At 45.8% G+C, this 946,704-nt stretch overlaps 6 protein-coding genes, 5 long non-coding RNA genes and 1 pseudogene across 21 annotated transcripts; 6 read left to right on the top strand and 6 right to left on the bottom strand.

The window, feature by feature from the left end:
* The first annotated feature begins 48,491 nt into the window (after window positions 1–48,491).
* On the top strand, window positions 48,492–79,222 carry TVP23A (trans-golgi network vesicle protein 23 homolog A). Its single transcript, XM_077906619.1, has 8 exons — window positions 48,492–48,650; window positions 48,892–48,971; window positions 75,475–75,619; window positions 76,098–76,187; window positions 76,416–76,544; window positions 77,598–77,726; window positions 78,436–78,495; window positions 79,019–79,222. Exons 1-7 carry the CDS (start codon window positions 48,642–48,644, stop codon window positions 78,493–78,495), a joined length of 642 nt encoding a protein of 213 aa, XP_077762745.1. The 5' UTR covers window positions 48,492–48,641; the 3' UTR covers window positions 79,019–79,222.
* NUBP1 (NUBP iron-sulfur cluster assembly factor 1, cytosolic) lies at window positions 78,197–99,697 on the bottom strand. Its single transcript, XM_077906618.1, has 11 exons — window positions 99,552–99,697; window positions 99,368–99,472; window positions 97,127–97,260; window positions 90,101–90,169; window positions 87,555–87,587; window positions 86,864–86,954; window positions 86,082–86,236; window positions 83,338–83,448; window positions 82,967–83,069; window positions 79,909–79,992; window positions 78,197–79,379 (listed from the first exon to the last, which is right to left on the bottom strand). The coding sequence occupies exons 1-11, from the start codon at window positions 99,568–99,570 to the stop codon at window positions 79,321–79,323; spliced, it is 963 nt and encodes a 320-aa protein (XP_077762744.1). The 5' UTR covers window positions 99,571–99,697; the 3' UTR covers window positions 78,197–79,320.
* Window positions 99,349–107,667, top strand: LOC144318986 (uncharacterized). Of its 2 annotated transcripts, XR_013384919.1 has the most exons (4): window positions 99,349–99,661; window positions 100,480–100,640; window positions 103,525–103,695; window positions 104,386–107,667. It is a non-coding gene; the product is annotated as an uncharacterized LOC144318986 (long non-coding RNA). The 2 variants fall into 2 exon arrangements; XR_013384918.1 differs by lacking the exon at window positions 104,386–107,667 and having other exon boundaries at window positions 103,525–103,809.
* A 6,503-nt stretch (window positions 107,668–114,170) lies between these two features.
* On the top strand, window positions 114,171–153,493 carry TEKT5 (tektin 5). Of its 2 annotated transcripts, XM_077906616.1 has the most exons (8): window positions 114,171–114,840; window positions 117,495–117,578; window positions 118,396–118,466; window positions 123,327–123,470; window positions 127,612–127,834; window positions 148,976–149,179; window positions 149,261–149,415; window positions 153,091–153,493. In XM_077906616.1, exons 1-8 carry the CDS (start codon window positions 114,265–114,267, stop codon window positions 153,305–153,307), a joined length of 1,674 nt encoding a protein of 557 aa, XP_077762742.1. In that variant the 5' UTR covers window positions 114,171–114,264; the 3' UTR covers window positions 153,308–153,493. The 2 variants fall into 2 exon arrangements, with proteins under 2 accessions (XP_077762742.1, XP_077762743.1); XM_077906617.1 differs by lacking the exon at window positions 148,976–149,179 and having other exon boundaries at window positions 114,173–114,840.
* LOC144318987 (uncharacterized) lies at window positions 117,201–121,668 on the bottom strand. The gene is made up of 3 exons (XR_013384920.1): window positions 121,606–121,668; window positions 120,989–121,107; window positions 117,201–117,391 (listed from the first exon to the last, which is right to left on the bottom strand). It is a non-coding gene; the product is annotated as an uncharacterized LOC144318987 (long non-coding RNA).
* Window positions 153,494–204,040: 50,547 nt separating the features above from the next.
* On the top strand, window positions 204,041–238,513 carry EMP2 (epithelial membrane protein 2). Of its 2 annotated transcripts, none has more exons than XM_077906614.1 (5): window positions 204,041–204,153; window positions 228,784–228,916; window positions 231,214–231,304; window positions 233,557–233,703; window positions 234,976–238,513. In XM_077906614.1, exons 2-5 carry the CDS (start codon window positions 228,839–228,841, stop codon window positions 235,161–235,163), a joined length of 504 nt encoding a protein of 167 aa, XP_077762740.1. In that variant the 5' UTR covers window positions 204,041–204,153; window positions 228,784–228,838; the 3' UTR covers window positions 235,164–238,513. The 2 variants fall into 2 exon arrangements, with proteins under 2 accessions (XP_077762740.1, XP_077762741.1); XM_077906615.1 differs by lacking the exon at window positions 204,041–204,153 and adding an exon at window positions 220,173–220,193.
* A 17,661-nt stretch (window positions 238,514–256,174) lies between these two features.
* On the bottom strand, window positions 256,175–311,747 carry ATF7IP2 (activating transcription factor 7 interacting protein 2). Of its 4 annotated transcripts, none has more exons than XM_077906611.1 (11): window positions 311,621–311,747; window positions 295,490–296,334; window positions 294,331–294,455; window positions 290,074–290,208; window positions 289,397–289,495; window positions 284,562–284,719; window positions 268,282–268,355; window positions 266,923–266,984; window positions 266,416–266,485; window positions 258,490–258,575; window positions 256,175–257,706 (listed from the first exon to the last, which is right to left on the bottom strand). In XM_077906611.1, the coding sequence occupies exons 2-11, from the start codon at window positions 296,322–296,324 to the stop codon at window positions 257,293–257,295; spliced, it is 2,058 nt and encodes a 685-aa protein (XP_077762737.1). In that variant the 5' UTR covers window positions 296,325–296,334; window positions 311,621–311,747; the 3' UTR covers window positions 256,175–257,292. The 4 variants fall into 4 exon arrangements, with proteins under 4 accessions (XP_077762737.1, XP_077762738.1, XP_077762736.1 ...); XM_077906612.1 differs by lacking the exon at window positions 311,621–311,747 and adding an exon at window positions 311,384–311,504; XM_077906610.1 differs by lacking the exon at window positions 311,621–311,747 and adding an exon at window positions 311,258–311,377.
* On the top strand, window positions 309,492–858,557 carry GRIN2A (glutamate ionotropic receptor NMDA type subunit 2A). Of its 4 annotated transcripts, XR_013384909.1 has the most exons (16): window positions 477,466–478,110; window positions 478,743–478,933; window positions 480,380–480,811; window positions 702,811–703,403; window positions 741,731–741,845; window positions 778,266–778,471; window positions 784,070–784,238; window positions 784,347–784,500; window positions 790,594–790,719; window positions 794,177–794,406; window positions 802,163–802,323; window positions 819,816–820,003; window positions 843,023–843,261; window positions 847,277–848,990; window positions 849,104–849,188; window positions 849,716–858,557. XR_013384909.1 is itself a non-coding variant. In XM_077906607.1 (15 exons), the coding sequence occupies exons 3-15, from the start codon at window positions 480,398–480,400 to the stop codon at window positions 849,115–849,117; spliced, it is 4,323 nt and encodes a 1,440-aa protein (XP_077762733.1). In that variant the 5' UTR covers window positions 477,466–478,110; window positions 478,743–478,933; window positions 480,380–480,397; the 3' UTR covers window positions 849,118–858,557. The 4 variants fall into 4 exon arrangements, 3 of the variants coding, with proteins under 3 accessions (XP_077762732.1, XP_077762733.1, XP_077762731.1); XM_077906607.1 differs by having other exon boundaries at window positions 849,104–858,557; XM_077906606.1 differs by lacking the exon at window positions 477,466–478,110 and adding an exon at window positions 309,492–309,926 and having other exon boundaries at window positions 847,277–858,557.
* LOC144318980 (uncharacterized) lies at window positions 683,928–688,525 on the bottom strand. The gene is made up of 4 exons (XR_013384914.1): window positions 688,337–688,525; window positions 687,839–688,046; window positions 685,390–687,431; window positions 683,928–684,917 (listed from the first exon to the last, which is right to left on the bottom strand). It is a non-coding gene; the product is annotated as an uncharacterized LOC144318980 (long non-coding RNA).
* LOC144318979 (uncharacterized) lies at window positions 762,701–764,545 on the bottom strand. 2 transcript variants are annotated; one of them, XR_013384913.1, is made up of 3 exons: window positions 764,385–764,545; window positions 764,079–764,303; window positions 762,701–763,575 (listed from the first exon to the last, which is right to left on the bottom strand). It is a non-coding gene; the product is annotated as an uncharacterized LOC144318979 (long non-coding RNA). The 2 variants fall into 2 exon arrangements; XR_013384911.1 differs by having other exon boundaries at window positions 764,166–764,303.
* On the bottom strand, window positions 764,307–764,375 carry LOC144319853 (U4 spliceosomal RNA; annotated as a pseudogene).
* LOC144318981 (uncharacterized) lies at window positions 764,741–770,804 on the top strand. Its single transcript, XR_013384915.1, has 3 exons — window positions 764,741–766,982; window positions 769,470–769,591; window positions 770,663–770,804. It is a non-coding gene; the product is annotated as an uncharacterized LOC144318981 (long non-coding RNA).
* Window positions 858,558–946,704: the final 88,147 nt, after the last annotated feature.

Genomic DNA, 946,704 nt, shown 5'->3' with positions numbered 1-946,704 from the left:
TTCTTGGTTTCCGCTCAAGTCATGAACCCAGGGTGGTGAGATCCGGTCCTGCACTGGGCTCCGGGGCTCTGCGCTCGTCATGGAGTCTGCCTGAGATTCTCTCTTTCTCTCCCCCACCCACTCATGCCCTCTCTGTCTCTCAAATAAATAAATAAATCTTAAAAAAAAAATTCCCAACCTATTTTTTTTTCTCATAGTTGATGGCTCTCCCTTATCATTTTGAAACAGACCTCGTTTCCTAGCCTGGCCTCAGCTTTACCATCTCTCAGATGGGACCATTTGCATTGTTCACTTAAGTGAGACAAATAAAGATTTCGACTTCCAGGATGGCTGAGTAGCTCCTACCTGACTGACTCTACCACAGATAAAAACTAACAACTCTGGGGGAGGAAAAAAAAATAGACAAAAACAACTAGCTAAGGGCACTGAAGAATGACTGGAACTGGCTGATATTAGAAGGAAGTCAACACATGAAAGATAAAAATACCTTTGGTGAGTGAGTTCTCAGCTCATGGGATTAGCCTGGAGGCAAGTCTCCATCACCACTGTGCAGGACAATTAAAACTCTTAAAAAAGGCAAAGTTTTACTGCCCTGAATAACCAGAGGACAGAATTTCAGGGTAACAATAGCTGCTGGAAAGTGGGAGTAAAAACCCCAATAAGGAGGCGCTTGGGTGGGTCACTGGGTTAAGCATCTGAGCCTTCAGCTCAGGTCACAGTCTCTGGGTCCTGGGATCAAGCCCAGAATTGTCCAGCTCCCTGCTCAGTGGGGAATCTGTTTCTCCCTCTCCTTCTGTCCCCCGCCCCCCCGCTCATGCTCTCTCTCTCTGTCTCAAATAAATAAATAAAACCTTTTAAAAATTTTTTTCAGAAAGGGGAGCTGCTCCAAATTCTGTGTATAAACTGCCCAAATATCTAGTTGACTTCTGAACCATGTATACATTCACAGTTAGACTCCAAACAGCCCAGCTGAGGTTAAAGGAACTGAACTGAGATATGAATTGCAACCTACTATAAAGGTCAGAGGGGGAGTAGGAGACTGCATTTGATTCCAGACAAGTTAGGAGCCCACTAAATCAACAACAACAAATTAGCACTGTTCAGGTTATAATAATCCAGAGTCTTGGGGCTCCTGGGTGGCTCAGTCAGTTGAATATCTGCCTTCAGCTCAGGTCGTGATCCCAGGGTCCTGGGATCAAGTCCCACATTGGGCTCCTTGCTTAGTGGGGAGCCTGCTTCTCCTTCTCACCCTCCCTGCTGCTCATGAGACTCTCCCACTCACTCTCAAATAAATCAAGTCTTAAAAAAAAAAAAACAGGGTGTTTCCAACAAATGATGTGCAACATACACCCAACATTACTTGCCTGTAAAGAAACAGGAAAAAGGGACTCATTCTCAAGAGAAAAAGACAATCAAGGAAACTGACTTCTAGGTGACCTGGAAATTGAAATTGGCGGACAAGGATTCTTAAAGCAGTGACTATAACCCTGAATGAAAAAGACATTAAAGGGGGAACCTGGCTGGCTCAGTTGGTGGAACATGTGACTCTTGATCTTGGGGCTGTGAGTTCAAGACCCATACTGGCTGTAGAGATTACTTAAAAAAATAAAATCTTCTTTAAAAAAAAAAAACATTTGAAAGAAAGAAATAAAAAAAGAAAGAAGATGTAGGAGAAAGTATACTCATAAAAGTGAAAAGATGGGAAATATCAGCAGAAAATTAGAAACTATTCAAAAGTTATCCAATGAGGGGCACCTGGGTGGCTCAGCAGTTGAGCGTCTGCCTTCGACTCAGGTCATGGTCCCAGGGCCCTGGAATGGAGTCCTGCATCGGGCTCCTTGCAAGGAGCCTGCTTCTCCCTCTGCCCGTGTCTCTGCCTCTCTCTGTGTGTCTCTCATGAATAAATAAATAAAACCTTTTTAAAACAAGCTATCCAGTAGAAATTATCAAAATGGAAAGTACAATATATGAAATTTTAAGTCACTGGATGGGATTAACAGCGAAATGGGGAATGACAGAAGAAAAAAACTTGCAGATGGAACGATAGAAAGTATTCGTTCTGATAAACAGAAAAGTTTGGGGGATAAAATGAGCTTCGAGGATCTGTGGGAAACTATGAAAAGCTCCACATATTTCATATGAAAAGCTTCTACGTATTTGAGATCACAGAAGGGGAAGAAGGAGTATGGGGCAGGAAAAAGATTTAAAGAACTAAAGCCTTAAACTTCTCAAAATTGGCAAAAAGAAAACAAATCTGTGAAGCTCAGTAAACTTCCAGAACGGTAAATACGATGAAACCACACCTAGCTTTATCACGGCCAAAGTGCTGAAAGCCAAAGGTAGGGAAAAACTCATGAAAGCAGCCAGACCAGAACATGTTACACACCAGAGAGTGTTCAAATAGTCACTGACTTCTCATTAGAAACCATGGAGGCCAGAGAGCTGAAATTGTCAACACAGATGATTTATTATTATTATTATTATTATTATTATTTATTGTTTTTCAGAGAGAGAACAAGTAAGGGGAGGGGCAGAGGGAGAGGGAGAGAATCTTAAGCAGCCTCCATGCCCAAAGTGGATGGAACGCAATGTGAGGCTTGATCTCTCAACCCCGGGATCATAACGTGAGCTGAAACCAAGAGTTAGCTGCGTTACCAACAGACACCAAGGCACCCCATTCACACAGACATCTAAACCCAGTGAAAAGACCTCTCAAGAATTCAGGAAATATGGATATTTTCAGTTAAAGGAAAAACTAAAAGAACGAGTTGCAACAGACCTGTATGCCAAGAAACGTGGAAGTGTGTTCTTTGGGAGTTGAATGAGGCCAGCTAGCAATTCAGATCTACAGGGAGGATTAAAGAACATTAAAAATAGGATCTCTGGCCAATATAAAAGATTGATTTTTTTCCTCTTCATTTATTTAAATATAACTGGTTAAAGCAAAAATTATAATATTGTCTATGACTTTTAAATATAGATAGAAGTAACACATATGATGTTTATAGCATAAAGGATGTTATAATAAGAGGGTGGTTATTAAATCTTTATGTAGTTGCAAGGTTTCTAGATATCAAAGTGATTGATTCTAGATATCAAATATTACCTCTATGGGACACCTGGATGACTCAGCTCTGCTTTTGTCTCAGGGCGTGACCCTGGAGTTCAAGGATCGTGTCCCACATTGGGCTCCTTACAGGGAGCCTGCTTCTCCCTCTGCCTGTGTCTCTGCCTCTCTCTCTGTGTCTCTAATGAATAAATAAATAAAATCTTAAAAGAAAAAGGAATATTACCTCTAATATTACCTCTATTACCTCTATATTACCAGGTTGGGAGAAATAGAAGATGTATATTATATTTCCTTGGCGACCACCAAAATACAATGCAAAAAGGTATAGCTAAAGAGCAACTTGAAATTAATATAGAATTTTGAATGAGGGTGTTATTCTGTATGTTGGTAAATTGAACACCAATAAAAATTATTTTATTTAAAAAAAAAGAATTTTGAATGAGATGGACTCTCAACTCTTGGTTTGAGTAAGCAGTCCAAGAAGATCCTGACATTATAAACGTCATATGTAACGGCAGAGATGTCAATGTAAATATTATTCCCAGGGCAACATATTACCAATCAAGATAACAAAAATTGCATACTTTTAGGCACTAAAAATCGCTTCTCGGAGTTTGACTGAGATCAAGTGTAGTATCTATTCTTATCACTTTTAGGCACTAATGGTCATGGTTCACAGGGCAGATCAATAATTTCTGCAGGTTGAGTATCTTAAAAGGCTCCTTTGTACAAACAGCACTTTCGAGAATAGTTTTATAATCACAAAACAAACTTCACGTGTTCGCACGTCCCCTCTCATGACAGGAGATGGAGATGGATACTGAAGCAAAGGTTCTCAGCTTACCAGAGCTAACTTTGGGATGTGTAATAGTGATCGCTACAACCAAAGGCAAAGGAGGAAACTTGCTCCATTTTTTTTTTCCTGAGATTTTCTTGTCAGCAGTTAGGAGACCATGTGATTTCTTGGACAAGGAAGTAATACCCATTGATTAGATCTGAGAGAAAAAGAGGTTTGAAGAGCTTAAAACATAGAGGAGGGCAGCCTGGGTGGTTCAGTGGTTTGGTGCTGCCTTCAACCCAGGGCATGATCCTGGAGACCTGGGATTGAGTCCTGCATCGGGCTCCCTGCATGGAGCCTGCTTCTCCCTCTGCCTGTGTCTCTGCCTCTCTCTCTCTGTCTCTCATGAATAAATAAAATGTTAAAAAAAAAAAAACCATAGAGGAGTTAGGAAAGAAGGAGCCTTAAGGGAGTTTTAACAGATGGCATGTAATCTTCAGCCAAGGCTGTGGAGAAGATGGCAGGGGGTTGGTCACTGGGAGGGATAAGGAAACCATGTTTTTAAGTACCTCAACTCTTAGGTACCTGAGAGAGAGGACCAAGTCTTGAGGATCCATCCCCAAGCATCCGCAAGGTAGGGATGAGGACCAGCCATGGGGATTACCCCCAAGCACCCAAGGTGGGGATGAGGACCAGCATGGGGATCTATCCCCAAGCATCTTCAAGGTAGAGATGAGGACCAGTCATAGGGATTCATCCCCAAGCATCCTCAAGGTGGGGTTGAGGACCAGCCATGGGGATCCCTCCCCAAGCATCCAAGGTGGGGATGATGGATAATGAAGCAGCAAATACTAGGGTCAGAGAACCAAGGATAAGGGCAGGTAGGTTCCCCTAGCTGCCTATAAAGCTGCCTTCCTCCTTCCTGTCAATCCAACCACTACTCAGTCATGAGCTTTGTTGGGAAAACATGAATGCCAGCCTCCACTTGACCACAGATTCACTGTGCCACCACAGGCAAGGCATTTCCTCTCTCTGGGCCACAATTTCATCACCTATGAAATAAGTGGTTCAGATTACATGATCCCTTGAATGTCTTTCAGTTTTGAAATATTGAAAGTATTACATAGTTGCAGAACCCACTGGTCCCAGAGCTCCACAATATTCCCCTGTGATTAGTCATGTGTGTTGCATTTTCTGTCTTTAGTCATTCAGGACCCCCTGCTTCTGACATTTCCCCCCTCATTATCACATGCAGTGTGACTATTATTTATCTGATGTTTTGCTTTCATTTGGCTTGTTTATTTACCATAGGAAGAAATTTCATGCCCTTATCACAGTTGGAAAGTCACATCCCATGCCCAAGAGTAGTGAGCAGCTGACAAACATGTGGCAAGTAAAATGATATCAAAGCTTAGATTCTCCTGCTTATTGAAGCTTCTGATTCTGAGGTCCAGTCTCGCTTTGTGACAAAGCATGGTTAGCAGGTGTTAGAGAGATGAGAGAGAGAGACTAGCACCCAGCTGGGGGTGCCTACCTCCTCACACTGGTAAAAAGTATAGAACCTCTCCGTAAGGATGTAGAAAAATGAGAACTGTCCTACTCTCCTGGAGAGCATATGGGATCGTGCAATCACCTAGGGTAACAATTAGGCAGTACTTATTTATTTTTATTTTTATTTTTAAGAGAGAGAGACAGAGAGAATGGGGAGGGGGGAGAGGTGGGGCAGAGGGAGGGGGAGAAAATCTCTCTGAAAACTGGAGGCAGGGCTCTATCTCAGAACCCTGAGACCGTGGCCTAAGCCAAAATCAAAAGTGGAAACTTTAACCAACTGAGCCCCCCTGGCCCCCCTGAGATGGGCATTCTTAAGCTTTACACACAATATACGGAGATTTGCTATTAGCTTAAAAAATCATCCAACTTTGCAATGATAATCAAATAATTTTATGAAACATAGAACGCAGCCAAAATTGGGAGTGGAATTCAAACTCTCCCAACACTTCGCCAGGCTCCAAATAGCTGCCACCCATGAGACAGGTTTAGTTCGATCATTTTCCCATTGTGGGATTGTCAAACAGAAATCATTTAAAGACGCTGTCCTTTGATACACATAAAGATAAATAGCACTTTTCTCTAAAATTATCTTTTCCTTGGAAGTGTAGCCAGATGGCCCTAAGGACACACAATGTATAATGATTCTGGAAGAAATTACAGACCAATGCCACAAAAGGTATGGAGAAATTGTATGAGCAGCTGAGCTCAGGAGAAGATTCTGGAATGCCTGTATCCAAATTCATAGACCTTAGTAACCTATTAAGGGTCTCTTAGAAAAACTACATTCTCATGGATGTCACAGCTATTGGTTTTAACACGTAAGACCACGTTAGTATGAAAGAGAGAAAATTGCAAAGACTCAACCATTAAACCTTTAGAACATGCCCCATATCCCAGTGTATAACTGATTGGACTAACTTTATGTTAACAACCACTAAATTCCTCACACGATTGGGTCCATTGCATTCAATTTATTGAAGCCACACTTACTTCAGAATATTTATAAAAGGCATTTGTGTATCTATTTTTTGTTGATTTTTATTTCTTTATTTTGGTTATTGCGAACACTGCTGCCTCGTGTGTTATATGCACCTGTGTAAGAATTTCTCTGGGGTATATACTGAGGAATGGACACTGTGGGTCTGCACTTCTCCCATTTAATAGGCATTGCCTAGGGGAACTCTAAAAAAAAAAAAAAGCCCACCTCAAAGAGGAAGCCATTATAATGACAAATAGCACTGTGCATTTCTAAAATTCCATTTTTTTTAATTTATTTTTTTAGGGACACCTGGGTGGCTCAGTGGTTGAGCATCTGTCTTTGGCTCAGGTCTTGATCCCAAGGTCTTAGGATCAAGTCACGCATCGGGCTCCCTGCATGGAGTCTGCTGCTCTCTCTGCCTGTGTCTTTGCCTCTCTCCCTGTGTCTCTCATGACTTAAAAAAAAAATCTTAAAAAAATTATTTTTATGATTTCATTTTTCAGTGTTTGCCTCTTGATGAACTCCCTCCTCCTGTGTGATATTGCCACACATAGAGTCAGCTAAGCCCTTGTGATGTTTTGTGCGGCTGCAGGCTTTGACAATGTGAAAACAGCATAAGCCAAGGCTCTATGACTATAGCATCAATGTTAATGGACTTTTATTATTGAAAGATGAACCTTAACAGGTATCAGCAAAAACCATAATCATTTCATTGACTATAAAGAAAAAAAATCATGCCAAGAACCAAGACACAGCTTCACGATCCTCCAAAAGCGGAGTGGGTAAATGAGCTGTATATGTTACTGGATTGGAATCCTATACATGGTTAAAATATGTGAAGTAGGGCTACCTATTTTATAACCTGCAAAGCTAAAAAATTTAATGAGTAGAAAACCAGTTTGCAGTCCACAGAGTATTATCTAGGGATGAGGTACACATGGAGGATTGGATGTGCATGAAAATGATCAATTGTCAATTCAGGAGACTGGTTCTTTCTAGAGCAAAGAAGATGAGGCAGTGACAGGGAATGGCATCAGAGCGGGGGCTTGGAGAAACCTCTAATGCTTTATTTCATTAGCAGAGCGGCAATTAGATGGCTATTCATTATTCTGATTCTTTTTTTTTCTTTTTTGGGTTTTTTTTTTTTGAAGATTTTAGAATTTATTTGAGAGAGAGAGAGCGAGAGAGAGGATGAGTGGAAGGGGTAAAAGGGAGAGGGAGAGAGAATCTGCAGCAAACTCTGCGCTGAGCACAGAGGCTGACACGGAGCTCGATCTCACAATCCTAAGATCTTGACTTGAGCCGAAACCAAGAGTTGGATGCTCAACTGACTAAGCCACCCAGGAGCCCTCATACTCTCGTTCTTTATGACTACTTCTATGTCTAAAATATCCTATTAAGTTGAGTTATATGAAATTGATGATAGTTGTTTTAATCTACGGAAACAGCCATTCATATGATGTAATTTTTTAAAAAATCTTTTAAAATTTATTTATTTCAGAGAGACAGAGAGTGCACACAAGCGGGTGGACGGGCTGAGCAAGGAGCCTGATGTGGGGCTCTATCCCAGGACCCTGGGATCATGACCTGAGCCAAAGGCAGATGCCTAACCAACTGAGCTACCTAGGCACTCCATGGTGTAATTTAATAAAGTGATAATAATGGGCCACGTGGGTGGCTCAGTCAGTTAAGTGTATGACTCTTGATTTCAGCTCAGGCCCCAATCTCAGGGTTGTGAGTTTAAATCTCATTTTGGGCTACATGCTGGGCATGGAACCTACTTAAAAAATATAAATGTGTGTATATAATATATACATATTATATATATATATTTATAATATATAATAATAATCGAAGCCTGAGGTCTAGCCTTGGGGATGGCAAACTTATGATCTGAGACTGGAGAGGGAGGATGCCAAGGTGTCTGCAGAGATGTAGGTAGTGCTGCTGGGCAGCATGCAAAGTGCTGATGCTCTAGCGCCCCAGAGCCAGGTGAGGGTTCAGGTCCTTGTGGTCACCAGCCTGCAGAGCAAGAGGCAATCACGCTCTCTCTATCTCTGGCCCCTCCAGCTTGGGGCTCCACGATGAGAATGATGACGTACTAAAATATTCAGATGCCACTTCTTGAGTGAGAAGAGTGAGTAGCTAGATGCTCTCTGTATATGGTCTCGTCGTCACCAAAGGCATCACAAGGTAGACATTAGTCATCTCATTTCATAGATGAGGCCTAGAGATGTTAAGTCACAGACTTTGAGTGGGAACCTGGGGAGGAATTCCAGGCTGTGATTTGCAAAAGGAGAAGAGGGTGGAGCATAGTGTCTTCTGGAGGGGCTGCTTCCTCCCTGGACGCCGGGGAGATCAGCTCCCTGGGGCCATGGGGCGTCAGGACACGCCAGGGCTGAGCCTTGTGGCTGCCACGTGGCTGCCCACAGACCAGGGGGATGAGCTGCTGAATCTCAGCCTGAGTCACCTTGACCACCGCTCAGGGACTTGGCTTCCTGCCTGTGTTCCCCGGGTTTCTCCCCAAGGCTCAGGGAGTCTACTGCTGGCTTATGACTTAGAGGTGAAGCGGGGACAGTAGGTGGGGACTGTCAGCACGATGACACAGTCCGCTATGGCTTCCGTGGGCCAGAAGTGGGAGGCAGGAGACCTGGGCCCAGTGGGGTTCTGGAGTCGGCTTCCCCACTTCCCTCCAGCACCACCGCCACCACCTTCGCCCCCCTGCCCACCCACTGCTTCCATTGTCACCATCATCATCTCCCACTCCACCACCCCCATCCCTCCCACCATCACCTTCATGGTCACCACCACCTCCACTGGCTCCGCAGACTCTTCCCCATAAGCACTATTTCCCACCACCGTATTAGTCCTTCCTCTGGCACCATGCAGCATCTGCCTCAACCCAGAAATCGCTACACCAGCCTGTAAAGTGGGCATTCTTACTATCACCATGGTATACGAAGCTCAAAGAAGATTCTAAGCCAGGTCTACAGGATTCCTTCTGACACTTCACAAGGAGAGGTTGGGCTCGCTTGTTACCATGGAATTGGGCCCAAGATGGACATGCCATCTGTGTCTCCCGGTGGGTCAGTTCTGAAGACTCAGAGAGGATCAAATGGCTCGCTACAATAGGGCTAATGTGTACGCAAGGAGCTTGGAAATCACAGGAACCTGAGGATCAGAGACATTGAGTGTCCTCCTCAAGATCACATAGCCAGTAACTGACAGGATTTAAGGAGCGTGTGTCTGCTGTGAAAGCCTACAGCATCGGGATGCCTGGGTGGCTCAATGGTTGAGCATCTGCCTTTGGCTCAGGGTGTGATCCTGGGGTCTGGGGATTGAGTCCCGTATTGGGCTCCCCATGGGGAACCTGCTTCTCCCTCTGCCCAAGTCTCTATCTCTCTCTATATATCTCTCATGAATAACTTTTTTTTAAATCTTAAAAAAAAAAAAAAAGCCTACAGCATCACAGCTAGATCTGTCTTCAGCACAGAGGAGCGGTGATGCGGGCCCTTGGCAACTATCAAGGCCATGGTAGCCATGGGGATACTCACTTGGCCCTCCTCCAGAGAGAACCTGCCATGGATGGGAGGCAAGGGTGGGAGCCAGCTGACAGTGTCCAGCCACGGAGGCCCCTGGCTCTCCCTCAGCTTGTAAATCCAAGCCGGCGGCTTCCAGGCAATCCCTGGCCAATGACTGAGCATGGCGGTGACACAAGGTCTTGACGTTTCTTGGCGGTGCGGGACTCTCTCCAGGCAATCTCCAAGCCCAGGCTCCCGGAGGGACCTGGCCGAGCTTCCCAGAGCTGAACCCCAGTCTGAAGCTCTCCCTACACAATCCCCCCTTCTTCCCTTTCTCTTTTCAAAGTGTCAGATCCCTCTGCCCGTATCTGTGGCCTCTCCCCTGGATCTTTCAGTGGCATCACCTCCCCATACATCTCGTGTATCTCATGTACTCCGACTCTGCCTTGGTGTCTGCTTCTTGGAGGATCCCAAATGGTGCAGAGGTGTGAGTTTGTACCAATCACAGCAGAGGGCATTCTCTTCCCCACCCTGGCCTTAAGATCTGACTTTTTTATTTTTTCCCCAAATGTTATTATTAAGTAACCTCTACACTCAAACTCCTAAGCTTGAGACCAAGAGCCATGCGCTTCAACACTTGAGCCAGCCAGGTGGCCTAAGATCTGACCATAGACACGCACGGTCTCCAGCCCTGCGGAACGAGTGTCTACGAACATAACTGCTTCCTCTAGCATCATACAACTATCACAAATTGTTAGAGTAGCTTGATTTGGATTCCTGTTCTAGCAAGTCCAAGCGAGAGCACACTTGTTAGCTTCTCTGCGACTTTAATGCCTGGATTTCCTCCTGTGGACCATTTCAAACTTCTAGGGTTGTTATGAGGTCTAAATTTTTTAAGTTAAGGATGCAATATTTAAAAAAATATTTAAAAAAAAAGTTAAGGATGCCTGGGTGGCTAAGTGGTTGAGCATCTGCCTTCAGCTCAGGGCATGACAGAGTCCTGGAATCAAGTCCTGCATCAGGTTCCCCCCGCCCAAGGGAGCCTGCTTCTCCCTCTGCCTGTGTTTCTGCTTCTCTCTGTGTGTTCTCAAATAAATAAATAAATAAATAAATAAATAAATAAATAAATTTTAAAAATAAAAATAACTTATTTAAGTTAGCAGAAAACGTGTACACACAGTCTGGCACACAGTCGGCATCCAGCACATGTATTCCTTCATTGTGTGCCTGACCCAGGCTCGGAGCTCACGTTTAGCCCTGGGAATACAGCAGGTGAACGATAAAGAGAAAAAATTGTGCTCTCATGCAACTTGCAGTATAATTAGTTAAAGCTAAATCTGGAAAGTCTTGAAGGTACCTTAATAGCTTCAAAAGCCAATAAGATAGGCGCCTCCTTTCCTTTAGGAAACATATGAGACCAGAACTCTGAGTATCTTTTAAGAGGGATACTTAGCCACTTTCCGTTAAAGGAAAACAAGTCACTTGAAGCTTTTGAAGCCCGGTGCCGGGCAGTAAACTCTCTCCGCCCTGACGGATGGAGCATAGATTGAATGGTTGATGTAGATTAATTGGACCTAATAAACTAAGGTAAAAGGTTGTGAGCCCGAGTACGCTTGTGTCTTCTTGCGAAGCCCTGTTATCTCAAGGTCCAAAGAGATCAATGTTCTCTGGAATGTACACAAAGTCTGCTTTTACTTCTTCTGGTCATCATGTTATTATTTTGTTTCAACCTAACTAAGATAAGAGGTCAAAGAATGTAATCTATGTGATCTTTGTTAAGATTGATTCCAGCTCATGGTCACTTTTTGTAAACACTGCACTGTTTAGAAAGGATGTGTGGCTGGGGGCGCCTGGGTGGCTCAGTCAGTTAAGCACCCAGATCTTGATGTCGGCTCAGGTAGTGATCTCAGGGCCTCACCTGACTAAGCAGGAAGCCTGAGGCGGGACTTGATCCAGGACCCTGGGATCATAACCTGAGCCACAGACAGACGCTCCAACGACTGAGCCAGCCAGCCAGCACCTCTCCACCCCTCTTTTTTTTTTTTTTTTTAAACTGTGAGCTACTCAGTTCTTTAGAACTTCATTGTAGGTGATCTTTGAGTCCTGGTGTAAAATTCAGTAGCATTCATTAGTGAGTTCTTTGCAGTCCAGTCCCAGGAAAGGATCTGCTGTTAAATTCTCACCTGGGGTGTGCCCAACAGTGTGTCTTGCCCTTACTCTCCTGTGGCCTTGAAAGGGGAAGCTGACATTTTGCAGAGTTTGAAAGAGACCTCAAAAAAAAAAAAAAAAAAAAAAAAAGACTGACTTTGGTGGGTCTGCACCACCCAGCCTCTCTGACTTCATGTCTTTGGGGGCCTCTGTGGATTTATTACCTTTGTGCCAACCAGCAATGTGTTTAAGAGATGCGTTCAAGTATTGCATCCAGCATTTCAGTTGTCTCTGGGGGCAGAGTACTAGGGCCTCTCATCCCTCAGAGGACTGGAATTAGATGTCTCTTTATTACTTCTACTAAGTAAACGACTTTGCTTACCCTTCACCTACTCCAGGAATGTACAGGGAGGAGCCGGTGCTGAGCTCAGAAGCAGGGAGTTTGGTTTTGAGCAGAAGTAGAAGCACGCGATTGCCTTATCATAGTTAGATAGCTTCATCTCTATGTCAGCTTTCACTTATTGCAACCTTGTCATATATCGTTTCAGAAGGAACTATAGAAACTGGGGTGCAGCTATGCCAAACTTTTATCTATTTTTTTAAAAATTTTTATTTATTTATGATAGTCACACAGAGAGAGAGAGAGAGGCAGAGACACAGGCAGAGGGAGAAGCAGGCTCCATGCACCGGGAGCCCGACGTGGGATTCGATCCCGGGTCTCCAGGATCGCGCCCTGGGCCAAAGGCAGGCGCCAAACCGCTGCACCACCCAGGGATCTCTATGCCAAACTTTTATAGCCTGGATCAATGTTCAAGGAGGGAAAGGACTAAGAGAAGAAATGCTAGTAAACATCACACACCTTGCAGTCATTTATCTCTACCCAGGCTAACTTAAAATCTTTAATTTCAATCCTTCACATCATCTCTCATCTAGCTGCTTTTCTTTTTTAAGATTTCATTTATTTATTCATGAGAGACACAGAGAGAGAGGCTGAGACACAGGCAGAGAGAGTAGCAGGCTCCAAGCAGGGAGCCCGACGCAGGACTCGATCCCAGGCCCCGGGATCGTGACCTGAGCCAAAGGCGGACGCTCCACCACTGAGCCCTGCAGCTGCCTCTGTCATCTAGCTTCTTCTTCATCTGCTCACACATTATTTGACAGCTAATCTTCCTGAAATCCCAGGAGGTGGGTACTGTTATTCCCATTACACAGATGTAGAAGCTGAATCTTGTAAAGGTCAAGTGGGGGTGTCCCAGGGCTGGTCAGTGGTAGAGCCCGACTCCACACAGTAGTCTAACCTGGAGCCCACATGTTGGCTTCTACTCTCTAAGGTTGTTTTCTCCTGCCTTCAGCCTCACCTCCCTCACCTCACGCTCCCCTTGCAGCAGCTAGAGGGATCTTCGTGAACTGCATCAGTGATCATGCAGTGCCTCAGCCCCAAACCTTCCAGTGGCTGCCCACCGCCGTGGGACAAAGCGGCGGCTCTTCAGCAGGACTCATATCCACAGCCTCTAGAGCCTCATCTGCTATTACAGAGAATCACCCCCCACCCCGCTCTGCTGTGGCCACATCGCAGCCCACTCACAGGATCCAAAGGGAGGCCATGCTCTTCCACACTTTGGTCACTTTCAACTCACACAACTGTCTCGCTACATGTATTTTCTCCACTTGGTGAACTCCTACACATGCCTCAATACCCAGCCCAAAAGTTACTCTGTGGAACATGTTCCTGATCACCCCCAGGCACGACTAGCCATTGTGTACTTAACCTTATAACACCTTGGCAGGAAATTCTCGACCTTTGAGGATCACTAGTACCAGAAAATCCATGCGAAAGCAGATCCAGTTAGCATGGGACCAAAGTGTCATAGTAAATATTGAGCAAGAAATTTTATAAAAGGACTTGATTGATGCTTTACCTTAAAAAAAAAAAAAAGAAACTAACATTTAGCTAACAAAATTATCGTTGAAATTCTGTACTAATTCTTAAACCAGATTATGAAGTCAGGGCTAGCATATATTTTCTTCTTTTTGGTATAATTTCCTGACAAAAATTTGTTTGAAGTCATGATATGACATCCTTTTCTACCAGTTTCACACCATGATCACACAGAGTCATTTTGGGAAAAACACACACGCACACAAAAATGATAAGATGCTAGCGGTTTCCCAGAAGGCTTTCCTTAGCCTTTTCATACTGAAATTATTTTCTTGTAAGCATCTGTCCTGTCTTCTCAGCAGCATCCTCTTGTTTAGTTGTTCCTTGGTCTAAGAGTGGGATGGGCCGGATGCTCGTTTGTCAATAACTTCAGGGTGCTGCCAGCAGTTCTCCACCTGCAGGGACATCAACTTCAGGAAACTGTCACTTTGCAAGCAAGGGTGACAATTTAATGGTGCAGGTGCAGCAGACATCCAGACTGACCAACACCCAAGAAAGAGGGCGTTGATGTCGTAGGCAGAGCGAGACAATGGGTTCAGCAGGGAGGGTATAGCTAGTAGCTAATTCTTTATGACACACTGTAGTGAGATGTTGCCACCGGGGGATGCCGGGCAAGGGACACAGCGTACCGCTTGGTACTATTTTTGCAACACCTTATGAGTCGATAAGGATTTCAAAATAAAAAGCTAAACATATGACAAAAATAACTCGCAGCCAAGAGGAACCTAAGGGCACATAGAGACATCAGAAGTCCTAAACTCGCAAGTCAAACTTATAAGTGACCTGACACTTCGTAACATTTTCTTGCAATGGTCATTTTTGTTTGCCTGGCGATTTCTCCAGGTCATTTTTGTTTTCCCCCCACCAGGTGTGGAGTAGGGGTTCTCATGGAACACTTAGGTTTTCACTAAGTCCTTCCATGGAGGGGCTCCTGGGTGGCTCAGAGGTTGAGCATCTGCCTTTGGCTCAGGGTGTGATCCCAGGGTCCCGGGATCGAGTCCCGCATCGGGGTCCCTGCATGGAGCCTGCTTCTCCCTCTGCTTGTGTCTCTGCCTCTCTCTGTGTCTCTCAGGAATCAATCAATCAATCCGTCCATGGAATTGTGACTATTACATAACTTCATTCCCTTGGACTGTGGGCTCCTTCGGGCCTCGAAGTCGATCTTTCTCATCTTTTGGTTTCCAGGGCCCACCATAGGGCTTGGCATAGATTAAGCCTCTGATAAAAATGTAGTGAGTGAATGAATGAATGAATGAATGAATGCCTGCACAAAGACACTAAAAGGAGGGGTTTCTAATCTGCTCCCAGCATAGCTCAGCCCTGGGGAAGTGTCGGTGCTGGAGATGGTTCCTCTAGAGGTGGTTTGCTTTGAGTCTCAGACACAGCAGCTCCTGCAGGGGATGCGGGGCCTCCAGGAAGGATCTGCTCTGCTTTCTCTATGGACGCGGGCAGGCGGTGCTTTGCCCACATACCTGTCCAGCCCCATGACCAGGGGGAGGGTTTGGGGAATTTCAGGGAAGGAATGTTTGGGAAAGCCCAATTCGGGGTGAAGCCACCTCTAATGTCCCCCGAAAGATGCCCCACGGCCAAAACCAACTCTTCCCCGCCCTGCTCTGTAAGGGGCTCTGGGAGTTGGCCCTGTTCTCCTGGGAACTAACAACTGTCCGCCTGGTGGGGGTATCAATGCCCCCAGTGTCTTGGCCTCCTTTTTTCTCCAAAACTGATACAAAAGATAAATGCCGCTACCCACGCTTGTCCCTCTCCCTAGGGGCAATCTGGGAAGGTTTTCTGACATCATACCAAACCCGCTGTTCCACAACTCATTTTTCCTACCTTTTTTGTTGTTGTTGTTGAATGCATTTCGGACATCTTTCTATGCCCTGGTGTGCAAATCTTTGTTTTCCCTCTCAGCTCTGTAATATTGCACCGAACGGCTAAAGCTTTGCTCACCTAAGCAGTTCCCCCTAATGAGGGGCATTGATGCTGCACTGGGTTTTGTCACCGCCTGGCAACAGCCACACACCTCTACGTGCCTAGATGAGCCTGGCTGGTGTCAAGAATGCCCTCCCCACAAGTTGCACCAGGTTCCATACTCCCAACTGCGGCCTATGGGCCACGAAGCCAAGGCTTTTGAAAGAAAAAGAAATCCCACTGCCCATCGTGCTGCTGCTGCTTACCCTAACAAGAGAATGAACCTCACTTTCAAGGAACTTTCTTAGCTTTTTTTTTTTCTTTTTTTGGTTCCATTCTCAGTCACCGTGGAACTGGGGACTGGCCTTGCTGTTACAATCATTGCTGAGTTTATGCACAGTTTTGTGCCAGACTCATGCTGGATGCCGAACGGGGGGCTGGGAGCTGGTGGTGGCCAGCAGAAGGCAGTCCCCTGTGCCAGCAGCCCCCCGTGCCACTCCTTGGCTCTCTTTATTTCCAATTCTTTTCCGACTTGATGAGATATAATTGGCATATTGTGTAAACTTGATACGCCTGTATCTTACAGCCTTGTGACAGCCCTCCAACCAGCCTCAAGGATTAATTTGCTTCAAGCGTACACACTCCTTGCTTGCAGACTAATTCCCTTTGTTTGTGGCAGAACTAACCTCTTTCCTTGAGATTTGCAGGCCGCTGGCCTTGGGGACCAAAGAACTGGACTTTCCCAGAAGATAAAGCCTGCCTTCTTTCAAAAACAGCTGCCCCTGGTGTAAGTCTGTTCAGGGTCACGTCCACATACGACTAACCACCCAGGCATCTGTTTCTGCACACAGCCCATGTCCCCTTTCCAGGGCCTTCCCTTGGCGAGGCCTGGGCAGAGAAGCTGGTCTTTGAGACATTAGTCCTCCACCTTTCCAGGTCACTAGTTTCCTGGATGAAGTCACCGTTTCTTTCCCTCTATCACTTGTTTCTCAAGTATGGGTTTTTCTTCCTGCTTTTTTTTTCTTTTTTTTAAAGATATTATTTATTTATTCATGAGAGATGTGCAGAGAGAGGCAGAGACACAGCAGAGGGAGAAGCAGGCTCCCTGCAGGGAGGCCGATGCGGGACTCGATCCCAAGACCCCGGGATCACACCCTGAGCCAAAGGTAGGCTCTCAACCCCTGGGCCACCCAAATGTCCCAAAACTTACTGTCTTAGCAATATCCGGGTATACAGTCCAGTGTTTTATCCACAGGGCATTAGAGCCCCAGAACTTATCTTCTAACTGGAAGCTTGTACTGTTTGACCACCGTCTCCCCATTTCCCCCACCCCCTGCCCCTGCTCACCACCACCCTGCTCCTGCTCACCACCCCCTGCCCCTGCTCACCACCTGCTCACCACCACCCTGCCCTGCTCCCTGTTTCTATGAGTTCAGCTTTTTTTAGATTCCACACGTAAGTGAGATCACAGTGTTTGTCTTTCTCTGTCTGACTTCTCTCACTTAGCCTAATGCCCTCAAGGACCATCCATGCTGTTGCAAACGGCCACGAAAGGATTTCATTCTTTTTTGTGGCTGGATAATATTCCATCGTGTATATATACCACATCTTATTTCTCCACTCGTCTGCTGACAGAAACTGAGCTCGTTCCCGTGGCCTGGCTACTGTAAATAATGCCGCAACAAACCTGCTATCTCCTCGGTATCCTGTTTTCATTGCTTTTGGAGGTGTACCCAGAAATGCAAAGGCTGGAGCCTATGTTCATCTGATTTTTAATTTTTTGAGGAACCAACTTCCATACTGTTTTCCACAGTGGCTGCACCAACTTACCTTCCCAGGGCACCAGGGTCCCTTTATTTCCACATCCTCACCAATACTTGTCTCTTGTCTTTGTGATGACAGCCATCCTCATAGGTGTGAGGTGGCATCTTTCTCGTTCCCTTTAGAGCAACTCTTTAGAAGCAGCGATCGCATCCCACTTGGACAAGCAGCAGCATTTGGCACTGTCTACTACCCTGTCTTGAAACATTTTCTCCATCGTATCTTCTCTTTGCCATCTCTAGCTCTCAAAGTTGGGGCACCTCAGGGCCCTGTCCTCAGACCTCTTCTCTTCTCTAGCCATGCTTACTCCCTGGGGGGTCACATGCAGTCCCACGGCTTTAAATAGCAGCCGTAAGCTCTTTTTTAAAAAAATTAAATATTTTATTTATTTAGTCATGAGAGACACACAGAAAGAAGGAGAGACACAGGCAGAAGGAGAAGCAGGCTCCATGCGAGGAGCCTGATGTGGGACTCGATCCCAGGACCCCAGGATCACGCCTGAACCAAAGGGCTCAACAACCTCTGAGCCTCCCAGGTGTCACCACCTGTGTGCTCTTGACCCCAATATTCACGTCACCACCCCAGACCTCCGCCATGAACTCTGCATGCCCAACAGTCTATGCATCATCTCCATCTCGAGATCCAAAAGACCAGGGCTAGCGGTCACACTTGCACATGAGCAGATGCTTGACATCATTAGTCATCAGGGAAATGCAAGCCAAAACCACTTCACATTCACTGCTTGTGAGTGTAATAAAAAAAGTGAGTGCTAGTGGGTGTTGGCAAAGATTTGAAGAAATTGGGTCCTTTATACAGTGCTCGGGGAGGGGTGGGGGGAATGCAAAATGGGGCAGCCACTCTGGAAAATATTTTGGCAATTCCTCACAAAAGTTACACAGAAGGGGGTTCCTGGCTGGTTCCATCAGAAGAGCGTGTGACTCTTGATTTCTGGGTCGTGAGTTCGAGCCCCATGTTGGGCGTAGCGATTAAAAGAAAGAAAGAAAGAAGAAAGAAAGAAAAAGAAAGACAGAAAAGAAAGAAGAAAGAAAGAAAAAGACAGAAAAGAAAGAAAGAAGAAAGAAAGAAAGAAAGAAAGAAAGAAAGAAAGAAAGAAAGAAAGAAAGAAAGAAATACACTTTTAAGAGTCACACAGACAGTTATGGTGTGACCAAACAACTCCACTCTTAGATGTGCCTCCAAGAGAAGTGAGAACATGTGCACACAAAAATGTGTATGCAAACATTCTTAGTAGCTCATGTTATTCAGAATAGCTAAAAACGTGGCCACAACCCAAACGCCCATCCGTGTGGACAAGTGGATAAACCGAATATGACGTAGCCCGCAGTGGAGCATCACGAACACATGGTAAACCTCAACCACATGATGCTGAGTGAGACACGAGTCACAAAAGGTCCCATACCGGATGATTCCGTTCATCGGAAATGTCCAGAATACGCAGAGCCGCACAGACAGAAAGCGGATCAGTGATTTCTAGGGCCTGGGGGTCGGGGGGACGGGGGAGTGACTGTGGATGGGGATTCCTCTGGGGTGATGGAAACGTTCTCCTGTTACATAGTGACGATGGACACATACCCTTGTGAAAGCGCTAAAAACCATCGAAGGGTACCGGAAAGGTGACTCTTATGGTTATGGGAATTTATCTCAATCATTTTAAGAGTTAAGACCCCATTCAGATTTCATTTTTCTTTTCTTTTTCTTTTCTTTTCTTTTCTTTTCTTTTCTTTTTTCTTTTCTTTTCTTTTTTCTTTTCTTTTCTTCTTTTCTTTTTTCTTTTCTTTTCTTTCTTTTCTTTTCTTTTTTTAGAGAGAGAGAGAGTGTGCACACGTGAGGGGCCGGGCTGAAGGAGAGGGAGAGAGAGACTCTCCAGCAGGATCCATGCCCAGCACGGAGCCCGGTGCGGGGCTCCATCCCACGACCCTAAGATCATGACTTGAGCCAAAATCAAGAACCAGACGCTTAACCAACTAAGCTACCCCAGATTTTGTGGGTTTTTTTAGTGTAACAAACAATTTCCTCCTCCAAACCTACTCAGCCACTGTTGCCTTCATGTCTTTACTTCCTGGTTCCTCACACCCTCCATCGCAGCCGTCAACACAACCCATTAGCTTTACCTTTGAGATTTATCCTGTATCCGAGCACTTCTTACCACTCCACGGCCACCGTCTGTGTCTGAGCCACTAGCCTGTGTCACTTGCTTTTCCCCATAGTCACTGCAGGGTGTTCTCCATCCAGCAGCTGGATGCTCTTCTACAAGAGTGGGCTGCTCCTCTGCTTGCTCACGGCTCCAATGGTTCCCATCTTGCTCAGATGAAAAGCCCAACTCCTCGCTGTGCCTGTGAGACCCTGACATTCCAACCCCCCACTAGCTCCCTGACATCACCTCCTCTCAGCCTCCCCTTGCCCACTCTGTTCCAGCCCTACTGACCTCCCTATTATTCCTCAAATATGACACACCTGATCCACCACAGGGCCTTTGCACTTGCTCTTCTCGCTGCATGGAATGTTCTTCCTCTCAGTCATCATTGTGATTGTCTCTTTCTCTACCCTCTTCAGCTTTATTTCTCTCTGTCACATGTGCGTCCCACCTGAATATGAGCTCTACGGGGATGGGGATGTTTCTCTTGTCCACTGTTAAGTCCCCAGGGCCAGGCACCCAATAGTTGCTCAGTAAATACTTGTTGAATGCATGAATGAATGAACTATACCCCACAGATCATCCTAGGGAATGACCCCAAGAGGATGGGGAACAGGAAGCCTCAAGTGTCGAATATGTTTCCAGGCTTACAAGAGCTGAGTCCTGGGGCATCCAGCTGGCTCAGTTGGAAGAGCATGCAAGTGTTGATCTCAGAGTTGTGAGTTCGAGCCCACATTGGTAAAAATAAACAAATAAACTTATAAACTTAAAAAAAAAAAACCCAAACACACACACACACACACACACACACACACACACAATGGAATATTACTCGCCATCAGAAAGGATGAAATCTTGCCATTTACATCGACGTGGATGGAACTGGAGGGTATTATGCTGAGTGGAATAAGTCAATCAGAAAGATAATTAATCATGTGGTTCCACTCGTATGTGGACAATAAGAAGCAGTGCAGAGGATCATAGGGGAAGGGAGGGAAAACGAAATGGGGAGAAATCAGACAGGGAGACAAACCATGAAAGACTCTTAACTCTGGGAAACAAACTGAAGGTCGCTGGAGGGGAGATGGGTGACGGGCATGAAGGTGGGTGCGTGATGGGCTGGGTGCTGGGTGTGATATGCAAGCGATGAGTCACTGACCTCTACCTCTGAAACTAAAGATTTGTTGGCTAATTGAATTTAATTGTGAAAAAAGCAGACTTCGATACCTATTTTTTTCCTAGAATCCTCATCACGGCCCGTGAGGTAGGCAAGCACTTTGACTCGTTTCAGAGAGGAAACGGAAGTGCTGCGCTGGCTTGGCAGAGAACCCAGCCCAGAGCAAGCCTTCAGCCAACATGAACGCTGTCGTGGTTGTTTTTCTGATCCTCCCCACTTAGCAGCACAATTGCAGCTCAGTCCTCCTCAGCCCTCTCCCTGAGGCAGAGCCAGTCTGCTTCCCCACCCAGGCAGAGCTTGCTAACACCCCCTCCTTGCTTTTGCTGCCATCACCCCCACCACCACCTAGAATCTCCTCACCCTTCCTCTCTACCTGTCAGTAGCCCTAATCCACCACTGACACGCTTGTGCTTGCTTCCTCCAGGAAGCCTTCTCGGATTAACCCGCCCACTGCACTGCTCACCACTTCCATATTCCTCTCCCCTCCGCTCCTGGTCCACTTGCAACTGCGGGCCGCACTGTAGCTTTACTTGGCTCTTGACCTCTGGCGATGTTCTTGCAGATCCAACAGCACACTCTGAGGAGCCTGATAAACCTCTCCCGAGCTGTGTGACCCTGGGCACGCTGATGGGCTCCTCTGAGCTTCCTCTGTGATGCGGAAGCCCGGCTGTCTTGGGGTTGACATGAGGCGTGGTAAATGAGACACCTGTGCCCAGCACATCCTGGAGGTCCAGCACAGATTAATTTTTATTATTATTATTATTATCTCAAAATGACACCCCCCCCCCACTCCCCGCCGAAAGGTAGCTAGAGGAGGACAAGGACGGAGTGATCTGTGCACTCATGGCGATGAGCTGGCACTCAAGCCCCATGTCCTGCCCTCCTGTTGGGCTCCACCACACTTTTCAGGGGTTCATTTCCGATACCTCACCCTACGCCCACTGCTGTTGGTGTCATGTGTGACCTTTGAATCATTCTTGATTATCTGGTTTCACCCACCAGCGATGACAATGCCCCTTGCATCCCAGGCCACACTCATCTTGGTTTTTCTTTTTTCTTTTCTTTTCTTTTTTTTTTAAAGATTTCATTTAGTTATTCATGAGAGATACAGAGAGAGGCAGAGACACAGGAGAGAAGCAGGCTCCATGCAGGGAGCCTGATGTGGAACTCGATCCCAGGACCCCGGGATCACGCCCTGAGCTGAAGGCAGATGCTCAACCACTGGTCTTGGTCTTTCACACCCCAAGTCGCCCGGCCACCTACAAGGCAGGTCAGGTGCCTCCTCATTCTGCACTCGGACACCCGAGGCCCCCAGAGGCCAAACCACTTGCTCACGATCTCACGGCCACGAGAGGAGGATCCAGCTCCCAGCCTTCCCTAGCTCACGTGCCTTTGCTTTTCCGCTCTCCCGGCCACTGACCGCCTCTGCCCTGGGCAGCCACTCCCTCTGCAGTGGGTGACGATGCCATCTGCAGACACAGAGGGGGACAGAAGAAGGGACCCGTGGGGGTGAGCTGGGGCCTTGGACCCCCCTCAGCCCTGCAAATTCTCCCGTTCTCAAGACAGTCTCAGCCACACTCCTCCAGGAGCCCGGGATCTCGGTCGGTGGAGAGGGGTGCCGGCGGCGGGGGTTATTCTAAGCATCCAACGTGCCTTGGGAGAAAGTCTTTCAGAAACAAGTTTTGTTTGTTTATTTTTTGTAAACTTCCTCAAAAGATGGAGAAACCACAGGAGTGAGTTCTCCTTTCCAAGTAAATGCTTCAACACACTTCTCCAAACTGCAACTGTGGAAAGGACAGAGATTCTCTCCAGTTCCAGCAAACGCTGGTTCATCTCATCTGGGAAGCTGTCTCCTTTACTGCTCACTGTCCTTCCGTGAACAAACACGCTGCCCTGGCAGGGGGTGAACGTGCATGGGGGGTCAAACAGATTTTCATGCACACGAAAGGGAAGAAATGAAGAAACACTCATGAAGAGCATGGTGGGCTGGATTAGAACCCCTTCCCCAGCATCATACACTGAAGTCCTAGCCCCCAGTGTCTTGCGATGGGGCTGTATATAGAGACGGAGTCTTTAAAGAATTAATTAAGTTAGGGAGCCTGGGGGGCTCAGTTGGTTAAGCTTTGCCTTCCACTCAGGTCATGATCCCAGGGTCCTGGGATCGAGACCTGAATCAGGGTCCCTGCTCAGCGGGGAGTCTGCTGCTCCCTCTCCCTCTGCCTCTCCCCCCACTTGCTCATGCTCTGTCTCTCTCTTTCTCTTTCAAATAAATAAATAAAATATTTCAGAAAAAAAAGAAGTAACTAAGTTAAAATGAGGTCACTGGGGTGGACCCTAATCCAAGGTGGCTGGTGTCCTTATAAAAAGGAGAGATTGGGGGCACCTGGATGGATCAGTGGTTGAGCATCTGTCTTTGGCTCAGGGTGTGAATAAATAAATAAAATCTTAAAAATTTAAAAAACAAATCTAAAGTCTAAAAAAAAAAAAAAAGAAAAAAAGAATTGCACAGAGGGCAGACCAGAACTGTACAGAGTGAAGATACGGGGTTGGGTGGGGGTGGGGTGGGGGACGATGGCCATCTACAAGTCAAGAGAGAGGGCTCGGAAGAAGCCAACCCTGTCGACACCTTGATCAGGATGTCTAGTACCAGAATTGTGAGAAAGGCAATTTCTGTTATATAAGCCTTGCAGGCTGTGAGACTTTGTTACGGTGGCGCTAGCAAAGGAATACAGAGGACACGTGCTCCCTAGCTGGGCACAATCTCCCCCACTCCCTATTGCCTGGCCCGTGCCTGCATTGCTCGTTTACATTGCCCCTTTTCTCCTGATGGTATTTGAGTTTATACCTACTAGAAGGCTATTTATGGAAGTAGCTACTTGTTTCCCTAAATTTTTATTGTGGTGAAATACAGGAAAATTTAAATTTATCATACTAGCTCTTAAAAAAAAAGATTTTATTTTATTTATTTATGAGACACACAGAGAGAGGCAGAGACACAAGCAGAGGGAGAAGCAGCTCCATGCAGGGAGCCCGATGCAAGACTCGATCCTGGGATCCCGGGATCATGGCCTGAGCCAAAGGCTGATGCTCCACCACTGAGTCACCCAGGCGTGGGTGGCAATGGGCTAGCCACCCATCCTAGCCCTTTTTACCTGTGCCACTCAATGGTATTAAATACACCCAGACCTCCAGCATCCATCTCCAGAACTCTTGCACCTTGTAAAACTGTTCCTCTATCCCCATTAAACAGTAACTCCCCACTTCGCCCGGGCTCCTGACAACCACAACCACCATTTTACTTTCATTTCTATGGATGTGGTGACTCCAAAGATCTTGTGTAAGTGGAATCATAACGGTCCTTCTCTTTTGGTGACGGGTTTATTTCACTTAACCTCAAGGTTCCTCCATCTTTGTAGCAGGTGTCAGAACTTCCTTCTTTTTGAAGGCCAGATAATATTCCACTGTGTGTGTACACCACATTTTGCTTACTCATTGGTCGATGAATGCAAGTTGCTTCCATATCTTAGCTGCTATGAACACAGACACACAAATATCCCCTGGAGACCGTTCTCTCTGGTGTATATACCCAGAAGTGGAATTGTGGGACCACACGATAATTCTACTTTTAATTTCCTGTTGGAACGACCAGACTGCTTTCCACAGAAGCTGCACCATCTGACACTCCCGCCAACAAATACACAAGAGTTCCAATTTCTCCACATCCTTAGCAGCATGTATTTTCTGTGGTTGCTGCTCCTGCTGCTATAGCAGCCATCCCAATGGGTATGAAGTAATACCTCATCGTGGTCTTGATTTGCATTTCCTTGATGGTTAGTAATGCTAAGCACCTTCTCAGATGTTTATTGTTCATTCCTATTCCTTCTTTGGAGAAATGGCTATTTAAATCCTTTGTTGGGATCCCTGGATGGCTCAGCAGTTTGGCGCCTGCCTTCGGCCCAGGGCATGATCCTGAAGACCTGGGATCGAATCCCACATAGAGCTCCCTGCATGGAGCCTGCTTCTTCTTCTGACTGTGTCTCTGCCTCTCTCTCTCTCTCTCTCTCTCTCTCTCTCATGAATAAATAAATAAAATCTTTTAAAAAAATCCTTTGTCCAGGGGTGCCTGGGTTGCTCAGCCAGTTAAGCATCTTCCTTATGATCTCAGGGTCCTGGAATGGAGCTCTGTTGGGGGGGGGTGCTGCACAGTGGGGAGCCTGCTTCTCCCTCTGCCTCTGCCATTCCACCTGCTTGTGCTGTCTGGCTCTTTCTATCTCTCTGTCAAATAAATAAAATCTTTAAAAAAATACTTTGCCCATTTTGGGTCAGGATTTTTTTTTTATTGTTGAATTGTAGGAGTTTTCTATATGATCCAGATATTCATCCCTTACCAGAGATACGATTTACAAATATTTTCACCCATTCTATGGGTTGCCCTTTTACTCTATTGATAGCATCTTTTGATGCATGATTTTGTGTGCATGTAAAGTCCAATTGTCTATTTTCTCTTCTGTTGTCTGTGCCTTTGGTGTCACATGCAAGAAATCATTGCCAAATCCAATGTTGTGAAGCTTTTATCCTGTCTTCTTCCAAGAGTTTTTTTTTTAATAGATTTATTTATTTATTTTATGAGAGACAGAGAGAGAGAGACAGAGGAGGTGAGAATGTGGTGGGAGGGGCAGAGCAAGAGGGAGGAAGAGAATCACAAGCAGACTCCATGCTGAGCATGGAGCCCAGGACAGGGCTTGATCTCACGACCCTGAGATCATGACCTGGGCCGAAATCAAGAGTCAGGTGGTGCTTAACTGACAGAGCCACCTAGGCTCCCCTTCTTCTAAGAGTTTTATGGTTTTAAGTCTTACATTTAGGTCTTTGATAACATTTTGAGTTAATTTTTGTATATGGTGTGAGGTAAGGGTCCAACTTCATTCTTTTGTGTGTGAATGTACAGTTGTCCCAGAATTATCTGTTGAAAGACTGCCCTTTGGGACGCCTGGGTGGCTCAGTGGTTGAGCATCTGCTTTTGGCTCAGGTCATGATCCCAAGTTCCTGAGATCAAGTCTCATGTGGGGCTCCCTGCATGGAGCCTGCTTCTCCCTCTGCCTGTGTCTCTGCCTCTCTCTCTGTGTCTCTCATAAATAAATAAATAAATAAAATCCTTAAAAAAAAAAAAAGAAGAAGAAAGAAAAGACTGCCCTTTCCCCATTGAATAGTCTCAGCATTCTTGTCAAAAATCATTTGACCTGGGGCACCTGGGTGGCTCAGTTGGTTAAGGATCTGCCCCAGGTCATGGTCTTGTGGTCCTGAGATCGGGCCACACATCTGGCTCCCTAATTGGTGGGGAGTCTGTTTCTCCCTCTCTCCACTGCTCATGCTCTTTCTCTTTCTCAAATAAATAAATAAATAAATAAATAAATAAATAAATAAATAAAATCAATCTTGAAAAAAAATCATTTGACCATATACGTGAGGGTTTATTGCTAAGCACCCTCTTTTATTCTATTGTTCTATATGCCTGCCATTATGCCAGTATCACATTTTGTTTACTGCAGCTTTGTAGCAAATTTTGAAATCAGGAAGTATGAGTCCTTCAGCTTTGTTCTTTCTTCAAGCTTGTTTTGATGAAGATGCCTGGGTGGCTCAGGTCGTGATCCCAGATCCAGGGATCAAGTCCCACATCGGGGTCCCTGCATGGAACCTGCTTCTCCTTCTGCCTGTGTCTCTGCCTCTCTTTCTGTGTCTTTCATGAATAAATAAACAAAGCCTTTAAAAAAAGAAAAGAAAAGAAAAAGATTGTTTTGACTAGTTAATTAATTGTTTGACTTTGAGATTCTATATGAATTTTAGGATAGATTTTTCTATTTCTGCCAAAAATAAAAAGCCACATTGGGAATTTGATAAGGGATTGCACTGAATCTGTAGATCACTTTGGATAATATTAACATCTTCACAATATGAAGTTTTCCAGTTCCTGAACATGAGCTGTATTTCCATTTATTTATGTACTCTTTAATTTCTTTTAGCAATGTCTTGGAGTTTTCATTGTACAAGTCTTTCACCTCCTTGGTTAATTCCTAAGTATTTCATTCCTTTTTTTTTTAAATTCATTTACTTATTTATGATAGACAGAGAGAGAGAGAGAGAGAGAGAGGCAGAGACACAGGCAGAGGGAGAAGTAGGCTCCATGCCGGGAGCCCGACTTGGGACTTGATCCCGGGACTCCAGGATCGTGCCCTGAGCCAAAGGCAGGCGCTAAACTGCTAAGCCACCCAGGGATCCCCCCCGCATTTTAAAAAAAAATTTCATTCCTTTTGATAACATTATAAATGGAATTATTTTCTTAATTTCCTTTTCGGATTTTCATTATTAGTGTATGGAAATGCAACTGATTTTTGTGTGTTGGCTTTGTATTATACTACTTCGCTGAATCCACTTCTTCTTCTTCTTAAGGATTTTATTTATTTATAAGAGACACACAGAGAGAGGCAGAGACAAAGGCAGAGGGAGGAGCCTGATGTGGGACTTGATCCCAGGATCCTGGGATCACACCCTGAGCTGAAGGCAGATACCCAGATGCCCCTCATTTATTAATTCTAACTGTGTGTATGTGCTTGTGTGTGTGTGTGTGTGTGTGTGTGTGTGTGTGTGTAATCTTTAGGGTTTTCTACATTAAGTTCATATCATCTCCATAAAAGAGATTATTTTATTTCTTCCTTTCCAATTTATTTTTCTTGCCTGATCTGGCTAGAACTTCCAGGACTGTGTTGAACAGAAGTTGTAGAAATGGGCATCTTTGCCTTATTCTGACCTTAGAGGAAAAGTTTTCAATCTTTCACCATTGAGTGTAAAGTTCGCTGGGGGTTTTCATGTGTAGTTTTTATTATGTTTATTGTGTATATATTCCTGTTTCATTGAGCGCTTTAATCATGAAAGGCTATTGACTTTTGCCAAGAGCTTTGGCAGTTACTTCTGGTTGTCCACCTTGTCTGACTGCCAAAGCACCATCTTTAACATGCTCCCTCATCCCCTTCATTGGAGCAAACTATTTGAAGAATCACCATTCATCTGTCATCTGCTGCTCTGTGTCTTTCAATTGCAGGACGTTTTCCTGTGTTATCGCTTTGGTAACTTCCTCTCTCGCTTTTCTCAGTTCTCTTTCTGAAATCTCTTCTCATCAAATGTCAGTCATGCTGCCTTAACCCTCATAATTGTGCCCTTTCTCTCCTATTTTCTCTGTCTGGGTCCCTTCCTGCCAGTTCCCTGCTCTGCTAGTCCATCACTATCAGCTTTCTTTTTACTTTTTTTTTTTTTTAAGATTTTATTTATTTATTTGAGAGAGAGAGAGCAGGAGGGAGAGAGAATCTGAAGCAGACTCCATGCTGAGTGCAGAGCCCAACGCAGGGCTCTATCCCACGACCTCGAGATCATGACCTGAGCTGAAACCAACCAAGAGTCAGACTTGTAACTGAGCCCCCCAGGTGCTCACCATCTATTACCTTTTACCTTCCAGCGATGTGTTGATTTCTCTCATCCATTCTTATCTCCTTTCCATGTGCTTTCTCTCTCCCCTTTTTTTGTTCTATTCCTGTATAAATTACGTTAACAAAGTAATAAAGCCTGTTCACAGAGACTTCCCCAGAAGGAGAACAGCTAGAGAGCCCCACCTGACTCATGTACCTGCTCAGGTTTTCTGCCCCCGGCCTCCCTCTTGTGCTATACACAAAGCAGAATGATGGAAACTATAGACACAGGCAGAGTGGAGGGGATTAAATTGTGCCTCTCAAAAAGATACGTCCCAATCTTCAGCCCCGGTGCCTGTGAATTTGATCTTACTTTGGAAATAGGATTTTTGTAGATGTAATGAAGGATATTGAGACGGACGCAGCCTAAAGTTGCAGCGGGCCCTAAATCCAGTGACGGTATCCTATAAGAGAAAGGACAGGAAGATGTGAAATCCCAGGGGAAGGACCACATAAAAGATGAAGGTGCAGGAGTGATGCTGCCCTAAGCCAAGAACACCCAGGATTGCCTGTGAGCACCAGACACTGGAGGAGGCAGGGAAAGATTCTCCCCCAGGGCCTTCCAAGGGAGCGTGGCCCCGCTGACACCTTGCTTTTGGAATCCTGGCCTCTAGAACTGGGAGGGAATCCATTTCTGCTGTTAGGATCCACCCAGCCCTGGAAGCCAAAAACAGAGCTAGATGCAAATTAATGTGTCCTTGAACAACTCAAGGATATCTTTGTTCCCACCCCACCCTCCCCGCCGCCACCAATGGGAATGGAGAAAAGACTATCTCTCTTGCAGGGTTGTTGGACTTTAGCATGCCCCCAAATTCCCTAGGGGTCTGTGAAAGCCGGAATGTTGGTCTTCAATCCCAGACTTTCTGGATCTGGATGGGGCCTGAGAATCTGCTGATGCTGCTGGTCTCAGGACCACCGCTGCAGAGGATCCAAGAACTGGGCCAGTCAGAGGATAGTAAATTCCAGAGAGACTGAAGCTAAGAAGCTCCAGAGAAGGGAGAGAGCAAAGAAGCAGGGAAGCCACTGAGTTGTGTGTTGGGAGGGAGTAAGCAGGGGATTTAGAAGAGTGGCTTTCAATCGGGGATGGCTTTGCAGCCAAGGGGACCCTGGTCATGTCTGGAGTCCTCTTCGGTTCATACAACTGGGTAAATGGTACTACTGGTGTCTCTCAGGTAGAGGCCAGGGATGCTGCTAAGGATCCTACAGCACACAGGACAGCCCCACAACAAAGGATTAGTAGGCCTGCATGTCAGTAGTGTCACGACGGGAGGGACAGCAACCTAGACCCATGCTTCTCACCTCTGCTGCATTATGAGAATCGCCTACTGGAGTCTTTAGACCATCTGATGCCCAGTCCACATCAAGCTTTCACGGGTGGGACCCAGATGTCTCACTGATGGAGAGAGTTGATAGCAGTGTTTATTCACACATCCAGCATGTAGGGACCTCATGAAAAATGCGGATATGAATTCACTGGGTCTGGAATGGGATGAGATTTTTGAGTTTCCAGCAGACTCCCAGGGGCTGCGGATGAGCCCATTGGAGATGGTCCCTAGGAGCTGGGGCTGGGTGTGTTTCGGGGTGGGAGTGTCACTGGGATCTCCTTGAATGCTGGAGAGCTCCTTCTAAATTCCTTTTTCCGCCCTTTGAGATGTAAATCTACCAGCCAAACTCTTTCTTCTGGGAGACATAGAGAGAGAGAGAGAGAGAGAGAGAGAGAGAGAGAGTCACATCTCTTTGAAATGCAGACATTCAGAGAGAGATGAAGGTTAAGGTTCAAACTCCTTGGTCACCTTGCATCAACCTGCAGCCCTGCCTCCTGATATAAAGGTGCAGAACTTGGCTTCTCCTCCAGCCAAGTGTGAAACCGCAGGAGGCCCAGTCATAGGGACAAGCCCCCTTCCCACCCCTTCCTCCGCCCCGCAGCAAAATTTCGGGCAACTCCAATATAGTTTGCGCGGCAGGAGCAGGGGGTCGGGGCGGGGGATGTTTTTCCTGATGGCAGTAGCAGATCTGGATAAACCTGTCCTCACCACTTTATTAAGTCGCTGATGGAGGGAACCAGAGGAGCAAGTACCTCAAGCCCAGTCTCCTCTGCTTGCTCTCCTGGGCCCCCCATTGGCCAGGAAGCAGGTTGGGGGTGTGGGGGTGGGTGCTTAGGACCTGCCTGTGGTTCTGGTGTGTCGGCAGCCTGTGTGGAGAGCAGGGCAGCAGGCACAGAGGCATCTGAAGGGCAGTGCAAGGGCATGCTCATTGCAGCCCGACAATGGTCGTGCCATTGGGTTGTTTTTTTCTTTTTTTTAAAAGATTGTATTTATTTATTCATGAGAAACACAAAGAGAGAGGCAGAGACACAGGCAGGGGGAGAAGCAGGCTCCATGCAGGGAGCCCGACACGGGACTCGATTCTGGGACCCCGGGATCAAGCCCTGAGCCGAAGGCAGACGCTCCACCATTGAGCCACCCGGGTGCCCCGGTCATGCCAATGTTTTACCTTGGCACCCTGAAAGGGCTCCACTTCTGGAGAACATGCTCCCCACCCAGGACCCGGTTCCCACTCAGCCCTGTCTTGGCCACACTGAGACATCCAGCTGTCCAGGTGACCTCTGAGGTCCAATACATGCACCTCTCGGGCCACACACTGCAGGCTTGGCCTTGAAGTTTTGCGTCTGGCCCATACCCAGATCCCAGGCAGGGAAGCAGCAGCCCAGATAGAGCCCCAGCTTTCAGTTTAGGGCCCAGTGCAGATGCTGGAGGCCAGGCTGAGGCCCAGAACACTAGAAGGTATCTCCTGGCTCTGCAACCCCAGGAAACCCCCTAAAACCTCCAGCGGGTGCTAATGGAGGCCCCATGGGCCTACTTCATTCTTGACCTGGGAGTGTGGTTTCCCTTCTGGCAGCTCCCCAGCCTGAGGCTGCCCAGCCTCCTCGGCCTCCCTGCCTCCTCCTTCTGGGCCCCGGAAACAGGAGGAATCCCTGGGAGGGGAGGAGGTCTGTCCTTTCTGGGAGCTTGCCTGGCTGTTCACACTATAATGAGGAACACACTCAAGGGCATTGCTCGAACCTGGGAAGGTTTCCCCTAAGCCTCGGGGGCGGGCAGATGGTCCCTATGCTGGAAGGGGGCATGGAATCACGGGCAGCGGGCCCCAACCCCTCACCAGGATGGAGAATATTTTAAATCCAGAGGGGAAAAGGGAACTGGGCTATCTGAAGGCGGGACGGTGGCTCCCCCGAGGGAGGGCCGTGAGGGCTGGACACATTCTATGTCCTGATCCGGGTGCTGGTTACTTGGGAATGCTCAGTTTGGGAAAATGCATTTAGTTGACACTTTGGGTTTTGCACTTTCTTGGGTGTATGCTCTGTTATGCTTCCATAAACAATTTTTTTTTTAATTTGGTAAGGCTTTGGAGAACAATCTGGTTCCTCAAAAGGTGCTAGAAAGGGATCCTGAGACAAGGATGTGGGGGGGGGGGAGGGAAATGGTTTCTATTTAGGAAGGATCCCAGAAAGGAAAGGATGCCCAACAGGCAATGAGCAACCGAGGGTCAGTCCCTCTGCAAAGCCAAGAGCGTATGTGGTCAAGGGGCCTCGGGAGCCTGCAGTGGGGCACAGGGGACACCAAGGGGTATGTGAGGGAGGGCGCCCCCCTCCGCCTTGCCTCTGAGACCCCGAGGAGCCACAGAGCCCATGTCATGGCACCGGGGAATGTCTGCAGACACTGTGGGTTGTCCCAACTTCTGGCCCCTAGTGGGTGGGGGTCAGGCGTGCTGGTAAACGTCCTAGGACAAAGCTATCCAGCCCAGTGCATCCATAGGGTCGTGGTTGAGAAACCGAGGCTAGGGGGAAGCTAGGGGGAACGTGCCAAGCCCTGAGTGCACCCAGCAAAGGCTGGTGCTGACCTCACACCGGTGCAGCTTCACTGTCCCCTCGGCCGCCGAGGGGCCCCTGGCTACCCTTCCGCCCCTGGCTACCCTTCCCAGACAGGAGAGACCGGCTTCCAGACTCCAGCACTGCTGTAGACCTTTCCTGCCCCCGTCCCCATAACACTGGGGCTCCCCCAGGGGACACCAGGGGTGCAATTAGGGCGAGAGCTAGGGTCTGGAGAGAGACCTGTGGGCTCCCGACTCCTGAGAAGCTGGACTTTGAGGTTCAGGCTTCAGGTCACACACACCTGGACTCCAGCCCCCTCTGGCCTGTGGAAACTTGGCCAACTGGCTTAACCTCCCTGGGCCACGGGGGAAGCGGCACAGCCATACGGTGGCCCGCGTGTTTTGGAGAGTCTGCCCCTGTGGCTCCTAGACCAGGACTCATATAATAACCACTGTTTTTGTGTGGTTTGCATCTTAATACTGAAGGTCTTGCTCCCCACCTGGCAGTCCCCAGAGTCTCTGGTCACGCCCTGTGGCTGCTCCCCCGGCACCTGCATGAGTGTCTGTCATCTTTACCTTGGGTCCCAGGGTGTCTTAAGTCAAACCATCCTAAACATAACCCCCACAGTGCATGAATGTCCACCTAGCCATTTAGGCACGACACGATGTGTGGGAGAAGACAAGAGCTACGGCTGCCGTAACAGCCGGGTAGACGTGTATTCCTCTCTCGTGTAACCGTAGATATACCAGCCATTCAGAATATGTGATGTGGCTCCGGGGGACAGGAACCACAGAAGCTCCCTCTCTTGTCTGGCTTTCTCATCTTTGCTCACGGTTTCCACCTCACGACCCCCTAGTGGCTGCCCCAGCTCCTGCCATCACAACTGTATTCCACCAGAGGGAAAGGCGTAACCGGGAAGCGGCAGGATTGACTTCTACCGGCTTGGTCACACGACCACCCTCGCGGCAGGGGAGGCCAAGAAGGGCAGTCGTTCATCCTTACCGCGAGCCAGCTACAAATTCTCTTCCAACGTAGGGAGATATCGGGGTTTGCTAGCAGTTTTTGCCGCAGCTAACAGAACGGAGAATAATTTTATTGCGTGGCTGGGTGAACGCACAGATTATGTGGCACGAGGAGAAGCACCCCCCACCCCAAAACCCGAGCAACCTCGGGGGAGGAAGGAGCCGTCGATATTTTCCCTCGGTCGGTCAACACACATGTGCCAAGCACCTCCCCCGTGTCCGTCTAGAGCGAGCGCTGCAGAGGAGGGGAGAAAGGCCTGAGCGCTCCCAGCTGACACGGTTATCGAAGTGTCACAGACCCGGGGTCGCTCAACCCCCGTGTGCTGAGCACTGACTCTTCGCCAGGCCCTGTAGGGGCTGCCAAGGAGAAAACAGTCCCAGCCTGACCCCAAAGGACTCCCGCGATGAGTGTGCAGCACCCACAAGCCACATGGGAAACTCCTTCTGTTAGAATCATGACGGCCTGGGGGCCCACCCTCCATCAGCCCCGGCCGCCTGGGTCCTGGCCCCCCCCGCCCCCACGCTGTCCAGCTGTGGCCCTGCCTCTCCTTTATGACCCAGGTCTGGAGCCGGCACCCAAGGGCCTCTCCTCTAGACGGTGGGGATCCCGTCCTTCAAGAGTGGCCAAGGCAGAGTGGGGTGGCTGTGCGGAGTGCCCCCCCGGGGGGCTTGGGGAAGTGCTCCCGGCTCCTCCTGCCTCGCTGGGGCGGCCTTGGGTTTAGCACCTGCAAGTCTCGCATCCTGGGCAGGCCCCTCAGTCTGGGCAAACTGGGACCGTTGGTCACTCGGCAACCCTGACCCCATCTTGGCCTCTTGCCCTCGCCCCCAAATCAGAGCTTCTCAACCCTGGGCGCCCGCATCAGCATCGTCTGGAGGAACTTCCAAAAAATGCTGCAGCCTGAGTCCTGCCTCCGACCTGTTGGATCAGAGTCTGCGGGCAGGGGCGGAGCACAGGGCTGGGGGTGGGCGGGGGGGGGGGCGCGGTTCTCTAGAAGATTCTGATGCGCAGCCAGGGTTGAGGGTTCTGGGGTCTGGGCCGAGTTCAGTGGGGGATAGATTTTTGTTATTTTTTTTTTCTTCTCAATCAGGTAGGAGGTGAGGAGGGGTGGAGAAGGACCTCTGGCCAGGGGGCTTGTGGGTCATTCATTCATTCATTCTCCTGTCGTGAATCAGATGCCGTCCTGGGGCTGAGGATAGGAGGTGGGGACAGGGGCAGCCAGGACCTACGTTCCTTCCAGCGGAGGACCGGGCCCGAAGCAAGGAAGTCACCTGGATCCTTGCAGATGAAGATGCTCAACTGAGCGACATGTCCAAGGAGTCGGGATACGTGGGGCGCACCTGTTCAGATGCTGTGTTTGCTTCCTCTGGCAGACGTGACAAATTGTCACAAACTGGAGGGAGGAGGGACTTAAAATAATGAGAATTTATTCTCTTCTGGCTTAGAGGCTAGAGTCTGAAGTCAAGGTGTCGGGCGGTAGGGCGGCTTCCCCGTGGTGGCTCCGGAGGGGCTGCTCTCCCCGTTTCCGGGGGCTGCCGTGGATCCGTGGCCCCCTCCCGCTCCGTCTCCACGTGGCCTTCCCTCCTGTGTCTCTCCGTGTCACCACTTACTCTTCCCTCTCTCTGCGTCCTCTCTTCCTATGAGGACACCAGTCGCTGGATATAGCCCACCCGTGTAATCCAGGATGCTCTCATCTTTAGATGGTTAATTTCATCCACAAAAACCCCTTTTTCCAAATCAGGTCACATTCTCAGGTCCTAGGGGTTAGGATGTGGACACATGTTTTCTGGGGCGACAGTTCAATCGCCTACAGGTATGGGGTGATGGGGTGGGGGGGAGGGAGGGAAGGCCTCCGGGGACGTGTTCTGGTGTGAATCATCCGGAAGCCAAGTCCAGGGCGAGGATGTCGGGGGGATCATGGGAAGTGCTTGCTGGGGGCTGGGAAGGGGGGGGTGAGGGACAGAATGGGCCAGTTTGAGGTGGACTCTTGTGCAGGTCACCCTGTGGGCAAGCTGGGGCTCAGTCCTGCGGGGGGGCCCCTCAGAGACCTCAGAGGTACCCGCCCACCTGGGGGGTGAGGGCGTGGGGCACTGAGATGCCAGCTCCTGAAAGTCATTGGTGGGGACCCTCCCACTCCCCCACTGGGCCTAGCAGTTTCTAAGGACAGAGGGAGCCCCCCAGGCAGAGAATGGAAGGTGCTTGCAGGCCTGGGAAACATGAAGGCTGAGAGGTCCCGGTGGGGCCCCCACTGTGGCTGCCGCAGAGGTGACACCTGAGCCACAGCCTGAAGGATATGAGGGCCATGTGACAAGTGTGCCAGAGCACGCGGAGGGCACGCCAGGCAAAGGGGACAGCAAGGTCGAGCTTCCGGAGGCGGAGACGCTGGCCCAGAAGAGCAGGGGTGTGGGGCGGCCGCAGTCCAGGGGGGAGGGCACCCCAAGCCCCATGGGGGAGTTTCCAGGGCCCGTCCTGCAGAGTCAAGAGCTGAGATTCGCTGGTGCAGACAAGGGCAAGCCTTTGGAGCGTGCGAAGCAGGAGTCCATCGGGATCTGGTTACTGTTTGACAACAGCCTGACCCAGACCGGGAGCTGGATCGCAGGGAGCCGCTGCGGCGTGAGAAACTGAGCCGAGGAGGGCGGCCTGCTTCACCCTGCTGGTCTGGGCCTCCCTCCCTCCCCAGCTGAGGCCCTTCAGAAGGGCGTTGGGTGGCTCTGGAGATCCCATGAGAAGTCCCCTGGGCGCAGCTGGGTGAGGGCCTCCCCGCTGTGCTGGGGGCCATTGGGGAGGTTAGGGGGAGCCTGGTCCCTTGGGCAGAAGTGGCCAGGCCTGGGCCGATCAAGGTCAGGGGCAGGCCTTTCTCAAGGTCTCCGCCAGTGGCTGAGTTTTCCCAAAAGTGAATTGAGCTAAAATTATGAATCAAGGGTGCCATGTCCCGGAGGCGCGAAGCCGCAGGGAGTCAGAGAGGTGAAGACTGGGCCTTCGGGGTGCCCAGCCCTGGGGGTGGCCGGCCATCCCGTTCAGGGCTCTGGGAGGCAGGAGCTACGGCCGATTGTTCTCTGCACCCGGCCTCATGGCAGTAACTCGCCACTCGCGTCGGGCGGTGAGGAAAGTCGAACTGACCCCTGAGCCCGCAGGAGCTTGGTTTCTCCGGATGGAATCCAAGGGCGGCCATGGTTCCGTGAAAGCCCCGGATCTCAATATGCCCGGGCCCCACCTGCCAGCGGGCGCCCCGAAGATTGCTCCCTCCCTCTCTGACTCGAGCTCCTAGCAGCGCCCACAGCAAGGCCGCACGTAGCACGCGGCACTTACATGCCAGGGTGGCCCCGGGTGGGGATGGTTCTTGGCACCACTGCGTGTGGCGCCTCGAGCCACTGCTCCTCCCCGACCCCAGGTCTGGTGCTGAGTCAGACTCACCGCACTAGAACCTCAGTTCCTCCCACGTGTCCTCATTTCTGACGCCCCTGCTGCATACAGATGCTTGTTTTCACCGGCTGGGTTTGGATACCCCGGGAACCCACAAGGAGAGCCTGGGGACTCCAGAACCTGTTTCTCCCAGGGCTCCCCTGTCCGTGAGGCTGATGGGGACAAGGGCTCTGCACACCCCACCTGCCCTCAGTCCTTGCGTGACAGCCACGTCGGGGTGCACATGGATGGGGTGGACGGGTGGGTACGATCCTCCTCTGTGGCTTGTGTGGGGAGAAAGGAAGGCACTCAGCAGCCAGTGACTCACTTACGGTCATTCCGAGGGTAGTCATCCGTGGGTGGCTGATGTGGGGCAAAGGTTTGCCTTCAGGACATTCCACGGACAGGGCGGGGGGGTGGGGGGGCAGCAGGATGGACATCCCTCAGATGCCTTTCCCATCTTCATGCCTGTCAGCACCCCCGCCCCCCGCCCCGTGAGCTTTCACTCTCAGCAGTATCCCCTGTGCCTCTGCTGGAGGACAACCCCCCCACTCTGCCAGAACCCCCGTGGCCCGAGTGTGCCCAGAGCCAGAAGCACGTGTTCAGGGCAGCCCGCAGGCGGTGGTTGATGGGTGGGGGCCTCGAAATCCTCCTGCTCCCTCACCAGAGCAGACTTTCTGAGCCGCAGTTCACCTGTTATGGGCTGAATTGTGTCCCCCGGTCCCCACATTCACGTTGAATGTGATTTTACTTGGACGTAAGGTCAAGGTCACGGCCAGTGTAATTAGTCATGACGAGGTCATACTGGAATAGGGCGGACCTTCGGTCCACAACCACCGGTGTCCTTATAAAACGGGGACGTGTGGACACAGACCTGCATGTGGACAATGCGGTGTGAAGGTTGGAGCCACTTTGCCAAACATCTATCAGAGGCTGGGAGAGGGGCTCGAAGCAGATTCTCGGCCCTTTGGAGTGGGGACAGCCCTGCCAACACTTTGATCTTGGACTTCGGGCCTCCGGAACTGTGAGGGCAAAAAAAAAAAACAAATTCTGTTGTCTAAACTACTGGAGTTGTGGTATTTTATTAGGGCAGCCCCAGGAAGCTAATAGACTTCCCGTGGGATCTTGCCCAACGACAGGCCTACACAGCCTCCCTCCTTGGGGACACTGCCTGAAATCTCACCTTCTCATAGGTCCTTGTCCCAGGGTTAGGTCTACTCCGGGGCAGTGGCACCTACAACAGAGGGGTTTTGGTTTTGGTTTTTTGTTTTTTTTTTTTAAGATTTTATTTATTTATTCATGAGAGATGCACAGAGAGAGGGAGAGACACAGGCGGAGGGAGAAGCAGGCTCCCTGCAGGGAGCCCGATGCGGGACTTGATCCCAGGACCCAGGGATCACACCCTGAGTGGAGGGTAAATGCTCACCCACTGAGCCGCCCGGGGAACCCCCAAACAGAGGGTTTTTAAGGAGCAACGGTGAACTTACCAGGGGCAGAGAACATAAATGAGCAAATGTGTGGCTGAGTGGAGTGAACCCCATCTCCAGGGGGATGGTCCCTGCTCAGCTCCTGCCATGGGGGACACAGGCTCCGTGTTCCCTGAGCTTCCAGTTTCTCAAGAGAAACCAGAGCGGCGGGCGGCCGGTGCAGTCTGCAGAGGGTGCAGCTCTTGATCTTGGGGTTGCGGGTTTGAGTCCCGGGTTGGGGCTGGAGGTGACTTACAAACAAATAAATCTTACCGAACAAACCCAGACACACGGATTTCAAGAGAAACAAGTTGTGACATCCCTGATTTTTTAGGTATTGGCAATCGACTTCAGTTTTGTTTGTCCTTCTAATCCACCCAGATCCAACTTAAACACGTCTGGAGATCCGATGCGACCTCCACGTGGCAACCCCAGGCTGAGCACTTGGCGGGGACTGCGCACCCCAGCCTCGTGTGGCCAGAGCTGTGAGCGGGACGCGGGCCCCCTGAGGTCCTGCCGCCAGTGTCCTGTGTGCACCTGCCTCAAAAGCCCTGGATGAGCCTCAGGCTCCATATGCGTAAAATGGGTACCACCTCACGTACCTGCTTACCTCCTGGACGGGTCACCAGGGGGAGGGACACGATCAGCAAACACTGTGTGCTGGTGACCACGTGGCCAAATAGTAAGTCTCAGACTCCACCCCACCAGCGCCCAGAAGTGGGTGCCCCATTTCATTCATATGGAGGAGAAGCGAGGCCGAGAGGCTAAGTGACACGCTGAGGATCCCCCCAGCAGATGAGCACCGACACTGGGCGTCACTCTCAGCGAGCTGACTGCCACCACCAAGTCTGTGCGCTTAGCCAACACACTCGGCTGCCTCTCAGGAGGCATTAAAATACTTTCCAAAGTGCTTTTGCCTCTTCTTTGTCTTCTTCTTCTTCTTCTTCTTCTTTTTTTTTTTTTTTTTTTTTTTTTTTGGTAAAAGGGAGGGAGGAGACGGATGGCTGCCCCTGGGCCTTTTCTTAGGGAGCCCACTCCCTCTCTCCCCACCAGCAGCCGCCTCTCCCGGGAGGAACCGAGTGTGGGCTGACCTCACCACTCAGGCTTCCTGACCGGGTTGGACTGGGGCCAGTGTGCTGGACCAAACAAGACGCCACCCTTTCTCCTCAACAGAGCATTTCCCGTAAGTAGGGCTCCCTGCCTGCTGGCTCACAGACGGGCCAGGGCCCACAGTCAGGAGGCGTCTGGGCTCCTCCCCTCTGGGCCAGTGGGGCCAGTGCTTCCCAACAACTGGGGCCTGGGCCGCTTGGTCCACACAGCCTGCACCAACCCAGTCTGTGTCTATGCTCTGTGTGTGTATGTGTGTGTGTGTGTCAAAAACCTAGATCCAGACCCACCCCTCCAGGTGGGAATCCAGGCTACCGTTCACCTTGATTTCAAAGTCCTCATCCATACAGTGGGCGGAGATTTCCAGGCTCGGAAAATTCCCAGAGTTGCACACTCTTCACTCACTTCTGTTGTACCGGAAACTTCTCATATATCCACAGTGTCCCCCTGGTGAGGTGGACAGAAGGGGCACCTGCTTTTATAGAAAGAATACCAGTAGAGGGTGGGGAGGAGAAAGATTGCTTAGCTAATAAAACAGTTTAGAATCATGGAAAGTGATAGAAAGAGGATGAGACATGTCTAGGCCCCAGGCCCTAGACGGGCTGAGCGATTAGGTGAGACATGAGCCATGAGTTAGGGAAGGCCTCTTGGAGACAGACCTCATATTTTCAATCCTGAAAAATCCTGGCAGGGAAAACGGCAGCTGTGAAGGTCCTGAGGTAGGAAGAGGATTGAGAGTTTCTGGAAATCTTAGAGTCTGGCCAGGGTTATCAGAACATGAGGAGGGACAGGTGAGGCGGGAAAAGGTCTGCAGGTCCCCTCCCAACAGGGCCCAGTGGGGGCATGGTGGTGGAAACTGTCTTCTCTAGTGGAGGGCAACCCAACTGGACTTCCAGCTGCTGGGGGAGAGACCCAGCGTTATGATGTCCCCAGCGCTGGACCCGGGGGAGGGACTCGTCAAGCTCCCACTGCTCCAAGAGGAGGCCAGAGCATGAGATGGGTGAGAGCCGCTGCCCGCTTTCCAGCTTCTGGACCACAAGGCCAAGCCTGGCTGTGGACCTCCCATCCCCGTCCTTGGTCCTAGTCCCAGAGCGACAGCCTGAGTGCTGACTCCTCCACGGAGTGGCCAGATGGCAGGTGCCTCGGGCGGCCAGTCAGTCACATCAGAGCTTGGCTGTCCCTCTCGCCTCACAGTCTGGAACATCCCCTCTTAGGGAAAGGAGGGGAGGGGGTACCAGGCTGTCTGAAATAAAGACCTCCCCTTCCAGACAAGGGCAGACCAGAGTAGGAAGCAAGCTCCTGGCATGGATGGAAGCTTCATGGGGCTTCAGAGAAGGAGGCGTCAGCAGGGAGAGTGTGCGGAGGAGGCAAGGACAGTCAGAGCCCAGATCTCCACGCAGGGCACTCGACATGGATCAACCCATTACTCCCATGGGCCGCACTCCCCGCCGGCCCTAAGACCTGCCCGCCTGGCACCTGCCAGTGGCCCTGCCATTCCTCCTCAGGCAGGGCTCAGGGTCTCACAAAATGAGCCAATAGAAGGGAGCCCGCTGACATGCACCTGGAGGGAAACAGCAAATCAGTTCTTAGGGTAAGTATATCCCAGGCAACATTTGGGATATACCTATGCTTGAGAAAGGCTCAGTCGTTTACCTCAAATTCACATTTACCTGGGGTCCTGTATTTCGCCTGGCAGCCCTGTGCCTCCAGGCCAGGGTGCACCCAGGCTCAGGAGGCCCCAAGGCTCCCACCCTGGTGCCCAGGCAGCTGTCCCCATGCCTCTCCCCTTCCTGCCTCCCCCAGATGCTCCGCTCACCGCACAGGGCTCCTCCCACCTGCCATGGCCTCTGGCTGCTAGGCTGGCAGCCTGGGCAGTGTGCCTCCCGTGGGCTGTCCCTGGGGGTCCCCCCTCCGCACCCCCGTCTGCCTTGTTGGGGACAGAGGTGCCCGGAGTGACTCCTGGATTCCTACCAGACAGAGTCAGCTGCACCTGGACCTCTGTGACATGGGGCGAGATGGGCCGCCCTGCGTACTCGCTGGTCCTTCGTGCCCTCACTCGCCCACTCTCTTACTCCCCGCGATGCACTGGTCCAGGCGTCGGGGGACAGCCCTCAGGAGACACATAGGGTGCCTGCCCCCCTGGACCAACCTTCTAGCCGTAGATAGACAAAAACAACCGATTAAAAAAGAAGTCACAAGAGCTTTGGGGTTAAGTGCTCCAAATGCCCCCAAACAAAGCTGCTTTGTCCAATGTGGGGGCCACGGATCATCACCGAGCCCCTCAGAAGGGTGAGGCCAAGTGGAGAGGATTTATCCGGGTGACCTGCACACCCGGCTTGAAAGTCCTCCAGGAAATCGGGATGTAAACTATCTTTTTCGTAATTTCTTAATTGCTTACATGTTAAGATGATCGTTTGGGATACAATGGGTTCAAGAAAAGCACAATTAAAATCAATTTCCTCTGTTTTCTTTTTACTTTTTTGGATTTAAAATGACATGTGTTGTTCACATGACATTTATTTTTTAATTTTTGAATTTTTTTAAGACTTTATTTATTCATGAAAGACAGAGAGAGAGACAGGCAGACACACAGGCAGAGGGAGAAGCAGGCTCCATGCAGGGAGCCGGATGTGGGACTCGATCCCAGGACCCCGGGATCACGCCGTGACGGTAGACACTCAACCACTGAGCCATCCATGCATCTCCGTTTCTTTAAAACAAACAAACAAACAAACAAATAAAAAAAAACAAAGTTCCATGCCCATGGTGGAGCACAGCATGGGGCTTGAACTCACATTTCTGAGATTAAGACCTGAGCTGAAATCACAGTTAACTGAGACATTTAACTGACTGAGCCACCCGGGCACCCCTTACATGACATTTCTATTGCTCGGGGTAAGTAGGGGGGAAATTGAAATAAGAACAAAAGGTTGCTGTAAACCAAGCCTCAATATCCAAAAACAATTTTATGCAGGAATTTAAACAGCTATAAAGTAAACAGCATAATAAGCCCCAACCTGGGGGCACCTGGGTGGCTCAGGGGTTGAGTGTCTGCCTTCAGCTTAGGGCCTGGTCCAGGAGTCTCAGGATCGAGTCCCACATCAGGCTGCTTCTCCTCTGCCTTTGTCTCCGCCTCTCTCTCTGTGCCTCTCATGAATGAATGAATGAATGAATAAATAAGTAAAAAGTTAAACAACAACAAAAAAATAAACCCCAACTTGTTCTGATCCAAAATTCTCAACTCGTACAGCCTGTCTTTGGGCATTGATACACACCCTACTTCCCCCCTTCTGTATGATTTTTAAAGATTTTATTTATTTGTTTGTTTATTGAGCACAAATGAGGGGAGGGGCAAAGGGAGAGGGAGAGAATCTCAAGAAGACTCTGTGCTAAGCCTGGAGCCCTACTTGGGGCCTGATCCCGTGACCCTGAGACTATGACCTCAGCCAAAATCAAGAGTTGGAGACTCAACCGACAGAGCCACCCAGGCGCCCCACCGCAAACCCCTATGGCAATCTTTTTTTTTTTTTTTCCCCTATGGCAATCTTGAAGCGAGCCCCAACATCTTATCTTTTCAGGTCAAGGGACTCTTTTTGGAAAACAAAGCTGCAAGCGACTCCACTTCTAGGCATGTGCCGGAGAGAACTGAACCCGTGTTCGCCCAAAGGGGAACAGGAGTGTCAGAGTGGCACTATTCCCACTCACGTCCACCAGCCGACGAAGGGCTAAACCAAGGGCCCTAGCTCCCTCCAAGCAGGTGTACGGCCATACAGAGGAACGAAGCCCTGATACCTGCTACGAGACGGAGGAACCTCGCAAACACGAGGCTCAGAGAAGGAGCCAAAGCAGAAGACCACATGGTGGAAGATTCCACTTCTACGGGATGTCCAGAACAGGCAAATCCACGGAGGCCGAAAGCAGACGAGTGGTCCCCAGGGGCTGGGGTGGGGGATGAGGGGTGACTGATATTTATATAATCATTCCTTTTTGGGGTCATGAGAATGTTCTGGAGCTGGATACAGGTGATGGTCGCACCCCTTTGTGAATCTGCTAAAACCACCATAGTGTCACCATAGTGTCATAGTTTGAAAGAGTGAATTTTATGGCGTGTGAATTTTATCTCAGCCTTTAAAAGCCGCAACATCATCATTATGCCTTAAAACAATGGCTCATTATCCTTAGCGTTAGGCGGATTGCCCCGAACCCCTTCAGGGCCCATCCCTTAATTGTCCCAGAAATACTTTTACTGCCCGTGGCTGTTTGAATCCCGTCCTAGTAAGGGATCAAGGCATGGGGGGACTGCCCTCAGGAGGGCTGTGTGTGATCAACCCCTGGATAAATCTCTTTAAACCAGAAGGTTCTTCTTCCCAGCTGTTTTCTTGAAACATGTTTGTGGAGGGACCCAGGCCCTCTGCCCTCTGCAGGTTCCCACGGTCTGTGTTCTGTTGCAACCCTGGGGTGGAGGACCCTGCATCCTCAGCCTGCCTGGCACCCAGGCGGGCCACCCCATTCCTGCCCCAGGGGCAGCTGGTGAGACCGCAGACATCTCACTGCAGAGCTGGGGTGGGGGCAGAGCGGGTGCTGGGTGAACGGGAAGGGCTAGGCCTTATCTGTAAACCGTTTGCTGAGTGAATGGGGGCGGCTGCCTGAGACCAGGAGGTCCCCAACAAACAAGACCCTTGCCAGGCCCTCTTACCTTTCCACTGAGCGGGGATTGGCCAGAGCGCCACCACCACTGCCCCCCGCCCCCCGCACTGTCCCTGGGGGCTGTGCTTGGCCTTGTGCAGAGGTAGGGACTGGAGAGCTGGGCCTCTGTCCTCATCCAGGGGTCTTCCACCTTCACCCTCCCCTCAGGTGGCCCCTGAACGCCCATCCTGGTCCCCTCCGCCACATTCTACCCAGGGCTTGCCCTGCTCAGGGCCTTTGCACCTGCTGTTTGCTCGGCGTCCATGCTCCCCCAGCACCCACACCCATGTGCATGAGCTGAAAATGTAAATGACCCCGCAAAACCCCTACTATCTCTATGCCTTTGTTCTCTCTCTCTCTTTCTTTTTGTTTTTAAGATTTTATTTATTTATTCATGAGAGACACAGAGCGAGAGGCAGAGACACAGGCAGAGGGAGAAGCAGGCTCCCCGCAAGGAGTCCAACGTGGGACTCGATCCCGGGACTCTGGGATCACGACCTGAGCCAAAGGCAGGTGCTCAACCACTGAGCCCCCCAGGGATCCCTCCTTTGTTCTCTTCTTGACAGACCTTTAACATCTTCTGTAATTCTTTTCTTTTTTTCTTTTTTTGCCAGTTTGGTAATTAATTTTTTTTAAAGATTTTATTTTTTTGAGAGAGAGAGCGCATGCATGTGAGAGGGGAGAGGTGGGAGGGGTGTGGAAAGGTAGAAGCAGACTCAGCTCTGAGCTCACCCCCATGGGGCTCTTGATTCTACGACCCTGAGATCAGGCTCCAAGGCGAAATCCAGAGTCAGCCGCCCAACTCACTGAGCCACCCAGGTGCCCTCAGCTTTGGTAATTCTTATTTCTCTCTTAAGTGGAATCTCGGCTTGCTGAGGGCAGGGCCTGGTGTCTGGATTCAGCAGAGTCTGTGGCTGAGTCCCCGCGAGTGTGCAGGGCCGCCCATCTCGCCCCATGTCACAGAGGTCCAGGCGCAGCTGACTCTGTCTGGTAGGAATCCAGGAGTCACTCCGGGCACCTCTGCCCCCAACAAGGCAGACGGGGGTGCGGAGGGGGGACCCCCAGGGACAGCCCACGGGAGGCACACTGCCCAGGCTGCCAGCCTGGCAGCCAGAGGCTATGGCAGGTGGGAGGAGCCCTGTGCGGTGAGCGGAGCATCTGGGGGAGGCAGGAAGGGGAGAGGCATGGGGACAGCTGCCTGGGCACCAGGGTGGGAGCCTTGGGGCCTCCTGAGCCTGGGTGCACCCTGGCCTGGAGGCACAGGGCTGCCAGACGAAATACAGGACCCCAGGTAAATGTGAATTTGAGGTAAACGACTGAGCCTTTCTCAAGCATAGGTATATCCCAAATGTTGCCTGGGATATACTTACCCTAAGAACTGATTTGCTGTTTCCCTCCAGGTGCATGTCAGCGGGCTCCCTTCTATTGGCTCATTTTGTGAGACCCTGAGCCCTGCCTGAGGAGGAATGGCCGGCCCACGGCAATGCAGGCCTGAGGATGACAGGCCTGGAAGCTGCAGCTTTTGCCCTGATGTGGGGGGACAGTGCAGCTCAGGAGCTCTTTCCAGCCTCGGATATGCCCCCCTGCGCCTGCTGTCCTTCTCCTATAGGATAAGGATCGGAGCAGTCCAGCCAGGCTGACCCCGTCCTCCCCTTGCTCCTGGTTCCAGTGTTCAGCCACGGCAGTTCACACCCAAGCCCCTACTTTCTGGGACTCCTCGGGTCCCAAGCTCGTCCTCTGTCCCAGCTGTCACTTGTCCCGGCTAAACAGTGTTTGGGAAACGGCCACGCTGGATGTGCAGTGCCTGTTCCCCCATTAAGACAGACGCCTCTCAGTGGAACAAGTGACTGGCACGGGGTTCACACCCTGTGTGTGGCCCAGCCCCATGGAAGGGGTGTTCCTCAGATCCCAGGGCCCTCTGCTGATGATCAAAGTCAATCTCCAGAGCTGCTGTTTCCGGAGGCCCAGCTCTGAGGAGGGCCTTCCACCTGTGTTTTCTCCGGGTCTTGCATCATCCCTAATGATGAGGGTGAGGGGAGGTGTGACCCCATTTTACAGATGTGGAGATCGAGGCCGGGGACATGAAGTCCCCTGCCCAAGGCCACCCAGACAGGAAGTGGTGGAGCATGTTCCCAGTCGGGCCTGCCCAATTCCAGATGTTGGCCTCCAGGGGCCACCTGGACTCCAGTGGCTGCTGGAGCCTGGAGTCCCTTTCCTTGGGAGCCAGGGATCAGAGATGAGCCTGCTCTTTCAGACTGCTCCCCACACTCCTCCTGAGCCAGGACCAGCAGAAGGCGACTTGTGTCAGGACCCTAGTGGCCATATTTAGTGGCACCAGCGTGAAGAGGAAAGTCAGTATTTCCCCAAGGTCTCTGTGCTCAGGAATTCCCCAGAGAGAGACTGACACACACACTCTCTCTCCCTCTCTCCATATATATATATATATATATATAAAGATTTTATTTATTTATTCATGAAAGTAACAGAGGCAGAGGGAGAAGCAGGCTCCTGGGTTGATCTCAGGACCCCAAGATCACGACCTGAGCCACCCAGGTGCCCCTCCCCAGAGCCCATATTAAAAGCAGATTCCTAGGCCCTGGCCCTGGGGATTCAGAAGGCCTAGAGCGGGGCCCTGGAATCTGCCTGTTAACCAGCAGCCTCAGGTAAATCCACTGTAGCTGATTTCAAAGCCAATGATGAATTCTTTGCAGAAGCGATGGGTTCTCTGCCCACGCTCCCAGTTCTCCTGGCCGACTCTGCAGAGGGCCAGCTGGGCATATATCCAGGGGGAGCACTTTCTCCTGGGGAGGGAAAGCCTAGGCCCTGGGTCTGGCCCTGGCATCTTCATCCTTAGCCTGTCCCCTGATGTGGTCAGGAAGGGGGAGTGTGGCATGACGTTGTGTTTGTGGGGTGACTTCTACACGGCGGGGCCATGGCTGTTTCTCGAGGCATCCCCAACCTGATGGGCAAGAATGACAGTTTGTCCCTAGGTGGGGTTTCCAAGGGGGTTTTCCTACCTTCTCACCCCTTGGGGACTCTGAGCCCAGACTTAGCAGCTAGCAACAGCTGGTGACTTTCAGGGTTGTAGGAAAAGCCCCTAAATATTTTGCAACGGCTTTTCACCTCCACCTGCCCTCCCTTGAGTATCCCAGGCAGCTGGGGACTCGCGGGGTAGGGGATGCTTAGGGTCCTCTAGCCACTCAGCGTGACCCTCTCCTGTGCCTGGAGCCAACTTTGGGCTGGAAGACACAACAGGCCTTTCTAGAAACCCGAATTCAGTAATGTAAGTCCTTATGGTTCAGAGGGCGGTGCAGAGGCCCACAGTATCAGCATCACCTGGGAGCTTGTTAGAGAGACGCATTGCAGGCCAGCCCAGAGCTGCTGACCCCTCAGGATGGCATTCTGTCCCCAGGAGAAAGTATCCTCCCCCCACACACCTGCCAGGCCCTTTGTTGGGTCAGGTGAGCGGGGGAGGGAAGCGGTCCTCACCCAGGGATCAGAGCTCAGGCAGCTGTGCTTCCTACTGCTCCCCCTGGGCACACCCCAGGCCACTTGTCCTTTCAGGGGGCCAGCAGTGAAGGGGTTGTGTCAGGAGCTTGTGGACCAGTGGTCCTTTTACAGGTCACCAGGGATGGGGGAAAGGCCCGCATTGCCCGTGTCGGGTGGGTAAAGGCAGGACCAGGGGCCTCAGCATCTAGACTTTCAGCCCTCTGCTCCTGGGGGGCGGGGGGTCAGGACAGGGAGGGCCGTGACCTTGTCGGGGGCCAGGAAAGACTTTCAGGTGGCAAACCTTCTTTCCTGGGAGATACTCAGGGAGCTCTCGCCGTCCAGAACGACTATCAGAACTGCCCATGATATTTATTTTTGTGCTCAGTATGTGTTGGCGCCCGGATGAGGGAAGATCTCGCTGTGGTCAGCGGACTCACCTGTTTGTTTTTTTAATTTAATTTAATTTGTTTTTTTTTTCCGACTCACCGGTTAAAAGCAGGTGCCTCAGCCTGCACCCAGGCCTTCCCAATCTCCAGGGCTGGGCCTGGGAATCTGCTTTTAATCAGGGCCCAGAGAGGGGTGATTTCCTCCCACTCAGAGACTTTGGGGAAACACTGGCCTTCTGCAAACCCTAAATGAGGCTGCCCAACACCGACATTCATTCCCTGGTTCGCTCACCCATCCAATTATGGGACATCCAACTCATTCATGGGCCCACCCCCTCTGTTCCCCCAGGGCCACCGTCCCCATCCCCGAGTGCACCTAATCGTCCCCTCCTGGGCGCGCTCGGTCTTCGCCCCGCATCCCTCCACTCTGGGCATCCGCTGTCTCCCTCCTCCCTCCGGGGGTCCCCAGCGAGCCAAGCCCCGCCCCCGCCCGCCCCAGCCCAGCTCCCCAGCCCGCGACTGCGCTCTGGGCCCCGCGCGCCCCGCCCCCACCCGGGACCTGCTCCGCGGGGCGTCGCCTCGGACCCCGCGCCCCGCACCCTCGGGGGACCGGCCCCTCGGCTGGGGGCTCCAGGTGCGCTCCGGGGAGGATGAAGCAGGTAGGGCCGCGGGGATGCTGGGGGCTGGAGGATGGAGGAGAGGACGGGAGGAGGCTGCGGGGGCGCCCGGGGGAGGGGAGGGGAAGGGAGGAGGAGGGATGCACGAGCCCCGGCCTGGGCTGGGCCGCACCCCAAATGCGCAGGAGGCCTCGGATTGCAGCCGTGGGGGAGGGGCCCGGCCGGCAGAGCTGGTGGGGGTGGGGATGCGCAGCGCCCGCCACCTGCCTTTGGTGTCCCCCAGGCGCTGGTGGACGATACTGAGGACGTGTCCCTGGACTTTGGCAATGAAGACGAGCTGGCCTTTCGGAAAGCCAAGATCAGGTACGTAGGACCTGGCATGTGGCAAGCATCCTCCAGGGCTGCAAATTCACTCGCTCACATTCACTCACCCACTCATTCATTCCTTCCCAATGTGTTGAGCGCCTGGTGTGTGCCAGGCGTGGGGCTAGGGACACACCCTGGACAGATCAGACATGGTCCTTGCCCTCCTGGCACCTGCAGTCCGGCCTGCAGGGGACTAACCGTGAGCAGACAAAGATGGTCATGGGATCGTTACAGCGGGAGATGATTTGGGAAGGAAATAAGCGGGTGGTGACAGAAGGTGATGTGAAGGGCCCTGGCCCCGAGTGCAAGCGAGGAGGGCTTCTGGGAGGAGGCTGCATTTGCACTGAGACCTGAATGAGGAGAAGCAGCCAGCCATGGGAGACTCTGGAGGAAGAATGTTCCAAGCAGAAGAATAACAGGTGCAGAGGCCCCAGGGCTGTGTTGGAAGGTCAGAGAAAGGCCCCTGTGTCTGGATGGTAGTGGAGGAAGGGAGAGGGGTTGGCAGGGAGGCTGGGGAGCTGGACAAGAACTTCCATTCTTATTCTAATCCTCGCTTCAGCACCAGACAGATGTAACGTCCTGAGCTAAGTCCCTTGCTACCAGAGACATCCCGCACCCCTGGAGGCAGCAGGACTAGGTGTGAGGAATGACCCACAGACACCAGGGCTGACGACCCGGGCACCTCCATCTAGAAACACCTGCCTTGGGCACCCTTACCATCTCTCCTTCCCGCCCTCAGAGCCAGCAGGGTGGGGGGCCTCCCCTAAACGCCATTCCTTTCCGATGCTCTGATCCAAATCCAATAAACCCCAGGTTGGAACAGGACTGTAGGAGTGTCCTCGGGCCACTGTAACAAATGACTAGAAACGTGTTGGCCTAGAAACAGCAGATGTGTATCCTCTCGCAGCGTTGTGAGCAAAAGATTCACAGCAGCCGTTGTGTCAGTTTCGAAAAGGAATGACAACGTTATTATTAACGTTAATGACGTTAATGACATTATTATTAACGTTAATTAACGTATTGAAACCTAACAGAGCCAGGAGAGGCGGGGAATCCGTGCAGGTAACAGTGGGCGAGACCCGAGACTACGGCGGAGTTACATCAGGTCAGATGTTTACAACCTCGGCCTCACCAGCTGGGAAGCCCCTTGGAGAAGCCGGGCTGGAGGTCTGGGCAGAGCATCCTCCTCTCAGCTGACACTTCAGCTGACCCTCCCCATAAGGGCCGAATTTATAGGGCAAATGATGGGGTCTGAAGTTAGACATTTGTTCTCCTACATGCAGTTTGGAGCGAGCTGCATTTCCATGTTATCAGGCTTTTACATTTTCAAGGAGCCCGGGCTTCGTGTGCCCACCTCCCCTCCCCGATTCCGGATTCCATTGCGGGGGAGTCCAGGAGCAGAAGGGGGTGTGAGACAAGATTGGTAGCCCTTGGCATCCCAAACAACTGGGCTCCCGAGGTCATCCATGCAGCACGAGCCTCACGAACAACATTCCTTAGCCTGCCTGCCTACCCGCAGGTCCCAGCTGTGCAGAGCAAATCACAGAAACACCTGTCTATCCAGAACACACAGTTCTGGAGGCCAGAAGTCCAAAATCAGCCTCCCTGGGCCAAAAAAAGCATCAGCCTGGCCACACCCTGCTGGAGACTCGGGGGGACCATCTGTCCCTTCCAGTGGATGCCAGCTGGGGCCCCTTCCCCATCTTCACGGCCCGCGTTGTGACATTTTACAATCTCTCTGCCCCATCTTCACGCTGCCTTTTCTCTGTCAGGTGTCCCTCTGTCTTCCTCTGCTAGGGGGGCTTGTGAGGGCATTTAGGACCCATCAGGATAATCCTGGAGAATCTTCCTGTCTCAAGATCCTTTACTGAATCACCCGTGCAGAGTCTCTTTTGCCATGTATAGTGACGCTCACAGGTTCCAGGGTTAGGACCTGGATATTTGGGTGGCAGGGTGGGAGGACATTATTCAGCCTGCTGTAATGATCAATGACTGTCATTCTAAGACCATGTAAGAGAACTGGAATCCTGGGGAAACTCTTAGAGAACCCCTGTACTCATTCTATGCCCAGCCCTGGGCTGGGGCTGGGCATACGGGACACACACCGGTCCGTTATGGAGCTGTCCAGCGTAGAGCAAGCATGGTCAGCCTCAACGCTGCCGACATTCTGGGCCGGATGATTCTTTGCCGTGGGGGTTTGTCCTGTGCACTGTAGGATGTTAGCAGTGTTCCTGGCCTCTACCCTGGGTGCCAGTAGCACCTCGCTAATAATGAACCCAGGCACTGCAGGTGTCCCCCAGGAGGGGCGGGCAAACTTGCCCCTCGTTGAAAATTGTTGGTATGGCTGTAATGGGTGTAGGCATGCCCATGGCTGTTATGACTCCGTGTTTTAAATGCTGTGATTGGCAAAAGCTTGGGCACTTATCCTGGTTCGGGGAGAAGTGACAGTGGAGACCTGAAGCGTGGGTAGGAGTTAGCCAAGCAAGAAAGACAGGAAGGGTATGACATGCAATGGTTTAGAGGTGAGAGCATGAGTTTAGGTTGTTGAGAGTGGTTCACTGTGGCTCAAGACCAGGGATGCTGGGGAGTGGTCTGAGCAGAGGCTGGGGCCAGACCCTGAAGGGCTCATAAGTGAAGTTGTAGAGCTCCACTGTCCACTAGAACTTTCTGTGAAGATGGGAATGTGCTCTATCTACACCATCCAGTATGGTAATCACTGGCCACATGCGGCTCTTGAGCCATTGATATGTAATGAGTGTGAACTTTGGGCAGAACTTTGGATATTTAATTTAAATTTAAGTAGCCATGTGTGGCTAGCATATTGGATAGTGCAGCTCTAGAGTTTGGTCACCACGGTAGAGCACAGGACGGAGAATGGATGGTACACCCAGATGGAAGCAGGGGGCAGAAGCTGGAAGCATGGACAACGGTGCTGGCAGGGGTGATAGAGGGAAGTGGGGGTGTCCAGAGGCACATAGAGAATAGAATCAGCTGGCCTTGGTGATGGTCGAGATGTGGGGTGGGGACAGGGACAGGGACAAGTCAATGGTGACACCCAGGTTTCTGGCCTAGTGATCCCAGTAAAGGAGCACTTCTGGGGTCACAGATGTTGGGCTCAGGAAGTCCTTATTGGGTTGTGCTGGAATGGCTAAGAGCCAGGTTTGGTAGGCAGCTGAAGACAGAGGCTGGGAGCTCAGGGGATCTTCGGGGCAGCATTCTGAAGCCTGAGAGGCAGCAGCTTCCAGCCCCCTGTGTGCCTCAGAGCCACCAATCCCGGAATCCTCCGATGCACCTTCTGTAGATTTCTGGGCACAGCCCTGTGCCTACTTTACCAGATCCACAAGAGATGGGCCTGGGAGTATGAATTTAAAATAACATCCTGGGATGCCTGGGTGGCTCAGTGGTTGAGCATCTGCCTTCAGCTCAGGGCATGATCCTAGGGTTCCGGGATCGAGTCCCACTCCCACATCGGGCTCCCTGCAGGGAGCCTGCTTCTCCCTCTGCCTGTGTCTCTGTGTCTCTCATGAATAAATAAATAAAATCTTAAAATTTTAAAAAAATAAAATAATATCTTTCCTTGACTCTGATGCTCAAGAATATAGAGATGACTCTAAAATCCTGAGGATAAATGAGCCCCCCAGATAGCAGGGTGGAAAGGGAGTTCTTAATCAGGTCAATGAATGCGCTTCAGGGGAGTCCAGGATCCCCCTAAAAACTATCATCTAAGTCTCACATGCGTGTTGCTTTAGGAAAAGGACTCAGACCTCTATTAGATTGCCAAACGGGTCCATGATCCAAAAAAAGTTAAGAGTCACTAATATAAGGCAAGAATTATTATTTTGAAATTCCTGTTGGAATTTCCTGAAATAGGGGCCTGACTGACTGTGAAGGGCCATCTAACAGGAGTCCAGGATATCGGGGTCATCTCTTCTGTTACCACTTGCTGGTTTTGTGGTTTTAGAAAGGTCACCTTGCCTTGCTGAGCCTCCATTAGCCTGTGTGTAAAATGGGGATAATTGTACCAGCCTGACCTTACTGCATGTTGTTGTTGTTTTAAGATTTTATTTATTTATTCATGAGAAACACAGAGAGAGAGAAGCAGAGACCCAGGCAGAGGGAGAAGCAGGCTCCATGCAGGGAACCTGATGTGGGATTCGATCCTGGGACTCCAGGATCACGCCCTGGGCTGAAGGCAGGCGCCAAACCAGTGAGCCCCCCAGGGATCCCCTACCACATGTTTTTTATGAAGTTTGTTCAGCAAATATTTATCCAGCATCTGCTGGGTACCAGGTGCTGGGCCAAGCCCTAGGATAAAGACCAGAGCTGGTCCTCCCCTTCCTGTCCCCAGTTCTAGGTCAGCAAGGCGCAGTATTGTAGTAGTGGCTCTTAGGGAAGGGCACCTGGCAGGATCAGGGGAGGATGGGACCCTGCAGCACACCTGGGCAGGTGGAGGAGCTGTTAGCTATGCTGTGTGTGTGCACGCGCACGCACGTGTGTTCCCCACTGGCTACCTTTTCCTGTTTCTTTTTTTTTTTTTTTCAATTTTATTGTGGGAAAAACCCACAATCTGAAAGTTACCAATATAACCACTCTTAAGTATACAGTTCAGTAGCACTGAGTGCTATTTATGTTGTGATGAAACAGATCTCTAGAACTTTCTCAGTTTGCAAATCTGAAATTCTCGTACCCATTAAACAACTCCCCATTTCCTCCTCCCCAGCCCCTGGCAACCATCGTTCTTTTTGTCCCTATGAATGTGACAACTTTCACATTCACTTACCTCATGTAAGTGGAATCATATAGATTTGGTGTCTGGCTTATTTCAGTTCCCCTAACGTCCTTTTTAAAGGGTGAGTAGTGGTCCATCGTACGGACGTACCAACTCATCATGTCCTTCCGTTCATCTATCGGTGGATGCTGACTTGCTTCCATGTTTTAGCTCTTGTGAATAGTACCGCAAAGAACACGGATGTGCAGATCTATCTTCAAGACCCTGCTTTCAGTATATACCCAGAAGTGGAATCGCTGGGTCCCATAGTAATTCTAATTTTTTGAGGCATTTTCATGCTATTTTCCATAACCCTTGTACCATTTTACAAGTGATGTGCAGTGCTCTAGTGCCCTGCCAGTGATGTGCAGGGCTCTAATTACTCCACATCCCCACTGGCACTTGTTATTCCCTAGATTTTTCACAGGAGCCATCCTGATGGACGTGAGGCAATATCTCATTGTGGTGGCGATTGACGTTTCCCCACTGATTGTTGGTGGTGAGCATCATCTTGTGTGCTTATTGGCCATTTGTACATCTTTTGAGAAATGTCCATTCAAGTCCTTTGCCCATTTCTAAACCGGGTTACTGGATTTTTTACCATCAAGCTGTAGGACTTCTTTATGTAGTCTGCGTATTAACCCCTTATGAGAAACACAATTTGCAGATAGTCTCTCCTTTTCCATAGGTTGCCTTTCTTTATCAATTGTGTCCTCTGTTGCACAAAAGTGGTTTAGTTTGAAGTAGTTCTACTTGTCTATTTATACTTTACTTATTGTTGCTTTTGGTGCCATATTGCATTGGGCGTGTTTTAAATTGGAAATATAACTTAATATTGTAAACCACCATTTCCAAGAATGCAGCTCAGTGTGGGTTTTAGTATATTAACAGGATTGTGCAACCATGACCACTGTCTAGTTCCAGAAGTTTTCATCACCCCAGATGGAAGCGCTGTGCCTATTCAGCAGTTGTTCTTCCCACATCGCCACCCCGGCCTGCTGGCAACCACCAATCAGTGTCCCTACCAATGTGCCTGTTCTGGAAATTCTATAGAGTTGGAACCATACAGTGTGTGGCCCTTTGGCTTCTCTCACTGAGCATCATGCTTCTAGGTTTGTCCATGTTTTGACATTTCTTCATTCCTTTTTAAGGCTGAATAGTGTTTCATCGTATGGCTAGAGCACATCTAGTTTATCCATTTGTAATTGATGGATATTTGCATTATTTCTACTTGTTGGTTCTTATGAGAAGCGCTGGGCACCTGCATGGTGCAGTGGCTGAGCGTCTGCCTTCGGCCCAGGGCATGATCCCGGGGTCCTGGGATCGAGCCCTGCATCGGGCTCCCTGCAGGGAGCCTGCTTCTCCCTCTGTCTGTGTCTCTGCCTCTCTCTGTGTGTCTCTCATGAATAAATAAATAAAATCTTTAAAAAGAAAAGTGTTAAAAAAAAAAAAAGTGTTGCCATGAACATCCGTGTACAAGTTTTCCTGTGAGCTTGTGTTTCCAGTTCTCTCTGCCATTAACCTAGGAGGGAAGTGGCTGAACCATATAATAAACTCTATGTTTTAGGCATGCTGTGCTGCAGACCAACTCTGGGCTCCCAGGTACCTCACGGAGTAGAAGGAGCTTGGACTCGAGATCAGAGAGACCCAGGTTTGGGTCCTGGTTCTACCATTCTCCAGCCAACTAACTGTGGTTAAGGGTTCAATTTAGCAGACAGCCTCACAAGACACAAAGAGGCTTTTAAAAAAAAGTATTTATTTATTTGAAAGAGAGATAGAGGGAGATAGACAGAGGGAGAGGGAGGGGGAGAAGCGGGCTCCCACTGAGCAGAGAGCCTGTCATGGGGCTCGATCCCAGGACCCTGAGATCATGACCTGAGATGAAGGTAGATGCTTCACTGACTGAGTCGCGCAGGGGCCCCTCACAGGCAGGCTTTCTGACAAAACTACATGGATTCGGGATCCTATGGAAGGAGATGCAGGCCAGTGACACCGCGTCTTTGTCCTGTCGGGAGATCCACAGTTTCTTGTGCCTGCCACCTGCATGGGCCATATTGGGGTGCCGGGTGCATCAGCCAAAGTGCTGTGAGTCATCTAGAAGCTTTGGCTTCCCTTTCTCACCAGCCTTTTCTATGATTCTCTTTTCTATGTTCACTGAGGTCCAGTTCCTCTGCAGCCCAGGGGCAGTTCCATGCTAGGAGCCGGCAGGTGCAACATTGCCCTGGGAGACCCAGATCATTCCCACGCAGGCCTGATGTTAGTCACGTACTCCCAGTGACCTTGAACAGATCAGAGCACCTTCTGGATCTCCTATTGTCTCAGCTGTAACATGGGGATGATGTTGGCTCCCTCATAAGGTTGCATAAAGAGGACTAGATGAGGTGACAAATGTATATAACTGGCTGGGCGGGACCCCTGACACCTTGTGTGGGCTCCATGAACGGTACCTCCTATCTGCCTTCTGGTGACTTCTGTGTCTTGCTACTGTGGGCAGGGCCGGGGTGGAGGCAGGTTCTCAATTGGAACAGGAGGTCACAAGGGAGCTGGAGACTCTCCTCTTGTAAGTTTTGTTTATACTTCCAAGGTACTGTCTTTACAAAATTCATTTAGACCCAAAGGCCATGGGATCCAGTGGCCTCCCACTCAGAGTAGGATGGTTTCCTCCTACCGTGGGCAGAGTTCTTAGATCTGATTTTGGTCTTAATTATCAAGGCTGGTGGGTTGGTGGGTCCGTGTTCCATGGCTGGTCCTCATCCACCCCCTGCAAATCCCTGATGGGCTCATCACGCAGAGTAATGTTCTGTCTCTCAAGAAGTCTCTCTCTTCCCATGCTGGATGCAAAAGCTGTTCCTCAAAAATGAGCCATAGATGAAATCGTTGGCTTGTTTGAGGGGAAGTTATAGTGAATGGAAAGTAGTACGAGCAGTAACAAAGACTTAACCAGCACGTACTATGCTGTTTTGAGCGTCAGAGTTAGAATGATGTGTTTAATCTGTGTTGCAAACCTGTGAAGTGGATACTGTGGGTTTTTTTAGTTGTTTGAAGATTCAATAAACTGATAGAGTTGAGTGACTGGCTCAAGGCCACACCACTACGAGGCTGCAGGATGGGGATTTGAACCCTTAGAGTCTGAGTCTTGTGTTACACTCTGCTTAGGAGGCCAGATGCTCACGTAGGGAGGGATGCTCAGAGATGAGCCGTGGGAGCAGCATGTTCAGGGCTTTCATCTTACGCTTACTCTGGGGAATACTTTACATTTTCCCTGTGTCCGTGAGAGTGCAGAATTGTTCCCAATTTTTAGAGTGGCTCTTCTTTTCTTTCATTCTTTTTTTTTTAAAAAAATATTTTATTTATTCCTGAGAGACACAGAGAGAGAGGCAGAGACAGAGGGAGAAGCAAGCTCCCCTGTGGGGAGCCCAATACGGGACCCAATCTCCAGACCCTGGGATCATGCCCTGAGCCAAAGGCAGACGCTCAACCCCTGAGCCACCAAGGGTCTCTCTTTTCTTTTTTTTAAAAGTAGTCTCCATGCCCAGTGTGGACCCCAACTCAGGGCTTGAACCCACACCCCTGAGAGCAAGAGCTGAGCTAAGATCAAGAGTCGGATGTTTAACCGACTGGGCTACCCAGGCGCCCCTTAGAGCAGATTTTCTTAACTTCGTCACTTATTGATATTTTAGACTGGATAATTCTTCGTTATGGGGGCTATCCCGTGCATTGTAGGATTTTTGGCAGCATTAGCAATACATCCCCATCTCGGGGTGATAACCAGAAATGTCTCCGGATGTGGTCAAAAGTCCCGTAGGGGCAGAATCGCTCCTATTGAGAACTTTGATGAGATTATTCTCTCTCTCTCTGGGGTTTGGATTTGGGTTTGGGTAAATTAAATGTGCATTTGAGGGGACCCAGAGCATTCGGGACACCTCTGTGTTTGACACTGTCGCAAGGGAAGCTGGCGAGGTGGGAGGTAAGGAAGGCGCGCTTAGCAGGTGACCACAGACAGAGCCTTGGTGGCCACATGCAAGGCAGGTGCAGCTCTGTTGCTACACACGCATGCACGCACCCCATGCTCTAACATTCTGAGGAGAGGAATTTTGGTTTTTCTTTGCTGTATTTCCAGGAAGTCTCAATAAGTGAGACCCCTGTCCCTGGTGTCCCTGGGGAGGTCGTGCTGCCCCTCACCCCGCACTCTGAAAGCTGTATTTTAAAAATGTAGAAATAATAACACATAAGCAGGTCCCACCAAGAGCTGATTGTTTAGTTTTGAGGAAGGTCCATGATTACCAAGGAAAATAACCCGCAGAATCAGGGAACTAGGCGAATTTCAGTTCTCTTTGATTAGGGCACGGAATTACATATTTTGAAATTAACTCCTTACATCTACAGCAGCTTAACTTCCCCTTATTTATATTTCTCGTTAACTTGAAATTGCATAAGCCCTGCCAACGATAAAATCACCGAGAGGAGATTTCTGCTGAAGTGGGACCCACACAGTCAGGGAAGGCATTTGGGGACGTCACTCAGGTTCCCTGATGTTTGATATTGGACGGCAGGCTGACCTCGTGGACCGGGAGTGTCTAATTCACTAACTCATTCATTCAGGGGTTGGCACCATTGACATTTGGGGCTAGACATTCCTTGTGCGGGGGCGGTGCTGTGCACTGTTGGGTCTTGAGCAGCACTCCTGGCCATACCCACTAGATAGTAGCAGTCCCTCAGCTGGGACAACCACAGATGTCTCCAGATATCGCGGGCGGTGGGGGGGAGGTGTGTGTGTGGGGGATACAAAATCCCTTCCTCTTTGAGAACCACTGGCTTATTCTTGCATTCATTTCATGTATTCACTAAATCAGGAACTAATTTTAAAAAAAAGGGGATGCCTGGGTTGCTCAGCGCTTGAGTGTCTGCCTTCAGCTCAGGGCGTGATCCTGGGGTCCCAGGATCGAGTCCCACATCAGGCTCTTTGCATGGAGCCTGCTTCTCCCTCTGCCTGTGTCTCTGTCTCTCTCTGTATGTCTCTCAGGAATAAATAAATAAAATCTAATAAAAATTAAAAAAATCAACAAAAATTTTCAAGAACGTTTGTGTGCTGAACACCATTCTGGGGGACACAGAGAAAACCAGCCAGGCCTGGTCCTGAGCCTCACGGAGCTGACATTTTAATTAAGGAGAAGACAGTGACCATCTAAGCAAATATCCATAAACAAAGTAACTTCAGAGAGGGGTAAGCCCTAGGGAGGGGTGTGTGGGCAAATGAGGGGCTCCTTCAGATTAGGGGGGCTCAGAAGTGTCCTCTTGGAAGAGGTACATTTGAACCAAGGGACCCAAATGTGGAGGAGGAGCCAGGCATGGGAAAAGGCACAAGAAGGAGAGCCTTGGCAGGGAAACAGCAAGCGCAGAGGCCCTGGGGCAGGGTGTGTATTTTAGGGCTGGTGGAGCCAGGGTGTAGGTGGAAGATGCCGGTGGCCTGGACCAGCTGAACACCAGGGACACGTCAGGGGACTTGGTGCAAAGCTGCAGGCCCAAGACTCCCAGGTCGGAGGGAGAGGATTGGGAGCAGTGGGGCCTCGATGCAGGTCTTGGGGTCCTGACTTCATCAGCATCCCCGGGGGAACTCAAGGAAGGGCCAAGACTTGGGGTTCTCGGGCTCCATCCCCGAGGATGCTGACAACATGTTGAGATGGGTGTGAAAGTCTCCAGCAGCGTGACTGCTGTGCCCTGAGCAACGTGGCAGATTTTTCTGGATTGTCCATTTGTGAGTGAAGGAGGAATGCTTGCACTGGTTCGTGTGAGTGTGAGAGTGTGCGTGCGCGCGTGTGATCAGCTTCTTTGGCATGGGGTGGGGGGGTATTGTGTTGGTACAGAGCTTAGCCATAAATTCTGGCAAGTGATGCTCATGACATTTCCTTAGTAAGACCGACGCAATGAACTTGAGCTGGAATTCAAGGAGACAGAGCCCGGGGCAGGCCCTTCTCCAGCCCTGGGAGGAATCCTCACACAGGGGCCCGGCTCTGGGTGTCCCAGGGCTACGTAGTCACTCCTCACTCGTCACAGGAGCAAGGCGCTTTCAGGATGACTCAGACACAGCCACAGGTCAAGGCCGTGGATCCTCACATTTTCCCTGCATTTCACTACAGAGATGTCTCTCTCCCCTGGATTTTAAAATACTCTAGAAAAGGAATTACAAAGGGATAGTCAGGGATACAGATTCCGAGCCTCACACTCTCTTAGGCTGGGGAAGTATTTTAAATGAGTTTGAATTTTAATTTTAAAAAATTGGAACAGGTCACATGAGAAACCTGACTTGCTTAGCGTAGGTGAACCAAAGACAAGAGGCAGGTGGGTTGTCTCCCGGGGCTGCAGGGAGGACAGAACGAGGAGAGTGCCTGATGGGGTTTGGGGTTTTACTTTGGAATGATGGGACGGTTTTGGAACAACAGTGTGAATTTCTAAATGCCACTGAAATGTTCACTTTAAAACGGTTAATTTTATGTGATGTGAATTTCACCCCCATACATTGTTGTCGTGGTATTTTTTTTATTTTTAAAATATGTCATTTTTCCGGATGAGCACTGAATGTTATGCTATATGTTGGCAAATTGAACTCCCGATTTTAAAAAAAGAGATCATTTTTATTTTTATTTATTTATTTTTAAAGATTTTATTTATTTATTCATGAGAGACAGAGGGGGAGAGAGAGAGAGAGAGAGAGAGAGAGAGGCAGAGACACAGGCAGAGAGAGAAGCAGGCTCCCTGTGGGGAGCCCCATGAGGGATTCAATCCCAGGACCCCAGGATCATGACCTGAGCCGAAAGCAGATGCTCAACTGCTGAGCCCCCAGGTGCCCCTAAAGATGTTATTTTTAAAAGCAGTTTTAGGTTCACAGCAAAACTGAGGAGAAGGTACACAAATGTCCCCACAGCCTTCTGCCCCCACACATGCACGGCCTCCCCCAAATCACCATCCCGCCCCCCCAGATAAAACATTTCCTGCAGTTGACGAACCTGCATCATCACCCAAAGTGCACACTTTACATTAGGGTTTGGTCTCATGTTGCACATTCCCCTTAGCATATCCTACACACTGGCTTCGCTGCCCTAAAAATTCCCTGTGCTCTGTTCATCCCTCCCTCCCCCCAACCCCTGGCAGCCACGGATCTTCTTTCCTGTCTTTATAGTTTTGCTTTTTCCAGAGCGTTGGGTAGCTGGAATCATCGTATGCAGCCTTTTGAGACTGGCTTCTTTCACTTAGTAATATGATGCAATGAGATAATTTAAAACAAGTAACTGATTGCTGGCTTTATCTGGAAAGCTGTGAGAGCTGCAGGGTGGGCTGAGTTTGGGATCTGCTCCGTCTGGGTGAGCCCGGCCCTCACCCAGCTCTGGTGGACTTACTTCCCTGCCCAGCTCGGCCCTGAGCGCCTGCATTTGTGCGCGCGCGCGCGCGCGCGCGCGCGCGCGCACACACACACACACACACACACACACACACACACTCCCTGTTCCCACCCCGTGAGGACAGAGGGGAGTGAACACTGATCCTACAGCAGAATTTCCTCCACTTTCCTGGGGAGTGAGAGCCCTTGAGTTGGAATTCCTCTGTGATCGTGGGGTTTTCTCCCCAAACTTCCTGAGGCCATCAGGGGGTTGAGGGGTCAGGGCTCACGCTGTGTGTGGACATCTGACACCACTTACCCTGAGCACCCCCCCATTCCTGCTCACCCCCCACACCCTCCACTGGCCTTGGTTTACACTGAGCTCTCTGCTGACAAATTTGTCCTTTAGATCTTCAAATAGTTTTAAAAATTCTTTATGTTTTAACGGAGATATAACTCCCATATCACAAATGTCACCCCTTTAAGGTGGTTTTTAGGGATGCCTGGATGGTTCATTCCAGAACATGTTCTCATCACTGCGAAGAAGCATCCCAGGTGCTCCTCCTCTCAGGCTCCCTGCATGGAGCCTGCTTCTCCCTCTGCCTGTGTCTCTGCCTTTCTCTCTCTGTGTCTCTCTTGAATAAATAAATAAAATCTTTTGCAAAGTAAATAAGTAAGTTCAGTTTGCCAACATATAACTCCAATGCTCATCCCATCAAGCACCCTCCTCAGTGCCCATCACCCAGTCACCCCAAACCCCCACCCACCTTCCCTTCCACTACCCTTTGTTTCCCAGAGTTAGGAGTCTCTCATGGTTTGTCTTCCTCCCTAATCTTCCCTCCTTTCCCCTATAATCCCTTTCACTATTTCTTATATTCCGTGTATGAGTGAAACCATATGATAATTGTCCTTCTCTGATTGACTTACTTCACTCAGCATAATACCCACCAGGTCCATCCATGTTGATGTAAATGGTAGATATTCGTCCTTTCTGATGGCTGAGTAATGTTCCATCATATACATAGGCCGCATCTCCTCTATCCATCATCTGTCGAAGGACATTGTGGCTCTTTCCACAGTTTGGCTATTGAGGACATTGCTGCTGTGAACATTGGGGTGCAGGTGTCCTGGCATTTCACTGCATCTGTACCTTTGGGGTAAAGTTGTTGACTATTTTGATTATGACTCTGCTTATCCCATTAATGATACTTTTCACGCTGAGTTGAAATTGCCCATTTGCTTCTTTGCCTCTCCTGAGACACTGGTGATGTTTGTGGGGGGGGGAGGGGGAGACTTGGTCCATTTGCTCACTGCACTTCACCCAGATGAGCTTGGTAAATAGTAGGTGCTTAACAAATGTGGTGGCATTGCTTTCAGCTCTATTTATTTATTAAACTCACTTATTTTTAAATATATATTTTTTAAATTTTAAGTAATTTCTATTATACCCAGTGTGGGGATTGAACCCACAATCTTGAGATCAAGAATCACAAAAGCCACCCACTGAGCCAGCCAGGTGTCCCTCAATGTACTTATTTCTTAAACAATTTTGAAAATCAATGTAAACTATATGTGGGTTGCAAATATAATTCTATGCCCTTGGACGATTTAAACTACCGTTTTAATTTTAGCATTAATTGTTTGGGGTACTGAAATGATCTGCAAACAATATCATTCTAATTTTAGTATATGTCCTGCCAAAGTGAACACCGACCTGCAAATAATAAAATCACATGTGCAGCAGTGACAAAGCCTACGGCTTTCAATGCAATGGTTGATGGAATGCCTGAGGAAGAAAATCACAGCAACGAAGTATGTTGTTAGAAAATAATATTTTGAATCAACATCTTTAAAATGACTTAAACCTCTTATTTTGAAATAAATTCAAACTTACCAGAAAGCAGCAAGGATAGTACAAAGGACTTAGCTTTACCTTGGTTCACCAGTTGTTGGCACTTTGCTGTGTGTGTGTGACTGGATAGGTGTGTATGGAGGTGTGAATGCATGCCAACCCGGATTGCCCACTGCATTTAGTTATTCTGGGATATTTCTACCCTTTCTTAATCTTTCATGACATAGGTTGTTTTGAAGAACTAAGGCCAGCTTTTTGGAGAAATGTACCTAAACTTAGGTCTGTCTGATATTATCCATGGTTAAAGCCAAGTGGTGATTTTTGGCAGAAATACTGCAGAAAAAAAAAGTGTTGTCTCATAAAAAGACTTTTTTTTTCAAGCTCTGTCACTACTAAAGATGGCCTAGAAGTGGCATTTTTTTCTTTGTCCTCCACCACCTCTTAGCTCCACCCCAGGCCCCAGATTTTGGTCTTCGATTCTCTCGCCAAAGAACCCAGGGCTCCTTAGAGAGGAGCCAGTTCCAAATCTGGATGTGGAAACTACTCAGACTGGATCTGGCATAAGCTTTTGTTGCCAGAAAGCACAAATGTGTTTTGAAATGTCACAGGAGTTCTACTACTTCGCTGGGTGGTTCTGGGTCTCATGACGCCGTAGTCAAGTGATCGGCCAGGGCTGAGGTCATCTGAAAGCTCAACTGGGGCAGAAGGAGCCACTCCCAAGATGGTGCCCTCACACGTCTGTTGGTTGGAGGCCCCAGCTCCTTGCCATGTGGGCCTGTCCACAGCACTGCTCCCAGCACGACAGCTGGCTTCCCTCAGGGAGAGCATGAGAGAGCAAGTGACTGAGACGGAAAGCCAAAGTGTCTTATAACCTGGTCTCAACAGTGACGTATGGTCACGTCTAGTCTGTTCTATCAGGCAGGCAGACCAGCCTTGGTTCACTGTGGGAGGTGACTACACAAGTGTGTACACACCAGAAGGTTGGGGTCATTGGGGAGCATCTCAGAGCCTCGCCCAAAGAAGGAACAAATGCATGTGTGTCTACAGAGTGCCCACTGTGCTCCAGGCCCTGCTATGATGTAGATGTGATTATCCCCATTTTGCAGGTGAGGAAACCAGACCAGGAAAGTTAAGTCATTTGTCTAAGGTCACACAGTAAATAGCAGAACTGAAATTCGCAAGGCAGTCATCTGCTTCCCTGACTATTTAAAAAAAAAATTTATCATAGAGAGTTCAAAACATATGCCAAATCGAATAGAATAATGAACTCTGCGTACCCATCACACAGCTTCGGAAATGATCGACTCAGGACCAATCTTTCATTTATACTCTGATCGTTTTGAAGCCAGACCTCACGCCACTTCAAACGTACTCTGTCATATTGAAAAGAACTCAGTTTTATTTTTTTTAGAGAGGAGGAGGGAGAGGGTGAGGTGGGCAGGGGAGAGAGAGAGAATCCCAAGTAGGTTCCATGCCCAGTGCAGAGCCCGACCCAGGACTCAATCTCACAACACTTAGATTGTGACTCAAGCAGAAATCAAGAGTCAGACACTTAACCAACTGAGCGCCCCAGCACCCCCAAGGACTCAGTTTTATTTATTTTTATTTATTTATTCATGAGAGACATAGAGAGAGAGGCAAAGACACAGGTAGAGGGAGAAGCAGGCTCCATGCAGGGAGCCCGATGCGGGACTTGATCCCAGGACTCCGGGATCACGCCCTGGGCCAAAGGCAGGTGCTCAACCGCTGAGCCACCCAGGCGTCCCAAGAACTCAGTTTTAAAACCAACACCTCGATTAGCATCACCTTTAATAGCATCAACTCACTTGAAAATAATGAATAATCCCCCAATACTGTGAAATATCCAGCTGGGGCCTGGAGTTTGATTGTCTCGTAACTTGTATTATTTGTTGGAGCTTGCAGTGCAGTAACGTGCACAGGTTGCGATGGGCTGCTGGATTCCTTAGGTCCTTAACCCATGGGCTCCCCGGCTGCCCCCTGTCTTTTCTTCCCCTTTGCCATTACGCTGTAGAGCTTCCTGGGATCTGGATTTAAGTCGCGCCCTTCAGTGTTTTCCTTCGGCTGCTCTACTTCTTGCTAATTAGTAGTTGGAGCCGGAGGCTTGATGAGATTCGGGTGTGGCTGTTCGGAGGGCGGGGGCATGCTTCCCCCAGGGGTTCCTCGTGCCTGGTGGTCCTCTGCGGCTCCACCCCTGGGTCCTTTCGGGGTCATGGTCCAGATGCTTTCCAGTCCTGTCATTCGGTCTTCATTGGTGAGCCGAAGGGGAGGAGGGCGGGGGGTGGGAGTGAATGGGTGACGGGCACTGGGTGTTATTCTGTATGTTAGTAAATTGAACACCAATAAAAAAAAAAAAAAAAAAAAAAAAAGAAACTTCCCCTCGTCGGCATGGAGGTCATTGCCCCGTGTATGTTGTAGAGAAAAGGCACGAGGCGCGTCAGACGCGTGCCCTTCACCCTGGTGCGTTCTGGTGGGGAGTCTGTCCTCTCGCACCTCGGGGGTGGGCGCCGAGGGCCCCTTGACTCAGGTGACTCGCGGGGGAGGGTGCGTGGTCCTTGGTACTCGGATTGGCCCGCTGTCGCCGCGGGGCGCCCCTGGCAGGCGGCCTCTGAGCCTCCTGACCCGACTCTGGCGGCCTCCGACGGCTTCCCTGCTGCCCGCGGCCTCACCGCGCGTGTTTCTCCACCCGTGCCAGGAATCCGGGTGCGTGTCCTGCCTCAGCCCCCAGGCTCTGTGGCTACGATGTGCGTCAGGTGGGCCCGGACTGCCATCATTAAGTGGACATATTTTGGGGGCCGGGGTCACTGTCGTCAGCAAGTACGGGTCCCCTTTCCGTTGATCTGTGGCTCCCCGCGGGGCTGAGCTGGGGCTCAGAGCAGCTGCTAGCCCTTAGGGCTTCGTGCAAACCAGGAAGGGGGACCCTTCCTCCCCGGAGAGGGCGCCCAGCCGGAGACAGGAGGGGGGCCTGATTCCAGCTGCCATCCCCTGCGTCGATGCTGCTTTGCTCAGACCCTGGGACGGTTCGCTTCCCTGGGCTTCCACGTCCTCCTCTCACGTCCTCCTCTCTAGCTCCTTCCTACCTGGCTTATTTGGGCTCAGTTGTCCCAAGGTAGGTGTTAGGGGCTGACTTGTCTCCTCTCCAAAATAGGTGGGAGTTCTAGCCCCCCCCAAAGGTGACCTTATCTGGAAGTAGAGTCTCTGTGGACGTAGTTAAAAGGAGCCGGCGGGTGGAGGGGGGCTGCTACTGCAGCGTGGCTGGTGTCCTTGTAAAAGGCCAGCCTTGTGAAGACAGACCCGTGGAGAAGGTTGGGGGCGGAGGTTGGGGTGAGGAGCCACAGGCCGAGGAGGCCTAAGCTGCCATCAGGAGGTCGGGTGGGAGAGAGGCCTGGGGTGGAGGCTCCCCCGCAGCCCTCCAGGAGCCCGCCCTGTGCACACTGTGATTTGGGAGTTCTGGCCTCCAGGCTGCGGGAGAGAAATTTCTGTCTGAAGCCATCCCTGCTTGCGGTGCCGGGGGAAGGAAGGAATACAGGGCGATTGCTTTCCCCTCTTCCTGCGGCCCCAAGGGCAGCAGCATCACCTAGTGCTCAATGAAGTGCAGGCCCCACCCCAGGCCTTCCGAATCCACATCCTGATTTAATGGGAGACCCAGGTGAGATGTCCGTGCAGCAAAGGGGCTTCTGCTGGTGGAAGGAGTGCACCCCAGTACAAGTGCGTGATTTCTGGTCACGCCTGGCACTTCCTGAAGCCCCGCCGCCCACCGGGCCATATCCTGAGCCTCGCAGGTTCTCTGGGATCTTCCCCGCAGCTCGGCGCATGCAGTTGTGCCGCTAGTGGCTCTCACGCTGCACAACTTGAGGGAACATGCCTCATGTGAACTGTGATTGACCGGAAGCCCCTGGCAGCCCTGACTCTGAACTGGGACTCATACAGGTGAAGTCACCTGCTCGAGGTCACACAGGTCTCCAGGGGTGGTGCTGGGGTTTGCACCTGGGCAGCTGACGTGTGCGCGCGCCTGAATTTGTGCCCACTACCCCCTGCTCCCCTGCCCTGCCTTCTTCCTGCAGAACTCTTGAAAGCTGTGCCTCTCATTCCTCCATTTCTTTTCTCTTGTTTTTATTTATTTTTAAAGATTTTATTTACTTATTCATGAGACACACACAGAGAGGCAGAGACACAGGCAGAGGGAGAAGCAGGCTCCCTGTGGGGAGCTCGACCCAGGACTCGATCCCAGGACCCTGGGATCACACCCTGAGCCCAAGGCAGATGCTCAACCACTGGGCCACCCAGGCAGGCATCCCTCTCTTGCTTTTATTTTTTATTTTTTTTTTATTTTTATTTTTTTTAAAGATTTTATTTATTTATGCATGATAGTCACAGAGAGAGAGAGAGAGAGAGGCAGAGACACAGGCAGAGGGAGAAGCAGGCTCCATGCACCGGGAGCCTGACGTGGGATTCGATCCCGGGTCTCCAGGATCGCGCCCTGGGCCAAAGGCAGGCGCCAAACCGCTGCGCCACCCAGGGATCCCCCCTCTCTTGCTTTTAAATTGCGGTTAAATATACATGATGCGAAAGGGACTATTTTCACCATCTAAAGTAACAATTCAGTGACATGTGTGCAGCCGTTACTATTATCTGGTTCCAGTCCCTTTTGGTCACCCCCAAAAGGAAGCCCATCCCCATTAAACACAACCCCCCTGTGCCCCCAGCCCCAGGCAGCCTCTCAGGCGCTCACCATCCCCCTAGACTGGCCTGTTTCTAGATGTTTCCTATGAGCCGGATCCTACAGTACGTGACCTGGCTGCTTTTGCTCACGATCATATTTTCCAGACTCCTTCATGTTATAGCATTGGCCAGTACGGCTTCATTCCCTTTTTTAACTTTTGCCACATTTTTTTATTGTGGTGAAATAGGCCTAATCTAAAATTTACCATTTTCACCATTAAAAAAAAAAAGACTATTTAACAGAGAGAACACACAAGCAGGAGGGAGAGGCAGACGGAGGGAGAGGCAGGCTGCCTGCTGGGCAGGGAGCCCTACATGGGGCTCGATCCCAGGACCCTGAGATCATGATCTGAGCCAAAGGCAGGTGCTTAACGGACTGAGCCACCCAGGCACCCCCGTCTTCATCATTTTCTCGTGTACTGTGGAGCAGTGGTAAATAGGTTCCCACTGCTATGCCACCATCACCACCATCTGTCTCCAGAACGTTCCTACCAGCCCACACCAAGGCCCCGGGCCGTCCTACCCACCTGCCCGCTCCATGGCCTCTTCTCAGCACAGTCCTACACTACCTGTGCTTCTGTGACTAAGCCTCATGTTTTCCAGGTCTGTCCTCATGGGCGCGTGCGTCCCTGCCTCATTCTTGTCTACAGCAGGGTAACGTCCCACTGTGTGGACAGGTCGGTCACACTTTGTTCATCTGGTAAGGGACACGGGTTTCCACCTTTTGAGGATGGTGAGCTCACTTCCCTTTAGTGCTCTTACGAACATGCGTGTGCCAAGTTTTTGTTCGAAGACAGGTTTTTCAGCTCCTTGGCTTCTAGGTGTTTTGAAAACTCTGGGCCATGTTGAGGTGCCCCCCCCCCCCAGGAGAAGAGGGGAGGATCCCCCACAGCAGGGCCCAGCCTAGGCTGAGCAGCCCCCCGTCCCTGCTGACTCAGCCCTGGGGGGTTCACTTGGATTTGCCACTAAGCCTGTCCAGCCTCTAAAGTTGGGATGTCTCTTTAAGAAGAAATAAAGAACAGAAACAAGAGTTAAAACCCTGGTGACCAGAGGGAAGTCTGGTTTTTTAGTTGTTGTTTGATTTTTTTTTGTTGTTGTTTTTTTGTTTTTTGGGTTGTTTTGTTTTGCTTGCACATGCAGACCTCTATCATGCTGCCCTTTGAATGGAAGCAATGAGGACACAGACATCCCAGGTGTCTACAAACCTGCCTGTCCTGGGCTGAGATCCTAGGAGTGGAGGGGGATGTGCTGTCATTTGAAGCAAGAGGCCAGAGTCTGAAGGACAGGGGTGCTAACACTGCCTCTGGGGCGTTCTAGAAGAGAAAAACCAGGTTCCGCCCAGATGCTTACCCCCTGCCCTGCAGCTCGCCAGGCCCACGGGCTTCAGCAGGCCATATCGGGGTCTCTGCTCTCCGAGGTGTGGGTCCCTCCAGCCTCCCTCTGCTTTGTTCCTCAAGCTGAGTTTCCCTTGCAGATGGGATGGAGGAGGGCCCCTCACTTGTGAGTCCCCCCGCGGTCTTGTTAAAACTCAGATTTGGGCTTAGGAAGTCTGGGGGCGGGGGGAATCCCCTGATCCTGCATTTCTAACAAGGTCCCGGTAGGCAAGGGGAGAGGCTGAGGGAGGGGCAGGTGGTGCCTTAGCTGTCTCCCCCAGTGCATGGGGGTCCCCTTCCTCCCGCATCTTCCTGGCGGCCACCGCCGTGAGCGGAAGAGCCACCTGACTCTAAGTGGGCGTTGGGCTGAAGAAATAAATAGCAGCACCCTGTTCGTTTTTAACAGTGGGGGAAAACCTCTGACACGGGATGTCCAAAAAGAGCACCACTGGCCAAGGCTCCCCGCCGCCCCCCCCCCCCCCCCCCGCCCGTCACTTCTCTCAAAAATCGTGACAATGAATGAGAGACAGTAAGTGGAGTGAGCAGCCACAGCCACCCAAGGTCCCCTCTGGCCTGGTGGCCTAGGTATTTCCTCTCCGGGAACCTCAGGCACCTAGGGTTGATGTTGTCCTCCCACTTCACAGATGAGTACACCAAGGCCCTGGATGGTAGTACGTTGCCCCGGGCCGCGTACCTGCAAGGGCAAGGATGGCGTGCGAATGCGTGGCTGGCTCTGGCTCTCACGGCCCGCTCTGTCCAGGTGGGGGCCCGGTGCGCATCTATGTTCCAAGTAGGGGTGGCCTCTCCCCGTCTCCCCACTATGGTTTTTTTTGTTTTTGTTTTTGTTTTGTTTTTTTGCAGAAGAACTGGTAAGTCCAGAAGGAAGGACCTGCTTTCTGAAATTTTCCTCATGCATCCAACTGTGATGGCCAATTACTCAATTGGGGATTTTTAGGTCTGGATTTTTTATGTTGACCACAGAGAGCCCCCAGAATATCAGCCCATGCATGGGCTTGGTTTATTCTGAAAGATGTCTTGCCTCAATGCAAAGTGGAGGCTCCCTCTGATTTCTTTATTTTTCTATTTTTTAAATTCAGATTGACTTCAAAGTATGGGGAACAGTGAGCCTCCGTCAGGATCAGCACGTGGCTGACTTCCTCTTCTCCCCCATCCATTCTGGGGGCCTCGGCTTGTTGGGAAGCAGATCCTAGGCATCATCTCAGATGCTTGGGGTTTTTTTGTTTTAAGTGGCAAAAGCAAGCCAAGGAGGAAAGGTTAAGTCTTTCCTCAACCTTTGTCCTGGTGAAAAGCAGAGAGCTTTCCAGAGTGTCTGGAGAGTGAGTTTGTTTGTTTGTTTATTTATTTATTTATTTATTTATTTATTTTTTAATTTTTTTTTTTTGAGAGTGAGGTTTTTAAAGGAAGAGAGCTTAAAATAGGTTGTTTGCTGAGGAATTAAAGCCAGAGACAGTCTTTAAAAACCAGAGCACGGGTTTTCAAAGTAATTTAAACAGTGCAATGAAGGACAACGCTTTAGGATGCTGTTTGATCCTTGCTGACTTTAGGATTACACCCGCCTTTCCTCTCGGGTCAGACTTGCTTTAGTAGTTTATGGGGGGGAAAAGTTTATGTGAAAGAAGATATGTGTGCCTATGGGACACCTTTCTTTCCCTGATTTTACCCTATTTACTGTTTAGACACACCCCCACCCACTGCCTGTGTCCATTTTTTAGAGTACTTTTAGGTTTACAGGAAAACAGCAAAAAGTACAGATTTCCCATAAGTCCCCCCACCCCAAACTTCCTCCTACTAACATCTTGCATTAGTGTCTTATATTTATTACAAATGCTGAGCCAACGCAGCATTGTTACCTAAAGCCATTTATGTAAAGTTTTATCCCTGTGCATTGCCTGGGCTTTGACACATGTAATGTGTCAAATAGAGACACCATTATTGTGTCATATAGAGTAGTTTCACTGCCATGAAAGTCCCCTCTGCTTTGCTTATTCATCCCTTCCCTCCCCTACTGACCTTTGGCAGCCTTTTATTTTTATTTTTTATTTATTTATTTATTTTTTACTGTGTGCATAGTATTTCTAGTATTTTCCAGAATATCCTACTGTTGGAGTCCTATAGTATGCAGCCATCCCAGACTGGCTTCTTTCATTGTGTAATACACATTTAAGGTTCCTCATCTTTTCACGGCTTGACGCTCAACTGCTGAGCCATCCAGGCGTCCCGAGAGCTCACTTCCCTTTAGTGCTCGGTAATATGCCACTTTGTGGGATGCACCACAGTTTATCCATTCACCTGGTAAGGACATCCTGGATTGCTCCCAGTTTGGGGCAATGATGCATAACACTGCTGCGAATATCTGTGTCCTGTTGCAGGCGTGGACCCAAGTTTTCAACCCCTTTGGGTGAATTCTGAGTGGTGTGATTGCTGGACGGGATCACATTTAGAACTTTTGGGGTGATTTGCAAAGATTTCTCTTTGGGTAGTGGTTTCGATCAAAACTTTTAAAGGTGTGATGTACATAAAGTGCACTGATCTGAATAGATGGTTTGGACTTTTGTTATGTGTATATGCATGAGATCAAGATACAGGAATGTGGGGGATACCTGGGTGGCTCAGCAGTTGGGCATCCGCCTTTGGCCCAGGTTGTGATCCTGGGCTCCTGGGATCGAGTCCCACGATGGGCTCCCTGCATGGAGCCTGTTTCTCCCTCTGCCTGCGTCTCAGCCTCTGTGTATCGCTCATGAATAAATAAATAAATCTTAAAAAAAGATATGGGAGTGTGTCCAGCAGCCCTGTTTCTGTACCTTCCCAGGCACTGTCCCCTCAGCCGTCCCCATAGATAAACTACTCTGATTTCTAGTACAATCCATTGGTCCTGCCAGTCAGCCAGCTTCCACCCTGCAGCTTTTGAAAGCAGACTTCTTTTGGGGGTGGGGAGGGGCCATTAGTAGCAATTTGCTTTATTTGGGTTTGTTTTGAACAGCACCTAATTTCATCATTGTTCATGATAGCTCTGGAGCAGAGAGCTTGGCATACTTTCTGGGTAAATATTTCTGACTGCCAGTGAGTGAATGAATAAGCATGGCTGCGTTCCAATAAAACTTTACTTACAGAAACAGGAAGTGGGCCAGATTTGGCTCTTGGGCCAGAGTTTACGAATCCAGTGTAGAGCAGGGCTTTCCTTGTAAAATTTGGGTCTGGGCCGCGCTTTCCTCCAAGAGGGAAGATCTCAGTTGTGGGTCCCAGATCCATGAAAATGGATTTGAACTGAAACAGAAACCCAGCCAGACTCTCCCCACCCCCCCTTTTTAAAAAAGATTTTATTTATTTATTCATGAGAGACACAGAGAGAGGCAGAGACACAGGCAGAGGGAGAAGCAGGCTCCTTGCAGGGATCCCAATGTGGGATTCGATCCCGGGATCTCAGGATCACGCCCTGAGCCAAAGGCAGATGCTCAACCACTGAGCCATCCAGGTACCCACAGATTTTCCCCACCTTCACTACCCTTGCATTAATCTCATTTTCTGTTCCCCTGTCTGTCCTCCCCTCCTCCTGTCAGCCTCCAGGCTCCTACCTGGCCTGCAGAGGGTGAGGGCTTTGCTATCAAGTGGGAAGCACTGCCTGTTAAAGTGAAGAAACGAAGAAGGTTCTTCGGTGATGTGGAGGGAAGGGGGGGATGTGGAGCGGTCAGGAGATGTGGGGGATCCCTGCAGAGGTGAAGGTCTGCCCCTGGCTGGTGAGAGAGAAAGTTGTGGTCAGGTGGGGAATTTCACAGCGGAGCTCCTTGGAGGTGGGTCAGTTTCGAGTGGCTGAGGTAAGCTTGTCACAGTCCCTGAGCAGGATCTGGGTTTCAGGCACTTTTTATGTGCTACCTTCACTTGATCTTTTAATAGCGATGAAGTGGCCACTGTTCCACTGTTGGCATGCCCGTTTTACAGGAGTGGAGACTGAGGTGTCCAGTGGGTGTGTGGCGCTGGTCTGAGGTTGGAGCTAGGATTTGAATGCTGGCAGCCTGGTACCTCTGTACTGGTTGCCTCTCGATGGGCCACCAGGTGGGTGCCTGGGAGGGTGGGGTTGCAAGCCAGTGGCATTGGGAGGTGATGACTATTGGTGTGCGTGTGCTCTGTGCCCATGGAGGTAGCAGAGAAAACCCTGGGGGACCCAGCAGGGAAGGGTGGACAGATGTTAAGCCATGACCTTTGCAACTCTCAAAACCAGGAAACTGGTCTGAGACCATGTAGGCGTTGGCGGCAGACACAGGCTGGGCCAACCGCGGAGGGGGACCGAAGGGAGGGCTTGGAGGGTGGCCCAGAGGACAGCCTGCATCAAATGAAAGGAAAGCAGTATTTGAGAGCAAAGTCAGCATCATTTTCTACTCTGGGCTTTGTCGGAGTGAGGACAGTAGCCATGGTGTTAGTACTTTCCATTACACATTAAGGACATCATTTAAGAACCCAACCAAGAACCTTCCAACAATGGGAATTTTTCTGCATTTCAAGAAACCACAGCTGAAAGTGGGTGGGCAGGGGATTTATTCATATGCATTAACTTCCAGGTTTTACCCTGGATCATGGGCCACGTGGGTCTTTTACGTCTTTTAAGTCTATACTGTCCTACAATATACTGTTTGGCAATATAGACCTGATTACAAGACTTAACACGGTAAATATTTGCTGAGAATCTTAAATGCCAGGTGCTATTGAGGACATAAAATAATCTCGGACATGGCTTCTGACCTCAAAAAGTTTTCAGTTACTGCACGGGGGACTCTCTTATCTTCAGGGCAAAGAGGCAAGATTGTATTAAGACATTTAGTTAAAAGATCCTCAGGAAGATTTAAGGGTTAAAGGGTAGGAGAGAAGGGGCACCTGGGTGGCTTCAGTCGGTTGAACATCCAACTCTTGGTTTCAGCTCAGGTCTTGATCTCCAAGTTGTGGGATCAAGCGCCAAGTTGGGCTCCGTGCTCAATGTGGAGTCTGCTTGAGATTCTCTCCCCCTCTGACCCTCCTCCCCACTGCATGTTCTCTTTCTCAAAAAAAAAAAAAAAAAAAAAAGGCAATAAAATGTAATAACAGACAAACAAATACGAGAGACACCCAAGGTTCTAATCTTTGGGAACATTCCAGATGTGGAGGCTGTGTGGGATCACGTCTGATTCTTCAGGGCCGGGTACATGTCCCAGGCTGGCTTGCACCCAGGCCGCCAGGAGAGGCCAGCATCTGGAAGGCACAAAGGGGAAGCCTTGAGGTGGACAGCTAGGGTTTGGGCACTGCTCCTTCCTTTGGAACACCAGGAGTAAAATGCAGAAGTCACTATAAATCCTGCTTCTGAGGAAGTTCATGTTCCCTTGAGAGTCAGAAACTGCACAATTCCATATGAGCCCCCAGTTTGCTTACTTGGCATGGTCCTTCCTTGCGAGAACAAGCAGGTGCCTCCCTGATGCAACTCCGGCTCTGCTGGCTCTCTCTCTGACCACCCAGGTGGAGGCTCGTGGGCCAGCGTGAGACCCAGCCTGCTGTATTTCAACATTCTTAGCCGCCATCATTTAAAAACATTTTCCTGTCGCAACTCTCAATTTCTGGCTCCTTGTGAAACTAAAGGATCTGCCAGTACTGGGTGAGGAGGCCCTTCTGCCCCTTGCTCCCTAGCACCAGGTGGGGCTTTCACTGCCTCTCACCACCTGGCTTGCACTGTTGCCTTCTCGAGCTTTGTTTCTACCTGTGCTCCACCGAGGTGGATTCCAAAGGCGGGGGGGTGGGGGGGAACACAATGCCATGTCTTTGGCCTGGTCCGTGTCACCCACCATCCCCTGCCTGACCCCTGTGGGCATTTGTTCTCTCTGCACTGGATATGGGTGGGTGGTCTTCGTTCTTGAGCTAACTTTGAGTCTTTGGTCTTTCTAGACTTTTTTCCTTTAAAGCAATTGGTGTGGGGTGAGTCAGGATTTCCCTCTATCCAGAACACGTGTTCCTTGGTGACAGGAGACTGCACCCCGTGGGCTGCATGTGAACTGCTCAGTAACTGGTGGAACAGCCCAACCTTTACCTTTAGGGAACTGGTTGGTCCTTATCACTACCAGGTGGGAAGGAGGTGACCACTGTCCTGTTTCACTTCAAAGGTGGCTGTGTTTCGAAGAGGACAAATGATATTTGGAATCAAATTGGGGGAAAGTACTGGATTCTTCGAGAGGGGAAAGGTTCTAGTATAATAATGAGTGGCTCAAAACTTGTGATTTGCTGACGTCCTCAGGGCTGCAGCCTGACTTTGGCTTGACAAGCACTGGGGAAAACGTGACAAGTCAGAACCCACCCAGTGAGTTCGGGGATTGCCCTCTTGGCCTTTGCAGTGAGGGGGCTTCTGGGTTCTTTCCTAGGCACCCACTGGCCACCTTTTTCCATCTGTTTTTCCGAGTGAGTGCCATTGTCACGTATGTGTGCTGTGACTGGTTCAGCAGAAGCTTTGTGGGCTGCTTTGTCACCGTGCTCCTCCTCCTGTCCTTTGACTTCTGGTCTGTGAAGGTAAGGCCCCCCTGGCTCGTGACGCCATCGCTCCTGAAACACGAGGGCCATAGTTCAATGTCACTGACGTTACCAATGAATGTGGCTGGTTTGGGCCAAGAGGTGCTTTCGCTTAAACAGCAGATACATACTTAAGAGTACGAAAAAATACATTGTTTCAGAGTTGAAAAAAATGTCCAGTTCTCAACTGCCACTGTCACCAATATGTATCTCAAGAGGGTGGCAACTCCGTAGGCTTTGCATTTTTTTGTAAAACGTGTTGCAGAGCGGGGAAATTGCTTGTTAAGGTAAGCTTGGTTAAAAATTAGAAGCCTCCAGCTGGCTTTGAGAACCCACCACATCTCAGACCCCTCTGCTCCCACTCCCACTCCCCGGGCAAGTTCAACACCAACTGGAGACTTTTACTTTGTTCATCAGTGAAAAGACAATGACTCTTTTCCTATGGCATGCTTAGAGTCCTTCTGTCCGTTTCCCCCAGAACGTAACGGGAAGACTCATGGTGGGCCTTCGTTGGTGGAACCAGATCGATGAAGATGGGAAAAGCCACTGGATTTTTGAAGCCAGAAAGGTATTGTCCATTAGGAGTTGAACCAAGGCAAAGGCTGTGGGAAGTCTGCACAGGTCCCTTGTGGGCTTTGGGCAGATCGGGTTCCCAGGCAGTGCTGAAGCTACCGCTGCAGGCACGCCGCTGCCACCAGCGTGTGGCAGAAGTTCATGGACGAGAAGCCAAGAGGACCGCAAGTGACTTTGCAACCATTTTCACTCATTCTGAAAATGCAGTCTTCCTCCCAAACAGGCCTCTCCGAATCACATTGCCGCCACAGAGGCTGAAGCACGTATCTTCTGGCTCGGCCTCATCATCTGCCCGCTTATTTGGATCGTGTTCCTCTTCAGCACCTTATTCTCCCTGAAGCTCAAGTGGCTGGTAAGGTGGCACTCTGACTTGGACAGTGCTTTGCCATGTGCACAGACCAGGATTGCAGAAGTGGGTTTTATTAGCTGTTGATTTGCGACAGCTTTGCTGAGCTTTCACAGACCCTACAATCCACCCATTCAGCGCATGCAACGCAACAGGTTTCTAGTATATTCACAAGTGTGTGCGGTCAGCACCACAGCCCATCCTAGGATATTATTGGCACTCCCAAAAGAAGCCCTGTACCCTCCTTCCAGCCATTTCCACCTCCCCTGTGCCCCTCTTCCTCCATGCCTGGCACTCATCTTCCTGTCTCAACACTTACCTATTCCCAACATTTTCTGTAACTGGAGTTATATAACGCGTTTGTACCCTTCTTCCACTTAACGTAGTCTATCTAAGGGTCATCTGTGTTCTAGCATTTATCAAGACTTCTTTCCTTTTTGTGGCTGCGTAATATTCCATTGTAGGGCCATGCTGCATTTTTTTCTGTTCATCCACTGACAGACATTTGGTTGAACCTTTCAGACTCCTGTGAATAATGCTGAGAGAAGTTGTAAGCAAAACCATGTGATATCCTACTTTAGAACTCTTCCTAAAAGCAAGCCTCAGAGTTCTTAAGTTTTTATAGGCTTTTTTTTTTTTTTTAGCACGCTCCACAGCCAGCATGGATCCCAATGCTGAGATCGTGAACTAAGCTGAGACCAAGAGTCTGACGCTCAACCGCCAGCCACCCCTATTTTAATTATTCTATTTCATTGCTGTGATCTGGCTCCTTCTGTGAGAAAACATCCAGATCAAAAGTGGGGGGCACTCTGGCGTTTGGCTGTTGGCCCAGCCATGCATCAGCTCTGAGACTTTTGTTTCTGTGGGTTTCAGTTTCTTCCCTATAAAATGGGATGATAATGGCACTGTCTTTTGTTGTTGCTAGATAAGGTGTCCATGATTTGTGAGTTCTCAAAAAACGTCTGGTTGTTACTAGGTACAGACCAGAGCCACTTCTGTGGTTCGAGAGGAACATTCCCATACATGCTCTTACAAGAACTACTTTTGCTTTGTGAGCAGGCCCTTGTGATAGCTGGGATTTCTCTCCAAGCCGCTAACCTGTATGGTTATATCCTCTGTAAGATGGGAGGTGAGAGTGACCTCAGCAAAGTCACAGCCAGTTTTCTGTCCCAGACGGTATTCCAGACGGTGAGTTCCTGAAGTCTTACTCCTGGACCCCTGCACTCGATGTTTGAAGCACAGGTGGCCTAGTGGCAAATGCAGTTTTAACCGTTTTCGTGTCAAGTTGGCTGCCACAGTGTTCTGTGTATGTGTGTGTGTGCATGCACACGCATGTGCCCATGGAGGCGGGGCATAAAATTTATACAACATAAAACTTACCACTTTAAACATACAGATCAGTGGTGGTAAGTACATTCGCACTGTCATGCAGCCATCACCACCATCCATCTCCAGAACTTTCTCATCTCCCCAAACTGAGGTTCTGTCCCCATGACACAGTAAGTCCCAGCCTCCCCTCCCACCATCTATTTGGCTCTCTGAACCTGACTCCTTTGGGAACTTCACGGAAGTCAAATCCTGCAGTACTGGTCCTTTTGTGACTGCCACTATTAGCTTTAAGTGATTTTAAAACTACAGGATTAAGTACCACACACACACAATTTTAACCTAGCATATATTTCTAGAAGCATAAGATCTTTTAAATTTGACCAGCTCCTCTTAAAATGGTTTGACCCGTCTTAAAATTTGAACAGTGCTGCTTTCTGCCAAGACCTTGATTGAGCAATGAGCCCTGCAGGTTTTTGGTTATGTTGTGGGTTTGCTCTGGCTCTTGAATCAGCAGAATCAGGCCCCTCATGTGTGGGGACAAAGCCACAGTGGACTTATCTTCTTGCAGGCTGGCCCGGGTGACTTCCAGAAGCCTGGCCTGGAGGGGCTGGAGATTCACAAGCATTAGGTAAGAGGTGAGATCGAGGTGGGAGCCAGCCAGGGTAGGGGGTCATCCCAGGGCTCCATGGCCCCCTCCCTTGGCTCACGTGGAAGGGGTGCAAACTCCACCCTGTGTGCAGGCACGAGGGACGGGGCAGGAATGGGGGGAGAGAACAACGGGATTTGCCCAACTCTCCACAGCTGCCCAGAGGGAGCTGGAACTTGGGAATCACCTCTTCCCTCATTGGTGCCAGTTCCTGCACATCTCCCGGCAATGAGGAGAATTCTAGAATTTACTTCACTTTTACGTAATTAAAAAAAAAAATACCCCATAAATGGTCTTGGAGGACACTGGAAATTACTGGACATTGCACATATATTACTGCACGGGGCACAGACCCCTATTCTGTTTACATGGGTGATTTATGGGCTTTTTGGGACTATTTTCACTTTTCCTCTCAATCTGAAGCAATGGCGTTTGGACTGTTATTTAAAACCATGACTGGATTTTGCAATGAAGCCACACATCCATCCCTCTGGTTCTTTTTTAGGCTTCTCTTCTGAGCCTGCAGTGGCTGAAGCAAGAGGTTCTGTTCTTAAATAAGCTTCAGCAGAGAAGAATTCCCTGACCAATAAGCCGTTGGTTTCCTGCCGGAAGTAGGCCTCAGGGGAGAGGCCTGAGACGTTTTTATTCTTGCCTTTATGTATGCTGACAGTGTATGAACACGACAATTAAAGCGTCTCTGAAAAAGTGACTTCACGCCCTACCAGCGTCTGGTCCCTTTCTGCCCGTGTCCCCAGGCTGCTTGGGCCGGGCTGCGGGGTCGGCTCGTGTCCTGAACACTCTCATGTTTCAGGAACTGATGAGGTGCCCTTCTTCTGGCAGATGGCGACCACAGAACTCCTGGATTCCTGGAACATGAGACAACAGAGAAGCGGTGATGCGGTGCCCCTCTCTCAGGCAGCCCTGCCTGTGCTGGTGAGGGCTGAAGCCCTGCATGGCTGAATTCCCAAAACAGTCCTGTTTCTGCCAATGCTGACTCCTCAAAAGTGCTTGTCCACGGTCCTAAGTGTGTGGCTGGAGATCTTACATGGGCCCATTCCACAGATCAAGAGCCTGGGAATGCCATTCCCCGCCCTGGATGCCCTTCTCCTAGGTAAAAGGAACGCGTGACAGCTTTAATGACTGCCCCTGCCGAAGCTGCCTTAACGTCCAGGCCTCCACTGGCCACTCACCAGCACACTCAGGCTGCACATGTGCTTTCTCCTCTCAATAGCTTTCTCATGGACACCTGGCTTCCTAGGCTGAGGGGTCATCCCAGCCCTCACGAGCCCTACTGTCCCCACTCAAGGCTGAGTGGCAGTGACCCTAATGACCCATAAATGGCTCTAAATGGGATGTTCACACCCAGCAGAGCACAGGACTCAGGCACACACGTACTTTGAATGATACTTCTGTAGGCTAAAGTGGCTGGGGAATCCGGAGCGTCAATCAGAAAAGACTGTCCTTTATCGCAACTCTTACCTTGAAGAGAAATGAAAAGAAAAAAATCCATGAAGAAAACCGTGGCAAGGTGAACTGGAGGCCCTCTCGGGCCTGTGATGTTAAGACCCTGAGCCCACCTCACTTGCAGTGGAGAGTATAGCTGAGAAACACACAAGATGAATGCGAGCATAAGTACACATGTGGAACGTGTGTATTTACACTCCTCGGGGCTGCCCAGGCAGGTCCTCCTTGCCCCTCTTCCACTGCTCTGCCCACCCCCAAACCTGGGCAGACCCCGTGCGCCTGCTCGGCACGACTGCAGAAGCAAGTCAGTGGCGCTGCTCCCCCACCTCAGCTGGGCCCTGCAAGGCCAGCTGCCCCAGGAGCCAGGGAAACTGAGGGAGGAAAGGAACCAGGAGGAGGAGCTGGCAGAGCTGGAGTCCAAATGAGCCCGAGCCACCCTGGGAATGTGCTGGACCAGGTCCGGAAGTCCTAGGTCCCAGAAGAGTCACATACTAGCCACTGGGTACAATTTTCACAGTGTTCAAGTCTTCCCTGCCCCGGGGGACCCTCCCCCTCCCCATTTTAATAAAACTTCCATCCCTCTCACTGTGCTCCGTGACCAGGCATTACTGTCCAAAGAGCTGGTTTCTGCAGTTTTCTGGGTCTCCTCTCCTGTCATCTTTGCCACTCCCTGGGCAGGGGGCACGGTTACCACCCCCTCTTACAGATGAGGCCATCAGGGCTTGGAGCCTCCAGCTAGCGGTGGAAGAGCTGGGCTCTGAGGCTGGACATCGACCCCAGAGCCTCAGCCGGGTGGGTCCACAGGCTTGGCACAGTGCCAGAGATATGGCACCTCCTTCTGCCAGGGATCCCAGCACAGGCTGAAATGTGTGCCCTCACGCCGTCCTATTCCCAGGGATCTGCCTTTGCTCTCGCTGGACAAAAATAACTCTGGGGGGGAGGGAGGTGGCCTGTCACAGTGACCTCACAGTTTTGTCCTGCTTTCCAGTACAGGACAGCGCCAACCACCCTTCTCTGATGCCCACGGGCCTTGTGCTTTCAGCTAGAAGGGAGGCTAGGGCCATGTAACTTGTCACACAGGCCCACTCCCCAGAAGGCCCTTCATCCTCTGAGCTTGGGACTGAGTAGCAGCTGCCCTCAGGGCATCTGCTGTGCTATTGGCTCCTGGCAAGTAATCAGAACTTCACTGCTTTGTGAAAAGTGGCCCTAAAAAGAAAAGCTCGGCAGAAGCTGGAGCCAGGCAGGAGGGCAGATGCCTCCCTTCCCCTCGCCTTCTCGGGGGTTGGGTCCTGCATTGGGGTCTGAGGCTCTCCCAGCCTCAGCAGGCTGCCTGCCCGTTCTCTGCCAGGCATCCTCCTAATCTCCTGCCCACCACTCCTTTCCTCGGGGCCCACACTCAGGTGGTGGCACATGCTGGGGCTGACAGCAGTGAGTGAGCCAGGACGGGCAATGACCCGCCTCAAGTCACTCATACTCATCCCTACATCCACCTGCCTCGAGGGGCCTCTGAGCAGGAGACACTCTTAGACCTGGAGGGTTAAGGTGGGGAAACTTGGCACCACGTCTGGTCAGTGCAAACAGATTCATCTTCCTGGGTGTTTGCATACTCGCTAAAGCAGCAGCTGGAGTTTTCCATGTTTCATGGGGGAAAACACAGAGCAAAGTGGTGTTTCAGGGCCGGAGAATACGCGAGGAAGGTTCTCCGGATATGCACTTAGGTGCCAGGCTTCTCAGAGCAGCCATCAGTCCCCGAGCAGCCCCTCAAGGCTGTGCCCTCCCACCCCACTCTTGGCTCCTCCACTCTGTACACCCCCAGCAATCTCGCCTGAATAGGCACGTCCCACAATGTCCCTGAGCCTGCTGACCAACCGAAGGCTCCTCTAGACCCAACATGCGAGGGAACCTGCTCTCCTCAACAACACTGCCCCCCCACCAACGGTCACAGCTTCTGAGGGCTGTCCCCATCTTCTAGAGCAGGCAGACATCTGCCACCTTTCTCCCCAAGCATCAAATCGTGTCCCCTTCCCACTGCTGTGTGTCTCATCTCCAGGTCTGGGCAAGCCCTAATCTCCTCCCCACACTCCCCTACAGGGACGCCTGAAGGCCTCCCTCTCAGTCTCAGGTTCTCATTTCCTCACCCTGAAGGCCCAGCTCTCGGGCCTGGCTGCAGAGCCGTCCACATCTGGGTTCCAGCCTGCTTTCCCGCCTTCTCCCCAGGCTTCCTTTGGCCCAGGCCCCTCTGCTGACGCAACCGCCCTACCACTTCCTCACGTCACAGGCTCAGCTAACTTAAGCAAGTTTGACTCTACCTCAGGGAAACAAACATTTGGAGGCAAGTATAATTTGAAGAATGTGAGTGGCCCTCCCGATCATGGTGCTCAGCAAGCTAACACTCTAGAGTGAGTGCAGGATGGGGATGGGGTCCACCACCCCACCCACTCCGTCAGTCTTGCTGCTGCTCATGGAAGGGACCCAGAGGACTCTGGGATGAAAAGGGTGAAACATTTTTCATGCACGGGGCCCCTGTAGGCAGGCCAACGCCCTCATCTAATGCCGAGAGACGGGGCCGTCCACGCTGTGCTGGACCTCCCAGGAGGCAGGCCGGTCTTCGTAAGGGGTTTTCAAGGCTAATTCTGATTCATGCCTTTCACCTCAGAACCTAATTCCTGTCTGAGACAGGACCCCAGCACACACCCATGGCATTTCCCTGTCTTGTCCTCTCTACTTGGTGGATTCCTTTTCTGGGGCCTCCCAGCACCTCCCTGACCAGTCCTCACCCCACCCTCCACGCCTCACCCAACCACACCCTTCATATGCAGTCTGCTCACTCCCACAGTGACATGCCTGTGTCCCTAGACCGGAGCTGAGCTCCTGAGGGTGGGCTCTGCGTCTGCTGCCCCCACTGCCTAGTCATGCCTGTGTGGAGTGAGCAGGGTGTAAAGGCCCCATCTGGCAATGGAGGGTCAGGACGGCATTTAGACTCACCCACCTATGTGTGGATCCAGAGGCACTTTTCCAAGGAGCGGGATCTTCAGATTCTGGCACATGACTTCTGCACCCCCTGTCGTTGGTGGGAATATCTGAGATTCCTTCTGTGAGGTAAGTTAAAAAGGGAAGAATTAGGATTTTGTTTCAGAATCACTAGAAATGGACACTTTAAAACAACTTAAAAAAAAAATGGCTGTCTGAATGTGAAACATTAACCACTAGAAGAATTCTCATTAAATCAGCAATAGAGATTGTGACTCTACTTTCCAAAGTGACAAGGAAAAGCATAAACCATGTCAGAGACCCCTCCCCAGGCTTTCCTCCTCCTCAGAAGGGACTGCTTAGCCAAGCCATCGGCCGATGTGCCCCCACCTTGCACTTGGGGCAGATGAAGCCACTCATGTTCTCCACCACTCCGATGATGGGCAGCTTCACCTTGTGGCAGAAGTTGATTTCTTTCCGGACATCTTGGAGGGACACCTCCTATCAAGGTTCAAAACACCATTTCAAAGTCAAAGCATAAGAAAAAAGTTGGCGTGCTTGCAGGGACGGTTGGTGCAATGTAGTGGGTTGACCACCATGAAACCTTACAGAGTATTCAGTAAGTATCTCGTTAGTGTCAACCATGCACTAAGCCCTATGCTAGCTGCTATTCCCCGCCAAACCTCAAAAGGATAAATGTGAACAGCCAAATATCAACAGAAAACAAATGCACAAAAAGGACCTTTTATGATATCCTCATGTTCTATTTTTCTCATTGATATACTACACCAAGCCAAACTGCACTATTTTCTAGGTTAGGGGAACAGCAAAGTGTGGCCTGTGAGCCAGTCTCAATGTCTGGCTTTTTTTTTTTTTTTTTTTTTTTTTTTTTAAGATTTATTCAAGAGAGAAAAAGGGGGTGGGATGGGGGGAGGGAAAGAATCTCAAGCAGACTCTACACCCAGCATGGAAACGGACGTGGGGCTTGATCTCACCACCTGAACCAAAACCTAGAGTTGGACACTTAACTGAGCCGCTCAGGCACCCCTGTTTTTCTAAATAAACTGGACATAGCCACATATGTTCCTCTACATATTATCACTGGCTGCTTTCATCCTACAATGGTACAAATGAGTGGCTGTGACAGGCCATGTGGTCCACAAATATTTACTATCCAGCCCTTTATAGAAAAAGTTTGCTAACCTCTGATCTAGATTATGAGCACAAACAACTTTATAGACAAGAAGAAAATGAGGAATAGTCTAGTTAGATCAAATTCACTTCTGAACTCTAAAAGCTTCTTTTACAGTGATACATAGAGTGTGACATCCAGGCTTGGCACCCTCTCTATGCCCCCCAGGTCACGGTTATCACGGACACATTATTCCTCGCTTGCTGTTGTCAAGTGTGGCCGCACTCTACCCTCTGTGGCTCTAACGCTTCTGCGTTCCCAAAGGTTCAAGGCTTCGAGACACCTATTTCTCCCCAGGCACACATTTGGTTCTTCATCCCTGAGATTGAGGTACAGACAAAAAGGCATTTAGCTAGAAAGAAAACCAGTATAAACTGGTATTAGTCTCCGTGCTCCTTGCACCACTGTGGTTCTCTCCTTGGTGGCCCTGCTTTGTCAAAAAGGACCCCCAAAAGAGTCATCTGCTTGTGCAAGTGGCTGTGAAAGGCTCTGAGAAGGTGGGTGACCCTCGTGTTAAGTCACACTCTCCATAAACGTTCCACACAAAGGGTGGAACGTCCTCCCATGGCTTCCTGGAGAAGGGCCAGCATCTGCTCCATCTGTTTCCCTCTTCTTGAGCCCAAGGGGGGCACCACACCCTTTTTTCACAGTAAATGTGGCTTTGGACAGGCCATCTTGAGAAATGGTTTTATGTTCAAAGCAAAACTGGGCAGAAAGAGTTCCCATATGTCCCTTGCCCCTACACCCATGAAACGTCCCCACTATCAACATCGCACAGCACAGTGCTCTATTCCAAAAAGATCTTTCCTTTTGGGTAACTCGTCTGAGACTCACCCTTGACAGTTCTGCTGGTCTAGAGTGGGGCCCAAACACTGTAAAAATTCAAAAGCATTATCAAAGACAAATCCATCTGCCACTCCCTGGGCCAGGTGTTCCCTACCTCTGGCCCTACCACTTATGCGGCATCCTGCTCTTCCACGTGCCTCCAAGACACCCTCCACGGGGCACCAGACATCTCACACACGCATCCCGTCCTACCACTCCCCGACCCAGGCATCTTCACATGGCCCGTGGGGCCTGTCACACTGCTTTTGGAGCACTGCATGTGTGCAGTGTCCGGTACCCACATTCCTCAGTGAATCATACCGGCCATGAGGGAGGACAGGCCTATTTCCTCCCTGATGCCTGGCACAGAGCCACAGATAGGTGCTGCTCTGTGAAGGTTTGGTGAAGCATGAGGAGATACTGATTCACAGACTGAGGCCTCCTTTGGTGTGCTTCCTTAGGATTGGAGAAGAAGATCACGACAAAAGGTACAGCTGAGCAGAATAATCTGCTGGTTTCTTGGCAACAATAATAAAGCACATCGCAGACCAGACTGCGTCTATTCACTGCTGGATTCACTCAGGATGACACTACCGCGCACTCTCAGTTTGGGTTCAGTATGGCCTCTATGGGCCTGGAACAAGAGCTGGGTGTTGCTAAAGCAGCAGCAAGGACCACAGCAGCTTATCTAGAATACACCCCAGGGTGGCTCTACAGAAAACCAGGCGGTCTTGGGAGTTGGTGGGAAAGGTGCACAGAAGCAGCACTGCGGGTTATGAGGACTGAAGCATGAGCACAACAGAGGTGACAGGACCACGAGGGACAAGCCGAACTGAATGGCACCAGTGGTCTTGCCGGCTGAGTGAAGGAAATGTGAAGGGCAATTCTGAGCCACTACTGCTTTGATCTGTGCACATACATAACCGTGGAATGCCTACTTGTTAACAGCAAATACCTAAGATAAAACTTCTAACAAAGTTTTTGTAGATCCACCCTGAGGGCTGTTGGAGCATGTGTTCTGGGGAGCTACTTCCAGAAAAGGGTCTCAAAGCCATATGAGAAAGAAGCTCCCAACACAGCAGAGTTCAAAGCCAGCTCTACTGGGGCACTCACTCACCTGGGGAGTGGTGATGATCACCGCCCCATCGATGTGTGTCGACGACAGGTACTGGACAGCCGAGAGATGTTCATCCGACGTGCCAGGAGGAGTGTCCACGATGAGGTAGTCAACCTCTCCCCAGTCCACGTCACGAAGGAACTGCTTGATCATGCCTAAGGAGAGAGAGGGCGAGCCAGTGATGCCTTTTCTCTCTTTTCTGTACTTACAACTCTACAGAGGCACTTTATGATCTTCACGTACACTTGACCTGTCTGGTTGTCATGACTGGGGTGCGGGGAACTACTGGCATCCAGTGGGTAGAAGCCCGGGGTGCTCTAACCTTCTGCAAGTGTAGAGCACAGCCCACCCCTCCCCTAACAAAGAATTATCTGGCCCCAAATGGCAACACTGCAAAGGCTGAGAAGCCCTGCCTTACAAATGACACTTCTGCATTGTTATTTTAAGCTCTGGGCCCAATCAACCTGCTAGGATTTCACCTCACTCACATCTTGGACCTAAATAAGCTACTATAAAACTAGAGTAAAAACAATTCCAATGTCACATAGGCTTTAAAGACAGAGAAACTCATAGTAGACATTATAAATTATAAAACAAAAACAGGTATCTCTACTAGCTCTCTTCAACAAGCAAAGACAGAGGCAACCGGATGCTTAACCATGATCCTCTGCAAAGCCCAGCAGAGGACTGCTGCCATGCTGATGGGACAGGCTGCAAAGGAAACCTGAAGTAGTTCTGCTCTTGGAAGATCATGCTCACGGAGAGAAAGCAGGGTGGCAAACCATTTTTCTTTGGTCCCCTCCAGATAACGGCATCATCAGGACTGCTGAGCAAGAAACCAACCGACATCACCCCCAGATTGTCTTCCACGAACTGGAGAGGATGAAGCAAAGAACACTTAAAACCACAGCACAGGTCACTTCCTTGTCGTTTATCAGAGCTGAAGGCATTTTGAGAACAAAATGATCATGTGATCTTGGGTCTATTCATTCTTTGAATTCACAAATCATTTTGGGAGAGGAAGGGTTATCATACAGGGGGACCTGAACGAGGCCCCCTGGGGCCGTGTGCTAGAGTGCAGAAACCACAGCAGAAGTATGTCCTTAGCTACCCTCGCCTGGGCTGGCAAACCGCAGCCTCCAGGGCCAAATCTGGCCCACCTTCTGGCATTGTCCATCAAGTTTTCTTGGAATACATGGTCATTCGCTTGCACATTATGACCCTCATGCTACAATGCTGGACAGTGTATGGCCCACAGACTGAAAATATGTACTGTCTGACCCTTTACAGACACAGTGTGCCAATCCCTGACATTACCTGTGCTCCCTATGTCTAAAGGGCATGCTGATTGTTACTTTTTAACTGATAGACAGCTGGGTTGAGGAAAGTGCTGCCCGCCCAAACCATAGCCGTTCTGAAACCAGGACCCGGAATACAGTACCCGGCAAATAAGACAAAGGTGTAAAAACTCACCACTGGAGACCAGCCCGAGCCGCTCTGGTGAACCTGCATGAACATAAACATCGACGTTCACCGGTAAGAAATTCTGCACTCTGGGCATACTACAGTTCGTTGTCTTTAAAGCTCCCACTCAATTCTCATTAGAGTGAGCAGCTGGGGGAGAGGCAGCGGGTAACAGAACCCCCCCCCCCAAACACACACGTTGGAATGTTCTGAAACTCTGCTTAGAGATCTAGTCAGGAGGTAAACTTGGCTGAATTCAAACATAATTTGGGGTCTAAGGTATTTTACAAATAGGACAAGAACCAGTTGGGGGTGGCTGGGGCAACGCAGGTGGTTGTGGTGTGGGCAAGGCTGCCTCTGCCAAATCTGGGAGTGAGGGTGTTTGCTTCAGTGAGATGGGCAGCCCAGGACCTGCCCCGCCTGTGGCCTGAGCGTCAGTGCCTCAGTGCTGGTCTGCTGCACCCCTGGGAGGAGGGGGCCAACAGGAAGGGTGGGGCCACTTCAAGATTCACACTCTCCTTCAGTAGGTATTAACAGCCGGCGTTCAACTCCGCACCGCCTCTTCATCGTGAAACTAGAACTGACTCAACTTCCAACTACACATGAGTCTCAGCAGTTGGGCTTTAGGGCAACCTAGGAGCCAAGACAGAAGGCCCATTTTCTTGAAGAAGTCTTACCTCTCTAACAGCTCTAGGGAGAGCTAATTCACATACCACACCAGTCTCCTGCTCAAAGTGTACAATTCAGTGGCTTTCAGAATATTCCCAGAGTTGGGCACCAGTCAGTTATTTTCATCACTCCGAGACGATACCCTACACCCTGTGACGGTCACATCCAATCCTTCACCCCCACGTGCATGCCACCTCAATCCTAGGCGACCCCCATCTCCTCTCTGCCTCCGCAGATGTGCCTGTTCTGGACACTTCACAGAAATGCAACCCTGTAATACATTATCTTGGGTGACTGGCTTTAAGGTCTTTTTTAATTTTTGTGTCCTTTTTAAATTTCAGTACAGTTAACGTGCAACATTGTTATCAGTTTTGGGGGGTACCATATAATGATTCAACAATTCCATACATTGAGTCCCTGCTCATCACCCAAGCAATCATTCTCTGCACCTAGTTCACCCAGGTCTTAATTTTAAAAAAAGGGGCATCTGGGTGGCTCAGTTAAGTGTCTGCCTTAGGCGCAGGTCATAATCCTGGGGTCCTAAGCCCTATGTTGGTCTCTCTGCTCAGCGAGGAGCCTGCTTCTCCCTCTCTTTCCTGTTCGTGCTCTATCTCTGGCCCTCTCTAATATTTTAAAAATAAAAATAAAAAATAAAAACAACTATCACTCTTCATTCCTATTTAAAACTCATTCTCCATGGTGACAGGCTTAAAAGAGGAATAAACGAAATGACCCGCAGCATAGGAGAAAATAGTGGGACTTGTTTTATCTCACCATTCAACACCATAGTGAAAATATCAGTGTTTATCAAACACTCATGTACCGGTACAGTCAGTGCTAGATGTATATAACTCATAAGTAAACAAACACACAGCCATACTGTGGGTGAGTACTACAAAGTGTTACTGATGGGCACGTGGGCACAGACGTTGGATAGTGCAGCTCTGCCTCCACCCTGGATGGAATCACCCCTTTCCAGCACCCTCGGCAGCCTAGCCCAAGCCCTGAGCAGAGTCCACAGGCCTGGCCTGTGTGCCTCAGGCCACTGTCCAGCTACCCTCCCCTTGTCCCTCTAACACCGGTCATCCTGCTGCAGACACTCATGCCTCAGGACTCCTGCATTTGCTCCCTTGGCCCATAAGGCTCTTTGCTAGCTTTCCATAGAGGGGTGCCCTTGACCACACCCTTGCTCACCCCATCCCCTTACCCAGCTTTCATTTTCTATCTATCAGCTGCCCCTTTCCATCAGGGCTGGGGGCTTTATTTGTCTTGCTCACCACTGTATCCTAGCACCCAACCGTCACATAAAGAATGAACCCATCCGACATCCTGAAACATCCAAGCACCCCCCTACCCCCCGCCCAGCCCCATTTCAGTGCACTGCCTTTAAGAGGGACCCTTTCTGGGACTGCTCCCTACAACCCAGAGGGAGTGACCAGTACCTGCATGGACTGCGGTGGTGCCACGGCCTGTCCCCCACCCCACATCACTCTCCCACCTCATAGTCTCAGTTCCCCAGGGGTGACAACAAGGGCAAAAACATTCCCTTGTTTCCAGGGTACAGAACCAAGCACAGACTGGTCTGGCTTTCCCAGCAGTGTGAAGTCTCTGTGTCCTACTTCTGCATTTCGCTTGCTGTTTCCCTTCCCCTCTAAGAAGGCACTGAAACAAATGCTTCTCAAGTGGTGTGGGTGAACTTTATATATGGTTCCAAACCCCAAAGCTCACAGTTGTTGTTGAGGCCGGCAGGCTAGGAACACCGAGCTGCTCTTAGCATGGCCGCCTAAAAACACATGGCTCTGCTGACCCCTTGGTTTGGGATTAGCAGTTCGGTGCTCTGGTTTGTTGTGAGGATACTTTCCTGAGGTTCGTACTATAGTTATTACCTGTTCTCCTTCCAAGCCCATTATCTTGGGAATCGATGGCCCACATATATCAATGTCCAGAAGAGCAACCTGGGAAACAAGAAGAGACCAAAGCAGTGATGCAACAGAATATACCATGTTCCAGATGTGCACAACTGGGAGGGGGAGAGGGTTTGAGTTTGAAAGGAGGATGGGGAAATGGAAAGGAATCTCGGGGGAGTTCCAACTTTCATCTTCCAGGCCACAGACACACAGTCTAGAACTCGTAGAGAGAGCTTGGCAAAGCACGTCCACACATCACTGACTTCCACACCCATCCCCCAAGTCTGGCGCCTAACTCCAGGGTGATCTTCTGGGCCCAGTGTCAGGCCCAAGCACCATACACTCAGCATTTACCATGTGCCTAAGGAGTGAGTATCATTATCCCTGCTTTACAGAAGAGGACATGGAGGTCCGGAGAGGCCCAGTGACTTGCTCAGTAAAAGCAAGCAGCAGAGCTACGACTAACCTGAGGTCTGGTGATTCCCAACACCGGGGCTCTTTCTGCTACCCCAGGGGGCCTGGAGAGGAGGGCCAGAGTAGAGCCTCATGCTGAGCTCTCACCGAGCCCCACTGTCTTGTGATCCTGAAGGTGAAGGATGGCTTAACCTCAACTTCTAAAATAAAACTGAAAATAAGAAGGAAGTCTAGAAAAGCTCTTTGCTAGTGAATATGCAACCTCGGAAGACTTTCACCCCAGACACGCTGTTTTCTGGGTGTGAGAAACGAGAAGATCTGAGACAGTCTGAACAGCAGAGTTAATATTCATCTTGAAAGCTCAAATATCAAGCATCTAAAGTACAACACCACTGGGTAACTTTTTAACTTGCCCTAAATTAGTTTCTTTGCTCCCAGCAAAGCCCCACCTCCGCTTTTTCACTCTGTAATCAGGAAGACTCTTCATTCTCCTATCAGCCGCTTGCCTCCCCTGCCCTCTGCTGGACCAACTGAAGAAGCAACAGAGCGATGCTTGGGCTGACGACCTGCCTGCCTTCACCTACAGACAAAGAAGGACCGAGTGCATAAATGACTGCAGACATTCTACCTCAGAGCCTCCAGACTTAGGAAACCACAGCCTCACCGCGACCCTAACAGACGAACGGGACTCCCAGTTTCTAGCCACTCAGTCTCTGCCCTTGCTTTCAGGAACAATTTAACATTTCAAGGAACTATGCTCCCCACAACCAAGTAGGTGAATATGGAGTGGAAGGATGTGAGGATGCGGAAACAAATCACGGGCATTCACTCCTGGGGTGGTACTCAAAGAAGTTGTGACATGTCCCCGCTATGCAGACCTCCGAGGGGCCCCGTGTCCTGTCTTTTGCAGACTTCCTGCTGAACCTGTCACTACCCTAAATCTATCCAACGGATTCCCTTTCTGCTCAGGCCAGAGAACCTGAGCAGAGAGCAAAGTGCCTGGGTAAATCTTAACCAGGGCCTCTGTGGAAGGTGCTAGAAACCTGATGAGACAAATAGGTTTTGCCACAGCTCTCTTCCAGCCACAGACTGGTAGTGCAGAGTGCTGTCGGGATCCAGACCTTTCCCATACTCAGCACCCCCAAACATCCCCTTAAGAGGTCATGGAAGGTGGGCTCTAGTCCTGATTCTTGGCACTAAAATGGCTGTGTCACCTCTTACAAAATGTTTTTGTTGGAGCTTCTGATCTGTGAAACAAGTGTGCAAATCATCAGGCCCCTTCCAGCTCCAAAGTCTACAAGCCACAGGAGCCTCAAACACTCCAGCCTGGAAGCCCCAAGGTGGACCTGTTAATGCTATAGTCTTTGGTGTCCCTCAGCTCAGGTACAACCACCAAGGCTCCTCCTGCTCCCTTCACCACAACTCACACATCCCTGGCTGGCCTGTGATTAGTCGGGGGGGGGGGGGGGGGAATGGTTCCCAATTCTGCTCCCTCTTGGCTCATGGGCCTTTGCTATAAGCTACCGGACGCCTGTCTGCCTTGAACACTAACATAGAACAGTCCTGCTGAGAGGGATGAGCTTCCACCAGACAGAAAAGGGATTGGGTGTTTCCCCTCTGAATTTAGGGAAGGGAGGAATGTGCGCTGAGATTAATCAACCAGGCAGATGGAGTCTACGATCTGTCAACATCCAGCACCCTCTGGATACAGCGGCAGTCTCAGTCATGAGTAGGACTTGTGGGGAAATACACTTTCCTAAGTACAGATTTTTTTTTTTTGTAAGCTAAGCTATTGTTGCATAAAGAAAACCAGCTTACTTTGCCATATTTTCACACTGGATGGAGCATTTTCCGTCAGTTGCAAAGTCCGGGCAAACTACTTCAGAGCAGAATTATACAGAAGCACCATAATATGCAAACAATTCTCTATTTCCAAGTACGTACTTGTATCTGGCCTGGTTAAAGCCCATCTTCAGAGAGTTAAGATACAAAATAGATGAACATGGGAGAAAGGAGGGAAAAATAAGATGAAATCAGAGATGGAGACAAACCATTAGAGACTCGTAACTCTAAGAAAGAAACTGAGGGCTGCTGGAGGGGAAGCGGGTGCGGGGGATGGACTAAGTGGGTGATGGGCATGTAAGGCACTTCACGTAATGAGCACTATTAACAATGAATCAGGGGATCCCTGGGTGGCGCAGCGGTTTAGCGCCTGCCTTTGGCCCAGGGCAAGATCCTGGAGACCCGGGATCGAATCCCATGTCGGGCTCCCGGTACATGGAGCCTGCTTCTCCCTCTGCCTGTGTCTCTGCCTCTCTCTCTCTCTCTCTCTGTGTGTGACTATAAAAAAAAAAAAAAAATTGAATCACTACATTCTACCCTGAAAGTAATACTACACCATGTTAATCATCTGATTTTAAATAAAAAAAATTATTGTGCGCGTACGTACACACACATGCCTGATAGCTTCTAAAAGCAAAGAGCATTCTTTTTTTTTAATTTTTTTATTTATTTATTTTTTTATTTTATTTATGATAGGCACACAGTGAGAGAGAGAGAGAGAGAGGCAGAGACACAGGCAGAGGGAGAAGCAGGCTCCATGCACCGGGAGCCCGACGTGGGATTCGATCCCGGGTCTCCAGGATCGCGCCCTGGGCCAAAGGCAGGCGCTAAACCGCTGCGCCACCCAGGGATCCCAGCAAAGAGCATTCTGGATGATACGGATACTCTCTTAGAAATAATCAGTTTTTGGCCAACCAATTGGCCAATACAAATTTGACCCTCAGATGGCAGGAGATTGTTGATTAACAGAAGAATAAATCAACAAATGGATTCTGAACCTACTCAGCACTGTATTTGGTGGGGGTAGGCTACAAACTTGGTGCCAAAGCAGAAATCATCAGTGCCTTTCCCCCACATTCCAGGCAGTGGATAAAGTAATACTGATTGCCGTCATGGACATTTACTGTGCGTTATCTCATTCGCTCCGGACTCTCATTTTACAAGGAAAACCGAGGCAGAGAGCCTGGTAACCTGCCCAAGGTCAGAGAGGTGGCGTGGGCAAAGCGGGATGTGAACCTGGGCAGACTGCAGAGCCTGTACTCCTGGCCACCATGCCCCAAATGCTCAGAATTCTGACTTGCCCCTCTGCTCCAAAGTGCTGAGGCCCTGCTTCTTCTACCTCCCTGACTCTGCCCTCATTTGTTCCCTGATCTGGATCCTCGTGGCTGCTCACGGAGAGGAGAATACCAATTCCCATCCGGCTTCCTGTACCCTCCGATGATATCCAAATCACACACTCGGCTGACTATCCTTGCAATGCTCCTAAAGCAACACTCAAACCCTGCCTCTTTGCTTGCCAAATGTCCTAGCAGGTCATTCAAAGCCTCCCCCGGTCTGGCTCAGCCTCATCCTCAGCCCTCTTCACTGGAGGAGCCACATACACATACCCTATCGGTCCCCCTCACAGTCCAGGCACCTCCTTTCCAAGCCCAGTCATCTCTCCCTGGTCCCACATCCCTAGAGCACATCTTGGGATGGTGGAGGCCAGATTCCAGAGAAGCCCACCTCAGCGACTGGCAGGCCAGCACAAACAGCTCCACCATTAGAAAATGATCAGAACTGGGCAGCCTGGGTGGCTCAGCAGTTTAGCACCGCCTTCAGCCCAGGGCCTGATCCTGGAGACCCGGGATCGAGTCCCACGTCGGGCTCCCTGCATGGGGCCTGCTTCTTCCTCTGCCTGTGTCTTTGCCTCTGCCCGCCCCCCCCCCCGCCCCCCATCTCTCTCTCTCTCTCTGTTCTCTCTCATGAATAAATAAAATCTTAAAAAAAAAAAAAAGAAAGAAAAGAAAATGATCGGAACAGAAAGGAGGAATAAGGCAGAATGGAGAGCCTGGGTAAGTGCGAGGAGCACTGAGTTCACCAAGTCCACCCTCCTCACTCCCGAGAAGGCCAGGCTGGCCCAGACTTTCAATCTTCCTCCAAAGACGCACTCTCCCAGCAAGCACCAGTGCTCCTGGAGCCAATCGCAGCCTGCTACCTGTTTTTGTACAGCCCACAAGGTAAGAACAGTTATTACACTTTTAGAAGGCTGGGGATGGGGGTGGAATTAAAAAAACTCTATTTCATGACATAAACATTATATGAAATCCAAGTATCAGTGACAATAAAATTGTGTTAAAACACAGCCAAGTTTGTTTACAGATAGTCTATGGCTGCTTTTGTGTGTCAGGGCAGGACTGGACAGGTGCTATAGGAACCATATGGCCCACAAAATCTAAAATACTCACCATCTGACTCTTTACACAACAAGTTTGCCCACCCCTGAAGCAAACTCTAATTTCTTAATCCAGTGATTTGAAAACTGTATTCCTGGAGTCCTTGGGGACTGGGTGGTGTCTCAGCGCCTGTGTGTGTACTGTGCACATGTCAGAATGGTGGGTCCACTGTAGCTGACTTTTTTTGCAGAGAAAATAAAGTCTTATGTTAAGGTCTTACAGTACGATTTCATGCTTACATAGGATGGCTTATCTACTATGAGCACACAACACTGAAATTTAACCAGCTTTTAGAGTTTTAAAATAGAAAGGACAATGTGTGGCAGTTTTGAAATTTCAACATTAGATTAAATGTACCTCTAAACCCCTACTGGTTTTTTTTTTTTTTTTTTTTAAGTCAAAGGGGAAAAGCTATTTATCTGCTAGAAGAGAAATCTGAACTGAAAGTCAGCCCTCATATATAAAATTCATTCATTCAAAATGCATGAAGAGAAAACAAATACTGAGAAATAAGTCAATGTATGAAGAAGGCATGAAGACCATGGGAAGAATTGAAATGGGGAGACACAGCTTTCAATATGAACAAAACAACTGCTTTCCTGGAAAGGAAACATGAACAGTGTCCTGAGAAGGGAGAGGGCAGTTAATTGGCAATTCCCATCCTGAGAACAGTACGCTCTCTAACCCAGGGCACCCACAAAGCCAGCACACAAGTCCTTAGCGAGGTCTCTTGCTTCAGGGCTCACCCTGACAGAGAGCTGGGTTCTTTATTTTTTAAAGATTTTATTTATTCATGTGAGACAGAGAGAGAGGCGAGAGGCAGAGACACAGGCAGAGGGAGAAGCAGGCTCCATGCGGAAGCCTGATGTGGGACTCGATCCGGGGTCTCCAGGATCACACCCTGGGCCAAAGGCAGATGCTCAACCGCTGAGCCACCCAGGCGTCCCCGAGAGCTGGGTTCTAAGAGACATCCGTGGTGCTCTAGCAGTTCTGATGTGTAAGCATTTTTTCCACTGGAATTTTGAATAAAATTTCATTTTACAAGAACACAAAGATGGAATGTGTTCCGTGTTTAAAAAAAATTAGAAAACACAGTATTCATGGTTTTATTAGGTATCAAGTGTAAAGTAAGTGATAGGATCACTTTTCTAAGGTCAATGCAAAATTATCATGAGTCCCATGAATGATCCAATGTATTTTTAAAATCGCAGGTACTGTAAATTTCCATTCCAACTTTGTAGTGAAAATTATTTTTTTCTTCTTCTCCATACCGCATCTTTCATCAAAGCTGAAATCCAGAGAGCAGCTGGATTTTTACTGAGCAATTTGGTGATTGCATGCTCATATGTATACTTGGGTACTAGGTGAGAGGCCCAGTTCAAGGCTTGGTAAATGTTTCCTTCCTCAAGAGCTAAAGAGAAAATACACTTGACTTTTGAACAAGGCGGGAATTAGGGGCCTTATACATGAAAATTCATGTGTAACTTCTGACTCCACCAAAATTTAACTACTGATAGCCTGTTGCCGACCAGAAGCTTATAGGTAACAACTGATGAACACCTATTTGTATATTATACATTGCACTACTACAGTAAGCTAAAGAAAAAATGTTACGAAAAACATGAAGAGAAAATACATTATAGTACCACTAAAAAAATCCACATGTAAGTGGAACCATGCAGTTCAAACCCTTGTTGTTCAAGGGTCAACAGTATTTTAGGTTTTGTAGACAAAAATCAAGGATACTATAAAACAATTTAAAAGCAACGGTTTATAGGGACGCCTGGGTGGCTCATTGGTTGGGCATCTGCCTTTGGCTCAGGGCGTGATCCCAGGTTTGGGGATTGAGTCCCACATCACGCTCCCTGCAAGAAGCCTGCTTCTCCCTCTGCCTGTGTCTCTGCCTCTGTCTCTCATGAATAAATAAATAAAATCTTTTATTAAAAGTAATTTAAAAAGCATCCATTTATAGACGTAAAAACCATTCTTAGCTCACAGCCATAGAAAGGCAAGAGAGGGGCTGAATAAGCCCATAGGTTATAGTTTGCACACCCCTGGCCCAGACACAAGTAGAAAGTGGCTAAGAAAAAGAAGTCTGAACTTAACAAAATAATCAGCATGCCAAGAGACATTACACCTGCTATCCATTTTCACAGGTAGAGAATCTGATGCATTTCCCCATGCATTTCCCTCCTTCTCTCTGCAAGGATCTAGATTCCCGAGACCAATCCAACTTGGTCTAAGGGATCAGTTCTCTAGGAAGCATCACAAACTCTCACACAGGAGCCTCTTCCAGTTTTTCCCAAGGTCTCACCTGCGTGTTTTCATCCTCTGCTAGGCCGTGGGCAAGGTGGGCACTGAATGTGCTTTTTCCAACACCACCTTTCCCAGATAACACCAAGATCTTGTGTTTCACGGTCTTCATTTTTTCTTTGATTTCTTCTATGGCTACAAAGAAAGCAAATCAGGTGATGAAGTCTCTGACTAAATTTCAAACGTCACTCTTCCAATGGACTAGAAGGAGCTAAATCCCTGGGACTATTTCACAGGACTGTGTGTGAAATACCACCTAATCAGTGACAGTAGTAAGTACTACAAAGGCTATTGACATCATTGACATTTTCTTGTTTATTAGTTCACTTCTCTGTCTCCTCTTGTTAGGATACAAGTTCCATGAGAATAGAAATTACCTGAACTGTTCATTGCTACACTCCCAGCTCCAGGAGAGCTCCACACGTAGTAATGGTTCCCAACCTAGGGGCAAAATCTGCCTTGGGGACATTTCTGGTTGTCACCAGGAAGGGGTGCTACTGGCATTCAGTGGGTAGAGCCACAGACGCTGCTAACTGGCTAACAACACGGGGTGCCTGGATGGCACAGTTGTTTAAGCATCTGACTCTTGGTTTCAGCTCTGATCTCAGGGCCATGAGATCGAGCCCTGTCTCAGGCTCTGTGCTCAGAGTGGAGTCTGCTGGAGAGTCTCTCCCCCTGCTTGCATTCTGTCTCTAAATCTTTAAAAAAAAGGTCTAACAATGCTCAGGACAGCCTCCTACCCCAAATAATTATCCAAATCCAAATGTCAGTAGTGCCAAGGTTGAGAGTCCCTGACAAAGAGCAAACGTTTATGAGGACCAGTCACAGGTAACTATCACAGATCATACATTTTCTGTGCATTCAACATTTCACTTCAATTCCTTAAAATAACACCATGAGGTAATTATACTAGCTTCTTCTTATTTAAAAAGCAGGTTCTCAGGGGATGCCCAGGTGGCTCAGTCAGTTAAATGCCTGACTCTTGGTTTCTGCTCAGGTCATGATTTCAGGGTCCTGGGATCCAGTCCCAGGTCCAGCTCCACGCTCAGTGATGAGTCTGCTTGGGATTCTTTGCCTCTCCTCCTCTTCACCTGCTCATGCGTGTGCATGTGCGCTCTCTCTCTCTTTCAAATGAGTAAGTCTTTTTTCTTTTTTAAGTTGGTTCCAAGCCCTACGTGGGGCTTGAACTCATGACCCTGACATCAAGAGTTGCATGCTGGGGAGCCCTGGGATGGAATCCGACGTCGAGCTCCCTGCATGGGGCCTGCTTCTCCCTCTGCCTGTGTCTCTGCCTGCCCCCCATCATCAATAAATAAATAAAATCTTAAAAAAAAAAAAAAAAAAAAAAAAGAGTTGCATGCTCTGCGGACTGACCCAGCCAGGTGCCCCTCCTCCACTTTAGATAAGGAAACGGAGGCTCAGAGACCTGAGGACTCTCACTCAAGGTCACCCCGTTTGCAGGACCCAGGAATCCAGCCTCAGTCTCCCGCTCAACTCCTTCAGCATCCTCCCAGCCTCCTGCTTTTTTTTTTTTTTTTAATTTTTACTTATTTATGATAGTCACACACACACACAGAGAGAGCGAGGCAGAGACACAGGCAGAAGGAGAAGCAGGCTCCATGCACCGGGAGCCCGACGTGGGACTCGATCCCTGGTCTCCAGGATCGCGCCCTGGGCCAAAAGCAGGCACCAAACCGCTGCGCCACCCAGGGATCCCGCCTCCTGCTTTTTAAGATCCTTTAGGCGAGTTCCCAGAGCCTTCCCCATCCTGCGACTTGTCCTTCACCGAACTTATCATGCGACGATTTCCTCGCTCGCTCAGTTATTTACGGAGGGTCTCCCCTATTAGCTTAATATCGTTAGGGCAGTAACCCTGTCTCACAGCTGTAACCCCAGCGCAGAGCACTATGCTCAGGAGAAATCAACACGTATTTATGCTAAATGAGTGAGAAAATCGCTCCTATTCCCAAAGGAAGACAATTTTGTCTAAATAATAAGCCCGAGCAAACCCCTAGTTCAAGGTCTATAAACCCTCTTCTCCAGCCGCGGGGCCCCTGTCACTCAAACCCCTAGACCCGCCCCTCCTGAGATCCCATTGGACTCCACGCCTGTCACTGATCCTTCAGGCTCCGCCCCACCCCGCTACTTCCTTCTGTGCTTTCCCACTGCCGGTCTCCTCCCGGTCCCGCCTCTTCCTGGCTGGCGCCCTTCACTTCCGGTTCAGGCCTTGCCCCTTCCTCACCTGGGTCGGGAGCCGCGCCGGCTCCGGAAGCGCAGAGCCGCTGGTTGGGGCAGCCCTGACATGAGGCCCCTCGGCCCGCCTGGGCGCTGCCGGTCCCGGGACAGCCTGCGCGGTGACAAGGTCACAGTTAGAGTGGCTCCTGTCCCTTCAGCCCCACCACCCACGCCCCCCTCCGTGCGCTCACCCTGAGGCACCTCCTCCATTCGGCCGCCTTCGACGTCTGCGCGGTCACCGGAACCCGCCCTTACGTATTTCCGCCTCCTGGCGCCCAATCTGACTCTCCAGGCGCGCCAAGTAAGTCTCGAAAAGGGGGCTGTGCGCACGCGCGGACTTCATCAGGTGCTTGCAGGGGGGAGGGGGACTGGTCTTTAATTTCTGTCCCCGTTTAAACTGGGCAGCGGAGAGCATTCATCAATTATTCAGCACGGAGCTCCCGGGCACGGGCGTTATCCTACGCGACACGTCCATGCCCTTTCATACCCAAGAAATTTGATGCCGATGCAAAGTTATTAGCGAAAATAAACTTTATATTCAAGTTTACTCCGCTGTCCCAAATAAGGTCTGCTCCCCCCACCCCACCCCCATCCTGGAGCCAATCAAAAGTCGCACCTTCCTTTGTTCTCAGTGCCTTTTAATTCAGAACAGTCCTCTTCTCACCACCCCTTACCCTTTTTTGGGGAGTGGGGTGGGGGGTCATCTTTTAGGACATGGATACATTTGGATATGGTGTAGGCCAATTGCCTTATAGAAAACCCGCCCCAGTATCTTAATTTGTCTGATTCCCTGCCTCATGATTAGATTCAGGTTAAGACATTCTGGCAGAAGGTACTTGACCGATGTGTACAACTGTTGTGCCACGGCCAGAGGCACAGGACACCAGTGGGTCCCATCCTCGACTACTTGGTGAAGGTGGCATCCGTCCCACCTCTGCATCGGATGGTCCGCTTTTCCGTTTGTGACGAAGAAAGAATCTGAAGCGATTCGTTGAGATCATGGGAGTATCCTGTTCGTCAGCCTTGCACTCAGCCTCATTCCGGCCTGAATCCGTTCTAGCAGTGTTTCCAGAATTGTGCCTTCGGATGAAAACACAAGGTTTGAACTTCCTTCCTCAGGTCACACAGCTCCTAGCGAGGGAGCCAGAGTGATGAACCCGGGCTGTCATCCGGGATACGCAGTGCCAAGTGGCCGTGTGCGAGGTGCTGGCGCCACCAAACCGCCCCGAGTCCTGTCGTCCTGGCACCTAGCCTGGTTGGGGCAGCGGATGACGAAGCAGGTAACTACAGCTTTACAAAGGCTACGACACGAGACAACCAGGGCGATTCCTTAAAGCCGAGGGAGGGACGGGGTGGCGGTGGGGAGGACATATGGTATTTCAGACAGAATGAACCAGCATGAACAAGCCCAGGGGTCAGAGCGGTCAGAGAGGAATTCACCTGCAGGGACTTTTGTGACCTCCAGTTTGCAGGTAGGAAGACAGGGTCACCAAGAATGACTTGCCCAAGGTCTCAGAGCTGGTAAGCAGCACAGCTGGGGTGCCAGGAAACTCTGATGTAGGGCCTGGGCTCTTGACCACTATGCTGTACACTGGGAGCAGGATGCACATTATCCTCCTTTCACTGAAGAAAGTGAGGCTCAGAGAGGTTAAGCAGCTTGCTCAGGGTCTCACAGCCAGAAGGCTCCACCCAACTCTCCTGACCATAGGCTCTTTCCTCCCCACCCTCCCAGCCACACAGTAGAGACCCGAGGCCTGCCCGCTTCATGTCCTTCTGAGGTCCCCGCAGACATTTCCGGCATGTTCCCGCCAGCTGTCTTCAGCAGCAGTGCCACATTAGAGCCCCGCAGTCTCTGATTACCCAGGCGACCCTCCCACTCAGCGAGTCTGTCTCCTCAGTAGCAGGGAAGAAAGATCTTCCATTCTTCAGTCTCTCCCTCACTACGCACTCCTCCCCACAAGGCTGTAAACGATCACATTCTACACTAAGAAATAAAATCGAATAAGCCTCCCCTCAGCTTTGCTCCCATCTCTCTCCCACCGTCCCCGGCCAAACTCCTGTCTCACCTGGGATAGAATTTTCCACCTGTGGTCGTGCGAGCAGTAGGGCAGGCACGAGGCTGCAGAGCAGATTCCCAGGCCCATCCTGACCTCCTGAGTCAGAAACTCAAGGGCTGGGCCAGGGAATGCGCATCTTTACACTCTCACCAGATAGCAGTTCTGTTCACTAAAGTTTGAGAACCACTTCTGAAGAGGGGTGCGTCTTGAGACTCTGTCCGTGGCCCACTCGTAGGCACACTTTCCACATCCTTCTGGGGTGAGCAGCTTTAGGTCCATGGCGTCATCCACTATCCATCATGAAGTTCCAGCCCCGCTCTTCCTAGTTCAGCCGCCACCTGGTGGATTTTACCGCGTGGGTGCCTCTCCGGCCTAACACTCCTCTAGCCACAACTCCTTCCTCAAACCCTATTCCTCCTTCTGGAATTCTTATCTTAGAGAATGCTACTGCTCTACGAACTCGAGTCCAGAGTCTAAGCATCAGCCTTGCTTCCTTCTCACCATCTCCCCTGTAGCAAGTTAGCAACTCCCCGTAACAAGTCACCCCCATGTATATATATGTTCATAGTGGTTAAAACAACAGTGGTTTTTTATTTCTCAGGAGTCCTCTGGTTTTATCTGGGCTCACTCACGTGGCACCGTCCACGGGGGAATTGAGTAGGAGATTCTCATTTTCACGTGTGCCTTAGTTTCCCTCCATGTGGCCACTGTCTCTCCACGTGGTCTCCAATCATTCAGTGGTCTAGCCTGAGCACCTTTATGTGGCAGCTGGACAAGGTCACTTTCTCACATTGTACTGGTCAAAACAAGTCACGGGGCAGCCAAACAGAGGCCACATGTAGATGGATGAAGTGGCAGGCATGTGTAGCAGTGGCGGTAAAGGCTGGTGGCCGTGGCTGTAAACAGTCACAATAACCCCCACCCCCAAACCATGTCCAATCAGGCATCAAGTCCTGTGGTTTCACCTCTGTGATGTGATGCTGTAGTTGCCCAAGTGGCCCCAACTCCTCACCCCTCTCCTGTGTGCAGAGCCTCTGTTCTACCCCAGACGCAAGGCTCAGGCATGTGACTTACTTTGCTAAGGAGACGTTAGCCAGTGTGACCTAACAAAAAACAAGTACTTGCCTGTTTTTGCTTTCTTTGCTTTCCTCTCTGCCATCATGAGGGGAACATCTCTAGGCTAGCCCGCAGAAGGGAAGACATATGGTGTAGAGCCGGGCCACCTGGTGGTCCCAGACAAGCCCATTCCAAACCAGTGACCCTGAGACAACAGGGAGACTCCAGCCAAGTGGTGCAGAGCCACCTCTCCAGACCCACAGGCAACCACCAGGTGTGTGAGTCTAGAAGAACCATCCAGCCAACCCACAGACACATGAGCTAAATAAACACTTATTATCTTAAGTTCCCAAGTCTGGGGTGGCAACAGACAGCTGACACTGCATGACACCATCACCCTGCTGCCTTCCTCTGGACCCTCATTCCCCTGGGCCTGCAGTACTTTCCTAGCAGCCCCGCTAGGCTCTGCTGCCAGGACAAACATCCCGCAGACTGCAGAGGCTCAAGGCAGCAGAGATCATTTTTGGCTCCGGCTACTTGGACAGCTTCGTTGGCAGAGACCTGCTCGCCGTTCCTCGGGGATCCAGGAGACAACGGCCCTGCCATCTCCTGTTGCCACTGAATGCAGGCTTCAAGGGAGAGCGTGTGATTTGTACAATGCTGCTTAAATGCTTCCAGCCAGGATCGACCCCTCATCACATACCTTCCATCAGGAGAATCGGCCACATGGTCACACCCAAAAAAGGTTCCCCAGGGGGTTTGTCTGCCACATGTCTTAGGGTCCTTTCCCCTCACAGTTCAGCCTGGGTCACTCTGCTACCTGCGCACCTTCAACAGCTCCCTATGGCCAGGTTCACAACAATCTGGACATGGTTTTCGGTGCCCGCCCCCGGCCCGTTTGACCCCTCCGGCCCCATAGCTCACTGTGTGCCACTGTGCGTGCCAGGCTCTAAAACTGAACAGCGGACATTTCCCTGGCACGCCAGCCATTATCCTGGCTCACACGGGTCCTTTGTCCTGACTGTCCTCCCTGCCGACCCTCCTCTGACAGGTCACCTCTCTGCATCATCCCATGGAAGCAGGTGCTAATGGCCTGTGGAATCCGCAGCCTTCTTTCCTGAACACGGCGGCGTGTTCCAGAAGTCGGAGCCCAGTTTGCTGTATTTAGCAGCGTGGAAAAGTGTGAACGCCGCAAACTGAACCAGACCCAGCATTTGAAGAAGTCTGTTTACCTCTCCTTTACATTTATTTAGTTTGGGGAGTTTGATAGGTTTTAAATTTAAAATTGTTATTTCTGTCCCCCCGATTAAAGGTGGCAGCGACTAAAAGCTACAAAGCGAGAGCTGGAAATGTTGTCGTTGCAAATGTGGAAACCTTACTAAGTGCCAAAAGATTTAATTAGCTACATTTTTAAGTGCTTTTAAAAATAAGTTTGTGAAAGTAGAGACACAGCAGAAAGATCAGTGGTTGCCAGGGCCTGGGGGAGGCAGAGGCGGAGGGATGACTGGACAAAGCGCAGGGGATTTTCAGGGCAGGGAAACTATCCTGATGCCGTGGTGCTGAAGACTTGACGTTATGCGTGCGTCAAGGCTCACAGAGCCTACACCACCAAGAGTGAATTCTGACTTGCGCCAGGGATTTTAGTTACTGAAAACGAATCGTTATCATGGTTCATCCACTGTAACAGATGACCACACCAACGCCAGAGGTTAATAATGGGGGTAATCGGGGTGGGGGAGGTAAAGAGGGAATATTCGGGAACTCTCTGAACTTCCTGATACATTTTTCCGTATGGCTAAAACGGCTTTAAAAAGTAGTTTTTCTTTTATTTTTATTTTATTTATTTTATTTATTTATTTATTTATTTATTTATTTAATTAATTTATTTTTTAAAGAATTTATTTATTCACAGAGACCCAGAGAGAGAGAGAGAGAGGCAGAGACACAGGCAGAGGGAGAAGCAGGCTCCATGCAGGGAGCCCGTCGTGGGACTCGATCCGGGGTCTCCAGGATCACGCCCTGGGCCGCAGGCGGCGCTAAACTGCTGCACCACCGGGGCTGCCCTTTTTTGTTTGTTTGTTTTTAATTTAAAGTTTGTTTATGCTTCTCAAGTTATTAGACCTTAAATGTGGAGTTAGGGTGCTAGGTCACCTGTAGCTTGCACTTCTCGAGGCAGCTGCATGTTATGATCCCCTAGGGGACCTTATGCTAGGGACCTAGTCCCCCACAATTAGTTAAGTTAGACCCTTGGGCATGGGGCTTTGGCACGTAAAGAAGCTCTCAACCCAGTTTCCAATGTGAGGGGTGTGGTTTCTCTGAACAGACAATGCTGAGGATGCCAGCCAAGTGCCCTACAATTCAGCTGGGTCCCTTGATTCTGACGCTATTTTGCCTAGAGATAGTGATCAATTCTACAGGTTACAGGCTCAATTTTACAGGGCTGCCCCACCCCCCACCCCCGACATTATATGTCATTTGCAAATCCAGGTTGTCACCGGTGTTTTTGTCTGCCCAGCTGTAGGTTGGGGGTTCGGTGACCCCCTCCTTGGGCTGCAGATGCCTGTCAAAAGTCCAGATTGTTCTCTCTGACCGAGTGGCTACAAAATCAGTTTTCCATGATCTCCCCACCCCCTTTGGATTCAGTTAACTTGCTAGAGTGACCCACAGAACTCAGAAAAACTTTCCACTTACCAGATTACCGTTTTTGCTATAAAAGGATATAATTCAGGACCAGGCAGGTGGAAGAGATGCATAAGGCAATGTTACAGGGAGAGGGTACAGGTGCTCCCATGCCCTCACTAGGCACGACACTCTCCCTAAACTCCCATAGGTTCACCACACTGGAAGCTCTTCAAACGCTGTCCTTATGGGTTTTATGGAGGTTTCATTACACAGGCACACTTGATTAAATCATTGGCCATTTGGTGATTGGCTCAACCTCCAGGCCCTGGGAGGTCAGGGGGGTGGTGGGGGGGTTGGGGGTGCGGAGGGACTGAATATTCCATCCCTCCAATCAGGAGGTTGATTCCCTGGCAACCAGCCCCTGTCCATGCAGTCGCCTTATTAACATAACAAGATACACCTTACTCACTCTGAAATTGCCAGAGTTTTAGCTTTGTATCAATGATGGGGAGCAAGACCAAATAGATACTTATTATAAATTAGAGCATCACAGCATATTTTAAAAACCCTTCAGGGACATTTAAAATTACTTTGTATGTCAAACGTGAGACTTATTTTTTAAGCAATAAAATTGTCAAAATTTTAAAAAATGAGAAATAACCCTTCAGGGTCAGTAGCCATGGCACTACAGACTCCTGTGGTGGGGATATGTGAGATGGGTGAAGGCAGATGACACCGGGCTTTACAGCTCCTGCTCTGAAGTCAGAGGACATGTTCAAATCCTGACTCCAGTTCTTTTGAGCTGAACAACATTGGGCAAATGCCTTCCCATCAGCCTCGGTTTGCTCACCTGTAAAATGGGGGTGATAAAGGCATTTTATTTTCCCCCATGAGGTTGCCGTAGGGATAAAACACTGTGATTCATGTAAAGCACCAAACACAGAACATCCAGAGAGCAAGGATCCAATACAGGTTGTGTTTAAGTAGACTCAGGGTTGCAGGTGAGAGCTGCAGGGGTGAGATCCTGCACCTTATTTACAAATGTGGGCAACAGGGGCCCAGATGGGGAAAGTTGCCCAAAATCACACAGCAGGTTAGTGAATGAACTAAGACTAGCACCTGGATCAACCTGGTTAAACATTTCGGTACTGATTCAGCAGGATGGGAGCATTTTAAACATGCAGGTGGAGAAAACACGCTTTCGAGGTGCCTGCAGTTTCACTTTGTGCCAGTAGGTGGCATTCTCACCCCACCTATGATCAAAGTAGTCCGAAAATTTAAGTTATAGGTGTAGAGAATTTTCTCTCTCTTCCCATGGATCCGGCAAAAATATCTAACAAAGAGCTGTCTATATATACTGCAGGCACTTAACATAAAATTGAGTCAAAAAATAAGAGATTTATTACATATAGGGAACCCCACTCATGTTGGTTAAGAACATGCATTCTTCAATGCCAGGTGTCTGCACCCAAATCCCAGCTCCCCAGTTGCCAGCTTTTGAGTCTTTTCTCCGTGCTTCAGCTTCTTCCTCCATAAAACAGCAATAATAATATTAACTGCCTCAAAAGGTTAGTTGTTGGGAAGATTAAACACGTTGACGTTCCTGTAGGTGCCCAGCCATATCTTACCGGGGCTTTAATTTGCATTCCCCTAGCGTGTAATTATGTTGAACATCTTTTCATGTGCTCATTTGCCATTAGCATATCTTCCTCACCGAAATGTCTGCTCAGATCCTAAGCCCACTTAAAAACATTTTTGGTTGTTTCATATTGCATTTCAAGAATATTACATATTCTGGGGGATCCCTGGGTGGCTCAGCGGTTTAGCGCCTGCCTTTGGCCCAGGGCGCCATCCTGGAGTCCCGGGATCGAGTCCCACGTCGGGCTCCCGGCATGGAGCCCGCTTCTTTCTCCTCCTGTGTCTCTGCCTCTCTCTCTCTCTATGTCTATCATAAATAAATAAATAAATAAATCTTTAAAAAATATATTACATATTCTGGATATGAGCCTTTCATCGATTATACGTTTGGTGAGTATTTTCTCCTAGTCTATGTCTTGTCTTTTCATTCTCTTAATGCCTTTTGAGGATCCATTCTTAATTCTGATGAGGCCCAGTTTGCGAGTTTTCTCTTTTATGGATTGCGTTTTTAGTATCACGTCTGAGAAATCGCTGCCTAACATGAGGTCACAAAGATTTTCCATTTCTTTCAAGAATCTTTATAGTTTCAGACTTTATACTTCTGTCTGTGACCCATTTGGAGTTCATTTTTTTTGGAGTTCATTTTTATATGTAATTTTGGTATACAGTGCAAGGTGTGGGCTGAAATTCATTTTTAAAAATATATATATGGATACCCAATAGTTCCAGTACCATTTGTTGAGAAGACTATCCTTTCTCCACAGAATTAACTTTGTGCCTTTGTTGAAAATCAGTTGACTGTGAATATGTGGATATATTTCTGGATACTTTATTCTGCATTGATCTCTTAGAACTCTGTGCTATTCCATTGATCTTTGTCTATCTTTATGCCGATACCATACTGTAGCTTTACAATAAATCCTGAATTCAGAAAGTCTATATCCTCCTCCTTTTTGCTTTTCAACATTGTTTTTGGCTATTTTAGGTCCTTTGAATTTGCATTTAAATTTTAGAACCGGTTTATGAGTTTCTACCCAGAAAAAAAAAAAAGAAAAAAACCTGCTGGGATTTTCATTGGAGTTTGCTTTGACTTTGACCTTCAACTGGGGTAGAAGTAACATCTTAACACTTATGGAGGGTTCCTGTCCACACACATAATATAGCGCTCTATTTTGGTTCTTCTAAAGTTCTCTCAGCAACATTTTATAGTTTTTTTTTTCAGTCTTCTATTTCTTTTTGGAGACTTTCTATTGCTTTGTCTTCAACTTCACCGATTTTTTTCTTCTGCATTATCCCAATCTGCCGAGTTATGGACTGAATGTTGGTCTCCCCCCACCCCACGCCAATTCCTATATAGAAGCCCTGATTCCCCATGTGGTGGTGTTAGGAGCTGGGCCTTGGGGAGGTGATTAGGGTGGCTGTGAGTCTTGGGTCTTGTGATGTGATTAGTGCCCTTATAAGAAGAGACATCAGGGAGCTCACTTTGTCTACATGAGGAAAGGCCATATTGGGACACAGAGAGAAGGTGAAGGTGGCCATCTATCTGCCAGCGAGAGAGCCTTGCCAGAACCGACTGGGCTGGCACCCTAATCTTGGACTTAAAGGCTCCAGAACTGGGAGAAATACATTTCTGGGGGCACCTGGGTGGCTTATTCAGTTAAGCACCTGACTTCAGCTCTTGGGGTCCTGGGCTCCCTGTTCAGTGGGGAGCCTGCTTTTCCCTCTCCCTCTTACCCCCCCATCCCCGCACCATGCTGTCTTTCTCTCTCCAATAAATAAATGAAATTTAAAAAAAATCTGTTTTTGCTGTTTCTAATCCCCCCAATCTGTGATTCTTTACAGCAGCCCTATAATCCCGTCTTGTGTATTTTTCATCACAGACATTGTAGTTCTATCTCTCAATGTTCAATTCAGGTATGTGTACATATTTGTGTGTATATATCTGCCATGCCTCCACTCAACGTATCCTATCTGTTGTCTAGCTTCCTGAACACATGTAATGGAGTTATAATGTTTAAAGTGTCCTTCTCAGGGGACCTGGGTGGCTCAGTCGGTTGAGAATCTGCCTTCAGCTCAGGTCATGATCCCAGGGTCCTGGGTTTCAGCCCCACATCGGGCTCCCTGCTGAGCAGGGATCCTGCTTCTCCCTCTGCCTCTGCCCCTCCCTCCTGCTCATGTTCTCTCTCTCTTTCAAATGGATAAATTTTTAAAAAATCTTTAACATGTTCTTGCCTACCCATTCTATTATCTGTGTGATTCCTGGTTTGGTTTCAATTGGTTGATTTCCCCCCATACCGATTATCAATCATATTTTCCTGCTTCCTTGCCTGCCTGGTAATTTTTTATTAAATGCCAGACATTGTGAATTTTACCTTGTTGAGTGCTGAAAATTTTACTCCTTTTACAAGTATTCTTGATCTTTTTTTCTGGGGCATGGTTAATTGACTGGAAAGATTTTTATCTTTTGAGATCTTGCTTTTAAGCTTCCTTAGAAGTCCTGGGCTAATTTTGTCCTAACATGAAGGCAAAATCCTCCTGAGTATTTGACTTGATGCTGCCCAAGTTATGAAATTTTCTACTGTGGTTGGTGGGATAGGGAGCTATTCCGCACCCCATGGGAGCTCAGGGGATGGTTCCCTCTAATCCTTCAGGATGATTCCCCAAGAGGGCCATTCTGCATATGTCCAGAGCTCGCTGTGGGTAGCTCCCTCCACTTTAAAGCTCTGTCCTTTGGACTCTGGCGACACTGGTGCCCTGCCTTCCCAGCTCTGTCTCCTCAACTCAAGGAATTGTGCCACAGTCTGGAAGCTTTGTCCAGGCAGTGAGCCTGGCCTAATTGTACAACCGGCTTCATTTGTTTCTCATCCCTCAGGGGTGACTGTCCTTCATGGTCTGATGTCCAGTGACTTAAAAATCATATATTCTGAGTGTTTTTGAATTGTTTCAGTTGGGAGAGTACAGCCAATCTCTATTATCCAATCTTGGCCAGAAGTGGAAGTCCTATTAAGTTATAAGTATGGAAGATATATAAGATATACACCAGACTCTATATACATTAGCATACATGAAATATATACATGTATACGCTAAAATAAAATCTTGTGAACGTGTGTGTATATATATTGGTATGGAAGGCTTAACCAAAAAGTAAAAGTCTCCCACTGTGCCCCTCACCCCTCAATTCCAGTCTTGTCCCCCGCCAAGAGTAATCACCCTGATACTGGTTCCTATGTATCCTTCCAGGAGTGTTTCCATGTATACAACTACACATATATTTGCACAAGTGGCATTGTAGCATGTAAACTGTCCTGTATCTTGCTTTTCTTTACTTATATCTTAGAAATCCATTCTTATCAGCAACTACAAGTCCATCTTCTTTTTATGCTACAGCATAAAAAGATGGCTTTTATTTAGCCATCCCCTACCGGGGGACCTCAGTTAATTCTGCCTTTTTTCGCTGCTACAATCAACACAGCTGTGAATAATACATGGATATGTGAACATGCATTTAACACTCACAAAGGCATGTATCGGTAGGGAAATTTCCAGAAAGATTGCTGGATTATTAGACACCAGCCAAGGGTATCCCAAAAGATACCCTCTTAAATTCAAAAGGGAGTGGGGAACACTTTATGGTAAAATGCAGGTTTTGTTCTTGAATGATGCAATCTGACAGAGATGCTGAATTGAAAGCAGCTTCTTTCTGGATTTTCTGTTTCCTCCACGTGTGTCCCTATTTTGTCATTTTTCTAAGCACTGCTTGGAACCACCTCCAGTCCCCAATTTTGGCTGCCAAGCAGGTGCAGGTCAAGATCCCTGCCTACCCACAGGGGGCACCCAAGGAATGCTTGATTTGATTTGATCGCAGCAGAAAGTTCCATGGGACAGCGCTGCTCCAGCCATCACCTAGATTCTTTTCTTCCCCAGACTATTGGGTTTCCCATTAAATTCACAGACATGAAGCTGTCCCCTTCACAGCCCGTGGAAGTCAGCAGTGATCTCATAACAGCGGGATCCAGGCAGAGATTGTGGTAGTCAGTGCTGGGTGTGGGTGTCTGCCTTTTGGGAGGCAGAGCTGGCTGACGATGGGGAGCCCCACTGAGGGAGGGGGGTCACTCAAATGTCCATGTTCCCAGCTCCCCAGCCTCTCCCCATCCACCTCCTACAGAGATTCCAGAAAGAGAATGCGTTTTCCATCCACATGTCTTAAAAGAGACTGAGGGAGGAATCCCTGGGTGGCTCAGCAGTTGAGCATCTGCCTTCAGCCCAGGGCATGATCCTGGAGTCCGGGGATCAAGTCTCACATCGGGTTCCCTGCATGGAGCCTGCTTCTCCCTCTGCCTGTGTCTCTGTCTCTCTGTGTGTGTGTGTCTCTCATGAATAAATAAATAAAATCTTTTAAAAAAATGGGAGACTGAAAAATAAATAAATAAAACATGGTGGATGAGAGGTCTCTAATCAGTGACTACCTACCGTATTTAACAGCCCAAGTAGATAATTGTATTAACACCCCTGCCCTGTATACAACAGTATTTTGGGAAATAGTTTTGTTCCTGGTTGGTTTTGATATAGCTGACAAATACAGAGATAGCATTTCAGTTTTAAAGCACTGCATTCAGAAAAGATTTCATGTACGAACTAAAAATGTCCACTTTCCAAATAAAAATATTATACCTTGAAGGTCACTCTCTGCTTCACTGTTGTACATTCTGGGCATGAGTGGTCACACAGAATGACAGATGGAAGTAACCAAGTTCTGGTTTCTTTCCATCTTGGTTCCCCTTGTGTGTATCAAGCCTACTGTCTGCACAAGGGGTTGGAGATGAAAATTGTATCCAGAGAGAGCGCCACCGATTCCCAGCCATTAGGAACTGACTCTCAAATCAGAGTGTCGGGAGCCTGCATGTGTCGGGGCTGACTGCATAGCTAGGGGTTCTTTGTTTTGGTTGTTTTTAAGATTTTATTTATTTATTCATGAGAGACACAGAGAGAGGCAGAGACACAGGCAGAGGAAGAAGCAGGTTCCCAGCGGGAAGCCCGATTCGGGACTCGATCCCGGGACCCTGGGATCGCGACCTGAGCTGAAGGCAGACGCTCAGCCTCTGAGCCACCCAGGTGCCCTCTAGGGGTTCCCTGATTTAACTTCTACGTATACTGTTTAATAGAGAATAAGCAAGAAAAACATGCTAATTTGAAACTTTATTAGAACTCAACAATATCTTAAACAGAATTATCACAGGACCCAGCAGTTCCCTCTCCTTGATACTCCTTGATATATATTCAAGAGGATTGAAAACTTGTATAGGAATATTCATAGCAGCATTTTTCATAATGTCCAAAGGTCCATCTACGGCTGAATGGATAAACATGAGCGATCCATCATATTATTCAGCTACAAAAAGAAAGTCCTGAGATCTGCTGCAACATGGCTGAAACTTGGAAATGCCACTGCACCACTGCGGCGAGGTAAAAAGTAAAAAGTAAAAGTAAGGCCTCTACTCCAAAGGCCTTACTTTCAGTATTTTCATTTACTAAATGTTTAGAACTTGATTCCTTGAGCCTCTTGAACTGTGCTGTCAGGCTTACCATTCCTTTTTCATTTGAGCTATAGCCTATTCTTCTCATCTTTCTCATTTAACGGCTTCTGAAGTTCTGTTGCTTCATCCATCCACCCATCCACTCATCCATCCATTTTTTTTTCATTCATTCCACAAACCCAAATTGGGCACTGACTATGTTCCAGGTGTTCTACTGAGTGCCGTGGATGCGATGACAAGGACAATCCCAAACAAGGTCCTTTCCCTCGTAGAACTGATTTCAGAGTCTCACTATTATTCCAAGTGTGGTCCCTGGACCAGCCTCAGCTGGGGACTTGAAAGAAGACAGCATCTCAAGCCCTGTCCCAGCCCAACTCAGCCAGATTCTGCTTGCATGTGCTTGTATATGCATGGGTGATCTCTGGAAAAATATACAAATTCTGATTAATAGTAGTTATATCTAGGAAGACTGAAAATAACTAGAGGTAGTGGGAGGGAGAAACCCAAATTTTACTTTATACCCTTAAGTATTAGTCACATTGTTATTTTTAGACATGAACCTTTAGTGCTTAAAACATACGCCGAGTCTTTTTGGTCCCTTTCTTGACAGCTCTGGATGTGCAAGCACTTCCTGTGTGTGGTGTCTCATCTTAAAGGATCTTACAAAGTAAAGTGTTGTGGGTGTGGAGGGGGTGCAGAGCCCACCCTGCAAGATGAGTGCAGAGCCCACCCTTTTGTTCTAGGTTCACTGTGGAAATTCAATGAGTATATGTAAAGCATCAGATATGCAGAAGGGGCTTGGTCATCTCTCTCTGCCTTGGTCCTCTGTAACCCCTGGTTTCAATTGTAATTAGGGCGAAAGTTCCCCTTGACCATCACACCTCCCTAACAAGGACCACTTATTTGCAGGTTAGGTTCTGCTTTTTCCCATATCGGAAGGGGGGAAGGCCCCACCGGTCAAGCACCCCTCTGGTTCTCTGCCTTGGGATCTCGTTGCCACTCCCACCAGCCCAAGAAGGGAGTAAGTTTCTTGATGGATAAAAACATTGGTATAGAGTAGAGGATTGAATATGCTTTCTGGCACAATAAAACTCTTGATTCTAGATGCCCATTCATTGATTCATTCATTTATTCATCGGCGTGCTGGGTGCTGGGGCTTGGTGGGTGAGCTATGAGGTCTCTGCCTCACAATCTCTCCCCTTGCTGCCCTTCTTGAGTTAAAGTTATTGAAGTATGACTTATGTACAGTAAAATTCACCCTTTTCAGTGAATAGCTCTGTGGGTTTTGACAAACACAAACAGCTGTGTAACTCCCAACACAGACAAGACATGGGATAGTACTGTCATTGCCCCCACGTTTTCCCATGCTTCTTTGCTCCCTTGTGGTGAGTCTTCCTGCCCCACTACCCCCAGCCCCCAGTTGCCCCTGATCTGTCCTCTGTCCATATGAATCCACGTCTCCAGAATGCCGTCTATTAGATGGAGCCATACAGGTTGTGTGGCCTTTTGAGTCTAGCCGCTTCCACTTGGCTTAATACATTTGTGATTCCTTTTTTACTGCTGAGTAGTACTCCACACTACAGATGCTCCACTCTGGTGCCATCTTGAGGACAAAGGGGGAAGGAAGACAACTAACCACCAGATGGCCTCTGAGCTGACATTCTATTTTCTCCCATAGGCAGCGTTAGGTGTGAAAGGTGTGAAAGGCAGATTTGATTATTACCGCAGAATAGATAAATGCCATTTCTTGCACCTCCAATTCCGTGGCTTGAGAAGCCCCTATTCACTTTGTTTCTTGCATGTGTTTTGACTGGGACAATATGGCCTAGTGGGCCTGAAATGAGCAAAAGCCCCATGAGAGCCCCGCTCCCCTGGGGCTTTATGACAACAGTGCTGAGTCATAGAGGTCCTGCCCATCTCTAAGAGAAGATCCTTCCCCTTCCTCGGTGCCTTGTCCCCTCAGAGTTTTGCCCTAGTGTGGCTGATGGGGCAGGATGGAGTTTCTTGGAACCACTCAAACCGCCAATTACTGTGGCCCCAAGAAAGGCTGTGGCTTCAGTACGCTGCCCCTGGCTGTGCCGGCCCCAGAGATCCAGGAATGTTACCAGCCCTATTACCTGCCTGGGTACCGCTGCCTCAAATCCTGGAGACCCAGCCTCCTCTACAAGATCTCCAATGCCCAGACCTGCGTGGATGAGGGAGCCACGTGCCGCAGCGCCCTGCGGCCGCCCACCATCCTGCCCGCGCTGCGCTCTGCGCTCTTCTGCCGCTACAACCCCCATGACTGGGACCAGTCCAATGAGCTGCAGATGCGCGGGGCCGAGGCCTCTCGGCTATGGGCCAGCCGGCTGACGGGCGACTCCATGCGGCTCATGCAGGACAAGGACCAGCTGACGCGCCAGATGCAGGAGGGCACCAGCCGGAACCTGGGCCAGAGGCTGTCGGACATTGGCTTCTGGAAGTCTGAGCTGTGCTACGAGCTGGAGAGGCTTCTGAACGAGAGCTACAGCTTGGAGACAGTCAAGAGGCGGCTGGAGTGTGCGGCCGAGGAGCTCAACTGTCCACTGCAGGTGAGTGCGGGGGTGGGGGGCGGAGGCGGGGGCAAGGCAGCCTCTGGGATGCAGCCCTGTGCGATCAGCTCCTCTTGGGTGAAGGCCACAGGCACTTTGCAGGTCAGTTTGAGCTGCATTATCTTCTGCGATCCCTTTCTACAGTCCAGGATCATCCCAGTCAAATCAGGGTTCCTCAGGCTGAATCGGATTTCCTTTTCCCCTTGGGATTACATCGGAACTGCAGAGGTTTTATCCAGTCATCCCGTGTGTGTGCGCACGCGTACGTGTGTGTGCGTGCACTCATGCGCACAGGGTGGTCTTTAAAGGATATACTTAAAATAATTGCTGTATTTTGCCCCATACCTGTGAACACCTTCTAACATACTCTATCACTTGCGCCATATATTTATTTATTTTTTGCTCCCCGAGCTAGAATCTAAGTGCCACGAGGGCAGGGATTCTTGTCTGCCCTGTCACCGGCGTGTTCCAGACGGATCCTCAGCTGTGCTGGGCAGCACGTCTGTGCTGGTCCTCCGTGAGCAGTGTCTATGCGGACGGCAGTCATCTGGGCCGGTGTTCTGAATATCTTCCCAGCCTAGCACAGTGCGTGGCACATAGTAGGCACTCTGTGTGTGTTAAGTAAATGAATAAATACCTGGATGGGAGTGTTCCCGACACTTCTGATCTCCAATCACATCCCGGATCAGTTAGGCTTCTTTTGGCGGCATGTAACGGGTACCTGATGGCCGCTCAGCCAAGGCTCAGCCAAGTAGGAACTGATTTTTCTGTCCTAATGAGAATTCCAGGAGGAAACAGAGCAGCCTGTTGCCGCCTCCACTTGATGCCGGAGGCGACCCAGGTGCCCGTCTTTCTGCTCTGCCATCGTCAGCATGTGGCTTTTGTCCTATTGCTTGCGAAGAGATTTTGTATCTCATGTTGCAGGCTCCTGCTTGCAAGGAGCATTTTGATGTTCTCATTTGAGGCAGGAAGATAGGGCTAGGGCAAAGGGCACCTGTGCCAGCTGTGGCAGGGAATGTCAGTTTTCTGGAAGGAAACATCCTGTGTTTCCATTCCTAGCCCATCTGCCGGAAGTCTCCTGGGCTCTGTGGCTGCAGAGGAGTCTGGGTGGGTGAGTGGTCTTCACTGGGTCCTGGAGTGGACATTGGGTAAGGAACTGGCATTACCTTCCTCTCATGCTCTGGGAGCCAACCTTGGTCACACAGGATGATGTTCTGCTGCTCCCCAGAGCAGGCAGGGACTCAGAACCTCCTGCCTGGAAGCCCCCTGCTGCCATTTCTGCTCCGTGTCAGGTGTGAGGACATCTGCAGGAAAGGTCCTGGCTCCGCCTGTCCGGAAAACCTGGCTCCACTTGGTCGCAGGCAGCTCCCCGACAGCCGCAGGGTGACTTGGGGATGAGAGATTTTTCAGCTCCATTTCTCCCCATCTCCAGCACTACTGCCCTCCCCTTGGACAACGATGACTACCTCCTTCCTCTCCTCCCCACTCCTGCCCTCCTCCCACCCATCTTCCAGCCAGAGGGGTGATTTTATATATTAAATTGGATCTCCACACGCCCTCACTAAAACCCCCTTGATTCACCCTGGTTAACATCTAAATTCCTTGTCACCAGCCCTAGCCTCTGCACGGCCCAGGCTCTACTCACTGCTCCAGCCTCACCTCCTCCAGTTCCAGGGCCTTCCTGTCTGCTCCCCTTCCTACCTCAGGACCTTTGCACCTGCTGTTCCCTCTTCCTGGCACATCATTCCCATTCACCTCTGCTGCTTCTGATAATTCAGGTCTTGGTCTGTCATCTCCCTAGCAAAGTCCTTCCTGGCCAACCCCACATCGCCCTGACTATTCTCATCCAAGTCCTCCTTACTGAAATGATTGCACCTCTTTCTGTGTTTACTTGTGTGTGTTCTCTCCTGTCTCTTAGAGCTCCATTAGTGCAGGGACCCTCTGATCAGTTGGTTGTGGTATCCCTAGCACCTTGATCGGGTGTGGTCGGAAAAGGGGCTCAGTAAATTCTTGTGATGTGAACCCCTCTCCCCTTCTGAGTTCCCAGATGCATTTGCATTCCAGCACCAAGATGGGCTGTTCCCTCCCTTCCTTCTTGCTTCTGCTAGTCTTTGTGACATCACGGGCTCGTGGCCCAATCACCAGCCTTTCTCAGCCTCTCATTCTGGGAGCTCCCCTGAGCAGCCACTTTTCCCATTTTCTGTTCCATTCTGCCCATGTCCCCATGACAGCTGCAAGGTGCATGGCTGTGTCACAGGGTTGCCTGGGTCTCACATGGCCTTGGTCACTTTGCAAAGCTTTCCCCTCCTCCCCATTTACAGATCTTCAAAAAGGGGCTTTCACACATGTTCATAGGTAATAATTATTGACCATATTCTGAGTGCTTTACATTTGTCGAGCCAACTTAATCCACACAGCAAACCTGAGAGATAGGCACCAGCATGCTACCCATTGGCAGTCCTGGCACCCCGTGGTCCCCACGGAGGGAGAAGGGGAGGTGGAAGCCCGCTCATGTGCACAGCGATGAGGCTACATGAAGCATCCAGGTTTCCTGAGGATAAAACAGATTGTAGCAAAGGTGGATGTGAGTCACCTCTGGTCAGCATCTCCATATGGGTGCAGGGAAAACATGTCACTCCTGCTGCTCCCTACAGGTGGCTCTGGAGTGCCTGTACCATAGAGAGAAAAGGATTGGGATTGATTTGGTCCATGACGATGTGGAGAAGAATCTTATCCGGGTAAGATGCCCCCCACCCCCCCGCCCCAAGGGAGGAGGCTTGTCTAGTCACAGAGGTTTCTGAGCTGCCCATCAGGAGCAGAAGCCACGTGTCACCACATGAAAAGTCAGGGATCAGAAAGCATCATTGAAGGCCTACATTCCATAGAGAACAGGGAAGTGAGGTCATGGGACCCTCAGTTTTGATCTCCAAAATGAACAACTTAACAATAATACCAATAAGTAACAATAACAAAAGCTAGTGTTTATAGAGCACCTACTGGATGTCATACACTGTACCATTTCATATGCATTATTTAATATAATGATGAAACAATCTACAATTGAGCACTTGGCACATAGTAGGTGCTAAATTTTCTTTTAATCAGAAAGTGTATAAAAAAGGAAGTAAGACGAGGAATGCAGGGGATCCCTGGGTGGCTCAGCAGTTTAGTGCTTGCCTTTGGCTGAGGGGGTGATCCTGGTCCCAGGATCGAGTCCCGCATTGGGCTTCCTGCATGCAGCCTGCTTCTCCCTCTGCCCGTGTCACTGCCTCTCTCTGTCTCTCATGAATAAATAAATAAAATCTTAAAAAAAAAAAAAAGACGAGGAATGTAGAGCCTCCACAGCTGACCCTTACCTATCTGGCCCGGGGATCAGGTGGGATGAGGCAGGAAATGGACCTTGCCCTGACATTTCACCTTGGGGGGGACGGTCAAGGTGGGCGACGAGAGGCAGGGGTAGAGTCACTAGCCTGGGAAGTGAGGTGCCATGACTTCCTAAGTGACGCTGTTTTTTTTTTTTTGTTTTTTTTGTTTTTTTGATATTTTTCATTGCAGGAAGTAGATTTGCTAAAATGTTGCCAAGAACAGATGAGAAAACTAGCTCAAAGAATTGATATCCAGATGCGGTAAGAACTGCTTTCTCTCCCCCTTCTGGCATCTGTTTTGGGTCTCCTTGGTTTCTGAGGGCAAGCAGATGGCTGTCCGTCTCTAGGTGGTTCTTTCGGTCAGTGGTGTGTTGGCAAGTGTTTAACAACCAGCTCTCCAGGGAAGAAAATAAAATCCTGATTTGTAGCATCTGCAAGGCCAGCGGGGTCGGTGCTGCCACCACCGTTGCTGATTGTTCTTATTTGCACGCAGGGCCTTGGCAAAAGAAATGGGACTCACTGAGGCCTCTCTTAGCCTGGGGCTTCCCCGTGTTTGTTCTGAACTTGGGGAGATGGCTGAGAGCGGGTGGCATCAGGCATCAAGGTGAGGGGCCAGGGCATCTCCAGAGGGGAGCTGGCAGGCGCCTTGAGCCGGGAGTCTTCAAAAGCAATCATCTTTTTGTTCTTGGAAGATTACATAACCAGTATCATGACAAGCCAGGAGGCTCCCCCTCATAATTAAAGGGAGACCTGAGTTTTACAGGGCTTGGGGCCCATAGCGAAGCCCTTGGCGCTTGGCTCCCCTGGAGGTAGCCTTCCCTCTTGATGCTGGAGCTGGGCACTGCCTTCAACTCTTATGGGGTGCACTACTCTGCTGGTTTCTCCTCTTCGTATACTCAGACACAGAGGACAAGAGCAGGGCTGGTCACCTAGCCACAGCTGCCCCTTCCAGCTGCGTGGGGCATGTGGGTAACCTGGATGAGATGCTCAGGGGTCAGGCGGCTTGCAGCTAGGCTCTGGGGGCTTGCTGTGCCCCAGAAGGAGCAGTCACCTGCCCTCCCAACACACATAGAGCAGCCCCCCGCCTCCATTGAGGAGTAGGTGGAAGGGACAGGATCACCCAGGATAGAACAGCATCCAGGGCAGTGCTGAAAATCTCCCTGCAGATCTAAGGGTGTGGTCAGGGCAGATCTTAGAGGCGGAGGTGTCTGAAATCAGGTGCACACACAGCAGTGATGCAGGGACCTGTAAATGGATGAAAGCAGGGTCATTTGCGCGCCTCTGACCTGATTTCTGATACTTTCACCTCCCACCTGGACTACTGTTTGCCTCGTGTTTGTCTATACATCAATTTGCTTTAAAAAAAAAACCCTTACATATTTATATTTAAAAAGGAATCTTTTTAACAAAGAGAGCGCTTTGGGTAAGGAAATGTCTTCACTGGGTTTTTTCTTGCCCTTATTTTTATGATCACTTTGGGCAAGAAAGAGGTTCCCTATTTGTGCTTGAGGTTCCCTATTTAAGGCTATGGCAGGAACTCGGCGTATGGGGGTGACAGAGGGCTGGAGTTTGGGACGGGATAGTTTGAGCCCACAGAGTGAACAGAATCCCAGACTTGACATTGGGGAGCTGGACTCAAGGAGGGGAAATCCCAAGATGGGACGGTGAGGGGGGGACTGCTTGTGCAATCTCAGCAAGGAAGCAAGATGTGGGAGTGTACCAACAGCTAGAGAGGAGGAGAGGGGTGGACACAGAGACAGAGGAAAAGTTGGGGGGATTGAGGACAGACACTGAGAGGTGCAGGCAGCTGGGGCAGGGAGGGTGGGGGTAGAGAACGTGAGCAGGTGGAGAGGCATCCCTCCCCTTTGCCAGAACAGAGGCCGAGCCACCCTCGAGAGAGGCTCTTTGACCTTGGGCAGTGGCTCTCTCGCAGAGGAGGCCTGTCTTCTGGCAGGAAGCAGCTCATGTTGCCAGGGCTCCCTGATTAACCTGGCACTGGCCGGAGCCTCAGTGGCTGGGTAGAACTCAGTGTAGCCTTGCCCCCATGGGGAGGCTCCACTGCTGACCGGCTCAGGTGGCCTCCCTGGTGCTGGCCTGTGGCCTCATGGTTTTCTGGGGGAGGCCTCAGGCCTGCATCCAGGCGGAGCTGTGTCCCTACGTCACCAGAAGCCTTGGCAAGGCAGAAAAGGCTGAGCAGAAGCCCTATCAGGGCTTTTCCTTGCAGGCCGACAGCAGGGTGAGCCTTGGCTCTGGCTGGGCTCTACGTCACTGGCTGAAGTGGGGAGACAGGGGCTGTCCCCTCTTTCTCTAGGCTCATTAGCTGGACCAGTAGGCCAGGGATTCTGAGGCCCTGGGTCCCCTCTAAGGCTCTGGCATGTTTCTTTTCTACATTCTGGTCTTCACGTTCCAGTTCATTAGGCAGGACAGGGCCCCATTCCTCCATGGCTCTGCCAATTCAGAAGGCCTCAGGGGACTCAGGATGGTTTCTTCTGTCCCAACATGACTCTCTGAGCATTCTGATAAGTGGGAACCCACCAACACGATTTACTTTCTTTGCTTCCAGCCTGTTTGAAAGCTGTCACCAGCATCCGGTGTCCACAGCAGAAAGAGAAAGTGGCAAAAAAGATTAACAGAGACAGGGGGAGAGGGACAGAGAATGAGACACAAAATCCCCAAGACAGAGAGAAGCCAAGAAAGATGAGGGAGAAAGAGAGAAGGATCATGCACATGCACACAGACGCACAGACACACAGACACCCCAGTATGAAATGTGCACCACTCACTTTAGTTGGTGTCTGGACATTAGCTGGCTCAGTGAAGGTTACTCCTCGTCATTTCCAAGCACTTCAAGGGCAGAGTCCCAGTTGATGCTCGTGTGTCTTAACACTGACTAGTCTTGTTTCTATTAAGAGAGAGACAGAAGGGTTCAGGCTTAGAACCTTCTGGAGACAACAGATTCTAGCTAGGATTCTGTTAGTGTTTTCTTAGTATTTATGTTTGAGGTGACCCAATAATGGACGGTGCTACTGATGTTCCTTTAAAGACAGCGATGCAGATTTTTCCCTTTAAAATACACTTATTTACCCCACCAAACTGTAGTCTCCAATATATCATTCCTCAGAATTACTCTGCTGCTTGTTTAGTGTCTGGCATAAAATATATAATAAATAAATGAAGACTGAAAAAAAAATAAAATACACTTATTTATATTTTAGAAGTGATTTATGAAAAGTAGCAGGTAAATAATAGCACAGGTACTTTGAGAACATGACAAGAACCACAAAAGTGGTTCTCCAGGGTCTGGAGTTTGGCACACGGTGGCCTGTAAGTCTAAGGTTCCCAGGCAAGATACCAGCCCTGAAGGCACCAAGTACTGGCCCTACCGCTGTCCTCGGCTCACCTCTACTGTGTCCCTGACTCCGCCCAGTCTCTGATTCCCCCATCCCTGACCGGCCAATGTTTGGCTCCGCCCAGTCACTGACTCCGCCCACCCCGACTCCGTCCACTCCCTAACTCCGCCCACTCCTTGATGCTGTCCGGCCCCTGACTCCGCCCACTCCCTGACTCCACCCAATCCTTGATCCCACCTATCTCTGTCTAGGTCCTGGCTCCACCCAATCAAGACCCTGCCCAGCCCCTGACTCCGCCCACTCTCTGACTCTGCCCAGTCCCTGACTCCGCCCACTCTCTGATTCTGTCCAGGCCCTGACTCCACCCACTGCCTGACTCCGCCCACTCCCTGACTCCACCCAATCCTTGATCCCACCCATCTCTGTCTAGGTCCTGGCTCCGCCCAATCAAGACCCTGCCCAGCCCCTGACTCCGCCCACTCTCTGACTCTGCCCAGTCCCTGACTCCGCCCACTCCCTGATTCTGTCCAGCCCTGACTCCGCCCACCCCGACCCCGCCCACTGCCTGATTCAGTCCAGTCTCTGGCTCCGCCCACTCTGACTCCACCCACTCCCTGACTCCGCCCACTCATTGATCCCACCCATCTCTGACCAGGTCCTGGCTCCGCCCAATCAAGACCCTGGACTCTGTCCAGTCCCTGACTCCGCCCACCCTGACTCCGCCCCCTCCCTGACTCCACCCATCCCTGACTGTCCAATTCCTGACTGTCCCATGCTTCGCCCCACCAGTCACTAGCTCTGCAGGCTCCCTGACTCGGCCCAGTCTCTGATCCTACCCATCTGACTGTCCAGGTCCTGGCTCCCCCTAGCTCCTGACTCTGCCAGCCCCTTATTCTGTCAGCCTTAATGAGCTGCTAAGAGGTCCCTAAACACCTGGGTGTCTCGTTTCTTTGCTTTTGCACATGTGAAGTCCTCAGCTTGGACTCCTCATTCCCCCGCCCACCTATCTACTGTTTTATGGAACCTACCACAGAAACGTTCTTGACCCACCTGTCTACTGTTTTATGGAACCTACCTCAGAAACGTTCTCACCTGGAGTTAATGGCTTCCTCCTCTGCATTACTTAGTATCCTTTTCAAACCCTACCATTCTTTATTTATCTTTGCTCTATCTATACAAATCTGTAAGCAACTGGAAGGTAGTGACTGGGTCTGGTAGTAGTGACTGGGTCACTGGTAGTGAATGAGTTCATGTCTTTTCCCTCTGTGCCCAGCATAGGGTCAAACACAATGATCTGTGAAGTGATCTAAATCAATACTGGGCTCTGTCCGCAGTGAGAATTCATATCTTCTCAATCGGGTCAGCAAAGTACAGCTGGGGGCCCAAGTCTGGCCCACCACCTGCTTCTGTAAAGTTTTATTGGGACATAGTCATGCCCGTTCATGTACTGTTTTCCTGCATAGCTGAGTAGTTGCAGCAGAGACCCTATGACTTACAAAGCCCAAAATATTTAGTATTTGACCCTTTACAGTAAATGTCCACCCCTGTTCTAGATGACAACAGATCCTAGTGTATTAAGGGGATGGGAGTAGTGTGATGAGGGCATCAAAGTGGGAAGAGGCCGAGAAGCCACTGGGGATAGACAGAGCACCCTTCCGGGAGTCCAGAGGCTTGGCTTTCAGCAATGGCTCTGCACCACGCTCCTGGGTAACGTCATGTGAGGGACTCTGGGTAAGTACATAACCTAGGGACAAATCCTTGCCCCACACAGGGATAACCGAGATGCTCAGCATGCTCTGGAGAGGGACCTGGAGGACAAAACCTCAGCCCAGTTTATTGATGAGAAGTGCTTTAACCTGAGGAACACGTCAGACTGCATCAGCTTTTTCCATGGCATGGAGAAAGTCGATGGCACGTAAGTAGTGGGCTCTTGGTACCTATCTCTGGCCGAGCTTGATGGATGTGAGGGCTTCCAGGTCTGCTTCTGCCAAGGAACCATAAGGGGTTATCATGCATCAGTCAAGTAAGAGGCAAAGTGGGTGATTGAGAATTCTCTGTTGCAAGCCACGGAATCCAATGCTGGCTAACATAAGACAAGATGGAATTTACTGGAAGGCTGCTGGGGGAGCCACAGACTTCAGGAGAAGGCTGGATGGACGGGAAGGTTCTAGCAGCTTGAATGAGCCAGGCAGTGGGAGCTAATCAGCTGTATTGTCAGAGCCCTCCTCTCTTCATTCTTGCCCCACTTTGCCCAAGATTCAAATTCCAGCAAGGGGGTGTAAGAGATTGGCTTAGGGAGGGTCACACAGCCACTGCCATGAGCCAGGGCATGCCAGGCACCCTGAGTGGCAATTCCACTAAACAAATCCAAAATAGAATGGCTGTAACCAGGCGGAGGAGGAATCCAAGCTCTGCTGCAAGAGCCAACGAATGCCCGTCAGCGCTGGTGGCGGCTTAAGAGTGGATTCTGGAGCCAGGCTGCCTGGCTTCAGATTCAGCCTCTGCACTCATGCTTGGGACAAAGTACTTAATCTCTCTGGGCCCCATCTGTACTGCAGTAAAAATAGTGCCCACCTCCCAGAGCTGCTCTGAGTATAAAAAGGTGGGTGTGTGGAGCGCTGAGCACAGAGTCCAGTGTGGGGGAAAGACAGCAGCGAACATGTATTGAGTGTTTGCGGTGTGACCTCATTTTCTTGTCACAGCAGCTCCGAGGTAGGTGCCTTCTGTGTGCCTGGCTATGTCATAGGCATGTCCCTGTTGATGGAATTTCACGCAGAACTTAGGCCTGCTCTCCCAATCGGCAGTCTAAGGTCTGGGATGATGAGGGCTGGACAGAGCAGTGCTCTGGGTACAAGTAGAGATGGTGGTATCTCTCTTGGTCTCTTAAAAAAAGAGAGAGGGAGGGCATCCCGGGTGGCTCGGCAGTTTAGTGTCACCTTCGGCCCAGGGCGTGATCCTGGAGACCCGGGATCGAGTCCCACGTTGGGCTCCCTGCATGGAGCCTGCTTCTCCCTCTGCCTGTGTCTCTGCCTCTCTCTCTCTCTCTTTCTCTCTCTCATCTCTGTGTGTCTCTCATGAGTAAATAAGTAAAATCTTTTTTTAAAAAAGAGAGAGAAAGAAGACTTCTAGTACACATATTTGTGCCTGTCACACAGTAAACGCTTGTTGAGTGAGCAAATGAGTGAAAAGAGGAAGGGAGCGGGGGAAGAAAGAGAGAAGAGAGCAAAGGAATTTCTTGGCAGTCTCCTTGGTCTGAACCTGGGGCCACCAGCTGGACCTCAGTAAATATCAAAGTATTGCAATGACCCTTTGGGGTTTCCGGTAGTGGCAACTCATGGGGACCCTCCTCCTCCTCCTGTTCCCAACAAGGGGACTCCCCCCCCCTCCACTCCCCATGGCACTGGCCATGTGAGCAGGACTTCAGGCACCTCGTCCCCTCAGCGGCAGCTGGCCATCCGGAGTGGGAGTCTGGAGGATCCCCTTCCCAGACAGATGCTTCCCTGAGAGCTCAAAACCAGGGGCTGGCAGAGACTCGGGGCCTGCTGTTTAAAGTCCCCGTCCAGCGACTCCAGCTGGAGGGCAAGTGCCGTGGCTGTGACTGATTGCTCACCAGATATGCTAGCCCAGGCTCTGTATTGGAGGTTTTCTTGAGACAGGGCCATGGCAGGGCAGGCGGAAGGACGTTGGGAGACCACATTGCAAGGATCTCTGCTCACCCAAGTTCTCCTTGCCGCAGTTTAACCGATGATGATGATGGTGGTGATGGTGCTGGTAGTAGGTGCCCTTTGCTGGATGTTTGCTAAGTGCTAGACACGACACTTTGCAAACAGCGTCTTGTGACTCTAAAACACTTATCAAGCGCTTCCTGTTGCCAGGTGCCAAATAGGGGTTTCACGTTTAGTTGCTCAACAACTGCAGGGTAGGTACCATTATTCTCCCCATTTTACTATGAGGAGAATAAGGCTCAGAGAGTTGAAGCAACTGGACCAACCTCACACAGCGAGTGGCAGAGCCACAGTGTGAGCCCACGTTGGACACAGAGCCTGTTTTACCTCGGCACCTTCCGGCCTCCTGGCAAAGCTTGCCACCTCCTCCATCCTTAGAGGACACAAGCTCCAGAAAGGTCGTCCCCCTTACTAAAGCACACCACCTTCCGCAGACAAGCTGCCTCTGGCACATGCCCCCCAGGGAGAGTGTGATGGAGCCGGTTGTTTTCTCTGGAGAGCACAGCTGTCTGCTCCAGGGGAGGGCGAGGGCTTAGAGGTTGCTGCTCCTGACCTTGACAGTGCTCCGTTCAGCAGCAGGAGGCACGCTCCCGAGTCAGTCCGCAGTCTCTATCTGCTATCCCAGGTGCCTCTCCCTTCGTGGATCAATGACAAGTAGCTGTGTGACCTTGGAAAAGACACTTCACCTCTCTGAGCCTCAAGTGTTTGTTGGCTGAAAGGTCTGGATCAGACACCGTGCCCTCTCCCGCCTCCAGAAGGCTGAGAGACCCCCGTTACTGCTTGATTTTTTTAAATTCCTGCAAAAGACAGACAAGGCGACCACATATGATATATGGTTTTTAAAAATTTCTATTCACCATGCAATCTAAGTGTGCTTTAAAATGTTGAAAGGAGACTTCTATTTCAGAAAATTGAGTCTCTTTTTTCTACTGCCTGAGAAGAGAGATGTTTTATTTAAGAACTGGAGACTTCCCAGCTAGGAGAGATCTTAAAAAGTCACCCAGTCTGGTTTGCCCCCGAAATGAAGCCGGCTCCCGAGAAATACATGCCCCTCCTTCTAAGAGGCTTCCCAGAGGAGAAGACCCCCATGCAGTACATCAGCTGTGTGTTGCAGGGATTTGCAGACTCTGCCAGGAAGTACTTTCTGTTGTCTAAACTGAATACCTTATGCTGCACCACCTCTGAGAAGCTTTCCCTGCCTGCCTTTTCTGATAATAGTCTGTGTCTCCGTTCATCCCCCCGCCCCCCAGATCCACTCTCCGGCTGCTGTCCTATAGTGGGGGCTGCCCACTGCAGCAGACCGCCTTCCCATCTGGTTCCCACTTGGGTTCAGCCTGGAGGAGAGGCACCAGCGGGAGGCGGAGGGCAGGAGGAGCAGGAGGTTGGGGGTGGATTGCTCCCACTCTCTCCCCAACCAGGGCTTCCCTTCTCCTTCCCCTCCCTCTGCTCTGGCCCTCAGTGGTGACAGCCTTGTGCCTCGGCTCACCCAGGAGCCCCGCGACGCCTTCCGATCCTTTTTCTTCCCATTTATGACCCTGACAGATGCATGATGGCTGCACTCCATCAGCCTGTCTTTCCCCGGCTAAAGTTCTTCACAGTACATACACCATGCGTAAATATCTTCTTTATTTGATGTCTATCTTCCCCTCCTGGAAGCTTAGCACCGTGAGGACAGGGACGTTGATGCTCTTGTTTCTGGCTCTATCCTGGGTGCCTGGAACAGTGCTTGGCACGTGGTAGTCGCTCAGACAACGTTCGTTGAATCGTTGAATGAGTGAGGTGGGGCAGGTAGCATGGGCACGCTCTCGTCACTGAATTGAAAGGGCCTGCAGCCAGCACCGTGCCCCAGTGTCTGCTTCGTGGCCTGGCTCGTGATTTTGGTGGTGAGAAGGGAGAGCTCAGAAAAAGAGCTTTTTGAAGGAATCTCTTTTCCCTACAATTCACCAGGTGCTCTTTGGAAGATGAGCTCTGGCTAGGCTCCAGTTACCTGCCCTGCAAAATGGGGGACGAGGGGGATGGATTAGTCCAGTGGTTCTCAACGGGGGGCAGTGGTTCCCCCTCTCCCAAGGGACGTTTGGCAATGTCTAGAGACATTTTTGGTTGTCATGACTGGAGGGGCAGTACTATTGGCATCTGGCAGGCAGAGGGATGCTGCTAATCATCCGACAGTGCCCAGGGTGACCCCCCAACAGAGATGGTCCCACTCGAGATGGCAAGAGTGCCCAGCATGAGACTTGGGATTGGGGGTTCTCCAAGCCCTGCCTTCCACCCCCATCCCAATTTCTGTCTTGAGTTCAGTTCATCCCTAGTTCATCCCTGTACCTCCTGCAGGATCTCTGTGCCTGAGACCTGGGCCAAGTTCAGCAATGACAACATCAGGCACTCGCAGAACATGCGGGCCAACTCCATCCGGCTGCGCGAGGAGGCTGAGAACCTCTTCCAGACCTTGTCAGATCAGCTCTGGAAGCAGTTTACCCACACCAACCTGGCCTTCAGCGCCCGAATCTCCGAGGTGACAGACGTGAAGAATAAGCTGCAGATACAGCTGGCTAAGGTAAGTGAGACTCACGCATGTGCACGTAAGGACCACTGTCCACTCAGCTGAGTCCTCACCTGCCTCCTGAGGGCCTCAGCGGCATCTGGCCAAGCTGCCCACCCACCCCTGGTGCTGAACCGGCCTACTGGTCCGGATCTGGAGGGTGTCCCCCGGAAAGGGGAGGGGCCATGAGCGTCCCACAGGGATTCCAGCATCTGGGGTAGATCCTTCCCTGCTCCCCCCGATGATGGAGCTTGGAGCTTGGCCTGCCCATCAGCACATCACCCAAGAGGATGCTGGCGGCCCCCAGGGTCCTTCGCTCCATCTGAAGGCCCTGCAGCAGAACATAGTCAGTGAACATGGGCGCAGTTATCAGAGCCCCAGGAAATGGGCCGAGTAGCTCTTGGCCCACATCAGCATCTTTGGAAATGTAACCTTTTGACCTTCGAAGGCTTCCACAGCATCAGGGGTGAAGGATTGCCTAGTTTTGTCACTATCTCCTGCCACTGCCATACTGCCTGCCCTTTCTACTGCTCCTGTGGGAATGCAGTGTGCTGTCTCACATTTCTGGAATAAATTCCTGCATGGAATTTATCCTCCCTGCTCCACCTACACTCAGTGAACATACTGGGTGCCACATGTTTGCTGGCCACAGGGAATGAAAGCAGGGGCTGTGCAAATAACCCCTTGCTTCCTATCCTCAGGGGATTTGCATTCTGGTGTAGAGCAGTGGTGGCTATAAAATCTACACATTTGAAGGACACAGGTACGACAGTCTGATTGGGGGAGGTGGTGACAAAGGACTAGCCTTGAACCTGCATTCACAAAATAGAATTGTAGATTCAAGGATATGTTGTATGTACATATATAAAGGATTATATATATATATGTGTGTGTGTGTGTGTGTGTGTGTGTGTGGCATGCAAGGTTCAATGGAAATTAGACAGGGTCAGTGTAAGCCCCCACAAACGCCACCCTAGAGCCTCAGGTATGGAGGGAGCAGAGAAAATGGAAGTTTCTAGTATGAGGGAAGAGCAAAGAGAAGCATCAGGGCTTCACATAGGGACCTTACACTGGGTGGCATCAAGAGCAGGTCACTAAGGAGTTGGGCAGGCAAGAGATGGTGGGAAGAGTATCCTAAGAGTGGCCAGTGAGTACAAAGGACATGTGTGGTATGAGGTTGAAGCCCTGGGCAGGCTGAGGTCCTACAGGTCCTGGTAGGTCATGGTGAGGGGTCTGGACTTTACTCTGAGAACAGAAGAGAGGCTTAGAAGGTCTTTAAACGGAAGGGATTGGGATCTAATCTCATCCTTGGTAGATCTCTTTCCAGAGAAAGAGGGGAAACGGTTGCAGAGGTGGGGCGTGGACACAGCATGGTTAAGAGGCTCTTGAGGGCATCCAGTGAGGGGGGATGGCCACCTGTGCATCAGATGGGAGGGGGAGGGAGAGATGTGAACTATCTTGAGAAGACAGAGTTGGCAGATGTGCCTTCCCTCCCTCCTTTCCTGAACACTTTTCTATTAATCTTCCCAAAGCAGGGTTGAGACACTTTCTGTAAAGGGCCAGATCCTCTTTTTGGCTCTGTGGGCCGTACGGTTTCTGTCGCAACTACTCAGTCCTGCTCATCTGGACGGCCGTAGACAATATGGACACAAATGAGCACGGCTGTATTACTTTTTTTTTTTAAAGATTTTATTTATTTATTCATGTCAGACACAGAGAGAGAGGCAGAGACACAGGCAGAGGGAGAAGCAGGCTCCCTGCGGGGAGCCCGATGCGTGACTCAATCCCAGGAGCCACCCAGGCATCCCACAGCTGTGTTCCAATAAAACTTTATTTACCAAAGTCGGCGGTGGGCCGGATGTGGCCTACAGGTTGCAGCTTGCTGACTGCACATGCAGTTTTACGTAGATTATCACTGTCCTCTCCACCCCATGGCATGTGGTTAGAAGTATGGACAGAGCGTGGCTGCCCGGGTGTGAGTCCTGGCTCCCCATCTCTGCAATCCTGGACAGTTTCCTTAACCTCTCTGTGCCTCAGTCTCCTTATCCGTAGGATGGGGATAATATTGGTTCTGACTTCAGGGCTGCCAGAAGGATTATCTGAGTTAACGTAGTAGGTAAACCAGCCGAACTAGTGCCTGGTCCAGAGTAAACACTGTGTCGGTGGCTATGATTTTACTGTATTAGTTGGTTGACTTGTCTGCATCTCCCCAGAACATGACTCCCAACCCCGCTATGTAGCCCCCCTGCTTCGTGTATCACCTGGCACACCGTAGACACCCCTTAGATCTTTGTTCGATGAAGGAGAGGAATCTACAATGTTGAGTTTCCTGTTGATGTTTTTTAAAGAATGATCCATGAATCCAGTAAAAATTAATACTTTTAATTTCAAGCCTATTCTTTCTTTCTCTTCATTCCTACTTTCCTTCCTTCCTTCCTTCTGGGAAAAGTTGTCCTATTATTGTGGTACAGAAAGAGTACCATTTTCTTGGTCTGTTCAGGTTGCTGTAACAAAAATGCCGCAGGCTGGGAGGCTTATAAACAATAGACATTTATCTTACATGATTGTAAGCCTCAGGAACCAAAGCTTGGGCAGATTCGGTGTCTGCTTCTTGATCCACAGACATCGTCTTCTCGCTGTGTCCTCCCATGGCAATGGCACAGATGGGAGGAGCTCTCCGAGGTCTCTCATATCAGGGCACTAAAATCCCATTCATGAGCCTACTAGGGACCTCACTGTCTCTCTGAAACCCCGCCTCCTCTTACTGTCACAATGGGGATGAGGTTTCAACATGAATTTTGGAAGACACACACTCAGTCCGTAGCAACCACTATTAAGTGTATAGTTCACTGGTGTAAAGTAACTTCAGGCTGTTGTGCAAGCATCACCACCATCTGTCTCCAGAACGTTTTCCCATCTTCCCAAACTGAAAAGAACTCCCAGGTTTAAGGAACTCCATGTACATTAAACCACTCACCAGTCCCCTGTCCCCCTGGCAGCCACCACCCTCCTTTATGTCTCTTACAAATTGACCACTCCAGGTCACACTTCCACACGAGTGGAATCATACACTATTTGTCCTTTTGCGACGGGCTAATTTCACTGAGCATGGTGTCTCCGAGGTTCCTCCATGTAGCAGATGGACCCTGAGATCATGTCCTGGGCTACAGTCAGATGCTTACCCGACCGAGCCACCCAGATGCCCCAAAGGCAGATCAAGCATTTTCTTTTGAGGAGACATTTCATATTGTGGGTCAAATACAGCACCTTGTCATGTTTCATGGCACAAGGTCTGAGGCCTGGAGGTGACTTGAGAAGCTCCTTTGGTGGGTCTCAGCGACTGGTTTCTCCTCGGTGAAACAGGGAACAGTAGAGTTAGTTGATCAAGGCATACATTTCTGTGGTGTCCTTAGCACAGTGCTTGGCTCATGATAAACATTCAATAAAAGGTAACTAAGTATTCATACTATTATTAATGGGGAGAAAAAGGATCTCTTGGGTGATGGTGGGGAGCAAAGCCTTTTCCCTAAATTTCTCCAGGGAAGTTTGGAATTGTTACCAACAGTCTCCTCCTCCCTGATGAGAGAGTTTTTGTAACTATGAGGATTTTTATTAATATTTATAATTTAATCACCACCTGCTTTGTAAATAAGCCAGCACCCATTTGAAACACACCACACCCCAGCCCAGCACCTGTGACAACACTCCCTGAGCGAGGACTTGCCTCCTGGTTGGTGACGATCCTATATCATGTTTTTCTAAGATAATAAAAGAAGGAGTTGATGGAATGAAGGTAAATATATAGCAATCGTCACTTTTTAAAAAAAAATTCATAAGAGACACACAAAGAGAGGCAGAGACATAGGCAGGGGGAGAAGTAGGCTCCTCACAGGAAGCCTGATGCGGGACTTGATCCCTGGACCCTGGGATCATGGCCTGAGCCAAAGGCAGATGCTCAACTGCTGAGCCACCTGGGCATCCTAACCATTTCATCTTTCAGTGGTGGGTTCAGATGGAGGATTTGAAATTTTCCTTTAAAATTTTACCTGTTAATTGTTGAGCTAAACCTGATTCCCTTGACAAGGAGCATTTCTGGAAGCCCCCATCCTCACCCATGCTACAAAGTAAGTATTGTCCAGGTAGTCATAGGAATCCACTTTGAAAGGCCAGGTCTACACAGTTCCCATGCAGACTTTGAATCCAGCAGGGGTATGGAGGTGTATAGACAGCCTTAGCTGTTCACCATGATCCTAGGGTTCCCATCCCTAAGGCCACACCCTAAACTTTATAATATGTCCTGGATCTCGTCCATGCACTTTATCCTCGCACTCTGGGGCCCAGGGTGTGTCCCAGTCATGTTGACCTCTGCTAGAAGAGAGGCTGGTGACTTCTCTGGGCTGGAGCAGTTGCTGACCTGGGAGCAGGCTGCTGCCTTTGAGAATGGATGCCTCCTGAGAGCTGGGACCCCCCTAGGGGTCCTGGAGTGCCCAGGACTCCAGATCGGCATAAGTCCCCACCTGTATCCAACGACCCAGTTGAATATGCTTTGTTAAGGGGGTGGACTCTTAATGTGGGAGAAAGGTGACCCGGGGGAGGGATGAGGTCACCGCTCTAGAGCAGTGCTTATCCTGAAGTATGGAAGCCAGGCCCTGGCAGGGCAAGTGACAGTGAATGTATCGCAAGCAAGAACGTGATTCTTCCTTCAGTCCTGTTTCAGTCCCTGAAATGATCACATGCTAGACGACCTTCTCCACCTCTTCTAAACAGCGAGTGCTGGCCTTGGAGGAATTTGAGAAGTTTTGACCAATATATGTTATGAGGCCACCACCTTAAATAGCATGGTTTTACTTGCCTCTTGTTTCATGCACTTTTATGGTTATTTGCACTTACGAAAATGATGCCGACTTTCCAGATGATAGGGATACAAAGTTTTATTTTCGAATAGAGGCATTTGAGGTGTTTTTGTTTTGTTTTGTTTTGTTTTGTTTTTTGTTTTTTAACAACTGAATGGATTTGCAGCTAAGATTGTTCATTGAGAGAGGAACGGTGTGAAGGGGTTATGGTGGACATGGTAAGGGTGGTCGGTGGAGGCCTGACTCTTGGGAAACAGCCGCGTAGACCCATGTGTCAGATAGTACCAGTACCCGGATATTGCAATGAAATGCAGATGCTGGCAGAACAATCTGCTGGGCCTGAGGGTCTGTGTTTTGAACCAGCTGGGGCTGAGGGGGCAGTGAGGGTGGCGGTGCCGCCAGGAGGAAGTAGCCGGAGTGTGGGTTGTCCAGCAAAGTCAGCTTTGACAGACATCTGGGTGAGCAGCTGTCTCCCTCCGTCTCTCTTTCCTCCCCTCTTCCAGACTCAGAGTATTGGGGGAACCAAATCCTTCCGAAGGCAAACCTCGGGCATCCAGTCTAATCCGATTTTCCCTAAGTGCAATTTGTTTCCAAGCTTCCAAGCCGAGCCCAGTCGTCCCTCCCGCATGGATCTGGCCAGCTTACCCTGTCACCAGGGTCAGCCCCATTAGTGCAGAGGCAAACGCCCCTCTGGGGTTTCTGCACCTCTTGGTCATGCGAGCCCTTGAGTCAAAGTCATATTTTCCCGTCTTGGATGTGAATGTGTCTGGAGCAAATGAGAACGCCAGGAGCTGGGGGTCAGGCTGTCAAAGAGATAAGTGGGATTTCTCAACTTCCTCTCAGCAGCTTTGTCCTTGCACGTGCTGTGGGCTTTCTGGTAGCAAACGGGAGCCAGCTTTCCCATGAGGACATCTACCCTGCTGCCTGCTGCCTCATTTTTTTCTCTGCGGCTCAGGCTTCCAGGGGCTTCCAGGGGCTTCCAGGGGCTTCCAGGGCTCTGACTTGGAGTGCTCAGTCCCACACCTTGGAGCCCACTAGGATGCCTCTCTTCCTCTCCCATCCCGCGGCCGCTCCATCAGTAAATCCAGTCGGTTCTACTTTCAGAACCTCACCACGATCCTCTGGCTGCCCCCTTCTGCCTCCACCCTGGGGGACCTCTACCATCTCCTGCCTGGGTTACTGCTGTGGCCTCCCTGCCTCCCTGTTTGCTTTTGAGAGTACCCACAGAGTAGCTGGCAGCTCGTTAAAAGGGCATTTGATTTACAGAGAAATTTCATCTGCTTTCGATTTCCAAAGAGAAAACCTTGAGAGTGTGGCCAGAAAGGTGCAGGTGACAGGCTCTGTCTGGGTAGCACCTGCCAGTTGTCCATGGGTCAGCATGTTCACTGGGACCGGGCTGATCTGCACCACTGCTGTCCCGGGGACTCCTCACCTTTGTAAACCCAGCACCACCCCCTGAAATGCATGGTGCACCACACCTCAGGTAAACGCTGGTGAGCGGTTTCAATCCGAGGACAAAACCTAGTAGTCCGTGGGCTGAACTTGGCCCGCCTATCTTTGGCCTCCATGTTGTTTTTCTTTTTAACAGCTTTATTTATCCTTGTCATGTAATTAGGTGCACATGTTTGAAGTGTACAATTTGAGAAGTTTTGACCAATATATGTCATGAGGCCACCACCTCAATCAAGATCGTGAACACATAAAAGGCAGTTTCCTTGTGCCTCCTTGTCATCTTTCTCCACTCCCGACCACCATCCCACACAACCACTGATCTGCTTGAATTTGCATTTTCTAGAAATATTTTATAAAGGGAGAGGTACCCTATGCATTTTTTTTTTCATTTGGCTTCTTTCACTCAGCGTAATTGTGAGTCTGCTTGACTCTCTATTGTGGAGCAGTGTGTGTTGTGCGGATATTGTATTGTACGTAGACACCCCTGGTATGTATTGTATCCACATACCAGAATTTGCTTATCCATTCCGCTGTTTAAGGACACGAGAGCTGTTTCCAGTTTGGGCTGTCACCTTTAAAGCTGCAGTGGACATGAATGTCCATACTTTTATATGCACTCTCATACAGGTCTTTTGTGGCTTGTTTTTGTTTTTAACTTTTTGGTTAAAAAATGGAGATTTCACAGGACAGTTCAGATTTCCAGAACCTGTAGAAAAGTGGGTAGCTCTAGCAACCCTGAGCTCAGCTTTCTCCAGGGGAATAGTGAGTGGGAGCCCAGGCTCTCCAGTTCACCTTGGTCCTCACCACCCCTGTCATGGGCCACTTAGCTCATTTGCATTACTCGCCTGGGTTCCTGTAGGCTCATGCATTAGCACGTTTTGCTGCATGCGTCGGGGGAAATGTAAGAAAGCAGATGTATAAGGCAGTCAGGCATGGGAAGAGTTGAGCAGAACACAGAAGGACTATGAATTTTAACCTTGAAAGCCATTGCTTTTACTCTGAGATGTCTTTGGGGTTTTGCTTTCCAAGCGGTCATTAACACCAAAAGAACACCCTTTCCCTGCCTGGGAGGCAGTGCCAGCGCAGGAAGTCACAGTGTCTGAGGGGTAAGGGCCCAAAGCCGGCGATCTGAGGGCCCCAGCTCCTACTGCCAGCCCCCGTGTTTGTCCAAGGAGGTCTGGAACCCATTGTGGAGTGGGAAATACTTTTGTGCTTTGCAAGCAGCCGGATCCTGTCCAGCACCGGTACCCGCAGCCAAGCTACTGACGGCTCTTTCTAAAACTGGCCCAGACCAGGGGAAGTGGAGCCGGCCTGCCTGCCCCTGTGGCTGTGGGTTGTCTGGAGAGGAGGGGCGGGTGCGAGCCTTCAACACCATTGCAGCTTGGCGAGAAAGTTCCCTTTTCCAAGTGTCATCAGGCTTTCCGATAGCGCCAAGACTGGAAGTGATGCTAATTTGCCTTTAACATCTTTCTATCTGACGGCGAGGCATCGAGTCTCAAGCAGGCTTTGAAACCCTAAAGACAAAGGAACTTAGACTAACCTTCTTTTTCCCACTTTCTCTCTTGTTATGGTACCCTCTATTAATGGTGAGGGAGATCGGTTTTCCACTTGTGGCAATGAAATTAAGATCCTATTTCAAATACATTTGTCCAAGGCTGAAAAGGGGGTTGATTTGAAGAAAAATGAAATCCTTATACAGATGGTATGTGGGTAGGGCAGGGTAACTCAAGAAAAGCCTTGGGGTGGCGTGCAGTAGGTCTCTGCCTAATATTCACCCTTACACCAGGAGGAATCAGAGGCTCACCTGTGTCCCTTGGAGATAGGTCTCATTGCTGTACCTGGGCCACGTGTGCCTGAGTCACCCATCCTGAGGGGTCTGTGAGAGCCCAGGTATGGGCAGTTCTGAGAGCCGGGTGATGGGGAAATGGACTGTGTCACCATATATCTGTCAGCAGTGACACTGAACAAATGGGAGAGAAACTGCTGGAATCAGGAAGAGAGGGCTGAGGTCCAAAGCTGGGGAGGCAGCCAACAAATGCAGAACACTGGAGGGACCAGACAGAAGAGGCCTCAGAGAACGGGAGAGAACCAGTAGTTCTGAGCTCCGGGTGGCCGGTGCAAATGAGGCTGTGTCGGGCTCACTTTGTGGCCACCATCAATACTCCAAGCTCTTCCTTCCCTCTCCCCAGTGCAAGCTCCAGCTGGTGTCGGCCTTTGACTGGAAGCCAAGGGTGGGGCCATCGCTGGGATTGGTTACAGCTGACACAGGAAGCCGATAAGATGCTGCCTGGCCGAGGAAGAGCGTTGTCTCATCCTCAGCTAGGTCCTAGCGATTTGCTAATTTCTTCCAAGTTGTGGGTTGTCCACTTCTGGGTCTTTGGCTGTTTGCCTGCTCGGGACCTGCTGCCCGGCTGTTGCATTTGCTCTCCTTGTCCCGGTCCAGATACCCCTGGCATCTCCACGTGTGAGCCCCACTGGTGGGTGCAGATGGCTGCACTCAATTCTGGCCCTAGTACTTCCTGGCTAAGTGGCCAAGGCCAGCGTTTTCCCCGTCTGCAGGATGGGAGTGACAATGGTTGACCCCTATCTGTGAGAATAACAACAGCTCTGCCCATCTCCGTGCTGGTGCTCCATGAAGATCAACTGGAAGGATGGTTCCAAAAGCCGGGCTCTGATCTCCCATCTGGAGGGAGGAGCAAGCAAGGTGGCCAAAAGAACATGGAGTTTGGAGTCAAAAGACCAGGGATGAATTTTGGTAGAGCTAAGGGATCTCGGGAGAGTGACTAACTTTCTGAATCTCTGTGTCTTGATGTATAAGGCTGTGAGATGAGAGGGGAGGGTGCAGGGGAGCAGTTCTTGGGCTTGGCTGCACACTGGAATCACCCAGAAGCCCAGGTCTTGCCTCTAGGGATCCTGATCTAAATGGTTGGGGTGTGGCCTGGGTATTTATTCAACCTTTTAGACTCCCTGAGCCAAGATTGAGAACCAGAGGTTCTGAGTTCAGACCAGTGTTTCTTAGAGTGTGGTCCTTGGACCGACAGCATCAGCATCACCCAGTCCCGTATTTGAAATGCAAATCCTTGGGCTCCATTCCAGACCTTCTGAATCAGAAACTCTGGGACCTATCCATCTGAGTTTTAACAAGTCCTCCAGGTGTATCTCCCAGGTGTAGACATGCAACAAAAGTCTGTTAATTCCCTGCCTCCCGGAAGCAGATGCCCACTTACATATCTTATGTATTAGACTCTGATTTAGGTTCTGAGGATACAACATGAATGGGACAAGATCCCTGCCCTCAAGGGGGCTTATGTTCTAATAGGGGAGACTGGTTTTTTAAAAAACAAACACATTTGGGACACCTGGGTGGTTTAGTGGTTGAGCATCACGCTCAGGGCGTGATCCCGGGGTCCTGGGATGGAGTCCCACATCAGGCTCCCTGCATGGAGCCTGCTTCTCCCTCTGCCTATATCTCTGCCTCTCTCACTGTCTCTCATGAGTAAATAAATAAAATCTTTTTTTAAAAGCACACAATTAAATAGAAATTGTGATTAATATGAAGGGAACTTGAAGACCCGAGCTGGTGGATGACCATGAATTTTCACACTCACGTAAGTGTCCTCTTTAGCAGAGAGCCTCTTCCAGGGCTCGCAGGACCCCTGACCTCGGACGGCCTCTCAGCAGCTCGTGTTTGCATTGGCTTGGCATTGTCCAAAGGCAGCTGGCCACCTCTGGACAGCAATGGCTGGGAATAGGGCTTAGTCAACAGGCTCCTCCTCCTCATCTGGAGCAAATTTCCTCCCCGGTGGCATTTGCCAATATCTGGAGATGTTTTGGTTGTCGTAACTGTGAGGGCAGTGAGCTACTGACATGGCAAGTAGAACCCAGGGCTGCTGCTAAACACTCCACGAGGCACAGAGCCGCCCCCACAACAAAGAAGCATCTGCCTCTGTCAATGTGCTGAGTTTGGGACAGCACGCTCTCGAGCTTTCACGACCTGAATTTCTGGTGAGGTCACTCCGAGCGGTCCTGTCCTCTCTCTCTCCCCTTGTCCCCGGGAGTGGCTTTACTTGAAAACCTTCCACCATTTGACCAGCAAAAGGATTCCAAGCTGCCTTCTCTCTTCCTGAGCAGAGAAGGCTGCACTTGAGCCAGGCACCTCCTTGGAAATCCCTTGGCTTGGCGCGATTTGGAAAACAATGAATCTGCAAGGTTGCACAAAGCACCCAGAAGCCTAAGGCCGGCTAGAATTGCTAAATTCATTTTTTTCCCCCTCCACATCAAAAGTAATTTCCTGGCCTTAGACGCTTTCTCTGCTGTCACAAGACAAGACGCAGGCAGATAGTTTTACATGGCGAGCCACCCCGCCAGACCCATCCCCCCCTTTCAAAGCCTTTGGGTGGATTTCTGTTCCAGCCAGGAATATCAGGGCACTTTTCCGCTGAGCCATGGGGTTGGTTTGGGCAGAGGCAGACCCGGCAATTGCCGTTCACACCTCACACACAGCCAGAGCCCATTTCCAACGTGGACCTCGCCCTTTCCCCACCCAGGGGCCTGGGGTGAGGGCAGTGGGTGAGTGGTGCAGTTTGCCCTCAGCTGCTCCCCTGCGAGGGCTGAGAGTGGTTGATCACAGTCCGGGTCTGGTGAGCCATCAGGCCGCAAGCAGAAGGAGAAAGAGAAGAATCACCCTGAAGACTAAGCTTACTGTGTGCAGCCAGGGTTCTCAGTGCTTTCCTTGTGTTAAGTCCTCTTTCCCTCGGGCAGCCTAGTAAAGATGGAATCGTCGTTAGCCCCATTTTACAGATGAGGAAACTGAGGCTGAGCAAGTTGTGTAAAGCCTGCCCTCGTCCACCTAGTAAACGGCAGGGCCACGATCTGAGTCCAGGTGTCTTGCTGCAGAGTTCCTGCTGGGAGTTGTTGTGAGCATCCCCCCACTCCCACGGGGACAGCCTGAGAATAATAAGAATGGTAATGATTTTTTTTAAAGATTTATTTTTATTTATTTATGATAGACATAGAGAGAGAGAGGCAGAGACACAGGCAGAGGGAGAAGCAGGCTCCATGCAGGGAGCCTGACGTGGGACTAATCCTGGGACTCCAGGATTGCGCCCTGGGCCAAAGGCAGGTGCGAAACCACTGAGCCACCCAGGGATCCCCAAGAGTGGTAATGATTAATAATAACAGGTCACGTTTGGGAGTGCCTGGGTGGCTCAGGCAGTTTAGCGGCTGACTCTTGATTTCAGCTCAGGTCATGGTCTCGGGGTTTTGGGATTGAGCCCACGGCAAGCTCCTCACTCAGCAGAGAGTCCGCTTGCGATTCTCTCTCTCCCTCTGCCTCTTCCCCTGCTCGCACTTGCACTTTCTCTCTCTCAAACAAATAAATCTCTTAAAAAGTAACAGGTAATGGTTAGATTGGTAACCCTCCGACGGGACAGTGTTGCACCCCAAGGGGGCATCTGACGATGGGGACATTTTGGTTGCTATGATTTGGCAGGGGAGGTGGTGCTGCTGGCATCTAGCAGGTGACACCAGGGATGCTGCTAGCATCCCACAGTGCACAGGATGGCCCCTACCACAGACTATCACCTGGCCCCTGATGTTAGTAGTGCTGAGGCTGAGAAGCCCTGGGCTCCTGGTATTAAGGAGAAGAAGAAGGAGAAGGAGGAGGAGGAGGAGGAGGAGGAGGAGGAGGAGGAGGAGAAGAAGAAGAAGAAGAAGAAGAAGAAGAAGAAGAAGAAGAAGAAGAAGAAGAAGGAGAAGGAGAAGGAGAAGAAAAAGAAAGAAAGAAAGAAAGAAAGAGAAAGAAAGAAAGAAAGAAAGAAAGAAAGAAAGAAAGAAAGAAAGAAAGAAAGAAAGAAAGAAAGAAAGAAGAAAGAAAGGAAGAAAGGTGCGGCTGGGTGGCTCAGTTGGTTAAGCATCTGCCTTCAGCTCAGGGCATGATCTCAGGGTCCTGGGATCGAGCCCCGCATCAGGCTCCCTGCTCAGTGGGGCATCTGATTCTCCTTTTTCCCCCTTTTCCCTCCACTCATGCTTGCCCACTTTCTCACAAATAATTTTTTAAAAAATGAAGACGAAAGAAAAAAGATAGCAAATAGGCAGACGGATGGATACATGGATGGACAGATGAACAGGTGGAAAGTGCTCCGGTTGAGAAACCCAGATCTAGAGCGTGCTGGCTGTGTGCCAGCCACAGTGCTAAACGTGGGGTGCCTACATCAGTCGTCTCAGTCACCCCCTGAGGTGGATACTACTGTCATCTCCATTATATGGATGGGGGTATTGAGGCTCAGAGAGGTGTGGTGATTTGCTCAGGCCGCATGCTCAGGACTTAGGTGTTGGCATTCATGTGCAGGCTGGCAGCTCCCACGCCTCTCTTCTAGGAGGTTCCTCCTAATTTTAGGGCTGGGCAGGCTGAGATCTGTGAAACCTGGCCTCGCCTCACTTGGCCCCCTCCCATCTGCTACCAGTGCTCCTTGTTTTACCTTTTGAATACCCCTGTGACCTTTCTCCTTCCATGTCTCTCCATCCCACCTCGGTGTGGGTCCTCTTGCTTCTCTAGTGCCCACTGCCCTCCTGCTTCCACCCTCCACGTGGCAGCAGCCAGAGAGCTCCCTGCCAAACTACAAATTCGAGCCCATCCTCCCACTTTATAACTTTATGGTGCATGGGATCATCCTGAGGGTTTTGCTGAAACGCAGATTCCCTTGGTAGGTCTGGGGCAGGGCCTGAGACCCTGCGTTTCTAAAAAGCGCTCTGAGTCCACAGCGATGCCAGTCTACAGACTGCACTTGGAGTGACAAGGCAGTAGAAAAATGATTTTCTAAATGTAGGAAACCCCAGAGGAGCAGCAGCCTTGCACGACATGGGCTGCTTAGGGTAATCAGGATTTGTCTGTGATGGGCTACAGCAGGGTGTCTCAAAATTCTGGCCCCAAGGCCCACTCTTCCCCCTCTCAGCCTATTTTTGTACATAAAGTTTTATTGAAACACAGGATCTCCCCCCATCTCTGTACATTTACATATTATCTGGGGCTCCCTTGGCACCACAGTGCCCAAGTGGCCGTGACAGAGACCACATAAAGCCTGAAATATCTACCACACTGACCTTTACAGAAAAAGCTGTCCGCTGTTAGAGCATCTTCCAGATGCTCCGGAAGGCTGTGTACTCGGACTCCTGGACATCTGGACAGGGTTGAATGAAGGCTTAAAAACACACACACCAGAGCCATCCCTGCAGCTGACAGGTCTCAGGCTGGGTTCCAGGGAAGTGGCTCCAGGCACGCGGGGAAGACTGGCCATGGTTTAGGGTACAGAGCACATCGCCTGGTCCGGGAGACCTTGCAGCACCCTAGCCAGCGAGGGAGCACAGGCCTTGATCCCCATGTGCCCAGTAAGGAAATCACCCCAGTGGCCCAGGGCTCTGAGTGGGGGCGTGGGCTCCACAGCTGGTTTGTGTTAGGGTTTGGATGGGAACCTGGGTCTCCTGACTTTTCTGCCCAAGGCTCCTACCTCCGAGACACCCTGCACGGAGGCCCCTGTGGCTGGGTATCTGCCTGGAGGGGGGTTGGTTAACAAAAAGAAGTTTGGTTGGGAGGATGTGGGCCGCCATCTGCCCTGGGCTGGCCGCCTCTCCGAGCCACATTCCAGAGGCTGGGAAAGAGGACATTCCTCCTCCCTTGCACAGGCTGCCTTGACCCCTTACATCCAAATAAGTGGGTTAATGGAAGCTAAGCCTGAGCCCTGGACTGGAGGTCTGAGGGAGTTTATGGGTTGCCTGAGAAAACAAATTCTGTCAAATGAATCTAAGTTTCCTACTTTCGTACAGTAAAAAAAAAAAAAAAAAAAGAAAGAAAGAAAAGGAAAAAGACCAATGATCCCAAAGGAAAAAAATCTAATAGACTGAACATTGCAGGATGGGGGTCAGGGATAGAGTGGGGGTGCAGGACAGTCCCATGGTATGTGCCAGGCACTGGACTAAGCAGTTTGCACACACTATCTCATGTAATGCAGGTGAGTTATTGTTATGCTGGTTTTGCACAGGAGAACCAGTGCCCCCACCCAGTGTCTGGCTCTGTGAAAGGGGCTCCTCGGTGAAGGGGCTCGGTAGATGTTAAGAGCTTGATTGCATGAGGCACAGAGACGTGGAGTGGCCTGTTCAAGGTCACACAGTGGGGAAGAGCCGGAGCTGGCATTTGAACCTAGATCTGTGTGACTGCAGAGGGGCTTAGTGGCCCAGAGTGACCTACTGCTCCCCCAAACCATGCACTGCAGATGAGAGGCTCAGGACTCCCCCAGACCTCCTGTCTCAACCCTGCGGCTGCAGCACAGAGCACAGAGCCCTGGACTAGGGGAGCCCGGTGGGTGAGCTGAGCCCTCCACTGCCTCCACCTCCTTCCCAACTGAGTTCCAGCTTCTGAGTGAGGCTGCTGAGGCTCCTCCCATGGGGTGACCCCCTGGGCCAATCCCGCAGCGACCCGCCCAGCCTGGGTGAGCCAGGCTGCACCCTGCCTCAGGAGCCTCTTTCCCCCTGCTTCTTGGGCTTTGTGGGAGCAGAACGGTTAATACCCCTGGGGCCTACGGGAGAGGGGATGCTTCTAGGGCTCAAGGTGCCCCTCACAGCTCAGGGGCTGGGAGAGAGAGGAGGAAAGAGAGAGATAGACAGACAGACATCACTCACCCCGGTCTAGGAAAGATGGGAAAGGGGGATGATGACTTTCCTGTGGCTCTTTCCAGGGTGTGTTTGTAGGAGAAATGCGCGCACACACGCGTGCACATACTTGCTTTGGGAAGCAGGATGCTGCACCGGTGCTCATCGTGTGGCTCTAAGGATGTGTGTGTGTCTGTGTGTGTGTGTGTGTCTGTGTGTGTGTGTGTGTCTGTGTGCCGGGCAGTGGAGGGGCTCCTCCCGGGCCTGCCCCCAGTCACCTCACCTCTGCTCTGCATTTGGTGGGAGTAACTAGCATCCCCTTTTTACTAGAAAGGCTCAGAGACCCTAGGACACTTGCTAAGGTCAACCAGCTTGGGCCAGGATTTAAACAGACTCAGGCAGGCTGGTGCCAACGACCGTCCTCTTTTTAACCAAACACCCCGTGGCGTGTATTAATCCGTCCTGGGGGCAAGTGTCATTGAGCACCAACCAATTGGTCCATATATGCAAAGCCCTCTGCAAAGTGCCTGGTGCACAGTGAGCACTATTTCAAGTGTTGGCTGTTCAGTATTATTCTTATTATTCTTCTTATTATAATAAGGCTGCGTGTGCTCAGACATTCCTTATAATAAGAAGGCTGCGTGTGCTCAGACCTTCCTCCCTGCTTTCCTTCCTCCCTGGGGTCTGGATTCCCCGGGGCATGGTGGGAGGAGGGCACAGCTCTGGGCTGTGCCATCAGAATACCAGGTTTTCAACCCTGTGATGAGCCAGTTGCTCCTTCCCCAGGCTCCTTTCGGGAAACCCAAAGCACGTCTCAAAAAAAAAAAAAAAAAGTCTTTTACCTTTTTACCTTCTGGTAGGTGTTGGGGATGAACTTAATCCCTTTACCCTCCCTGGGGCTTCCTGCCGAGACAGCCACCCTGACTTACAGCACCAAGTCCCTGGCTGTGGTCCTTAACCCGTTTCCTTCCCTTGGAGACTTTCAATGTTTGCCTGTCTCTGCATCCCTCGCACCAGTGGTTCCTGACCGTGACTGCACTTTGAAATGCTCAGGGAGCTCTGCTGACCTGATACACAGACCGATGAAATCAGAACCTCTCGGGAAAGGGGCCCAGGCATCTATCTTTTTAAAAACCCTCTTGGTGATCCTAACATGCAGCCAAATCCGGTGTGCCCAGGTGGCTCAGTGAGTTGAGCATCCAACCTTTGATCTCAACTCAGGCCTTGATCTCCGGGTTATGAGTTCAAGCCCCACGTCGGGCTCCATGCTGGGTGTGGAGCCTACTCAAAAAAAAAAATAAAAATTAACATGCAGCCAAATTCAAGAAACAATACGCTTTACTGTCAGATGGTATTTTTTTTCTTTAATTGGCTTTCTCCCATTTAAAAAAAAAAAAAGCAAAAACTAAAGTTATTTTAAAAGGAAGCTTAAATTTGGTAGGGTTATGGGAATATTTTCCTTTCTGACCCCAGTGAAGAGAGAGGAATTTATCATACTCCTCACTTCTTGGCACATCCTGTTTGTAAAAAGCCCTTTGCTTATTTTTCGTTTCCTTCCTTTTATCCCCCTACTTTACGCTCACTCCCTTTCTCCCCTGGACGACTTTCCCATAGACGACTGTTTTAATTGTTGGACATGGATCCCTTAGTTGAGATGTATTCTTTCAAAATGTATAAGGCTGTTGTAGGTGCAGGGATTTTAATTTTCTCAAAAGGGATCCTGTAATATAGCTCATTCTGTTTCCTTCTTTGCTTATCCTGCATGGTTTTAAAGATCCGGCCTTGGTTCCATCCACCCCTAACCCTTGGCACCTGACAGCCACCAAAATCCTCTGCAGGGCCCATTTGCTGTCTTCTTCTCGTCCTTCTCTGTGGCCAAGGGCACCCACTGCCAGCTCACTGCCCACTCCAAGTGATACTGCACTCAACATCCTCGACATGGATGTTCCTAGTGGTCTTGCGATACGACAGTGTATACCCAGGAGTGGATGTACTCGGGTATGTGCATCGCCCTCGTAGACTTGGGGCTCTTCTCTCAGGGCACATTATGGAATCTGGGGTCCCGGAACCAGGCTGACCTGGAGCTTGGTGGGCCAGGCTGGCACTTGGAGCCTCTGTTGGCACCAAGCAGGTCCTTAGCTTCCTTGTGGGCATGAAGTCAAGGTTACTGTGTGTGCAGGCCACTTGGTCTCTGCCTCTCAGCCTTTGCAGGTGTCGTTCCTCAAACTTCTGGAGGCTGTGTCATTGCACATGGGGCTCCTGAAGCTTTAGAGGCTGGTAGGACCGGGGTGGGGGTGGGGGTGGCTGGGCAGGAGCTGCCCCCAAGACAGAATGAATGGGTGTGTGTGTGTACATGTGTGAGTGTGTGTGGCTTTTTTCTCCCTTCCAACGAAAAGGACCCTGGCGTGAGTGACAGAGCCTGGACACGAGGTTGTGGGGAACAGTCTCAGCAGAGTACATTCACCTGGGCATATTTGCTTTGGGTATGAGTCATCGGCCGGTTCTAGAGTGGCCAATTCTGGAAAACCCCTACTGTTCTGGAACATCCACAGGCAGGCCTGCTCAAGAAACGCCCATAGGAGACAGGAGGTGGTGACTTGGAGAAACAACCACCAATCAGCCCCAGCACTGCCCCCACCCCCTCAACACCACCAGATGCCAGCCTCCGGAAGATGGGAGGTGGACGACTTCACAGGGGACTCCACCCCTTCACATCCTTATTTGGGCTGTAACTGCCCGCCCCCGCTCCCCAGCCCCCCTCCACTCTCTCACCTGCTGGATCTGTGTACCTGGGGGACAGTGTGATGTGGGGTTTCCCAACTCTACTCGCTCCTGGGCCACCCTCCCAATATTACCATATCCACGTGGGCCACCCTCCCAATATTACCATATCCACGAGCCCCCGGGGCTAGTATTTGTATTTCTCTGTAACTCCAGTCCCTGACAAATGCTTAAAACCACGATCCTTCAAACTGTATTTCTATCCCTTGTTTAATTGGAGACCCAATAGCACTTGCCTTCACTGGAGGGATACAGAGAAGGATATAGAGAAGGAAAGCAGAGCAAAGCTGTTAAAAGGTAGCTACAGCCTGTTGCCGGCAGAAACCTCTGGGTTCCACCCACCGGGCTTGTGGCTGTGTCCCTGTCCCTCCACTGTGCTCACGAGGGACTTCCCCAAGAACTGAGATGAACTCGTATCAGATGCCCCTCCTGTGGCCCCGTCCCCTGCCAACGTCCTGTACACTAAACACACCCCCTAAGTCTTTTTTTTTAAATTTTATTTATTTATTCATGAGACACACAGAGAGAGAGGCAGAGACACAGGCAGAGGGAGAAGCAGGCTCCCTGCAGGGAGCCCGATGCAGGACTCGATCCCGGGACCCTGGGATCACGCCCTGAGCAGAAGGCAGACGCTCAATCACTAAGCCACCCAGGTGTTCCGTCTTTTTTTTTTAAACCGAGAGAGGGTGGCAGCAGGAACTTGAATTTCTGTGATGTTGAAGAAAGCGCTTGCAGCTGTAGGAAGCACTTGTCAGTGCTAAGAAACACGTGTTGGGTACAAAAAATGTTTGTTGCACAAAGGAGCAGATGAATGAGTGAAGTCGCCACTAGAATGTGAGCTCCCCCGGGACAGGGTTTTTTCCATCTTTTGTGTTCATTGTGGCGTCCCCTTCCTAGAAGTGCTCTGCACCCAATGTGGGCTCGGTGAACGTTTGAGAAGGCAACGTGTGAATCAATGAAACCCTAAATAGAGTGAATTGAAGAGGCGATTGAGCCTGTGAATGAGTGTCAACACCATCCCTAGACCCGAGGGACAGGCCTTATGTCAAGTTTCAGGCCACTAGGGAGGCTGGCCAAGCTCTGAGCTGGGGACCAGGGGATGGAGGGAGCAAATAGGAAAGGGCAAGACAAGCACAGCCTTGGCACACTGGCCCGGAGCATCTCAACCCTCAAGGTTTCCTTAGCAGCAGACGAGCGTGCTGGGAGCTGCCTTCACAGGCTGAGGCTGAGGCAGGCCTGGCAGGTCCCACCAGCCGCCAGACCCTCTGTGATGTCCTCCTTAACCCCACGCCGCCAACAGGCCACAGACGTGTAGATGGGAGACGGAGGGGCTGTTTTCTGCACGGGGCAGTGTGATGCTAAGAAGCTTTTTTCATCTCTAGAAGTCTTGGTTTTCTTCTGTATCAGGTTGGGGTGGTGCTTCCTGAGATCTGCATCTGTGGCAGCTCCTCCCCACCCCTCCACACACAAAAGGGCATGTATTTCTAAGGAAAAATCCCTACAGCTCCTAAGAGAGATATCCAGCCCTCCCTCCCCCACTGGAGTGTTTACATGGCAGCTCACGTGCTGAGCGCAGAACATTCTCATAGGATAATGTTTAACCAACATGTGGTCGGCGCCACTCTGGTTCTGGGTGGCTCACTGAGGACCAGGTGAGGAGCCTTCCTCCTCCCGGGGTTTGAAGGAGGCCCAGCAGCCCCCCACCCCTTCCCATAGCCCTATAGGGAGAGGGCATCCTGCTGTTACCTTGAAATAGCAAAATGCTCTCTTTCTAGACTTTTTCCCCTCCCTAAGCTAATAGGGAAGCCAGGACTTTAAATCTTTTGGGGAAAATAATTTTTTTTTTTAAAGCAATGTCTTGGTGCCCATAGAATATGGGCTCCACCCAGCTAAAATAGTCATCCCAGTACTGTTAGGATTTGTGAATGTTTCCTAGCTCACAAATGACGAAAAACAATGTGAATGTAATGTCCCGGAAGGCAGGGACTAGGTCTCATACTCGCAATCCCACCCCATTCAGGAGCCCTGGCATTTTTGTGTGTGAGCAATTTTCCCTGATAATCGAAATCAGGGATGAACCTGACCATATAAAGTCCAGGGCCACACTATTCCCAAACCTCATTTGTGGATAAGGACCATGGAGGAGCTAGCTAAACATCCAGACTCCCAGATCCCACTGTGATCCATTCATTCATTTATTCACCCATTCTATGACTTTATTGAATTCCTACCATGAATAGAGTTGATAGATTTAGAAGAAAAAAATGCAAAAAAAGAAGAAAAATGCAAAAAAAAAAAAAAAAGAAGAAAAATGCAAGATGCCCAGTTAAGCTTGAATTTCAGAGCAACAACAAATTTTTTTTTTTTTAGGTATGTCTCGTGCAGTAGCTGACATGTACACTTAAAAGGCGCTTTGTTGTCGATCCAAAATTCACACTAAACTGGGTGTGCTGTGTTTTATCTGGCAGCCCTCAATCTGCACTGAGCACCGTTCCTGGCGACGGGGATGCCACAGGGACAAAACAGAGCCCCCGACTTCTTGGAGGGCACATACTAGTGAGGGAGATGGACAGACAGCTAGCAGAAGGAGGGATGTGGGAGGTCCCGGGGCAGGGTGCCACCTGGGGGCTGGTCAGGAAGGGAGAACATGGAACCTCGCCACTGGAAGGGGGGTTGGCACAGCCCACGCACAAGGAGTCTTCTGGAAGGCGAGGGGCACCATGAGAACTAGACCCGGTCACATGGTGGTAGGGAGGGGAGTGGACGTCAGCCACAGTGGGGTGACGTGTGTGGGGTACTCTCAATTCTGGTGCGCTTGTGGTCAGCCGGGTGCGGGATCGGGGTCCCTCGGGTCACGGACTGCGCCAGGGCGCCGGTTCTTCATTAGTCCTCTTGTGCTTTTGTTTTTTATTGTGGGAGATTTCAAACATACAGAAGTAAAGAGCATCCTTGTGTAAAAGACCCCCAGGCACCCAACATGAACATCACCATTTTGCCAATCTTTTCTCATGATTGACCTTTTTCTGGCTTTAGCTTTATTTGCTCTCGAAAGTGTACAGCCTGATGAGTTCTGATAAAGATTGTCCACCCATGTTTACACCTAGGAAGCCTCCACCCAGATTAAGATATAGAATGTTCCCGGTCCCCAGCAGGCTCTCTCCTGTCCCTTCCTGGGATCGGTACTTCCATCAATTGTATGGCATTATATTGGGGGAAATACTACATGGAAATAGAAAATTTTGAGTCTCTCTCTTTCTCCTCTTCCTCCTTCCTTCCTTCCTTTCTTCTTTCCCAGTTTATTTGCTGACCTAGTTACTATAAAGGTAAATTTTGGATTATAAAAACATCTAGAACAATCTAGATTAAGTCAGATTGAAGTGGATTCAGAGATGAGCTGTCACTTTGGATTATCGTGTTACTCTTACAGGCCTTTCTCCTCCTCCTCCTGTCCCTCCCTCTGAATACTAACTGGCTGACTCCAGTGGATGTTGGAGATTGGAAACACAACCAGCCTTGGTACCTGCCCCTCTCCGGTGTTCACAGCGTCCTGGCTGACCAGAGGGGCTCCAGCTGCTTTCCTGAGGTTGCTTTAGGAAGAGTGCAACACCCCATGCCCCCCGCCACCGACCAGGTCAAGGTTGGGGAAGTCCTCACTGACGCACCCAACCCGGAGCCTGCCCCTTCTGTGACACACCCCGCATGTTCCCCACAGACGCTGCAGGAGATCTTCCAGGCGGAGAATACCATCATGCTTCTGGAAAGGTCCATCATGGCCAAGGAGTGCCCGCTGAAGGTGGCGCAGACGAGGCTGGAGTGCCGGACCCGGCGTCCCAATGTGGAGCTGTGCAAGGACATCCCACAATTCAAGTGAGTGGGGGAGCTCAGGACGGGGCGGCGTGGGTCTCCAGAGCTCCCGGGAAACCTGAAAACTGGGCCTCTCCCCTCTCCCCAATCAGGACAAGTGGCCCCACAGCTCAGCAGGACACTGGGCAGGGTTCTGGGGTTCTGGGGTCCCCTCCATGGCCTCCCCTACCTTGTGCTCCGGGACCCCCTTGGTCTCCAGCACTCTCTCTTGTAAAGTTCTCCGAGTACCCTGGAAAAGCTTAATCCCGCCCATCCCAATTTGTGAAGGAGGGGCTGCGTCTATTAGCCAAGGGTCTCCTCATCAGAGGCAGGGGAAGCTCATTGCAGGCCCAGAGCAGGGCTTTGTGAGCCTGGAGTAGGGGTCTGGAATGGGATGAGGGCCAGGCAAAGCAGGAACAGGCCATCAGATGTGGGAATTTGTGTGCCCTCCACGTTAGGGGCACTGTATCAGCCACCTGTTGCTGCATAACAAATGCCCCACGACTCAGGGGCTTGTCCTCATCCTAAGCTAGATGTGTGCAGATGGGAAGAGAGCCGGAGTAAAGAGAGGAAGAATATTGTAAGAGAAAATGCTGGATGGCTCCAGGTGATGGCGTTTGATGTTTGCACAGCCTCGTTGCTGCCAGATAATCACTCAGGAAACGGAAAAGCTGGGTGTGTGTGTGGGCAGGGAGTGGGCAGGGAATGTGACCCCAGGCTTTGAACTGGAAGGCCTGGCTACCTACTCCGCAGCCTGCTGCTGCCCGGAAGCTCTTCGCCCCTGGAAGTGGGTGCAGGGTCCAGGGTACCACCCCAGCTGGGCTGGAAGGGGGTCTAGGTCCCTGTTGAGGACTTGGGGGAAGCTCTCCCCATCCCTCCTGCACTGCCCCCACTTTTTAGATGCTTAGGTTGGGTTCCAGCACCCTGTGGGGCTGAGGGCTCTCTGATGACCCACCCGAGGGGTGATCATCACTTACACAGAACAGGGCTTTTGGGGACTAGATTTGTCCTTGAGGACCTCCTACTCTAAAACAAGCTCCCCACCTCCTCGTCCACCAGCTGTGCCTCTGAAAGGGGTAGACGAGGAGCATGGATGGGCCATGTTTGCCTAAGGAGCCCCAGGCAGTGTGGGTGCACGCACACGTGTGTCTGTGCGTGTCTGTGTGTATGCACGAGTGTATTGGGAACTGAGCAGAGAACTGGACTCAAGCCGTCTGCCTTCTCCAGCAGCTGAACTGCCCTGGCTTTGCATTACCTCCCTCACCTCCCAATCCCTCCTTTCCCACCTCTGGGCCTTCTTTCCTGTTTCTTCTACAGGTAACCCCTCCCCCTCTGACCCTCCCTCATGGGTCAGGTCCTATCCATGCCCATTCCCGAAAATGAACACCCATTTAAATTTACATTTAAATTAATTAACAGAAATAAATGTTAAAACTCAGCTCCTTATATCCACAAACCACATCTCACGTGGGTGGCGAGAGGCTGCCATGTTGGACAGCACAGAATGTTCCTGAGGCTTCGGAATGTTCTGGTGGACAGTGCTGGGCTAGAGCCCCAAGGAGCAGAGGGGTTCCAGGCTGCTCTGTGACCTCTCTCTAGCCCAGGCTTCCTTCCAGGAAGCCCACCCTGATAGCCAACTCAAGCCCTTCCAGTAGCGTGTCCCTAGGCCTGAGCACAGCCCTGCCACCAAGCTGCCATCACAGCTCATGTGGCATATCATTCATTCCCTAAGGCTGCTGTAACAAGTCAGCAGAGACCAAGTGGCTTGAACAACATTCCTTGATTCCCTCACACTTTGGGAGGCCAACTGTCTGAAATCCGGGTGTTGGCAGGGCTGGTTCCTGCCGAGGTCCTGAGGAGAGGCTGCACCGTGCCTCCTCCTGGCTTCTGGTGTTGCCAGCCATGCTTGGCGCCCTTGGCGTGGAGTGGCCTCACCACTTGGTCTCTGCAGCCTTCTTCCCATGTGTCCCTCCATGTCTCATATCTCCCCCTCCTTCCTGTTATAAGGAGCCCAGTTATTGGAGTTAGGGCCCATCCTAAATACAGGACGATCTCATCCCGAGATCCTTCACTTAAATACGCCTATGAAGACCCTATTTCCAAATAACATCACATTCACAGGCCCTGCCAGTTTGGACTTGGACACATCTTTGGGGGTCACTGTTCAATTCACTCGATCTGGATATTGTGATAACCTCCTAACCCCTCTCCTGCCTGTGCTCTAGTCCCCTTCCAATCTCATCTTTACACAGCAGCCTGGAGACTTGTCCAAAATGTGAGTCACCCCACCCCATTAAGCCCCCAGTGGCTTCTCCTTGCACTGAGAACAAAATCCAGGCCTCCCAGCTTTGGATTTGGCATCTATCCTTTTCTCTAGAACTATGCTGTCTGTCCACTTGGGTAGCCAGCTTCCAGCTGTGTATGGCTCTCCCACTTACATTTCAATGATTAAAAATTAAATACCATTAAAAATAAGTTCCTCCGTGATCTCTCTGCATCACAGGTGCTTACGCGCCCTGTGTGGCCAGTGGTATGCAGAATGGGCAGTGCAGGTATAGAACGTTTCCAACATTGTAGAGTCCTGTCCCATGGCACAGCTATAGCATACTCTCCCCTCCTGGGCTTCACGCAGCCAGCTGGTTCTCATCTTTTATTCTCACATCAAAAGTTCCCTCTCCAGGGGGGCCTTTCCTGGTGCCTTTGGGAGTTTCCTTAAGGAGAAGGTGGGTGAAGAGGTAGGACAGGGAAGCTCAGATTCAGTCCGATCCCACTGGAGAGACTGGAGCATGCTTGCACCATGGAGCTGTCTGTTCCCACCTTGAGGCAAGGGATGGCCTCCTGTCCCCCTATGTTGGTGAGCCATCAGCTTCTCTGGAGAATTGTGGACCTATGAGCAGCCAACACACGTGCCTCAGCCAGAAAGGGGGACCAAGTTATCAGAGTTGCTTTTTTTTAATGGAACAAAATACATACAACATAAAATTTAGTATTAGTGATATTTCGTACATTCACAGTGGTGTGCAGCCACCCCTACCATCTAGCTCCAGAACATCTTCATTTATTCCACCCAAAAGGAAACCCCAGAGCCACCTCCCCCCAGCCCCTGCCAACCACTCACTTTCCTGTCTCTATGGATTTACCTATTTTGGCATTTCATGTAGATTGTACAATATATAACCTTTTGTGACTGGTTTCTTTTCACTCGGCACGAGTCTTCAAGGGTCATCATACTGTTGCGGGTGGCTGTGCTTTATTTGTTTTTATTATGGCTGAACGATATCCCATCGTATGGATAGACCACCCATTGTTTATCCATTCATCTGGTTGAAGGATGTAGGGATTATTTTCACCTTTTAACTCTTGTGATTAGTGCTGCACCAGGATTTGTACAAGTATTTGTTTGAGTGTCTGTTAGCAGTTCTTGGGGGTATATACCCAGGAGCGGAATTGCTGGGTCATGTGGCTAAGTCTACATTTAACGTACTGAGGAGCTGCCAGATTGTTGCCCTAAACAGCCTGTTTCTCCCTTTGTGCTCACACCCCTCAGCGGCTCCCCCATCTCCCTGCTGTACCTCTGTCTTCCCTCGTCCATCTTGCTCACAGCTGCCTCTGGTGCTGGGCACAGTTCCTGGCACCTAGCAGGCACATCTGTGCTGAGCAGCTCGGTAAACTGTGCCTTCTTTTCTGCTCCTGCCCCAGGCTTGTGAATGAGGTGTTCACCATTGATGACACCTTACAGACCCTCAGGCTGAGACTGCGGGAGACGCAGGACACGCTGCAGCTGCTGGTAATGACCAAGTGCCGGCTGGAGCACGAGCTGGCCATCAAAGCCAACACCCTCTGCATCGACAAAGAGAAGTGCATGAGCATGCGCAAGACCTTCCCCTGCACGCCGCGCCTGGTGGGCTACACCTGAGCCACTGCCGGCCTGGCCCCGCCCCAGCATCCTGCTCTGCACCCGATCCCTGTGCAGCATAGAAATGGAAAAGGCAGAAAAACAAAATAAAGTGTCATTTTTCTCCCTCTCCTCCTATCATGGAAAAAAAAACCCAAATTATATAAATATATATATTAAGAGCCAAATAAACATGCCCAAACCAAAGATCCTGGAGCTCATTCCTTGCTGCAGAACTAGCCTCATGGCAGATCCTGGGAGGAGACCAACTTCATGGGGGATGGAGCATCGCGAGGTTCTTAGCATCTGCAGGAATGGAAGGGGGCATATTTTTTTTTTTTTGAAACCTGTTTGTCCATTTAGGAGCATAGTACAGACCACAGGATCCATAGATTAGACGCTGGAGCTGAGAGTCCAGAGCCCAGCTGTCACCTAGGAGCTGTGTGGCTTTGCACGGGTTCCCAACCTGATGAGCACCCTCATCTATAAAATGAGGTCAGTCCCAGGCAGAGGCGACTGCCTGCTGTGGGGGGCAGAAAAAGCTAGGATTCATAGCCAGAAGTCCTGGGTTTGAATCCCAGCTTTGCTATGTGGGGTGGTTTTTGTTTTGTTTTGTTTTTTAATTTATTTTGAGAGAAGAGCACAGAGAGTACAAATGATGGGGAAGGGCAGAGGGAGAGGGAGAAGCAGGCTCCCCACTGTGCAGGGAGCCCAATGGGGGGCTCAGTCCCAGAACCCTGGGATCATGACCCGAGCCAAAGGCAGACTCTTAACCGACTGAGCCACCCAGGCACCTCAATGTGGGGTGTTTTTGAAATTGCTTAGGAGGCAAAGGAGACAAAATTAGTTCTGAGGGTCAAGGAAAATCTCTATTTTGATGTGACATTGCCTGAAAACATTTTTTTTTTTGCCTGAAAACATTAAATGTAGAAATGCACCACTACCCAGCAGTTGTACTCCTAGGTATATAACCAGGAGCACTGAAAACAGATACTCAAAAAGACACTGGTACACGGACATTCATAGCAGCGCTACACACAATAGCTAAACAGTGAAAACCCAAGCGTCTATAAATGAATGAAAAAACAAAAAACAAAACTTGGGGATTAGACACAAGTGGAGACACATCGCAGATGTGCTGAATGCCATAGAATCACTCACTTTAAGGGGTGAATTTTGTGTTACGTGAAAGTCACCTCAATCAAACAAAAGGACAAAAAGTCCTCTTGGATCTGAGTCTTGAACGGCAAGGAGGTGGAGACAGAGGAGGGTGGGCTTTTTGTCCTGAGGTCAGTGTTTCCAAGACTTCATCATACACATCAGTGCTTCCCAGAGTTTAACATGCATGCGCAGATCACCTGCAGACCTCGTTCAAACACAGATTCTGAGTCATGGGGTCTGAGGCCGAGCCTGGGGTTCTTAAGTTCTGACAAGCTCCCAGGTGCTGCTGAGAGCCCAGGGACCATCCTGGGAGGAATTGTAACACCTCCACCTGGTCTGCTGTGATCCAGCACCACCTTTACTGTTATTTACTCCATCTTCTAGATTTTTGCACTTTAAAACAAAAACAACTTAGATCTGGGATCCCTGGGTGGCTCAGCAGTTTGGCACCTGCCTTCGGACTGGGGCATGATCCTGGGATCCTGGAATCGAGTCCCGCATCGGGCTCCCTATGAGGGGTCTGCTTCTCCCTCTGCCTGTGTCTCTGCGTCTCTCTCTGTGTCTCTGTCTCTCTCTCTCTCTGTGACTCTCATGAATGAATAAATAAAAATCTTAAAAAAAAAACTTAGATCTATTTTTTAAATTATGTTATTTATTTATTCATGAGGGGCACAAAGAGAAAGGGAGGCAGAGACACAGGCAGTGGGAGAAGCGGGCTCCCTATGGAGAGCCCAATGCAGGACTCAATCCCAGGACCCTGGAATCATGCCCTGAGCCAAATGCAGATGCTCAACCACTGAGCCACACAGGTGCCCCAACTTAGATCTATTTTAAAGGCAAATCTGTAGCGGGACTGCAGACAGGAACCTGTGCCCAGGGTTGCACAAAGCATATTACTAACGATGTCTGGTTAGGAAGTATTGTCTGTCCAAGGTGATGTTGGCTGAAAGCTTCTCTCCTTTGTTCTCAAGGGATATCAGCAAGTCTAAAAAAAGTATTAAAGCCTCCGTACTGTCCAGTGTCTAGCACAGAAGACGGTCCTTGAGGTAAGCTTGCTTGAAAGAGGACAGAGTCAATTTTTCTACAAATAAGCTTCAATCCTATTTCAGGCCTTTGAATGCATGAATCTGAGGCACTTGGCAGGCAGCAGAGAGTCCATGGGGTCTTCAACATGGGGATGTGAAATGACCAGGTTGGTGTTTTAGAATTAATTCCTCCATGCAGAGGAGTCAGGAGGAGAGAGAAGTTGAGGGTGGGGGTGGGGGTGGGGCGCAATTTATTAGAATTTAAGGCAGAAGGACAGACAGCTGCAGGAGGCACGTTTGTGGGGCCAAAGCCACCATCCTTAAGAGTGTGGCTTACAGGGAGTGAGTGGAGGTCAAGATGGCATAGAAGTGCCCTGCCTGGAGCAAGGGGTTGCGGGAGACAGAGGCAGGGAGAAGTCACAACTTCCCTTTTGCGCTGGGAGTCAGAATCCGCCTGAGGGATGTCCTGGTGTAAACATCTGAAAGGCAAGTGGTGTTGGAGCTCCAGAGGGAGGCTAGCCGAGGCCGTGCCTGGGGGCTGGGGGGATGCCCGAAGCCTCAGGGAGAGATGGACTGGCACAGGGAGTTCCCGAGCAAGAGAAAGAGGGGCACTGTGGAGTGCGGGCAGGGGCCACTGTGGAGTGCGGGCAGGGGCCACGGAGAGGCCACTGTGGAGAGGGCAGAGACATAGGCAGAGGGAGAAGCAGGCTCCATGCAGGGAGCCTGATGTGTCCAGGGGTAAGTAGAGTCCAGGGGGAGCAACGTCCAGGGGATTGCAGCCAGAAAGGCAAGCATGGGGATGTTCCGAAGAATAAAGCAAGCCCTGCAGAAGCAGGTGTCCTAAATATCCCGCTGGCCGAGGTACTCACAAGAGTACTGTTTTGTAAGGCAAGTTGGGAACACCCGTCAAGAGCCTTGAAAGTATCCACATCCTTCCACTTAGGAATGCTTTCTCAAGACTCACTTTAGGAAACTAGCCCCCGTGCAGACCCAGCTGTGCGCACTAGAGTTTATTTATCATAAGAGGACCTCTGAACGCCGCGTCCAGCAGCAGGGAGAGCAGCTAAGCAAAGTACGGCGATTCCTGGGATAGCGAGGAGCTACAGGACCGGTGCCCAATGCTTGAATGCCGAGGGAATGTGCTCGGAGGGCTGAGAGCCCAGAGGCCAAAATTCGCAAGGTTACCTTACCCTCGGTTGCGTCAAGAGCGCACAGGAAAGAAAGGTCGGATTGAAATACCCTGGCACGTTCACAGCGGACGGTAAGCAAGCGCCGGTTACTTGTTTATGTGATGAATTATCTGCGGTGAACATGCGTTCCTGTATTAATCGGGAGGAAGGGCTTTTATAAATAGTCTTTATTTTGCAGTCGTTCGGGATTTCTAGCAAAGTTGTAGGGAGGATACACAGGGGGTTCGCGTGCGCCCGTCACCTGCCTCGCCCTCGCCCTGGCATTGGCGTCTTCCTTAGGCGTCCTGGGGTCGCGTTTGACATCGGTGCCTTAGGGTTAACCAGCTCTGGAGTTTGTGTCTGTGGTTCATCCTCTTTTTGTCCAAGGATCCGACCCAGAGGAGCACATGGCATTCAGGTGTTAATTCCCTCTATGACAGCTTCTCCAGCGGCCTCTGTTTTTTTGTGACCTTGAGGGTTTTTTTTTTTAATATTTTATTTACTTATTCATGAGAGACACACAGAGAGAGGCAGAGACACAGGCAGAGGGAGAAGCAGGCTCCATGCAGGGAGCCCGAAGTGGGACTCGATCCCGGGTCTCCAGGATCAGACCCTGGGCTGAGGGCGGCGCTAAGCCACTGAGCCACCCAGGCTGCCCACCTTGAGGGTTTTGAAGAGTCCTTGTGTTGGTAGGCGAATTGAAGGTGTTTGCAAACCATCTCCAAATTGATTTCTTTCTTTCATTTTTTTTTTTTTAAGATTTTATTTATCTATTCATGAGAGACAGAGAGAGAGGCAGGCAGAGACATAGGCAGAGGGAGAAGCAGGCTCCATGCAGGGAGCCTGATGTGGGACTCGATCTGGGGACCATGGGATCATGCCCCGAGCCGAGGGCAGATGCTCAACCGCTGAGCCACCCAGGTGTCCCTTGATTTCTTTTTTAAGGTTTTACTTATTTATTCATGAGAGAGGCGGAGACACAGGCAGAGGGAGAAGCAGGCTCCCTGCGGGGAGCCCGATGCAGGACTCGATCCCAGGACCCCAGGATCATGCCCTGAGCCGAAGGCAGATGCTCAACCGCCAGGCCACCCAGGTGCCCCGCCGAATTGGGGTTTGTCTGAGGTTCTCCTCATGATTGGTCCTGGATTACGGGTTTGGGGGGAAGACCCCTGAGGTGAAATGCCCTTCTCGTCTGCTCGTATCAGGGTGTTTGTGACGTCCCCGTGGTGGATGGTGTCCCTGGTGATGAGGACCGATGGGTAAGGGGTAGTGTCCGCCAGGCATCTTCCACCATATGTTATTGCTTTTTCCTTTCCGAGCTCTAGAAGTAAGTCACTAGGCCCAGCCCATGCTCAAGGGCAGGGGGACTAAGACCCCCTACCTTGGGGGGAGAGTATTTACCTGTTTTATTTATAATTCTTCTCCAAGTACCTGCCTTCACCCTCATTCATTCTAACATTTATTTGTGTTCATACACTCATGGATGCTTATTTTATGCTTTGGGTTATGATCTAATACTACTATTATTTACTGTGTCACTCCAATTATTCTGGCTTTGGCCAATGGGAGCTCTCTCAGGTTGGTTCTCATGACCCTCTGACACCCCCCACCCCGCCCCACTCGTTTGTTGTTTTGAGTACTTTTTTGCTTTCCAACCCTACAAGACGCTCCAGGCTCATCTTGATTTTTTTTTTTTTTTTTTTTTTCCCTCTGCTTCATCCCTAGAATCACCTGTTTATCCAGGGAGCCCTGGTTTGGTTTTTGTTTGTTTGTTTCTTTCTTGGTTCTAGTTGTTTTGTTTTATTTATTTATTTACTTGAGAGAGAGAGAGAACACAAGCAGGGAGAGGGGAGTAGAGGGAGAGGGAGAAGCAGGCTCCCCTGCCCAGCAGGGAACCCAATGTGGGGCTCAATCCCAGGACCCTGAGATCATGACCTGAGCCGAAGGCAGATGCTTAACCGACTGAGCCACCCAAGTGCCCCAGTTGTTTTTTTTGGGTTTTGTGGGTTTTTTGAGAATAATATTTAGAAACCAAGGTCTGGTAATATGCATCAACTATACTAAAAAAAAAATAGTTTTTAAAGGAAACCAAGGTTTGGGTGTTGGGTGTGCTCATTGCTGAGATTTTTTTATTTCTCTCATTGGTGGTAAAATCCACATAACATAAAATTGACCATCACAACCATTTTTAAATGTACAGTTCGGGGGTATGGGATACACTCGTAATGCCGTGCAAACGTTACCACCATCTGTCTCCCTAACCCTTTCCATCTTAGAAAACTGAAACTCTCTACCCATTAAGCACTAACTCGCCATTCCCCCCAGCCCCCACCCACCACCATTCTACTTTCTGTTCCTATGATTCTGACTATATCATACATGGGAGATCACACGGTACTTGTCTTTTTTGACAGCTTATTTCACTTACCAGTTGTCCTCAAGGTCATCCATGTTGTAGCATCTATCAGAATTTCCTTCCTTTTTAAGGCTGAACGGTCTTCCATTGCACGTATCTACTACATTTTGCTTCTGCACCCATCCGTCGATGGCCACTCCAGTTGCTTCCATGTTTTAGCTGCTGGGATAATGCCACAATGAGTATGGGAGTACAACTATCTCTTTGAGGCCCTGCTTTCAATTCTTTGGTAGTGGTGTTATGATTTTATGTACTTGAGAGAGAGTGAAAGCAAGCAGGGGGAGAGAGAGGGACAAGCAGACTCTGAATGGAACAGGGAGCCCAATATGGAGCTCAATTCCCAGGACCCTGAGACCATGACCTGAGCTGAAATCAGAAGTCGGACATCCAACCGACTGAGCCACCCAGGTGCCCCCCTGCTTTCAGTTCTTTGGGGTATATACCCAGAAGAGGAATTGCTAGGTCATATGGTAATTCTAGTTTTAATCTTTTGAGGGACCACCATGCTATTTCCAGTGATGGTTCCCATTTCCCCACATCCTGGTTAATACTTGTTCTTTTCTGGTTTTTTGATAGTAGGCATCCTCCTGGGTAGGAGGTGGTATTTCACTGTGGTTTTGATTTGCATGTCCCTAGTGATGAGTGATGTTGGGTGTGCTTACTGTTAAGAAAATTTTTTAGTAAGGACAAAAGAAAGATTACCGGCTTTGGTGCCCAGGAGACTTTGGATGAGCTGTGAGAAGTGGTTTTGGCAGAGTGATGGGGGGGGGCAGGAGGTGATGCGGAGGGAATGGGGATGACCTGAGATTTTAGTCACTTCTGTACCCTCAGTCCCTGCACACAGTAGGCGTCCCATAAATCCTTTATTGAGCGAATGATGAATGGCCACACAAGCATATACAAACGCATATATATCCATCTTGGACCGGTGGGTCGTTTCTGAGTTTTAGGAGAAAAAGAGGAGGGTAGTTGCATTTGGATGTGGAGAAAGTAAGTAAGCCTTCCAATTTGTGTGCTGTTTACAACCCAAGAGGCCAGTAATGTGGGATCCCAGAGTGGCCCTCAGAAGCTGGCATGCTGACCCAGCCTTACAGGGTGTCTCCCCACGACAGCCCAGGCAGGAAATCCCAGAAGCAAGTGCTGGCTCCCTGCCAGGCCTGAGAACAAATTGGGATAACTTGGAGGATCTCCCAGTTGACTTGCTTTCCCAGTCTGCTTGGAAGGGACACTCCCCAGCTGGCTCCAGGGGACACACCACTCCCTAAACAGGGCTTGTGTGTGTGCGTGCACATGCACGCACGCGTGCATGCATGTGCTCACACTTCTAGCATTCTCCTGCCTCCGGCCTAACCCAGAATTTTAACATTTTTCAGAAGACCACACATGTGCTAGACATCCAGCAGACTTTGGAAATGAGGTGAGGAACCACAAGAAAGGAGATGAGATTGAAGATGTAGGGGCTGGCAAGGTTGACAGGCCCGGACCTGTCTCAACTTGTAGGAAGCCTTCAAAAAATGTATTGAATTCATTACCAACATTTTAATAACAAATTCTGTGTTACAATGTATTCTTTTGGGTTTTTGGTAAAGATTGGGTTATCTGATGACCCCACACCCACATCTCCCCATGTAGCTGATATGCTGAGCTTATGGCGTTGATTTTTGTCACAGTCCCCACCATTCCCTATTGCCACACACTAGTCCTGCTTCACCCCGTATCTTGCCTGCTGACCACTTAGGGACTAGAGAAAGACAAGGAATGTCAGGCAGCGTCACCTAACCACAGAGGAAGCCGATCTGGGATGGGGACCAAGGTGCCGGACTCCTGTCCTGCTGACTTCCTGTGATACCGTGCTTCCTACCTGCCATGTTGTACCAGACACCAAAGCGACCGTCCTTGCAGTCCACTTCCCAGTAGGGGCGCACTGGAGGAGCATGGGATCTAAGACATAAGGGCTAGAGCTGCAGGAGGCCAGGACCCTTACGAACTTGAAGGCTATTGTACGTCTTCTCTTTCCCAGTTCTGTTTCATCATTCCACAAAACTGAGTCCAGGAAAAGGATAGCGAAAGCTCAATAGTGATGCTCTAGGAATGCAAAAGTCTGGGAGAGTTTTCGTTTTCTGGTTAACAAAGGTGATCCCATAGGCCCCCTTTTCGGTTTTATGCTTCAGAATTGCAGGAGGTTTCTTTTTTTTTTTTTTTTTTTTTTAATTTTTATTTCTTTATGATAGTCACAGAGAGAGAGAGAGAGAGGGGCAGAGGGAGAAGCAGGCTCCATGCACTGGGAGCCCGACGTGGGATTCGATCCCGGGTCTCCAGGATCGCGCCCTGGGCCAAAGGCAGGCGCCAAACCGCTGCACCACTCAGGGATCCCGCAGGAGGTTTCTTGAGTGAATGGATAGAGCTAGGGAAGCCTTTGGGAGTGGATACTTTCAACCCTTTATTTTTGAGAATTGAAAGCCCCATCCAGAGAGGCATGGTGATTTGCTTATAGTCACGCAGCTGTTTAGAGGTGGAGCTCAAGACTCCTGTTCCCTCCAGAACTCCCAGGACCGTTGTGGGAAACCCTGTTGTGGGGTCTCAGTCCTCCTCCTTGGCCCAGTTAGGAGAGCTGAGGGGTCACCCTGGCTCTGTCTGTGCTGAGGGGACCCTGCAGGCCATAGGAGTTACACCGTCTGCTCTGGGAATGAAGGTGGCTGTGAGTCAGGATGCGTGGGCCAGCTGCCCTTGGAGGCTGCCTTCCTCAATAAGAGGTTGTCTCCGTTCGTTCGTTCGTTCGTTCATTCATTCACACCTTTATGTGAACTATTCCCCGAGCGCCTCACACACGCCAACACCTGTGCCAGGCCTCGCAGCCCCAGCAGGAACTACACCAGGCCAAGTCCTGCCTTCTTGGAACTCCCAACCCCCTCATTGCCTGTCAACATCCCGGGGTGGGGGAAACAAGTGTTTGGCTGTGGAGTCAAGTGAGATTTTTAAAAATGTATACTCCAATGTATACTCATCTCCTGAAAAAAGTGAATTTGTAGGGCCTTCTTTTATTCCTATTCCCTGAAGCTGAGCTTTGCTCTGCCTGGGCACCCTCTCCAAGTCCTGCTCCAACCCAGGGCACTCTCCAGGTGAGTTTGGCCATCCCACACCTTGTCTCTTCACCCCTGAATTCACCCAGAGGCCTCAGATTAAGATTTTTAATTATTTATTTGAGAGAGAGCGAGAGAAAGAGAGAAAGTAGGGGTAGGGCAGAGGGAGAGGGAGAAGCGGGCTCCTCGCTGATCGTGGAGTCCAAAGTGGGGCTCAATCCCAGGACCCTGAGATCATGACCTGAGCCGCCCAGGTACCCCAATGTGATCAGTTTTAACATATGTATTCACCCAAGAAACCTTAGCTACAGCCAAGACAGCAAATGAACCCATCACCCTGACGAGTTTCCTGTGTGTCCCCTTGGCCATCCTCCCTCAACCAGCTGATTTACTGATTTGCTTTCTATCACTAGACATTTCTAGGGTTTTTTACAAATGGAACCATATACCGTGCACCTTTCCCCCCCTCCTTTCTTGCACTCAGTGTAATTGTTTTGAGATTCATCCATGCTGCATGCACCAGTGACTGGCCCCTCTCTACTGTTGAGTAGTTCACTGTCCCTCCCTTTGTGGTTTTAGTAAAACCCAGTGCTCCCTAAGCCACCCTACCTGTCCCACTCACTAAGCACAGGAGATCCCATGCTCGCCCTCCCTCTGCCCCCAGTGTGCCCTCCTCCAGGACCCTAAGGGAGGCCTCAGCATTGCCAGGAGCGGCTCCTTGAGCCCACAGGACCATCAAGGCATGGGCAGAAAACTACATAATACATCTCAAACAGCACATAATCAACTATTTTAAATGTCGATGGATGCTGCTGTGTTCAACCAATACATTGTTAGATTGATACTGGCCTTCTGTTGTTCCAGATTTTTCTCAACAAATCCTGAAGACCAGGACTCTCTGTCATGGGTGGAAGGGGGCCTCTTAATCATTATTTTTTAAAAAGATTTTATTTATTCATGAGAAACACAGCGAGAGGCAGAGGGAGAAGCAGCTCCATGCAGGGAGCCTGACGTGGGACTCGATCCTGTGTCTCCGGGATCACACCCTGGGCTGAAGGCTGCGCTAAACCGCTGAGCCACCCGGGCTGCCCCCCTCTTAATCATTATTTAAAAGAAGCAGTGGGAATAATGTCATGATTAAAAGCCGGGCTTTCAGGTTAGATCCGGGTTCTAATGTGGACTCCACCCTCTACAGGCTGTGCTGCTCTTGGGAGAGCCGTTTCACCGTTCTGTTTTCTGTCTCTGTTTTCCCATCCATAAAATGGGCCCAGTAAGACTCTCCCATTGTTGTTACCAAAACACCCTTTTATAGGTGACTGTCGAGGTTCCCTATAATCCTACACACGAGGGTATTCAGTAGTGTGTTTTTGGCAGCTCACCTTTATTGAGTACTGCTCTGTGCCAGACAGTTTTGCAAAGTGCTGTCTCATGTAATCACTCAGCCCTGGAACATGGGTTCTGTTTACATGCCATTTTATGGAAATGGAAATAGAGGCACAGGGAGGTTAAGAAACTTGCCCACAGTCACACAGAGAATAAATGGCCGAGACAGGACTTAAGCCCTGCTGTGTGACGTCAGGGTCTGAATCACTGACCAGAGCCTCCCAGATAAAGGAGAGAGATGTCGAGGGGGCCCGAGAGTCCAGGAGATGGTCTGGCAAGGGTGCTGGCAAAGGCCAGCCCCACAGGAACAGAGGTCCCCTCCCAGCCTTACTCGCCCAGCAGCTGCCCTGGGGGAAGAGCATTTCTCCTTCTCTGCTAACATATAGCAATAATAATAATAATTGGAGGTCACCTTGTGAGTGCTCCTGAGATGCCAGGTGCTTTACCCAACTCATCCTTGAGAGTAGCTGCAGTTTCTGTCTCCATTTTACAGAAGAGGAAACTGAGGCACAGAGCGGCCACAGTGACACAGGCTGAGCTGGCACTGGCCCCCAGGTGGCTCCCCACTGGGGCTCCCCACCCATACACACACACACACACACACCAGCCAGTGTCAGGCTGCGAGGCTCTGGGAGGGGGGCGGCTGCATTGTTGGCCTTGCCCAGAAATGTCTGTGCGTCACCATCACACAAAGTCCTGGCTGTTTGCTCCTGTAGTTCCGGGGAGCTTTTGACAAGTGTCCCCTCACGAAGGCTGAGGGCGGAGGGGCAGGAATGGGAGGCAGGTTCAAAGCACACAATTAAAATTCCTAGGGAACTATGTGAAGCCCTTCTATTCCTCCCCTAAAAACACACAGAACATTCTTGGTCTCTATATCGGGCTGGGGGGCTGGACTTGAAGCCTCTTGCTGCACCTTCTCTGTGCCCATGTGACTGGCGACAGGCTCCAGGGAGGAAGGAATTCGGTGTCCCAGAAGACAGCTGGTCCTTTCCTCCTCCCCACCCAACTATGCTGCTTGGGATTCCTGGCGCTCCTCTGGGGGCAGGCACGGGTGTGGGCACCCATGGGGAGCAGAGCCCAGGATAGCCTGAGTGGGGAGCACCCAGGGGGCTGCCTGCCCAGCTCCCCCTCTCCCTGCCTACCTACCCGCCCCCACCCCCCCCACCCCACCCCCCACCCCCACCACATGCCTGGTGGGTTTGAGCCTGGCAGTGGGAGAAGGGAAGAGGGAGTGTCCTCCCCCTTCCCCGGGGTTTTGGCTGCTGGCAGTTCCAGAAGATGAGGGAGACCCATCAGGCTGGGATATGAGTCAGAGAACTGGCCTCCCCAAGGGGTGTGTGGCCTCCTGTCCTGATAAAGGGTCATCCTGATAGGGAACTGAGAAGCCTCACATCCTAGCAGGGCCGGACTGCCAGCAAGTGCTCCTCAGATTCGCCTCACTCTTACCGATCTGGGGAGAAAGGTGGGGTGGCGATGACTGCTCGAAGGGTACAGGCCCCTCTTTGGAGCTGACGAAAAGGCCTTGGAACCCGCGGAAGTGGTGGCGGTGCAACACGGTGGATGTACTAAATACCACTGAACTGTGCACTTCGGTGCATTTTACATGATGTGAGTTTGACCTTGGCTTTAAAAAAATCGAGAGAGGGAGAATCCGTTATGGCCACTCCTTCCCTCCAACCTCATTTTCCTAAGTAAATGTCTGTGTGGACTCTGGCCCATTTCCACTAGATACAAGCAAACATGTTGACGGAAAAATTGGACAATATCTTGACATTTTACATAATAAATCAATGCGTACACATAAATGTAAGGAGGCCTTGGGTTCAGGGGCTCAGGGACCTACCAGGACAGGGTCCGCAGGTGCAGGAACCCAGGGCCTCCTGATGCTTTGCTCCTGGCTTGCCTTACTTGGTCTCCACCCTGCCCCCAGTCACCTCCCCAGGTGCTCTGGGCTTCTGTCTCCTGTCCCCCAACTTTCCCTTTCCCTACAGGTGAGGGGGAGTCTTTTGCCTTCTTTGTGAGTCAGTGTAATGGTGAAAAGCCCTCCCTGCGAGAGGTCTGGAGCCCCTTTGCCTGGGTGTCAACCTAGGCTCTCTGCTCACTCTCTGGGTGACCGTGGGCAACTCTCTTCACTACCTGAGTCTTTTTTTTTTTAATTTTTATTTATTTATGATAGTCACACAGAGAGAGAAAGAGAGAGGCAGAGACACAGGCAGAGGGAGAAGCAGGCTCCATGCACCGGGAGCCCGATGTGGGATTCGATCCCGGGTCTCCAGGATCGCGCCCTGGACCAAAGGCAGGCGCTAAACTGCTGCGCCACCCAAGGATCCCACTACCTGAGTCTTATCTGTCAAATGCTGACGATGTTGTCATTGTTCCTGCTCCCAGGGGCTCAGCCAGGGTCGTTTGAGATAAGATCTATGAACTTCAGGCCGCAGAGACTGGCACACAGCAGGGGCTTGGCTAGGTGGTCCCACTTGCCCAGGATCAATTAGGGACCTCCTGCCACCACTCAGAGAGCTCCAGGGCATGTGAGGGGGCTGGAGGTGGGGGGACAGGCAGGGTTGGGGGCCTTCCCTTCAGAGGCCTTGATAGCACAGGGACTCGCTGATTTAGCAAACAATGGAGTAAGTATGGTGAAGGGGCTTCACTGCTTCCCTTGGGACAGGAGCCGGGAAGGTGTGGGGGGGAGAGTTTGGGCCCCCCAGGAAAGGATTGGAGGGGGTGATCACCCTTGGAATGGAAGAATGCATAACCCACCCCCCCATGCCCACTTGGCTTTACCCAGAAATGTTTTCCAGAATGGGGGCCATTCCTCCCCTTCCTCTCCTTCCTCCCCCTCCAACTGGTCCAGGAGCTTTACATGTAATCAGAGTAAAGGTGCTGGGGAGGCGGTGGAGGCGCGCCCCCTCCCGTTATGAGGGTGGAGGTGGGGAGATCACAGATGAAGAATTAGGACAGGGATGCCTGGGTGGCTCAGCAGTTGAGCATCTGCCTTGGGCTCAAGTCGTGATTCCGGGGTCCTGGGATCGAGTCTTGCATCAGGCTCCCTGTGAGGAGCCTGCTCCCTCTGCCTGCGTCTCTGCCTCTCTCTCTCTCTCTCTCTCTCTCTGTCTCTCATGAATAAATAAATAAAATCTTTAAAAAAAAAAAATTAAGACAGGCTTGGCCCTGCCCCTCATGCCATATGCAAATAAGGCCCAGTCTGTAGCCCCGCCCCACAAGCCATGCCAGGCCCCCCCAGTCCCTGAAGGGATGGAGAGGAGGCCTGCGGGCCCTGGCCACCCACTCCCCGAGGCACTGCCCGCCTTCCCCAAGTGCCACCTCCTCCCCACCAGCTTCTGCAGGACTGTGGAGGGGCCGCGGAGCCCCCAGCTCCGGGCTGCCAGCCACCTGGGGGGCCTGAGGTTGTGGGAGAGGGGGCTCCAGCTCGCAGGCGAGGAGGAGCATGCCCTGCAGGGCTGAGTGTCTGCTCTTCTGCATTCCCCCTGCGCTGTTAGCTTCCTGGCAGGTGACCCCCGGTGGGGGGGAGTGCAGAGGAGGTGGGTGGAGTGGAATAGGGGGCTGGCCCTGGCCTCTGAGGGGCCAGAGAGCAGGGGTGGATCTTGGCAGTGGCACTGGAAAACGAATCCTTGCCCAAGAGGTGGGGTCCAAAGGTGGGAGCAAAAACCAAGTCCAAAGCTTCCTGCCTGCCAAGGCTGGCCCCCGGGCTCCCTGGGCTCCCCGCCCTCTGCAGGGCCCCACAGGAGGAAGAAATTGCCAGAGAAGCCTGATTTTGCCAGTCTGCCTATCAGCTGGAAGAAAAATCCTTCAAACACCAAGCACATCGGGCCCATTTTGCACAAAACCTTCCCAGGGCTCCCCAGAGCTCCAGGCGTGCCTCCCCCCCCACTCCAACTTCCACCTTGCTCCTCCTCTCCAGCTCCTCCTCCCTCCTGAGTTCCAGCCACACTGGCCTCCCACTTTCCCCGCAGGGCCTTTGCACATGCTGTTCCCACTCTCGCGCACTCTCCCACTCGTGCTTCAGCGCCCACCTCTCCATCAGTGCGCCAGGACAGCCCTACCTGCCCTCAGCGTCCTTCCTTTACCAGGGCTCCGCTCTGTCTAGAATTCTTGCTCCTTGGGGGAACAGGAATGAGAATCATGCGAAGTACTTTGGAAATGCAGAGTCCTGGGTCCTTCCGCAGCCCCGGCATCGGACCAGAAAGGGTGCGGTTTATCGCACCCCTCAGGTGATCCTGTCCAACACCATGGGTGGTCATTGTCTGCACCCCAGCTCAGCTCCCGGTGCCAGGAGGCGGGCACTATCTTTTTCTTCATTCTTGCAAGCCTACCTCTGGCCCAGCGTCTGGCAGGTGATAGGCCGCCAGAGATATTTGTTAAATGACTGGATGACTACAGAATGAATGGAATTAGTTCCAGTGAGCAACTTTAATTCAATTCCAAGTGTACTTCTTACCCTGCCTCCACAAGACTATCTCCCTAGGAGAATCCCACGTGGATTGATGGACCCCTGGGAGTTCGAGCTGAGTGACAGAGTTGACTAGGACATGAATAAACCCATGCTGGGGTCTGAGTTAGAGGCAGGTTTTCAGGGAGGGGTGGTGGGGGGAGGAGCCTGCCTGGGCTGTGAGCCCCCGGTAGAGGCCAAAGTACCCTGGAGGCCACCCAAGGTAGCTAAATCCATCCCCTCCCCTGGGAAAGTATTGTCAACCCCCCACCCACCACCACCACCAAAGTAGGCGGAGGCCGGAGAACTGTTGACACCTGTGGGGAGGTGAGGAAACAAGCCAGGGTAGCAACAATTATAATAGTAACCGTCATTAAGTACGCATTTTTGGCACCCCTATAATGCTAGGCCCTGTTCTGAGATTATACAAGTTTGCTCTTGCAACCCAGTAGCTGCTGGGGCAGAGGCAGCACCTTTATTCCCTGCCCTGCACTCCCTTCCTCTCCCTTCCCTCCCCCTCACCTCTGCCAAGTGTTAAGCTCTGAATTGGAACAGCTGTTTCCCCGCCTTCCTTCTGCTCTGCGCGGTGTCCTTGGTTGTCAAACGGGTCCCCTCTGCCCAGGGTCCCTGCGCGCGTCACACAGGAGCTCTTGATTTGGGGTTCTGAAAACATCCTGGAATTCGGGCGAGGGGGAAGGGGGGAAGGATGGGGTGCAGCAGAGGGCTCCAGCCCCACCCCAGCCCTTCTCCATCCTGGCTTCCCACCCTGCAGCCGCAGCCGGCACGGCACCCACGAGGCAGCTGCTTGCATTTCAGGATTTTGAGCTTGGCAGGCAGCCTGCGAGGTTCATTTCTGAGGGGGCAGAGAATGGAAAGCGGCGCAGGAGCAAGAGGCTTTCCCAGTGCCCCACCCAGGCTGGGATGGACCCTATCTTCCAGATCAAAACCCAGCTGGCCCGCACCCAGGCCTGCAGGGAGTCCCTCCCCTCTGGTGCAGCAGGGGAGGGATGGGTATGCAAAACAGAGGCAGGTGTGGGGGAGGGCAGGCTTTGGGGGCCTGTTGCCCTCAGTCCCTGAGCCCCGAAGGGTTACTATCAGACCCCCACCCCACCTCCTAGGACTGAAGAGACTAAGTTTCTAAGCCTAAGTTCCTAAGGACTGAAGAGTGTTTCTGAGCCGGGTGGGCCGTGCTGACACTAAAGGCTTGTTTGCCTCCTGCCCACACTCGCTGGGAATTGCCTTAGGCTGGGCACCGGGGCTGCGGCTTACACAGTGCCTGTGGCCAGTAGGCACCCCCCACTCCCCACCCCCGCCCAGGCCTGCATCCCCCTGCAGCTCTGAGAGTGCCCCAGAGGGCAAGGGTCCCTGGGTGGTGACCTTTGGGACAGAGTAGGGAGGGACCAGAGTGAGCTGAGCCCCTGGACTTTGCCAGATCTGGTAAACAGGGGCCCCGAGAGGTAAAAAGCTCTGAGGTCTCTCTCTGCCAGCCCCAACCCCTGGTGTGGGGGCTGTGCGTGGCCAACTGGATGGACTGAGGGTGGGGAGTACGTGGACCAGGGGTTCCCAGCCCACCCTGGGCAAGGCTCCCAGAAACGATGTTATTAGCCCTTTCCCTTTCCAAACCTGGCACCCAGCTTTGGTGGGCCCAGAAAGGAGGCCCCCTTGGAAACTGGGGGTCTGTCCAGGATTTGAAAAGAAAGCAGGTAGCAAAGCATTGCTCTCGGAAGGGACGCTGGGATTTCTGGGCTGGCATTGCATGGGTCTGGAGGGGCGAGGTGTGCTCACAGCGTGGAGGTCACTGTATTCCTGACCCAATGGGGAGGAGCGGGCTGGGTCAGCAGAGGGGGAAGGGCAAGGTGGTTGGCATCCTCGATTCTGACTGCCTTTTTGGCTTGTGTAACCTCACTAGGCCCTGAGTTCACAAGGGCCCTGCCCTCCATTTAATGTTCTGTCTGTACACCTTCTTGAAATTCCTAATTTTGAACCAGGGGCCCCGCTTTGTCATTTTGCACTAGACCTTGAAAATTATGGCTCATCTTGGTCTTAAAACTCAAGGAAACAGTGGTGGCTCTATAGAGTTTCTGTTAAGGGGAAGCTTTTCAGTGAAAGGCTGGGTGGAAGTGAGAGCTGGACAAGTCCTGAACCTGCACTTGGATAATAATAATGATGGCGCTGAAGAGATTATAGTCTTCCAGCACTTACTCTGTGCCAGTCTTCATTCTAAATGCTTTATATGAATTAACTCAACCAATCCTCACAACACCTCTGTATGATCAGAACCCCTCCTATCCCCATTTTACAGCAGAGAAAATGGAGTCTCAGGTTGAGGAAATGGCCAGGTCAGTCCTGGGCAACTTGGTTCCATAGCTCTTTGCCTTCCACTCCCATTCATTGGTGTTTAAAGGGGTTTCTTGTAGGGGGTACCTGGGTGGCTCAGTGGTTGAGCATCTGTCTTCAGCACAGGGTGTGATCCCGGGGTCCTGGGATCGAGTCCTGCATTGGGCTCCCCGCGGGGAGCCTGCTTCTCCCTCTGCCTGTATCTCTACCTCTCTCTCTCTGTGTCTCATGAGTAAATAAATAAAATATTTTTAAAAACTAAAAATAAGGGAGTTTCTTGTAGACATCATATGATTGGGTCTTGTTTTTTATGTACTCTAATGGTCTGTGTTTCCTCACTGGTGTATTTAGGCCATTCACATTTAATATAATGGTATAGTTGGGTTAATATCTACTATGTCTGCATAGTACTCAGTGCACTTGTTCTTCCTTTAAAAAAAACTTCCCCTCCTTTTCTGCCTTCTCTATTTTTAATGGTTTCATATGATTCCATTTTTCCTCCTCTCCTTGCCTATCAATTATACTTTTTTTCAATTATACTTATTTCAGAAAAATTTTATTTTTTTAAAGTTTTTAAAAATTTATTTATGACAGACAGAGAGAGGGGCAGAGACCTAGGCAGAGGGAGAAGCAGGTTCCATGCAGGGAGCCCGACATGGGACTTGATCCTGGGTCTCCAGGATCACACCCCAGGCTGAAGGCAGCACTAAAACACTGGGCTACCGGGGCTGCCCTATTTCAGAAAAATTTTAGGGGTGCCTGGGGAGGGCTTAGTTGGTTACCTGTCTGACTCTTGATTTTTCTTTTTCTTTTTTTTTTTTTTTTGACTCTTGATTTCAACTCGGGTCATGATCTCAGGATCTTGGCTCTGCACTCAGCAAGGAGTCTGCTTGAGATTCTCTCTCTCTCTCTCAAAAAAAAAAAAAAGAGCGATTCTCTCTCTCTCCCCCGGCTCTTCTTTTTTTCTCTCTCTCTCAAATACATCTTAAAAAGAAAAAAATATATATATTTTATATATATATATATATATAAATATATATATAATATATATGTATGTTTTTAGTGGCTGACCTAAAGATCTTATAATATGCATCTATAGCTAATCTCCATGCACTTTCTATTGCTTCACAGAGTCTTCCTACGCTCTCCCTCCCCTCCCTTACAGCACAGCTGCCCCTCATGTCCCTTCCCAGGTGCTACAGTCACCCAACACATCGCAGTTATCGATCATTTATGGAAGTCATTCGATTTGCAGAGCCTCACATGACCTTAGGAAGCGGGGCTGTCCTCAGCCTCATTTTGAAGGGGAGTCAACAAAAGCTTGAAATGTTTAACGAGCTGCCTCCGGGCCGCTGCCAGCAAGTGGCAATGCTGAGCTTTGAACCCTGGTGTCCTGGTGCCCTCCCTCTGTATAGCAAGCAGCCTGCTTTTGTTTAGTTGCCAAAGTTCTGTGTCATCCAGTGGAGCAAAGTTTTCTAAAGAGACTTTTATTCTCATTTTATATGGTGTTTTCAGTTACTATTGTTCTGGTCAGTGTATTATTAATATGGCAGGAGGGGGTGCTTTGGAGAGGTCCATGGAGATGAGGAGCCAGCAGGAGAATCGGGGTCTGGCCTCCTGTGTTGAGGACTCCTCATATCTTGCCCTGCTCCCCCGTAGGCTTAGAGGGCGGGGCTTGCAGTGCCAGCATCTGTGGCGTGATGCACTGAGGGCTGGGGCGTCCTGTGTAGAAACACAGGCTCCTGTCCCCCAAGGTCAACATTCTGGCCTGTGTTGCAAAACCTCTCTGCAGAAGAGCTTGATCTCTGTATTCTATCCCTAGTGGCCCAGGGGCTGCCCTTGGAAGGAGGCCAGAAGAGGCATTCTGGGGACCCTGCCTATAGTAGCTCAACTTCCTGAGCCAGTCCTGACAGCAACATTCTTAGGGACGGGCAGGAAGGAGCTGCTTTCTGTTTGTAAACAGTGGCCCTGCCCTGCTGTCACCTTTCCTTCTTCCTGCCCTCCCCGAGCTTCACCCCCTTGGGCAGGGAGAAGGGACCTGGCCAAGGGTCCTGGGGCAGGAGTCAGCAAGGCAGTCTCCACCCCCCCGGCCCCACTGTGCTGATTTTCCAGGCTGGTGGGGATCCCTCTGCAAAGGCATCTGGAGCCAGATCTGAATTTCTGAGCAGACACGACCCTAGCTGATCCTTGAGGGCGAAGCCCAGCTAGTACAGAATGGACCTGAAGGACTCCCTCAAAATGTCTATGGAGCTTGGGCTCTGGGGCACCCAGTGACAGGCTAGGAGGGTCCACATTGTGCTAGGCATGTTTTTGATGATCAGCATTTATTCTTCTATCTCCAGCATCCCAATTTCCCTTTAAGGAACTACCACCTTCCCCCACTTTCTCAAATGTCCTTACCCCTCTGCTCCTTGTCCAGGAGACAAACAGATCAGACTTGGCCTGTTAGCATAATCTTTTCCTGGCCACCAGGTTGGGTCAAGGGTCTGCCAAGAGTCAGCCCTGGGACTTTTGCTGGCACTACCTAGAGAAGACCTCTATTTGTTGAGCTGGTCGGATGTAAATTTGGAGCGGCTGGTGCCTCATTTGCCTGCCAACAGAGGGAAAACAGAGCTCAAAGATGATTTTTTAAAATGGCATTTCATAAAGAAAAGAATGAATTATTCACTAAATGGGACAATTGGCTACACACTTAGGGGAAAATTAAGTCAGATCCCTTCCTCGCATCACAAACAGAATAGTTCCAGCTGGATGAAAGAAAAAAGGATTGAAAAGTGAATATAGTAGAAGAGAATGCAGAGTGCTTTTTTGATAGATTTGGGAGTGGGCAAAAATCTTAGATTTCTCTGAATTTCTGTGATCTGAAATCCCAAAGCCCCCGAGGAAACTATTTGCAGATGGGGTGCATAAAACCAGAAACCTATGTGGCCAAAGACACCACAGAAAAAATCGAAAGGCTGATAATGATTGGGAGAAAATATTTGCAATCTTGCAATGGACAGAAGACATAAATGCCTCTAAATACAAAAAAGTCTCACATCCAAACTGGGCAAACGACATGAACAGGCAAATCACGGAAGGATAGTCAGCCGGACCATTGATCGTTGCAAGAAGAATTGATCCAAAGGAGCACCTCGGGGAAAGGATTAGAAATGATGTTATGCCAGAACTGGTAAAGGAAAGGAAAATATTTAGCCCAGAAGGAAACAGGCTAGAGCAGCATTGTCCAATAAAATATAATGCCAGATGCATAGGAAATTTTAAACTTTCTAATAGCCACTTTAAAGAAAAACACAAAGAGAAACAGGAGTAAGCAATTTTAATGACCTAATATTTTACTTAACCAAAATAGTGTCATTTCAGCATGGTATCAACAGAAAAATGATTGGTTTTGGGTACTAGGTCTTGGAAATCGGGTGTGTATTTTACACTTACGGCGTGCCTCAGTTTGGGCCAGCCACGTTTCAAATGCTCGGGCTGTGATAGATGGTGGCAGCTACCATATTGGGCAGCCTGGTGTTACAGACGAAGTGAGTGGATCACAGACCTGGGGCCGTGTCCTGGCTTTCTCGTTTGCTAACTATGTGACCTTTTTGATGTCTTCCTTTGAAAACTGGCACTATTGGGCTGTGTGGGTTTTAAATGGAATTCACATAAGGCATCTGGCTTACTGGCTGGCACTAGAGTTAAGAGCATAACAGTTTATTTGTAGCTACTCATTGTTACCAAATAGCTGATCAGTCTGTAAGCACAGTGAACAAAAAGAAAACCAATGGGCAGCGTGTTAGATTTTAATGCAGCATAAGAAAGGAGTCCGGGAGCGAGAGCTGCACTGCCCAGTACTACAGGCGCCAGCCCCATGTGACGTTGGAGCACCAGGATTGCTAGCCTCATGGAGAAGTGCTTAAGTGTAAAAAAAAAAAAAAAAAAAAAAAAAAAAAAAAAAAAAAAAAAAAAAAAAAAAAACCAGATTTCCAAGACCCAGTGCAAAGCAGCAGAATGTAAAACCTCTCACTAAATGTTTTAAAATGTTCCTTGCTGATCGTATTTTGGATATGTAGGGTAAAAAAAATTTATTAAAAATAATTTTGCGGGATCCCTGGGTGGTGCAGCGGTTTAGCGCCTGCCTTTGGCCCAGGGCGCGATCCTGGAGACCTGGGATCGAATCCCACGTCGGGCTCCCAGTGCGTGGAGCCTGCTTCTTCCTCTGCCTGTGTCTCTGCCTCTCTCTCTCACTGTGTGTCTATCATAAAAATAAAAAAAATAAAATAAAATAAAATTAAATTAATTTTGCCTGTTTTCTTTTTACTGCTTGAGGCAACATGAATGTGCTTCCGTTATAATTCAGCTGCATGGCGTGGATTTAGGACCCCGCAACAGTGGGATAGAGCACTTTGTTGGTAGTGAGCTCCTCATCCTGAGTGTGCTGCAAGCCGAGGACATGATGGAGACGTGGTGGTGGCATAGGATGATGCGGAGCTGGAGACTTGTGGGTTTCTTTTTTAAAAAGATTTTATTTATTTGACAGCACAAGCAGGGGGAGCGGCAGAGGCAGAGGGAGAAGCAGGTTCCCCACTGAGCAGGGAACCCGATGCTCAGGACCCTGAGATCATGACCTGAGCCAAAGGCAGGTGCTCAACCTACTGAGCCACCCAGGTGCCCTGACTTGTGGGTTTCTAGAGCTTGAGGCTCCTAGCCATAGAGGGGCTCATGGGGCTCATGTCCCCCTGCAGGTGATGTAGAGAGCTGGCCTCCCTCCCACACGGCAGGACCCAAGGGCGTCCAGCATGATACAGTGTAGGCTCAGGGGGCAGCAGCTGGCCAGAGGAAGGATGGGGCCCTGCCTGCCTTCCCCGTCCTAGTGGCTTAGAGCAGCTCCAGGTAGCTCCATGAGGTCCCCTTCTCTCCTGCCCCCAGTGTTTAGAGGGTGCCCTGTCCCATTGCCCTCTGCTCAGCCCCAGATCCTGCGCAAAGCTCCCGAGTGGGGGACATTCTTGGCTCCCTGGACACATGGAGAGGCCCTCAGAGAGAGTATCTTAGCAGATGCAAAGCCAGAAACACCTTGTCCCCTGCTGGCTGTCCCCAGCAGCCAGTCAGTGTCCTCCTCCCAGACTGTGTCATCAAGGAAGGGTCAAGTTGGCCAGTTGGCCCAAGGCAAGCAGGGCAACCAAGAACCAGAGAATTTTACTGCCTATTGAAACCCGCAACTAACAGGATGGTGTGGCTGGCGCTCAGCCTGGAGGCTCTGCTCCAGCCCCGGAGGCTCTCCCATTACCAGGAGACCTTGGGCAGGTCCCTTGCCCCTACTTGGCCTCAGTCTCCTCATTTACCAGGACAGGTAGGGGACACCAAGGGGCCTTTCCAGTTCCTGGATCCAGGGATCATGTCATTCATCCACATCGGTTTCTGGGCTCTTACAGTGGTATCGTCTTATTTTCTGCTATGCCTGTGTTGGAATCTCCTGTAAGGACCCCAGTCCCTTCGATGAGGACCCACTCACATGACCTCATTTTTCCTTAATCCCCTCCTCAAAGACCCTTGTCTCCAAATACAGTCACAATCTGAGGTGCTGGGGTTTAGGACACCCACAGATGAATTTGAGAGGGGAGCACAGATCGGCTCAAAGCACCCCTGCAAGGCAGTGTTTAAAGTCAAGGTTGGGGGGACAGGGAATGGAAAGCACCCCTTTGGGATTCTTCAGCCCCACCCCAACAGTATCCCTGCCTTGATGCTGACAGCTTAGACAGGGGACATGGCCACTGGAACAGAAATTGCCTCCTCATCATAGAAGAATGTTGACCCCCGTGGGGAGGGTCCGGAAGCCTTCCTGGAGGAGGTGCTGTAAGGATGACAAGAATCCCAGCCAGGTGAGACCGGCTGGGAAAGAGCTTTCTGAGCAGAGGAAAGAAACCGCAGGTGCAAACTGGTGTGCATGACGGAGGGCGTCTAATGAAGGGGACTCCAGCGTCAGGTTCAAAGCCGGTGGACACAGATGGCAATAGAGGAGGGGAGCAGCCCAGGAAAGTCCTGAACGCTGAGGAACGGGACTTCGCCTGAGAGCTTAGGAGGTATTGAATGATGTCAAGCAAGGATGCAGACCTACGTACTGACCAGCGTGCACCTTGGGGTGGGGGTGGGCTGGCCCGGAGCCTGAGCCGTCACTCCCCAACCTCCACCATCCCAGCCACACCTCTCACTCGCTCGCAGCCCTTTCTTCCCCTTCCTCTGGGAAGCCAGGGGCCCCTCCACCCATTGTTGAGCAGGGACCACCCTGACCCTTTCAGCATCCCTACCCTTAGTCTTCAACTATAGCTTTGCAGATGCAGCGGCTTTTGGGCACAGAGTCTGGGAAGGCTGCATCCCATCCTCCCCGAAGCAGCGTGTCATCTCCCTCTTTATAGGAGCACATGTGCCTTGCTGAGCTCCCCACACACCGGGAGTGGTGGGGCAGGAGGGACACAGACTGTCCCTGCTCCAAGCCATTTAAGCCACTAATAACAATAAGAGAGCAAATATCTACTGAGGGCTTACTCTTTGAGCCCTTCACAAAATTCATTCTCTTTATCTTAATGACAGCCCTATGAGGGGATGACCTTTATTATCTCTGTGTCACAGATGAGGGAAGAGAGGTACAAAGTGGTTAGGTCACTTATGCAGGGTCACTGGTGAAACTGCTCCCATAAAGGAGGGATCCTTTTGCCAAGTATAGATGAGGGAAGCACCCTATCTGTGGCTGGGAAATGGTTATTATGCCATTAATTCTTGGCCAGATGCTTCATAAAAACGATAGGGCCCAAACCGACTTCTCCAGTTTTTAAAATTTTAGACACAAACCTTTGCATTTTAGAAATTAGATGCAATAGGTATGTTTTTTAAGATTCCTTTTTAATTCATTAGAGACACATGGAGAGAGGCAGAGACACAGGCAGAGGGAGAAGCAGGCTCCCTGTGGGGAGGAGCCCGATGCGGGACTTGATCCCAGGACCCTGGGATCACACCCTTGGCTGAAGGCAGATGCTCAACCACTGAGCCACCCAGGCATCCCAGACGCAATATTTAAATCGAGAGATTTAACAGAAAGATCTGGCTCCTGGCTCCCTCTTGGATAATTGGAAGTGTGGGTGCCTGGGGCCCACATTCCCAACATGGCAGCAGTTGTCCAGAAGGGATATGCTACAGGAAGGGTGCATTTACCCCTGCGGGTTACACTGCCTGGCCCAGGGGTGGGGGTGGGAGTAGGGGTGGAATTGACCCCCCCCCCACCAACATCGCCCTAGAAAGTAGTGTTAGAAAGTCGCTTAGAAATTGATTTCCGCACCTTTCTTTTACATGCAGGTAAACTGAGTCCCAGAAAGGCAACCACCCATAGTCACACAGCAAATTACACGACGTTTATGTGTTTTTGTATGTGAAATGTCAGTGTCTCCAGAAACCACTTGGGGAATTAATTAAAAATGCAGGTTCCTCAACCCTGTTGCCCGAGGTTCAAGATTCTATGTTCTCACAAGCGTTCCCCTGGCCCCCACACAGGTGGGAGTCCCTCATTGGTGGTCCTGGGACCATGCTCTGAGAAGCAATGCTTTAGTCCCTGGGCGCTCAGAGTAACTGGGTGGCGTGCTAGCAAACAGCTCTGGGCTGGGGGAGTCCAAAGGCTCAGTTCTTTATCCGTGGTCCTGAGTGACCGTGGACAGATCCACCTCCAGCTTACTCAGTGTAACGTCTTCCAACACCAAGACCGCACATGGGGCTCTCCTTCCCCGAATGTGTAGTCTAGACTCCCAAGTGGGAGCCTGGACACCTCAGCCCCTCCCCTTCTACACCCTCTCTACCTGCCCTACCCTCCTACATGCAGCTGAAGGTGCCAGGTCCGCGTAGAACCTGTTTCCCTGCTGGCTGTGCAAGTTTGGATGAAACAGACTGGGGGGGGGGGGGCGGGATGGGTATTAGGGGAAGGAACCGTGTGCAGCCCACTCCCACTGCTTACGACACAGAAGATTGGCATGCGATCACTTACCAAGGCCTGCAGATAAGCAGCCAGACTTACCAGCCTGCCCCACAGGCCGCTGGGGCCATCCCACAGACCAGCATGGAAAAGGAATTGTCCCATTCGCCACCAGACCAAACACCACTACATTTGCAGCTCAGAATCAGGCTGCACTGTCGGTAATGCACACCACAGCCGGAGGTGGCCCCTGAGTGCCTGATGTGTGGCTGGTGTGAATTTGAAGACTTAGGTTTTTGTTTTTTTTTAAAAAAGATTTTGTTTGACAGAAATAAAGTACAAGTAGGGAGAGCAGGAGAGGGAGAAGCAGGCTCCCTGCTGAGTAGTGGAGCCTCATGCAGGGTTTGATACCAGGACCCTGGGATCATGAGCTGAGCCAAAGGCAGATGCTGAACCAATGGGGGCACCTAGGTGCCCCTGAAAACTTAGTTTATTTTTTATTTTTTTCAGACTTAGTTTTAAAAAAGAGAGATGTAAAATATCTTATTGGGAGGCTGCATCTCAGTTGCATGCTGCAAGAATTGTGATCTCTTAGGTTAAAGAAAATGTATTATTCAGTTGAATCTTGCCATTTTTTAACATGGCTACTAGAAAATATAAAATTATATTCTATATATATACTAGAAAATATAAAATATATATTCTCTTTTTATTGGACAGCATCTCGATTACTTCCTTCTCAGAGGGAATACAAATCCAATCCAAATCCCTTTTCCAAAATTTCCTAACTGTATCCTAGGTACCTTTAAGGTACAGACCTCCTGGGACGCAGGGATGGGAGACTCCTCTTCATGCACCTACAGACCCCCGTCAGAAGAATACCACTAGCAGCTCCCTCTTCCCCAGCCTCCTATTAATAAAAAAGGGAACTGTATGAGTCTCCTGGGGCTGCTCACAAGTTCTCACAAGGAGGAGGCTGAGAAGGGCAACAGTGTTGATCTCTCTCATTCTGGGGGCCACAAGTTAGAAATAAAGATGTGGGCAGAGCCGGTTCCTCCCGGCTCTGGGGAGTGTCTGTTCCCAGCTTCTGCTGGCAGCCGGCAGTCCTTGGGGTCCCTGGGCTTGCACTACATCACCCCATCTGCTCTCGCCACCACATGGTCTTCTCCCTTGTGTGGGTCCAAAATTCCCTTTTTATTTATTTATTTTTAATATTTTATTTATTCATGAGAGAGACACAGAGGCAGTGTCATAGGCAGAGGGAGAAGCAGGCTCCCTGTGGGGAGCCCAATGTGGGACTCGATTCCAGGTCCCCAGGATCACACCCTGAGCTGAAGGCAGGTGCTCAACTGCTGAGCCACCCAGGTGCCCCCCAAATTCCCTTTTTAGTGTAACTTTTTTTTTTGAGAGAGAAAACGTGAGTTGAAGGAGTGGGGGCTGAGGGAGGAGGAGAGAGAGAATCCTAAGCAGGCTCCACGCCCGTCGCAGAGCCCAACCCTGAGATTATGACCTGAGCTGAAATCAAAAGTCAAACGCTTACCACACTGAGCCATCCAGGTGCCCCCAGCGTGAACTTTGTAATTATTAACTAATGATATCCTGTTTCTTTTGTGTATATTTCAAGTTTTTATTTAAATTCTAGTTAGTTAACATTTGGTGTAATATTGATTTCAGGAGTAGGATTTAGTGATTCATCACTTACAAATAGGACTCCGTGCTCATCACAAGTGCCCTGGTTAATCCCCATCCCTGCCCACCTCCTGCCATCAACCCTGTTTTTCCTCTACAGTTGAGAGTCTCTTACGGTTTGCTTTCCTCTGTGTGTGTGTGTGTGTTTTAAGATTTTATTTATTTATGAGAGAGAGAGAGAGAGGCAGAGACACAGGCAGAAGGAGAAGCAGGCTCCTCGCAGGAAGCCCGATGTGGGACTCGATCTCGGGACTCCAGGATCACGCCCTGGGCCGAAGGCAGGCTCTAAGCCACTGAGCCACCCAGGGATCCCCTGCTTTCCTCTGTTTCTGTCCCCCCTGTCTCCTATGTTCATCTGTTTTCTTTCTTAAATTCTACATCAGAGTGAAATGGCATCTGGTATATGGTATTTGTCTTTCTCTGACTTATTTCACTTACCATTACACCCTCTAGCTCTGTCCATGTTGCTACAAATGGCAAGAGTTCATTCCTTTTGATAGCTTAGCAATATTCCATTGTGTATATATGCCACATATTCTTTTAAAAAAAAGATTTTATTTATTTATTCATGAGAGACACAGGCAGAGGGAGAAGCAGCTCCATGCAGGGACCCCATGCAGGACTCGATCCCAGGACCCCGGGATCACACCCAGAGCCGAAGGTGGACACTCAACCACTGAGCCACCCAGGTCCCCCCCATGTCGTCTTTACTGTTTGTCTATCGATGGACATTTGGGCCATTTCCGTGCTTGGCTATTGTAGATAATGCTGCTAGAAACCTGGGGGTGTACGTATCCCTCTGAATCAGTATTTTTATAATCTTTGGGTAAATACCTAGTAGTGCAATTTCTGGGTCATGGGGTAGCTCTATTTTTAACTCTTTGAGGATCTCCCCACTGTTCTCCAAGGTGGCTGCACCAGTTTGTGTTCCCACCACCAGTGCAAGAGGGTTACCCTTTCTCTGTGTCCTCGCCAACACCTGTTATTTCCTCTGTTGTTAATTTTAGCCATTCCGACAGGTGTGAGGTGGTGTCCCATCGTGGTTTTGATTTGTATTTCTGAGACCCTATTTCCTAATAAGGTTGTGTTGTGAGGCTCTGGGTAGACATGATTTTGGGAAGGACACTGGCCATCTCAGCACCGGGATCTCCTTGAGTAGAGCAAAGGAGGTCTTCCGGGTGACCTGTTTTGGAGAATAAAAGAGGCAGGAGGGGAGAAGCAGCAGCATGGACATAGCCCGACATGGGCTTCTGTCAGTTCTTTCAGTGACCACTAGGTTGTTTCAGGATGCCTGGGAGGCCAGCCCTGCCCCAGAGTGGCCGTGTGGGGGCAGCTCCCCGTGAGCAGAAGGTTGGGCACATTAGCTCTGGGGCTGCAAGGCAGAGGTTCTAAGTCTTGCCTCCACCAAACCCCCCGTGGGTGAGCTTGCAGCCCCAGGGAAGTGACCGTGGGTATGGGAACCACATGCCAGGACTGGCTGAGTGCCTAACTAGCTAGGACCCTGGGATCCCAGTCCTACTCCAGACAGTGGTTTCTGGGGTTGGGGATGTGCCCCTGCGTCAGGAAACTCAGTGCTTCTCAGGTGTCACTGAACTCCCCTTGGGGATGGGGGCTGCTCCCAGCTGCAGGAGCTCCCGGTGTCTGTAGGAAGCACATCTTATTTCAATCCTGGGTTCAGAGCATGGGGTCCTTGGGCATGCGGTCATATGTGTACGCACCCCCCCCTCCGGGTTCTTGGCCTCCTTGAAGGGGGGAGGGCAGGGAAAACCAACCCATCTGTGAGGGAGCTGTGCTCCAGGACATAGGCGTAGCACTCTGTCCCCAAACCGTGGAGCTGGACACCCCAGACACAGGGACGGTGCTCAGAGTGCTGACCTGGCTTCCTCTTGAGTCCTCAGCAAGGCTGTGGGGTTGCTTCATCCTCACAACCGCCCTGGGAGGTAGACATTACTATTGCCCCCATGAATTCATTTAAGGTCTTGGTTGCAAGTAACAGAATCCACTGACTAATTTAAGCAGAAAAGGTTTTTCTTTCTCTTTTTCTTTTCTTTTTTCTTTCCTTTTTCAAAAAAGAGAGAGAGAGAGAGACAGACAGACTCAAGCAGACTATGCTGAGCACAGAGCCTGACCTGGGGCTCGATCCCACGACCCTGAGATCACCACCTGAGCCGAAACCAAGAGTCAGATGCTTAACTGACTGAGTCACCCAAGTGCCCCTGGGAAAGGTTTTCCTTAAAAAAAATAGGTAGCTCTGCGAACTCAGGGTGGGGGAGACAAACTGGGTTTATACAGCACACGGCTTACACGTAACACTTAGCGTGGGGGACGCTCTAACAAGCACACAACCGCCCCAACAGGCAGAGCTGCTGTGGACACATGGGTACCGCCACAGCCATTCCCAGAAATCCAGGTGCCCCTGCCACCGAGTCCACCAAAAGCAAAGACAACGCCCGAGTTATCTAATCCCCTTCCCGTGGAAGTCTCTTGTGGCTGCATCTGTTTATGATACAGCGCTTGGTCCGAGGTCCAAGGGGGCTGCAAACTTGGGTTCTACTTCCACGCCAGCGAGGGTGGGCTCCTACCACGAGCCCTTCCCCAGAGACGGAGGGTTATCCAAAGATGACAGGTGGCCACGGATGTGAGAGACGCTCCCGACTTTTCTCACGTCACAGATGAGAAAATAGAAGCACGGAGAGGTCGAGTGACTTGCCCAAGGTGGCACAGCTAGAAAGGGTGGGGGGTGGATTGAGATCCCAGCCGGCCAGCCATAAGAGCTGAGATCTCACACGGTGGGTTTGCAACGATGGAGGTGGGCGAGGTCGTGTCCTGTCGTGTCCTGTCGTGTCCTGCTGGGTGGAGAGCCCTGTGTGGTCCGGGACCGAGGAGGGGCCGTCTTTGGAGGAGGAGCCGTTATTCCTTGCGCCCCTCTGAAGAAGAAGGGAGGAGAGAAGAGGGGCTGGGGGCCCAGGCAGAGAACTGCGAGGACCCAGGGAACCCCCACCACCACCCACCTGGCTACTCTATCCCAAGGCCTGGAGAGGCCTGTGCCTGGTGTGGGGCTTCTGACCTCGCAGGCCTTGTAGGGGGCTGGGGGCTGCTCCCGTCCCCCCGGCCCATGTTCCCCCTTGGACCCCAGCAGGCCTCTCGGAGCTGGATGTTCTTGAGTCAGGTTGACACTGATGGTAAACAGAGACATTCCAAACCCGAGAGGAATTGGAACAATGCAGCCACCACAGGCCTGAGGAGGCCCGGGAGGTGACGCCGGGCGGGGGTCGGGTTCCATGCAGGCCTGGCTAAGTGCTTGAGCGCCTACTGTGTGCAGGAGGTGGGGAGCTCCCTGCCCAGAAGCTGTGGCAGCCAGCCCGTGGAGCGCGGGGGTCAGCCGGCTCTCGAAGGTAGGGGAGAGTTTCGATCTCCCCTCCCTCTGTGTCTGGGGCTCCTTGGGAACCCAGGGAGGGGCAGGGCAGGGCGATGCGGGCTGCCATCCCTGGGGCACACTGGGCAGGGACAGCATCGCCACCCCACCCTGCCTGCTGCCCGGCCCCCCGCTGAAGCCAGCTGTCCCCAGGCTGGGCCCAGGGAGCTGCGAGGCCTCCGACCCTGCTTTCCTGTCCTTAGTGTGCATTCCTCTAGGACTGGAATCTGCGCCAGGACGCACTTGACAAACAACTCCAGAGGAGTTTAAGGACTCCAGGCCAAAGTGGAGTGGCGGTGACAAGCCCGGGCCAGGGCAGGTCTGCTCCCGGCCCTGCAAAACTTCCCCTGGACATGGATTCTGGGCTGGGGACCCCCCCACACCAAGCCTGCTCCCCCCCATGAGCCCCACTTCCCGGGGTTTTTCTCCTGGTTCCCACCCTGGCTCCTTCCTGTCGGGGTCACACACTGTGACCTCCCCTCACCAGGTCCCCCATCGTGCTGCCCCCGGCCTCCGGGTGCATATCTGGGGCCTTGTAGCAGCCAGCACTTGCCCACTCACGCCACCGTCCGTGTGTCCAGACAGCACATTGTCCATACACACATCTCACGAACTGCTCCCAGCCCACCGAGTGCCGAGCACCACACGTGGAGTCCAGCTTCGGAAATCTGGGGAGCTGTTAGCCGTTAGCAACGTGCAGGCCTGTGGCGGGTTTCATTGTTTTTATTGCATGGTATGGAATGGGCTCGTGATGAATGGATCCCCCCCCAAAAAAACAAGCAAACTGGCCCTTCACCGAAAAATGGCTTGGTGAGCACCAAGCTCTGGGGATTGCAGCGCAGGAATGTCTCCCCTGGGAGCCGTCAGGGCCATTGGCCTCACCCTCCTTCACTTCACCTCTGAGCTCAGGCCCCTGGGAGCCTCAGGACCTCCTGGAGCTCTGGGTGAAAGTCTGGGGGACCCAGGTGGGTGGGCTTGGGCGTGCAAGATGCTACCCACAGGAGAAGGCGGGGATTAGACAACATAACCAGGCACAGACAGCCGTCCTAGAAGCCCTCAGGGGAAGAAAGAAGGACAGAGAGGGAGAGGCCACTCCAGGCAGGGGGCTCTGTCCTGATCAAGTTCAAGCCTGGCTTTGCTGTCTGCTTGCTTGCACCCTGGAGGGCCGCAGCTGCTCCACCTCCCAAGTGCAAGAGGAGGTGAGGTCCTGCCCTGTAGGGGGCTTAGGTTCCCCAGGGCCCCAGATCTCACCCCAGGCATGGGGAGGGGTCTGTGGGACAGTATTGACCCCTGGCCCGTGTCCCACACCTGTGCCCACGCCATCCCCTCATTCATGCCCCCTTGTCTGAGTTGAGCTGGAAGGGGGTGGGGCAGGAGGACGGGGAGGGGCATCACCCTTGGTGTGTCCCCGGCGGTGTGGGGCCCTGGCTGAGCTCCATGCCCACCTGTTGTCACCTACCCCTTGGCTGCTCCATCTGCCTGGCCTCTCTGGCAACAGCCCTCTGACTTCATCCTCACGGTCTCTCCTTTCCCGGGTGCCTTGGGGAAAGCCTGGCTTTGGAGGGGGATCTGGGGGTGGGTCAGGCTTCTCCTCCAGCTGCGGGGAGTACATTGGGTCTCCACCGCAGCATCGCAAATCCCCTGTAGGTGAGAAGGCCAGGCGTGGCAGGTTCCCTTCTCTAGGCCCCCCGGGGGTCTGGATTCAGGGGGTCGGCCTTTACATGGAGACCCCGGAGGGGAATCTGCTTCCAAGCTCACTCTGCTTGCCGACAACAGAGTGTGGTTGCTGGCGGCTGCTCTGTGGTCCCGTCTCCCTGCTGGCTGTCCCCGGGGTGGGGGACGCTCTCTGCCTTCTCCCGTGGCCCCATTTCCCAAGCTGACACTGGCAAAGCAAGTCCTCCAGTGCCCACTTGAGTCCAATGACCCTGCTCCGCCCCACCACCTGCCAGGGGAGACGTCTTGGTTCTAGGGGGCCCATGTGACTAGGCTTGGCTCACCTGGGGAGCGGCCCCCTTTAATGAGCTCAAAGTAAACTGCCCTGTGAGGCAACAGAACCCCAGGAGTGCACCCCATACTCAGGGATCCCAGCCTACATAGTCTGGGGAGAAGTCCAGATGGGGGTTTATTTAAAAAAAAAAAATCTGCCAAGGAGATTGGGCTGATCCCTCAGGGTTGAGAAGCACAGAATTTAAACTTTCTAAAGCAGACGTTCTTGACTTTGGCTGCACAGGAGGATGCTCTGGGGAGATTTTTTTTCTTTTTTCTTTTTTTTTGGTGGGGGCGGAGATTTTTTTTTTAAAGACAAGTGCCCGGGCCCCACTCCAGGGCCTAACTGAATTGGGTAGGGGTGGGGTCCCCTTTAAAATCTCTCCAGGGGTTGCCAATGTGCAGTCCTAGGATTGTAATTACATATCCGGTTCTTTTCCCCTTCACACCGGGTGGGATGCCAGGTTGAAGGAGGCAGGGGCAGGGAGGGTCAACCTGCATTCTGGGTCAGCCCCAAGGACCCCCCCTCCCACATCATCCCCTGTGATCTTTCTCCTGAACCCACTTCACGGGACTAAAGATTTTTTCTTTTTAAAGATTTTATTTATTTGAGAGAGAGCACCGCAGAGGCAGAGGGAGAAGCAGACCCCGCTGAGCAGGGAGCCGGATGTGGGGCTGGATCCTGGGACCCTGAGACCATGACCCGAGCTGAGGGCAGACGCTTCACCCACTGAGCCACCCAGGCACCCAGAACTGAGGATTAAGAGCCATCACATCCCTCCTTGCTCGGCGCGGTGCTCTGAGCCCCTTGGGGCCCCATGGAGCAGGTGCCTCACTCAGTCTCCCCCGCCACAGCCCCGGGAAGGCCTCCCGATTCCTCAACTGGAATTGCGGCCTTCAAGCTCCCAGGTCAGCCCTGGAAACAGGCCCCAGCCCTATTTTCAGCGTGGCCACTGCCTCATTCTGTACCATTTCCTTCCAAACAACCGGCTTCCCCTTCGGGGAGGTTATCAGAGCACAGTGCAGGGTGGGCAGGGCCGGATTTCTGCCCTGGGCACTCCCTGGAGGTGGGAGGTGCGAAGGAGCCGTGGATGGGGCCGATCCTGCCAGAATTCCAGGCAGGAATGCTCGGCTCCAGCTGTCTGCCGGGGGCACCCCGAGTGCAGCAAGCTCTCTTTCCCCCTGGAGTAATGCCGCCTCCTTGCAGACAAGGCCCAGGCTTCTGGCTGGTGGGCCACGCTCCCAGGTGGCTGTGTAAATGCTCTGTAGGGATCTAAGGGCAAGTCTCTATCCTCACCATCTCTCACAGCTGAGAGCCTCACCACTGATCTCACCCCTTCCAATCTTGCCCCTTCCATTTGTTTTCCTCAAGGCAGCCAGCATGTTCTTGGGAAAACTGGAGCTGGATCCATCACTCCACTGTTTAAACTGTTCATGGGCTCCCTGCTGCCCTAAAGATAAATCCCGACTCCTACTACGGCCCATGAGAGCTGCTTGATGTGGCCCCAGGCTCTCTGATTTCTCCCCTCCCCCTTGCTCATCCTGAGTACAACAGCTGGCCTTTCCTCACTGAACTCTTTCCTACCCCAGGGCCTTGGGACTTGCTATTTCTTCCCTCTACATGAAACACTCTTCCCATGGCTGGTCATTCTTCTGTTCTCCCTGTTACCCTTCAGAAAGAGACCTTCCCAGACCAGATCACTCTGTCTAAAATAGCCCCCCCCTCCATCACTGTCTCTGTCAGTCTGTTTTGTTTCTCCCCAACACTGATCACAATTAAAACTGTCTTATTTGTGAACTTTGGTTTTTAAGTTTATGATCTGTCTCTAGAAAGTAAACTCCTCAAGGGCTGGGACCTTTTCTGGCCTTTTTGCTCTGAGTTCCTGGGCCTGACAAATGCTCAGTAAGTTTTGGCTGAAGAAATGGACAAAAGAAAGTGACAGAGTTTCAAAGCACGCAGGGCGGGCAAGGTACTGTCAGGGTTGGAGACTGCACACGTCACCATCCCAACCGCAATACGTGCGTGCCAGGGGTGATCTTGGGGATTACGTATGTGAACCCACTTTCTCTTGCAACCACCCTGTGAGGGAGCTGAATGCTACTAAGTAGCAGTATTTGCATCTTACAGACGAGAAAATGAAGACACGGAGAGGTTAGTGACCTGGCCAAGGTCACACCGCTGGTCAGACCCAGGCGTAGCCAGCTCCCTATGCTGTACGTACCTACGGCCCCTGAGGAGACAGCAGGGGCATACGGCTCGGCTGGCTTGGTTGCACAGGCAGAGGAAATCCACTCCATTATACGGTGGCCGCTCCCTCTGGGGCATAACCAGGCTGCAGAGGGCAGGGGTCGGGGGACAAGGGGTTCTCTCCAGACCCTGATGGAAAGAGGAGCCATTAAGATAATGGCTTAATGAGGTTCCCCATCTAAGAATATTTGCATATTAATCAGCAACAGCTTGAGAAGCCAAGGGAACATCTCTGCAGAGCCCCCCACCCACCTCCCGTGGAGGCAGGGGTGGGGATAAGCCCAGGAGGGGCTTCCTGCTTTCTCCTACCTCTCTCCAGAGCACTAGTACCAAGCCCTGGGTGTATTGGATGGGCAGGCGCTCACACAACTGGAAGGAGGAAAGTGGGGAGACAGTGAAGCATCCCCCTGATGGGGGAAATCAGCAGCCCCAACTGCTTCCTACCACCCCAGACTCAGTTTCCCCATTTCCAAAGTACGGAGAAGATGGGCCTCCCTCTCTAGTTTGTGATTCTAGTAAGTGAGAAATGAGTGTCACCTGCAAGTGTCACATAGACTCTAGGGCGGGGGCGGGGGTGATGGCAGGAAAAGGCATGAGGGTCTGCGCCAGAACTTGGAGGTGGGGTGGAGTGCCCATGTTAGTGCTTGGGTCGCGTTGTGCCCCTCCATCTGCTGGCAGCGCCCCGTTATCTGCTGGGAACTAGCCCTTGGCCACCCCATGTAGAATCAGCGGCTCCGGGCACAATGTCCTGCCTTCCCCTGGTGGCCACGCAACCTGATCTCGGCCAATCAGCTCCCCTCTCCAAATTGGAATTTCAGCTTGGGGAAGCAGGAAGGGAAAGAGGAAGTCAATGCCCGCTTCCAGATCCCCCCCCACCCCCCCCACCACCCCACCCCCTGCCCCGCCACGGTGACACCGCAGCCACAGATGGCCCTCTGACCTCATTTCTCATCACTCTCCACGGTCAGGCTACCCTGTCGCCCTTTTATTCCTCTGACAGGGCAACTCCTTGCCCCAGGGCATTTGCACTTGCTGTTCCCTCTGCTTGGAACATTCCATTCCAGACCTTCCTTCCCATTCCTAGCTTCTTTTTTTGTCATTTCAGCCTTCACCAAAGGTGTCCTCAGAGAACCCTCCGAAGATCACCCAGCTGAGCCCATGCCCCACCCTCCTGCCCGGTACCTACTGTATCCTCCAGTTGTATTTGCTTTCTTTTTGTTTGTTTGTTTTTTGTATTTGCTTTCTGACATACAACCATGGCTCCAGTTATTTTGCCGACCTATTTGTTGGTTCATTTCTGTTTTCCTTCCCTCACATAAACCCTGGAAGAGCCCTTCTCTGGGTGTCTTACTTCCCTGAGCCTGGAAGAGGCCCTGGCACATGGCTGGTGCTCAAGAAATAATGTTTGAATGAATGAATGAATGAATGAATGAATGAATGAGTGAATGAGGCAATGGGGTGAGTCTAACCCCAGGCAGTCCTCATATGGAATACTTCAAGATTCATGAGGGACTTCTTGGTCCTATTTGCAGAGGGGAAAATTGACAGTCGGTGAGAGAAGAGGCCGTATCAGGATTCTCTGAGCCTGGACTTCCTTCCCTGTGGAAGCAGGACTGCCCCAGCTCCCTCCAAAGGGAACGCATGGGTTTGGGGGTCCAGGAGGGAGTCTTTGCTTCTCTTCTTTGTGAGAAACCTGAAGTGGACGGAGGAGCCCCAGCGCACCTGCGGGGTGGGAGGATGGGAGGCCGGGAGGACAGGCGGCGGGCAGACGAGCTGGGTCCTGCCATACAGCCGTCCATGCGGCTCTGGCTGGCATGTGGGTGGTGTGGTCTGACTGGTTGGGTGAGTGTGGGGTGTGGGCCGGTGACGGTGCCAGCCGGTGAACTGTGACACCCCCAGCCTGGAGATGGAGAGGCGCTCCGGGAAGACAGGTGGCCTCCCAGCGTCTCTCCGGCTCGTCGGCACTGAGGCCGGTGTGGGACCATCGACAGGAGACCAGAGAGGAGTCCCTGGCATCCTTCCAGGAGCCAGGGAGGTGCTGGGCTCAGATCTGGGGGACTGGGCTTCCCCAGAGCGGCTCATGGGTGGAAGGCGAGGAGGAAACATCGGGCTGAATGGAGTGGCCCCGAGCACAGAGATTGGCTCAAGATAAGCCGCTGGAGGAAGAGGCAGCGAGGAGAGAAGCCTCGGTGGGGGCCTTACCTACGGGGTGGGTGTTTCGAGCCACAAAGACCTTTGAATCCTGGCTCTGCCTCCTATTTAACCTGTGAGCCTCGGGTTCCCCATGTGTGAAAGGGGGACCACAGTCCTCACCTCTTCATGGTGGTGTGAGGATTAAATGAGCCAGGACATGTAAGGTGCTTAGCGCTCAGTACTGGCTCAATAAAATGAGCTTGGGGGGATGGCTTTGAGGACCATCTTGCTCCCTGCAACCCTTGCTTTTTCTTTTCTTCTTTTCTTTTTTCTTTTCTTTTCTTTTCTTTTCTTTTCTTTTCTTTTCTTTTCTTTTCTTTTCTTTTCTTTTCTTTTCTTCTTTTCTTTTCTTTTCTTCTCTTTTCTTCTCTTTTTTCTCTTTTTTTTCTCTTCTCTTCTCTTCTCTTCTCTTCTCTTCTCTTCTCTTCTCTTCTCTTCTCTTCTCTTCTCTTCTCTGTATATTTTTTTATTGGAGTTCGACCTGCCAACATATAGTATAACACCCCTTGCTTTTTCTCCTAACGCAGTTTTCCTTTCCTTGTGTAGGAAATGTAGGGATGGGCCCCACCCTTCTGGATCCTTCCAGTTCCGGATTCTAACCTGTCCCTCTGGGAAGCGGTTGCTAATGGCTCTAGCTAAGGTGTTAATGGCTGATTGTAGCTAATAGGATAATGGCTTAATGAGGTTCTCCTTCTAAGAATATTTACATATTAATCAGCGATGGCTTGAGAAGCCAAAGGAACATTCTCTGAAGAGCCCCTGGGGTGGGGGTGGAGGTGGGGATAAGCCCAGAAGGGGCCTTCTGTATTTTCCTACCTCTCTTGAGAGCACTAGTACCAGGCCCTGGGTGTATTGGATGGGCGGGAGCTCACACAACTGGAAAGAGGAAAGTGGGGAGACAGTGAAGCATCCTACATCATTTCCCTGGGGATCCTGTGATACATTGCCACGTGCGGGCTGCACAAGGACAGGATCAATGATGTGCCCGGGAAAGGTCTGGGGGCTGCGTGTGGGAAGAGGACCCGAGATTGACTCTCTTCCTTTTTCTTATACTTACATTTATTCTAGAACAAGTTTCCCTGAATTCCGTCCTCTGAGTATCACCTTCACTATCGCTGTCATTTCTGTACCTCTGACCCATGCTATCATTTCAGAGCTTGTTAAACTTTGTCTGGGGGCCAAATGCAGTCCCATGGCTGCTTTTAGTTTTTTTTTTTTTTAATTTTATTTATTTATTCATGAGAGAGAGACACACACACAGAGGCAGAGACACAGGCAGAGAGAGAAGCAGGCTCCATGCAGGGACCCTGATGTGGGAGTCGATCCCGGGACTCCAGGATCAGGCCCTGGGCCGAAGGCAGAGGCTCAACCACTGAGCCACCCAGGTGTCCCTGCTTTTATTTTTCTTGGTGCACAGCCACCCCTATTCATCTTGGATTGGCTTTAGAGCTCCGAGGTCTGTGCTCCCAGGGTCAAAAATATTTGCCATAAAAAGTGTGCTGACTCTTGATTTTGCTTCATTAAAAAAAAAAAATCAACTTGTGTTTTTGACTCAAATAGGCTTCCTTAAAAGTGAAACTTTTGGGGCACCTGGGTAGCTCAGTTGGTTAAGTGTCTGATTCTTGGTTTTGGCTCAGGTCAGGATCTCGGGGTCCTGGGACTGATCCTCAGGTCAGGTTTTGCCCTGAGTGCTTAAGCTTCTCTCTCTCCCTCTCCCTCTGCGGCTATCCCCCGCCCCTGCTCTCAGGCTCTCTAAAAAAAAGGGGGGGGGGGAGAGAAAATTTTATCACTGCTATGAATAGAAAACCAGACTCCCTACCTGTGAATGAAAATAAATGTAATGAAAACAAAACAACAACAACAACAAAGAAAATAAATGTAATGAAAGCAAAATAATATTTTTCATTTCTACCTACATCCTCTTGCCTAAGAAGACTACTTTTTTGTTTTTGTTTCAGGTTTTTATTGAAGTGTAATTGACAAATAATACCCTCTTAGTTTCACATGTGTATCATAGTACTTCAATATTTGTAAAATTATGAAATGATACCCATGGTAAGTCTAGTCACCACCTGTCGCCATACAAAGTTATTACAAGGTTACTGACTATATCCTGTGTTCTGTATGTTATATCCCCACAACTTATTTATTTTATAACTAGAACTTTGTACCTCTTAATCACCTTTGCCTGTTTTGCCCCCTACCTAACCAAACTTTTGAGTTGTGGCCTGAGCCCTCTTTCTAAAGAAAGATATGATTCTTTCATTTATGCAACAGGCAATTATTGAGCACCTGCTCAATATGCCATGAGTTATAATGAGTGTTGCCCTTGTGGGGCTTGCTTGGTGCCAAGTGCTATTCTAGGCATTTCGTCTGTGTCCATTTGTTAAACTCTATAGTCCTATGAGGTGGGTACCATCATCCCCTTTATCAGATAGGCAAATCGAGGCACAGAGAAGTTGAGAAGTCTGTGAAAATTAGACTACTGGGAAGGTTGTTATGGGCTGGATTGTGCCCCCCCCCCACACACACACACAGAAATTCATACAGTGTAGTCCTAACCCTCAGTACTTCAGAGTGTGACTGTTTGGAGACAGGGTCTTTAGAGAGGCAATTAAAGTTAAAAGGGAGTTGTTGGGGTGGGTCCTAATCCAATATGACTGGCTTCTCATAAGAAGAGGAGATGGAGGGATGCCTGGGTGGTTCAGTGGTTGAGCATCTGCTTGGGTTCAGGTCATGATCCCGGGGGTCCTGGGATTGAGTCCCACATTGGGGTCCCTACAGAGAGCCTACTTCTCCCTCTGCCTGTGTCTCTGCGTCCCAATCTCTCAATCTGTGTCTCTCATGAATAAACAAATAAAATCTTAAAAAAAAAAAAAAAAGAAAAAAGAAGAGGAGATGGGAACACAGACACACATACAGAGGGAAGGTCAAGGTCATGTCAAGACTCAGGAAGAAGACAAGCCAAGGAGAGAAGCCCCAGAGGAAACCAACCCTGCTGACACTTTGATATTGGACCTCCAGCCTCCAGAATGGTGAGGGAGTCAACTTGTCTTGTTTAAGTAGCTGACTTACATAGAGATGCAGAACCCAGATGTAACCACCACGCTCCATCCATAGTTGCTGAAGGCATCCTAGCACCCAACTTTCTCCTTGTGGTCATCAGAGAGCCTGAACAGGACTTGAGAAGAAAATAGCATTCTTACTCCGTAATTTAATGGTATGAATATCTGCCAGGGTATATGCTCCTTGCTTTGAGGAATATAAACCTGACCAGTTAGGACAGCCCATGGCCTCATGATGCCCAGTGGTTGGCTCTCCTAGACTTTTGCATGACCACTGAGCGTCTTGAGACTCTTCAGGCCAACACTTGGCTCTACTGATCTGCTTGGATTTTTTTTTTTTAAGATTTTATTTATTTTAGAGACAGAGTGGGAGAGAGCATGTGCAGGTGGGGGGAGGGGCAAAGGGAGAAGGACAGAGAGAGAGAGACTCTCAAGCAGTCTCTGTGTTGGGCATGACCCCGAAGAGGGGCTTGCTCCCATAACCCTGAGACCATGACCTGATTCTAACTCACTGCGTGATCCCGGACAAGCCTTGGGCATCCATTCTAGAATATTCCAACTCCTTTTCCAAGGATTAGCCACCTTCTTAGCTTAACACACACCTTTCCAGAGTGTCCTTCCCTTCTTTGGGCCCTCTGACCACTGGTATTTCTTTACTTCCTTAATAGCAGTTGCCACAACTTATAATTATATGTTTGTTTGTTTGTTCACTTGTTATCTCAGGGCTCCCTTGCCAAATTGTACCCTCCACTGGGTCAGGGACCATGTCATTTTCATTCACCTGTATGTATCATTCATCTCTCAACACCTAGCAGGGAGCCCACAGTCAACAGTTGTTAGATGAAGAAACAAGGATAGCAATGCTTCTAAGCTTTAATGTACATGTGATGCACCTAGAGAGTTTACTAAAATGCAGATTCTGATTCAGTAAGTGGGTAGGTAGGGCCTGAGAGTCTGCATTTTTCAAGGGTTCTCATGGGATGTTGCCAGCCTCTGGATCCTGCCTTAATTAGCAATATCCTAGGTAAAGTGTGTCCATCCCACCACCCTCATCCATCCCCTTTCTCTGGTCCCAATGCCTGAAGAGAGGTTTCTAGTGTTTCAGAAGCATGAAAGGGGCTATTGAAACCCAAGAAAGGATTAGTAAAGAAGTAGGAGAAATTTGAGGGAGTGCAGAGCTAATGAAGCTCCAGAAGCTTAGCTGAGAATGGCACACCAGGCTTTCAGAGGTGTCCAGTGGATACAACCCAGCATGTGTGGACCTTAGGGGCCTGAACAAAGATAGTCACACCCTAGGTCTCTCCCAGCAAGGTGGTAGGCTGTTCCAAGGCTGGGATAGTTAGCCTCTGCCTCACCAGGTTGCCTCCCTTCTCAATGCAAAGTTCACCATGCACAGCCACCAGCTTACCACACCTGGCCTGGCTGTTCCAGAAGTGGGTACTCCCCACTGCTGTAGTGACAATATCTGGTTTCCACCCCACCCACGGACTCACCCATAGCCCTCTCTGGACACAGAAAGGAACAACTGTAGGACAAGTTCAGCTAAACTGACGGTTGCTCCCCAGGGGCCCATGTCTATGGGAAGGTAAGGTGGCCCTCTGCCACCAAGATGTCAACTCACCACATGCCTAGTGTTAAGTTGGATACTCAGTGACTATGACCATGTTTGGTTAAAGGACTAATATGTTTCTCAAAATGTGGGTCACATACCACTGGTACCTGAAGTTGAGGGTAGGGAAAGAGCTTGTAAAATACGCAGACACACTCCACCCCAGACCTCCTGTTCCAACACCTTTGGAAGCCGGGCCCAGGGAGTTGCATGGTTCATAGGCTCCCCAGATGATTCATATGTGCTACCTTTCAAAGTCTCTGGGGTCATATATCTGCCTCCTCCTCAGTCTATGTACATAGTTTTTATTTCCTTTTGTGTCAGCTCTATTGTTGTGTGTCTTTGATCATAAGCCACCTCAAACTTCTTTGGAAACCAGAGAGTAGAGTAAATACACTAGGCTTTATATGCGACTAGGTGTCCTAGGGATCCACCCTGCCCCTTTGATGCTCCTCTTGCCAAAGAACCTGCCATCAAAGTGCAGCCCACATAGAAGCTACCCGGTGAATTCTTCCTTATTACACCTTGAGCCAACCAGTCCCTGAGCCCAGCCCATCTTTGCAGCCCATATCTGCACCAGCAAATACTCCAGTGATCTAAACCATGCCCCACACACTCAGATGTTCATCGGAGCCCCAGACTCTTCAGGCTTCTCTATGATGTTTTTTCCTTACACATTCACCCTTAGTTTTCCCAGACCCGGTGCCATTCTAAAGTGTGAGTGCAGTCTTGAATTCCACATTCCTATCATTACTCACCTCATCATTTCTCTGCCTGAGCCCACTCGCCCCCTACCCCTGACAACCTCCATGCAGCAGTCACGTGGACCATGTCGCTGCTTTTCCTTGTTTTAATTTCATGCAACTGTATTGAAGAAAAATAGTTCATTTACTAGCAGAGCTAGTGGTTGATCATTCCCCGCTGGGAATTTGCATCATCGATTCAGTGCTATATTAAACGGTGTACTGGAAGATAGATTAACCAATAGCACCAAACCTCCTCTAACAATTTTTTTAAAAGATTTTTATTTATTTATTCATAGACACAGAGAGAGAGAGAGGCAGAGACACAGGCAGAGGGAGAGGGAGAAGCAGGCTCCACGCAGGGAGCCCGATGTGGGACTCGATCCCGGGTCTCCAGGATCACACCCCAGGCTGCAGGCGGTGCCAAACCACTGCGCCACCGGGGCTGCCCTCCTCTAACAATTTAAGTGAAAACTTCAAACTATGTTGAGGCTCTGTTTTGGAATACAAAGGGTGTTTGACTTCCAATTTCCATTCTCTGTGGAGCGAGAACAGGTGTTCCCTTTATGGACATGCGTAAAATATTTCACTGTTCTGCGCATGCTATAAATTCAATACTAATTTTTGAGCCACATCAGATTATGACCACAAAATATATCATGTAACCTCCAATCTCCCAAGGAAGAAGGCTTAATTAAACAGGAGTGGGTACTGTGAGAATAACTCTGCTTCCTTCGATGTGATAAGCGAACAGGGAGGACGGGCCCCTCAACCCATCTGGAAAGAAGCTGGTGCAATGAAGCCCCCAATCCTACCTTGGCCCCACTGCCTTCCACAACCTCAAACTTGCTTTTCCCTTTCTAGCCACACTGGCTTCTTTCAGATGTTCCTGTTCAATCACAGTGCCTTTGAACTTGCTGCTTCTCCACCTGGGGCCCTCTCTCTTCCCTTTTGCCAAGCCAACTCCTAGGTGTCCTTCAGATCTCAGGCCTAAGCTCTGGTACTGCTTCCTCAGGGAAGTCCTCCCTGATATCTCTGCCTGGGTCAAATCCCCTTCCTGCAGGCTCTCAGAGCACTCTACCTCTTCCTTCAGAGCCTGCTTGTCACGCCACCATGTTCACATTTAGCTGAGTGATTACTTAGTTCAGTAATTCAGTACAGTTAGGGTGATTGTGCACCCCAGTTTCCCTGGAACTCCGATTTATGATTATTGTCCCACTGCAATTATTAATAGCACCCCCTTCACTCTCAAATTGCCTTACTTTGGATGACAGTTTTTTTTTAAATATTTTATTTATTTATTCATGAGAGACATACAGAGAAAGAAAGGCAGAGACACAGGCAGAGGGGGAAACAGGCTCCATGCAGGGAGCCCAATGTGGGACCCAATCCCAGGTCTCCAGGATCACACCCTGGGCTGAAGGCAGCACTAAACCGCTGAGCCACCCGCTGGATGATAGTTTATATGGTCGTCCCAGGGGTAGCCACCCCACCAGACTGTAAGCTCCACAAGGACCAGAGCTTTGCTTGTTTCTGCTCATCATTGTGCTTCCAGCACCTGGCTCCAGAGAACTAGGGAGATCCTGCATGGTTATTTGTGATGTCCCCTTGAAAGTGATATGACATCGCTTCCACCATAGTCTATTGGTTGATTGGTCGCCAATCAGTGAGCCCAAGCTCTCAATAGGGCTGAGTGTCAGAGAATTTGCAGACATGTTTTGAAACTACCACCTATCTCCAAGGATTTGAATTTTATTAATTTATTCCTCAAATATTTATTGATTCCAGTGCTCCTACCTCTTGTCGCATAGTTTGAGCATGGCACAAGGGTTCCTAGCTGAGAGGTAGGTCCTGCAAGCCACATGCCTGGCTTGGGGTTGTGTCTGCCTGGAGACGGGCACTTTGTTTTGTTTTTCCTTTGCACAAAGGTGACCTCTTTGTGCTAAGCTACCTGTATGAAAGGATGCCTTTTTCTAAATCATTGGTTTGCAAGAGGCAGCTTTTTCAAATGTTCATAAAAGAGCTGTAGGGACTAACGGAAAACCCTGATTCATCACCCATTATGTGTCAGACGGTAGGGAAAAAACCATGGGCAAGAGAGATACGGCCTCTGCTCTTACAGAGCTTGTGTTCTATTGGAGGATGAAGACAATGAGTAATAGTGTGCATAAACAAAAATTTAAGAAATATAACCACAGATTGTAAGCAGTGTTTTGGGAGAAAAGCCCTTCTGCTAAGCACCTACTGTGTGCTGGCTCCTCAGAGGCAGAGGCCAGAGTCAGGAGGTGTAGACTGCCTACCCAGGACCACCTATATTCAGGGGTTATCCTGCAGGGGAGGTGGGAACAAGAGCAAACAGAAACAGGCTGTGTCCAGAGGATCCGAATCCCACACAAGGAGGGAATTCCCAGGCTGTTCAGGTGTAAGGACTTCAAGATCGAGAATCTCAATGGCCCAGCATGGTTCACATACCTTCATGCCTGGAAGCTTGGGAATGGACAAGAATTTCTAGGCCCCTTCCTCCCAAGTTGTTGTCATTCTTTGAGTTTGGGACTAAGGCATCATGAGTGGGGTATGTGTGTATGTGTGTGTGTTCTGGAAACAGAAGACTTCCTTACTTCCCCCTACCCAAAGTTCATACGGATTTGGGAGTCTCACCTGAGTCCTGAGACTGGGGTTGCCTGGCTGGGCCAGGGGTCACTCAGCTTAGGGGATATTTCTATGAGCTTACAGCCTAAGAGTCAACTCCCCCCCTCCCCTCTCCAACAAGGATATCCAGGTATCTTAGGAAGAAATGCAAAGAAAAAAAAATCTGTATCATTTCAAGCAGGGTAATGAAGAGAGCCGATCAGTGTTGGTCAGTATGTGCCATGAGACCTAGGATCTGCTTGTCCAAGGTGATATTCCCAGGGCCTCAAGCGGTGGGACATTCACAGCAAGTATCCTTTAAGTGAATGATTGGAAAAAATATTATTTCCATGAGCAATTGTTTGGCAGGAAGGAGGGAAAAAGGGGGATTTTTTTAAAATTAAAAATATTTAGAAAAGCACAAAGGATGCTCTCAAAGCCTGAAGGAATAATATTTATGGCTGTGCTTGAGGTCCCATGAAAATGAGAGCGCACCCTGGGATACTATTAACAGCAGCAGCTTTTTTTCTTCTCCTCTGCCTTTTCAGTGTTAAACTGTACTCTGTCTCTTCAGAAGATGGGCTAGGAGAGCAGGCCTCTACCCGCCTTGCCACGCTGGGAGACACCAGAGGATTTTCTTCTGTGACTTGCCAAGAACATCCCACGGGCCCTACCTGGGCTCCAGATGTTTGGGTGGTAATGATGCTGGCGGTAGAGAGCAAGCTCCCCGGCTTCCTGTTCCTCTTTCTAACTGTATTTCAGGGAAATTCAAGCTCTGCCCCTCTGGTGCCAAACCTCCTGATAGAAATTGGGGCCTACGGTCAAGCCGCCAGATGCCCTGGGGCTCAGCGCCAGACATTCCCAGGATGGGGAAACCCAGACACAACCCGGTAGGTTTGTTCTATTCACTGTCCATTTGCATTCATTACACGTGGTATCATTAAAAGACGTGAAAGCCCATGATGACGTGGCTGTGAGCCATATCTCCTTTGACTTTGGTGAGAGATCTCTCAGTCATAAGACAAATGCACAATATTTGTACTGTGAATCCTTCTTTTACTTGCAGGATGTTTAATGATGGGGAAAAGCGATGAGATCCAGAGGTCCGAGCTATCTCTGGTCCAGAGGACACCAGGGCTTGTTGCTCTGCTGGAAACCATTGTCTCCAGCCCACCCCCACCCAGTCTGTGGATGTGGGCGACAGGGAGGAAATGGTCTCTCAAAAGAGTGTATTTCTCAGATCCCACTCCAGGAATTCAGGTTTCTTGGCTCTTCATACAGAAGGCACTAGAGGCTTTCCCAGCTGTCTCTGTTATGGCAAGATGGGCAGCCAGCTAGCTGAGCCATGCCTGGAAGTGCTGATGGCAGGGCGTTTGACTAGCAGTGGGGGTGCGGCTTCGACCCCACAGTAGTTGCCTGTAACTTTGACACTTGGAATTTCTCCCGGGTGGCTCTCCTCTGAGGGTCCTGCTTCACATCTGGAAGAGTCGCCAAGAGAAGATGTCGATTGTGAGCTCCTTGAATGCGCTTGCTGCATTCCTACTTCCAGAGGCATTTAGAGCTGTAAGCCAAGGTCAAAGATAGAGTTGGACCCTGAGAGAAGAAGTGATTGGCCAGGATAACATGGCTAGTGGGAGATTTCTTTTGCCATTTGGCTTCATGACTTGCTTTCCCCTTGAAATGTGAGCATGCAGAAGCTTTTAATAGCCGGCTTGTGCTTCGCTCCCCTATCTTCCTACCTCCCTGAGACCAACAATGGCCCACATAGAGGCTGCTCCATCAGCCTGCATCCTGCAGTAAAGATGATATTGATCAATGGTCACGATCAACCCATAATGGACGTGTAACACAGCAAGATATAGCAATACCTGGGTTGCAAGCCGCAGAGATCTTGGGATCATTTTTCATGACATAACCCAATACAGGGATACAACTAAACACCATCCTTCCAAATCCGAGGCAGTAGATATTAATTACTTCCTTTGCATGTGAGTTATTTATCCCTGCATGACAAATTACCCCAAAATGTAGGAGCCTAAAGCAACACACATGTATTAACTCACAGTTTCTGTGGGTCAGGGACCTGAGCGCAGCTTAACTGGGTTCCTTGCCCCAGAGCTTCTCGGAAGGCTTCCGTCAGGGTGTTGGCCAGATCTGGGGTCCCATCTAGAGGTTCACCTGGGGAAGGATATGCTTCCAAGCTCACATGGTTGTTGGCAGCACCCTGGTCCTCGGGGAGTGGTGAGCTTAAGGCCTCAGTTCCTGGCTGGCTGTTGGCCAGAGCTTGCCCATGGGGCCTCTCTAACACGGCCACTTACTTCATGAGAACATGCAAGCCTAGAAGGCAATAGACGGTCTGCTAGCAGATCAGAAGTCACAGTTCTTACAACCTAATCATGGAAGTGACATCCATCATGTTTGTCTTACTCTATTCATGAAAAGCCAGTTGTGTGTCCCGCCAAGTCTCCAGGGCAGGGCATTACGGAAGGGTGTGGGCTACAGGAGGTAGGACCACATGGGGCCACCCTAGCAGCCTATCCACCAGTTTGTTTTCAAAGGAACTATTTATTGGTTGAAAGTCGGGGAGCCCTCTGCCATCTGCCAAGATTACACTGGTCCATCAACCAAAAGCAGGTTTCCATGGCTAAATCACCTTCATTCATACTTGATCCATTCCCATCCCGGCTTTATGGATTTAGATATTTTCTTTAGGTCTCCATCCTTCCTTGACAAAAGCCCACATGTTCTCTGTTACTTATCCTGCTCCAACCCCTAGTCATCCCTTGTAGCGACAGAAAAGAGCCAACAAAGCAGGTTAGAAGCAACTTGTGGAACCTTGAAACATTCAAGCCAGAAAGGCCACATGAAAGAGGACGGAGTTCTCAATGACTTTGTCTCCACAACCCCGACCCTCACCCCCAGCCTTTTATCAACCAGTTATTGCTATGAAACAACTAACCATGATGCCTCAGTACACACAGTAACAGACATGCATTTCTCATTTATGTGTCTGCAGCTTGGCTGGCACAGCTCTGCAGCCCAGATGGAGGTTCTATAGGTCACCCTGAGGGTAGCTCTGCTCCCCATGTCTTTCATTTTTCTGGGAACAATGGGCTGCCGCAGGTATGTTCTGCTTATGGACGTGGCAAAAGCACAAGAGGGCAAGCCCTAATGCCCAAGCACATTCCCAGCCTTTGCGTGTGTGTCCCGTCTGCTAATATCTCACCGGCCAAAGCCTATCAACGGCGTAGCTCAAGGTCAAGGGGGGATGCATGCTCTGCTGGCCATGGGGACTAGGTGTGGATGCACCATATAGAGGGTGAAGATTCGGGACCCAGAACTCAGTAAAACACACTTATCCGTTCCCCCCACCCCAACCTCACGCTGCACCACATTGAAGTTTCAAGTTTATTATGGAAACACTTGGAGGGAAATAGAAGTGGGTAAAGGCAGGTGTCTGCCTCAAGTCTTACCGGAGAGACAGGACTGTATTTAAAGAAACCGGACAAGGTGGTGCAGGCTGCAGGTGGATGGCAGGGTAGGTGGGGCTGTGGAGTGGTTTTGGGGACAATAGAGAGGCACTGGGGATCCCCTCCTTTCTCTCAGTCCTGGAGAGGCTCTCTGGTGTCTGGCGAGGTTCTTCCCACGGTGAGGCACACCCCACGAGCCGGCACACGGGAGGCGGTTTAGGAGATACGATACAGGAGGAGGCACCGCCTAGCTTTGAATCACAGCGTGAGAGTGAGATTCCCTTTCCTGGTGATCTTGCAATGATTCTGACGCCAAGGAGAGTGTCCTTCTGTGCTAGCGAGTCCCCAACCCCTCCCTGGCTGACTGATAGACTCTGAACCCCAGGTTCCCGGACTCTTCCAGGCAACAGGATCTGGCTGGAATATACTAACACTGGGTATTTGGGGGCAGTGTTTGTATCTGTAAGTTAGTCCTCTATGTTGGGTAAATGGCACTGGTTTCCTGTTTACTGGGATGCTATAGGGCTTCCTTTGGAAATGAATAGAGTTAAATAAACAGTTGATTTAAAGAGAAAATATTAAGTGAATGCTGGTACAGGTGGCACGTGGATATGGCAGGAACGATGGCTTGGCCTTTGGTTAGCATCTGGTAAACAGTGAAGTGGTAAGAACAGAAGAGTGGGGCTTGCTGCAGTTGGTCGGGGTTCAAACCCACCCTTCATGTGTCATATGGGGGGGCCTTTGAGCAGGTTCCTTAGGTAGCTTCTCTGACCTTCAGTTTCTTCATGGTTAGAACTTCTTTCATAGGGCTGTTGTGTTATATTGAAGGTAATGTTTGCAAAGTGTTGGGACACAGTAAACACTCCGGAGATGATGGAAACCCACCGGCTCCAGCCCCTACCTGGGCTGTCCATTCTGGGAGAACTTCCTGAGTTCCTCTGTCTTCCAAGTGGCCAATGGGACTCTAATCCTCTTCTGCTTTTCTTCCCTTTTAAAGGCAGGGCCTCTGTTCAAATGAACACCTTCCTGCCCCCACCCCCTCCAGCCCTACAGAGAGTCCCCTGCATCGGGGTTGGTGGCCTGGAGCAGCCATTAAATCCCAGAATTCAAAGGGAGAGAACAGGTGGGCCACAGGAACAGCCAGGAACCTCAGGACCTCGGCAGGAGGGAGGAGGGCCTTTAGAGGGGGTCTCTAATCTCCTAAAGATCTCCAGTTTCTACCCAGGGAGGCTCTCAATCCCAGCAGGATTGAAAAAAGGCACCAGACAATTTAAACATCACGTCCTGGCCCCACCAGCCAGTGCGCAATATATTTGTATTTCCTAAAAGTGTTTCTAATTCTCTCTTCCGTAGCACAATCTCTTGCCTTATATTTTGGGGTGTATGCGAATATCACTCACCTGTTAAATTATTATTATTTTTTACCTGTTAAATTAAAAGCTTGAAATATACCGTACCCATTGGGGGCCTGTTTTGGAATTTCAACTGTTCAATTTGCTCACTGCTTCCCCCACTCCGGAGATGGGAGGCGGGTCCCTCTGACCTCCTCCCCATCCCCCCAAGAACCTCCAGAGCACTTTTGTCCTCTCAGTTTCCAGATGGGGGAACTGAGGCAGGGACCGCGAGGAGTAAGGTCAGGAAGCTGAAGAAAAGCACCAGAGAAGGTGTTCTAAAGCTGGGAGTCCGATTCTAGAACCCTCATCCTTAACCCTCACGGGAAGGGAAGGGGAGAATCCGGGAGCAGAGGGACAGGGGAGGGAGTGGAGGCAGGTCAGGGTGAGCACCCAGGAGGGAGTCCAGGCTGGAGGAGCGGAGCTTTTCTCCCTCTTTCTCCAACTGTGCCACAGACTCTGCCCCATACTTGGCTGGAGTGGTGAGGGGAGGCAGCAGGGGACTGGATGGGTGGGTTGGGGGGTTGGGGTCCGAGGGAGCTCCCCGGGAATCGGGGTCCCGGGGTGCTGGAGGATCGGATGGGGGGGCGGGGGGCCGGGGCACTGCCGGGGACCGGGGGCCGGAGGTCGAGGGGCCGGAGTGGCGTGGGGAGGTGGCCGGAGAGCGGGGGTCCTGGGGCCTGGGGGTCCGGGGGCGCCCCCGGGGGATGGGGGGCCGGGGGCACTGCCGGGGGACCGGGGGCCGGAGGTCCGGGGCCGGGGGGGGGGCGGAGTGGCGTGGGGAGGTGGCCAGAGGGCAGGGGGCCTGGGGGTCCGGGGGCGCCCCTGGGGGATGTGGGGGGCCGGGGTACCGAGGGGGGCCGGGGCACTGCCGGGGGACCGGGAGCCCGAGGTTCGGGGCCGTGGGGAGGTGGCCGGAGGGCGGGGGCCCTGGGGTCTGGGGGTCCGGGGGCGCCCCTGGGGGATGTGGGGGGCCGGGGTACCGAGGGGGGCCGGGGCACTGCCGGGGGACCGGGGGCCGGAGGTCGAGGGACCGGAGTGGCGTGGGGAGGTGGCCGGAGGGCGGGGGCCTGGGGTCCGGGGGCGCCCCGGGGGGATGGGTGTCCGGGGGCGCCCCCGGGGGATGGGGGCCGGGGTACCGAGGGGGGCGGGGGCACTGCCGGGGGACCGGGAGCCCGAGGTCCGGGGCCCGGGGGAGGTGTCCGGAGGGCGGGGGCCCTGGGGTGCGGGGTCCGGGGGCGCCCCCCGGGCTGCGGCCTTTCCCGCCAGCCGCCGGCCCTCCCACTCGGCTCTCCGGGTCCCTGACATCACGCCCCGGGAGGCGGGATCCGGGAAGGAGGGGACGCGGGGAGGGGGGGGGAGGGAGGAGGGAGGAGGGAGGGCGCGCAGTCCCAGCCAGAGCTTCAAAACAGCCCGGCGGCCTCGCCTCGCGCCCAGCCCGTCGTCGTCCAGCCGCGCCAGCGCCGGGTGAGTGGGGCTCGGCCGCCCGGGGAGGCGCGGGGCGCGGGGCCACGGGGGGGCTGCGGGCAGCGTGCGCCGGGGAGGGGCCGCGAGCCCCCGCACCCGCGGACCGAGGGAGCCCCCGCCGTGGGGAGGGGCCGAGGCCCATCCGTACCGCCGCCCCGGGCGCGGCCGTCCCCCCACTGCGCCGAGCTCGCCCGGACCCCGAATTCCACCTCCCCACCCCCGGACTGCTTCCTGCGCCTTTCGCGCCGAGGCGGGCGGGAAAAGTTTGGGGAGGAGTCAGGGCGGCGCCCCTCGCGCCCGGACTGCGCTCCCGGGGCTCCCGGAGTCAGGGCAGCCCCTGGTCGCGAAGGTCCCGGCGCCCCGGGCGCAGTCTCCCTCCTGGCCGAGCGGACGGGGCGGGCTGCGCCCAGGCGGGGTCAGCGGTCCCCTGCTCTCCCCGGCGGCGGCTCCGTGGCGCCCCCCAGCGACCAGGAGCAACTTCCTGAGGTCTGGAGGGGCCGAGGAGCCTGGAGGCGCCGCAGGGCCCACGCTGGTCCCTCCCCACTCTGGTTGGGTTGGGGGCTTTGAGGAACCCCCCTGCCGTGGGCTCCGGAGAAGGGAGAGGCAGAGCACGCGTAGACAGGAGCCATACACTCTCCAAATCCAGGGTCCTCAGCACACCCCACGGAGGCCCTAATTTGGGGCTGAATCCACGGGGAAACCTCACAAGCAGAGACCAGTGGAGGGACACCCCGCAGGGCAAAGCCCTCCCTCCAGGCCACAGAACCCGATACATTATTTGGGAACAAGGCAGACAGCCCAGTTTCGGGTTTGGGAAAAACCTGCACTGGCCTCCTCCCAAGCTCCAAAGATATGGGGTGGGGTCGGGAGTGGTCTCTTAACCTAGCTGTGTCTGCAGTGGAGAGACCAGCCTGAAAAGTGGAGGGCAGAGGAGAGGTGAGGGGCTTGAGAAGCCTGCAGCCCACCTCCTGTGTGACCCCACTGAGGCAGGGCGCCTAGGAGGGGCAGATTCATAGGGGCAGAAACAGAAAGTACAGGTCACCAGGCGCCAAAGCAGGTGGGAGTCATTGCTTTATGGGTCTGGAGTTTCTGTCCAGCAGGATGAAAACATTTGGGACATAGGTAGTGGTGATGGTTACGTGACATTTGGGGTGTATTTAACGTATGTGAATTCTGCAGTTAAAGTGGTTACATGATTGGTAGTAGGTTATGTATATTTTGCCACAATTAAAAAAAAAAAAAAGTCTCCAGTTCCCTCTATGCTTCGTCTGAATTAGTCAGGAATCCCCGAGGCTGTTGACTGTTGCAGGCCACCTGTCCCCAGGATTTGGCCTCAGTATAAGGAAGTGGAAGGAGGCCGAGGGGGGGACCAGGAGCCCGGGTTTCCCCAGCATCAGGAAGGGACCAAGGCGAGAACCAAAGCTAATGGAGCTTTTGCAGGGCGCCCACGCTCTCCACTTCTGGAACCCTGGTGTGGCTCCTGCCATCCCTGCTCCCCAGGTGGCAAGTGGGGAAGGCCAGGCCAGAGACATTAAGTCAGTTTCTCAAGATCACTGAGCCACTAAGGGCCACGACTTTGAACCCCCGTCTGCCTCTTCCCTTGTCCCCCTGGATATGCCCTGGTGGGTTTCCCGGAAAGAGAGGGAGACCCTTCTGGAGAAACCAGGGCCCATGCCCAGGGGGGCCTTGGCAGATGCCAAGCCCACAGCCGAGGGAGGGGCATGGGGGTGGCAGGAAGGTGCCGAACCTGTTCTCCCACTGAGGGATTTGGGATCTGCCGCCACCACCCCTGCCAGGAATTGGGGAGTGGGAGAGAGAGTCAGAGAGCAAGCCACGTAGCCTGGAGCCTCCTATGTCCCCAAAGTGGGGAAACTGCGATTCACGTAAAACCTGAGGACAGGTGTTGGTGGTGGAAGCCTCGGAGGGGGCCAGCGTGGTGGGGAGGCCCTGGGGCTGCGACTGCACTGCCCCACCCAGAGGAGAAGTGGCACCGTGTCTGGTGGCGTGGCCCCCATTACATGGCACAGCTCATGAGGGGCCTGCAGGACTCCCTGGCATCTAACCGTGGATTCAGGGCACGTCCACTCAGTCACCCTGCCCCACATGCAGATATTTTATGAGGCCCTTTCTTCCTGGAGTGGAAGCGGAAGGCTCACCTAGGTTTCCTTTCCCTGCCTCACATATGTATTTCAGGCAGGAGCTGAAAGCCCGTACATGTGTGTCCAGACTCTCAATTTCATGGCAACAGGTGATTTATAGGTTGACTCAACTGGCCAATTTTTCACCCCCAGGGACTCTCTTGTCCCTCTCTGCAGCCCCTCTGGTTAATGGGGTCACAGCAGAGGCCGGCTCTTTGTCATAGTAAACTCTGCCAGACATGACCAGGAAGGGAATCTGTCAAGACAAAAATACATAAATGCCTTTCCAGGCCAGAGGGGATGGCGTTGGATTGCTGGCTGGTTGGTGTGTTTGTTTGGGAGGAAGAGTCCAGCCACCATCCTTGGGTGGGGGGGAGATAATTGTGTCTGTGTGTGTTGTAACATGTGGCTGGTGCCCAACTCCGTGGACAAGTGGGGCCTCTGACCCGGGCTCTGGGGAGCTGCAGAGCTGGAGTGTTGGCAGCCATCCCCCCAAAGTAGGGTGGGGTCCCAGGCACTGGGACTGGGGAGCAGAGCCCTTCCAGAAGAGGCAGGTGAAGGTCCAGGGAGAGACTCCTGGGTGGGAGAGTGGGCTCTGGATGTCTTACACGGCTTAGGAGAGCAGGCCATTGGAGGCAGCAGCTAGAATGGGGAAAGAAGGCAGCTGGCACCAGAGACGGACTGGGAAGGACTAGGGGGTGGGCTGGGGGTGGCAGGAAGAGGAGGCTCCCCTTCTTGCCCCAGGAGTGATGGAGTCTGGCTTCCTGCAGGAGCTACCCAAAGAGTGCAAAGAGTGGAATCCTCTTCAGATGCATCTGGCTTTCGTTAGGCACAGGCCAAGGGGGGAGTCTAAATATATCAGAGGCAGAGCTGCCACCCAGCGAGAGAGAGTGCTGGGCTAGAAACCCGATACCCAGGGTGGGGGCTGGTGGTGGTGCCTCTGACGCAAAACTAGCGAAGCTCTGTTCCAGTCACTTGGGCTCTTCCAGGCAGCCAAACCTGGGGCAGAGGCCTGGAGGGGGTGAGAGCTCACGGCAGTCCGGCAGTCCGGGCAGCCATGGGCTAAGGTCGGGGAATTTCAAGGGCATGAGAACCTTAGAAAGTCCCGGTTTGACAATGAGGGGCACAGAGGTGGGGGGTGGCTCACCCAAGATCACCCAGCAGGTTGGCAGCAGAACCAGGACTAGATCTGGGTCTTGGGATTCACTGCCCAGGAGCTCAATGGCTTCGGAGTGGTCACTGGGGCTCCAGGCCAGGTCCCCAGGGCCAGGGTCCCTTGTGGCATGTGTCTTCCATCTGGGATGCTGAATTTCCACACTCACGTACTGATGGGAGAAAGGTGGGCAAGAGGCGTGCTTAGGCAGTGGGTCACTTTGCACAGGGCACAGGGGCGCTCTCGGGCACAGCTGTGGGGCTCTGGGGATGTTGGCCCATCCTGGGGCAGGATGCAAGGAGGAGGGGGCTCGAGGGGAACCGGCTAACCGAGTCCCTCCTTCCTTCCCATCTGAAGACACTGTTGGTTGTGTTCACACGGCGTCTCCACTGCCTGACGAGCAGTTGTTAACCAGAATCATTGAATTCCTCGGGTCATCACCGTCCTCAGGAAGCTCACTGTCCTTGGGAAGCAGGGTTTCTGGTGATCTGAAAGGGAACTGAGGGTGAAGAGCTTGCCCACATTCCTGCCCTCTCGGGACAGGTTGGATGACCTCAGCTTCTAAAAGCTTCCTAGCACTCTCGGGTCTCAGGCTTAAGGAAGGGTCACCAGGGTGACATTCAGCATCAAGGTGATCTTGAGAAATACAGGCATAAACTAACATAGGGAGGGACAAGTTAAGTCCTTCAGTGCAGACTGCTTCCCCATAGAGGAGGCACTTGGAGGATTTCTTGTTCTGACGCCTCTGATCGCCAGCTTACCTGGCAAGTGGCCTCTCCTTAAAAAAAAAAAAAAAAAAAAAAAAAAAAAAAAAAAAAAAAATTAAAGAATAAAATAAAAAATTTAACTTTTAAAAATTTGCAGTGAATAAATACAACCTGGAGTTGTCCCATTAATCTTGTTCTCATGAATGCTTCTCAGCATGCTGTCGCTGGTGGCAAGGCAAGATCATTTTAAAAGTTTCTGCAGCTGAATATAAAACAAGAAAGAGTAATTAGTGTCTTTTTCTCCCTTGGTATTTCAAAAAAAAAAACATAAGCTGCACCCAGACCCGTAATTTCACAGATGCTATTTGGTAGAGTGAAACTAAGGTTGATACTTTGAACTTTAAAAGTTTTTTTTATATATATACTTTTTTTTTTTTAATTTTAAAGTGAGCTCCATGCTCAGCATGGAGCCCAGTGCCAGGCTTGAACTGACGACCCTGAGATCAAGACCTGAGCTTAGATGGAGAGTCGGATGCTGGGCCAACTGAGACGCCCAGGCGCCCCAACTTTAAAACTTTTTTTTTCAATAATCAAAATATTTTGTCAATAAGCACAGGTGACCTGAGGCAAAAATTTTAGGCCTGGAGTGACTGACATTTGGGAAGTGGCACAACTGTAGCTTATGGGGTGGACACGGTTCACACTTTCCGCAGCACAGCCCATGGGGGGGCATCCAGGAGCCCCCCGCCCGAGCTCCTCTGCTGCAAAGAGGCCCCTGCGTTCAGCTTCAGGCCCAGCGGCCACTCGGCTTGCCAGGGAGTCTCTCCCACTTCAGTGAGGGTCGTCGTGGTGCCCGCATGAACTTGGAAGATATTCTAGGGATCAGAGGAGTTGGTATAGTGGTGTAGATGGAAGTGGCTTGCTTGGGGCACGGGGGGGGGGGGGCGGTGCTCAGCGATGGAGCGTCTGCCTTCAGCTCAGGGCATGATCCCGGGGTCCTGGGTTTGAGTCCCGCATCAGGCTCCCTGCGTGGAGCCTGCTTCTCCCTCTGCCTGTGTCTCTGCCTCTCTCTCTGCGTCTCTCATGAATCAGTAGATAGAATCTTTAAAAAAGCAACAACAACAACAAAAAGGAAGTGGCTTGCTTGAACCCAGGAAGGCCGAGCGAGAGGCTGGCTAGCCCGCTTTCACCTTGATGGGTCTTACTGAGCAGCACTAGGCAGAGGGGCATCTCTCTCCTCAAAGGAGGCCTGCCGGCTAGGGAGGGGATGATGGGTCCAAGGATGCGTGTGCGCCAGGACCGGGGATGGGAGATGTGGTTTCAGGGCAGCCCATGGCCGTGGCAGGCAAGGCTTTCCTTAAGCCTATAGGACCAGGGACGGGCTCAGAAGAGTCCCTAGGATTTCCCCAAGCAGCGCCGGCTCTGGGGGGTGTGCAGCCAGGAAGAGAGAAGAGAAGCAGAAGATGCTGGCAGGGACCCTGCGGGGGGAGCTGTGCAGGTGCAGAGCATGAAGGGAGGGCAGCTCTGGGGCACGGAGCCCAGAGGGCGGAGAGGCGCCGTGGGGGGACCTGGCGAGTGAGGCAGGCACGGTGACGTTCACACGGCATTGTTGGAATGGAGACAGGAGCCAGGGAAAATGTGGGAGTAACCCGAAAGCGACCTAAATATCCATCGATCACAGCAGGACCGTTCGCAGAAGTTAAGAGGAGCGAGGTTCATCTGTGTGCACCAGTGTAGAGAGATCTGTGAGACATTGTTGAATTAAAAAAAAAAAAAAAAAAAAGGAGCAAGTAGCTAAGCAATAGGTGGAAAGAAAATAGCTTTTTATGTAAAAAACAAACAAGAGCTCGCTGGGTTTCCTATGGCCTCGTATGTGTTACGTGCGTACCAGGAAGGACGCATCAGAATAGGGCAGGTGGCTGCCTCTGGAGAGAGGGGAGGGGCAGGAGAAGCAGCGGAAAGCATGGACAGACGGACTCCAGCCTCATCTACACCAGGGGGGACGTACTCACGAGCTTGCTCTGGACCCGAAGTTCAAGAATAATAGTAAAATGGTCTTCCCTGAATTCAGCAAGGCGCTCAGGTGCTGCAGGTGTGGGGGTGGGGAGCCTTGGGAGCTGGGTTGCCTGCTGGAGAGGGGCGGGTGGGGGCTGCACGGTCACCAGGGGCCAAGGTAATGGGGACTTAGCTCGGGAGGTGCCACCCGCCCCCCCCACCCCAGAGCATCCCCTTGGAACATCCCACCGTGGACACCTGGTGGGTGTAATGGGTCTCCTGTGTGGGTGTTAAGGGCAGAGGGGGCAACATGGGCACAGTGGGCCCCAGCAGGGCCATGATGAGAACCCCAGCAAGGTGGCCAGGACGCCATGGGGAATGGGAGCCTGGAGCTTTGAAGAGCATCTGGAGACACACGAGGGCCTGGGTCTGGAGCTGCGGTTGCAGGTTGGCATTTGAAGGTAGTAGAAAACGACTTAGATTTCAGCAAGAATGATGACCAGCATTGCAGTTAGTGTAGCATTTGTGGGGTGCAGGGCAGTTTCCTGGGCTGCGGCTTGATATCCTTTGCCTCGTTTAAAATGAGCAACAGCCCCTATGAGGTGGGGACTTCTGTTATGCCCATTTATAGATGGAAAGGTGGAGCCTTAAAATTCTCGCTTAAAACCACCCAGTACAAAAAAAAACAAAAACAAAAACAAACAAACAAACAAAAAACACCCAGTAGCTGTGTTTGGATTTGAATCCAAGTCTGGCGGAGCTCACGGCCCCTGCTGCGTTTGCTGTATCCCGTCCCGTCCGTCTTTGTAAAATCAGGCATCTGGGTCCTCCTGGAAATAATCCCAGTGCTTTGGTTCAGGAAAGCTCCTTTGTTACAGATGTTCTGGGGGTGTCCCAGGGCAGGGATTCTTCATCCAGAGTCAGCCGTCTCTGCCCCGAGGGTCCTGGCCATGAGCTTTCTGCCCCCCAACCTGTCTCACGAGGACAGACCCCTGCCTGAGGGAGGGAAGGCTGGTGGACGCAGGGACCCCTGTCTGTTGAGCTCCCCGGGGCTCCTCCAGCACCCACAGAGCTAGGTATGTAGTAGGTACGCAGTGAATCTCTGGCACCCGAAGAGCCGAGACGGGGAGTCACCGGGAGTCTTGGGCTCCCTGCTTTCCAGCCGGTCCCAGGGGAGGAGTCCCAGAAGGAGGCCCCAGGGGTGGGTGAGGAGCCAGCTGGAGGCTGCAGGGGGTGGGAAGGGAGGGGCGAGGTTTGGAGGGTGCGAGCGATAACTGGGGCCAGGCAGCTGCTCCCTCGCCCTCCTGCAGCTGGCTCTGTCGCCTGGAGCCATGTCAGGCCCGGGCAGCAGGGTCAGGGTCCATTTATACAGTGTGACGCGGGGTCACATTCTTCTAGGCCAGAGCCCCAAAGAGGCTTCATCACGGCCACACCCAGACTGCGGGGTGCACGCCCACAGGCATTTGGAGATGCAGTGTGCGGCGTACGGCCCGGTACAAACTGTGGTGTGCTCACGTTTATTTTCAAGTGCATTAGTAAAATGTCAGCTGCTTGGCAAGGGGAACTGAGTCTCCTTTCTACGGAGTAATACCCATTTAGGAACTAGTCGATTTAAGCTGACTGTTGTCAGGGCGATTATGGGCTGCGCGTAGGACAGGTGGTGCACAGACAGGTCCCCTTCACTCGATGGTAGGCGCCCCCCCTCCCCCGCCCTGAGATGCCACGAGTGTTGGCCGCTAATGATTCTCTGGAGAATCCTGAGAACCCCTCACCCCTCACCCCTCACCGCTCACTCCAAGTTAGGCTCCTAACCTCTGGGCTTGTGGACCACACCCCAGGGCACCCACCCAGCTGTGATCCTGGAGCCTGGCCTGAGCCCCAGCCCAACGTCCCCCGTGTGGAGCCCTGGTGCTTTCACGACAGGTTCCAGGCAGGAGCTGATGAGCCTCGGGGTGCCAATCTCCCTGCACTCAGAGGCCTGCTGGTCCTCAAAGCTAGGAGGCCGACCTCGAAATCAAGAGGCTGTCCTCGAAACCAGGAGGCCGACCTCAGAACCAGGAGGCCAACCTTGAAGCCAGGAGGCCAACCTTGAAGCCAGGAGGCCATCCTCGAAATAAAGAAGTTGTCCTCAATACCAGGAGGCGGACCCCAGAACCAGGAGGCCAACCTCGAAGCCAGGAGGCCAACCTTGAAATCAAGAGGCTGTCCTCGAAACCAGGAGGCTGACCCCAGAACCAGGAGACCAACCCTGAAGCCAGGAGGCCAACCTCGAAGCCAGGAGGCCATCCTCAAAATAAAGAAGTTGTCCTCAAAACCAGGAGGCCAGCCTTGAAGCCAGGAGGCCAACCTCGAAGCCAGGAGGCCATCCTCGAAATAAAGAGGTTGTCCTTGAAATCAGGAGGCCGACCCCAGAACCAGGAGGCCAACCTCAAAGCCAGGAGGCCATCCTCGAAATAAAAAAATTGTCCTTAAAACCAGGAAGCAAACACTGAAGCCAGGAGGCTGACCTCAAAGCCAGGAGTCTGTCCTCGAAACCAGGTGGCTGACCTCCAAAGCCAGGAGGCTAGCTGGGATTTCCAAGGTGGGAGGAGGACACTGCACACCTGGAGACCCTCTTACTGGACATCCTTCCAGTCTTCATGGTCCCTCCCACGTCAGGGGCTGCAGATGGCTCTTAGGTGCCTTTATGGTGTCAAGGGGCACAGGTGTTGGAATACCAGCCCCCGGGGAGCTCAGCCCCTAATCTGTATTCTCTCTCTACAGATCTGCCTATTGCGGACACGTCCTATAAATGGGGTCATACACTACATGGCCCTTTGTGTCTGGCGTCTTGTACTCCACATAACGTCTTCAAGGGCTGTCTGTGTTCTGGGGGGAGTTGGGGCTTCATTCCTCTTTAGGGCCCAATCTCATCCTACTGAGAGGCTAGACCGAGTTTTGTTTACCCACCTCTGAGTTGAGGGGTAGGTGGGCTGTTTCCACCTTCTGGCCGTTGTGAATAATGCTGCCGTAAACATTCGCATACATATATGGACCCTTGTTTTCTGTTCTCTTGGGTCAGCCCCAGGAGTGGGATTGTGGGTTCCTATGGCAACCATGGGTAATTGTGTGAAGCCGATGGACTGTTTTGCAAAGTGGCTGCACCTTGCCACGGTCCCCCCCTCACGGTCTGAGGGCCCCGGGTTCTCTGCTTCCCCAGGATTTAATCCTGACCCTGGGCCTGGCCTCAGTTCTGGCTCCTCTGGGAGCCTCTCTGCTGGTGAGGCTCCTATGGATCGTGAGCCGGTTCCTGGGAGCTGGGGCTAAGTGAGGACCCCCCGAAAAGTTCTGGGACCTGCTGGCCTGGCTCAGTGGGCGGGAAGGGAGTGTGTGTGTGGAAGGACAGGGGGTCCCATGCTCTGTGGTCCCCTGGGTGGGGGCTGCCCAAGGTAGAAATGGAACCCAGATGCCGTAGGGACTCTGGGTGGCCCTGGACACAGCATTCAATGGCGTTAAATCACGCTGTGAGAACGTGGTCCCCTTTTCAGCCCTCATTCAACAGTTCTGATTCCACTGCGGACACATCTTGGCCGGTGCTGGCATGTCTCATGCCTTTCCGACTTCATTTGCCTTCTTGAACCAGACAGAGTGGGTCTCGGGCTGAGCCCTTTGACAGCAGCAGCGCTGAGCCAGGACTTGCAGCTTTCGGTGGGCGGGGGGGGGGGGTGGGGTGGGGGGTGGGGGTGGGGGGGCGGGCAAGGGGTGTTTGCTTTCACAATCAATCTCTATTTGTGGCAAATGATGCCGATTTTCCGCTTCCAGGGAGCCAAAAGGCCTCTTTTAAATAGCGTGTGTTTCTGTTGGAGAGTGGGTTTATTTAAAGCCCAGTATGCAGGAGGATCCCACAGCGGTGCTCCAGAGGTGACAGGCCAACGAAGCTTGGGGCAACCTTGTCCTACGATGCAGGGCCCCGGTGATCGGAGGCAGTGTCAGGGGCGGTGAGGTCCCCAGTCCTGGGGCACATACGAATGCAAACCGGGTGCTGTAAAAATAATGCGGGCGGAGGCTGTGGACAGGCAGGGGTGGTTCTGCGGGATCGCACGGTGCCTTTCCGCTGACACTGCATGAGTTCGCGAGTCTCATTGTGTGGGGTCAGTTTCCCGATGCCACGGCTTGACGGTGTCATTGCTGCAGATGCCGGGTCATCAGAGGCATCCCAGTCAGAAGGGTGAGGGATTTGGGGGGATAGCCTTTGCTCCGCAGCCCATCCTCCCCCTCTTCCCCAGGCATCCCGGCGGGGAAATGTTACACGGTGATTCCAATACAACCAATAGGATGTGTGTGTGTGTGTGTGTGTGTGTGTGTGTGTGTGTAGAGACGTGTTTTAAGAAGTCGGCTTACCTAGTCATGGAGGCTGGGGAGTGCAACGTCTGCAGGGTGGGCTGGCGGGCTGGAGACCCAGGGAAGAGCTGATGCTGCAGTTTCAGGCCTTGGAGAAGGTTAGCCTTTGTGCTCTGGTCACACCTTCACCTGATGGGACGAGGCCCACCTGACACAAGGGAGGATAATCTAAATGCTAATCGCATCCAAAGACACCCTCAGAGAAATCTAGTGGCTCAACTGAGTTGACACATACAACTAACGATCACAGCTGTGTTTTAAGTAAGGTAGACACACAGTGTGACATAAGATAGATCCCCTTTAAAATCATTCCCTTTTGAATTCCCATCCAACCTTCCAAGGAGAAAGTCTCAGTTCTGTGCCAGTAGGTCCTTTAACACTTCCCAAACACACGTGACATCCTGCTTCAGCACGGAAAGAGACAAAGTTGGCCTTGGACGTGAGCTTTCAGCGGCCGCTACGTCTAGCTGGGCATCTAACCACGTTGTTTTCATTGCATTTTCTTTTCCCAGCCCCCTTGATTAATGGCAGGCAACGCTGACTTTGTGTTCGAGTCCTGCTCCCAGGTTTCCTTTTATGAAGGATGTGACCTTAAAAAGTGAGGGATCTACTAGGAAGCAAGGGTAGTACGTGGAAATGCCCGAGATTCTCAAGGCGGGCACAGGAGTGATGGATTTGGGGAAACGTACAGGAGCCTAGTGGGGATGGTGCCTGAAACATCTTCTAATGGTCCACGTGCCCTGAGCTGCCCGTTGCCGGGTTGCACTTCTGGACCGAGGAGACAGATGCTAGTGCTTGATTTCCACGTGGAGGCTCCCATTGGAGAGTGGTGGTGGGGACAGGAGGAGAGCATGTGGCTCCGTGGGCAGGAGTGGCCTGGGGGTGGCGGCTCTAAGGAGCTCCTTGGCCATGGTAGTGGCCACGATGGGTGGCGCATCTGGCACCAGCTGTGTGCCAGTCGCTGCTCTAAGCACTTCCTCCACTGTTGTATCTCCCAGGAGGCCTGGCAGGTAGGCATGCCACTGTCCCCCTTTTGCCAGGGAGGAGACGGGCACAGGGTACTGACATGCCAGGCTCCAGTCCATTCCGTCCGGCTCTGTCGCTGCTCCTGTCTCTGCACACCTTACTCCCTGTCCACCCTTCTCCCCTTTGTCCACCTTCCTGTGTTAACCTGTCTGGAGGCCCAAGCCTGGCTTTCCTGATCGTGGGGCTCCTCGGACCTGGCGAAGTTGTAGGAGGTGATTCCTGGTCCCTAACTCGCCAGCAGAATGCGCCTACAGAAATGACAGCTCATGTCACTTAGGAAAGATGACAAGGCTGTTAAAGTGAATGCCACTGAATTACCCAGGGATGATTTGAAAGTCACTAATATAGGGGATGGGTAACACCCTGAATTTGACACCTGCTTCACCCCTAGCCACCTCATCCAAATCCACTCCACCCCCACGCAGACATGTAGGCCTGCAGGTACTACCACCAACCTTCTTTGAGCTGGGGTGTGGGTTTGCCGGGTGACATAATTACAAGGAGCTCCTCGGATGACAGCAGCCAGCAGTGGGATCTTTAATTGCGGGGTCAGGCACAGTCATTGGCAGAGTGGTGGTTATTAGGTCTTCTGCAAAAGCTGCCCAAGGTAGGAGGCATTCAACAAGTATTTAATGAATAGCCTTGGGCCCTGGGCATGATGAAGAGGAGTAAGGCATGATCTCTGTCCTTGAGAACTGAATCTGTGAAAGCGCTGTTTGCCCTGTATCAGTGAGCTCTTGCTGCGTAACAAAGCATTCTGAAACGTAATGGCTTATAACAGAAGACAGCAATCTAGTTCCTGATTCTGCGGGTGGCCAGTGCGGGCTGGGCACAGCTGGGCGCTCTCACGTGTCTATGGTCAGCTGGCGGGTCAGCTGGGGACTGGCTGGTCCAGCGTGGTCCTTGCTGGAAAGGCTCGTCTGGGCTCCGTGCGGTCTCCTACCCTCCTACCGCAGCAGGCCAGGCCGGGCTTGTTCATGCAGTAGCTGAGCAGAGAGAGAGAGAGGAAGCGCTTGAGGCCTCTGGAGGCCCCGGCTCAGCATTGGCACCGTCTCTTTTCCACTGCCTTTTATTGATAGAAGAAACCACGAGGGCAGCCAGGGTTCAGTGGGTGGGGAAATAGATTCCACCTCTTTTTTTTTTTTTTTTTTTAAGATTCATTTATTTATTTTAGAGAAAGAGAGAAAGCATGCTTGAGCGGGAGGGGCAGAGGGAAAGAGACAACCTTGAGGAGACTCTGCGCTGAGTGTGGAGCATGATGCCAGGGCTCCATCCCACGACCTCGGGGTCACTGCCTGAGCCAAAACCAAGAGTTAGATGCTCAACTGAATGTGCCCCCCAGGCACCCCTAGATGGCACCCAGGCACTTCCCTCCAAGGGAAGATTTGATTTGCTGAAATTTTGTTAGAACCTCTGTACTCGAGAATGTGAAGGATGTTGGTCTGCATTTCTCTCTCTCTCTCTCTCTCTCTCAAAGATTTTGTGTATTTATTCATGAGAAACACACAGAGAGAGAGGCAGAGACACAGGCAGAGGGAGAAGCAGGCTCCCTGCAGGGAGCCCGATGCAGGACTTGATCCCAAGGACCCCGGGATCAGGCCCTGAGTCAAAGGCAGATGCTCAACCACTGGGCCCTGCATTTTTCTCTTCTTGTGATGTCTCACCTGCTTTTGGAATCAGGATGATGCTGGCCTCATAGAATGAGAGCATGCATGTGGGTGCAAGGAGGGGGTGCTCCCTCTTCTTTGATTTTTATGGAGGTGTGTATCATATGGAGTTGGCATTATTCTTCCTCGAATGTTTGGCAGAGTTCATCGGTGAAGCCACCCAGGCCCCGAGTTTTATCTTGGGGAAGGGTTCTCCTTGATAAACATTTCTTCCTCCTTCCATTACCAAACTTGGTAGAAAGGCCTAGCTCCGTTTCTTCTTCTTACCTCTTCAGCTCCTGGAAACCTGGCTCGTTCAGCTCTTCCTTTGGCACATGCTTACTGGGCACCATTTGGAGGCCGGGCACCGTGCTGAGTGCTGGGAGTCCCTGCACGAGGGCCCCGCTGCCATGGCAGGGGAGGGCGAGGGCACGCAGGGCAACAGCTGCAGCGTAGCATCAGGCCAGGACAGGTGCTACGGGGGAAGAATAAAGAAAGGCTTTAGGTTTTGTTGTTTTTGTTTTAAGATTTTGTCTATTCGGAGAGCGCATGCACAGGCAGGGAGGAGGGGCAGAGGGAGAGGGAGAAGTGATCCCCCACTGAGCAGGGAGCCTGATCAACCACTGAGCCACCCCTGTGTCCCCAGAAAGGCTTTAGTTCACGTCACGAAGATTGTCATCAGCAACTTTGCCCAATGCCCTCTTCTCAGATCTCTCTTGGCTTCTACCTCTACGTCCCACCATCAGCTCTTGGTTTTCTCCCCACTCTGTGCCCACCCCCCAGTCTTCTTCCCAGGTGGGATTTGATACCCACCAGGGGCTCTGTCTCCCACCCCATGACCCCAGGGGCTCTGCTGGCCGCTCCTGTTCTCTCCTGAGGGAAGGTCCTGCCCATATTTCCACCTTCCTGGGCACGTTTCCGCATTGCTACCAGACTTGGCTAAATCCAGGGCACCATCGGGGCGCCTGTGGGGCTCAGCTGTTAAGTGTCTGCTTCGGCTCAGGTCATGATCTAGGGTCATCAGGGAACCAGTGTCTGCTCTGCTCAGCTGAGCCCCCCACCCATCCCTCCAGCCCAGCACCAGGCCTGGTGACTGTTCATGGGGAGCTCCTGCTCCCTCCTCTGCTCCCCAGCCCGCTGCCCACCCTGGTCCAGACCCTCGTTTCTCCCCAGGATCTGCCCCTTAGCCTCCTTCTAACCCATCCTCTGACAGTGGAATGTGTTTCTTCCAGAGTCAGATGTCAGTATGTTCCTCCTAAAAGCCTCTGCCCCTCCCCACGGCCTCTAGGACAATGTGCAAGCTTCCAAGGCCCAGTAAGCTCCTGGCCAGGCTCCGGGCCCTGCCCAGCACACACCCTGCTCACACTAGTGCTTTGGTGCCTCGAGCACCAGGGTTCTCCTGCCAAACCGCCGGTCCTCCCGCCTTCCCCTTGGAGACCCAGCTGGGATGTCACTTCCTTCATGAAGCTGCCGAGGCTGCCCCCACGGGGCTGCTCACACCTTCCTCTGTGTTCTCACATCGGGCGTTACAGCATGTCATGTTTGTTTATTTATCCACCCAGGTTCTTCACAGACTAGCAGCTCCGGGGGGACACAGGCCTGCCTGACTCATCTGTGTATCACCAGAGCCCGGTATCCGGTGGGCTCTGGTGATATGATAACTGCTCCATTTTAAGGCAGTGAGCAGCAGGCTGGGCTTTGAGCCTGCTTCTGCCACCTGCTAAGTTGATGATATGGGCAGATCCTCTGAGTTGGACTTCTAGCCTGCAAAGGGGACCATAGCCTTTGCCTGTTCTTTTTTTTTTTTTTCAAGATTATTTATTTATGAGAGACACAGAGAGAGGCAGAGACACAGGCAGAGGGAGAAGCAGGCTCCATGCAGGGAGCCCAATGCTGGACTCGATCCCAGGACCCCGAGATCACGCCCTGGGCTGAAGGCAGGTGCTCAACCGCTGAGCCCCCCAGGTGTCCCAGCCCTTGCTCATCCTCATGACGGGGGGCTGTCTCCTCACTGACAGGCGTTTACCCTGCATGCAGTAAAGAGAGATGCTTTCAGCCTGGGGGACTCCTGGGGAACTTTGTCTCCAGGGTGTTTCACAAAATGTGTCTCACCTTGTGGGTCCTAGAGGAATGGTGTGTAGTGATGGCCAGCATCCAGGGCCACCTGTGGCCCCAGAAACTTGGAGCAATCTGATCAGACCTTAAAGTAATAGGACCCCCCCAAGGGAAGAGGAATTTAGATTTCAGGTGGGCAACATGGTAGTTTCTGTACTGCCAGATGCAGCCTTTCCTGGCTGTGTGACCTTAGGGAAGTTGCTTCACCTCTCTGAGCCTTCACCTATTAAATGAGGCTAACTACAGGACCTACCTCGTAGTGTTTTTGTGAGGAATGAGTAAGAGCTTAGAACACTGCCTAGCATCCAGTAGGCACTAAATGTTGGCTGCCAGTATCAGTGATGTTGTGGTCGCGATTATTCCAATGGACTGAAAGACTCAGGCCTGCACGGCCGGGATCCTCCCCAGCGGCTTCTGCCCCGGAGCACTGCTAACTCCCAGCGTCCCGCCTGTTGCCCTTTCTGCACCAGGCCAAGTGTTGGCGCCGTGCCCAGAAGCCCCAGCCACAGGGAGCGCAAAGCTGGGCCGCCTGGGGCCAAGGGGCTTCCGCCAGCCCCAGGGCATCTCGGACGCCTGGATGTCCCAGTATGGCCAGTGTCCAGATACCAGGCAGGAGGCTGAGCTGACCTCTGCCTTCCTGAAAACGGAGGCCCAAGCCACCGTCCCCTCCGAGTGCCGCGGGTGGCGGGAGGGGCCTGGCTCGCAGCCAGCCAGCCTGGGGTGGCAGTCCAGCTCCAGAGCGGACCTCGGAGTCCCTCGGGCGGGGCGGCCCTCCCCGGGGTTCCACCCAGGGCCTCCTTGGCTTTGCAGCCGGAGCTGTGGGTGGGGCGCTTCTGGGTAGAAGGAACTACCCCGGACCTCCAGACGCCAAACATCTCAGGTCTGTTTTGAAAAGTCCCACATCTCGGGATTGTCCTCCTGCTTACAATTCCGGGAACGGGCTCCAACTCAGGCTGAGACTGGGCCGTGGTTTAAATTGTAGGAAGAACTCCCGAGGGTGGGGATAGAAACCAGGGGGTGGGGGTGGCGGTGGCCGTGGCGAGTGGTCATCTTAGCAGGGAGGCGGGCCGGCTTGCTCCCTCTTGCTCCCCGGCACGGCACGGCACGTAGCGGAGCAGGTGCCAGAGCCGCTCCCTCTTAGCAACAGGCAGGGGCTGCAGTGTGGAGCTGCGTCTCCATGAAGGGGACCAGACGAGGGACCCTGACGCTGCCCTGGGCAGGTTCCGCAGCCTTCTTTTCACCCGCGACACGTCCTGGTCGTGTCCCACCATCGACAGCAGATCTGATGCTGCTCCTGGGGGAAGAGAGGGCCGGTGAGTCACCAGCAGGACATTCTCCACACCCAGGGGTAGACGTGCCTGCGCGCACACACACACGTGCACACACGCACACACGTGCACGCACGCACACATGCTTCAGGCAAACATCGGACCATGGCGCAGCAGGACAGAGCCTCTGCCCAGGAGCCAGTGAGCGTGTGCCAATTTGGGGCATGTCCTGTTTGTTGCCTGAGGTCTGGCTGGACATCTCTGGGAGTGCCGTCCCTCGTCCCATCCACCGTCAGAACATAAAACTCACCGAGCTGCAAATGCTCCATTCGGTGTGCGGAGTTTCCGTAGTCCTGACAACCACCCCCCATGCTTCACCCCCGCTCGCTGCTGCCCAGAGGGTGCTTGCTTCCGGAAACCCACTAGCTACTGCTCCTACTCCAGCTACCGTTTCTCTTTCTTTCCTAAAAAAAAAAAAAAAAAAAAAAAAAAAAATTCTTTTGAGTTCTTAAATTCTCATACCCCAGGTTCCCTCTTATTTTATGTGATTATTTTTGTGGGTGTTTTATAGAATGGAGAGCCTCTAGGCCTTCAATCTCAAGATACTTTCCCATGGCCTTGCACCTCGATCGAGCTTGGAGGGTCCAGGTGTTGTGCCCTGCAAGAGCCACCTGAGTTTCCAGGTGGAAAGTGGGGGAGGGGGCATTGTGATAAATGTAGCAAACAGAACCGAGTCCCTATACTTTCTATTTTATTTTAAATATTTTATTTATTTATTCATGAGAGACACACAGAGAGAGGCAGAGACCTATGTGGAGGGAGAAGCAGCTCCATGCAGGGAGCCTGATGTGGGACTCAATCCCAGGACCCTGGGAACACGCCCTGAGCCAAAGGCAAATGCTCAACCGCTGAGCCACTGGGTGCCCCAAGTCCCTGTACTTTCTGAATGAATCCTCTCAATGATCAAGGAAAAAGCTCTCCCCCCACATCCAGACCAATCTCCCAAGGAGATCAATAAAGACAACACTCGCTTCCTGTGGGGCCAGTGAGCTAATAGGATCAAAACTGCAGGAAACACTATTTTTAGTATGAATGAAGGGTCGTATGCCAGTTTAGCCAATGGGTCAGTGCAGAGGGACGCCGCCTCCCCAGGGCCCTCCAGCCTCCTGCAGAGCTTGAGGGACATCCCACCAAAGGTAGTGGGTGCAGACACCGCCTGCACCCTCTTGCCTGATGCTAATTAGGCCACCATGTGATCTTCATCAGGCCCTAAATGTGGGAGCAGGGAGGAGGGTAGCAGAAAATGTCCTGGAGCCAGACTTGGAAAACCCGGGGTTGGAATGCATCTCTGCCAACGTTGACAAATCACCTGACGCCTTCTGAGCCTCCATCTTTTCATCTGTAAAGTGGGGATAATGATACCTCGCCCTGCCAGCTTCACAGGGTTGACATGAAGGTCCGACACAAGACCTGCCGTGTAGACTGCAGCTCCAGCTTTAGTCATGAGGAGTCTTGTGGGATGAGCCCTTGGAGCACCCCCGCCCCACCCTACCCCACCCCATCCGGGACCTGCTTTACCTCCTACATGTCCTGGGGTCCCGCGGGCATTCCTGTGCCCTGGTCACGGTCAGGGGCGAGTTTGCTAGTCCTCCGTGGCGGCAGCTGCTGAGGCTGCACATGGCCAAGAGCAGAGGGGACCAGGGCTGGGAGAGAGGGCCTGGCCGGGTCACGTACCCTGCGAGGGACATCTGACCACAGGCTGGTGACTGAGACAGTGCCTTTGCTTGGCATCTGGTGTTCTGCGACCAAGGGTTCGGAACGATCCAAATGTGGGGAGAACCAAAGATGTGGGGGACAGTAGACGGAGCCACCGAGGGCTGGAAGAGGAGCTGGTTGTGCCAAGGAAAAGAAGGGAATGGGCAGGTGTCGGTGGGGGGGTGGTGATGGTGGCAGAGAAACTCTACTGTGGGCAGGAAGTCGATATTTACAGTGGAGGAATCGAGAAATAGAAATCAAGAAATGAATATTGTTTGGAAACATGGAAAATTGGGGGGGGGCGGGAACACAACTGAAAGGGTTAAAAGTGATGGCTTCCGGAGGAGGTCCGGACTGGAGGCAGGGTAGGGGCTGTGGTTTTTTTTATCACATGCCTTTGGTTCTTTTATCTTTTGTTTTTTTTTCTTTGTCATCACATGTATTATGTAGATCAAAACGTATTTTTAAAAGAGAAGCCCTGCAAGTCCTAAGACTTTGATTTCTAGGCAGGGACTTGAAAAGCTCACCCAGCGCGGCCTCCCACCTTCGGACAGGTGAACGCCCAAAGCCAGGTGGCCTGTCAGAGCCTGGGCTGGTGTGGCCCCTGAAGACACGCGCCACCCGGTGAAGGTTGTGCTGGCACGTGCAGAGGCCACCGGGAAGTGCTTGCTGACGCTGGAAGACCGTCCCCCGTCCTCTGCGGGGTCTCCCACTGAGGCCCAAGGGACAGTTAGAGCAGCGGCCAGGATACCCTCCAGTCCTGCCCTTGCTCCTGCTTTGCTGTGGGATCCGGGCAAGGCGTGGCCCACCCTGGCCTCGTTCCTGCCTCTGGACGATCAGGGCCTTGAGTTTTTCGAGAGCCTTCACAGTTAATACGTTTTTAAAACTACCAATGATAGGACATAGCTTTCTATACACTGGCACGGCAGCGAGCAGAAGAGGAGATAGATAATACACATATGAACAAAGGAGATACTCTGAGACCCTGAAAGTCCTTGGAAGAAAATAAAGCAGGGGCACAGGATAGACCCTATGGGAGGGGGTGTGGGTGCTTCAGAGCAGGTGATCCGGGCGCTTCCCTGAGGGTGGGTGTTGGAATTGAGGCCCAGGCGGTAGGAGGGAGAGCCAGCTGACGGTGGCGAGGAGGGAGTCCAGCCCCGCAGAGCCCTGAAGCCCGCAAGGACAAGGAGAAGCAGGAGGGATCTGCACTGAGTATGACGTTTGTCAGGGGGAAAACAAATCTCTGTGAACAGCAGGGGTAAATTAGGCACTATGTTGGGTTTGGTGGGCGGTTGTTCATGCAGCCCCCAATTCAGGGCACTGTCTGCTTTTCAGGATCCCCAGAGAGGGTGCACGGAGACCCGGTACAGGAGGGAAAGATGGGGAGGGCGGTGTCCCGGGAAGGGGTGCTCCGCTGGGAAGGGCCAGGAGATGGCAGAGGATTACACTTCCTGGGGAACTCGGGTGGTAACAAGTCAATGACGTGACCATAAAGGGCTGGAAGAGGCAGCTGGTTGTGCCAGGCTTCTTCACCCACCCAGGCCATGCACAGCAGTTGGTCCAGTAGGTCACCTTTGAAGGTGGAGGATGTCACAGCACCAAGTGTCCCGGGTACTAAATTGAGTTAGAAAGAAAGTAAAAGGGACAGCCTGGGTGGCTCAGTGGTTTAGCGCCGCCTTCAGCCCAGGGCGTGATCCCGGAGACCCAGTATCGAGTCCCACGTCCGGCTCTCTGCATGGAGCCTGCTTCTCCCTCTGCCTGTGTCTCTGCCCCTCTCTCTCTCTCTCTCTCTCTGTGTCTCTCATGAATAAATAAATCTTTAAAAAATAAAAATAAAATTAAATTTAAAAAGAAAGTAAGAGCAAAATCAGCTACAGGTGCAAATCCTTCGACCCAGCCCCCTCACTTCTAGGACTCTGCCCTTCAGATACACTGATGCCAACATGCAGAGAAATAAGTGTAAGTGGGGTGTCTGGCTGGCTCAGGCAGAGGAGTGAGTGACTCCTGATCTCGGGGTCCTGAGTTCAAGCCCCACATTGGGAGTAGAGATTAGTTAAGAATAAAATATTAAAAAAAAAAAAAGAAGGAGAAGAAGAAGAACAAGAGGAGGAGGAGGAGGAGGAGGAGGAAGAAGAAGAAGAAGAAGAAGAAGAAGAAGAAGAAGAAGAAGAAGAAGAAGAAGAAGAAGAAAAGAGGAGGAGGAGAAGAAAGGAAAGAAGGAGGGAAGGAAGGACAGATGGATGTAAGGACGTCCGGCAAGGACCGAAGTGGCCACCAGCAGGGAACCAGTGAGTACACTGTGGCATCAGCAACAAGGTGGACTGGCTGGAAGAGAACCATCCCGGAGGGGTCCTGGTGGGATGAGAAGCTCGGTTGGAGGATGGGCTCTCTGCTCCACACCCTGCCCCGCTGCAGCTCAGGGACCCCCCACCCCCAGCCCAGGGAACCCCGGGACTCGGGCTGAGCAGACTGTCCGGCTCCCCGGGGTTGGGAAGAGATGCAGAGAGCTCCACCAATCTGGAAGGCTGGCACTGGTGCTCCCTCAGGAGCCAAGGAGAGAGGGCGGGGCGGGGCATGAGGCCACACCTGTCGCTCTGGTGCAGTTCCACCTGGCGGATGCTTCTGGAAGGACGCCCAGCAGACCTGAAGAGCGGTTCCCTGAGGGAAGGAGGAGGGTGGCCTCAGGGAAAGTGGTTAAAGGATGCTTGGTGTAAAGATGCAGGAGCAAAGGGTCCCTCTTGAAGGTTCAAGGGATCTCTTGTACTTATGAATAATTTCCTCCCAAGCCTCTGATGAGGTCACTAGCAATGCTCTAGATCCACAAGGTCTCTTTTTACCCCCATTTTCCTTTTGTGAGAGAGCCAGACATCATCATGGGGGAGCGCCTAGTAGTTAGCATTTACTGCTCTGCGTCCTAATCTTCCGGGACGTCTAACCGTTCAAGACAATCTGTCGCCACCTCGTAGGCTCCTAGATCTTTCTCTTACACTGGACTCGAGACCACTTGTAAAAACTTACCCTCTTCTCTGCAGGGGCTCTTTCCTAGAGTCTGGAATTCCAGCTGGACTCACTCCCAGGTGGTAAAGCAGTGCCTCCCAGACGTGAGGCATTCGAGAACCACCCTCAGGATTTTTGTAAACTCTCAAGGCCACCTGTCCTTTCGTTGACATAATATTTTTCTTAAGTGACTCACTTTTAAAACTTCAAATTTGTCTATAAATAGCATTGATTCTTATAAACAGAAAGAACCTTAAAAATAAATGTAATAAAATCTAAACAACGTTGTTAAATTCTAGCCACACTATAATCTGCCTAAAGTGCAGCTTTTTCTTTTTCTTTTCTTTTTTTTTTTTTTTAAGATTTTATTTACTTATTTGACAGAGAAAGAGCACGCAAACGGGCAGAGCAGTAGGGAGAGGGAGAAGCAGACTCCCCTCTGAGCAGGGAGCACAATGTGGGGCTCAATTCCAGGACCCTGGGATTATCACCTGAGCCAAAGGCAGATCCATAACCGACTGAACCACCCAGGTGTCGCCTGCCTTCTTTTTTTCCCCTTTTTTAAAATGGCAAGTGTTGAGTCAGGCTAGCACCAAACTGGGTCTCTTTCCTTGATGGACTGAGGAGGATTAGAATGGGGACTTTCTCACTATGTGTTTCAGTGTTAATTTAATGCCCTATCAATCAATGCTCCAACCAAATCATGCCCTGGAGCATCTGAACGTCACACTTTGGAGAAAACGGAGCTTGAACTTTTCCCCCCTCTTCTGGAAAGTTTTAGTTATGTGTCTGTATGCTCTTGTGTCATCTGAACTGGATAACATATGAAGTCTGCTGTCACCCTGGTGTTGATGGCCCTGCCTGCTCTGGTTGGCATTTTGGCAGGGGTCAGAAATGTATCTGTTTGGAAGCAGCCCATGGTGGCAGTTAAGAATGATGGCGTGGCGTGGGCACCTGGGTGGCTCAGTCGGGGAAGCGTCTGCCTTCAGCTCAGGTCATGATCTCACGGTCCTGGGATGGAGCCCCGAGTTGGCTCCACACTCAGTGAAGAGTCTGCTTCTCCCTCTCTCTCTCCCTCTCCTTCTCCCTCTGCCCCTTCCCTAACTCTCTCTCTCTCTCTAATAAATAAAATCTTTTTTAAAAAGTGGCACCTGGGTGGTTCAGTTGGTTAAGCGTCTCTGCCTTTGGCTCAGGTCATGATCCCAGGGTCCTGGGATGAAGCCCCACATTGGGCACACTGCTCAGCAGGGAGTCTGCTTCTCCCTTTCCCTCTGGCCCTCCCTTCCTCGCTCATGCTCTCTTTTTTTTTTTTTAATTTTTTTTTTTTATGATAGTCACACAGAGAGAGAGAGAGAGAGAGGCAGAGACACAGGCAGAGGGAGAAGCAGGCTCCATGCACCAGGAGCCCGACGTGGGATTTGATCCCGGGTCTCCAGGATCGCGCCCTGGGCCAAAGGCAGGCGCTAAACCGCTGTGCCACCCAGGGATCCCTCATGCTCTATCTCTATCAAATAAATAAGCAAAATCTTTTTTTTTTTAATATGATGCAGGCGTAAACAAAGTAGTATTTGTCCTTTTATTTATTTTTTTTTAATTTTTATTTATTTATGATAGTCACAGAGAGAGAGAGAGATAGAGAGGCAGAGACATAGGCAGAGGGAGAAGCAGGCTCCATGCACCGGGAGCCTGATGTGGGATTCGATCCCGGGTCTCCAGGGTCGCGCCCTGGGCCAAAGGCAGGCGCCAAACTGCTGCGCCACCCAGGGATCCCGTATTTGTCCTTTTAAAAAGAATTGGAAGCATCTCGAAGCTGGTTCATTGGGTTCTTCTAAGTGATGGTGTGCAGATTCACAGCTGGGACTCCCCAGGCGGGGCTCTGCAGCCAAGGCTCCTGGCTGGTTGTTAGTGAGTCCTGGGTCTTACGGAGTCACCCTGTGCGAGCGCACCAGCGTCCGTCCCCATGACGGAATGAGTCCCATGAGTGAGAGTCAGCATGGTCAGACAGGACAAGGCCTCTTGTGCGAATGCCTTTGGCACCTTTTGAGGAGCTCTCCAGCATCACTTTGAAAAAGCAGATACAACCCCAGTTCTTTTGCAAGATTTCCAATTTAACTTTGCAGTTGCTTCCCGTTGCATATTATTCAGACCGTCCAGCCACAGTAAAAAAAAAAAAAAAAAAAGTACCCTGAAATCTCAGTGTTTTAACCTCCAGAGAGGCTTGTTTGTCCATCACAGTATCAATCCAAAGTGTGAGGCTTCCAGGGGAGGGATTTGGGAGAGCTCACACCTGCTCTTCAGCCCCCAAATGCCTTGCACCAGGGTTGCTACAGCCCATTGCCCAGAATTAGGCACAAGGCTCCAGTCTAACCACAGGGGAGCCTGGGATATGCAGCCCTTCCAGGTCCCGGGAGAAGAAAGTGAATCAGCAGCCGTGGGCCCTACACTGTGTCTTCACTTAGAGGTAGACGTCAAGAGGAGGGGGGTTTGCGTGGGGATTAATTTGACAGATGGCCGTATCATTAGGGAATAGTTTTGTGTTGGGATCGATTTTACTTTGTTATGCACCGTGGCTGTGATCTGAATACTCAGACCCAGCACCTCCTCCCGCCACCCCTTAGGCCATGACACCCCACCCCCGCCCAAGGCATTGCCACCATTGCCTGGTGGGTGGCGGGTGGGGAGCAGCCCTCTAGCCCATACAGAGCAGCTTCTTCCTGCCCTGGCGCCAGCTCTGAGGAGGTGCGATGCTTTTCTGAACTGGGGATTTTAATTGGTCCTCACCTGTCCTCCACCAGGAATATTTGGCATCTGGGTGCAACAAGGAGCAGCTCCTTAGGCCAGATTTTGTTCAGTAAAGTCTCTCCAGGGGAGGAATGATGAGAAGAGATGTTTTAGATTTTCTTTTTTTTTTTCCTTTTTAAGATTTATTCTATTTATTTATTTATTTATTTTATTTTTAAGATTTTTATTTATTTATTCATGAAAGACGCGGAGAGGGAGAGAGGCAAAGACACAGGCAAAGGGAGAAGCAGGCTCCATGCAGGGAGCCCAATGTGGGACTCCATCCTGGGTATCCAGGATCACACCCTGGGCCAAAGGCAGCACTAAACCGCTGAGCCACCCAGGCTGCCCGATTTTATTTATTTATTGAGAGAGAGAGAGAGAGAGAGAGAGCAAGTGTGGGAAGGGGCAGAGGGAGAGGGCGAGAGAATCCCAAGCAAACTCCCCACTGAGCGTGGAGCCTGACTCAGGGCTTGATCTCAGGACCCTGAGATCATGACCTCTGAGATCATGACCTGAGCCGAAATCGAGAGTCAGATGCGCAACCAACTGAGCTACTCACGTGGCCCAGTTTTTGATTTTCTAAAAATCCCCACTAAAAATTGCCTGTTTTTCATTTAATTTTGTTCTGGCATTGACAAGTGTATCTCTGTCTCATGCTCCCTCTAGCGTCTCTCTCTCCAGGCTTTAAAGCGCGACCCCCGCCCCACAGTGCCCCGTGAAAATGTTGGTGCTCCTGGCTTTCATCATCCTCTTCCACATCACCTCTGCCGCATTGCTGTTCATCGCCACCATCGACAATGTAAGTTCCCTTTCCTTCTGACCACCCCAGAGCCCCTGGGTCCTGTAGTCCTTGGAGGCAGGATTGAGAGCTTCCCCAAGGGGATGAGGATTTGGGCCAGTCCTCCCTACCCAGACACGCCCATCTCGACTCAGGCCCAAGGACTCGGCCTACGTGTGGAGGTTGGAGGTTCAGAGCGTCTCTGGTTAGGCCTGGATGTGCGGGGACCTGGCTGCTCTCATCCCTGATTCCCTCACAGAGCCTGGTGTGGTGCCTCTGGTGTCTCAAACTCTTGGAGATAAACTTCTAGATAAACTTCTCAGCCTCAGCAGTGTGCCATATGGGGCTGGATCATTCTTTGCTCTGGGGCCCTCCTGGGCCCTGTAGGGTGCTCAGCAGCATCTCTGGTCCCTGCCCACTAGATGGCAACCCCTCCCACCCCTACTTGTGACAACCAAAAATGTCTTTGGACACGGCCAGATGTCCTGAGGGGGAGCAAGACCGCTCTCACTGAGGACCACTGCTCCAGATCCCCCCAGGTGACCCATCCCAGGTGCTCTCCACCCCTCCTGCCTTCATCTTCTTACAAATCAGGAACCCAATTGATAGTCACCTTGCCCTGCCCTCCCCAGCAGAGTTCATGCCTGGAAATCTGGCTGCCCATGCCCCCCTAGAAAATTGAACGTTTCACTTTAGCATCCATTTTGCAGCCATATGGCAGGGATGCATTTGATAAATGACCTATTGGTATAGATTACTGTCTCTCCTAGCAGGAAATGAAGCTTTGTGCCAGACAGTGGCCCACACCTTGACCCAAAGGCCTGGCTTCAGTCCTGACCATTTCAAACTCAGAGGCGTCTCGAGTCAGAAACACTGCCCAGAAAGCCACCAAGCACACCCACGAGTGGCCAACAGCTCTGCCGACATCTAGGCTCCTGTTGATTAATCATCACAGAGCAACATAGACCATCTCAACCCCTGCCACTTAGAGAGTGCTCACTCCAGCCAGGTCCTGCGCTCGGCCCTTTTACCTGCATCAGCTCATTTGGTCCTCACCTCAAGCCTACGAGATGGGCCGTCTTCTGGCACCGCCTCGGGGCAGCTGGGACACCTGTGGAGTCTCTGCTGCAGTGAGTGGTGGAGCTGGGATTTGAACCACTCCTGACCCTAGATCCCGTAAGGGGGTTAAATGCAGTGATGGGTTTGGGTTCTTACAAGTTCTCAAGTTGCTGTGAGTGGCCAGGGCAGAGAGCACACTGATGCTGTGGCTTAAAGTATTTGGACTGCCATTATCCAGAGGGCCCACGCTCTGTGAAATAAATGGTAGTGAATGTTCTTTTTTTTTTTTTTTTAAGATTTTATTTATTCATGAAAGACACACGGAGAGAGAGACATAGAGGGAAAAGCAGGTTTCTTGTGGGGAGCCTGATGTAGGACTCGATCCCAGGACCCTGGGATCACACTCTGAGCTGAAGGCAGACACTCGACCGCTGAGCCACCCAGGTGCCCCGGTAGTGAATGTCCTTCTGGAGGCTCCTTTCTCTATGCCTTGCATCTACCCCTTTGGGATCCTGAAAGGGATGGACAGACATTAGGGGCAGAAAAGAAAAGCCATTGGCCCCAGCACCAGTTAATCCTTTGGGGGCACCGCTGGGTGTTTGTGTTGCTGTGGCACTTACGAGAAGACACAGATGGGCCTTTTTTTTTTTTTTTTTTTTGCCCACCAGGGACTCCTGTGGTGTTCATCTGAGTTAGGAATTGGGCTTGGCATGTGGCTGGCACATAGTAGGAGTTCGGTGAACGTCCGTTGACTGGAGGAAGGGAGGGGGAGATTCCAGTCTGGATGGATGGAAGGCAGAGAAGGCAGGCAGAGGCAGAGAGGCAGAAGGCCTCTGATAGGAGAGTTGTGTCATTCCCTCCGTAACAGGCCTTGGCCCTGGATTTCAGCCTTCCTGACTCTGCTTGACATCGTCCCCCTAGTTCTTGGGGATTTACCACTGTGCACACTCGTCATCACCAGCTAAGCCTCGCCGCTCTCCTGCGCCCCGTGAGGGCCCAGCCCGCGACTTACCTTTGAGCAGCCCCACAGCATGGGGCTCACTGGGGAGCCTGTTGCAAATGCAGAAGCCCAGGCCCCACCCCCGACCCCTCACATCAGAACCCGCGCTCTAACCCGATTCCCAGGTGACTCGTGTGCACGCGGCACATGGAGAAGCGCTGGTCCCGAATATCTATTTACCGCCGTGCCTTACACTCGAGTAGAAGGCAGCGTTTTCATGATTAACACGCAGCCCCTCCCTGTGTTTCCTACGTTACAGGCCTGGTGGGTAGGAGAAGAGTTTTTTGCAGATGTCTGGAGAGTGTGTGTCAACAACACGAATTGTACAGAAATCGGTGCCAACTTTCAGGGTGAGTGCCCCGTTGATACGGAAACCCCCAGTGAAGGAGTGCTCAATCTAAGGGCTCCTCTGTTCTCTGCTGTCACACCCTCCCCTGCACACTTGGGTGCCCAGAGGGGCCTGGCCGGGGGGCTCGGCCCGGGCTGAGTTGGGTGCACCCTTCCCCTTCCCCATTTCTGGGCAGAGCTTCTGTGTGTCACCAGGGGTCAGTGGAGCTGTGTGTGGTGAGGCCTCTCTTCCTGGCTTGTGCACAGCCACCTCCTCCCTGGGGCCTCCCAAGGCCGAGGGCAGACAGCCAAACAAGCTGCTGTGCCTTCCATTCACGAGGCCTCCGCCCTCGCGCCCCGATGACCTCCGTCCTAATGCCGTCCTGTTGGGGGTTAGGATTGCAACATAGGAACTCTAAGGAGATCCAAGCCGTCCACAGTGGTCCCTATGGGCACTGTCACCTGGGGTACTTCAAAATGCAGATTCCTGGTGCCCATCCCAGAACAACTGTACCATAATCTCAGGGGAGAGGTCTAGGAGTCTGTTCCTTTCTTCTTCTTCTTCTTCTTCTTCTTCTTCTTCTTCTTCTTCTTCTTCTTCTTCTTCTTCTTCTTCTTCTTCTTCTTTTCTTCTTCTTCTTTCTTCCTTCTTCCTTCCTTCTTCCTTCTCTTTCTTCTTCTTCCTTCTTCTTCTTTCTTCTCCTCCTCCTCCTCCTTCTCCTCCTCCTCCTTCTCCTCCTCCTCCTTCTCCTCCTCTTGTGTGTGTGTGTGTTTGTGTGCGGGTCGGGCTTCCTTCCTCAACATGAGGAATGGGGCGAGGCCGAGGGCCTGGGTGCTCTGGGGGTGATCGTGATGTGCAGCCCAGAGGAACCATGATCCGTGGCACCAAGCCTTTCATTACATGCTTACGAATTATGCTTCAGGCAAAATTGGGGAAAAAGAAGAAGGTTGGTTCTTAGATTTTCCTGGGTAACTTTGGTCACTGTCCCCTCACCTGTCTTAGCTGCCATCCTGGTGATAAGGTTCAGCCCTTACGCGGGAACCCCCCTTTTGCAGCACCCCCTAAATTCAAGTGGATGAATTTTTTCTGCCTCCCCTGCCTGATGCAGTGGAAGCTGTTACCATCCCTGTTTTTTCAGGCAAGGACACTGAGGACCACGCAGGAGGTCCGGTCTGTGCCCTTGACCCCTTCTCTCCACCTGCAGGGCGTGCCTTCCGCCGTGTCCTTCCCACATGCGGTGCCCTCCGTCCAAGACGGGCTCCTTTCTCTGCTGGGACTTCCGTCGCCGAGCCCCGCTCCCCGAGGCTAATCCGAGAAACCTCCCTTTCTCTTTTCCTAAGCAGCACTCGCAAGGCTAACTCTCATCCTTTTAGGGGGTGTTAGGTAGTCTGCAGAGCACGTTCTGAAGGTCACTCAGCCCCGTGAGCCCCAAATCCCCCCAAGAGTTCCTCTGGAGATCCCTAATCATCCCTCATCCATCCTGAGCTCCCAAACCATAATCGGCCAGATTGAAACCTGAGCGTTTGTACATTTAAAAAAAAAACACCGAGGCTCCTTCCACAGTTTGGCTATCGTGGCCATTGCAACGAAAGATGAATGGATAAATAAGATGTGGTTTATGTATACAATGGAATATTCCTCAGCTATTAGAAATGACAAATACCCACCATTTGCTTCAACGTGGATGGAACTGGAGGGTATTATGCTGAGTGAAGTAAGTCAGTCGGAGAAGGACAAACATTATATGTTCTCATTCATTTGGGGAATATAAATAATAGTGAAAGGGAATATAAGGGAAGGGAGAAGAAATGTGTGGGAAATATCAGAAAGGGAGACAGAACTTAAAGACTGCTAACTCTGGGAAACGAACTAGGGGTGGTAGAAGGGGAGGAGGGCGGGGGGTGGGAGTGAATGGGTGATGGGCACTGGGTGTTATTCTGTATGTTAGTAAATTGAACACCAATAAAAAATAAATTAAAAAAAAATTCCCCGACCACGAGCTTCGCATTTGGGGGCAATACCAGGCTGAGACGAATGACAGAGCAGGTGCTGCTTGCTCCATTTCCCGGATAAGGCCAGTGGGGTCATCTGGTCCCGCGCGCAGATGGTCGCCACAGGGAGGGGATGTTGGGGAGATCGCTTGGCTGTTCTCGAGCCCATGCTATGCAAATTTACTTCTGCTCCTCACTCTGGAGCCAGCACCGTCACTGAACCCCCCGAGGGGCCCCGGGTGTCTGCTGTCCTCCCTCATGCTCTCTCGCCCTCTCCCCACAGATTACTCCACGATGCAGGCGGTCCAGGCCACCATGATCCTGTCCACCATCCTCTGCTGCATTGCCTTCCTGATCTTTTTGCTCCAGCTCTTCCGCCTCAAGCAGGGAGAGAGGTTCGTGTTAACCTCCATCATCCAGCTCATGTCGTGTAAGTACAATGGCGGGCTTCCTGGAGGAAGCGCTTCCTTCCCCGGCCACCGAGTCGGGGGAGTCAGGAGCCGCGGGGCAGGTGTGGATTTGGAACGGGGACGTTGGCCGCCGTGCTGCGGCGGGACATCCTGTACTTCAGAGTCTGGAAGGGTCAGGTCCGAGGGTCGGGGCCAGCGTGCCCAAGACACGAAGCCTGAGCCAGCCTCTGTAGGGTAAGGAGGAGTGGTTGTGAGAACGTGCTGTCTTGGTACCGAGGGACAAGGCACAGTTTCCCCAAGGAAGATCAGGGTACTTGACCTCATCCTCCCACTAATGTCTGTTGGTGCTTCACTCAGGATGCTTTTGACTTCGAGTAAGAGAAAAAAAAGCCAGTTAACAATGACTTTGGCCACAAAGGCCTTTACTTTTTTGATACAACAAGAAGCTTGAAGGTGGGAGGTGCCATTGTAGGTTTGGCAGCTGAGCAGCATCAAGAACCTCTACTTGATCCTCGGATGCTTTCATCTTCAGGGTGTCAGTGATGACCTCCTCATGGCCCCTGAAAGGCTGCTGCAGCTCCAGACATTCATCCTGACCTGACAATATCTAAAGCAGTAAACAAGGGAAAGTACAGCAACAAAAAACGCCTTCTCCTCCCTATCTGTGTCTTTCTAGGGAGTAGTCTTTTTCACTCTAGGATTTTTCTGTGGCCAGAACTGGGACACATAGGGATCCATAAACTGTTACGAGTAAACAAGAACAGGATTGCCTGGGGTGGGGTAGGGTAGTGGGGGGATGGTCAGTTGGCAGACTATGGTCCAGGGGCCAGATCTGGCTCGCTGCCTGTTTTTGTAAATGACATTTTACCGGAACATAGCTCCGCCCTCTTATTTGCATACTGCCTCTGGCTATTTCCACACCACCACTTCCACACCAGTAGGGCTGAGCTGAGTAGTTGGGACAGAGCATGTGTGTGGCACACAAACCCGAAAGTACTCTCTGTCTGGCTGACCCATGGCTTAGACCAGTTATGGCTTAGCCTCTGGGCTGGGTGTACAGCTGCCCGGGCAAAATCGGGCTCAGCCGGAGCAAGCGGGAAGTGAAGCGGCTCCAGGGTAGGCAGCAATGTCCTGCCACAAACTACCACTTGTGATCTTTCCCATAGATTAAAAGGAATACCCGCCAATAATCAGAGCCTGACTTTGCCTTCCTGTCCGGCCGCGGTCCGCTCGGGTCCATGGTGCGCGCTGTGACGTGGTCTGTGATTTAATTATCTGCTTGCTTTCGGCAGGCCTGTGTGTCATGATTGCAGCCTCCATATACACAGACCGGCGTGAAGACCTTCACAAGAACAACCCGGGATGGTACTCCCTGACCCTGGAAGGCAGCTACGGCTACTCCTTCATCCTGGCGTGGGTGGCCTTCGCCTTCACCTTCATCAGCGGCCTCATGTACCTGATCTTGAGGAAGCGCAAATAGAACCCGGGGAGCTAGGTCGCTTTTGCTGCAGTACAGAATCCACATTCAGATAACCGTTTTGTATATAATCCATTTTTTGTGTGTGTGGTTTTTCTAGCAAACATATTGTTTCCTTTAAAAGCCAAAAAAAAAAAAAAAAAAAGAGAGAGAGAGAGAGAGAAGAGTGTTTTTGCATTCTTGAGATCAGAGAATTAGACTATGAAGGCTGGGATTCGGGACTCCTGTCCATCTGAAAGTCTCAACGGCGGCACAAAGCCCAAAATTCAGCAATACTCAAATCCATAAATGTTCAGCAGGATGTTTCTTAACCGTGGGGGTGTGATGTGATGGGACAGGAGACCAAGAACACCAGGTCTCGGGGGACATCGTTCCATAGGTTTTGAGCCATGCCGAGCCCCCCTGCCCTGTCTCAGCTCAGCCCTCCCTCCCCATTCTGTCTGTGTTAGTGTTGGAGGTGGGGTGAGGGGAGTACAGGGGAGGGGTGAAGCCTCCTCAGATGTTTAGCCAAGTTCCATGTGAGAAACAGGGGTAGTAGGCCCTGCTTTACTGTCTATCCAGACCAGAGCCCCAACCCTCCTGTAATGGGCTGGTGGCCAGAGAGTGTCACCCACCTTTGCTGACAGTGTCACTTGCTTCCTGTTTGCCTTAGGGAAGGCGATCTTCAGCCTGAGGTCAGATTTGGGCTCACCCTGAGGCCAAGAACCTCAGCATGTGATCCCCAGCAGATGCAGTAGGATGCAGACTGGCAGGGGGCCCCTCCCTAGACCTATGGAATCAGAGCCTTCAGGATGGGGCCTGGGCACCTGCATTTCTGACAAGCTCCCTGGGGATGTGCAGGTGCAGTGAAGCCGAGAATCTCAGCCCCAGGGCCAGGCAAGTGGAGCTGCCTCCTAAACGTTAAAGATCTAGTTGTGGGGAGATGGCGAGGTGCCGGCCGCCCCTGGCCTCCATCAGCTCTCGGCCTTCACGGCTGCTCACAGATGGGCCATCCCAACAGCAGCCGGGCCCTGTGTCCAGACAGACAGCCCAGGGGTGCTGAAGGCCCATCTTCTCCTGCCCTGCCTTCTAAGGCTGGCCGGCCTCTGCAAACCCCCATTCCTAGAGCCTCCACGGACCCACCTGCCATTCATTCACCAGCATACATCACGGAGGGCTTGGTGCCTGCTGGGCACAGGGGCTGCCGCGTGGGGACAATCTCTGTCCTCAGGGCCTCACCATCCCGCGGCGGAGATAGATTGAAAACGTAGGGAAGGTAATCACACGCTGCAAGGAAAGCTGCAGAGGACACACCGCAGGTTCAAACGAGAGCATTTATAAGTGAAACACTCACTTAGATGGGCTAAAATACCACTGCCACCAGCCCCTCAGAGTGCCTTCGCTGGGCCATGGTGTCTGGTTCACATCCAGAGGACACTTCCCTGGAGGGTCTGGGGGTCCCGATGGCAAACGAAGCCGTGAGAAGCTTCCAGATTGCCGTGACTCTCAAGCTGCAGCGTGGACCGTGCCACTTGGGAACGTGCTTTGCCAGGGTCTGGGTGAAGAGCGCTCCAGGTGATTCTGAGACTGTCCTGCGGAACGCAGCCGTGGGGAGTTTGTCCTTAGGTGTGAAAGCACCTGTGAATGTGTGGCAAGGCAGGTGGCCCCGGAGTACCTGTGGAAGAAGCTCTTTGCACCTCGCTGCCTATTAGCCTCTTGGGTTTTGAGCGTGCTGCTGGGGACATGTGGCTGGGGCCGCGGGTGGACCTGATGGCCACGCCTCCGCGCTGACGCTATGTGAGTGCTTCTGCTGAGTGCACCTGACCTTTTGCTAAGTGCAGTGATGCTCTGTCATCAGCCCGGTTCCCGTGGAGCTGGGAGGATGTCTGGTTTGAGTGGTTTCAGGGCCGCCGTGGACACCAGGACAAGATCAGGTTTTCTCTCCATCCACCCATCCATTCACTCATTCGTGCATGCATTTTCAACAGAGTATTAAATGCTTGTTATGTGCCAGGCACTGTGTGAAGCTCTCAACCCACGGGGCAGGCAAATTCAGACATGCTCTCTGAGACAGGGCCCCCTCCTCATGGAGAGGTCACCAGCCCAGTGGAAGGTGACACAGGGACAGGGACGGGACACATTGTCACCTCCTGTCTCCATGGAAAACTCTTTTAAGTCCTGTTGTGGGTAGGAGTTGGATCACACCCCTGGGGTTTGCAAGATGCTATCTGAGCCTCAAGGAGGAAGGTGGGCCTGAGTCCCCCAGGGCTTTCCACCCAGGTGGCTCTTCCAGATTTTTCTTGTAGCCACACTGGAAACAAAAACGCTCAGAGCCAGAAATCTGGAAAGCCTACTCTCCAGGTAGTGTGTGAACATCCTTCCCCAAAATTTGAGGGGTCCGTGAGCATCCAAAATGACCCCATGGGTTTTCCTGGCTGGTCACCACTACCATGTAGCATTCAATGTCCACACCCATCTGTGACACCAAGGTTTTGTGAAACGTGAGAGCAACTTTCCATCCCCCACGGGTGTGACATGCCTTCGGGGAAGCAAGGAAGAGGTGATGGTGGGAGGAGGAAACTGTCCAAACTTCTTACCTGTAGGCAGAACCAGCCCTCACTCAGTGCTTATTATCAGTGACTCAAGAACAACCCCAATGAAGAAAATTAGCTGAGACATCCAGGAAGCAAATATTAGGACCAAATGTGTTACCCGTAACAATTGTATTTGAAGGAACTGTAGTTTGCGCATTTTAGAACATTTTTATAAAGTACTGTACTTCTTTCGTGGAGGGGCTATGGATGGAGACAGACTAATTTGTTTTGTTATTTGCATTAAAATGACTTTGGGTCTCTGTTGAGATGAGTTTGTAGGATTGATTTGTTGCTCTGAGTGAATGTGTATATTCATACGTGAATACAGGAAAGTTGGCGACGTCCCCCCACCCCCATGCTCTCTGCTGTAGGTTGTGAGCCTGAGCGCATCGGAGTCCCCTGATGCTCTGTATTTACTGATGATGCAGAAACTCTGACCCCAAGCCCAAACATACACACACTAAACACAGTAGCTGGAAGGTTGATAGTAGCTGTGGCTTCATTTAAAATCTGCCTGAGTGGGGAATCAACTCGCTAATAGTTGAAAGGTTATTTATAGTACAGCAGACTAGACAGTTTTGTGTACTGGGGGGAGTAGTGGTTTGGGGGGAAATGTGAGGGAATGGCCTAGAGGCTAAATCTGAATCTTGGTTTGGGGACAAAATGTGACTTTGGTTAGATATATTCTATTTCACGTGCCTTTCAAATAGTTTATTTCCTATATTTTATATACTGTGAAACTGTACATGGCAAATAAAGTTTGGAACCAAATGGCCCAGAGCAACAGACTCCAGTGTTCCAACTGTGCCAGCATCCAGGGTAGACTGCCACCGTTTTGAGTGGCAGGGCACCACGTGATTTCTCATCGAGATAATCGTGCGGTTTTCATAGTGAGCAACTGATGTTTGAGAGTTCCTCACAGGACAGTTTCCAACCCTTTGCCTCTCATGGAACCAGCTTCCTGGAAGAATGACCTGCAGTTGTTCAGGACTCCCTGTTTGGTTAGCAATCTGCTGGTGCCGTCTTAAAATTCTTAGTGATATTGAACCAATGGCTTCACATTTTCTATTTGCAGGGTCCCTGAAAATCATATAGCCAACCTTCTTCTCCAGTTTGCTTAATGAAGACTTCTGCTTTAAAGGGTTGGGTGATGATGAATATCAGACTATCTTTACAGCACACTCTGCTAAACAATGAAAAATTCAGCAGAAAGAAAGAAAGAGATGATAGATACATTGGTAGGTAGGCAGATAGATAGATGATAGGATGGGTAGGTAGGATGGATAGATAGAAGATAGAATGGATAGGTAGATAGCTAGGATAGGATAGGCAGGTAGATAGGATGGATAGATTGATGATGATGATAGATAGGTAGAGATAGATAGATGATAGATAGATAGATAGATAGATAGATAGGATGGATAGGTAGGATGGATAGATAGAAGATAGAATGGATAGGTAGATTAGATAGGATGGGTAGACAGGATAGATAGATAGATAGATAGATAGATAGATAGATAGATAGATAGATAGTTGATAGATAAGATGGATAGGCGGGTAGATAGGATGGATGGATAGATAGGATGGATAGAAGATAGATAGATGATAATAGGATGGATAGGTAGATAGGATGGACAGACAGGATGGATGGATAGATAGATGATAGATGGAGACAGAGTGAGATCTTGAATTTTTAGTGAAGGAATGCCAAAAGTAGTAAAGGCAATCTATATGGAGAACCTGCGTTCACTTGTCTCTATGTAGGAGTTGCAAACTAAAAACCTCCAAGGCTTACTTACTGTCTGTATTCTTTGTGTTTCTAGGGTCTTTTCATGGTCAGTTTGGTTTGGTTTTTGGTCCATGTGGAAGATAGATGGTGGGCACCCCAGAGAACTCAATTTTATATATTTCTTCCACTTGGAAGGAAGCATGTCATTCATTCATTCACCAAGTATTGGTGGCCTAGCATGATTCATCCTGGAGAATGCTCCCTGCGTGCTTGAGAAGAATGTATATTCCGCTGCTCTCGGAGGGAACGTTCCATAGATGTTTTCTGGTCCATTTGGTCTAAAGTCTAGCTCAAACCCAATGTTTCCTTATTGATTTTCTGCCTGGATGATCTATCCATTGCTGACGGTGGGGTACTGAAGTCTGCTACTATTACTGTATCCCTCCCTTTGGATCTGTTACTTGGATCTGTTACTATTGCTTGATATCTAGGTGCTCTGATGTTGCAGTAATGATGGTGCACTAATATTTCTGCTAAAGGGGTCAATTCGTCATGAGGGTATTGTAAATATTTATTCACCAAGTATTTGTGTATGTATTATGGCATAAGTGTTGTGCTGGGTGTTTGGTACTTAGTCCCTGCCATTGTCTAGACTTATCTTAGTTCCCAATTTAAAACAAACAAACAAACAAACAAACAAACAACAAAAAACAGAAGTGAAAAGAGGAATACTTGGTGACACATGAAAATTACATGAAATTCAAATCTCAGCGTCCATCTATAAGGTTTTATTGGAGCGTGGCTGTTTTGTTTAGATATCATGCAGGCTGATTTCAGGCTACATCGGGAGGGTTACCACAGAACACGCACAGCCTGCAGCCTGTAATACTATCTGGCCTGTTACAGAAAATGTTTGCCATTCCCTGGTCTAATCAAATGAGAAGGGTACTCTCTTTTTTCGTGTGTGTCTCTTTTTAGGAACAAGAAGAGTTTTCTTAGAATCCTTTGGCAAACTCTTCCCAATGCCTGAGGATTCCGATTTTCGTGCTTAACCCAAACACTGGGAGAGGTAATTAAAATGACCACGACTGGTGTTGAACTCTAAGCTGGGCATTAGAGTCTCTCAGTGAGGGATATACTTATCAACCACACTCCTAGAGAAGAGAAGAGGCCACCAACAGGGTCTGCCACAGTCTGTCCCTGGGCTGCCCAACATCCACACACAACTTCATAAGAATTTTTAAGATTCTTATATATTCATGAAGTGAACTAACCCCTTCCCAAGAGGTACACACCCTGACGCCAAAACCAGTTAGTACTTCCAGCTCCAGAATCATTTGGTGACATGGATTATCCTGTGTCAGATCCAGATGTGGCTCCTCATGGCCCAGTGACCTATGACGAAAAGCTAAGTCCTATACGCCCAACGCAGCAACACATAATGGGGGAAAAGGAACAGAATCCCTGTAACAGATGATCCCCTTTGGAAAATGGATGAGCAGAAGGAGAATCCATGCCCAGTGGCCAAAGTTCCTTGTCAGTTGCAAGTACCACTCCCTGGTGGAGAGTGAGGTCAGTGGTTGGTCAGTCCATGGCCTTTGATTCCACTCAGGGTGACCATCTCCCGGGCACAGCGCTCCAAGGTCATACCCAAGATGGGCAGTGGAGACGAGCCCCTTCTTCCTTTCTGTGGACATGAGGCCCAGTGTCTCAGAAGTGCCTCAGGGGAGGACATTCATGGGATGTGTTTGGTCACAGATAAGGTTCCTTTGGCCATGCAAGGCCAAAGGTGCATCCATCCAATGGGCGAAGCCTGGGTCATGTGACCATGCCCTCGCTGCAAGGGAGGCTGGCAACTAGTTAGTGGGCAAGTCAGCCAGAGATCGTACCTGGATCTTTTCTTTTTTCAAACAACAAGCATTTATTATCACACAGGTTTTTTTTTTTGTTTTGTTTTAGATTTTATTCATTTATTCATGAGAGACACAGAGAGAGATGCAGAGACACAAGCAGAGGGAGCCCGATGTGGAACTCGATCCCCTGATCCCAGGATCACGACCTGAGCTGAAGGCAGGTGCTCACCCACTGAGCCACACAGGTGCTCCTGTCGCACAGGTTTTGACAGTAATCCAGGCGCAGCATAGCTGGATGGTTCTGTCTTATGGTCTCTTATGAGATGGGCCTAATCTTTGAGCTCGAGAATTGCTGTCTCCTAGTGTCATGGCTCTATGTCTTGAGGCAATAACTTCAAGCTGTCATAGTCCAAGCTATGTCCCTGGGCTTGTCCCTCTGGTGGAAAAGGCTAGGATCTGGCGCATCTTTTCTAGATGTCTCGTCCATTCCACTCCGCTTTCTGCCTCCACACCACTGATCTGTATAGTTTAGAGCACAGTTTAGCACATGACAGGCTCGCTGGCCAATAGCCTGCTTTTTAATGGCCCAGGAGATAAGAATGGTGTTTTGTTTTTATTTTTATTTTTTATTATAAAGATTTTATTTGTTCATTCATGAGAGACAGAGACAGAGACAGAGGCGGAGGGAGAAGCAGGCTCCATGCAGGGAGCCCGATGTGGGACTCGATCCTGGGACTGTGGGCTCACGACTGGAGCCAAAGGTAGATGCTCAACCTCTGAGCCACCCAGGTGTCCTGCTTTTTTGTTTTTAAAGAGTTGCAAAAAAAATGTGAAGAAGAAACAAACAAAGGCTTTATGTGGCCTGTAACATCTGAGCTCTTTACCGTCTGGCCCTTACGGGCCAAGCGCACCAATTCCTGCTTAGAATTTGAGTCGCCTGTCCCCGCAAACCTCTGAATCCCTGGACTTATCAGTTTAGATTGTTAAGGCTTCAGGCAGAAAGAATCTCAGTGATGCCCCTACTGTCTTCCACTTTTGCCACTCAATGAGCCACCTGTGGCTCAAGATTGACTTTTTCTCGAAGGAGGTGAAGACTCTAGGAAGCTGAACATGGCAGCAGCTAGATATGTTTCCACAACAGTTTAAACCAGGGTCAAACATCTGATCCATGGGCCCAATCCGGCCCACCACATGATTTTGTAAGCAAAATGATCTTGGCAACCAGCCACACACACACCAGCTGACACACCGTTTGCGGCCGCTTTCAAAGGCAGAGGTGAGTGGCTGCCAAGGAGACCATACTGACCCCTAAGCCTGACGCAGTGACTATCTGGCCCTTTACAGGAAAGCTTGCCGAGCCTTCATGTCCAACAAATGCCTTGCAAAGATCATGCAAGGGCCATCGCGTCCCAGCCTGGAATAGCAGGCCCTCATGGCCCTGCCCCCTCGACTGGCCAATTGCACACTACAGTGTCTGTTGCTTGTAGCGTCCAAATTTTGTATCATTCCTCTTCTTCATTGCAAGCAACAGTGACTGGCTGACTTCCGCAGAACAGGAATTCAGTAACAGGAAATCAGGTGGGGCAAGGCTGGGAGGTAGGCAGCCAAGTCCCTGTTGATTGCCTCACATTCTTCCACAGAACAGTTTGGTAAGGAATCCACCGCCGGCGCTGCAAGGTGGTCCTTCGTGCTGGGAACTTGATCTTGTGCAGCCCATTGCTCCGACGGAAGGCAACAGTCCATGCCATCCCTACTCCTTCGGAGGCCGAGCCTGGCAAGGTGCATCCATCCGATGGGCAAAGCCTGGGTCATGTGACCACGCCCTCGCTGCAAGGGAGGCTGGCAACTAGTTAGTGGGCATTTTCAGCGTTGGTGGTGGGAGGTAAGGTTGCAACCTGCCAAGACTCAGGAGGAAGGGATTTCCCCAACAGAGGACGGAAGTTCAAGTGCTGGGCAGTCGAACCCAATGACAACTGCCGGCTACATCCTATCAGAATCCCATTCCCTGCTAACCCACAGCTGAGCTCATGCTTCCCAGCTTTACTGACCCATCTCTCGCCTGTTACTCTGCTTACAGGCACTGATAGCCTGCACTATTATTTACTGGACATTTTTCTTTAAAAAACTATTTCTTTACAGAAATACGTTTATTCAGAGGGAAACTCTAAGGTAAGTTGAAAATCGGCATCGGGTGTCCTAAGTGACCTAGATACGATTTAAAACAAGAATGCGATTAAGAGTTTAGTACAAACTGTCGTCCAGTGGAGGTTTTGACCTGAGGACTGGTCCTTCCCCAAGAAAGGAGGCTAGGAAAAGACGGGAAGGTGTTAATATATGATCAGGACCATAGCTGCCTGATGTAATCAGAAAGCTAACAAGAGAACAGAGAAGGCAGTGGCCTCCCTCCGTGGGGGTGTCTGCAGGTGCTACCTAGATTCGTTGGGTACCACTTGGGGTATTTGCCTCATAACAGCAGTATAAAAAAAGCATAAGCCAAAGTCCTCGCTGGCTGAAGGGGATTCACACAGGCCTGCGGCTCCTCCCTACCGCACTGCCTGAGCCTGCTCTTTCTGAACCTCTTTCAAGCTGGCCTAGTAATACATCCCAATCCAATGGGAGATGAGACATAGGCATTTGGGTTTAGCCACACCTGGGTGTGTAATCAGATGCTGCCAGCCTCCACGGAAGCCCGTGTGCCCCGTACTCTCACCCCCCTTGCCCACAAGCCCCACTCGAGCTTCTGGAGCGGCAGTGACCCAGGAGGGCCTTGTGTGATTCCGCACGGCCGGCAGGAGCGGCTGCTCTGCCAGGGGTCTGGAGTGCACTAATTACAGAGCGTGTCTGGCTTTTTAAGGAGCTGAGGTTTCTGACTCATTGCCCCCGGGGAGCAGGAGCTAGGATTTGGCTTTTCTGATCACTGCATTTCTTGCTCCCACCCAAGGCCATGGCCTAGGACTTCTGCAACCAACCAAACCCTGCCTGGGAGGCCAGGCTGGGCCACGTGAAGGAACATGAAGTACATATTGATATGCGTGTCCTGGTGTTTACCTCCAAATGTAAAATTAAAACTCCTCTGACTTATGTACATCCGTCTGACCCCTTAAAAGGATGGTTTGCCAACAGTGACCATCTGAAGAACCTGGAAGTCACTTCATGGACCCCAGAAGTAGACAGGCCCAGGTTCCAGTCCAACTCAGCAGTTAGTCACGGAGAGGCCTTGCCCAGCTATTAGACTCTGCAGACCTCATGGCCTAATCTGCAAAATGGGGTAATGCTTGGTCCCTCTGGTCTCCCGTTCCGCTGATTCGTGTTGAGCACCTACTGGGCACCACACACTGGGGCAGGCATGGAGACTCAGGGATGTACCAGACATCCCATGCGCTCATGGAGCTTTCATTGCAGCGGGGAGCAGACGACAAGCAAGGTGAACAAAACTACAAATTGGAGTGCAATCTGTGGACATGGAAATGGTGTGACAGGAAGATAGCAACTCAGGGCAGGTGAGGACTTGTTGCTAACATGACGTTGATGCCAAGACCTGTGTTAGAAGAGCTGAGGGCAGATGGGATGGGGCCATAGGACCAGCTGTTTCACAGGGTTGTGGGCATTCAGGGCACATGCAAGACAATGTGGCACCATGCGGAGGATGCTAAGTACCCGCAGAGACACCCAGAAAGAACTCTGGTTTGCACAACACCTTCACATGAATTGTATCATTACATTTGATTCTCGTCCCGTCAGGTAGAGAGGCCTCAATTGATTGGTGGGCGAGTGACAAGAGGAGCAGGGAAGTACAGCAAGGAGACTAAGCCATTTCCATTGGTCTCTCTTCTTCCCAGAGCCACCTCCTTTGACGGATGGTGGACACCTGCAAGATGGGAGTGGATGTGCTAGCTACAGCTGCATAACAAGCAGCCACAATGCACGCTGGCACACATCAGCGAGTGTTCATTGTTCACAGGTCCAGGCTCAGCTGGGGGTTGGCTGGGCAGCTCTGCTGGCTCTGGCTGGACGTGCCCTCAAGTCTGGGGGTTGGCTGATGAGGACTGGCCTTGGGGTATTTGCCTCATAACAGCAGTATAAAAAAAGCATAAGCCAAAGTCCTCGCTGGCTGAAGGGGATTCACACAGGCCTGCGGCTCCTCCCACAGATGGCTGGGGCACTCAACCTTGTCCTAGAGATCCCTCGTCCTGGATCAGACTGACCCAGGCATAGACTCACAGTGATGGGGGAGATGCAGGAGAGCAAGCAGAAACATATACGTTCTCTTAGGCTTGGGACTGGGATACCACTTCCGCTGCCTTTTCTTGGCCAAGCCGGCTACAGATCTCTCCTAGGTGCAAGGGAGGGGAAACCGACACCCTCCTTCAGTGACAGGACCACACAGTCACCTCGGGGGATGGGGGTGAGAAGGTGAGGGCGGGAGGGAGCCACGTATTGAGGCCGTTAATGCAATCCGTTAGTGCAGACTTCAGGGCCATAAAATAGAGAAAGGTGTGTGTGTGTGTGTGTGTGTGTGGCAATGGAACCATCTAGAACACACACCATTTAGGGAATCCTCACGAAAATGCAGATTCCAGACCTGTTACATCTCAAAGGGACTGACCCAGGATCTGAATTTTAGGACTTTCAGGTTCTTCAGATGGTCACTGTTGGCAAACCATCCTTTTAAGGGGTCAGACCGATGTACATAAGTCAGAGGAGTTTTAATTTTACATTTGGAGGTAAACACCAGGACACGCATATCATTATGTACTCCACCCCTCCAAAAAATATGTATCCAAAAATTATCCAGCACCCCAGGCACTTGCTCCGTGGACTCCGGGAGGCCAAGTGGCCAGAAAGTGGACGAGCGGGTGACACTATCACCCCCTAGGGGTGCAGTGTGGCCACACAACATAGCAACGAAGCTCCTCCTCCCCATAGCGAAGCTAAGGTTCTTTCACATACAGTTTAGCCAAACCCAACACAGCTGACAAAGCTGACGCGAGTTGATCCCTATTACCATGCAGTTCGATCCATCCGACCGGAGCATTGCTTTGTACCGATTTTCATTAGCTTAATTAGTTAATGTTTAGCCGTGCGACCTCTGTACTCTTGTTGACAGTTGGTAGAGTATTACAGCCTCGAGACAGATTTGCAGTTTACAGCCGAGAGTCAGTACAGAAGTTACCTTTTTTTTTTTTTTAAGGGAAGGAAAGACCATCGTAGCTGCTGGTCTCTGCCTCACTACTATTGCCTTTTTTTTTCCCCCAAAGATTTTATTTATTTATTCATGAGAGATACACACATAGAGAGAGAGGGAGAGACACAGGCAGAGGGAGAAGCAGGCTCCATGCAGGGAGCCTGATGCAGGACTCGATCCCGGGACCCTGGGATCATGCCCTAGGGCAAAGGCAGATGCTCCACCGCTGAGCCATCCAGGCACCCCCAGAAGTTACCATCCTTCCATGAGACGAGAGTATCTTCAGCACAAAACTACTTTGAAGCCGTTTTAAATACTTACATTATGGGGGAGCCCTGGTGGCTCAGCGGTTTAGCGCCGCCTTCAGCTGGGGTGTGATCCTGGAGACCTGGGATCAAGTCCCACGTCGGGCTCCTGCATGGGGCCTGCTTCTCCCTCTGCCTGTGTCTCTGCCTCTCTCTCCTTCTGTGTCTCTCATGAATAAATAAATAAAATCTTAAAAATAAATAAATAAGTAAATAAATACTTACATTATGAAAAGCACCTGTCAATGTGTCCTTTCAAAATTCATCCTTGTAAGAGCTCCCGAGTCCATACTGAAGCTTCTCAGCGTTGGCGCAATGGACTTTGGGGACCAGATCATGCTCTGTTGTGGGGACTGCCTTCTGTGTACCTGGCACTCAGCGGCAGCCCTGGCTTCCCCCCATCAGATGCCAGTAGACACCCCCCCCCAACCACCCACAAATTGTGGCAGCAAGAAAAGTCCCCTGGGGAGCGGAGGCCAAACTGCCGCCAGTTGGGAGCCCCTGCTGTAGGGTTTTAAATACCAGGAAATAGGGTGCCTGGCAATCCTGGGGACGCTGCCAGGGCGAGGACACTGCTAGAAACTGCTCTGACGGTGGCTAGCCCCATGCAGCTCACACCGTCGCGGGAGAATAGGGCAGAGCCAATGACGGCCTTGCCCCACTGTGGCCCTGGGCTTGTCTGAACACATGGGAGGACAGCATGGGATGTTCCTGGTCCCCAAGCTCAAACTGCACATTTGCTCAATATTTGTCATCCAGTGGAACAAACAGAGGCGGGAGGAGCCAGGAGGAAATTGCTCCTCCGTGTTTGCAGAGGGATAATAGCGTCATTTCACCAGGAGCTTGGACACAGGCGAGGAAAGAGAGGGGTGACCTGCCCTTGGCACAGGGTCACCTTCAATAACAGATTTTCTTTTCTTTTCCCCCAGAAGGAGAAGTTAAGTTGCCAGGATGTGCTGCTGCCTCGGCCAGGAGGGAATGGTGGCTGAGTGAGCTGCGGGAGCCAGAGCCCGGCCAGAAGGCCGGCCGCCTTCCTTGTCTGACCCCGAGTGGTGACGGGGGACAGGAGTGTTAACAGGGGCCACTATGCCTCTATGCTCTTAGCTTTTTTTTTTTTAAGTTTTATTTTATTTTTTTTTAAAAGATTTTATTTATTTGAGAGAGAGAGAGAGACCAAGAGCAGGATGAGGAGCAGAGGGAGAAGCAAGCTCTGTTCTGAGCAGGGAGCCCAACGTGGGGCTCGATCCCAGGACCCCAGGATCATGACCTGAGCTGAAGGCAGATGCTCACCCGATGGAGCCACCTGGGCGCCCCACTACGTTTGCTTTTTTCTGAAGCCCACCCTTCATCTTTGTCATCCTATGGCATCCTGGGACTTTTGTCCAGAAAAAAGGATCCTGCGAAGCCCCCCAGACCTTTTCAGAATGAGGTGTGGCACCCAGATCAAGGGGAATTACCTCTGTAGGACCCAGGAGCCTGGCCTCACCGGGCTAAGGACCCTGCTGAGCTGGCCGCCTCCATGCAAATCTGGTCCCAGTGGTTCCCGTGCTGTGTGCCGCACAGCCAACGGCTGGATTTCTCTGGGCCTCTGCGTCCTGGAAAATGGGACTGGCTGTGGCATACTTGCCGGGGGCATACAGTCAGTGCTCAATGAGGGCCGTTAATCTCTTCTTATTGTCAAGGGCACCTACCAAGTAAGTGGCAGATTCAAGGCTTGGGGTTAGATGTGCTGACCCCGCATCCCGGGTTCTTAACCTTGGCACGTGCTGGAGCCCCTGGGGGTGCTCCTGGAACCCAGATCCCGCAGAGGTGCTCATTTACTGGGCTGGGGAGCAGCCTGGGTGGGGCGGTTGTTAAGGTTCTCCAGGTGATGCTAACGGGTAGCGGGTAGCCCGAGGCGGAGAACCTGTGATGGGGCCGCCTTGTAACTCAGGTGCGATCGAGTAAGTCAGGACCCTAGAGTATTTGACCCTCTGTGACTGGCTAACTTCACTTAGCATAACGTCCTCCGGGTCCGTCCACAATGTTGCTCGTCACTGGATTACTTCTTCTTTACGCCTAATACTCCATCGTATGTACACACCATCTTTTCTTAATCCACTCAGTGTTTCTTAATCCACTCAGTGTTCTTAAACACTCAGTGTTTTTTTTTTTTAAAGATTCCATTTATTTATTCATGAGAGACACACACGGGGGGGGGGGGGGCAGGGACACAGGCAGAGGGAGAAGCAGGCTCCATGCAGGGAGCCCGACGTGGGACTCGATCCCAGGATCCCAGGGTAGGTGCTCAACCGCTGAGCCACCCAGGCGTCCCCACTATGCGTTGTTGATGGGAACTCAGTTTGTCACCGCCTCTAGATAGCACTTCACCAGGTACCTCAAATAGACCCACAGGAACAGAAAGTAGGATGTGGTTGCCAGCAGCTGGGGAAGCGAGAGGGGAAGCTGGGGTTCCAGGGGACAGAGGTTCACTCATGCAGCTTTGAAAAAGTTCTAGAAATCCCATATACAACATAGTGTTTATGGGGAATGATAGTGGACAGTCAAGACCTTAAGAAGCTGTTTTATTTTTCATCACAATTAACACACCACCACAGTGTCCAACGGGTGGTTCAGAGAAGTGCTGAAAGCTCCAGAGGGGAGAGAGCCCCCAAAGAGCAGGGCTGCATCCAGGGGGGCTTCCTGGAGGAGGTGGGGGCTCAGCTGACCTTGGGGATGGAAGCTCTGGGAGCTTCCCAGGGGTGGGGGGGGCGCTGACACAGCACCCAGGTGCATGTTGAGGGGGTGATGGCTCAGTGCCCCCTGCCAGTCCCCACTGTGCTCGGCCTGTCTCCTGGCCCCAGCGGGCAAGACGGGGCAAGATGTGTGACCAGCCGCATGGTGCTGGCAGCTCCGCCGATTTCAAGTCGGCAGGTGCTGAGCTTGGGGTCCCGGTCCCCCCAGGCTGAGCCTGACCCTGGTTGGTGGGGCCCGGGAATCTGCCACTTAACAAGCTCTGGGGACCCCAGGGAGGCAGCAGGGGGCCGGCGCCGGGAGTGCTTCTGGGGAGGTCTGGGCCTGCCAGCCCCCCACCTCCTTTCCTCTCCGCCACTCCCCGCTCCATCTCACTGGGTGCCATCAGGTCACAGTGCACCTCGAAGGTGGCTTGGAGGCACAGTGACCTGATGGGAGTGCAGCCCAGCCAAGACTGATAAATTAAAAATGAAAAGGGAACCTCCCCTCCCACACATGGCCTGTTGATTGTCAAAATACCTGTTAATCATCTGGATATTTATTGATTTTTTTTTTTTTTGGCTCATACACGGTCCCCCTTGCTTTGGTAACAACACCCCGGAATTCCTTTTGGAGAATCGTCTCCCTCCCTGTGGGCAATCTGATGGGCAGGTCACTTAGAGGTCTTGCTGCGTGTGAGGCCAATCGTTTCTTTCGTAGACCCTCGTCGGCTCGGTGAGGGTGGAAAAGCCTGTTGGCATTTACCCCCTGGAGCAGGTGCATCTCATGTGTGCCCCGTTCTGAGCCTGCCCTACTCTACACCACAGTTATGTGACCCTCCTTCCATCCCTCTCTAAACCCTACTCCTTAAATTCTGGTCTGCTTGGCAACTCTGAAGGCCTCTCTCTCTGTGTATCTGAGTGTCGCTGCAAAGTTCTGGAAAGCTTCGTCTTGTCTTGGGAGAGGGGAAGAGCTGAGGTGGAGATGAGAATGGGAGTCACTGCTGTGTCATGCACCTGCCCCACTCAACGCAGTCCACCAGCGAAGCTTCCCATCTTCATGGCGGTCAACACAGGCAACGCTGCCTCTAGAATCTTACGGAGGTGAGTCTTCCACTTGTGCTGGGTTCTGCTTCGAGAAAGTGATTTAATCTGCATCATTTGACTCCCATGTGACAAAAGTGCGGAAGAAGGAAGGGTTGGGGAAGGTGATAAAATCCACCTGCAATGGCTTTTTTAAAAAAAGAAAAAAAACAGATTTTATTTATTTATAATGAGAGACAAAGAGAGAGGCAGGGACACAGGCAGAGGGAGAAGCAGGCTCCATGCGGGAAGCCCGATGCGGAACTCGATCCCAGGACCCCAGGATCACGTCCTGGGCCCAAGGCAGATGCTCAACCGCTGAGCCACCCAGGTGCCCCCCACTCCAAAGGCTTTGTGTCTAGGTAGAACTGAAGTTCTGAAATTGAGAACAGTCAGGGAAGGGCTTTTGAAAAGCTGACTTCTGTGACAATTCCAGTTGCAATTTGTGAGTCAAATTCAAAATTGAAATCGAGATTGCCAGCAAGCATTTTTCCCCTACGCTTCTTGGCTTTGTTTGCTTGGGATTGGTCCAATAATCAAATTAACATGGGACAGATTAACAGGAGAAAAATAAATTGAATTAGTACATACCAGAGCCCCACAAAGACAGTGAGACCCAAGGACAAGCCAGGCAACTGAGGCTCGCCTGTCATTTTGAGCCAATGAATGAGACAAGGTCCTGGGGCTTCAAAGTGGGGGAGGGGGCCTCACAGGGCAAGGAGAGCAAATGCTTGGTAATTAGCCGAAACGAAATTTTGCTGTATGGACAGGTCATTTCAGATTAAAAAGTTATCTCTTGGTAATGGCTCTCTTTCTGGGCCAGACCCCCTACCTGAATTCTTTTAGGTAGTTTGAGGCAGAGGTAAAAGTTTTTCTTGAGTTGGCTGGGTCTTGATTGCCTTCAGCTCAAAACGGTCCCCGTGCCAAAGTGGCACATTTTGAGGGACCCTTGTTCTGAGCCCCTTCAGAATCAATGTTGTATCTAGGTGTTAGCTAAAAGACCGGCCACACTGGCACCATATTTCAAATATATTAGTAGCGTTATTACAATGGGTTTCAACGCGTCAAGAAAAAAGATTTAATTCCAATTTCAGAAAGATGGGGAAGAGGCGTACTGCCACCTGGTGGCTATTTTTCCAAATTGTGTGATGAGGCTTTTTAGGGAAGAGATTGGTGACCCTGAATGTAGTAGTGAAACGCAAACATCCCAATGCTCTCAAGCAGTCGGCTCTTGACCTGGGATACCGACGTCTCTATAGTCAACAAAAATCTCAATTATGAGCCAGAACAATTTGGTTTGGTCCGATAAAAGTTATTTTTGTAAGAGCAGATATTCCCCCCAAAGAAGAGGAACGATTCCAAGCGATTCCCTCCGCAGTCATTCTACATTTCCCTCTGCCGAGTTATTTTTCCTGGAGGAAGGACGGTGTGCATCTTTACTCTGGCCTCCTCAGTGGCCTCAGGGCAGAGTAACTGGATCCTGAGGTCGGCCTGGTACATGCATTGAGGGTTCCCTAGAAACCCTCTTGAGTCTCCTGCCCTTGGACGGGACTTCCATGACTCCAGGCCGGCTGCTGTCCTGTTGTTCAGCACATTGCAACAGGCTTGCAGTTAGTCACCCTGGTCCCCTGGTCTACCCACCACTCCCACCCATTCTCCAGTTTACCTTCTACACGGCAACCAGAGTGATCTCAACTTCATCTGATCCTGTTACCATCTTGTTTGAAGTCTTCATTGTTGGCTCTCCATCACTCCCAAGATAACGACCCAGATTCTTCTTCTTCTTCTTTTTTTTTTTAAAGTTTTAATTTTAACTCCAGTATAGTTAAGAGCGTTATATTAGTTTCAGGTGTACAATATAGATTCAACACTTCCATCCATCACCTGGTGCTCATCACCGCTCCTTCATCCCCATCACCTGTTTCCCCCATCCCCCACCCCCACCCCTGGGGTAATCATCGGTGTGCTCTCCATAGTGAAGAGTCTATTTCTTGATTTGTGTCTTTTTTTTTTTTCCTTTGTCCATGTGTCAGTTAAATCACACATGAGTGCAATATGATTTCCTATGGTATTTGTCTTTCTCAGACGGACTTATTTTGCTTAGCATTGTACTCCCTAGCTCCATCCGTGTCATTGCACCTGGCAAGGTTTCATTCCTTTTTATGGCCGAATAATATTCTGTTGTATATTTACACCATATCTTCATCCATTCATCAATTGATGGACACCTGGGCTGCTTCCAAGGTTTGGCTATTGTAAATAATGCTGCTATAGTATAGAGGTTCCTCAAAAAGTTAAGAATGGAACCACCTATGATCCAGTCACCGCCCTACTGGGTATTTACCCAAAAAATACAAACACAAATTCAAAGGGATACGTGCACCCCTATGTTTATAGCAGCATTTATTTATAATAATGACCCTGCTTCCTAACATGGGACTGCTGGGCTCTAACAGTGTCTCAGGTGCTGTTGCTGCCTCATAAACAAGCCCCAAACTTAGAGGCTTAAAATAACTTTTGTTTTGCTTAGTTGTGTGGGTCAGAAATTTGAATGGGGCTCAGCTGAGCTGCTTGTCTGACCCACATGACTTCAGCGGGGGCATCTGAAACCCAGCTTTTCTCCTTCAAAGACGGCTTCCTCACTCGTGGGTCTGCCCCCTGAGGGCTCCCTGGCCGCCCCCCTGCCACCGTGTGTGACATCTTGTCCTCCAGGGTCGCATGGCATAAGCTACTAGCAGCAAGGTGATCATAGGGTGGCTGCACTTCTTAGACGGTGGCTGGCTTCCAAGAAGCAGGGAGTGGAAGCTGCCAGGCCAGCTCCAAGAGCTGCCACAGCACCGTTTCCACTGTGGCCAAAGCAGTCACAGACCTGCCCGGGGTCAAGGGGCTGGAGAGACAGACTGCCCCGCTAGCTGGGGGAGAGGCAAGGCCGTACTGCAGGAGACCAGGTGGCCTGGGAGGTACTCCACACTCTGTTGTCCATGTCACGCTCACCTCTGCAGGCCTCGCTCAATGATCCTGCACCTTTTCTTCTCTGGGCTCTTAACCTGGTGAGCTCTACCCATTTTGCAGATCTCGGCTCAATCAGGATTTCCGGACCCCAACATGGACTCTAAGAGCTGTCTCCTTTTTATTTTTAAAAGTTTCAACCTACAGGAGTGTTGCAAGAATAACATGACACCCATACACCTTCCACTTAGATTCACCAGCTATTAACACTGTGGTTTTTATTTGCTCTCATCTTTCTGTGTGTATTTTTGAACCATTTGTTAGTTGCCGTCAAGGCATGGAGTTAAGTGTCCATCATTCAACACGGACACAGCACTATTATTTATATAGCCTATAGTTTGGGACTTTGCCAGTTGTCCAAATACTGTCCTCTGCAGCTGTTTTTCTGAATCCAGAACCCACCATGAGTCATGCACTGCATTTCGTTAGCCCACGGGATCCCCTCTTACGCTCAAATCCTCTTCCATCAAAGGACTTTCCAGAGTGTGGGTTAGACCCCTTGACCTGGCACAAACCCTTCCAGCAGACGTACTCTGTCTTGTGCCCTCTCCTCCTTCAGGCCTAAGGGCCGCCCCCTCCGAGAAGCTCTCCCTGACTAGCTTGTCTCACGTAGCCTCACCACCACGCTCCCCTGTATCTCTCTGCTCCTTTTCCTCAAGGACCACATTGTGCCGCTCTCTGAAAATCTTGTTTACTTTTACTTGGTAATGTCCTTAGGTCCGTTCCTAAAGGGCAGGGACAGTATCTACTCGTTTGCCATGTTAGCCCCCGGCCTGGTGTCTGGCGTATGGCAGCTGTTCAATAATTCCTTGATGAATGAATACATGAATAATTGACTGGGAAAATTTAATGAATTGGTGAAAACAATTTTGGGTTGGCTGAGCTTCATGTTCCAAACCTTTACCATGTCATAAACCTCTTGGCACAACTGCTAAGAATTTCTCCTTGGTGTCGGGCTGCTCCCCAGCCTACCCAAGCCTGGCTTCTCTATTCGGCTCTAAGGAATAACCTGTGCGCATAAATTTACCAAACTGGTTTTATACAGAGCCCGTTTGGGCTGAAACAAGGTCCCAAATCCTACTGCTGAACTACCCAAGTATCTGTGCTTGCCACTCATGGGCCCCCGTGTGTGAGCAAGAGGCAGGGTCCCTAGCTATGGGACAACTTCTTTTTCATGGACAGAGCAGCACAGTTCACCCAATGGGAGCTGACCTCAAGTTCTGGTGGTGACCAAGTTCATTTGCAGACAGGCCAGAAAATACCCTGTGGCCCTGAGTAGTTACCCCCATGTGTGGCTTTCACCCTCTCTGCCGTGTCTGCACCCTTTCTTCAAGGCACTCTGGACGTCAGGCCCACAAATCACTCCCATCATTAGGTGCGCCCCCAAACTATTTCCTTACATCCAAAGAGTTAAAACTCTATGCTGCAAAAATCAACTATCCTCTGCCTCTTGTGTTATCCTAAGTCCATTCCATCCTGCCTGTGCAACTGCACACACAGGATACCCCCCAAATCCAGTGGAAAAGAATTGGGTTGGAAAATAGTTTTAATTAACTAAGGCTTGAGTACAGAAATATTGTCTTCACAGATCAGACATTATTTCCCTCCATCAAAGAAGGAAAAAGAACTTCCAGATGTGTCCTTGCCCCACAAGGGCTGACACACATCTGGCTGGTGACAGCATCTATAGCTGTGTCCCTTGAGACTGATTCAACTTGCTGCAATCTTTATAGAAGCCGAAGTGCCAGAAATTCAGAGATTAACACTTTTATATATAACCCATTACCACAAATCCAGAAGGTAGAGTAAAACTGAACTTAAAAAAAAAAAAAAGGTCCTCTAATGCAGCTCTAAAATCCAATCAGTTCCTATCTTTCAGCCTCATAGATTTTTTTGTTAGGGGATACACGCAACTACTCGATTATTTCTATCCATGCTGAAGGAAATCCAAACACACCCCAAATATGCTGCTCTGGCGTAAGGGTTGTGGTGAGCTGAAGGCCACTGAGAAACAGCAGGCACAGAAGACCACTTTGCTTTCCCTCTTCCTGCCTAGAATCAGGGCAGACATTCCCCTTTGTACTATGCAACTGTACTATGTACTCGGTCCTTCCTGTCCTGAGGCTGGCTCTCTTCTGGTGCCACTGCAAGGTTAAAGGTTGAGAATCTTGCTCCTACACTCTCCACAAGGCAGGAAAAATGAATGCTTTTTGAGCCCCCAGCTCTAAAATGCTTGCTACCAGCCCTCCTCACTCAACTTATTGTGAAAGCTCCTGCTGAAGACCTGTGCGCCCGACGTTCCAGATTTGCTGGTTGGGGATGTATTCTCACTTTGGTGACGCACGCTCAAATCTTGCTTATGGTGTCAAGTTTTTGGGCGTCGCTGAGCATGTACATGAATGTCTAGTCTGCGCCAACCCAAGGGTGCAACGATCCCCTAAAATGAAGCCTTGTCCTGTGCCACAGGATGACCACCATTGCTCTGGGCCTGAAACAAGACCTCACAGGGGGTCAGCTCAGAATCTGGACTTTCCAGTTGTAATGTTTTTCGAAGACACACACAGGAGACTGAAAAATAATAGCTTTATTTATGACTGAAGATGTGAAGACATTTACAAAATGCCAAAGAAAACCATTCCTTATTCAATTTTTGAAATCTCAGAGCCTGAGGACTGAACTTTCACTCCGTATCGGGGAAGAACACCTCTTATGAACAGACTATTCTTCATACCAACAGTCATGCTTGTTTTCTCAACATCCCACCGGGCCTCGACGCACACTTATCTAGTCTGCTTGCTCGAGGAGTCTCTTAGGTGGCTTGTGCTAGCCACAGCTTCACTACAGTGCCCTCAGAGGTGTGCACGGGACGCATCTATCGGGGTCCCTTCGCCTTACTTTCTTTCTCCGAGTACTGATGGCAGCCAGGAGATGAACAGCCAGTAGCATGGAAGAACCAACAAATTAAGGCCTTAAACCTAGGGCAGACAACTCCATTTTCTGGAGCTGAAACAGTGGGCTGGAGAATGCTTTTACAAGAGATCCTCTATGTTCTGTGTACACAGCACACACTGTTGGACTAATTTTATTATGTACCTAAATATACAAACTGATTTAGGAGAAAACCTCCAGACTCTTTCCCCATGGGATTGACATAGCCAAAAAGGAAAAATAAGGGAGAGAGCAAATTAATAGCCCTTAGATTTCAAACAGAGTAAGACAGTTTTGTAAGATCTTGGTCAGATGCACGTCAGGGCTGATCCTGCCTCAGTAAAGAGCGGATTTTTTTTACTGACCTACACTGACCACAAGAGCAAGTCACCAACAGTGGATTGCTGGCAGAGGAAATTGTGGCTGCTTATATCCTAAGGCTTTGATATAAATAAGCAGCAGCCCACAGTGACCAGTGGTATCGTACATGGCACAGCTCAGTGACACAGGTGCACGGTAGTGTATCTTTCAGAACATATCCACTGGAAGTACTTACTGAATGCAAATCAGAAATTCATGAAAGGAAAGGCCATTTACAACATAGGGAAGACGACTGTCCCCATACAAAGGGTTCACAATCTGAATTGACCTTTTAAGATGGCAAATAGTGTTAGAGAACACTGTAAACCAACAAATCAAATAGGAAAAAAACAAAGCAATGTAGTACAATATATAATTACTGGAGACTTTTCCCTTCTAGGTAAGATTTTCAGAAAACCCTGGGATAGATTTTATATCACAAAATGGTCCATATCGCCCAAAAATGTCTTTTGACTGGACAGTAAAATAGTATTTGTTGGAAGCCAAAAATTGAGATAAAGTACAGGCCATTGGGAGTGGCAAAGCTTTAATTTCTCCAATTTTCTTCCAAATCAACTTATGATTGGGGTTCTCATGACAGAGAAAGAGGTGATAGCTTTCCACTGGAGCACACTTGGGATTGATTTTGCTGATGTTCCAAGTCAGGGCAATGCCCTTGGGTCTCAGCACCCGTTTCACTTTGAGCTCGGGCTTCTGGGGAGGAAGTGTGTCTCGGATTTTGTCTACCAGTTCAGGCAGGAGTGGTGGTGGCTCTGGGAGAGGTGGCAAGTGCTCAAAGGACTCAAGAACCTAGGAAACACATTTGTAAAGTTTAGCAAGCTGAACTGGCCGGTTTTGATTAAAGGGCTCAACTGCAGTTCTAAATATATTTCCTAGTCTTTGATCCATTTATTGAAATCATAAGAACAAAAGGATGCTTCATAAATATGTGGGGCTGGATCCACTCTTTTCAAGCATAAGCTGCTTTTGGCATTAAGATTTCTACACTCTGGAATATCACAAATCCAGAAAGGGTTAGGTCCCAGACACTCTGGACAAATATTCCATCTCATTCCCTAAAAGTGATCAAACACTGTGCTAATTTGCATGAAAAGTGTGAGTGTACAAGAACGCCCCATCACCCCTCCACCCTCATCAACAATGGCTAACTACTCTTATAAATATTTTGTTGGGGGCAGCCCCGGTGGCTCAGCGGTTTAGCGCTTCCTGCAGCCCAGGGTGTGATCCTGGAGACCCGGGATCGAGTCCCACATCAGGCTCCCTGCATGAAGCCTGCCTCTCCCTCTGCCGGGGTCTCTGCCTCTCTCCCTCCTCTCTGTGTATTCTCATGAATAAATAAATAAAATCTTTAAAAAATATATTTTGTTGTGTTAAAATATATATATATATAGTTTTAGCTTCTAGTTTCTGGAAAATTAAATTATTTTGATTGCATAAATAAGTAGATGCACAATAATACATTTTCAAAAGGCACAAGCTGAAATATGACCCAAATGTTTCTGCATAAGTAAAATGGGTACTTCCACTCAATGTAGAATGAATATCCCTTAATAGAGCATTTCATATCAGTACCTGGGCTGCGTTTTGTGCCACTTGGGTTGTCTCTTTTGCAATCAGAGCAGCTTTTGTAAGTGACTCCAGGGTGGATACTGAACTTTCTGTGAACACAAGGTTTGAGAAGTAAAATTTATCATCGATAATCAATTCCATAGCCTTTAAGCAAAACCAACTTAGGTGGTAACTAAATGTGAACTAAAATTACAAAACTATGAAATAAGATAATTAATTTTTGATAAAAGTTCAAGAACCAAAGGTGCCAAATATAGAGAATTTCCCTTTAATATGACAGAAATTCCCCTCTTAAGGATAAACACCTAAGTCTTTATTTAACCTGGAACTAGGAAAAGTTATACATGGGAGAGGGACCCTTGCTCAGCGTTCTTAGAGGTGCCTTATGCTCTTAGGTCAACAGGATGTTTGCAAACACAGAGCCATTTACAATCCAATATAAATATGTGACACACGCAAGTCCTGGGAATTCAAACTAAATATCAGGCAGTCTGAGGGTTAAAGGAATCTCTGCTGCTGCGGCTGTGTTAGCCTGGAGGGAATCAGATATACAGCTTACCCTTGAACAACATAAGGCTTGAACTGTGTGGATCCACTTATACATGGATGTTTTTCATTTCACTAAATTCAGTACAGTACTGTAAATCTATTTTCTCTTCCTTGTGATTTTAAGAACATTTTTTTCTCTAGCTTACTTTATTGTGAGAAAACAGTATATAATCCATACAGCATACAAAATAGGTGTTAATTGACGTTATGTTATTGGTAAAGTTTCTGGTCAACAGTGGCTGTCAGTAGTTAAGTTTTGAGGGAGTTAATAGTTATATACAGATTTTCAACTGCATGTGGGGTCAGTGACCCTAACCCCACGTTGCTCAGGGTCAAATGTAAATTGTGGTTAAGTGTAAACTGTGGACTGTGGTAAGGGAGAGAGGAGGAAGGAGGGGCAAACAGGTCAATGGAAGAGAGATGGTGAGGGGAAGAAAGGGAAAAATAGAGAAACTGTAGGCATCAGGGAGAGAAAGAAGGTTTAAGTAGGTGTTAGAATTGTCTAAAACAACTGGGGAGAGGCTATATGGGTGGTAGTTAAGAAACAGGATCTCCTGTTGGGAAGTAGTTAGGCCAGGAAGCTAAAAACTTCGCAAGTTTGAATGCGTCTAATAAGCATCAAAACCATTTTGATCCACTGTGTGCACAATGATATAACCGTTGAATATACATTCTCAATCTCTCCAAACAAAATTTTTTTAATTTATATTTTCTTGTGACTAACAAGGATAATCCAGATTCTGCATTGTGTTTCAAAGTTAATTCATTAGTCAATTTATCTACTGGTGTAAAGAACCTTTGTATGAGTTGTAAAGACCTCTCAATTTTAATTATGAGTCTGTAACAGGGTCCCTAACTGGTTAATGCAACTAGAGCTAGACCTGTGAGATCATAACCGGAAGGTGGCGGAAGGACACAGAGGACATCCAGTGAACGATACTCAAAACATTCTAACAAATAGAACCCCCTCTAACTAACATTCCTTCTTCCAAGGTGGTAAGTCAGCTGGTCCTTAAAATAGGGCCAGATAGAAACACAACTTCAGGATGGTAAGAAGAGACAACACAGAGCTTTGGTCCCAAACCTGCTCCTGTTTATACCCTGTGCCATCAGCACCCACACCTTCTAAGCACTCTCTAGCTTTTACCCTCATCTATAAACAAATGAGTAAGGATTACTTCAGTCCTTGGAATTCTTGAAGCAGCAGCAGCCAGTAGCCCATTATATAAAGATTACTCTTTAAGCTGCTAAGTGAGAACTGTGACCTCTGGTTGCAACTTAACCTTCTGATGTTTGACCTTCCAGATCCTCTGCTGCATGGATATGCTCATGTGTACACACACACACACACACACACACACAAGCATATGTAAATACTTATAATATAAAAAGTTTTAAAAATTTGGGTTTTTAATGAACCATTCAGATATAATTTACATATAATAAAAATGTATTTATTTTAAATGTGCGATTCCTTGAGTTTTGACAAATGTGCCCTTGTGAAGCCATCACCAAAATCAGGACACAGAATGTTTTCATCAGACCCCAAGCTGTTCAGGATCCCTTCTCAGGGGATCTCTCTCACTCTGGCCCCGTGAAACCACAGGACTGTTGTCACTATGGACTAGATTTGACTTTTCTATAAAATTTAATAAAAATCAAATCACGCAGTACAGAGAATTCTTTGGCCCAACATAATGTTTCTGAGATTCATCCATGCTGCATATAAAAACATCTTGTTCATTGTTTTTAAAGTGAGCTCCATGCCTAGTGTGGGGCTCAAACTCACAACCTGGAGATCAAGAGGCATGTGCTCCACCAATGGAGCCAGCCAGGTACCCCGTATTGTGTTGTGGACTGTTGAGTAGTATTGGCTGTACAGATAGATATGCCACAACCCATTTATCCATTTATCTGCTGGTGGACATTTGCGCTGCTTCCAGTTCGGGACAATTTTGAGTAAGTTGTGTAGGAGTCTGTGTAGATATAGGTTTTCATTTCTCAGGTAAATACCTACGACTAACACTGTCACATAGTAAGAGTATAGTTAATATTTGGAGGAACTGCTCAGCCACTTCAAAGGGGTTTTATCATTTCACATTCCTCCCACAAAAGCCTAAGAGTTCCAGGTTGCTCCACATCCTGCCAACGCTTTGTGTATTTCAGTTTTCATTTTCATCATTCTACTAGATAAGCTGTGGCATCTCACATCATCTCCATTTCCCTGGTGAGTAACGATGATGAGGATAATGTCTTCTTGTGGCTTGTGCCATTCCCCCCATCTTCTACAGTGAAGTATCCTTTACCTGCTTTGGATTTAATTTGTTCTTTTTTCCCCCTAGAGAGAAGCTTAGATTGCCCGTGTGGGGCTTGATCTCACGACCATGAGATCATGACCTGAGTTGGCCAAGAGTTAGACATCAACCAACTGCACCACCCAGGCACCCCTCTTTTTGATAATGAAGATTTGCCAGCAACAAACTTTATCTGAAAAAATCTTAATTTTGCTTTCACTTTTGAAAGATATACTTGGTGGATATAGAATTCTAGGTTAAGGGTTTCTTTAGCCTCTCAATGATATCATTTGACTATCATTTGGCTTGCATAGTTCCAATTGATAAAACCGAATTCTTTGTTCTTCTCTATATTTTATGATATAAAAAAAACTTTTAAGAAAAAAAATTTTTTTTGTTTGCTTTTAAGGTTTTTCTCTTTATCACTGGTTTTCAGGAATGGAGACTATGATGTATCTTGATATGATTTTCTTTGTATTTATCCCACTTGGAATTTATTGAAGTCCTTAATTATGTGGATTTGTACTTTTCATTAAATTTAGAAGGCTTCTGACCATACAATTATGTTGGATCACTTGATTTTATCCCACATTCATTTAAAGTTTGATTCCCTTTTCCTAGCCTTCTTTTTCTCTTTTTAATCCTCCTTTAGCTTGGATAGTTTCTTTCCAAACTATTTGGTCAGGTACTATTTCCTCCAGTTTACCAATTTGTTTTGTCCTTCTTCAGTGTGTAATAAGCTGTTTATATTCCATCCATGGAACTTTAAGTATTTTCTTTTTTCAAATTTGGTTCTAGGGATCCCTGGGTGGCGCAGTGGTTTAGCGCCGGCCTTTGGCCCAGGGCACGATCCTGGAGATCCGGGATCGAATCCCACGTCGGGCTCCCGGTGCATGGAGCCTGCTTCTCCCTCTGCCTGTGTCTCTGCCTCTCTCTCTCTCTCACTGTGTGCTTATCATAAAAAAAAAAAAAAATTTAAAATTTGGTTCTAGGGCAGCCTGGGTGGCTCAGCAGTTTAGCGCCGTCTTCAGCCCAGGCTGTGGTCCTGGAGACCCGGGATTGAGTCCCACGTCAGGCTCCCTGCATGGAGCTTGCTTTTCCCTCTGCCTGTGTCTCTGCCTCTCTCTCTCTCTGTGTGTCTCTCATGAATAAATATATAGAATTTTAAAAATTTTTTGGTTCTCTTTTTATATCTTTTATTTCATTATGTTCTTGTTTACTTTTTATCTTTGAGCATATTTCTTTCTTTTTTAAAGATTTTATTTATTCATGAGAGAGAGAGAGAGAGAGAGAGAGAAGCAGGCAGAGACACAGGCCGAGGGAGAAGCAGGCTCCACGCAGGGAGCCTGATGTGGGACTCGATCCTGGGGCTCCAGGATCATGCCCTGGGTCAAAGTTAGGTGCTAGGGCAGCCTGGGTGGCTCAGCGGTTTAGCGCCGCCTTCAGCCCAGGGCGTGATCCTGGAGTCCCGGGATCGAGTCCCACGTCGGGCTCCCTGCGTGGAGCCTGCTTCTCCCTCGGCCTATGTCTCTGCCTCTCTCTCTCTCTCTTCTCTGTGTATTCTCATGAATAAATAAATAAAATCTTTAAAAAAAAAAAAAGTTAGGTGCTAGACCACTGAGCCACCCAGGGATTCCCTCTTTCTTCTTTTATTACATTTTTAAATTTTTATTTTTCTATGTAATCTTGGCCCCCAGTGTGGGGCCCAAACTCATGCCCTCAAGATCAAGAGTTACATGCTTTACTGACTAAACCAGCCAGGTACCCCACTTTGAGCATATTTCTATCAGCTCCTTCAAAGTCCTGGTCTATTAGTTGTCATCTCTGTTGTTTGAGTTTGTTTCCATTAACTGATTTTTCTCCTGGTTATAGATTCCATTTTTTGTCTCTGTATCTCTAGTGATTTTTTAAAATTGGATGATGGATATTATAAATTTTAAATGGTTGTGGGTTGAATTCCGTTCTCCAGAACACAGTGGGCTTTGTGTGATAAGCTATTGAGTTATATGTAGTTCAATTTGATCCTTTCAAAGTTTGTTTTTAGGTTTTTTTTTTTTTAAAGATTTTATTTATTTATTCATGCGAGTCAGAGAGAGAGAGAGAGAGAGAGAGAGAGAGAGAGAAGCAGGCTCCATGCAGGTAGCCTGACGCGGGACTCGATCCGGGTATTTCAGGATCACGCCCTGGGTTGAAGGCGGTGCTAAACCGCTGAGCCACCCAGGCTGCCCTGTTTTTAGGTTTTATTAGGGTAAGGCCATAGTTGCCTTTGTTCTAAGATGAGTTTACACCCAGGTATTCAGTAAGAATCTGGCACTACAGCTGGTCAGAACTGAACATTTCTCACCCCTGAGCATAAAGCTCTTTGGTCATTCTTTGCCAATATTTATGGGGTTTTACTCTACGCATGTGGGGCTTAATACTTCAGAGCAAGGACTCAAGAGGACTCTATGCTAATCTCTTGGGAGTTTTTTTCTGAGTGCCTTCCTCATCCTGATGTTATGCTCTTCCCCTTCATTCTAGTTGCCTCAGCCTCTCTGAATGCCAATCTCTGTCTCTTGACCTCAATAAGACAGCCACGCTCTGCCAGACATTCTCTGCTTGGCAGTTCCTCCACTGTACCACAGTCTAGGAAGAAAGCTAGGGCAATCCATACAGTTCATCTCACTCATTCCCTTCTCTCAGGGATTGTAGTCCTATACTGCAATATCTGGAAAGGTTTTTTTTTTTTTATTACATCTTATTTAGTTTTCTAGTTGTTTATGGCAGAAAAGTTATGTCTGGGCTCTTTACTCCCATTACTACTCTCTCAAAATATGTTTATAACTTTTTTCTCGTTACATTACTAACATGTTTACATCAACACGTGTACTTCTTCTACAACGTTATTTTTAATGGTTGAATACTGCTGTACCATATAAATCTAATTTGTGTAATTAGTCCTTTATTTCTAGAAATTTAAGGGTTTCCAATGTTTAATTTTTCACAAATAGCACTGTGATGAACATTTTCATACTTCCCCATATACTTAACCTTAGTTTCTTTAGGTAACTATTCAAAGAATTTGGGGGTCAAAGGCTTGTATATTTCTAAAGTTTCTGATGTTGACAAAATACCTCCCCAGAAAGATTTATACTCCCATTCAGAGTATGGATACTTACAGTTCCTTTAAAACTCTTCAGTGGAAAATCTGCTGCATTAATTTAGTATTGGGGGGTAAAGTATACTAGAGGCTAAGCACTGTACTAAAAGGATGGAAAGTTACAGATTAGGAAGTCTGATGCTGCTGAAAAGAATCTCAAGTCCTCTCAGGAAGACAGATGAAAAGAAACAATTACAGAGCAATGTAATACAGCTGTAATCTAGGTGTGCACTAAATACCAATGGTAAGGAGAACCTAGAAGTAACAGTACAATCTAAGTGTCTAAAGGGAGTATGAAAGAATGATGAGTGGGGTCATCAGACACACCTGGGGAGAGACAGAGAGGACAGCATTCCTGGCAAAGAGAACTATGCAGAGGTGGTAAGGAGAGGAGAAGCATTACCTATTGAGAAGCTATTAAGGCACAGGTAAGGAGTTTGTAGAACATAAGCTAGAAAAGTTTTCAGGGTCTAAGTCATTATGGAGTCTGTCTTGCTAAGGAGTTGGGATTTTATCCTACAGATAAAAGCAAAATCAGATCTGTCTATAGGAAGGAGCGTTTCAGTGGCAGCTTGGGAGACTCAAAAGAAGCAGTTTAAGTTAGGGCAGAAACATTGGTTACTTGCTAAGTTATGGCAGTAGAATAGACAAAAAGTGATGGAATTCTGAAATAAGGAAATACATGGACCAGACCTGTCAGCTTTAAAGGAGACAGAATTGGTGGCCTTGAAAACTGACTGCACAGTGGAATGAGGCAGATCAAAGAGTCCAAAGTGACTCTTTCATGTCTAGCTTAGGGAAGCTGGGCCAGCTGGTGATACCATTCATCAAGGAATATGGGAACAGCCCAGGTTCAACCTGACAAACCATACCTTCGTTCAGAACTGGACACTCTACAAGGTGAACAGATCCACGCTGTTATGAGTCAGCAGCATGTCCAACTGTTAGATTTCAAACTAACGCCCCCCTCCCAAGTTAGAGGTCTGATTTATTAAGCACTGAATGGATCGGTGTTCCTACTTTTTATTTTACTGTATCTCAAATCCTGTACTCGAGTGTGGAAATGATTTAATAATCTTAATGAAAAAGTAACTGATTATTCTAGATTCCCAATTCATTTGTCAAATGTATATTTCTCATTTTCATCATGAAACTGGAAACTGAAGGGTTTTTTAATTATATCATGAGGTACCTGGAGATTCCTATGGTTCTAACCTTTGTTTGAATCCACAGTTGAAAGGGGAGAAGGAATTGGCTATGTATTTCCTATGCTACTCTCCATTTTTAAGTATTATATACTTTTCAATGCTAAAAAAGTGATATTCTAAGATTTTTATCAAGAGTATCAAGAACATTCAAGGGCAATTATTAAGAGATGAAACTTTATAACTTATAACTAGCTCCAAATGACTTTAATTTTACCTCTTCCTGTTTAAATCTAAGAAAGAGGGCACTGTAATCATTCTTCTTCTACATTTTCATATTATGCCCTAATACCCTCTCATAGTATTAATGATCTAAAGAAAAAAGGTGTGTACCAGAAATGAGATTCATAATAGCCCCAAACAACCCAGCTATCTTTCAGTGAGTGAACACATAAACTATTATACATCTATACTATGGAATACCACTCAACAACAAAAAGGAAATACTACTGATATGCAACTTTGATGAACCGTGGGGGAATTATGCTAAGGAAAAGAGGCCAATCTCAAAAAGATACACACTGTATCATCATATAACACCCAAGGATAGTTGTGTAATTTGATTGTGGTGACCATTCCATCAATCTATACATGATAAAACTACATACAGCTATATGCGCACGCGCGCGCACACACACACACGCACACACACACACACACACACACATTAAAACAAACTTTATAAATGGGTCAAATGCTTTCTGAACAGTCACCTTCCCTCTTTTTAAAAAGAAACACTTACTTGTGTTGTACTTTGATAAGGCTTCTTTTGTCACATCAACCACAGAATCAAATTTCTTCTTCTCTACTACCTGAAAAGTTGTTAAAAAACTAAGATTTTGCCTCAGTAGCACAAAATATTTTTGAAAAAGAAAACACAGATTTTAAATTACCATTTATAAGCTGGGAGATTAACTATCCTGTAAATTCTTACAGTTTAACACTATTAGGAGAGAGAAGGTCATGAAATACTATATGGTTTCTGAGAATACGACTAGGCAAAGTCTGAGTTAGCTTGGTAAATAAGTAGGCTTTTGAAATATGTTTGTCACTAACTGTCTGCTTTAATGTTTAAGCTAGACTGGAAACTGGGTATAGTAACTAGTCAAGCATTAATTTCACACACAATGAATCTCCCAAACAACGAATGACAAAACTAAGTCCATCTTTCCCAGGTAGCAACACTAAAGTTCCCAGAAAACTAACATACTCAAATGAACAACGTTCAGAGGCAATATTTATTACCTACCGTAACTTCTGTTTCCGCACCAAGTGAATTGTTAGAATTTCCTGATGTAGTTTTTCCAGTATCTGAAAGAAAATTATTAAAATATCAACATTTGGCAAATTTTTAAGCTATTAAATATTTATGAACTTTATAACATATGAATGCTGAAACACAATAATGAGGATTCGCATTAACCATTTATTACATAATCACAAAAATGTAATTCAATTGACATTATCTATTCTAAAGACCAAGGAACCAATTGAAACAAAAAAAAAAATGTAATTTGAGTTTAAAAGATTTTGTCCTGTAACTTTACAACTATTAGTTTTTCTGAAAATCCATCTGTAAATTAATATGTAAATTAATATGGCATTTGAGAAAACGGACTTGGAAATGTAGTTTTTCTTTTTCTTTTTTTTTTTTTAAACATTTTATTTATTTATTCATAGAGACACAGAGAGAGAGAGGCAGAGACACAGGCATAGGAGAAGCAGGCTCTATGCAGGGAGCCTGATGTGGGACTCGATCCCGGGTCTCTGGGATCATGCCCTGGGCTGGAGGCGGGCTAAACCTGCTGAGCTACCAGGACTGCCCAAATGTAGTTTTTCTTCATAGTATCTCTAAACCAGACTCGAGATAGCTGAGGGGCATTCTATCTAGAACAGGAGAAAAACCTCAGATAAATGCTTATTATCCCTTGTAACTATCTGATTCAGGATCTTAACAGTCCAAGCCTTGGGGGCAATTGAATAGCTATTTAAGTGATGGGAAAGCTTTCTCATATCAAGATACAAATACTCTAAAATAGTAAACAAAGAAAAGGAAATGGGGAATTTTGAATGAGAACTTATAGGCCAACAAGAGAGCCATTTTAAGAGAGAGGAACTTTATTAGAAACCTGAGGTTAAAGACTTTTACGTAAATGTAGTAAGACAGAAACACCAAAGAGGAACAAAGTACTCTCAAAAAGCCAAAAGTCAAAAAAAAAAAATAAAAGATGCTAAAGAATAGTCAAACTTTAAATCTTAAAATAAAACAAACATAAACAAGAACCAAAGTATTACCATCATCACAGGCCACAGCAAACAGAGAATAATGTATATGAAAGGTTAAGTAGTTTTCTAACTTACAAATCCATTAAGCACAATAAACAAACAAAAGGTCATAAATGATAAACACAAGGGTAAAAAAAAAAAAAACCCTCAATTATAGTTAGGAAATCATTTATTTGTTCAGATATTAGTCACAGATATAAATTAAAACATTTTTGAAAGTAGAGTTTTTTATTGAAAGATAATGTTCAATTCTCTATTTTAAACAAATATTGACTTGAGGCTTTCTAATTTCATAGATCATATTTTAATCAACTTAAGATACCTGTTGGATTTGATGTAATTGGAGTTGTCAAATTAGGACTTTCCAGAGAAATCAACATAACATCATCATTGTTACTAAAATGATAAGAAAATTAAAAACAAAAATAAACTAAACATGTATTATCAAGATGAAACATGCAATCAATGGTTAGAATTCTTCTGACTTAACATTTCATAACTGACAAGTTTTAATCTAACAATTGTGGTGGGGAATTGGAGATAAAACTAAATGCCCAAGAAACCCTATGTGTTGCCAATTATATGACCAAAAGTGTCCAATATAATGGATCCTTAAAACTTACTAGAAACTCATTTACAATGAATCCAAATATATAACCTATAAGCATTCAATACACATAAATGTACAAAATATGCAAAAGTCACTCTAGCACATAGACTTGCCTTCATGAAAATGAAAAGTGTAATTGAAAAAAACCCAGTAAGACACTTTGACTCTTACACAGGACTGTAAAAAATAAGGCTGTTAAAAAATTAGTCCTGCCACAATTCTACGTTACATCACTACAGTAGAAATACTGACCACATACTTGCTAAACTAAGCAAAGATGGTAAATGACACTGATTATGATTACTGCTCCCATTTGACCCTGACTCTACTTTCATGAGTCTGACATTCACATCAGAATCTTTGTTAAGATCTTGACACAGACTTCATGGAGCCTATAAAATTGCTAGATGAATTTTCTATGCACAGAGTTATACCACTTTCTTATAGATGTTTTTAATTTTTAGCTTTTGTATTTAGGTCTATGATCCACTTCAAATTATTTTTGTATATGGTGTGAGGTAGGAAGGGAGGTTCACTCTTCCCCTCTGGATATTCCTGCAACAGCTGTTGAAAAAAAACTATCTTTTCTTCAACAAATTACCTTGGCATCTTCTTTGAAAACCGATGGATGATATAGAATAGTTTCTAATCTGTCCATGGATTTGGTAGGTCTATCCTAAGACAACACTATTGTCTTAATTACTTTAACTTTATAGAAGTCTTAAACTTAGGTAGTGTCTTCCAACTTTGTTTCCAACACTGTTTTCCTCTTGTAGGTCTTCAACAACTCCATTTCGTATAAGTTTTTAATCAGCTTGTTACTTTCTTTTTTTTTTAATTGTTTATTTATTTTTTTTTTATTTTTTATTTTTTTTATTTATGATCGTCACAGAGAGAGAGAGAGAGGCAGAGACACAGGCAGAGGGAGAAGCAGGCTTTATGCACCGGGAGCCCGACATGGGATTCGATCCCAGGTCTCCAGGATCGTGCCCTGGGCCAAAGGCAGGCACTAAACCGCTGCGCCACCCAGGGATCCCAGCTTGTTACTTTCTATTTAAAAAAGGCTGCCAAGATTTTGATTTAGATTGCATTAAATGTACAAAATGATTTGGGTGATGTAACATTAATAATGAATTCTCTGATTTGTAAACATGACATATCTCACCAAATATTTAAGTCTCCTTTCATTTTTCTCAACTTTTTATATATTTAAAAATTAATTAAACTATTTTAAGAACAGTTTTAGGTTTATAGCAAAATTAACTGGAAGGTACAGAGCGTTCCCCATAAACCTACTATCTCTAACCAACCGCCCCACGCATGCTTCCCCACCAAAATCCTACACCACAGGTATGCTTGTCGCAAAGAATGAACCTACACTTGATACATCATCACCATCATGATCAAACTCCACAGTCTACTATAGAGTTCACTCTTAGGGTATACATTCCACATACTATAAATGTACAACGATGTATATTCATCATTATAGTATCACACAGAATAGTTTCTGTGTGATAAAAATCCCTTTGCTCTGCCTATTCATTCCTCCCCATTAAGCCCTGGCAGTATTGGATCTTTTTATTGTCTCCATTGTTTCGCCTTTTCTAGAATGTCATGTAGTTGGACTCATACAGTATGTAGCCTTCTCACTTTGATTTTTTTCGTTTTGTAATATGCATTTAAGTTTCCTGTGTCTTTTGATAGCTCATTTCTTTTTTAGTACTGAATAACATTCCATTGTCTCAATGTAATGATTTATTTATCCATTCACCTACAGAGGGACATCTTGGTTGCATCCGAGTTTTGGCAATTATGAATAAAATTGCACTGTATAGGATTCTCCTCTCCTTTCTTAGCCTATCAATTCTACTTCCTTTTTGCAATATACATTTACAGCTAACTCAAGTCCACTTTCAAATAATACTATCCGGCTTCACAAATAAGTGAAGTACCTTCCTTTTCCATTTCTTTTATACTATCTACCTTTTTTCCCCTACATTTTTCATTGAAGCCCTTTGCAAATAGTTTTTTCAAAATTCTTGGTCTGATAATGTGAACATTTCTGTCATACCTGACTCTGTTTCTGATGCTTATTTAGTCTCTTCAAATTGGGGGGGGGGTTGCCTTTTAGTATGTTTTATGGTATTTTGCTGAACAGTGGACATGATACACTAGGTAAAAGGAATATGATAAACGGGCCTTTAGTAACGTAGTGGCTCTACTAATCCTATGATTAGCTCTGTCTTCTAAGTAAGTCTACACCCCTGGAGTGTAAACTTCACCAGTGCTTCTCTGACTGCCCGTCTGCTTTAGGTGGGACAGGATGGATGGAGCTGCTAGAGTTGGGGATTCACTTCCTCCATGTGGAAGGCTAGCGGGAGCAGGAGTTGGGCTCTAGTAGTAGTTTCTCCCTGGACAGGCCTTGTTAAGAACAGAGTGGTCTGGTACATTTCAAAGGCTCCTTTCACCAACTGGCTGCTGCAGGCGGGAGGTATTTTCTCCAGGATTCACTGTAAGGACCTGGTAGCGCTCCTGGAGGTAAAACAAAATTATGGGCTCCCCTGGAGTTTTTAACTCTTGATGTGTCTATTCTGAGCCTCCGGCAATTAAGTTTAGGTTTTCCTAAACTGGCACTGGTTCCCATGGAAGTTTCTGCTTTTGGGTTTCTGCTCTCGTTCCCAAATGTTGTGATTATCATTTCTGCCTCTGTCGTTGCTCCAACTTTGGGGGCAGTGTTTTGCTCAGTGACTTTACTTATCTAATGGATTTAAAAGGAGGTGCTGGTTTTTTCAGTTTGTAAGACTCCTTATGTGCTAGATCACAAATCTGAAATCTACTTTGTAGTTTTGAGGTTAGGTCTTACAGATATTTTGATAATCTTATCCCTCTGTATATCATGTTCTTTAATGTTATTGTAAATAGTATTGATTTAAAATTTTAAATTCCAACTATTTGTTGCCTATATACAGAAAAACTATAAATAGTATGATTTATACACCCTCCCACATAATATACAGGAATAGTATGATGTACACATATATATATACACAGAAATATATTTTCTATTACCCACATATTTATAATATCCAGCACTCTTCATCTCTTTACCTTTGCAAATTTCCATCTAGTTTTATTTTCCTTCTTCCTGTAAAACTTCCTTTAACAATTCCTGCAATGCAGGTCTCCTGCTGATGTATTCTCTACACACGCCCCCCCCCCCCACCTTTTTTTTAGTGTGAAAATGTGTTTTCCCCTACATGTCTGAAAGATATTTTCACAGAGTATAGAAATTTTAATGGGTAGTTTTTCTTTCAATGTCTTAGAGATGTCCCTGTATTTCAATGCTTTAGAGATGTCTTTTAGTTTAAATAGTGCACATCAAGAAGTTTCTTGGTCTTATCTTTTTATTCCTTTCTGTATGATGAGTCTTTTCTCTCTGGCTGTTTTTAAGATTTTCTTGTCACTACTGGCTTTCACCAGTCTGATTATGTGGTTTTCCTTTAATCTTTATAACTTTTTTTTTTTTTTTTAACATTTGTGGGTTTTGAATTTTTAACAAATTTGGAAAAATTTTAGATTTAACATCTTTGCTCTCTTCTCCCAACTGGTGAAACTTCAAAGATATATATATAATATTAGACTCCTTGATACTGTTCCAAAGGTCTTTGCTGTTCTGTTCGTTTTAGTCTTTTTTCTCCCCATGCTTTTGTTTAAAGTTTATATTGCTATTCCACTGTCTTTAAAAATCAGTAATTACCTATCCTGTTGTTAATCCTAATCAATGTACTCTTGACTCTTCAGTTTTTGTCTCTAGAAGTTCAATTTTTCTTTTTAACATCTTCTATTTTCACATTTTCCTTTTTACTGTTGGGACATGAACACTATCCTGATAATAGCTGCTTTACATCATTGTTGTCCATCAAACATTGTTTCTAGCATATCTGTTTTCTCCTTGCTATATTTTGCTACTTTGCATGCCTGGTAATTTTTGATTAGATGCCAGACATTGTAAAATTCACATGAATGATGGATGATGTTTCATTCTTTCAAAGAGTGCTGGACTTTACTCTGGTATGCAGTTAAATTACTCAGGATTAGTTGTATCCTCTGTATCCTTTTAGCTTTTCGGGAGTAGGCCCACTGCAGTCCTTAGTCTAGGACTAGGTCACCCTCACTATTATGTCTACCTAAGGACTCTTTACTGTTACTCTACATTATAAATTTTTTCTTTATAGCTAGTAGGGAAAACAAAATGTTCCCAGCCCTGTACAATATCCAAGAAATGTTTGGTCTTCTTTTCAATGTTTTTTTTCCCCCTGGCCTCTTGTAGTTTCAGTCTTTGCATGCATAGATCTGTATTCAGCCAATGATTTAAGAGGTTCTCTTTGGAGATCAACCGAGTTCTACCTTTACACAATTTGCTTTCTTCATTGTTCCTCCGCACAAAGTCTTAGCCAACTCAGACTCCCCAATCTCTGATCTAAATGTGGTAAGAGGGGCAGCCCCGGTGGCGCAGCGGTTTAGCGCCGTCTGCAGCCCAGGGTGTGATCCTGGAGACCCAGGATCGAGTCCCACATTGGGCTCCTTGCATGGAGCCTGCTTCTCCCTCTGCCTGTGTCTCTGCCTCTCTCTCTGTGTCTCTCATGAATAAATAAATAAAATCTTTTAAAAAAAATTTAAAAAAATAAATAAATGTGGTAAGACCTCTAAGGCTGTTTGAGCTCTTCCTGCCCTTGTCCTTCAACCTGTGAAATGCCTCCAGGGAGTAATCTTGAACAATTGTAGAGTGCATTTCACACTTTCCCTTCTCCCAGGGAGAGAGTTTTTGCTCCCTGTTGAACAATGTCTGCACACAATTCTTTTTTACTTTGGTTTTCTACTTGTTGACAACAAAAGAACAATTCCTGTAGCAATTAATATTTCATGGGCAGAAGCAGACATTTTCTACACGTTCATTTTAGTTTTCTGAAATCAACTGGTTTTCAAGCACATTTCATTTTTTTCATGCACATTTTAAAACATAGTTAATTCAATAATTTTTCCCAAATGTATCAGTAAGAAATTCTAGTAGCCATTATTTCTAAGTTCAGTAAACAAAAACAAATGTTTAGATCTAAATTTTATCAAGAATATTCCATTCTTCTATTTTTGGCCTCCAACAAAACTTACAAAGTTTATTTTATATATATATATATTTTTTCTACTAGAAATAGTCATCATATGGCTGGAAGACTGATGACTATATTTTGTTGCTTAATTATAAACAATTCTTTTCAGATGTTCATTACACTGTAGTCAAAATCTCCTATCAATCTCAAAATTCTTCATTTAACATTTCTAAAATATTTCTAATATTTTATTTTTTAAAAGTTTATTTAAGTAATCTCTACTCCCAACATGGGGCTCAAATGTATAACTCCAAGATCAAGAATCACATGCTCCTCCAACTGAGCCAACCAGGTGTCCCAATATTTCTAGTATTTTAAGTATTTCTGCTTGCTGCTATAGTACATCAAATATAGTATTATTTAGGAGTTTAAGAAACCAAGCAGAAAGACCTTAAAGAGCAGAGTGGAATTTCTGGTTTTCTCATTGGGCTGAGGCAGTAAAGAGGGACCCATTAAGGTGGAGGGATCCTAGTGAAGGCTCCAGGTTTTCAGCTGGGAATCCATGGAGGTCTATGTCTTAAGAGCCACAGTGAACTAGGGGTAGGAGTCTTACCACATTAACAACAAGCCTCAATTTATACCTTTCCCTAAGTATATTAGGTGACCAGGTCATACTCTGCCAGAGAGAATAAACCTTGTGTACAGTAAGATGATATTCCATAGCCTCACCAATTTTTCAGAAATTATCAAGCATGCCAAAAGACAGACTGAAATGACCAGAAATGGACAGACAACAGAAATCATTATATAGATGATCCTGAAGCTAGGGTTATAAAACATGCACATTAAAAAGTAGAAATTATGAAAAAAAAAAAGACTACAGTGAAATTAGGAAGTCAATTCACATAAAGACACTATTAGAAAAGTGGAAAGACTTGGATGGAAAAAGATACTTATAGTAAATATATAGACAAAAAACTTAAGATAGGCAAGTCAAAGGGAAAACACAAAAGTCTTGAGAAATGTCATAAAAGGTATCAAAATGACTAACATAAAAATGTGCTTCCCTTCATTATCAGAAGGAAATACAAATTAAAGCTAATATATGGGAGCCCCTGGATGGCTCAAATGGTTGAGCATCTGCCTTTGGCTCTGGTCATGATCCCGGGGTCCTGGGATCCAGCTCTGCATCACTGGGCTCCTTGCTCAGCAGGGAGTCTGCTTCTCTCTCTCTCCCACCTCCCGTGCTCATGCTTGCTCAGACTCTCTCTCAAATACATATATAAAATCTTACAAAAACAAAACAAAACTCAGTACATGATGCTATATACATAGCAGTGTGGCTAAAGCAAAAAAGGCAGCTAATATTAAGTGATGGCAAGGACATGGAAAAACAAAAAACCTCATTATACTATCTAATGGGAATGTAGGTTTGGTATGATCTCTCCTTGGTAAAGTGTTTGGTAATATCTATTAAACCTCAAAATATACATATTCTATGACCTATCAATTCCATTCCTAGGCAAGTGTCCAACAGAAATGTATGTGCATTCACCAAAAGACAAGTGATGGAATGTTCACAATAGCACTTCTCAAATTTTCCCAATCTGCAAACAACCTAGATGCCCAGTTGTGAATAAGCAAACTGAGGTTTATTTGGGTGATGAGTACTATATAGCAACAAGAATGAATAAATTATTACAGCTAAGCAACAGCACAGGTGACCCTCACAACACACAGTGTTGGGCAAAAAAGACACCTAAGAGTTCAGAGTATGACTCCATTTATATAAACCTGAAAACTAAACAAAAACAATTTATGGTGTTAAAGCTCAGATAGTGGTTACTTAGGTCAATGTGGTAGGGGTGGGATTAGAGACTAGGGGTGGGACATGAGGCAGATTAGATACCACTAATTTGATCTGGGAGATATTTACAAAGTGTGTTTACTTTGTCAAAATTTGCCAAGGGATATGCTCAGTTTGTGCAGAGTTCAGTGAGTATTATTCAATTAACTTTATTTAAAAAATTATACACATATAGGGCATGTGTTTGTGTATATAAAGTTGTTACTATTTATCCCAAGAAATCTATCTGCAAACTAAAGACTGAAATTTTATGAGCATATGATACATTACTTTTACAAAACTGTTCCACTGACTGCTACCAATGATGGCTGTTATTTTTGTTTTTTTAAGACTTATTTATTTTAGAGAAAGAGTGAGAGAGCAAGTGGTGGGGGAGGGGCAGAGAGATATATATACAGAGAGAGAGAGAGAGAGAAATATCAAGCAGATTCTCCACTGAACTTAGAGCCCAATGAGGAGCTAGATCCCATGAGCCTGAGATCATGACCTGAGCTGAAATCAAGAGTTGGACACCCAACTAATTGAGTCAGCCAGGCACCCCAAGGGCTGTTCTTTTTTTAAACTTTTTTTTTTTTTTTTTTAAGAAAGCAAGAGTGTATGAATGTAGGCAGTGGGTGGAGAAGGAGAGAGAAGTTCTGAAGCAGGTTCCATGCCCAGTGCAGAATGACACAGGGCTCAATCTCATGATCTGAGCTGAAGTCAAGAGTCAGACGCGTAACCAACCGAGCCACCCAGATGCCCCAATGATGGTTATTTTTTTAAATGAACCATATCTGAGAAGAAAACCAAAGACAGGGATGATTTTCATATTCATTCTAGATATACCTATGTTTTCTACCTGCATTTTACCTTAGAGAAAAATTTGTGTCTAAAACGAGTAATTATAAATAGATAGATAGATAAAGTAATTACAACTTTCTGGGTAATGTTATAATAATGTAAAATCATGGGTTCTGGAGACAAATTTGTCTGGGTCTAAATGCACTGGTGGCTTTACTGGCTTGGCCACTTACTAGCTGAGTGTTTTGGGCAAGAAACTGTGCCTTGGTTTCTTCATCTATAAAACAGGGAGAATTTTCTTAAGATTAAATTAATGTTAATAAAGAATGAGTAGGAAGGAGCACATGCAACATTGTAGGAAATATTAAAATATTGTGGCTGGTAATGGCTTTTCACCCTTTGATTTCTACAAATATTTCTCATAAAATTCAATCCACACTTATGTTTTAGGCATAATTAATGTTTCATTCAATCAACATTGGTGAAATACTCTGTTCTTGGATGCCTTACACCTTGATCTTGCTTTTCATCTTTGGAAATGACTGCATATAAAGGCATTTTCTTCCTATTTAAGCAAGTTCCTTTCCTTCAAACATGTGTTCTAGTCCATAAGCCTTATCTGCTCTGAACTTCTTCAGCTTAGCTATTACTGCCTTTCCCATTTTCTTCACATTCTCAGAAGAAAAATGCTTACACTTCTAAATCCAACCATTACAGACATAGTTGTGGCATTAATTCCTTCAATACTCGGGGTTAACAGAAAAAACAGGCATAAAACCTCCTGGCTTTCTCTAGAGTTGTAATAATAGTGGGAACAATATGTTTTTGCTTTCCTTTTTAAAATTCCTTTATTTCTTAAATATTTTTTGAAAAATTTTAAATAAGTCATAAAGTAGTATATAAACTGTTACACAGAACAGCTATGATGGAACCCCTATACTTGAACAATTTGAGAAGGTATTATTTACAAAATTTTTAAGAAATGTAACTTTATATGTATTTGTTTGATAGTGTATGTGTGTACACACATATATCTATCTTTGAAGACATCAGAAAGCTGTAGTAGAAGACAACTTAAAGAACTGAGATTCCAGAGAGAGAGTGTATATAGAAGTGGGCTAGACACTTGCCACTGGTGTTCCTCTTAGGGCGTCTGTCAACTAAACCATTCAGGAATACTGAGAAGCCAGGCAGATGGTGGCTGATATTACAATGGACTGTATTGGGGAGGCAAAAATTGGAACATATGACCAGCAATAGAAGGGGAGCCAAAGGTAACATTCCAGTCTTTCTGGTGGAAGTCATAGAAGGCTATGCCATACATGGAGGATGGAGTAAAAATCAAAATAGATGGAGTCTTATAAAGACTGCAAATAAGCTTCAGTTCTGTTCAATTCCTGATTAGACTGAAATGTGTTATTTAACATAATGGCTTAAAAAATAAATATTTATTATTTCAGTTTCTCTGGGTAATGTAATATGGAGCAGTATAGTTGGGGTTTTAGGCTCAGGATCGGTCATGAGGTTGCAGTCAGGATGATGGCAGGAGCTGCAATCAACTGAAGGCTCAATGAGGGCTGAAGGTCCTGCTCCCAAAATGGTTTACTCATGGCTGTTGGCAGAATGCCTTACCATGTGGGATTCTGCACAGGCTGCTTGATGTCCTCTAGTAACCTATGTTTGCTGCCATGTTAATATGGCAGTTAACTTGCCCCAGAGCAAGCAATCCAAGAGAGAAAAAGAAAGCTATGATGCGTTACATATTGTCACTTATGCCATATTCTATCTGCTGTCACTAAGTATAGCCCAAGACAAAAATTAGACTCCATTTTTTTAAAGGAAGAGTATATCAAAGAATGTGTGCCCATATTTTAAGACCATCAACAGAGTCTGTCCCTCTATCTGCTGCCTGCCAGAGTGTAGGGTAAATCTACTCTGGTGGAAGGTAACTTCATTTAGAATTTCTACAATTTTCAATACACAATGTTTAAGATTAAAATAAAAAAATTAGCAGTTACAATAAGAAATAGGATAAAAATTTAAAAATACCAAATAGAAACAGAGCTCAGGGTGAGCTGGATACAAGGGTCATAATAAATGGAACAGAAAATGACAGTGATTTAAATGTTCAACACATGGACAAGATAAAGAATATCACCAGAGAACCTCAATCTATAGAAAAGAATACAACGGTGGGCTGCATAGGTGACTGTCGGTTAAGCATCTGATTCTGGATTTCAGCTCAGGTCATGATCTCAGGGTTGTGCAATCAAACCCAGTATCTGGCTTAGCGGGCTTAGCGTTCAGTGTGGAGCCTGTTTAAGATTTCCTCCCTCCCTCATCCTTTGTTCCTGCCCCACTGCTCGCAAATGCGCATGCCCTCTTGCTCTCTTAAAAATAAAATAAAATAAAATAAAATGGAAAGGGGAAGGGAAGAACTAAAAATTAAGCAAAATGAAATTGACAATTTGATACATGGGTTTAACAGCCACTTGGATCCAGATGAAGGGAACATTAATAAACTGGAAAACAGTGCAGTAGAAAATATCCAGACTGAAGGATGGTGTGCATATAATTAGAATACTGAAGGGGAGAAGTGATGGAGTGGTGCTGAAGGAATTTCTGAAGGATAATGGTGAAGAGTTTTCCAAAGATAATGGAAGACATAAAACCAGATTCATGAAAAACTGTGAGCCCCAATCAAGATAACTTAAAAAAAACAAACATTAAATCCATGTCCCCACAAATAGCACCATACAGTATATTAAGAAAAACCAAACAGAAGTGGAATATCTTAAAAGCATAAATACAGATATTATCTTCAAAGAAGCCACAATAAGAATGAAGCTAACTTTTCAACAGAAATTATAGAAGTCAAGACATGTAATGATATCTTGCAAGTTCTGAAAGGAAATACCTACAATTCAATACTTATGTTAAAATATCCTTTAGAAATAAAGACAAAATAGAATTATTTCCGGACCAAAAAAACTTGACAGAATTTATCTTGAGCAAAACTAAAAAAAGAAGTAACAAAGTTCTACAGGCAGAAGGAAAATTTTCCCAGATGGAAATATATGAAGAGCAACAGGAAGGGTAAATAGGTAGATAGCTCTAAATGAATAATGACTATACAAAATTGTGATTTCATCTTCTGAGACTTAAAATATAGCTGACCTCCAACAACAAGGGTTCGAACTGTATATGGATTTTTTCTCAATGAATAAGGTATAGTACACTCAAGTGCATTTTCTCTTACAATTTTTAATATTTTCTTTTCTCTAAGTTATGTTACTAAAAAAATTATGTATATACCATATAGCATATACAAAATGCTTAACTGGCTGTTTATATTATCAGTAAGGCTTCCAGTCAACAGTAGACTATTAATAGTTAAATTCAAGGTGAGTCAAAAATTACGTGTGAGTTGGTGCTGTGTTGTTCAATGGTCAACTGTAATATAAAATTGTGTGAAAACACACAAAAGATGGAGGGGAAGCAGTAAATGGAATTACAGGGTTTTAAGGTCAAACATTACCTACAAAATGGTAAACGTAATTCATATTGGATTCTAATTATTAGAGTCGAGAATCAAAATCATGATTTTTTTAAGGATAATTTCTAAAGAAACAATGAAAGATGTATAATTAATAAGTAATGGGAAAAGAAAAAAGATTAACCCAAAAGAAGGTTAAAATAGAGACAGACAGACAGGGGAAAAGGCCCATAAAATAGATGAAAGCAAGCAAGTAGTATGAACCCACACATCTCAGTGAGATTAGACAATCTAAATTTTCTAATAGACTTTTTGAATTGGATTAAAAGCACATGTATAGTTTAAGAAATAATTACAAAGCATATAGCCGCCGCTCAGATAAATACAGTTTACACGATCAGCACTTCAGAAACACACACACCTCTATTCTGTATCATAAATTTCCTCCATAAATGGCATTTGTAGTGCTAAATTCTTTGTTTTGGAGATTTACTATTTACCCTTGACTTCCTACATAATGTACTTTCTTTCTGGCTATATTTGACCTTTAACTGAACAGAATCCTACTATTTGTGTCTGCTTTTCCATGTTTTTGGAGTAACTCATATTGCTGCTTGTGACCACAGTTTTTCCATTTCCATTAAAATACAGAATTCCTTTATAAGGACTTACTACAATGTAATTTTCTTTTCAATTGTAGATAGGGTTTTTGTCATTCTAGTTTTTGATTACAAAAAATGCTAATGAACATTCCTCTACATATATTTATTGCACATTTAGTGGATCAATATAAAAAGTGGGCCTGTGAGATCAAAGAATATTCAGATCTTAAATATTTTTAGATAATGCCAATTTTTTTTTAAGGATTTTATTTATTTATTCACAGAGAGAGAGGCAGAAACCTAGGCAGAGGGAGAAACAGGCTCCCTGCGAGGAGCCTGATGTTGGACTCTATCCCAGGACCCCAGGATCACAACCTAAGCCAAAGGCAAACGCTCAACCACTGAGCTACCCAGGTGCCTCTGCCAAATTTTTTCTAAAGCATTACACCAATTTACTGTTCTAACAACAAAAATGTTAAATAAAATCAATTCCTGTTATTTCAAAACCTCACCGATACACCTGGTGTTGTCAGATTTTAAAATACTTTACTTTTCCTTACCAATATGAAAAGGCATCTCACTGTGGCTTTAACTTGCATTTCTGATTACTAATGAAGATGAGCACCTTTTCATATTGGTCATTTGGAATTCCTCTTTTGTGAAGTAGATACACAAGTCTTTTTGCCCATTTTTCTTTTGTATTATCTGACTTTTTCTCATTGATTTAAAGTTCTTTATGTATACTCTGGGACCTGGGCCTCTAGAGGTTCTATGTGGTGCAAGTGTCTTTCTCACTTGATAGCCTATCTTCTCACTAAAATTACAGCAGCTTAAGAGAAGTTTCTAATTTTAATGTTGTAAAACTGATCAATTTTTTTTTTTTATTGCAAAGGTATTTGTGTCTTAAGAAATCCTTCCTTAGGGATGCCTGGGTGGCTCAGCTGCTGAGCACAGCTCAGGCTGTGATCCCGGGGTGCTGCGATGGAGTCCCACATTGGGCTCTCTGTGTGTCTCTCGTGAATAAATAAATGAATAAATAAAATCCTTAAAAAAAAAGAGAAAGAAATCCTTCCTTATCCAACGTTCATGAAGATATTCTATATTACCTTCTAAAAGCTTTATAACTTTCCTTTAGATTTTGAGTTCCTTAATCCACAGATTGATTTTAATGTGGTCTGACATAGGGATCCAATATCTTTCATATTTCACTCAACATGAATACCAAAGTAACTACACCATTTACTAAATCATTTCCTAAATGATGTACACCATATAACCTCCATCACATATCACACATACACATATGCATGGGTTTCTGGGTTCTCTGTGACCCTGGCTCTATTTGTCTATCACTTGAATTGATGAATAACATCACAGTATTTTAATTGCTGTGGTTTTGTAGTGTCCTGACATCTGATAGCAAATTTCTTCCTTTTAATTTCTCTAGTTGATGGATATCTTGGTCTCTTAATCCACTGCATTTATGTATACATTTTAGAATCAAATTAGTTGTCAAGTTCCACAAAATTACACAGTAGAAAACTGATTGAAATTGCACTCTATAAATTAATTTGAACAAAAGTGAAAACATTCTAATAAATACTGCATTGTCCAACCCATAAACATAGTTCATTTCGTCACTGAATTACTATCTCTCAAAGTTTTATAATTTTCTTCAATTATTACATGTTTTATTAAATGTATTCCTAGGTTTGGTGCTATAGTATTGGTATCATGTCCTTTCAAAACATTCTTTAATTCCCTAATTGTTTGTATCTGGTATATAGGAATATAATTTCTTATATATTTGAGAATGGCAATCTTGCTAACATCTTGTTAATCCTAATAATTTATCTGTAAGTTACTTCGGATTTCCTACATTATATACCTACCCCAATCATCCATGAATAGCAATAATATTTATTCCTTTTTTTCAATCCTTTCTATATTAACCTCTTTTTCTTTCATTAGCCAAGAGCCACAGTATAATGTTAAAGTGGTGACAGGAGGCATTCTTCTATTTTGTACTCAAAGGAAATACTTCCAATATTTGATCATCCGATCTCTCTTAGGGTTTTTCTGGATACTCTTTATCAGATTAAGGAAGTACCTCCCTATTCCAAGTTTGCCAAGAATTTGTTTTTAATCATAAACAAGTATTTTATCAAATCTTACTTCTATTGTGAGTTAATAATGATTCTTGTCCTGGAAAATTACATTAACTGATTTTTTTTTTATTATTATTATTGAACCAACCTTGCAGCATTCCTGAGACAAACTCAACTTTTATAGATGTTGAACTTGGCTTTACTAGTGTCTTGTTTAGGATATCTACATCTATTTTATGGGTAAAAATGGATTGTAATTTTCCATTTCTGTAAAATGTTAAAATTGATTTTAGTATCAGAGTATCACAGATATACTAGATTTTAGTATCTAGTCTCATAAAATGAACTGAAAAATATTCCCTCTTTTCTTATTCTTTGGAAATTTGTTTAAAATTGGTGTTCTTTCTTCAGTGTTTTAGAAAACTCACCATTGAATCCACCCATCAGGTTCAAGTTATATACTCTCTTGTTAGCACAGCTGCCTGGGACAAGTTTCTTAAATTGCAGGTTCTTCCTTTATTATAGAGCATAAGGTGGGTTGTTCATAACATAGATAGAAGCCACTGATAAAAATTTGACACATTAGTCCACAAAATGCTATTTTAATGGGGTCTTCACTTTTTTGCTTCTATCACTAACATTTTAGTTTTCTTTTCTGTCCCTTTTTTGAGTTTCAGCACACACATTAAGAAGTGGTAACAACATGGGCAGCCCAGGTGGCTCTGCAGTTTAGCGCGGCCTTCAGCCCAGGGCGTGATCCTGGAGACCAGGGATCTAGTCCCACGTCGGGCTCCCTGAATGGAGCCTGCTTCTCCCTCTGCCTGTGTCTCTGCCTCTCTCTGTCTCTCATGAATAAATAAATAAAATCTTAAAAAAAAAAAAAAAGAAAAAAGTGGTAACAACAAAGACTCACTGAAATGTGACTCTTGCCTTCACAAACTAAATAAATGACTTCGTCATAGCAGCTTCCTGGTTCAAAACTAAAATGTAGGATTCAATACCATGCAATATTAGGGTTTCTTTGGAAGAGTCAAAACTGCATGTAAATTCCTCAAAACAAAGGATATACTGCAGATGATACAGATTTGTAGACTTCATTTTGTCGCCTCCTTGAGTCTGGGTAGCGTTATGGGGGAAAGGGTGTTATTCTTCAAATAATTCCTTATTTTGGGCTATATATTCTCTTTTTAAAAGCTGGATTACAATTTAACATATAAAAGGAAAAACCTTAGAAACATTTTATGGAGTTAATGCTAAGAATAAATATATAATACTATAAAGCTCCAAACTGTTGCAAATCACCAGACCAAAGAAAACAATTCATTAAAATGTCCCTCCCAGCAACATCAATCTAGGTGGGAATCACAAACCGTGTTCCTTTGTTAAACTAAATGATTTCTTCCCTACCAGCCCTTAATCTCTTAAGGTGTCGTGGCTGCTTTTTGACTCGATTAGACAAATAAGTTAACCTGTTTGCTGCAGTTTAATGTTATCATGATTCATGATACTGCTTTCAACCTGTAGGAAACAAATACTTTTAGGAACTTCTTTCCTACTCTTAACTTTCTTAGCCTTCCTCTTCTAACTTTTGTAAGCCACTGTTTTATAGGACATTGACTTTTCCAAGTGTAGAACACAAACCATGAGAATGATCAAGTGATCACTCGGATTACCATACCAAAGATGCATACCAAACACACCACAATGCAAAATCCAATCCCCTAGCTAATACAAAATTTTATTTAGTACAGTTTCTTTCTTTTTTAAAGGTAAACTCTATTCCCAAATGGGGCTCGAACCCAGTAACTGGAGGATCAAGAGTCGCATACTCTATGGAGAGAGTCAGCCAGGTATACCCATACTTGGTACTGTTAAAACAATGATAAAAGCCCTGGATAACCAACCCCATTCCTTCATATCAGGCAAGAACGAATACGAACCTTTAAGCTGTTTCATGCTTAACTGAGAAATGGTATGTTTACAAGCATATACTTAGATAAGTTTATGCATTTTTGTAGAAATGCCTACCTTTCTGAAACAGCCTCATCACGATCCCGTGATAAGTTAACCTTCTCATTTGATTTTTCTGAAGGGTCAGAAGTTTCAGAACTCACAGAGGTCTGTCTTTCATCTGGACTGACTGACTCTGGATTCTGATTCAAATTCATGGTCTCTGAATTTATAACCTGTTAATTGGGTGGAGAAAAAGCAGTTAAAAGGAGTGTTACCACTTGTCTTCTACACGAAATTGATATAGGTAAAATTTCACTTGGAAAACGTTTTCAAAATATTCTTGAATACAAATGGCAAAACATATGTTAAATTATATGTATTTCAATGGCTCATGACAATGCTTGCAGTTTCTCTGCCAAGATGAATTTAAAAAATACTTCTAAGAAATAAAAATAATGATAGTACAAATCAACTGCCTAGCTTGGGTGGAAAGGAAAAACAAATACCTAAGTACTCAGACAGCATTTTATTCCTGTTAGACTATGTTTTAGGAACTCAGAAACACTAGACTCTTAACAAGCAAACTTGTACTTCCATTATACTCCTAATAAGTGAAGACCAGAAATAAAACTAATTTTCAAATTGTTCTTCCAGTTGAGTTTTGTTTACAACTTGGAAGCTGAAACACTTAGTCCGTATTTGGTTGAGAATGTGCAGTACTTAAAATATACGTCTATTAATCGATACAAAAGGATCAAGCTGATTGCCCAACTCATGAGCCTTTCTGGTGGGTAACATGAACAAAGACAACCGTACACAGAGACAGAATTCTGAAATGTTATTAAGTTTGCAGATTCTGTATGTTAGAAAGAGGTTCAAACAACATTGGAAAACAATAGCAAAAAATATTTGGTATCCTTTCAGTTCCAGGACAAAGTGGCTCACTTTTCCCTGCTGTTCTCATCTAAGTATAATGAAAAACCCTGGAGATAACAGATCCATCATAAAATGCCTCTGAAGGGTGGAAGAAAAGGGCAGGCTGACTGCGGATCGTGAGATTGCAGAGAGAAAGCACAGTGAGCTCCCTCTGTTTTTACTATCCGTATATCCTACACAATGGGTGCCACAAATGCCAGGGACCCATCCTTCTCCCCAAACCTAGAACAGGGGTGGCTGAACCCCTACTCCATACCTGCAAAACCAGCAGCCATATTCACTGCATTTGTGTCATCTTGGTCCCCACCTGACAACCTGAGCACAGTACAGTAGCAGTATTAGCAAAGCCCAGCCAGGGACCAAATCCCAGGACTCCACACCTGGAACAGAGGCAGGACTATCAACCCTCATTTGGGACAGCCTGGGCAAGGATTACTGAAGCATCAGTGTTGTTTCTACTCCATCGCTGGGGCAGTGGCAGGCCCCATCCACTGCCATGGGAGTGACTACAGGCTAATGTTTCCTGAAATTCCCACCCAAAGTCAACAGGATGCCCAGGGAGCACCTGCAAGGATTGAACAGGAGATCCAGTGGAGCCAGAAGAAGGAAACCAACCAAAACAGCACTCTATGGGCTTTGAAAAGTAAACTGTCTTTGTGACTAAAAGGAGTCACAGAAGGAGTCCAGGACCTGTATGCTAAATCTAAACCAGGTAACTGCCTGCATAAGGAGTCAAATACTTAAGCTCTTCAAAGAACTTCCATGTGACGTGTGACTGAATACTCTGACCTTTTGATCCTTGTAAGGCACTAGCCAAAGGATCCAATACACCACTGGCTTTCTCTCTGGCACATGGTTTTTTTGATGGTGAACTTCCTAATTTTAGGGTCTTCTGTAACCTGAGTAGGCTCAGAATATCCCAATCAAGTTGTGCTTCCTTTTTGTTAGATAGAAACTCCTTCAAATGATCTCTTCCCTCTCACAAGAAAGAAATCAAGCCAAACCTTCAACACTGCTTAAAAATCTCATTGGCCTGGGGTGCGTGGGTGGCTCAGTCAGTTAAGCATCTGACTCTGGCTCAGGTCATGATCTCAGGATCCTAGGATTGAACCCTAGGTCAGGCTTCACGCTCAGCAGGGAGTCTGCTCCTTCCTCTCCCTCTGCTCCTCCTTTCTCTCTCAAATAAGTAAATCTTTTTTTAAAAAAAAATCTCATCTGCCTAATGAAATCCCATTCCATCACTTACAAATTGTTTTCCATGTCACTGTAGCACACGGTTCAGCTACGCTTTCTGCCACTATGTAACAAGAATCTCCTTTCCTACAGTCTCTAGTAATGTTCCTCATTTCTTTAGGGTCCTCACCAATGGTGCTTTTAAATGTCCGAATTTGGGCAGCCCGGGTGGCTCAGCGGTTTAGAGCCTGCCTTCAGCCCAGGGTGTTGCCCTGGGGACCCGGGATCGAGTCCTGCATAGGGCTCCCTACATGGAGCCTGCTTCTCCCTCTGCCTGTGTCTCTGCCTCTCGCTCTGTGTCTCTCATGAATAAATAAATAAAATCTTTTAAAAATAAATAAATGTCCGAATTTCCACCAACTGTCAGTTTATGAATATTTACATATTCTCTGGGGCAATACAGATTTTCTCTTAGGTACTCCTCATGTCTTCTGAGCACTTGCTTGCAGTCTTTAACATCTGTATTTCTACTGAAAGTCAATCCAGGCTTTTAAAAACTCATGCTCATCAGTATTCTTTCAGCCTCCATCCATGACCCCATTCCAAATCCACTTGCACATTTTTAGGTGTTTGTTACAGTAGTATCCCACACTTGCCGGTACCACATTCTCTATTAGTTTCCCAAGGCTGCTATAGCAAATTACCACAAACTGGGTGGTTTAAAATAACAGAAATTTATTCCTTAACAGTTCTGGAGGCTAGAAGTTTGAAATCAAGTTTCACTATGCCAAGATCAAGTGTTGGCAGGGCTGCATCCTTTCTGGAAGGCTTCAGGGGAGTGTTTCCTTTTTCTAGCTTCTAGAAGCTGCCAGGATTCCTGGGCTCCTAGCCCCTTCCTCCATCTTCAGTGCAATCATTCCAACCTCTGCTTCCATCATCCCATCTCTTTCTTCTGCCTTTGAAATAATCACACTAATCCCACAAGGATAATCTCCCCATCTATGAGCTTCTTTGAACATGCAGAGTAACATACTCACAGGTTCTGGGGATGAAGCCATGGATAGCTTTTAGGGATCATTATTCGCCACTATCAAGCACTGTGGCAAACTCAATACAAAAGTGACATTTGTAGAACATTATATCCAACATTCAAGTGTACATGGAACATTCACCAAGGAAGGAAAAGCGTATCTTGGGCTATAAAGTAAGTGTCAGTAACTCTCAAGACTGAAATTTTACACAGTATGTTCTCTGACCAAAATAAAATAGAGAGGTCCCAAATGCTGGAAATTAAACACATACTTCTAAATAACCCATAGGTCAAAGAACAATACCACAAGGGAAGTTATAAATTATTTTCAACTGAAGAAAAACAAAAGTACAATGTCTAATCACTGAAAAGATGCATAGAAAATGCTTAGAAAAAGCAGTGCTTAGAAGGAAATTTATAGCTTTAAATGTTTTCTAGTAACAAAGATGATTTAAAATTAACACTGAAGAAATTGAAAAAAAAAATTACATCAAACATAAGAAAGAAAATTATAAAAAAAATAGAAGAGACAACAAAGAATAAGATTTTTTTTTAAGAATAAGATTTTTAAGACTCTAGCAAGTCTCATCCAGAAAAATAGAAAATATAGATTACCAATATCAGAAATGAAAGAGTCTATCATTACAGATCTACAAATATTAAAAGGACAAAAAAATGTTGTCAATAATTTTTTTTTAAAAGCTTTTTTTTTTTTTTTTTTAATTTTTTTTTTTATTTATTTATGATAGTCACATACAGAGAGAGAGAGAGAGAGGCAGAGACACAGGCAGAGGGAGAAGCAGGCTCCATGCACCGGGAGCCTGACGTGGGATTCGATCCCGGGTCTCCAGGATCGCGCCCTGGGCCAAAGGCAGGCGCCAAACCGCTGCGCCACCCAGGGATCCCTGTTGTCAATAATTTATGTCAACAAATTCAACAACATAGATACAAGGGACACATTCCTTGTGAAGATAACTTACAAAACATACAGGAGGAAAGGAAATAGAAAAATCTGAATTGCCCCATACCTATTAAAGAATTGAATTTCAAGAAAAAGTCTTCCTACAAAAGAAAGCTCCTTGCCCACACATAGTTTTCAGAGATGCAATCTATCAAACATTTAAGGAAGTAAAAAAATCTTACACACAAACTTCCAGAATACAGGGGAGGGAGTGCTTTCCAATTTAATTATTGAGGCTAGCATAAATATGATACCAAAGCTAATAAAGATCCTACAAGAAAAAAATTCAGTGAATATATACTGAAGATTATATTTAAATTTTATATAAAAAATACAAACAGATACAAAACTCTAATGATATCCCTGCTGAAATATTTTGGAAGCATATACTGCAGAGTGTATTTTGATACAAAAAAATGTATTTATGAATACACAAAATATAAAGATGGCTTAGGAGATGAACAGATTGACAGACATATAGATATTAAAACAGTGAAGGTAAAATATGTAAGTGTTGCATCTATGAGTGTTCATTGTAAAATTTGGTCAACTTTGCTATATACTATCTGTTTCATGATAAAATGGTAGGGATCACAAATTGTCTCTTATTCACTTGAAATAAATACAAGTGGCATTTACTTTTGGCTACCTAACAGTATCTTCTCCAGAGATAGTATCACAGGAATATTCTACATATAAATTTGTCTTTAAAGCCTTCTTAGTTTGGAAATAGATTTCATTTCTTAAAATCCAACTACCTACAATAGTGGGTCAATGAGCTAATTAAAGCTCGTATGGGTTTATACCAACCTTACAGGCTGTATTACTGGTTAATACATTTGTTTCCAAGAAATTCTTTTGACATTGCAATACTGCTTTAATACGTCTTTGAAGTTTTGATATTTTTGCCTAGAAAAAAGAAAAATACAAAACCAGCGCACTAAATAATATATAGAGATTGAAGGAAAACTATGTATCTGCCAAAGCAGTCTCATAAGACTTAGGCATCCACCCAAATAAATGACAAATTCTTATATAAGCAAAAATTTAAATCACGTTTGATGCCAGTATGGCACATAAGAATGGAAGATAAAAACATCAAACTTCTAATGGAGCCACAATAAAGTTAATGTTGGTAGAAACAGCAATCAGCAAGTAAGCCTATAGGGATAAGAACAAAATAAAAACCCCAGAACAGTCTGAAATATGTTGTACAAGCTCTAACACAGAATATATTTTTAATTAAAAGAAACCGCTTATGTATTATGCCTGTCAGTTGACACAAAATAATTGACAACAGAAGAACACAGTATAGTATTTCCAAAAGTATTTCATGAGGGCCAATACAGCTAAGAAATTCTGTTACTTATGGTATAGTATATCAGGCTTGTGGGCAAAGATCAGATTTGGGTCTGCTTTATTGTTTTCCTTTCATAACATGCAAAAAAATCTACTTCAAATGAAATTAAATGAAATTAGAAACTTACAAAGAGTTCATCAGCTATTGCTTCATGTTTATTCCTGCACTGTGTCTTCCCAATGCGTTCGGTCAATTCTTTCAGTTTGCTATCAAATAGCTTGTAATTTATACTATAGATCTCCTGTCGAATCAAATGTTTGACCTAGAATTTTAAAATAAAAACCAAAACACCCATTTCAAATTTAAAAGCAATTTTATTTTCTACTCCTTAAAAATAGCTTTGTTCTTTTCTAGATTTACTGTAACCGATAAAATACATTTTTTCATATTTTATGTTCATATTACAAGTAAGTTTTATAGAAGTTTGAATATCAAATTCAGCGAAACACACCCAGTATCTAAATATATTGATGTTAGAAAATAAACTTATTCTCCAAGGGCTAATTTTTGTTTTTTACAGTTTCAGCTGAATTCCATAATACATATTAAAGGTAAAAGCCTCTATCACATTTATTTTTCTAATGAGCATAAATGAAACCAAATATTCCATAAAAAGGAACTCCACTAATCTGAAAGCCAGAGACCAATGAAAATGGTTGGTTTGGTCTGTAGTAGATTACGATGCAAATTATGAAAGTCTGAGCCTTGATCTGGCCATTAACAAAAGCTGTATGACCTTTGGAAAGTCACACACTTTGCTTCATTTTCCTTGCTCACATGTGGGCAGATAATACAATGTTGAATGTGTGATGCTCACAGGATTTTTGTAAAAGTATAAAAGGTTAATATGTGAAAGAGCTCCATAAAACAGAAAAAAGTGAATTGATAAAAAGGAAGATAATCTATTTTACTTGAATAGCTTTTTTAGGGGGTGACTTTCTTATTGTTAAAATGAAAGAAGCCAGGCACAATTAGTTAGTGACTAATGCTATTTGGCATAATGCATGCTATTCTAATAATGTGTAGTAGCTGTCACATGAAACATTAATGCATTTCATTATCTGGCTGTTTTTTAGAAAACAGACGAACCTATTTTCAGGGAGCATAATTAATCTCAATGCCCACTGATACAAACAGCTCTGCTGAGCCATGTATTCAGAAACATCCACTGTAGTTTTTTGCTGAATTAGTATCCTCTCGTAAACTGCTTTCGTAACAGAGTAGGTCGTCTCTCTCAATAACAAAACCTGTCATGATACATCTGAGGTACTTCTTAGTAATATTTCTATCTTTCCCCTAAATTCTTGCTTCTTGGTGTTTGAAATTGGAACACAAACCTTCTATGTTAAACTCTTTTATTATATGGATATCACCAGAATGATTAGGGATATTAAGCAATTTTATTTGATTAATCCTAAGGTTTTTCCTTCTCATTTGTCATTGTTCTTGCTCTTCAACATAACCATGTACTTGACTTTTTCTGTAATGCTTAATATTTCTTCAATGGTTTCTCAACATTATCATTTTTACTAACAAACTTTTAAGTATTTAATAAGTGCTCAAAAACACATTATTTTTACTGATAGGTGACCCCTGTTACCCATGTGTGGTTTTTCCTGCATGCTTGCTAGTTCAATGGCTAGGCTCAATATGTAAAGCTCATACTCAGATGAATCTTGGAGAAACTTTCTAAATGTCTTGAGTATGGAAATACTGTTTTGGGGATCTCTGGGTGGCACAGCGGTTTAGCGCCTGCCTTTGGCCCAGGGCGTGATCCTGGGGACCCGGGATCGAATCCCACGTCAGGCTCCCGGTGCATGGAGCCTGCTTCTCCCTCTGCCTGTCTCTGCCTCTCTCTCTCTCTCTCTCTCTCTCTCTCTCTCTCTGTGTGTGACTATCATAAATAAATAATTTAAAAAAAAAAAAAAAAGGAAATACTGTTTTGCTAACAAGAGGAGGCCACACAGTGTTTGTGAAACTTTCCTGGTAACACATGGGACATTTGCTAAAATCATAGATTCCTAGGCCCTAGCCTGGATTCACCAAACAGAATTTCCTGGAAAAAGGTCTGAAAAACCATCTAATTAACAGGCATCACTAGTAATTCTGATCAGGTAAGTCTGAGGAAAGAGTAGTCGAAAATGACAGTCTTCAACTGTTAGTAAGCTCAATAAACCACAATTTAAGCAAGAAAGTCTGAATCACTCCGGACAATTCAGATGGAGGCAGACTCTTAAAACCTGGTTATTTAAAAGTACTAAATGCCCATCCATAGGTTGTTACTCTTGATTAGAGTGGACATTTGTTCTCATTTAGTGGTGATGTTCCTCATAAAGAGGACACAATAACCTCCACCAAAAAAATACCTCATAAATGTCTTCTGCTGATAGTAATATATCCAAAATTATGGTATCAGACGGAAATCCTAGGTACAACTTGCAGATGACAGCCAAAGTATCCTAAAAATTGGACAAAGACTAGCAATTATATATTTCCAATCTGCCTCAACTTTCTACGATAGTAGGTAGAATGAAGAACTTGGACTTTAAAGGAGCGCCTCGTGGCTCAGTTGGTTAAGCGTCTGTTTTTGGCTCAGGTCATGATCCCAGAGTCTTGAGATCGACCCCCATGTTTGGCTCTCTGTTCAGGGGTGAGCCTGCTTCTCCCCTCTCCCCCTGGCTGCTACTCTACCTACCTGTGCTGTCAAATAAATAAAATCTTAAAAATAAATAAATATTAAAAACTTGGACTTTAGAAGAAAAACTCCTCTATACTTCATTAACTCAATTGGAATCAAGGAGGCCAAGATCCTTATAAAACCTCAGAAGAGTCAACAGCTAGGGGACTCTCTCAGAGAAGAACATCAGAATGATAATCCCTATTCCACTGGGATTCAAACAAAAAATCCAAAAAGATGTGGTTTAGAGACTTAAGTCTTTGGACAGGAATTAAAATATCAAGTTATGGAAAGCTAGCTATTAGGAGATAGGTGAAAAGATAGTAATTAGCTAAAACACCAAATGTCTCTGAGGAATGTGCAAGAAACTTCTGCCAGGGGTGGTGGTGGTGGTTGAGAAAACAAAATAAACTGCATTTCTTAAACCTCACTGGAAAGGACCATTTTCTGTGTCAACTCAAACCAAGTATTTTGTGAGAGAGGTAATAGTAATGAATGAAAACTAATTTTTCCATGCCAGTGAAACCAAAATATTCAGATTAAATTTTATCTTTATATGTCCCTATCAGAATTTATTTCTAAATTCAGCTACTAATTCCTGGGAGTAAGACACAGCCTTTTTCTTAAGCTAGATCTTTGTTCACTGTAATTCTATTAGTCCTATCCAGCAAATAATAAGACTTAGACATCTTTATTTTACTGTTCCCTTTGGTCTTCCTGGAAGAAAAGACAAGGTAGAAATGGAAAAACTGCTGGCTCACCTTAGATGCTGGTTCTGCAAGAGTCCTTCAAAAAGGTTTCCATTTATTTATTATGTGAGTATATATCCATATAACACGTAACTATATAGTAACTATATAGTTGTAATGGTCTGTTTTAGAAAACAGTAGTGTTTTCCTTCCTAAAACAGCAGGGTAGTTTGGTTCTGACATTAAGACCTATTATAGGTGACAGACATTAATCTATCATATAATGACTTTTAGCTGAATAATTCTAGTGGTAGTAAAATAGCAAAACATCATTAAAACAGGTCCTCATTACAGGACCTATTAAAATTGAATCTCATAAAAAAAATAAAAAGTAAAATTGAATCTCACACTTAAATTCAGAGTTGATCAGACATGGGAAACTAGAGTACAATGAAATAAAATGGGGCAAAATGAAAGCAAAATGTGCATTCAATGATGTTATAAAGCAGAGTCAGATAATGCAACATATCCATGTAAACCTGGAAATTAGGTCACTAAACCTGAATGCAACAGGACTTTATGACGAACTTCTGGGTTGTCTGAGTTTATGACACAGTGGTCAATTGTGATGAGGTATACAAACAGCTGAAGCTGCAGATCAGAGAACCCTAAGACCAGTACAAAAGAGATTGAATTATTCAGCAAAACTTAAGGTCAGACAATGTCTTTCAAAGAGATTTAAATGTAATGTTGACTAAAATGGTCCATTCTCTTTCTACTACAGCACTCTACCTAAACAGGATTCTCCAGGCTACTCTGCATAAGATTATTTTCAATTAACTGGAGATGTTTTGGTAATGTAAACAATTATCTTTCCCTAATACCTCCATCGTTTGATTCTACTTTCATACACCACCTTTGCACCAAGTGAAAGTCATCTGTACTAAATCACCATGGAGATCAATTAACTTTTACCATTTTTTTACTAATCAGAAGGTTTGAAGCCCCAATATTTTACCTGTTCTAGCAATGCTGTATGCTTTTCCAGAGTTACACAAATATTTTCATTAATTTGCTCTGAAGTTTTCATGCGCTTAACATTTTCTTTGTTTTCTGAAAACATCCTCTTCTTTTGATTATGGCCTTGGGGAAATGGAAAGATCAGAAGTAAAAATATTCCTTCTAAGGAAGGAAACAAGGGAATTCAGACTCTCTAAGGAAATAAACTAAAATGTGATGTCAGGCAGCATTTTTTAGCAAATGTAATTGTCTAAAAACTTGTGACAAAATATAACCTTCAAAAAATGATTCTGTCAGGTTCCTAGGTAGGATTCTGGTCTCAGATACACTTTCCTTTCAACTTTAATACCTATTTAATACCAACAAAAACTGAATAAATTATAATACTTAATCCTCTAGTTACTTAAGCAGTCATACATCATTTTTATACAGTACAGTTACTTACGCAGTCTGACATTTTTTTTAATAGGTGATCCTGTTATTATTTTTAAGCAATTTTAAATCCATCTTGTTAAATGACTACGTAACCTACATAAGAACACAAATAAAATTTTATCCTAAGAAATGTTTTTTCTTTTTATTTCATTAACTTACAAAAACATCCTACTTTTAATGAAATTTACTTTTGTTACTTTAATGATTTTATAATTCTAGAATTTCATTAGTTATTCGATGTTTCTGTCACTCCATGCACACATGTATGTATTATCTATCACCTTACATTTGGCCTATGATTTACAGGTTAATTCTATGGAAAGAAATGAGTTCATCAACGATTAAAAAAAAAAAAAAACTCTTTCAACTAGCCTCATTAATCTAATAAATAAAACTTCAAATTAAGATGTAGATGAAATAAACCAAACAATCGCCCTATGTCACCTTTTTGATTTTTTTTTTTTTTTTTTTTTGTACTCTCAAGGCAAAGTGACTGATTCCTTCTTTGCCAGAATTTACCTCCCTTCAGATATGGAGGATACCGTTTCCCCCTCCTCACCCTAAATGGTTCAGAAACAAGACACTCTGAAACAATTATTTCATGATTTACTTTTCTCTTGGCTATATATGCGCTACTATTTCTATATCTGAGGCTAAAAATATCCCCCAAAAGGAAAGTGACTATTTTAATTTCTCTAAAAGATGCATAAGTATATACTTACTATTATTCCTACCAGTGTCAAGTGCTGCCAGCAGTGTTGAGTCTACACTTTCACAACTTGAAATGCTAGAATGACAGGTCCTACAGGATTCTTCACTTTTCAAAATAGCAGCAGCATAGTTACTGGAAATGACTGAATTGTTCAACTTAGGTACTTTATCAACAGGCACAAAACGGGTATTTGAACTTAAAATGTCATCTTGTCTTTTATCACATGACTCAGAACCGGAGTTTTCTAAACAGGAAACCATTTTGTTGATCCTCTTATCATCCAAGGCACTGTTTACTGTAGTTTCTGGCATTTGAACAACACCACTAGATACACTAGATGGACAATAAATGGGTTTCAGATTATAATCTTCAAGTTGTTCAAAACAAGATCTTGTTACATCTGTCTGACATTCAAAATGGTTTTCAGAAGTGTTTTGTGACTCTTTTGCCTCTTGTGTAAAGAGCTTCTTGGAAAATTCTGTTGTTTTTCTTGACTTTTGGTAAGGGCACAGAACTTGCTCTTCAAAGTTTTCCAATCTTGTTTCTGAAGCAACAATTTCTAGTGGTTTCACAATATTCTGAGAAAATACTTTACTATTCTCTGAGCATACTGAATTTTTGTTGGAGTCCAATAAGGAAGCATCATTTTCAGAATGTCCATATTTGCTACTTATGACACCAGTACTTAAACTCTGATTACCACTTGACACATTATTCCCAGTTGCTGTTTTCAGTGCTTCGACATTCTTCGACTTATTCAGGATCTCTACTTGCTTCCGGCAACTTGCAGGCATTGTTTTTTTGGCTTTTAGTACCTTGCGCTTACTTCTGTCTGGACTGGCCATCTTTTATAACCTAGAATTTAAAGTACTATATTTAGATGCATTTCTCTAATAGACAAAAGTTTATTTATTTGGTGTATTAAAATAATGTTCAGACTCCCTCTAAAGTTTTTTTTAAAGATTTTATTTATTTATTTATTCATGAGAGACACAGAGAGAGAAAGAGGCAGAGATACAGGCAGAGAGAGAAGCAGGCTCCATGCAGGGAGCCTGATGTAGGGACTCGATCCCGGATCACACCCCAGGCTGAAGGTGGCACTAAACCACTGGGCCACTGGGGCTGCCCCCTCTAAAGATTTAGATAATAATTTTTCTTGAAAATTATATCCATTCTTACCTATCACTGAAAACGTACAAGTAACTTTAATCTTTTCTATAAATCTAAACTAAATAAATTCAAACTTTATATTGCTAGTAAGCCTCTACTTAATAAAAACCTGAAAATTTTATCTGGCTACTTTTTGTTTTATCACCTCACTGTCATAACCATTAAAGTCTAGTTTCAATAATCCAAGCAGGCTATACTTTACATGATGTAAAGATTAAATTCCATTTCCTAAAAAAACAAAACTCAATTTTTTGCAAAGAATTTTGCATTTTCTTTTTTTTTTTTTAATTTTTATTTATTTATGATAGTCACACAGAGAGAGAGAGAGAGAGAGAGAGAGAGGGGCAGAGTCACAGGCAGAGGGAGAAGCAGGCTCCATGCACCGGTAGCCTGACATGGGATTCAAACCCGGGTCTCCAGGATCGCGCCCTGGGCCAAAGGCAGGTGCTAAACCGCTGTGCCACCCAGGGATCCCTGCATTTTCTTTCCTAATGCTCATATTTCCAAAATAAGTGGTACTGCAGGAGTAATTCCCAATAGGAATATAAAATGAGCACTAAAGATACACAACAGGATGCCAGTTCAAACAAGAAAGCTAATTTAAATTTTATAATTATTTCTCATAATTTAGTAAAAACCTACATAGCAAAAAAAAACAGTTTAGAATTTATCTCTTAGGATCTACATCAAGTCTGATGTAAACTATAGGTAGGTATATAGTTTAAAGGAAATTACTCTGCCAAATTACAAGGCAATCAAAGGCATAAGAAATGAAAAAGAAAAAAAATATATACAGGCATGACAGTTATCTAACAAAATATAGAGAACTTTTAAACTGAAATGACAGAAGCTAGGACTTTTTAAGGCACAAATAACCAGTCAAAGCTACCTGAATAATTTTTTCATTTATCACATATCTTACTTGGAGCTTTCCTTAATTTTTTTATTTACCATATCATTTGATCAGGAACAGTCCCAGGATCTGTGAGACCTGAAGGTTGAGGCAAATATTTCTTTAGAACAAGAAAAAAAAAAAATCAACATTTGTTGATTCATATTTTAAAAACCTGTCATTTACAGGGGCTCAGACAGTAAACTCCAACATTTCATCTCAGGGTCCTGAGTTCAAGCCCCATTTTGGGCTCCACACTGGGCATGGAACCTACTTAAATAAACAAACACCTCCAAAACAAAAACAAAACTGTCACATATTTTTAAAAAATCACAAAAACCAAAAAAACTGCATACTTTCATTAAGGGCCTGATTCAATATAAGATTTTTTTCCTATAGGACTATTTGATTACCTATTTTTGTAGTATTTCCCAGAGAAAATGAACAAACTAAGTCTATCTTCTAGCATAATTTTTTTTTTTAATGTATGCTCCCTGCCCAGCAGTGAGGAGCCCAACACATGGTTTGAACTCATGACCCTGAGATCAAAACCTGAGTCTAGGGGGTGTCTGGGTGGCTCAGTTGATTAGGCGTCTGCTTTGGCTTGGGACCCATGATACCTGGGTCCTGGGATTGAGCTCTGCATCGGGTTCCCTGCTCAGTGGGGAGTCTGCTTCTCCCTCTGCTGCTCCTCCTGCTTGTGCTCTCTCTCTCTCTCAAATAAATAAAACCTTAAAATAAAAACAAAACACAACAAACCTGAGCCCAGATCAAGAACTGGATATTTAACCGACTTAGCCACTCTGGTGCCGCACAGCATAGGTGATTAAATTTTAATTGATAATCAGAATGCATGAAACAATCAGCTTCATGTAAAGACATTTCTTTTTGGTACTGCTACAGCTGTGTGCCCTATAAACACAAAAATTCTTGTTTTCTTTTAAAGGCAGGATTCCTAACAACAAAAAGTATGGTGAATTTTTAATATGCTATGTTATTATTTTTCTAACAGAGAAGTTCTTTTGACTGGAAATCCATGAGAACTAAATCCTCTACTTAGTTTTAAACATCAGGTAATTGGGGAATATTTCTCCTGACTACCTTCATAAATTTCAATTCATGGCTTCTTTATTCCTCATATATTTCAGGTACCAGGCATTGCAGACCCTATTCCCATCAAAAGCCAACAGGTAGTAACTACCTACTTTCAAAATTGACTATGAACCATAAATGTATCCTATTAAACCTACACTAAGTATATCCCCAATCACAAAATGCCTGAAGCTATTCTACTGCCAGGTGACACAAAGGTAAGGAGAAGTCAAGATGAAGAGAGACAGTATTCTTAAATGATTACAGTTGAAATCCTTTGCCAATCATTTGTTGTATGAGTTACAAGTATCTTCTCTCATTTGTGGCTTGTCTTTAGATCTTCCTAATTTTTTAAAGATTTTACTTCTATATTTGAGAGAGAGAGAGAGAAAGTGAGAAAGCACAAGAACACGGTAAAAGGCAGAGGGAGAAGCAGACACTCTGCTGACCAGGGAGCCCGACATGGGGCTCAATCCTGGAGTTCTGGGATCATGACCTAAGCCAAAGGGCATATGCTTAACTGACTGAGCCACCTAGGTACCCCTGGATCTTCCTAATTTTAATAATTTCTTTTCTGTTATTGTTTAATCACTCTTGAAAAATCCTTTCCCACCCCTAGGTAATGTGTAACATAATGAAGCCCTCTGATAGTACAGAAGCCTTCTTCTGATCGAGATCATCTCAAGACACAGACCTGTACCATGACTATGCAATTATAAAAATATATTAAGAGCAGACCTGAATGAATATATAATAGGAATACTTGGTCAGAGAGAATTAAATTAATTAAATTAAATTAAATATGAGAAAATTGGTCATAACAGCGTGCACCTTGCTAGCTGATAAAACATAGGGCACGACAGAGAGATACTCCATGTGGAAGTATGCTTAGGGAAAAAGAAGTTAAACTGCCAATAAAAGGCTCAGGGAAGTTAAGTACTGGTAACTGCCTCTAAAGTAAATGAGACTTTAACATACTGTAGAGAGGTTTAGTAAAATTTATTACTGGGAAAATAAAAATAAAAGACAGTCTAATTAGGGGATCCTGCCATCACAGAACTTCTCTCTTCAACCAGCTTGAATCCTTTGCTGTCAAATAAGCCACATTTTGTACAGATCTCTGGAATCATGGTACTTGTCCAGCAGCACAAGGTTGAAAAGAGAAGTCATCTATATTTTCTCAAGTTTTAAAGATCTGTCTTTCAAATTTGACTGTCTAATCCATCTAGAATTGATTTTAGAATATACTGAGAGTAAGGGATCTCATTTCATTTTGCCCTCAGGTATATAGTTGTTGGACAGTGTCCTATTAATTTTGAACTTTAAAATTATCTTTTATTTATCCAATGATATGACTCCTGCTGAACATGCTGTTGTCTATTTCATTAATTTGTTTTAGATGCCTCTTGTTAAACAATGAAAATATTTTAGCATAATGAATCTTTTAATAGATTTTAATCCAGTTACATTTAATATAATGCCACTTATTCTTGGTGTCCTGCCTTCTGATCTTCATAGCTTTCTGCTGCTATATTTTACTTTCTATTGTTATGAAAATGTCCTTTTTATTTTATAAAGTCTTACATATGCCTCAGGATTCCATGGATTCTAATATATTTTAAAGTTTTCCAAAAACATTTTAGCCAATGTTTCAATAACCATTTAATTTTTTTTAATTTTTTTTTATTATTTATGATAGAGAGAGAGAAAGAGAGAGAGAGAGGCAGAGACACAGGCAGAGGGAGAAGCAAGCTCCATGCACCGGGAGCCCAACGGGGGATTCGATCCCGCATCTCCAGGATCGCACCCTGGGCCAAAGGCAAGCGCTAAACCGCTGCACCACCCAGGGATCCCCTCAATAACCATTTAAGTAAAAAGTGAAACATTATTTAAATACACATTATCTTAAAGTATTCAAGGGGTGCCTGGCTGGTGCAGTTGGAAAAGCATATGACTTGATCTCTGGGTCATGAATTTGAGCCCCACGTTGGGGGTAGAGATTACTTAAATAAATAAAAAGTATTCACACTTTACATCCCAGATTTTACCTTACTTTTATGTTATATATACCTTCAAGAATTCTGGATATTTACATTCTGCTTCAGAGCCAAAATTGACTATTATTAATAAATCTGCTATAAAAATTAGGTATAAATTTCTGTGTAGACATGTTTTCATTTTTCTTAGTTATATGCCTTATGTGAAATTGCTGAATCATACTTTAACTCCATATTTAATCTTCAGAGGAACAAACTGTTTTAAAAGCATCTAGACCAATATTTTCACAATAGGGAGCAAAAGAGTGATTTTATTTTAATATCTCTTCATGACATTTGTTACTGTCTCTTTTTCCAGTAGAGTCATTTTGATGAGTGATGCGATACCTCACTGTCCTTTTGATTTGCATTTCCCTGATGGTTAATGATGCTGTTTATTGGCCACTTGTTTATCTTATTTATTCTGGTCATTTGCCCACTTTAAAACTGGGTTATTTGCCTTTTTATTATTGACTTATAAGAGTTCTATCTATATATTCTATATTTCAGTCCCATTTCACATACGATTTGCAAATGTTTTCACACATTCTATTTTCAATTTCTTGATGATATGCTTTGAAAAATTAAGGTTTTTAACTTTTTAAAAATATATAATTATTTATGGAGGGGGGCAGAGAAGAGGGAATCTTAAGCAGACCGCAAGCTGAGTGTGGAGCCCAATGTGGGGCTTGACCTCACAACCTTGAGACCACTACCTGAGCCAAAACCAAGAGCCAGAGGCCTAACCAATTGTGCCATCCAGGTGCCCCAAGTTTTTAATTTTGATAAAATCCAATTAAGTTTTTTATTTGTTGAGTTTTTGGTATAAGATCTAAAAAAAAAAATCACTGCTTAATCCAAGGTCATGAATATTTAATAGTTGTAAAATTTTATTGATCCATTTTAATTTTTAAATAGCGTGAAGAGGATCCATTTATTCTTTTGCATGTGGACAGGTGTTCCAGCACCATTTAAAATGGCCATTCTTTCCCCTACTGAATTGTTTTGACACTCTTGTCAAAACCAATTAATTTAAATATTAAGTTTATTTCAGGATTCTCAATTTTATCCCACTGATATATAGGTCTCAACTGCTGTAGCTGTTAAGTTTTAAATTTAGGATGAGTTCTCAACTTTATGTTTTGTTTTTTGAGGATTGTTTCGGCTATTCTGAGTTCCTTGAATATGTGTATGAATTCCAGGATCAGATCAACAACTTCTGCAAAGAAGCCTATTGGACTTTAACAGTGAATTGTGTTGAACCTATAGATCAATTTAGGGAGTATAACTACCTCAATTCTATCAGGTATTCTGATCCAGGAACATGGAAGTCTTTCCATTTATTTAGATGTTTAATCTCTTTTCAAAGGTATATTGTAGTTTTTAGAGTTTTGCACTTCATTTTGATACTGTTGTAAGTGAAACTTTTTTCTTAATTTCATTTTTGGACTGTTCATTGCAAGTACAATAGAAATACAAACAATACTATATATTATCTGACCTGCAGCATTGTTGACCTTGTTATTATCTGTTTTTTTTTTTTGGGGGGGGGAGGGGTTGTTCTTTAGGATTTCCTACAAAAAAGATCCTATCACGTGTCAGTAGTTTTATTTCTTCCTTCCCGGTCTTGATGCCTTCTATTTCATTTTCTTGCCTATCCTGACTAGGAACTCCTGTACAATGAGAATAGAAGTGGAAAGTGCTGACATCCTCCTCTTGTTCTGACTCAGGGGAAAAACCTTTAATCATTTATACTTTAGCTGTGGAATTTTTCACAGATGCCCTTTATCAAGATAAGGAGTTTCCCAACTATCTCAACTTTATTTAATGTTTTTATCATAAAAGAGCATCGCATTTTGTCAGGAAATGTTTTAGCATCTATTATCATAATCATATTTCTTGGTTCCTTATTCTAATGATATGGTAGATTAATTTATTTTTGGTTGTGAAACCAACCTTGCATTCTTGGGATAAATCCTGCTTGGCCATGGTGTATAATCCTTTCTCTGTTGCTGGATTGAATTTTTTAGTTTTTTGTTAGTGATTCTTACATATATTCACAAGAGATATTGTTCTGTAGTTTTCTTGCGAGGTCTTTGATTTTGTTATTAGGAAAATACTGGCCTCCTAGCCTCACAGAATGATTAGGGAAAGGTTTCCTTCCTCTTCTGTTTCTTAAAAAAAAAATCTGTAAAGAATTGTTATTTTTATGTGTTTTGTAGAATTCAACAATAAAGCTACCTGATATGAAGCTTCTCTTTGTGTTCTAATTCAATCCCTATACTTGTTATAGGCCTGTTCAGATTTTCTATTTCTTCTTGAGTCTGTTTTTGTTCATTTGAGTCTCTTTAAGTATTGGTCTATTTCAACTAGTTAACTGGCTGGAATAGAAGTGATTTGTTCCACAGTATTCTCGTAATTGTTTTAACTTCTGGAATGTCAGTACTAATGCTCTTTCAGTCTTGATTTGCTATTTGAATCTCTTTCATAGTCATTCTAGGCAAAGGTTTGTCAATCTTTGACCTTTTTTTGAAAAACAATTTTTGGCTTTCTTGATTTTCCGTATTTTTCTTTCTTAACTTTATTATTTTCTGCTGTAATCTTTATTTCCTTAGGTTTAGTTTGCTCTTCTTTTTGTATTAAGATTAAAAGGTTATTAACTTGAGGTTTTTAACTTTTATTTTTACCTTTTTTTTTTTTTTTTTTAAAGTAATGGAGAGATGCCTGGGTGGCTCAGTGATTGTCTGCCTTCGGCTCAGGGCATCATCCTGAGTCCAGGGATCAAGTCCTGCATTGGGCTCCCCGCGAGAAGCCTGCTTCTTCTCCCTCTGCCTGTCCCCACCTCTCTCTCTCTCTCTGTTTCTCATGAATACATAAATAAAATCTTAAACAACAACAAAAAAAAGTAATGAGAGTCCAGCATGGAGCCCAACGTGGGGCTTGAGCTCACAACCCTTAGATCAAGACAAGCTGAGATCAAGATTTGGATGCTCAACGGACTGAGCCACCCAGGTGCCCCAAGAACTCCTTTTTAAATATAGGTATCCATCACTACAAATTTCCTTTATAAAGAAAAAAAATGATTATTTTAGACAATGTGTGTGAACACGAGCAGGGGAGAGGGTGAGAGGATTTAAGCAGATTCCCTGTGGAGTGCAGAGCCCAATGAGGGACAGGGCCTGATTTAAGGGCCTGAGATTGAGACCTGAGCTGAAACCAAGAGTCAGACACCCAACTGATTGAGCCACTCAGGCTCCTTAACTACAATTCAAAGAATTGCTTTAATTTCACTACAATGTTTTGGTGTGTTATGTCATTTATATTCATTTCAAAATATTTCCTATTTTCTTTTGACGAGTTCTTTGACACAGTGGTTATTCAGGGGTTGTTTAATTTCCATATAGTTCTGAATTCCTAAAATTTCTTCTTGGCACTGAATCCTAATTTCATTCCGTGATCAGAGAAAGTACTTCATTCATTTCAATCCTTTTAAGTTTGCTGAGGTTTGTTTTATGGCTCTGTATGTCTGTACTGGAGAATGTCCTATATACAGGAGAAGAATGTTTTTTGCTGTTATTTTGTTTACTGTTTCACAAGATGTTCTCTTAGGTCTAGTTGGTTCATAGTGTCATTCAAGTCTTACTGATCTCCTGGCTAGTTTTCAATCCATTATGAAAGTGCTGTATTGAGGCTGCCAGTCATGATTACTGAATTGTCTATTTCTCCCTTCAATTCTTGTCAATACTTGCTTTACATATTTTAGTGGTGTTATTAGGTATATCACACACACACATACATACACATATGTATATGTGTGTATATAAATATATATAACTGTGTGCGTGTGTCTGTTCTAACTTCTGAAGGACTGACTGGTCCTTTTATTATAAAACATCCTCCTTTATCTTTAGTTAAATTTTTGTTTTAAAGTCTATTTTGTCTGAAATCCATATAACCACACTTTCTTATGGTTGCTCTTTGGACAAAAGATCTTTTTCTATCCTTTCATGTTCAACATATTTGTATCCTTCAAACTGAAGTGTATCTCCTGCAGACCGCATATACTTGGATGCCGTTTTTCCTCCAGTCTGAAAATCTATGACTAGATTGTTTAATCCATTCACATTTGATATTATTGATAGTTTATGTCTCATTTTACTTTTTGCTTTTTTATGTCCAACATCTTTTGCTTCTCTATTACTTCCTTTAATGCCCTAGTTATTAGCTTAAAATGCTTTGTAAGTGGTATGGAGATTTCATATTTATGGGGCACCTGAGTGGCTCAGTTGAGCATCTGCCTTCAGCTCAGGTCATGATCCTGGGGTCTTGGGATCAAGGCCCACATTAGATTCCCTGCTCAGCTTGGAGTCTACTTTTCCCTCTCACCTGCCCCCTTACTTGTGCTCCTACTCTCTCAAATGAATAAAAAATCTTTAAAATTTCACAGTTCTGCTTATTAGAGAAATATAATCCGTGTTGTAATTGATCACATCTCCAATTAATTCATTAGATGCACTTGTTTGAATCTTCTATGTAGGTAATGTCATGATTTTCTCTTGCTAATCCTTATTTTTTCTTTCTACATTTAAAACCTCCAATATATGAATAGGCATGCTGTTAGTGTTGTTTCTCTCATCAAATCAAACTTTGACAAGTGGCACTTCATCACTAAATATGGTTTTTGTAATAATTTTTGGAGATACACTTTATTGCATTAATAATCACACCTTTATTCCTAATTATCATGAATGTAGTATTTAATCAAATCTTTTCATATCTATTTAGATGATCATATAATCTCATGAGATTATATATTTTATAAATTTCCATTATTTTGCATCACACTGATACATATTTTAAATTATTTACTCTATCTTATTCCTAGATATTCCATATTCCTGGATTCAATTTGTTAACATTGTGTTTAGGAATTCTGTATCAATGTTAAGAGAGAGGAGTCTAATTTTCCTTTACTGGGTTTTTACACCAAGGTTATGGTGACCTCGTAAAAGTCTAAATAAAAGACTTTCTGAAAAGTTTATGTTTACAGATGGTATTACTTCTTTCTTAAATGTGAGAAATAATTCACCATAATACCATCTGGGCTTGGAGTTAACTTAGTGATAAAGGTTTTCAACTATGATTGAATTTTTAAAGATAGACACAGAACCATTAATATATTTTGCATCTTTTTGTTCCTTTTAGTTGTTTTCCCCTTCACAAGAATTTCAAATTTATAAAGTTCTTCATAATATTCTCTATATTTGTAACATTTGCAAGATCTGTAGTACTTTTCTTTTTAAAAAATGGACGGGGGTGGTGTCAGCGCAGGCCAGACTCCAGCTGTCTTACCACCTGCACAGCCTTCTCATCTGGGCAGATGTCAGCACACTGAGTGAAGTCAAAGTATATTTGCACCCATGGGCACCGGAAGTTGGTTTTGCAGCAGGCCCAGCCCCAGTGGTTCAGCGGGTTGAAGTCACTCTGGCCCGTGGCTGTCTGGCACAGGGACTCTGCTGTTGTTGCTGCTGCCACTGCTCCTTTGCCCTTATAGCCAGCAAAGCTTCACTGAGCCTGGTGTAGTGTTCTTTTTATCCTTGATATTAGTGATGTGGGGTTTTTTTTCCTTCATCATTCTTACTAGAAATTCGTCCATTTAATCAATACTTTCAAAGCACTGATGTTTGGCTTTCCTGACTTCCTACTGTACACAGTATTCATCATTTCCTGTTGGCATTTTATCTTTAAAGATTATATTTATCTGAGAGAAAGTGTGTGCACACAAGGGGGGGGAGGCGGGGCAGAGGGACAGAGAGAAGCAGACTCCTCATTGAGAAGGGAGCTTGACACAAGACTTAATCCCAGGACCCCAAGATCATGATCCATGTAAAAGGCACTTAACCAACCTAGCCACCCAGGTAACCTCCTGTTAACACTTTAACTCCATTTTCTTCAGGTTTTGTTCTTTTTCCACCTTGGGATGAAAACTCAGATCTTTAGTTTTCCATTCTTTTCCCCTCCTTACTTTACACTTAAAGCTATTAACATTTTCCTCTAGTTCTGCTTTAGTTGAATCCCACATTTTTTGACAAACCCTATCTCAATTTTAACATTTGGTTCAAAATATTTTCTAGTTTCCACTATAATTTCTTCTATGATCTGTGGATTATTTTAAAACATTAATATCAAGGTAATTGCAGATTCCCTATTTATATTTCTGTTGAAAGTTAGCTTAATTGTACCATAATTGGAGAATATCCTCCAAAATGATTTCAATCTTCTTATTTGTTGAGTCTAAGTTCACGGTTAATTTTTCCAAAAGCTCCATATATACTTGAGCAAATATGTCTTCTAACATCATTGGGGGTGGTATTATTATATGTAAACACCAACTAGCAACTAGTTCAGATTTTTTTGTTGTGCTGTTCAAAATCTTCCAGCTATTAAAAACACTGATTGTGGGTTTGTCCACCTCTTTTAATCATTGTGTTTTTTCCCTTATATAATTTGAAGCATTTAGTAGATACTGATTTATTTTCTCTATTGCTGGTGATGGATTGAGAGATTACGAAATCTCTCATAATGCTTTTGGCTGATAGTACATTATCAACCCTAAAATAGCAATTCTTGTTATATTTTTAAAAATGCACTGGACCAAATCTTTACCTTCCCTTTACTAAAAAGTGAAACTTAAAAAAACCAACCAGACTGAGCTACCCTATAAAACTTGTTCAAGGAAACACAGTTTGGAGCCAGCATTTAATCCTCAGATTTTAAGACTCAAACAAATCTTGTATTGAAAGATTAAGTCTGATAAGGAATTATGAAGAGACAAGGTTATCTTCCAGGGTATACAATGGTCAACAAAATGACAAAACTTGACCAACTTGTCCCAAGTGACAATCTCATGATTATAAACTAATCCTTACAACTCTAGGTGTGGTCCATGGACCAGCTGCATTAGCCACTTTCTAAGTGCTGTCAGAATTTTGCTTTAACTTCAAAATTTTAACAATTTAATACCATAAAAGTCTAAGGTGTTCATAATAAAATGAAGTAGTTGCTTGTCAGCATTCCTTAATGCCCAGTGGCAATCAATTTTAAATGATTTAACAACTTGTTTTATATCTCAGGATTTTAAAATATGTTCACACTAGTTACTGGACTTACAAATTCTAACCATTATTAAGTCCCTATGTTTACAGAGGAGATTTAGCTCTTTTCTACACCCTATATGCCTTATCATATTTATAGCTAATATTTAAGTTTTAGGCAAATATTTTCTATATAATCGGAGTATCATGATTACATTATCTTTCCTATTAGATCTTGTTTTTCCTGAAGCTATTGATAATTTGTCTCCTGATTTCCTATAATTCTATCCTTAACTGTTTTAAAATTAATCACAACTGTCAAGTATCCTTTTCCCTTTTCCCCACTCCTTCAAGGTCATGTTTAAAGATCATCTCTTCAATAACGCCTTCCTCCAAGAGAATGACTTCCTTATGCGAATATTCCATTACAAACATATTTTTAGTAATGAGCTTTGAGAGCAGAGCTGTTTTATTTACTTTTATATCCTAAGGAAGATGATGCTCATACAGCTTTATAAAATGCTGATTAAATGTATGCTACCATATAAAAATTAACTTCTGGAAAGCCAACCAGGGTTATTTTTCCCTTAAAGTACCAAAAACAGCCCTCAGCAACTTTTACCATAGCTATTTCCCATCAGCAGCACTGTACACCACAGAGTCACAGAAGTATATTAACAGTACACTTAGTGCATTAGATACATTTAGTGCATCTACATCATTAAATTTAGGAAGGTTTGTCAATGAACATCCTTCATATCCCACGAAATTTAATCAGGAGTTCAAAAACTCAAACTACATCTTATTATCTCTCCCTACCAGAGAGTCAGTTATTTCTCTCCAAATATTGCCTGACTACGATCTTTCTGTCCTACTGAGATTGGTAAAGCTGAAGAGTGATAAGAAGTTAGGTACCTGAGTCTAGAGTAATACATTTTAAAGGTGTATGTCAAAGTTTAAGACTCAGAGAACAGGGGTGCCTGGGTGGCTACATTGGTTAAGGGTCCCAGGAACAGGTCACCAGTCAATTTCCCCCGCTCAGGAGGGAATTCTGTTTGTCCCTCTCATACTGCCCCTCCTCCTTCCCCTGCTCCTGCTCTCTTCTTAAATAACATCTTTAAAAAAAAAAAAAAAACCTCAGAGGACTGAGTATGTAAGTGATACAAGAATAGGAGACAAAATAAGGTATAGTTATTTTTTAGATTTACTATAATCTTCCTCAACTTAATGAGAATTAACACTCTTGCACATTCAGTTATAAAATTCATCTTTATTTGTAACAGATGACGAAAAATCTGATTACATGAAATGCAATACATTTGTACCCACCCACTACAAGATAATTACAGGGCATGCACAAGCAAAGGTGTGGGGGGCACACAGTATTTTCATACCAAATTCAAGATATTGAGTAGCAAGGAAATACAGTGGACAGAAAGCCGAGGTGACGTACAGGCGTCAATAAGGTAACGCAGCAGAATTCAAGATGTACCCAGCCAGACGCGCCAGGTCTTGGAAGACGGAATTCATTTCCGACACGGCACTGTCCGTGCCTCTCTGTTTGGGGGCAGAAGTCGGCCCTAGGAGGTCTGTAAAAATCTGCAGACAGGACTGCGCGTTAGGTCGACTTTGATTCGGGCCAGACCCAACAACTCTCCAGCTGCACTGCAGGGCCCACTACGCAGGCCTACTTCACAGAGGCCTGACCTCCACGTAATGAATCCTCGATTCAGAGGCGCTGCCTTTTTGCATTCTCAATAGCTCTCGCGGGACAGAAGTTACGCCTTGACTGCTCTTCACCGCTTGCTTTGCAAACACCTGCGTCTCGCGGGTGGCTTAAAGGGCTACGAGTCAGACTCAGGACAAAATCCTCGCGGGGCGAACACGGACGCCCAGCCTGCCGAGACCGCACAGCCCGGCTGCGGAGGACAGGACGCAAGCCCTTGCACCGCTTCCCTTCTAAGGGGCCTCGCGCACACACGCGTCGCTAGGGCCGGCGGAGCGAGCTCGGCTTGGAGCCCCCGACAGGCAGCGGCTTCGTCTTTCAGGCACCCAAACAGGCAAGGCGGCGCGGGAAGGCACGTTTTTCAAACCCTACCGACCGCTTCGTCCTCTCTGCACTGCACACTGCCTCCAACTTTGCCAGAACGGGAGGCAGAGCCGGTAGGGGGATGGACGAGGGGAGGGATAAATGGGGGTGCTGGAGGGGGGTGGATGGGGGGTGGAAGGGGATGGATGGGATGGAGACGGGTGGATGGGGGAAGAATGGGGGATGGATGGGGTGGAAGGGGGAAGGATGGGGGATGGAGGGGGCTGGATGGGGGATGAGGGGGCTGGATGGGAGGATAGGGGATGAGGGGGCTGGATGGGGGGATGGAGGGGGGTGGACGGGGGAAGAATGGGGGATAGATGGGGTGGATGGGTGATGGAGGGGGGTGGGTGAGGGGATGGAAGAGGGTGGATGGGATGGAAACGGGTGGATGGGGGATGGAGGGGGCTGGATGGGGGATGGAGGGAGGGTGGATGGGGGAAAGATGGGTGATGGAGGGGGCTGGATGGGAGAAGGATGGGGGATAAGGGGGCTGGATGGGGGGATGGAGGGGGGTGGACGGGGGAAGCATGGGGGATAGATGGGGTGGATGGGTGATGGAGGGGGGATGGAGGGGGGTGGATGGGGGATGGAAGGGGATGGATGGGATGGAGACGGGTGGATGGGGGAAGGATGGGGGATGGAGGGAGGGTGGATGGGGGAAAGATGGGGGATGGAGGGGGCTGGATGGGGGATGGAGGGGGCTGGATGGGAGAAGGAGGGGGATGAGGAGGCTGGATGGGGGATGGAGGGGGTGGACGGGGGAAGCATGGGGGATAGATGGGGTGGATGGGTGATGGAGGGGGGTGGATGGGGGATGGAAGGGGATGGATGGGATGGAGACGGGTGGATGGGGGAAGGATGGGGGATGGAGGGGGCTGGATGGGGGATGGAGGGGGCTGGATGGGGGATGGAGGGAGGGTGGATGGGGGGAAGGATGGGGGATGGAGGGGGCTGGATGGGAGAAGGATGGGGGATGAGGGGGCTGGATGGGGGGATGGAGGGGGGTGGACGGGGAAGAATGGGGGATAGATGGGGTGGATGGGTGGTGGAGGGGGGTGGGTGAGGGGATGGAAGGGGGTGGGTGGGGGGATGGATGCGGGGGCGGATGGTCGGGGGCAGACAGCAATCTCAGAGGCGGAGGTAGGCACGGACTTCACCGTGGGCCTTAAAAGCGAGGGCGGAAGGGCCCCGTCGGCGAGGGCTGGAGCCACGTGCGCGCCAGCCCCGCCCCAGCCGCGCCCCAGCCGCGCCCCAGCCGCGCCCCAGCCGCGCCGTCGGACCCCCGGCCAGAGCAGGGCCCGCCTCGCCTCGCCTCGCCTCGCCTCGCCCCCCACCGCCCTCTGTCCCGGCCCCGCCGGCCCCCGCTTGGCCCGCCCAGCCGCGCCCCCGACGCGGTACTTACGCGGAAGTTGGAATCCCCGGGCCGCCGCCGAGTCCCTCGGGAGGCGCGACCCCGCCCCTCCCCCGCCCGCCCCGGCGGGGCGCACGCCGCCGCCCCCCGCCCGCCCCCTCGGGAAGCGCCGCGGACCGTGCAGCCGCCCGCCGCGGGCATCTCCTCCGCCAGTGGGAGCCCCGGGGCCGCTCCGCTCCGCCCCGCCCCGCCGCCGCCGCCGCCGCCGCCGCGACCGCGACCACGACCACGACCGCCCGGCTCGCGCGGCGTCCCCGGGTCACTGCGGCCCGGCCCTGCAGAGGCGCGCGGCCCGCGCAACCGCCGACCCGGCCAACCGCCGCTCGCGCGGGGCTCCCGCCGGCGCCAACGTACCTCGGGCGGCGCTCGCCCGCCGCCTCCCGCCACGGCAGCCCCGCCGACGGCAATCGCCGCGCACAATGAGGCTCCAGCCAGCGCGCGCCGAGGTGAGTCTGCCCGCGCCCGCCCCCCGCCGGAGGCGCAGCCAATGACGGCGCGAACGTGCGGCGGCGCAGCCAATCAGGGGCGCCCGGGCGGGGTGGGCGGGGCTGGGAGGGGGCCGCGGCCGGAGGTGTGGAAGTCGGCTGCGGGGTGCCGGCAGCTCGCTCCCCGCCATAGCCGCCGGGGCGGGGGCGGGGCCTGAGGAGGGGGCGGGGCCGGGCTGCTGCTCCGCGGAGCTCCTGCGACGCTGTTGGCGTTACCAGGGCAACCTTGTTTGCAAAAACCCATTTGAATGTTCACACTCTGGCCTTTAGCACTTTATTTACCGGGATTGCGGAGTTGGGGGGGGCCGCTCCTTAAATTGTGCGAGCCGGGCCGGCGGGCCAGGCCCACCCAGTGGCATTTTCTGGAGTTTCCTGCAGTTTGTCCTGGGAACCTGCCCCTCTCCCACCCCCCATCCCCCACCCCCCATGCACCCCCCCCCCCAGGCTGCATTGGGTTTCCTGAGGCGGTTAATGGCCCTCGGTGGGATTGCTGTGCGTCCAGGCAGTTCTGAGTGCCCTCTCTGTGCTCGAGGCTGACCCAACGAACAAGGGTCAGTTGTGCGGTAAAGCCCTTCTGGTCGCCAAGAGAGAGCTGCCCTGCCTTGGAACAGTCACTGGCCACGAGAAAAAGGAGAGGAGGCCTGACATTCCAGCAGGCTGGGTCATGAGCACAATAAAGTACCCAGTGGGTTCCCAAAACCAGGTCCAGGGATTCTGGAAGGGGGGGAGGGTGTCCGCAAAGTCAATACTATTTTTTTTTAATAGACGTTATTTGTCCCCCTTACCCCCCCCCTTTTTTTTTTCCCATTTTCGTTCCAGTGGTCTCAGGTGTGTTCAGTGGACTTTTCTAGAAATTTCTGGAAAAGTGTTAGGTGCTATTGCAACATCTACAAAGGCAGAAACAGACACGAGAATCCGATGATCTGAGGTCAAACACTAAGGAAATGGGCGAAAAATGCAAACCAGCGCCAATCCTTGCACAACTGTTTTTGTTTTGGAAAAATGATTTTCAATATAGTTGAAGAGTATACATAGGGTTGCTGAGAAAAAAAGAGAGGGTGTGAGAGGCAAGTGAATTGGAGCCAGATAAAGAATTTGGACTTAATTCAAAGAGTGAGAAGTAGCCTTTAGAAATGTCATGTCCATTTAGGGTAATAGTATAATTGTGTGCCTTTTTTTTTTTTTTTTTAAAGTAAGCTGTATGCACAACATGGGACGTGAACTCACGACCTTGAGATCAAGAGTTACATGCTCTACAGGCTGAGTCCACTGGGCTTCCGACTTATAAAACTGTGACACGACAACTGAGCATTGTTTTAAGCCACTAAATTTGTAGTGATTGGTTACGGGGACAATAGAAAATTAATACTAGCATTCTTTCTCATACCCCTCTCAGCAATCCCAGGGCCACGCCTAGAATCCTGGGAGCTGCGTTTCCCAGATGCCCCATGGCCACTGCTCTGGATTTATTGTCATTTTGCCAAGTAGGACAACGCTTTCTGAGTTTTGGAAAGTAGAAGAAAGACATAAATTGCCATTCTGTATATTTTGCTTGGGCTTTGGCTCTCTTCCCTGCCAGTCCCTGCTTCAGTGATATAAGGCAGCTGTGACAATCAAATGTGTTTTTTTCTGAACTTTTTTGGCAGCAACAGCATCAGCTTCCCTACTCCTTGGAACATAGAAGCTGTGGCTCAAATAAAACCAATGTAACAGTCACCCCTCTGGCCCTTCCAAAGGCTTTTTTCCTCCTAAAGAATTTTAAGCACCAAATTCTCTGCACAAAATATCATTATGCTTGACATTTCTGCAGTGGTTTCTATTTTCTTGATTGTACTCTAAGCTATACCTCAGTTTCCTTATCTGTAAAGTGGAAATTACCAATACAAGAAATATAGTAAAAAGTTACCTCTTAGAAAAAGGGGGGGGGGGAAGCAACCGTTTAGAATTGTTGCATGAATTAAATTACATGGATTAAATCCATGTAAAGCCTATAATAAAGCATTTAACACACAGTAGGTGCTCAATGAATGTTTATCACTATTTTTTTGTGGAGAGCTATTCATGTGATTACTAAATGGGCACTACTAAAAACCAGGTTTTTTTGCCTTTTTCCTAACCTATCTGTCAACATTCCTACCTTAACATACACGTTGGGGTACCTGGATGGTTCAGTTGGTGGAGAGTGCGTCTCAATGTCTAAGTTGTCGATTTGAGCCTCACTGGGTGTAGAGCCTACATAATTAAGAAAAAAATATTTAAAAAACATACAAATTGTTACTACTTTATTTACTGGAGAATTTTAGCAGCCATAAAATACAACGTCTGAAGTCAATATTATAAGGGTGCTGGGGTGGCTAAGTTGGTTAAATATCTGAATATCCGACTGGTAATTTTAGCTCAGGTCATGATCTCAGGGTGGTGAACTCAAGCCCTACATCAGGGGCTATGCTCAGGGGGAGTCTGCTTGAGATTCTTTTCTCCCTGTGCCCCTCCCCTTGTGTGCATTGTGCATGCTCTTTCTCATTCTCTTTCTAAAATAAATATATCTTAAAAAAAAAAAAAAAGAAGTCAGGATTATATATAGTTCTCAATACTGTAGACTGAAGAACATTTCTGGAGTTAGACAATTTATTATTATCTTGAAGTTTTTTTTGTTTTTTTGTTTTTAGTATGATTATTGTGATGGTTAAATTTTATGTGTCTACTTGGCAAGGCTGTGTGCTCAGTTGTTTGATCAAATACCATTCTAGATTTTGTTGTGAATATATTTTGTAGATTTAATGATAGCTACAAATCAGTTGACTTTAGATAAAGCCAATATGTAAAGATGAAATTTGTGTTGAGATACAAGGGGAGGGAAGGAGCTGTATAAAAGCAGGGTTTGTGTACTATTGAAGTTAAGGTGATATTAATGCAAAATAGATTGTAATAGGTTTAAGAGTCTGTAATCTCCCAGGGTAACTAGTAAGACAATAACGTTTAACATGTTCAGAGAAAATGAAATGAGAATGGAAAAAAAAGGTACACTATAAAAAAATCATGTAAACAGAAGAAGGCAGGATTGGAGATACTGAAGAATGACAAGAAAAAAAGAGAGAAATAGCAAATGGAGAACAATAAGATTTTCCTTATCAGTAGCTACTTTAAATGTAAATGGATTAAACTCTCTAAAGGTAGAGATAGATTGGGGCACCTGGGTGGCTGAGTCCGTTCAGTGTCCAACTCTTGTTTTCAGCTCAGGTCATGATCTCAGGGTTGTGAGATTAAGCCCCACATTGGGCTCTATGATCAGCAGGGAGTCTGCTCAGACTCTCTATCTCCCCTCGGCTCCCCCCCCCCCCCCCCCCCGCTCAGTCTCTCTAAATAAATAAGTAAAATCTTAGGGGAAAAAAAAGTAGAGCTAGTTTGACAGAATAGATTAAAAAACAACCATTACCATGACCCCATTATATGCTAAGAGACTCAGCTGAGATCTAAAGACACAAGTAGATTGAAAATAGGTAATTCCAGGCAAACAGCAACCAAAAGAGCATGTGGGGTGGCTATACCAATATTAGACAAAATAGATTTATAGTCAAGAACTGTTTCAAGAGACAGAGAAGGATATTAAATATTAATAAAAAGATCGGTCCATCCAGTCATAAACATATTCACTCACAAGGGAGAAATAGACCATTCTGCAACAGTCACGGGAGATGCCACTTTCAACAATGGTTAGAACAACTGAAAGAAGGTCAGTAAGGAAATAGAGGGCTTGAACAACAGTATAAATTAACCAGACCTAACAGACCTGTGAAGGATATCCCATATCAAAACAGGAAAATGATCACCTTCACATGCACACGGAACAGTTCTCCAGGACAGACCAGATGTTAGGCCACAATACAAGTCTTAGAAACATTGAAAAAGATTGAAATCACAAAAGGATCTCCTCTGGCCACAGTGAAATAAAACTAGAAATCAGTAATAGAAGGAAAACCAGAAAAGCACCCATGTATGTACAACTTAACCAACATGTTCTTAAACAACCAATGGGCCAAAGAGGAAATCAGAAAATACTTTGACATGAGTGAAAATGAAAACACAATGACCAAAACTTAGGGGTTGCGGGGAGAGGGAGAGGGGAGTTGCAGAGAAAACAGGGTTCTGAGAAAAATCTAGAGATCTAAATGCCTATGTGAGAAGAAAGATCTCAAATAAATAACCAAACTTTACACCTTAAGGAACTGGAAAAAGTTCCTAAACTAAAACCAAAAGCTAGGGATCCCTGGGTGGCTCAGCGGTTTAGCGCCTGCCTTCGGCCCAGGGCGTCATCCTGGGGTCCTGGGATCGAGTCCCACATTGGGCTCCCTGCGTGGAGCTTGCTTCTCCCTCTGCCAGTGTCTCTGCTTCTCTCTTTCTTTCTGTGTCTCTCATAAATAAATAAAATCTTAAAAAAAAAAAAAAGCCACCAGAAGGAAGAAATAATAACAATCGGAGCAGAGATAGATGAAATACAGAGCAGAAAATAGAATCAATACAAGGCTATTAGGACCACAGAATTTTCCTACACTTGTGCTTTCCTACTGACTTCACAGACAACAAACCATACATAATCCAAGTCTAATCTTGATAAAGGATGATCCATTTAGCAACTAAAATGGAAAGAGCTTAGATATGTTTAGGATGCATTCAGCCTGCCAATTCTGAAATTATTCCATTCCTGTCAAAGTTCTCATTTTAGGGCATTCACCACAGATGGGTATCAGAGTTGGGGAGGGTGCTGTGATTAAAAGATGCCCACAAAGATGTTTAGGAACGTAAGGTGTCTTTGATGCCACAAAGATGCCACAAAGATGTTTAGGAACGTAAGGTGTCTTTGATGGCAAAGTTTATGGAAACATCCACAGGCTAATAACTGTGCAAACAGGCAACGATACTAGGTGTTGGTTTCCTGGACATCCTCCATGGTTGTGTGACTATTGATGATAAAGCCGCACTAGAATGTGGACTCTGTGAAGCTTTTCTTTTTCCCTCTCCTGATTTGAGAGAGTCTTTATAGCATTATGGCCCTCCCTAGGAGGAAGACTGACTGTTACATGTCTGCCTGTTTACCATTTACTTCTCCTGTCTCTGATCTGCAGTGTGTTTGATGGGAAATCTTTACAGCAGAACCCAAAACATTAAAAAAAAAAAAAAAAAAAAAAAAAGAACCCAAAACATTTATGTTATTTTATGCTTGTCAGTTGGTAACTAGCACAAACCTACTCAGAACATTCCTAACCATTTATTCAAGGGGATCAAGGGGATCAAGGTTAATCTCTAAGGTGCTTATTATATCAGAAGTAGGCTTCAGAACTTAAATATGTTTCTGCATAGATTATTACAAGTGTTGTACTAAGTGAGACTTTAATATTTGTTTCTATGGTATGAATTTCAAGTTTGATTCATTCACTTTTTTTTTTTACTTTTATTTTATTTGTTTTTTATTTTTTTATTTTTAAAGATTTTATTTATTCAAGAGAGACACAGAGCGAGAGAGAGGCAGAGACACAGGCAGAGGGAAAAGCAGGCTCCATGCAGGGAGCCCAGTGTGGGACTTGATCCCCAGACTCAGGATCATGTCCTGGGCCAAAGGCAGACGCTTAACCGCTGAGCCACCCAAGCGTCCCATTTTTTTACTTTTAAAATCAACTTTATGAACATAAAAATAACATAAAATACACATTTTAAATTACAGTGAGTTCTGAGAAATGTAACCACCACCATTGTCAAGAATATTCTCCTCCCCAAAATTCCCTTGTATCCTTTGCAGTCACCCCCAAACTCTGATTCCCCATCCCAGGAAACCACTGATTTGCTTTCAATCAAAATATATTCATTGTTCCTATTCTAGAACTTCATATACATGGAATTACATGGTGTATACTCTTTTATATCTTTCATTCAGCATAATTTTTAAAAAAGATTTTATTTATTAATGAAAGATACGGAGAGAGGCAGAGACACAGGCAGAGGGAGAAGCAGGCTCCCTGCAGGGAGCCAGATGCGGAACTCAATCCCAGGACCTTGGGATCATGACCTGAGCCAAAAGCAGACACTCAACCACTGAGCCACCTAGGTGCCCCCAGCATAATATTTTTGAGATTCATCTATGTACTGTGTGTTTAATACTTTTTTTTTCTGTTTTAATGGGGAATAGCATTTTATTGTATGGATGAACTGCACTTTGTTTATCCATTTACCTGCTGATAGGCATTTGAGTTGTTTCCAGTTTTATCTATTATGAATAAAGTTGCTCTGAACATTTGTGTTTAAGTCTTTCAGGGAATATGTTTTTTTTCTTTTTCCTACCTGGGAGTGGAACTGCTAAATATATATAATAAATATACATTAACTTTAAAGGTCAGCAAAAGTTTTTCTCTAAGGGCCAAAAAGTAAATATTTTAGGCTTTGTGGTTCATATGATCTCTGTTACGACTGCTCAAGTCAGCTATTGTAGTGTGAAAGCAGCTATAGGCAGTACATAATTGAATGAGCATGGCTGTGTTCCAATAAAATTTTATTTACAAAAATGGGTAGTGGGTCAGATATGGTCAGTCATCCATAGTTCACCGAATGCAGGCAATCAAGGTTACAAAGATACACTCCTATGTTTTCTTTTATTTTTTATTTTTATTTTTTCTTTATTTATTTATGATAGTCACACACAGAGAGAGAGAGAGGCAGAGACACAGGCAGAGGGAGAAGCAGGCTCCATGCACCGGGAGCCCGACGTGGGATTCGATCCTGGGTCTCCAGGATCGCGCCCTGGGCCAAAGGCAGGCGCCAAACCGCTGCACCACCCAGGGATCCCCTATGTTTTCTTTTAGACATTTTATAGCTATAGCTTTATTAAAAAAGATTTTATTTTATTTATTTATGAGAGATACAGAGAGGCAGAGACATAGGCAGAAGGAGAAGCAGGCTCCCTGCAGGGAGCGCGATGAGGGACTCCATCCCAGCATCATGCCCTGAGCCAAAGGCAGATGCTCAACCACTAAGCCACCCAGGCACCCCATAGCTATAGTTTTTATATTTAGTTCTAGATCAGTTTTCCATTAATTTTTGTAGATGGTGTGAGGTTAGGATCAAGGGTCATTCTTTTGTTCATACTGTTTTTTCTTGTTTTAGTAACATTTGTTGAAAACACTATTCCCTCATTGAATTACTCTGCACCTTTATCAAATGCAATTGACCATATGTATATGGATCTGTTTCTGGACTCCCTATGTGTACCTATTGATTTATATATTTATCCTCATGCCAGCATCCTATGGTTTTGATTACTATGGCCTTATAATAGGTCTCAAATTTAGAGGGTATAAATCCTCCAAGTTTGTTTTTCTTTTTCAAAACCACTTGCCTATCCTGGGTCCTTCTCATTTCCATAAAAATATAAAATCCACTTGTTACTTTATATAAAAAAAGAAGTACACTGATTTTGATTTTGACTATATTGAATACATAGACAAATACGGGAGAATTGACATCTTAAAAGTACTGAATCAGCCCGGCTAGCTCAGTCGGTAGAGCATGAGACTCTTAAAAGTACTGAATCTTTCAATCCATAAATAGTTAATACTTTGACAAGTACTGTCTATCATGTGTATGTATAATTTTTATTAAAAATAGTAATAGTAATCTTCTGAGTGCCGGGATTGTAGAATACTTTTGTTCTTTTTACTTTTCCGTCTCAAAAATATTATTTTAAAAATATTTAGCTAGACCAAAAAAGATACTAATTTTGGTTATGCAACAGCTCAATTTAATTTGAATGATTCAGTGACAAGTAACTATATTAGAAAAAGAGAGAATAATTGTTTCTGTCTTTCTAACTAAAATAGAAGATTCATTACCACAAGAAAAAATTATTTGATGGTGTGTCCTTAGCAACTAAACTTTAAAAATACCATTGAAAAAAGAATGCGGTATTGTCTATTCATCTACATCATAAAAGCACCTTCATCCGAATAGTTTTTTTGTACACTGTGAATTTATAATTCTTTTGAAAACAAAAAGAAATAATGTATTTCTAAATTTCCCCACAGAAAAGCCAAGAAACAAGACCAATCTAGTGGCAACTGACTCTCCCAGTGTTCATTGTATATATTACTTCCCACTGCAAGAAACCAGAGCTTCTTGGAGAAATAGTTGATTCCAGGTCTATGCAGGAAAGTACAAGTTACCTGGAACATCTGATATTCATGAGGAAGGGAATTAAATTTTACCACTTAAATGGAAGAATATTCTAGAATGTGTAGACATGTTTTGTTTTGTTTTGTTTTGTTTCTTTTTGTTTGTCTGTTTGAGAGAAAAAGGGAGAGAGGTGGAGGTGGAGGGGCAGAAGGAGAGAGAATCCTAAGCAGGCTCCACACCCAAGCACAGAGCCAGAGCCAACACGGGGCTTGATCTCGCAACCCTGACTGAGATCATTCATTACCTGAGCTGAAATCAAGAGTCAAAGGCTTGACCACCTGAGTCACCCAGGTGCCCCTGGAGGCATATTTTAAAACTACCCCAAGTACATGATATGATTTTGATTTTTTAAAAGTACCCAGTTATTATTCATATACATCCTTATGAAATGCAAAGCATATAGCATTCTATACAATCAACATTGAAATCCCTTCTTCTTTTTTTATTTTTAAGGATTTTTATTTATTTATTCATAAGAGACTCAGAGAGAGAGGCAGAGACATAGGCAGAAGGAGTAGCAGGCTCCCTGCGGGGTACCCAAAGTGGGACTTGATCCCAGAACCTCGGGATCACAACCTGAGCCAAAGGCAGACCACTGAGCCACCCAGGTGCCCCTGAGATCCCTTACTCACAACTGAGCTTAACCACATCCCTACTCTAACCTTCTTAACATGCTTTCCAGACTTTTTCCTATTTACATGCACACACTTCTATACATAAACACAAATTTAGAGTTTTTATTATTGCATGAATGGGCTCATCTTACCTTTTATTAATCAAGATATAATATGTTCTTTCCACATCAGTGTAGAGCTAGTTCATTCTTAAAACCTGTACTGTGTGCTGTTGTGTTGACATAATTTACTTAATCAATTGCTAATCAGAGGACATGAAATGATGCCCTCCTTTTTTTCTCATATAATCAATATCTTTTCAGTCTTGCCCTCCTAGTTCTAGAAATTAAGGACCTATGAGTGAAAAAAGTCTTCAGCTAAATGCTCTCTGTATGTCAGATTTTGACAGTAATTGCCAAATGATGGATTCATGGGAAGTTGCTCAAAAAGGGAAGTGTTCTAAAAGGGAAGTTGTTCCAGGAAGACAGATTTTTATCTGTTTTGCAGATTTTATTTGTTTTGCAAGTAACAGAAAAAAATCCAAAGTTGGGAGGCCTGGGTGGCTCAGCAGTTAAGCATCTGCCTTTGGCTCGGGATGAGGTCCCAGGGTCATGGGATCGAGTCCCACATCAGGCTCCCTGCATGGAGACTGCTTCTCCCTCTGCCTGTGTCTCTGTCTCTCTGTCTGTCTCTCTCTCTCCCTGTGTGTCTCCATGAATAAGTAAAATCTTTGAAAAAAAAATCCAAAGTACCCAAAATCTAGAAAAAGTTAGCCATCACAAAATAGTGTTCCTGTAACTGAACCAAATGAGAACCTCCTTGACCCCCACTGCCTCCTGTTGCTCAGTACACCAATAATAATTGACAACTGAGCTTTTGAAGTGAAGAAAGGTCATTTATTGGCGTGGTATCACCCAAGAGAATGGGAGTAAATGCTTAAAAGTCCCAAACTCCCCCATAGTTTGCAAGTGAGAGTTTTTAAGGGCATAATTTGGGGCATGGATCTCCTGAGAAGGTAAATGCTATTGATGAGAAGCTCCTGAAATCCTGTTAGTAGATATTACTTAATAACTTTTGGTACCACTTTATCTGGTCGCAGGAAGGTGTGTTCCATCACAGGAGACCTGGAATCTGACAAATAGCTTTGGTTTTTTTAGGTTAAAAATGTCAAAGTGGTACACTGTGCTGATGCTATCTTTAGGGTGGTGCTGATGAGCTACTTATAAGTGGGTAAGCTGCCTAAAGGGCTTTGATAGGCCTGAGCTCGTGGGGTTGCATTCCTACATGTTCTTTGAATATGCAAGCATTCCTATCTGCTGAACCTAGCCCTACAAGTTCCTTGGCAGGCCCTGCCGAGCCTGGGGACAGTGTGACCTTGCGTGTTGATTCCTTCATCTGCTCTGACCACATGGATGCCAGCTTCGCTTCCTTTCACTTCCCCAGTGCAGTGACTCAGATCCTGCCAATCCAGAGTGACTCCAAAATGTGGGGTGGAAACACAAGGTCATTCAGTGCTAACAACTTCCGCGGATTGTGTTTGCTCCACTGCAGTTAAAAAAGGAACAATAGGGATGCCCATTTGGGGGCACAGGCACCGGGATGAGGGGGAGATGCGAGGCCTGCGGTGGCCACCCCTCCATCCCACCGCCAGGGACCTGCGGTGGCAGGTCGCAGTTGGGCCGCCAGGGACACACGTGGTCGTCAGTGGCAGGGAACGTGGACCGGAGACTCAGGAACGCAGAGTGGTCGGGGAGCGTGGGCCTGGGCCGCCAGCTGGCCACCTCTATCAGGCTAATGACCCCCATCCCAGACCGTGTGGGTGAGACCTTCCAGCAGCAGGTGCACAGACCACATGGCAGCAGGAGCTGGAACCGTTGGTGGCCGCAGGTGGCGGCCGAAGGCAGCGCCCTGGGCCTGTGGGCAGGGCTGCCCCCCTTGGGAGCCTCTGCTGGCTGATTACAGAAGGTCTGTGCCCGAAAGAGGATAAAGTGGCTCTCCTGTCCCCCATCCCCAGCCTTTTCTTTTTTTATTTTATTTTTTAAAAATATTTATTCCACCTTATTTATTTACTTACTTACTTACTTATTTACTTATTTACTTATTTATGAGAGGCAGAGACACAGGCAGAGGGAGCAGCAGGCTCCATGCAGGGAGTTCGACTTGGGACTTGATTCTGGTTCTCCAGGATCAGGCCCTGGGCTGAAGGCAGGTGCTAAACCCCTTGGGATGGGCTGCCCCATCCCCAGCCTTTTAAAAGAAAGTTTCTGCTACCTCTAGGCCTTGTTAGGTGACCTCTAGAAGCGACGTCAGGTGTTACACACCTCTGTGTTCACGCCCAGGTTAGAGGACGTGAAGCCAAAGGGTGCGAGGAAAAAGAAAGGAAGCTTCTATGTCAGGCCGGCTGTATTCAGGAAATGCTATCACATTAAAGCCATTGTTCTGTGTGTAATATTTTATTCCTCACCTTGTACAGTTGACAGTGCTTAGTACTTTTTCTTAAATTATCTTTTCTATTTAGACGCCCAGAACTGCCTGATATATGTTAAGGCTGAAGTTTGTACAATAATTCATTACGTAAATTTTTTTGGTTCAAATGTATAATATGAAAATGAAACTTCACTAAAAGGGAGGCAAGAAGCTAGACAGGAGAGCTCATCCCCTAACTGGACAAAAGGAGGGTTGGTCAACCTGATGCATCGCAAGCCAATAAAAAAGCCAAACTGTCGCTGAGCTTTGGCAGTGTAGAAAGCTGTTTATTGGTGTGGTGCCACCCAGAAGAAGGATTTAGTGAAGGAAGTCCTGATTTTAAAGGCACAGTTTAGGGCAATGGTCTCCTGAGTCCCATGTTGATAGGAGGCCCACAAAGTCATGTTAGTAGATGTTACTTAGTAACTCCTGGTGCCACTTCATCTGGTCACAAAAAGGTCTGTTCTATCTCAAGAGGCTTGGAATCTGGGGGCACCTGGGTGGCTCAGTCTGTTTTGCATCCCACACTTGATTTTGGCCCACGTCATGATCTCAGGGTCATGAAACCGAGCCCCAAGTCACGCTCTGCATTCTGTGCAGAGTCTGCTTAAGGTTCTCTCCCCATCCGTCTGCCCCTCCCCACCCTTCCTGCACTTTCTATCTCTCTCTCTCTCAAAATAAAAATTTAAAAAATAATAAAGGAAAAGAAACTTGGAATCTGAAAAATATCTTTGCCCATTAGGTTAGAAATTTCATTAGTGGGGGGATCCCTGGGTGGCTCAGCGGTTTAGTGCCTGCCTTCGGCCCAGGGCATGATCCTGAAGTCCCGGGATCGAGTCCTGCATCGGGCTCCCTGCATGGAGCCTGCTTCTCCTTTGTGTCTCTGCCTCTCTCGCTCTCTCCGTGTCTCTCATGAATAAATAAATAAAATCTTTGAAAAAAAAAAGAAATTTTATTAGGTACATGTGGTGATTATATCTTTAGGGTAGTGCCAGTTAATTACCTACACATGGGTAAACTAGTGGGGTTGCATTCCTTCATGTTTCCTTGAATCCTAAGCAAGCATGCCTGCCTCATGAACCTAGGCCTGCTTGTTCCTTAACTAGTCTAGCTGTGCCTGGGGACAATTTAGCCTCCACTGTTCATTCTTTCATCTGAATTAACAAGATGGATGTTGGCTTCAGTACCACTCTGGGTCGATTACTGGAGGGGAAGAATTGTCAATAGGAAAGACTCATCAATTAGAAGCCCCAACAGGAAAAGACGTGATTGCCTCTCCTATATAAGCAATAGACTGCCACAGCCACTCAGCCAATGAGAATCTGTCCTCACCCTGAATTCTTGCTTTTCTCCAGTGGACTTTCTTCAAAACAATCCCTCCCAATTCCCCGTTCTTCTCCAGGGAATAATGTTCTTCTCCTTTTTTGGCTCAGATTTGCCCATGGTTTTGCTGTAGCATGCATGTCCTGGATTGCAATTCTTTGCTATTCCTGAGTAAACCTATTTTGCTGTTGAAATCACTGGCTAGGGCTTTCTTTTCTTTTTTCTTTCTTTTCTTTTCTTTTTTTCTTTTTTCTTTTTTTTGTTGTTGTTGTTGTTGTTAAGGTTAACAATAAGAAATACCGCTTGTTTGTTTTGGAATGGCCAAACCACTTCCTTAAGTACACATTGTTTGGGCACTAGTTTGGTGGAGAAGACAGACGAAGCAAATATAAAGGCCTCTATGCAAGTGTATTTATACTTAGGATTAACCATTATCCCTCTGGTTCAAACATTATGCTCTGCATTGCTGTGTGTGTAACAGCCTGTAATGGACAAGCAAGTCCTAGTTTACAGCATCTAGTCTTTGTGGATGTTAAAGAGGTTGGCAGTTTATGACTAGAATATAGATGTTAGGCTAATACATTTTGTATGCTTTGTGTTAAAGTTCCTAGGAAAGACTGTCTCCTGAGAATTTGAGCATTTATAGCCTACTTAGAGCCACACTCCATTGGAGTCTATGTCAAGGGTGGGTGATGGCCCAACAAGACCTATGAAATGACCTGGAGACTGCAATGAAGACATACATGTATTGGGGGAACTTAGATACCAGGAGTATCTGACTGGAAAAAACATCTGCTGCTGAGATCTACATGTAGCAAGTTTTATAGTGTAGCAATTAGCCTTGTTAGTTATCTGTAGCCTTTTCCCTTCTTGCATGGCCAGCATTCCAGTGAGATCAAGGCCTGCCATCTGGGCATTCTTTGTTTCAAAGGAGATGCTCTGGGTTAGCCACCCCCAGAGCCCCTGACCTTGAAAGCTGAATGACACTTTCTTCTACATATTCTGTTTGATGGGAATATAGACAGCACAGGATCCATACATTCTCAAGATAGCGATTAACAGGGGCATTCAGGGTGTGCTTGTGCAAATCAGCCATCTAACATGTACCACACACTGGGTTGGTGGGGGGGAGAGAGAAGAATAAAGGGCTCTAGCTCAGAACCTAAAGGATACTTTCAGATTACGTAGAAGATGCTTTTAGATTTTAAAGGTTGCTATATGTGTGCAATTTACTCAGGACTGCTCTCTATATAGTGGACAAACGTAGTCCTTGTGTGCAACAGCTAGTCTGTGTAGATGTTTTGCAGTGTCCAATGCCATATGTTTAAAGTAGAAGTAGTGAACTATCAATATGTACATATCTTTGTGCTAAAATTCATAGGAAACATTGCCTTTTAGAAATTTAATTGCTAAACTACCTCTGTGAGTAGTATACTACTGTCTATACCTGTTTAGTAGTTTTGAGGAGGAAAAGAAATACAAAAAGTGATATGCTAATACGTCCATATTTGGATAGTTTCAGACAAATCTGTATTTGGATGTTATGTGCATCTTATTTTGCTGTGTACCTAGTGGTGTATAATAGACAAATGAGTCCTCATTTTATGCTATCTAGTCTCTAGATGTAAAGAGGTCACCAAAATATGGCAAAGTAGACTTAGAAAAACTAGCACATTTTGTACGGTTTGTGTTGAAATGTACAGGGAAACCTATTTTCTGTAAATGACTTTTGGATATGAATTTATTCAACCACCTCTAAGCTTGTACTTGTCCACTGAATTGTGGTGGAGAGAAGGAAGTCAGGAAGGAATTTCAAGGCCCAAATGGTCACATTTAGAAGATACCTCAGCTGTAACCATTGCTCAGTGCGTGCACTTTTATTTAACGGTACTGTATATATGTAGTGTATAAGTCAGTCCTTATTTGAAATAGTGAGTCTTTCTGGATGTTTAGAAGTGTTTGATCTAAAATTAGAAATGATAGAATAATGTTCTGTAAATAGCTTTTTTAAAAAATTTACTTTATTTGTTAGGTAGGCTTCATGTTAGGTGTACAGCCCAATGCAGGGCTTGAACTCACAGCCTTGAGGTCAAGATATGAGCCAAAATCAAGAGTCAGACACTTAACCAACTGAACCACCAAAGGAGCTCCTTTAAATAGCTTTTCCCCTCCTATAAATAGCTTTTGAAAATTGGTGGGAATGGGACGCCTGGGTGGCTCAGCGTTTGAGGGTCTGCCTTGGGCTCAGGTTCGTGATCCTGGGGTCCTGGAATCGAGTTCTGCATTAGGCTCCCTGCAGGGAGCCTACTTCTCCCTCTTCCTGCGTCTCTGCCTCTCTCTGTGTGTCTCTTATGAATAAGTAAATAAAATCTTTAAAAAAAAAAAAAGGAAAAGAAAATTGGTGGGAATATTATATGATTCCACTTATATGAAGTATTTAGAATAATCAAATTCATAGAGATAGAAGGTAGAATGGTGGTTATGAGGGGCTGGAGGGAACTGTGCTAATGGAAATTCTTGTTGACTGGGTACAGCATTTCAGTTTGGGATGGTAAAAAGTTCCGGAGATGATGCTGGTGATGGTTGCATGAGAATGTGAATTCACTTTATGCCACTGGACTGGAGATTTTAAAATGTTTATGTGATCAATTATTTTAAAGATTTTATTTTTAAGTAATGTGTATACACAGTGTGGGGCTCAAACTTACAACCCTGAGATCAAGAGTTGCATGTTCCACTGGCTGAACCAGCCAGGCTCTCCCCACTCCCTTTTTTTTTTTTAAGACATGGTAAATTTAATGTTATGTATATTTTACTACAATAAGCAGTGTTTTTTAATTTTCTTTTAAAGATTTCATTTATTTATTTGACACAGAGAGAGCTCACAGTTGAGAGGTGGGGGAGAGGCAGGAGAAGCAGACTCCCCGCTGAGCAGGGAAGCAGACATGGGTCTCTATCCTAGGACCTCGAGATCATGACCTGAGCTGAAGTCAGATGCTTAAGTGTCTGAGCCACACAGGTGCTTTGCAATAAGCAGTTTTTAAAAATTGATGAGAGATATATCATCTCTTGCAAATGGGATTGTCAAACTATCTCTGTGAACAGTAGATTCTTGGGGCTTGTGTTTTGGGTTGAGGGTCTTGGGAGAGAAGAAATTGCAAGATGTGTTTTGCTGGCATATACCAGAAGATTTCATGTAACACACTGCCCAGTGTGTAACATACATTCCATTTAACTTTGCTGTAGTGTGTGTACATCCAGGATTATCTTCTTCAAGGGCCTGGAAACCATCTCTGAAAAGCAACCATCAAGGGTGGTAGCCCATATGTATCAGAAAACCCTCCAACTCTCTCTCTCTGTTCGTTTCCTTTACTTTCATGCAGAATGCTTCTCTTATGACACTTCTGGTCACCAAATTTTTTTCTTTTTTTTGGTCACCAAATTGTGGGGTTTCCCACACACCAAGTAATTCTGTAACACCAGTTAGGTGTCCTATAGTTCAACTCAATTCTGACACTGTCTACCTGGAGTTAGCATTAGATCCCATAGGTTAAGGGTTCAGTCCTATGAGACCGCCTCTGAGTTAAGATGCCAACTGTAAGTGACAGGTCCCCAGGTTACCCACAACTCCTGTGTGAGTTGGCCACAAATCGGAGGTTTCTATGACCTCCTCTCTCTTAGGTTCCAGTATTTGCCAGAATAGCTCCCAAAATTCAGGGAAGCATTTTCAGTAATGCTTGGTTTTCAGCAGTTTCAGTGACCAGTAGTCAACCACTGTAGGGAAGCAGATGATCCTTCTTCTCAGGGATCCTCAGAAGGTCAGTAGTAGCATAAGGGCACATCACAATGCCAACAGTCATCCCCCTTACTTCATCTCCTCATGTAGGCATTTTATCCCCTCATGTCATCCAAGAAAAAGGGCAAATACAGTACATTAAGGTATTTTGAGAGAGAGACCACATTCACGTAACTTTTATTACAGTTACTGGTATAATTGTCCTATGTTATTATTAGTTATTGTTGTTCATCTCTTACTGTGCCTAATATATAAATTAAACTTTATCATAAGTGTGTATGTGTATAGGAAAAAGCATAATATATTTAGGGTTTGATACTATCTGAGTTTCAGGCATCCAGTGGGGGGTGTCTCAGAATATATATCCTGCAGGTAAGGGGGGGATTACTGTACTTATGTTTACCAGTTTATTGAAGGATACGATAAAGGATACAGTTGAATAGCTGGGTGAAGAAATACATAGGACCAGATCTGGGAGGGTCCCAAGAGCAGGAGCTTTTGCCTCCATGAGTTGGGTTGCGTTACCCTCCCTGTATATGGATATGTTTGCCAATCTGGAAGTTCCCCAAAGTCCCCACTATTGGGATTTCAAGGAGGCTGTCTCACATAGGCATGATCAATGATTAACTCCATTTCCTCTGTTGGATAGGGAATAGGGCTGAGACTTCCAATCTTCTGCTCTTGGCTTCATCTTTCTGGTGACCAGCCCCCAAGCAAGAGCCCTCCAGGAGGCCACCCAGAGTCACTTAGGAATTTACAAGGGTTTTAGAAGCTCTGTGTCAGGGACAGAGTTAAAGACAAATATTAGAACAGGAGATGTTCCTAGTGCTCTTATCACTTAGGAAACGAAAGGATTTCAGGAGCTCAGTACCAGGAACTGGGGGCAGAGACCAATATATATATTTTCTATGATCTCACACCATATCTCCCAGCTTCTGTGGGAGGGTAGGAGCCTAGCTTCAGTGGGCGCCTACCAAGTTGCAAAACTACCTTCTGTCATAAATGCTCGAAATAAGTTTATTTTTCCTCTGGATAAAGCCAATTAGCACACCCAGATGGCCACCTCATTTACCAGGTGAATCTAGGATGGACTATGTGTGACAAATGGTGCTGTCAGGTCCTCTTACTTGAGCATAATTATCACTTATCTTTAGAACATGTAAGTCATGGGTTGTATCTGGTTGGTGTGAGAAGTGTTGCCAGGAAGACAGGGTGAGATTTCTTCCTGTCTTTTTAGACTCTCCGTGGATTGTCTGTGATGAGCATCACATCTTGGGTTAATCCGTATTCAGTCATAAAGCTGTTTTCTTTCTCAAAAACTTTTGGTGGAGAGGATTTCTGGGTTGGGAGGAGATTTTATTTGTAATTCTGTTTCCCCAACAGAGACCACCATAAAGTTAGTAACCTAACAGATTTTATTCACTTTGTGTTGTTAGGGGTCCATAGAAAGATGGTCTTCTGAAATGGTTTTGGGAATGGTATTATAAAACCACATCGTGTTCAGTGGGTCGTTTTTGGAGAAAAGGAATCAAAGGATTCCGGGCTATAACGTCCCTAATCAGAAGTCACCTTCAGATATAACTATTGTCACAGTAGTGTAGTTGATTCTACACTGCTGTGTACACAGTGGGCAGACTTAAGTCCCTATTTGAAACATATTAGCTCTTCTAGATGGTTGGAAGTACATAAAGTACGTTAAAAGCAGAGGTAGCGAAATAACACATTTTATAAATATCCTTTTGTTAAAATTCACACAAAGTGGTATATTTTGGAAATGGAACGGTCAGACTACCTCTCTGAGCAGAACACATTGTGTTCGTGCTGGTTCGGGGAAGAGGGAAGAGAAGGAAGTGCCAAGGGCTCAATGCCAGTCTGCTTATAGTTAGACAAGAAGAACCGTAATCCTTTTGTGTTCTGTGCATTCTGTTTTAATTTGTGGTGTATATAGTATATGTAAAGGATCAACATGTTCAAATTTTACAATGCCTAGTCTTTTTAGCTGTTAAAGAAAGTAAGTGACGAAAGTGGAGTCACCAAATTGGATTTTTGGTTCATCCACCCTTTGGTGTTAGATGAGTTTCTGAACTTGAGTCATTGCAGTGGTAGGAGAGGGCGAAAAGGAAGGGGGCCGAGAGGGGCCCTTTGCTACTGTCTCCACACCTGGAGGACAGTTTGGGATTATGTCCATAGTTCTGCATGTGAATTTTTTATAAGGTGCCTCTGTTTACTGGGGACAAAGCTCAGTCTTTATTTTGCAGCTTCGAAGCTTTTTGGATGTCTTGAGGTGAAAATGTATGATAAAAAGAAGAGGTAGTGAATTAACGACTGTGTAAATAACTTAAAAAATAGTAACTAGAAAAGAAGTATCTTGGACGTGGGAACTGTGGAGCTGCCTCTAGGCAGTGAATGCCAGGACTTGTACAGGAGGTCAGTGGCAGGGAGGGATGTAGGCATACATGTACATCCTATTTACACTTTGATGATAACTATTACTGCACGTATATAACTCCTTTGGTTATACCGTAGAAATATACTGTTAAATAATTCAATGGAAACATAGCTTCTGGACAATATTTTTAAAAAATATCTGGAGCGGGGCTGGGGGCCTTAATAAAATTTTTTAAAAATCTGATAATTAATTCTCTTAAAATCATTCTACTCTATTGCTTTACATCTCACTTAATACTGAGCATAGGGAATGCAGTATTTTCTTTGTAATTCTGTCAATATCCTTATCTGGAGACCTGTTCCCATTTTTTAAAGTTTTAATTTTAATTCCAGTTAGTTAACATATAGTGTTATATTAGTTTCAGGGTACAATATAGTGATTCAACCCTTCCATAAATTACTCAGTGCTCATCATGATAACTGAACTGCTTAATCCCCATCACCTATTTCACCTATCCCTCTGCTCACCCTCTCTAGTAACCATCAGTTTGTTCTCCATAGTTGAGAGTCTGTTTCTCATTTTGTTTCTCTCTCTTTTTCCCCTTTGCTCATTTTGTTTTGTTTCTTAAATTCCACAGATGAGTGAAATCATATGGTATTTGTTTTTTTCTGATTGGCTTATTTCACCTAGCATTATACTTTCTAGCTCTATCCATGTGTGTTGCAAATGGCAAGATTTCATTCTTTTTTATGACTGAATAATATTCCATTGTATATTTATTTATACCACATCTTCTTTACCCATTCATCAGTTGATGGACGTTTGAGCTACTTCTGTATCTCGGCTATTGTAAATAATGCTGCTATAAATATAGAGGTGCACATATCCTTTTGAATGAGTGTTTTTGTATTTGTTGGCTAAACACACAGGAGTGCGATTGCTGGATCTTAGGGTATTTCTATTTTTAACTTTTTGAGGAACCTCCATACTGTTTTCCACAGTGGCTGCACCATTTTGCATTCCCACCAATGGCGCGTGAGGGTTCCTTCTTCTCCACATCCTTGCCAACAAGTTGTTTCTTGTGTTGTTGATTTTAGCCATTCTGACAGGTATAAGGTGACATCAAATTTTAGTTTTTATTTACATTTCCCTGATGGTAAGTGGTTACGAGGATCGCATCTTTTCATGTGTCTATTAGCCATCTGTATGTCTTCTTTGGAGAATAGAGGCCCGTTGACATTTTTTTTTCTTGTCTTTTATGAAATTTTTGTTCCCAAGTGTATTAGGAAATTACTAATTATTACTATTGGTAGTAGTATTATTCTAGAGGAACATAACCAGAACTGATTGATTGATTGAATGATTGGAATTGGTTCTGTAAACACCTAGAAGTAATGTTCAATCTGGGTACTCTATTACCAGTCAAGTTTTTTTTTTTAATATTTTATTTATTTATGAGAGACACACACACAGAGAGAGAGGCAGAGACAGGCAGAGGGAGAGGCAGGCTCCACACAGGGAGCCCAATGTGGGACTCGATCCCGGGTCTCCAGGATCACACCCTGGGCCAAAGGCAGATGCTCAACCGCTGAGCCACCCAGGCTTCCCACCAGTCAAGTTAACAGATAAAATTAGCCATCACACCAGAAAAGGCAGGATTTCTTTTATCCTTTCCTTTTTTTTTTCCTGATTCAGTTGGTGTAGTAAACCATTGGCTATCAAAATACTCATGGTTTTTGGACTTTGTATTGGTAAATATTCATGATTGTGATATGTAAAAATGTATGATGCATACTGTATAATCTTAACTCAGTAAAAACATTTGCTTAGTTCTGTATATACACACATGGGACCTAGCAGGACACATCAGAGTCTCAAGTGCTTAAGACTGTTGATAGGGTTTGTGTACTTTCTTTCCTGTGTTTTTCAGTTTTCTATGTTAACTTTTAACAAACATGACACCAACATCTCAGTGATGTCAGCAACAAAGGCTAATCACTCACTTGCTCATGTTTGCACTGGCTAGTAGATTAGTTTCCCAGAGCTGCTATAACAAAGTACCACAAACTGGGTGGCTAACCAACAAATTTATCCTCTCACAGTTCTGGAGGCCAGAGTTCCAAAACCAAGGTGTTGGGAGTGTTGGTGTCTTCTGGAGATACTTTCCTAGCTTCTAGTGGTTGCCAACAGTCCTTGGAGTTCTAAGCTGTAGGTGTATCACTTGGATCTCTGGCTGTATTGTCACATGGCCTTCTTCCATGTATGTCTCTGTGTTCTCTCTCTCTCTTTTTTTTTAAAGGTTTATTTACTTAGAAATAGAGAATGTGGGCAAGTAGGGGTGGGGGCAGAGAGACAAGGAGAGAGAATCTCAAGCATACTGCCCACTATGTGGAGCTTGATCTTACCACCCAGGAGATCATGACCTGAGCTGAAACCAAGAGTCAGATGCTTAACTGACTGACCCACCCAGGCACCTCCTGTGTGTTCTCTCCTCTTCCTCTTCTTCTTGTTCTTATTCTTGTTCTTTTTTTTTTTTTTTAAGATTTTTATTTATTCATTTGATAGAGAGGAGAGAGCACAAGCAAGAGGAGTAGCAGGCAGAGGGAGAGGAAGAAGCAGGCTCCCCGCTGAGCCTGATGTGGGACTCTTCCAGGATTCTGAGATCATGACATGAGCTAAAGACAGATGCTTAACTGACTAAGCCACCCAGGCACCCCATGTTCTTTCTTCTTATGATGACACCAGTCAAATTAGATTGAAGGCCGTTTCTAGTACATTCTCATTTTAACTTTGTACCTACAAAGACTCTTTTCCAAATAAGATCCCACTCACAGGTACTGGGGACTAAGCTTTATCTTTTTGGGGGAATACAGTTCAGCTCACAACAGTTGCAAGTCACTGATGGCTCTGTTCCTGCCAGACGTGTCTTTCCATTCTTGGACCCAAACTGAACAAGGGTCCTGTTCTTGTGGCAGGAAGAAACAATTGCTCTCAAAGAATACATTCAGATGATGCATGTACCGAGTTTGATTACAGAACAAGTTTGTCACATGCCATGGCTTGCTTCATGTCACGAGTTCCTGCCTCAGGTTTGTGTTTGTCCAAAACCCACATCATTTCACAGCCATGGAGTTCCTGTCAAGATCCAATCTGTTTTAATTCCTATTTTGTTTTGTTTTTAATTGATTTGGAGCTATTTCTCCTTTCATAACTTAACTCTAACAAAAATATCCTCTCCTGTGAATCTGGTCAAAGCTTCTTTGAAGAAGTTTGAAATCTTTCTTAAGAATTCACAGGCAGGGTGCCTTGGTGGCTCAGTCAGTTGAGTGGCCAACTCTTGATTTCAGCTTGGGTATGATCTCAGAGTCATGAGATCAGGCCCCACATCAGCTTCCATGCTCAGTGTGAAGTCTGCTTGAGATTCTCTCCCCCTTGGTCCCTCCCCCTGCTTGTGTGCACTCTCTAAATAAATCTTTTTTAAAAAGTTTTGAGAGACAGTGAGTGAGTGAGAGAGAGAGAGAACGTGCACATGCAAGGGTAGGGGCAGAGGAAGTGGGAAAAGCAGACGCCCTGCTAGGGTTAGGACTGGAGTGGATGGCAGTGGAAGGCAGATACTCAACCAGCTGAGCCACCCAGGTGCCCCAAATGAATAAATATTTATTTTTAATTTTTATTTATTTATTTTTTAAAAATATTTTATTTGTTTATTTGAGAGAGAGACAGAGCAAGCACACATACAAGCAGGCGGTAAAGAGGAATGGGAGAAGGAGACTCCCCACTGAGCAGGGAGCCCAAAATGGGGCTTGATGCCAGGACCCTGAGATCATGACCTGAGCCAAAGGCAGATGCTCAAATGACTGAGCCACCCAGGTGCCCCCCCCCACCAAATAAATACATATTAAAAAAAATCACAAGTATCTTCAGCTGATTAGATGGAAGAAACACCTGGAAAAAAATTTAACACTTAAGATTCTTTTAAGAAACTATAGTAGTTTCTGAAATATATTTAGTATATGACAATATATAGTTAACACAGTAATTTCACTTATAGTCCATAAATATTTCCAAGTGAAATACTTGCACAATATCCACATCAGTGAGATGAGCTCTAGATATTGCTCTGGAGTCTTGGTCTATATTCTGATGCTGAGGGCAACCGGGCAAGAATGACAGGTTGTTTGCTCTACATCTAGTTCCATTTTGTTAGGCATTTTGGATACAGGACTGTGGTTCTAGTGTATTTGCTAACTGTGTGATAGAAATTGCATATTCATCTCTAGGAGTTGGGGAACAGGAAGGTGTTCACTATACCTTTCAACTTCAGGAAGTGGACAAAGTTACCTAGCAGAGGCATGTGGCCTTTAAGGTCATTGTTTAGAAGTTTCAGAGCACAAGTTGTATTCTTGTGTGTGTGTGTTTTCCAAGTGATCACCAGATAAATCTAGCTACCATCTGTCATCATACAAAGTTGTCACATATAATTATCTTTCCTATGCCAAACATTATATTGTGTATCTTATTTATTTTATAACTGAACATTTGCTTTCATTTTTTTAATTTTTAATGTTAACATAACTGAACATTTGTATCTTTTAACCCCCTTCCCCTATTTTGCTCATGCCCCTACCCCATTTCCCTCTGGTGATCATCAGATTGTTCTCTATACCTCTAGATTGTTCTCTATGAGTCTGTTTCTTTGTGTGTGTGTGTGTTGTTTTGTTTTTTAGACCATTACATATATGAGTGAAGTCATACAGTATTCATCTTTCTCTGACTGATTTCACTTAGCATAATACCCTCTAGGTCCATCCATGTTGTCACCCATGGCAAAATTCTATTCTTTTTTATGGTTGAGTAATATTACATTATATATATATACATTCACATCTCCTTTCCCCATTCTTCTATTAATGGATACTTCAGTCGCTTCCATATCTTGGTTATTGTAAATAATGCTTCAATGTACATAAATGTGCATATAACTTTTCAAGTTAGTGTTTTTGTTTTCTTCTGATAAATAGAAGTGGAATTGCTGTATCCTATGGTAGTTCTGGCTTTTAACTTTTTTAAAGGAACCTCCATACTGTTTTCCATAGTGGTTGTACAATTTTGCATTCCTACCAAGAATGTGTGAGAGTTCTCTTTCTCTCAAAAGCTTGTGTTCTTTTGTGATTTTTTTCGCTTATTTATTTTTTTGTCTTTGAAGTTAACTTGTTATACTTCATCTAGGGATCACCTATGAAAACATGTAAAAGCACTCAACATAATTGGAAATGTCATATAAAACCATGATAAGATGTCATCATGCACCCTATAGAATGGCAAAAATTTGAAAGACTCACCACACTGAGTGTTGGTGAGGATATACAGCAACTGGATTCTTATACACTGCTAGCGGGAATGTAAAATGGTACTACCACCTTGTAAAGGAGCTTGGTGGTATTGTGTATATATGTGTAGGTATCTGAATAAGGGGCCACAAATTGGATATTAGGAGACAAAAAAAAATGTATTTGTCATACCAGCTATCTGGGCATCCTTAGCCTAGTCAAAGTGACACATAAAATAACCTTGTAGCAACTAGAGTAGGAGGCCAGGAGAATTATAAATATTCTTGTTAGGACATAATTCAAAGTCTCAACCAGTGACAGTGGCTTCGCACACTGTACTGGTCAGATCTGTAATTACAGAGTTTTTATTCATTTATTCCTTCAGTCATTTAACACATATTTAATGTATGCAAGGGCACGATGAGCAGGACCCAGTCCATGTCCTCAAGGGATTTGCCATCTGAAATTAAGGTGGACAAGTAAATCAATAACTTTAATATAGTCTGATCAATGCTATGATCACATGATGTGTCACAAGTTCAATTTCACTAATAGAGTGCCACCAGGGGTGCTTAGTCCTAAGATACAGAGCTCACAGCCAAAACAGTAGAGGAACACTCTAGATAGAAGATATGAAATCTAGATCTTTCTGTGTTCCCTGTTCAAATATGGAATTTTTGGTTTGGTGATATGCAAGGGAATGTATTTGGATCAGGAATTCAGGGGTAGCCTCTCTGAGGAGGTAACGTTCAAAGAGATATCTGACAGACAAGAAGGGGAAACAACTAATGCAAAGGCCTAGGGGTACATGGTACATTTAGAGGACCTGGAAAAAGGCCAGATGACCAAAGCATAGTGACGCCTACAGGCCAGATCACAGTGGCATCATTTGAGACAAGGTGGTTAGATTTCATTTTCAAGGCAATAGGAAACCATTGGAGTACCTTAACCAGAGATCATCAGATCTAACTTATATGAGCCCGCAGAGGTAGGGCTCATTTGTCATTGTTCACTCTACCTAACTCCTCTTTGAGCAAAGTATAGCAACACTCAGAACTACCAAACTTTTGTGGCTATCCGTAGCTGACAAATACATGGTTATATGTACTTCCGGATTCAGAAGAGTGGTTTCTAATCAGTTTTTCTTTGATATTTCCTAGCCAGAGACAAACAAACAAAACCAAGGAGAGCCTTGACAGAGCTCTTTAAGAAATCTATAGGGCTCGAGGGGACTTTTTAGGGTAATGAAAATATCTGTATCTTGATTGTGGTAGTGCTTACGCAGGTGTATACAATTTGTCAAAACCCATCAAACTGTAGACTTCAATAGGGGCATTTTATTGTATGTAAATTATACCTCATTAAAGTTGATGTGAAAAAGGAAATTCTCTGAGCACTGTAGGCAAATACAGAGGAGGGGTGCTTTGTTCTTTTTCAAGAGTGCTAGAGACGTCTCATACTTGATGCTGTTGGAGCAGCTCGTGGAAGAATGAGGAGGGGTAGTGTGGCCATTTAAACCAAGATTCCAAAATTCTGTGACACTCCTCACCTGAAGACCTGTGACTACTGTGCAGCCACACTCTTGCAGACTGTATACCTTGGGTGTGTGAAGACTGAGTGAGACCAAAAAAATGTCCTGGAGATGGTGATGGAGACAGTGATTTATTGGGGGAACTTACTTACCTACAGGAGGCCCAGAAGCAGCAGACTTGACCTAACATCCGCTGCTGGGATCTACACCAGCAGTTTTTATGCTGCAGCAACTGGCTCAGCAACTACCTGTGGCCAGCAGCGCTCCAAGGAGAGGAAGGCCTGCCGTACAAGCATTCTTTGTTACAAAGAAGCTGTACCAGGTTGGCCACCCCTGGAGTCCCTGACCTTGAATGCTGATCATGTTTTTCTACATATCCTGTTTGATAGGAATATAGAGGAAGGATGGGATCTGTACATTTTCAAGATAGTGATTGACAGGGGCCCTCAGGGTGTGCTTGCACAAACCAGCCAGCCAGTGTGTACCTTATACTCCTTGATCACCAGAATAAGGTCAAAGTGATGCTGTGCCAATTTCTGGGCCCAGCTTTTGAAATGAGTGGCTTCTATTTCCTGTCCCTCAAACACTTTCTTAAAACCCGACTGCCATGCTGTGAGGAAGCCCATGCAGTGCAGTCTGTGGAAAAGGTGGGTGGAGAGGCTCCTGTGGAAAGAAGCTGAGGGCCCCTAAGCCCCCACCCCTCAGCCTCAGCTGAGTTCTCAGCCAGGGGCCAGCCTCACTTGCCAGCCATGTGAGTGAGCCATCCTAGAAATGGGTCTTTCAGTCCCTGTGGAACACCCCCCACCCCATGCCAGCCGATGCTGTCTGAAACAGAGCCAAGCTCTCTGCTGAAACCCGACTAAACTGCAGATGTGTGAGCTAAAGAAAAGATTGTTGTTTCAACCCTCTAAGCTTTAGGATGGTTTGTTCTCCAGCAATAGCAGCTGATCAGTTAACCAGATAAAAAAGGTATTGTGGGCCCCATCCAATTCTAACATCTGTTACAGGCCCACACCCGTTTACTCAAAATCCTCAAGGTGAGCTGTAGTTCAGAATTCAGGATTTTTGATTTTAGGATTTGGAATTTTTGATATGGTACTTATACCATATTTTCATAACATCCTCTGTGTGTATTAACAAAAATTCAACTGAAATTTTAAGGTTCTAATTTGCTTTATTAATCAAGTCCTGAATCAGTCAGCATCCCATCTAGCAAGTAGAGGGGAGCTCCAAGGGGCTACAGAAAGGGAAGGGTTTTATTTTTTTATTTTTATTTTTTTAAAGATTTTATTTATTTATTTTTCTTTTTTTTTTTTTAACTTTTATTTATTTATGATAGTCACAGAGAGAGAGACAGAGACAGAGACACAGGCAGAGGGAAAAGCAGGCTCCATGCACCGGGAGCCCGACGTGGGACTCGATCCCGGGTCTCCAGGATCGCGCCCTGGGCCAAAGGCAGGCGCTAAACCGCTGCGCCACCCAGGTATCCCAGGGAAGGTTTTTAAAAGGCAGGACACGAATGTTATAACCAGAAAAAAGGGATTATTTCAAGGGAAGTCACCTTTTTTTTTAGGGACAAAAGGGACTTAGTAAGTTGATTACCTCAGCTTTCTTTGGGGGACAGAGAGTGCCCATGTGACAGATAATCTTACTGTTTCTGACCAGGAAATTCCTTACTGACTGGTCACGACTACATTTCTAGGGAAGATTGAAAGTATAATTAGATTAGTTATTAAGCTCCGATTTGGTTACGTGCCCTAGCATAAATGACTCCATATTGGGCCCATGGTATTCTTTTTAACATGAGTAATGCAAAATACTAACTTATTCATAGAAAAATATACAGATAGGCACACTGTGTATGACAGTTAAGACCAAAGTAGCCCAAAGTCAGGCTTTGTAGCAAGTGAATTTACTGTGAAAGAAATTTTAGTTGTTACGACTAGTTTGGATTTTGATTTTGAAACTGCCTTTATGGGATGATTGATGGAACTGTAGTTTGGCCTGCCTGGAAAGTAGGGAAAGAAAGACGGTGTGTGGGGAGAAAAAAAGGAGGTCAGTGGGTAAAGAAGAGTCTTGTAACCCGATTTACTGGCCTGAGATTTTGAAGTTTATTCTGTGGCTGTCGGGGTCAGGGTCAGATCGCTAGCTCCGGTGTAGAGCATGGGGTGATGGCCAGCCCGAAGCAGAAATGTCACATGGTGGGGACCACAGTCATGGTAGCAGTGGAGATAGAGAGGACACATCTTTTTAAGTGTCAGGATGCAGAGAAAAATGATTTATCATTTAATATTTATCCTGTATGTTTGGGGTACTTGCGAACACAAGCTCACAGATTGAGGCCACCGTAATGAAAGCAAAGGAGAGTTCCTCTACCCAATACACAATTAGCCAATAAATAACAGACACTGTGCTTTTGCAGTGAAGAAAAGTAGGTATTTACTGGCATGGTGCCCCCTAAGAGAAGGGGGAACTAAGGCTTAAAATTCCTTGATGACTCGCAAGTGAGGGTTTTTAATTTATTCATTTTTTTAAGATTTTATTTTGAAGTAATCTCTCCACCCAACGTGGGGCTCAGACTTACAACCCCTGAGATCAAGAGTCGCATATTCTACTGACTGAGCCAGCCAGGTGCCCTGGGCACGAGTGAGGGTTTTTATTCTTTTTATTTTTTTAAAGATTTTTAATCCATTCATGAGAGAGAGAGAGAGAGAGAGAGAGGCAGAGACACAGGCAAAGGGAGAAGCAGACTCCATTCAGGGAGCCCGATGTGGGACTCGATCCTGGAACTCCGGGATCACGCCCTGGACGGAAGGCAAGCGCTAAACCACTGAGCCACCCAGGGATCCCCAAGTGAGGGTTTTTAAAGGCAAAATTTGAGGCAGGTGTCTCCCAGAAGGCGGATGCTGTTGATTGGAGGCCCAAGAGATCATGTTCTCAAATGGTACTCCGTAGTTTTTAGTACGGCTTCAACTCTTACCTCGAACTGTGTTCCATCTCAAGAGACTTGGAATCTGAAAAATATCTTTGTTCTGTATGTTAGACATTTCTTTAGATATATCTGGTGATTATATCTTTAGGGTGGTGCTGATTAACTACTCATAAGCTAGTGAGGTTGCATTCCTCCTACGTATTCCTTTGAATGATAAGCAAGCAACCCCATCACCCTAGGCCTATGTGTTCCTTGGCAAGTATGGCCAGGCCTGGGGACCACAATGTGAGCTCTAGTATTCATTCTTTCATCTGTACTAACAAGATGGATGCAGGCTTCCCTGCTGGCCCTGGGAATCTGCCTCTCACCCACCAGCTGCTCCATCAGTAACCCTGACCCAGTCCGGGGGATACTGAGTAAGGGACAGATAAAGCTCGGCAGGGACAGATAAGAAGAGGCCCCAGAATCAGGCTCCCATAAATCCCAAGGACAGTGAGATGCAACAAAACCAGAGATAAAGAAGTAGATCCGGCCACCTGGCTCCAAAATGCTAGGGAGTATCTTCCTTTGATGGCTACAGAATAATCACAGAGACCAGACTCAGAACCAGCCATATGTTATTCACTTAAGACGGCACAAGGAATCTCAAGACCATCATCTCCAGCCAGAAAACCTTCAGTGGCAACCCTGTCGGGTCCCCTCTCACTTCTGAGAGCATTCTCTGTATCCTTGCTTAATACAGCTTTACTCACTCTCCTTTGTCCTAGAGATTCATTCTTCAATTCTGTGAGATAGAACCAAGGTCTCCTGCCTCAATACCAATGTGCAGGCCCATTGGATGGGAAGCTCTGATGTGAGAGCTGTCGGGGAGGAAGAAGCCTCTGGGCTTGGCAGCCAATTTGATTGGGAGACATGGAGAGGGTGATGGGTGTGACACTCAGGCTTCTGTTAGGACCGTAGGGTAGATGGTGGTGCCACTCTTGCTAAATCTCTTGAGGATCACTCTTGACTATAAGGTCAGATTCCATGGCAGAGCTTTGGGGTCATTATCCTGAAGGTGGTAATTGAAGTCTCCGGAATATGTGAGATTGGCTGGGAAGGTTTCCAGAAACAAGGGAGACAGGGGACGGGGCATCCTTAATATCTTTTAATCCATCTCAATTCCTCTGTACAAGCCCAGAATCCTAACTAGACCCACCCTCCCACCTTCCTATCACCACAGATCGCAAGTCATTGATCAAAGGGTTGAGGTTTGTGTCTGGCAAGGTCCAACTTCCAGGTCAAGCTCCTTATAAATAAATAAGAATCTTCATACCACATGAAGCCTTTGATGACCTGAGGGCCTTGATTGGAGGGCAAAGTGCATCTTTGAGGGGCAAAAGACCCAGGAAGCCAGAGGATTTGATGGACCTCTCAGACCACTTGGGCCTTTGTTTCTTGCTATGCATAAAAAAAGTCTGAGTCAAAAAAAAAAAAAAAAAAGTCTGAGTCTCCTCTGAAGGGGAAAGCAGAGGTGGGGGGGCAGGTGGAGGAAGGGGGAAAAAGGAGACTTTATCTTTTAATCCTACACATTTGCATATTTTTAGAAACACTTTACAGGAATGTATTCTGCATTCGTGTATTGTGTAAATATATTATATATATATATATATATATATATATATATATACACCATAGAAAATAGATTCTGGCACTTTTCTTGTGATTTGTTGTACAACATGATTAATAGCAGTCTCTGTGACAAAAATTGTTGCAGTGTGGCGCGCTGATGAAATAAGCGTAGGATTTCCTCCTCAGTTGTCCCTTTGGCAAATTCTCTGCACAAATAGTTGCCTCAGGTGCATTTCTTTATCAGGTCTGGGGAGAGCTGAGGCAAAGGCGAGAACCGAGCAGGAGCCACAGGGTAAAGGTGATCAGACTTTCTCTGCTTAATAAAGAAAGACAGGGAGGTGACGGCCTCCAATGGACTTCAGGACGTGCTGCCCCAAAATATGGCACCTTTGTGTATTGAATATTTTAAGCTGGAGGAGTTTGAGAAAGCGGCAGAAACAGGAAGGTCACTCTGATCTTCCCCCTCCTGCCCTTCTTCTCTGAAACAGGCCATCACACTTTCCTATGGGAGATGCCCTCTCCCGCTACCTCGAGAAAGGGAACATCCTGAGCTGACTCAAGGGATGCAGAGAAGAATCCTAACAAACAGATCTCGTTGAGTTTCTGTCGGTGGTTTATCATACTTTCCTCCTGCTCCTTAACCTTTCCTATCCCTCCAAGATGCCCATTCTTCATCAAACGTACTCAACATAAAGGTGCTCAGGTCTGTTTCTTTGGGTTCCCATTTCCCTATGAAGGCACCCATGCCATGTAAAACAGACTTTACATCAATTTCTTTGCTCTTTCTATCTGCATTGAGCAAATTTTTAAATCCAGCCAGAGACTGGCCTAAGAAGGTCTAGGAAAATTCTTTCCTCTCTTATACCACCTCACCCCTTCCACATTAGGATGTATTGATGCAAATTGACTTGAACTCTAATTTGAGAAGAAAACAGAGTTTTATTTGAAACTGAATAGGACAGCTGCCCAGGAAACACGATCTTCAGAGGGAAGAAAGTGCTCCAGAGAATGAACATTTTTTACGGGGTTATGTGTTTTTTGTACGTAAAGAGCCATAAATCAATATGTCAAGGGTTCATTCTTATAAAAGTTCGAAAAAATTATAGATTAACATGTAAGCAGGAATTGCAAGTTTTAATGTTGTAGAATGCAAGGACTAGGGGCATTGATCAATATCTGAAGGACATGATGTTTCCCTTAGGCTACTCATTTGCAAGGCAGATGCACAATGCATGCTTGACCAGCCATAAATCAGGTTTTTAGTTTAGACAAAGTTTATATACAGTTATGTCGACTTAGATATAAAATGGCTTCCCTTATTTATCAGGCCTTTAGAAGGTTGTCTCTCGTCATTTCCTCCTTTCTGATCAATAATCTTTCAACAGAGGGGCGCCTGGCTGGCTCAAGTCAGTAGAGCCTATGACTCTTGATCTTGGGGTTTTAAGTTCAAGCCTCATGTTGGGTGCAAAAATTCATTAAAAATATAATCTTTTAAAAAAATCTTTTGATATAAAGCATTGATGATCATTATTTTGTCCCTTGATAAGATCTGAGGATCTTATCTGCCCTGGTTGCATCATATCCCTTGATGATAGGTGTCATGAGCATGCTATCTGCGAAGGTACACACAAATAGTACCTTTCACAGCATTAGCTTTATTTGGTCATACAGAGAGGTTAACATAATTATAAAGCAGGTTCAGGATTACAAACTCAGTGATATTTTACCGTGTGTTTGAACTTGGCTTCTTGCACATCATACAAAGCAAAGCACAAGACAAGTTGCACAACAAAGATAAGATAGAATGGGGTGGGTGCCATGGGGGTGGGGGGATAAGAAGTTAATGAACCAAACTTCAAGTCTGGGAGCACCCAGCTAAGATGAAGCCCTGATCTGGTCCAGGTCTGCTCTCAGCACTTGCTGCTTATTATGGTCCTACAATGGAGGATCTCTGTTATGTTTAGAGATCATCTGGGCACAACCTTCAGTTGCCTTTTTTATGTGGTCAGACGTGAAAGGGTCAGTGCCTAGAACGTTGGATGGTTTGCCGCATAAATCCTCCCTTTATAAAGGGATTTAATCAGTTTTGGGCTTTGCAGACCTTCTCTGGTTCTGCTGGTTCTCAGTTCTGAGGACTGTGTCCTTAGCTGGTGCTAGTTTCAGCAAAATGTGGTCTTCACTGAGATTCCTTTGGTCACTTGCATCATTTTTTGACCTACGTTACTGCTTGACATGGGTGACTCCATCTTACTCTCACCACAAGGCCCAATGTAAGTTGCCCAGGAGTCTACACTGGGGAGTCAGCAGTGTAGTCTTTCATAGGAATGTTATAATTGATTTATTTTTATTTTCAGTGAGATTGAATTGTCATGCAAACATCATACGTGTGCTTTGTGGTGAGTTTTTGCCATTGCGTTTTTTGATAACATATGGTAGAGGCAGTTAGGTTCTCACAGGATGCCTTGAAGCCAACCAAGAAGTCACGGCTAGCTGGAAACTCAGAGGCCTGTCCTGGCAGCACTCCAAACAAAGCCACAAGTAGCCGGATCAAACCAGACAGGCCAAGACAGCTGACAAAGTAGGCGGGAAACCCCTGACCAAATATGGAAGAACAAAAACACCCCTTCCAAGAAAGCCTCACCCTAAGTAATGAATATTCCACCCTTTACATAACAACTGTCCATAAGAGATAGCAATCCAACCCCCAGGGCATTCAGTTTTCTCTCCTCTCTTGAGGGCTCCTGCTCTCACACCTCAAGCATGTACTTTCCTGCTGTGTCCTCCTCTGCAGTGTTGTGTCTCTTTTTGAATTCTGTCTCGGGACAAGACCAAGAGCCTTTGGTCACCTCTTTGGGATGGGCTCTGTCGAGGCCTCATGGGCCCCAGGCTGTCCCCAGGTTACCTGGCAACATATTTAAATCATAAATATAGAGATAATAGTAAAAACCCAATTAATAACATTTGAAGCAACCAGTGGGGAGTAGGTACAAATAAGAAATAGAAGCATCTAAAAATTTTGTTACATGTATTTTGATGATCTTGGACTAGTTTGAGTATCTGTTTGCCTCCATCTAGTTATTTGTGCTTTGTGATCTGTTTGAGCTGATTGGCTAAAATGGTAAATAAATTTTCTGTTACTATCTGTAACGATTTTCTGGCCAGCTAATTTCTATAGTAGTACGTCTTGTAGTGGTTGTAATTCTATCTCCCAAAATATTTAGTCATCAAAATCAATATTAGTATAGTTTTTGTTAGCATCAGGCAATGTGAATTGCAAAGCCAGTATTACACCATATAGCAGTAGCATTATGACAAAAAAGTACTCCCATTAACAAAATAAATCAAGGAGTATTACTGAGATAGGGACAAATGGAGCTAGGCAGGGCTAGGTAGGGGGCCATGGAATCAGGCTCGCAAAAATCCCAAAAATGCTGAGGTGTAGGGAAACCAGAGATAAGGGAACTAGCCAGACCATCCTGCCCTAGGTATGGGTGGGGAGGGTGTCTTTTTTATGACAGTCATTACTGACCAACAAAGAATAACCAGACCCCAAAGACATAAACCATTAAAGATGTTGTCACTGGCCCTTAGTGGTGATATGAATAATGTTAAAAAGGACTTAGGTTCCCTGGTTAGCTTTCAATAAAAGACCAACCCTACAAGCCCTCAGTGGCAACCCTGTTGGGTCCCCTCTCACTTCTGAGAGCTTGCTCTGTATATTTGCTTAATAAACTTCTCTTGCTTTACTCACTCTCCTTTGTCTGCGATATTAATTCTTTGCCTCCATGAGACAAGAACCAAGCTCTCCCATGTCGTTACAGAGGTATTTTGTTCTGATTTGAGTGGATGTTGTCAAATATTAGGTCATGGTTTAGTATTATTGGCAGTCACCTAATTTGGAGTTGCCAAATTACCTTTTCCAGCATCAGAAGGAGAAGAAGACCATAATTTGTGGGGGACTTATAATAATAAATGGTTATCTTCCTGTTGGATTGTTTGGTCTATTTGTTTTGTAATAATTAAGTTTTCAGAAACCAGATTGTGGTCTTCATCAGTGCCTTCTAAATCTAAAATCATTTCACCTTTTTGAGAAATGTTTGAGCATTATATGTGTTTGAATGGTCTCACTCTATAAGACAATTGGGGGCATAGACTACACAAAGACATGATTTCATCATATTTCCTAAATGGAAAGTTATTGGTTCTGATTCAAATGCTGAAATTGTCAAATTTGAAACCCCTACCATTTGAACTGAATTTTTACTCCAAGGGTGAGGGCAATGTGAGAAAGTAGGGCTGAGAAGAGATAAGGTAACCCAAGTGTCTGTTCGGGTCCTTGAAGTGTCCCCTCCAGTAGTGATGTTGACTTCTCCTAAGGTATTAGGAGCATCCCTAGTCTTTTTGATTTTATTATTCTCAGTGTCCCACTTAAACCTGTGACAGTCTTGCTTGAAATGCTCAGGGGTTTTTGTTTTTGTTTTTGTTTGCAATGGCAGCAGAGCCCATCTTCTCAAGCCTTTGGGATTTTGGAAAGGCATCTTCGTGGGACCATTAAGCTGTTGTAATTGTAAATTCATAACTTAAGGTTCTTTTTCCTTTTCTTTCTTTTGTAAAGACTTAGAAAGGTGATCCCCAGGGCACCTCAGTGGCTTAGTTAGTTGAATGTCCAACACTTGGTTTTGGCTCAGGTCGTAATCTCAGGGTCGTGGGATTGAGCCCTGTGTAGGCCTCCACCCCCAGCGGGGAGTCTGCTTGGGGTTCTCTCTCTCCCTCTTCATCTGCTCCTCCCCTGTGTGTGCTCTCTCTTTTTCTCTCTTTCTCTCAAATAAATGGCTAAATAACTTTTTTTTTAAGAAAGTTGATCCACAAGGGTAATAAGTACTTTAGGAGGTATTGTTGCCCATCCTATGTAATATTGCTTTACTAATAAAGCCAATTCTTCATCTAGACCTTCTAGAAAGGACACATTGAAGAGCGGATCATTCTGTCGATTTTGTAAACTCTCAGGAGTTATTCCAAAGTGCTGTTTAAATGATTTTTTGAATTTTTCAAAATAGTAAAAAATGGTTTCTCCAGGTTTTTGTTTATATTGTTGAATTTTAAGGGAAAACCTCAGGGATGGCAATTCTGTACTTTTCAAGGCCTCATGTATCAGGAAATCCGTTGGTGCTTTCCATTCTGCCTTATTTATTCATTCCTTTGTTTTACTCTTAGCTATAAGCACATGTACAGACTGGTATAGGTCAGAATATCCAGGTTCATATACTCTAACAGTTAAATCGAATTCTCAAGCAATACCTGTGGGATCTTGTAAAGGGTCCAGGAAATATTTAGGTAAATATTTAAGCTCTGTTCTGATCCAGCGGGGTGAAAGTAAATGCTGCCTCACCTCTCCCTAACACAGGTTTTTCCTTAACAGGGACTGGAATAATTGTTAGTCCCTCTCTATTAATTCCTTAAATTTTGGGGGCTTCTTCCTTTGGGAAAGGAGGTAGAGGCCAAGCAGATACCTCAGGACAGAGGAATTCAGGAAGAAGGGAATATAAAGGACCAGAGTGGTCTAAAGGTGGGGAAAAGCTAGTAGCTGGCATTTCCAAAGTTTTCATCAGTTTAGCAGTAGATTCTAAAATTTTTAACTTAGTTTCCTGAGTCTGGCAGGGCAAGATGGCAGAAGAGTAGGGGGTCCTCAACTCATCTGGCTCCACCAACTTACCTAGGTAAGACAACTTATCTAGGTAAGATAACTTTCAAATCATCCCGAACACCTATGAATTTGACCTGAGATTTAAAGAGAGAATGTCTGGAAGAAAGAGAAGCATTTTTCTTCTAGCAAGAATCATCTCCGGTGAAATTTACTTAGGTCATGGTTGATATTCTTGACTCATCCCACTCATACAATCACTCTGCACTGAGCAAAATCACTAGAAGGAAGAAATCACCACAAAAGAGAAAATCAGAAACACTACTCTCTGCCACAGAGTTATAGAATATGGATTACAATTTGATGTCAGAAAGCCAATTCAGAAGCACAATTAGAAAGCTACCGGTGGCTCTGAAAAAAAGTATAAAGGATTCAAAAGACTTCATGACTGCCGAATTTAGATCTAATTAGGCCGAAATTAAACATCAATTAAATGAGATGCAATCCAAACTGGAAGTCCTAACGATGACGGTTAATGAGGTGGAAGAAAGAGTGACTGACATAGAAGACAAGTTGATGTCAAGGAAGGAAGCTGAGTAAAGAAGAGAAAGGCAAAAGACCATAAGGAAAGGTTAAGGGAAATAAATGATAGCCTCAAAAGGAAGAATTTACATATTATTGGGGTTCCAGAAAGCATATTTGAACAAATCATAGCTGAGAACTTCTCTAACTTGGGGAGGGAAACAGGTATTGAGATCCAGGAGATGGAGAGGTCCCCCCCAAAATCAATAAAAACCATTCAACACCTTGACATTTAATAGTGAAACTTGCAAATTCCAAAGATAAAGAGAAAATCCTTAAAGCAGCAAGAGATAAGAGATTCTTAACTTATATGGGGAGAAATATTAGATTAACAGCAGACCTCTCTACAGAGATCTGGCAGGCCAGAACGGGCTGGCAGGATGTATTCAGGCGCCTAAATGAGAACAGGCAGCCAAGAATACTCTATCCAGCAAGGCTCTCATTCAGAATAGAAGGAGAGATAAAGAGCTTCCAAGATAGGCAGAAACTGAAAGAATATGTGACCACCAAACCAGCTCTGCAAGTAATATTAAGGGGGACCCTGTAAAAGAAAGAAGAAACCCAAAGAAATAATCCACAAAAAACTGGGACTGAATAGGTATTACGATGACACTAAATTCATATCTTTCAGTAGTTACTCTGAATGTGAATGGGCTAAATGATCCCATCAAAAGACACAGGGTTTCAGACTGGATAAAACAAGACCCATCTATTTGCTGTCTACAAGAGATTCATTTTAGTCCTAAGGACACCTCGAGCCTGAAAATGAAAGGTTGGAGAACCATTTACCATTCAAATGGTCCTCAAAAGAAAGCTGGGGTAGCAATCCTCAGATGTAAAAATTCTCAACAAGATACCACTAGGATCCAACAGTACATTAAGAAGATTATTCACCATGACCAAGTGGGATTTATCCCTGGGCTGCAAGGGTGTTTCAGCACTCCTAAAATAATCAACGTGATAGATCACATCAACAAGAGAAAAAAAAACAAGAACCATATGATCCTCTCAATAGATGCAGAGAAAGCATTTGACAAAATACAGCATCCATTCCTGATCAAAGCTCTTCAGAGTGTAGGGATAGAGAGAATATTCCTCAACATCTTAAACGCCATCTATGAAAAGCCCACAGCAAATATCATTCTCAATGGGGAAAACATTGAGAGCCTTTCCCCTAGGATCAGGAACACAACAGGGATGTCCACTCTCACCACTGCTATTCAACATAGTACTAGAAGTCCTAGCCTCAGCAATAAGACAACAAAAAGAAATAAAAAGCATTCAAATCGACAAAGAAGAAGTCAAACTCTCCCTCTCCCTCTCATCTGCGAAGACACGATACTGTACATAGAAAACCCAAAAGACTCTACCCCAAGATTGCTAGAGTTCATACAGCAATTCAGCAGTGTGGCAGGATACAAAATCGATACCCAGAAATCAGTGGCATTTCGATATACTAACAATGAGACTGAAGAAAGAGAAATTAAAGAGTCAATCCCATTTACTTTTTTTTTAAGTCAAGTTTTTTTTTTTTAAAGATTTTATTTATTCATTAATGAGAGAGACAGAGAGGCAGAGACACAGGCAGAAGGAGAAGCAGGCTCCATGCAGGGAGCCCGACATGGGACTCGCTCCCATGTCTCCAGGATCAGGCTCTGGTCTGAAGATTGTGCTAAACCACTGAGCCACCCAGGCTGCCCCACAATCCCATTTACAATTGCACCCAAAAGCATAAGATACCTAGGAATAAACCTAACCAAAGAGGTAAAGGATCTATACCCTAAAAACTACAGAACACTTCTGAAAGAAATTGAGGAAGACACAAAGAGATGGAAAAATATTCCATGCTCTTGAATTGGAAGAATTAATATTGTGAAAATGTCTATGCTACCCAGGGCAATTTACACATTCAAGGCAATCCCTATCAACATACCATCGACTTCCTTCACAGATTTGGAACAAATAATCTTAAAATTTGTATGGAATCAGAAAAGACCCCAAATAGCCAGGGGAATATTGCAAAAGAAAACCATGGGGATCCCGGGGTTGCTCAGTGGTTTAGCGCCTGCCTTTGGCCCAGGGCGTGATCCTGGAGACCCAAGATCGAGTCCCACATCAGGCTTCCGGTGTGGAGCCTGCTTCTCCCTCTGCCTGTGTTTCTGCCTGTGCCTCTGCCTCTCTCTCTCTCTCTCTCTCTCTCTGTCTGTCTTTCACAAATAAATGAATAAAGAAAGAAAGAGAAAGAAAGAAAGAAAAGAAAAAACCAGAGCCAGGGGCATCACAATGCCGGATTTCAAGTTGTACTACAAAGCTGTGATCATCAAGACAGTGTGGTACTGGCACAAAAACAGACACATAGATCAATGGAACAGAATAGAAAACCCAGAAATGGACCCTCAACTCTATGGTCAACTAATATTTGACGAAACAAGAACAACTATCTGCTGGAAAAAGGACAGTCTCTTCAATAAATGGTGCTGGGAAAATGGGACAGCCACGTGTAGAAGTATGGAACTAGACCATTCTCTTTCACGATACACAAAGATAAACTCAAAATGGATGAAAGATCTGAATGTGAGACAAGATCCCATCAGAATCCTAGAGGAGAACACAGGCAACACACTTTTTGAACTTGGCCACAGCAACTTCTTGCAAGATACATCTATAAAGGCAAGGGAAACAAAAGCAAAAATGAACTATTGGGACTTCATCAAGATAAAAAGCTTCTGTACAGCAAAAGAAACAGTCAACAAAACTAAAAGACAACCTACAGAATGGGAGAAGATATTTGCAAATGACCTATCAGATAAAGGGCTAGTATCCAAGATCTAGAAAGAACTTATTAAACTCAACAGCAAAAAGACAAACAATCCAATCATGAAATGGGCAAAAGACATTAATAGAAATTTTGCAGAGGAAAACATAGACATGGCCAACAAGCACATGAGAAAATGCTCCGCATCCCTTGCCATCAGGGAAATACAAATCAAAACCACAATGAGATACCACCTCACACCAGTGAGAATGGGGAAAATTAACAAGACAGGAAACAACAAATGTTGGTGATCATGTGGAGGAAGGGGGACCCTCTTGCACTGTTGGTGAGAAGGTGAACTGGTATAGCCACTCTGGAAAAGTGTGTGGAGGTTCCTCAAAGAGTTAAAAATAGAGCTACCCTACGACCCAGCAATTGCACTGCTGGGGATTTACCCCAAAGATACAGACACAGTGAAAAGTCAAGACATCTGCCCCCCCCCCAATGTTTACAGCAGCAATGTCCACAATAGCCAAACTGTGGAAGGAGCCTCAGTGTCCACGGAAAGATGAATGGGTAGAGAAGATGTGGTTTATGTATACAATGGACTATTCCTCAGCTATTAGAAATGACGAATACCCACCACGTGCTTCGACGTAGATGGAACTGGAGAGTATTATGCTGAGTGAAGTAAGTCAATCGGAGAAGGACAATCATTATATGGGTTCACTCATACGGGGAATATAAAAAATAATGAAAGGGATTATAGGGGAAAGGAGAGAAACAAACAAGGGGTAGTGGAAGGGAAGGTGGACAGGGAGATGGGGTGACTGGATGATGGGCGCTGAGGGGGGCACTTGATGGGATGAGCACTGGGTGATATGCTATATGTTGTCAAATCGAACTCCAATTTAAAAAAATACAAAATAAATAAATAAGTAAATGAAGAAATTAGTTTGCCATTCCATTTGTGTAACTTTATAGCTGGCTTTTTCCAGTTGTGCTTGCAAGAAAACTATTTTTGGTAAATTAAATTTTGGCCATTTTGGCCCTCTAACACTTAGATTATCTTTTGTTGAATTTTCCTGTTCAAACACTTGCAAATATAAATTCTGTATGTATTATGTGTAAAATCTGCTATAGTTTCTGTGGGTGGCTGTTGTGTGTTTGGGAGCTGTTAGGCTTTGAAAGCATGATTCTGTTTTCTTTTGGTTTGAGTTTTAGTATAAAATCTGGACAGTTCTCTTGGGAGAGGAGAATGTAGTGGATCGAAGTGTGCCATTTATGAGCATCATTCCAGAAGACCGTGAAGCATTCTTTTAGGAGTCTTAGTTTCTCCCACTAATAGTCTAAAACCACCATGGAGGCTCTGAGCATCCTATGATGAACCCTTATATGTGCGTCTCTGGACAAGCTAAACTATTTACTATGTGAAGAAGATGGGATTCCCTATGGGACTGCTTGTCTAGAGGAATAAACTCCAGACCCTTTCACTAAGTTCTCAGTCACCTGAGGATGCCTTTTGGCTGGAAGGAGCAAGTGTCCTTTATCTTCAGAGCTGGATAATTCAGTCTCTCATTTTCTGACCAGTCAGCACTGTACAGTCTTTGAAGTTTTATTGCAAAATCAAGGTCAAATACGAATTAGCCAGCTCAAGTTTTACTCCCTTCCCTTTAGATTTCCTAGCTAGAAAATCATACCAATACAAACAAAATCAGTCTAAAAACAGCTCAAAAGAAAGTTAAGACCATCAAGTTAAAATAAGAATGTCTGGGTATCAGGAGAATTCACCAATCTACAGGAAGGTTGCTGAGAAGCTGGAGGGACACATGGGAACCATTTATCAGATTCTAGAGGACCTCAGAAAGGCCTCAGGTGGGTTTCTGTGATATACTGCTGAGTACACCAATAAATGTTCACATAAAGTGAACAGAAAAAAACTGTAATATAAGAAGGAGATACAGAGTTTTATTTGAGCCTCGGTAGGACAGCTGCCTGCAAAACACAATCTTTAGAGGGAGGAAAGTGCTCCACAGAATGAACGCGTTTTATGGGATTATATATACTTTTTACAGAAAGGGCCATAAGTCAATATGTTAGGAGTACATTCTTATAAAAGTTCAAAAAGATTATAGATTAACATGTAGGCAGGAATCACAAGTATTAACGTCATGGAATGTAAGGAGTGGGGGCATTGATCAATATCTGAAGGACAAGATGTTTCCTTAGGCTACTCATTTGCAAGGCAGATGCACAATGCATGCTTGACTGGCCATAAGTCAAGTTTTTGGTTTAAATAAAGTTTATGTCCAGTCATGCTGACTTAGAAAAAAAATCTAAATCTAAAATGGCTTCCTTTATATACCAAGGCTTTAGTTATATTTTTTTTCGTCATCAGATTCTACACAGGTTTCTACTTGCTGACCTGTGTCCCATCCAGCTGAGCTTAATTGGGAGATAGAAATCTGCATTTTCTCCCAAGCCTGACTTCTGAAGTGGTGCTTGTCATAGAATGTATGTCTTGTTGCCCAGAATGTGGCTCTAGTATGTGAAAAGCAGCTATTTTTGTTCGGCATGCCTCCAGACACAAGCTAAGCACTTCGTCTGGTGTTCGTGAATGTACAACTTAATCTAAACTTGGAGAGAAGACTCACTGTGTTGATTATTAGAGAGAAGGTGTGTTGGTCTCCAAGGTGGGGCATCAGTCTGGAACTACATATGGAGAGAGAAAGTTGGCCACTGTCCCAGGGTCTGCTCCCAGCTGTCCTGGCCTCTTGGAATACTTCATTGTATCTGTTCTAACTATCTGGATCAATAGTCATCTGCAGGCTGCCTTTAATGCATCTCATCATCACTCTGGGGGTGAGCACTATGGGGTGGTCATTCTATCACTCTGGGGTGACCAGTCCAAGTTTTCTAGGACTCCCTCCTGGGATCTGCAACCATCCTCAAGCCTAAAATTGTTTTTTGTACATGATAATATAACTTCATATGGGGCTTTATTTCTGGGTTGGGGGTACTGTTAATTGCAGAGATTCCTATGGGAATCCTCACCCTGCTAAATAGACCAAGTAGCCGGTGAAATGGCTCAAGCCTTAGGGTGCAAGCAAGCCAGTCTGGATGTCTTGGTCAGAGTGGTCTTAGACAATAGAATTGTTTCTTACTCTCTATTGTTGGCCAGCCAAGGGGTGGACTGTATCCTGACCCAACTGTATTGTTTAGTTCAAAACTGGTATCAAGGTAGAGCAATTGGACTCTTATATCTAGAAATAGGTAGAATGGCTGATCAGCAACCGAGAACCTCTTCTCTTGTCTGCTCTGGGATCCCTTAATTCTGGTTTTGGGGAGGGCTTCAGGTGTTAGGATCTTCCTTTTCCTACTTGCCTTTCTAATCATCTTTCAGTGTCTCCTACAGCAAAACCAGACAGTAGTAGCCTCACAATCCTTATGGTTCAACAGGGACAGGTACAAGTCTGCTGGTAGAGTGGAATATGACACGCAGCAGCTATCCTTTGAAATTAGAAGGATTGAGAGGCAAGGATAAACATGTCCAGAGACTGCTTCCCCATAGACAGGCTTCCTAGGGAGGAAGTTGACTTCCTGTGGACAGAGTCTGTTTGGGTTACAGAAGCTGGTTAAAGCTGAGAGTGAAAAGAATAAACACTCTGGCAGAATGCTGATGTAGTGAAACTGGGTTGAGGTAGTATGTTCTATCAAATGTCTGTATCCACAAGAATTGAACCACAGCCCAAGGTCATCAAGGAGAGGCTTATGTATCCTCAGCCACAGAACTGGTAAGTCCAGAGGTTAGAGTTCATCTCCTGCACTCCTATTTGGCTCTGGTAAGACAGTGAGCACTGGAGGGGAGAGGGGTCACACACCTGCCACTGCCCCATCTCTATCATCTCCTCTAATAAACACTATTCCAGACTTAGTGTCTGTGTGTTCAGCCACCTACCCCTTATGGGCATTTTCTCAAAAATGCCCATAAACTCATTTCTATACTTCATCCTGAATTCTTGGCATCCTAGGACTAGTCCAGATAACCTTCCTTATGAAAGAGAAATGATCTGAGATATTTCTCCCCAATAAATTAAGAAGAAAAGCAATGAGATGAGCATGTCCACATGACATCAAAACAGATTTAACATAGGAAAAGGGCACAGGACCAGCTGGGTCATTTGATGACTTAAATGAAAAAAAAAAAAAAAAGAAGACTTGTTTTATTATTTGCATATTCTAGGAGGAAATGAGAGAAATATATGGTAAACCAAGGACAGCATTTTTCCCTCATTCACATGTGATATGAATAGGAGTACTTTTACAAAGCTTCCTACCAATATTTAAGGTTTTTTTTTGTCCCAATATGTTTTAGAAGGCAGAGACATAGTTTAAAGAATTTCATAATTATTAAATTTAAGCTATTATAACTGAACTTTGTTGCTTGCTGCCTAGCACCCATTCCTTCCCATTGGTCATAACTGGATAGATCCTACCTACAGATTCGGGGGCTGTATCCACTCAGTTTAATGCAATTGCCGAAAACCACTTCACTTCCTAGGACTTGTGATTGCCTTAAGAATATATGTCCATGTGACCAGATTTGCCCTACAAGAGGCAATTAGCTGCTGGTTAATTCTGGGAAAGGCTTCTTCTCTTTTCTAACACAGTACAGGGAAAGAGGCGTCTTCTAATTGGGATGAAGTCTATAGCCCTGGATGTCCTTGCAGTCATCTTGGGACCACACTGGAGGCCGATATGGGGAGGGAAAACCTTTCTCTCCCCTCTTAGGTTCAGTAGCTGGGGCTAAGAATTAAATTCACATAAGATAGATTAAAGGAGAAAAGTATACACATTTTATGTAATATTTTCATGTATACATGGGAGTCTTCATGAGGAAAATGAAGACCCCAAGAAACCATGAGACCTAAAAGTTCACAAGGAGCAATAAATTGTGGGGATGTAACAGGAGGCCAAGGGGCTTGGGCTAGGGGCAGTAAAGTGTGAGACAATAGCTAGGAAATATGTGGGGGAAAGCTGATGAAATGAATACAAGGATTCTGTTAGCAGGTTGGTCTGGACAGATTCTTGTTGGTATCGACTACCAGTCTTGTGATAAGAATGTTCTCCTCGGGATCCCTGGGTGGCTCAGCGGTTTGGCGCCTGCCTTTGGCCCAGGGCGCGATCCTGGAGTCCCGGGATCGAGTCCCACGTCGGGCTCCCGGCATGGGGCCCGCTTCTCCCTCCTCCTGTGTCTCTGCCTCTCTCTCAATCTCTGTGTCTATCATGAATAAATAAATCAATAAATCTTTAAAAAAAAAAAAAAAGAATGTTCTCCTCTTCCTGGTGCAGAGAGGGTAACTTTCTCATGCCAAATTTTTTGACTTCCTTTTAGGTAGAAAGAAAGGTTAGAGAGCCCTTCCTGCATTTGCTGCTTCTCAAATGCCTTCAGCTCAAGGTAATCAATATGCCAACGTAGTGAGGAGAGTGAAATATGCCACCTCCAAATGGGCCACTTTGGCAGTGGATTATTTTGAAGTGAAGATAATCAAGACCTAGCAAACTCAAGAAAAGCTTTTGCCTCTTTCTTAACTGTCTACAAGAATTTAGATGGGGTTCCTGGCCCAGAATGAGAGTAACATTTTATCCAACTCACCTAATTACCAAACATCTGCTCTTCTTATCTTCCTGTGAATCACTCTCCTCCCTTGTGAAGCCCCAGACCCCTGTCGCATTCCCTAGCTCAGGATGTTATGTAAGCCTTAACTGCCTGACTGCTTTGGGGTCTCTCTCTCTCTCTTTTTTTTAAGATTTAATTAATTTATTCATACAAGACACAGAGAGAGGCAGAAACACAGGCAGGGGGAGGAGAAGCAGGCTCCATGCAGGGAGCCCGATGTGGGACTCGATCCCGGGACTCCAGGATCACACCCTGAGCCAAAGGCAGATGCACAACCGCTGAGCCACTCAGGCGTCCCTGGGGTCTCACTTTTTTAAAAAAAGATTCATTTACTTTTGAGAGAGCAGGGTGGGGCAGAGGGAGAAGGAGAGAGAATCCCAGGCAGACTTTCTGCATGGGGCTTGATCTCAGGACCCTAAGATCATGACCTGAGCTGAAAAAAAGAACAGATGCTTAACTGACCACCCAGGTGCCCCTGAATGTCGTCATATTTTTAGTGGGACTCCTATACATATAAAATTAATTTTTTTTTCTCCTTTTAATCTACTTTCTGTCATTTTATTGTTAGACTATCCAAAGAACGTAGAAGGGTAAAATGAAAAATTTTCTGCTCCTACAGCAGATTTTGGGGTGGCATGTTCTGAATGCTTCTATGGCCTTAGCTTGAAGCCAGTTTTAGAGAAGACAAAGATACTTCAAAAGAGGGACACCTGGCCAGCTCAGTTGGAAGAGTGCGTGTCCCTTGATCTCAGGGTTGTAAGTTCAAGCCCCACGTTGGGTATAGAAATTACTAAAAAGTAAAAAAATCAACAAACCTTCAAAAAATATGCAACACAGGTTTCAAAAGAAAATACATATAGATTTTGCCACAAAATGGTGTTCGGTACAAAACTTCATTTAATAAATAATATTTTTTTTTAAAAGATAGTTCAAAAGAAATCAGATCATAGGTGCCATTGCTGAGTGGCTCTGTTAGGTCTCAGCTAAAGTCTGTTCTTCACTGGGCTTACTAATTTTGTGGGGCAATACATTCTTCCTATTTTTTTCTTATTATTTTTGAAAGTAAACTCTGCCCCCAACATGGGGCTCAAACTCATGATCATAAGATCAAGAATCACATGCAGGTGTCCCCATGATGCTAATTTTTTAAGATGGTAGATACGGATCTCTGTTCCTTGGTATTCAGAGCATCCTAACAGATGCAGCCATTACATTTGATGTAATGAAAAGGAAACCGCTAAAAACAAATCAAGAAAAAAGCCAGAGAGGCAAGGGAATTATGATTCAGATTCAGATATGTGTGGTTACATCTGTGTACTGTTAAGAGTTGAAAAATGCTGCAAATAGAGCCGCTTAGGGAGAAAGATTTTATATGTTCTGTGTTCAACAGGCTTTAATTTTCATAGTGGTATATTTATCCAGGAAGCCAGGATGTGGGAAGTGGCTGGAAAAGGAGAATGTGCTGAGAAGATTAAAATTGTCCAAAACGAGTGCCTGGGTGGCTCAGATAGCTAAGTGTCTACCTTCTTCTCAGGTCATGATCTCTGGGTCCTGGGATGAAGCTCCATTTCCACTCCAGGCTCAGTAGGGAATCTCCTTCTGCCTCTGTTCATGCTCTCTCTCTCTCTCTCTCTTTCTCTCACTCTCTCTCCATCTCTGTCTCTACATCTCAAATGAATAAATAAAATCTTTAAAAAAATTAAATTGTCCAAAAAATTAAATCACCTTTTTGCTGTTTTTTTTTTTAATTGTATATAATTGATATACAACATTATCTTAGCTTCAGGTGTGCAACATGATGATATGATATTTGTATACATTGTGAAATGACGACCCCAATAAGTCTAGATAATTTCCGGTCACCTTACATAGTTTTTTCTTATGATGAGAACTTTTAAAATCTACTTTTTAAGTGATTTTCAAATATGCAATACAGTGCTATTGATGTAGGAAAAGGTGTTAGGGTTCGAAGCTGATGACCAAGAATTCTTCAGACATCTTTGGTGCAGCATGGGGACAGGATGGATGGGCAGAAAGAGCTGCAGTGGGGTCATGAGCAGTGGCCTGTCATATACTTTCAAGATGGGAGGGGGTTAGGGATAGCGTAAGCCTCTAAGGAATTTGGAAGCAGGGTTTCCAGGACCTTGAGAGGGCTAGTTATTGCTGGGAAAAGGTCATTTATTATTGTCTAATAAAACCGTTAGTATGAGACCTTTCAGATGCATATTAGTGGGTCATACACATATTTCAGGGACATGTCAGTGGGCTGTAGGTAGTAAGGAAAAAAATTTTTTTTAAAGATTTTATTTATTGATTCGAGAGACACAGTGAGAGTGGTTCCCTGTGGGGAGCCTGATGCAGGACTAGATCCCTGCACCTGGGATCATGCCCTGAGCCAATGGCAGATGCTCAACTGCTAAGCCACCCAGGTGTCCCAGTAGTAAGGAAACTTGATAACTTTTCTTCTGCCTTTGTTTTCCACATCACTATTAACTGTAGTCACCATGCTGCACATCACATCCCCAGGAGTTATTTTATAACTGGAAGTTTGCCTCTTTTGACGTGTTTCACCCATTTCTCAACTTGCCCCCCTCGTCCACCTCTGGCAACCACCAATCTGTTGTTCCCTGTATCTGTGTCCTTGGTTTTGGGGGTTTTGTTTTGTTTTTAGGTTCCACATGTAAATGAGACCTTATGGTATTCTTCTTTTCTTTCTGACTTATTTAGGGTAATGCCCTCAAGGTTTGTCTATGTTATCACAAATGGCAGGGTTTCATTCTTTTTTATGACCGAAAAAACCCTTTTGCTTTTGTTGGTTCCTTCTGCTAATAAATTCACTATCAAGTAAGTGTACATGTGATTTGCAGTGGTTTTTGAGAATGGTTGCCACAGTTTCTCCCCTTGCTTTGTATACGCACATTGCAATAGGACCCTTTTTGCATCTAAAAGTGGGATCTATTTCTCTTGCCCATAAACGGGGACTGGCCTGTGACTTGCTTTCATCAATAGAATGTGATGGAAACTGTGTTAACTTTTGAGCCCAGGCCTCAGGAGGTTTTGCTCTCTCCGAGTGCTACCTTGAGACTACCTTGTGAGGAAGCTCATGGAGCCTACAGTAGGGCTATGTCACCATGGTGGAATGTTCTTTTCCTACTTCATACTGTTAGCCAAAAAAAAAAAACCCCAACAGTATTTGATGGCAAGGAGGTAATTTATTCAATGGGCAAAATGGAGAAGGGGACCTTATGTTTTAAAGGCGCCTTCTCTGCAGTTAGGTCTCATGGACAGGGTTTTATGGGGTCAGGGTAATTAAGGGTTTTGTAAGTAAGCTGATTTTGGGGTTTTCTAAGGAAAGGAGAGGATGTTTCTGGGAATCAGAGTGCCACCTCTTTTCTTCCCTCAAAGGGGTGCAGTTGAATCTGTCATGGTTCTCATGGGTGTGTGTGTGTGTGTGTGTGTGTGTGTGTGTGTGTGTTTTTGGTTATTACAGTTATATAGTGATGATCTCAAGGTCATCTGGAGGGTTAGCGGCATCTGAACTGGATCAAACTGTCGAAAATTGGGTTATGGGGGCTTCTTTGGGGCTTGTAGCTTCTGTCATCTGGCCTTAGTTTCTGATGACAAGCAACACCTGTAAGCAGGATTAAAAAAGTGGGTAATTGTGGCTTGTTCGGAGCTTGTTAGCGAGTTGCTGGTGACAGATGCAATGATGAGAAGGATAAAGGTGCCTCAACTAACAGTAGCACCAGTTGCAGACATGTGAGTGGGGACATTGTGGCCATCTAGTCCAGTAGACCCTCCAGCTGAATGCAGCCACTTGAGTGACCCTGGGTGAGGCCAGCCAAAAATGCCCAGCTGATGAAGTTTTGGAATATAGGTGAGGTCCGGAGCCAACGACCAAGAAAGAATTCTTGAGACGTCTTCAGTGGAAAATGGTGGTTTTATTAAGGCACGGGGACAGGACCCGTGGGCAGGAAGAGCTGCTGTCCTGGCCCTCTGAGGAGTGGCTGATTATATACCCAGGAGTTGGGGAAAGTAAGCAAAAGGGAGATTCCAAAAGGATTTTCATATGCTAGGTAGGACCTACAAAATACTGGAGGCCTTGCCATTGTCAAGTTAAAGATTGCTTTTTCCTCTAGCAAGGTATTAACATTAAAACAACTGGAAGCTTCCTGAAGAATGTCACACAGAGCCCACCCTGGGTGGGGGTTGTTTGTGGGAAATCAGCTGTGCTTTGTCCTCAGCGAGCCCTGCTCCCTCATCACAGCCATCTCACAGAATGATAAAAAAAAAAACTTAACTCATTGCTGTTTTAAGGCACTATGTTTGGAGGTGTCTTGTTAGACGTCAGTAAATAACACAGTTCTCCAGATCAGTTCTGCTAAGACAGTTTAAAATGCAAAGGCATCATAAAACTTGGGTACCACTTGGGGTTAAAATCTGAAGAAATAGAGTGTATCACCCAGTATAATTTATTCTCTCAAACCTCTAGGCTCCAAACCTCAGAGCTGAGACATCAGGGAATGTGGCCATGCCATGAGAGTGCTCATCTGTGTAGATAAGACCAGGTTCCAAAAATACTTGTTGTTTCTGATATGGGAGAGCTTGGTTCTTGTCTCACGGAGTTGAAGAATCAATCTCGCAAAGGAGAGAGTGAGTAAAGCAAGAGAAGTTTATTAAGCAAATATACAGAGAAAGCTCTCAGAAGTGAGAGGGATCCCGACAGGGTTGCCGCTGAGGGCTTGTAGGGTTGATCTTTTATTGAAAGCTAACCAGGGAACCTAAATCCTTTTAACATATCTATTGATATGGTCATTGAGTAAGGACCAGTGATAACACCTTTAATGGCTTACTTCTTCTTTGGGGTCTGGTTATTCTTTGTTGGTTATGGATGACCATCCACAGCTAGGGCAGAGTGGTCTGGCTTGTTTCTTTATCTCTGGTTTCCTTACACCTCAGCATTTTTGGAATTTTTGTGAGCCTGATTCCGTGGCCCCCTACCTAGCCCTGCCTAGCTCCGTTTGTCCCTAACTCACTTAATTGGGCAAAAAAGACTGGATGGATTTCCACCAAACATGGAAGGTGTGTTTAAGATGTTCTGGGTTGTATAGGGGAGGAAAAAAAATCTTTTCCCTCTATCTATCATAGCTTCTACAGCTGGGGCCCTGTAAATTAGACTGACAAAAGACACATTAACAAAAGAATAATGTAAAACAAATAAAAAGCCAAGAGAAGAATCTGACAGAAGTTTATTAGCACATGCATGGCACATACAGGGGGGAGTACCAAGGGATGAATAGTTCAAAGACATAGTTAGGATTTGTGGTCTGTCCTCCCAACTTGGTAGGGCAAAGGGAAGGGGGAGAAAGGGTTATTATTGAAAAGCAAATGGCTTTTTTGGATGATAAAGGGGCCTTAGGAGATCAGATGGGAGACAGGAAAGTCTTGTGATGGTGTCAGTCTGGGTGTGGTTGAGAGGGTCCTTAGGAAAGTAAGTTCTTTTGGGCGCGGCTGCTTTTAAGTAGATAAGGGATTTCAGGAACACAGATACCTTTCGTTCACCTCAATTCTTTTGCCAAAGTGACATATCCCGATCCCCTTCACTTGAAAAATAGGCGATGAAGAACATACAGATTTCACTTCGGAAGGCCTTGGGGGGAATACTTAAAGAAGGTAGTCATCCTCCAAACCACTGACACTGAGGTACAAGGGGAGCATCATGGATGCTGCTGATTGGCCAAACCTAGCCATATGCATGACAGATCAACAGCCCCCTTCCACACCTACTCTAAATTACACTGCTGAGCACGGAATGCTCAATCTGCAGCAAGCAGGCCTGTGAACGCCCCAGTGTTCCCATTTGTAGAAGGAACAATACTGTTTATCCCAGGTTGTTGTTTGAAGGGTTGACAGAGACTCTCTTCTTGACCAAACCTCAGTCAAGCTCTTCCGGACCCTTTGCTACTAGGCCTCAACTTTGGACCTCAGTCTTCTTTGCATTCTCCAATTTTAGCAAGGGTCCTGTCAAGGAAGTCAGGTGACCCAGAATCCCTGTTCTCAATATCTGATCATCATGGGTACCCAACCACATTCCTTATCCCTGGGGAACCCCCAGCTGGTGTCTGACACCCTGACCTGCCCTCAGTCAGAGTCCTGTTAGGTAGGGTTAGTCAGAATGCCCCCTGACCTCTGATGTTTCCTCTTAGAAAATTTACTCAACCAACCTCCTCCCTGCTTCTGGGGTACAAATTCCCACTTCCTTGTCCTTGCAGTCAAGCCTGGATTTACACTGTGGTCTTCGCCACCCTGTTACGATAGTTCCTTCATAAAATTGGTTTTTGCCACTTCACTGTCCAGCTCTGGGTTTTCTTTGATGGGGCTAACTGGGCATATGTCTGAAAATCACTTAGAATCATACATGGCACACAGTAAACCCTATATGGCTTAGTTTTGCTATTAATTTTGAAGACTTTACATCAGTCTCCCAACTGATGGAGTGAAGACACATCCCTGCTCCTGAGGTCCAGGAAGCAGCTGCAGACATGGCTTACAGACCCCTGATACCTCTTCTCTTTTCTCTAAGTTGTTCTTCCCAGGAGGTGCAGACCTACCCCCACCACTTCCTCCTTTCCCTGCCCAAGAGGTGAGGTCCTGTTTTCCATCCCAACCAAGCCTCCCAGTATTTGCTTATCTTGTTCTATAGTGATCTCTCTCTTTCTCAAAGACACGTGATACCTTTTAGCTCCTATTTCCTTTTTTCAAGGACTTTTTATCTTTTCCACTCCCTTCCACCCAAGGCTGACCACATTTGTTATCCTCAGAGACAGTGCTCATTATCTATTTTCCCGGTGGAGAGCCGCTGCCCCTAAATAGAATAACTGAATTAACATGCTGCTTTAAGGAAAGGGGCTTGAGAGAAGTGGTGATTGAGAAGTCATATTATTGGGGGTCCCTTCTAATACGTTTTTGAAGTCTGAGGTCACATGGAAAGCCAAGGATTTTATAACAATTCTGCATTCCTTTTGAGTTTTCATGCTGACAAGGTCACAGGTTTCTCTCCTCTTCCCAGAGTGCCCCCTTCCTCCACCCCCACCTGTATATGACTACAGGTGTTTTTCTAGGGAGAAAATCGGAATTAATAAAAATCTATAGCTAAGATCATCCTCCATAACTAGTTCTGGAGAGTGTGGAAAGACCTTATAACCAGACAAAAAAACTTACTTGCACATGGGAATTCAATAGCGGCCATTTCAAAAACCAAATCTATAGAAAGATATTAGGATTGAAGGATACACCACCACTACCAACAACAAAAATATGGATTTAGAGTGATTTTTCAATGGCAAAGGACAGAAATACAAGCCAGACTGGCCTAAACAATAAATACAGAATTTTTGACTCACCTAATTGAAAAGCCTACAGGCATTATATTCGGGCACAGCTCAGATCATGCCATCAGATAACCCTCCCTCTCTCCTTCCTCCCTCCTTTCTCCATTCATTTCTCTGCTGGCTTGACCTTTATCATTCCATTTATCTTATTCAAGAAATACTGTTGAGTTTAGATGTGGCAGGCACTGAGGATATTTCAATGAACGAGGCTGACAGCGTCCCCATTCTCATGGGAGTCATGTTTTATTAGGAGAGAAGGACAGTAAATTAGTGAATGGAGATACAGATGATATTCTTACAATTTGGTGTAATTATGGTGAAAACAAATGGAGAGCTGAGAGCTGAAAGAGGCAAGGGCTGAGGGAAGACTTAGAGTACCTAGGGTGGCAGGGAAGGCCTTTCTGTAAAGGCAAAATTTCCTGCCACTTGAGGGGGGAATAGAAGTCAGCCATGCAGGGGTCTGTGGGGAGACCATTCTGAGCAGAAGGAACAGCTATGCAGGGGTAGACAAAACCTTCCAGTGATGAGAAACTGGTTCAAGGGAGACTGGCACAAAGTAAAATTGGTGAGAGATCCAGGGGCCAGGTTATGGAGTTAGGCTAATCCAGGGAGACAACACTCATGGGTTTTGTAAACAGCGGTGTGACTTATGTAGAGAATGATTGATCATGTTGAGGATGGTGCTTACTGCTGCCTGAAGAATGGAATGGAGCTGGGTGGGAATAGAAGGCCGTCCTGATCATATCAGCAAAAGATGGTAGATTCCCATCCTGCTTCACTTGTTTTGGCTTTGGTTGAACTCACCAAATTATGGCACAGTTGTCCATCCTACAAAGGAAAATGATTGTCAAAGGAACAAAGAAAATACAGTCCATCAACTTCCTCCATCAGTAGACAGCAAAAAGTATGTCACATTACCCAGTTTTCTGTTCACAGAGTGTGTCTTTTCATGTTTATTGACTTGATAAAATATGGCCATTTTTCAAAATGTCAGAGGCCATTATCTAAATGTTCAGGGTCCTAGGAAAACTCCTTGTTCCTATGAGCAATACGTGAAGTCATCTTCTAATTATAGCCTTTCTGAATGCCTTGTCTTTTCCTTTAAATAAAGTGTCTAGCCATATGTTCAATGAGTAGTATTCTAAGTTTTATATCTTGCCTCATTTTCTTTGGAATCTGTCAATGTCAGAGCTTTTTACAGTGTTACTGTAAAAATGTACTGAACCTTGGTTGAGAAAATTGGCTTTTCTGAAGATGAAGTGATTTTTAAAAGAGGTTGTGTGGGAGTCTGTGTCCTGTTTGCAAAAATAGTGAAATCAGGCCTTTCAACTAATTCCCTACTTGGAACTGAGCTAGCTTTTTCAGTATTTTGTTGACTGTTTTGCCTGAATTTAAACTTTGTTTGCAGTTCAAAACCATCTTATGCTTTTAAGAGGTGAGGTCATGGGATATTATACCCAGACACAGCCAGAGTTAAAGAAAAGTAGGGGCTCAATAAAACACGTTGAATGTATATGAGAACGGAAACTGACATAATTTCCTGTCCGTGAATTAAACCATACTAGGGCCAGGTATACTCTGCTATGCTTCTATTAAATAATAGAGAGACTAAGCATAAACATTCAGTTGTTGATTTTAGGAAATACGTCTTCCTGGAAGATAAGACTATGAACCAGAAAAAGATCAGAATTTGCTTTAAAACTTTCAAGTCGGGCAGCCCCAGTGGCCCAGAGGTTTAGCTCCACCTTTAACCCGGGGTGTGATCCTGGAGATCCAGGATCAAGTCCCACGTTGGGCTCCCTGCATGGAGCCTGCTTCTCCCTCTGCCTGTGGTTCTACCTCTCTGTGTGTGTGTCTCTTATGAATAAATAAATTTTTAAAAATCTTTTAAAAAAATAAATAAAACTTTCAAGTCATAGTGATGAAGTTTTGGAATATAGGTGAGGTCCAGAGCCGATGACCAAGAAGGAATTCTTGAGACATCTTTGGTGCAAAATGGTGGTTTTATGAAAGCAGGTCAGGATCCGTGGGCAGGAAGAGTGGCCGCCCTGGGCCTGTGAGGGGAGGCTGCTTATATACCTGGGAGTTGGGAGGGGTTTGAGGATAGCGGACTCTCTAAGGAATTTTGGAAGCAAGGTTTCCAGGACCTTGAGGGGGCTAGCTGTTGTTGGGAAAAGGTCACTTGTTACCGTCTAACAGGACCTGAGTCATGAGACCCTTCAGATGTGTATCGGTGGGCCTTGTGCTTGGGGGACGATCGCCAACACGAATCTTGGGGGTTTAGAGATAAAGGGAAATTTCTAGAGGAATTTTTTTTATGTTAAAGCAGACTTACAGGCTCCTGAGGGTCAGGCTAAGATTGCCTTTTGCCCTCAGCAAAGTATGAACATTGAGGCAGTTGAGTCCGTAGAGGAATGTCCCTCTGCCTGTTTCAAGGACTTGTCAGTGTGCTGCCCTGGGCTCGTGCCTTGTCCTCAGCTAGCTCTGTGTTCCCCCTCAGTAGGGTCTACCTATCCAGAGCAGTCTATCATAAACTATGTTCAATCCTTGTTGGATCCCTACCTTGCGAAACCCACATGAAAATCACCCAACCCCGGGCCCTAAAATCCTACAAATGCCCTTTGCTAATGAAGGGTATCCGAATATGCCACCCCAAAATATGCCACTTTAGTGTAAGGATTATTTGGTGCTCAAGTCAATTAAGAATCAACAAATGAGGGCACCTGGCTGTCACAGTCCATAGAGCATGTGACTCTTGATCTTGGGGTTGTGAGTTTGTGCCCCATGAGAGATCATTTAAAATAATAATAATTAATAATAATAATAATAATAATAATAGAATCAACAAATGCAGGAAAAGTAACTACCCTCCCCTAAGCTGACTGAGAGCAGGGCACAAGTGTCCTTTGAAGAAGGTACTATCCCCTTCCCTCCAGTACCAGGGAGAGAAAAGCAATCTTTACCATTATAGATGAGGAGTCTACAGCAAGAAGAATTTGTAGGAACAGATCCTACTAAAATAACTCTTTTCTGCATCAGTTCTCTCACAGATTTCCTTGTCCTTTCCTCATACTTTATTGTCCCTTGGAGCCCAAACCCTCTTTCCTTTGTTAAAAGGGTATATAAGCCCCTGGGTCTAACAACTGTTTTGAGTTTTCACTTTTTTCTGTGAACTCCCATGCATGCAAACATTACTGCATGCAGTGACTTTCCCCCTGTTAATCTGTCTTTTGCTAGTTTAACTCACAGGCTCCAGATAAAAAACTTAAGACAGTAGAGGAAAAGTTTTTCCTCCCTGATACTGATTTCTCCATCTTGAGATACTATCAAGATCTTGTCGAGATGATGTTCTTCCTTACTGCAGTGGACACAATAAACAGCTTTGCTCGGTCAACAGGTTTTATCTGAGATCCTTGGAGAGTTGATGGCCGACCTTTATATACCATGTGTATACAGCGTGAAAGTGCAGTAAACCCTCCACCAAAATGCAGTGCTCCAAATGATATGATTGCATATGTGTGTGTTGGGAGGGGGGTTGTGAGGATAATGAAATTCCCTTTTGCATGATCAGTCTTTCAATTCAGTTGTGATCCATCTATACTTATAAATATGATCAAGCATGCTCAGAGTTTACTCTATATAAAAAACATCATGTGAAAAAGAAAAAAAAACATAATGTACATTGATTGCGCAAACAACCACAATTCTTTATCTCATTCTCCATAACTGCCTTATAACATAACGTTGCTGCTCCTCCTGTCAAGAGACAGAGTACTGTCCCTGACCCTTCAAAGATTTATTTATTTATTTTAGGGAGGGAGGGAGGGAGGGAGGGAGAGAGGGCAGGGGGGACTCCTTACAGACTCCTCACTGCATGGGGACCTCGGCGGCGTGGTACTCAGTCTCATGACCCTGAGATCATGACCTGAGCCGAAATCAGGAGTTAGATGTTTGACTGACTGAGCCACCCAGGTGCCCCATGTTCCTGGCCCTTCAGTATAGGATGGCCTGATGTCTTGCTCTGGCTAATGGAATGCAGTAGAATTGGGAGTGTGCCAGTTTTGGTCCAAGGTCTCTACTACTCTTTCTCTTAGAACCCTGTCTGTCATGTGAACAACCCCAAGTTAGCCTGCTAGAGAAGGAGGCCGTGTTGGGAAATGAGTCAAGGCACCTATCTCCTTCTGTTTCCAGCCCATCTCCCATCATGTGAGACCCCAACCTAGATCAGCAAAGCCACCTACCTAATTGCACCTAACATGGATGCAGGTGTGAGCCCAGCTGAGATGAGCAGACCCACCCAGCTGACCTATATAGACTCCAATGCCTATTATTTTAAGTTATTGAGTTTTGGGGCAATTTGTTGTGCAGCGGTTGCTCACTGGATACAAAGAACATGGCGGGGACTATTTATTGCCTAAAAACATCTATTTCCATCCCTTCTTCCCAACTAACAGAATATAAATTTTGTTCAGATTCCTTGGCCTCAAAGAAAGTAGGCAGTAGGCAGTCATGTTATCCCACATTGCTGGCTACACGTAGGAATGCGCACATGAGCCATCCTGGCTCCTCATGGGACCATTCCCATAGTCAACTGTGATGAGTTGAAATGAGCAGGTAAATCAAGATATGTGTCTTACTTCATCCAGTTTGCTCTAATTGAATACTAAAGACTGGGTGGCTGGAAAACACAGTTTCTCATTCTCTGGAGCTGAACTCCAAGATTAAGGCACTGGCATATTAGGTCTGGTGAGAGAGCCTGCATTCTTGTTCATAGACGTATCCTCGCGTGGTAGAAGAGAGAAGGGAGGTCCCTGAGGTTCTGTGATAAGGGCACTAATCTCATTTATGAGGCTTTAAGACCTAATCATTTCCCAAATACCCCACCTCCTAATACCATCCTGTTGGGGTTAGGATCTCAACACATGAATTTTGTGGGGACATAAATATTCGTCCATAACAAATGCCAATCAGAATTCTTCCCATATATGTTATATACGGAGGCTAGAAATGAGAAAAATATGACTGAGATGTGGGCCAGGTCAGATCGATCTGTTTTAGAATAAAGCGTGAGAGATGAATTTTACATCAGAATATTTTGGAGAAAATTCATAACTGTGTTATAAATTTACCAGAACAGTGAACTTAAATGTCACCTCCTTCAACATAAAAAGTGCCCAACAAGTTAATATTGAGCCTTTAGACTTCAGGGAAGAGAAATGCCATAGGAAAAGATGATACATAATTATTTTTATGACTCCCACTGCAATTTTCATTTTTGCCTGGATAAAACAGTTGAAGCAATGGATGTTTATAATGGGTAGGAGAATCAGGTCAAATGAACTCATCTCCAAGGAGATTTAAGATCCTTGTGAAACCCTCCTTGATATAGACTGCATTTTTATGCATTTTCTTTGAACTTTATCATTCTTGGCTCTGTTTGCCAACTTGTCTTGCATCCATATTTTAGACTAAAGCTCCATCTTCTGGAGAAGAACTGACATATAACAACCACTCTGCAAATGGATTAACAGTCAGACTCCATTTAGAAGTTCCCAAGATGATGTCTTTCTTAGTCATCTGAATGCTTTCTCATTGGCAGCTTGTTTTTCCCCCTTTAGAAACAGTGTCATCTCAGCGGGGCAGTGAAACTAGATGTAAGCTATTGATCACCTCCCCTTTTTCAAAGAGAGATTCATAGCACAATTTCATCTTTATATTTATAGTTTCTGCAGGAGGAGACCAATTGGAATAATTTCCCTTCCTTTGGCATGTTCTTTCTTTGATCCCTTGTATTGTTGAATAGGTACTGGCTATTATTTTCTTACTCTCTAGAGAAATCAATTTCTCTGCAGCTTTTACTATATTTTATTCATGTGGTCTATTCTGAAGCTCCTTCTTGAATGTAAATATTTTAGGAAATATTTTACATTGATATACTTCTGAGAGATTTTTAAAAAATGGTCTTGTTTTTGTTTTTTATTTATTTTTATATTTTTAAAGATTTTATTTATTTATTCATGAGAAACAGAGAGAGAGAGACAGAGAGAGACAGAGAGAGAAACAGAGAGAGAGAGACAGAGACATAGGCAGAGGGAGAAGCAGGTTCCATGCAGGGAGCCTGATGTGGGACTCGATCCCGGGACTCCAGGATTACGCCCTGGGCCATAGGCAGGCACTAAACCCCTGGGCCACCCAGGGATCCCCTGTTTTTGTTTTTTTAAATAAATTTAATATTTTAAGAATAGTTTTAGACTTAAAGAGAGATTGTGGGGACACCTGGGTGGCTCAGCGGTTGAGCATCTGCCTTTGGCTCAGGATGTGATCCTGGAGTCCCAGGACTGAGTCCCACCTCGGGCTCCCTGCATGGAGCCTGCTTCTCCCTCTGCCTATGTCTCTGCCTCTCTATGTCTCTCATGAATAAATAAATAAAAATCTTAAGAAAAAGAAAAAAAAGGTGAGATTGTGGAGATAGTACAGTCAGTCCCCATATATGGTGTCTGTCTCTTGATCAGATGGGGGTCCTCAAATGTGGGGTGACGATGGGGTGGAAGCCATGGTGTGGGCAGTGAAAGATTCACCTGAGGCAGAACAAAGGAGATAGAAACTTATTGAATATGCTGCAGACACAGCAGCAGGCAGGACCACAGAGGTGAGGCTGTCTACAAGGAGGCAGTGTGTAGGCACTGTTTTTAAAGGGAGAAGATGAGGAGGTATGGCAATGTATGAAATCTTCCCTGTTTTGGTAACTGTGCCTGGTTGTAAATAGCACATTGGTTAGCTAGGGCTTCTGGATTTTTTGAGGTGGGTCACCTGATGGGCCTGCCTGTATTTAGCCAGGTTGTCCCTGTGGGCCATTGTTCAGGCCTATTGTCTTTTTTTTTTAAGATTTCATTTATTTATTCATGAGAGACACACAGAGAGAGGCAGAGACACAGGTAGAGGGAGAAGCAGGTTCCATGCAGGGAGCCCGATGTGGGACTCGATCCTGGGACTACAGGATCACACCCTGAGCCAAAGGCAGATGCTCAACCACTGAGCCACCCAGGCATTCCTCAAGCCTATCGTCTAAAAGCAGCCTCTACTCCCTGCAGTCAGTTTTCCGCATCATTATCTTGTATTAGTACAACGCATTTGTTGCAATTAATGAACCAGTATTGATGCATCATTATTAAATAGAATTCATACTTTATACAGATTTCCTTAGTTTTTACCTAGTGTCCCTTTTCTGTTCTAAGACCCATCCAAAATACCACATTGTATTTAGTTGTTATGTCTCTTTAGACTCCTCTGGGCTCTTATATTTTCTCAGACTGTCTTGTTTTTGATGAGAGTTTTGAGAAGTACTGGTCAGGTATTTTACGGAACGTCTCTTTATTGGGTTTTGTCTCATATTTTTCTCATGATTAGACACAGGTTATCAGTTCTTGGGGGAAAGACTACAGAAGTAATGTCTCTTTTTTTTTTTTAAGATTTTATTTTTAAGCAATCTCCATATCCAACATGGGGCTCAAAATTACAACCCCCAAATCAAGAGTTGCATGCTCTACTGGCTGAGACAGCCAGCTGTTTTTGTTTTTGGTTTGAAGGAAGGAGGAGTATAGCGCTTTGACCAATGTCTGTCTTCAGTGAGCAGTGTATAGCTGGGCTGCTCTTGGCCCTGGTGGAGGGAAGCAGTGGGTATAATGGGGTTCATTTGATTCCATCTATTTTATACAGCCATGGGGAAAGGATGACCTTGGAAAGTAAGATGAAAAAGGGAATCAGGAAGCCAGAGTTGGGATCTGTCACTGTGGTTGGAAATTCTTTTGTCTCAGTGGCCAATATGCTAAAAAGTTTTTTGGGTATCTTTGAGCATGCAATCAAATGAGTACTCTAGAGTCAAGAAATTTGATTTCTGTTCCAAAGAGTTAGGGTGCCTTGGCCAAGACAGTAGGTAGCTTTCTCTGGACTTACATGGAAAGGATAGTGAAAAGTATTCATTAAATCTTCTACTAAATAACTTCACAGAGCTCATGTCACTGAAAGAACTAAGCAACCATGAGGTAGATATTATACTACTAATAAAAGAACAACTGTCATGGTGAGATTAATAAAACCAACAATTATATATTGATTCTAACTGTGTGCCAGGCGGTAGAAATTCAAAGTAACTAGACTTATCCCTTGGGCATTCAAACATCTAGGAGGAAGAGAAACAAATAGCCATGTTGTGGAAGAATAAGAAATATATTTGGTTTTTGTCTGTGGTTGCTGATACAGCTCCTAAAACCCTTAGAATTTTCCGAGTGACAGGGATGTCTTATTATTTATAAGGGGCTCTTTACTATCATGCCTGAGTTTATGCTAATGAGCTGACTTAGGATGAGGCCCCAGAAAGCCTCAGGATGGGGCTGATAGCCAGAAAGAGCAAGTAGTTTAAAGATGGGAACTTTCAGCCCCATCTGCCACACACTGGGAGAGGAGGCAGAACTTTGAGCTCTATAAAAGCTCTTGAAGAATGAGGTTCAAGAAACTTCCAGGTTGATGAACACTTCCAGGTGCTAGGAAGGTGAGATACCCAGAGAAGGCAAGAAGCTCTATGCACACTTTTCTCATACTGGCCCTTTGCATCTCTTCCATTTGGCTGTTCCTCACTTGTATCCTTTATAATAAACTAGTAAACATAAGTAAGGTATTTTCCTGAGTTCTGAGAGCCATTCTATCAAATTTTCAAACCTGAGGGAGGGAGTCCTGGGAACCTCTGCTTTATATGTGGTTGGTCTGGAGTACAGGTGGCCCAGGGCTCATGACTAACATTTGATATGGGAGCAGTCTTGTGAGATGGAGCCCTTTGAACTTATGGGATCTGGAGTTAGTGTCAGAATTGGGTTGAATTGCTGGACATTCAGTTGGTGTCAGAGTTGATTGGTGTCAGAAAGAAGCTCATACAAGTGCAGTGGGGATAAAGAGTTGTGAGGTTGTCAGTCCAGGAGGCCAGGAGAGCTCAGGGGAGTTGAAACTTAAAGGTCAAGTAATGAGTTATTCCACTCAAGAATGTGGAGGAAGGGTATTGCAGGGAAAGGAAGCAGTGTAGACGATACTTGTAGGCAATACTACTATTATTAATAATAATTTCAACATAACAACAGCAGCTCCATTTATCACTTACTGTGTATCAGGTGATGAAATTAATGATTTATAGGTATTTTCTAATTAGTCATCAAAGGAACCCTTTGAAGTTTATTATATTTATTACCTGGGTTTTTCAGATGCAAAAAGCCTCAAAGAGGTTAATATGTTAGATAGCAGGTGAGTGGCACTACTATTATTTGAAACCTTAATGGAAAAGACAGTAGCCTTGGGGCTAGATACAGCTGGGTTTGTTTCCTGTTCTTCAAGCCTCTTAGAAACTTCTGAGCTTCAATTTTCTGATTTATAAGATGGGGAATAATACTCATCTCCTGAAATGAAGATTAAATAACATAAAGCAATCTATGTGATGCCTAACAATAAAGTGAATGCATGGCAGAGATAATATTTTAAAAATAATGATGTTGCTTGTCAGCAGTCAGCAGTTGCCGAGTAACAAATAGTTTCAGAGCCTCAGTGGCATACAACAGTAAGCATTTATTTCTCAGGCATCTGCAGGTCTGGCTAGGGGTTGATGAGCTTTTTTGGTGGCTCTGCTTTAGGCTGTGAAGCTGGTCTAGCTGGTCCTGGTTTTTTGCTGACATTTTTAGGGCTGCTTCAGGTGTGTTCATTCTGGGGCCCAGGCCACGTGGCAACAGCTACCCATGAGAAGCCCTTTTAGGTGATGGCATAACTCTACTAGTGCCTTTTTAACTTTTCCTGAGGTGTTTTCTCAGTACCACCAAGCCATTCTCCAATTCTCAGTAAACCTGGACTGGATGTCCAACAATTTAACTCAAATCTGACACAGTCTGCCTGGAAATAGCATTAGATCCTGCAGGCTCAAGGTTTGTGGGGAGCAAGAGTTTTCCGTCTCCTTCTAGGTCCTCCTAGCTGGACTAAGGATCAAATTGACATGAGACAAAATAACAGGAGAAAATAAAATTCAATAGCCTACGTATGGGGAATCCACAGATGTGGAAATTCCAAAGACAGGCAAAATGAGGTACGTGTGTAGGTATCCTGAACTAAAGAGAAGGGAGTTCTTGGGATTTCAGCAGAAAGAAATGCAGTTCCCAGGGCAATAAGAAGAGATCTTTGCTCTTCCATACAGATGGGTCACTCAGATAAAATTTATCTCTGTTAATAACCCTTATTCTGGGAAGACCTCCAATTTAGATTCTTCTATTTAGTTAAGGGAGGAGCAAAAAGTTTATCTTGAGCCCTTAGGGACTTGATTGCTTTTAGCTCAAAACAGCCTGCATGCCAAAGTGACATCTTGGAGTGGCCTGCCTTTGGCCCCTATAGTTTTGGTCCTACAAGGATGCCTGACCCCAATCCCATGCCCCCACAAACACCAATCACAAATCCAGGTTGTTACTTATGCTGACTGGCTATTCTGATTTACCAGCTATAAATCAGATGTTCCCATTATTTTTTAAAAGATTTTATTTATTTATTCATGAGAGAGAGAGAGAGAGGCAGAGAAACAGGCAGAGGGAGAAGCAGGCTCCATGCAGGGAGCCTGATGTGGGAGTTGATCCCAGGTCTCCAGGATCAGGCCATGGGTGAAGGCGGCGCTATACCACTGAGCCACCTGGGCTGCCCAAGATGTTCCCATTAAACTACTCCTTGGGTTCAGTTAGTTTGCCTGGGTGGCTCATAGAGCTAAGGAAAATAATTTACTTACTTGAGTACCTGGTTATCATACAAGGACATAACTGAGGAATAACCAGATGGAAGAGGTGCATAGGGCGAGGTACGTGGGAGGGATGCAGAGATTTCATGCCCTCTTTGGGTGTGTCACGTCTTTGCATGTTTACCAGTTCAGAAGCTCTGTAAACCCCATATATTAGGGATCTTTCTGGAAGCTTCATATTGTAGGCATGATTAATTAAATCATTGGCCACTGGTACTTGGCCTCCCTCCTTGGAGGTTGTGGGAGTTGGGGCTGAAAGGTCTAACTTTCTCATCTGGTTGATCCCCTTGGCAACCAGCCTCCATCCTTTTGGCTTTCTAAAAGTCACCTCATTAATACAAACTCAGGTGTGGTTGAAAGGGGCTTGTTATGAATAACAAAAGAAAGCTTTATTTCTTTTATCACTTAGGAAATTTTAAGGATTTTAGGATCTCTGTGTCAGAAATGGGGATGAAGACAAAAATACATATTTCTTTTTTTTTCTTCTAAGATTTTATTTATTTATTAATGAGAGACAGAGAGAGAGAGACTGAGAGAGAGAGAGAGAGAGGCAGAGACACAGGCAGAGGGAGATGCAGGCCCCATGCAGGGAGACCTACGTGGGACTCGAATCCAGGGTCTCCAGGATCACACCCTGGGCTGAAGGCGGCGCTAACCTGCTGAGCCATCCGGGCTGCCCACATATATCTTATTATAAATCACAGTTTCATATCTTTATTTACATCCACCATAGTTGCTGATATCTCATTGTCCAAAGCAAGTCATATGGCCAAGTCTAGCATCAGTAGAGGTGGGAAATATACTCCATCAATGGAAATGGTGGAGGAGGAGAAAAAAAATATGTAATTACAAGTTTCTTTTTTTGTTTGAAATCAACTGTATACTTTGCTCTCATAATTCATCCACCCAGTTCTTTATTTTTCTTTCCTTTTTTAAAGTTCTAATTTTTAAAAAAGATTTTATTTATTTATTCATGAGGGACACAGAGAGAGAGGCAGAGATACAGGCAGAGGGAGAAGCAGGCTCCCTGCAGGAAGCCTGATGTGGATTTTGATCCCGGGACTCCAGAATCACATCCTGAGCCAAAGGCAGATGCTCAACTGCTGAGCCACCCAGGCGTCCCTAAAGTTCTAATTTTAATTCCAGTTAGTTCACATACAGTGACATGTTAGTTTCAGGTGTATAATACAGTCATTCAACATTTCCATAGTCACCCTGTGCTCATCATGACAAATGTCCTCCTTAATCCTCATCACCTATTTCACCCATCCCCCACCCACTTCCCCTCTGATAACCATTAGTTTTCTATAGTTAAGAGTTTGTCTCTCTTTCTCTCTCTGTTTTTTTCCCTTTTTTGCTCATTTGTTTTGTTTCTTAATTTCCACATATGAGTGAAATCATGTGGTATTTGTCTTTTTCCGACTGAATTTTTTCACTTAGCATTATACTCTCTAGATTTATCCATGTTGTTGCAGATGGCAAGATTTCATTCCTCTTCGTGGCTGAAGAATATTCCTGTGTGTGTGTGTGTGTGTGTGTGTGTGTGTATACACTACTTTATGTATTCACCTACTGATGGACACCTGGGCTGCTTCTGTAAATATCTGTAAATATATTTCTGTAAAATCCTGGCAATTGTAAATAATGCTGCTATAAACATAGGGGTGCACCTATCCCTTTGAATGAATGTTTTTATATTCTTTGGGTGAATACTCAAAGAATTGGATTGTAGGGTAGTTCTATTTTTAACTTTTTGAGAAACCTCCATATAGCTTTCCACAGTGGCTGCACCAGTTTGCATTCTCACCAACAATGCAAGAGAGTTTCCTTTTTCTCCACATTCTCACCAACACCTGTTGTTTTTTTGTGTTGTTGATTTCAACAGTGCTATCTGTTTTTGTATGGCTTATGGGCTGTGAATGGTTTTTACATTTTTTTTTAGGGTTGAAAAAATAAAAAGGAGATTTCATGACATGTGAAAATTATATGACATTCAAGTTTCGGTGTCCATAAATCAAGTTCCTTTTAGAGGAAACATTTTTTTTTCTCTCCCTTTCTTGGTTCTTTACTAGCCTAGTAATCAAATTAACATAGGACAAATTAATAGGAGAAAAATTCAGTTCCAGGGTTCCTTAAAATTAGACAGATGGTCAGGCAGTTGAGGCTTATATGCCATCCAGAGTTGAGGAGACGGAGATGGAGGTCTCAGACTTCAAAGGAGAGAGATATAATGCACAGAAAAATGAAAAAGAGTAAATGTTTGGTAAACAAATGTTTGCTGGGCATATAGAAACAGTAGGGTACAGAGAGGACCCCATTTCCAGGCTCTGCTGAGCTCCCACCAACTTATCACACTTAGTCCATATTTTTGTAGTTATCTCTTGTGACAGTTCTAGGGAGAGGTAAAAGGTTTTTTTTGAAACTGTGGAGTCTTGGTCATCTTCAGCTCAAAATAGGCCACATTGCCACAATGGCACATTTTGGGAAGACTTGTTCTGAGCCCCTTCAGTTTTACAGGAATGTAACAAAACTCAAGAGACTTGCTGCTTCACATATACCAAATTGAACACAACCCAAGGAAGTGATGAAAGCCAAGAATTTTCATTACTTGTTACAAGTGAGGAGACAGGGAGATAGCTCTCAAAGCAAACCCCCCGGGGGTTAGTACAGGAAACTTTTATTCAGCGCATGGGGGCAGAGGCAGGGAGCTTGCAGAGGCACATGCCTAACGTGCCAGCATGCGAGGGCATACATCACATGTTCAAAAAATGGCTGAAAACTCTGCCCCTGTGAAGAGATCTTAGTATTATAATGAGCTAAAGGTAACTTCAGGTCAGCTCAGGGGGGCTTCGGTGCAGACTCTCACTCCAGGCTGGCTCAAACTGGCTCACATAAAGGGCTATCAGACACTTGGGTGTCTCCTTGGCTGGAACTATTGGTTCTGCAAACCGAAACACATTTCTTCCCTTCTTTTGTCCCTTCCTCTCCTCTCTTCTGCTGTAGTGTTCAGCCCTCTTATTTAAGAACTTCCTGTTGCCTCCTTGCTAGCAGGAACACAGCCATGCCCTTTTATTGGGTATCATCCATGGTGGTTTTTGTACAACAAGAGCAGAGCTGAGTTGTTGCGCCAGGGACTGAATGGCTCGCAAAACCTAACAAATTTACCATCTGGCCTTTTACAGAAAAATTTAGTGACCGACCCTTCATCTGTTGCATTGTTGGTAATGATGAAGTCACACACAAATATGAAATTAAAAAAATTTCATAAAAAATTAAAGCTACCTACATTTTCTCATTTTTATCTTCATATAGCTGGTGTGATAGGTAGGACACACGTTACTGTGATAATGAAAGAGGACTTCAGCTGTCTCCACTTTGACCTCAGTCTGTACTTTCTAATTGATTAAGTTCTTCTTTATAGGTTTTCTCTTAACTAAGGCAAGAGGCAAGAGACTGGTGGGCAAAGCATCCGCGATGGGCACAAAAACTACCCCTCCATCAATAACAACTGCTCTGATGCCAGGAAGACCCCACTTGATTGGTCTCAAGACAATGGTTTACCTGACCTCTACTTCCCATTTCCATGTATCCACTGACTTTTGTCCTCCATTCTAATATATACATAGAAGTATTTTCAGCACTTTGGAGACAGTTTTTGAGATGCTAGTCCACTGTCTTCCTGGTGTTGGCCTCCCTAAAATAAATTCCTTGTTTCACCACCACTCGTCTCTCTGTCTTTGGATTTTATCAGCGGTGGATGGCTGAACCTGGTCTGTTTGGGACTCCAGGTGCTCTTGCACCCATGGGCTCTGGTTACAATATAGACTCCAGTTCTTGACATTCTTCTTCTTCTTCTTTTCTTAAAAGATTTTATTTATGTATTCATGAGAAGCATAGAGAGAGGCAGAGACATAGGCAGAGAAAAGAGAAGCAGGCTCCATGCAAGGAGCCCCACGTGGGACTCAATCCCAGGACTCTGGGGATCACGCCCTGAGCCGAAGGCAGATGCTCAACCACTGAGCCACCCAGGCATCCCATTCTTCTTTTTTTAACAGCATATACATTTTTAAAAAAATGTTATTTATTTATTTGGCAGAGAGAATACAAGTGGGAGGGGTGGGGCAGAGGGAGAGAGAGAATCTCAAGCAGACACTGTACTAAGTGTGGAGCCTGACATGGGGCTCCATCTCATGACCCTGAGATCATGACCTGAGTTGAAACCAAGAGTTTGACACTCAACTGATGGAGCCACCTAGGAACCCCTTGATGTTCTTCTTTTGACCTCACCCTCCCTTTCTCCTTTGGCCCACATCTGGACAGGCCAATAAAGCCCATGTGTCCTTCCTGTTTTGGGGCTGGTAGGAAATTCAGACTTTACAAATTTCTAGTCTGTGCATAGGAACTTTCCCTGAGCCTCACCCCTTAGCCACTACAAAGGTCCCACTTGCTCTCTCTACTTCCCTGTAGCCAGTCTCAAGTTGCTAGTGTCTACTCTGGTCTCCCCAGAAGTCCCTTGTGTGAGCAATAAACTTTTCATCAAATTTTCTTGGTATGTGAAGTATCAGCAGTCTAGACATTTTAGCTAACCTAATCATTAATATCTCTAGGAGTTTTACTTTATTGGCTAGACTGGATGGTCTTGGTACCTCCATACTTAACTTTTATAACTATATGGTGAGCCAAGGAGAGAAGACAAAAAAATGGATTTTTAAGGGTCTGTTGTTCCCCCAGTAAATCTATACATTTGCCCATTCAGCCATGTATCCTTCTAACATTTTTGAACAGCTACTATATACCAGGTACTGTAAATAAGGGCAAAATCTTTATTCATCTTCACCTTTCAGAAGTGCAATGGGCCAGAGTTGATTCCCAAGACCCTGGGATGCTTTGCCACTCCTACTTAGTTTTGACTGTAAAAAGATACCTTTACAGGAAGCCCAAAGATCTTTCATTGTCTTCTGGATTAGTAAGGACACTTTGGGATGAAAGAGACTTAAGAAACAAGCAAGGATGTTGAACTGGGTAGAACTGGTCTCAGGGGCCAGAGAAAAGTGTTTTTACCCTCTTTTACACACTAATGTGATGCAAAGGATATTTTCAATGTAAATGTTTGTATTAGAATGATATCAACATGGATGAATTGTTAATGAGAAAGCATTATCTAAAGTGAGTTCTATTAAGTCAATTTAATTCTGTGATCAATGATCTACCTGGGTCAATAAGTTATTCTTACTTTTCCCTGAATCTTCTTTCTTTTTTAGTTTGCTGAAATTAGTGGACTGGGAATCAATTTTTTTAAAAAGATTTTATTTATTTATTCATTCATTTATTCATGCCTCCAGAGACAGAGGCAGAGGGAGAAGCAGGTTCCATGCAGGGAGCCTGATGTGGGACTCGATCCCAGGACCCCGGGATCATGACCTGAGCTGAAGGCAGGCACCAAACTGCTGAGCCACCCAGGCGTTCCAAATCACTTGTTTTCCACTTAAGTTTTGTGACAAATTTTATTTAATCTACTATTTCCCCCATACACTGATTACAACTTACTATTGATTTCATTTTGAGACCATTATTTCTGCCAAGTTCTATTTTCCTGGGATAAATTTAGCAAAGATGCACATTTTGTCGAGAAAAATGTGATTCATTTGTCAATTTTTTTTTCATTTGTCAGTTTTTAAGCAGAAGTAAATTTGACCCTCTGTGATGTGTAGTTGTTTTCGGTGTTACTTGCATTGATAATTTATAGCTTTAATACTTGTTATGAATTGAATAAAAGAGTGATAGTCTGCATTTCTTAGTTATCCCATGAGGAAATTGTGAACTGATTTCTTTATTTCTTTACTTACTTATTTATTGTTAAAGATTTAATTTATTTATTCATGAGAGACAGAGAGAGAGAGAGCGAGAGAGAGAGAGAGAGGCAGAGACACAGGCAGAGGGAGAAGCAAGTCCATGGAGGGAGCCCAATGCAGGACTCAATCCCAGGACCCAGGGATCATGCCCTGAGCTGAGGGCAGACACTTAACTCCTGAGCCACTCAGGTGTCCTGTGAGCTGTTTTATAAGGCATAGAGTCAGGGAGAAATAGAAATGGGGGGAATTGGGGAAGGAGCAGAGAGAGGAAGGAAGAGAGAAAGACATAGACAAGAAAAGACAAGGGGAGGGGAATAGAAGACTCTAGAATACATCTTTTCTCTGAATTAAGGAGCCCTAGATCTGTTCTCAAGATGCCTCAGAATCGAGTTTGGTTCTAATCCCCTTAAGAGAAAGAACGGGACTCTAGGGAGACAGACTCAGCCTCCAGTCCTGGCTGTGCTGCCTACTTGTCATGTTGCCCCTGGCAAGTCACCCAACCTATCTGAACCTGGATTTTCTCACCAGGAAAGTGGACAACACCAAGAGCGCCAGTCTCCTAGGATTGCCATGAAGACTAAAGCAAGACTCCATGTTGAGCAGTGAACACAACACTGGCAAGAGCTTAGTAAATGTTTGGTGGTAGAGTAATCATAATTCACAGTAATAACTTGTTTCTTGTTTCTGGTATAGACTTTATAGTGATCTTCTGTCTTGTGGATTTGCAGAAACCCTCACTGCTGTTTTATTCCCTCACCGGTAGTTTGCTAGTAAACGTTCAACAACTTACTCTTTAGGGAAAATAAAAACTCGATTTGTGTCCTTTGCCAACTTTTGTGACATAAACATTTCCACCACAGCCAGTTTCAAGCTACTGACATGATGTCACAGAACTTGGAATTGGGAAGAAACATAGAGGAGCCACCCAAGATGCAATATTCCCACCACATAAATACTGTGAGCATAACTAATCTCAAGAGTGTAGATAATAGTAAAATGTAGTGAAATAACTAGAAAGTGATAAATTTTGAGTATTTTGTTTTTTAACAAGAAATATAATTTTTAGGGATCCCTGGGTGGTGCAGCGGTTTAGCGCCTGCCTCTGGCCCAGGGCGCGATCCTGGAGACTCGGGATCGAATCCCACGTCGGGCTCCCAGTGCATGGAGCCTGCTTCTCCCTCTGCCTGTGTCTCTGACTCTCTCTCTCTCTCTCTGTGTGTGACTATCATAAATAAATTTAAAAAAATTTTAAAAAAGAAATATAATTTTTATAATTTTATAACTTCTAATAGTGGCTGTTTAACAATCAGCTTGCAGAATTTCTGGAAATGTAACTATCAGCTCTCATGAGACAGTCTGAATCGGCTCTTGCACACCATTGCTGATGCCTCCTGCCTCTCCCCAACCTCTGTATCCATCTATCACCCAGTCCTAATGATTTCATCTCCTAAATGTGTTAGTACTTTTCAGTACTCTTCTCTCCATCTTCATTTCCACCTTCCTGGTCTAAGACGTGACCATCTCTTGCCTGGAATGTTGTAGATGCCTTCTAACTTTCATTTTGCATAATTTCCCACCTGTCCCATTCTTGATTGTGAAACTAGAGGTGCCTTTCTTTTTTTTCTTTTTTAATAGACTTTATTTTTCAGAGCAGTTGTAGGTTCACAGCCAAACTGAGCAGAAGATAGAGATTTCCTGTGCACTCCCTGTCCCCACACATGCACAGCCTCCCATGTTATCAACACTCCGATCAGATTGGCACATTTGTTATAATTGGTGAACCTATGAAGGTGTTCAAGACAGTCCCTCCTCCCCCCTCCAGCGTGCTACTTTGGCATGTGGATTATTTTGAGCTGAAGGCATTTGGGATCTTGCAGGCTCAAGAGAAACTTTTTTTTTTTTTTTTTTAAGATTTATCTATTTGTTTTTAGAGAGCATGAGTGTAATGAGGAGGGGCAGAGGGAGAGAGGGGGGAGAATCTCAAGCAGACTCCTCACTGAGCACAGAGCCCGATCTGGGATTTGAGCCCATGACCCTAAGAGCCTGATCTGAGCCAAAACCAAGAGGTCAATGTCCAACTGACTGCAGCACCCAGGTGCCCCTCAAGAGAAACTTTTGCTCCTCCCTTAACTACCTAGAAGAATCTCAACTGGGGGTGTTTCCCAGCATAAGGGTTATTATCAGAGATAAATTTTATCCAAGTGACCCATCTTCATGGCAGGGCAAACATCTCATTATGGAACATCTGCTCTTATCACCCTGTGAAATGCTTTCCCTTTCTCTGCAATCTCAGACCCCTGCCTGCCCCTTGGTCCTTAGTTCAGGATGACATATATACCTCATGTTGCCTGTCTTTGGCATTTTCATGTCTGTGTGAATTTCCTATACCTATGCTATTAAATTTTATTTTCTACTGGAATTTATCTCATATCAATTTGATTCTTAGTCTAGCTAGATAGACCCTTGAAAAGGCAGGAATTAATGTCCTTTGACACCAGCATGGACACCTCATTATCATCCAGGGTCCATAGCTTGCATTTGGATTCACTCTTGGTGTGGGATGTTCTCTAGGTTTGGACAAAGGCATGGTGACATGTGTCCAGCATCACAGCATCATATAGATGAGTTTCGTTGCCTTGAAAATATTTTGTGTTCCATCTACTCATCCCTTCTCTTTCTTTCTCTCTCTCTTTCTTTCTTTCTTTCTTTCTTTCTTTCTTTCTTTCTTTCTTTCTTTCTTTCTGGATTTTATTTATTTTTTCATGAGAGACACAGAGAGAGGCAGAGACATAGGCAGAGGGAGAAACAGGCTCCTCACAGGGAGCCCAATGTGGAACTCGAACCCCAGACTGGGATCACACCCTGAGCAGAAGCCAGCCGCTCAAATGTTGAGCCACCCAGGCATCCCTCATCCCTTCTTTCACTTTCACCTTTTCAAACTGACTTCTTTCACTTGGTAATATGCATGTAAGGTTCCTCTGGGTCTTTTCAGGGCTTGGTAGCTTATTTGAGAGTTCTTTTAAAATGCAAATCAGCTGTCCTTGTCCCCTTTCCAGCTCTCTCTGCTCTGCCCACGCATGAGCTCCTTCTGTCCTGTGTATTTGTCCCTCTCCCTTTGGCCACAACTTTGGCACTGCTAGTCCCCTCTATTAATCACTCTTGCTTCCTCTTACTTTCGGTTCTCATCCTTCATAAGCATCATTTCATCAAGAGAGCCTCCTCTGCTCTCTCTGGGTTAAGACCACCTATCTGGGACCCTTTCATTCAGGACATAGGAGATAAAACATTTATCTGGGTGTCTGATAAATGTCTGTCTCCCTTATGTGACAGTAAGCTCCTTGAGGACGGGGGCATGTCTGGTTTTACTCCAGCACCACACATCATGTCAGGCATGTGATACATGCTCATTATTTGTTGACTGCATAAATGTTGACCAAAACTAATTAGCTCTGAATCTTATAGACCTGCTGTTTCTTTTATATTATTCCAAATATCACCATCCAGTGACATCTGAGGCCTGATCTGGTCCTTGTTCTTGAACACCTTTTTGGTTAAGATACATCTTACCTCATTCTTTGTATTAGATTTATTCATTTCACTAAATTTTGCTCTTTATTTGCAAAGACCATTGAACTGAGATAAGAGATAAATTAAAAAACTGTAGGGTTTTTTTTTTTGTATTTGTATTTCTCCTAGATTGAATTTCCCAGAAACATGATGAATATTTATTATAGCATTAACCAGCCCACTCAACACCAAGTGCTGGCTTTGTAGGAACTGCTTGGATGATGCTACCCATTCACTCTTTCTTTTTGCATCGTTTGGCCAGTAATTACCATCTAGGTTTTTGGACAAGAAAGGAAAACCATCATCTTATTTGTCATAAATCCCTTATTTGTCTAGAGTACTCAAAAAGACATTACCTAGAGGAGGAGGATTCGTTCGAGTTGGCCGGGCATTCCAACGTGTACTTTTTGCACTGGTTGTCTGTAGCACTTTGGGGCATACATTAATCAAATTCTTGGCAGAGGTTTGTGGGATATTAATGTTGGTTGAAGATTCAATCCACTGTCTCCTTTAAGTGGGAGGAAAAGATACCAGACATACTGCCCAGCTAAGGCTGAATGAATCTTCTGGTAATTTAAATGGAAAGGATTTAGCACTTCCCCTGTATGGAGAATGAAATTGAAGAAGAGGGATACCTTTGAGAGGTGATCCCTCTTCTTATCAGTGATGGAGCTGAGACTACAATTTAAGACTCCTTGTTTCCAGTTCAGCTGTAAGAAATCTTACCTGGTTTGCCAGAGAGATTGAAGCTGTAGGTGCTGAGTAGAGAACCCTATCCATATCCAGTGGCACTGAGTACATGCAAGTTTGACAGTGTATTGAAGGATCAAAGAATTTTTCTTTTATTTAGACAGATAGTGAAGATAGTGGGCTTCATTGCCTGGAGGGGCTGAAAATTTGCAGTATGACTTTTCTTCCTTCCCCTGCTAGCTCAGAGAATGGTACCCGTGGTGACAGGGAGACAGGGCTATTACCTTTTCAGAAGTTCACATTTCAAAAGGGATGAATTCCAGAATTTTGCAAAAATGTTTCCGGGTTGTAAAATGGGCAAGAAGCTTATTTACCTCTAAGGAAATTTACAGACATACTGAAAGGTTAGAGAAAGGATTTATAACCAGTAGATTTCTCATGGAAACATTCTGGCAAGAGGAAGGGGGAGTGGTCACTTTCCATTGTAGCAGCCTGGAAAATTCTTTTTTTCCCCTTTGCTGGTGATACTCAGTGCCCCCAGAACTTTTGGTGTGATTAGAACAGAAGTAAAATCTTTGGTGGCTTTATTGTTATCAGTTTTTTCTACAAAGTATTATTATAGAGGTAACACAATCTCATGGTGGAGAGATTGTTGAAGTAAAAAAAATTGTAAGGAGACTCAAACTCATCTTTTGAGGTTCACCCTAAAAGAATGAACTAAATCTGGGACTCCTTGGAAATTATGCTAAATATCCTGTTATAATGATCAGTGAACTCTTTTGTATTTTTCCATCATCAAAGTCAGCTCAGTATAATTGAATAAAATGTATATACCACATGAAATATCTAGTCTAATTGCAGGAGAACCAAAGGAAGCAATTGTAATTATCACTAACTTTTTTTTTTTTTTTAAGATTTCATTTATTCATTCATGAGAGACCCAGAGAGAGAGAGAGGCAGAGACACAGGCAGAGGGAGAAGCAGGCTCCATGCAGGGAGCCCACTGTGGGACTCGATCCCAGGACTCCAGGACCACACCCTGGGCCGAAGGCAGGCACTAAACCACTGAGCCACCCGGGCTGCCCCTATCACTAACTTTCTAATCACCATACCGGCATAACACCTTTATTTATATAGCAAAATACAGATGACTGGAAGGTGTAAGGAGGAAGATGTGACAAAAGAAAGGACAGAATTAGAGGTTACCCCATATGTCTTTTGCATTTGTTTTCTTCAGAAATCCAGTTCTGCATTCCCTGCCCCCTAACTGACCATGACTGCTGCCTTCATTTATCCTATCCCTGATTCTTCCTTACGCTGCTGACAGAATGATCTTTCCATCTGACAAATCAGATTATTTGCCATCTCTTCTTCCTCTGATACTCATTTATTTAAAAAAAATTTACTGAGCACCTATTATGTGCTAGCTCCTAGTCTAGGAAGTGGGATGCAACCATGGAAAGATAGGCATGATCTACCCTTATAGTGCTCTTCTCTTGACTTGCCACCTCCTTGTCCCCACTTCCTCTTCCATTTTTATCCTTGTTTGACTGCTTGGAGCTCCAGAGCGAAGACCCCTCTGGATTTATTTCATCTTTGTATTCCTAGAGCCCACCATGGTGGGCCATATTTCATATATTTTTCTGTAATAAATGAATGAATTCTCCTTTATTGAAATTATTTAATGAGAGCCTGAATGCTAGAGCTTTTGTAGAAGGAATTGAAAAAAAAAAAAAAAACCCTTGTTGGAATCTTTCCATTTTTATCTATGGTGTTGTCTTTCTGCTTATTAAGACGTGAGCCAATATAATAATAAAGTTATTACGAAAATAAATAAAAGAGGAAGTAAACTCCTCCACATCATTAACATCCAGAGATAAGTACAGTTCATGATTTGATGTGTACTCCTCCAATTTTTTATGTAGCTATGTCTATCTATATTCACACCCACATGTGTATATTTATATCCTACATATAATTTAAAAACCCAAACAGGATCATAGTAGTCAAACTGAATCTTCAACTGCTTCCCCCCATTTGATAGTATATCTTAACTTGAGTTTCTGCTAAATCCCATTTTCCAACTTTAAATTGTATGCTTCTGAATCAAAGCCAGAATCTCACTTATTTTTATTAACTAGTTCTCTTTATTATAAAGGAAATCCATGTACATGGCAAGTGTCTTTAACAGCATGGAAGGGAATAAAATGAAATGTAAAGCCTCCCTCCTCTTCACAGCCTGTTCCACTCTCCAAAGTTAACCATTTTTAACAGTCTCCGGAGTATCCTTTCAGAAATTTCCAGGGCAGATAAATATATATGTACACACACACACACACACACACACACATGCACGCACACATACACATCCATAAAAAGAACTCACTTTTTTCACTTGTTATATAATTCACTGGAAAGAATTCTAAGTATTTAACAACTTTGTCTTGGGTGCATTTCTCTTAAAGAAGCCCCTTGCAAAGAGAAAATCATCAGTGAGGTCTGGAAATGGCCAAATACTCAGCTACCTCACCATAGCACAAACCTGCCTGCCTTTCTCTAAAAGACATTCCCCTCTCCTCTATTTAGAGGACCACTAGGTTTTTGCTGGACATGCTTTCCAGAATAAAAACTACATTTCCTAGGCTCCTTTGTGATAAGGTGTGTCCATGTGACTACATTTTGGTCCAATGGTTTGTGAGAGGAAGTGCTGTGAATAGCCTCTAGATTTTGCCTTATAAAGTAAGCTGTGTCTTCTGTTAGTCATTTTTCACCTTTCTACTGATTGGAGTGTGGACTTTGGGCCAGGAGAATAAGGATAACACCTTAGAGATAAAAGCACAATAAAAATAAAAGGCTCCCAGGGTCCTGAGAGCTTTGCAAAGCAGAACCACTAAAGCTGCTTGCATTTTTTGGAGGGGAAAGGAAAATATACTTTCATGTTTGCTCTTATAAGCCATTGTAATGTAGAGTTTCTTTTCTTCACAAGCCAGTGCCTGTCCTTACTGTGAGCATTATTATGAGATATTATTTCCTTATCCATAGGCCCATTTTCTGAATCAAAGGAAACACCAGTGATGAAGAATAGAAGCAGAAAATGTTCAGAAGGCTGACCGGGTAGCCTGTGTAGTTTTGATGAAGATCAAATACACGCAGGGTGTTACACTCTTAAAGAGTCTCACAACTGCTTGTATTTCTCACTGAAAGTTAATAGCAAACTGAGTGATAAGCACCAGAAAAATCTTGTGAAAGTAGTTTTATGAGTAGAAATTCAAAGAAGATGTTCTTTTTTTTTTTTTTAAAGATTTTATTTATTTATTCATGAGAGACACAGAGGGAGGGAGAGAGGCAGAGACACAGGCAGAGGGAGAAGCAGGCTCCATGCAGGGAGCCCGATGCGGGACTCGATCCCGGGTCCACGCCCTGGGCCAAAGGTGGGCGCTGAACCGCTGAGCCACCCAGGGATCCCCTGAAGAAGACATTCTTGAATTAATATTCCCTGCACATCCCCTTCCTCTTGAGCACTAAGCACATAACCACCAGCTTCATACAGCAAAGATGCAGCCCTTTCTGCTCACAGGTCCTATCCCCATGCTACTTAAATAAGTTTCCTAAGTTACACCATACAGCATCTCAAGAATTCTTTCTTGGCTGTTGTGCTTGGCGACCCCAAAACATCAGGATTAAGTTATGAATATTTTAAATTCATATCACATGACAGTTAAAATTATTCTGGGGACGGTTAAAATTATTCCAGGGGAAAAATGTGAACTTTAGCAAGGGGAGGGAAAAAAAGCCATTTCTCCCCCAACTTCATCTTTAGTTTCCTCCTCAGAAAACAAGGGCAGGACCAGAGGGGCCCCCTTTCAACAGACGACTTTTTGCTCACGGTACATTTCCCAATTAGCCAGTAGCGGATTTTCTGCTCATTTGCCTCTGAACACGATGACTTTCCTTGGAGACATTTGACTTTCCAACAGAAAGTGAGGTTAATAGAGACAGGCAGCGAGAAGACGACATTTTAAATACAAGAGTGGCCAGAGCCAAGAGGGTAAAGATCCTGGTACGCAAGTTTCCCTGTTCTCTGCATTATGAGTCACATCCTTGAAAGCTGGAAGGAAGTTCATGTCCCCAGCTCCTGACCAAGTGTCAGACTTGATTACTGCCTGATGAGAAGTTCCACATCTTGGTCCTGACCAAACTTGGGAGCAATAGAGAAATGGGACCACAGAAAAGCCCCAGCATAGGGATAGTTGGAGATTCATTGAGAAGACCAAGGAGCAGGGCCCTGTTCTCATCTACAACAACAATAATATGGAGGTTAAGATTTGCTAAGGAGAACCATCTAAAACTTGGAAATAAGGCAAAAAGATGATCACAGCCTGCGAGGACATCTAAAGAACCTACTTAAAGCTTAGTTGATACCCTGGGGAAAGCAACTCTATTTGCACAACTGATTAGTGTCCAGATACCTTATCATTTTATAGAATTAATAAGGTGTGATGACTTTTCTTTTCTGTCTAATAGAGATGATTAACCTAAAGGTTATGGTTTTATTGCCCTGTAGGATATTAACCAATTTTATGTCTAATTTGGTAACAGCAATTCTATCTCAGCTTTTTTTTTTTAAGTGTCTACAACATTTCAATTTCTCACAGCGTAGTAGGCTTGTCATTATTTTGCTTCCCTCATAAATAAGCTAAATAAGACTTGGACACGTGCATATTATCTGTTTGAATGAGAATTATTAAAAAAATGTTCTTTGGAGACTTACGCTTTGATGGAGTATAAGGTTTGGCCTCAACCATCCTGGTTTTGAGGACCGGGGTCTGACACTGTAGCTCTGTGATCAGAAGCATATCATTTAACCACTTTGGCCTCATTCATAAGAAAAAGAATAAGAATAGAGCCAATTTCAAAGTGGAGCTGGGATGACGACTACAGGAAGGTTCTTAGCACCATGACTGGCTCAAAGTACAAATCTGTTAAGGCAGCCACTACTGTGTGTGCCAGAAGTTGTGTGACACAGAATGAGGCAGAAAACTCCACCCCTCATTTCCATCTCCAGCCTTCTCTCTGTCCTTGAGTCAACCCCCACCCAGCCAGGATAGCAGGAGGTCTTTTATAATGCAACTCAAGGAGAAAAGAAAAAGGCACTTATAGTATGATAAAGACCACTCCTGGCCTTTTGGGAGGGCTGACTGGTCTGCCTTAAACTGGACAAGAGACCTCTTTTCTTTGTCCCCAGCCTCTTCCCCCAGGGGACCCAATTTCCTTTCAAGTCTGTTCTAGGGAGCCAGATGCAATAAAAACACTGAAAACTGGCCCAAGGCAGGGAAGACCAACACAGAGGTTTGAGGCGATAATGCTCATTGGAAAGACTCTTCTAGGTGGGCTGGGGGTATAGAGGACTAATCTGAGGTAACTCCCAAGCCAAGGAGGCTATGCCAGGGACTGAGCATCCTGGTCCAGATTTCCAAACAACTGAATGATTGAGGCAAGATTTGAACTCACTCACTGAGAGAGCTGAAAGAGGCAGAGGAGGGGCTCCATTTACATTCCCCACATTCCTGCAAAAAGTGTAGGGGAGAAAAAAATTTTCCCTCTGTCCTTCTAGGTTCTTGGCAGAGAACCCCTCCCCCCCACACTGCCACTCTCCCCCATAATAAAGGCAAATTAACAGGAGAAAGCCAAATTTAGTGACATATGTATGGAAACCCCACAAAAATATAAGTCTCAAAGAAGTGACCAAAGCAGGAGGCTTTTATACCTTTTAGACAAAGAAAAAATTTGTGAAGAATTGACAAGATGAAGGGGTTTGGTCTAGGAGTAGTAGAATAATGAAGAAGTAACAAGCTTTGTTTGTTTATACAGAATTCTTGGCCCCAAATCCCCTGTCTCTGGTGATGCCCTCTACCCTCGTGGCACAGGGAGAGTACTTTTCATTTGAGTGATTTATCTCCTGCTTTCAGGGGGACAAAGGAGGGTCAGAGTGCTTTTCTTGTAATGGCTGTTTCTGAAATGTCTTTAATTCAAAATAATCAGTATGCCAAAGTGGCATATTTCGGGGTGACATTCTGAACCCCCACAAAAGCAACTGGATCCTCTAGAAAAGGTCTTTACATTCTTTTGAACCTGAAAACATTAAAAAAAAAATCTTTATCATTGTTAAAATCCCACAGATACTTAATTTTTAGATCTAGTTGACTTTTTTTAAGATTTTATTTATTTATTAGAGAAAGAGTGTACACAAGGGGGGAGAGGGGTGGCAGGAAAGGTAGAGGGAGAGAGAGAGAAACAGACTCCCTGCTGAGCAGGGACCCTGATGTGGGGCTCGTACCCAGAGATCATGACCTGAGCTGAAGGCAGATGCCAACTGACTGAGCCACCCAGGAGCCCAAGATCTAGTTGACTTTATTTTGCAATTTATTAATTGGGAAGCATCCAGTTTAGAAAATAGAAAGGAGCTCTGAAGAGCGGACAAAGCAACAAGTGTTTGATAGCCCAAGGTAAGCAGAAAGAAGGAAGTCAGCCTAGGCAAACACTGGTTAACGCAGGGTGACCTTCCTTATTCGGAATAACAAAGAGTCTTTAGGTTAGGTTAGGTACCCACCTGAGCAGGCAGGTTCTGATTGCCTGGGTTAGGTTTTGGTTTACTTATGTAGGCTGCTAAGGTATTAGAACCGCGTCCTTGTTTAATTAATTTAATGTCATTATTATTGCAATGAACTGTGCCTGGGGTCAGTAGACATTTTCTTTAGAGAATCAGGTAGAAAATCTTTTAGTCCTTGTGGGCTGTTCAGTTTTTGTTGCAATCACTTAGTTCTGCCGTTGTGGCAGGAAAGCAGCCATAGACAATATATAAATAAACAGATGTGCTGTGTCCCAATGAAACGTTCTTCACAAAAACAGGCAGCAAGCTGAATTTGGCCTGGGGAATGGAGTTTGCTGTGCTATAATGCCCTTTCGTTGCTAAGGACACAATAAAGCATAAGGTATTTTTTTTTAAGATTTTATTTATTTATTCATGAGACAGAAAGAGAAAGGCAGAGACACAGGCAGAGGGAGAAGCAGGCTCCATGGATGGAGCCCGATGTGGGACTCGATACCAGGACCCTGGGATCATGTCCTGGGCCGAAGGCAGAGGCTCAACTGCTGAGCCACCCAGGCTGCCCAAGCATAAGTTATTTTTAACCTTCATAGCAACCTGTGGACCCAGAGAATCATTCCCACTTAACAGATGAGGACATTAAGGCTTAGGGCAGAGCAAAGTCGCCTTTCTGAGGGTTCAGTTAGGAGGTGGAAGAGTTGGGATTTGAACCCAGGGGTGACTGCTCCAAAGACCACATTCTGTTGAGTAATATGAAGTCGTATCCTAGATGCAAATAACATATGTAAATTCAGCTATCCTCACTCAAGGAGGAGAGGGAGGGAGAAAAGGAAGGAGAGAGTTTAAAATAGTGTGGGGCATCCCACATTCCAATCTGTGATCTGTGCTCTGGGGCGATTGTGCAGTGGGGAGATGTGACCACGAGTCCCTTGGGCACTCAGGGCCAGCATGGCTCTCCTAGATGCAGAGTTGGAATAGATAAGCAGATTGCTACGTATTAAGAGATGGCTTATTGTTAAGGTACAGCCTGGCCCCTAAGTGCAGCTCACCCATACCACCTAACACATAACAAAGAAACTAGCGATGTCTCCCTTTACTGGAAGCAAGCGATGCTGGCTGGACTGGACCTACTGGAGACCGTGCAGGATAGTGGTCTCCGAGTGGGAGCCTTCAAGGGTAATTCTACTCACATGTGTTGGTCATCTTAAGTGTTGACTCTAAAACCTTGCTCCATGGGATTCAGGCTGTGTCTGGTGGTAGTAGTGAGGTGGCTTCAAGCTGGGTGGAGCCATGGTAGTCAACACATTCAGCTTCTTACTAATAGTTTATGGTTCTAAAATCTCCCGGAAGATAGAGATTCTGGTGCTAGCCAACCCTGAGGTTAATAAGCACTGGCTGGAGAAGCCAGTGCAGGGCTGAGCAGGACCAGAGGGTTGAGGCATCGATCACCAGAGAGATGAAACGGTGGTGGTGCATCCCATATAAGCTGCTGCTCTTGATTGGTAGACATGCTCCTACCGCAGTGATTTGTATTCAGGGCTCCTTCCAACAGGTGCTGAAGCTCTGACAGCGTAGTGTGTTAAGAAAGAGCTTGAAGTGGGAGGTGGGGCCTGGGTTCTAGCACTCATTTTGTCACCAGCCTGTCCTGTCACCGCAGATCTGCCTGTTTTGGGGCAGCAGTGGCCTCCTCTGTGGAGTGGAGCTGATATCGCCAGGGAAAGAAAGGAATATTAGGGTAACAGATGATCATAATTCGTATGTAGTGGTTGAGCGAAGCTGTTCTAGACAGGCGGGCCGTGGCCACGTTACAACTTTATAGGCCCTAGGCAACTTTTGCTGTCATAGGTCCTTTCCTCCATTAAAAAAAATACGAAATCAGGGCAGCCCCGGTGGTGCAGTGGTTTAGCACCGCCTGCAGCCTGGGGTGTGATCCTGGAGACCCGGGATCGAGTCCTACATCGGGCTCCCTGCATGGAGCCTGCTTCTCCCTCTTCCTACATCTCTGCCTCTCTCTCTCTCTCTCTCTGTCTGTGTGTGTGTCTCACGAATAAATAAATAAAATCTTAAAAAAAATGAAATCATATTTTGCAGCCCTGCTGGTATCAAGGTGAATGAAATCCAAACTGGGATAAGTAATGCCATACTCATTTCTTATTTCTGATTTTAAAATAAAATGAAAACATGATACTTACAAGTAACATGGGCCCTAGTTATTGTGACCCCTGTGCCTAATGGGGAGTTCCACCCTGACTAGAGCACGGGGAACTAACACACATACACACACACACACACACACACACGTTATACACCTGAAGCTTCTGTCTAATTCCATGAGTGTTCCCTCCTTTTTTTCTCTCTGAGTCTTTGCCAATCTGCCTGCATCTCTGTTCCCTCTGCTTGGCAATACTCAAGTATGCTGTTTTTAACGTGTGGAATTTGATCTTGGACATTACAAGTGCTGCCAGTTGGATCTACCCTGGATCCTCCTGGCTGACAGCAGTGTCTTTTCACCATTATTCATTAACTTTGATCAACATAATTAGGGGGCCGGGCAGCACTAGTGGCTCAGCAGTTTAGCACCGCCGTCAGCCCAGGGTGTGATCCTGGAGCCCTGGGATCAAGTCCCATGTTGGGCTCCTTGCGTGGAGCCTGCTTCTCCCTCTGCCTGTGTCTCTGCTTCTCTCTTTCTCTGTGTGTCTCATGAATAAATAAATAAAATCTTTTTTTAAAAAAGACATAATTAGGGGGTTGCTGGACTATGTTTCTACCTTCTCAGTTTCCTTTGTAATTGTTCTAGGGTAGCTGCAGCCAGGCCCAGAGCTCAACCTAAATCACCTACCCTTCTCTCCTCAAGCATTCAAAATCATACACTGCCACTCTAGATGCCAGAGTTTGGCTCTAAAGCAGTTCCCTGTTTGTTTATCCTGTGCAGAACTTCCTGACTAATTGCTGGTAGTCCAAAGCCTACGACCCTGACAAGAGGATGGTAGTGACTGGGAGAGAGACCATAGCAGAGTAAACAAGGCGAGCAGATTGGCCGCCCCTCTGAGGCTGAGGAAAACACTGCCTAGCCTGATGGTGTGCCCTTTGGAGAGAGCTGAGGGGCAGCACCAAAGGAGGCAGATCCGCAGCCCCAAAACACTCAGGCTCACACCAGCTTGTTCCATTGCATAGTTCATATTTACAGAGCAGACACTGTGTGCTAGATGCTGTGCTCAGACTAGAAATAATGTGCTAGGTTAGAGGAAGCTGCTCCTGGTGGCCGTCTCCCTCTCCCAGAGGGTAGGTGTCCAGGGAATGTGTTCACAGCATCATCTTAACACGGAGCTGCTCTCTGAAGTTGTCTGCAAATTCTCTGCGAGAAGAGAACATTTGTATACTCTTGTATCATGGTATCTTGTCTGGCACGTGGTAGATGCTCAGTAAATCTTTATTAGGTCCTCTTTGTCTATTTGGGCTACTATAACAAAGACTCCACACACAAGGTGATGTAAACCACAAACATCTTTCTCACAGCTCTGGAGGTGATGATCAAGATGCTGGCAGCTTCAGTGTCTGGTGAGAACCCACTTGCTGGTTCACAGATAACATCTTCTTGCTGTGTCCTCACCAGCTGGAAGGGGCAAGGGAGCTCTCTGGGGTCTCTTTTATGAGAGTGCTAATCCCATTCAAGGGGACACTGCCCTCATGATCTAATCACTTCCTAAAGGCTGCACCTCCTAATGCCATCACATTGGGGGTTAGGATCTCAAAATATGAATTTGAGTAGGACATAAACATTCAGTCCATTGTATTAGATAAATACTTGAAGTTCACCATTAATTAATTAATTTACTTGTTTGAGAGAGCAAGCGTGTATGCATGCAAGTGGGGCGAGGGGCAGAGGGAGAGAAATCTTTTTTTTTTTTAAAGATTTTATTTATTTATTCATGAGAGACGAGAGACGAGAGAGAGAGAGAGAGAGAGAGAGAGAGGCAGAGGGAGAAGCAGGCTCCATGCAGGGAGCCCGATGTGGGACTCAATCCCTGGTCTCCAGGATCATGCCCCGGTCCAAAGACAGGTGCTAAACCACTGAGCCACCCAGGGATCCCCGGGAGAGAGAATCTTAAGCAGAGCGCAGAGCGCAGAGCCTGATGCGAGACTCGATCTCACTACCCTGAGGTCATGACCTGAGCTGAAACCAAGAGCTGGATACTTAACTGTGCCACCCAGGCGCCCCTGAAACCCCACCATTATTAATTGGTTCCATTGGATATGTTGCCCTTTTTTAAAGGTGGCTCTTAAAATGCAAACCACTGCAGTGACAAAAATACATTAAAATCTTGGGTCCTTGGTCATTTAATTTTGTTAGTAAAAGTTGTGAATGGTGGATAACCCAGCATCTTGATAATATTGGGTGCCTATAAAAAAAGGAGCCTGGAAATAGGGATGGAAGAGGAAGAGTGAGCTGGTCTTGTGTTTGCTCTCTTGTGTTTCTCCTGTTCTTCTTCTTTTTTTTTTCTTCTGTTTCTCCTGTTCTATGTTTATACTATATTATGTGATTAATTTAAAAAAACAAAACAAAATACCTGTACTAACAAACTAAAATCATTGGTATCACTACATGATTAGACATGGTAAAACACCTTTATATTAGCCTATATATACATATGTATATATAATACACATATACGCTCATGTAAGATAGATAGATGATAGATATATAGATAGATAAATAGGCTTCCAGGTGATAAACCTAATATTAAAACACATACACACACACAACACCAAATGACCTGACTAAAAAAATTCATAAAGCTTCAGGTATGGCTGGATCAGGGTGCTTAAATGATGAAATAATGACCCATTAGCCTGAGTCTGCCTTCTAGGCTAGCAAACCTAGGGAAAAAAACACATGCGTTTCCCAATACTTTGCCCGATATTTTCATTCCTGGGACTAATGCTGATTATTTCTGCCTGGTTCCTATACACCCTCTGGAGTACAGAGCAAGGGAAAATCAGGATGCTGTTATCAGCAGAAGGAGGGATAGATGCTGGGAAGGCAAAACTACATCCTTCCATGACGTCTGCACATTCATGAGTCATCCAAGGCCTGGGATGCAGCCTAACAATGCATTTGGCTTTAGATTTACTTTCTGAGAGCTCACAGGTCAGAGATGGCTCAAAGTTTCTGGAATATCATTAGGATAATTGAATTAAGAATTCAGGGTGGAGAGAAACATTAATTAGATACAATGACTAATTACCAGTGAGTTTGACTTCTGTTCAAATGAAAGAATCTTGAAAGGAGGGTGGGGATACCTTCTTTGGATTTGCTCTGAAACCGTGGTTCTACACATGCCTTTTTTTTTACTGTAAGTTCGTGGGTCCTTATGGCCTCCCTACTTTGGTTTTTGTTAATGCATTCCACTTTCCTTTCAGAGATCTGCCTTCCCATAGTACACAGCCTTGTGAAGACCATGCTCTAGCCGTGGATGTACACCTGACCCACCCAGGGGAACCTGCCCCATAGTGTCAAAAAACAATGATTCTGACACTTGTTGAAGAACAGTACCAAGGACTTTATTCAAGGGACCACTGCAGTGGGACAGGGCAGTAGGGGGGAGAGATTGGGCTCACCCCCAAAGGCAGCATGAACCGTGGGGATTTAAGGCAAGGAGTGGGTGGAAGAAACAGGGTAATTCTTGCTTACCTGACCTAATGGGATTCTCGCTGAAGGCAGCCCAAGGTGAGCAGAAAGCCTCCGGGGACGGCAGCAGGTGAGGAATTTGATCAAATGTGGAAGGTGTGGATTCAGGCTACACTGACATGACAGGATTTTTGCTCAAATAAAGCACTGCTGTGGTGAGTGAGGACACCCAGAGGTTGGGGACTAGTTGAGAGGAGGTTTCCGAGGAACCTGACTATAGCTTGGTTAAGGACAGAGCCTTGGTCGGTGGCACATGGCTTTAAATTTTGAGGACAGTGTTAAAAGATAAACTTGTTATATCTAGAGCCACGAGTTACACAGATGGACGCCACAGTCAGAAGGCCAAATTAAGGAGTCTTTATTAAAAGCCGGCGGCTGTGAGATTTTGGAGTTCACGAGCCCCCTTGCAGGGCCCCGATGGGGGTCCTCCTGGCTTCTACTTATGGGACCCAATGGGGGTCCTCCTGGCTTCTACTTAAGGAACCCAATGGGGGTCCTCCTGGATTTGCTTAGGGGACCCAATGGGGGTCCCTCCTGGCTTCTACTTAAGGGACCCAATGCGGGTCAGCCATTTAAAAGTGAGTAGCGTGGCTGCTGGTCTTAAGACTCAGGTGAAGGGTTCGGTCAATCCCCCTTCCCATCATAAAGGAATGTTGGCCCTACCTGAACCCAGTTCCTCCTTCTGTTCATGCTCCTCTTTTGTGTCTCCTCATTCATGAACTAACTGGCTGATCCTGCTTGGAATCTTCATGACCTTTGTTTTGGTTCTTCTGTTTTTTTCCGGAATGTTATCAGAACCTTAATATAATTCCTGGAGGAAGTTTATTCCGCCCATGCTGGACGACCGACTAGTCTGGCTCTACCCACAACCCTCAAACTCTTTCCCCTTCTGATCTCAGTCTCCATGGTGGGGGGATGCCCCAGCATGGCTAAAACCCCACTGGGATGCATGTTAAGACATTTCAAGCAGGCATTTGAGGAAAACTGTGATTATGGGGTTAAGTTAACCCCAGGAACTTTGAGGACACTATGCGAACTTGAGTGGCCCACCTTTGGAGTTGGTTGATCAGATGTGGGATCTTTTGATTTCCATTTCGCACAGGCTGTTTGGAATGTTGTGATGGGAAGGCTAGGCCACCCAGACCAGTTCCCATATATTGACCAATGGCTCACCCTAGTCCAAATCCATCCCCTTGGTTACAAACATATGCTCTAAAAACTGGAACCCATGTCCTCATAATACAACAAAAATTAGAAACTAGGAGGGGCCCACGAGAGGGAGCCTCTGTCCTCCAGTCACACCCCGACGAGGCTGACCTCCTGCCCCCTTACAACCCTCAAACAGCCAGGGATAGGCCAAGAGGGAGAGAAAAAAAAATGACGGTAGTGAGTCTGTGATCTCATCCCCGCACACTTGGTCTCACTCGGGAAGAAAATACACAGGAAAGCTGTAGAGGAGAGGCTGTCTTACCCCTCAGGGAAGCTCCCTGGGTGGATGGGGACTTGGGAGGGTGGCCTTTCATGGTATATGTCCCATTCTCCACTTATGACCTCTACAATTGAAAAGCCCCAAATCCCCCTTTCTCAGAGAAATCACATGCTCTAGTCTGTTAGAATTGGTTTTTCACACACATCAACCCACTTAGGATGACTGTCAGCAGGTCTTGGTTACTCTTTTCACATCTGAAGAAAGGGAAAGAATCTAGCTGAAATCTAAAAAGGCGGTCTTAGGGCCAAGAGGAGGGTCACTCAAGGAGAATAGAGACACAATTGAGGAAGTCTTCCCCTCTTTGCGTCCACAATGGGACCCAAAAACAGTAGCTGGAAAGGATGTTCTGGACACTTTTCACTGTATTCTTGTATCAGGTTTAAAAGCAGCAGCCCCCAAACTAACCAGTTTGTCAAAAGCTACCGAAACAACCCCAGGACTCCAGGAATTGCCTGCTGCTTTTCTAAAAGGCCTCTACGAAGCATACTGGGTCTACACCCCAATAGGCCTAGAAGCTCCAGAGAATCAGAGGGCGATAAATGTTGCCTTTGTCATGAAGTCCACCCTACAAAAATTGGAAGGGTTCGAAGATACAAACCAATCTCAATTGGTAGAAATCGCACAGAAGGTTTTTTAACAACAGGGACACCCCTGGGGAAAAACAAGATAAGAAAATAGCAAAGATTTTGTAACAGCCATCAGAGAAACTGACCTGGGGAAGGAAACACAAAAGGAAATTAAATACCCAAAGGTCCTAAAATACAGCTGAAGAAGGACCAATGCGCCTATTGTAAAGAGAAGGGACATTGGAAAAAAGAGTGTCTCAACAGAAAAGAGACCTTCAACAGGCATAGATACCAAAAGTCCTAAGCCTAAAAGAGAACTGATGGGGTCTGTGCTCCTTTTTGCTGAGCCCTCGGGAGCCCAGGGTCACTATGCAGATAGGGGGCAAGCTTGTTCATTTTGTAATAGACAGTGGTGCAGCTCATTTAGTCTTGACTGAGCCGATGGGATCTTTGACCTCTCCTAAAACCTCCATTCAGAGGGCCACCAAGCAATCCATCTCATGCCCATGGACCATGCTACGAACTGTGGATCTAGGAAAAAACACAGTCACTCACTTATTCTTAGTCATTCCAAGATGCCTGTACCTCCTGCTCGGGCGTGATCTCCTCCAAAAGCTCCAAGCTGCTATTTCATTTGAAAGGGCAAAGGCCACCCTGACCATCAGGCAGGGACTGGAACCCACAGAACAAACTCCTCAACCCCCAATGTGGGTCTTCCTCACTTGTCCACTATCAGAATATATACTAGAAGAAAGGGTGAGTACCGGCCCTCCAGAGCCTTCCAAATATCTTTCAAAACTCCGAGAAAAGTTTCCCTGAGTGTGGGTGGAAGACAGCCCTCTGGGACTGGCCAGTCATCAGACCCCAGTGGTAGTGCAGCTATTAGCCACCGCCACTCCTGTCCGGGTAAAATAATGCTCCATGAGTTTGGATGCAAAAAAAGGCAGCACCATATATATCTCCAGACTGGGACAAGAAAGAATTCTAGTCCCTCTCCAGGCGTCTTGGAATCCCCCTCTACTTCCTGTCCAGAAGCCAGGAACTAGGGACTATCAGCTGGTGCAGGACCTCAGAGAAGTAAACAAACGAGTAGAGACTTACGCCCCACCGTCCCTAACCCTTATACTTTATTAAGCCTCCTAACTCCAGAACGCAAGTTCTATACTGTTTTAGACTTAAAAGATTATTATTATTATTATTTTTTTAGCATTCCCTTGGCACCCATCAGTCAGCCCATCTTTACTTTTGGATGGATGGATCCAGAAGGAGGCTTCTCTGGACAATTAACTTGGACTAGGTTGCCACAGGAATTCAAAAATTCTCCCACCCTATTCGACGAGGCTCTAAGTTCAGACCTCCACATGTTCCGACAGGGACATCCTAAATGCACCCTACTCCAGTATGGGGATGACCTTCTATTAGCCACTGATAATGAGGCTAATTGTCAAGAAGCTACTGAGGATCTCTTAGAAACCTTGCAGACTCTGAGCTACCCGGTCTCGGCCAAAATGGCTCAGCTATGCTCCCCCACAGTTGCATACCTGGGATACAATATCAGCAAGGGTGAACGGACCCTTTCTCTTGGTAGTGTCAAAGCCATCCTACAAATTCCCATGCCTAAAACAAAGTGACAGGTATGGGAGTTCCTGGGAGTGGTTGGATATTGCCACCTATAGATTCCAGGGTTCACTGAGATTGCTAAGCCCCTATATTTCAACATGGGGGTACCCAGCCCCTGGACTGGACAGAAACTTATTGATTGGACTTTGAACAGTTAAAAAGGGCTCTCACCTCAGCCCCTGCACTGGGCTTACTGGATGTCACAAAGCCTTTCCATTTCTATATACGTGAAAGGCAGGGAATGATGAAAGGGATACTAACCCAAACACTGGGGCCCTGGAAGAGACCCGTGGCCTACCTGTCCAAAAGATTGGATCCAGTTGCAGCCAGATGGCCAGCATGCCTCTGAGATGTGGCTGCAGTTGCCCTGTTGGTCAAAAAAGTGGACAAACTGATGTTGGGGCAAGAATTCTTATTAACTCGGTCGAAACCCTACTCCGAGGGGCACTGGAACGTTGGATGTCAAATGCTCATGTTACTCAGTTTCAGGCCCTTCAGTTAGATCAGCCTTGTATTAAGTTTCAAAAAACTCTGGGTATAAATCCTGCAAACTTGCTCCCAGATAATGACCTGGAGGAACCAATACACCACTGCCTGGAAACAATTGATATAGTATAGACTGCTCACCTGAACCTGAAGGATGCGCCACTGCCTGCTTCCAATGAGCTGTTATTCACTGACAGCAGCAATTATGTCCAGGAAGGAATCAGGTACGTGGGGCAGCGGTAGTAACTTTGGATCAGGTCATCTGGGCATAAGCCCTCAACAGAGGAACTTCAGCTCAAAAGGCTGAACTGTTACCTTCATCCAGGCTCTCCGATATACAAAAGAAAAGACTGTAACCATCTATAGTGATAACAGGTATGCATTCTCCACAGCACATGGTTTTGGCACAATATATCAAGAGAAGGGGACTGCTAGCCTCAGCAGGCAAGGACGTTAAGAACAAGGAAGAAATTCTAGCCTAGCTAGAGGCCATATGGCTGCCAAGGCAGTTGCCATAGTCCACTGCAAGGGACATCAGAAGGGGGACTCAACTGAAGCCAGAGGAAATCGAATGGTAGACCAGGTAGCCCGAGGGGTCACACAAAAACCAATGGGGCCTTTACAGATCTTAATGACTATACCCGATCGGAACTACCTATCTCACCTACTTACATGGAAGCAGAAACATCCTGGCCCATGGAAAGGGGCCTGCCTGGAAACAAATGGGTGGTGGACCCTACCAGACGGAAGGTTACTGGTCCCTGAGGCTCTAGGTCGGACTTTAATTAACCGTTTGCACCAGTCAACACATTTAGGTCAAACAAAGCTCAATGAACTATTAAAAAATAGATATTATATTCCTAACCTAAGCAGCCTAATAGACCACCTTGTCTCTAGATGTACCATCTATGCACAGGTAAGCACAATGCAAGGAAAGAAAGCTCCTCTTAGAATTCAGTTAAGGGGAGTCTCCCCAGGGGAATTTTGGAAAATAAACTTCACAGAAATAAAACCCCCAACAGCAGGATATAAACATCTCCTGGTCTTTGTAGATACCTTTTCTGGATGGGCAGAAACCTGTCCTACAAGGGCGGAAACAGCAGTGGCACTAAAGAAATTACTCCAGGAAATCATTCCTAGATTTGGCTTACCAACAACTATTGGTTCAGATAATGGCCCTGCTTTTGCAGCTAAAATCTCCCAAGACATTGCTAAAGCCCTAAATATTAATTGGAAATTACATTGTGTGTATCGCCCCTAAAGTTTGGGTAGAGCAAATGAGTAGAACTCTAAAGGAAACCCAGACAAAACTCACCCTGAAAACTGGTGAAACCTGGACCACCCTACTCCCTCTTGCCCTCCTGTACCCCTATTACTATAGGGATGGGTTCATCCCCCATAAAATTATGTTCTCAAAAAAAAAATTATGTTCTCAAGACCCCCTCCTATTCTTCCCAAACTCCAAGAGGAGTTAAAGGCTAAAATTCATCATCACTCTCTAACCAAGTTTGTACAGGCCCTACAACTCACCCAGGAGGCGGTTCGTAAACAAGTCCAGGAAGCTTTGCCTGAATCATCAACAGATCCAGTACACTCTTTCCAGCCTGGAGACTTAGTTTGGATAAAGAAGTTTACCACCCAGGGACTAACTCCCACTTGGAAGGGACCACACACGGTTGTCTTAACCACGCCAACTGCCGTTAAAGTCAGGGGCATCCCCATCTGGCTCCGTCAGTCCTGTGTCAAAAAGAAAAAAGCAACATGGAAGGTTCAGGAAACCCAAGATCCTTTAAAGATAAGACTCTCACATGTTCCCTAATCCTAACCCTTATCACATTCTGTGCAAGTAAATCTGTAGACCCTTACCAGCCTAAACCCCAGGCTATATGGGAACTCAGAAATGGGATTACTGGAGAAATACTTACAAATGTTACACAAACCACTTGGGGAGAAACTAATCTAAAAACAGACCTCTGCCCCTTGTTCGGAAATTACATAAAAATAGGTATAGGGCAGGGATGAGGAGCACCTTGGGGATGTGGAACTAAAAAGGCTAAACAAAAGCTACAAAGGATAGGAATCTACCTTTGCCAGGGCACAGAAAAGATTAACTTTCGATGTTTAAACTCAGGAGAATACTTCTGCCCATGCAGGCTTGTGAAACCCTATCAACTGTCTATGGGTATCACAAAAATGGGGATATCAACCTAAAATTTAGTCGGGAATCCATCCCCACCGCTTGTAAAATAGGAGAATATAACCCGGTGAAATTCACACCTAAACAAGGTTACTCTGCTTCAGGCTCATGGGAAACTGGAAAAACATGGGGAATTAGACTCTATGTATCAGGAAGGGACCTGGGAACCCTATTTACTATTCAAAAAAGAATCTCATCTTCGCTCAGGAGACCAATGGGCCCCTTGCTGACTTAGCTTTGCCAATACCCATAAACAAAAGCCCTACTGGGCCACCCACAGCCTCTATAGAAACTACCCTGTCTAAACCTGGCCCCCAAAATCAACTACCGCCTCCCTCCCCGCCCCCATCTAGGTTTCCCGTGGGAACCGCCTCTACTAAATATACTAGATACTGTCTATTGGCTTATAAATGCTTCCTAGCCAGGTTTAGGAGCTGATTGCTGGTTATGCTTTAACTCAAAACCACCGTATTATATAGGAATGGGCCTTCCTGGGCCCATCCCATCTACCCAAAACCCCAAAAACTTTTATTAGGAACAGTCAAAACGAACATTGGGAGACATAAAGGGAGCAGGAACATGTTTAATTTCAACCCACTATAATTTCCAGCAATTACCTTATACCTAAGCTTGCAATCAGACTATTCTAATAAGTAATAATAGCTCTGGAACCCTTTATCAAGCTCCAAATCAAACCTGGCTAGCCTGTACAAATGTGCTCACTAAATATGTGGCCGTTACTCAATTTACAAATCAATCAAAACCCCGGCTCTGTATTTTGGTCTACATTTTACCCCAGATACTCTTATATGATGGGGATGGAGAAAGAACCCTTATCTATTTAGCACCGTCTCCTCATATCACTGGAAATGAGTCCCAATCCCAATGCCCATTCTTGTCGGGCTCAAAATTGCAGGATCAACAGCTATAGGGGCCTCAGTCCTTATAAAAGGAAACATCAGTATTGGTGAGGTTTTTTTTTTTTTTTTGGTGAGCTTTCAACTCAAATAGATGCTGACTTAGGACACCTCGAAAGTTCCATTTCACACCTTGAGAGCCAAGTGAATCCTCTAGCAGAAATGGTTTTATAAAACAGACGGGGCCTGGACCTCCTTTTTCTCCAACAAGGAGGCCTCTGTGTAGCCCTAGGAGAAAATTGTTGTTTTTATGTTAACAACTCTAATAAAAGAGCCTGTCTCTAGTCAAAATGAACAAACAAAATCGAAGCTAAAAAAAATAATGAAATAACAAAATAAGTGGTTCGAAAACCTGTTTAACTGGTCACCATGGGTCACCACCCTTGTGTCAGCTGCTGTGGGACCCCTCATCTTCTTGCTATTAGCCATAACAATAGGACCCTGTATCATCAATTAGATCATAAATTTTATTAAACGACAGATTAACTCAGTAAAACTACTACTCATAAAGCCAACATATAACCTGTTACCAAGTGTTGATGAATCAATGATTTGAATCATAATCTTAAAACCAGTAGGGAATGAGATACCAGGGGCTTAGCATAAGGGACACACACCATCTTGTCTATAGCCACTATTTTTTTTTTTGTTATAACCACTATTTTTATGACCTTATGTCTGTTAAACTGCAAAATGTCATAATACCCAGAGGTCAATCACTGTAGAGCTACCCTGATTCCTATTGCTTTGAGCCCAATTCCATAGCCTTCTTTTTGATTCTTCAAGGTATGTGATATCTTCTCCATTCATTCCTTTTCTTCATCAGCTTGCCAGAGCAAATTCCTATTACTTGCACCGAAAGAACGCAACTAATGTAAACAACAGCTTGCAAAATGATCTGAGCATGTTCGTTGACTTTGTTGTGTGTTGGTTTCTTCCTCCGTAAAATGAGACTATGAATCTCTATCTACTTACTGGGTTGTTGTAAAGATTCCAAATAAAATGGCTTACTGTGATGACAGTGTGTTTCGTGTTAATGAACAATTTTTAAATTGGGGATCCATGGATAGGCTTCTAGGAGTCAGTGCATCTACCAGAATTCATAGGCTGACTTGTGTTTATGTGAGGGTAGGGTTCATTAGATTTTCCAAGTGGTCCCTGACCCCAGATTAAGTTAAGGCCCACCTCTTTTGCGGCGCTAGGCTGTGAACTTTGTGAGGTCAGAAACAAGCCTGTCCAGTCTCCCTCTCTGTCCCAATCTCCTAGCACCATGCCTGCCACTGAGCACGTTAGTCACTCAACAAATACCTGTTGAGTGAAGAAAAGATGAACTTTAAGTGCTCTGAGCTTTGGTTTCCTCCTTTGTAAAGCTGGAGACTTGCAGAGTTGTCTCTGAAATTCATTTCATTTGAACCATTTCATTGGACTGAATGACCTGTAGTCCCTGGAACTGTATATCCCAGAGAAGTGAAATGGCAGGCACAAGAGAGCAAAACCAGGGCATCAACACTCTTGATGGCCTTGTACATAGTTCAGTGCCCTGGCTCCTATATACACAGGACTCTCAGTTGGCCCAAAGCCTTCTACTTTTATTGGAAGTCTGGTATTTCTTTTTTCTTTCCTTTTTATTTTTATTTTTTCTTTCATTTTTAATGATTTTGTTTATTTATTCATGAGAGACATCGGCAGAAGGAGAGGCAGGCTCCCTGTGGGGAGCCTGGTGAGAGATTCGATCCCAGGACCCTGGAATCACACCCTGAGCCAAAGGCAGACTCTCAACCACTGAGCCACCCAGGTGTCCTGAAAGTCTGGTGTTTCTAAGGGTTGTTGCTGGGTATAACTGAGATGGGTGGTCGGCAGGTGTCAATGCTTAGGTCCTTTGGGAAGGCAGATACAGGGACATGGCTGATTGACAGCTGCTATGTTCTTCTGGTCCCTTCAAGGAAGTGGCATCCTAATTTGGAAAGACTTGATTGATTTCTCTTCCCCAGACTATCGCGTTATTCCTACTGAGACTAATGAATGAGTTTGTTTTCTACTGATCACAGTGGCAAAGGTAGTACTGAGTCCAGAGCCAGTGTGTGAGTATGTGTGAAGGGGACATGCTCATGCTGTGTTGGTGTCACTGAAAGTGGCTAAGACTCTCTGAGGGAAGTTCAACTTGACAATATGGATCAGAATTTTAAGGGTGCAAACCTTTTTTTCTCACTTCCAAAATTTCAGTTTCCAAAAAAATCAACTTTAATCTTATAAAGTTTCTTTTGGTTTCAGAATTTTATGTAATTTTCACTTTGGGGAAATTTCCTTAAGAAAATTGTGTTAGCGCAAAGAGTTGACATGTCAAGTCAAACTCATGTGAATCATACAGTTAATCTAACATAATCCTAACCAGTGATTAAAAATTACAAGCAAGGTATAAGTGCAAATGTTACATGCCTTTATGGAAGAGCCCAAATCTGTCAGCTGTAGCTTGCTAATTGCTCTGAGTCAGTTTTGGATTAATCAGCAGTACCCAGTGATGGGTATGGCTCATTGTCCTTGGAGGAAACAATTTTGGCTTTTCGGTTTCCCAGTGTGAAAACTCAGTTTGCCTAATTGTTTATCCTGTCTAATTTGGTCAGCCACTCTTGGTGAGTCTGATTAATTAATGTGGATATCAAGAAATGTTTTACACTCTTGATGGCCTTATATGACTTTTTGAATCTCCTGAAGTTGTTGATTAGGTAAAAACAAACTCAGGATTCCAGGGTGCATGCTCACATGAAAGAGGGAATTTATACTTACTGATTTTGATTATTCTCCTATTCCAAAGAGAAAATATGTCATATTTAGCACTTCTGTCTTGAAAATGTATTATTTTTGTCCTGCTTGACCATCCAAATCCCATCAAGATATGATTTAAGGACACAGCCTTTAGGAAAGAATGAAACTCCTTTTTGCTCAAATGCCAAGAGTATGTCAAAAGATGTAAAGCAAAGGGTTCAAGTCTCAGCCTTCTTCCACCGTTTGAACCCGTGCGCCAATCTCAGACTGCCTCTTGTGACTTTGGAAACTTCTAATTCTTCTGAGCCCTCAAATGAAACCAGGTGGAAGAAAGAGACATTTCTCTAATCATAATTAGTGATGAGAATGGCTGACACTTATGGGTAATTAGACACTGTGATAAGACAGCACCCACATCATCTTGGTTCTCTCAATGATCCTGTGAATTAGTTCTATGAGTTATTCCCATTCTACAATACAGGGAAGTGAGGCTTGGAGAAATTGTATCACCCCCCACCTATGCTGCTCCCATCAGCCTACCATTCTCATTCTTTTTTTTTTTTTTTTTTTAAGATTTTATTTATTTACTCATGAGAGACACAAAAAGGGAGAGAGAAAGGCAGAGACACAGGCAGAGGGAGAAGCAGGCTCCATGCAGGGAACCTGACGCGGGACTCGATCCCGGGTCTCCAGGGTCACGCCCTGAGCTGAAGCAGCGCTAAACCACTGAGCCACCCAGGCTACCCCCATTTTCATTCTGCACAAGAACATAAACTTCTTCCTTGCTTTCAAATAACAACCCCTCAGCCCCCTCCCTCTTACCAGCCTCCTCTTCACCCCCCCAGTTGAATCCAGGGTAACTGAGAAAAGCTATTAAGATTTGTTTCCAATCTAACATGAAGAATAGAGCACAGGGTACATGGGTTTCGTTTTGATATTTTGCATTTTTTCTGAGGGTTTCAATTTTTTTTCAAAGTAAAAAGCTTAATTTAAAAAAATACACAAAAAAGAATCCAAAGCAGGGACTCAAAGCAGATATTTCCACACCCATGTTAGCAGCATTATTTACAATAGCCAAAGGGTAGAAAGAACCCAGATGTCCATCGATGGGTGAATGGATAAACACAATGTGGTCTATCCATACAGTGAACATTTAGCTTTTAAAAAGGGAAGGAAATTCTGGTAAGTGTTACAGCACGGATGAACTTTGAAGATACTACGCTAGATCAAATAAGCCAGACACAAGAGGGCAAGTATTGTATGATTCCACTTATATGGGGTACTCAGAGTAATCAAATTCATAAAGACGGGATGTAGGACAATAATTACTAGGGGCAAGAAGAGAGGGAATAATGAGAGTTATTTTTAATGGGGACAGAGTTTCAGTTAGGCTGTTGGAAAGTTCTAGAGACAACATTGTGAATGTACTTTAATGCCACTAGAAAATGGTTAAAATAGTAAATTTTATTTTATGAATATTTCCCACAATTAAGAATGAAAAAAAAAAGATGACAACAAAAACATTTGGCTTCAATAGGACTAATTCTTTTTTTTTTTTTTTTAAAGATTTAAATTTTTTTTTTTTAATTTTTATTTATTTATGATAGTCACAGAGAGAGAGAGAGAGGCAGAGACACAGGCAGAGGGAGAAGCAGGCTCCATGCACCGGGAGCCTGATGTGGGATTCGATCCTGGGTCTCCAGGATCGCGCCCTGGGCCAAAGGCAGGCGCCAAACCGCTGCGCCACCCAGGGATCCCAGGACTAATTCATTTAACAAGTATTTATTGAGCATTAGTTTGTGTGGGACAAGGTGCTGGGCACTAGAGACAGTTGCATGCAAGACACTTCTTTGATCCTGGAGCTAACGGTTGACCAGGGGGAGGTAAACATTACATAGCTAGCCCCGAGAATGAAGGTAAAATCTAAAAGTCAGGTCACTAACGCAGAACCTTTTTGTTACCTGCTGTTAGGTGGGCATGGCAGTTCTGGGCATTTGTCCCACGATTATAACTCTCAGGATCACAAGGAGGGTCTTGGTTATTCTTCACAACAACAGCTGGACTAGCATTCAGAAATGTCAGATCATGTGACTCCCTCTCTGGAAGCCTGCCCATGAGGTCTCATCGCAACGGAGTAGAGCCAAAGCCCTTGGCCCAGTCTGCCAGGCCCCAGGGCCCTCTCATGGCCCTTCTCCTCCTCAGAAGGCTGTGGTCCAGGGCCAGCTCACCCAGCGAGCCTCCTGGGGAAGAATGGTTACAGCTGGTCAGTCCTCCACCTTCACCTGGAGAAGCCGGGGAAGAGAAGACAGTAAAAGAAAGACATGATAAGGTCAGATCTCCTAGTGAACAAGCTCCTGGCTCCTCTTGCTGGTATTCACCACAGACAGATAAGGGCCAGGCCTCATCAGTCACACGGGGGTCTGTGGTTAGACCCCCTCCACTTTGTTTAATGTTCCGTGGTCATCATCTTGAAATTCTTCAGTAATTCTTGGACGGAGCATCCCTCATTATATGTTGTACTGGAGGTTGGCGTTGGGTCGCTGCCTTTTTCCTGGTATAGAATGCTTCCAGCAGGCTAACCCTGGCTGGTTGAATTTACTGATGATAAGCCAACTTGGAATTAATAGACTTTTGGAAAATAGACTGTTGGATATAAAATGGAGCTGTTGTATCACAAAAGTAGTCCTGCCTGGAATCACTTAGAGGCCTCGGATGTAAATCCCAGGCCTGAGTGTGTCCTAATGCACAAGGAAGGGCCGGAGGAATCCTGCTGGCTTCACCTGGGTCTTAGGGGCACCTGTATCTTCTGCATCGTTGGTAGAGCTGGCTTTTGGATGAGATTCTCTGTCATGTATGTGTGGCTGACCCCACTCCCCTCCCACCACCCCCCAATCAAATGTTGAAGCCCTGACCCCCCAGTGTGGCCGTATTTACAGTAAGGAAGTAGTTAGGGCTACATACTCACACAAAGGGTACACACTTGTGCTGTGTGCTGTCGTGTGAGCACACAGTGGATGGTGGCCTCCTACAAGTCCGGAGGAGAGGCCTCAGGATGAAACCTACCTTACTGGCACCTTGATCTGCTACTTCCCAGCTTCCAGGAGACTGAGAAATAAATGTCTGTCTTTAAGCCATCGGGTCTATGGTATTTTGTCGTGGCAGCCAGAGCTCGGATAATGTCTGCCTCCTGTGGCACTGGCCCGACAATCCCATCCTTGTGCACTCTCCCCCACCTTGACTCCGTTATTGGAAATAGTCCCTCCCCAGTTACTCTTCATCCCCTTACCCTGCTTGTTTTTCTTCATACCATTTGGCACTCTTTGGTAGCATGTTAGCTGTTGTATTCCTTTTGGGGGGCCAAGGTAAGAAAGTATTGCAAACAGAGTGGCTTAAAACAACAAAAGTTTATTCTCTTGTAGTTCTGGTGGTCAGAGTTCTGAAACCAAGGTGTCAGCCTGGCCATGCTCCCTCTGGAGGCTCCAGGGACCACCCTTCCTTGCTTCTCTCCTACCTGGCTTCTGGTGGCTGCCAGCAATCCTTGGTACTTGGTATTCCTTAGTTCGTTAGATGCATCACTCCAGTCTCTGCCTCTGTCTTCACATGGCCTTCTGCCCTGTGTGTGCCTGAATTTCCTGTGTCTTACAAGAACGCCCATCGCAGGGGCTTATTGCCCACTCAAACCCAGCAGAACCCCATCAGAACTTGACATAAAAACCTTATTTCCAAATAAGGTCATATTCACAGGTGCTGGGTGTTAGGACTTGAACATATCTTTTAGGGGGACATAATTGTACCCATTACAGAGGGGAGTTTGTCTGGTTTATTGCTTACCCTGCCCCTTCTCCCCAGGATATAAACTTCCAAGGAGGCAGACCTGGTCCTCTTCTTCCCCTGCTTCAAGCCTCAGGGTCAGGAGCAGTGTTCTTTGTACACAGCAGTCGCTCAGAAACAGTTTGTTGAATTAAAAAATAAAGTTTTAAATTCGGATTCAAATATTTAGATGAGAGCTCTGGCATTGACCCTTCCCCAACCTCACCCTCATGCCCACATTTCAGGATGTGCACCCTGGAAAGAGCAGCAACCTTGTACAAAGCCCTGTGAAAAAAAAATGGTCCCCCTGGAGATTTTTGAAATTTTTCAACCAGAGCAAGGAATAGCTTGTAGCAGTTGATGCATTATTATTAGTTTTTCGAGAGCAAGCAGCAGCCTCAGAGATTTTGTGTTTGAATATGACAAAATGTGTTTGTACCCAAAAGAAATGAAACCCACAGAGAGGTTTAATGTCTCCATTTGATCTGTATGAATAAAGATAATACTTTTTTTTTAGCATATCAAATTTTTTTACACATCACATAACATTCTCATTGGTGGGAAGGATATCACAGGTGTTACTATTAATGTATATTTACAGCTGTTGGCCTCAACCCTGGGCTCCACCCATATTAGGTTTCAGATCTGGTCTGTCTTCTCCCATAGATTCCTGGTGTTATGCCTCAGAGTTACTATTACCTTCGCTCTGCTGACCTGCCAGTCTCATCGACAAGCCTGATGTAGCTCAGAACAGAGAGACAGCTATGTAATTGGTCACAGTTCCCAGCCAGCAGAATCTCAAGTTCAGTAACATTTACAACATCTCCAGCTCTCATGAGGACATTTGCCTAGAAAAAAAATTTTTTCTGGGGCTTTTAAAAAAACTTAAAAAAAAAACAAACCCACTTTTTTTTCTTGGGTAAATTTACCTTAGACTCCATAAAACAGCAGGACCTGAAGATTTTGGAAACAGAGACCTGGCTTAGAACCCTCCCTGTGTCCTTTAGCTGTTGTGACTTAGGGCAAGGCATCTAGCCACTCTGAACCTTAGTTTCTTCATCTGTAAAATGGGGACTATGTTCTGCTTTTCCCATTAAGCCAGGGATTAAATGAGATACCATAGGTTGTTACTACACCAATGTATATAAAGGGATCAAATAATTTTGGGGGGGGGTGGGCAGAGGAAGGCCAGGGGTTGAAGTGGGGATGTTAACTGTTCTGAATGTTTTTGGGAATTGATTCGTTAAAATTGTGCAAGTTGAGCTGGCATCCCAGACGTCTTCTGTTTGTTTTAAACCTTTTTGGACCATACCAGGAGCACGAAAGAAGGGATAGATTTGGTAACTGCCTCTTACTGCTGAATGGTAACTACACCTTGCCTTGTATGTCCTCCAGGTCAGAGGGCAATGAAGCACCGGAAGGAATCTAGTAGATCTTGGAGATGGAAAGGGACTCTTTCTCCCTACACGTTCCATATTCCTAGCAGATAATTAACCCAGGCCTTAGTTGATAAGGGGATCACCTCAGTGCATGTTAAAGCTTTTCCCGAAAACAAGAACAGCATTGGTGATTCCTGCAAGTTCCTGCGGTTATAGGGGGTAGTGTTGACTATGGTCCAAATGCCAGCTCCTGTCCTGGGCTCAGTCACTTTAGTCTCAGAGCTGCAATGGACCCCTCTGTCAAATGGGAACAATGCCAGGACCCAGCCTTGTAGGGCTGCTTGGAGGACTGAGCTTGTTGCCCGTGAAGCACCTGGGATGGGATCTGACATACAGTGAGCACAGCGCGCTTCTCCCCCTTTTCTGTTGCACAGTCTTCATGCCTCTGGAGCACATTTACCACAGTGGTTTGTTTGGCTTACTGTGCATCCAGGTGGAAATTTTAGCTGCAAACAAGGGGGGCATTTGTCTAACCACATATACTTGAAAAATCAGAACCCGGAACTGAGTTTGCCATTGGTAGTTGTCTTGACCTTTGCCCTAAGTGCCATGGGGCAGAATTGCCATAGAATAGAACCAGGACTTGGGAAAAACTTAAGTCTTCTCGGGTGTAGGAGCTATGGTTTTTGCTGTGGACATGAGGAGTGAGGTTGGTATCACCTCTATGGGTGACACTTGCTTCGCCATTCCACCGCATACAAAATGGCACACAGAGTGCCAGGTTCCTCTTAGAATAGAGTCCTTTTGTCAAGAGTCCCTAAGAGTGCATTTTCTTTTCAATCCCTCTGGGCTCATTTTGGAACTAAAATAAAATGTTTTCAATTTATTTTGGGTGGACCTAAAGTCCTTGGGAATTGTAGAAGCCAGTAGTGAGTACTGCCTTTGTAGTCTCTCACCTTTGCTTTGCCATCCTAGGGACGGGTCACATTTTCCAAAGCAGGTCTGGGGCGACTCTGGTTGTAGGGGATGTTATGCACGGCGGAGTGATCTAAAAAGTTTGAGAACACTGCTTAAGGCACAGCCAAACCGGCTTCTTTAACAAACAAGCTCATTCATGTAAATACTCATTTCATGCGTTCACTGATCACATGCTCATTGAGTGCCCCCTTTTGTTCAGCATTGTTCAAGGAGCAGGGATACTGTAGTGAGCTAGGCTTGGTCCCTGACTTCCCAGAGCTTAAAATCAAGGGCCTCTCAGAGCCTTTTTTCACTGAACACGCTTAGTTGGTTCAAAAAGGAACGGGGTCTCTTGCATTTTCCAGCCTGAAAACCCGTTTTTAGGAGAAATACCTTTCGAGTTTAGTATCCCTTGGGATGCACCTTTAGGGAGTTCTTGGGTTGGGGGTGTAGTTGCCTCATCATAGGCATCATAGCCACCCCCACAGCATTAGTGTGCGTAGAGGTGGCGAGACACCACCAGCAGGGGCAAGGTCACATCTTAGAAAGTAGGCATCCTCCCCTCTCATTGCCATCCACTGAGTTTTCTTTGGCAAGTGTGTATGTGCAAGACCCATCCAGGTGCCAGGAGGAGCTGTGCAGTTATGAGTAAGCAAATAAGGGCAGGAGCAACAGTGGCCAACATTTGCTAAAGGTTTCCTATATGTCTAGCGCTCGTTTCCTTGAGATCTGATGCCATTCACCATGCGCGCCCTCCCCGTCAATCACAGCATTTAATTCTCACAGTGACTATGAAGCCAATCCTTTACTGTCCCTACTTGATAGGAACCAGAGGCACAGAGAGATGCCTTTCAGTTTGCTCATCTGTAAAATGGGGACAGACGTCGGCTCAAGGCACCTAGCCAGGAAGTGGCAGAGCCAAGACAGAGTAGAACCGCTCAGCCCTTCATTTCGACCCAGAAGTTCTCAACTGAGGGGGACTTTGTCTTCAGGGGGGACAGGCGACAATGTCTGGAGACATTTTTGCTCATCACTAGTTGAGATGGGATTACCAACTGGCCTCTAGTGGGAATGTCGGGGATGCTGCTAAACATCATGTAATGCGCAGGACAATCCTCACAAGAAGCATCAGCCCCCAATGTCATCAGTGCCAACGTTGAGAAACCCTGTTCTAGGCAATACTTTATACAAGTTTTGCTTCCATCTGAGTCAGTGCAGAGATGTGCCAAATGCACATACTAATTTTTTAAAAAGATTTTATTCATTTATTTATGACAGACACACAGAGAGAGGCAGAGGGAGAAGCAGGCTCCCTGCAGGGAGCCCAATGCCGGAACCAATCCCAGATCCCGGATGACGCCCTGAGCTGAAGGCAGATGCTCAACTGCTGAGCCTCCCAAGTGTCCCCACACGCTAATTTTTAAGAATGTTTTAGTATTTTATTTAAATTCAATTTGCCAACATATAATATAACACCCAGTGCTCATCTCATCATGTGCCCTCCTTAATGCCCGTCACCCATTTACCCCAACCACCTCCACGTCCCATTCTGTAACCTTGTGTTTGTTTCCCAGAGTTAACAGTCTCTCATGGTTTATCTCCCTCTCTAATTTTTCCCTGCTCAGTTTCCCTCCTTCCCATATAATCCCTTTCACTATTTCTTATATTCCACATATGAGTGAAACCGTATGATGACTGTCTGTCTTTGATGGACTTATTTCACTCAACATAATACCCTCCAGGTTCATCCATGTCAGAATAAATGGTAGGTATTCATCCTTTATATTTTTTTAAAGATTTTATTTATTTATTCATGAGAGACAGTGAGAGAGAAGAGAGAGAGAGAGGCAGAGACACAGGCAGAGGGAGAAGCAGACTCTCCACAAGGAGTCCAATGTGGGACTTGATCCCGGATCCCAGGATCAGGACCTGAGCAGAAGGTAGACGCTCAACCCCTGAGCCATCCTGGCATCCCGGTATTCATCCTTTCTGATAGCTGAATAATGTTCCGTTGTATATATAGACCACATTTTCTTTATCCATCATCTGTTGAAGGACATTGCGGCTCCTTCCACAGTTTGGCTCTTGTGGACATTGCTGCTGTGAACATTGGGGTATAAGTGTTCTGTCGTTTCACTATATTTACCTTTGGGGTAAATCCCCAGTATTGCAATTTCTGGGTCGTAGGGTAGCTCTATTTTTAACTCTTTGAGGAACCTCCACACAGTTTTCCAGAGTGGCTATACCAGTTCACATCCCCATCAACACTGCAAGAGGGTTCCCCTTTCTCCACATCCTTGCCAACATTTGTTGTTTCCTGTCTTGTTAATTTTCCCCATTCTCACTGGTGTGAGGTGGTATCTCACTGTGGTTTTGTTTTTTTGTTTTTTTTTTTAATCTTTTTTTTTTTAAATTTTTATTTATTTATGATAGTCACACAGAGAGAGAGAGAGAGAAGCAGAGACATAGGCAGAGGGAGAAGCAGGCTCCATGCACCGGGAGCCCGACGTGGGATTCGATCCCGGGTCTCCAGGATCGTGCCCTGGGCCAAAGGCAGGCACTAAACCACTGGGCCACCCAGGGATCCCCTCACTGTGGTTTTGATTTGTATTTCCCTGATCAAGTGATGCGGAGCATTTTCTCATGTGCTTGTTGGCCATGTCTTTGTTGGAGAAATGTCTGTTCATGCCTTCTGCCCATTTCATGACTGGATTGTTTGTTTCTTGGGTTTTGAGTTTGGTATGTTCTTTATAGATCTTGGATACTAGCCCTTTATCTGATATGTCATTTGCAAATATCTTCTCCCATTCTGTAGTTTGTCTTTTAGTTTTATTGGCCGTTTCCTTTACTGTGCAGAAACTTTTTGTCTTGATGAAGTCCCAATAGTTCATTTTGGCTTTTGTTTCCCTTGCCTTGGAGATGTGTCTAGCAAGAAGTGGCTGTGGCTGAGGTCGAAGAGGTTGTTGCCTGTGTTCTCCTCTAGGATTTTGATGGAGTCTTGTCTCACATTTAGATCTTTCAACCATATTGAGTTTATCTTTGGCACACACTAATTCTAACACAGGCCAAAAGACATGCTGTGGAAGCTATAAATCGCCTTAATGGCCCTCATTCAGGCCTTTTTATTTCTTTATGAACTCTTCACTGCTATAGCCACCTCACTACCAACCCCACTCAGGGCCACTTCCCAGCCAAGGGAAGCTACTCCAGCCGATCCCGCGCTTGACCTGTGGTGCCTCCTGGTGACGTGAGAACAAACTCCAGCCTAATCAAGAGACCCTACAGCCCTTCCCCATCTGGTCTTCAGTGCCCTGACTCCAGCCTCAGTTATATTTCCCACACCACCTGCCCCCTGTGCCCTTCGCTGACTCCTAATGTAATCATGGCTCCCTGTTGGTGATCTTCTCTTGCCATAGCCCAGAGCCTCTGCTGCAGGTTGCTCTCTCTATCTGGAGCTCACTTCCTTCTCTTTTCCCTTAGCACACCACTCATCCTTTAAGACCTTCGTCCTTAATACCTTCCTGGGTTTCCCAGAAAGAAAGAATTTCAGTGCTTTTGTGCTTTTGGCTCTTTAGACATAGCTCTGGGATTCGTTGTTACAACTTTTTTTTTAAAATAAATTTATTTATTTATTTTAGAGAGAGTGTGTGGTAGAGGGGAGGGACAGAAGGAGAAGCAGAGAGAATATCAAGCAGACTCCCCAGTGAGTGGAGCTCAATGCAGGGGTCAATCTCATGACCCTGAGATCATGATCTGAGCTGAAATCGAGAGTTGGACACTTAACTGACTGAGTCACCCAGGCACCCCACAACTTATTGATTTATAAGTCTTCCCGTCCATTTATCCATCTCTCTGATCCTTGACCTGTGGATTCTAAGTGTCCCTACAGAATTTCCTAGGAAGCTTGTTAAAAAAAAAATACAGCCTTCATCACTGGATTTTGACACAGTAGATCCAGGGTAAACCTCAGGAATTTATGTATTTTTACATTCCTAGGGGATTCTGAGGTGCCCCAGAGTTTGAAAACCATATGCTCTCTCTTGTGAGTCAGAGCTGGGCTCAGATGTCATCTTCTCAGAGAGGCCTTCCCTGACCACCCCTCATGGCCTGCCAGTCTCCTTCATGTTACTTTATTTTTGTGCAGAGCATGTCCCACCATTTGACACGTTCCTTGTTTATTTGGATAATTACTAGGGAAACAGTATAGCATGGTTACAAGCATAGATTCTATGGTCTGGGTTAGGGTCCACTTTGCATTTGCAAGTGATGTGATTTGAACACATTACTGAATTGTGCCAAGCCTCAGTCTTTATCTGTGACATGGAGATAATGACACTTCTAGTTGTAAGGATCAAATCAGCATGGGGTGTGACATATTTAGAAGAGTGCCTGTAAGCTCATCAGCCCTCCACATACATTAGGGGTTATTATTTATTGTCTGTCTCTCCCACTAAAATGCAAGTTCTGTGAGAGCAGACACTGTGACTATTTTTGTCACTGCTGTCCACTCAACCTGGATAATACCTAGCATATAGTAGGAGCTCAGTCATTATTTACCAAATGAATGGATAGATGGTTGGTTGGATGGATGGTTGGATGGATGAATGGATGGATGGATGGATGGATGGATGGATGGACGGACTACTGGATTTGACTTGAGGCCCAGGGATTGTGATCCATCTCTTTATCCCCAGCACCAGGTATGGACCTGGCCCAGAGTAGGTGCTCAGGTAATGTTTTTGTTGAATGACTGTGTGAATCTATGAGCAAGGATTGGGTAGAAATCCATTGGGGATTTTATGGAAGACACAATGGCTGGAGATAGATATAAAAGAATTCTTGATGGACATGATATTTTCAAGAGAGGCTATAAAGAATCTGAGTATACAGAAACATAAGAGGACTTTGCAAGCAAATACCCAGTTTGAACAAAGCTTACAAGGCATGGGAATGAATGTGGGGTAGAGTGTGAGCTAGGGAATGGGTAGGCTAGTTCTGCTGTAGCCATGGGTCAGGGAAGCTGTGGCTGGGAGCATAGCGATTCCGTGCCCAACTTCTGGCTTGGTTGGCCCTGGCTTTCGGCTCTGGCTGGAGGGAAGTGATCATGTGTCTGAGCCTCAGTGTCCTCACCCCATAGGCTGTTCTTCAGGTTAAATACAATCAGATTGTATTTAACCTGAAGAACATGCCCAGCACATTGTAATAATTTCCTCATTGAATATATATCCAGTAGCTGTTATGTGGGAGGCAGGTGCTATCAGGGTTTCAGAGAGGTGTGTGGTCCCACCTGGCATACGGTATAGCTCTGTAAGCCTTTTCTATCACTATTGCTATTATTCTCACCTTTAGTAATATTACAGACAAGGCTGGAAGAGGTGGTTTGGGGATTTATTATTGGGAGCTTTGAATGCCAGACTCAGGCAAAGCACTGGAACGTGGTTCTGTGAACTGTCAGGACTTTCATATGTGGGCTGGAGCTGGCCCGAAGGCTATGAGCACAGAGCATGGGAGAGAGGACCATGTGGATGTGCTGGCTTGGACACCTCTGGGCCACCAACCAGCTGCAGGGAGGACCAACCTCAGCGAGTCAGAAAAGACATCCGCGTTTTATGGCATTGGTCCTGGAGAGCTGGTGCTCCTGCCAGATGTAGGGAAGTCGGGGGTAGAGCTCTTCTCCCAAGGGTGGATGGTCAACTCTCCTCTGGACCCCCTGGTTCTGATCCTGGCAGGTCACCTAAGGGGAAACACTGTGGACCAACAAGACAGCTGAGAGAGGAGAAGGTGGAGAAGAAGTCATCCTCCAAAATCCATTTATGGATGGCCTGTAACACACCATTTCCTGAATCCAGGAAATAGTTATCAGTATCTCCTACGTGCATGCCTCATGCTGGGCCTTGGGCACAAAGGGATGGATTGAACAGGTGCAATTCTTGCCCTGTAGTGGGGCAGACAGACAGATGTGTGCCAAACATTCCGTAGAGCTAATAACGAAGTGCTCTGAAAGAAACCAAAGTAAATAACAAGACCCAGCTTGTCTTAAGTTGGACTCCCTAAAAGCAGACACTGAGATGGGGGATCCCCAGGGAAATAATTTACTGAGGGATGCTCTCAGGAGAAAGGACAGTGAGGGATGCCAGGGACGATAGGAAAGGAGCTGCATGAAGATGCTACTGCAAGAGAAATCTAGCTTTGATCTGCTCCCATGGGCTCTGGGGTCTCACCCAGGGGCAAGGATGCTGTGGTCCTACATGTCCCATCAGTCACTGGCCTGGGGAGGGCATTACCTGCCAGCATTTCCAGGTGAGGCAGCTCCCTATGGCCAAGGCTAGTCCTCTGGGTGTAAGCCAGGAGTGGCCAGTACCTGTAGGGCCTGGTGATGGGGATCTGGATGGGACACAATAATATTTGTCCCCAGTGGTCGGGGAAGGCCCCTGAGGAGGTGGCGTTGAAGCTGAGACCCAGGACATGGAGGGACAAGAAGGCAGGGCTCAGCATTCCAAGCAGAGGGAACAGTACTGCGTTAGTCCTGATAAGGAATGAAGGAATCCCAGGCTGGGATTTTCTGAACCAAGGCAAGAATGGCCCAACACGAGGTGAGAGGATCACAGGGCCGCACAAGCCATCGTGAGGAGTCTGGGTTCTATGCTCAGAGCAACAGGAAGCCTTTGGAGGGGCTTTAGGTGAGCAATTGCCAAAACCTAATTTATGTTTCAAAATCATGCTGGCTGCTGTGCAAAAAATGGGCTAAGGTGGGACAAGACAATAATGGAAACTCACCACACTGAATACTTTATGGGCCTCATGTAAATCTCACAGTCAGTCCCCATTTTATGGAGGAGGTCATTGAGGACCTGTTCTAAAAAAAAGATTCATGACAGCCATACTTCCTGTTTCAAAAGGGAAAAATACTGATATTCTAAAAATCTAATAGAAACAGAAGAGGAAAGGAACCTATGCACAGATGAAGGTAACAGTGGGCGAGACCCAAGACTACGGCGGCGGAGTTACATCAGGTCAGGTGTTTACAACCTCCAGCCTCACCAGCTGGAAAGCCAGGCTGGAGGTCTGGGCAGAGCATCCTCCTCTCAGCTGACACTTCAGCTGACCCTCCCCATAAGGGCCGAATTTATAGGGCAAATGATGGGGTCTGAAGTTAGGCATTTGTTCTCCTACATGCAGTTTGGAGCGAGCTGCATTTCCATGTTATCAGGCTTTTACATTTTCAAGGAGCCTGGGCTACGTGTGCCCACCTCCCCTCCCCAATTCCATCCTAAGGGGCCAGCCCAGCCTGGAGCAGGAGGGGGTATAAGGCAAGATTTATAGCTCTTGGCATCCAGAGCAGAAGGGCCAGTTCTGACCTGGAGGCCACATAATGTATTTCAAACAACTGGTCTCCCTAGATCATTCATGCAGCACGAGCCTCATGAACATTCTTAGCCTGCATGCATATGTTTGGATCTGGGTGGTCACTTATGCAGGACAAATCACAGAAACCTCCATCCGTATAGTACAGGCTCCGAGAGGGTAAGGGGGCTGCCCAATGACACACAGCTTGCAGGTTGGCAGAGCCGGGAGTTGATCTCAGGTGATCCTGATGCAACCTCCTACCATAGGAGCATATTGTTCTCAGGGTCTGCCCTGTTCTTCATCATGTCCCAGCAATGTTCAGCTGAGGGTAGGATCGCATTAAAAGTTGACTAGAAGAGTGTGGGAGTGAGCGAGTCTGGACAGAAAGGGACAGAACAGTCGGAGTGTGCAGGGTCAGAGCAGTTGAGAGAGGAGGGAATCAGAATAAGGTAGGTGGTGAGGTGGTGGTCATCAACATTACGTGTTCCCTCCCAGGAGACACGCAGGACCTAAGAAAGATGGGGGACGTGGTGCGTGGGAGGCATTATGGCCCTGGCTAGGGCAGGTGTGGGCGGCCTGGGGCGGAAGCCCGATGGCAGTGGATTAAGGAGCCAGGGGCAGTGAGGTTTGCTCTCCTGATCAGCTGTGGCGGTGGGGCTCTCCTCCCACAGGAGTGGGTCCGATGGGAATGCAGGTGGGTGCAGGAGGTGGCTGGGGAGGTCAGAGGCCAGGGGGCCATCATTGGGAGCGCACGGCCTGATGTGGACAGCAGAGTGGTGTGGGCTGTGGCAGGCCCCCATGTGCTTCTGTAGGGGGAGTGGAACAGCCCGTGGGGTTCTCCACAAGGCTGCAGTACAAGTAGTAACACATACGAGCTAACATTTATTGAGGGCCTACTATGTGCAGTGTGCACAGTGGGCTTAATCTGTCCTGATAATCTCAGCCTTAAGAGGAACATATTGGCAGTATTATCCTCCCGTTGCTCATGGGGAGACTGAGGCCCAGGTTAAGTCCCTTGACCAAGTCCTCGTGGGCCACCCCCCACCCCCACTGGGTGCTTTTTTATTTTTCTTCTGCCTTCCTACCTTGTTAGAAGCGAAAACCCTTCTCTCTGTAGCATTCAGGCAGTTCTCTCTTTACATCTCAGGACGAATTCGTAGGTATTCAGGATGATTTGAAAGTTATCTAGGTAAGTTGGTGGGGATAGATGACCTGGGGATCTCCTCTGCCATCTTGCCCTGCCCCTGGAAAAGAATCTTTAAAGGCTCCCCGCTGAGTGCTGAGTCCAACATGGGGCTTGAACATGGGGCTTGATCTCAGTACTCTGAGGTCATAACCTGAGCAGAGATCAATAATCAGATGCTCAACAGACTGAGCCACCAAGGTTGCCCACTCTAGGTTCTTTCAAACCATGTTTATAGGTTCCCTTTACAAGAGACTTTTTTTTTTAAGATTTTATTTATTTATTCATTCTTGAGAGACACACAGAGAGCGAGGGGCAGAGACACAGGCAGAGGGAGAAGCAGGCTCCATGCAGGGAGCCCGATATGGGACTTGATCCCTGGTCTCCAGGATCATGCCCTGAGCCAAAGGCAGATGCTTAACCGCTGAGCCACACAGGTGTCCCAACAAGAGGCTTTTCTGCTTAACCTATGAAACTCTTACAGGTCACAGTCTGAATCTTCTCCCCATGATCATCATCCTACACTCCTACTGCATTCATGCCAGTTTCTCTCTCTTATAATAACCCTTTCAAATAAATTTATCCTTATCTAAGTCCCCCCCCCCAAAAAAAAGTCCCTTGCCCGAGTGAGTCTATCATAGTGCCGACCTGGGATTGGCAGGCTCACAGCTCACGCCCCATAACCTCTTTAGTGCTGTTGCCTTCACCAAGCTTTCTTGTTAGAGGGTAAACCCATTCCTGGGAAGGGCTGCCATGTGGGATTTGGAGGCAAGCAGACCTGCGTGTCAGTCACTGCCAGGTGACCTTGGGTCCTCCCCACCCCACGAGGCTCTGTTCCTTCATCTGCAAAGCAGAGATACAGAGAAACTTAGTTTGGGAAGGTGGATGTGAGAAGCCACGGATGAATGGCAGTTCCTTCATTCTTTCATTCTTCATTCATGCACTGACCGGTGTTTATTGAGCACTTGCTATGTGCCGGGCAATATGCTAGTTGCTGGGAATACAGTCATGAATTACACTAAGTCCATGATCTCCTGGAGCTGAAATCCAGTGGAGGAAGGTGCATAGCGAATGAGTAAATAGACGAAATAGATAATTCTGGGTGTGAATAGGCATAGAAAGAAAAATAACACAGAGTAATGAAGGAGAGCAAGAAAGCATGTTGGCGGAGGGCCTTTGCCAGCTGTTATCTGTGGAGCAAATGGCCTGGTTATCATGATGCTCCGGCTTCTGCCCCAAACATTAGCACCCAGAAACCTCAGCCCAAAGATGTTGGACCATGAGGAATCCAATCAAAAGTTGGGGGTTTGGGAGAAGACTCCCTGCCCTTCCATTGGTTATATTACCCTTCGCATGAAGAAGTGAAGGCTCAGAGAGGTTGAGTGATCTGCCTAAAGTCACAGAGCTAACCACCGATGAGGCCAGGCTTCGAACCTGGACAAATGGATTCTGGGATCTATGATTTTCACCAGTAGGCTCCTGGAGAGAGCAGACACTTCTGGTTAAAATGCAAACATCAGCCCTGGGAAGAATAATACACAGAGCTATTCATAGCTATTGCATGCGTCTCAGAGTATGAAGGGCACTGTAGGGATCATTTAGGGGTGCGGAGCACGAATATCAGAGAGGAGATATCCCTGCCCAAGGTCGTACGGCTAGGCAGCCAGGGAGCTGGGTTAGGCGTCTCAGGACAGATGTCTCTAAAGGGTATGACACTGTCTGTCTCCAGCATGAGGTGCATTTTCAGGCGGTGCCTGTCAGCTGATCACCCTGGCATAGTCAGCCACACTGGCTATACCCAGCAGCCGGTCTTTATGGGCCTGGACATTTTTATGCCCTTTATTCAGGCAAAACTCATTCCAGCATTTGAGTAACTTTGCATCTGGGGACACGCTTCACGGAGCCCCAGGCGGCTGAGTCGGCTCTTGCTGGGTGACGATGACTCACTTTTATTGCCCCGTGGCTTTCAAGCCTTTCAAGCCAGTGCTACAGATAACCTTGCAGGAGGGTGCCCTGGAGGGTAGCCACTCCCACCGCTCTCCCTCCCCCGGCAAAGGTGGCGTCCATTCTTCCCATCCTGTGCCCTCCTCGCCCACCCCCGGGTGCCACCTCTGTCCTCTGGCATCTGCCGTCTGTCCCCCTGGGAAGGAGACTTGCCACTATTTGGGTCCAGGATGAATAATTGGTCCTTAGAAGGAGAACAAAGATGCCAAACGTGTCCACACATGTCTTAGTTACGCTTGTGTTTTTTCAGACCCTGATTTCACATGGCCCAGAATGTTCCGACTTGCTCTCTCAAGCACTGTTTTCCACAGTCCTCCCTGGGTTAGATATGGCTGGGAACGGGGGAGACTCCAAGTGGACCCCTTGGTTTTGAGGCACCGGATGATGAAGCTAAGCCGACAGAAGAAAAGGTGACCCCCTACTGGTGGTGATGTGACCACTCAGATCCCTAAGCAGACAGAAGAAAAGGTGACCCCCCACAGGTGGCGATGTGACCACTCAGATCCTGGTAGGCAGCCTTGATTACAGCCCTCCTCTGGGCATCTCGTTTGTCAGAGCTATATTCATTCATGGGGCTCTTGTTCCCATCATGCACTCATCACCTGTGGTCACTTGTTCACTCAACAACTAATACGCACCCTGCTGGTTGCTGGAGATGCTGCAGTGGCAGGACACGTAAGGGGTCAGTGTCATGGAACTTGCGGTGTGTTGTGGTGGGAGGAAGATAATCCTTAAATGGTAATACCGGTTGTTACTGAATCACACTGTGGCAAGTGCTATGCAGAAGAGTGGGGCACATAAAAGGGGGACCTGACTCAAGTTGGGGGGTTGTTAGGGAGCGTGTCTCCTTCCCAACTCCCTGTCCAATGGCAAAGTGTTCTGGGCCGCTCCCTGACCCCACATCCTTTCCACATGCAACTGAGGCAAATGGAGATGAGCCCACAAAATGGAGGCAGCTGTGATGACATAACCAGTCAGACCTGCTCCCCAATAGCTCCTTGCTGTGGGTTAGCCTGGGAAGTGAGGACCTCTTCCCGGTGGAAGGTCTTGTAACCTTACTTGGGATGTGCTTGTCCTCAAAGTAGAATGTGAGATAGTTTCTCTGTCCCAGTTACAAACAGATGACTGATGGCACAGACATTCTCTGTGTTTTTCTTTTGATCTATCTATCCACCCACCTCTCCACCCACCCATCCATCTACCCACCTGTCCATCCATCCGTCTATTGTATCTTTCTACCTCCCCCCTCCATCTACTTTTTTTTTTTTTTTTAATAAAACAAACTGAATGCTAGTAGACTGCAGGCCAGGGTTATTCAGATTTGGCACGACTGACATCTTGGGTCAGATAATTCCTTGTCATCTAAGGGGCCGTGCATTGTAGGATGTTGAGCAGCACTCCTGGCCTCTTCTCACTCGATGCTGGTAGCACCTCTTCCCCAAGCTGTGACAACCAAAAAATGTTTCCATACATTTCTAAGTGTCCCCTGAGAGGTATAATTGTCCCAGGTTGAGAACCCCTGCTTATGAGCCATTAACTCTGCCACTCCTGACTCCCAGCCTCACATTTGACCTACTTCCCTGGCATGGCCCCAGTTGTCACTCTTGAACTTAGTCTCAGACCCTTCTTGTACACATGAAGACCTGAGGCCCCCAACAGGTGTCATCTTCCACTGGGCTAGGGACAGGGCCACGTCTGGGTCTGGTGCTGAGCTGCCCACTTGTCTGCACATATTGCCCTCCTGTCCTGGGCCACGTCCCAGGGGATGTCTCCCAGGGCTTATCACCTCTGAGACTTTTCCAACTGTTTTACTCCCTAGCCCCAAGCCCCTCTCCCAGCTCCAGGGGACTTGTCATTTCCCCCAACTTCCAGAGCACTGTTCTTCAGAAACTGATGAGGCTTTAGAGGATTTCTCCAACTTTAAAGGGAGTTTATGTAAACACATGAAATTCTTAATAGGAAATTAACGGTCTGTTAGAATTACAGAGTCCTAGAGCTTTTTTTTTTTTTTTCTTTTTTCAGAGTCCTAGAGCTTAATGAGACTCAGAGAAGAAACCAGTATTTCATGTAGGTGGGGGATATTTCTGCTTGAGGCCTCATCCAGCCTTAGATCAGTTCCTTCTAGTCCAGACTCTCTTTCTCTCCCTTCCCCCTGACCTCCCTCCATGCCTCTCTTTCAACACACAGTCACTTATCCAATAAGATTTCCACCTGCCAGTGTTTGGTCTAAGTACTGGGATTCAGAGGCATCCTGCATTCATGTTGCTTACGGTCTCCTGGATATCCACTTATTTTGTATTCTTGATTCTAAAATGCTCTTGGTTATAAGATGCACCCACTAATTGAAGGGTGGCCTTTGGTAGTAAAAGCAAAGGAGAGAAAGAGACAAAAAAAAAGAAAGAAAGGAAAGAAAGAAAGAAAGAAAGAAAGAAAGAAAGAAAGAAAAGAACAAACAAAGAAAGGAAGACGTTTATATTAAATGTAAATAGTTGGGGTAAGAAGTTTCAGAAACATGAAAGTATGGTAGACTTTGATTTTGGGGGAGCTGAAAAGTCTATGCCTATAGCTACAAAAATGCAACATATTTAGTAACAATATTCCCCAAATCCAGTAGATGGGGCTTCATGAAAGCAGGTGTTGTATTTTGCTAGAGCTGCCCTAACAAAGGACCACAAACTGGATGGCTTAAAACAAATGTGTTCCCTAACATGTATTTCTGGAGGCTGGAAGTCTGAGATCAAGGTGTTTGCAGAACTACCCTCCCTCTGAAACCTGGAGCAATCCATTCTTAACTCTCTCTAGCTTCTGGTGGTGTCTGGTGGTCTTTGGCCTCCCCTGGTTTGCGACTGTACACCTCTGGTCTCTACCTCTGCCATCATGTGGACTTCTCCCAGTGGATGTGCCTCTGTCTGTATTTCCCTCTCCTGATAGGGTCACCGGTCTTATTGGATTAGAGGCCCATCCTATTCCAGTGAGACTTAGGGTCATTGACTCTATTTCCTAATAAGGTCACATTCGGAGGTACTGGGGGTTAGGACTTCAATATACTTCCTCTGGGGAAACACAATTCAGTCCCTGTAACAGTAGGTATCTATTGAACTCTGTTCTTGTTTCTGTTTGTGGTGGCATCTGTTTCTTTCTGAATCTCCTCCCATACCACTGCTTCTTTGCATCTCCCCTTGCATGAATGTAATGCAGACTTAAAATGTTTTAATTGCTTCTTTGCAAAATGCAGCTTTATTTTAAGTCAGGAAACCCATTTATTATTTTTCTATGGCTTCTGTAACAGATTAGCACAAAGTTATTGGCTTAAAACAACACGAATTTATTATCTCACCGTTCTGGTCAGAAGTCCAAAGTCAGTTTGAGGGAGGCTAAAATCAAGGGGTCGGCAGGGCTGTATTCTTTCTGGAGGCTCCAGAGAAGAATCCATCCATCTCCTCGTCTTTCCCAGCTGCTGGAGGGTTCCTGCTTGCATTCCCCAGGTTCCTGGCTCCTTCTCTACCTTTTCAGTCCCTCATTCTGACCTCTGCTTCTCCCATCATTTCTCTTTTTTCTAAACTTCCCACCTTCCTCTTATAAGGACCTCTGCATTACACTGGGTCCATCTGGATAATCCAGGATAATCTCTCCATCTCAAAATTCTTACTTTACTGCATTTTCTAAATCCCTTTGCCAGGTAAGGTAACATATTTACATGTTCTGGGGACTAGGATGTGAACATCTTGGGCGAAGGGCAGTCTTCTGTGACCATGGTGGGGCTGCACCTGTGAGGAACTGCTTTCACATATGCTCAAAAGATCTCTGTCTATGGAGGTTGTCCCCTCATACAAAAGTGGGCAGTAGGATAGGAATAAATACTCAACTAGGGGTTGGGACACCTGCCTGTAACTATTTAAGGGGATTATAAATTTTTAAATTTTATTTATTTATTCATGAGAGACATAAGTAGAGGGAGAAGCAGGCTCCATGTAGGGAGCCTGATAAGGGACTCGATCCCAGGACTCCAGGATCACACCCTAAGCCAAAGGCAGGCGCTTAACCACTGAGCCACCCAGGTGTCCCTTAAGGGGATTATAGATTTTTTAAAAATTTTTTAAAAAAGATTTTATTTATTTATTGAAGAAACAGAGAGAGAGGCAGAGACACAGGCAGAGGGACAAGCAGGCAGAGGGAGAAGCAGGCTCCATGCCGGAAGCCTGATGCGGGACTCGATCCCGGGTCTCCAGGATCACGCCCTGGGCTGAAGGTGGCACAAAACTGCTGAGCCACCTGGGCTGCCCGGATTATAGATTTTTGAACAAAAACTGGGACAATAAGGTCAAATAATAGAACATTGCATTCAAAGTGGGAAGGTCCTCAGATGTATGGGACACCTGGTCACCATATCCAGCCAAATCTTGCAGTTCTTCTCTTCTAGATGTTTTCCAGTGTGCCCATATCCTTTCATCCCCTCGGCTGCCAACCTTTCCAAGCCACTTTTGTGCCTTACCTGGATGATTCCAGCAGCCTCCTAACTGGCCTCTGCAGCCACCCAGAATCCCAGGGGATCTTTCTTAAACATAAACTGGTCATGCTAACTGCCTGCTGGCAGTCTCCAGTAAGGATTCAGTGCTGTCAGGATCATGTTCAGAGGCATAAGCTTAACCCCTACAGTCCTGTGTGGTCTGGCTGCTAACTGAATCTTCTCTGCTGCCACTGGTCCTACCGGCGGACGCCCCAGCTGACCGCTGTCTCTAGTCCTTCCCTCTTTCCCCAGCACTTGTTCTTCCAGAGACTATTAGGCTGGGCCCTTCCTCATCAAGGCTGCCTTCCCAGACCCCCCATTATCTTGGGGTCTGTATTGCAATACAGACCCACCTTTGCTGTTATTGCTTGTTTAACTCTGTCCTCTCTGTCAGACTTAAACTTCATGGGAGCAGACCTCATCACTAGTGCCTAATGCTGTGCCTGACGCAAAGTAGACCCTCAGCACGTAGTCCTTGAGTACAAGATGGATGGGTTCTGATTTCAGCTGACTATAAGACTTGTAGCAAGTTTTATTCAACCCCTAGGCACTTCAGCTGCCTCATCTAGAAAAGTGGGTGGTTGAGATATGTCTTATGTTTATCACAGTTTTCAGTTTTCTCTTTCTCTCATATCTCTCTCTATTTATCTATCAATCATCTATCATCTATGTATCCATCTATCTTTAGCCTATCTACCTACTTACTTATCTCTCTCTTATCTATCTCTGTCCTTAATTCCATCCATCCATCCATCCATCCATCCATCCATCCATCCATCCATCCGTTATTGAGAAACACAGGTGGATGGGTTGTTTGAGAGGTAGCTTTCGAAAGGACAGGTTCAGAAGTCAGGGAGACCTGGCTTTGAATCATGATTATATTTTACTCTATGACCTTGGGCCAGTTACTTAACCTGTCAGAGCCTCACTTAACTCATCTGTAAAAATGGGAAAATGGGAACACTACCAGTACCAGCAGAGTTAGATGGAACCATGTATGTAAAATATAGAGCCAGGACAGGATGGCTGCTTTAGAAATGGTAGCAATTAGTATCACTGCTATTAAAAACAGTTGACATAATAGAGTCCAGTACAAATCCTTCTCTGTCAGAGACCTACAGTTGGGCAAAGCAGTGTGGTTGACTTCCTATCGCCCCAAACTCCCATCTCTCCATCAGGTCCCTATTCCTCAGCACTTGTTCTGTTCCGGAAACTTGGCAGGTAGTGTGTGCAGTTATTTTCAGAGGAATGAGTGGGTAAAATCGGCAGCATTTCCCCCGGAGTGTCTGTGCCCGGGGAGTATGAGTTTCTGGCGCATCTGCTTTGTGTACAAAAGCCTTGTCCTCCCCCAACACCACCCCCTGCCTCAGAGGCTTAGCAAGCAGGGCCCCAGGCTACTTCCTGCACTCCCATTCCCTGCCAGGGGAGGGCTTGCTGACCAGCCTGCAGCGCTGGGTGGGGGAGAGAAGCAGCACGGACAGCTTTGCTTCCAGGTGGCTGGATGAGCAGAGGAAAGAGGTCAATGCTGGAGAGTCAGAGAGGCTTTGGAGGGTCTTGAGAGCAGAGTTCAGGGAATTCTTCTTCAACCTGCAGCCCAGCCTGAGGATGATGAATGGTAGTGACAATGACAGAAGTTAATGGGATGGGGGCATCCATGCTCCACTGTCTCATCTCGGAATACCCAAGTGGGATCACTTTAACTCACCCTATATGCATGCGTGCGTGCGTGTGTATGTCTTTCTCACTGCCCTTCTCGGCATCTAGAAGTTGCCTTGGGTTTTATGGCTGTCGAGGGGTGGGGAAGGGTGTGTTCTTGCACCATCAACACACAGCAGAAATGAAGACCTTGACTCTGGGGCAGATGCCTCTCTTGCCTTCCAGGATCCGCCGAAGAGGGGCGGGCAGCAGGAGAGCCTCTGGTCTAGCAGAGAGGGTCCTGCTCACCTGGCATTTCCTAGGGATTGGTACCACTCTGAACTGCTTTTGGTACAGGGCCTCCTGTGTCGGATTCCTTCTCCACCGCTTTCACCTCAGTGGCCCTGATCCTGCCTGTCTTCCGGTCTTCCACGGTGGCCTTTATGGTAGGCGGGGCAAGATGATCCTCTCTGGCCCTTAACAGTGGAGCCTGCATAGTACTAGCCACACAAAATTGGTTCTTTTTTTTCCCCGTAAGGGCAGGGAAGGCTCAATCTTCACAAAACATCAGTCTGATTTGCACTTTCTGTACTGGAGAGATGAGTTTCCATAATGAAACAAGCAGGTTGAATCACCATTTTGGCCTTTATTCTATTCCTTCCTTTTGCAGGAGGGACATCCAGGGCTCAGAGAGGGAGATAGCTTGCTCAGGTTGGCATGTGGTTACTAAACAGCCAGATCAGGGTTTGAATGTTGGCCTCACCACTGTGCTTTCTTGCCTCCTTCACGGCCTTCGGCAAATCAGCCCCTCTGAGCCTCTGTTTGCCCTGCTGTTCCACGGAGACAATACCTACCTCGCAGGGCAGTGATAGTAGCAATTGTTGTAGTGATGCTGATGCTGATTGCGAACGTTGTCATCTTGCCCCCCTTGAAGGCAACGTTTATGTGATGACACAACAGTCCGTCCTCTGAAGGGGTACGCCAATTACAAGGTTAGAGATGGTGAAGTAAGAGAAGTAGTTATAACAGTGCCTCCCACCCCACCCCACCCCACACACAGTGGCTCATCATCTTCTTCTCTCTGTTAACTAACAGAGACATGAAGTGAAGCTGGCCTTAGGTCTGCGAGGCTTCATGGAAGCACTGCCTTAATCAACCCCGGCTCCCATGCTTTGGAAGCTTTTCTAGCATATTCTCTCCAGTTTGGCTGTTGTACTCTCTTGGCACCTTCCAAAAGACAGGCATTCCCAGACAGTTAGCAGAGAAATTATTTTTCTCTTCAAAGAATTCCACTCTCCCCCTTGGCCACCATCTCCCTCCCAGTGTTGGGGAACGGAGCCTCTGAGGGCAGCATGAATCTGGGGCAGGGCCAAAGGAGCACCACTTCCCATATTGAAGGGCTCTAGTGCTTCCGGGTGGGGGGACCAGAAAGAACTAACCCCATCTGGGAAAGAGGGCGCAGCCCAAGTGGCCCAGCCGCCTGCTTGGGGTCTCACAGCCCTGAGCATGTGAGCAACATGCCTCTTTCCCTCTGAGCTGCTTCTGCTTCCCGAAGCACAGGCCCCCTTCTACAGGGGAGAAATCTGGCGCCGGGGAGGCAGCATCCCACTGGTCTCGGATTGCCAGCTGGCGCACCGGGACCAGCTACAAAACCGAGTTCTTGTTTCCTTAGGATCGGGTGGGAGGGAGTCCAGGCCTCCAAGGCAATGGGCATGATCATAGTGATGTTGACAAGGACAACAGTACAGAAGCAGCTCCCATCTAATGAGTGGCAGGCTCTTCCCCAGGCATTTACAGTCATCGTCAGATGGAAGCCTTAAACCACCCCGTGAGGTGGGCATCCTTCCCCCATTGCACAGATGGGGAAAATAGAAGCTTAGATGGCTTACCAGGTGGTGTGCCCAAGATCACATGGCTCAAGTGAGGCCTCCCACCTAGGTCTGAGTGATGATGGCCCAGGTTCTCTCTGCTAACCCATAGGGATCAGAGCGTGTTGTGCCTGCCACTGTGTGGCACATACTAAGAGCATGGGCTCCGTGTCAGGGCGCCTGGGTCAAATCAAGTCTCTCCCACTTTCTGGCTGTGTGACTGTGGACAGTTTGCATCAGTGAACCTCAGCTTCCTCGCTGGAAGGTGGGAACCCTGAAAGTAGCAACAGTGCCTCACTGACAAATTGTTCAATAAGATGATGCTTCTGATGCTCAGTGTCTTGGAACATTACTGGGTTTCTCAGCCTTGACACCATTGACATCTGGGGCTGGATCATTCTTCACTGTGGGGGTGCTGTCCCATGCACTCTACCCACTAGGTGCCAGCAGCACCACCACTCCCAGTTGTGACAACTGAAGATGTCTCTAGACATGGACAAGTGTCCATTGGAGCAGGGGAAGGGGGCAGAAATTGCTCTTACTTAAGAACCATTGGCACATAGTAAGTGCCCATTACATGATAGGCATTTTATGATTATTATTCTGATTGGACCCTAAGCTATCTCAAAGCTAGGCTGCCAGAAAAGTCCTTTTGGGAATTCCTTAACCTCTTGAGAAAATCTGGAGCTTCTCCCTGGTTAGGGTAGCCTGAAGGGAAAAGCATCCCAAAGAGCTGTGCTTTCTCCTTGGCAATAGTCAGCAGTTTTTGTTCCCAATCCCTTTTGGGGGGATTTTTAAATTATTTTAAAAATTTAAATTCAGTTCATTAACATCTAGTATATTAGTTTCAGATGTAGAATTCAGTGATTCATCAATTGTATATAATACCCAGTGCTCATTACATCAAGTGCCCTCACACATTTACCCCATCCCCCCTACTTCCCCTCCAGCAACCCTCAGTTTGTTTCCTTATGATTAAAAGTCTCTCATGGTTTGTCTCCCCTCTAATCTCATCTTGTTTTATCTCCCCCACCTTCCCCTATGCTCCTCTGTTTTGTTTCTTAAATTCCTCATATGAGTGAAATCATACAATTGTCTTTTCTGTTTGACTTATTTCGCTTAGCATAATGCCCTCTATGATCCATCCACTTTGTTGCAAATGGCAAGATTTCATTGTTTTTGATGGCTGATATTCCATTATACAGACCACATCTTCTTTATCCATTTATCTGTTGATGGACATTGTGGCTCTCTCTATAGTTTGGTTATTGTGGACATTGCTGTTATGAACATTGGGGTGCAGGTGCCCCTTTGGAGTACTACATTTGTATCTTTGGGGTAAATACCTTGTGGTGCAATTGCTGGGTTGCAGGGTAGCTCTGTTTTTAAAGAACCTCCACACAGTTTTCCACAGTGGCTGCACCAGCTTGCATTCCCACCAACAGTGTAAGAGGATTTCCCCTTTATCCACCTCCTTGTCAACATTTGTTGTTTCCTGACTTGTTAATTTTGGCCATTCTGACTGGTGTGAGGTGGCATCTCGTTGTGGTTTTGGTTTGTATTTCCCTGATGCTGAGTGATGAGCATTTTTTCATGTGTCTTTTGGTTATTTGTAGGTCTTCTTTGGAGAAATGGCTGTTCATGTCTTCTGCCCATTTCTTGACTAGACTGTTTTTTGGGTGTTGAGTTTGATAAATTCTCTAGAAATCTTGGATACTAGCCATTTATCTGATAAGACATTTGCAAATATCTTCTCCCATCCTGTAGGTTTTTTTGTTTTGTTGACTATTTCCTTTGCTGTGCAGAAGCTTTTATTTTGATGACGTCCCAATAGTTCATCTTTGCCTTTGTTTCCCTTGCCTTTGGAGATGTATCTAGCAAGAACTTGCTGTGGCTGAGGTCAAAGAAGCTGCTGCCTGTGTTCTCCTCTAGGGTTTTGGTAGATTCTTGTCTCACATTTAGGTCTTTCATTCATTTTGAGTCGATTTATATGTATGGTATAAGAAAATGGTCCAGTTTTATTCTTCGGCACATGTCTGTCCAATTTTCCCAACACCATTTGTTGAAGAAACTCTTTTTTCCACTGGATATTCTTTCCTGCTTTGTTGAGGATTAGTTGACCATAGAGTCGAGGGCTGTATGGGTTCTGTATTCTGTTTCACTGATCTATGTGTCTGTTTTTGTGCCAGTACCATACTGTCTTGATGATCACAGCTTTGTAGTACAACTTGAAATCTGGCATTGTGATGCCCCTGGCTCTGGTTTTCTTTTCCCACATTCCACTGGCTATTTGGGGTCTTTTCTGGTTCCATACAAATTTTAGAATTATTTGTTCCAGCTCTGTGAAAAATGCTGATGGTATTTTGATAGGGATTGCATTGAATGCATAGATTGCTCTAGGTAGCATAGACATTTTAACATATTTGTTCTTCCAATCCATGAGTGTGGAACACTTTTCCATTTCTTTGTGTTCCTCAATTTCTTTCATGAGTGTCCTATAGTTTTCTGAGTACAGATCCTTTGCTTCTTTGGTTAGGTTTATTCCTAGGTATCTTATGGTTTTTGGTACAATTGTAAATGGGACTGACTCTTTAATTTCTCTTTCTTCTGTCTCATTGTTAGTGTATAGAAATGCAACTGATTTCTGTAACTTGCCATGTTGCTGAATTCTCGTATGAGTTCTAGCAGTTTTGGGGTGGAGTCTTTTAGGTTTTCCACATGAAGTATCATGTTACCTGTGAAGAGTGAGAGTTTGACTTCTTCTTTGCCAGTTTGAATGCCTTTTATTTCTTTTTGTTGTCTGATTGCCAAGGCTAGGACTTCTAGTACTATGTTGAACAACAGTGGTGAGAGTGAACATCCTGACTTTAGGAGAAAAGCTCTCAGTTTTTTCCTGTTGAGAATGATATTTGCTGTGGGCTTTTCATATATGGGTTTTATGATATTGAGGTATGTTCCCTGTATCCCTATACTGTGAGGAGTTTTAATCAAGAAAGTCTGCTGAAAAAAAAAAAAGAAGAAGAAAGGATGCTGTAATTTGTCTCAGGGGGATTAATTTAATTTAATTTAATTTTTAAAAAGTTTTTATTTAACTTCAGTTAGTTAACATATAGTGTTCTTTTAGTTTCAGGTGTACAATATAGTGATTCAGCAGTTCCACATATCACTCAGTGCTCATCGCAACAAGTACACTCTTTAGTCTCCAATCACCTGTTTCACCCATATCCCCACCACCTCCCCTCTGGTTATCATCAGTGTGTTCTCTATAATTCAGAGTCTGTTTCTTGATTTGTGTCTTTATCTTTCTTATTTTTCCCCCTTTGCCTGTTTTGTTTCTTAAAATCCATGTATAAGTGAACTCATATATTTGTCTTTCTCTGACTTATTTCACTTAGCATTATACTCTGTAGATCCATCCATGTCATTACAAATGGCGAGATTTCATTCTTTTTTTTTTATGGCTGAATAATATCCCTCTGTGTGTGTGTATGTGTTTATGTGGTGTGTGTGTGTGTGTGTGTTTGTGTGTGTGTATATATATATATATATATATATATATATATATATATACATAAATCTGGCATTATGATGCCCCCGGTGGTGTGACACACCACATCTTTATCCATCCATATATTTAGTGGACACTTGGGCTGGTTCCATATCTCGGCTATTGTAAATAATACTGCTATAAACACAGGGGTGCATGTATCCCTTTGAATTAATGTTCTTGTATTCCTTGGGTGAATACCCAGGAGTATGATTGCTGGATCGTAGAGTAGCTCTATTTTTAACTTTCTGAGGAACCTACATACTGTTTTCCCTAGTGGTTGCACCAGTTTGCATTACCATCAACAGTGCATGAGGGTTCTGCTTCCCATCCTCACCAATACCTGTTGTTTCTTGTGTTATGGATTTTAGCCATCCTGACAGGGGTTGGGTGGTATCTCATGGTAGTTTTGATTTGCACTTCCCTGGTGATAAATGATGCTGAGCATCTTCCCCCTGCCCTTTTTCTTTAAAGAAAAAGTGAGAGAGCATGTGAGCAGGGAGGGGTGGATGGAAAGGAGAGAGAGAATCTTAAGCACAGTGTGAATCCATGCACACTGCAGTCTGACACGGGGCTCGATCTCATGACCCTGAGATCGTAACCTGAGCCAAAGTCAAGAGTTGGATGCTTAACCAACTGAGCCACTCAGGTGCCTCAAGCATCTCTTCATGTGTCTATTGGCCATCTGAAGTCCTCTTTGGATAAATGTCTATTCATGTCTTCTGCTCATTTTTTACTTGGATTATTTTTTCTAGGTGTTGAATTTTATAAGTTCTTTATATATTTTTTTATACTAGCCCTTTATCAGATAATGTCATTTCCAAATATCTTCTCCCATTCAGTTGGCTGCCTTTCAGTTTTGTTGTTGGTTTCCTTTTTTTTTTTTTTTTTTAAGATTTTATTTGTTTTAAATCTTTTTTTTTTTTAAACATTTTTATTTATTTATGATAGAGAGAGAGAGGCAGAGACACAGGCAGAGGGAGAAGCAGGCTCCATGCACCGGGAGCCCGATGTGGGATTCGATCCCGGGTCTCCAGGATCGCGTCCTGGGCCAAAGGCAGGCGCTAAACCGCTGCGCCACCCAGGGATCCCAAGATTTTATTTGTTTATTCATGAGAGACAGAGAGAGAGAGGCAGAGACATAGGCAGAGAGAGAAGCAGGCCCCATGCAAGGAGCCCAATGTGGGACTCGATCCTGGGACTACAGGATCAGGCCCTGGCTGAAGGCAGGTGCTCAACCGCTGAGCCACCCAGGCGTCCCTGTTGTTGGTTTCCTTTGCTGTGCAGAATCTATTATTTATTTTGATGAAGTCCCAATAGTTTATTTTTGCTTTTGTTTCCCTTGCTTCAGGAGAAATGTCTAGAAAGAAGTTGTTATAGATGATGTCAAAGAAGTTACTGCCTTTGTTATTTTCTGGGATTTTTATGGTTTGGGTCTCACATTTAGGTTTTTATCCATTTTGAATTTATTTCTGTGTATGGTGTAAGAAAGTGGTCCAGGTTCATTCTTTTTCATGTTGCTGTCCAGTTTTCCCAACACCATTTGTTGAAGAGATTATCTTTCCTATTGGATATTCTTTCTTGCTTTGTCAAGGATTAATTAATCATATAGTTATGGGTTAATTTCTGGCTTTTCTATTCTTTTTTTTTTTTTTTTTTTTTTACTTATTTATGATAGTCACAGAGAGAGAGAGAGAGAGAGAGAGAGAGGCAGAGACACAGGCAGAGGGAGAAGCAGGCTCCATGCACCGGAAGCCTGACGTGGGATTCGATCCCGGGTCTCCAGGATCGCGCCCTGGGCCAAAGGCAGGCGCCAAACTGCTGCGCCACCCAGGGATCCCCTGGCTTTTCTATTCTATTCTATTTTCGTGCCAGCGTCATACTGTTTTGATTACTACAGCTTTGTAATATAACATGCAGTCTAGAATTGTGATGCCTCCAGCTTTCCTTTTCTTTTTCAAGAATGCTTTGGCTATTCAGGGTCTTTTGTGTCTCTACAAATTTTAGGATGGTTTGTCCTGGTTCTTTGGAAAATGCTGTTAGTACTTTGATATGGATTCCACTAAGTGTATAGATTGCTTTGGGTAGTATAGTCATTTTAACATTTGTTCTTTCAAGTCATAAGCATGGAATGTCTTTCCACTTCTTTGTGTTGTCTTGCATTTCTTTCATCAGTGTTTTATAGTTTTCAGAGTACAGGTCTTTCACCTCTTTGATTAGGTTTATTTTAGGTATCTTATTATTTGTGCTGTAATCATAAATGGAATTGTTTTCGTAATATCTCCTTCTGCCACTTCGTTATTGGTGTATAGAAATGCAACAGATTTCTGTACATTGATTTTGTATCCTGTGACTTTAGTGAATTCATTTATCAGTTCTAGCAGATTTTGGGTGAAGTCTTCAGGGTTTTCTATATATAGTATTGTGTCATCTGCAAATAGTGAAAGTTTTATTTCTTCCTTACCAATTTGGATTCCTTTTATTTCTTTTTGTTGTCTGATTGCTGTGGCAATCACAGACTTCCAGTACTGTGTTAAATAAAAGTGATGAGTGGACATCTTTGTCTAGTTCCTGACCTTAGGGGGAAAGCTCTAAGCTTTTCTTGGGAGAATTATTTAAAAGTGCCTGGTTGGGGATCCCTGGGTGGCGCAGCGGTTTGGCGCCTGCCTTTGGCCCAGGGCGCGATCCTGGAGACCCGGGATGGAGTCCCACGTCGGGCTCCCGGTGCATGGAGCCTGCTTCTCCCTCTGCCTGTGTCTCTGCCTCATTCTCTCTCTCTCTCTCTGTGACTATCACAAATAAATAAAAATTAAAAAAAAAAGTGCCTGGTTGTTCTGTAGCACTATGATAATCCACAGGGACTTCTTTTAAAGTAATTTGGGTCTCCTATCATTTTGCTAATTCAAGCAGCAATAACTGAGTCCCTTTTATATGCTAGACTCTTGCCATATAAGGAGAAACAGCTGACACATAGTAGGCACTTAAAGTGTGTGGATAGTACTGTTCTAAGTTTCCTTCTGGTATCATTGCAAGTCATCCCTAAAACACCCTATTATTATCCCCATTTTACAGTTGAGGAAAATGAGACATAGATAAGCTACAGCAACTTGTTTATGATTACATAGCTAGCAAGTGGTAGAAGAGCAATCATATTCAGATGGGTCTGGCTCCAGACCATTTTAATAATCTGAATTGGACAAAATAATGATAATCTGTCCTGACTTGAGGGAGCTCACATCCTAGAAAGGAAGCCAGGCAGTGGAGCACAGGGCCAATGATAAAGGCAAACCCAGGTTACTGTGGGCACCTGAGGGTGGAGGGAAGCATCTGAATCAATGTCGTTAGGAAAAGCATCCCCAGGATGCAGGCTGGCATTCAGTCTTAAAAGACCAGGTGATGAGTAAGAAAAGCATTCTAGCTGCAGGGACAGAATGTCCAAAAGTCCCCAAGTCCAGAGACACAGAACAATATACCATATGTGCTGAACTACAAAGTGCTGGAGCAAGAGCATGAGGTAAGGAGTGTTGGGGGATGAGAACTGAAAGATGCTCCAGGGCTGGGGCTGCCAAGTGAAGGAACTAGAATGTCAGAGAAACCCATTACTCTCTGAAAAACATCCCGGATGAACGGGGTTGGCAGGAACTAGTTTAGTTAAAAGGGCAGCAGGTTCATTTCAGTTACATTGAAAGAAGGGAGGAAGCCAATGCCTTTATGAATGTTGCTCAAAAACCCAGGCACAAGTTAGCTGGGTCGGTGGATCAGGATTGCTGGATGGCACAACTCCAGGGGGCGCCATCCACACCATGGTCTATGTCTGTGGTGTCATCTGGAGCAGTGCTGTCCATCAGCACCTTCTGCAAACACGGATCTATTCTGTTCTGCACTGTCTAGTAGGGCAGCCACCGGCCAGCCGCATGTAGCCATCGAGTATTTGGAATGTGTCTTGTGCGACCTAGACACAGCATTTTAAGTTGTATTTAATTTTAATGAAATCTCACCTAAGTTTAGTTAGCTAAAGTTTCAATTCCAGTAGCACCCACTGTTTGGACAGTACTGCCCTGAAGTCTTGCAGTGCCCAGCCTGTGTGGCTAAACGTTGTGGTTTTCACGTCTGTGTTTCTCAAGTACGCCATGTGACTTTTAGAACACTGCTATTATTCTTTGTGTCATCAGGAATGCAACAGTGAAACATGCAATGGGACAAATTAACAGGCGTCTCAAAGATAATTAATGGTTTGAATGATGTAAAAAAGCCAAAGCCAACCAACCAACAAACCAAACAACAAACAAATTCAAACAACCAGTCATCGAGAAACTTGGCATGCTTGATATCCGTGGAACAAAAAGTATTAGTTGGATGGCTTTAGTGGATGTGGAATTGGTAGACTTGGGCAGTCTGTCTCAGACCACACAGAATGGCCCTCATAAGTTAAGGTTTCCAATTCACACCACGCGTAAGCATCTGTCAAGTAGGGTGGTGACCACTTGTAAGTAGAATAATGGCCCCAGTTTTTCATATTGGGGCCATTCATATGGCTTTGCGCTTCCTCCTGTTAAAGAGGCAGGATTGCCCCTTGAATTTGGGTCTGGTCATGTGATCCACTCTAGCCAATAGAATGGCAACATATATAATGTCCCCGGAGAGGCAAAATCGTTTCCATGAAGGCACTTGCTGTCTTGTACACTCCCACCAGCATAGGAAGAACTTGCAGAGCCTTGCCACTGTAGCTACCCCATGCAGCTGTTGTAGCTCCACCTAGGCCACCCAAACTCAGCCAGCCCAGGGGTACAGTAGCGAGCTCAGCCTCCATCAGCCAACCCTAGTCCACTCAGACAGGTGAATGTAATGAATGCCTTCTGTCATACGTCAACCTCATACCCTGAGGTTTTATGGGTATTCTGTGGCAGAGGTTAACTGATACATGGCTGTTAATTATCTGATCTGAAATGCCCTTATCTTCCCTGAATATTTGAAATTCCAGTATTTAAGAATCTATATTACCCTCTTCTCTACCCTTTGACACTCTGGTTTCTCTTGATAGCATTTACAATTTAAATATTTCGTTTTAAGAACTATACATACTCACTTCAGGATATGGTATGAGAGAGAAAATTTTAAAGTTATGTGTAATATCAACCCCCAGGGATAATCACCATTAACGTTTTGTTGTATGTCCTTTCAGATACATTTAGAGATCGACAGATACATACCTACATATGCATATACAAACAGACCCATATGCTCACACACACACACACACACACACACACACACACACACACACCTATACATGGGATTGTATTACACAGTGACCTGTGTTCTGCATTATTTTATTTAGCTCAATACTATATACCATTGGCATTTCCCCATGTCCTTAAATATTCTCCAAGAACATGATTCTTAGCAGCTGCATATTAATATTCTATGGTATGGCTGTATCATATTTTATTTAGCCATTCCCTACTTTTGGACATTTCAATTTTTTGCAATTTTTCACCATTATAAATGATACTGCAGTGTTCATCTTTGTATATAAATCTCAGTGTGCTTCTATGATTGTGCCTTCAGGCTATGTTCCTAGAAGTGAAATTCCTTGGTGAGAAGGTCTGGACAGTTTTAATGAGGTATTGCCAAATTGTCCCCTAGAAAGGGCAATTTATAGCCCCACCAGCAGAATAAGGAAAGGGTTGATATTTGTCATTTATAAGGGCATGCTGGAGAAATTTCAAAGCAGGCAGAGTGGGACTGGGATCTCTTTGAGTTTGTGGCTTACATAGGACCACAACGTAGAATCATGTGGAACGTCATTAAATATGACATTGAAGGGATCCCAACACTCTTGACCTGCTTAGTCACCTCTAGCTGTGTGATTTCTGGCTGAGCATGGGTAGTATTGTTTAGAGAAGATAGACACACCTGGCTTTTTCAAGTGTGGAGGAGGGTGTGTGTGCCTGGCAGGTGTCTTCTTTGATGACAGCATCTACCTTTATGGAATACTCCTGTCACCTGAGGGCAAACTCCAGGTCCATCACTCTGTAACTTTGAGACTTTGCCAATCCACTTATTCTCTCAAAGCCCAGGTTTTATCATCGATATAATGAGGGCAAGTCTGTGTCTTAAACTGGCAAATTGTCTAGCAAAGGCTTGGATACTTAGAAAGTACCCTACAAATATCAATTTCATCCTTTGGTTTCTAGGGAGGAGCCACACCTACAGGGGAGGTGGGAAGTGGTTACAAATTCAGAGTCATTCCCAAACTTTCTCTTTGACTCTCATATATCCCAGATGTTTTCACAGGTTTGCGACAAAATGAAAAATAACGTGTATTCAATTATTAATAAAGATACATATGTCTCTCAAGACTTGTCCTTTATTATGAGATGATGTGCTTTGGATTTTTTTTTAGTTTAAAATCCTTTCTTAAGTGAAATATGGAATTTTGCTCTATTAATAATGGCCAAGTATGTAGTAAGTGCTGACTGAACTGATCTTTCCATAGATAACAAATATCAACCCTGGCGGAGAAAAAACATTAAAAAACCTCCAACTCCTGCAGGAAACTCTGATAGGAAACCTGGACTCTTTGTGACCTGAAGAGACAGAGGACAGAGTTCTGGGCAACTGCTGTCAAAGAAAAGGAGACAGAGTGGGGAGCCTCAAATCCATGGATGGATCTGCACAAATCTCTGGCTGACTTCTGAAGCATGCTTGCTTGTGACAATCCCTAAGCAGCTCTGATGAGGCTAAAAGAGAAGAACCCAGACTTGCACTGCTGCCCACCTGGTAGAATTTGCAGTTTGAGTCCAATTAAGTTCACTGCCTCCTAAAACAAATGTAAAAATCAACACCCTTTGGGGGAGAAAGAACAGAATCCAGTCTCTGCAGCATAACATTGGAAATATCTAGCATACAATCCAAAATTACTCGAAATGCAAAGAAATAGGAAAATGTGACTCATTCTCATAAGAAAAGACAATCTATGGAGGCTGAGCCCAAGATGACCCAGATGTGGGAATTAGCGGACAAGGATTTTTAAAGGAGCTGTTGTAACTGTGCTCAGTGATGTAAAGGAAAATCTGCTCATGATAAATGAAAAGATAAGAAATCTCAGCCAAAAATAGAAATGATGGGAAAGAAGGAAATGGAGATTCTAGATCTAAAATGTATAATAACTGAAATAAAATATCCATGGCAAAGAGTTAAAACAGCAGAATAAAGATGACAGAGGAAAGAGTCAGGGAATTTGAAAATAGATCAATGGTATTTTTGAAGTATTAGTTGATGTACTTTCTCTCCTTTTTCCTTTTTCTCTCCGTGCTTCTTCTACCCTAAGCTAAACAGATGGCTGGGCTATTTCCTAGGGGGGAGGAATAGCATGGTATAAAAAATATATGGGACAGTATAAAGAAGAAAGTCTGCAAGTGCCTGACTTTAGTGTTTAGCTTTCAAACGTCTCAGCCATTGGGAGAATGAAAAGGATTCAGAAAAATTCCCGAGTGATTGGGAAATCACTCAAAATCGCAATGGAGTTTGAGGAGAGTGAGGCTTCTCCCTAGATTGTGCGGTGGGGGGTAGAGAGAGGGGAGCTTAGCAGAAATAATGGTGCATTCTGGAGAAAGACCAAGGTAAAGAGAGGTATAGAAGGTCTTGTGCTGTCAATTAAATGTCCCAGTCCAGAAGTGACACATACCATTGTGTGCATGACTCACTGTGTGGAACTAGTCATGTGGCTCCACCGTGTGGCAAAGGTCCCAGAAGTACTCTTCCACCAGGAACCTGGAAGACGGAAGCTGGAGAACATCTGGTGAATCGGTGGTGACGACCTCAACAGGTACCTTTGGGACCCAAATCTTCTCTGACTGGGATTATTACATACACTTCTCACAGGATCTCCTGTCCTCCATTTCCCATCCAGTCATCTCTCTCAACACAGATTGACTCCTTTTCAGAAAGCATCATCGCAAGGAAAAAGTAGATGATCCAAAGTGACACAGGTTGACCCACATTTGTTTGGATCGCAGTTTGTTTGGATCTCTTCTTCTTAGGTGACTGTGTTGCCTGGTCTCATTGGTCCAGACCCATAGTGACCTACAATTTATTAGAGCTGTTGACTCTTTCTGCATCTTCGCCTTCTTGGCACATGGGACTTTTCTTCCCCTTGGTAGCCACAAAGATTCTTCTTTTATCCCAGGAGAACCGTGCTCACTTCGGCAGCACATATACTATCCCAGGAGAACTTGGACAAGCAAACCCACTCTTTCCGTCATCATGCAAAGATGCAGATGCAGCCAGTGATTGTAGGGACCTGTCTAGCTGGCAGGGAAAACAGGGGTGATTGAAAATCTCCATCCCAATCTCACATCTTCCTTCTTCTCTTACCGCATCTCATGTCGTTTCTCCATGTGCACATTATTCTCTTGGCACACTCAACAATGTGTGACTTCCCAAAGGCTTACTAGCTTTGCATATGCTTCTAACTCTCTTGGGAATCTCCCTTTCCTCTGCCTTGCCTGTGGACTCTCTCACTGATTCATTTGCTAGTGAAATTATTGAACACCTACTGTGTGCTGGGCGGCATTCTAGGAGTGGTGGATACAATAGTGAAGAAGACACAGTTCTTGCCCTAATGGAACTTATAGTCTAATGGGGAGAGCCCATTAAACAGAGGATCCCCAGAGAGTAAGAGAATGAAGAAGATAGGATCTTTGGAGAGAGAACAATAGGGAGATCTAATTTGGATGAGAGTGGGTCAAGGAATGAATGTTTGGCTGAGCAAGTGGCATTCCAACTGAGACTTGGAGTGTGATAAGAAATTCTCCAGGTGAAGAATGGAGAGGAGCTTCCCAGAGAGAGGGAACAGCATTTGCTAAAGGCCTGAATCAGAAGGAGCTCTGTGCTTCTGAGGAACAGTCTGAACAAGGCAAAGGCTAGCGTGCCAAGGCTGCGCTCATATACCCTCTCTTCTGGGGAACCTTCTCTGGCCCCCCTGTATCTCTTGGTACATCCTTCCTTCACGTACTCTCTGTCAACATCACTTGTTCACACCATCTGAATGCCATTTGGGGCTCCCCTGTCCCTCAGAAGCTCATTTTGTCACTCAACAAGTGTTTCTTGAGCATCTACTAAGTGTCAGACCCTGTAGACCCATTGGTAAATAAGATAAGGTCTCTGCCCTTCATGAGGCTTATGTTCTGGGGACAGAGAGATAATAAGCAACACATGAGCCAATAGTGCAAGTTCAGATGATAGTGTTCTGAAGACACGGATATAGAATACATGCTATAGATTAGGGGGAGGCGCCCAAGTCCATAGAGTGCTGAGGAAGAAAGACTCGAGCAAGGAGGTGATAGTTGAGCTGAGAACTGAACGATGAGAAGCACTCAGCCCTGGGAAGATATGGGAGTTGAGAGAGTGGTCGAGGTGGAACAAACAGCCAGTGCAAAGGGCCTGGGGTGGTAACAAGATGGGTCTTTTCAAGGAACAGAAAGGAGGACTTTACAGGGTCATGAAGGCTAGGGTAAGAACTCAGGGTTTTGTTGTAAATGCAATGGGAAGGCAGGGTTTGAAACAGCCCTGGACTCGGGGACTTTTTAAAGGTAGCTATCAAGACCTGGTTGCATTTCAAAAGTTCCCTCTGGCTACTGGTAGAGAACTGACCGTGTATGGAAGGGGGACAGGTACAGAAGAGGGAGCCCGCATAGGAGCCTACTGCAGTCTTCCTAGTGAGTATTGGTGGCAGCACCCAAACTTGCCTCAGAGATCCCTGATACTGTGGTTTCAGATGGCTCAAAGCCCTCTGCGTGATTTCTCAAGGGCCGGTTCCTTGTGGTCTCTTCTGTCTCTAGTGCCTGTGTCCGCATGCTGGCTCTGTAACTTGTGGACGATGAGGGGATCATGCCACAGCACACTGCTCCCGGCCTCCCCTCCATGCCCAGAACCCTCCTTCCTTTTCTGCTCTGGGGAAGAAACAAATCCTTCTTGTGGTCTCACACAGAGCAGTTTTCTTCCTCTTCTATTGAAGTCTTGGCACCAGCGTCACTCATGCCCACAGGGAATCAGTGTTGCCCCTGGTGAATTTATTAAGGCATCCTTGCAAACCAATATAGCACTTTCCCCAAAGGGAATCCTGGTGAATAAAACTCTTTCCAGGGCAGCCTGGGTGGCTCAGCGGTTTAGCACCGCCTTCAGCTCAGGGCGTGATCCTGGAGTCCCGGGGTCGAGTCCCATGTCGGGCTCCCTGCATGGAGCCTACTTCTCCCTCTGCCTGTGTCTCTGCCTCTCTGTCTCTCTGTGCGTCTCATGAATCAATAAATAAAATCTTAAAAAAAAAAAAAAACGCTTTCCAGTTTGTGACACGTCAGCCTCTCCAGTTAGCTGGAGAGCTGCTTGAGGGCAGGGGCTATGTGTGAACGTGTGTGTCCTTGTCAGGTTCCCCCAGAGTCGGATCCTGGGACAAGGATTCCTGAGCACGTGATTTATTAGGAATGTGCTCTCAGCAAGGGAGAAATTGACAGCAAGGGGGGAAATAGGACAGGGAAGGGGATGCAGCCTAAAAGGATGAGATTTCAGACCCAGTTCAGACTGATCCCTGGGGAGCTCTGGAGCATAAATGACATCTTAGAGTCTGTCCCTTCTTGAGCCAAGGAGCAGCTGGGCTTGTGTATGCCTGCCCACGTGAGTCACTGGGGATGTCAGTTCACAGGCACTGCTGCTGAGATGTGGGTGATGGTGATCCTGTAGCTCAAAGGCAGTCCTCTGAAGAAGGTGGCAGGAGTGAGCTGGGCACACAGAATGTGGGAGAGGAGCAGCGACCTGATAAGGGGGACACGGACAGTGTCCATACACCATCTACCCTCCGTTCCCAGAACAACTGATGCCAGGTGCGTGCTCAGTGGTTGTTTGTTGAGTGAACAAGTGAATCCGTGTCCACCTGGCATGTAATACAGGGGGTACAAGGGGCCTAGAAAGGCAGAGAACTCTTGGTGAAGAAGGCTCTTCTGTACTTCAGGGGTGGGGTGTGGACAGGCAGGGCTTGGAATCCTAGTGACGGTGGCAGGTGAGGTCTCAGATGCATCGCATGCCCTATTAGCCATGTCCTAGTCTCCGAGGATGTCTCAGTCACCGCCGTTATGTTTGGGCAGTGTTTTGTCAGTTACGAGATGCTTTTCCATTTAATCTTCTCATTTGGCCCTTAAAACATGCCCGTGAAAGAGATTATTCCCATTTCGGAGAAAACTGACATCCAGAGAAGTTAACTCACCAAATTTCCTGTAGTGGAGGAGTGACAGGGTCAGACTTGAACTCATCAATAAGGGTGGTTGGTTAATGATTCATATGAGGTTCCTAAGGATGCTTAAGATGCTTATTTAAAGAAGTTGCTAGAAAAAACATTAAAAAAAAAAGAAGTTGCTCTTTGTGGGGGTGGGGAGGTAGCCTGGTGTAAGATGCAGGTTGGGAGACGGTGGCCCCCATGATGATTCTCAGATCCGTTCTGGCTAGCACCGCGCTGTGGTCTGAAGGTTCAGGTCCCCTCTCCGCTCCCAATTCATCTGTTGAAATCCTAACCTCCAAGGGTGATGGTATTAGGAGGTGGGGCCTTTGAGAGGCTTTCAAGTCATGAAGGTGGAGCCCTCACGGATGGGATTAGTGCCTTAGACTCGAGTCTCCAGAGAGCTCTCTTGCCCATGAAGTTCAGCAGATTTCTGTGGACGGTGCCGGCCTGCGGTCCCCCCCATCAGGCCAGCTTCTTGCATGCCTGCACATGAATTTGCAGTCCCTGCTGAATGAGAAGGAAGTCCGGCTTGGGGAGGGCAGCCTGGGGTTCGAGCCAGGACTCTGACACTCGCTCTGCTACCCTGGGAGATTTACCTCTGCTCTCCGTGCCTGGTTTCATTTCCTGATGAGGACTGTGGGCTTAATTTCCAACTTTGTACAACAGAAACTTTCTCTCCCACACACCTCTGAATTTACCCTTGGTGGGCTGCTGCCTGCCAGCGCCGATCTGAGCTTCCCCTGCCGGCGGCCCCTCCTCCTGGCCTGATTCACAGCTCTCCGGCTGCTTCCGCATCTTTGGGGAGCCTCGTCTCTGGCAGGCCCCCCCCCCCATTCCACAGGGGGGTTGCATTCTGGATTGTTCCGCTTGGCTTGTTGTTTACAAAATGAGAGGCTGACTATGTTTCTCTTTCTTTTTTGGTTAATATCTGCAATTTGCCCTCATTTAATCCATCTATATCAGCTATTAGTTTGCTCACCTTCCACAATTATTTTCATGCACCCTTGGGCTCATAAACCATTGTTCCAAGTGGTGTGTTGCCTATTTTAAGAACTTAATTTGTTTGTAATGTGCACATCAGCTGCATGATTTGTTTCTTGCTTGTAATTAACTTTTAAGCCGATGCCATTCCCCCGCCAAAAACGAAGCTCAAGGTAAAGTCAGTAAGATTAATCATGCTGGCTGCATCCAAATCTTCCGACATCTTCCTCGGACTCAGCAAGTTTGGGGGAAATGATATTTTTTTTCCTTCCACTTCCATCTGTTACCCTGCCGAACTTGGAGTCAGTCCATCCATTAGTGGGCTTGAGTGTCAGAGTTGGAATCTGACACTTTTCAGTTTCTGTACCAAGATAAGCAAGCTCTTCTTCCAAACCCTCTCACCCTGCAACTTGAACCCATCTCTTCCTTCCTGAGAGGGTTCCTGGACCCATGAATCATGAAATGGTTGTATAATACGTCCCGGCTTCCCTTATCGCTGTTGCCAATTTCCACCGTCTTCTGTGAGGACATAAATCGGCAGTGTCTTGGACTCATCATCTGCGTCGGTGGGGGCAAGTGATCGGGTTGGGTATAGCTAACTTTATTAATCTTCCCATTTAACAACACCCTATCTGCGGTTCGCAGGTGAAATCAACTTTCCTTTGTGGCTAAGCAGACTTGGAAACTAGGTTGTACTAGATCGGTGCTTCTCCAGCCTTGCTGTGTATGCACGCCTCTGGGAGACCGTGCTGAAATAAAGTACAGATTCTGATTTAGTAGGTCTAGGACGGGCCCTGAGAACCTGCATTTTAACCAGCTCCCAGAAGAGGCCAACGCTGACAGGTCCAGGACCACACTTGGAGAGGTGGGCACCGGGTTGCGGTCTTCACGAAGACGGGAATTATGTCAGTCTTGTTCCTCACTGGCATACGGAAGCTCTCAACTATTTGCAGACTGAATGAGTCAATGAATGAGCTACACTCAGATATATAGATTATCCTCTATCAGATCGATCTTACAGGAGTGAGAGGTCTTCTTTCTTATTCACACACTCAGAGAGAGAGAGAGAGAGAAAAAAGTAGTAATTTATATATTTCCCAATTTAGGAAGGGCTAAATGTCATACGCTGATTTATCTCCTCCATATATATGGTATTTATGTGTGCGCACACACATATGTTTGGCTTTTGGAGATGAATTTATAGTAACAGAACTGCTCTTCACCATGCGTCTCTTTCTAAGTATAGCCTGCCTGCCTTCATCCGAAAGGGCCCGCTTCCAGAGAGCCCTGCAAACTGAGAAATCCTTGTTCCTGTTTTAAAAATTTCTTCAGAGAGCTGCCTGGTTCTCCCTCTGAAGCACTGGCTTTTCCAACATTCTTCTAGTCCCCGATGACATCAATGGAGGTGCTTCAATTAAGTGCTTTCCGTAATCCTTCTTCCCTTGAACATCCTGAAGCTTCTGGTATTTTTCAGCTACTACAGATGGGTTGTTAATTTTTCCAGAGGCCGAGATTATGGATCCAACGCATACGCAAAAAGACTGTTTTCTGGGAACCGGAAGTCGGGACAGGAAATCTGATGAGGGTGCAGAGTACTTAAAGAGTCAGAGGGGCAGAGTACTTAAAATTGGACCCGTTTCCTGATGCATCTGATTTTATATGTGGGATTTCAGATTCGTTTTCTCTGGGAGGGCCTCCAGATTGTCTCGGTGCTCGGGTCCCCCTGAACCTCTTCTTCCAAGACAGGCTGTGGGTTCTTTCGGATTTCTCCCCTGGGCTTCCTGGAATGTTGTGGACTCTTGGGGTTTCCTGGCTCAACCCCAATGTGGGACATGGGGAAAAGCCAAAGGTAGAGTTGCTGAGAGGTTGTGTGCCCAAGGCCTGGTGGCTAAGAGGTGGTAGAGACCCTCCCACTGACTCAGGCAGTCTGACCCGGAGCTGGCAGTCTTAACTATTAAGCTCTGCAGTCATGCTTCTCAAACTTCATGTACTCAGGACCCTCATGGGGACCTTGTTAAAATGCAGAGTCTGATCCTGGTGGGTCTGGGTTGGAGTCTAAGACTCTACCGTTCCAACAAGCTTCCAGATGATGTTCACCTTGTTGATCTGTGATGCACATTCTGAGAACCATTGGTCTAGCAGGTCTCAGCCCTGACTGCACAATGAAAGCTTAAAAAAAAAAAAAACCAAACCATAACTTGCCACCTTGGCCCTACCCCCAAAAATTCAGATTTAACTGACTTGGGGTGCCACAACCTGGACATCATCAGTCTGAATGCCCCTGGGTGAATCTAGTGTGTAGCAGAGCTGAGAACCACTGTTCTAGTGCTTCATTGTTCCAGGACACCCCTGAGACTCTGTCCACCTGCTCTTCTACAGAACAGTTCAGCATCCACCTCTGCAATAGAGACCAGACTAGGGCAGACTCAGGGTCTCCTCCTCACCCAGTCCTGCTCTGGCTTGGTTGGTTGGATCAGAGATGTTCTGGGCAGCATGGTAGTGGGGAGCGGGCAGGTGTTAGGCTAAATCTGGTGTGTACACCACAAGGAGAGCAACAGAGGCCTCCCCGAGGGGCCAAGAGACACTTCCAAGCTGCTTTTTGCTGAAATGCTCAACTGCTGAGCTGAAAATAACTTCCAGTTTGCTGAGGAGTCTATTGGGGATTCCCCTCCTGCCAGAAAGAGGGGCAGTGGGGGCCCTGGAGCCCCGAGGAAGCGGGTTCCACAGGACTAGGATGTGCTAGCAGTCCTGGAACACTGCCTGCCCAGGAGGACGCTGTGTAGGGCAAGCTTAGAGTGTTTCAGCCCCGTCACGGATCCGTGGTGATGAAGGTCATCTAGTCCAGCTGTTCTTCGTGATTTAGAACTTCACAGGAGATGCTGCTGGCCGTGTATTAGTTTCCTATTGCTGCTGTAATCAAGTAACACAAACTCTGACTGCCTTATAAAAAAACCCCACAAATTGATCTTACAGTATTGGGGGGTCAGCAGTCTGGTATGGGTCTCACTTGGCTAAAATCAAGGTGTTCTTTTCTGGGGGCTTTGGGGGGAGACTCCATTGCCTTGTCCTTTCTGGCTTCCAGAGGCTGCTTGCACTCCTTGGTTCGTGGCCTCTTCTATCTTCAAAGCCATCAACAGTGGGGTGGGTTCTCATATCTCTTATCTCTGACCTCTTTCACGTTTAAGGACATCCTTTGATGAAGTGGGGCCACCTAGATAATCCAGAATAGTCTCCATATTTGAGGGTCAGCTGATTATCAGCCTTTAATTTCACCTGAAATCTCAATTTCCCCTTTGCATGTAACAGGACATATTCACAGGTTCTAGGGATTAGGATGTCTTTGGGGGCCATGATTCTCCCTTACACGGGGGTTGGGGGTAAGTCTGAGTGTGGGACCCCTGCTTCCTATTCCTTACTTCATCCAGACTAGTTCCATGTAAAATTTCCTTCCTTTAAAATGTCCAAGGCTAACAAAGTTTTTCAACCAGGAGTCTAGTCCCTCACTGCTCTAAATAGGATCCCTGGGCCAGCAGCATGAGCATCGCCTGGCTGCTTGCTGGAAATTCAGAGTCTCAGGCTCTACCCTAGAATCTGAGGAACCAGAATCTGCATTTTAGCCAAGACCTAGAACAATCTCTACACATGCTGAAGTCCGAGAAGGCCCTGGGGTGGTTCCCTACAACCACAGCTGCTCATTGAAACCACCTAGAGAGTTTGAAAAACACACTGATGCCCAAGTCCCACCTGATTCATCGGCCTGGTGTGTGGCCCGGGCGTTGGGATCATTCAGACCTCCCAGGTGATTTTAACGTGCAGCACAGTTTAGGAATGGCTGGTCTAATCCACCTCCTTCCTGACACAGAAGAGGACAATTCCCATGGAGTGAAAATGGCTTGCACGGGGTAGGTAGGTCAGAGGGTTGCTGGTTATTCTAGGAGAGGAGTCAGACTCTTGCCTTTCTGGATTGAGGATTTCTGCCCCGACCCAAGGAAGCAAAAATAATAGCAACAACATCAGTGACAATTTGGGGGTGAGAAAGGAGGAGGGGCCTTTTTTCCCCCTTGCCTCCATCCTGCTTTACAGTTTGGGTTGTTTTTAATACCAAACACGTTATAGTTTTCATATATAAAAGACACCAAAGACTGGATAAGAAACAAATCATAAAGGAAATAATGGTGACCGTTTTTGGAAAAGCCACACCGTGCACCAGTAACTCTGTACGTGTGTTATTGGCCTGTCCTCACTAGGTCTTGAAAGGTGGGAGATGGTAACCACTTCATGCTGCACATTTTGGGGAGGATCTCCAGAGTTCTCTGGTTCAGCCGCTGGAGCCTCGCTGGCAGCTGAAAACTTGAGTGACCCGTGCTTAGCTCTTAGCTTGGCCCCTGCTGCAAGGTGGGAGGTATGGTTGTGTGGCTGCCCCCAAAGATCTTGTCCCAGTTTCTCATTTTTGCCAGCTCATCTGTCACATGCCATGTGGGTCACCATGCTTTGGCCATCAGCATAGAGCCAGAAACAAGTCTGTCTGTGTATCCCCTGACCGTCCCCACTTTTCTTTGTCCTCTGCTCTGGGTGGAGGCATTAAGACCTGCCTTGACCTTTATTAATTTGGTTCCCAAATAGCCTCATATACAATCGTACGTTATGGAGGAAACAACTGGAAACCTTAATTAGGATCATTAGCTTTCTGAAGCTCAAACCCTGCACATAGCGCTTCCCTGCCTTACCGGGTTAGTCGTAAGGATGATCATAATGAAAATCAGAAATCGCTGACATTTACTGAGGTTTACGCCTTGCCAGGAGTTGTTCTGTACTTGTTTGAGCTCCTTGAAATCTCACAAGTCGATGAGGCAGCCCCATGTCACAGGCGAGAAAGTCAAGGCCGAGGGATTAAGGGGGCGGATGCTTGGGAAGGGCCGTGGGCGCGTGGGCATTTGCGGGTTTCCTCTGGCTTGCTCTCTGCCTGCGGCTGTCCTGTCAGATCCCTCAGAGGACACCTGCAAAGTCGCCTCAGCTCGGGGTCCTTCCTCGGGGGCACCCTGCCCCCTCAGCTTCACCTCAGTTTCCCCTTTGAGGCTCTGCCTTTCTCTCCGAGGTGCTGGGAGGATTCCGTAAATAGTTCCTTGGAGGTGCTGGAAGTACTGGGTGGAGAAAGTCACTATAAATACCCGGCATTTATAATTGGTCTTCCTGGCGGCACAGTTCTGTGTGTGGGGGAGGCAAACACCTGCAGGCCCTGGGGGGGTCTGGGGGGCTGGCTTCTCAGTGCTACCTGGGCTGGACAGAGCCTATGGGCTGTGGACCCCCCCCCCACCCCAGGAGAACACAGTGGCACAGGCCCCCTGCTCTTGTCAGAGGCTCAGTCTTGTCTGAGTGGGGGCCAGGAGGGGCTCCTAGCTCCGTTGCTCCCTGTGAGACCTCCTGCAAATCAGTTCATGCCTCTGAGTCTCAGTTTCCACATCTGTAATGGGGATAATATTCCTCTTGTGATGAATTAAAGATGATGTGTGTAGAGGTCCCAATACTGGTGCATGGCTAGATGCTTCATACACAGAAAGGTTCTTCCTGTTTCCTTGGCCTGCATAGCTGGGCAAATGTCCTCTACCTTGCAGATCAGATGGGCCTCTTCTGCTTACAGACTTTCCGAGACTCCCCACCAGTGGCAGAAATCCCTTGTGCCTGCGTCTTATCCCTGTGGTCCTCCTCTGAGCTGAGACTCACTCTTGTTCATAGCTGTCCACCTCAAGAGCATGTCCAGCATCCTCTGCTTTCTGCCCCAGGGCCTTCTCAGATGCTGCCGGAACCTACTCAATCCGTGCAAAAGTGCAAGAGTAAACAGTCCAGGAGGCATCTGTTAACCAGCGGAGCTGGTAGAAAAGATGCACTACCCTCCCTCCTTCAGGAGGAAATTGCTGGGAGCCTCCTTGCTCACTTCTTGGAGGTCCCAACAGCATTCTGGGCTTCTGTTACCCTCAGCGGTGGATGGCTTTCCCCTCCCAGATTTTCCACAGCCTCATTCCTACTTCTTGAAGTCATCTCCCCAATAAATCTCCTGCTCCAAACCCTCGTCTCAGGCTCTGCTTCTGGGGAACTCAATTCACAATATCGTGAGGCCTGATGTGAGATCCAAACTCCTCACTGTGGCTGCAGGGCCAGGCCTGATGGGCTCTCATCATTCCAGTCTCACTTCTACTGCTTTCCCCAGCACCTGCTGCCTTTCGGCCACACTGCGCACTCACCGCCATCTTCTTTTAACTTAACAAGCATTCCCTCTGCAGGCCCTTTGCACATGATATTTCCTCCCACTGGAATGCCCTACCCTCCCACTTCATCTATGCCAGTCCTTCAGGTCTCAGGTGTCAGTCCCTTAGGGAGTATCACTTCCCTTGGCCTCTGGTCTCCTGCAGGCTCCAACCCCCTTTATTCTCTCTTATGACAACCTGCTTCTTTTCCCTTGTATGGATTTGAAGTCATATATTTATTTGAATGTTAAATATCTGTCTTTCCTGCTAGGCTGTAAGTTCCATGTAAATAGGGATGGTCTCTGCCTAGTCCCGTGGACTCAATGGCATCTGGCACAGCTCTTGACACGCTGGGAAGAGTTAACCGTCCTTGAAGGAAGATGGAATTCGGGTTGATTGGTTCCCACTCCATCCCAAGCTTTCTCTCCTCTGCCAGGCCATGGGATGTTGGCAGAGGTCTATGGGGAGGGAAGGTGGGAAAGGATGTGGGAGTGAAGAGGCAGGAAAATAGTCTTTGTCTTCACTTCCACTGCTCTTACTTTGCCAGAATCGAAGGAGCAGTGGTGACTGAAAGGGACACTCCAGTCTGGACCCAGGCACTAGGGGGACATTTTTTAATGCTTTCTCCATGACCAGGAGATTTCTTGCACACTTGCCACTCTTCCTATCTGGAGCATGGCTGGGTGTGGCTTTTTGGGACCCAGGAATCTTCAGTGTTGGCCCTTCTAAGAATAGGGCCAATTTGCAGCTGGTCTATGTAACTCTGTGCTTATCTCCAGAGACACTAGAACCAGAGACTTGGCCAGGATGGGATGGGATGTATTAATCAGTGATTTATAGTGCGCTGTCTGAAGTCCAAAACTGCCTGGAGGTGCCATGTACTAATTTGCTACATAGTTTATTGTAAAAACATAGATGTATGGTCTGCACCTGGTTTCAGTTATTATGCGGGGTAGCTCAGCCCAGTCTGGGGAGATAAAATGAACAAATGTCTCATTGAAACTTATGTCTTGGCATCCCTGAGGCTGAGATCCTTCATCTAGGTGATAATGGTCTAGAGATCAAGGGGCCCTAGCAACTGCTCATGGATGTTGGCATATCTTCCTCAAGTTCCTCCAAGTTTCCTTACCCTGTTGTTCTGAGTTTTTCCTGTAACAAAGCCTTTCATGACTTTTTTTTGTTGGGAGTCTTGTGAGTTGTTTCAGTGGTCTGACCAGCATAATTGCTGTAGCCTCTCTTGTATGCTGGGTCTTGCTTGGCTCCTTGGCAATTTCTTCTCGACACTGAAATTGTAGAATTCTGGCACATTTAACCAAGGAAGGCTCCTCAGGACTCTCAGGGTTCATAGGCTCTGGCACCTGTTTCTTATGGAGGAGAAAATGGAGCCCTGGGGACCCAACCTGCATCTTAGGGAATAGATTGAGCTGTGGGAACCCGGCCTGCATCTCAGGGAGGAGAAGATGGAGCTCTGGGGACCCAACCAGAATCTCAGGGACTAGAGGATGAAGCCCTGGGGATCCACCTGCATCTCAAGGAGAAGGGAGCCCTGGAGATCCAGCCTGCATCTCAGGGTGGAGAAGATGGAGCCCTGGGAACCCATCCTGAATCTCAGGGAGACGAAGATAGAGCCATTGGGACCCAACCCAAAGACATTAATTATATATAATCTCCAAGCTAGATATACTCAGAGGAAAGAAATGTTGCCTATAATCTCATTATTCAGAGACAACAACAGCTAACATTTTAATACATTACCTTTTAGTCTTTTTCCCCTCCACATATATATTTAAACAGAACTGACATATCAAACAAATTTATATCCTAATTTTTACCTCAATATTACATTATGAGCATTAATCATCGATCTTATAAAAGATTCAATTTCTTCATTTGTAACGTAACAGCAATGATAATAAGGATAATAATACCAGAACCTATATGGTAGTGTTATTGTGGGGATCAAATGAAATAATGCATTTAAAACCTTTTACCCCAGTGTGTGGTATATCCTAAGTGCTCAGCAAAATTTATTATAATAAAATACTTTAAAATCATAAATGGCTGCAAAGTAGTCTGTTGCTGTCATTTTTCATGTAACTATTACTTTATTGAATCCACAGGTAATAGTTAAGAATCAGGTAATCAAGTTAACTGTCAACTCTGTTTTTTCCATAGAGCACCACATTACCTTCTAGAAAAAGCTAAATGTCAGTGTAGAGGCTGCCAGAGCCGATGTGTCTGTTGATAATGATGATCACAACTGCGATAGAATAAGGAGTGCCTTTAGCCTTACAGTGATGAGGAGATGTCTCGGTCTGCAAGCACCTAGGAGTGAGCTCGCAGATGCCCTGAGACTGTAGAGTGGGATGCGGTGGACCATGCGGATGTCTGCACAGATGTTGGCCGGAGCTGGAGATGCAGGATCAAGTCAGCCTGGGGTTGAGGTCAACAGGGGTGTCCTGGAGTGAGGACAGAGGTGATGTCACTCTAGGTTTAGTCCTAGTTCAGGCTTTTCTGAAAGTAGAACCCGGCACAAGGATGTGGGTGCAGGTATTTCATTTGGGAGAGGACCCCAGGAGACAGGACAGAGGTGACAAGGGACGATATGTCTTGGAAGGGAGGAAACCAATAAGAAGTGTATTATTGACCTGTAGGCACCTAGGCCTTGGTGCTTCTTGGACCCAAAATATACTTCAGAGTTGTCCCTCCGGAGCACGGGAGCTTGGGCACCGATTTTCGGTGGTTGACGATCGCACCAGGGTGTGACTTCTCTGCAAGCCCAGACTGCCCTGTGTGTGGAGACCCAACTGAGCGAGCTTCTATCATTCTGGAAAGAGTCCCGAAACAGAAATATGGAGGGCCATGGCAGCCTGAGGAGGGATGGTGTCAGGCGCAGCTGCAGCCACAGCTGGTGGCAGAGGGAGGAAGGATGCGCGGAAGACCCCGTGCCATGTGTCCGTTGCCTGGAGTCCCATGCTTTCCACTGCAGCCAGGACGTTCTCCTTGTGTCTCCCGAGACTCTCTCTGCATTTTCATCTCGTTCCCCTTCCTGCTAGCTGAAAGGAGATGCAGAGTGGCTGGCCATGGCCAGACGGAAATGCCAGAAAAGCTACAGATTCTTGGCAACCTGGTCCCTCTAGGCTCATTTCAGGCTAGACCAATGCTCAGAGGACTCCGCTCTTTTTTTTTTTTCCTGCTTCTCCTTCTTATTCCACTTACACATGCTGTGAGCACAGAAGGTGGCCAGATTATCTGCTCCATCGGGTGGCTCATGTCTCCCCCTTGATGATGGCTACAGCTGACATTAACTGTTTACTGCAACGGGGCTTCAAGCCATCACACATCACCTGCTCCCCTGCATCGAGCAGGTGTGCTCTCCCCGGTTCCTGACACGGTGTGTGCCCAGATGCTCAAGGGGGCAGCTCAGGGATTCACTAGAGGTTGTTCCTGTGGGGGGGGGGGGCGGGGGCCCTTTGCTACCCTGCCTGGTCTTGAGTAGGAAAAACCTCTTAGCAAAGGAGTTAGCAAAACGACTGAGGAGGCAAGATAGTTACCGTATGTCTAGTAACAAACACCTGTTCTCCTTGTACCTGTCCTGTCTCCCTTGGGCAGACGAGGAAGCCGAAACTCTGGAAGGGGGAGATTAGCCCAAAACCATGCAGGCAGTCCGTGTGGGAATTGGTTTGGAATTCAGCCTGTTTGGTGGCAAAGCCCAGGAGATTTCCAGCATCGCATTTGTGAAGGGTGCCTTCTGTAGGGTAGCCACCAAGTCCAGAAGCAAAGGCGAAAATGCCTAAAAGATGATTTACTGATATTAAAATACGTGCCTAAAATACGTGCCCAAATAAGGTCTGTGGTGCCAGACTGTGTGGCCTCCCCGTGTATGCCTGGTGAGGGAGGGACCGGCGGCGACTCAGGTGGGTCCTAGACAGCTTTGGGTGGTGAAAATGCTGATGGTGAAGGGCGGGGAGCGGGGAGGTCTGAGCACCAGGGTTCCAGGCTGGATCCAAAGGGAGAGCCAGGGTGGGGGTAGGAGGGGGAAAAGCACATGTGCTTCCTGTGCAATGAAAAATGTGCCAGTTAGAGAACATTAGGCTCCTGCTCCTCTGCCACTTTCAGGATGGGCCAGTGGAGGCCTGGGTAGCAGAAATGAACGATCGAAGACTGGGTGCCTTAGTGGGGCACAGTTGGGCCCCACCCACCGAGTCCTGGCTCTCTGTGTCTGCTTGCCACCTTGCCTGTGTGCCCCCACCCCCTGCTCCTGGCATCAGCTGTGGATGCGAGGGGACTCTTGATGACCTGTGGCTCCTCCAAGGCTTACCTCCCCCACCCCAGTGCTGCAGCCCCCTCTGGCTCATTCCTCTCCCTCTCTGACTAAGAGAACCCCGGAGGCCCCCCTTCTGCCAACCCTCAGCCGCCCCCTCTCCTCTGGAGCCCCCAGGCCGTGAGCGGTGGCTCCATGGAGAAGCAGGGCCGTGGGCGGGGCGAGCCAGATAATTATAATCTTGGAAGGTTTGAATCTCAGGCTGAGAAGCAGGGAGGCAGCTCTTCCTGCCCGGTTTGGGAGCTGGGTCTGAGTCAGAAACCGTCTCCCACAGCCCAGCCTCCTGGAGAGGCTGATAACCACCTTGCCCTGCCCCCTTGGAGCCCGACTTTGATCTAATCCATTTATTTATGTGTGCGTGCATTCATTTATGGAATGCTGAGTTTGTGTTTACTGCGTGCCACGCGCTGGATGGAGCCTGGGGACTTTGGAAGTGGGGCAGTGGCGATGGTGCATATGATTAAGAGCGTGTTTTGCTACTCAGACGGCATAGGTTGTGGTCTTGCCTCCACCATTTATTAGCAGCACAATTTTCATGCTTTGTTCAGTCAAGCTCACCGTGCCTTTCCTTCCTCATCTGAGAAATGGGCGTTATAAATATCTTCCTTAAGGATTAAGACAGAAGATATTTATAAGCCCCTAAACACAGTGTCTGAAGTACATTAAAAGCATATAAAATGGTAGTTGTCGCCGATATTTTTTTTAATTGTATTAAAAGGTTGAATAATGTACAGTTCCTGCTCTGGAAATACTCATAGTCTAGAATAGAGATGGCAAAGAGGCTCTGTCTCGTATGTCAACTCTAACCGATTGACAGAGAGTGCTTGGGGGTACTGTGTTAAGAAAGATTCTGAGGTCCATTCAGACCCATCAGGAAAAAGAACATGATTGATTGGCAATGTCTGCAGTGGGTTTTTGATAAGGGAGCGGTGACATGCGTATGCGTGGTATCAGCTCTCTCCGTTACTGAGTTAGTCCTGGAGAGGAAGAGAGGAGGGAATGGCAGGGGTACTAAGAAATTCAGAGGAGTGAACGGTCAGACCTTATCAGATATTTGAAGCAAATGGTGGATGGGTCAGAGCTGCCTATGAGCTGTTCCTACGTGGATATTTCCAAACATCCACAAGAGATGGGGATCCTCCCTGCTGTGGTGTGCCTAGAGATTTTTATCAGAATATATAGATTTGAATATATAGATATATATATTCAGGCTGTGTGGTCTTTGGCAAGCATCAGACCTACCCTAGGTCTGAGCTTCCCCATCCAGAAAAAATGGGGAGAATGACCCACCTCTCACAACCCATGCTGGATTTTGGTGAGGATTAAATGAGATAATATATGTTAAGAATTTAGAACATTCCCTGATACAAAAATAAACACTAAAAACCTGGTAGTCAGCCGTTAATATTTTGTCTGCCTTAAAAGAACTAGAGGTGGTGAGGAGCTTTTCTTCTTTTGTAAACCATTATCAGTCAGACAGTGCTCCTCTGTGTGAGCGCTGGAAACAGTCAAGGATTAGGTGGAGCAATCAGATTGTTCAAAAATAGAGGATTAGTAGGAAAAAAGCTTCAAACAATCAGTGAATTGCTCAAATAAATTCTGGTAGGTTATACAACATTATATAAAATGCAGTTCCACTTTTATGAAAAAGTGTTAATTCATATATGACCAGAAAAAGATTGGGAAATCTGAACCCCGTGGAGTTAATGGTGATCATCCCTGAGTAGGTGGATGGTGGGTGTACCCATTAGAGTTCTTAATAGAAGCCAGCTTGGGCTGATGAAGCAGAAAAGGAGCCTCTTTAAAGTGTGTTGGGAGCCCCAGTCTTCGGGTGAATGTCTCAGCTCTCAGGGGCATGATCTCAACTTGGCTGGTGGCTGGTGTCTTGCCCAGAGTGCTGTGCATGCTGGGAACTCGACCTTGCAACCACCATGATTCCGGAATGCACTGAACCCAGCTCTGCACCCGAGGGAAGGCCGCACCCAACAGTCTCTATGATTAGTGTTTAGTAGAATGCACAAGGAAGCCCTTCCGTTTAGGTCTCAGTCTTGTCTTCCAACTCATGAAAGTCCGCAAGTGGGTGGCTCCCCAACACACTTCACTGGTCACCTGCTCCCTGGTGGCCCAGTTCCTGGGGCTTCCCAGTTTTGGTGAAGTCTCTCCATTTTCATTAGGGAGTGATGACCATCAGCCCTCACTGATCCCTTGGGCCCATTCTCTCTTCTTGTTGGTTTAGGCTGTCTGTCTTTCAGACCCAACCAGTATCAAGCCCATCAGACCCTTGTCCAATCATGCAGCACCTCTTCATGCAAAAGGGTTCTGGGGAAAGGGTCTTATGGGGGAGTGTCCTGTTCGGGGCCAGGACGGATCTAGAAATCCTCATGGAGGAGGAAGCTTCTGGGACGGACCTCAAATGATGGATAGTTGGGGTTTTCATAGGCAGGGTGTGGAGAAGAGTGAGAGCATTGGAGGCTAGAAGAGGAAAGCATGCAATTTGGGGAAAAGGGATTTTGTTGAAAATCACTTGGCTGGCACAATCATCAGTCTTGTTTTCTGTTCTATCAATAATGCTCAGGCAAAGTGCCTGACACTCAGTTGGCATTTAATAAATTTAGATAAAGTAATGAATGCATGAATTAAGGAATCAAGAACTGTTTGGTCTCCAGGGGTGGAGGAGGGGAGAGCTAAAGCCCAGCTGGGTGGTCATTATTTCTCAAGCAACGACATGGTTGTAATTCCCAACCCAAGTCCTAAGTGATGCCAGCTCCTAGCCGTGAGGAGAAGGGAAGGAAGGAGAGATCCTTCCTCTTGCTCCCTAAGCTTGAAGTGAGAGCCTCCAAACAGCTAGACCTTGTCTCTTTAACGGCCTCCAAGGGGCCAGGTCTCCATGCGGAAGCCCCTGTGCAACTGGCTCTTGCCTCTCTCTCCCTCTTGTTGTGTTCCTCACTTTCCACCTTTCTGAGCAAGAGGAAAGCAGCCCCTGTTGGCTGGGAGCTGGCCTGGTGCTCACAGCTGGGCCTCGGTGTTCTGTTGAGCAGAAGAGGTTTCATAGATCGCCGGCATCAGACAAGGCCATTCTGTGACCCTGATGGGTCAAGACAGAGAAGACCACTCTGCAGTCCTGTCTGAACACAGACAAAACAGGAAGCGTGTCCAAGCTACAAACCCATCCTGGTGAATACGAGTGACCGCTGCATCTCCATCAATTATAGCTTTAGCCTTATTTCCTACTTTCTTTTTTAAAAAATATTTTATTTATTTATTCATGAGAGACACACAGAAAGAGGCAGAGACTCAGGCAGAGGGAGAAGCAGGTTCCCTGCGAGGAACCCGATGTGGGACTCGATCCCAGGACTCTGGGATCATGACCTGAGCCAAAGGCAGACGCTCAACCGCTGAGCCACCCAGGTGCCCCTATTTCCTACTTTCTAGAGAACATGAAGGTACCCAGTTACAGATACCATACTCTATTGGGTAGAAGCAAGTCACAGACCCTGGTCACACTCAGGAGAGGGGACTGTACGGAATATAACACCAGGGGGTGGAAATCATGTGAGGACATCTGAAAATTCTGCCTCCTATGGCAGACCTGGGATGGGCTTGTAAATCTTCATTTTAATGACCTGACTGCCCCCATGCTCCCAGGGGTTCAGATGCAGGTGGAAGGTGAGGGCCTGCACAGGAGACAATACAACGTGGTGGAAAGTCTGTACACTCTGCTTGAGTCCCAATCCTCTCCTATGAGACTTGGGGCAGATTACTGAAACATTTATTTATTTATTTATTTACTTACTTACTTACTGAAACTTTTAAAGTTTCATCACCCCTACTTAAAAAAAAAAAAAAAAGAAGAAGAAGTCATCACAATAACAGTAACTACTTCCTAGGGCTGTTTTGAAGATTAAATGGAGAACATGAAAAACTATCTGGAGCAGAGTAAGCAATCGATCAACATTAGCGTACCGCCCTGTGATGTAATGCTTTTTCCCAGCTCAAACTGGCAGGCTGGTTTCTTCCCCCTCTGTCCTTCCTGGCTGGGTCTGGTGTTCTTCCTTGGGAATCCCGGCACCCCTTTGAGCTCCAGTGTCACAGCCCTCTCTGTGTATGATGTCTTCCCCTTGGGACCAAGGGCACCTTAAGGCAAGATACTGTGTCAGCTACTATAGGCTGGGTTTTGCTGCGGTAACAAACAACCCCAGAGCTTCGTGACCTCCAGCTGCAAAAGTTCATTTCTTCCTCACATCGCCTGTCCACCCGCGGCCTCTCTCCATGTCATCTTCACTCTGGGATCTGGCAGATGGAAGTATCACTGCGTGGAACATGCCAGTTTTGAGGAGAGGGGGGAAAAGAAGACGTGGTGAGTAATGTTAAATCTGCCTGGAAGTGACACATGTCCATTCCACCTGTATGTCGGCAGCCAGAACAAGTCACATGGCCACTGCTGAGTCCCGTAGGGTGGGGACATAAAACTCACATAGGAGATAATCCAGAATCCTTGGAAGACATCATCAAAATCAACCATGGAAACCTTATAAAATTCATTTTATAAACAATAATGATACCAACAGTAGCAAAGTACCGGATGTGGTTCTAAGTTCATCCCATATGTTAACCCATTTAAACCCTCATAACAACCTTGTGAGGAAAGGACTGTTCTCATTCCCATTTTACAGATGGGGAAATCGAGGCACTGAGCAGTTACAGTCCCATGCCCAACATTGCAGAACTAGCGGAACCTCAAGGGCTGGAGGGAGGGGCAGTGTTGTGATGGGAACGAAGTGGAGGACCAAGAAGGAGCCATGGGTCAGAATTCCTGGATCCAGCTGGGGAGCCATGAGGCTCCTTGCCCCTCGGCCCCTCCTTAGTGACCTTCCTTCGCACCAGGCGCCGGGGGTCCTGTCCCTTCCCATAGCTCACATTCAGCTCCCCACTGAAAATCCTATGTTTAGGCCCTTCTGAACATCATAAAAATGTCAATTAAGTTGATTTAAAAATGCTTCAGTCTCATTAACAACGAACTATTAGTGCTGGTTCAGGCAGGCAGGACTAAGAATAAATAATTTGAATATTAAAAGGTTTCTGGTGTCAGGAATTATCAATGATAAATTATTCTCCACCCCCACCCTCTCTCTGGCTGTCAGGGATCCCTTCTTCCCTGGACAGGAAGAGTCATTACCACAAGTCTGGGATTTGGCTTATTTGGCTTATTCAGAGAAGGAGTGCAGGTATCGTAGCCTCCGGAATCACTGCTCTTGAGACATTGGGTCTGACAGATTTAAATTGTTAGCATTCCTGCCACAGACCTTGTTCACAGCCGAGTACCTGACCCTACTAATGTTTGGTGAATAAATAAAGGAATGAAATTAAAGATACGAGCTTACATTTGTGCCTGTGAATAGGAGTCTGTGCTCTGCCCCTTCCTAGCTGTGTGACCCTGAATAAGTCACTAGACTTCCCTGAGTGTTAGTTGGTAATAATAATAGCTACTTCACAGGTTGCAAAGATTAAAAGGGGTGTCCTTTGTTAAAGTGCCAGGCACATAGTAAGCACCCAGTGAATATTAGCCATCATCATCATCTTCATAATCATCATTTTCATTATCATTATAATTTGAATTAAAATTATATTTAACTATCATAATTCCAAGCCTAGAAGGGGAGGAATTAAAAAGTTTCCTGGTTCATCCCCTCAGAGAATATTCTGCAGCCACTAAAAATGGTGTTTGCAAAGACAGTTTAATAACAGGGAAAAATGCTCAGGTTATGATAAGTTTACGAAAAGCAGACCGCAGGATGTCGTGTGCTTTGTGATTGCAGTGATGTTAAAACAGAATAAAAACATGATGGAGATACAGTGGAACATTTTTAGTGATTTTTTTTCTTCATGTGTTAGAATTACTATTTTCTTCAGTGTGGTTTCTGTAGGTTTTAATTTTTTGCATAAGTATGTTTTATTTATTATGAAAATTTCCCAACATACCCAAAAATAGAGAGGCTAGTATTATGAATAAATATTATGAACATAAACCCATCCCTTAGATTTAATGATTGTTAACATTTTGCCATATTCAATTCATCTTTATTTTTCTTTTGGGTGAAATTTTTTCTAAAGATTTTATTTCTTTATTTGAGAGAGTGAAAGAGCATGTGTGTGGGAGAGAACATGAGCAGGGGAAGGGAGAGGGAGAAGCAGACGCCCCGCTGAGCAGGGAGCCTGATGTGGGGCTCGATCCTAGGACTCTGGGATCATGACCTGAGCTGAAGGCAGATGCTTAACCAGGTGCCCCTTGGGTGAAACATTTTAGAGTTACTGATATCATACTACTTTCTTCCTAGATATTTTAATATGTATCTCTAAAAAAAATAAGAGTAGTTTCCTACCTAATCATCATACCATGATCACATTTGACAAAATGAGGAATAATTCCTTAATGTTATCTGATACATACTCTATATTCAAATTTCCCCATTTGTACCTTAATATATATTACATATATTAATATATAAAATATATCAATATATAATTAATATATATTATATATTAATATATATAATATGATGGGGGTGCCTAGGTGGATCAGTCAGTTAAGCTCTTGGTTTGGCTCAAATCATGATCTCAGGGTCCTGGGATTGAGCCCCACATTGGGCTCCATGCTCAGCACAGAGTCTGCTTGAGATTCTCTCCCTCCCTCTGCCCATGCCCTTCCCCCTTCTCAAATAAATAAACAAATAAATCTTAAAAAAAAAATCATGCACAACACAGACCAGCCAGGTGTTCCCCTGAATGTCTCAGCTTCTGCATTAGCTTTTCCTTTCTGGTTGGTTGCTTTTATAATAGGACAACAATGTGATACAAAATATACCACCTCTGTAGTTCCCAGCCACTCTCCCTACTGCATAAGCAGCAATAGCAACTACATGTGCCATGTCTAAGCACTTTATTTGTAGTATCTTATTAGATTCACATAATGGGGCATCTGGGTGGCTCAGTGGGTTAAGCAGCTGCCTTTGGCTCAGGCCATGATCCCAGGGTCCAGGGATTGAGCCCTGCATCTGGCTCCCTGCTCCATGGGCAGCCTGCTTCTCCCTCTCCACTGCTTATGCTCTTTGACACGTGCTCTCTCTCTCAAATAAATAAATAAAGTCTTAAAGAAAATAATTCACACAATAAACTCAAGGAATAAACACTCTTTTTTAAAAAAAATTCAAGCATTTTATAAATGATGGAGATGAGGCACACAAGTGAAATAACTTGGCAGGGCCGGAGAGCTGGCCAGACCGGCTCTCAAGCCAGCATGCTTAACCACCACCCAGTGTTAAAAGAACTGAAAGAGGCACTGCAAACTAAGGAGGAAGTTAGGGAAGCCAACTCCCCCTTCCCTTGGGGATACTCAGTGCCATCTTCCAGGGAAGGGACCTTGCCATGATGCCTGGGGAGGAGTCTGGAGGGAGGGGATCGAGTGGCATCTACAATGATTAAGTCTCTCCTTGAGCCAGAGCTTGGAGCTGTTCTGAACATCTCCAGGGCTTCCTTCTGCTTTCCTTCACCTTTTTTTTTTCCTGCTTTCCTTCCATTTCTTCCATTCTTAGCAGATTGGAAGGGCCCTAAGAAGCTTGTGCTTTTCCTTGTCTGGGCTTGAGAGTTCCAGAGTCTGCTATTTATAGGCAAGGAGACATCAGACCCAGAAAGCAGCCCTCTAGAGAGCCTTCGTAGTTGCCAGGGTAAGGGACACATGGGATTCTCCAACTATTCCGTTCTTGGGTCTGCATTCATGCTCATTCTAGAAAAATCAGGCAAAGGACACAGTGCCTTTGGGAAAGGACACTAGGAGAATTCAGGCACCTGGGTTCCTAGCTAGATTTGCCTCTGCCATGGACAGGCTAAGTGTCTTTGGTCATGGTGTCTGGCTTCCCTAAGCCCCAGTGTCCTTCTGCATTATGTCAGATTTAAAGCTGTCACTTCTATTTCTGATGTGAGGTTGTTATAAGATTATATAGGGATAGAAGTGGGAGCGCTTTAAAAAGAAATGATGGAGGTATAAGAGCTCCCCTCTAGGGTGCACTGCAAGAGTTGCAAGTTCAGATGTGCTGCCCTGGCTGGGGAGATAGCAGCGTATGCTTTCCTGGAGAGCTGCCATGTTCTAACATGACCCTACCCCAGTGTCACGGTTGATTGGTCAAGATGTCGGCAGTTGACGCAGGCTGGGCCAATGAATCATTGGCTTGGGCTGTTTGGGCTCGGAGAGGGAGGGTGGTCAGTCATTCTTTCCTCTGGGTTTAGGGTTTATTGGAAACAGGGGGCACAAATACGCTCTCTGACTATAGAGGACGGCAGTTTGGTGAGGGAGGGTGAATGCAGTGAGTAAGAGGGAGAGAGACATGTGGAAGCCAGATTCCAGCTGTCCTTGGGATCAAACTGTATCTCGGGGTTTGACTGTTCAACCCATTTTTGGCTTCTCTGAGCCAACCATTTCTCCTTCTCTGCTCTGCCCCCTCCTTTTTTGGCTTAAGTGATTCTGAGGTTGTTTCTGCCATTTAAAAGGGTATCTGAAAATAAATAAGATAGATAGATGATAGATAGATAAATAGATAGATAGATGATAGATAGATATCTGAGATATTAGGCAATAGGGCCCTTTCAGAGTCCAAAGAAAGAGAAAGCTAGGGTGTTCCCAGAGCTTAGAGATCACCTTCTGGTCCCTCTACCTTATTTTACAACTACCATCCAGCATTGTTAATCACCTTGCCTGGATAGGTGAGCAGGCAAGTAACAAAAACAACATAAGACTCCAAGTCTCCTGACTTCCATCCCAGGGCCTCCTCTGCCTACTTTTTATTTGGGCAGCATATAATAATAAAACATGTTAAAAAATAGTAGCTCTTACCATCTACTGAGTATGTACTAAGTTCTACCCTGCACTAGATGATTCTCATGGTTATCTTAATAGTGACCCAATGAGGAAAGTGTTATTTTGCATAGTGAAAAACTGAGGTTCATAAAGGTTAAGCAACTTGCCTGAAGTCACACAGCTAGTGAGTCACAGAGCCAGGATGCAAACACAAGTCCTCGTGTTTAATCATAGTGCTCTGTCTCGCCTTCAGCTTCCTGCTCTGCTGAGAGTAGCAGGGGCCACATAGTCTTTGAAGTCAGTGCCTTGCTGAGTCTGTGAGATTGAGCGGTCCCCAAGAGATCTGTCATTTCCAGCATCTCGTGGCTACTGGCATGGGAGTATTGTTCTTGGACTTGTGTTATTTACCCAAGAATTTGCAAGCCTGCTTCTTGCTTAGGTAACAAATACCTCTGCAAATATGGATGGGAAATTGACTTTGCTTATTCAGAAGGGGGGAGAGCTGCAAGCATTCTTGGGAAAGCCTTTGGTGCAAACATATGTGGGTACAAAGGAGGCCCAGGTTTTGCTCATCAACCCCATTGTAGAAAAAGGGATTCTCAAAGTTTCTCTGTGAAGGTGGCTTTGGTGTTTATAAACCCTGTAGTGGATTCACTAAGGTGCCTCCCATGTTCACAGAGGTTGGCCAAGTATTAACTTCCCAAAGTATTAACTTCTGGTCACCTATGACAGGTGGGAGGCTTGTTAAAAGTGCAGCGTAACACACTGCCCCAAATCTTAGTGGCTTAAAACAACAATAGTTAATTTGCTGATGAATCTTCAACTCAGGTAGCATTTAGCAGTAACAGCTTGTCTTTGCTGGGGCAGCTCAGCTGGGGCCTGTAGGATCCACTTTCAAAGTGACTTACTCACGTGGCTGGCAGATCAGTGTGCTTGTTGGTGAGGATTCCTGCCAGGACTGTAGGCTTTGGGCTGTGGGCCTTGGTTCTTCTTTATGGAAGGCTCTCCATTGGATGCTAGGGCTTCCTCACAGCATGGCAGCTACACTTTCCAAGAGTGAATGTCCTATGAGAACAAGGTGGAATTACATTGCTTTTTGACAGTCTAGCCTCGGTAGTCACTTAGCGACACCTTTCCTGTGCTGTATTTACCTGAGGAAGTAAAAGAGGCTTCATAAACTGAACCACTTGTTGAGGAAGTGGCAATAGTGGTTGCCTCTGGGGAGAGAAACTAGGTGCCCAGGGCAGGGAAAAAAGAGAGCAAAGAAAGGGACAGTAAAGAGAGAGACAAGTGAGAGAGGAGAGCTGCTTCTCGCTGTAGGGCTTGGTTTGTCTTTGACGTGCACAAATATTACCTTTTGTTTAAGAAATGAGTAAAAATGGGCAGCCCGGATGGCTCAGCTGTTTGGTGCTGCCTCCAGCCCAGGGCGTGATCCTGGAGACCCGGAATCGAGTCCCGCGTTGGGCTCCTGGCATGGGGCCTGCTTCTCTCTCTGCCTGTGTCTCTGCCTCTTTCTCTCTGTGTGTCTCTCACGAATAAATAAATTAAATCTTTTAAAAAAAAAAAAGAAATGAGTAAAAGGCCAAGATGGCAAGGATGTAGTGGGTGGTTGTGTTGGTGTGTGAGAGTGGGTGTCTGCACGTGCTCACAGTCTCAGGGCAGGCATGGGTGATGTGCTTAAAGCAACACCCTGATGGTAGCAAAGGGGAGGGATCTCCATGGCCAAGGCAGGGCCTCAGGCTCCAGCATGCCTATGTCCCTGAGCTTTCCAGAAAATCTCATTCTGGCTGACCTGGCCCATCTCTTCCAATGGAAAGAGATCCAGCTGTCTGCCAGGGGCTGAGGAGCCCTAGAAACTGCAAAACACGCCCATCGGCAGAAAGCATAAAAATCCTCCATCTTTTCACTAAGAGCAAAACAAAATGAAACAGACAAACAAACAAAAAAAACCCCAAGCCCCACAAATATCACATTCAACAAAGAAAGCTATGAAGTATGATTACTTTTATTACATTTATTACAGACCCAGTATGTGCCAGATGCTTTACCTCATTTCATTCTCGCCGCCACTGTGATTTTACAGACAAGGAAACTGAGGCCCCGGAAGGCAGGATGGCTTGCCTGTACTTATGCAACCAGAGGGGAGGCACAGAAGTGTGGTTGCAGCCAGGTCTGTTGGTACCTGAGTCTGGTTGCTGGGACTTCGGTCTTTCCTCCTTTCCCTATAGCCTGGATCCTTGGGCGGCTTTGCCTAATGAAAAGAAATGTTCTTTATGCAATTTGGACCCGACCGCTGGACTTGGCGACACTTTGTTTTGTGACTTCCCAGTAAAAATGGAGTTCTTTTTTAGGAACAGTGACTCTCGGAGGGCAGAGCCAGGAACTTCAACTGGAGGAGAGACAGCAGCAAGTAGCAGAGTGAGCACCAAATAGGGAGGCAGGAGGCACCAATTCTAGTCCTAACTGGCTGTTGGGCAATAATATTAATGCTCATTAATATAATAGCGATAGCCTCTCCTTGTCGATCTCTTGTGTATCAGGTGCTGTGGTTAAAGAATTCATGTCTATCACCTGATTTAATTTCAGCAATCCCATCAGGGAGGGAGGTACAGATATCCTCCCCATTTTGTGGATCAGGAAATTGAGGGGTCAGGCATGGAGCAACTTGCGGGCAGCCACAGAAATAGGAAGGGTTACATGCAAGATTGGGCCTGGGCAGAGGAGTTCCAGAGTCTGCTTTTTATCACTGTGCTACAATATTGATACAAATATGAATGTAACACAGACACAGACAGTGGCCACCACATATAGTCCCGTATCTGTGTGGCATATACTCTTCCACTCACTGTATGCAATATAGCACTCAATCCCCGAGGCGACTCTCTGAGGTGGGAATCGTATTTATTTCCATTTACGGTTGAAGACATTGACTTGCCATTTGACTAAGGAGAGGATCATCATCTTCCACTGCATGGTTGTGTTCTAAGAGCTACTGCTTTCAGCAAAAGTGTAAAGATAGGCATGGACCCAGGTCAGGTGGAGCAGGAGCTGGCTTCTGACTCGGTCCCTCCCTCTCCCTCTCAGAGAGAAGCTGGGGTGCTGGGATAGGTTGGGGAGGTGGCTGGACAAGTGCCTTACCTGTACCTTCTCCAGAGGCTAGAGGCACAAGCAGCTCCCTGGGGCCTACCACGCCTGGCTCCATCAGTCCTGGCTGGGCAGCCTGCCGCCTTGGCACAGTGGGCTACAGCCCGAGGCTCCTGGGCCCTGCGTGGCTCGGTGAACTGTGTAAGGAAGGGAGACTCTGCCAACGTGTCACTGGCCAGCTCCCCTGTGGGCACCATCTGGGATGCACTGAGCCGGGGGAGCCAGGGCCGGCCAATGGCTGCCTCCCCCGCCCTGTGGGCCTCACCTCCCTGAGCGTACACGGGGAGTGTTCAGTTGAGGGAAGTATCTGTCAGGGGACAGATCATCCCAGGGGAACCTCTTCTTTAAGCCCCCAAAGGTTCCTGTCAGGCAATAATAAGCTTACTAACAATTCTGACTATGGCTGGCTGCTCTAAGTGCTGTGTATTGTCTCACTAATTTACTCCTTACAAAGCCCCATATTTAATTAAGTGCTATTATTATCATCCTTATTTTATAGAGGAGGAAACTGAGGCACAGAGAGGCTACAGGACCTACCCACAGTCACGCAGCTTATACGTTTAAGAGCCAGGTTCACATTCTATTTGTTACTGCTTGGCTGCCTCATGAGTCCTGGATTCTGATCTTGGCTCAGTGACTCCCTGATGAGCAATTCTGTGTGGTCCCCTGCTCCTTATAGTTCTTCAGTCTCTTCCTCTACAGTGCAGGGGTTGGACCACATTTCCAAACTGCGTTCATCAGAATCCTAGCATTCTTCCAGGAGCTATGTGTGGGTGGGGGTGGAGTTGGGGAAGGGGCGAGGAACCTCCTACTCCCTTTCCACCTGGGATCAAAGCACCACTCTTCACTGCTTCCTGTGAGGGATGGCATGCAGAAGGTGTCCTGCTACTCAGGATATGAGCATTAGCAATTGCTGACCTGACCTTCTTATATCCTAGAAGAGGAGGAAGAGAAGCCTTAGAGAGACTAAGGGACCCATCTAAATAGATCCAGCATATTGGTGACTTAGACAATGCAGTGGTTCAAAATGCGGGTTCTGGAGCCTGACACAAATGGGTTCAAGCCCTAGCTCTGCCTGGTACTATTTGGCATTCTTGGTCAGAGGCAAGTGTTTGACTTGCCTACTTGACTTCTTGACTACTGCACTGTTGCACTGTTTTACTAACATTAAGAGGGATAGTGATGTCCCAAGTTACTCCTCTAGTGAAAGAACTCAGTAACTGGATCATCTTTCCTTCCCCTCCTCACTCCCAGCCCTAATTTCCAAGTCAAATGTCTTTGGACCTGCCCAGTTAGATGCAGATACCAGGGGTACCCAAAGACTGTCCCCACCTCAAAGAACAATTGTAGAGACTTTCCGTCTGGCAACCTCTACTGCAATTCGTGCCCCACAGAGTCTGTGTTCGGGGTTAGAGAAGGGCCATTCCTGTGACAAAAAGACCCAAATAAGAAGCTGTGTGTGACCCATAGTAACTGTGTGACCTTCAGCACCTAGCTTCACATCTCTAGGCTTTGGTGCCCTCACCTTTAAAGAGCAGTATTGGAGGTTTGATGATCCCCATGGGCCCCTGAAGCTTCAAGATGGCATGCTTCAATGATTGTAGGCACCGGGAAATATGACCTCTCTCCTTGGCATCCAGACATTTCTCCGAGAAGTCTTCTCCCTACATGCAGACTCATGAATCAGACAGAATCATAATTGACCGAGTGTCCCTCTCTATCTGTGAGGTGAGTGATGAGAGTTTTTGAGTATTCCTGGCCTTGGGAAATTGGCCTCAAATGGTCTGGCTGCACGGCTTTCAAAGCCCTGTTCTGAGGGACTGCTCTGACCCAGCCACAGCCGAGTGAGAGAGCTTGACGTCAGGCTGGATTCTCCACACCCTGAAGTCGGAGGGAAGGGAAGAAATTTCTAAGGGAGAGGCCTGCCTTCCTCTGAGCACAGAAATTTCCCTGTGTTGGTGAGTGCAAGAAAGAGCACCCAAGACACTTCCTTGGGGTATAACAGCGTAGCCTGCAGGGGGGTGCAGGAGCCCCTCCTTGTTCTTTCTTTTGGACAAGATGCTGCTGATTTGGTTGGTCAGATTTCAGAACACTGATGGAGCCATGCTTTCTAGTGAGCAAGGTGACTGGTTGTTTAGAGGTGACACACATGTTTGGTTTCCTCCTCTCGGAAGCCCAAGGAGTTATAAGGCTCAGGCTCATTTCACATCAGGGGCCTGACCATCTCTCTCCTTCTGGCCCTTCTCTTCTGTCCCACTCACTTTGGTGCCTTCACTTGATCCAGGCCCCTGTGATTGGTTGGGCGGCATGGTCCTAGCTCCACTCAGATCTCCCTGGCCCACCCTGTCCATAGGGTCACTAGTAGGAAGCCTAAGTGGACCTCAATGCCTTCCTGTATGTCTGTGTACAGGGCACACTAGAAAGGTGGTTAATAGAAGAGTTAATAGCTTCATCTGATGAGAGGGTGGATTAATTCTGCCCTCCATCCCCCATTCCTTGCCACGAAGTGTGATAATCCTGAGTGTGTTGTGCACAGTCTCTCAGCTGGTCTTCAGCTGAATTGGGGCTGAGTTGCCCCTATTGACCCCTCTCCTTTAAACATGCTTTTTATTGGCTTCCTCCTCTCCCACTTCATTTTGTGCTTTCTAGATCATCTCCCAAATAAACTAAGGTTCTCAGATCCTGATCTCAGGGTCTTTTTGTGATATGGTGATTTATAATAAGATATATATTCTTTGTTCCTGTTTCTGGCTTGGAACTCCCAAAATCTTTGGGATTTCCTAAGAGATAAGATCACAAAGGTGCCTTTTGTTATGCTAAAAGGTGTTGTTTTTTTTTTTTCCTTGCCCCTAAGAATGGGAGCTGATTACCTGCCCAGTGGAGCCAACCACGTGATTAGAAGGTTGGAATTTTTGGTCCCATCCCTGGCTCTCCAGGGAGGGGAGAGGGAGGGGAGATGTGAACTCAATCACCAATGGCCAATGATTTAATCAATCACGCTTATGTCATGAAGCCTCCATAAAAATCCAAAGGACAGGGTTTGGAGAGCTTCCAGGTTGGTGGAAACATGGAGATACTGGGAGAGTGGTGCATCTGGGGATGATGTGGAAGGTTTGCACCCTTCCCCCATACCTTGCCCTATATATGATAATCTATATTCTATAGTCTATATATCTGCATATCTCTGCTGTTGATTTGATTCCTTTAATATCTATTGCAATAAACCAGTAATCTAGTCAGTAAACGGGTTTCCTAACTTCTGTGAGCTGCTCTAGCAAATTGATCAAACCCAAGGAGGGGGCCGTGGGAATCTCTGATTTATAGCCAATCAGAAACACAGGAAACAGCCTGGACTTGCAGTTGACATCTGAACTGGAGGGTAGGGACTGAGTCCTTAACCTATGGAGTCTGATGGTATCTCCATGTAGGGTCAGATTTGAGTTGAATTGTAGGACACCCAACTGGTGTCAAAGATTGCTTGGTGGTGTGGGGACACCCACCCCCAACTTTGGAATTGGGGGTAGGACCATTAGGCTATTGGAGGGATTCACACTAAAACATACTCTTATGTAACATTCACTGTGGTGCTGGGGGGAGGCAGAGTGATTTTACTCCCATTTTACTGATGAAAAAACTGAGACCTGGAAAGGTTCATGACTTTTCTCTAAGTGGTAGAATGTACAATTATTCCTTTCTCAATGGCATGTTGTGGTGTCTCCCAGGCCTCTGTCTGGTGTAAGGTAGGACACTGGGTTGCATTGGGTGAAGACCAACAAGGTACAAAATCTTTTGTTGCTCTCTTAATTTTAGTTCTCAAGACTAGCAGTGGATTTGTTTAGAAAAAAACCTTACTCTCTGATTAGAACTATTGATATCTCAATGAGTTATGGGAGCAGGAAGGGATTTTTAAAGCCTTTTGGATATTATGGGAGGGTTAACTAGCACCTCGGTTGATCCCAAAGTCAAGACCTTCAAAAAAAAAAGTTACAGAATCATTGAGCATCAAACATGGAAGGCAGCTCTGAGGTCATCATGGCTTGTGTAAACCTTTGTTTTACAAACGGACAAACTGAGATCTAAAGAGGAGAAAGTCTTTAAGGTCACCTGGTAACATGGAAGTAAGGATCCGAGAGAAAGTAAAGGAGATATAGATAATCAGAGTCAGATTATGCTACACTCAGATATCTATGAGAGCTTGCCATTAGGAATGTCAAAGTGGAGCCAGTTCTGATCAATGGACAGGGCCACCCAGAATGCCTAGAACTGAGCAAGCTTATGATGTTCTATCAAAATTTTGAAAGAAAGAGTTCACAAATTGATTAATGATGTCTGCCTTGGCACAGGACAGGACAGGTGAGTAGTGTGCTCTCGCCAGTCCTGTGTATATATCCATGTGGTACACATGTAACTGCTAGTATGTAAAAGATAACATCAGGAAGGGACCATGGTTAGCATGAGAGGTGGACCCACAGGCTGGAATTTGGAGGGATGGTACAGATAGATTACCAGTGATGAAACAAGGACTGAAGGTGGTGGCAAGGCTGGTGTTTCAGGTTTCTTGGCCACCCTAAATTTCTCTTTTACTCTTTCTCTCTCAGGATTCTATCACCCTGCTTTGGAACCCCAATAGCCTTGTAGAACGCAAACACACTTATATTTTATTTTACACAGAAACACATAAAACAAAAGTTTTGGATCTTGGTTCAAATTTTGCCTTTGACCTCTTATCTCACAGTACTAAAGTTCATTAGTTTTACTTTCTCCATATGCAAAAGAAAGGTTTTGGGCTAGGTCTGAAATTCTTTTAAAGCATTCAGAGAAACATTAGTTCCATAGGATGGCAGCAACTTTTATGTGAAATAAAGCAGGCTTCCATGATCAATTTTTTTTTGGAATATTGCTGGATTAATAAACACATTAACCCACAGGACTTCTCAGATCCTTTAATGTAAGAATTCACTTTAAAGTGACTCAGGTAAGTAGAGTTCCCTAAACTTGAAAACAGAATGCACAGTACAGGATCATCTCTAAAGGTCTTTCAGCTAAAATGCTGCCATTCTTTATTTGTTTCCTTTGAGAATAGAGATATTAACAGAAGCACAATCAATGATTGGCTCATTTTACTTCTCTGTAAAATGACACGATATGGTGGTTGGTTTCTAACCACAGCATTCAAGTGGCTCAAAGCAAGTGGCAACCATGGGGGTCATTTCTTTAGTGAAGCATTTGGAGATAAATCAATCGAATTGAAAACAACTGAAACAATTTGTTCCTTAAGACTAGACTAGGTAATTTCAGTCACTTTAATGATGTGACTGGCAATAAAACCAATTGGCAAAATTGACTGCAGAACAGTGTGACTAGGGGCTCTTTTTTTTTTTTTTTCACATAGTTTTTGTCAGCATAGCTGCTATGAAGGTTTTTCATCTGAAAGTCTTGAGTAGCAAAATCCTGCTCAGTGTCCTTGGCTCTGTGGTAGGTTTAGTTTTTGCAGCACAGAACATGGTAAATTGTCGTGATCACATACACACTGTTACAGTCTTCACCTGTGTGGTGGAATTCGAAGTGTCTGGCCCTAAAAGGCTCTCCACCCTGGGGAGATGTCCAGCCTGGGGCAACTGTAGCTGCCTGTGTCTGCAGAGATAGATGGTTCCTTCAAATGGAGGACTGTCTTCTTTCTCTATTCAAAAGAGACCACACCTGTTTGATCTACCTTTCTATGGGTCTGGTCACGAATGACTTTAAGCTCTACATGCCAATAATTTTTATCAGAGACTATTTCAGGGTCCACGATGATATACAAGTATGGAAGGTATGGTGGGTTATTAAGCAGGGCATACTCAGAATCAGCTATGGAAGTTAAACAAATAGACATGCTTGGCTTCACCCCTGTAGACTTTGAAGGAGTAGGTCTAAAGTGGGTACAACTACCTGTATTTTAAAAAGCTCCATGGATACAATCCGCATTGTTGTCTTCAGTCAATCCAGCTCAGCCCAGTTACGGCCTCAAGAAAGGGAATGCTTCTCTGTTCTTTGCTGTATTTCACACAACCCACCATTTTCGTTTTCCTTCCAGATTTTCTTCCATTCTTTCTGTCTTTTGAATAATAAAACTCCAGAGACTTAACATACAACAGCCATCTTGATAACAAACCCATAGTTCTCTAAACTGTGTCCTTTCTTGTCTCTATATCAGTATTGAGCATTCCCAGAAAGAGGCCCTGTGCTCTTAACCTACCTTCTAGGGACCCCATGTTGATCAAGCACCTACTTACTATGTGCTGGGTTTTGTTGGCTGCTTTACCAAGGCTATCTCAGTTTCTTTTTGAGATAACCCCGAGAAATAGATATTTTCACTTTTCAGATTAGGAATTGATAAGGGAAGATTAAATATATAGCAAGCTGAAAGGTGACATCAGGCTGATGAGTGGAGGATGCAGGGTTAGAAAGAACAGTGATTGGGAAAACCTCTTATAATTTAAGGCCTCTTTCTTTCCAAACCTGAGGTAAGGAAAACAGGGACCAGGGAATTGGAAGGAGAGATACAGTTGAGTGTAAAAGGGGCAAAGGTCCTCATCTGACAATGTTCTTCATTCATGCCAGGTTGCCAGCCAGGCCCCGCCACACACCCAGGCAGTCCCATGCTCTCTGGCTCACCCCTGCTGGTAGCTTAGAAGTGGCAGCCTCAGGGCGACTTTTGTTTGATGTAACTTAGAAAACAAGAAGGAAGCAAGTGGGGGAATGTTGAGAAGTCTTTACTTTTAGGATTCTGGCTCCCTGAGACAGAGGAGTGGGTTCCCTTCCGGGGGTGGCGAGGCACAGGGAGAAGCACTGGAGCAGATTCTGTGGGGTGTGTGTGTGTGTGCGTGTGTGTGTGTGTGTGTGTGTGTCGGCGCGCCTGTGCGTGGAGGGGGATTGCTGTACCCAGCGCGAGGCACTGGGGGAGGAGGAAGCGGTAGCAGAGATGTGAATAATTGATTCTTCAGCCGCACCAGACGCTCGCGAGCGGGCGGAGAGCGTGGTTTCAGCACCACGGACAGCGGCTCGCCGCCGCAGGCGCCCCCTCCGCCAGGCAGCCGCCGGGCCTGGCCTGGCCGCCGCCGTGCGCTCCGGGAACCCGCGGCCCAGGGACTGCGGGGTCAGCCCCGGCCCGCCCCCGGGGAGGCGGCCACGGGCGGGAGATGCGTTCGCCCACCGGAGCTCCAAGCCTCCCTGGCTGTCGCGGGGGCTGCTGCGTCTAGTCGACCGGGAACAAGTCCCCAAGTTGGCGTGGGGGGCGCCCCTGCCCCCCTCCTCCCCTTCCTCCGAGGCGACCGCAGCAGAAGCACGCCCCAGAAGCCCAGCGTGGCCAGTGCCGGCATCCAGGGTGGCTGGGCGCTCTCCGGACTCCCGTCGGGAAATGGGGAGCTGAACGCCCGCCCGGCGGCGAGCCGGCCCCGCAGCGCAGGGCCCGCAGGGGGAGCTGCCATCCTCCGCCCGCGCCTCTCCCCGCCGGGGACCGCGGGGATCCCCGGCCACACGCGCGCGCGCGCTCCCACACTCACTCGCACACACACACTCGCCCTCGCACACACCACCAGCCCCGAGCCTGGGCTGCGGAGAGGGCTCTCGGGCGCGCACAGAGGACCGGGCAGCTGCTGTCCGGAGTGGGGCAGGAAGCCGAGCTCCGGCTCCTGGAGGGAGGCGCCGCGGGGTTGGCCGGAGCATGGGGCTGGGTGAGCGCTGAGAGTCGCGGCCGCAGCCATCAGCCCTGGAGATGACCAGGAGCGGCCACTGCTGAGAACTATGTGGAGAGAGGCTGCGGTGAGTGCTGGCGCGGGACGCGGGGCCTGGGCGGCCCCTTCGCCGGTGGGGGTGGGGGTGGGGGTGGGGGCGGGGGGGAGAGAGAGGGTGGGAGGCCTGGATGGGAGGGGGCGGCAGGACCGCAAGAGGGTCGCTGTGTGGGAATAATCGCACCTCCCTCCCTCGGGGATCCGGGACCGCGGGAGCCCGAGCCCTTCCCTCCCCCTCTCCTGCCGGCTCATCGCAAACTCAGCCAGCCCCCACCCCCCCTTCCCTCCTCTTTCTCTCCCTACCCCCCTCGCGCAGCAGCTCCTGGCCGAACAACTCCCAGCAGCCGGCGCCGCCGGGGAGGTGGTAGGGGGTGAGGGTGGAGATGCCCAGTTAGCTTCTCGTGCGTGGCCAGCCCGGGGCTCCGGTTCTCCCGTGCGCCCCGGAGCGGAGCTCTCCATATCGGCCGCGGGGTCTGAGGGTACGCACAGCGGGTCTTGGGCACTGAGGTCCGGCTTCCCCTCTCTGGGCGAGCCCCCTGTGCGCACAGGGGGCCGTGAGCACTGCAGACTGCAGCCTGCCCTCCGCACCCCCCCCCCCAGCTCCCCTTCCCCTGCCGGGGAGCTGACCCTGCCTCTCTGTCTCTTTCTTCTCCACCCCGGTAGAGCCCTGCTGCAGAGCCTCCGGCTGGGATAGCCGCCCCCCGTGGGGGCGATGCGGACAGCGCGGGACAGCCAGGGGAGCGCGCGGGGGCCGCAGCATGCGGGAACCCGCTAAACCCGGTGGCTGCTGAGGCGGCCGAGATGCTCGTGCGCGCAGCGCGCCCCACTGCATCCTCGACCTTCTCCGGCTACAGGTACGTCCCAGCGGGAGACCTGGGCTGGGCCGGCCGGGGAAGAGGAAGACTCGACCCGAGGAGAGAGAGCGGGAGGATCAGGAGAGCGAGGGAGAGGAGAGCGGGAGAGGGAGCATCTGCGGCAAGGCGCGGGAGGAGCACCAGGGGGCGCTGCGGCTCCGCGCTCCGCGGCGCTCGCCCCGAAGAGCGCGTCGGCCAGAACGACTTCTCCCCAACTTCCCCTGGCTCCGGCGGGCGCGGGGCCCGAGGGGCGCGCGCCTGTGCACGCGTGCACGACCGTGCTGGTATTTGCAGGCACGCGCAGTTGTGCACCTGGCGCGATACATGTGTGTGCACCGGCCGAGGACGTGTGCGGACTCCGGATGGCCGTGGGCACCGCCACGGCGGCCTGCGGCTGTGCGCAGCAATGCGCGCGTGCCTGAGAGGCTGTGCAGCCCACTGCCCACGTGCCCCTAACACTTGGTAACAGGATCTGGGCTGCAAAGCCTGGGGAGGGGCTGTAGGGTTCACGTCGGTTGGAGAGCGGCTTAGGAGCCCACCTTTCCCCCCACGCACGTTCCCAGCCGGCTCCCACGCGCCGGCCCACGGCTGGGGGGGGCGGACGCGCCTCCTCTCCTCTCCTCTCCGGGATTCTGCATTGCACGCGGCAAGCGTGAGAGAGGGCGTGTGTGTGTATGTGTGTGTGTGCACATGCACGCGTGTAGGGGGCGGGCCCTGGAGCCCGCCTTCAGTTGAGTGGAAGTCGCCTCGGGATCCCTCCAAGGGAGGTGGCGCGGGCCCGAAATTCCCCCCAGGCACCCCGGACCCCGGGGCGCACAAGCGAGTGTCCTCGCTGCCTTGCGCTTGGGAGGGGGTGCCCCGCGGAGGCAGGCCTGTGCTGCGCCCCGCGGGCTCGCAGGGGGCGGGGTCAGCCAACTAGCCCCGAGCGGGAGCGGGGCTGCGGGGTCTCCGCACCGTCTCCTCCGCCTCCTCTCCTCCGCACGCGCGGGGGCTGGTCTGTAGTTCGCTCCCCTAGCCGGGAGCAGGGGGCGGGGTCGGTAACTTGATCCGCACTAGCCGGGTAGGAGGGGGCGGGTGCCGGGTTTGCTCTGAGCGCCTACGCTCGGGGGCTGTGGTCCCCAGCTACCTTGGGGGGTGTGGTGGGAGATGTGGGCAGAGCTAGGTGTGTGGAGAGGAGGCTGGAGACACGGGGGGGAGGAGGTTGGATGCGAAGATGGACATGGGGCCAGGGCTGGAGGATTAGCTCGGATTGGAGTTATGGATAGAGTTGGGTGGAGGGATGTGGATGGCGTTGGGAATGGGGAGCGGAGTGGGTGACTCTGTCGGCGGGCTCTGGGGATGGGCGATGGGCTCTCCACGTGGCTCCTAGCTCAAGGGCTGGGTCGGTGATCCCTTCCTTCCAGAACCGTTGCTCCCCGGCCCTGACTCTCCCTCTCCGCCTTGCAGGGACCGTAAGTGGCGACTATGGGCAGACTGGGTTATTGGACCTTGCTGGTGCTGCCGGCCCTTCTGGTCTGGCGCGGTCCGGCGCAGGGCACGGCGGCGGAGAAGGGTCCCCCGGCGCTGAACATTGCGGTGCTGCTGGGTCACAGCCACGACGTGACGGAGCGCGAACTGCGAAACCTGTGGGGCCCTGAGCAGGCAACAGGGCTGCCCCTGGACGTGAACGTGGTAGCCCTGCTGATGAACCGCACAGACCCCAAGAGCCTCATCACGCATGTGTGCGACCTCATGTCTGGGGCGCGCATCCATGGCCTTGTGTTTGGGGACGACACCGACCAGGAGGCCGTGGCTCAGATGCTGGATTTTATCTCTTCACAGACTTTCATCCCCATCCTGGGCATCCACGGGGGCGCATCTATGATCATGGCTGACAAGGTAAGTCGGAGAGGTGATAGGCCGCCGGGACCCGGGAGTGTGCCAAGCATACCGCAGCCACCACAGGTCTTTGGGAGCCTCTGGCATCTGTTTGGATTTGAAAGAGGGTCGTGGCCGCTCGGCCCTGGTGAGAGCCAAGTCCTGCTTCTCCAAACCCAGAAATGAATGTCAATGCTTTTTCCCTTGGTTCTGAAAGTGGGGTACTCAGAGGCACCTTGGGTGTGCCAGGAAGATGCAGATGTGTAATGAAGTGGTGGGATGCTTGGAGGTTTCCAAGTAGTGCACAGAGGCGAGCCAGGGGCACTTGCCACACTATGGCTCATATTTCTATGATACCAATTTTACCGGATTTGTGGGAAAATGTCATTTTTTCCCCCTCCGTGGTAAGTGACTAAAACTATTTTTAAAAAAAAGATTAAATGTGGGTATGTTATTGGAATAGAATGCCTAGTTTTTAGGTGAAGCACAAAAGAGCAGAGAAATGTCATGCTTCCATAGACTGTCTACTGTTGGGGGAAGTGGGGTAAAGAATTTGAGAAGCCCTGGGCTGGAGGCGCCCAGGAGAATGTTCCTCTAAGGAGTGAGTGGAGACAATTGACTGCAGACCCTGAGCATTTTCCTACATGTTCCCTGAGTGGGGCTGACAGGGGCACCCAGAACCTCAGATGGAGGGGTTGCCTCCCCAGGATGGGTTTTGGCATGAAGTTGGGAGAGTGTCCTAATGAAAGAAGGTGTGTCCACAGCCCTTGACTTAGAATGAGAGGTAAAGTCTTTCTGTGGAGTGTCTGAGAGTGTTGGTTTGGGGAAGAGGAGAGAAAGATTCCAAGACTGGGGTGAGAGGTTATATGAAGGCCTGGTTTGAGAGTCAGGCAGAAGTGAAGGATCGGAAGAGGGTCAGAAGGGAGAAGCAAGGTGAGGAAGGAGAAAAACGTTGGAGTTACGGGGGCACACAGGATCTCCATCTGAGCCCCAGGAAAGGACCAGCTGGGGTAGGAACGGAGGAGGGGGTGGGTGTATTTGTGTGCCATGGGCCCCAGCCCTGAGACCTTCTTGGAGTGTGTTCCTTGGATAGCAGGAGACATCCTAATGGAGTGAGCAGACATTTGTCAGAGCACTTTCCTTCTGACGCTCTGAAAGCACTTTTATATTCATCAAATCAGATGCTGCCTCTGCCTCAGCAATTCCCACCAGCTCCTTTGGGAACAGTATTAATTCTTTCAGGTCTCCTGGGCTGCAGCACATTCAGCCCAAGTATACAACCGATGCGGTATCTTATTAAACATTCATTTTACATGGTTTACAGCCTAGCAGAAATCCTTCGTGTGGCTGAGCATTTTCCCAACTATCTCTCAGTTTTGGGGGCAGGGTGGGGGGCTCCTTTCCAGGATAAAAAAAGTAAGGAGCAGCTGTGCCCTGCCACCAGTTGTTCAAACTGGGAAAGGTCTTAGAATCTACTAGAGCATTCTACAACTTTCAGATGGCGTGCCTGAGGCATAGGGGGCAGGTAATGACTTGGCCGAGGCCACATGGTGGACAATGGAACTAGATCTCAGTTTTCCGTTTGCAACCTGTGATCTCACATTCCAGCAAATTAAGCCTATTCTTTAACTTTGTCATCACATCTTCAAGAGGGTCAAGGAATTAATCTCCATTTTATATAGGAAGTACTAAGCCATGGAGAGGTGCAGTGAATCAGAGCCTAGGGCTTATGCATAAGGAATGACTAGCCCTCTGATGAAGACATGAAGAAGAATGCAGTTCCTAGTAGGGGTTTAGAGTATGATTTGGGGATCTAAATATTACCCCCGACTCCTCCTCCACTTCTAAAGTTTTGACCACAGAGGCAACACACAAAAGATAGTAGCCATGCTGAAAGTGAAACGTATGTATAGACTAGGGCTCAGGACAATCAAGAGGAAATCTGGTGAAATCCGACGTAGAGGAGGTGTCTTGAGGCTGGGAGGTCTGAGTTGGCAGGTGTGTAGCTCAGGCTCTTACTGGACCTACCCATGCAAAGAAGTAAGAACAGAGAGCGGGCTCATAGTTGGGCACCTGTTTGATATACGGTGACCCTGTCCACCATGAATGTCAGGCTCTGACCTACTGGACCAGCAGCTGTTCCTCCCTTAAGGGGTATTAAGAGGGAGTTTTGAGGATGTGCGTGGAAGCATTCTCTGCTCCTGTAGAATGAAACTGCTTTATGGAGAATGGACAGGAGCGTGATCCCACTTAATAGTACAGAAGGAAAAGAGAATCAGGAAATGGCAAGCAGAAGATGAGAAAGGACATTTTGAGAGAAATCAAGATTAGAGAGAGATTTAAGAGCGGACAAAGGGGAGAGGAAAGAAAGTGTACATTGATTCAAAAATGGTGAAGGGAATTGGTTACTCCTCATTATTGTCGAGGCTTTCCGAGTTGGTCTTGATGGCAGGGAATCAAAGAAGTGAGCGCAGATAATGTTGGGGTATATGTTGGGCCCCATGTGTGGGATGAGCAGGTGATGTTGACAGGAGGTGGGTTAAAGAGTGGTATTTTGAGAAACCTGGATGTGTTAAAAAAGGAAAGAGATTGTCTGAGATGTGAACAGCCCTTCCTTCCATTAGTAGCACATCTAGTTGGCTTGTGCCTTTGCCACCTGTTTCTTTTGGAGCTGAACGCTGCATGCAGTTTGTTTGGCTCTTAAGAAGCAGCCATGAGACGTTGCCTAAAACCCTACCTTGCTTGGTTGAGTGTGCCAATGGTGTTATGACCCCAAAGCCTGAATCTCCCCAAACTGAAAAGGCCTTTCTGTCTCCCGCTATGATTTAGATGTTCATTTGGTAAAGCCCAGAACATACCTGTGTTGTTTTCACTTCCAAATTGATAACATGATAGTTGATAGTGCCCCCATGGATAGGAGTGGTAGTTAATTTGATTATTATGTAAATTGAACGCTGCCCCCTCCACACTATTTTTACCTTTCCCTCAGTCTACTTGACCCATGAAAAAAAGAACAAAGCCTTATAATAATTGAAATATAAAAATAGAAATAATCTGTTAAGTGGCAGATTTTTGTGGTGTAAATTTACAATAGAGATGTTAATTTTTGCTCCTATCAATGGGTGGTCTTGAAATATAATTAATTTAGAAGTAAAAATAAATGGTTGATGTAGATAAAATTCTAATCCTATCTTGGTTTGGCCATTTTGATCCTCTCCAAATGGAATACACTCTGGATGCAGCAATAGCCCCTAATAAATCAGGCATATGCACTAAACCTTCACATTTCTGCTTGGTGTCCTCACATCCTCCTCCCTCTCCTCTATTTTTGTTGGCTCCCCGGGGGAAAAGGCAAGGCTTAGATTTCAGCTACATCTATCCATGTCAGTTACTACATGGACTTCGCTTTGTATGATGTTTCTATGCATGCCTCATCTCTTCTACTAGACAGTAAATTCCTTGAGGACAATTTTTTTTTTAAAGTGTGTTTATGTGTATTTGAAATAATGAATACTCCTCCTCCACAGTTTATAAAAATAATTTTTCATTGTAGATGGCTTAGTATATTAATGTTTAAAGAAAAAATAAATTTCTCCCCTCTATGTCCTGTCACCAGGAGTAACCACAGTTGGACATGTGGGTCTATTTCCTTCTAAGCTCCATTTAGTTAGTTATCAGTTTAGGATTATACTGTATATATGGGATGGATTTTTTTTTTTTTGGTACTTTGCACTCTGTGGGCTTTTTTTAGTCAGAAGATCCAGGGTTTTCTTTAATTCCGGAAAAATCTCAGCCATTATGTGTTGGATGTTTCCTCTCCAACATTTTCTCTGTTCTCTCCATATGTAGTTTCTCGATGAGTCCTCCAGGTATCTTAAATTAAACATCTTTTTTTCCAATTCTCTATCTCTCTCTGCAATGTTTGGGATGGTTTCCTCAGTTCTATATTCCAGTTAACCAACTCTTTTTATTTGTATCTGGTCTCTTATTTTGCCTATCTGTTGAGCTTTTAATTTCAACAGTGGCTCACATATTTCCAAGATAAATAATCGGCCCCTTTTTATACCCTCCTGCTTTTTTGTTTGTTTGTTTTATAAAAAATTCTTTTCACTTGTGAATGTAAATCCTTCCTCTGTCCCTTTGAGGATTTTAAAGAATAAAATACTGTGAAGTCCTTCTTTGATTGCTTTAGTGTCTTTGTTTCTTCAGGTATGAATTCTTTCACTTTATAGATTCTGATCATTGGATGTCCTCATATGTCCTCTAATTTTTGTTTGTGAATTTTAAGGTGATTTTTGTGATTTTTTTTCTGCCCTATGTCCGCAAGGGTATGTGCTTTTAAACTAAAGCTCATGTCAACATCGCCGCTCAGAGCTCTCTCCTTGCTCTATATATCTTGTGGTGCGGGCTTGGGTACTAGTCCCATGTAAGTTACTTCATTTTGGCTCCTTGCCACAGACAGGGGCATATTTTTTGGCTGTAACTCCTAGCAGTATGGTTTTGGGTACAGTTTTGCCTGTTATTTCCTGGGTAGATGTTGGGACCTTTGCTTCCATGGCTCATATTGGACCCATCCCCCATGAACTATGTGGCTTTGATTTTGAAATTGTAGAGTCCTATCTTTTGATTCATTTATTTTCAGGGAGTCCTCTTTATTTTTGATCTGTGATTCCCTTTTCCTATTTCTAAGCAGCACTATGTAAATTTTAAAACATCTAAAGATTTATCTATAAGTTCTGTGTCTTAGGAACAGAAAAGGGAGGTTACTCAGTGTGTTCACTCTGATTTTGACCCAATTATATTTCACATCTGGCTTTTATTTTTTTCAAACCTGATTATGTATTCATGAAATTTTCCCTTATTATTGGATAGACTTCTCAAATATGATTTTAAATGGCTGTGGAGTATTCTGTTTATACCACAATTATTGAAACTAATACTTCTATTTTTCTACCTTTAGTAAGGTTGATTTCTTGTTCACAGTGTGTTCTTTTTGACACCTTGTTCTGATCTTGCCCTTTGTATTTGTTGCTTTGTAATTGTTTGTTGATTGAATGAATGAATCAAGTTATTGGTTCTGATGCCTGCTTGCTGCAGTTTCCAGATGAACTTATCACATTGTGGTTCAGGGCTTTCCATGCAGTGTTTGTTCCCTAAATGCTGATTGATTTCATAGGTGTGTGCCAAGTCTCCTCTTCTTTTTAGTGGGCAGATAATTACTAGCCATCCTTGGGATTAACAGAAATTGGGGGGTTCCATACAAAAGGCCCGGGTGCTGCTGCTGAGTAATAGGTCATCAGCAGGAGGGGAACTTTCTCTGATAACCTGGCAGCTCTGGTGTTCGACTGTGAGTGAAACACTGAAAGCTCATGGAAAGGGCAGACACGCACATCAGAATGTTGGTGGAGCCCACTCAGCTCCTGCTATGGAGGCATCGGTTAGTTTCTGAGAGAGTGGGGAGGCCTATCTTTAGCCTTTGCGATGAGGCATGTCAGATGCAATCATCTACTCCTCCTTACATAAGTCATCGGAGAGCAAAAGGCATCACCCCAAGAGGCATGACTAACTTCCCAAATGGTCCTCGGGGTCATTGGTAATCACTTGGACTCTCCATAGCTGTGCTCTGGTGGGTTCGGAAGGGGTAGTGTCCATGTTCTTTTTGGTAGCCCCAGGTAGGATGCTTCTCTAGATGGAATGGTGGAGGAAGATAAAGGGGAGTGGGAGGGAGGTAGAAAAGGAGAGAGTGAGAGAAAAGGGGAGGAAAAATACAAATAGAATCTTGGGTTTGTAATACAGAATGATAACTTTTGGTAAGGCCATCATGAAAACAAGAGGTTGTAATGTTATTAGCTGATGTGCTTTGTTTGTCCTACACTGCCTGTTTATTATTCCAATTTGAATTAGTTGCCAGCATTAAAGTTAGGAGACATCACATTTCTAAAAAAAAAAAAAAAAAATCTGAATTTCATGCTTCATTGGAAAAAATAGGAAGGCCTGGGAGCATCGGCCCCAGCTTTCCCCTCGGGAGGCAACAGTTGGCTGGAGATGAAGTGGAGCTGGCTGGTGCTCTTCTTTGTTCATTTCTGCACTTGCCCACTTCACCCATTCATGTTAGAGACTTGGCCCTGAAGGCCCTGGGGTTTGAGATCCCCGACATAGGGGAAGAACATACCTGGTCTTTGTTAAGAAAGCCTTTCCTGGGCAGCCCTGGTGGCTTAGCAGTTTAGTGCCGCCTTCAGCCCAGGGAGTGATTCTGGAGAACTGGGATTGAGTTCCATGTTGGGTTTCCTGCATGGAGCCTGCTTCTCCCTCTGCCTGTCTCTCTCTCTCTCTCTCTCTCTGTGTGTGTGTGTCTCTAATAAATAAATAAAATCTAAAAAAAAAAAAAAGCAGCCTTTCCTGGACATTCTCCTTCTCTTCCAGGGGCTGCTTCTTGGTAGGTGGTAAATTCTTGATGTGCATGTGGCCATGCTGCTGTGTTCACTGTCGCCATCACTAATCTACTGTAGTACCTCTGAGCCCACAGGCCTTAAACCCTTCTCAACATGGTACTCCCGAAAGCCACTGCCAACCAATTTGAGTCAGAAGGCCCCAGAAAAACCTTAGACGAAGGGTCCGAGGGCCTAAATTCCATTTCCAAATAGCAGTATGACCTGGAGGAAGGCTCTTCACCTTTCTGGGCCTTAGTTTCTCCTGTGAAATGAGGTTTGGGATGATACCATCTTTGAGGCCTCTTCCCAGCTCTGAAAATTTTAATCACCTTCGAGAAAAGACCGACAAGAAACATGCCAGCATGTGAGCAGTGGTTATCTGTGAGCGATAGACTCATGGCTATTTCAGTCGTCTAAAAAATGTCATTCCAGCATGGTTAATAAGTTGAACCTTGAGTTAGGTGGTCTGGGTTTAAATTTAAGCTTTCACTTACCAGATGGGTGATCATGGGGAAGCTCCTGAATGGCTCTGAGCCTAGGGTCTTTGTTGTTGCTTTGTTTCTGGCCCCAGCCTACCCCCAGTGTCTTCATTTTTAAAGAGGAGACAGAAATGGTACCTATTTCATAGAATAGCTCACTGCTTGGCTCATAAAAAATACTATGGGAATGCTCTTGTTATTGTGTTTGTATTTTCTAGCTTTTGTTTTTGTCAAATGGTCATGTACTTTTTAAGAACTAGAGAAATGATGAAGGGTGACGTGGGGATATGATGGTAAGCCCTGCAAACAACCGGGGATGAATCCTCTAGAACTCTCAGAAGTGGCGAGTCCAACACGAACTGATTCACATTTCCTTAACATGAACATGAATAGCAATAAGAATTTCCTGGGACAACCAGGAGCTTTTAGTTCTTCAGATTTGCCAGGGGCTTTATCCTGGCAAACTGAAGGTAAATGTTGCCAGTGCAGAAATGACCTCGAGAGGAGCCAGTCTCAGTGAGCTTTGCAGTAAATAACTCCCCCGATTGGACCATATGTTTGCACCGGGCTTAGGTCTTTAGGGTGTGGACAGATACAGTTTCTCATTTTGTCTCTGCCAAGGATAAAATAACTCAGTGATAGCCCAGGGAACCTGGCAGCCCCAAAGGTATTTGGTTAAAGAATCCTTATGTGCTTATTCTTTACACTCTTATTTTATTGCCTTCTCAAATCAACGATTGTGAATCCTGCTGGTTTAAGCAAGAGGCTTAGATTAAAGAGGGACAGTAGATTTTGATGTTAATATTTTGGTTGTCTTAACTAAATTGATTAAGATGTTGGGTGATAGAATTAAAATTCAGGACTGTCTTTCTGGATTGAAATGAAAGACTCAGACTAAACTACAGGCTATACTGGAGGATTTAAGAAGAAATGATACTCTTACAGGAACGGGGATATGTAGCTTTCAAGCTTGAGGATGATTTTTGCAAGGGTCATGAACTGGTGGACTGCCTGCCAAATCTTCCTCATAGATATATTAGTATTTTGTTTCACTAATATAGTATTTAAAATGCTTGAATTTCAATGTCCTTGTTCTCTATTATCTCACATCTAGCCAGATTCACCCATTTATGTTAATTGCTTGGTCTCTGCAAGCATTTGAGATTGTGATCTCCAATCATAGGGATTTTGTTTATTTGCTTGTTTGGTTTGGACCAGATGCACAGCAGATTCTGAGTAGTGATATGGCTCTTAAAAAAGTAAAGGCTACATTTCTAGAAATATAATGTCCAAATCAAAAGAGGTGGTAGCTCCATTATACCTTTTCTGTTGTTAAGAGTGCCTTTAGCTGCAAATAACAGAATATTTGACTAGTGGTAGCTCTAACAATTAAAACATGTAGTTTTTTTGTTTAACAAGGAGCCCCAGGTCTGATTTAGTGACTCAGTAACCCATCAAGGACTCAAGTCCTTTCCATTTTTCTATTTTGCCTCTTTCAGCTGTTGTTGCCTCTTGGTCACAGGATGGCTGCTTCTGTTCCGGCCATCACATCTTCACACGCCAGCATTCAAAATGGGAAGAAAAAGGAGAGGAAAAGAAGCTTTCTTGTAGGCCCTCTTTTCTTCCATCAGAGTTGATGTCCCCTTACATTTCATTGGCCAGAACTGGGTCACATGCCACCCCTTGAACATCACTGGTAGAGATTAAAAGTCAAGGTTCTTTTCCAAGAATAGATAATTGCCACCAATGCAAAAATTGCTGCTGTTAGCAGGAGTGTAGGAGCAATGGATAAGTGATACAACTGATGATGTCTCCAGCAACACAAGCACCATGATCTGTAGACTTGCCTTTGTTTTAGTGGATAATATTTAAAGATGGGTGTTGAAAAACTAGTGTGTCCAGAGGCAATAAAGCTTTGGGGATTGCATAGGATCTAAATGACATATGGTAAGAGTCTCAGAAATAAATATTTAGGGTAATTCAGCCTGGGGAAGAGAAGTCTCAGAGAGGATGTGAAAGATGGGCTGTTATGAGGTAGAAGGTTTAGTCCTAATTTTTGTTTTTATTATTTTGGGGACAGAACTGAGGCCAGAGGATGAAATTATCAGGAGTAAAGTTTCAGCTTGATGTGAGGCTCAGCTTTGGCAATTAGGTCCCTGACTGCAGGCTGTGATGTTTCATAGAATGAGTGTCTGTCGGATGTGCCTGAGCCTAGAGTGACTGCCCATCTGTCAGGAACGGGGTGGCGAGCTGGATTCCTAGTGGCAAGATTGGATGGGGTCACCTCTGAGATTCTTTCTAACTCAGAGACTCTGCACCTCTTAAACCCTCGATTTTTTTTTTTTAAATCCCCAAGTCCTGGTACTTTAGGCCGTTGGATTTGGCTGAAAACCAACATCCTCACTTTCTGCAAGCGTGTGAGTAATTCAGTATAAATTTGCCCAGCTTGGGGGACGAATTTATGATCCCAGCATCATCACCTCAAATCCCCAAAGGACTTTACATCATCCTGAAGGGTAGACAGTATTTGAAAAGCAGAAAACCTATGTATATACCAACTCACACACACATATATAAATATAAACATAAGTAGGTCAGCCGGCGTCATATTTACTAGTGGGAATGTTTTTGGCTAAGAAGCACAGCTACTGAAGACGATGTTTAGAATAATTGCCAACAATCTCCAAATGGGGAGCTTTTGCTACTGCATCAGTTAATCACGATTACTTAACTGAAGTATATTCACGTTTTTGTACATGTTATTGTAAGAATACTTTCATATCCTAAAGAGAGAGCCAGAACCTTCTCTGAACTTCCAGTTGTCAAGTTTTTCTTTCTTGTCTATTGTACCCCTTGCATTTTGAACATTTCCTTACGGCAGTAATGGCTCTGGGTGCTAGTCATTGTTTACCTACTCCCTTCCCTGTTTCTCCTTCACATCTCCCAAGAAAAAACAAAATCCAGAGTTGCTTTCCAAACGTTGTCTTTGCATTCAAATTTTACAATGTGCCATATGATGGAAATGGTGTATATTCTAATTATTTATTTATTAGAATTAGAGTAAAAAAAAACTCCAAATAATAACAACACAGAGTCCAAGAGAAGGAATATTTGCTCAACACATGCATGGCAGCTCCTCGGACACATGTTCCTCTCTCTGGAGGTGACTATGTTACCTGTTCAAAGAGGAAAAATATGAAACGGGAGTGGTAGCTTGTTGCCATTTGTAATTTTTGCTGGAGTTGATATGTTACAAGGATCTTTTCTTCCAAAGTCTTGCTGACTTGGAAGAGGTTAATCATTTTCTATGGGTCCCCAACTATGCTTGTTTTCCCAAAACAAAATAAAAACTCACTCTGGAATATAAGGTTGACTTCTTTAAAATCAGAGCTGGGGCCACATACTCACCCAAGGAATAGAAGATAATTCAGAGTGAGTCAGGTAGGGTCATGATCATTTTATACGCTAATAAAAGCTATAGACCCTCTCCAGAGGAGTGTGCACTCAACTCCCAAGCAAGCATTCAACATTATGTGCAATTGTTAGGGGTTCGTAGATCTTCTGGAACCCATTTGTAGACCTCCTTGGAATTTATTTATTTATTTATTTATTTATTTATTTATTTATTTATTTATATGTTCATTCTTCAAACATTTATTGAGCCTGTACCCAGTGCCAAAAATGTTCTGTAGCTCTCTCTGTGATCAGATTATTTGGTTTGATAGGCACCTGGCTTGGGGAGACTGGCAGTTAAAGACCAGAACGAGGTATCGGTAATTGGGGTTGCTCCAGGGGGCTGTGGGAACAGAGCAGAGGGGCACCTCATCCAGAGGCATGAGGTAGGGGCTTGTCAAAGGAGGTGCCCTGGAGGGCTGTGGTCTAGAGTTGAATTTGAGAACTCCAGGCCAGAAGAGGCTGGCATCCCACATGTCTGCCCCTGCAGGTCACATTCATGGCGTCAGAGGATGAACTGCAGAGTGGAAGAGGCTAGCTCACGGAGGCCCAGGTGCCAGCTTATAGTCTAGGCCTTTCCCTCCCGTTGACATGTTCCAGGCTGCCAGGCTTGAGTGTTGTTTTGATAGCTCGTGAATTTTCCTCTGGATGGCAGTTCTCACAATCAAAACATTGAGCTTTTCACCGATTTCTGTTCTGTTGTCACAAATGGCTGGATGTCTCCTGCTCTATCTCGTCTCTTCCAAATTAGGAAACTCTAGCCAGAAAGAGTGAGTGGCATTTGAAATCCATATTGTCTTGCATGTCTGTAGTCCTAGGGCTGAAAAACAACATATTTTCTAGACGAATTGTTTTAAAGCTCTTTGTCGGGCTGGGGAAATGCAATATTGGTTGACTCGGGTGAATGAAGCCAGAATGTGGGAGAGGGTGCTGAGCTCTAGAAGCTGACAGGCTTGCTGCAGCTCTGGCGCCGAGTGGTCAGCAATGCTTCTACCAACGGGATTCTGGAAGAGGCAGCGCCGTCAGGTGAAGACCGAGCTTCACAATCAAATTGCTCTTTAGTTCATTGCTCTTGGTTTTTCCCTGGTTAATTGGTACTCGTTTTTGGTACTGTTATTGTCTGGTTTTTTCATTCCTTTGTAAAGCTCTTTGGCAGTGTTCGAAGAAACACTTTTATCATGAAGAATTTCAAACACACCCAGAAGTAGAGACAATTGTCTGAGCCCTCCTGTCCCCATCACCTGGCATCAACAGTTACCATCGCATGACTGCTCTTGTTTCAACTCCCAGTGGCCCCACCACCGGGTCAGACATTATTCATTTCACCTACAAATATGTCAGTGTACATCTCCAGAGAATTTTACAAACTATTAAAAAAATAGCCTTGGCTAACATAAAAGTAATCTAACAAAGGATTTGAAAGATTGAAAGACATATAAAGAAAATAAAAATTACCTTGGATGTCCCTAACCGCAGACAGCTACTCTCGCCATTTTGGTGTATTTCCTTCTAGTCCTTTCTGTACCTGCTATACAAACACACATACATATCAATCACATAATTTCATGGACGGCTTCTAATTTACTTCCCATTTTCTCTTGAGCATTTCAGATTATTTGTAAGCATTCATACCTGCTACTTTTCCATTCCACGGGCACATGATTTCTTTGATAATTTGGATTTCTTCACATTTGTTACTGTTAAAAACAACCCCCCAGTGAACATCTTCATAATGAAATGTCTGAATTGCAGATTATTGGGCTTTTTTTTTTTAATTTATTTATATGAGAGAGAGAAAGAGTGCATGCGCACACACAGGGAGATGAGCAAAGGGATAAGCAGACTCCCCACCAAGTGCAGAGCCCGATGGGCTTGATCCCAGGACACCGAGATCATGACCTGAGCCAAAGTCAGATATTTAACCAACTGAGCCACCCAGGCACCCCAAATTATTGGTTTTGAATCAAGTCCTATGTCTGAAATCACTGGGTCACTGTGTGTGAAGAATTTTAAGGTTCATGATGCATCCTGCTAATTGGTTTCCAGAAGGATTGGATTACGGACACTTTGAGTAGCTACACTGAAGTACCTCCTTCACCTAACTCTGGCCTGCTCTTGAAACAGAAGTTGTCCTGATTGGTTCCGTGAAAATGTTACCTCATTCGTTGTCTTAATTTGCATCTCTTTTATGGCACCTGCCGCGGAATATATTTTAATTTAGTCAGACTTTCATATCCCTAGGTGTTGTACATCTTCACCTCTTTGATATTTTTCGTTGTGTAAATGGAAAACCTCAGAAAATGATGGATTCCAATATAAAGTACAGTGAAATAATTTGAATTTCTAAAAAATAATAAATATTTTGAAGCCTGGCAGAGAGTTCTGTGATTATTCATTCTTAGTCACCAGGCATTGCTCAACCATTGTGTCTGTATCAATGTTGCTTCAAGAATTGCTTTACAATGTAAGATTTCCCAGCAGAAAATCGTTTTGTGGGATTTGACTATTATGATATGCTGGGAGGCGCGATAGAGAACCTTGTCCTAGTGGGCCTGGGATGTGCTCGCGACATGGGTTTTGTGGGGAACCTTAGGGATCTGGAGCTGTGGGCTGTTCCTTTCTCTAGAAGAGCGAAGGCAGGGTGATGATGTGACAGTAGCTGCCCTGTAATCTGAAAGGGATATCATGTGGGCGGCATGAGTAGCTGTTCTTTCCCATGGCGGGGGTGAGGGCAGTGAAATGAATTTTAAACGAAAGTAGAAGGGATTTAGGACTGCCATTAGCAGTTGTGGGGGGAGTCTTCAAAATATTTAACTACTAGTATAGAATGATCATTAGTAGGGACTGAATGTGCGCCCCATCCCACAATCGAATGTCAAGATCCTAACCCCAATGATGTGGTATCAGAAGGTGAGCCTTTGAGAGGTGATGAGGTCATGAGGGTGGAGTCCTCACCAATGAGATTAGTGCCCTCATAAAAGAGACCCCACAGAGCTCCCTCACCTCTTCTGCCCTGTGAAGACACGCTAGGAAGATGGTCATCTATGAACCAGGACATGGACTGTCAACTGTCATCAGACACTGAATCTGCCAGTGCCTTGATCTTGGACTTTTGGCCTCCAGAACTGTGAGACACCAAAGCCAGCTTTTGTCTCCAGCCCCTTGCCCCCTTGTCCTGCAGGGTAAGACCTTCCCAAGAAACTCCTGTTTTCCCTAGGGTTGGATGAAAGGGTCTGTTTCAGTCTCTGGTTTTGGAGTGTGATGTGGCCACTTGCAGAGGCAAGAAAATAATCTTGTAATTCAGTGGAAATACTCTGCAACCTAAATAAGCTTTGTTAAAGATCAATTCTCAAAATAAGGCCATGGATGTACCTTAATGAGATCATGTACTTGATTTGCTGGTTGTGTCTGTGGCTTCCCTTTGTCCTTCAGAATGGGAAATTCTCCATCCCCTGTGTTTGTGCATAGAGGTCTTAAAATTCTAATGATTTCCAGGGGAAGTGGCACACCTCCGGCTTCATCTGAGGGTAGGAGGAGCCTGGGGTTGGAATTTATTGCTTGCGAGATTATGGGCTGAATTATGTCACCCTAACAGTCATATGTTGAAGTCCTAACACCCAGTATCTCAGAATGTGACTGTACTTGGTGCTTGGGCCCTTAAAGAGATAATTAAGGTAAAATGAGGTTATAATTTGGGTTAAAATGGGCCCTAATACAATATGACTGGTGTGGGGCACCCAAGTGGCTCAATCGGTTAAGTGTCTCAACTCTTGGTTTTGGCTCAGGTCATGATCTCAAGGTCATGAGATCAAGCCCCATATTGGGCTCTACACTGGGTGTGGAAGTTGCTTAAGATTCTCTCTCTCCCTCGTCCCCTTCATCCCTGCTTATGCACACACATGCTCACTCTGTCTTTCTCTCTCTTAAAAAAATATGACTGATGTCCCTATGTGAAGAGATTAGGACACTGACATGCATGGAGAAAAGATCATATGGAGATGCAGGGAGAAAATGGCTGTCTGACCTAACTCTGGGAAATGAACAAGGGGTAGTGGAAGGGGAAGTGGGCGGGGGGTTGGGGTGACTGGGTGATGGGCAATGAGAGGGGCACTTGGCGGGATGAGCACTGGATATTATGCTATGTGTTGGCAAATTGAACTCCAATAAAAAAAAATTAAAAAAAAAAGAAAAGATAATGGCTGTCTGTACACCTAAGAGAGGGGCCTCAGGAGAAACCAGCCTGCTGACACCTTGATCTTGTACTTCCAGCCTCTGAAACTGTTATATGAGCTGTCAAGTGTCTGGCACTCTCTAACGGCAGCCCCAGCAAACCAGTACAGAGAGGTAGGGAGGTACATGAAGCTCAGTTCTAAGGCTCCTTAGTGCTCTTCTACCGAACTGGGAGGAGGTTACAGTGCCCCAGCTCAGAACCCAGACCCATATCCACTCTAAAACTGACTTCCCATGGTGATGTTTCCATTCTGGCAGCAGGGTTCCCACATGAAGAACTAAGTCCTTGTCTTGGAATCCTTCCTGGGACATGTCTAGGATGTCCAGGCTCAGTGCTTCCTAAAAATTTTTACTCTAGGGGCTATGATAGGATAATGGCCCTCCAAAGATGTCCCCATGCCTGGACCCACAAATATGTCACCTTATGTGGCAGAAGGGACTTTGCGAATAGGAGTAAGTGAAGGATCTTCAAATGAGATTCTCTTGGATTATCGGGTGGGTCTAATGTAATCACAAGGATCTTTAGAAGAGCCAGAGAAGGAGAGATGATGACAGAGCCCAGGGTGGAGTGATTTGCTGTGAATACGGAGGCAGTGGCCATGAGCCAAGGAGCACAGGGGGGCCCAGCAGCTGAGAAATGCCAGGAAATAGATCGTCCACTGGAGCCTCCAGAAGCAACACCGCCTCATTGACACCTAGATTTCAGTCCAGTGAGGCCCATTCCAGACTTTGGACCTCTGGAGCTATAAGAGGACAAATGTGTGTCACTTTAAGCCACTAAGTTTCTGGTAATTTGTTGGAAACCAGTACAGGGGAGAATCTGGTAAACATGTGCTGGAGGGCAGGCTGTGCCCCAAGTGGCCTTCTCTCAGCACATGACCTTGAAAATTCACTCCATCTCATAACATAACTGTGTTGGTATTAAAGCCAAAATAGTTTTATTTTATTTATTTAAATATTTTATTTATTTATTCATGAGAGACACAGAGAGAGAGAGAGGCAGAGACACAGGCAGAGGGAGAAGGAGGCTCCATGCAGGGAGCCTGACGTGGGACTCGATCCCGGGTCTCCAGGGATCACACCCTGGGATGAAGGTGGCGCTAAACCGCTGAGCCACCCGGGCTGCCCAATTTTAAAATGACTTTCCAGATAGATGTCTCAGTTTATCCCTTCATCAAGTAGTCAAGCAAAATCAATACTCTAGGACACTCTACTATATTCGTTCCTTGCAAGTATGCACCACTGGGCTGTGCCTACCTCTATGTGAGGATCCTGGAAGGGTGTGTGCCTTCCATCCAGACAACTCAAAACCTGGCTCCTGAACTTACTAGCTCTGTATCCTTGGGCAAGTCACCTAACTACTCCGAGCCTCAAGTTTCTTATCTATAAAATGGGTGGCAAGACGGATGTCTTGCAAGGTTGTTGTAAAGACCAACAATTATCTTTGAAAAGCGTATAGCACACTAGGACGTGCCATGCAGTGAGCACTGCTCTAATACAAATCTATTCTATGTATTAACACTTTTCATCCCTGCAACAGCCTGATGGGTAAAGTTATGTTATTATAATTTGCGTGAATTCACACAGGCAGGAAGTAGGGGAGGCCAGGATTGGAACCCAGCTAGTTTGGCATTCTGGCAAGGTTTCTTAAACTTGCACTACTGACATGTTGGCTGGATAACTTCTTGTTGTGGCAGCTGTTCTGTACACTGCAGGATGTTTAGCAGCATCCCTAGTCTCCACATACTGGATTCCAGTAGCATCCCCCCCGCCCCCAGTTGTCTCCAGACGCTGCTCAATATTCTCTGGGGGTGACTTTCATCCCTGGTTGAGAAGCATGGTTCCAAGGTTTAAGGTCTGATCACTGTGTGATACTGAACACACACAGCAGGTGCTCGATAAGTAGAGTCATCATTACACTTGGGCTTCCATGTTTCATAAAACCTGCAAAGCTCTGAACAGACAAGGGTCAGTTAATGTTCCTATCTCTTTACCAAACCAGTGTCCTGTGGAATCTACTCCCCTAGTTGAGGGCTGGTGTCAAGACCACGAGAGACGTTTTGTGCAAGTGTGTTAACACTTCTTGTTGGCTTCTCTGGCAGCTGAGAAACGATGAGGCAGAGTGAGTAAGGGCACTGAGCAGATTGCAAAAGGCACAGACGCTTGTGCACATCGGTGCTTAATATCCTTTTGGAGAGGGATGATTCATGTAGCTCACACGTGGCCTTACGGGGAGTTGTCTGAAAAATAAAAGTGTCTCCACCAAATTCTTCATGAGCAATTTCCCTATCATTCTTGGACCTGGATGGGGAAAAAAAAGAGTCAAGAAATTCAAGATACTTGAGGAAGAGAAAAGAGAAAAAAACTAATTAATAATGAGCTTTCTGTAAATTTGGGCATCTCTCCAAAATACATTGAGATCAAATTTTATTTCTTAAGTGAATCTGTTAACTTTTATGGGTGATTTGGGTTAGTGCAATTGGTTGGAAGAATTCATTAAAGCAGCCAAGATCTCTGGCTCAACTGCACACAGGAAAGCTTTTGTTCTCTGACCATACGTCCTCCTCCAAGCAGTTGTAGCAAGAATATGAATCCTCAGCCACACAGTTACAATAGGCGAGGTCTAGACAGATCTCTGATCCCACCCGTTATCAGGAATCCCGCTGAGATTGTAAGTTTTAATGAGGGCCTTTCAGGCAGCCTTCTCTTCTGTTCCTAAAGTCACATCCTGGTTGGGGCAGGACTTAGAAGCTGGACTTAGCCTTGCCCAAGTCCATGTCCCATCCACCATTCACCTGCATTAGGTCCACTCCCTCCTGTGGCATGTGTTCCCACCTACTTGGTTTGTGGGGACTGTACCCCAATTCTATTTATGACCCCATCTATGATCTCTATTCCCAGGAACCAGTACACTGGTTTGAGGCAGGGTAGGTGCTCAGTAGATGTTTATGAGAAATAGTGGGTAAGTAGGAAGGGCTAGGGCCAGGACTGTATCCATTTCCCATCACTGCTGTAAAGAAGTTATCACAAACTCAGTGTCTGAAAACAACACATTGCCATCCTCTTACAGCTCCAGAGGGCAGAAATCTGAATTCAGGCTCACTATGCTGAAACCAGGGTGTTGGCAAGGCTGTGCTGCCTCTGGAGGCTCTATGGCAGAATGTGTTTCCTGGCCTTCCCCAGTTTCTAGAGCTGCACTTCTTGGCTTCTGGCCCCTTCCTCCATCTCCAAAACCAGCAGTGTAGCATCTTTCCTCCCTTGTCGTGTCTCCCATAAGGACTCTTGTGATGACATTTAAGGCTCATCCAAATATCCACGATATTCCCTCCATCCCATGATCCTTAATTTATTTATTTTTATAAACTAACAGATATGTATGTATGTATATATGTATGCTCCACACCTAATGTGGGACTTGAACTCAGGATCAGGAGTTCCATGTTCCATCAACTGAGCCAGCCAGGTGCCCCCCCCAAGATCCCTAATTTAATCACACTTACAGGATCTATTGGCATTTAAAGGAACACTTGCAAATTACCAGGGATTAGGGCCCAGGTATCTTAGAGGCCATGGGTTAGCTGGCTACAGGGGTCATAATAACTGACTCATCACAGGGCACACAGCAGGATCATGCTAGCGAATGTCCTTCACACCACCATGCTAGTAGAGTGAGCTTGGGTGGGAAGGCTGGGAAAGCTCTGGGGCTCAGTTTCCTCATTTGTAGGTGAGGAGGTTGGGCTGAGTGCTCTTCCAGCTTAAGCATCTTTCTTCCTCTGGGTGAGCTGTGTGGTGAGAACAGCAGGTCATATTAGAAACTTGGGGCCATTGAGTTAGGCAGACCCAGGATGGCATCTGACTTTCAACATTTTCCCCTGTCAAAAAGGAATTTTATATCTATGAAATCACACATTGGTAGTGTATCTTCTTTGTTTCTTTGTCCTCTCTGGACCTCACCTTTCTTTATCTTTAAAATGGGATTGGGATTGGTTTAAGTGCCCCTCCTTGATAATGGGGATCTGCTGCTGCTTGGGGGTCAGGAGTCCCTCCAACTTGGCTGATAATAATCTGCCTTCTTTCTACTTGGTAGTAGGACCTGTGCCCCTGTACAGGTGAGGCAGGACCTGTGCCCCTGTACAGGTGAGTGAGACCTGTGCCCCTGTACAGGTGAGGCCCTCAAAACATCTCTGACAACTGCTCCTCTCCAGATGTGGTATTCCTTAGCTGGAGCTGTGTAGATGCACAGTCTGTACCTGTAGTCCCAACCTCTTGCCCTGGGTTATGTCCCATTCCCCCAGCTGCTTGGTGGGCTCCTCCCCTTGACATAAAGTAGCACATGCTGTGCAGTGATCCACAAGCCACAAGCCATGCAGGAGCTGCTGAACCATGAGCATCTCAAACTGAACGTGCCCAGAACCTGTCCCCTCCTGACTCATCCTCATAATGGGTCCCCTGTCTGTGTCATTGATGTTTCTGCTATTCAAGTCATATGCTTTCAGAAGGGGAAGGACGGGTGGATGTAACTTGAGCTCCTAGATGTACAGGCACCATGCTGCTGGCTGGTAATGGAGGAGCACCACCTTCATTGTGTGCAAGGAAGTAAAGCCCAGTGAGTAGTAACTACTTGCCCTTGGTCATGTAGCTAGTAGGTAATAGACCTGGGACTTGGACTCTAGTCTTATGACCCCACAGCCTGTGTTTTTTCCCATAAGAGCTTCTTTTTTTCCTTTTTTAAGATTTATTTATTTGAGAGAGGGAGAGAGAGAGAGAGAGAGAATGCATGTGCACACATGTGGCAGGGAGGGGTAGAAGGAGAGAGAGAGAGAGAGAGAGAGAGAGAGAGAGAGAGAGAATCCTGAGCCGACTGTGTGCTGAGCATAGAGCCAGATGTGGAGCTCAATCCCACGTTCCTGAAATCATGACCTGAGCCAAAATCAAGAGTTGGACACTTAACAAAAGAGCCACCCAGGAATCCCTCTCACAAGAGCTTCTTAAGCTCCAGTTCTTCCCATGCCACCTTCACAATTTTGGGGCCATTTGGCTATTTTTTTAAATTGTGGTAAAGAACACATAATAATAAATAGGTTGAGTGAACGATTCAGTGGTGCTTAGTGTATGACCCTATTGTATGACCCTTCGCCTCTCTCTGGTTCCAGGACATCTTCATCACTCCACATGGAGACCCCATAACCATTAATCAGTCATGACCCCCCGCTTCCTTCCCTGTTGCCCTGGCGTCCACTAGACTTTCTGTCTCTGTAGATTTACTTATCCCTGACGGAATGGAATCATAGACTACATGGCCTCTAGTGTCGGGTGTCTTTCAACGAGCATGATGTTTTCGAGGTTCAAACACACTGTAGCAGGTGTCAGGGCAACTTTATTCCCTTTTATGGCTGAAGAGCATTCCATTGTGGGGGTAGACCACATTTAGTTTGCCCATTCACACCTTGGTGGACATTTATGTTTTTTTCTACCTTTTGTGAATACTGCTGCTGTGAACATTCTTATACAATTTTGCAGGTGTGTGAACTCCTGTTTTCAATTATTTGGGTATATATCCGGCAGTAGACTTGCTGGGTCAAATGGTAAAGCTATGTTGAATTGATGGGGGATTGACTTTTTTTTATTCCTTTTCTCCACCCACTGTGCCTCCCCACCAATGCTAGAATTTACATCTTAAAAGAAAAGTAAATATATTTAAAAAGGAAATTCCATACCATCACCAAAAACAGAAACCAGTTTCCCTTGCCATTAATAGATGGCAGCAGTAAACTAACAAACAAATAAAAATCACACAAATTAAAAAAAAAAACCTCAAAAGAAAATTTTAAAAAGAGGAAATGCAACAGTGCTATTAAAATATAACTAGGTGCCATTTCCTACTAAAGACTCAGCATGTTACATGCTCCTTAAAAAGGAGAGCTTAGTAAGTGTTAGAAAGGTGTTGAAGATCTCTTAGCTCCAAAAATGAGACTTTCTCATCAACTAATTGGAGGGATCAAAAAAAGGATCAGGGCTTTTATCCCTTGTGCTTTAATATTACTGCCTGCCTCGTAGGATGGAAGCATCTCTGTACCACACCTGGCCCTCAGGTTCTATCCCCCCACCTCGTGGAGATCTCCTTCCTGTCTTTGTCACCAGGTCCTTCTCACCTCTTGCTCCGACCCTGACTTTGCCTTGAGTCTTCTAATATCCCTGCTCACATGCCCACCATCAGTCACTGCTCGTACCATATAAGGAGGGGTTGGAGCACATTGCTCTGGCCTCTTGCAGCTTTGGTGGTATCTCCATGATTTCCAGGGTCAATCTAAACCCTTAGCCTGGGCAGCCCCGGTGGCTCAGCGGTTTAGCGCTGCCTTCAGCCCAGGCATGATCCTGGAGACCCAGGATCGAGTTCCACGTCGGGCTCTCTGCATGGAGCCTGCTCCTCCCTCAGCCTGTGTCTCTGCCTCTCTCTCTCTCTCTCTCTCTGTGTCTCTCATGAATAAATAAATAAAATCTTTAAAAAAAAAAAACAAACCCTTAGCCTGGTGCCCATGAATCACTGCAATCTGCCCTATTTCCAGCTCTTTCTGTCCCCATCAGGTGAATGAGAGCTTGTCCCACTGTTCTGATGCTGTCCCTGAGGGCCTCCCCCATCCCGCTTCACCAGTGTCACTCTTCATCTCAGTTGACCTCTCAGGATTTTTTAAAAAAATATTTTACCCATTTATTCATGAGAGACAGATAGAGAGAGAGAGAGAGAGAGGCAGAGATACAGGCAGAGAGAGAAGCAGGCTCCCTGTGGGGAGCCCAATGCAGGACTAGATCCCATGACCCCAGGATCACTACCTGAGCTGAAGAAAGGTGCTCAACCACTGAGTCTCCCAGGCGTCCCTAACTCTCAGGATTTACGAAGATCAAATGAGACCTCGAACCCTCTAAAAAGAAATACGAGTGCAAAACATGTCCTTGCTGGTCCTGCTTTTTCTTCGGTCTGTAGGTTTTCAGTGTTAGGGGCTCCAGGGCCTTTTCCATTTAAGTTCGAAGCAGTTGCCTTCCCTGTGTGCTGTGCCCTCGGTGTCTTTCGTGCCACATGACAGACAGAAGAGCCTCCCCACGTGGCTGAGTGCAGTCCTTGTCTGTCCTTGATGCAGCCTGTCCATTGCTCTTGCCCCCAGAGCCTAGTACGTGTGGTTTGAAAGAGCAAACTGGCGAGAGAGTGTCTCGTCTCCTGGACCAGGAGTGGAGGGAGCTGGAGCTGCCCTGGCTCCATCCTCTTTCCTGATTTTTCATGCCCTATTGGTTGCACACGGTGACAATTTAATCATTTGCGCTTTGAAAATGTCTATCGTGCTCTACCGCCGACCACACTTAGTTAGCAGGCAGCCCAGCCTCGTGGCATGATTCTTTCCCTCTTGCTCTTTGCATCAGAAGGTTTGGGTGGAGCCACAGAATGGCTGACTCCCTGAGTGGCAAGAGTGTTGAAAATCGCCTGACCGCGCGGAGACCCAGGCGTCCCGGGGGAGTCAGGAGGCAGGTACATGTGCAGGTGCGGAGGTGGGGAGGAGAGCGAACACTTCTGGTCTCCGGGCTAAGCCATCCCTTCCGTTGTCTGGGGTCCCTTCCACGTAAAATGTATTTATTATTATTATTATTATTTGCTTAATTATCTACTCTCTTTGCTTCTTTTCAAATCTTTTGAGCCTTTGAGCTCTTTCAGTGGGAAAGACGGCTCCTTAGACCTTTATACCTCACACTATAATCGTTGATGGTATCGAAGTCACATTAATCGACAGAGTCCATAGAGAGAGTGTATTTAGCTGGACCGTCTGGCAGATGTGGAAGATGAGGCTCCAAGAGGTTCACAGACTTGCTGAAAGGCCCCCTCCTCCCTGAGTCCTAGGCCACAAGCCTCTTGGCCCATCAGGTGTTGGTTACTGGTGTTATTGAAAGGGACAGCAGTGACACTCTTTTTCTATGATGGGGGTTGGTGAGAAAAACCTCTTCTTGCTGCAAACTCATCACTTACACCACATTGCTTTCAGATTAATTGTAAACTGCTGGCCATACAAATCCCCTTTCCCTAATTTCTGACCTCTGCCCAACACTCTCTCACCGCTATTCAGTTATCTCCCCCTTTTGTGGTTTGCTCTTGTCCTACACTTCCCAGAGAGAGAGTTCCAGAAGGTGTTCTCTCCAGAGAAGAGGTTAAGCCAAAATAAGTTTAGAAGGTACTGAATGTCAGGAAACCCTCAGACATTTACAAAACATGTTAGACCATTCAAGGTTCTGAGAAGTCATGTGCTACAGACATTTTTTAAACTGTGTTTAAATTGTTTCCTACATCAATTTGACCGTAAAACTCCCCTTTTGTTTTTTTATACAACATTTGTTCTTGTTGGCTTGATAAAATAAAACAAAACCATTGCTCTGGTGGCTTCAGTACGTTGGACATCTTTCACATTTTCTGGCACTGGCCCCTGCTGCTGCTCCTGCTTCTCTCATATCCTTCAAAACTCATCTTAGATGTCCTGCCCTTTGGGAAAACTTGCACCCTTAACCCCCATGGGATGAGATGTATTTGCTGAGCTTTTGTAGCTTCTGCTGAGGATATTCTTGCTGAGGATAGAAGCCATGTCTTATCTATTTCTATTCATTCACTCACTGAATATTCCATAAATACATATTGTGACTCCTGTGTCCAGGCACACAGTTGAAGGTACTCAGGATGCTGGGGGTGGGGGGGGTGAGGGTGGACAGATAGCTTACATTCAAGGGGACTGGGGACAAAATAAGAACTTAGGACAAATTAGATAGTGTCAGATTGTGGTAAGTGTTAAGATAAATGCCAGAAAAGACACAGAGGATGACTGGAGTTGCCCTTTGGCTTAGGGATTTCCAAAAAGCTGCATCAGCTAGGATGTGTTAGGTTACACTGCAGAAACAATCAGAAACAATAGTCCCCATATCTCAGTGGCTCATAACAACGAAGGCTTAGTTTTCATTTACGCGGCATTTCCACCGAGGGTCAGTGAAGAGCTCTGTTCCACATTCCTTCACTTGGGCACTGAGGTGGGCAGGGCCACATGGAGTGCCACATGGAGTGTGGCTGGTTGTCATGATGGAGGAGAAAGGGGTTTGGCATGAGTAAGTGACCAGGCAATATTTGTTGAATGAATATTTTGAATTACAGGACTTTCTGCATTTATGGGATCTTGTTATTCTGGTTGCCCAAGTGACAGATAGAGGTACATGCATGTTTGTGGGAACAAAACATCTAACCAGCCCAAACAATGATGTTTCATATTGGAGTCTTTCAGCTAAAGGACATAGAATCAGTTTATTCAGCTTGCCTCTGGCTACATGATTTACTTTGACCCATTCTTTGAGGACTTTTCATTCAAGGATCTTATGTTTTAGCCAAGAAACAAGACAGAAACATACAAAGTCACTCTAACCATATAATATTTACTAAATGCATATAAAAAGGAAAGGGAGTGCTTACCCATGTGTATACCTGATGGCGTTATTGTCTTTGTAGTGACTCCAGCACTGTCCAGATTCCCTGGCACACTCCAAGAGGGCAGGGGTGTGTCTGTCTCCTTTAGTGAGTATCCCTAGCTCCTAGATGAGTGCCTGGCAAGTGATGGACAACCAGTACATCCAATGCTTATGGACTGGTTGGCTGAGGGAAGGGAAGGCTGTCCATTTTTCAGGGTTTGACTATGGAAAGAGTTCTGACTTCAGGGCCATTGCCTATTGATTGGCGAAATGGATGTAACTTGAGGAAGAGTGAATTTATCTGGGAAAGGCAATGGTGAGCTGAACACCAAGTCAAGGAGGATGATGAAGCTAAGGAACAATTAGCTGACGCCACAGGGAAATGAACCAGGTTAGAGTGAGAGCTTGTGGGGAGGAAGAACAGGCTTGATGGATGAGTAGAATTTCAATTGTGGAGCTTGGGGCTGGGGAGGAGGAGATCACCACATGGGTGTTTGACCATTAATTATGTCCATATTAAATGCTGACTTTGGCAAAAATAAGCAATTTCCCTGCACTTCTCCAGCAAGAGAAAACGGCATGAATAAAGATGTAGGCGGCCAAGTACACGGTGCATAAGGGGAACCATACATAGACGGTTGTGGTTGGAGCATGGGGTGTTTGCATCTTACCCCTAACTCTTCTTGATTTTGACTCTAATTTGACACAAATGGAAATAGGATCCAAACATGTTCCTGGATCTTCCAGGTGTCTTGACTCTCTGGGAACTGCTTACCCAGTCCTGTGGGCCTCTTTACTCAGACACCTTTGTACCAGCTTCCCTGGTGGCCACTGCCAGGGAGAAGCTGCCTGAGACTGGCTCACTTGGGCATGTGGTGACTCCTTCTCAGAATGAGTGACAAGTTCAGCATCTCTGTTGGCATGATACTAAGTCAGCAGAAGGTTCTAAGTGTGCAGGCTCAGCATTTACCTTCCTGCTGGTTTGAATGAATGTCTCACCTGCAGCTTCCTTGAGAAAAGCTTCAGTGTCTGATAAGAAGGATCAGGGGTCACAAAAAAGCTGGGCTTTCTTGGTGACTTTGAGGGTTTTTTTTTTTTTTTTTTTGGTATAATATATTCTTTTTTTTTTTTTTTAATTGGTGTTCAATTTACTAACATACAGAATAACACCCAGTGCCTGTCACCCATTCACTCCCACCCCCCGCCCTCCTCCCCTTCTACCACCCCTAGTTCGTTTCCCAGAGTTAGCAGTCTTTACGTTCTGTCTCCCTTTCTGATATTTCCCACACATTTCTTCCCCCTTCCCTTATATTCCCTTTCACTATTATTTATATTCCCCAAATGAATGAGAACATATAATGTTTGTCCTTCTCCGACTGACTTACTTCGCTCAGCATAATACCCTCCAGTTCCATCCACGTTGAAGCAAATGGTGGGTATTTGTCATTTCTAATAGCTGAGTATTATTCCATTGTATACATAAACCACATCTTCTTTATCCATTCATCTTTCGTTGGACACCGAGGCTCCTTCCACAGTTTGGCTATCGTGGCCATTGCTGCTATAAACATCGGGGTGCAGGTGTCCCGGCGTTTCATTGCATTTGTATTTTGGGGTAAATCCCCAACAGTGCAATTGCTGGGTCGTAGGGCAGGTATATTTTTAACTGTTTGAGGAACCTCCACACAGTTTTCCAGAGTGGCTGCACCAGTTCACATTCCCACCAACAGTGTAAGAGGGTTCCCTTTTCTCCGCATCCTCTCCAACATTTGTTGTTTCCTGCCTTAATTTTCCCCATTCTCACTGGTGTGAGGTGGTATCTCATTGTAGTTTTGATTTGTATTTCCCTGATGGCAAGTGATGCAGAACATTTTCTCATATGCATGTTGGCCATATCTATGTCTTCCTCTGTGAGATTTCTGTTCATGTCTTTTGCCCATTTCATGATTGGATTGTTTGTTTCTTTGGTGTTGAGTTTGATAAGTTCTTTATAGATCTTGGAAACTAGCCCTTTATCTGATATGTCATTTGCAAATATCTTCTCCCATTCTGTAGGTTGTCTTTGAGTTTTGTTGACTGTATCCTTTGCTGTGCAAAAGCTTCTTATCTTGATGAAGTCCCAATAGTTCATTTTTGCTTTTGTTTCTTTTGCCTTCGTGGATGTATCTTGCAAGAAGTTACTATGGCCGAGTTCAAAAAGGGTGTTGCCTGTGTTCTTCTCTAGGATTTTGATGGAATCTTGCCTCACATTTAGATCTTTCATCCATTTTGAGTTTATCTTTGTGTATGGTGAAAGAGAGTGGTCTAGTTTCATTCTTCTGCATGTGGATGTCCAATTTTCCCAGCACCATTTATTGAAGAGACTGTCTTTCTTCCAATGGATAGTCTTTCCTCCTTTATCGAATATTAGTTGCCCATAAAGTTCAGGGTCCACTTCTGGATTCTCTATTCTGTTCCATTGATCTATGTGTCTGTTTTTGTGCCAGTACCACACTGTCTTGATGACCACAGCTTTGTAGTACAACCTGAAATCTGGCATTGTGATGCCCCCAGATATGGTTTTCTTTTTTAAAATTCCCCTGGCTATTCGGGGTCTTTTCTGATTCCACACAAATCTTAAAATAATTTGTTCTAACTCTCTGAAGAAAGTCCATGGTATTTTGATAGGGATTGCATTAAACGTGTATATTGCCCTGGGTAACATTGACATTTTCACAATATTAATTCTGCCAATCCATGAGCATGGAATATTTTTCCATCTCTTTGTGTCCTCCTCAATTTCTTTCAGAAGTGTTCTATAGTTTTGAGGGTATAGATCCTTTACATCTTTGGTGAGGTTTATTCCTAGGTATCTTATGCTTTTGGGTGCAATTGTAAATGGGATTGACTCCTTAATTTCTCTTTCTTCAGTCTCATTGTTAGTGTATAGAAATGCCACTGACTTCTGGGCATTGATTTTGTATCCTGCCACGCTACCGAATTGCTGTATGAGTTCTAGCAATCTTGGGGTGGAGACTTTTGGGTTTTCTATGTAGAGTATCATGTCATCGGCGAAGAGGGAGAGTTTGACTTCTTCTTTGCCAATTAGAATGCCTTTAATGTCTTTTTGTTGTCTGATTGCTGAGGCTAGGACTTCCAGTACTAGGGTTTTTTGTTTTTGTTCTTGTTTTAACATGTTGGTATTTTAATGCCTTGAACTCAGAGGCTTTGGAAGCACCTCTGTGTTCGTGGATTTGGAAGCTCTTTGAAAAACTGAAATTACTAGACAAACAAGATGGGAATGACTGTTAGAGTAGTTATGATAAAGATAAGACGAAAGTTTGAGCTCTCCAGTGGATATCATTTTAAGGATGCAAAAATGGAGGCCCAAAAAATACTGGCCCAACATTGATCTTGCAGAAAATGTCCTGTTTTCTGTGAGTCAGAGATGTTATAGGAAAATAGCTCTGCAGCTTTTGAATCAAATCCCTAGGGAGTTTCAGAGTTTGGAAACAGTACATCTGTACCTTGAAGGGACTTGATTTTCATGCCTCATCATTTCCTTTTGTTATGCTTCCTACAGTTGGTCAAGTTCTTCCCTGTGTCTAGAATGCCCCTCCACACCCAATCGTAAAAGTCACTTGTAGGCACATTCTCTGGCCAGGAGAAGAGAGGTTGGTTAGCATCTAAAATTGAGAGGCTGAAGGGGCAGGGCCAAAGCAGCTCCTGAAGTTAGAGGAATAAAAGCGACTCAAAACCCACACAAACCCCTCCCTCCCAATCCCATGTCTCAGATCTTGACCAGGGGAGGGCATGTAACAGATTCTCCAAGATGGTGGATGGCAAGGGTGAAGATTCCCCAAAGGCATTCATTCATGGTAGTGGTGGTTGTTCTGCTGGCAAAGAAATTAACATGTGAGCATTTCACCATCTTTCAGGCCCCAGCTCAATGGTCATCTCCTCATGGAAGTTTCTTTGACTTCTCTAGGCAGAGTTCGTTCAATATGTAACATTGAACAGATATTTGAGCATCTACTATGCACCAGGCATGTTCAAAGCAACCAGGTGCAGCAATCAACAAGATAGACAAAGCCCCTGCCAACAAGGAATTTACTTTCTAGTGGGGAAGATAAATAATGAAGGAATGAATAACCATAGAAGATAAATTCAGGTAGCCATAAGTGCTGGGCAAGGAAATAAAGCAGGGTGAGGTGAGAGACAGAGTACTGGGGATGGGCGAGGTAGAGGATTTTAGATAGACTGACCAAGGAAGGTCTCTCTGAAGGAGGTGACATCTCAGTAGAGACTTAAGTTGCGGAGTTAGGGGGAGTGAATTGTGTGGAGGATGAACAGAGGATGGCAGCAAGTGTCTAGCCCCTGGGGTGGTGGTGGGAAGGCTTGGCACATAAAGGGAACAGATCTGGACGACTGGATCAGAGTGATCAGATGGAAAGTTGGAGGAGACAGGTTCTAGGAGGTGGGCAGAGGCAGCTCCCATGGAACTTGTGGGCCATTAGAGGAATTTGAACAAAAGGGTGACATAGCCTTATTTATGCTTTTAAAAATTAGTCTGGCTGCTGTGTTGACAGTAGAAGAGTGTGAGGAGGGGACAAGAAGAGCACCAGGGAGGCCAGTTGGGAGGGTATTGCAGTAATCCGGGTGGGAGACTAGACTGTGGCTGGGGAGAGTTACTTGGGCTGGCAGGTGCTGGTGGGCATGATGAGAATGGTCAGATTTGGTATCTGCTTGGGAGGTAGATTGCTCTTACTTGCTGGCTGATTGGATATGCAGAATGAGAGAAAGAGGGATCAGGAATGAGAGAGGAAGAGTGACTCCTAGGAATTTTACTTAGTGAACTTTTTTATTTGGAGATAATTTCAGATTTATAGAAAGGTTGCAAAGGTAATACAGACAATTTCATTATACCTTTCAGCTGGTTTTCCCTACTGGGTAAAACCCCAGAGTTGGTGGTTTTTAAAAGATTTTGTTTATTTTAGAGAGAGAGAAGGGGGGGAGGGGAGAGGGGGAGGGAGAGAATCTCAAGCAGACTCCATGCTGAGCACAGAGCCTGACATGGGGCCAGAACCTACGACTCAGAGATCATGACCTGAGCTGAAACCAAGAGTCGGATACTCAACTGACTGAGCCACCCAGGTGCCCCCAAATCCCAGAGTTTTAATATGGTTAACATGGTGGATGAAATTGCTATTTGTTGAGATGGGAGAAGATATAGAGAAGAAGGAGAGTCTCTAGTTCTTCTTGGGCCATAGTATCATGTCATTTTTATATCCAAGTGGAGATAGATGTCAAATAAGTTGGCTGGCTACATGAATTGGGAAGTCAGCAGAGAGCCTGGGTTGTAGACACTGCTGCCTGCATTTATGTGTTCCTTAACATCATAGAATTCTCTACTCTTGTATATTTCATAATTTCTCTAATGAAAAATTCATTTAAAAATGGAGTCAATTTAAGCAAAAATAATAAAATTCAATAATTTAGGCCAGGGGTCGGCACACTTTTCTATGAGGGCTAAATAGAAAATGTTTTAGGCTTTGTAGAACATACAGTCTCTGTTGTGACAACTCAACCCTGCGGTGTAGAGAAAGCAGTCTAGACAATATCTAAATGAGTGGGCATGGCTGGGGTCTAATGAAACTTGATTTACAAAAACAGGGCGGGAGACTGGATTTGGCCCTCAGGCTGTAAACTCTTAGGTGCCTCTAGTGTTGAGAGGTCAGGAGGGCATGGAGGAATCAGCAAGGAGTCTGCGCCAGTAGGGGGGCAGGAAGCCCAGAAAGGAGGGATCCACAGGGTCAGATGTCAGGTGGATCTCACAGCATGGAGGTGGCAGGGCCCTTAATGACAGCCTTTTAGCAGCTCCATGGTGACCAGACCTGCCTGGAGTTGGTAGGGGACAGAATGGTAGATGAAGAAGTAGCCGTGGTCGCTATAGACAACTCAGATCATTTTTGCTGTAAAAGAGAACCGAGAAATGGAAATTATCCAGAGAGGGGCATGGGATCAAACACGGGATTTTGTTTCTGTTTTTAAGGTAGAAGCTTTGTATTTCAGAGCCGATCTCTACCATTTTCTGCCCTTGTACCCTGTACACACTTCTATAATTGAATCTTTCATGTGGTCATTTATTTAAAATCCATGTCTTCTATGAGGGCAGAGTTTCTCAGTCTTTAGTGCATTTGTATTTGGTGCTGGATAATTTTTTTGCCGCGGGGGCTGTTCTGTGCACTGTAACACGTTTAGAAGCATCTTTGGCCTCTACCCACTAGATGACAATAGCACCCCCCTCACCTGGTTAAGATAAACAAAAGTGTGTTGAGACATTGCCACATATTTCCTAGGGACACCACCGCTCCTCGTTGAGAACCACTGAGTTACAAGGTGAGCCCTGGGAGGGCAGGAACTCAGTGCATTCTTCTAGATCTCTCTGGTTCCTAATATTGTGCCTGCTGTGTATTAAAGGCTTGGTAAGTATTTTGTTGAGTGAGCAGGGTTTTGATTTATTGATGACACAATGGAGAAGGAAGGGAAGTCTGCAGGGAAGAGTTCAGGATGTCTGATCTTTGCTGGGGATACAGGATTTGCACTTGAGAGGGCTATGTAGTCATCATCATGGAGACAATCACATCCTGGTGTCACTTCTCATGCAATTTCTGGACTGTTGAGGTCTCTCATCTCACCTCACACCTCCTTCAGCAGCTTGGGAGGGCCACTGTCACATAGTTTCTCCAGAAGCAAGTGGATATCAGAGTTAAGGAAACTCTTTATCTTTTTTTTTTTTTTTTTTTTAAGATTTATGTTTTTGAGTGAGAGAGAGAGAACAAGTACATGTGTGAACAGGGGGAGGGGCAGAGGGAGAGAGAATCTCAAGCAGACTCCTTGCTAAGCATGGAGCCCAAAGCAGGGCTTGATCCTACAACCCTGAGATCATGACCCAAGTCAAAATCAAGAGTTAGACACCCAACTGGCTGAGCCACCCAGGTGCTTTTTTTCTTAAGTGTGACTATTAACTGTGGGTTCTAGTATTCAGGCTAGTGCTTGAAATCCCCTAGAGTCACCTCCCCAATGCCTATCCTTCACCTCTAGATGGAAACCCAAAGATTAGTGGACTTTCAGAGTCAGAACAATAATAATATTAATAGCCCTCACTCTGAAATAGCTGTACCAATTTATACTCGGTGGTGGAGCCTTTATTCCCACAGTATTAGACACAATGGAGGGAGATCTGTGAGCTGGTCTCAGCAGAAGCAGGAAGTGACAAAGAATGGGTTAAGTCCCCTTGCACCACCCCCTAGTGGTGTCATGGCATGATGTCGTCCTTTATGAAATGTTGTTGAATGAGCAGATGAATGGATATGCTGCTCTGCTCCCACCTTATCTCTGTTTCCCTTTTATCTGTGTCTCTGCCTAGCACAGGACCTGGCTGGTAGTTGTCTCTCAGACTGAGTCAATAAGAACTGATTACCCTAAAGGAAGGAGTCTCAAGGTTCCAAGAATTGAGCACTTTTCTTCCTCTTAACAGTCTTTTCTGTACTACCTTCATGATTTTTGCCATATTGGTGTGTTACCTAATCAAAGATCTGTCCCTTTTTTGGTAATAAAGTTTTATTGGGACAGAACAGTCCCCATTCATGTACATAGCATCTGTGGCTGCTTTTATGATACTTCTATAGAGTTGAGTAATCATCACAGAGTCTGTATGACTCCCAAAGCCTAAAATATTTACTTTTTGGCCTTTTACAGAAAAGTATACTGACCTCTGGCCTACATTATTATTTAACCAATGTTTTCTTTAGGTTGACTCGATTTTTAAATGATTATTGTGGAAATTATCAAACACAAAAGCGTAGAGAGAAAATATAATGAACCCTCATGTACCATCAATCTAGCATTCACTCATGGCTAATTTTGTTTTCTTAATATCCTATCTTCCTCAATACCCACCACCTCGATTATTTTAAAGCATGTTGCGGGAATTATTATCATTTTATTATAAAATTCCAGTATGTATTTTACAAGATAAGGGCTCCATTTGTTGAATATAAATGTAATTTTGTTATTACATTTAAAAAGGTAATAAATCCTTAATACCATCGGTTACACATAAATTGTCTCAATGTTTTAAGCATAAATACCTACCGAAGCTTCATTCCAAGCAACAATTTGCTTGGAATTATGGCTTGGAAATGCTATTTATATTTTTTCTCATGCACATTAGAATAGCTACTGAATTATTAAAAAACTTTGAAAGAAAATATATCCACACACCCTCACTTTGGGACCTGCCATGTTAAGGAGGCACTTGGCAGAAAGTTCTACCGAGTTTCTTCTTTGTTCATGGGAAGGGTCTTAGCATGCCCTTGTTCCCACCATGCCGCCAGAGCCAGTTGGTGCCTGGCATGAACACCGGGGACCTGTAAACCAGCCACGACATCTGAAGGAACAACAGCTTTACAGTCACCTTCACCAGCTCCACACAATTTACAATACAATTAAGACCGACAGATATAATTGGATAAACAGAAAATAGAATTAAGGTAATCTATCCTAAGTGTACCAAATTCCTATAATGAGTTGCTTTCAGCAGTTGTGGAAACATATAATTACCAAACAAATTACATGTTATTTTTATCTAAGAAGCTAATTAAGTGTTCTGTGTAAATTATTATGTGGTGGCACAAGGATCCAAGTTGTATTAAGTACCTAATTGGGAAAGGGACGAGACCCGAGAATTTTACACGGGAACACAATTGAGGACCATCGGAGCTAGGGGGCCTGACTCTGAGGCAGGGGTTGTGTGCACCAGGGAAGGAACTGGAGAGCATCTGGATGTCTAGGGTTGGTTGAACTTGAGTCTGGGCAGCTCTTGCCTTTGGGGCACCCTGGGTCCTTATTATTTACTTGTTTTTAAAATTTACTCTCCACTCTGAACGTAAGCATCTGAGCTCTGTTTGTTCCAGCTGACTCCGACTCTGGGCTCTGTCTTCTTTGTTGCACTTACTTTATTCTTGTCTTCTTGTGATTTGGTAAATCTTCCAGCTTCTCCTTGTGGGTTCGTGTCCCTCCACAAATTGGACTGTGTGGACATGGGCATTTTTGGGATGTACTGTTCTTCTTTCCGTATCTCAGAACAAGCAGCCTGGAAGAATTTTGCAGTGGAGCTTGGAGCCGGAGCCAGCCTCCCAGACACATCCTTGTTGAGTGTTAAAGGAGAGACGGACACGTCTCCTAGTTGAGGCAGGCGTGGAAGCTGGGAAGCACTCTGAACTGGAGTTATGAGACTAGATTTATTGCCCCTGTCCTGCCTTTGGTGAGCTGTGCGACCTACTGCAAGGCAATGCTCCCCTCTGTGCCCTGGCATCTCATCTGTAAAATGTGGAAAACAGCCCGTAGCCTGTTTACCTCTCAGAGTTGCTTTGAGGATGACACGCCATAATGCAAACAAACTTTATCTGTAAAATCTAAATCTCAGTACCAAAAAAAAAAAAAAAATCAGTTTTGTAGTTATTATTAAGTGCTGGCAGCTGTACAAAGTCAGAAGCTGGGTGATGGACCTGGAAATGCCAGGAGTCATCTTCTAGTCTGGCTAGAAGAAGCCATTGGTCTCTCCCCTTTCCCAGCTTGGCTCTTCTCTGGATTGGCTTCATTCCCAGGGATTATACCCCTCACCCTGGTGCTCAGGGGGGCAAGATCGTTGCCAGAAACTTTGCATCTTCCCCCCACTGGTTAAATGACTCTGAGAAACCAGAGTGCAGAGTTTCCTTCCTGGTAGCTCCATCAAAAGAGCCAGGGCTAAGTCTGATTGGACTTCTCTGCACCCCGTGACCACGACCGAGCCAATCACTGCGGCCGAGGGATGAAGTCCTCGGAATGGCCAGAGGGCAGCCTGAATTCTGCCAAGATTTATGAATATTCAGCACAGCCGCGGATCCCAGTTTCTCATCTGCTGAGCCCCAGGAGTTACAGATGGTTGCCTGCAGATGTGTTTGTTTTGCTCATGCAGGAGTCTTAAAATATGTCAAGACAGTTCACCGAAAAATCTGAATCTGGAGTTTCTGCTGAAAAATCAAAAGATCTGGAAATATGCAGCCTGGGTTTCCTCCTGGCAGTGTCTGATTTAGCAGAGAACTGGCTGCCTCCTTTAACCGAGGCATGCTGCTCCAAAGTACACTCCCGGTCCCTGCCTGTTGTTACATCTGGACACTGTAGATCATGGGTTCTGGGGTGTTTGAATTTGCTGCACAGGACTCAGACCAAATCAGCATTTTCTAAACCTCCCTCATGTTAAAAATAACCGGGAGTTCCTTTTTGTTTTTCTTTCTTTCTTCATTTCTTTTTAAGAGACAGAGAGCGAGAGATTGGGCGAGAGAGTGAGAGCGGAGGAGGAGCAGAGGGAGAGAGAATTTTAACCAGGCTCCGGGCTCAGTGCCGAAGGGACCTGGGGCTCCATCTTACAACCCTGAGATTATGACCTGAACCAAAATCAAGATCAAGAGTTTGGTCTGTCAACCAACTGAGCCACTCGGGGGCCCCTGGGCGTTGCTTTTTAAACACACAGCTTCTGGGATAGCTCCCCCCCCCCCGCCCCCGCCCCAGCCCCCAATCCCACCCATTTTGATTCAGTGGGTTTGCTCAGTCTGGATAGTTGCCTTTTTAACAAGAGACTCCCAGGTGACTTACAAAGGAGGTTTGGAAACGCTGGGCTAAGAAATATCTGAGCTTTGCTATTGAGTGTGGCCAACGGACTGGAAGGATCTGTATTGCCTGGGGTATCTTGTTTAAATCGCAAATGTCCACCCTACTCCAGCCAGACCAGAATCTGCATTTGAACGGAGCGGTGTCATACATTGGCTTTTGATTTGACCTCTTTTCTGTTTTCATTTTAGTATGGTTCCTCCCCCAAATTCCTTGCCCCAGGCCTCTTCCTGTCTCTCCTGCCTGACTGCTAGTAGAGACCTGTCCCATCCCTCCTGCCACTCACAGATGACAGGGGAAGGCGCTCTGTGAAGCTCAAGATTCTAAACAGCTGGAGATCTTGCCCTGTTGGAGAAGGCCGGCTTGACCCCAGGTCCTCCGATCTCTGCAAATTCCAGACCCCCAGGCCTCTCTCATGATTTCAATTTTGGCACAGGCTGCCCCGCTCTATCCCCATCAAGTGTTCTGAAGCATTTCACACATGACTGGGCTTAGGCAATTTGGCCAGGCCTGTTCTGTTCTTTTTCAGGTTTCTTAATTGCGACGCTTTTTGTTTCCCCAGCGGAGAACTTCCATATGAAGAATTCTGAAATCCAGGCACTGCCAGGCCTTAGCTGATAATGTTCTTTTCTCAGCTTTCATTCAGTCGAAGCATTCTGATAATGATGGCATACTAATAATAATGGTAATGTTACTATTTGGCAAGTACTGAGAATTTGCTATGCACCAGGCATTGTGCCAGGTGCTTTAAATATCTCATTTAATCGTCATACTAACTGTGATGCTGTCAGTATTCCTAGCCCCATTTGGCAGATGACAAAACTGAGGCTCATCGACGTGAAACCAAGTTGGCAAACAGCTGGTAAGTGATTGGACCTGGATTCAAACCCAGCTCTCTCTGACTTCTGAGTCTGCATTTTTAACCATGACACGTATGAACGAACATGAGTCATGCTCGATGAAGGAAACTCGCTATTCACAGAACATGATCAACAGAGTCTTTAATTGCTCCCACCTTAAGGATGGTGCTCTGCCCACTTTGGTGATGGCAGAACTGGGGTCTGAGACTGATGTGGCCAGAGAACAGCAGAGCCAGATTTGGGCTCTGGCTTCTTACTCTCCATCCAGTGTCTTCCCAGCACCTCGGGCTGTGCAGGTGAGTGAATGGAGGGAAGCAGCCAGTGATAGGGAGCTGTGGGTAAGTACTCAGGCCTTCGCCTTTTAAGTGGAATGACCATGATGTAGATGTTCTATGCTAGATTCCAGATGCCCCCAGTGGTAATAAGGTTCAGTTGCTCAGAGTTTGCTTTAAAAAAATACCATTTATTGCTCCCCTTTCCTTCCCTGTCTCTCTTCTCTGTGCCTCCACCAGTGTTTTCTGGGATCATTTCTCAGATGTGTTGGATGTATCTTTGTGTCAGGGTCTCCTGCTGGGAGAACTCAAAATATGACAGGTTATTAAAATAATCAAATTAAATGCTATATTAAAGTGCTTAGCACAGTCTCTTGGCACAAGATAAATGCTACCTGCCATCATGGCCATCATCACCATCATCATCATCATCATCATCATCATCATCATTCTGAAGGTAGAATGAGCTCATTCTTTCAAGACATTTGCACTGACAGATAAGTTCATCCAAAATTATGAAGAAAAATGTGAAGGAAAAGGTCACCCAGCGTGTGTGCAGCAAAGTATTGAAATCGTTTCTTTTTTTTTTTTTTAAGGAGACAGTTTATTAATTATTTATCAGTTTTTTTAACCTTCAGTCCTTGTTCAGCACCCCAGATGGCAGGTCTGTGGGAATATGATTAGTCAAGTACTTTCTGCATCTGCATTTGGTCATTCTGAGTTACCTGTTTTGATTTTCTTGCAAGAAGAACTGGTTTTGTGAGAACCTCATTGCAAAAGAACCTCATCTTTGAAGTTTCTGTTGATATTCAAGCTTGCAGTCCTTGTTGGGGGCCAGAGAGAATTACTCGTGGATTTTCATTAGCTTTTATCTGTTGAAGAGGTGGGATTATAGGGTTTATGCTGTGGGTTATTATGCTCCAGTGTTTGCAGTTTTGGCTTCCCATCCTGTAAGATGATGCACCTGCTGGGAGGGAAGGACTGCAGGGCATCTTCAAAGCCAGTTGGGCTTGGGTGGTGGGGCAGGAGTGGTAGGGTGATAAAAAGCAGTGATAAAGGAAGTTTGTTTGTAAACTTGCTCATTTGACTAATGTGTGCTTATTCTGGGTTCTGGATGTTGGGAAGGGGAGGTAGGAATGCATCAGAGGCTGTCTTGAATGTCAAGAACATAGCATGATGAAGATAGCACCCACTTGATGGGTTTTATGTGTCTGTCTTATGGGTCAACGTGGCTAGGCTACTTTCACCAGTTATTTAATCAAACACTAATCCAGTGTGGATTATTAGCTGTTCTGTAGTTGTGATTAAAGTCTGTCATCAGTTGACTTCAGGGGAGATTATCCTAGATAATCTAGGTGGGCCTGATTTAATCAGTGACAGGCCTCCAGTGGAACTGAGCCTTCCCAGAAGGAATTCCACCTGAGGATAGAAGCCTCGGCTCCTGTCCCAGGGTTCCAGCCTGCCCTACAGATTTCAGATGTGTCTGGGCATTCCCCACAAGTATGCGGGCAAATGCCTTGTGATAAGTCTTCTTATCTATATCACCTACTGGTCTGCTTCTCTGATTGAACCCTGACTCATACAGATTTTAGGGCCAGGAGCAGGGTGCTGCAGTAACAAATATACTTATAAGAGTGAAGTGGCCTTGGCATTGGACAGTGGGCAGAGGCTGGAAGAATTTTGAGACACATCATAGAAAAACCCTAGATTTTCCTGAACATGCTGTTGCAGAAATATGAGCAGTAACAACTCTGGGATCAAGGACTAGAAAGAACAGGGGCATCAGAGAGAAAACACATATGACCTTAGAGAATACCTAAATCATCATGAACACACTATTGGTAGAAATAAAGACATCAAAGGCCCTACCTGTGAGGGCTAGCTCAGACGGAAGTGAGGAACATGTTTTTGGAAACTGGAGGAAAGAGGATACTTGTTAGGTAGAGGCAGAAAACGGAGCTGAATTGTGTCCTACAGTTATATGGGAATCTGAACTTGCAAGCAATGAACCTGGGTAGTTAGCTGAGATTTCTGAGCAAAATGTTGGAGGCGCAGCCCTGATTTCTTCTTGCTGCTTTTATAAAATGTGAGAGAAGAGATAGATTGAGGGGAGAACTGGTAAGACAGAAGGGCTGACCTGGGAAATGTCTCAGCCTATTGAAATTATAAAAGATGCTAAAATAGGAGACTCGCTGCCAGGAAAGGCACTCTGGAGAGAAAGCCAAGCGCATGGCTAGGTAACATTTTTCCGAGTACCTGGACAGGATCAAAAAGTCACAGTATTTGATCATACAGAGAGATCTTGAAAGAGACTATGTATGTGACTCATGGACCCCTCGGTCATCGACCCAGAAGCCGGGTTAGAGATAGAATTATCTAGGAGAGATTTCTGGCGGAGTCTCATGTCTGATGCAGTGAATCCCTGTGAAATACACAGAAGACCCACAAGGTTCTTGAAATTTCATACCAGCAGGAACATTGCCAACTTGGACCAAAGAAACAGGGAAAAGATGAGATGAAAGAAGGCCGGGCACTTCCCAGATTCCACAGGCAGGAGACGGGCTTCCTAAATATGAGGCTTCAGACACCTGCTGCCCCTTCTCATAAAGGGAGGGTCACTCAGAAGGCAGAGCAAGGAGAGCCTGGGGATCATTCCCAGGCCTGGAAACCCTAATGCTACTTTGCCTAACTGGATTTCCACATTGCTTGGGTGTGGTAACTAGGTGTTTTGTTTTTGTTTGTTTGGTTGGTTGGTTGGGTTTTTTTTTGTAAATATTTTTTTCTTTCTGGTTTTTTTTTTTTTTTTTTTAGATCAGTAGTGCCCATAACTAGAGTCCTTTTTTAAAAAAATTTTTTATTTATTTATTCATCAGAGACACATAGAGAGAGGCAGAGACACAGGCAGGGGGAAAAGCAGGCTCCCTGTGGGAAGCCCAGTGTGGGACTTGATCCTGGGACCCCAGGATCATTACCTGAGCCAAAAGCAGTCACCCAACCACTGAGCCACGTAGGTGTCCCTATAACTGGAATCCTGTGCCTGCCCCACAATAGGATGTTGGGAGCAGATCATTTGTTTTTTAATTTTGTAAGTCCATAGATGGAGAGAAGTTGGGCCCCAGGTTGGCATATCCCAGAGTCTCGTACTTACACCTAAGTAAGATGATGGGGCTGATGAAATTTAAAAGGAGATTTTAGGACTCTGAGTTGATGCTGTAACAGGCTGAAACCTTCAGGGATATACTTTGAAAGTGGGACAGTTGTGACCCTTTTGGGGGCAGATAGTGGACAGTGGTAAACAGGATCACAGGCCCCCCAAAATAGCCACCTTCTATACCCAGAAACTTGAAAATATGTTCACTTTTATGGCAGAGAGACTTTGACGTATGATCAAGTGAAGAATCTCCCCATGTTGTGATGGGAAGCGTAGCCTCGATTACCTGGGGGACCTAACGTAATCACAGCGGTCCTTATGGGAAAGTAGGGGGTCAGAGTCAGAGAAGGAGCAGTGATAGTGTGCGCAGGGTTCAGAGAGACGTGGCCATGAGCCAAGGAACGCAGGCAGTTTCCAGAAGTTGGAAAAGGCAAGATTCTGCCCAAGAGTCCTCAGAGGGAAGTTCTAGGAAGCCCTACGGGCCCATTGTAGCCTTCCGACCTCCAGAACTATAATAGATTTACATTGTTTTGGGGTTGTGATGCCTTCTTATGACAGTGGTAGGCAACTAATACAACCAGTGCTAGACCTTCGGGTGCACTTGTTATCTTGTTGATGCTCTCAGCAGCCCTTCAGGATCGGGGCCTCGTTGTCCCCACCTTGTGACTGTGAAAATGGGAGCCTTCAGAGTTTAGAGAGCTTGCCTAAAATGGTGGAGCCTGTAGGTAGAGGTCTGGGGTTTAACCCCACCTCCAGCTGATTCCAGCATGTATGGATGAGGTCCCGAATGATAAATGCTGAGGGACGTGAGGGGCACACACAGGCAGGCTGGAGGGCTGTGAGGACCGAGTTCACTGGGAGGCTTTGCACAGGTGTGTGTGGTGCTCAGTGGCAAGTGGGAGAGCAGAGGTCCAAGGGCACTGGAGTCACATCGCCTGGCTCAAATCCAGTTTGCCATGTTTACCAGTGGGGTCACCTTTTACCTCTCTGGCCTGAGTCTGTCCTCACCATCCAGGGATGCCTGGATGGCTCAGTGGTTGATCATATGCCTTTGGCTCAGGTCATGACTCCGGGGTCCTGGGATTGAGTCCCGCATTGGGCTCCCTGCAGGGAGCCTGCTTCTCCCTTTGCTTGTGTCTCTGCCTCTGTGTGTCTCTCATGAATAAATAAATAAAATGTTTTAAAAATAAAAATAAAAAATAAACAAATGGGGAAGCCAGTAGTATCTGTCGTTATAGGGACGTGGGGCTTAAAAGAGAAAAATGTGGGTAAAATGCTTAGCACAGTTCCTGGCACTTAATAGAATAATAATGATGATGATAGTGATGGTAATAACAAGACAACTGACTTATATAATAACAATGACGAATCACTCACCTGTTATAGAATTCTCGGCAAAGTGACACTGGGGGAAAGAACACAAGATCCGTGGTGCACAAGGGGTATGAGCACGTAACGTGGGGAAGGCAAGTCCTCCAAGCCTTTGCAAATGCCACGTTCCCCACTTGGACCAGCCTTCTCTGCTGCTTACATTGGTTGCTCTCTTTGGTTCATTTCTCTGTTCCAAAGCCACTTCTCCCTGGAAGTCTTCCCTGACCTTGGCTGGAACGGATTCTCTTGCTCTCTGGGCTTGTATACCACAAAGTACTTCCCTACTCCAGTATCATCAGTATGCTTGGCACCTGCCCCAGGGACCTGGAAACTTGCTGAAGGTAGAGCTTCCCTCAGTCTCTCATTTATTCTGTCCTGTGGATTTTTTTTTTTAATCAAATGAATGGCAGGATGAGACCTGAGCTATGCCAGGGAAGGCCCCTCAGCTTCCAATTTCCCCAGAGTTGGTTTGCTTTTTTCCTTTTGTGACTAAGAGCACTGCAGGGAAAGGCGTGGATGGGACCGCAGAGATGCAGCTGGTTGCTTAGCATCTCCATGGCCCTTTCCCACGACAGCCCACTCTCTCCGTGTTCCTGGCCTCATTAAAACCTGTTCTTCTACCAGCATCTGTGTTGAATATTTATTGATCGCCCACAGCATGCAGTCTGGTCAATAAGTGTGTTTGGGAGCCTCTCTCCATGCCTTCTTGATCTGTTCCTGATGCTTCTTCCGTCCCCCAGCTCTTCTCTTGCGACCTTGTAGACGTGCCTTGACCTTTTTCTTTTTCTTTCTTTCTTTTTTTTTTTTTTTTTTTGGTACCTGCACCTTTCTAACTGAAGTCCCAGCAGCAGTGGAGATGGCAGGAGCTGAAGTTCCATTTGATTTGTCTCCTGAGCCTTGAGGGCCTTGGATTTTTATTTAGCAGCCTACTTGCCTCTCATTCCTCAGTTCCCACACTTCTCGGGAATGCTGGCGAGGTAAAGCCCACGGTTGGCTCTGAGTTCCAGCTCCCCGGTAGCGGTAGCGACGCCTGTGTTAATAGCATCTCTATTAGCATAATCCTTCTGACTCCCCCAGCTGTTTGCTTTCCCGGGGAACTGCCGGAGCCACACGGCTCCTGAACTTCCTTAATGAAGATGTGACAGTGGGTGGCTGGAGACAGGAAGTCAGAGGAGAAGAGAGAAGGGGAGAGTCCCTTGGGTTCTCTCTTCGTTACTCAATATTGTTGAATTGGATCCTCAACATTCCATCACGTGATGTTTGGATGCTGGGAGGGGAGTTAAATATAGAATTCCTCCTTTTGGCATTTCAGGAGGTTTATATAATGTCCTGTTCCTTTTGACAGCGGGGGAGGTGGGGGGAGGAAGCGGATAGGATGGTTGGGAAGATGGGTCTGTGTCCAGAGCTCCATTCAAAGCAAAGTCTACTCAGCAGCCTGACCCATCTGCCTACTCAGGGGATGCTCGGTGAATCATGTTTGCAAAGACGCAGGTGCCCTTTTGAGCCTAAGGATCTGCTCAGCTCGAAAATTCTATTAATTGTATGATTCTACAAGTAGCCTTCACATGAGTGGGTGCTAAAAATAGATCTGCCACGTGGCGTGCCCTGAATTTGCCTGGGTTACCGACTTGATTTCTCCCTTCAAGTCCTCTCTGAACCTGGCTTGGAAATTCCACTTGCTTCTGCCTTTTGGATTTTGCCCCCGGGGGGGCCCAGGGACCAGGGTTCAAACCCTGCCTCCCTCATGTTCCAGCTGTGTGACCTTGAACGAATCTCTTGGCTTTTCTGAGTCTCATTTCTTATTTCGTCTGTCCCCAAATCTATGCCTCCCCCTACCTTTCCTGAGTTAAATGGCCCCCCTTTCTGTTTAGCTGTTCAGACTACACGCCTAGGAGTCGTCTTTGATTTCTTTCTCCCTTACTTGCTACATCCAAATCATCAGCAAGCGTGGTTAGCTCTGCGTTTAAAACATAGCCATAAAATGTTTCTCCATGTACGCTGTAACTACTTAAGCCACCACCGATGACAGCAACACCTTCAGAGGGTCTCCGTTTCCAGTCTCAATACCCTATAGTCACTGCATGACCTAGCTGCCTGGGTGATTAAGAACAGTAACAACAAAATCCATAAATCTAATCACATTAATCCTAAAACCTTCCTACAGCTTTCCATTTTACCAAGAATTAAAATCAATGCCTCGCCATGGCCCAGAAAGCCTGCCATAATCTCTTGATCATCTACCAGACCAATTCCTATTCTCCCTTCCCCTGTTCCTTCTTTGTCTTCCTGGAACAATCCTCCCACCTACCTCGGGGCCTTTGCTCTTGCTGTTTCCTCTGCCGGGATGGTCTTCCCTCAGATCTCTGTTAGCTTCTTCTCATCATTCAGGTTTTACCTCACCTGTTGCTGCCTCTCACAGGCCTTTCTTGGTCACTCGAGTTCAGGCTGCCTCCTCCTTCAGCATGACTATGTTATCAGCTCTGTTTTCTTCCTTGTGCAGGTCTATCGAAACACTATTCTGTTCATATTTTTATCTATTAGAATGTGTCCTTCGCGACCAGGGAAATTACGTGTCATGGTAACCTCTATATCTCTATATCCTTTATTTCAAGAATAGAGTTGTGCATATAGTAGATGCTTAATAAATATCTACTAAATGAATGAATAAAGAGTGAACACAGGGATGTAATAAAAGTACACACATACATGTGTATATGCTTTGAAACTGCCTTGGTAAGACATGCTATGTTAATAGCTGGGAGCCAGACTATCCGTGGCTCACTAGCTGCCTCAGGCTGTCCTGAATCATATTTTGCTCCCAGGAAACTTTTCTGCCTCTTGTTGAATAAAAATCCTCTAACTTCTCAGCTATCTGGTGGGCCATTGCATCTGTGCTGCATCTGTGTCTTAGCAGACTAGCTTGGCACATGGTGCCTTTTGGAGACATTTAGCATGTAAAGATATTTATAAAGGAGGAATTCTCGTCTATTTTTGCCCAGTCATCTGTCAGAGAGAGGGGGAGCAGTGAACAGCTACTCATGATTCATTCTCTTGCCTGGAGGGTGCTGCCCATCTTGATCCTGGAAGGGTGGGACACAGAGGAACAGTCTGCATTCCAAGGCTGGTTTTAATGAATGAAGCATCCACAGTGTTGGCTTTGCCAGTCTCGACATTCTGTACGTGGGGGCCTGCCCTTTATGGTTCGCGTTTTCCAGATGAGTTATTATTACAGCCACCGCCTTCAGACTGTCCTTAGAAGTGAAACTGCAAATCTGGGAGTGGGGGTGGGGGGTCACAGTCTCCAGAACCACCCCCACTTTTGGTACCAGTTGTAAGTTTGGGAGTCCTCAAGACCACCCTTAGCATCAACAATTCGCTGGAAGCCCACAGAACTGGAGGCTGTCATACCCACGGTTGTGTTTTATTACAGCTAAGGATCCAGACTAAAATGGACCAAGGGAAGCACACAGAACAGAGTTTGGGGAGGTTCCAAACATGGAGCCTCCCATTGTCTGTTTCCTAAGGAGTCATGGACAGTGCTACTTTTCCTGCAAAGACGTGTGACAATAAGCATGTAGTATTGTCAACCAGAGAAGCTTGCTGGAGCCTTAGTGCTCAGAGGATTAACTGAGTGATTGACTGCCCACATGGCTCATCTCAGTCTCCAGTTGAGCTGATTCTGTGGGACTCAATGTCCCCACCCTAAATCACATTGTTAGACAGACTATCCAATCTGAGCCAAGGTTCCCAGGGAGACAGAAACACTCCCATCAGCCATGACCTTCCAGGCATTTAGTGAGAAGCCAAGGGAAAGACCAGATCTCCTTTGGGCAAGATTTAATTCTTTACTACATAAAAGTTAAACCTGACATTCCTGATATGGACTTTTGCAGATGGCAGTGGGCCTAGCCCTTTTCTTGTTCTAACACTTGAAAAGATCCATTGATTCCACAAATGTATATTGATTGTGAGCCATGAGCCCGGCTCTTTGCTAGTTGCTAGGGATACAGTGGTGAAAGACATAGTTCAAGCCATCAAAGGCTGGGGAGACAGATGGGTAAACAGGCAATTATACTCGAAGATAATTATACAGTTATGGTGCTAGAAATGATTCTAAGGGTTCTTGGTGGAGGGATGCTATTGCAGCCTGGCTGACAGTGAAGGCTTTCCAAAGGCTGTGGTGGTTAATCTGAGATTGGACACATGACTAGAAGGTGGCCAACCCAGGTGGTGTATGGGAGTGGGAGGTGGTATTTAGGTAGAAGAAGATCACTGCAAAGGTGTGGGGGTGGGAAAGCACATGATGAGCATGAAGCACTCCGCATTTTTTTGGAGGCTACAGCTCACAGGTGATTCATATTCAGTGTGTGGTCAACAAACACTATCAGAGATTCCTCCATCTTGTGCCAGTGCAGTTGGATATGGAAACCAAGAAACTGGGGTTTCTGTGAGGGATTCTTGACCCTGTTGCTGTTAGGATGTGTTCTAGACAAAAAGGAATGGAGGTGAATAGAAGGGGTTGAGTGCGATGCGGTTTTCATTGACATTGGGGCATCACCAAGTTATCAAAACTGTCCTTGGTCTATAGTGACCTCAGGACTTCGGAGTGTGATTCAGAAGTTTCCCAGATGTGGTCATAAACTCTACAGGGTAAGAAAAAGTGTAGAGTGGTGCTGTGGACCACGCTGTTGTTTATAAAAGCAAAGGATTTCTGAGATGTTTTGGGCCTGGGAGGTGATTCATGGAGATTCTGAAACCATATTTCTTTAAAAATATTTTAAATTAATTAATTAATTATTTTTAAAAGATTTTATTTATTTATTCATGAGAGACACAGAGAGAGAAAGAGAGGCAGAGACACAGGCAGAGGGAGAAACAGGCTCCATGCAGGAAGCCCGATGTAGGACTTGATCCCGGGTCTCCAGAATCACACCCTGGGCTGCAGGTGGCACTAAACTGCTGCGCCACCTGGGATGCCCAATTTTTTTTTTTTTTTAATTTTAGGTAGCTAATAAACAGTGCAATATTGGTATCTGGAGTAGAATTCAGTGATTCATCACTTACATACAATACCCAGTGCTCATCACAACAGGTGCCCTCTTTAATATCTATCCCCCATCTAGCCCTTTCCCCACCCCCGCATCTTCCTCCATCAACCCTCCGTTTGTTCTCTAGAGTTAAGAGTCTCTTAGGGCTTGTTTCCTTCTCTCTCTCTCTCTCTCTTTTTTTTTACCCCCTTCCCATATATTCATGTTTTCTTTCTTAAATTCCACATATGAGCGTATTTGTCTTTCTCCACCTGACTTCTTTCACTTAGCATAATATGCTCTGACTCCATCCATGTGGTTGCAAATGGCAAGATTTCATTCTTTTTGCTGGCTGAGTACTATTTCAGCGTGTGTGCGCATGTGTGTACGCACGTACGTGTGTGTACACACACCACATTATATGTATAACCACATCTTCTTTATCCATTCATCAGTTGATGGACATCTGGGCTCTCTCCATAGTTGGGCTATTGTTGATAATGATGCTATAAACTCGGGGGTGCATGTATTCCTTAGAATTTCTATTTTTGTATCCTTTGGGTAAATACCTAATAGAGCAATTGATGGATCTCAGGGTAGTTCTTTTTTAACTTCCTGAGGAACCTCTAGACTCTTCTCCAGAGTGGCTGCACCAGTTTGCATTCCCGCCAACAGTGCACGAGAGTTCCCCTTTCTCCGCATCCTCGCCAACACCTGTCGTTTCTTGTGCCGTTGATTTTAGCCATTCTGACAGGTGTGAGGTGGTATCTCATTCATGGTTTTGATTTGTATTTCCCTGGTGATGAGTGATTATCAGATTTCAAAGACAGAAAATATTTCTTTGGCAGAATTAGATGGCCGCTGTGTGGTCCTTTCAGAGAGTTCAAGACGCCATGAAAAAGCAATAGGAACCAACAAACAGGAGGGGAAAAAAAGTTGGCGATACTGGCCAAAGGTTAGTATTGTATACAAAAAGCTTACTTACAAATTAAGAAAAAGGCAAATGTGCCAAATGAAAAACAGGCCGGGAAAATTAATAAGCGGTTAGAGAATAAAAACGCAAAGGTTAATAACCCCTGAGAAAATGCTAAAGCCCACTAATAATGCAAGATTTTTGAAACAAAATAAAGTCAATCAGTGAATACAGTCTGTGTTAAGAGGGGATCCGTATTATATTTATAATTTAAGGACCACGAAACCACAAGCACACAAAACAGGGCAGTCGGAAGGGGTTTTCTCCGAGGCCTTCCTGCTTCATTTTGGTGGGAAGCAGCGCAGGGGAGGGAGGTCTGGGCTCCTCCCCTCTGTGGTTTGACAGCTTCCTGTGCCCTCCTTTTGTCTCCCACTGCCTGCACCCTGGTTTCCCAGCAGGTGTGCATGTGTCAGACCTCCTTCTGTTCTGAGTGGGAGAGAACTCTATACTCCAGTGAGCTGAGGACAGGGAAAGACTCGCCTTCATGCCTCCTCCTACCCCAGCCTCTTCCCTTAGGCCTGCTCCCTGCAGGATGCCCGAGTTTCTTGGCAGAGGAAGAAGGTACCCTCCCTCTCGTTTTCCCAGAGTGCCTGGAACATCGCCGTAGAGGGTAAGGAGGCCGCTTTGCCCTTGACCGCCCAGCCTCGGGTAGACAGACCTAGGGCTGAGCTACGCAGCCAGGGGCCAGGGGATCTGGGGAGCCCTGCTTCCTTCATGGCGTGGGGATTAGATTTTAGCTCCTCCGCTTTGCTCTGGGCTTTCTGAGTCACTGGAGGAGAATCTCTCTGCAGCTCACCGTCATGTCTTGGATTTGTGTAATTGAAGAGGCTGCCAGGGCAATTTACGGCAGGATTTACTTGCTCCATAGGAGTGCAGAGCCCATGATGGAGGGATGGTCAGTGGCGTGTTTGCTCAGCACCTTCTCCCAGAGCGCTCACTTCTCAAACAAGCTTTTGGGGCAGATCTATCCAGAGCTTCCAGGGACTTCCAAAAGTACTTTGCTTCCTCTGTTCTTTTGTTATTGAATGCAAAAGGCTCTAAGAAATTCCATACTGGGATGGTGTCCCCAGGGTCAAGGACTTTCAATTCCTAGGAGGAGGGAGGAAGTAGAGGCTCTTCTTTTTTTTTTTTTTATTAAGTAGGCTTTATGCCCAGTGTGGAGCCCAATGCGGGGCTCGAATTCATGATCCTGAGATCAAGACCAGAGCTGAGATCAAAAGTTGGATACTTAACCTACCAACTGAGCCACCCAGATGCTGTGGATGTAGAGGCTTTTATTTTTTAAAAAAATTTTTTTTTTTTTTTTATTTATGATAGTCACAGAGAGAGAGAGAGAGGCAGAGACACAGGCAGAGGGAGAAGCAGGCTCCCTGCACCGGGAGCCCGACGTGGGATTCGATCCCGGGTCTCCAGGATCGCGCCCTGGGCCAAAGGCAGGTGCCAAACCGCTGCGCCACCCAGGGATCCCTGTAGAGGCTTTTAAAAGACAAGGCCAGACCCCAAGGTTTCTTGATTCCTGCAGTGTTCAGTCTCTGGGTTTGTAGGACAGATGTGTGGCATTTTGTTTAAACCTGCTTGAGGCTTTGTTTCCTACCATCCTCCTTCTCCTTTCTAACCCCAGGGCCTTTGCACTTACTGTCCCCTCTGCCTAAAATATTCTTCTGCTACTTTTCACCAGGTGGATTCCTTCCCATCCTTCGAGACTCATCCTTTCCCTGTCTTGTTTAAATGCCTTTCCCCGGAGAGGCTCTCCATGACACTTCTGCTAGCTGTCCTCCTAGGAGCCCTGCACTGCAGACCGGACCCTTACCCGTTCCTTTATGTGGTTCTGTGTCCTCCGTGACATGGGCACTCCTTGAGGGTGGCGCCTCCGCCTCGTTTACCATTGGGTGTTTGATAGAGCAGCTGGCACGAGGGCCAACCCAAAATTATTACGAATGAATGGTAACTCTCTAGGAAAACAGCTTTCCTGCCCTCTCAGCTCAGTCATGCCTGGGCCTCAGGGAGAAGCCACTTGCATCCACCCATTTCAGTGCCCTTGTATCAGAGGTCACGGAAAAGCTCTGCCCCCAGGCACTGAGCAGTCCTGCTCCCATCTGCCTGCCCGGGGTGGACAGAGTCCTCCAGGCTGTGTTGCCGGTTACACTGGTGCCCTCTCCTGTCGTTGCGCCCATGGGGTTTTGGTAGCAGCACATTACCAGCTCCATTTACTGACTGTCTGCTGCACGTGGCATAGGCACTTGGCATGCATCATCCCTCCACCGTAGGTTTTACCATCCCCACCTCACAGGTGAGGATATAGAAGTTGCCAGAGGTCCATTTGCACATGGTGCTGCCCGACTCCAAAGCCCATGCTGTTTGTCCACTCTGTGGCGCGCCCTGGCTTTTGCAAGACATGCACACTCACACCTTCTCAAACTAGGATGCTGTCGTGAGCATCCTGGCAACACCTTACTTTTCAAAAAGGACTAAGCCAGTCGGTGGCTAGAGTCGTGAGGGTCAGAAACATTCAATTTCACGTCCTCTGCCTCTGGGACTCCCCTGATTTCCTTCAGCAAGGAAGGAGGGGACCCAAGGGGACTGGGGAAAAATGCCAGAGCAGCAACAGCCCGCATCCAGGGTGCTTACTGGGGGCCACATGCTGTGTGGAGTGCTTTATACGGATATACCCAGGTAACCTGATTTCAGGGCTCACGGGCTCAACCACCATGTACCTACTGACTAGCTAAGTAAAGCCTCCTAGGCTCTGACCCCCTCAGGATGTGATCCATGGGATCCCAGCTGCCCTGGGAGCGTGTTAGAAATGCCAGGTATCAGGCCTTCGCCCTCGAACATTTGGGTCAGAATCTGCATTTTAGCAAATCCCCCCAGTGGTGATGCATGTGCCATATGCCAGTGACGCCTGAGATGCGCCACCCCAGAAGCTGTGTGAATGTGAAGGAAGTGGGGCCTTAATGAAGTCAAAAGCTGGAGGTTCAGGGCATGTGGGTTGTGGAAGACAGCCCGTGAGTTCAGTATCTTACAAATTATGGAGTTAACGAGCAGTCGCCTCCTTTGCTCGAGGGATGAGTGATGACAAATTAATTTAGTACCTTCGACAAAAATAAGAGCAAGTGGAACTTACAGAGTTGATCCAAGGCTTAACAAAAAAATAATAATAAAAGGAGGCTGCTGTAGTCTCCAGGACACTATTGACACAGTCTTACATCCAAACCACCGGGGAGCCTCCGAGCTAGCATTGCTGCAGGCGTCCACATGGCTGGTGGATTCTTGGCAAGCTGCGTCTCCACGGCCTGGAAAGGTAACTATCACGTTGGGTCTGCCTGTGACTCACATGTCTGCAGATGTGGCGAGCACAAAAGGAGTCTTTGATCCAAAAGGAACTGGCTCCATCTTGCTGTGCTGGAGGAGATACTTTGGTTTCCTTCTTTGATTCGGAACATTGGCATGGTGAGCTATAGATGCGATCGCTGTCAATGGTCAGTCACTGAGCTCGCAGTTCTTTATTTCATTAGATCCTTCTAGATGCTCTGAGCCACCTGCATCCTTATACACAGGGAGAGGCTTTTTAAAAAAATCTTTTCCAGTCTATAAATGCCCCAGAGGCTGTGAGGCCACGTCAGCTCTACCAACGACGTCTGTGGTCCCGTTCAAGTCAAAAGGATGGGTGGTTTGCGTAGAAGAGGATTCACGTCAAGTACCTAGGAGGCACCTTAGTTTTGGGGAGGGGCTCTGCTGACCCTGTCTCTAAGGAGCCTGCAGGGGGTGGGTGGGGGGATCCTAGCAAGGTCAGTGCCATTTCCATATTACTTTGCTGTTTCTTTTCATCTTGCCAAGTTCCGTTTAGCAGGTTATTCATCCAATTCCTTTTTCAAAATTTTAATGCTCCTCATGTTTTTTTTTTTTTTTAGGGACAAAAAGAGCCTTTTAGGAAATAAGCATCAGGAAAGTAATCAAAGCAGAAACTTTCTGGGAGGAATCTGACAGCAGCATGTCTTTAATGACCTTCACAGAGATCACGTGCTCCAGGCAATTACAGGATTTGGGAGAAAATAGCTCGTTCTGAATAGCCTAACCTGCTGTAATGTTCCTTTACTTTGCAGAGCCTGGGGCTCCTCCCCCTCCCCCTCCCTCTTTGTAGCTTCTTTACCAAGAGTCTCCTGAAAGAGATTTTACTTGGATTAATACTCCTCCAGCTCTAATGAACTGCAAGGGGACAGCCAATGCTAAAAAGGGGCCCTTTTGCACGGTGCCAGGTCTCTTCTGCGTTTTTCTGGCTCTGGCTACAGGAGGTGCATAATGCATTCTGACTCGGGGCCAGGTATTATTAGGGAGTTTTGCTGCTTAAGCTCTTGAGGATGGGTGCAGCTGGAAAAAGGACATATTCATCAATAGGTTACCAATCTCACAGCTGGTAGTGGCCAGAAAGAAAAGATGTTGGGAGAGTGGCAGCCAGGCCCATGCCGCTGGATGTCGTGTCTAAGCCCCTCTGACACGAAACCTGTGGGAAGCGTGCTCAGGAGCCTGGAAACAGCCTTTTACTTTCTTTTAATTAAATCACGCTTCCCTCTTGTTTGCAGGGCCATGGGAGATGTTATGCACATTCTGCTTTCTCCCCCACCCCAACCTCTTTTTTTTTGTCTGACAGCATTCCTGTTATTTGAAATCTTTCATACCGAGTCAAATTGGCCAAGGCCAGAGCTGTATCAGAATGTCAAAAGTTTTAACATTTGCTTACCTCCTTTCCCAGGGAAGAAAGGTTTTCTTCATGTTTGCCTAGGTGCTTTGCCATGAGTCATAGTTTTGAGAAACCCCCACGTTCCTGTGCAATGAAAGATGATTTCAACTCAGTCACAGTGACCTGGAAATTCTTGATGTGCGGCTGGGCCGGGCTGGTGCCTTGGCTTGCTTTGGTGTTATGGAAATCGATAAGCTTGTGCCTTTGTATTCCTGGAGTTTCTAGAGAGCTGCCTTGGTACGATTGCCATGGTCACAGGGACCCAGAATAGGAGCCTCAGTTGTGACTCCAGAGGAGGAAGCTACGTATGGGGTAATCTGAGTGCTACTCTGAGAAGCCCATCTTCTTGTCCTTCACTGCTGCTGAGCCTGAGGACCAAGAATTGTGATCTCTAAAAAGGTGTCTTTCCTGGGGTACTGGGGTGGGCTCGGTCAGTCAGATGTCCGACTCTTGCTTCTGGCTCAGGTCCGGATCTCAGGGATTGAGTCGCATGTTGGGCACTCTGCTCAGTATGGAGTCTGCTTCTCACTCTCCCTCTTTGCTCCTCCTCCCCCCCCCCCCCCCCCCCGCCCACCCTCTCCTTAAATAGATGAATAAAATCTTTTAAAAGGTGTCTTTCCTACTCTTTATGAGTGAAAATGTGCTTGCAAATGCTAAGTTGATGTTGAAATCCGCAGCTTCACTAAAGGGTCCCAGCAGTGTTCCACTAACCTGGAGACCAGTTATCCGGCACCTTGAACCTGTAAGAAAATCACAAAGTTAAAAAAAATAAAAGAAAGAAAGAAAAGAAGAAAAGAAAAGAAGAAAAGAAAAGAAAAGAAAAGAAAAGAAAAGAAAAGAAAAGAAAAGAAAAGAAAAGATAGAGGGGCACCTGGGTGGCTCAGTTGGTTAAGTGTCTGCCTTAGGCTCAGGTCATGATCTCAGGGTCCTGGGATCAAGCCCCACATCGGGCTCTCTGCTCCAGGGGGACTCCACTTTTCCCTCTGCCTCTGCTCCTCCCACCCCACCCCCCACCCCCGGCCTCATGCTTGCTTACTCACTTTCTCAAATAAATAAATAAATAAAACCTTAAAAAAAAAATCACAAAGTAAGATGAGAAAAAAAGAATCTTAGATCACGGGCAACAACAGTCTTGAAGTCTATGTGCTTTATTCAAAGGAGAATCATCTGACTTTGCACACAATTCCAGAAGAGGATTGGAAGCATCACATTTTAAGTGGTAAGGAACTCACCTACTGTAGGGACTGCAAACTCAAAAAATTAAAGAAGACAGTGGCGAATTGTGAGTGACCAGAAGCCAGTCACCTGATCAGTGCCACCAGGGAATACAGGCTTGCTGTTGTCAGCTTTTCCAATCTTTCAGAAAAAAACTGGAAATTGAGATTTGTAAATGAAATAACCTTACTTTTACATTAAAAAAATTGTTAAACAATAAGGTTTTATTTTTTTAAAAAAAGATTTTATTTATTTATTCATGAGAGACACAGAGAGAGGCAGAGACACAGGCAGAGGGAGAAGCAGGCCCCATGCAGGGAACCTGATGCAGGACTGGATCCCGGGACCCCAGAATCACACCCTGAGCTGAAGGCAGATGCTCAGCGTCTGAGCCACCCACATGTCCCAACAAAAAAGTCTTAAAAACAGCTTGTTGGTCTGATAGATTGGGGGCCTGACTTTGCCCCATCAAAGGAGGCATGAGTTCATTCATGGCCGTTGTGCCAACTTGACTCCGGTAGGACACTATCATTTTTGTGAATTCCTCGGTTTTGATCACCAGATTTTTTGAGCACAGGTCTGGATTTTGTCTGGGATATACTTGCTGGAGGAATCGATGGCCGCATAACTATTTGCAGAAGCCACTTTTATTTTGGTGAGTGGGCATTGTTTTTAGCTTCCCAAAACAAATCAGCCATGGACATCCTGGGATCGATGTGGCTGGGGCCTGGGGACTGCTGGGGCACAGAGGATACATCTTCCTCCTCTCTGTCATGTGTTTACACAATCGACTAGCAAAGGTTATGATTCCTCTGTGGGTGAGTGGCCTGCAGCATCCTCTCTCTGCTCTGCTTCATTGGGTTCATTTCACCCAGGGTGGAACTTCTAAGTCTGGAGTTCTCTTGGCTTTGCACACCTATACCTTGTTGAGCAGATCAAAAATAACTCCTTCAACTCTCTCTCAAGTATCCAAGTAAGTTCCCCTGTGCTTAGGCTCCCCAAGAGCACGTTTCAGCAACGGTATTGCAGGGCACAGTGACATTAGGTCCTGTTCTATAGTTTTATGATTTTATGAAGGATTGAACCACTTCTTAAGATGCTCTTCAGGACTCTACTCCTCCAGGTCATGAGATGGTGTTTTAAAAAGTCAAAAAAGGAAAAAAATAAAAAATAAAAAATAATAAAAAAAATAAAAAGTCAAAAATGATATTCATTGTATATAGTTTATTTTCATCTGATCTCAAGAATGTTTTGTCTTCATTGTTTGGGAAATACAGAATACAATTAAAATGATCAATAATCCTGCCATCCGTATTAGACACAAAAGCATTTTTCCTCCCATTTCCTTCTATAGATGTGTGTGTCAGTATGTGTCTGTATGTGTTTTTGTCTGATCAGGCTGCTGTAACAAGAATACCATAACCTGGGTGGCTTGTGAACAACAAACACTCATTTCTCACAGTTTGTGAGCCTGGCAAGTCCAAGATCATGGTGCTGGCAGAGTCGGTGTCTGATGAGGGCATGTCTCCTTGATGGCCGGCTGTTCCTCATGTCCTCACATGACAGAAAGGACATTTGATCTCTCTGGGATCTCTTCTTAAGGACACTAATCCTATTCATGGGAACTGTACTCTTTTGACCTGGGCACTTCTCAAATGCCCCACCTCTCTCTTAATACCATCACCTTGGGGGTTAGGTTTTCTTTTTTTTTTTTTTTTAAGATTTTATTTAATTGTTCATGAGAGACACATACACAGAAAGAGAGACAGAGAGACAGAGAGACACAGGCAGAGGGAGAAGCAGGCTCCATGCAGGAAGCCTGATGCAGGACTGGATCCCGGGACTCCAGGATCACACCCTGGGCTGAAGGCCGGTGCTTAACTGCTGAGCCACCCAGGGGTCCCGGGAGTTAGGTTTTCAATGTGATTTTTGGGGGGACAGAAATGTTCAGTCCATAGCAGAGTGTGTGTATGCACGTATGCGTGTTTATACACACACATTAACCAATAATTAAGAATAATTTATACATAAAGTTTGCATCTGCCTTTTTCACTTAATATCAAATTCTCTGTAAGCATCATTTTTAATGCCTGCCTAAGGCCATATCCTGATGGTGCTGTTTAACCACTTATCCAGTGTTGGATGTCTCAGCTGTTTGCATGGACATTTTTGCTAAATAGAAATAACACTGTCATAAACGTCCCTGTGCATAAATCTTTATATTTCTCATTATTTTTTAGCATAGATTTCTTTTATTTTTTTTAAAAGATTTTAAAAATTTACTTGACAGAGAGAGAGCACAAGCAGGGGGAGCAGCAGGCAGAGGGAGAGAGAAAAGCAGGCTCCCTGATTGGCAGGGGACATGGGATTCTAGCCCAGGACAATGGGATCATGATCTGAGCAGAAGGCAGACCCTTAACTGATTGAGCCACCAAGGTTCCCCAGCAGAGACTGCTTTTAGACATGGGATCAAATTCATCTCTTGAGAGTCCGCTGTCTAACTTCTGTTAAATTCATTTATTTCTTCTTATAAGAGCTGAAGTAAGGGTACAGTAAAGCTCCACTTGGTCAACTGGTCAAGCCAGTAAACTAGTTTTTCTTGATTTCTTTCTGGATTAAATAATAGGTTAAGAATGGTTGTCATACCACGCAAAGCACTGAACATCAGGGACTTAACCCTGTAGAAATTTTTTCTCAATCACTTGAAGTTTGATGAGGGTGTTTGTGTTCAGAGGAAAGTTTTTTTTTTTTTTTTTTTGCCTAGTGGCAAGTTAGGGACTCAGCTCCTTCTGTTTCCTGTCCCTGCCTGCTTCACCACGTGGCTTCTGAGGCCACTGGGCTCATCTACCTAGAGTATGGAAGGGGAGGGGAGGAGCACAGGAGGCTTTATAAGGAAAGGAAGTGGGTTTTGTGATCACTTATCCAGACCCTGTTACACAATGTCTTCTCATCTCCTACATCTAGTTGGTTTTGTCCAGAGTATCCCCTGACTTATCCATCTCAGCCTACATTCATGGGATTAACCCACTTGGTTAAGATGCGTCACCTTTTGATATTTTTAAATTTGATTTGCTAATATTTGGTGAAGCATTTTTACATCTATGTTTATGAGGGATGTTGATCTCTAGTTTGCTTACCAAGGCTTTTTCTGGTTTTGGATTCAAGGGTAACACTAGATTCATAAAATGAACTAGGAAGTGTATCCCCCCTCCCCGCCCTGATTTACGCAATAATTTGTGTGGGATTGTGTCCCTCCCACCTTAAATGTTTGATAAAAATTCATTAGGGAAGACATCTGGGATTGAAATTTTCTTTGTGGAAATGTTTTAAATTATGAATTTGTTTTTTAAAATTGGTATAGGGCTATTCAGCTTTTTTGTTCTTGGGAGAGTTTTGGTAATTTGCATTTGAGATACCATGATTTATAATAAATATATTTTTGATTTTTGACCCTGTTCCTGGTGCAGAGCTCCTAAAGCCCTTGGAATTTTCTAAATGTAAAGTGTGATAAAAGTGTCTTTAGTTATGTTAATCAGGTGACCTTTGGAAAGCATAGGCATGGGATTGAGGAGGGGTGGGATAGTTGCCAGTGGAGCCAACCTTGTGATTTGGGAAGGTTGGAACATTTTCAGTCCCATCCCCCACAACTTCTGGGAAGGGGAGAGGAGGATGGAGGTTGAATCAGTTATCAAGGACCAGAGATTTCATCAGTCATACCTGTGTAATGAAGCCTCCATAAAAAAGGCAAAGACCTTCCAGGTTAGTGGAGATTCCAGGAGAGGTATGCCTGGAGAGGACATGAAAGCTCTTCATTCTTTCCCCAGATCTTGCCTTAGGTTTCTCTTTCATCTGGCTGTACCTGAGTTACATCCTTTGTAAAGAACCTGTAATCTAGTAGGTAAACTGTTTCTCTGAGTTATGTGAGCCCCTCTAGCAAGTTAATTAAAGGAGGGAGGATGTTGTGGGAACCTCTGATGTATAATCAGTTGCTTTGAAGCGTGGGTGATTACCTGGACTTGTGATGGGTGTCTAAAGGGGTGGGGAGCAGTTGTGTGGGACCTGGACTCTTACCTGTGGAACCAGATGCAGTATCCAGGTAGAAAAGAGGTAAAATGGAGTTGAATTGAGTTGAATTCTTAGACACTCTACTGAGACCAAGAATTGCTTGTTGGAGTGGGCCTGCCCGCCCAAACACATTGAAATTGGTCTCAGAACACCAGAAGAGCATCTTTCAAGGAATTTGTCCATTTCATCTAGGCTGTCAGAATATTCTAAGTTGTTCATAATATTCCTTTGCTGTCCTTTTAATACCTGAAAGGTCTGTAATGATGTCTCCTATTTTATTTTCACTACTGTCTTCTCTTTTTCTTGATCAATCTAAGTATCAGTTTTAATTGATTTTTTTCAAAGAACCATCTTTGGGTTTCATTGGTGTTTTTCTGTTATTTTTCATTTACATGTCTGCCTAAATGTCTTCTCAGAAGAATGTTTCCGTTCTACTTAAAGTGGCATATGTACTTATATTCTTTATTTGCTCATCATCTGTTTGTTATGTGCCTTTGCTGTTACATAATTTTCAGATATTCATGAACAGTAATATTTCTATCCAACACGCTAATGTGCCTTGCAGATTTCCATGGACACACATGGCAGTTTCTGAGAGTATTGGAATAACACTACTGGTTAAGAGTAGGCTTTAGAGTTGGCCAATCTGGACTTGAATCTTAGCTTTACCATTTACTAGATATGTGATCTTAGACACATACTGGTTGACCAACTTCACTGGGTCTCAGTTTTTGTATCTGTAAAGTAGAAACTTATGGGATTGTGGGAGATATATGAGTTAATATGTTTTCGGCACAATTCCTGTTACACAGTAAGAGCTTAATAAATGCAGGCTGCTTTTCTTTTCTCTTTTTTGAGAGCATGAGAAAGCATATGTTGGGGGTAGGGGCAGAGGGAGAAGGAGAGAATCTCAAGCAGATTCCCCAATGAGCACAGAGCCCAACATGGGGCTGGATCTTATCACCCTGAGATCATGACCTGAGCTGAAATCAAGAGTCAGATGCTTAACCAACTGAGCTACCCGGGTGCCCCAGGCTGCCTTTTTAAAAAAGCTCTTTGGGAAGCATCTTGCAGAATAAAGTTATGTGGAGAACATTTTGGGAAATTGATTTTTGCCCTGAATGTTTATGATTTTTGACAAAAATGGCATGAGATCCTCTGAATCATTGCTGCTAAAAGCTTGTAAATGAGAGAGCCCAGCTGGGCACCCAGAGCATGCCAGCCTGGGGTGGTTTGGGGACTCTCTTGATTGCTGTGACAAGCCTCAGGTACTGTTACTCCCATCTCACAGAATGCTAGTGCCAAGAGTTCCGTGCAATGGCATGGGTTACAAATGTTGTGAGTCACAAAGTCCTCTCTCATGGTTTCTGATCCTTTCGAGAGGAGGGCTGTGCAGTGTGGCAGTGGAGAACACTGGCTCTGTGAGCTGGAGGACTGGGGTGTGAGTTATGTCTTTGCCAGCTTGCTGGCTGTTTGACCTTGGAGGCAACCACTGACCTCTCTGAGCCCCAGTTTTCTCTTCTGTAAAATGATTTCATAGACAGAGTACTCAACTGTGAGGTTTTGGGGAGACCTGCATGAGACCCGCTTAAGGAAGACCTAGCCCTGGGTCTGTCTGTGTGGATGGAGCACTCCTCCCTCAGACTCCATCCCTAAGGACATCAGCTCCTCTTGCCAGAGGGTAAATGCCCCTGTGGCCGACACTTTACATGTTTTGCCTACCTCTATATCCCCACCACCTAGAACTGTGTGCTCAGAGCAGACACTTAGAAGCGCTTGTAAAATGCTTATTTATGAAGTCTGAGCTCTGCCTTCAGTGCCCCAAAGCTCAGCAGGTAAATAGTAGCCTTAGAATTTAGCCTTTGGTCATCTTTGCTGGCACCAGCTTATCTCAGGTGAGCTGTTCATTTTCCTCCTAAGAATCTTCTAGACTGCTGGGATCCCTGCGTAGGGAAGGGAACTTCTGAGATCTTGTGAACCCCAGAAGAACAGTTCCTTTTCACAGGAGCATGCCCATCTTCCTCCAGCCTGGGTTTGCAAATTCCAAACATGGCACTGTGCTGTTTGCTAACTTGGCCTGACAGGAGCACTGGCATTTATTCTAAGGCTACAGGACTCAGTGATAAAACGTAAAAAACAGACTCAGCAGGATCCTGTAAGTATTTTCCGTGCAACCACCCGTGATGAATTTAAAGTTGGTTCCTGGCAGTTTCCATACCAGAGCTGAGGAAAGAGGTTGTGTGTGTCATGTTCTCAGGGAAGGGGAGGGGCTGCTGCTGTTCATGCCCAGAGGTCTCCTTTGGTGCTAGGAGACCCATAGAGCTGTTCTTCGTCTTCCTACATGAACGTGTCCTGTTCCCTAGGAGAAGGAGCAGGGCATAGGAACAGTGCTGTACACACCTGGTCCTTGCAAATGCAGAAAGAACTTTCCTCTGTGGGCTTAGGATTGCTGCCCACATGCTTGGTTCAGTGTTCCTTCAGTAGGGAAGTTTGGTGCAATCCCCCTGCACCATGCTCTAGCTTCACAATGTTCCTTCAGGGTTAGGGTTTTATAGATCTGAAGCCGGCTGACATGGGTTCAGGTTTCCACATGTCCATTTGTGAACACTATCTCTTTATTCCGATTCCTTTATCTTGTTTTCTCCACCTGAACTTAATGATGGCAGCATGCCTACCTTGAAGGGTTCTTCACAGGATGGAATAATACACAGGTTTACTCCACATGCACAGCTTATCTCAGGTGAGCTGTTCATTTTCCTCTCAAGAATCTTCTAGACTGCTGGGATCCCTGTGCAGGGAAGGGAACTTCCGGGATCTTGTGAACCCCAGAAGAACAGTCCTTCTCCTTTCTCTCCTCCCTTCTCTCCCTTCATGGACACCTACCCTGCTGATCGCATGGATCTTCACAAGAGTATTTTGAATTTTTGCCTCTGATTCTCCTCCTTTCCCCAGAAGTGGAGAAACAGGCTTCCATTTCTTGGAATGCCATTTTACTTTGTTAAAAAAGCACATCTCTTCTGCCTTCACACTTGCATCTAACAAACATGATGTGGGCACCTTCTTGGTGTCAGGTTGCTTCCAGGCACTAAGGATTCAGAGACAAATTAGCCACACTCCTGCCATCAAGAAACTTAGAGTTGGGCCCTAGAGCAGGGCACTACAAACTGTCTCCTGTGTGTTGGTGTAGTCAGCATGGCTGTGTTCAGGTGGTGGCATTTGGGAACTATGTCTTACTTAAAAAATTTTTCTTTAAAAAAATTTTGTAATAGGGATTTAGAAAAAAGAAAAAGAAAACCCCAAACCAAAGAAACTTCCCATGAATTTCTTTCTCTAGAATGCTCATCATCTTTGATGTTTTAGATGGGGAGCTATGCTTGTCTCACTTTATAGTCGGAGTTCTTGGGAATGCAGGTCTTTCTCCATTCCTAATTCCATGTGTAGGGGCACCTGTGGGTTAAGCATTTGCCTTCAGCTCAGGTCATGATCTCAGGGTCCTGGGATCAGCCCCCAGTTGGGAATCCCTGCTCAGTGGGGAGTCTGCTTCTCCCTCTCCCCAACCAACCCCCTGCTTGCGCTCTCTACATCTCTCTCAGATAGATAGATAGACAGATAGATAAAATCTATAAAAAAATTCCATGTGTACAAGGTTGGCTATAGAAAAAATTTTAACACAGTGGTCTGCTGTATAACTTTTAGCTTGCTTTATTTATTTAGGATGTCATAAGGAATTCCTGTGTGGCATTAAAATTACTTATGTTTATCATAGCTGCCACATGCTCTATCTTATGGCTTGGTTCATACACATTTAACCAACCGCCCCCTTGTGATCTTTTTTTTTTTTTTTTTTTTTAAGAGAGAGCAAGTGCATGAGCTAGGAGAGGGGGGAGAGAAGGAGAGAGAGAATTGCAAGCAGACTGTGCTGAGTGCAGGGCTCAATCTTATGACCTTGAGATCATGACCTGAACCGAAACCAAGACTGAGATGCTTAACTGACTGAGCCACCCAGGCACCCTCGTTGTGACTTTTAAATGTAGTTTCCTTCTGTTTGTATATTTTTAGTGTCTCTATTAACGTTGGATCATCTGGTCCTACCGCCCAGGCCTGAGATGATGGCTCATAGCCCAATGTTCTCCTGGTTTTGATGTGACCCTTAGGTCTCCCTTGTCATTTTTCTGTGTCTGCAAAAAGCACCGTACAAATTGCTAACTTTGGAGAGTTTTGGCAGCTTCACTAAAGGGCAAGGCTTTTTCCTCTCTGGAGGATTAGCTTCAGTTTTTAACTGTCATGGTCGGTGTTGCTAGGTAAGGATCCCTAAGCTTTTTTTTTTTTTTTTTTTTAGGATCCCTAAGCTTTTTATCAGGGTTTCAGAACCTTCTTGCTTCTGGTGAACAACTTCTCTGGGCTTCATCTACAGAAAAGATTTAGGATGAACCTTGGCTCCTTTGGGACCATGATTGCTGGTGGTAGACCCAGGGCAACATTGTTTTAATTTTGGCAGAGAAGACCAAAGACTTTTTTTGGCAATTAATTAAAAGTTGACTTCAGGCTTTTATTTTATGCCTCCTCTGTGCTCCCATAACACTTAGCATGTGCTTCTCTTATATTGCTTATCACACTGTGTTGTCTTTTCATTTTATTTTATTTTGGCTTGTCCATCGGTCTTTCTCAGAGACTTTGAGGTCATGAAGGATGTGTAAATGTCTGTTTCTCTTTGTATCCCAGGCATCTGCTGGTGTACCTGCACACACACAGTTGGGTCTGACGTATTGACCTGCCAGGGGCTGAGGGATCATTTTATCGATTTTTAAGGCTGGGTATTTATTTATTTATAAGTATTCCCTTCACTTTTCCTCCAGGGAATCAGGACTCGGTATAGAAACTTGGCATTGTTATGCGGGTGACCCAAAGCATCCAGTAACCGGAAAATACATATAGACTCGTATACACACACGGAGGGGGACACCATTCCTCCCTGCAGCTCAAATCACGCACATGCAAGCTCCCCAAATAGAAGAAGGCATTTTATCATTAAGTGAAATTAGGTGGCGTAGGAGAATTAATGTAGCTTACATATTTATTATTTATTTCATGAAACAATTTATCCCGACAGTATGTTTGGGATTTCTATGATATTCAGGGCCCCCCTGCGAGGCACCGGGAATAACAAAATTGAAAACATTTTTTTCTTAGCCTCGTGCAACTCTCACGTCTGAAATTGTTCATTTAACATATATTTATTGAGGGTCTACTGCTGTTTGAGGTGGTGGGGATACATCAGTAAACAAGACAGATGGAACTTAGAGACTCATCCACAGTAGGGAAATAGAATGATAAAGGCAGGAGCATTACTGTCATGCCAGGTTCTTGGCAAAAGAAAAGCGGGAGTGCTGGGTTGGCTCAGTCAGTTAAGTGTCCGACTCTTGATTTCGGCTCAGCTTGTGATCTTGGGGTCATTAGATCAAGCCCCACGTCGGGCTCTGTACTCTGCACTCGGTGCAGAGTCTGCTTGTCCCTCTCCCTCAAATCCTTCCACAAAAAAGCCCACAAACAAACAGCGTGTTCTGGGTTCTCTCCCCACTTGCCCACCTCCCACTCTCTTTCTTTCTTGGAGTTGGGAGAGGATGGGGAAAGAGAGTTTCTCCAGGAGCTATGAAAAATGAGCATCATATTTGGTGAGATTCTTTTGGGAGCCTCAGGTTGAAACATAAATAGTTCATAGCCATGTCTGAATCATGGCTGTGTCTATATACATAAAGTGGTTAAGAGGAAAAGTTTGGACTCAACTTTCTTACCCAGCTTTTTTATTTTTGATGGAGTTGAGTCATACTTTTTTTCGTATGTGTATCTGCCATACCTGTATTTTCTGACTTTGTACCTCTATTCGTCCTTTTATTGATCACCTATTTTATATACAGTGCAAGGTGCTAGCCATGAGTGATTTGTAGGAATGCAAGACAGAAATGCAAATCTCAGCCTTTATTGAACTTCCAGTCTCATCAGAGAGAAATACCACATAATGAAGAATGCAACAAATTGTTTAATTGTAATTGCCGTATTGCAATGCGTGAGCATTACAGACTGCTGTGTGTGTGTGGGGGGAGGTCTCAGGGTAGAAGGTGGTGCTCAAGGAAGGCTTCTCTAAGGAAGTGTGATGTTTGAACCATTTCTGAAGGGCAGTGAGGAGTTAGCTAGGTAAAGACAAGGGTTGGAGGAGAGAATGGCAAAGGGGCAGAACATTCCAACATGTGCAAAGGCCCTGGGGTTGGAAGGAATATGGTGAGTTTAAAGAATTAAAAGGTCAAAATAATGATGCTGAAGATCAGGGAGTTGAGAGTAGAGGAATGGAATGATGCTGGTGGCCTCTGGAGAGGCCAGGCCATGTAGAGATAAGCAGGCAACTTTGAGGAGATCCATGAAGGTTTTACTTAGGCAGGAAACAGACTTGATCACATTGTCTGTTTTTTTTTTTTTTTAAGATTTTATTTATTTGAGAGAGAAAGAGAGAGAGAGAGAGAACAGCGATGGGGAGGGGCAGAGGGGGAAGAAGAAGCAGACTCCCAGCTGAGCAGGGAGCCCAACTTTGGGGCTCAATCCCAGGACTCTAGGATCATGATTTGAGCCAAAGGTAGAATTTAACTAACTGACTGAGCCACCCAGGTCACCCTGACATTTTTGTTCTTTAAAAGATCTCCCTGGTTGCTGGGTGGGGGAAGGATTATAGGGGGAAACCATGGAAGAGCAAGAAAGGCTCAGATGTTACTGATTATGTTCAGCCTGGAGATTACAGGGGGGAGTTGGGGAAAGAGAGAAATGAGAAAAGTGGATGGATGGATCTGAATAGTAAATAGGGGGCATAGTGACTGGGGATGAGTGTGAAGGAAAGGAAGGAGGCAAGAATCACAGAGTTTCAGCTTGGGCACATGACAGGATGGTGGTGCCGTGCACCGAGATGGGGGGTTAGTTTGAAGAGAGGGAAACGAGGAGTTCTTTTTTGAACTTGTTGGGTTGGAGGAGGCTGTGGGTGATCCTGACAGAAGTCTAGAGCTGGGTGGCTGGTGAGCATTCCAGAAGCTTCGCTGGAGGCAGATAAGATCACGCTAGGAGGGAAGAGAAGAGGATCATGGACTGAGCATTGATGGTGACCAATAAAGAACAGATTGAGTTTCTTTATGGTTTTGGGGTGTGCTCTTCTTTTAGTCCACAGTTTTATAACCAGCACAGATCTGCGAGATGAATGAACAAATGAATGAATGAATTTCATAGTTTCTTCAAACCAGTTTGTATTCAGAGAACTGTTGTTTTTATTCTTGCTTGGTTCCAGGGGGAGGAAAAATTCTTTTGCTTCTATCTAATATATTATAGTTTTCAAAGCACCTTCACAAATACGATTTCTTTGGCTGTATTTGAGTCTGGGTTTTGTATTTTAAAGATAGTGATAGACTGAGCTTGTTAAGAGGAAAATGTCTGGGGGGTGGTACAGGCTGCTGGAAATGGCTCCCTAGGAACATCAATGGGAAGATAAGTGTGTGTGTTTCTGGGATTGGAGACAAATGAAGGAGGGAGAAGGCTGAGTAGCTTGCTATATGTGATTATTTGAAGGTCTGTATGTGTTCCATGGTGCTCTAGAAGCTCAAGGAAGAAGTAGAGCCCAGAAGAGATGGAATCTGGCTCTGTAAAGTATAGAAAAGAACAATGGTTTAGAGTTCTTTGTCTTTGGAGAGTCATAGTCTGAATGAGCATATCTCCCAGAGGCTCCAGTGAGTGTTCTTGCATGAGGTTTGACTTGTGTGTGTGTGTAACCTCTCTTTTCCCCCAAGTTCTATGAGGTTATTAGGACTTCAGGCAATAGTCCCATCTAATAGATAGATATTGCTTCAGCCACCTAAACTACTATCTCTTGTTATCCACCCCACTGCTAAAACTATGGCCATAGAGTTTCAAGAAGAGATATTCTGGAGGTTAGTTCATACCCTTGACTGTTAGAATTATGTGCAGTTGTGATTCTCTTTGGATCTATTCTGGTCTCGCTTAAGTTGGCTGAAATGATTGATCACCACTCTTCAGACACTCACATGTTTTCTGTTCCACACAATATCTGTAAGTTGCATCCTGACTTATGCAAGGAGAGCCTTCTCCCTCCCCACATGTGTTGTTTCTTTTGGTGGTGGTGATCCAGAGGCTGGGATATGTTGGCTCACCTAGCTTGGGCTTATAGCTTTGTTATGACCCGATGTTCATCTTTGGACAAGTCTGTGTCCTCCCTTTTCAGTTTCTCCATCCTTAAAAACATGTAACTCCTGGGAGTTGAGGGTGGGTCTCCCACGAGAGAGCATAAGAGAAACTGCTGCATAGCATCTCCTCCACTGGTTTGTGAGCTTCTCGGTGTCAGAGATCATTCATTCCTTTCTTTCCATTGTCTAGCACAAGGTGTGGCTCAGAGTAGACAATAAATGTTTGTCACATGATGCAGCAACCAAAGCATCCATGTCTGTCTGTGAGTGGGTGACTGTCTCAGAGAATAAGTGAAATCCCAGAGAAGGAGAGCTCTAGGACAATGAGAGAAGGATGATAAATGTAGTCTTTGATTCTGGAGAGACCTCACTTTGAATCCTAGCCCTGCTACTTATGAGCTCTGTGACCTCAAACAAGTTATTTCACCTCTCTGAGTCTTTGTGTCTTCATTGAAAACATGTCTGATAGGATCACCAATGACAGGAAGTTCCTGTGATGAATAGATGAGTTAAGTGTGTCAAAATACCTCACTCTGTTCTAGAAACATACTGCTTGCTTCAGAAACACCAGTTGCTAAATATTATCTTTAAGATTACTACCCTGTTGCCAGTTTAGCCTATCACCTTTGCCTTCTCGATGGGGACTTGATGTCCTAGAAAGTGAGACTAGACTAAACTTTGAGTGGATTCCCCCAAACCTGCCAAACTATCCCCCAAATTCTAGCAATGGCAATTCCTTCTTGGAGTAGTGTTCTGTCTCCAATAGGGGATTTGGAAGGTCTTTTAGGGATGGGTCTTTTAGGGATGGTAGTATGATGTGTATCTATGTTTTTTTATGTCTCCCCATCCGATTTCTCTTAGCTTGAGACTCACACTGATTTTCAAGGCAGGCAGAGGTAAAGTAGACTGACATCCCTGAGTATTTTTTTGCTGGAAGATTAGGCTTTTGTCCCAAGTTTATAATTAGTATCCAAAATAATGGATTGAGAGGTGTTGGCCCGAAGGGGAGAACTGCCTAATCACAGCCCTAAATGACCCCTGGGCTTCTGGCCAAAAGCAGGGAGCCATCTTTCCTGGAACCCCAACATCTGCTATTACTCAGAAGGCTTCCTGGTAATTTGAGCCAACTTAATTAATTAGACCATTCTCTTTTATAGCTCTTGGAGCTCTTAATCCTTTGAGCGAACAGATAGTGCTGGGTTACTTAGCTCACCTCATTCTGTTCTGTGCCTTTCATGTGGTAGCAGTTAGTTTCTCTTCTCCCAAGGTTGGCCCATTACCTCCTCCAAGAAGCAGAGGCTGAGTCAGAGTCAAGAGTGTAAGATGAGGGTAAATGCCTGCGAAAAATAAAACGAGGTGGGGAGCAAGCAGGATTGGGCAAAGGGGGACACCAAGATACAGATCTGACAAAGTCTCAGCCAACCCAAGAGAAAGCTCTGGAGCAGAGGTCATCCATTGGAGGAGTTCTACACTGGGCAGGAATGGCCAGGCCCCAGTGTTCCCACTGTGCTTGGTCACTGGCTGGGGACTACTGGGTAAGGCGTGGCCTCAGCTCCAAAGCGGAAATGATCTAGAGGGCACTCTCATTGGAGGCCAAGTGAACTGTGCTCCTCTGGCAGAGCAACATGTTCTGGAACTCCATAGAAGTCATACCTGGAGGCCAGCCGGTCTATGATGGGTAAACTCAAAAGATTAGGGAGGAGGAAAAAAAGATTAGGGAGGCTGGCAGAGTTCCCTCCACACATATTCACTGCCTGGATGCGAGTCACCCTGGTGGGCAGCCTGCTTTGCTGTCCAGTGAACCCAGCAGGGACCTTGGCTTTGAAGAATGTAGAGCCTCGCAGATGAAATGAGAAGCATGGCCAAACGATCATTTAAAAGGTATAATGGACAAGGGTCTTACGAGAGGTGCAGAGAAGAACATCATTATAAAAATCATTGACATTTATTGAGTCCTAACGGAAGACCGGCTGCCACAGGTCATCTCGTTTCATTAGGAGGTGTGGGTGTTGTCATTCCTGCTCTACAGGTGGGGAAATGGAGGGTGCAGAGGAGGGACGGACTGACCTCGCACAAACTGTGCAAATGCTGGTCCCCATCTCCGCCATCACCTCCGTGGCCCAGCCCCTCAGCATCTCTTGCCAGAACCACTGCAGGTCCTCACACTGCTCTCCCACGTGCGTCTTAGCCCCTCTTTCCAATCCTCCTGTCTGCTGAAGCCAGGGGATCTTAGCAAATACACACCTGTCCTATCGCTCCCCTGCTTATGCCCCTTCAATGACTCCCTCACTGTGGTGATTGGAATAAACTGGGTCTCCATGGTCTTCTCAGCTGCTGCCCCAGCTGCTTGTCTCCCCTGCTCCCTTGCTCTGTGCACAAGCCATACTGTCGCTGCAGTTCCCCTCACAGTCCCTTGCTTCCTTCTGACACGGGCCATTGGCACCTGGCATTCCTTCCACTATTCCTCTTTGACTAGTAAATGCCTTTCCGGCATCTTAACAGCACTCACTACAATTTGTGATGGTCCACATACTTTGGCGACTTATTTGACTAGCTCCTGTCTCCCTGCACTCTAAGCTCCAGAAGGATAGAGAATTACCTATTTGTCCTCACTGCTGGATTTCTCACACCCAGCATAGTGTTCTGCCCATAGCAGGTGCACCAGAACTTATTGAAAAGGGAAGATGTCCCAGCGCTGTTGCTTGAACAGAGAACGTTCTGACTCCACACCATGGAAAGCAGAGTCCCTTTAAGTGGTAGTGAGGGAGGGTCCTGATGGCATTCTGGAAGAAGGAGCATTGGAATCCAACCTTTGAAGCCAGTTACTTGGATTCTGTGTCTTAGCCTTCGTAAACAAGTCAACAAATCAGGACTTCAGAGACGTGGCAGGACTGGGAAGCAGAGTATGAACGGGTCTCTTCTGATCCATCCTGCTCTTGGAAGAAAGCAGCTCCAGTTCACATCGGCCTCATGAATGATCACCTGCTTCCGCATTTTCCTTGAGCCCGGGAGCATCGGTGAGCTGAGGAGGCGGGTAGGAGAGAGGGAGGTAGGACAACATCCTCTTTCCTGAGTTATTTGTTTCCCCTGAGTGCTGAATCTAGGTGCACTCACTCCCGGAGACAGGGCCTTGAATTTGGAGCTCTGGTGATTTGCATTTAATTACTGAGAATGTTCCTCTCTTTTAAAATTGTAATGCTGCTCTCGCAGCATTAAAAGAAGTTCCTTTTGGAATGAAAACACCAAAAGCTTTAGAGTAAGTATCTTTTATACTGAACATGTGGAGTCATCTCAAAATAGGTAGTTGATTTTCATAATGGTTTTGCAATTACCCATAATGATGCCCTTTATAAGTCTTTAAGGTCAAGGAGGAAATCTTTGGTCAGATGCACACAGTATGGAGAATTTTAGAAACCTCTTTGCTCTGATCCAAATTCCTGTAGATGGGGGAGTTTAAGAGAGAATGTGCGGGAAGCCCGCATGCAGTTTAAGGATCTGACCACATGGGTCAGCCTTCTCCTGTCTCCACTGCTGTCCATCTGGGCTCCACAGAATAGAGGGTCTTCCCACTGTGGCAGACTTGGGTCAGGGTCCTTCTCCAGCCCCTGATTTTCAGGGACTAGAAGGAGGGGTGAAAACAGGTTTTGCTGGTTCCTCTACTGGAACAGGTGCTCTCCAGGCAGGCTGGAGGCTCTGTTCCTTCCCTGATGCTTTATAGGTTAGATCACGAGAGGATGCCACCTCTGAGATGCAGGATCATGTGTGTGGTGAGACACAGGGTCATGTGTGGTGTGAGCATGGCAGGGAAGACGCCCAGGTCTTCCTCCTTTCGGATTTCCAGCTTCAAACATTTCTACGATTATTTGTTTAATGTGTGCCTTAAATCACTTGCTTTTAAATTTGAGTACATTTACTTTAAAAAAAAGCAACTTGGCATCAGAGCCATAAATGGAAAATCAGGATCACTTCCCACAAATAGAAAGTAAGTGCAAAAATAAATACAACAAAGACCAAACATGCTTTTCATTTCTAGCTGGAGACTGCCGCCTGCCTAAGGCCCTGAGCCCAAGGCCTGATCTCTGTTCGAAAGGAAGATCGGCAAGTGTTTGGTGTTTGGGACTCTTTCCTTGACCTTTTTCAGAGGGGTTGAACACAGACTTGAGAGGGAGAGGCTTTGTCACCAGGTGATTTGATGTTACTTTATTCTGCATTCTTGTACCACCTAAAAACCATCACATTAACACCAGTATTACAGCCTCACACTTGGGAAAGTGTTCTAGCCTTTTCCAGTAGACAACCCTGAATCAGGTGATTCTGTAGATTGGTTTTTATTGTTCATGTCAGGGTGCCTGGCATGAGAGTGATGGAGAAGACAGGTTAGTTTCAAGGAGTCAGTGGTCATTGTAGCCGGGCAGTGCGTGGGGTACTGACCTACAGGGAAAGTAAAAAGATGGAGTATGTAGCATGGGTAGGAGGGCATCTGGCATGGGTTGGAATAGTGGAAGCCAAATGCACAAATGCACTGTTGTATCTGGACTTTGTCCTTTGGGAGACATTTGGGAAAGGTGATCTGGGGCTTAGGGTCTACACTGAGTTAAAACTTTTCTGAGCTCCTTTCTCTCCTCTCACTGGGTCTAGACCTTTGCTGTTCAACATGTGGTCTGTAGACCAGCAGTATCAGCCTCAGAGCTTGTTAGAAATACATAATCTGGGAGTTCCCACCAAGATCCCTTATATTTTAAGATCTCTTCACAGGTGATTTGTATAAATACTACAGTTGAGGTTACACACCCATGATCATGGCATCATTATTCACAGTAGCCAAGAAGTGGAAGTAACTTAAGTGCCCATCCACAGATGAAAAGAAAAATATTATGTGGTATATGCAGACAGTGGAATATTATTCAGCCTTAAAAAAGGAATGGAACCATGTTGCATGCTATAATATGGATAAACCTTGAGGATGTTCTGCTAAGTGAAATAACCCAATCACAGAAAGGCAGATACCATGTGACCCCACTTAGGTAAAGTATCTCAGGTTGTTGAATTCATAGAAACACAAATAAGGTGGTTGCCAGGGACTGTAGGGAGGGGGAAACAGGCAGTTGTTTCATAGGCACAGCATTTCAGTTTTGCAAGATGAAAAAAAAATTCTGGAGCCCTGTTGCATGACACTGTGAATAGACTTAATGCTACTGAACTATACATTAAAAAATGTTAAGCCAGTAAATTTTATCTTATGTGGTCTTTTTTAAAACCCCAACTAAAAGTTAAAACATATCAAGGAGAGGGATGCCTGGGTGGCTCAGCAGTGTGATCCCAGAGTCCCGGGATCGAGTCCCACATCGGGCTCCCTGCAGGGATCCAGCCTACTTCTCCCTCTGCGTGTGTCTCTCATGAATAAATAAATAAAATCTTTTAAAAAAAATCAAGGAAAAAGAGGAATACAATCAGTCACCTTAAAAATAACTGAGAAAGAGTGCAAACTATTACTCTCAAACTTTAGTGTGAAGAGCCTTCCAGAAGACCTGTTAAAACAGCCTCCCCTGGGCCTGATTCATTGGTCAGAGTGCGGCCCAAGGATATGCATTTCTGACAAGTTCCCAGGTGATGCTGCTGCTGGCTCGGGGCTGCAGTGTGAGCTGCACTGAAGTAGACCGTTCACCTCGGTGTGCACTGCTCCAGAGAAGGTCAGTTTGTAAGGGTCCTCCGTGTGACCTATAGGAGTTCTCAACCCAGGAAGAACTTTACAGTCACCCGGGGAGCATAAACAACACACATAAAAACAAATATATACGTGCCTCATCCCCACACCCAGTGAATCCAATCGCATATGAGTCTGGGATGGGCCCTGGATGCATATATTTTCTTAAACTGCGTATTTTGATGTAATTCAGGTTTACTGAAAAGTTGGAAGAATAGTAGAAAGAATTTCTATATGCCCTTTACCCAGATTCACCAACTATTTACATTTTGCCCTATTTTCTTTACACATTTCCGGCAGGAACATCACTGAAGTGATGTGCTGTCCTCCTATCAAGATGCATGCGATGTCACTTGGTCCCAATATTGGTGAGACTCATTTCGATTACTTGGTTAAGGTAGCGTTTGCTGGTTTGCTGTCTTTACTGCAAAGTTACTGTTTTCCTCTTTGCAATTAATAAGAGATTTGCAGGGAGAGGAGGTGACAATATACACCTGTTTCCCATCTTCTTTTTTTTTTTTGCTCACTAGTTTTAGCATCCATTGCTGTGCTATGAGTACATCATTCCTTCTCTTTGTTGGTTTTCCGCAAAAAGGAAGAGTTTCTTCATTTATTTTTATCAGTATGGACTTGGGATTCTTAATTTTTTCAATGGGCTATAGTCTGCTACTATAATTTATTTTTATGCTTAAATTTTCCCAGGTTTGGCCAATCAGCCTCTCTTCAGCCCGGCTCTTGTGTTCTTTTGACATGTTACTGTCTTAGCAAGGGCTGCTATAACAAAATACCTTAGACTGGATGGTTTAAACCACAGAAATTTATCTGTTATAGTTCTAGAGGCTGGGGGTCCAAGATCAGGGTTCCGAGATGGTTGGAGTTTGGCTTGCTGTGTGTTCACATGGCCTTTCCTTGGTGCATGAACTTGTGCATGGACAGGGTGAAGGGATGGCTGGAGAGAGAGAGAAAGAGAGAAAGATATCTTCCTATCCTTATCTGGCTGCCAGCCCTGTCTGATTAGGACCTGCCCTTATGATATCATTTAACCTCAATTTTACCTCCTAAAAGCCCTATCTCTAAACACAGTCACAATAAATAAATAAATAAATAAATAAATAAATAAATAAATAAATAAAAGGTAAGTCACATTGGTGGTGAGGGCATCAACAGAGGGGTTTGGGGGGCACAGTTCATTTCATAGCATGCCCCTTGGTTTTTTGCATACTTACCTTCTGGAACAACAGGATGTTTCAGGCTCATCTTGTACTTTCCTTGCATTAACCCAGGAGTCAGCCATCAGTTATTTCTCTAGGCATCTGGGTTCTTTTTTAAAAATATGCTCCCCAGGTAAGAATACAATGCTGCCAGATTCGAGAACTATAGTTCTTGAGCAACCCCCTCCTGCACGTCCACACTGTGTCGATGAGGAAGCCGGGACAGAGACGGGGAGGGATTTGTTCGAAGTCACATAGCAGACGCGTGGCAGACCTGAGCCGACAACCCTTTCTTACCTCCTGATTGCCAGGGCTGCGCTTGTCAAAAACCAAACCCTGCTGCCCCCTAACTGTTTGGTGTGTATATGTCTCACTGTCTCAGGGGTGTGACTCATTTGCTCCATCACAGGTTAATATGCCAAGTGCTATGGAGGAGGTACTAATAAAGAACATGACTGGGTCTCTGATTATAATGTGTTTCCCTCATAACACTTGTCACAGCACAGAGCAGACGGTAACTTCTTGTTACAAGCTGATGTGTCCCTCCCCCTCGCTCTACCCAAACTTGTATGTTGAAATCCTAATCCTTAGTATCCCACAATGTGACTGTATTTGGAGACTGGGTCTTTAAAGAGGTAATTCAGTTAAAAAAGAAGCCAAGAGGGTGGACCCCAGTCAACCATGCCTGGTGTCCTTTTAAGAAGCAGAGATTAGGACACAGATGTGTACAGAGGGAAGACCAAGTGAGGACAGGACAAGGCACGTCAAGACTTCAGGAGAAACCAACCTTGTTGGCACCTTGCTGATCTCACATTTCTAGCCTCCAGGACCATGAGAAAATAAATTCCTGTTGTTGAGGACCTCTCACCTGTGATACTTTGTTATGGCAGCCCTAGCAAACAAATATGCTGCTGAGTAAAATCTTGGGGTTTCAGATGATTTGACTGACATCTGGGATGTCGGATGGTGGTAAGCTAGATTAGGAAGACAGATGATGGATGTGGGTTTACAATGTAGATCACTGGGTGACACATCAGTTCCCCTCTTTGGGCCACATGTTTCCTTTATAAAAGGAAAGAGACCAAACCGTGTGAGCCCTATGCCGATGTCTTGGTCAGTGGTCCCTAGGACCATCCCCATCCTGGACCCCCCTCAGCAAGAGCCACATTGTAACAAAGTACACTGGTTAACTATTGCTGCGTAACAAACTACCCTGAAAACAATAATGACCTATTATCACTTGGGTACCTGTGGGTTGGCAGGAATTTACTGATTTTGGCCTGGCTTAGCTGCACTGTGAGCACTGGGCTCAGGGCTGCTCTGGGGTGTGTGTTTGTTCTGTGGCTTAGATGAGAAGGCAGCTGCTCTCTGGGGAAGTTCCCCTTGATGATTAATTTGGGACTTAAGAGAACAAAGCAGAAACATGCAAGGTCTCATAAGGCCTAGGCTTGGAACCAGCACTTGGTCACTCTTGTCTCATGCTATTGGCCAAACCAGGTCACATGCTGAACCCCAAAGTAAAGTGATAGGAAATACAGCCCCTGCTCGCCCCTTTCTTGGAAAGGACCACAGAATCCCATAACAAGGGATACGTACACAGTAAGGAGCGAAGAATTGAGCTGAGAATATAATCTTCCACAAAAGGTTCCTCTCTTTGCTTTTCTGGTTGCCAGGGTGTCCCCTAAAGTAACCAGAGACTGTAGGTCTTAAATATAAAGCTGGTTGATGCCACCTGACTGTAATACAGTACTGGAGTTAAGGTGCCAGCACTGTGTGGCAAATAGGGGAGTAACACCGAATGTTAGCTGTGTATTTTTAGAACCTATGGATGCCTGGCCCCTCCTGCAAGTCAGGTCTGAAGTTAGTGGTCCAGTATCTGGGAAGACCCGGCGAGAAAGAGGACACTACCCTGGAGGATGTGCCTCGGATAGGTGGGTTCTGACCAGGCAAGAGGAAGGGATACGGCTTCTTCTGGGACCTGCAGGCTGCTGGAACCACTTATCGTACCCTGGTCTGCTATTATGACATACATATCCTGCCTACAAGGCAGGGGAACTGTAACTCTTACTTCCACTTACTTATTATTTTTTTTCTTTCTAGGTCTCAGAGGGATAGGAAATAGCATTAAAAATACTTGTATTTTGGGGACGCCTGGGTGGCTCAGTGGTTGAACGTCTGCCTTCGGCTCAGAGTATGATCCCAGAGTCTCTGGATCGAGTCCCGCATTGGGCTTCCTGCAAGGAGCCTGCCTTTCCTTCTGCCTCTCTTTAGTAAATAAATACAATATATTTTTTAAATTACTTATATTTTTCTTACACTTTGAGATTTACTGCCTCTGAGTACAAGAGGTGGAGGGCTTAAGAAAAGGGACTCTAGAGTTAGTTATCTTCCTGGTACAAATACTAGTTCCTTTATACCACCCTGCTGTGTGATCTTAGGCAAGTTACTTAAGCTCTTTGTGCTCTAATTTCCTCGTTTATAAAAGGGGAATAACATAGAACTGGCCTCATAGGGTTGTTATGAGTGTTAAATTAGTTAATACATATAAAGTGCGTGGAGGGCGCCTGGATGGCTCAGTCGGCTGGGCATCTGTATCTTGATTTGGGCTCAGATCATGTTCTCAGGGTCGTGAGTTGGAGTCCTCTGTTGGACTCCGCTGAGTGTAAAACCTGCTTGGGATCCTCTCCTCCTCTCCCTCTGCCACCCTTCGCCCTCCAGCTCCTGCATGCGTGCACATTCTCTCTCTCAAAAGTAAAAATAAATAAATAAATAAATAAATAAATAAATAAATAAATAAATAATAAAGTGCTTAGAGCAATAACTGACACAAAGTAAGCATTGATTAAGAGTTAGTTATCATTAAAGGCCAAATCATTGAGAGAGAGAAAAAAAATCTCTAGTTCTTCTTTTGGAACTGAGAAGTTATTTTATCAGATAAAAGAGGTTCCCTTCCACTCTGATATTTCAGAGAGAATGCACTTGTCAAGAATTTACCAAGCTCACGCTGCCCATCCACTGGCTCCTCATCCCCCTGGAGGCGCTGCTGTTCCCTGCGGTCTGACTAAATGCTGGCGCCGGAAGATCTCACACAACATTGCCTTTTTGCTGAAATGCTGATTTATTATTCAGCATAAAGACTGAGTTTTGCTGGACTGTAATAAGACTCCCTTTCTAGAGCTGAAGAGATTAAAATTATATGTAACTCTGCTGCTGACACCATGTGCTGTTTGTGTCAGTTTTTAAAAAGTCTTCCTAAATATTGTTTGGGGAAGATTATTTAAAGAGAAAGAGGTTAAGAACCTCTCCAACTTCAAAGACCCCATCCTCTGACTAGACTCTCCTACCCCTTGTTGAAAGGAAAGGTTGGTGGTTACAGCAAGCCACACAGAGGAGTAGACTATTTGGGTGGGCTTGTGGGTGGGAGTGGGGGGAGCTTAATTATTTTCTCTGTTTTCACACATTTAATGCTGTGCAGTTTACAAGTCATAAAATTCGCTTACTGTAAATTCAGTGATTTTTATTTTTTAGTAAATTTACAGAATTTTGCCACCATGACCCTAGGAAGCTTTAGAACATTTTTATCGGCTCTACAAAATTCCCCCGAGCCTGTACATAGTCAGTTATTGCTTCCGACCCACTGATGACCCCTGGTCTGCTTTCTCTGTATATGGAATTGCCTTTCCTGGACGTTTCACATAAATGTAGTCATATAACATGTAGTCTCTCGAGTCTGGCTTCTTTCACTTAGGATCATGTTTCTGAGGTTAATCCATGTCATAGTATGTATCTATGTATCAGTGTTTCATACATTTCTGTTGCCAAATATTATCCTGTTGTGTGCACATATAATATTTTGTGTATCCATCCACTAGGCGATGGGCATTTGGGTTGCTTTCTACCTTTTGTATGTTATAAATAATCCTCCTACAAACATTCATGCATGACTATTTGTGTGGACATGTTTTAATTTCTCTTGGGTAGACACCTAGGAGTAGAAAGTGTCACACTGTTTTCTATAGTGGCTGTACCATTTCACATTCCGATCAGCAATGAGTGAGAATTTCAGTTCCTTGCCAGTTTTTTATTATTTGGCATTCTATTGAATGTGTAATTGGTACCTCAAGGTGGTTTTGAGTTTCCTTTCCCTAATGACTGATAGTGAGAGCACCTTTTCATAGGCTTATTAGCCACCTGTAGGTCGTCTTTGGTGAAATACCTGTTAAGTCTTTTTAACCATTTTTCAATTGAGTTGTTTGTCTGTCTTATTATTGAGCTGTAAGAGTTCTTTATATATTCTTGATACAAGCCCTTTATCGTATACATGATTTGAAAATATTTTCTCCAGTCTGTAGTGTGTCTTCATTTTCTTAATGATGTCTTTTGGAGAGCAAAGGTTTTTTTAAGCTTAATGAAGTCTTGATTTATCCATGTTTTTTCTCATAAAAAATATTGGCTCATAAAAAATGGTGCTATGTCTAAGAACTCATTGCTTAACCCAGAGTTACAAAGACTTTCTCCAGTTTTTTTTCCCCTAAAAGCTCTGTAGTTATAGCTTCTACTTTTATGTTTATGATCCATTTTGAGTTAATATATGTGTGTGGCTTAAGATAAGACTTCAGTTCACTGTTTTACATATGAAAACTAAGTTTTCCCTGTGTTATTTGCTGAAAAGACTATTCTTTCCCTATTGAGTCATCTTTGTCAAAAATGAGTTGACATAAATATAAGGGTTTATTTCTGAACTTTTAGTTATATTCCACTGATCTACATGTCTAGTCTTACTTTAATACTACACTTGATTGACTACCATAGCTTTATATTAAGTCTGAAATTGGGTAGTGTAATTCCTCCAACGTTGTTATTCTATTCAAAAGTATTTTGGCTATCCCATATCTTTTACATTTACATATAAATTTTAGAATCTGCTTGTCAATTTTTACAAAAATGTCTGCTGCTGGAATGTGGATGGGGATTGTATTGGATCTAATAGTCTTCCAATTCATGACCATGGGATGTCATTCTTTTTATTTAGATATTCTCTAATCCTCTCAGAGAATATTGTGCAACCATCAGGGTACAAATCTTGTGCTTCTTTTGTTAAATTCTTTCCCAAATACTTTATTCTTTTTTGATGCTATTATGAATGGACTTGTTTTCTAAATTTTGTTCCTAGTATTAGTTCATTAGTGCAACTTGTTTTTTCTGGATTCTTTGCGATTTTCATTGGTATTATGTCATCTGTGAATAAAGACAATTCTGCTTCCTTTCTTATCTGGATGGCCTTAGTTAATTAGCTAATTAAATATTGTTTATTTATCAAATTGCATGGGTCATAATCTCTAGGACAATACTGAATAGAAATGGAAAAAGTCTTGCCTTGCTCCTGATCTTTGGAGGGAAAACATTCAGTTTTTTACGATTGAGTGTAGTGTTAGCTGTGGATTTTTTATAGAGGCCCTTTATCAGTTTTAGAATGCAACCTTCTCTTCTCTTTTGGAGGGTTTTTACCATAAATGGTTTGGATTTTGTTAAATTCTTTTTCTGAGTCTATGAAGATGATGAGGAAGCTTTTTTAAAAATTCTATTAATATGGTATATTACATTAATTGAACTTGAGATATTTAACAAACCTTGCATTCTTGGGAAAAATCCAACTTGGTCATGGTATATAATCCTTTTTAACATATTGCTGAATTCAGTTTGCTAATATCTTGTTAAGGATTTTTACATCTATATTCATAAGAGATACTGGACTGTGGTTTTCTTTTATTGTCCACATTTTGTTTCAGTATTAGGGTAACACAGGCCTCATAGAATAAGTTGGGGAGTGTGCCCTCCCCTGTTTGTGAAGGGTTGGTACTATGTATTTTTAAAATAATTGATAGAATTTAGCAGTGAAGCCATCTAGGCTTAGACTTTTCCAGTAAAATTCTTAGTTACTAATACAATTTCCTTACTTGCTATAGGGCTATTAAAATTTTCTATTTCTTCTTGAGTCAGTTTTCATAATTTGTATCTTTCTAGGAATGTGTCCATTTCATTTAAGTTGTTAAATTTGTTGCTATAGTGTTGTTCATGATATTCCCTTTTAATCCATTTGATTTCTGTATGGCTGATAGGGATATCTTCTTACACTCCTGATTTTAGTAATTTGAAATCTTTTCCTATTTTATTGGTCAGTCTAGTTAAGGATATTTTAAAATAAATAAGTTTTATGAAAATGAGTGAAGAAAGACTGTGTGAATTATGGGGTATCACCAAGTGAATGAACATTTGCCTCATGGGAGTCCCAGAAGAAGAGATAGAGAAAGAGGCAGAAATTTTATTGAAAGAAATAATAGCTGAAAACTCCCAAATCTTAGGAGAGATATGGATATCCAGGTACATGAAGCTCAAAAGACTCTAAGCAAGATTAACTCAAAGATTATTACACCAAGACACATTATAATCAAATTGTGAAAATGTCCCTACTACCCAAAGTGATTATTTGAAATACCTATTAAAATTTCAATGGCATTTTCCACAGAAATAGAGGGGAAAAATCCTAAATTTCATATGGAATTTTATTATTTAACTTCAGCTCCATCTTTCTGCTATAGAGAAAAGGTGACTTGCTGGTGCTATAGGCCTCCTCCATCTCATTGGGGGACAGCGGTCTCTGCCTCTTGCCCTCACTTCTTCTAACTACCATCATTTTTATTTGAAGGCTGCCTCAGCTGTTTATTTTAGTCTATTTTGCGGCAGCTCTTGGAGACTCCTCCCGCAGTGTCTGTTAGGGGTTGGGATGGGTAAGATAAAATGGAGGACAGGAGATAGAGACCCTGGCCGCACATGTCTTGCTGTCCACTACATCTTTAGTATCTCATGTGTTACCTGCTAGAACCTAAATACTCTAAAATATCTGTTAAGGAAATGGATAAATATATCCTAAGATAGTTTTTGATCACATAGCACCCTCTGTACCTTGCGAGCAGGGAAAGATTCTGGACCAAATCAGAGAGTGTGAAATTCACAAATTCACAAAGGTTTTTAAATCCTCTAATGTGATAATACTTGAGTGTCCTTTTCAATTTCATTTCCCACCTGTCACCGCTCCTGGAGGAGGATGGAATTGATCCTAGAGGATTTGGGAAATTCTTGAAGTGGTGTTGATTATAAATTTTTGAGAGAGGGAAGAACTTTATCAAGATAACTTGTTGGTGCTATCGTATAGTTACCACTTAGGCTATAGGTCAGAAGGTTTTATATGTCTAAAATGTGGGATATGGAAAGACACCTTTGTTCATGCTGCTCCTTCTGCCTGGAACAGCATGCCCACCCCCATGTAGAATCACCCCCACCCTCAAATCCTCATGTACATAATTTGTAAGCATCCTTCAGACCTCAGTTCCATCATCACTTCATTAGAGAAGAATCTCCTAGATCATTGTCATATCATATACCCTCATAGAACCATGTACTTCTTGGTAACACTTGCTGATAGTTACATTTTAAAATATTAATTAGTATGATTATTTGATTAATATATATCTCTCCCAGGGAATCTTCAGCTTCATAGGGGCAGGATTTGTATTTGTTTTCACTCATCATTTTGATCCCTAGGGCTTAGCACAGTGCCTTGCAAAATATCAAACAAGTCTTGTATGTATATTAATATATTTAATCACTATTGTGCCTTGCTGGCTTAATATCATCTCATTTTGTAGATGAGAAACTGAAGCATGGAGAAAAAGAGATTATGTAGTACACTCAAAGTCACGCAGGCAATATGCCATGGCATATAGAAGCTTTTCAATAAGTATTTAGTTTTAAAAAATAGGTGAATAAATAAACAGAATGAATGAAGTGATCCTTTTGTTTCTGGTTGGAAACAGGGCCTCTGCACTGTATTGAATTGCATTTTTGGTGGGAGGAGGGGATTATAAGGTTATGGAGAGGTCTGGGGAACGTTTGGATTTCCATGCTGTGGCCTCAAAGTGGGGTAAAAGGGAAGGTTAGGATGGAGTGAGTGGAAATGCTGGCTTCCCACAACAAAGCTGAGTAGGTGGGAGCCAAAGATAGCATATCCCTTGAGTAGAATCTCCTCCAGGGAAGAACAGTTCCTTTGAAATCGGACACAGAAATTAGCTAGTGGTACCTAAACACCAGAGAGCTACATGTTCTCCATTGAGTCCTGGGCACCAGAATCGGAGCCAGGAGCTGTGTTGCAGGAACAGAGCAAGAATTGCGACAGGTCTCAGGGAGATCCGGAATCTTCCCTGTGCCATCGTCACTGACAACCTGAGTGTAGCAGTGGAGACCTAGCCATGGCCAGTTCCCTTCCATATCTACTGATCTGTGTCCTCTGTGTGTCTGGGCCTGTTGATCTAGGATAGAAAGCGGCTCTGTGGCATTTTTCCCCATCTGTACCGGTAATGGTTGATATGCTATGATGGCAATTTCCATGCTGGAGCTTGGGGAATCTGTTTCAAGATTGCACCATGAGTTTCTCAGCCTGGATGTCTCTACCAGGGGCTCCCAGCCTGGGACACATGAGCCACCTGTAGCAGCGTGCGTACTTGGTCTGAAAATGCATTTTTTAAGGGAGAGGATCCAGAGCTTTCACTCATTTCCCAATGAGGCATGTGACATCTCCAAAAGGGTAAGAACAAGTGATGACACTATGGATAATAGTCATGATAAATAGGCTTTATTAAGTGCTTAGAAAATGCCAGATATGTAGCATTATATACATTATCTCTTTTAATCCTTATATCAGTCAATTTAAGCATATTTATGCTGCAGTAACAAACAATTTCGAAATGTCAATGGCTTACAAAACAAGTTTATTTCTTGCCCACAGGTTATGTTAAGTTAGTTGTGGCTCTGCTTCATATCTTAGAGGCAGGACTTGGGCTGCACAAGTAGCTCCTATGTGGGTCATCGCAAGTCTCGTGGTACAGGGAAAAGAGAAAAGTATAGACCATCAAATGGATCTTAAGGGTTCTTCTTGTGTGTACCTGGGTCGCTCAGTCAGTTAAGCATCCAACTCTCGATCTCAGCTCAAGTTGTGAGTTCAAGCCCCGTCTTGGCCTCTACAGTTTGGAGCTACTTAAAAAAAAAAAAAAAAAAAAAAAAAAAAAAGGTTCTTCTTGGAAGTGGCACACATCACTTCCAGTGGCTCTGAATCTGACATCAGGGGGTACTCTGGCTGCCCAGTACAGAGGGATCCTGCAGACCTGCAGAAAGGGGCAGTGAATATTTGAACAACAATGCAATCTATTGAACTCATAGAAGTCAATGAGCGTGGGCGCCTGGGTGGCTCAGTCGGTTGAGTGTCTGACTCTGGATTTCAGCTCAGGACATGATCTCAGGGTCATGGGATCGAGCCCTGCCTTGGGCTCTGTGCTCAGCATGGAGCCTGCTTGGAATTCTCTCTCTCCTCTCTGCTCTGCCCCTGCTCACACTCACACTCACACTCTCAAGTAAATAAATAATCTTAAAAAAAAATCAATGAGGTAGTTAATGTTATTATTATCTTTCCCTTTTTATGGATGAGGAAACAGAGGCTCAGAGGGAGTGAATTTTTCTCTAGTGTTGTGTGATTATTAAGTGCTGGATCCCCAGTATAAATGGACTCAATGTGACTCCAGAGCCTGTGGCTTTAACCTGTGGCAGCAGGCTTCTCTCTCCCCCTCTCCTCCTCCCTCCCTCCAGCTCAGCGCAATCCAAACACACCAGTCTCTTAAAGCTTCACCAATCCCTGACAGTGCTCAAGAGAAAACCACTTCCCTAGCTGCTTTCCACGTTTTCAGAGTGCCCAGCCCGGAGACTCATTCTGGAGTGTCCAGCTAGCCATTTGTTTGGCAGGATTCCTGTCCACCGAGAGAGCTAACTGTTTGTGCCATGGTGGGAATGTGCTGGGTATTTTTAGAGCTCAGCAGCCTTGCAGTGCTGCTTGCTCTTCCTCGCGGTCCGTGGATTAACCCAGGAGTGGCATATGTCCGCGCTTTGCCTGCCTGGTCCTGGTACACAGTCCTCTGTGCTGTTGGGAAAACAGATTGTCCCAGGTAGATATGTAGCCAGATTTTTTTTTTTTCTCTGCTTCCCTTCTCCGCTGACTGCTCCTCCCCTTTGTATGGTGTAGCTTCTCCTGGGGACCCACCATGATGTTGCAGCTGCTTCTGAGCCAGTGAAGATGGTGGGATTTGCTCACTTGCAGTTGAGTCTGGCCAGGAACCTGCTGGTTCTTGCCACAGACGTCTGATGTGTTTGCAGCTTCGCCTCCCCTCCTGGGCAGGCGGAATGCACATTCCCTCCTCAGGGAGAATGAGAAGATTCCGAAGGCTCAGGAAGTGGTGATTGCCATTGGCATCATTGCTCTTCCAAACTCATCTGCAAGTATCAAACACTCTTATGGTCCAAAAGTTGGTGGCAGTGTCACCGTGAGGCACTGTGGCTTTGGTTTGCTTGTTGTCCAAAGCTCTGGATAAGGACCAGCAGCCCTGCATCTGGTTGCCTAGGTGTTGTGAATCTCCATGGGAAAGAAAGCTGGGGATTTGCAGGGAGAGGTGTTTAGCATAACTGGAAGTACTGACTCAGGTGGGATCCAGCTGAGGAAACACTTCCGGAGTACCTACTCTGTGCAAGGCATGGGATTTTGCTTCGTGTAGAGGTTATGATGTTCCAGAAGACCCCTGGGGAGCAGAGAAGCACATCCTCCAATAACCCCAGGCATCACATGTGCAGATGTGATAGACATTAACTTTTTATTTATTTATTTTTGTTTTGTTTAAATTCAATTTGCCAACATATAACACCCAGTGCTCATCTCATCGTGTGCCCTTAGTGCCTGTCACCCCATTGATAATATCTTTTTAAACCAGCCAACTACCTTCCTTCCTTCCTCCCTTTTCCTTCCTTCCTCCCTCCCTCCCTTCCTTCCTTCCTTCCTTCCTTCCTTCCTTCCTTCCTTCCTTCCTTCCTCCCTTCCTTCCTTCCTTCTTTCCTTCTTTTTTTTTTTTTAAGATTTTTATTTATTTATTCATGAGAGACAGAGAGAGGCAGAGACACAGGCAGAGGGAGAAGCAGGCTCCATGCAGGGAGCCGATGCAGGACTCGATCCCGGGACTCCAGATCACGCCCTGGGCTGAAGGCAGGAGCTAAACCGCTGAGCCCCCCAGGAATCCCCCCTTCCGTCCTTCTTTTCCTTCTTTCTTTCCACTGTTGTGATTAAGAGCATACATTTTAGAGCCACACTGCCCGAGTTTGCATCCTCACTCTAACACACTGGCTGTCTGACAGGACAAGTGGCTGAAATGCCCTGTGGCTCAGCTAATAACAGTGCCTCGCTCACAGAGTTGTTGCATGGATTAAATGAGCTAATATCACCATATTACAAAATCTACGGAAGACCCTCAGAGCAGTTCCTGGTACAGAGGCAGCACTATCAAAGTGTTGGTTCCTCTCCTATAATCCACTCAACAGATATTTACTGAGCATCTACTGAAGTCCAAGTTCTGACCTGGGTCCTCATCACAGGACAATGAGCCACATCCAAACCCTTGCCCCTGGGGAGCTTACAGTTCAGAGGACGGAGGGACAGAAAACAGACAAATAAATATATAATGCAGCAGCCGGTGGTTAGGGCTTGGAAGAAATGTACACAAGAGGTTCCAGTCAGACTCTAGAAAAGTCAGAGGAGGGAGAGATGAATTCCTAATGAGCAGAGGTTATGAAAGCCTCTCCAGAAGGGATGCCAGCAGCCGAGGTGACGATACAGCCATAGGAGGCTGGTACCCAACATCCAGTCCCCAAATGAGATCTTGCTGAAACGTTGCAGTATTGTCGTCGTCGTCCTTCTCCGCTCCTATAAACAGGGATTCCAAATGAGATCAGGACCCCGGGCTTAGTTCTGGACTTAACAGCATTGGCATTAGTGTCATGGGTTCTGGGAAGGCCTTTGTCCCAGCTTCAGATCCCTGGCAAGGACATGAGGAGGGCTTGCTCTGTGCAGGGGCCTGTGCTGGGCCCACACACCTGGTGCTGGGAGAAAGGGCAGGGCCAGCGCCTGCTTTTGCACTTCAGCGGCCTGCATAACATTTATACTTAGTAGGTGCTCAGCGAATAATAGAAATATTCACCGAGGGCTCGTTAAGCGCTGAAGATGTGTCGCCAGGTCGTAAGCACTTGATATAGATGAACTTATTTAATTTTTACAGCTGAAGCGCTGTTTGTCATGGTTGGACCGATAAGGAAACTGGGCACAGGCCATCCTGGGATATCTAGGTACCGTAGAAAGTCCGAGAAGGCTTCCTGGAGGTGGTGACTGAGGCACGTCTCGAGGGAGGAGTAGTATCTGTCCAGGTGGGGAGAGGTTGGAGCTGGGAAGCACATGGTAAGTGGAAGCTGCTTCCACGAGAGAGCTTGGTGAGCCTGCAGGACAGAACGGACACAGACACGAGCAGTGAGGATGGTGGGGCGGGGAGGTGGGCGCGGTGGGGAGCACACCAGGGGCTCTAGAGGCCTCGCTCCATCGCTTGGACTCTCATCCCAACGGCATTGGGTAACCACACAAGTAATTGCCGACACGGAAGCGTCCCATGATCAAACTGGCTTCGCACAAAGGTCACCGCTGAAACCCAGTGACCAGCAGTTTAGCACTTCATTAAATACTGTCTCACGCGTTTCATCCCACCTCCCAGCAGCCAGGCCTGTCTGCTCACGTGTCCAGGCACCTGCTAGGGGCCTGGGATGAGAGGACCCGATGTAGGGAGTGCTGTGTCTTGCACACCTGTCAGATTTGCACACGCAGAGCTGGTTCCCTTTTGCATCATCGCCTCTAGCTCCTGCAAATGCCAAATGGTGGGAGTTTCTTCTTGGCTCAAATTGTTGTTTTTTTAGGTTTGAGACTCAAATGTTTCCTTTTGAAAACATGTTTTTTTTCTCTCTCTCTCTCTCTTTCTCTCTCTCTCTCTCTCTCAAAGAGCAACTTGTTCCTCCTATGCTAACAAAGTCCTTTGAACTCTTAGGAGAAGCTTCTCTATTCCTGCTGTGATCAAGTCCGCCCGGGGTGCCTGTGTTAGCCTTTAATTTTCAAAAAGAGAACCACTGGTAAAGGAAATGGGCCAGTTAGGTTTTGAAGTCTTTTCTGCTTTATTATAATTGGAGGAGGTCCACACCGGGCATGTCTAGTGCTAGCTAGTTCCTCATCTTGGTACTGCTGACGTCATCCCCACCTTGGCCTCCTTAGGGATCGTTGGTCGTCGGCTGGTGCAATGCTGTGTAACGAATTACCCCAGACGTAGTGGTTGACATCTACTCATTATTTCACAGACTTTGTTGGGAGGTTGGAGGTGGCTTAGTGGGGTTTTCTGTTCAGGGCTGCAATCCAGGTGTCCGTGGGGTCTCACTGGGGCCCAGGTCTTTTTCCAAGCTCACAAGATGGTTGGCAGGTGGCAAGAATCATTTCCCTGTGGGTGCGGAGCTCCTAGAGGCGTCCTTGTTCAAAACTAGCCTTGTGTGTGTGTGTGTGGGGGGGTAGGGGGAGTAGGGAGGGAGGGGTAGAGGGAAGAGAAGGGAAAGTCTAGCCCCTCTTTTTTTTTTTTTTAAAGATGTATGCATTTATTTTTAGAGAGAAAGGGAGTGTGGGAGGGAAGGGGCATAAGGGGAGGGAGAGAGAATCTTCAAGCAGACCCCACGCTGAGCCAAGGGTCCAATGCGGGGATCCATTCCATGACCCTGAGATCACACCCTGAGCTGAAACCAAGCATCAGACTTCCAACCAACTGCACCACCCAGGCACCCCTCGTACCCCTCTTTTAAAGCACTCACCTGAGGAGGTCAGGCCCACCTAGGTTATTCTCCCTTTGGATTTACTCAAAGCTAAGCGATTAGGGCCCTGCGTGACATCTGTGAATCTTTTTGCCTTTATCATAGGATGTGGTATAGTCACAGGAGTGGTTCCCCATCATATTCAGGAGCCAGCCATGAGCATGTGAGGGTGGGGGCCAGCTTGGACTCTGCCCGCCAGAGCTGGTAACCTAAGCCGGAGGGAGAGACTATCCTCTTCTTGCTGATCTTTGGCTTGGAGAACAGCTATATCGTGAACCCCTCTCCTGATGCCATTGTAAGAGGAGGTGGCATATGGCATGCAAGTATTTTGGGGTTTTCAGATATGGGTAAAGTGGAAGCAGAAGAAGCACCCCTTGTTTTTGGAGCCAAGTAAAAGCCACCTGTTTCTAGGTGGGTTTTGTTAGAACTGGTCACTCTCCTGGAGAAATAGGGCAGTGGCTTTGTAACCCTGTGGGAGAAACAAGGGCTCTGGAGGCTGACCAGTTCTGGAGGGGAAGCTAACTTCGGGCCTCCCGACTGCAGGTCTGTGTCCGTCTGTGCCTTGTGTGCCTAGGTCTCAGCTTCCCACTCCGAGAGATGAGGGAGTAGGGTCACAGGGGGCATGGAGTCCCTCCTCGTCGTAATGTCAGCTCCACGGTGTCACCTGGATCCAGCAAACATCACCTTTGGAGCATGTGCCATTTAAGAAGCAGGCAGGTGTGGGGAGAGATACCAGTGGGCACAGGCCGGTATGTTGCCCTTCATCGAGTTGCAGCTCGATGCTTTGTCTGCATGAAGGTAGAGAAACCCTCTAGGCAGAGAAAAGTTGTATTTGTATCTGCAGCCGTCCCCAGTTGTGTTTGGAGCCGGCCAGGTGTCGGGCTCATGACCCCCGCGGGTTCACAGGCTTTCTTTCTTAATGCCTCCATCGGACTTTTAATCAGAACAAATCTTGAGCATTAATCTTTAGTGCTTGTTCCTGCCATTTCCAGCCACTCGACACTTTTTCATAAACAACGTGACAGTTTGATTGAATGTGGTTTTTAATTAAGCCGCTTTCACTTGGAGCAACTTTCTGGGAGCAAATGTGAGGAGCAGGACTTCAGAAGTGCCATTGGAGGCTGACATCCGAGACGCATCGCCAGGCAGTTTGGAAAGCACAGAGGAAACCAGGCAGGTGGGATTAACCAGGTGCCCAAATCGGGTGCATGGGCCCACTGTCCATCCCAGGCCCAGCCCGCTGTCCCCTGAGACAAGTGTGCAAAGCCCGAGTGGTGGGTGTGGCTGCTTCATGCTGAACTTGGGGCAACGCAACTGGATCTTAAGAAACCGATCCCACCCCCCCCCCAATGACTATTTATATCATTGGCTTTCATGCTGTTTATGGCATGTCACTCTCTTCTACAGTTGGGACTGGGCAAAAAATAAACGAAGTAAGACCACTGTGATTTCTGCCTTCTGGCGCAACGTGGAGTTTTATGAGCAATGGTGAACTCTGCATACAAGACCTTCGAAGATCTTAGAGCCCTACAGGAAGGCGAGGGCCCTCAGGGGGAAAGAGCCCACAAGATAGGAATTGACGAATGGCGTGAAGGGGGGAGCCGTGTCCAGGCACTGCTTTTCCGGCTCTACGAAGGGCTGCGCGTATGTGGCCGGGGGCAGTATGTCAAAGGACCACATTTGGCCTCCTTGAGGTGGGCATGTGCATGGTGAGAGGGTCCCTGGTGTTACCTGGTAACAGTGCAAGGATGCAGGTGAGGGTGGTATGCTTTAGCAGCATCAGGCCAGAACCCAGCCCTCCCCTTGCGTCCCGTCCCGGGGCTCTGGGGCACACAGATCAGCCCGATAAATAGCTGCGCTTGCGGAGAAATCCATCAAGCCTTTACCCTGTGCATGAGTCATCTCCCTGTGGCAGGCACGGTGCTCAGCTTCCAAGAATAGCCTAGCCCGAGGGATCCAAGCTCGGAATCCCTTCCAACTTTCAGGGCTCTGAAGTTCGGCGCCCACAGAGGTCTGTACTTAGGTAATGGGGTGCAGATGGCCTGGTGTTTGCAGAGACAGTGGCTAATAACCATCTCCCTTCCACCCTCTCTTCCTGCAAATTCCAGGAACACAACACTCCAGGCCAGATCACAGAGCTTACAAAGGAAATCTTAATCATAAGGAGACCTGACGGTGCATTTCAGTGGCTCAGAGATAAGGTAATCAGGAAGCCCACTCATTCATTTATTTGCTCATTCAACAAATATTTGCCGACTGCCTTGTAAGCGACAACCACAACAAGGAACTCAGTGGGGGCATCTTGCAGAGGTGAATCGGAGCTAAACACTAAGCCCTGAACATGCTCTTTGGTATCGAATCCCAGCAACCAGGCAGGGGAGTGATAGAAATAATAGCTGACGTTTATTGAGCACTTACTACATGCTGTGTTTTAAGCACTTCCCTCGAATTAACTAGATCAGTCTTCACAACAGTTGGAGGACTTGGGTGCCTCATTTGCTAGTTGAGAGCAGTAGGACACGCAGGGTAACTTGCTCAAGCTCTGAGGTGGGGCTTTCTCGTCCTCCAGGGCTCAGCTTGAGGGCCAGCTCTTCCGCAGGCCTTCTTGGAGTATCCGCTAAGCTCTTCCCTCTTGTTCTGTGGCTCAACACTTTATTTCCTTCACAGTCCTTGTTGCATTGTGGCGTTCCCAGGTTTGTTCGCTTCAATCCAGTTGTCCCTCCCCGCCAATCCCCACTGCATGTAAGCTCCTGGAGGTGTGGAGCTTGTGCATCTCAATGACCTTCATATCTGTAGCCCTAAGGTGGAGCCTGGCGCGTGGTGGGTCCTTGGTAAATATTCGTGCATGGTCAGGGGAGGGACACAGGCACAGGACAAATCTCAGGCATCGTGGATGCCTTGTTGTCAGGATGGATGAAGCCGTGAGTGGGAGGCTGTGTGGCCTTTGTTAGTACCTTCATTACTGTGGCTGGTGAAGAGGTGAGACATCGGACACTGTGAAGGCACAACAGAACATTTGGGATTGCAGTGCAGAACCAGGATCAAGAGAGCCCATCAGCGTGCGCCTCTCCTCCAGGGTGACAGGAGGGGGGGGCCTGTCTGCCAACTGTGGGGTGGCTTGGTAGGTTTCTGCTTCTGCAATGACTCTGTGGGTGACAGAGACATCAGCTCCCTGACAGCTGCCCCCCGCCCTGCCCCACCCTTCTCTCAGAGAAGGGGGCAGTGCCCTGAATCCCACGCAGCTGCTGCAGGCAGAGAAAAAGAGGGAATCTCAGTCTGTGCTGGTGCCTCTGCAGGGCAGCAGTGACCCAGCACAGAGCTGAGGGTGCAGGCTGCTTTCTCCCTAAGGACCGAACTTCAGGAGCTGGGGACCTGTCCGGTGCTCGGAGAATCCTTGGTGCCATTGGCTGCCGCCCTCACAGCACCTTATTTTGCAGCCTCTTGATTTGCTTCCTTCTCTTACGCCTTATATCATCTGTCACGAGTACCTGCCAGAAACAGGACTTTGTTCTAGAACATTCGACCCATGTGGCCTCTGAGTCACACTCTGTTCCCCTGTGAGATGGGGATTATGGTGACCAATGGTGCTGTCGTGAGGACTGGATGGGGCTGACATTTCCCCGGCACTGTCTGGGACACTTGGCTGATAAAATCCTGTGGAGCCTGTCCCATCCCACTAATGACAACAAATCAGCACCTCATATTTTTTTTTTAAAGATTTATTTATTTGGAGAGAGAGAGAGACAGAGAGAGAACACAAGCAGGAGGAGGGGCAGAGGGAGAGGGAGAAGCAGGCTCCCCACTGAGCAGGGAGTCCTGATGCGGGTCTCGATCCCAGAACCCAGAAATCATGACCTGAGCCCAAGGCAGTCACTCAACCGACTGAGCCACCCAGGCACCCCTAGCATCTCACATTTAATGAAAATGTTTCAGGTATTGGAATAACTACATTATCGGTATTATTAAAAGTGTGATTTTAACAGCTTTGTTGAGGCACAGTTGACCTGCAAAAAACTGTACGACTTTGCAAGTGTTGACACACACGCACACGGATGAAACCATTACTGTGACGTTGTGCAAGCCTTCTTGCGTGCCTCTGTTACCGATGAGGAAAACAGAGACTGAGAGGCGTAAGTGGTTTCTCCTGGGTTGCCTGGTGGCCAGAGGCCGAACTGCCTGACCTGGGCCCGAGCTCCCCACCACCGCCTCCCTGGGTAGTGGACATTTCCCTGCTGCTGCGGTCGGAGGAGGCACGATTGCTCACACCCGCTTGGCGGTTTGCAGCGCTGAAGAGCAAAGCCACCTGAGCTGTGTTGGCGTCAGTTGGTCTCCTGGCCCATACCGCTACCGCCTGCAAGCTGGACACCATGTCAGTGAGCTCACTTTACAACAACGAGACGGGCAGCTCTGCGAGGGCAGAGTGGTGGTCTAGATCGACAGCTTTCCGGCTTTTCAGGGAGGTAATCGCCTACTGGTTGTGTCCCAAACCCATAGGCTGATTCCAGGCTCCTCAGCTCAGTGGCACCTGGGGATGTTGGGGAAAACCCGATGGGTGTTATTAGATGTGGCATCCCAGTTCCCCAGAGCTGGACTCCGGAGGTCCTGGAAACTGCAGGACCTGGTGCCTGTGCAGATCCTGTGCACGGTCCTCCCCCAAATCCTGTGCATGTTTCTCTGCTCACACTCTGGATGCTTTTGGGGTGCTTTTCTTAGACTCCATGCATTTGTTTAGACTGCTCTTCCTTGCTCCTCCCCGACCCAGAGTATCTTTTCTCCATCTCCTTGAACTGCTAGTCCATGGAGTCACGCTGCCTGTTTTTTTTTTTTTTTTTTAAGATTTTATTTATTTATGAGAGAGAGAGAGAGAGAGAGGTGGAGGGAGAAGCAGGCTCCATGCACCGGGAGCCCGATGTGGGACTTGATCCCGGGTCTCCAGGATCAGGCCCTGGGCCGAAGGCGGCACTAAACTGCTGCGCCACCAGGGCTGCCCCACGCTGCCTGGTTTAATGCCCACCTCTGCGGCTTGCCAGCTTCGTGACCTCGGACAAGTCTCTTAATCTCTGGGCTCTCGGTTTCATCACTGAGGATAGTAGTAGCACTGACCCGTGTGTGTGTTCTGTGCACTGACTCAGCAACACCCGATGAATGCTTAGTATGGCGTCCAGACCGGAGCCAAGGCCCCAGGATATGCTGTGCCGTTACCGCTGCTGGTGGTGGTGGTTTTGGTTACTAACCACACGTTTGCCCACCTGGTCCCTACTCTCGAACTAACTTGTCCTCTTGCGGCCACCTCCTCTGCTCTCTCCCTCCCCCTCTTCCATGTGACTATTTCACTCCTTGCTCTCAGGCCATTCCCTTCTCCAAAAGCCTTCTGTGACATGACCCACCCTTTGGGTTGAGAACCCCTCTCCTGAGGCCCATTCCTCTCTTTCTTCAGCAAATATTTACTGAGCAGCTACTATGTGCTGGGGAAATGAACCAGGTGGGCAAAAATCCCTGCCCCTATGATGTCTCTCTTCTTGAGTAGGAGGAAGGGGAAGATGGAGAAGATAAATGAGATCGATGAGTAAATCTGTAGTTACAACATTGTAAAGCTGCTATGGAGAAACATGAATCAGGGAGGGAGTTTCCAGGTTCTGTCCAAGTTTGGATCTGTTTTTGCAGGGTGATCGTTGATAGTCTCAGAAACATCTCAGCTTGGACAAGTGTATGTTCACGTTAGAGACGCCCTAAGACATTCATCTTAGAGGTGAAGGGTGTTGGAGATGAGGCTGTAGTTTTAAATAGGATGTCAAGGAGGAGGAGATCTGAATAAAGACCCCACAGAGGTGAGGGAGTAGACCATTCCGAAGAGCATTCTAAGAAGCAGAACAGCATGTGCAAAGGCCCTGAGGTGGAGGCACTTGAGGACCATTAAAGAGGCCAGGATGGCTTGGGAAACTGATGATAGCAGAAGGGTAGGACTGTAGCTGGACTGCAGAGGGCCTTATAGGATGGAGTGAGGTCTTCCCTGGGCATCCATTGCAGGCTGAAATCAAGGTATCAGCAGGGCTGGGTGCCTTCTGGACATCCTAGGGGAGAATCTGCCTTTTCCAGCTTCTAGAGGCTGCCTGCCTCCCTTGGCCCATGGCTCCCCCCTCCATCTCTAGAGCCAGCACATCGCATCCCTGTGCCTTTCTCCGATAGCCACATCTGCCACCAACCAAACCTGGGAGCGGCCCTCTGCTTCTAAGAACCCTTGTGGTTACAGCTGACCCTTGAACAACATGGGTTTGAACTACTTGGGTCCACTTAGACATGGATTTTCTTTTTTCCTAGTAAATACAGTACCGTAGATGTACTTTCTCTTCCTTATGACTTTCTTCATAACGTTTTCTTTCTTTCTGAATCACAGCTGCAGATCTCCCTCTGCCCCCATAAGGTAACGAACACACAGGTTCCAGGGATTAGTACATGGACTCATTTGGGGTCATTGCCCTGCCAGCCAGCACATGTGTCCAGGTGGAGATGTCGGGAGACAGCTGGATGTGTGAGTCTGGATTTCGGTGGGGGGAGGCATAGCTGAAGCTGCAGCTTGGGGGGTGGCCCACAGTCCTCTCCGCTCTTTTGGACTCGCATGTCCTGTTTGTTCCATGCCTGTGGCTCCTTGTCCTCCAGACTCTGAGTGCTGTGTGGACAGAGCCTGTGTCTTTTCCTTTTTCTATTCCTGAGAGCCACACCCCAAAGAATGTGACATGAATATAGTTTGAGACCAACTTTGCACCAAACTCATCTGTGGCTCCTTGTCCTCCAGACTCTGAGCGCTGTGTGGACAGAGCCTGTGTCTTTTCCTTTTTCTATTCCTGAGAGCCACACCCCAAAGAATGTGACATGAATATAGTTTGAGACCAACTTTGCACCAAACTCATCTGTGACCCAAGGGAGATCCAGGGCCTAGCTCTCAGGACAGCCAACGACACCCATTCTCTGCCCGGCCTCGTGGCGATGGCAGGTCTCCTAAGAGCCAGTGGCAGACCGTCAGGTCCCCACCTTTGTCACTCTGCACATGGACTTGGCACTGTGGTTTGGGGTTCTGTGGGACGGATGCAGCAGATGTTGCCACATGCACATTCTCCTGTGGATGGTTTTTGGGTCAAGGCCCAGTTCTGTGGCCCACTGGATCCCGCCGTGAGTGAATCTGCAGAGTTTAGCAGTGCCTAACAGTGGAGAGGGTAAATAAAAACAAGCAGCAGGAGAGCACTTCCTACTGGGGACTCAGAGGAAAGCCTGTGGGGGTGGGATCCTTCACCCGCTTTGCTAGCTGACATCCCAAATGCAGGACGGGGGCAATCTCTGCTCAGGTCTGCCCCGTGTCTGAGCACAAGCAACTTCCTGATTTTCCTGGGCCTTCCCAGGGTAGCACAGAGCACAGCAGGCACCCGCTTTACCTTTGCAGGTGGGTCTCAGAATGCACTTCCTTACGACCATTTGAATTCTCTCACTCACTGTCCTTCTGGAAGCACCATGGCTAAGAACAGTCTCCGGAGTCCCCCAGCCTTCATTCCGAGCTGTCCATGCTAGCCTCGGGATCTTAGACTGCTCATGTCATCTCTCTGGCTCTGTTTCCTTGCCCAATTGCATGTGGTTGTGAAAATAATCACCAGCACTTACTAGATGCTTACTGTGTGCCAGGTCCTGGACACTAATGTTTCTTCCAGTATATGGAATGGGAAACTGAGGCACAGAGAGACAGGATGGCTGATGCAGCACTCCACAGCCAGCAACGTCAGGGCTGAGTGTCTTTCTTTCTTTCTTTCTTTCTTTCTTTCTTTCTTTCTTTCTTTCTTTCTTTCTTTCTTTCTTTCTTCTTTCTTTCTTTCTTTCTTTCTTTCTTTCTTTCTTTCTTTCTTTCTCTTTCTTTCTTTCTTTCTTCTTTCTTTCTTTCTCTTTCTTTTTTCTTTCTTCTTTCTTTCTTTCTTTCTTTCTTTCTTTCTTTCTTTCTTTCATTTTTTTTTATGGTAGTAAACTATACATAATGTAAAATTTAACATCTTAACCATTCTGATGTGCATACTTTCATAGCATTAAGTCCATCATATTGTGCGACCACCTCCACCAGCCTCCACAGGACTCTTCATCCCGCAGAACTGAAACCCTGTGCCCATGAGACACTTGCTCTCCATTTCCCTACTTCCAGCCTCCTGTACCTGCCTCCTCCCTCCTCCTTCCCTCCCTCTCTCCCTCTTCTCCCACACCCTAGCTTCTAGTAGCCACCATTTTACTCTCACTCACTGAGTTCAGCTTTTATTATTTTTACTATTCATGATTATTATGATGCTTAGATTTCACATATGAGCAATATTTGTATTTCTGTGTCTGCCTTATTCCACATAGAATAATGTCCTCTGGGTTCGTCCACATTGTCGCACATGGCAGGGTTTCCCTCTTTTTAAAGTCTCAATAATATCCCATTGTCCTTATGCACTCATCCATCTCCAGCCTCTTGGCTTGTTTCCCCATCTTGGCTGTTGTGGATGATGCTGAAGTGAACGTGGGAGTGCACTTCCCTCATCAACAGTGATGTTGAGCATCTTTGCATGTGCTTTTTGACTATTTGTATTTTGCCTTTTGAGAAAAGTCTACTGAGGTCCTTGGCCTATTTTTTATTTTTTAAAATATTTTATTTAAATTCAGTTTGCCAACAATATAGTATAACATCCAGTGCTCAGCCCATCCAGTGCCCTCCTTAGTGCCCGTCACCCAGTCACCCCAGCCCTCTACCCATCTCCCCTTCTGCAACCCTTTGTTTCCCAGAGTTTGGAGTCTTTCATGGTTTGTCTTTCTCTCTGATTTTTCCCTGCTCAATGTCCCCCCCCCACTTCCCTTATGGTCCCTTTCACTATTTCTGATATTCCTTCCACATGAGTGAAATGATATAATTGTCTTTCTCTGATTGACCTATGTCACTCAGCATAATTCCCTCCAGTTCCATCCATGTCAATGTAAATGGTAGATATTCATCCTTTCTGATGGCTGAGTAATATTCAATTGTATAGATAGACCACATCCTCTTTATCCATTCATCTGTTGAAGGACATTGTGCTTGACCTATTTTTAATTGTTTTTTTTTTCCTGTCTTTTGTTGAATTGTAAGAGTTCTTTATATGTTCTGGATGGTAGACCCTTATCAGATATATGATATTTTGAATATGTCCTTCCATTCTGTGGGTTGTCTTTTCACTTCTCTACAGTGTCCTTTGATGCGGGAAACTTTTTAGCTTGGATGAAGCTTGCCTAGTATTGCTGTTTACAATCTGCTTCCTGCTCTGGTCCCATTTTCTTGTCTTCATCCATGACTGCGGCTTAGGAACTTGCTAGTGCTCTGCTGGTGCTGGAAGGAAGAAGACCAGCCCTCTGTGTTTTGGCGGACCCCGGACTCAGGCTGAGAGGGGTCATGTGGTCACTCAGAGCTAGCACCTTGTGGCCTCTATCACTTCCCCGGCTTCAGATTCCTTTTCCTAGACCAATCCTGCCTGACATCAGTGTGTGATGAAGCAGCCCATTCTTTGGAAGCATCTGTCTGTGAATGTTTTTTCCTGTCTCCCTTGGACCTCACCTGCAAGCACTTTCTGTCTCCCTCCCTAGATGTCAGGAACACTAAAGAGTTATGAGGTCCTGTCCTGTATTTCCTCAGTCTGTGTCTGTGTCTGTGTCTGCGTCTATCACAGTTCATTTTTCCTCTGCGTCCCCACAGCCTCCTTGATGAAGACCAACTGCAGGCTCTGGCCGCACTCAATTCTTGGGGGTCCCAAACCCCAACATGTGTCAGAACCCCCCCGCCCCGGAAACTTGCTCATAAACCTGCAGATGCCTGGGCCATTCCCCAGAAACACTGAATCTGAATTTCTGGGGGATGTGTGTGTTTAACTAGATCCTCAGGCGATTAGGATGTGGGGTTGAGGGTACAGGCCACATCTTTGAGAGGCGCTGACCTACATGCTCCAATTTGTCCCGAGGCCCCAGATATGGTAAGCTCCAGATATGGTTCTCAAACTTGGCCGCATATTAGAGTCACCTGGGGAATCTTAAAACCTCTTGACTGCCACGCCACAGCATGGACCAGTCAAATCGGAATCTCTGAGCGTGGGACCCAGGCATCAGCAGGTTTTAAAGCTCCCTGGGTGGCTCCAAGGTGCAGCTAGGGCTGAAAATCAGAGGTTACATAATCTGCCTCCACTGGTAGCTGTAAATTTTATGTGCTGTTTTCCTTTGCTGAGCCCTCTAACCCACTCAGGTAAGTGGGACTCTGGGGTTGACTCTTCTCTTTTACCTATGCTGCAGGTTTTTATTCTTGTGCTGCAGATTTGAGGGCACAAGATTGTAAGAGGTGGCAGGTGTATACATCTCCAAGTTCCTACGACAATGCTTTGCTCACCACACAGGACAACACTTGACACATCTTTACTCGTTCTCATGATGGCACTAGATTGACCTGGGCTTTTTGAGGGAGCCACTGACATCCCAAACCCCCAGAGAAAGGGATTGTCAGCTTCTGATTGTGAACTTGTGGCTCCAGGATCTTTCTGGGGATGATGTCCTACAAAGTGGTCAAGAATGTGGACTTTAAAAAAAAAAAAAGAATGTGGACTTTTGGGGTGCATGGGTGGCTCAGTTGGTGAAGTGTCTGCCTTCTCTGCTCAGGATCTCAGGGTCCTGGGATCGAGCTCTATGTCAGGCCCCCTGCTCAGTGAGGAGTCTAGTTCTCCCTCTCCTACTCCTCCTCCTGCTCGTGCTCTCTCTCTCTCTCTCTAATAAATAATATATATTATTAAAAACAGTGTAGACTTTGGAGTCAAGCTGCCTGGTTTGGATTTTAGCTCTCCTGCTTAGGTGGGTGGACTACAGGTCCTCCCTGAGTCTGTTTTCTCATCTGTGTAGTGGGGATACAGAAAAGGTACTGAATAACCGTCTTAAGTAGATGAATGGATAAAGAATATATACACATAATGGAATAATTGCCTCAAAAAAAGAAGGAAACGTTGCAATGGGCCAACTTGGATGAATCTGGAGGATGTTATGCTCAATGAAACCAGCCAGTCACAAATACTGCATGATTCCAAATATATGAGGAATCTAAAATAGTCGAATTCATAGAATCAGAGAGTGGAATGATGGTTGCCAGGAGCTGGGGTGAGGGGAAAATGGGAAGTTACTAATCAATGGGAATGAAGTTTCAGTTCAGCAGAAGGAATAGGTTCTAGAGATCTAATGGACAACATTGTACCTATAAGTCAGCAGTCCTATATTGTGTAGTTAAAAGTGTATTATGAGGATAGATCTCATGTGAAGCATTCTTTCTCCAATAAAATAAAAATAAACATAAGCAAACAAATAGATAGATGAATGTGATTAAGCTTCCGGAGAGAAAGAAAAAAAAAAAAAAAGAATTGTCTTAAGAATTAAAACAAAATGATCCATGTAAAATATTTAGCCCATGGCTGATGCCAATTCCCCTTCTTTCTCTAGGGCTACCTTCCAAGCAGCAATGTTGACAGGCAGGGGGGTGCTTGGGACCATGCCAGCTATAGAAACAATGGCTGGATACCTCGTCCAGAATGCTCTCAAGGGCACACGCTTGGTAGGTCCCTCTCATTTACTGCCCCAGCCCTGCTGGTGAGACTATCATTTGCCCTCTATTTAACACCTTTCCAGACTCCACAACAGTCTCTCTCTGAAGGCACAGCTTGTGATAACACCATGTAGCTCCATCTTGGCTGTCTAACGCACTAGCAGTTTTGTTCAGTATAATGTCCACAGTGTGAGGATGGTCCGTTCCTGTTGAGGCAACCAGGAGGGATACGTGTCCCTCTTCTTGGCGAGATCATGTCTCACCTGGTCAGACTCCCAACTATCCTGTTTGAGTGTATTGCAATTGTAGAGTGTAGACTCTTTATGGCTCTGCCGTTACCTCACCTGGCTGTGATCCAAATGACTGACAATGACGTGTTCTCTTTGAGCTAGTAAATTAACGACATTGCATTTCTACTAGCATAATTTTTAGAATATCTCCAAGTTTATGCATCTACAGGATTATACTTTTATAAAACCGACCACAAGCCCCAAGTTTTCGTTCAACAGTATTCAACATTTGGCCATGGTTCTTTTACGTATGATTACTTTAACTGATTTCCCAGTTTCAACATGCTAGATTTCCCCTTCTGATCAATGCCGCCCATTGTTGGCACCGGGAAAGTGTTGGATAAATGACAGTTGTCACTCTAGGAGGATACGGAGTCCCCACGATCTCCACATCCAGGGCAGCTCTCAGGGAGCTGCCATGTTGATGCCAGCGGCTCTCCCAAAAGCAGAGGAGTGGGGAGAGGAGGGCAAACCTGAATAGACAGAGGGAGCCGACTTTTTGGAGGAGAAAGTTCCCCCGAGAAAGGCAGGCAAAGGAAAGAGGACACTTGGAACATGTCTTTTTTTTAAACCATCGGGCCCAGATGGTCTGCGTGTGAGGTAGCTTGCAGAGCTGGCTAGCCCAAGCAAACAATTTGAGCCAGTTCATGAAATCTCAGAGAGAAGCCACAGAGATCCCGACGGGAGCAGAGGGAAAAGAAGGGCCTGCTTAAAATTTACTATCTGGAAAATCTGATGATTAGTGCTCAGACAACACATGAGGGGAAAATTCATAACATAAATATCTCCATGCCACCAGGATCCTGGGCCCCCGGGTGGTGCTTGAAGTTTAAGAACAAATCATCTCAGGCCACGCTGGTAGCATTTTTTACCATAATTACAAACAGCTGACATATAGGAATGTTATAGATGGCTGGCGTCTGAGCTGTGTAGACCAGCGCTTCTCAGACTATAATGTGCTCACGAATCTGAGATCTGGTTCAAATGCAGATTCTGGTTCAGCAGATCTGAGATGGAGCCTGGGACTCTGCATTTGTAAGAAGCTCCCAGGCGATGCCGTGCTGCCAGTCTGTGGACCACACCATGAGTAGTGAGGCTACAGGAATGCTTGATAAACAGATGCAGGGGCCTGAGTGGAGGTCCTTCCTGGTAGCATAGCAGCAACTGAGGTACCCAGAAAGCATTGCTGGCATCTCTGGAGTCCTTGTCCAGGAGAGGGCTTGGAGACTCCTCTAGGGGAGGGTAAAGAATCAGCCTCTTTGGCTATTTCTCAGGTAGAGAAGTTGCTCTCAAAATCTCATGGCTGCTGGAGTTGAGAACATTGACATTGAGCTTACTTAGGGAAAGAGAGGAGGAAGAGTAGGAGATGGTCAAAGAGGAAGGGGAGTAGGGGATGGCCAGGGAGGAGGGAGAGTGGGGGATGGTCAGGGAGGAGGGAGAGTAGAGGATGGTCAGGGAGGAGGGAGAGTAGGGGATGGTCGAGGAGGAGGGAGAGTGGGGGATGGTCGAGGAGGAGGGAGAGTAGGGGATGGTCAGGGAGGAGGAAGGGTAGGGGATGGTCAGGGAGGAAGGAGAGTAGAAGATGGTCAGTGAGGAAGGAGAGTAGGGGATGATCAGAGGGATGATCCAGGGAGGAAGGAGAGTAGGGAGTGGCCAGGGAGGAGGAACACATAGATACTTTTCTTGATTGTCTTTCCTCCTGCCCCCAACTGTGTCTTCTCAAGTCTTTCTCTGCTCAGTAATTATACCCACCATTCCCCCAACTGCTTAAACCGGAGACCTGAGTGCTGACCTTTTTTCTCAGGCCTGCATAGCTTGGACTATTCCTGCATGGCTGCGTAAGGGCAGCCATGGGCCTGGAACATTTCCTTGCAAAGAGATAAAGAGCCCTCACAGCCTGTGCTGGATTTGTGTCCTTGCTTGGGCATATCTTTCCCTGTTCTGAGCTTGACATGTACTTCTTTGTTCTGCTTATGTATGTGTGTCATATGGCACCTGGCCACCCCCCACTGCTCTATTTATTCCCAGTGGGGAGGGATTGGGATCCTTTCCTGCAGCATGAAGTGGGTGCATACAGCCACACTGCAGCATCGGCTCTGGTATGGATCCCTGGCCATGGGGACAGACATATTGCAAAGGACTGGATCTTGTACATTCTCTTTCTCCTCTTGCTGTAAGTAAGCACTGGACCATTTGAGCCCAGTGTGCATGTTTTTTCTGTTCTCAGTGACCTTGCGTCATGCATTCATCTCTTCCCTGGGTGACACTTACCTGTCTTTTAAACTTGGTCATGCAGCCTGACCACCCACTGAACAGTGAGATATCCCCTTTCTCTCTTCTTTCATACCCAGTCTAGGGCAATTTATAATTATTCACCTTCAAATATATATCTCAAAGTCCTCCCTGTCTCCACTGCCACCACCATCATCTCTCCCACGGACCTCTAGAATCACTTCTAACTGGTCTTTCTGTTCCCACCTCTATCCCTCTCCAGTCCATCCTTCCCACTGCAGCCAGGTCACTGCTCTTCTTATAGCCTTCGAAGACTTCTCATGGCCTCTTGGCTGGAATCCCCATGCCTTCTCTTGACCTTCAGAGCCCCACCTTTCTTACCCCTCTTCCCTTTGCCATCTGTGCCCCACTGCACTGGCTCTCTCTCCTTTCCGAACACATCCTGTGTTCTTAGAGTTTTTGTAGACTCTGTTCCTTGGCCTAGAACCAACCAAAAAAAAAAAAAAAAAAAGTATGTCTTTACTGCTAGCTCCTGCTGCCTTCTGACCTCTGCTATCTTTTCCTCAGAGAGACTTTCACGGACCTCACTGCATTTCACACCTGTAGTTTACCTTCATGGTATTGATCAGAAATTTGGTCTGTGCATCATTGATTGTCTACTTCTCCTGCTTGGTTGTTAGCTCTATGAGGGCAGGGATCCGGCCATCCTTGTCCACTGTTGAATATTCAGTGCCCAGGTCTATGCTCTGAGTAGGTACTCAACACCTAATGATTAAAAGAGAGTATGAATTAGTGAATAACTAAGCTTTGCAAAAGCAGAGGACAGGGATGAGTGCTTGAAAGGGGCTCACATTCATCGAAGTACCTACTGTGTGCATTACGCACCTACTGTCTCATTTACTCTCTCCCACAGATTGCTCTCATGTTCAGCTGTGGCCTGGAGACTTGGATCAGCCTGCCCAAGTTACACAGCCACTGAGCAGCAGAGCTGGTTTGCATCTGCTTTAGTCTTAGCCCAGGGTTTCCTGACCTTGGCATGACAATTTTGGGTCCAAATAATTCTTTGTTGTGGGGTGGGAGAGGTGGCTGTCCTGTGCACTCTAGGACATTTAACACAGCCCCTGGCCTCCACCCTCTCAATGTTGGGATCCAAACTGGCCCCTGGTTGAGGATCACTAGCTCAGCTTGTGGATAATTTCAGCCTCTCCTATGCCCCCTGCTTTGATCCCTGCCTGTCCTAGTCCTCTCAGACAGAGAGCCACTGTTTTTCTTGTGGGCTCTTCTTCATCCCATCGTTTCCTGCAGACTTCCTGTGTATCCTTCTGGGAATGCAGCAAATGGATGGTGTGTTCCAAGTGTTGCAATAAACATTTGCTTTTCTGGTTTATTTAACATCAGCCCTATGTCAGCTGCTTGTGTCAATGGCATGGACACTAACAGACTGCCTAGAAAATTTGCAATACTTTTTTTTTCCTTTGCCTAAATGGCACGTCTAATTGTTTAGCATGAGATAAACCAGTGTGTTTATGAGGAGATAACTTGTCAAAACAGACGTGTGGCTCTACCACCACAACAGCCTAGACGCTCAGACTTTCTTCATTCAAGGACAAGTGTGAATTTTTCTTGGGTGTTTTGTGTGGATTTTAAGGTAAGAATTTATTTCCTGCCTTTTTGGAGGGGCAGATGAAATTCACTCCCAAATACAGATGTCTTCTAAAGTACAAGAGATGGAGCTTCAGAAGAAGCTGCAAAGGCAAGTGTCTTATTAAGTATAAGGGATGAATAAGGGCATAGAAAAGGAGTATGTATGTCAGAAAGAGAATGTGAGTGAGCTCCTACCCAGAGGAGTTAGAGGGTAGGACTCCCTTTTTTGTTCACTCATCCATCCACCCACCTTCCCATTCATTTATCCTTTCTTCCTTCTTTCCTTCCATCCATCCATCCATCCATCCATCCATCCATCCTTCTGTCCATCTTTCTGTCTATCCTCCCATTCATCTGTCTGTCCATCTGTTCATCCATCAGACATACTATGCTAGGGAGTGTAGTGGTGCTGGGGGCTGGGTACAAATTTGTTCTAGGTGTCTGTGGAAGACACACAAGTCAACATTTATTACGACACAGTATGTCATGGTGGGGAAGAGGGAGGCATAGGGGCTAGGGTAGTCTGAGGAAGGCCTCAAGGCCTGTCTTGGGGGCAATAAGGGAAAATTTCCTGGAAGAGGGGAGTTGGGCGTATCCCAGGGGGTCCTCATCCTTCCTTCTAACTACAGCAAATGTCTTGAGTGGAGATTGCTCACTTTCAGCAGGCAGCTTAGAAGGGGCCAGAGAGAGAGAGTGAGCTGCATATGCTCGCTGCTGGTACAGCCAGTTTCTTTGGAGCTTCCTGCATGCCATGCCTGCTCACGGGTGATCTTGTTTAGCCCTCATAGCTGCCCTATGAGGTCAGCACTACCATCAGGTGAAAGTGAGGCCCAGAGAGGTGGTGATGACTGTATATTCCCCTTTCAGCATTGGTATAACAGTTAGGGGTGTGTATTTAAAGTTTCTGTTGCCCAGTATGTGCTTCATATCACTATTTTTATTTATTTATTTATTTATTTATTTATTTATTTATTTATTTATTTATGATAGGTACACAGTGAGAGAGAGAGAGAGGCAGAGACACAGGTAGAGGGAGAAGCAGGCTCCATGCACTGGGAGCCTGACGCGGGATTCGATCCCGGATATCCAGGACCGCGCCCTGGGCCAAAGGCAGGCGCCAAACCGCTGCGCCACATACCATCTAGACTCCACAGACATTGGCTAACCTTGAAACTTGCCGCCACTCCTTCCCTCTTTCCTTTTTATGACAGGGAGATAATAAGTTAGTGGTCTTTTTGGAAGAAGGACACGATGAGACAGACAGGATCAGAATCTGGGAAGGACCCCAGGGGCCACTTTGTGAGCTAGCATTTAGCTAGCCCTCCCCAGAGTGCAGTGTAGCAGAAGACCCCCAGAGGCACATAGAGAGAGATACATTCTGAACTTCAAAGGCTGTCAGGCTCCTGCTGTGACCCTGGGAGATATGAAATCTTGTGGCAGGACAGAGTGTCATCTGCTTTCCAGGGCCTGAAGGATGTTTCTGCTCAGCTCCTGAGATGGGATGAGGGTGTGAGTGGTGATAGAAGATGTCAGGAGGACAGGAGAAATGATTTCCTGGCTGTTGAAGTCATGGTGCTTCAGTCCATTTCCAAACGTTCTCTCAAGGAACAGCCTGTAAGGAATGGACAGGGAGCTCTCAGCATGCTGTTAGTATGGTCTTAGTATGGGCCAGGGTTCCAGTTAATGGTATATTCAACCCTTTACCGGTTTAGTGGCCAACGAAATGTCCTGTAAGTACTAACACTATTGAAAATGTGCTGCACACCAAGCCTGCTTCTGATCCATGATCCCACTGAACTCTTTTAAAAACCCTATGAGGTAGAGGCTATTCTTAGTTCCATTTTACAGATGAGGAAACTGAGGTTAAGTAAATTGCCCAAGACCACACAGGGAGCAAATGACAGTGACCTAAATGTACATTCAATGAACTTTGGGAGTGAGCAGACCCTGAAGCCACTGTGGAGAAGTAGGTAGTGATGGAGAAAGAAACTGGTTTGAACAAGGAGCCCTAAATAGGAAGTCATAAGGCTAAATGCTCTGAGTTGCAGGTGCATTATTTTGCTAACTAGTTGTTTCTTTGGTGGATACCTCCACACAATGGGCTCCCAGGTGGGTAGCGGCAGGCATATATATTTATTTAAAATAAGCACAAAACTTGGAGTGCCTGGGTGGCTCAGATGGTCAAGTGTCTGACTCTTGTTCCAGTTCAGGTTTTGATCACAGGGTTGTGAGTTCAAGCCCCAAACTGGGCTCCATGCTGGAACTTAAGAGAAAAAAAAAAAAAAGCTAAAATAAAGCACAGAACTTACTGGCTTGTTTGAATTCACAGTCGCACCAGAGATCTATTACACTCTTATTCTGTGTGAGGAGATGTGTAGAGAGTCTTCTTACATGTTACAATAATTGGTCATGCATAGGCATTGGTCAGTTTGAATGGATGCACTGACCAAATGAATGGATGCCAACTATCTAACAACTGGCCTGATATGAGTTCTGTCCTAAGCATTGGAGATTTTCCCCTGCTTTAGTCTATGGAGTCAAACAGATTGAACAAGCAAGAGTCAAAGAATAGCACATGTAGCAAAGATTTTCTAGTTGAGGCATATGTGTGTAGTGTTCCTGGGTCGTGATTGTAGAGGCTGCTGAACATTGACATGACTTGACATGTTTTAGTCACAATGTTAATTTATCTTGAAATTTCAAATAGCATTGGAGGAAGGTGCAAGTGAAAAATGTATATCAAGATAAATGAGTAAAGAAAAACAGTGGAGGGATGCCTGGGTGGCTCAGCACCTGAGCGTCAGACTTTGGCTTAGGTTGTGATCCCAGAGTCCCTGGACTGAGTCCTACATTGGGCTCCCTGCATGGAGCCTGCTTCTCCCTCTGCCTGTGTCTCTGCTTCTCTGTGTGTGTGTGTGTCTCATGAATAAATAAAATCCTAAAAAAAAAAAAAAAAAGAAAAAAACAGTGGAATATTTAGCCTTAAAAAAAAGAAAGAAATTCTGTCATTTGTGACGACATGGATGAACCTGGAGGGCGTTATGCTAAGTGAAATAAGCCAGTCATGGAAGGACAAATACTGGATGATTCTCCTTACATAAGGTACCTAAAATTGTCAAACTCAGAGAAGCAGGGAATAGAACCATGGTGATCAGGGGCCAAGAGGAGGGGGAAATGAGGAGTTGTCCAACTGGTGTGAAGTCGGTTATGCAAGATGAATTAGTTCTAGAGATGTAGTGCCTGTGGTCTATAGTTCTGTGTTATGCACTTGACACGAGATCTGTCTTCTTAAGTTACAAGTGTTCTAACCATAAGCAAAACAAAACATACATGGGACACAAGGAGACACCAACGTGATGCATAGGCAGTTACCTTGATATTGTGGTGGTGGTTTCACAGGTATACCTATATATCCAAACATCACATTGTATGCTTTCTGTACAGTTTGTTGTATATCAGTATATACAGTTGTATATCAGTTATATCTCAATAAAGCTATTGAAAACGTGTACTAAAGGGACATAGGTTATAAAAGCCTGGGAAACACTAGTGTAAAGGCATGAGCAGTAGAAAGAAGCATTGGTTTGATGTAGTTGCTGGTGTGATGCACAGCAAAATTGCTAACTTTTTTCTGGTTGCTATCTAAGGTCATCATTGAAAATGTTTGAGGACCTCTGTTTAGGGCTTTGGGGATCAGGCTAGACCTCAGTCTCCAGAAAGTGGAGATGAGGAGAGGTCAGTGTCAAAGTTGTTCTGGTGCATGAAAATGGGCCGGGGAGGGGAAGTGTTGGGATGTGCTCAGGAGCACTCATGCACCAAAGACCACTCATTGAATGCCTGCAGGGGCAGAGCTCAAGCAGGTGGCTGTGGCTAGTGGGGTGGCATTGCTTCGGAAATGGAAAAGTCAGTCCCAGCTTCTCAAGGAATTTCTGTTCTGGCAAGAGAAACAAAACAGTCCCCAACAAAGTTAGTTCAATTCTACAGGTTATCGATTGAGAGCTTACCACGCGTTAGAAAAGCTCTCTGCTTGAAAAGTAATTTGAGAATCACTGCAAAATGACAGATCAGTGGGAATTGAATGAAGCAGGACAAAACAATCCTATAGGATTGCTGTGAGACACAAAACCCTGGAATGCCAGGAATGCTCTAATTAGGAAGGACTTCCAGGATGAAGGGACTGTTGGGTCAGGGATATAGGGGACCCCTCCTCTGGGAGCCTGAGGGAGGGGGATTTTGTTCCATTACCAGCCTGGCTTTGGGCAGTGCAAGAAATGAAGCCTGCCATATGCATAGAAATTTCCAATGTTTTCACCACCAAATGTGGTCCTTCTTATTTTGGCCCCATGGACATTCTGCTTTGAAGAATCATTTATACTAATCAAATTTCCCTGTAACTTGCCATCCATATTCTTTTCATTTACTTGCATTTGATTTATTCATTCAACAGATATTCACCGGACAATGAGCCAATTGGATTAGGTTTGGTGGTTTATGATAGAAAAATTAACAGTGACTGAAGCAAGACAGAATTTTATTTTGCTCTCAAATAATGGAAATCTGGCAGACAGCTCAATTCCTGTAAAGTGGCCACATGAGGACAAAAGTACAAGTTTCTTCTATCCTGTTGTTCCTTACTGCATGGCTTCTATTCCCAAGGTCACCTCATGGTTCAGTATGGTTGCTAGAGCTCCAGCCATTATGTCTACATTTCAGACAGCGGAAAGAGGAGAAAGAGGCTCTCTTTATATGGAGCTCCCCAGGAGCTGCCATTCAATACTTAACCTTACATCAGTGGTCAGAATTTAGTTATATGGCCAAACCAAGCTGCAAGGGAACCTGAAAAGTGTAGAAATGCAGGCTTTTTTCTGAGTAGCTGTAAGTCCAGCTGAGACTTGGGATTCTAACAATAAGAAGAAGAGTAGAATAGATTTTTTTGATGGGAACTAGTAGTTGCTCTCTCAGGCACCTACTAGAATCCAAACACCGGAGACTGTGTGCTAAGAATGACTCTGTAGGACAGTGATTTGCTGTGATTCTGTTTGAGCTTGATGGTTTTCAAACTTTGGTGTGGTGTCAGAATCATCTGGAGGGCTTGTGACAAAAACATTTCTGGATGTCACCCTTGGAATTCATGATTCAGAAGGTTTGGAGGTGGGAGACTGAGGATCCGCATTTTTAACAAGTTCTAGATGTTGCTGATGCTGCTGAAGCAGGGCCCACATGGATAACAGTGACTTAAGTAAGGGGGTGGCAACCTCTGGCCCATGGTGGGTCAAATCTAGCTGTTTTTCTAAATAAACTTTGTTGGAACACAGCCACACCCAGTTGTTTGCTAGGGTGCATACTGCACCAATAGCAGAATTGGGAGTTGCCATGGAGACCCTGGGGCTCTCAGACCTAAACCTGCTGCAGAGGGGTTTGCAGTTCCTGCCTTAGGTAAAAGCCGATTCTCACAATCCATGAGGAGGTAGTATATCAACGGAGAAACAGGGAAGTATGGGACCCAGACTCCTGTCCTAGTCCGTTAATTTTCCTTTTGACTTTGGTCAGGCTGCTACCCTGTCTGGGCCTCCGTTGCATCACAGAACGGGGACACTGAACAACTGATTCCAGAAGTCCCTTGCAGAACTTGGCTGACTTCAGCAGACAAGCTGATTTTATGGGCTGACAAGATGCCAGGCACGGATTGAGCACGTTCCATTTGGCTGCCTTGTGTTGCCTTGTGTTCTGTTTGTGAAGGTGTCCCCTTCCCCACCTTTGGAGCGAAAGCCTTACTTTCTTCATTTTGGATTGACAACTGGCATTTGTCAGAGCTGGCATTCATTAGGTCCAACGTGTTCTATTCATCACTGCGACTTTTTGGTGCCTTGGCTGTTACTAACCTTCTCTGAGTTGGAAAAGAGGCACTTAGAGTTTATAATGACATATATAATATCACACCACCTCTCTGTGCCCCAGAGTTATTTCACTCTGGGTTTGAGAGTCTTTTTCTGAAGCAACAAGGGAGAAAGGTCTCCTTTTGATGACACTCAATCAACCAAAGTGAGACACACAGTTGACTGTATTTAAATCAGAATGAGTAAAAAAAAAAAAAAAAAATCAGAATGAGTGAGTGGAAATGAGTATGCACAGGGATCTCTATTCATGTGGATTTTAGGAAGCCATTGTGGGCACATTCCTGCATTGGTTAGGAGTTGTATTTGCCAGTGGGCAGGTTGGAAGTGAGTTGCTAAAACGAAGTAGAAGTTTACTTCCTTTACTTTCTACTAGCTCAAAGCAGCCTGGAGGTAGGTGGTCAGGCTGCCATGATGGCTTCATGGTGTCATCATAGATCAAGGCCCATTCTGCATTTCTTGTGTTCCTAAGTATATGGTTTGTGTCATTGAAGTTGCTGCATGTTCCTAAATGGATGTTGGAGCACCACAGTCTTTGGTCAGGACAACGCATATAATTTTATTTAATTCTGTGAGTCTTCATTTGCTACTGGAGAAAGTCAAGATTCCTTTCTCCATTATTCAAGACCCTCCATATACTGTTGCGTAAGCTCCTTTCTAAAATTATTACTCACTTCTGAACTTTATATTCCCGGAATAATTTCTTTTTTTCTGTCTTGCCCATTACCTCCAAAATATATCTTCTAGCTGCCCACACCTTTCTATCTCTGCCACCAGTGTGAGCTGCGGCTATCTGAACCCTGTAACCCTGTACTTGAACAGCCCTGGGAGTGAGTGCTTCCTTGATACCTTGATACTTCTTTTGTACCCTAGATGCCTCACTCACCTCACCCCAGCCCAGCCCCAGCCCCAGCCCCAACACAACGCACAGTTGCCTCTCACTTGGATGAATACAATGGCCTCTAAGCTGGTCACTCCTGCCAGTTATCTTTTCTCTTGTACTATTCATTCTCCACTCAGCAACCAAAGAAATATTTTAAAGCAGTAGGATCAGATCCTTTTTTTTTTTTTTTTTTTTGAGAGAGAGACTGTGAGCATGGGGAGAAGGGGCAGAGGGAGAGAGAGAGAGAGAGAATCTTAAGCAGACTCCATGCCCAGCATGGAGTCCCACATGGGGCTCAAACATGACCCTGAGCTAAAATCAAGAGTCGGATGCTTAACTGAGTCACCCAAATGCTCCATGATCCTTTTCTTTCCCTGCTTAACGTCAGTGGTTATATACTGTATTTCAAGTGCAACCCAGACCTGTTCCCATGGTCTGCAAGGTCCAGCTGTTCCATCTTGGTTTTCACTTTGTACCTCTCCTGTTGCTGTCATCACTCCAACCAGACGAGCCTTCTTCCCGTTCCTCACATCCCAAGCTCCTCTCCCTTCTAGGCCTTTGTGTTCTGCGTTCTTCCCTGGGTGGCGGTTGCTTGGGCTCTGGCATGGCTCGAGCCTCATGGGTTCTCACACCAAGCGTACTTCCCCTGTCCCTACTGTAGTTTGTCTCTACTATGTCACTTGCAGACTCCCTTCCCAGAAGTCATCACATTCTTTAACTGTCTTGTGTATTTACCTGCTTCTTGACTATTTCTGCCCCCTGGGATATAAGCTCCTTGGGGCAAAGACCACATCTGTCTTTTTTGTGCCAATGTGTTCCTAGCACTTAAGCCCATAGTCAAGCATGTTGTAAGCACTCAGGATTTGGGAAGCAAATGAATGGATAAGAGAGTAGTTCACTGAATAAATATTTAAACATGTAGTCAGGGGTTCTGAACCTGGGATCCAAGGGCCCCCAAGGGGTCTGTGGATAGAATTCAGTGGTCTATAACTTGGATATGGGGGAAACCACCTATTTCCACTCACCTGTAACTGAAAATTCTATTTCCTTTCATTTTGAATGGCAGCAACAAACCACAGTGATGGTAACAGTTCCCTGATTCTTTTCACCAAGAAAAATCACTTATATTTTCATATCACATCACCATTGTTGCAGATATCTTAGAATTACTGTATACTTTCATCAGATTACTTTGAGATCATTGTCATTACTAGACAGAGCATAGACCTTTTTATTTAACATGTTAATATAGACATATACATTTCATAAATTTCTTATTTTTTAAATTGTTGATATAACTGTGTTTTGATATAACTGGTTTCCTTTGTAGTTTGATGTGTTTTTAGTCACATAATAGCTTTGTCCTGAGAAAGAGTTTGAAGGCTTCACCCGCCTGCCAAAGTGGTCCTTGGGCAGAAAAAGTCAAGTCATTCCCTTGGAATGAATGAGTAACTTTTTCACTTGTTTTTAATATATATTTTTTAAGATTTTATTTATTTATTTGAGAGAGAGAGCACTTTCATTTATTGAGCACCCCCGTAAGAATAGGAGCATCTCTCTCCCTCTCTCTCCCACACCCCTTCAATCCCATTTTTCTTTCAGGGTCCAGGCAGATCTTTCTCCAAAAAGTCTTTGTATCCCACAGCAGATTCCCCCTCCTTCAAAAGTGTGTAGCACTTACTCATATGTTTGACAAACCCAATAAACCCTTGATCCTGCAATAAAGCCCCTTTGAGAGGGGATGTGTCACTTTTTATGAGTTTGTCTTCATTTTCCAACTCCTAGAGTCCTTCTCATTTATAATTAGCACCCTGGCCTGTGCAGTGTTGCTGTCTTCTTCACAGAATTGAGATTTTTTTCCTTCAAAGAACTTAGCATGGCTTACGAATATGTATTTATTTGTACGATTATTTGCTTAATGTCTTTGTAGGAGATGAAAACACAAATGTTTTGCTCATCACCTAGTGGAAGTATCAGAATTTTTATTTTGGAAGGGCCTAAGTGCCACCATTGTGGTTGGGGATGCCAGGGATGGCTAGGGAACATGCCTTGGAGCTCAACTTGCTTGCTTAGCAAGTCATGATATTTACTTAGTTTATACTTAGGATCTGGTGATATTAGTGGGGATGTTGGTATGTATGGGAGGCAGAACTCATGACATCATCTTGCTACTGCCATTGTTACCTGTATACCTAGTGCACAGAACAATACCTGGCACATAGACCCTAAATAGACTATGGATGGTTGGGTGGGCGGATGGATGGATGGATGGATGGATGGATGGATGGAAGGAATATTGGGTAGAGTGAATGGATGGAGAGTTGGATAGTTGGAAGAATCACTGGTTGGGGATTGGAGATGTAGAAAGGAGTAGTTGGTTGGAAGAGTGGTGTTTTAGGTTCCTAAGGGTGCTGAAACAAAGTACTACAAATTTGGTGGCCTAAAACAATAGAAATTTATTGTGCCAGAGTTCTGGAGGTCAGAAATCTAAAATCAAGGTGTTGGTAGGTCTGTGCTCTCTCTGAGGACTCTAAGGGAAGATCTTTCCTTGCCTCTCCTAGTTTCTAGTTGTTGCCAACAATTCTTGGCATTCCTTGGCTTGTAGACACATCATTCTCACCTTTGCCCTTGTTATATGGCAGCTTCCTTGTGTGTGTGTCTCTCTGTGTCTATTTTCTCCTCTCATAATGACACCAGTCATTGGATCAGGACCCACTGTGATTGAATATGACATCATCTTAATTTAACTAATTAAACTTGTAAAAACTCTGTTTCCAAATGAGGTCACCTTCTGAGATTCTGGGTGGGGATGAATTTGGGAGGCACACTATTTAACCCAGTAGAGATAGTTAGAGAGTTGAAAGGATGGATGTGTGGAGTAATGAAGGGAGTTGAGTGGGTGAGTGGAGACTTTAAGGGAGGATCAAGGTTGTTGGAAGGGTGGAAGGATGGATGGGTGAAGAGGTTGTATGGATGATTATAAAGGATATCAGATTGAATGGAAAGTTAGATGGGTAGAAGGGTAAATGAGTGGAGATATGGCTGGTTGGATGGATGGATGAATCAATTAGATTATAAAATTCTTCGTAGTAGAATTCATGGCATGTATGTTTATCTCTGTCTTTATTACAAGTATGACACTTGTCACAAGTATGACACTTTGTGTTTAGGAAGTGCTTATTTTTTTTCAATAAAGTTTATTTATTTTTTTAAAAGATTTTATTTATTTATTCATGAGAACACACAGAGAGGAGAGAGAGAGAGAGGCAGAGACACAGGCAGAGGGAGAAGCAGGCTCCATGCAGGGAGCCTGATGTGGGACTTGATCCTGCGACTCCAGGATCATGCCCTGGGCTGAAGGTGGCGCTAAACCACTGAGCCACCCGGGCTGCCCAGGAAGTGCTTATTAAATATTTGTTGTCTTGTTTTCTCTGCATTAAGAGATTCACTGCAGTGGCTACTGATTGCTTTCCTGGTTTGTGAACCTCCATCAGAGAGGTGTGTGTGTGTGTGTGTGCGTGTGTATTCACTTGGTGTGATAACCAGTCTGGATTTATGTCCAGACTGGAATGTGTTTCTGGCTTTTGGAACAACTCTGTTAAGAAATTACATGTTGGGTATAATTTGTGTTGTTTAGGAGCTAAAAATATTTATAGGTACAACTGTTTCATATCCTAGTTGTTATATATTTAAAATCTTAAACCTGGTGGCAGATAAATACTCCATAGGTATCCGCATTTGCTCTCATGATTTCAGATTGGACAACAATTAATTTTACAGTGTTGATGATTCTAAAGTTTGAGTGTTGATTTCTATTGAAGGTTTTATTTGTCTGGAGAAGGGTTTAGTTGAATTTAAAAGCACCTGCTTTGATGTTGTCTATTTAAGCGATTTGCATTTGCCAGCACTCTTTTAATAGGGAGGTTTGCAGGCTGGTGCCAGATGGATGCACTTCATCAGATGCAAAGATCTCAGACGTTTTGTCTGCTCAGAGCATTCTTTAGCATTGGTCCAGGTATGTGAACTTGAAAGTCTCAGAGAAGTGGTCCTATTGTGCTTAAAGACTTTTCTATTTCTCTCTAAGGAGAAAAGATTTATAATTGCTAGAATATTTCAGACATACAGAGAATTATAGGGAGTAAAATACCAAATACCTCTGTAACAAAAGTTAACATTTTTGTCACAATTATTTCAGAATATAAAAATATAAATATCTCATTGAAGCCTTTCACTTTCATGCCATTTCCTTGTCTCCCTCATTAGAGGAGACCTCTACCCTGAAGTGGATAACCATGTCTTTCCCTATGTGTGCAAACCTAAAGAGTAGATGGTATGAATATTTTAAAGCTTTTTATGAACAGTATTCTATTTTACATATACTTCTGCAACTTGTTCTTTTCTCAATAATATGTTATTGAGATTCATTTATGTTTAGCTCCAGTTGGTTTCACTGTTTTATAGTATCTATTGTACACATGTGTAAAAATTTCACCTATCCACAAACTGAGTGGCGGGCAACCTTTTTGTTATTTTGAGCTACGAAGCAGTGAAAAATCCTTGCACATGTAAGAGATTTTCTCAAGCAAATCTGCCTGTAAATAGAGTTTCTGAGAGACAAGGTGTGGGCATCTTCAACATCACTGGAGATTGCCAATTTGTTCTGCAAAATGACTGAGCCAGGCTATGCTCACTTCCACAGCAAGGAACAAATGATACAACTTTCACGTATTCTTTTCAAATCTTGTCTTGTCCCTTTTTGCTTATAGGATAGGTGTGAGATGGAGTCTTATTGTTTTTTTCAATTTGCATTTATCTTATTACTTGGGAAATTGAACATATTTTCATGTTTATTGGCCATTTGGGTTTCCTTTCTATTGGGGTGTTTATTTTTTTCTTATTGATTTATAGGCATTTTTAAATATATCATAGATATTACGTTTTGAATCTCCTGAATGCATTGCAGATATTTTTTTTTATCCCAGTCTTTATCTTTTAAAATTATAAATTGGGTCTCATAATTTAAAAAATGAGAATTTAGGAAACTTTTTCTTAATGGGTTTTGCTTTCTGCATCCTTTAAAAGAACTCATTTCCTACCGCAGTGGCATAGAGATAGACCCTTTAAAGTTTAAAGGTTTGCATTTCACATTTAGATATTTATATCAACTAGAATATCTTTTGTATGTGATGTGAAATAGGGATCTAATTTTCACATGGGGAGCCAATTACTTCACACTGTTTGTTGAGTATCACATCATTTTCTCACAAATTTGCAATAACTCCTCAGTAATACACTTCTTTCTGGATTCTTTTGTTCCATTGAACTACTTATCCTCATACCTTTTTCATATTGGTTTATTTATTTATTTTTTGCATTAATATAGCTTTATAATAAGATTTACTTTCTAAGGTTAGGTCCCTCTGCCTTGTTTGTCTTTATTATAATTTCCTTTGCTCTTCATTGGCCTTTATCCTTAGATATAAATTTTGCACTCAGCTTGTTGTATTATAGAAAATATTCCACTGATTCTATTGACTGATTAAAGTTGTACTGAATTCACAGATCAATTTAGAGCAAATCAACATCTGGTAGGTAATTTTCCCATTCATGAATATGGTATAGCTTTTTCATTTATTTATTTGGGACCTATTTTAAGTCATTCAATGAGGTTTTAAAATTTCTACATACTGTCTCATCTATCTTGTTTGACATTACTGAGTTCCTTATAATTTTTTTTAAATGTTTTGCATGGAATAGATAGCCATAGCTATGGTGTAGTGCATGGCTTTGTTACTACCTGGGTTAAAATTCTGATTCTGGTCTGGTACACCTGGCTCAACCTTCTCAGTCTTCTTCTGGTTTAAAAATGTATTTTTATTGAGATACCGTTGATATAAAACTTTATGTATATTTAAGGTATATAGTATGTTGATTTAATATGTTTATGTACTGCAATATGGTGACCACCATATTGCTAGTCAATACCTCTACCCCATCACATAATTATAATTTCTTTCCTGTGGTGGGAACAATTAAGATTGGAAGTTTTATAAACCTCCTAGCAGCTTGGAAGTTTATAATTTAATATTGCTAGATGTAATTTGCTGTGCATTAGATCTCTAGGGCTTACTTATTGATTAGTTTCCAGTTTGTCCCCTTAAACAACACATCCCCTATTTCCCTACTTCCCAGCCCCTGGTAATCACCACTGTATTCTCTGTTTGGACAAGTTCGGTTTTTGTTTTGTTTTGTTGTTTTAGATTACACATATAAGTAATATCATACAGATTTGTCTTTCTCTGATTTATGTGCCCAAGCTCCATCCGTGTTGAAAATGGCAGGGTGCAGATATCTTTTTGAGATCCTGTTTTCATTTCCTTTGGATTCATACCTGGAAGTGGAATTGCTAGATCATATGGTAGTTCTATTTTAAAATTTTGAGGAACCTCCATGCTGTTTCCATAGTGGATGCTCAGTCTTCTTAACTATAAAATGGTGATAGCTATGTTTACCTCACTGGTCTTCAGGGAAAGATTGAACATCATAGGCTCTTTGAAGAGTCATTTCCTTTTCTCCTATTCCAAATGGGAAATAGCTTAAATTATTGCAAGAATACATCTATCATTAAGATTACCTTTCTGTTATTTTCCTCTACGGTAAGATTTAATAACTTCTTGAATTTCCTGACGACATTGTTTTCAGCATGCATGATGTCTTCTGGCCTCAATCTTTGTCCTTCAGGGACTTCTCTTTCCAGCCCATTATGATTCTGCAGTTTTTCTACTAAAGTCTTCAGTAAAACAGGTAGCTTGGTATCCCTCAACACAAAAAAAGGGTTGTTTGTTTTTTGTTTTTTTTTGTTTTTTTGAATTGACAGTGATATGAGAAATGAAAATGCATCATTATGATGTCCACATTGCTACACATGTAGTCTTTTTATTATAAAATATCAATCGCCCTTCTGCTTGAACATCTGTGCTGGCCCGGTGGCTGACAGGAGCAGGTCAGCCAGGCTGGTCAGGTACCACCTGGTCAGCCCGTCTCCCATGTTTTGAGCCACCTGCCCAGTATTGAACTTGCACTGAAATAACCTGCCTTCCCTACCATTTTCCCACCTCTTTGCTCTGGGTTTATGCTGTTCCCCTGCTTGGAATGCCCTTTCTCCTGGTCAAATCTTATGAGTCTTGGGAATTTCACTTCAAATGGCTCATTCCCTGATATCTCCCCTTCCTGTGCCCCTATTCATACACAAACCCAGGGCAGAATTAATCTCTTCCAGCTTTGCATGCCCAAAGCACTATAAAAATACTTTGATGAATAAACCAGGAGGGCATCCTGCTAAGTGAAATAAGCTTGACATAGAAAGATAAATATTGCATAGGTGTCATTTATATGTGGAATCTTAAAAAAAAGGAAAAAATTCAAATTCATAGAAACAGAGAGTAGAATAGAGAGTAGCTGGGGGGTGGGGGCAGTGGGAAGATGCTGGTCAGAGTGCACAAACTTTTAGTTATAAGATGAATAAGTTCTGAGGATCTAATATAAAACATGGTGATGATAGTTAATAATGTACTGTGTACTTGAAATTTGCTAAATCATTTAATCTTAAATATTCTGACAATAAAGGGGAAAAGAAAAAGTAACTATGTGAGGTGATGGATGTATTCATTAACTTGATTGCAATAATTTCACAGTGTGTACATATAACCTCACATTGTATACTTCAGATGTATACAAATTTATTTGTCAATTATACGTCAATATAGTTGGGGAAGGAAAAGTGAGTCCCAAGGATTAGAACATTGACCTCCTGCATGGCCAAACTTAACATTGTTTGTTTAGGTCCAAGAAGGAGGTAGACTTTTCTATAAAAGGAAGGGAGAAGACAGAGAAACAAACTCTATGAATTCCATGGCCCCTGTCTTGCTGGTATTTTATGATCACTCCAGGTTTATTCTCAAGAATTAAACAATGGAATGTTGAGAATCAAGGATTACATACATATTGAAACTTTCAACCATAGAAGAAGTGTTATTTGCCAAAAAGAAAGCTCATTATAATAAAAGTGGCCATGCTGTAAAAGATTACTTTGAGTACTACTCACTCATTTGTTCCTTCAACAAATATTCATTGAGCACCTACTATATGTGTCAGGCATTGATCTAGGCTCTATGACAAGGCAGGCTCCCTGAACCCATGGAATTTATCTTCCTGGTGCTTTACTGCTGTTCGTCTATGACTCTGTCTGTTCCACTAAACTCTGAGATCCACATGTGGCAGTGTCTTGTGCATTTTCATTGTTGGCTGCAGGCATTTGAAGTAGGAGGTGAACAACTGCACACAGAGGAAAAAGTATGCCGTGAAGGCATAGTAGGTGCTGTAGAAACTGCAGAGTGAATGATCAATGTAATGGTATGAATGTCCTGGGAGCTGGGTGTTACACATAGTTTATTTCTTTTCATTTGACCAAAATGCTGAGCTCCAACTGCTCTATTTTGTAAAGAAATTAAGAGGGAGAGGTGGGTAGTTTGGGTGATTATGTTTGCATCTGTGCTCTACCACCTAAGTGCCTGCAGGACCTGGGATATGATCCTAGTCCTGACTTCCTCATCTGAGTAATGGGTGTATTAGTTTCCTCTTGCTGCTATAACAGGTGACTACAAACATATTAACCTCCAGTGACACATATTTATTATTTCACGTAAGTTATGTGTTCTAGAGGACAGAGGTCCAAAATGGATCTAACTGGGTGAAAAACAAAGTGTGTAAAAAGTGAGGCTGTATTTCTCTGTAACAAGGACAGAACAGGCTTCCTTGCCCTTTCTGGCTTCTAAAGGCCCCTGCATTCATTCCTTGGTTCATGCATGATTCCTTCTATCTTCAAAGCTAGCCACCTTGTCTCCAAATATCTGTCTCTGTCTGACCCTCTTGCCTCCCTCTTACAAGGACACTTGTGATTACATGGGGCCCAATCTGATAATTCAGGATAACCTTCCCATATCAAGATCCTAAATCACATCTGCAAACTCTCTTTTGCCATGTAAGGTAATATTCATGGATTCCTGCTGTTAGGGTAATTACATCTTTAGTTGGAGGCAGGGCGCATCATCCTGCCTGGCCGATATAAATGATATGGTATAATGATAACCTTGGCTTTCCTATTGGGTTGTTGGAAGGGTGCCAGGATATTCATTCATTCATTCATTCATTCATTCATTCATTCATTCAGTAGATGTTAATCAAATGGTTCCTATGAGCTGGGCACTGCCCACACACCCAAAAAAGTACAGAATTCCTTGTCCTCATAGAGTTTCCATTCTAATCAGGGTAAATAGACAAGCAAAGTAAAGGAGCAGGATCACTGTGACTGTTTTCACTGCTAGCCTTGGGTTGGTACAATGTGGGCCTCGGTGAGGAGGGCTGTGCACTGACTGGGACAGATTCATTTGCATCTATCCTGCTTATTTTAATAACAAGAAGACCATCTGAGAGAGGAGGCAAATCCCTGTAGGTAAGGCTGTTGAACCCCTACAGCTGCAGAGATTCAAGACACATGCTCAGCAGTTGTACTTAATGTATTTCTTCAGAAAAATAACATGTACTCAAGCGAATGGAATTGTGTTCAGTCCTAGTGCAGAGTCCAGGTCCAGCTCAAATAGGAAGATGGCATCCTCCGCCTGTACAGTTCACATCGTGAGTCAGGTCAAGTTGTATGTCATGGAAATGATACTTAAATTAAACACAAGGACCCCCCCAAAAACACGAGGCAGTAACCAAGTCTTCAACGAGAGGGGAGTGAGAAAGTGGAAGGAAAGAAGTGCCCTGTTATGAGAATAAAATGTATCATTCTATTGTGAGACATCCATGAATGGAGGCTTCTGATTTGTGTTGAAAGAAACAGAAGCTTATTTTTTAAAAGATTTATTTATTTATTTATTTATTTATTTATTTATTTATTTGAGAGAGACAGAGAGGGAGAGAGATCCCCAAGCAGACTCCCTGCTGAGTGTGGAGCCTGACATGGGGGTCAATCCCATGACCCTGAGATCATGACCTGAGCCATAACCAAGAGTTGAATGCTCAACTGACTGAGCCACCCAGGTGCCCTGAGAAACAGAAGCTTTTTGTTTGCATCACTTAATTGAGCTATGAGTGCGTGTGCCTCCCAGCTTCAGCATCAGAGTTGACAGTGAAATAAATTTACAGCAGAAGTTTGCATCTAGTTCTTATGCAATAGAAAAGAAAGTTTTTATTTTATTTTATTTTATTTTATTTTGCTTTTTAATGCCACTTTTGTGGAAGAAAGAAGCATATTTTTAAATGCACAGTGGACTCTACTATAAGTTACTTGAAATCTTGTATCTGTGTGTCCTCTTTGTAAACCTTTAAGATAAATGACTTTAATAAGATTTGAAATACACATTTTGTTCACCTTCTAAGTTAATGAAATAAAATTTGAAGTTAAAAAAACCCAAAGGCATAAATGATGTAATATATTGGAGGGTGCTGAGTGTGATGGACGGAAATCAAGGCAGGGAGGAGAGTGGAGAATGCTGGGAGCTCCCTGAGAAGGTGACATTTGAGATAATGAATGTAAAGGGCTTAGGACAGTGCCTGGCACAGTGTAAATTCTCTTAAATGTAGGTTAGAAATTAAGCTAAATACATAAATAGGTAATCTATCCCCTTATTGTTATCCCACCACACATAAAACAAAATCCAGTCTTTCAGGATGGTAAGATTCACTGAAATTCACTGGACTTTTGCCAAAAGGCACTCTTAACTTCGGAAGGTCTATTTCAGTATGGAGTATGACATAGTAGAAAATTAAGATTCTATTAGAGATTTTCCTCCCATTTGGCTCTCTTTTGGAATAGCCACAAGTGGAAGGCAAATAACTCACAATAGGGAAAGTAAGTTTTTGATGAAAGAATATTGGACAGACTGGGGCCAGAGAAGTCTTCTCTTGCTCCTTCCCCTATGTCAGCAGATCACAGACTTGTAGAACTTGGCTCTGGAGTTTGCACTGAGATCCCAACTGCAGTGTAGAAAGGTTTTGGGAAATAGAGATCCTACAGGGTTGAAGTGAAGAGAGGAAGTTGGGAGAGAAATATTTTCTAGGTTGAAACATTTTGGGCTACTGATAGGACCAGCCCAAGAAAGGTTAAGAGTGGTGGCATTGCTGTCTTGCAGGATGGATGGTTGCTTGCCCATTCCACCACCTGGGAAATGAATGCCTGTGTCTGCCAGGTACTGTAGTAGGGTGTGTCAGCCTCTGGGGACACTGGTATCTCTGGTCTTTCCCATGTCAGAGGGATTATTGAGCAGTTGCATATTTAACCAGGCATATTTCCATATTTCCTGAGTGTTAATTGAAGTTCAGAAATCCAGACAATATGCAAGCAACATGTCCCCACATATGTCTCCACCAAGGAAGACTGGGATTGTGCTTGGGGCAAATGGAAGAAGCTTCCTTCTCGCTGTTGACTGTGTTTGAAAATTAGATTCTTAAACAGGTCTTGATGTGTTTGGCTTGAGAGGATGGGAAGCAATCCTAAACCCTGGAAACTTGACCCAGAATGCCAAGGAGACTGAGATTCATTACGAAGGCATTTAAAGAATAATTGCTTACGTAGGACTGACTAGGTATCCAGCACTGTTTTAAGTATTTAACAAATATTAACCTGTTTTGTCCTCATAATAACTTTATGAAGTAGGTATTATATTCTCAATTTTACATAGAGAAATGATGCCCTAGACAGGGTAAATAGCTTTCCCAAGGCTGCAAAACTAATGGATGTTGGAAATGGAATTCTAACCAGACAGTATAGCTCTCAGTATAGGAGCTGGACTCCTAATCACTAAATTCAAAGGAGAGTGTTTTTTTTTTTAATTCCCCCCTAGAAACAGACCCTGACTAAGGGCAGTGCACATGGTTGGTTTATCTAGGGCATGCAGAAGCACCAGCGGGGGGAGAGCAGAGGTGATACAAGATGGGTACGTTATTAAGCCTGATAGCATGGTAGGCAGCTAAAAGTTTATCTTGCAGGGAAGTTCTAGGAATCCATATAAAACATATGCCTGAGAGTTATCCCTGCAGAGGAATGAGGTAAGTGGGGGTATTTATACTCCCCCACCCATTATCAGTCATCAGTTAAAAACTATTCCAGTGGAGGATGCATGGAGGTCGGAAGGGTCTGGGGAATGTGGGGCCCAACATCTGCAGGGTTGCCCTCTTGCAAGGATGCAGGTACTGGCTAGGGGAAGTCAAGCTAGCCTTGACAAAATGGTATTTCAGTGGATCACCAACGACATCTGTTTTATAGGTGTGAGACCCAAGTCGGTATAGACATGGAATGAAGTAAAGAGGGTTAATAGGGACTAAATCCTCATTCTTAAAACCAGACAATCTTTGAACCAAGAACATAATAATAAGCAAACCCAACATGTATTAAGTGCTAACTGTATGCTCAGCATTTTGTTAGACGTTTTGCACACACTATCTTATTTAAATCTGAAAATGATCCAGATGAGGTAGGCCTTGTTACCCCCATTTTCTGGATAGGGAAACTGAGTTTGAGACAGTAATGCCCCAGGCTAGTAAGAGAGTGAATGTAGATCTATGATCTCTGTGCTCCCAAGTAATAGTTGTACTGGTTTTACAGTATGAAAATAAATGATTATTTACCCAAGAGTGTCAGTTCCTTGAGGTCAGGGAACAAATCTTTTCATCTATATGTCACCCTCATCTACCCCAGTGGTTTCTTTTTTTTTTTTTAAGATTTAATTTATTTATTTATTCATGAGAGACAGAGAGAGAGAGGCAGAGACACAGGCAGGGGGAGAAGCAGGCTCCATACAGGGAGCCCGATGCAGGACTCGATCCCAGGACCCCGGGATCACACCCTGAGCCAAAGGCAGATGCTCAACCACTGAGCTACCCAGGTGTCCCTACACCAGTGGTTTCTAGTGAGGGGCCATTTTGTCTTTCAGAGACAAATGTCCCCTATTTATCACTTCTGGAGACATCTTGGGTTGTCATGACTGGGAGAGTGGCTGCTACCAGCATCTAGTGGGTAGAGCCAGAGATGCTGCTAAATCCCCCACAATGCACAAGACAGCCTCAACTAACACAGGATGATCTGCCCCCAAATGCCAACAGTGCTGGGGGTTGGGAAACTGATCTATACAGTGGTGAGTACAGGCTTAATAAATGTTAGCTGAATGTCTCAATAACTGGTGATGAATGTGTGGATGTGGCACTCTTCAAAGAGTGGTAGGGATTGAAAAGAAAAGAATACTCATGAAGAATTTAGAGTTCACCAAAAGCATATTTATGTGCATGATCTCATTTGACCATCATAAAATCCCAAAGGGATACATAATTGATGATATTTTCACCATCATAAAGATGAGGGAAATTAAGTGACTTCTGAAGATGCCAGAGCTGTATGTGGAGCTACTGCTTGTACTTAGCGGTCTGACTCCGAATCCAGGGCTCCTTAAAATTTTTTTTTTTTTTTTTTACTGGTGCAATTGACAGATAACGTTGTGTACATTTGAGGTACACCCATTGGTTTGATACTTTCATGTATTGCATTATGATTACTAACAACATCCTGGGCCCTTGAAACTATCCCACGTGGCTATTGAGTGAATTCAAAGGTGACATTTTGATTTACTTAGAGGCCAAGTAGGTTATGGAGAAGATAGGAAGGTGTATCTATTCGTGTGCTTTTGGCTGCAAGTAACAAAGTCCCAACTCAGATTTGTTTCTCAATAACTACATTTATTCTTTCATGTAACAAGAAGTTCTTGAATGGTGGCCGTCAGGTAGGTCAAGTCAGTTGGGGAACCAGGGTTTCTAAAATTTAACTTTTTCATCCTTTTCACTGGCTGCATTCAGGGTAGTTATAAGATGCCCTGAAAATGACTTACCCTCATGTTTCATTTTCAGAACTGGTTCATATGTTCACCCTTCAACCAGTGACTGGCTAAGGCAGTGGGGCTACCATATTGGCTTAGAGTGTTTCTCAGCTGGAGGAATATTTGTCTCCTTTCCCCCTCAGAGCAATGTTTGTGGATATTTTTGGTTGTCACAATTTGGTGTTGGGATGGGGGTTGTATTAGTATATTGCACAAAGTGACAAGGATGCTGAGGAATGTTTTGTAATGCACAATCCTACAAAGTCCCCACAGCAAATAATTATCTGGTTCAAAATATCAGTAGTGGAGAGGTCAACAAATTCTGGTGTGGGGCAAAAGGGATTGAATCCCAACCTTCATAGTGGGAGCATGGACACCCGAACAAAATGGGGACTCCATCAGCATGGAAGAAGGGAGGCAGAGAAGTTGGACGGGCCACCAGGATAGTCTGCTGCAGAAGGGCTTTGCACATTTTTGGTGACTGATGTCACAGGAGACACATACAGTTCTTTTCTACAAAACATCTCTGGATGCCTCCGTCAGACACTGCTGTGGCCTGAACAGGCCATTGGTCTGACCCAGTCTGGCATTTCTTATCTCCATCAGGCTTGCTGCCAAACCCCGAGGATAAGACGTCACCTCTGGCAGGAGATCAGTCAGGATTAATTGATGGTGAAGCTGTGTCCCACTTTGAACCTCTCTCTTCTGCAGCCTGAGCAGTTCCGACCAGTTTCCAGGAGGCTTGAGGTGGAGCCTGCTATGCAAAGGGCGGAGGACTAGTGAGAGACCCCTGGTGAATATAAGGAAAAGGAAGAACGTTTCTTTTCTTTTTCTTTTTTTTCTCTCTCTATTCATTTAAATTCAATTAGCCAACATACAGTACCTCATTAGAGGAAGAACATTTTTTAACTTCCTTCTTTTTTTAAAAAAATTATTTATTCAGCGCTCCGCTCCTTACGCGGCCCCCATTATTCATCAGAGACCACCCGGGAGCGGTGGGGGGGGCAGTGGTTTCTCCCCTTTGTCTGACCTGCCTGCTAATTAGGGCGCTTTCTCTCCCCATTTCCTGAATAAAAAAAAAAAATTATTTATTTATTCATTAGAGACACACAGAGAGAGGCAGAGACATAGGCAGAGGGAGAAGCAGGCTCCTCACAGGAGCCTGATGCAGGACTCGATCCCCAGATGCAGGATCACGCCCTGAGCCAAAGGCAGATGCTCTACCGCTGAGCCACCCAGGTGTCCCTAACTTCCTTTTATGCAGGGAAGGAAATAATAATTTCCTGGCAGAGGGAATCTGTATTTTTTTTCAAATGCCACTTTGTGTTGCTAAACTCCTGGGATACACTTTCATAGGCAGACCTTATCACGAACCTTTGAGTTAGGTCTGCAGCCTTCCTATGCGAGGTTTTGGCCAGTTGGCAGGAAGCTGTCAACTGATTCAAAGAAGTTTATGACTCAACTAATGGTCCTCCCCCAAAAAAATATTTTCTAAAATTTTTGAACTATTTCCACCAGATATTGTATATAGTAAATTTTTAATTCAAGACCAGTTTCTTCGTATTGTCCAAAAATTCACTGGTGACTGATTGAGGAACAATCAACCATTTATGCTTAACTAGACAGGTAACAACCACTTGCTTCCAACCAAGGCAAGGATGCTTGCCTTGTGCCCTATGCTTGATGTTAGAGCTGCACTGGTAAAAATAATCCAGTTTTTACTTTTGGAAACTCAGTCCAGTGTAGGAGACAGTCTCGCACATATAATTGCAACGTAGTGGGTTGAGACAGGTGGTCACTGTTGCCGAAGCATAGCAGACACTGGATATCATTTGAATCATAAGTGTGCTTGTTTCATTTCACCAATACTTATTAAGCATAATACCATAATACCTAAATACCAACCTTTGGTACTTGGGGAATTGAAAAAATTTTTTTTCTTTTCACATACCTGAATCCCCAAGAGCTTTTCAAGGGCAGATAATCATAAAGCAATAGGATTTTTGCTTTATTAAAGATATATATATATATATCACAATGATAGCCTAGAAGGAAACTGACTTAATTTGGGGGGGTTGAGGATGGTGTTAGGACAGATTTCACAAGGGTTGAGCAAAGGCCTGGGGAAAACAAAAGGTGTCACAGAGGGCAGACAAGTCAAAGTTTTTGATGCAGCAAAAAGCCATGGAAACAAGATTTAAAAAATAATATTGCAGCCCCTTTCCATTGATCAGACAGTGTGAAAGCATGTATTAGGCACCACATTATACCTAATACTTTGATACATAGACTTGGGTTCCGGATAGAGAAGAACTCCGCACAGGGATTTGATCTAAAGAAGCAGACAGCTGGGATGATGGAGGCAAGTTTGGATGCTGGAAGCAATTTGAAAGCCCTTTCAGTGTGAAACTATGTAGTTCTGGTTATCATACAGTAGGGGTTCAGAGCAGGGAGCCTTCCGTGGGTTAGAGTGGTTGCAGAAGCATACCCAGCTGAGGTAATTGAGGGTTGGTGGTGTCTTTGTAGGATATTGAGAAATAATACCTTATATAGTGAGAAGTGGAAAATCACATCAAGACCTGTCCAGCTTTGGGAGGCTACATGGCATAGGGCAGTGTTTAGCTACACACAAAGATAAGGAGTTAGCATGTCAGGTTCAGTTTTGCTGCTGTTGTAGTTCTGGCTGCCTGTCTGAGTGAATCCTGGGGAACTGTTTAAGCATTCCGTTTGCTCATCGGGATGGTGTGTTAGAAAGAATGTGGACTTGGAGTTTCAGTAAAGGCATATACTGGATCCCAGCTGTGCCTCTCACTGGCTGTGTGAACTCAGACAAGTTACTTGACCTTTTTGGGCTTTAATGTCCTCATCTTTAAAATAGGGTTTGTAGGGGCGCCTGGGTGGCTCAGTCGGTTAAGCGTCTGACTCTTGGTTTCAGCTCTAGTCATGACCTCGCAGTCATAAGACCGAGCCGTACATTGGGGTCCACACTCCAATGTGGACAGAATCTGCTTCAGATTCTCTCTCCCTCCCCCTCTGCTTCTCTCCCAACCCCTCGCCACTTGCAAAGTTTCTCTCTCAAATAAATAAAAAAAAATAAAATCCTTAAAAATATGTAAATAAATAAAATAAAATAGGGATGGTAATACCTAAATTGTACGATTGTAGGATCCCGGAGAGATTAGAAATAATTCGTGTCAAGGAAGTGTCAAGGACAATATTGTTTAATGTAAAGTACAAGTGCATTACATGTAGCTCTTTGAATGAGTTGGGGTGTGTTTACTTGCAAGTGAGAGAAGTTTGACTGAAAGTAGCTTGTTCAGTGTATCAGTTTATTATCTCATGTGACCAGAAACTGAAGTGGATCAGGCTTTGGGATTGTTGGAGATAGTGGTTCACCGTCATCACCCAGCTTCCTTCCTTCTTGCTGCCTACCATCCTCAGTATTGGCTTCACTCATAGACTGGTACCAAAAGGCATCACATCCAGACACAAACATCTTGTAGCAGAAGAGAGATTTTATCTTCCTATGACCCCCTTAGAAATGAGTAAAAAAGTATTCTCCAGACCCCTCTCCCTTAGCTGTTTCCTCTAAGTGTATCATTGGCCAGGATCAGACCAAATTTCGGAACCATGCGCTGATGGAATGTGTTAGCTAGCTCTTGGTGCATAACAAACAATCCCCAAACTTAGTTTGCAACAACAAACATTTATTATCTTAAACATTCTGTGGATAAGGAATTCAGAAACAACTTGGTGGATTCTGGTTTGGGGTATTTCACGAGGTTGAGGTCAGTACGTTGGTTAGGGTTGCGGTTGGGTAAGGGTTGGACCAGGATGGAGTATCTGCTGCCAAGATGGACTTGCTCACACAGCTATTGGCATTGGGCTCCATTTATTCCCTTTGAAAACCTTTTCAAGGGGTTACTTGAGTGTCCTCAGGTCATGGCAGCTGATTTTCAGAATGAGTGATCCACGAGAGAGAGAAGGGAACCACAGTGCTTTTGTTGATCTCATCTCAGTAGTCTCTATTATTTCTACCACATTTCCATTCATTAGAAATGAATCACTAAGTGCATAGGAGGAGATCAGTCTTCATTCTTTGAAGGAGGAGTGGTATGTAAATATTTTGGGGGACATATTTTAAAACTACCCCATGGATGGTGCAACAGAAAATCCATGATTGTCTTAGAACTAGTTATCCTAGTGTTCAGGGGTAAAGTGCACATTGGGGAACCAACCACGATGCCTGCCAAGCTATTATTACTACTAATATAAATGACCCACATGGAGCATCTGAGTGCATCTCATTGTTCTGAGTGCTGAGGGAGACATAGGGGTGAGTTAGACATGAACTCTGGTAATTGTGGTAAGACATGCTGGTAATTGTATTATGATCTAGAAAGCTGAAGGTGCCCCAGGAGCGAGACAGCTGAAGTGCTAAGGGGTGGGTGTAGATTATAGAAGGAATTGGTTTACTTCAGATAAGCACATTCACATCTCTCCACATTCAGGGAGAGACTTCTTGGAGGAGGTAGGCTTTGAACTGGAAGATCTATGGTCAGAGATGGGGATTGGGGCTGGTGAGGAGCATGACTTTGCCAAACGTGTTAACTAGCATTCATTGAACACCTAATAAAATACCACATGGTACATGGGTATTTTTAACCCTTATAACACTTCTGGGAGACAGGCAATATTATCTGCATTTTACAGATGGAGAAACAAACTCCTGACTTCAAGTGCTCCCCCAGTCGCTGGTGAGAGGCTCCACTCAGAATACTTGCTTATGGGATCCTTGTGTTTCAGCCAACCTGGGAGCCAGCGTCTTGCCTTAAGAAACGTGACTACCTTGTTAGAAGTCAGGCTTTTTATATAATAATTTAGTTTTAGGGAGTAGGTACAGCAGTGAGTAATCTCTTTACAAAAGAATTTGTCATTTTATTGAACCTTTACTAAAGAATCTCCCTAATTATCAAGCCCACACCCCACCCAGCACATTGAAAATATGATTCAAAATTTATTAAGATTTACTTTGCACATCTCTCCCCCTGAATTCCTACTCTGTGTTGTAGCTTCTGTGGACAAGGTTGTTAGAACAATTAGCTTTGAAAAATTAGTTTTGTGAAAGTGGGAAGGTCTCATGGCGGATGTGAGGTCTTAAAAATTAAATTCATTTTTAAAAAAATTATAAAGATGATAAGGTTTATTGAAGTAAAAACCCATTAATTGTTGTTAATTAACACCTGGAACTCCACCCACTCACTTGGAGATCCCTTGTGTATGGGAATAGAGTATCAGAGGGAGGAGGGAGTGTGTCAACCGTGATTACTTTGCCAGGATGCTTTGGTGTCAGGTAGAGGCTGGGAGGGGATCACAGGAAGCGCAGAGAACCCCCTGCTCCAACCCAAACCCAAACCCAAACCCAAACCCAAACCCAAACCCAAACAAACCTATTAGAAGGGAAAGTTACGAGCTGTGATTGCTCGTGCCAAACCTGGACTGCAGCCCAGCCTGGAGCACTGTGGGACACCCTCCAAGAGCACCCCCTCCATGGCTGTGTTCACCCCGCAGCTGTACCTCAGCCTCCAGAGGGGCTTTCTGAGGACGGGAGAGGCAGATGTAAAGAAAATGAAAGGCACAACAGTATGAGTGTATTGTGTGTATATGTGATCTGTGTGAATGTGTATGCAAAAGCATTCCTGCTTTGCCTGTGATGTGTGTTTGTGTGTGTGTGTGAGTGTGTGTGTGAGTCTGACTCTTTGTGTGCTGAGCATATGGGGGGGGGGGTTGTGAATGTGTGTGTGTGGCTGCCCCCATACCCTTCCTTTGAGTGAGTTGGGACAATGGGTTTCTCTCTCTCTCTCTCTCTCTCTCTCTCTCTCTCTCCTCTAGCCCAGCTCCTTTGTGGCTGAGAGGGGACTGATTTCTGCCTTTCGCCCTGTTCTCAGAGCTTCTCTGCAAGACAGTCTCCTCCCACTAGCTGAGGGACCAGGAGCCTGCCTCTCCACGGCGCTGACCCTGGGCCCTACTCCTGGAGGATGTCCTTGCCTGGCCCCTCCAGCCCGTTCCTTCTCCCGTAATGCTCCTGGCGGCCGCACTGTTCTGTAGGTGGCAGCGTTGATAAACCTTGCTCCCATCTTTGCATCTGGGAAGATTAGCTTCAGCAAAAGCCTTAAGACTTTAGCTTCTTGCCTTAAAAAAAAAATCACACCTATTTTTAAAATTTTTAAAAAGCAAAGAAAAGAAAATCTAGTGAGTGTAGTTGAAACAAGGCAACATTTATCTGAGACCCCAGGGATAGAGAACAGGTGTGGTGTGGCTTGGCAGGCGATTCATACAGGTACCTCCTTATTTGCCTTTGAATGGTGAGCCTGAGAACAGCTCAGAAGGCCTCTGCAGACACAGCGAGGACCTCCCTAAGTCCTGGCACCAGGGGGCAGGACCAGCCCCTTCTCTCCTTTTCTTCTCTGCTCACCGCTTTTTCATTGGCTTGGTCCATAAACACACCTGCCTCCTGCTAGGCAGGTGCTGTGTTAGCACCAGGGGCTCAAAATAAAGCAGACACAGTCCATTCTAATTTGGGGGAGACCCAAAGTAAACACAAAACAGTGTGCTAGGGGCACTTGGGTGGCTCGGGGGTTGAGCATCTGCCTTTGGCTCAGGTCCATCCTGGGGTCCTGGGATGGAGTCCTGCATCAGAGAGCCTGCTTCTCCCTCTGCCTGTGTCTCTGCCTCTATCTCTCTGTGTCTCTCATCAATCAATCAACAAAATTTTTGAAAAGAAAAAAGCAGTGTGCTAGGCGCAGTAAAAAGCGGGATATTGCACACTGGGTCCTGGAGGAGGGACTGAAGAGCTTCCTGGAGGAGTTGACACTGCCTTGATTTTTGAAGGACCGGTTGGAATTATCCAGGCCAGGGGGCATTTGGCAATGTCTAGGGACATCTTTGGTTGTCAGTACCAAGTGTGGGGAAGAGTTGCTACTGGCCTTCAGTGGATAGAGACCGGGGAAGCTGCTAACCATCCTGGAGCGCACAGGACAGCCCCTCACAAGGCACAACTACCCAGCCTTAAATGTGGGCAATATTAAGTTGAGAAGCTCCAGGCTCAGGCAAAACAGAAGAGAAGGGCATTCCGGGTACTGTGAGAGAGGAGCTTCAGGGAGCTGGGCCTTTCTGGAAGGGCTGCCGGCTGTGGAGGAGGGCTTGGAAATGGGAATAGAGATGTTGTCATGTGCGAGTTAAGGAAGACCCTTGACTGTCCTGCTAAGAGCTTGACTGTCCCTTTATCTTGGAGTGAGGTGGTCTGCTACAATGTTTTCATCAGGGGAGTGTCATGATTAAGTTTGGTTTTAGAAAGGTCACTCTGCAAGGAGGGGGGCAAGGGGAGAGAGGAGTGGAACTGGCCAGTGGGATGGAGGAGACAGGGCTGGCCCCCTGGGCAGGGGTCTCTTACTGCAGGCCAGCCCAGAGGCAATCACTGTTTCCATAGAAGGGCTTAGAGTCAGCTTAGTTAACTCAGTGCTGTGGAATGCAGTTACATAACAGGGTCGTTTTTATATTTCAAGAAGAAAGCTCTAGAAAGACAAGCGTTGGTGAGATGTGCGTCCAACGTTTTGCATGGCTGCCAGCGCCCGTTCATTGAAGTTATCAACCGGGTCAGCACATTGCACAATAATATGAGCAACTTGCTTTTGCTAACTCGAGCAGAATTCTCTGGTAGCCCAAACCCCAGAGCTTGGACTGGTGACGAGGGATCCCTTTGGGATGATGTGTCATCAAGGCAAGTGAGTTGTTTGTCTCCATAGCATGGGTCTCCTGGGATCATAGGTATGACCCGACAGGGTATCATGGGTCCCATTGTGTCCACCCCCTTTCCCCCTCATACATGTAGGAGTCCTAGCCCTCAGGACCTCAGGATGGGACCTGATTTGGAGATGGGGTGTTTACAGAGGGAATCAGGTTCAGATGAGGTCATGAGGGTGGGCCATAGTCCCAAATGACTGGTGTCCTTAGAAAAAGGGGAATTTTGGACACAGAGTTAGACATGCATGGAGGGAAGGTAATGTGAAGACATATATAATTTTTTAAAAGATTTTATTTATTTGAGATAAAGAGAGAGCGAGAGAGCATGAGCAGAGGCAGAGGGAGAGGGAGAAGCAGGCCCCTACTGAGCAGAGAACCCTACTGGGGGCTCAGTCCCAGGACACAGCATCATGACCTGTCCCGAAGGCAGATGCTTAACCGACTGAGCCATCCGGGTGCCCCAAGACATATATAATTTTTTTAAAAATAGGCAAGTACTAATATATTTTTTTAATGGCCTAAATGAGCGAGCACCATATTCAAGTCAAGGAATGCCTGAGGCCCCCAGAAGCCAGGAGAGGGACCTGTGATAGATTCTCCCTCCCAGTCTCACAAGGAACCAATGCTGCCAACACCTTAATCATAGACTTGTAGCCTCCAGACTGTGAAAGAATAAGTGTCTGTTGTTCAAGCCACTCACTAGTGGATCTTTGCTCTGTCAGCACTGGGAACAAATATATCGGGATGCACAGACGGAGGAGGTCCTGGTGTATTTCAGAAAGACCCTCTGATCTCAGTGTCACAAGCGAGGAGTTGTTAGAAGAAGGATCTAACAACCACACAGTTGCCACTTTCACCTGTAGGCAGGAGGCAGAAAGGAAATGAAATTTACAGAAATCTATTAATCGCCTGGTGCAGTGGTTCTCCAGGTGTGGTCCCCAGACCAGCAGCATCAGCATCATCGAGGAGTGCAAGCTCTTGGGCCTCCCTCCTGCAACAGAAACCCCCAGTGGTGCTGCCAGATGCTCAAGGTTGAGAGCCACTGGCCCAGGGTACTTGAGACCCAAGAGAAGGCCAGGGAAGCTTCGTGATGGAGGTGGCACTGGAGATGCTCCTTGAAGGATGGGTAGGGCTTCAGGAAGACCAGGGAAGGACATTTCAGATGGTGCAGCGACAGGAAGATGTGGAAGCATGAGACACGTTTAGGGGAAACAGAGCAGCTCAGTCTGCCCGGGGGTGGAGCACATGAAGAAAAGAGTGGAAATTAGTAAAGGCACGCAGTGAGAAGTAAGGAGGAAGCCAAGGACGTTGTCATGTCGTGAAGGATTCCAATGCCAGGAGAGCTCATATTTAATGGGGAGCCCCTGAAGGAGTTTCAGGACGATTGCTGTAGGATGAAGCATCGATGGGTAATTTGTGTAAAAGACACTCAGAAAGGCTGAGCACGTGAGGATGCTCCACTCGACAAGTCACCGAGGACGCGTCTCAGCCACTGTTTCTCGAAGTGGAAGCTGAAGTCTGGTGCTTCTCAAGATGAAGGGAAGGGCCACACCACACCAGATTAGATCAGCAGAATCACAGACCCCCGTTTCAAGTTTTTTCCAGTTTTCCAGATCATGTTGAGGAAAAGGTGCTACTTGAAGGTGTCCCACCTCCAGCACTGGCTTTTCCTCCTCCTCCTTAGCAAACCTTCAGCAGATCTCTGACTGAGGGCCTTGGCCTGGCTCCTGTCCCCAGCAGGAATTCACCAGCTTTCTCTCATATTCACTGCATTTACTTTTATGGCTGCCTTGATGTCATGGTGAATGGCACTGGCTTTTCACTTACTGTACTGCAAATAAAGTTGTCTTTCAGAATAAATTGATTTAGGTGAAACCTAACCCAATCTAAAAAAATATTAAGTCACTAATAAAACAGGTGGTTTGCAACACACGGCAAAAAAATCACAAAGGTAGTTTCTGTAGGATAGAAGTTGAGGAGATACCAGTGTAGAAGATGCAATGAAAAGTATAAATGTTGGGGCGCCGGGGTGGCTCAGTCAGTGAAGCGTCTGCCTTCAGCTCAGGTCATGATCCTGGGGTCTTGGGATCGAGCCTCGCATGGGGCTCCCTCTCACCAGGAAGCCTGCTTCTCCCTCTGCCTCTGTCATTCCCCCCACTTGTGCTCTCAGGTTCTATCACTCTGTCCAATAAATAAAATCTTAAAAAAAAAAAGGAAAGTATAAATGCTTAAAAAAGGGAACAGTTGGGTATAAGGAAGGTGAGGTCAAATTGTGGAGGTCTTAGGGCAAGGAGGAATTTATTCTTCATGGAGGACACTGAAGTTTTTTTTTAGGGTGAATGTGATACGAGACGACAGCAGTGCCTGCGCGGGCGTGTATGTCTACATACGCGTGCATTTATATGCATATATGTCTTTCTGTCTCTACATGTATGTGTCTTTACATATAATGTCCCTCGGTGTTTGCATATACACACATCATTATATGTGGAAACGTGTATGTATTTACATGTTTGCATATGTGTCTATGTGCCATGTGTGTGTCTATCCACTATGTATATGTGTGTGTGTACATATGTGTTTGTATCCCTTTATATACATGCATGTGTATCTGTATATGTGCGTATGTGTGTAGTGGGGATGCCGAGAATGCCTTGATTTGGGGAATCTTTAAGAATACCACAAGCCAACAAATCTCCCAAATAGACATACCCATTTTCTCCCACCTGGGGCTATTAAAAGATGAGTGATCCTTTATCTCTCGACCTTGACCATTAGACAGCAAATCACGATTCTTTCCCCGCCACCAGAGCCTGGCTCTATCATATCTGAGTCGGTTTTGACCCAATTTGCTAAGCTCCCCTGATCGCGGACCCAGCCTGAAGGCAGAGAATGATGGGCTGTTGTTTCTGGAGGAATATGATTTGGTCAGATAGAATGTAGGGCTGTCTGCCCGTCACCCTTCTAATCTCGGCTCTCATGGCAGCCTGGCTTCATGAAGACATCCATCTATGCCAAGCTCTGGCCTCTTCCTATGACGTCTCTCAGCAGGTACTCCTTGCTGGCTTTTTTGACCTGGGGCGAGAGGAAAAAAACAAGACAGAGTCAGAAAGTGGGCCCATCTGCCTCTGTCTCCTCTTTGCTCAATGACCCAGCAAGGTGAGAGGAGGAAGGCGCGTCACGCTGCCTTTCTCACGGCTGGCTGCTGGGCAGGGTGGGCCTGGAGAGCTCGCCAGTTCTGGTGGGCGGTGGACAGGCACGGACTCTCCCCAGCAGGCCGCACTGAGAGGAGCTGGGGCTAGGGCTCCTGGGAGGATCAACTGTGGTGTCCCCTAAAGGCTGGTGGCACATGCCTTCCTAAGGTCTCTCCCTTCCTGGGCTGCAGAAAATATCCTACTCACACTTGAATGCCTAGCACCCAGCTTAAGAAAAGTGTAGCTTTCGTTTCTGGCCATTTTACTTATGCAGTACCTACTGCCATCCCCACCCAAGGATCTGGAAAACATGGCTTGGAGGGTTAAGTGACTAGCCCAAAGGCATGGAACATGTCGGGCAGGTCCCAGGCCCTGTTTTAAAGATCTCTCCAACCCTTCACTCTTGGTTTCCTCATGCCACATCACCTTGCTTACCTCCATCCCTGTGTGAAGCACAACCACTGATTTTCTTGTGTGTTCGCGTGTGTGGTGTCTCAGTGGCTCTGAGTTGCCCCTGCCTGGTGGGTTGACCTTGGTATCCTGAGTGCATCGTGCAGCCCCATCATGTAGGCAGGCTTCCACAACAGAGAGAGGAATGAGGGAGTGAAGGAATGGATCATTCGAACACAGGCCTGACTAAAGCCTCACACTGTAGCCTTTTCCCTCTGCCCTGTTCCATGTAGTAGAACCCTGATGGGTGCTGATGGAATGGAACTACAGCCTGAGCTTGACCTAACAGGTGGGGGCACCCGGTACATGCACCTGGGGGAGTCGCAGAAGTGACCCAGTACAGGTATAAGTGTTTGCCCAGGAGTGCAGGTGAACTGCACCCATAGGTGCAGCCTGGCTGGGGCATCGCAGGCATCCAGGGAGCCTGGGTATGCTAGGGAGGATGCTGTAGTGATGGGTTCAAGGGGCTCCCCACTGGTGAGGACATTGGACATTAGTCTCTTTCATGCATGGTGGCTTCATACTCTGAGTCAGGCAGACAAGAAACCCTGTCCAGGCCTGTTTCCTTGTTTGTCATTTGCGTGTGACTTCCACTGCTGCTAGGTGATGGTTCAAACCCCAAATCCACCACATTCCAGTTGTGTGTGTGTGTTGGCAGGCCCTCTCTCTCCTGCATGCCTCAGTTTCCCCATCTGTACAACAAAAATAAAGATAGGTCGTAAGAGCTGAATGTGTTCATCACGTAAAGCACTTAAGACACACAGTAAATGCTCAACTTGCTGGTTTGGTGAGGAGATACTCTGAAAAAAAATTTATTTTAAGATTTTATTTATTTATTTTAGAAATATATAGATAAAGAGCCTGTGAGCTGGGGGAGAAGCAGAGGGAGAGGGACAAGCAGACTCTGTGTGCTAAGCACAGAGCCAGATTCAGGGTTCGATCTCAGGACCCTGAGCTGAAATCAAGAATCATACGCTTAACTGACTGAGCCCCAGGAGATCCTCTAAAATATTGATTTTTAATATGCAAAAGACTGATAAACTGAGCAGAGGTGGTTATGTGGGTTCATGAGTCTTGTGGAAGCTTTCAAAGTCAGTAGATCAGATAACACACATAGATGTTGGGGGAGGATGGCCACGTCTTTAAATAATCAGTTAATTTGTGTGATGCATGCCTATTTCTATTTACAAAGCTTTATCCTGATTTTTAAGTTTTATCTCATCAAGGGCCCCCACATCCCTGCCATTACTGCCCAAGGCTTGGCAAGCATTAAGTAGCTTGTTTGAAAATCATGTTCCTTTAGCTATTTGTTCACGTGTTTCTGGAAAGCCTACTATGTGCTAGGTTCTGAGCATAAAATGGGGAGGAAGAGCAATGCTTTCTCTGCTCACCTGGAGCTTATGGTCCAGAAGAGGGGACAGATATGGGAAAAAGTATCACTCAAATAAAAATGCAATACCCATAACAAATCCTGTGCAATACCCATAACAAATCCTGTGAAACCCAGGCATGAAAGCAGGAGGTAGGGCTTTGACCCATCAGGGATGTCAGAGGTTTCCCAAGGTCACGGATAGAAGCTGTGATATGAGGATGAGCAGGTGATGACTGGATGAGGAGAGAAGAGTGTCCCAAGTGGTGAGAGCAGCCCAGGCAAAGGCCCTGTGGCAGGAGAGACTGGAGCAAACATAAAGCCTGAAAAAATGCCACAGAAGACTCTGGAGCTTGGACGGTGAGGATGGAGGTGGCAGGTGCAGAGGCTTGAGGGCCACGTTGGGAAGTTGTATCTGTATCCTGAGAGCAGAGAGAAGCCACTGAAGATTGTAAAGACATGATGGAGGGTGGTGATAAGCATCAGATGTACCTTCTGGAAGCATCCTCTGACAGCCACATGGAAAGCTGGCAGGAGGGGAGCAGAGTGGGCACAGTAGGTTACAGCTGCTAAGCGGCATTCATCATCCACGGATCAGCCTTCGAGAGCTGATGTTCTGGAGGAGGAGGACACCAGAGAGAGCAGCGAGCGCACGGATACTGTGGCAGGAAGAGAGGTGGGCTGGGAAGACCTGAAAGCTGGTGTCTTAGCCCTTATGGGCTGCTGCATCCTGTTACCATAGACTGGGTGGCCTGAACAACAAGCACCTACCTCTCTCAGTGCTGGAGGCCGAGGAGTCCAAGATCAAGGTGCTGACAGATTCAGCTCCTGGTGAGGACCCATTTCCTCGCTTGCAGATGGTGTCTCCTTGCCGTGCCCTCACTTGACAGAGAGCAGAGAAGGAGAGGGACTCGAGGAGAGTGAGAGAGAGAGAGAGGAGAGGGAGGGACAGAAAGCTCTTCTGTCTTTTCATAAAGGCACCCATCCCATTCATCACCTCCCAAAGGCCCCACCTCCAAATACTATCACACTGAGGGTTAGGATTTCAACATGAATTTTCAACTGCCATTTAGATAGGAAAGACTTCTTGAGATGCTGACATGTGAAGTGAGTGCAGCAGCCCTGTGACTATCTGGGGGAAGAGCAGCCAGGGGGAGGGCACAGCAAGTGCAAAGGCCCTGAGGCGGAAACAAGCTCTGTGTGGATAGAACAAGAAAGAAGCCAGTGGGCCGGAGAGAGGGAATAGAGGGTGTGTGCAGAGAAGTAGCAGAAGCAGATCACGTGGGGGTCTTGAAGTCCATGTTGAGGGTTTCAACTCTGTTCAGGGAGTGAGAAGAGGCCTGTGGAAACGGGAAATGACATGAAGGGAGTGGCAGGAGGACTCCAGCTGAGGCCTTTCAGTCTTCCAATTCCAAGACACCCCAGGCTGTTTTCCCAAGCTCGGATTTCTCCCTGGGTCCCTAGCATTTTTTAATGCCAGAAGCCAGGGCAGCAAAGCCCATCCCCTAAAGGTGTAGGAAAGGTGAAACCAAGGAGGCATTACTTTTGATTTTGGGGGTGACACGTTAGACGTTTACTGTTTTCCCCCACCAGAGTGTAGGCGTCTTGGTGGCCGCTGTGATTTGCTCACCACTGTGTCTCCGAGGCTGAAGTAGGCTGTGAGACTGTAGACATCAGGGACTATTTGCTGAGCGAGTAGATGATCACCCTACACTTAACATGTCTAGGTAACCCCTCCTGGCTGGAGAGCGGAGGTTTGGCTGGGAAAGAGGGGGCGATGGCTAGAAAGAAGACAGGGAAGGGAGAGAGGCCCCTTGGTCATTCATCACTATAAAAGTGCAAAAGAAAAAGTCAATGGGCTTGAGATGGAGTGCACATAGAAGGAACCTGAGATGAAAATGTCTGGGTGCTTGTGTGGGACCTTCCCCGGGGTGGCTTGGATCCGCAGAAGAAAGTGCAGGCAGGAGCCGGAAAGGAAACACCCTCAGGTTTCACAGCCCGCTGCCCACAGAGCCCCCGGATGCGGATGCGGAGAGCTGTGGCCCCCCCTCCTGAGAGGTGGCATCTGGAGAGATGACTCCGGAGAGGTCTGGAAGGATTTCTTCCCACCTGCGGGCAGCAGGGTGCAGCCCCTTGCTGGTGCTCCCTTTCCATCACAGTCAGCAAAGTCCACCCACTATTTCTACTCTCATTGGCTGCACGACGCAAACAACCAAAAAGCCGCTGTGCCGAGTAAGGCAGGGAACTTTTAAATCACAGATGAGGTGAGACATATGCTTCATCCCCCAAGTAAATGTTGAAACATTAAGTGCTGCATTGGGTTTTTGCTTGTTTTTTTTTTTTTTTTTTTTCCCTCCTATTTAACGTTTTATTCGGCATGTCCTCTTTTTAAAATGCTCTTTTTCATGTGAATCCACATGACAGCAGCCTTTGGGAGAATGTGCGAACTGGCTGGGAAGTGGAGTGCCCTCTTTGGGGACACCCCCTTCTGGTTTCCCACAGGCGGTGAAGCCTATGGTCTGGATTCGTGGCCTGCTTGAGCTTTAGGGGAGGTGACATGGGACCGTGCCCTGAGATCCCTTCAAGTGTGTAGGGTCATGGATGATCAGGGGACCAATGAGGACTATGACCATTCCTCTCCCTTCCCCCATAATACCCGATTAACATTAGCTGCAAAGACCAATGCTCCCCCCCACCCCCCATTTCCATGGCTTACCCCAGGGTTTGGCAGACTGCAGCCTGTGGGCCAAATCTGGCCCGAGGTCTGCTTTATTCGTGTATAAAGTTTTTATTGGAACGCAGCTATACCTGTTTATTTACAGACTGCCTAAAGAAGCATTCATGGTACAATGGCACAGTTAGGTCAACCATAAAGCTGAACACATTTGCTCTCTGGCCTGTTACGGGGAAAAAAGTTTGCTGACCTCTGATTAAGAATAAAATAAATAAACAATAAAATAAATATTAAAAAAATAAAATAAAACTTATTTCTTAGTCATCCAGTGGTCCAGGGCAGGTCAGCAGGCAGCTTCCCATCATGTGGGGATTTAAGGACTCGGTTCCTATCATCCTGTGACTCCCTCATCCTCCAACACCTTGCAGTGCTCCACAGCCAGCCAATGCAGCAAGGAAGGGGAGGAGAAGGCTTTTCACCTTTTTTAGAACTCTGACTCGCGTCCTATTGGTGAGAACTAGTCACGTGGCCAAGCCCAAGTACAAGGGATGCTGGGAAATGTAGTCCGTGGCTGAGCAGCTGCCTCCAGCGCAGGGGCCATACTATTTATGTAATAGGGAGCACACATTTGTTTTGGGCAGATAGCTGTCACCACCCTACTCTTTCCTGGCCATGCTGGATGCCTGACTTTGAATCATCACTGCTGCTTATTGACTGTGGAACTTTGAGGAATTTAATCAAACACTGTGCAGTTTCCACATCTTGGAAGTGGATGTAGCAACAGTGCCTACCTCTTAGAATTGTTGTAGGAGCAAGGAACCCTCTGTGCTGTGTGCAGTGCTTAGCACAGGTCTGGCCTGGGGCAGACAGAAAAAAGTCAGTCACCGACGATCATGATGACATTTCCAGTGACTTCCCAGAAAACCCCAATGGTGTATGAGCAACATCCTTTAGAGCTCTTCTCTGGGGGAAGCTGTGTGTATGCTTCCTGGAGAGATTTATCCAGGCCAAGACAGTGGGGACAGACAGAGCGTGGAAGGGTCCTCTGTCCAAGGCACATGATGTCTATGGAATGCCTGGGGAGAGGCAGGGGTGGGCAGGCAGAGAGTGCTTGGTTCGTGGTGCAGCAGCACCCCTGCTTCTGTCCTTTACTGAGACAACATCCCCTTGCTTATGACAAGTGGCGGGGGAGTGTCTGAGTGAGAAGTCACTGAGGCACTAGGCCAGCCCTGCTGGGAGCACACTGACTTTAGCACTCCCTGTGGCACTCAGCAAGAGCGCCCCATGTCTCACTAGGTTCTCTTCCACCACGGGAGCCGAGAAACTTTCCAAAATATTCTACTGATGCTCAGTGTAGCCCTGGTTGGTGGTAAAGGCGGGATTTACTGTTCCATTGTGCAGATGGCCAGATGGAATCACTGAGGGATGCACCAACCACACAGAGCTGGTCAGCGCAGACCCGGGGCTGGCAGCCTGGCTCCCACCCTGCTGCTTTGATACTGGACATCATTTTTGAGATGAGGTAGATGAACATTGCTCCAAGCAGTGAGGGGACATGCAGTGCATTCGAACAGTGATATCAGGGTGTTCTTGCCAGCTGAACTGCTAAACTTTGCTGAGAGACCTTGGACCAGTCCCTTCTCCTCCCTGGATCTTGGTTTCCTCATTGGTAACATGGACAGCTGCTGTATGAGCTCCCTTACACCTTCATGCAGAGCTATAAACAACTCAACTATTTTTTTCTCTCTCTCTCTTTCAGCTCTGAGTGCTGCAGAGACATAAAATAGGCAAAATCTCTCTCTCTCTTTTTTTTTGGTTGCAGCCTATTAGGGAGAAGGTGTAGAGAGACGTAAGCAAAGACAACGTGTGATACATCAGCTGAGAAACAGAGCTGGGAAGGCAAAAGGGAAGGTTAGGGTGCTGGTGCATTGGGGGTTTCGATTCTAAGTAGAGCCATCAGAGGGGACTTCTGAGAAGAGCCGTTTGAGAGCAGATGGGTCGAGTAGGAGAAGGTGTGATCGCTGCAGGTGCTTGAGGAAGAGCATTGCGAGAGAGGGAAGAACAGGTGCAAATACGAACAGTAATCAATAACAGCAGTGCTTCCTATACCTGCTGGATGGCGCATCAGGCATTTCATTTTTTCCACATTTTGTTACTTCCATTGAACCGACAAGGAAACAGGCCTAGGAAGGTGAAGTGCCTTTCCCCTAGATCACCCAGTTAGCGAGAACCTAAGTCTGGATTTGAACCCAGCTCCTGAGCAGCTGAGTTGTGTCCTTGTGGCTGCCAGTGGCTGGGGGTTCCCGACATCTTCTCCTCATCCTTCTGCCTTTGTGTCTGCTCTCCGTGGTGAGCGTCCAGGGCTGTTGCAACCAGGGGGGAGGCAGGAGGCTGAGAACGGCAATGCCATGGAGCCAGACAGCACTGTGGGTCGGAGAAGCTGCCTTGGGGTCTACTCCAGGGCTCTGGCTGCCCAAGTGTGCTTTGCCTGCCTTGCTTAAGCCTCTTGCCTCCCTTTTTCCTTTGGAGGAAACTTCCACTGCCTGGAATACATAACATCATTGCAACCCTGTCCAAAGCCTGGCCTGGGAGTCTCCTGGGTCTGCAGCAGGATTCCTCGGGAGCCAGACTGTGTGTCTGCCAGTGAGCCTTTGCACGCCCTGGCCTGCCTCTCACAGCCGGGCAACACTACGTGGTGGTGGCTCCTGTGAGTACCCTCAGGTGGTCCCTGCTCCCTATGCTAACTTTATGCCCTTATTTTCACCTCTGGGGCAAACCATCCTTCTCCTGGAGTCCAATCACAAGGCATTCTGGCCTCCTTACTTCAGCATGTTCCGGAAGTCCTGGTGCTTCCCCAGTCTGGCAAGTTGAGGCATTGCACCTTTTGTGAAACCCTGGAGCCACGTTTCTTTTTTCTTTTTTCTTTTTAAAGATTTTATTGATTTATTCGTGAGACACACACACACACACACACACACACACACACACACAGAGGTGGAGTCATGTTTCTAATAAACATGCAAGTTTTATGATTCAGCTGCACCAGGGATCATGTCTTTTTTTTCCTTGTCAGCCCCCCAGTCTCTGCCACATTTCTTTATTTTCTCCTGCACGATCTCGTCCCACCGTCTCCTCTCCTCACCCCTCTGTCACTCTTCCTCCTCCCTGACCCTCTCCCGGTCAGACCCTTTGGTCTCCACAGACTCTCTTCACTCCAGCTGTCACCTCCTTCTTGTTCACTCTTGGGTTGGTTTGTTGGAGGTTGTGTTGGAATTAAAAGCTCTTTCCGTTTCCTCAACAAATGAACAACCAACCAACCAAAGAGCTATTCTGTGTCTACAAGTGGTCTCTCATGCCGCTCGATGATTCTCGCTTGACATAAAATAATGCCAAGCAGTGGGAAAGCTATTGTGCCTGCATCTTCGGTGAGCGGGGAAGAGGGGGTGATGCCTGAATGCGGGTCTCCCCAGTATTGTTGAGGCCTCTCATGTGGGTACCACTCTAACTCTGTGGCTCAAACGGGATTGCAACAGGAAAGTCTCTGAAAGCTGGGCCCCCTGTGGTCTATCATGCGGTTTCCAGCAGGCAACAGGAGACAGGGAAGAGGTGGCAAGGACCTCGGTTGGCTGAGACCAAAATACATCTTTGTTCAGAACTGTGTATGGCATCAAGGAAGTCTTCACAAAAGTCTGTAATGAGCCACAAATCCAAACAAACTGGCAGGTGTCTGCTGGGAGTCTGGTGAATGCAGGGTGAACCCTTGTCTGTCTTGGGAAGAGGCGGGAGGCCTTGCTGGTGAAGAGCATGTCTTTGGGTGAGAGTTCTGGCTCTGATGACCACCTATAGGACCTTGGGTGAGTCATTTAACCTCCCTGAGCCCCACTCTGCTCTTCTAAAAAGGGGATACCACGACAGCTTCACATGAGCGGATTGAATGGCATTATGTGCCAAGTGCCTGCCCAAAGGCACATACTTAATATAAATTTGTCATCACTGTTCTCACCGTTTTGGGATCTCACTTCCTTTGTTCATAAAATGGCACCAGAGCCCACCTCCCAGGGCCGTGGGGCGATTAGCTGACACACCATATATCAAAGCCCTCTTAGGAACACCTGTGGAAATGTGTGGACTTGGTACTGCTCATATTATTTCTGTCTGCAGGTTCAACTAGCAAGACGACAATGCCTGTTTATAATCAACACACACTGACAACTTTCCTCCCAGGAGAGGTCACTGAACCAGGGCAAGAGGAAATTCCAGAAGGCTCTCTCTGCTCTGTTAATTCCATCATACATAGTTCTTCCATCTCTGGTTACTGAGGACTTTCAGTTCTCAACCATCAGTGGTAATAGTAGAAAATGAGCTTGTGTTGGGGTTTAAATCCTGGTGTGTCCCCTTCAGCTGGTTTTAAGGCTTTGCCAGATTACTAAACAAATCTCGTCCTTAGTTTCCTCATCTGTAAAGTTGTAATCGTAATACAGACTTTGAAGAGTCATTATGAAAAATCACAAGTATTAGAGAAAATAGCAAAGAGGCCATGTGGTATCTACCCCATATTTTCTCCTTGGCTCCTGGTGGTGTTTAGAGAGCCACTGCCTTTGTTGGCTGAATCACTCCAAATTTGGAAATGTCTAGCATTGGAATGCACCTGGAATACTGACAGCATCTGGTGGTCATCCTATTATTTACAATGTGGTATGAGGTCAGCCTTATTGGGATCTACCATCTTGATATCTGGTGGTTGCTCATTCTGGGGCAGATTGCTGGGGTGAGACTCTTGGCTTCACCACTTACCAGCTGCTGGGAGATTGGGCCAACTTCCTGGGCTCCATTCTCATCTTCTTGAAAAGGGGGTTTAATAGTACACCTTTCCTCATAGGATCTTCAAGAAGGGCTTCTGGGAGAGCAGAACCTGACACACCATAGGTGGTCAATGTTTGCTGGTCATTTTAGTGCCTTTGTTCTCTTGCTTTCTGATCTATCTCCCCCACAAGACTCTCAACTCCATGGGGGCAGGGAACCATCCATTCTATTCATGGGCCGTACCACCAGTACCTAGTACACTACCTGAATATAGTAGGTGCTCAGTAAGTATGTGTGAACAAGCCCACGCTTGGTCAATGTGTCCTTCACTCCCTCTTTCAATGCCTATGTTCTGTGGCTGCCTCAGAGCTGGGGAGGCACAGTTTCTTCAAGGACCTAATTCTGGTCTTCCTCTCTCATCCTCTAAGTGGCTGGTCCCCAAAGGCCACGGGTATCCTTCCGTGTGGATCTTAGCAGCCACCTGCCCCCTAGGAGAACGTTTCCCACAGCCCAGTCTGCCGAATTGCAGCTAATTACAACTGATGAGATGTTAATGAGTCTGAAGCTGCCTGGTAAGCTGTTTCACACATACTGAGAGGTGAGAGAGAGAAGCCCATGGGATGGCACTGCTCAAAGGCTGCAGAGGTGCGGGGGCCCTGGCTGAGACCCACGGCGGCTCCCAGTGACGTGGCCAGACTCTGCATCCGTGGTCTTCTAGGCCCGGGGGGGCTGACCCGGGCCAGATCTGTGATTATCATCACAGTACAGTACTGCTATTTACTTAACATGTAACCAGGGCCAAGCACTATGCGTGGTGCTTCATATATACTTAATTTTATTTCATCCTTATAACATCATGGGTTAGTTATACCATGATTATTTTACCCTCATTTTGCAGCTGAGGATGGGAACACTGAATTAATTCACCTTGTATGGTAGAGCTAGTAAGCACATTTGATCCCCTGACTCCAGAGTCCAAGCTCTCCTTGGTTATTCAGAAACTCAGCAGGGAAAAATCTAACCTTACATTTATTGAGCACCTACTATGTGCCCTATGTGTTTAACTTCCCCCTTGTACTGCAGTAATCTGCAGAACTTAAATTTTATATTTATTGGTCATCTGCACACAAAAGGTGTTTTCTACATAAATGACTCCTGGGCTGGTCAGAAAAATAACACAGGGCACGTATGCAGATTCCCGTTTTCCAGATGAGGAAAGCGGACCCAAGGAGCTTCAGTGCCATGAAGGAAAACCGAGCCTGGGTCTGGATAGAGGTTCACCTGAGGTCACAGCTGATCACTCTGTGCTACGGGGCGGAGAGGGAGAGGAGATCTACTTTTATTTTTTAAATTCTTAATCCTTCATTGTCAGGAACTTTTGTAAAATGTAATCAACATTAATTACTACACAAATGATCCTACAGCTGGACATTGCAGCAGTGCCAAATTGCTTATAAAAGTTTCTAGACACTTTAGTCTCAATTTCTGTATCATCTTGTCCAGGACTCATAACAAACAGGTCCGTGGACCTCACGAGGGGCAGCATGCCTTGAGAGGCACATGCTTCTGCACTACCTCGTCTTTATCTTGCCTTGTGGCTCCCTACCCCGTGTGCCCATTAGCAACCCTAGGGCTTTCTGATTTAGTGCTTCTGAAGTGGGGCCCAGGCATCTGAATTTTTAAGAAGTACCCTATGGGGTACCTACCTCGGTGGCTCAGTTTGTTTAACATCAGACTCTTGGTTTTGGCTTCCGTAGTGATCTTGTGGTTGTGGGATTGAGCCCTGCATCAGGCTCTGCTCAGTAAGAAGTCTGTTTTGGATTTTTTTCCCCCTCTGCCCCTCCCCTCACTCTTTCTCTCTCATGAATAAATATATATATTTTTTAAAGTGAAGGTTAAGATGGCTTTTGAATGCTTATGTCCAATATTTTGCTGGAAACAGTTCTTGAGAGGTGGCAGATGGAGATTATTCCCTATTTTCCCCATGTCTCACAGACAGGGAAGCTGAGGGCTGGAGAGATTAGGTTCATGGTCAAGCCAGATCTAGTACCATCTCCAATCCCAGCTCAGGGCTATTTTTTTTTCCTTCCAGTAGCTCAGGGACAGCCTTCTCCTTCTGGAGGATCTTGAAAGTGCCTTTGCTTAATTGGAGGCCACTTTCCATGGGAGTCCTTGTGCATTCCCTGGCCCCCTGGATGGATGGTGGAAAAGGAAAAGGAACGGGGAAGTCAGTACTTGGTGGGGAGGTCAGGTCTGGGCAGCCCCTGGAGGCCTGACTGCCCCTGAAATTGCAGGGACAGCTTGTGTGTGTCCTCACGGACTTGCAGAGAAGCAGAGCTTGGACCAGCCAGCAGCTGGACCAGTTTTGCAATTCCAACATCGCTAAGCTCAGCAGCCTGGGTGTCATGAGCCTGCTTTTTTTCTTCTCCCTCTTCATTGATGAACCATCTCCAACACAGAAAAACGCAGGTCGCTGTCTTATAGCACCACCTCCTAGACGGAACAATTCCCCCAAGTTTCTGGCCCACAGTAGCATCGGTGACAAACTTCCTTTTAAGATCAGAGACTAAATGTTCTAAACCAGCCACCTGTGGGGGAAAAGTACAATTCTGTGGTGTCACACCCTGGGCATGGAGCTACGGAGACTCTTCATGTCTTCAAGGTAATTTCTAAGTTGGCAGGGGAGTCAGTGTGAGGCAAACCCAGGAGTCATTACTTCCGACATCTGTAGTTCTGAGTCCTTTCTGTGCTAGGCTGAAGTTGATCTGGCTGCAGTCTCAGAGGAAAGCACTGGCCAAGCAGATGAGCAGAAAGAGAAATTGGGGCACAGGTGGGGGTGGTTTAATCCCCTTGAGAGCAAACCGGTTTTTTTGTTTGTTTGTTTTTTGTTTTTGTTTTTGCCTTGGGTAGATAAGTTGTCTTACGTGCAAATAACGCTACTAATTATAAATTTGTCTTTTTGGTCTCTCTCTCTTTTTTTTTTTTTTTGAGAGAGAGAGAGAGAGGAGGGGCAAAGGGAGTAGGAGAGAGAGAATCCTCAAGCAGGCTCCACGCTCAGTGCCTAGCCCAACCTGGGGCTCTATCCTGTGACCCTGAGATCACGACCTGAGCTGACATCAAGAGTCAGACACTTAACCCACTGAGCTACTCAGGCGCCCTGAAATGCATTTTGCCTTTACATTGATGTATCCCCACAGATTCTTCTTAGAAATACTATCTTAGTTTTCCTCTTGAAAGTGCCTCCCAGATTTTGCTGTTTCCTCCCCACCCTTAGGACGATGCCTACCGTTTCTTGTGCTTTGGCCATGTGCCAGACTGATGGATTTTTTTTTTTTACATGCATGATCTAATTCTAATACTCACAGCCTAATAAAAGTGATGATAGCAATGATTAGGAAAGGAAAATAAGCAATTGCTGTCATATGCTGAACCCCTGTCACGTGCCAGGCATTGTGTTGAACGTTTGCTTTATCTGCTCCATCAACATGGAGGATCTGCTTGGGTGCCTGTTTCCCTCACTGCCCCTGAGCTCCCTGTAAGCAGGAGTTGAGTGGTTTTGCCCCCTTGTCTGCTGCAGTTGCCAGAGCCTGGTAAATAGTATATGCTCAGTAAATGTTTGTTGAAGGAATGCAGTGAAGGGTGATGGAACAGGTGAAGGGCTTAGCACGCTCAGACCGCACTGTTAAATGCATGCAGATGAATCTAATGCACACTACATGCAGAAGGGCAAAGTGATTTTCCAATTTTAAGTATATGCAGACATTGGAAGTGCTTTCAGAATCAGCAGGAAGTCTTTTTTTTTCTTGCTTGAGGAAGCTAGTCGTTGTCGCGGACTTGAATAAGTCACCTGAAAGCAGGTCTCTAGTGGTATGCCACAGGTCTCTGTACTTGGGTCTGTTTTATGTTACCTTGCATGGCAAAAGGTGCCGTGTAATGTAACAGGGATCAGGATGTGGACATCTTTGGGGGCCATTATCCCATGCACCCCACGTGGCCACCCCTTTAGGCTCCTGAATGGGTTTTATGTAGTTCCTTTACCTACCTCTCCACTGTAGACATTTGCCTTGGTGATCTCTGAATTAAAGGGCTTGGCTAGATCAGATTGAAAAATGATTCACAGGTAGGTAGGTGTCAGGGATGCTCTGAAAAAGCACACCTCTATAAGAGCAGGAAGGAGGGTCTCTCTGGGGACCAATGAGGCAGGATCTGATGGGCAGTTACATTAATACTCAGCAGCCTGGGTGAATCAGCTCTGAACGTATGTCTTCCCTCTGAGATGTGAATTCTTGGGGGAATGAGTCTTATTGGTCCCACCTTGACCTGGGGAGGGCAGGTGCCTTGATTGATGCCTTTACTGGTGTGACTGGGGGGAGTTGATTCCCAAAGGGAAATAGGATATTGCTACTAATACAAGAAGAGTTGGATGCTGATGTCAGCTTTTTACTTGAAATGGTTTTTAGGTTGAGGCCCAAGTGACTCCTGAGGTCCCTCATCATCTAAGTATGGGACGGTGAGCTGGAGATGTGGAATAGTGCAGAGAGTTGTTGTGAGCTCAGTGGAGTTGATCGAATCTATTTTCCTTCCTTGGCTTCACTTTTTTCTCTTAAAGTGGGGAGCACAGCATGGAACATCTTTACGACCCCTCTCACCTCCCAGCTGAGAACTCTATCTGGCATAAAGCCCCGGGCAAAATCATCATAGCATTCAAAAAGTTAGTTTAACATTTTTCTGCAATTAATGTTAAGAACCATCTCCATATAAAAGGCACAAATATTCCCGGTAATTTCAAGTTGATTCATGAATCAGAAAAATAGGTCCGTATCTGCCCAGTTGCTGGTGGGTGATGGTTGCTAAGGAAGGAGTGTGGCATTGATGGATGGCTGTGAAGAGTCAGGGTGAGGTACCATGGAAGCAAATGCTATGGTGATAACCTAACAAACCCAAAGCTTTAGCATGCAAGGACTGCCATGTTGCACAACCCCAGATGCCTGTGGGAGATTGTGCTCATGGAATACCATCTAAATGCTGCCCTCTACAGTTGTGCAAAGTAATAGTCCTGGCTGAGAGACCAGCACAATCTAAATGCACAAAAGTTTCCCTGGGGACCAGGGTAAAGGCCTTAGATGGGCAAGAGAAGGGTGTCCAGGGTTCAGGTTTGCTCTTGAGTTATCCCTTGATTATTTATTTTTTTAAGATTTTATTAATTACTTGTAAGGTTTCTCACAATCTCTGAAGTCTTTCTCTCAGCCTTCTGAGAGAAAGGGAGAGAGAGAGAATCCTAAGCCAGCTCTCCACTGAGTGTGGATCCCAAGGTGGGGCTCGATCCTGTGACCCTGAGATCATGACCTGAGCTGAAACGAAGAGTCAGATGTTTACCCAACTGAGTCACCCAGGCCCACTTATCCCTTGTTAATGCTGCATACCCATGGTATTCCTGGATGGGCAATAATGATGGGAAGCCTTTATTGAGAATCTACTAAGTGCTAGGAACTGCACCTAAGTAAAATAATTTACAATACATTTTACAATGATTTTCAGGGGTAGGTACAATTGTTAATCCTCTCAAGACCAAATACTGTCTTGTTTCTAGAATAAGCTCCTACCTCAAAAGTTCTGGAGGGCTCTGAAAAATAAGGATGTGGGAATTCACGTAGGTGGGGGTTATTCTTGCATAAACATTTAGAGTTATACAAAGAGCAAGACATACATGTGAAAATGAATGACTAGGTAATTAATAATAAAATGAGGATACCAATCAGATAGGTCTTGTGTTTATCTGCCTTTTAGGCTGGAGCTGAGAGGCTCAGAGATGGTTGTTGGTGTGCCCCAGAGCACAAAGCTAGGCAGTAGAGAGCTGGAATGTGGACCGAGTTCAAAGTTTTCATGTCTCATCAGGCGTCACCACCCTCGCATAGGGTAGAGTGGACTAGGTTTGTGTCTGGCCCAGAATAAGTGGCTGCTTCGTGCCAGGCCGCATCTTCAGGAACCTCATGTCCAGTCTCTGTGTGTATCTGGCCGTCATCCCATCTTATTTCCGTCTCTTGCTCACCTCGGTCCCATAAGAACCTCTCCCTGGGGAGCTTGCCTCTGGCCACAAGACCTTGCTGCCTGGACGCCTCTCTGGTCTGTGCTGGAACAATATATGTTGGTTTTCATTTCTTGCAGGAAAGATGGGTTAGCAGGTTTGCCCATTTGAGGGAGGCACTGAGGACGTGGAGGGTGACAATGGGAAGTGACCTTTTGTAATCCCTCCTGGTATCAGCGCGAGTGCAGGTCAGAAAGACCCACGACGAGGATCATCTGGAGCAGGTGCACTGGTGAGCTTAGACACAGAGCCCACTGCACCCCATCCTGCCCAGGTCTCTCCCCAGTTGCCACTGGTCTCTCCTGATCTGTGTCTAGGGGTTGTGCTGTCCTTGGGGGCTGAGTTGAATCACAAATCAAAGGCCACTTTGAGTTTCAAGCTGAGCATACCCTTGTACACTATGTCACTGTACCTGCTGACTTTTGCATTTAAAATATTCCACCTCTTTTTAGCTCTTAATCCTCACTCCATTCATATCTACCTTTTCCTTCTCTGTGTGCCAAGTCTCCTCTCCTCCTATGATTACATATTTTAAGAGATTTATTTGTTTTGAATAGGCAATGCATACGTGTGATAAAATAATCAGCCCACCACATGAAGAGCCAGCGTTTCTCTTCCTTACTCTCCCTACCTGGAGGACCCGCTGTTCATTTTATATCATTTTTGTCTGTGTACGTGATAGGTTAGACCTTCGGAAATTACCTTATAGGTCAGAGTAGTTGAATGCTGGCAATTTCATGTGGTTCAGTTGAATTCAAGCAGAAATATGGTACCTGTATTTTCTCACCACCTGATGTATAATGTATTTTCCTGTGCTTGTCTGTCTTTCTTCATCAGTTTGTAAACTCCATGCAGCCACGGTCTGTTTGCCTCAGTGCTGTAGCCCCAGTGCCTGGCACCAAAAAAGGCTCTCAGTCAATCGATGAATAGACCTCTCACTCCTCTAACGAGTGGTGGCTGTCTGTTGACACCAGTCTGGACCTTGCCTTCCTTGTCTAGCACTGTGTTTCTCAAATTGTTCTTTGTCAGCCCAGTTTTGCTTTCTAATCAGCTGCAGAGAATGTACATCCATGATGAGGATGTCTCCTAACCTAGGTGACCAGTCCCCTTCTGATGACCATCTAGCTTGTTCCTCATCTCTTGCCATTACAGATAAGATGCCCTGAACATGTTTGCACACACCTCCCTGTCTATAGGTTTCAGCACCTCCAGGACATTCCCTACAAAAGGGAACTGCTGGGCTGTGTTACAGATTGTGGTTGGTGGGATTTGGAGTAGATACTGCCTCATTGTTTCACTGTGTGCTGGTGGCTACTGTTAGAAACAATCCACCCCCTTTCTTGGCTCTGCAGAGCTGCAGTGATGGGAGGAGAGAACAGATGCCCCCTGTTCAGCTTTGCCCAGTCTGTCTTGCTAACCTCTGTGGTCCCCAGCAATCTATTCTTTGCCTGCTAACCTGTTACATTTATATTAGAAGGTGGATTTCTCAGTACCATACAACCAAATTAGTTTTCCTGTTGGAAGCCACAGTAGGATGCTAGTTGGGGCACAGCTGTAGCATGAGGGATCAGGTCCAGGCTGTGGGGAGGTCCTGCCATGCCATCACAATCTCTCTTAGGAGCTGGGGCCATCAGGGATCAGGAGAGCTGTTCCCTCCATTACCTGCAGCCCCTACCTCCTCTCCATGGAGTTAGCGCTCTAACTGCTCAACTTGCACAGGTTCAGCTCACTTTCATAGTGCGCCTACCGTATGTTGGATGCCTTCTGCTCAAGATCCAATTTAACTGTCTAAAGAGTCCTATAAAACAAGAATATTATGGCTAATATTCTTAGAGAGGGTGTAACAGAGGCTCAAAGAAGTAGAATGACTTCTACTTCTTCCAAAAATGTAAAGAAGACAAAAATGACTTCCTGAAGACCTTCCAGTTGAGAGCACTCCCATATTCTTACCTGTTCTTTGCCAATGGCCTTAATTCCACTTTAATCCCACTTGCTTCCTCTCCCACCTTGCTCCAGGTCCCATAGCTTTCTTTCTGCCATGTGAGTTTACAGGCTCATTCCTGCCACAGGGCCTTTGCATTTCTATTCCCCTCTGCCAAGAATATTTAGCTCCCTAATCTTTCCATGGTTGGTTTCTTCCACAGCATGAATGTCACCTCCTCAGGAGTGGCATATCTTTCTTGACCTCCCCCTCTGATCACATTCTACCTCAGTGCCCTATGTTGTCTTGCACAGAGCTCTTCTCACTATCTTACAAAATCATTTTCATTGGTCACATGTTTTATTTGTTGGTGTGGACTTTGGAGTCACTTAAAAAAAAAAAAGAAACCTAGATTTTGAAATCTGAGTGAATGCTTATATGTCTAGGACAGTTCCATTTAAGACCTAACCACAGGTCAGGAGGACATGGCTAGTAACCTCTTCGGCTGCAGGTTTCTGGGCTCCTTTTGCCTAGATAGACCTCTGAGGCTGGTCACATTGCATTTGGGAGGATTGTTTTCTGTTGTATCAAGTAGGTTATTATTATAACAACCAATAGCCCTAAATAGATCTTCACTGTAGGCAAACAAATTATTGGACAGTGCTGGCCAAAGCTGTAAGGTGAGGAGAAAAGCTATCCTTTAAGAATTTATGGTTTCAGAAATGATGCAGTTGCACTATCGTAGGTCTAGGTAGGGATGTGTGTGTGTGTGTGTGTGTGTGTTTGTGTGTGTGTGTGTGCATATATGTGCGTGCACGTGGTTGCATTAGAAATAACAAAATTAACACAAACATGGCCATATCTTGCCACTCAGTGAAATCTCTGTATCTTCAGGTTGAAAAGTCAAAAATACTTAGCACAACTTACAGTGGAGCTTACACAGTGTCAAGCGACAGGTAACATGAGCTTTATTTGGTCTGCATGGTGTTTTGAATCAGTCTCCAACATTTGACAATCAGGAAATATTGCATGAAATTCTGGGATATTAATGTCCTGCAAATATTTAAAAGCTCTGGTGATACTGCCTTTTGCAATGGTTATAGCAAGATCAAGGTGAGTACTGGCTTCTTTCTCTAGGTAGGGCACGTACCCCACCGGGTTTGCCACTTTTCCCACCTGTCCCACTTTCGGGACTTACGTTACATGCTTAGCTCCTATAGGGTTTGGTTTTGTGACCTTTGTTCTGATATTTCTCATCCATTGCCCTTCAGAATGGGACATGGCAGTAATGTGAGTAATAAAAAACAATATATCCATGTTTGTTAATTGATATAATTGCCTACAGTTACCAATACACACAGCAGACATCTGAGAGAGAGCAGATGAGGGAGTAACATTTAAGATTACACTGGCTTGGAATATAAGTAGGTGTCTTGATATCTAAATCTTATCTTGCTGCTTTGCACATCAGTACTTATTTAAAATAAGTGCTGGCAAACAAGTCATTACTTGAAATGATTACTTTAAGTGATGCATGTATCTGGACGTCATTTCCCCCAAATGATTATTTTAATTGATGAATGTATGTTACCTACATATATGCCGGCACTGCTTGTGGTCCAGTATCAGAACTGCGTCAAATTCAGAGGAAATATAATTAACAGTTATTTAACAGAAATCCCCATCTTTACTTGTATCTTCCCAACAAATTAATGAGGATATAATTTATAATATAAAGCACTTTAAGTAATGATTCATAAAAATCACCTTTCCCCTCTGCGTCTACTTTCTCTTGCTCCATGTTGTAGGCCAGATAATAATACCCTAAAATATCCATGTCATAATCCCTGGACTTTGTGAATATGTCACTGTATATGGCAAAAAGAGATTTTGCAGATGTGTTTGAATTAAGGATCTTGAGATGGGAGATTATCCTGGACTTTGCAGGTGGACTCAGTAATACAATCACAAATATCCTAACAAGGGGAAGGCAGAGGGAGCTTCTGTGATGGAAAGAGATGAAGGCATTTGATGGCTGAAATAAAATGCTATGCTTCTTGCTTTGAAGATGGAGAAAGGGGCCACCAGCTAAGGAACGAAAGGACTACAGCTTTCAGAGATGGAAAAGGCAAGGGAATGGCTTTTCCTCCAGAGCCTCTGGAGAGTACTGGCACCTTGATTTCAACCCAGTGCAATTGATTGAGGACTTCTGACATTTAGAACTATAGGAGGAGGTGTTTTAAGCCATCAAATTTGTAGCAGTTTGTCACAGCAGCTGTAAGAAGCTATTACATTCCATAACAGGCCTATTTCTTTATGTGTTCATAAGTCACTCCATGAAACTTTTCCAGGTTCCTTTTGACTCTCTTTTCTGGGTGTATCAGTGAGGCAGTGTGCACAGGAGACTAGGACAGTAAGCCACCATCTTTCCCCATTCTGTGATTCCTATTCCAGGAGGGACACAGAAAAATAGAGCAGATGAGGCAATGTGGACAACATGACTATATGATCTGTTATCTATAATGACGCAAATCAGTGGGAGAACCAACAGGTCTGGAAAACTCAGTCTTTCTCAAGCATTTTCCCCTTTTATTCTTAACTCCATTTCTTTCCTTTGTGACCTCATTCATTGTTGGACAGGCCCAGCCAAACAATATTCTAAACTTTCCTCTGCCATGGTGTTCTCATCTAGACTACATGTCACAGGAGATGCCTCTAATCACAGTGTGGGGTTTTACTCATTCTAATGTCATTTGTATAAAGTAGGAGTCTTTTGCTTAGGGTTTTACTCATTCTAATGTCATTAGTATAAAGTAGGAGTCTCGTTGCCAGGGCAACCATAAGCGCCAGCACGCACAATTCTGGTCTTGTCCAAGAACTCGGATCTACCTGGGATGCTCCCACTGTGTTTTTGGTTATCGTGTCTCCTGGAGCCAAAATAGTGCAAACCATTCCGTGGTCAAGCCTGTTCATTTTTATCTCTTTCTAATCAATGTTTTAACAGGTCTATACAGTTTTTCCTGCATCTACTAACTTAGTTCTTTAATTCCTCCTAACCCTGTCTTTTCCTTTTCCTATATAATGGATTTGCTATCTGAAGTCCCTCTATAGTAATTACCTTCAACCCCTTCAACATGGGCTTTACTCTCTCTTCCTTTCCACTCTTGACCACTCCACACCTCTGCCATTGGACTCCATATCCAGGGTTTCTATTTCTGCTTCCTTACATCTGGACTGGACCAATCGAAATGAATGGAGGATCAGGGACTCTGTATTCCCCACATACAAAGACACATGGAGGCCTCCCAAGAAATGTGGTTCTAATTTTACATTGACTGCTATATATTTTATTTCTCTTTAAATATGTCTCAAGGGCAGCCCAGGCGGCTCAGCGGTTTGGTGTCGATTTCAGCCCAGGCCTGATCCTGGAGATCCGGGATCGAGTCCCACATCAGGCTCCCTCTGCCTGTGTGTCTGCCTCTCTCTAATTCTCATGAATAAATAAATAAAATCTTAAAAAAAATAAAAAAAAATAAGTGTGTCTCAAGAGCTAGGTTGGGCCTTAATGTCAATAAGTCTCAGTACCTGCAGCTATATACTTACTCAGCAGCAAGATGCCAGTTTTAGTAGTTAATGCTTAAAATTTATTACATTTCATAAATTTTGATGAATTTTGACATGAATAAAAGACTTCATGGGGTCATCTATGGAAATTATCTTTCTCACAGAGGCCACAAGATGAAGGGGGGGCATTGGATGCTTCTGGTTCACCAGTGGGTTCTCATGAGATCTTAAATGTGGGTGAGTTGCCAACCTTTAAAATAGGATTATTTCACACAAAACCCTGATTTCTGGGTTATCTTTAAAAAACTGAAAGATCTGGTAAGATTAAGCTTGCATTCTTGTATGGCCATAGATAGCTGGAGTTGAGCACTTGCTGCCCATGGGGATAAGGTGGCAATCTTTGGTTCATTTTGATCTGGTATTTATCCACCCTACTTTGCTCAATTATATTATCTGCCTGACGTAGGCATCTGAGTTTGCAGCTTGTCTTCTGGGCTCACAGGAGGAAGGCATCATATAGACATCAACACTGACCCCTCCCTCACCCACCTCATCCATGAATGTCCCTTTCCTATATCTTGAATCCGGTCTTTGAGCCTCCAGTGATGTGCTCATCACCTTCCCATGTAGCTATTCCTTCTATAATCAGTTCTCCCTGGAAGGAAGTTCCTCTGCAGATTGAAGTAACATTTTCTTCTCTTACCTCCTTTGGTTGGAGGTATACTCATGGGGCATTGATGTGGATTATTGTACCCCTCCCAGACTTGTTTCCACTGCATTCCCAAGGGCTTAGGCCCACTAAGGGCTGTAATTCAACATTTGCACTGTGTTAATTATAAAGCACCAGAGGATGCCTTTTCATCCTCTAACATTCTTTATCTAGTTATTTTATGCCATTTGGAAGCTCCAGTATGATGTATGTGGACACCTGAGAGATTTCTCAAAGTTCACTTGGCAGGATCCAAAGGAATTTATGTTAGCTTTTATAATGATAATGGTGTGTTGATAATGATAATGATATTAGTAGCTATCTTTTATTGGAAAACTGCAGCGAGGGTAAACCATATGCCAGAATAAGTGATTAACAAGCATTATTGTGTCTAACCCTAATTAAAGGTAGGTATTATCTTAGTTTATAGATGAGTAAACTGAGGCTCAGAGCCGTTACATGTATTCTCAGAGACCATTGTGGTAGACATTGTGTTTGTTTCTCTAAAACCGATTCCTCTGCCTTCTGGTAACTGCCATAATTTTTCCTTTGGATATCCATCTGCGCCCCATGCAGTTCCTGTCCTTTGGGGAAGACAGACCATGGGTCTCAGGCTTAAACCAAGCAGGGCAATTCTCATTCACTGGCTGCAGTGATTGGTTCCTTGCTTAGCATGAATCACTGTTAAAACAATGACATCAGAGAAGATTTGGTCAGGGGGATTCTGGGAACCTTCTGACGCAGCCCTCTTTTTATTAGCTAGGACATGGAGGAGCATGCATGTGGCTCATGGAATGGTTGTGCCTATAGCATGGTTTTAGCATAAGGAATGCAGAACAAGAGTTGGAAAAAACAAAATCTTGATGGCAGCATTGGTCCACCAACTCAAATAATCCTGAAGCCATCTTTGTCACTGGTCATTCGGTCAAATGAGCTGCTAGTCATATGATAGCATGACAGTCACATGAGCTGATGATCTTCTTTATTGCTTAAGATGGTTTGAATTTTCTGTCATTTGCAACCAGATATGGATACATGAGTAGGTAGTAAGCAATGGGGCCATGATTCAAACCCAGAACCATCTAGCCCCCAAATCGATGCCATTTGTTCTTCCTTGCTTGGTTTGGATAGACCTTCTTTCCATAGAATCATAGAATTTCAGAGCTGAAAGAGACTACTGAGATTGTACTGTCCAGCCTGTGATGTTTACAGACAAGGAACTTGAGGCCAAGAAAGGAAAAAGAACTTGTCCAAGTCAATTGGAGTTCAAGGCTAAGGTGGGCTGGACCCCAGTGCACTGTTCTTTTTCACATCACAGCACCTTTATTCCTTTTTTTTTTTCTTTTTTTGGTTTATCATACTAGTTAAATGTTGTTTTTTCCTCATTGATCTAGAGCCCTTGCCTACAGATCATGGATACAGTGGGTGATGGAATAGGCATCCTGGAACCAGCAGGAGTCTGGAGTTTGCTTGTGGAGTCTGCCTACATATTGTAGCCAAGACTAGGACCAAAGCAATAGGGATGGAAAGCTGGAGATACCCAGTATTGCAACAGTTTCTGAAAAGTGAGAGAGAAGGGAGTGAGTGAAGACAGTGAAAAAGGAAAAAGAAGAAAAAGGCCAGAGAAAGAGGAAAAAGGTGCTCATGAGATGCTATCTAAAACAAAAGAAGCATGAGGAATAAAAGAAGAATCCGGGCCCTTCTCTCTTCTTTAACACAATGAAATTCGTGTGGTTCAGCTAAGCCAAGACACCCAGAACACTTTTTCTTTCTTCTCTTTTCCCTTGGATATTTTATGCCAAAGTACCTTCAAGTACTTTAGGGCCACTAAAAATGCCTTAGAACATAACTCAGTGCTTAGTACTTCAAACAGGTGGCCCATTGGCAAAAAGGAAGGAAATGTTTTATTAAGTCATTTGAGAGGAATTTTAAGAGAGAAAGATATTGTTTCTTGATAGCTGAGCCATGACTGCTTCTCATTTTCCTTTCAGGAGGACAAGAGATTCTCTTTCTCTGTAGTAGTAGGAGGAACACAGAAACAGCAGCAGCTAATACATGAGTCTCACCATATGTAGTAGGCACCATAATGGGTTCCCAAAGTTATCCATGTTCTAGTCCTCAGAATGGTGGGTATATTACTTCACATGGCAAAAGGGACTTTGAAGACGTGATTACGTTAAGGATTTTGAAATGGGGAGATAATTCTGGATCATTTGGGTGGGCCCCATGGGATCTCGCGGGTTGTTCTAGGTGAAAGAAGGAGGCAGGAGGGTCAGAAGCAGAGGAAGAGACATGATGACAGAAGCAGAAGAAGCAGAGGTCCAAGTAATGAGCATGCTGGAAGTTATGGGGGAGGGCCCAAAGAAGGTGGCAAATCCTAGAAGCTGGAAAAAAAATCAATGAAGTGGATTCTGCTCTAGAGCACCCAGAGGAACACGGCCCTGTGGACCCTTTGATTTTAGCCCAGTGAGGTTCATTTGTAATCTAAAATTTCCAGAATTGTCGGATAAGAAGTATGTGTTGGTTTAAGCCACTAGGCTTATGGTAATTTGTTACAGCAGTGATTGGAAACTGATACAGCCCATGACAGGGCCTGTGCTCAATGTTTTATACACATTATTCTTGCTTACTTTGTAATCCATCCTTCATCGTAAAAATTGCCGAATACTGCCCAGAGAGGTAGATTAATATACCTAGAGTCTCTTCATTAGTTAGGTGATTGAGTCAGGATTTGAACCCAGGCAGTTCGATACCAGAACCTGGGTTCCTAACCACTGCACTGTAGCTGGAAAGTTTTAGACATTGAAATGTCCTTTCTGGGCCAGCAGGTACCTGGGAAATTGCCTGACATGCAGAGTTTGGTGCTGTTGATAAGGAAATCCTTTACTTGTGTAACAGGAATTGTGGCCCACTGGGGCCTCTGATTTAACTTAGGTTCTTCTACTGATGCAGTGCTTCTCCTGATTCTGACCTGACTACAGGGATAAGCTTTCCATGTGTCCTCACACTCAGTGTGTTTATGTTCTTCAATCAGCCATCCAGGGAGTCAGCTGTGAGCCACAGGGAGGGGAAGGCCACACATATAATTCCAAACGACACGTCATCTGAATTTTTTGTGGGGCAGAAGGAGCAATTGTGACTATGTGACTATCATCAGAACAATTTGTAGAGGCAGAGAGGAAGGTCAGAGGGGGGTTTCCTGAACAGAGCATTGCGGGGTAAGGAAGGGAGCAAGGGAGAGACGAAGAGAGAGGGGCAGGGGAAAGGGAGAGGGAGTGACAGACGCTGAAATCAATTGAGAAAGATATATAGAAAGGGATACATGGTCATACAAACACCAGGGAAAAGGAGTAAGATTTTGCAATTTACCAATATTTATTAAAATTAAAGGAACATATATTCTGTAATCCAGCAAGTTTTATTTTACTAAAATACCCCTAATATAAAGATTAATATTTTAACCATTTTTAAAGTGTGCAATTCAGTGGCATTTAAGTACGTTCACCATATTGAGCAGCCATCACCCCTGTCTAGAGCCAGAACATTTGCATCACCCCAAATGGAAACCCCATGCCTATTAAGTGGTCACTCACTATTTCTTCCCTCCCCCTATCCCCTAACAACCACCAGTCTGTGATCTGTCTGTATGCATTGACCTATTCTGGGCACTTCTATAAATGGCATCTTTCACCGTAGCACAGTATTTTCGAGGGCAACACCAACAACTAGACGTGGACTAAATATTAATTGTAGAGCTGTGGCTAAACTATGAGAATTGTAGAGCTGTGGCTAAACTATGCACCATGGGGGGAAAAACTTGATAGAGTGAAGTAGAGTCTTAGACTGATGTAGAGAGGTCTCTCAGACACCATTTTGGGTGAAAACAGCAAGTTCTAGAACAAAAAGCATATCCTATTATTTATGCAAAAAGTTATGAAATGGGGTGATATAACTCTCTCTATAAATGTAGGGACATAAATGCACAGGCAGAGATTTGGTTGGGTATACAACAAATAAAGAACACAATAGTGGTTGCCGTGGGGGGATGACCTGGGATTGGGATGGTGGTCAAGGGGACTTCAGCTTTGCCTCTCAATGTCTGGGTTTGCCAAAGAAGAATATATTTATATACAGAATGTGTACATGTAAGTGAATCAGATTGAAAGGAAAAAGAGAGACAGAGGGAAAGACAAAGAGAAAGAAACCAACAAAGAGGCACAGAGGGAAGCCCACAAAGACTGAGATGCCCTGGGGTGGAATTTGGGTGAAACCATCCATCACATCATTACTCTACGCTTTGGAGCGGAACAGCATGAGTGGGGGAGTGCCGAACAGTGAGAGATTTTAGATTCGGCCTTCTCCCCATTGTAAGAACCGACTTTAATTATAGCATCTCCAACGCTGGTGATTATCGGTTTGTTCCCATGTTAGAAAGTCTAGAGGCCGGTTCAGGACACATCTACTGTTTCGAGTCTGACTCAACAATCAGTGTTTCGATTTTCGAGAAAGTTTTCCAAGTTTAATCAAGTTGTTCTTTCTGTGTTGTCAGGATGATAAATTTGGGGGATGGTGGTGATAAAATTGTGGTTTGCTAAAAAAGAATGGAGGATCATAGCTTTCGGAATTGTGTAAAGATTGGCGCCATTTGTTTGCAACTTTACAGCAATTAACTATTCAATGTGGGAGAAATAATTTTAAGATTTTTTATTTTTAAAGAGAGGGAGAGCTCACACAAGCAGGGGTGGGGGATTGGGGTGGGGACAGAGGGAGAGGAAGAGAGAGAATCCTAAGTAGGCTCCATGCCCAGCACAGAGCCCTATGTGGAGCTCTATCTCACCACCCTGAGATCATGACCTGGGCCCAAATCAAGAGCCGGACACTCTCAACCAACTGAGCCACCCAGGCGTTCCAACAATCTTAAGATTTAAAAACAAAGCAAACAAAAAAACCTGTTAGAGGAATCAGACCAAAAAATTGAGCAGTATACTTCTAGCCTGCTTTCCTTGTCAAGAACTGTGAGTTCTGGGCTGGGATCTCCATCCCTATTCATTTACCCATTCTTCAGAATTATTTAATGAGTGGTTAGTAGGCACAAAATGCTAAGGGATTAAAAAAATTAACCATGGCTTGTCCCCATGGATGGAGTTTATAGTGTATTAGGGGAGATGGATATTCAACAACCACCACCACAACTATGGTATATGTGGTTATAAATCTTAACAAGGGAAATTCTGTGTAGACAGATGAATTTGGACTATAACTTACAGGTGTGCCCACAGCATCCACTCAGGGACACATGTCTTGGGAAGAGACCTCTAGTTGGACTTCCACACTCTGGCTTTAGACAATTATTTTCTCTCTTAATGACCACGGTAAAACAGGAACCTGTCTTTCAGAGTCTGGTGTGAATTTAGTTGAACTCAAAATCCATGCACCCCCCAGTCGGAGTGACTGGCTGTTTGGGGGAACACGCGTCATGGCAGTGGTGACAGACAGACGTGGTCTGACATGGTGCATGATTGTGGAAGAGACTTGGATTTCCTCTGTCCGCAGCTGACTCATTGGGGCAGAAAGCAGCACAGAATGACATGGTCGGTCCTAAGTGTTGGAGATGACCTTCCACCTTGCCTAACTCTGAGTTTCTCGGTAGTCTTGCTTCTTCCTTTCCTGGCACCGTCATCTTCCATGCTTTTATTATTTTATTTTCACATATGTTTCTCTTTCTCTTTCCTTCCATTCTCTTCCTTTCCTCTCTCTTCCCTGATTGTCCCTGCCCTCTTTTGGTCCCATCCCATTTTCTCCTTAGTCTATTATTTGATCTCTTTTCTCACCCTTGCTCAGTGTACTCCCAACAATCTTTGTTCCTTTTTTTTTAAATTTTTTAATTTATGATAGTCACACAGAGAGAGAGAGAAAGAGAGGCAGAGACACAGGCAGAGGGAGAAGCAGGCTCCATGCACCGGGAGCCCGACGTGGGACTCGATCCCGGGTCTCCAGGATCGCGCCCTGGGCCAAAGGCAGGCGCCAAACCGCTGTGCCACCCAGGGATCCCCAATCTTTGTTCCTTTTATTTCTCTCCCTCCCTACAAGCTCCACCCCCTCCCCCATATCTTAGACCCATCCAAGGGACCACATGGACCCTGCAAGCATTATTACTTCATTACCCCTCCATGGGTGGCAGTGACAGTTCTAGGGACTATTAACCCCTTGCATGGAAAAAGCATTCTGAAGATACATTCAAAGAAAGGTGAGAACATTGGGGAATGTGGATTGCAGGAATCATTAACATTTTAAGCACAGTGTTACTCATTGTGTTGCTGGAGTGAGCTTAGGGGAGACAAGGACATGGGAAGTTTTGTTATTAGGCGACCAGGACCTTGGGTACATTTATATATTTGGAGATGCTTTATTCTGGCCATGGGTCAGACTGGTTTTTTGAACCCTTCCTCCATTTGCTCACATGTGCCCCAGCCTTCCCTCTTGAATTTAGCCAGTATAGCTGGAAAAAGTGGGAGTTCCTCGTGATATCTTAGCCAAAGTGACAACAAAATTCTTCTTTATTGAAGCTCCTGAGGAGATGAACACTTAGAAGGTCTTTTTAAGATCCTATCATCTCCTCTATCCCTTCCATGAACCTGTTCAAAAGTCTCTCATCTCCTGTTTGTTCCCTAAATTCTCTTGACCACCACTGTATCAACTATGTCAGCTGAGCCTTACTCTCCCTTGTATTTCCCCAGCTCTGCTTGGTTTCTTCTTGTAATCTGGGCCCTCAGAGAATCTCATGAATCTTTCTTGAAGTTATTCCTAAACTTTTTTTTTTTTTTTTTTTTTTGGTGGTAGAGGGCGGTTAGGGAGGGAGAGAAGACATCTTGAAGCATTTGATAAAAGCTGGGAACTTGGATGTATAGGATGTATAAGAACATGCATGTATTCACATCGATTTTTGTTACCCCCAATTTCAAGGGATTTCTCAGCTTCCTGCAGCCCATCCCTGGACCTCTTGGGCATCTGCACTGTCTCATCAGTCTCTAAGAGCCCCCCTCCCTTATCACACTCCATCCCATCAGCTTGATTTATTTGCTTCTTAACCCTTATAACTAGCTGAAACTAGGTTGTTTGTTTGCTTATTTACTGTTGTCAAGATCCTGGCCAAGCACACCTTCATTACCATAGCAACTACAGGCAATGGGAAACGCTCTCAGGATACTGGAAATCCACTGACACGGAGATGTTGAGACTGGCATTTTGCTTAATATTTTTTTGTTTGCTGGTGATGTAGTTGCCCCTGGCCTGAAATGAAACTTAGCCCAGAAACTCTCAATGTTATACCTGGTGGTTTCCATTTGTATTCAAGTCCATCCCTGTCCATAGTCTTCACTTCTATTTGCTCTTTGTCTATGTTGACAGAAATCAATAGTTCCCTTCATCTTGCCCCTGCATTTAGAAAAGTAGACCAACTTTCCAGTCTCCCCTCTCCATTGGCACACAAAGGTTAGCATCTTGGGGAAGTCGATCCTTGGGGGCAGAACTCAGTTAAGAGAATGTTTTCCTCCTAATTGATTGGATCCCTACACAGAGAACCTTTCATTCCACCTCTCACCTGGGGATGCGGAGGGCTCCATGGTCCCCCGAACAATGACATTTTGCTTTATTGCCTTGGAAAGAAGGAGATACAAGGCATGGACACAGGCAATATGAGATGAGTAACCCAAGTCACCTCTTCAAATAACTGAAAGAAACTATCCAAGAGCTGACAAATGGGTTTTGTCTTCTGACAAGTGCAAGGACCCCTTTAGCAGTTTGCCTTGGAAATTGGGAAAATGATCCAGATTGATGATCTAGAGACTTTCTTTTAAGTGGGAAAGGTGTTTCACAGTATAGCCCTTACTGCTGGGCGCTTGTGCTAAAGATGTGAGGGTAGAGGATGCAGGATGATATCCATGTGATGTATTTCTTCTTCCCTTGCTCCAGAATGTTTGAGAATAAGTCCACCTACAATTCCTGTACAATAGCAAACTACTCTTTGCAACTGAGTAGAAATGATAGTACAACAGAACATCAGACAATGGCAATGATGCTTCTGAAATCTGGGACAGTAACAAGGACAAGGATTGTATTCTCTTTTTTGTACAGGCCATCTCTCCTGATTCTTGATGCACCCTGGGGCCTCTTGCCTCTACTGATCCAGAGCCCAGGATCTTTACCATTGTGGGAGGGGGTTGCCAATGTGGTGGGTTTAGGTTATGGCCCCAGTTCTCCCTTTGACAAGAGTGTTTTGGGTGCCTTTAGGGAAGTCATCCAATTGCCCCATGTCTCTATGTCATCACCTGAAATACAGGATGGAGGCACATTCCATGAATGGGAGAAATTTGAAATCAAAGAGTCTCCACTCCTAGAGAAACAATATATATATATATTTTTAAGTGTGAGAGTTCGGGCAGCCTGGGTGGCTCAGTGGTTTAGCACCACTTTCGGCCAGGGTGTAATCTTGGAGACCCGGGATCGAGTCCCACGTCGGGCTCCCTGCATGGAGCCTGCTTCTCCCTCTGCCTGTGTCCGTGCCTCTCAATCTCTCTCTGTGTCTCTTGAATAAATAAATAAATAAATAAATAAATAAATAAATAAATAAAATCTTTAAAACATTGTGAGAGTTTACCATCATTATTTATTGCAGGAAGAAGTAGTGTTGGAAACAAGACTGAAAGGAGATAAATTGGGGCCTGAGTGTGGTACCCACTGTACTTTCTGTTGCATACCACTCAGTTACTTAGCGGAGCATCGCCTCTCTGTCTCAGATTTGTCCCGTGTCAACATTTCTCCACGAACTGCAATTTGTGTGGCTGCTTTGATTCCTTTTTGGCCTGATTTATTAGCCTTGGTTGATGCAAAGCGAACCTCTGTGCGAAATCAAGAGCAATTTATAACCTGCCCCATCAGCAAATACTCAGAACATTACTCACAATAAGTGAATTTGTTGGTCCTGTACTTTGCCTCTGGTTGAAGGAGCTAAAACAGAACAGGTTATTTTCGCCACAGATAGCTTCTCCTTCACTTTGGGAACTGAGAAATATATTGACCTGTTTCTTACCTTTGATGGCACAAAGAAATAGGACACAAACACTTTGCAGTTAACTGGCCAAGAGGGAAGCTGACCCTTTTTCTGCTGAGCAAATAGAATATCTCTTCTCTGTTCTATCTTCACATGGGAACATAAGCCCAAGAGCTTCTAGGCACATAAATCCCTGTCTTCTCTTCTTCCAGCGCTCTCTGTAAACTATCTTAATATCTGAGAAGCCTTCATACTAAGAACTATGATTGCAACTTGAAATTTCAGCCTGTCTTTTACCAGTTAGGCCACTTAATAATACAGAACTGGATTATGGGGTCCAACGACCAAGGCTTGGTTATTTCTCCACCTCAGGGATGTCATTGCTTGTCTTTCCTAAACTGCAAATGGAGTAAATAGTACCTGATATTAGATTGTTAGGAGCATTAAATCAGATCTTCTGTGATATGCTGAGTGTAGAGCCTCATTAAGAAATGCCAGGCACTTGCCTTTTCCTTTTTTTCTTTTAATAAGGACATTGGCATCTTATAAATATCAGGTTATTTGTTAAAACAAGAAAACTGTATTATCTAACACCTACGTTACAAGCTCTTTTAGACAAAATTTCTCCTACACTTGACCTTTATGAGAAAGGCAGGTGAAAGAAATGCCAATGTTAAGAGTGTAGTCAACATTCTGTGTCTAGACAGAATCTAGTGTCAGTGCTCATTTTTACCATAACTCTGTATTTTTGATCCCTCGGCAAAGAGTATTGATGTTCAGGGTAAGACTCCTGCCTGAGTCACCATCACACATCAAGATACACACATATTCAGATTTCATCTCCTTATTAAGTCAGGAAAAATGGACCAACATATTAAATTTTCCACATTGACTTATGGCAAAAATTAGGGCTGGTTGTAGGATGGAAACTATTAGCTAGATAGGTATGGGTTTTTTGTTTTGTTTTTGTTTTTAAATTTTATTTATTTATTTGAAACAGAAAAGTGAATGAGAGCATGAGCCAGGGGAGGGGCAGAGGGAGAGGGAGAGGGGGAAGCAGGCTCTCTGATGAGCAGGGAACCCAATGCAGGGCCAGATCCCGGACTCCAGGATCATGACTGAGCAGAAGGCAGGTGCTTGACCGGCTGAGCCATTCAGGCGCCCCTAGCTAGATAGCTATGTTGATAATATGTTCTTCCTTCTTATCTTTCTGGTTGACGACATTTGGTTTTTGGGGATCTTAGGTTACATTGCATCCAAAGGGGGCGTACTGGGGGCTCTGTGGTATGGAAAGGCCATGGGCTTGCGGTTAGTCTGACTTGAGGTCAGATCATGCCTTGGCTTATTTCTCACTGTATCATCCTGGGAAATTTCTTTGCCATCTTTGAGCCTTGATTCCCACTTGGTCATAATGGAGGAACAATGATTTTTTTCAAAAGACTGTTGTTAAAATGAGGTGAACTGAAGGTGCTCTTTATTTTTTATTTTTTATAATAAATTTATTTTTTATTGGTGTTCAATTTGCCAACTTACAGAATAACACCCGGTGCTCATCCCATCAAGTGCCCCCTCAGTGCCCGTCACCCATTCACCCCCACCCCTGCCCCCCTCCCCTTCCACCACCCCTAGTTCGTTTCCCAGAGTTAGGAGTCTTTATGTTCTGTCTCCCTTTCTGATATTTCCCACACACTTCTTCTCCCTTCCCTTATATTCCCTTTCACTATTATTTATATTCCCCAAATGAATGAGAGCATATAATGTTTGTCCTTCTCCGATTGACTTACTTCACTCAGCATAATACCCTCCAGTTCCATCCACGTTGAAGCAAATGGTGGGTATTTGTCATTTCTAATGGCTGAGGAATATTCTGTTGTATACATAAACCACATCTTCTTTATCCATTCATCTTTTGATGGACACCGAGGCTCCTTCCACAGTTTGGCTATTGTGGACATTGCTGCTAGAAACAGCGGGGTGCAGGTGTCCCGGCATTTCATTGCATCTCTTTGGGGTAAATTCCCAACAGTGCAATTGCTGGGTCATAGGGCAGGTCTATTTTTAACTCTTTGAGGAACCTCCACACAGTTTTCCAGAGTGGCTGCACCAGTTCACATTCCCACCAACAGTGTAAGAGGGTTCCCTTTTCTCTGCATCCTCTCCAACATTTGTGGTTTCCTGCCTTGTTAATTTTCCCCATTCTCACTGGTGTGAGGTGGTATCTCATTGTGGTTTTGATTTGTATTTCCCTGATGGCAAGTGATGCGGAGCATTTTCTCATGTGCTTATTGGCCATGTCTATGTATTCCTCTGTGAGATTTCTGTTCATGTCTTTTGCCCATTTCATGATTGGATTGTTTGTTTCTTTGGTGTTGAGTTTAATAAGTTCTTTATAGATCTTGGAAACTAGCCCTTTATCTGATACATCGTTTGCAAATATCTTCTCCCATTCTGTAGGTTGTCTTTGAGTTTTGTTGACTGTATCCTTTGCTGTGCAAAAGCTTCTTATCCTGATGAAGTCCCAATAGTTCATTTTTGCTTTTGTTTCTTTTGCCTTCATGGATGTATCTTGCAAGAAGGTGCTCTTTAGATATTCTTTGTCCTTATAAAAATTGTGTATGTGTGTATGTGTGTGTGTGTGTGTGTGTGTGTGTGTGTGTGTGTGATTGAGAGGGAGAGAGAGAAACAGAGGATGAGAGAGAGAGAGAAAGAGATGACCAGAGAGCCACAGAGAGCCTTTGAGTGAATAGACTTGGAGGTAGGTTTCTGTCTGTAACTTGCTTTCGGAAGTGGTTACAGGGGTGTGTTCACACTGTAAAAAATCAATTGAGTGGTATACTGTAACAATTTGTCCACCATCCTCATGTACTAAAATTTTACTAAAAATGTGTATCTGTGAGATTTATCACACCCACACATGCCTATTTATAACAAGGGACCTCTTTCTTCAGTGTCCAGGAGAAACACAATCCCAGAACATCTTGGCACTTCCTTTCTTGCACTATTGATTCCCGCCCCTGACAAAGAATATGACTTAGGCTCATATTTTCCTTTGAGCCCAGCATTCTTCCACTGCTTCTGTTAGGTGGTAGGTTGGTATAAGAGGAAGCCACATGGACCTTGGAGGCAGAGAAATTAAGGTCCGAACCTTGGATTTATTTTGTACAAGACTCAGATGTCTTGTCTGCAGAATGGTTGCTGGAGGATTAGAGACGATTCAGGTAAACTATTTAGCACAGTGCTGGCCATTGAAATATTAGCCTTACACTTTTTGGATTTAAGAGTGGGTAGAGTCATCCTCCTACTTGCAGTCTGGAAAGACATCAACTTATAAAGCGCAACCTCTTGATGTTTATTAAATTGGCTCCATGCTTGGGAAATCTCCCCTTCTAGAATGGGTACATATATATTCAGTCTAGATGTGAGTTCGTTTAGGTACCCCAAGAACTATGTAAGACGACTGCCTCTGAATTGGGCTCAGCAGAATAAACAGATCTCATATGAATGACAACTTCTCTGTCTTTTTTTCCTTTGCTTTTGTTGAAGCCAAACGTATACAACTTGAATGTCTAATAGTTTGCTTCTTTTTTGGGGCTGTTGGTTTTATTTTCTCAGCTTAGCTCAAGGCAGAGGTGACTAGATATTTTTAGTATGCGTCTTTTAAAATATGTATGGGCATATTTGTTTACCTTCACATGCCCTTGTTTATTCTACGGCACCTGGACAGGGCATAAACTAGCCGTTATCAGACAGATACTATTCTTAGTAAAGAGGTAGATTCCACATATGTGCCTAAAGGTATACAAATAAAATCACATTATTCTAGCTGTTTTTCTGCTACTCTGGTAGTTTCTGAGTTACAGATGGAAGTGAATAGACTTTGATATGCAACTCCATAAAAAAAGGAAGAGGTGAGCACATTTTGGGGTCATCTTTATTGGTCTGCTGCCCAGAATCATTTTAAAGGGTTCAGGGACAAGTTGTGGCTCTTTTTTCCATAATTATCAACCTGGTTATAGGCACTAGACACACTCCACAATAACAAACAGCCATACCAGTATCAAATTGTGTGCCCTATGAAAAGTCAGGTCCTTAACACAGTGTCTCCAAGTGGGGTCCAGGAACACCTGCATCAATAATACCAGATATGCTGGTTCAAAATACAAAGTCCTGGGCACCATGTTCAGAGATCCTGATTCAGTGGGACTGGAGAGGAACTCAGATATATACCTTTTAAAGAGCTCAAAAAAAAAAAAAAATAAAGAGCTCATTTAAGTGATATTGGTGTTCATCAAATTATCAAGTTACTGCTTTTAGCACTTTCAAAATTTGGAGAATGGAAAATCCCTATGTGGGCTTGTAGGGTTTGTGGAAGAGGGTGAATGACTTCTAGATCTTGAAAAATGAACAAAATGCTGACAAAATTGGCATATTTTATTTCTTTAAAAAGCCTTTTGTTTATTATAATAAATGCATGTTGTTAAAAATAGAAAGTATTATAAAACAGAGCAGAAAGATCACTTGTTATCCCATCTCTATTGTAACATTTTGGTATAATTTTCAATGTTTCTTTTTGCATATGAGCATCTTTTAAGATTGTCTTGTGCATATACTGCTTTTAATCTCCAATATCTTAGCATTTCCCTTACTACAACCTTTCCATCAACACTGCTTTCTTGGTTGTAGAATTCCTTTTTATTGGGTATAGAAAATTCCATCAGGGGGATTTCCTTTCTTATCAGCATATCCTCGTACCCAGGCAGAAGGGATAGAGGTGTCGATGGTTTCTGTTCCCAAAGGAAAATGGATGCTACTATTTTCTTCCAAAGTTGTTGTCCCAGCCAAATGGTTGAGAACGCTCCATTAGCCAGGAGCAAAATGACTCTGATTGCATATGGTTTTGGCCAAGTTACAACCTCATTCAATGTATTTTCCTTTTAAAACACTTTGTATTAGTAATAAAACATTACTTGCTGGTGATGAAGATAGATAGGAATCAGAAGGATAAGTTGAAATTTCTTCCCATTCCATATAGAGAACCAAATAGAAATGAACATATAGATTATTTGGCCTCATAGCTGGATGTTGTAATAATACCATTTGGTTTGTTCTTACTGATAGCAAGGGAATTGACCTCCCTAGGAGATCAGCTGAGGGGCATAGTCAGAGACCTGAAGTATCAGGTAACTTTGGTCAATAGTTTCATTTCTGGCAGAGCCTGACAGACACTTCAGAGTGTAGGGATAGAGGGAACATTCCTTAGCATCTTAAAAGCCATCTACAAAAAGCCCCCTGCAAATATTATTCTCAATGGGGAAGCACTGGGAGCCTTTCACCTAAGATCAGGAACAAGACAGGGATGTCCACTCTCACCACTGCTATTCAACATAGTACTAGAAGTCCTAGCCTCAGCAATCAGGCAACAAAAAGAAATAAAAGTCATTCAAATTGGAAGAGGCTGTTTCAAGGTGAGGGGCTGATCCTTCTCAGAGCGGCTTTCCATAGCAGAGAGCACAGCAGTTAGCAAAGACGACAGGTCCAAAGAGATGGAAGCCAACATGAAATCCCCACTGGCCAGAGATGGAACAATGTGGTCATCAATAAGGATACTGCAAGGGATTGAAGCCTACAAAATCCATGAGTTTATAATAATACATTCATTGAGTTTATGATAAAATGTTTTAAAAGATAACTCATGGGAACCTTTGGAGGATGCTAAAAAGCCAACTCCTTGCTTTAAAAATCTATGTAAAGGGAAACACTCTGCATTTATTCTGTCTTTCTTAGATAAACTGTCCTTCAGGCTAACCAAATATATTGATGAGGGCAGCGTTTCTCTTTTTGTCATTGTTCCAAAGGTGACAGTTGGCGTTGTTTCAAGGTAATGAGTGAAGAAGGTGTTAGAATTGGACTGTCACTACATTGCAAACTCTAATGAATTAATGGATCTAGGCAATGATCATCAATGCTTGTTAATGTTAGAGAAAGAGACTAGAAAACTCTTGTCACCTAAAGAAAGTACACATATCACCTATGAGATAGTCTTAGAAAAACAAATGAAATCTGGATCCAAGCAAACCTTTAGATTCAACTACCGATTTCCAACAGGAGGGGGAAAACATCTGATAAATGACATTGTTAAAGAACAAAAATTCAACTTTGGCTTCTCCAGTGTCTGCTGTTTGAAGATCTAATTGGCTTTGTTAAGCAATTCATGAATCTAGGAGGATCCCATCCAGCAAGTAGAGAGGAGCTCCAGAGTTAAAGAAAATTGATTTTTCTAAGAAGGGGGGCAGCAAGGAAGTTATTAGCAAAAGGAAAGAAAGGATTGCTCCAGGCAAGGTCACCTTCCCTTAGGGGGAAGAGCTAGGGGTCTTTTTTTAATTTAAATTCAATTTGCCAAAATATAGTATAACACCCAGTGCTCTGGGGGTTGTTGAAACTGCAGTTGGATTAGGTGTTGAGGTCTAGTTTGGTGATTTGGCCTGAGTGTTTCTATTTCGGGCCTGTGGTTTTCTTTTTAACACCACCATAGGAATGCCAACAGCAAAATCCAGAGGGCAAGAAACAGACAAAAGACCCAGTTTTCTTAACCAAGGAAATACAAAGGTGGAATGGGGAGCTATACTATCTATAGCTATCTAAATATACTATCTATCTATCTATATCTATCTATCTATCTATCTATCTATCTATCTATCTATCTATCTAAATATACTATCTATATATATCTATCTAGCTATACTATCTATATCTATCTAAATCTATAAAAGAGATTTGAGCCAAATTGGCCAATCATACTCTATGGACTCTGTGTCTAATTAAAAGAAATAAAAAGTTTTTAAAGTTTATTTATTTTTAGAGGGGGTTGTGGGAGAGGGGCAAAGGGAGAGAGAGAGAATCCAAGCAGCTTCCATGCCACAGAGCCCAGCACGGGGCTCCATCCCATGACCCTGAGATCATGACCTGATCCAAAACCAAGAGTCAGATACTTAATCAGCTTAACCAACTGTACCACGGGGGTGCCTCCATTTTTTTTTTTAATATTCAGGAGAATCAGGGAAATTGTGAACACAGAAAAGATACTTGATAATATTAAGGATTTAAAAACATGTTGCAGTGTGATGATGGTGTTGTGATATCTGGAAAGCACAGTCCTTGGCTTTTAGAGATTCTGAAATACTGACATGGGAACCAACATGACATCTGGGGGTCCTCTTTAAAATAATCCAGGGAAAGGAGGACATTGGTAAGAATATGGACAAAGCAAGACCGTCTGAAATGGAAAATTATTGAAGCTGGGTGATGGGCATGCAGGAGTTCATTATAATATTCTTTCTCTTTTCTGTGTTTGCCATTTCTCATGATAGCAAGTTCAAAAAAATATATAGTGACCTGAGTTTCTGTAAACGTTCCCCTAAACGACTTAAGGGGGCTATCACAAAGCCTTGCAGATGGGTAAGCATCCACCAACCCAATTTCTTTTAAACATCTCTGGAGACTCTGAACGGCATGGTTGTGCTGCCTTCAGATTATAGAGGAGAATCTGTGGAGTCAGGAAGTTAATAACAGACAGCCCGGATGGCATTTCAGTTTTTATTCTAATGCTAATTTGTGCATTTCCTGGTGGGTGCATGACAAGCGCTGAGACTGGTGTCTTTTCATTCTGGAGCTCATGACACCCTCTGTTCCTCTTCTAAGTTCCCGTGTGCTGGGGGACCCCTGGGTGAAGTGATCTCCAGTCTTCCCAGATCACCAGCATGAGTCTGTAATTTCACTTTGCGTCTGGTATGTGGGTGTGCATATGACGTCCCCTACACGTATATAGGATTTTACAGGTCCCCCGTGCTTTCTAGTACATTCATTCACTCAGTGACTATTTATGAAATGCTTAGGTAGCTGGCGCTGCACTGGTTTATGAGGATACAGTATGAAAAAACTAGACTCTAGTTTACTTTCTGGTGTAGGGAGACATGGATACACGGGCAAGTAAATAAATTGCAGATTCGGAGAAGTGTTCTGGGAAATAAAAAAGCAGAGCCTGTGGTCAAGACTCATGGGCATGAGGCTGTGCTCTAGAAGAGGAGGACCTCTCAGAGTAGGTGACACTTCAGCTAAGACCTGAAGCATGAAAACGAGCCACGAGTGATGGGAAGAGCTGGGGGAAAAGCATTTCAGGCACAGGGAACAGCCAGTGCAAAGCCGCTAAGCCAGGAACCCGCCTGTCACAGTATGGAAACGGTCGCAGTCTGGTGGTTAGAGTGTCATCAATGAGCAGGGAGTGGCCCAGGGGATGGGGTCTAATCTGGTCTTCAGAATAACCATGTGGGGCTGTTCTCTCGTTCCTCGCCTTTTACAGATGTCACACCTAAGGCAGCCCTCCCGTCACAGAACAAAAGCTCAGATCCTTTCCCCAAGTCTCCTCCGAGACTCCAGATCTGGTGTTCCTACCAGGCAGACAAAATAAACCCTTTACAGCCTTGGTCTCCTTTTGCCTTCCCTTTCTCACAACCAGAGAGGTCAGTTTCAGCTGCGTGTGACGTGACCTGAGGGAGGCACCTTGTGTGGCAGAGAGAAGCGAGATCCCACGTGCTCCTCCAACTGACATCAGGATTTCTTCACGGGTTCCGCCGTGGGAGTAGGAAATGTGGGCACAACTTCTTAATGCCTTAGAAGTTCTGTGGGTACATAGCAGAATTTACTGTCACATCCATCTGCTGCTCTCCCTCGGTCTTGCTGAGTAACCTGCCATTTGAGATGAAGAACCAAAGCCACGTGTTGTCATCAGAACAGAGATGAAGGCATTACTCTGATTCCGGTGGAGCGTCAGCTCAGAACACGGAGCAACTTTTATCCTGTGGGAGCTGCCAACTGTTGATTCCCGGCTTGCCCTTCTTCAGAGAGGAAAGTGATAGAAAGGCTTCTGGAGCATGTTCCTACTGACACGATTGTTTTCATGGTGAACTTGACCTGGGATGCAGAGGGAGAGAGCTGTGATGTGGTCACTGAGAGTAGACGCTCCCTTTATGGAAGAGAAGGAGGAGGAGGAGGAGGAGGAGGAGGAGGAGGAAGGTGGAGGAGGAGGAAAGAGGAAGAGGAGGAGGGAGGAGGAGAGGGAGGAGGAGGAGGGAGGAGGAGGAGGGAGGAGGGAGGAAGGAGGAGGAGGAGGGAGGAGGAGGAGGAGGGAGGAGGGAGGAGAAAGAGGAGGAAGGTGGAGGAGGAGGAGGAAGGTGGAGGAGGAGGAGGAATAGTGCCTATGGAGCACTTTACACACTCACATTAATCCTTACAAAACCCCAGCCAGGCTAGGCATTAATAATCCTCTTTCTACAAGTTGAGGCTAAGTGAGGTGAGTGTCCTGCCCACGTTCACACAAGACAGCAGGAAGTGAAACGTGGCCTGTGCACCACTCTTCCCTGCAGCCCACAGCTTCTCCACAAGTGCTTTGAGAAGGGAGGGGTTGGTGCCTGCTTATGCTGTAGCATCATACAATTCCAGAAATGTAGCATCCTGCGGTCTCATGTTGCACGCAAGAAGAGGCTCTGAAAGGTGAAGAATGTGTCCCCACTGCCCCGCTAATGAGCGGCCGAGCCAGGAGCCAAGTCCTAACTCCACGTTCACTGCCTTCTCAAACCGTGGCTGCCTTGATCTTGCCAAAGGTCTTCTGTTTCATTTCCTGTGTGATCAAGAGCCAGCGTCAGGCTAATTAAGGACATCCTTCCTTTCTCAACTGGGAGGATTTGCAGTTTCTTGGAGTGGGGACATAGGCTAAGTGAGGTGGTCACCACAGTCTACTCTGGGGAGAGCCAAGCAGCTAAGTTGAGGTGTGTGTGTGTGCATGTGCACACATGGGGGGGCAGGTGGGGACCAGGCACATTTATACATGTGCTGGGTACAATTCAGTGGCGGATAGTCTGAGAACAGTTCTACCCCCACATTCAGCCCCAGTGTGGACAGCATACTGTAGAGTGAGCACCTGGATGTGTAGACAGCCTGTGGTGTGGGCATCAAACTGTAAGTGAGCACCTGATGTGTAGAAAGCCCGGGGTGTGGGCAGCAGACTGTACTCTGAGCACCTGGATATGTAGACAGCCCAGGTATGGACACAATACTGTACAGTGAGTATCTGGTTGTGTAGACAGCCCAGGTATGTCCAGCATAGTGTACGGGGAGCACCTGGAGGTTCAGAAACCCCAGGTGTGGGCTACATACTGTACACTGAGCACCTGGATGTGTAGACAGCACAAGAATGGGTAGCTTACAGTACAGTGAGTACTTGATGTGTAGACAGCCCAGATGTGGGCAGCAGACTGTACAGAGAGCACCTGGATGTGTAGATAGACCATGGAGTGAGCAGCATACTGTACAGTGAGCACCTGGATGTTTGGACAGCCCAATTGTCACAGCATATGGTAGAGCGAGCACCTGGATGTGTAGACAGCCCAGGAATGGGCAGCATACTCTACACTGAGCACCTGGATGTGTAGATAGCCCCAGGTGTGCTCAGCATCCTGTACAGTGAGTGTTGGGATGTGTAGACAGCCCCTGGTGTGTGCAGCATACTGTACACTGAGCATAGGGATGTGTAGAAAGTACGGGTGTGTGCAGCATACTGTAGTGAGCCCCTGGATGTGTAGACAGCCTGGGTGTGGGAGTATACTGTACAGTGAGGAACTGGATGTATAGACAGCCCAGGAGTTGGCAGCAGCCTGTACACTGAGAACCTGGATGTGTAGAGAGCCCCAGGTGTGCTCAGCATACTGTACAGTGAGCACCTGAATGTCTAGACAGTCCTGAGTGGGGTCCGCAGGTGTACAGTGAGCACCTGGATGTGCAGACAGCCTGGGTGAGGGCAGCATAATGTACAGTGAGCACCTGGATGTGTAGACAGCCCTGAGTGTGCACAGCCCATGATAATAGTGAGCACCTGGATGTGTAGACAACTCCAGGTGTGGGCAGGATAGTGTGCAGTGAGCACCTGCATGTGTAGAGAAGCCCGGGTATGGGCAGCATAATGAACAGTGTGCATCTGGATGTGTAGACAGTCCTGGCATGCACACAATACTATACAGTGAACACCTGGATGTGTAGACAGCTCCAGTGAGGGCAGCAGACTGTACAGTGAGAACCTGGATGTATAGATAGCCCGGGTGTGGGGTGCATTCTGTACACTGATCATCAGGATGTGTAGGCAGCCTGAGTGTGTGCAGCATACTGTACAGTTAGCACTTGGATGTGCAGACAGCCTGGGTGTGGGCTGCATACTGTACAGTGAGCACCTGGAAGTGTAGACAGCCCAGGTGTAGCCACATACCCTACAGTGAGCACCTGGATGTGTAAACACCTTGGTGTGGGCAGCATACTGTACACTGAGCATCAGGATGTGTAGACATTTGGGTGTGCTCAGCATACTGTACAGTGAGCACCTAGATGTGTAGACAGCCCTGAGTGTAGGCAGGATACTGTACAGTGATAATCTGGGTGTGTAGACAGCTCCATTGTGGGCAGCATACTGTGGTGAGCGTCTGGATTTGTGGACAGCATGGGTGTGAGCTGCATACTGTACCTTGGGAACCTGGATGTGTAGACAGCCTGGATGTGGGCAGCATACTGTACAGTGAGGAACTGGATTTTTAGATAGCCCCAGGTGTGCTCAGCATACTGTACAGTGAGCGTCAGGATGTGTAGACATACTGGGTGTGAGCAGCATACTATACACTGAGCACCTGGATGTGTAGACAGCCCCAAGTGTGGGCAGCATACTGTACCTTGAGTACTGGGATGTGTAGACAACCTGGGTCTGGGCAGTACACTGTACATTGAGCACCTGGATGTTTAGACAGCCCCAGCTTGTAGAGCATACCTTACAGTGAGCACCTGTATGTGTAGACAGCTCGGGTGTGAGCAGCATACTGTACAGTGAGCACCTGCATGTGCAGACAGTCCGGTTGTGCGCAGCATACTGTACAGTGAGCACCTGGATGTGTAGAAACTCCTGGTTGTGGGCAGCAGATTGTACAGTGAGCACCTGGGTGTGTAGAGAGACCCGACTGTGGGCAGCAGATTGTACAGTGAGCACAAGGGTGTGTAGACAGCCCAGGAACAGGAACATGCAGCATACTGTACTTTGAGCAACTGGATGTATAGACAGTCCAGGTGTTGGCAGCATAGTATACAGTGGGCATCTGGATGTGTATACAGTCCCAGGTGTGGGTTGCATACTGTATAGTGAGTACTTGGATGTTTAAACAGCCCCGGGTGTGGGCAGCATAATGTTTAGTGAGCAGCTGGCCGTGTAGAGAAACCAGTTGTGAGCATCAAACGGTCAGTGGGCACCTGACGTGTAGACAGCTAGGGGTGTGGGCAATATCCAGTAGAGTAAATACCTGGATGTGTCGACAGCCCTGGTTGTGGGCTGTGGACAGTACAGTGAGCACCTGGATGTGTAGACAGCCCTGGGTGTGGGCCACATGCTGTACAGTGAGCACCTGGATGTGTAGATAGCACGGGTGTGGGCATCATACTGTAGAGTGAGCACCAGAGTGTATAGACAGCCCCAGGTTTGGGCAGCTGACTGTCGTGAGTACCTGGATGTGTAGGCAGCTCCTGTGTGGGCTGCATACTGTACAGTGAGTACCTGGATGTGTAGACAGCCCACAGTCTGGGAAGCATCCTCTAAAGTGAGCACCCAGATATGGAGACACCCCCGGTGTGGGCAGCACATGGTACAGTGAGCACTTGGACGTGTAGACATTCTGGGTATGCACAGCATAATGTATAGTAAGTACCTGGATGTGAAGGCAACACCAGTGTGGGAAGGACACTGTACAGTGAGCACCTGAATGTATAGACAGCCCTGGTGTGGGCAGCATACTGTACCATCAGCACCTGGATGTGTAGACAGCCCAGTTGTGGGTAGCATACTGTACAGTGAGGACCTGAATGTGTAGACAGCCCCGGGTGTGGGAGGCAGAATGTAGAGTGAGCACCTGGATGTGTAGACAACCCTGGGTGTCTGCAGCATACTCTACAGTGAGCACCTGAATGTGTAGACAGTTCTGAGTGTGGGCAGCATACGGTACAGTGAGCATCTGGATGCATAGACAGTCTGGGTTGCACAGCATACAGTACAGTGAGTTCCTGAATGCATAGACAGCCTGAATGTGGGCAGTAGACTGTACAGTGATCCCGTGGATGTGTAGACAACCTGGGAGTGGGCATCAGAGTGAACAGTGAGCACCTGGATGCCTAGGCACAGCTGGCGTGGGCATTAGACAGACAGTGAGCACCCGGATGTGTAGACAGCACAGGTGTGTGCAACATACTGTACAATGAGCACCTGGATGTGTAGACAGCCCTGGGTGTGTACAGCATACTGTACAGTGAGCACTTGGATGAGTAGAGAGCCCCAAGTGTGTGCAGCATTCTGTTCAGTGTACACCTGGATGTGTAGACAGACCAGATGTGGGCAACATATTGTACAATGAGCACCTGGATGTGTAGACATCCTGGAAGTGGCCATCAGACTGTACAGTGGATGTGTAGACAGCCCCAGGTGTGGGCAGCGTACTGTACAGTGAGCATCTAGATGTGTAGACAACCCGGGTTTTGGCAGCAAAGTGTACAGTGAGAACCTGGATGTGTAGATAGCCCGGGTGTGGCCAGCACCCTCTACAGTGAGCACCAGTTTGTCGAGACAGCCCCCGGTGTGGGCAGTATACTGTACTGTGAGCACCTGGATGTGTAGATAGCTCGTGGTGTGAGCAGCATACTGTACAGTGAGCATCTTGATGTGTAGAGATTCAAGCTGTGGACAGCATAACTTTGAGTAAGCACCTGCATGTGTAGACAGCCCCAGGTGTGGGCACATACTGTAGAGTGAGTACATGGATGTGTAGACAGCTCGTGGTGTGAGCAACATACTCTATAGTGAACACTTGGATGTGTAGACAGCCCAGGTGTGGGCAGCATATAGTAGAGTGAGGACCTGGAAGGGTAGACTGTCCGGGTGGCCTACACCTGGACATGTAGGCCACCCCAGTGTGGATATAAATTAGTCAGCGAGCACCTAATGTGTAGACAGCCAGGGATGTGGGCATCATACTGTAGAGTGAGCACCATAGCATGTAGACAGTCCTGGGTGTGAGCAGCTGACTGTAGTGTGAGTACCTGGATGTGTAGACAGCACGGGTGTGACATCGCACTGTAGAGTGAGCTCCTGGATGTGTAGGCAGCCTGGGTGTTGGCAGCATTCTGTACAGTGAGCACCTGGATGTGTAGACAGCCCTGGGTGTGAGTAGCATACTGTACGGTGAGCACCTAGATGTATAGACAGCCCCGGGTGTGGCCACATACTGTACAGTGAGCACCTGGATGTGTAGACTGCTCTGGGTGTGGGCATCAGATAGTACAGTGAGCCCATTATGTGTAGACAGGCCCAGTGTGGGCATCAGAGGGTACAGTGAGTATGTGATGTGTAGATAGTTCGGGTGTGTGCAGCATACTGTCCAGTGAGCTACTGGATGTGTAGGCAGACCCGGTGTGGGCAGCATATTGTAAAGTGAGAACCCGGATGTATCGATGCCCAGGTGTGGGTAGCATACAGTACAGTGTGCACTTGGATGTGTAGACAGCCTGATGTGGGCAGCATAGTGTGAAGTGAGCCCCTGGATGGGTAGACAGCCCGGTTGGTGCAGCATACTATATAGTGTGCACCTGGATGTGTAGACAGTTCCAGGTGTGGGCAACATTCTGTACAGTGAGCAGCTGGATGTGAAGACAGACCTGGTGTGGTCATCAGACAGTACCGTGAGCACCTGATGTGTAGAAAGTTGGGGTGTGGGCAGCATACTGTACAGTGAGCCCCTGGATGTGTAGCCAGTCAGTGTGTTGGCTGCAGACTGTACAGTGAGCAACTGGATGTGTTGACAGCCCGGGTGTGGGCAGCATACGGCACAGTGAGCACCTGGATGTGTAGACATTTCGGGTTGTGCAGCATACTGTACAGTGAGCACCAGGATATGTAGACAGTCAGGTTGTGGACAGCATAACTTACAGTAAGTACTTGGATGTGTAGACAGCCCCAGGTGTGGGCACATACTGTACAGTGAGCACTTGGATGTGTAGAAAGCCCGTGGTGTGAGCAGCATCCAGTAGAGTGAGCAGCTGGACTTGTCAACACCACCAATGTGGGTATAAAGCAGTCAGTGAACAACTGATGTGTAGACAGCCAGGGGTTTGGGCAGCATACTGTAGAGTAAGAACATGGTTGTGTAGACAGCCCAGAGTATGGGCAGCTGACTGTACAATGAGCACCTGGATGTGTAGAAAGCATGTGTGTGGGCATCATACTGTAGAGTGAGCACCTGGATGTGTAGACAGGCCCTGGTGTGTGCAGTATACTGTACAGTGAGCCCCTGGATATGTAGACAGCCCCGGTTGTGTATAGCGTTCTGTACAGTGAGCACCTGGGTATGTAGACAGCCCAGGATGTATGCAGCATACTGTACAGTAAGCACCTGGATGTGTAGACAGCCCAGGTGTTGGCAGCATTCTGTACAGTGAGCACCTGGAGGTGTAGACAGTCTGGGAGTGGCCAGCAGACTGTACAGTGAGCACCTGGATGTGTACACAGCACGGTGTGCGCAGCATACTGTTCAGTTAGCACATGGATATGTAGACAGCTCAGGTTGCGCATCATATAGTACAGTGAGCACCTGGAGGTGTAGACAGCCCTGAGTATGAGCAGCATACTGTACAGTGAGCATCTGGATGTGTTGACGGCCCTGATGTGGCCACATACTGTACCGTGAGCTCCTGGATGTGTAGACTGCTCCGGGTGTGGGCATCAGATAGTACAGTGAGCCCATTATATGTAGACCGGCCCAGTGTGGGCATCAAAGAGTACAGTGACTACGTGATGTGTATGCAGACCCGGTGTGGGCAGCATATTTTAAAGTGAACACCTGGATGTGTCAATGCCTGGCTGTTGGTAGCATAAGGTACAGTGAACACCTGCATGTGTAGACAGCACTGGTGTGAGTGGCATACTGTACAGAGTACCTGGATTCGTAGACAGACCCAGTGTGGGCATCAGACAGTACAGTGAGCCCCTGGGTGTGTAGATAGCCCCGGTGTGGGCAGGATACTGTACACTGAGCACCGGGATTTATAGAGTCCAGGTATACACAGCATATTGTACTGTGGGTACTTGGGTGTGTAGACAGTCCCGGGTGTGGGCAGCATACTATACAGTGAGCACCTAGATGTGTAGACAGGCCTGATTTGGACAGCATATAGTACAGTGAGCACCTGGAAGTGTAGACAGTCCCGGTGTGGGCAGCATTCTTTAGAGTGAGCACCTGGATGTGTAGACAGTCCGGGTGTGGACAGGACACTGTAATGTAGGTACCTGTTGTGTAGACAGCCCGGGTGTGTGCAGCATACTGTACAGTGAGCACCTGGATGTGTAGACACCTTGGGTGTGGTCTGCATACTGTACAGTGAACAACTGGATGTGTAGACAGCCCGGATTTCGACAGCATATGGTACAGTGAGCAGCTGGATGTGTAATCAGCTCCATGTGTGGGCAGCATAATGTACAGTGAGCCCCTGGATATGTAGACAACCCAGGTGTCTGTCATATAGTGTACAAGGGTACTTGGATGTGTAAATAGCCTGGGTGTGCGCAGCATAGTGTACAGTGAACACCTAGATGTGTAGACAGTCCTGGGTGTGGGCAGCATTCTGTACAGTGAGTACCTGGGTGTGTAGACAGTCCCAGGTGTGGGCAGCATTCTGTACAATGGGCACCTGGATGTGTAGACAGCCCAGAATTCGGCAGCATACTGTACAGTGAACACCTGAACGTGTAGACAGTTCCGGGTGTGGGCAGCATTCTGTCCAGTGAGTGCCTGGGTGTTAGAGAGCCCAGGATGTGGCCAGCATTTTGTACAGTGATGCCTGGATGTGTAGACAGCCCGGGTGTGGGCAGCATTCTGTACAGTGAACACTTGGAGGCATAGACAGGCTCACTCTACAGTGGGCAGCTAGATGTGTAGACAGTCCCGGTGTGCACAGGCTACTGTACAGTAAGCACCTGGATGTGTAGACAACCCCGGAATTGATAGCATACCGTATAGCAAGTACCTGGATGTATAGACACCCCTGGGTTTGGTTAGCATACTGTACAGTGAGCACCTGGAAATGCAGACAGTCCCGGGTGTGGACAGAATACTGTAATATAAGTACCCGAATGTTTAGACAGCCCCGGGGTGGGCAGAAGACTGTACACTGAGCACCTGGATATGTAGACAGTCCTGGGTCTGGGCAGCAGACTGTACAGTGAGCACCTGGATGTGTAGACTGCCCTGGTTTGTGCAGCATACTTTACAGTGAGCACCTGGATATGTAGATAGCCGGCATTTGGGCAGCATACTGTACAGTGAGTCCTGATGTGTAGACAGCCCAGGTTGGGCCATATATTGTACATTGAGCCCCTGGATGTGTAGACAGCTCTCCTGTACATTCTGCATTCATGCTCCAGGACACCTAAAAGTCTCGGCCCAGCTTCTGGCAGATGGCATTTAATGCACATGATGAATTTTTCTTATAATTTTCCCATTTACTGTGGGATAAATAATACTTCCTCAGCTTTTCAGATTAGGAATCGAGATTGGCAGACTTAGCCAGCTTCCCCAAACCACGCAATTAGCAAATGACAGGCCCAGGACTCAAACTCCAGTCTGTTTAATTTTTCCAATTGGTGCCTTGCATACCAGCTTCCCGTGGAGTGGGGCCAGGTACCCACGTGGCTGATTGGAGATTAATCACCATCATGGATCAAGTGGGGGGCATGGAGGAGAGTTAAGCCCCTCTTTGTTACTGGAAGCAGAAGCTAACTTGTTTTAAGCTCTCCTGTTTCAGGCCTCAGACGCCGTTCATTTCTAAGAGGGAGCTGAGCATACGCAAGACATGCTGTTTTGTGCTCCACTCATGTGGCAGCCTTTGCCTGATGAGCCTTGGACTCTGAGGTCTCATTCCTCACCCTGTGTGTCACCAGTCTGGCCACCTGATGAATAAAGGCCTCCTCGCAAGGATCAATTCACATGTCCCACCACTGAACAGCTTCGGAGGGCATGCATCATTCGTGAGGTTCCTGTGGGGTGTTGGGGAGGAGTTGCTCGCCTGAGAGTCCACTTCTGTGACTGGAGTGGTCACTCCCAGTCTTCCGTTAACTCTACTGATGACATCGGTCATATTAGAAAGACAGCATAGACTTGACGCTGAGTATTCTTGGATGCTGACTGCTACCAAGACTGTTCTGTGCCTGGTCTTAATTTGTAAAGGTGACTGAGTAGAGTCACAGAGAGGCCGTTGCCATTGAAAGAAAAATCTCACGTTACTTATGGAGGCACGTGACTTGCCATGGAGGAGGAGCACCAGCTTTTGATTAGGATGCAGTGGTAAATTCAGGCTAGTGCTTTTTGGGAGGTTTCTGGGGGACAGGCAGGACAGGATGGGGTAGATAGTGTAGGATTGGCTAATTTGACTAATTTCAGTGGCCTCTGAGCTACAGGGGTGGTCCCTAGTTGCCTGGTACCTGGTCCTGGGGTGGTCAAGGCCGAGGAGTATTATTTCCTCGTGTGTCCTGCCCAGATAGAGGAGCTACGACTCTGGGCTGCCTATCAAAGCCATGCTCCCACTGAGCCCTTGGGCATCTCTAGGAATTGCGTAGCCCCAGAAGCGGCAATGTTTTCTGAGCTAGAAAGCTTTTTTTTTTAAAGATGTCAGAACATCCTAAGATACAGAAAATTAAAAGTCTATGCAATACCCATAGGTGACTCTAAGTTGGTTCTGGCTCCGGGACCTTGGGGTTTCTGTTGGGCTCTAAATGCTGACTTCAAGGGGGAGACTTGGGGTGCACTTACGACGAGCAGGAGATTGAACAGGTCAGAGGAAGGAGCACTCAGCAGAGGATCGAGGAGGTGGGGGTTTGGTTATAACATGGTTTGTGACATGTCCAGTCAGTTACTCCCTTTGCACACGTGAAGGAGTTGGGTTACATTTGTGTTTCCCAGAACATGGGACACATCTGGTGAATGCCGTGGTTTCGTGGGGGTTTGCCCCAGATTAAAGAACGCAGATTCACAGAGCTGGCATGTATCCTGCAGTAACTCTGGGATCTAATAATACGGTGTGCTTTGTTTTTTACATTGATTATTTTTGTTTTTACATTGATTATTTATGTACGGGACACAGTCTCCCATTTATGCATGGGAATAAAATTTGCATTAAAATATCTTAATTATATTTTAAAAAGTGAGCTGATTTAGAAACAATAATGAGTAATGGCAAATGTCTGGGATTTAAGCTGAAGAGAAACTGATTGTAGCGTTGTCTCTTTCTCCCTCTAATACCATCCTATATATTTTGGGATTCTGTTATTAAGTGCATACACTTTTGTGATGGTCATCTCTTCCTGATGAATCGACCCTTTTGTCATCACAAAATGTCCCTCTGGTTGTCCCCTTTGTCTTGAAGTCTATTTTATCTGATGCTTCGGCCTTGCCTGTGGTGTGGTGTATCTTTTTCCATTAATTTACTTTCAATTGGTTTGTGTCTTTATATTAAAAGTGCATCTCTTGGAGAGAGCAAAGAGTTGCTCTTGCTTTTTGGATCCATTATGATAATCTCTGTCTTTTTAGCCCACTGCCTTTTAATGGGACTGTGGATGTGTTTGGATTAGATAGACCATTTTATTACTTTTTTCCTTCCTCCCTTCTCCCTGCCCTGCTGCGGTATTTTCTATTGCTGCTGTCACAAATTAACTGCAAAAGGTTGTGGGTCTGAGGTCCGTGCTTACTTGCTGTCTGTGGGGCTGGGAGCTGGTATCTGGAGGCTGCCGACATCCCTCCCTGTCTTTCCATTTGGCCCCTCCAGCAACGGTGGGTTGCGTTCCTCTCACACATGGCATTTCTAAACTTCTCCAGCTTCTCTGCCACATGTCTCTGCTTTCAGATGCAGAAAATCTCTGCTTTTAAGGACACGTGCGATTAGACCGGGCACAATAGGATAACCTGCTGCTTTTAAGGTCCTTAGATACATCTGCAGTCGCTTTTCCATGTACAACATGTTTGCAGGATCTAGGGATTAGGATATGGACATCTTTGGGCACCATTCTATCCACAACGCCTGTTTTTAAATTAAAAAGAAAAAATTTTAGGACATTTGAGAGTTCCATTTTAACTTGTTTATCAGTTTTAGCCATATGTCTTGTATTTTTAAAGTGGCTATCTAGGGATTATGTTAAACATCCGTAGCTTTTCACAGGGCTGCATTGGGTTAATAATGTACCACTGCACATGAAATGTGAAATGTAAAAACCTTTCACTATATAAGCCCATGACCACCCCTCCTAGTTCTATGGACCATATAGTGTGATATGCATAGCATCTACATACATTAAAACCCCGGGAGACGATATAAGAATTTTTGCTTTAAACAGTCATATGCATATGTATTTTTTTTTAATTGAGGACAAATAATCTTTTACACTTACTGAGATATTTACCTTTTTTAATGCTCTTCATTTGTTCCTGGAGGAATTTGGATTTCCCTCTGTGATCATTTCCCTTCAGCTTAAAGAACTTCCTTGAGCATTTCTTGGAGTGTTGGTATGCTGGCAATGAATACTTTTCATTTTCTTTTATCAGAGAAGTCTTTAATTTGTTTTCATTCTTTTTTTTTTTTTTAAAGATTTATTTATTCATTTGACAGGGAGGTGGGAGTAGAGGGAGAGAGAGAATCCCAGGCAGGCTTCACCCCCCATGTGAGCCTGACTCAGGGCTTGATCTCATAATCTTGAGCCAAAATCAAGAGTTGTCCATTAATGACTGAGCCACTTAGGTGCCCTAAATTGCTTTCATTCTTGATGGGAATTTCCATGAAATATGGAATTTTGTTTTCTTTCAGCACCTTAAAGATATTATTCCACTGTCTTCTGGACTCTATAATTTCTGATGCTAAGTCTGTTGAAATTCTGGAACATTGTGCTCTGTATAGAATGTCCTTTTTCTCTTGCAAGTTTCAAGATTTTCTTTTTCTTTTGATTTTCATTAGTTTGACTTCAATGTGCCTGGCATGGTTTTTTTCACATGTATTCTGTTTGGGGTTCTCTGAGATTTTTGAAGTTGTAGATTTGTGTCTTCCACTAAATTTGGGAGGGTTTTAGCCATTATTCTTCGATATTGTTTTCTAACCCATTCTTACTCTTCAGGCACTTTAATCCCATGTATGTTAAACACTGCTCTGCTAATTTTCTTAAAGATTTTTAATTTATTTGTTTGAGAGGGAGAGAGCAGAGTGAGAGAGAAAGACTTCCTTTACTCCCCAGAGCTAATGAACTTTCCATTCTCTGTTATCATTAGCACTTCGTACATACCTCAGCATTTTTCACATTGTTCTGCAATTACAAGACCTCTTTGTCTTCCTCACCAACTAGTCTGAATTACTCAAGGGAAGTAACCAAACATATTTGATTCATCCACCATTTCTTCAATTGAGAGTTTGCCAGCCTGCAACCTCCCTAAGGTTGGGGGACTATGTGTGTTTTGTTGATTATGTTCCCAGTGCCTGGCTCATCAGAAATGCTTAATAAACATTTCTTGAACGAGAATGATTTTTTTTAATTCACATGGTCAGTTGGCAAAACCAGAAGTAGATTCCAGATTTATTTCTCTGTAAGTTAATTCCCTCTAGGGTTCTCTGGCAGCTGAATAAATCTAAATAATCCTCAAGGTCCATTTTCCTTAGTATATCCAGGCTACATCTTTATCCTACTTCTCAAGAGCACATCCTTTCATATTTTAGAGTATAAGCTGAGTTTAATAGGGTGGAAAGAGTTGAGCATTTTCCTGCATTGGTCCCTCTAATGGGCAATGCACCAAGCACTTCTCTCTCTCTGTCTCTCTCAGTTTCAAACTCGAAGAAATCAGCTCTGAGCTCCATGACCAAGAAGCAGATTGTGCATCAAATACTAGTTGCCTTGGACCATGAAACATATGAGTTGATTCTTCTGGAATAATGCTAATAAATGGAAAAAAGAGTCAAATTATTTACCTGGAGGCCCAGGAGGTTGGATTCTGAAGGTTGAAATCATGTGTTAAAACATTAATTCTGGGCCACGCTCCAGAGATTCTAGTCCAGTAGGTCTGGGGTTGAGCCCAAGAATGGCATATCCACTAGGCTCCCATATGATGCTAAAGCAACTTGGTCCCTAGGCTATTCTTTGAGTGACAAGGCTTTAAAGCAATGTTTCTCAACAGTGGAACTCTTGACATTTTAGGCTGCTTAATCTTTTAAAATTATTATTATAGTAAGAATGCATAACATGAGATCAACCCTCTTACCAAATTTTTAAGTGTACTGTACAGCATTGCTAACCATAGACACAATATTATCCAGAAGATCTCTAGATTTATTCATCATGCATAACAGAATATACCTGTGGAACAACTACTCTCCATTTCCCACCACCACCAGCCCCTGGCAACCACCATTTTACTCTCTGCGTCTCTGATTTTGACCATTTTAGATTCTTCATTTGAGTGCTGTCATGCAATATTTGTCCTTCTGTGTCTAGCTTATTTCATTCACCATAGTATTCCAGGTTTTTCCATGTTGTCACAAATGGCAGAATTTCCTTTTTTAAGGTGGAGTAATGTTCTGTTGTATGTATGTGTCACATTTTTCTTTACCTATTCGTCTATTGATGGACATTTAAGTTGTTTTCAGATCTTTGCTATCGTGAATAATGCTGCGATGGACATAGGAGTGCAGGTATCTCTTTGAGATCTGGATTTCAGTGGCTTTGTTAAGTTTCCCAGAAGTGGACTTGCTGGATTGCATGGTAGTTCTATTTTTATTTATTTATTTTTTTGCAAAACAACCGTAGTGTTTTTCACAGTAGCTATATCAGAGTTCCCTTTTCTCCAAATCCTCTTCATCCAAGGTGTTATCTTTTGTTTTTTCAATAATAGCCATGCTAACAAGTGTGAGGTGATATTTCATGGTTTTGATTTGCATTTCCATGATGATAAGTGACGTCGAGCATCTTTTTATATACCTCTTGTCCTTTGGAGAAATGTCTCCTCTGGAGAAATGTCTATTCAAGTTCTTTGCCCATTTTAAAATCAGGTTATTTAGCTCTTGGTATTGAGTTGTAGAACTTTTTTTATATGCTTTAGAAATTGACTCTTGTTTAGATATATAGTTTGTAAATATTTTCTCCCATTTTGGGGATCACCTTTTCACTCTGTTGATTTTTTCCCCTTTGCTGTGCAGAAGCTTTTTAGGTTGATGTAGTCCTACTTGTCTATTTTTGTTTTTGTTGCCTGTGCTTTGGTGTCATATCCAAGAAATCACTGCCAAGACCAGTGTCATGAAGCTTTTCCCTTATGTTTTCTTCTAGGAATTTTACAGTTTCAGGTCTTACATTTAAGCCTTTAATCCATCTTGAGTTGATTTTTTCTGTATGGTTTAGCATAAGAACCCAATTTCACCACATAATTCTGTATTGGATGGAGTTTTTTTGAACACTGCAGGGTGGTTAGCACCATCTCTGGTCTTTACCCATTAGTACCAGTGGCACCCCCTTCCCCAAAGCTACAACCAAATATGCCTCCAGATAATGCCAAATGCCCCCTGGGGGGGTGTCTAATCATCCCCTGCTGAGAACCATGGCTTGAGGGTTTCTGGTCTAGATGGCCCATGGATTGGTATATCATTCACTGAGCAGGCTTAAGTTGTGGATTATACGGTCAGTTTTAGAGCCTGTTGAATTCAGTCAGCTTCTAGGGTACCATGAATGCCTACTGATATGGATTTGTGATTCATCAGCATATAGTTAAAACCATGAAGAATGGATAAAGTAAATGATGAACCAAGAGAGGAACAATGGGCAGAAAACAACCTTTGGGAACACCACCAACTCTTTAAGAGGTGAGTGAAGGAAGAGAGGTGCCCATAAGAAGAAATAATCATGGATGTAGGAGAAGGATAACGAGAAAGAAAGTGTTTCAGAAAACACTAGAAGAAGAGTTGGCAAGGAGTAAAAAGAGATGATAGAAGAAAGATTCACTAATACCATGTCTGAAAAGGGTTCATGGGATATATCTACCAGATTTCATCTTCAATATGGTGGCCACACTGCGGCTGACTACATGTGGCTCCTGAGCAGTGGAAATGTGGCTCGACTGAGCTGAGATATGCTATAAATATAAAATTCATATTGGATTTCAGATTTGCTATGAGAAAGAAAGAACATAAAATATCTCATTAATCATTTTTATGGTGATTGCACATTGAAATGATAATATTTTGGATATATTGGGTTGAATAAGATACATGATTAAAATTGATTACACCTGTTTGTGCAATACAATGTAAAATTACATATGTGGCTGGCATTATGTTTTCCTTGTCATCTTAGGGTAAGAGGCAGCACTACAGAGTTTATTTTTAGGAAGGGAGATTTGGGCGTGTTTGAGGCCAAGGGTAAAAGAGTCAATAGAGAAGAAAAGATAGGTGAGTTAGGAAGAAAGAATGAAGCAAGACAGGCCTAGAAAGATTGCCACTGGTCAGGTGGGTGGCATGAAAGAGAGAGATCTCATCTCTACCATCAACCCTGTTGAGCCTCATTCTGAAAAATGGGGAGGAGGATCATGTAGTAATAATGCCTCCCTATGGGGTTGTTCTAGGATTTATTATTTTTTTAATTTTAATTATTTATCCATGAGAGACACATCGAGAGAGAGAGAGAGAGAGAGAGAGAGAGAGAGAGGCAGAGATACAGGCAGAGGGAGAAGCAGGCTCCATGCAGGGAGCCTGATGCGGGTGGGACTTGATCCTGGATCCTGGGATCATGCCCTGAACTGAAGGCAGACGCTCAACCACTGAGCCACCCAGGCATCCCTGTTCTGGGATTTAAATGAGGTGATAGATGAAGATGAACTTTGTAGGGGATGAAACACTTTACGAAAGTAATTCAGCCACAGTCATTAAGTATCTCTCTGACAGTTTGCTACCTCAGCCTCCTCATGCATTCAAAGTTTCTACCCTTTATTGCCGCAGAGCTGCAGGAAGAATTCACTCCATGTTTCACCTCCACTCAACCCAGAATCTGCTGCCGATAATGTGGAACATGAGTGATGCTTGAACAGTGATGGATACAGTGGTTCTCAAAGTGTGGTCCCTAGATAAGCAGCAGCAGCAGCAGCCGAGGACAGGACTAAGAAGTATACCTTCTTGGGCCTACAATGAAGTCCTACTGAGGCAGAAACTTTGGGAGTAGGGCCTGTCAGCCTGTGTTTTCACAAGCCTTTTGGGTGATTTTGGTTCAATATAAACATTTAGAACCATGTCCTTGTGAAATCAGTTCGGTACTCTTTTAGTGCAAAGAATCTCAACCATGAAAAACTAGGTAAATACAGATCCTGGTCCTATGTGACTACATATTTAAATTGTCCCACAGTTACTCTCTTGAGCCACCATAATATATTGTAAAGCAGAGGTCCACACATGTGTTCTGTAAAGGGTCAGACAGTAATTATTCCAGGCTTGGCAGACAAAGAGGCCACATGCTCTGCTGCTGTAGCAGAAAACAGTTAAAGACAGTGTGTTACAGAGTGAGCATGGCTGTGTTTTGGGGCCGTAGAAAACAGGCTGCATGTTAGATTTGGCCTTTGGGCGACAGATTGTCAACTCCTGCTTTAGAATCTAAGTGTCATCCCTGGGTGTGATCCCGGTTTGCTCATCTTCCCATCAGTGATTCTCTATCCATCCATCCATCCATCCATCCATCCATCCATCCTTCTTTAATTTAATTCAACACTTTTTATTAGGTCTCAACCATGTGCCTGACACTGAACTGGGCACACAGGGAGAATGACTGCTGATTCCTGGGGAGGTCCTTGCTCTTATGGGGCTTGTGGTCTCATCCAGTGTGTGTGTGTGTGTGTGTGTGTGTGTGTGTGTGTGTGTGTGTAGATAGTTGAACAGTGTTGAAATCTATTGCAATGGCTCATCGTAATGTGGGGGAGAGAGTTTACTAGCTACCCAAAGAGCATCTATTCTGTAGCTCTGCCCAATATACTTGCACTCAATTTTCCAGTTTCCTAACTGCCCAACTTTTAAAGAGATTGAGGCAGTTTAGGGGAGCATTCTCAGTTCCACCCCACCAGTTGCTGGGGGTTCTTTGCAAATGGCTCACAGAGCTCTCGTCACCCACCACCAGGCCATCATCATTTATGAGTCAGATAAGACCAGCTGGTTGATCCAGCATAGGGAGTTAGGAGAGGAATCTGTTCTTGCTGTTGGTATGGAAATGCTGAAACACCATCAGTGTTTGTTCTGCCAGCATATGAGCATGCAATGGGGAGTATCGAGTGAGAAAGTCTTTACTTTATTAGGAACTTTGTCCAAATGGAAATTCCAGATTTGTACATCCTTTGGAGCCATTTATTAAGACCTGAGCATGCCCAGGATTTACAACTAGTTTGGTTCAGGTTTGTATGCCTACTGGCCCCAAGTGGCTCGGGCATTTCCTTCTCATACTTCTTTGAATCTGGCGTCATAATAACAAGAGTGATATCATAACAACTAAGCATTCTCCAGCAACTGCTGTAAGCCAGCCATTGTGCTAAGTAGTGTTGTATATCGTAGGCACAATGGCTCCCCAAAGCTGTCCATGTCCTCATCTCCACAATTTGTGAATTCTTTATGTTACATGACATAAAGGGACTTTGCAGTTGTGACTCTCGTGGAGATGGAGAGATTACTGTGGATTATCCAGATGGGCCTCATTTAATCATATGAATCTTTAAAAGCAGAAGGCCTTTCTAGGCTGTGATCAGAGAAAAGTGTGGTAGCAGAAGAAAGGTCAGAGAGATGTTGCACAACTGGCTCTGAAGGTGGAGGAAGGAGCCATGAGCTAAGGAATACAGTGCCTCTAGAAACCGGAAGGGAGGGGAGTGGAGTCTACTCTAGGGCCTCCGGAAAGGAATACAACCCTGCCAACACTTTGATTTTAGCTCAGAGAGACCCTCTTTGGACTCTGACCACCAGAACTGTAACAAACAAACTTGTACTGTTTAAGCCATCAAGGCACCTTGTTATAGCAGCAAGAAGACACTAATACACCATGGTTGATCTCAATAAATCCTCAAAAACCTCAAAAGTCCTCAAAACTACTAATATTAGTCACGTTTTTGGGAAGAGGAATCCAAGGCTGAGTAAACACCCAATGTTACATGTTTATCGAGTTGTAGACCCAGGATTGGATTCTTGGTCCCAGAGCCACACATGCACAGAGATGTCATGTTGGTGCCACAGTATCAAACTCCATGTGGATCCCTGAGCATCCATTCCCCACCATTTCAGCTGTGCTTTTGAATTCACGCCATTGAGAATAGTCCTGTCTCCTCTAAAGATCCACTGGAAGCTCCACTACAGCCCTCCACTCAGGCTATGTTGTGTCTCCAAAGTTGCGGCCAGGCCACAGGACCCATTTTTCCTGTGTATCAGTAGCATCAAAGAGGTCCACATGCCCTATCACAGCACCTTCCACACAGTACAGCATTGCCTGTGTCTGTCTTCCCACCAGACGGAGCTCTCCCAGTTTGTGGATCACACTGCCTCTCTTTACCAGGACGTAGCACTAGATCTGCCTCGCCCATCATTGCTGTGTGCCAGTGCCTAGAACAGTGCCTGGAGCATAGTAGGTACATAATAAATGTCTGTTGAATGGATGACCTAGTGAGTAGCACATTTTTAGTAAATATACAGAGAATGGATGTTGGTAAGCCTGTAGTAATTGTTGAAAAGTGTTTTATTTATTTTTTCAATGATAATTTATGGAGGTATAATTTATATATAGTATAATATACAAATCTGAAGTGTACAACTCACTGGATTTTTACATGTGTATACAGCCATGACATCACCACCCAGATCAAGATACTCAACATTTCCAGTGCCCCAGAAAGTTCTCTTTTACTCCCTTCCCATCAAATCCAAGAGCACTACTCCTCTGAAATCAATCACCATAAATTAGTTTTGACTGTTCTTGAGCTTTATATAAAATTTTTGTCCTGTTCTGTTATAAATGACCTGTATAGTATACATTCTTTTTGTGGCAGGCTTCTCTTATGTAGTGTAATGTTTTTGAGGTTCATCCATAATGTTGCATGCAGAAAGCTCTTTTATTTCTGCATTCGGCCAGTGATCCCCTTTCTCTTAGATGAGCTCCCAGACTAGAGGATGAGCCTGTCATTGCATTATGGCTCCTTCTAGACATCTGAATGGTACGTGGTCATTCAAGCTCAGAGTGTCTGGCTCATGGGTGACAGCTTCAATGGTAAAGTGGCTGCTGGTACATATTGAGACTTAATGAAGGGCCATTAAATAAATGAGTACATGAGCAAGCACTAACATCTATTGGGGGTTTATCATATACCAGACACTGTAGTGCTGAGCAGTTTACATTCATTGTCTCATGTAAATGAAAACAACAGCTAACTTGAATGGTAGATGGTAGATGTTATTATCCCTAGTATATAAGTCAGGAAATTGAGACCAATAAAGTGGCAGGTTTGACCCATATCCTATGCTAAAGAGTGATAGACTGGTTGATTGCAATGAATATGTTCTCCTCACTAGTCAGGGCTGTCTATTTTATTTTGATTTTTAAAAAGATCTACCTATCTATCTATCTATCTATCTATCTATCTATCTATCTATCTATCATGCATGGAGGGATGGGGAGAAGGAGACAGAGTATCTCAAGCAGACTCCACGCTGAGCAAAGAGCCTCATGAGGGGCTCAATCTCATGACTGATCACAACCTGAGCTGAAATCAAGAGTCAGATGCTTAACTGACTGAGCCACCAAGGCACCCCTGGGCTGTCTCTTTTTAAAGTAAATTGATTTCTCCTTTGTAAAGCAAACAGGGTAATTATTAGAAAATTTGAGAAATACAGAAAAGCAGGAGGAAGAAAACATAGAATGGATGTTGGTAATCCATTGTTGGTAATCCATGTTGGCATCTCTGTGCCACCACCCGGGACCATCACTATTAATATTTTCGGGTATGTTACATCTTTTATTATTTCCTATGTACAGCATAGTACTTGTTTTTAAAATATAGTTATGGTCATGGTGCACCTGTAAAATTTTTATCTTACTTTTTTTTAAAGCTTGAAAAAGTTTGTATTTATTTTTTTTCTGTTGCTTTTTATATTTTTCTTAATTTTACTTCAAATATAATTAACACAGTGTTGTATTATTTTCAGGTGTACAATAGTGATTCATCCATTCCATATATGACTCCATGTTCATGATGATAATTGTACTTTTCATCGTCTTCATCTATTTCACCCATCCTCCCACCCTCCTCCCCTTTGGTAACCATCCGTTTGTTCTCTATAGCTAAGATCTGTGTTTATTTTGTCTCTTTTCTTTGTTTTGTTTTTAAATTCCACAGTAAATGAATGACATTATATGGTATTCATCTTTCTCTGAGTGACTTGTTTCACTTAGCATAATACTCTCTAGGTCCATTCATGTTGCAAATGGCAGGATCTCATTCTTTTTTATGGCTGAGTCATATTCATTTTATATATATATATATATCTCACATCTTCTTTATCCATTCATCTGCCAAGGGACACTTGGGTTGCTCCCATAATTTGACTATTGTAACTAATGCTGCTATAAACATAAGGGGGCATATATCTTTTTGAATTTAGTGTTTTCATATTCTTTGGGTAAATACCCAATAGTGGAATTACTGGATTATATGGTAATTCTGATTTTGATTTTTTTGAGGAACCTCCATGCTCTGTTCCACAGTGGCTGTACCAGTTTGTATTCCCACCAGCCATGCATGAAGATTCCTTTTTTCCATATCCTTACGAACACTTGTTTCTTTTTTTTTGTTGTTTTTTTTTAATTTTAGCCATTCTGACAGGTGTGAAGTGATATCCTATTGCAGTTTTGATTTGCATTTCCTTGATGATTAGTGATGTTGAGTAAATTTTATGTGTTTGTTGTTTTATCTGTTTGCCTTCTTTGGAAAAAAGTCTGTTTTTGTCTTCTCATTTTTAATTGGGTTGTTTTTTTGGTGTTGCGTTTTATAAGTTCATTATATATTTTGGATACGAGTCCCTTATCAGATATATCATTTGCGAATATATTCTCCCATTCAGTAGTGGTCTTTTTGTTTTGTTGATTGTTTTCTTTGCTGTGCAGAAACTTTTTATTTTGATGTAGTCCCAGTGGTTTATTTTTGCTTTTGTTTCCTTTTACTGTAGGTGATATAGCTAGAAAATTTTGTTATGGCCAATGTCAGAAAAATTACTGCCTTTGTTCTCTTCCAGGATTTTTATGGTTTCAGGTCTCACATTTAGGTCTTTAATGCACTTTGAATTTATTTTTGTGTATGGTGTAAGAAAGTGGTCCAGTTTCATTCTTTTACATGTAGCTGTCCAGTTCTCATTTGTTGAAGAGACTGTTTCCCATTGCATATTTTTGCCTCCTTTATCTAAGACTAGTTGACCATGTAATTGTGAGTTTTTTCCTGAGCTCTCTATTCTGTTCTGTTGACCTATGTGTCTGTTTTTGTCCCAGTACTATACTGTCTTGATTATTACAGCCTTGTTATGTATCATGAAATTTGGGATTTTGGTATCTCCAGTTTTGTTCTTTTTCAAGACTGCTTTGGTTTTTCAGGTTTTTTTTTTTTTTTTTTTTTTTGTGATTCCATACAAATTTCAGGATTATTTGTTCTAGTTCTGTGAAAAAAATGCTGTTGGCGTGTTGATAGGGATAGCATTAAATCTGTAGATTGCTTTGAGTAGTATAGACATTTTAACAATATTCCTTCTCCCAATCCATGAAAGTAGGATATATTTCCATTTGTTTGTGTCATCTCAATTTCTTTGATCGAAGTTTTATAGTTTTTAGAGTACAGGTCTTTCACCTCCTTGGATAAGTTCATTCCTAGGTAATTTATTATTTTTGCCACAATTATATATGGGATTATTTTCTTAATTTGCCTTTCTGCCACTTCATTATTAGTGTATAGAAATGCAATGATTTCTGTGTATTGATTTTGTATCCTGCAATCTTACCGAATTCATTTACTAGTTGTAGTAGCTTTTTGGTGGCTTCTGTAGGGTTTTCTACATATGCTATGATACTGTCAGCAAACAGCGAAAGTTTGACTTCCTCTTTCCTTTCATGTTCATATTCCTTAAAAGGAATAGAAATTCCTTTTATTTCTTTTTATTGTCTGATTGCTATGGCTAAGATTTCCAGTACTATGTTGAATAAAAGTGGTGAGAGTGGACATCCTGGTCTTGTTCCTCATTTTAGAGGAAAAGCTCAGTTTTTCACCACTGAGGATGTTAGCTGTGGGAATTTCATAGTTGAGATGTGTTCCCTCTAAACCTACTTATTGAGGGTATTTATCATGAGTGTATGTTGTACTTTGTCAAACACTTTTTCTGGTTTTTATCCTTTCTGTTGTTGATGTGATGTGTGTCACATTGATTGATTTTGTGAATGTTGAGTCCCCATTGTATCCCAGGAATAAATCCCACTTGATTGCAATGAATGATTTTTTAAATGTATTATTGGATTTGGTTTGCTAATATTTTTGTGGAGATTTTTGTGTCCATGTTGATCAGAGATATTGGCCTGGAGTTCTCTTTTTTTTGTAGTGTCTTTATCTGATTTTGATATCAGGACAATGCTGGCCTCATAGAATGAATTTGGAAGCTTTCTTGCCACTTCTATTTTTTGGATAGTTTGAGAAGAATAGGCATTAATTCTTCTTTAAATGTTTGGTAGAATTCATCTGGGAAGCCATCTGGTCCTGGGCTTTTGTCTTTTGGGAGTTTTTTGATGACTGGTTCAATTTCATTGCTGGTTATGGGGCAGTTCAAATTTTCTATTTCTTTCTGATTCAGTTTTGGGAGGTTATATGTTTCTAGGAACTTATCAATTTCTTCTAGTTTGTTCAATTTGTTGACATATAACTTTTCATAATATTCTCTTATAATCCTTTGTATTTCTGTGGTGTCAGTTGTTATTTCTCTTCTTTCATTTCTGAGTTTATTAATTTGAGCACTTTTTTTTTTTTTGAGGAGTCTGGATAAAGGTTTATCAATTTTGTTGTTCTTTTCAAAGTACCAGCTCCTGATTTCATTGAACTGTTCTTTTGTGTGTGGTTTTTTTAGTTCTATTTCATATATTTCTGCTCTCATCTTTATTATTTTACCTTACTTTTTCATGTAACGTTTTCCTGGATTGTTATAAACTCAGTGGCTATGGTGAATTTCTTTTTTTTCTTTAAAGATTTTATTTATTTATTCATGAGAGATACATGGAGAGAGGCAGAGACATAGGCAGAGGGAGAAGCAGGTTCCCTGCGGAAAGCCTGATGTAGGACTCCATCCCAGGACAGTGGAATTATGACCTAGGCCAAAGGCAGACTCCCAACCAACTGAGCCACCCAGATTCCCCGTGAATTTCATTCAATACTCATCTAACTGATATATATGGATTATTTCTGTGCAACATTATTTATTGAGCCCTCCTGTGTGCAGAATACAATGCAAAACTCATATTCTTTACTATTAGGCTCTACTGTCCCCTACTGGAGTCAGTGTAGCTAGATCCCAACCAGGAAGCCATACCGTCTCCTGCTTAGAGTGTTGGCATTCCTGGATTATGTGCCTTTAATGAATTCCTAGTTTTGCTGCTTTGTGCTATTTTTTTTAATTAATAAAAGAAGAAAAACCACAAGAACACCATCAACAATTCCCCACATATCCCTTGGGGTCTGTGCTTTGTTCACCAGGAATCCTGTGTAACAAATTGGAGCAGGGACTCTGGAATATATCATTGCAGGTGAGGAGTTCAGATATCACATACCGGGAGCTCGGGTTGCATATTTAAATACTAACAAGGCTTGCTCTGCAAATAGATTGAAGGGATTCCAAATCCCTAGTGCCATAACTTGATTTTCAGAATCAGGTGTCATCTGCAGGCCTATTATGAGCTCTTTTTGTGGAACGTGCAAGGCATGAGAAATTGAGATAGGAGGAGACAAATGTCAGGTAATTTCCCCTGAGGTTCAGAGATGAGAGCTGGTGGGTGGGTCAGGGATGGGCCACTGAAGCTAGACTTTGTATCCCGTAGGGGGTTGAAGAAGATCTTTTCAAGAGGGTTGTGAATCCTGTGAGACAGATTTCTGGGCATTGCAGCAGATGAATGCAAATCCAGCCTATTTCTCTGGTCTGGATGGCAACTCAACCTTGTGACACTCAAGACCAAACATGTGAATGGAAACAGGTACTCATGAGGCTGTCTGGAGGCTTGATGGCTGTAAAAATGTGTGCCAAGGGGAATATTTGAGCATTTTTTCTATACCAATATAAATTGATGCTGATTCTTTGCATTGTCTTTTCTATACCAGTTCCACTATATTCATCTGTTAATTAATTCATTCAGTAAAATGTGAACACCTCCTGTATGCCCACATAGCCAGTACAGCTACGAACAGCTTTGTAGTCTGCTGGGGTAGAACCATGGTCTAAATAAATACTTTAGATATTTTTTGAGCACCTGTTCTCTGAGGCTCAGGGGGAGGTAGAAGTATGAAGCTCTTCAATGCCAATTTCTGCCCTCAAGTACTTTGCAATCTGGATGAAAGTTAAAATGTGCAACACATACTTAACATGAAGCAAATACTCTTTTCCCAACTGACTATACATTTTGGCAAGAATGCTTCTATCCCACGGGGTTGGTCCTAGGGCCAATCTGAGGGCCAGAGGACTCAGAATCTGCTTTTAATAAAGATTCCTGTGCCACACCTCAGGCTACTGATACCAAATAAAATATATGGGAATAGGGCCATAGGGAATCATGGATAAAAATATGGAGAGCATACTGAACTGTGTGCGTGTGTGTGTATGGTCCTTGATACATTTGAGGAGTACCCAATAGTAAGTTTGGCAGCTTACAATCTGGTTTGCCAGCAAAGATGGCTTTAGAGACCCAACACTGTCCACTTCAGCAAGGGGAACCATGGTCCTGTGGCCAGTAAGCATTCAAGGAGGATGGACTTGTAGGAAGCTCAAGGAATGCTGGATTATATATAATGGCAGTTATAGTAATAGCTAAGTGTATTTGGAGTTCATTGCATGCCAGGTGCTTTTACATCATTGCCTCTTCTCATAGTCTCTTATGCATAATGTACAATTGTTATGTCCACTGACAGAGGAGGAAACCAAGGCACAGAGAGATTGAACAAATAGCCTTAAGTTGCCCAGCGTGAAGATGACAGAGTTGGAATCCTAATGCAGTTTCTCAATATCCTTCCTTCCAGTATAAGTGAGAGAAAAGATAAGAGAAACATGTACCATAAAATGTGAATACCAAGCCAGCCTGTCCTTTGAGGAGGACTTTTATCTCACTGGCAGATTTGCTCATGAGGGTGACCCGTGTCACACTCTGGAACCCTGAGTGTGGTTGCTAGAAACCTCCAGGAAGAGGTCCAGGCAACGTTCTCCTGCCTAGATCTATAGAACAGTTCTTGGGTAAGGTACAGAGAGATTCAGGGAATACCTTTCTGAGCCACCTAGATCTTCATAGTCATCTTTGATCATCTTGGTGTTGTCAGACTCTAATCAAAGAAGACTTGACATTGCCCCCTCCCTTGCAGCCTTTCCCATGGCTGGGGATTCTCACCCCATCTCTGGGCACAATGTAATTGCATTGTTCTAGTGATCTCCTTTCCTCTAGGAATTGCCCCTTGAGGTTTCTATTTGCCTCATTTCTGCTACTCTGGTTGCCCAGTGTAATCAGAGAAAAACTGTGGATTGCAGTTTTGTTCCTGATAACATCTTACAAGGTAAATTGGAGTTTCACAAGGGGAGGCATGAAAAAAAAAGGTTCCTTAAAGGAAACCACAGTCTTGCATCCAAATGCCGAGGAGTCTTTTGGGAATATAAATAATAGTGAAAGGGAAAATAAGGGAAGGGAGAAGAAATGTGTGGGAAATATCAGAAAGGGAGACAGAACGTAAAGACTGCTAACTCTGGGAAACGAACTAGGGGTGGTAGAAGGGGAGGAGGGCGGGGGGTGGGAGTGAATGGGTGACGGGCACTGGGTGTTATTCTGTATGTTAGTAAATTGAACACCAATAAAAATAAATAAATAAATAAATAAATAAATAAATAAATAAATAAAAAAAAACAAAAACAAATGCCGAGGAGTCTTTTGGAAGTGAAAGACCGTGCCCCTCCTTGGATGGCCCATGGGGCAAGTTGTGGCTGTGTCATGCAGCCCAAGCAGCTCTGGATTTGTTTGTAGGGCCAGCCTGGAACCATCATTGGTGAGCTGACCTGGGGTAGGTCCTTTAACTCATCTTCCCCATGAGTAAAACTAGGGCCTGGTGCCAGGTACTCCTGACACTCCTAGCTGAAAACTGGCTGAGGGCAGGGCCAGAGTGACAAGCCAATGGAGTTCCCATGGTAGAGAAAGTTAAGAGCATTTTGTGATCACAGAGAAGCAGAGTGCTAATAAGGTAATTAGCACCTTTTCTCTGATTAGCAGCCAGGGAATTATTGAAAGAGAATTAAATAGAAACTGTGAAAAGATCCCTGGGTAACTGAGAAGTGAGAGAAAGGTAATAGCCTGTATTCTGTATATAAAGGGATAAAATTATATTTTATAAGTGGAGAACAGCTCTCTCCCACCCTTGCCCCAATGGCTTCCTTTCAGACCCTCCTACTTGCTTGAAATCACAGGGCCTTTGCATGTGATGATGTTTCTTCTCTTCTTTGTCAACATCATTCCTACTCCTTCCTCAAGGGTATCTCTGACTACCTAGATTGTTCAGTTTCCTTCACTGTGGGTTCTTAAAACACCATAGAGCTTTCCTTCAAAATACAAATGTTAGTACCAATTTCACATTCATGTGACTGTTTGATTAATCTTTGTCTTTCCCTTTGAGACCATAAACTCTGTGGGTACAGATTCCATGGCTGTTTTTTCACCACTGGATTTCCAGCCTTCGGCATGGTGCCTGGTATAGAGATGAATAAATAAATGGAAGTAATTGATTAATTAACTAACTAAAGAAAGATACTATACTGTTCAGTGATAACTTGACATCTGGACCTTGGTGCAGTTCTAGGAAGTTGGTAAAGCCTGTGCTATTTGTCATGCCCATGAAGAAACTGAAGCTCTGGGATCAGTGACATGAATCAAATTTCCCCAAACACACACCTCATAAACTGGAAGGTGTATGGAACCCTGGAGTATCTGAGATTTTGTTCTAGTGGGCATCAGGTCGCTTATTAGTAAAAGTAGAAGCTTAAAATTTTAGCTTAAAACAAGCATACAACAACAAAAACAAGAATTGAAAGAGACAACAAAGCACACAGGACAATGGATTTGGATGGAGCTCTTTACTTCTGGGTCAACTAACTGTTGCCTTTAATTTGCCTGGGACAAACCTTCGTGTTCACCTGGCAGCAGGCTTGGGCAGGGGCTGACTCCAGCCCCAGGAATGGTTCTGTATCTCTGTCTTCTGTACCTTGCCACCAGCTTGAGGCAGGAACACCTTCTGATCATGACACAAGCAACTTTAAGGAACAATGTGGAAAATAATGGAATGATGGTAGGAGCCAGCACCCAATGCCTGGCTGAGATTTGTCAGCATGACGATGTGTATGTGAGCCACTGGGCATTTCTGCCCAAAGGTTGTGCAGCCGGCTGAGCTTCTTGGCTTATTGAAGTTGGATGTGGAGAGAGAGAGCCTGAATTAAGTGTCTTCCTTGGTGCTGTGTGACTAGAAGACTTAATTCACGCTGACACACTTGGGCAGGACTCCTAGCCTCATTCAAAACAAACCAGTCAACCAAAACAAAAGCAAAAATTGGATCAGACCCCTCTGTGCGCTGGATACAGTAATTAGTAAAACGAAGTTGAACAAACAAAATAAAACATCACACACGGTACCTGCCTCTGTACAGTCGATGTATATTCCAGGGGGGACACACACACACACAAGAGGAAGCCCATAAATAAATGTCAATTATCAGCCATATTAAGTGCTATGAAAATACAAGGAAGGGCAGTAGAAGGGAGGAAGTTTACCTAATCAAGGAGGGCAGGAGAAGCATACCTTACAAACTGGTGATTCAGCAGTGAAAGGAAGGATGAGGAAGAAGGTGTGACCAGAACCAGGGATCGCCTCTTGCTGCTGTAGGGCTGAGAGACACAATTGAGCCAAACACTGGGGAGAGAAAGGGGTTTACTTGCAATAGCTGGGAGACCACCGATGATTTTTCCCAAAATCAGTTGTCCCCACCGAACAATAAAATTGGGGAAGTTTTTTTTTGTTTTGTTTTGTTGTTTTTTTTTTAAATTGGGGAAGTTTTAAGCTAAAGGTGCATGCGTATTCATGATGGGCTTGGCAAAGGAGGTCTAGAATCAGGCAGAAGTCATCCAGTAAGTTGACAGAGTCCAGGTCCTGGTGGGCTGAAGCCCCGGGGTCCTGGTGGGCCGAAGCCCTGAGGTCCTGGTGGGCCGAAGCCCAGGGTCCTGGTGGGCCAAAGCCCTGGGAGGCAGGCAAGAGTTGACCGCATGAATTTTCCGGCTCCATTTAGTCCAGCAGTAAGTGCTCAAAGGGGTTTAAATCCTGCAAAAATGACTCAAAATTGTGTGTTAGGTCAATCTTTACTTTCGAAACATCACTGGGCATTTTGCCACTGATTTATCATCTCTGATACAGTTAGGGTATTTCCTGGCCTGGTAGTCCTGTTTGTTTTTGCATTTTTTGTTGTTGTTGTTCCCTTAAAATCATTAACTACTGAGGTCTGTTTTTCTGCAATTCTGACACAGCCCAGGAAGTTCTGCAAGAAACGGGCTTGGGCAAGTAGTGCCAGTCAGGCATCAAGCACAAAACGGCTGGGGGCCTAAAATGATTTCTCTCATGTTAAGGAAGCTACGTCGTCTTGTCTTTCTTTCTCTGGGAACCCTGACGCCCAACCTGCCTACAGGGGGAGCTTTCCAAGAGAAATGGAACAGCACAAGCAAAGGCCCTGTGGCAGACATGAGAGCATGAGAGATTACTGCAGTGGGAGGGGAGAAACTGAGGCAGTGTGTGGTGTGAGATGAGCCTCTAAGGTAACAGGGTTCAGACACCGCTGGCCTCTACAGGCCACACTGTGGTTTTTTTATTTTTTTATTTTTATTTTTTATTTTTAGGAACTAATTTTTTAACAAGGTAAATGGTAACAGTTGCAGCCTTACATCAGCATTGGTTATATGTATTTCTTTGTTGTTCTTTGTTTTGGCTTCATCATATCACAAAAGTCCCGATTCACAGTATTGTTACGCTCATCTGAGTACTCTACTGAAAGTGGACTTGGGCAGGCCAGTCTGAATTGAAGCCAACAGCTCCATACCAAACTATACTTTCCTAAATTGTACTATCATAAGAATCTGGAGTGTATGCAGAAATGATCAAACAAAAAAAAAGTTTACTCCAAAGTCTGTGTCTATTGTCCCTCCCCATCTCTCTCAATCTCTCTCTTAATCTTTATCCATTGACACCCAAACTAATACATTGATGATCTTCCATTTTGTATAAACATGTCATATATAGGATCTCAGTTTGTATTTTTTTAATAATAAATTTATTTTGTATTGGTGTTCAATTTGCCAACATACAATAACACCCAGTGCTCATCCCGTCAAGTGCCCCCCTCAGTGCCCGTCACCCATTCACCCTCACCCCCCGCCCTCCTCCCCTTCCACCACCCCTAGTTCGTTTCCCAGAGTTAGGAGTCTTTATGTTCTGTCTCCCTTTCTGATATTTCCTACCCATTTCTTCTCCCTTCCTTTCTATTCCCTTTCACTATTATTTATATTCCCCAAATGAATGAGAACATATAATGTTTGTCCTTCTCCGATTGACTTATAAAGATAAACTCAAAATGGATGAAAGATCTAAATGTGAGACAAGATTCCATCAAAATCCTAGAGGAGAACACAGGCAACACCCTTTTTGAACTCGGCCACAGTAACGTCTTGCAAGATACATCCACGAAGGCAAAAGAAACAAAAGCAAAAATGAACTATTGGGACTTCATCAAGATAAGAAGCTTTTGCACAGCAAAGGATACAGTCAACAAAACTAAAAGACAACCTACAGAATGGGAGAAGATATTTGCAAATGACCTATCAGATAAAGGGCTAGTTTCCAAGATCTATAAAGAACTTCTTAAACTCAACACCAAAGAAACAAACAATCCAATCATGAAATGGGCAAAAGACATGAACAGAAATCTCACAGAGGAAGACATAGACATGGCCAACACGCACATGAGGAAATGCTCTGCATCACTTGCCATCAGGGAAATACAAATCAAAACCACAATGAGATACCACCTCACACCAGTGAGAATGGGGAAAATTAACAAGGCAGGAAACCACAAATGTTGGAGAGGATGCGGAGAAAAGGGAACCCTCTTACACTGTTGGTGGGCATGTGAACTGGTGCAGCCACTCTGGAAAACTGTGTGAAGGTTCCTCAAAGAGTTAAAAATAGACCTGCCCTACGACCCAGCAATTGCACTGTTGGGGATTTACCCCAAAGATACAGATGCAATGAAACGCCGGGACCCCTGCACCCCGATGTTTCTAGCAACAATGTCCACAATAGCCAAACAGTGGAAGGAGCCTCGGTGTCCATTGAAAGATGAATGGATAAAGAAGATGTGGTTTATGTATACAATGGAATATTCCTCAGCCATTAGAAATGACAAATACCCACCATTTGCTTCAACATGGATGGAACTGGAGGGTATTATGCACACTGTGGTTTGTGATATTTGTCCCAAAAGCCAGTTGACACTGAGGGGTCAGTGCCAAGATGGAGGTAAACTCATGGTATCAAGAGGGTGAAACCGTTTCCTGATTCAGGCAATTGGCTATAGGGACTTGAGCGTCTGGGAGCCGAGCACGGCCAGGTTGTCTGTTTGTCCGGCAAGGACAGAGAGAGGCCCAGAGCGAAGATCTGAGGAATGCCAGCCTTCAGCGTTGGATGCTGTGTGTTGTGAGCATGCATTTGAGAATCAGACAGAACAACAGTCAGCCCGGGGTCCTTCGGTGCGGAGGGCGTTACTTTAGAACTTCTCGTGTTTTCCTGCCTGCGTGTCTTTGCCTAGCCTGGGAGGAAGGACGTGGAGGACTGGCGGATGGGAAGAGCGACGAAGGCCATGGGATGTGGGATGGCCAGGGGCCTGAACCCCAGCTCAGAGAGCGGTCTTCTCTGCCTCCAGATACGGTGCACAGGAAGGCTGGGGCTTCTTCTACCGTCTCCTGCCGTCTGGTCCCCTTCCGTCCCTTGGGTCACTCTGAGCTCTGGCCATCCTTCCAGCAATGATTTGAGCATCTTCAATTCAGCTCCACAGGTATTATCTATTAAGTCCCATCACACGGAAGGCTCTGCGACAAGCGCTTTGGATACATCAACAAACAAACAAAATATTCCCGACCTCATAGAGCTTTTTTTTTTTTTTTTTTTTTTTTTTTTATTGGTGTTCAATTTACTAACATACAGAATAACACCCAGTGCCCGTCACCCATTCACTCCCACCCCCCGCCCTCCTCCCCTTCCACCACCCCTAGTTCGTTTCCCAGAGTTAGCAGTCTTTACGTTCTGTCTCCCTTTCTGATATTTCCCACACATTTCTTCTCCCTTCCCTTATTTTCCCTTTCACTATTATTTATATTCCCCAAATGAATGAGAACATATAATGTTTGTCCTTCTCCGACTGACTTACTTCACTCAGCATAATACCCTCCAGTTCCATCCACGTTGAAGCAAATGGTGGGTATTTGTCATTTCTAATAGCTGAGTAATATTCCATTGTATACATAAACCACATCTTCTTTATCCATTCATCTTTCGTTGGACACCGAGGCTCCTTCCACAGTTTGGCTATCGTGGCCATTGCTGCTAGAAACATCGGGGTGCTTATATTCTATCGGGGACCATATAGGAAGCAACAAGCCTGATAAGGAAATCGTGTGAATTCCACGGCACATTCAAGGTGTTGTGTGCTTTGACACCAGATTGTGTGGAACTCCGCCTCTGTGCCAGAAGCATGGGTCTCCCCTTGGGCCCACCTCCTCCCCCAGCCTCATGGTTCCCCTGCTCTTGGCTTTTCTGCCTACATTTCTTTGGCAGCAAGCTGCTCGCTGTTCTCAGTGCACACCATGCTCTTCGTACCTCTGCATCTTGGCACAGGATGTTCTCTCCACACCTCTCTGGCCTGTGCCCAGTTGCCTTCCAATCAGAAATAGCTTAGGGGTCACCAGCTCTGGGCCCTTATGCCCCCCACTGGCTGGGTCAGGTGGATTCCCTCTTTCTGGATCCACCCCTGGTTCCGTGTTCATTCCCTGGTCTCGGCTGTCGGCCCTTCTGGACTGTGGGCTCCCTGAGGATGAGCCGAGCCCTGTGGCTTTCTCTCTGAGTGAGTCTAGGGGGCCACCCAGCCAGCCCCCCGACCCTCCAGTCTCAATATTCTCATGTACAGAATGGGAAGAAGGAGAGCCATCTGCCAATGTCTCAGGGTTGCCACCTGAGGGTGAGGGCTTCACTGGGGCAGGGTCAGAGGGTGATACGTTGGGACACTCCTTGCCTCGGAGACCCTGAGGAAGGGGTCGCTTCTGTGCTCAATGACTCTGCAGCCTGCAGAGCTGGGCAGCTGACTGGGCCCTGGCCTGAAGCCAGCACTGAGCATGGCCGGAACTGGAGGCCCTGGGGCTGAGCAGGAGCACAAATGGACCATCATCGATTATGTGTTTCTCCTTTCCAACAGTCATTTGGAACGCTTTTCAGAGGCTGCACGTCACTTTGAATCCACATTGAATTGACATTCAATTTTCCCTTTTATGCCACTTCTTAGGAAAACACTCAAACCATCAATTTTTCTGTTAAAATCTCTCCCTTCCCACTCCTGTTTACGTTTCCTAATGCCTTTTGTGCTCGGGGTTCAACTGTGATGGCGAACTCTGGTCCCAATTAGTCCATCCTCTTTTTCTGAGCTTCTGGTGGGTCCTGGCTTAGTCCTTGTTGGAGGGAACCAGCAGGTGTAGCTTTTTGCCGTGTGCATGTGCACAGAGCACAAATGCGCACGTGAGAAACAAGTGTTGCTCTTTTAAAGGAGCCAGTGGTATTTTTTGTTTGGTCCACTAGTCTTCCAAGTGTGAGAGATGAACAAATTTGATGTTCTGAAAATTCCTAGGTCTGCATATGGTATAGGAGGCTCCACATTCCACTAGCTTCATGGAGAAGCAGTTAGGAAGCAGAGTGTTAGGCCCCAGCAACACGGGGCAGATTCGGTTGCTAATCTCTCGGTGTTGGTCCAGGCCTCATTTTTTTTTTAAAGATTTTATTTATTTAATCATGAGAGACACACAGAGAGAAGCAGAGACACAAGCAGAGGGAGAAGCAGGCTCCATGCAGGGATCCCGATGCGGGACTCGATCCCAGAACCCTGGGATCACACACTGAGCTGAAGGCAGACGCTCCACCACTGAGCCGCCCAGCCGTCCCTGGGCCTCATTCTAATACCTGAAAGCATCACTTCTAGGAGATGATGACAGGAAGGGATGATCTTCCAGTGGTATCTGAACACATGCAGCAGGAACACGGATCAAGGAAAGGTGGAAGGAAAGGAACCTGGCAGGTTAAAACTGATGAAGAGGAAGGTGCCATTGCTCAGTGGTGGTGAGCAAGTGCTTTGGGATCCAACAAAATCCAACTTAAATTACTTTGACCTGAATACTGCTGACTCCATGTGTTTGTACTCATGATAAAATGAGGTACCGTCATCAACAACGGGGAGACGGTAGCCACGGTGGGTCAGGCCCTGGGCTGCCCGGCTGTGTGTGTGGCTCATCGCCTCCACAAGGTAGGTAGGTGGCGGTTGCTTTTCCTGTCGCATAGGGGAGGAAACGGAGGCTTCACGGCGTTGAGTCAGCTTCTCAAGGCCACAGAGCTGCTATGTGGGAGAACAGAGGTTTGAGCTCAGATATGTCTCATCCCCAGATCCCCGTGCCTTCCACCCCACCAGCTCCCTTCCCACGATGCCGTTGGGTCCGTGCTCATGAAAAGCAAGCATAGCCGCCCTGTTTGAGTGTGTCAAAGAAGGGGACGGGCCGTGTCTGGAGCAGGCTGATGTGAGAGCCTGCTCCTGTTGGGGGGAGCGCGAGGTCGGGGCTGCGTGATGACCGCTGGGCTGCTTGGAAACTTGGCACACTTGGGGACTCAGGCAGGGGGTGGGGGGTGGGCAGTGTGCTCTCCGCAAGACCCCCAGGAGCTTCCTCCTTCCACCTGGGCCATCTCTGGTCCCTCTCTCCTTCCCAGCCCCTGGCACGCACTGCCACGCTTCCCACCTCTATGATTCACCTGTTGCAGACGTGTCATATAATCGGAGCCTTGCAGTAGACGCAGGTGTTTTGTGTCCAGCCTCCTGTGCTGGGGATACCTCGGGTGAGCCGCTCGGAAGTCGGGTGTGGGCTGGGGAAGCCCTGAGCGGTGTGGACACAGGTTCCATTCCGGGGCGTGGGTAGACAGGGGCTACCATTTCTGTCTGCATCAGTTTGGTTCCCCAGTTCTGGAGAGCCAAGTAGCAAGAGTTGAGACAGTGAGGAAGGCTGGCCCAGTCTCCCCCCGCCCCAAACTGTGCATTTGTTTCCTGCCCGCAGGAGTTTGGGAAGCAAAGGATTCCTGTGTTTCAGACTCTGAGCTCCACCTCCAGCGCCTTCATCTTACGCCCCCAATCGCACAGCACGCAGGCACCCCCGTCCCCAGCTCCATCCGTGCTCCTAACGCAGCCGCAGTTTCTCCACCAAACATTCCTTCTTTCCTCCACTCTCGTTCATTCATGCCTCAGCTTACTCATACCTTCAGCTAACGTGTTCTGAGCTCCATCAGCTACTAGGAGCCGGGCTGGGTACTGTTGCCGCGGGGATGAATTAGTTCGCATGAATCTAGTTGCATGGAGACAGATATTTAAATAGACACTCAAAATACCTGCTGACGAGATCGACAGCACAGGCGTGGACAGTGTGTTCTGGGAGCATCGTGGGGGTGGAGTGGGGGAGGGAGGACAGAAGAGGTGGCAGCCGCTCGACATGCAGTGGGTGAGCTGGCATTTGTCTGTGCTCTGTGGTTCATGGAGCTCTTGTGCGTCGCCAAGCCCTGGGTACCCAGCACCCCTCCAGGTAACTAGAGTCCCGCTAGGTCCACTTTACGGATGAAAAACAGGGAGGTACAGGGAGATTCAGTGACTGGCTCCGGTTTGCAGAAGGGCCTGCGTGTGGGAGAGAGGGTGGCATGCCCGGTGGAGTCCTTTCTCATGTGGCACCTGGGAGCGGGCACCATCCGCCTGGTGGCCACCACTTGCCTGGTTCCTGGATGGCTCCGGCTCTCTCCCGGGAGTGGAGCAGTTCACCCCAGGCAGGCCTCTCTGCCTTTGCTCCCCCATAGTACATTCTGCCTCACAGGGTCCCCCATCTTCCCCAAAGTGCTTTGTTGGTTGAGATGAGGGGACTGACAGGCTGTGACATGTGGCTGTCTCAGCTGGGGAGGCTGGATGGAAGCACAAGGAGGTGAGGATGTCAGCAGACACTGTCTGGCATCACTCCCCATTCTTCCCTGAAAGACAGAGGCCTCTGTGGGGTCAGATCTGTAGGTCTGAGCCTCTGCTCTGCCAAATGCTGGGTGGCTGTGGGCATGTGACTGAAAACCTCTGTAGCGCTGCTACTCAAAGCTCGGTCCATGGACCAGCTGTTTCAGTGCCACCTGGAAGCTTGCTGGCAACACTGCAGCCCTTGTGTGCTGAATCCAAATCAGTGGTAGAACTAGATCCCCCAGTGATTCCTGGGCTCATTAAAATAAATAAGGACCTCTCTATAAACCTCAGCTTCCTCACCTGTAAAATGGGATCAGAAATACCTTCCCTGACAGGTTAGTGCATGCAGAGCTCTCTGTATGGCTGCAGTTTTGCCCTGGTTTGCCCAGGGCCAAGGGGCTCCAGGGTGCTGGACTTCAGGTTTTAACCCTGGGACGAGTTGTCCACCTTCTCCCAGCTCATGCCTGGCACACAGTAATAGCTCCCATGGAGTGGAGTGCCATTATTAGGACGTTTAGGAGCCACGTGGGGAGGAACCACAGGAGAACTGTTCACATCTGCACTGACACTGTGCTGGCTGGTTGTACTGTTTTGGGTTTCATCATCACCAACGTGGTTGGTTCTTTTGTGAGGACAACAGCCCTCATAATCGTAGCCCTCATGAATCAATCTCTCGACTGGAGAGAGTGGAGTGGCACATGCATTATCTCAGTCTCTACAACCTCCTTAAAGTAGGGACTAAATCCCCCTCATCTTACAAATGAGAAAATGGAGCCTTGCAGATACCATGTATTTTGCACAAGCCCTGACTTCAGTAAGAGGAGGTGCTGAGACTGAATGAACCCTCTGTCTGTGTGACGACAGCCTCTGTGCCTTCAATCCCACCGGCATACAGACTCCCAAGTGGAGAAGCCATTACCTCCCGAGGTTCAGCTCTCAGAGCTGTTTGTAGGTGTTTCTTGGAGGACAGAGTCATTTTGAAGAGGACATTTCTACTCTAATGTTTACTGCCAGGACCTGCCCCTCACAGAGGTTATGGGAAAGCCTGAAATTCTCCTCTTTCCAAAAATAAAGCTGCCTCCTTCAGTCCAGCAGTAGCCTCTGTGTGTATGACAGCTAGAGACAAAAACATAATGAACAGGACCTTGTTTGCATTTTCTCCTTGCTGGAACAGCCTAATGACAAGCGATTATTATTGGCGGCAACTTGTCATGTCTTTCGTCTGGGTCATGGCAGTGGTGGCTGTCAGACTCCCAGAGAGGAAACCAATCTCAGTGGCCTATTAAAGAAGAACAAAACAGAAACAAAGGAAGGATGAAGAGCTCATGTGGGGAAGACAGAGCTATGTGGAGGGAGGCAGCTGCCCCTAGGGTAAAAGCATGGATCAGAAAAGGGGAGGATGGTGAATGGAAATACACCACTCCATCATTGTTGAGGTCTTCCAATCTAAGTTCAGAAGATGAGAGCAGAAGGAGTCCTATTGTTCTCCACTTTTTCCCTGAGCCAAAGTGGTGTCCAGAATCTTTGGTTGCTAAGGACAGAAAAGCTGATTCAAATTGTCATAAGCAAAATGAGATGATTAATTGGGACATGGCAGTGACAGGGTAAGATGGCTTCAGGTATGGGTTGAACGAAGTGCTCAACAGAGATATCAGGACTTGGTAACTCTTTATCTTTCAGCTTTGCCTTTGCCTGTGATGGTTTCCTTCTCGGGATGGTACATGGTGGCATCATGGCTGCCAGAAATCCTGGCTGAACATCCTTCCAGGTTCAAGTTTAACAATAAGAGAAACTGTCTTTTCCTAGTCACGTATTCCAGAAACCCTGAGAGTCATTCTGATTGGACCTTTTAGGACACATTCCTACCCTTGAACTGATTGCTGGAATTATGGGGTTTGGATGAGCCAATGGGGTTGGCTGACAGCGGGGAAAGGATGGCTCTCTATGAAAATTCACTATTACCAACAAAGAAAGAAAGGATGCTCAGTGGTTGGAATAACAAATGTCCATGGTGTATCTCAGAGAGGCTTGTGGTTCTCCAAGAAAACAAATCTGAAAAAAATGGCTTCTGGTGCATTGATCAAGGCCAGTAGCTCAATCACAGTTGGGACTGGCAGGGGAAAAAACAAAAAAGATCTCTGTACTTGGGTTTATCAGCAACTCAGAGACCTGACTCAAAGAATTTCCCTTTGGTTTTCTGTGTGGGAATGGCTGGACCTGGCCTCGGTTAATCCATCATCACTAACGACCCTGTTTTGAAGCCTTGAGTCAGACGCTCACCCGCAGGTTGACAGAGCACTGGGTGAAGCCAGCTTGGGACTTCTCTGTCCTTGCATAGATATAAGAGCCTCAGGCTCAGCAGGTGTCTCTTCTTGGTCAGCCTGCTAATGATCTAGAAAGCAGGGCTGGGTCCAAGAGCAGCAATCACCGTGTGGTTTTGATGAATGTAGAGAGTGTTGGGCTGTCTTTAACTAGTTGCAGTGGGACTCAAGGAATACGTCTCTCCATGCGTTTGTGAATTCTTGCCTTCAACATTGCATTACTTGCTAGAGGGAGAGCTTGCATCTGGATGATGAACTGGTCTGGAATGCTCAGGTAGACATGGGAGTTAAAGCCACACTCTCTGAGATTAGCATACCAGTTGATTGAACAATATAGCAGACATTTATGTGCCTTACTGCGCTTTGAATGCAGGCTCCCCTCTCGGCACAGATCAGAATTCCAAAGGGGAGAATAGAGCTGGTTCACGTAAAGCCCTAACATCCCCAGATGGAAGATGCTACTTGGTGCATTTAGTAGATGAATTATTTGGAATAAGATTGGCCTAGGAATTAAATAAGACCCCTTACCATGATCTTCAGGACACTCCCTGTGGTCTCTGCTTCCTGTCCTAACTCATCTCTCATCTCTCTCTCTTTCTCTCTCTCTCAGTCATTAAACTTCAGCTGTTTTTTTTTTAAGTTTTTATTTATTTATGATAGTCACAGAGAGAGAGAGAGAGAGAGAGAGGCAGAGACATAGGCAGAGGGAGAAGCAGGCTCCATGCAACAGGAGCCTGACGTGGGATTCGATCCCGGGTCTCCAGGATCGCGCCCTGGGCCAAAGGCAGGCGCCAAACCGCTGCGCCACCCAGGGATCCCAAACTTCAGCTGTTTTGATGCTCCTCCTGTTCCCTGACCTTGCCAAGCTCCTTCCTACTACATGCTTCTCCTCCTTCTCGGATGGCTCTTCTTACCCTGCCCCATACCTCATCTTTGCCTGGCTGATTTCTTCATATCTTTTTTGAACAGCACTAGGGCAGCAGACCAGCTGATCTAAGGTGGTGCTCTTCTCCGTGCCATTCCCAAACTGTGACATCATCTGATTTCCTTGAAGTTATTCTGTGTGTTGAGTTCATTCTTTTTTGGTCTATCTGCTCCCTTCATAAAAGCAGGGACCTTCACTTCTGGTATCCTCTTTCCCTAGATTCACTCCCCTGGAACAATGCCTGGTACATAGCTGGAGTTTGTTAGATTCATTGAGTGGATGGAAAGCAATCAATAGATGAACATTTCTCAAGCAGTATATGTGGCAGTTCTGCTCAAATACATAAAGTGCTAGTTTCTCTTTCCAGCCAGTGGCATCCTTGCAGACTCAGAATTATGCCCCCAGTTTTATCCCCAAAGCAGTGGCCCAGTGCCATGCAAGGTACTGAGGATGTCTCAGAAGGACACTGTGCCTTGCCCTCAAGAATTCTAGTCTGAGGAGCAGGCAAGATGCATGCCTCTCAGTAACTAAGCAACCGCATACAATTCAGGGCTGAGGAATGAGATAGAAAGGGAGAGGTGCTGGAAATTCAGAAGTGGGAGTACTAGGGAGTCTATGACGGATGTGGGAGCTGGGGCTTGACGGTCAAGGCTACTGTCTATACCACTGTCATCACCAACTCAGCTTGACCGAGCCCGTGTTACATGCCAAGTGCTCTATGTGCATCATCTCTCAATGTATGCATAGAAACCCTCCAAGGTGGTGCCTGCTATTGTCATTTCCATTTATCAGGTAGGGAAACAGAGGCTTAGGTCAAACAACTTCCTTGCAGAAAGAAGCAGATGCTGCTCAGGCTGCCAGCAAAGCCCATGTTCTTCCTACACAGCCCCCATTCCTTGTGGTTTCTCTGTGTAGAAAACGTTTCACACTTGATGGTGTCATGACACATTATTATAGCACTGAATTGGGGGGAGAGACCCTGTCTCTGTTCCTGCGGTCCCCACTGATTATGTGAAATATGGAGTAAGTCATGCAAGATTTTGGAAACTTCATTTCCCCACCTAGCAAATAGATAGAGAAATTGGACTTAGCAGGACTAAGTCTTGCTGAATATCAGCATATTCTGGAGAACGCACATATTCTAGAACTCCTAAATAAAGATTCTGGTTCAATGGAGGTGGCTTGGAGCCTGGAAATCTGAGGGTAGGAGAAATCCCTCCCCCCAGGGGAGCACAGCTACAGGGTTGGATACTGAAGACTTAGATTAGCGTTTTCAACCCTGGCTGCACATCACATTCACCTAGGGAATTTTAAAAATCCTGGACCCTATCCCAGACCCAGTCAGTTGGCATCTTTAAGTGTGGGGCTGGTGGGGGTGGGAGAGAATCTGCTTTAAAGTTTAAAGACTGCTGGCTAGTGTTTCTGAGAAACCAAATAATTAATACTCTTAAATTAAGTTTAAATTGTCACATATGGCCAGTAGGTGCTGTATTGAAGACCCAGGCTAGGATGAAGTGGAAGTCTTGGTCATTGTAAGAGGTTCCATTCCTCATTTCATCTCCAATGATAGAGCTCTTCTTAGGAATTACTTTACATGATATCCATCTTCTCCCACTGAGTCTGAGAGCCTAGCTCACAGACTGAATTAAGACTGGAGTGTCTCTCTTGGTTTCCAACTCAGAACATGACAGCCACCCTAGTTTTTTGGAAACCCACCAGTCACCAGATATTTAAGGTTAAACTTCTCATTTGAACAGAGAGGAGGAGAGAACAAAGAAAGGTTGTGTCAGGTTATTTTAGAAGAATGGTGGTGGATCAGCTCACAGGAGAAGCAAAATGGGGGAGAGTATAAATCATGAAATGGTCCTATGAGTGGAGGTTGCTTAGAGTGGAATTCGGTGTTGGTGAGGGAGGTGATGTGCCTCTTGGGAAATGATGGACAGGAGTAAAATATGAAGACTTTCTTTAGTCTTCCTCCCAGGTATACATCACTTGGCTTCATTAGCTCACTGAGAAATTTGCTTTATTGCATGTATGTGGGGGTACCTGACCTCTCTCAGGTACTGAGATGGGCACTGAGCCCGAAACACTTGAGTCCAGACTGTCATGGGACTGGTGTGTGTTTTAACTTTATCCTGAATGTTGTGAGAACTAATGAAAAAAAAATTTAAGAAGGAGGACATCATGCTCCAGTTTAAACTTTAAAAAAAGTAACTAGAGCAGCAGTGTGGAAGGTGGGTGGGAGAGGGACAGGACTTGGTAGGGACTCCATACAGGAGGTTCTCACTCTTGTTTGAGAGAGAACCACCAAGGGTCTGGAACGTGGGCAGGTACAACAGGGAAAGGAAAAAGAAATAATGGATAGCCTCTATGTTTGAGTGGTGGTTAAGTGCAGTAGTAAATGTGGGAAGAGATCCTTCCTATCTTGAAAGAAGAAAAATAAGTGATAGAACATAAATTATAAAACAATCAATAAATGGAGGTTGCCTGGAGTGAAATTGCATGTTTGTGGTTGATGGAGCTGATATGTTTTGAGGCAATGGCCCCTGGGTACAATTTCTCCTTATAGCCCCAGTTTTCTGCATCAATTGATTGACAGTTGATGTGAGATCACTGGCATTGGTTTCCTATTTCTGGGCATTTTCTTTTCTAGTTGGATGCCTGAAGAATGACTGGTGGTTATTCAACACACACACACACACACACACACACACACACACACACACACCCCTACCTACCTACTTGTTTCCTGTTCTCTGCACCTGGAATCTGTGTTTCCCACTAGCTAAGCATCTAGATTCATTACCTGGTCTTGAATCCTGACCCTACCATGTACCAGCTGTGAATGTTTAGGTAAGTTACCTTCTCTGAGCTGGAGTTTTAGAATCTGTAATATAGGGAAAATAATAAGACCTTTTGCTACATGCTACATTATACCAAATATGCCCAGTAAATGTTAGCTGTGATGATAACCATGGTGACGGTCAAGATCATTCTGATGAGGAGGAAAGGGATGGATGGATGAATGAATGTGATGATGGACAATGATGGTGGATGACGATGATGACAGTGGTGGATGATAGGAGGTGAAGGAGGAAAATGGATGTGATGATGGATAATGATGATGGTGCTAGTGGATGATGATGATGGTAGATGATGAATGAGGGTAAGTGATGATGGTGGTGGTACATGATGATGGTTGTGGAAAATGATGGTGGTAGACGATATAATGGTAGATAGTAGAGTTGGAGGATTATGATGATGGTGGTGGTGGTGATAGATGATGATGGTTGTGGATAATGATACTGGCAGAGGATATGACAGTAGATGATAATGGAGGTAGTGATGGAAGAGGAGGAGAAGAATGGCTGATGATGGGATAGAGATCCTTCAGTGGGACAGAACCAGCTTATATGTATGTGAGCATGCTATTCTTCTGAATCCTCAGTCTTATCAAGTCTGATGCCTTTATTTTTCCTCTCATCCACGGAAGCAGAAACAAAATATATTTAAAAGCTCAGTTAATACACAATAAGAGTGACATAAAACACACCAAGGCTCACTAGGACAATCCTCTCACAAGAGAAACAAAATTCCCAAGGAGCCCCTCTCGATTTTTGCTAGGTCACCTGCATCATTATCTTTTTTTTTTTTTTTTTTGGTATCCACCCTGGCAGGCAGAAAGAAAGAGAAGCTATGGACATGGATGCAAGGTTGACAACAGTGACCAATTCTCTCATGCTTCCTAGGGATGAGCTTCCCGCTCATTTATTTCCTCACCAAATATATATTGAGCCCATACTGTGTGTCAGACATTGTGCTAGGCTCTGAAGATACTAACTTAAATAATACTCATGCTGTTGTTGGGGTAAGACTGAGAAAAACGAACAAATCAGCATTGGGGTTCACATACCTAGATCAGGAATTCACCTTCACTTGGACTGGCAGGAAGCACAAGCATGGGCATTTTCTTTCTTTCTTTTCTTTCTTCTTTTTTCTTCTTTTTCTTTTTTTCTTTTTTTTACAGCCCTAAAGTGATTCTCCTGTGCAGGCAGGAACAAGAGCCACTGGTGTGTGCAAGGGAACATTGGATGACATCTTGCATCTTGTAACAAAACTGTTGTCAGCATGGGGCCATGTAGATTTTAGGGAAATCACTTAACCCCTCTTCCTGTGTCTTTATGAGAAATGCCATCCATGGGGGTTATAACTTCTTGCAACACCTCATCCCGTGGGTAGTTACAATCAAAGAGACAATGAGTGTGAGTGTCCTTTATAGCCTTTGTGAATGGGTAAGTGAAATGAAAGTTGGTATTAAACTCTATTAAACATCATGCCTTAATACCCACAGAGTCAGGTCTCACCCTGAACACTCAGCAAGCTCTGGAACATTCTGGAACATTAGATCAGGAACTCTCATGAGACCTCAGTTAGGATAGGACTGAAGCGGAGAGTTGAGAGCAGAATCCCAGAATCCCACACCCCCCTGCCTCCCTCGCTCTGTGTTTAAAACAGTTTGTTCTGTCTTCAGCAGAGCAGCGAGCCTGGGGAGAGAGCTGCTCTTGCTTCAGAAGCAAAGTGGGTGTCTAAAATCTGTTCCTCTCCCCCGGCTGCACACTGCCGAGGAAACCGGTGCCAGAGGTGGTCAGAGACTGGTCTGTGGAATCCGAAAAGGACAGGCTGAGGGATGGCAGGAGGTGGTGAGTGCAGGAGAGACATCCTCGGCTACTCAGGTAGGAAGCGGGAGGAATGTTCAGGTCCTTGAAAACAGGGCCATGTGGCATATCAGATGCCAGGCCCTGGGAGTGTGGCCAAATTCCTCTATCACCTCCTGCCAGTCCATAAAAATACCTTTGAAAAATCCAGAGCTAAACGTGAGCCTCTTCTGTGTCTTGTGGTGCCGTATGTTTTGAAAATAACTTCTCGCTTCCATCCCTCCATAAGGCATACAGTGCCTTGGGTCCATCCTGGGTTTTGAAGATGCGGATGCCAATGGAAATGACAGTGGTGTAGGGTAACTGCGGGAAGTCCATGAAGGACATGAGTGATGGTTTCTCTCCAAAGCGTGATTCATCACTGAGGAGACAGTTCCTTCTCTTCATGCAATCTCCTTGGGCTCAGAGCGAGTAGGCCAGTGTGTGGAGGGGAGGGGCAATGTGACACTTGCATGGCAGTGGATCTGGACATACTGGTTTCTGAAATAGGATCAGGATCCCTTTAGGTTTCAGGCTCTGTCCATGTTGTCTAGAGGACTGCGGACATGGAGAGGACAGCTCCTAGACTGTTAGGAATCAGGTGTAGGTGATAAATGAGCCTGTCATCCTACCGGTTCAGCCCTTCTTCATGACAGCGCCCCCCCCCCCCCAGGATGGTGCTTTTTATGCCCACATTATAGGCAAAGAAACTCAGATGCAGAGAGTTTCAGAATTTACTCACAGTCACGTGATTAGCAAGTGCTGAGCCAGCACTTCAACTTGAGTCCAATACACCCCAGGGCCCACACTATTTCAACTATAACATGACTAGTGTGCATTAAGGGGGAGGCTGGAGAGTTTATACTTAATGTGATTATCTAGGGGAGCCACAGATGACCATAGTGGAGAAGAGTGGCATGGTTAAAGCGATGTTCAACCAGGAACTTCAATCAGGTAGTCATGAATGGGGTTAATTGTTGGAATGCTCAAGTCCAGAGTGGGAATTGCCTCTTGTGAGGGAGTGGGTACCATGAGCCCCTGATGTGAAACACCAAGAGTCCTCACCCACGGGGAGAATAACAGTGACGTCTACTTGTTGAGTACTTGATATGTGATGGATACTATACTGGCTGCTTTTATACAAGGTCATTTAATCCTCACAGCTCAATGAGGAAGTGCTATCATCACCAACCAGATACTGTAGGGATGAAAAGCTTGGAACCTCCAAAGCAGGCAAACCTGAGTCACTGCCTTGTATGACCCTGGGAGAGGTGTCCTGCCTCTGGGTCTGTTTCTTCATTTGTATGTTGGGGACAATGCTGGTACCAGTTTAGGAAGGTGGTTGGGGGTAGGATTAAATGAGACACTACATTGAAAGCATTGAGCTGCATGACTCTCGTAGGCACATTAACTAGCATAACTGTTGGCATTGCCATTACCCATTGTACAGATGTGGAAACTGAGTCTTGGAAAGGTGAAGTAGTTTTTCACAAGGCCGCACAATTAGGACTGGTACCTGGATAGCATGACCCCAGAAGCTACAGTGTTGTCCGTCCTGGGGAGAAGGTACTAATGGGGATCAGGAGAGAGTTATAGGAGAGATGCAGCTTGGACAAAGCCCTGCAAGATCGGAGAGCAGGAATGGCACAGGCAAGGAGCTGGAACATATTCTTATACAGACAGCTGTGCCAAGTGAGCTCTTGGCTAATGAACTGCTGTCCCTATAATTATCTTTCTCTTTCACGAAGTTCACAATGCAGCCATGCCCTCCTCCCCACATGGAGAATTAGATAAGGCTGGACTTGCTTACAGCTCTGCTCTGTTGCACAAAGCTGCTCACAGATACAGTAACGTCTGGCTCATAGCACACAGAGCAGGGGTGTTGGAGCATCCCAAACATCACCAACCCCCGCATCTAGCATGCTTCATCCTCACCTCTACACTAATACCGATTATTCCTAAGAAGTGTGTATGTACGGATCATCCCAGAGACCCTTTTAATTGGGTTCTGATCGTGCCCTTAGCATTTGCCCTCCTGACATCTTTCTCCATTCCACGTGTGCTCAGTGCAAGAAGACCCTGATCCCTTTGCCTTTTGCAGTCCTAATGTTGACTCCGGTCACTAGCTTCCTTGCTCCATAGGAATTATTCCATATCCTTTGTAATTAAGTTTGGAACTTCTCAGTCCCATCCCAAGAAGCACCTGACAGCGCATAAGGTTGATGGATAATATAACTGCCTTGAGACTTCTGTGCCTTCTTCTATTGTTGGGTTATTTATGTTGTCGCTGTTTTTTGGTATTTAATGAGGTCCTATGGACAGCTGTTGAGGCTTATAGGACTCCTGTATTCCTCTTCTGATCAATAAAGGTCACCCCTTATTTCAGACATTGGATGGAGGAGTGGTAGGTTGGTGATGTTGAAAGATTTTATTTTCTGGACATGACATTCAAGAGCCATAAAAAATACAATCTCAGACACTGAATTCTACTGTTTTGCTGTTATATTTTTTAAAGCAAGGACATTCCTCTTAGATTTCATTCACACATTCATTTACTCATGCATTCCCTCATGCTGCATTCCCTGATGTGTCATGTGCCAAGCCTTCTGCCAGGTTCTGGGGACAGAGACGAGGACAGCAGAATCTCTGCCCTTGAGCCATTCATGGTCTTGTTGAGGCATGATTTAAAAATGATTAATCAATCCAAGAATATTGGATTTCTCCAAAAGCTACTGTAGGGAAAAAGATAATTATCCAAAGTCTTTAAATCTGTTACCCACTTTAATTGATTTAATTAGATAAAATTCATAAAATTGTATTGTTGGAAGGAGCCCAGAGGCATTTATTCCTGTTGTTGTTTTTTTTCCCTCTCTGCCTTCAGGCCATGCTGCACTTGAATTATCCCCCAAACCTATGCATTTTAGAAAAGGGAAGTATTTCGAAGAACTATAGCTTTTGGCCCATTCGGATAAAACTTTCTATTCAGTGAACACCCATAGGGAAAACTCTGCCCACTTCTTGAAAGGGTTGACATGCACAGCCTTATTGTTTTGAAAGATGAATGGAATCAATCCACTCTTAATACACACAAATACAATGGAATCCCCATATTCCTACTATTGAGGTTAATGCATACGGTAACCACAGAATGCAAAATGAAAGCATGGCTACACTATAATAAGGACTCCTTGAGAATTCTTTTAGGTCTCAGGGAAAGAAAAATAATATCTCAGCACTTGTCAAATTGTGTTTTGCTGTAACACGCAGACATACCTTCTGTTTAGCTGGCATTTTTGTACCATGCCAGTCCGTCAACAGCATGGTTTAAGCATCTGCTATCTGCAGATCTTCAATGATCCCAAGAAAGTTGTGGCTGTGTTTTGGAAAGGGGGCTGGCCATGGAACCAGAACCCAAGTTCATTTTGAGCCTCATTTCCCCCTGCCAACAACGCCACCTTCATAGAGTCATCATGGGGATTTTATGTGTTAAGGGGTGTGAAGGTAGTTTGTAAATTCTACAACTGTATGCGCTGCCTGCCTGCCCTTTCTTTCTTTCTTTTTTATCGTTTCATGAAATTTTTTCCCCAATGTTATATAACCCCCTGATTGTAAGTTCAGGGTGTTGCTGTGGAGCGGTGGTCAAAACATTTTTTTTTAATTGGAGTTCAATTTGCCAACATATAGCATATCCCCCAGTGCTTATCCCATCAAGTGCCCCCCTCAGTGCCTGTCACCCAGTCGCCCCAACCGCCTGCCCACCTCCCTTCCCACCACCCCTTGTTTGTTTCCCAGAGTTAGGAGTCTCTTGTGTTGTGTCTCTCTCTCTGATATTTCCCACTCATTTTCTCTCCTTTCCCCTTTATTCCCTTTCATTATTTTTTATATTCCCCAAATAATGAGACCATATAATGTTTGTCCTTCTCCGATTGACTTACTTCACTCAGCATAATACCCTCCAGTTCCATCCACGTCAAAGCAAATGGTGGGTATTTGTCGTTTCTAATGGCTGAGGAATATTCCATTGTATACATAAACCACATCTTTATCCATTCATCTTTCGATGGACACCGAGGCTCCTTGCACTGTTTGGCTATTGTGGGCATCGCTGCTATAAACATTGGGGTGCAGATGTCTCGGCTTTTCACTGCATCTGTATCTTTGGGGTAAATCCCAGCAGTGCAATTGCTGGGTTGTAGGGCAGATCTATTTTTAACTCTTTGAGGAACCTCCACACAGTTTTCCAGAGTGGCTGCACTGGTTCACATTCCCACCAACAGTACAAGAGGGTTCCCTTTTCTCCGCATCCTCTCCAACATTTGTTGTTTCCTGTCTTGTTAATTTTCCCCATTCTCACTGGTGTGAGGTGGTATCTCATTGTGGTTTTGATTTGTATTTCCCTGATGCTGCCTGCCTCTTCTAAGTGGAATATTGCTGTCATGATCAGATCATGATTTAGGGAGGTGTTAGCACTATTAGAGGCCCTTGGGGAGCCTGGGTGCCTCGGTGGGTTGAGCATCTATCTTCAGCTCAGGTCATGATCCTAGGGTCCTGGGATCAAGCCCTGAGTTGGGCTTCCTGCTCAGCAGGGAGTCTGCTTCTCCTTCTCCCTCTGCCCCTCTCCCTTGCTGGTGCACTTGTTCACTCTCTTTCTCTCTCTCTTCCCCCACCCCCTCTCTCTCTCTGTCTCAAATAAAATCTTAAAAAGAAAAGAACTGATAGAGGCCCTTTAACCCAACACAAGTTGCCATGCCACTTTCCAGAGTAAGAGCATTCAGCAGCTCCCCCTTATGCTTGAATAAGCTCTAAGCCTCTGAACAAATCCCTGAGGCCATACATGATAGGGTTCCTGCCAAGCTTTTCAACATCATCACATCCCCCCAACTTCATGAGCCATATGCATTTGTTTCCAGCTCCTAAAAATAGTCAAGATTGTATCTACAGAACTCCTCTGACTATAATGTCCTCCCATTTCCCTTCCTCCTGACCCGGATACTCCTTCAGCATCCCCTTATACTTCTCTCAGCCTCTAGTCCCTGAAAATTGCTCTTCCTCAAATTCCTACCAGATCTATGAAGGAAGGCAGAGACCATGTCTGTGTCTGTCTTATCTATCATTGTTTCCCCAAGTTCTAAAATAGCATTTCTGCATAATTAGATGTTCAACAAATACTCATTGATTTAGATAGATGTTGAGACAGGTGTCCAGCTAGCCTTTATTATACTTCACGTTACACAGGAGTCTAGAGTCCAAGTGACAGAAATCCTACCCAAACTGGCTCCTGTGATCATAGGAACTTATTGGCTTCTCTAACCAACAGATCCAGAGTAAATGGTAGAGTCTGGGTGCTCCAAGTGTGTCATCATTTGGATGCCTCTATGTCCTGATGTTGTCTCTCTTGGCTTACATTTTTCAGTCCTGAGCCAGGGGCCAGATAGAGTTTGTTGTGTTGAAACTATATGGGGCTTGAAACCACATGGGTCTAAAGGGCAGGAGGAATGGGATAAACCAGAGGCAAAAAGAACAGGTGTCCTTCATGCATGAGGCTGCAGACTCCAAGTTCAGGATCTCTCTCCTCTGTATTTCCAGTGTCTGTTCCAAAGTGTGGCATATAGTAGGTACTCAGGAATGTTTGCAAATGGATAGGTGTGTGATGTATTTTCCCTCCCTTCTCAGGAGGCGCTTTTTAAGCCTATAAAGACAGATGGTTCTATATAAACCGCCTTCTGCCTCATCCTCTGTTTTGCTTTTTTTTTTTTTTTTTTTTTTTTTTTTTTTTTTTTTTTTTTTACACCTGTTGTTGGCAGGATCCGACGTCAACCTTCTTCCAGTTTGGAGCGTCCATCCAGCAACAAGCTACGGTCATGTTGAAGATCATGCAGGATTACGACTGGCATGTCTTCTCCCTAGTGACCACCATCTTCCCTGGTTACAGGGACTTCATCAGCTTCATCAAGACCACAGTGGACAACAGCTTTGTGGGCTGGGACATGCAGAATGTGATCACCTTGGACACTTCCTTTGAGGATGCAAAGACGCAAGTCCAGTTGAAGAAGATCCACTCTTCCGTCATCTTGCTGTACTGTTCCAAAGATGAGGCTGTCCTCATCCTGAGTGAGGCTCGCTCCCTGGGCCTCACCGGATATGATTTCTTCTGGATTGTTCCCAGCTTGGTTTCTGGGAACACAGAACTCATCCCTAAGGAGTTTCCATCAGGACTCATTTCAGTCTCCTACGATGATTGGGACTACAGCCTGGAGGCGAGAGTGAGGGATGGCCTGGGCATCCTAACCACTGCCGCATATTCCATGTTGGAGAAGTTCTCCTACATCCCTGAGGCCAAGGCCAGCTGCTACGGACAGACGGAGAAGCCAGAGACCCCACTGCACACTCTGCACCAGTAAGAGGGCGATCTTTGCTTGTCTCCCAATTGGGACTGGAGTTTTGTTGTTTGTGTGCTTGTTTGTATGTGTGAATAGTCAGAGCAATTCGTACATAATTCCTACTGGAAATGTGCGCTACAAGTAGACAATGTTGCATGTGTGCTTATGGGATTCTTTTTGTTTACTCTCTTCTTCTCTCTTCCTGTTGACTCCTCTTTTGTTTATAACTTACATCATACTTCGTTTTCTGTAACTTTTTTCTTTTACTCAACAATCTACCTTGGAAACCTATGCCCAAGACCTGTCTATGTATCCAACTATGTATCTCTCTATCCATTTTCTATCTATAGCTATATATCACGTGTGCCTGTGGATGTGTGTGTATATATAGATATAGATGGATTTTTATATGAAGACACACATGTATGGATTATACGTAATATTCACATGTATGAAGGTATATAGATAGATATGTATGTGTAGATATACGTGTGTGTGTGTATTTGTCGCAACCTATGCATTGCATTTCTCAACAGGGATATACCATGATTTATTTATCCAGTCTCCATAATGATAAAAAATTTAGGTGTTTTCTGATTTTTTTCCATTAGAAACTAAGCTGCAGTGCTCATCATCCCACATCTCTGTGCACATGTGCAAATTGTTTCTTCAGGGTGAATCCTAAGAGGTAGAATCTTGGGGTCACAGAGTACCTGCATTTAAAAATTGAAGTGTCTGTCACCAAATTGTCCTACAAAGGAACTCTACCAATTTATATTCACACAAGCAGTTTGTGAGGTCACTAGATTTCCCACATCCTCACCAACATGTTACACTTCAGGAAGACTGCCCATGTTGGGGCTTCTATCCTCTGAGTTTGCATCTGACTTTCTTCCCTTTTTATGTCCTGTTTTTGTAGGTCATTGAGAATCTTGGCAAATACCACTTTTAAAGCTGCATATATTTTATCCTATGGGTACATTCTAATTTATTTAACTACTCCCATCTTGGTAGACATTTCAATTTTATATTTCTGAGAAATGTCATTGTTCTTTGTGGCCCATCATTATGGCTCAGCTGTTGAGATTTAGGATGATCATTCCTGTATCCATTTTGCATGCCTTTGCCTGTTGTTTGGTGATTGAATCCACACTCCTTCTTCAGATAATGAGCAGTGTAGTTCTGTGATGAGGGGACTGGGATCTGGAGGTTGATTTGTTAGGGTTCAAATCTTGTCTACTTCCTATGTGCCTCAGGACAATCATTTTACCTTTTTAGGGTTCAGTTGCTCATTGCAAAGTGATGATAATAGCACTACTTCCTAGGTGGCGCTTCTCAAACTTCCGTATGTATCAGAATCACCAGGAGGATTTGCTAAACCATGGAATGCTGGGTTTCACAGTCTGTAATTTAGTAGCCCTGGGGTGGGTAGGCCCCCAGAACTCGCAATTCCAGCAGGTTCCTGAGTGATTCAATATTGCTGGTCTAAGGATCATGCATTGAGAACCAATATTCTATAGATAGGCCTAAGTGATGCATGAAAAGTACTGCTTAGCACCGTGCCTGGCACCCAGTGATTATCAAATAACTGTAGAATGACCAGTGAAGTTGCTTTTGGTCAACAGAAATTATAGTCATCAGACTGGGCTGATTGATTATCAGCAGAGTAACACGTCACTCTCAAATGTCTCTGGGAGGTTTTATGACTTTGAATTTGCTACAGTTCAGGCATTATCTCTGAGCGGAGTCTGGAGACATGTGTGTGTATGTGTGTGTATAACAAGATAGAGAGATTATACTTCTTTAAAATTGGTTTACACCTAAAAAATGAACTATTGAATTAAGAACCTGTGGTCCTTTGAAATGTTCCCCTCCCATCTCCTCATTTGCTCTCTAGGGATCCTCTTTCTACATTACCACTTCCAGCATTTTAAATAATTGTCTAAATATCAGGAAGGAACTCAGATCAATCAGTATGAGGCATGGAAGCCTCTTATGGAGGCAGGATTCCTGCCAGCCCAAAGACAAGGGCTGGGCTAATGAATGCTTCCTTCCCATAAGAAGTGCCCTACAGCTGGAATATGCAGAAATGTATAATTCTGATGAAAACGTAACTCAATTTTAGGGCAATTGAAATATAATATATACAGGAAAAGGAATTTGAGAAGGGTAATCGTCAAGACATGCAAAGCTCCTTCCAGTGAGCACCCTGAATTCCATTTCTAAAAAAAAAAAAAAAAAAAAATCCTACTGCTGTGAAATGCTGTCATGCTATTTCTAGGAGTTATGTTTGAATGCAGCAATTTTGTAGATGGTGTTTCAGCCCCAGAGTAGCAATGTATCAAGTGTGGTAAGCCGTCACCCACTGCCTGGTGTTTAATGAAACATCTCTCCATCCATGGGGCACTGACAGTGCTCACCCCACATATGAGGCTGGAATGCAGCATAGGCAGTGGCTCCTTCCCACACTTGCCCACTGTCATGGTGTTTCTTAAACTCACCCAGGGAATCAGAGAAGCTTGCCAGGCAAGGAAGGGACTGGGAGCTGGAGGAAGCTTCCCCCCCCCCCCAAAACAGCAGTTTTTCAGAAGAGCCTTCAGGGCACTATTCTCTCCTACATTGGTCATTCTTCCCATCAAATGGACCCCGTGCTGGTCCCTGAAATACAGACAGGAATGAAGATACAACTTCTTTTCTCAAAGAATGCACAATCTGGTGAAGATAGACGAAATTTGTCTCACGACAAACTCGGGTAGCAAGGACTTTCTTCAAAAATATTAGGGTGAGAGAAAAAAAAAAGAATAGTACAGAGTCTGATAAAACACCCACCCCAACACTCATCACAGAGAACAAAGGTGAATGTGTCACATTTGTTTCAAAATTCTAAAAAATAAAACATGACTGATGATGTAACAGTCCTGATTCTCTCTCTCTCTCCTGAGTCCCACTTTCTTCCCTTCCTCTCCTTGGGAGGGAAAAACACTGTCCTGAATTTGGTAGGGATCCAAACCTGTGTGCCTGTTTTGTACTTCTAGTATAGATGTCTTTATACGCACAGTTCTTTTTAATGCACCTGAGTGGTATCTGATACCTTCAAGTTTCCTTTACCTCAGCCTCGTGGTTCAAGATGAATCTATGAGGACCCATGTCATTCTAGTACATTCATCATGGTTGCTGTTTGTGTTCTGTTGTATAACTGTTGCATTGTTTGTTTGATCATCCCCCTCTGATGGACTTTTATGTTGTCACTGGTAAGGGATCTTTAGTATCTGTAGACTGAGTCGGATTCATCCGCTTATTCAGCAGAAGCCCAGGACTCTGGAGTTGAGGGTTCTCCAAAGCATCCAATAGCCAAGCAGCTCCCATTACTCCCCCTGTGTAGTAAGGAGGATGCTCAAAGCTTCAGAAGGAGCTCTGATGAATTCATGCTAATGGGTATCCTGGTGCACTGGTGCGGGGGTCTGGGGTGCAGCTTTGACTGGTTGAGTGCACCATCTTGGAATCAGTTACACATGTCCCTCTGTGGTCGTCAGGGACATGGCTTGTAATCTACCCAGAGCTTGTGTACTTAGGACACTGTAACCATGACTTACTGCTTATGATGTGGGACCTAGTAGAAAAGACTACTTGCTGAGGATGACGTGGATCTGTTTCTGTCCCTGGGATTTCAGGGGGGAAAAAGGTGGGGGAAAGGGGAAAATGTTCTTTATGTTTAATATTTCTGGTTTTACAGAAGGCACTTTGAAAAGAGCAGTCAGCATTTTATAAAGTTCAAAAATAGCTCAGCCGTGTTATGTAACCTCCTCCTTGCTACTGCAAAGTTATTAAACATCTGTCCCTTCCCAGGCTCAGGGCAGATCACTGGTAACTCCTGGAATCGTGACTGTAGATCATTACCTGTTCTGCTGGCGTGGAACCAAAGCTGTTCTGTCCGGTCCTGTCCCGAGAGTGCCTCTGGGCCGCAGGTGGACAGGGCCCCCTGGGAGGCAGTGTGACATCAGAGTGGAGCATCTGGCACTGAAGCCAACCTCCCTGGGTTTAAATCCTGGGTCAGAACTCTTCTAGATCTAAGGCTTTGGGCAAGTCCCTTAATTCCTCCAAGTCTGCCTCCTGAGATGTAAATGGGAACAAGAAAAGTGTTTACTTCTTGTCCCAGAGCCTGGCACATGGAAAGCAATCTATCAATCGTTATTATTATGATAAAACTTGCAGGTATAAAGTTGTGAATGAGCCCAATGTATCTGCACACCATAGTTCACAACATTGCCAATTATTCATTCCCCAAAAAGGTATTTAGTACCCTCCCTACATGAGACACCAACCCTCCAGAGATGGTGAGACAGAGGAAACCCCCATGTGAATATTAGGCAAGACAGAGTCACCATTTGTGTCTTGTTGTCTCTGAGGCCTGTGGGTCAGTGGACCTGTCCCATAGCAGAGGTTCATATCAGTAGGTTGGAGGAAAGGGTATTATGTCCCTCTGGGGAAACAGAACACCTCAGGAGTTGGGAGGACTCGATGCTCTGCTAATATTTCCCAGACTTCTTCCTGGTGGCCTTTATTCCTTCTTCTGATACCACAGCTCTAGTAATACTTGGTAAGACTCACTCTGTCTCTTGGCTCAAGCTTGTAGACCAGAAGAAGTCCGTGTCACATTTTAGGACTGCAGTTCTGTAGGACACAAAACATTAAATTTGTGTTGTGAGCGGTGTGTGCATGTGTGTATGTGTTCCTACGTGTTACCTCTTCCACATGTCAGGGGACACATTGCCACTCACTGAGGAGGGAGGAGGTCATAGAAGGGAGAAGGTGGATGTTTTTAAGGCCTAAACCCTTTGACTAAAGGATTGCCCTGGGAGGAGAACAGCCCATGTGAAGAAGAAGGTAGTGTGATAGAAAAGTCCACATGGCCAGGCTTGGAATTAGCCACATATGGCTTACCAAGTGTAAGTTACTAACCATCCTAAACCCAGAATTTTTCTAAAGTGCACTTATGTCTGTGTGTGTGTATGTGTGTTGTAATCATCTTGTTGTATCAGAATTAGGTGAAATCACATACGCAAAACACCATTGTGCCTGGCATATAGTAGACATTTCACAAATAATGGTCATGTCATTATTGTCTTATTATTATTGTGGTAGTGATCATTGTTATTATTTATTTAATTTATACTCATTGTACTGCGGGGTATTCACAGGGAAGTGAGAAATAGATTTCTACCTTGTTTTTTAACTGTGGAATTATGACTTGTGTGTCCTATGGCGGCTCCTATTTTGGTTAAGGGAGTAGGACGTGGAGAGGTGAGTGCATTGGAAGTCAGAGGTGTTCAAGGAGATCTATAGCACAAATGAGGGAGGAAAAGAACATATTCTCCCGAGAGAGTTATGGATTCATGTTGAAGAGAAGTTATTTGGCTTTAATTGATGATACCTGGCTTGACCACTTACGTACTTTACATTAACTCCTTGATTTATGAAGTCAGGCTTCTGCATTAAGAAGCAACAACACTGTAAATTATTACCCTGACAGAAGAGGAAATGGAAGGAAGATATATACCTGAATGTGCGTTTAATTCATATCCAAGTTACCATGATAGTTTTTTCAATCTTCATTTCTAAAATAACCACAGGAAAAGTTCCTGGCTTAATGACCCATTAAGAGACTGCACTAACCTGGGTTGGCATAGTTTTATTTGATAGTCAAAATTATCACTGTTGGTTTCTTTTTTTAATGCCAATAAAAGAGCCTACTCAGTTAAATCTCAGAGCTTGACCAGAGTGAAAACTTCCCTGGGTGAACGTGATAACTCTTTGCAAATATTTATCTGTGGGATCACCATATGCACCACAAGCTTTCTGGCAATGGCACCGCTTACCCAGGAGACCAAGCCATTCTGTGGGTTTGTGCTGTAAATGTGAGACTTTGGACTCAGCAATCGGGTGGTGGGGGAAGGCTGAGCCTCAAAGTAAATTAGCAAGAGGTATGTAGAAATGAGATATGAGAGGATCCAGGGGCATGTGCCAAATTGAGAACCCAAAGCACATTCCACCAGGCTCTGTGACTTTGTGGAATGTGGGCTTGGATGGTGCCATGTCACACCCTCTCACTGCGGTTATCTTGGGCAAGTTACCGAACTTCTCTGAGCCTCCACTTCTTTGATTGCAAACAGAGATCATTCCAACCCTAGAGAACCATGGTGACACTTAAATACATGTTATATACTCAGCCAAGCATCTACGTTATAGTTGGCACCCTACAGATGTTAATTGTCCTTCTTCCCTGGGCCAGATGCACAGCTTGATCTGCCCTCGCCTATGTCTTGATGGACCCAGGAGAGGTGGACTGTGCTCTGTGGGTGTCCAGCCTGACAGCTAAGTCAACAGCCTCTCTTCAGCATCATCTCTGTTTGTGGCCTCTCTCCTGGAACACAGACATCTCTTTTTTTGGCTGGAAGTCAAAAGTACCGTATGCCAACCCTGCAATGCAAGTCAATCATTTCCAACTGGCATCCAATGAATAGCTCGACAAATGGTGGAAACCTGATGCTGGCAAGTTGAAAGGACCAGAAATTGGCCATGCCTTTGCCTTGAGGGAAAGGTGGTTTGGGTTGTTTTGGGGTCATACATAAAGCACACAAATTGTTCGCATTTGCCTCAGTCAGATGCAAGTCTTTGGATTTGGGGACCAGCATGCCTAACAAAAAGATCTATTGATCTGTTTCCTCCAGGGCTGAACAGGAGGACACTTTTCATTTTCAGACTTGTTAATTCGGTGACCTATACTAATAATTTGCTGCAATTCTCTTCTGTGAAAAGATAAAGCAAAGAAAAAACAGCATCTTCCCTACCCTGGTACCTGCTGACAGAGAGTATATTGGGAACAGATGGTCTTAATGTGTAAGCGCAGAGACCAGTTAGGAGACCGTGGCATAGTCTAGGAGAGAGCAGGCGGTGACTTGGGTGAGAGTAATAGCTGGGTATTCAGAGAGAAGTGGGTGAGTTTCATGCATGTTTTGGAGTAAAATGAGTAAGACCCGACAGATGAATGAATATGAAGTGTTAAAAGAGATAAAACAACTAATAATTTTTCACTCGGATGGCTGAATAGATGATGGTGCCTTTTACAAAACTAGAGAAAAAGCAGATTGGGGGAGGAGGAGGTCAGGAGAAACACCCAGTTTCAAACACGCTCAGGGGAACACACTCTGGACATTCAAGTGGAAATCTCAAGTAGGCAATTGAAGAGGAGAGTCTGAGTTCAGACTGCAAATTGCAAGGCACAGGTTGTGAGCTTGTTGATGGTGTTTAAAGCCCCAGGACCGGGTAACATCACCGAGAGGGGAAATAAAAAATCAGAAGAGGGACTGGACTCAAACCCCGAGGAACTTCACATTCATTGGCAAATAACCCCCGAGGGAAAGAAGAATCCTAGGGAGAGAGGGTCAGACTGGGAACTCCAGCCGCCTTTTTTTCCCATGGAGACCGTCTGTCCCCCCGCTTTTGTTATGGAGCTTGATGGGTGTCTGTAGAGTGTCTGCCATACGCTAGACATCGTGGCAGGTACGGTGAGCCTTACAAAGATCTATAATCTATGGCCACTGCTAATATACCTGGATTTAGTGCAGCCCAAGAGATTTAAATAATCCTACGAGCAGTTTTAATCAATACATGGAGAAAGTAAAACTTATCACATGATGAAGTGCCAGGCAGGTCATCAGAGCAGCCAATTCTTGGAGTTCTAGGAAACCAGTACCATATACTTGGCTGGAGCCAGGGATTGGATGGCAAGCTGACCTTCAGATTAGGAGGGATGAGGAGATGACACTTCAAGAAAGGGGAAGGAAAAAATTCTCTGCTTTTGCTACCTTCTTCGCATGAACTGAAAAACATCCAAAGTCACACAAAGCAACAAATCAAAAATTTTCTCCAGCACAAGGGAGGCCCAGTGGTCCAGTGTGAAGGGCTGGTTTATTTACAAGCTGTCTTTTGTTTGCTCTTCTGGAAGAGCATTTGCCTGTGCACCTCCTCACATGTGGGACAGAAGCCCTCCCTGTCATCCCTTCCAGATGGGAGCTAGACAGCCAGAACGAGCCTTTCCACCCATTCTCTGCTTTTGTCCCCTTGCTTCTCAGCTTCTGCCCTTCTCTTGCCTTCACATGGATACTGCCTGCCTACAGATGTGACTGAGCCCCCATGCAGCCTCCTGGTACCTCAGTACCTGTTCTGGATCCCAGGGATGGAGGAGCCACTGTTAGGTTGGTGATACTAGCTAGGTTTGGAACGGGCATGGGAGGCCAACCACATTTTTATCCAGGCCCCACAGTTTGGGGATTGAACTGGCTGACCTGCTGATGCCTGGTGTACTCTTGTCCAAATCCCCACAGCCAGTTCCTTAGGATTTGCTTCATTTGGTTAAGTCCTGTCCAAACACAAGGAATAAATACACACACCACTCCATTTCCTGTGTGATGGAGAACAGTTCTGCTGAGACATGGACTGATTTCCTTTTTGTTTCCATCACTGTTAGTAAAAGGAAGTTTTAACAGTTTGATTAATACATCATTATGTGTGTGTGTGGAGGGCAGAGAAACTTCAAGTTTTATAAGTTACATAATGTTACAGAAGCATATATATTTTAAAGTATGATATAATGGAAAATTTAAAGAACCTTAATGATACAACGTTCATGTATTATGTGCTAGTCACTTTAAATACATTCTCTTTAATTCTTCAGATATGAATTAGGATATTTTTGCTGCAGGTAAAGTTAAATTCAGTTATATGATTGAATTACTTGATTGGAATTCCATAGGTAGCACAGACTTCAGATGCAGTGTGATCAAGATTCTGGCTCTTTTCCCTATGATCTCTTGACTCTGTGCTTTGGAAATTATAGTTTTTGTTATCAAATATCTTCCTCTGTGACCTTAAGTTGGCAGTCAGCAACACCTGGGATGACTTATTTTGTTCATGGCCAAATTAGGTCATATGCCTATCGTTGAGCCAATAAGAGCCATTTTAAAACCGCCCTGTACTGACTGGCTTAATTCTGGACTTCTAGTCCAATCACTGAAAAGGCAAATAGGATTACATTAAGCCAAACTAGATATACTCTAAGAAAGAACTGAGGATTGGGTGAGCTCCCTCCAGAGCCTATCGAATCTTACAGGAAGCATAAAGTTTCAACAAATGTGAATTCTGTTAACTCCAGCCACCTTTTTTGAGGAAGGAAAGAGGAAAGGAAAATGGATGCTGAATAGACTACCAGAAGGTCAAATCATAAATCCTAACAACTTATATTAAGATGAGGAAGTTCTACAACTTGACAAAATCCACACAACTAATATAACATGGAGCTAGAATTCAAATCCAGTTTTGTGTAGATCTAAATCCCATTATACTCCTTCCTGTGGTTGCAAATTGACCTGAAGTTGTGGTATTTTCCTATTCTGTTTGTTTGACTCACAGGATGTTTTCAAAAGTTGAATAACTCTCAACGTCTAAAAATGGAAAGATATCACCAAAAATTAGATTTTCAGCTAATCTTGAAAAATACAAAAAAAAAATGATAATTCCACATTCCTCTTTCAAAGTCTTCAAAGTTGGAGCTCCAGGTATTGAGGTCCAAACCCTTCCCTCCTCAAGGAGAAGCTGGGAGTTGTGAGTCACATCCTAACTATATGTTGTTGTGCAGGTGGTAGGGTTTATGGAAAGAGCATCTTGGCCTTTCCTACCCATTCTGATATGGGCATTTTCTTGTTCACTTGACGTCTAGGAGTCATGGAGCTAGTTTGTGAATTTCTTTCAGAGGTAATTGCTGCATATGTAATTCTAGATTTGATGTATATGGGAAGAGGTGAGTTCAGGAGTCTTCTATGCTGCCATCTTGGACCAGAACCTTCCTCCTATCTGGAGGCAGTCAACTGGGTGTTGTCAAGAAGCCCTTCCCAGTTCATCTTAGTCCTCACCTGGACCATTTATTCATATTACATCTATGGCCTCTTTAAGCATTCTACTTTGTAACAAGGTATCTTATATTGTTTTATTGCTTTGTTGTAATCATCATCCTTAATAATCATCACCAAAACAAGAACTTGATGGACCTTCAGGCTGGTAGATATTTAGAATGAGTGATAACAGGAAGTTTTGGTATCTCACCTCCAGAGATCTTTAGACTTGGGTCTGTACAACTAGGTCTATGGAAAGCATGAGTCTCTCTCATTCTGTATGCTTTCAGCATTACTGGACAGACATTCTGGTGAAATCACATAAAAAACTGTTCGTGTGTGATTCTCTGTGATGAGAGGCCCCACAATATTGGGGAGGTGCCTCTAATCTCTCACTCACGTTTTCTCAAAACATAACAGGCTTTTAAAGTTCCAGCTGGGGGTGCCTAGGACATAGTCATCAGGGACTAAGTAGTCATTCTCTGTGGCCCTAGTTCATAAACCTACTTTTCTGTTCAACTTACATATGGGAATTTGAATTGTTTGTGCTTATAGTGACTTTGCCGAAAGACAAGAACTTACTAAATTACCCAAAGGGAGTTCCCACCCATCAGTTCAGATTAAGTTGTAGATGTTCTTGTGAAGCTGGAAGAAAATACTTTTTCTGGGTGGTAGTGAGGCAAAGGGATGGGTTCCAGCTTTTTGCAGTATCCTGAAATCTGTCGAATAAATGGCAAACAAGGGACTCTGGTGGAACCTATACACCACGTGTCAAGGGTCACTGCTGACAAGGCCACTTTATCATTTAAACCTTGTAAAATATGTGTTTCTAAGCTGATTTTTCTTCTTTATGGCTCAAAATCCACAAAATATATTATTAATTGTTACAAATTATTCTCAACTAGTTTTATAACATTGAAATTGTCCATTACTTCTCTGTGCTTTATTACAGGTGAGGAATTTGGGGCCTGAAAGACACAGGGCTCAGTTTTCACTGATGGGAGACTGGTTAATGGCAGAGGCATATGAAACACAGGTTCCCTTCCTCCCAGACTTAAGTGGGTTGCTTCCACTGCACCTGTGTCCTCTTTCGTTCTAGATCCTTTGTGAAATAATAATAATAATAATAATAATAATAATAATAATAATGTGGTATTGGTGGTGATGGTGATGATGATGATGATGATGATGATGAAGAACAACTCCAGGGACTTTGTCCATGTTATCTGTGTATACCACTACCTAGCATAGTGTAGACACTTAAACGCATGTCAGTAGGTGCATAATGATAGCTGCTAATGCAGCACTGGCTCTTATTGGGATGCTACATTAAGGATGTTTACAAGCATTATTTTATTTTATCCTCACAACTCCATGAAACTTGTGCTACCGTTATTCCCATTTTTGCATGAGAAAAAAAAATCTCATAAAAATGACTTTCCCAGGGTCATTAAATGGTAGAGCCAGGACCAAGATTGCCTTTCTGGTTTTAGCACCTGTTCCTCTGACCCTCTGGCACCCCAGGAAAGAGACCTTCAAGATGTGTTTTCAGGAGGCCCTAGGGAGTCTTCCAGTGCAACAAGGCAGGTACGGAGATCCGCCCATTGTGGGCAGGAGTCACTTGAGTGTCTTGCAAGTTAACTTGTCACAGAAATGCAATGCATGGGACTTCATTTTATAAATCACAAAACTTTCCTAAAAATGTTAATATCCTTATCATCAACATCAATTATTATTATTGCCATTAGCATAGAGATGAGCGTTGGCGTTGTTGAAAATAAAAAGAGTGGAGAACAAAGCGGGGAAGTTGACCTTTCCTGGGAGAATTTTTATGAGAATAGTCAAAGGCTCAATTGCAGAGTCATCAGCTCCCTTTAAATTAGTTCTAGAATGAGTCCCTTCAGACTTTGTGCATCTCTGAGGAGTGCCAATAAATATTAACTGGATGCAAAGAATTGAGCGAAAAAACATCAACAAGGGAGCCTCAGTAATTCTGGCTTAGGCAGAGGGAAGAAAATAAAAGGCAGAAAGGAAGAGAAAACCCATATTCAATTTTGACACTGGGTGTGTGACAGGTCATAATGGGGGTGATCTGCCTTGATTTTTTAAAGTGTTCACATGCGTGCAGGGAGGCCAAACCACCGGCTCACAGCTTCCACTCAGTATAGGAGATGGGGGAAGAAGCTATCGTGCCTGCCTCTAAGCCATTTAGAGAGCTTGAGTTGAAGAAATCTTCCACTTTCAAAACAGAGCCTTTCTTAAATAGATTCTGAGCTCTGAACACAGGACTGGGAGAAAGTGTTTGTCTTCAGCTGAAAACACAACACAACAAAAACAATCAGAACAAAAGTGGCCCCCTGGCATCTATTATCCATGCTCATCTACTGGCTGCCTGCATCTCATTCTTTCATTTGTCCATTCATTCATTCCTGCATGCTTGCATTTGTTTCTGTGCATGGACCCACTCATGTAGTCAACCCTATAGTAGGTATGAGACACAGGCAGCCACAAGCACAACAGACAAAGGCTCCCCACCTAAAGCTCCCATTCTGGTGGGGAGACCACAAATAGATGATTGTACATATAATGTCAAGTTGGGATGGACATGGGATAGGAAGAAAAATAGGGCAGGGTAAGGGGATAGAGAATGAAAGGGGCCCTTTTATTTTTTATTTATTTTTCCAATATTGATTTTTTTATTTAAATTCAGTTAGGTCAACATATAGTATAATATTAGTTTCAGGGATAGAATTTAGTGATTTGTCAGTTGCATATAACACCCAGTACTAATTTATCAAGTGCCCTCATCATGTCCATCATGAAAAGGGTTATTTTAGATTCAGTGGTTGGGGAGGTGACGTTTTGGCTGATATCCGAATGAAGTAAATAAGAAAGCTAGGGAAAGAATATTCTGGGTGAGAGACCAGCACGGGCACGGACCAGAGCTGGAAAACTGCCTGGATGGTTTGAGGAACAGCAGGAAGGTCCAAGTGGCAGAAGCGGGATGGGTGAGTAGAACATGCCTGTGGAGAGATAGACCAAGTTATAGGGTCTTGGAGGCGACGGGTAAGGTGTCAGGCTTTGTTTCAAGTGTCATGGGAAGGTGCTGGAGAGTTTTAGCAGGGTTGTGAGGTAAGCTTCCACAGTGAATCCTGAGCCTCATTTGTCTTTTTCTTCCCCTGTGCCATTTCTTTTCCTGTTAGCAACAAGTGTTACTTACTGTGGAGTATAAGGCACTTGCTTCTTCATTCTTCCCCACCTGCATTATGCAGCCTGTGCTGTGGGCAGCTCCTATTTGGCCACAGCTAATAAAGAAATACCCCATCCATCTCACTGTGCCAGTTGGTTGAAGAGCAGACATGAGATCTGAGTTGGTCTACTAGGTCATATATCCTATCCATTTGATATATGGGAAATGTGCAGAGGAGAGGCATGGAATTTTTGCTGCCATTTTTCCTCCATGAAAAAATATCAATCAAGCTGAGGATAGAGGTGACTCACACATGAGACAGAACAAAAAGAAGAATCCAGAGACAAGATCAAACTGCACCTGAAGTTCACCCTAACACTGATCCTTTCAGATATTAACCACCAGATTCCTTGTTGGTTTAAGTTGGTTCAAGTTTCTTTCCTGCTACTTGCAACCAAAAGAATTTTGATGGATGTGCGTATTTGGCAGCTCATCTGGAGTAGTATGCTAATTAATTCATGTATTATACTCCTTAAATGAATGTGGTTGCTTTGGGTAAAGCTGAATTTGACCAACAGAGGGATATTATAACTAAAAATTTTAGAAAGATTATTTTATACAAGACAAGTATAGCTCTATAATTGCAGACAGAAAACTCCTTGATGGACAAAATTTGTGCTCAATACATGTTTTGTAGCCTCTGGAGGATACCAGCCTATAAATCCACAGCCTTTGGAAGCAGATCCTAACTTTTTCGGCCACATATTAGCTGTGGGATCTTGAGGAAGTAATTAAATACATCTGGACCTCATTTTTGTCATCTGTACAACAGAGATTGTGCTGGTCCTCACTCATGGTGGGGAGTCTATGAGAATCTAGTAAAGCATGAAAAGCATTTAGCTCGATGCCCGGCACATGCTCCATGATGCTATGAATGTTAGTTCTTTCATAAGAAGAAAAATTCTCTGGACAACGAGGGAAAGTGGGACGAAAAATACCACCTACATGGCAGGACTGTTCTGCATAGCTTAATTAAGTGTGTTTCATTATTCTAACTCCCTGGGGCTTTTGAAGGAAAAATAGATTTTAAAAATTTGGGAAAGTCGTCTCATTAACTAAGAGAGTAGGGAGGAGACTGGACTTACAGGGGAAATTAGAGGGAGGCAATGGTGAAATTGTGGAGTTGAATGCATTCGTGTTGATATTAACTTCCTTCTTAAATGAGAAATAGCTGTTGCCTGGAACCACAGCACCACGGCTTTCCAGAGGACTTCATTAAGTGCAACGAGAATGTGGGTCCTGCCTAAGAGTGAGATGTTACTCTATTGAATATAATCTAAGACCCAAGCTATTATAAAATGATCTTTATCTCAAAAAGGTTAACATGCAGGGTGCCTGGGTGGCTCAGTTGGTTGAGCATTAGACTCTTGATTTTGGCTCAGGTCGTAATCTCAGCGCCACTCTGAGATGGAGCCCCGCACTGAATTCTGTGCTCAGAGTAGAGTCTGCTTAAGATTCTTTCTCCCTCTCCCTGCTCTTCCCACTTTTGCTCTCTCTCAAATAAATAAATAAATCTTTTTTTTAAACGGTTAGCATGCAGGAGATGGGCATCTTAAAATTGGGTCACTAGAGTAACAGTGACTACCATGTCCAGTGTTCTAATGGCCTATAGACTGGTGATCCCCTTGTATTACAGATGAAAAAATCAAGGTTCAGGAAAGTTCAGTGACTTTTTCAAGATCATATCATTGGTGGGCAAGAGTCACAATTGCATTCGTCCATTTGTTTGAAGAACTTAACTCCTGTTCACTGTCCTCAAGGGAAGGGGATCGTTGACGGAAGAACAAGAGTATAGTTCTTATCTTCATGAGAGTATGGCCTCATAGGGAATTCTAAGGAAGATGAGAAGGGAATCAAATAAATAAAATAACTGTCCTTCATTATGTCAGCTGAGAAGGAAGGATATGGGGTCCTGAAATGGGGAACATCAAGGATGGGAGGAGCACTTCTTTCTTAGGTGAAGAAAAAGCAAAGCCAGAGAAAGTCCTTCCAGGCAAGGGGAACAGAGTTTGCAAAGTCTCTGAGCTGAGAAAGACTTCGGTGTGTATAAGGAAATGAAAAAAAATGTGAGGATGGTAGACTCCCTTCCAGATCTTTCTGACCATGAGGCCACCCTGCCTCTGCAGAAGGAGCTTTTGAGTGAAAGGCACAAAGGACCATGGAGCAGTGGTTGTCAGAGGGATGTCCATCATCTCACATCAAGAACTTACTCCTCCAGAGGATAATTCCTTTCGGACCAGCTCCCAGCCCCCTGCTGGAACATGAGACGTCTCTGTTAATCCACTAACTGGAAGGCACATTGCCCCTGTGGCTCTTAAAGTTGTGCCTTTTAGCTCCAGAATGGTTTCCTCCAGCATCTTCGCTCCCAACAGGAGGACCACAGAGTGAGAGGACCCAGCCATTTACAAATGGCCACAGATTCAGGGTATAGGGAAAGCTCTCATTCTCAATCCCTTCGACCCCTTGAAAGGTTGGGTGGCACTTTAATGTCACTTTCCTTTTTCCTTCTCCCAAGGACTCACATCCTGAAGCTTTGCATTATGTGGGAGGATCTATGACTAACACGACCATCATTTTGCCTGATTCTGCTTCTGCATAGACACGGTTAACAACAGTCACAATAGTATTAGTTAGAGCTTGTAAGATTCAAATACAAAGGTCCTTTTCTCCTTGTAACAATTCTATAAGTCACACGTTATATATTCCCACATAACAAGTGAAGGTAATAAAGTTCACAGAGGTGACATGTCTTCAAGATCACACAAAGACAATGACCCAACTCTCTGCCTCCAAATCCAGAAGATAAAGGGTGCAAAGCAGTGGAAGTGGGATGTGGTCCCACCCCTCTCAACAATCCGGGGTGGGGGGTAGTAAAGATGCCTATGAATAACATGAACTAACAGAATTACTTCTTCTGCAACATTGGGCATTGGTTGAGTGCCTAGAGTGTGCCTGGCACACCGTGCTACGTTCTTTCTATTGATTAACCAACTCAGTCCTCATAACACCACCATGAAGTATGTGTTATTATGTCCATTTAACAGATGAAGAAGTTGAGGCTCAAAGAGGTAAAGGAAACACCCCCAGTTTGTATAATCGTCACATTGCAGAGATAGTTCCCAGACCCCAACGGTTTAACGGTATCATTATCACCTCTTACATTGCTTCCACTGAGGGCATGCTTTTGGCTTATGGGAATCACACCAGTTCATTGCATTAAGCATATTCCTGGTTGTGAATTTTTTTGCTCACTCTTGATTAAAAAAAGGAAGAAGAAGAAGAAGAAAGTTTTAGGAATAGGATGCCATTATGTTCTTTCCATGTAAACAAATAGAAACGAGTAATAGAAGCAATCACCATGATAAATAATCGGATTGTGGAGCTGCCATCATAGAAAAAATTGCTCCTCAATGTATCTTCTACCAGAATCAGAATGTTTGGGTAGTTGCATAGATCCCCGCCCTTCTTCCTAAGGAAGGCGGCTGCTGTTGTTAAGGATAGCAGGCTCAGTTCCAGCCTTCCTGGTTTTGATGTGTTCCTTAACCAGTTGATTCCTATTTTCTTGCCTTGTATTTTGCTGTCAGCTTCGGCTCCTTCCGCTTGCCTTATTAAGAATTCTGCATAGTCAATAGGATGCAAATAAATGGAAACATATGCACCTCCCTGCATGTGGGAAATGTCGCTGTTGGCTGTTCTGCTGCTTAGCTGCCTTTGCAAGGGTGAAGCTTCAGCTTCCAATTGAGGCTCTTCATCTCCGGGGGCTGGTCTGACTGCTGCTTTCATATCCAGGTGAGGGAGCTAACGTGGCATTCACAGCAAGTTCGGGTCACCGACTTCTCGCTCCGCCTTGGGTCTGAAAGCCCCTTAGTACTTTTCACTCTGGGGCCCTTTGTACATCTTTGATAAACCTAACTTCTGTGCCAGAGCATATCACACGCACTGAGCTAGTTCTCGAATTTGTACACTGGGAAATTTTGTGCTGTGTTTTACCATGGTGAGAAGAACCAGAATAGACCGTGCTGTTCAGAAGCCAGTTCTGACGCTGCAAGCAGGTGCAGACCTGTCAGCCACACAGCTGGTTGAGTTAACTCTATTAGACTGTGTTGGACAATTTTGTTGTCTGAAATAGAAACCAGTATGGTGGCAGGCCGTCCACTTGCCAAATGATGCCCCTGCTCGGCTGGTTAGGTCTGCCTTTCTTGTTGTACATCTGCTGGGTTTGGCTGCCAGCATGTTGGAAATTGACAGTTCTGTAAAGTTTTATTGTCTTTCTAGGTGTTTCCGTCAGAGAGATGTGAAGATTTGCCCTTTTTTTTTTTCTTTTTAATGATGACTTGGCATTTTTGACTCCCAGCTCCATTTCACCTAGAAGGAATTCGTCTCTGATTTCATGTTAATATTGCAAGTGCCTTATCTTTTTGACCAAGAATGATTTTCTATTTCTCTTAAAATCATAGGTTTTCAAGAGCCTCTTCTAAATTGTTTTCTCACACTCGATTTTAATGTCCTCGCATAATAGATTTTTGTATTTTTTTCTTCTTCCTTTCTTTTTTTCTTTTCAACATCAGCAACAAGTAGAAAGAACCCCTGTGGCTAAAATAACAATATCCCTCCCAAAGAAGAGATGGGGAAGAAAATGTTTTCCCCCACCTTCAAGTCCTCACCAATGTGATCTGCCTTCTACATTTTTAAGCAGGCTGAGAGCCTTTGAGGACTGAGTCAGAGAACACAAAACGTGACCTCTTAGTTAAAGCCAAAAGCTAAAAAAGAGGGACCTTGTACATCAAATGGCTCTTACCAAAGGGTGTTTTTATGAGTGAAGTGCAAATGAAGCACAGAATAGAGCTCCTTTCCAGGATCCAAGACCCAATTTCCAAAACACGTGAACACTCTCGATTGTATTTGCTGCTTATTAGCTTATGGAGCTATTGGAATCTGAAGTGGGACGACTTATGTTAAGCACTCAGCACGGAGCCCGGCACATGTTCGACCCTCAATTTAACATTACTGTTAATCCTACATAGAGGTGAAATATAAAGCAACTCATTTCAACTACTTCTTTGGCCAGAAATACAAGAATATGTAGCTCTTTGCAGTGAATGCCTAGAAATCTTTACCAAAAGGCCCCTAGGATAGGATCTCATTCTGAAAATGTTCTGAGAATTTTAGATCCTGTCGAGACAAAAGGGAGAAGAATCCACAAGTGTGTTTTTGGGACAGGAAGCAGCACCGTGTCTAATATATATCTGTGTGAGGAATGGGTGAAAGATTCCACAGAAGGGGCCTCTGAGGGGTGACGCAAGTCATCTTCAGCATCTTGAGGGTTTGTCATAAGTTTTCTTCACTGATAACAGAGAACTAGAGCCAGTGGTTGAATTCCTGAGGAAATAATTCTGGCTCAGTGGAAGGAAGTCTTTGCTAAACACTTTGAGCTGTCAGTGAAAGGGACCCTCCTCAGAAGTGGGGGGATATCACGCAGACAATGATTGCTTCTCAACAGGGGTTGTACAATGTGTGGAGGAGAGGTAGTTCCTCAGTTTAGATAAATAACCCTATAACCCTTCTGCTTTGGACTCTTCCCATCCACTTTTGCTCAACAGCGCAGCTCTTACTGCTCCTTCGATAGGAAATTCATAGCATTTGTTTCCTGGCCCAGATCACTTCAGCTTCGATTATGCCCATTGATACCAGTGTAACTTAACATTTATTCTTCAGTTACGATGTTCCAGGATTGGCACAAGGTGCTTTGTGTACCTTCCTCTTCTAATGCTTACAGCAGCCCCATAAGTATTTATTTTTATTCAAAGAATAATTAACATATTGTGATGATTCTATTTATTATATAATATATATTTGTATATACATATATGTCTAGTTAATCTGCTACCATTCATAGTTAAAATTTTTTTTCTTGTGATAACAGCTTTTTAGATTTACTCTCCTGGCAACTTTCAAATATGCAGTAAGGTGTTATTAACTACAGTCATCATGGTACACCATGCCACAGCATTACATCCCTGGGACTTTTTTGTTTTATAACTGGAAATTTCTACCCTTACCCTCCTTCACCCATTTTGCTACCTCTTACCTCTACCCCTTGCCTCTGGCAACTACCAGCCTGTTCTCTGTATCTATAAGTTTGGTTTGTATTGTTTTGTTTCCTAGATTCCACATGTGAGATCATGATATTTGTCTGATTGATTTCACTTAGCATAGTGCCCTCAAAGTATATCTATGTTGTCGCAAATGGAAGAATTTCATTCCTTTTTTGTGGCTGAAAGTTATTTGTGTGTGTGTGTGTGTGTGTGTGTGTGTCTCACATCTTCTCTATCTGTTCATCTGCAGTTGACGCTTAGGTTGTTTCCCTGTCTTGGCTCTTGTGGGTAAAGCTGCAACGAACATGGGAGTATAGTATCTCTTTGAGATTCTCTTTTCATTTGCTTCAGATGTATTCCCAGAAGTGGGAGAGTTGTACCAATTACGTTTCCACCAGCAGTGCACCAGGGTTCCCTTTTTTCCCCACATTCTTGCCAACACATATCGCTTATCTTTTTGATGACAGCCATTCTGACAGGTGTGAGGGGCTATCTCACTGTGGCTTTGATTTGCATTTCCCTGATGATGAGGGATGTTCATCTTTTCCTGAGCCATTTTTATGTCTCCTTTGAAAAAAATGACTATTCTCATTGTTAAGTTGGAGTATTACTATTTTTGCTATTGAGTCATGTAAGTTTCTTATATGTTTTGGGTATTAACCCCTTATATGTGGGTTGCAAAGACTTTTCTCCCATTTCGTAGATTGCCTCTTCATTTTGTTGACTGTTTTACAGAAGCTTTTTAGTTTGATGTGGTTCCACTTGCTTTTTATTTTCTCTTGTTGCTTGTGCTTTTGGTGTCCAGGCTCATGTTTCTGTTGGAGGTATTGTAGAAATGACTGTTGGGTAGAATGCTGAATCTAAATAACTTGGAACTCTGATTAACCTTACATCCCAATTTAGACTATTTATTGTATCATTCAAATTAGCTCAGTCTCTATTCAGCCTCTACTAACTGTCTTCATTGCTTTTTTAAAAATAATTTTTCACTGTGGCAAAATACATATAAAAATTTCCATTTTGTACATGAATGTTTATATCAGCACTATTCACAGTAACCCAAAGGTATAAACAACTCCAATGTCTATTGGCAGATGAATGGATAAGCTTAATGTGTATCCATGCAGTGGAAGATTATTCAGCCCTAAAGGGATGAAATGTTCATACCTGCCCTGACATGGATGAATCTTGAAGATATAGTATGCTCAGTGAAGTCAGTCAGACACAAAAGGCCACATATTGTGATTCCACTTATATGAAATATGTTTATTACTTTTTTTCATCTCTGTAAACAAACCCTCTGCAATATTTTTCACATAGTTCTTTTTATTTACATTGATTTACTTTTTTTAGAGATATAAAATTTCACTGTAATTTCTTCCTAAGTAATGAAATCTATGAAACAGTGGGTTTGATATATTGTTCCATATAAGAATATACATTAATTAAAACAAATTTAATTCTAAAAATAAAGCTAGCCCATGTACTATCTAAATGTACCCATCAGTATACCACCTGAATCACACCGATGACATCTAGGAAAACAACCTTTTGGTTTCTCTTGGCCGTCAATTCCTTCTTGAATTTGATCCACATGGCTCCTTTCCCTAGATTTAAGTTGTCTAATATGGCAGCCACTAGCCATGTGACTATTTAGATCTAAATTAATTAGAATGAAATAAGATTTAAAATTCAGTTCCTCAGTCATACTGTTCATATTTCAAGTGCGATAGCCACAGGTGACAAGTGGTACCATCTCTGACATCAAAAATATATGACTTTTCCATCCTTGGGGAAAGGTCAGTTGGCCAGTATTTTCTAGAGTTGGCTTTTGTTCTTCTTATAGTAGGGAAGCACCCTATCTCCAGATCCCATGCTTAGGTCAATCTCTCACTCAACATCCGCACTTCTTATCACTTGTTCCTGGCTGACCATTCATCCCCCAGCCAGCTCTCAAACTGACCTACTTTCCCAATGTCACCAGGGAGGGCTTGGTGCCAAACCACAGCGTGGGACCTCCTCTCGCCGCTCCCCTTCCTGCTTGCTGCTCGGCCAGCTCTGGCCTCACTCCATCTTGCCACTCTCTCTCCCTCTTGTGCTATTGATGCGAGGATCTCCTCCCACATAGCACTTTCCAGATTTCCTGAAGGGCCCCACTCTGCTTCACATTCCATGTTGTTTTGTTATCCAAGTGTAAGAAGACATGGCCCCTCCTTTATCCACGCTTCTCTCTACTGTCTTGTCTGTCTTGCTCTCTCTTTCTGTAGCTTTTCCTTCTTAGTAACTTCTCTTCCTCCTTTTGTCCTTTTACTCTTCTTTCTGTTCTCCCCACAATTACTTCCCTGTAGTTGTAAAATTAACCCTTAACTATTTGGAAAAAAAGTAGGAGGAAGAGTGATACAAGAAACAAGAAAAACTGTATTCTTTCTATGACTTATACAGAAAGAAAAAAGTTGCCAAGTCCCTGCTTGGTCTAGCCATTCTTCTTTGCTCTTTAGGAGGCAAATACATCATTTTCTTCCCCAACAAGGAAGTAGCCTAGCAGTTATGGGCGAAGATAGGAATTTCAGGGCAGTGGCTGGGATTGCAAAGCTGAGTCTTCTGGGGGACACATTTCCACACCAGAAATCCGTGGCAGGATGTGAGACATTATTATTGCTGAATTTACACAGGGCTGTCAAGTTTCATTATGAGACTGGGCAGCATTTAGACTGCTATTTAGGCCAGGACATATTTAACTCTGTCCTGATGGTTCTGAGGTGTCATCCAGCACAACGGGACATTCTTCATGCTGCTGAGGACTCCAGCACTGGCCAGATGAAAATCTGCTCCTGTTCATTCAGCAAATGGTCATTGATCCCCTACCATATGCTGGACGCTGTGCTCAGGGTGTGGGGTATACAGCAAAAATCAGACATGGTCTCTCTGTTCCCCCGGAGTTTAGCCTCCCGCAAAGGACATTGTATGTGTGCGTGTGTGTGTACATGTGTGTGAAAAACTATAATAACAAGGTGGAAAGGGAGATGCAGAGAATGTGATGAGAATTCTCAGGATGGAGTGGAGGCTGGAATCTCAGTGAACCTTTTGGGAAGAGGTAAACTCAGTTTTAGATGGTCTGAACATGTGAATATTTAGGGTATAAAAATCTTGTATTAGGTGAGACTTTTGTGATTTTAAGTGATAGAAAATCAACTCTCATTGACAGCAAAAGCAAAAGAAAAACAAAACCAGAAGGATTTATCCGCCCATTCAACTGGAATGGATGGAGTGTGCTTGTTATCTAGCATATCTAGATCCAGGTTCAAATGATGTTTTCAGACCTCTCTCTCTCTCTCTCTCTCTCTCTCTCTCTATCTCTTTTGTGTTTCTGTCTGTTATGGTTCACTGTTTCCCAACATGAAATGGGGAAGAACATCATCTAGGTGTGGATTCACATACTTTTATTACCACATCTCCTTCAGTCAAGAGAGATAATTATCCTCTCTAGCTGCAACTAGTCCCAGAGGAGGAATCTGATTGGATGAGGTTGAGTCAAGTATCCACCCCTGAACCAATCATCATGGTCAGAGATACTCCTCTTGGCTGGGTAGGGGAAGATATAAGGAAATGGAAGTAGCCAGAAACAACAAGGTATTACTGCTTTCCCAATGGAAGGAAGTGTAGGAGCAGAAGCCAAGAAGTGGGAAATCACAAGGACATCATGAGTTGTTTGGGTTTGCTCCAATGCAGGATATGTAAAGAACAGTTTTAGGAAGTAAGGTTGGAAGTTAAATTTGGCTAAGGAGCATGAATTTTATTTCTGGACAATAGGGAACCATTTTAGGCTTTTGAGCAGAGTTTTACATAATCAGGACCAAAGCTTAGGAACATTTATCTGGCAGGTAGACTTATTTTGAGTGTGGGGATGATAACACAGGGAATCTGGGGGCCAGGTAAGATGTTATAAAGGTCTGGCTTGGAGCAGAGTGAGTACTGCTTTGGGTGTTCTGGTGGTAAGCAACAGAAGTGAACTCTGACTCCCTTAATTTAATCAATAGTAGGCAATAAAGAAGGAATAATAGAAAACATGTTGGGGCTTGACTGGGATATCTTAACAAATCAAAGTAAAAGTTGAGCTAGAATTTGTTCAAATACATATTCTGGCCCTCTGTCCCTTTCGGCGCCCTCGGGAACCCCAATTAAACGTAGGTTTTTCTTTCTCAGGCTGTCGTTTATTTCCCTTAATCTATCTTCATGGTCTTTTAATTGTTTGTCTCTTTTTTCCTCAGTTTCCCTCTTTGCTATCAACTTGTCTTCTATGTCACTCACTCGTTCTTCCACCTCGTTAACCCTCGTCGTTAGGACTTCTAGTTTGGGTTATACTGTATGTTAGTAAATTGAACACCAATAAAAAATAAATTAAAAAAAAAAAAAGTAAAAGTTGAGCAGCCCAGCTTTGGAAAGGTCAGAAGGTGAGGCACAGTCATTGATGGAGGAAAGTTACTATTGTCCTAAGTCTGATGAATAATTCCCAGTCTCTCTCTTACCTGTCAGTCTTCAAGTTCTTAGGAGAGAGAGTGTGGTGGATCCAGCTTGGGAAGGGGCACCCCCTTCTCCCACCAGACCTATTTTTTATATCTGAAGGACGTATAAACATTCAGGTTTATATAGAGGAGGCCTTTCCCAAAGAAGAGGACTTATTGCATACCAATAAGCCACCATAGGAGAAGAGCCCGGGTTTTGCTAGGGGAAGGAACATGAAAATTCTTAAGTTTGAAACTAGAACAGAGTTCAAATGAATGGTCCACAGATGTGTTTTATTTCACTTAAAATACTGTTTTTAAACGAATTTGGTTACCTCTAGCTGGGATTTTCACTGCTCTCAATAGATAATCTTGTACCTGGCCCATTTTACTCATGGATTTTTACCTGCCCTATCCTAGAAAGCATGAGGGTTTGTGTTTCCTTCTGAGAACTCAACTTGTTGTTTGCCCTGGGGAAAAAAAAAGTAGAAATTGGATAATGGAAGACTAACCAGTATTCTGACAATTAGATCTTCCACTAATACTGCTATGGCATCAGGGACATCAGCTACAAATATATTAACACTTGTTGTAATTATTTATGTTGGTATAATTACTTCCTGATAATGATTATTTGTTTTTCCCTAAACTCTAAGTGACTTTGGTGAAAGAACCACAAGTTTTTTACTTATCATCTTATCTCCTGCATGTTGCTGGCATATAGTAGGTACTTAACCAATCAACCAATAGTAGGTGCTCAAGCAATATTTATTTGAACTGATGGTTCAACAAATGTGTTGGCTAAGAAAATGGATTTGAAGCATTTCAATAGGTGTGCTTTTGAGATATTGCTCTGAATTCATGGTCTGTAACTTATGGTCCAAGTTTTAACACTGAATGTGCCATGCCCCAGGAAACCCCTCTGTGCTGGGAAAAGTGAGATAATTGTTCACATTACTTATGGAAGTCAGTCAAGAAATGTGTTCATGTTAGGCCCTCATTGCACTCTTCATAGTCCTGCCCTGAAAGTTCTCAGTTACACTGTGTGGGTGCTATGCTCTGCATGTTTGTGTCCTCCCAAAAATCATATGTCAAAACCCTAATCCCTAATGTGATGTGATTCAGAGGTGAGTTGGAGGGGAAGTCTTAGAGTCATACCTCTCCTGATGGAATAAGTGATCTTAGAAGAAGAGACAGAGAGACCAGAGTATGCTGTCCCTCACTGACACATGAGGACATGATGAGAAGATGGCCATTCATAAACAGGAAGCAGGCTTTCACCAGATTCCAAATCTACCAGGGTTCCATCTTGGATTTCCAGCCTTCAGAGCTGTGAGAAACAAATTCTCATCGTTTAAGCCACTCAATTTATGGTAGTTTGTTATAGCAGGAACAGCAGGCTAAGACAGTGGTGTTACCCCCCATCTGACATGGGACTGAGCTGAATCTCAAAGGCCTTGCTTGTGGGGACAGTGCCAGTAATGGTAGATTTAAAACTCAACCCCAGTTCATCTCCTACACCTGCTCTTCTGTCTTCTACCTGACAATGTTCTAAGAGTTCAGAGTCTTGGGTTATGAACTCTTGTCTTCAATAAGGTTCTAGTCTAGCATAGGTGGTGAAGTCATGCAGGTTATGATTAACACCAGCCTGGGAATTTCCCTTCACATCACATTCATCAGAGATTTTCTTCTATTTTTCTAGAAGATGGTAGTATAGGGTTGTATTAGCCAGGGTCCTCCAGAGAAACAAAACCAAGAAGCTATAAAGTAAGAGGTTTATTACGATGGACTAATTCACATGAATATGGAGCTGAGGGGTTCCATGATCTGCTGTCTGCAAGCTAGAGGCTCAGGAAAGCCAGTGGTGTGGTTTGTGGTGCCAGTTCATCTCCAAATGTCTGAGAAGCAGGCATGTAGATCCATGAAGGCAGGTGAAAATGCACGTCCAAGCTCAAGCAAAGACAACAGATTCCCCATCCTCTGCTTTTTTATTCAATTCAGACTCTCTCGATGGATTGGATGGTGCCCACCACACTGGTGAGGGCAGTCTTATTTATTTACTCTACCAACTTGAATGCTAACCTCTTCCAGAGACATCCTTACTGCCACATTCAAAAGTATTGTTTTACGTGCTCTCTGGGCATCCCTTAGCCCAGTCACATAAAATTAACCCTCACAAAGATCTTCTGAAATAGATGTCTTTAAAAAAGTCATTCCAAGTGGTTGGGATGACACATAAATAATGGAGGTCCTCAAAGAGGGGAGCATACTACTTGATACAGCTGAGAGCTGAGAGAGGGTGTATCTGATTTGGAGGTGTCAGGGTAGACTTTGTCGAGGAGATGTTATTTGAGTTGGTCTTGAAGGGTGGCCAGTATACATGGTCGGGGGGGGGGTAGATGAGAAGGAATTATAGCCACCGAATATTGTGTGGACAAAGACATATGGCCTGGCTTATTGTCACCATTCGGTCCTGGATTTGGTGTTAAGTGGGGAAAACGTGATCCTGGGGTGAAGATTAATACACTGCTTTGTGAATAGAGTCAATAACTATTGAATATGCTGTGCCCGACAGTATGGCGCTAGATAAACATGAATGACTGAAGCCAAGACCTGCTCTCTGCTTTTGTTGAGACCAAATGTATGAGTGTGAATTTTTTAGGGAACAGTCAGGGTTGATGTATTGCTAAGGGCTATAACAGGAGGTGTGGATTAAAATGAACTAAGGGGGGATCCCTGGGTGACTCAGCGATTTGACGCCTGCCTTTGGCCCAGGGCGCGATCCTGGAGTCCTGGGATTGAGTCCCGCGTCGGGCTCCCGGCATGGAGCCTGCTTCTCCCTCCTCCTGTGTCTCTGCCTCTTTGTCTCTCTCTGTGTCTATCATAAATAAAAATAAATAAATCTTTTTAAAAAATGAACTAAGGAAGGAAAGATTATCAGGAAAGACCAATGGGAGAAATAGAGCTTGATACTTAGCTTTACCCTGCCCCAGGAAGTCTTGTGTTTAGTTTAAAGATAGTGGAGGGGAAAGACATTTTGAGCAAGAGGAACAGCATATACTGCAAGAGGGGAGTAGGCCCAAATGCATTGTGTACTGGGAGGGGAATCAGGAGAGAGGATCAAATACTGTGAAGCTAGGAAGGAAACAAAGAAATATATAGTACTATGCCCATTCTTTTGAGAGAAGGTTAACTGAGATGCAGAGAGGCCAACTAGGAACTGGTGAAGCTTAATTCAAAGGATTTGGACTCTATTTTGGTTCAGATAGTCACTATACCACCTAAACCAGTCAGGATCAATTTTGTTTTCAAGTGACAGAAAGCCCAAAACATAAAAGTGGCTTCAATGGGATAGGCATTGAATGAATTGCCTCTCTTGTAAATGAAGTCCAGAGGTATCCCTAGCACATTTCCTTCCCCAAGGAACATCTCTCCCTCTCATCCCAATACTTGTAGGCATCGAAACTATCAGCCTATTTATTCAACCCATAGCCCTGGCCGTACAACTAACAGCCAACATCACTGCAGGCCACCTATTAATTCACCTTATTGGAGGAGCTACTCACACCTTAATAAATATTAGCACTACCACAACTCTTATTACCTTTATTATTTTAATCCTATTAACCATTCTTGAATTCACTGTAGTCTTAATTCAAGCCTACATCTTCACCCTACTAGTAAGTTTATATCTATATGATAACACCTAATGACCCACCAAACTCGCGCATATCATATAGTTAATCCAAGTCCATGAGCACTGACAGGAGCTCTCTCAGCCCTTCTTATAAAGGGAAAATAAGGGAAGGGAGAAGAAATGTGTGGGAAATATCAGAAAGGGAGACAGAACATAAAGACTGCTAACTCTGGGAAACGAACTAGGGGTGGTAGAAGGGGAGGAGGGCGGGGGGTGGGAGTGAATGGGTGACGGGCACTGGGTGTTATTCTGTATGTTAGTAAATTGAACATCAATAAAAAAAAATAAATAAATAAATAAAAAAAAAAGAAAAAAAAAGAAAACCACAAAAAAAAAAAAAAACATCATAAACCTAATCATATGATTTCACTTCAACTCAATAACCCGACTAGCACTAGGACTAACAATCAACACACTAACTATATATCAATGATGACGAGATGTCATCCAAAAAAATACATTCCAAGGACATCATACTCCCATTGTCCAAAGAGGACTGTGTTACAGAATTTTATTTATTGTATCAGAAGCATTCTTCTTTGTAGGATTCTTCTGATTTTTTTACCACTCCAGTTTAGCTCCAACCCCTGAACTCGGGGGTTGTGGGCCACTTATAGGCATTATCCCCAGGACTTGCCTGGTGTTGCATTATGTCAGGGACCCAGGCTTCTCTGCCTTGTGGCTTTGCCATGGCTAACCAGTGGCTTCCACCTCACAGTCCAAACTGGCTGCTAGTGCTCCTGCCATCATGTCTGCATTGCAACCAGCAGGAAGGAAGAAGGAGCAAAGAAGGGTTCATTCCCTCCGTATACGTTTTAAATATCATGCTTTCCTCCTTGCCTTTGGCCAGAACATAACCACATGATCATGCTTAGCTACATGGAGGGCTAGAAAATGTAAACTTTATTATAGAAGACTATGTGCACAGCTAAAAATGGGGGTTTCTGATTACTAAAGTGGGAGAGAAGCAAGGATATTTTTTTTGAGAAGCAGGGATATTGAAGAACAACCAGAAAGTCTGACACCCTGCGTGGCCTTTGGCACCATCATAGAATCCTCCGAGCCTCTGTTCTTTCTCAGTAAAATGGAATAATGCACATTTAGTTCTTCAGGTAAAAATTCAGGTAGCATATGGAAAGTATCTGGTCTAGCATTTAATACCTATTCGGTGCTAAATATGTTTTCATCCCCCCCCCCCCACTTTTAAAGGTCATTGTTATTACATATCCGGGGAGGTAGAACAAGAGCTTCTGCTGAATTGAAGACCAGGGTCTTCGTGTGCTACAGTGTGGAGGAACAGTTTCTTAAGTGTTTTCTGGCTTGTTGGTTTAATTGATTGATATGAGTGGTAGAATTTTTTTCCCCAATAATAATTTATAAGGAAGTGCAGTGTATGGGTGATTCAGGCAGAGGTGGGAATCCTAGAAGCCCACTGGCTTCCCCCACCCCCAGTCTTTCTCCTCTGTCTTTGAGTTCCCTCATCCATCGGATCCCCAGGTAGACGCCCACTGGACAGACAGATAAAGTAGGGCTCATTGTCAGAGAGTGAGAAAATAGGACAGAACCCAGACCTTTCGTTCCCTCAGTAGGCAGGTAATGAGCATCTGCTTTATGCCAGGAACAGTTCCCAGTTCTGGAATGGGGTGCAGCTGAGAACAAGAGACAAATGCCTTGTCCTTATGGGGCCTATATTCCAGAGTTGGGGGTATCCAGAAATTCTTGGGTAAAATCGCACTTTGAATTGATTCGCATCATCTCATTCTACATATTACGTTTGGGGGTTGGGGGTGGTGAGGAGGCAACTCCCATGTATACTGCCTGTTTGAGATCCTGAATAGTGTGACTGCATAGACACAGGTGATCGAATGAGCTCATGGAAACTGCTTGTCGCATTACCTGTTGTTTATTTCCTTTGGTTATCTTGGAATAGATGCTTGTGACATGAGATGGCTCCATTAACCCTGTGCCAGCCAGTTCCAAATGGTTAGGCGAGGCAGAGCCATTAGAAGTTAATGGTGATATATTTGGTGCTATGTCGGTGGTGGTGTATGATACTATTCAGGGGCAGCCCCGGGTGGCTCAGTGATTTAGCACTGCCTTCAGCCCAGGGCCTGATTCTGGAGGCCAGGGTTTGAGTCCCACATTGGGCTCCCTACATGGAGCCTGCTTCTCCCTCTGCCTGTGTCTCTGCCCACCCCCGCCCCCCGTGTGTGTGTGTCTGTCTCATGAATAAATAAATAAAATCTTAAAAAAAAATACTATTCAGGATTTCAGAAACTTCCAGAACCCCACCAGGTTCGTGAGAGAAGTACACATATAAGGAACAAAAGCACATGTGGGATTCTGAGAACCACTCTATTAGTGGACGCTTGGGCTTCCAAAAACTCCTGATAAAGTATAATTAGGGCATGCCTCTTAGATCCTACTCTCTATTTCCTGCTCCCAGTGTAATCCTTGGCAAGATGATTCAAGTATGCTGTCTGGCGATGAAGACAGAGGGAATGGTCATATTCACAGAAAAAGCTTTGCCCTCACTTACTACCAGTTTTAGACTTAGAGGTTGTGTTACAAAAGACAGCACGTGGGACATGTCCCCAAAAAGCCACCTTTGGTTCCGACGTGCTCACCAAAGAGAGATGGGGAGCCCAGGTGGTGTGAAGGGAAGGCTGGCAGCTGGGTCACTGTCCTTGCCCCATAACCTGGCCCAGGGGTACTGTGGCCGCTGAGCCATTGGACTAGCTTCTCCTCTTTCCTGAGGTGTAAGGGCCCACGGGAGCACATCACTTCCCTTGGACAACTGGGATTAGCAACCAAAATAGTCCTCCAGCATCTAAAAGATGAAAGCCGTTTAATCTCAAATTTTCAGAGGAAAAAAGATAAATTTGTGAAACTGTGACAACTCCTATTACCCCTGCCACCATCACTTATTACGTGCCAAACACTCTGCTGCCCATGGCACTCATGTTACCCCGATACATTCCATCTAAGTTTACCTCTATAATTACACAGTGGCGTGGCTATTACAACCTTGTTCTTACAAAGGAGGAGACAGATGCTCTGAGAATTTAGGATACTTACCTGTGATTGAAAGCAACAGCAGAGCATTCTAACCCAGGCTGATTCCAGACTAAACAGTTGCCTCGCAGACTCGCCCTGGTCAGGCTGTTGCATAGGACATAAGCCTTAAATGCACAAGGTCTTGGATGCCTGTGTCTGCCATTCATTCATTTCTTTATGCCTGCTTTTCAGTTCGTGCTGCAAACCATACTCCTCTAGGTGTCTTAGAAAAGCAGTGATCAAGACAAAGATCCCTGCCTTTATGGAACTTACCATCTCCTGTTCTAATTCTTAAAAATTCAGTATTGCTCAGTCAAGGCAAGTGACATTATTATTTTTGTAAAGGGCCACAATAGAATTTGAGTTGAAAAAGTAAATACTTCCCTCTTTTTTTTTTTAAATCCAGATTTTTTTTCCTCCTTGTTTTTCTAAGCCCGTTCTAGATGCTACTGGCCTAGAATATATGGTGATCTGTGTGTTGTAGTGATTACATTTCTTTCTGTCCTGACAATTAAGTTGTAGCTCTGCCGTCATGCCTTTGGTATTTGTTCAGGGAAAGTGGGAAAGCATCGATGAGCCTGGAAATCGAGCACCAGGGCAAAGAGGGAAATACGGTCATCTGGAGGCTTACTGGAAAGAAGTGGTGCACGCGTGTGTGCAGGGAAGGGCCAGTGCATGGGTGGGAGCTGGTGAAAGCTCCCTGCGTCTGGCCTGTAATGGAGAAAGGGTTAATGGAAGATGGGGGAGCCCTCAGACGCTGCATCAGAGTTGATGGGATTCCAAACCACACACTGCGAGGATGCTGCAGAGAGCAAAAAACATTTGCAAAGGATGGGAGTGTCCTGAGGAGTGAAAAGAGGTTCCAGAGAACAGTGACTCTGTTTTCAGAAACATGTAAATTACATGACAGACGAAGAAGGGTGACACCCAAAGCAGTTCCAGGAGGCACTTCAGGCAGCGCGTGACTTGGGGAAAATAACAAAAAACAAAACCCGGGGGGAATGTAGGAAATGGCAAAGCAGATGGGAAATTAACCAAAAATTGAGAAACACTAAGTGGGTTACAGTGGCATTTGTGAGACAGTAAGAGAATTAGAGTCTGAAGGGAAATAGTGAATAATAAATATGTCTCGAGAACATTTCAAATAATCAGATTTTGGAAGTTAAGGGAGACTTATGACCGTAAAGGCAAAAGAGAGAAAATAGAAATCAGAGGGAATGAGACATTTTAAGTGAGAGTTCAAGGCACTTCGGCAGCCTGTATATGGTTGACTTTTGATGGGAGGACAGAGGGACCCTGGAAAGGAGCGCACGAGTAGCCACAATAAGCATGGCCTTAAAAAGACCAGGTTGCATCTGGGATGGGGTATTAGAAAATATGACAGGCTGGAAAAGTAGTAAAGAAACAACAACAAAAATGCTAGGAAATGCCTGTAAATCTTAGCTACTGTTTATTAGGTGACAGCCATAAACCAGGCATTGTGCCAGGCATTTTTAGTGTACCATCCCTCGTGCTACCCCTAAACCCGGGAGTTAGGTAACAGTTAGCTGCAACCACATGAGGCTGTCTTGGTTACTTCATATGGTTTAACCTGATCCATTTTTTAAAAGGAAAGAAATGAAGGCTCAGAGAATTTTGAATATACTGCCCAAAGTGACACAGACGGGAGCATGGAGTCAGGCTTTGATCCCTGTTCTGTTTTCCACGGCGTGGAAATTGCAATTCATTCTTTTATTCATCAGCACCAGCTGTGTGCCAGGCACTCTCTTTGACACTGGAAATATGATACTAAACATGGAAGAGGTCCCTGCCTTCATGATGCGTACTGTCTACTGGTTAAAAAAAAAAAAAAAAAAAAAACCCAAGCCAACGACAGTCAAGAGCAGCTGTCCAACAGGAGTAGAATGCAAGCCTCGTGTCATCTTAAACTTTCTGGCATCATATTAAACAAATAAAAAGAAGTAGATGAAATTAATTTTAATAATATGTCTTATTTCACCCAAGATGTCTAAAATATTTCAACGTGAAGTCAATATAAAATGATTTATGAGATTTTTTACGTGATCTTTTTTTATATGGAGTCTCCAAATCTAGTGTGTATTATGCCCAGGTGACACATCTCCATTCAGACTAACCAGGTGCTCAATAGCCACATGTAGTTGGCGGCTGCTAGATTAGATTAGACAGTACAGGTCTGGAGAGAACTTGATAATTCAGGCCTAATTTCTTTTGCAGTCATAATTTAGGAAAAATGGCCCGTTCTTCAGTGTTATTTCTGATCCCCTCACATCAGCCATTCACGGGGCACAGAATACAAATAATAGACAAGTGTTTCTTTCACCTGAACTTAGCTTCATACACCTAAGTAGATACCAAAGGAGTCTTGTACGTGTGTATGTCATGTAGTTTACATATTTTCTAGTTTAACGTGATGTACGTCATTGACAATTAAAAAAAAAAAAACAACTACGTGGCTTTACTATCAATGGTTGATAATAACACAGGAGAAAATCCTCTGCAAACCCCTGGAGCCTCCATCCTGCCACATTTTGCCAGCATGCTTTCCTGTATTTATTGCTCCTAATGGAAATATTGAAGATGTAATTTGAAGCTTAGCAGCCACCAGAATTTCTAATATTTCATCTGGTCACTAAAAGTTTATAATCCATTTTTGAGAGATAAACAAAACAGTGATAAGATTTTACTGTTTAATACAAGTACCCAGCAGGTGTTAATGGGGACCAAGCAATGGGGTGTGTAATGGGATTTCCCTAGGTAAAGAATTTTGCTCTGGAGCTAGTTTAAATGGGAGGAATGTCTGAGAAAATATGGATTGTCATTCCTAGAAATTGGATGGGGGAATTAAGGTAATAGGTGCTTGCATCCTGACAACTTCACAATGAAATTACTGTTCAGCAAAAAATTCTGTTAGAGCCCCCCCCCCCCAAATACACACAAGGGGCTGAAGACTGTCACTAAAAAAAACAAGAAAGGAGAAACAAAAAATAATATTAATGTGGAGTATACAGACCTATCGGTCCAGGATATTGAATCTTAAAGGAACACAGACAATGAAGGAGCACATCCATATAGTGGTTTCCATACTATCTGAAGAGGAGTGATCACATCTAAATAGTCACCTTGCTCATTCCATCTGATTTCACCACAAGATGGGATTGAGTAGAGAAAGTAAAGATGGGGAATTAAAGAAAGGGAGGTTTGAGTAAATTCAACTGGCAAATCAAAAGATCTGGATGCCCAGTGGTACATGCTAGCTCCTTGATTAAAAAGATGACTGTGATGTTCAGGTCACACGACATGTAACCCTGCAGATGGCTCTTGCCAGGGCCACATGTCTATGTCAAAACCAAAGCATTTGCTCTCTGGTCTGCCTTTTCCAAAAAGATAACAAACTGGGTGTTTTTGAACCTTTTGAGAATTGACTGACAATTTGAGTTCATCCGCCTTTGGGTCATTGGGTAGATCCAACCTGAACTCAATCCATCCCAAAGTGTTGGACAGATCAAAACCTGGCTTGATAGCTAACTTGATTCAACAACAACAAGAATAATAAATTAAAAACCTCAGCAAATTGGCTGACCTAACTCCGAGTTTGGGGTAGCAGATACAGAGACTTGATCACTGATTGCCTATGAGCTCACGTAAAGACTACTCGCTTTGTCTGCAGTGTTTACATTGAGATTCCGTGAACAGTATTCCATCCTCTTCCATTGTTCTATGCCTTTGGCGTTTCAGTTTCCTCCCTGCAGTGCCTCACCACCCCTTATCCCTGGCCATTCACCCGGCCAGCCCATGCTCTTCCACTTTGTTTCCTTTTGCCAGCTCTGCCTCTGCAATAGAATTGGCCACTCTATTCTTTTTTTTTTTTTTTTTAAGTTGATGAAGCATTTTTTTTTATTTTTTTTAATTTTTATTTATTTATGATAGGCACACAGTGAGAGAGAGAGAGAGGCAGAGACACAGGCAGAGGGAGAAGCAGGCTCCATGCACTGGGAGCCTGACGTGGGATTTGATCCTGGGTCTCCAGGATCGCGCCCTGGGCCAAAGGCAGGCGCTAAACCGCTGCGCCACCCAGGGATCCCTGGCCACTCTATTCTTAATGCTCTTCACCAGCCTACTTAATACATATCTCTACTTTTACACCTACTGTTTTTTTTAATATTTTATTTATCTCTTCTTGAGAGACACAGAGAGAGAGGCAGAGACATAGGCAGAGGGAAAAGCAGGCTTCACGCAGGAAGCCCGATGTGGGACTCGATCCTAGGACTCTGGGATCATGCCCTGAGTCAAAGGCAGACACTCAACCATTGAGCTACCCAGGTGTCCCTACACCTACTATTCTGTACTGCAGTTATTGATTGCAGAAATATATTTGTTTATTTTTGTATCATTTTTCCTACCACAGTTCTTTGCACAGGTCATGACACATAGTAGGTGTATGCAAGTATTTCTATTGGATGGATAGATGGATGAACATATTGATGGATGGATGGATAGATTGATGGATTGGCAGATGGATGGATAGATGGACATAGGGACAAGATGGATGGGCTCTTGGTTGTAGACGTGGATGGGTGGCACTTCTGGTGATCTATCAACACACTCAACCACCAGACATGAACTCCAGCCTTACAGTGTACCAGACAATGTAACAAGCCTAAAAATAATCATGGGGAACAAAACAAAAAGTCAACTGGGAAAATATCAATAGCCTAATTTAGCCCCCCCCCCATTAATGAAAGGTTAGCAACCATAAACATAAATGTTGGAAGTTGTCCTCTGATGCAGAGAAAGAAGCGTTTTTACTTCTGTCTCTCTTGTCAGCAAATCTATGCATCACTCCTTTATTTAAAATCTTTCATGGATCCCTCTGACCTTCTGAACAAAATCCAAACCCTTTAGGATGGCATTCAAGGTCCTTTAGGATCTGGCTTCAGGAATCCTCTCCAGACAAATCCCACTGAGCCTCAGCTTACTAATGCTATTCCCTGCTTTGCCCAGCATGTGTCATGCTGCCGACCTTTGCTGACTCTTCTTTACTCAAGGTGATTCCTTTGCTCAGAGTTCTTTTCTCCTCCTCCTTCATCTTTTTTCTTTTTTAAAGATTTTACTTTTATTTATTCATGAAAGACAGAGAGAGAGAGAGGCAGAGACACAGGCAGAGGGAGAAGCAGACTCCCTGTGGGGAGCCCAATGCGGGACTCGATTCCAGGACCCCTGGATCACACTCTGAGCCAAACGCAGATGCCCAACCACTGAGCCACCCAGGTGCCCCATCTTCTTTTTTTTTTTTAAGTAGGCTTCATGCTCAGCCCTGAGCCCAGTGGAAGGCTTGAGCTCATGACCCTGAAATCAAGACCTGAGCTTAGACCAAGAGTTGGACCCTTAGCTGACTGAGTCACCCACGTGCCCATCTCCCACCTCTTCTTAATGCTTTCATTTTTCAAGATTCCCCAGGAAGCCCCCCCACCCCAAATCCCTTAGGTTGAGTGAGGGGCCTTCTCTGCACTCACTTCTTCCACTTACTGTGTATCTCTGCACCAGCAGCATTCTGTGTGCTGTCATTGTTTATATGCCTGTGTCACTGAGTGATGAAGATGTGGGTAGGAGGGCGGACAGGCACTGGGGTTTTTATTTCTGTATCTATAGGACTCCCCATAGGGCCTGACACATAATAGACATGCAGCAAATAGTTGTTGAATCAACAAAATATCCTCCTAGGAAATGATCACAGATACCGCACATGTACCAAATAGAAGAGTGATTACTCTCTGCTCCTAGAATTGCAGTGGGTTTTTTTTTCTGTTTCTTAAACAAACACTTTGCAGAAAACCTGGAGAAAACAAAGATACACAAAAGAGAATAAAAGGTACCTTAATCCTTTTATGCGTAGCAAACCCTATTTTTATCCTCTTCTGCTTGTTTAACATCAGTGAGCATTTTCTCCTCGCCATTAACGTGTCATCAAAGACATGATTTTTAAAAACTCAAATAGTTCATTGAATGGATACGCATTATTTGTTCTTTGCCTTTTTCCCTGATTTCTTTAACTTCTCCTGGGAGACCTGACTCTCCATCCACAAGACATAGCCTGCACTCTGGCAGTCCAGGGGCACACAGTGACCGGTTAGGTCCATATCTCCTTTTTGAAATTGTTTATAGTCTATTTCTCCTCCTTAATATTTTACTTCTTCAGCTGCTTTTGGTGTTAAAGGAGCACAAAGCAAGAAAATGCCACGGTTTTGAGATACCCTGTCTCTCTGGGGGATCTCCGAATATTTCAATGCACCGTACTGCATTAATTGAGTACCTGTTAAGTGGTGTATTCCCTTGGAAGTCTCCAACAATATCACCTTTTTCTCAAGCTACAAGGAGATGTGGACTCCCGGGGATCCTCCCTCCCAAATCCTGGGAAGCGAGCTATGCCTTACCTCCCTCCCCATCTGCATCCAGCCCGCCTCCAGGCAAGGTGGCTTGGAGGAGTGGTGGAGGCAAGAATACCATAAGGCAGGTAAATGTCATGTGCACTGATGTACTAGGCCGATGGTTGACCTTGCGGATGTTATATAAGACAGATGCTGAGGCATTGTCCTTGTTGCTTCTCTCTCCCCAACCCTCACATCACTACATACCTGCTAAATATTCTCTACTTGGTCCTATTCATGACGACTTGTACTCTTCCCTTCTCCTCCTCCTCTTTTGGGGCCACAACAGAGCCAAAACCAACATCAGCTCTGACCTGGATAATAAACATCCCATAACTTACCCCCGCCTGTATCCACGCTGGTCCCCTCCAACCAATTCTCTACACAGCCTTCAGGGCATATTATACAAGAAAAGAAAAGTCTGATTGTATTGCTTCCTTAATTAAAACCTTCAGTGTGCTCCTACCGTTTTAAAACAAAGACAAAACTCTTTAACATGGCCTGAGAAGCTTTGCACTATCTCCCCTATTCACTTTCTTAGCCACACAACATCCCACATTCTTCTGTCTCTCTCTGCTTTGGTCTCACTGGCTTGCAGTCAGTCCTTTGTGTGCATTGCCACAGGGCCTTTGCACATGCTGCCTGCTTTGCCTGGAATCTGCTCATGTCTCTTTTTCTAACCCAGCTAATGCTAACTCATCCTTCGGGCGAAGTTGCACTTCCCTGCAGAAGCCTTGCCTGACCCCTCTTTTACTTCCAAATAGCACATCCACCTCATTATTACAACACTTGTCATAGATCTGTAATTAATTAATGCCTGTCCTCTCCTTTAGACTCTAAGCTTCATGAGGAGAGGGATCATATCTGTTTCCTTATTCATCCTCAGCCAAGTTGCTGAGTCCTGGCATGTAGCAAGTGTTTAATAAGCATTAGTGGAATGACTAGTGGCATACCATTTCTTTGAAGTTGCATACCATATGGTTAATGAGCCATCAGCTTCCTTTAGGGCAACTTGTTTAAACTTAACAGAACATGGTTTAAGATCCTCCTGTAGTATCATTTGGACAGAGGTCTATGGATGTGGCAGGACAGAAAGTTTCCATCCCATGTGCTAACTACAGTCAATTGATAACATCTGTGCAGGGTGGGAGATTCTGAGGGTGAGCATAGGCCCATGGAAATGAGTGCCTGCCTGGGTACTAATACCCACACAGGTATAGGCCACTTGTCATGAGTGATGATGGCCATGTGAGGCTTCACTTTCTGAGTGTTACACAGATGGTGCCACCCACTCATCTGACCTCTTTCCTTCTTTCCTAAAATCTTGTCTTTCTCTCTTCCCCTCTCTAGATTTATGGTCAATGTGACATGGGATGGCAAAGACTTGTCCTTCACTGAGGAAGGCTACCAGGTGCACCCCAGGCTGGTAGTGATCGTGCTGAACAAGGACCGAGAATGGGAAAAGGTGAGCATCCTTCTGCATGTATGAAGATGCCGGGGAGGGATGAAAGCATGGGCAACAGAGGTGGCCAACTTACTCCTTTTCCCAATACATTTCCTGCTGAACTGCTCCAGATCCCATCCCATGACCAGAAGCAGATCATTCTTGGAACGAGATAGACCAAATATCGTAAGGTGTAGCTGGAATGCTTTTTCTGGGTAAACTGTGGTAACTGTGTGCTGATCCTCATGCTGGCTTTTCTAATCTCATTAGGAAGGGTCCTTTAAGGACTTAGAATAAATAATTTAAAGACTACAGTTTGGTTCACATTGTTGTAATAGCAAATGTTCACTATATAGCAGTGATCACACCAGTTTGCCTAAACCCCATATTAGGTACCCTATTTACACATTTGGCCATAGAGATGAACCCTGTATTTTCATTTACATAGTCATTTATTTAAAGTCAAATAATTTCCAGGACATAAGTGTATCACTTCTGTAAATCAAAGGTTGGAGAGGGAGGTTCTGTTGTTTGTGAAGTACACTGTCTAGCTACATGTGTATTAACTATTAAAGATATAAAACAAAAAAAATAAAAAATATAAAAATATAAAACAAAGCTCTGCAGGAAAAAAATCATCACACGTCCCACCCAAGCCGTGTCCTGAGTCAGACAGGGGAGACGTCACAGGGGATTTACAGATGACCCCACATGAAGGATGACAACATCTGCCCCACTTGCCCTCTCTCCCACCAAATCCCAAGTTAGTCACCACACTATCACATACAGAGCAGAATAAAAGATATCAAAAGGAAGCCTGGGTCGCTATCTTGTCTTTTTTGACAAGCAAGGCATGACTTCTAAACTGCTTCAAGCAGCTTGAGATTTCTCTTCACTTTGCACATCAGATGGAGGCTTGAGAGATCCTAGGGGTAGGAAGATGCAGGATGTGGTGTGGGAGCCATACTATAATTAACTAGGATCAGAAGAAAATACTGTGCAAACAGAAGCATTGACTTTGGGGGATCAGTGATAGATTCCTAGAAGGGAAGATGAAGAGAAAGCTTTGGATAAATTTTTGCCTGCTACACCCAACAGCTACAAAAGAAACTTTCCTTCAAGCGTACTTAGAAAAGTCACCAAAGTCGACTGTGTTCTGGAGGATAAAACAAGTCTCAATGTATTTAAAAGGACTGAAATAATACAGAATGCATTCTTTGACCACATATTGTTAAAATAAGAGTTAATAATAAAAATAAATCCAGAGAATCCCCAGATGTTTGGAAATTAGTTAAAACTTCTCAAAAAAGATTTTACTTATTTATTTATTCATGAGAGACATGGGAGAGAGGCAGAGACAGAGGCAGAGGGAGAAGCAGGCTCCCCATGGGAAGCCCAATGCAGAACTCCATCCCAGGATCATGATTTGAGCCAAAGGCAGACGCTCAACCACTGAGCCACCCAGGTCCCCAAGATAAAACTTCTGAATAGCCCGTGGGTCAAAGAAGAAGTCAAAAGATATTAGCAACTATTTTGAATGAAATGACAATGAAAACACAACATACCAGATTTGAAGAATGAAGTGGAAGATGTACTACAGGGGATGTTTATAGCTTTAAATGCTTATAATTAAACAGGAAAAGTGTAAAGTCAGTAATTTAAACTTCTACATTAAGAAGCTAGAAAAAGAAGAGCAAATTAAACCCAAATGAAATAGAAGGAAGAAAATAATAAACATAAGAGTAAAAATCAAAGTAGAACACAAAATATAGAGAAAATCAACAAAGCCAAAAGATAGTTTCTTTGAAAAGATTAAATTTGTAATTTCTAGCAAGAGTGATCACAGAGAAAGCACAAATACTACTAAAAAATACTAAAAAGTAAGAGGGAATATCACTACAGACATTACAGATACTACAGACAATAAAATGGTAAAAAAACATTATGAATAATGTATGCCAACAAATTCTACAATGTAGATAAAATGGGTATAGTTTTTTTAAAAAAAAAAAAAACCTAAAAATTTCCAAAAGACCTAAAAATGAAATACTCTGGAGTCTCTTTCTAAGCTCGCTAAGAAGTTGAATTCATAACTAAAATCTTTCCCATTTCGTAAACAAGAAAAACTCCTGACCTAGATGGCCTTGATGTGAATTCCATCAGACATTTTAAAAAGAAATAACACCAATCTACATAGTGTTTCAATATATTAGTAATCATAATCCAGCAATATATTAAAAAATAATACATCATGGATAAATGGTACTTATTTTGGGAACACAAGATTTGTTTAACATTCAAAAAATAAATCAATGTAACTTACCATATTAATACAATAAAGGATAAAATTGTATGGTCATGTCATTAGATGCAGAAAAAGCATTTGACAAAATCCAATATATCCATTCATGATAAAGGAGGAAGAATTCTCAATCTGATAAAGGTTATCTATGAAAACCCTATAACTGACATCTCATATAGTGATGAAATGATGAAAATAAATCCACAAACATGCATTCAATTGCTTTTTGATGAATAATTATGACAATGGGGGAAAGGAAAGAAAATTTAAGATTTTATTTATTTATTCATGAGAAACACAGGAAGAGAGAGAGGCAGACACACAGGCAGAGGGAGAAGCAGACTCCCTGTGGGGAGCCTGATGTGGGACTTGATCCCAGGACCCCGGGGTCATGACCTGAGCCGACGGCAGACGCTCAACTACTGAACCACCCAGGTGCCCCAAAAAGATTTACTTATTTATTTTAGAGAGACAGAGAGAGCTTGGGAATGAGCTGTAGAGGAGGGACAGAAGAATAAGGAGAGGCAGAAAGTCTCAAGCAAACACCACAGTAAGCATGGAGCCCTACACGGGGCTCAATCTCATGACCTTGACATCATGACCTGAGCCAAAACCAAGAGTGAGACACTTAGCTGACTAAGCTATACAGGTACCCTGAAAGTAAATCTTTTTAATAAATGGTGCTGTATCAACCAGATATCTATGTAGAAAAAAAATACCTATGTCCATAGCTTACATTACACACAAAAATTACTTAAAATAAATTTAGGACCTAAATGTAAAAGCTAAAATTGTAAAATTTCTGGGAGAAAATTTAGGAGGATATTACTGTGATCTGAGAAAGCAGAAGGCAAAAGGCATTCAGTGTATAGTAAAAATAATAGACTCCATCAAAATTTAAAAATTGTTAAATTTTGCTCATGTACTGACAGTTGGAAGAGGAAAAGGCAAGCCGTAGATTGGGGAAAAGAATATTAACTCTCTGTGTATATCCCAAAGGGCTCATATCAAGAATATATAAAGAACTATAGAACAATAAAAAGTAAAACAACATAAAAACAGAAAATTAAGTTAGACACTCAAATGTGCTTACCATCGTTGACCTTCAGAGACATGCAAACTAAAGCCAGAATGATGTATCATTTCACACCTGCTGAATGGCTAAAAATGAAAAAGACTGACAATACCAAGTGTTGGTAAGGATATGGAGCAACCGAATCGCTTCTGTATGGCTGGTGGAAATGTAAAATTATAACCATTACGGAAAAGTGTTTGGCAGTTTCTCACAAAGTGAAAAACTTACACAAACCTTTCAACCCAGCAATTACATTCCTAGGTATTTACTATAAAGAAATGTAAACATATACCCCAAAAGTAATATTTGTATAAAAATGTTCATTGCAACTTTATTCATCACAGCAAAACATCAGAAGGAATGCCAATGTCCATCAACAAGGAATGGATAAATAAATTATGGTATATTCATAAAATGGAATGCTGCTCATTAAATGAAGTGGTAATACCTAGAACATGGATGAGTTGCCAAAACGTTATGTTGAACAAAAGAAGCCAGGCATTGAGGAATATAGTGCATAATTCCATTTATGTGAAGTTCAAGAAGAGGCAAAGCCAGTCTATGGGATTAGATACAAGAATAATGGCTGCTTTTGTGGAGGAGGGCAATCAACAGAAAGGGGGCACAGGGAGCTTTCTAGAGTTATGGTAATATTTCCTATCATGAACATTTGTCAAAGTTCATCAAATTATCACTCAAGATCTGTTTATTTTATTGCATGTCATTACATCTTGATTAAAAACAATTTTGAAACCCTTCAAATTGAGATACCCAGCACAATTAACTACCAGTGTTTACTGAGTTTTTGCATTTAACTTCTGGACACGAATACTAGTTATTGAACACTTACTCTAGGTCTTCTCTAGGTAATATACCCCAGCACTGAATTATACTTCATTCATTCATTCAACAAATATTTATTCAGTGCCTACTGTATGCCAGGCACTATTCTTGATGCTTGGAATCCATCAGTGAACAAAAAAATAATTTCTGTACTCATGAAACTTAGATTCTAGTCTGTATGTACAGGAGGGGGGGCGGTAGGAGTCTGTGCCTTGAGTGATGCTTGAGGAAAGCTTTGGGTTCTACTTAACTGGCATCTGATTTACCCTGTGGCCCACCTCCCCATCACAGAGCTGGGCTCCTTTGTGCATCTGGGACACTGAACATGCTGGTTTTGTTTTGTTTTGTTTAATGTGTAATGTTTTCCTGTACCCGCACCTTCTTTTATCCATCCTTCAACTTCTGGATTTTCTTTCTTACAAAGGCAAAGCCAAATGCAAATTACTTTTTTCCTGTTCTTAATAGGAGGGAGGGAATGTGGGCCTTTTCTGCCTTATGGTGTTGCCTTTTGAGGTTATTTTTCAGCTGTTTGAAGTTATACAACCTGAGGATCACTTGTGGAGCTGTGAAATTGTTCTCCTTGGCTGGATTTCACCAGTCCTGGGTCAGACTTGGCTCACACCTGTGAATTGTCAGTGCTGCCTTTGGATCTAGCTCATTTGCCAGGGAGCCTGTCTATAGGGAGACCACTGCCTCGCAGGTGATAACATTGCACAAAAGAAAGCTGCCCCTGACATCCTCCGCTTCCAGAAACAGAAAATGGCCTTTTAATATTTTGTGTGTCCTCCTTCAAATTCTTGTTGAAATACAACAATTTCTCAAATAGGCAGCTCAGGGAATTACTGCCGAATTGAGCTTAGAATGTACAAATGCTTCCTGTAGTTGGGCTATTCTCTTGGCACTCAGGGGATCAGGTGCTTCAGAAAAAAAACTCCTTGTGCTTCTGTCTTAAAGAAAGAGGAAGGCAGTGGAGCAGGTAAATACCAGTCATGTTATCCTTAAGCCTGCCTGCCAGCAGCATCCGAGGTTCAGCAGGTCATCAGAGGGGATGGCCTACGGAAGGAGGGAGCTGTTATCCTGGGGCTCAGCTGCCACTTCTTTTTATCTCTGAGGTCATCTCTGGCCTCATTGGAAGCAGCAGCATGTAATGAGGGTGTCTTGGAAATTATGACAAGCTCTTGGAGGGGCATTTGCTTTCTGCTGGGCCCTTGTGTATGGCTGGTGTGGATTACTCCAGGGCCAAGACCAATGCATGCTTGTGTCCAGCAGACATAGAATTCAGTGCTAAGAAGGCTTCCTCTTATAAATCAGGGTTTCCATGTTCTTTGCCTCTCCTTTTCTCTAGTGGTTTTGCTCTGCCTTGGAGCTTGGTGGGCCCAAGGCTTCCCAGAGATGTTTGCAAACAGTACCATGGAAGCAAGGCAATTGACAGCCCAGGCCAGTACAACCAGTACTCCCTGGGCACCAACTCTGTGGCCATCATTCTATCAGGCACTAGGACTTATCCAAGGGTGAGTAGGAAACCATCCTTCTCTTCAAGTGGCTCATAACCAAGCCTTCACTGGGGTGAGAAGGTTGAACCTGACTCAGCCCATTGGGGTAGTCTCCAAGAGGGTAAGGCCTTCGGGGCTAGGGTTTGAGCATAGACAGGATTTCTCCAAATTGAATAATATTCTTATTAATGACCTGAAAAAATGCTTTGGGAATAATTCTACTCATCATATTCAGGTTATACTGCTTTAAAATGAAAATATGTATGTGTATATGCACACACATATATACACGTATGTACAGACTAGCTTTAAAATGGAGATAGATTTAGAAAGAGAGACAGGGAGAGAGAGATTCACAGAAAGATTTTGAAAGCAGTTTTGAATTTTTGACCTCAAGCATAAAGAGAACCAAACCCATATATATATTAAAGTTAAATAATCCTTTTGTTTTCTAGAGATGCAGTAATTAAGGATGGTAGCAATGCCCCAGAAGACATGAGAGAGACCCATCATGTCTTCCCAAACCAAAAATCCTGCTCCCATGCTCTGATGCATCTGCCTCCCCTTCCTCCTCCTCCCTGTTTGCATTCTCTTTGATGTCCTTGGTGCCAGCTGCCTCCCACACGGGATGACTCCCAGATCCCTTGCACCAGCCCAGACCTCTGATCTCCACTGTTGCTTGCACAACACCCCCATTCAGAGAGCCCATAGATCTCCACCTTCCTCTTGTCTAAGGTATGGTCATTCTCCTGTGTCCCAGCACAGGCATCTTCACTCTTACCCTCCCAGTACCAAACCCCCTGCCCCCCTCCCCTCGCTGCATGCCCTCATATTCGGTTGTCATGGGCTTATGCTGTGCTCCCTGATGTCCTTGATCCTTTGAATGTTTTTCTCATTTTGCCAAGGACAACCTTCCTGGATAATCTCAAGTGGGTGGGGCCCTTTCCACTTCATTTCTACAGACCTGTGTACTAACTCCTAAGAGTGTCACTTTGCATTGTCATTGTTTGCTTGCATATTTATCTCCGATTAGACCACCAGCCCCACCTGAGAAAAGGTCTGTTCCTTCCATGTTTCTTTAGCCTTGCCATAGGGCTTTGTTTCTAGCATCCAGAAGGGTCTCTGTACAATCTGTTGGTAATGAGGACTTCAGATTACAGTTACCATTCATTAGGAGCTACTCTGCACCAAGAACTATGTGAGAATTTCACATGCATGATCTCATTTAGTGGTTCCCACAACTCATCTCAAGGAGGCATTTCTTATTCCTGCCTCACAAACAGAAATTCATGTTAGCATGACTGGTTTCAGATTCCCCCAGCCTAGTATGTAATAGAGGCAGAGTATGAGGGGATCCCTAGGTGGCTCAGCAGTTTAGCACCTGCTTTCAGCCCAGGGAGTGATCCTGGAGACCTGGGATCAAGTCCCACATCAGGGTCCCTGCATGGAGCCTGCTTCTCCCTCTGCCTCTGTCTCTGTGTGTGTGTGTGTGTGTGTGTGTGTCTTTCATGAGTAAATAAATAAAATCTTAAAAAAAAAAAAAAAAGAGTATGAGTGGAGGTTGGCCTGACCCCAAAGACTGCATTCCTAATCATATCTTACGGAAAGACTGGCAGTGGCACAGGGATATTTTAGAGGAGAAATTGAGAGTTCTTCCCCCCACCCCCCACCTTAGAGTGACATCCACTTCCTTTTTCTCATGAGATGCAGCAGATTCCACTCAAAGCCAACTCACTGGAACTTGGGGGATAAATATTTATCATACTTCACAGGCCATGGTTTATTCTGGTCTATAGCAGTTCCATCTTCCAGGATCATACCCTGTCCCTTGTTTTTTGTGCATAATGAAGGAGATGCCTCTTAAAGAATTCCTGGTGCATATATGATACAGGAGGTCTTTGAAAAAGCTTAGACTGAAGTCTGGAATGTCTAGTTCTGACATGGCATGTCAGTGGGTGATGAGATCTAGGGAGGCTTTCACCAACAGTGGTGTATGCATGGGGTACAATTGTGACAGGATGTGATTCCTAATTGCAGATTGCTGTAACTCCCTCTCTTCTAGATCACTGTGTTTCAACTACCCCTCTGTCAGTTACCCACCATGTTTAGCCCAGAATGACTCAGTGAGTAGTCTCAAGAACTCATGAGAATGTGCAGAAGATTTCTAGTATGTGTTTGCTTGTGTGTGTGTATTTGCATGTAATATCAATAATCTGCAAACAGGTTCATCCTGCTAAAGGAGTGAAGTATTTATGCAAACATTGTACTTGGCTTCTGCACACACATATTCCAGTGATTATGTGAATGAAGTCTTGGAAGAAAATTAAAATTGAGACACCACTAGTAAATGACTAATCGATAGAACAATTGTGTGCATTGCTGAAAGTGAAGAGCATGGTTTACACATACTACAAGGAGGGAGAAGGACATTCTGGCTTCTTCTATGTGCTCACTTTGCTTGGAAGACAGTGGCAGCCCATTGATGAAGCCATGCACTCTGGCCATGACTAGCCCTGAGAGAGCACTGTTCTCAGATTTTCACTGTTCTCTTACCATTTGATTTTTGGTGCTTAAATGCTGAGACTCAGTATTTGTAGAATGGATGTAAGAATGGATGGAAAGATTGGTTTTCATGAACTTTCCCATACGAGGAGCATTTTTTAGTGTTGGTTGGTCATTCAGGTATAGTTCATGGGGCTCCCTGTATCAGAATCACTGTGGGAAAGATGTGGAGGTCTTATCCCTACTTCAAACCTACAGAATGATCATTTCCGATTCTGCTTTTTTCACAAGCTCTCCTCATGATTCTCATGCCCCTGAAAGACCTAGAAGCACAGCTTTAGGGCATAGATCTACTCTTTGTGACCCTGAAAAAATGGTTTTATCTATGTCATCCTAGTTATTAGGACTCTCTGCTTCTTAGTCTTTGCACTTCTTTCTTCCTTTGGAATACAATATTTAGTGGCAAAGCCTAAGAGAAAAGGAAATAAGGAGATTTTTTGTTGCACCTTGAGTAATCTCTGATGAGACTGTACCAATGTCAAAGAAAATGTTGTTTAATAATGTAGATCAGTTCCTGTCACCTGGTATATTCTCCATAACTGTTGTTATTAAATGATTTATTTTTCTGTTAAATCTGTCCTGCATAAACAGAGGTGGTTGGATTTGGGGTGCATAACGCTTATTCATTCACACATGTACTCCATCAAACAAGATGTTCAAAATAGCTACTGTGTGCAGGTCATTGTGGAGAGTTGTGGTTAACACATGGACCAGTCTTCAAGATACATAGAGTCTAGTAGGGCACTAGGGATTACTCATAACCACAAGACAGTGTGATATGTGCCACAAAAGATGTTTTGATAAAACTCTATCATATTTAGAGAAGATATGCATTATGTATAGGCAGAAAGATTGAGGGCATCTGTACAGAGGACTTCTCATTTGAACAAGTGTCAGAGAATAAGCATGATCTGGACTTCTGAATATATGTAGGAGGCCATTCCATGTAGAAGGAACATTATAAATGCAAGCCCAGTATCAAGGAGTTCAATGTATTTGAAATAGCTTGTGTGGTAGGCAACATTCTAAGGTAAGGAACATTCTAATGTTCCAACATTCAACATTCTAATGTGTTTGAAATAGCTTGCATGGTAGGGGGGCAATGCCCCTTGCCCCCTGTAATCTTTCCCTCCTGGAGGGTGTGTGGATATGATGAGATAGGTCTTCCATCATTGTTATGTTAGGGAGCCAAAGGGGTTGTCAGCTGATTTTGAGTTCATCAAGAGAGAGATTATCAGGCTGGGCCTAATGTCATCACATGAGACTTTTAAAAGTAGAGACTTTTCTGCAACAGCAGAAGAGGCCAGACAGATTCTAGCACAGGAAGGATTTGACTGCTAGGCTTGAGGACTGAGGGGCCACGTGACAAAGCCTGTCGGGGGTCACTGGGAGCTGAGTTTTGTCCCTGGCCAGCAGCCAGCAAGGAAGCAAGGTCTTCAGTCCCACAGCCCTCAAAGAGCTGGACTAGGCCAATGACCTAAATGGGTTTGGAAGTGGATTCTTCCCAGATCCTCCAGCCATGTGTCCAGACTGGTTGACACCTTGATTTTGGCCTTGTGAGACCCCAAGCAGAGAGTTCGGTCAAGCCCCACTGGACTTTGGGCCTGCAGAACAGTGTTGGAGGCCGTTTTTTACGCGACAACAGAAAATGAATATGTATTGTTGGGAAGAAACGATGAGAAGGAAGCACCGTGCTGGAATGTGAATTCTAGGCTGCAGGACTTTATTCAGTAATTGTTGGAGCGCTATTGAAGGAGAAGAAAACAGAAAAATAATGATTAGTAATATCTAACATTTGTTTAGCATTGACGAGGCACCATGCAGGGCGCTAAGCATTCAAATATATAAACTCATCTTGTCCTCACATGGACACTGGAATACAGATGTTGTTACCCTCTTTTATAAATTAGGGAATGAAGCCCAGACAAATTCAATAACTAGCACAGGGTTGCAGAGCCACAGCCTGTTCTCTTAGACGTGAACTCGTGAACTCTGTTGCTGCTTTAAAAATGAAGTGGTGATTGGTAGGGATCTTTGGAATAAATTCTCAGGGGCTGTTTAAATAGCTTGGTTTAAAGGAAGTGTAGGTATGAAGAGGACAGTGTCAGTGGGATCTGAAAGGAACCTCAGAAGGGTATTGGAAGCACATAGCATTCACTGGATGATTGGCTGAGAGATTCATAACAGAGCAGAATCAGTCAGATATATATTTTTTTTTAATTTTTAGGCTCGGGTCTGTCCTTAGGCATTTCTGGGTTGAGTATTTCTGGAAGAAATCTGTCATGCCCATTAATGACATTGTTTGTCTTCCTTCTTTCCTTATTCCCCCTTGACCCCTGCTTCCTTTTCTCTCTTTCTTTCCTTTTTACTCCTTTAAAAAAAAAGATATTTATTTATCCATAAGAGACAGAGAGAGAAGCAAAGACACAGGCAGAGAAAGAAGTAGGCTCTATTTAGGGAGCCCAATGTGGAACTCCATCCCGGGACTCCAGGATCATGCCTTGGGCCGAAGGCAGGCGCTCAACTGCTGAGCTGCCTAGGCGTCCCTTTCCTTTTTCCTCCTAAGCCACATCTAAAGTCAAGAGCCCATTTGTAAAATGGGTTTGGTGATTCCACTGCCTTAGCAGAATCTGTGTGAAATTTGACTTGTTTCCTTATGTAATGATCATTAAGTTTTTCAAATGATGCGAGCCCTAGAGAGGGAAAGTAAAGCCATCATAGAAGATTTAAAATGATCATCTGACTTCCCTAGAGTCATGCATTGTGGCTATTTTAAATACCTACACAGTACAATATGTTAGGTCACAGTGGGGAAAAGATAGTAGGTCTCTAGCAAATTAACACTTGAAACTGAGGTAAGTGGTACGTCTCCCTCTGTGTGTGTGTGTGTATGCATGTGTGTGTGTTTCTGTTTCTGTCTTGCATTGGTTCTCTCTCTCTTTCTCTCTTTGCATTTGTATCATCAAAACAATTCCCAAAAGAATAGCAGTTAAATCAGTGCTCTCCTGCAAGGCAACATTCTGCTAAAAATTTTCTCGATTTCAGAAGTTAGGGGAAAAAAGCAGTTTACAGACAAGATATCTCTGTGGGAACATGCGTTGATGGGAATGTTAATAATAAGGATGTTTGGTGGTGATGATGGTAGTGGTGTTGGTTGATGTGAGGGTCATGATAGTAACAGGTGCCAATAGTTGAGTTCCTATTATATGATGCAGTTAAATGTTTTCAGGGCATTATCTTGTTTAAATATCACAACATTCTCTGCATTTTATTATATCTAAAAGGGAGCTAATAATAGTACATACCTCATAGGTTGTTGGGAAATTTTAAAAATATGTTTATCTAGTGCCTATAATACTGACTGGCACAAAGTGGATGGTCAGTAAATGCCAGCTTCAATTATAATTGGAGTTCCATATCATAGGAGAGAAATCAGAAGCTGCATAGGATAAATGACTTGCCCAAGGAGACAGTGGCAAGGGTAGAATTGGAACCCCAGCAGTATCTCTCTCAAGAGAGCCAGAGTCAACCATGATGTCATCTGGAGTATCCATGTCTATGGAACCCATAAACCCAACTTGATAAGGAAGCTATCTGAGGGTGATGGGGGCATGATCAAGCTGATAGATGGTATAAATGTAAGGCAAAGGCTGTACCCTTGATAGTGTGCCATTGCCATCAATTATGAAAATGAGTGAATAGATTATTTAAATGATCTCAGATGAGTGAATTATTCAGAGAGCCTCTCAGTCAGAAGTATTTCTAGAAACTCCTAAAGAGACAGATGAAAACCATTTTTATTTTCTGACAGGGTCATCACCTCCTCTTTGCATAGATGAATGCAAAGCCCTGTGCTCCTCTGACAGAAGGGGGAAGAGAAGGAGAGGGAGGATAAGTAGAACAGCAGGGTTTCAGCCCAACACTGCAGAACATAGAATGAGATTTCCCTGCATCATATAGGAGAGAGCTTTTTCCTGCGTTCTCCGGGATGCCAGATTCTTCCAGAGTGCCACAGTGGTCTCTGAATGGATAGGGGTTAATGAGACAGGATCCAGCTTTAACCAGAGATGGTAATGCTCTGTCTGATTGGTATATTGGTATTCCAAGTGAGCTCTCATTTGGGGAAAAGATAGAATATTTCTAAAACAAATTTGAAAATGAGTAGACAAAGGAGATCAACTTTAATGGCCCTCTGAATATAATGCAAATCTTCTATGCCAAACCTTACAATGTTGGCTTTCATATTTACAATTTAATTTTAGCTGCGTGATAATCTTGTGAAGTGGCTGGTACTCTCGGATTTTTGAGTAGGGAATACTTGGAGATATTCAGTGACATTTTTTATCAATAGCTGATAAAAGATTCAAATGTAGGTCTTAGGAGTTTCCACATCTGGTGCTTGTTCCATCATGTTGTACAGTTTCTAGGATGAATGATGCCAATTTTCATAAAGGGCCTAGAGATTCTTGTGGCTTATATCTGCCTTGAAAGTTGAGTGGAGGGGGCTAGGAGGCTAGTGTAATACCTAGCCTATTACATAGATTCAAATCTTACTCTTTGGGGTAAAGTAACTACTAACTATGAGTGTGTGATATGATTGAACTATTCACCCACCCATCCAGTTATTCACCCATTCATCCATCTAGTCATCCAATGTTCAGTAATAAACCATCTGTCTGTCCATCCATCCATCAACTCATCTGACAAACCATCTCTCATCCATCCATGTTGGTCATCCACTCTTGAACCTACCAAGTTACCCCTACTGATCTTTTGCTGGGTATTTATCGATTACCGACCTGTGCCAAGACTGTGGTAATTATGGGTGAAGCAGAGATGAATAATACAATGTCCCTGACCTCAGGAAGCTCACAGTCTAGTGGGAGACATGGAGAAATGAACTTTGTTTGAGAGAGAAAGAGAGTGGAGCGGGGAGTGGCAGAGGGAGGAGAGAGAAAATCTTAAGTAGGCTCCATGCCCAGCACAGAGCCTGACACAGGGCTTTATCCTGACCTGAGCTGAAATCAAGAGGCAGACACTTAATCCATTGAGCCACCCAGGAGCCCTGAAACGAACTTTCTATTACGGCATACTCATAGTAAGATGAGTGCTAATAGTAGAGGCAAGCCTCGGGCACTGCCCAATGTCTACCCACCCTGGCTGTGAGGAAAGCAACAAACAAAGGCTTCCTGAAAGAGCTAACACGTGTCCTGAGTCCTAAAGGATAGAGAAGAGTTATCCAAGGGACATCAAGTGGGTCATCTGACCCACTTTATGAACTGAATCATAAACATTAGAGGCTCCTCATATTTTTCTCATTTCACAGTTCATCTGGCTGGCAGCAGCTGGATTGCTTCCCACCCCACCTACGACTACCAGACCTCAGTGGTTTGTTGTCTGAAACTGCTCTCGACTTTCTCAACATTGTCTCTGTCAGTTTCTCTTATTTCCCCATGTACATGCTGTTGGTGCAGACAGGAATGACATTTGTCTGTTAGAAAAGAGAACAGTGAAGTGGTGTACCCCGGCAATCTGCTTCTGGCTACAAGTGGCTGTGTCAGGCTGCCTTCTGTAGCTGCAGTGTGGTTTTCTTATTTGTACTGTTGGCAGCAGAGGTTGCACTCCCCACTATGCTGTTTTTCTTGGCATTGGAGCCTGGGTGGGCCAGAGGGAGAGGCAGAGATAGAGAGTGATTTGAATATTCCCAGTGTTGGTCTCTAAGCTGTGGAAGCACTGAGGGTGCTTTCAGACTCTGAAGACAAAGAAACTAGCTTTCTGTACCTCAAGATAATTCCCCACATTGTATAAAATAATTAACAATGGAAAAAAATATTGTGTCCTGGCTATAGCTTAGGGGATTTATATTTATTACTTTGATTCTTTTTTAACAGGCGTTCAACAAGAGTACTATTAGTCTTTCCCCTAGTTCATATCTAAAGAAACCAAGGCTCTGTGAGGATTGATGACTTGCTCAAGGTTAGAGAGCAAGGAAGTGGCAACTTCTAGACTCTGGCTCATGTGTGTTAGATGCTGAGGTCCATTTGATTTCAACAACACCATATGGTAGAGAGAGAGGTTCTTTGTATGTTAGTAGTAAAGGTTGCCATTGCTTTAATTATGACAAGCTACATTGGGAGTCCCCCATCCCTGCATGGCTGACATGCTCCCAATGTTTGCAAGAAGAGCTATTACAGGTACAAGATTCCCTGCTGGACCAGGAGTCTTCCTGAGCTTTGCTCAGAGCATCCCACTGAGCCTCATGCAAATCTGCCACATAATCAGTCTCTTGCAGCTTTGTGCAAAACCAGTCAGCATCCCTCTGCAAACCTGAAGATGTAAATTCCCCCTGACTCCTGCAGGGTGCTGCTTGTTCATTCCTCATTACTCTACCACACGGTTCGTTATCTATAGCCACTGTCTCGAAAATGTGTTTTAAAACTCATCACAATCACATCTAGAGAGTTCTTAGAGTCTATTTTCCTCCCATTTGAATTATAATTCTGTAAATTAGAAAGACTGAATGGACCTGTTTGAGAAGGAATGAGATAGGGGCTGAACCATCTTGGTTTCTCTCAGTGTGCAAATAAAGACTCCATTGGAAATGCATATAGGAGAAAAATGTGAAACTGAGAAAAAGACAAGATAATCAACTTTTATTTCCTTGAAGGGAGTTGTAGAGTGATGTGAAGAAACCAATAGCCTCTCTCTTATGTTGTGTTTAATTTTCATGTTGAAATGGACAATCTGAGTCGGAGGAATCTTGATTCTTCGTGTCATTTCCCACCACACTAGCCTCTATGCGTGCCAGCAGATTAGAGCTGATGCTATCTATATTTTTATTTTCATCATTAAAATGTGTTTGAAGAAAATAGGACAAGCAGATATAAGGTAGAAAAAGAGGGCAAAAATCAGATTTGGATCAACCTCCAACAAGCACCAATTTTGTAAGGAGAACAGGAACATTTCCCTCCTTTTAACAGGTGAGGACATGGAGATTCAGGCAAAATAAGCGACTTGTTCAAGGTTTCTCAGAAAGGACTGAACACATTTCGCTCCCCAAATAGCATTTGAGCTGGTAACTTGAATCATCACAGCCAGATTTGAATTCCATTACCAAAATGACACCCTAGGCTGTGCATTCAGGAATTGTCGTCTCTTTGAAAATGGATGAGCCTTCAAAAAAATATGGAACAAAAAAAATATGGAATAGTCATCAAGTTATAATATGAATCAATCAGGACAGAAGTTGAAGACAGGGGCATCTGAGTGGCTCAGTGGATGAGCGTCTGCCTTCGGCTCAGGTCATGATCCTGGCATTCTGGGATAGAGTCCCGCATCAGGCTCCCCACAGGGAGCCTGCTTCTCCCTCTGCCTATGTCTCTGCCTCTCTCTGTGTGCCTCTCATGAATGAATGAATGAATGAATGAATGAATAAATAAATAAATAAAATCTTTAAAAAAAAAAAGAAGTTGAAGACAAAGATGTATCTAATCCAGAGTCTCAATCCCAAATCCTTCTCAAAAGATAGGGGAGTGATCCACACAAAGAGAGGTCACCACCATGGTCAGCAGAAATGGGTGGAGGCCCTCTTCCATTCCTGCCCCTTAGAGCATGGCACTGGTTAGCAGCTGAGACATTTAAGTGGGGGAGGGTGTTGAGCAACTCTACAGGATTGAGTTTGGCCATGGGTAATGCTTAGTTCTGAGATCCAAACCAACCCTGAAGAGTTGGCAATTTTTGTATTTCTCAGATTATCAGTGTCTCTATTAGTCAAACGGAGCTAATGATATCATCCACCCCACAGGCTTCCTGTGAGGATATTAATGCTACCATTTATTAAATACTTCCTGTGAGCAGAAAGAGCTTTTAGTTTCTCTTAATTCACACAAAAATTCTATGGGATTGGTACTATTATTATCTCCATCTCATAAATGAGAAAACTGAAGAATATAGAGGACAAGTTAATTTCCAAGAATCTGAACTGGACTTGAACCCCCATTTGTCTGATTCTGAAACCCACGCTCTGGCCACTTAGTTCTTTTTTTTTTTTTTTCCAACCAAATTCTATTATGCAGGTGACATCATCCAGTGTTGCAGGAGGCAGGGGGTTCAAATGGGAAAAGCATGGAGTTTTTTCTATATAATTTCAAACAGTGAAAACAAAAAGCCTAATAACAATGTCTGAGCATTGACCATGACATAGGCTTTGAGCCAAACATACTACATACATGATCACATTTTATGTTCTCCAGAACCCTAAATGGTGAGTATTATAATTATTTTTATTTTGTAGATGAGAATGTTGAGGACCAGTGAAGTAATTCATTGGAACATGGTCACCCAGGCACTTTATAACTTGTGGGGATTATAAATAATGTATATAAAGCATCTAGCCTAGGGCCTGCTATATAGTAAAAGGAGTTTAATAAATGGAAACTATTCTGCACAGTGCAATATGGATTTTTAAATGGGGATTATTAGGACTTTTTTTGCATTTTGAGTAGATTTCTAGAAGCCTATTGCTAGCATTTTCTTTTCTCAGAGGAGCTAGGCTCAGACTTTGAAGATGAACATATTTAGGCATCATTGTCCACTTGTTTTCTCTTTGCACCCCACACAAGATGAATACCAAAATATACAATCACACAGGTCCTGCCTGTGGCCAGAAAACTGCCTCCAGTTCTTTCATCAATGTGCTGAACTTTCTGGTCCACGTTCCTTGAATGTACATTAGTTTACCACTCTGAAAAATGGTAATACTATCTCCTTCTCTGTATGTGACCATCCACCATAAGACTCAAACAACATGAGATAATAAACAGCAAATGGTAGCCCATAAAAGGCTATGTAAGCTTGGGATTTTATATTATTATCCATGTAATGACACGTAGCACTCCAGCCAGGATGCTTTTCCAAGTGTGTCTATTATCTGAAATTTCCTTTTTCTGATTCTTTTCTCTCTTTTTTCCCCAATATAGCTTCTTAGCCAGTGGAACACTAACAAGTATATTCATAAGATTGCACTTTTTGGCATAAGGATCCAGGAAAACTTGGGTTATATTTATAGTTATGAAATTAATGGTATGGATTAATTGCGCAGAACCTCAAACTAGCAAGTGGAATTAAAAATAATTGTCAGGCCTTTGGATTTATGGATAGAGCTAAAATAACACCAGGCTGCTCTTGGCAGGACCTTCTTCTCTGTGCACAGAATTATATTAATAGGGCAATATCAGTTCCATCTAAAATAGAGAACAGTAAAGAATGAGCATATCTGTCTCCCCTGAGGGGGAAAAGAGCAAATGCATTCCCTAAGTGTCATATTGGTAAATAAGAGTTCTGATAAAATTAGTGCCTTGCTCTTTCCAGTTCTGGACTTACATACAGGGGTTAACTTCAACTTCGTGAAGACGTGCACACTGTAGGTATGATGGCCCTAACCTTGATTGAATACCTGTGATGGGACAGGCTGGAAGGTTCATTTAAATGGATTCATGTAATATTTTCCAGAGCCCTGTATATCATAAAACACCTGATACTGGTTGTACTATGACCACATGACAAATGGAACAATAAAGTCTTTGTAGGCATTTAAAAAAAATTCTTACAGTAATCATAGGATATGGTTACCTGTGTTATGCCCACTTTACAGAGGAGGAAGCAAAGGCCAAGGTCACACAGCTAAGAAGCAGAAGAGCTGGTGCTCAGGTTCAGCCAACTCTGGAATCCACATTACTCTCAGTATGTTTTACCAGATGATACCACAGGAAATTGGCAATTGGTTACAGGAAGATCATGGTGATGGTGGCCATGCTGATACATTTATTTATTCAATTGTTTACATAATAAACACGTGTCTACTCTGCAAGAGGCTCTGGGCTGGATATAAGGGATGCTAAGGCACAGAACACAGTCCCTACCCTCAGTGAGTCTGCTGGGGCAGACAGGCGACTTGATGGGTACTTAAAATCCTTGATGACATAAGCAAAGAGGAGGTCACTTGGCCGGTTTTGTGGGGTTAGGGACTGCTTCCCAGAAGAGCTGCCTTCTAAGTTGAGTTTCAAAGGGCAAGTAGGAGGCTGCCAGGTAGAGAGTGGGAAAGTATTTTATTTGCAGGGTGAGTTGCAGGTGTTGATTATTAGCTAGCACGGGAGGAGTTAGATGTACTTGGAAGGCTATGATTAGTTCGATGGGATTCAAGAGTCAATGTGTAGGGGGTAGGGGTGGAACGGGGATTTTGTTGTCAGAAATTATGTTGGCATGAATGCAGACAGCTACAGAGACCTGGGAATGGGCTGGGTTGATTAGACTATGATCAGGCATTTCTGCTTTATTTCAAGTGGAGTGAGAAGCCATCAAAATGCTCTAAGGGAGAGAGTGGACCAATCACATATGCAGAGATATTTAGAGTGCTGGCTAGGGCTACTGTGGAAGGGATAGGCTGAAAGGCCCTCTCTGGGGCAGGGAAACCAGTCTGGAAGCTGTGACAGAAACCAGTGAGTGGTGAGGGCTAACATGAAGTAGTGATCTTAAACTAGGGAAGAAGTGGTCAAGGAAAACTATTCAAACATTAAGGCTATCAAGGACTGCTGATTGATTTAATATATATGGTGGTGCAGGGAGATAGGTGAATTAAGGCATATTTCCAGGGTTGGGAGTCCCAGAACTCATATTTGGCCTCTGGGAGAGAAAGTATGCATATTTTTCAACTGAAGGTAAGATGGTGAGTTCTACTCAAAGTCTATTGAGTTTGAGGTTTCCTGAAGGCAGTTGAGAGTAACTGAGGGAAGACAGATCTGAGGGTGGTCAACAGAGCGATGATACTCAAGGAGTGGGCAGTAAGAGAAACATGAACATGGAGGTCTGAGGCCAGTGGGGAGGATCAGGACGTGTAAAATGTGCAGAGAAAGGGTAGGAGTGTGACTGTCCAGAGCAAGGAGACTCATGGAAGATGGGAGGGTCTCTCAAGGTCACATGTGCATCTGCTGGATTTGGTGTTGAGAAAGCCACTGGTGGTCTTGATTGCACAAAAGGACAATGACTAGAGGACAAATGGTGGTGTTAGGCTTGAGGAGAAGGCCTCTTTCATTAGTGAAGGAGAGAAGAAGGAAGACAGGTGTCCCGCAGCAGGTAAGCCTATGGGCTGTGTGGCTTGTCCATAAGACTTTATGAAATAAGAGACAGATACATCACCCGGGAGTGAGGATGTAGCTGGCAGAGCTGCAGTCTCGTGGGCAGGTATGAAGGTTTGAAATAGTTCTTAGGGAATGGGATAGGAAAGGAGAGCAGGATTTTGGGGCAGAGAGCGATTCCTTGCATTTGAAATGATATTGATCTCTGTGGTTATGTGATCCCCACCTGCACTCAGTGGTTTACAGCCAAGTCAGTGGTTAGATTGATGACCTGAGGGTGATGCCAGGAGGATGTGACAGAGGGACAGAGCAGGGATGGGATTATTGTGGGTAGGCAAAACATCGAGCAATGTGATGGACGAAGAGGACTAGTTTGGAACAGGGAGGAAGTGAAGGCATGAGTGAGTAGACCAATTGGAGAAAAATAGAGTGCCCCAGGGACACATGCCAGAGGGATGCGAGGGAAGACCTGTGCCGAGGGAGGGCATTGTGGAATTGTGGATTAGCTAAATTTAAAGTCATCAAAATCAAGCAATTCTAAGTGAATTTCCCCCTATGAGGGAGGATGGCTAAAGTGGACTGGAAGGGGACAATGTAGGGAAGTTATAAAACTGACCTCTAACTGGATCCATATGGTCCGACAAGTATGAAAGTATTTATGAAGGAAACAATACAATAATTTGAAAATGCAACAATTCCAAAAGATGTAGGAGATGATAAAAACCAGCCATACGTGGATAAAGTCACCATATTATCCCTGGGTATTGAGCAAATCCTTCGGGGGCCCCAAGGCCAATTGCCAGTTTGAACTCATGTGCAACCAAATTCCAACATACACGTATTTGAGCCCAACATCCCAGGGTTTCTGTCATCCCGTTCTGATGTATCCCTTTATCCCTCTTTCTCTCTCATCTCCTTTGTATATCGTGTGTCTTTTTATCCAATTCAGGCAACTACCTTTCATCCAATTTGTTGAACTTCCTTCAACAAACATGTCCCTTGGCTAAACTGTGATGCTTTTGTCCACGCAATTCATTCATCCTAGAAGTCACTTCTCCCCATTCTGGTTTTCCAACTTCTGCGCCTTCTCTGCAAACCACCACTCCCCCTCCCCCCATTGACCCTCTACCTGTAACTTCTCATCTGCTCTCCCACTCCTGGTGCCCACCCCCTACCAATTTATTTCACCATTCTGCTTCTGTCACTTGTCATAATATATTTTTTAAAACTGATTCTGTGGCCTTTTATTTCATTTTCCTGGTTAGTAAGTGGGTCTCTTCTAGATAGGAACTTAGATCAGGGGTTGGCAAACACTTTCTGTAAAGGGCAGCTAGTAAATATTGTAGGCTTTGTGGGCCATTTGTCTAGATGGCAAGTACTCAGTTCTGCTGTTTTAGTGTGAAAACGACCTTAAACAACACATAAGGGAATGTGCATGGCTGTGTTCCAATCAAACTTTATTTATGGACACAAATTCAGATCTTGTACAGTTTTCATATGTGATGGCATACGATTCTTTTGATTTTTTTTTCAACCACTTAAAAATGTAAAATCGATTCTTAGCTCATGGGCTATCCAAGTATTGTTGGCCTTTGGGCTGCAGTTTGCTGACCGTTCCCCAGCTTTGAGCCTACTAAGTGCTGTATCACCAGTGTTCGAACAGTTTATGACACATGCTAGGCACTCAGTAAGCATTTGTTGAATAAAGTCACCCATGAATCCATGTACTCCAACCCTAAGTGGCTGAAAGCCTAGAGACTAGCTTTGCCTATCAGTTGTTGATGCTCAGAATCTTTGGAAACAATTTGCGAGGGTCTGAAAAGCTTTAATTTAACCTTGGTGACACAGCTCATACTTAGCATTATTGAACTTGCACTTGGATCTTTTGACTCCAAGAGCCTTTTAAACTATGAGGTTGCCAGTATAATTCAACAGGAAATGCTGAGTAGCTGCCTGGTTGGTCACCAAGATCTGAATTTCGTCCCAGTATGGACAGCGCTCTGGAATTGTTCATTAGTGTCCAAGATGAGGATAATTGGTTTGGGTGAAATTGGATCGACAGTGGAGGGTTACTTATGCTCAGTGTTCTGAAATAGTGAATCTTATCTAGCCGATCCTAAGGGGATCCTCCTCTCCCCCACTGCCTCCTACTAATCATGTTTTTAATAGTGGGCAAAGCTGTGGATAAGCTTATTACTGTTTCCTCACCATTAAATCTTCTGTTGGCTTTAGTATTTCAAAGCATCCTCTTGCTGGAAGACTTTAGGGCTCAGACAAGCCTGGAGCAAAGTAGTTTGGGGCCTGAGCTGAGCAAAGAAAAACGATTGTCAAAACGCCGTCTCACCTAAGGAGAATTGGAACTGTGATCAGTGCATTTCATCACGGCAATAGGTCTTACCCACATATGGGGAGTTTAGGTTAGCATCCTCCTAATAACTAGCAGGGCCTCAGGCACCAACCCCTGGCTTTCCCTTTTCATCTGGAAGGAGGAAACCGTCCAGCTCAAAGACTTAAATTTGTTATTTTTCCCCAGATACTGAAGAACAAATGCCCATCAGAGACCTGACACCAAGTTCTGAGCACCCCACTTTGACAACCCAGGAACTTCACGGGCAAGGGGATGAAATGCTTTGCAGCTAATCGATACCCTCAGGTCTTTTAACCTTATTTTAAAACTCTGCAGACACTGTCAATGAGGTTAACTTCGTTCAGGGCCGAGATCCAAATGGAATTGGCTTTTTTACATAATGCTGAGTGAGGAAATCCATCAGGTTTTGCCTGTTCCATCCCTCAAGTCAAGTTTGATGCATTGAAGTCCCTTGCTTCCTTGGTCTGCAATTTAATTACCTGGAACTTATCTCCTTTTATAAACTGTTACACACTCAGCCCAAAATGTTTGCCACTTTTCAAGGTTTTCATTTAAAAAAAAGTTACCCAGGGTGAAAAGGAGGCATCCCATCTATATTCATGCCCAGCCTTGTCGTAATTTTCAGTCTAGTGAGAATGAAGAATGACTTGATAATCCCAACCAAGGAGCTGTCCTCCTAGGTATCAGTCTGGGTCTGAGCCTGCCTCTCTTTCAATTAGCAATAATCGCGCCTCGGATAAACCTCATTGGCTACGATACTGCCACTGCGCAAAGCTTGAGCCTGCCTCTCTTGACCACATCCTAACGTTTACTGGCAACTCTGCCAAGGCAGTGAGAGCTGCTAAATATCATTCAGGTAAAACAATCAAGAAAGAGCTATTTACTCTGCCACATTACAGATGGCATTTCATTTATCTCACAAGTAGAAACCACCCTGATCTCTGAAATTTACCCAGAAAAAGTACATTGGAAGGTCAAAAAGGAAACCATGAGCGTATTTCTAAAGTGTCCTTGTGAAGGTGTTAAAAATGATAGTGATTATCCCTGCTATTGTTACAGAGGATTGACCTTAGGTCAGATTCTATGCCTATTCTATTCCTTAGGTCAGTGTTCTATGCCTACTGCTCCTACCCACCCCCAAGCCTCCCCAGCCCTGGCCACCCACGTGATGCTATGATTGTCCCCTTCCCCATCACGTCTCTTTCTGAGCTGAATTTGCAGACTTGTATCCACTCTGGTTTTCTTCTCCAAGGCTACAGTCCTATAAGGATCTCCACCAAGTTTATGTCTGAGTTTTGATAATAACCCATGCAGCACTGTAGTTGGAGACACGAGGCCTTGACCATCAGCATCCCAAGTAACCATGATACAAAAGGAAGATGGAATCCTCCCTTCTATGGCTCCTTATGTAACGGTTGGAGATTACCACAGAGGCACAGAAAAAGTCTAATCAGCTGTTAGAGCCTTAATTACATTCCTCTTGGTCGAAATCCCCAAATTACCTAATTGTCACTCAGTTCACATTTGAGCGGTTGATTTTTTTCTCCCCCTGATCTATTATTATTCTAATCGCCTTTTGGATGTGGGGTGTTGGTAGCAGTGTAAGGGCTGACTACAGTTCTGCTGTTAGAGCCTTTCCCATGGAGGAGTCCAGGGTCCTTAGAAGAATTAGCTATTAGGTAAACTGAGGAAGGAAAACTGCCATACACGAAAGAGACCTGTGAGACCACCACCTCTGGCTGTTCTCTCTCCTTCTCAGGAGTCCCAGCTGCCCAGGATATGGCTCTTTTCTGTCTTTCCTATTGATCCATGGAATATTCCCTCAACAGAGCAAACTGCTCCTGTCTGTCCTCGTATTTACTGAAGCAAATATGATGGCAGCCTTGGGAACAAGACAGGCAGTGACAATGGCCCCAGGCTCTCAAGTCACAGTCACTGTTTGATCTTGGGCAAGCCACAAGCCACGTAAGCTCCCCATTTCTCAACTGGTCAGATGAGGGTGATGATGGGCTCTTCCTTACAGGGCTGTCAGAGTGAGATGAAAAAAGGCATCAAGAAATGCAGTTCTTGTAGTTATTAATTATTTAATAATCATCACTGCTGCCCAGGGAAGGCCGACAGATACATCCCAAGAGCATGTGCAAAAAGTTAATTAGTAATTATAAGCTAGCTCTGTTTTATGTTTTGCTGAATTTTCAAGTTTCTAATGTTGTATCATTCCGATGTAGAGCCAAAGAAGACAAAGAAAATGCGATTAACTGTTGAGCTAATTATCAGGTCACATCACTTCTAAGAGCACACACAAAAAAGTAAACCAAAGAAATAGAACTTCTATCCCTCTCTCGGGACCTGGGAACACAGGGACTCTGGAGGATGAGGTATTTTAAGTGAACTGCTGAAGAAAATGGTGGCCCATCATTCCAGAGACTTTCATTTTTAAATTTGTGGTTGAACAAGCTTGGAGCTCTTCTTCCGTTGGCTGAACCTCAAGAGAAGAATGAAAGCAAATATGCAGGTTGTTTATGGAAATAGCAGCGATCAAAACTCATCTCCATGAATTACCAGATCAGTGCTGGATTCTAAGACAGTTGATGCTGCTATCCATAAAGATATTAGATTATCTCGAGAGCAGTTATTATGGGAGGAAAAAAAAAAAGCAACTGCTCTAATGTGAGCTGTGTAACAATTAGGCAATTCTGAAATTTCAACTGAGAGGAATTTAATTAAGGCTCTAATAGCTGATTAAACTTATTTTAGATCTGCTGGCAATTGCCACTGGTTACATAAGTAACCCGAGAAGAAAGATTTCCGTCTTTTACTTTCCCCGGATTTAATCCTGCTGGTGGCCAGAGGTATGATCCTTTTGGTGCTTCCCAAAATATGATCCTCAGACCACCTAAAGCAGAACGCCCTAGGATCCTGGTTGAAAAGTCAGACTCTCAGGCCTCATCCCAGACCTACTGATGCAGGCACTCTAAAGATCTAGGTCTGCATTCTGAATCAGCCCCCCAGGAAAGGGTCTTATTCACACCAAAGTTTCATGATACCACCACCTTGGATAATGGCATTTAAACCCAGGCATTCAAAAGAAGGGGACACTACCAAAAAAAACGAGACATTGTACCTCATTACTGAAAAGCAGCTCTTGGTTTCACTCTGCCAGTTGGCCCCATCTGAGGCCCTGTGGCATCAAAGACAAAATGGTTTGGCCCCACTGCTCTTCAGTGGTTTCTTTGCAGAAGCTTGTTCACATACACCATGCAGGAGAAAGCAGATTCCGGTGTGACTTCTGGTTTCAGAAGACCCTAGCCACCTTGGATGAACTTTAGGTCGGATCTTGGTTTAAAACAAAAATCTTTGGGCTCAACTGCAAAGTGCTCCAGGTAGAGTGCATTTCAGTTCCCTATTAGGCCATGGTTGGGACTCCGGCATCCTTGTTGTGATTTCCAGATCAATCAAATTCAGATCTGCTTTTGGTTTCAAGGAACAACCCAAGACGTAGAATTACTCGTGTGTAAAGCTGCCACCAGCTTGCTTTTGCATTAGATTTGCATGCTGAGGCAAGAAGTGATGCTAATCGATGATGCTGTTTATGCTAAATATGGACATTAAATCATTTTAGATTCCCTTCACGACCATTCATCTCATGTCCTTTGAAAGACTTTATATTTCAGGTAGAGAGAAATTGGCCTCTTGTTTGCTTTGTTTTTCTCCTTAAATTCATCTTCCTGAAGAGTTAATTACTCATATTTTCTCCAGCTTGGGAGTAAATCACTGCTTATTATCTGGAGTGAAATGCGTTCCGATGTTTCGCACACGCCAAGTGTTTGTTTTAAAGCCTGTTTGTCCCTTGGTTATGAAATGAGCTAAGCGGGGCCAGTCAACCTGGAGCCTAGATAGTGTGAACTCTGCTTCCATTGTCGGTTTTAATAAATTTCCTCTCTGATTTTTAATTTAGCAATCCCTATTGTCTTGTCTCCAAGGAGAGGAGCTGAGTAAACAGGCTACTCTACTCTCCTCTTTTACCTTTGAATTCTGAGTAAAAATGGAGGGTGTGCGGCAGTCTGAATCAGGTTCAATTCAGCAAATATTTATCAAGCTGACTGGTGGGTGAGCACTGTGGTGCAGCTTGATGTGGCTGACATGGTTGCGCAAGACTGGCCAGGTCAACCCTTTAACAGAACTACCACGCAAGACAAACTGGGCCTTCATTTCCCCATACCCACACAGTCATACAGTCAGTCTCTGAGTTCTGGTGATTGGGCCACTTGGAGAGCTCAAGTTCATGCCAGCCTCATCCTGGTGGTCCTGCATCCTGCTCATCCAAATTAATGCAGCCGCCTCCTAGCCCTATCTCCCCATGTCCAAAATCTTTTAGCCACAAACCCTTTCTCTGCACTGCATTGAGAAGAAGCATTCTGATCCATCAGACCGGTTTTATCCCTCCCCTGATAAAAAATATCCTAAGGCTAAATAAAGATGGAACCCCTTAACAAGCCACACGTGGGCTCTGGTTCATTGTTGGAAGTCACTTCCTGTTAGAAGTATCTCTTGGTCCCCTTCCAGAGCAGGAAACTCTCTCATCCTGTGCTCACTCCCCGTGCGGCCATTATCTCTCTCTATTGCTGTTGAGCTTTGACTTCTCTTCTCCAACCAGAGTGGAAATGCTGAAGACAGGGGCCAGGCCTGCACTGTTCATGATTGTAGTAGCCCTGGGGCCTCCTACAGTGCCTGCAATGGTGTCAAGCACCAGATGCACATATCGAGCCATAAATGAACACATGAGAGAATTCAAGGGCAAGAGAGGGTGTTCTGGAGGCCCAGAAAATGCAAAATTGCATTCCAGCTGGAGAATCAGGCTTCATGTAAGAAGTGGTATATGAGCTGGATCTGGAAAGCACGGGTAGGACTTCAGTTTGTGGAGGTGACAAGGAGAAGGGAATAGTGCTGGCAAAGGCAAGGAAGTGGGTGTCAGCCTGGGTGTGTCTGGTGAGAAGCAGAAAGCGTATGCACTGTTGTGGCTTAGTATTGTGGATGTGTAGACATGTGAGTGTGTGTGCAATGTCTGTGTAGCTGTGTAGTTGTGCATGTGTGGGTGGATGTGAGTGCATCTATGGCCGTATGGCAAGTTTGGGCAGGTATTAGTATGTGTCTGTATAGATGTGGGTTTGCCTTTGGGTTTATGTATAGATGTTTTGGTATAATGATATGTATATCTGTACATGTGCACATAGATGAGTATGTGTAGGTGTGAGTATATGTGCATTCGGATGCCTACATGTGTGAGAGTGTGCATAGGGCGTCTGAGAGAGAGGAAAAGTGAGAGCAAGCAGAGAGCAGAGAAGGTGGTGAGATCCGTTGGTTAGTCCATTCATCTTAAGGGGAGTCTGCATTTGATTCTGTGGGCTCTATGAGTCATAGAAAGATTTGAGGGAGGGTAGAGGCATGATTTTGGTGTTTTGATGTGATTTTAGGGGGTGGCTCAGGAGACCAGTTACGAGGAGATTTTAATTGTCTCTTGCAAGCATTTCATGAACAGATCAAATAAAAATCAAACACAGCTCTTTGAGAGGAGAGCCACAAACACCTATTAACCTAATTTCTTCCAGCCCCGTACGGCCTCTGTGACATCTCTCTGAATCTACCCAGCCATGAAGGGGTGAACATTAACTTATGACAATTTCTGGACATGAAATTATCTCTGCTCTAAGAAAATAGTGGCTGAACATTTTGATAACTAATCACTGCCCTTTCAGAAAACATTTTCCAAGAGCTGAAGAGCAATTAGCTTTCTAAAGGCACTGTATTTAAATTTTATTAATAAAAATGGATAAAAAAATCATTGCAAAGTTAATTTCCCCCTTTTATAGTTCTTTTTAACAGAATCGCTTTTCTCCATCAGAGGTCAATTATTTTTCTTTGTCCTCAAGACTTCAGTATATTTGCCGAAAATGCTCAAAGGTTTATCACCAAAATCCAGTTTATTTTGAAGGTAAAGATTTTTTTTCCTCCTCCCACACAGTACATTTGGGTGGGTTTGGGACTGTTCTTAATTATTAAAAAATTCATGATAGAGGTAAAAATCATCTGCTTGCACCTATGTATTCTGTGTAGAGTATTTATAAGAATTAAAATAGTGCTAAGAATAGCACCTAATACATACTAAGTGCCTTGTGAATGTCAGCTTTTATTTTTGTAAGAGCTCAAGCAATGCCATTCAGATTTTATTGCTGTCTCCTGTTGCTTAGCTCTGCAGCCTTTCTCTGATAGGTTCTTCCATCATGACCACCCTATGTTAATCATCCCAAAAGTCCCAGGACAAACTCCCATTGGCTCAGCCTAGGTCACATGCACATTCCTGAGCCGAAATTACTATGGCTCAGAGGCCAAATGCACAGATGTGCCATGTAAGGGCCACGTGCCTGTTCTCAAAATTAGAGTCAGGGATCTCAACGAAGGAAAGCCAACATGCTGCCACCTAAAAACACGGGAAACTGACAATGGGCATGCACGAAGCAGAAGGTTGTTACAGAACCCTAGGGCGAAATGTGGAGAAGATGGTGACATGTTGCTAAAATCCCTGCTGTGGGGGAGGAAAAAAACTAACTCAGGTTAGTATCCAGGAATGCCTTTATGAAAAAAAGTAGAAATGTTTTTATGGAGTTAGAACATGAAATGATATGAACTCCCCTTTACTTATTTAGTTTTTTAGATTTGTTTATTTTTTGAGAAAGAGAGAGAGAAAGGCAGAGGCAGACTCCCTGCTGAGTGTGGAGCCTGATGCAGGGCTCCAGCTCATGACCCTGAGACCATGACCTGAGCTGAAGCCAAGAGTCCACTGATTGACTGAATGTACCACCCAGGCACCCCAATATGAACTCCCCTTTAAAAGCTTTTTTTTTTTTTTTTTTTTTTTTTTTGGTCATTGATTTAAGCCACGACAAAAGACATACAGCACCTTCCCCTGGGCTGGCCATTTCTCCTTGTGTCTTACATAGAGTAACCGAGTTAGTCCTCTCAGCAAAAACATGAGTTATACTACTATCATCATTGTATTTTTCAGATGATGCTATTGAAGCAGAAAGACAGCAAGCAATACACCTGACCCTTGAACAGAGGGGTTAGGGGTGCCTACCCTACCCCCTACGCCATGCAGTTGAAAATCCAAGTATAACTTTTGATTCCCCCAAAAACTTCACAACTAATGGCCTACTGTTGACTGAAACCATTACTGATGATATAAACAGCTGATTAACATGTATTTTGCATGTCCTATTTATTACGTACTGCATTCTTACAATAAAATAAGCTTGAGAAAAGAAAATGTTATGGAGAAAATCACAAGCAGGAGGAAATACACTTATGGTACCATGCTGTCTTGATCAAAGACCAGCTGCATATAACACAGCTCAAAACCATGTTGTTCAAGGGTCAACTGTATGTCCAGGTGGCACAGCTGGGATCTGAAGCCAGGACACCTGGTTCCACAGTTCACACTTGTGGCAACTCTCCTACTCTTGTCTCTCTGAGAGTATATGTGCTATTTTTAAAAATTCTCTCTTTCGAATTCAGAAAAAAAATTAACCTTTGTATTTTGAATAGTTTTTGATTTACAGAGAGATTGAGAAAACAATACAATGAGTTCTCACATGCCTCACATTACTCTGATTACTAACATCTGACACTAATATGGTGTGTGTCCCAATTCATGAGCCAGTATTGATTCGTTATTGTTGACTAACGCCTATGTTTCATTCAGATTTCACTGGTTTCTATCTACTGTCTTTTTTCTGTGCCATCCTACTGTCTCATCTAGGACACCCCTCTACATTCAATCACAAGGTCTCCTTACACTCCTCATGGCTGTGACAGTTTCCCGGCCATTCCTTGTATTCTGATGACCTTCACAGTTTTGAGGAGTTTTGGTCAGCTCTTTTCAAAGATGCCCCAAAGTTGGGAAATTTCCAATATTTTTCTTAACGATCAGAGTGAGGTTATGTGCTTTTGGAGGAAGACCACACATACTATCAAAATGACCTATCCCTGTTGGAATTGACCTTAATCATCTGGCTGATTGTCAGGTTTCTGCATTATCCAAGTTTTCTCCTCTCCCTGCCCTCCCCCTTTTGCCCTAGCAAAACCTTCTCATTGCATTTCCTCACTTATTTAAAAGTGAGTCCTGGGTTCAGATCCTGATTCTCCCACCCATGCTGCAGGGACTAAACGAGTTGCTTAAACCCCATGCCTCAGTCCCCTCATCCATAAAATGAAGTGATAATAGTATAATATCTTATTCACCAGTCTATTTTTTAGAATTACATGAATTAATATTTAAAATTCCCAGAATAGTGGAAACAGAAATACTTATTTTTTTAGAATATTTATTTATTTATTTTAGTGAGAAAGAGCATGAGCAGGAGGGGCAAAGGGAGAGGGAGAGAGAAAATCTTAAGCAGACTCTATGCTGAGCACTGAGCCTGATACAGGACTCAGTCTCATGACCCTGAGATCATGATCTGATCTGAAGTCAAGAGTTTGACACTCGGGATCCCTGAGTAGCTCAGCAGTTTAGCACCTGCCTTCAGCCCGGGGCATGATCCTGGAGTCCCAGGATTGAGTCCCACATCGGGCTCCCTGCATGGAGCCTGCTTCTCTCTCTGCCTGTGTTTCTGCCTCTCTCTCTCTCTCTCTCTCTTTCTGTCTTTCATGGATGAATAAATAAAATCTTAAAAAAAAAAAGAGTCAGACACTCAACTGACTGACTAACTGACTGCATCACCCAGGTGCCCTCAGAAAGACTTAATTTAGGATCTTATGTAATTCTTATGCCAAATCTATAAGGTAGACACTATTATTTACCTTTAAGATATGAAGAAACCAAATTTCATAGAGGAAGGTAGAGATGAAGCAGTGCTTATTCTTTTTTAAAGATTTTATTTATTTGAGAGAGAGAGACAGAGACAGACAGCAAGCATACAAGCAGGCAGAGGGAGAAGCAAACTCCCTGCTGAGTGGGGAGCCCCATTTGGGGCTCGATCCCAGGACCCCGGGATCCTGACCTAAGCCGAAGGCAAACGCTTAACTGACTGAGCCACCCAGGCATCCCTAGCAGTGCTCATCTTTACTGACCAAGTTTAAATTCCTGCTTTGACCTTTACATTGTGACCTAAGCAAGATACTTCATCTTTTTGAGCCTCACTTTACCACCAAGCAATAAGTGTAGTCGTCATTCACCACCTCCTAGAGTTGCTTTGAGATTTGAGTCAGATAATACATGATAAACTCTCAGCGCTGAGCCTGGAAACACATAGTAAAGCACCTGATAAATGTTAACGACTGACTTGATCCTTATTGTCTGACTTGCCCCAGCTAGGACTTGGCCAAGTCAGGATTTGAACCCACACTCCTCTGTGCAGAATGAGTAAGAGTCAGCTTTGAGAGAAGCTTCACGTCTGAGCAGTACCAGCTCCTGTGCAGGAGAGAACTCCCAACTAGGAAGGCTCTAGTGACCTCATTCTTTCTTCTTGGTCTTCCAGCTTGGTTCTCAGAACCATCATGTCTTCTTCAGAGTGAGGCATGTCATTTCCCTGGCCTCTGGTGGCACGTGGCCACTCTCCAGAATTAAACATCAAGTTGTGAGCCACGCTATCATCATTGACCGCTTCCTAATGATCTAGTCATTGCCCTGATCCCAGTAAGGAGCAAGCTGAGAGGGCAACTTTTCCTGCACTTGGCACAGAACCTTGGGTCCCAAAAACTATAGAGATCATCAGTCTACCCTTAGCCCCCATCTCTCTGTTACAGGAGAGGAGACCAAGACCCAGTGAGATTAAAGGTCAAAGGCATGTTGTCATGGGAATTCAGTGAGTGCTTCTGATGCAGAGGTTTCCCGATTTCCCAAAGAGAGGCTTAAAAGATGTTGAATCGATGATAATAGTGCCACATATGGAGAACTTGCTGTGCGCCAGGAACTGTGTATTCAGAGACATTTGCCATCATTGTGTCACTTAAAACCCTCACAATGACAAAATTGAAATATTGTCATTTGGTGGTTGGGGAAACTGAAGTTCGGAAAGATCATGTGACTCACACATGGTCACATAGCTAAGGGCCGTGGTGGGATTTGAACCTGTCTGACTCTTCTGAAGATCATGGTATTAATGATTCTGAACATTTTCCCTCTGTTCCATGTGAGGGAGAGAAGGGAAGGGTCCCGTAGGGATGAGGCTGATCCCTGGGACGTCGATGGATCCATAGGTGCCTGTATCCAACACACACACACAGGTACACCTTCCTGTCCTAGTCTTGTGGACTAGGCCTTGCTAAATGTCTAACCAGACATTTAGCAAGGCCTCCTGGGACTTCATTTTCCCTTTGAGCTTCAGAAATAGGACCGTGTGTTCAACAGAGACTGTATCACTTCATTTGCTCTGATGCATTGAAAACTTACCCTGGGGGAAAGAAAAAAAAGAAAACTTACCCTGGGAGGAAATGTGGTGCAGCTTGGGAATGCACAGCTCCTCCTGGTCAGGCAGTAACTGCTGATCTAAAGTTACAGGCTCTGCCCCATGGGGCATGCACGATTCTGGGGGGGTTTGGGAGCCAGGAGAAGGTTCAGTTTAGAGCATAGCAGGACAGTCACTATCAGCTCAAAGATGAGAGCAGGGAGAGAGATTGATTACTACTGTCCTCAGAGGGTACAGGGTTCTTCTGTCTTGGACATGACTTTTAGAGAAAGGCATGTGGAGCATTCATATTCTGTATCCATTTAGTGCCTGTGGACACTGAGGCAAGTCCAGAGGTGTGACTGAAGTTTCTTCTCAATTCAGAGTTTATTCCATTGAAGCTTGCCATCCTCCTGAACACCTCAGTGCGGCCGGAGCCCCTATTAAATCGGCATTGGCATGATGGTCTCGGCTCTGTCTGGAAAATGTATACACAGGCTGTTGGGCAGCCACTCTCAATGGCTCTGCGTCCGGGGGACTGAAGTCAAAGTGAAGCATGAGTGAGGGAGAGAATGCAGGTTCGGTATTTCAATATTTTTCTCAGAGTGCAAGATCCCGTAGCTGAGGCCAGTATGGACAGGCTGATCGAGTCTACTAGTATCTTCTGACTCATAGACGTTTTTAAAAATTCAGGTCGAATGTTCCTTCATTCCATCGACAGCTGTCCCTGTCCCATTAAGTCTCTTCTTGTGCAGGGCCCTGAGTTAGAAGCTGTGGACCTCAGAGAAACCAATCACTGCCTGTGTGGAATCCCTCCTAGGCTGGGGAAGTGTAATCTAATCAGAGAAAGACATAGCTTGTTGGGGTATAATATTATTAAGCAAATAGAGATTAGATATTTAAATCGATTTAAGGATTTATGAATGAAATGTTACCCTGTCTGGGAGTTCCTTCAGTATGATACCGGAGAAGTGGGTGGCAGTATAAACGAAATGAGATTGGTCATGAGTTAGTAATTATTGCAGCTAGATAATGGGAACATGGAGATTCATTATACTCTCCCGCTTTCGTATGAGTTTAAAATTTTCCATCATGAAAAAGAAGACAGAGATGAACTGAGGGGGACATAAGACTCCGGGCAGGTTACATATGGACGCATATCCCTGGTGGCTTCCATCCAGCTTTCCCACCCTGGCTAACAGACTAGATACACTAGTAGGGTAAATCTTAGCTTTTTTTTTTTTTTAATTTAATTTTATTTATTTATTTATTTTTATAAATTTATTTTTTATTGGTGTTCAATTTGCCAACATATAGAATAACACCTAGTGCTCATCTTCTTACAAGGACCTGCAAGGCTTTGCATCATCCGACCCCTTCCTTCACTCATCTGTTCTCTTAGACCCATTTTTTTTTTCTTTCTTCCACCCAGGTTGTATGGTGTGTCTTTGTGCAATTATCTGACTCAGGCCTGTTTTCCCAATTAGCATAGACATTCTGTGCAAAGTAAAAACTTCATTGCGTGTTCCACGGTCTCCTTGGTGTCTCATGTGCTGCTTGACACCTAGTGGCCACTCCACAAATCCTTATGGATTGAATGGATCCCTCTTAATCCTGTCTACAAGCACTGGGTTGACTCAGTTATAGTCCCTTGTGAACGTGCACATAGAAGGGGAAAGTCTCCTCCTACCCCTTATGTGGGGGTATATAGAATCCTGGAGCGGGGATTTGGGGACTTGGGGAGCCTATCTGGACAGCCTGTTGGACTCAGAGGAGGTGATGGGACCTCTCGAGATGCAGCGCAGCCCTGACACAGAGGCTTTGGCTCTGTTCAACTTTTTCCACTCATAGCTTGCTTCCAGCCTCCTTGGCTGACTGGTGGGTGCTTACTTAGCCAGGAGAAGGGAGAGAATAACTTAGGGGAGATTTGGGGAGTCACTGAACTCCAGGAACTCATAAACCTTCATGGCCTCTCTCCCAGGAGCCAGTCGGCCTTGGGCGGGAACTTTTGCCTGACTCCACAGGTGAGGGTACAGTGACGCCCTCAATGACATCATCAAAGGCTAAATGGTCTTTGCCTTAATTTCCATTTCTTGGGACTTTCAGGGCTGTCTCTGCAGGGGAGCAAGGGTCTCTGAGCCATAACATGGTTACCACGGGTCACTTAATAGAAGCACCTTTGGATTCACACAGCCCTGTGGTGTGGCCCTGGTCCCAACTGCTTCCCAGCTTCAGTTCTCTGAACTGCAAAGTTGGAATAACAGCCCTTACCCTGGGGATCTGTAGGGCTCAGAGTAGCTGGCAATATCGATACATTTCCTGACTACAAAGGAGAGCTCAAAAGTGACACTGTCATAATTATAGCGCCAAAGAGCTGGGGTGGACAGGTGCAAAGTTCTCTATTACTAGGGAAGGCAGGTATGCCCTTAGAGGTCAGTTGATATTTGAGCAAAGTCTTAAATGCAAACCACAGCGATAATAAAATGATGGCAGTTACCGTGTATGTTACGGGCTCAACACTTCCTGGACATTTTGGCTCACCCGAACGAAGCTCCTTACAGTCCTTAAGGGCACATCCTGTTGCATTTTGCAGGTAGAGAACGTGAAGTTCAGAGAGGTCAAGTGACTTTGCCAAGGCAGGGATTATTCAGTTTTATCCATCATCGGTCTCAGCTCCCTATGAGGACCTGCAAGGCTTTGCATCATCTGACCCCTTCCTTCACACTCAACACGAACTTACCAAACACACATAGTTGGTGTTCAGTAAATCCGCGTTGAGTGACTAATGAATCTGATGGGCTCCACATTCTCTCCAGCCTGCGTTACACATCTCAGCTCGGGGAGATGAACGTGTCTGTTTGACCAAATCATTCTATTGCCTTTCCTGTCTTAAAAGGGAGGGTATCAGCGATGCCGGACAGTTTTGTAATCGGCCACGTGGAATGTTTCAGTAAGAGCAGCAAACATTTTCCAGGTCCAAATGACAAGGCAATCTGAGGGAGCATCTCCTCCCACCCCATCACCCCTTCGGGTGCCCGGCGTGTCTGAATTCTCTTTACGGGCCTGAAATTCATTTCTGGCGACACTCACATTACAGGAAGGGAGGTCAGTGAGTCACGTCAACACAGACAAGCCCGGACTTGGCACTTAGCTTTTCAGACGAGGTGTTTCCTTGAGGTTGGTATTACAAATAAAGCGCTGACCTGTGGTGTCAAGCAATTGCGCCTGGGAGCGGGAGGAAGGAGGAAGCGCCATGCTAGGAGCAGCTTTCCCTCCCCGGTGTGTATATGAATAGTGCCAATAAGCTGTCAAATAAAATCAAGGTTCAAAACATACAGCCTTCAATCTGATTTCACTAACATGCCGACTGCTGCTCAGAGGGAACAGATCGATCCTATTTTGACAGGACTTGGTGCAGTGCTGAGCGCTGGAAGTCTCCGCTCCGGGCCAGATTAATAACAGCTCACGTTACTTTGCAACTTAAATAGAACCATATCTGAGCTCGATGTGACACTCCTGATTTCCTCTCCTGTGCGTCCTCCTTGTGTCGACTCTCCCATCAATCCTCCTGCCTTTTTTTTTTTTTTTTTTTTGGCTTTTCCATATCATCTTCTTCCTCTTCCTCTTCGCTTTAGCATCTTTAAAAATATCTCCTCCCCATCTCCCTCCTGTACCTAAGAGTATGGAGTCCCTGCTACGTGCCGGGCACTGGGCTGCGTGCTGTTCACAGATCATTGTATTTGATCGCCACAAGGTCCTTATAAAGCAGGTGGAGGTGTGCTGTTTACAGAGGAGGAAACAGACGTTCACAGTGGTTCAGAGCTTCCCCGGGTTTGTGTAGCTAGAAAGTGGCAGAGGGTGGCGATCCCAGGCAAGACATATCTGATTAGGAAAGCCCCTGCTGCTCTCATGACATCAGGGGTCCCCGACTTCTGGCAGGACATGAGGGTCGCCTGAGGAAGCTCTACTCCTCTCCATGCATGGGCGCCACCACCGTATTCATTAGCCTGGGGGAGGCCAGGGCATGGAGACTGCCCAATATTCTGCTTTCCCTTTATCCTTATGTTTCTTAGCATATAAACAGAAGCATATGTTGAAGTAGGTCGCAGCAAAGCCCTGAGGATCAGGAGGGGTTCTCGTTCCTCTTATGGGGAAGGACTCACCTTTCTAGAAGTTGGCGCTGCCAGAAAGCACAGATGTGCCTTTGTCTTTCTGATGCAGGTGGGCAAGTGGGAGAACCAGAGCCTGAGCCTGAGGCATGCCGTGTGGCCGAGGTACAAATCCTTCTCAGACTGTGAGCCAGACGACAACCATCTGAGCATCGTCACCCTAGAGGAAGCCCCCTTTGTCATCGTGGAAGACATAGACCCGCTGACCGAGACATGTGTGAGGAACACCGTGCCGTGTCGGAAGTTCGTCAAGATCAAGTGAGTCTGGGGAGGCCATTGGGTGAACGCACCCAATCCTTTACAAATAGCCGGTGTCATCGACAACGGTGGTGTCCATAATACCATAATAAAATGTCATATAAAATAGACCATTATAATACTGTATGATGATCTATGATATTAGGGGTGTTTTAAAGACTGAAATAAATAACTGGAATTGCGCCAGGTGGCTTACTTTCATTTAATTCCAGCAACAGCAATAGGAGGTAAGTGGCTTTAGGTATTTAAACTGAGTTATGGGGAGATTCAGAAAAATGCTCAAAGCCATTCAATGAGTGAACGGATGAGCTAGGACTCAGACGCTGCTCCGTCCAACTCCATATTCTTAACCACTGTGCTGACTCAAACTTCCCCTTCAGTCTCACCTTAAATTATTATTACTTTTTTTATTTTTCTGGCTGATTCGTCCTCCAACCCTGCACATCCATCTACTCCCTTCCATCTTTTTTTTTTTTTTTTAATATATATCCCAGATACAAACTCTTCAAAAACTTTGAAAACTTCTCTCCAGCTGGGGGTCATTGTACACCTTCCATATGACTTTCTGATGTGATCAGTGTAGACCTGCCCTTCTGGTGGTTTCCTAGCTCACCGACAGTAAGCCAGTATCACATCTGTGCCGTTTCCTCTTTTATTAACAATCGAAGGAAGAACTGACAGTTTTTGTGAGAGCTTCTGGTGAAGTTTGTCCTTAACCTGTCAGCCTTTTAGGGAAGCATAAAGCTTCATGACCAAGTCCACGACCCCGAGTCTAGTCTTTCTAGTGCAAACACAAATAAAGACACATCCTTGTGGGGATTTTGCCAAAGGAAAAGGCCTACCGTTGGAGTATTTTTGTCCATATTTTCTTTTCTTTTAAAGATTTTATTTATTTATTGTTGAGAAATACAGAGAGAGAGGTAGAGACACAGGCAGAGGGAGAAGCAGTTTCCCTGCAGGAGAGCCTGATGGGAGACTCGATCCCAGGACTTAGAGATCACGACCTGAACCAAAGGAGATGCTCAACCACTGAATCACCCAGGCACCCCTGTCCATATTTTTCTGAGCCCTTCCTTTCATCCAGATAATTCTCCCGTGAACTTTAAGTTCCTTCCCAAGTTGAGTTTGTGGTCCCTCATTCCACAGAACCCAGGGTGTGTCTCTGTGCCTTAGTGTGTTCAGGCTACTGTGACAAGTCACCACAGATGACGTGGCTTAAAAAAAAAGAGAGACTTGTTTCTCATAATTCTGAGGGCTGGGAGTCCACCAGCAAGGTGTCTGGTTTACAGACGGCCTTCTTCACTCAGTATCATCACATGCTGGAGCGGAGACAGAAAGGAAGCAAGCTCTCCTGTCTTGTTCTAAGGGTGCTCCTCCCATTCATGAGGGCTTCACCCTCTGACCTCCGGACCTCCCAAAGGCCCCACCTCCTAACACTATCACACTGGAGTTTAGGGTTTCAACATATGAATTCAAAGGAACCCAAACATTCAGTGCATACCGTTGGATCTCTCTATCACCTTTTTTTATGGCCTATAAAGCCCCACCTCCCCCCGCCAGCTGGAGTATGAGCTACCTAAATATTGGAAACATGGCTTACGTGTCTGTATGCTCAGTGACAAGCATGAAATATGACACACCAGTGTTGATAATGCTTAAACAGACAAGTGAATGGCTACTTATCTTCCCACATTCTGAATTCTGATGTAAGTCATTATACGAGATGCAGATCCCCAGAGCTCAGCACTTGGGATAAAGATAATTTTTTAAAAATATGATTGCAAAATGTATTTTGAAGGCACATTTTCGTTTGCAGAAAATTCTTTTTTTTTTAATCAATGAGGAGCCTCTTTGGAGTTAATATTCTGAATAGATTAGTCAATAAATAAATATACATTAAGCACAGTGCTGGGAACAGACCATACATCAGTGAACAGAGAAGACCAGGGTCTTGCAGTATGGAGTGTACACAGTTAAGAAGAAAACAAGTCAACCAATAAAAGACCAGGACATCATATCCATGTTATGATAAACCTTGTGAAAGATACAACTAGTGTGATGAGAGAGTAACTTGAAGTATGTGGAGCTTCGTTAGCTCACACCAGTGAGGTGTAAGATGAGGTAGAAAAGGATGATGAACATGTGAAGAACAGAGGGAAGAGCCTTCCGGGTAGAGGGAGCAGCAGGTGCAAAGGCCCTGGGGGAGGAAAGAGATCAGCAGGTGTGGGAAACAAAAGGAAGCCCAGGGCAATGCCAGAGAGTGATGAGCTGGGCAGGAGACAGAAAGGGTAAATGTGGGAAAGTTGTCCAAGGAGATATTGATTGGGGTGGGCGTTCTTCGAGCACAACTTGGTCAGATGAAGAAAGCAGAGAGATTGTCACAAAGCAAAGACTCTTCCCTCTGTAGGGGGACCTCCTTTATGACAGCAGCGCCTTCTTTGTTTCAATAAGGCCAATCGAGTAGAGCCTCTTGGGCTTCACAGCCAGTAATAGGAGCTTTAAATCTTTAACATCAGAAGCCTTGGAGCTGACAACATAGGGCAGTGAGCCCTGAGCCACATTTGTATGGAGAAAATGAACCCCCCAATAAATTACTCTCTTTAAAAGAATTGACTTTTTCTTTACTGGAGACTATAAACAGATTAACAGGTTCAAATGCACATTTTTGGTTGCTGTGGGAGGTGGCGGCTTACAGCTTCCCTTCCCCACTTGGCGACATGACAAGTTGACTGCACATCTAGGTGTCATTAAAGTCTTTGAAAGCCATAGGCAATCACTGGGACCCATTCATCCCAACATTAACACAGATCAGATCAATTGCATTTCCTACAGGTAATATCTTTGAGGCAGGCTGATTGGCTCTAAGAAGGATTCTGTTAGGTAACATGGTTATATTTTTCTTGGTGATAGTCTCCCAGGGAAAACTCTTTGTCTCTCACTTCTGGTGAATGGTGGGGTCTTTAGGACACACATCAGTCTTCTAAAAACATAAGTAAGAGGAAATGAGCTGAGAAATCAAGCATCTCTCGTCATCTGTTAGTTGGGTGTTAAGGCATGAAGAGAAAATTGAGGAAAAATGATCTGGCTTGATATGTCAGGGGAAATGGCCACACTGTCGATTAATCCCCCAAACTGTCAGATTGTCGGTGAGAAGAGAGGAAATGTATTTCTAAGCATTTATGCGAGACGTGCTTTAGATGCTTTATTTTATTTAATCTCCCCGACTATCCTGCAAGGTAAGCATCAGCCTTCTCAGTTTGCAAGTGAGCAAACTGAGGCTCATTAGTGAAGACACTCATGTGTGTCTTCTTGGTTGTTAGGAGCAGACCTGGGACCTGGTGGCAGTGCTGTCAACCTGCATGGCTGCGATCCTATCCACTGGGCATGCTGGGAAACTGGAGCTGGAGAACTAGATTCCTTATTGGAGTCGTTTCCCCACATTGACTTTTATGGGCCACCTTTACTTTCGGGTGATTGGTGGGAGCAGGGAAAGAATGCATCGAGCGCCATTTCTCAGATGTTTGTATAGTCAAGTGACACCCCCCTTCACATGTACACAAGGGCTGTGATTGGAACCAATGAAAGTTGCCAATTACAAGCTGGTCTGTGTTTTCATAATCTCTCTGAGAAATCTGAGAAATTCATCTGTCGCATTTGCTACATGTCTTCTCATCCCTTGTCCTTAGTGCTTAATTGCATGTCTTATACATAGTAGGTACTCAGTGGTGGCTTGTTGGTTGAAAATGTATTAATGATGGCTGTATCTAGAAATAAACCTGGCATTAGGAGACATGGGGAGATAATCAACTCACTAACTGGCTGAGGTTCTCCATGAGGCCAAAGAATATCACCGTGTGCCTGTGACCCTGGATCTTAAGCCAGGGGCGTTCATAACTCCTATCCAGACTCTCCTAGGAATCCTGACCAGGGGAAGGAAGACCCTGTGATAGAGGAAGGGAGGGAGCAGAGGGAAGAGGTAGAGAAGGAGCATCAATGTGTGGCCCATGGTGGCCAGGAAAAAAGAGAGAGTTGGCTCTTGCATGTTTTTTAATGAGCCACAGATAGGTACCAAGGAGGTCATATTTGGACATGTCATTGGTTTAATGTACTTAGGACACATTTCTATCATGTTTATGGCATTTTGCAACCTGTTTCCATTCCTCAAAGTCACATTGTCAAATCTACCCCCTTTCATGGGCATAGATAGACATCAATGGTACTTGATGTGTGTGTATATCTAATTATATATGTAGTATATACTCACTGCAGTTAATTTGTGGGGGAAAAACCTAAAAATAGGAAAAAGAGAAAAAGTAATTTCTCACCATTCAAAAATAGCTGTGCTTCATATTTCATTGTTTTTCCATCCAGATATTTCATAAGCTCATCTGTTTTTATATAGCTAGGACTGTTCTGTATGTAACACTGTGTAACCTACTTTTTTTCCCCTGTGATATGGAAATGGAAGTATTTTCCTATTGTGATGTTGGATTTCCATAAACATCAATGTAGTGCTTAGGTAACCATCGATGTGTTGGTGTGCCAGCCATGGAATATCCAGAGCACATATCTCATGACATGCATGACCCGGGGAGTTGAGCTAAACCAAATGCCCCAGCGCAAGGTGGACCAGGTGTATTGCCCAGAGAGGTCTTGATCTTCCTCCATGAGTCATCTAAGTAGTAGCTGTTAATTGGGAAGACCCTGTTTCTTTCCTTTTTAAAGGCATTTCTGATTTTTATACGTCCTTTGAATAGGACTTGGCCAGGTAAATAAAGTGAGGTGGCTGGCACAAAGCAAAGTATGTCACCTTGGTAGGTGATGATGGCTTTTAAGACTGCAGTACCTTCTGTATTTTAATAGGGATTTTTCCTGCAAAAGGGCATTGCTATTTCATAGTGTCACCTTGTATACTTCCTGCCGTATAGGGAGGGTGGGAAAGTGTTAGGAATGAGCCCTCACTTGACAGATGACTCCATCAAGACACATTAAGTCCATGGAGTCAGGCACCAGGTGGATCCTGGGTCTTCTGATTCTCAGCCACATTTTCCTCAGGAAGGAAAGTGCCTTCCCTAAGTAAGGCACCTTTATTTCTTCTCTTTGGTTGCAAACCTCTATTTGCGGTGATAGGATAAAGCAAAACCCTCCTTCGGTGGAGAATTTCATGTCTTCTGTCCCTTTTCCATTTTCCCATAAGCTTTTTAATTCTGCTGAGATCCTGTGCCTGAACTCTGGCCTAAAGATGCTGTAGGTGTCATAAACTTAAGAATAAGAGGTGGCAACTCTCAACGGTACAATGGGGGAAACATTATTAACTAAAAGAAATACCTTGAAGGTTATTTCAACAATGGTTAGGAAGCATGGTACACGGTAAAAATAATAATAACTCGGTAAAAGTTAGCCGTTGTCATGGCTGCTGTCACAATTAAGAACACTTTCTACTTTTGCCGACATAAACTACTGCATGTCCTCGAAAAAGCCACCTCCTCATGTTGAGCCTCAGCTTCCCGCACGGAAAACAGTGGAAGTGTGTTTGGTAATGACTATGAACAAATCTTGCGGTGCTAATACTCTACGATCTCGGGGTTTTTTCTACAGCAATTCAACCAATGAGGGAATGAACGTTAAAAAATGCTGCAAAGGTTTCTGCATCGATATCCTGAAGAAGCTTTCCCGCACCGTGAAGTTCACCTACGACCTTTATCTGGTGACTAACGGGAAGCATGGCAAGAAAGTCAACAACGTGTGGAACGGGATGATTGGCGAAGTAAGTGGCCTTCCTCCTGCGGGCTCCCATCTGGCCTCTACACCTGCGATGCTTGGGAGTGGTGGGAAGGAAAAATTAAATCCCTGTCCTCCTTTGCCTTGCATACAGGTGGTCTACCACCGGGCGGTCATGGCCGTTGGCTCCCTCACCATCAATGAGGAGCGCTCTGAAGTGGTGGATTTCTCTGTGCCCTTCGTGGAGACAGGGATCAGTGTCATGGTTTCAAGAAGCAACGGCACTGTCTCACCTTCTGCTTTTCTAGGTATGTGAACGTCACGGTCACTACTGTTTTCCTAATAGGGAACTGTAGCAATTGTAGCTATTTGTCTTTGCTCAAAGGATGGAACCAGGTAGGACCTTGGTCAGTTCCATGTAGCTCCATCAGCACACTCCAGAGTGAGTCCTATTTGAATCATTTCAATTCAGTCCTCCCCCCGCCCCCGCCCCTGCCCCAGCCATTAACATCTTTCATTTCTCTCTGACTCGGAACTATCTGTTGAAAACACAATCACATATTCAGATACTGGTCTTGATTGTGTAGAATGTAGATCAGTGGATATATGTCTCAGAGCCTTGAAAACGTTACAAAATAAATAAACCTGTCTGTCCACAGTTCATTTAAATCAGCCCATAATCCTTTATCCGGCATCCTCATTCCCATCCTCCATCCCTCGCTGGCATGACAGCCGTTTATTTACTGGATGTGAGGGTGAAATGATGATGACCACGCAGTGATTTATACCAGCACTCCGATAAACAAAATACAAGTAGTCTGAAGAGCATACACTGATTGAAAATTAATGGAATCATACTTTAAATGTGACTATCCTTCAAGCTGTCAGGTTTGTAAGGGATGAAATTCCTTACTCTCAACTATTTCATAAATTTATGTTTTGATATAAAAGATTTCTTTTTTAATTATTTTTATTGGATTTCAATTTGCCAACATACAGCATATCACCCAGTGCTCATCCTGTCAAGTGTCCCCCTCAGTGCCCATCACCCAGTCACCCCAACCCTCCGCCCACCTCCCCTTCCACTACCCCTTGTTCGTTTCCCAGAGTTAGGAGTCTCTCATGTTGTGTCTCCCTCTCTGATATTTCCCACTCATTTTCTTTCCTTTCCCCTTTATTCCCTGTCACTATTTTTTATATTCCCCAAATGAATGAGACCACATAATGTTTGTCCTTCTCCGATTGACTTACTTCACTCAGCATAATACCCTCCAGTTCCATTCACGTTGAAGCAAATGGTGGGAATTTGCTTCTAATGGCTGAGGAATATGCCATTGTATACATAAACCACATCTTCTTTATCCATTCATCTTTCGATGGACACCGAGGCTCCTCCCACAGTTTGGCTATTGTGGACATTGCTGCTAGAAACATTGAGGTGTAAGTGCCCTGCTGTTTCACTGCATCTGTATCGTTGGGGTAAATCTCCAGCAGTGCAATTGCTGTGTCGTAGGGCAGGATTTCTTTCTTTCTTTCTTTCTTTCTTTCTTTCTTTCTTTCTTTCTTTCTTTCTTTCTTCTTTCTTTCTCTTTCTTTCTTTCTTTCTTTCTTTCTTTCTTCTTTCTTTCTCTTTCTTTCTTTCTTTCTTTCTTTCTTTTTTCTTTCTTTTTTTAGAGCAAGGTAGAGCTCGACTCTCATCTTGTTTTCTTTTTTTTAAATTTTTTAAAAAATTTTTATTTATTTATTCATGAGAGTCATAGGGAGAGAGACAGAGACACAGGCAGAGGGAGAAGCAGGCTCCCTGAGGGGAGCCCAATGTGGGACTTAATTCTGGGACTCTGGGATCACATCCTGAGCCAAAGGCAGACACTAAACTGCAGAGCCACCCAGGTGTCCCTCTGTCCCTCATCTTGTTTTCTTTAGCGCTGTGTGTATATATGCCCGATGCGGCCTGGTCAGAGAGGCAGAAACTGCATGGGACAAAGGCAAGCATTACTTATTTTTTCTTTAAAGAAAAGTATTGTGTGGGATGTTTGGTTATCATTAACAGTTTTTGACAGTGACTACCTTGAAGATTGTAGGATTCAAATTTCATTCTCCTTAGCACCCCCGTCATCCGTGGGTTTGTCCCAGATTTGGGAAGGCTAAGGCAAACACTGACCCCAAAAGAAAATTGCATGATACAGGGGAGCCAGATCAAAGTCAGTAAATTTCTTGCATTTTTCCAGACCCACACAGAAGAACCTTTGTCTATTAGAGAGCTAGCACTTTGTGAAGACACGCTTCAAGCCCACAGTCTTGTTCTCCTACCATCTTCTTTGGTAGGTCACGATGGCTTCCAGGGAAGCTGTCTGTGCTTCATTCATTCTCTTGAGTGAAACGTTGACTAACAGGATTTTGGATACTGCCTCACTCACGGAGACATACGGATTTGCTATTTCCATTTTTGATAATCCATTTAAGCCGTTGAAATCCTTACCGCTCTCCGTGGATTTGATTTTGCACTCCCCGCTTCCATTCTCGTCACCTTTATTGGAATAATGTGGACCTTGACAGATACACACCCCATTATGTTCCCTTTGTGTCTTGGTCTGATATAGATAAGGGACCCCTCTCTCAGTAAAGGAGCCTCACGGCACCATGAAAAATGCAGCTGATAGAGACAACGTGCAGATTCTTAACAATGATTGGGTGGACCCTCGCGCATGAGCCACTCTCCTTATCATGGTGTCCCACTCCCTAGCAGACCCTTTAACAGGGCTCTTTGGCCCTGGAGGTTAAAAAAAGTTTAGAGGAAGTGAGTTCATGGAAAGAATGGAAAGAGTTCAGTTTCACTCCTTCCTTCCTTCCTTCCTTCCTTCCTTCCTTCCTTCCTTCCTTCCTTCCTTCCTTCCCTTCCCTTCCCTTCCCTTCCCTTCCCTTCCCTTCCCTTCCCTTCCTCATATCTTTTTTTTTGAGAGAGAGAGCGAGTAGCAGGAGGGACAAGGGAGAAGGAGAATCCCAAGCAGGCTCTATGCCCAGCATGGAGCCCATTTTGGGGCTCCATCTTGACTCTGAGATCATGACCTGAGCCAAAATCAAGAGTCAGACGCTCAACCTACTGAACCATTCAGGCGCCCCCAGAGATCTGTTTCTTTTCACAAGTTGTTGACATATCTCCATAGTGAACTAGAGTGAACGTTTTTTCCAATTCAAACAGAGTGGAAAAAAAATACCATCAACTGGCTTGGCTCATTAAAAAAAACGGGGGGGGGGGGTCGCTAATATAAAATCTGGCCTCAACCCAGTTTCCCCTAGATTTTTGTCTTACCTGCATTAGTACAGCATTTCCATAATAAATCAGGTATTTTTACTAAGTTAAGCCAAGCCTCCTTCCCTCCTTATTCTTCCTACTGTATCTTTAAAAAGAAAATAAAATACATCGTAGCCAGAGGAAACTATTTTCAAAGCTGTTTTGACACAGTAGGCTTAATATTTTTTCTAGTCACTAAATTACATCCCTATTCGATTGTGCACCCCCTTATTTATGGTCATTATCTGCAGGTTTTGAAAGTCATAATGAACCATGCTAAGCTACATTTTTCCATTCACTGGCTCAGTCATCTGGAAGAACCCAAACATTCAAAATCTGATTGCATTGCTCGTCATTATTTCCTATCCTCTCTCCGCAAACTCCATTAACTCACATTGGAAACACTTGCAGGTAATGCCTCTGAGCGTTTGTGTAAAAATGTAACCAGCAGCTCTTCAAGGACAGAGGCAGCATCTCTTGCAATATTTCCATTCAGTTACTTCCGAAAGGCTTTCCAAGCAGGTTGGATTGTTTGATCCAAAGAAATGCCAACCCAGAGTATCCTAGATTGAAGTCCCTTTGTGGATGAATGTTGTATTTGCTTTTAAACCAGTAGAGGGGGAAATCCCTGGATGGCTCAGCAGTTTAGCGCCTGCCTTCGGCCCAGGGCATGATCCTGGCATCCCGGGATTGAGTCCCACATCGGGCTCCCTGCAAGGAGCTTGCTTCTCCCTCTGCCGTGTCTCTGCCTCTCTCTGTGTGTCTCTCATGAATAAATAAATAAAATATTAAAAAAATAAACCAGTAGAGGATATAATCCATATCTACCCAAGATATTTCTGGGGTACTCCTTAGACATTATAGATGGTGCTTCACCATTATTCCAGCGCTTTTCTCCATGGTAGTGGTGGTGGTGGTGGTAGTAGAGAGAATAGCAATCCTTCAGGACACTCCTAGATACCTACCTTACTAAAACCAGAACAGTGCAGCAGAATCCTTTTATCCCCCTGCCATGCTCACAACTCAAGGGACAGATGTCACTGCTAAATGGGAAAACGTCTGGACAATCAGTTGCTTGTTCAGGCTCCCACCCAATTTCTGGAACAGTCAGTGTCCCCATGAGGATGCATCAACTGCCAAATGAAGTCCACTGCAGGTTTACAGATTCTGACGTGTGAATGAAGAATTCAGGAAGGATGCCCCCTAATAGTTTTCATAATGTTACCACAGCCTGCAGAGAAAAGAAGTTACCGGATTACTTAATGTTAATAATGTTTTAAACCAAGATGCCTTTTTCAGGACCCTACACAGCACACCACCACCATCGGGTCTGGCTTTAACCATAGAATCAGATAACTATTCCATTTAATTTATCATGTGTACAGTGTGCAACACACACCACCACACGCTTTCTGTGTGCATGCTCATTTACCCCTCATGGTGATCTGGTAAGACACACCAGACCTTTAACATACCCTACTTGGAGAATTACCTTACCATTTATTCCTATCTTGAATATTCAGTATTTTTAATCCCCTAATTATTCCTTTAGTTCTCCTTTTTGGATACACCTCATTACAGTGATTGCAGTGATTTCAGGGATGTAATATTGTTATTACCCAAGGTAATTTTAACTAAAATATAGTTGCAATCTCATTGATTTCTTCAAATTCATCTTGTGTTATTCAAACTGAGTAGGCTGTGTTGTTACGGGTTCCTTTTTAACATATTCGCACTTTTGAAACTGCATTGCAAAGCGTTCCTTCCAGTTTCTAAATTATCCTGTGTAGTTAAAGCTTCGGACATATTAGTTTCTTGTGATGTAGTAAGCTCATTAAATTGGAATTTATGATGACCTCTAGCTGTGTTAGGTAGTCACAGACTTTAATCATAAGGTGGCTTGCTACCAGTCTAGTTCTTTATGATTATTACCACCTCCATCAGAAAAACAATTTAAAAATAATAAAATGTCTACTATTCAAAAGGTGTTATTGGGCTTCTTATATTTTACCTTCAGAAAATGTTTGCTTATGATGAAAAGGATTATAAGTTTATTGGTATCCAAGGGCAGTTTCTTCCCAATGATGCATTCAGGTGGAGATATATTCATTTTTCAAAATTTTAGCCTCTGTCAATTTTCTAGCAAATCTGTGTCACATACGGATACAGTGACTCCATTCAGCTCATTTTTCATATCCTCAATTGGACTGAATATAAATGTTAATTTATTTTACATAAAATCTCTTAACTTTCTAGAGTGTTCTAAGATTTAGAACCCTGTGATTTGGCCTGCCCTTCTGAGACATCTGAATGAACATGAGCTGACGTAAACTCCTTGGGGGAGAAATAACCATTTATCCATCTATAATTTCAGTTGCCTATACTCTTGAAGCAATGCTTTCTCATTGAATTACCATGACCATAATCTCCTCAAATGACTTTTCAAATACATTGAAGGCCATGACCAACATCAACAAGATTTTAAACTTGTAGAGATCTCATTGGTCCAGAGCTCAGGGCAGGATGGGGAGTGTGGTGGTCATGGTGGCAGATGATGACCTTCTGATATTGCTGTCAACCCCATGATTTTATGAGCCTTTTCTAACAGGCTGTAATGCTCTCTTTCCTTCTGGAATTCCCTGCACCTCATCCCTCTGGCATGTAAGGATAAAAATGAAAATAAGAATTAAACCCTTGCTGATCTGCAGAAGCCTTAGGACTGACCATTTGGATCTAATCTTGCTTTCCCCGGAGTGTTGATCCCCTGGATGATGCTATGATCACATAGGACCCGATGGCTTCTTTATTTGCATTCTTTCTCCCATTTTGTTTTTACTATCCTTGGCCCAATTTGGAAAATGTCATACAGTCTTCTCTATTTTTATCCTACTATATATACAGCCTTATAAAATACCTCAGATATTTTGTGGAGTGAAGGATGGTGCAGATGTATGAATCCACAATGACTAGCTTCTTTTGAATGATGGGAGGCACGTGAGGGAGGGTTTCTCAGGGAGCCTGCAAGTGGACCTCTGGGCTTCCTGCCAGCCCTGCTTGTGAGGATGCGCCAACTGACCATGTCCCACTCCTTTGGCCTGTTCGCCCGCAGAACCGTTCAGCGCCTCCGTCTGGGTGATGATGTTTGTGATGCTGCTCATTGTGTCCGCCATCGCTGTTTTTGTCTTCGAGTACTTCAGTCCTGTTGGATACAACAGAAACTTAGCCAAAGGGAAAGGTGAGACCCCCTCTCATAAGTATGACCCAAAGTTGATGCTGTTTAATTTATGTCCCACAAAGGTTTCTGATTCAGAACACATTGCCCTGTATTGTCTTGCTATCCCATGATATGAATGGAGCTGGGTCACCGGTATGACTCATAATTCCATACAATTGTGGATTGCTTGCTCCAACTGAAAAGGGGATCAAACGAAATGAAACATTTTCATCCTGTTATCATGTGGAACCTGTACTTGTTAGGTGGAAACTACTGACAATTTGTCGAGAGAGCAGATTTGAAGAAGTCTTTCTGGCAATTAACTTTTAAAATCTGTGTCAAAAGAAATGTTAAGATTGCAGTGAATCTCGCCTTCAGTCTATGCAGAGAAAATGGCTTTTATAGAACCTAGCTTAAGAACATTCTCCAGACTACTGAATCACGCTTGTGTTCATTTGATGATAAAAATAATTATAAAGTGGTACTTTCCCCCAAAGAATTACATTTTCCTCTTGGCAGTGCCTGACCTTAGAGCATTATACTTGATAAAACTGCCATCAGGAGATAGTAAATTGCATTGGGTGACAATCATTGGCTATAGCTTATTAAGAGGCTCCTATGCAAAACTAATATTCATGTTATAGACATAAACACATTACATCACTCTGAGTGAATGTTCCTCCGTGCACAACAAGTCCTAAGTGGATGGCTCCAAAGGCTGCTGCCAGGACCAAATCTCTTTCCCAAAACATGACTTAAGTTGGTAGAAGACAGCAGGCCTTTCATAACAGTCATGCAAAATCAAGGCACTTGAATTTGCCACGTACTGTTTTCACTTGGAAGATTCAGAATTGGAAACAGCCAGCAGGTCATGGCAATCTGTTAGGAACTTAGTTTTAAAGAAAGCCTCCCACTTCTTCACCATTGAAAAGTGGTGGTTACTACGTAAACCATCTCCCATCAACCAAACACAGTGAAAATGCTGTAAATAATCATTTTGTGTTAAAATGGGAGAATTTTCAGCCTCCACTAAGAGGGTCATGTAACCAACCTATAAGGAGCTCCCAACAGAGTGGGACCTGAGATGGTATTCTGTGAGTGACCATACCTCAGTGTTCACATTTATGGAGTTTGTGCTGTTTGTGAATTCATGCATTTCTTTAATGAGTATTTACTGAGTGAGTACAATGGGCCAGGCACTGTGCTAGTGCAGGGGGACAACATGGTAGGTTGGATAGAGACTTGCTGACCCCCAGAGAGCTGAGGATTTAGTTGTGAAGACCACATGTGAACACATACATCGATAATCACAGATGGTAATAAATCTCAAGGAAAAGGGGAATAGAAACCAAAGTGAAGTGATGAGGGAGGGGGCCATTACTTTAGATGAGATGACCAATCAGGGAAGAACTTTTGGAAGACATGACATTTGAGCTGAGATCTGAAGGATGAGACATCAAGTGAAAAACAGAAGGAAAAGCATTTCACACAGAGGGAACAGCAAATGCAAAGGCCTTGTCAGGGAATCAATCTTGATGGAACAGAAAAGATGTCAATGAGTAAGGTGGGCAGTGATACAAGATGAAGGGAAGAGGTGGGACGAAACATATGCAATGTGGGAAGGTCACATCACTAGGGCTGCTCTGTCAGGACAACAGGATGGGCAAGTAGCAGTGGATGGAGCGAGTTAGTTAGGTGTTAGTTTTCTATTAAGAGGGTGTCAGTTTTCTGAGAGAAAGGATTACGGTGGTTTGGACTTGGCTGGAGATAAGTAGATAAATCAGGGATATATCTTGGGAGACAAAAAAAAAAAAAAAAAAAAAAGATCCAGAGGCTATCACATGCAGTCGTTCCTCCTTTGGCTGAAGCGCACACTTCAAAGACTATCATAAAGCAAGGAATCTAGCACGCCAACTCCCCGGCCCAACCATTACCTCAAGGCTTTTTGTTTCCTGCTCATCTGCTTGTGGAAGCTCTCCAGAAATGATAGTGACTTGTCTGTTGGTGTAATATGGCTTTCTTTTACATTTCACTGCACTTTATAGGGAAGATTTTTATGTACAGCTCAATTATAGGATCCATGAATCGGGAATTCCCAAAAGTCTTGGACAGAACCCCGCAAGTGCCTATTTCTGATTCCCAAACAGCTGTCACTTCTGATCAACATGTGTCCCTAATAAAACTAAATAGTTCATACAGTTAACTGGATTGACTCTAATTATTTATTTATTTTTCCTAAGAGTTCTTGGCATCTTGGGAATAAGCCCAGAAGATTATAAAACTAGGCAAGGAGAGACAGAAGAGTTTGAGACTGAGCATAACAGAATTAATTGCCTTCCCTTTAATGTGCTGTACGGGGATATTATAAATATTGCTGTAGCCAGAGTTTGGCCTCCAACATGTAGAAAGCTTGCTTTTCCCAGGCTCCCTGCCCAGAACTTCATACCTTCCATCAGTGATTCACTTCTGCCATTTTATTTATTGTCTGCTCTGCTTGCGTTGCCAGCTGAAGTCTGAGTAGATCATTTATTCATATCTTCATTTACTTAGATGACATAAAAATTAACCTTCTGTTAAAGGAAGACCTCTTTCCCATGAAATGAGGGCGTAAATTGAATTTTTTTTCCCCTTGTGCAAAACAGATGCAAAAGCCCTAACGTGTGCGTTTTGCAGAGTGCATACTCCCCACCCCAATAAACGGTGCCATGTTGTCCTGCCTCTTAAGAGGCTACAAGGAACATTTAAGAATCTTAAAAGGGACCCGTGGCTGTTGCAAGGATACACAGAAGGAGAAAAAGTGCTGTGATAGCAGAGCTCATTTTCCATGACCTGCAATTAAATGTCTTCCATCTGCAACGTGATGGAAGAATTAAGCTCTGTTGTCCTGTCTTTTGATGTCTCCATTTGTGGAGGGTTTTAGTTTGGCTTCATTACTATATTGTGCACTCTCTGCATCTGAGTTTGAACGAGAGCAATTGCTAGGGACCGTCGGATTAGAGGCCCACACATCAGTCCCACTACACGGTCTTTACCCGGCAGCGGCAGTGCAGCCGATGAGAACTGAAGCAGCCCCCCCCCACTCCCCCCCCCCCCCACACACACATATTTTCATAAAGGCTTGTTACGTTTATTAAGGTGATTGGTTCCCCCAAATGGAATTGAATCCAAATTCAAAACCGGCCCTAATGCGACTTCTCATCCAGACCCACATTTTGCATGGCCATTTGTTCTTCCTTTCTTGCTTATTTTTTATGTCCCCTTCTTTTCAGAAACGTGGCAAAAATCCAGCCAGATAGAAATGTGGGAAGAATGCTTGTTTTTTAAAGACCAAGGGAGCGGTGGTGGCTCTGGTTCTGGGCAATGATGGGGGTATAAGCACAAGAGACGGTTCTGTGTTCTGGCAGCTGGCGGGGCTGCGGGAGGCTGCCAAGTAGCCCTTAGGAGAAAATGCTGAGAATGCCCTTTCTGTTATTTGCAGCACCCCACGGGCCTTCTTTTACGATTGGAAAAGCTATATGGCTTCTCTGGGGCCTGGTGTTCAATAACTCCGTGCCTGTCCAGAACCCCAAAGGGACCACCAGCAAGATCATGGTGTCCGTGTGGGCCTTCTTTGCCGTCATATTCCTGGCCAGCTACACAGCCAATCTAGCTGCTTTCATGATCCAGGAGGAATTTGTGGACCAAGTAACTGGCCTCAGTGACAAAAAGGTAAGGTCACCTTGCTTTCCTCGATGCCAAGGAGTAGATCTTAAATGCTCTCTCCTCAGCAGAGCACCACACGGATTCCTATCATCCAAACCCACCGACTCTAAAAACACAAAGCCAGAGGGGTTTTGGTTTTTCTCCTAACTTGAGTTGATACATTTCTAAGAATTTTAGAAACAGAACCTTAAGCTTGGCCCTCCAAGTTCTAAAAGATTCCAGATCCAATGTGGAAGCATAGTTTCCCCAAGTGGTCATTTCTCTTATTTATAGGATCATGAGTGTGATGCTTACCAAGGCACTGTGACTCATGTTAGAGCCCTGGCTGGAGCTCTCCCTACAAGAGAGTGTGTGATGTTGCAGAAGATCCATGAGCCTAGACGAGGAGAAAGGGCGAAGTGGGGTGCTCTAGGCTGTAGCTACCTCCCCGTTCTCTGGCCTTGGTTGAGTCTCTAATAGACTCCATGCCTTGGATTTCTCACCTATGACATGAAAAAAGTTGTCTCTAAGGCCTACCCAGAGACAAAACTTGCAGCTCCTCTTTACCCAGGTAGTAGCCAGGCAGCCCCACTACCTACATTTCCGACTCACCTGAAATTTCCTCAGGGGACACAGAAGGAGCAGAGAGGCTTTTCATTCGCCACCAGCTCCATTGACACACACATCTCCAGCCCTCCTCCATGGGGCTGTGCATCCCCTATCAATAAGGTGGCAGGAATCACACCTGCTGTCTCCCTTCTCCGCTGGAGTGTCGCGAGGGGTGCAGGATGTGAGTGGCTATTCAGAAAGCTACACGGAGGAAGAAAGGATGTAAACTGGGTGCATCCTCCCATTGAAATTTTAAGTTCAGGAAACAAATCCTGACTTGCTAAGCTCAGCAGTGTGGGGATTGCCACACGGCAAAGATTGTCCGTCTCGTGAGTGTGGCTAATCGTCTCTCTTTATAAAATCTCACCAGCGTGTCTTGCTGACATAAGTCTACGTATATTCTTTTGGCATTCATCAACAAACTGCTGAATAGAAAATCAACCATGAAAAGCCCTAACAGCTTATCTGTGACATATGCTGGGCTTGAAAGGGGTACAGAGAAGGCCTGTCATCAGAGAGATGATGAGGGGCGGGGGCTAGTGGTTGGCCTCTCTCTGTCGGCTTCCCATTGCAGCTTGAGTAAATGCCACTCTGCTTCCCGTGGTCACAGAGCCCTGAATTATCAGTTCTCTCCCTCTTGCTCACAAGCTGCATCCCCCACCACCATCATGTCCCTTCAGTAGCCCAAGCATCTTTCCACCACAGTGATCTTGCACTTGTTACATCCTCTGCCTGGAATATTTTTTTCCCCATTATTCATGGCTGGCTTCTCCATGACTTTCAAGTCTTAGGGAAATATAAGACCTCTTGGGAGAGGTCCTCCCATCCACCGTGGCGAACTTCACAGCCTGAGCTCCTACTCCCGTGAAACTCCAATTCTAGTTGGAAGAAACAGACCATATGCAAGTAAACATAAATGGGGAAGAACATTCCAGGCAGGAACAAGTGTTATAAAGGAGATAAGACTGATGAGGTTAAAGGTGGCTGGGGAAGGGGCTGACAAGGAGAATGCTCAGGATAGAGTTATCTGGCACTTAGTAGGTGCTCAGGACACGCTTGTGTGCTGAGTGAGAAATGCGTGCCATGTAGGACACGGTAGGCACCCTATCTGGCTCTCCTGGCCTCCCCACTCCAGTTCTCTGTGCACATCCCATTTCTGCTGACAGAGGCTCCTACCAGGGATCTTCCCAGGGTGCTTACCTTGGGGCCCTAGAACAGTGAACACCTGGATATTTGAGAACCCCCAACCCCTTACCTGTAACCACCCCCAGTGTGAGAGCACAAGACCCCAGCTGCACTGTTGCTTCCAGGCGGGGCAAACTCAGAGTGGGGTTAACCTCCTGAGGCTCCCCGCGGGATCAGGTGGAGACAGAGACTTGGCCCCAAATCACAGCTTCAGCTGGCTTCCTCTCCTACCTCCACCCCCTTCCTGATTTCTCTGGGAGCCCTAACTTACTAAGTCATGTTCGCCCAACCCTTGGCTTAGGTTGGCTTCTAAAGCATGTGGCCACTGAGACAGCAGATCAAGTCAGGAAGGCTGTGTCCCTGTCCCCTCTACCAGGTACTGGCTGTGTGGTGCTCTTATGGTCACAGAACCTGGCCGTGCCTCCTCGTTCCTCCCTGTCCATCTGGGAGAAGAGGTAGGAGCGGGCGTGAGAGGAGACAGCAATCGTGAATGTGCCTTGTAGCCTATGAAATCCCCCACGGCCACAAAGTGGGGGTCCATGACTCCCATCACCCTGCGGGAGCAAAAGATAGTTCCTCGAAGAAGCAGCAGGAGCTCCAGCAGAAGCAATGGGGACCATGTCCTCAGTGGAGGGCTTTTCAAGAAAGTAGTTGTCGGGATCCCTGGGTGGCGCAGCAGTTTGGTGCCTGCCTTTGGCCCAGGGCGCGATCCTGGAGACCCGGGATCGAATCCCACATTGGGCTCCCGGTGCATGGAGCCTGCTTGTCCCTCTGCCTATGTCTCTGTCTCTCTCTCTCTCTCTCTGTGACTATCATAAATAAATAAAAATTAAAAGAAAAAAACATAGAGCTTTAAAAAACAAAACAAAACAAAAAAAACTAAAAAAAAAAAAAAAAAAAAAAAAGTAGTTGGCAACCTGTTTTGCTTCTTGTTGCTATTTTCCAAGGCAAGGGCGGAAAAAGAAATCCCTTGTTCCGCAGTTTTGAGTCTAAGGAACATGACCGCTTGTGGGAAAACTAATTAGAACCACTAATAGTTTGACTGACCTTCTCTGAGTTGGAGACAACTAGGAACAGATACCACATCCTCACGGGACGCAGCTCAGCTTCCAAGCTGGGAGCATTAGTGGCAAGCAGATAGCTCTTTTAATTAAATGTTTGATACAATTAGGTAAACAGCAAAATTCTTGGAGTAAATAAGCTAAGTGATCCCAGAAGATTAATAGCGGATACACCAAGAAAGTCTGCAAAATGAAAAAAAAAATCTATATTGAATGAATTCATTTTAATACTGTACACAGTGGGCTTTTTTTGTTTTTTTTGTTTTGTTTTGTTTTTCACTTTCTTCATATTTTTTTCTTTTTAATCATGATTACCTGTATAACAACTCAGGTTTATGATGCTTTTAAAGCATTTTGCAGTCTTAGTGCTTGCTGGGAAAAGCACCTTTGAAGCCCACGGTGAGCTCAGATGAGCCTGGGCTTCAATTATAAATAGATTCATGGGTAGATCTTCCCCTAGGAGTTACTAAAGGAAAGTTGAAATGTTGGTGTGGAAGCTTTCCAACGTGTCGGCGATCACTAGGGTAGATGAGCTCCAGCTCTGGGAGGCAGATTAATGTAGTGGGAAGAGCAATGTTGTATTCAGGGTCAGATGAACCTGCGTTCAGATCTTGACCTTGCCATAAAATGGTCATGTGGCCTTCAGTATGTCAGTATCCCCAAGGCTTCATTTCCTAATAAGAGTGGGGGCGGGTATTAATACCTTTCTGGCAAGGTTGATATGAGGCTTAAAATAATCCTCACACAGTGCCTGGCACAGGGTAGATAATCCTGTTATAAGTGCTTCTTCCTCCACCTCCTCTTGCTCCCCTCCTCCACTGCCCCTTCCCCTCCTCTTCATCACCCACCTCCTCCGCATTATCAGCCTCACTGTATGATAAGCTGTTCCTCACTTCTGGGGTCTAAAGTGTCACTGCACTCGTTGGCCTTGGTGACAATGGGATAATTGGGGAACATCCATTGGTAGAGGAGCCCACGAGTGTGTCCCCATGGAGCTGTGCCATCTCTGAGCGCTGTGCTTCTACTGCCAAGGGGTCACTGGCTAAATAGAGGCCTCTGAGCCTCTCCTCCTTCCTCAGGGCCATGGTTGTTTGATGCTGACCTCCAGAAGCTTGCAGCAGTTCAACAGTGGGAGAAGACTGTACTTGAAATACAGCGCTTTAGGGGCCAATGCCCCTTATTTATAGCCACAGAGGACAGATTTTTTTTATAAATTTATTTTTTATTGGTGTTCAATTTGCCAACATATAGAATAACACCCAGTGCTCATCTCGTCAAGTGCCCACCTCAGTGTCCGGCACCCAGGAGGACAGATATTTTTAATGAATGTATACTTAGGATGTGTCAGAGGAAGGCAGAAATGTCCTGGTCAATTGCCATGTTTTCCCTAAACATTTTCCCCATATTTTGCATCTCTACTTCCTCCAAACTGAAGGGCTTGCCATGTCTTATGCTCTTGGATGACTTTCAGACCTGTTCACTTAGTGAATGGCAAAAAAAGTGTTAGAAAATAATCTCCTAGTCCTTTGTTTTCCAGTTAGAAGGAAACTGGCTCCATTGTTTGGCTAACATCACTTTGGGTGACAACAGGTGACAAGGTGATATGTATCAAGAATATGGGATACCAGGTATTCTTTCAAGCACTGCATGCAAAAGCAATCCTCCACTTATGGATGGAGAAACTGAGGCTCGGAGAGGTTAAGTAGTTGCCCCAAATGACTCAGTTTCCAAGGGGCTGATGAGAAGCTGCAGTGTCTAAGCACAAGACCAGGTGAAGCCAGTTAACATGACGAGTGAGGGGAGCCTTGAAGGAGAGAGAAACCCCAGGGAGTTCTCCAGACCCTGGGCATCATGATGACATTGCTCTGTGGTCTTGCTGACCGTGGACACCTCTGCAGCACCCCTTCCTTTGCCAGAGCCCACCGTTGTTCCTCCCTGTTTGCACACAGAACTCTCTGGGAGAAAGTTGCACTAGAAAACATTCCTATAAGCTGCATGGAATATGCCCTCAGTGGGAGGCCCCAGGATTTAAGAGATGAGCCATGCTTGCCCCTACCTATTTTCCACACTGTATGTCCTGGCTTTTTAGTGAGCCATGAAATTATTTTAAGGATCATGACTATTTAAAAAAAATAAATAGACCGTAGCGGATGACATCAGAGTATATCACATGTGCTCTGTGAAAGAAAGAGTGCTCTGCAGTGGCACACGTGTGCATGTGTGTGTGGACAGGGTGGACGTGAAGACATGTCCTGGTCCATGGGACAAGTACTGAGAGTCGTGCTTCTAGAAGTCTGACAGTCTTTACCCCGGCAGGAAAGGTTCTTGGGTCTCAGTGCTGGGCTGAATTGTGTGTGTGGGGAGGGTATAGTCAAGGCCGGAGGAGTGTGGAGATTCATCATTGAGGCTAAATATCCATCTCTGTCACTGTGCAAACCAGAGGTAGAGGTGAAAGGAAATCTAAAGAGCTACGTGGCTCCTCTGCAGCAGATGGGGAGTGAAGTGGAAGGCATTTGGTCAAATGGGCCATCTCGCATGCCTCTGGAGATTAGAGCAGCTGCTGTAACACCTAGATTTATGAACAACACCATTACCTCTGTCCCCAAAGCAGGTGGCTGCTGTGCCATCGAGCGGGGGCTGGTGCCTCCTCCTCTTTTCGTGATGAGTTGAGGCACTGCCTGCCAGAGTGAGTGCAAAGAGCATCTTGCTGTTCATTTGCATGTGTACACACACGCACACACACATGCACACACATTCTTGCAGTGCAAGGCACCAGAAGGAGGATCTCATTTGGACAATGTATGGCCACTTCCCCCAAATGCAGTGGTGGTTGCTTACTACATGGCAGCATGCCTAATTTAGGGGACACGATTTTCTTTTTTTCAAGATTTTATTTATTTATTCATGAGAGATCCTAAATAGGTCTGAACCTTGATTTCTTCATCTGTAAAATGGAGCCTCTGAGATTAGCTACCTGACAGGTTCATCGTGAGGATGAAATGATCTAGCAAGTGATCTAGCAAATCTGGCCCCACGCAAGTCCTCAAAAAGTGCTACTCATTATTATAATTACTTTATACTTCCAGAATTTCATATTTCATGGAAAAAATGAAGCCCCTTTCTTTGGCCCACTCTGATAGTAAAAATAAAAAGTAATAATAATTTTTATGTTTGAGTGCTTACTCTGTTCCAGGTACTATTTTAATTACTTGAAAAAGTTTTAGCAGTTTTAGAACTTCCCATTGACCCTACAAAGGAAGTACTGGTATGTTTTCCACTGTAGAGACAGAAAATAAATGGAGGCAGTGTGAAGTGCCTTCTCTAAGATCCCACAGTTTATTAATGGTAGAATCTGACTTTTAACCTTTGAACCTAAGCTCACACTTGAACTTATTGCCCTGTGCTGACTCTAGATTTTAATTTTATGTCTGAGACTCAGACCTAGTACTCTTTTTTTCCCTTAAGGCTTTATTTATTTATTTGAGAGAGAGAACAAATGGGGTGAGGGGCAGAGGGAGAAGCAGACTCTCAACTGAGCAGTGAGCCTGATACAGGGCTCGATCCCAGGACCCAGGGATCATGACTTGAGCCAAAGGCAGATGCTTAACCAACTGAACCACCCAGGCACCTCAGTAGACCTAGAATTCTTGACTTTTAATCTGGTTGAGTTTCTCCAAACACTGAAGTTGTGAACAAACCATGTCAGTCAATGAGGAAAGACAAGCAGAGTATGGACATCCAACTTTTTTGAGGCATGAGAGCTGTACAAGACATGGGCATCCTCAGGAAGCTAATGGTTGGGAAGAATTTCAGCTCAGGAAATGTTCATGGAGCATGCCATTATGCCTAGAATATATTAGGGCTCCCCCATAAGTATTGTATGCATGGAGAATGAGTGAATGGCAAACATACAGTCATTGTAGGGGAGGAAAGATAATTTTCCCTCTACTCTTTTAGGTTCTTGGGTTAATCTAGACAGATTGACAGGAGAGAAACAAACAAGTTTAATAATATGGATCCTTTCTGTAGACATGAGACATACCCAGGAAAACCAAGTAACTCCCTGAAATGGCCTAAGCCACCAGCTTAAACACCACCTCCAGCTAACCACAGAAGAGAATTGTTGGGAGCTGGGGTGGAGAGGCCAGGTTGTCAGGAAAAGCATAGTAAACTAGGGTGAGATTCATGAAGTTTGAAGTTGGTGCCTTCAAAAGTGATAAGAGTTTCTAGAGTTTTAGTCATATTCCTTTTCCAGGTGCTGAGAGGAAGATATCCCTATAAGTAGAGCTTTCCCTTCTCAGTATAAATGTCTCTTACGAAAGGGTTAACATCTGCTCTTCAGAGCTTCTCCTGTCTCTGCTGTTTCTTAAAAATAACCAGCCTAAGAGGATGCTTATGCCAAAGAGGCATATTTTGGGATGACATGTTCGGTTGCTCTTCATCATTTCCTGGGGGAGGTGATGGTAATTGTCAATGGGATTCAGAGAAGGGAGGGATTGGTGAGGAAAACAGGAAATTTCATCAGAAGGTAGATAAACAAACTGAGTTAAAGTAATATCTTAATTCCAGCTTAGTGTTTCCCGAGCATGGCCCATGTGCCAACCACAAGGCTAGTGTCTAGAATGGGGCCAGAAAAATCAATCCAACAAAAATCTCTTGCACACCCAGCCAGGCCCTGTGCTAGATACTGGGGGACAGATGGGAGCAAGGCAGACATTGTTTCCAAACTCCTAGAGCTCACAGGCCAGTAGCAGGTGTGATTAAATAAAAAAAAAAGGAAGCACAGACATGAATGATTTTTCATCTGTCCTGTGCTAGGGCATGCGGCGTATGTTTAACTCCTGACACAAGACAGAATGGTGGCTGACTTCTCCTCCTTTTCTCTCTCTGTCTCTGTCCTGTCTTTCCATCTGTCTGTCTCTCTCCAGTTTCAGAGACCTCACGACTATTCCCCACCTTTCCGATTTGGCACGGTGCCTAATGGCAGTACGGAGAGAAACATTCGTAATAACTACCCCTACATGCATCAGTACATGACCAAATTCAATCAGAAGGGAGTGGAGGATGCCTTGGTCAGCTTGAAAACAGGGTAAGGATGATGGGATTTGTTTGGTTGTTTTTTTTTGTTTTTTTGTTTTGTTTTGTTTTGTTTTGTTTTCCCCTCGCAGGCCTGCCAGCCCATAAACCTCACAGAAAATGACTCTCTGCATGCCTTGGTGCTTATCTGCCCTCACCACTGTATTTTCTGGAAAGCAGCTGTGGTTAAGATTGAACCCCAGTTGAGGGCTGCTTTTGTGAACCTGATGAGCATCATAGGCTTCCTTCTGAGCTGTGTTAAGGAAAAGCAAATCCAGGACACTTTGAAATGCAGAGAACCAGAGGGGTTTCTTAGACTGATAAAGAACTTGGCCCAACTCCATGGGATATGTTAGCCACAGAGAAAGATCTAAAGAGTTTGTTAGCTTATTTAAAGTTCTGCAAACAAAGCACTGTAGATTTTTATCTGATTTTAGGTAGGAGTTTTTGGGGTACAGCTTTGTGTGGAAGCCAGTAGCATACCATCGATGAAGGAGAAAGGAAATAGGGAGAGAAAAGCAATGTGAACTTGGCCTCTGTAATGCTGCTGCTAATGTTCCTGGTGGTACAGAGCGTGCACACTAGAAATAAGGAGCTGTCATGAAAAGACCTCACAGAGGCCAGTTTAGGATGTGAAGCTGGAGTGTGCTTCTCCTCCCCCTGCTGCTATTGTTTCCGACTTTGGGCAGATACCTCATTGTTCTCAGCCTCGTCTGTAAGATGGAAATCATAATGGGACCTTCAGAATGTCGGGGACATGCGAAGTGCATTTTGGGGAAGGTGCCATTAAAAACAATTCTGTTTTAAATGAAGGAGGGCAGTTTTGCTTATCTAGAAAATGAATTTCCATGGGCCATGTCAGTCATCAGGGATTTTTGAACTCGGAGACATGACTGTCATGGGTTAGCCTGTAGCTTCATCCACAGCCTCTCCCTCTCGGCTGTTCTGCAGGCCCACTGGGGTGCCTGGGTGGGCACCTCCCAGGTGTCTGGGAGGGCAGATGGGCCCCGCCTAAACCCTCAGCCCCGTCTCTGCATGATTCCTGGGATCTCTGGCTGGTAGCATTTTGTCCCTTCTGTCTCTGTGGAATCTCTTTGGGACCTCAGCAGGGGTTTGAGAAGCAGAGAGAGAGAGAGCGCCAGTCACTTATCCCAGACTCATTCTGCTCATTCTGGCCCCGGGGTGATTTTTAAAAATGTTTTATTAAAGCATAATGGGGATACAGAGAAGAGACACATATGAAGTATAGTGCTTGATGACTGTAAAAACGGACCATCCAGGTCAATTCCCAAGATGTAGCCAGGCCCCAGAAACCCCAGCACACCCTTTTCCCAGTGGCCCGCCTCACTTCTAAAGCTGAGGATGCTTTTGGCCTGTTATTCTAACATGTAAATGAAATCACACCAGACGTTTTTTCTGTCCATCTTCTAGCTTGCAGGTCTGTTTGTGACATCATTGCATGTCATTCTAGGTCATTCTAGGTCTTCCATTCTCATTGCTGCATGATGTTTCATGATGGGGTCACCCCTCTCTTCTAATCTTGGTAAACATCAGGGTAGTGTCCCTTTCGGGGCCATGGCGAGTAGGGCCTCTAGGCGTACTCTCACCACGTCTCTGGTTGCATGAGTGAGCACGCCGCTCTCGGTATATACCTAAGACAGGAATTGCCAAGCTATAGGTTACATGTATGTTCGATTCTAACAGATACCAGAAAATTCTGATGACTTTCCAGCTGAGCCCCAGGTATGGGTTCTGTTTGTTTGTTTCTGCCATGGTCTTTTCATCAACACGTCCTATCACTTCGGACAGACCGTGAACGCAAACGTAGATGAAAATGGTTAGAAACAACCAGCGAAGCTTCGCTCGCCTCCTCTCTATCCATCTGTCACCCAGGGCACAAACTGCATTTTCTTTCTTTTTCCATTTTTTAAAAAACAATACGAACAAAACGGAGTAGAGGAATGGAAACAGTTCCTGGCCATAAATTGTACAAATTGCTTTTTGGAAGCCCTGTAATAATTATGACATCCATCCCAGCAAACTTGGGCAGATGGCGAGTGTACCCTATACTCAGTCTTCCATGTGGGGGACGTTTTGTGCTGTTACATTAAACTCAGAGCTAGAGGGGCTATGAGTCTTTTTTAAAGAAATAACTCTGCATGCCCATAAGGGTGAAGGCTTAACCATGATCATTCCAGAAGGTTCAGTTTTGGTGGAGTTGAGGTTGGGAAAACCACTCACTACAAGTTTAATGAGCGGCTTAGTTAATTATTTAAATTAGTTAAATTAAATTGTGAATAGAGAACACATTTACATAATACAAAATCAAAAAGTATTGTATAAAAAGCTAAACAGTGAAGAAACTTCCTCCCACACTGTTTCTCTTCTGCCGAATGCTCCCCACAGTGACCACATTTCCTGAGTGTCCTTGTGTCCCTCCAGATCAATCAATGCGTAATTAAAAGCCTTTTGCAGTTCCTTTTTTTTTTTTTTTTGAAAACATTCATTATTTTTTCTTCTATGGGTCTATTGGTCTTTTTCTTATTAATTTATGTATTGGAGAAATAAGCCCTTTGTTGGTGGTGCAGTTACAAATGGTGTTCCCAGCTTTCTTATCTTTTGAGCTTCCAGATGGTTTTTTTTTTTCATGCTGATTTTTATTATTTTTTTTTTTTTACAGTCAAATTTATCAATCTTTTTTTAAGGCTTCTGGATTGTGAGTCGTAATTTAAAAGTTCATCTCCACTCTGAAGGCAGAAAGTTACTTTCTTGGTGTTTTCTTCTATTCTGATTACATTTTTCATGTTTTGACTTCCTCTTGGTGTAGATAGCATGAGCTATGACTACAGCCCCTCAAGTGATCTCAAGTGAAAATGAGAAGCTAAATGCCACCATAGAATTGCTCTCAAGATCCACCCAACTCTGTGTGGGTCATCTCTGCTTCTATTCCTCCTCCTCCAAGACTTCTGTCCTTTACGTGTCTGCTTAACTTCTGATCTTTTCTGTCCCTCTCATATCTCATTTCCTTTTTAAATTTTTCATCATGAAATAAGTTATTTTAATTTATGATGTATAGTATGAAATAATTTTACAAGAGTAAATATCATGGGGATATAGTGTTGAAGGAATAATAATAACAAAACGAACTCATGTACCCACCACCTGGCTTTAAAAATGTAGTCATTCCCCTCCTTCACCAAAGCATCTCTGGAAGGTTCTATCCCTCTGGAAGATAGAGATGCCTTGTGTGCCCCTGAATTGTTAAACTTGAGGGCATTCCCTATATGGGGCTCTCAGCACCCTAAAATCCAGTGAGCTCTGACTTAGAAAACCAGAGCATAGTTCAGCTGTTGGGTCCTGCCTATGTGCACACAGGTCTGTGACATCTGCTGCTCAGTGAAGACGTGGGCATATACACCAGGGTCAATGGATGTGGAGGCTCCCTTATACAGCCTGGAAAAGCCTGGAACACAACAGAGGCCTTGGATTATGGTTAAGAGTTCCAGCTTGGTCTCAGCCTGGGTTCTGTCATTAGCCAGCCATGGCCTTGGGCTAATCATGTCATGTCTCAGAGTCTCCGTTTCCCATCTAAAAAGTTAAAACGCTGAATTCTTAGATCTCTGAAATGGTCCTGATACTCTCTTGTTTGGGTTGAACGCTTGAGTACTTAATTTAGAACTTTCCAAAAATACAAAATCTAGACAAGCCACGTATATAAATGCTGTCAGTTGTGCAGAAAGGATGTAGAATAAGTCTCCAAGGCTGGGGGGGTCTCTACGCGTGACCAGTGAACCAACTCTACCCAAGTCACATGGTTACGTGTTCAATGCAAGTTTCTGGGCCTGACGTAGGACCTTCTCTCATGGTGCTAGAGCCTGAGAGCCTGCATTTTAACAAGCACCAGGTGATCCTGACACATGCTGAATTTTGAGAAGTACTGTTCTGAAGGAGTAAGTTCCATAAACACGTTTTATTGAGACAACATAAGAAAAGTAGACCAATCAATATAACCATGTAGCTTATCTCTGGGATTCATAATGGCTCTAAAAGCATAGGTAGGGAGAAACTTGAAACTAAATTGAGTTTCATTGTTTATCAAAACTTAAGATAAATGGAGAGAAACCATTCCAGAGGTTATCAGGCGAATCAATGAGAAAACAAGATTTGACGTGCGAACGTCGATAGGAATAGGTCTGTTGTGACATGTGGGGCTCTCCAGAACCAAAGGCGGATAAGTGGTTTGTGATCGCAGGTTTCTAGAACAGGATTTCCCAGAGGGTGGCCTGAGTAATGAGTCAGTAGGGGTGCTAATAAAAAGGTAGATTCCTGAGCCCCACCAAGCCTGCAGAATCCAGATCTCCAGGGGCAGGCCCGGGGAACCTGCATGCTTCAGCAAGCTCCTCAGGTGATTCTGACGTGCACTAATCCAATTTTGAGAACATCTGCTCTAGAAGAGGGAGCTAAAACTGAAATTAGTGGAGGCAGATTTAGATTTACAAATGCTCCGTCATCAGAAGCTGACGTTCTCCAAGCAGTTTTGGCAAGTGGGCAGAACTGCAAGCAAAGCATTTATGCCAGATTTAAATGAAACAATCAACATCCCCAGGACTCCTAAGAGCCTAATATTTCAAGACATAGTGGGATGGTTTATGTTCATTTTAACTGATGGTCATGTACGGTTATTTGTACATAAGTTTATGAAAAGTCGTGATTTCCTTTAGAAGCATCCATCTTTAGCTCTTGGCCACCTGGTCCCCTATTTATCTGATTTCATTTCCAGCCCCATGATGTTGGCAAACAGGCTGGCATCTTTTGGCTTCCCTTATGTTGAGTAGTTGGAGAGAAGAATTGGGAGGCAAGGTTGCATTTTGACTGACAAGCCTTTACTGCAAGGCTCGCATTGTGCCCAGTGATGTGTCTGTAAGAATAAAATCAGGGGAGTGGTCACAGCCTCTTGCATGCCTCAGAACTGCTTTTGTGATAAAGGGTGAGCACTGAACCCCTATTCTGGAGCACAGAGTCTCCAAGCCTGTGGGATCGAGGAATCCATGTTTTTATTAGCACTTCTGGTGACTCAGATACAGGTGGTCCATGGCTTTTGAGAGGTTTGTTGGTTGAATATGTGGAAATGGTGTTCTGTCTGGAGCGGACAGGACAGGGAAGAGGAAGGGCATTTCAGGAGGAGGGCATAGCAGGAGCGGAGGCCCAGAGGACAGTTTGGGAATGTTCAATTGGAAGTGCCTTTGAGACAGCATCATCAAATAGCCATCTCATCCCTGCATTAATTGAAACCTAACAGTTTCCAAGATGCAGTCCCAGGTGCTTCATAGGCATAATGTCATTTAATCTTCATAGCACTTTTTTTTTTAAGATTTATTTAAGAGAGAGCATGAGTGGGCAGGGCAGAGCAAGAGAAAATCTCAGGCAAGACTCCCTGGCAAGCGCAGAGCCCCACATGGGCCTCAATCTCAGACCCTGAGATCATGGCCTGAGTTGAGATCAAGAGTTGGATGCTTAACCAGCTGAGACATCCAGGCACCCCTCCTCCCAGCACTCTTACGAGCTAGATATCATTATCTCTCTCAAGAGTTGAAGAAGCTGAGCTTAACTAAGGCTATTTGACTAAGTAATTATATTGTTTGAATTATTAAGAATTATTATTGGGCTGGCCTCCCCACTTGGCAGTGCCAGCTTGGCAGTTGGGTGGAAGAGGTTAGAGCTCAGGGAAGAATTTAGAGACTCAAGTTATGTATTATATCTATATAAGTATATATACATATTTAATACTGCATATAACATACATCTATTTTATGCTATATATGTATCAACTGACTATCTATCTGAGAGTTGATGAGGTCACAGCATTCTCATTTCCATCCTCAAAAGAAATGGTCCAGAGACTTGGAGATTGCCGAGGCAAAGGTGGACTGGGGAGGCATAAGGATCCTCCCAGACAGTGAGCTGCTATGCAGAGTGTGTTCTTTTCAGGATGCTGTTTAAGTGGGTTTTATTTGCTATATTTTATCAGTCATGTAGAATGAAACTCAAAGGGTTCATTTTCAGCTACTGTGTTCAAGAGCACGCACAGACGTCAGGGTGAGGTGAGCCGTTCTCCTAAGTCATCTTAGGGGATGACAGCATCATCTCCAGAGAAAATCAGATGGACAGTGACCTGGTTTCTGAGATCCACCCCCACACTGCAAATAAAGCTTAGAAGTAATTGCCACCACATCACAGCATTAGGAATTTTTTTGTTCTTAATAAAAACTCAGGAAAGCACAGGCAGCTTTTTTTTGTGCATGTGTGTATGTGGTTGCAATTAATTCTTGTTAAACTGGATTACAACGATCCTAGTGGATTTTCAGGGCCACCCCATAAAGCGTTAAAAAGGGGAACAAATGGGGGAAAGTTTAGAGTGAGGTCCCAATTCTGTAAACCCAGAGATGGAGCGAGCAGGACAGAGCGATATAAAGGAAGCAAGAATGAATTACACCAAAGTGTTATCAGAGATGCTGCTAGATGATTATATGGTCTCCTTTATATCCTTGTACATGTAACAAACGTTCTGCAACCAAAGTATCACTTGCAGTCATCAGGAAAGAAGTTTCTTCTGAACACAACACTTCATTTCCTCCTGGTGTCTGGTGTTCCTACAGTTTGTACACATCGGTGCGCGTGCAAATCCGTGCTGTGCATGCAAATCCGTGCTTTGCTTTTCCCAGTTGAACCTGTACTGTTCTGTTGGACTGTTTTCACATTTAACCACTGGGAGATATTTCACTGAGCGAAAGGAATATTAATTAATTTACCTGGCATTGCTCTGCATTTTCATTCTCCTTCGGCTGGCGCTGGGGGCCCCTACAAGAAATAGCTATTTTAGAGAGCTGGCTGATATTATTATTGTAGACCAATTCGCTAAGAACACCATCCTCCACCATCTCTCAGACGTCTGCACCATGAACGGTGTTGCTCTAGTCCCCTGGAAGGCGTGCTTCTGTCTGGTGGACAGCACAATCCCTGTAACTCCTCGGAGTTTCCTTCTTGCTTCGGCTACGCTGTAATTCAGAGCTCAATTTATGATCTGCTGTTAGCAGCTGTGGAGAGCTTGTGACCTGAATATCTGCTTCCTGACTCGCCCAAGGCCTTAGCCACTGTCCTACCTCTGAATTCCCTTAACTCAATCAGATGGCTTTATCCGTTTGTTTAAACCTTATTCTGTTGCAATTGTAATAAACTACCTGAATTCTTCTGGGAACCAAGCAAGGCATTTCTAACAAACAGATAACATTTATTGGGAGCTTACCTACATGCCAGGTACTGTCCTGAATTTTTTGCCTGCATTATTCAAATCTCACAGCAACCCTGTGACACAGCCACTATCATGATTTCCTATTTACAGTGGAGGAAATAGGCAGAGAGAGAGAGAGAGTAAATAGCTTGTCTGGGTCACACTTGCTCCAGAGCCCAGGCTTTGAGCCACAATTCAAAATAATAAATATGAACATTCCCGTAACATTGCACAATTAGCCTGCTTCTAATTGCCCACTATTATACAAAACCAAACCAATTTTGTTCACATTTTAACTTTAAAATGTCTTTTGTTTCCTTTGACAATCTTAATGCTGCTTTGAAAGGGGGCAATATTTCTCTTTCCATTGAAATGGGGAGAAGAAATGTAGTCAAGGACAAAACAACCCCCCCCCAAAAGGATATATTTTTTATATTGGGATACACATGGTTCAGAGTTTCTCCCGGAGACCATGAAGAGAGGCAGGAGCTCCCTGGAAGATTCCATCTCCCAAGGGACTGCCTCCTCTTACTGCTTCCTGAACTCACATGGAGACTTCAAATATACGATCTCATTTCATCCTGCTTTGGACTCTGCCAAATAGGCCTTCTCTCCATTTTACAGAAGAGTAAACCAAGGCTCGGGGAGCAGAGGAAACTTGCCTAAGGGTTAAGTGAGTGTCAGAGCTGACATTCAAACTCAACCCAACATCTCTTTCTACCCATGGATGCTAACTCTCTGCAGGTGAACAATCCTGGGAGAGTTGGATGCCTTTGTCATGAGGCAGGAAGGCTCGACTGTGGCGGTTCATGCTCTTGCCCAGGCGAGGGCTGATAAACTTCAGAGCTGGGATTCAAACTGGCTCTAGCACTTTTGCCCTTAACCACTATGCTGTACTACTTCTCACTGAAAAATAAATCCTTGTAAAAAATCAAAAATACAGAAAAATAAGTACCCTTTTGACTACATCCCAATCCCAAACCACCACCAACAACAACCCTTCCGCACACAACCAGGTAGGCACTATTATCTGTTTGCTAGTACATGCCATTTCTCCTAGACCTTTGTTCTATGCATCCACATGTATTGACATGTCTACATATAATAATCAATTCATTCTGTGGGATGCTATCAAACTCTATGCAGTATATCACAATTGGATGTTTAATTAATATGTTTTGACACATCTTCTGTATCTGTAGGTGTCTTTTGTCTTCATTCTCTTCTGGGAAGAATTCCGTGGTCTACACACATCAGGTCTGTTTAGCCATTTCCCTTTGGGGACTGTTGGTCACATGGCTGTGATGAGTCCTCTGCACACCTCTGCAACTCATTCTCTAGGAACGATTGTGAGAAGTAGAGTTTCTGACTCAAAGTATTTATATACCTTCTTGAAAAACATTAGTCTTCTGCAGATGATTGATTGGCTTATTTTATGAGTGGACACGTGGTACAGAACATGAACTTTGGAGGGAGAAATAAGTAGCTTCATATCCTGGCTGTGATAATGACCAGCTGTGTGACCATTGGCAAATAAATAACCTCTCTGATCTTTTACCCCAACTGTACAATCCTGTCCCCTGGAATTAAATGAATTGACTTTAGGGAAAGTGCTCAGCAGTGTATCTTGACACATACTAGCATTTTATCCAATGTTGATCCTTTTTCCATTCTTTCTTTCATTTTCATGGTATTTTTTGGTATTTGGGATTCCCCACCATTGAGTTCTGGTGTGTGACAAGTTCAACAGCATCATTATCACCACCAGCAGTATCGTGTGATGCTTTAAGCTGAGCCCCCTCTGCCGAGGTCCAGCTGTGGGGCCTTGGACAAGTTAATTAACCTCTTAGACTCCAGTTTTCCTATTTACAAAATGATGCTAATTTTGGCTCCTCTGCTTAGGAGAACGTTGCAGGGTTAAATGAGATAGACAAGGAAACAACGTAGCGTCTGGCCTCTGGTAAACATTCGAGAGAAGTCTGAACGAGGAACACATTTTTAAAAAAATTTTTTTTTATTTATTTATGATAGTCACACACAGAGAGAGAGAGAGGCAGAGACACAGGCAGAGGAAGAAGCAGGCTCCATGCACCGGGAGCCCGACGTGGGATTCGATCCCGGGTCTCCAGGATCGCGCCCCGGGCCAAAGGCAGGCACTAAATCACTGCGCCACCCAGGGATCCCAAGGAACACATTTCTGAACGTTCTTTATAATATGCTATGTGCCATGGAATTGGCAGTTAGCATGATCCCACCCCTTGAGGAGTGTAATCTAAGGAACTCTATATAAAAGATTTATATTCCAGAAGGAATCAATATTTTTCCAATGTCATGAGCGGTAGAGTGAAGAACAGCATATGCCTAGTGCTTTACAGCTCACCAAGCAAATTTACAGTCGTTACGTCATCCAACCAGCATATAGCCGTGTGGGAGAGACTGCTTTCCTTCTGGTCAGGTGGAGAACTCAAGGCTTAGAGAAAGACACTCACCCGACGTGCCACAGCCTTGTTCCTCTGACCCCACATCCCACATGAGATGGCCCTGCAGCAGTGTCCCAAAGGCACATGCTTGGGTGAGTCATGGACCCTATCACGAAGATCCCTGGGCCTCCATTTGCTTATCCGAAGTAGTAAAAGACTGCATTGTGTGGCCTACCAACTCCTTGGACACAGCTGGTTTGGGTCCAGGGTTAAACTTAACAGAAACAAAGCAGGGATTGGCTGTATTTTTTAAACTGTTTCTTACTTTAGAGGTTAGTAATCAATAGGTAAGGGGTACATCCCAGCTCCCGTGTTTGCTCTCACATTCTCTCTTTTTCTCCATAAATCCATCTGCCCCTGATTTCTCCTTGTCTGTGTCTTTCTGTCTCCCCCTTCCTCATCTCTTTCTCTTTTTAAAATTTTACTTATTAGCGGTGTGGGGGGGAGCACCGAAGGAGAGGGAGAAACAGACTCCCTACTGAGCAGGGAGCCCAATGCAGGGCTCGATCCAAGGACCCTGAGATCATAACCTGAGCCAAAGGTAGACGCCTAACCGACTGTGCCGCCCAGGCGCCCTCCTCATCTCTTTTTCTGACTTCGTCTTTTCTCGTTCTTTCTCTGTCTTCCTGTTTTGCTCAGTGCCTCCTTCCCTCTGCTTCTCTCCCTCCCTCTCAGTCTCCATCCTTCTCTGCCTTTCTCTGTCTCACAAAACCCCTAAGAAAGTTCTCAGTGAAAAAATAAATATTAACCACGGGTCTTTTTAAAACCCTGCTCATAGTGACTATTACCAGCAGATGTGATCAATGCAAGTTAAACAGACAACAGTTAAAAGCACACAGGCTGAGACCTGTTACAGACTCAAAATATCCAGAGAGGACTTGAATCTTCCTCAGCAACTTTGAGTCTCTACACAATTTTGACCCAGGAGAATTAAACTCAGTGGAAATCGTAACCACGTAAGAAGCTCCAAATGGCAGCAGCTATAAGTTGGTAAAGCTGGTTGCGGTCCCAACACTGATTAGTGAATCAAATCCTTATAGAATTTTAAACACAAAGGAATTGATCCCAGTGAAAACGGTTTCCAGAAATGTAGGAAACAGTTTAGGCTGTGGGAGACATCAATTTAGGAATTAGATTAGCTTAATGGAGTTTGCTCTAAAAAACCCAAAAAAAAACAAACAAACAAAAATGCTTCCCTGGTGAAAATGCATCCATGTCCATATAACACTGATTTTACAGCTTGTGTTCACAGACTCAGAGTTCAAATGTGATTCCAGGACATTTTCCTAAAGCCAGTTCTAGGCCATCCTGTGCTGATGGCCAACATGGTCTCTGAGCACGCTGTCTCCTCCCCAAGCAGGCACGTCTAAAGGCTGTCATGCCTCAGTGGTCCTGTTTCTTGGGTGCAGAAACACCCTCCACCCCTCAACGGCCTGTGTCCAGGTGCTGGCTAAGGATTACACTGCCCTTGCTTCTGTGCACGGTGATGTTGTCACTGCCATGTCAGCGTCCTGAATTTGCACCTGAATCTCTACAACACTTTCACTTCCGTCTTCATCCACCCAACAGCCACCCCTGGAGAGAGATGCTATTTCCCCCTTTTACAGATGAGAAAACTGAACCTCAGAGAAGTCCCATGATGGGGCCTCCTCCACCAAGCGGGCAGAGAGGGGCCTGGGTGTGCGGACTGGCCCATATGGCTGGCTGATACCTTTCCCTTCTGTGCAAGGCTTTGATGGGACCTTAAAAAGTGCACTCAGTTATCATCAAAGAGATGTTTAATTTTCATGACACTTTAGACTCTAAAACACACACGCACCCGCACGCACGCACACACACGCCCGTGCACACTCCAGTTTCATTAATTCATCAGAACAAGTCAGTGTCTTGTTAAAGCCTTCTTGAATGTTAATGAATGAATAATTAACTTTAACTATATAATTAGCCTTAAATGTGCTGAGACCCCCAGAGAGCATCTGAAAACACGCATAAGGAGATGATGAGCTAAAACCGGAAACTTTTGATTAGGAAACGTCAAGCTGCCTGACGGTACAAGCTCCTTTCCCGAAAGGGGCCATGGCCTGCCTTGTGGAGGGGGCAGCGGATGCGCCCCCAGACCCTCTGGGGGCTGGGAGTGAACTTCCAGGCCATCACCGCAGGTCCAGCAGAGACCGGCTGAAGTAACAGGGTCACATCGACACCCCCCAGGAAGCCAGAGCAGCTCTTGAGAGCTGTCGAAAACACTGGCAGGAAACCACCAGCTGAAAGTCGTGTGGGACACGTGTGACTCCTTACGTTGCTTCTCCGCAAATTTGCAGACAGGAGATCTTATTTCCCCCTCTTGCTCTAAATTACTGTCATTTTTAATCATTTGCTTTCCTTGAGGATTGCCCATGGCAGGGAGAGAATGACACACCCTAGGCACCCCCACGAGGCCTGGCGGAGGGGACATCTTGCCACCAGCGCGGCATAGCACCAGAGGCCAGAGCAAGGCAGGGCAGGCCTTCGTTTCGAGCATCGATTCTGTTCCGGCCCTCAGGCTGAGGAGCCGAGGTGTCCTTTCATTTGTCACAAATGTTTGGAGAAGAGATGACCCCTTCTGTGCGGAGCGGAGGCAGAAAGATGGGCCTGGGTGGGTGCTTTGTCCCCATCACTGCTCTCACACCCACTCCCGGGAGCCTCGCTGGGCCCGTGGGAGCAGCTATTATTAAGCTGATGACAGTTGTGGGACATGGGCAGGAGCTGGGAAGGTGGAGACAGAGATGGTTTCCTCTTGCAAAGCAGGAGCAAGAAACACAGAGCGGAGCAGCATAACTGGCTTCCTTACCTGGGAGGCCAGCCTCCAGCTGACTGCTGGGAGCTCTGAGGCTCACTCTCCTGCAGAGCCAGCCTTTAATCTGTGTTCCTCCAGACCGGGGGCTGCCAATTACCAGGCTGCAGCCTGATGCATCACCGTCTCCCATGACCTCAGCTCCAGTCCCCCAGATGCTTGTGGCCTAAATTGGGCTTTAGTTTCGGGTGGCTTTCCTCTTCCTTACCCTCTACCCTCACAAGGAGCTATGGCTTTCTAGGCCTAAATGTCTCCAGAAGGCAGGCGTAGGCTGTGCTGGGGGCAAGAGAAGGTTTCTGCGGGGGGTGACTCTGGCCCTTATGTGGCTGTGCACCTGCTGGGAAAGAGACAAATGAAGCTGAGCTACCCATCAAAGCTCTTTAAACCCGGCTGCTCAGCTCTCATCCTGGCTGCTGTTTCCATTACACCAGGCTTGACTTAGAGCTCTAACCACCGTCTGAATTTCATGAGCAATAGACAGAGTTGCCTTTGTTTATGCCACAAGTGTCATGGACATCGTGGTCAGAGCAGTTATGTCTGCGGCCTCTAACATCAGACTGTGGAAGTCCAAATGCTGCGGTGACACCTGGAAGCTGGGTGGTGGCGTTGAGTCACCTGACCTCTTAGTGACTCAGTTTCGTTATCCGGCAGTGGGGATGGGCAGTAGCACATTCATCCTTATGCTGGTAGGAGTCAACGGGATGAGATAATGCGTGTAAAGTATCCAGGACTGGATCTGTCACAGAGGATGCGTAGAATGGTGTGGGAAACGCCATAAGCACTGCCATAAATTCCAAATTTGATTGAATGCACCCATATGTTTTGAGCATTTGTTTTGTGCCAGGCGTGGTGCACACTTACCTACCTTCTCTTTACTCCCAAAGCCCTCTGAGGGCAGAGATCGTCTGCCCTGCTTTACAGAGAGGAGACTGGGGCTCGGAAACACAGGCCCCTTGCTCCAAGACTTTGACCAACAGAGCGCACTCTTGAAGACATCAGCCAGTCTTAGTTTTTCCTTTTTAACAATGGGAACATTTTTCTTTCAATGGAGAAGAGAGCAAGTAGACCGTTTTGAGTCAGAGCGAGGAAGGAACCCAGAGCCTTGCTCTCCGAGCTTTCCCCTGCCCGCTTACAGCTCTGCTGTCCACTGGAGGAGCCACCAGCCATGCGTGACCATTTATGTCAGAATCGAAATTAATGCAATGAAATAAAATTAAAAAGTCAGTTCCCTGTTCGCACTAACCACATTTCAAGCGCATGATAGCTGTATTAGCGTAGATCTAGAGCATTTCTTTCAGCAAGCAAGCTGTACTAGACAGCGCTGTCATAGAGAGTTTGCAATACAGAACTTAGAAATAATACTGATGAGCTTCAGGCTGCTTCGTGGAGCCTCCTCCGCTCAGAGACAACATAGGAAAATAATAATAATAATAATTGTGTATCTTTCCCCTGGACTCGCTTTTGTAAAGCACTGTGCAAACAAGCCCTGTCTATCAGAGGGGGCTGTGCAAGCCCCAGGATGTTTTTATTTTTTTTATTATTCTTTTAAAGATTTTATTCATGAGAGACACAGAGAGAGGAGCAGAGACACAGGCAGAGGGAGAAGCAGGTTCCCCCTGGGGAGGCAGGACTCGATCATAGGACCCTGGGATCATGACCTGAGCCAAAGGCAGATGCTCAACCATTGAGCCACCCAGGCGTCCCACCCCTGGATGTTTGTAAAATGCAGGCATCTCTGACCACTGCATTTAGACCCCAGCTCTCTAGAATCATTGATGACAGAGAGAAACCAACATCACGTACTCTGCAGCTCTCCTCATGTGCTATCCTCATTTTGGTTCCGATGTGGCCCCGAGACCACAGTCAGCCCATGAAAGGCAGGCCCACTGTGGCCACCAGCCCACCCCAGGCACGCCGCTGTGTAATTGCTTCGCTCACATCTTTTGTGACTGTCCTCCCTCTGACTTGCCAGCATCTTACTTTTGTAAACTTTGTCGCCTGAGAAAACTTCCTGTTTTCTTTCTGCTCATCTGGCTGTTTCTCAGCTAAAGAGTATTTTGTCATGAAATATGGTAATGATTTGCAGAAATCTGTGCCTGTCCATAAATACTGATTTAAGCTGCCGTTGGGTGACTTTTGTGTGGTTGCCAGGTGCAGTTTTAGAATTCCACCCCAGAAGTGCATCAGTGTGTGGTGGGTTAGCAGGACAGGGAAAGGTTTTACCACACGAATACAAACAGATGGCCTTAGTATTTGAATGCCTCTGTGCACAGGTATGTGTGTATTTGTTTATTTTTTAAGCAATGAAGAGAAGAAGGTGTGAAGGGCTCAGTAAAACCCGGGCTCCTGGCATCTCCATGGCAGCGTTGATATGTTTAGGTATTGACGTTGCAAACACCCCAGCTTCATCAAAAGGACAGATGCCATCCATGGCCTGAAGCCTTCAGGATACTCGTCATCTAGTGTCTCAGTGTTCTTGTCAATAGTCACAGCAGGTGACTATTGGCTTGAGGAATCAAAATGCCATGGCTAGATGAGTGTCTCAACAGGCCCAAAGTGACCACCTCATGTCACAGATGAGGAACCCGCAATCCAAAGGAAGGGACTCTCCTGAGGTCCTGTCACCATCCAAATCTAGAGTAGAAACCAGATCCCCTCCTAACTGCTCCTATCACACAGCTCCTGCCGTCACATACAAATTACTTTTAACTCCCCATTCCGTATTTCCAAAGCTCTCGATGTTGCTGGCTGTCCAGAAGGCTGTTTCCTCTCGGTTCGTCAGCTCTGGTTTACCATCACCATTAACAATGCTTCGTTTCCTTCCCCTTCCGCTTGGATGATCTGATCTCCTTTTAATACTCTCTAAGCATAACACCAAACCTCCAATCCTACAGCCTTGGGAGAAAGGCTTTAGAGTCTTTGTGTTGGTGAGATGAGCCTTGTAGTCTTGCCCTACCTCTCACCATCACAAAAACAGAAAAATTAAAATGAAGCATGCAGCCGCAAACATTCCAAATAGTTTTGTTCCCTTCGGGAGGCCTTCGGCAGCTGTCTCTGAAAGGATGCAACATTTTACCTCCTCTCCCTGCCATTTTTATTTTTCTTTGCTTCACTGTTTTATGTGCTCTTGGTAAAGAAAGAAAGAAAGGCAGTAGCGTTGAGAAAGTGTCAGGACTTTGAGTAATCTCCATTTTAGTTTTCCAACCTACTTTAGCTTATCCCCACCCCATCCCTACCTAGTTTTGAGCCATCCATCCCCATGCACAAGAGTGATCACTCCAGCCTTGGGAAATAACTCTAAAAATTGAGAACAAGTCCTCAGGTCCACTGGTAGTGACCTAGGTAATGAATAAGTCACAGCCATGCCATCTAGGGATGATTCAACACTTGCCTTTTGGGGGTGAGAACTGGGCTGGGTCATGCAAGACTTCTGAGGTGATAACATTCGATGTTTTAATCTGCATGGTGATTTCCAGGATGGACACACATGCAAAAATTTACCTCGCCACTTATTGCAGATGTGTTGCAGGTTAATAAAAATAAGCACATCAATGAAGGGGAAAAGGCTTTATGTTTATTGACATAGAGATACATTCACATGTGATTTGAAATAAGCTTTAGGGGTTGAAACAAGGACACACTGCGGCCCATGGGCTAATCTGTGTTTGTAAATAACCTTTTATGGAACAGAGCTGAATTCATTCATTTATGTATTATCTAGGGCTGCTTTTGTGCTGTGTATTCACTGCGTAGGTCTACCATAGCAAAGTGCCACAAACAGAGAGGCTTAAACAATGGGACTTTTCCATCTCATGGTTCTGGAAGGCTGGAAGTGTGAGATTAAGGTGTTAGCAGGGCTGTGCTTGCTCTGAAGGCACGAGGGTAGCATCTATTCCGGTCCTTCTCCCTGCTTCTGGTGGTTGCGTGGCTTGCAGGGGTCTTAACTCCAGTCTTCACATGGTGGTGGTCTCCCTGTTTGTGCGTTTGTGGTCTGATTTCCTTCTTTGTTTATGAGAACACCCCAGCATTTGGGGTGGGGGCCTACCCTTCCCCCATGTGATCTCATGTTAGCTAATCACATCTGCAATGACCTTTTCCCAAATAAGATCATATTCTGAGGTGCTGGGGGTTAGGTCTTCGACATACGGATTTGAGGGGTGGAGGGACCACAGCAACAGAGTTGAATAGTCGTGATACAGACTGTATGGCCCATAAACCTTAAACTATTTATCTAGTCTTTACAGAAAAAGTTTGCCAACTCCTATTCTAAAAGGGGTGTGCACATTTGCGCACATGCACGTGCACACACACACATAAGAAATTTGGAAGGCTATTCACCAATGGGTTAACAGAGGTTGCCTCTGAATTATGGAATTATCAGGCAATTTAAATGTCAATTGCATTTTTTATATTTTCTATATTATTTGAGTTTCTAAAAATTATCATGTAATATTTTTTGTAATGTAAATAGTAAATATGTGTCCCTTGGAAGTAAGACATCATTCCTATTTACTTATTCTGCTTTCCTGCACCCTACACCAAATCTCCTGAACCTTAATGGTTTATTTTGGTCTGATGCAAACCTTTCTAAATAGGCCGCTGTTCCCCACTGTTCGGAGTGCTAAGGCCAAACACTTAGCAAACCAGCAAACTCAACTGTTTACTCACTTGGGCATAAGGATTCTTCATGTCTTTATTTAGCTGCCTCTTGTAACTTGGAGAGAAAAGGTTCTGGCTTTTATCTCCTCATTAAAAATAGATCCTTTTATGATGAGGGGATGGAGTGGCCATGAGTCACCTTGTACAGTGTGAAAGGAAGTGTGTGATGCTGGATCAGGCCTTGGGAGCTGGGCCCCAAAACGGTACCTGGCCATGCCCATGACCCCCTGTTTTTCTTGTCATTGCAGGAAACTGGACGCTTTCATCTACGATGCGGCAGTCTTGAATTACAAGGCTGGGAGGGATGAAGGCTGCAAGCTGGTGACCATTGGGAGTGGGTACATCTTTGCCACCACTGGTTATGGGATTGCCCTCCAGAAGGGCTCCCCGTGGAAGAGGCAGATTGACCTGGCCCTGCTCCAGTTTGTGGGTGATGGTAAGACCTTGGGTGACCCCCTCTCAGGGGACTGGACACCCTTGCACTCTTTCTTGTTGCTGATTGGCTTTCCAATGGATTTTCGTATGATGAGTTTGCTCACTATTTATTGGGTGCCTCTCACACGATACCATGGCTTTTTAGGTTGCTTATAATGGAAACCAATTTTAGACAACAACATTTTCTAAAGAAATTTATTTTAAGGATGCAGAACTGTCTATCTCAGTGAATTTAGGAAAGAGTTGAGCAAATAGGTTTAGGAAAAAAAATAAAACAGGAACCAGAGCAATCCTGGAATATTAATAGCAGGAATTCATAAGTCTTGTACTGAGGTAGTGATTCTCAATGGGGGCAATTTTGCCCCCCAGGGGGCACTTGGCTATGTCTGGAGACATCTTTGTTTGTCATGATTGGGAGGCTGTTTGCTACTGGCATCAAGTGAGGAGAGGCCGGGGATGCTGGCAAACATCATACAATGCCCAGGACGGCCCCCTCATCTCAGCACACAAAATTGTCTGACCTCAAAGGTTAGTAGCTCTGGGGTAGAGGAACCATGATGTTACATGACTTGGCTCTGGCCCTAATCTCTGCTCTCTAGATTCTAAATATCAAATTTAAGAGGAAGGATTCCTGGTGCATTTTTGAATCGAAGACTTTTTCCTGGACCCATCAGGAGTGCTTAAGGGGTGGGGTTATGTTGTACTAACACAGAGGCTCCTGATATTATCCAGTGGAGGAGTGAAGGAGAAGCAATCTCTAGAAAAGGAACATGAGCAGAAATCCCTTGGGTTTCCACTAAAACCTACCTGCTTCTCATGCCAAAAGACAGTTTTTACCCCCATGGGTCTTACAGTCTAACGGGACCATGGCATTTAGGGAGCAGTATAGATACTTGGGTGGACCATGTCTCCAGCAGCATTGCCTTCAGTCTGCCCTCGTACTTCCCAGTTGCTGATCTCATTGCATGGAGTTCCATAACGTGGTTTTTAGGATACTGTCCTGGCTCAAAAGGCATGTTGGTTTCCTTTGGAATTCCCAACAGTGAGAAAGGTAAAGCAGAAATGGCAGGTTGATCCCGAGAACTTGAGTAAGTGTGAATGGGATACAAAAGCTCAAGCCCAGGGCAGAAGCTGCATGCAAAGGCAGCTGGAGGCCATGTTCAGAGATGGTTGCAGAGTCTGTCGTAGCTCTCCAGAGCTGGGAGAGGAGAATCCGGCAACCACTGTGGGTCAAACACAACACTGAAGTGCACTGACATTAGTGCACAGTGTGGTGTGAATTTGAACCAGGTACCTATCTCCTTGCAACTTCTCCTCTCTCTGCTCCCAGAATTAAGCCCTGGATTCTCCAAGTGCCATCAAAACATCTAAATGTGTTTTATATTTAACTCCCAAATAAGAACATCTGATCCTCCAAATTCCCTATGGGGCATTTGTACCTTCTTCTGATCATGAGCCATGTTCTCTATTGTGTAACAGTGATTTGTGGCTGTGTCGGTCAGCTCTGGCTGTGAAATCTGAGAGGCATACGCCACTATGCATTTATTTTGCTCAGGGGAGTGCAGGTTGAGTGGAGGAGCTCTGTCTCAGGCTGTGATGGCGTGATGGCTCTGTCCCCTGCTGTGCAGCCATGGATTAAAATGTGCGGTGTCTGCCCTGCATGTGTTTATTCTGGGTCTCAGGCCAAGAGAGTAAGAGTCGCCTGGGAGAAGGTCTTTTCTTGCTTATGTCACTGGCATAGAGGAGGATACCTAATCGTATATGTGCATTTCAAGGCTCTGCTTTGCCTTGTTCACATCTACGAACACACTTCCATGTAAAGCAAGTCAAATGGCCGACGCCAGAGTAAAGGGATCAGAGGTATACTCTGCCTTTTACAGGAGGAATTTGGAATTAAATGACAAGGGATGTGGACGCAGAGAAGGGTGGGGGTAACAATTGCGACCGTTTCCTCCACCTACCACACTGGTCGCCCAAGTCCCCCTAACAGAGTGAATATTCAACAAATGAGTCTTGTTTCCATCAGTAAATACCACAAAATCCTGAGCTTATCCTGACCCGATAACTGGTCAATGAAGGAATGAATGAACAAACACATGCACAGGTGAATGGTCAGTGTTGAAATATATTTCATTTGACAGGAAACTCTTAAATATGATGGATAGCTGTCAAATAAGTGAGTTCTAACTCTATTCCTACTGTTAACTCCTTGCTGTTACTCTGGCAGCATCTGCTATGGAACAGCAACATATTTAGGGAGTGGGATATGCCAGTTACCATATTGGATACATTACCTATGTTCTTCAATATTCATAATGACTTTATGAAATTTTTTGTTGCTTCTACACATTTTACAGAGGGGAAAACAGAAGTTCAGAGAGCTAGCTAGTAAGTGGTAGGGCTTCTACTTCAGGGGCCTTGCTCTGGAAGCAGGTCAATTATGTAAAACTGCTTCATTTAATTCCCTAGGATGTCTATTGAAGTTGGCTAATTAGGTGCTTGAGATTTATAGATCCTTTAGAAAGGAGTAATTTAGTGTATATCTGAACTAAATCTATTGTCCTACTGACAAATACTTCTATGAAGTGGGTAATCTTTCTTAGCCTCTGTTTACTCATCTGTGAATAAATACATGCAGAAATATTTCCCTAATAGGGTTGGTGTCAGGATGAAATGAGAGGATATATGTAAAGAACTTAGCTAAGCACAGCACCTGGAAATAGAAATGGTTCAATAAATGCTAGCTATTACTATCATTTCCATCATCATTATCATGACCATGACTATCATCATCATCACTATCACCACCATCACCATCATCACCACCACCACCACCATCATAATCACTACCATCATCACCATCACCACCACTATCACCATCACTATCACCATCATCATCACCACCACCATCACCATTACCACCACCACCACCCCGACCCCCACCCCCATCACCGTCACCTCTATCATCATCACCATCATCATTACCACTACCATCAGAACCAACACCACCACCATCATCATCATCATCATCATCATGGTCATCACCACCATCACCAACACTACCATCATTTTATCACCAGCATGATCATCATTCACCATTTTCCACCTCGTTCTCCTCCTCATTGTCCATCCACAACTTCAGTATTCAATATAGCTTATTTAGTGTTGTATTGGGTATTGGTGCTAAGAGTATCATGAAAACAACACTTATGATGCCAAACACAAAATGTCCTCTTTGTGGCAAATAAAAAATACAAAGTAAAGGCATCCAGATAGGCCAGAAGTGTGTTCCTTGTACTAGCAGAGCATCTAAATTCATTGCTTCCCTGGTCAGACTGTAGGGATTGGGAAACGTGTCTTCTCAGCTTCATCTTTAGAGACCATCTGGAAGCAAAGACATTGGAGAGAAAATGACATTGCTCCAGGGGGTGTCTTAAGATAATCTTCCCGGAAAGCCATGTCCAATTCTGAATGTCTCTCTAGGAGTAAATACATGAATTAACACAGCTGCATAAATATTTCACTTATCTTATGCAGCTTCAGCAGGATTAATTATGCTCTAAAATTAGACCTGTAAAGAGCACAGTGCTAAGCAGTACCTAATTATTATTCATCCTCTAGAATGGAGTGTTTATCTCTTGTTATAGAGTAGCTTCAGTGGACGATTACGAGTCTAATGAGTGTCAAAAGTATAAAAAATTTTCCTAATGAGCTGTGTAAATATAACCTTTGAGTGGAGTGTTTGGTTATTGGGAGAACCTCTTACATGAAGCCTGCCAGGCATTTCCCTAGGAAAAGGACTGTTGATTTCTCTAACACAGGATCCCAGTAAGACCTTACCTTCCTTGTCTAATTGTTGTATCCTTTCTGAGATAGTAGAGTGCACCATGGAGATCTTCAATTCTTAGTACTTTAGTAACAACACATGGGTACTTTTCAGCATTGATCACCAGTATCCAACATTTACTGAGAAACATACATTCCTAGACACTGATGTTCCAAGAAGAGGATATCATGGTCCTTTTCATCTCTCCTTCAAGGAACTTACAGTCATGTTGATTGGCAATATATAAACTTAAAATATCTCATCTCAAAATATGAACATATTTGATAATAATTCGTATATGTGAATTCATATATACGTATGTGTGTATATATTCTTATCTTGGATAAGTGAAAGAGGAATCAAGGAGAAATATGAGATACAGGGTTTTTTAATGGAAAGATGAAAAGGTAGAGTAAGTCATAAAGAAAAGTAAGATTTCAATGAAGAATAGAATGGGCCAGAGTTCATAGAGTGTCATTCATTACTTTATCCAGTGACCAGCAAATATCTATTGAGTATCTGGTATCTCCCTGGCACCTAACAGGTGACACTTGAGTGAGAACATAAAGAATGAGTCAGTCTGGGACCTAAAAAATGGCATTTCCAGCTTCAAAGATCAGGTTGAATGGGAGATCTGTTAGGTCCCATCAATCTTATGGATTCTGTAATTTTTTTTAAATGTGATCCTGGGATTTGAAGAGACAGAAGGAAGACATAGAGGTTAAAGTTCTTTTGGCATATAGAGGCCAACAAAAAGAAATTGAGGAGAACAAGGGTGTATAATAATATTATTCAGCAGCAAATGATGCTGAGGAAAAGGAAGGAGATAATTGTTTTTGAGCCCATACTCAGTGGCCCAGTGCAGTGCCAAGTGAGTCACAAATATTCTTACCAACGCTTCATACAGTATTCTCAGGTACATATTATTTCCATGTCACAGAGCAGGAAAATGAGGCTCCATTGGGTTAAATGAGCTACAGCACAACTTTTAAACTGTAATGTCAACAGGAATCACCTGGGGATCTTGTTAAAATGCAGATTCTGTTTCAGTCGGTCTGAGGATGGGGAGCCTGAGATTTGGCATTTCTAACAAGCTTCAGGTGATGCTGATGCTGCTGGTCTCTGGACAACACCCTGTATGGATTTTTGTAGTTCACGTAACTCCAGTTCTGATCGTCTTTCCATTAAACCATGCTCCAGGGAAAAAAATCTTGGTTGCTAGTGGCCAGATCACCTTAGCTATAAATAATACGCTCCAGCATCAAGAAGCATTTAATCTTCCTCTTTGTACTTTGCTCAGTTTTCATGGTTGTTGGTTTATTTTTAAACCCAGAAATACATTACTTGTCCCCGGTAGCTCATCTGAATTCAGTGGACAAATAAAACCAAATATATGTATTTATCATATATCTTTATACCTTATTTATATGCTAATATTATATGAATAGGGTGACTAACTCAATCCATTTTGCTGGGACTTGCTCAGTTTAAAACTAGTTAGTGACCCCAGTTATATCCTATTTGGGTATATATGAGTATCATACGGTAATATTTGAAAAATACTATATATGTCATTTCAGTTGGATAGGTACTCTGGGACACTTTGCAATTTTTCAAGCAACCGTAAAGACTCCTCCAGATTGATAACAAATTGGAAGGGACCTAACCCTCTGCTCTTGTATTAATAAGACACCTTGCTACCATAGACTCTAGAGCTTTGGAAAGCACCACTCCAGGATAACAATGCTCATGCTCACAGATCTTGGAGTGGGGAGTGCTGGAGGGGAGAAGCCCACTCCCTGCTTCCAAGTGAGTCAGTGTTAACAGTTCCTGATTGCTTGTTTGTTGACCTCTCTTTCACTGAAGCATGCAGGATGGCTCTTGATGGTGAGGGACCCCATGCTGCTGGCCAGAGTAGAGAGCGTGTGATTGCAGAAGCTCTTTGTGTCTCTAATTAGGATTCTCATAAATTGCTCTGAGCCACTGGATGGGTTGCTAATATCCTCCTCACTGCCCAACTCCAGCTTCTCAGCTTAATATCTTTGGGCTAATGTCCGAGTCTCGGGGAGAGCTGGACATGCCCGCAGCTTGGGTGGTGATAACTGCCCATGCCTCCACTCCGAGGCTGGGCTCCTCCCTAAGTGGCCTTTGCAGCCTGTCTTCCGGGGCTGGTTTAGGAATGTTTGGCAGTGTTGGCTGAGGAGATCACTGGGGAGCTCGTAAATGTTTTCCTCATTCCACTTTCCACAGTGTCTGCAGTTCTACTACTTGGAAGTTTTCTCAGATAAGCATGGAATCTTCTATGCAACTCCTTTAAAAATGAAATTCCTGGGCACGTAGGTGGCTAAGTCAGTTAAGAGTCTGACTCTTGGTTTCAGCTCAGATCATGATCTCAGGGTTGTGAGATCGAGCCCCGCTTTGGGCTCTGTGCTGGGTGTGGAGTCTGCTTAAGATTCTCTCTCTTTAAAAAAAAAAAAATCCTTCTTCTATCTCCTCCTAAACCCATTTCCCAATTCGGTATCTGACCTATCCTTCTGTCGATGTCTTCCTTTAAGATTTCCTTAAAGATCACAGCTTTACACTAAAGTTTATAAACTGTGAACCCTTTTAGCTCTATGCTTACAGTGTTCTTGTGCCATTTAGCAAAGCCCGACCGGTAACAGGGAAAGATGGAAGGTTCTACAACTTCCAAGCTGGATGATCTTGGGCAAATTAATTTCTCTGAGTTCCAGTTTTCTTATCTCTATGTTGGAGTTGTTCGGGGATTAAATGTGAAAGCAAACAGAAAGAGCCTGGTGTTTAGCACGTATTAGATGCCCACTCACCGCTGTCCTCCCCTTGTCCCTGACCCACCAAACCCACCGAGGGGCACTACGTTCTTAGTCCCTGGAGGGCGGACACTATCATACCCATTCTTGTTACCCTTTTGTCTCCCTTAGGACTCACTACTGACTTTGGTACACAGTAGGTGCTCACATGGAACTCATGGATGAATGGGCAAACAAATGGATTCAAAAATGCCACGGGTGCATGTTTGCAGGGCTTATTCCAACAATTAAATATCTTCTCTGATGAAGGGAACGTCATTTCCTTTAGGAAGGACATGAGATGTCCCTCTAGGGAGAGGGACGCAGGGAAGTAGTCACTAATTCACTGTCTAATCTGAAAATCTACCCAAGCCTCTGAGCCCTGGATTCACTGTAAGACAGAAGCACAGTCTTCCACTGTTTATTCTCCGTGCTCTTGTAGTCAAACATCGGATTTGCGTTTTCTTTGTAACGTGATTTTCTAGGATGGGTATAACTGGCAAGATTATGTATTTCCTGGCTTTTAGAATTGCAATACATTGTAAATGGTTACCAAGTTTACCGTCTCTGAGTCAAGCAGGTAGACAGGAAAACCGGTGTTTTCCTCTGGATTTGGCAAAGTATGGCCCTGGCGCAGACTCCAACCACTGCCTGTTTTTGAAGAGAAAGTTTTATTGGGACACAGCCACATCCATTCGCTCAGGAACCACCTGTGGCTGCCTTCAGCCTGCACTGGCACAGTTGAGTGGCCGCGACAGCCACTGCGCCGCCTGCCAAGGTCCAAATATTTGCAGTCTGGCCCCTCATAGAAAATGTGACGGCTTCTGTTCGTAGGCTGTCTGGAGAGAGACAAGAAGGGCAGAGAAGGCTGGAAAACCTACGCTGTCCGGTTCTCCTAAGGGATGGGGAAGGAGCAAGCCTGATGGGGAGGGAGGAGGAGGAGGAGACAGAGGAGCGGAGGAGAGCAGACCAGAGGGAGGTGTATAGGGGCCACCGGGCAGGCAGGACTCAGCCTGGGCGTCCACAGATCTAGAGCAATTAGCCTCGGTGCAGCAGAAACTGGAAAAGTCTGCAAGCCAGTGGCCACCCCTATCTCAGCTGGCTCGGTGCTGGAGTGAGGCATAGACCCCCGGCTGACTCACTTCTGCCTCCGAGGCCTCTTAATCTGTCTCCCGCTGCTTCCCTGCCAGCAGTTCTTCGTGACATAGGTCCCCGTGTCCTTGGATGACTCAGCAGCACCCTATTGCAACCAGCATCCTCAGCCCATTTAAAGAGATAAACGCCAAAATAAGGACTGGAGGGAGGCGGGGTGGGGCTGGGGGGAGAGGAGGTGCCGATGATCTGAGAGGCCCCATGTGAGTGGCAGAGACGGTTTCCAGTTCTCCAAAGGGAAGTTGTTCAGCAGCCCCACTGATCACTGTTACCGACATTCATAATAAGAGGGGACACTTGCAGAGGGAGGGATAACTGGGGGTCACAGAATCATCTCTGTCTCTGTGTTAATTCATTCAGTCTTCACAATGGTTAGGTGGCGTGAGCTATGATCATTAAGCCCTGTGTGCAGATGAGGAAATTGAGTCACAGGCAGGTTAAGTAAGGTGTGGCTCCTAAGGGGTAGACCTGAGAGATTGGGACTGGTCAAATGGGCCACAGGGCCTTTGCTTTAACCACGATGCAGTATTGTTTCTCCTTTGCTATAACCCTCATAGCAGTCTCTCTCTGTCTCTACCTGGAAAGGGTCAAAGCTGCAATTTACATGCAGATTGGTCCGAATCCAGATTCACTGTTTGTTCCTCCTTTTGCTGAAGGAATAGCATCAGCCTCCTGCAGATGATTCTGGGCAGAATTAACTTGGCAACAGAGGCTGAGGGTGGGAGAGCAAGTGACCCTATGCTTTTTCCCATTTTTCCATGGAGGAGGAGACTTGTCCATGCCCTAGGCCCTGGCACCATGGGAACAGGCTCAGCCTAATTTTTGAGATCATACAGCCCTGGCAGTTTGGGGAAAACTCTGGACCCAGAAGCCAAAGATGAGAAGGAAGGAAACAAGGACAGAATGTAATTAAGAGGAGTCAGATGTTTGGCCCTGATACAGGCTCGCAGAGCGGCCTCTCCAGGTTCACAAAGACCATCCCCGGTTGCCGGAATTGCTTGTTCCCCACAGAGCTCCTCCGAGCTGCATAATCCTCAGCATTTCAGAAAATTATTGTTCCCTGCTAAACGTGTTTTAATCAAATTGAGACTTCAAAGGCAGAACTCACAGTTTGGTCTGAGCTAGGCTACTCTATAAATCACAAACTTTCTAATCAAGTTAGCGAGACCGGGTGCCATTGACAAAGCCCCCCTGATTTATTAACCCAGTTGTTCATTCATTCATTCACTCTGCCTCTAGACGTTCATTCAACAAAGAATAACTGAGCAGCTTCTAAGCTCCAGGTGGTGGGATATAAAAATGATTAGAGGCTCCTGCTCTATTTGCCCCAAATAGTTTCCTTATAAAGTGCTTGTGGCACATCTGTGTCCATCAGACTCACTTGGAGAGCCTGTTGAAAATATAGATTCCTAACTTTGACCCCATGGTGGCATTTTTTTTTACATACCCTCTGGAATATCCTAATACCAGTAAGATTTAAGAGCCACTCCTTAGAATAACAGTATTTAGCACTTAGAAGCATTATTCTCTAATTACCAAGTACTGGACACAAGTGCCAGTGGCCAACAGATCACTCATTTAGGGTCCATGAAATTGCATCTTTATCCTGAGTTTTATCCACTCTCCTCTCCCAAGGTTCTTAACTAGCTTTCCATATCGAGAGGCCTTGGAGATTGTGAAAACCCAAGAGAGAAATCGTGTGGAACGTGTAAGCATCAGCTGGCACAGCTCCCACAATAAGGAACAGAGGTGATGCTCTTTGCAGATGACTCTGACATCCACACACCAACCTCACTTCTACACAGAATAGCAGCTTTGATGCCACAACCCCCCAAAGAGGGTGATGACCAGTGACCACTTTGATGCCCCCAGCAACCAAGTCACTTTGACCCTCCTACGACCTAAAAACTATGTCCATGGCACACTATTCATTCAGAAATGAAATGCTTTGAGAGGAAGAAATGTGTTGGTCCTAAGCATAGATTAGCAATAAAGGGTTTAACTGCTTCTTCATTGGCCTGTGACCAGATGGTATCATAAAAATTAGACTTGTTTATCTCCCTCCTAATTTTAACTAGAGACATATTTGGAATAATAATGGAACAGCACTTACTTAAGAAACAGATAAAAATCCATAAATATCCTGGAGGGCCATTGACTTTCCCTGTGTGCTCGAGAGCGCTGAGGGTTTTCATATGCGTTAAGTTCTCAGTGAATTTCCCCGATAGGTCTCCTGAGATTCAGAGCTGCAGTGTTTATTATCAATCCGACGCCAGGATTAGAGCAAGATCAGTGGTGCCAGATTTGTGCCTGACAAGCAGTGAATCGCTCCAACCAGGGAAAGTCAAATGTCAAGAGAACCATCAACGTTGAAATAAGACATAATGAATGGCACGCTGGTAAGTCAAAAGCTGATGTCAGAGGATCTGATGTGGGAATTACGGGATGGATAAACACTGGCCTCAAATCCCTTTCAGTCTATGATTTTGTAAACACCTATTTGGAAAGGCAATATAATATCCATATAAAATCACCCTGCCTACTACCTTAACATAATTGTTTTCAGTGGAGATATTACCTTCTGGACCTTTTTCTTGCAGACACATTGCTTTAAATATATATAATGATTGGTTATAGGCACTTTTATATTGCATTATTTTCACTTGCATTATGTTTTGAACTTTTGTTTATGTCATTACACAATCGGGTCCCCAGAATTGTTTTAATTTGTGCATAAAATGTCATAGTCATTATTAAACCATAATTCATTACATTATTTTTCCTAATGTTAAAACGTTCTTTTTTTTGGCTGGTATATGTATATATAATGATGGGAGGAACATGTTCATGCGCATTTTTTGTTTGAATTGTCTAATTGTAACAAACTCTTAGATGTAGAATTTGAAGGGTTAATGGCTATAAACACCATCAGGAGTCTTGATCTCTACTGTCATATGAATGCCCAAAAGGTTTGTTCCCATCTAAAAGTACTATTAATAATGAATCCATGTACCAATTTTAAAACAGTCAAGCAGCTTTGAGCATTATGGTTCTTTCTGCTATTTTAGAAGGCGCCTCTCAGCATTGCCTTAGAATTCCTTGGAATAGCAATGAAAATGAAAAAAAAAAAAGTGAGTTGTCTTTTCATCTTTTTTGACCATTTAACTAAGGTATATTTTATATACTTTGTATATATTTTATATATCCTTTATTTTATAGTTTTATACTTTCATACTAAAGTATACTAAAATATACTTTATTTCATATTTATTTTATATGAAAATACTTTATATTTTATAGATTTTAATAGTTTGTATATCGTAGTAATTTATTAAACCCTCGATTGTAGTATTTCATGCAAAAAAATGTAGCAGCACAGGATATAGTTGAGACCAAAGGCTTCGAGTTCAAATGTACAATTGATCTCTACTAGCTCTATGGTCTCGGGAAAGTTATTTACCCTTTGTAAGGGCCACATTCCTCCGCTTTAAATTAGGGATTGTCATGGAACCGACCTCAACAAGTTGAAGGGTATAATGTATGAGAACTGCTAGGTATAGTACCCATCGGTAGGTACTCAGCACGTTATCATAGATCATAACAAAGATTCGAGTCTCCTTAAATTGAGATTTATTCTTGTTCATATATATACTTTTTAAAAAATCATGTTTTAAAAAAATCACTTAAATCACGATTCTGCTAACTATGGCCCACATTGCCCTGTTGCCTGTTTTGGTCAATGAAGTTTTATTAGGACACAGACACATCACTGTATGTGTCTAAGGATGCTCTTGTGCTGCAGGGGCAGAGCGGGGTAGTTGGGACAGAGACGACAGGGCCCACAGAGCTGAGAATATTTACTAATTAGACCTCTTCAGAAAGGTTGGTGACTTTTAGCTTTAACAATAAAAATACAACATGTTGTTTTAAAATAATTCCAACAATATGGAAGAATTTAACATAACTCATCCCTCTTTATCCTTTAAGAACTTTTTCTTTGTGAAAAAAAAAAGTCATGTTTCTAAAAAAGAAATGAGGATTCTTTTTTCCTCTTTCTGGGTTAGAAAGTCCTTTTTCTTCCCCTTTGCTTCTTATTTTCTCTCTTGACAACCAAAATGGAAGAATGCCCGTTACTTTTTTTTTTCCTTCTGTAAATTATAATATACATTCATTATACTGCACAAATCTCATGTCCAATTAATTTTTATACAACTGTATGACTACCACTTAGAGTTGAGAACATGGCCAGTACCCAGAAAACTCCCTTCCAGCCAATATTCCCCCAAAAGGTAACCACCATTCTGACCTTCATGAGTACGGATGGGCTTTGCCTCCTTTTGAATTGTAAATAAATGGCGGAATCATAACAACATCTATTCATTTGTATCCTTTAGGACATTAATCCACATCAATGCATATAACTCCTATTTATTACTGCACAGTGTTCCATTGTACGAACACACTGCAGTTTACTTATACATTTGCTATTGATGGACATTTGTGTTATTTTTCACTTGTGTCTGCTTTGAACATCCTCATACCTTTTCAGTGCATTGTAGGCACTTAACTGGGAATATTCCTATGAGTGAAATTGTTGGGTCACAGAACTTGCCTATACTGTGTTCCAGTAGATACTTCCTAAGAATTTTAAGAGAACGAACGACCAGTTTACGTTCCCATCAGCAAAGTATGTGGTCCCTGTAATTTCTGAGTGCCTTGACTCTCCCTTCCAGGAGAGAGGTAAAGGGGGCTTGTGTCCCTGAACTGTAGGTGTGGTCATCAGTGGCTGTGGTTGAAGGTTGTTGTACAATCGTAGCCCATGGTTCTCCATCTCCCTTCCTGTGCAGAATGGAGATGCAGTAGTATCTGCCCTGAACACGTTCCTGAGTTGGCATCTGAATGTAATCATACTCCCATCCCCATACACTCTCCCACTCATCCCTGGCAGTGGTCTCACCCCTACCTGGTGATTCCATCTTGGGAGAAGGAAGAAGAGGCCAGAGGAGCGCCGCCACCTGTAATGAGGGGAGAGGACGGTCATCAATGAGGTCTTAGAGCTCTCTTAAGTTGTAACCCACTCTCTCCATAAAAAGACAAACTGAGCCTGCCTTCTGCTTTGGTGAGGGGCAGCACTGCCAGCAGATACAGGGTCCTTCCTATAAAGGTCCCATTTCCCCTTTCTGTTCTTCTGCCTTCTTTGTCTTCCCCTCACAGCCTCCCTCTCTGCTTCCCTCCCCACCCTCTCCTCCTCTCTCTCCTCCATGCCACAACCAAGACTTGAATGCCTTTAAGTCCCTGCACCATCCTGGACAATGGCTGTGATCCCTTTGCTTAAGGACTCCATAGCCTCAGGAAGCTCACTGACCACACTTCAATAAAAAAAGGAACCAAAAAGTGGGGATGCCATTTTACCTGCTCAAAGAAGGAAAGAGCTTTCTCAACCTGGGATGTTGGATTATTGCTATGCTTTTCTTCTCCTTCCCCTTATGTCGACAACCTTTTAAAACACAAGGAACCCCTCTGTGGCACTGAAAAGCATTCCACTCTTTCACGAAGAATCACAGGATTTTCAGGACTGTCGATGGAGACAGGGTACAGTTGTTAAAGTTACTGCGAATTCGTTTATGCACGCCAGCACCTGTGCCTTCCAAGTCATGGCACCTTGACCATCTATTTGTGGGTGAGACAAATGGACTAAGCAGACTCCAGAGGTGCTTGGCATACACAGAATTCATCAGTGACATTTTTCTGTAGCCTTACTCTAGAGAATTGTTTCTCGCCAATCTCCCCCCAACCCCCATTGGAAAATTGTGACCAAGTACGTTGTCTGGTGTTTGATGGGGAGACCCAACCTCAGCACTCTTCTTCCTTTTTTCTTCTTCAAGAGACACAGGTTGGGGACCTGTGCACACAAAAAGCCCCAACTCCAACCTGCATGGCTGATCTTGTGGCCCGCGAAACACCAGCCAGATGGCGGCAAACAGCAGTGCCTCCGGCAGGGCTGGGGCGCCATCGGACCTCAGCTGGAAGGTGGTAGTAAAACATTTATACCAAAGACAGCCTGTCTCTGCATCTAACTGGATACTTTTAAGCTTAGCCCTATTTTTATTTTGCTTTTGTGACTTCTCAGCAATATACAGAAATGGAATATTCTGACATTTAAATAAGGGAGATGCGCCTTCCAGATTTAGTCTGTGTCCAGAATCTTGGACTCTACCCACCACCACAACCCCTGAAGGTATTTTTTTTTCTCTCCAGCAAATTGTTCAGTGACCCTCATAGGTCATGGATACAGAGGTCTGAGGCTCCAGAATGCTATTATTTCCAGATCCAAGGTGACTTGGCTTTGAGTCAAGAGTATAGGATGAATGAAGCTAAGACACCAAGGTCAGTAATTGAATGGACTGGCTAATCTTACCCTGTTCCAAGTCCACAGACTACATCCCAGATCTGACCAGCAGTTTCCTTCCAGGACAACTAGGCAAGGAGAGCACGTGGCCTCAACCCTGCAGCCCCCAAGCTGTCCTCACTCCAGGGACCACATTCCAGAGCTCACAGCCCCTGAATCCGTCCTCATCGAGAACATGGGCCTGTCGATGATGGTGCCCTAGATTTTCTACAAAGAATATTGTTCCTTTGCCATTTCCAATTCCATTCGGACTTCTGAGAAACCTGGAGTGCCCAATCCCTGGGCAAGACATGAAACAGGACTGAAACGGGGTCAGTTCCCCTCTTGGTGTTCACAGTGAACCCTACTGGGATCAGCAGCAACATCATTCTGACGTCTTTCGGCTATAGATGGAAGTCGGTTCCCCGTGGGGAACCACCAAACTCTACCGCTAGAATCTTTGATTGGAACTTGCTTGCCCCGAGAGTCAGCCTTGATTTCTGGGCTTCAGATATTATCCCTGACCCCTCTGTGTGGGGCTTCACAGATTCCTCCCTTTCTCAGGCTTTTGCTGATGCTCAGAACAGTGTATCACAAGCTGATCAAGGAGGAAGAGTCTTGTGTCATTGGCAGTCAACACAGTTGTATGGACCCCCTACTGTGTGTCGAGCCCACACCAGGGACTGGGGATACAAAAAGAATATGGCAAGATGCCCACCCTTGAATAAACTCACTTCCCAAAGGGAAGGACTTAGGAGCAAATGGCGATTAGACTCTAGTGTGACAGATTCTCTACTGATGAGAAACCCAGGATGTTGTAAAAGGAGAAACTGTCTCATACGCACATCCTTGTCCACCCAGGGAAGACTTCGTGGAAGTGGAGACCTCCGAGCTGTGCTCCAGAGGTAGCCATCGGCAAGTTTTCAGCCTGATACCATGCAGCTGGTCTAGCCAGAGTAAATTGTTACGGGCGACGGTGATATGGATGACAATTCAGAGTGGATCCTTATCAGTCACTTCCTGCAAATGGGTTTCTCTCTAGTCACCACATAGCCTGGGAGCAGGAGAGTTTCAACTGCATGTCCTGCCTGCCCCTGAGACTACCACAGGACCCCGCAGTGATTATGTCAGTGGGATGGAGTTTGCTGGAGAAGGATGGAGTCCTTCAAATCTGCCACAGCACCCATCTGTAACAGCCTGCCTTATATTCTGTGTGAGAACACAACAACTAAGAATCGTAGGTCCAGCAAGCATACAGCTGGTCTCATCCACTGCCCCCCGCCCAGTATTCCCAGGATACCCCAACTCCTCAGCACAAAGGCTGGGTCCTTTGCAATTGGCCTCTCCTTTCATCACTTCTTCCTTCCCCCAAATTCTGAACCTCTCTCTGATGTCCAAATGTTCCATGTTTCTTTCTGCCTCCAGCCCTATGCGGATTCAGTCATCTCATCTGGCCAGAATGACCGGCTTGCAGGACGCTCTCTCCCACAGAACTCTGAGCTCATGGAGCCCAAAGACTATGTGCAATTTGTCTCCCTATGAAAATACAGAGATGCCGCTGTCGACGTGTGCTAAGTGCTTTAGAAATGTTCCTTTTCCAATGAATGAATGAATTCAGTGAATGAATGAATGAGGGAGAGAGATAAAGAAGATTAAAACCAAATGAAGTCCTCTGAGAACCAAAAAGCATTAGCTTCCCTGACTGGTAATGAGACAGGACACAAAGCCAGCCTCTCAAAACCAGACACGGTATCTCCCAGTACCATCACTGCGTAGGGTCAGGTGCTCTGGCCAGAAAACAAGACAAACACTATATAGATGTGCGCCTGCTAGGGTCTCTGTGTGGGCTGACTGTCGAAGATGCACGCCAGCATATTCACAGGCCCTGGACAGCCTAAAGGCTACAGGTTCAAAATGAACTTTTTACAACCGACCTCGGGGGAGAAATGCTCAGGAAGTCTGAAGGCTAGTCACATTGCATGCTATAAAATCCTTTCCTGGAGTAATCCCCTCAGCTCTCAGACAGTCTTGTGGAATAGAGTGAAATCTAATCTGAAAAGCTACTGCAGTCCCTCTGGAAGTACAGAGAATGAGTCTGAGGGCAAATCAGGAACTGATTTCTCTTACTTTGGACATAACAGATTTCTTCTTGGAGGGCTAAGCCCTCTCTCTGGACATGCCTCTCCAGAATCACAGACTCCACGAATTGGCAGGGCACAGGGAGGGGTATGCGATCCACCCCCCACCCCCGGCGGCCCTGGCTTCAGGCAGCAAAGAGAGGTGTCTCCAGTGATACTTACTGAGTAATCAGGATGTGCCAGGCGCTGTGTGCAGTGCAGCCTCGTTTAATTCGAGCACGACTCGTATGAGGTAAATACTGTTTTGCTCCAGTTAGTAGATGCTAGAGAGGCCAAGCAAATGCCTCTGTGTGCCTCGTCTGTAAACGGCCGTGATAATGGCACCAGCCACATTGGGTTCCTAGGAGGGCCTCATGGGTTAATTTTTGAAAGTCCTAGTACAGTGCCTGAAATGGGATGGAATTTATGTAACTTTGTTAAATCACAGAATAGGAAAATAGATTAAGAAATGGATGAGTGGATGGATAGGGAAGTAGAGTACCTGGACCAAGGTCAGACCAGTCATAGTGGGTGAAGGCACTGGGTGCCAGCAGGCAACCCTCATCCTACCTCCCGTGGCATCTAGATCTCACACACTGACTTGCCATGCTCCCCAAACCCGTCAGGGCAGGGCGCTCCCTTTTGTGGCTCATTCCAGTGTTTTCTACCTGAAACATTCTATCTTGTGATTTTTGGGATGGTGTCTACTTGAATTTTCATCGATTCCTTTTTTGCAAATTAGAACCCATGGCTTGTACCTTGTGAGTGAGCAAGTAGCGGGATGCGTACCATGCAGCCTCTTGCGTAGCATCCCAGCCACTAACGGAAGCACATCTCAGGCATATGCACAACGCCGTCTCAATTATTCTTGTGCATTCCCTTTTAGGTTGTACAATTTCCTGGCTCCTGCCTCTTAAAGCCCCACCAGTCTGCCTTTTAATAGCAGCGTTGGACAGGGAGGGAGCTGGATTCCTGCTCTGTGTGCTGGCCTTATGGCCTTCCTCAGGATGGCACGGAACCCAGAGGTCGGCAGGGGGACCTGTGGCAGGCAACAGCTCCCCCTGAAGCCAGATCCAGGAAGGGCTCCTGAGCAGACATGACTTGCACGGATGCAGAGGTGTTCTCTGGTGCACATGAGCTTCCTGTCCTTAGAGGTATAAATAGAGAAAGGGGGACCTTCTGGCATCATGCAGGGACCAGTCCTCCTGGGTGTAGGCAGGAAGACTGTAGCCTGGCTGCAAACCCACAGTGGCTCAGGCTCCCTCGGCTCCCGGGAGAGCGTTTAGCTTTTGTCTTCCCAGCAAGAATGCCTGCTTCGGGAAACAGATTTTATTGTCCCACTTACCAGCTCCAGTTCACAGGACCACATTGACAAAGATCATGGCCTCTTGGTAACGGAGGAAACAGACGACAGAATGAGCATCTGAAAGCTGCTCCTTGGAAAAATGACCTTTGCTGCTTCACCCCAGCTAAGGACATGCGGACTTCACCACCTCTGACTCCCAGGCCTGTGGCAAGTTCCCTTTTGATCTGTACTTCCTTCTATTTATATGGCAGAAAAACTCACCCGGCAGATCTGAACATGTTTGCAATGCTGCCTAATTTAAGCCCGAGAATGCAAGGAAAGAAATAGAAACAGAAAATATGGATTCAGTGCTCGCTCTGTGCTGCAGGCTATGAGAAATATCAAAATCATAAAACACGGTCCCTGATCGCCCCCAAGGAGATTACAATATACTTGAGTAAATTAAAAACGAAATAAGAAAGTATTTGAACTACAGTTCAGTGCACTAGTGGAAGGCCACAAGGCAGGAAATGAATAACTGCAAAATGATTGGAACAGGCTGTAATTGGGATTGAGAAATGTGCATTTGGCCTCCTCTCACCACGCGGGTCTGGTTTACCAAATTGACTTATTCAAAGAGAGGTGTTTGGTCAGAAGGCAGAGGAAAGATCTGTATATTTACATCATGAAAAGAATCTAATGATATTTCTTCTACCCAGACTGACCCTGTTCTAGGCATACAAACTTGGCTATCTTTGGGACGACACCAACAGGAAGAAAACATGGCGAGGAAACCCACTTCTGTGTCCTCGCAAACTCCCAAGGTAGAGAAAAGTCAACAGTGTGCTGTAGTTCCAAAGAGATGGCATCAGTGGTTTTGAGAAGAGGAAGCCAATGATGTAAATCTTGAGGCACATGAGTTTGGACAAGCAGGTGGAGCTGCTGGCTGGACAGCAGAGGCTCCCAGGACAAGTGTGACTGTATGAAGAAAGGACCAGAGGCTGCTGGAAGGAAAGGAATTGAGACGAAGATATCCCTTCCCATAACTTTGCCTGCACCTCTGATTAACCAGCATCCTTCCTTATGGGCTATGAATCTACAAAGGGATAAGTTTCCCTTTTTTTTTTTTTTTTTGGTTTCCCATTTTTAACTCCCATCAATGTGAATTTTTTTCTCTTTTAGCCATGATAACAAAAGTTATGCATGACTATATGGTCATGGCATGATGGGAGACTAAAGTGACAGGAGCCCCTTTCATGTTACAAACACAAAGCAGGGCAGGATTAGAAGCACGTACACTTACACATGCACACACACATGAACTGCATGCTCATACCTACACACATGCATGCACAAAGCACAGTGAAGCAAAGGGAAGCTTTCTTCAGGTGCTGGAAACAGAGGGGAATGGAATATTCTCACAGCACCTCTCTGTGGAGTGCAGCAGCCTAAGAGGACATAGAGCCCAGGGGTGGACACCGAGGCTTTAGCATCCACATGGGAGCCCTGAACTATGCAGAGTAGAAAATGATACCACTGCATGAATCTGAGATCGGGAGCGACTCAGCGCATCTGTGAAAAGACTGGGGAAAACTGTCCATCAAAACCAAGAAAGTACAAGAAGTCTCACCATCTGTTTGAAGCTCTGGGTGAGAAATTAAAACCTAGATGAGTATGGAAGTCCAAATGTATACTACCTACAGAGTGTGGCAGTGGTAGTCACATTTTTCTCCTACAAGAACGGGTACGTTTGAAGCTCCTGGAACCGTGGCAGGAGCAGCGGGCAGAACCCGCTGTAGGAACATTTCTATAGCCCAGTGTGCTTGGGGGCCCCATGGGACTTAGAGGGAGACCAGCCTTGCTGAAGATGAGCTCATACTCAAAAAGTTAAAACATAAAACATCACAAGAAAGAAATCCACCATAAGAGCCAGCACACACAGCAAGCAGACAAATGTGAATCCCAAGAACTAAGGTGGTGGGGAGGAGGGAGAGCAAGAGAATAATCTGGAAGACAGTGGGTTTGAAATGATTAAATGTCTAAAAGTTTTTTAAGAATCATAAGAGAAGAATGAGCAGATTTATTGTTTTACAATAAAAACAACGGGCAGAACTTTAAGATGGCCAGATGAATATCTGATTAAAATAGATTAAATGAAAGCATAGGGCTAAATATTATTAATGAAAGAATAAATGAGCTGGAAAATAGATCTGTGGGAAGCATCTAACTGTAGGACAGAGGCATAAAGGAGTGGAAAATATTAAAATAAAGTTAATAACCTAGAGGGATAGAATGAGAAGGGTTAGAATATCCTAAACACCATTCTTTAGAAGAAAAGGAAACATAGAATTATCATGCATTCTTAGGGGCTTGCAGATTAAAACAATGCCATAGCACAACATACCTGGTTAGCATGGCTAAAATCCAAAACACTGACAACACTAATAAATTCTGGTGAGGATGTGGAGCAATATGAAGTCTTGTTCATTGCTGGTGTGGACACAAAGTGGCACGGCCACTTTGGAAGAGGGCCTGGCAGTGCCCCACAAAGCTAAGCATATCCTTACCACACAATCCTGCAGCCGTACTCCTAGGTATTTACCCAAATGAATTGAAAACTCATTCCCCACCAAAACCTCTCACACACAGATGTACAGAGAAGCATTATTCATAATTGCCAAAACTTGGAAGCAGCCAGGATGTCCTTCAGTAGGTGAATGATAGGCAAACTGTCCATCTATGTAATGGAAAAATGTTTGCAAAAAAAAAAAGAAAGAAAGAAAGAAAAAAAAGGAAGTGGTCAAGCCATGGAAAGAAGTAGAGGAACTTGAACGCGTATTGTTCTCAGCACAAGTGTTAACACTGTGGCCACAGGTAACAGGGACCTTAAAGGAAGGATCCAAAAGATCCCTGGAGTTCCCATCGTGGACATTTCTAACCATAAGAGATGATTATAGAGCTGATTACAGAGCCCCTCAGTTCTAATTCTTCAAAGATGGATTTTCTCTACCTCCCTTTATCAGCTTTTTCTGTGGCCAGTTCATATAGCAAAATGCACTGCCAGGGATCATTCCTCTTATCCATTTGCTCTTTTAGGAGCTGAGTATGATTAAGTACACTTTTTGATGTTGTTTGGAACTTGATATTTCATATCATTTTAAATTTTCTTTCATCTTTGTACAAATCAGATGATTGCTCACATTAAAAAAAAAAAAATCTTGTTACCATCAAAGAAGCCAGTCTGGAGGCACCTGAGTGGCTCAGTGGTTGAGCTTCTGCCTTCAGCTCAGGGCGTGATGCCAGGGTCCTGGAATTGAGTCCTGCACCAGGCTCCTTGCAGAGAGTCTGCTTCTCCCTCTGCCTGTGTCTCTGCCTCTCTTTCTGTGTCTCTCATGAGTAAATAAATAAAATATTTTTAAAACAGAAAGAAAGAAAGAAGCCAGTCTTCTGGCTACTATGTATGGCTACTATGTATGCAGTGGTTCCAGCTATGTGATGTTCTGGAAAGGGTAAAACTATAGAGACCATTAAAAGATCAGTGGTTGCCAGGCATTGGGATGGGGGCATGAAGAAAGTTGAACCAGGGGCCCTATAGGGGACTTTTAAGGCAACAAGACTATTTCTTCCATATGATACTGTAACGATGGGCACATGGCTTTAAGCATCGGGCAAAACCCACAGAAGGTACAACACAAAGTGTGAACCCTAATGTAAACTGTGGGCTTTAGTTAATAATAATGTATTGAGATTTGTTCATCAATTGTAAAAAACAACAACAAAAGAAACCACCCCAATGCCAGATGTATGTTAATAGGAGAAACTGAGGCAATGGGGAGGAGGAGTGTATGGGAACTCTCTGTAGCCTCTGTACTTCCTGTTCAATGTTTCTATGACCCTGAAACTATTCTAAAAAAATAAATAAGTAAAATATATTTTTTTAAAAAGGGATAGGGAGAGTTGATATTCAAAGTAAGAATGGGTGAGGTTTTTATTTTTTTCCAGAATTAAAGTTATGAGTCAGACATTGAAGAAAGACACTGAGTCCAGAGCAGAACAAAAAATAAAGCAAGTCCACACCTACTTTCCACACCAAAGACAAAATGAAAGTCTCCAAAACCATCAGAGAAAAAATACAGATGGCATAGAGAGTAGTGACAATTAGATTATTAGCCAACTTCTCAACAACCATAATCTATATCAGAAGAAAACTCAGTAACATCTTCAAAAGGTCCAGGAAAAAGAAGGAGCAACTTAGATTTCTCTGTTCAGCCAAATCATTCCAGAGCGCGAACAAGCCAAAAGCATGACACGCTAATTTCACGAAACTTAAAAAAGACAGCAGTATGAAAGCAGTAATTATGCTAACCTCTTCAAAGGAGAATCAAAGAAACATTTGGAGTGTTTCCTTTCCTCTGTACGTTTCATATTGTATCTTAGTCACACAAACACGCACAACCCAGTCATACTTTGCATTTAACAGTACATGCATCCTCTTGGATTTTCACTGTCCTTGAAGAATAATTTTTAACGTCTGAATTACAGCGTAAGTGCCATCGTTTAGTGAATTGCTAGACAGTCAGCTTAATTGCTAGACATTCAGATCAGAGATATTCCTCCTAGATGGCAACTGGATGAAATGCACACAAAAGAAAGACAAAATAACGCCAAGCATGGCCTACCTTTTCTTTCTCGCTGAAAACTCCACCTGCTTCTTTACCTGCTTACTGAAGTGAGGAGGTGTTTAGTTCAGAAGGGGCCATTAAGAGTTGATTGGGATGTCTCGTTTCAAGGTTTTCTGCCCTCAGTGCCCTGCTAGTGGGTGGCATCTTGGAACAATCCCAGACATTCTAAAGGAAGATGTAAGAAGAAATTAATACATTTGAGGACTGTTGTGTGTCAGGCACTGTGCTGGGCACTTCCTCTGGAACAATCCCGTCAACACTACTATTTATGAAAATTTATTCTTTTGGGGTATTTGCATACGCGAGCTCCTTTGGTCCTCATCAGAACTCTAGGAAGTGCGCACTTTTATTCTGTTCATTTCCCAGACGGGAGAGATGTGGCTCTGAGGTCACACAGCTAGTGAATGATATAGTCATAACTGGAAGGCGAGTGTGTCCGAGGTAGCATGCTGCGAGTTTATGTCCCATCCTGTTCCAGGCATGGGTGGGTGGCAGGGGACACAGGTGGAGTAAAGCAGAACATAGTGACAATAATTAAGAAAACACAATAGGGACTGGACGTAACTATACATCATCCTATTTCATCTTCCCTCCAACAATATTAGGTGGGTACCCTGACCATGATTAGCGTCAGCCCTCAAGTGAGCATGCGCAGGCCTGGAGAGCTCAGTCACTTGCCTTAAGGTCCCAGAAGTGTAAGTGACTGGGACCCAGAGTGCATGCCCTGCTCCCTCACGGCCTGTGTTTCTTGTCTTCTGTGCAGGCGAGATGGAGGAGCTGGAGACGCTGTGGCTCACGGGGATCTGTCACAACGAGAAGAACGAGGTGATGAGCAGCCAGCTGGACATCGACAACATGGCAGGCGTGTTCTACATGCTGGCGGCCGCCATGGCCCTCAGCCTCATCACCTTCATTTGGGAACACCTCTTCTACTGGAAGTTGCGCTTCTGTTTCACGGGCGTGTGCTCCGACCGGCCAGGGCTCCTCTTCTCCATCAGCAGGGTCAGTACCTCGGACAGCTACTTCCTAATGCTGTGGGCAGGTCCACAGGAGCTCGGGGGCTTCCAGAGAATCCGGGATTCTTGACTTCAGGGTGGGGACGGTCAGCACATCCTCCCCTCCCCCCTCGCTCACCAACCTTTCCTGGGCGTGTAGGAAAGGAATCCAGGTCTGTGCATTCACAACCCAGCCACTGCAATCCCAGGTGACTGTGGAGGCCAGAGAGGGGAGGAAGATGGGGTAAAGCAAGCTGGGCACAACAAAATAGCACAAATGCGATGAAAAAAAACAGCAAATGCCCCTGGGCGTCAGGGTGAGGGAACACTTAAGTATGCCTGCCCTGCCCCACCTGAAGGGGTCAGCCCTCCTCAAGTCCTGCTGAGTATTATCTATGGGAATGCAAGGGCAATATTATCAGGTATTCTAGTTTTTAAAAGAGAATGCAGTCATCTGATTTTATGTGAAACCTTTCCATTTTTAATATTAGTAACTAATTCAATTTTTTTTAAACCATGTAGGCCAAACAAAGCAGTCTATATGTGGCATCCACCATTAGCAGCCGGATGTGCTCTATGATGCTCCTAAAATCCTTATGCAAGACATTACAGTTCATGCATGCATTCCAGTGGATCATGCCATTCCAGTGGAACATGCCATTCCAGTGGAACATGTATACCAAAACAAAATCTACACACAAGACCATGCTGTGTGTATACACGTCTAACAAAACACAAGTAGGCTGTGCGATGCAATAGTCTCAAATGGAACAAAGATGGGAAGAACCATGAGAAAATGCCTGGCACATCAAATAGAAACCAAAGTAACATTGAACCCAGCATAAACCACAGCAACAGAACACACGTGCTGTAGTGAGCTCACACAGTATTCAAAGTAACCCCTCTCGTGTGGCACAATGCAGCATGTGTATGTTACCATAAAACAGCACCTACAATTCATCAGTAATGATGACAATCACAGAAAATGATGATTATTTGTGGAGCACCTATATGTGCCAGGCACCCTGTAAGGGCTGTGTACTCCTCAGCTCGTTTAACCTACAAGCTATCTCTGTGAGGTGGGTAACTGTCATTAGCCCTAGATTATAGGGAAGCTCAACGTTATGGGGTTAGATGATTGCTCAAAGCACAGTCTTGGTGGAGCTGGGACTCAAATCTAGGTGGTGTGGTACCAGCCAGAGCACATGCTCTTACACAAGCAATGAACATCCAATGCAAGCAACACAAGAGATTTGATAGAAATCTATACTATGCAACACATATGTGCACACACCTGACATGTTTACATATTCAACACAATCTTGTCACTTAGTTGCATCGTATGTACATAGTCACTCATCTTCTAACAAAACATGGCATTATCTGTCGTGCAGCCGATCATCTTTCCATCCATCCATCTACCTATTTCATCCATCCCATCCATTCATCCATCCATCCATCTGCCTGTCTATTTATCTAGCTATTTCTCCCATTTGCTCACCTTGGAATGATTTTACTCTGAACAAATTTAAAGAGGATATGAAACATGGTGAAACACATTTGGTTAAAAACACCTAGTTTTATATGCTAATGGTTATTGGGAAAACAAAACAATTATGTCTAAGGGGATTTGTATATTCTTAGCATTAGGTGATTTTAAGAACTTTGGAGATTCAGAAGGCACACATTAGCTTAGTGAGGATGATTTATTTTTTTCTGTTCAGTGGCACTCTTAACTTGCATTCTGTGCAAATACATATTTCCTAATTAACTTGATGGCGTCTAAACACACAGATTGCTTAAATATAACAACGTGCATGCGTATAGCTAGGTATTATGCCAACGTTAAGCTAATTCTCTCCACCAATTACTAAAGGCTTTCCATATCCAAATGACTCTGGGATTATCATGAGCAAATGCACACTGTTGCTTTTCCTTGTAAATCCTGCTTGTATCTGGAAGACCATTTCCTTTGTCTGAGATACCACTAAGGAAGCCAGGCTGAGAGGATCGTCGTTATGAGAAATGAACTAAATCCTCACTTCCCTTCCAAGCATCTTGAGGGATGGGATTGGAGGGGACTGGGGCACACAGGAGCAGGCATCCTGGAATCTGAACTTTAGTCTCCCCTCCCTGGGGGAGAGAAGACCCTGTGTCTCATAGGAGCACTGCAAGGATTTCTATGCCCCTTTTGGGGACTCCCAGCCACCATCACTCCTCTGTCCTCAAAGGCTGCAGGGAGCCCTACTTCTGCACTGACCCACCCTTCTCCACAGATAATATCTGTCTTTTAAAATTAGCACAGCCCAACATGCATGAATAGAAGGATTTCATATTTAATATACTTTCCTGCCTCTCTCGTTTGTTAGGGGAACTTGAAATGGGCTCAGCTCCCATTTCTGGGGCTTCTGGGTTGCTAAATAAACACTCTTCCTTTCTCATCAAGGGCTAACACACGTCTAAAGCTTGTCTTATGGGCATTCACACATATGCCACCTTACGTGTATATTCCTTACACAGAGCAGAGAGCACACACAGACAAGTGTCTTCATTGTACACACATAATCATTTACTTGAACAAATCTCCACAGGCAATTCCCAAGCTGAGAACCTACCTTCCCACAAAGGCAAGACCACAACCCCACAATGAATTATGTCATGTGTGAATAAGGGCAGGGCCAGATAGCTTTCCTCCATCCTCTCTAATCCTTACGACACCTGTGAGTTTGATGTAATCACACCCATCCTGTGGATATGGAGAAACTGAGGCCCCAAAGGTTGGACTAGGACTCTTTTGGCTTCATCTTATATTTCCTTGAAATGACGCATCTCCTGGTTTATGCCCCGGTCAGCAGCAGCCACCACGTTTGCTTTCCAGACCCCTTCTTGGGCTGGCTCCCTGTCAGTCTTAGGGAGACCAGCCCAGACCCAGGAGTCCTGTTCAGACTGTCCCCATTATGTCCGGCTGCCACCATCTGGGGGTAGCAGTGGGGAAGGGGAACATAAATCACAATGTCCCTGAAGCCGCCCTGCCTATGTTGTGCCACGAAGCACGAGTTACTTTGAAGTCAGAGTAAACAGCTATTTTTAAGAAAGGAACAAGGCGCAGTGGAAAACAAGAGACCCATCATGTCTGAGCCACCCAGAAGTCCTGAAGTCACTCCGTCCCTGGATGAATTTTAGTGCTTCATTCCTATGTCCTCAGGAGTCTTCACTGTTCCTAGTGGCTAACACCCAACTCTGACCATGTGGAACACACACACACACACACACACACACACACACACAGAATAGATTAAGTGGCATATGTGAAAAGGCCCAAGTGTTGTCCAAACTATCCCCTGTGCTCCGCTCCTTTCTATGATGGTTTCACTCTCAGGCTAACATCCCACATGGTGGCAAGACTAGTCCCCTGCATCTGCTCCTTCTAGCCCAGCTTCTACAGCTTTCCTTCCCCAAAATGGCTGATTGATCTTCCATGGATTTTTATGCCCAGCATTGAAGCACGCAGAAAGGGATTTCTGGTTGACCTGCTTGGGTCTCATGCCTTTACCAATAGCTTCAGTATGTGGGTAGGTGCCATTTCCCCTGAAGAATTAATAACTGGTGGTCCTTTTAAGCCCAGTTTAATAGCTGAGTCTGGTATCCAGACTCTAGAGATGACCCTGGGAAACTCTGGCAAAAGATGAGCTAGTGAACCAGGGATCAACTCAATCTCCTTACGTGCCAACTCGGGGGCACTGTGACCTTTATAGATACATAAGCATTAGTTGATTCCCTTTCTCAAACCCAACATATATGACCATCCACAAAAGTAATAATCTTGAGCCAGAGAGATGAAAGAAGCCTGGCAACTGTGGTGTCATAGATTTCAGGAACATTCCCGGGATTCAGATTGGACTTTAAGATCCTTCCAAGGCTCCTCCAAGAAGAACACCTCTCACCTTCTCAGGTAAAGACCAAGTGTGTGGTGGTTTCGTGCTCCTGCTACTGCTGATTATGTCTCATTTTCCTTCCCACAGGGTATTTACAGCTGCATTCATGGAGTGCACATCGAGGAGAAGAAGAAGTCTCCAGACTTCAACCTGACCGGATCACAGAGCAACATGTTGAAACTCCTTCGGTCAGCCAAAAACATCTCCGACGTGTCCAACGTGAACTCCTCCAGAATGGATTCCCCCAAAAGGGCTGCTGATTTCATCCAAAGAGGTTCCCTCATCATGGACATGGTTTCCGAGAAAGGGAATTTGATATATTCAGACAACAGATCCTTTCAGGGGAAGGACAACATGTTTGGGGACAACATGAATGAGCTGCAAACGTTTGTGGCCAACAGGCACAAGGACAATCTCAATAACTACGTGTTCCAGGGACAGCACCCTCTTACTCTCAACGAGTCCAACCCGAACACAGTGGAGGTGGCCGTGAGCACAGAGTCCAAGGCGAACTCCAGGCCCCGGCAGCTTTGGAAGAAATCCATGGAGTCGCTCCGCCAGGATTCACTGAGCCAGAACCCAGTCTCCCAGAGGGATGAGGTTGCAGCAGAGAACAGGACCCACTCCCTGAAGAGTCCTCGGTACCTTCCGGAGGAGGTGGCCCACTCAGACATTTCGGAAACTTCAAATCGGGCCACATGCCACAGGGAGCCCGACAACAGTAAGAACCACAAGACCAAGGACAACTTCAAAAGGTCGGCGGCCTCCAAATACCCCAAGGACTGCAGCGAGGTTGAGCGCTCCTATCTGAAAACCAAAGCGAGCTCCCCCAGGGACAAGATCTACACCATCGATGGTGAGAAGGAGCCCAGTTTCCACTTAGACCCTCCCCAGTTTGTGGAGAACATGGCCCTCCCCGAGAATGTGGACTTCCCAGACCCGTACCAGGACCCCAACGAAAACTTCCGCAAGGGGGACCCGGCGCTGCCCACGAACAGGAACCCCACGCACAATGAAGACGTGCTCCCCAACAACGACAAACACAAATTCTACTCCAAGCACTTCACCCTGAAGGACAAGAGCTCCCCTCACAGCGAGGGCAGTGACCGCTACCGGCAGAACTCCACGCACTGCCGGAGCTGCCTCTCCAACCTGCCCACCTACTCGGGCCACTTCACCGTGAGGTCCCCCTTCAAGTGCGACGCCTGCCTGCGGATGGGGAACCTCTACGACATCGATGAAGACCAGATGCTTCAGGAGACCGGGAGCCCGGCCGCCCAGGAGGAGGTCTACCAGCAGGACTGGGCGCAGAACAGCACCCTCCAGTTCCAGAAGAACAAGCTCAGGATCAGCCGTCAGCATTCCTACGATAACATCGTTGACAAGCCCAGGGAGATGGACCTTAGCCGGCCCTCCAGGAGCATAAGCCTCAAGGACCGGGAACGGCTCCTGGAGGGCAATCTGTACGGGAGTCTCTTTAGCGTCCCCTCAAGCAAACTCTCGGGGAACAAGAGCTCCCTCTTCCCCCAGGGTCTGGAGGACAGGAAGCGGAGCAAGTCCCTTTTGCCAGACCACACCTCCGATAACCCCTTCCTCCGTTGCTACGGGGACGACCGACGCTTAGTCATCGGGAGATGTCCCTCAGACCCTTACAAACACTCGCTGCCATCCCCGGCCGTGAACGACAGCTACCTTCGGTCGTCCTTGAGGTCGACAGCATCGTACTGCTCCAGAGACAGTAGAGGCCACAACGATGTGTATATTTCAGAGCATGTTATGCCTTATGCTGCGAATAAGAACAGTATGTACTCTACCCCCAGGGTTTTGAATTCCTGCAGCAATAGACGTGTGTACAAGAAAATGCCTAGTATTGAATCTGATGTTTAAAACCTTCCATTAATGTTTTATCTATAGGGAAACATACGTAACGGCCACTGTTCCGGAGGGTAAATGTCGGATGTCCGATGGTGCCCTGCAAAGAGGAAGAGGATTTAGGAAGGTACTTTTTTTTTTTTTTTTTTTTTTTTTGGTTCTTTTGCACATGGCTCCATGCCGTAGTCTTCCACTCAAGGAATCTTGTGAGGTGTGTGCTGAGCATGGCAGATACCAGATAGGTGAGTCCTTAACCAAAAACACAAACACAAGGGCAAGTCTCCTGGACACGCCCGCTGGGTATGTTGGCAATAAGAATGCGTTGGATGCCCATGGTGATGTTATGATTTCCTATATTGCAAATTCCATTCAGACCAGTCCACCATGTGATTTCCTCATCAGAAATGCCTAACGGTCTCTCTCATTCCGAATAAGCAATATGGTATGCATGTACACCTGACACAGAACAGTTACGAATGCGTCTGCGTTGTAGCGAGATGGATGTGCAAGAGATTAGGAAGTTTGGCTCTGTAACCGTTTCAGCTTTACTGTTATGCCTCCCATCACTGCCCAGGCCCAACCCCAGAACTCCAGGCTCCCCCAAAGAATAGCCAATCCGTGTGCACAGTAACTATGCTACTACCTTCATTATAGTCCATTTCCAAGACACATCTGGAATAAAAGGCCAGAAGGGCCCTCAGGTGGAGAGCTACGAGGATCTCTCTGGATGTCGACTCGTGCGTTCCACAGACCACTCTCTCACCCTTGGCCCCGATGGTCTCCTTCAGAGCTGCACAAACACAGAACGTGTCTCCGTTCTCTGATCTCTGGATCTCCTGTCTCTGACACAGCGGCTGTTGTAGTTTATCCTGAAGACTCTCGTATATGTAAGTTTGTGTTTCCCCCCTTCTGGTGACGACTCAGGGTTGTATAGTATCTGTTACCCCTCCCCTCCCCGAGTGACCATGGCCCGTTTGGTCCCCAAACAGCCATGGTGGCATCTAATTAAGTGTGTGTTGCCGTTCCCCGGGTTAACGTGGTGGCATGTGCCAGCAGCCATATGTGTACTATGATCTGTAGGAAGTAACAATGCCATCTGTCCGCTGAAGGCTAGCATGCTTCTAGGTCTCTCTTCCTGAGCATTGTGAGATTTGGTTGGACACTCGTTTCCACCCCAACCTCCTCAGATCAAAAGCCTTCAAAACATGAGAGACACTCATGCATCCACTCTGAGCATCCTCCAAATTGTGGATCAACTTTAGTGGCGAAAGTGATTTCGCTCTTCTGAAACGTTCGTTCCATTGGAGCCAACCTGCTTCACTGACACCGACAGGGATATGTTAAAAAAAAAAAAATTCCTCAGAGCATTTGTCATTTCCGAGTCACCCCTATTGTCCCATTCTTACTTTACTCAGATCTGTGCCTATGTGATCTGGAATGATACTCATTCAGGAAGGAGGGGAGTCTTTAGCACGGAAATCTCTTAGCACGGGCCTGGCACACACCAAGTGCCAAAAACAAAAAGGTAGTGGTTGTGTCACTACAGACCAGACTATTGTAGTTTAAAAATTAAGTATTGTAAAACCCACAAATGGTATTAGCCCAGCATTTCCATATAGTTCTAATTCAGTGTATTTTAAATTCCTGAAGGTCCCTGAGACATCCAGGATAACTAGCCATCAGGTCTCGTAGTGTAGCTGAGTCCGTTGGGCGACACGCAGCCGAGGCTAACTAGCCTGGTCATCTCCTGGCTTCCTTCTGCATTTTGCTCTAGGTTCCTGGAGTGGGCGGACAGAGTGACAGGTTGAAACGTTACCCTGTTTCTCTTACTTATAGCATGTCCTATTTTGTAGGGAGTGTTCTCTTCTGAGGGGGCAGGTGTTGGGAGTAATTCTCTCAGAGCTCAGATTCATCGAATGGCCCCATCTTTGGGCGAGCGCACCCAGTAATGGCGAGAAGTGGCTGCAGGAAGTTTCAGGATCATTGGTGGGGAGGCAGAGGCGGCCACGGGTGAGAAAGTCTTCTCGTCACCTTTGAGGTTGACAGGTAGAAGAGGCTGGCTAGACATTGATGACAAATGGATCCAACCCCTGCATTTTCTTTCTTGGATGTTGGCCCTTCTGCTGCCCCAAGACCCAACAACAGAGAAGCCCAGACTGAAGGGCCTCACCCCCATATCTACTCTTAGGCACGCTCCTGATTATTTTGTCTTTTAGAACATCCTGCCTTTGTCCTCCCATGGCTTTCCAGACCTATGTCCCCACCCCCAGCCAGGATCACCTCATTTCCCCAGAAGACTGGCGTGTCATGACATGACATGAATTTAAAAATCTCCCCAGCACATGGAACAGTGCTATGTCATCAATCCAAAGAGGCTTTCTCTCTTCCTCTCATGTCTTTAAAGCCCAGGGGACCTGCCAAAAGACAGGGACCTCCAGGGAGAATGCAAATTACAGTCAGAACTGTTCCATAGATCAAAAGCCCTTCTAATAACAGCATTATTTCTGTTAACCCCATGCTTTTTTCACATAGAAAAAGACCAAAAATTAGGCTTTGGGAAGAACCGACAGTAATGTGGTTCCTTTCAAACCCAACGTGTTTTGTTTTCTTTAAATAAACACTGAGGATTAGAATGCTATATATAATGAATACACAATTCTCTTCCTGCACAAATTCATTGACTCTCAATTGTAATGATCCCAAGCATATAAAAATCGACCATTAATCAGGCAGGCAGTCTTTCAAATGAAAGATATTGATGTAGAGCTATTTGAAAGTGATTCAAGTCAGTTCTGTTCTTTGGAAAAAGAATATCAAGACATCAGTAGAAAGCTCTCCCAACTCCGGATCCCTTATAGAGGGTTCCTCTGACATCCCAGCCTGAGATCTGAGATCCGTTGATGCCAAAGAGTCAGAATTTCTGAACCCAAAACCAGGCCTGAGTTTCACCTGACTCAAGTCGGAGCTGGCATCCGTAATGGTACTTCCATGATTCTACGTGGCTTTCTCCCATTGAGAGGGCCCCAACAGGTACACGTAAATGCAGACGCTCACGTTTCTGTCGACGGGTAACAGTGCACACAGGCCCAACTTAAAATAGTCTGTTGTAAGAAAAGAGTCTTCCAGGGGATGAATTCTACCCTGGAAACCTTGGGGAGCCCCCAGAAAATAAGCTTCATTGTCCTTACCCCTGCAGGTCCCAGGCCACTCCTGGCTTCAATGCTCTGAGAAGACAAGTCCCTAATGGGTCTCTTTTTCTGCCAGTGTGGCTTGCTTTCCTGAGAGGTGCAGGATTATAACCTCCCCACTCCTCCTCCGCCCTCTGCGAATCTTACTTCGAAACTGCAGCCAGCACCATGACCAGATGTCTTGTGGCCTATACCTGGTTTCTCTTCCCCATTGCAGAGAGCCTGAGAAGTTTTCATATTCAGCTGCTCTGAGAGAACCATTAAAATTCACCCAGTGCCGCAAAATCAGTCACATCGACTCACAGTTATTTTCAAGGGAGAAACAAGAAAATTATACCTTGTTTACAAATGAAATAGTTTCACTTAAATGGGATTCTCGCCAAGGCAGTTAATTAGTCAAAAGATCCATAGCAGCCATATAGTCCCGCATTGTTTATTCTATTTGATATGTCTGCCAATGTGTATTTAATATTCTACGTCCTTCTCAGGAAATGACAAATGCCCTGAATTCTTTGCAAATAGAATTGCTAATGAAAAAGGGGGGTGGTAAAGGTTGATGTTAATTAAACATTAAAAATTTAGTGATTAAAAATTTATCTCCTTTAAACCTAAAAAGTGCAGCTCTAATAATCAGTTGTCATATAAATAAATACCTTGCACTGAAATCCCATACAGTTTAAGACCTAAATAAATACTAATTTGAGAAACCTAAGTATCTTTCAGAAGAGCTGAATATATTCGTTAACTTCAGGCACATCCCCGTACTGTTTCCTTGTGCGTAGATGTGGCTTGTGAATCCTTGCAGAGGGCACATGAATTGTTTCTGAAGCAGAAACTGTGTTTGTACGAATCGCGGCTATAGTGGACAGAATTGGGAGTTCTAGGGGGAGAAAAAAATGAGTATGTGGGAACAAAACTCATTGGTTGGTGTTTAACAGGAGTTAAGGATTCCACGTGAAGGTGGTTTTCAATGCAAAAGCAGTATTTTCATTTGAGACAAAATTAGACCTTCTGGATGCCCCGTTTTCTTTTGGCCAACAGGGTCGGAAGTGCTGAATGAGAGGGTTGGTGGGGTCTACACCAACGCGTGGTTGTGCTTTTCCATTCAACCCCTACACATCGTACTGTGTTCACATCTAGTCGTAGCAATGAGGGCAGCTTGCCACCTGATACACATCGGAGGAGAGAAAATGCACTTAATCCTGTGAATACCAATGCTCGTGTACACATGTACATACTATACATGCCTGATTTCTACCACTGACACGTAAAGTGTATTATCCAAATAAAATTGTATATAATGTAAAGTTTATGTTAAAAATTAAGTCATGATGATGCTTATTACCATGTGGAAAACCCATTCTGATTATCAATGGGCTGATAATTAGGAAGAGAGGGCGCTATTGGTTTTTTTTTTCTTTTTTTTTTTTGTTTTGTTTTTTGTTTTTAAATAATAATCTCAGTTCTAGGGAGGGAGAATGGCAGGGCCCAAGTGGGATTTGGGTGCTGGTGTTCTTGGCCTCTTTTCAAAAAAAGACATCTGGGGTTAAGGGTGTGGCCCATGTTCTGCTCACATTAACTTCTGAAGACAATGCTGATATGGACACGTGGGTGATTTCTGTAAACCCACCAAAGGGCACAGTCTCTGTTTCAATTCCTTATCCTCTTCTCCATGCCCACTTGTTCTGTGCCTGGAAGTACTCTCGATATGGCATCAGCTAAAGGTGCCTGTCCAGAAGGGTCTTAGAAAAATAGAACTTACAGAACTACACCAAGATCTGGGGGAAGGGAGATGAGAAAACTAGGAGATTGGGCTCCTAAAGGGACAGAATCGCTATGGGATCGTTGGATTGACAATATCAGAGCCAGGTCTAGAAACCAAGACCTTCATGCATGATCCAATTAATTCCTCGCCTGGTTCCCTTTGCCAGGCTGACTCAGTTCTAGGTTTCTCTCAAAAGTGCTCTCCAGGTACCTCTGGGATAAGAGCCAGAGAACATCGTAGAATTGCCCCTGCTTTCTTTGCCTCTTGCCTTATACAGACCCATACATCCCCCTTTGGATTTGGTTTTCTCTTAAGCTCCCCAGTACTCCCTGCCTCAGAATCCTGGAGAAGAGAAAACTTTTCTCAGGGACCTAATTCCCTGGGAAGAGCCAACAAGGGATATAGTTTAAAACCTCAAACCAAAGATGAAAGCTGGTGGTGATCATTGAGATAATAGAGTTCTAGTTCTCTCGAGCCAAGGATGAACAAAGGACACTGATCAGCTGATAGCACTTGACTGAGTATCTACTCTCCTTTTAAGGCCAATTTGAGGTTGGGAGATGCAAAGGGGACAGAAAATATAGTCTCTTCCCATAAGCAGCTTACGGTCTAGAAATTGTGCTCCCTAACACTAAAGACAACTAAGGGTCCTTGAAACACAAACACAGACTGTGTGTAAAAACTAGAAATGAGAAATCAAGTTCTTACCAGGAAATGAAAATCTGGTTCCATGACCAAACAATCCAACAACCCATCCTTCCCTAAAGCCGTACGTAACTCTGGAGAATATAATTGGTGCTCCTGGAGAGATATCCTTGGTTCTTGAACCTTGATTATTCAAAGACAGTATCTGGGAAACCCAGGAGCATCCAAACAGGTGACCAGACTTGCCCTTCTGCATTTGTGGTTCCACTGGGTTCTCCAGCCCTTGCCAGATCCTGCCTCCTTCCAGCCCTGCATTATGGCATGGGCTTCAAGAAGAGGTTGAAAGAAATCCTCCAAGGGATTAGAAAACAGACCGCGATGTAAAAAGCCTATTTCCTGAAAGCTTTTTTGTTTGATTTTTATTTTTGTCTTATGAAGAATACCTTTGATTGTTCAGGGTATAAATGTATCAGGGAAGGGAGTGGGGGGAAATCCTCTTTGAGTCCCAAGTGCCTACTGTCTGGCTGACAAAAGAGAGCGTATCAGGTTCCCTAGAGACAAAATGGGGCATAGAGATGGTGAAAGGAGTCAAGATGTGTTTCAGGAAAATGGCAAGGTGCAGAGGGAGCTTCTTTTCTCTGTCCGTCCTATCCCGTGCCTTGCCAGAATGTGAGATACTCTGCTTATCCCACGTATATGCCTTGGGTCAGCACATGAGTTTGGAAGTATCAAGATGCATCCACATTGAGTGTAGACTGATTCCAGGCATATCCTAGACTGAAATCCTCCAAATAACCATAGGATAGAAGTACAGTTGCTCCTATTTTATAGATAAGGAAACTGAGGCTCAGGTTGGTCTCAGCCTCATCAGCAGCAGGAGTTTGCTAATAAATCCCTAACATTGGGTGAATTCTCAAAGTGCCTGACCTCCCCCAGGGAGGTCAGAATAAAAGTTGGAAAGAGAGGTAGGCTGTTTTGAGGTCCCCTGGGCTCTCTCTTGCGCTTCAGCCTCTGTTGAGAGGAGGTTTGTTAGTGTCCCACCCCTCGTCGTCTGGTTTGGGGTGTATCGAGAACTCCAGGGGATCTCACCTCTGTTCCCATCCCTTCTGACACTTGAATGCCGTTTGTGTCTCTCCCCATCTGCTTGCACTCTGCATTCACTTGTTTGGTTCCTGGGGAGTTATTTTGTCTACTTAGCATGTGCCTAATTTTAACTATCCCCTTCCAAATCTCTCTTCTTTTTCTCAGTAGATATCAGGGTTAATTCCATTAAACATTTGCAAAGTAGTAGACCCTCCCATGTGTGTGGACACACACACTTCCCTCTGCTACCCCCCCCCCCCAATCAAAGCTCTCCTAAACAGTGTGGCCCATTTTCAGAAAGGTCATGGTATTTGCAAGTGACCGTCCCTGCTAGGTCATCACTGGCACCAAGATAACTGCTGAACCACTGAGTGCTCATTCAGTTTGCCTCACTCAAGAGCACTAAATTGGAATGTTTCCATTAGGCTTTCTACGAGTCCAAAATGGTGGCATGCGTTATGCGTTGGGGAGGCAGCGACACTGAGCCTGTGCATGCCTTTCTTGCACTGCTCATGTGTCCTAAGCCACACTCCTCCTGCCAGGCATTTCTGTTTTCTGTGAACTGGGGCCACATTAGGTCCATTTCATAGGTGAGGAAACTGAACTGGGACTCGAAGGGATGTTTTTCTGGGAGGTTCTGCGATCCAGTCCTTCTGGAGGGTCAGTTAATCTAACCAAGCACCGTTGTCATTGTCCCCGAGAAATTCTTTAGCTGTTGACATCTTTCAAGCTGGCAGTAAAAAGTCTCATAAGCCAAAAAATAGTTATCATTATTTGATACCTATTTTGAGATCCCATCATTGGGTCTGCAAGTGAACGAGAACATCCTCCCAGGGCTGTTGAGCTGTGGAGAAACTGGACCACTCAAAAGAACCATCTGGCCAGTAGGCTTTCTTCTCTGGGGCTGGATTTCAAAGCACATAGCTCTCCAGGGAGCCAGAACCAAACTATTTCCAATGGACTCGTTTCTCAGATTAACTTCCTCAAGTAAGGTGTCAGCAGTATGCAGAGACAAACAAAACGAAACTGAAATTATCACTCATATATCCTTCTTAGGTACCAGGTCCATGAAACGATAAGTTTGCATCTCTGCAAGTCTAGAACATTCCTCATTAGCCATAGCCCTGGGTCATAACCTCCTCCAGTTAATTCTCTCCCACACCTTTGGGAAGGATTTAAGATGAGCCTTCAAAAGAATATTAACGTAACACGTAGCCAATACCACAGCTGCCTTTTAAATTAATAAGGTTAATTGTTCTCCAGCAAACATAAGTTTGTCTTTGCCATTTTAAATGCTTCTCATTGATCTGACATTTTGCTGTTTTAAGCTTTTAAAGGGCTCAAATCAAAGACTATTGATAGCTGAGCAAATAGTGAAGGTCCAGAAATATAAAAACATTGTCAGTTTTCTCCATGAAAAATAATCATAGCCTTTCGAATTCAACTGAGGTTTTAACATTACATTACATCTAAGACCTATTGAATTATTTCTATTCTCAGTTTAGCTAACTCAAATAAATGAGCAGTATTGACTTTTTAAAACCCATTTTATTTAAAAAAAAAAAACTCTTAAGTTTATTAGGTTTGTAGACACAGCTCTGAAGCCATGGCCGCTAAGGAAATGCTCCAGTTGAGAAATTGAAGATTCAGACTATTTTGGGTCAAATTCAGGTGATCATCTTTGAAAATTCTAGTGGATTTGCAAAGATGAAAGGGGCACTTGTAACATTCACGTTCCCCATGTTTTTCACTAGGAAAGGATGCCAATTGCCTATTTTTCCCCCAAGTCAGAGATAAGGTCAAGGATAACATTTTCATAGAAAAGTCAGGAAACTACTCGATACCACTAATTATGTGGCTAGCTGTGGCTCAGATGCCTTCCAAGCCTGAAGTTCTCCAAAGATTTCATTACCGGTTGTTCTGGAGCTCCAAATCTTAATCTTGTTCATTCCCCTGCTAAAGCCAACTTAAAAGCATATACTTGCCAAATTATTTAGTCAGTAGACTTCACTGTAGTTGATCACAATAGAATGTTTGTGCGTATGTGTCTATGTATAGTATATATATTTCAAGCTGAATATTCAGAAAGAATTAGGTGAGTCTCACTGGTGGTTTGAATAAGAAACAGATAAGTCACAAACAGTGGCCTTCTCAGACAGAAAAAAAAGAGGGTAACCCTTCATATCCTTGAGTCACGTTATGAGACCTGTTGCGTACATAATACACAAGCTGGTCATTGCCCACAGGAAGTCATGGATTAAAGCAGCTTTGAAGACCCATGTCCGAGTCCATCCTTAACCCAACATGGGCAGGATCAAACTCCATATGCAGAGGGTTCCCATTCACAGTGACACTCAAACACAGTCCAAAACCCACGTCAGAACTGGCTTGATCTCTTGTATGGTGGAGCCCCATGCAAGCTGTATGCTCTACTCGGTGGTTCTCATTTGGGAATAGACATTCACTTACCAATCACGGCAGTTTATACCTGTCATGTTTTAATCCACTGCATGAGGAAGTGCTGATAACTGTATTCAATATTTCCAAGCATAGCTACAAAATTACACGTTTGCTTAACACCTTTCTATGATAGAGGAAGTATATACTATGGTCGTCTTCTTGTAGTATGTCTTTTCTTTTCGTTCAACGTGTTATCAACTGTTTTAAGGAATGGGGTTTGAAATGTGTGTGCAAACTGATATGTACATAACTCCCAAGGCAACAAAAGTGCCCAGTCCAATGGTGTAAAAATGTAAATACAGGAAAATCTCATTTTTCTAATAAAAATAATTTCTGCCGATTGATATGAAAACGAGACATGGAGTTGTGGTCTTTATTGTCCTTGGCGCTGCCATGGTGGGCACCATTAACGTTTCAGGCAGGCTTAGTATTTGTACAAAGGGCAACGACCTTAATTTCCCTCTTTGTCCAGTATAGGAGTGTAGATGGAAGCATGACGCCGCAAAGAAGCCACGGCTCGGCTTCCAGATTTTAGCAGCAAGCTTTGACACTGTCCCTTACCTGGTTATCATCTTCCTGTGCAGTTCCTGTGCTTGCAGCTTTGACTCTGATAATGCTGAACTTCACCAAGCTTCTGTGACTCCTGGTTCTGCAAAAAAGAAAAAAAAAAAAGTGGTGGTCAAAGACCTCCCCTCCTTTCTGAATTCCAGGGAACAGCTTACTGCGAAGAACTGCCTCAAAGTCCATTTGACTTTGATATGACCCGCAGGCAACCCTCAGGTCATGGCCAGACACAGACCCTCCAGGTCTTTGCCCACAAATGATTAGCTGAACTTCATATCCCCACCATTCGATGGAACCATATGCTTGTCAACCAAGTGATGGTTAAGTGTCTCTCCTCCCAGGCCCCCGCACATGGTCGACCTGTGTCAACACACACCCTTCCCCTGGGACCAGGGTGACCCCACATCCTCTGATCTGTCCACCCATGCCATCCCCCTTCACCTCACTTCTCAACCCCTGTTCTGCTTTCATTTCCTCCTCCCTGTGGAAGAAAACCTCTTACTGCCTATCCCCCTATTTTAATAGTCCCGTCTCCCCCTTGAAATAAGTTGCCTCCATAAAATCTCTCCTTCTGGAATCCAGATTGGATTTTGATCTGACCCCTCTCTTCCCTAGATCAAGCCATATTCCTAAAACCCAAATGCAGCCACATCCACTGCCCCTTTTCAGCTTAAAACAGTGGCCCACAGGAAAAACCTGGATTCCAGAGCCCAGCACACAAAGCCTCCGGTCGCCGGCAGGCCCCTTCTTACCAAGTACCTCACACTACTTCTGCATCAAAGGTCTTCGTGACCCTCCTCCTCCACAGAGACACCATGAGCTCCCTTCCCGCATCTATCTTCCTCTATCTTCCTGGGACACTGGTCACCCCCCTCTGAGGTGTATCTTCAACGAAACCTCTCCTTAGCCTTTCTGAACTCTCCCCTGCTGCAGAGTTAACAGGTGACTTCTCCACAATCCAGCCCCATGTACAAGCGTCTATCAAATCACTCACAAGGTTTGCCATATTTGTGAAGTGTGCTATCTCTCCCTATCTGTGAGCTTTTCCAGGACAAGGGGTATATAACTGTTCACCTCTGAATGCCAGCAACCAGCATCGGACTCAAAGAAGGCATTTCCTCAGTACTGTTGGGTGGATGGAGGGACAGCTAGTTGGAAGAGTGGATGGCTGGTGGGTGAGGGGATGGCTGTGGGGGTCAGGGGGGCAGACTGATGGAGGGCCTCGGGACCTGCTCTTGGTTTCCCTCACTCTCTACCTTATTTACCATATCTCACCCAATCCTTTGACTTTAAATGCCACCAATTACCCCCAAAGTTTTATATCTGGGCCCAACCACCTCCATACACTCTCAACTCCTATATCCATATCTATAGTTTCTAGAGATGTTACCGACATCATCGCCTAGAGATGTTACAGCCATTCACATTCCAAAATGCCTTGAAAAGTCCTCAGGACCAGTCCTCCCAGCAGATACCTGACCTCCCCAGTGTTCCCATTGCAGGAAGTGGCATAGCTATGGACCTGGGTTCTCAGACCGAACACCTGCTGGTTGCCCTTCATCCCTCTCTCCCCATCACATCCAGCCCCTTGGCCAGCTCAGTCTGTATCATCTTTAAAATCCACTCAGGAGCCACTGCTTCTCAGCCCTTCTACCACCATCCCTCCGCTCCATCACCTCCCACGTGTATGACTATAATAGCTCTCCAACCCTCCACATGTGGCCATTCTCCAGCAGGAGCAGGGTAATCTTTTAAAGGTATCTGATCCTATCCCTCACCTGCTCTCGAGGCTGCACTACCTTTCCATTACAACGAGAATAAAGTCAAAATTCTTTCCCACTGTAATAACTCTGTGCCCTACACTCTGACATGACTGCACACTCCCAAAAAAAAAAAAAAAAAAAAAAAAAAAGAAGGCAGACATGCAGACATTTCCCTGTCCTCTTACCTCATCCCCCCTCTTCTGGGCTTCTCATCCCTGACCTTTTCTCACTTTTTTTGAGCAGCTGAAGATGGGCCATTTCCAACACATTTTTCCATGAACTGAAGTGGCACTAAATACCATCACTGCTATGAAACTAATCGGCAATTTGTGAGATGCCTTCACATCCATGTAGCCCCATTTGGGGGCATAATTATTTCCTAATTAGAAAGCGATTTATACTTGGAACTTGGGACACTGGCTTCTGCCAGTGATGTGGCTTTCCAGAATGGCTCGGTTCTTTCTTTTCCACCCCAAGATTCTGCTGGCTGAAGTCAGATGACCAGACAGCAGACCAAACTTAATTAACAGACTGTCCTGCGGGAGGGCAAAGCTCTCATTTACCAGTCAAATTTGCTATAGTTCAGAGGACCAGAAAGATCTCTCTTTGGAAGATCCTGTAGTCCTCTCCTATACATGGAGTTTGGGGGTCATTTACCTTCTTTTCCAAAAGTGCTGAGGAAACTTGCCCAAGGTCATTAAACCAACCCGACTTTGTAAAGAACCCTTTTTAAATCTTGAGAGCACTCCTTTGCAGTGGGGATTATAATCCCCATTTTACATATTTGGAAACCAAGGCTCAGAGAGTTGGGGTGACCCGGGCAGCTGTGTCGCCGGGGTCAGGGGTGAGCACCTGTCAGCTGGACTCCACACTCTGTGATCTTTCATCTCTACTTCTGTGCTTACTGTCCTGTAGATTCTGGTGGAGGGCGGACAGGAACTGCCTGTGTGCCTAATGCCTTATACACTGTAAATGCTCGATAAATATTTTTCAGTAAACAAGGAGCTGAGAGAGGAGCCAGGAGGTCTGGGTCCTTGGCCACAGCCTCGCCACGTGACCTCTGGCCAGTCCCCTCCTCCTCTGCTTCTTCACACGGTCCTCTTATTCATATCTCTGAAGTGAGCATCTAGCTCCAGCTTGTTCTCCTCATAGGCATGTGCAGAAACACTACTAACCATACCTTGCAAAAGATAACTCCCTTTTGTACTTTTTTTTTTTTTAGTTCTAGAACTTAAAAGTTGTGCTCAGGGCATGTCCAAGGAAAAACAGCTTCCTTATGAAGTGGCTGGAAGTCTATGCCACCTGGCCCCAGCTCTACTGGGGACAAGGAGTATCTTTCCCTGGAGGGAAAAATGACCCATGAATCAGAGGTCATGGATCATGCCTTTCTTCTCAGGGAACAGAGAGAAAAGTGGCCACCAGCTTTGTTCTTGAACGTTCCAGGGTGCTGTAAGCTCCAGGGCTCAGTGTGCAAAGCCTTCACCCCAAGGCAGATAGAAAAGAGGTCCCCACTTTTGCTTCTGGAAGCCCCAAGGTGCTAAAATTTCTGGGGATGTTGATGCAAAGGCGTACACACGCTGGTTTGGCAAGAAGCTCCATCCAGCGAGCATGCTGGCAGATGTCGGGAACAGACCGTGCTGTGACTTTCCATTTGAAATTCCTTATTTTCTCTTGAAGAAGAGTCCAAGTCTCCCCCATGTCCCAACCCCTGCTGACATGCCAGAGTTCCCCTTTCTTTCCCGGGCCTCTCCCGGGGAAGAAGCAGCAGCTGCCTTGTTCTTCTTAACTCAGCGGGGCTGCAGGCGGCCCTGCCATCTGAAGGACAGCCTCCTTCTCTCCCATTCCTTCCTGAGCAGATAAGAAACCCTGGTCACTGTGTCAGAGGCGGGGGCCCAGGAACAATCGGCATCAGATGTGCTCACTGCTGCTGGTACTTTTGATTGCTTGGGGCCTTTCATGTGAACAAGAGCTGAGGAATAGGGATGTGCAGTGAGAGAGAGAAAGAGAGAGAGAAGAGGGGCCAGCCCCTGTCCATGGGCACTCAGATACCACACTGTCTCCCCTTTCACCGAACACAATGGATTTCCCCTTGTAAATTATGATGCTGTGGCTCAAGGAGGTGATTCTCTGTGGCCTCCCTTGTATGCTCAGAGTAATATAAAGAAGCCAGGGTCCAGTCCGGCTCATGGAACCATAGCATGTTCTTTGGACTTAAAGATCTTTAAAGGTCCTCAGAATACAAACTGTGGCACTACGAGCCTATTTCAGTGTAAATGACACACACAAGAGGCTTTGCAATCCAGGGCATTCTGAATCCACTACCCACAAAGCCCATTCTACATTTCCCCCCGCCACCCCCCCCTACCCTGGCCCCAGCCCTGCCATCATAAGCTGCAGGGGAGGACAATGTAGAGGAGGAAGCATGATCATCTGTGTTGCCTGCAGCATGGGGAAAGTGTTTAACTGGTCTGGGGCATTTTTCACATTTGACCTTAAGGGATAAAGTTCGGGATCGTGAAGCTCACATTCATTCATCAAAGATAAGGTAAGTAAAAACAATAATGCACATACATACTTTTGGCTGCCTCCCAGATATCCTGAAGGCCCTCCAAACCTAACACATTCCAAGTGAAATGCATCCTCCTCCTGCTGTGGCCAACACCTGCTTCTCCCCTTTAGAGTCTCCCCGGGTGAGAGCAGAGGAGCAGCATCAGTCCCCAGCCACTAGATCCAAGTCCTGACCTTCCTCCCTTGTCCTCTTGTCCCTCCCCTACTCTGGTTAATGCTCCTGGTCTCTGCAACCCAGCTGTCCCCTGCCCTCCGTCCCCACGTCCTGCCTTCTGTCTCTGACCTTCTCTCTCATGACTGATGGTGATGGTCTAGTGACAGTCTCCCTGCCTCCAATCCAGACCCACCTTTGAGTTTTCTCCATCTGTCTGCCACAGTAATTGCTCTAAAATAAAATTCCGACCATGTCATCCCCAACTGAAACTCTTCTGATCACTCCCCATTGCCCAGAAGCGAAGACGAAAACCCGTGACATGTCTGGCAAGGAGGCTCCTGGTCTGCTTTTGCAGACACTGACCCCCCAACCTCGTCTCCCACTGCTTCCTTGCACGCACATGCAGATCCAGCCAAAACAAACCTCCGGAACCTCTCCAGTGGGTCCTCGAATACTATTTCCTCTTCATAAATAACCTGTAACCATACGGCAAGCACATGGATAGCCTTTAAATCCTGGCTCACACATCACCTGCATGAGCCCTTTCTCTGTTCCCCCAGACTTAGTGGCACTGTCTTCAGGGCACCCCTGCCTTTCTGTGCACACATTTCTCCAATGGAGTGTGTCACGTGTCCCTTTACATGTTTACCCTCCCCTGTTGGTAGGGTCCCCTTAAAGATAATGGCCTGTGGGACTCGACAGGTAGGTTTGGAAAGATGCTCCCCATCAATCTTCTTCTGGGAAATACCAATCAAAGCCACAATGAGCGATCACATCACACCTGTCAGGATGTCAAGTATTAAAAGATGAGAGGTACTCATTGGTGGGCAGATGGAGCAAAGGGTCTCCTCTACATTGTTGGTAGAGATGCAAACTGGTGCAGCCACTATGGAAAGCAGTAGGAAGTTCCTCAGAAGTCAAAAATAGAGCTGCCACCTGATCCAGCAATCCCACTCCTGGGTATAGATCCAAAGAAAAAAAAGGAAATCACTATCTTGGAGAGATAGATATCTGCTCACCAATCTTCTGCACGGCATCGTTCACATCAGCCAAGACCTGGATGCAACGTAAGTGTCCAACAGTGGGTGAATGGGTAAAGAACATGCGGTGCATGCTCATACAATCAAATATTACTTGGCCTTCAAAAAGAAGGAAATCTTACCATGTGCGACAATAACATGGATGGGCCTGGATGACGTTTGCTGAGTGAAATAAGCCAGAGACAGAAAGACAAATATTGTGTGATCTCACTCATATGTGGAATCTAAAACAGTCAAAGCCATAGAAGCAGAGAGTAGAATGGTGACTGCCAGGGGCATGGGGGTTAAGGACAGGGAAATGGGGAGATGCTCATCAGAGGATATGAAGTCTAATTTATGCAAGGTCAATAAGTTCTGGATATCTACTATACTATATAGGGCCTATAGCTAAAAACACTGATTACATACTTTAAATTTTCTAGAAGGATAGTGTGTGTGTGTGTGTGTGTGTGTGTGTGTGTGTGTGTTTGGAGAAAGTGTGTGTGTGAGCAGGCGGAGAGGATCAGAGGGACCGGGAGAGAGAGAGAATCTCAAGCAGGCTCCCCACTGAGCACAGAGCCCAATGCAGGACTCAATCTCATGACCCTGAGATCATGACCTGAGCTGAAATCAGGAGTAGGACACTCAACCGGCTGAGTCACCCAGCCACCTGTAGGAGGATAGATCTTATGTTAAATATTCTTGCAATGATAAGAAGGAAAAGAAGAAGAAAAGGAAGCAGAGGCAGAAGAAGGAAGCAGGAGGAAACTTTGGGAGGCCACAGATATGTCATGATCTTGATGGTGGTGATGGTTTCACATGCGTGTGCTGATCCCCAAACTCATCAAGCTGTACACATTAAATATGTAAAGCTCTTTCCAGGTCGATCATACCTCAATAAAGCATTTGACAAAAAGATAGTGACCAATACGAGGCACAGGGGAAGGATGGAGGTAATTCGGAAGCCACTAAGATACAGATCATAATTAAAGCCAAGGATGTGGATAACACCACTTGGAAGAGTGGGTTGGATTTGCACTGGGCCTCCGCCCACCCACCCCTTGCCCCCCCCCCAGTCAGGATAGGCCGTGAGAGAAAGAGAAGTTGATATGGAGAGGGAGAGATGTCATCACATTTATACTTGGAAGGTCAGGGTCATGCCTACATGCTGCTCATCTGCTACTCACCTCTTTGGGGTGGGTCACAGCTGCCCTGCAACTGCTCCACCACCCCCTGGGTCTCCCTTTGCTTCTCTGACTCTGGATCCAGGTGGGTGTTGAGCTCCATGGCAAAGGCAAGGGTCCCAGGCTCATGCTGATGGGTTTCATACTGCTCTTGCCCTTCCCTTCCCTCCCCCTTTACATCAGCCTCCCCTCCTTGAGGCCTTTCCTGCAGAATTCAGACTTCAGCATTAGAGCTGAGGACAGAAACCTCACAGACACTCCTTAATCAGCCCCCAGAACCACACAAGCTCAGGTCCCTGTAACAAATCCATCTCCTGTGCTCCTTATCTGATTGGGTCTTGGCTAACACAACATGTGGCACCAATCATGGCAAAGAGAACAGCATTCGGTATCTATTTCTACCAAACCAACTGTCCCCAAATGTAGTGGGTACAAACAAGTAGTGGCACATACTACCTTAAAGTGGGTCAGGAATCTGAAAGCAGCTTGGCTGGGTGGTTTTAAATCAGGCTTTCTTACGAGGCTGTATTCAAGATGGTAAGGAGGGCTCCGGTCATCTGAAGGCTCGCCTGGGGCTGGAGATTGCACCCCCAGGCTCACTCATGTACCCACCACAGGAGACCTCCTTTCCTTACTCCAGGGGCCTCTCTGCAGGCTGCTTGAGTGTGCTCATGATGTGAAATCCTCTGGTCCAGGAGGGGCTAGTGATGGGGTGGGAAGGGGGGGTAAGGCTGCCCTGCCTTCTGTAATACAGCCTCAGAAGTGGACACCCAGCTCTTGCACCATAGCCTACACTACAGAAGCAAGTTACTACGCCCAACCCACATTCAAAAAGAGGGAATCAAGCCTCACTTTTTTGCGATGAGGCATATCAAAGAATTTGTTTCCATATGTTGACACACTATCAAGGCAGAGAGAGCCAAGTATGGGAGAAGAGTCAAGTATATCTGACCTGACTTTATTCATGGTGGTTCAATCCTTGCTCTGTTCCTGGTCTTTGCTGCATGGGAGTGGATCTTGCATCCGTCCCAGCCCTGCCCATAGAAATGTAAATATCAGTTGTACTCCCCAAGTTTGGAACTCTTCCTCACCTAGAGATGTTGCCTGAACCTGTAGCCACCCACTAATACTTGCATTAACTTGTACCCCTCCGCTTGTCAACACCGAGCTGAACTAGAAGACAGTAGAGCCGTATTTGTCAGATGACTAGATCCCACTGTTTCAGCGTTTGCTCATCACTGCATACGTGCATTCACATATGTTCACCGAGCATGTATCATGTGCAAGACCCCAGACTAAACTGCGAGGCCTACAAAGAGGAATAAATATAACCTTTAGCTTCAAGGAGCCCTCGCTTTGCTTAACATCAATGAATCCTCCAGGTGAGGCCTCAAAGAAGTCCTAAGGGTGAATTAGTCCTAAAGTCTTAAGAGCAAAAGCCTGGCCTCCTTTTAGAGTGATGGCTTCTTGATGTTCGGAATCAGGACCTTAGAGAGGGCAGGCCAAGAGTCCCTGGGGCAGACGCCTCAGTCGGAGGTAGGGCGCCTGCCCCTTAGGAGCTGCCACCACACTGGATCTCCCAGGGCCAGATGGAGTGACTGGCACCTGCCCAAGGTGAGGCGCTGCGGGATGTCAGAGGATGGGGCAAAAGGACTGTCTGGTCAATTCCCGCCTCCCGTCTGGCCTTGTGACATATAGGAGGAGGGAGTCAAAGGGAAGGTGACGTACACAAGCCCAACCCCTCCTTCTGCCTTACTCTGAGGCTATTTTTGGTACAGGTGCCCTAGATTTACTTGACGTCACAATAAAATTGGCACTTCAGAGCAGGGGGAGGGTAGAATCAGATTTTCGGTTTAAGGGGCCCCTGGAGGTTCTATAACTCAATCTGATGAGCACATCTGTCATTTGTCATTGCTGTGAGTGGCTGTCTAGCCGAGGTTTGGGCAGCTCCTGGGACGGGGAGCTCACCCCTTTCTGAGGCTGTTCCTTGCACTGTGGGTTGGCTCTACCCATTTGAAAGACTTGCCTGCCCCCCACTGAGACGTACCAACTTCTCCGTAACATCTACCTTCATTTTTTGCCTTCATCTTCTGGACTCACCTAAAATAAGTTCAATTTCCTTTCAACAACAATGACAACTGTGCCACCAATAATAATAATGGTAATAAGAACTCACGTTTCTAAAGGATTAGGTGTCAGACACAAGACTGGGTGTTTTATGAGCATTATGTCATTTACTCCTAAAATAATCCCACAAGCTAGGTATTCTCATCATCTCGATTTTACAGAGGAGGAACCTCGGGCAAGTATCACAAAATAAATACCAAGTCTTTATTTTCAAGGCTAAACATCCTTCCACTGTAAACAGTATACTAGAAAAAGCATAAACATTTGAACCAGGCGATCCCAAATTACAGTTTCTCCTTTGTCTCTTAAGAGATGCCCCAGCTTTGATAAGTCACTTTAATATCTGAGCTCCCATTGTCCCCTTGTCAACAGCAATAACATAGTACAAGATTCAGAGAATTAGGGCCCACATGTGTGAAGAGCCTCACAAATGCTTGATATGGAATAAATGGTCGGACTAAGAGGGGATGTGTTTCCCTGTCAGCATCCTGGATGCTGTCCCAACACTTGGGGTGTGATGGTTCCTTGAATGCATGCCATGCAGGATTGTGTGTCACGCTCACTGTGTCTTCTGATCATCTCAGAAAAGGGTACGTGTCCCCTCCTGCAGGCGGGACAACCTGAGACAATGGGATTCTTTTGGTGGTTGTGTTGTGCACACGATTCACCATCTCCAGCTAATTCAGTGCCCAAAGCCTTTCCCACCATGTGCTCTGATGAGAAATGACGTCCCCATCACCTCCTTGAATGGTGCACATTTAGGGCCTCGTTCTTTTTTTTTTTTTTTTTTTAAGATTTTATTTACTTGAGAGAAAGAACAAGAAGAGAGAGTGAGAAATTAAAGAGGGAGAGGGAGAAGCAGACTCTGTGCTGAGTAGGGAGCCTGACTCAGGACTCAATCCCAGGACCCTAGGATCATGAACTGAGCCAAAGGCAGACGCTTCACTGACTGAGCCACCAAGGCACCCCTTAGGGCACGATTCTAAGAATTTATACTTATTTCAGTTACACTAGAACCTACTGGGTCTTTTTAGATCACAGACTGTTGACAACCATTTCCATCTTCCTTCCCAGTGTTGGCTTTGGTGACCCGCTCGCCATGCCCTTGATCCAGGGCTCCTACCCACAGCTCCGGTTACCCACAAGCCCTGTTTGTGTCACCCCCCACTGGGTTTTCATGTGTCACCTTTTCTGCGGCCCTGCGGTCACCCTGCAGTCGGGGCCTCTGTCACCAGACCCTGGAAAAGGACGAGATTCTCTCAACACTTGTCTCCCTGCTGCTGCTTCTGCTACTTCCTCAACCTGTACTTCATGAAGCAGTCACAGTGAACTCTGGAAAATGCAAATCCTGCATGAACACCCACAGTTCTTAGGTTAGAGACCAAAGCCCCTAACCTGGCCTGCGGGGCTTCATGGTCCACCCGTGCCCCTGTCAGCAGTGACCCCTGCTGTCCCACGGCTCCCCTATCTTCATGAGCTCCAGCTCACCCAGGCCTGGGCAGTCTGCACCCCCCACTATGGAGGGGTCCATGCTTGCCGTCCTCTGCTTCCCCTCCTTCCTGCTTAGTGCCTCCACATCCTGCACACCTCCACCCAGCTAAGGACACAGACTCAGAGCCAGCCACCTGGACCCACTCTGCCATTTGCCAGTCTTGGGACCTGGAGCAAATAATTAACTGAACCTTTCTGGGTCTCAGTTTCCTCATCTCTCCTTTTTAAAAATTTTATTTATTTATTTGAGAGACAGAGAGAGAGCACAAGCAAGGGGAGGGGCAGAAGGAGCAGCAGACTCCCCCTCTGAGCAGGGGGCCCAATGCGGGGCTCAATCCCAGGACCCCGGGATCATGACCTGAGCCCAAGGCAGACGCTTCACCAACTGAGCCACCCAGGCATCCCCCATCATCTCTAAAAATGAGCCTCACAGTAGCGATATGCGACAGGGCTGCTGTGAGCATAATAGGTAAAGCAGGACAAGAAAACCCAGAGAGTGGCATATAGTAATGTGATAAATGCATTAATAATTATTATTACGTGATGACTATTATAATTATTCAAGAAAGCTGTCTCTGAGCCCTCCAGCTAGGTCGGGGAGTCAGGGACACAGTGTGGGAGGACAGAGATTCGCATCACCTTCCACACCACCCTCCCCAACACACACACACACACACACACACACACACACACACGTTGACTCCCTTGGCGTCTGGCCCAGCTGGCGGCACTTCTGGGAGCTCAATTGGTATTTGCAGATTGTGTGTGTTGAGTATGACAGGCCCGTCTTTGGGCAGATTGCACACACTCAAGAGCACCACCATCTGTCAGTTACGGGTCACCACGGTGGCGCGTCACTGGTTTTCTGGCACATATTCCGGTTATGGGGGTAGTGGAAAGGCTGCCGGACCCGGTCAGGGAAGACTCAGATTCAAATCTTAGATCAGACACCATCCCTTTGGATCTTCTCCAGATCTCCAGATCAGTCCTTAACCTCTTTGAGCTTCATTGTGGGTGAGTTGAGCAAAGAGATGATGGGCCGGGGGCAGGGGTGTGTGTTTGTGTGACATGATATTGGCACCCATCCTAAATAATGAGATGATAAAAAGGAACATTTATGGAGCAGTCACCAACCCCTACTAAAGTCCTGAGTATTTACCACAATTGTCCCCTTTAATCCTCACAACAAAGCTACAAGGCAGGTGGCATCATGTCTCCCGTGATACAGAAGAGGACATAGAAACCTTGGGTGATTTGTATCCTGGCCAAGGTCACAGCAACTGGAAAAGACTGCAATCGAACCCATCCTGGGTGGACCCCAGCCTGAACCCTTCATTATCCTCTCTCGGCCTCACGATTGATATTGAAGATGTGCCTGGTGGCAGTGCCTGGGTGGTGGCTCGGTCATTTAGGCGTCTGCCTTTAGCTCAGGCCAGGATCTCAGGGTCCTGGGATGGAACCCCACAACAGGTTCCTTGCTCAGCGGGGAGTCTGCTTTTCCCTCTGTCTCTGCACCTGCCCCCACTCATGCTCGCTCACTCTCAAATAAATAAATAAAATCTTTAAAAATACATAAAAAAATAAAACTGATGCGCCTGGTGCGGGTCCCAGCCTGGAAGCAACTGCTGAGGGAAGGTGGCCCTGCAGAAGGCCACACCCCGGTCCACACTCAGATATCCACCCTCACCATCCCCTCAGCTTCCCCACCAGCACCTCTCCGGATCATCTACTGACACTATCCACTACCCAATGAGCAGCAGGGTCTAATCAAGAGAGATTTGCTAAGAATAGCTTTTATTTTCTTCACACCACTGGCTAATATTGTCCCCCATCCACACAATCTAATCAGAATTCTTGCTGATTTGAAAGCAAATATAATAACAATAAGAACGCCACTTATTAGCATGCAGCTTCAAAAGTGGCTCATCCCCAAAGTCTATTCTTTTTCCACATGAGAAGTTTGGAGATTGCTCAGATGAGGCAGATATTACTCAGAGGCAGGGAAATTGGAGGGATATCTGAAATCTTGGGAACCCCACAGAGAGTTATCAATGGTCTGCCTTTTGCTGCTGGAGGTTTGGAATGAGATTAGGAGCAAGTGTGGTGTGAACCAAGGAGCTGCAAGGCTGGGGATGTGGGAGGGGTGTTTGGGGAGGGGGTCTAGGGCAACCCGTACCAACTCTCATTTGCGGTGCCCTGGTCACGTGCCCGGGGAGCACTGGTGTATCATCTCTGACCCCCCGGAAGACCTTCTCCTCTTTTATGGAAAAGTGGGGTCCGAGAGGTGGGATAACTTGCCCAAAGTTCCAACAATTGTAAGTTAGGGCAGAGGCAGGATTCAAATAGCCGTGTCCCCAAGTTCATTGTTCACAGCAGGTGTGTGTGTTGAACTACAGATGAAGGTCTGTCTCCTTCTCTGCACAGACTCCGTCTGTGAGGCCCTCTCATGGCATTCGCCACGTGCCATAGGCTGACGACTCTCAAACTCCTATTTCTGGTCTAGACCTCCCCAGAGAGCTTCAGGCTGGCAATTTTCATCTGCCTACCTGACATTTCCACTTGGCTTTCCAACAATAATCTTAGAGTTGACACTCCCCAAACTGAAATCCTGAGCTCATTCCCCAAAGTCCGGTTACTCATCCTACAGCCTTCCCGCTGCAGAGGCCAGCCGGTGCCTCCAGCCTCCGCGATCACAACAGAGAGCACAGCATTCCCTCCCAGCCTCACCCATACCCACCACACAGCCCCGTCCTGCTCTCCTCCCTCCGACCACGTCCACCATGACCTCCGCTGCAACAGCTGGGTTCTCTCTGCTTCTATGTTGACCTCCCCCCCTGAATCTAGTTCTTTGTCCCTTAGAATGCAAGCCAGCCTCCATCAAGGACCTTGAAGGCATGGAGTGACTTAGCCTGAGTCAGACAGCCCTTGGCCTCCCTGGGCTCCAAGTGCACTGGCCAAAAGTCAGGTTTTGAATATGCCAACCTTTGTTACACATTGGACCTCCACACCACCTGCCTTTAATCTCCAAGACCCCTCTTCTCCTGCTTTCTCCATTGGCTCTGGTTCACCCTCTAGATCTAATTGTCACCTCAAGCTAATTGTCACCTTCTCAAAGAGACCCTCCCCAGGGGTATAATCCACAGTGCAAAGGCATTGTGCATATGCTCTCTGGTTTGATCATTGGGTTTTTTCGCTCGTTCATTATTGATTATACTTTACAATGACTCAGCGAAATAGGCGAATTTCCCCCTCTTTTAGGAGAAAGCCACACCGCTTAGTAACTTCTCTAGGGCTCCCAGAGTTCAGGTGTTGTAGAAGTAGGATTCGAACCCAAGTCATCCTGACTCCAGAATCAACACCTGTTCACTGCACCAGCCTGATGCTTGAGTGCCTGGTAGGGCTCAATGTCACGTATGTCGCTCTCTTTTCCTTCTCCCTCAGGCGCTTGCAGCTTCACCAAACAATTGCATTGCCAGCCTTCTCTGCTCATCTCTCCCATGCGAGGAAAAAGAATTGTGATTTTTCAGATAAACTCTTGGCTTTTTCACAAAGGCAGTTTACACGGTGTGCCATTCATTTATTTACGACACAATTCTGAACTCTTTGAGGCTCTTTCCCTGAGATGGTCGCTCTTTTTTGTTTTTTAATGGCTACCCTACAGGATGGAGCCATCTGATTCCCGTTCATTTACTGCACAGAGATGTTTAGGATGGAGCCCAGCACCCCCTGGACGAGGCCTTTGTGCTCCGAGAATCTAGGTGGGGACACTGACAAACAATTACTCTCCAGTATGGCAAGTGCTGCAATAATGGGCTGACTGCAGCACAAACAGAGGGTCAGAGCAAAGTGTCTGACCCCAGACATAGCCCACCAAAGATGTTTGATTAATGATAAAACTGTCCTGTTATCTGGTACCCAATCCTTGAATGCCACTCTGGCCAGCTACAGATAATGGATTGTATCGTTTTAAGTCATTCTAGGTCAGTGATCTCAGGATACAAACAACTGAAAGATAATTCCTGGCCAAAGAGCAAGAACGATGTGTCTTGCTTCCAAATGCCTGGGGCTTCCATTTTAGATGATCATGAACCACCACCTTCCCTTCCTCCCTCCCCACTTCCCTCCTTCTTCTCTTCCTCCCTTCTTCTCATTGATACTTTGTGAACATCTTCTATGAAGCAAATACCATGCATGCTTTGGGAACCATACAGTGAGAAGAAGCCACTGTCCCTGCTCCCATGGCCAGTCCTCAGTCTAACGGAGAAGAACCAAACAATTTCACTACTTGGTGCTTAATTGCAGAACATGGTTATGGAACTGAGATTATCAAAGAAACCTGAGCTAGATGAGAACAGGAAAATCATCCATGATGAAGGGACGGCTGAGCAGAGTTAACTGGGTAAATCTGGTTGGAGCAGATTGTGCTGTATGTGGAGGACAGCCTGTGCAAAGGCCCTGAGGAGGAAATGTGGCTGGAATGCACAGCCACTCCCAATTCGCCACCTTGCCCACAGTACATGCATACAGCTGTGCAGAGGATTTGTGGTCGAAGTCTCCTAGATGGCGATTATATAAAATTGCTAATGATTATTGCTTCAAATGCAAGATAGTCCCAGGGAATAAATAGCCCCACTGACTTCTATCAATGCGAAATGATTTGTAGTCTCCATCTCTGCCTATCTGGCCCATGTCAGATGTCCTAGGGGACAAGGAAAAGTAATATATTGCTTGAGTCACCTGAAATGGGATTTTTGAAAGGTGCCCAAATCCAGGTGAGCTATGGTAATGCAGACAAGATGTGCTGTGCACACAGCCAGGTAAAAACTCCATTTGGCCCAAAGCATATGATGTATTGTCAAAACCTGCTCTCACCAGACAGGGTGGGGCACCTGCTATCAGGGAGGATCTATCCAGGGCGGGGCAGCGACTCAAGCCATGTGTCTGTTGTTCAGGACAATCGTCACTCTGAAGCCACAACAAAGGTACTATTATGAACCCACCTTGCAGGTGAGGGGGTGAGGCCTGGCAGCCCGCTGGCTCTCCTGCCCGCCCTGTCCCTGAAGACCCTGGTGTACCTTCCCAGCAGTGATTGAGTGGATTTTGCATGTCCTTACTCGCTCTGGGCTCTCATCCATGCCAGCGCGTGCTGCTGGGGGCAAGGCCATATCTCCTTCACCCCCCTTCCGCCTGCAGCACTAGTTCCCATCATGCACTATGCAGCAGAGGGCGGTCAACATGTCACTGAGAACCAAGGGGTTTGCACCACACATCTAGGGATCCATTTTAAGCTGCTCCCCGAGGGACTGGCTCCCAACCCATATATCTCTTGAAGCTGATGGCCCAGCCCTCGCTCATCCTCCCAGGGCCACAGAAAACAGACTGGTGCCTTTAAACATCCAGGTGCAAGCATGACCCCCTCCTCATAGTCAGGCCAGCGACAGAGCCCAGCCCTCAGCTTCTCACCTGGAAGGGGCAGGCTGTACATCTGGTAGCCCGGCTTTTCCATCTGCGGCCCATGAGGCTGGCTGGTAAGGGGTGGATATCCGAAATATATAAGGAACTCAAACAGCTCAATAGCAATAAAAGATAAATAACCCAACCAAAAGAGAGGCAAAGGACCTGAACAGACATTTCTCAAAAGAAAACACACAAGTGCATACACGTGTGGCCAAAGGGTAGCTGCAAAGATGCCAGACACCGCTCATCATTAGGGAAATGCAAATCAAAACCACAATGAGCTCTTATCTCATTCCTGTTAGGAAGGCTGCCCTCAAAATGCTAGAGACAACAGGTGTTGGTGAGCATGTGCAGAGCCCTCGTGCGCTGTTGGTGGGAATGCAAATTGGTGCAGCCACTGTGGAAAGCACCATGGAAGTTCCTCGAAAAAAATTAAAGATTGAGCTACCATAGGACCCAGCAATCGCACTTCTGGGTATTTACCCGAAGCAAATGAACTCTGAATTTCGAGGAGTTATCTGTGTGCCCATGTTCACAACAGCCAAGGCACGGACACAACCCAAGCATCTATCAGCAGCCAAACGGATAAAGGCATAGATAATGGAATATGACGTTATTTAAGAAGCAGGAATTTTTACCTTTTGAACAACAAGGATGGACCTGTAGGACATTTTGCCTGGTGAAATAAGCCAGATGCACAAGGTTGAATGTTGAATCAACTCGCTTAGAGGCAGGAGTTTGTGTGGCTGGACTCGCAGAGGCAGAGAGAACAGAAGGGTGGCTTTTGGGGTGGGGTGGGGTGGGGCGGGGTGGGGGGAATGGTGGTAAAAGGTACGAAGTTTCAGTTAGGCTGGACCAACCAGCTCCGCAGGCCTTCGGAACAGCATGCAGATTTGTTGCACCGGGTCACGGCGAGGGCTTGACCCCGCGGTGGGTGGCTCCCCGTTCACACCTTTCTGGAAGGCCTGCTGTACCCCCTGCCCCCTGCAGGCATTGCCAGGCCCAGGCCTGGGGAGAGTCAGGTGTGGGGCAGGGGGGCGACCCGCATGCGGACAGCCGAGCCCCATGAGGCCTCTGCGCACCCTCCGATCCGCGGCCCCCAGGGTGGGCGCCCTACCGCCTGCCAGCGCTCCGTGCCCACCCCGCGGGGTGCACGAGCTGGAGGGGACGCTGGGGTCCTTGGTCACCCTGCACCGGGCCAGGAGTGCACAGGCCTCCCGACCCACCGAGGGGCCCTGGTGCTGGGGACCAAGCCAGGCCTGGCCATGGAGAAGATGATGCAGGAGGTCAGCCAGAGGGCACAACCCCGGTGACCCAGCCCCAGGGGGTGTGAGTCAGGGCAAGGAAGCAGCCTGGAGGGTGAGGCGGGGTGGAGACCCTCCCATCATAGATGTGGCCTGGCCCCCTAGGGTCTCTCTGTAAAATCAGGGTTCCCCCGGCAGGTGCAGAGACCCTCCAGCAGGTGCAGAGATCCGCCGGCCTCACAGCACCCAGGACAGGCCTCGAAGGTAAGTCCCCTTGCTTACCAACCTCAGTGCCTGCCGGTTTGGTGCTGCCTGCTTCTCTCTTCACTCCCCCCACCCCCTAACCCCCTGCCCTCCTTGTGTGTGCTGGGCCAATTTACCAACTAATATTACAGTTGTCAATATTGTATTGCATATTTGAAATTTGCTAGGGGGATGGACTTTAAGTGTTCTCGCTACAAAAAAAAAAAAAAAAAAAAACAGAAGGTAACAGTCTAGGGCAATGGAGGTAATGCGTACCTTAACTGACCTGATCATCATGCTCATTCCACAAGGTAGACCCATGTCAAAATGTCAAGCTCGGTATCTTAAATGCACTCTATTCCTAAGTGTCAATTATATCTCAATAAAACTGAAAAAATAAAAGATTCTGAAGGAAGAAACTTAACCCCAGTCAGTGAATATGATGTACTCAACTGGAATGGCATTACTGTCTGTATCTCCCACATTTGGTATCACTGCTGGCACGTAATAGATGCTCAGTGAACGTCTGTAGAAGCAGTGCACAATGCACAGCCTGTAGAGAGAAGCCCGATATTTTCCTTTGGGCAGCCTTTGTTCATTCACATGGGCATCAGACCCAGGGTGCCCAGTAAAAACAGACTCGAGGGCCCCAACTGTGTGTACTGAGAATATCTTACTAAGTCCTTTCTCAATGCTGAATTTAAAAGCATCCGGAAGGCTCTCAGGCGATTCTGATGAATCTCAGATTTCCCCCTAATTCTGTGCGGTTCCTCTCTGACTCACCTGGACTCAGCTCTGGCTCTAAATGAATTGGTAACAGCTGAGGCGTCCTGGAGCAAGCACAGGTGGGAGAGATTTTAATGAGGGACATCCTCCGGCTTTAGCCTTCATTGTAGGAAACCTGAAAAAGCCCAAGAATCCCTTCCTGCCTCAGATATGGTGTCCACCAAGGCAATGCAGTTGCTCTTGATCTGCAGGCTCAGCCCGGCCATCGGGTGGAACAGTTAACCGACCCCCGTGGTCAGGCTCCAGGAGTAATTTCATGTTTTATATTTTAATCCAAGTCTTTGAATGGCTCAGTGGCAGAATTGAAAGTTATGCCTGAATCCAGTTTGCAGCTTCACCATTGGGAAACATGTGCTCTCAACAGCCAGGGAACCAGTCTGAGCCTCAGTTTCCTTCTTTGTAAAATGGAAGTGACACCCAGCTCCAGGACAGCGGGAGGAATGGTCTGGGGTGCCATCACCCAGAAATGTCTGCTGCTGCAACCAGGGGGATGGCTGCCTCCTAACCCCTGCTATATCTTTTAAGAAATGGCATCTGTTGTTACTTAAATATTTCCTATGTGTTAGGCAGGCACATTGCTAAGTAGATACAGTAATGTTAGAAATGTGTATTTACATATTATAAACATATTTGTATAATATACTTAGGATACATGTGATAGGTGTATATTACAGAATAACTATTGTATTGTATATATGTTTTCATATATAGAGAGACTAGTATCTTCACAGGGTAGGTTCACCGTCCATATTATACATATAAAGAAATTGAAATCTGAGAGGTTCAGTAACCTGCTCATGGTCACACAGCAGGTCAGGAACAGAGTTCCACAGGTTTTTATTTTTTTATTTTTTTAATAAATTTATTTTTTATTGGTGTTCAATTTGCCAACATATAGAATAATACCCAGTGCTCATCCCGTCAAGTGCCCCCCTCAGTGCCTGTCACCCAGTGACCCCCACCCCCTGCCCAACTCCCCTTCCACCACCCCTAGTTCATTTCCCAGAGTTAGGAGTCTTTCATGTTCCCACAGGTTTTTAGTGCACATTCTTGCCCCTAACCAAGGGGATATGCTGTTTTCTCCTTTGCTAGCTTTATCTTGGGGCAGAGAGGAGAAACTCAGAAGTGTTGTCCTGAAGTACTGGTCCAAAGCTGGTTTATTTAGCTTTACACGAAATGTCCTGGGTTGTTTTTTGTTTTTTAAGTTTTTATTTGAATTTCAGTTAACATACAGCGTTGAGTTAGTTTTGAGTGTGCAATATAGTGATTGGACACTTCCATACATGACCCCGTGCTCATCATGGCAAGGGTGCTCCTTCATCCCGTTTCCCCCATCCACCCACCCACCTTCCCTCTGGTGACCATCTGCTCTCCATAGTGAAAAGTTTGCTTCTTGATTTGTCTTTTTTCCCCCTTTGCTCATTTATTTATTAAATTTCACATGTGTGTGAGATCATATGGTATTTGTCTTTCTCTGACTCCTTTCACTTACTTGCTCCATCCATGTCATTGCAAACTGCAAGATCTTTTTGATGGCTGAGTAATATTCCAGAGAGAGAGAGTTATGTATGTGTGTGTGGTGTGTGTGTGTGTGTGTGTGTATATATATATATATATATATATATATATATATATATATATATATATACTTCTGCTGGCCCCAATCAAATCCAGATCCCTGGGGTCAGGACCTAGGCATCCCCGTTGTTTAAAGCCTCCTGGATGGTTTCCATGTGCACGGGGTTAATTAAAGCTTGTTTAGAGTTTTCTATCTTAGACTTGTGACAAATCCTAGCCCAGATGTGTTATGCCACTTAGGGAAACTTCCATAGCCTTTTTGAAATGACACTTGGGAAGTGAGTTTATGGGATGCCTGGGGAGATCTTCAGGGTTATTGAAGGCATTCCTGGTCATCCTGGATGTAGGGAAGCAGCACCAGCTTCCAAGGGGCTCATTTGAGCCCCTTCTGGGCGGCTGTGTTGGAACCGCCGTGGCAGCAGGGGGTTTGCTGGAGCACCATCAGCTTGGGGACAGACAGTCCCTGTAACTGACCCTGTGGCCTTGGGCAAATGACTTCTCTTCTGAACCTCGATTCCCTAGTCTAGAAAATGCAGCTCATGATGTGTACTTTGTTAAATTGTAGAGCTTAGAAGCCATATTAAGAAAAAGTAAACAAGACTGTGTCTGGCACATAGCCAGGGCTCAATACACAGTAATGATGAATAGTAATAGTTGTCATTAATTAAACAGAGATATAGTTGGATGATATAACATGCCGTCTTATGGGCCAGAAACAGGCATCATTAATCTCCTATGGTTAGGCCTCATGCGGGGTGCTGGGCCTGCAGATGGGTCATGGCATTCAGTCTTAACAGTGGTCTTTTATTACTCCCATTTTGTAAATGAGACACTGAGCCCTGCAGGGTTCAGAGCTATCCCAAGGTCACAACTAGTACATGGCATTCATCTGCCAGAAATTCTCATCTTGGCTGATTCTCATCCTCCAGGTTCTCACTTGAAAGCCATTCCACAAAAAAAAAAAAAAAAAAAGAAAGCCATTCCACAAAGGGATCTTCCCTGATCACCACCACTCCCCTGCAACCACAGTGAAAGCAGCCCCCAAGCCCTGCATCCCCCTCCCCTCGTCACCCCACCCTGGGTTTCTGTCCCTTGTCACCCCATGCCATTGCTAGGTCCTTGCTTATAAGCTATTTCTCTCCCTCAGTGTGACCTGAAACATCATGAAAGCAAGGGTACTGTCTAGTGACTGGCACATAGTAGGTGTACAATAAGTATTTGTGGAATAATTGACCAAAGGAGCCCGCCTGAGTCAAGTTCTAATCACTGTGCTTCCATCTTCTGCATGGTTATTATTAGGGCCTTATCACTTTGGGCTTTGATGCTTGTTTTATTGCCTTCTAGATAAAATAGAGCCCAAAACTCAGAGAGGGGATTGGAGGAGGAGAGCCTGCCTTCCCAGGGTGGGGTCTGTTTCCCTGGCCCCTACACGAAATGCAGAATCACAAGTATTCACATGGATGGACGGACACACATCATCCACAGCTTATATTCTTCTTGCTCCAGAATGGTGGCGGGGAGGGGGGGGGCGGGGGGGATGCCTCTCTCCCAGGCAGAAAACCATGGAGACCATCCTCTGGTTCTAATAAAAGTGTGATGAGTCAGTGTCTCAAATGACTATAGCCAAATTCAGCCTGATTACATTCATTTTTAAAAGGCCATGTTTCAATCACAACATTTGGTAGGAATAATTGTCCTGGAGACCCTCCCCAGCATTGTGTCACACAGGCGAAGTGTGTCTAGTGGTGGTGAGGAATGCTGGGCATATCTTCTCAGGCATGCTTGGGGGCGAAGCATGAAGATCATCCGACCCCCAGAAGCACATTCCCATGCCTGGGCACTCATAGTCATGTTGGGGAGCCCTGTGAGAAACCTGCAGCTTCAGGGTCTCCAGGCAGAGATGTACAACAGTGAAAAGATCATGGTCTTCAGACTCAGATGTGTGAGTCTGAATCTGGGCTCTGCCTCTTTCCAGCTGTGTGACCTCGGAGAAATTCCGTGACCTCTCTGAGCTCTGAGTATCTGTGTTTAGCAGGAAAAAGTGTCCTTGAAGTCCTTCTAGAAAATGAGGCTAGAATCAGGTGGCTCAGGTGTCATTCCCTGAGCCCGTGTATTGTCAGAAAAGCCCACATTCTGTGAGTCTAAGAATAACCGATTAATTTATGTTCTCTTCCGGAACACTTATACAACAATGCAATACATCACCTACTGCAAGTTAGTTAGGAATACAATTCTTTAAAGGAGAAAATAAAAACCACCTATAACCTAATTGACTACTGCTAATATGTTAGAGTTTATCTGATGTTTCTCCAGGAAGGTATAAAGGGAAAATATTATCTTCAGATCTGGCCATGAATGTCTTTTAGCATCTGAAATCATACAATGGAGAGCTGTTTGGTGTAGAAGATGAGCTTGGGGATATTGGTGTGGTTCAGGGAGGGAGGCGCTCCTTGTGTGGAAGAATGAGGGAGGTTTCCTAGCTCGGGAGAAGGAGCGGGAAAGGAAAGGAGGGGGAGTGCCCAGGACTGTGTGAGGCTCTGCGCCAGCGGGGAGATTCTGGGGAGAGGATGGACACTTGAAAGAAGAGGGTCTGTGTCACTCCATTTAAAGCTGTTTGTGCAGTTGTCTCTGTGTTTGTTCAATCGATAATCACAAGTGCTTCGTATCTTCGTATCTGTGTGTATGTGTACACTTCGGGAGGGCGTGCATCTCGCACTGTTCAGGGAAGGCTGGAACAGAGGAGGCTTGAGAGAACTCGGACCCTGAAGTCAGAGGTGACCTCAAGATCCTACCACCCCTTCCCTCCCAGATTGACAGAAAACCCACAGAAGGGCTTCAGACGTCATGGGACCTGAAACCACGTGCCTCAGTTCATCTAACCTTGCTTTCCAGGGGAAAGAGTCTGTGTGTGCATGTGTATGTGTGTAAGAAGTATGGATCTTGGGTGGCTCAGACACAGCCGATTGCAGGTCGCATCTTCTTTATGCTGCACCTCTCCTGGTCACGCCAGACTCTTGGCATTCATTGATTTGCAAGGCCATTTTATTTGGGGAAGAAAGAAGGACTTTTGGTTAAGAAAAATTGTAGAAAGATTGACGGAGTTATGGCTGAATTTCCATGTTGCGTGCGGCTGCTGGTTTCAGTGGATGGAAACACAGCTTAAGTTTGCATAAGCTGGGGCGCCCGGGTGGCCCAGTGGTGAAGCATTTGCCTTCAGCTCTGGTCATGATCCTGGGGTCCTGGGACCGAGTCCTGCATCGGGCTCCCTGCGAGGAGTCTGCTTCTCCCTCTGCCTGTGTCTCTGCCTCTCTCTGTGCATCTCTTGTGAATAAATAAAATCTTTTTAAAAAAATTTGCATAAGCTGAAAGAGAGAAATAGAGACTGTTAGAGGGGGAGACAGAACTGTAGCGGCTCGTATAACTCACAGCAATGTGCAGCTTCAGGCACGGATGGATCTTGCATTTCCCTCCATCTCTTGTCCTCGCTTTCCTCCGTGTTGGCTTTATTTGCCATGTGCTCTCCATGTGCGGTGATGAGATGCCACCCTTTCACTGTAGCAACTCAGCAACCACCTGAAGGAGAGTTTCCCTTCCCCAAGATGCCCAGGGTCACAGGGCTAACTCTCAATGGCTCTGACAGGCTTCATTAAATCCATCAGTGTGGACAAGAGATGGAATGTGTGCCAGGGGTGCTTCCCAAAGGAAAGTCGGGGTCCTGGAAGCCAGTGCAGGACCTGAGGCTGGGCGAGCAGAACCCACGGTGTCTGTTTCTGCCCTCGGTCCCTAGATTGATTCTGGATCCTTTCATTAAAGTCCAAAAGCCGTTCTCTTCCTCCTCCCCAAGATTGAAGCCCCTTGCAGACTGAGAGATTCAGGGGCAGAGAAACTAGTAGCTTTCCTTATGTACCTTCTACCAGTTGGGCAAAGATGATCCCATCCATGGGGACTCTGAAGGGGCAGTGACATGCCCACCAGATAATGTCATATTCCAGGCTTGAGCTCTGAGCTGAGACTGCCTGGATCAGAATTCCAGGGCCTTGGGCCTCTCTGAGCCTCGCCTTCCTCATCTAGAACCTCTGTGTGTGCTAGATTGATTCCAAAATGGTCCCTGAGTCTTTCCCACTCCCTGCACCCATAACTTTGTCAGGTGCCCTTGCAGATTCTCTCATCCACAGCTGGAGGCCCGTTCTGCACCCCCTGGAGTGCAGGCTGGCCCAAGGATGTGCTTTAGTAAACAGCATGCAGTGGGGGTGATAGGGCCAGTTCCGAGCTGAGGCCTCCAGGACTCGCGCCCCAGTTCTTGGAAACTCACCCAGCTGCCTTGTGAGCAAGCCCAGCTAGCTTGTGGAATGACAAGTGACGTGTGACCCAGTCCCTGACACCCCAGCCACCAGCCAGCCCACCAGGCATGTGAGTGAGCTCATCCTAGACCCACCCGCCCCTGCCACCTGCTCAGCTGACCGTGGGTACGTGTGTGAGACCAGCTCGCTCATTCTAAGGTAGGACATGGTGGGGGTCTGACAAATGATGGGCACGCATCCCCGAGACAAAGTTGGATGGCTTGGAGAACACAGTGAAACAGCTCCCTCCTCGTCCCCCATGTCTTATTTCGGGTGTCACATCTGAAAGCTGAGGCTGATGTCCCAACCATCAATATTTCCAGTTGGCATCCAGCAGCCCACAAACTTTCGCTTTCCTAATGATGTCCCGATTCACATCAGTCCCAAGAGTTTGAGTCTTTCTCTTTCCCGTCCTGATGGGCCAATGTCTTAAAAAATAGGTATATATTTAGGGTTTCCGAAAGATATAATGAGCAATTGCTAATAATTATTTGAAGCCCTTAGAGCTGGACCCAGCACAATTCTGCTATTGAATTTCGATGATACCAGAAAGATAATTTAAGCTCCGTGCAAGGATGGCTGCCAAGGCGGACTCAACAATTGAGCTGAATTTTCAAACACACAGATGTCATCTTTCCAAGTGCATGAATTCAAGTGATGATGGTCTCTTGAGCGTTCCTAGAACATTGAATGGAGAGGCAGATGTTTCTGGGAGAGGGGACGAGCTGATGGGAGTCTGACCTGGTTCCTCAGGAGCTGGATGGGGTGCCGACCCCTAGCACCAGCTTGGAGCCGAACAGTGGTGGGCTCTCGGAGTCAGCCCTGAGTCATGACTCCTGTGTGGGTTTCCTGTGGCTTCTGTAAGGAGTTACCCCATGTTTGGTGACCTAACACCAAGGAAACTGCTTCTCTTACAAATCTGGAGGCCAGGAGTCCAAAGTCAATGTGTCAGCAGGGTTGGTTTCTTCTGGAGCCTCTGAGGGATGGTCTGCTCCATGCTGTCCCCTGGCTTCTGGTTGCTTCTCAGTGCATCCTTCCAATCTCTTCCTGAGTCTTCACATCGCTCTCTCATCTGTGTATCTTCTCCTCCTCTTTTTTTCTTATAAAGGACAATTGTTGGATTTAAGGCCCATCTTAATCCAGGGTAATACCATTTCAAGATTAATTATATCTGAAAAGGTCTTGTTTTCAAATAAGATCCCATTCAAATAAAGTTCTAGGTGGGCGTATATTTTTGGAGGGCCTCCACTCAACCCACTATAACCTCACAGGCAGTAGGCTCCTGCCTCTCTGTGTCTGACTCCATCGCCTACCAGACTCCCATCCCTCACTCATTCCAGGCACTGGGGGCTCATGACTATTCCTCAAACACACCAGGCTCATTCTTAGGAATGCTGTTCTCACCTCCAAGAATGTTCTGTTTCCTTCCATCCATTCAGCTGTGCACTCCAGCATCGTGTGTCTCCCAGGGACCCTCCTTGACTGCTCTGTATACCTTGGCCCCCCATCTCCAGTCTCTCTCCGTGACCTGCTTCTGTTTTGTGTTCATGGCATTTACCACCATCTGAAATTATGGTAGGCATCTCTTCATTCTCGTGTCCCCTCACTAAAGTGTAAAGTTCTGGGAGCTCATGGACTTCCCTGTCTTAGTGAAGAAAATAGCACCTGCAGCCATCTGAGCGATTTCCTCTGCTCCATTCTGGGTGCTCAGTGGAGGCTTGTTGAGGGAGGAGTGGCTGTATATGCCATCCTGGGTGTCACTAAGTCAGGTCCACGATGTGAGGACTTGTCTGGCCCTCCAAAGTGAGGGTGGGGTTCCCCAAATTGAGACCACATGATATGGGATGCATGCACCAAGATAGATGAGATGCTGTTGGACAGTGATTCCCCAAGAGTGGGAGGGTCAATAAATAAAGACTTCAAAGTGTCAGAGAAAATAGCCCTGGACCCAGAGACCCCAGTGTCCTGGGTTCAGATGCTGGCTCAGGCTACTTTATCTGCCCAATGTCCTGGAAGCCTCTGAGGCTGCAGTTTCCTCCCTGCAAAGCTGAAAAATGGCTCTTGGGGTTCCAGCTCTTTCTCACTGCACAGCCTCTCCCACCCGTGACATCAGAAGCCAGCAAACAGCAGTGTTCTTTTGGCACCTCTAATTTTTCTCCCGGATGAGCCACTCTGAGGTGCCCAAGGAAACCAGTCATTAAAGAGAATTACATCCCGGGCAGCCTAAGCATGTGCTAGTTTACTAGTTAGAAGCTAGAAACCAATTTCAACTGGATGGAGGTGCCATGCCCCTGACACTGGCCACCAAATTGCTCCCATTTTATTTCTCTGGAGGAGGCTCGGCTGTAAGATCTCAGAGGGAAAATAAGGGTTCTTTCCTACCCTTCGCTCCAAACTCTCTTGCTCTTGCTTGAAAGCCTTAAATATTTCCAAGTGCTTAAAAAAAAATCAAAACCTCCTGGATAGACAGTCTTAATATATCCATGAAAGTACGCCACAGAGGAGACGTGGGCTCACACTTGTGAGGTTAGAACATGTCAAGTGAAACGTGTGCATCTGAATCCCAGTCTCCTCCTGACGTTCTCACTTGTTTGTGGGTTTTAGAGGAAAAGCATCCTTGACTTTCTCTCTTAAAGCAACAGCAGCCCCCCAGCCCTGTGTAGACCAGCTGCCCGAGACCCCTCACCCTGCCGCTTCTCACTGCTCCTGGATCCCACCCAACAGACTTCAGCAAGAAGCACGTTGATCGTAGCCCACGTGAGTCCTATTTACTGCGCATCAGGCACCGTCCCAAAGTGTATTAATCACCCCAAAATACACCTAGAACTTTCTACATGTCAGACCTCACTTCTCTGCTTTCTGTGCAGATTGACTGCTGTGAAGTCAGTGATCATCTGCACTGTGCATTTGAGGAAATGGGCTCCTAGGGGCTGAGGTCCCTCAGCTTGTGAGCGGCAGTCAGATTTCAAGCCCCATGCTGAAGCTACAGATACATACGATTTTTGGCATGAATGCAAATGTGTTACAGAGTCATGTTTTATAAACCGTTGTGTGTACTTAAGGTTTCCGTACTTGAAAATGTGGCTAATGCACTTATGGTGGGAATCAGGAAATTGCTTTTATTTTTTACATGGAACTGAATTCAAATATTGTATTTTCTAGTTCTGGTCAATATCACAATGTTTAATTCTATTAAATAGAAGCCGTTTCCTGGCCAGTGACACCTGGTCGTGAGGAGAGGGGACTCGCCTTTCCCACATGCTTAATAGATGTTGGGCACTGTCTGAGGGATGGATGTATAGTTGTATTTGAAGCTTGGAGAAACCACATGGATAAAGTAAAGATCTTGCACTCTGCTCATGAGAACCCTGAGTCTCAAAAATTAATGATCCCACTCAGAGGTAGAGCTGGGATTCGAACCCAGGTCTTGGGGATGCCAAAGGTCCACTAAATAGGTTTCCTTTGTAATAGGACTGTTATAATAATTAGAAACCACTTGAGGATATTTCCTGTAACTGATTGTGTGTCAGACAAGGGAGGAGCAGAACCAAAGCTGCAGGATAGGCCTGAATATTCAACCGTTTATCGGGCATTGACTCTATGCCAAGCACGGAAATAAATGCTGGGGATGCAGAGCTGAACAGAACAGATATACTCCCTGCCCTGTGTAGTCTACTACACAGGACTGTTGTTAACATAGAATAAATGGGTCATATAATTTCAGACTATGAACAGTGTTATTAAGAAAAACAAAGGGAACAGAGCTACCCTGCAACCCAGCAATTGCACTACTCGGTGTTTACCCCCAAAGATACAAACATAGTGATCCGAAGGGGCACCTGCACTCCAGTGTTTATAGCAGCGATGTCCACAATAACCAAACTATGGAAGGAGCCAGGATGTCCATCGACATATCTATATATAGATATGTATATGTATAATATATATTATATTTAGATTTGTTCTATATAGACATATATATAAATACTATATACGTAGATATATTTACACACAATGGAATATTTAGATATATTCAGATATATATAAAGATAGAGATATATAAAGATGTGGGAGGTATATATATTATATATATAATATACATATTATATTTATTATATATCTCTACACAATGGAATATTACTCAGCCATCAGAAAAAATTAGATCTTGCCATTTTCAACAACATGGATGGAACTAGAGGGTATATGCTAAGCAAAATAAATCAGAGAAAACAATTATGATTTCACTCATGTGGAACTTAGAGGGGCATGGGAAAAGGGAGGGGAAAAATAAGACGAAATCAGAGAGGCAGACAAATCATAAGAAACTCTTAATCATAGGAAACAAACTGGAGGGCAGCCCTGGTGGCTCAGTGGTTTAGTGCCACCTTTAGCCCAGGGTGTGATCCTGGAGACCGGGGATCGAATCCCACATCCAGCTCCCTGCATGGAGCCTGCTTCTCCCTCTGCCTGTGTCTCTGCCTCCCTCTCTCTCTGTGTCTCTAATAAATAAATAAAATCTTTTTTAAAAAATTTAAAAAAAAGGAAACAGGAGGTTGCTGGAGGGGGGTGGGGGATGGGCTAATTGGGGGATGTAACGAGTCCTGGGGTGTTATTAGGACTGACGGATCACTGAACTCTACCTCTGAAACCAATAATACAGTATATATTGAATTTAAATTGAAAAAAAATCTAATTCAGCTGGGGTAGAGGGTGGGAAAGTGGGAGATTTAACCAAAAAAGTCTGCTTTGAAGATAAATGTTAAGCCCTGAAGGATGAGACAGTTGCAGAAGCAGTGAGGTGGAAGGTCATTCGAGGCAGAGATGGGCAAGGCAGGGACAGCATGTGCAAATGTCCTGAGGCAGGAATGAGGTTGGTGCTTTGAGGGACCCCAAAGGGTTTGTGTGCTTGTATTAGTGTTGAGAGGGCTCAAGCCACAGGATGACATTAGACAGGTGAATTTCTTGGAGTTCCTGCCAGAGAAATGATGTGGGAGGCCCTGGTTTAGGCTAATTGGGAAGAAGTCAGGGCCTGTGGCAGACCAGCCGAGGAATTGGGGCCTCTGGAGATTGTAAGGGAGGGCTAGGAAGGGAGTAGAAGCTGCAGGCAGAGAGCAGAGCCAGGAAGGTGGGCAGGTTGAAGGGGATGACCTCTGAGCCAGCCAGCACACATGCTGGCCCTTCCTGTGTCCCTACCTACGTACCTCTGTGACCTTAGACCAGACTCTGGACTTTGATGGTCTTCCCGCCTCTTGAACTGGCTTTATCTTACTCAAGTCTGCCATCATGATCTTCCAAAGTACAAATCTGAGAGCATCACTCCCAAGCTTTCAGGATCAAGGCAAGCACACCAGCCCCTTGGTGACTCGGGGCCTCCCCATCTCTCACCCTGCGACTCCACCCCCACCTCGACCCAGGCCCCACCATCTACAGAGTTGAAGCCACTGCTCCATGGCTTTCCATGATTCCTTGCCTTGCCCTCACCGATGGTTGACTAGATTGTGTTTCCAAGATCTTTTCTAGCTCTTAGAACCCAAGAGAGAGACACAAACTCTTTTGAGGGGTGAAAGACAAAGCATTTGCATGTTGGGAGCAAGCACAGGTCAGTGATTCAGTCTGGCCTTCGCTGAGCGACACCTGAATGTGACCTTCGGGTCCAGCCCCACCTTCGCTAGATCTGTTTGCCTTCGTTTCCAGAGACACTTCCTTGAAACTGTGGCTTTAGACCAAGAGCTGCCTGCAGAATTTGTGTGGAGAGGCGGCTGGGAGGCATATTGGAGCCTCTGCTCCTTCCCTGGGCCTAGGGAGCATGAAGGCACCAAGGGACGCTGGCCACCCTTGGCCTGCCCTCCCAACCTGGGTCTGTCTCACTCCTGGGGAGGAGCCGGCAGTCCATCCACTGCTTTGTGAAGCAGACCTTCGTGGAACAGACAGCCCATGAGGGGCAGGATGTTCTGGAAGGGCTTCGAGGTGGTAGATGCTGAGTCCTCAGGAAGCTGTGGTGGTCACTGCAGGAGAGGCATGCCGGCTGCATTATCCACGGTGGCTGGAGATTCCCTCTCCCCAGGTGACCTTGGGTGACCCACACTGCCCTAGTTCAAGGACACAGCAGTTCTATGAAAAGGACAAGCAAAGCCCTTTGAGGAAGCTTTGTGTTCCAGCAGCCAGGTCTTCTGGCCTGCTGACTGAGCTCCCACTGGCTCTGAGAAGCTTTCTGGAAACTTCAGAAGCACGGGGGTACTTCTAGTTTGCCCCCTGTTGCCCCTCAATGTCTGCTCCCCATCTGACGTGCCCAGGGCCACCCCAGAACACCATCCCTCGGCGGCGTCTGTCTCCTTGCCGGCTTCCCCAGTACCCCTGGCCACATTACCCCACCGCCTCCCAGCTTGGTTCTATGACTTCCTTGCATCCACTCTGTTTCCTCCGAGCTAGTCCTTTGGAACGAAAGCTCCACATTGCACCACTGGGCCTCCCACCCCTTGTTTCCTGCAAGCAGCTTCCTCTACCAGAAGGCCTGTCATGCACGCTTGTCCTCTTATTGAGACACAACTGACATGCATACAACTGTTTCAAGTGTGCAGCTTGAGAAGTTTTGATGAGCGTATGCACCTGTAAAACCATAGCTGCGATCTAGAGGAGCATAGGAACCACCCCTCCCCATCACCCCAGGTGCTCCCTCCTGTCCCTCTGCAGGCCTCCCACACCCAGGAAGACACTAGGTCCACTTTGTGCCTTTAGAGGCTGGTTTGCACTTTCTAGGATTTTAGATCAGTAGAGTCCTGCAGCATGGGTGGGCTCTTTGGGGTCTAGCTTCTTTCACTTGGAGTCTTTCTGAGCTTCATCTGGGTTGCTGCAAGTATCAGCACTTTATCCCCATGGACTGACTGGTGCACTGCGTACTGTCCCGTAGCAAATAGATACAGCACGATGCATTCGTCTTCTCACCTATTGGGAGACATTTGGGTTGTTGGCTGGCACTGTTCCCTGTCCACGCACAAGTCTTTGTTTGGACATACGCTTTGATTTCTTCTGGGTAAGTATCTAGATGGGGAACAGCCAGGTCCTACGGTACACTCTTCTCTTTGAGCAGATCCAGAATAACCAGAATTTGTGTTGCCAAAAAAGACGACAGGTGTGAACCCCTACGTGTCGCTCGTTGTGGAATGTCTGCTGGGGTTTCTCATGGAACCAAAACACGTGGACTTTCTTCTTCTTTCCCTTGACTGTCCCCCTTTGTCACCCACTGGTTTCCTACCTTCAGAACAGTTTAGAGGGAAGAATCCAGTTCATCACTCGAGGTGATGAGCATCCTTGGAGCCATCCTCTGAGCCGTGGCGGCCCCTTCGTGGTTCTAGGGTCACCGTATGAGGTGCTGCTGCCTCCAGCATACCTGTCCTGCAGCAGGAATCGGAGAGGACCATGTGCATCCATAGTGTGAGCATCGCCACGTTTCATCCCCTCTCTAGGCAGCAGCTAGTGATGGCTCAATGACCAGGAGCCACACTGCTTGGCTTTGGATCCTGGCTTGTGGCATCCTCTAGATGCAAGGCTTTGCATGAGATACTTAACTTCCCATGCCTTGGTTTCCTCATCTGTAAAAAAGCAGACCCTGGGAGAGTCTTTCTGCAGATTAAAGCTGAATGCACAGTGCCTGGTGCCCAGGAGGTTCTGTCCAGATGGCATTGGTTAGTGATGTTGCCTGGTCTCCTCCAAGCTCTCATCACCATGGCAACGTGATGGGTCAGGGGAGCTCCCCTTTGATGCCTCCAAAGTTTATGGCACCACCCCTTACTTTCAGTCCTGTGCTCTGAGGATGCCCCATGATTCCATGTTTTCCATATTGATGGGCCTAAGCACCTATCTGAAGGGTGAATGGAAATAATACAGGTATTTTATTTTTTTAACAATTTTATTTATTTATTCTTGAGAGAGAGAAAAAGAGACACAGGCAGAGGGAGAAGCAGGCTCCACACTGGGAGCCTGACGTGGGACTTAATCCTGGGTCTCCAGAATCATGCCCTGGGCCAAAGGTGGAACTAAACCACTGAGCTACCTGGGCTGCCCACAGGTATTTTATTTTTAAAAATTTTGTTTATTTATTGAGAGAGCGTGCACACACATGAGCAAGGGGAGGGGCAGAGGGGAGAGGAGGAGAGAGAATCTCAAGCAGACTTAGCACTGAGTGGGGGAGCCCCACGTGGGGCTTGATCTCCCGACCCAGAGATCACGATCTGAGCCAAAATCAAGAGTCAGACTCTCTTAACCGATTGAGCCACCCAGGCACCTGGAATAACACAGGTATTTTAAAGGAATTAGGGCAACAGAAATGCCCAAAGGGATGAAAGTAATCATGTTAATACATGGCCATGCATGGTCATCTTCCTAGAGATAATATCAGATATCTATCAGAATATCAGTTGTGTGTGTGTGGGGGGGGGCATTACAGGGATGCTGTAAAAAATCAGGATTTTTTTTCCCCATACCAATCCTGTTTTAACTAATAATTGAACCTCAGTATAAGTCATGCTATGCCCAGGTAACCCTGACTTATTACTATTCAGCACACAGTCTCTCTGGCAACTTCCCCAAGTCCGATAATGCTCTGAGGCTTTGGAAATATCCAGGGCTGGGTGGGCTGGCTTTTAGAAATAATGAGCTTTCTGAGCTGTGTGGACTCTTCAGGTTTTCTGAATCCTCCTCTGTGGGGCTGTCAGCTGCCCCTCTATACCTGCTTCCCCAGGCTCCGCCTCACCCCCTTCTTTGGTCGAGTTCAAAGCATGAGATCTTGCCTCCATCACAGACTTCAGAGTCCAGGGTTTGCTTTGAGCAATATTGGCCTCATTACTTTGGGATCCTCTATTGTTTTTTGGCGTCAGGTTGCTGGCTAATCCCTGCTTCTCACTGAGGATTTGAATAGGCAAGATTGCTCTGAAAATGACCACTGGCATACGAACAACACATCAGATATATATATAACAAGGTTTGGGGTTTTATTTCATTCGAGATTCCCCCAGGGGGAAGGCTACAGATAGCTCAAGGGAGGCATTTCCATTGCAGGTGCTGGATCATGACCCAGACCTCTGATCGTCTCGTCAAACACCGCGAGATGCTGTGAAGGGAATCGGACTTTCCAGTCTGACCAAACTAGAGCCTAATCCCAGCCTTCGTTACCCCCCAACACGGAGGCTGGTCCCTCATCCCCAAGATTCGGGGTGCATAGGCTCAGGAGTACCAAGTGCATGACACTCCAGAAAGCTAGACCCCTTTATCTGCATCCATCGGAGCGAAGTGCATCTCCATTCTGTCTCCCTGAGGTGTTTCCCTCTCCTCCCAGCTGCCTGGGGTAGGGATAAGAGCCCAGATGCTCTAGAAGGGGATCCCCAAGAGGGCAGGGCTCACTCCGTGCCCCCAGAGGCTGCACAGTAGGTATTTTGTGAACAGGTGATTGAAGAGCACTGGAATCTAGGATCCGGCCAAGATGAGGATGTACATGGCTGGTACTTCTGAGAGTACATGAAGATGTTTTACTTTTTTAGCCATTTCAGTTCTAATGAAGCCTGCACTTGATTGAAATCCGCAGTCTCCCAGACACATCTCTCCTGCCTCTCACCCACACCCGTCATGCTCTTGCTCTTGGCAGCTCTGTGTCCAGTGAAACGGGCCCCGCTCAGCCTCTGCCTCTAACCTGGGCAATTACTGCAGGCCCGGCTGCAGCTCATTACCTCCCCGCAGGTGCTAACTGAAACAGAGCTGACCTCTCTGGGGTTCATTAGTCAGATGCCAGACGTGGAACATGGACTCCGATTGCAGGGGCCTCCGAGACTTCGCAGCAGACCAGAAGTTTCTCTGTTGGAGTAGGTTTCCCATCAGCATGTTTAAAGAATAAAATAGGAATGACCCATCACGTCTTGGATATCTCCCCGTGGGGGTGCCTTCTTGCCAAACTTTACCTTGGCGTGATGCCACCCACTTGCTTTGAGGGACCAGGTTCCTGTGTTTGCTCTCAGGCTGCTGTTGGCAGCAGTGCTCATTACCTAACATGGGGCTGTCCCTCTGAGAAGCCCTCAGAGAAGTTCTGTTTGGTTTTCAGTACAAGAGAAAGCTACACTTTGCTGGTGGGGAGACGCAGGACAGGGCAGTGGGAAGGGTCAGGTCTTGGAGGGATGGGATTTGGATGTGAATTTCCTCCTTTAACACTTTTTAGCTCTTTAAACCTGAGCCTCTCTCTCGGGCCCCTTCAAACATGGACAGTGATACTCAGCTGGCAGGTTGGTTGTAAGGACTAGAGGAGGTAAAGTGTGTACAGGCCTGGGATTTAGTCTGTGCTCGGTAAAAGCTCACCACTGTCTGTGCCTGTGCTTAGACACATAACTCATAACTGTCATTGCCTCATCCTGCTAGATGCTGGGAGGTACAGACGCAAATTTGTGGCCAGCATTCAGCAAGCATCCAGGACTCCTAGGCACAGACTTTGTATAACAAATCTTGCCCATGGCTCTCCCTCACTTGACTGATTTGTGTGTGTGTGTGTGTGTTTTGGGGGGGGGGTTGCATCTTCTTAATTGGTTATGATGTATCATATGTGAAAGATTGTATATTTTCTTTCATATCTGCCTCAAATCCCGTTTGAAATAAGCTAGGATAGAAACATTCTAATACAAAATTAAAGAAAAAAAAGAACCTGACAGCCTCTAGCATTTCAATTCTCAGGGATCAATTAAAAAAATTTTGGAAGAAAAAAATTCAATATAGAGGTTACCACCAAGAAAATGAGGAATAAGCACCCTAGAAATGGAAGGTATCTTTTGGAAGTTAACCCTTTATCAGATACGTGGGTTGCAGATATTTTCTCCCATTCCATATGTTACCTTTACACTCTGTTCCTTATTTACCTGGCTGTGTGCAAAAGTTTTTTAGCTTGGTGTTATACCACTTTTCTATTTTTTTAATATATTTTTTTGCTTTTGTTACCTGTGGTTTTTTTAATCTGACTTAAAAATGGGTAAAAGATTAAAATAGACATTCCCTCAGAGAAGACCTACAAATGACCAACAAGTATGTGAAAAGGCATGTAGCATCACTAATCAACAGGGAAATGTAAATCAAAACCACACTCTGGGACACCTGGGTGGCTCAGCAATTGAACATCTGCCTTGGACTCAGGTTGTGACCCCAGGGCCCCAGGTTTGAGTCCCACATCAGGCTTCCTGCAGAGAGCCTGTTTCTCCCTCTGCCTCTGTCTCTGCTTCTCTCTCTCTCTCTCTCTCGAATAAATAAACAAAATCTTAAAAAAAAAAACCCACACCTGTTAAAATGACGATTATTTTTTTAAAAAATGCATTGGTAGGGATTGGGAGAATTGGGGGGAACTTTGTGCCCTGGTGGTAGGAATCCAAGATGATATGGCCACAGTGGAAAAGAGCATGGAGGTTCTGCAAAAAAATTCAAAATAGAGCTACCCTATGATCCAGCAATCCCACCCCTGGGTGTTTACCCAAAAAGAATTGAAGCCAGGGTCTTGAAGAGAGATCACTCCCATGTTGATGGCAGCACTCTTCACAATAGCCAAGATATGGAAACAACCTACGTGTCCATCGGCCAAAGAATGGGTAAAGCAAATGTGGTGTGTATGAGCAATGGAATATTATTCCACCTAAAAAGAAGGAGAGGCTGTGATGTGTAGCAACACAGATGGAGACTGGGGACACTACGCTGAGTGGACTGACCCAGTGCACTAACCCAGTCACAGAAGGTCAAGCACCACATGATCCCCTTTACACGAAGTATCTAAATGAGTCAAACCCATAGAAGCAAAGAATAGAATGGTGTTGCCAGGGCCCCAGGAGGGGAGGAGACGAGGAGCTGCTAACCGATGGGTATAAACCTTCCATTATACCAGGATGAAGAAGACCCAGAGCTTTCCGTGCCACACTGTGTCTATATATAGCCATGCTGTGCTGTACGCTTGAAAACTTAAAAGCGTAGATCTCCATATTAAGTGTTCTTACTACAGTAAAATGAACAATAAGGAAGGTGTCTGCTCTTCATGTCCCCTTTCTCTTGAGGCTTCAGAAATGGATACATCTATTGTCCTGTTGTCTCCCTTATGGTTCTTTTCTTGGGACAGACTTGATACGAGTTGAGCCAAATGTCAAAGTTTTCTTTTTTTTTTTTTTCAAAGTTTTCAAATCAAGGTGTTTTGGCTTCTGCTCCTACTCATGCATGCCCATTTCCCCCTTTGTGAGCTAGGTGCTGTTCCCATACACACATTATAATCCCCTTCACAGTGGGCTCCCAATTCTCCCAGTTGTCAAAGTCATCAAGCAGTGTCCATGAGACCCAGGTGCCCCTCAGCATGTCACTTAACTTCCCTGGGCTCACTTTCTTTCCTCTCATCTCTTCCAGCCTTAGAGTGAAGAGGATAATTTCTTTCCTCTGGGTGATTCGTATTAAAGGCAATAATGTGTTTGAGGCCATCTGGCAGGTGCTCGATGAATATTATTTTGTGCTCTCCTCATCGGCAAAGCCTGGATGAACCCAATTTTAGAATTTTTAAGCTGAGCTTGTTTGAAGCACATGTTCCTCCCTTACCTGATCTCATCTCATCTCACCATGGAGGCTCAGTGCCCCTCCAGCACTAATGTTCTGGATCATTTCCCGCTGTACTGAGCCAGTTTCTGCTGAAATTGGATGATAATAAATTGTATTGCAAATAATGGCTCATCACCTTGGCCATCACTTGGCTGTATAGATGTCCGCGGAGATGGCGTTCATTGTACTGAAGGATGGCCCCAGAGTGGGCTCCCTGCAGCCCAGAAGGCTGTCTCGGAAGGACACAGGGAGATTTATAGCCTGGTATTGTCTGGAATCTACGACACCCGACTCTTTCATTATAATCCAAAAAATAGCTAATATTGAATACTTAGCTACGCACCATCTAAGTTTATGCATTTTACATGCATTATCTCATTTATCCTTTGTATGAGTTTTCTGTTGTTACATAACAAATTACCACGGATTTTGCGACTTAAAACAACAAATGTGCATTGTCTCCCATTTCGCAAGGATTAGGATTCTAGGCTTTGCTGGGTCCCCTATTCAGGATTTCCTAAGACTGCATTTGAGGTATTGGTCACACTGCGTTCCTATTTGGAGTCTTGACTGGGGAAGAGCCCACTTCCAACCTTCCCCAGGTACTTCTTGCAGAATCCACATTCTCATCCTCATAGGACTGAGGTCCCTATATTCTTGTCAGCCATCAGCCTGAGACCTCTCGAAGGCCCTGGAGGCTGTCCTCTGGTCCCTGTCCTGGTCCCCTCCCCTCCTAGCAGAGCAGCTTCCTGCCACAAGAAGAGCAGGAAAAACTCTAGCACCAGGTGGCTAAACCTGTAGGAACCACCTGTGTTTTAAGTTTCTCTCAAATGGTAAAAATTTTAGATTTTTTCCTTTTTTGTGTATTAGATGGGGCCTTACATAATGCAACACAAGCACAGGAGTGACTGTCCCATCCCCTTTGCCATACCCTGTTGGATAGAAGCAAACTCACAGGAAGTGCCTGGGTGGCTCCATCGGTTAAGCATCTGCCTTTGGCTCAGGTTGTGATCTCGGGGTCCTGGGATTGAGCCCCGTGTCTGGCTCCCTGTTTCTCCCTCTGCCCCTTCCCCTGCTTGCTCTCTCTCTCTCTCTCTCAAATAAGTAAAATCTTTAAAAAAAAAAAAAAACAGGTGGCAGATTCCTTCTCATACAGAGGGAATATGCAGGGGCACAGGTGCCAGGGTGTGGGAACCACAGGGCCATCTTAGGATTCTGTGTGCCGTGCCCTTCATTACCACTCTCTGAGGTGGGTATTGTTATGATATCCACTGTACACATCAGCACTGGGGTTTAAACACTTGCCACAGTTTCTCAGTCATCTGGGATTCAAGCCTAAGCATTCAGCTCCAGAGTCTGTGTTCTCCAAACAATAAATTCTGCGAGGAAGGTGGTTCTTGTATTTTTTTTTTAAATCATCTCCTTTTAAGGTCCAGGGGTGGTGCTGCTTCAGGCTCCCATACTGTCCGTGATGTGGGATTTGAGGAGCATCTGAGTGTACATCGTGTGTCATCAGGAATACTTAGAACTGGAAAGGATCTTTTTTTTTAAAAGATTTATTTATTCATGAGAGACACAGACTGAGAGAGGCAGAGACACAGGCAGAGGGAGAAGCAGGCTCCTCACAGGGAGCCTGACGTGGGACTCGATCCCTGATTCCAGGATCATGGCCTGAGCCGAAAGCAGGCGCCCAACCACTGAGTCACCCAGGCATCTCTGGAAAGGATCTTAAACGCTTGTCCACATCCCTAATTTCTGCGCATGAAGAAATGGAAGGTCAATATGGGAACAGATCTGCTCAAGGCGGTAGGGAAGTAGTACACAGCAGCACCAGTACCAGACAGCAGACGTAGCAGATAGGCTTTTCTCTCTCTCTTTTTCTCCTCCCCCCCCCCCTTTCCTCCCTGCCTTCCTATTTTATTCTACTACCTAGCACCACCATTGCCCTCTCCATTCGTTTGGCAAGACCTCAGTTCTCCTTCAGATGCTACCTCTTCTCCCTTCGTTGTCCTTGTGACTCAGGTTGAGCTGGTCCCTCCTAGGGGGAGGCTACAGAAATGACTGGATAATCCAGGCTTAGCCATGGGTTATCAGAGAAATGCGTCGTCATGATCACAGTCATGGTCGAAAGTGGTCGTATAACCCAGGCTGGTTGAGAACAGTCCATGAGAATCTGCCCTAAAGCCTTTTCTGGAATTATTGAGATGGACATGCTGTCTTTCTGGTAGGATTGCTGAAGAGCTGGGATGGAAGTCAGGAGCTACTGGTGATCATCCTTGCCTTTGTATGTGGACAGTCATCTCAAGAATCAAGCCAGCACACAGGAAAGTATGTAGAGAAGCTCCTGTTGTTGTCGAGCGCCTTGATTGAGCCGTGCCTGAAGCTAGGACCATTCCTAGAATGCAAAGAGACATTTTTTTTCAGTCAATACTTTCTATTCCCCTCCTGAAGCTAATTTAGTTTCTGACACCGACTAAAATAATCCTAACTTATGCAGCCTCCTGACTTCTATTTTAGGGCTCTGCCCCTTGCATTTGTGATTTTAAAACTTCTTGGCAGAGACTTCAGAGCCCCATTCTCTTCTGAAAGAATGTCAGAGCTTTCCATCATTCCTCCTTAGTGTCATTCTCTGTAGTCTGAATACAATAGGACTTTCTTGACATCAGATGAAAAGGTATCAATTCACTGAGATATTCCAGTGGGTCAGGAAGATGCTTAAGCGAATTAACACCTTTTCTCCTAAAACCAACCAATATTCGTTGAACCCTTTGGCTCCAAAGGGAACAGAACTATTGGGCAGATGTACGGGGGATAAAGCACGTAGTAATTTCTGAATCTCTGTCTGGGTCTCAGCTGCTAGCTACATGTCCCTCATTTTCACAAGTACAGAGTGAATTGTTTTTGCTTAAGTATATTCCCTGCATTCAACACGAGGAGACTGCTCTCTTTTCCAAAATGGGTATCTGCAAAATTGGAGCAAAGGGTCAGGATTCTAGGGCAGCTGTATTTTCAAAGGATAAGGCATAAAGCCAGAGAAGGTGGCCGTTCCCCCTCACAAATCTCTGTGAAAGAACAAAGGCTCAGAAAGCAATGAATTGTCTTAGGTTTTTATTGTTTTATTGAACAAAATTGTGTTGGGACTTGATAATCCAATGGTGGCACTTAAGGGCTGCCATCAGTCACCACTCTCTAAGAAAGGTAAGCATAAGCTTTGTGCTTGTAGGTAAAAAGCCAATTCTGTGATAGCAGCAAGTGGTACTGAAAGAACAGTGGGTCTGTGACCTAGCAGGAGCTGGGTTCAAATTCTACTTATGCTAATGACCAGCCGTGTGCTCCAGGGAATTTGCTTAGTTTATGTAAGCCCTCACAAAATGGCGTAATTCTTTTAAACATTTTTTTAAGTTTTTGTTTCCAGTATAGCTAACATACAGTGTTCTGTTAGTTCCAAGCATACAATATAGTGATTCAACACTTCCATCCATCACCCAGTTCTCATCACAAGTGCTCACCTTCATCCCCATCATCTGTTTCCCCCATCCCCCACCCACCCACCTCCCCTCTGGGGACCATCAATGTGTTCTCTATAATTAATTTCACAAGTTATTTGGGCAAACCTGTAACAGGTTTCAAAGTTACATTGACACTAATGAATAAGCCCTTAACTATTTCTAGTCTCTAAGGGTATCACCGTGCTTTCAAAACAGCTAGAAGTTTCCAATTCTGGGTACGCTGGGAGTATCCAAACCCCTGCCTCTCTGACTGAACAGAGCTATAAAAATTGAGTCTATGGTGTGGACCAGCATTTGAGGACTCTGAAAAGTAAAAAGTAGCAGGCAGATTGGAGGGAAGACTATAATTGGATGGTACCCCAGGATCGTCAAGAAGTTTGGCCTTATTTCTTCTGATATCCCCTAGCCTGGACTCAAAATAGCCCCCAAACCAGGATGCAAGCATCAGTGAAGACAGCACCAGGACAAGTCCTGTAGGTCAGGCTCCAGAACAGGAAAGGGGTCTCCTATGAAGAGCAGCAGCAGCAGCAGGGAGCCTCTGGGGCAGCGAGGCAAAAACTTGCTCCTTCCCCCAGGACAGCGAGACAAAAACTTGCTCCTTCCCTCTCTGCTTTCATACGACAATGAGAGTGTTCAGCAGAGTGAGGAAAACAACCCCTATTTCCCTGGATGAAGGACCAAAAAAGAAGAAAGGCTTCAGAAAGTACTAGAAGTTTTCAGAAGGGTGGGAGCTTAGAGAAATGCCCACATAATGTTGTTGGAGCTCCTGGGCTCATCTCTGAGCTGCACATGGGTTGGGTTTGGTTCTTCACGATAAAGTAGACCACTGGCTAGATCCCAGACTGACTATGGGTGGCGCACGCAAGAGCCAGCTCCAAATAGCACTGCAAATGCTTTGAAAGTAAAGTGACGTTGAACCATAAGCTATACGTGGGCAGTAGGAATATGTGGTCTCAAGCCAACAGAGTCAGTAGTCCACTAAAACAGAAATACAACCTTCTTGATAAGATCTAAACAATGTCTAGTCTCAGAATGTAATACAAGGATATGCTCAAGAATTACCAAGACTATGAAAAACTGGGAAAAACTCAGCTTGCATGGGAAAAGACCCTCCAACAGATGCCAACTCCACGATGACACAAATGTTGGAATTATTTGAAAAAGACATTAAGGCATCTGTGACAAAACTCCAATAGGCACACACCCTTGAAATGAATGAAAACATCAAAAGTGTCAGCAAAGAAAGAGAAGCTAGAAAGAAGAGCCCAGTGGAAATTTCAGACCTGAAAATACAATAAAAAATTAAAAAGCTTTCCAGAAGGATGTAAGAGCAGAATGGAAATAGGAAAAAGTCCATGATTCTCCAGACATATCAGTGGAAATTATCCAATCTGAACCACAGAGATAACATTTTTAGAAACAGAACACACTCACACAGGTAATACTAAAACGTGTACCATTCATATCATGAGTGGAAGAACACGGGGAGTGGAGAAAATATTTCAGATCATCACTGAAAACTTTCCCCTGCCCAGACCACATAAACCTACAAAACCTTGGTGAACCCCAAGCAGGGTAGCCCCTAAAACGTCTTGTCCAGATACATCATAACCTTCAGAAAATTAAAAATGAAGGAGGACAACAGGGGTGGAGGGGAGTAGGAGGTACAAGTTTCCAGCTATGGAAAGAATAAGTCAAGGAACTTAATCTTATGAAGGTACAGCATAGAGAACACAGTCCATGATATTGTAACAGTGTTGTTTGGTGAACAGAGGTAGTTGTTTGGTGAACTTGTAAGTGCAGCATAACCTACAGGCCCTTGAAGTCACTACGTTGTACACTTGAAACTAATGTAACATTGTGTGTCACTTATACTTCAAAAAATTTTAATTAAAATAAAAATCTTGAACACAGCTGGGGGAAGTATATTATTTATAAGGCAACACATTGAGTGACTGGATTTCTCATCAGAAACTATGGAAGCCAAAAGGAAGAACGATATTTTTAACATGGATGGAAAGGACTGTCAACTCAGAACTTGATATATAGAGAAAATATCCCTCAAGAATGAAGGTAAAATACAGACATTCTTACATGAAGGAGAAATAGGAATCTGTTGTCAGTAGATCTTCCTTAAAAAAAATGCTGAAGGAAATTCTTTTAGGCTAAAGGAACTAAGCTGGAAAAACAATTGGGAACATTAGCAATGAAAGGAGCATTACAGAAGTAGAAAATATCTGGGTGAAATATAATCTACTCTTCTCCTCTTGAATTCTTTAAAGTAGACTTGTTGAAAGCCAACAAAATACCATTGTCTGGTGGGATTTATAGTGTATGCAGATGCAATACATAAGCCACGCCAGCATGAAGAGAGAGGGCAAGGGGATCCATACGGCGGCAGTATTTCCATATTCCACCTGGCATGGTAAAAAAAAAAAAAAAAAGACTCTAAATAAGCTGTGAAGTTAAGCATTTTTAGAGCAACTGCTACAAAAACAAAATTTTACAATAGATATACTCAGCTACAATTTATAAATGAAAATGGGATGCTCAAAAAGGTTTGAATCAAGAAAAATCAGAAAATAATACTGGAACTGAATGGAAATAAAGTAGAGCACAGCACAATTGGTGGGATGGAAACAGAATAATGCAGGAGGCAACTTCATAGCATTAAAAAGAAGAAACGTCTCAAATCAACAGCCTAAGCCTCCACTTTAAAAAATTTGAAAATAATGAGCAAAACATCTCAAAGCAAATAGAATAACATTATTCTATAACACTATTCTATTTGCTTGCAATGAGGAAATGATTAAGGGAAGAGTAGCAGTCAGTGGACTTGAGAATAGAAAAGGAGTATAGGGGAGAAAAAAAGCTAATGAGATCAAAAGATACTGGTCCTTTGAAAAAGATCAGTGCATCTTGATAAACCTCTAAGATGGGAAAAGAAAAAAATGTAAGAAGACAAATTACCAATGTTAGGGATGGATGAGGGAATAACACTACAGACCCTGTGGCTATTAAAAGACTAATATGAGAACCTCACAGACAACTCTATATGCATAAATTCAAGCATTTAGATGAAATGGACCAATTTCCTTAAAAAGTGTGAGCTACCAAATTCACGAAGCTGAGACAGATAATCTGAATGGATGTAGTTGTATAAAAGAAATTAAATTCATAGTAAAACAAAAATTTTTTTAAAAAATAAAGCCTTCCAAGAAACAATCTTTCGACCCAAATCTAAAATTTATGTGGGAAGTCAAAAGACGTAAAAGAGCCAAAATAATTTAAAAACAAAGCTAGAGGAATCATACCACCCTGTTTTAAGATTTACTAGGAGAAAATACAATAATTAGTACGCTATGGGATTGGCAAAAGGACAGACAAACATAGATCAATGAACAAGAATAGAGAGCTCAGAAATAGACCCAGATGAGTGTGTCTGGGCGATTTTCAAAAAGCTGACAAGGACATTCCATGGAGAGGGGTGGTCTTTTCAACCAAATGGTATTGGAACAGGTGGATGTGCACGTGCAAAGAAAGTACTCCTTGACCTGCACCTCACACCTTTAGACAAAAATCAACCTAAGTGGCTGATAGATCAAGGTGTAAAAAGCAAAGCCATAAAACTTTTAGAGGGAAATATAGGAGGAGAAGTAGACATGATGCTAAAAGCACACTCCATAAAAGATAAATTGATGAATTGCACTTCATCAAAATTTAGATCCTTTGTTCATGGAAGATGCTGTGAAGAGAATGAAGACAAACTTACAGACCGTGAGTTTGCTGATGGTGCAATTGATGAAGGACCCATGCCCGCAACAGAGACAGAGCTCTCAGCTCCAACTGCCAGAAGACAAATAATCACATTACAAAATGGGCAAAAGATGTGAACAGACACCTTGCTGAGGAGGGTAGATGGAAGGCAAGTGAGCACAGGAAACTTGTTTGGCATCATTAGCCAGTAGGGAAATTCAACTTAAAAGCACAATAAAGTACTACCAAACATTATAGAGATGGTTGAGGTAGACAGAACTGTCAATATCTAATCCTAGATTCGGACAAATTAGGGCAGGTGGCTAAGTTGATAGGGCATGTGACTCTGGGTCTCCAGGTCTTGATTTTGAGCTCTCAGTTGGGTGTGGAGCCTATTAAAAATAAAATAATAAAAAAGAGAAAGGTCTTAAACATTGAAAAAAAAGAACACTCATAGTTTGCTAGGGCCAAGAAATATGTTGTTTGGAAAACAGAGTGGTAGTTTTTAATGTACTGCAACATTTAGTGTCCCACCCAGAGTTCCCACTCCTGGGTACTTACCCTAGAGAAGCAAAAACATATGTACAAAAACCTGTCCATTGACATTTAGAGTAGCTCTGTTCGTCACGACCCAAACCTAAACAGCCCAGATGTTCTCCAGCGAATGAACAGATAAACCATATGGTACGTCCACACATACTGGGATACTACTCAGCAGTAAAAAGAATCGAACTAAAGCCGGTTTTGGAATGCGGTGTGCTATGTGATTCCGTTTCTGGGGCATTCTCCAGAAGCTAAAGCTATGGGCATGGAGCCAGATCAGTGGTTGCCAGGGGCGAGGTGTAGGAAGAGGGTAGGATGTCACTGCAGAAGGATAGCCTGAGACAAGTAGGAGCAGGTGTTCGTCTGTTCTGTATACGGATCGTCACGGACTGCACATTTCCATGTCCCCAAATTCATATGTTTTAATCCTCACCTGCTATATACAGTGTATTAGGAGGTGGATCCCCTGTGTTGGAATTAGTGCTCTTACGAGGAGAGGCAGAGACCCCAGAGCTTCCTCTGTCTGACCCATGAAGACAGAGTAAAAAGGCTGAAAAATGTCTGAAAATGTCCGAAAGCTGAGAGAGAAACTGGAAACCAGGCCCTGATGGCACCTTGATCTTGAACCTCCAGCCTCCAGAACAGTGACAAATAAATGTCTGTTGTTTGAGCCACTCCATCCATGGTGTTTTGTTGTAGCAGCCCGTGCAGACTAAGACACGATTGTGGTTGGTGGTTTATACAAATGTACACTTGTATTAAAATTCATAAAACTTCACACCAAAGGGATGCCTGGGTGGCTCAGTGGTTGAGTGTCTGTCATTGGCTCAAGGTGTGATCCCAGGGTCCCTGTGAGGAGCCTGTTTCTCCCTCTGCCTGTCTCTCTCTCTCTCTCTTTCTCTCTCTCTCTTTCTGTCTTTCTCTGTCTCTCATGAATGAATAAATAAAATCTTAAAAAAAAAACTTCACACCAAAAACATCTATGTGAACGTATGTCGATTTAAGAAATTAAATTTAAAAAAAATTTAAAAATATGTTTAGAAGATTTTATTTATTCATGAGAGACACAGAGAGAGGCAGTGTCATAGGCAGAGGGAGAAACAGGCTCCCTGTAGGGAGCCCCATGCGAGACTTGATCCCAGGACCCCCGGGATTGCGTCCTGAGCCTAAGGCATCTGCTCAACCGCTGAGCCACCCAGGCATCCCAAGAAATTAAATTTAAAAAGCAGCCACTATGTCACCTGTCATGGAGGAGGATGGAAGGAGGAGGCTCTGCTCCTGGAAGCCTCTTAACATGAGAAAAATGTTACACGGTCAATGGCAAACACCTTCATCGAGCACCTATTTAGCAAGAACTACGATGTTACTCCAATTTATCGAACGTAATCCTGACACTCGATATACCAACACTGAGATATTGGTTCTGTTATCATTCTGTTTTGCAGGTAAAAGAAAGCAAGGCCCCGGTTAGGTGGTTTGCCCCAACCCATGGCTAGGAAGTAGAGCTGTTGGTATTTGAAACAAGGTCTCAGGGACTCCAGAGTCTGGGCTTCGTGCCAGCCCCATTCTGCTTCTCCTGGGCTCCAGGGCTCTGCTGTTCTTGTTTTACGATCCTGTGTGTAAGCAAGGTACCATCTTGCCAGTGACAAACAGCATCTCCGCTGTGTGCTAAGTGCTCATCTCCACACTGACCTCCAGTCCGCGAGAGATGCTGACTCTTTGATGGAGGGAATTCTCCTTTATTGATTTCCCTTGTTTTCTTTCTTTAATGCAGCTGTTAAGTTCATTTAAACAATATAATTCATCAGAAGATGGCCAGCCCTGGGTTTTGTTGATACAGCGATGAATCAGTTGGTGGCCCAATCCCACAAAGTCCTGGATGAATGGCCAGCCAGGCTGGGGGGTGGGGGGTTGGGGGAGCCCTGATACAAATCTAACAAACACATTGGAGATTGCTGACTTAATCATGCCAGAGATGTTATCGGGGAGGGTCCCCTCTGGCCTCTGGACTGGCTGGTGACTGTCCTGGGAGCGCCCCGTAGTAATGACTCCCTCGGGAACAAACCGGGAGCTTGACTTCATCCAAGTTGGGTTCCTGGGCCCCATGAGAAAAAGCTTCTGTGATCTAAGTAAGTTTAGAATGTAGCCTCACGCTGCAGGAGGGCTGTGCTGTGCGGTGGACACAAGAGTGGGGTCAGACCGCTTAGGGTCCAGGGTGACACTCACTGGCCGGGGTAGTGGCCCAGACCCCTTTTAAGAGCTTACGGTACAATTCATCCATTCTAAGTATATACTTCAGTGATGTCCAGCACACTTACGGAATTGTGCAACCATCACCATAATCTAATACTAGAATCTTACCATCACCCCCAAAAGAAATCTGATGTCCGGGATGCCTGGGTGGCTCAGCGGTTGAGCATCTGCTTTCAGCTCAGGACATGATCCTGGGGTTCTGGGATCGAGTCTTGCATCAGGCTCCCTGCAGAGAGCCTGCTTCTCCCTCTGCCTGTGTCTCTGCCCCTCTCTCTCTTTCTGTGTCTCTCATGAATAAATAAATAAAATCTTTAAAAAAATCAATCCCTAACAAGCTCTTTCTTAATTTCTTTTTAATGTTTAAAGTTTCACTCCTAGGATGCCTGTGTGGCTCAGTGGTTGAGTCTGAGAATCTCTGCCTCTCTCTCTCTCTCTCTGTGTGTGTGTGTCTCATGAATAAATAAATAAATCTTTAAAAAAATCTGATGTCCATTAGCAGTCACTCTCCAAATCCCCCTCCTTCACCCCATCTCTTAGGCGACTACTCATCATCTACTTGTCTCAATAAGTTTGCCTTTTCTGAAAAATTCATATAAATGGAATTAATGTATTGTGCCCAAATACATTTTGTGCCCAAATTCTTTCACTTAGCAAAAATGCTCTGAGGTTCACCCATGTGTGGCACATACCAGTTCTTCCTTCCTCTTCACAGCTGAATGATACTCCACAGTATGGAGGGACCATGCTTTGTTTATCCATTCATCACTTGATGGACGTCTGGGTTGTTCCCACTTTTCAATTGTAATGAAGGATGCGGCTACACATATTCATGTACAAGCTTTTGTACAAACATGTTTTTAATTCACCTAGGAATGAAATTGCTGGGTCATGCGGTAATGTTAGGCTTAATATTTTGAGAAACTGTCACAGTATTTTTCAAAGTGACTGCATCCCACTTATCCATTTATATTCCCACTGGCAATGGGTAAGGGTTCTAATTTCTCCACATCATCTCCAGCACTGGTTATTATCTCTTTTTTTATTTTAGCCATCTTCATGGGTGTGAAGTGGTACCTCGTCATGGCTTCAGGCCCTTTCCCCGAGGGCTAATGCTGTTGAGCCTTTTCATGTACTTACCGGCTGTCTGTATGTCATCTTTGCAGAAATATCTATTCAAGTCTCTTGCCAATTTAAAAATCAGATTGTCGTCTTATTGTTGATTTGTAAGAGTTCTTTATATATTATGGGTACAAGTTTCTATAGACCAGCCATTCAACCCCTCAGCCTTTTTTTCCTCTAGACTGCATGTCAGTGTTTCATTCCAGGAAATACATATTTCTGTTCTTATCTTGTGTGTCCCTTTTTGTTGTTCTATAATCCTTTCCCATCAGAGAAGGGATTTGATGTAATGTACTTACTCCCTCAAAAGAGTAAAGCCCCAGATACAACAGACCAAGAGCAGAATCAGCTTTCCTCAAACTCAGACTTATCAATGCTCACTTTTAAAGACAGATATTTCCTCATCTACTTCCCACTCATTTGAAATACTTCCTTGTCCCCTTCTTTCACCGCCAAACCCTCTACATTTGGAATCAAAATTCCAAATTCTCAAGCCCTTGTAGGAGGGCTTGAGAAGGTATATCAGAAAGTGGCAAATGTGGAGTTTGATTGCTCTGCATTCAAATCCCAGCTATGGCACCTTCTGGTTGTGTGTCTCCAGGCAAGTTACATAAACTCTCTGAGCCTTTCTTCAATTATCAAAGGGAATATAAAACTTTGTGTTGAAATGAGTAAAAGCCTTAAGGAAAATATGATTAGGGAATTAAATAATCACTTCATGTGCATAGTACAGTGTCAATAAAGGAATTTCCTCTTCTCTTGGTTTATCTCATAGCAACTCAGCAAAGTGGGGGTTTATCATCTCCATCTTATAGGCTCAGAGAGGTGAATTCACTAGCCCTATGTCACACAGCCAGGGAGGGTGAGGGCCAGGATTCAAACCCAAACCTGGTTCTCACCAGAGCCTGTGTTCTTCTTAACAAGTTGCGAAATAGAGAAATTCACCATAATCTCTCATCCTATTAGAGTTACATATTTAGAGAAAAAGGAATGAGATCAGAATCAAGAACCTCCCTGCAGGGGTCATCTGTCTGTGATAAGTTTGCTTTATGTGATTGACATAATCTTTATTGAGCAAAGACACTGTGCTAAGATCAGGACACAAAACCAGAAGGGCTTCTGCTCCGAAGCCTTTAAACAAATAAATGGCCAGCCTGTTGGTTCATTACACCCTGTGCTTAGTTGAAGTGCCCAGGTTTGCATGCCAGTGGGACATTTATGACTTGGGTTCTTTGAGATCAGTTTACTAATCTGTCCAGTGGGAGGGTTAACTGCTGCCTCTCGAGACTGTGGTGAACACTAGGGGTATTAGCACAAGAAGATCCCGTACTGAAGCTGGCATCCAACCAAAGCCTGCAAGAGCCATCACTGTCCTGTTTCTAGATGTCTGCTTGCAAAAACTCTGAGCCTGTCCCTGCTGCCGTGAGGCCCGAGGCAGCTTCCTCTTCTCTAAGCTGCGGTGGCCTACACTGCTCAGGGGAAGCTGGCCCATGTGACATCATTAGGAGGAAAAACAGACCTGACAAGTGTGCATTGGAATCCTGCACCTCTGCAAGGACCTGCAGAGAAATCACTGTGCACCTGATTACCGTTTCAAGGAAATGTCATAATAACAGAACACACTAGGACTCCGGTTTCCTACCACACAGGAAGGAAAACCTGAAGCCACAGTGGGAGACTTCCATTAATTACATTTTAAGGCACTTTCTGAATAAATTCGGGCAGTTGCTCTTGCCATTGTATTTAGTGATGGGCCAGAGCTTGTCTGGCCTGGCAGGAGGGAGGCGGGGAGGAGCGTAATTCGATGAACACGTTGGAAAAATCCTCTGCTCTGTCTCTCTGCTTACAGATGGGAAATTCACTTGACTCCAGCACTCACTTCTTAGGGGGAAAGTACTCCAGTGAGTGAGAAGGTGACAAATCTGAAGATGAAAAAATATTTAGGAATTACAGAACAGGTGTACACCCAAACCCTGTAACGTACATCCAGAGACCTTCACGGCAGGGCCATGGATTTCTCAGTTGTGGTCATTAATAGCTGGGAGCTGGAGCTCGGCTGCCTGAGTACAAATCCACACTCTGCCTCTTACCCTGTGACTTTAGGCAAGTGACTGAAGTTCTCAGAGCCTCATTTTCCTTTCTGAGAAATGGGGATAAGTCCATGACTCATGGGGCTATGATGAGAATGAAAGGATTTGAAGCATGAGCTGTGTTCCCCTCCCCTCCAAGGTTGGCATCCATCAAGTTTCCTTAGTCTGTGCATATCTGGCCTCGGGAGTTAGCTGTCTTGAGCACTGCAGGAGGCTTAGAGGCATCCCTGACCTGTATCCCTCTGGATGCCGGTGGCACCCCCTTCCTCACTTTAGCTGTGATAACCAAAAATTGTCTCTAGCTATTGCCAGATGTCCCCAGGTACACAGCATGTGCTTGATAAGGGTCATCCTTATCAGCTTCCAACACCTGCCTCTAAAACCCTTGAAGGGGAGCAGAATGTGCCACCCCAAAGTGAGCGTCATTGGCATAAGGATTATTTTAGGCTGATTATTTTTAAGAAACAGCAGACACAGGAGAAGCTCTGGCAAGGCAAGTAGAAGTTACCCTTTTATAAGAGAAAGGTACATTTTTGGGGAAAACCTCTATTCATAGGGGTGTCTTCCTCTCAGTACCAGGAAGAGAGACTAACTAAATCTCTAGAAATTCTCTTCAAAGAAGACAAGGATCTAAATCTGCAGAGCAACCTCACCTGTGATTACCATGCTTTTCCTGACAGCCTCCCCACTGCTGGCTCCCGCCAGCCCCCCAGTGTCTTCTTTTGTCCTTAGCTGGGTGTTTAAGCTGGTGGCTTGGGCCATTCCAGGGAATTACTCAGTTTTCCTGGGTAGGTCCCATGTATACAGGACGTATACGTGTTATTTAGCTCCTTTTTCTTTGTTTCCTATTAATCTTTCATCATGGGGAGGGGGTAGACAAGAACCTACAAGAGTAGAGGAAAAATTACTTTTCCTCCCCCCAACACCTTCTACCCAGATGGGATTGACCTGAGATTCCTGGACTGGGATGTGCTTTTCAATAGCCCTTCATGAATTCATTCAACATCCCTTCTGCCTCAAACTCCCATGTGTGTCATCTTTTCCTGAGTTCTCCTGCATCACCTCCACCAGGAAGCTTTCGGTGTTCCCTCCTTCCTCCCAAGGTGAGCACACACTATCTCCGGACCCACAGAGTACCTTGTGCTTCACTCATCCATTCACTCCTTTGTTCATTCATTCAAAAAATAACCTCCCCTGGCACCCCTCAGTCATTCAAAGAAACACTTCTTAGCACAGCTTTATCACTGTGTGTCTGTGTGGCTTTCACACACATGCTGAGAACCTCCAGGGTCAGGGCTGAGGGCACACAGGAGGAGGGTCTGCTCAACTACCCAGTGCTGCGAGTGGGGACGGGACAAGCATCTGGCCGGGGTCCTTCCCAGGAGGACAAAGGGAAAGACAGCCGAGGCCCAAGCTTCTCCCTCCTGCTTTCATCTGGTTCCCCAGGACACAGCCCAAGACGCTGCAGGAGCTGCGTCAGCCCCGATAAATAAGACCCGTTCTTTAAAAACATCGTTAGAAACTCATTTACTGCAAGCCACCAAAGCCGCGTGAGGCAGAGAAAACCGGCCCATTCCCGACCGTCTTTCTCTTGTTCCATTTTCTCTCTCCGTTTGTCTATTTTTTGCCTCATGTTTTGCTGATTCTCTTCGTTCCCAAAGAATTATTTCCACTGCTCCTTGCCGCCAAGTCCCAAACAATCGAGCGCACATTATCTGTGTGTCGCTCAAGGCAAGCCGAATGCGCTTTCTGCAGTTTGCAGGGGTTTCTGTTCCAACACCCCAAGTGCTGGAGCCCAGCCCTGATCACACATCAACACCCAACTGTTGGAATTGCTTCTCTACATAAAAAATGCACATGGGGTCTTTAATAGAGTTTAATAGCTTGCATTTTCCAAAGCTTCATCTCCAGTATTCCCAGTCTGAATCAGTGCTATTAGACAGCTCTGAAAATAATTTTTTAACTTATTTGAAAATCGTCTTAAAAACGAATTTTTAAAAAGATTTTATTTATTTATTTATTTATTTATTTATTTGAACATAAGGGGGAGGGGCAGAAGGAGACGGACAAGCAGAGTCCCTCCCCACTAAGCACCTAAGCTAAAGGCAGACGATTAACAGACTGAACCACCCAGGCGCTCCTTAAAAATGAATTTTTAAAAAATTACCCGATCATTCAAAAGTTTTTAAGTTTTTTAGCCAGGGATTTGGTTCAGTGTCTCTGTGCTGTTGTGGCTCTTCCTGGTCTGAGAATAACACCAGGGCCAAACCCCTGGGGAGAATTCAGGAGCCCACAATGACCATAAAAGACTCTGGGACCCAGAGAAGTTCACGCTGCTAGTGAGGGGCCGGCAGGGTTTGTAGCAAAGGCAGCTTCTGGAAAACTTTAATGTCATGTTCTCTGTCCTCTTGCCCCCACGTTATTGGAGTCCTGAGAACATCCTCGTACCTCCTGGAAGGACCCATCTTGTGAAGGAGCAGTGGAAATCCTCTCCCATCTGCCTCCTATAGAGGGAAATTCTAGCCTCCACCCTGCTGAGGGTTGTTATGAAGGTTAAGTCTCACAAATCCATGTTTGCCTAGCCAAGCACTTTGTAATTATTAGCTGGCACTGTTATTTCCTCCTCCAAAATGTATCAGTCTCCTGTCCCCTCTTGAGACCCTGCCTGCTACTTGAAGATCGAGGATTGGGTCTGCGTTGGAAACTGTCCTGGCTTCAAGCATGCCGCCTGGCACCGAGTTGAACAAATACTGGGTGGATTGTGTGGCAGCCCAGTAACAGGCTAAATTGAACAAATGGTGTATTAGCAAATATCTTACCCTGCCTGGACAGTGCAGTGCCTTGGGCTGTACAAATGTACCTCGAAAGCCCCTAATGGATCAAGCTACTGGCAGAAATAGGAGACATGGGAGTGCATGAAGAAGGGAAATATTTAAGGGTAGATGGGAACTTTTGTCTCTTCAAACTATATTATAAAGACGATGGTGGCTTCTGTGCGTTGGAACTGTTCTATTTTTAGAGTTAGGCTTTCTGACGTTTGGTTCTTACACCCAACCTGTGCGCTAGACACTGTGGTCAGCGCCTTTATGGATAAAGGGTGGTGAGAACCTATTCTTCCTTATGGAGAAATGAGCTTGAAATTAACAGAAATACCATCATGAGCACCTATATATGGGTCTCCTTCCTTTAGGGACATGGGGGCGGGATTATCTCCTGGCCCCCTGATGGGATCATGTGACTCATTCTGGCTAATGAGCTGTGGACACGAGTGTCCCACTTCACTTCTGAGCTGGACCACTCATTCACTTGGTGAGACCCACCCTGGTCTCTTTCTTCTTCAGCTCTGTAACCAGCGACTTTTAGTGCGATGGGAACTCCATCAGCCTGGGACCCCAAGAGAGAAACATGCACAGAACTCCCCTGCGAACTTTCAGTGGGCATGCAGCAGGGGGAAGAAAGGAATATTTGTTTTAAGCCCCTGAGTTTTTCTGGGTCAGGGGCCTTTTGTTACTGCAGTGTAACCTAGCCCGTCCTGACTCTGTACAAAATAACCTTGTCTTGGATCCTTCCTGTGAACTAGACACTGCAAACTGTATGATAATTTAGCACCCCCAATCATTATAACAACCCAGGAAGAGATTCTTGTGCATGTTTCTAATTGGGCATTGAAAGGTGAGTAGTCCAGGGCCACACTGCATAAGTAGAGGAGCCAGATGAACCCAGGGCTCTCTGACTCCTGAGATCTTATTCTTTACTCTTGTCTGCTGTTGTGTTGCTGCCTCTTAAATAAATCGATAAATGCCTTAAGAAGGGTAAAAACAAAGCCACCAGGACTTAGGAAGAGGGAGAGATGATCCAGCTGGATAAGAGTGGCCTCGTTGGGGATGTAGAGGGGGATGCTCCCCTTTGATGCACAAGTGAGCCAGTGGCAGGCAGACTCCAAGGTGGTCCCAAGATTCCAGCCTCCAGGTTGTCATGTCCTATACAACCCTCTCCCTTTGAGGGTGGGCAGGACGTATGGTGTGTCAATAGGGTGGCCTCTACAAACTCCTTGTGGCCTCCAGCCAGCAGCCAGCAGAACATGGGCCCTCAGCCCTCCAGAGCAAGCAAATGGATTCCACCCCGGATGAGTTTGGGGTGGACTCTTCCCCAGTCAGACCTCCATCTGAGAACACGGCCTGGCTGACACCCTGTTGTGCTTTTGTGAGACTCTGAGCAAAGAGCCCAACAATGCTCTCTCCAAACTTCTGACACACAGAGACTATAAGACAGCAAATGCATGTCATGTTAAGCGCCTCCATTAGCAGTGGTTTTGTCTGCAGCAAAAGAAAATTAATTCAGAGCCCAGGATGGGAACTTAGATGGAAGGACCTCGGAAGAGGTGGGAAGAGGAAACAGTGGGGAGGCAGAAGCTTAGCACCTGCCGTCAAGGGTGCATGAAGGGAGGAGAGGCTTGGGGTCTGCTCTGGGAGGGCCTCATGTGGAAGACTAACGTGATCTTTTAGGTTGAAAATGTGAAAAGTCTTTGTGGACTTCTTGGCATGTTAGTGGCGGGATGCCAGGAACACAGATGGTTTTGGGAAAGATCAACCTTGAAATGGGATGGGGCATTTGGGACATGTAGTAGGTGGAAAATTGAGCCACCACCAAGAAAATATGTCCACGTGCCAACCCCAAGAACCTGTGACCATGACCCATTTTGGAAAAAGGGTCTTTGCAGATGGTAATTAAAGGATCTTGATTTGAGATCACCCTGGATTACCTGGGTGGGCCCCAAACTCAATGACAGGGGTCCTTCTAAGGGCAGAGTCTCGAAGGAGATTAGACAGAGAGGGGAAGACTCAGAAAGAAGAGAAGGCCACGTGGAGTCAGAAAGCAGGGGTTGGAGACATGCGTCCACAAGCCAAGAAACACCAAGGATTTCTGGCAACCACCTGAAGCTGGAAGAGAACCAAGGAATGGAATCTCCCTCAGAGCCTCCAGAAGGAATCAACCCTGCCAACAACTTGCCTTCACACTTCTGGCCTCCAGAGCACGAGACAACACGTTGATGTTGTTTTAAGCTGCCAGTTTTATGGCACTTTGTCACAGCAATCTTAGGAAACACAGAAAACGATCTGGAGGGAGAAGATAGAGAAGGAATCGCAACCAGACCAAAGGACGCTGCAGAGGTCCACACATGAACGGTGACCGCGTCAAGCCAAAGAGTGGTGATGGGGACGGAGGGAGCACAGAGGACTCTACACCCAGATCTTCACGTGTCCCCTCCCATCACCACCGCCCCCCCCCCTTGTATTTTACTATAAACTCACGGAAACTCATTTGCTAAATGATACATTAGTGTCACGTGCCAAGTACTGCACACATTGGAAGCGTTATTTAGTTCACATAATAAAAAGATGTTCAAGTTGAGATGATTGTTATTCCCATTTTATGGATAATACAACTGAGACTCGGCGAGTCTGGGTAACTTGCCTACAGATTTAGCATCAGTAAGCAGCAGAGCTGAGGTGGAGAAGCCTTCCACCAAATGCCGTACTGCCTCTGAGCGCCTTCTTGCATCAAGAAGCTTCGTAAAGGGTTGTTAGATGTGGGAATTCAAGGAATCCTGGAAACGCACACACCAGGCTTGGGTCTCTGCCTGGGGCATCCTCTGGGTACAGTCAGAGTGCTAATTAGCATTTGTTTATCGCCTCTAATTATCTGAGACTCTCTGACAGCCTGAGTCCATGGATGCTAATGTGAGGGCAAAGGCAGGAGAAGTTAGAAGCAGAGGCCCCGGGCTCACAGAAACAAAACTTTGTGTATTGGCTGACCCCAGTGGCTTTGGGTGACAGAGTAACGAGGAGATGGGGCTGAAAACGGAGGAGGGGGGGTGTTGAGATGAAGACAGCCATTCACCCCCCTACCTCCTATCCCACCTGTGCTCGCCTGGGAGTTCTTGTCTAAGGCCTCCTGAGTGTGAGAGACTGATGTCACCTTAACATTTGTCCTGCAGAAGTTTGTAGAGTACGACTTGTTTCTTGCCAGCCCGGAAACCATGTCTCATTCTTCTCATAATAAGACCTTGGTTTTGCCTGGGAAGCCCCTGACCCTGACTTCCTATTTGTGTGATTCTGTTGTGGTGGTTCTCCCAACGCCCGTAGCCCACCCCCACCCACCCAAAGCCCCCTGCCCAACTCAGGCCCAGCACCTGGCCTCAGTAGGGGTCACGTGACTCAGGCCTGGCCACCCAGCATATTCCACCCCCTTGACCTCAGTGATTGACTGGGGGACGGGGACGAGCCGGTGAGACTGAGTTCTAATTTGTTGGCGGCCTTGGAGAGGGGATGTGAATTTGCAAATAGATCTGGGTTGACTTCAGGCTCAGCTGTGTCAATAGGGCTCAATTATATAACGGAGATTCCATCGTTCCCCGTCCCCAGTCCCCTTTCCCTGGATGTTACTTCGTGTTTAGGCTCACTCCCTAACGCACGTCGGGAGTGTTGGCTTCATGTCCCAGCAGGGGCTGGCTCTGACCCTGTATCCATCGGTCAGATTTCATAGCAGAACTCTTGATTGATCCTCCTTGCCTATGTGCACCCCTGGGCCAGTCACCGTGGGGGAAATGAAGCTGGCTGACAAGTCCCGGTGAGCAACACAGAGGAGGGGAGGGGGGCAGGCAGGTGCCCCCTGCCCCCAAGGCAGGCAAAACCCAGATGCCCTCCAGAGTTCCTGTGGGCTAGGGAGTGGCTCTCTGTCCTTTGCGAATAACCAGAAAATTGACGTTATCATTAGACGTTTCAGTCGTGGAAGGGCAGCAGGCTTCTCTGCCCATGGTCTCACCGGCCAGCTCTCATCCCTTGCGGGACTAGCAATCCAATCTATGAGCACGTATTGGTTACTTACAGGCACACTACTGCCAAGACACAGGCCTTCAGGCTGAGGGACACCCCGGGGGGTCGGGATCCTGAGGGCCTCCCCGCCCCGCTGTCTCTCTCCAAATGCAGGAGACCAAAGCAGATGGTTCGGCCACCACCCACTCTTCCTGTCTCATGGAATCTGTATCTCCTCATTCCCCCATGCCTTGTCATGCTCCCACTGACGTGAGCTGAGTTTTTGTTCCCTATCTCTGCAGGTCCTTTGGCACCTACCTCAGGGACTTTGCATGTGTGTGTGGCTGCCTCTGTCTGGAATCCCTTTGTCCACGCACAGTCTTTAAAACTCCCCTCCATCAAGCCTACACGATAGGCTACGGTAATCACAGAAGTTATACTAGAGTGGTTAAGAGCACAGACTCTTGGTGTGCAGCTTCCTCCTCCCACCTGGTATGAGCCACGATTTTAGTTAGCCTCAGTTTCCTTATCTGTAAGATGGGGAGGGGAATCATGATACCTTCCTCTTGGACTTGTGAAATTCAAACGTGGTAAATTGCCTCACACACTTAGCGATGCCTGGCCCACGCTGAGCTCTGGAGGTGATGGCATGACTGTCTTCTTGTGAATGGTCTACTCTTTGAGGGCAGTCAAGTGGCCTCTTCCCCTCTGTTCACTCGGGGGTCATTATTTGCTCTCTTGTCTTCCCTATGCTGCAAAAAGAGACTGGGTTTCTGAGCATTGTGAGCATTTACAACCCCACCTCCCTGGGGTCGGTGGTGGGTCAGGGGACTCATTCAGAAGCAACTCTCAGGAAACAGGTAAACTGAGTCAAGGTAAGGTGCTGGAGCTTTGGAGCATCATTAGGGTCCAAATTGGATATCCTGCTAACTGCCAACCTTGTGACTATGACTGACCCTTTCAACAGGTAGGAAAACAGCCCCGCACAGGGAAAGGTGGGGCACATGGTACAGAGCAGAAGGCAGCACAGAGATAGAGTTTCAGGGGGATGAGCGAGGTGGGCTGAGCCGTGTGTCGGGCGGCTGGCAGGGAGCCAGGGTGCAGAGCAATGTTTAACACTCTGCGCTTGCTCCCAACAGTTGGGCTGTAAACTCTCATACCTCCAACCAAGAATAACCAATCTAATCTGAAATTGCATTTTGGTAAAAAAAAAAAATAATAAAATAAAAATAAATAGATAAAATAAAATAAATAATGAAACCAGGCTGGGTTGGAAGAGACAGAGCTGCGTTGCCTTGGAGCCCCCTCCTCCCTTCCCCCAACCCCCAATACATTCACTTTTATTGCAGGAATCGTACTGCTGCTTCTCCGGCTGTGATAACTTTTTCAGGAATAGTAAGAGCTCTTTCTGTCTTAAACACACCAAACGAATGACTTTATGCTTTCTGATCTCTGTGGACATTGAGCACGGTAACTGACATTTGTAATTGCCTTAAATCCGTGCTGTCTTTATCATTGGACCCTCAGGGCAGCCGTTGGAGGTGATCATCTCCGTCACCGGATGAGGAAGGGAAGGATCAGAGAGGTTAAGCAGCTTCTTCAGGGTCGAACAGCCAGGGTCGAAGGCAAGCTGGTGTCGAGGAAAGAGCCCCACTTTGGGGTCAGAGAGGTCTGGGTTCTCTTCTCTGCCCTACCAGCTAACAGCAGGAGGACCTTGAGTAAGTGATTTTCACCTCTGAATATCCATTTCCTAGTTATTAAAATGATATAGAGTATTGCCCGCTCTATAGACTTACTATTAATCGAATGAAACCATATATAAGATGGTCTTAACACCACATTCGCGGCTATTTGCTTCCTTTTTGTGTGTGTGTGTGTGTGTGTGTGTGTGTGTAGCGTTAAAGAGATGTGTTATAAGAGTGTTTTTAGTAGTGTGGAAGTGTTGTAGCTTGAACTCAGATCCTTGCCTCTCCATGCTGCCTGGAACTCTTATCCTCTGCCCCTGTGATAGTACAGTGGCAGGGGCGAGGTCATGCCTTCTTGTACATCATTTGTGACACAACGAGGGAGATCTGGGTACCAGAGGAACCTGCATGTCTTCATTGGTCAGTGAGTGAGCTCTGTGAAGATTTAGGGGACTGGTGAGTCCAACTTTGAGTAGGACGTCCACGTTAAACTGTCTGCAGGGGCTCCAAGCGGTGCCCTGCAACAGGGACACGGGATCACTGAGTTCTGGTTCCAGGTTTATGACTCATGGTCACACAAGGGGGCAGGATCTAACGCCTGCTCCCCCGAGTCTCAAAGGTGGTGAAGAGATGTGGCATGGGAAAAAATAATTATGATCTAAAACATGACAAGTGTTGGGTTACAACAGATCAAAGCAGACAAGACCCGCTGTCCTCACAGAGCTTAAGTTATAGTGACATTTAAGAGATGGGAATCAAATTATCATCCGAATGTAGGCTAGAAACCAAAGTACCAAACTCTGCAAGCAGATCCTGGGAGAATCCCAAACTCATTCACTTATTTGTTCATTCTTACAAAAAAAAAAAAAAAAAAAAAAAAAAAAGCATATTCTTTTCCTGCTGAATGCAACACCATACTGGGTCCTGGGGATACAGTGATTAGTAAAAGAAAATCCAGTGTCTTCCTCCCGTGTTGCTTAAAGTCTATTGGAAGAGGCAGGTAGTAACCCAGTGTTTGTAAAGTATATGTAAAAGGGCTGTGATGTAGTAGCAAATGATACTAGAAAGTTTTAACCTAGGTAAGGAAGTTGAAGAGGACTTCCCTGAGGAAATGAAGCTAATTCTGGGAACCAAAGGATGATGAGGTGTTAAAGAGGTGAAGAAGGTTGGAGAACTCAAAAGAACAGCATATACAAAGGTCCTGTGGAGAGAAGAGCATTGTGACAACAAGAAATTGAAAAAAGCCAGTGTAGTTCCAGTCAATGAGCATCTGGCCACAATACAAAGCTCATCATTGTATCCCCATCTACAACATGTAATTAGATTCCATCATACTTAGCTACTTTGTATTTTTTAAATTTTATTTATTTATTCATAAGAGATACACACAGAGAGAGAGAGGCAGAGACACAGGCAGGGGGAGAAGCAGGCCCCATGCAGGGAGCTGATGCAAGACTCGATTGCAGGACTCCAGGATCATGCCCTGAGCTGAAGGCAGGCGCTCAATGGCTGAGCCATCCAAGTGTCCCAATCATGGCTAGCTCTTCCTGGAATTTTCCTATGTACCAGACTCTGCTAAACACTCTTGATTTAAAACTCAGACAATACAGATGGAGAAACTGAGGTACAGGGGTACTAGCTTGTCTCCCCATGGTCACCCTGTTAGGACTGACCAAGTCAGGGCTTGAACACTGGCAGTCTGGCTCCAGAGCTTCATGATCATGATGTATGACCAGGCTTTATAACCTTGGCCCAGCCCCACTCCCCATGACAGAGTCGCTTTTGGAGGCGGTTGATGAACTGAGGCCAGTGGAGGAGGCTGAAGGGGCTCTGTCCTCATCCAGGAATGCATCCTGTGCCTCTGGGCACGTGTCTCCCCCTCGATACTCCTTTCTGCCCTGCAGACCAAGTACAGTGTGAGAATGTCATAGATTCCCTGGCCTTAGAGGAGAAGATGGTCACCTCCAGTTTCAAGACCAGCCGGGTCATACAGGCGGCACTGATCTGCTGCGTGAGTACCGGGACCTTGACTTTCCAACAGTCTGGGGGCCCAGGGGCCTTTGAGGGCCACATGACAGAGCATGTTCCTGTCCCGAAACTCAGTCATCCCTTGATCTCATTGGCCTTGTCCACAGAAGCAGATTCTGTTCGCCGTAAGGATGGGGAAACACATTTGGGGTGAATTCATTCCAAATATTTTTTGGGGGCATCACTCTGTGTGCTTTTGAAAATCCTGGAAGAGACGAGCCAATTGGCCCAGCCTGTCAGTCAACCACAGGTCAGGGTTGGATGGATCTCCTAGACTGACATTCCCACCAAAACTGCATTCAATGGGTAGCTCACCAAAGGAAAACAAGTGTTGGTGACCAAGAGAAGGGGGATGATCCCTAAATAGGTGGCAGCCATAGGTACCCACTGTAGTCCTCACCATCCCAGGAGAGTCCTTCCTCCTTCCTGAAGATCCTAGTGGAACCCTTTAGGTCGGTGCTTAGAATTTTAGACGCTGTGGCCACGTGTACTGAAAGGCTCCGAGTAAGTTGGGAGGGAAGATTTGGAATTATAGGTGTTGTTTTTTTTCTTTTAAAGTAAACTTTTATTGAGTACCTACTGTGTGCTGGGTACTCTGGGGTGATACATAGGAGAATCAGGCATTTCTTTTTTAGTGAGGAAGACAGACATTTAAAAAAAATCTCTTCTACCAGACAAATTATTATCGGTGTTGATATAAATCGACAAAGGTCTAAGGAATAGATGCAAGGTTAATTTTGTTTCTTTGTTTTTGTTTTTGTTTTTTGTTTGCAAGGTTAATTTTGGCACCGGAGTGAGGGGGAGCTGAGAAGGCTTCCAGCAAGGGGTACCCGTTTTTGCTAAGCTATTTCTGTAACAAATAGCTGTTGCCCATCTATCGTAGGAGCTGGGGATGCTGCAGTGAATAAGAAAGACAAAGTCTGTGCTCTCGATTCTAGGGAGATCCACTCTAACTTTTCCACATCACCCCTCCAGCTCGATACCTCCCCTGGCCCTCACTGCTGCTCTCACATGGTTTTAACCACATGGTGATTCTTGCTTCTCAAATAAGTGGCTCATGTTCCCTCTAGCGTCCATGGATGTGCTCATGCCGTTCTCTGGCCTTGGACCCCTTCCTCATCTAACGTAGCTACTTATAACTTCTCCCCCATGAGGCTTTCCTGGGGCCCCCCTTTCCTCTCCTGCCTGGGCTAGGTCCACCCCTCATGCTTCTGTGGCCTCCTCCATAATTTCAGTGATTACAATATACACCTTGATTCAGCCCTCTCTCTTTGAGGGCATTGGATTCCTCTTATCTCTACATATTCATGAAAGGTTTGATGAGTGAATGCATGAACACTGGAGAAAGTCCAGACTAAGATCTAGCTTTGCTTCACCAATCAAATTACCACATGACCTGAGGTAACTCTGTAACTCTGACCCTCTGTTTCTTCATCTATGTTATGGAAGTGTGAACTTGAAACTCTGGAGGCGGGGATCCCTGGGTGGCGCAGTGGTTTAGCGCCTGCCTTTGGCCCAGGGTGCGATCCTGGAGACCCGGGATCGAATCCCACATCAGGCTCCCGGTGCATGGAGCCTGCTTCTCCCTCTGCCTATGTCTCTGCCTCTTTCTCTCTCTCTCTCTCTCTCTGTGACTATCATAAATAAATAAAAATTAAAAAAAAAAAAAAAAAAGAAACTCTGGAGGCCCTCTTCTTACCTCTAAGCTCCTATACTTCTCTCTCTCTCTCTCTCTCTCTCTCTCTCAAGAGAATTATGATGGTCTTCTCAGAAATGATATTTAACAGTTGTAAAACATTTAAGTAATTTAGAGAAGTAGAGAGGAGAAATAAATGCCAGACTTACCCCCAAATCCTGCCATCCAGAAGCAGCCATGGTTAACGCTTGAGGAAGATCACTTTGGACACCTTTCTAAGCTTATGTACTAATAGATAGGAGGTCAACAGATAGATACAAGCTCATAAAAAAGGGACCATAGTATCCTGACTTTTTGGAACTACAATATTAAATTATTTTTCTCCAGGGGCACCTGGGTGGCTCAGTCAGTTGAGCATCTGACGCTTGGTCTCAACTCAGGTCTTGATCTCAGGGTCGTGAGTTCAGGCCTTGCGTTGGCCTCTGTGTCCTACATAAATAAAGAAATAGCAAAGCAAGCAAATTTTCTCCTGTACATAACAGAAGAAAAGAAATTGAAATGAAATTAAAGGAATTTCTGGACCTCAAAATCCCATTGCTCTGACATTACACACTCACGAAGCTAGAGCCCAACAAACACCAACAATTCAGCTGCAAAGAAATTTCAAATCATTGGATAGAACAGGAGCTTTTGCATCCTGACTGCAGGAGCTCAAGCCCTAGGCTAGCAGAAGGGGCCACGGGATCCCGACAATTCGGGTCTGGCCGGCCTGTGAAGGCCTGATGGACAACTAGCTGCCCAGCCTCGGCCCGTAATTAATGACAGCGCGGTATTGACTCAAACTGTTCACATGAGAGACCCAATCCCTGAGGCTGTCAGCCGGGGGGCCAGGGTTGACCCTGTGAGCCCTCATCCTGGGGAGCTGACGCATCCAACTACCTGACAAATCCTCCCAGGCATCTAGAATGATTGAGACGGGGAGGATGTTCGGGGAGATCTGGAGACGGCGGACTGATTTGATTCCAGGGAAGGGAGGAGGTGACCTAACCCAGGCAGGAGAGGAAAGGGGGACCTCATTCCAATGATACACTTGGCTGAGACTGGCCCATCCCAACCCCACGCACCTCCCAGGCCCTCCTGGCTCCTGCGGACGGATGGACTCGTGGTCTAATGTTATCAGCTGAGAGGTGGGGATGGCTGTGATGGGAAGCAGAGATGTCTTGGCAGGTGAAGGAAGAAGGAGGACAGCACAGGGTAGAGCTCTGGCTGTTTCAGGGTGGCCAGAGCGAAGAGGTGATGTCGCTGCGGGATGGGGCAAGCCCCCAAAGTTCTGGGTTTGAACCCAGGGTCTGCCCTTTACTAGCTGTGCAAACTCAAGCAAGTGTCTTCACCACTCTGTGCGTCGGTTTGCTTGCTTGTCAGTGGAGATGAGACCAACAATGAGGACTGAAGGTTCCTGTGTGTGCGAGGCAGTTAGTAGACACAGGGTTCCCGCTAAACATTAGCTTCTTTAGGACTTTCAGCAAGTCAAATGTCCTCTTTGAATCTCTATTTGATCATAAGAAACATAATATGGTAAGAATAATAATTATAATAACAACTCCATGTATTGGAGTATTGGAGTGTGGTGGACATACACCAAAGAGGTAATTCAGTTTAATAAGAGGCCCATTTACAAGGATAGGGGCAAGTTAAGAGATATGGTGAGGTACCCCAGGGCTAGCCCACTGAGAAACCAGGGACCACTCAGCCTGAAGGGGCAAGGGAGCCCAGGCTGCCACAGCCTGAGGGGTTTCAGCTCTCGGAGCACAGAGAGGGTTGATGAGGGAGAAGGAGATGCCCAGCACAACTGCACAGGCCCTGTCTTACTTCATCCTCCATGCGACCCTGTAAGGCAGGGACTGTTGTGCCCTCGTGTGTGCAAGAGGAGCCCAAAGCCTAGAGAGCGGGGGAGCCTCATCCGGGTTGCACAGCTGGTGGGTAATAGAGCTAGCACCCAACCTGGGTCTGCCAACCAGGGCTCTGCGGAGGAACAGAACTGAGGCAAAGAGGGAAAAAGAGAAGGATGTAGACATGATCATTGTGAGAGATTTAGCTCAAGGACTTGGGGGGCCGGTAGATCTGAAATCCAGAAAGCAGCCCCTCAAGCTGTAAGCCCAGGCAGAGGTTAGTACTAGTCTTGAGGATGCATTTCTTCAGCAGAAAACCTCGGTTTGGCTCCTACACGCTTTAAGCTCCTTGAGGGAGGCCCACTCACATCATAGCCAATACTCCCCTTTACTTGGAATCGACTGACGATAGGTGTTTCCCACCTCCAACCCACCCTTGGAGCAACACCTAGATTAGGGTTTGATCAGGTGACTGGGTGCCACAGCCTGGTCAGGTACAAGCAGCTTTCCATGCCCCCGAGGCCTGTCCCAAATTTGTTCCCCCTGCCTGCGCCTCCCTCCAGCCTTCTCACTTTTGCAAGCCACAGACGCACAACCTAAATGCCCCCTTCCTCTGTGAAGCCTTCCCAGATCTCCTCAAGCAGAGCAAGAGCCTCCTCCCAACCTTGTGTCCCATAGCACCCCACCCTGACCCTGCCATAATGTCTATCACACCGCACAGCGCAGCGTGCCATCCCCCTCCCTCCAACGAGACGTGGGGACAGAAGCTGGGTATTTTTTCCAGCTCAGTGTCCCCACCATCCGGCACATGAAAGAGCTTCGGTAAGTATTAACCCTTATTTGTTAAGTGAGTCCGTTTGTTATGAAGAAGGAGAATGTGAAAGTTTAATAAACTACGTGAAGCCCAGTGGAGACGCAGGGAGATTTCATTACTTAGAAAACCCACAAATGTATACCTTTTTCTCCACACTGCCGTGGTTTCAATGTGTGTCCCTCCCTGCTGCTTAGAGCCAAGTCAAGGCAGGACTGCCACGGGCCAGCTGAGCCCTTCATTAGAAAGTATGTGTGGGTCGGGGACAAAGGTAGGCAGGTCTGCAGAAAGTCACCAGTGGCCACTTTGTGTGAGAGGCTCTGGAATTGGTATTACAAAATAGGTGACATTTTTCAGCTTCCTGATGGAAAACACGGAGTAGTTGTAAATCATTCTACTATAGCTGTCTACATGATAAGTGCCTGGGAATTGGGAAGGGATGTGGGGACATGCTCCCACCCCCAGGAGTCATGCAGGGCTATTTCTGAGGCTCAACAACTTATAACTAAGTGTAAGGGTCTTGGTCCCTTAGCTCCTGAATTAACGGGAGTCAGAGCCACATTTGTTCTCATGTTGGGGCCCAAAAGGAACACCTGCAGTTGGAAGCGTGAGATTAACAGCTGTCACTGAATGGCTTCCATTTTTATGTGCCTGGCACTGATCAGGACCTTTAATATACAGTATACGATCAAATTATTATGAGAGCTGCAGGGGAAAAAATTTATTTAGCCTGCTTAATAGACGAGAAAACTGAAGCTCAGAGAGCTTAACTGGCATGTCCAAGGTCACACAGGCAGTGATGGGCCGAGCTGGGATTCGAATCTCATTCTGCAAAATCAATCTTTTGATTACTCTCAAGCTACACTGTCGAATATGGTGGCCCCCAGACACGTGTGGCTATTTACATATAAATTTAAAATCACTCCGATTCAATGAAATTAAAAATCGAGTGCCACGCATTTCAAGTGTTCAATGGCCACATGTGGCTGGTAGCTGCTGCATTGGATAGTGTCTGATATTTCCCTCAGCGCAGAAGGTTCTGTGGAACAGCACTGCTCTGGAGAATACGCAACATCCTTCCTGTGTCTGCCTTGTACTATCAGGAGATCATGCCTCATTTAGTTATAGCTTCGCAACATCATACTTAAGGCACTCTGGAGACCCACAAACCTCTCTCATAAGGTTACCACCTAGGAATAACCCATTTAGAAAGAAATTGGGCAATATGAATCATGAAAGGTGCAATTAATCAAAGCCAACGGCATAGAAAGAAGCCACAGAACATGGCAGCTGTGCCACATGGGAGAAGTGTACTGAGGAAAGAGCAGGCAAGCCCAGGTGAGCGTCAGCTCTCCTTCCCCTGGCCTCAGAACCACAAAGGTGTGTCCCACAGTGTTGTTCAGTGGCTCTCCTTCATGCCTCTGGAGTTGGCCTCTGGCATGGATTCACTTGGCTTCAACAGAGATGTGTGCTGCTGTGTGCTGGGCACAAGGCACCATGGAGAAGCCTTCATTTGGGGGACGCCTGGGTGGCTCAGCAGTAGAGCATCTGCCTTCAGATCAGGGCACGATCCCAGGTCCGGGGATGGAGTCCCACATCGGGCTCCCTGCATGGAGCCTTCTTCTCCCTCTGTCTGTGTCTCTGCCTCTCTCTCTCTCTCTCTCTCTCTCTCTCATGAATAAATAAATAAAATATTTATTTAAAAAAAAAAGAGGCTCTCACTTGGGATTTTGGCTTGACACCTTGGTCTTGAGAACTGGGTTCAAGTCTGACTCTGCATCTCTCTGGATCTGGCATGAGTCCATTGGTGGTCCTGGGCCTCAGTTACCCACCTGGCAAACAAGGTCTCAAAAAAATGTTTGTGATGATCCAACGAAATGCTATTTGCAAGAATCCCCCTGAAAGCTGAAAAGTCCTGCTCTGGAGGTCACTGTCATAACTGAACTTGAAGCCACTTCCTCTGGCACCAGTGAGTGTCAAATAACAGATCAGAGAAGCAGGGATAGGAAGGTGGTGGTAGTGTTCATCCCACTCATTCAGATCTCTGTTGTATCTCCAAAAGCAGGTGGGCACAGGCTAAAGCAGCTTAGGAGAGTGACTCAGGTGGCCAGAGAGACAGAGGGACTCAAACTCCTGCATCTCTCTTCTTCCTGCTTTGGTTATCTTCCCACCCTCAGCCAAGCTGTGAGTCCCTCTCTGCTTTCAGGACCCTCTGGCTATGGCTGGACTCTTATTTTCTAAGGTCAACAATGAAGACCCTGGAAACCATTTACTGAGTACCTACTATGTGCCAGATAATTGACACACATGCTGACGTTTCCTTAATCCCCGTGTTCAGGTCCCTACTGTACAAAGCAGAAAACACCACCTGAGAGGCAAGGTTCACTGTCCAAGGCAGAGGAGGCGACCAAGCAGGGTTTTTTTCTTATTCTGAAGGCATTTCGCAGCACACCATCTCCCAGGGCAGCAGCATCTTATATATGCCAAGAGCTGTGAAGGTGGTGAAGGGGAGAAAGGTGAAGGTGGTGGGGAGAAAGGATGTCCAGTCATCCGGGCCAGGGCAGAGCACCACTGGGGTCCCTTTACCCAGAGGTGGTCAAAGTCCATCCACCAACATTGACCACCCTGGCACCTGTCGTTTTGCCAAAGCCCCCTGGTCTCTCCACCTGGTGATAGAGGAAAGTCATTGGTAGGACAGAGCTTCTGGAGAGGAGAGGCAGACGTGGGTCACTGGAGAGCCTTCCCAGGGCTTTGAGAGTCTCCCTCCACCACCAAGCTTTGAGTTGCCTCCTCCATCGAGATCTGCATGCTTATCTTCTTTGATTATACTTAACTGAGTTATTCTTTTTTTTCAGTGAAAATACTTCTGCGGGAATTTCCTGATTAAATGAAGAAGCAATATTCTCAAATTATTTGGGGGGGGGGGGGCAAACTTCATCTCCATTTACTGCTTAGAGAAGAAATTAAAATCCCACAATGACCTTTTTAGAAAGACCAAGGCAGGTTTTATCTCTGAACAGCCATGCTAGCTGCTGCCTCCTCCTCCTCTTCCTCCTGTCCTTCCTTCCTTCTTGCAAACATACATCTAAGGGTCAGAGCAAAGGTGGTAAATGTAACTGGAGATCAGAGGGTAGAATTTACAGGAGCTATTGGCAAAATCCTCGCCTCCCGCACGCGTTTGCTTTTGCTGAGTGACCAGCAGGCCTGTGGTGACCTCTATGCTGTCATAGCTAATGAACATCCAAACGAAGACCACTCCGTGTTGCAGCATTAGTTCAGCTTGCAATGCCACTTCTGTGGTCTTCAGGGGCCTGGGACCCCCCCCCCCCCCCCAGCCTCTGATAATGTGCGGTAGCGTCCGACAATTACTGTTCACTTTGTGTGTCTTTTGGAGCATTGAATGATACCTGTCCTTATTTTATGTGTATTTTCTTGTTCTCTCTCTTGAGAGGAGCCACTCACCTTGGATTCCAGATATCAGGTGAGAAGAGAAATGGAAGGCAGTGCTTGGCATCTGCAGGGAAAACAAATTAGGGGCTTGTGAATCCAAGCATGGCAAGCGAAGCCACCCAATAGGAGTGCTATCGTGGTAAATATTTCATATACAACCCGTGAAAAGAATACCTAACATTATTTGCCAACCACCCGAGGTGCATTTTATAGGCATTATCTCCTTGAGTCCTTCCCAGCTGCTGTGTATAGTAAGTTATCTCGTTTTTAAAGGAGGTCCTTCCAGAAAAAATACATATAGATGAGAACACCAAGGTATCCAGAAGTGAGGGAAATTATCGGAATCCCAGGGCTGGCAGGGGTGAGGCCCAGACTGGGTCTTCCCTGCTCACCTGGCCTTCCTACCTCTCCCTCTGTATGAAAACCAGCATTCTCCAGCTGTAATCCCACCAAGCAGTCTGGGGCTTGGTATTCAAACATATGGAAATGACCCAAGAGGAAGGACCAGAAAAAAAAAAGAAAAAAAGAAAAAACACCTCTCTCTCTCCCTTACCTTTGTGTTCTTCTTTTTTTTTAATTTTTTTTCATTTATTTATGATAGTCACACAAAGAGAGAGAGAGGCAGGCTCCATGCACCGGGAGCCTGATGTGGGATTCGATCCCAGGTCTCCAGGATCGCGCCCTGGGCCAAAGGCAGGCGCTAAACCGCTGCGCCACCCAGGGATCCCTCCCTTACCTTTGTGTTCTAACAAGCATCTCTACACTTCTCAAGAACTAATCCTTTATTTCCATAATTGATCCTTCTCTTCCTCTCTGCTTTCCCAGCTAAGCACTTTAAAATACCTTTTTCCCACCTATGCTTTTCCTCTTATCTCCTGTATTAAAGCTCTCTTGACAGGGGTCTCACCGGCCCCTCTTTGTTATCTGCAGACTCTATATTGTAGGATTCCTGATAATGCCAAACCCGAGCTCCAGGAGAATGGAGAGCTTGCCTGCTCTGTTCTGTTCCATCCATCCCCAGCATCTACCTCCATTCTATGAAGACAAAAGACACCATAAACGTGTCTGAATGAACAAATAAGGGTGTGTTAGACATAAATAGGATAACAGGACTTAGATTGTGGATTGTGAGCGAATCTGTCTGCATAGTGTTCAGGAGGTCCTAGAAAGGTGGAAACATCTATTTTATGCAGAACTCTGGTCATGAATCGTGATTATTGAAGGGGGCGGGCCTGGGAAGAAACCAGAGATAATATCGTAAAGCTGAGTCTGGCTTGAAGCCAAGTATGGTCTGCTTTCAAGAAGCTAAAGGAATGGAAGGGAAGGTTCTTTGACCTTCTTTACTATGGGGGTAGGGAGAGTCCTGCTATTATTAGTGCCTTTATGGCCAGATGACCCAACAGAAGTCTTCATGTTTTAAAAAAAGTTATTGGGCAGCCCAGGTGGCTCAGTGGTTTAGCGTCTGCCTTCAGCCCAGGGCCTGATCCTGGAGACCCAGGATCAAGTCCTACATCGGGCTCCCTGCATGGAGCCTGCTTCTCCCTCTGCCTGTGTCTCTGCCTCTCTCTCTCTCTCTCTGTGTCTCTCATGAATAAATAGATAAAATCTTTAAAAATTATTTATTTATTTATTTATTTATTTATTTATTTATTTATTTAAGCTAGAATGACCATAAGCAGGGGGAGGAACAGACTCCCTGCTGAGCAGGGAGCCCAATGCAGGGCTTAATCCCAGCACCCCGGGATCATGCCTTGAGTAGAAGGCAGCCGCTTGACCAGCTGAGCTACCCAGACCCCCCAGAAATCTTCACTTTTAAAAGTAAAGGTCTTTTAAAAACCCAATTGATTTTACCAAATTCTTTGAAAGCCATGTTCCATCTGCCATGAGCAAAATAAAGGCAATGAGCCTTCCGAACAATTCTTAGGAAGCTTGAGACACCTGAGATCCTGGCTTTCGAGAGCCAACACACTCAATCTCAGTCCCCAGTGGACAGTGATCTTTCTGCTCTGAGGCTCTCTGGGCAGAGCTAGTTGGCCTCCGCTGATTCTTGCTCCTGTTTGAAAAGGGAGAGGTCACTGGCTGTAGTCGTTTCCAAGGGCTGCAGTGACGAATGACCAGAAAACCGACTGGCTGAAAACAACGGAGATGTATTGGCTCACGGTTTTGGAGACTTGAACTCCAAAATCAAGGTGTCCCTGAAGGGTCCAGGGGAGGGTCCCTTGTCTCTTCTAGCTTGTGCCACCAGCAGTCCTTGGCATGCCTCTGATCACTCTGATCTGTGCCTCTATTGTCACCTGGCCTCTTCCCCTTGCACGTCGATACCTCCATCTCCTTATCAGGACAGCAGCACTTACTGTAGAGCCCACCTGGATCCACTAAGACCTGCATCTGCAAAGACCCTATTTTCAAAGAACGTCACATTCACAGGCCCTGAGGATCAAGACGTCCACATATCTCTTGGCGGAAGACACAATTCAACCCATAACACCACACGGGTTGGTATCAGGCTTCTTTGTCCTTGGTGTGAACTCTGAATTGAGCATTGACTTATCAAGAGTCTTTCACTGAAAAGAACCAGAGGAATGTGGGCTGTGCAGGTGGGATGGCAGCGTTGATCACAGAGGATGGTTCTGATCTCAGACACCCTGAGCGGACCGCGGTGAGTCTCCTGGGCTCCACAGCTCTCTTTGAACACCTGTTGGAGGCAGGTAATGATTCACCATCTGGCAGGCCCTAGAAAGAGCATTACAGCTACTCTCCCACCTCATGAAGGAGCAAGTCGAGGCCCCGAGAGGTTAACAGACACCGAGGACCTCTCTGTAACTGCCGGTGGCTGGAGTCAGGCTGGGATGGAGTGACCTAGTGACTTTCATGAAAAAGCACCTTCTTCCAGAATATGACTCAATGGCAGTTACTTTCTTCTGAATATAAAACAAGAAAAATAGTATGAGGTTCTTTTTTTTTTCCTTACTTTTTATGCCTCTTTGATTCAAAGACACCTTAGTACTGACCAGTCCTCCTGCAGTTTTCTCCTCCTGCCTTGCCCGTACCTGGAATATAGAATCACCGTCTGTATAATCTAATTACGCGCCAGGCTTCTCAGGAAGACTGTGAGGTTCCCAGAGGGAGGGCGAGCTTCCCTAAAATCATCTTTGATTCCATGCCACAAGATACATCTTGGCTACACCTTGGAGTCACCCTGGGAGCTTTACAAAATATTGATCTCTGGCTTTCATCCTCGAAGGTTATGATTTAGTTGGCCTAGTATGGCTGGGAATCAAAATTTTAAAAGCTCCCCAGGCGACTTTCATATGCAGGCAGCCGAAGATGAAGAACCCCCCCCCCATCCAGTGCTGATGTCTGGGAGTAGCAGCAACACCTAATAGAGGTCCCATACTATGTGGCTCAGGCTTTGCGATTTATACACACTGTGTCATTCATCATACCACTGTCCCTGAATTACATAGCAGGAAAACGAAGTCTAAGAATGTCAGGGGATTTACTCAAAATCGCTCAACTTATAGGTGCCTGAGCCTGTCTATCAATTCCCTTAACATCAGGACACCCACTCCCCACCCTTGTGTTCACTGCTTCCATCATGCCCCCCCGCCACCGTCTTCTGCTGGCATGCAGGAGATGCTCTGTAAGCTATTTCCACCCTACCCCCCATCCCGCCCTGAGCTTTATAGAGGTATAACTGACAAATAAAAATTGTATATGTTTAAGATGTGCAACATGATGATTTGATACACGCATACATTGGAAAATGATCACTGTAATCAAGCTAATTAGCATATCCATCACTTCACTCGGTTCCTTTATTTTGTTGTGGTGGTGAGGATTACTGTAGCTGCACGTGTATTTAATCAATTCTCACAACACTCCCGTAGGTATTTGATTTATCCCAAATTTACAGATGGGAAGTGGAGAGGTTCAGAGAAGTGATGTCACTTGTCCAAATCACGGCTGATAGATGGAGGCGAGATGAGCTTCATCTCGCAGCTGCTTTCTGCTACAAGTTATACAGAATGTGCAGGAGCTTCTCAAGGACAGCCACCCCCCACCCCCCGTCCCCATATCACTGTGTAGAAAGCCCCACAGTGAAGCTGTTACAGGTATGGGATATGGGATCAGCTGGCTGAGTTTAGACTCTTAGTATTTTTCATCCACACTGTGGAAATGAGAATAATCCTCTTTGAGAGTTAATTTGAGAAATAAATGAGATAAATAATCTCTCCCCAAATGCCTACACAATGCCTCATCCATTTATTCCCCAAAAGGATTTCCCAAGTACTACAAAAAAGGAGCTACTCTCCAGTTGCTTGCGAAACTCTAGTTGTGGAACACGATCGAAAGAATCCAAAAGAAAATTAACAAGATCCATATAGTGAAAAGCCTCCTTATTTTGTCCCAATTGTGGGTTGAAGGTGGAGATCGGGAGTGCAATTCTGGATCTTGAATCTCAGCCTCTGTGTTTGGCAGCGTGACCTTGGGGAAGTCCCTCATGTCCACCACAGCGTCCCAGATAGCATCATGGTCCTATGGATAGAACAGTTGGATATCTGTGCCATGAAAAGCTGTAGGCGTCTGTTTTCAGAACTCTTGCAACTTAGATGCATGGAAACTCATTTCAGACTAAGCACAAGGGAGAAGGGCATTGGCCATCATGACAGAGTCCAGTGGTGACCTCACACGTAGCCGGATCCAGGTGCCAAAATGACATCATTAGGAATGTTTCTCACTCCATCTCTTGGCTCTGGTGACCTCTGTGTTGGCTTCGTTACCAACTTCCCAAATGGGGTCAAAGAGGCATCCAGCACCATGTTTACTGCCTTCTAGCTTTATTGTCCCATGGGCAACTCCAGGTTTCACTATAAAGTTGGCTCATGATACTTCCAGGCCAGGGCACATCATAATAAGCTGAGCATTGAGCCAGAATCCTTGACACCCCTTACCTGCTTCTTGGCTTCCACCCACCAATACACTGTTCCAGCTTTTTCCTCCCTACCTCCCATGGACTGCATGGCCATCACTTCTGACCCTGCCTCTGTTTTACTTCCCTCTTCTCCTCATGTCTCTGCTTCTTTATTTTCTCATTGGTGAGAAGAAAAGAGTAATGGTGATCATAAAATCAATCCCTCGGGGCTACTGCAAAGATTAAATGATAGATACTAAGGCCTCTTCCCCTTTGGATCTTCAGTCAGTTCCTGGTGTACACAACAGGGGTGCACACCACCTGATTAAGAGCTCAGCCTTCCAAGGTAGTGCTTGACTTCTGGCTTCTCCTTTTCTAGTCCATTGACTCTGAACAATTTGGCCGATCTTTCTAAGCCTGCTTCCTCATTTGTAAGGTGGGGAGAATGAACAGCATGCCTTAAATTTGTGTAAGATGAGAGGCTCCATGCCCAGCAAAAAGCTGAGTGCTGAGGCTCATTGTATGCATGCCACACATGTCAACAGACTTTCATTCCTACACTCTTGGAGTCCACAGAGGCCACAGAGGAAGAGCTAACTCTGTTCTGACATATGACATATGTTTCTAAAAGTCAAAAAAATGATCGTCGTCTAGAAAATGCTTTCAGTCTTACTGTGGGCGACGGTGAATTGCTTGTGATGCCCCATGTCCATTTGAGTTGGGACGAGAGAACCAGATGGAGTATCTTAAAATATGTATGTAAACAGAAGCCTTCAGTCATTTGCCACACAAGAATATTTCACACATGCCCAAGGCATGTTTCCTGGTTCATGAAACACTACACAAGACCTTAGAGTCACACTTTATTGACAACTGGCATGTGACATATACATTTCTTACATCATGACTCGTACAGAGATGATTTGTGAATGCTTTGATTCTTTGTATTTAATATTTTGAAGGAAGAGGAGCAAAGCAAAACTGGAAGCTTAGCTTCCATATTGTCAAATATTAATAATTCCCAGGAAAGCCTAGGGAGTCCCATGTCATAATTACAAATGCCTACTTTGGTAATGTGCAAGAAGCCTTAACAAGGAATGCTTACCCACACTCCATACTTGTCCAGGAATTTTTATACCATCAGTTTTGTTTAATTTTCATAACAGTCTTGTGAACTAAGTCGAGTATTATCCCCATTTTAGGGATGAGAAAATTGAGTCACAGAGAGATTAAATAGCTTAATCATGCATCTGGGTAATGCGGGGAAGAGAATCTGAATCCCAATGTTAACCTCCTCCACCTCAAAACTTGGAGTCATTAGTATGTTGTAAAACTGAAAATATGCTTCTCTCTTTTTCTCTTCTTGAGCTTATGGTCTCCTTGGGTCTTGGAGAAATAGCCTAAGTAATGGATATAATGGAACTGGCGTTGGATAAATAGTGTCTGTGTAGTGGGCAATTTTGTTCAATCTATTGGCAGGCATTACTTCCTTCCTTTTTGTCATCCTATATTTCTTTGCATTGTCAAAGTTCACAAGGAGTTTACTTTCATAAAATGTCTTTTAAAATTCATTTTAGTATGGATTTTAGACATTTTTATTAAAGCCATATACATGGCCGAACAACAAACAGAACAAAAGGACTTATAAAGGAGTAGCCCCTGCACATCACCAACCCCACATTCCTCCCACTCCTAGAATACATGATGACAAAGATACCAACCACCCTTGTCACCTTTCATTGTTTCTTATGATCATTAATTCCATATTTCTAAGTAATGTGCTCATTCTGCTGTTTATGGATCAATGAGTTTTATGCATTATCTATTGATTCCTTGCTATGATAGATGAGGATCTGCTTCATTTAAACTACTTCACCTCTTTCTTCCTCTCAAATATATCACATTTATAAGTCCCTTTATTGTAAATATCCCCTACATATCTTCTTTCCTTGTTCTGTCAACCAGAGGTGAAATCTAAATTCCACCTATCAACTCTGCTCCCTCACCCACCACTCAATTTATATCACCTGTGCTTTTGCATTATTATCCAGACTGGTCATGTCTATACGACGATGAACAATTACCATGTACCATCAAATCTAAGATGCTGTGAATTGCAAAATGGGTCATTTTATTTGCCACTAGGAAAGAAAAAAGACATTGCCAATTCTCATTTTAGAGTGTCATCGATTAAAAGATACATCCCAACTTCAGAGATGTTAAAAAATGTATGATGTAAGCCTTAGACATTCCTGATGGGAATGCAAAATGGTTTTGCAACTGTTTTGGAAACAGTCTGGCAGTTCTTCAAAATGGTAAACATAGAGTCAACATATGACCCAGCAGAGTCCCACTGCTGAGTATTTACTCAAGAAAAATGAAAGCTTATATCTATATGAAAACTTGTACATGAATATTTATAGCAGCATTATTCGTAATAGCCAAAAAGCAGAAATAATCTAAACATACATCAACTGCAGAACAGATAAACAAATATCGTGTTCTTTGTACAATGGAATATTATTTAGCTATAAAGAAAAGGAATGATGTACTGATACTTGCTATGTTAATGAGCATTGAAAATATTATGAATAAAAAGCCAACCACTGCATGTTGTACGATTCCAGTTATACAAAATGTCCAAAACAGGTAAACTCACAGAAGCAGAAAGTAGATTAGCCGTTGCCAGTGGTGTGGGGACTGGGAAATGGGGAATAGCTGCTAATGGGTATAGAGTTTCTTTGGGGATTGATGAAAATGTCCGAAAGTCAGTTTGTGGTGATAGTTGCACAACTCCCTAATACACCAAACCCATGAATTGAACACTTAAAACAATCAATTTTATGAGATGTGAATAAGGTTCTCAAAAAGGTTGTTATAAAAATATGTGACAAAATCATCTTAGAGTTGATGAAATATGACAAAAATAATGAGGGTAGACATCTGTTCCTGGAAAGATGGAGTAGACCTGCTTTCCCTATTCCTCTTATCAAGTGCAAATAAAAATCCTAGAAGTTACATATAAAATAAGTATAAGAAGATTCTGAAAGATGGTGAGAAGACAAACTGGCTGAGGACCCTGGAGACCAAGGAATGACTCAAGGCTGAGTTCTCTGGGGTTTCTGCATGTCTTCTCAGATACAGAGATGAAGGAGCTGGCAACCCAGAAATGCCAGTAGGCACAGACTTAAAAAAGAAAAAAAAACAGAGGCTAATGACATTATAAATGGGGATGGTAAATGTGCATAAAGGTAAGCAAGATTTCTATGCTTTGCAGATACTGGTACAGTGATGACGGCAGTAGATTGTGATAATTTCTGTATAGAGAGTGAAACAGCACAACTGAAATATCTGTACAAAGAAATACACTAATAAATATTATAGATACTTCCAAATGGAATTCTAAATGTTCATGTAACTTATAGAAAAGCAAAGAAAAGAAAACAGAGAAATTAAAAGCAGAAAGAAAAAGCAGGAAAAAAAAAAGACTGGAGCCCCAGCAAAACAATAATTATATTAAATGCACATCATCTAAATATACCAATTAGAAGACATAGATTGGCAGGGTGGATTCAAAAGCATAACCCAAATACATGTTATCTACAAGAAACTCATTTTAAATATAACAACATAGGCAGATTTAAAGTAAGTGGTTAGAAAAGATATATGCTATAAATATTTTTTATAATTTTTTTAAAGATTTTATTTATTTATTCATGAGAGACAGAGAGAGAGAGAGAGAGAGAGAGAGAGAGGCAGAGACACAGGCAGAGGGAAAAGCAGGCTCCATGCAAAGAGCCCAACGCAGGACTCGATCCTGGGTCTCCAGGATCAGGCCCTGGGCTGAAGGCAGCGCTAAACCACTGAGCCACCCGGGCTGCCCTATGCTATAAATATTAATAGAAGAAAAGGGATGTCAATATTAATATCAGATAAAATGATGTCATAGCAAAAACCAAAAAAAAAAAAAAAAGGCCAGAAACAGACATGGACATTAACATTATATAAACGTAAAAGTGTTCCTCAAAGGAGAAGACAGAGCAGTCCTAAAGATGTAAACACTAAGCAACAGAATTGCAAAGTATGTGAAGCAAAAATGGATAGACATAAAAGGAGACAAGTCCATCATGATGGCTGAGACATCCACACCTCTCCTTCTGTAATTGTTGGAACAGTGAGACAGAAAATTAGCGAGAATGTGAGAGAACACAATATCATCAATTAACAAGATCTAATCAACATTTATATAACATGCCACCTGACAACGAAATACAGATTCTTTTCAAATACCTGGCGGAATCATGTTCCAAGACAGCTGTGTCCTGGGCCATAGAATAATCCTCACGTAATTGAAAAGGTTTGAAATCATGCAGAGTACATCCTCCAACTTCAATGGAATCAAAGAAGATATCAACAGAAAGATAACAGGAAAATCTCCAAGCAATTGGAAACTAAACAACACATTCCTGCATAACCCATGGGGCAAAGAGAAAGTATCAAGGGAGATTTTAAAAATATATTGATCTAAATGAAAATGATAATACAACAATATCAGAATTTGTAGCCCGCAACTAAAGCAGTGCTGAGAGGGAAATGTATAGCACTGGATGCATACATTAGGAGAAGTAGCAATAATTTAATCCATAAGTATCAATAACTTAAGCTCCAACTTCAAAAAGCTAAAAGAGGAGCAGAGTAAACCCAAAGTAAGCATGAGGAAGGAAATAATAAATACAACAGCGGAAATCAATGAAATTGAAAACAGGAAAACAATAGAGATGATGATGAAACAACTGGTTCTTTGAAAAGATAAATCGATACACCGCTAGTGAAACTGAAAAAAGCAAAAAAGAGAGAAGCCACAAATTACCATAATCAGGAATAAAACAGGGGCTATCCTTAGAGACCCCACAGCTATCAAAAGGATAAGGGAACCCTATAAATAACTCTATACGCACAAATTTGACAACTGAGATGAAATGTACCACTTCTTTGAAAAACACAGATTACTGCAACTTACTCAATATGAAACAGATAATGTGAATAGCCCTATAGCTATTAAGGAAATTGAATTTGTAATATAAAATTCTTAAAAAAGAAACCTCCAGGCCCTGATGTTTTCCCTAGAGAATTCTAATACAGATTTAAAGAAGAAACAACCTTAAATCTATGCAGTCTCTTTCAGGGGAGGGAAAATTTACAAATTCATTTTAAGAAGCTGATATTATACTGACACCAGGATACCGAAACCACACAAAAGATAATACAAAACAGGAAAAGCACATACTAGTATCCTTCATGAATATAAATACAAAAATCTTTCACAAAATATTAATCAACAGAACAACAATATATAGAAAGCATTACACACCTGGCCAAGTGGGGTTTATTTCAGGGATATAATATTTGAAAGTCAATCAATGTAATCCACCATAGTAACAGATTAAAGAATAAATCACATGATCATATCAACTGGCAAAGAGAAAGTATTTGACAAGATTCAACACTTATTTTTGATTAAAGAAAAACTCAGAAAAAGGGATTAGAAACAAACTTTCATAATTTTTTAGAACATCCTGAATATTTTTCAAGAGCGGGAGCCAGGCAAGAACATCTATTCTCACCCTCATTAACCAACATTGTGCTCCAAATTCCAGCAAATGTAATAAGGCAAGAAAAAACACTGTCCCTATTTGCAGATGACATGATTATAGAGAAAACCCCCAAATTACTTACAAAACAAAAAAGCCCCATCAGACAAACCTCCTAGAACTAATAAATGAGTTCAGCAAGTTTATGGGAGACAAGATTATTCTAAAATGTATATGTAAAGCAAAGAAACTAAAATAAGTGAAACCATTTTTGAAAAAGAAAAATACTGTGGGAGGTAATCAGCCTGATTTCAAGATTTGTTATATAGCTATAGCCTATAATAATTACATAATTTTATAATATTTTATAATAATTATAGTAAAAATTGATGGTATTGATAGATGAACACATAGACCAGTGGAACAGAATGGAGGATGCGGAAATAGATTCCCACAAATACACCTGACTTATTCTGACAGAAGCATAAAAGTAATTTGATGGAGAAAGATTCAATGAAAGATCCTGGAGACATTGAACATTCAGAGGCAAAATAAATAAAAAAGGAATCTCCACCAAAGTCTTATACTTTATATATAAATTCCAAATGAACTATAGTCTGAAATGTAAAACCATTTAAAAAATAATAAAACACCGTCTTGGAGATCTAGGATAAGGCAATTCTTAGACTTGATACCACAAACATGATCCATTAAAAAAAAAAAGACCAAATTTTGACTTTATCAAAATTAAGAACTTTGGCTCTATGGAAGGTCCTGGTAAGTGGAGGAAAAGATAAGCTACTGATGGAGAGAGAATATTTGCAAACCACACATCTGACAGAAGACTAGCATCTAGAATGTATAAAGAAATTTCAAAACTCAACCGTAAAAAAAAGAAAAGAAAAATATAAAATGGGCAAAAGCTATAAAGAGAGGTTACACCGAAGAGGATAAACAGATAAAAATAAACACGTGAAAAGATGTTTAATATTAACAGCCAGCGGGGAAATACAAATGAAAACAAATGGGCTATCACGATACATCTCTGACTTCGGTCAGAGTGACTAAAATAAGAGACAGCAACGCCACCAAATGCTGTGAAAGATGTGGAGAAACTGGATCACTCCTGCATTGCTGGCGGGAGTGAGGGATGGTACAGCCACTCTGGAACACTAGTTGGCAGTTTCTTTTAAAAAAAGATCAAACAGGCAGCTACCATATAACCCAACGATTGCACTGCTGGGCATTTATCCCAGAGAAAAGAAGACATATGTTCCCACAAAATCTGTACACAGATGTTTACATAAGCTTTATTTATTATAGCCAAAGCCCAGATGTCCTTCAGTGGGTGGCTAGTTAAACAAGTTGGTACATCTATACCATGAAATATTGCCCAGCAATAAAAGGGAACAAATGACACATAAACGCAGCTTGGACGAATCTCCAGAGAATGATTCTAAGTGAAAAAAAAAAAAAAGCCCATCTCAAAGGGTTAGGTACTATATGATCCCATTTATATAACTTCCTCGAAGTGATCAAGTTCTAGAAATGGAGCACAACATATTTGCGTCACACGGGGGAAGAGAGAGCGGGTATGTCTATAAAAGGGCATCACGAAGGATGCTTGTGGGGACAGGTGCTCTGTATCTTGGTTGTATCAGTATCAACAGCCCGGTTGTGATATTGTACATAGTGTGGGGGGCCTTTGCGCTTAGGGGAAACTCGATGAAAGGTATGCTGGAACTCTCTGCCTGAATTCTTACGACTTTGCATGAATTCACATAAGTTTGATTTAAAAAAAAAGTTTAATTAAAAAAAAAAAGTGGTACAGAAACATTTTCACTTGGGAAGCACCACGCGACACCACCAGACATCAGCCAGTCATCATTGCCGTTACTTGGTTGCCATTGATTAAGCTTCACAACGTTTCAGAGGGGCCAAGGAGACAAATTCAATCAAAACCATTCACCTTTTAAAAAACTAATACACACTCACCATCAGGGAAATACAAATCAAAACCACAATGAGATACCACCTCACACCAGTGAGAATGGTGAAAATTAAGACAGGAAACAATGAATGTTGGCGAGGATGTGGAGAAAGGGGAACCCTCTTGCACTGTTGGTGGGGAGGTGAGCTGGTGCAGCCACTCTGGAAAACTGTGTGGAGGGTCCTCAAAGAGTTAAAAATAGAGCTACCCTATGACCCAGAAATTGCACTATTGGGTATTTACCGCAAAGATACAGATGTAGTGAAATGCTGGGACACCTGCACCCCAATGTTCACAGCAGCAATGTCCACAATGACCAAACTGTGGAAGGAGCCATGACATCCTTCAACAGATGATGGATAAAGAGGATGTGGTCTATATACACGATGGAATATTACTCCGCCATCAGAAAGGACGAATATCTACCATTTACATCAACATGGATGGACCTGGAGGGTGTTATGCTGAGTGAGGTAAGTCAATCAGAGAAGGACAATTATCATATGGTTTCACTCATATGCGGAATATAAGAAATAGTGAAAGGGATCATAAGGGAAAGGAGGGAAACTGAGCGGGGAAAATGAGAGAGGAAGACAAACCATGAGAGACTCCTAACTCTGGGAAACAAAGCGTTGTGGGAGGGGAGGGGGATGGGGGGATCAAGTGATCAAATGACTGAGTGACAGGCACCGAGGAGGGCACTTGATGGGATGAGCACTGGGTGTCATACTCTATGTTGGCAAATTGAATTTAAATTAAAAAATTAAAAATCAATTCGAAAAACCTGATGCGGGGTGCCTTGGTGGCTCAGTTGGTTAAGCGTCCAACTCTTGATTTTGGCTCAGGTCCTGATCTCAGGGTTGTGAGATCAAGCCCCACATCGGGCTCTGTGCTCAGTGGGAGTCTGCTTGAGATTCAAACTCTCTCTCTCTCTCTCCCCCTCTCAAATAAATAAATCTTTATTTTTTTTTAATAAATCTTTAAAAGTAAAATAACTTTATAAAAAACAGGTGCTGACATAGGTCAAGTAGCTCCTGCACATATTTAGAGCATCGCCCATCAGTGCTAGCACCACCTGGGAATCACGTACAAATCAAAGGGCTGCATCCCGTGGGTTGAGGGGCTATTTTGTACCTGAGATGGTGCACAGAATGAAACCCTCAGATGTGGATATCAGGCAAGGGCCTGGCTGACATTTGGGGATGGATATTTAACAGCGCGTGTGTGGTAGGTTGCCAGAAATGAGGCATTGCAGAGAACACGGCAGTGGGATCCCCAGGTGTCTGGGCAACAGACCGAAGAGCCTTAGGAAATTGTTCAGCCGCTCATCCAGGCTGCTCAGAACCCCACGCACAGGGACACAAAACGGCTGTCCCTGTCTCCTAACCCGCTCCATCTGTGGCTGCTGTGGCTGCAGCTGGGTCCGACTACAGACGGCAGCATCTGGGAAGCAGAACGTAGCAGGCTGAGATGCTAATCTGTTTTGTGGGGTTAGCCGTGTTTACCGAGAGCACAGCGGCCCTAGGGGAGCCATGGGACCCAAGCCATGCTGAAAAACGAGGCAGCCTTTTTGAAATTGGGGCCAGAAGTTCTCCTGGTTCCGAATGCGTGGCCACAGCTGAAAGCACTTGGCTGGTAGTGGGATGTGCCTGGTGTGTCTGGAGCCAGCATCCCCAGATTCTGGGGGCACACGCCCAAGCCAGGAGCATGCAGGTGAGCTCTGAGACCTGGTAGCGTGGATTGCGCTTCTGTGCAGAGACCTTTCTCGGGCAGATGTTAAAGGACAGAATTAATGGAGTATCTCTCCTGACAGGTCTAAGAGCAGTTTGACATTCCGGACCATGAATTCCTAGCCACGCTGTCTGCCTGCTGCGTGTTAATGACCCATCCTGGTGATTTTGCTTCTCTGCTGCGTTAATTCGAAGGCTGGGCCTGCTGACCTTCTCAAGAGCAGACAAGGAGGCCCGAACCACACGAAGATCAGGTGGGTGACCTCCGGGCCTCCCCCGATTGACAGGCTGCAGGCCCCAGGGTTTAAATGTCAGGACCGAACCTTGTCTTTCTGAGAAAATGTTTCCTCCTCTTGTCTTCTGGAAGAAATGACAACAGGAAGAAGAAGAGGGACTTGAAAAGCATGGTAAACAGAACTCCTAGCTCTGGAAGTGCAGTCAGGGCCGGGGAGGCATGTTGCAGTGGGAGGCAATCGAACGACTCCGTGCGTTGCCTATACCTGCACTGCTTTATTTTAATATGCACACAGGTCACCACAAGATCTTGTTAAAATGTTGCATCTGACTCTATAGGTCTGGGGGGTGAGGGGGGGCCTGAGAGTCTGGATTGCCAGCAAGCTCCCAGGTGCGGCTGACGGTTCAGTGACCACGCTCTAAGGAGCAGGATTCCAGACGGTGACGCTGCATGAGACACTTGTCCCTCCTCCAACACTCCCACCTCTGGCCCCCCTGGAAAAGAAGCTAGATAAATGATGGGCCGTTGAGTTGGTACTCAGAAGGACATGTTTATTCACCAAACTTCTCTTCCGGGCCAGGGCTTTTCCATCCATCATCGTCCCTATTTGAGAGATGAGGAAGTTGAAGTTGAGGGAAAATTCTGGTGACCTACTGTCATGGACTAAACTGTGTGCCCCCAGATTCGTATGCAGAAGTCCTAATTCCCGGAACCTCCAATGAGGCTCTTTTGGGGTCTTTAAATAGGCAGTTTGGTTAAAATGAAGTCAGGTAAAGAGGCAGTTAAGTTAAAATGAAGTCATTAGGGTGGTCCCTAATCTAATCTGACTGGTGTTCTTATAAGGGGAGACTAGGATACAGGCACATACAGAAGGGAGACCATGGGGGGACACAGGGAGAAGATGGCCATCTCTATGCCCAGAAGAGAGGCCTCAGGAGAACCCAATCCTGACAACACCTTGATCTTGATATGGAGACTTCTAGTCTCCATACTTACGAGAGAGTAAATTTCTCTTGCTTAATCCACCCACCCAGACTATGGTGCTTTGTTATGGCAGCTCTAGCAGACTGGTACCAGAGCCGAGGAGGCACATTCTAGACCAGTGAGCAAATGAGCTAAGGTCCAGGGTAAGAGGAAGCTTCATACTGTTCGAGAATCCGAGGGCAGATCTGAGTGGCTGATGGATAAAGTGGGTGAGGTGGGTGTGGAGAGGAGGCCGGCCCACAGGCAGGGTCTTAGTCTTTGTCAGAGGGGCAGCGAGGAGCCACGGAAGGGCTCTAGGCAAGCTGGTGGTGTGATCAGATGGCTCTGGCTGCAGAGTGGGGAGCCCTGGGGAATGAGACCATGGTGTTGTCTCTGCAAGGCAGAGGGGATGAGACGGGACCAGCAGGGGAGGCCTGCTGACCTCCGGGTGGATGTCATTCTGAATACCTCCTGGGATGGGGAGGAAGAGCAGGGCTTTTCAACCTGGACACAAGTGACATTCTCTGTCATGGGGGGCTGTCCTGTGCCCTGTAGGATGTGTGACAGCATCTCCAGCCTCTCCCACTGGTTGTCTATCATAGCACCTCCACCAACCCAGTTGTGACCACCAAAAATGTCTCCAGATTTTGCCAGATGTCCTCTGGGAGGTGCAGAATTGATCCCTGGTTGAGAACCACTAAGGAAGAGTGGAGTGGTGATAAAAATGTCAATGGCTTTCAAAAGTGTGCTTCTTAGAGCAACAGCAGCTACCTCTGGGAACATGTTAGAAAAGCAAACCATTTGGTCCCCCCAAAACCTACTGAATCAGAAGATGGGTGGTGGTGGTTAAGGACCTGTTAAGGACCTGTCTGTTTGAACAAAACCTGCAGGTGATTCTGATGTCCTCTGAGTGATTAGTGTAAGTGTTACAAGGATTCAGCCCACACTTGGAGGGAAGTTTGTGGGTGCTGGGGGTGGGAAGATTCTGACAGCTCTGTTTACTTCGGGAAGCAAGGGGCTTGCATTATGGGTTCGTGTCCTCTAGAAGGGCTTCCTGTCCACACACTCATCTCTCTTCCTTCACATGTTAGCCTCTCCAGTAGGTTCAGAAAGGATGAAGTCATCGTCCTTACCCTCAGGAGTTAAAATCCTGTGGCATATTATAATAAGCATTTTTTCCTGTTATAATGAGCAAGCAAACATGTGTCAAGTGTTGATTATGTGCCAGAAATGCTGATGGTCAATCTCACTGTCCACTCAGGCTCTACAGCTGTATGAATCAGGTAATATGAACAACCTCATTGAACAGATGATGAGTCTTAGCTCAAGGGGAAAAGTAACCCGCCCAAAGTCAAACAGCTGGCACATAAGTGGAGCTCAAAATGCATGGCTACCTGACCCCAGAGGTTTTAGACTTTTCTTTATGTCATGCTGTACGCATAAATGATCCTTTTTCCCAAATATGAGAGAAGTCATAAAAATAAGAAGAGTTCTGGAAGTCCTCAAAATTGAATAAGAGTATAGGGGAAAATACACAAGGGCCGGAAAGAGCATTCGTGAGGATGTAGGGTGTATACGATCTAGAATGCAGCCAGCATCAGTTCTTTACCCAAGATGGATAAGCAGATCCATCAAGCTTTTGGAGAAGTCATGAAGTAGGAAAGCAATTAGCCTGAATCAGAGGGCCTGAGAATGTGAGCTTTCTAGTAAGAACAAGGTGGAGTCTTCCAGGAACGCTGAGGATGGGTGCACGGAGCCAGGAAGGGAAGGGAAGGGGCTCCTTGATACAGCAGCACATTCCAGGACTCTGAATTTAGGGGATCTTCCAGCCACCGCCTCAGTGAGCCAGAAAAGATGCATATAACATGACATGACACAAGAAAATACAGCTCTGCAGCTGGACATAAATTGGGTCTAACAGGCCTGGGTGATTCACGGCATCCGATGTAACAGCCTGTTACAAGGCATGGTGGCACGGTGAGGTTTGAGCCACATAATTCAACATGACGGCCGAAATGTCCAGAGAAGAGGCATCTGTATCTCCATCAGCTGTGTTAATTTGGTTGGTAGCTGGATGCGTGGGCATTATCCAAAAAGAAAAAGGAACCCCAGCCAGAGCTGGCAGGAAGGTGGCCGTGGAAGATTACAGACACATGGGACAAAATGCCAGGACTTTATGGCTGGGCTGTGAATTATCATACGGGTAAGCCTTTATTTGTGCCAGGCTGTGAACAGTCAGCAAATATAGGTTCGCTACGAACAATCGACATGTTATGTCATTTGTCATAACACCCTAAAAAATTAGGAATAACTCCCACTTTATTGGTTGGTGATGGGCATATCGCCCAGTTGCACACAGAGCTCAGAGGTGGCACAGCTGAGGTGCCAAAGAAGGATGTCTGATTCCAAAAGCCATAGTTGCAGACTCTACTCCAGTGTCCTCAGGCTGAGGCCTCCTCTGGTGTTTAGCATGAATGCTTGGAACTCAGGAGGAAGAAGTGCCTATGTATGGAGTAAATTAATAACTGATTTTTTATAAGATGATTCCATGGCCATGTGGTTTTTATTAAGGACCTTTGCCAGCCAGACATCCATAAACGTATTTTGTTTGGCTCATGAAATGTCAGCCCACATCATATTTGTTTGTTTTTTTAAAGCCTTATTTAAATATTGGAATGTTACACCCCCTCCTCCATAAAAATCCAGATTTCCTGTGTCTTTGGAAAGACTGAGAAATCTAGCAAGGCTAGACCCACTTGGCAACCACCTGTTTGGAGGTGACGGTGTCTCACTTACTGATTTGCACTACTCCCCACCACTCCCTATTGCTTCTCTGAGCCTAAATTCAAGTGCATCTTAACGTTTATAATCGCATTTGGGTTCTTTTCCTTTTGGGATAATTAAGGGAAAAGTGAAATATTTATTACACCATTTCTTTCAAAATACAGACTCACAAGAACACAAGAAAATTTAGGATTGTGGAATTGAAATGCGTCCTGTGTGTTTAATATATAAATGCGGTATGTCTGTGTCGAAAGCATACATCTTACCCAGACAGTTTCGCTCATTTTCTTTCCAGCTTGATCTCTGTATGGATTTGATTTTTCAGTCCCTGGCCTAGACAGCTGATTTTAGTAGCTCGATATCATGTGAGGTCTTGTCATTTTGGGGTTTGGTCTATTTGTGAGCATTCGGAGAAATCTATAACAAATAAGGACTATTTGTTTGGTTGTTGTTCTGTGTGAATTTAAGGATTTGTACATATTTCAGGACTTAGATCTTGAAATTGTTGATGATCTACTGCGTCTCTTTTTTAGAGCAGGAATCAGTTTTAAGATAGTGATAATCGAAACAGTATATATCACCCTATACTGAGCGAGGTACCATGAGCCAAGATACTTAGGGAGTTCCATACATGTGCTTTATCATTCATTTTCATTATCACAAGCCTGAAATGTATTATTTAATCCTAACTTTTTCAATAAGGTGATTGATAATCAGTCAAGGGGAAGATAGAAACTGAGATCAAAGTCCAAAACCCAAATTCTTTTCATTCTGATACACTGTTTAAATTGCCTGGTTTGGGGGCATCTGGGTGGCTCAGCTGTTGAGCATCTGCCTTTGGCTCAGGTTGTGATCCCGGGGTCCCAGGATTGAGTCCCCCATCGGGCTCCCTGCATGGAGCCTGCTTCTCCCTCTGCCTGTGTCTCTGCCTCTCTCTGTGTCTCTCAGGAATAAATACATAAAATCTTTAAAAAGATAAATAAATTGCCCATTTTGTAATATGACCAAGTCTGCTTTCCTTCTTTTTTAATATTTTTTTCCTTAAGGTTTGCTTGCTAGTTTCTACTTGCCACCTTTATTTCTCATTTAAGACACAAGCAACATAACTTGGGTTTTTAAGACAGATTTTACAAGGAGTTTTTGCCTCGTAATAGAGAAATCTACTTGTGCTTGTGGTTGTAACTGATACGCTGTGTACATATGTGTCTTTATCAGTCCTTTTATTTCTTTTGTACTTTCGCATAGTGAAGCGTGTCAGGGCTGCATATAGTATGTAATCGATGTGCACCTGTGGACACAGGGAGGTGCTCAGCATCAATTGAGAGAGAAGATTTTAAGTTAAGCAAAATTGGCCATTCATTCCTTACTCCTAAGAGCTGTAAAGATGAGGTAGCCCAAGGTTTGCATCCTTTTCTTCTTTCTCTCTCCTCCAAAGAGTCTGAAAAGGTTTTGTTGTCTGGAACCCTTAATGAACATGATGGAAAAATCAGGGGACTTTACAATGCTGTGTAAGCAGTCCCCCACCTGCCTGTCCCCAGTGACCACCACTCTACTCTGTTTCTACGACGTTGGCCTCCTTAATTCCACATATAGGTGGGATCCTG

Source organism: Canis aureus, chromosome 8, assembly GCF_053574225.1.
Source record: "Canis aureus isolate CA01 chromosome 8, VMU_Caureus_v.1.0, whole genome shotgun sequence".
Classification (NCBI taxonomy): Eukaryota; Metazoa; Chordata; class Mammalia; order Carnivora; family Canidae; genus Canis; species Canis aureus.
This window is presented reverse-complemented; position numbering and strand designations above follow the sequence as displayed.

Bases quoted from the DNA above. Each gene is read 5' to 3' on its own strand.
- ATF7IP2 (XM_077906611.1), bottom strand. From the start codon at position 296,324: ATGGCCAGTCCAGACAGAAGTAAGCGCAAGGTACTAAAAGCCAAAAAA. The intron at 289,496-290,073 runs GTAAGTTTCTAA...TCTTTTTTCTAG, and splicing joins CAATAGCTGATGAACTCTTT to GCAAAAATATCAAAACTTCA. The intron at 266,486-266,922 runs GTAGGTAATAAA...ACAACTTTTCAG, and splicing joins GTGCGGAAACAGAAGTTACG to GTAGTAGAGAAGAAGAAATT.
- TVP23A (XM_077906619.1), top strand. The intron at 75,620-76,097 runs GTAAGGCCCCCC...CGTTTCCCCCAG, and splicing joins TTGACTTCTGGTCTGTGAAG to AACGTAACGGGAAGACTCAT. The intron at 76,545-77,597 runs GTAAGGTGGCAC...CTTTGTGAGCAG, and splicing joins CCCTGAAGCTCAAGTGGCTG to GCCCTTGTGATAGCTGGGAT.
- TEKT5 (XM_077906616.1), top strand. From the start codon at position 114,265: ATGGAGTTTCTTGGAACCACTCAAACCGCCAATTACTGTGGCCCCAAG. The intron at 118,467-123,326 runs GTAAGAACTGCT...TGCCCCACACAG, and splicing joins AGAATTGATATCCAGATGCG to GGATAACCGAGATGCTCAGC. The intron at 149,180-149,260 runs GTCAAGGTTGGG...TGTTCCCCACAG, and splicing joins TGCCCCCCGCCACCGACCAG to ACGCTGCAGGAGATCTTCCA.
- GRIN2A (XM_077906606.1), top strand. From the start codon at position 480,398: ATGGGCAGACTGGGTTATTGGACCTTGCTGGTGCTGCCGGCCCTTCTG. The intron at 480,812-702,810 runs GTAAGTCGGAGA...TGTTGTTGGCAG, and splicing joins CTATGATCATGGCTGACAAG to GATCCGACGTCAACCTTCTT. The intron at 703,404-741,730 runs GTAAGAGGGCGA...TCCCCTCTCTAG, and splicing joins CCACTGCACACTCTGCACCA to ATTTATGGTCAATGTGACAT.
- EMP2 (XM_077906614.1), top strand. From the start codon at position 228,839: ATGTTGGTGCTCCTGGCTTTCATCATCCTCTTCCACATCACCTCTGCC. The intron at 228,917-231,213 runs GTAAGTTCCCTT...CCTACGTTACAG, and splicing joins TCATCGCCACCATCGACAAT to GCCTGGTGGGTAGGAGAAGA. The intron at 231,305-233,556 runs GTGAGTGCCCCG...CTCTCCCCACAG, and splicing joins AATCGGTGCCAACTTTCAGG to ATTACTCCACGATGCAGGCG.
- NUBP1 (XM_077906618.1), bottom strand. The intron at 97,261-99,367 runs GTGAGGAAGGGG...CTTTCTTTGTAG, and splicing joins CGGCGCGGCTCCCGACCCAG to CCATAGAAGAAATCAAAGAA. The intron at 90,170-97,126 runs GTGAGACCTTGG...CTTGTTTCCCAG, and splicing joins CAGAGGATGAAAACACGCAG to GTTGCTCTTCTGGACATTGA.